Source organism: Serinus canaria, chromosome 1 (assembly GCF_022539315.1).
Source record: "Serinus canaria isolate serCan28SL12 chromosome 1, serCan2020, whole genome shotgun sequence".
Lineage (NCBI taxonomy): Eukaryota > Metazoa > Chordata > Aves > Passeriformes > Fringillidae > Serinus > Serinus canaria.
In genome coordinates, this window is record NC_066313.1 from 5,830,044 (window position 1) to 6,983,476 (window position 1,153,433).

General features: G+C 37.6%; 1 protein-coding gene across 1 annotated transcript; it reads right to left on the bottom strand.

Annotated features, from left to right (window-relative positions):
- Positions 1-150,758: 150,758 nt before the first annotated feature.
- On the bottom strand, positions 150,759-714,460 carry CADM2 (cell adhesion molecule 2). Its single transcript, XM_030234833.2, has 10 exons — positions 714,281-714,460; positions 314,294-314,443; positions 263,230-263,382; positions 260,482-260,619; positions 254,407-254,577; positions 235,590-235,680; positions 214,938-215,116; positions 196,372-196,491; positions 155,929-156,054; positions 150,759-154,331 (listed from the first exon to the last, which is right to left on the bottom strand). The coding sequence occupies exons 1-10, from the start codon at positions 714,339-714,341 to the stop codon at positions 154,213-154,215; spliced, it is 1,308 nt and encodes a 435-aa protein (XP_030090693.1). The 5' UTR covers positions 714,342-714,460; the 3' UTR covers positions 150,759-154,212.
- Between the last annotated feature and the right edge of the window lie 438,973 nt (positions 714,461-1,153,433).

Consider the following 1,153,433-nt stretch of genomic DNA (forward strand, 5'->3'; position numbering starts at 1 on the left):
GGAGAAGTCTACGATCTTTTTTAGGGAGGAGAAGTTAATTGGTGTTTTTTCCTTTGTCAATCACACAAGTTTTGCCAATGTTGTTTTTTACAAGAGAGATTCCTCAGTAGAGCATTGTGAGTAATTGCTGAGCAGGCCCTGCACACTCAGAAACTGTGTGGAAGGTTTTGGAGAAGATCTTTCCCTTCTTAAAAAACATTATTTTCCCCATCTAGCCACAAGCAAACTAAATACTTTCACAGTTTTCACTTTGCCTCCTCTGTTCTTTTCTCTTCCATTCTTACACCTCATTTTTCAGAGCTGTGACTCCACTTTCTGCACTTCCCTCTCTACTCACTTTCTTTATTACTCCCTCTTCCCATTTATTCCAAACCCAGGCTGGAGCTATGTAACGCCCCAGGAGCACATTTCTCTATTAATCTATTTCTGATAGATGTTTCTATCAATTCCTTATTGCTGTGCTAAGCTTTCCCCGTGTCAACAGTCCCACTGAGTTGGGTGCAGCCACACACCCAAGCAAAGTCACTGAAAAGAGGTTTTGAAGCATTTGCTGGATGAGAACCTGCAAGCAGACAGGGCATTTCTGTGGAAATTCTCAGCATGTGTTGTGTTCCAGTCACCGCTTAAATATCCAGAGAGCCCACCCCAAAATAGGGTTTGCTATTGAGGTGATGCACAGACCTGTCCCAGGCCCTCTCTCCTTACTAAGGAAAATGGCAGGAATTCTTGAGCTCTGAACTATGCTTCATCATGCTGGAGTGAAAGCAATACTGACTCAAACATTCTTGGGCAAAATTTGTGAAGATTAATTCAGGACATGGAACTCTCGTTTATTAAAATGATAAAAGTATCAAAAATTACAGAAGTATCTGGTACTTCTGACACACAGCATTATAGCAGAAAAGAGGAAAAGAAAGGGATATGTTTTGCCCTTGAGAGCAATAATATGATTACAAGAAGACAGTTTCAGATCTATTGAATATTTCAAACCATACATTTTAATGTGTGTTTCATTAACTTTGGGGTGGCAATGAAAAGGAGGCTCCTTCATGTTTTTTTTTCATACTGTTCCACTTCATTATTAAGCAATGATGCCAAGCTGTTCACCAGGATTGCTGCTAGCAGGCTTGAACAGCTTCTGCCAAGTGTGATTAATGCAGATCAAACAGAGTTTATTCAGTGGAAGAGATTGGCAGATAACATTTATCATCTCTTGAGAAAGTTGGGATTTCCAGACTGACGTCAGGCTGGTGATAAACTCAGAGGTTGAAGGATGTTTGACCAACTAGTTTTGCATATCCTTTAGAAGAAAGTTGAATTCCACTTTGATTAGATTTGAAACCTGAAGAGAGCCTCATTTACATGCAAAGCCTCCTCCAGTGGTTAACTTTGTTGTTGAAAGGACAAGGCAATGGAGAGGCTTATCAGTGACTGTACTTTTTTTCATAAGTATAAAGACTGTGTGTCACTCACTAATACAGAGCAGCCCAGGACCAGCCAAATCAGCATCCTCAGGCTGCATGTAGGGTTGGGGAATAGTGCAGCCTGGATTTAATTCCTGCTTTGTTAGCTGGAGCAAGCAGTGCCTCGAAGTTTTTTGTTCTTTCTGTCTGCTTTGCAGTATGAACTTTTCAGAGGCCCAAGTTCAGAGAAAGCAAAATACTGTTTTGTACTTCAGACTGTCTTAGGCGAATATCTTTCTAAATAATGAGAAGATTTTAATGAGAAAACCCAAAGTTATTTAGTCTTTACCTTTCTCAAAAGCCATTATCCTTAGGTTGTTTTCCTGGCTGCTGAGCAACACAAAAGCTCTGTTGAGAAACTCATTCAGTTTCTAAGATCTATTGCTTGGCCTTGAACCTCCAACACAGACCTCTGCACAGAGATCCTCACAGAATAACACTTTTCCACCTTCCTCAACCAAACACAGCCCTAATGGCAGTCAGCATAATAAAAAGTCTCCAGCACAAGAAAGCAAGTTCCTCACTGTAGTCAGCTAATCTCTGAGACACCCTGTGTTGTCTCAGGTGTTTGGAGGCAGCAGAAAGCTCATTAGCACCAGATAAATCACATCTCCAGGCTCAGCCAGCTCCTCAAGGGGAGGTTATTGCCCATATAAAACTGTCTTGGGCACAGAGACCTGCCATTTGCCTCCCTCCCACTTTGCCTTACACTGACATGACCTCTTCTGCCTGAGCAAGAATTTCTCTGCAATGACAAAAGACCCTTTTTGATATCACTGGACCTACCTAAGGCCCCTCTTGGTCACCACCAATTTCCACAGAGGACTTCTTTGGAATGTGCTGTAGTTCCCAAGGCTCCAAATAAGAAAGTTTACTGGGTTTATCTTCTTACAGAAAGGATGCTTCATAAAAATAATGATAATTGTTTATAACAAGCAGTTTTTTCTCTAGACAAGAAAAGTAAATAGAAAAAATACTTTTAAAATCTCACTCTATAGGTACTTTTAGCAATTGCAGGTGGTATTTTTAGCATGGTGGTTTCCTCAATGTGGCTGAAGCCATGGCTCAGATTTTTCATCCCTTAACAAAAACCTTTTAAAGGTTCCCTTTTATTTATTTGTTTATTTTCTGAAGCATTCTGACCACCTTTGTACTTAGAAAAATCTGCTGCTGCTAACTCACTTTCACACTGATAGCACAAGTTTGGAAATATATTCCCTCAGAGACCCTCTGCTAGACATAACTACTTCATCTGTATCTTCACCCCCAGCACTGTCTTTGGCAAAGATTCATGGCTTTATATGAGTCCAAACAGCAATTTTAAAAGAAAATAGCAACAAAACCCAACAGCCCAACACATATAATCTGATGCTGCACTTATGCCATGGCTCATCTGGCAGATGTTCTGAAGCGAATGCCTCTGACTCTCAGAGCTCTGGTTTCTGCTCTGTTTGCAAATGATCATTTCTGCTTTCAGTGGTGGTTCCATGCCAGATCCCTGAGGGCAGTGGCAATATGTTCCACTTAATTTCAGCTTTCACTAGACCAATATATTTTTAAAGTAATAGTAATTCAGAGTTATGACCAGAGTAATAAGGCTGTGCCCAATCTATCCTTGGGGTTGTTTGCAGATGGCTTAGTCTTGTGCTTACTGCTGGAGAACAGTGGCTCTAAGGCCTCCTTAGCATCTTCCTTCAAGCCAAACTGGAGGCTTTTCAAGTCCTGTCCTTTGCCTGCCCTGCAGAGCAGCAGCTCCAGGTTGCTGGCTCGGGCAGCACCAAAGTTATTCACGCTGCTGTGCAAAGTTCATGGCTCTGCTTTACTTCAGATGTGCTCCAGAGCCTGGAGGTGTGACACTGGGCTGCCTCAGGAGCTCAGAACACAGCAATGCCAGCCTCTCCCAGCAAAAAACATTCACTTCTGCCTCGCTTGGTGAGGTCCTTTCACAGCTTCCAAATCAAACTTGCTTCTCCTTAGCTCTCTGCAACTCCACTCTGAGAGTACTCTGAGAGTACCTGCACCTCCTCTCTCCTCTGGCAAGTGCCCAAAGCTCCACAGTCCCCCTGTATGGCTGTCAGCTGCAGCAAAGCAGCTCAAGGATCTTCTGTTTACATCTCAAAATACAATTGGAACCAATCCAGTCCAAGGCTTTCCAGCAGAACAGGCAAAGTCACTTTTGTCACCTGAAGAGTGAGTGACATGAGGCAGCTCCTGCTCTTGGTGAGGACAGCTCCCAAGGCTTGGGCAGGGAGTGGGTGTTTGTGCCCCTGTTATCTCAAGGGTTTAGGGCATGACTGCCCCCCTGCCACTGTCCCCAGCCTGCCACCACACCTCTGCTGGGGCTGCTGGAGCAACACCCCCTCAAAGGAGGGAGCTGAGACCATGGACGAGCATTTACCCCTTCCCTCCTCACACCCACCCCAGGAAAAGCCTGGTTCCTGTGATAACAGCCATGCCAAAGCATGAGCACCCCCCTTCCATCACTAAACCTGCCCTCAGCCAGGAATGCCTGCAGCCCCTCCTAATGACAAACCTGCACTGAAAGGCAATTTGAGCATTCATAATCTCCTATATCAGGCTCTCATGCCATCAATGGCACCAGTGCTGTGACCTTTTAGCAAGATATCAGGTACTAGCAGCAGGTTCAGAATTGCAAACTTTAATTAAAAACTGTATTTTGAAATAAAACTCGGTTTAGATGCACTGATAAGTGATTTTCGCTATGTGAAATTTCAGAGTTGCTTTCCTGAGGAAAAAAAAAAAAATCATTGCAAGCTTCCTATTAATTTCTGGCTAGCTGGGTTTCAAGGACAATTTTATTAAAAATGAGCAGAGCCTTCTGTAATAAAACCTTTGCAGTTGTTATGACCACCTGTGCTACCTCCCACCTTGATCCACCACATGACATAGCACAGCTAATTTTCCCACATCCTAGCAAGGAAATTGAGCTGTTACAATTTCAGATGATGGTGCTCACATACACATATTTTGGACTTCATTATTTTTCTGTATGACATGTCTGAAGCTGGCAAAGGTTGCCTAAACAGCTTTAAGATCTCTTTCTCTATGCAGCATGGTATAAAAGTTCAGATAAAATCATTAAAGAATCTGGATTGGTGCAAAACAAGAAACAAGAGGAAAATAAAACTGGGTTCCTCATTGAAGTGCAGAGCACTGTCTGTACAGGAAAGGTCTCAAAGGAGATGATCTTAATGGATTACTGTTAATAAACATTACAGTTTATTAAACAGTTTATAAAACAAACAACAGGGTGGCACTCATCTGAACTGAAACAAACAGGGAAATTATGGCTCTTGAGGCTTTCTCACCACAGATATATTGCTTCCTGCTCTCTCCTCAGCCCTAGGTCTAAGTTTTATGAAAACACTAATTGTTCCCCACTGTCACTCTCAACCACCGATGACTCAGTGAAAAAGAAAAAACAAAACAAAACCAAACCAACAAAAAACCCCCACACACCAGCCTGATTGGGTCCCCACAGACCAGCCTTTTTTGGCTGTGCCCACTGCCATTTAATTTCAGGGGGCAAAGCCTCCTCATCTTAGCCACAAAGGAAGGGCAGGAGGATTCATTCTGGGGAGAGAGAGCTGGCAAGCTGAAAAATGGAAAGCAGGGGAGGAGATTATAATTAATGCATATGGGTAGTTTACATGCTGTCTCCTCTCCATGGTGAGAATGTAGCAAGCTGTCTAATTGGAGCCTGGTTTTTGGCTCCATTTAAATTCCTCAGAAAGCACTGCACTCCACAGGCTGCATAGTTAGATTTTGTAGGTTTTGGCCACAGCAGAAGCCTAATAAAAAATACTGGGATGAAGAGGGCAAGCTATTTCAGGCATTACATTCTGGAACAACGCAAAGAGGTCACAACTGGTGAGAATCTGCATGAAATTGCATTAGGCACAGATGAAGTGTCCGATCATCTTTCTGCCCAAATTCATAAATATATTAGCACACACAACCATCAGAGTCACATCTTGTTTTCATATCCAGCAACCATCCTCTTCACTGGTCTCTGACAATTCTGATAAATTGCTACTGCCCTTCAAAAGAACTTTTGATTTCCATTTCAAATCCTGCCCTGGGAGTTGCCAGCATATATGTGTTTAAAAGAGTGCCATGACACTCTGGAAAGAGAGTGGATGCAGATCTTTCCTGCATTTGCTCAGAGCCTCTGCAAGCCCCTATAAGCAGAAGCTTTACTACCTAAACATTTTTGTTTTCAGCTATTTAGCTTTTCTGCTTTAGAAAAGTCTTTAAAAATTTAATTCCCATTATGCAAAAAATGAATGTTGAACAGCAACAATGCCTGCTAGTTTAGCCAAATAAAGTGGATAGCTATCCAGTAAATTATGCAGCAAATTGCAAGCTGTGGGAGTCACATCTTAAAGATGCAAGTCTGGAAGCCCGAAAAGTTTCACAGCTGACATCCAGGAGAGAGAATTTATTGAGTGAGGACAATACAGATGCCTGGTAGGGAAAAGGAAACACTAGAGTGGGGCATCAGCCCCAGCCCAGTGAGTCTATGCCTAGGTGCTCCTGTGGTCTGTGACCAGTGAATAAGAACAATTTAACTAAAATATAGACTAAATGAAAACTTCATATTTTAGTATAATGCAGCTAGATATGTATTTCAACTCCAAATGGATCCTTTAGCTAAGTGCTGTGAGTTACCACTTTTGAGTGAAGTTATAAAGTGATTAATAATGAGGTTTAGGAAAGACAATTTAAAATAAAATGGTGCATACAGAAGGGCAAAGCTACAGCTTCTAACACTTATCTGGAAACCTGTGTGCCCAGAAACTGTTTACTGAACAGTTACTGTAGTTTCACAACACTTATTAACTGCATCCCATTCCTCCTAAAAGACAAAATTCAACTATAAATTATTTGGAAAGGCCAGACTCCCTACATTAATTTACTGAGGCTTTCATCCTTCTGCACAGTAGTGTATTTTTAATACTGCTCAAAAGATATCAAGTACCTTCTTTCCAACCTATTCACCAGCTCTAAATGGGATTTGACATTACCAGGTCAGCTTTGCTTTGCCTCTTAGATGACTTACAAATTTGCAGAGACACAGGTTCACTGTTCTCACATGGATCAATGTTCAACAGACCACTGGTTTGGATGGCAAACATTTAACTTTCAGCCATTAAGTAGAAGAGGAAATTCAGGTTGTAACAAATTACTTGGCATCTAAACAATGTTAAAGTTGTCCATTAGGAGTGCCTGTAGACAGTGCAACAGCACATTAGTTTTAAATTGCAAAGTTCAGTCAATGGAGTGATAGAGTTCAGATCTGAAACGTTTTACTGAGCTAGTTAAAGGCCTGAACAGTGAAATGTATTTAAAGGGAACAAGAGTAGAATGGAAATACTTTTCCATTGCAATCCCCCCTCACAAGAGTGAAAAAAAACCCTGAAAACCACTGTAAAACATAATGGTAGTTATAAGTGATTTTTCTATAAAATTGCCATATGAAACTGATTTCATTGTGTTTTAAACTGTGTGGACACCCTGAACAAAAGATTTTTTTTATCATTATATTACACTTTGTTTTTCCTACCTGCTACAGCTCTTTCCTCCTTTACAGTCATGTGAAATGTCTGTTCACATCAGCTTCCCAGTTAGGAGTGTTTTCCACCTTGAATAGGACTGGAAACCTAAATAAGGCAGAGGAAGAAAAAGAAGGAATATATAAAAGAGAAAGTCAGATAGTGGTACTGTTTGGGACAGTTGTGTAGAAATGAGACATTTTAACCCTTTGTAGTTTAAAAATGTTTCATTGGAAACTATTTTGGACTATGTGTTAAGCTCTATTTACCAGGTTTTTTTACTGCATCATGGATGAAGAAGCACAAAAAGTATTTTCCTCATGAAGTGCTGGTGTGAAAAAAGTTAAAGATGCTGGTGAGAACAAGCTCCTATTCCAGATGGAATCTATGTGTTAGTGAACTAATCTGGAACTGCAGCCACAGGCATGCAGGGAACTCTCAAACCTCTCAATCAGACCATTTGTGGGGTTTTGGTTGGTTCTTGGTGTTTGTTTCCTCAGCCTGACTCCCTGCTTTGAATTGCTCTACTCTGTCCTTTCTTGGTCCTCAACAGAAATGTTTTGTGTTTATCTCCACTTTTAACCTGGATTGCAGTTCCTTGAATTATCACATTCTTCTGCTGTTCCAGGGATCCCAAAAGGAAGCAGACCTGACTGGAGGTGAATCTGAGGGGTTTTAAATCATAAATGGCAATGTGAAAATGGAACTCTCATGGCCTGCAGAGACAGTGACAGTAAATTACGTTTTTCTGTTTCTCTATGTATATGTTGAGAGTGTGTCCTGAAAAAATGATGGTTAAACATTGGAAGGCTGTCCTTGAAGGAAACCTGAGAGATGCAAAGGAGAAGAGAGACTGATGGAGAAAGCCATACATAAATATAAGAAAAAAAGAAGAAAAAAGAAGGAATGAACCTCAAGGAACTGAAAGGAAGGGGACAGCAGGAAGGGGAAACAGATTAAAGAAATCTGTGCAATTATTTATTGCATACTGTTTATTTGGTCATCTAAACTCTCTTTAAATGATTCCACCTTGCTCACAGTGATAGCTGCAAACTAACCAAAATACCTAGGGAATATTTGGCCTAATAGGGCTGATTACAGAATTTGTTTGTAATAACCACCAGACATGTTAGCTGTAAATGTATGAGACAACCTCTATGCATCTTCAATACTCAGGAAAACTGCATAATTTAAAAGATATTTCATTCAGCCATGAGTGTATGGATAAACAAGTACCAGGCAAAAAATTCTGTCAGCTTGGGAGACCAGGGGAACTCTGCCTACATGACCACTGTTTCTTGTTGAGACTGTTACTTCTTAAGAGTGCAGGCAGATATTGTGATTTGGAACTCAGTGGAGAAATTTATTCATCACAAGCCAAAAAGCCAAAGGAAATGAGCACCACTAATACAATCTCTCAATTTACAGACCTCATGATCAATTTCTGCAATTGTCGTGGCAATCAATGCATTAATACTGGAGACGTGTTATCATCACTTTAGATACCCAACATAAATGTTTATCTTTTTGGAAATCCACTGAGAGAAGCTGCATAAGAAAAAGAAAATTCTTAGAAAAAGAAGCCAAAGAAGCAAACGCCAAGCATCCAAATGTGCAAATTCCAACCCAAAACATTAAAATTGAGCACCTTTGTAACACCTTTCAAAATGAGTCAAAATAAATTTAAAAATATCCAAAAAGTGCAGCTATTAGTCACTGTGCTTGCTTGATATATTATCTTGGAGCATGAAACATTTCACAAAGGATGGTCATAAAAATATAAACCTACATAAAGTGTTGTGGCTCCTCACTGTTTGTGTGGGAATCATTGTGACAGACGGTTCTGCTCTTTTCTTGTACCTTCTGAGGCAGCCAGTGCTGTTGAATTAGTGCCCTTATCTTTATGGGAAAAAAAAAAAGTTGAATTTTTTTTCAGAAGTGAGAACACAATTTCAAATTTAGTGTCTGTTAGTGCTGACCTCCAACCAACAAAGTGGAAGAAAAGGAAAATATGCAACTTGATATCACAAAGCTTCATTGCTATACATGAAGTTGTTATTATTTGTAATTAGTTTTTGACATTAAAAGATGATTAAGACATTCTTATTAAGACTATTCTGTGCAATTAAAAAAAAACCCATCTAACCTGAATGAGATAATTCAAAGATTTTAGAATTATTAATAACAATAATGCAGAGAGTAAAACATAATCATGTCATGGACCAAATCAACGATCTGCTTTTGTTTTCTGTATATCAAGGATCTTAAAAAAAGGCATAAAATTTATTTCCTCTCTTGAAGCATGAAGTCAGAGAGTCTTCATAGGAATTTATGCTACTATAAGCAGAAAACAATATGCCATCTAAAGTTAAAGATGCTGGTGAGAACAAGCTCCTATTCCAGATGGAATCTATGTGTTAGTGAACTAATCTGGAAATGCAGCCACAGGCATGCAGGGAACTCTCAAACCTCTCAATCGGACCATTTGTGGGGTTTTGGTTGGTTCTTGGTGTTTGCCTCCTCAGCCTGACTCCCTGCCTGTATCTTTTTATACTTTTTTCTATATCAATATCTTTCTGTTTGTTCATCCTGTGGAAATGAAAACCAAGGTCAGTTTAGCACTATGATAAAAAAAAAATGAACCCTGAACATGTGTAAATTTTTATAAAATTTTATCTTGCAATTCTACGTTGTGTGACTTTTGTTTATTCCCCAATGAACTTAGTACTTTCTACAGCTGTTTTTAACAGGTAGCACGAAAACATTTGAGGTGAATAGCCAGCACTCACTAAGGGCATAAAACACTTTTTTCTGTGTGGCCAGACCTGTTTTCCTTTCCATACTTCCTAAGTTTTCTTATGATTGAGCTGTTCAGAAGAGCACTGAGTTCTTTAGATCCAGTGGCTGCAGGGGAACAAGAAAGCTTAAAAGATGCTGGACTATATTAGGATGTTCAGCAGAGAACAGATGGACTTGGCCTGACCTGTAGGACAATTGTTTCACATCTGTCAAGGTCAGGTCTTCGGTACCCTGATTTTCAGTGTCTGATTGTTAACAACTTTAAGTTATACTTCTGCTTTAACATACTAGATGATTACATCATTTCATCAAGAAATACTCCAGATAATAATGGGAAAACACCCACTTCTTTTAGGACTCTTTTCTCCATGTCTCCCTGCTCTGCAAATGGAATTAGTATCAGTTCTGTGCAGCAGGTGGGAGCACTGAAGTTCTGGACTGTGTTTGCACAGGTGATATCAGTGATGAAGGAGAACGATGGTAACAGATGTGTCAGGGTGCTATTTTTCCATCATACCTCACAAAGGTTGCATAAATTAGAATTGTTTGACAGTGTGTTGTGTTGGGACTGGGTTGCTGACAGTCTGAGTGCTGGATCAGTTTTCACCTCCAGTTGTAAATTTTAAGTTCAGTCTACTGGAAAATGTTGCCCTAGCACTTGAGAAATCACAGTTGATGTAAGATTAAAAAAAACCCAAACCCAACAACAACAGCAAAACAAACACTTCTAGTGTACAGTAAAAATGAGGGGGAAAAAAAGACATCAGTAGTCAAAATCAATCAACCAGCAACCAACAGGTGGGTTAAAGAAATAGCATATTTTCAATAGTACCTCAAGAAAATCTTATTTTTGCAAAGGCAGAGATATCTCACCGGGAAACTCATCCCATTGCAAAAGTGTCACCAGCTAGGCTCAAAAGAAATAAGTGTTAAACTTGCCTTTAGTGACCTTGCTATTTGCATTTTAAAAAGAAAAGTTGCCTCATATAAGAAACCCATTTTCTTCCTTCTCTTAAACTTTACTTCTCCAGTGGAAGCATTACACCATAACCCACTTTGACAAAATTTTCCACAGATATTTCAGCAAAATATCAAACATCAGAATATTTTGGTGAAAAGTAGCAAGGCATCATCATTTTGCAAAACCCAAGGCATGAGCAACTTACTGAGCAACATTAGCAAAACCCAAATCCCTCCATGACCCCAGGAAAAATGCTTGTACTTGAATTTCTTTGTGAGATTTCGTAGTTAAGTCAGGTGTTAATAGATTTTATGTGAATTGGAGTGGGTTTTGTGAAGTGCACACTTTTACACGTAACATGAGGCCGTATGTCAACTGCTGTGACAGCCCAGTGGGAAACACAACTTTTAAGAAACCTTCTCTATAAGACATGCATTTCCCACAAATTTAGAATCAATCAGCTAAAATAAAGGAATACAGAGGTCTTTAGAGGTCAAAACTGACATTATGAATTGCGTTACCAAAGAACCCAAGCACATAAGTAGCATAAAGACCACCAAGCACTAAGCAAGGATGAAGAACGTGCACAGCCAATATCTATTCATCATGCATCATCTTGAGAGGACAGGTGATACTTCCAGAAAAGCCTGCCAGGCTGTCACCTGTGTTTATAACACTCTTGGTTTCCTCACATATGCGCTTTAGCATGGTGCATTATAGTTTTGCTGCTCAGCTTCAGAGAAATTCATCTAGTACACAGTGGTGCTGTCTCATCTGAGTCGAAGCCATATGGTGCTTCCTCACAGATAATACGTTGTGCTGTCAGCAAGACAAGCCTATGTAGAGTGGAGGTGCACCTCCATTCCGTGAAGTCTCTTAAAACTTACTTGGATATCAATTTAAACCCACCTGGTTAAAACATCTGTGAGAAATTACAACTGTAATCGATTGTCTTGGCTAACGTGCTGCTGTCATGAAATCCTATTGCTCCTTTCCAGTGGAGTAATGCTTTCCAAGGAGAAGCAGAAGGGTGTAATGAATGACGTGACAAAACTATCGATGTTAAAAAAGCGAAGCCGGCAAATAATGGTTTTCAGATTCCTCAAGTAGAAAGGCAGTAAGTTAAACCTGGATAATGCCAATATACTGGGAGAATATGTACAAAAGGAACATTTGACATGGATACCTAATATTTAAACAGCATGCATTTTTGTCCTTCTGAAAAATGCCTGCATTCAGAGATACAGAATAGTTGTATTTGTACCCAACGTTAATCCAATCAAAAATGTCAGGAAAAAGTATAGTCTGCCTTTCATTCTTTAAACCAGGACCTATACCTCAGTGTGAAGTCAGCTGCAGTTTTAAATTCAATCCATAAAGTAATGCATCTGCAAGCCTGAAATTTTTTCAGCTTCTGAATAAGTGTTTGAATAAATAACTCATTAAACTGATTAGGTAGCTTGTCTAAGAAACACAAATGCAGGCATTCTTATGTCAACTGCCATTCACGTTTGTATACTGATATATTTGCAGGACTTGAGATGCAATAGTGCAAAAATAATTTCTAGAAAACACTTAGATGAAATGTCCTCTTTTGACCTGTAATAAAATAAATATTTTTTCCATAATGTCTCTCAGGTTAGTGAGAAAACTAGGCTGGGTATCATATCTTTCCTTTTCCCTGAAGGAGATGCCTAAGGAATGTGAAATGACACTGGAAAATGGTCTCAGTAACCCCTTAGGTTGTCAAACCTTTGGCTGCACAAGACTAACAGCTCTTTGTAAAGCATCTCTCTTAGCAGCACTCCTGCAGCCCAAAGGCTCAGATCACAAACTTTTTAAGGGAGAAGTGATAAAGGTTCATTAATGTTGATAAGCCACATTTTGGTCCAGAAGCAAGACACAGAACTCATTAGCAGGTAGAATTATAAAGATAATGGATGAGGACTCCTGCAGCTGGGTAAAAGGTAAGCCTGAAGTATTTAAGTTCATTTTGTTTTATTACAGGTTTTATGGTAGTTTGCAGTCATGGTCTGCAGTTTTCCTTCCTCTCACTGCTGTTTCTCTGCAGAGAAACTAGAGAGAGGCAGAAAGCCACAGAGGATTTATTTGAGCTCTCTAAGTTTAAAGCAGGAGTGACCATTCTGTGTCTCACACGCCACAAGGGATGCTATATGTGCTCAGCTGTGACAGAGCTCATGTCTCAAAGAGAGAATTAGACACCAGTGTGGCACTCCCAGAAAACGAACCTGGAAAATAATAGAATTCAAGTAGAGAAATGAAACTAAAAATTACCAATTTGCAGTCAGGAAGACACCCAGTGATGAAAAGTTTTACATGTAGTCACAGCAGCAGAAATCCTCAACAGCTGCCTGCAGGCCTGGCACTGCAGAGTGTAGGGTTCACCTCATCTGTGATTGATGATGCTGCAGAAAATTATAAAAGGCAAAAAGCCCTTGGAGAGTGCAGCCAGGGTCTCACCTTCCTAAGTATATGAAATAAGTCCAAAAGTTACTTCAAGTTTTGTTAGAAGTGGCTATATTGTAATCATGAACAGAAAGACCAAAACATCACCAAAATTAAGAAAAAAGAAAGGATGATGTCACAGCAAGGAGTAAAATCAATACAGTATGTGAAAGCCATGCCTTATTTACAGTGTTTTTCAGCCTGTTTGGTTTGTGAGGACACACTCACAAAGAGGTTAAATAAAGGGAAGCATTTCATAGAACCCACAAAGAAATTATTCCACAGCATCTTGGCAAATGAGTTATGTGATCATCCCTCCTGCCAGAAAGAACAACAACCACACCATGAAACATTAATTTGAGGCTCATTCCTTCTGTACACACAGACAAACAGATTCTCTCTCTCTGCATAGATACTTTTACAAACACACTTGTATGTGGATGTAGAAATACAATGCATAGGATACATATACACAAAGACATACTTGTATGTATCATGTGTAAGAAAATAAAATGTAATATACAATGAAGATTACATGAATGATGTACATTGCAGTGGCCAAGAAAAAGCAGATAACAATTGATGGGACTGTACTTTCACATAATGGTGAAAAGAATTTCATGAGGTGCCAAATGATATATCAACTCAAATTACTTTGCAAGCAGCTGTATATAAATAATTTTCCTTCACAAGTTATGAGATTTGTAAATCTATTTTACTATAGAGCTGAGTGGTTTTGCTTGCTGCATGCATGGAAACTTTACTTCATTTGAAGAAGTGGCTTTGCTCACTTCTACCAGAACTGCCCAGAATTTTTTAAAAGAGTTGAAAAATTATCCTAGATGTCTGACAGCTGTTGGGAATGGCAGGCTTGGTTTGGCAGTGTATGTTCAAATGGGGCACCTAACCTTTACTGTTGTGCTGTCATGCTAGAACATGCAAGGATGAATATTGGAGCTGCCAGAGAAAGACTTTTAGATATTATCCACCTAAAAGCCCTGAGTCAAAGACTTGACACCATTTGTCCATGATAAAAATTCAGCTCTTCACTGCCTCATTCAGGCTGGTGCTCTTTAAGTCACCAAAGCTCTCATAACTGCTGCAATGAGGAAGTATGAGGCAGTATTATATTACAGTGCTCATTGGCTGCAACAAAGTAAAGCCTTTCAGAGATTTGGAATGCATCAGGCTAAAGTGTTTGCATGAGATTTGTGAAGACTTGTTCATTAACACTGCAATTAATTCAAAGACAAGGACTGCCTAAGCTTTTCTTACAAACTCATCTCAGCAGACTCACACAGTTATTGCAGCTCAGATATCACCACAAACACGATAAAAATCCTGTACTCCATTGATTTCTGTAAAATCTTAGGTGAAGAAGCCCTAAATAGTTCTTACTTTTTCTTCTCTCTAATTTTTCTTCCATAGCATTATCATGCCTTTAGAAGATTCATTGCCTTTCTTTCCTTCAGTGTATCTTTTAGAGTAAATTATGTTCAAACCTTAGTCTTTTCTTGACTGTATTAAAGAAGAGAAAAACCTCAAATCAGTACCTCTTTCCTTCCCTAAAGGGAGGCATGGCTGAACATTGGAAAACAAAAAAAGAGGGAAGATAATTGGAGCATTTTGGAAGGAATTCCAGAACTGTGTCATGAGTTACCTCTCATACACAGAAGTTAGATTGTAGACTCTGACTTGAAACCAGACTGCTGAAAGGTGAAATTGTCCAAACTGCTCTCCAGGCTCAGAGTGATTGTGAATGTATTTTACAGAATGTCTTACAATAGCATTTTGGTTCAGGCCAGCAATTAAATCTTGGCAGTTGCTATTCACCGTGCCTTGCTCTGAATACCAAAGCAGACTCAGTGTGCACATTCCTGCATTCTGGATCAAATTAACTAAGGGATTGTGAGCTCTCCTTACACGCTTCAGCCCCGGTGTTCAGACCATGTCATCAGTCTGGAGCCAGACCAAAGGCAAACACAAGAATGCTGAGTCTTCAGCTACATCTGCTTTTCCATGCTGAGCCTCTCCATTGTGTCACTTATCCTGATAAGATACACACAACTTTGGGGAGGACTGTGATTTTCTGCTGTGCCTAAATGTGTCTGCAGAGAAATAGGACCAGCTCCCAGCTGCAACTTGAATGCAATCCAGACTATGACTACAAATCAGTGGGACAGCACTGGCTAGAATGGTTCAGGAACATCAAGGAAAAAGATGAAATTATAGACTTGATTCCGAAATATTGTTTGATTCTGAAATAATCAGGGGATTAAATAAGGACATCACAATGAAATAAATGGAGTTAAAGTTGACTATGCCATCTGTGAAGTTGGCTCACAGACTCGATGTTGGAAATAAAATTGCAGTGCACTAATTACCTGCTTCTTAGGATCCCCATAAATACACTGAATTTAGCTGCAATATGTTTAATCACTTAGTCCATAGATAATATCAAGATAAACTATTTTCAGTCAGCTCTGGCCCATCATGGGTGTAAAATAGTTGTCAACCCTGACAACAACAAAACATTTAAAATTTATGCCAAGTGCATGTGTTTTAACCATGCACAAAAATTCTCAATTTAACCTTTTTCAGATTATTAGCATTTTCCATAATCTTTCCAGAGGATCTAATAAAACTATTTAGTCATTAAAGTCATTGGTCATGATTTTTTTCCCTGTGCACACTTAATTTGCAAACTTGGCAATTCTACCTCACATTTAAAAAATTTTAATTATGAAGCATGGCAGATTAGGTTTTGTCAAAAAAGTTCCAAGGCTGATAAGAGTTAAAAAAAAAATCCTGTCAAATATCCTATTGCAAATAATACAGAGAGTACAGACAAAATCATAATATAGCTCCAATTACATTCGCAATGCCTCTAAAAATAATTAATGTTACTATAGAATTCAGGGAATTCCAGACTGTTGAAGTAACAGTGATTGCATTGAAAAATGAAGAGCCTTGTGGCTAACCCTGTAGGGCAGAAGGGTCTCACATTATCTTGTGGATCCAGCCAGCTCTTTCCTCCCCCTTCCTTATGTATTTCAATCCAGAATTCTCTCAGCCTCCTCCATATTTGGTCTCCAAACCTTTTTGTGCTTGTGATATTTCAAACACATCGTTTCCATTCCATGGGGCCAAGGTTGCTCTGCCAGACTGAAGGGCCAGGGTAAACACATTTCCAGTTTCAAAGCTGTTTGTTTTGGTAATTCCAGATAGAGAGCTTCTGAAATTGGTATACACTCATTTTTGTGTTTACCAGAGGCTGTTTCAGATCAGAATTGCTCCCACAGCCCTCAACTTGCCAGAGCCTGCATGTGTAGCATAATGTCTAACAAAGAACCAGATTGAGGGACTCCAAATATTTACTAAGGGAAAAAAAAAAAAAAAGAGAAAAATAGTGCTGCAAATCCACAAACTTCATCCCACTTAAGAAATAGCTCTTGCTGTATAATCATTTAATAGGAGCGAGGAGTAAAGTGTTGTCTCAGAGGTAATTTCAGCAAGAAAATTGAGAGGAAAAGGAGCTTTTGAGCTACACAGAATGGTGATGACTTTGACTATATTTTACATGAGGAGAGCCCTCAAACTGAAGGGCATTTGAGAGACGCAGCGCTTTCGCATTGCTGTGGTAAACTAAACCACAGTCAAGCAGGTACCTTGGGCCAGATATTTTGGTTACAAATTTGCAGGGCCTTGTCACAGGTTCTCTGAGGTTATTAATGTCATTATGAACTTACCTGTGTAAGAGTGGTGCCTCCAAGACTCTGATGAGATCGAATCTGCTGGAGGCATTTTACGAGTGCTCTTGTACTCGTTGTCACATAAATACCAAACAAGTGGAATGAACGATCAAAAAGGAAGAAAACTGACAAAGAATTGGAGAAGTAGCTGCTGTGAGTCCAAGAGCAAATCTGTTCTGCAGAGCAGACTTGGGCAGGCTGTGCTCCTCCGCCCCCCATGCGCTGTCAGGACACAGCCAACACCCATGGCAAGAACTGGCACACTTTGGGCAAGTGGTCAAGGCTTCCCTCTCACCAAGCTCTAGGACACCAGCAAGGGCTGCAGCTTGAAATGGGCTTCTGTCCAAAAAAACCTTGGATTTGAATATCTTCTAGGTCAACCATCTATTTCTGGGAGAACAGCCAGAATGAATAAACCCAGATCCCTCTCAGCCCAATAAGCAACCACCCAGAGCACATTTTCCCCCCAATAAATATATAATCCACAGAAATTATTATCATAGCTCAATAACTTCACCATTATAAAGGAGTGAATTAACTCCCCTTCCAACATTTTTACATTATCATAAGCTCGTGGAAGCAGTTGTATTTTAGAGCTAGCAATATGAAATCTTCAGTGGGACCACTATCTTTATAAAAGTTATATACAATAGAAGGAAGTTTCATTCTCCAGGTAATTCATGTGTGACTTACAGTTTTTATCATCTCTTGGTAATTATTTTCCCTCATCAGGATAAGTTTCACGGGTATATCATGCATCATATTTTAAATAACAAATTTTAATGCATGATATCCAATAGCATATTCATTATTCTTAGTAAGACTAGGGAATCTAAAACAATAGAAAGCCTTATTTACATCTGACTTGAACACAACCCTTTTTAGATGTGAAAAGCCCCATCTGGTATGTGAGGGCACATATATAGGATTACTCATATTTGCATGATGCACAAAACCACATGCAATAACTGTGCAAAAATATTCAGCTTTTCTGAGGGTACCCAGTTCAGCCAATACATACATTTACCATCAGCTGTGATCAACACATAATATAAAATTTAAAGATGTTGCCTTCCAGAATCCTAAAACATTGTCTGAAATATTTTATCTATCTCAGATAATAATCCAACCAGTTTTGTCTGCAATACTTATCTCCATTACTGGAATAACTGAGATCCTCATTTTAGTGTGGACATCCATTAGGAAAAGTCATTTTTGCTTGCTGTTCATAGGCTGTGAAGCTCAGAGTAGAGCTGTACATTTTGTGAGCTGCTCTCAAAGTCCTCTTCTACCAAAAATGAAAGGTCAAACACTACTTCCAAAAGCATCTGAGAGGTATATCCAAGTTCTGTATGAAGGAGGAAAAAGTGAGCTCACTTCCTTTTGGATGAAAGGCACAAGATCAACTCAGCCAGCTGTAAGACCATAAATTCCAGCCTTAGGCTGAATTTCCCAAACTTTAGATTCTTTGTTGTGTGCTGCAATCCCTTGCCCAGGGTGAGGAATACATGCAGGACTTTGGAAGAAATTGGTGCAAATAGATGGGTTTCACCAATCTCAGTTTGCTGAGGGAGTGACCTCCTCCCAAAGCCTCCCAAAACACACATATATGCTTTTCCAAGACAGGCAGGTGCATTATAATGAGCTTCAGAGAGGTACCTCTATGGGATTAAGGCTCTTTTCCTCATCTTGGAATTACAGGTGTCCAGATCTGCTGTTTGTCACAAGGCTGAGGCTGTGGTAAGGGCTGCTCTGAATTTAATGTTTGCATTTCTCTGCCAAAGTCCACCAGATCATCTGTCAGGGTCTTACACATATTTAACTCCTTGCATATGCAAAGTGAGATTTTTGGCATGCTGAGAATAATTTTGCTTTTGAGTCAAACCACACAATTTTTTTTTTCAGAGAAATTATTTTTCTATCCGGCAGAACCTGAGGATTTGGAACATCTGAGCAATAAGTCTGGATGCCCCAAAGTGCCAGACAAATGCCACTGTAGATCCAGGATCAATTCAGAGCAAATGTGCTCTGAGTTCAGCATGTCTTAGACATGCTGGATGCCACACAGATTAAATGTGACACATTCTGGGATTGCTGGGCTCAGCAGATGCACAGCCTGGTTGGGGCTGCAGACATTTTCGAGTTTATAAACAGAAAGAGGGGGAATGCCATTTAAGATTGTTTGAACCTGTATTCCCTAGCTTCAAGGAAGGTGTCCTAGCAGTGAGTGACAGGTATTCAGGAGTGATCAGAGGAGCTCACTTTCAGTGCTAGAAATCAGTTTGCATTGAATAAGTAACTGGTAACTGGGTCTGAAAGGGGGAGGGACAGAGGAAGCCTGAGAGGATGTTACATTTTAATCTGATAGTAAGAGAAAATAAGGAATGAATAGTTTGTCTGCCGTGATCTGCCATCTTTTGTGTAAGAAGGCTTCATGCAGATTTGCTTTGACACAGTGGATTTGGCCACTAAGGCAAGAGAGTGAAGAAACATTTCTTTGTTGATTACAACACAGCTGATCAGAGCTAAATCCTCATCAGGATTAGGTTCTGTGTGGCAAACTTTTAATAATCTAGACCTTCAATGAGCCATTCAATGCTTTCTGAAGGGCTCTCCACGCATTTTGCTCTTACAAAAACAAATATGAATACAGAGATGCACAAATCCTGGTGACTCCATTCACTCACCTGAAAGAACAGAAAATTTCTACAGCTGGGACAGAGAGCTGAGCTCAAGTGACTTGAATGCCAAAAAAGCCATTAAACAAGAGAACTGAATAATGGATCATCTCTACCTTTGTAGATGGAGAAATAAACTCCAGGAACAAACAAAAACAATTCAGATGATATGGAAAAAATATTTTTAAAAATCACATGGTTTACATAAAGTGACAACTATCTAAAAATGCCCATATTCCCTGTAGATATACTTTGAGCATTTAAAGAAAAAAAAATCAATTGGAATTAGGTGCTTATGATGATCTTGATCTCTGATCCATAAAAGTATTTATATTATCATAGACTTAAGTATTTTTGTAATTACTGTATTGAATGAAGATATTTCTTAGAACAGAATATTGGTTTCCCAGGGACACTTTGAAGACAGCCAAAATTTCCCAGCTGTATTTGGTTGTATACACCTTTTTGATCTTTTCAGTTGTATTCTATATTGGGCAAAAGATGATGTTTTAAGAAATATTAGGGGTTGCAATGTGAAAAAAAGGAAAATCAAAGAAAATAACCTTAGACCAGTTATCCTTCCAGTTTTCCACAGTCATGTAACAGCAAGCATTCATGAAGCTGCCCACTACACTCTGCGTATTTAGCAAAAGCAGACCCACCAAAAGCCCTAAATCCAAGGGAAGAAATGTAACAAGAGTAAAGGAAATTCTTATTTCTTTTCATCTGCCACATTTTCTTCTCCAGTGAACTCACAATAAATTTCTTTCACTATAAAAAATAAAATTGAGGAGTAGGTTCTATACTGTATGTCAGTGTCCTGATGAGACATCTCCGTAATTAGAATAAGAGAGTAGATTTTACCAGGGGGATTTAACACATCATGCCTTATTCTTTTGGCTTTGAGCTGTTAGCTGAGATCTCAGAGGTTTATTCCAGACCCCACTTAAGACTTTTCCATAAAACTCATTTCACATATGAATCACTAAAAGCTGGATTTCAAATCTGATTCTTCCCTCAGCTTCTTTTACAGATGGGAAAGCTGTAAAAGGCTTCTCAGCTGCAAATTCAGCTTTGTCCTTCCAAAGATCCTTCAAGCAAATTCAATTCAGCAGCAGGAGCATCAGGCTGGATTTGAAGGAGTCACCTGCTGGCAGGGGTGTGTGCTGTGGTGAAGGGCAGGGTTTGGAGGGCCAGCAAGGGCAAAAGCAGCTAGAAAATTATATCTGTGGGGTAACAGGAATGCAATAAAATGTGAGTCTCTCCATGAGGCAGAAAGGACTACAGGTGAGTGAGAGAGAGCTGGATAAAGGAGAAAGGTGGGAGAGCTGGGGGTCTGTGTGGAGAAGAGTGACCAGAGTAAGAAAGGGACAGAGGGTTGTTAGCAGAAGAACCAGATAATTGAGGAGAGAAGAGAGACCAGCTTGGGAATATCACCTTCAATTTCTGTTGTTCCCCCATCTGATATGTTGTTTTCACTCCAAACCCAAATAACCCTCTCACAATCCTTTGCTTACTGCTTCTGTTGCCTCTGGGCCAGTGAGGAGGTGCAGAGCAGAGGCTTCAGGGTAGTAAAGCAAAATCTGCCCTCAAACCTTATAGAAGTTGGTGCCACCAGAGCCTGAGACTGCAGGAGCACCTCCTCCACATCCTCCAGTACAGTCAGGACAGCCTTTTCCTTCTCCAGCCTGCATCCCCAGACTGGTGCCTGATTCCTGTGCCTTTGCTGGCTCTGCTCCCAGGTGTAAGCTCCAGCATCCACAAATAGACCCTCTGCAATCAGTCAGACTACTCATGTGAATAATGGCTCACAGCTGGATGCAAACAGAGTCATGAGCTCCCCACATTTTTAGTTTTTGAATGTTAGTATTTTTCCTGTGCTTTTTCTCCACTGAGAAATTGGATAAGAAAATTGCTTTTCCTTAAATCTTCTGCATTTAGGATCACAGTGATCAGCACAGCTAGGCAAGTAAAAAGGAATCTTAAGTGAAGTTATTCCAAAGCTCCTGCAACTCATAGCTTTTTGTTGTTATTGTTCTATGAAGCTCTTTTGCTGATAGGGTTTTTAAAAACAACAACTGAAGAACTCTCCTGTGATTTCAAAGCATCCCCAATTCTAATAAATCCAGTTGTGGTGGTCAGAGCCTATCAGTTCAGATAACTTTTGTGAGACCCTGCTGAATTTACTTTTTACCAGGTATCCATCCCATTTTTGGTAGCATGTGGTTTTGGTTATGTACCAATAATCTCTAGTGGTAGTGTTATTCCCTGAAGTCACTGGGCAAAATGGATAAAATTTCCTTAGGTTCTTTTATTTTAATAAATATGAAGAAGAAAAAAAAGACAAAAATCTCAGGAGAAAATAAAGAGGTTTTTTTGGTGAGAAGCTGATTTTTACAGTGTGACTACTGTAGGACACACTTTCAAAACCTGTTCAGTGTCCAACCATTGCATTTGCAAAAAATGATGAATTTGAGAGAAGTCAAACAGCGTGCTACTGGCTGCTGCATTGCATGCCTTAAAACCTTTCAGATCCTCTTGAGACCTTGAATGTAAACAGGCAAACTATCTTCTTAAAATCCTTGTACTTCCTAGCAAATGTCACAACACTCCTCCCTCAGACTGATGGTGCAAGGAACTTCCTCATTCATCCTTAAAACAAAGCAAATATCTAAAGTAATTCTATTCCATCCGAAATATGTCTGGAAATGTATTTTAAAAAATTTTATTCTCTGCTGAATTCCTACTTAAATTCTTTATACAGACATATTGCTTTGTGATTTACTTCTCTGTAATTATCTCTCCATCTTCCTTCCCCTGCAGCCATCTCTGTGCAGCCTCCTCTGCCCAGCAGCTCTCTCTGGCTCTGGGTTGTACAGCTGATTATTCATCACTATTCCTCCTGCTAAGCCTGCTGCTCATTATGCAATGGCTGCAATTCATCCTCATCCCACTTTCCCTGCTCCTCTCCTCTCCCTGCCTCCAGGACAAGTTCATCTTCCTTCCTTGCTGTGGCAATAGCAAGGTCACAGCCCTTTTCTCCTGCTCTCCCTCTCACCTGTCCACTCCATAAGCTCTGACCTCCTATCTCTATAAAGCTCTTCCTCTGTCCAGACTTCACCTCTTCTTTCCTTCCAGTCTCTTACTACACTTGAAGCTCAGTGAAGGACAAAGAAAGACACAAAGGCTGCATGGGACAGTCCCACACTGATTTTCAACCCTATTTTTGCTGCCATCTCCTATTTCAATGACTCTCTAATTCTGTCCATAATCTGTTTGTGACGTGAGGAGTTTTATTAGTAAAATTTTTTATCTCAGAAGCCCACGTGAACAATTGTATTTGAAATTTGGTTTACCCCAATAAATCCATAAAACCCAAAAAGCATCTCCTGACAGATTTCTGAGCAAGTGGACTTTCTGGCAAAATATCTATATGATGATGACATTTAGATTGATCAGGCAGAAAGATGACCATCTGAAAGTCTTGTGTCTGCCTGAAGAGTGAACCTGTTTGAGGAGAGGATGTCCATCCAGCTGGAGGCAGAGGAAGCAGTGCACTATAAATTCATATTTATAGCAGCCTTGCCACATAAAAACTAGGTAAGGGAAGGTATATTGGCAGGATGACAGCTGCCTTCTTTCAGAATTTGCCTGGTCATATCAGGACTGTATTTTTGATGAAGTGATTAGGAAGCACAAACTGCAAAGTCTGCTCACTGCCTCAGCTGAAATAACTTCATCTATCAATGCTTGGAGAACTTTAAAAAGCACCCCAAAAGTATTAACACAAACATGCAAAGATCAGTTATACTTATAAACTTAAGTCATTTTCTCTAGACTGTTGGGTTTTTTCTTCATTTTTGTTCAGGCACAGCAAATAGATGTGTCAGCTTTTTGTTGGTTCAGTAACAGAAAAATCTCTCGAATCCGATTATCCCTATTCATATATAGTCTTCAGTTATTTAAAAATAAGTAGTTTGCAGATTTAGTTTTGCTTCAGAAGGTAAAGTAATCTTATTGTTCCCTAATAAGTGTAGCATGAGTCACTTCATTGCAATAGTCCCTCCACATTCCAGTCTTTATTGTCTCCAAATTAAGGAAACTGTTAGATGCATCTTACTGTGAGGAAATGAATATTTCTGATCCCTGCTGCTAAATAACACAGCAGAAAATTCCTCTGAATGTACAACAGACCTGTTTGCTAATATGAAAACTGTCCCTTGAATGCATTATTCAGTCCTTTTTAATTTCAGCAATTATTTATAATTTGTTAAAACTGTAGACTAATATCAGAGACAAAAAGTGAATATTACTTCTTTATCAAGAGGGGTCCCCATGAGCCCCCAGCCTTTCTTAGTTCTTGATAGAAACTTGATTGTGATAATGAAACATTATAGCCACAGGTCTGTTAAAAGCCCTGCTTTTGTTTTTAAAGGAGTTGTGACAATTCCCTCCCATTTGAATCAATTTTACACAACCCTCACAACAATTTGTTACTCGGTGATCATTTATTACTCATTATTACCTGAGCGCTCGGTGACTCCCACCACTGCAGAGGACTCACCCTGCTGAGAGCAGCAGACAAATTGATGGGCAAACAGCCTCTGCCCCCAGACATTCTCAGTCAAGGCTCTGGAGTGTGTGGGGTGAGCAGGGAGGTGTCCCACCACCCCACCCAGCAGCCAAGGGACACCAGGGCCATGGGTGTGGCTCAGCCCTGGCCGTGCCAGGGGCTCTGGGGCTGATCCAGAAGAGCACAAAGGCAGGGATGCTTACACTGAGCACCAAAGGAGCCCTTTTACACCTCCCACTAATAATTAGAGAAGGCAGGTGAGCCTAGCCAGGGTAATTCACTGCACTGGGAGCAGATTCTCCACCCCACACCAGCATAAAGTCAGACTTGGATGCACAAAGACTTTCACTTGTTTCAGTAGTGCAGGAGGGAGACCTAGATCTTTATGCAAATCCTCTCCTTATTTCAAAGAACCCTATTTTTTGGACAGATTTTAAAGAAGAGTCATGTTTTTCTTACATTAATGCAGTTTCCACCTCAGCAAAGCAATGTAGTTTAGGAAATGTCTTATTAAAAGCAGGTTCTGTTTTTAAATATCTAAGAAACCCTGCCTAACAAAGCTGTGCTGTATGCAGTTGCTTGTTTTCTTAGCTTATTCTGCATTATCTAACCTACCAAATATTTCAGAAAGATTCTTTTTATGTAAAACCTGCCAACAAAAATCAATGCATAAGTAGCAGAAAAGTAATTTTGACTAGTGCCTGCATTACCTCCAACACATGAAATCTAACCAGCAGAGCTTGAATTCAATGAGAAACATACATATTAAAAATTAAAAATAGCAAGTACAGAAAATTGAATTGAATAAGGATTCTCCTATCACTTGGGAAAACATATGGAAAATGTTTTATTCCACAGGAGAGTCCAGACAATATTGACCAAGCCCCTCTTGACTTTCTCTAAAACATTTTTTGCATTAAAAACAACCAGTAAGAGCAGTGATTTACTTCTAAATTCCCTGTGTGTGCAGAGAGACACAAGGGTCCTAAAACTGCTGACTAAGATAAATTGCAGGTTGGAATGTATTTAACAAATGATAATGAAAAATGCAGAAAAATATACAGAGGAACAGGAGATAGCAGTGGAATGGAGTACATGACCTGCCTGAGAAGTTACTGCACACAGCCAAAGAGCAGATCCAACTGCAGATAAATTCCCCCAGCTATCAATACCTACAGAATTAAACTGCTATTAAGAGAACACAGTGAATCCTTCAGCTGCTTAGCAAAGATGACTGGGAAACTGGTATTACAGTAGGAGAATCAAACCCTTTTTTGAGGCTAAGTCAGGAGAAAAGAATGTGCCGAAATTAAATTGTTGAGTTAGAGAGAAGGAGTAGAAAAAGAGAAGAAGCTGGAAAAAAGATTAAACAGGTGAGTATTAATAGTGACACCTCCTGCCAGCATGGCTGCCTGCTGCCCTGTGCCTTGTTCCACACTTTGGAGCATCTGGTGTTGGCTGGGATTTGAGGCTGGACACGGGAGGCAGTGGACCAGTGGCCTAACAGGGCAGGCAAATTCCTGCCATCCTCTTTTGTACACAGGTGCAGCCAGCCCCGGGTTTGCTCGGTTTGTTTGCTTTTTAAAGCTCCTCTCCCTGTTTCTCTCTGCACGTGATGGCTGCAGGGGCATCTCATCAAGCTGTCCCTGCAAGGCTCTGGCAGAGCAGGTCCTACCCTGGGCCAGGGCTCAGCAGCAGCTACAGAGACGTGAGAGCAGCTCATGGAGCAGAGCAGGTGAGAGAAAACAGAACTGCCACCCCCTCTGAACTCACCTGCCTGCAGGATTCTCATTTTCTCTGCTTCCAGGCACTCCAGACAGGAATGAGATGCACCAAAAAGTTCCTCTGCCCACTTAAGAAAGAGCTAATATCAGAAAAGTCCAGTCCAATATCAGAAAATTGACAGAGAATTAAGAGGGGATATTAAAAAGGAACTTGTCTTTGGTGGATAGGAAATAAATTTAATAAAATCTTCATGCTTATAAATTAATCATCCCCTACTGAGACCACTTCACAGGCTTAATGTTGTATTGTTTGTATGACACTACCACAGTGTGGTGCACAAACACTGGAGATGGAAATAACTCCACAGGGATTTGAAGGAATTGTTCTGGAGTACAGACCTCAATTCACCACCACAGAATCTGTGGTAAAGTAGGACTAACACCATTTCAAAAAACAATTAAAAAAAGAAACAGAAATATAATTTTATCTCCATGTGGGAACTGGCTTTACCATCTGGGCTGAAAAGAAAGGGAAGACTCAACTAACTCCATGATGAGCAGATCCTTCTGGAGACAGGTTTCAATATCCCTCTGTTACCAGCATCCTCCTAATTCTGCATATGACCTGAACCCCTATTCCCTGTGTCAACAGAGCCTTATTATTCTCCTTCCCTGCCAAGTCAGCCTCAGCTCTTCTCCTAAGCCCTGGATTTACTTTGAGAAGAGGCCACCAGGCCAATCAACTATTGACCTGGTGCTGTGAATTTTCCTCCACAGAAGCAACCACTCCAGTTTTTCTCCTGAATGAGTTTTCACAAAATAGGACTCTCATCTTTGAGATCCTCTAATCCATCTAACACTTGGCTAAACTGGGTAGCAGTTTCAGAAATAAGTGGAAGCAACACTGAGACAGAACAGGATCAGATACTCTTGCTTGCCTGGAAAATTAGCACTAAATTTTTTGTGACACTAAGCAAAATATATATTCTGAAATGGAAGTATTTAGCCAAAGAAAACTGTATTGATGTCTTCATTCATTTTTCTATTTTTTCTAACTATAACAATATATATAAATATATAAAATCTGTTTTCCTACACTGGGAAGGTCAGCATTTTCCAAGAAAATCAGATGAGGAAAGGCTTTCTGATACCTCATCAAGGAAAAAATAACCAAACCAAAACCAATCCTCTGTACCTAGCTGGATATTGCCACTGACTCATAGGAATGTGTTCCATTAATCCTCTTCTTTTCTCTTTTTTTTTTAATTGTGCTAAAAGAACTAATATTTTTAGCTAATTAAAGTCCCCATTTAGATGTGTCTATCATCAGATGGGAACATTCACTCCCACCTCACGATTTATATTTGCCAGGCTCTTCACCCACCCACCCACCCAGCAGACTGCCAGCCCTGCAGCCTGCCACAAATACACAGATCACAATTTCTGACTTGTTCTGTTCTGCAGTGACCCACTGCACCCCTGAAACACAGCAACCACAGAAGCTCTGCTGGTACCCATCCCAAACCAGCTCTAATCCTGTGACACAGAAATATGAAAGGCCAAGCTTTAGATTTGCCTTGGTTCTGGTGCACAGCTGTATTTAGAAGGGCATTCAGTCATTTAAATCATGTTTATCTGTCTGCACTGAATGACTTGTGCTATACACCCCTCACATTACCCTGCTTAAGCTGGGCTTAGCATCAGCAGTTTTATCTTGGTAGCCAGAAGGGCATCCAGTGGTAAAGCCATAAAGCTTTGCTTTTTTGGGCAGCACTAACAGGGATTTCTACCAGCTCTTGGCTGTGCACAAAGCACAGTGGTGATGCTGTAGCCCACCAGCAGCCTCCAAAGGGTCTCCTCAGGGTGCCTGGCAAATACAGCAGACACAAGCTGATGGGTGATGGAGAAAGAGAGAAAAATTTGCAAGGATGCAATGGACTTGGTGATCTCAAAGGTCTTTTCCAGCTTAGTTCTGTGACTCTGTCTGCTTTCATCCCACAGATTCTTCCAGAGCTGCCACTGGATGAGCCCTTCAGCAAAGGAGAGGATGGGGTGGAGGTGGTGTGTGGAAAATTTTGTGTTTCAAACCATGTCTCTGTTTTGGAAGAGGCAGAGGCCAGGTTGCTCATTGCTGCACAAGACAACTGAGAGATCTCTGCACTGTCAGATGTAACACACAGAAAAACAGCTGGCCTGCTAAAGGTGGGACACCTTTAAGAAACAGGATGCAGAAAAACAGCTCTAAACCTCAAGAAAATTCTGAGATGCAATTAAAAAAAGAAAAAAAAAAAAAAAAGAGAGGTCTGGTGAGATTGCTCCCGATATTTTTATGTTTTTAATTTCAGCTGTACAGCCAAGCAGTTTTCTCCACTACCTGCCTTGTTTATAGATGAATCATCTTTGTGCTGCCACTGCTCTCACCTCCTTCCTTCCCCATCTGTGGCATTTCTTCCATCCATGGTAATATCTGCTATTATAATGCAACAGCAATAATGTGATATTGCTGTTATAATGTAATATTACTATGTCTGAGCAGTCCCAGCAGCTGATCAAATAACAGATTATGAAAAATAATCTGTAACCAAAAGAAGATGGTAAAAACTACCTTGGTTTTACTTTTCCCTCCTCATTTCTTCAAGCCTGTTTGCCTACCATGTACACCAAGGCTTTCTGTGCTTTTTGTAAAAGACCAGATCCTGGCTGCCTTTGGCAACATGCTAAAGAAACACTCATTATTTATTGGATATGACATAGCCTTTCCTACATCCCTGACTCATTCTTTGATCTCTCCTGACAATTTATTTTAAAGAATTTTGCTATCTTAAAGGATTATAACTGGTACATGGTTTCCTTTCAAAAGGATTTAAGAAAAAAAAAAGGAAAAAAAAAAAGAGAAAAAAAGCCTGAAACATCATTTATGTTTTTCCTACTTTTAAAAAGTTCAGCTAAGTTCACATTCACCAGTTAAGAACTATTTTCATTTGTTTCCTTTCCCTTCAGAAGCAAACCACCACCGCTGCCTCATGACACCATTATTGCAGCATTTGTGTGTGAATTTGTCCTTTCATTTCTTTGATCATGAGGCAGCAAAGACCCTCAGTGTGTCACCTTGGGGTGCTCTGCATGCACTCTAAGCAAGGCCAGTACTTCCATTTTCCTGTACAAAGTCAGAAGGAAACAGCTTCCTGAAGTGTACTGCAGTCTGAGATAGGATCCATATCCTAATGAGATTTTTTTTCCCTATGACTACATAAACAGGAGAGCTGTTAATTTTATTCACTTATGTAAGCACCTGTCTCAAGTGGGAACATTTCACTGAATCTCTGTGCTGGCTGGTCAAAAGTGGTTATAACACCACCTTTACATCCTTAGAAACATAAGTCATCTTCAGAAGATGCAAGTGAAGATATTTTTTCTCTTTTTTTCCAAGCTCTCCACATTTCTGGAATTGCAATACCAAGGGCAATTTCAGTTTTTGCTTTTCTCATTTTGGGCCCACAAAAGACATATCTGAGTAATACCACAAAGATTCAAAGATTTGGGAACATGCACAGATCAATTTGAATATATTTTTAGCTTTCTGGAAGGATATTTTAATGTATCTTGAGTCAGACTGATATTAGCAAAGTTAATGCTTCTGATTGCTATGTGCAGTGCAGTGAATCATCTCTGTCAGCTGAGGTGACTATCAGCAGCAGAGGTTAAAAGTTCATTAAAATTAGAAAATCTGCTTTTTAATTTTCAATGTCCAGATACAAGGCCATTCATGAAAATTTACCAAGAGTCTGCTCAAATCAGAGAGGCCCTGCAAGAGCTTAACAGCACATCTGGTACTGAATTGCCCACTTTTTTACAGTGTGATGGCCAGAAGATTGCCATTAATTGCCATATAAACAAATGATCTCAAGAGTTTGGGTGCTGTTTGAGCATCTACAATCTGCTAATATGTATTTAATAAATCTAGATATCTCATTGAAGGCAAACATTAGAGGAAGAAGTGGTGCAAGCATTCCACAACAAACAGCAACATAAAAAAAGCGATATATTCTGCAGGTAGTCATTCATGATCTCACTGAGGACAACACAGTGCTTGAACAGGGAATGTCACAGTTTTCCTGATTTTTTACTGCCATCCATTTGACAAAGAGAAGGATGGTGGACATGTATGTAGTACATGAAATGGAGAAGGAGGATGGACATGGTAGTACACCCAAAAAAAAGTGGTGAGATAACGGCTTTAGCTGATTTTAGCCCACAATAATCTGCAGTACTTCTATCCAATACTTAAGAATTCAACATTGTTTTTGTTCCTTACCATTCTTCCCCCTCAGGCCAGCAAAAGCCTTTTCCCCAAGCAGCCTGTGGGCAGTAGAAGTCCTCTGGCTCTTGGTGAGCCTGCCAGACAATAGGGGAATTATTCCCTGCCAGCCCAAATGGGTTGAGAAAACACAAGTTTTTACATTTCCACGGAAAGGAAGCAAGTCCTAAAGTATTTTCTGAGAAATTATTTGAAGAGAAAGCATTTTTTGGGATGTACCCCAGGAGTCTGTCATGTCAGAGAGATCCCACAGGAAGGCCAAGAGTGGAGAGAGAAAGAAAACTTCACAAGGGGGTTGGGGATATGGGGGGGACAGAAGAGAGGATGTCCCTAAATCACTCCAGATGTGCTGACTGGGGCTGACAGATTGCTCTGGAGGCTGAAAAGGGCATGAGGGCCTCACTTTGACTCACTTATTGGTGTGAATGCCCATAGGAGCTCAGGGAGGGGTGCAGGAAGATATCTGATCAGGATGAAGAAAAGAAAACCTTTCTTCCCAGAAACCTCAGGAAAGGCTTTTGAGCTGCTCCTGGAAAATGCAGCATGAAAGGGACATCTCTGCACACAGGAGCACAGCTGTCTCCCAAAGAAGGATGAGCTGTCCTTGGCACATAGCACCAGAAGACAGCAGAGCAGAAGGCATGTACCAGGTACACTGATGTTCCAACTGCTCCTTTACCCCTGTGAAAGCACAGTGCAGGTGGGAGACATTTGAAACTGGCAAAACTGCATTTCTGCAAGGGAAGCATTTGACACCTTTCTGCACTTTTACATTTTCTGTGTTTGGCTGGTTTATGAGACTTATTCTTAAAAGCTGGGACCTCAGACTGAACGGTCACTGCTGTTTGTGAAACATGTATTCATGATAAACAGCCTGTTTTATTTTAATTAACTAGATCTATAGATTTGTCTTTGTTGCCATGACCTTCATTTTCTGATCTTGTGGCTTTATGACAGCTGAAATTCTATCACTGATATTAAGATGTGGTGCATAACTGATGGCTCTAATATTCTCCTCCTTTATGGCTAGGCCTTTAAATGAAAAAGTTATTTTCAAAATCTACCCCAATACCTTTGTTCATGAAGTGAATACATCTTTGAAAAGTGTTTCCAATCTATTTTTTGCTTGGAAAAACACTCAAATGTTTTATCCCTACCTTAACTTCTTCCTTTATTGGCCTTTTTCTGGCTTCCCTATGTCTGATCCTGCTAAATTTCAGAGCACTGCATGTGCCTAAGAGATCCATTGCATATATCCATTTTCCTGGTCTCTGGTGAGGTTACCTTTTTGTGGTACATTGGTGCATTTATAGCTATGTCCAAGAGAAAGTGTGCTCCTCTTTTGTCACGTGCAAATAAATGCAGAGTTATACGTAACACATGAAACTCCCTTGTTCACAAGGAGTGAAATATATTCATATTTTTATAGATACATTTGGTAGGGTTGCCAGAGACCTTTCACTTTAACTTGCTGCTGCACCTCATGTCCCTCATGGCCCTTGACTACTGTCTCTGCAATGCCATTGACCTGAATATTCCTGTTTTCATTTCTGCCTTGTGGAAACATCTGCTCAGCCCCTTAAGCCACGCAGGGAGTCTGGTTTCATTCAGGTGTCAGAAAGGCAGCAGGATTAAACCTCTTCAATGGGTGCATGCAAGCACTGACAACTTTTTGTAGAATAGAATAGGGAACAGGAATTAGTGCTTGGATCATAATGCTTTCTGTGCAGGAAACCACAGACCTCACTTCCAAAGGAAAAGTATTTGATATCAGGCACCAACTGTGCATTCAAAATAGAAAAGGCAGCAGGCCTTCTCTTGATGAGTTTAGGCATTCAGGGACACATTCTGTCTCCTTTTGTGCTCACTCTGATTAGTCTCTCACTCCCTTTATATTCCTGCTGTAACTGGGAGGGCAGAATGTGAGTTATACAGTAGTGACATGGATGGCAGAATGCAGTCTACAATAAGCCACAGAAAGTACAATATCCCAAAAGAAAACAAAATTACTGGTATGGCAGTGAGGAACACTGACATTGCGTAATTAAATGGCAGGATATTGGTTAAAAAAAAAAAGCCAATATTAACTTACTATATTTCTCCTTTATTTGCACTCCATTATTTTGCAACACCTCCCTGACACATTTCATTTCTTAGGATTTTTGGTTGAAAGTGTAGATAAATAATCTCGATTTTATCACTAGAGACACTATTATCACAATAATAGAGAGCTGAATACCCTTTTCTTGTCTTCAGTGGGTGGCTCAGAGTGTTTCCAAAGCTCATCTTTTCCACTGTGTCCAGTGCTTTTTCAATGCTAAATCTTTTGTTTTAAGCACACAGAGCTGCCTTGCCCCACTCCTGCACTGTGTGACTTAATGTGCTTTAGGTCTTATGAAGGAAGATTCTCCAGACTTACTTAAGTTGAAAAGACACTTGCCTGGGTCTTCCTCAAATCTGTTACGACATCATTATATCAAAATGGATTAATGTGACAAGAATGTGAATATTCAGGTCAGGGGGCGAGTTCAAATAATTTTTAAAGCTCACTCCAATTTAAAATTGTGTGAAAGTAGGTTACTCTTACAGTGACTAAAGCTAGGCAACGCTGCTGTCTTTTTCAGCATCACAGGGGATGGATGCCAGCATGGCATCCCAAGGAATGGTAAATTCTTAATGCTAGGAATTGGATAATACATCACCTCCAAAGGTTGGGGGAGCCACATGAAAGATTGAAAAGCCTTAAAGGACACAGCTGAAAGCTGGCTGCTGCATATCCTTGAGATGCTCATGCAAGGACTCTGTGATGTACAATGCTAAAGGAAGAGGCAACTGTGGGGTCTGTGGAGACAAGGTACCTCTGTCAGTGCTAATAAGGTGTGAGGTTATCTCACTGCTATGTTTGGGTCAGAAAAGCACTGAAGTTTCTCTGAAGACACATGGCTAAAAAGATAATGAAAGAGCTGAAGAGCTACCACTTTTCACACAGCCTTTCCTCAGTGTGAGGAGATTAATGGTAGACTGATATCACTCTGGAAGCTATGCTAAGGCACGTGGAAAACAAGGAAGGGATTGGTAACTGCCAGCATGGTTTCACTGAGTGCCTAAATCCTACCTGCCAAATTTAGTGGCCTAAAACAGCACTGGTGGATAAATGAGGAACAAGAGATGACATTTACCTGGAGTTGTGCAAAGCATTTGACAGTGTCCTACATGACATGTTTGTCTATAAACTGTGGAGGCTTGGATTTGATGAATGGACCACCTATTCTTCCATAGGAGGAATTGGCTGGATGGTTGCACCCAGACTTGTGGTCAACAGCTCAACATCTCTGGAAGGAAGAACCCATTGTGACCCTCCAGTGACTTAAGGAAGCCTACAAGAAATATGGGGAGGGACTTTTTCCACCAGCTTGCAGGTTTAGATTAGCTGTTTGAAAGAAATTCTTTACTGTGAGGTGGGGGGAAGCACTGGAATAGGTTGCCCAAAAAAGTTGTGGATGGCCCATCCCTGGAAGTGCTCAAGGCCAGGTTGGATGGAGCTCTGAGCAACCTGGTCTAGTGGAAGGTGCCCCTGCCCATGGAAGGAGGGTGTGGAAATGTTGTTTGCATTTTGCATGGTCCCTTCCACCCAAACCACTCTAGGATTTTATAGTTTTGTGACAAATGGCATCTTCATCTCAAGAAAGTGACAAGTTCTCTTTTCTATATCCCCTTTTCTTTTCTCTGTCTTACTTGCTTAGAATTCAGCCATTATTTTAGGAGACTGTAGAACTTTATCTCAGCGAGAACACAATCTCTATGGAGATGTGCAGTGTCCAATCACTTTAAAATAACACTGTTTTAAAAAATAACACTGTTTTTAAAAACCTAAGAAAGAACAACCCATCCCAAAACCTGCATGGCTATAGGGCTGAATAAAAATTTATTCAGGACTGAGGTTTCTGGTTGGGTCAGACCAGGTCTCCATAAAAAGCATGGGCTGATGGCTCCAGGTGTTTTATTTTTATGTTTTTTACCCATCCTTACCTGGCTCAACAGTGATTTTTTTACTTGTTTCTGAGCCATGGAAAAAACAGCATCAGACACAGATCGGTGGCACATGGCTAAACTGATACTTGGATGATCAATAGCTGAATACCAAAAAAGAGTGCCTAACACTTACAAAAGAAAGATGATGAATGAAAGAAAGGTAATGAAGAAATCTCACAAGAGAAAGAGAGAGCTCCTTTCTGCAGCCACAGTCCAAATTCTCTTACTCACCATCCCAGCCAAAGTAAATGATGCATATAGGAAGTGTATCCCTTGTTCCCTCTCTCCTCCCAACCTTTATCTTTAACCTCTCTTCTCTCCAGTCAGCCAAATAGTCAGAAACATTTTGTTGTATCAGTCAGATACCGTTTTGCTTTTTTGAGTTTTTTGTGTTTTGTTTATCCCTTGTATTTTTCCGTTTTGCTCTGACAGTGTAACCTGAGGTTTTGTTTTCACCTCCCGTCTTTGGTATTTGCTCTAACCCAAGCCAAGACACAGATCATGATTTTTTAGTGGAATATAAATTAAAGATGACATTTGCCTGGTCCTCTATTTTTGCCCACTGGGACTGGCCTTTCTCTCAGGGGACGTCTACAAAGCAGAACAGAGGTGCAATTGTACTAAGTGTCAGCATACATACTCTTTTGCAGTGACTACTTTTTTCAGTGGGATGTAAAAGTTGCCAAGGATTGGTCTAGTCCCTCCTGAGTGTCTTCAAGCTCCTAAAACTTCAAAAGCAGCACATTAATTCCTTGTCTTTTAAAACAGGGAGATGTTCAAAGCGAGTCTCCACATAAACCTTTCATGTTTGCAATATAGCAATATTCCCTCCTCAGCTGAGTTTCTTCTTCCTCTATAAATAATCTGCCCTTTATTTTTCTAGCTTTCCATGTTAATTTAACCTAACAGGTTGTTCCTTGCCACATTTTCCTCTCTGTCACATTCCAAATTGCCAATACCCATATTCTTACACATCAGCAGAACTTATCTGGAACTTTTATACACCCGGGGGAGCTGGAGATTCATCCCACCTTCCTACTTGACTGCCAGTGGCGTGATGCTACCTTTTGCCTGATAAGCCAAACAATTCCTAATCCTCATTTACACAGTCCATAAACTCCTGAACACTTCTTCTCTGAGTCCTCCTTATATTTCTGCATCTTCCAATAAACTGTGCTTACTCTGCTATGGCTGTAGCCCACTACAGACTGGGAGTTTTACCCGTAAGCAGGGAGAAGAGATCAATTTTTCCCTCATTCCAGAAATTTTTGTAGTTTTAAAAACCAATATGTGCTCCCTCCATCTTCCTTTTTTTGTTTTGGCTATGCAATTTCAACCTGGTCTCTGATCTCAGATGACAGTTTCTAGGAATCTATTACTTCTTGGAACTTCCTGTTAAAATGTCTCCATCTGATCCAGATCTTTCTTTAAGCGAGTGCCCCACATTCTGTATAACCCTTTAGCCTCGAGCCCCAGAGATCTTCATCAAAGTGGAGCAGAATGGAAACAGCCCCTCAAGTGCCCTGCTGCCTCCCAGTATGGTATTTGGATTCACCACAGCGGTGTGACATTTTTAACTCATGACTCAGACATCTGTGCTGGTGGTTCAGCACAACCCCTGACCCTTTTCTGTATAACAGCTTCCCAGCCAGCTGCTCCTCATGCTTTATTTATGCAGTTGACTCAGCTTGCCTACGTGAAGGATCATGCACTTCCCCCCCTTCCATTTCAGCTCACATTCCCCAGGTTGCAAGGATCATTTCGAATTCTGCTCTCGCTGCCCAGTGCGCGCAGCTTCCTCCCTCCCAGCCTGCCCACACCTGGAAGGTGGGGATCATTACTGAGCATCCAAAGCACAGGGCAGCTCCAGCACCACTCTTTGGATAGGAAAGCTGATAATTGCCTTCTGTGTAGAAGTTTCAAATGATTTTACACACACACACACACACACACACACACACGCACTGTCACAGATCTCTGCAGACTGTGCTTTCTTTACTTTTTAGAATATCAGGAAAGACAGGGTCAGAAGACTTCCCAAAGTCAAGACACAAGGGATTCAGTGCTTCTTCCCTGGCATGCTGTAGAAGCAAAGTAGGTTGGTTGAAACTATTGCTTCCCCCAAGAAAATCCATTATTTAAATGCAACTTTGATCTAACATCTATCAACAATTTTTTTTTTCATTGGCTCCTTCAGTTACCATAATAGGGATCTTGGTGTCCTTCATGATAACCACCATCTCTGACAACACCACTCTGATCTCATTGCTACAAGTGGATTCAGATCTTGGATACTCTATGTGTATTCACTAAGAGATTGCTGGCAACATCACCTCAAATTATTCAGGGAAGCAATATCTACAAGTTTCCAAAATTACAATTCTGAGCTGTCAGTAGTAATACGAAATCGTGGGGAAAGTCTTGCTTCCATATTCTTTGATTAATAATATTTTTTAATAAAAACACCCTCAATTTCAGCTGTACAAATCACCTCCATTTTTTAAGTTGGCCCCAAATCCATTATTATTATCTTTGTTGAAAAAAAAGGTTCATAAAAAGTCTACCTTTAAGAAAAGAAAACAAAAAAGAGTGCCACTTTTACTTTATCCTGTCTAGTCTCAGCGCACATATAACTTAATTCAGCATGGATCCACAGTACATTCCAGGCCCATCAAGACAACTTTGCTCATAATGTGATTTTCAGTGTTTGTGAGAATAGGTTATTGGTTAAACAGATGGGGGAAGAAGGGAGCGAGGAGAGCTTTTGAAGTTATGAGATCATCGAAAATTTATTCTGATGGTCGAATCAAGGGACTTGAAAACAGGTGATAAAAAAAAGGATTTTGCAATTTCTCATGTCTAGTTAAATTTGTATCCACTCAGGGCATTGCCCTTATACTGCAGCTGAAAAACCTGTAAGACATCCAAGGTTATACTGCAGTAGGGCACCTTCCCTGGCTTCTAATAAATTTAAATTAAGAGAGCCCTGAGTTATTGAGACAAAAGCTGAAATAGTCTTCTGTCTGACAGGCTCAGGAAAAGCAAATGATCCCACCTGAAAGGATGTATTTTGCTGAATGGGCACTCTGGAGTCACTCTGCTAAAATGCACTTAAAGTGATGTCAAGATAAATATCCTTATTTGTGTTTGCAATTATAATTTATACTCAATATATAGCACCAGACAGAGCAGAAGAAAAATGACCTTTATAACAAGAGGTATTCAGAAACAGCAGCACCAGAGGATAACTAAAATCTTGCCATCAGTTAGAAAACAGCTCCAAAGAAAGACATTTCTTGGATTTTGACTCAGCTGGGTGGCAGTGAGGATTTACTGGGGCTACCCTAGGCCCTTGAATCTAAAAGCCTTTGCAGGGGTCAGCCCAGCTCGGTGTCCTGGCAAAGGCCAAGTTCCCAGAGCAAGGGACATGGCACCAGGGACAGGGACAGGGGACATGGCCATCACCCCCTGCCCTGAAGCTGTTTCTGTTTCAGCTCTCCCCCTGCGTGGCTGCCCACCAGAACCTGCAGTTCTCTGACCCTGTAAGATGTCCTTTCTGCCTCAAAAGCTACAGGGACTGATAAATTGCCTTTCTTCTCATTCCAAGGATTTCTCTTCCTCCCCTGACACACAGAACATAATTTCTATCATTCTGCATCTGCAGGAATTCTCATTAAAACTTCTGGAGCGCTGTCCTTGTGATTATCCTGTTTTTCTAAAATTGAGGGCACAGTTAGGGGAAAACAAAGATTGTTCATGACTTTCTCAGAGCCATACAATACCTATGCAAATAAACAGATAAAACTCCCTCAGTTTCTTAGAGAATTTCCACAGCCCAAATGGCCATAACTCTGCTTGCTTGCCCCCAACTAGAAGCAAAATGCCCCCCTTTTTTTTCACAAGTTCAGTCCTCTGTTGTCATGAAATAGAGATACCAAAAAACAAGCTGCAGTTTCAAAACCCCTGGTACATGCCAATAAATTTGCTTGTCAAAAGGAACAAGAAAGGGGTATTATAAGAGCTGTAGAAGTTTAGTATTCAAATATTGCTCTAGGTATTTGAGTAACTAAATGAGGAGATACATTTTCTCCCTTTTATCACTTCAACAATTTGGATGTCAACTATTTCACCCCACTTCAAAACTCAAACTTGCAGATTTGTTTGCCCTCACAAACCACCTAGCCCAATGAACAGCATCATGGACATGATTTGCAGGTTGGGCAGGTACCCAAACCCAAACCTACAGATAAAACTCCTGCTTCTGTCCAAGGGGGTCACACTTCTCTCAAGTTACTGGGCTGGAGATTTATTTTTAGACAAAGTTTGGCCCAGCTTCACTAGGCCATACTAACAGTAAAATAACAATAATAATGATAAAATTCAGCAAAGCATAAAAACTTGTAGAACAGTAGTAGTGATGCTTCTGCCATTTTTATGGGGCACTAATCTGGTTGCCTCATATGGAAGCAGATTATGGGCTCATAAAACAGCACAAGGGATCTGTGGTGTAATGACTTCAGTAGGCACAGCAGCAGCTTTACTAAAGCTCCCCTCTTGACAAGCTGTATGATGTAGGAGGAGAAGTATAAATATAAAATCAATCTAGATTTCATTTGATTGTGATTTCCTTCTTATCAGGACAGAAAGAGATTGCAGGAGAGCACAAAGTAGCAGAGACAAATGCAAAAGCCCAACCTATAATAAAAGCTAATGCTCTCAGCTGCCTAACTGCAAAAATATTTCTGCAGATGCATGGAACACTAAAAGTATTTACACAATTCATAAAAATTAGCAGGTTTAAAAGCAAGTAATCAGCTACACAATAGGAAAGAGTAAAAAAAAAAAGGCAGAATTAAGTAAATTGAGGTATCCTTCCAGAAGCTGCCATTTCTGTTACATCAGCTCATTTCATTTGTATGGAAGAATATCAAAACCATACCTCTGAAATGACAAAATTATCCTTTTTATGCCAGCCTAGAAAAAAAAGGTAAAATGACAATTTTGCTTGATTGCATATTTTTTCTGCTCTGTTTACAAAGGAGTAATTATACATATTTCATTTTACATATTCATTCAAAATAGATACTAACAGAATAAGATTCAGCATAGCAGCTACAAAGACTGATAAACAAGATAGAGTGGCTGTATGTATCCAATGCTCAGAAAGTCTCCTAAACATCTTTTTGCATCAACTACCAATATAATATCATAGCATTGTTTCTACTTCTTTGTGTCATTTTGAATTTAAAGATGAGACAAGGACCTGTTTTTATTTCAGTTGCTGTTATTTAGCGTGTAGCAGCACGAAATCCAGGTCTGCAATTGTAGTAGCTCGTTTCTAAACACCACTGCACTTCTAAATAAAGCCTGACTCTCTCTGATCATCCATGATAGAGCTGTGAAAATGAAGCTACTCCCATAACTTTTAAAAAAACCTGCTTATTGGACCTACAGTATAGTTTTGGAGCAGTTTGGAGGGATTGTAACAGAAAAGTGTGCCATACTTCAATAGCAATGCAATTTTTGACAGAGCCTTTTGATGCACAATCTGGAGGTATTTGAATATAGTTGCAAATTCAGCCCTACCTGGTTCCATTTAAATGCTGCTTGGAGTTTTGGACTCTCCTGCTGCTTCCCTCAAGGATGTCCCAGGGCTGTGTGGAAGGCCCTCATAGAAGATGCAATCAAGAAGACTCCTCCACACTGCTAAATTACTGCTGGTGTTCCAGAATTAAGACCTTCAGGCACCAGGAGAACAAATACCTGCTCTGAGGAGTCTATAAACTGAAACCTAAGTTGTGCAAATGTCCAGAGTATTTCTTCTTCATGAGCCTGCTCTCTGAGAATGATCTCTCAAACCTCTGAAAGTGCTGCAAACTTGCTCTCCCACATATTCTCTTTTACCTCATCAGCCCAGAAACTCCATGAGTTGACTGTTACCTTGTCTGCTTTCACATACACAAATAAAAATTATTCACCATTTTCTCCTCCTCACTGCCTGATTCTGTCTTCAGCCACAGTATTTTTTTTCCAGTTGCAGTATAAAATTTATCTAATAAATTAATTGAAACAGCAATCCAGCAAGTGCTTTAGACTACAGATGTTTGCAAGCCTTGCCTCCAAGACTGTGTCTCCAAAACAGACACAGGAACACAAGAAGGAACTTGGCAGATATTTTAAGGGTTCTATATTGGGCAGAAAGCAATGTTTCTGGTGAGATTGGGGTAATGAAATACTTCTGGGTTGAAAGTGGGCTTGGTAACAGCTGCACATGCAGAAGACCTGGTGGAACATTATAAAATGTACCACGAATGTCAAGGCCAAACATGTAGGGTGTTAAAATGCACATGTCCACCAGAATCAGAGAAGTAAATAAAGGGATCTGTTAGTAAAAAGAAATCCAGTTAAACATATGTCACAAATAAAAGAGTACCTAAAGATCTCTGAGTTTCAGCTGCTGGATCATCTCTGCCTCTCAACCCTGCCTTTCAGTGTCCTTTACTTTTACATAAGCAGAAGTTAGGCTGTGTGACCTGGGCACCAAAATGTTATTGCAGTGGTTTGCATCAACCAAGGAGCTGTCTAGCAGCAGGATAAACTGCCACAAAAGCAAAGTTATCTTACTTTTATGTAAATTCCATCTTTGACCTGCATGCAGCTGACGGTGCATATTTTATTGTGTTCACTGGGTTTTCATTAGACTCCTTGTCATTTGCTGAGAGGTTTTTTAACTTCATTTAAATCTCCTTGTGCCTCAGAAATGTCAATAAATGTCATTGTTATCATCAGTTTTGTCCTGGGTTGACTTTTCTGAGTTTTCTGTCTCTGGATTTGATTAAAATTGGGAAATAAATAGCGAATAACATATTGATTGCAGGCTGGGAAAGGTTGCAGATAATTTATTATCTGTGAGCATGGTATCAAGGTTTTTTCTACCAGAATCTTCAGACTAACAAAATTCATTCTGATGGAAAAGTGGGGTTTATAGCTATTCTTTAGTGCAAAGTAGTTTTTCAAGCCTTTGCTTGGTCATCTATAGACCATAAATCAAGCTAAGATCAATGGTAGTTACCTCACACTGTTAGTTTAGCAGACCTTAAAAAGGAAGCTATTAGAGATTATTAAACCTGAAATCACAATGCCTTGCTTACAGGTGAAAAAAAGAAAAAAACAAACAAGGAAAAAAAAAAAGAAAAAAAAACCCCAACAGACATTGCCTGTGAACATTAATCTAAGCCATAATTCACTGTATTAGCAGTAATTTCATCATATTGCTTTATCCAGTCTTACAGAAGAGTAATTATTTGGAGCTATATGTCCTAAACTGACATTTTTACAATCTCCAATACTGCATCACTAGCCAAGAGAATGAAAACTTAACTCACCAGCATATGCTTCTGCACTTTTCATCATATCAATGAACCCTCCAGAACGTTCCTGCTTTCAAATCTTTCCATGACTGGGAAAATCTGAGCATAACAATGGCAATGATTTAGAGACAGCAAAATGAGACAAAACCAGACAAGACATCAATCAGGACCTTCAGTCCTTGCTGTTTACCTCTCAAAGAGTACCTGATCTAATGCCCATTTAGTCTAGAGGAGCTCATTTACAATTTCAATTGTAATTACAGTCAGAGCCTTTGCCTCTGACTGCTGTCACAAGAGGAGACTGCTGGTATTACAGCAAACTGAATTAGTAATCAGAAAACATATTAATGTGTCTGGTGGGCTGAAGAATCACTGTTATATTTTATTCCCCTGAAATACCAACAGTGCTGCTGTTTATTAAGGACAGCTCAGGTAAGCAGCCGTCCTACCACACACCAGGAAAGAATTCCAGAATGTCCAGAGTTCCAGAAAACCTACAAGGAGCATTACCAGGAGCAGAGCTCTTGGTGGAAACTGGACCCCAAAAACAAGCCCTGTCCCATCCTTTGGCCTGTCAGAATCACAGTCACTGCTCTGTGCCTCGAGTGGACTGGCAGACTGGATGCCAATGAATGCCATTAATGCTGACTCCCAGCAGCACAGAAAAAATGTATTACACTTTTCCAGAGCCATCTGAGACACCCCATTTCCATCATCCCTAAATCCCTGACAGCCTTTAATCCGCTCATTCTCACTCCACTGAAGGTAAGGAATCCACAGGTTGCCTCAGATGGGATCACTTGCTAAGCAGGCTAAAACTGGTGTTGTGATTACTGTAGCATCAAATTCAAAAGACCCTGAGTTATTCCAGCAGTTCTCTGGATTGAACAGACCTGGCTCCCTGTATGGCAAGTGCAGAGTAGCAGCAACACACAAACAACCAACATATTAAAGGGCACCACCTCAGGCATGCTAGTCCTGAGATGACAGAATACAGGAATACAGACTGGATACATTCATCACTCAATTTAAGAGACATAAACGAAGACAGGTCAGCAATACTTATGTGATATCCATACAATATCATACATAAAATAATCCACACACCTGCCCCGAGGTTCAGATCAGGTTCTCCATGTATGTCCACAGTCAGGAAAGCTGCCACTCTTAAGTGACACTGTCAGTCAAACAATGGATTGACAGATGATTACTATCAATACAACATAAACCATTCTAGTAGTATTGAAAAGGCAGAATTTAGTACCTCTGGAGCACTTAGGACAAAACAAAACAAAAAAAAAAAAATCAAGTGGTACAATATGAGAGGATTAAACTTAATATTATCTTCTGGGCATTTTTAAAGAATAAACTTTCTTTCTACCACAAGCATTGTGAGCAGTTGGAGGACAGTTACCATTTATTACAGGGAAGGACCCTTGTAAAGAGAGAACCAGCCAGAGGAACTGTCTCAACAATAACAGAGCTAGAAATGAACTGTCTAGAGACAAGACGCCTCGTGTAAGGTATTGAGCTACACACACTTTGTTCTGTGTCTTATTCATTTGTAATATCAGGGGTCATGGTGCATTTACTGAGGGCCCAGATGATTGTATTGCTCAAGCTATTGCTTTCTAACTAATGTGAAAACAGAAATATGAAGCAGGCAGGAAAAAAAGCCTGGGCTCGCCTGGCAGGTGAGCAAAATGGCAAACAGAGCAGAGAGTCATCCCATTTCAAGCTGAACTCTGGCATTAGCCTGTGAACCTTGCTTTCCAGCCACATTCCCTCTGTTCCCAGGACCCCCCTTCCACCAGTGGACTCCTAATGGTGTTGCTGTAACAGAAGAAACAGACTCTTACATCATTTACAGTCCTATGGGGACAGATCCTATGAAAGCAAATGAAAAATAAACATTACTGAAGTTATTCTGCTTCTTGCCCCAAATTATTCAGACAGTGCCGACGACCCAAGCAACAGAAGACTACTCATTGTCACTTGCAATAAACGTGAAAAGGTGGACTCTGCAGGGTTATTTTGCATGGAAACATATCTAATGTTTAGTCTTCCAGTATTTTTAGTTAAGCTAGAGATGGATTTTCAAGAGTTTCTAAGAGATTTCAGCAACACAGATTGCACTGAGATGAATGGGGCTTTTTCTCCCAGTTGCTTTCCACTCTCCTCATTAAGTCTAAGATTTTATTTTCACCGTTTCTGTACCTCGATTACAAATGTCTGCAGCATTTCCCAATGTACAATTAGATCTGGTAGCTTCCTACACTGCCCAAATATTAACACAATCTAGAAACTTGGGAAGATGAAGTTCAGCTGCAGCAGTTTCATGCCCTGCACACTAAGCTGCCCTCAAGCATTTGTCCACAGGTGAGGGATATGTCAATGCCTGTGAGAATGAAACCTGCCTGGTACAGGCAATACACCTGGCTCATAAGAATACAGAGCATGATCACTGGAACCTCATTTCCATGAAGCTCACCCATATCTTGGACTGCTGAAAATTAGTGTAGGACACCTAATTGAAAAGATAAGCAAAGAACAATCTTGGAATAAAGACTTTTTTAAGTGAGTATTATTATTTTGCTTCCACTGCAGCTTCTTTCCATGGCCGTGTTTCAGGCAATGACAAACCCTTTCACCTCAAAAACAATCAATGGGATGTTTGAAGTGGTGTGGGGGGCAGAGGGATGTCCCTATACCATTCTTTTTTTCTGATTTCCCTAGTCACCCACTTACCAGTGATTCCATGACACCCCATCTGCACAGTGGGCAGCATCTGTGCTTTAAGCTGCAACACTGCAGCCCTTCAGAGCTGGAATGGAATAATGCTCCCTGCACTCAGGATTCTGTGCTAATGCCTGCTGCTGACACCGAGGCAATGCCCAATCAACTGCCTGAGCAAAGTGTTGACAGACCCCAGAGATGCTTCTCTGCCCCTGCCGTGATGAGAGGGCAAAAGGAGAAGGAACAGAGTCCATTAACAACTTGAGGGGGATGTCAAGGGATTAAATATTGTTCTGAGTTTAGTATGAGATGTGGAATGACTCACAGCTCCTGCTGATCCACTGGGAAGGGAGGAGCAGGCTGCAGAGACAGATAGTGAGGAAGAGGCTGCAGAGGATGCAGCAGAGAAAGAGCAGAAATTTAGCCCAAACTTTGAGGTAGAACCTCTGCTGAGCTGTGCTGTCTCACACACACTCTCTCCTGAGGCCTTTGAAGGGTGCAATTTACACTCTTGAAGTTGTCCCTGAGCCCAGCATCAGAGAAGGGATTGATCAGGGACATCAGTTTCTCTTGGTTTTCCCTTTGCCTGCTGCCAGTGGAAATACCCAGAGCATGGAAGGGCAGCACCTGCACTGTGAGCAAAAGCAGAATCTACCTGCACAAAGCCATAATTTAGTTCCTTGTGACCAGATGAAAATCGATGTTCATCTCAGAGAAGGGATCTGGAAAGCCCCTCATCAGGACACTCTAAGGTCCAGGTGTGACAGTGAGCAGAACAACTTTCCTTACACATTTTATTACAGTTAAGTATCTGCTTCTTAGCCCTTCTCTGCCTCCCAGACCCCTGCATCTTTTCATTGTTCATTTCACTAAAACACCATTTTTTTTTATTCAGATAAGTCACAGTTCAGAAAACCCTTATGCAATTCTGAGCATTGCAAAGTTTGCTGAAATGAATCCAGTGCATTACTTGAGCAGAGAAAAACACATCATTCCTGTGCTGTTCTAGTGAATGTCACAGAGAGTGTAACAAAAGAAATGTTTAATTACACTGCCACTAAGGCTCACTCAGACCCCCACCATCCTCCTCATCCCAGTACAATAGCAATAATCAAGCTAATCAGGAAGCTGGTGTTTATAAATCAATTAATACATCAATTAATGCACTGCTTAATGTGCTGCCTAGAGCAGCTATTACTGGCAGTACATGTCAGCTAATTGCTTCCTTCCTACTCCACTGGCTCAGTGGGAATCTGTTGGCAAGAGGCACCCCTTGAGTTCACTTTTCTGATATTGAGGGAGATGCTGGACCCTCACATTTGTGGGTTGTGGCAGGCAACAACTTGGGTGACTCTCTGTTCCACTGCCTCAAGAAAAAACCTTCCTCCCTGTCATCCTCCCAGAGGCAGAGGGTGAAACACACTGCTTTGCAACAGGAGATGTGTAATCAAGGACACTGCACTCCCCTGCATCACACCCAGCCCCTTCTCCCCTTGATCCTGCACCATCAAGGCCCTCCGAGGGACTGCATAAATCACAGAACCAGCCTAAAAATTGATGCTGTAGGATGTATGTGACACATCAGCAGGGACCCTACACCTTTCAAAAGCTGTTAAATGAGTATTTCGTGGAGTAGCTGTGAATAATTGCAACCTGTTTTGCCTCAACACAGCGGCACACCACAGATCAGAAATTAGCTTCAGAGGTGCAGTCACAGAAGTCACAAAGAATTTGAGGTTACAGGGAGGTAAAGGTGCTCATGTCCATCAGTCCCCTGCTCTGGCCCTGGTGCTTTTCCTGGGGTTCACTTCCTTTAAAAGGCAGTACATAAGACACAGACTTGCCAATGAAGAGCAGGCTGGATTGCTGCTGAAACTTGACAATGCACCTTGGAAAAATCTGTCCCTGCTATTTCCCAGCCTTTTTCTCTCTGGTGCAAAGCACAACAATAACCTGTAGTTTTAAGCACAGTGGTAACAGGCCTTGCACAATACGTTTTTCACACCAGCACACACTTGATTCTTCAGCCTGAGTTAGGGGAACTGTCAGCACCTATTAGGTACAGCCTTGCATTAAAATGGCACTTAAGGTGAATTCTCCACTCAGGTTACAGCTAAGGTTTTAAATTTGATTGCATCTTGGGCTTCAACTAGAATATTGGGGAAAAAAACCCCAATTTTTCATTTTTGGATTTTGTTATGAGGGATTTTTTGTTTGGATTTTGTTTGGGTTTTTTGAGGGTTTATGGTTGTTTTGGGGGTGGGTTTGTGGGTTTGTTTGTTTTGGTTTTATCTGTTCATGCAAACAGAGAAAGTAAACAGCACTGGATAAAAATAGATTTATTGAGTTCAAATCTCCGTCTTACTTTCATTTTTTCCTCTTCTACTTTCCCTCCCTGAAATGTGAAGAAACCATCTTTACTTTCATTATTGCTTAAAAAAGGATAAATAAGAGATTTTTCTGTTATGAGAGGTTATTATAGACTAGCAATCAAGTTCTAATTCTACTTAGCTGCATAATGGTTGTAGTTAAATTGTATTGCTTTGAGTGTATGACATATCAATTCATTGGCTTTCTATACAATTAGAATGCAATAAATCAAAGTAATTTGCTGCCATATTACTTGCAGACACTTATATGAGATCTCATTATCCTCAATCTGCCACAAAAGTTTTTGTATCTTTGTGCATGTAAAAAAAAAATAATTACATGGAAATATTTTGTTGAATTTTAAATTCTGAGATGCTTGAGGTTCTGCACTAAACCTTAAAAGAGTTTATGTCTTTAGAGATAGCTGTTCAATAAAACCCAGCAAGTCAGAGACAAACATAAAACAGAGTACAATGACATATTAATACTGAATGTTCTCCACAGAAAGCACCTCAGAAAAAGAACCTCCAAGCCAGCAAATGCAAAGCAGATAGTGAAGTAAAACAAATCAGGCCAGAAACTCTCAGCTGTGGAGAAACTGACTCTAGTCATCATCAGAAAAGGAGCTAACTCTGAGCATCTTTATTAAGTAAGGCCACAAAGAAGGTAGAGACACATCACAATGTACCAAAAATAAAACAAAAAAAAAAAAAAAGGAAAAGAAGATATTGAAGATATTCTGGGCCTGTGAAATGCTGTGAAATGGGTGGTGAGTTTGGAATGGATGATGCTTTCAAAGGCACTGAGTATTGACTGAGCACTGCCTCAAGTGAAATGGAAAAGAGCTCTCAGCAGCTGAGGGAGCTGAGCCAGTTCAGTGCTCAGTGCCTTTGAAAAGCTTTCATGCAGACCCCAGCACTTTCAAGCCTGCAGCACACTGATGACACAAACTTCCACCATCCACAGGGCTGGGGTTTCAGCGCTGGGGCAGTTTGCAGCAACCCTCGTGTTTTCAGTGAGATACCTGCCAAAGGTAAGCATCCTTTTTTGTCTCTGGTTGGCCATGTAAATACCAAACCTTTTGAAATCTCAGCAGCCTATGCAACCTCAGCACTGCAAACAGGGGAAATAGCTCAAAACTGAAGGATCATGCCATTCCCCAGTTGGCTTGTTGGCCAGTTGATAGTTGGTTTCAGATTTCAAGATGAGGAAATAGCTATAAAGCCTCAACAACCACTCCATAATGGGGAGAACACCAATTCCAGGATTTTTTCCCCCTGGCCACAAAAACCACAAGGTTGTTTTAAATGTAAAATAAAACTTTTTCACTAGAATGGGCTGGTTTGTGTCATGTAGTTTACTTTGCAGTTTCCAAGGCATTTAAAAATGGGAAAAAACCCCAATGTCTGAAAAAGAGTTCACTGCTCCTAAGTCTGTGATTCAGCACAGAAACACAATCCTCTGGAGCACAAGAGCATACACAACCAGAAACCTCCTGCTCCTCTGTGAACTCTTCCTTAATGGATTTCATGGAATAGAATTTGCCAAGTCTGGGCATGTCACTGATACTCAAATACACCAAAGATTTATAGGCAGAGATTCTGGCATGATTCACTGTTTACCTCTGAACTAAGATATAGGAGGCACATTTCTGGACAGGAATGTGAAATAGTGCTAGCCAGGTAGTGATGAAGGAGAGCAAACAGAGGAGAAAAGGAATTTCCATATACAATACTTTAGGAGAAGCTGGAAAAGGACAGGGAAAAAAAAAAAAAGACAAGGAGAAAGAAAACTAGATCCAGCAAAAGGTGAAAGAGACAACTATAATCAAGGTTAAGGAAAGAAACAAAGAATTGCCACATGTAGCATGACTATGAACAAGTCTTAGTACATCTGCCAGGGAGATAAATGAAGGGAGCAGATTTTTTAAGAGTAAAGCTTTTTGCCACTCTGGGTTTAAAATTGAAACTTAATGCCAACAAGAAATTATTCATGCAGATTTTGTTCTTAAAAATACTAGTGAATGCTCATAATTTTTTAAATAAAAAAGTAGTAAAAAAAATCTGAAAAGCAGACTGATTTCTGTGCTCCACTGAGAAAGCCTCTCAGTGCTGAGGACAGGAGAAGAAATCAGCAGGCTGAAAATGGATGTGCCAGCACCATACAGGAAAGATTTTCAGAGTCATGGACCATTACAGTGCCTCCTATGAAGAGAAGCTGAGATTACACTTTCTTATCAAGAAGAAAATGTACTACTCTCCTCACTAGAGTAATAGATTATTTCTGAACAGCTCCAGATCTTGCTTCAAATCTACCACATCCTTCTTACCAAGCAGCTCCAAATCCATCACAAGTTACCACTGAAGTGTGAAACCATAAGAGAAGTTTGTTGGTAGAACCCAGAAAAGAAGAGAAGAAAGAGTGACAAACTGAACAAGAACCAGTCAACACGTTTCTATAAATGACTTATCAGAAATGAGTGAAAAAATACTTTTTCTGGTAAAATGGACTGAGATAATCATACAAGGTTATGAGACTGCAATATTGCAAGGGAAAAAAACCCACCAAACATCAAACAAAATAAAACACAACAACAATAACATGTATTAACACTATCCAGAATCCTCACGGGGAGGTAAAACTATTTCTTAATTAATATAGATTGTTCAGTATTTAGTGATTTAAGATTGTAAAGAACTTTACAAAAGCTAAGAATAGATGACTGGTTGACTAAACATTGACTGTACAAAATGAGGTGTGTTTTTCTCCCACTCTCTTCTCTTACACAGGTAATTATGTAGACATGGTCTTCAAAAGTAACATCATGTCCTACAAAATGTCTATTTCGCATGCTGAAATCACTAAACACTCACTATTACAATTGCCAGTGGAAAAAAAATCTTTTTTTTTTTCCTAGTCATTCTTATTACTTTTAATTCTCCAAGTATTTCTTCAGATGGAGAGAGATACAAATGGGAACTCTCTGTACTTTTTATTATCTGCTGTTGTAACAAGTGCTGTGAGGATGTAAATTAAAGACTTTGTAATGTCTCCTGTCCCTGACCAAGGTCATTAACCCAGCAGAACACACATTATCTTCTGTGCCTCAGAACTCTATTTTGTGAAGTTTAAAATAAAACCCTTAAAAGATCCTTGAACAGGGCTGCCTTTGACATCTTAATGCAATCTCTAATGTTAAGCCTCCTAGCTGATTTCCTATGTAATATGTGCAAGATTTTTATGCAATTCCAAGCTTGTTTCCCACAATACATAAGTGACAGAATATCTCAAGTGCTGTCTGCTCTGTGTAAGCCACAAAGTGTTTCTCAAGTAATCATGGAATCTAAAGTGGGTTGCTTACCATGACTGAGTAATGTATTTCAGAGACAGAAGTGCTTTTGTATATATAACATTATGATTTTTCCTTTGATCTCAGCTATCACATTCAGAACTATCCTAATCTTGGAGTTTTATAGCTCCTCCAGAAAGTTTATCAAACAAAGCTTTCATGAAACATACACATATTCTTGGGTATTCCCCATGTTCTGATTTCTTCCTTTTGGTAATCATGAGCCCCCTCCTCTCCATGATATTTTTGAGCACAGCTCACAACTCTTAACTGTGCTTCAGACAGCCCATTCTAAAAACAGTCACTATCTCCTTACACTGTTGTGAATTTTTGAGCTTATTTAAGGTAATTAGCCAACAGGAATTTAAAAAAAGCATCCCCAAAAATATTACACATACTGCAATAAACTATGTGCCTCTATAGAAAACAAGATATTTGCAACAGTTTCAAAATTAAATCTGCCCCAGCAAAACCAGATTAATAGTTTTTAATGAACAAAGCCAATGTCAAAAACGTGGTAAATTCAGAGTGGCAGAATCCATGTTTCAAACTTTTCTCTCTACTTCTTTTTTTAATGATAATAGGTTGATTGACATCCTCCCCAGAGGGGCAGACTTCTGAACACTGATAATATCACAAGCAGCTGAGCAGATTCTTTCACTAACCATTTGAAATTGCTGGGTATTGTAAGGTATTCCTCTGCTAGTGCTGACAGTAATGAATACCTAGTTTTGCACAGCTTCAACCACATGGGGGAATCACATTTTACTGTCTTCAATTTTCAGCTGGTAATCTCATACACCAGCATATTTAATACCCTTCTGATTTATAACAGAACACCTACTAATATCTTCTCAAGCACACATTTTCAAATCCTTGTACTTGAGGACTTCACAGGTGGGGGGTAAATTGCAAGGATTTGCCTTCCAAAGGTTTATCAGAAGTGCTGATACCCCCTACCTGTGTGCTTCTCTGTCTCTGCCATATTATAGACCCAGAATTACAGAATCCACCATAAATCTTAATTTTCTGGGCTTCCTCATGGGAGCAGATCTTGCATCTGGAATTGAACACACAGCTCCCTGCAAGAAATGAACATCTTTTCCTTCCCACGGCCGCCCTCCGTGTGTGTGTCCCCAGAGAAACAAAACAATTAAAGCTCACAATACCTAGGTGTTTAGCCACTCTCAAGTATTCACTGCTGCTATCAATGAGCTGCCAGCCCAGGTGGCTTTCAGTGACATTAATATCATTCCATAGTGTCCCCAGAACTCTGGGCATTCCTTGGTCCCGAAGAACTGTGATGATGGGCTCTAGGATCCAGGTGACACTTTCAGCTCCTGTCAAATCACCTTCAAAGAAGTCACGGGGTTTTATCCATTTCTCCAGATCTGTTTTGACAGGACTAATGGTTGATTGTTGCTCTAACTATCCACACAACATGTCATAACTCTGTTAGAACATCTGTTATTAATTTACATTGCTAAAGAGCCAGCAGGAGCTGCTTTGTTTATTTTCCAGCAGTTCTTGCTGTGTGGATGCTTCGGAGAAATGATGCAAACACTGCTCACCTGGTGCATGTTCAGGCCCTTTTCAGTGACTGAGCTGAGAGTATGGAAAGCATCTAATAGGAGAGGACAGCTCTGCTTCTTTAATTGCAGTCAACCTGTGAATCACACTATCTCTGGAAGCAGATGGGTTCTGACAATATTTTTTCAAATCTTGCTGAAATGCCACACTAGTCAACACGAGTGAGGTGGTGATCACTCAGCTATCAGAACAATCTGACTCGTTCAGCTCTCTCTTTTGCAGCACAAAGTCCTGGTCTGATGTTAGCTGTGTTTGAAATAATTTTTATTGTCACTCAAGACACCCTGGCTCTAGAAGTTATGAAAGATACATCAGAAGCTTCTGATGTGCTTTTGGCCTTTGATTTCTATCCAAGCTTATAAAACATTTGCAAATGGTTCCTCTTGGGAATGCAACACTTAGACTGAATTTTATATAGAAACATCTAAATGCTTTTTTCCACAGCTGAACAGAGAAGAAAACAGAACCAAGGGTTTGTCTTTGTTATCAACTTCACAGTTCAGCCCTAAGTTCTGGTACCCTGCTTGTCCAACCTGAGCACAAATCAATTCAACTCTAGGTTCTTGAAGTCAACCAACCAGTTCCCACCAAAACCAAACTGAGTCGTTTCAAATATTTTACTCCAGGGACAGTTACCTACATTTTATTATTTTATTATTGTGGATAAGACTGTGGTGCTTTGGTTCTCCTCACTATGTGTAGTCCTCCAATATTATACCACAGTATCCACTGCATCCTAAAATCTGCCTTTCCTACTGTGTTCCAAAGCATGCAGTGCACACTTTTGGCTCTCATGCTAGGAAAAAACAAAAAACCCCCTTGATTTATAGTCTTTAACAATATTACAGACATTCTGAATTAGGCAGGAAGCCACTCACATGCAAATAACCTCATTTAAGGTGCAGCTGTGGGACCCAGGGGAGGTCTGGATCAACATCTAAGCAGTGCTGAGACACTTGCCTTCCAGAGCAATTCTATACTTTTCAGAGGCATCATTACTGCACTGCTGGCTTTTGAACTCATGTTGCCATAGCAAACACTGTGCATTGTCTGGTTATTATTTATGCTTTGAAGGCTTCTGTAGGCAATTATTTCAAAACAGAGGTATTTGCCTTCTTGAGACTGAAAGGAGGCTGTGGATCCTGGAATTCCAAACCCAGTGTGTGCCAGCTGAATCAGTACTTGCATTTGACCACTGCAGGGTTATGCAGCTTGCCTGGGGTACTGTTGTTGGCAAGATACTGGAGGGTCATTTTTGGATAGGAAAGATGATGGGAGCTGGGGCCTCACAGGCCAATTTTGACATAGAACAAGGAAGGAGCTTTTGTCACTTCTGAGTGACAGCAGGAAACCTGGGGATACAGAACTTACTTAGTAAAAATGACTAAAACACAAAAAAAAGGTATCCAGGTCAGCATGCACACAACTCAACCCTGCTTAACTCTGCAAGAGTCAATGACTTGAACAGGAGGTCACATATAACCAAGGGCATTATCATCTGCTGAGTAAACTGTGAAGAGTGAAAAGTTCATCTGAAGCTCATAAAGCTGCACAGATTTTAATGGCAGCAAAGAAAAGGGGAAAAAGGGGGGAAAAAGGGGGCTGTGCTTTAGGCCTCACTAACTTTCTAACTTGTACTGCCTAGAAAATTCCCACATTACCTTGTAGAGAGCCTCAGGATCTGCCAATTGTTTGCAACAAAAGCATGGAAATGTCTAAACATCAAGTATTTTCACCATCAGTGAGTGTTCATCTCCCCCAAACAGCTCTAATACTAAGAATTTTTCCAGTTACTCAATATGTACTGTATGTACCACAGAACAAGTGGAGTGGTCTCCATACATAAATGAGTATAAAACTCACCTGTGTTTTGTTCCTGTGAATTGTGCTGTATTGAGCAGGAAAAAAACTTGGATCATAACACTTACAAGCTATTTTCCAGAGCCAGACAATACCTTAGAGATGAACACAAGGCTTGGAAGCAACATTTTTTTCCCCAATTCAGTGGTTTGGAAGGTGGTGTGACACTGACATCAGACTTAAATACCAACAGTAAATTCTCCAAGAATAAAAGTGAAATCCTATCAGCCTGAGTTTACACCATGCATCACAGCAAAATCCTTTAGATGCCCTTCACTCTTTTTTTGGTTTATCTCCAAATTTTACCAGGGCGATTTTTCTACATAAATTGAAGTACAAACCCTATTTTTCATGACTGGATATGGTTTAGGAGATATTGTGACATTAAAGAACATCTTGCATTTTATCTTAAGTTGTTCATCTGATGTTCCTGGCTATTTCTGGAGGGATATTTGTTACAGAGCTTTCCAAGTGACCCATAGGCATTTGTGTGTCTATCAGGACATGATATGGCCAAACGAAATTGCATTGACAGCTACATACAAACACTTTTTTTTTTTGTCTCAAAAGGGATATATAAATGCTTGGGAGAGGTCCTTGATTTAATATTTATTAAAAATAATCTAAAGCCTTGAAAAATTCTTGTGGGAGCAAAAAAAAAAAGCTGCCACTTACAATCACTTATCTGATTTCTGCTCAACTGAGAGCGAGATTTATTTTGTTGTTGTATCTAATTTCCTGGTAATATTGTAATTTTAAATAAAGATACCCTTGCAGTAGAAACACTGTTCTGTTGCTGGGATTTTTCAAATCCTGGAAAGGCTTTGATGGCACAGTGATTACTTGAATAGCCACAGAAAAAATGGACAAATTGAAGGCTGGTAGGCAACAGGAATAATCAAAGATGAACAAAATAAATAACTCCTTAGCACTGACAGATTATTTGTTGGCAAAAAGGAAAGCAAGGATATGGGGGGAAAATACAATTTTAATAGAAGGTTAGTTGAGTGCACTGCAGCAAGGAATTTGAGTGCAATGCAAAATTGCATATTGTTTCGCTTGGCTTCCACATGCTTTCCTGCCATGCTAATGAGGAAAATGTCTTTAAAAGATCAACAAAGAAATATGAGTTTGTACCAGAGAATTAGATTTGGACGCAAGGTCATAAAATTTAGGTCACACAGTCCAGTGCACAGAGCAGTGCTGATAAATTCTGACAGAGGTGGTAATCAGTTAGGATGAAAGGAAAATAAAGAATTAAGGAAAACAACAGTTTTCACACGGCTGTAGTGCACTAAACAATTTCTATACTCAGATGAAATACAAATAGCTTGAAAGAAAAGGCAACCTGTAGTGTGATAGCCATTTAGCCAAATGCCCTGAAAGCTGAAGGGCAATGCTCAAATCCTTTCTGCTTTAATAAATAAACTGGTATGAAACCTAGGACAAAGAAGATAACCAGATGAGACCCATAGAGCTTAAAACAGCTCAGATACAAATCAAGTCACCACGTTGCAGACTGTACAGCTTTCAGAATTTAGAGGGTGCCATTTTCCAGTAGCATGCCAGAGTCAAACTAAGACTGCCAATTACCAAATAGTACATTTGAATTAAAGACCTGGGTAGAATCTAAGACAACCCATTCTAATATTTTCCTTCCTTGTATTTTCCTTCCTTTCCTTCCTCTGTCTTCTAATCTTACAGCCAGGCCATGCAAACTTAAACACAATGACTAAAATAGGAATATGATGCAGCATTGCCTGAAGCTGATGAAATTCTTTTCCGCAAATAGGGATTCTGCAAAAGAGCAGAGCCTCAACCAAAACAAATATTAAAACCACATCATTTTCAGAATGAAATAACCACATATTCAAGTAATTCTAGTCTTTTAAGGTAATTCTTGCTAAAAATCCTAAAGAAAAATTGTTTCATGTTTTAAAAAGAAAATAGGGTGTCAGTGTGAACCTGCTTTTTTTCCTTTTTTAAGTCACGTAATGTAAGAAACTGTTGGGCATTCACCATTGGCCTCCTGGCAGTGCATAGAAGCAGAGAGGCTGTGCTGAAGGCAGAAGAGGAGCATGTCTGTTAAATCCTGAAGTGATGTGATTAGAAAACTCAACGTTTTGATAGGGCTTAGTAAGACAAACAACAAATGCTCTGCGCCAGGAGCTTGCTCATTTTAGAGCTGGAATAAAGCTTTGCCTCAGTTTTCCTCCTTGCCAAAACAAGTTGAATTGGCTGGTTGTATTAAATGTCTCTTTGAAATGCCTTTTTCCCTAAAAAGATCAATCAATTTTTATTTAATAGGTTTGGATGGAATTACTTACTATTTCCAGGATCTAATTTGTTTATACAAAATTGTAGCTCATTTCAAAGTCAACACCATTCAGTGTCTATCCCTATTTTCATCAGTATCTAAGTCCCCCAAGGGTGGAATAGCTCCTGAAGTCTTTACCAATCCTTCAAAATCCTTTAGGAACCCTTTTCAAAAACCTATTACAAATGCTTCACTCAGAGGAAAAACTCTGTGTAGCTTGTTTTCATTTCACCATGACCCTTCCAATTTCCATGTGAGGTTGGTATCTTTGAATGCCCAAGAGTCTCTTATTGTGCCAGTGATTAAGATAGTCAGCTTGTTCTTATATGTACCCGTAGGCACTCTGCCAGCACCATGAAATCCTCTTCTCCCAGACATCCACATATTCACTGCCTCTTTCTCTCACAAAACTATAGCTTGAAACACCCTGTCTGGTCCTCAGCTTCCACTATTCCCAGAACGGGCAGCATACTCATTAATAACATTCAAATATCTTTGCTTTTTGTAGCAATAATTTGGTGAACATGTCACAGATCAAGCTGCCAAAAAAAACCCATAATAAAAAAAATAATATAAATATATTACTGTCCATATGTAAAGACATTCTGAAGTGAGTTAAATATAGGACATTCCCGGAGCCTGGTAAATGGGAAACAGAGGCCAAAAGTTTAGAGGTGTGTTGTGACAGGCAGTCAGCACTGGCCATAGATACAGCCAGACTTATTCTGCCTTGCTTCTTGCTCAGGGGGTAATTTCTGGCAGAAGCTGTGACTCACTGCAGAAGGTGCTATTTATCATAACTATGTGTAGGAGACTGAGGATCCCGTTTGAATAAAAAGTCTGATTTGCATCTTTAATGTATGATAGTTTATATTTTAAGTTATTAATGAGTATGCTGATCTGAAGAAAGAAATTTGCTAAATATTTAATGTTAAACAAGCTTTGCTTAAACAAACTGGAACAGAAGAAATTTCTGAAGTTGCAATCACAGCATTTTCAAGCTGCAAGTTTATCAATATTCAAACACTTATAGGAGATGTTTGGGAATCTAAAGCCACATAACAATCTTACATTTTTATAACACCTTTAAATCAAAAGGATGTCAAAGTGTTTAACAAACTGCAAGCAAGGATCATTTCACCTACAATTAAAACACAGACATGGCTGCAATGAGCTTTGGAAGTGGTTTAGCAGCACAGGGGATCACTGCACACCAACACAGGAAAAGAATAAAGCTGCTACCACTTCAGAGACTCAGCATCAGTAGGGATTTAATCCTCAAGGTATAGGAATTCATGTCTGCAAAGTTTGGTCCCCACACAATTAAAGAAAATAAAGTCCATCATAAATTAAGCAGATTGAAAACAACTAATCAAATACCCAGAATATTGTGGAGAACCTACGAGTGTATTTTAAAAAGCAGGAGGAGACTGAGCTCAATATTTCCTTATTGAAATAAAGCTTTTTCTCTCTGCTGAGAGACAGCATCTTGGTAACAGACATATTCTGTGCTTCTGGTCATGGTAGAAAGTAAATTATAACCACCCAAAAAAATTATGCCTAACAATCATCAACGGCTGGTCTCTCGACATTTTTTCCCCACAAAAAAAAAAAATTAAAATATCTTTAAAAAATTAAAAATAAAAATTTTAAAAATTAAAAAACAAATAAAAATTTAAAAAAATTAAAAAGGAATGGAAAATTAAAAATAAATTTTAAAAAATATAAAATAAATTAAAAAAAATACAAGAAATTTAAAAATTAATAAAAGTTAAATTATAAAAATAAATAAAATAAATTAAAATTACAAAAAAATTTACAATTATTAAAAATAAAAAAATGAAAGAAATTTCAAGGAGTAAAATAAAAAAATTAAAAAATAAAAAAATTTAAAATTTAAAAGAAATTTAAAAAGTGAAAAATAAAAAAATAAATATATTAAAAAAGGAAAAAAAAGTTAAAAAAGGAGAAAAATTTAAAAAAAATTGGTTATTTAGATCCCAAGTCCCACAATTTCCTTTGCATAATAGTGCATTGCTCAGTGACCCTCTGGCCCTCAGGTGCTGGAGTCCTTAATGTCAGCTGGAAAAACAGGGACAGAAAGGGCAAAGCCAGGAAGAACATTCACAAACCATTGCTCAAAATGAATTGCACTGGATTTGGCTCAGTATCTAATTTGGTTTTTCCTTTTGCTGTTTGAGGTATTTTTGATCTTCACTGATTGGCACTACAGCTCTGTCTTTAAGGTTATGTGGATTTTAAAACCACAAAAAAAACCAAACCAAGAACAGTGTTGAAGTAAAGGCACCCACTTCTTCAACCCTTGCCTCAAGGAACCCTGATGGGAAACTAAAAGAAGGCAGTCCATCATAAGACACCCCCAGTTCAGTTGCAATTTTGGTCAGCCTATTTTTAACCTCATTTAAAACTGAGCCAAGCAGACCCACCCCTGCTTCTCAGAACTGCAATTGGACCAGTTCATACATTTCACTCAATGATGCTCAATTTGAGAAATTCTGGAGCAGCCTCGTGGGCACAGAGCACACCCTCAAGCAGACTTCTGAGAGACACCAGTCCTCACCAGGTTGTAATGTCAGGTCACTGTTTTCTCAATATCTTTCCCTAGAACCCTGAATCTTTGGCTCTGTGGTGCATCCTGTGTCCCCTCCTGTAGGAAAAAAAGTCCATGCTCCCATCTCAGCCCAGCTACCCAAGTGCTGCCTTTGTGGCACTCCCAGGAGAGCTAGATTGGTGAAAAATCACTCTCTTCAGGCTGAATTTGCCATATAATTGCTCAAAACAAAGTATTTCTGCATAAAAGGCAGCCCTAACAGAAGTCTGACCGTCTGCACACAGACACTGCCTGGTTCTCAGCTCCAGCCAGTAAAATGCAGGCAAAAAGGATGTTGCACACCAAAGCTTTGTGAAGTTAAAGGTGGTAGAGAATAGGAATTGTTCAGACACCATAGCAATGATATAGAGAGATCTACAGGGTCGTTCCTTCCTAACTGTCCACCTTTCTATTCCAACTGGCAATGCTCAGAAAGTACAATCCGTGAGAAGGGCAGAGAAAGTGGCTACAGAGCTGGAAACAGGCAGCCCCTGTCCTGCCCTCAGGTTTGTGATTTCATAATGAATTGGCACTTTGGGCAGCCAGCTGAAGATGAGTCAGTGCTGTTCCTTAAACATGACCTTGTAGGAAGCCAGACTGAAGCATCCTGATGCAGTTCACAATTCAGACAACTTAGATAAGAGTGATTCAGCCTTTTACTCTGCCCTGCTGGGAAAGAACAAACCAAAAAACAACACACCAAAGAGTCAAAATGGAAAATTCCTATCCAGCTGCACACATGACTTTAGTTTTAGCCTTTATACCAGAAAGAATGGCCACAAGTGCATAATTCCATGTGTTGTTTCCAGGTGACAAAGGCCAGAACATTCCTTGTGTGGAGATTTTTCAAATGTGTGTGTGTGTGTGCAGACACATGAGCACAAATGAACATTCCCAGGTGCTGGAGTGGCATTCATTATTAAAACTCTCAAAGGAGACAAGTAAATTAAAGAGTCCACTTAGCCAGTCACCACTGGAATTTGACTGGAGGGCTTCTTTTCCATGAAATTAAGGCCTCTGATGGTGATAGATATTGGCTGGGCTGTTTATAGGATTTTTTACAGCTTTTAATTAGCCAGGTTGCTTTATAGCAACTACTTTAAATCACTCATCTTCAATGATTCTGTAGATTACATATTAAAATTAAAAATTAATAAGTAAAGCAATCAGACCTGAAAAGACCAGCATATTTCCAATTGTTACCTCAATAGATTTCTGGCTGTAATTTTGAAAATCACTACCTAACATAACAGGCTGATCACAAACAGGTCCTTTTCTCCCAGTTGAAAATATGTGACTTCAAAAAGTGCTTACTGATGTTGGAACTTGATCTTTCAGCAACATTTTTCCAGCATGTCAGTGATGTGGTACAATTAGTTCCTCATCAAAAAGACATACAGCATCTCAGCCTTCCAATTTTGCTATTGCAGGGGTTTGATTTAACATCCTGAATATCTAAACACTGCCAGGCAGCTGGGAGAGAATGGGATGCATTGAGATCTATCCTTTTTATTAAAAGCATATTATACCTTAAGGGAAGTATGTTTTTCTGTAGGGACTGCTCCACAATTTAATTACAGCAGACTGTGCTCTCCTTTATGAGATCCATCGGAGCTCAGGCAGCACCCTGTGATTTGTATCAGCACATCCTGCCCTGTCACACTGGGATGGGGAGTTATGCTCCGTTCAGAAAAACAGTATCGTTGGCAAAAATTCTCTGGACAAACTGCAGAAATGACAGTACACTGTTGCCTCCACAAGGGAACATACATCATCCCACTTACAAACTATTACCCACCAGAAGCATCTCAGAAACATGTGCTGGCTGAGGGAATACAGCATCTCACTATATCTTTTTTTCTTCCCCCCTATACAAGTCAGGCAACACCTCTAAATTTCCAAAGTGGCATTTCATTTTTTTGGGTTTTCTGGGGGGATTATATTTCACAGAAACAGAAATGCTGAAGACACCCTCAGGAGGAAAAAAACCCATGAATTTTGTATATTCAATATGTTTCTTTTAAAATTTCTTTAAACCCTTTAGTTGTGTAAGACAATATTCTCTTTTTCACACAGACATGCACAAAGAGGGTTTAAATACTGCTGTGTAAACCAACACTTAGGAAATCAAACTACTGCAGTCCTCAACTAAGGACAAAAAAAATAGACAATTTAATCTCAGAAGTGCAGTGAAATCTGGATCAAAGTTTGTCATGGCAGAAAAGTTTGTCATGTGCTTCTGCTCATCATGGCATCCCCATCTTATGAAAGGGAACTGGCTACATACTTATGTAAGTCTCAAGCTCATTAAGTAGAGCGAGGAAAAAGGGACTGGCTGAGAGTGGTAAGAAAGATTTTGTTAGTGACATGCTACTTCAAACACTTGCTAACTAAAAAAATGTCATTCTTCCTTCACTGCTGGGCAACGCTCCCACTAAGACAGCAAAAGGTTCCAGAAATGTAAACTGAGGGAACTCAGGCAAGACTGACAATCTTGGAGACTGAGTAGTCTCATGCAAACCTGATAGTTCTGTTCCTTTTGGTTGGTTTTGTTTTTATCCCTCCAAGTAGTCCTCAGTGCCAGCATCATCTGAACGTGTGAATATGTCAGCTATCTTCTTTTCTCTAAGACAAATTTCCAGCCGACACATTTTTGAGAACAAGAATAAAACACAATTATCATGTGAACTAACAACACAGAAACGAAGAGTAAAGAGAAAACAAAACAAAACAAAAAAACCCCAAACCTCAAAGTATTATTTTTAAGGTATCACTCATGCTTTATGATATCCTCCAGATTTGTTAATGCTTGGGATGTGTAAAATTGCTCATTTATTATCTGCCTTGTCCTATTGCCAGCTGTTTTTACTGCCAAGCCTTCATCTGGTAGTCATGTGCCAAGGAAGAGTCACATGTCCTTGTTCAAGCATATCACAGCTGACAGATGCTGCTGTCTTCCCAGCAATGGTGCACAAGGAAATGCTCTCCCATCCTTGCTTTCCTCAAATCCTGCAGCAGGATTGCAGGAAGGACTGCCTCTGCATGTCTTCCTTCTCCATACTGAGCACCTCAGACAGCATTTTAAGGAGGAATTGGAAGGAAGAAGGGTAAGTGTGAGCTCCTCAGAAGTTGGTCTGCTGAAAGAAGAGAGGGTGCAGGAGGTTCCTCTGTGGGTCGTGTTGGCATGGACAGTAAACAAGTGCAGAATATCCACAGTGGGCTCAGAGAAAGCCCTGCTTATCCAGCCCCCTCCTTATCCAGTAGGCTTGAAGGGCATGAACAATTGTCCTTGGGCAATGGGACACAGGGTGGATGGAGCTCAGAGGTTGTGACTGCCCTGACCCAGACAACCTATCAGGTTAACATTGCTTTCACACGTTTGCTTCCCACAAAAGACATGGCAAATGCCCAAAGGCAGCCTGACAAACTTTTAAAGGGTTCCTAAAGAAGAGTAATTCCTGCTAAGAAGTTCCCATGATTTCCTCCCATGCAGTAATAGCACCACTTGTCTGTGTTTTTCCATATGGGCTATCTGATCTGGAATCAGGTCTCCAAACAAACTGACAGAGGAATAAATGATGGGGAAATTGCACAGACAGAGAAAAAGAAACCTTGTATCTGAGTAGCTGTGTCGGCAGCATAGGTGCTGAGCACAGGCTACTCTCAGTCAGGCCTGTGACATGGGATCTCTCTGGGCAAAGACCATGAAATGATTCATAATTTAAGCTTGCATTATTAACAAGTGGCTCTAGATAGTTGTGTCTGTCAGTCACTCTCTTGATTTTACAAGGTACTGGCCTAGTTGGAGGCCAAGTTATTAAAAAATAATCTTCCTTGTTGTTGTAGTTATTGAACTGATGCTATCAAAAGGACTCTGATTTATAGCATGTGTCTCTAAGGAGGCTTTAGTCCTTTTTTTTATTATTTTTTTGCTCCTTTTGATATACATTTAAATCTGCCATTCAGTAAGATTCTATTTCTCTCTTCCCCTGTGTGAGTGCAGATTTTTAGGCTACTCTACCATTCACCCTGTTCTCAAGCAAAGATGAATTTAGGCTGTGGTACATCTTTCTTTCCTGTTTGGAATTTTCTAAGATCATTTTCACAATCAGCACTTTGGCCTCAACACTTTGACCTGGAAACACTGCATAGCTGGTCACACAACATTCTGTGCTTTCTGAAGCTCTGGAAGCAATATTTGAATGCTCCTGGAAGTTCTTGTGCCTTGCTCCCCTCGCCACTTACTGTGGGAAGGTCACCCACAGCTGAGCTGGCACTGACTGCTGCAGGGTCTGCAACTGGAGACAGACTGACAAATCCTTTAGGAACTGGAGAAGTTAATAAGTCAGAGTGCCTGTTACAGCCCCTTGAGTTTTGGGATCCTAATTAATGCCTCTGCATGGTACCAGCCAGCATGATAGCTTTTTAAATCTTGCTCAGGATGTGCAGTGCAAGGCTGTTGAGGTGTCCAAAGAACCTCCAACACACACACCTATTGCACATACAACACACATTGTGTGCCCTCAGCCTAGACACGGAAGGAACTCAACCTTTGGCAACCAAACCTCAGTCTGCACTTGAGAGCACAGCAGGACTTTGAGTCAGTCAGGACCTAAAACACCTGCAACTTCAGCTCTTGCAGACCTCCACTTTGTTCAGCACACACCAAGTAGAGAGGCACTGGACACATACTTAGAAAGAAACAAACAAAAAGTATTAAACTTTTCCGTGAGTGCTGCATTTTGAGGAGGAGGGGAACGTGAGCAGAAACTCAGGGAGAGTTGTTGTCTCACACAGACACAGGCAGATAAAAGTTAGGGGTCTCCTGGGCTCCTCTGGGCACAGCAAAGATGCTGCCCAGGGAGCTGGTGATTAACAGCATTTCACTCTGCAAGAGGCAGCCCCTCCTGGCTCCTGGTTTCTGATGAGCTCCTGTACCTGGGGAGCTGTTGCCTTTCCTGATGAAAGCTGGCATGTGCTCCTGTGGCTCTTGTTAAACTGGGAATTATGCCCTCTCCCCTTCCCCTGACTGGAAGCACAGATATTTGGCAATGGAGTGCACCCTGATACAGGTCTACATGGACATGGAATATTCACACCCAGTACAGAGAATCATTTGCTTCCAGGCAGTGGCTCCTCTGATCCAGTTCCTGTCACTTAGAATGAGTCAAATAACTTCTTATACTGACATTTCTCTCCCCTGATGATAAGTGGGGTCTAGAAAACTAGCACAGATCTAGATACTGTAGAAATCTGCAATTTGATGAGGTGAAACCCTAATCCTCCCAAGCTTCCTACATAAGGCAGTAGAAAAAGTCACGCATCTTAAAAGAGTTTCTAAGTTAGGCTTATACACTGCCAAGCACAGCTAAATATTTCTATGGGAGAAAATAATCCAAGCCAAAGCAAAAAATCCCAAAAAACAAAACAAACAAGCAAACAAAAAAACCCAAAACCCCCCCAACTTTTTTGGAAGAAAACAGAAAAAAAGCATTACAGAAAGAAGTATTACAAAAATAAAAAATACTGCAAAACTAAGAGAGCACTGTTAGTTCTGAGCCTTAGGAAGTTCCTCAGGAAACATTTCTCAAAGAATTCTTGTGCCTTTGCCCTAGCCCCATATCTCTCAAAGTGTTACTGACTTAAAGACAAGCACAAGATATCAGCATGAAAAGAAATCTCAGCAGCTCTCGACACATCAACAATTAACCCTGTAAACTATTGGGTTCAGAATTTCAAGATCAATTATCTTGACTAGAAATAACTGACTCATCCTGAAGATTTGTGTTTTAATCTATTTTAGGGTACTTGGAAATGCAGTGACACTATGTGAGGCAGGGACCAAAACTTTTATCTCTTTTCTATCATGGAATGCCTAACAAACAGGCTGTTCATGTCATTCTCCTGTGTGGTCCAAGAAAGCTTACAGTGTTTCCTGAAAATTGGAACAGCCTCACCATGAAGAGTGTAGTGTGATTTTTTTTTTTTTTTTATTTCTCCAGAACAGCCTGCAATTGACTCTCCTGAAAGAGATGGGAAATACAGAATTGAGTTTGTTCAGGCTGAAACAGAATTGAAATTCTTCTACAAAGATGAAAAAGCTCAGAAAGAGGTTTCCCAGCTTTCTTTGCTTGGGTATCACTGGCTGCAGCCTGTTACACCATCACTGGCAGTGCTCACCCCCAGCTCTATGTAAACGTGCAAAAAGGCAAAGAGGAGACATTTGTTACTTCCTTCTCTTTTTCCTACCTCACTTCTTTGCACTTCCTGCCAGGATGTCCCCTCTCCCTCCTGTTACACCCCAGACTGTGGCCCCAAGCTCACACCACCTCCTGCAGCTCAACTAAACTGCATCCTGCTGAGAGAGATCCCAGGAGCTGGACTTCCATGATCCCCCCATGGGTCCCTTCCAGCTCAGGAGGTTCCACAATCCTGTGAGCCATCACAGGAGGAGCCACAGACTGCGGTGATGCTGCAGCCCACAGCAGCAGGCAACCAGAAAACAAGAGAAGTTCCACGTTGATACAGCTGCTTTTGGGGGCAGCCTTGTCTCCATAGCACAGAGGAGAGGCTGGACAATGTGCCTATGAAACAGGGATGTTTCAGGCACAAGGGAAGTTTCTGCATCCAGGCAGGTGCTACCAAAGTCTCCAACCCAGCAGAGACAAAAAGAAGCTTCTCTACAACGCCTACAACTCTGAAAAGGAACCATTACAGTAAAGGTAGGAGGCTGAGAATGAAAACCCTACAAAAGCCAGGTTTTGGCTTCATCAGTGAGAATCAACCCTCTCATCTGCTCAGTTAAATGAGCCCTGAGAGAGCTTCCATCTGTGGGGGTGGGTAAGGCTGTGGAGAGGGGGGGTGGGAAGGTGAATGCTGCTGTCCTCCTGCTGTGCTTTCTTCCACCCCATTCAAACTCGAGGCAACGCTTCCATTTCTGTGTGCCCACAGAAGCTACTGCAGGAAGAGAGCCAGACTGCTCCTCAGCAGGAACTGTCTTTAACAAAGGGACTTCTTCTCCTTACAATGCTTTCCCTTCAGGGTTATTTTAATCTGAAGCTTAACAGAATATAAAAAATGTTTTGGTTAAAAAGCCTCAATGGACTAAAAGTATGACAAAGGACCTGAGAAAGACTTTTTGTCTCCTTGCTTCATCTAAAAAAATTTAAGCCTGCTTTTTTTCCTTCAATATATGTTTTAGATACCAATGTCTGTATCTGAGCTATTAATAGTTGATGGGTTTGGGCTGGGTCCAAAACCTATATTCCTTCTCCTTGGCTAAGGTGAACAACAATTTCTCTTCATACCAATTGCTCCACAGCAACAACTCCAACAAGCTGATGCTAAGCTCTAATCAATTTAAATTATTAAAACACCAATTCAACAAAACCTAACAGAGTCTATTAAATATTCTTAGAAAAATCAGAAGTTGTTTAAAGAGAATGCGGACTAAAAGCTGCTTGCATCATAAAAAATATTTGTTATGCTTAAACATGTCATTTATGCTATCTGACATTGAAGAACTTGCAAAGCATCCCCAAATCTGATCTGAGTGCTTTATGTTAGGGCTTCCCCAGTGACCTCTCTAAAGTAATGGATGCAAATGGGGTAAGCACCACATCTCCTTTCCCAAATAATTCTTAAGTTTCACTTCCATTCACAACTGTGTAAATATATTTTCTCACCTTGACATTCATGACAGCAGACAGAAATCACAAAGTCAGCACCCACCCCAAACCATTACAATTCATTGTTTACAAGGAACATTCTGATTTCTCTGCCTGCATTCTCTGTGTGAGCATGGCTGAGTGCCAGCTGAACCACAACCATGCCCAAGACCCAGAGAGATGATGTGGGTAAAGCACGTACTGCAGCTGTGATGATATTCAGGAAGGGGCTGGAGCATGCTGAGAGTCACTTCTGCCACACAGTAAATCAGCAGAATAAACAAGCATCCTTTACCCTAAACTCTGTAAACCCACTGCTTTCACAGAGATGAGGGAACAGTTCTTTGGTGGTATGGGGTGGGGAGGGAAATCAGTTCATTTGAAGGCCTGTCTGCATAATTTCTGGAAATATTGCTTGCAAGTAAGAAGCTGTGCGTTATCAGCACAAATCTGCAAAGCTTTTTCCTACAATCATTGCATTTTTTCGGGTTTAAAACTTTCTGAATTTTCCACTAACACCTTCAGCAGTGCATTGACACTCTGAACAGGCGGTTGCTACTGCTGTGGGATTGTGAGCAGGCAGGGGTGAGGGTTGCCCCTGAGAACACATCCATTACACCACAGCTAACAAATGAAGGCAGGGGAGCTCTGAATACAGCAGCTACAGCCCACAAAGGGGCTGAAATGCAAATAATCTGAGTACAGTGCAACCTTTCCAGTGGCTACAGGTGGCTGCTGGCACTGGTGAGGCAGCAGGGAAGAAGGGAAGCTCTCTGCAGAGCAGCTACAGCATCATTCATCACAAGACACACCCACCAGCATCCAGGCTGAAGAAAAGACCAGAACTGGAAAAGATTTTTACATTATGACATTCATAAAAAGTGGGACTAAATTCAGAGTTGCCATTTGCCATTCATTTGTTAAGGAAATAAAGATAATCTGAACAAAGCTGGGATGTTGTAAGACTTACGTATTAATGAAATGCCTAGTCATGAAAGATTCAGTCTAATTTAAGTGCAGTTAACACTTATTTTGAAACAAAAATGATGCAAAATAAATAATTAAAAACCCAGACAAATACTTTTGAAATGTATAATACATTAAAAATTCACCCAGAAAGAATCTTAATATTGGATGTAGTTGCCCAAAAAATTTTATATATATATATATATATATATATATATATATATATCTCAATCTCTGTTTTCACTAGATTTGAGGAATTACTCATATGTCATCTTGATCAGTGAACTGGGCTGAAAGAGCATCTCAGTATTCACATTCTTGTAAAACACAAACATAGGAAATATTTGAATTAGTAGTAAATAGAAATTCTTTTGGAAAGAGACCTCACCTAACCTTCAGGTCTACGTTTTGAAGCTCTCTGTTACACCCAATTTCAAACACTTTGAAGAAATAATATGGTGTACAGGGATACAGGATTTCTACATTACAATAAAAAATTAAATAGCTGCACTTTTAAAATATTATAGGCATCCATGCTAATTATTGGACAAGGGCATAAACACTAGAATCTGCAGAGCACAGAAGGATTAATGGGTAACAACGAGATGTAGCAGAGTATTAAAGAGTGAAATGTAGCTCTTGGTTAAACAATAGTTGTCCATTAGTGTATATTTAAGTCAGCCAAAAATTCAGAGTAATACCCAGATATGTGTATTGCAGGATGAGGTTTAAACATTTGGGGATCACAGCCATGAAAATAATGATTCAGTTGAAGAGGAGGTCAGAGATTGCCTGTTCATCCACTGTGAACACAATATTACTGTTAAAAGCCCTAATGAAGTCCTTGGAGACAGGAGAAGATGAGTGGTCCCAGCATGGATGAGACAGCTGTTGGAATTCATGCACCCAGCTCCAGTGCATTCTTCATGGCAGATACAGGAATGCTAGAGAGCTCAAAATGAAGATGTGTGGCTTGTGTGACAACCTTTCCAATTAATTGGCTAATGTGCTTCAAAAAGATTAATTCTTGAAATTTATGTGAAAACAAGGGAGCAAGGAATGCAATCCTTCTGATGGTCCTGCTGAAAGGCTGAAGTCTGGGTTCAAGCCACAGCATCTTATAAGAATTCATATCTCAGAACCCCCTTAATATATAAGTTGTTAAAGCATTGAAGTCAAAGGATAAGTGGGTGGTCAGAACAGGTGATAAAAAGGGGTCTTGACTTCTAGTGCAGACCCTGAAGAAGTAAGTTCCAGTGAGGCTGAATAAAACATTTGCTATCTGAATCTCTCCTCTGCTAAATTAATTAACTTTCTGGAAATTTACAAATTTCTACTCACACCTCAAAGATTTGCTACAGAGTTCTGACACAACTGATATATCTGACAGAAAAAAGTGCTTTGGAACTATAGGCTATCTTGAATTGCATTTTATGATAAAATAAAAGCTTTCCTTATTCTCTGTTCAGCCAGAAAGTACCTGCTGCAGTGTTAGTGCTTCTCTATTGCCTTTGTTATTTCATCAGGAACAAAAGATTGCTGCCCCAATAACAATAATAATAGTACCAGTAGTGATAATATTTATAGTCCATTAAGTTTCAGTTCTCAGGATGATAGATACTTTTTAATAATTGCAAAGATAAGATTTTACTCCTCACTATTATCTACAACAACACAACAGAGCTTAAAGCTTTTTCCTTACCAATTTGGCTTCTCATATTGGATGCACACAGTGTTTGTTCGTTACAAGAGAGCTGCTCATTAGTGCTGAACTGTTGGCAATGATCACTGGGGCATTTGTGTTTTTACCAAAATAAATAATTAGCAACTGTGCGGAAGATATTGGATGTAGAGGAAAATGGAACAAAGAAGGATCAATATGTTAAATTTTTGAGAAGCTCATAGGCTGATGAATGACCTCAGTGGTACAACACCATTAATTGCCTTATAATACAGTTTACACAGATGGGGACTTATTTATTTGCTCATGAAGAGAAGGAGCTTTTTAGTAGGGAGGAGCCCATACAAAGTCATGGATAAGTCCCCTTTAGCATTAGGCATGCCATTAATCAGACAGTGCTTGTTTCTGTCATAAATATGTATGTCCTGTTTTCAGAGATGACAGCAGTGGCATGAAATACTGTTTTTAAGATTAGCAAAACAAATCTCTTGGATTCATTTTCCAGCCAAATGTGTGAGATATGAGCTGAAATCAGTGCTGAGCCAAAACATTGCAATACCCCAATCAATTTTTTAGATCTACACTCACAGAATCACAAAAGGGTCCGGGTTAGAAGGGACAGCAAAGATCATCCAGTTCCAATCCCCCTGCCATGGGGAGGATCACCTTCCACTAGATAAGGTTGCTCAGGGCCCCATCCAACCTGGCCTTGAACACTCGGCAGCCAACAACTTCTCTCTGCAACCTGAGCCAAGGCCTCACCTCTGAGAAAATAATTTCTTCCCCACATCTAATCTAAACCTGCCCTCTGTCAGTTTGAAACCATCACAACCACTATCTGCCTGTATAAAAAGTCCTTTTCCTTCCGTTTATAGGAGTCCTTTAGGTTGAAGGTGATTTTCTAGACATGCAGAAGTGTAGTGCCTTTTCCTCAGCTCAAGCCTAGACCCTCCAATCTCTTATCCTTCTCTTTGCAACTGATAAGGAGCACAGTGTCCTACAGTCGTATTCCAATCACCACAGTGATTCCATCCCCACCTCACTCAGAGGAAGCCTAGAAAATTATTGCTCAATGATTGTGTGTGCAATCTCCACATGAAAAGGAATGGCAATATTTTGGGTCTAATCCAACCATGTCCAATGAGCCTTTTAGAAGGGGAAAGAGGAGAGCAAATAAAAAATATGATCTACTGAGGCAAATAGGGCAAATTAAAGTCCTCTTAAAGAAACAGAGAAAAACAAAGAAAAGGGAAAGTCAAAGAGCCTACAAAATAACTTTTTAATCCTTTATTCAATGGAAATCCAACATTTGGAAGCAAGTGAATCCCTTTAGTTTTCTTAAAATAGGATTCCATATGTTATGAGAAGCAGTATTCACAAGACCCATAAAGCAGGGACACTAATCCTAGTAAGATTTAATGCAGGAAAGTTCAAAACAAGACCAGCCACTCTTTTGGTCCTGCATAAAAAGGAGCAATTTCTAACTGTAATTTAACACTGAAGATGTAAAAAAAAATTAGAGGGAGAGAGAGAATTTAAGGTGAAATAAAATTGCACAAGGTTTTAACCAACTCAAGGTTTTAACCAACTCCTCCAGAACAGACCAGTGAGGCTTCTTGGCTATTATTATTCTATCAGTCTTTCCTGATCAACAGTCTGTGTGAAGGTGACATGAGAACCTTCTCTCTCTCTCACCCCTTTTCCTCTGCCACATCTCCAAAAATTTAGACTATCATGAACATGAAATTTGCCTTTTTTTTTTGCTGGAGGAGTGAGAAAGCAGCTTCCTCTGAAGCCTATCAAGAGGCTGGGCAGGAGCCCACTTTGGAGCACCAACACAGCACTGCCAGTGAAGCCTCAGAACTTCAATTTCATTGCTGCAGGTCCTCCCAAAAGCATGTGCATCCTGCCAGGCATGGCAGCAAGAGCCCCAAGGCCATGCTTCAGCTGTGCAGCCCTTCTCCACCCAAGCAGTGCTGCTTGCCAAGCTGCAGTGCCAGCAGAGAGCCCTTTGCAGAGGAGCTGTGGTGTTATCTCTGCGAGCTGCCAATTCTCTGAATTCCTCATTATCTAAGCATGAAATCCAGCGGGTGCCTAATGCCAGCTTAAACCCCAAACCAGCACAGTACCAGCAACAGGGTAAGTAGGTGTCCTCACTGTGTGCAAACACAGCATTGTAGGCAGGCATCTGTTGGTGCTGTTGCACTTTTATTCCTCTTTTGCAGTTAGCTCTGGTATTTAAGAAAAAGTTTGAAAATTCAGAGAAATCTCCTTTTCTCAGTAGAAAACTGACAGCCTGCCTGCTGCTGCCCCTGCATAAGTTGCACTATTCCTCTTCCAGACAGAAGCACCTCTCCCTGTTATATTAATTAATCTTATGCTTCATATTCTTCAGGAGCTTTTGGAGTGCTCTGTTAACTTAAATAAGTGTGGAATGACCTCGTTCTTTACCATAACCTTGCAAGAGGACTTTCCATTGAAATGGGACTTGTTCTTGCTTCTGTACATAAAGTTCCAAGGCACGTTACTCCCCTGGGTCTCTCTCCAAGCTGAATTTCAGCTCTTATCTCTTGAATAGCAGAGGAGGGAGAATTATTCTCTATGAAATACCTATATTTCTTCTGATTTTACAGTTCATACATGCTCCCATATGTCTTAAAAATGTATGTCCCCAAGATTAACCTGCAGAAATGTAGTATACACAGATCCACGAGGCTTCCTTTTACCAATAAAATAAAATAGAATCAATGAAATGCTGTGTCTTGTTCCATGTTAGCACTGAACTAGCGCTCACTTCACTGACTGCCTTGACAATGATTTTGCTTGTCTATGCTTGTCTTGCTTTCCTCATTTTACCTCAGTTAAATTTTCAGAAATCATACTATCATTTCACTTGTAAAAAACCTTTAAGATCATGAAGTCAAATTATTCAGCCTGCACTGCCAAGTTGTCACTAAACCATGTCCCCAGGTGCCATGTCCAGTCATTTCTTGAACACTTTCAGGTTGGTGACTCAGCCACTTCCTTGGGCAGCCTGTTCCAATGCCTGACCACCCTTTCAGTGAAGAATTTTCTTTTTCCCAATGCCCAATACAAACCTTCCCCAGTGCAACTTGAGGCTGTTTCCTCTCATCCCTCCTTGTTACCTGAGAGCAGAGATCAACCCACACCACACCACATCATCCTTTCAGGGAGTTGCAGAGAGTGATAAGATCCTCCCTGATCCCCCTTTTCTCCAGGCTGAACACCCCAGAACCTTCAGCCTCTCATCAGACTTGTGCTCCAGCTCCATTCCCTTCTCTGGACTCGCTCCAGCCCCTCAATGCCTTTCTTGTAGCGATGGGGTCAAAACTGAGCACAGCACTCGTGGTGTGCCCTCACCAGTGCCCAGTGCCCAGGGACAATCCCTGCCCTGCTCCTGCTGGCCACACTACTCCTGATGCAGGCCAGGATGCCATTGACCTCCTCAGTCACCCGGGCACATCGGGCTCACTTCAGTCGCTGTCAAGCAGCACCCCCAGGCCTTTTTCCACTGGGCAGCCTTCCAGCCACTCTTACCCAAGCCTGTAGCAATGCATGGGGTTGTTGTCACCCAAAGCATATTCCCAGTTTTCTCACTTGTGTTTTGGTGGGGTTTTTTTTTGCTAGAAAACTTTGCTGCTTCTTAGCTCTTCCACTATTTAGGCTTCTAAATTATAATATTGCAAATGAAGAAACCCAGGAATGATCTTTCCCACAGATACTTGGGAAAGAGAAATTAATAACTTTGTGACCATAACTGACAAATACCTATGCTTCTTAGGTCTTTTTTCCATGCTAATTTCCAAGTTTGATACTAACACTGCTTAGCTTTTCTTCAGAGAGAAGGAAGAAAACGCCCTGATAGGAATTAATTTTGAAGTAGCTAGGACTAATTAAAGCCTCTATAGTTCCATTTGTAACACTTATGAGTGTTACTACACAGAAAAATACCCCCACAAAATCAAACCAGAGATAAAAATGAAGCATCATGGCACTAGGTATTCCTCAGCTGAGAGCAGCATTAATGATCTTTAGCCTTCTCCCATGTTGCAGAGGGAACACAGCAACCATTGACAACACTCAGCATGGGAATCTAACTTACTGCATGCCTAAAAATGAGACAATTATGTCTATTTTTAAATGTGACATTTTATTAACAGGGCAGACCTGCTCAGCCTCATGCCACAGTCAAGATTTTTGATACTTGGGGGCTCACTAATCAACCTGATCCAAAAATGAGTAATTGATGCCATTGTTCACTCTGTAGAAGTTTAGGCATTCACTTCTCATTGAGTAATGTCCCTGTCCACAGGCTTGTGGAATACCTTTATTCTGTTTAAGAGAAGAAGTCAAGTCCATGAACAAACTAAGCAAATCTCAGGTTGTGGAAGCACTTGTATCTGGATTGAAAGAGACCCTCTGGATTTCAGATTTATCCATTCAGGTTAGGCAAGACTCATTAATTTGATTTGAGGGCTGAGCAACCAGCTTTTCTTTGAAGTGCTTTTCTGAGAGATGGCTGCAGATAACATGGGGTGGGAGCTGTTATCACATCCACTCTCATCCCTTCCCTCACCAGCAGTGCTGCTTTCAGGACTCTTGGCCCAGTTCTCTGTCTCTCTTTGCCCAGAGGGGATAGCAAAGTCTTCCTTTCCATTTCAATTTTCTCTTAGCCCATTCCCTACACAAGAGCCTTTCCTAAACCTTTGTTCCTACAACCTTGGACTCCAGGGCTGCTTCCCATCCCTCTTCCCTAGTCTCTCTCCTGGAATCAAAATCAAAAAACAATCCCATTTGCATTCCTGAGAAATCCTGAATAATTTATGTAACTGACAATATAATGTGAAATTCCAGTTGGAAATGGCCTCCCAAAACAGAGGGAAAGGCTGTCCAAGCTATGACCTCATTACACATCACCCACCTTACAGAAGACAATATTGTGTGGAGCTGCCAGAGGTGTTCAATAATTTTTCAGTTGTGAAAAGACAGGAATTTAACCTTGACAATGTTTATCCTCTTTTCATCTTTTTTTTTTTTTTTTCAGTTGCAATGAGATGGGTAAGCAACAGAGGGGGGGAAAAAAAGAATCTTGACTCTACTGAATTCTTACAGAACCTGCACAATGTTCAGGTTTCCATACATTATCTCCTGTGGGAGACCCCATCTGGAATCCCTCATGTTTACAGCAATCATAGAAGTCTCTGTGGGTCTCCCTTGCTGAATAATTTCCATATCCCTTTTCATTTAAAGCTTGTTTATATACTGATTCAAATTAACAAGAAATCACCTGATTAGAATTCTAGATACTTCTCACTAGCTCTACTACAATTGGATTAATTTGAAAAAATACATAACCACCACTTACAGGCTGCTCTATATATCTGATGAAAGAATTAACTGCTTGTGCAGATTTTGTCACAGATAACTCAACAGTCATGGCAACTGCATTTCAAACAAACTGAACATCCCAGCAAATACATAAAGTTTTCTGTAACACATATAAACCCCCTTAAAAAACATGTCTAAAAGAGCAGGAAGAAGGCAGTAGGGTTTGAGATAAGACTTCCTTTGAACAAGCTGAGCCCTGCTAATGAAAACATATACTCACACAAATCAAAGTGACAGACTCAATATAAACATGCAACAAAAATTAATAATAAATCCTTCCTCCAGCAGGAACATGAAATGCTCAAAATGACTGCATGACCAATTAATGATAAGGCAACAAAAAGTACATTCAATGAAGGTGAAAACATAGCAGAGAAACCAAATTAATTTTTAACACCACCATGTTTCAATCTGGAAAACACCACAGACCACCATGGCCAAGCCCTTTTGACTGTGAGACTTGTCAGAGAGTCCATAGGAAATTGAAATCATTGCAGAAAAAGTCAAGACACAAATGGACAACATGAGCAGTAGGGGCTCACCTGGACCAGATGGTGTCCACCCAGGAGTTTCAAGGGAACCTGAGGATGAAGCAGACAAACAGTGGGTTATAAATTGTTATAAAACTGTGCTAATATTTGAAGATGAAAATAGAGTGCCGTTAGAAAATAAAATAAAATTAAGTCAAGGAAAATATGCCAAAGGAATAAGATTGAAGTCTGATGCCTGCATATAGCCAATTAGTACAAGCCTTAATAAAAAAAGGATTAAGAGAAACTTGAACAAACATGATCTACTTGGAAAAAAGGCAATGTGTCTTTTCAAAGAGTCAGTGCCCTAAAGACCTTTTTAGGTTTTCTTTGTTTGATTTCAGCAGAAATCTAGATAAAGATCATATATGACCCATTTAGCCTTTCAAAATTTTTTTCAACAAAGTCTTTGAAAAATATTTTTTTTGAGAACTAAATGGACACATGCAAGGGAAGAATTCCTGGCTCGATAATAGGCTTAATGATGGGATGAAAAAGATGTAATAGGGCTGGGTCTCAAGCAGTGGAAGAAAATCATCAGTGAAATTTCCCTGGGACCCCTGCTGTTCTATATGGCCATAAATATAGCCTCCCAAAGGGGGCCAGTGGTGAGCTGACAAAGTTTGCTGACAATACTGAGTTATTAAAGTAAGAAGGACAAGACTCATGAAAAATTGCAGGAGGATATTATGAGACTGAGCTGAGAAGAGGCTGAGCAATAAAATGTCAGATGCTGTTCAATATAGGTAAAAGTACAGTTAGTCAGACAGGAGAAAAATAATCTCAACTCCACATTTAAAGTGATGGCTGCTGAGCTGAGCATTGCAGCTTCAGAGTGTGATCTTTCAATTGTGATAGACAATGCCCTGAAAATGCCTGCTCAGTGCTCAATAGCAGTTGAAAAAGACAAATCATAGTCACAAACTATTTCAAAATGGAGAGAGAATGAAATGGAGAACTCCATTATTTCATTGTATAAACCCATGGTATCCCCATGTCTTGAATGCTGGCTATTCCTTAACCTCTGAAAAAATACAGTAATATGAAATACGTGGAGAAAAAAAAAGAATCAGCAGAAAATCAAAGGTGTAGGTCAGCTTTTGTATAGGGCACAAGCTAAGAAGCTAAGCTAAGAATCTCTGCCATGGAAATTAAGTGACTGAGGGAGGATATGGGAAAAATTTATGCTATCCTTGCTGGTAAGAAAAGAGTGGCTAGGAATAAACTGTTGGGTGTTTTTTCTCAACAGAATCAGAACCAGGGGCACAAAATTAAGGTAGCAGAAGATTCCTCACATATGCTCTAGGATGCAAAATCTGGGTTCAAGAGGAAGCAGACCCTAGAATAGAAATCCACTGACAGCTACCAAGCAGAAGGAGATAGACTTGGCATACAGAGTTTTCTGACTGGAAACAATTCAATCAGAAATAGTGAATGGAAACATTCCCCATCTTTACTTTTACCCTTCCCTAAACTTTCACTCATAGGCTCCTACAGTGCCAGACTACAGAACTTTTGGTCTGACCCACTGTGATCGTTTTAATGTGTTTGTGGCTTTAGGCTACAAGGCATGGAACCTGAAACATCCTAATATTTTCTCCTGTGTATTAAATATATTGCAAGCAAAGAATGAAAAGTTATTTGTAACTCCCTATTACTCAGTACTGGAGTTTGCCTCATACCCAGTGCTCAGCCAGAAGGAGCACTGATCTCATCTGCTTTATGCTATATAATCTGCTCTATTGCTGTCACATATAGCCCAGAAACCCTAATAAGACAAGTTTCTCCATTTTTACTAGGAGAAATATTTGCTTAATCTTTTATTTTTGCATGGAGTAGTCAGAATAGTTCCTTTTGATTTTTTTAGATAGTGTAATAGCTGTTTAGTACATTATAAGGAAAGAAAATGCTAGAGATTATGGCCGAACTAGTTTTAAAAAACATTTGGACAAATAAAATATTTACATTGAATGGATTCCACATTGCAGTGCCTGGGAATTGGCAACAAACATTACAAATCATGAGCAATATAGAGAATAGAGAATTTAATTAACAAAGCTAAAGATGGAAAAGAAAGCACACTGATATATGGAACGAGGCTCTCAGCTTCAATATTCAGCAATAACATAGCAAGTCAGTGCTTCTAAACCAATCTGAAATGAGTGAAAACCAGAAGCAACATAGTTGGAAGGTTATATTTCAAAATGCAATTAGTGTCAGAATATTTCAGAACTACTAAAAGCAAATAAGTCACCAAGTTCAATACAAAGGGAAACACACATGACAAAGAAGTAATTTAGGGATGGAAACAACTCATTATTTTATTATTTAAATCTAATCATCATTAGATTAATTTAGAGGAAATTAAATAAAAGCAAAATACTACATCTTCATATTGGCAAATAATTGGTGTCAAAGAAATTTTAATTTACTGGAAACAATCCCTTCTGTGCAATTAAAGGGAAAAAAAATCTTATTATGTATGTTAAATAGCAGCTTTCAGTGTAAAATATAGCTCTCCAAAGATTAACCATGGTTTAAATGAAGGACTACAGAACAGGATTTCCTACATTCCATCTTCATGAAATGGGATCTTTTGGACAAAACCAGTATTTTATTTTGTGAAATGCTGAGATGCGCTTTCAGAAAACACGTGTTCCAGCACAACTGCCAGGTGGCTGCTCACTTTAAATCAGAATCCAAACATTCCCAGGGTGCTCCCTGAAAGCCACAGTGCTGAGTGTCACCAAGATGTCATTTACACAACTAAGCAAGAGGCTCCACCTCCCCTTGGCAGTGACAAAGTGCCTTGTGCACCCTGAGCATGTGGAGAACCCACTGGCAAAAGCCCACATGGAAAATTTCATTGCTCCAGCCCTGACCAAACTCCTCTACAGAAAATTCACAGACACTTCAAAAGAAAACCTGTCAGGGGTAAGGGACTTTCCTCTTAACTGCTACAGGTTGAATGTGATAGAAATGGGCAAATGTTCACATTTTTTGATGGGTGCTTGGGTTCAGAGGATAAACATATCTTATCTAGAAACATGTTAGGTGACAGAGAGACCAAGTGACCTCTTTCTTTCCAGTCAGCCAAGAAATGTGCCATCCTTCCAGTGTCCTTCAGCTGTTTTGTTGGAGCCAGGAACTACAGACAAACGGCAACATGTAAGCATGAAAACAATAACTTAAGCTTTTTATTGCTTTGACCCTTGCAAATTCAGGCTCAGCTGGAGGTCTGTGCACAGTCAGACCAGTTGCTCTTTTATCCAAACTAGCTCACCCATCTCTAATCAAGATGCTAGCAGCCAGCTGCATCGATCCTCTTGCATTCAGCACACAGCATTTCTGTGATGCCTGGGAAGGCTGACCTAGAACAGGGGCTGGACAGAGCTAAAAAATAAAGTAGGTATTTATTGGAAGGCCTCAATGGATACACCATGGACAGAACAAGAGCCCAGCCAGGGCTACACCCAAGATGAACTGAAATGGTCACAAAATGTATGACTGGTCCATGATGACCAGTCACAGGTTCTCACACTTTTATAAGTTCTGGTCCATTAGCATATTGGAGTTAATGGTCCATTTATGGCTTTAACTTATGAAATCCCATCCTTCTTGTTTTTCTCTTTTCAGTCCACCATTGTTTATGCTCTTGGGCCTGAAATTTAGATAATTTATCCTTAATCCCCAACTAAAGAATTGTTTTATCTACCTACTCTGTGAAGAGAGCTTACCATCCCCTTACATAAAGCTCATAAGTACACACTAGAGCAGTACAGAACCTGAAAAAATATAAAAACTAAAACCTGAGGCATCATCTGTGCTCCACAGAAAAAGATCTCACTTTGAATCACGTCAGCCAAGTGGGTTTTTCCATCAGGAATCCACAGGTGTGAGCTCTTGGGCTCTGGCTGATGGTGTATCCCTTGGATGCCCACTCAGACCTGTGCAGGGCTGTGTGCAGCAGGAGCAGGAGCAAACTCACCTAATCCTGTAAGGACACCTCCCAAAGCATTGCTCCCTCATTGGGGCTCAGCCTCCAGTTTTCCTCCCAGGGTAAAGGAGGGACATTTTCCCACTCCAAAGGAGTCATTGCAAACTCCTCTCCTAGGGTCTCTCTCCTCCTGACCCCCCGGGAGCTTTCCAGGATAATTGAGTGTCAGTTTGTGCTCCAAGCCTCCAGACAAGTTAAAGGAAATGAGTGAGAAATTGGGAAGAAGAGGAGAATCCAGAACCACATCCTGTTCCAGTGTCCTGGGGATTTGTCACACGGGTGAGAACCTGACCAGAACACAGCATGCCTGCCATTTGCTCCAGATATCCACGTTTCTCTACTGTTAACCAGTACTCAGAAGACCAATGCACACAGAGCCACAACAAGGAGAATGTCCTCTCCCCCTCACCCTTGATTTAGGCTGAGCTGAGAAATCTGGCTTTAATGAACTACCTGGCTATACCTTGCAGTGGAAATCCATCATGGATTCCCAGTCCCTTTGGAGGAGGGATCAGGGTTTGCTTTGCTCTTGCATGCATGCAGTCCTCTGCAGAAAAGGAAAATAAATACTCCTTAAAGCTGCTCTAAAAATATTCTTTTAGAGTTGCAGTTCGGAGGTACAGCAGAGTAAAAGGTGACTGTGCCCTCATTACCCTTTCAGCTACAAAAACAAAGGAAAAGTTTCATTTCCAGGCCTTTGCAGAAAGCCATGCCACAGAAATGAAGAACTTGCTTTGCATATTTACACTGCTACAAAATTTGCTAAAACAAACACATTTCTTAGCAGCTATTAAGAAAATGTGACTATCAAAATGGTAATTGACACAAAGCAAGTGGGGGCAGTGGCCATGAGCATATCTGTGATGTACATTTTGTGATGGGCATACAGAATACAGGCAGAATTGCCAAACAACAGTGGATTAATTTTTTTTTAAAACACGAAAATCAGAGAAGCTTTTCCAGGAAATTTGCTGGTGGAGGAGGTTCCCAGAGCTCCCACTGCTTGGTGGGATCTTTATGATAGATCCAACAAAAGGATGCATTACTTTAGTTCAGGTGGAAAGAATGAAAAACCAGGAAACCACAAGGCTACCTTGGAGATACAGACTCTCTGAAAGCAAAACACTGCTGCGTTTTCTGTTCTGCTGCAGAGCCCAGGGTGGATCCCCAGTTGTGTTTGATTCACCTGATTTCATTTGGATGTCACAAGGAGCCACTGCCCTCGAAGAGAGGCCATGTGACACACAGGACTGACAGCTTCCAAGGGCTGTCTGAAACACATCTTGGAGCTCAGGCTCCTCCAGCAATTACACTGTGATAAGAAATCATCTCCTGTAAACTTCAGCCCCAAGTAGCTGCTCACAGTCCATTTGTGACAGTGTTTGTTTTCCCTGCTGTAATTTTTCAGACACTGTCATACTCTATTTACTCACATTGCTGTGGCTTTTGGAAGGTTTAATTTTAATTGATATTTTACTGTTCTAAGGTGATTCTACACCATTATTCAAATAATATACGTGCACACATTTCTGTTATAAATATATTGTCAGATACAAGTGTTATAATATTGACTCTTCTTAAATTAATTTTTAATGGCAAAGAAAATACTAATATATATTTATGGATGGAAAGGTGTAGTGAAACCTGCACCCATCCAAAATAAATCATGATTTGTTCCTTAAAACCATCATTCTCCAAAACTGCTGTTTAATTAATCACTCAGTGCCCATGCTCTAGGGATACATGTATTTCTTTAATTTGATTAAGCTCTGAGACCTCAGTCAGTTTAGCACAATACCAGTAGGTGGAGTAATGGTAAAGCAAATATCTGCTTCAGCTATTTATATTTATAAACAGCCATTTTTAATATCTTTTGAGGAGATTTGCATGAACTAGTTGTACATATATATATCTGCCAGAAACATCTAAACATAGAAATATATATTACTTACATGCACATACTTAAAAACATATAGATTAAAAGAAAGGACTTAAGCCACGAAGCACTTCTTTGTCTTAAATCTGGCATTCAGTGCAGTTTTCCTCAATTCCTCTGTATTGGGTAATACATTTTGTGAATTGTGCTACAAGAAACCCTGCATTCCCACACGCTTAGAGAGAGCTGATCAGCGCCTGAAGGGAGCAAGGACTCGCTGCAAGTTCCACTCTGGCATTGAGGTCAGCTGGGCTGTGAGAGACAGCTCTGGTTAATAGTGTCATGTCCTTGCCAACCTGCAGCTGTGCAGCGTGCCCAAAGCCTTCAGTACCCCGGATAGGAGCATCATTAGCAAGACCCTGGTCCCGTGTCAGGGTGGAGGGTGGCTGTCCTGGGTGAATGCCCTTACGTGAAGTAAAAGTTTATATGGATGCAGCTGCTATTTTTTTTTTCCTCCTCTCCATTGCATAAAAATCCTCGCAGCTATTCACCAGGGCTTCAGATAAACACTAGCAACTTCTAAGATTTCAAGTAGGCAACAGAGCAGAGCCTTAACAAAAGCTTAAGAGCTCAACAATCACTGCAGCAGCTTGGTCTCCTAAAACAGTAATTTTAAGCCTCAAATTAAAGCCACTCCCATAGGTGCTATCAAAATATAGAAAACTCAGAAAATGAAACCAATGTGCACTGAAAGAAATACTCTCATTTGGACTGCAACCTGTAGTTTTTGCTCAAAATTCCTACCAGTCAGTTGCAGGGTTTGTTTTTTTTTTCTTTTTCTTCTTTCTGATAAAACAAGCAGGCACAAGTCCCTCAGTCAGTATAAGAAGAAAACTACTCAGTTATTATTAATGTCTTCTCTGAGTCACGACATTCAGATAAGAAGTGCAGTACACTTCTGTACAGCTATCTCAGAATGATGTCTGAGCCATAATTAAGAGAATACATCCCCTAATATCAGCATTCATTTTAAAAGTAAAATGACTGAAACTGAGCTTTGATTGCATGCAAAAATTAAAAACTTGGTCAGGTTGTCTCCGTCATTCTTCAGCTAGGAGATTCACAAGAAAAACATATGTGCAGGAGTCTAATTTTGCTCTTAGTGATAGTGATAAATTGCAAATACCAACAGAAAAGGGAAAAAAGGACAAGATTTCCTCTGTAAAATTAATATAGGTCTAAAGAACTGTAAATATCAGTCTCATTATATGCACTAGCAAGTATTGGTAAGGTTATTTCCCCTATCACCATTTGTTTTATGGAGCTATGTGGGGATTATTAATATTAAAGCATCTCATCCTCCTCACAAAATTCACAAGTTCAAGAAAACGTTTTCTCACATTAATTTTAAAATACTGAATCCATCTGTGCCACCTTCTCTAGGATTGCTCAAGCTCATTATAATTTTACTCTGATTCTGTTTGTAAATTACTTATGATTCATTTGGGGTTTTTTAAATCCTTCCTGTATGCAGCATTCAGTAAACCAAGAGTACCTGTACTCTTGCCCCTGCTAATTCAAGCACTGCAGTACAATCATCTTCTACCTCCCTATTTTTCTCAGGGAGAAAAGGGGATGTTCAGAATTACAGATATTTCAGACTAACCACCCATTTTCTGTCAGGCAAAATATAGTCATACCCCTGAAAACAAACATAACCTCGACTTATACCAGAGAAAGCAAGTGAGCAAAAGATGAGGGTAAAATACACCACAATCATTCAATAAAAGGAGCTGGAATATTAAGGGAGTCATGAATTAGCATGTTCTCAAGAGATCACACTCAAAATATCTGACATGTTTTGACACGTATGGAAAGAGTAAAATGAGCTTGAAAGTTAAAGTAGAAAGGGAGGGTTTTGCAGAGCTGTTGCCTCATTTGGGGCTGTATTCTTCAAGCTCCTGTTCCCCTCTGGCAGCTCCTGCAGCCTTGCCAGGGGAAGGAGCCAGCCAGGGCACCCCCTGCACAGGAGGGGAGGTGGCCTCCAGCACAGCAGAGACAAACCCCCAAAGATCCAAGGCAGCAAGGATGGGGCCAGGGTGGAGGTGCATGTGCTGCACAGGGGTGCTGTGGCCTTTTCTCAAAAGGTAACCCCAGCTCTGCACTGCTCCTGGCTGGCTGCTGCACTGGCCCTTCATTTCTCCTCCCTTTGAAGGGGCAAAAGGCATGAGTGCCTGGGAAAGAAAGCCCCACCTTTTTTAGCAGCTGAGTGCATGAAATTCAGTTCGCATCTGATCATTTGGAAAAAGGGAGTGCAGAGGGGGGTAAGGTAAGCTCATATCACACACTGACTCTCATTCTTCTGCACATCCCACACCCCTGGCAGAATAGAACCTACTACCTGAATTTCTGGCTTGTTTTTTTCAAAAGAGACAAAAATGTCTTTCTTCTTCTTCTCCCTGTGTTTCTATCTTAATTGAGACCAAAATTGTTTTCTGCAGAGGCTTTTATTCTCATCTCAGGAGGATTTAGACTGAACAGGAATTCCCCCAATTTTCAAAATGATCACCTACTGTTACTCCAAGGTTACAAGTTGAGAGCTCAAAAACCAGAGCTATTTTGAGAAAAATCATACTATCTGCACTAATTCTCTAATCAATCCATGTACTTGTCCCCATTTCAGTTTTTTATCCCTCCCTTTCTCTCTCAGGTAGTGATATTCACAGACTGTCTGTGAGAAGGGCATTGACCTTACTGTAGTCTCCTATCTTCTCCCAGGGAATCCTATCCATGGGGAAAAAAAAATAATAATCCTGTAGCATTTATGGCAGGGGCCTTCTCCACTGGTGACAGAAAACATGAATCAGGTCAGTTTTGCACTCCTCCTTCATGTGACTACAGAGTTTTCAGATTAGCTTCTACCTTGCCATTCAGAGTTATACACAACATAAGGTTGGGAGGGCTGACCTGAGGGGTTAGGGGATGACTTAGTGTATCTATTTGCCCTTTTGATTTGTTTCTTGATGTCTCCAAGTCCAGAGAGACCCTTTGCATAAATCTTACCTGATGCTGCCCGGAAAGGTAAGCTCACAATGGAGCAGTCCCTTCTGCTGGTGTTATTTCATAATGTGCATCCCATTTCTGTGCCTGCGAGGGGCTGGGCCTCTGTGTCATGGTTTGCAGCATTTCATACATTGCTCCCTGGGCTCAGAGCCATGGAGAAAAGAGTTTAGAAACCAGAAGAGAAGTGGGTCTTAGTCAGATTTGGTATGAGGCAGAAATCAAGGGCAAGTCTGGAAGCTCTTGGCTGAAAATGAGATGAGAGAGAGTGAAGTGGGGGCAGAGGGGCATAAATAAAAAACAGACCTCTTTGGGAACTTGAATGTACTGCAGGTGAAATCCAATATTTAGCAGAAATATTTTTATTTCCTAAAAGAACTGTCAAAAACTAACAGAGACCTTCATGCAAATCTTAGGCTTATAGATTAATTCAGGTTGGAAGTGACCTTGGGAGGTCACCTGCTCCAACCTCCGGCTCGAAGCACAGTCAGAGCTGAATCCATTCCCACTCTGCATTTGTGAACAGGCATGTAATGAATACCATATCCTCAAGCAAGTGTCCTGGTCCAAGAAAAAAAAATAAATAAAAAAAAATCATATCCTAAAGTAGCTTGACACCTGCAAGGTAAAGGATGCATCCAGCAGTAGTTAACATAGGTATTCATTACACTATCACTTCAAAGCACAGCTTTCACATGTTAGCAGCAGCCTTCCTACAGCTCTGACTTATCTGCAGTAGCACAAAATCTCAAGTAACATGCAGAAAAATGAGCTACAGCAATGCTTCAGTGGTAGGGGGATCAGAGGAAACCTCAAGAAAGATGTGAGGGAAGTGTCCTTAGAGTCCTCCTAAAGTTTCTATACAGAACTGCAAAGTATGCTATAGCAAGAAACAAGATTCCCCACAGAGTTCATGTAAATGAGAGCTCTAAAAATGTGTGCTAGATACCAGAGGATTTGTTCATTATTAAACCTATATTGTGTTTACCTGTGTAGTGAAGATTGAAGAAGACTTAATTGCATGCTATGTCCTTGCCCTCTGACCTTCATGTTAATTACATTTTGCTGTAGTGAGAAATAGATGCACCATTTTCTCTTATTTCCCTAGGACTGAGACAGTTATTAATTCCTAATAAGATAGCTTTTTCCATCTGCAGAAGGCTATATTTTCTTTTCATTGCATGCAGAGTACTCCCAGAAGCTTTTCATTTGCATATATTGGAGATCACTTCACCCATTTAACACTTCCAAAGTAAACTTGCTTAGAGCCGCCCTGTGTGGCTGTGCTCTGGGCTTTAATCTCTTCCTGGCCTGTGATTATCACACCCCCAGAAATCAGCAAGATGAGGAGGTGTCTGTGTGTGTGGGTGTGTGTATATATATATATGTATATATCCTCACACATATAAGAGTGCATGAGAAGCATGGCTGCCTGGTGTCTTCACTGAGGTTCATTTTTTTGAAGTGGTAAATGTAAAGACTGATCTTTAACATGCTTCCCACTCTTCCTGTGGAGCTGTTATTGCCATGTCCTGTGGCTTAGTTTCTAACAAAGATGAGGCTCTGTTCTGCATAAGTAAAGATTTCCTTTTTTTTTTTCCTTAAATCTTTAAGAATGTTCTTTTTATTTCAGATGGGATATTAATTGAAATTATATTCTACTCCCATCTTCACCTACTAGCTTAATAGTCATCACATTGCACAAATTATTTTTAATACCTTGAAAAATTCATTAAGTGAACAAAAGATCCTGACATAAGTCATAAGATTTTTTTTTTCCCCTCAAATGTGAAGTTAATAAAAAAGGACTCTAGAATATAAAGGTCTACCTCTTAAGCCAACTTTCTTCCCATTTTAAAGAAGGGTCTTTCTGCTTATTTCCAGCAAATTTAGACACTAAGCTCTGACCAAAGATATTATTAAATCAGAGGGTTTTAACATGTGTGGTCCTTCCAGCAAAAAAGGAGATTTTCAGAGTAAGGCTTGTTTTCTTTGTTAAGAGACTGGGCACAGAAGGCAGCAGTTAAGCTCCTTCTTAGATTTCAAGCAGGGGAAAAGCTGCCATTTATAAGAGGACTTCAGTCCTCAGAAAAGTCTCTGCCACACAGGCAAATAAAATTGGATGGAGAGACAAAGAGAAAGCCTAGCCTGTGTGGTGCCAGTGGAAGCATCATGCCCTGCTGGAGCCTGTAGAGGTGCTGAAAAACAGTTGTTGTCACCAGCACAGCTCATTTTCTCTCTGAGCTGTCAAGCATGAAGAACACATCCTTGTCTTCCTCCAAATTCAAACCAGTTCTCCAGTGCTGGTGTACTCAGGTGGGGTTATGTCCACATGAGCTCTGACCGCACCCCAATGAACCAGAATTTATATCAGGCTTCCACACTGATAAAGAAAAAAACAACAAAAAAAACCCTAACAAAGCCACAAACCCAAAAAACTGTCTGCCTTTTTTTCTATCCCTGTTTCTCTCACCTTACAACTCCAACAAGATTTGGCATTTGAAGGAATTGATCCAGTGAAAGCCTGCAATAACATGGATTTGGGATGAGAGGCAATTTTTGTTTTGTGATAATCATTGAGAACCAAGCAGCAGGGTAATGGACAGATCCATCTATCCTCCCATAAACCTATTTTCTCCAGGTCTTCCCCAGCCCAGAACACCATTTTAACATAATTTTCCCCTCCCTGGTCAGTAGCAATTCAGCTTGCCTTGCCAGGAGCTGTAGGACAGGGCTGGTGAGGAAAGGAGCACACCACACCCATTTGCCAGGCATTGTCACACTCCCTGCACTACTCAAGGCCATTGTGAAATTACCAACAGGAATTCAGTCCATGTTAACACTTAACAGACTTGCCATAGCAAAAAAAAAAAAAAAAAAAAAAAAAAAAAAAAAAAAAGAAAGGAATTACCGTTTTTTAATGAAAAGCTCTTTCCTTTTACTGTTAAATCTGGTTTTGCCTACAGTGTAAATATCAGAACTGGTATGTGTTTACTTACAAAGCATTGGTTTTTTCCTATCAGTTTGGGATTTTCAAATATACCTAGATCAGTCAGAAATTAATAGAACTCCCCATAGATGGGCATGAGTAACTCATTATGTCATATCATATATTGCTTTTTCTCAAGTTGCTCTACATTCATACACTCCATTTGACTGGTGCATAAATTATCCTTTACAGGAAGCCAAGGGGCTACTGCAGCAGAAAGAAAAAACCTGGTCATCTTTCCCAGGCTTGACTTGCAATGCCATGGGATTGAGCTCATGTCCAAGTGCTGTTTCATGTGAACTGGCACCCTTCATGGCTCTTAAAGTGCCATGAAAGAGAATGCCTTTGTCTGACTGTGCAGAGCAAAAGTGGTGGGAAGGTCAAATAAACAAAACACATCTGAAACTTCTTTTCCCTTGCTGCATTTCACTGCAACAAAAAAATGCCTCCACTTAGATGCAACCAAGCCTTTCATGAAAAAAATCACTGGTTGACTGATTCTGATACAGCTGTGAAAATACTTCTCCATCTCACTTTAGTAAAGGGCTCTCCATAGCTGAGGTATTTATCCAGCTTTGCTAAACATCCCATCTTAACAGCAGTGGTTGAATAATCAAAACTGTTTGTAACCCAGTAACATCCCAGACATGCACTAGAGGGTAACAGATAATGCACTGCAAAATAATTCTACCCACCCCTTTAAAACATATATTATATGTCCAGGGTTTTTAAACTCTATTTGACTGCCATATCCATATTTCATATTGTAGAGGAGCATCTAGCAACCTAATGTGGTAGGATCATGAAAATTAATTAAATCCCTGGTCTTTCTACTCTGATTTCCAATTACTGTCCAGTGTAGTGATCATATTCTCATGTATGACTGAGGTAATTCACTAATTTTTTCCACTAAAACAAATTTCTGCATTGCTAATCAAACAAGGTACACTAATAGCAGTTTGTTTGAGTTAGCCTGAAGCCCATAAGATCTCTGAAAGGTTTGATTAAAAAAACAAATCTAATAGTCCACATCATTTCATCAAGGAAAATTAGGCTAAAGCTACTAGTTCAAATAGGCAAGAGAAAACCACCAAGTTTGATATTTGATACAGCAGCAGAACAAGGAATGAACATTTGACACACCACCACCTTTATCAGCTAAGATTTCAACATTTTTTCTCTGCTTGGAGTGGATTTTTTTTTTTAAATTCATGGATGGCATCATAAACTCTGCAGCTGCAGGCCTCCACACCAGGTTAAGAGCTGCATAATGATGCCAAAACTGTTTCTACTTTTGTCATTTAGTGCACATAGTCTTAAATCCAAACAGGGTTGTTAAAGATTAAAAGCAAAATAAATGGTCTTAAAAAGCCAGATAAGCTAAATTGTTACAGATTATACTCGTCTCAGTTCAAAATCATTAATGGCTCTCAGAGTAAGAGATTAAAAGACAAAAATAACCTAATTAGAAAAGATTTACAGTGGGGAGTTGAATTATTTGTGCTCAGAGCAAGGCAGAATTTGATCTGAAGCACATGACAATGCATAGGCAGAGATGAGGATAACCAGGAATGTTAACTAGCACAGCTCTGCCCTAAACCAATCAAAAGTGTGTGAAGAATAGCTGAAAACAGTTTGGACATGGCACCTTGCATATAATGTCTGAGAGCTTCTCTCACTTTGCATTGTCTGAACAAAAGCAATGTTTAATTATGAGCTTTCAGAGATTTCTTTCACTATACCCATAGTATGCAGAGCAATGAATTTCAACAGCAATTTTCAACAAAAGCATCTATATTTATAAGCAACTCTTATGCCATATTTGTGAAGGGAACTCTGAATAAAAGGTAGCTATACTACTGGTGTTGGATGATTTCTTAGCCATCAGCAGGGAAGCTGCAAAATAATTTTGACTGAACTGAGCACTCAAGGGTAAATTCAGATTTCAGCTACCCATGTGTAATGCCAGTGATTTGCATTCAAGAAGCTGGGGGTAGGATCTGGCCTCAAGGAAATAGCTTGTGTTAGTGCCATAACCTTTGTTTTACAGGGAGTACAACATTTGGCCCAGAGGAGAAATACACCTCTTGTAAACCAGGTAAGCAAATGGGCACAAACCTGCTCAAGACATCACCAGCATAAATCAGAAATAATCTCATTTCCATTTAAAAAGGAACTAACACTGTATGAAAGAGAAGTCTGCATGGTTGTTCTGATTTTGGTATTAGAGAGGGATTTTGGATTGCACTCCTTCGGTGGGTGACTAAGGTCTGCCTTTTTCATTCAAATTCATTTGTAATTTACCCATTAGATGCTGATGGTTGGAATCTAAAGAATCTGTTTCTAGATTTCTTTAGCTATTAAATTTTCCTGTAATCAGCTTCCCCCATTCATGGCTACAGCAACACTGCTCAATGCTAATATCATCAAGATCTCTGCCTTGGTTAAATATCTCAGAGTGGGGCCAGAACTTGGTGCCTTCCAACTCTTCCAAAATACCAAATTGTGACACTGTCAAATAGAAAACACTCGGGGAGTAGATAATCATATCCTTAAGAACAATGTATTAAATTAACAGAAGTATTGTTAAATTCTTTTTCAGTGCAGGACTGCTTACATTTCTGGTAGTGTTCATGCTTTCACCATTATCCTAATCTGCATTTTCATATGTTCAGTGGGTCACTTTCAGCCCAGCTTATATCCACTGCATAGGATGATGCTGAGACAAGCCTGAAGACCAAGGCTGAAGAATTTCAGTGTACTTTTTACTCCTGCCATTGGCCAACTTGCTGGTCACAGGACAGCCAAGCTGCATTAAATCCATTATGTATTTTTATTGCTGGTTCTGGCCAGGAGGCACTGCATGAAGATGACACCCACTGCCCTGCCTTAGCCAAGCTCCATTAGGAATGAGTAACAGAAATATCCCCGTGGGCACACTTCCCATTGTTAGCATGCTGCCTAAAATTCCAACTCAAAATTTAGCTGGTATCACTGTGTTTATCACTGTTAACTACAAGCGAAATGCTTATCTAATTATGATAGCACTTCTTCCTTATTTCCTGTGCTTTAATCACCTGTAAAAATAAGTTAAAAAATAATTTTCTTATCATTTTCTAGTTTATTTTTAACACTTGTAATCTGTGCAAGCATATGACTTAACTGCCACAATGATTTTATGCAGCCCTAAACACTGCTGTGAGTATTTGTCTTCTTTCCCAACTCCAACCTGATCTACAGGTAAAGCTTCAGGTACTAACACTAGGAATAATTTGGTAACCCAATTTCAAAGAATTTTTCAAATAATTTTTCAAAGAAGCTCTATACTCAAAACAGTATGAAAAGAGTGAAAATAAATCTACAAATACCATAATTATTTTGTTTTAGAAAAATCTTTGGACAGCAAACAAATGGACATTCTATGTTTATAGAGATGGACAGCCACAATATAAGGAAAAATAAAACCACAGGAATTTTTGTTTTATTGGTCTCTCTGGACTTGTTACTGCATTAAAAATAAATAAAATAAACCAAAACCAAAAAGCAAACAAAAACCCTAGCAAACAAAATATTCCCAGCCAACCAACACAAAAAAACCAAAAAACCACCAATCCAAAAACCCACACCAAAAAATCCCTTAAACAAAACTTCAGTCCTTCTACTACCATGCTAGATAGAAAAACAACAGGGTATTTTTAAGCTACATTAAAAAAGATCCCAAACTCGCTCTGTTTCCATAGCTTTAGTACTTGTGTCAATATGATCATGAATGACTGAACTTAGGGTGAACAGAAATGAAGTCTGCATTTCAAAAACCAAACTAAAGCACAAACCAAATTTTGCATAAAATTTCAGCCTCAGAGGCTAAGTAAATGCATGTTCTCCTGCTAAGTTTCATTCCTGAGCCAAGGACACCTCTTGCTTTCAAACTTAAAGTACAAATAAGAAATGTTTTTAATGAATTCAAATCATAACCATCCAGTCCCTGAGGATCAAGGAAGAATCAGTTTTGTCTGGTTTAGTCTATTATAAAGTCATATTATTCCCATTTGAAGGAGATGCATCATCTGTGAGGACTCCATCTAGCTCATCCTTCCAGAACATGAGCATCTTGCCATTTTCACTGAGTTGCACAGTTTCTCACATATGGCATGTAATACATTTCCATAGGGGGGAAAAAACCAGAGATCTACCACCAAGAATCCTGTCCTGCTGAGATGGTCACCCGTGCTCCACAAACAAGAGATCTTTGTACTGGCACAGGTACATAATTCAGCAGCTTTTCCTTTTGTGTACCTACCCAAATCCCACATGCCTCACAAGCAAACAGAGCCTGTGGAAAGCACTGTTTCAGCTGAGGAGAGGGCTCCAGCTCACCAGGCTGACTGGTCCCATCAGCACACAGCTCTGATCCCTGGGTAACCAAAGGCGAGTTTGGCTGCCCAAATTTCTCCGTGTGCGAGGAGGCAAAAGCACTCCCTCGCTTTTTCCAGAGGGCCAGGAGCTAAATTAAACATTGAGGGCTCAGATCCTGCCTGGAGAGCCCAGCATAGGGATGGGCAGCTGCTGGCTGTGATGGCAGTGAGGGCACACCTCAGCTCTGCCCCTTCCTTGCTCTGCTGAGCCCTGGAAAATTGTAGGAAGTGGAGCTGGGTAACCTAAAGCTGGCAGGGCACCTGTGCAACCCCCTCACTCAGAAATCTGTGGTTTTCAGCATGGCTGTTCTTTCTCCATCCTGGTCGTTGATAGTTAAGTGATAATTAAGCAGAAGACAAATCACTTCAAGACCAGAAAGGAAAGCTGTACATCACTTTTATCCAATACAATAAATACAATTAAAAGGAACTATTGCTGTCTCTCTTAGTTTTCCTCCATATATATCAGCTGTCATTCCTTGAGCTTTAAAGTGCTTGAATAATAAACCTGCATGGAATTGAATTACTCCAGTAGCAAGTTGATTAGTTCCCACATCCAATAAAATGTCTGCGGTGTCTCATATATTTGGCATTTAATGTTGTAATTAATAAGTCTTGATCATGTGCCTCTTACAGCCACAGGTCAGTGACAACAGTGACATTCCCCTTCTCAGCAGGAAATTGAGCCTCCAAGACATTTTCCTAAGACACTTTCAATTATGATAAATTGTCAGATTTGCTTCAGTCGTTTTGAGAACTACTTGAAGTATATCTTTCCAGGTAAAAGCAGTGCAAAGATATAAAGCAGAGTTGGTTGGAGTTTGTGCAAATCACATTTTGGGGAGTATTTGAGCTTTTTTTGGATCATTATAGATTCCCTAGTGAAAAGGTGTGCTTTTTCAAGTACATGTCTTTCCAACTTAATCTAGCATCTCCAATGGAGTGCCAGATACCAAATTGCTTTAAATCTGTGTAGCTCCATTGATTTCAATGGTACATGTTCAATTTATTCCACACAGGGATTTGTTCCTTTAATTTAATATGTTTTAAAGGCAATGTTGAAAGTCATTAATACTCCTTTTCTTTTTAATGATGTATGCAAGAGATTATTATTTTTTTAACATTATTTTCTTAAATATCAGGATGTTATTTGCTCCATTTTTCCAATTATATTGACAGCATGGCCATGAAAATACTAGTGGACATAAAAGGACAGAGGTATTTTTCTGAGTTATCATCTAAAACATGTGAGATCGAGTCCAGACAGAGAGTTGGGGAAAGAAAAATAAAAAACCAAAAAGCAATGCTATGAAACCAACATTACTACAGCTGCTTCTTTGGCACCCACAGTAAAGATCCACTAATTTTTTCAAGCATTTGCAAGGTTACCCAGGTCACATAGATGCAGTTTTAAAATAATGCTCAGCATATAAAAAAAATTAAATACTGAAGGCAAAATAAGCCTATGAATTTCTAATTGCTAGTAAGAATGAAATGTTGCATAAAAAAGGGAGAGAAAACATTGCACTTAACACCTCTGATACAATATGCCAAGGGAGGCAGAGGAAGAGGAGGGGGAAAAAAGAGCATCCTTTCTGTTGCTTCCCTTTCCTGGATCTTTGCTCAGTTACACTCTCTGATCAAGAAATGTTTCCTCTGAATTGAAGACAAATTGCTGAGAACTCTCTAATTATCAGCCTGGCTGCACATACTTAACATTTACAGTCCCACCTTGCTGTTCATGTTTGCAGTGCTGCCAGACCTGACACACAGACACACACACACAGCTTAGACTCCCAATGTACTACTGATTTCAAGGAGGAACAGAGTTTGGGTCCTCTTTATTTCTGTCTAGTTTTTCTTTTAGTCTTCAGGGAGAGACCTGATTGAGGTTTCTCTTTCCTGACAATCAGAAGAGCTAGAAACTTATTTCAGCTGAAGTTGAAATTTTTATACAGCCATGTGTCTGGGATGTTAAGGGAAAAAGGAATTTGAAATATCATGAGACCTGGTGCTAGTGCAGTAAACAGTAAGAACTTACAGGATGGTATGATACAACATAAAATAGTCATACTTTCCCCTAAAAGAAGAATCCCCCAAGCTTTAGGAAGCTTCTTTTTAATCCTCTAAGTTTTGCAGGGCTAAAACCTCAGAATAGTGAGCTCACTGCTTTGCCCAAAATCATGGAGTCAGTTAAAAAAGAAAAAAAAAAGTAAACAAATAATAAAAATGAAACCCAGCAGAATCAAAGAACTCTAGGTTTATCACTTGCTGAGTGGCAGTGAAATTGCTGCACCTTCCTTTAGAGCTGCAGTGGCTATTCTCTGAGGAAAACCTGTGTTTCTTGCTTCAGGAGGGCGATTGTAGGTGCTGGAAATGCCAAGCACTGAGAATTGGCAGTAGAAATCCTTTCCAGCAGAGACTGAGCTCCTGCAGAGTTCTGAAGGACCTTCACACCTTTCTCCTGTGAACACCCCCCAGCAAGGTGAGCTGTGAAGACCTTGGAGGTGTCACCTGCTGGTGGCAGTAACTCCAAGTGGCACAAGCCAGGCTGGACACACCAGCTCAGGCTCAGTGGCCACTGATTATTGCCCCAGGCACTGTGCCCAGGGGACAAAGCTGCTCTGCCCTGGGCACTGGACAGCACACAGTACTCCCCATCTCCAGGAACTTTGGAGTTCACTTGTGCAGAATCCACCTGTGACAGTGCAGGTGTGTCCCCAGGCTCGTGTCTCAGAGGGCACCAACATCTAATTCAGCAGCACCTGTATTACAGACAGGGCTTATGTACTCCTGAACAGAAAACAAAAACTTATTTTAGACTGAAGAGTGTCACCACCATTTCCTCACATGCTAAGTACATGCAAATCATGTTTTTTGCTGCTCTCAAGTCCTTCTCTCTATTTAAAACACTACACAGTGAAATTTGTTTTGATTCTGCGCTCTAGCAAACAAATTTACCAGTTCTCAGAGTGTTGAAGATGACCTCTTTTCTCCTCCAGATTCCACAATATATTCACCCTTACTTCAGAGAGGTTGTCAAGGCACTTTATAAATGTGAACAGTAATTTATTTTTATTTTGCAAAATAAAAAAAAAGTAAGTAGTCTCACGAAACACTTTAAAAATAATTATGTTTGTATTACAAATTAGTAAGAAAAATCCAGAAAATTTGCGGGAGACTGAAACTAATTATCTCCTTGGAAACAACCAGTAAAGACCATGGACCAACATGAAAGGATTCCCAAGAAATTAAAACAACAAGAGGAATATTTAGAAGGACAATTGTTCAAATAATTAAAAAGGAAATGAGATAAATACCACAGAATGAATACAATATAGAAAGAATAAAAAGATGAAATTTAAATAAGGGGAAAATAATGCAAAACCTATTTGCTATAATAGGAGAAAAACATGAAGCACCAGTGAAACCCTGATTCTCATAGGTAAACAGCCTGACTGATAAGATCCCGCTTTTCTGAACCATAGGAATTGCACCCAAAGGTGCAATCAAAGGATTTCCTATCCTCTAGGTTTGTAATGTGCTGCTTCCTAATTTGTTAGATTTTTATTAAATTCATATGACAATTCAAGCTTTTAATACTTTCTTTTTGTATTACACAGAACCTGGGAAACAATTTTTTCATGTAACTAAGAGGGTCTCCATCAATCAGTAAGTGTACTGGTTATCTTTTGTTTAAAATAAAAAAAAAAAAAAACCTTCACAAATGAAATGATTTTTTTAAAACAAGAAAAGCCATTATCTTAAAATTCATGAGGTTTAAAGTAAGTGCTGGAAAGACCCACTGAAAAATGTGAGGAGTCAAAATCTTCCCTGGCTGTTCACATGGGCTGTCCCTTCTTATGTAAGAGAAAGGTTCCTGGTGCATTTTGGACAGACATCCCTCTCAGAACAAGTTTTGCCTGCACAAAGTCATCTCCACACCCATTTCACCCACACCAGAGGTGACCTCATCACATCAGTCTTGACTCACTGCTGTGTCATACAACCCCTAAGTCACTTTTATTATGACCCTGTTTTATCTTTTCTATTTCAGGATGGAAGGAAGAAAGGAGGACTTGGGAGACAATTTGATCTGAAATAAAACACTGTTGGGCTTTTAAACAAAACCATACCCCTTCATTTTGGATTCACCAATATTTGATTTCCCAGAGCTGCCAGGATACCTCACCAGAGGAATTTGCTCTTTCTAGAGCTCACCTTTTCCCTGTAGGTACCTTTATTGAGCTCCAGCTACATTTACACACCACAGCAACCCCTCCAATTAAACTCTTTAGCACACTGTCTGACATAAGACTTTAGTGCTGGAGAGAGGATGTAGTTTGAGCCCAAATCTGAGCCAAAGTAGACGAGGAGCTCAGTTTTATTTTCATAAGGCTCTGGCCCTGCTCAGGCAGGCACAGTGTAACATCCAGCCTAAAAACTTTTGAAAGTTCTGGGATTTTTTGGGGTTCTACACTGTAAGAATAATTTTATTCTCCTCTCAATCCAGGAAAAAAACAAAGATTTCGAAACCACAATTTTCAAACTCCTTCACATCACTTTGGGTGCCATCCAACTTTCATGCCCCTGTGGCCCGCTCACAATGTCACCCATCCTTAACACACCCATCCTTTTCCATCCCTTGGTCCTCCCCAAACGAACCCATTGTCACTTCTCCCACCATCATCTCTCCCATCCCAGCAGGAGTTCCTGGAGCTTGAATCAGCCACAGGCAGCAACAACTGCACCTCAGCCTGAGTTAAGGCTCTAAGTCAAAAACAGAGGGTCAGATCTTGGATCCAGCCCACTGGGATAGAAGGGAAAGCTGTTTCCCCCTGCAGATTTGGGAAGATGAGCAGAAAGAGGGAGCAAGGCAGAGTTAGGGGGACTGACTCAGCAGGGAAGCAGATGTGCTTTGGGCCGAACCTCAGCTGGGTGCAGCACGAAGAGAAACCGGCACAAAGGAGAGGCAGGAAGGATGAAGTAATTGCTGATCTTTACCAGCCCTATGTAAAATACCATTCATAATGGTGATGACAGTCACTTTCTGCAGACAGGCACAAAGGGCTTTTTCTTCCATGGCACTCTGACAGTTCAGGCAGGAAGAGAGAGGTGGCTAGTGGAAACAAATTGTCAGCGATCTGTCACCGAAGAGCAGATTGCTTTTCCCCTCCTGAATTTTCCCTCCTGAGTTGAGATTAGTCTCCATTGAAACCCAGGGTTCTGTTCATCACTGGCCAGCACCCACAGAGATGAAATTTCTTTATCAGATCTCTCTAAATAACTAGTTGAAGCTCAAATCACTCTGACCTTAGGAAGAGGAGGAACGGTCGTTGCCAAATTCCAAAGAACAAAGCACAATGTAAAATAAAGCTCCATAACAAAAAAATCATTAAAGCTATTTTTCTGCATGCAGGCTGCTGTAGCAGAAATTCAACCCAATGCAATCACAAGGGAATTAAGGAAAATAAAAGATTGTAAATAAATTACTACTCTTAAAACTGCTTCAATTATTCTATATTTAGCCAGATGTGCAACAACAGAAATTAATCTGAGAAGAAAAGATTCAGTTACACATGAAATGCTGCTGCAGAGTACCAGGAGTTTCTGAAAGCAAGGGAAATTCTCCTTTGTTTTATTTGACTTTGTTTTGATAATCACTTTGCTGTTTACCCAGGTATAATGTCATCTTCTTTGCAGAATACTAAGATCCATGTGGAAAACAGAAATGTCTCCTAATTATTTCCTTCTAAAAGCAAACAGGAGAATTTCATATCTTGTGTAATTGAATTTGAAAAATGCCAAGAAAGTTTGTTCTCTTTATAGCCAAAGTTAAAACAAATTACTTTGGTGAGGGCTGAAATGGGGGGTGGGAGGAACACAAGTTTCCATTTAATTTCCAGGTGCACACACACTTTGTCTTTAGCTGTCAAAAGGCAGCCTTTCCATGAGAGGCTATGACAAACAGATGAAATAAAAGCAAAGCCTCTGTCACGGGGGCTCTGCCTTTGTTCTGTATTTGTGCAATGCCCAGAACACTGAAGCTCTGGCTTCACAGCCAGGTATAAATAATCATGGAAGGAAATGAAAGAATAACACGAAAGAAATCAAATACATGGGTAACTTGAAAGAAGGGATGAAACTGTATTTATGCTGTTTAACCCTTACTTATCTAGCTCATGATGCTGCCTTAGGGAAAGGAGTTATTTCATTCCAAGTCAACAATATTTACAATAGTACTCTTTGCAGCATGTCAAAGGAACACTAAACTCATATATATTTTTACAGCAATCACGCTCTGGAGCAAAAGAGCTCAGTTTCTCCCCATGGAGCATGGCCCACTTTCACACAGAGGAACCCACGAGAGCCCTGACCAATATGTAAATCAATATATTGAAATTATTATCCAAGTATTGACAAGGGGACCATGGCAGCCTTTAATATCTATATATAGGATGCAGAAACCCAAAATATCTCCTTGATCTCTAGGACAAGGACAGAGCAAGGTGCCAGCCCACCTGCAGGTCGGGTCCCTGTTGGTGGCCGATGATCTGCTGCTCACCAAGCCCAGCCCATCAAATGCTGTACCTCAGTGCCAGGACCCTGCCAAGCTGGATCAGAACCTCATAGCACAGCACCACAGGGGACATCTTTCTCCCAAAAGTTACAGTTCTTATCCTTTTCAACAGAACCACAACAGGCATCAAAGAAAATGTCTGCAGTTTTCCTGGACTGATAAAGATTCAACAGCAGGAGCAGTGTTCTCTTGGAAGGGATCCACCATCCATGGAAATAACATTTGAACCTGGTGTCTTCTGTGCAGAGGTATTTGTGTATTTGTGTGGTGCATAACAATGTGTGGCACTTAAGCACAGATCTGTGCAGCCTGCTCACCACGATGTGTGGTGGGTGATGAGGGAAGGAAAAAGGTGCTCTAAGTACAGTCACTTCCATCTCATTGCACAGGGAGCAACATGAACTGAATGTGTGAGATGGATAAACAGGTTTTATATTTATTAGATTGTCACATTTCAACTGGAAATAGCAGAAAGAATTAATGGGATAGCCACAGCCTTCTGCATACTTTGTACCACAGTATCTCAAGCAGCACTTTCAGAAATTGCTGCTCTTTTGTGGCTTTGCAGGTAAAATAACACGCAAAGGTAGACAAGAGAATGAAAGCTGGCTGCCTTCAGAGGAGCGTGTAGACATTTTCTTGAAAGTATAGCAGGAAAACTTTGCCAGGCAATGGTACCAATATTGCTCAGAACAAGCTACAGAATAAAAATATATTGGTATTGTGATTTTACAGTGTCATGTTCCCTGACTGAGAAACGCACTCGTGACAACATGCAGAAGAGATGGAAAGAGACAGAGCAATATCTCTGATTTCACCAGATGACTGGAAAACTACAGAAAGCAAAGGTTAAAATGTCACAGAGGCTTTTTTTTTTTTCCTGCAGAGGAGCCTGGCAGAGGCACCTTTTGCTGTTGGTACAATTGCTGATCTGCAACTGACGTGAGGTTCCAATGGAGTTATTCCCAAATCATCCATGTGCAAAGGAAGCATCTGTGTTCTGTTTCCAGCAGACCACAGCGCTAGCAAGCGAGACGCCAAAGGAAGGAAATGCCACAGCATCATCACTCTGCACTGAAGACAACAAGGCCATTTCAGAAGACAGCAAGCCTGATATTAGCTCATATTATAATCAAAACAAATCAAGCATGGACAATTTGGATCACCTCACCCGGCTTTAGACACTCAGGAGGAAAATTTGGTGGTAGCCAGTGGTAATATGATTCTGATGTGCTGCGCTCAATGGCTACATTTGTCATTTAGCATTCAGAGTTCCCAGACTCCAATTCTGCATCATCCTCTGATTGCTGATTGTTTCTGGAGAAGTAGTCAACAACTTAGCTAAATAAATGATAATACAGTGGCTTTTCAATCTACAGTTTGTATTGGATTTCAAGCATTTGAGATGGAAATACCAACCTGCTTGCAGCTGCTGCACTTGTTGAACAGCAGAGATCAACAAAGAATCAACACTGGCACTTGTAACCACACAGCAACAACACAGAACTGAAGACATACATTCAAGTGTTACATAAATAAAACCAAAAGGTCCTGCAGAAATAAAAAAAAAGCCTAAAAATCCTGAATCACAACAGTACAACATGAATGGCTACATCAACACAGCCACAAAATCTGTCATATAGGAGAAAAAACCATGACAGGTATAAAATGTATATATCTGCATTGAACCCAGATAAAAAAAAAAGAGAATTAGATAATTATTTTTTGACCAATGGCCAAAGCACAAGAGTATAACTAATACCACTAAAATAATCTATGCCAGAAAAACAAATAAAACCAAGGAGAGAAATGAAGACAGGCACATAATAGGTGAGAGAAGAGGGTGATAAATGAAAAAAAGGGTAAATCAAAAACCCTAACACAGATCTTTTAGCTCAGCAAGTTTCATGAACATCTTGGAGTTTCCTAAATTTACCAAAGAAGTGCTGCTGAACACCTGAGTTGGAAAAACTCCTAAGCTGAGCATAAGAAGTATATTACAGGCCTAAAGAGTTTGAAGGAAATAGTGGAGGAAGCCAACAAAAATTGAACAAAATGCAAACTGGGGAGCTGCTAAAGGGAGCTGGAAGCTTGATGAGATGGCTGCAGCAGAAGGGCCTTAATCCATATTTGCTGATGCAAGTCTGGAATGCTGAGTGGTGGAATGTCAGATCGTTTGTCTGGCTCGTTTGAAATTCCCACTGCCAGTCTGTGAGCCTCTGGTCAGGCAGGGAATGGCATTTTCCTCACTGAATCACTAAGCCAAAGGCCCATCATCCTGTCAGGGGCTGGGAGGGGCTGCTGCTGATGGAAGATGTGTGTCTGTATTAAGAAACCCAGCAATCTCCCCTCAAAACAGATGCACTGGCCCAATGCTCCAGCTCAGTGGAGTTCCACTGAGCTCTTCCTAGCACGATTTTGCCCGTGGTTTTAATTGAAAGCTGCATTGCTTACTGTCCATCCTAAAATATTGACTGATCCTGCTGTGCCTTGCTGGGCAGCTGCTGTGTTATGGCCCAGAGGTGATTGATGGAGAGATCCCCCTGCTCCCCACGCTGCCTGTTCCACTGGGGAACAGAAGGTCTTGGCTTAATGCCTGCGGAGCGCTCGGAGATCCTTAAATGAAAGGCATGGGAGCACAAAACACCATCATCATTAGCTGTAAGGGCCACTGCAGAGCAATGGGAAAACATTCCTTTTCCCTGCCCATCTGGGGTTTTGCACAGTGCCTAAGCAGTGCTCCCATCCCCTGCCAGCTCAGAGAGCAAGAGATCAAATCTGCGCCCCTGGCATAATAGTGCAGAGTGCTAATTACAGAACTACCATAAAGCATCTGCTGCAATGCATAACTCTAATTCCTTGGCATGCACAAATACAGCACCTCTGTGCTCAGAGAACTGGGCTGGAGGCAAATCCTGGGGCCCAGAGCATTAGTGGCTCTCCAGGGAGTGTCCTGGGCCCAGGTGAAGGGAGGCAGAGGAGCAGGGAAAGGCACCAGCCCCTGCTGCATTCCCTTGGTGCAAAAGTCACAAGTGCAGGCTCTGCACTCACAGAAATGCAGCAAAGCCCTTGAAGCTGCCTCCTCTCCCTTCCCAGAGCAAGGCCAAGTACCCAAAAGGGAAGTAGGGCTCTGCTGAGGAATGTAGAAGAAAGGAACCTTCCTTTCACAGCCCAGGGTCACCCAGAATTAATTGTGGGACACTGGAGCCTCACCCGGCCAAGGGATGTCTCAGAGAGGTTTGGTATGAATTAGTCTTTCCCTGAGGCACAACCTCTCCAAGAGTTCCCACTGCCAGGCATTCCTTGTTGCCATTGCACAGATGTGTATAAATAGGATGTCTTTGCCCCAAAACTAATACTGGCATGAGCAAAGTACACATTAAGAATTAAAATACATCTTCTGTTCATATTTGTTTGGGAAGGGATACTTCTCATCCATGCAGTTACTGACTGCAGGGACCAAGAGTACTCAGACAGCAAATATGATTTTTTCTTGGTTTAGGGATTGGAGGGATGTAGATGTCATCCTTCCAATACAGCTCTCTCTTTTAAGGGACTTGGAAGGCCTGTCTAAAAACCCATCCAATCTATCAGGTTTATAAACTGGAAGGTGAACTCCATCAGGATGGAGTCTCCAGGAAAGTCATCAAGTGCTGCCTTATTCCCATCTGTTGTACATGGATTTGAAAAAGTGACACAGAATGTGCCTGCACTCTGCACCAGGGTCACAGGCAGAAATTATCTGCTGGAAGCTTTTTGTTAGCATGAAGCTTCTCAAAAGCTGCAGCCCTGATGTGTCAGAAAATATGTGCTTCAGTGCCTGCAGGAAATACATGTCCTAGCCTATTACACCTCTCTTTTCATCAAAGAAGAAAACACTCACAGCAGTCATTGCCATTATTTTAAAATAGTATCACACTTTAAGCATTAACAATAAATAGGAACCAAACCTGGACTCTGCTTTGCAAGAAAGTCAGGGACAAATGAAGCCATTAATTCCACAATACCAATTTATGTGCTGACATTACTAACCCTGAAGACAATAAGGCAAAAAAAAAAAACCAACAATACCAAACAAAACAAAAAAAAAAACCCCACAAAAAACAAACAAACAAAAAAACAACTAACCACCCCAAAACCAAACAACAACAACAAAAAAAACTCAGCAAAAAAACCCACACCCCCAAAAATAATAACCCTATAAGTTCTGTGTAAAATGCAAAAGTGTATCAAGCTGTTCTGCTAATATCTTGACAGTAAAATCAAATGTAGGCACCTATCTATGCACAGTGGCACATGAGGAAATGAATATGAAAACTCTTCAGCCTGAAATGGATAAATGGAGATGAAACACTGCTTTTGATGCAAGGCAAATCAGAGAAATTGGAGGCTTTTGTGTGCTGAGTTTCCTGGACTTGTTTTGTTTGCATAGAATCACCTTGAGTAATTCAATATTAAAGTAAGAAGCTTCCTCACTGCCAAAATGAGTACCAAACAAGACTGGCACCCAGAGGGTGGCAGGGCACTGGAAGAGGCTCCCCACAGGAGTGGTCACAGCACCAAGACTCACAGAGATCAAGAAGTGTTTGGACCCTGCTCTCAGGTACATGGTGTGACTCCTGGGGTGTCCTGGGCAGGGCCAGGGGTTGGACTTGATCATCCTGATGGGTCCCATCCAACTCAGAATTTTTTAAACTATGTTCCAATATCTCTGCTGGCTATAACAGATTCATCTGAAACGTGTAACTACAAAAAATCTGCCTACAAAATGTGAGGAGCACACCAGACCCTTAGAACTGCATTAAAGTATCAGTGCATTTAGAAGGAAGACATTGTGGGAAAACTTCAGTAATAGGTTGGAACTCTGAATAAAGTAAAAATTAGAAAAATTAGCTTTCTCTAGTTGCTACAGAATTGTTTCTTATTTTCATTCTTGTCTCAAATTTATTTTCACTTGAGAAATGTAGGTTCTCTGCACAAGACAAAAATATTTTTTAATAGATCTTTATCGATACAGAAATGTGGCTCTACTATACATTTCTACCATTCAAATCACAAGTATCTGGAACAGACATCATCTTCATTAGGGTAAAAAAAAAGCTGCAGCATTTATGAATCAAAGTCAATAACAAGCATTGGAAGAAAATGTAGAATACAAATTAATTTTTCTGCTTTTCTTAGAGAGGATTACTGGTGCTTCCTGAACACTCCTCAGTTTATTCTGCTGACACAAAGGTCCTTCCCTTCCATCTTTTAATATTAGATTTTGGGAAATTCAATTGACCATGGTGCTCCATTGCCTAAATCAGTCAGCAACATAGCATGAAAGAAGTCAAGAGAAAAAGAAAAAATGTATTTTAAAAGGTGTTGCTTCCATAAAATCCAGAGATAAAGAATTTACTACTTCTGTGCTCATCACTGACCCGATTCTGCTGAAGACTGCTTACGATGGTACATGTGTGAACATGAGAAAATCAAGAGAGCTCAAAGATCTTGTCTTAGAAAAATATATGTGGGAAATGCACCTGGAAATTGTCTTTGGGACTGCATAGATTTAGAGATGTTACTGTGTTACTTACTCTTTTTTAAATCAATCAGTAATACAAAGTTTTCCAAACAGACAGGGGGAGAATGGATTGAGAGCAGCCCTGGCTGGGGGTGTTGGTTGACGAGGACCTGACATGAGCTGGCAGTGTGTGCCAAAACCATCCTGGGCTGCAGCCAAAGCAGCGTGGCCAGCACTCGAGGGAGGGGATTCTGCCCTTCTGCTGGTCCCTGAGTCCCCACCTGCAGAGCTGCATCCAGCTCTGGGATCCTCACCACACAAAAGTGGGGCTGCTGTGGTGGACACAGAGGTGATGAGAGGACTGGAGCACCTCTGCTCTGGACACAGGCTGGGAGAGTTGGGGCTACTCAGCCTGGAGAAGAGCAGGTTCCATGGAGACCTCACTGCAGCCTTCCAGTGCCTAAAGAGGATTACAGCAAAGCTGGAAAGGAGCTTTTCCTAACAGCTGGTAGGGATTGGACAAGGGAGGGGTGGCCTTAAGCTAAAAAGGAGTAGATTTAGATTACATAATAGGAAAAAAATTCTTTCCCGTAAAGGTGGTGAGGCACTGGGACAGTTTGCCCAGAGAAGCTGTGGGTGCCCCATCCCTGGAAATGTTCCTAGACCAGGCTGGATGGAGCTTTGAAAACACTGCTCCAGTGGGAGCTGTCTCTGCCCACAGCAGATGAGTTGGAAGTAAATAACCTTTAGTATCCCTTCAAACCCAAACCATTCTGGGATTCCATGATATGAAAAAAATACACAGAGGAGAAACAACAACAACATATTAGATGGCTGTGCTCAAATGGGAAAAAAAAAAGAAAAAAATATTTAATTGTTTAAAGCATCTCGTAGGATCTCTGCTTGGCAACATGATGTCAAACCCTTCAGGCCACAGACCTTATTTTGCTTCAGGTCTTTGGTTTTCTTCCAGACACAAGGAATTTATCAACGCCTGCAGAAACTGTGTAAGCAGCTTGACACTGAATCCTGTGAGCTGCTGAGTATTAAGGGAGATCAGTACACTCCTTAAAGTTACTTTTGAGAATTCTTGATTTTCTATACTGAACATGGAGAAAAGTTGAGTGATTTAAATGAAACTCTATCCAGCAAGGAAAAAAAATAAAAAACAACCCAGATAACTAGAGTGTAAATTGGGACTGAAAATTGAAAAATTCACTTTTCTTAGAAACATAGGTTTTGAGAAGGGCAAAAAAAATAGCATAATAAATTTGATAAAGAAGGGAAAAATACTCAGAGAACTGGTAGATAATGTACTCACAGGGATGAGATAAGCCTCAAGAAATTCTGGACAGCTAAAAATTCCTTAAAGAAATAAAAAAAGCACAAAACCAAACTAACCCAGTGTAAAGGAGGGACAGAAAATTTAATTAGACCCCTGTTGTGTAAATCAAAATTCTTCATTGACTTCATTTTAGAGGAAGCTATACAAGATTACCAAAGATGGTAGTAAAAGAAGAGCTTTAATACATAGGGGGAATATGAAGCAGAGCTTACTTGGCAAAGAATGTAAAAGGTAACAAGAAATCATCCTAGAATACATTAATATAAGGTTAAAAACAATAAAAATTTTGGCATTTTCATAGTGAGAGAATGCCCACAGAGCTGAAGCACTGCATGCCTTCTTGGCTGTCAGTCTTCACTAAAAAAATGATGCACAATTGAAGTAGGCAGCAAAAAGCTAGAAAAGGGAATAAACAGCTCAGAGAGACTTATGATTTGTTTTCAGATTTCATAAGCCTGATAAACTTCATTCTGGGGAATTTAGAACACCTGAAAGTTGGAAGAACTTTCCCATTAATGGCTGTTCTTTCAGGAGCTCAGGGAAATGGCACAACTCTAGAAGAGATCAAATATAAAAGGTATTTCTGAGATGGAATAGAAAAATGGTACCAATTATACATCAGTCATCTTAATCTATTACCTGAAAACCTATCAGCACAATCAAACAGCTTTTAAGATCTAGCAAGGAAACAAGAACAAGAGAAATTGGGAAGAAAAATTTTTATCAAATCTATCCAGCATCTTTATCTGGTGATATACCAGGTCTGCTGACCTCAACTTTTCTGTGCCAGGGAGGCTGGTAAATCATGCACTGACTCCGTGCTGCTTATGGGGAAGTCACAGCAAACACCAAGAAGATATTTTGCATACATGTATATACACACACACACACACACACATATATATAAAAGGGCCTTCTTTGTCCCCCTTGAGAATGGCTTGTTACACAGACAGCTACAGTTCATCAAAAGCAAAATAAAAAGATTGCACAAGCTCAGCCTGGAGAGCAACCTGCTAAAAGCCAGACAAATACGTGGTATTACAGTGGATCACAGGAGGAACATGAATCAGCAGTGTCCTTCACTAGCAAAAAAAGGTGGACATAGAAGCAGGATTAGAGACAGCAGCAGCAACTGCACTGCTCCTGCCTTCCCCAGCTTGCACAGTTCTGCTGGAGCAGTGGGTTCAGCTTTGGGCATCACCCACCCAGCCATAAAAGTGTGAGTTGCTTGCAGAGATTACTCAGGATCAGAGTCTAAGACTCAACCTACAAGGAAAGGCCAAGGAAATCAGGGTTGCTAACTGAAAAAGTCTTCAAGTAAACTGCAGGCTTTTGCAGAGAGAGAAGGAGAAATTTATCCTTCATGTCCATGAAAGAAAAAAAAAAACAGAAACAGGTGGAAACTGCAGCCATGGAAATCCACTTTCCATCACCAGATTTTTTTTAAGAACAGGCAAGAGAAGCATTTCTCAGGAAACACAGACAAACTTTGTCTTGTAATTTTCTGTGCTGTCTTCCCTCAGGGCATTCTGAAATCCCTTTAAAACCTATAATCTATTATTTGAAGTCAGTTCCCTGCCCATTCAAAGAATTTACAATTCTTTGAATGGGCAGGGAATATTTCCTTTTGCTACCCTGAAAAAAATGTGATGGAAATATTTTTAAAAAGGCTGTATTTTTGGTAACTGCTCCAATTAGTATGATTGTCAGATATGAGTAGGACAGCATTTGCTGGAGTGATTTGGGGCATGGTCTGTTCATGATGAGGCTTTCCACTTCCACTTACATTTACTAGCTGAGAAAAAAAGCTTCATAAAAATAATACTAATGAAAAAAATAAGTAAAAAAGAAGCATTTTTCAAGCATTGACAATACTGGCCTCTGAATGATTTCTGTTTCTTACAAAAGCAAAAGACAAAGTTATCTGTTGCAGGAAATAGTTTATAATCACTCAAATATCTTATTTTTCTTATTATTTAGGTGATTAAAATCTCCTGTATTCTACCTTGAGGGAATCACCCCACAGTCCTGAATATTTCATGCAGTCACAGAGCTATTGCCTAAACTGGAGCATTTTTCTCTTTCTTGTCACTCAGGTAAAAGCAAGACCAAAGTGTTTGGGTTTGATTTTGTGTGGTTGGTTTTTTAAAGCTATTTATACATAGAGTTCTAAGACAGGGCCACCCAGAACATACCACTACTGGCTGTCAAGAGATCTGGAAAACAAAACTAAATAAAATTTACAAGGAATGGAAAAAAAAATAAGATACACCATGCCAAACAGTCTACTAAATTACCACATTCCTTTGTTTGAAATGCTTCATTCATAGCTTCTAAATATTCTAAATTTCTTCCACCCTCCCCTGGAGGTTGTCTCATTACACACTTTGTAAACATCTCAAAAAAATATATCCAAAATAATTTTTACCTGAACAAAATAACCTAGAGAGTTGACTTCCTACACAATGAGGAGCAGCTTCCATACAAGAGCAGATATGGTGTTCATGGTTTTAAAGAATTCCTGAATTCAAAGGTTTGGGACAAATTTCTTACATTTGAATATACAATCAGTACATCAGCATCAAACTCTTTCCAAGAACCTCCTTCCCTAAATGTTATAGAAATTTGACCCTTCCATTTTACCTACCAATACACAACATCCCTAAAAACATTCTGTACTCAACTGTGCACAAAATTTACTTGAAACAATATCATTCCAAAACCTTCCAGAAGTACTTGAACAAAACCAAAAAATGCCATTTAACTGAACCAAAATATTTTATCCAATGGAAATGAAATTTATTCTGATCATAGTGCCAGCTATAAATCAGCTACACAAGATGAGTCCATGATGGTGCTAACTACTGGGAAATTTCTTACCCTCCCACTACTGAAATACAGGTTTTTGGAGAAGAGATCCTGAAAATGGTGCACTCCAAAGAATCTCCACTCCTTGTAAATAATTCTTCAGCTGGTCATGCCTGCCAGAGCAAAAGGACCATCAGGATTCAGTGACTGTGACTCCTGCCCATCAACTCCCACAGCAGTACTGTACTGGGAATATCTATCAAAAAAAACCCAAAAAAACCCAAAACCCAACTCCATTCCTCTGCTCCCTGTACCTCATTGTATCTTATGGCACAGAATGCAAAGACAAGAAAGATCAGCAGGACTGCAAAAAGGCGCTGACAGCTGGACTGGGGTGAGATAATGTGAAAATTCGTGAAACCACTGAGTGAGATGTGGTGGAAAAACACTGGAAAATTCTGACAGAAGAATATATTATCTGAAAGAGTGTGCCTGTTGAAACAGTGAGTGACAGGAGTGCCAAGGAGAATTAGATGGCTGGGTCACTGACCAAGCCAAGGGAAAGTTTCATGGTGATAAGATTACACATGACTCATGTGGGGATGGGAATGGAATCTGCTCAAGAGGAACAGCGTAAAACAAGGAGGAAATTATGGAAAAGAGCAATGGCACACACCTGTTCAAGTTGCAGGCTCAGAAAAACACCAACCAACAATTTGCTACTTGTTTATGAAGAAGATGAAGCCAAATAATAACCCAGAGACAGTCAGATGAAAATCAATTTGCAATGAGTGTGTAGTCTCAAGAAACTGCAGAGGACAAAGAGATGAAGATTAATCTGACTGCTTCAAGAATGTAAAGGCATTAAACAGAAAAGAGAGATCAAGAAATATCAGACTGGAACAGCTTATATCCCTATTTAGCACAAACCACTACAGGCTGTGCCAGTGCCAGAACATTTACTGGCCGTGGGGCTCCACTGACTCCTACAACAATTCCATCACTGAGGATCTCCTGTGGGAAGCTTGGTATCAGAAGGAAGCAGAGGTCCTGGTTCAGCTGCAAAAATTAGGCATATGAGTAAGAGCAAGTGGACAAAGAACCTGTGCTGGTGCTAAAGGTGGTTTGCTTTGTTAGCCCCTCTGTACTGGAAAGGGTGGGTGATAGCAGGGGGAAAATAAAAGTTGTAACAGTCAAAAAAAAGATGTTGAGAAATCAGAATTAAGATGAAATGCAAGAGGGGAGATAGCAGAGAAAGGAAAAAAAGAGGTGAGGAGAAGATGCAAATGGGAACTGACAGCCAAGAGCTGTTTGGGATCATAAATGAGCTTCTTGGAAAGCAATGTGGCACTCACTGGGCTGGAGCCACTGAATTACAGGATTATACCCCAGAACTCAGCACCACAGAACCCTCTCCCAGCTACCCAAGCAGCTCCAGATTTATTACCCTCTACAGCTTCCTGCCTTTCTTAGCTTGCCCTTGTGGAAGCATTGAAGTCAATGCTGAATGAAAAATTAACCAAGCTCTCCCCCATCTTGTCTTGTCATTCCTCATTAAATTAGAGAGAAAATGTAAATGTTATTTTCTCTCTCACTTCACCAGTTATTGACAAGTCAGGAGCCAGCAGTGAGAAGACTTCATTCAGAGCTTTGTGCTCTTGCTTCTGATGCCAGCAGCTTTCACAGGTGCTACTGGGAACAACTCAAATTGCAGCCCTTTTTCATTCAAGGAGTGCTGCAACCCATGCCCATCAAACACAAAGGAAAAACTAAAAATGAAAGGCAAGAGGGTGCTTTCTGACAGCAATTCTTTCCAGAGTTCAGACGTGTTCTGTGCTAAATTCATACAAGAGCAAACCTTTCTTACAACAGTTTTGAGAACTGAGCATGGAAACTCTGGAAACAGAAAATTGGTAAGGTTGTACATGATGTTTGCTCTATATAAATCAAGAAAAACCTTGGTGAATGCTTCAAGATGGCGAGAGCAGGGTGTTTGGCTTACTCAGCTTTCAGTAGGTTTCTTTGTTTTACAGTTTTGTTACTGAGTGTGGCTAAAAATACTAGAACTGCTCAAATAGAGAAGTCAGATGGTTCTAGGTCCAGTTATTGAACAGAAGAGGTACAGGAGAGATGCAATTTGTGGAACAAAAAGACCATGCTCATCTTTGCTTCATCTTGTTTCTTTCTGTATTTCATCAGGTCTTTTGTTACAAAAATAAAAGAAATGGACACCACCTGTGCAGTTCTCCTATTTCAGTATATTTTTGAGGCAGGAGAAATAAATGGTATGAAACAGAACATTTCATTCAGCTAGCTACCTCCATTTTCACAGAAGTAGGATCATACATTTAGGCATGTAATTTCAGACCTAGCCTTCTCATTCCATTTATGGTTTTAAGGAGTCCAGGATTTATTCCATGTTATTACTCTCAGCCTCAGGACTGAGGTTTGCATGATGGCCTTACTCTCCCTCCTCCTTCCCTCGAAGAATCAAACGCTACAGAATGTTTTAAAAGAGGCAAAAAACTCATCCTTCCCAAAGCAAAATTCAGCTCTTAGAAAAAAGTGCCAGATTTGATTTATTGGAGTGCAGCCTGAGTCAACCACAGGGCACAGATTTCTGCAGCAGGCTGTATTTTAGCAGATATGATGCTTGGCTCTGCTGTTGTCTCTCTTTGACTCTGCAGTGCTTGAAGTAGTGCATACAGCTGTGGCAAATGATACTTTTTTTATAATGGGTTCTCAGTTTACAACAACCCCAGTCAGAATTCAGCAGGAACTGGTGAGATCCATCACCTCTCAGTTTTACAGCAAGGCTCTTGGTCCCAGGTGAGATTCCTGATCCTCCACCATCATGACCCAACTCATCCCTGTTTCTGCAAAACACCTCCCTTGGCAAAACACTCCCAGGGAAAACTTTTTTTTTTTGTCAGAACTCTGAGTCTGCCCAGCATTGGGATGTTACTCCTACATCTATGAGGAAGCTGAAAAAAAGTCATCTGGAAGAGACTAAATCCTCCTGATCCTATTGCCAGCAGGGAATTCCCCAAAGGGATGGAGCTGGGAATGTCTGAGTGTCAGCTCTCTGCTGGACAAGCCCCCTAAGAATGGTTCCTGACCTTGACTAGAAACTAGGGGGTGTTTTTATCTCTTCCATAAAATCTCTCTTCCCCCTACTTCTCACCAGAGCTCTGGAAGGTCTGCTCCTGTGAGGAAGCACATGGAGTGACATTCTGCTACCATGGAAGTCAAGAAACTCTCCGTGGTTAATTAAAATTGGCACTTAGTTTAACTTTTTAGCAGAGAGTAGCACTCTAGTTCTCCAGGGATAGGGAGAGCAGGGAACACAAAACTCCGTGTTACAGATACACTATCAACATGCTGCACAGTTTGGTAGCAAGCAAGACTTAACTCTCGTTTTCCTTCATTTTACATTCAATCATTCCCTTCAAATGTATTCAATCTTTTGCTGCTTTCGGGGTTGGGCTTGTTTTTTGTTGCCTTTTTTTCTCTTTTTTTTCAGAATGCCAAACCTCTTTAAAACAATCATGAAGGCTCTTGAAGAGTGAAGCCCTTTATTTTTGCACAGAATTAAGAGAGCACAGGTTCCTTTCCTGTGCAGCTGGAGGCACCCACTTGTAAGTGGAAGAGTGGCTCATTCCCCTCAGCCAGCCAGTTCTCAGCCAAGAACCTAACAAAGGCAAAGCATTCTGGTGTTTGTCTCAAGAGTTATCCCCCATGTTGCATCATATATTCATGTTACTGCATAAGACCAATAGAGGAGAAGCCCCACCCCAGGGAAGTGAAAAATCATCTTTTCACCATTCTTTGCCCTCTCCCCAGGAATTACACACTGATTATTACAGCAAAATACATTAAGAACCAAAATATTATGACAGGGAGTCAAATTTTTTTTTTCCCCTGCCCATACATCCTTTTCCGCTTTGGGAGCATGAATGAAGAGAAAAGAAGGGGAATGGGAAACAAAGAGAAGCTGTGGGATGGACCAAGCAACTCTTTCTTCCCAGCTGAGCTACGGAAGTGATGCTAACTCAAGAGATGCCAGGGAGCCACAGAGAGCCCTGCAGGTCCCTGCTCCCCCTCTCCCTTCACCTCTCACAGAGCTCCTGGTGGGGCTGGTGCCTGCAGATCCACACCTCAGGACATCATCCAGGTGGGAACAGGGGGAGCAAATCTGCAATGAGCAAGAGGAAAACCCCGAGGGAAAGAAAAGGTCGAAAAGAGATTGATGGCAGGGGAAGGACAGAGAGTGGAAAGAGCACTGAGACTTGTGAGATAAGGAGCAAAGGATAAACTGAGTGAGAATAAGGGGAAAACACGGGTGGGAATAAGGCTTCTGAAGAAGAAAGGGGGAGACTTGGAAGAAGAAAATGAAGAATGCCAACAGATCATGAAAATGTTTCAGAGTGTCAAGGACTGCTCCTTATTCCACCTGTTTTTTCTGGTCATAACAAAATTATTACTGGAGGAAAAAGACAACATTTGGGAGACTGAGCGGGAGCAAACTTCACAACATATTAAAAACAAGTAGGAAGGGACAAAATATACCTTTTTTTTAAAGCACAGAGTGAAAAATAAACTGGAGGCGTGCACCTGTGGTCCAGGACTCTCTTTGCCTTCCCTTTTACTAGCTATAAGCATTTAGGCTCAAAAGGGCTCCACTGCTCTGACGTGGTTTGTGTGACAGCAGATGTTATCTGCACACTGAGTCCAAGAACACAAACACCAATTCCCAGCTGCAATCGTGCAATGGAGAGCAATTTGCATGGTTGAAACAGTGACTTGAAAAAGTTGCAAAGTATATGATGGATATCTTCATACTCCATTTTCTAGAGCCTAAGAAGCAGTGTATAGATGGAGAAGGGAATTTTGTCTTTAACTGAGGAAAAAAACCAACCCAGAACCCAACAAACAAAATCAGTAGGGAAAAGAGAATCCACTGTGCATTTTCAGCTCTGCTTGTTTTCGGAAAAAGCAGAGTAAATAATTTCTGTTCTTGAGAAGAGCTTTAGTCAGACTCAACTCTGTCTCAGGTTGTACAGTCACACAAGGGAAATCAACCTCAAGCTACCTGGCTTATCAGCATGTTTTAGAAGAGAAAATAGTACTTGCTGACTGTCCCCTTTGCATCCCTCCTCCAGCTCACTGATGAAAGCAGCTGAGCAAACAAGAGTTGGGGAAAAAGTTTGTAATTTACTTCACTAGGTTAAAAGTAAATTCTTACCCCCTCCAAGCAAGCAGGATGGGCAGTGATTCAGAGAATTGTCTGGATCACAGTGTACCTTCTTAGTCATACAGTATTTCAGGCTACCCCTAAAATGCTGCTATTTTTTGCTCAGCATCAAGACCAACTCCATGGCTGCTCTCTGGAGCTGAGATGGACAGATATGTTCTTTGATTTCTTGATCCAGGCTATTATTTTGTATAAGGGAACACTATATCCCTCAGGCTGGGAATCTGAGGTCATTGCTAAGATGCCAAAAGGAGTTTAAGAGATTATTAAACATGTATCTTTGCCTTATTTTCAAAAAAGTAAACAATTTTCTTATGATTCTTTGCACAATAAGGGGAAACAAATGCCAAATGCAGTAGCAAGTTTTATTGATGCTTAAAGAAAAAAAAAATCACTTTTGTCCTCATTTGTTCTATCTGTGATTAAAATTTCTGTCTCAAATTCTTGCTATTTTGTCTTGAATAAGTTTTTGACCTGTTGTATTACATAACATACACTGTTATAAGTCACCTCTACAGATAGAAGTCCTTTAAAACGACAAACAAGAGAAATCAACAGTCAACTACAATTAGAAATATTAACTAAACTTAAAGCAAAGAGTCTTCCCAGCCAGTTAATGAAAGCCCTGATGACTTTTTGACAATATTTTTAGTATGCAGTACAATAGCTTGCTAATGCTGAGTGATACTTTTAAATATGAAAATGTATATTGAGATGACAGATAAAAGTGTTACATGATGTTTGCCCTTGGATTAAAGGTTCCTTATTTGTTTGCAGTGACATGAGAAATGATAATGGCTTTGGAAAAAATGATATTGTTTGTCATGTCACAGGTCCTCTGAGATCTTCCTCTTTTCTGTTACTTTTAATACAAAGGGAGGCCTAACATTGCATTAAGTCAAATCTCAGAGGCTTAGCTTAAACCTGAACATCAAAATAGCTGACATAATTCTTGATAAGCCTTTAGATGTGGGCAGAGCAGTTCATAACAAGCAACAGGTTTGGATCCTGTATCCAGCTTACAAATGACTTCAAGGTACAGTCCCATACAGAGCACATTGACATTTAACCTTCAGGTAAAAAAAAAAGGCAGAAGTCCTATTATTGAAAATCTGCTCCAAGAGCAAACATGGCAGATGTCATCTTACCAGTCAAAAAGAGAAAAATTTGTACTTTCAGCATGCAGAATTCTCCCCCTCCTAATCAGTAGAAATATATGCTTGAATTTCTGTGCTGGGAAAGAACGCTCCACTTGCATTAACACTGACAGAAAAGCCTGGCAGTGTCTCACCCTAAAGACCTACAAGCTACAAAATATTCATCAGGTATTTCTTCTGTGGAGGAATGAGACCCCTTTGCCATTTCCCCTGTGCCCCCAAAACAACAAGCTAAACCCAATCATGCAGCCAGGCTAATGATAGCAAGGGTTTGTCCCTCAACCTCTGGAAACAGAGGTTAGGGTGGAAGCATAAAAACATTCTTGCTTTTTGCACAACCATGGCATATAATCTTTAAAAACAATCAATAAGCCACAGTTGGCTGGAGTCAAAGAGAGACCTCCACTGCTGGCACTTGGCTTAGGGGTCCCTTCCAAGCCAAGCCCTTCTGTGATTCCATGAAGTCAGAGAGAAAAGAGAGGTGCTGACAGACCAACCACACTACTAGCAGTTTATGAAGGGGAAAAAAAAAAAATAAACTGACCACAAAGAAAACAGAACAATTTTTTCAAACATCTAAATGAAATTGTATTTCTTTTAACAGGATGAATATCAATAATCAGAATATCCGACGAAAACAAAAAGAAAAAAAAGAAACCCTATGCAGCAACAGTAGCAGGGTTATTTGCATTGTTTTCTATTAAATTTTTAATGAAATCAGGCACAAAATTCCACAAGAAAATCCAACCTGTTTTGACCATATTGGAGATAGTCAGACCTTGGTTAAATGTGAGCATGCACGCACTAATCTGAAACATCTCTGCACAATTAGAGAAAACTGTAGAATAAAAGCCAATCTGCAAATGAATTATAGCTGAACCAATATATATTGCAGGAAAAAACCAGCATTCTACCTGGTACTAATTGCAGTTGGATGAAAGGCCCCGAAACAGGAGTTCCCTAACCCATAATTCCACCAAAAAATTAAACCTGCCAAAATATATTTTTCCATCCCATCTATTATGTTACACACTATAATGAAAAATACCCAAACCCAACTCCAAATAAAAAATTTTTGGCAAGGTGGAAAAATTTCATCTGTAGTTTGAAATTTATTTTTGATTACATAGACATTCTGGAGGTTCACTACTCTTGTGATTGTGATTCAGGTGGGTAACCTCAGTTTGTGGAAAAGAATCTGCAATTAGGTGTATTGTTACGATTCCAGAAGTTACATCTTTAAGTTTAAAAGAGATAAAATCAAGTCCTAAAACTTGGAGGGGGGAAGGGGAAAAAAAATCCAAACCAGAAAATCAAGCAAAAAATCAAAAGAAAAGAATCTTCAGTGCAACAAACAACACCAAAAGTCACACTTTTTTTTGTTATTACCTAAGTACTTTTTAATGTTATTGCTTGAGTGTGAATCACAGCCCAGTTGCATTTGTTTTAGGTATTTAAGAGATCTTTCTAAAACAGAAGGAACTACTAAGGGGAGAGGAGATGATGCACCTCTTGAGCACATCAGGAGAGTGATGAGCACCTCTTGATCAGTCTAACTTGAGATGTTACTTTCATTTGCTTTCCCTTCCTTGTTGAGGGCTGTTGGGAGCAGTTCTGGTTTGTGCCCAAAATGTCCACGACCCCAAACAGATTCTTTGATAATTGACAACAGCAAGAACACATTAACAGAGCAACCTATTCATCCTCCCTGCTGGGCATGCAGAGGAATGCTGATACAAAACCACTTTGGTCCCACTTCACCTGAGCAGCACAGAACAACTCACCCCATGTATTGATCTCAAACAAAAACAAAACCCAAAAACAATAGCAACAAAAAAAAGAAGCAAACTAGGAGGGAAGGTACAGAAGGGATAGTGGGGAAAGAAAATTAAGGAATTACTCATTCAGGCCCATAAAGTCCAGGAAGGGACTTGAGGAAAAAAAAAGCTTGTTGAAATTGGGGCTTGATTGCTTTGGGGTTTTAAGTACAAGACACAAGTTTCCCTGCCTAAGCAGTAGAACAGACTCAAGCAATGGGATAGTTTCTCTGCTCAGGTATTACCAGACTGAGCAGCTTTTTTTCTGCAGCAAAGTTCTTCACAGGCTTGCTTCCAGAGCCAGCTGTCAAGGACCATCCTGCCTTCCTTTGATCTTTGCTGACTTCTGAGGTGACAGTGTTAAATATTCTCAGCCATGAGCTGGATAACAGGGGGACTGGCCAACAGGAAAACTCAGGGAGCTGAACAAGGACATAAGGAAACTTCTGCACCTGGAAGAAAACAACTCCAGGCAGCAGCAAAGCCTGGGGGCTGACAAGCTGGAGAGTGGCTGAGCAGCAGGGGCAACTTACATTATTTACATCATAGCAAGTGCCTCTTCCACCTACTAGCAGTAAAAAAGCAGGGCTACTTCACACAGGGGCCTCAACTTTTCATTCAATTTCCCAGGCTAAAAATAAGTTGCAGTAATCTCATAAGGTGTCAGAAAGAAAATGAATATCAGAAAGAAAATCTGTCATAATACAGAATAGGAGTGACTAGAGCAATACATATCCTTGATTTTTTTTTTTTTTTTTGGTCTCTTGAATTCCAAGCCTGGTCATCTGAGTTAGTCAGAAAGGGGGACAAAAAGCAACAACCCAAGAACAAAAGAACAAAAAAATCCAATGATTCATGATGACCAGAGAGATGGTGAACAAGATGCGAATGAAACATTCATCAGATGCCAAGTAGCAGACATGCCACATACTTTCTAAAAAACAGGACCTTATCCCACTTTATTCTGTTGAAACCAACACTCTAATAACTTATTATCCCTATTGGACATCCCTCTACACTTGCCTTTTGCTTTACATCTCAGGATGCTTAACCAACATTGCTATTTAGAGATAAGATGGGGCTGACCACTTTGCAGCTCATAAGTTCCACTGGGTTTCAGTAGAAACATTATACAAATTTATACACATAACACACTGAATTTTGCATGCCAGACAGATTGAGCTCGTGTTCTGCAAGTTTTCCAAAAAGCAGAACTAACATCAAAGTAAAAAGTGCCCAGCTTCCTGTTCACTTTGTAGTGGGTTTGCATTTTCAAACACAGAGCATAATCATAAGTGAAAAAATGGATGGTGTCAGCCAGAATTACTTTTGTAAAACAGCAATTTATACACAGAATTTGCACTATAATAATGGGGGAGGGAGAGGAGGAGAGGGTCGCCTTATTTTTGAAAAATATAAAAAAACAAGTACAGCAGACAACTTTTTAAAATTCATCTCTATGAGATTTTAGAGTAACTGGTTATCTTTATAAAATACATCCTGTCAAAAGGAAACAGATTTGGAGGTGCTGGGAAACCACAGACAAAACAAATGGCTAAAATGCAGAGCAGAGGTTCTCGCAATTAAAACTGATTTTAAGTGTTCCCCATTGTAAGTACCCGTGCTTTCCAATTGTTTACAAGCCCAGTAATTTGAAACTTGGACACTCTCTGCATCTGAATGAGTTCATCTGCCCGGATGAACCAGCACAGCTCCAATAAAGTAGTAGAGCCAAATGAGTTTGGAGCCACTGGAGACTTTGCCTCATGCTGTGACAATCAGGAAAAGAGGTGTTTTTTTATTTTTCCCCCCAATTGCCTTTGGAGGCTTGACCAAGCCACCCTTATGAATATTTTTCCAGAATTGTTTGGTGACCTTTTTTGTTCAGGCAGAGGCTGCAGGGGAGGCTGGACAAACCCCATTCCCACAGAGCTTTGGCCAGTGGGGATGGCAGAGGGATCTCTCCCAGCCTCCCTGACAGCAGCCAGCAGGGCAGGGAGCACAGTTTGCCCACGGGCTCTGCAGGTGCCAGGAGGAGAGCAGAGAGGCCAGAGCTGACAGCTCCTGTCAGGCATGACTGGCCATTCCCTCCTTCCCTCCCTCTCCCTTCTGGCATTTCATGTCCCACGTGAAGCTCCAGGAGGCAGAGGTGGGAAGGGAGGGAAAGAACAAGTTGATTTTGTGTGGCACAGTCGCTCTAATCAGCCAAGCCTGAAGCATGAGATCCTGGCATTCCCATTTCCAGCTCCCTTCCCATGCAGTTAACTGGGAGCAGTCAGCCCCCAGTGCAGCCTGCTGCAGACTCAGTTCCCAGGGCTCAAGGGGCAGACATCTGGCCATAACCTGCTCTTGTCTGGAGCACCAGCCACAGAATACAGAAATTTCTTCCCCTGACTAAACCCAGCAGGTTTATTCCTTTTATCATAGGGCTTTGCAGCTTCTCAGTCAGGCTCTCATCTTGAACTTAGGTAGAGAAAAACAACATGTTTTTCTTTTTCTGGCAAAATATAGACCATCTGAAACTTTGAAATGCAGTCACACACATTTACCACACTAAAGCAGATGTAGGTCTTAGAAACCTTTTGTATGGCTCCCAAAACCAGAAGTTATATGCAGGTTATAACAGAAATTGTAAGACAGGCTTTTGTAGCACAAAGTCCATGGGCAGCACTCCCAGCTCTCCTCACAAGTCCCATCCCTTCCATCCTGCTTCTATTTCATTTCATGTGTGTTGGGCCAAGGCACTTCAAGCTTCCACTCCCCCGTGTGTCAATTCTCACTGGCACAGCTCAGCAGCCCTTGTAGCAAAAGGGAGCTTTGCAGGCCCAGACCCACAGGGAATGTTCAGGAATCAGAACCAAGGTGGGCAAGCCCCTGCAGGCAGCTGGGGAAGCACAGCAATGCCCAGGCTGTGTGCCCAGAGCAGGACTGCCCAGAGCAGCAGCCAAGGCGCTCCCCAAGGCACCGGCGAGCGCTCCGGGAGATGATGCTGCCCCTCGGCAGCCCTGCTGGGACCACGGGAGGTCAGGTGTCCCCAGGAAGCCCCTTCTGTGCTCTGTGCACCTCCCAGTCCTCAGAGACCCTGCTCTAAGGCCCAGGTGTACCCCAAGTCATGTTCACTGTGTAGCATCTTGGCTGCTCTTTACTCCTTCTCTCACCCAGGCATTCAGATTCCTCCCTCAGTAATGGGGCTTTGGAAAGCTTGCTTTCAAACAACTAATAAAATTCAAAACAAGGCTTCCTGATTTGTTTCTTTGGTACAGTATTCCCTGTTCAGCTCCTGCCAAAGCTCCCCTCCCCAAGGCAGGCAAAAGTTTCTTCCAAACCATCTTCCTCCCACATATTAATTAAGCATTTCTCCCAGGTCTTGCAGCAGGCTTGCTTTTCGCTGACCACGAGGTAATTGCAGACAGATTTCCAGCCAAGCCTTGTTGCTGGCTTAGTTTTTTTTCCTCCACTTAGGGAGTTCAAATTCACAGAGGTTGTGCTGTGCTTACCACATTACAGTACATGCAGTACACTATAAATATCCTGCTAAAACTTCAGCACCATCAACATATATAATTAGGAGACCCTCATATTACCATGTTGTAGAATCAGCAAACAACATGTAATCCAAGGATTTTGGGTTTTGTCTGGTCCTTTTTGCCCTCTAGGTGTTGCAATTAATTATACCACTGCTTTTTGTTTTGCAAGTATTATTATAGTTAATGATGATTAGTGTAGATAATTTTGTTAGGTTGCTGTTTTCTAGCTTAAGGGTATCACTTTTATTCTAAAGTGTTGATTGTTTCTTATCTAACTTTGAAAATGAGATTAGATGTTTCTTGTATTGTCAAACTATGTAGATTCATATGGTAATTTAAAATCTGATAAGCTATGAGTGGCATAGGATTGTGTAATAAAGCAATCACAGCAGTTGACACTTCAGAGGGAATTAGATTGAGTCTTGCTTTAAAAGAGAGAAAAAAAAAAGAAAAAAACAAAACCACTACTACATGCAGGGGACCAAAGCACTGGGGGATGCATTTAGGGTGAGAGAATCATTACTTAACTTACAAGCAGTGGCCTCATTTTCTCTGCATGACTGGACAGGTGCATCCATTATGTGTTATTTCAGGAGGAAGAATAAAGGAAATAAATGGCCAAATACCAGGAGCTGCCTAGGATGAGACAGACTAGCTGAAGATTTCCGTGATGGGACTTGGATTACAGGCTTCTCCTAATGCAGCTCTCCTTACATGCTTTTGCAGAGACATGGATGGGAGAATAATAAGGCAGGAGTGACCCCAATCCAGTGGATGCAGTTTTTTTCTAGAGGAAATTTAAATTCTCCTTGCAGGTGGGGCAAAGAAAAAGCAGCCCTTTTGCCTTCAGATTTAAAGGCAGCTTCTAAATCAACACTGGAAATTGAATTATGCATAGGAACTCTGCACAGAAATACCCTTCTTAGTATCTTTGATAGTGAAACAAGTCAAACAGATACTTTTAGGAAAAGATGATGCCCCTGGGGACATGATTTTGCAGGATGGGAGGCTGCCTGCTGATTTCCTTCTCACAAGAAGTCACCCAGTGTACATTCTTAGGCTTGTGACTCAGGGCTGTCCTGCCGCAGGACAGAGAGGCTGAAAGAACAGCCCAGAACATGCTGGGAGAAATGTCTGTGTGAATATGGCTCTTGCACATGGCAAACATCATCTTGGAGCCTCCAGAGGCTCCAGGATCCTTAAACAGGCCAGGGCAGTGCAGTGACAGCAGACCACCTTCCTCTGCCAGTGCAGGACACAGATCCCTCTCCTCCCTAACTCAGAGCATCAGAGGGAGCTGGCACCAGTAAAGAGCTCCCTCAGGAGTTTCCCTATGGCACAGCCAAGGGATGTCCTTAGGAGGGCAGACTGGTGACTGGAGAAGACACAGTCACAGCTCAGGACCTCCCCAGAATCCATATTAGAGGAACTTACAAGTTGGCAATAAGATGGTGGAGGAAGGGATGGGCTGTGCCCTATAAAAGTGATCTCATTTCCAGCAAGGAAGGAAAGGAAATGCAGATAATTATGTCAAGCCACTGTGCATTTAACAGTAGCTGAGTCTCAGTCTGGAAAGCAGAGCTGTGATCTACTTGTTTCAGTTATGCAATCCATATTTTATGACCAAATTGTGATCAAACACTGTTCTAGCTATTGTTCTTGCAGATTTTACATCTGAATAGTAGACACTGCTGTATCATCAGACAGCTGAGCCACAGCACAAGACACATCCCTTTCCTGGCTGCACAGCATGAGTGTCTACCTGAAAGGAGGAGGGTACAAGCCCTGGATCAAAGGTGATGGTGGAGATCCTTTATTCTGGAATATTATCATTCTGAGTTAACAAGGCAAGAATGGGGACCAAGAGACAAAATCCACCTTTGTTTTTAGAAGACAATTTTATGGCATTTCCCCACTCTCCTTTTCACTCCTTAAGTTTTATGCGTGTCTCAAATAATTTGGAAATTACCTGGAAAATGTAGCTGGACTGTGAAGTGCTCCAAGTGTTCTCTATTTGTTTTAACTCAAACAAAAATTAATACAGTATCATAAATGTGTCAAGAGATAAATTAAGAAAAAACAACAACTGTCTTCCCTCTGTCTGAAAGAGCTTAAATGCTGCAGTGCTGTAATCCTCAGTCAACAGTTTTGAGGTATGAAAGATTCTCCTTAACAGCAAGTGCTAGCAGAATGCCTTATCAGAGCAAGCACTGCCTCTAACAGCTGAGATCTGCCAGTGAGAGACTGGTTAGCAAAAAAAAAAAAATTCATTTCTGACTTCTCCTGCACAATCCATCCTCTTGGGCTAGGCTGCAGGCACAGCTCTGTTTGTGCTCCCCTAATACCCTTGTCTTTATTCTGCTTTCTTCCTCTGGCCACCTCTTGCTCTGCCCCCTCCGTGGTCCATCTGCTGCTCACTGCAGTGAAACCAGCCTCCCACCCTCCCTCCAAAATCCACACAGGTGACAACGAGCCCCTTCCCCAAGCAAAAAATAGAGTGAGCAAAGTAAAAACCATATCCCTTCGTCAGAGTCCCAAATAAGCCACGAGCAGCCAAAAAAGAAAAGACTTCTGGCAGAAACCCCAGAGAAAAGAAGTAAATGCTACTCAGAAAGAGATAAGCTTGAACTCTTAAATCACTTAATGCCTTCCCTGAAGTCACAGATCTACTGTGGACCAGGGAAGTCAAATCTTGTCTGCTCCAAGGGATGAAGGGGCACTACAGGCAGGACTCAACTTCCTATCCTGCCCTTTCATCTTCAGCAATCCTTGTTTCTCATCTGACACATCTGTGCTATAGACTGCAGTGACTTTAATACCAGAGATTCATGGAGGATTTTTCTTTGTCAAGCCCACAGCAATGAGCAATTCTAACCATTTCTGGGAAACCTTTTTCCATCCCCCTCCACGCCTGTCAAACTACTTTAACAGTATTGGCTAAACAAAGCTGCATAAACCCAGCCTAAATCAGCTGGTGGGCTCTAATTCAGGCTTGTAACTCTTTAACACTGTTGTGCTTTATAGTGCTCTGACTCAGCCAAGCAGCAAGTAGTATCTGTTAGTAAAAAGGCTTTATTTGTGAGGTGCTCCTGGAACAACTCTGCATAACCAAGAGCAAAAACAATTTCATCCCTTCTTTTGGCAAACAAGCATCCAGGCAAGATCCTCAGCCTAACCAAGGAGTGCATGCTAACACCACGTGCTCAAGAATATTCATAATCATGCAAATATTTTTGGCCCATTGACTGAGTCCCTGCAAGTGAACAATTAGTTTCTCCTCTATAAATTTTAATAAGCATAGGGCAAACCATCTATGCTGTAGCTGTTAGCTTTCTCCTCATCTCATTATAACAGAAGAATCCATTTGGCATTTGTCAGCTTTCTCTGTATGTCTTCAGGAGAAAATTGTTCTTGGTATTCAGCAGCTTCCTTTTTTAATACATTGTCATGAACAAAAGCATGCATTCATTGCTTCTCAGATTTCTCTACAGGACTCGAGAAGAGAAAGTTTTGTTTGTCAGTTGTCATACTTCAGGATATTTTTCATAAGCAAATCACTCACCATTCATCAGCCTTATGTGGTTCTACTAAAAAAAGGAAGTGCTTGCTCCACTTTTCAACACACAGATGCAACCTCATTATAGGTCCAAGGATGAGCAACTCTAGATGCATAAACTCATAACCAATTAGCATTATGGGGAGATCTCCTGTACTTTGAAACAAATTTTTGTGCAAGTAGCTTGGGAAAATTTCCCTGTGGTTATTAATTAGAGTGGGTAATTAAGACCATTAATCTCACTGACTTTTTTCCATCTAATTCACTGCAATTTACTTAGGAATAAATTACTGATCTTTTGGACAATTCTTCCAGCCTCAAACACGTTATTCCTTTTCAGAAGGACAGCTAAGCATGGCAAGTGCATTCTCTAAAACCTCTACAAGCCACACCTAGCAGAGGGGAACAAAGCCCAGGTTGAGAATTTGCACCAAGACAGCTGAGGTCACTCAGCTGCACCTGCCACAGGTCAGCAGAACCTCCTTGCTGCTCTCACATGCACACTTCTCTGATCCCAGGCTAGGCAAAAATGACAGGTAAGAGGGCAAACAGAGGAATTCCCTAATTTTGTTGGCATAGAGAATAATCTGACACATAAGCCCACTACACTCTCTTTCTCTCCTTTAGGTCTGCAACAGCTGCATGGGGCAGGCATGGGGCTCCTGCTATTATGGCAGGGACTGCCACAGTTGTGGAAAACTGCTGCCACTTTTCCAAGAGGCTTACCACTGGCTTGGTTTATGTGTCTAAAGGAATATTCCAACAGCCAAAGGCAAAACTCCTTTTGCCATCTTCATTTAGCAAAACATCCAATTTTTGATTGGTTTTTTTTTTCCCCTCCATAGAATCCTTGCTCTTGTGTAATGCTTAGCACCTTTCAGAAGCACACTAAGCACTGTCTGGCACAGCCAGCCTTTTCCTTTCTACACCTTCCCACGACAGCCCTGAATGGGAATTTCATTAGCTGACTCCAAATGCAATGGGCCAGGTGTGGAGAGTGCGTGACAGCAGACACTCACCAAGTGCTTTACTCAGTAATGCAGAGAAACAAATAAAAATCCTACAATAATGCAGACTTCTGAATAGAACTTTATTGCACAGGCAGGGGGGTGGCACAAAGAGACACACAGCTGTGGCTGTCATTGCCAAAAAAAGGGACCAGGAAACAAGTTTGGGCACATCCAGACTGGCTCTTTTCTATCTGGTTTGAGTATTTCAACTATCCACATCCATCACCCTGCCCAGGTACATCCAGGGATGGAGCTCACTCCAGAGGTGACAAAGATGGCATTCCACAGGACCTGGACTCTTTTCTCTGCAGTTATTTACCAGTGAGAAGGTTCATGACAATGAGAACCAATTTTCCAGACAGCTACAATTGGATGTGGCAGGAGATGGTTCAGACTGAGAAAGCCACACAAACCATTTGGTAGCAAAGCAGTGCTGGGGACCCAGAGGAATCCCAGGTCCAAGGACCACCTTGGACAGATTTGGCTTATCTGCTCACGCAGCCTGGACATGAACTAGGGGATGCACAGAGCCCTGGGGTGAGGGAGACCAATCCCTCCTAGGGCTGTAGAGGCTCATACACCACCAGGGTGGTTGGTAATTGCTCACTGCAGATGTGCTCGGTGCTTTACAGATCCCATTTCTAAGCCTTGACACTCTGAAAAGCATCTAAAGTTTTGAAACACAATCCAAATAGCCCTGAGGCAGCCTAATTTTCCTTTCAAGGAGTTATGAATTTATACTTAGGCTCCTTCTTAACAGACCATTTTTGACCCAATGGCCCGTGATCTCCTTCAGATCCAGCCACAGCCTATCAGTCAACTTCTGTTTAGTTCACAGATCAGCAGTGCAGTGGAATTCAACAAGTGCTCAGGAGCTATTATAGTCTTTCATGTCAATCTGATTGTCAAGGGTGTAAAACAAATGTCAAAAATCTTCAAGAATAATTTTAATTGATATTTACTGACCATACACAAGTAGTAAGCCTTTATGCCCTAGCTTCTTCTCCAAAGGGTAAAGCCAAAATTCCTTATGACCAGGGAATTAGAGCTGCCAGAACAAATTGGTCAACACAGTAAACATCAGATGTATTCTTAAGCTGTAGGAGCTTAACAGCACATTTACTCAATAAATCCCTGCTCTTCCTTTCCAACTTCAAAAAAGTTTGAAAGGGAATATTTTTTATTAAGACTTCACATCAGGCTTACTGTAGGTCTTTTGTGCACTTAAAATGCAATCCTCCAAACATCATGAATATATGAGAAAAAAAAAAGGTGCATTACAAAGAGGAACCATCTTTATAAGGCAGAAAAAACCCCAGTTTGAGGTCAGATTTAGCTTTCAAAGAATGAAATATAAACATGTACATAAACTAATTACTGGGAAAGAGAAAGCCCCAATGAGCCAACTGAATATATTTAAAAAAAAAAAAAACAACCAACAACAAACTGTAGGCATGAAATTCAGCCTTGAGAAATCATCTAAAGCATTAGTTTTTATTTTTTTTACTAAAAAAAAGAGATGGGGGTGGAGAGAGGGAGAGAGGCATTAAGCCAGTGGCTAAAACATGTATATGGTTCCACACTTTCTTTTCCAAAAAACCCACTACCCAAAAAAACCCCAAAACTTGGAGTCAAGGGAAAGGAGCTACAAATAACCAGTCTTCTGTGAGTTCAGGGATGAACTCACACGTGTGAGCAAGGGGAAGCCCATCTGTGCTCCTCAGCAGAAGGAGAGGAAGGTGATGAATGATTTGTCTCTTTCAATAATTTCTCACAATAATTTTATAAACCATATAGAGCAAACAGCTGCTGGCCACAAGCCTCAGTTCTTCCACTTCTAGGAAACATTTTCACACAGAGTGGTGAGGTTTTAGTTTTTTTCTTCCCCTGTCCCAAAGGATTTTGGATGTGTGAGAGAGAAGGAGAACAGTCATTACAGCAGCATTCAGGTAAAAGGTAAGCATCCATTTTCATTCCCTCGGGCAGAGGATGATAGTACATCCTAAATTACTTGATAATAGGAAGTGATACCCTCCACCTCCTCCACACCTCCTCCAGTAGATGCCTATTAGAGAGCAGCCTTAGTCCAGAGCTGTAAACTAAAGGGTTTAGGAAATGGGACTTGGTGGTTTGCATTCAAGTCATCACTTTTGCTCCATGTGTCATAGGAGGGCTGATCACATCCTCTGAGGTTTCCATTTGCTAGCAAAAGGCAGCTGGATGTCCAGCATGGCAATGTTAAGTGGCTGTAAAATGCACACCTTGCTCTTTCACACCTTCTTGAAAGAAGGCAACCCTGCCCTGCACCCATCCCAGAGTTCTAGATTATAAACGGAGAGTTGAGGAGAGAACATGTTTAACTCTCAGGTGTATCAGGTATCTGCTTGGCTTAGCCCTCATTTTCTTGGTGAGTAAAAAAGAATAGTAGAAATTAGAGTCATTGCTGGGACACAGCATCTCCAGCAGAGCAAGTGAAGAGTACTTAGCCAGCAAGGCAAATTCATTAGGAGGGAATTGCAAACCCAGTCAGCAATCTCCAAGAAGACAACTCAGAAGAATAAAATTCATTTGTGACAAAAGAAGAGAAAGGAAAGGAGAAAATTTACAGATTAGAAAGGCAACTTACAAGAAGACATTGTATGCATATTTATATAAATAACTGATTGATAGAAATAAAATTAAACTTTTAAAGGCTTTTGTTGGTTTCAAGGTCAGAGCAGATTTTTCCCTCACATTAGAGGCAAAACTAGGATGACACATTTAAAGCCACTTAGGACTAGGAAAGAACAACAATCCACTTAAAAACATGTCAACCAAAAGCCACAAAATATTAACCATTTAAAAAATTCTGTCTGTTTCTATTAAAAGTTTTCTAAGTGTTTGTTCAAGTAGTTCAATTGCCACCCATGCACATCATTAAATTGTTGATCTTGATGAATTGTCCTGTTCCCTTTAAAAATGTCAGAAAAATGGGGAAGTTCTACACACATTTGTTTTTTCCTCTGCTGTGTCATTACATTCAAACCAGGAGGCAAGAGAATATTCCTGCTTTAAATCTTTTGACTGCTCTTCAAGCTTATTCTTGCATGAAAGTTCACCCATATCTGAAACAGCTCTGCTCAGAAAGAGGGATCTGAAATGCAGAAATGGATGAAGCAGATTGATCTCTTCAGGGGCAAATCGGGAGGAGAAATAAATAAGAAATAAACAACAGCTGAAGACTGAGTAAGAGCTCAGCATTTGCACACCTGTGCACAGGTGGGTTGAAGCACTGAGCACCAGGCTGCCATTAAATCAGAGCAATCAGTGAAACACACACAGAAATCACTGCAGGGAAGCTGCAATGTGTTTGCTGCTTTCAGCTCTCTGACATGGGGGTCTTCCAAACCAGCTGAGCTCCCACTTTCTGGCCTGATGGTATTTTGAGAGAGAAACTTCTGTACCCCTAGAGAATTAACAGGATCCTCTCATTTTCCCATGTTTACATCCTTTTTCCCCCTAAAGGAGCAACTGCCTGGGTGGAATTGAGGGGTTTTGTGCCAGCCATTTGTTCCACACTGGCCATTACACTTGTCAGGCAGGAAGCAGCCTTCATTAAGTTATTTGTATTCCTAAGAGGCTTCCCTCTGCCTGGGCTCACTCTGCAGTGCTCTAACCCTGACCAGGAGCAGCTGAACAAGTGACAATAGTCCTGGCTGGTTTATGCCAGTAAGACATAATGACTTTCTCACCAGCACAGAACACATTTAACTGGTGAAGCCAAAGTTCTGCTGCTCTTTTCCTTACACCAGTGTGCCAGAAAGAGCCAAGCAGGTTTGCAGGGACAGCTCTGGTGCACAATCAGAAATCCTCAGCATGATTTTGAATCCTAAATTCCCACAGGTCCCACGTGTCTGCTGTTCTCTCACAACTTGGCTTTCCAAGGTGCCTCCCAGCTGAAAACACTTCATTAGGGTTTTATGGCATGAACCTGTACCCAAATGCATAAAACCTGAGCTGGAGGAGACAATGCATCAGAGAAGAGAAGTTTCTCTCTGAACAAATGGAGAGAAGGCTGGGTATCACACACTGCAAAGGCACAATGAGACAAAGTGCCTGCAGAGCTGCCTGGGACTGACTGTGGCTCTAACGCTGCCTCTCCAGAACCCCACACTCCTCTCACTCTGCAGAGATCCCTGCCCAACTCCACCAGCTTTAAAATACTTCCAGCTCACCCTATTTCTCTTTTCTGCATCATTGAGGCTAATGAGTGCAGCTGAGGAAGGGTCTGTTTAAGTAAAGAAGCAAAGAACTGCTCAGGGTTCTGATACAAAAACACAAGACAAATGTATTTTTCTCTCATTACTCAGGGGTCCACCCTAAGAGAATTTAAATTTAATCAGAAAACAAGGAAATGTAGTAATTTGATGAAGTAGGTGAGTAAGCACATGGCACTTTTATGAAGTCCTGTGTTCAACTACTTTGAAAATACAAATCTAAAATAATTTCCAAAATGCCTTGACTTCTTCCTTTGTCATCCTTTCTTCAACAGGGAAAATAATGAACAAATATTACTTAAACTCCTGATACATTCAGGGCAATAGCTGATTCTGTAACCCATTAAAGGAAACTCTGAGGCAGAGAGTAGGATTTAGCAACTGCTAACCATTAAAAATATATTTTTAAGTTTCCCTGCAATATTTTTCAAAAGAATTTTCAAATATGCCATTAAGCTCATTTTTTCTTAAACATTACAGATATTAGCATCAGCATAATACCACCATTCACACATCTGCCTTTTTTCTGTCTATTCCTCTTCTAAACTTGCTGTCCTCTTCAAAGCAAAGTTCTTTTACTTAAAAAAACACCCTTCTCCCTTGCCAGCAAAGCACTCTCATTTTCTTCCTTCAAATCCCTCCATATAACCTACATTTCACTGAGATTGACAGTAGTGCTCTAAATGCTGTCAGTATCACACCCCATCTTGCAATTTTACTCTTATCCTGTGTATCATATTCTTCTAAAATCAGATTCTCAATTGCTCGGGGCTCAAAGTCGCCTTCCTACTTTTCTTTATCTTGAATCATTCCAAAAGGGCCAAGCTCTTCCCACCCTGACTGGTTAATTTGCAGGGGCTTTGTGGCAGCCAGAAGCAGAGCCAACATTGCTCTGCCCATGGACTGGGAGCCAGCTGAGCACAGCTTATTGCAGCTCCATGTTTTCCACATCAGTGGACTGTGTCACTGACATAGAAACAGGCTGTGTGGCACTTGGAATGTACATTGAGGTCAGCTGGTGCTGCTCATTCTCAGCAATGTCTTGACAGAGCTGTGCCTCTATTTTAATTAATTTCAATTTTCATAACTTAAAATTTAAAAAAAAAATCAGGTGACTTTTAATTATGATTTTTCACATTACAATGTCCTTAAAATTATACAATGAGGTGAAAAGTATATAAGATAATCATGAAATCCCAACCCCAAATCATCTAGTTGAGGCAAGTGAACTGAGATTGTGGAAAACAAGATGTTCTCTGATAAACTGAGGGTGCACACCAATATTACAGCAGCAGAGTATAGCAAAGACTACACATCCAATAGTCTAAATATAACGTGGATGTCATCAGAAAAAAAAAATCCACCTTCTTGATAAAGGTAATAGAATGTTAATCTTTTTAATAAAGGAGAAAAACCTTTTTCCATGATAATTATATGGATTTAATGGAAACTCTCCCTGTCAAAATATTAAACCAAACTCACCCCAGGAGTCCTGACCATCTAAAACATACATCTTTCTCTACTCCTTTTGAAGTAGCAGTATATACCAGTGAGCTTTCTAATTGACTTTTTTTTAAAATATAGAAAGCCTTCATAAACATAAAATGAGCCAATTTAAAACATGGATGGTCTTTGTACTGAAGTGCTGATGAGATAAAAAGCACATCTGAATTACAGAAAGCACAGGCTTTTAGAAAAGGTGCCTCTAAGAAATTATTAAAATAATTTCTGCTTAGTGATTTTTCTAAGGCAAGGAGAGAAAAGCCATTTTGCACAGGCTTATTTCCTCCATCAGCCAAGGTATCAGAAGGGCCTTGGTCTGCTTTTGGAGCTGGGGCACAGGAGCAAGAGCAGCTTTCGTACACTGCAGTCTTATCATGATTACAGTGTGAGACACTCGGGCTCATTGCAAGTGGCCAGAGCACTGTGGCTCCCAAAATCTCCTGCTGGGGGAATGGCAGAGCCCTGTGGTGCATGGGTGGAGCTCCTTTTCTTTGGTCCTGCTCCTAACCCAGAGCCTCCCACAGGGAAGGGACCCCAGGGCATGGGTGTCCAACCCAGGCCAGAGAGGGGAGGCTTGCAGGACCCAGAGGTGGCACAGGTCAAAGAGGAATCCAAATCTGGTTTTTCGTGTTCATAAATTGGAACCGACAGGAAGGAATCCATTGTTTGGCATCAAAGGAAAAATACATGCCCAAGTACAAATTAAAAAATGAGGGCCATCATTTCTTTCAGTGGAAAGACACAGCAGAGGTGATAAAAAATAGAAGTACAATGGGAGCAGGCAGCCTGAGAGAGAGAAGAGCTGGAATGCTGAGCAATGCAGGGAGCCTCAAAGCAGCTGGGCACTGCAGAGTCCCAGCAGCCCATTGCAGGACAGACTGAGCATGCACTGGCCAGTTTCTGGCTCTGTGTTCAGCTCAGGCTCACAGGAGATTTAAAGCCCTGACCCTCAGAGAAGTGCAAGCTCTGAATCCCCAATTTATTTAACACACATTATCAGCCCTGTCGTGGCTGAGCGTGAGCTGGAAAACCTCAAGTGTGAGAATGCTGGGAGATCTTGGATGCTGGCCCAAAAATACAAACCTGTTACCCTTATCCTACAGAACCCAACAGCTGTCAAGGATGCCCTATAAAGTGTTCAAAGCATGGATTGTCTGAACCTTGACAGGGCTTTTTGCTTTCCCATCTTGCTTTTTACTCATCTGCTCTTTTTAGTCACGTACTCCAAGCAAAGCTTCACCTCCACAGCCCAGAGCCTTCAGCTCCTTGCTGTACTGGGGAGCTATGAAGCTGCAAAGACATTTTAATGGGAATACTGTAGCACAGCATAGAGGCAAGGAAAAAAGCTAATCAAGACACTACATCTGAGATGGAAAGTTACTGCTTTCTCCTAAAAGTTAGCAGTTTCTCCTAAAAGAGAGAGCAAGCCAGGAAAGTAACTCTTTAGCATTCTCTTTGATCTGTGTATGAATTCTTCATTTAATTTGCTTAGGCTTGAAAAAGGTCGACAAGGAAAAATTTTTTATGAGGAAAATGGTTTCACAGCAAACCAGCTTCATTTGATACTTCTAAAAATGCAATAACTTATATATTATAAATGCATATTCCAGACCTTTCCCACAGTTCAACATAAAGTAAAAAAAAAAAAATCTAAATCATCACATTGTACAGGAGATGTGTCTCACTAGAGGTGGAAACCTTTTGAATAAGATTACAATTTTAGACCTTATTACTGAAAAGTTTACACTCAATGTTTGCTATGCATTTATGATTTTTGAAGCAAGCAGGAAATGGATGTGAGATGCACCAGCTAGCCCCAGTGCAGGGCAGAAGCAATAACTACCTGCACTGGGGTGCTCAACTCTCTTTTACTGCACCTCTTTACAGAGGAAATGACCAACCAACCCCATCTTGTCAACTGTTCCACCAAACATCCCTTCTCTGGCCTAATGCCAGCACAAATGCTGCTATGAGCATTAGAGAGGTATAATTTGATCCTCAGAGCCCCTTGATCCCTTTCCCTCCTTCAGCCTTGCAGATAAAAGTGCATCATGAGGTGCATTGTGTGCAGTCTTGTCAGAGGAGGCAGTAAAAGCTGGTCCCATGGTCACATTAAATGTCCCTGGGTACCTCTTGTTAGAAGAGAATAAGGACTTTTTCTGTGCTTTCTTCAGCCAGCTCTCCTCCCAGGGTGATGCACTAAGTACCTGCCAGCTGTTTTACATTTGGCAGAGGGAGCTGAATGCTTTTTTTCCCTTTTTTTTTTTTTGCAATGAAGGCCACTGCATACATGTAAGCTATTAATTCAAAGACAAACAGGCACTGCTTTGATGGAGAGATGTGAGTCTGTGAGGCAGAGATGGGTTAATAAATGCGAAAATGAACCCTCTAAGGATAATGTTCCACTGTCAAATAGCAAAACAGCTGAAGCTCAGTTCTGACATCTCCTCAGGACACATGATATTCTCATAAAACGTGGGCAGGGGAGAGACTTTTGATGTCTGGCCCTACCATTTATATTTTTAGAAGGCTATACAAAAATACTCTGACACCCTGAGGTATCTAATGGTTCAACAGTCCTGTGCAGTAGGTTCTGCCTCCTTTCTAAGGCACACAAATCCATAAACCTTCACTGACCTGTAGTGTCAGTATGTTCCTGCCTGCAGCCCTTTTTTTCTGCTGTGTTAGGGAGCCTGATGAGACTCCTTATTGAATTTCTTCCTTTCAACATCAAAGATACCAGTCATGCTCTCCAATTATTTAATAGATTCTGCTGCAGTGGAGATCACCAATTCATTTTCACCAGAGATACCCAGTCATTGTAAAGAGCAATTATATATAATAACAGCCTAGCTGTTCTCAAACATTCTTTTATCAAACACAGAGTCCAGTGATTACCAAGATGTGCAATGATCTGATATTGATAATAAAACTTAATGTCTTTGGTGTTAGTTTTACCAAACTGTCAATGGCTTTGCTCTGCAGACCCCAGCTCTGAAAAGGCAGCAGCAATGTTTGGACTGCCTTTTGCTTTACCTGTTAAATATTCATTTCATGGTCATGCTCTTTAAGCCTCACAGAAAGGTGCCTCTGATTCAGCTTTTTGCTGTCTGGGGGAATGACACAGGGAGACAGGAGATGCTGACTTCTAAAGCCAGTTCTGTTGCTGGGCAGCCTGAAGCAAGATGCTTTGTCTCAATCTCTCTCTCCTCTCTGTAAAATATTCCTACTTAACTGTGCACAGGGGCTGAAGATCAATTTGTTAATGGCTGTGCATTAGCACTGTGCCCAGCTCTTTGAACATTTAATATGTCCTAAAAATACTAACCCTTTTTGCCCTTTTTCACAGATGACTTTCCAGACCAACAGATTAAAGTATTCCTTTTCCAAAACTTTCCCTGAAATAAAAACCTCGGTGGTAGCTACTCACTGAGCCTTGTCTCTCAGTGGCTCTGAGGTGGCAAGTCCTCAACTTGAAGTAAAAACTTTTTCTAACCCTTCCTGTTACAACTGTGATAAAACCAGAAGCAAAATTAGAGCAGTGAGGTTCACAGCGCTCAGCTGACCTCGAAGCATAAATTGTGAAGAGCAAAAGGAGAGCATCCACCTTCTCCAGACTCATTCTGAATCCACCCAGCTGACAAAGGCTGCAGTGATGAAGACAATCACTGCCTTGAGCAGATGGATGGCAGAGCCAAGTGTAAAATTCCCTGCCCTAGAAAGCTATTATGTCCCACAGGCAGTTCTCATGCATTCCAAAAAAATCCCTATTTTAGCTAGACAACATGATCCTCTATCTTTCATGTCTTATCCTTTCTCACTCATAGGGCTATGCTAGACACAAGTTTCCCTTGGCATGTTCTCTTTTTCTGCCTTACAAATCACCTCCAGGCCAGCTGGGGCCACTTGCCTGTTAGGCAGGAGAGGAGCATTGCTCCTGCTGGGGCAGGGGCTGCAGCTACCCCAGAGCCTGCCCACAGCAAGTCCTGGGGGCCACACAGCACAAGGATGGCATGCTTAGGCATGAAATAAATTTACATGAGGCACTTCAACTGCCTAAAGCATCTTTCATTCATTTCACCCTCTGGATATGGGAACTGCTGGACTTCTCTTTTCAGAGCTTTCCAGGCTGAAGCCTTAAAGAGAGGAGCTGACTGAAAGGCAGCAGATAAACACAGGGACATGTTGGCAGAGGGTGAAGAACGAGCACTCTCATGGGTGGGTGCAATTATTCTGCCACAGGAGCTCAGATCTTGCACCCAGAGCAGAGCCCCACACAGTCTGCATGCCAAGTTATTCTTTGGCTTTAGGCTGAAGCAGGTCCAATATGTCAGGAAGCCACAGCATGGAGGGGCTGACTCATCCTATTCTGCCTCCAAAATCAGCCAGAGTTTGAAGGTATTCAAAAACACAGTGTGGCTCTGCAATTTTGTTCACAGAATTGAATCCCACAGACCAAGGAGACTGGAGGTGTGAGCAGCAGACACCAGTCCCTGTGTGGGGACTTTTTGTGGGGTCAGGGACTCTACAATCCTCCAGGAGAAGCACTCCTCAGCTCCATCACCCCTGGTTTCAGCAAAATAACTGGCCTAGTTTGCCTCTATCAACTGCTCCAGCCCTCACTCATAATTGGAATTCATACCCTGCAAAAGCTAGAGCCTGCAGCTAACAGACACAGCAAATTATTCAGCATTAACCAGCATCATCTGCACTGGTTTTCATGCTGCCTCTTTCCTACTCCTCCCCAGTCACTTACAAGCACTCTGTGGGCACAGAGGAGCACATGCAGGACAGCCACAGCAGCTGGGAAGGAATTTTTCTCATGCACTTGGCCTCTCTACTTCTTATTGCAATGCCACATCCATTCTTTTTCCACACCAGGCAGCTGAGAGACTTTGTTAATATAGCACCTGAAATCTATTTTCATCTAGCATTCAAAACATGACTGTAAATGGTTTATTATTGTCATCCTTTTAGATTACTTTAACTTTAGGAGCAGTGCATTTCTGCTCTTCATTTTTCCTGGCAACACACACTGCTTCTCTTCCCTGCAAGGTGAAAGATCTATGGACTGCTAGTTGTCAGTGCTTGCAAGTAGCCATTTAAGAGCAGATATTTTTCGTCAGCGTTTTTATTTGTGAAGCTTCTATGACAGATTTGGAAATTGAAGCCCTTGATTTATCTCCAGGCTGAAAACTAGACAGAGGGAAGGACACCACGAGCCTCAGGAATGAAATTACAAACATGTCATTACCTCCTTTAATCTGCTCTTGTTTCTGTGAAACTGCTCCAGACAACACCAAAAATCCATATGCTTTTACAATAAAATAATAAAAAAAAAAACCAAAAAACCTTATTTCAGGCTATATTCCCCCCATATTATTTCAGGCCTCTTACTGTTAACTTGTGTAAAAACAAAGGCTAGTAAATGTACTTCTTTTTGACTTGTAGAGGAGCTCAGCCAACAGACCCAACCAACACACAAAACAGTCATGTCTAAAACCACCACTCCCCTCCCTCTATGCATTTTCCTTGAGGTGCTTTTTGTTTGTCTGGTTTTTTTACATATTTATTAAATCTTGTTTGTCTCACAGGAGAAAATGGTTTGATAGTGAGTCACACTAGCACTCAGTTCAGGCTACATTTGGCATAACACAACATCACATCTGGCACCCTGAAACCATGACTGACAGACTCTGATCTAGATACACGTGGTGGGAGTAGCAGGGGTTATTGCAAAGCAGGAGTGAGAGGCATGGGAGGAACTGGAGTGAGAAAGTGGCAAAAAGCCCAGCTCCCATTTGTCTGCTCAAGCATTTCTATTAGCTCTTGTTTTTCCACTGTGCTATATGCCTACACAGAAATCAAAAGAATTAGTTTGTGCTGTTACCCACGTGACAGCATCCATGGGGGACTGAAAAAGCCTCTGCTCTTATGAGAAGGGCCTGAGAGGGGGTGAAAATGGATGGACAAAGAAGAGCCCCTTGTCTGAACCAGTCCCCAAGCTGATGCTGGCACTAGTGGCAAATCCCAAGTGGAAAATTGAAGCTTGCCTCAGCTGGGTGTGTAAAACTCCCCTCTGGGCTGGCTGGGGTGTTTCCCTTGTGAGAAAAACTCTGGTCATCCTTGAACTATTCACAACTGAGACAGATGGCAAGAGAATGAGGGCCTTGTCCTTTGTACATTTTAGTGTGGTGGAGAACAACTGTTTGGTCTCATTAGGTCTCAGAAATCAGACAGAAAGCAGCAGCAACAGTGCCTTCACACCTCACATAGGTATAAGTGGGTAAAGAAGTCACCTGCTGTGAAAAAGGTCTCATTTTGCTTCAGAAAAGATCTGTGAGAAGGCCACTCTGCCTGGGGTAATTCCAGCCTGCAACTTCAAGCTCCTGCACCACAACCAGAGAGCTGAAACAAAGCTGTGCTGGCAAAGAGGAGGAATGTTCTTCCCCTTCTTTCTTAGGTGATGTGACTCGGCAAAAGAATGGGTTAGGTCCCTAGCTGTTAACCTTAAGAGTTATTCTCATCATCACTGACCCAGTAAAGCTGTGATCTTATTCTTCTGAGAGCTAGCAGTGGTGACAAACAAGCCCTGAAGCAAACATGGGCATCTCTGCAGCCCTATCCCTTCACAGAAGAGCACTCGTGCCAGAGTTGAAAACACTGACACCAGGGAGCTCCCAACCCCACTGCCCCTCCTGGTAAGTCTGCTCTTTGACCTGGTTTCAGGTAACAGCTTCCAGGACTGAGCCCAAAAGAACAGCTGATTGATGATACACTCAGCTAACTTGGCAAAGCCTCAGAAAAAGGTGAAAGTCCTGAAACACCCCTTTTGTGAGCATCTCATGCCATCCAACTCTCCACAACTATTTTAAATGTATCCCTTTTCAGTGGGCTGAGCAGCTACACCCTGGACACCCAGATCCATGCCCTAGGCATCCAGACAGATTTAAAACAGAGCTCTGGACTCTGCTGTCGCAGAGAGGCACTAAAGGCTACATATCAAAACACACCATTTCAACCCTTAAGGCCCTTCACCAAGCCATCTCTTTGTTCTCAGGTTCCTCTCTGTGACATGAAATCACTACCCACCCTTTATCACAGGTGTCTTGGTAGAATAAAAGCAGTAATCTCCTAGGAAATTTGGATGCTGTACTGAATAAAGATCACTGGTACTCACTGCCATGCTGCTGTAGTCTGCCTTCAAAAGGGAGAGGTGGAAACGGTAGAGAACAGCATTTGAACAGGAGCAGGCTGTGGGCAGAAGTAAGAAATGGGCAATGTGACTTTCCCTCTCCTGCCACACCCACTAAATGGCCACATTTAGTGAAATGGCCACAGCTGAGGCCAATGATGGCCAGGTGCCAGCCATCACCAGGGCAAAACCAAAGCTGTGTGACCTGAGCAGAGAGGAAAATCAACCCCGTCAGAAAGTGATGAGCAAAACCTGTGTGCAGGAGGCAGCAAGCTGGGCTTGCCAGAAGGAGAAATTGTGTGCCTCTTCTTTAAAAAATAACACTCTTGGCATTAGATCAAGCTTCTTGGGGGAATTCAAATCAGTGATGGAATCACCAGAGGAAAATAAAGTAATATTTAATCATCCAGGGTCAACAAAAGCCACGCTGTCATTAGCCACGAGCCACCTTAATGATGATTCCTATTGTTTGGGGCTCAGGCTGCAAATTGCCTTCCCACATAACTTCTGTCATTGTGATATCTTTGTGATGAATGTAAAAATTTGCTTTGTAACTTGACCATAATAAAACATAATTCTAGCTTTAAATTACTGTTTACATCTTTCACTTATGGTGTAAATCCTCTTTATGCACAATAAAAATAATTTTCCATATTGATTATGTAATAGTATTTTCCTATGGGCAATAATTTTATCATTGATATGGCATTTCACCTTATTTGGGGAGAGGTAAATTTGAAACACTTTGTTGCATAACCTCCATTTTGGAGGAGATCTTTTGGGATAAACACATCAGACATCAGTGCTTGGTGCTAAAATTAAATCTTCATCTGCTTAAATGTGTGGGTTATGAGTGCAGCAGAGCCATTTACGTGTCAGTGAGATGAGAATCAATTCTGCAGAATGGAAAGATTACTTAATCTGAGATATATTTTCTTGTTTTAGAACTTGTGATTGACAGACTACCTTATTACTCTTCCTTTTTTCCTTAACTTTAAGAATATCTAATGAAATTAATCACAGCCTGGAGGAGACAGTTTGAAACCTGCTAAGAATTATATATGTCAGAGCAAGCTTTACAACTCACTTGGACTAATTTGCTGCTGGCAAATATATCATTGTCACACACTTCTGTAAACTTTGCATTTGCAATCTTTTGAACTAACCACACAGGCTGAAGCACTACTTTTCAAGTTTTAAGAGTGTGATGGAAGTGTTGATGCAGGATTTCTAAGTTGGCAATAGCTCAAATTAGGATGTATTGTTATAATCCAATGTTTTCTAATAAGTTGTTTAGTCCATATCAGAGCGCAGGCAGAGTAGAAAACCATAATTTGTGTTTTTTAAATAAAGAGCAGAGCAATGCTCTGGAGCTAAAGTCAAAAAACTGAGAAATTTGTCTGTACAGGAGCTTTATGCAATCAGGTTGTACCTTAGTATCAGATAATACCTTTAAATAATTAATATTATTATTATAAATGAACTCACACGATAATTTATCTTTCTTGAATGGACAAAAAGGGTTGCATTACCCTATATCCAGGCTATGCAAACATTTTATAGAAGCAGCAAAAGTCAGAGGGAAGTCTCCAGCAGGTTCTGTCTCTTCAATTCCTGTCACTGCTGTCAGTTCCCCGTAAGTTACTGATTCCTTTTTGAAACAAATACCAGGGAAAATATCTATGCTATTAAAACTCCTGCACGAAAGCAAAACCTTAATTACAACCTCCTATTCTCCTGAGTCGAGCTACTGACACATCTGACTGTCACACAGCCCATCTGTTTCCAAAGTTGTTTTGCTGCGCGCTGCTGCAGGCGCGGAAGGCGCTGCAGCGGGAGCCGAGCTGTCCTGTGGAGAACACTCTTCTCCAGTGTCAGCACTCAGAGATGCCTGCTCATTTCCAGACTGGGTGCTGCCACTCCAGCTCTGACAGGCATCTGAGGTGGGTTTATTAGCAAATTCAGTGGATGCTGCTGAATTCAGTTTCTTTCTACATCGGCGGCTGTCACAGACATTTGCTCCCCTGAGACCACCTGAGTGCAAATCTAATGGGATTTCTAATACATGTTAAACTAACATATTAGTAGGAGGCAAAGGCTAATTTTTAACATCACAATCTTTGAAGGGTTTTAAAAATGTGCCTTAAATATTAACTCCATTTCATACATGGAAAACATGGAATGGATACGAGGCTTGCTCAAAACCAGTACAACCTAGGTAACCTGATATTGATTTTTCACCTATCAGCTAAAGGGATTTGGGGAAAAGAAAACCCCCTAAAGTAACTCCTCCTGACCCAAACACTTGACAGCATACTAGATTTGTACTGACACAGAGAGAGTCAGGGACAAAAGGTGCCTAGGGATATGAATAAATATAGAGATATCAGTATATATGTACTTCAAATGTATTTGCAGAGCAGATGCAGATCTGTATTCTTTAGCCACGTTGTTATGGGACTTTTGGTTAACTAGAGGCAGAGGCACACTGTAAAAGAGGCAATCCTTGGCCTCACTCATCACAGATCAAGTACCATCTGAAATGCTGGTTTGCAAGATGCGTTTCAACTTTCTAATTCATTATAGTAGGAAGCAGTAAGAAACCCAGGTACTTCTACACTGTTTAAAAACCAAACAAATAAAGCAAAACTTTGAATACTGTTTAAACACTTCTTTCTTACCTATTTTTCTTGGTTTCTTTTTTTTCCCCCTTTTGATTATCAGAACTTTGCTAAAGAATGTTACCTAGTACAAATAAATTTTGCAAGGAATAGGCAAGTTCAAGAAACTAAAAGATCACCTCAATACTGTTTTGAAAATTTTTATTAGTATGCTTTTATCAATTCATGGGAAAAGGCAAACCTTCTGGTGAGAAATGGTTTGCAAAGGGACTTTTCACACAGCAGTCTTACAGAGACACTTCTGCTTTTGGTTTAAAGCCCAGATCTCCACTGAGGAAATCCTGCTGTAGCCCTGTACCAGCCAGATTAAACTGCTGGATCAGTCCCATGAAAGAAAAACCAAAACAAAACAGGACAAAATTTTAGCTGGTTCTTGGTGCCAGCTCTGTACCAGCAAAGGGGTTGGTTTTTCACAGCAAGCAGTGCACTAGAGTGAGTGTTTGGCCAGCAAGGAGCAAGGGGATGTGGGTTAGTCACACTCTACCAGGGGCTCTGCTTCTTCAGAAATGAGTCGTTTGCATTTCTTGCAGCTTAGCACAGCTACTGAAAGCAGCTGTGCCCAGTGAATTTTATGAGGACATTTAATTCCTAGGCCTTTCCCTGCAGGCCCACATTTCAGTCACATAACAACTTCTTAGGAATATCTGCTCGTGGTTTTCCCTTACCATATTTGACAAATCCTCCTGTAGCCTTCTGCAAAAAAAAAAAAAAACAACAAACCCACCCTGCATTCTCATGACTTTTAGTAAATATATAGGCCTTCAGAGAAAACAAACAAAAAGTAAATACTGAGTCCCTTCATTATTTTCAGATTTTTTTTTCTTTCCAACTGTAATTGCACATTTTCTAACTGGATACATGGGCAATTCACTACCAGTTTATGGCTGTGCCAGACACTGATCCTTCCCTATATCCTCCCACTCCAATTTCCATGCATTAGCTCAGAACCAAGCTGTGGAGCTGTCCCTGCTTCTTGGGAGAGGTCAGTGCATTACCATGCATTTTTACAGAGGCTAGACGAGGTTTGAGTCAGTACTGTAACACCTCATGCAGTTTTTTTGACATCTCTGCTGCTGCCTAATGAGAACTTTGGCATAAGAAGTCATTCAAAAGGGGAAAAAAAAGAAAAAAACAATGAGGAAAGAAAAAAAAAAAGGCTGGCACAAGCCTTTCTTCATTCCTTGCCCCAGCATGACACTACATTCAACACTTTGCAAAAACAATAATTGGGTTCTATGCTTAAGTACATCCAAATGAATCAGGAGTAATTTCACAGAGGTCTGGGGAGTTAGGCTGATTTTAAACTGAACTAGCTTTGGTATAACTCAGCCTTATTTCTCTGGTTCTCAGTTTCACCTTGTTTCATACATAGGTGATGTCTGCCAAATCACTGTTGGTCATTAGGAAAACTAAACCCATAAATTAGCTGGCTTGTTAGGGATATAGGGCAGCAAGGGCTTTCCTTTATATTCTTATATAATGATCCCTGCTTCTACAGAGTACTTAATTTCCATTTGCAAGAGAATTTCATGGCTTGTACAATGAACTCTGCAGCTCATGCCACCCTGACAATGGTCTTCACTCCTTTCTTTTGGTTAATTGTAACAAATTTCATTGGCTGGTTAGAAAGGAGATTATTTCTGGGAAGGAAATTCCTGCCTGAGGTATTTAAGGAGGTGAGAGATTTCCAAGTTTTGTCTCTTGAGCTTATTAATAGTGCATCAAGGTTTAACCTCTTTCAGTATGAATTTAACAGAGGGGTTTTAGAGTTCCTTTTAGCTGTGAAGGAGTGAGAATGCCACTGCCATTGTCAGGGAGTAACTGTCTGTCATTCTTTTTTGCAAGCACCCGAGTAAGTGGGTGGCAGCTGGTGACAAAGGCTGTGACTGCACTTGCCATTTTCTTGTGATAGTTAGAGCAGAGCTCTGGCCTGAAGCAGTTGCTGCTGACTTTCTAGCGTCTCCAGTAGAGCTTTGAGAGAGGAGTTATGAAGATGTAAATATTTATATCAAATATTGCCGTTCCAGATGAAGCTGCTGGTGTACTGTTACCCCAAAAGAGTAGGGAATGCTTTAGACCACAGCACCATTTCCTGTTAGTTATGGGGAGAGGGCTTCTGGTGGCTACAGAAACATCAAGATATTCCCTTTTACCCTATTGTCTCCTACAGATTTTATGCTCAAGGTGTTGCCTGTAGGCAAGCTGCTCTCTCTTGGGCTCCTGAGTTCAGTGTGGGTTTTTAGCAGGACCCTTTGATCAGCTCCAAGGCTGCCTGTGAGTGACAGTGGAAGGGAATCTGATCTGATGTCTCCTCAGTCCCAGCTCTGGGGACTTTAGGGCATGTCAGCAGTGGCAAAGTGACACTCTCTCATTCTGCCATCGTCCTCTTCCAGAAGCGTTTTTCTCTCTCGGGCTTTGCTTTGAAATTTCTTTCATTCCCTCCCTGAACCCTTAACAGTTTTAGCTGTTGTATCTGAATCTTTAGCTATGCTCCCCTCCTTTAACTGTGAACCTCACATTCACAATTTAACTGTGAGACTTTCAGGGCTGGGAGAGGTATTGCAGCAATTCCTCCTGCCAACACCTTTCTTTTTCTCACTTTTGTTGCATTTCTCATTCCTCTCCCCCCCACACAGCCTATATGATTCTCTTCCCCCTGTTCCTAGTTCCTTACAAGTTCTGTATTGTTAGCTTTGAGCATTAAAGGGAAATACCATTTTGTCTGGTTTTGCCCTATAAAAGGGCACAATGATCATGATTCATTTCCTGAATGAAAATGTAGATTCAATGCCACAGGGGCACTGAAAAAAGCTTGGCTATTTCCCTCCCACTCTGAAGGAAATAAAGAGTGGTGTTGGCAGAGAAAAATGTGTGATTTGGTGCTGACATAATGCCCTGATCTGGTGCTTCTGCTGACACACACACACTGTGCCAAACTGCAGCACAGCCAAAGCCAGCCACACACCAGCTTCCTTCCCATCCTTGGTTCACCTTCAGGAACTGATGCTGAATCTCCCTCCCACTTCAGTGGGTACTGCCTAGCTGTACTGAGTATAGTGGGGAAATCTAGAATATTTTCCACTGTTGCCTTTTTCCCAACCTGAAAAGGAAACTTGAGATAGGTTTAGTAAAGACATTTTTATAGGTTTTAGGAAATTAGCGAAATTGATAAAAAGCACCAATTAGAAATTCAAATGGTCATGAAATTCCCCCCTCAGGTCAAGCCCCTTCTCTGGAGCTCCCCATTCAGCACTGGCTGTGCTTTGTCCATGAGAATGGATCTCAAAGAGTTGTTCTCAGCCTTGGTTCCCAGGAAGAATCAAGACAGCATGGAGCCTTGCCCCTCCTGGGACCTGGGGCTCTGGAATTTGTTTTGTCTCTCTGCCTAGGGAAAGGCCATGGAAAATTACTAGGGGGAAAATCTAGCTACTAATAGGTGACAGTAACAAATTTATATGTGAAGAATTCAGAGAGCACATAAAAGAAAAAAGGCAAAAACCAAACAGCATCAGTACCACCCCCTTTTTATATATTATGGCTTCCCTTAGAAAGGCTCAATGTGTCCTGCTGAAAAACTTACAGCCAAACCTGTTGATCAATGAGTAAACTTAGAGTTAGTTTGCCTGTGCCACACAAAGCATCACTAGCAGCCATGCAGGTATAAAACAAATAGGAAAAAGAGGAAGCTGTGTCCTAAGAGACTGATAGTTACAAAATCATGAACTTGGAGGAGCAGAGAATGTAGAAAGTTTTGTGCTTGTGGGTGTGAATATTTCTGTGCAGCTGTGCCTGTTATTTATGAGCTTAACTTGAAAAATAAACTCCCTAAATTAGAGCCCACCACTAATTTAATGCAGAACCAGAAGAAGACCTTGTATTAATATTTCAGTAGTTCAAGCTGTTCAGTCCTATGGGATTAACCCTTTCATACATCACCTTCAGCTTCCATGTGCAGCCAAGGCTTGGTCACAGGCACTGCAATCCTGTGCTACCTGCATGAAGAGGGCACCAGCCTCACCTGTGGCCAGGTAAATAAAATTTAGGAAGCAGTCTGCTCCCAGAGAGTGCCAAAACCTGCTCCACACAGAGACATTGCTACACTCCCAACAGGAGGATTGCTTCCCTCCTCTCCAGCAGCTGTGACTTGTTACCACCTTCAGGCAATAAATAATGTGGAGCTGGTGGCAGCAATTCATCTGTGTCACCTCTCAGGTGGGTTAGAGCTGTGCAGGATGGCTGGCCATGAGGAATGTCCTGATGCACCCTCAAAGGCTTGGAAAACTAGGATGTATCTTCTCCTTAATAAAAAAAGCTCAGCCTGCTTCCCACAGCATACATCAGCTTTTTAGAATTCATTCCAAGGTCTTGGACTTTACTTCAAAGGCTGGATTCTAGTAGAGTTAAAAGTCTTGCTAGAGATCATAAATTTAGACCATCGTCAAGAAAATTATTCCTCTATTCTGCTGAAGGTTTTACAGGAGGAATTTGCTAAAACTGGAGCATTGAATCTCATAGGAAGAAGGAACAATCACAAACTGCATTGGTTTAATCTTCAAGTACAAAGATATTTTAAAAATATAAAGTTCTTACATAAACATTGGAGAAATATGAAAATATATAAATAAATAAAAAACTAAACCACAATGCTTCATTGCACACATATTCCTTCATGGGGTGTGGATGAGGAAATAGATATGACAGCTCTTACTCATGTTCCTTACTGCTGTTCTGGAGGGTAATCTCATCCCATGTGAGTGAGTGCAATATAATGATGTACTTTAACTGGATCACATCATGGTGTGTGTGCTTTTGTCTCTGAGGTTACCATTAGATGCCCCAGAAAAAAGAAAATGCACTAGAATAATTACAGAATTATATAAAATATTTTGTTTGTCCTGAGATGGGGCTGGCTAATGCCTTGATACAGGACTAAAAGGCCTTGCAAATGGTATTATTTTCTATTCTGTTGCTTGCACTTTCTGTCCAGCCTTATCTGTCAAGGTTCCAATTCTGATTTTCTTCTCTCTTCTTCTTTTCTTTGTCTTTTGTAAATTCCCACCTGTCTCTAAGTTCAATCAACTCAAAGTCCTTGAAGTAGGAAGCACTGTTTGCTTGCCAGGTGATGGCCTCAGCATTTGAGATATTTCTTGCTGTTCAGTGGCTTTGCAAATCTCCTGCTTGGATCAGTTTCTTTTTGTACCTCTAGCCATGAATACAGCCTGAAAAGAAGAGCCACAGGCTCCCCCTTTGGTCTTACTACTAGAGAGAGACAAACCTGCCTCCCATGTTCCTGGCATGTGCAGTTTTCCTCCTCTCTCTGCTCCCTCTCCCCTCCACCCAGCTGGCACGGCCCAGAGGATGTCCTCCCCCTCAACACTCCAAGCAGGGATGGTTGCTATCCTCACCAGCTGACATCAGTGCTAATTTCCTGTAAGTTGCCACAGAATAAAGGAGAGGCCTCTTTCTAAAAAATCTTTCCGGCCTGCTTAAAAACACTCTCTTGTCTTCTTTTCTTCCTGTGTGCAGCTTGCAGAATCAATAAGGCCCCAGCTCTTAGCCCTGAGCAGCAGAGAAGCTATTGCTGCAAACTCAGCAGGAGGAAGAGCTCGGGCAAGCAAGGAGCCCAGAGATAATCAAAAGTGCCCTCCCATGGCTCAGGATGTTGCCAAGTGCTTGGAGCAGGACCAGAAGGCAGCACACTATGACTCTTTGTCAAACAAGGAATCATCTTCATTATCCCCACTTAATTATCTCTGAATTTCACTAATTGCACTTACCTTTACCTTACACTTCCCAAAGGGGCTGGGCCAAGAGTTCCTCTGTAACATTACTTTTGAAAAACTCTGTGTATCCTCATGCAGGTGCCTGATGACTGTTAAAAGGGGCAAGGAGCCCCTCTTACACATCAGTGTTTAATGTGTGTAATGCCATGACAGACTGGCACAGAGACTCTGTATTCAGTGAAATTATTCTCAGTATTCAGTGTAATTTCAGGCAGCCTTTATAGTTTAAAAGAAAGCCTGTTTGTTCTCCCTTTTGAAAAGAGACAAACAAACAAAACCCCACAAAACTCTAAACTAAGAACCAACCAAACCAAACACAAACCAAATCAAACCAAACCAAAAACCCATAGAAAGAGGTACTCTCATTGTTTATTACAACAGAAAGTGGGAAAGAGGGCTGGGATTTTGTTTGCTGTTGATGAAAAAAAAAATCTATTAGCAGCATTTACAGATTTAGGACTCTTTTTTTAAGGGAATCATATGAGGGATATACCAGGTTGAAGGGATGACTGTAAGAATCTTCTCTCAACCAGGGAAAGGCAGAGAGGAAAGTGCAGTTACCTCTGGGTAAATTTTTGTCTGGGGACAGAAACCAGGACAGTACTAAAATTACAGCTTGAATGCAGAAAACTATTAATCTAGGGCTGGATTGCATTGTTTGCTGGACTGCATCATTTTTTGGATTGTGCCGTTTTGCTTGGGTACACTGTAGACTTCCAGCATACTTTGCCCTAAAAATCATGGGCATGGGACTGAAGAAAAAGTGAAAACCTGTATTGCTGCTATATTTAAAAACTTCTTCTTGCACTTTAAAAATCAGTGAAGAGGACATATTTTGGTTTAGTGAAAAGAAGCAATAAAGATAAGAACAAATCACTGAATCCAACAGGACTCTACATTTTTCAAACATGTGCTTAGTTCAGGTCACAGGAAAACTGAGATGTAAAAGAGCACTGCAAATCCTCTGCACAGGGGTACCCATGTGGGACTAGTTTCTTTTTCAGAAACACAGACACACTCAGAATTTCCTCTTCCCTCTGACATTTGTCCCTCTCCCTTTGAAACTGGTGGCCTTGCCCTTTACAACATCAACTCAAACATGGTAAGTGGTGCAGAAAACCTTGCATGAATTCCATAGCTCCTTCAAGAGGGCTAATCCACCATTTAAGTCCCACAGGTTTAAATGCTTTTCATCACTTGACCTCTTCACAAGGATGAATTTCCCCTACAGTGAGGATGGCATCCGACAGTTGTTACTTTGTCAGTCAGAAGAAACTATAAAGCAATACACAATAAATAGTATATAAACATCAAATCAAATGTTAGAATTTGTAACTCTGTCTCACAGATTATTTCCTTGGATTACTGTTTAAAATCTCAGAATTAATATTTCAAGAAGAGTATGTTTGATTGCAACAATTCTACTGGAAACAGCAAAATCTGCTCAGTGAACAGTCTGTGTGTACAGCCACTGGTCTAAATCAACTCCACTGCCAAACTGGCAAGCACCAGGTAATATATAAAATGAATAGACAATTCAGAAATGTCCAACAGATAACTAAAATTGAAATTTTATTTTTTTTTCAATAATATTCATCAGACAATTTTCTGACAAGACTTTTCTGAAAGATGAAGTGCAAATGGGAACCCTGTAAGAATGTTTAGAAGAATTGTACATGACATTTTTAAGCGCCACCAAGTACACATTGAATACTTTGTAAGTATATAGGCATAGCAACATGCAAGTGTCATGTACCCAACATTACAATATGCATTTTGTCTGTTTAAAGTTATTATGAGGAAATAAAATGAAGTTGATGTGTCTCATCATCAGTGCAATATGTTTAATTCCCATGGATTTTTTTTTTAACAGGTTAATGGTTGTATTTCTGAACCATTCAAATATATCCTTCTCAGGGCCATAAACTGCCAGTGTAAGAGCAAAGTGCACCAGAGTTCCTAGGAGAATACACTTACACTGACCATGAATAGATGAGTTTGTTATAGTCCTTTCACAAATTATGCCTTATTACTTATTCTAGGAAACTTCCTGGTGAACTGAAGGGGTTTTGTAGTTATAAAATATCTAGGCTAAAAGTAAAGGATGCACAAGGATTGCTTTATAATTCTTTTGAAAAAGAGCTAAATAGCAACTCAAACATGTGCATTAAGGACTTGAGCCTTGTTCTTTTGAGATCAATAGGCGTACTGTACGCAATTTTGATGGAAGCAGGACATATATGAATCCAGTAATCCATGATTTCCCTCTCTTGGCTCACTGCTTTGGCAGAAGCAGATGCCTGTAGGTTATATTTGCATATTTCTATGAAAGCTATATGGGGGTATAAGCAAATATGAAAAAGGACAACATGTGCAACTGCATATTTACTATCATTAATCAATATGCATAGAAAGGAGAGAAAGAGGAAATGATAAAGAAATCAGCCCAGCAATTAAAGACTATCCTCCTCTTTATAATCAACATAAAGACTCGATCATCATCCTTACAATCTTATTTACAAGCTATTACTTTAAACTCCCTCCCTTTACACCTATTATAAAAACCCTTCAATATTTCATTTTAGAACAAGACTGAGAAAATTACTATGTTTAGAAGAAAATAGCATTGGTGATTTTCAGCACTATGCATAAGGGCAGGCTAAGGCTGTCTGTAGTTTGTGCTGAAACATGAGTTCAGAGCTCACACATGAAACACTGCTGGCTTGACCCTGAACACAGGGAAAGTGCTAAAGTGCTGACTCCAACAGGCTTGGCTTTGCACCTGAAATCTTAAAAAAGGGAAGAAACAAAAACCCTTGAACTTTTTTTTAATAGTAGCAAAGACTGCTCCTTTTTAGAGGAGATACTTTTCCTTCCTCCTTTCCAATTAGACCGCTGCTTTTAGCCCAGCAGAGAATAAATGACTTAAGACACACGTGGAGGGCAGACCTACAGTAAACACAGAAGCCATGAAGAAATTTTTTTTTTTTTTAAATTTTTTTTCCCCATCTACTGCAAGGCTCTGGAAGCCCCTAGAACTGCAGACTCATTTCAATTGGCTTCACACCTTCTCTCTGATTGGGAGTACATTAAACATTGCTGAAGAATATGAACATAGCTCGGCAACAGGATGATTCCTAGATGCTGGAAGAATTCTCTTAAGGGCTGCTGGAAGCGCACGAGGCTTGGAGCATCCTGAGGATGTGGAGTGATACAGAAGTGTGCTGTTCAACCATGTTTGTACCCTTATTTTCTCCTGAGTTAAAAGAAGTGCAGAGTGCTGGGTAGGATTCCTCAACAGCAAGAAGGAACTGTGCTAGCTTCTCTTAATGCCAAGTGAACAACTTCCATGTGTTTTAGAGGCCTTAGGTCCACCCTGAAAAACCCTGTAGGAAGTCCTACTCTCAAAAGAGTTTCTACTCTGTTCTGTTGACATCAAAGGCTTCTCTATTAATTTAATTTTCTCCTGCTGTTTGCAATAGTCCTTCTCTTCTCCCCATGCATTGAGTGTTTTTAATGTAAACATGCCCTAGCAATATTACATTTAAATAAGTGAGAGACAAGTCAGGATATCTCAACATTGTTGATATTGCATATTTGATTCAAAAGCTTGCATGTGCTTTTTAAAGTTTCTCTTCATACGTGCATGTCTTACTTGGAAGAATTGTGTGGCAGTTGGACTGCAAATCATTATCTAGAGCTGACTAAACATTGATGTGTTATAGCAGTTTATTTTTAAGCTGTTTGGGATGAATCCCCAGCCAGCGTAAATTGGCCCACATTTAAGGCAACAGAGTGAAGCTGATTTATACCAGCTGAGGCTGTGTCCTTATGCCCTGTTAAAAAGCTAAAACTATACCAAAATTATTAAGAACAGGGCAAGAGTTATGAACCCAGAAAATATTTTTACCTATTTTTAACAGAAAAAAAAAAAATACAGTGATTCCATTTCAAGACTAAAGCAAAGACTCAATAGTATTTAAAATGTATACAAATATCTCATAGCTAGTACTTAGACTAAGAGGTAGATGTCATATTCTAGGAATAGTATAGTGTGGAATGATGCTAATGGCAGTTGCTAAATATATTTATTTGCCTGTTACACGGGACATAAAGGAGGGTGCTAGCAATGGCAACCACAACAAGGCTTACAAAAAATTCTTGTCTTCTTTTGCTATTCTATGTTATCTCTCTTTTGGTGCATTTCTTCTGGAAGGGCATGACAGAAAAATGTCAAGAAGGAAAAAGATCTACAATACAAAACTTCACATTTACAAAACCATTAGCTTTATCATTTAGGGCATCCTCTGTACTGTAATGGAAGCATTTTGTACTTACAATTTAAGATTACCTGGCGTTACTGAGCAAGCAGTGGAAATTCCAGGTGAGGTGATTCAGCAAAATAGGGGTCAGAAGAATGCAGCTTTCTCCCTCTTTCTCTCTCTCTCTCTTTCTCTGTTGTTCATACTAAAAATACCAGGGCATATGGCAGCATATTTCAGGATCTTAACATACTAGGCTCCCTTGAGGACAGAAAAAAAGATGAAACTTGTGCTGTTGAGCCAGCAATAGGATTACAGAACAGTGTTGCCAGACATACAGAGTGCTGGCAGCAAAGCCATTAGAGGAGTCAGTGTCTAACTTTGCCTAAAGGTGTTTTCAGTGGCATTTAATGGTGCTCCAAGAAATGGAAAGCAAAGCTGGTGAGAATGAGGAGCAGTATTTTTTATAAATTAGTTGTCATTGCAAGTAGAGGAATTACACATATTGCATTAGGATAACCACTGCTTGTAGATGTACCTTCCACTTTTCCCTTGTGACTGTTGGGGGTGACCCCTTGCTTGAAATAACCAAAATGCATATTATAATTACATGGTTTTCCAATATCCATACACAGCAAGTACAAGATACTTACATGTAAGTACACTGTATTTACCTATATTTTTGCATAGTTTTTAGTGTGTACTTTGTGCCACTTAATAAAAAGCATTACTCATCATTTTTGTTGTTGCTGTTTTTCTTTGTTAGACAGCTTGTTCAATTAAAGTTGGAGTAGCTGGGATTTTTGGTATGCTCATCACAGATTACCAGTCCCTAGGAGTGTAGAGATTAGACATTTGGAGGAGTCTGGGTAAGCCATGGGGGGAAGCTGCAGTGTGAACATGAGAGTTTTAAATCACCTCCTTAATTAAGAAACACAATATCAGATTTAATGATGCTAATTTAATAAACTTACCTTTAATTGGAACGGAATTCTAAAGGTAAGAAGTCCGTTTTCCTTTTGGTAACACTTTACAATAAGTGGCACTAAATTACACTAGAACTGCTATGTTACAGGGAATTACATGTAACTACACTGTAACTGTTGAAAGAGCTACTGTACATGTGCGTACATGGTAACTTCAGTGCTGATACAATCATGAATTACATAATTACAGATGATTCTGTCCTTTCTTTTCATTGAAATAGCTATATATATATATATTTATATATATATTATACTGCAATGAAAACACACAAGATGTTAACTTTCATGTCTCACTTAGAAAAGTTGCTTTTCTTCATGTGTTCCTTTAGAGAGAGTCTCAGTGCAAGACGAACCATCCTTAAGTAATGTGGAAACTTTTTGAGATGTTCTAGCTTAACTCTGAGCCTCAAGTTAAACATCAGGTTCCTTAAACTGTCTCTTGGTTTGTCAGATGACACTAAAAGAGTGGGATGATGCACCCCTTGTCTTCTGATGCACTGCTTTCTTGTTCATATAATGAGAATGTTCTTGAAGCATTAAAAACACCAACAAAAAAAAATTAAAGTCTACATCAAAAGTTTAAAAATAATCAGCAATCGACACTGTAAACAGTACACTGGCAGAAACTAGCTACCTAGTCTGGAGAAAACTACTCTGCAAGTGAGTGAGGGAGAGGATGTCACATATATTTTAGTGAAGGTGGTTCCCATTTAGAGCCTCCTTTTTACACACTCGCTGGTGTCTCACACCATCATAAAAACTTTTCTTTTTTCTTCTCAGAATGGGAACTCGGTCAAAAAGAATGGACAACTGGCTTTTAGCCTACTTAATGTCATTAGTGTTGAGCCATGACTCTGCTGACAGAAAAGAGGGATGCCTCTTTACACCCAGTGTAGTTATTTGAACCCGTGAAGACCAGACAGGCCTGCAAAGTGCTATCCAGGTAGAATGCTCTGTGTGGGGCTTTTCACACCTGCTGTGCACAGCTGCAAGGAACATCACCAGGTGCAAGACAATGGAAGATCAAATGGGTTAAAAATGTGCATATGTGAGCAGTTTAAATTGAAAGCCAATGAAAAAAATCCCAAACAAACCTGTCTTAACAGTACAGTTTATATCTGTTTTTTTGCCAAGTTGAAATGCTGTCTGTACATCACTGGAGAATATGGTTTGAAATGGTCACCACAAGGCCAATCCTGCTTTTGAAGGCCCTACCTGACCTTGGCTGGGTAATGGTTCAAGTAACAACCCTACTATTCAAGCGAGCTGGAGTTAGGAAGGATGAAGAAATGTGTAAACACCACGCTGGTGGGGAATTCCACTGGAGCAAATAAGGCCCTCATCCAGGGAAGCACTTCGTTTTTAAGCATATGAACAGTGCCTTATACTCCAAGGAAACTCCTCTGATGCCTGAAGCTGACTATGAGCTTAAAAGCTTTGTTGAACTGGGCCCCAGGTCCTGAAATAAAACTTTGATACTGTACTACAGCTAATGTAACTTACTGCTGTGACAAGAACCCATATTTTTGGTATTAAACTGAATGACTTCCTTTGCCAGCCTTTTACATGTTTATGTTTTGAAAGACATGAATATCTTGTAAACCTATACTAGTTTTCAATGTGTCTAGTAGCACCTACCTGGTTCTCTCAAACTACCATATTATATTAACATATTATTGCATTTTTCCACAGATGGGTATGGAGTGAACTGTAAAAACAAGCATGCAATCACATCAATGCAGACTTATTTCTTTAAAATGTCATACTGTATATGATTTATTATGTTAACACTCAACCACATCATATTATTTATGTCTGTATATTTTGAAAAAAAGTGCTGCTTTGATTGACGTCACCCTTTTTTCTTAGAAATTAACAAGATAGATGCTTCAACAAAAACAATTAAAATACTCTAATATTGTCCTTAAAAGGTTTATATTCTTCTGATAAATAATCTGTCACAGCACCTTTATCTTCCATTTTACCATACCACATGATGTCGTATCCCAAATTCTCCCTTCCCCACACAAAAATAAAATCCCAGGAGAAAGTCCTTTACAGAAGACCATCATGCTTTTATGCTTCACAAACACACCAACCAGAGAGAAATACTTCTTTTGTCAAAGGTGCAAAACACAGGAGCAAAGCGAGCTCCAGCTAGACTTAACTTGATTTCTCCAGTGTAGAATCATTTCCAAGACCTGTTATGGCAACCTTTTCTTTTCATTGGAAGAGGAAATAAGCCAATGGGCTTACAGTGTTTTGTTGTCATATTTAAGAGCATGTGATTTTTCAGCTGTCAATTACACAAAAAAAAAAAAAAAATCAGAAATAATCCAAACAGAGACCTTCACTGTGGAGCTAAAAGCATGGCAGGAATTCTCTATCATTCACGGTGACATAAGTTTGTACCTCACAAAATGCATAGACAGGAATTTAATATAAAGAATTAGTCCATTTACTGTATACACAAAACATATATCTTTTGTTTTAACACTTCTATTTTTTCTTTTTTTTTTTCTTTTTGTTTTTTTTTTTAGGGTTTTTTTTTTTTTTTTTTGGCAAACCAACATAGAGAAGCAGCTCTGGAACTGCCAAATTAAAATTGAGAATTTTAGCAACTCAATAGTACTTTTTAAGGATAGTAATCAAATGTGGTTGTAATTTAAAACCTGAGGCTGTGCACTGGTTGTTAGCTTAAAACTACCTTTCCATATAACATTGTGCTTCCATTGTATAACAAAGAAAAAATTAACAAGAACTAGAAAAGTTTGCTGCTGAACAGTGCTAGGACATACAGACAAAAAAATACTAACACATGTTATCTACTCAGAATATTGATTTTGAGTCATATCTAAAGGGATATAATGGACATTAGAAAATGCTTACTTGTGACTGACTTAGCTACTGCCAAAAAAGTTGAATATGTATCAAATAATGTTTAATTGAATTTATTATATGCACTATATACAGATACTAAAATGCCTTGCAATTGTGCCCCATGAACACATCAAATTTGAGTAGGAAGGTGAGTTCATGTTTAGCAAATAAATTATAAAAACATAAATTACTCAGAAAGTTCTCTAATCTTTGTGATCCCAAAGCCAGTAAAAGGGCAGGACAAATTGTTTCAAAAGAAGCTCTATTATCTAAATTTCAGAGTCTGTATAGCTACTCAGCAAGTTTTTACCACTGAAACATGGCACTGTTGTCAAGGTACCATTTAAATCATAACAAAACAAAGCAAAACACCCTGAAAAATTCACTGGACTGATCTTTTTCCCCACCAAATCCAAACATGTGAGAAACTATACTCAACAGATTTCAATTTGTGTTTCCAAGGGCATATGTTTAAAAAAACAAGTTACTTTTTGAACTATAGATAGACAGATATAAAATATTCTTTGTAAACCTCTAATCTTAGACTTAACATTTTCTGTAAGTTATTAGGACCTACCTAATAGTACTTGTTATGGATTTTGTTCTATGACATTCTAATAGGGACATGATAAAAGAAAACTGGAAAAGAAAGCTGCATAACACTTAAATATGTAGAAACATGAATTAGGATGATGATTAACATTGTTAAGGCTGTATATTCAAGCACTGTATGTTAAGAGAGCAGTGGATATGATTTTTAGGCAATAAGAAATGTCCTGTTTTATGCATGATACTGTAATTATAGAATGATGATGTCAACAGCTGATTGTTGGCATAAACTGGCTACTTATAGCAGGTATGTGAGTTAATAAAGATAGCAGAAGATGGCAGAAATGAATTCTGAGAAATGATAGCCAGTTTTCTCCAGCAGTCAGCCTGATAAGTAAAACTCCAAGATTCTAGCTCTGCATCTAAATGAAATACTCTTTTTTCTCCTCTGCATTGACTTGACTGCCTTCTGCATTGATAATGGCTGTGTCGGCATCAGGTGCATCTTCAGCTCCTTTTGCTTCATTTGTTAAATATGTTCCTGTAGGAATCAGTGCAAGAGAAAAGAAAAGAAAAAGAGAATTATTAGGTTTTATTTTACACTGCATTACAGGAAGTACATTTCAAACAATGCACTCCAATTTTTCAATTAATGAAAAATATTTTTACAAAGTTTTTAGTACACACCATAAATGTGTGCTCCAACTTCTAATTTGCTTAAAAAATATTTACACTGATACCAATACTGGTAAAGGCATGTATACAAATTCTAGTATATCCACAACAAATTAAGGAAATATTTTAAAAAAACTCCATTTTATCTAACTGCAGTAATATGAAATATATTTTTCAATTATAGAATCAGTGATAAAATCTTGGTTATTTAATGAAATAGCTATCTATAAAAAACAAAGCAATCTTGAAAACTTAGAGATTTGTAAAACTGCTTTTGTTTTTTTTAATGGCCACTGATCATTTGCATTTCTGCTTTATATTGATCGTATCTATGGTTTAATTTTACCGAATTGTATCATAGTAGGTTCCAAGAATTACAAATTTGAGGCAGTTTTATTAAGAGAACCAACTCATATAATAGTATCACAGCTATTTTTATGCTCTAGAAATGAATGAAGGAAAAGAAGAAATGTGTACAACAGTCAAATTTCCCTTTGTGAAAATTATTTATGCTGGCATAAGATGTACAATTGTTCCTTCAGGAAAGTAAAACAAAAGAGAGACACTTTCACTGTCTCATTAAAAAAAAAAAATCTAATTTTCTCCCAGGTAGTATAATCAAATTGTAAAGATGTTTTTTTATCAATTTATGTTTGCTAGGTATATGATTATTCTAGCTAAAATGAGAGTTACTGAATTAATACCAACCCTCATCCTCTATGTTTTTGGGTTTTTTTGAGGTGTGTGGAAAGGGAATCAGCTGAGTTTTAGCAAAAGGCCTACAAGCTGTACAAAGGTTAAATCTCAAGGCACGATTTTGGAACTAACTAGGTCAAAATCAAATCACAAAGAAGTCAGAAGTCAGTAGCACTCCATTCCTGTTATTTTTAGTGGCAGAGGGGACTGAAAATGAAGGGACCAGAATTATTAAGGTAAAATCACAGAATAAAGTAAAGCCAGCTCCAGGAATGAACCCCTTATTCCAGTGGGATCATTGATGAACTGATTTGAATTCTGACTACTGAATTCCAATATTATCTTTTAAACATATACTTGAAACATTAGCAAAATCCATTAAAATATAAATCTTGTTCACTCAATGCATATATATTCTGCTCAACTGATATGTAGTTAAAACTATGAGAACATGATGAGAACATGTAATCAAAGATCAGGAGTTAAGATCCCAAACCAAGGGGCAATCTTACCCCTTGGTCACCCTAAATCACTGACTTATAAGATGACCTTGGGCGTGCACTAACTCCATGTCCTTTGCCTTGGCCAGCCCACTGGAAAACTGGTGAAAATTCACAGGGACTTCACTTGTTACTGGACTGAGAACCATCTTTAGTTCCAATCATTTAGCAGAGGGGGGGAAGGTGAAAGGGAATGGCACCCGCACCCCCAGGTGAAATCATGCCTTGCTTCCAAGAGTGCCTGAACTTCCATTAAATGTGTCCTACCTTTATGTCTTGCCAGGTATCGACCAAGGAGAATTATAGAACATAGTGTTACAAAGACAACTACAGCCACTATTCCTCCTATAAGAGCGTGATCAGGTCCGGTCTGTCCAGCCAGAGCATTTGGATCTAGAGGGGGAGACAAAAAAGAAAAAGTGGTCCTACACAGAGAAAAAAAAAAAAAAAAAAGACAGAAAAAAAAATCACAATACCAAGTTTTATAGTGATCATCCAGAAAATAGGGCATTTCACTCTTTAATATTCAGTACTGTTATTCCCACTTTTACTCCTGGTATCTTATCAACAGCACAGTGCTGCTTGTATTCCCAGATTGTTAAAACCCTGAGGACATCACAGTTATGAAAAATATTACCCTATTCTTCTTTGGAAGAGGTTATTAAATGAAAAAGGTTCCTAGTTTTGTCCTAGTCATTTTACAACAGAAAACCTGGCCACAGCTATTTATAGAAGGAAAAACAAGGAAGTGAGAATTGGGGATCAGATAGCATCAGCAGAATAGTGTCTGTATAATACATAATTTATAGAATTGATTCCCAGTGGGGAACCCTTATATGTTCTCTTCCTCTCATTCCTACCCTCTTGCACCAGAAATAAAAAGGCAGATAAAGTGCAGCCGTGCCAAGTTCCTCTGCACATGGCTGAGTCTGCATGGATTTGGTTAGATAAAGGTATCAGGCAACCTGAAACTCAGCATTCAGACTCAAGCATCAGTTTGTGAATTTACTACAAATGCTCAATTAACACCCAGTGTGTGATATCTATTACACCAAGCTGTAATAGATAGCACAGAATCACAGAGTCAGCTGGGATGGAAAAGACCTTTGAGACCATCAAGCCCAACCACCTTATCAAGCAGTCCATGGCACTGAGTGCCACATCCATCACTTCTTAACAACTCCAGGGATGGTGACTCCACCACCTCCCTAGCCAGCCCATCCCAATGCCCAGTCACTCTTTCTGTGAAGAACTTCTTCCCAATGTCTAAGCCTCCTCTGGCACGGCTTGAACTTTGGTGTTGTTAGACCTCATGCTGCTCTACGCAGCCCATCAACCCAGCCTATCCAGGTCCCTCTGCAGAGCCCTCCCACCCTCCAAAAGATCAACACCCCCCCACAACTTTGTGTCATCTGCACATTTGCTAATGGCAGAGTGAATCAGCAAGTTCCATTTCCCAGCTCAGAGCACTAGGAATACTGTCAGATTCAAGGGTTTTGTAGAGGTCATTTGCCTGTTCTGATACCCGATGTGTCACAAAAGTTGCAAAGAGACAATCATGGGAAATGGCACAACTTTGGGGTGAGTAATTCTTCAGAGCTTTTAACAACAAACCAGTAATCTGTGACTGTTGACTCAATAAAGAAGTAAATTTTACTTACTTCTTTATTAACCTTACAGAAGGTAAAATTTTAATCTGAGGATCATGACACGGTTCTTATTATAATGAAAATGCCTCTGCTATGAAGTAATAGTAATTCTCTGAAGATGTTATTAGCATGTACTGTATGCTGCAATCATTCCACTCTCACTGCTTCAACGGCATTTCCCTTCTAGGAGCTGTTTATGTTCTTCAAATAGTTTGCAAACAACTTCTTTGCTTTGCAAAAGGGAAAGGCAGGAAAAATATTTACACATAAAAGAGGGCAAATCTGTGAAGATGATAAAAAGGCCTCTGATAATGCTGAGGAGGTGTGATTCTGTAATACCATGATTACGTTCTGCTGACCTGGATTGCTATATGGCAGTAAGGTGTATGGATACGTCTGGTATGGGAGTCTCATGAGGTGTAACAAGGCTAAGTGCTGGTGCTGCATCCAGGTCAGGGCAAATCCCGTTCTCAGTCCAAGCTGGGGGATGAACAGATCTAGAACAGTCTGGCTGAGAAGGACTTGGGGGTGCTGGTGGGTAAGCTGGCCTTGTGCTCTTGCAGCCCAGAAAGCCAAATGTGTCCTGGGCTGCACCCAAAGCACTGTGGGCAGCAGTCAAGGGAGGGAATTCTGTCCCTCTGAGCCACTCTTCTGGGACCCCATCTGGAGAACTGCATCCAGTTCCGGCATTTCCAGCACAGGAAGGACACAGACCTCTGGAGTGAATCCAGAGGAGACCACCAAGTTGATGTGAGGGATGGGGCACCTCTCCTATGAGGAAAGGCTGAGAGCATTGGGATTGTTCAGCCTGGAGAAGACATGGCTTTTGGGTGACCTAATTGAGGCCTTCAAGTACCTGAAGGGAGCCTGCAAGAAAGATGGAGAGATGCTATTTACAAGGGTTTGTAATGATAGGACAAGGGGAAATAGCTTCAAACTAAGAGTAGGTTTAGAGTAGATTTTAGGAAGAAATTTTTCACTATGGGGGCAGTGAGGCACTGGCACAGGTTGTCCCATCCCTGGAAGTGCTCAAGACCAGGTTGGATGTGGCTCTGAGCAAGCTGATCTAGTGGTAGGTGTTCCTGCTCGTGGAACTACATGATCTTTAAGGTCCCTTCCTACTCAAGCAATTCTATGATATCAAGATCTACAATGTATATCATGCTCCACAGAGGAAAGAAAAGAATCCTGTTTTCCCTTCCTTTTGCAAGCTGTGAAGCATTCTACAACTACATTTTCAGGTGTGCTGGAGCACAGAGTGGTGTGGCCACTGGTACAGATTCGGTTCTGCTCATAACAGTCACTGGACTCATCAGGCAGGACTTTGTCACTTATTGCTGGCTTTCTGAGCTCCCACACCTTTCTCTTCTGGCTGCCACAAGGACTTTGGGAAAGCTGGTCATAGCACTTCTGTGGATATGATGGCAAATAATAGGCATTTGCCCTCAAAAAAGCTAGAAAAACCTTAAGCTCTTCTGCATCCTCTTCCACCTCCACATCCTCCTGGCATGGTGCTGCTGGGGGTGGCACCACGCTGAGTACACATCACAACCCCAGCAGGACATAGGTTCTATTTTGGTCATTAAACCTGATCCCAAACCCTGTGCACCAGCAGACTCACAGGGGAAAAAAAGAGTGCTGAAGCACTGCCTTCCAAAATAAGGAACTTGGAGCATTCAGCCTTCCTCTCCCTTGCCTTGCAGGGGCTTTGTTTTGTGAGCAGAGCAAGGAGGATGTGCTTGAGAAGATGGAAGGTGACAGCTTGCTGCAGGAATGTCAGCCTGCTTGAGCCATCAAGAAGATTCCTCCTTTTGTGCTGCCTGTGGCAATGGTGAGAAAAGCTCCCCTCTGCAGCAAAAGGGCAGGACCCATTTGGACTCTGAGGACCTCCCATGTCCCCAAGCCCTGCAGTGTGTGACCTGCAGGAGATGCTCTCTGGCAGCACTGGGACAGGAGCATCATGAACGTGTTTTCCCACTAAAAACTGGCTCCTGATGGGGTGCTGCCAGTAACAGTGAAGAATAAAAGGAGATCTTCTAAGGGATAATATACTTCCTGATGCAGGGCATAATCCAGAGAAGGGTTAGCACAAAACTTTATCTACAGGCCTTTTTGCAAAGCTGATTGAGGCGCACAGCCTTAGCTCAATACCCAGACTTACAATGCACATCCTCTGTGAGCTGTAATAAACATTACAGATAAAAAATCCTCACAATTCACTGAGAAAAATACATCTCTGTGTTTTTATCCTCTGGTGTTTCCAACTCAGAGTGACTCACTTCTCTAAAACACCTGCTGTGACTAAAGGAAATGACCCAAAGCCAGCCTCAACACAAGGTTTCCACCTATTAGTGTGGATTAATGAGATTCTAATACTGCTATAGGCTGAAATTTTTTAACATTAAAATTAATGTAGGTATTCATTGGATTGCAAAAGTAGCAGCATATTTTTTGCTCTAATTTCAACCTTGCTATCAAAACCAGATTAGATTGGGTTGGTATTGCTAGAGAAGTTTGTCCAGAAAAAAAAACTCCAAAAACTTTTACTTAACCTTTTACTACTACATTACCAATGAACAATTCCTCTGTTAAAAAGGATAAAGGAAATGAAGGAGAGTAAGGAAAAGATGGAAGCAAAGGAAACAAAGAAAGATTCTTAAAAGGGGCTGACATTTTCTTGGGAAGCAAACCTTTTTTCCATCTCGAAATGAAAATCTGCACAACATAAACAATATTCTGAACTGGAAGCATACCTCATGAATAAGCTCCTCATAGAAAAATAATGCTAGCATTAAATATAAACATACTCTACATTATGCATACAGAGTAATGCACTATACTTTTGCCTTTCGTGAAATGACCTAAGCCCCATGAGTGAATTATAGATCTGGGGCTTTCTATTGTGGTATAAATAATGACTGTTTCAAAATGTTCCTGAGCAGTATCTGAAAGACAGAAATACAGGGATTTGGAAGCTATACTTCTGGTATTTTAGGTATTTTTACAGTGAATGTGCATAATCATTCAAGTGTTCTGGGCACAAGTCTTAGCAGCTGCCAATAAAGTTTCTGAAACCACTGACCACTCTACAGTCTGATTTCCAAACAGCAGAATACTATTTAGATTAATTTTAGATTCACATTTTAAGCTTCATGGACTTTACCAAGTAAATCCTACCCTGCCATACACACCACTCCAACAAATTAAATATTAGGTATGCAACTGTGCAATAAATACTTATAATTCAGCTGTTTCTATAAAAAAAAGAAGAAGAAAAAAAGATTACCCTGTACTGTTTTAATACATACTGGTTTTTACTGCATGAGCACAGGTAGCTACAGTACCCATGGCTTGAAACAGTGGAATTACAATTTTGCAATCAGACTAGATCTTCAGAGATCAGTTCTGCTTTGATGAAACTAAGAAAATCTTATAAAAACATAGTGACACAAAACCTCACTATATTCTTTTATTTGCTCTTTTCCCCCCTCCACCAAAATTTAGAAAGCTTTTTCAAAATACTAATTGCCAATGCTGTGAAAATTTACCCATTTTCAGCTTTTGGGGTTTCCCTGTTACTGTTTGTTCACAAACTGTGAATACACTTAAATTAAATAACACACATTTAAATTAAATAACATTCTTAAAATGACTAAGAGGGGGGAAAAAAAAAGCCTAATTTTTTAAAAGATGAAACACATCAGATAAACCTTAGACCTAATCAATAAGTGGATATGTGCTTTTTATGACCTGCTGACAAAGTTTCAATGTAGAATATTTTAATATGAATTCACACTTTAGTTACGCAGAGAAATTCTGGAATAGTTTTTCATGCTTTTGCATAAAGTGTATGTTAATTATTCACCTAATTTCAGTTTCCTCATGCATAAGTTTCCTTCTTATTTATGCAGAGTTGACTTGACTGAGTAGGCTGCAGGAAAGGGTCAGATAACCCTTTCTGAGCAAAGGCAAAACAAGCACATTTGTGAATGCTGAAATGGCATATTTTGGGGAATATGTGCTCAAGTAGCCCTCTCTTTTGCAAAATTTTTGTCAATATGTATTTTTGGCTCATATGGTGAAGCTTTAAAAAAATCACTTGAAGCATGAGATGACCTAGGTTTTGAGGCATCCAAAATAAAAAAAAATTTTACCATTTTTTCTACTATACAAAAAATTGGGAATATCCTAATTTGCTGGGGAGCTTAAATAGCATTCACAAAGTGAAGAATTATTAAGTATATGTATAATTCATAAATTACTGTTCCTTAAGGCTGGGAAAAGAAAGGGCTGTCCCATTTCTCACAGAGGTACTGAAACCACCAGCCTACAGTCACTTATACTGATTTCATGAATAATCAAATGCTGTTGCAAAGTAGAATTGCTCCAATAAGGGCTCCTGAGGCATGGCTCCGTGTTACAATTTATATGGCAGAAAAATCTCTTCAAATGACTCCTGATTGTTTCCCCATATTCAGGGACTTGCTCTGACCCTCAGTACAACTCACTAATATTTCATATTTTTGCAAAAAAGCTATTGTTTTAAGTGTTTTGCTCAAATCAGATCAATAAAGCAATGTGCATTTTAGGGTGGGAAACCCCAACAAGTACAAAAATTAAATAAATAGCTCTGTCTTATTTGAAAGGCTATTGAAATAGTACAGGTGAATATGAAAATGAGTAGGGGGAGACTGTGATGATTTCTGGAGAAAATCTAGCAAGGAGCCTCAAATAATGAGATATCTAAACCTGTACTGCTTTGAAGTGTCCTAACCAGCAGAGACCAAACTGCAACAACTATGGGGGGAGAGTACTTAGAGGGTTTCTGAAGTCCACTAGTGAATGTAAAGTACATTAGAAATATTCCCCAGTGAAGTTTTTCTTCATATCAGCTTAATTTCCCAAGGAGATGAGAGCTAGTGTGATTTTCTCTTTCACTCTGTTCAAATTACTTATGCAACATGGTTCCATTACAACAAGTTTTCAGAGACAGTGAAGAACTTGAGTCTTGTTTTCTTATAACTAACCTGAGAGGACAGGTTGCAGCAGGGGCTCAGAGCTTATTAGATATCAGAGAATGTGTAGAAAGGATACCTTTATAAATGCCCTAATAGAGACAAAAGCTTCCTTGAAAATCTCTGCCCAAGAATCAATTTTTCATTAGAGGTTTCTCTCTATTGCAAATACTTTGGTGTCCAGTGGCACAGATCCTGTTTGAAGTTTTCACATGGCTAGGTGGCATTTATAACCTCTGAGACCTTGCTTCCTCACCTTTTTCTCCTTTCCCCAAAGCCCACCCTTCATGCTTCTCTTCCTTCTTCTCTCAGCTCACACTGCAGTATTTCCATAATTCAGTTAAAAAGCCACAAGGCACAATCTCGTGGAAACCAGAGAAGATGTCTTTCTGCAGCTTATGACACAAACTTGGGTTCTGAAATGTATTCAGACTAATGTCATTGCCAAGATTTAGCCATAGGGTTCATAAAATATTTAATTGTCCAACCAAGGCAAGTTTGGGGGGGAAAAAGTAAAACTGAAGAAAAATCAAAACAAACAAGCTAAAAAAACACCAAACCAAAAACCTCAAAACAGAACCTCAAATATCTGGTTTTACATCAGTAGGAAAAAAGACTAAAGTGGGAATTGTACCACATTATGGATAGAAGGTTAGACTGAAGTGATAGCTGACAAGGTATTTGCCTTAGGAAAAGTGGCAGAAGTGTTGTCTGTGATAAATGCTGTGTAAGTTAGAATTTACCCATTTTAGCATCTTAATTTGGGCACCCCAGAGTTCAATTTCTCTTGCATGGCCTGGAAGGCTGAAACAGGTGTTTTTAATCTCTTTTAGTAATCTACTACTAACCACTAAAGTACATGTATGCCAAACTTGTGAAACTATTGTTAAGAGGGAAAAGAAACTTTCTGCACCTTCATTTAAATTGCAAAGAGTAGCAGCCCAAAGGGGCTGGTTGTGAAATTTGTTGAAAATGCATTCTGTTATTAACCAATTCTGAACTTAAAATATGTGACAAGCTTCTTTATCCTTCAGTGCCTGAAGCAAGGAAGAACAAAACATTGCACTAATATACAGCACATATAAACTGCTATTTTAATAGTAGAACATCATCCACCATAGCAAAGACAGGCAGAAAAAAATACTTCTAAACCTTCAACAGAATTGATAGCCTTTTCTTCCCATGCTACTGCAGTAGCACATTTGGCCCATTTTACCTCTAAGTGGCTGAATTTTACATACATTCCTATTAAGAAGAGCCTATGTCCCAGAAAAATATAAGTCCCACACTAATATTTCAGCAGATGAAACCACAGCTCCTTTCCAAGAGCTCCTGTTGTTCTCATGAAGCCAAGACTTCTTTCAGAGGAGAGAAAAATGCAAATGTGTCCTGATATGTATTTGTGAGCAGGTAGCCCTTGTCAAAATGAATAAAAACATTACCCATACCTATTCATTTTGCAAATGTATTTTATTTTAATGCTCAGAAGAGAGCTGTATACCTAGAACATTAAGATGAAAAGTTTAGCAATATTTTTCAGGGTCCTTAGAGCCTTGTTCCATATTTTGTGCCTGTGTCATTGATGTAATTTTTTTAAAAGAATTTTTTTTCCTTTCTCTTTTTTTTCCCCCTTAATGCTGCTGTAAAAGCTCCAGTTTCCTGAAGGGAACAGTTCCTCTAATTAGAGCACATAAAAGACTTTTCTTATTGACAACATTATATTTTTGGCTGTCAATAAACTCATTAATTGCTTCAGACTTTGTCTTAGGAAAAAAGAACTGAAATCTGCAATGTTTCGCCTTCCTCTTATTTTCTGTAGAGGATAATTAAGTCAATTCTGGGTTTGAAGAAATACTTGTCCATCCAGCTCTAACTTCTGTAGGCTGTAGGAAAAGAAGACAACTGGCACAGATGACATGAAAATTTCCTGTTAAGTTGAATGAGTCAACTGTTCCAGCATTTTAATTTTCATTTTCTTGTGAAGTTCCAGAATGCTCAATGCCTTCATTGCAGTAAAAAAAAGACTGAACTTTGGAAACATCCATCTATTAGATACTTAAAAAAGAACAAAGAAAGAACCTGTCTCTATCTAGAAAAATGAGAATCATGACTTCCTACTTTGGGAGAAAAAAACACATTTCAGAAGTGTCATCTTTCTTTTGATGACTTTCCATCAATTACTATAGGAAGATCCCTGCTCTTGGTTTTCTTTGTCAAAAAAAAACCAGAGACCAGATGGAGTTAGTGTGCACACAGCTCCTTTTCCTGTCCCCAGAAGTTAATTATTTTATATAAATAATAAACCATTCTCTCATTAATACAGAAACTGGAGATGCCACTTTCTTCTCCCTTTCTTTGAGTATCTTTTATCTGTGGCTTTTGGTTACTTCCCACAGACCTTGATTTGCTGGAGAAAACATGACCAGGACGTGTGGGAAGGCAGCGTGGCACCTGTGCTCCATAGAGCTGGCTGAGTATCTGCTGCTGGCTGCCATCACAGGGGCTGGGGCCAGACTCAGATGGTCTCTGGCAGTCTTAGCATTCACATTTCAGCAACTCATTATCACCATAATACACATTAGGAATCAAGGGGAGATTGCTGAGAGAGTGATCATTCAAAGCACTAAAGGGACCGCTCAAAGCTTCCTCTGCTAACTGAAGGAAGCCCCAAGAGCTAAAGCCCACTGGAAAGTGGCCTCAATATTTCCACTGTGGATTTTCTGCCACCTTGTTTTCCATGCTATCTGTTACATGAACCCCCTTACTGATTGCTTCTCAGAGCTAATCAGTATCACTGCACAGCTCAAATAATAAATACCAACACAAATAAGCAGTCCACACATGTCAAGATATTTGAGAAGAGGTAAGGATGGGTAAAGATCAGAGAGGCAGCAACAGATTCACAGTTGTACAAGGTACATCATACTGAAGATGTTCATGAGAGTTTTAAAACAAAGAAGGGCAGATTTAATTTAATTGAAGAACAGCTCTAATTAAAACTTCGTTCTGTGGTGGAAGAAAACCTATTGTTCAAATGAATTCTTTACGCTTGTCATACTAATTTTTTTCTTACCGAATCAGATTAGCCTAATTATAAGCCTATAATGACATCAAAACACCCCAGTATACCAGCCACTTACAGCCAGAACCTGACACCTTATTCAGGCTGAACAGCCATTTAATCTGTCATGGGACTACTCAGTCTGAGTAACTGTAATAGAAGAGCCTCTTTGGCAGTTAATAGTATATTTTATCTGTCAATGTATCTCCAGACTAGCCATGCATACTTGTGGTTAGGGTAGTAACTGATCCAAAAGTGGATGTTGACAGATCCAGCTCATATCAGAAAGAGAGATGTGAGAGACATTAGCAGAGATAGCCTGCTGTAATGCACAGAGTAACAGGAATGAGGGGTAAATTATTTATAAGGTCAGCACCACCATTAATATGTGAGGCATCTTCTACAGCTGCTCTAATTAGGGCACAAAATCTTATAAAATTCTTTGTGACAATGGCAACATCCATTTGTGAAGTTCCTGCCCAAGAGATAAATCTACCTTCAATTTGTTTGAGTTTTTTCCTTGTGGTTTAATTGAATGCTATCCGTTCTTTATATGCCAACACTGTACTAATGGAAACAAAAATATTTTCCCCTTTTAATAATGACATGCTTGATGGAATTCAATATCTTAACCAAATTCTCCTCTGGGAACATTAAGCCTGTTGTTTTCAGATGCCTTTAAGTTAAATACCATCCAGCTATTAGTAAGAGATTGTTTGCTCTTAAAGCCATCGATTGGTAATGGGTTTGCTAAAAGTAACATTGGTCTTTGCTTTCCTAAAGGCTTTCTGTATTCATAAAAAAATAAAGTTACACAGTCTTTGGTTTATGGGCCTTTTTTTTTTTTTTTAACTTGGCAACATGCATTAATTTCCAGCAGCATGATCTCCACTGTCAGCAGCACTAGCTGTAACACACCCAGATTCTACCAAGGGGGTCACATCCCCACCAGTCTGCAGCTGACAGATTCATTTCCTACCTTCTCCTGAGACAGCAACAAGGACCGAGAATCCAGAGGTCCACTGTAATTACTATGTATATTTCAGATTAAATAAATGTGATAAAAGCCTCCATCTGGCTGTTGATCAAATGTGCAGAGGCAGGCTGATTTTCAGTGACATATTACAATATGTCTCTTGTAACAGTCCCTAATGCCAGCCTGTAAATTACTTACATTTGGGATTACTTGACTACGGCAGACAGAAATATTACTCACTGTTAAAGTGCTGCCTACTGGGAGCAGGGGGGACATGGTCTAATCTTAAAGCTGTTAAGCAAGGCATTAAGAAATAATGGGGCCATGTTTATTTTACTAAATGCTGATTGTGCTCACACTGTTTGAAGATGGCAGACCCAATTTAATAGCAGCCTGAGCTTGTTCCAGATGCTGGAAAGCTGCAGAAAGTCTAACACTGGGGAAATAAGTATCAGTACTCCTCTAGAGGAAAACTTTAAATACCAGAAAAATTCTGCAAAATATGTCAGTAGTTTCAAATTATATATTATCTTCAGAAAAGAAAATAAAAAATTCAGTAGTTCAGGGCCTTCCATTTAAGAGAAATCCCAACCAGAAACTTCAAAAATAAAATAACACAAATTTAATGGAAAAAATAAACAATGAAGCTGCTATTTCATGATTTACTTTACAGCTCTCCTTGCAATGATTGCTGCAACATGTAGGCAGTCAAAATTTAGCACATTACTGAAGGTCTTTTAAAAGCTTATGGTAAGCAAGAAAGGTTGGGAAAAAATGTCTGGAGGATATCTACAGAGCAACTAATTGTGGTTTGAAGGGCTTATCTTATGATTTACAGCTTCTTGAGCTTTATAGCTCACATATCAACAAGAAAAATAATTCTGAATTGAGAATAAAAGGCTTATTAAAAAAAAAAAAGAGCCAAATATCATCTCCTAGTCAAAGGATGGATATTTCTACCATCTACCCTATTACACTGTCATGGTTCTTATTGCACATTCATTCTGCCCAGAAAGTGTAGCAGAACACTCTATATAAATCAAGGAGAGTATTGGCCTTGTAAATTCTTGCTCTAAAGCTGAGCAAAACACCCCTACTTTTGTACAGCTCTTAAAAGAACAGCACCCTTGTACTGCAGTGGTTAAAATTTGTTTCCATCTAGACATACATCCAGAAAAAATTTCTGGGAGTCATTATGAGCCTAAGAAAAATCTAGAAATATTCTTCTCATCTCCTATATGATCATTCCAACAACTTTTCCTTTCTTTCCCTACTCAGTTCTTATTCTAACTGCATGAGATTTGCTATATAAACCCTTCACCTTAAATTGTCTCATTAGCCTGCATCACTTAGCATCCACTCTTACTTAACTGAAGTGGTTCATTTAATGACATTTCCTTTTAAAAGACCTCTAAAAAGTTAGTCCTCCCTTCAGGAAGTCAAAAAGACAAATTGTGAAAGTAGGAAATAATGTGCTAAACAAATCTGGAATTAACACAACTTTTCCAAATGCCACTGTTGAGAAACTTTTGTTCTTTCCTTCCCTTGCTTCCTAATAAGTCCATTGCCTTTACATTATAGCCATGTAAGGGACATGATATTTTTCTCTGAAGTATTCTGAATGCTGAAACTGATTAAAAATAAAAATGCCCTTCCAAAACATCATGACGCCCTCTTTGATGCAGAAGCTTTAGTTAGTCAGTGAAATTTTGGATAAGACTATCTAACCAACATCTCTAATGATACCATTCCTGACATGCAAATAGGAGACACTACATTCAGCTGAAAAACAGAAATAGTTTCTAGGAACTGTGAAGCCAAGTGTGGCTATTTCAAGGGTGTTACAGCCCTTAGTTCAGTAAAACATGTAAGCATGTTTTGAGACTTACAACATGTTTTAGTGTTCTTGTTGATTTGGAACTGGGCTGTTAGACCCCAGCTCCAATTTACAAGACACTGGCTAAAGGAGACACAGGAAAGTAAAGAAACAGCTGGGAATCCTTGAGCTGTGAGAAGCGGTGCTTTTAGCCTTCCTTGCCTTCTGGAAATCTTTAGCAGGCTGCTCCTCCTCCCATGGAGTTGAGATTCATGAATTCAGAGCTCATTGTGACACGTCTGGGTCCAGCGCCAGCGGCAGCAGCGAGCCCGCGGCGCTGAGCAGAGCAAAATCACAGAGTCCCCCTTGCTGGGAGCAGCCTCTCATCAAAGCCCTGCTCCTGCCACCTGGGCCAAGGAGGCAGCACGGGGCCTGTTCCTTCAACATCCATTTCAATACTTAAGGTGGAAAGGGGTTTTTTGCACCTCACGGCCGAGCAAAATCATGAAACCTTGCTCTTGCTGTGCTTGGTCTGCTCACAGCATCACCTAAGGCCAAAAGGGTGGGGAGGTGCTCCTCCAGGACATCACGCTGGTGGCACCCCTTGAGAGCAAGGTTTTTCAGGGAATAAGCATGGAAAATCAGATTGAAACCCTTGCCATTCAACAAATGCCTTGAAGTGCGCTTTGACAAAGTGTTCTCTTTATCTGAGCCTCAGTTCCTCTGAAACAAAGTGAGGCTCAGGAACAATGTATTACCTTGACTCACACAAGGAATTATAAAAGAATGATTTTAGATATCACAGTAGTACTGGTAAAGCAGGCACATCACCTGCCTTTACACACAATATTCTATATAATGGTGTTTCAAAACATTTGAAAGGAACTTCTGTGAGTTTAATTTTTACTAAGCTTTTTGTTTGAGATATATACATCTTTTCTTTCTTGTATAAAAGGAAACTGAGTATCTACTATTATGATTTTGCATAATGAAGAAATTAAAAGTTAAATGTTTTTGTTTCAGAAAGGTGAGACTGAACAAGACAGCCTCATGCAGTTATGCCACTGGATGTAGTTCACACCAGACAACTGATAAAGATAAAAATAAACAAAAATATGGGAATAAGCCAGAAGTAGGATGACTCTACTTCAAGATTATGGAAACAAACAGAGAAGTATTAGGGATGCTGTTAAACATTGTTAAACAGGTCAACATGAACCCTTGGGTTCATAAACCACCTTGAACTTAATGGGAAAGGATGTTCCATTTTAATAATAGAATCATTGAAGACGTATGTCAGCTGATACAAGAAGGTACCATAGAATTAATATTTAGAACAATGAACAGTTATACTCTCCTGGCTTCAGTTTTCTTTTTCATCCCAGTAATGTCTACTTTCCCACAAGTGCTAATAATTTATGCATTACAATTAAACTTAGAAAATTATGATAAAACGTCTTTCTATTTAGTTACACAAAGTTACCTAAAATCTCAGGGGAGCAATCAAATATTAAATGCTTTATCTGTATGCTAATCAAATGCAGCAACACAGTTTGGAACTTCAAAATTACATGAAGCAATCAAACCTGCATCTAGTGGTCAAGGTTTGGACAACTGGAACAATAAGGTATCCTTGCCATTTTTGTCACCACTGAGCAATAAAAGCAACCACAGCAGTCAAAAAACAAGAGCCATAAAATATTAATGATTCAGAATAATGTGTGTACAGGTAGAGTGACTTCTCTTAATAAGTGACCATTCTGGCATTAACAAGTTTAGTATTTTTAGAGACCATTGTGTCTTTCATTGCTGCCACATGGTTAAGTCTTCATGGAATATCTTCATAAACCACTATTGTTCCAAAACCTACCATGACTGTACAAGTATAAGCCATAATACAGTATATTTCACACAATGAATGAGGAGTAGCTGGGAGAATTACATGCTGAAGGAGAAAACACTTTTGCTGTCTTCTACTACAGAGAAAGGAGAAGAGATTGTGGATCCAGGCTTTCCTTAGAGGTGGGCAAAGAAGAGAGGCAATGGACACAAGTTGGGACATAAAAAGCTCAAACTAGCTGTCAAGAAATCTTATTCACCACAAGGGTGGTCAAACTCTGGAACAAGTTACCCAGAAATTCTGTGGGTTTTCCATGCATGGACATACAAAAAAATACACCTGAGAGAGGCCCTGAGCAAACTGATGGATCACAACCCTGCTCTGAGTTGTGACCAGCTCTTGGACCAGCTGACCTCCAGAGGTCTGTTAAAACTTGTATCATTGTCTGTTCTAAGAACTGGGCCATAAGACACCAAAATGAAAAATACATGAAAAAAAAAAAAATTGAAGTTTTCTGCATCTTAACATGAACAGTTAATAATAAACCAGCATACAGGAAGATGCCAAGATCCTGGTACTGCTTTAGGTCATGCTGTTCTTTCTGTGTTGTCTTACATTGCTGCCATCACTGTCATATCCATACTGCAAAAATTCAAAAGGCTCCAGAATTACTTTTTTCCTATATTCTAGTGATGGACACACATGAATCAGGGAGCAGGAGTTCCCATAAAACCTTAGAAATTATACCACAGAAAGGGGGTGCATGTTAGTAGAGGAAAACTCTATGTTATATAAAGGGCCTTGTCTTCCTGTCACATTATTTTTCTCAAAATAATCTGATTTTAATCTCACAAACAGGGTCTCAGAATTCTAGGGGAAAAAACCTCAAAGCAAACAAACTGTAAATTCTGCACCAGATTATTTCAGAGAATGTTTTACACAGCATTATACATAATGAAAATGTCAGAGATCAGCAAATTGTTCCAATGGACTTTCCATCAAATTAAGTTTACAATTACTGAGAGGTTAGATTTGCAAAGAAATGAGCTGACATTTCAGCATTCTGAGGCAATTGCAGTATTTTCAGTCAGAATTTCAGTTTTATGGCCAGCTTGACAAAACTAGTGTAATTCTGTTTTCCTCAGGTATAGTTAGGTTTATTTATAGTGAGGTCAACTCATTTGAAATATCTTGTATTACTTTACTCAGTAGAGAAATTGTGTCATGCAAGTAAAACTCTGGATGGTGGTGTCTCTCTGTAATAGTAGGGAGTGAGAACCAGCAACCACAGAAATTGCTTCTCTGCCTGTCAGAGTTGATATTCAATGCACAAAACATTTTGTAGATAAAAATATACTGAATCTTATCTCCATGTAATAACAGTGAGCACGCATTTTTCAAAGTACACTGCAGACTCCAAACTCAGCAGGGGCTCCAATGGAACTATCACATGGAGGCCCTCATCTAACTATCTGACAACTAAATACACGGTCCAAATCTTCCCTCCAAAACTGAGGAGATAAAAATCCTGCTGCAAAAATTCTGGCTTGAAATTTCTCTCTCCCCTGAGTTTCCTGTGGGAACACATTCTGGAGAGCATCAGCCATCTCTCTTTTCCTTCCACTTGCCCATATCCCTTCCTCTCCGGTGACATAACTTGTCTTCAAGGAGAGGAAAATTTCACAGAACATCTGTTAATGATATTGTGTCCCAGCTCTATCTAGGACTGTGCTTACACACAGTTTTTGTGTCTCCTGTCTTCCACAGCTCTCTCTCACCATCCTTTTCCTCTGCTACTTTTCCATGAAAGATGCTTATATGGCTTCAGCAATGCTGCCATTTAAAATGACTTTACCAGTGTCACAAGCATTTCCACCAATTCTGTTATTGCCTCATTATTTTGTTTCTGTTACTTTCTACTGTTGCTTTGGAATTGAAGAACTTTTCCTGGTCCCACAAAAGTAGGCTCCATGAGACCCCTGGCAATTTTTTTTCTGTTCATTGTGAATGTGTACTCAAGGGGAGAACCAAATAGACATTTAAGTATCATTAGTACATCTTCAGGCAAATTTGAGCAGCAAAGTCATGAAGAGTGTTCACAGAAGAGTGGCTTAAGCCATTTAAAGGACAGCAAGACGAACACATCCCTAAAAATACATCCTTGGATAACTGATATGCTGTACTGCACATGCCTAGAGGCAGCATGCCTTTTTTTACACCTGTGGACCTCCCTGCCCCAAAAAGTTGTTTTAAATTCACAAAGTAGGTATCTCTATCCCTAAGCTGCCTGAGGGCACAAGCAATTTGTTTTACCTCAAGAGTGTTAAATACACACTTGAAAACACTGAATTCAACCCAAAATGTCCTGACCACAGTTATTTCATTCAAGATGCAACATGAAGGGGAACAGAATCATTATGTTTCACTAGGGATGTAGACGTTAACAAAAATATTGAAATAAATACAATTCCTCCATGCACAAAAGAGGGTGAAATCTCCTGAAATACTAAGGGAACCACCACAACAAAATTACATGTCACTTACACTGACATTACATGACCACCTTTGCACTAAGAGACAAAAAAGAAGTCCCCAGAAACGGACAGTGATGTTTTGGGAGAAGTAGGGCTTTGTGACTTTAATTTAAAAAAAAACAAACCCCATCCCTTTTGAGTGGAACTTTCTTGGAGCTTTGGACAAACACAGGAGTCATTGTTGGCGCCTGGAGAGGCTGGTTAGAACAGAGGCAACCAGAGTCAGAGGAATAAAGTAGGTATTTCTTAAAAAGTACTTTAAAGGATACACCTTGCGCAGTACAAGAGCCTGGCCAGGCCTCCACCCAAGGTGGATGATGGGTATTGAGTTTTCACACTTTTATAAGTTGTGGTCCATTTGCATATTGGAGTTAATTTTCCAGTTACAGCTTCAGGTTATGAAGTCCCATCCTCCCAGCCTGTTCTCCTCAATTCTCTGCTGTTTACACTTTTTGGGCCTTTTTGACACCTGCAATGGTGTCTTTGGTTCTTGGGCTGGAAAAGGATTGTTTTGTCTGACTTAACTGTGAAGAGAACTTGCTAACACTTTATATGTAGTTCAGAGTCACACACTAATGCAGTACAGAATCTGAAAAATATGAAAGCTAAAACTTAAGGCATCACTGTACCCAAAGACCTCTTTGAAATTCCTCATTCAGCACTGACCTCCCTTCTCTAGCTGGCTGCCTAGCATCAGGCACTGAATGTCTCCTTGGCTTTGTCCTTGTTTGACTGGTTGAACCAGAAGCAAATTCCTCTTGGGAATATGACTCAGAAGATGGATGCAGCGACACATCCCCTATCTCATCTCCCTTTGGTGCATGAGCAAGTGCACACTGACCAGCAGTGGTGTGATTTAGTTCTGCTCATGATCAAAATGTTCCAGAACTCCTAACAAGGAATAAACTACAGCCAGCAGAGTGGTTCCTTAACAACAGCTCACATGTGAATGAAGTGGAACATGGAACTCTGTATTTGAAGATATCCCATGTGAAGCACATGGCATCATCAATAGGCTCCTCTCCTTTCTGTAAAGATAAGTGTGATTCCTCACTGTGCATTCAGGAGAATACATTCAGGTAAAATCCCCCCTCTCTCTCCATCCTACATCTCTTCAGGGATGTGCATTTCTGTCACAGCTGTTGATTTAAAACATGTTGTTTGAAGCATATGTACATTTAGTTGATAGGGTCTATCACTCATTTCGCCACTATTTAGTTTAAACAATTCCCTTTTAGCATCTTATGACAGGAATTTACAGTTAATTGACTAATTTTCTATACTATTAACATCTTAACACTTTTATGAGAACACAGAAGAAAGAATATATGTGAAACCTTGGAAGGTTTTCTTCTAAGCACTGCTTTTTCACAGAGTTTATCTTCCAGTTATTAATAGGCAATCTAGAAGCCAAGACGCACAGTTAAATGTAAATCACATTGTCTAGTGTTGCTTAAATTTGTTCTTTGAGACATCTGCTTTTCAAGCTGTATTTACCTGTCTACTGAGAGTCAGACAAATTACAGCAAGATTTTTTTGCCTGAAGAGATGTCTGTCATTTCACAGAACAGATGCAACGAGAAGAAGTTGACTTCCCTTTTTCTGAAATATGCTGGAGAAAAAAAAAGCCCAAAAACCCTTGCCCAAACAAAACAAATAGTTTGTTTTTCCTTTACATCCAAAAAGAACTATACCAGCCAACCCTTTAAACAAATACTATCATGACTGAGTCCCTCATCAGAGGCTTAGGACTGAACAGTTTAACATTGTTTTTGCTTCATGCTTGCTTTACTTTCAGTATCTAAGGATGCAGTCTTGTCCCATCTGACTCAATATACATTTCAACCTTTTAAATATTTAAAACATCTTAAAACTACCACTAAGAGCTGTTGGCTGACAGAGATGGTTTTCCAAATCCAGACTACTTCTGGGACCTTCTTAGTGTGAAGTGCTCAGAGATGTGTTTCTTTGTATGGAGAATACAAACCCCAGTCTGCAAAGCACTGAGCAGGTATTTTTCTCATGCACATAGCCTGGTATGTCTATAAACACAGTGTCACTGAGAAGGCTTCTTGAACCAGATTTGCAATCTTTAATGGAAGTCTGTCTTGTTAGAGAACAAACTCTTGAATTGCCTCCAGCCTGGTGGCAAAGAACCACCTTTTGCTGGTAAACCCCCAGATCTAAGCAGTAAAACTTCAGGAAAGATCCTATTGATAATTTCAAATCACATCTATTTTGGTATAACTCCTTCTTGTGAGTGATTTTTAAATTTTCTTTTAGAGACAAGCTTTGTAATCATCTGTTGCAAAAATCCTTGTTGAAAATGCTGACACATAAAAGAAAATTTAAAAGAAATAATAATTGTTTTAGTCCATAGACTAACACAGAGAAACAAATACTGAGGGAAGTGACAGATAAAATCTCTCCTCTAAATTATCACTTCCCAGAATCTGACTTCAAAATATGCCATCTCTTCATGTGCCAGCAGGCTGGATAGGGTTGCTGGAGGACTAAAAGAACTCCAGAGTATGGTCTTTTAAAGGAGCAACAGTGTGTAGGGGATCCATGACACTACAAAAGTACACGTTCTGTGGGTTGCTTAAAGAGAAAAAAATGTTGTGAAACTCTCCAATACAACACTTTGAAATGTCTCTTATGTGCCTTCTGAGGAAACACAAAAAATGGTGGCTGGGATTGCTTTTTTGTAACTGACAACAGCATTTGATATTAGATCTGGCTTTTTGAGGCAGGACCTGTGTGAAACAAGCAGCTGTGCATCAAAACCAAAATATTCTTCCAAGCAGCTACAAGAAAGGACCAAGACATAAAAGGACTGATAATTATAACAGCACAAACATAATGAGCTCGGAGTGTAATTGATGGTGAGTTGAACTGCTCTTTCAAAGAAAAAAAAAAAAACCCAAAAAAAAAAAACCCAAAAAACCCATCAAACCATTTCCAGCATGTTTGGGGAGAGTTATTCTACTGCTAACATTTTAATAGTGCTTTTACACCTATATTGCACAGGAACCTTTTATTCCAAGAACACCCTGAAAACTGGATGACTCATTTAAATATGTTACACCTTGTGAAACTTTTTAAACAAACTTGAAAATCAATTATAATAAAAGAAATGTTACACTGGTTGTGGAAACTTTGGAAAAAGTAAAGTAATGTTTTCTTCCCAGTATTTTGTGCTTGTTAATATTTTTTATACAAGAACATAAACAAAATATTTTAAGATATTTTAAAGAAACAGAAGAGAGTGGAAAGGCTATGAAAGGGGGAAAAGAATCTGCCCTAAGAATGCAAAACTCTTTCTGCCTATTTTTCTTCACTTCAGTTCATAAACATTGTTGAGTCACAGTGATGTAACCATGACTTTTGGTGCTTCCTACATGACAGAACATGCTAAAATTCAGCAGAAGGACACTGTACCTTTGTGGGTGACACCAGCCAGGACCAAGAAAAAGTACTGGGTACATTTGTTCTCTCTGTTTGCCAGAGGTAGGGAAAGGAAAGGCAGATTTTCAGAAGTTCCTTAAAATAATGAATTAAAATCAGTATGCCCTTCTTTTAGTTCTTCCTGTTGGTATTAGCAGCAGGAGTACCAGTTTTATTTAACATATGCAGCTCTCTTTACCATTTGGAAAATTAGAATTAGTGTTATAAACTTGCCTTGTGCTTGTTTCTTCCAAATGCTGCCCCTTTGCCCACCATTTAAAATAAACTTTAAGCAGCTCTTTAAATAGTGATAGGAAATAAAATATACATCTTTCCCTGGTTTTCACTACTGCCCCTCTCTACCCCTAATGCATTTAAAGACAGAAGAATACCAACAAAGAAATAAAATACAAGGAAGAACAGAGGCTCTGCTTTGGATTTGCTGTGGGTGCCCAAGGATTTAGTTTTATCAGGGAGAGGGTGCTGAAACATGGAATGACATCCTCTCTGAGAAGGGTGAGGACAAGAATAGCTCCAATGGTCAGCCCCTACTAGGCTTGCAAGAAACTTCCACCAGCAAAAACAGATTTCAAGGCAGAATACCAGTCAGTGCTCTAGTCACTGTTGCATGATTAGCCAAAAACAGGTGGGCAAACAATACATATTTTAGCATGCTTTCCCTTTTTTTTCTTCTCTTTTTTCCCAATTAGCTGGTTGCTTTGCTGTTGCTAAATTCCTTTTGTTTTCAAAGAATTTCATTTTCTGTCCACTGAAGCAAAACTGAAGAAAAGAAGTGAGAAAATGATGGGGCAACTAGGCAGGTAAAATCCTTGTAAATCCTACTCCAAACTGCTTAATATTCTGAATCCCTACTTCAGGGAGATAAAAAACCTTGTTGGCATAGTCTGAGTTGCACTGATGTCTGAGTAGGAAGAGTTTACTGTAGATTTGGAAGCTTTGCTTCTGAAAAAAAGGAAAGAAAAAGCAAGAAATTAAGATTCTTCTGTTATGCTGGGGTTTTCTGAAACACAAGCCCCAGTGATAAAGAGAAATATAAACAAACAGAAATTAGAAGCATTAGAAGTGGTCACAAACTGCTGAAGGTCTCCATTTAATTAGCATTCAAACTGATAGCGAACCATCTAGCTCATTTTGATTCATTATGAAACACTACTGGAGAAACAGAAAAATAACATAATTCCTAATGATTAAGACTGCCATTATGTTTATTTGTATAGGCATCAGACTCTTTTCAAGTTGCTGGGACCAAGCCAGGATTCCAATTTTTGCCTGAAGCAGGCAAGAGACTGCTGAAATGAAATGTTAACATCCCTATTGCAAACAAAAGTGTGCCTTTGAGAGTGTGTGCTCAGTTCAATTGCCTGAATACACACAGGAGCAGGGCCTTCTCTGCATCACCCAGTGGAGAAGAAGTGCAGATAAATGTCTGCTATATATCCTTTAACATACCTCAAGCACCGTGTGTATTAGTACACTGCATTGAGATGAGATTTCACTTTTGTTTATTTCTTAGCACCAGAAGATACAATTGGGACACATTTAATGGATGGGCCCAGAATCAACTCAATACCTTCACCCACCCACCCTAACTCCCCCAAATTATCCAATCTTGAATATTCCCTTCATATATTCAGTGTAGCATGCACCATTTTACACATGGAATATTTTATACATGAATTTACTAGGTTAGACTCAGGGCTTGAGCCCTCTAAACCACTGTTCTTTAACAGCCTTCAGTGATGTGTAGAAGCTAAGAGTCTCTTCAGGGTATGTAAAACCAAATAACTTGGATGAAAATGTCTCCACAGATCATGAACTTCTACCCATTGATACCTCTCAAGCCGTTTCCTGTCATTTTTCTCTCACATAAATGGGTGAGCATTGACAACAAACAAGAGTAAAATCCATACACTTTTACATTGTCAGGGCTAAAAGTCAGCATTTCTGAATCATGACTGACTGTGCCTTCTCCTGTCTCTGTACCAGAGGGAGAGGTGTGACTGACTAGGATGTGTATCCTCCTGGCAGCTGGAGTTCCACACCAGACATTTCAGGAAATTCAGGGTCAGAAATGACATTCTGCTAAGAGGAAAGAACCACAGCAATATCACAGATGGTCTCCAGCAGAGGTATCTGCAGAGCAGCACGGCTCTCCTTTCTCTGTCCAAAGAACCCAAGCACATCTTCACATGTGCTCCATGACGTTCCTGAACACAAAAAGCAGCTGGAATTTTATGTGTATCACCAGAGAAAAAAAGACCAAAAAAAAAAAGATCTCTAATGACACAGCATATTTTTCCAAAGAAAAACCAAAACCAAAATCAAAACCCAAAGAAAACTCACAGTATAGTTTCCTTTAACCCACTATATAAAATTCTTATTTTTAAGGCTCCATTAATGTATTTTGTAACTTCTGAATATTGAAAAATGCAGGGGTTTTTGGCAGGAAAAACAAAGCATATGTATAAATTATTCACAAGGTAATTCATGATCATATAAATCTTCCTCCACTGAGATCATATAAATCTTCCTTCATTGGTACTAGACTTAAATTTAGATTGGTCTAACAGTCACCAACTTAATCTGATTCTGTAACAACTCTGCCCAATTTTTTACCTGTGTTTGCTGTGTTAAATGAACAGTGACTTACACAGCAGCATGTTTACATGGTTTGTACATCAGGAGGATTTTAGCAGTAAATTATACTGCTAGAAGATTTAGGTTTAACTATGTTGGATTAAGGTAGAGGGTTGTAGCAGTTGTGATTTAATCAGCTTGCAATATTCCCTATTTTTATCTGTGGTTATAAAATCTGATTCTGTATTACCCCTCTCTCTGCTTTTTGTTCCTTATTCCTACCATTATTGTAACAGATGCTCTTTGGGTTTCCCCTATCACTTCTGTTAATTGTGGAGCCATTACTGCTATTACAACCTTGAGCCACCCAGACAGTATTTCTTTGAACACACCACCAGTGCAATTGCCAAATAGTTTGATAATCATTTTACCACTCAACTCACACAGTAGCTGGCCATAGAAAGAAATTATTTCTTCCTTTATAGCAATAAGACTCACATTTGATGAGCATTCTCATCAGATGGTATCGTATTTTTCCCCTGATAAAGTGAATTATATTGTAAGATGAGTAAATGCCTTTTTCATCTGTAATTTTTATTTGCATTATTTGGAAGGAGGAAAATTCATAACTTGGTTTTTATGATTTTACAATGTCTTTGAAGCTGAGTGACTTGGCAATAAAGAGTCCAAATTAGTAATTCATTTTGTTAAGATGTGTTACATCACTATTATTTATGGCAATAATGGGGGGATTAAGCTGCACTCTCAAGCATCTCTGTCTCCCTCAAAACCATTAGACTTTTATTTAGCTTACAAATACAATCTTAAATTTAGGGGGGAAACTTGCAAATTCTGTAACAGCAAAAGAAAACATACTTTATTCAAAAACATCCTTTAAGAAAGCAGAAAAGACTTTTATGACTACGTGCATAATCACTTGCCTGTGTACTTTCATGTTTTCAGGGTTGAGGCCTAATTAAAATACACCATGGTACCTTTGAGAAATTATTCGCTGTGACAAAAAGTTCTAGTATTTGTTATTTTTCAATCCTAGCCTTGTCCTAGTCTTTAAATTTTACACAAGCAAATAAATGTAACTTTGTAAAAATAATCTTTCAATATAATGCAGACTACTTAAACAACCTAGCTTTACTGGTTTATAACAAGACAGTCTGCAATTTAGACTGAAACTTTTCTTCTTTTTACCACAAAATTAGGAGAGAAATAATTTTAGTTTAGACCTCTAAACAATGTTCTGAGAGCACATTTTCCAGGTAGTGCTAGAGACAGAGTGGGCAGGATGACAAAAATGTTCTCGTGTTGCATTAAGATGTTTTTCTAGCATCTCTTTCTCACTTTCTTTGTCTCTCCCTGCTAAACCTCAATTTGCCAAAAAAATGGTGGAAGCCTTTTAAAAAAATATCTTAAGCCAACAGAAATTTCTAAATGACAAGTTCATGAGAAAAAGGGGGTACACAGTGGTGTTTAAAGATTCTGATGATTTGTGTAATGATCACTGCCTTGGTCTGATTTTTTTAGGACCTGCACCAATTTTTTTTTACCTATGTTTGCTATGGTACCTGAACTCTGCTATGGATAGCAGCACATTTACGTTGCCTGTACACCAATTTATGCTGTCACAAAATTTATTTTAAGTAGACTGGATGAATGAAGAGGTATATTAGGGTTGTGATTTAGTCATCTTGCACTTTCAAGTATTTTTATCCGTGGTTATAAAATTAGTACATTTAAATATATGTTTAAAAACATTGCAACAAAAATAGCCTTATGGTCTAGTTATTTTAGTCAACTTTTGGAAAGACATGCTTTGAATTAACAATTTTATTGTTTCGAGTTGTAATTAAAACTATGATTTCGGCTTGTTATGTTTTTTTTGTCAATTAAATGATGACAAATAGGACATTTTAATTTTTTTTTCCTGTGCAGACAAATCTGAGAAAATAGGAATATCTGTACTGGATGGGAAAACACCACCATCTAGTCCAATTCATTTTACAACCAAATGAAAAAATTGAATACTTAAAGTTTCCCTTGCTCACTTCACCCATTTTTAGACTCCAGAGTCTAGAAACTTTCTGCATTGGTGACTGTATTCACATCATTCACTTTTTTCATGTCATTTCTAATTTAATTTAACTGCTGCCACCTCTCTCTCCAGCTCTTCTCCAAGGTGAAGAGTGCTAGAGTGTTTAATCTCTCTTAGCACAGACACCATTTTCAAAGATCAGCTATCCTTCTCACTTCCCCCCCCCCCCCCCCATTTCAATCACTATTTTTTTGCTGCTGGATGAGCAGAACTCCACGCTGCATTTCCAAAGTAGAGGTGCAGTATTTCCAAAGCACATCCTAAGGAGCCCTCCTTAAGGCCCACCCCACATTTATGAAGTGACAAAGCAACGATTTCTGTTTGGGTTTCTGCCCCTCTCCTTGCTTGAAATCATTCTTTCTCTCCAGCAAAAGGCAAGAATGCTCAGGGTCAGGTGACAGTGACAATGACACTGTAGAGCCCTATCACTTGTTTCCTGGTAGTGAAATAATTAATACCAATCAGGTACCAAATGAAAGATTTTTGTGCTCTTCACAGTCCTGAAATATCTCAAGCCATTTTAGAAGTGGCTTGTGAAAATAGCCCTACTGGACAGGAGGGATAAGGGGGCATTACCCACTTTATTATGTGAAGGAAAAATATGCATATTCTCTCACAGATTTTTATACATACTTTGACACTGAAAATTATGAACATTTCTAAATTTAATCATAAATTTTACATGAACTGCAAGATGACCATGCCTTTTTGATAAATACTCTCACTACATTAAAAAAAAAATAATTGTGGAAGAGAAAATGGGAATGTCCAGCATATGAGCAAATAATTTTGATTTGTTTTAAATTTCTGTCTTAAAAATATAGTTGTACTACTGCTTTCTAGCAGCAGCCATATTTAGCATTACCTACTATGGTACTGCAGATATTCAGATATATATTTTGAAAATGAGTAAAAATTTGAAGTCAAATTACTTTTTCTTTCTTTGAAGCATGTTCTGTGGACACTTCAGACAGAAATTGGGTCTTATCTTAATATTCACACCTTATCAAAGTTGTGAAGTGCTACATAAAATGAGCAAATAGAGTAAATGCTTGATAACTACATAACAATATAAATGCTTTATGCTTATCATGAAAATTATTTATCTATAATAACACAGACTGGGTGCCAAGAAAAAAGAACAAACCAAAACCCCTCAATTTTGTTCTACTTGTCTCAGTATGCAATGAGTAAATGGAAAAAAAAACCCCAACAAATTAATGGAATATTTGGGCGTGATTATACCACAGTGCCTTCTAGACAACCTTCCAGATAAACTTTCTGAAGTAAAGTTCAAAGAATGGGGTTTATCCCTAATGTCATCAGGGTCCTAAAGTCCCACAGACACACATGCATTTGAATTAAAAAACAGATGTAGCTTCCCTGATTTCCACAGGATTGCTGATACAGCACATAGTGGGTGGGTTTGCAGGATCAGGGCAGCATCTGCAGCCTGAATACTGCCCCTTGTCCAGAAGAAAAGAAATCAGGTCATGGGAAGGCACCTAGAAAAGTGTTAATGTTCAGAATATTTTGCATTTTTATGAAGTCACAAACGAATTCAAGTAATATGTAATCCTAATGTATGTTAAATGTCATGTGAAGCTGATAAAAAGTTCTTAAATTTTATTACAGGCTTGACAAAATGTGAACTTCAGGCTGAGTTAACACTGTGCTGGACTGCAGGTCCCATTCTTTGCCATGCTCTTGCCCTGCTATGTATGTAAGGGGTGCTGCCAATGCAGCACAGCTCTGCTGCTGATACATCATTTTCCTTTTGATTGCTGAAAGAAAAGCTGTGGAATGCAGTCAGGATTAGCTCACATTCTGACAACAGTGAGTGGGCATCACGTGTTTTTCTGGGACTTACCACTTTACAGTCTTAAAACCCCACTTTTTCAGTCCAGTATCCTTTCATTTTTAGGTTTTTTTCTGTATTTTTCTTTCACTACAATACAGGCAATGCAAAAATAATATTTAATGCTAATGAAATATCAGCAGATAAAACTGAGATCTTAAGATATGTTGATGGAAAGAATAAATTTATTGTCATGGACCAACCAATTACAAAAAAAAAAATAAAGAATAGGTGCTTTTTTTGGCAGAAAAAGTGGTCATTCCATTTGGAAAATTCCATTTACTACATTTGCTAATAAATAACTAATCCACAGTAATTTTTGACCTAGATCTGATGTCTGAAGTTAAGCTTTAGTTGATGTTCAGGGCTAATGAAGCCGATTCTTGGAACTCTCAACTGACCAAGACTCTGAGATTATTTGACTGCCATTTTCCTTTTTCCCTTTTTCAGCAGCCATCCTTTTAACATACATTTAATATTGCAATATGGCTAAAATAACTGCCCTTTTCCAACACTGGTCTTTTGAACACAGTACAAAAGACCCTCTTCTAACCCTTATAAAGTGAATTAAAATAGCTTTTTCAAGCATTAAAAAGCCACTTATTGAAGAGATCCAGCAACAGATGGGGAAACATATGACTGTAACTCTTCTGAACGTTTGTGTGCCTTTTAAAAAATTACATTATTCCATAACTTGAACCCTTTGATTATAATGTATTTGGAAGGGAAGATGACCTAAATTTTCACGTGTGATATTAAATGTAAAGCTTAGATCTTTCCAGGAACCTCTCTCAACTGGAGGTTTGTGAGTTCCAGTGCAACCTTAGGCATCTGCTGTGGCTGCCATGATATAAATGCTAGGGATGAATAGAATACAATGGAACAAAATAGCACAGAAGAGAAAAGCCATGGTGAAAGGGACCCGCAGTGATCATCCAGCTCAACTGCCTGATTGCTTCAGACCTGACACTCAAAACTCTTGTTTGATGGCATTGTCCAAAGGGTCCTAAACACTGATAGGGATGGGGCATCTACCACCTCTCTCCAGGAAGGCTCTTTCAGTGCTTGACCACTCTCTTGGTAAAGAAACATTTCCTAATGCCCACTCAGAATCTCTCCTGGTGGCAGCTCTGAACCACTCCTGGCACTGAATGCCAAGGAAGAGATAAGCACTTTCCTCTCCACTTTCCCTCCTCAGGATCAGCCTCTTTTTCTCCAGACTAGACAAGCCCAGAGTTCAATTAAATGGATTAATGCCAATTCTGACTCTGAAAGAAGAAGGAAATTGAAATATGGCATATCCACAATATTACCCTGAGTACATTCCTTTTTAAAATTAGTTAATCAATAGTAAAGGTGAGATAAAGAAAAAGGGAATAATAAAAAGAAAAAGTGTGAGTGAGAATTATGAGGTTGAAATGGGCAACAATAGGGAATTTGATGTTACAACGCACAGAAGAAGCCACTAATTTTCTTTTCTCCAGCTTTGTTTTTCCTATTGCCTTCCTCAACCATTTTGGCCAATGACAGACTCATTGAATTTTAGACACTTGTGACTTTAAATACTCATTAAGAGTTTACCCTGGATTCTTCACTAAAGTTTGTGAAAGCATAAAGAATTAGCAGCAGCATTCTGTAGCCAACAAAACACAGAGAAAGGTTTAAGACATGTCCAATCCTACAAAACCTAAATCAGAGGACCTCAAAAAGAATGAAGACTGTTTTATACGATCTCTGTTTAAATACTAGGTGTTGAGTATGTTTCATTTCATTTACATTGAAAGATAAAAGTGTAATATAGGATTGTCTTTGAACACTGAACTAAACTCAAATACTGACACATGTACCAACCAACTATAGAGTAAAAGAACTCCTTACAAAATGGTTTAATATGGTAGGATTTTAAAAGCTGTTTTGTCTAGAAAACAGGACAGTTACTAATAGGTTTAGAACCCCATAAAAAGAGGCAACACATTGTCAACAACAAAAAACAAATTTAAAAAATCCCTCTGAATGTATTTGAGCAGCAGTAACTTCCGAAGCCCTGGAATCTGCTCCTTATGTTCTGTCTTCAGAATGTAGCTTAACAGTTCATCACTTTCTTAATAAAAAACACACATTTGAAAACGTGTTTTAGACTGACCCATGTGTTGTTCATATTATGAGTGTTGTTTTTCTGTTATTATATACAAGTGCATGCAGGCATTGCCTATATAAAAACTGAAACCAAAAAAAAGACCAGAAGAAAAAGTCTCCTGCCCTTGAACTTTCCTGATGTTCTTAATTTCTCCATAACACTGCAAATATAAAAGGAGCAAGATGTTTCAGACTGCATACAAGCCATCGATTTTATTATAGGGTTGAAGGCAAGCCCACACTACTGTGAATTTCTGTTGCGTATGAATTATTCCTCTGAATGTTTATTTGATTGAGCAGAATTATGCAGAAATCCTATAGTCCACTCACATTTCTTAATAAATATAAAGAAGCACATTCTGCATGGGAAAACAAGAAATCTGAGTGTCATAGTGGTAATTTGAAGTAAATTTTTCAGAGAAATTATTTGGTAAAAATTAGTGAATAGTACTCAAAAGCCCCAGAAAGTAAAGAGGTAAAAACTTTCATCATAAAAAACCAATTAACACACTTTTCCACAGTCATGCTATAATACAGGGACTTACACTAAAAACAACAAAAAATCCCATAGGGACTGGGAATACATAAAACCACTCACAGATTACTTGGCACAAGGTCCTGTGGTGGAAGAGAGCCAACCTGAATGCAATACAAGTCAAATTTCTTCTTAGTGTTACTAACTCCAGAAATATTGGGAACAGATGCTTCTGAGATCAACTGGAGAGGGTAGGGCTCTGGAATTAGGCAACCCTTAAAAACCTAAATGACCCAGGGCTGCTATTGTTTTCAAAACCACACAGTTTACCCCAAAACCTCACAACAACAGTCTGACATATGGATGTCCCCACACACAATAGAAACTCGGCATTCACACTAACAAAGCTGCATTGTAGGTGATAAATGAGTTCAGGATTGGTGGCAGTAATGTGCCAAAGAATCTCAGTGTGCCCAAAATTTGAAATTTGGCCCAGTAACAGAGTGGATTCTTGCACTGGATGCAGTAATTGATTGAAACTCAAAGCTAACTATCAGAAATGTTCCTCTGTACAGAAAACTGCACAAAAAAAAAAAAAAAAAAAGCTTTACATATTCATTTTCTGTGATATTCTCATTGTATAACAAATTAATATAGTTTTAAAAGCCAGCTTCTGTCAAGTATGTCCAGTGACCTGGTCCAAAGTCAATGCTAAAAGTCCATTACAGCACTTTGAATTCATTAAAATGAAACCTGTCTCTTCTCTGTTGGGTGCTGAATGCACTTCATGACCTGATATGTATACAGTAGAGACTTGTTAGCCACAAGAAAAGAAGCATACAAAAGACATAAAATGTCTTCCTCAAATTGCCAATCTGGGGGATTTTTCTATCTTTTCTTTTCCCTTTTTTTGATATATTCCCAAAAAGATTTATATTCTGGCCTTTGTTGTCTGGGATCCTTGTCTCTTACCCTTTATGCCAGAAAAGGAAATTGTACATTAAGGTAAATTGCTACTCCTGATACTTCTTTCCCTTGACTGATGGTTTTCTATTACAGGCTTGCAAGAATTCAGACTGGAAAGAACCCCAAGCATCTTGATTGAAAAGATTTGATACACTCTTTTCAAATTCATGCTATCTAAATCACAGCAGGATGACTTGTAATCAAAGTTTTTCAAAAAGAACATAAATTTGGGGAAAAGGAAAAGGCCATTCAGCCCATTGCAAGTCATCCTGGTTAACACAGTTCTGCCAGAATAGTATCTCCCTTCTTCTGTAATGACCCCAGTGCCTCCAATTCCAAACTTGGCTCAGTAGGCTATTGAAAAATTGTATTTCTTTTTGAGTGAAAAGTACTTCCTTGTGTTGGTTCTGAATTTCATTTTTTCAGTCAGTTCCAGTTCTGCTTCCCTGTTTGGTCTTTTATAGTCAGCCAAACAGTGAGTCAAGTGTTACTGAATAAGGTTTTCCACCCTGTATTTCTCAGAGTAGATGAGTTTGTAATTCTCTCTTTTTCTCAATTTTGCAGCAACAAAAAAGGAACTCAGCTGTGATTACGAGACCGTGGACTTCAAACCAGACTTCTCTTCCACTCCTTTCCTTTGTGTGTGCTTCAAGCTAAACTTTTAAAACACTGGCATTTGATTTTTGTTCCCCTGTTTGCCTTTGTTGACTGCTGACACACACAGCCATGTGCCAGCCCCTCCAAGCATTGTGGCACCCCCTTTTCTCCACAGTGCACTTGCTGAATCTGACACAGAAAAGACATCTCAAATGACTAACGCAGGAAAAAAAAACCAAAAAAAAACCAAAACCAAGCATGTGATTTAGCAACTTATTTCAATGCTCTGAAAAATGCTAAAAAAAAATACCTTAAGAACACCCTTTTTTGTATTCACAGTCTGAATAGCTTCACATGCAAAAATTAATAGGTCGGGTTAAATAATCTCCAAAGTCACTCTCTGTAGATTTTGCCTTTTTTTTTTTTTTTTTTGGTTTTTTTTTTTTTTTTTTGTTTTGTTCTGGGAATGCTATAGCTTCAAGTTTCACCAAGGTCATCTTTCATCCAAAAAACTTAATATAATTAGTATCAATTCTGCATTTTGTGAGGCTCACACTGGAAGTTATTAACTGTGTTTCAAGTGGAGTGTCAGAGAAACGAAGGGCAGAAGGAGTAATCTTTTCAGCTTCAAAGGCACAGTTGATGACTTGAGCTCACTGGTTAGTGAGAAAGACGTGCATTTTTTATTAAAGGTGTTAGCAATACATTTGAAACTATAAGTATTTTTCTCCCTTTTTTCTTTCTTTTTTTCATTTCTAGAACTTGGCACCACTTCAGTCTTTTTTTTAACATCCCACATAGCACTGGAACAGTTGCTTTAGATGTCCTTGTTGTTAGCTATAACAATATTTAGTTGTATATTTTTGCTTGTAACAGCAAAGCACTTCATCAACACCCTGACAGCACAGAACTTGCCAAAATCTGCTTGCCCAGTAATAAATGTAAAAAAAAAAGACATCCATTTTTGTGGGTAGTGCCTTTAAAATACCATAAACACCTCTCTAAATAAAGTAAAATGAAGCTTTGTGATCCCATATAAATCCAGCAACAGTGAAGGACATTCAACAGCATCGTTTGCTTAATCTCTCTCCCTGCTGTAAGAAATCCAATATATCGCCCTTAAAACCCAACATTAAAGATGTGCTTGACAACACCTTTAAAACAAATCAAACCAAAATTTTAATAAGATCCTAAAGATCATAGATTCAGTTCTTTCAAATGAAACACAAGAATCAATTTCACAGCATATTTGCAGAGTCTTCTTTACGATGAATATTTGCTTTTGAGAAGACAATGCATATGGAATGTGAAGCCTTCAAGAATCAATCTGATTGTTAACCTCAAAGACACTAAAGTGAGAAGCAAGGCTCAAGTTTGCAACAGTAAGAATAACTAAGTGCTAAAGAGAAACACCAAGGGGAATCTGTTTCCTTAGGTCCTAAATTAAGTCTACATATGTTCTGGTGCATGCTCTTTAATAAAATAAAGGTTTTTGTGTCTCATTTATAAATCTGTGAGACAGGAAACCATATAAGAATTTAGACTAACTGACCTAGGAGGTCCCAGACTGAGCAGATCACAGATTTTTTTCTATGAATAACACACCAAAACTACATACAGTCCCACTGAAAATTAATAAGTTTATCTATATGTAAAGTTTTATTTGGAAGAAAGGAAAGTACAGCCTATTTTTTGGTGGAGGAAATAATGTGGATGTCTACAAGCCATTGTCAAGCTTATGGGGCAGCACTGACAATACACTAAAAATTGCCTATCTCTCTTTGGACTAGAAAATCCAGATACATCCACTTCTGAGCTACCTGCAAGTGAGATGGGATAAACTCATTTAACCAAACTGCTTATAGAGATGTAAATACTAGGTCACCAAAATCTCTTGAAATCAGTAGAATTCTAGCTTTTAAAGCAAGAGGAGCAAACCTCTACTTTATAAAAAGTTCTTATTTTGAAAATCACATTTTGAGCCTGAAGAGAGCAGGAAGTTAGCATGACCAATACAGTTTTCATATCTTGTTTACATGAATTTTAAAAACCACTAACTTGAGGTCAGCACCCAACTAGAGGTCAGATGAAAATGGTGAGTGTGACATCAGTACATACTGACTCAGGTGTAGCACTTTACACAGAGCTGGTGACACTCATGACTTCTGTCCTTCTTCCCAGGGACTGTTTTTGGAAATGCCTGTGCTTCCCTGCTAGCTGCCTGTGGGGGCTGAGCAGAAGGAGAGCTAACATCTTACAGCTTGTGGCACCTGAGGCGAGGTCTGAGGCTGAATTCAGAGCAAAGGATGCTCTTGGCAGGCAGTAAAAAGGCTTCCAGCAGAAGGGACTCTTAATTTGGAGAACCTCTGGCACTGCCAGTTTACAATAGGGACTGTCAGACTGCATAATTCATACGCAGTAGGGAAAAAAAAAGCACAAAAAAAAAAAAAGCCAAAAAAACCCCCAGCGTGATCAGAGCTTAGGCTGGGAATGTTTGAATTCCTGATGCATTGCTGAAGCCTCTCTGGAGCTCAGCTATATAATGGAATCTTTATCAGACCATCAACCAATTGTGATACTTATCTGCACAGCCTTGCATTTTGGGTTAAGTGATAATCCATCAAGGCTGGAAATCATTGTGTACTTTTTAAGTTGCCTACTTCATTACTGCAAGCTGACAGCTGGATGGATTTGTTAGCACTAGAAATATTTGTCCCAAACACAAAGAGCAGGTTCCTAATATATGATATTATGATATTTTCTTTCATGTATTCAGCACGCCTGTAGCTTAATCTATGTCTCATTTATGATATTCATTTACTTGGCAAACTATTCAGATCATGAAATCTATCTTTATTTGTTCCAGAAAGCACCAGCTCATTTCATGAATATTATGACCAAATAATGTGTAATAATGACGACGGTCTTCATCTTACATCATCATGGCTGTTAAGCAGAGAAAATTGCCATTTTATAAATGGCACAGGTCTCTGCTTTAGTTTCTAAAGGTAAAAAATGCAAAGCATGAGTACTTTTCATGGCAATGGAGGGAACTAGCCTCATGTGGGTCATGTTGCCAGAATTTTTTTTTTTGGTGGTTACACTGCATGAGTAATGTACATGTCGCCTTGAGGATTATTTTGGATTTATATTACAACTATAAAACATCTTTTAAAAGTATCTGAGAACTAGAAATTCCACACAGAAGCATTTGGGGTTGATTTGGGTCTGCTCACAACAGACATCAGGGTATTTCCACTTCCATTTTTCAGCATGTAGTGATAATGCAGTTTTACATTTAGTTTCACACTGCATGAAAAATTTCCTCCTTCCATAAACACATTCTGCTGATACTTACTGCCCTGCTGCCTCTAAAACATAGGAAGATATGTCACGTGGATGCACCAATACTCCAAATTCCTAGCCTTAAATAAATAAATAAATAAATAAATAAATAAATAAAGATTATTTTCATACTATGTTTGTACAACCTCTTGCCTGGAGCTGGTGTGGTTTTGGTCTGTGATCACTATGCATGTAAACACAATGTTTGCCATTATTCTAATTCTATGGGGTCATAGAAATCTCTAGGAATCCAGCCCATAAAGTATGAATCTGCTTGAGAATATTTGTTTTGCTTTGTTTTTTTCAATCTTGTTGTTTGTTTTGTTTTTTGTGGGAGGGGTGCTAAGGGGAGGGGTTTAATGGTTTAGTTTTCTTTTTTTTTCCCAGATTATGTTATAAGAAGGTTTTCCTGGCTCTGTATCTATCAGACCTGAAAACCAAAGAGCTCTTTGAGTTAGAACAGATGCTACAAGCTCCTCTGTTGATCTTAAATTTGTGAGCTTTGAGAATTCACAGCACTAATTGCACCACTAAGCCTGACTAGTGGAATGAAACCCTAATTAAATGGTGCTTCTTAAAAGGAACAAATGCTGTGCAACCCCTAAAACGGGCACTGTGGATGACTAAGCCTCATAAAAATATTGTTGTAGAACTTAAGAAACTCCAAGTCCTGTTCACAATAGGTGTATTTTGATATGAAAAAAACCCAGCAGTTTGGTCTACTAGCTGGCTGCAGATGCTAGGGAAGATTTTCCAGCTATTACTCAGCTGTAGCTTGTGGATATTTCACCTAGCTAATGGCTCTGACCAAAGCAGTCCTGTGAAGAGATTTTGGAAAAGAGTCTTCATCATGGTCTAACATAGGCTTATTGTGATTTTTTAACACACCATCTATAAGGCTGAGGAACAAGTAGATTGCAAAACTAATGGTAATGAAAAAAATCAGTATAAAATCAAGACATGGCAGTTCTTGAAAGATGGATGATGAAGACTTGAATGTCTAATGGAAAAAAAAAATCTAAGGCACTGTTGTTTGAATCTCAAATTGTTTGTCCTTCTGACAAATCTAGACCTTGGGTAAGCCACTAGGAGACTAGTGCAAAAGTAGGCAGAAAGAAGAAATAAAACCTAGAAAGTTCTAATTTTCCTACAGTTTAAATAAACCCAGCCACAAATTAGGTTTTATGTTACTGCTACAGCTTTAAAGTAGTATATAAATGAACTGGCTTTTAGCTGGCTATCATAGGAAACTGCTTTTAATGTTAGACAAGGATCATTTTTATTATCAGAGTTGAATGCAAGTAAGCACGCACAACTATATTTAAAGTCTACCCTTATCTCCTTTTGCCCCTCACATATTGTATAGCTTTTGCTTGCTTTATTGTTTCTCTCTTCATTAATATCTCAGCCTGACAAGTTATATTAATCAGATTATGAGAAAGAAAAATAAAATCACAAGGAAAGAAGTGGTAATGTTTAACATTTTTTAAAAGGAAAAAGTATGAGGACTACAAGTACTGTTCAAGTAGTTTCTTCCTATAATGACACAGTTATTCTATTAGGGATGGTTTAGGTGCTTTTTTTTTTTCATAGAGACTTCAAGGTAAAACTAGGAAAAAAAAAGAAAGTAACCTAATATTTTAGCTGGGATGGTTGTCAATTATGCTATTAAATACAAATATTTCCCACTTAAAGTCACAGTGTTTTTCAAAATGTTTACATCCTCCAACCCCTCCATATGCCACTGTAAACTCCTAAGTTTAGCTCCACAGATTTACTTTAAGAAATCTTTATTTCATACCAGAGCTAAACCCAATAAAACAAAGTGGATTATAATAAGGCAGGGATTTCACTGATATATAAAAACGTGCATTTTTGGCTTTGTGGTCACCCTGACAAATAAACTCTTGATCTCCCCAGTGCAGCTGCCTGGGAGCAGCATCACGTCTGTGCTGCACACAACAACTTCTGGAGATGTTTTCAGGCGTTGCTATATAAAGCTTTGAACATTCTGGTACAGTCACCATCCAAGTGAGTCAGCTGAGCCTGAATCACTCTGATACGTGCCATCAAACTGAATGGATCCGTCTTTTGAGATTGGGTTTGACATTCTCAAATTTCCACCTGTTTGGGTGGTGGTGGTGGAGGTGAGGTTTCAGTCTTCAGTAATAAGTAGAAAACAGCAAGTTTTATAACCTCTTTGACTTTTTTTGTTCCTTGACAGAAATAGGATTTAAACAAAACAAAACAAAACAATGCTCTGTTTGTGTGTGTGTGTGTGGGGGTGATTAACATAATGACAGCTCATGGGAAGGTTTTATGTACATTTGTGTGCACAGGCTTTTTCCCTCTGTGAATCCACAAACACAGATATGTTCTGACTTGAGGTGGCTTCTCCCAGACTGTTACTCACACCCGCTCTCCACCTACAGGACTTGGAAAGATTGTCACAGCATCACCTAAATTTGCTTCACACAAAGAATTTCTCCAATGGAAGCATCCCTTGTTTCACTGTAGGGGCAAATCCACAATCCTCTTGTGCCTCTTCCCAATCATAAAAGGGAAAAATTGCATAGATCCATGCACAGCTTTCACAAATAACATTACATAAATGTGATAGAAAGACTGATGTATATACTCAAACAGTGTATAATTATTCTTTCAGTAGCCCTCCAGATTTGTTTCTTCTCCTCATACATTTTATTCTCATTTTGCTGTACATTCCTCATCACAGTTATTAGGCTTTAAGATCCCCTTGACAAATATATAAAGGGCAATATTCCTCACTGGCATCAAATTATGTTTAGGGTTTTTTGAGTTAGTAGGTAATGTACCAGTAAAAGAATAATTAATTCCTGAAGGACTGCGCACAAAAACAAGCATATGTTTTCTGAGAAAGTGAAAAGTTTGACTAAACAGAAAGTTTATGAATTATCATGCTGTCATCCAACTGGATCAGTAGCCTTTTTCATGTTGTTTACTAAATGCCAGGCAAATCAGGGCAGCAATGAATCACATGGTTCCAGAATTAACTGATGACTTCTGGAGAATTTTCTTTCCCATGAATTAAGGCTTTTGGTAAAGAGGAGGTAAAATAATCAGAATGTAAAATGCATTGGATTCACAGATTCCATTGGCTTCTTATACCCTGTATCTTATGCCTGCAAAGACATTTCCTGCGACTGGGTGTGAAGCAATGCATACTCAAAGTGGACTATGAAAAAGCCATGCAGAACAAAGTAATGTCTTGTAAAACTTACCTGAGGAGATTCTTAATTTCATGACAAAATTAGTCAAATCTGTCTAGAAAGTTCATTATGCCAGCTATGGGAAACCCAGTTCAAAGATATTATCAAATAGCATACACTACTATGGTCTGTGGAATACATGTTGCCATAAGACATGATACAACAAAGCAAGAGAAAGAAAAAAACAAACCAAAAAAGTTTTGATGTTTGAGCATATATGGATAGTTTCTCAGCTTAATGTCCTTATATATTCTTTCATGCCAGGAATCTTGTTGTAATATGAAGCAGAGGTGTCAAAGGAAAAGAAGTACTTTATGTGGTACTTTTTGCTCAGCTAGCAGCAGATATTACTGAAAAACCTGATCTTCTCTGCAATGGCTCTTATGTCATTTGTACCTCTGTGGGGTGGGTGCTCTGACATTGCAGATGAGGTTCTGTCCTGTATTTCAGGATGGCAGAAGCCCCACAGCAGGCACTGAAAGTCTGTGAACATTATTTGTTTACGGGTCCCAGACAGATAGGGGATGAGGAGACCCAAGATGAACCTTGTCCAATTCCCTCTGCCATGGGAATAAAGCATTTTGAAAGAAAGTCAGGATGAAGGAAGTTAAATAGCTGAATATCTGAAGTCACTGTCTCCCATGTCACTGTGTCTCTGTTAAATGCCACTAATACAGGGAATCATTTTCCCCACTGAACTTAGCAAATTACTCTTCATCAGAGTCATACTGACTTCTGCTTTGAAAGCAAAACCAAAAAAAGCTGGTGCCTTCAGCTTCTTTGCAGAACATCTCTGTAAGTTTTCTGTCTTTGTTCTTTTATCTGTCTCCTTTTGTGCTCATTTTTCACTGTGATACACCCTGCTACCCCCTAATGAAACAGGACTCCAGTTGTCTTCCACTGTTTGGCTAAAACACCAATTACTTTGGCCTTGTCTTCATTATTCATGATTAATTTCTTTATTTTTGTTATTCATCTAGTGTATTTCTAAACACTTTTGTTAAATTTCTCACAACTTGCTCATTATATTTTGCACCTGGTTTCATGCCCATTTTCCTGTTTCTTCCACATTTATATCTTCCATTATTTATGTTTATAGTAACCTTGTTTCTGTCTTTTAGTGAGGTTTGATATCTTAGACTGTTAAAAAACCCAGTTTCATTTGTTTATTACATGTGTAGTATTTCCTCTCTGCATTGGGATCAACTATCATTTTCCTTTCAATACAAGATTTTGAGGAAACATACTTCCCACACTCATTTGTCCCTCTGATTATCTCCCCAACAGACTCTGTCTACCACTTCCTTGAGACTGAAGTGGTCTCAACTTTTCAGCCATTTTGCTGCATTCATTAATTTCTTTCTGGGAAAAGTGAGTGCTCATGTTTCAGCAATTGATCACCCAATTTCTTTTCTTTTACTTTCTATTAAAGCAGCATCTCTGTAAGTGTAGCATCAAACTGCATGCATTCTCCCATGTGTAAGAGATGAAACTTAGAAGAGAATTCCCCTGTTTCAGACCATTCCATTGATACTGGACAAACAAATAGTGAAAATGAACACTCAACAGGAAAGGAAATGAGGTCCTAAACAACACTTAGGAGGTGAGACAATGAATTAAAAACATCAATATAATCATAACAATGACATAGTTATGACCACATAACAAGCAGAACAAAACAATTCATGAAGGGCAGCAAACTTCAGCACAGCACACCAAGAGCATCGTCCTTCCAGGATGTGAGCCCTCAGAAAGTTGGAAGCTTCTGTGCTTTACACAAACTACTTTTATAAAGACAATTCCTGTCATTCTGTTCCTTTTCAGGAAACATTCCTCCTGCAGGCTCTTAGACCCATGAACACTGGGCTGTTTTCCATGGTCTAGCTTTCTCTTTCTGAAGGAAAAGGATTACTACCACACCGCCTCTCACCATTAAAATAACAGCAATTTCACATTAAAAGGAATAGTAAAGATTAGAAAATGTCATTTTAGGTCTGATGTCAGTTTACCACACGAAGGCCACATTATTAAAATATCTGTGCCCTGTGGAGGAATAATTTAGGTGATTTGATACTATGACAATTTTTATTCTTGCTAGTTAGGCAGGCCACTACAACTGACTAATAACAACACATCTATAAAGAAAACATGTCATAGCTGTCTTAACTTTCCTGGCCTAACTGCACCTCATCATGTCAATGCTTGCAGTGTGGTAAAATAATATAATTTCCTCTCTTTTTATACAACGAAAGCTTTCAAGAGACCACATAGGAACCTTCTGCCATTTCATTTACCACGAGAGATTTGTAGCTACCCAGAAGATCATAATCTGTAAAACCTTCTGCACACATCTTCCCTATTTAACAGTTATCTGATCAGCCACTGAATAAAAGAGTAAAATAACCTTTATATTTTTCTCATAAAGAAATGAAGCATTACTAGAAACATATGAAAAGCTGTAACAGAAAAAAACCCAACAGATGGGGGTCAGGGAGGGGAAAGAGAACTTTTAGCTCATTTACTCTAGCTCTAGTGAGATAACACCCCTAAATAAGGAATGCCTTAAACTGTAAAGGCTAACAAGGGTGGTGCATCACAGAGCCTCTTTGTTATCAAGCAAGATTTCATCAACAGAAATTTCAGTGCTGAGACACCTAGCTTGTTTTAAATGGTAGCACCCAAAATAACCAGCCTTAAAAAGGTCATGTTTATTTAAAAATAACTTGCTTGCATTTTGCATTAAAGTTAATTTACTAACCTTAAAAAATTAAATGCAAATGTATACAAATAGTTTAAGCATCCTGTCAAAGTTCACATACATGCTGCTAGAGCAATGGCAACATTCAAGGTCATATGAAATCTTTCTTAACCCACCTATCACCCTTTGGATTATTCTGTTAAATATATACTGAGCTGAATGCTTTCACCCTCTCTTCAGCAATTTCTATCCTTGATTAAAAAAAAAAAAAAAAAAAAAAATCAAAGCTCTAATTTCCTATTTATCAAGTGCTTCCCAGGCCATAACAAAGAAGGATACTGTACCTCTGATGCTGGTGGCTGTTGCCGATGTGGTTGTGCTGGCTGTTAAGGCTACATTGGTTGTGACTGTTGCAGTGGTAAGGGAGGGGATGACAGTAGTGGGAAGCAAAGTGTTGAAAACATCTGGTGAGTGGAAAAAAAAATATAAAATAAAATCATATCATGCAAACAAAGGAGAACCATAACAGTGGTTTAATTTGTAAATACAAGTATGTTGAAAATGACTAAATTAAAACATGATTAACATAAATTATTACAGGTACAACAGGGTACCTTTAAATTCTTGACATTTATCACTCTCAACTTTTATAATCAATCTTTGAGTACACAGAATTTAAAACTCTGTTAAAATGACCACATTTCCACAGAACAAGAGAGTGACAGTTTAAGTGACAAGAATCCATTTCTTCACTGAGCCATTTTAAATGTCTCACATAGTAGAAACCATATACAGATGAAACATGCTGTGTCAGAGTGGGAGATGAAGAAAAACAACACCATCATGCTAAAATAAACACACACATGTTAACGAGAAATGGCTGTATGTTAAAACACCCACTTTCAGACAGACTCAATGAAGGGAAAAAGGGGAGAAAATTCTACTAACTATAAGAGCTGCTTTTTCCGGATTGCTTTTCTTCTTCCCACACATTTGCTTAAGACACAGTTGTCTGCTAAGATCCAGAGCAGAGTATATTTCAAAATCTTTACCCTAATTTGCAGGCACAGTCATCTTTCGGTCATCCTTAATACTTACAATTTATTGTTAGTACACATCAGTATTATTCTAAAACATCTTCAAACTAAAAATCAGAAATGATAATAATACTGCTGATAAAAAAAGCATGCACGCAAGTCAGAAAAAAATTTATACAAAAAGTGATGACAGCATCCTATAAAACACTTCAGGTTTTACTCAAGCAAGTGCAGGACTGCCAGAATTAGGAGCATGACTGCATCTCTGCAGAGGAACCAACAACATCTGATGCAGAATGCTCCAGTACAGTTCAGATCATAACCAGATGTACACATAGAAAATACTTTGATTACACTGCTAAAAGCAATAAAGACCAATAGGACTTTGCCTATAAGGTGATTGCAGGTTTTAAAGAACGAAAAACAAAAGCCCCAAAGAGAAGCAGAGAAAAGCACTTCTGAGAAGACAAAAGCATCTGACATTTTTCAGATTATTTATATGGCAGGTTTGAAAGGGAAGGACTCTCTTCTCAGCAGTTGATGGTGAGTAACCCATTCCATACTGATTTCACTGAAAATATTTCTGAAGGGTGCTATTCAGTGCAATAAAAGAGCAAATGTCTGACCCACAATCTGTCTTCCCTTGCTTTGGAAAGAAATGCAATTGGTCCCTGAGTACCATCAATTCACACTGAAATCAATGGAAACTGAAGTAGCTCAGAGCTTTTCAGTATTGGGCCCTACAGAACACACTTCAGTCACAGAATCCTTGAGTTCACCATTGCATAATTACTCTATTAAAGCTTCAAGGTAGTATGCTTACCTTATTTCCATGCTGGATGACAGATTATTTTCCAAATTTAAGAGTCTCCTTGTTAGTTACTATATATGTCACCTACTATTTTCTGTATTCCTGTAGTTGTGATAAAAAATAGCTCTCTGGAATCTATACCTGTGTGATGTTCTACTTCTGAAGCCATCAGAAAACAAAGATCCATCTTTTATCTCTGCACTGATTTTTAATCTAATGTACACTGATATTTAATCTAATTCCCAGTATAAAATATTCTCAAGACAGAAAAATTAGAACAGGCTTTTTAAAACCTTCACAGTTGTAGCCATATTAATCACCAGGAATAATAATAACATTACCTGGAGTATGAGTACCACAATAATGAAATAGAACTGAGTATAACAAGCATCAGAAATAAATTAACATGTTAAAAAGATACGTGCCACAGGTACTGATCTGTGCAATTTCTTCTCATATAGGGAAACTCCTTCCCTGATAGGTATCTTTTAAAAATTAAACCAAAGAGGAAAAAAAAAAAAAAAAAACAAACACCTACTTCATAAGGAGAGCAAAACCTTGCTTATTAGGAAAGAAAGCATCATTCTTGTACTTAAAACTAATTAGTGTGACTCACGATTCCATTCATTATCTTTCTTAAATACCAATTACTTAAGACTGCAATGACAAGTTATGGTTTTATGACAGAGCTATCCAATCTGCAAGCATGCTGTTTGCACATTTTACCAAATAATAGCTCACATGAATCACTGGTTAACTTAGAACTTTCTGTTTTCTCTTGAGATTGAAGCATTTCAAACAAGATTTCTTATTTTAAATGAAAGGCTACCTAGGAAGCATTCTAGCTAACATGAACTAGGATAGGTCAGTTTTTTAATACAGATGTGATCTCATCAGAATAAGAATAATGAAAACTTGTGCAGATATTAGTTTCCTGATGCAAGTCATAAACTCTGATGCCAAACATCAAAATGGAAGCCTGGCAGAAGCCTTAAAGAAAATGAGTCTTCTCAAAAGGGATGCAAAAACAAGGTACAACATTTGGTTTCTTTCTTTGCAGAGTGAGGTGAATTGCACTGTGCAAACAACTGCAGTCTGTCTGCTTTGCTCACAGCAATACCAGAACTTGCTCCTAAAGTCCGCAGCACAAGAGAGAAACCAGGAATCAGCGGCCTGAGGAGCACCACATTGCCCAGGCAATTTAAGTCTGCTCTGGCGTCTACAAAGGTTTGGTTTGTACCAGCTTACATTCAAGACTCTGCCCAGTGGAATACTCCATTAACAACATGAGAGTCTGCAACATGAATGTGCAAAGTAAGCAAATAACTCAGAGCTATCCAGACAACACCTTTTGGAATGCCTGGATCATATCTCATCCTTAAACCCTACTCTGGACAGCACAGATCCAAACATTCTGAAATGATGCCCACGTTGAAAAGACCTGTGTTTAAGGCACCTGCTGAGTCTGACAGAATGACTCCTATCAGTTCTTACAAGATTTATGGATTCTTGGGAAAAATTTGTCTTTGCCTTGAAAAGGCTTTTGCATAAGAGAATACAGAATATGGAGTTCAAGAAATAAACTAGAAGCAACATCCAGTGTTCCTCAGTCTCTCATCATACATTGCAGGTATAGGAGGTAAATGGGTTTGGAAGTTCCCAAAAATACTTGGACTAGAGATAAAAAAAGATACTTAACAGCACAGGCTTCTGTTTAATCCATATGGGATTAATCTGCTGTGGTTCATTGAGGGTGTGCTGCTCCATGTCATGCCAGAAAAGAGAATTACAATTTGACCTGTTTCTGGTCCTGCAGGACTTTTTTTTTTTTTTTTTTTTTTTTTTTTTTTTAATGCAAGGCAAGCCTATCTTATTTTACTAGCAAAGCACACATTTTCACCCAGAGCTCCCTGCTGGCAGCTGCTCAGAACATGCTATCATAGGGATAATGTAGATTTGTCCTCTTGAGCTTTCTGTCAGGGAGGATCTTAGCAAAATGGATTTGCAGATTTCTGCCCAAGAAATCTGTGCTGGAGTGAAACTAATTTCCACTTCCTTGTCTTGCAATTTCTGAATCTAGTTGTACACAATGTTCAGCTGAAAATGAATTTTTCTTTATGCCTCTCATGCCACTAAATACCAAGCATCATTATGACCAAGAGACCTTGCAGAGCGGAACTTTTTAATTCAAGTAGCCATACCCAAATCACTGTGCCAGATTGCTATTTCAATAATACTAAGGTATTAATCCTTGACCTCCTGTGAAGCAGAAAATAGCTATATTTTGCAGATGGGGAGCCAAAGAAGATAGAAAAGCCATGCTCAGGAGATCTAGAAGTCAAGCAATAATTGTCTCCATTAATTTTGAAACCTCGCTTCTAAACTGGATGTTTGTTGACAGACCGATATTCAGTCAAAAATCCAATAATGTAATTAAGTTGGTATTAACTTCATCATCTTGCTAGCTCTGAAATGCAAACAACTCATGGAGAACTAATTGTTTTCATAAAAGCTGTTGGAAATAGAAAAGGGGGTGACCTTCATGCCAAGGGACTCTCATGGACTTTTTGTCACTTCTGTTCCACAGGTTGTACAGGTGAGGCATGAACTGGATATCCAGTAGGAGAGATGGGCTCCTGACCTCTCTCTGGTGGCACAGGGAGGTTTGAGCTGAGCTGCAAACACTCAGCCAAGAACCTTCATTTCAGTGAGGACCTGGCATAATGTCAGAGCTGCTGCACAGAGCAGACTTAGCAAAGCTCTGAAAAAGTGATCCTTGTGCCACTGCTGCCTGCTGACACACCACAGGCAGGAGCCAAGGGAGAGCAGCCAGCAGGCAACCTGAAAGCTGATTCCTAGGGGATGGTGGAAAAAGGAGGAACAGGCAAACTGAGCTTGGTGTGGAAGCTGCTCTTCAGCAGAGGCTCAGAAGCAAACTTCTTAGGAGTAGCAGGGCAGTGTTGGACCAGATTGGCACAAAGCAGTGTCGAGCTCGACCTGCTCAGAATTTCCTGTTTGCTTCTCCTTCTTGCTTGAATTGATGCCTTGTTCTCCTTGCTAAGGCAGAAGACATCCATCCATTTAAGTGCAGAGAGTCTGGATAATTTACTCTCCCTGCCAATTTGGCCCTGAGCATTTTTACTCTCCATTTCCAAAGAAATGAGAAATGGTTCTGTTTGGTTTAGCGGGCTTATGTGAAAGATAGATCTGACCTATTGAAAATATTTGACTTTTTTGGTAAAAACACAACCGATATTTTGACATGACTGAGCACAAATCAGACAACAATAGCTGCAGCTGATAAAAATGTAAAGGCTTTTGTTTCAAGCCTGACAAAGGCTGACAGAAAAATTAAAGGACAGAGTGATAATGATGGATGGTCCTTGCTGCATTTTGACTGAGAATGAAAGAAATTTTAAGTGGTAAACTGAACTGAGTGATGACCTACCTGGGAAACAATCTCACTACTCTGTGAAAAATTTAATCAGTCTGTGATATGTAGCACTAAATAATTTAGCAAGATTTTAAATTCAAAGGGAGCTGCATTTACCTTGCTCCAAGAAAATGGGATTGAACAAAAGGATCACTCAGCTTGAACATCATGTGCCAATAGCTCCTTAGCACTCAGACTGAATGATCATGAATGCTCACGGACATGAGGTCAAGGGGTTCTTTTTACTAATTGATTCAGATTTATGAAACTCTGAAATGGCAATTATGTGCTTGACATTTTTGCTAGCAAATCAGATGTCATTAAAAATATCCGAACCCTTTTAACAAAAGCTCTATGTAGATCTATATCTTTAGTTATACCAATAAAATGTTCAAGTGGATGAGTTCATATTGCAAGATATACAGTTGGACTAACTGGAAAGAACAATAATTTTCTCTTCTTATAGAAAATTTTGTAGCTTGCTGGTTCTTTTGTGTTTTGTTTTTTAGGTTTTTTCCCCTATTTCAAAAGCAATAGGTTTCTGTAGCAAATGAAGGAGGACGAAGTATTTAAAAATACAGCAAAAAAAGCATGTATCCTTCTGTTTTAAAAAAGCCAAGCAAAAACTTGGAATCTGCACATCCCTGGCCCAAATTCTGCCCTTAGAAAGTTAAGAATATAACTCAGACAAATAAAGCACATTTTAATATTAGTATTTAGTACTGGCAGTATGGTGTCTTCCCAAATCACTTAAAATAAGGGCCTGATATCACACTGTGGCACCTTTTACAACACATGCTCTGACCAGAATTGCTTATGACAAAATAAAAAATGCGATGAATATAAAAAAACAAGGTGTAGTAGCAAGTTATTTCTGATTATGCCATCTCATTTGACACTGAAATATGAAGAAGTTAGCTGCCCTAAATTGTCTAGAAAGAACTCCTGTAGCGAATATCTCATTTATTTTGTGCACCAGAGCAACAGCAGGACTCACAAAGACCACAGGTGTGTGAAAGGCTGATTTTCCACACGTAAAGCCAGGTCAGGCTCAGGACAGATGTAAAAGCTGCCAGAAAAAAAACCAGCTGTGGATCTCAGGCAGGTGAGAAGGAAGCAGCAGGAGGATGGAAGTACCTCAGTGTGGTAGGAAGACATGGCACAGGAGGACAAGCTTGCAGGGCTGATAGCACTGACTGGTGTTGACTTCCCTCCTCCCTCAAGGTGCATCTGCCCAGATCCAGGTCAGCTCTCAGGACAGCTGTAGGGCCCTGGGCCAGGAAGGCAGGAGGGATATTTAGGGTATTTAGGTAAAACCCCCCTCTGCCACCTTCTGTGGGCACCCTTGATACCTCGGGTTTTAGCTTTGATATTTTTCAGATTCTGTGCTGCTTTAGTGTGTAGTTCTGCACTTCATATTAGTGGATGGTGAGCTCTCTTCACAGAGTAGGCAGATAAAACAATTCCTTTCCTAGCTGGGGACCAAGGACAAATGATCCAAATTTTAGGCCCAAGAGTATAAACAATGTGGACTGAAGAGAGAAAAACAAGAAGGATGGGACTTCATAAGCTAAAGTTGTAATTGGACAATTGACTCCAATATGCAAATGGACCAGAACTTATAAAAGTGAGAGACCATGTGACTGGTTGTGCATTTTGTGATCATTTTGGGTTTATCTTTGGTGTAGCCCTGGCCAGGCTCCTGTATTGCTCAAGATGTATCCATTGAGGCCTTTTAATAAATACCTACTTTATTCTTTAACTCTGTCTAACCTCTGTTCTAGGTCAGCCTTCAAAAGGCATCACCCTAACAAGCAGAATATGCTAAGTAGAGGCAGCAACCAGCCTTAGCTTGCACAATCAGAATCTAGGATTTAGTAGACATGTAGGTGCTTGCTAAAAAATTATAACAATAGACACTGAAAGAAAAAAAGAAAAGCTCTTTTGTTGTTTTCTTTTTTTAATGGATATTAAAACACGACCTTTCTGCACAGCATAAGATGTTGCCACAAATTTGGCTTTGTTACCTGGAGACTGGAGCAGTCTGCTGCACTCACAGTTGGTGGAGCTGCACAGAGGGACCCCAGGAAACCTGAATCAAGCATTTCACAGGAAAGCATCTAACATGAACATTTGAGAGTTGCACTGGTGGCTTATAGCTCTCAAAATGTCGGGTCTGGCCTTTGAAGCCCTCAGTGCTTACTTTAGGGATCGTTTTGCTCCCCACAGCACTCCACTGAATTTGCTATCAGCAAAAGCACTCTGGCTGCAGCTCCCTTGGAACAGAGAGAGAAGTTTGCAATGAAGGCCTGGAGATGCTGGAACACGCTCCCATTTCACTGCCCGTCAGACTCATTGTTTGTCACCAGCCCAGCCATTTAAAAAGCTCCCCGTCCCTGCTCCCAGAGAAGCAGAAGAATAAAACGTGTCATAATGTACTGTCTCACAATATATTTACCTATTGCTGATCAGTTTTGGTGGGGAAAATTGTGTTATCTGCAGCATTTGGACTCTTGGAAGCTAATAAGCTGTAATGCCTCATTTCTTAATTTCTAGTTATGCTAAAACCAGGTGACACACACAGTCTTCTAAAAAAGGATAAATTTAACAAAATAATACTTAATTATTTCAATAATTAGATCTTGAAAATTATTTTACTGCAAGAAAAATTGAAATTCTCAAGCAGAAAAATTATTTAATACTGAAGAATCTGTTTTCAAGCCCTCTAAGTTTTACTTTATTAATGGATATTAGTGCAAGATTTACCTCTAAGGACAAATCAAACCAAGCACTCAACAGAAACATTGAGGTTCGATGTTCTGGAGTTATATGGATATAACATACAAATTTACTCCAGGAGCACTGTAAGACCTAATTTTTTTCCCCAAACCTAGCACAAGTTTTGTCAGCAGTTAAAAAAAGTCCTTTCCAGTTCAATAGCAGCAATAATAACAAAGCCTATTGTTTTAAATGAGTCAATCTGTGTTGTATAAAAGCTCATAATTCTCATTAAAGTAGCTACAAAATACTGCAATGAAGCTTATGCAACTTGCCTGAATTTGGTAATTCAACACTTTAAATAAATGAAAAGGAAAAGTTTTAGAGCATTGTTTAAGACCACAGCTTCAAATAAAGATACCTTACTTATAAAAAGGTGTGTGTGTGTGTATATATATATATATATATATATATATATATATATATATATATATATACATACACACACACATATATATGTATGTCTCAATTTTGTTCACAGCTCTACATTAACAAATACAGAAACAGTAAAGAATGGACCTCTGCCTTGAAGATGTGTGAGATCATTTTTTGGGCAGTACAGACCAAAGTTTAGGAAAAAAAGACAGTATTATTCCCATTTCACAGCTGGGGAAATGAACACAGGAGAATTAAGTGGAATGTCTTGCATTTTACAGACTTCTGAGCCTGACAGGGGAGTTCAGAACAGATCTCCTGAGGCTCCTTTTAATACTCTGCTAAAAAAACTTAAAAATCAAAACCTCAAAAGAAAACAAAATTGCATCCAAAAAAAGCAGTTGTCCTTATACCTGCAGTGCAAATTTCACTGCATTCAGGACAAAATGGTACCACAAAAGCCACCAAACATCTTGTATGAATAAAGCCAGCACAATTTTCCCCAGAAGCACACCATTCTATCACTATTAATATGGTGTTCTATGCCCATTGCCACTGCTTAAAAATCACATTAAGGCTGTGATGTTCATTTTTATTCTTTTTAAGTAAGCAGACAAGCCATATTTCCTTGTTTTCCCAAGTCATAAAATAGGAGTATTCAAAATTAAATGAAATAAAGTACTGGCAGCTGGCCCTTGAAAACCTATAAGGAAAAGCTAATGCACAATACAAATTCAGACACCCAGCAGCCTTGAACAAAGATGACAGCTTTCTCAGAATGACACTTGACTCTTCCTGTGCACACACACACACACACACACACACACACACAATTTCAAAAAGCTCAGCCAGAACTGCACTGAGAAGAAAGAAAGTAAAGAGAATTTTCCAAAATTTCCTTATTATGGGGACATGTTGAAACTAAATAGAGGTAAACAGATTGCTGATCTCTATTTTATTACAGTTGCTACTTTCATTTCTCTGAGAAATTCAGGGCAGATCACTGAAGTTTCTTTAACAACCCCAAACTCACGGCAATAATTCTAAGGTTAGTGAAGAGAGATAACAGGGACTGTAATTTATTTTAAATAAATTTATTTCAAAATAAAACCAAAGGGTCCAACGCTAATCTGAAACACTTTATCACAGTGGGATTGCTGTATGTTATTGAAAATCACCTTGGGAAAGTGACTGGCACTGTGCACCCTAAACCACAGATTTTTGCCCTTCATTGCACTGTCTCTGGCTAATACACTTAATTCTCACATTCCTATAACCAAAGTACACCACCTGAGAAAATAAGGCTCTATCTTTCCAGCTGTCAATATTTTTTGCTCTGTTTTTTGGGAGTTTGGGGGTTTTTTTGTCCTCAGAAAAGTTCTATACATGTAGTTGAATTCCTACCATGATTCTTTGGTTTTATGCAACACATAACCATGAATGGTGGGATCCCTGCAATATTGTCAAGACTTAATTTTGTTAAAACTACCCAACTTCCCTTCAGGGTGGGAGATATTTATACCTAACTCTTATGCCATCAAGCAGGATAGCTCACCAGTGGAAATCACAGGGTTTTTTTTTATAAAGAATGTTTAAAAATAAATTAGCAGATGTGATCAAGCAAAGTGATACACAAAGCAGTGCAAAGAGATTTCAGTTCCTGCTCCAAAATTATGAAATCCACCCAGAGCTCTCCTCCCTCAGGCACTTCAACATGTCAGCACCCCTCAATCCTCCCTGCTTCCCACCAATCAAGGGTTGAGAAACCTGCAGGAAATATAAACTATAAAACCACAGGGGGAAAACCAAATCCACTGGTGCAATGACCCACAGTAATATCTGAAGAATAGACACTTTGCCCACTCCTCAAGTTTTCCCTGCCAAACTTTTTTCTGTCCTTTCTCCTCTCCTTTGGTTTGTTTCTACACTTGCCATGAGGACTAATAAGGGCAGTTTCAGCGGGAAGATAAATGTGCCTCAGGCATGAGGTTACCAAGGAAAACAATTTGTTTTCTTCAAGGGAGTAAACAAGCAGTGTGGATACCAGAGGAGGGAAAGCAAAGGGTCCTGACTGAAAATTCTTAGTGTGTCTGTCACAAATGACACATCAGCTTACACCACACATCTGGAGACCTGTTCCCAAGCACTGGATAGGAATGTTCCTTCACATGGGGTTAGAACTTTCTCAGTGCTTGTGAGGGAACCACAGCCTGGTGAAAGAAGTCAGGGCATTTTGGGACATCCTCATATGGCAGATTCCAAGTTTCATCAGCTTTGGCCGTAATGGTTTTAATGGGTTTTTGTTTTGTTTTTTTTCTCCTTGAACATGGGGGTTGTTTTGAGATACACCCTTATTGTCCCCCTGGTTATTTTTGCTGTATGCTCCCCTTTCTGCACAGAATCATAGAGAAAGATTAATGCCATGAGCTTTTGTGAGCTGCCAAAACACTCTGGAATCTCTGAGAGAAAGCAAAGTGATTCATATTAAGGCATAACTACTCAGAGTTAGATCCAACTCAGAAAGTCTGTGATGGGATTCAGCAATAAAAAAACATGACTTTAATTGCAAAGCTAAGAGAATTTTATTATATTGAATCAAGAATTCAAGCAGTAAGAGCTAGAAAATATAGTTTGTGATTGCAGCACAGAGGAGGGGCTAAAGACACCTTAGGTCCCAGCACATATTTAGATTGAACCTATTCTATGAAGAGTGATCTTAGGAAGATTTTTGAGTTTGAGGGTTTAGAGATATTTCAAATTCTTGTCAGTTTCAATATTGAAATATTTAAATACTAAAACCAAGTGGAGAAATACCTTGCTTCCTCTAAGAAAAATGTTAATTAATAAAAGAAATATTTTATTGAATATTTTTCTTTTATATAGCATAGAAATGCAGGCTAAGATAAACTCCAGAAAAATTCACCAAGCAATTAAAAAATTAAATAGCAAAAATAAAATAGTAAGTACTAATAATTATTGATATAAAGTTATGGATGTTAGAAATATTAATGGTTTGAGATAAGCTAATTACCTACTTCTATCTAAGCCTCCATGCTCCCCTTCACATGTGATCAAGAAGGCTCAGATACAAAAGTTCTCAAAACTCACTAAGAGAAATGCATATTTGCAGAAGCTTTTCCCTACCCCTCTCAGCCTCCAAGGGATTTACATCTATCTGCAAGAGGACTCACAATCTCAGAGCAAAGCACAGTTCTGATGTATCATCTGGTATGACCAGTGGTCATTTTAAGCAATATCACTTAGATCATGTTCTATTTTCTTTCAATCTCAAAAGAAAGGTAAGTTATGGAAGCACCATGTGAGAAGGGCAGACAGGACACCCTTATCTGCATTTCACCACCTCATGATGCAGGGAAGGCTTCAATCTAGAAAAATCATTGAGTCACTTTAATATTGTCGTTATGGCTTGAGTTTCCTGAATAATAAATGGTCTAGATGGAAACAGAAGATAATTAACAACTGTTAGATTATAACTTTATCATCAGTCTCAAGTGAAATCATTGAGTTAATATTTTCTTCATGAATATTGCATATGATGTTCATAGACAGTAATTTTACAAGCTGGCATTTCAAAGGAAAAAAAAGGGTAAATTGAAGTAAAGTTCAGGAAAGTTGGAGGAATGAGCAATAGCAAAGGGTGAAAAATTAGAGAGCAATCTTTGCCACTACAGCAAATCAGTGATAATAAACTCAACAGTACTGAAGGTCAGTAAAACAGTCAAAAAAGCAGTCAAAAAGAGTGACATATTTGGTATATTCACACAATCTTTTCCTTTTCAGAAATCCCATTAGAACTATCATATCCCGTTTCATGTGCACAGAGAAAATAAAATATTTTCAAGAGTTATGTCTTATTAAGGGTATTATCCAAAACCACAGGTTTTAGAACACACACAATATGTATTCAAATAGGAAGGAGCTTTACATATTAGAATATATTGTTAAAGGTTATATTAATATATTATATATATTGTTATTGTTCCATTGTGAAAGAGCTTGGGGAGAGATTTCCTGCTGCTGAAACACTCTGCATTCAATTTCAATGATTAATCCAATATGAAATTAAAAAAAAATAAAACTATATGTTATATTAAAAAAAATCACTTCATTTTAAAAGTTTTCTTTAATGAGAAACAGTATTTTAATATAAAAATGTAGAAGTGCGAAACATATTCCTCAAAAGTATTAGTGTGGTTTGGAATGTTATTTTCTTGACCTTTCCAAAATACCTTTAAGCTTATCTGGAAAAGAAATTTGTATCTTATTTTTCTAAAGGCACCATAAATGAAGAAAGATCAGTTCATACAGCTCAACCATACACCCCACTATTCAAGTATTTATCAACAAAAAGCAATTTCAAAGTAGCTGCCTTGAGAGTGCTCAGGGATAATAGCTGGACAATTCATCCATAAAATTAAGCCAACAACTCCACCACAAGTTTCTTGACAGACTTCTCATACCTGAAAATGTCAACTATACACTATTCTTCTTCAGCCCAATAAAAAAAGCTCAATTGCACAATTTCTTAATTCATCTGACCGAAGGAAATTAATCTCTAAATTGTGCTTTAAATTCTGGACCACCTCTTCTAGCCCAACCAAAAGTCAGCTGGAGAAGTCAACTTTAATGCTGTGGTAATGATTTAATGCCTTAATGTCATTTTAAAATATTAATTTAGAATTATAGTATTTCAGCACAATTTGATGGGCTATGCTGTGAAGAAGATAGTTTTGGGGGAAGGAAGGCTTTTGAGACTGAGCAAGCACTCATGAGCATGCTTTTATTTATTTATTTTCCAACTGAAAGCCAAATCTCATTTTTTCTCCAAGTTATCTTTTGTACTTTTTAATTATTTTTTACTTCATATAAAATGGGAATTGTAAAAACTTTTCACTTTTGTTTTAAGACTCTGTACTGAGACTTCTTTCTTTTAACTCAAACAAAGATACAAAAAAAGAAAAATCTCAAAACTAAAAGGCACACATAGTCACATACAGTAAATTTCTAATTAAGTCCTACAAAGTCTTCTGAGTCTCATATTCTTGATATGCCTGATTTCTGTAAGGGCAATGTTGGGGTTATTTACCAAATCCCCCATAACTGCAGCTATAAATGTTATTATTGTTACAGCAAACCATGGCTCTGCTCAATTCTCTTTTTGCATAAAGGCAAAATTATCCCATAGGCAAAGAAAGCCTGAGGTGTGTGCGTGTAAATGAGACACTTCAACTCGGAAAACTTGAAAGGAGGAAACTTTTAAAAAAGTCCAGTCACCTCAACTTGTAGGACTCTAAGACCAAAACACAGAGCAGCCAAGATTACTGATGAGTGTGCTGCTCCACAAGGATGCTGCTTGCTTTCTTTCCCAAAATTTTCATGTGGTTTTGTTACATGTTTATAAAGGTTTATAAAGTGTCCAAAAATACTGTGCATGAATTACCAGATTCTGTGGTGAAAATATTTGCAAACTGAAAGATCTATTGCCTATTCATTAAGCTTAATTTTGAAAGAAAGCAGAATATATCCTCACCTCCTCAGGTTTTTGCAATTTTCTGCTCTATTCAGTTTCTACCTTTACAGAGATATGTATAAGAGAGTTCAAGACATAAAGGAAAGAGAAGGCCCCCTGTGAGGACATCAAAACAGAAATGAAATAGAATAAAAAAATCTGATTGCTGGAAAATGAACTGAAAAATACAAAATAATCTATAACTGATAGAGGTAGAAGAGTTGTTTAATTTCATGTGTTTTGGATTCCACAGAGTTTCTACCAATTTTAAAAAAGAAAACTTATACAGATGTGCTTATACAGGTACATTTTGCTGGAATTACTGTTGGGCAGGGAAGGTGAATATCTATAAATATAGTAAGAGATAGGATTTAATAAACTAAGGTGTCTGGTACAGATTTGGCATAGTTATGTTCCAGATATGGAGAACAGTCAGTCACAAAGATTTAGAACTAGACCAAAAAATTAAGAAAAAAGGGGAGGAAAAAAAAAAGGCCATGAAAGAAGGAGGATAGATACAAGGGAGAGAATTAAAGAAAATGCAGAATTTAAGATCACAATTAATGAGAAGTAGAGACCAATGTGGAAGTACTTGAGAATCTATTGAAGGGAAGCAGCAAATATAATTTTAAATGCAAACTTCCAGCACAAACAGCAAAAGAGGCCAAATAGCTTGTGAGGTTGGAAAGCGAAGAGATCAAGCACCAGGCTTAAACAAACAAAAGAGAATACTTTTCTCTCAAAGCACATAACTAAATTCAGAATTTTGTTGCCACAGGTTACTGTGGAAGCTAAGACGACAAATGTTTTGAAATGGGACTGGACAAGCAGGTGGAATATAAATAATGCTTTAGTTAGGAAAGGTGCAGTGGGACTTCTGGTCTTACACATTGTAGAAGATCTAATGAGGTTGTTACTTGGTCTTTCCAAAGTTGCCTTTTTTTTGCAAAAAATCGCTTGCTCAAGAAGAAAAAATACAAAATGGAGAGGCTAAAGACAAAGGAACATGTCATGCCACTTTTTATTCTTCAGAGATCCTAAGTTGCTAGCTCAAATGCTTTCCTAGTTAAAATTTGGGCAATAAAAGCTGCCTTGATCATCCACATCTGCTGATTCACATTCATTTCCACACTGGTCTTCCATATAATTGCTGCACAACACATTATAGCTCTGAATATTTCAATTAATTTAATGCCTGGCTGTAGATTGGCATATCAGGATATTTCACTAAGGTGCTCTGTTTCAAACAGGGCTGCAAATGATCAAGTGCTGCTGTTTGCACTAAGGAGTTTTCTCAATGGTGTGGACTTCTGTGACTCACTCCAAGGCAGTGCTGAACTGAGTCTTTGGCAGTGGTTCCCAGAGGTTCTGAACTACTCCTCCAAATACAGCAGCTGTGTCCTCAGGTTGATTATGATGGAGCACCTCCTTCCTCCACTCCAGCTAAATCACTGCAGTTATTACTGGAGCTCTGCAAGCAGAGTCTATGTTTTTGGGTTGAGCAACACGAGTTTGACAGTTTGCTCTGTTTGCTGGTGATTAATGACTAGTATTTGGACAAAGGTAAACAAAAATTCTTAATAAATTGGAAGAGAGTGAAAATTGCCTGGGGCCCATTACCAAAGAAAGGGTGTAATATATCTAGCCAGAATGTGCACTTCTAAAGCACTAAGCTTGCCAATTAGAATACAGAAATGACAACAGCTACAGGCATTAAAGCCTGTGCCTTTGTTACTGCATGAAACAAATGCTTGAGCAAACTACATGTCTTGCCTTTGTGCTTCTGCCTATAAACTCTGACTTTGTACCCACCTTCCCACTTCACAGAATACTTTTTGACATTTATTATTAACAATAAATGTTAAGAAAAAGGAAATTAGCAGTCACATTGATTCAGCAAAGCAGCATGAGCATATTTAATAGCCCAAGCCTTTAACCTTATTCAAATATATTCAGTTTCTCTGAAGTCTGGTTTCTTTAATTATACAAAAAAAATCTAAAAATAATTTTTATGTTGTCAGATACTAATTGCATTGGACAGAGTTCCATTCATCTGCTTACAGCAATATTTATTTTCTCTACCATCAGTTAACATCAAAATACCATTACCTCATCATCACCACTCACAGTGGAAAAAATACTACTCTTCTGTATAATTTTGTGTTTAGATCGGTCCAGTTAAAGGCATGAGACACTCTTTGCTTGGTATGTATAATTATTATGTATAAATACTTTGATTACACCTAATCTCTAATTAAGATAAACTATATTTTCCATTTTTGGTCAATGTTCTCTCTACTCTAAAACTGCCTAAACCCTCTCTGAGTTAGGAAGATAACTTAAAGAATTGAGAGAATTAGTAGATTGAGTATCACCGCAAAAAGGATTTCTTAGGGGGAGACAAAAATAAAAGAGAAAAGCCAGATGAAGCTCTTACACCATTAACACACAGAAAGAGATAAAAATCTGTTGAAGGGGAATATAAAAAAGGAATAAAATGTATGGAAATCACAGTACATATAAGAAAAGAAAAGCTGTGAATCATGTTGTCCTTCCCTGCCTCTGCAGAGGATACCTTCCACTGATGTCCCCTGTTTCCTCACACAAGCTCCTGTGGGAAATCCAGCACGTACCTTGTCTTAGAGACTTGATATTTTAAGGTAAGAAGTCATATGATTAATGAGCTCTAACAAAGGAGTAGGACAAAAAATTACGTCAATACGTAAAGCACAGGGGAAGGGATGAGAAATCAAAGGATGCTTCCAGATATATTTAGGAAGATAAAAAATACATCCTCTATTAAACAGAAGTATGCATCTCAGAAAACGATAAAAAGTAGGTTTTCTAGCCCCCAGAGAGAGAGAGGAAAAATATTGTACAATTTTAGGAGGATTATGGTTCACTAGAGACATTCATGAATGTAATGAGCTAAAGAAGGGTTAAGGCTGCTTAAATTTATCTATACAACGGATTGTGCTACACTTGATAAAATAATTGTGTCAGTCTCCTTTTTACTTAAAATTAACCTTACAACTCTGAACCCCAGTAAGTTGTTAAGTACTAAACATCATCTCATGCTCTGTCACAGAACTCTGATTGTTTCAGAAAGCTGGGAAGCACCTGACATTTACCTTCTCTAGTTCCAGCGCTGAAATCGCAGAAATGCAATTAGGAAAACTTGGGTACTCATAAGAGAAAAGGTCAGCAATGAGCAAGCTAAACCTGATAACATGCCTAATGTGCTGCCAAACATAACAGAATGCCTCCCTGATAATGAATGATTTTACAGACTGCCAGGAAGTTGATGCAAGATAATCAGACCACCAGGGGACACACCACTGTGTGCAAGACTGGGAACAGTGAAATATTCTTTGATAGAGTTCTATTGCAGAGTCACTGCTGATGGAAAAAGATCCCCCATTATAAAAGGCTATATTTTGAGAAATAATGACATAAATAAATTGGGCAGAAAACACAAATGACAGAAGTTTCAACACATGGTAAGTGCAGACGCCGTTACCTCATCAAAGGCAGAGCACTTTGTGCCTGCAGCCAACAACCACCACATCCCTGCCTCTGGGATGCAAGTGGCATTTTTTATTTTCCTCTTCTTGAAGCAGAAAATGTAAATTGAGGTTAGAGGGTTTAGTTTTTCTGTTTGTCTTTAACAAAGAAATACTCACACAGCATTACAGGCTCTGTGTTCCTCATGCAAAGATCTCCTCCTTATTTGTGTCACTAATCCTACATAAACTAATGGTCAACTTTAAGAAAAATGAAAAGCAACCTAAGTGTTTCTTTTGATAAATGATGTTTCATCAACAGTGCCAATAAATATCTCATTACTGAAAGCAGCACTTACTGGAAATTTTATGCCAAATACCTAGAGGCAGGTAAACCTGTAGTAAAAAATGTTTCTGATACCTTACAACCACCAATTAAATGTATACTTGTTGTAACTGAGTTCATCATAAGCAAATAAAATCTACATAATTCTCTTGTCTATTTAAAGACTGAAATTTGCATTAGATTTTTTCATTTTATTTTGTAATAGTTAAAAGAAATTGCATTAAAATAATAGAGGGAAAAAAGTACCACCATGAGCTACAGTGAAGGTTCTGCCTCTATATTTTCTTATAATAAAATTCAAATTATGGAAATCATAATCTTCCAGGAATTACCTATGATAAGAGAACATCATGTTTTGAGACTCCTAGATCCGAATTGCCAGACTGTATTAAAGGCAAATGCTAATTTTATATTCTAGTTTCCCCTACAGCTGAGTTATATCAATCTATTTCATGTTCAATGTGGAAGGCAGCTAGTTTTTTCACATGACACATATTGTTTCCTAATTTATTAGGAGAAAAAAAAAAAAAAGTAATTTAACGTGAACTTTCCTATCTTTTCATTTTATTGGAAGTAGTTCAGTGCATTTAGGACATGACACAGTTTTGAGGTCTGACTGTAATGATAGGCCTGGTGATATCAGCTAACTTTTATGAGCTTATTTTTTTTCAGTAGCAGGCTGTAACTTGTGTGAAGTATCCAATGTCCTGCGGTCTATAAAAAGCTAAGCAGAAAACCTCAAGCACACATCTGTCTCTTATTTCTCTTCATACAACCTTGTGTAACCAGCTTTATCTGAGCTGGGCCTGAGGCAAGTATTTATGAAAAAGTACCCACACATTGCAAAACATTTTAACAAGTGCTTACTTAGCAAAAAGTTCACAGCAGAAGTGAATACATTTTGTTTAAACTGTAAGAAGAGAGGCATGCCAATAAAAGAAAGACAACACTCCCCACAGCTAGACCAGAGCATCAATAAAAGTGCAATTACACATCCAAATTTTCTTGCTATTCTTTCCATAATGACCATAAGAACCTGACTGTATCAGCTGGAAATGTTGAATATGCAGAGGATGCACTAAGGAAAGCACACTCACCATGTACTATCAGGACATATTCTGTGCTGTTTCGGCCAATGGGATTTTTTGCTTCACATCGATATGTGCCATTGTCTGTTTTGTTTAGGAAGCTGATGCTTAGAACCCTGCCATTGACAACCATTCTCTCTGGATCTGGTAGTTCTCCTCCGTCCTTTGTCCACAGTACTGGTTCTGGCCTGTTGGATCAAAGTGTGGCATTTATTTAGACACATTAAACACATATATGCAACATGTACATCAGAAATAACACCATCAGCAACTTATGAATAGTCACCTACCACCCCAAGAATATTTGAATTACTGGATCTAATGAACTGTTACTGTTACAACCTTACCATCCTGGATGTGAACTGCTAAAGAAAGTGAAAGAACAAGCGGAGAAATAAGAAAGAAGATAAATAAAAAAGGAAGCAGAATGGTACTGCAACAGGCTAAGATCTTTCCTAAATTAAAAAAAATAGTTCTTGTGAGGTTTTAGGGCCCACAGGTGCTTGGCAAGGTAAGTGCAAATAGGATGATGTGGGTGTAAGTGGTTTGAAAATGGATTCTTAAATTACTTAGGCCATTCATATTCACGAGTGAACTTGAACACACTGAGCATTTTTCCTGAACCAGGCGTATCAGTCCCAAAGCAGCACGTGTTACACACAACCAAGATTGTTTCTCTTGCTGCATTGTGTCACAGCCCATCCCTTTCCCCACCTTTTCTTTATCCTTCCCTTAAATAATTCCTTCTTTTCACATCACAAGCAATGTAAGATTTAACATGAAATCCTTGATTTTCTTCTCTTGTGAAACCTTTCCTCTTTTGCCTGATGCACTCACATCAAAGGCCAAAGGCAATGTCCTGGCAGTGCTGACCCCCTAGGCAAGGTAAGGGCACCAGAAAGAAGGGAATTGGCAGTCCTGAAGGTTCACATACAACCCCCCTCTGACAAGGCATATCAAACTCCTTCCTAGAGAGTCTCAAGAAGCTCCACAGCCCATGAGATCTGCCTAGCAGCCAGCAGGATGTATTTCTTACTGGCACACAGCCTTTACTTGAACATAACAAGGTATACTTTCAAATTTACATGAGGGAAATCACCAAGAAGACAGGACTGTAACTGAGAATGAAAGGTTGGTTTGCTGAATCTTTTCTATGTAAGGAGCACACAGAGTACCTCAGGCCCTTTCACACCAGTCACTCCAGCAGCATATCCCAGGAATTCTATTCTACCTTGCTTGTAGCTTTATGCAGCATAAGCCACATATCAATCTCTACCCAAACATGCCAGTTGTGTGATTCAGTAATAAACCAAAATATAATACACTGTTATAAAATTAGCAGTTGCCAGGTTAGTAGCACTCCAGAAACACTTAATTTCACTAATTTGAAGCAGGTGTTTAGGGTCTATTAGATATAATAAGCGCTAAGAAAAAGAATTAAACCTAAATACTTAAGGAGAAACGTTTAGCCAAAGTGCAGCCTCATAAAAAGAAAAATAGTTCTAATGGGTGTGAGGACATGATTTTGAGTTAGGCAACACATGTAAACAGAGAATTTTTTCTGAAATGTATTTCTATGAAATTCAAAGAAGTCTTTAAAGAAAAATATTTTTTCTGAAATATAATAAATTTACACAAATTTTAGTAATATTTTGGATGACACCCTGTTAAAGTGTTGTCAAACTTAGTACTTAGACTGGCTATACTCCAAAATTTTGATTTTTTTCCAGAAAATCATATGCTCAGAGAATGAAAGCAAGGATTAAGAGCTGATAGTGTGATTGGCCTTATTTATGCCTCACCATAAATATGTCTTAATCCTCTTCCTAAGCTCATTTTTATGAACTGGTATCCATGCACACGTGGCACACAATGCACACACTTTCTATTTAATGCAAGCAGGGAATCCAGATGTCCATGCTGGTGTAAAAACATTGCCCTACAGAGTTCCCAGCATTAAGATGTGTTTTGCTCTGATATTTTAAGGTGGATTTGTTCAATTTTCCGGCCAACTCCACACTGTTTCCCATTTACCAGCTTACTGTGGCTCTGCAATCCCAGGAGTGGGGACTCTGAAACACTTAGGCTACAATGTGCACTATTACCTGCATAAATGGCATGTTAAAGCAACTTCTGTGCAGCTGTAATTTATGGAACTTCGGTTTTAAATTGAAGCTAGATGGCATATCCTAGGGGAAAACCTATAGGATAACAAATAAGTATGAAATGGAGCTGTAGATATAAATTATTCAGGGAGCTCTGTCACTTTGTAATACACCAACTCTAGTCTTATACAGAGCACTTAGCTGTGGTTGCAAAATGATGTGTGGCAGAAAAGCCAGGGCTTAGAGAGAGGCAGATCTGCACTCTCTGGGTGTTGGGGAAGCTGCTAATCCAGAGGAAATATTCAGCCATCCTCTGCTGTATTTGTGGCAGCAGCAGAGCAATTCCTGGGCAGGAGGCCCAGAGCCAACACATCCCGGTGGTCAGGCACAGCTCTCCCTCCACATCACCACTGCCTAAAGCAGCAATTCTGTCACAGCCACAGAATTAAATTCTGCCTGCATTGCTGGGAATCTTTGAGACACTTGATCTCCACAATTCATTGGTTAGGCAGAAGTGAGCTAAGAACATGAGACATGCCCATGCACCCAGGCCATCACACTGCTGTGGTCAGCAGCAGCAGAATGGCTGTTTAAGGGAAACATGGGAGCACATCCATTTTCTGCTGTCCATTCCTCCTGCACTCTGCCAGCAACAGCAATCATCCTGTCAGGGGCGCTGCAGGCCACATCTTTTGCTCTCTTTGGTATCCACTTATTATTTAGACCTGTGCCTATGAATGTCTCTAGTGTCTGGCGGAATCTGCTTATGATGTCCATCAACTATACCTCCTGTAGCAACTAATTCTGGAAGTTTCCTATCTGCCATGCAAAATGGTATTTACTTTTATCTGTCTTTCACTGATGTCCTAGAAGTGGCAATGAATATTGCAGGACATGGTAAGTAGCACTCCTTCCTATTATAACCTTGTTTTAAGATATGACAGCCTAGAACTTAGCAGGCTTGTCTCTCCCCTTTTTTCTCTGTTAGAATTTGATACCTTCTGAGATTATCAACTGGGGAAAAAATTACACACAAAAAAAGGGGGAAGGAATCTTAACTTTAGAACACATTGGGTATTCTTTCATGATTGCCTTTGTGCCTTCATGCTCCAAAGGTGAAACCCTGAAACAGCTTTCCTTCTCCATCACAAGGCACAGCCAAGTGTGAATTCTCCACAGTTTATCCTACTGAAACCTGCCCACCTCTGCAGACCCAGACAGACTTTCTTCTCTTACCCAACATTTTGAAAGGGATACTTAGGTTTGACATGCTAAAACACCTGGCAAACATGTACACTCCTAATATTGCACAGTTTTCTCTATTGCATACATCCCTAACATTGCAGAATGTAAGCTTTTTTAAAATACTACTGACTTGCTACAACACTATCAATTCTTATTTTAATTGGAACAAAGAGGGATGTTCGTACAAACAGAGCCTTCCGTTTGTGCATTCAGTGAAAGCCTTAGAAAAAAGAACTGGTTTTTAGTACAGAAATCTGAGTTTGTTAACTGTCTTCATGTTGGCTTCAATACCTGACACAGAACCAACAAAATTTGGTATTCTTTTCCAGTCAAAATGAAATGGGATTGAAATAAAGGTATAAAACACTGGTGTGAAGTTCCACAATGATCCATGGTTTATTTTGTGGTACTTTTCTTGCAAGTAGCCGAAAAAAGAAATGGTAAATACAGCAAAACTATTTTCTGGCCTTGAGAGTAGAAAACCTTTTCTTTCAAAAAAAGTCAGAGAGAAAGATAGGGGCAAACTGAAATATGTTGGAAAAAAAAAATTAAAACCCATACCTTTGATTAGAAAATAACATCTAGGCACTGCCTTACCTATACAAGAAGTGTTTACATAATATCAAAGTCAACAATTATATTTGTCTACATTAATATATTTTCTTTTCAGCTGAGGTCTTTGAAATTTCACAGGAATATTTTAAGACAAGATTGGCAATTTTCTGTCTCTTTTTCCACCCTTAAGTCAAGGACAGTGATGTTTCAGTGTTTTCTTACAATCCTCCTCTCTGGTAATATCTTTATATGTAACTATAATAGTTAACTTAACCTCCATTTAAAAGTTATACATCTATCTATTGTATTATGTTTTCTTTTTGAACAAAATGAATCTAGGCAATGCAATCCATTTTCACGTGAAACTTCTTGTCTCTATGCATTTTCGTTGCCTTTTTTTAATATTTGTACACAGAAAGTTCATGTACAAAGTGTTCTTCACTGAGTCCTTAATAAACAACACTTGGACAACTTACTGACCCATAATAATAGCACAGAATAACTTTTTCTTTTCTATAAGATCATACTCAAAAAGAAAAAAAAAAAAAAAAACCAAACAAAAACCTGACCAACCAAAGCAACAACAAAAAGTCCAAAGCCACCTTTTTACATGTCCAATCTCACTGGGGATATTCTCATCCAACTGGCAAGAATTTGAGGAACACTAACAAGATAAAAATAAATTCGTATTTTTGAGTAGGGCCCTCTCCAACAATACCTTTTAGTTCTTCAAACAGGGGTACACTCATATTCACTGAAGTCCATAAACAGAAGAGACATAATCTAGTGGATATGCTCAAATGAGTAGTGCAAAAGGTAGCACAAGATTTAGGAGTGTTTCTTGTTGAAAACCTGGTGCAATGTTAGAAGTCATCTAAGGGAATGATTGCTTCATTAATTTGAAACTTATAGTTCTTTTGTATCAAGAAATTGGATTTTTTAGCTTTGTCAGTTAATCACCCAAAGTGAAAGTCTAAATCCTGGGGGAAGCTCTTGTTTATATAAAGTCTCAGTCTGAGGAGTCATATTGGGATGAGCTGGTTTGGGAGCATTACATCTATCAAAAACATCAATATCCACAGTCTCTAGCCTTTCATAAAAGGCTTGGATAGATGTATTTTATTTTATGAGATATGAACTCTGTGATTTTCTAGTTCTGCAAAACCTGAGTAACCTTCACAAAATGTTTTTGTCACCAGTAGAATTAGTAAAGAATATCTCAAGTACCGTTCATAAAGTTCCCTTATTTTTTTCAGAAAGAAGCTTTGAACATCTGAATTGACTATCATTATATTTGCCTCTACTTTTCTCTTTTAAGTGTTCTCGACAGTCATAATGTAGCCTAAAAATATTTATAACGTCCTATACTAATGCTTTCTAAATAGCCAAGAATTCAATTACCAAAATGTGTTAAAAAATGAGGTGTCACCTAAATACAGATTTCAACTTTTTATACCATAAAATTTTGACAGAAATTTACATCTATAAAGAAAACAGGAACAACAAGAAGTATTGAAGACAGCTGCAGTGTATTATGTGAAAAAGGTGCTTAAATAATAAAGAGGTAAACAAATCTCAAATGGTGCTAATATTCATCATTTACAGGGAACAGAGAACACTAAAATCAGAAAAAAAAAAAGAAAAATATAGCAGAAGAGGAAAGCAAGCAGGCAAACAAAAAAACCAAACCAGCTAAAAACCAAACACTCTTCATTCCTTACCTTTTTTCCAAGACAGATAAAGCCTTTCCTTTGTTCATCACAACTTTACTTAGGTGACAGACCTCCCTGCCTGAATCTTGCTTTGGATAAATCAGGCAGTTCTCTCACCCTTGCTGGATTACAGGTGCTAACCATGCTGATATGACAGACTAAATTTGCAGCTGAAAGTCCTTATCCCTCAGCAGACTGTGACAGCAACTGATTAAAGTGCATCACGAATCTTTTGAAAGCAAAGATATTTATTCTTCTACCCAAAGATACAAAGTATATCATGTTAGAGAGTAAAAGAGTAATTTTTCATATTCATATTTCCTCCTATCCACACTCCAATATTTCCTTGCAAATGGTATTGAGGTTCCTTTTAGGTCTAAAACCTTTGCCTGCGGGAAGTTGACTGTTCTGTTTCTGCATTAATTCTCCTTTTTTGTTTGTGTGTTTCCTCTCATCAGGCTGATAATCCATTTCCTTTTATCCTTTAGTACCCTTAGAGTCTAGGGCACCCTTTGACCTAAGGCTTTACACCCTTAACACAACTGTGCAATGCTGCTGCTCTCTGTCTGGAGAGATTTTCCCAATTGATCATCAAGCCAATATAATTTTAACTTCTTTGAAGCTACTTAACTCTAGTTTTTCCCTTTGTGCACATCATGTACCCCCTCCCCACCCCTTCCCCAAAGAAAACTCCATTTCCTTTGTTAATCATTTTCAAGAAGCCAAGGCAATATCAGCTCAATATTTTGAAAAGTGCCGAATCCACATATATATGTGTAGCTTCTTACCTAATTCCAGTATTATTCACAATCTTCTCAGAGAAGTATAAAAACCCTGCTGTGAATAACATTTTGGGGAATGGCTTTCTCATAGTCATGAGATAGATCAACAAGAGAACTTATGTGAAATCAGAAGACAACTTAGCAGTGAATTGCATCAGAAATATCCTTTGTGTTCTACTATTGTAAGCAGCAGGGAGGCTAGAAATGGACAAAAAGATTGTCTAAAAAAAAAAAAACACAGTAACAAAAAACAAATCAAACAAAAGTTTGTGAGGGAGATGCCATAGGAAGGAGTTGCCATCCTATAACCCGTTCTTCTGGTATTTTGCACAAATCTCTCCCACATTTGTCATACACTACACCTGCTGTCAAACTTCTGGTGCCTCTTTTCACACCCCCTCCATTTTTTTTTAATTTCTCTGATCTGACCAACTTCCCAAACAAATTGAAACAAATTTCTGTTCCTTTATTGCTTCTCCTCACATTTCTGCACCAGGCAAGCAATTGTATCCATGAAAGGGAAAATTTGCTGAAACTACTTAATTTATACATCTCATCACTAATAAATCTAAAAGCAAAAAATGGAGGAGGAAGAGGTTACCATATTTCCAAATTTTCAAGGCCAGGCCACCACTTAGGAGCAAACAGAACTGAAGAATACTATTAAACTTATGTATACCATAAAGAATATGGGTAATCCTCTTTTAAATACACCATCAGGTCAGGGAATAGCCACTGAAGTGGTTTTTTGTTTTTTTTTTTTTCCCACAATAAATATGAAAAAGGCTTGGACATTTTGATGCATTTTCAGTAGTTCAAATCAAAATAACAAGTATTTTGGAATACTTTCAGCAGCCAGCTAATAACCACACTTTTTCTAATGTGTATTTTAAAGTCTGAGGCTCAAAAAATTTTAAGTTCAGAGAGAACACTATAACCTCTACATTTTGTGAACAGCTTTAATAAGAAGTCTGCTTTAAAACATGTTCTTTAAAAAACAATAGTATGTATGGCTATACTGTTCATTTTATGTCACCAGTTTATAAATAATTTATATTCCTTTTAAATTTTAACCAGGAAAAAAGAAAAGTCCTCCACAGAAGTATAACATGTCTTTCAAAAAGATTCCTGAGGCTAAAAATACAGTAGGAGAGGGGCAAGCCAGTACAGCAGCAGGAAAGAGAAAAAATAAAAAATAAAATAAAAAAACCCCAAAAAACAAAAACAAAAGCAAAAACCTACCAACCAAAAATACCCAAACCACATTAAACAATCTTATGTCATAAATCCTGCCTCACTTGCTGGGGAGCAGAGGCCTTTCAGAAGTGATGGCCACTGTGAGCTAACTTGCAATAGCTCAAGGACAAAGCAGTAGGCAACACTTCACAGGAAACATCTGCAGGTTGGCCTGCACTCGGCCACAGATGAGATAAGGTGTTTTCCAATTCCTATAAAGCAGCAAGGATGCTGGTTTTGTATCAGAATTCTTGTACTGAAGGCTGATAGAGGCGTACTGCACAATGCTGCACCTGTTCAGGGGGATGCACAATGTTTTATCTGCCATGCAGTCCTTCAGCAGCTCTCACAGGCAATGGATAAGACATACCTAATGACATATCAGTAATTAAAGAAAAGTGACAGACTTGTTTTCAGGAGACTGTGCAAGAAAGCAAGGGGATAGAGACCTCCAGAAGGTGCATCTCCTTTATTGGTGCAGTAGGAGAGAGCAGCAGAAGAACTGTGAAGCTGCCCCCTCATCCAGAGAATAGAAATCCAGCAGAGCCAAGTACCAAACTGATGGCCAGGCAATCTCACACAGGGAAAGAAGTGAGGTCCACTCACAGAAAAACAACGATGCCTTGAAAGCTTCTTTAAAATTCTGGAGCTGAAAGTACTTTGGATCAGCACTGGAGCACATCGATAATATACGCCCTTCCCCTGTTCTGCCTGGGATTGGTGCCATATATTGATGTGCAAATTACAAAGACAAATCCCTTTCAGTCTCATAAACTAAGACCTACACTCTCAGATAAGAGCAGGGAAGGGAAGAGAGGAGAAACTATATACAGATAAGTGAATATTAAAGAATAATTGTCAAACCTTCCTTTAATATTTTACCACTGTTCCTAAAGGCTTTTTCTTTCCTGTCAGAGTACAGCCGAGATGATAAATGGCATGTAACAATTTTATTCACATGAAAAATTGTTGATTAAATATTGAAATCTCAATAGCCTGGTTTCACTATAATTCTAGCTGTATATGTTTCTAATTATGTAATCAGTATTCAAACAGCTAAATCTTTGGGCTTCCTATGCTACTGTTTACACCTTGTTGATTTCTTCTTAACCTTTTAGAGCTATTGAGGAATTAGTAGATTATTCTTTTTCATCAGTTGCAAGTAAAGCATGACTATAAGAACAAAGAATGATGGAAACTGCCATGGATTAAATGGACAATATCTGGAAAAAAAAAGTATTTCAAAGACATGCAAATGTCAGCAGTATTAAGATAATATGGTGCTCAAGTGGATGCATCACTATGGCTGCTGAAAATTACTGGGATTAACCAGGAACTATGTTCTTAATGTTAATGAGGTACTGCTGGGGATAGGAATGCTGCAGCAAAGCATAATGATAGGATGTGCACACCTTAGTTACTATGCATGTCATAGAACAGAGGAAAATAACATCTTCTCATCTGGCACATCTTCAGACCTGTTTCTAATACCGTGTCTCTTCACAGCAGTTTACAAGCATGCTGCATCCCCAGCCAGGGGAGCAAGCACTGAGGAAAACAGTGATTTATCAGAAATAAAAGAGAAAAAATAGCAGAAAGAGCTTCAGCATCACTGATTTTAAATGCTTTACATTTTCATGTTACAGGATTAAGGTACATTTCCTTAAGATAGCCTGGTTTACATAGGTTATGCTGAAGTGCCACATAGGGATAATGGTTGGGACTTCAAAGAACAAGAAGCAGGCAGTAACTGCTGTCACACCACATTTTCAGGTCCTTTTTCATTATGTCTGTTGTCATATCCTCAATGCCAGTTGAGGTATGAAGGGTATATCATGGAATTAACAGGCAAATATTATTACAAGGTGGTTTTTTTCCCCTTTGACAAATCCTGATTTTCAACTGCTTAGACATTTCAGGCTGCCACACTGATGGATGTTCACACACCTAATTTGCACTGTTTTGAATTTGCCTTTGCTGTGTCCCAACATTCACAAGAAACTTTGTCTCTGTTATTACAATAGGCTGAGAAATCCCATCTAAGAAATGCCAGCTGCATTTTCTGAGTTAAGGTCAAATGCTTGCTGGCACGAGAATCAAAGAGGAAAAGTAAGAGTGGCTGATTCATTTCTGTTTTTTTCATTAAGTAAACAGTTGAAAATCTCATTCACAGTTATTTGCTTGTCCAAATACTACTTGTTTGAAATAATTTGCTGTTGATGTAAGACGCAGTCAAGGGAAAGACTCATTAAACTAAAATTCCTTCCTGCACTTGAGGTGCAGTGACAACACCTGAGACCTGATAAAAGCACCAGTGCTGTGTCTTGGATGACAAGCAAGGAGTTCAGAACCAACCCTCATTAACCAAGGTATGCACTTCTCGACTTTCAATGAATGTAAGAACATCATGAAGTCTAGAAGATGAAGCAAAATATCTTATTTTCATCAGATAAGAAAACATTAATAACTAGCCACAGCAAAGACATTTCTAAGATCTGTTGAATCATGTCCTCTCAGCAAGTAAATATTTGTTGCTATACACCACAGTTTATAGGAGCACCATAGGAATGAAAATACACCATAAAATTTTTGTACCCCAGTTATTTTTTCACCATTGTCAAAAAAAGCTGATGTTGAGGCACACTGTATTGAACCATAATGAATAATAAAATGTTTTATGCTTTCAAGACAATATAACTATATCCTAGCAATAATACACTGTGAACTCATAAGTATTTGTATTTCAGAGCTAAGTTCTATACCGTGGTTTGTGTCAATTTCTTTTGCATTTAAAAATAACTTCTGAAATGGTAATACAATAAAGGGAAAAAGAGAGAAACATTATTTACTTAGAGAAGTTTGTTTTCTTTTCCCAAATGTGTTATTATCTCCAGACAGAGGGGAGTGCTTTAGTTCATACAAACTTCTCTCACACAGAAAATTATTCATTAGTACCTTCATGGTAATAATTTTAGCACTGTAAAGGAGATACCCTCAAGCTCTCCATGGGCTCCAGCTCCATTAGCATCTAGCCCCAGCAAAGCCACAACAGCCTATGTTCAGTGCTTAGCAGAGAAGGAGCAGCTGGGCTGAGTCAGACTAAAAGTTCAGCTAGCCCAGTCCCTTATCTCCAACACCAGGGATAAGCAGATGTCTAGGGAATAGGCCAAGCACAGATCTCAGGCATTTCTGATACCAAACACAGTTTAAAAATACTCTGTAAACCCTAAGGACTTGCCTTTTCATGAACTTAGGCAGTTTTCCCTTGAATTACTGCAAATTTTCACCATCTGTCATATCCATCGACAACAAATTCCCAAAGTTCACCAGTCATTTTATGAAAAATTATGTCCTTGCTTGGCAACAAAGCTAGTTCTTATTAGTTTTGACTTACTCTTAAACATTGCTATTTGTAGAGAGAATGAACTAGCAGTCCTTAACAATTACCTCTGTACTATTTAAAATTTTGGAAACATCTGCAATCTTTCCCTTCTAAACCAAATAGGCCACCACAAGGTGTAATTTATGTGTTCTTCAAGGATTGTTTAAAAAATGTTTATGAAATAGATTTTTCCATCTGCAAAAGGAATTAAAACCCCATGAGAGGTTTTATGTTTGTTTGTTTATTTTTATTTTTTTTTAATTCAGATGTCTGCTAATTCTAGTCCTTTTTATAAATTTTAGTATTTGAGAAGATGTCAGCTCTGCAGATCCTGGGATCTCTCCTTAAGCTCTGTTACCCTGACCTAGCCAGGTGGTGTTAAGCATTAAGTTTCCAGTCACAGTTCATAATTCATCAATCTCATCCTTGAATTCCCTTTGAATGCTGGGGTAAAACCTTCTGGTCCTGCTGACTTCCTACTGCTCATTTTGCCTGTTTGTTCCAGACCCACCTCCACAGCCTATTTAAATCTTGCTGGTGAGCACCTGAGAAAAGAGGGAGTCAGTCTTTAATGTACACAGTTTCCTCTGCCACAGAAAACATGGATGTAGCAAATCCATCTGGCTTCTCTGTAAACCTTGATTCTCAGGTAAAAATGTACAGAGAAACTTTCCATTATTTAATTAGAAAACCCCCTTGCTTTTATTTTCAAGTTTCTTTTATAGTTATTCCTTTAATCCTGCTTTTTTTCGTGGTTTGGCTTACTGAATTTTTATATTTCATCTGCCAAGATCTAAGAATCTTCTCTTTCCTTGGAAAACAATTTCAGCTTTTCAAATTATAGCTTTTGCCTTTATTATTACTTTGATTTCTTCTGTTTAGCCTCACCAACTTCTTCTTCTCAAGGGATCCTTCTAGGTGATATGTATTGACCCTGTGGTTCTAAATTCTTTTTTTATTTTTCTAACATTGTCCTCAGGCTGCCTGGAAAGATTTAATTCTCTTAGTTGCCCCTTATAACTCCTTTTTAACAAGATTCCTCATTATTATGTAGTTCCCCTTTTTGATGTTGATTACCATATAATTGCCCAGACTTTATTTTTTGCCTCTAGGTGCAAACAGCAAATAAATACTTTTTAAAGAACGAGCTGAATGAAAATGGTGCAGAGAGCTCCCTCAGTCTGTGCTACTCTTTGGAAGATTCTAGAAATTGTGTGTATGAGGTAGAAAGGTAGGTTAGGGATATTTGAGAGGAATAGAAAGTAAAAACAAAACAAAAAAAGCAAACTAAACCCCCATAAACAAAAAAAACCCAACAAAAAAAAATCATAATCAAAAAGCAGTAGAAAGTAGAAACACTGATCTGTCTCCCACTGATCTTACCTCCCTCATATCACAGAGTACCACAGTCCTTCCCAACTCTTGATAAACCTTTACAATTCCATCTTAAAAGCGACCAAACCAGTGTTCCTAAGCAGAAATAAACAGACATAATGGGAAGAGGTGATCCAGGTGCAGGAGCAGGGGTTGTCCTGCAGCCCTGGGAGGAAAATACTCTGGAGCAGCATTTTCCTGTGCAAGACTGCAAATCTCAGACTCAGTCTTTCCTCAGCTCTTAAATAATGTAAGTTTTGGAAAACGTACCATGGTGCTTAGAAGAGTATGGATGTGGAAAGTTTTAAGCAACCAAACTCAGGTCTGAGAAATCTCCAAGATCTTCCTTGCAATGCACAGACTAGCTCAGCCAAACAATGAATAATTTGTTACACTTATAATAAATTAACCCAATCTATTACTTCTCTTACCTGTTTACTGCCATGCCTGACAGAACCACAAACACTTTTATCTTGTCATCTCCATTTTTTCTGAGGTTCTGCTCATCAAAGAGCAGGGTTAACCTCCTCTAGAAGGATGGTGCTTTACCTTGCTAGCTTACACCACATACATGTTCTCAAGGTCTTCTGCTGTTGTAAATGTGGGGTAAAAATGTAGATGTTCAATGAGCAGGTGCTCCCTGTGATATTGGGTGGTTCCACATAACATCTGCTACTTATTTTCCTGAACTGTGAAACATAATCAGTATAACCAGCATGACTTACACTGAATAAGTTATACTAATGTGCCTTTTTGTGTTCTACTGCTAGTGGTTGATTCGAAAACTCTATAATTTTATGTGTAACTGTAGCTAAACACTTGTCTGCATCATCTAAGTACCTAAAAGGCCAAACGTCAGGTCCTTCCCCAAAACTTCTTTCTCATTATTCAACCTGCAGTCTAGTACTTACTTCGAATTACCTGCTCTGTATTTCAATTTTATCTATTATTCTATCCCACAGGCCTTTTCTATTTTAGCATGTTTCCACCTGAGAGCAAGAAAAAGAATTATTTCAAAAGCCATACACATGCAAAATGGATTTAACGAGCACTAAAAATGCTGCGTGCAGTTGTTTTTCATACTGTACTTTCTGCACTTTTATGGGTAAACACTGCAAAAAAGGGATGCTTAAAAAAGAGGAAAAACAATTATTGAATTGAGCCTATTAGGCAATGTGATCATTTTACAGAACACTAAAGGGGAAGTTCTTAAGCACTGCAGGAGGCTTTATTGTAAAGTGTAATTTTCAGACAGCCACTAATGCTCCCACCTGCTTCTTTTTGTGTCACACTTTTTATAACACCAATTTCTCTGCTTTCTGCAAAATACGGGGGAAGAAAATTACAAAAAAGTATAGAATGTCCCAGCTGTGAAAAGAAGATACAAGCTCCTATAAGGACAGGATGTTTAGTACAAAATGAAATTTAATCTATTGAATATACATACTGCATCTCAGCAAAAATATTACCTGCTTCATAATATGTTATCTACTATATCATGGCATAATTCTAAAGTAGAGGTGTAATGTCAATGAAATATTGGTGTAGAAAGTCTCAAGCAGAATATTCACACAATCTTTTAAAATAATTGCCTTTACCCACAAAGACAAACTATCTATGTGGAAAGTTTTCACCAGGCAGATTTTTTCCTACAATTCATATGATATTTCTCATAAGATTTTAGAACATTTTACTGAAAATGAGCACTCATTAAATATAACGTATAATAGATGTGCACTAAATCAAGGCAGGAGATATCATGAGCAGGAACTCCTTCAAAATGACAATAATTCAAAAATTGGTCAACATTTCTTTGTGGCTGACAATAACCACAGGAAAGAGAGTGATTAACCTCAGCTGACATGGGATATATCACATCAGATCAAATTAACAGGAAGCTGGGTTTGAGTTAACAATCACCTACTCTAACAAAGCAAGTTCCTTTTGGAGAAATAGAAGCTCACACTTCTCCAAGTAGAAAAAAAGCATACAGACAGCCTTAATGGGATAAAGATACAGAGATGAAAAAGCAATGTTAAAAAAAAAAAAAAGAAAAAAAAGACCAAGAACATTTCAAGAAACTATAACAAGGGCAAAGAGACAGGCAGGACAGAGATACCAGTGGTATTTGCAGAAGATAGGCTCTATCTAACTGCTGAACAAGCCAAATTCAAAGAAAGACAACTTGGAATGGACAGAGAGCAAGACAAAAGACAGGACTAGGAGAGCCTGAGCTATCCTGAGAGCTGTTCCAAGTGACAAGGAACACAGAGAAGGGATGAGAACTGATGAGGGTTTCTTACCCTTTTCCAAGTTTATATCCACAGATAAAATACCCTGTCCTGTATATGTAGGCATTTATTCAAGCATATATTTATAGAACTTTGCCCAAAGGTGTGTGTGAAATGTATCTCTGGAAATTTCACTGTAAACTCAGAGCATCAGAAGGCATAAATCAGATAAAGATATTTCAGCTAATGCTAGTTCTGAGATCAATGCAGAGAACATCAGGGAGGCTCCTGGTTAGTTAAATGCATAGCAGTTTTGTTCAAAACCATCCACCTTTCTGCTAAGACAGAGAGCTAAACATAAAACAGTGAAATTCCAGTGAAATTCCTTTTTTTTTTTCTTCCCACTTACTTGATTTCACTTGTAGATGGTCCTTTCCAGAGAAACCAGAGACTCTTAAATTCAGGATTTCTTATGTACAAATGTGTGTGAAGCTTAAGGGAGAAATATTTTGATGCTAAATTCATGTTTTGCAAGAGTAATATTTCATTGTATGGACAAATCCATCCAGTTTTCCAAATCATTAATAATTATTGATACTGCCTGAACTTCCAGTTTGAGCTGTGGATTCATTCTGCACAGTGATTTATAAACACAGAAACATGGATGCTTTTCCAGATTCATTATGATAATTCATATAGGCAGAATTGATACCAGCATTCCTTTCTAGGCTGCTAGGTACTCATGGCACAAACCCAGATAGCAGTGAATAAAATGTAGAAAATGAGATAATTCCTTACAGAACTTCCATCTCACCTGCCAGAGAGGCCAGAAAGAACCTGGAAGTTGTGGCTAACATCAGATTTAACCAGAGCCAGCTTGAGTCCAGGCTCTGCTGCTTTCAAGTGACTGGATTGGAGTTGATTCCCTCACTGGCTTTCCTCAGCCTCACCTAGAGCCCTGCCAGGTGCTTCTCAAATGAATCAGGCACTCTCTCTCTGGGTTCCCTGGGTGGTGTGTGTTTCCTGTCATCATTAGTATTTGTTTCCACCAACCTTTGCAAAATGTTTGTCTCACTCAAGGGAGTCTTCTTTAAACAGATGCTAGAAAAGACAGGACACTGTGTGGAGATACCACACACATCATTTACAATATAAAATTATAGCCCAAGCCTGGCTCTTTGGTGTGCACCCATTATTAACAGTGAACACCTTTTCTTACATTAAAATGTTTATTTTTCCATACTTTATACTACTCTGTACATATTCCTTTTTGGTTTTGGTTGTGCTTTTCTCTGTAACTTTCATGAGCTCATGAATAATGTTATTCTAATGAAGGATACCTAATGAAGGTTATCCTAATGAAGGATAGCTATGTGAATTTTCTGAAATAAAAATCTTCCCTATTTATCTAGAACAAGGCCAAATATTCACTTTACATTAGTCAACCAACGGTACTATGATTCCCCTGAGCTACATGGAGTGGAAAGGCATTTCCCTAAAGCACACAGGAGACAGCTAACTTTTTCTTCGTTTCCTGTGCCCTAATTGTTCCATTATATTTTGACATCCTTTCTCCTGAAATGGCACTGACTTAAAAAACTCACATATTTCATGCATGCTTTCATGAGAGTACTGACTAAGAATATTAAATACTGAACCTTTCTTTCCTTATGGGTCAGTATTTGAATTTATTTTTGGGACAATTTTGAGTCACTAGACTATATTGCTAAGACACAACAGTGTACATAAGTTACAGCTTTCAATAAGAAAATACTGGCTTTTAAAAATTTGTAAGCATGGATGGCTGTAAATGATCATTTTGTTCTTTACTGTCTATATTTTTTACAGCTACCTCATGTTTATTTTAAAATATTCAAAATACTGTTAGGGAATATGATTTCAGAAAAGTCTAGACATTACATAAAAAGGACGTCTAGGATTTCTGAAGTTTCATTACATTTCCTTCTTTGGAAAATAAACAAAGTCTCAGTAAAATTATATTATGCTAAAAGAAGAAATAAATTAGGATGAAACAACACCTTACATATATATTAGGCAAGCTCATTGATTAAAATATTACAGACTGACAGCTGTCCAGGGATCCAGCCAAAAAACACCAAAAAGAAAGCAGTGGTAAGAATTGAAAAGGGAAGAGATTCAAAATTTGGTTTGAAACTACACATCAGTACCTGAAAAAAGGAATGCTGTTGAATAGTCATATCAAGTTCAGAGTGTCTTGATCTCAGTTATGCAGAGAAATGGCTAAATGAATTTTTTACCTGTAATTTGGAGAAAACAAAAAAAGCCCAAAACACAAAAACCCTGGACATCAATATTATCAAAATTGTCAACAGCTTGAAGAAACCAGCAACAGAGTCTTGCAAAAGGAAAGACTAAGCTAACATAAATACACACATTCAAAGTTTTCCAAAAGAAAAATCTAAAATTTTTATGCCAACAGTTATCAGTTGGACAAAATCCTCACAAATGCTATATCTCAAGATCCCTTACAATTTTACACATAATAGGGTATACTCCTAGAGTGCATCATGTTTATCTGTGGTAAACGGATGAATATATTTCCTTTTTTCCTTCAACAGAAAAATTTAATTGAAAATGTCATAGATTTAGCCATACAATATTCCAAACACCAGCCTTCTGCTGCTGTTTCTTAAAGCTGGTGCCTGAAGTGCTACACAGCTGGGTCAGAACATCACCAAATCGACATAGCCTGCCTCTGCAAAACCATCACAGTACAGGCAGGAAGCCTGGTCTGCTCCTTTATTGGCATCATCCCACTTCCACAGCAGCAACACAGTGGTAACCCAAAAGAAGGTAATCTTCAGCTCCTTCCTCAAAGTAACAGGAGCACAGGGCCTGACAGGAGCCAGAGCTGTCCTCATCCTCACACTGATGAGCAGAGAGGTAAAACAGCACAGTTACAGAATTAGTGGAGTCTGCCTTACACTCTCTTATGTTGCCTCACTGAATTACATTTCCATCTTCCTTTCCATCCCCTCTCCCATGCCCTCAGCTTCTCCCCCTTAGCCCATCCTCAGCATCCCTGTTCCACCATTGGGATCTCTTCACCAAGACCATGAACCCATCCACAGCAAGTGGGAACCCCATGGCCTGGGATAATCCCAGCCCACCTCACATGCTCTGACAACTGATGCTGCTCACATCCAAAGGTCTGAGGACATTTTTTTCTCCTGTCCAAAGTCATGGTTAATGACAGGCCAAGAGAAATCTAATACCCTAAATTGTGAAACCTCAGGAGGGCCCTAGATTTAACCCTTAGTACAGTTCTTTGTAGTTGTTTTCTGTCCATCTGCTGTATCCCTGGAGGATGCTGTTTCAGCAAGAGATACAAAGTGCGGTTGATTTCCCAGAGGTGTTGGTTTCAGCAAGTCTTCTCTCCCATTTCCTGCTACAGGACTGTAAGTTAGGAAGGGCTTTCCCTCAGGATTGTGTTGTAGATTGGAAACACAGCATCAAGATACCAATGTTGCATGTGGTTTGAGGGACAGAATCCCTTCAAGGAAGGTGATTCACCTTTCAGGGTGATGAGCTGTAAGATGGGGTATGATGCTGTAAGTATCATACTTATGATGGTGTGTGATGCTGTAAGTACATTCCAGCTTTAGCCTCATCCTGCTTTCCCCCATTTGGAAAAGAATTCCTGGTGGCAGCAGCTACCAGTATCATCAATGTCACCACACCACCCTTTCTCAGCCTTCATCTGAAATGCCACTTGGAAGCTTGTGAAAAATTTCTCTGGGGTGCAAGAGAAACTCACCTCTAAGTAAGTGTTCACTTACTGCTGCCTGCAGAAAACAGGAGAGACTGTGGCATAAAGTATACAGAAATAAACCCATGGTGTGCAAATGGCTGTGAAGGACCGGGGCTGGCCCTGAGCTCTCCATGAAGCCCACAATTCATCACTTACCTTGTGACACTGACACATCTGAGCTCGGTGGACATCTCCAATTCCTCTTTCTCTCTCCCAGCCAGAGGTACTCACAATGAAGGCTGGGAGCATGACATTCCTGTTTCTCAAGCTAAACCACTGCAAACTGCTCCCAGGAGGGTGCCTATTCATTACTGGCCCTGTGCCATGAAAGACTGACCTAATGAAGCAATACAGAGCAGCTGAAGCTGGCAGTGTCTGTGGCCTGGACAATTAGAGGTGCATTTATTGGCAAAATATTTCTACCCCAAAGGCTAACACATACAGATCCCCTGTCTTAATAATTCTGTAATGTGAATTTTTTTTTTTCACCCTTTCAAAACCACATGTAAGTTTTGCATTTGAATCCTTTAAGGACAGAACACAGCTTCACTTAAATAAAAAATCAGTAAACACCTTAATTGAAGCTCTCTTTTAATTACTAAGTTATAACCAGTGCCTACTAATGTTTAGAGTATGTCCAGAATATTATGTGTACCAAATAGAAAATATTGTGTATGCCAAGGTATCTCACTTTTACTCCTCTGATTGTTTCCCTGATCCTGCTGTGAGTGAGGAACTGAGTAGGGCTAGAATGCCTCAATCTATTAGCCAAAAAGAGCACTTCATCTATTAAGTCAAGAGGAAAATACTGAGATAAGGAAAATGCTAAATATCACCCAGCCAATGGTGCACTCAGTGCAATCAGTGCTGGCCTCTTTCCTAAAACTAAGCACTTGCACATCTTCAGCAGATTTTGAAAATAAAGGGGAAACAGACTCTACCTCTTCATACTCAGGGGACTGTTCAATGGATACGAGATAAAAGGATTCTCCTTCTCCTTCAGGTACATTATAAAAGCAAGAGAGGGGTCACAATGGATTTTTGTGTTACTGACAGAAGTAGTTTTCTCAGAAACACACACACATCAGAAGTACACAGGTACAGAAAGGACCAACTACATGGAGCATCAGGTCAGACTAATTAGATGGACTTCCAGTGTTTTGGTCTCAAGCAGGGAAGAAGCATGATCTAGGTGCTCACCCAGTCAAGATATAGATGGAAGAGTTAGTTTAAAATGATTCAGGCATATAATAAATTTTTTTTAAAAAAGTATCTATGGAGTTTAAATTATGCCAGACATAACTCAGAAGAGCTTTTTAAAATAGAAATTTTGGACTTAAATGCCTTACTTGACCTAAATCTGACTTCAGGTTCCTACATAAAGCAATGCCATGAAGTCACTAAAGCTACACCAGGGAGAAATTCAGCCATAAGTGACATGATTTTTTGTCATGCAATTTACAGCTTTTCTAGGTTCAAAATATTATTCCATTATCATTTTCAAGACCATTTTAAATCTGTGTATCATCACAACACTATATATTGATCTTTTGAGCCGAAGGTCAATATTTAAGAAACTTGATTTATAATGACTTATTATTAAGCAATTGGATTATTGATATATAGGGGTAAATATATAACAGCCCCTCTGAGTAGTTAACTGTTTTCAAGAGTCAAGTCTATTTATGTAGTAGATTCTGTGCAAGGGTTAACCTCTGCAGATTTATCTCTAAAGATATTAATAGAAAAGATGTTAATTCCCAAGGAAAACAATTTACATTCTTAAAGCAGGCTACACCTTTCCAAATCCTGGTAGAAATAGGCAGCCAACTTGCACATATAATTAAACTTCAAATTCCCCTGTAAATGGCAGCCAAAGTTCAATATATTTTTTCTGAGGCTGGTTGATGTAGAAAGATTTTCATGAGATGTTTTCTCCTCTATCATCAATTTAATGATGTAAACAGAGGAAGATTAAACCTGCACACCTTTCAGGTTGATATACCTGACAGGGAAAAAAAAAATCTCACAGCTGGAATTCTTCCTGAAAACTAAAATAGATGACAAAGTAAAAGAGCAATCTTCTATAGACACTTAATGAAGACAGGCTTCAAGGGGTTTTCTATACCAGAGAGTACTTTACACCCCAGGAGGAGACAAAGCCAGTTGATTTCTGCAGCTGAGGATTGTAGTCACAGCAGAATAAGTAAAATAACAAAAAACATATTACTTGTTAAATCACTTACACTGGTTTTCCTTTGGATTCACAAGTCAAAATTATAGATTGTCCTTCTTCAGGCCATGAATTGGAAGAAATGATTTTAACTAAAGGTGTATCTAGGAAGAAAAAAATAGACAACTTGTTGATATACACAAAAAGATTTATTATCTAAGAGTACATTCTTCTCTATTTACAACAGACTAAACCACAGATTTAATTCACACTTGGAGACAGTTTCATATGGAGCCTTGTGCATTTTCCATTGTCTTGAGGAAGGGATTAAAAATGACCCATGCAACTAAACCAGTAACTTTTTATATCCCTAGGAGACACAGATAGAAAGCATGTGTATACTAAGAGAAAACAAATTTTTATTTCTGTATTCGATGCAAATAGTCCTTATGACTATCCAAAAATCTGATCTCTAACAACAAAATAAAGAAAAAAAAATCTAGGATGAATAACAAGTACTCCATGCAATTGTTTACCTATTTTTAGGCTGATATGATGGAATGCTGCTATTAGAGGAATGAATGTAATAGTGTACATTTGAATAGGAACCCTTTTGTTGTTGCAGAAGCTTGAAAGTCATAATAAAAAAACTACAATGGACTTTCAGATAAAATACCTTGTTGCAGACATTTTACAGGATATTATTTCTGAAATGCAATAAAGCTGCCCCTAAACAGTAACAATCTTAAACAGAATTTGCAAAGAAAATATTTCAAATATCTGCAAAAAGCACTACAGAAGAATCAGCAATCTGTCCAATGTGATTGGATTAGTTTTAAAGTTTTAATTGCAAAAAGATACACAATAGAGCTACTGTGAATTTATGCCAAATAAAGCATTTGAAGTAGGTCTTTAACTTTTAAAATATTTGCCACCTGGTTTGCAAGAATATATTTTCATAGTCAACATGTAACTTAGAGGGCCACCTTTATAAGGAACAACAACAAAAAAAAAAGATAAAGAAAGGCCTGTAACACATTTTTTCCAAGGGAAGAGGAAAAACAAAGTTCATTGTCAGAGTGGGAAAAAATATCAGATTGAATAGAAACATTTCTTTTTTTTTCTCATGGTTTCTTTGTCTATAGTTTCCTAATATAAACCACTTTATCCTGCAAATCTAGGATATCTAAGTTTTGTCTCACTAAATCTGCAGTCGCTGTTATCCTTAGCAGTGACACCACTGATGTCCTGTTATTAAGCAAATGTATAAGAACATGACAATATGACCCCTCAAAATCAACCAGAAAAAAATAAAAACATTTGCTGTAACAATATAGCTTCTTATTGAGATACCAATAGCCCTGATGAACCCTAAATGGCATCTGAACAATTAAAATGATTGAAAAAATTTCTGACTTTTGATTTTTTATTTTTGCAAACCACAGGGTAACAGCACAAGAAAAGATGAGGGAAAGGCTTAGTGCAGACTCTCTGTAATTCCACTGAAAATATTTTCAGCATCATTCAGCTTTCCAGAACAGCTGCTCTAACCTTCCACCAGTAGCAAATCTATTTCACAAGTTCATATTTTTAAGGACCCTGCAAACCATTATGCAGGTGACTAAACCTTTGGAGGCCAGGCTGGCATTTGCTTCATTTTTAGCACATGCTTAAGGCACTGACCTCAAGTGCCTTAATAAATCAGGGCATCAAGTACTTCTGTGATTTCAGTGGTGCTGTTGAAGATGAATAAATTACTCTCTTGACTATACATTGAACCAGAGGAGCAAATTAGTATCAGATAGGAATGCATGAAGAATTTAACTGAGGGAAGGAGACAACTAATGCAATGAGATCAAGAGGTTTCCAGAGAAATATGAAAAAGAGCGAGACTTTGATGGAAGTAATCCTGACAGCCACAGGTGAAGGAAGAAATTAAAGGGCCATCTAGCTATTTTTCCTGGCTTAAATATTTTAAAAAAATATCAGCATTTTATGCAATACTGTAAATGACCCAAATAAAATTGAAGAGAGGATTCCAGACAATTAAGCTTTCATCTGCATGGATCAATGCAGTGCTGCTTGTCCCCTACATAAAGTTCCCATTTCTACTTTAATTCACCAGGCAGCTCTCTGTTCTCCATACACTTCTAAACGGAGCTTACTAACACAGAAAGGTCTTATGTTTATGTTTCACCCTCTAAGGCACAACAAAGTGGTGGAAGAAGTCCATTCCCTAGCGGTTTTCCCTGCTAATTGACTTAAACAGTAACTACTCGTTTCTCTAAAGCAGGAAACACAGGGTTTAATTCAATATATAAGTTTTAGGGAAGACAACAATGGAAAACTTTTGCATTTTATTAATGATTCTTTTTCAAAAACTAGATATTCTATTTTGAGTGCTTTATTCTCAGTATTACTATTTCTATTTTTTTTTTAGGCCATGCTTGATTTCTCTCCAGAATTCAAGCGTATATTTAAAAAGGAAAAACTTTTAAGATAAACCTGCCCTCTATCTTCACATTTACATCAATAATTTAAATGACAAGAAATCTTCAGAATAGTTGAATTGAATCAAAACTGACCTAAATATCTGATTTTTACAAAGATGATCGAACCCTGCTGACTGGTATTTTTCCAGAACACAAGATGCTATTACAAAACACTGTCTCCCACTGTGACTCTCATTTTGGAAGAACTTAAAAAGTATAAATGTACTCTATCAGTACTGTGAGTTTTGACCTGTCACACTTAAAATATTAATCATAACAACCGGAACATCACATGATCTCAAGCAAACACCAACGTTAGAAAACAGCCTAAAGAAAGAAATTTAAGAACTGTAATACTGAAAGAGGTTGATTTCTTTTCAGATATGTTTATCAGCTTATTATAAATAATGTAGAAATGTCAAAAAAAATCTCCTTCTACAACCAGAGCAAAGGAATAGAGTCAAGAGTACCGTGGGTCACATCTTTTCCTCCTCCTCTAAACTCAGTAGAAAAATACCAATGTGTACCATCTGAACTTACCTGAATTTTAATAACTTGCATATTTTTTAGCATTTAGCCCAGCAATTTCATGATAATAAAACAGCTCGGACCAGTATTCAAAGCAAAATTCTTCTGAACAAGGGAGTGGTGAATATATTTTCTTTACAATATCTACAAATATGTCCTGAGTTCTAAGAATATTATGGAGGAGATAAGTATTCCAAAAAGAATAATATTTGGGAAAGTCCAATTCTATTAAAAAAACCAGTGGTTTATGTGGGTGTAAGAACCACAGCAAGTTTTCTCAATGAAACACACTGCTTTCAATACCCAGTGACTTTTTAAGTTACATCCATCTCCAGCAGAGAGAGCTTCTTTGGCCTTCCAGTCTTTAGTTTGAGTTATGAGGTACTTATGAGCTGCAGCTGATTGCTACCACCAACCTGAACTGAGGTTCAAACATGTCTTAACATATCTTCTACCCTCCATGAGCACAGAATCCTCTACTTTGTTTCTGGACATACCAGCTACAGGTAAGAATTATGGCATTGGGCTTTTTTTTTTTTTTTTTTATAACCTTTTGTGATTCAGCAGACCAAAGGCAAAAGTTCCACTGAGTGATTCTGCTTCATCCATCTTTCTAGGATTTGGGCTCATCTCATCTCACAAGCCTGGGAAACCCATTCCAAAGTTTTGGGAAGATTTATCTATTTTTGATCAGGCTATGTCATCTTCAGCAACAGACAAAATCAGTAAACATATGTGGAAAATTGATACCAGTTTATACCAGTAAAAATCTGATCTGACACACAAAGAAAATAAACACTTCAACACTTTTGTTTTACTTTTAGCAGCAAATAATGGCAACATTCATATCCTATGGAACTGCATAACTGCTTTAATCTCTTTGAAGCTATTTTCAAAATAAAGGTGGTTCTCATCAGTCACTTGACCTTTGCTCTTAATCAGATCTATGCTTAAAGGTGTGTTTATTTCAGAATGTACTTGTTGCTTTTACACTGCTTGAAGTGAAATAGACTTCAGTATATATTTATATTATTTTATCACCAAGCCTTTATAAGGTTACATGCAGGATTAAATTCCTTCACATAAATTTACTCGTATAAAGTAATCACAAGAAAGCTGCTGGAAAAAATCCCTCATGGTAAGTTATGTTACACTTCATGTGCAAACCCTCAACAAGCACAGTGTACAAAAGGAAAATTGAATTCATAAAAGTAAACAAATTTGCTAAGATCGTGAAATAGGCCGACAGCAGAATCAGACAATTAATCTCTTCTAGTTTCTTCTTAGTGCCAAGATAGTAAAAGTGGAATTTGGCCTATTTCTCATATGTATCTTGAAGTCATTGGTCCCATCAGTTCTTAGCAAAAACTTTCATGGAACTCACAGCTCTGGCTGGGTCACTAAATCAAAGTGCAACCCTTTGCATCCTAGGGCATTAATCAGCAACAGGTATGAATAAGCACATAAAAAATCATTTTGTGAGACAAAGTGGTAGCATTATCATGAGGTTATGATAGGAACACGCTGTTCTATCAAATAATCCCTCCCTCATGTAATCGTCTTCAGTCAATGTAATTACACTCCCAGAAACAGAAAATAAGACCACCTTTCTTCTAGGGCAGATGTTAGGGTGGGTGGAACACATATATTTCATTGGCACTTTTAAGAAACAATTGGAAGCAGCAGACTATTCAGGATCTTGTAGTCATCAGAATTCCCAGAGTGCTGAAAATGCACCTATGCAAAGAACCATGCAGCAGTCTTTCCTCCAGGTAATTTTGATATGTGTATTACTTTAGCTGTAATATAAACAGCTAAAGCAATACACATATCAAAATATAAACTTCTTGCCACTAGATTTCTCTACACATTTTGTTAAAAGGTAAATCCCAGCCTCCATTGGCATTCCAGTGAAAGGAGGATCAACAGAAAAAGTCTTAGTGGTTCTCCTCTGCAGAAATTTACATAGGAGTATTGTATCAGATGTACAGATCCAAGTCAGGGCTCCTAATTTGCAAATTTTCTGCTGAATTATAGATTTTTTTAAATAAATAATTGCAGTGATGTACAATGAAGTTTAAACTTAGCACCCTCAATATCTTCAATGTGTCTGAATCTTCAGAAAGCAGAAGAGAACAAGGACACCTCCTTCTTTTCCCTTACAAGGGTAGAATTACTAATCCCAAGGGTCCTGCACTTCAGCAGTCTACATTTAAGAGGCCTGCTCTACCTCCATAACTCAGGAAGCCACTTCTACACTCCCTCACTTAGACATAATTTAATTTTTGTGAGAAGTGCTAATCAATCCATCAAGATCAGTTATTAGACCCCATGCAGTGATTTATGAGAAAAAGAGGTTACTTACTCCACTGAGTACTGAAGTATTCACACTTTGTTGATCACATCCAGCAAAATACTTATTTGGCACTAATTTAGAGATTAGAACATTCAGCCTTTGGAGTTCACGGATTAAGGGTTTGGTCTGGGTCAGAGTGCCAGGACCTCCTATGCCATAGCAGAGGTCAGCCAGGAATGCTAAGGTCTCCCTTCCAGGCAGATTTTGAACTAAGATTTCACTTTGAATCTGAAAAGGCTTTTTTTCCTACCCGTTTCCTAGTTTGGATAAATTAGGATATTCTGACACATGAAAAAGAAAAAGCCAGGTATTAGAAAAATTTTAGCCCAATACACATTCCTCACACAATTCAGTACTGGGCAAATTGTCTCTACATTCAGTGCAAACATAACCCAGAATATACCCTTAATTTTACATTTATAAAAGTTATCTAGAGCCAGATTAGGATATTCACAAAAAGAAAAACTCATAAAACTTTAAAAATCCCCACTCATTTCCTAAAAATGTGTCAATCCTTAGCATCAAGTGGTATTGGTACATCCATTCTTTGGCTTTACATGCAAAAAAAATACCTTTTTTTTTTTTTAAGTAGTTTTGAGATGGTGGGCTCTAAGTGAGTAGTCTTCCTATGTGTCAAAGATGATAATATATTTGAATGTTTATTTTTTTTTTTTTAACTAAATGTAAACACAATGCCATAAGCAGATCTTGGGTATTTTACTAATACCAACAAAAAAAAACTTACGAAAACCTTGTCCAAACTGGTAACAAATATGTACTCAGCTAGGTCGATTATGTTTCCACACTTATTTCATATAAAGTGCAATGTCCCTTCAAGTCTTTTTAAACTTGTTTATTGCATGAAGTTTGTGATTCCTACTTCCCAAGGAAAAATGGCATCACAGAAGATGTGGGTTCTATCACATTTCAATTAAAATCTCCTGTAGTATTATCCATTTGAGTTCTCACATGCTATACAGTAATATTGCCAAATGTTTGGATCTTCTCTTTGTACATCTTTAGCATGATTTTCTCAAGATCAAAGCAATCCATTAATTAATATTTAAAACCAAAAGATTTTATTTACTGTTTAAGTAATAATAAATTCATAAAGTAGCCTTGGTCTCAACTTTTAGTTTTGGATAGGTTGGTTCACATAATTTTAAGGAAATGGGTGACAGTGGTGTACTAGTCAACCCAGGACATAGTGTCAAGCAGAAATCACATTTCTCTTGACTTCCTCTGTTTTTCCTTCACCAAAGAAAGCATTTATTTCTGTTGTAGAATATTGAAAGACCTGGTACAGAAAAAATGTCCCATGTGGTGACAGTAACATACAATGTGCAATATATACAAGGTGCATGGAGAAAGAGAAATCTTTTGAATTATTTTAGTTTATGAGTCTTTGGGGTTCAAAAGGAAAAATCCATTGGTCAAGTTCTTTCCTGTATGCATGGCACATATCAGTGTGATAAATGCCTAAATCTCTTTGTCTTAAAACATGAGGGATTCTGTATTTTTTTTCTTTTTCTTTTTTCACAGTGTCCTACTTAGTCTTGAAAGTTGTAGTAAAAAGGGCTAAACCTTGTGAAAACTGTAGAAAAAAGGAGGCACAGCTGGTCAAACATTTGCACGTGATGAACAAAAACTTATCAGCTCTACACAACGTATCACTACAACAAACATCTTAAACCTCCAAAACAAGGCTCTTCTAACTGATTAGTTTCCATGCAGCCAAATTGTCAGGTGTCTATCTCAAAACCAGGGCAGAAACAATCCTGTCCCTAATTGTGTCATAAATAATTGAAAGCAGCTCATTAACATCATTTGACCCCAAGCCTCTGCTGTAACACTTTGATTCTGATGCATCTTTCCTTTAAAAGTGACTCCCTCTCTGTAGTTTATGTTATGAACATCTCACTAGCTGCAGCAAGAAGCTGAGTTTGTTGTAATGAAACCTGTGATCCTTGCTGGACTTGCTGTTTGAGTGCAAGTTATGTTAACAGCAAAAGGAAAGACACAGGAAAGGTCCAGGGAGGGGCAAACACTTTGCTGGCTGAGTTTGTCAGGGGAAGCAAGCACTCACAATACATCAGGATGTGCTACAAGTGTTACTTACAATCCTCCTGCTAAAAGCATCGATACCACCTCCTTATTTAATCTTTTAGGATGATGAGTAGATGGTTTTAATTACCTTTTGTCTAGAAATTTTCTCCTGTACTCAATGATTTAAAAAGCCTTAAAAGTGCTGCTAGAAAGAAAAGGCTTTGTTTAACAACCTAGCAGAGCATAGGATCCAACAGTGTGGAATATGATGAAGAAAGAAAGGAAGAAAGCTGTGCTTGTGTCACAGAGCAGTTCTTCTCACTGTTATCACTGAGCATCCCATGGATGCCAGGTTTTACCTTCCTGGACCCTAAGCAACACAGGGAACCTGTCTTATTAATTACTTCAGAATACAGTTCAGAATACATTCAGCTAAGCTCCAGGCAGCCCAGATAAAACAAACAGACCTCTTCTATGGTGTAACATCCATGTCATGGCTGCCAGATCATCTGGCAAGGAAAAGGATAACCCCCAGCTTCCTTCCATTACCCACTAACTACTTTCAGAATACTCCAAACTTTGAATTAATCACTTTATCTTGTGCAGCAGGACCTCCTGCCTGGATCTATAATACTGAGATTTACTCTGCCATTTTTAATAAATATATTTACCTTGTTGTTGTTTTTTGATTTGAACACAAACCACCACTTCCTCTTTGTACCAGAGTGCAAGTTACTACAACTGGTTCATTACAACACATTTTTCTCCTTACAGGTTTAGCTAAATTATGAGCTACCAACAGCGTGCCTTTACTTCATGTTTTTATTTTATGACTGCAAACCTTCTGAATACTGAAAAGCTTTCATAAATTTCTCAGATATTTTAGTGTGGCAGTGAACAACAACAGTTCTGGTGCTATCATTTTAAAAAATGTTATAAAAATCTAACAGTCTGATAATAAAAGATTATTGCTACCTGGTAATAAATGGCTGCCAGATGATAAGATTCTAAAAGTTTTTCCTCGGAGACTAATTCATTTATTGTCTACCCATTTTTGTCTGTTTTTCTTCAAAATGCATGTTTGTGAAATCTATTTATGTCACAGCCTTCTACATTTTTCATTGTGCTTTTTCTCTCTCTTATATCCTTGGAACCTTTCCATCATTTCCAGATGCTAAGATAAAATAAGCAGATACCTCTGAAAATGATGATGTATCTACTTTCTAAATTAATTAGCACTGGAGTGAGCACAGGCAAGTTTCAGGAACTTTTTTTTTCCTTCAGAAACCATGAGATTATAATTTTCGTACATGGATGGCAATTACAAAACTCATTGAAAATTCTGTAGTACTACATAATTTCATTCCTATTTCTAAAAAAATGTAAGAAAATAAGCTTAGGAAAGAAGAGACTTTAAAAGTAAATTCTAAGGACAAACCACTCCAACATGCACAAAAATAAGCATCAGACTGGATAACCTAAATGAAATGAGAAAGAGGAGAGAGGAGCACTTTAATCAGCTCTTTGCAAGTGCTCACCATTTTTAATAGCTTTTACACTTACCAGCTGTGCATCCTACAGCTGTGAATCAGCATTTCCCCTAATTTGGCTTATTTTGTAAATGGCAAGCAGCATGGCTTCTGTCTGGGCACTGCTGCCTTGAATAAGCAGTTAGGTGCAAGTCTGCCTTGGTAACTTCACCAAAGTGGCCTGGCAGATGCAGTAAGCTTGATGCTCTGCTTCAGAAAAGAATGGATAACTCATTGCTTAAATGGATGAGACAAAAAAAAATATCAATATTATATATCTGAAAAATTATTTAATTAGTAATATTTGTGGGTGAGTTAATCTCGTTCAAGCAATTGTGCCATGGCAATGGCATTTAATTTTAATAAAAGTATTCAACAATACTGTGAAATTAGGCCTTATGATAGTACTTCAATACTTAGGTTTGATAGAAGTGAATACTTGGTACCATATCCAAATGGATATTCCAATGTCTTCTTTTTGTACTCCTTTAAAACTGCTTTACAGTTAAGCAGGACCAGAAACAGCATATGGTCCCTTTGTTACCTGAGATTCTTTGATGAATTCTGTTGTGTCATCCTTAATCTCATCTGGTTTATTTTAAAATTACGTTTGTTGTAGGAAGGAGTAATAACAGCTTGTAACAGAAGAGTGTAAATGCACTCTCCTGGATGAAAAACAAGAAAGTGGATGCCAATGTGGGGGAAAAGAAAGACTGATCAGTCAAATATTCCCTCCTGACACTCATATTACATGAATGCCTCAATTTGAGTACCAACCTGGCAGGAAACCATTTAGGTTACTAATTCTGTAGGCATTGATTATGTGGTAGTTTGTTAAAGATATCTATTGGACTTGTTTCAGCACCTCACCTGCTGGTCATGCCAGGCTCCTTCCCCACAATTACTAAAACACAATAAAGGATGTGAAATGTGGTAGTACATAACATGTGGCTTGGGGTTTTGGGAGGGGGAAAAAGAAGCTGGAAGTACAACACCAAAGCTCCACAATTCCCCCCTGCTCCATTTCAAATGTTTACAGCTTTACCCTGCCTTTGTCACATAATGTGTTCTTTGATCATTCTTACCTACTTTGTGCTTGGCCTTAACACAGGCAGAGATAAATGTGAGCACATCAGCAGCCCCTGCTGAATTAAATGAAGGACAGAGTGGCACTGTCACCCCAGTTCTGAGTGTGTGCCACTCCATGGAGATAGCACCAGACAACAGCCACTCCCCTTTACATGGATTTGCAGAATGGGTCACTGGTTTCTGAGTTATGCATTAAGTCCTATCCACACATGAATGATGTGGTAGAAACAATATTTTCTTTGCAAATCAGTTCTGTTGTCTCCAGTGAATGCAAGTGATGAAGCTTGGTTTTACAACTTTCATCTTGTTTAATTATTTTTGTCATGCCACTTTTTCAGAGTAAACAGTAAAATCTGTTTCATTTAGCATCTCCATTGCCTTACACTGCACTCTCTCCAACTCATTTATGTTTTATCTCACTTTTGCTGTTAAGAAAAGGAAAAAAAAGAAAAGACAAAGAAATGCTGAACTTTGAGAGAGTGCATGACCTTTCAGTGTAACTTTATCTTCTGCTTTCCCAGATTCTTTTGTTTAAAGCCTTGATTGTTCTGTTGTGTCTGACTTAAATTATCTTGAATATGGCTTAAGATCTGTAGCACACCCATAACTGTTGGAGGAGTTATATGAGAGCTCTGGTTGCTCAGCATTTCCAAATATCCCTTCAGTCCTTTCTCTAACATTCATATCAGCTATTATACACTATAAAATTTTAGTATATTTGAAAATAACTAAGCAGTAGCATCAAGAAATGAAAATTTAATTTTCTTCTTGAAAATATTCATCCCACCCTCATGAATGTCAAACTTCTCTTCCTTGGGAGCTTCTGGTAATGATCTCTAAATTTGTTTTTAATCTTTTCCTCCAGACTGTCTCACCTGCTTTCTAGTCTTTCCCACTTTTAATATTATTAAACTCTCCCTCCCAAACTTCCTTTAAAACCCTCTGGAGCCCTCTCTTAGTCACACAAGAGGCACATGGAATATCCTGCCCACACCAGATTTCAAAGTTTCTATGCAGAGTAGACAAGCAACCCTGTGGATTTTCTACATAAGATTTTACAGAGAAATAAATTAGATTATATTTCACTTGTAAACCATATTTGAACATAAACCTCCAGATGGTAAAGGTCAGGATTGTACATTAACCCTTTGAACTGGATATCCCCTATGAAAGATGAAAGTTTGGCAGTAAATGGACTTACAAGTTTATGAATTATTTTGCATTTAAATAATGGATCTCTTATTTTCATCCATCATTAACCTAATTGATCTCATTTAAACATGCAAATTGTAGCAGTGAACTTTTCTGTTCACAGATATCATCCTTTACTGTGTACAGTAACTATCCTTAAAGTTTCATTTGTTTCAAGCATCCACCAGTATGAAAAATTTAATAAATGTAACTGTTCTAATTAAAAAAGTGCTTACATAATTATTGAGCTATATAATTAACATTTTACTTAATTTTCATTCAATATGAAGAGTACTCAAACTGTAGCTTTTAAATTGCATTCTCATTATTATTGTTTTTATCTGCATCTTTCACTCGTAAGTGTAGAAACATCCCTCCTTTAAGGGAGATAGACTGACTGCTGGTCCTCAAAGTATTGTATTGAGATATATTTATCTTCCATATTAATATTCACAGGAACAAAGAAGCAAAACAAAACCCAAACCTGCTTGGGTTGGTTGAGTATCACAACAGGGGCGTATTAGGTGGGAACCTGAATGTGTAAAACAGATAAACTTATATGAGAGAGAGTCAACTGGAAGACACCGGAATTGTCTCCTTCTCAAGGTCATAGCAAACCAGCAGAATCTTCAGTGAAAGAGAAAAGCAAGAACAGAGCTCAGAAGTTTGATCTCATTTCAGATTCAGGAAGCTGGAAAACATCCAGCTTTTCCTCATGAGCTTCTGTCCAGGAACCTGAGCAGCTCACAGCTTTTCACTGAAAGTGAAGGACATCCCTGCTTGCTTAGGCTTAGAGAGATCATCTGTGATCAGAGGCTTTGTGAGAGACCAAGGTCCTTTCTGAACATAAGACAGAAAATGCAGCTCCCTCTTGCTTCTTAAGCTGGAACAAAAGGTGGCTTTAATTAATAAGACCAAGCTTCAAATGTTGGCCTCCTTCCACAAGTTCCAGAGGTCTCTGAGGTATCACAGCTCCAAACCACTCAAATTATTCCATGATAAAATGGTTGTAGGAAAGGGAGTAAATCATGCTAGTTTGAAACAGAGAGCTGCAAAACCTGGATGTGCAAATCCCAGGTTAGGTGTTTTTTTTTTTTTTTTTTTTTTTTTTTTTTTTTTTTTTTTTTGTGACTCTAGGGAATTACGTGCCTGGAAAATCCAGGTCTTTTCACTGCATCAGAAGTTATAGGAGAATTGTGTGGTTAAACTCATTGGTTGAAGTCATTATTACACAGACATTTTCTCTCTTGGCAACATGAAACAAGTTTCAATTCTTACAAGAATTGCAACTATTTTCACTCCTGACTCAACACACAGGCTACTTGTTTGAGTTCACCTAGTCTTTTGAGGCAATATTAAAAAAAAAAAAAAAAAAGAAAAAAAATTGGAAGGCTATCCTATGACACCTTGTTATCTTAGTTAACAAAGCATTTTCTGAATCTGGGGATGCACCTCTTGCCAGATTGTCCATACAAAGATTGTGGCAGTGTGTAATCAAACTAAATGTTACCAGATTTTACTCCTAGCTCGTGTGTCTGTTGGGGTGCCACAGAGTGTAATGAAGAGATGGTTACAAGCAAATGAGAATGGCCAACAACTCTGTTGACTGATCAAAAACCAAAGAGATGAGCATCAGTGAAGGAAATTTCTTTGAAGTCTCATATTTTCTTCACTTCAGAAAAAACTATTCTCTGCCTAGGGAGTAAATCTCCCAAAAAAAAGGGAGATGTGCCCTTGTTCCTAAAGCATAGGTGTCACTTAACTCTGGGAGAGTTCTGGGAAACATACCACAAATCAAAAAGAAAAAAAAAGTAAATAACTTTAAAGCAAATAAGAGAAGGAGATATGCCAAAGTGCAAAAGCAAAGATGTTTTTTAAGCACAAAATTGGGGGAAACGACTAAAGTAAGTAAAGAGAAAGGAGCACATGAAGAGAAAATTAGAATCAGCTTCAAAAAGACAAATGGCCACACAGCTTAAAGAAAATGAATGTGTGACACATATTTTACTCATTTACAGTACAGAAGGACCATATGTAGGCAGAAGGGAAAAGTTTTCCTTTCCTCTCCTATTTTATTATAGCTAAGAAGGGTCTCATTTTGTGTGCTTTTGCATGGGCACACATCTGCCCTTTCTGAGCTATAAAAAGTCAGCAAGTCTGGGTAGAGACAGACACCTTGAAGAGGCCCTAAAATATTTAACATGTTACACTCATTAGAGTTGAACATTAAGATTTAAGGAAGACAGGGTTTTGTCTCTGTATACTGTTCTGATGGGCAGCTCTGAGTCTTTTAGACATTCACAGACAGGGAGTCCAGCACCCAACTATTCGGGACACTTTTCTTGCCTTTTTTTAGAATGCCTTATTTCATGTAGTGCTATATGAAGGTGCAGTACATTATACACTTCAATTAATATATTTTTATATATTCACACATATTTTTTACTCATTTTTGTTCAGAATGTGTATTTTAGAAACTCTGTTCTAACAACACCTTGAAAGCAGCCAAGCAGCCAAAGTGTGCTGAACCCTCCTAGCGAGCATCAGGGAACTCTGATGAAATTACTCTGCTTGCACCAGCAGAAATTCTGGACCCATCCTGCCATCAGGGAAGCCTCCATTTGTTGTTATATCAGGACTGAGAGGGGCAGGGTGCTGTCAGACACACGTGGACACACAGACACCCCGTGTTTCACACGGCCGCACCAGTGTGTGGCTGATCCGATACACAGCCTGCTGCATTCCCAGGGCTTTCTTTACTCATTGCAAAATCAATACCTTGATTTCCAGGACAACGATTCCAACATTCTCATGGAATTGCTGCCTAATTTTAAAGTCAAGTCCAGATGTTCTTTGCAAAAGAATCTAATAACAGCTCACAAAAGAAGGAGTGTGCCTATCACACAAACATGTTGGAATAGCCTGTGGAAGCAAGTTAGCTGACTGCTATAGATTTGTCAGGCCGACAATTCACTGCACATCTGTGTCTGCCAATATGGAATTTACTCAAAATTGCCTCTCTAGACACTTCTTTACATAACACATATTTAGCTTATTAGTGCTGTCATTTGGGAGTGTGGTCAGCTTTTGAGCAAAATCTCACTGAGTCCATTAGCACAGATCACATTGCAGCTGCCATTTTAGAAGCACGATGATTAGGTTTGAAGTTCAAATGATTTGATTTCACTTTAAGGCTTCAAAAGCAGCCTCTGGGGTAGATTTACACAATTAATTTTTACTGAGGTCTGCTGGGCAATTTACTGTAGTCAGAGAACCTTCACTAAGGTAAGGTAATTACCACTGGGTAATTTTATGACACTCCTTTCAGTACGAAGCAAGATGTTGGCTGGTTTCTGCTCAGGTAAGACCTGGAAGGAAGAGAAGATGCTGCTTTTGGGAATCACAACATGTCTGCAACACTGAGGAGGGATGAGAATAATTCACTGACTTCCAAGATGTGGACCAGACATTGTACATGCCCTCAAAATGTCTTTTCAGGAATGTGCTTAAGGACTTAGACAATCTCTAAAACATTGTACTGAGAAGCTTTCAAAATTGAAGCACCGTACCCATCACTCTTTAATACAGGAAAAAAGAATATATTCTTTGTTTAGTCTGAACACAGAAGTAAACAATGAAACTAAATATCCCTTTGAGATTTGTATTTATCACTTACAAGAAGCACTTCCTAATAATCAGTGGCAGCTGGGCTGACAAACAAACTTCAGAGCAAAGCCAGAGGGGATACAAGTCTATTTTAGGTTTGCTATTGACAGTAAGGGTCACAGGAAAAATAAACTCAGCAAGCAGTGTCATGCTACCACAAACCTCTGCTGGCCAAGCAGAAACTAAATTACAGCCCAACCTTTCAGCACAGCAGAAAGACTTGGGCAATTGGGCTGCCCTGCAGTGCACAGAGCACAACATACAGATGAACAGGATTAAGCACAAGTGAGATATAACATAAATTACAGACAAATAAATCAAAAGATTGGAAGAGCTAATTATCCTGTTATTCTAGTGGGGGTATGTTATGCTTTCCCCTATTATTTTAATATTTTGAGTTTGCAAAATTAATCTGTGAAGCTCTGTAAAAACAAGGATCAACCATTCTCTCCTTCAAAGTAATAATATAGATAATCTCCACTGTCAGACTGAACTATAAGAAAGAAAGCAAAGAGCAGCAGAAGGACTTAGGCACTATTTCTATCACATACACATAAATATGAATAATGGAAAATAAAAAAAACTTTGAGTGTAAAATTTAGTCCTCAGCTTCATTTCATATACTGTAGCACTACTGGGAAAGCTTATTTGATTTCTCTATCACAATAACAAAACATAAGATTTGTGTAAGGGGAAGAAGAGGGAATAAACATATTCTATATCTGATGGCTTTCATTTTGTTAATCTGACTTCCTACTAAAGTTGATGATAAAAACAGCTGTGTGGACTCATAAGCACTTCTATCTACATCTCTCCGTGGACTAATTACAAATATCTGTTTCATACAGTCCCAGCATCTAAGACAGATTAAATTTTATTCTATCTTTCACTAGGCACATTTCAAAACCTGTTATTTCATTCCATTATTTTGCTATTTTTTTTCTCTACCTATCATCCACTGGATGCAAACACAACCTTGTACTCCCTACTGTTCTCTTTTATTTTCCTTTGCTTTTTGTTTTTTTTGTTTGTTTGTTTGTTTTGATGGAGACAAAAATTTTGTCCACTGTCAGGGGCTGGTTGCTTGAAAAAAAGCAGGCTTTTCAACATTCAAGCATAATTATACAGGGAAGAAATGCCTAGACAAGTTCTTATTACCCTTTCCTTCTAACTGGTGATGATACTCTGATAATTCACAAGGAGCATCCATGTTTTAACTTTTCAGATTTTTAAGAAGGTATTTAAAACTCAAGTGCAGGGAGTGATGCCTCATCTTTGTACATTCATTCTCTGCCAAACTGATGCTCACCTGTGCTGCTCTGTTTGACCTTTTTATAAGACTTCTTATCATTCTCTCACAGTTGTCTGCTAATTTTATAGATCTCTGGGACATCAGGAGCATGTGGCAATGCCACACTAACTTGGTTGTTATTTTGGAGCCTACAGGTTGTCAGACTAACAAATTCTCCTGACTTTGAGGTCCCATAATTCATCAACTTTGCCAGCACTATTTTTGCCCTGCTGCAAGGTGGCATTGAGGATATATGTTGGATAAGCTTCCACAGGATCCTCTGAGCATGATTCTTGTTGATACAAACAGGATGGCTTTTATATGTATGAAATCTTATGGACTGACAGAAAAAAAAGAGCTTCCACTGGCTGCAGTAATATCCACGACAATGGTGAGAAACACAAGGAGAAAAAAATCAAGGAGCCCAATTGTAGTGTAATGTACTCCATTTGGAGTAGTTGGGATTGCTCCAGTGAATAATTTCACTCCTCTTTTTCCTTTAAGGCTCCCTGATGAACTATATCAGTTCCTTGAATCTTCTTCTCTTTTTTTAAGTTTCCTTGCAAAATTTGACCAGCATTAAGATTTCTGAGTATGCTGACCATGGAAATGTAGGTGGCAAGGACAAGGACAACAAAAGACTGATCTCTGTCTTCTTGTCACCAGTAACAGATTACTTCTTTCTCCATAGCTTTAAATGGTTCTTCCACTCTCTGCCCTAAACTTCAGCATATTTTATCACATTTATCACTTCTCTTTCTATGTATAATGACTCTATACCAGTGCTAGAGAGTATTAAATTTATTGGTGGAAAATTAATGGAGCAAGCAGGAATGATAGAGAACAATTACTTGTGTATTATAGCTTTTGATAAGCTGGCAGTCTGAGGGGGCACTAACATAAAGCACAGCAGTAATGGAAATGCCCAGTGCAGTCTGACCTTGCCAGAGAACTTCAGTGAGGCCAGAGAAGAGGGAGAAGGGTCATGTTCAAAATTTGGAGAAACAAGCATAGAGGAAGATGCACCTCACTGCTATTTAGCAAGGTAGTGCCTTGCTACAAGGGGTCAAACTGGAAGGGAACAACAAATATTCAGGAAGTCTTATATACAAGAGACCACAAAAGGCTTTTTTGCCTTATGAGGCTCATGCAAACCAGGGCCCTGCCTTTACTTTTAGGCACATTACACTACATTGCAGCCATTTTAAACTCTTTTTAGCTGTCCAATTTCTGTATCTAGTGTTCCATTAAATTTGGTTCATCTCCTGTGGTGCCAACATCTTGAGCAAGGCACTGAAGAAAGAGCAAAGAATTAGGAAGTGAAGACATGGGCAAGTTCAGTGGCTGATGGCTGTGCAATTTAGAATTCAAGGAAACAAAGTTGTTAGGGATTCATGTCTGCAGCACAGATGCATTTGAATATATTAGGAGAGGTGTTTAAAAGCCATTTGGTGAAGAAAGGCCCTGATCTCCCTCAGTAAAATGATGGCTAGAATGTTTCAGAAAACATTTTTAGCACATATGCTAATCCACATTCTCTAAATTTTCAGACTTTTTTTGCAGATGGCATTTTTAGCAAAGTTGTCAGCTTCTGTGTACAGAGTGCTTTTGCCATTCCTGCATTTTACATGTGCTGCAAGTCTTAGATGCTTATAGAAATATCCCTGTTTAGAAACAAGTTACATATGGCAACAGTCCTTGACATGGCTCCTTAGGAACTGGGTGCAGTCACTGAACACTTGCCTGGTCCAGGGACAGCTTTGTCTGCTTTATAACAGGTTGATTGTACCTGGTCTAGAAAGAGATTAATGAAAGGTCTTTTGTCTTCTCTTGGTCTGACATTTTGCAGATGCCTGCTGTTGCTAGCTAGGCAATGAGATGTACACATGTTCTCCAGAAAAAAAAAAAAAAACCACCCAAAAAGAGCTGGACCCCGAAAAATGGTGGATATAAGACAAGTGGATATGAAAATGTCAGCTGATGGTGTCTCTCACAGTTAATAAGAGACAAAAACCCACTGACTCACAGGACAATCTAACTCCTGCCCTTCTGTGTAGGGCACACAGAAAATCAGATTCATTGAACTTTGGGACAATGCACTGTGGAAAACATCATGTCCAGAAATGCTGTTTGAAAAAAAAAAAAAAAGCTAATATATGAAGATGCAATACAACTGAAGTTTGGATTACCTAGATTAACAACTTGTGTGGGCCAGGCCTAAAAAGAAATCTTAAAGAGCTTTTCTTCCTGAGTCTGTGCTTTTAACACCAGTGAGTTTCTTTAGCAACATTCAGTGTCATTGAGGCAATCTGCTACAAATTTGTTTATTTATACCCTTGTTTCAAGTTTCTAGAAAGTTTCAAGGAAAACTGTGAATTAGGATGCTCTTGATGTTAAACAACCCATTTACATTGCTTCAATGATAACCAAAAAAGACAAATGCATTTTCTTTCCACTACTTCTCAAATAAAGCCAAGAACTCAGTCCCACAGTGCTCTCAATGTTAAGCTTTCATTAAACATTTGTGAGTCACACATGTAAAGATAAAATAAAAACCACACCCCACCAACCAAATACAAACCACAGAATGTGGCTAAAAGAAAGGTGCTATCTATCTGCACAATACCAGAGAGCTTTGCTCCAACAGACACTGAAACAAAACAACACTATAAAAGCAAGCATGTATAATGTGTATTACTTACAGTGTATTTCTAGAACCTGCATTGCTATCTGAGGTGTAGAGTTTAGGGACTCATGATCTACTCTGCAACTTACAACTGCACCATCATCACTGCGATCTGCTAGGAAATCCAGCGTGCTGCTGACTGTGAATGTTTTACGAGCTGCATCTTCTTCTTTTATATATTTAACATCTGAAAGAAAGAATAAACAGTTAGTTATCTTTCCAATATTTTTGGAAGACAGTAGTCCAGCATTAGACAGCTAAATTTTCTGTCACAGTTGTTGGAAAAAACCCCCATCTTTCATTGTTGGTCTTTTTAATATAAAAGTAATTAGACTGCAGTTATTCCTCAATTTGCTCTCATTGTCAGAATAGGAGATGCATATTGAAAATGAAAATTTTAAAACTGGTTTCATGATACTGCATTCAAACAGAAATTCCATTCATTATTACCTCTTGAATGTTTAGGTCCATATCTGGTATAAATGTCCTCTGTAGGTCATCAGAAAAAGATTGTGATCTTGTCCCACTCTCACCACCTTACAAATTCGCAGTGCCACTGAACATTAAATTTCCCAATTTCATTCTTATAGCCTCTCACAGTAATGCAATACATGGATATTACTGAAGCCACGTGCACACAGTCAGATTCATCCTGTGCTTACTTTATTTATTGGTTATTCTGTTGTTTGGTTAGAATTATGCTAATTTACTGATAAAACCAGGTATAGTCATCAATGGTAATAAACAACTGTAAATAGAGCATGTCATAGTATTTACTGGAATATACAAACAAGTCCCAAGAAGACCAGAAATAAGATTACTGCAGAGAATTTCCACTCACTGCTTTACACCATTCTAAATTGACTTGATACTTGATACTAGCAGACCCACGTAAAATATGTGTTTTTAGCAGATGTGTTTTTAGCACAGACATTGCAGTGGAGGGAGTTTTCAGCTACATTTAGGAACCATCATCTCAGTTCAAGGTTAAGATTCACATTCAGAACATTTTGTTGTAAGAAATACATGCTAGATCAGAAATGAAGATCCAAAAGACTGAGCATTTGAGTTAAAATGTCTGAATATATTAACTGGAACATGAGATCTTCTTACTCATACTTTAGAATTGTTTCACTTGGTTCCCAAATACTTGTGATACTTACTGATTTTAGTTTATTTCAGAAAAAATTGTAAGCTTTTTATATTGATTTATTGCAGTGAAAGCTTGAAAAGACATCTATAAATACTTAAAAATATATATTAAATTACACTGAGACTTCTTATGTCCTCTGTGCCCTAAAAAAAGTGAGAGGTTTCAGTTTTAGAAATTATACTAAATCCCATTAGAGAACAGAATGACCTAAATAAAATTTCCATGAAATATCAATTTTAGAAAGCAAATCTTCAATGGCTTAAGCTACATAGTTTTAGATTAAAAATACCTCTGACTTCAGAGAGGTGGTCTTTATCATTGTCTCCAGACAGACAAGGACACTGTGCAGTTATACAGTTTCCATTCCTCCCTAAAAAATAATTATTTCTTGCATATGAGAATTTTTCTGCCTGTTTGCTGCTAAGCTTTAAAAGACTGCCATTTTGCCATGGTCACTATTAATATTTAAGGATTAGAAGGTAAGAGACGTATTAACCAGAGCTAAAGCAAAGTTATTATAATCAAACAACAAATGTCTTCACTAATATTTAAAGCAAACACATGTGATATTGTTCCTAGAGTTAGGTTTCCATATTTAATAATAAGCACCTATATAGGTAACATTCTGCTTATAAGTAATGTGCACATCCCTTTGCTTATTGACTTGAGCCTTGAAAGAAGGCTCCTGAAAACATCAACAACTTTAATTTTATTGAGATGTTGTGGATTTTTAATCCTTTAGAAAAACAAAAACAGGTAATTTCCTAAATTGATGCTGAGAAGTCCCTCTCTAGTTATTTACTGTGTTAAAGAGTTAGACTCTCAGAATTAACTTCCTCTGCAAAAAGGGCAGTGATAAGATTCTACAAACTGTTAACATCCTCACCAACAGAAATTTTTAGCTAGTCCTCCTTACCAGCTGCATTTTCTTAGATGCTTCTTCATGGCAAATGAAGGTTTGATTGTAATATGTTCTAATTGAGTGCAAATCCAACTGGATGTAAGAATGGTGGAGATCAGCTACTGGGTACACACCATCACTCAGGACATTTTACAGAATTTTTAAATATGTCAGTTGTAGCCTACTGTTTCATTTGTTTTCTTGCTGCTTCTCTCTCTCCTAAATACTGCCTTGAAGAAAAGGTTGAAAAGAAATCCATGACACGAGAATTTAGTCTGGGAAGCACTGTAATGGAACAGCCTGAAGGGATACAGCTTTATAGAGGAGGACCTAGGGGTGGTAGGACATGTTGAACATTAGTGAACAGAGTGCCCTTGCAGGGCTGAAAGTTAAACCTGCTGCCTTGCATTAGTAAAAGCACAGCCAGAAAGTCAGGGGAAGTGATCCTTCTTTCTTTGGCACGTGCATGGCTACACTGAGAGTGCCAGGCCCAGTTTTGGACACTCTGAAGAAAAAAATGTTCTACAAACATGTTGTAAAACACTGTGGTCAGTGGAGCTGTACAAGAACGTTATTATCTAACCCAAGGAAGAGAAGACTAAAACCAGATCGAACTGTTGGTTTAAAGTACATAATATGGCCATTAAGAAAAAAAGCCAGAATCCCCTCAGAGGTGTACAACAAAAGCTAATGTGCAACAAATACAAGTTACACTGACACAAACCTGGATTATGTATCATGAAATATCTACAAATAATGAAAACACTAAACAAGAGGGCTTTAGAATGCTGAAAAATCTACCCCAGACAGAAATGTTTCTATGGAATCTGTCCTGGGAGACTTTTCAAACCTGAATTGGAGAAGACCTTTAGCACCTTGATTTGACCTTGGAATAGATGTTGAGCCAAATGAAACCTTGGTATCAGCTTCAGGCCCACTTCCATGACTTTCAGACATATGCACATACAAATTTGGCTGTTTCAAACAATACAGGGTTTTATCTCATAAGTGCAGATGTTTGATAGGGAAAATAATAAATGCAAATGATGGAATGTCCATCATCTATTGCTCATTGCAAGCTATTTATTAGAGCATATACCTGTAACACACATAAATACTTATCTTTTAAAAAGACATTTTTTTCTGGTTTTACATGGCAGATATAATTATTGTTTACATTTAAACTCTAGTTCTGACATGAAATGGCCTTATTATCTAAAAATGAAATCATCTTTGCTTAGGAGGTTTCTCAAGACAATGATCAGTGCTTCTCTGAAATCTTTGTGTATACACTAAAATTAAAGAAACTTACTCAAAGTAGCTTAACCTGTCACAACAAAATGAACTTATTTAGTTTTTAAATCAATTACCTAGAAAAAGAAAAAAAATAAAAAGAAAATCCATTCAAAATATTCCTGAAGCCTAACAAAAATTCTTTATATAACTTTGTTCAAAGAGCACATAACAAATTTTGATGTAAAAGATAGGTAATTTCAAAATGAAAAATTTGCATTTAGCTTCTCCAGTATTTTTGTTCTTAATAACCCCCCAGAAATGTCACCAGAATGCTAAACTGCAGATCTCTTTGCTAAGATGGTGCATGTATGAGTGACAGCACAGTAAACTAAAAGATGTGGCACCCAGTGCTTCACATTCAGTCTGTGTCATTACTAACACTTACTTTATCAAACGCTGTTCCTTTATCAGATGATGATTCCTTTTTTGAGTCATAGCAATGGAGCTACAATTTTAGAGAGGCTTTTTCCCCTTTGGTGCAACTTTGATCTCAGTGCATAATTTATATTCGTTTGCAGCATGTATAATACAGTGGAACACAATTGGATTTACTGGTGCTAGACAGACGAACTTCTAACCTTTAATGTCAGCTGCATTAGCATATCATTTCATATCTATTTTCTCGGATTTATCATTTCACCTTTTACACTGCACAAAGCTAATGTAACTTCTGCTGATGCCACTGCAGACTGGTTAGGTTATTTTATTTCTAACCTTTGAGAAATGGCAATGTGCTCTTCAGAAGACCTAGAAAACTGAACTCAAATGAATGTGCTCAGTACTTTCCTATTTCTGGTTCTCAGGGTTTTTTTCCCCTTCACTGTTCTTTTTCATACTCCTTTTATACACCTTTCTTCCCCATCCTCTTTTTTTTTTTTTGTTTTTTTTTTTTTTTAAATCCCTTTAGGAACTCTTGAGAAAAATAGAGTCAAATAGTTAAAGAGTCAAATCAACAAATTGCTTGCTGGCTTCAATGACTTGTCAGCTGAAGGAAATGCAAAAGTATTATACTACATTTTAAACCGCAATTTTTAAAATAACATATTTTCAAATTTCAAATAACATATTTTCAAATAACATCTTTTCAATATGGCCTTGCTGTTAGGCCAACTGTATCAGTGTTTATCTTATTATTATAACTCCAAGTGATGTCAATTATTGACATCACTTGGAGTTATATCCAATCTTAACATGCCTTAAATATGTCTATTCATTATGCCATCTTTTCTGGAGGACACAATCTATGCTGTGCCATGTGTCTTAGCTGTGCTGTTTAATTCTTCTTTTTACTTGCATTTGATTAGATGCTGCCTTTCTTTCATCAATTTCCTCAAATTTCCCAGTACTGAACAGATTTATTCTCTGTTTACTCATTTTCTATCCTTGTAACACATTTCAAATTATTCCAGTCTAAAATGTTTGTTCCTTTCAGTACTATTCTCATTTTCATTAGAAGTATAAGAACACCTCTAGAATGAACAGGATTCTTTAGGCAATCATCTGCAATCTCCTTTATTTACCAATTTTATACCAGAGCTCTGCTTTTGCACATTGAAATTCATAGAGAAAAGTAAAGGAAGATAAGTGGTTCTGTAATTAACTCTGTAACTTTGCTTGAGGCAGTTTATTGAGCTAATGAAATCCAAAATATTAGACAAATCTGATAAATGAAGGGTGGTTCTTTGTTTGTTTGTTTTTGTTTTTTAAAGCTGCACAGAAAAGGTTGATTGTGAATCATTTATTTATCTGGTCTTATAGCAGAATGAATAGAAATGACATGAATAAATATCAATACCTTCATCTACTTTATAGTGGGCACCTCAACTGGCTTAGAGGTGTGACAGCCTTCTGCAATAGGAATCTCTCTTCACTCAGTCATTCGCCAACGAGGATTTAAAACTATTCCAGCATTTTTAAGAATATGGAGTAGAAAACTAAGCTCTAAGCAAAGAACATACCAAGTGAAAGAGAAGATGGAGAGGAAATAAACAGTTTTTACATGCAGCTCTTTCCTAGCTAGCGGCATCCTTGAAGGCAAAGCCTTGCTATCAGCTTTGGTTTTAGTCACTCAATGGCTTTTCAGTTACAGCAGACTTTGTCCAATTCCCCCAAGCCCCTGTGAACCTTTTCTGATCCCCTTAAAATTCCATCTTCACCTTCTTCCTCACTTCAGACTGTCAGCATCCTTGCCTCAGCTGGAGATTGCAAGTTTCCCAGCTGAGATTCCCTCACTTGCTACATCCTGGCTCTTCCTCACCAGAGCAGGCTCCATAGCTACCCTGTGACAAGTGCATTGTCCTGTCTGTTCCAGATTCTGCCTCACCTGGTCACATTTTTTAGGGGAGTGTAACCTAAATCTGGGAATTAACTAAATCTGACATACCCCATGCTGCAATGGCATAGGAGAAATGAAAAGGGAAAATATCAGGGATGAGTGGTCTGAGTGTGATAATAATCCAGAAAACATTTCTCTATGAAGCCTCACAATTGAGTTGATTATGCTGCACAGAGTTCCAAGCAATCCAAAACATCAGTTTTTAGTATTTGAAAAAACAATAAAAAGAGGTTATATGACCACTAGAGTAAATTACAATCAATTCTTCATCTGTGTACTATCCCCTACTCATTTCATGACCCAATAGGAGCAACTTTACAAACACAGATTACAAAAACCCCATAATTCTACAGAATGGATAGTTTTTGACAATTGGAGCAAATGACACCAAAATCCTTTTAAATACCTTTAACTTCTTTGTCATTCTTGAACCATCTGATATCAGCTGCTGGCTTACTACCAGATGTCTTGCAAGTGAGCTGCATCCTCTCTCCCTCCATAACTGGTGAGGTAAATCCAGTAATTTGTGGCTTCTCAGGAACACCTAACAAGCAAACAAGCAAAATGTCTCTGATAGTGTCAGCTGCTGCCACGAATGCATGACCAACTTAAAGTTCACTTCTTCATATGCTCTAAATTCTGGAAACAGGATAATCAATTCCTTGTGCCTTGTCAGTTAAACCTTTTTCCTGTTGTAAATTATCCATTAATCTGAATGGTAGTTGATACTAAATAAATAAAGAAAGCAGGAATTACCTAATTTTCTAAGAGAAACAGATTTCATTTTCATAAATACCTTATCTCTATATATTCTGTATGCAGGTCCAGTCTGACTTGTTACAATATTTAAACTGCTCAGCACAGCAAGCAGGATGACAAAGCACATTAGAAGAACAGCTGTGAAAATTAAACATTTAACTGGCAATAAAAAACTGAACTGACCTAAGGTGAGAACAAACATTTACACCTAAATAATGAAGACTTTAATAAAAAAAAAAAAAACAACCCACCAAAACAAAAAAACAAACAAACAAACAAAAAAAACCCCCCCCAAAAAAAACCCAAAAAAAAACAAAAAAAAAAATCAGGGAAAAGGGAGGGTAAAAATAAATACTGGGGTCACTTTAACTTAAGAGGAACAAAAGAAAAATATCAAGAGGTATAATCACAGCTCCACCGACTTCGGAGCTATACAAGTTCTTCAGCTATACAAGTTCTTGAGAGCAGATCATAGGATATGGACATACCACACACATAATATTCAATTTGGAAATGGCGGTTTTTCAATGAACTATGAAAGATTAAAAAAAGAAGCCCAAAAATAACCAAGAACAAAAAAATATAAGACAAAGAAATTTGTGAAAGTTTTGATCACTGCATGCATAAATCCATTTCATTTATGAAGACACAAGAATAACTTATTTTAAAGTAATACTGATGACAGTAATTTAAAAATCTCCAAAAATGTCAGTTATATCTTGCAACTACACTGCTTTGGTGCATTCACATTTGTGGCAAGATAAAGGGCTCAGTCACAGAAATTGATCCTGTGCCCTGTATTTAATGATTCAGTTTTTCTACATCTCTTTTCCAAAATGACAGATTATGTACATGAAAGCAAAGCAGCATCACCTATTGCATAGTACATCTCTTTAATAAACCTAGTCCTCTCTTTCAGGACAAAAAATGGTGTCTACTACAATACACTGACACTTAAATTTTCTAATTAAAAGCAGAGCAGTCAATAAAGAGATTATCAGTACATAAAAGGAAAGTTTTTCTGATTAAAAGATGCAATACATTTCAGTGGCAAAGATCCCCTTCTCCAGCAGAAAATGTTTTAGGAGTTTAAAATGTTCCTTTGAAATAGGAAAATACAAATACAAAATGAAAAAAGGCAGGAATCCAAAATTGGGCAGCTTTCTCTCTTGGAAGGTGAGAAAATGATGTTGGAAAAACTTCATGAAACCCTCCCATAAAATGAAGGTGCAGCTGAAAGGACTGTTAGGGATCAAGCTACTTTTATTATTAAATATTGGCTAGATATTTTGGGGGCTTTTCTTGTCTTTGTAACACCTTTCTATGTCTTTCTGCCATTTAAAAGGTCAAACTGGTGCACTCCTCAATTGTTTAGATCATTAAATGCCTCTCTACAGAAGAATATTAAGCATAGGCAGTTGCTATTCCAGAATATTTTGCTTTGAGTGGGTACTTTTTGTCCTTAATGGCAAAGTTGTGAAGATTTCTGTAAAATAGTCTCACAGGGACTGAAAGGGAGATGTATTTCATATCCTAAGCACAAAACCAATTCCCTGGCTGGATTAATGTGAATATTACTGGCACAGAGAATACCTTACATTAGTTCTATTAAATTCAACTGTCTGCCCATCCACATATAAAAATAAAACAAAAAGAGAGAAAGAGTCATGTTCAGGGACAGAAGAAAGGAAAAAAGAATAAAAATCAATCTCTAAAATCATATAGCCTCTTAGGTTCGCAGGTGTGTTTTAGTGAACTATAGCAATTTTGACTGATTGGGCTACTGACATTCATAGAATCATATAAAGCTTCAAGCAGAAACTTTATTTCCTGGCCATCTCTTGAAATCTATTGCTTTTCTATGTGTATCTATAACCTTTGGGGAAAACAGCAGAGCACTTAGAGGATAAAGCATAAAAGAAGCGGCAAACCCAGTGAAAATTTGCACTTTATAGACTAAAAAAAAAAGAGAAAGCAGAATGAGCCAAAAAAAATGCACAGCTAAGGAAAAATGATAAAGCTCTAAAGCCCCTTTTGATTTCATGCTTTCTGATTTTCTCCCCTTTGCCCTACCCAATAGATTGTCAGGAGATGAACACATGCACCTTCTGTGCACTGGTGGTGCTCGGGATGTAGAGGTTATGTCCATTTTATGGAGCACTCGTTCCGTGGTGTTTGTGTGCTCCCTAACTCATTATCCTGCCACGGTGCAAACAGTAAGAGGCATGTTATTTTTCAGCCCAGCAATATGAAACAATAAACATCAGGGGAAACCAGATCAGACGTTTACATTTATCTTCTGCCAAGCCTTAGAAAAGTTCATTCTTATCATAATTTGCCAGAGCCTGAGGAGTTTAACACTTGCTTCTTTCTGCTTGGCTCAGTTTGTGCTTACCAAGGACGGTGAGGAAAGCCTTGGAAGTCTTGACAGGCATGGTGAACAAAGAGCAGGTGTACTGCCCTTCGTCCGACAGGGACACGTCGCTGACACTGATGCTCAGCTCGTGCCACGACGCTCGCACCAGCTCGATTCTGTTGTCCCTCAGAGCTGAAAAACAACAACAGAAAAATTGAAATTACTGTTGGATCCAGCAAGTGAACAAAGCATGGGGTGTTGCAGAAGAGGCTTCACGAAGGTTCCTGGGAAACCAGGCCCTGGAACATCGGGGTGTGGACACAGTTGTCTATGCAGAGCAGTTTGTTTTCTCTGTGGAATAAAGCGGAACAGTTGAGCAAGGTTTTGAGGGGTGTGTTGAGTAATTTTTAACATATATAAACCTAGAAATTACAGGACTTGAGTTACCTCTGGCCTTCCTCCAAAATCCCAACAATGACTTTGATTTCTGCCCCCTCATAGCTTTGTTCAGTGGCTAAAATAAATCCTTCCCAAAACCAGCCTGTTTTTCATGTATTTACAGATGCTGAGAATTCTGTATCTAGCCCTGCATAGTTTGCTTACAGATCTTTCCCATGTCCATTACTACTAATATTGAACTGGACTATCAGATTTCTAAAATTCTGTAAATAATTATTTATTTTTACCAATAGACTGAAAGTTCCACTTATACATGCATATGTAGTACATTTAAAAATTTGAGGTAATTGAATATACTGGCTTTCCATTTTTGATTATGAATAAAAAAATCAATCTCTTCTGTTTGCATGGAAGCAATGAGGGAGAAGGAGAATGTAGGTTCACTTAAATTCAAAATGTCACTTTAGGTAATGATTTAAAATTGAAAGTATTTTCTAACCTACACTCAGATTAACCTCCATTTCTATTGAAAAACTGACAAAACATTCCCAAACATTCTATTTTTCTGCAGTAAAGTTGCTTCAGGAATCTGCATATATTATCCAAGCCTTTCCACAGCATAGAAATACTAACATCATAAGTAAGCTAACATTGTAATTCTCCTAAGCAAACAATAAAAAAGCCTCAGCAAGTTTAGGTGTATACCTCTAGATTGAAATGTCTGGCCTGATAGTGTGTGAAACTTCAGTGAGTCTATTTTTACAGCAAACCTCTGAAAGTTGAAAGTAAAATGGGACTATGATATTTATTAGGACAGTTACATCTGCATTTGTGAGAAAAACAAAGGTGTTCAAGTCCCTAATGCTGTTCTCGCTCACCTCTTTCCAAAGTCTCCAAAGACTCTTTGATTTGCCTAGTACACCTCTTCTAATGATAACAAAATATAAAAATAAAGAGTTTTACACTGTGGTTCTTTTGCTACTCAACCTAGATGTTTCTGCCCAATTGCTGTCCAAGTCAGTTCAGGTAGATTTACACCAAAATAAGAAGATACAGCAAAGATTCAGCAAAAACATCACTTGAATTTGTGTTTTTCTAAGGCTGCCACTTAGGTTTGCTCTCACCAGAAAATTTCAACTGAATTTGCTGATTATTTCAGGGTAGGCCAGCTAAAGCTCAGCTTCTTCTTCTGCAGGGTCTGAGAACTGAAAGGTGGCAGCTTAATCATGCCTAACATAAAGGAATGCCATGAACCTCTTCGAGGAACATCAAAAGGACTGAGGCTGTGTGTAATGGACACATTCCAACCAGAACTGAGATGTCATATGGCCAACCACAACAAGAAAAAACCCCACAATTATTTAGCCTATAATATCAAGTCTATATAATGATGAAAAGAGGAGCAACATTAAAGGAAAAAGCAAGCAAACCAGAAGCCACAAAATCCAAAGCTGATAGAACAACTGAGAAAAACAAGCTCAGAAAAACAAAAAAGCACATAAAGGAAGCATTCACCAACCCCAAACAGCAGCAAAGCTGATCATTGTGGCTTTGGCAGCCAAAACTCCTCACAACAGTGAAGCTGTTGTTATCTTTGACCAAGTAGATGGGGACTCAGAACTCCTTTTTCAGCTTGTCAATTCTAATCAGATGCCAACGAGCCGACATAAGAATTGCAGTTTATTTCATATTACTGACTTCCCCCCCCAAAAAAAAAAAAAATTTAAAAAAATTTCAGTTTTTCCAAATGGTTTGATCACCACCACACCTGTTTATATAATTTGTGATCCCCACCAGACCTGTTTATATAATTTGGCAACAGCAGAAAAAATCAAAAAAACAAAACAAACAAACAAATAGACCAAAACCAAAAAGCTTCTCAGCAGTCCATAATTTGAAAGTAATGATTTTTTTCCTCCCAGTAATCTGAAAATATTTTAAAAATAATGCACTATATCATCTTACATAGCATTTTACTTTGTTATACTTTTCAGTTTTTAATGCCTTGTGATAAAGATTTATGTATCTGTTGAAATATTTTCCCACAGATGGGACACCATGTAGAGTTTCATGCCCTAAGAAGAACAGTAATGAATTCCACTACAGCACAACTGGCCTACAGATGATGCAAACAGCACATCATTTTGATCCTACAATTGAAATACAAACTGCTTCCATCAACTACATTCTTACTGCTCCCCTTCCTCACCTCTTCTCCTCCACACCTTTTTTAACCTTTGTAAAATATAAAAACTTCAGGTCAGTCAATTTTGTGGAACGCTGCTAAAAACAACCACTGGTCAAGACATGAGATCAGATGTTCCATGTTTCATTTTGGAGAGGATTTTTATTGATAGAACTCCAAGAAAGTTTTGTCACGGAAATGTCAACCCTTTGCAATAAATGCTGCAAAGAGCACTAACATAATACTCCTTTGCAGGAAAGCTGTTTATCAGAAGCATTTTTGTAAGTGCTGGGTCTAAAAACAATTATCTCTTCCATCATTTTAAATCTGAATATTTGTAAGTTTCCTGTCTATGCAGATGACAGGTAAACCAAATTTTACTGCTAAAGCTGTAAAGTGAGCACTTACACAGAGACTTTTTAGAATCTTATTTTCAAATTGTATTCCTGTTACTGTTTCTATATCCTCATCTGTTTAGAAACACACCAGCTTCTCTCCATGAAACTACTGGTCGTGATGGATGCCAGAACTGGTTTGTTTCCATTTTCTGTCTTAGGTACATTTTTCTTAAATGGAAGTGATGGTGATGGAAACAACAGCAACAGTGGAGAAACCAGGGGCAATTCTAGCAGCTCATGATATCCAGGCACTGTGAGTGAGTAGAGCAAGGTCTTACTCATGGCAGAAAACCTTGGCATGCCTGGCTGATGAAGTAAAGCAGCCCACAGAGCCTGGACAGAAGGCAGATACTGAAAGGTAGCAAGTGGCAAGCAGCTCCACCAAAGTAGTTCAAATAAAGCTCCATAAAGTAAAATACAAAATGTTCTATCACATTTAATTAGCACTTTAACACAAAAAAGTAGAACACTGCTCTTTTGGAGCCTTCTTAGAAACTCCTTTGTTTTTAACATTTCACTTTGTTAGAAGCCAAACAAGCCCTTCTGGCCTCTTCCTGGGGATTTTAACTTACATTGCTTAATCATTATCCTATCCATAGTTTGCATACCTACAGAGATACTAGAAAAAGGATAAATAAACAATATTTATTTGACTTCTGGGAAATACACATATGGCAAAAGCAGTAACAGAGAATACCAGCACTGGCATCACTTTGCTGGATTCTCATGTTGCCAGCTGTTTGAAAAATACAAAATGCAACAAGAAATATAATTACATAGTAAATTCCAATATGCCCTAGGTACATTACTTCAGTTTTCTGTAATTCCCAGGCACATATGATGTAGTTAACTTGCAAGGCATGAAATAATTATGCATAAAACACTTCTTCCTAAGCAGACACACTTCATTTATTTTACCTGTCATTCTCTTTTCCTGTGGAAAAGATTTCCTTTCAGAATGTTCTCTGACACAGAAACAAGCAACCTTGATAATTTGTATAGTTGAGGTAATTATGAGTAAGAGATACAGTCATGTATTTCAGCTGAATAATTAGTAATTATTGAGACTGATGTCCATCAAAATAAACTGGCCTCCTTGTTCACAACAAAACAAAGCTGTACTTTATTTTTATGAAAAAAATATAATTTAAAGATCTATTATCAAAGAGAAATCCTGCAACAGGAATTTTAACAGAGAGACAAAGGAACCTTAGAAATTTGCCAAAATGGAAAAAAAAAAAAAATTCCACATTTCATACCATGAAGAAAATGCAGTTGGACCTGTTAGACATAGTAGCCACACAGCAGCATCTCTAATGCCATTTCATCTAAAATGACCACATTTTTGTAGTATTTTGAGTCATATATTTGAAGAATGGGGTAAAAAACAAACATCAAAATCCCCAAATTCTCTAGAGTAATTTGCTGATATTTTGAGAACACTAACTTGACATATGCTGCCATCCGGGGATTCACTCAACAAAATTTTCTTCCTTATTTTGGAGCTCTTTCCTCTCTCATGGGAATAACATAACCATTAGCTGGAACCAGAAGGATTTCTGATACTCTACAGGTCATGCTAAACTCCCAGACTTCTAATATTTATGAAACTGAAACAATCCCTCTGATTTTCAGATTCCAACTTTCTGAATGCAGTACCATGATCTGAAATAGATTTAGAGGGATTTAGGCTGTGCTTCTGGATATACTTTAGAAGGCCTTTTTTGTTTGCTTCTAATGAATTCAATATACCAAGGTTCCCATAGGATAATCTACAGAACTTGCACCAACCACCTCCACCAGAGGAAGAAAAAAGAGAGACAGAATGGGAATAAATGGAACAAACCAACTTAGTATTGTTATTCTGTGTCTTCTAAACATTCATATTTCTTTTCAAAGCATTCACATTGCCTTAAAAGAAGAAGGACTGATACATAGTTATTCTATTCATGCCTAACCTATCTAGTCCATACTTGATGGTATCTGAATTCCCAAGACTTTAAAAGTTCTCAGTTGTTTTTCATGTAGAAAGAAAATCCACTTCCTTCCTCTTTCCTTTCCAGTCATGCAAGCTGATTACCTTCGTGCAAGTACACAAGGGCGGCAGTGTGAAATTTTAGTAATCCCATGTTTTCTATTTCTACTTTGGCATGTGCTGAGGCTGTTTATACCTCTCAGTGGAGGCAATTCTTACTTGTTCACAGCACTGCATTTGTGAAATATCACTTTTTTTCCCCTGGGACAAAAGTCCTCAAACTGAGTCTACTTTCACAGGTAATGCTAATGTAGAGAGAAAAGAATTAAGATTTTCTGTGCTACCTATCAAATTGGCTGACATATGTGCCATTGGTGTCCTTTAAATGTGGCATCATTTATAGGTAAAATCAGTGGAAATCACATAAACTGAAGGTTGCAATACTGTGGAGGGATCTTTGGCTAATTGGCTGTGGAACAGGTTGATCAATTTGCAGATGGCTTTTCCCCCATTAGGAAAATGACTAATAACACAGATGAGTTCAAACAGACATTCCAAACAATGTCTTTCACAGTTTTCAGTCACTTGGATGCTAAGAATACTTTAATATCACTGAATTTTTAAACCCATTCATGTACTCAATAGATTTGGGGCATCACTGAGCTTCATATAAGGTACTAAGTAAAAGTTTGGAAATTGAAAAACTACGTAAAAACCCTTGGAGATAGGTTTTGCTTTCATTCCAGGGCATTTCTAAAGTATTTGGTGATCAGTTGGAAGAAATAATGGGGTCAATAGAAATATACTTCTTCCACCTCTAATCACCTGGCCATCTTCTACTTCATGGTGTAGCTTGCAGTCTAATAAGAAAAGACTAGATTGCTTTCAGCAGAGATACACTGGTGAAATATTTGACTACTTTATTTAAAGAACAATGTTAAACAGCAAGCTGCTTCCTCCCTTTTAAATTTTTCAGAATTTTTGCATGTTGCATAATGCATCTGCCAAAGACATGCAGCAAACTCCCTTCATCAGGAGAGGTGCTGACAGCCTCAGTAAGAGAAGCATCTTCTCTGTGCTTGCCTTGAAAAGGCCAAAGCACTGGGGACTCAGAACCTGCCTGTACAACCTTATCTATTATTTATCAGGGCGCACAGCCTTAGATGCTCACAAGGAAAACCCAAACAGAAAGGTAATTTCTTCAGTGAAACAACAACGATTCTCCTTTTCCTGCAATCTGGATAAAATGAAAAAGAGTTTAAGGTGACTTACAAGGACTTATGATCTTGAACACAGCTGCCGAGTTGAGGTTTCACCAACTGTTGCCAAGTGACAAACGAAGGCCAGGATGACTACATGCCCTTCATGGATGGAATAAAGAAAACTTTCCTGCATGGCACGTTTTCTGCACTGAGCTACCTTCTCTCTCACAATCATGTTCTGTATTGGCTTTCTTTTTCAGAGCACTCAAGAAACAAAGCAACATGCAAAAAGAGAAGAAAAACTTGCCTTCTAGGGTGTTTTTAATGCCTGTTTCTTGCATTAAAGAAGCAGTGAACTTATTTTCTTCTTGTCTTTTGAGAATCATAGGGATGATATTTATTGTCTGAGAAGGTCTGAGGTCTGACTTTCTTTCCCATAAGAAATTTAAGTTTCAAATCTTTGCAAAGCACACAGGCTTTGAACTATGAAGATGCTTTACTGTTTTACTTTGTTAGAATAATGTTTAACCATACCTCAAAACAATAAAACAAAAATCACATTAGTCAGGATGAAACATTGTCTTACAAGGTCTGTTCATCTGATTCCTTGTTCAACAGGGAATTACAAGATTTCCTATTATCCTAATGCAACTGGACATGTACCACAGCACAGCAGCCTAGAAAATATTTTAAAAACATACTTCTCAAATATACAGCTGCAAAGCTTAAAACTGCAAAATGATCTGGCAAGGTTAGAGATGGACAGAATTAAAATAAATGAGATTCAATGGATAAAAGTAATTCATAGTCTTATGTACCAAGTAAGAGATGAATGTTTTGAAAACAGTAATGCAGAAAAGGAGCCCTGAGGATTACAGAGGAAATTATTTAACTATATGTTCAAATGCAGCCCCACTCTAAAAAGATGAATCCTATTCTGGGTTGTAGTGATCCTTGCAATTATGGTAAAAGAAAATGCTACAACATTCCAAAATAGCATACATCACACTGTGCCATATATTGTAAATTACAGACAGAAACAGTCTCTCAGTTGGGAAGAGAATTTCTGAAGGTCTACTGATGGACTACTGCTGCAAAAATAATACTAAGAAAATTAAAATAATACAATGGAGAGCTGTAATAAGTCCACATGTACTTAAGGAAAGACTAACAGAAATTAGAAGTTTTTTTTCTATATGTTTCAGGTTAAATGGGACTTCACTGTGAGTGAGAAATGTTAGATAATGACTTTATCAAGTAGAAGTGAGAAAAAAATACTAATCCTCTTGCAAGCCAAAACAAAGCTACACAGATTTCCAAGCTTGTCTTTCTGCAAAGATCAGACCAGACAACTTTTTCTCATGTTACTGATGTTGATACTAATCAGTGTGTTAGTTGTACTTAAAGACTCCTGACCAAGGCAGAGTTAAGCTTATGTAGGTATTGAAAACTGTCTGGCCAAACAGCACAGAGCTCTGCCAAGGCCATCTATGTATTTAAAGAACATCAGTTCGATAATACTCTTTTTCCTTGTCAAGAGACTGCTCTTCACAGTCACTGCTGGTGACCTTCATGCACTGGCTTTAGTCAGCTTTGAATGAAAGGACTCCTAAAGGACAGGGGGCACAGAGTAACTCAGACAGATTTTACACTTTCAGCACTGCTGCACAACCAGGTTCTACTCAGGCCTGCCCAAATGCAATGCATTTTTTGTGTGTATCTCCAGCTGACCATACCTCAAGGAAGCTGAATTTTCCTGACCTTGCAGAAGGTGACATTACCTTCTGCAAATGGGAAGTTCTGCCCATTTACTAGCTAAGCTTAAGGATCCCATGACACTGGAAGTGTTTTTAGTGGCATGAATGAGTGTCAGTCATGATGAAGTCATGTTTATGGTTCTGCTTCATAGTCCTTGGAAAGTCAGAGTCCTCTAATTTCTAAAGAGTGCAGTCCCGTTCAAACATATTATTTCAGCAGAAGATGGAGAGACTTTCTCCCTTTTTGATGTTCTAAAAGAGATTTTTCTCTCCCTGAGAACAGCTATAAGATGCCCCTGTTCTTTCATGACTTCTTGATCACTTAGATACAGAAATGAACATCATCCCTCCTGTAGTAGATAGCTATGCTGGCCGCAGATGCCGACACAGGAATACTCATTCTTCCCAACTACATTAAGCACTCAGACTCCCTAAACTCCTGCTGCAGCCAGTGGAGCAAGTCATCTTCCTGCAGCAGCCAGTTAAGGACAGGCCACTGCCTTGAAAATATTACAGAAGCGGTGCAAAACAGCCAAGAAATCATCAATGATTGATTAATGTATCAGCAATCAACCTAGCAATTGATCCCAGTACCAATGGAGAGTCAAAGCCTAATGTACACCTCAATACTGAAGATATTAGTGCTCTTAGGGAAGACTTGCACATCTCACTGGCAGGGAATTGAAATATGGAACAAAGTATCAGGAGAGATGTGAGATGAGTCTAGTGCAATTCCAAGGAGGATTCCAGAAAGCTCTTTGATGGCTGTAACATCTTTTATGATAGAGCCCTTAAAGTTTTATGATGTCTCTCACACAGCTGAGCAGCAGATAATCTGTCTCTCCACCACAAGAACACAGATGCTCCCTCTTTTGTAGGATTTGTCTTAGTTTTCCACATGCAGATGTGCTTAAGAAACCTGTTAGAGAAAAATGGTGTTAGAAACACATAATTAAAGGATTGGAGCCTCTCTCATACAAGTCGAGGCTAAGAGACTTGGGATTGTTAAACAAGATCAGAGAATCCTGGAGTAATACAAATTCAAAACAAACAACAAACAAACAACAAAAAACCCAAACAAACAAAAAAACTTGGCAGCAGATCTAGACTTCTAATTTTGATAGGAAGCTGCTCTAGTGAGAGAACCAAGCTGGACCAGATGACCTCAAGAGGCCCTTTCCAATGTGAAACATTCTGGGGTCTTGTAATTCTGGATGTTTTTGGGGTAAAAACTTGCATATCACAAAATGCATAAGTGTGACCAATTCTGAAGTGCCAACTAAAAAACCCTTTGGTAGGTATTCACAAAGATTAATCTCCTTTAGCTTTTCCTAAGTATTTTTCTCCCTCATGGAGGATGTGGATTTGAGTCCCTCTGAAGAAGAGGCTGACAGTCTCTCTCCTCTAGACTCAATGGGAAAAAAAAAAACCAAAAAAAATCAACAATAAAAGAGAGGGAGATCAAAAAAAACTTTTCTAGACTAAATTTAGTTTGCATAAATGCACTTCTTTTGCAGCTATATTCCAAGAATATGGTGACACAAGTACAACAATAAAATGTATGGACTCCACAATGGCGGCCAGACATATTCACCAAGTACTAGAGAATATTATTTAGAAAATAAATAAGAACAAACACCTGAAATACGGCAGCAAGTCCCAAGTACATTTTATCTGTTGCAGAAGTTCAAAAATGTAACAATTGTAAATTTAAATTACTTTACACTTATCAGCATCCTGAGCTGTATTAGGAAGAGCATTGCTAGCAGGCCCAAGCAAGGGTCCCTGCAGTCTCCTCAGCACTGGAGAGATTACACCTCAAGTGTTGTGCCAATTCTGGGCTCACCCAGTGGAACAGAGCAAGGCCCAAACTGGAGCAGGGCCATAAAGGCAACATCAATCATTTTGGTGTGACCTGAGTGCCATCTAAGCTTCTCTATCACTCCCCTTCTCAACTGGACAGAGGAGAGAAAATACAATGAAAGGCTTGTGGGTCAGGATAACAAAAGGAAGAAAATACTCCACAGCTGCAGTCATGGGCAAAACAGATTTGACTTGGTAAAATAATTTATTACCAATCAATTCAGAGCAGCATAATGAGAAATAAAATCAAATATTAAAACACCTATCTTCCAATCCTCCCTTCTTTCCAGGCTTAGTTTTTCTCCAAATATTCTCCGAACTTCTCTTTCCCAGCAGCACAGAGGGACAGAATGGGGGCAGTGGTCAGTTCATGTGGTGGGTTCAGTGCTGGCTAATCACCAGTGCACTCACTAGAACGTACTTACTTATTTTCTGCTGTGATATAGAATTACGAGAAAGGCAAAGCAGGTTCAAAAGGTTTAAAGGGTATAAAGAAAAATTATTAACAGTAACTACAAGAAAGAGTAATAAGAATCAGAACAAAGACTTCAGGACACTTCTCCCCCTACAATCTTTTCTTTCCCAGTGACAATGTAAAGAAACAAAACCTAAAATTTCAGTCAGTTTACCTCCTCTAAGATAGTCTTTCTTCAGTGCATTTAGGGAGAGAAGTCCCTCTTTTTAATGTTAAGGAGTTCATCACTCAGTGTTTGTGTTGCTGCTTCCTCCTCAGTGGGAGGGACTTCTCACACACTTCTTCTCCAGCATTGGAGATAGTCCTCCACAAACTTAAAACTTAATCACAGAAAGAACTAAGGCACTGTATTTTACTGCACAGGATCCCAAAAAGGCGTGAAGTCTCCAGCTTTACATACTCAAAATCTGACTGGACATGGTCTGTGGCAATCTGCCCTGGTTGATCCAGTTGGACTGCATGATCTCCAGAGGTTCCTTTCAAGATTCTCTGATTCATACAGTTTTTACCTGTATCATAATGCTACAGAAAAATAAAACAAACAAAAAAATTTCTCAGGCATTACTCCCCACCTTTTTGGCTTTGAAATTGCTTTTGTATAATTAAAAACTGATACCCTGCAGAGTGCTCTGCTGAACTGTAATAAAGAAAACTGTTTGAGGACTATCCATCCATAGAAATAAGTCTTACCTACTACAGGGAAAATGTTAACAGATCAACTCTGGATTGAGGGCTGTTCTGGGTAGGCCCTCCCACAGACAATGTCTTTTCCCAGAATAAAAAGGAGTTTTAAAAACATTTGATTGAAACAGTGAAAATCTTTCCAGACAGAACAATAGAAAGTGAGAAGGTGAAGAAAAGGGACCCTGATATTTGTCTGAGTACACACAGGTGAGCTCTCACGTGCTCTGGGATCCTGTTCTATGGGGTTGTCTTCTGGTCCGAGCTGCTTTTGGAACTTGTAGGAGGACAGCACAACCTTGAGCTTCCCAAGAAAACTCCTACATCAACACTGAATTACAGCAGTATGGGCAGAAATAACAAGCACCACTGAGTTCTGGAAGTTCTGGAAACTTAGATCTTCAAATGCTGACTTACTGAATACGTTTTTGAACCCTCTATGCTTGAATAGATGAAAATCATTATGTATTACTTTTATTTCCAAGAGGTTCATTCTAAGATCAGGAAAAGAAAAACTAAATCATATAGAACTTACTAAACCCTTGCCTAAAAAGCTGAATTAAAAAAGAAAGAAAGAAACAAACAATAATTTTGTAGAAAAATGCTGAGACGTAATTTCTCTAGTGTCTCCTACATTTTAAACTTCCTTCACAGATTAAATTTTGCCTAGTTGAATCATAGAAACTATCACCTAACAGAGATAGATTAGAATAAAAGAATCCACTACCACTGCCACCAATAAAAAATAAAATAACATAAAATAAAATTTATAAAACTGTTCTTGCACAGAAAACTGCAATCCTATAGATTTAAGAATAGCAGCAGATTTAACTTCACACACAGGTGAAGGGTAATCAGAGCCATATGGATTAACACTAACTCAAAGGCACTCTAAAGTTATATAGGAGACCATGGGGAGCTTCCTACTGTAAAATCTCCATCATGAGCTTTACACCAATAATTAGAAGAGTCTGCAACCAGGTTTATCACCAGGGAATGAAAACAAAATTTTATCTTCAAGTGCAAATCCATCTTCCTAATTCTGCCAGCAGACATAAAACAATAAGTGGATTAAAGCCAAAAAAAGGGGCAAAAAATGCCTTTGTCTTCCCCAATAGCACTTTAGAGAATAAAGTTCCTTGAAGACTGCTTAAATTGAGAGGAAAGGGAAGGGAGGGGGAAAGACTGTGGGACTGCTTGAGGACCTGGCCCAGGTGTGTCTATCTAGATCCAAGACAGACAGCTACAAATGAGGCAAGATGAAACATTTCTGACTGCAACAGACAAAGCAGGATGGGAATGATGATTACACTGCTCTGCAATGGGGATTGCAGTAGCCAACTTCTCTGAATTTAGGAGCTGATAATCCATTTTAAAATTAAAGATATATTGTTCCCTGTGAAAATGAAATCAAGGACTCGACTGTGTTCTCTCCCATTACAGAACAAATCAGGTAATGTAAATCAAGTATCATCTTGTAAGGTGATCTCTACAGGAATAAATTTGACAGCAGTGACAGATGTGTCAAAAAGCCACTACAGCAATACCGAGGAGGCTCAATGGCCCTCTGAACCATTATTTGGTCTCTGATATTTCTGGCAATTTATTAAAGAATAGCACCTAGCTCTAGCTGGGGATGAACTTAACACACACAAAAAAAAAAAAACCAACAAAAAAACCAAAAAACCTTCAGCAAACATCAGAAACATGAATCTTTGTGCCTAAGGAAAACCTTTGGGCTCTGCTGAAATTCTTCAATTATTCAATGATAAGTGTCTAGCTGAGTTGCTGAGCTCAAGTCTCTCAGAAGGTGCAAATGCCTCCAGGCAACTGCCTGAATTCTCCTGGGTCATTTAACTGGATTGGGAGTGCAGGATGGATCCTGTTTCTGCATCAGGGCAACTCCCAAAGAAAGTGCTGTTCCATTGATTTTACCCAGGAGCTCACCCACTAGACATCCCCAGAATTACTTGCTGGATCTCCTCTGGCAAACTGTGGTTGTCCCAAACATGCCTGTTATTGTCCCAAACATGCACTGTTACCCACAAGGGCATGGTTAGACAATCCTGCTAAGAAGGGGCAGATTACAGAATTTCTACCTCACTTAACCATCTTATTTGCAGGCCATCACTGCTGGACTTTGGGGCATCTGTCATTTAAAGTGTCCTTTGAAACTGTCCTACTTCATGTGAATACAGGTATCACACATATAAATATAATACATACTAACTGAAGGAAAAATTTAGGTGTTTTCTTGTGTTTCCTACCTGCTAGCTTATTTTTTTTTTCTGCTTCCTACTGTGAATATTTGCAGTGGCATAGCTTCAGTAGGTAAAGGTGTGAGGAAAATCCATTAGGAAAGGACAAGGCCTATATGGTTACAACATTTTCTGAGAAGACTGGTGGACAAAAGGTCTTATTACGGGCTTGCATTAGAGACTGTGACAACTAAAATTTTGTCCCTTCCTTCCCACTCCTAAACACTGACTGATTCAGCTATCTGGCTACCAGCTAGACTAAGCAGCCTCTTCTCTGTGTCTTTGTTTCAGGATGAGCAAGATGTGACCTGGCTTATATGTTACTTTAAAGGAAATGTGGAGAGTCCCAAGAAGCACTGAACAGAATCCTTTAGGTTGAAGTTGGTTGAAGTTGGTTTTATTCCCCCTCATTAATACTTCATAATGTTTAGTTTAGATGTCTTCTTCTTCAGCTTTCTCTCTTTAGAGTAGTCTGCTCCTAATTTTTCTTGCATTTTTCAGACATTACTCAGAGAGCTTGAATGTATAATCTGAGGCAGATACTTCCTATAGGCACCTTTGCTTTTTATGTGGAAGCAGCCTATAGCTTCCCTGGTGAAGAAAACCAGTACTTTCCACATGCTACAAAGTCATTAACAAAAGCCAGTGTTGACTCTTCAACCTCCCATCAGACCTATTTGACTGTTTTCAAAAGACAAACCTCAGCTAAGACTCTCTTTTATTTCACCCATAAATGATACAATTAAAGGTAGGTACTGGGCACCAGTCATCAATGTGCAGTGCTGAAAACTACAGAGATCCCACAACCATTATACATAATGAACTTTCCTAAACAAAGCCTTAAAAAAAAAAAAAAAAAGAGTTCTTGTTGCCTGTAATATTAGTACAAATAATGTTTGAATATGTGAGTTATGATAGAGTTTTGCACAGACCAGAACTGATGGAATGCAGAAGATGCTTCTTTTTCTAATTTCTATTTTGCTGTGCAGGAACAAAAAAGGTGACATTTCTAGGGCTGAAGTTAAAAACACCTCTCCTCTGAAAAATGGATTCTGGTAACACCAACAATATACAATCTATACAGGGTATGTGTATCAACTGAGAGGAAAAAAAATGAGGAAAATAATCGTTAAGACAAACAGCAGACTAAACTAAACCTGACAGGCTTGAGTGATGACATAATACCCTCTTACTCTGTGATGGTGACACAAAAATGCCAAAGGACACAAAGCTGTCAGTCTTGTTGTTTATCTTCTATCTAGGACTAATAAAAGGAGGTTGGAGACTGACAGAACAGACACAGGGACAGTCCTAGGCATTCAGCTTGCACACTGAAAAATGTATTGATGGATTTAGGGGTGGCTTATTTGTTATTGCCTTTTTCTGCATTACCTTTGTGAGCTCCCACAAACTTTTGATATAACTTTTTTTTTAAGCTATCACTGCTTTTTCAAATTCATGTTCAGTAGTTATATTTGCTGATATTGCAATGCCATAGTAATTAGGTATCAGCTTCTGAACAATTGCCCAACTTAGTTGAAAACAAAACTAAATTTTACGTAGCCCCTTAGGTAGCATCATGGTGAATAATGGAATATTATCAAACAATTCTATTTTTAGCTGTCTCAGAAAACAAAGCCATATCATCATATCAATCCTGCCATATCAGCTCCTAACTACTAAAAATGGTAAGTGACACAGGTCTCTGTAGAGCACAACACCGAAGCAGCACCATTTAATTTTAGCACATAAATCTTGTAAGACAGGTAAGACTACAAAGAGAGGAACAAAGAACAATCTACACAGTGAAACGTTGGTGAAAAAAGGTGAATTTTCTAGTCATTGCCCTATTTACTTAGTAGGAAACAACTTGTATAAAATATTCTGAGATGAACCAAGTATTTTTCAGAGTAATGAAGAATAACTCGAGGGGGAAGTAACTCTCCGTTATTGAAAACACAGGAGACAGCATTTGCAAAATTTTCACACACAAGAATAAAATGCCTGTGAAATTCAAATCACTCTTCTTTATTACTCAAGAACATCGTACAATTGAAGAAGGGACCCTATAAGGCCACAATGTCTTACAATTCATTCCTTTCACTGGAGAGATTGCACAGACCTATACTGGCAAGGTACGCCTTTAAGACTTGCAAGCGATATTTTCTCCTCTAAAAGAAAATACATAGGACCTTTAATTCCTGATTCATCCACCTCTCATATAGAAACTAACACTGAAAGGCACAATCCTGAGGAGTGAGCAATCTATGTCCCACTGAGGCTAGCATGCTTCTCTCCAAAGCACTGAATGTGCTCCTGAGAAACACTGAACTGCTTCTACTTTGGCTCCTGGTTTGTGGTTTGACCTTGTCTGGAGTCACTTTTACCTCACTGAGCCCATGATTTCTAACCCCATGCAGTCACAGTGACTTTTCCTTCTATCTACCCATTTGCTGTAGATTGTTATTTGGGAAAAGACAAGGTAACCAAGAAAGGTGGAGCAAGATTCAGCTCTCATTCCAGAGTGAACTGGAAAACATTCCTTTGTTGATACAGAAACACAAATTGGCTGAGTGTTAACAGCTCTGCTCATCTCCTGGTTGCTGAGTGCTGGGGCAGCAGCAACAAGGACAGAAACAAAGTGTTTTTCTGGAATAGCTGAACTGAACAGGCATTTGAAAACCCTTTTAAGTCCCACTCCTTTATGTCCATGTGCTTGCTACTGTGGCATTTGAGATTGATTCAATTCTATTCTCCTCACTGGCTACAAACCAGTGCGTCCTACTCTCCCTTATTTCAGTGATTTTGACTGATAATGTTCTTATTTTACAACTCCCAACAAATCATTTTGCTTTAAGGTTGTTCTTTAGCACTATACTTAACACTGGCCAATGCAAACAGACCAATGCATAAAGTGAAGGACAATCAAAAAAACCCTCTCTTTCCTGCACTACACCTGCATCACAATGCAGTTGAACATATTTTAATGAGACATGTGTCAGTGTGCACCACTGTGCTACAAGCACATTATTGCAGCTGTTGAAGTTATTTCTCTCTGGCATCACGACACACTGCCTGAAAACCCCCAAAGCTCAGAAATGCACACCCCATCACGTCTTATTACTTCAGTAATGCAGGAAACCTGTCTAGCCACTAAACTGGGCAGCAGGTAACTCCTCCTCCAGATCTTTTTCCTGCATTCCACTCACATGTTTTTGGTGACAACAGAGGTTTTTATTGTTATTTTAGGTGCAGGAATCTGCTGAACTTTCAGCCATCTTGTGTTCCTTTGGACAAGGCAAGAGGAAAATATGTGAATAAAACACCTGAGTGCAACAAAAGGGTTTTTAATTTACTGAAGTGTGCATTAGCTGAACTGCTTCTTCCAACTGTAACAAGGTCATTAACCTTCTTAAGAGATCAGAAGCTCTTACAAGCACATCCCCAGAAATTTAATGGAGAGACTTCTGCCTTTTAGGATGAAGACCTGTCCTTATTTTGTCTGGTTTTTTTTTTTTTTTAATAGGTACTTCTTGTTATTTTTAATAGTATAACAAAGAACTTCCTGATAACACATTTCAGTCTCCTGTATTTCAAACAGAAACCTGATGCACTATCATTTAAACATACAGGCACAAAACTGTTTACTTCTTTTCTACTTTTCTGTCTGCGCCACACTCAGTGAAACTTAGTGACAATTAAATTAATGCATTTAAACAAAACTGTGGTTTCAAGGGCACCCTTAAAATTTTGCAGGAGAGCCTGAAAGCATGATGTCCTTTACACTCTGATGTCAGCCTCCTGTCAAAGCAGCTTTATTCTGACTATGAAAGAATGTGATCTTGACCAAAATAAAAATGAAGGGAATCAGTCAGAACAACTCAGATGTAATTCCTGCTCTAACACATTGCTCATCATGAACAGATTCTCAGCTGACATTGTATCAGTTAAGTTTCTAGCTCAAAATTTTAAGTTCATTGCTATAGTAACATTAACAACTTTTACAATATCAAATGGAAATTACACTCACAGCCACGTGCACCATGTAAACAAACATGTAAACAACACAGGAAGAAAATAGCTCTAAACTGGTCTAAAAGTCTTGAAGAAAAATGAGGCATGAACCAAATGCCTAAGAGTTAGGAATTGCACACTCTTATCTCAAAATTGATGCCAGTCTCTAAAGTCTTTGATAAATCTGGGTTTTACTTTCTACTCTTATTTCAGAAAAGCAAATGATGTTTACTAGCAGCCCAAGAGATACTGGGTCCATTAACAGAAAAAAAGAGTAAAGAGCTAAAGAAAACATGATTTATTTTTATAACCAAAAAGATAAGCGACATTCTATTCCTGCGAGAGAATATAGAACATAAGGCTCATGGGTCAGGATAAGGGCAGGGAGAAATGACTCAGCAATTACCATCATGGGCAAAGCTTGGTTTGACTTGGGGAAATTAATTTTACTGCCAATCAAATAATCTGAGAATACATTTAAAATCAAGTAAATTAGCAACACCAGACTCAAAGTAGGGAAAAAAAATATAGTGTAGCATCACAACTATCTCAGTGCTTTACAGCTTATTATCTCATAAGGTTAAAAAAAAACCCAAAACAATAAAAAAATCCAACAAAAAATTCCACAACAAAGAATAAAAAAAACCTTTCCCATAATTTAGGCTATTTTAAGGACTGGTAGACCTTTATTTTTTTCTAATAAAGATTGGGAGCCATTTCCACAGCCTGGAGCTCCTTGGGGAAATTCTGGACAATTCTATTTCCTTTTTCCATGGCCTGTTACCTAAATATAACTACAGACTGCAATTGCCACAGATGTGCATGGTGTTGTTGAACCAGGAAAACTCTCTGGACCAGCCATTCTCTGCTCCTCAGCCACAGAAGCAACATCTTGTATATGCACAGTCCCAGAGAAGAGTTTCCTTCTTTGCTTGGGCATACCTGGCATCTGAAATGCTCAATATGGTGAGAGGGAAGCACTTTTGAAGCTGTTTATGATTGTCTTTGTTACCTGGCTAAAGCAGCTACCACCTCAGGGTCCCCTGTGGATGCACAGGAACAACACACACTGCCAGTGTGGAATGTCACTGGACACAGCAGAGTGCCACTGCATGGGGCTGGACTAAAAGAGTCCCCTGATTGACTTAGCCAGGCTCAGCTGTACACAGAAATGAAGGGGAAACAGGATGTAATAAACAATAAAAATGCATTTCTGCATACAAATGTACTTCCTGGTGGTTGTGGCTGAGTTAATGACCTTTGGAATAGCCTCAAAGCAAGATGCCACAAGGAATGCATCAGATATAGGAAGGAACAGTACAGTACAGTCCCCACCAAAGCTGATTCTGCAGTGAAAAATGCAGTACCACAGGAGGAATATCAAAACCAGCTTGAAACTAATGGCAGGGTGCAGTGGGATCTGACATCAGTCCAGCTGCACCAGCTGAATTCAGCGACAGCAATGAAAGCACAGTGATGTGGTTATACCACACCAAGTACTTGTGATGGTATTTCTGCACAGTCCTGCCTTTGGCTGCATATCTCAGCTGGTATCTCTTCTTTCTGACTGACATACAGATATTTTTCAAGGCTCTTTGCAAGGCTTTTCATTCACTAACACAGCAATGTTTTAATTCACTGTGGGAAATTTCCAAGTTCTTCCTATTTACTGGGTTGAATCTGATTTTACTGGCACATTGATTGCTGGAAAAAAACCCACAAGACAGAGAACTGTTTTATTCTTGTAACTAATTATGTGTAACCTTCACGTTGAGGAAACCTTTTATTCTTCAGATACTGTACTATGCCAATTTAAAGTGGATTATAATTGTCCAGCAGGACTAGCAAGAGTGCATCAGAATTCACAGTAACGATTTACAGGACCATTAATTGCCTAAATATTTGATCAGTCTCCATCATTCATCTATTGCAATATTTATTTTAGATTTAAGTAGTTTTCTTATGCTCGTTATATCAGCAAATCACTATGGGGAATAGTTCTTCAAATAAGTTTTTACAGCATAGAATAAAAAGTGACTCTGACATCTATAACCAGAAAGATAAAGCAGAAATTATTTTCCATTTTTCATTGCAAGGTGATGTTTTTGCTAATCAGACCACCTGAGCCAATGCACCATAAAAGATTGTTTGACACAGAGAATATACATCACAGATAAGCTTAATTACTTTTCAAAGGGGAAAGAAAACTGCTCTGTGAAATAGCAGACGGGTCTCATATTGACCTGACATGAGCTGACAGAGATGATTGCTGCTATTGTGCAGCTCAGACATGGCTGTATTTTACAAAAGTGCTGCCTGGCATAGGCAAGTTACCCACTGTAACAGTGCTAGAACCAGTGCTGTTTTCACTTTTTAATCCACACTACTGGATCTGGGCTCTAGGGGGGTTCTAGAGGGCTCACACCAAGTTCTCTTCAACATCTCCATTAATGTCCTGGATGCAGGACACACAGGAATACTAAGTTTGCCAACAATTCTAAATTGGAAGGAGCTGTCAACTCTCTTGAGGGCAGAGAGACCTTGAGAAATTAGAGATGAGTGATCACCAGCTGTATGAAGATTTACAAGGGCAAGTGCCAGACTGAGCACCTGGGACAGGACAGCCCTTGTTGTGTGTATAGCCTGGGGAGTGAGAGGCTGGAGAGCAGAGCCATGGAAAGGGCCCTGGGGGTCCTGGTTGATGCTAAACCTGAGTCAGCAGTGCCCTGGCAGCCAGGAAGGACATCTGTCCTGGGGGGCACCAGGCCCAGCATCACCAGCTGGGCAAGGGAGGGGATTGTCCTGCTCTGCTCTGGGCTGGGGCAGCCTCACCTCCAGTCCTGGGGGAGATTTGGGTGCCACAACATAAAAAAGACATGAAGGTGCTGGACAGTGTCCAAAGGAGGCCATGAGGATGGTGAGGGGACTGAAGGGGAAGCGTTCTGACAAATGGCTGAGGTCACTTGGTCTGTTCAGCCTGGAGAAGACTGAGGGGAGACCTCATTGGGGTCTTCAACGTCCTTATGAGGGGAAGCAGAGCGGCAGGCACCACTCTTTTCACTCTGTGACCAGTGACAGGAAAGAGCATAAAGCTGAGTCAGGGGATGTTTAGGTTGGATATCAGGAAAACATGTTTGAACCAGGGATGTGGTCACATCAGCTTGTTTGACTTCAGAGAGTACTTGGACAACACTTCTGAGAGCAGATGGTGTGACTTTTGGGGTGTCCTGTGCAAGGCCAGGAGTTGGAATCAATGACCCTAAATAGGTCCCTTCCAACTCAACATTTTCTATTATTCTATGACCTGATGGAAGACTAAGATCACTGAGAGCCCTCTAAAACTGACACTAAACATTTCCAACAAAATACTCTTTCAGTCAAAGACAATCTGTCACTATTATTCACATCAAGAAGCATCTTAATCAGCAGGAAGCCCTGCTGCAATCAATTACCAGGTAATTCCTGCCTGTGGCAGCCTTTGGTCCAAGTATGTCACAGTCTGACTGGGAGGGACACCTTCACTCACCTCCTGCTCCCAGTGGGAGAACTGCAGCACAACACATATCCTCAAGGACTCGCAGTTCAAGTAGCAGATCCTTGGGCATATTAGCCATGACAGGTAGCTTTGTGCAGGATTTTTGTATCCTAAGGTAGCCTAACTCATAGAGAGGCAGAGACTGGACATGCTTACTTCAAAATTATATTTATGGGAGCCTGTATAGCTCTTCATTTAACTGCTGAGATTGTGAGCTCCATTTTTGAGCCAAATGGAAGGGAGAAACACACTGAGATGACTGCAGCATTTTTACTGAGGTTGGGCTAAGGGCATAGTTTTAAGGAAACCTAGTTTTTATCTAAGATGGAGACCTGCATGATGCAAATGTTCTGGGCCACTGAGGAAGACAGTGCTTATGGGAAGAAACATCATAAACATGACATTATCTTTCAAATTCCAAGGCACAGTAGACATGCAATCTCTAAGATGGATAAATAAATACATAAAAAACCCTCAAGTACTTGTAGGTGTGCTCAAAACAACTTTTTTTTTTTCCTTGAAGTTAAAATCATGACTTCCCTAGTTCACATTAAATATCGGTAGCACTGATTTTGCAAGAAATAGTCTTCAAAACACATCTCAAGGGTATACTAGACTATATTACTTTCATTGAATAGGAAGTTAGTGACATAAAATCCTTCATCAATAATCTTAGAGTAGTCCTGTTCTATTCCAATGCAATTTATGCTTCTCAAAAGCTTTTGAGGTACTTTCTCCCTGAATAATAATGCCTCTTCTTTTTTGCTCTCTCTGGCTGGCACGCCATTTTAGATTTGATAAATCAAGCCTTAAAAATTTTATGATTATTCCAGTTGTTTCAAGCCTCCATTCCACATGCTATTTTCCTGCCTTATGTTTTCATTCTCTTTTCCTTTCTTATGTCACTGTACTTCATAAATGTGCTTTGTTTTACACAGTTTTGCTAGTCTGGTTTTTATTCTGTCTCTTCATTATTATCTTCTGCTTCTTTTATTCCTTTTGTTCTCCCTTTATCTACTTTCATGTCTCTGCACTGTTGTAGTGTGCTGAAGTACTGAGTAGGAGCAAAGCCACCATGCATTCTAAGGGGGGGTGTCTGAATTCAGAAAAGGAAGGACTCAGCCCTAATCTAGCCTTTTTTTTTTTTTTCCTGTAGTAAGAAGGTAATTATTCAATTGCACTTTAAGTTTAATTACATTATTATTATGTTAGCCTTTCCATTTAATACTCATTGCAAGGTTTGTAATGGTGGTGCTTGGTGGTCGCCAAGGCAAGGATGGCCATGGCTTTCACACAATTAATTACACTGCACACTGCTATTTGATCACACTAGAATGACAAGCGCGTTAGGAGAAAAGATAACACAAAGGAAACAAAATAGTAAATAATTGTATGTTTTCTAGGACATTTGCATTAAAGACATTTGAAAAGCACATAACCTGTCAGGGCTCAGATTCCCTGTCTCTTTCTCCTCACATTTCACATGTTCTTTTTTTGTTTTATTTCAGTAACTATGTTGAAAATACAAATCCATGGAAATACTTTTTAACAACTAAAACACTCTAACAATGAACTATCTAGAATTTAAAGTGGGATATTTCAGATGTCACTCAAATTTTTTATGGCATGACACGGTAAGGAGATGAAGCAATGAATTCAGAGCAATGCTGCCTGCACGAGACACAGACACAGCAACTGTACAGCAAGGGAAGATGCTCTGTCTCCTCCTTTGTGTAAGAACATGTGTCTGGTAGGCCTGTGTTAATGCTGAACTTCCCCTTTAGACCTTTAGATACCTTAAAAAATTAGTTTCCTAAACTCACTTCATTTTCAGAATTTGCAAAATACAATTATTTTCTAATTGGCAACAAGAACAGGAGCAAATAATTTCAAGGCAGGTATTTTAAGGAATCTTTATTCACTCCTGTTTTTCTCCCATCTGTTTGGCTTTTTTCCCCCACTCCCTCCTTCCCCCTGCAAACATATTTCTGTTCTAAACTGTCTGTTTTTACACATAAAAAACTTGTGTACATGAAACTGACCCCATGAGTAGAATACTGAGTGGCAAATAATTCACTTCTGTCTGGCTCTGATTTCATACTTATAAATAAAGTAGCAGGGCTTTGTTCTGATTTTTTTTTGATAACACTGTCTCAGAGGTACAATTCTACAATCCATATTTAATATAGAAAATAGTGAAAAAAGAAAAAGTTTACTAATCAGTTTATTGAACCATTTCCTTTTATGTTTTTGACGGAAGGTTCTTGATTCTTACCTCCTTTTGTAATGATAATTATTTTGCTAATGCTATGAATCCATAGTTCCATTAGAGAGAAGAATAATCTTGGGAGGCAAAGTCCCAGTTCTCTCTTACACTTAATAATTTTCTTCAGTCTTTTCAGTTACTCTCAAAATGTTATGAAAATTGACAAGTTTCTTATATCTGATGATACTTACACTAGTAGTCTAATTACTTCTTCCTGTTCTGTTACTGTTATGCAATTATATTATGCCATGAAAACAGCATGCTCTGTCAAATTGTTCTTTTTGTTTCTTCATAAAATTTTAGTACATTAGAAGTAAGAGAAAAAGCATTCTCTGTAACTAAGCCATAGAAAAAGGGCCAGCTTTTTTTTTTTTAATTTTTTAAACATATTTATAAAACTCTTACTAATTAATGAGACCTTCCATTCACTGGAAGATATTGAGATATCTTACTGGAAGATATTGTGATATCTTACATCACAACACACAGTCTCTAAGATGTTCCCTGCCAATCACATTTGATTTTTTTGATTGATTCAATTTATCAAAAATAAATGAAATGTCCTCTATTAGAATAAAAATGCACACTTGATTCCTATTCATTCTCTTATCATATTTCTGGTATCCACAACTGTATAAGGATTAGGGAGCTCAGTGATGCATTTTCAGCTGATCTTTGGTCTGTTCTCCTAAATATCCAACATACAAGACATGATGTGTGATAATGGATGCATTTCTGGCTGATGACACTGGGATTGTAAGAAATGACAAGCTGATAACACTTCTTTCATTCCAGCTATAAGTCTGTTCCTTGTTTTAGCTAAGCATAGTCAAAATGAGGGCTATTTTTTGGGATGAACTACTTCTTAGGCTAAGTAAGAATAGAAGGTTTCCTAAATAAAAGAAATTAGTTTGGCAAGAGAATATTTCTGAAAAACAACAGATGACGTTGTGTGGGTAAAATCCAAAATTAAGCTGAATAAAACACAAAGAAACTACTTCCAAAAAATAAAAAAAAAGAAAAATCTTGAAGCAGAAAGGAGGCAGAATTTAGTGAATAAATAGATTCATTATATTTTATGAATACACAGTTGTTATACTTTTGAGCAAGATCTTCAGGCTCACCAAGGCTGAATCACGATCCCTGGAGGTGTTCAAGAAATTACTGGACCTGGCACTAGTGCCATGGTCTGGTTGGCAAGGTGGTGACTGGTCAAAGTTGATGATCCTGGAGGTCTTTTCCAACCTAAATGATTCTATGAAGATGGTTTTGCTTTGTCCAGCCACAGCTAACACCACATTTGGCCTAAGATTATCCAAAAACCCTACTCAATACATGATACATTTCCTTGTGCCTAAAGCTCTTAAAGTATGACATAATCAGACCAACACTATAATCTATGGAAATAAAGTGGAGCTGAGAATAAGACTGTCATCCTCTCAGAAGAAATGTGCAGCTGATTCAGGTCACACAGGATATGGGCACAGCAATCTGCATTGGGCTATTACAAACATCTATCAAAAAAAAAAAAAAAAAAAGCAGCAAAGAGAGGCATCCTCAGATGTGATTAAAGAAAACACTGGAATCGCAGAACACTGAATGAACTGCTGTCCTCTAAAATTGTTTTGTGATGAGCCAGCCTTGATTCATTCTATGTCAGCAGAACCTGTCAGATGAATGACACACTTGGGCATCGAGCATTCATGCTTCACGGTGCCAAATGAAAGAAGATGAAAAGGTCCATCTCCATACATTCCACCCTTTCCCTAATGGTTTACCTAATGATAAGTATTATGCATTAAGCAGATGGGAGAATTGAAACAGAGGTGACATTTGATGCATATGTTAGCATGTCCTCATTCTTTTGCTTGAAGTGCTCCAAAAGGCAGGGAGAGAAAGAATGAATTCTTTTCATTTTCCCTAAATTTAATTCTTATGTGAGAAATCTCCTTTCATACAAGTACTCTAAATGAACAGTTGATTTGCTTGGGAATATAATGAGGATTGCAATGCAAAAGCTCACAGTAACTTTCATGGTTTCCCTTCAACTAGTCATTTGGATGCTTGGTCCTCAACTTAAAACCTTTTCCTAGATATTATCTAAGACCCAGGAATTCAAAACACTCCACTGATGCAAAACCTATGGAAGATTTGCTACTGTCCCATAATCTCTAGAATAGCACTTTTTTACTGCACTAAGTATTGCAAAATATGGGCATGTGACTTCTATGTATTTATAGAAGCCCTGATCCTATTTTTGATATTAAAATTGTTTCAAGGAAAAAAATGTGAGTATTTGGACTCATCATTTTCTCCTTAGCCTTTACAAAAATTAAGATGGGTACTGCAGATTTGCTTCCAAAATAATGAAAGGCATGTGCTCTTTTATACTGCTTCTTTTCACATAGATGAGGAGAGCTCACCAGCTAAGCTGTTTATCAATTACCATTGCAGCTGGCTACTGGTTCTCTGAGGCAATCAGAAGGCAGTTTCATACAAATACTTTCTACCACAGATGCTCTCTCATGCAGAGCTCTGCTTTCTTTCAACATCTCTCTCTCTCTCACTCTCTCTCTCTCTCTCTCTATCTTTCCTTACAAAAGGTGAGTAAACCCTTAATATCTTGCTTGCTTTAACACCTGCTGTGAAGTACCTCACCTGTTTTTCCCAAGAGGAAATAAAGGTATAAATCTTGCATTTCCACATCCAGGCAGGCAGATCTCAGGTGACTGCAAGACCCTTCAAAGAGCATTTGGACAATGTCACAAAGATTGTGCCTGTTCATGCAATAGAGGGGCAGCCTTTTGTTTTTGAAAATTACAGTATGATTGTGGAAAAACCAATAAAAAACCGTGCTTTTAACTTGTCCTTGAGCCAGTACAGAGTTTGTTATAGATGCCAGCTATTCTAAAATTATAACTCAAAGATTTGAGGCATACATTTTAGAGGTAGTTCAAGAGGCACCAGTATCTTGCTGATGTAGAATAATTTTTTCTTCACTCTCCTGTTAATCAGTCTCCCCCACTGGAGATATTCAAGGATTCTCTGAACATAATCCTATGCAATGTGTTCTGGGATGACCCTGTTTGAGCATGGGACCAAATGAGCCACTGTGGTTCCTTCCACCCTGACCCATTCTGTTATTCTGGGACATTAAGAAGCAGATAAAAAGGTCTGCCAACATTGACAGATATGTTTCTGAAATAAATAGGCCTGGGGAGGAGTTAATAATGAAAAATAAATAGGAGGGAGCGGAGTTCTTTCTGCATTTGTAATTAATACTAAGCTGTTTCAGTGTTTACTAAGAAGGTAGAATTCCTAGATTCATGTTTGATCCATCTGTTTTTTTTTTTTTTTTATGTAAAACTGTAAGTCTGTCTAAGTTTGGAATACCCAGATATTAAAAGCATGCTTAATTTCTGAAAAAAGGATAAATGTGGCTGCAGAGTACTAAAATAATGAAGGGAACAATATAATATATCACTATTTTATCTGTATTTTGAAGCAAAAAAATCCATTATGACAATGGCTGCTATATTTTAAAGTCATAATGAGTCACACAGGTTTTATTAATGCTCAACATAAAAATTTTTAAATTCATTACAAAAATTAAAGTCATTGTTCCTGAGTGCTTCAGGGATCCATATTTTTAACTGAAGTACATTAGGAAAGAATGAAGCTTTGGAAAAGCCTTTGGAAAAATCTTCCCTTTTAATCTCAGTCAGCTGGGAAGCAGATGTTTTAAAAGCTATTTAATGGCAGAGGATAAGGTCCAAGCCAGCTGTGCCAGTTTTTCTAAGCACATCATGCAAACACTTACTCATATGGATGATATTATCACTGTAAGAACATTGAAATGGGCACATAAACTTGAAATGTTAAAGTTCTAGAAAGCCCTACCCCAGGATGATAACTGAATCACAAAATCCTTCAGGGCCTCACAGCAATTCTTTTGTCACTGTCACTACTTTTAGTACGTGTTAATCTTGAAAGTGACAACAGTAACCACATTAATGAAAAAATAACCTAATAAAGGTGGAACAAACTATAAACAACATTCAGTAAAGACAAGAAGATTATGACAACAAATTCAAATTTGAGTTGTAAATATTCTTTGTGAGTTGCATGACTTTCTTTTATCTACTTGAGTAAGCATCAGGAAAAAATGTTAAGGAAATGCATATTGTAAGAAAAGAAAATGGTCCATACAATTATGAAGCTTTCATTAAAATATTAATGAATATAAAAATATTATTCTGTTTATATGACTTAGTGGAAAAATAGAACAGTGACTCATTCAGTAGACAAGCAAAGCTTCATCATCTGTACACTGTTGGTACAAAATTTGAATGTGTGTTTTGTAAGGGGAAATGGATAAGAGGATAAGATGAGGCTTCTTTTGTCACTTCTAAAAAAAGAATTTCAGAGGCAAAAATTGCATACACTTGACTATATTCTGTCCTTATGTGAGCTGACAATTTAGAGAAATTCAGAATTCAAGAACTGCAATCAAAAATAGGCCAGGATTTTATCAACTAAATTCTCAGGGCTAGGGTATTAATGTGCAATCCTATTGATTTTGGTGGATACAACTTCCCAACAATCTGATGAGCTATCCAAATAATTATGTAGTATTAGAATTTAACTAAAAGTTTTTGAAGTACCTACAGGGTCATTTGGGCCTCCTGATTTTCTAAAAAGAAAATCAACTCCTGACTTTTGGAAATTGTATTAAAAAAATGTCATTATTTAAAATAATAAAATGAATACACTATAAAATAAGTTCTAAAATAAGTATTTTCTGATTAAGAATTTGTCAGCATAAGAAGGAAATATATAACATGTGCTTGAGTTTGTGGAACTATTTCCTATGGATTAACTTTCTAGAATGAATTCATTCATTCATGAATTAATCCCATAAACAGCTACTGAAAATACCAGGTGTTTGTTTGAACCCTGAGATCCTGGAAATCACTGAAGTTTTAATCAGTTACTGACAGCTACTTTATGCCCTATCAGATTCATCTTCTGGTTTTGACAATGGATGGAACTTTATTACCAGAGCTTTTTAGAGAGCTCTTTATATCTATATATAAAATTAATGAAGACTAACACTTTGGTGGAAGTTTTAGATCTACAAGCAATCAAGGAATGCAACCCTGAAAATGTAAACTTCAGGAAGTGGCCTGAGGCTGGCAATTGTTGCTACCACAGTTTTGACTGAATGAGCTATCATTTGACCCTAAAGCAGCTGTCCAGCCAAAACCTATCACAGAATGGATGACAACAGCTATTTCAGCAGCATTTGCAGAGGCAAGAACACACCATGAGTCAATAGTGAAAGTAATAAAAAAGGATAAACTTTCCATTACAAATAAAACCCAGGAAAATCTTTCTGATCCTGTTTGTACAAGAAATTGTATATAATGCCAAAGCTTAGAAGTGGAGGGGGAAAAATAGACTCCACACATTATAACTGGTCAAAGGAAGAAAGGATGTCATGATAACCCCCTGAAACAGACTTCAGGAAAATAAGCGCATCTTTGTTTGTGCTAATACTTTTGCTACAGTATTTACAGTTTCTTTGAGCATTTCTTATCTAAAGTTATTACCCCTCTCAAAAGCATGAGAGAAAAAAAAACCAAAAACAAACTTGCCTAGAAAACAAAGTACTAAAGAGTTCTTTCAAAAGTACATTTGAAATTATATAAGAAACACTACTCCTCTCCCCCTGCCTTTTATCAGTACTTAATGATGCATTATTGGAATTGAGCTCTCCGTGCAAATTTCATGTGAAAGCTTTTAAACCTGGTAATGGTCTGACAATACCAAAATTCTATGCTTTTAATTTTAGAATTAAAAAGTCTCAAAGAACTAGGATTTAAAGCTATGGTTTGGTATTTCAGGGATGGCAATATTAAGAATTTGTGAAGAATGCTATTTTGTTTTACTAACCACATCATGCAAACATGTACAATAGGCAAATAAGACAAGAAAAAAACCTCCCTAGACCACTGCCTTTCCACTTTTTACCCTGCTAGGTTTGTTTTTTCTTTTTTTTTTTTTTTTGCTAAACACCATAAATAATAATCCCCAAATATAAAAATATACACCTCCAACATTCAGCTACTACTTGATTTGTTTCCATCAAACAGCAGCTTAGCCTATAACCATCTTACTTGCATGTGACCTGAAAATTTCTTTTTACCTTGGGAAAATATTTGCTTATAGTGAGATCTACAGTGCCTTTGGAAAAGGAAACATTGATCCTATATATATATATATATATATATATATATAAAGAAGAAAAATCTCTGGTACGAAAGCAGCTGTGACCTTTAACATGTGCTGCAAAATCTCAAGAAGCATTTCAATTAACAACTTTAGCAAACCGCTGCATTAAAATTGCTACAAATTATTTACTCAATTTCATTAACAAAAGAGAATTTCTGTGACACAGCCAAAATACTTCTGAGGAAAAGACAGCATGCTGAGTCTGGTCACGGGGCAATTGAGCTCATTTAACACAGGAGGGAAAAACAGTGGAAAGCAAATGAAAAGTGCCAAGGCTGAGCCTGGAAACCTCACTGATGGGAAGTGATCACATTTCAAAAGGATTGTGATAGAGAAGCCATCATTAAGCAATTCCTCTGTGGCATCAGGAGACATCAGGAGCCAGAAGCAGAAGCCTGGAATTAGAATTCTGAGAAGAAGGAACTTTAAACACAGAGTACTTTCCTGGTTTTTTTTTTTTTTTTTCTCTTTTAATTCTGTTATTTACAGATCTATTGAGAATTTTTCCCTACATCTACTGGTCAGCTTACTCAGGAAGAACCTACACTGCTTTCAGGCACTGTGAGGGCAGTCCCACACATCTGATTACTCCCTGACTTGATTCATAGGAGTGTTGCAAGAAACTGAAAGCTCCTGTGAACAACCTATTCATTCCTAACAGAAGCCTGCAACAAAATGCTCTTGGACTCCGGATGCTAGAAATGCCAACTAAGTTTTATGGTAATAGGATGACTTCCAAAATTCCAGTTCTACATCTTAAACACTGAGTCTTGTTGCCATTGTTCATAATAAGCCAGCAATTTAAACTTTGGTGATAATTTCATACGTGATGTTGCAAAGGGAAAGAGTGAGATGGAAACTCATAAGTTCACATGGAGAAAAGCTTACTTGTAAAGCTTTGTGTGTGAAATAGAGTCTATCCTCTCTGAAACTACAGAAGCTCTGAAAGAACCTTCATGTGGAAGACAACCCATATTATCACATTTGCTGTGGGTTTTCCAATACATTTACACACTTTCCACTTGAATAACACAAAGCAGTCTCAAAGACAGCTGCCAGGAACACCACAATTACTGCTTGATCTGGTTGTCACACTACACCTAAACCCACATCTTTCATTTTGAGTGGGCACTAACAAAGATCAAGATACCCTGCCCTCAAAGGTAGAATATAATAATATATATATATGAGGCAAAGAGAAAGAAGGCACAGACATTTCAATCCTCCAGAGTACAGGCATCAGACAGAAGCTGAAAGAGATTGATGGCCATATTTGCAAAAGTGCTTGTTTGACAAAACATAACTCTCACCTGACCATCTCCTTAGACTTCCACAGAGGCAAGGCTTCCTCAGTCTCTGTCAAATCCCCCTCCCCAAAAAAACCCTTAAAAAACCCCTGAACATTCCTTTACTCTAGACCACAATTTCATAAGGGACAGATGCAAAGAGCACTTGTTACTAAAAAGAGAAAATATTTTTTATAAAGAAGTGATCAAAGACCTCAAAAATCTTTTATCTGATGGTCAAGGATATTTTCTGTGTAATTAGAAATGTAAATTTGGAAACTTTCAGATGGAAGACGGCATTGAATATTAAATCATCCAAGTAGGATTTGTTTTAACTCTTATTCATGTTTGAACCAGATAAATGCTGCAGAAATATGGTTAACATTATTATTGCCTTCATTAATTAAAAAAAAAAAATAAAGTGAGACATGAATACTTCCATCCATCCTAAGATGGATGATAGTCCAGCTTATTTATCAAAGGCTACATAAGAAAACTTTGATTGAAAAGAGAAATCAACACCATATTTCATGACTCCTAACCCAGTACGTTAGGTATAAAAATAATTTTTCTGTAATTATCAGTTTCTTCTCAGTCAGTTTCTGCCCTCACAATGTCTTACTGAGAAGTCATTCTGCTACTGATACCTAAAGCACCACAAAGTGATTTAAGACGTGGTTTTTTTCTTTTTGACCGTGTTCTTTTAGATATTCTTCTGATCTTTGAAGCCATCTATGTTCCTTCTTCATTCCCCATTTTTCTTCCCAGATATGGCTTCTGACTCCCTTTTCTCTTTGAAATCCCCTCCTTCTTCTACAGAAAGAAGGAGCCTAAAGAAGCAGTGTATTGAAATCTCACCTCCTGATGTTCTTTGAGGACAATTTTGACACTCACTACTTAAAATCTTGAGTCCCACAGAAATCTTCAGTAAAACTGTGCAAAAATGAAGAGAGCAACAAGGAGTACAGAGACTTCCAGATTATGTGACATTAAAATAACAATCTTTGAAATGGGTTTAAAGAGGGCTTGGTGAGAACTAAACTTTATCCATAAGTGATGAGTTAAAAAAAATAGAGAATGTCAAGAATCTAATTCCAAGTCTGTGCATTTGAACTTAAATTCCTTAGGACTAAAACATTAGGGTGGGAGTTGATAGTTCTCATGAAATATCCCATCAGTCCCACCAAACAAGGCCTTCCAAAAAGCACCTGATTATAGTTAAAGGATTATAGCATGAGTCTATCACTAGCAAAAGTCAGTGGACATGCAGTTCATTTGCACGTTTCAATTTGATGGCATTGCTTTCCTTCTGAGTTGTTTAGAATAAACAACTTGAAGTTTACAGCATGAATTTGTTGAGATCAGGAGCCCAAGAATTCTGCTTACTGGTGTGCTATGAGAATGTCACTGCAAATGGCACCAGTGTGCAAAGCCCTTTGGTGACAGTCCTGTGACACACCACATTCAGCAGAACAACCTGGTGAGACAGGGAGAGTTATCATTCTGGAGAGAGACAGGTTTAATGATCAGAGGTTCTAAAACCTCTTTTAATCATCAACATCTGAATCAGTGACTCAGATGTATTCTGAGGGAGAAGCTGTGGGGGAGTTTCTTTAAAAAGAGCAAGCAAAATAAAGTAAGCAAAGCACAAAACTAATTAAACTTGATGCAACAAAAAACTCAAGCATTTTTGATGCAATTTATTAAAGAGAAAAAGCTGTGAAATTAACAGCAATCAAAAACTAATTAAAGTTGATGCAATAGGAGCAGCCAAAGAATGCCTGATAACATTTATTGAACCAAAGAAACATGGCTGTCAAGCTAAAAGAAATCAACCAAACTCTGTTTTTGAATAGTTACACAAAGATAATTATTCTCTGGATGACACTTACAGAATAAGATTCAAGTCATTACCTCAAAAGACAAAAGGACTGACATGCTGTGTTAAACTGCCTGTGAAAAAAGGGCCTTAATACAGAAACTTCGTAAGTAATTTCTAGGTCTAGCATATAAACAAATATGATTCATCAATCAAAAACAATGCACTGCTACTGTTATATCTATTACTTCTATAAACTATTATTTGAAAAATATTTGGGAGAAGACCTTGTGTAACAGAGTACTTAGAAGGCAGGGATTCCTGGTTTTTCATCCTGTCTTTGAAACTCATTGCCTCAGTGCCTGGGGCAAGTAATTATCATCTAGGAGTCCATTTGTTTTAGGATTAGAATGCAAAATTCAATTCCTGATGTCAAGCACCATTTAAAGTATGGCTAACTGCCAAATATTCTTTTCCTAAAGAAGGTCCTGGTGGGGAATAGTGAAGTGGATCTGCCTGCAGTGAGAGTGAGGCACTTCAATTTTCCCAATGTAGTTGTACATCTTTTGTATCAACGTTTCAGATTTATATGAAAAAAAATCAGACAAAAATAGGTGTTCACAGATTCTAAAGTACGTTAAAAGCTTAAAAGCTTTCTGTTTAACTAAAATTGCATTTTTTAAATGCTGTAGGAAGGGTCACATGCAGGGTCCCAGTAATGTCAATCTCATCCAAAATTCTCAACTTCCAGCAACTGTATTCTGAAATAATCATTTAAACCAAATTACGTTTTAAATTGGTGAGCCATATAGACTTTCAAAATTCTTGCTAGTAAATCAATATTATCATCATTATCCTCCTCCAAAAACTATCACGAAGCTCCCATTCATGCAATGATCAAATAAGAGTTTGTCTTGTAAAACATGGTATCACAGCCAAGTGTAGCACAGATCCAAAGCAAAATATCAGATTTGGTTTGTTATTTTGACCTCACAAAGATAATATCCTCAGCAGAGGAGTTAACTTTCCTATAATTCATTAGGTACCCACTTCTTATGCTAAGATTATAATAGTAATAAAAATAATAATAACAACAATAACAACAAGGACAACCACCTGTTTCTGGTGTAGGGCATATCAAAAAGTGATGTTTGAAGCCTGGTATTCAATTCCAAAAAGCTGCAATCTGGTATTAGTGACATGACTAAGGTAGGTTTTGATTCTTTTTAAGCATAAAATAGTGAGTTAGTCTGTTCACTGGTTCTGATTTTCTATTTTACCCCCAAGGACATTTTAGCAGTGGGTGAAATCCTCATTACTTACACAGTCTTTCAACTATACTTTTTTTTTTTTATAAGAAGGCTCAGCCTTACATTGTCAAAATATCCATTTTCCTTTCAGAGACAGTTTATATCATTAACATGGATATTGAATGGATTCTTTTTTCCTAGTCTGTTGTGAAATCGCTTAAAATTTCAGAAGGAAAGTCAAGATGCTAAACTCTTCTTTATCTTGGAAATAACACTGTCTTGCAGGGAGACCTTGTTTGTATTCACTTCAACAGCAGATGAATATGGTTCCAGCAGAGCTCCAGTAAAGAGAACATTTTCATGTTCATGTATTACAGATCTCAGCAGCCTGGTGCAGAACTTTACACATAAAATTGCAGCACCACATTACCTCCTTACATAAGCAAGTTAAAGCCACTGCAGAGGGCAGAGTTTTATCTGCAACTCTGTGACAAGATTTGGTCTGTCACAGACAGAACCTGCCTATGAGGCAACTGTTGGGAGTGATAAATATTATTTTAATTTCTTGAATACACAAAGTTTTAAAGAACTAGCTCTTTCAGGGTTTTTTAGTCAATTTTTCAGCAAAGAGCTTCTGAAACTTGAAATACAAAGAATTCACAGCTGTCCTGTTTATAGTAATTTGCCCCTTTTACAAAAATTCTCAGCTTTTTTCTCCATCTTTTCCTGCTGGGTAAGAAAGAATTGGGACTTACCCTCCTGGTCTAGAGCTGCTTCATTCTCCTCTCTCAGCTGCCTGGTCAGTCTCTGCCTCTTCAAGTAGAGAAAAAAAACAAATTCTACCTGCCTTTCTTGCAGTGGCAGAATATATTTAGATCACTTTTTTCATGTTCCTAATACCCATGAATTTATAGATATTTGATACTCGTACTTTCTTTAAATCAGATTGGAACTGAACAACATAATAATGAGGGAGCATTTGAAAGAAGAAAATGTGAGTTAAATGATGGTGCAATCATATGGTACAATTCACTAGAAACACTAGGTAAAAATGTTTTTTCTTCCAGCACTTCAGAATAAATGCCCACTCACAAAATCCCAGAACAAGTCTGAGGAAACCACACTGACAGTACATTGCAGGAACATGACTTGAAAATACCTGATCATTTCCAGCCACCGAGGAAAGGAAAACCTTTCAAGATTCTCAGATGGTATTGTTTTCAGTGCCACATAAATTACATCAATTCAATTTCTATCACCCTCTATTCCAGGCCTATTAAATCTTTACTAATAGGTCTCCTTCATGTCATGCCCGTGCAGTGAGATGCAAGGCCCTTTTTTATCATAAGTTAAACCGTGGTAATGGGGGGATGGCTGGGTGACATACTGCTCTCAGACAAGGAGAGTAATTTGCAAATTTTAAAATAAGAAATTAATCCTTATCGCCTTCATAACAACTTGAAGGACAACTCTGATCCACTGTGCCTTGATCAGCTTGATGTAAAAAAATACCCATTTATTGTTGTAGATAAAAGAAGGAAATGAAATATGACTGCTGGAATATCTTTCTTCAAAATTGTTACAAAGCACATAAAAATGAATAAGGACATTTTCATATCACTGCCATTTGATCTTTTCTTTTGCTACTCTCCCCCATGTTTGAAAACATAAACACAGATGTAGGCTGCTTGACTGTATTAGGAGAAAAGGGAAGATTCTGTCACAATCAGAAAGAGAAAATCTATATTAATAAGGGTGTGGGGGTAGCAGTTTTTTTTTAGCAAAGTGAAAACCACTTCCAACAAGGAAGCTGCAGTGCACTGACAGATTGTACACAGACCCCTTAACTCACTTCCTTGCAAATTGACATCATCACTGCCAGCAGATTTTGTTAAACATGGATGAACTGCACCTCTTAAAGCCTTCAGCAGCAAGGCTGACATTTTTTGGACAGTAAATCCTCTCATTTTTGAAAAAGCAATGATATACACTTTAGGACACATTGATCTGGAGGATGAGTCCAAGCTCATCCAGGCTTAAAAACCTTGGAAATAGCACAAGCTGACCTGAGTTGCATTAACTTTTCTGAATTCCCCTACAGCCTCTCAAAAGGAGTGGTTCAAACATAACATGATAAGAGAGTGTTTACGGCTGTCCTCGGGAGCCTCTGCACTGTGTGCTGATGTGGCCCTGCATCATCCTGGGATGATGAACTCTGGCTTGAGGAGCAAAGGCAGAACAGAGAGAAATATGGTTGGAATAAACTTTTCTTACACCACCTTAACTGCAGTACAGTCAGAGAGAGAATAATGTGAGTAATAAAGCAAGGATCTAGCTGGCAAGAATGGGTAAAATATGTCTTTCTGCTTCGCACACTCTCATCTATAAAAGGGTAAAAGTATGCACATCCTTGGTAACTTCAACACTCAAACCAAACTGGATTTTAAAAGTCTAATTCACTACAGAAGTGGATTATTTTACACAAAGCCACATGTTTCATATAATAGTTTTCATTTCCTCAGGAGTTGAAGTACAAAAGTTCAGCAAAAGAGCAGAGCATCAAAACAAAGATACATCTTGCTTTTTTATCCTCCTATTTTAGAAGACAGGTGTGCACAGTTTTTCATAAGCAAGGAAAAAAAACATTTAAAGGATTTGTAAACTGTACCTTTCTTTTGTCCCCACTGAGGCTGCTCACTTTCTGAAAATAAGCATAAAAAACCTCAAGATGCCCCAGAGAGAAAGCATGAGACACCTTTTCTGCTGGAACAAAACCCACCAGAAACTGGCACGAAAAAAATACCCAAATATACAGTTATCTTTCTAGTAGAGTTTTCCACAACACAAAGTAATGCTATTTAGCAGCACAGTACCTTGTAATGCTGCCCCTTCAGTTTCTGCAGCCAGGCACTCACAGGTGCCTTAGCCCTGAGCGGATCTGTGATGGAGCAGGGAATGAGCTCACAGCTCTGACCCAGGGCTCTGATGTCCCCTCTATCAGAATGGGATGTTGTTCTGACAGTAAGGTAATACTTGAGGGGAAGAGTCATCCTAAGAAGCAGTTTGTGCTGCTGGTGTTGTGCTTTGTAGTGCCAAGGTTCATCCCTTACTCCTGTTTCCCAAGAGACTGAATTCAGTTCTAGGTCAACTCTTACATGTATGGACCTGATTCTTGAAGTAGACCTTTCCATGGTTCCAATGTACTTCCCTTGTTATGGGCATGTGAGGCAATAAAACCAAACACTAAATTACTTTCAGTTTTCAATCAGAGGTTCTTGAACAGAGCCAATGAAAGGAAAGTTGCTTTATCAGTGATCTGTGCAGATAGGCTGATGTGTTTCACACAAAACTGGCAAAGAGCCCACATTGACAAAACCATCTTATTGAGAAAATCACTAATTAATTGATGTAGTAATGCCTCATTTTCTACTTTCTATTTTAAAACTTTCCTTTAAAAGTGCTTTCTATTTTTTAAAAAAATAATTGTGATGCTAGAATGGTGTGCTGGTTTTTGGCTGGGGTGGAATTAAGTTTCTCCATAGTGGCTGGAATAGGGCTGTGTTTTGTTTTTGTGCTGAACAAAGCTTGAGATTTTCATTTAGAACAAGTTTCTATTCTGTACCTATAAAACTGAACTGAAATAAACATTTAAAATTATTTTTAAAAGATAATATGCTTACATCAGGCAATTTCTTTCCTCTCCCCCAGACCAAGTTTGATACTTAATGCTACATTTTGAAAAGAATATTAAAATGGTGACATTTCCTGAAAACCAGCAAATCCAGATCTCACTGCACTTCAGTTCTGAAGGAGAATAGCTTTAAAAGAGACATGAAGTTCTCATTATTAACACTCAAAAGCTTTAGTAAAGAAGCTTGCTAAGCATCAATCCACAGACATGCCTGAAAAACAAACATACTGATGACTAAGGATGCTTGTTACAGAAAGTATTGGTACAGTGCACTAATACTTTTTTCAAATATTTTCTGTCCTTCACTGTCAAAAATGTTGTCTTTTCATAGCCTTTTCCAGAAGTTAATTCAGGGTGAAAGATCAGGCAGGTGTCATTCATATGAAGCCTTGATACTTTATTTATAACAATTTCTTACTGTGACTGGTGAGCAACCAATTTACCTGGAAAACACACAGGAGGGATCCTTGTCAGACAGAAGGACCTGGTACCCATGAGGTCTCTCAAATACTTCCCCAAGAACTAGTGAACAGAGGCTGACACTGGTATTTTAACAAGAACACCTCAGGTGGTGCTCAGCCTCCTGACTGAGAGGAACAGCATCTTTCAGGATTTCAAGGCTCCTACTTGCCTCAGCTCTAAGGTGACCCACCCAGCTGAGTGCAAGAATAATTCCAGTGTGAAACTGTACACTGCAACATAGAAAAAAAGGAACAAGCCCTCCTCTTTCAGTGCCCCACTACCCTCCCCACCCTGACAGATGCTCATGCACAGGGAAACAGCCATTTAAAATTCAAAACATTGACCAGGCAGCATCAAGAAGCACTGAGGAAGAAAATGATAAGAAAATGTTTTTATGCTAATAAGGGGAAACTGAAGCCTTCAACAGGTCAGAAAGAAATACCCATTCACAATCCTAGCTTATCTGCACAGGGAGAAAATTCCGTGTGTGTGAGTCAGTCGCTAAGAAAGCTCTGACTAATGCAGATACAAGTCTGACTTTTTAAGTTGACATTTCTACTTTTCCAGTGGATCAGAACTGTCAGAAGAGTTCCCCAGGCAGAGCAGAGGATTGCAGAGCAGAGCTATTCTGTAGCAGTCTGAGTTGTGGCGTAAGTGCTTTGATGGAATTAGTAATGGTGGTTTAAGGAGCAGCCTCAGATTCTATTCCCAGCACTAGCAATTACCACTCCCATAACAGAATCAGAACAAAGGAACAAAATCAGATAGAAACGAGCTGGCAAAGAGCAAATTCCCTTCTGCTGCTGCTTTCACAATGCCATTAAATAACATCTGGCAGTGGGGCAGGGCAGACAAATGGAGACCAGAGCATTTTAAAGTGCTGTTACCAGATCTGCCAAGAGCTCAACTGTACACAGTCCTTTATGTCTCTTCTGCTTTTCTCACAAGATGTGACTGTGAAAAACATTCACCATTCAAAAATTAAAAATTATCAAAAATGTCTTTTATCATCTACATCAGCAGAACAAACTGTGCATCTGTAGACGGATTAAATACAATTTTGCTAGGTGGTTGGAGAAAAAAAGTCTTTAAAGATAGCATTTGGCATGGGTTAATCACCTCTTTCATTAAAGAAAGGAATACATACTGAGAACATCTTTCTGCCATCCGATTAAGCAATGAGCCAATACAATTGTAAATCTTCCAGAAATTCCCCATGGTTCAACTCAACAGAGGCAATTCTTTACTTCTCAGACCATATCTCTCATTTTCAGATAAGCATTGCATTAATTATGTACAAAAACTTTCTATCATGCTGTTAAAAGAAATGGAATGTGACTGTTATGATTCTCCTTAGCAACCTTTGACAATTAAGAGATTGAATTATTCATATGTATTTTTAACAATATAATAACATTTTTAAAGCTTGCTCACCACTCAATTGCTCGAACAGCACGCAGACCCAAAACTGTTTGATTCCAGTATAAACAGTGCCACTGTTTTCTTTCTGCTGTTGTAGGGGCTGACACAACTTACTGTCTCTGTAACTGAGGCAAAAAGGATTTCAGGGTACTATTCTGAGAATCACATGCTATGAATCGATTTGCAAGTCATTGGAATTTCTTCTTCCTTTTAATGAGGCAGATTTTAAGCCTTGTCTGCACTTATTTTATTATTTACAATATAAGTACTAATTCTCTGCACCCATATCATGTAAGACTGCTCAAGTTTGACTCATTTTCTGAAAACAGTTCAATGCAGACAAGTTTTCTTCTCTGTGCTAATAAGCAGCACAACCATGATATTAAAATAGAAAGAATGAGACTTGCACTGAGGCTAATGATAATTTCATTCAGCAATGGGAAGATAAAAATGACACCTGCTTTATTTTTAGAAAAAAAAAAGACTGGAAAAATCTGAAGAATGTCAGGAGAGGAAGCACATCCTGCATGAAGAAAAATAGCTACTCGTGTGCTAAGACTTATATTGCATCAAACATTTTAAAAACTAAGCTTTTATTTACTAGAATACACTAAATCATGAGCAGATAATCCTTATAGGAAGATCCATCTAGTCAGAAGGGAAGACCTATCTTGTATTTTTTGCTTCTAAATGCTATTTTAGATAATGAGAAATTCTATTTAAGTTGCTTTGCTTCCATCTAAAATACACATGAGCCATCAGTGTAATTGCATGGCACTATTACTCTCTTAGGCTGCTGCTGGACAACGGAGCTACAGATAGAAATAAAGTAGTAACAGCTTGTGACAGGTTACACTTAAAATATTTGATCAGCCTGATCAATGGTCCTGTGCTTCCAAAGCTAAGCTGAGGTTCAAGGAAGGAAAAGATAATGGTTGTTCCAACACTTTGGATACATCTCAGGGAATTAGAAGGCGCTTGGGATGCTGCTCCAGACTTAATATAGCTGTCCCATACAAGAAATGCTTTTTACCATCTCAGACTTCATGATGGAAATACTCACCTGCATTATTTCTTTCAAAAATTATTTCTGTTACTGTCTATCCACTTATATTACACCTTGGTTTTATTTTAGATTTCAGAAGCTTATTTTTTTACCCAGTTTTGTAATTATTTTATGTTATCTAAACAGCATACTGAAAAAAACTATTGATATTTGAAAGTGAACATACAAATATCAATAATTACCTTTTCGTTATGGTAGATTAACTGTTACGGCAGATTAATTATTTTATACATCTCTTAATATGAGGTTAAACTCTCTCTGCTATTGGTTTGTTGGTTTGTTTTTTCCTCTTCTCCATTTACACGAGTGCCTTTTGGTTTTTGTGTTTCCTCAAGATCCTTTTACCCAGAGAACAAGCCTCTGAAAGTAATCTCATTCCGGTTGATTCAGTTCTTGTTTCAGTTAAATTTAAAGTTATTTTCTTTGGCTCACAGCAGAACATTGCAGAGTCTCTCACTGAGGTATTGAGGATTTTCACCCCATATCAGCAGCTCATCAGCAATTACTTTTCTGCACACAGATCCTTAAAGATCCAGGACATGATGATTTGTTACAATTTCTGTGCTGAAACAATCATGCTCCTTAAATAAGTTTCTACCAGAAAGAGAGAGGAAAGATGAGCACTTCTAATAATGGGAGATCCCATGCTTCCACCTCAGAAATTGAAAACAGTATTATTTTTGGGCACATCCAGCCACTATGAAAGCATGCATTTACTGCCTTTATTTAAATCTTTGGATATAATAAAATCCTCAGTTTGCCTGACCTTAATACCATGATCCTCCTGTAAGCTATTCATCTGGCTTTTGGATTGGCTTCATAACATCTGATGTTAGATTTGGTAAAAACTGCTTTAATTTATTTCCCAGTGCTGACAGACATTTAAATATGGTATTCTATTTTTGCTAATTGAGCAGAATTTCTATCCACGTGATAAGGTGTGAATCAAATGCATAGGAGGCATTCAAAAAATTCCCTTAGGTTTAGTGCACATCTTTTACAAATTTTAGTGGGTATATTATACATATATTTAACATACCCAGTGAAAAGAGACACAAGCTGTCCTCACCCTTGCTAAGCGTGTGGAGGCAACATCTCTGCTACAGAGATGTTCATAGTCACTGTATTGCAGCCAGCTCTAACTTCGAGAGGATTTATCTCCCTGAGCCAACAGGCTCCTAAACCCTGCTAATTCAGCACTGTGGGACAGAACATCTCTGGGTTGTCTCTACCCTATTTGGCTGAGCAAGATGGACATGTCTCCACAATCTGGCAAGCCTCCACCTACCCAGAGAGGCTGTAATTTCAGAGGGCACAGGGCTGGAGCCCACAGGTAGAACCCTGTTATCAAACCAGGTTCTGGGGCAGGTTTGGAATCAATCTAGTTGTCTCAGGCCCAGGTAAGGCAGAGTGGGAATTCTGAATCATGCTGATAAAAGAAGCTTTTCCTATTCCATTAGTATTTTCCTACCTGGCAGTCACTGTCCTTCAGTCATATCCTTTGGAGTTCCATCCACTTGGGTAATTCTCTAAAAATATGTTGCTGAATCGCTCTTCTGAACTACATTTCTCCTTGACCTGCTGTGTTTTTTATTCCTGCAACATTTACTGACTGCTAATATCCACGTTAACCCTTCTAAAAGAAGCTGGAATGGCAGTGACTGTACCACCTGCTGTTAGTGTAGGACTGCTGAGATTATATTGCATTTCATTTCAGTTCCTGTTTCAAAGTCAGCTTTTGATTGACTGCTTCCAGTACCACTACCCAGAGTGGTGCAGAAACTTAAATTTTAAATGTGTTAAGTTACATATGCTTCTATGAGCCATCCTAAAAATGTTCTTTTCAGTTGATCTAATTTACTTGGAGAAACCCTGTGGAATCTGGACAGACCTGTCTGCAATATCTTAGCTAGCTCAGATGTCTGTTCATGGCACTGTGCCACACAGATACTGTCATGTTTTCAGGAGTTTCTGCTTTGCCCTTGGAAAATTTCTGTCCTCCAGACGCAAAGTCATGACTACACTTGTGGTGTGAATTTTTTCTTATTTCTGTATCCACCATGACACATTTCTGTCTGGGGAATATCTGAATGTTCCACAATTGTCTTTCCGTTTTAATTATAAATATTCTTATGCTTTTATCCTAAAGCTATTCATTTATATACTGATATTACATTTCTAAATATTTGCACTTCAACATTTTCCAGTGCTGCCGTTTTCCTCTGAGAAGCATAATTTTCCCCAGACCTGGAAATATCAGGTAAAAATTCAGTTTTCAAAGTCAGTTCTTTCTCTTCTCTGTTGAGTTTTCTTGGGTTTAACAATCACTTGTATGACAAAACATTCAGGTTCTGGTCTGTCTGGTAACCCTCTTATTCTTATGACTCCACTGTACTGAATACCCTGTGATATAACAATCAGCATTCTTGCCTGTCACATAGTTTCTCCAAAAAAATAAACTTCACCTTCTCTAAGGAACACTCCTTGCTGTGTTCCTGATTAAAAACAAAATGTCTTTTTTCTGCCTACCTTCATGTTTCTTATGATGTACAATGCTGAGCTCCACTGCTCCGGGACCTACTGCTTATCATCGAGTGTATTGTCCCACTTGCCCTTCCTTGCACTCCAATCGTTCCTCGCTATCATTTGCTTTAAGAGTTGTCTCTAAAAAACCCCAATGGGTTCAGAATTTAATGTAGCAGGTCCATTTTCTTCAGAAATCCTAGGAAGTTTGGCTCATCCACATAAACAACTAGTGCAGAGGGTGCAAATATAAGAAATTTCTCTTAGCACCTCCTTTAGACTTCGCCCTCCCCTCAAAAAAGAAAGGAATTCTCACTCATAAAATATTCTTTGCCATTTAAAACAAAAATAGCCAGCAGCCTGAGTATCATGAAACTTCATTACAGAGTAATCTGAGCAGTGTCATCACAACTACTGCTTCAATTCATCATATACCAATGTATCAGCTTCATTCTCCATTTAGCTTGAGTGCTGGTAAACTCAATTTCTGCACATACCCACACTTCAGCACAATATAATGCAAACTCCTACACTTTTTACCCATCTCTACAGTACAGCCTTTTACTCCCTTAATTCTGCTAAGAAATGGAAAAATAAATGCTGTAAGTGGGAGTAGTTCTACTAATTTATTGCAATGAAATAATATTCTAATGCATTGTAATACATTTTTAAAATGTAATTTTCATATTCATGCAGACAATAGCTGTCAAGATATTTTAACAGACTCCTGGTCCCTTTTATCACGTTATCTTTTTTAAGACACACGAACACAAACATTCCAGGTTTCGAAAGTGGCAACCTGTTTTGAAACCATGGGGTTTAAGGATGAAGTGAGACACTTGATCTCAAAAGCTTTAAGACAGCTTCTTTCCTTCCCCAGAGCACTACAGAACTACCAACCAAAATGATTTAAGCTTGTTTAGTATCCATGACCCAGAGGGAATCTGTACTGTGTTTGGTAGGGATGGAGCGAATTTTCAACCTAGCAACCTGTACTATGGTGCTGTGTTTTGGGTTCATGACCAAAACAGTGTGGAAAACAGATCAGTGCACTGAGTATCGTTGAGCATTGTCAAGGCTTTCTCTGTTTCTCCCTCTGCACTCACAGTGAGAAGGCTGGGGGTAGCCAAGAAGTTGGAAAGGTAGACAGTGAGGACTTCTAACCCAATATGACCATGGAATAGTCCATAAACACAGACATAAAAAACTTGGGAGTTTTTTTCCCAGAGTAGGGACTGTTTGGAGACTGGCAGGCACACGATGCTGCTGGTGGAACAGAGTGAGTGACTGCCTTTCCATTACTTGGAATTTTTTTATCCCTATTTCCTTCTCTTATTAAACTCTCATAACCTTGATCTAAGTTTTTCTTGGTTTTGCCCTTCTGATTCTCTCTCCTACCCCCTTGCAAGGGCATGAGAGCAAGAACCCATTAATAAGAAAGAAAATTGCAGCTTAACAACTTAACCCAGGTTATCTGTCCCTATATGTCATACTTTGGGTCTCAAGGAAAGATAAGACCTGGCCAGACAGCTACTGATATTTGTCTGGCACAGTTGTGAAATCAACAGATCTGACCGACAGAAAAAGATGAACTCTACTACATGCCTGGGAATGACTAAAAGATTTTTATGGAAAGCTCATTGTGAAAAAAAAAATGTATAAGGTAGAAATACAATTTTGTTAAGTGCTAGAAACTTCCTAAATATTATAAAACATTTACAGACTATTGCTATTCAGGTCAGGGAGAAAAAAAGAAGATAAAATAAAATCTTATCCCTCTGCACTAACTTTTCCCAAACTTATCTGGCTGTAAAATAATCCTTCAATATTATCTGTATAGTTTTCTTGCATTTTTCCCATTTCTTTTCATGCTACTTCATAGGTTGATTATGAGGTATTCTCTCCTTGAAAGGGTCTATTAAACTCTAAGTAACAGTGAATCTAATTTATATGTGTACCCTAGGATGGGGTTAAGCTTGGTCATCATCTCCTGTCTGATACCATTTCCACTCAATTATGTAACAGGTAGCAGTGCATGTGAAGGTGGAGACGTAAGTCCATTCATCATCACTACTTGATTTCACATTACCTAAATGCTAATGCTCTCCATCCTCCCAACAATACAGCTTGTCTGCCTCCCTCTCTTGCATAACTAATTTAAACCATGTATGTTCTGCTTTCCTTTCTGCTGCAAAAAGAAACATTATTTTCTTAGCTTCTCTGACTCGTGTTTTGTACAAGCCTATTCCTTCTGTCTACATGCTCACCTACATCTGAAATTCAACTGCTTACTAGAATCATTAAATGTCTACAAGAGGTAAGTTCATGATTTCTCCCCAGTCAGAAATATCCTCAAATTATTTTTCTAACTCACAAGTACCTCTGCTTGTTTATGCAGATTAGAATCTGAGGCTCAATCACCAGAGAATGGTGTGGATTTGGTTTATACTTAAATTCAAAAGCCGGAGCCTGGCTGCCACAAAAGAAGTCAAAGAATAAATACAGCTATCTAGGATGGAGTTCTGTACCAATGCCATCAAAAAACCAGGATTTTCATACCTGAAAGGACCAGCCTTTTAGGTGGCAATTCAATCACCATTTTAGTGTTAGAGAAAAAACATTTTCTGCACTAATGAATCCTTCTAAACTGACATACATGATTCTGGAATTAAAATCCCATGCCTTGTACACAGTGAATTTCTCTCTGCCCCTAAATATCTTTCTTTTGAGAAAGAAAAAGGTCAGGAGTTGTTTGCATGGAGCTGATAGCACATCCCAACAGTCACAATGGTTTGATTGGAGACATGGCCTAAACTCTCTAAACACACATGCAAGTTCCAACACAATATTGCCACCCCTGAGAGGGAGCAAATGCTGAACCTCACAGGCTGCTACTGTACCCAAACACGGTCCTGAGGCACTGTGCCTGTCAGGGAAGCTCTCGAGGGCTTTGCAAAATCAGCGTCCTCTCACAATCCTTGCCTACTGCACCACTATCTCTGAAAGGTATTGAGAGCTACATAAATGCCAAGCACTCTTACACGTGAAAAATCAAAGGTCATCTAAAGAAACATATTCTGCTGCTGAGGGATGAATAATTCTGAGGCTGGAATATCCTTTCTAATTTTTCAATAAGAAAGTGCTACTACTTGATGAAAGCACAGGGGACAGGTACCCACCTCTGATTAGCATCAGGCACATGTCTCATCAAAACGTGTGTCAGTTTGCAAACTTATCACGGTCAATGTCAACACACCCTTGTTTTACTATCAAGAGACCTGAAACCTTCCCTGTTAAGGTGGAGAGTAGGTATTTTACACTTGCACTTGCCTGACTGAGCAAAACTGTTAGCTCTGTACACACCAGGTACAGATTCTCTTCCTTTTGCTGGCCAGATTACACATTTTTATACTGAGGAGATTAAACACCTTTGATACCAACAGCCATTGTTCAGTTGTACATTCCTCCTTTATAACTCAATATCCTGCTACATGTTTATCTATATTCACTACTGAATGGGAATATGAGAAGATGGCTGCTATAGTAAGTTGCATAAAGGTTCTTTTCAGTCTTCTCTTTATCAAATATCTCTGTGTTTCCATGCTATGGCCTTTTTCTTATAGCTCTGCATTCATATTTATGTCTCTATGCATTTATTGCTCTCTCAAAATCCTTAAGAAGTGACACCAGTGAAGATAAAACAAAATAACCTATATTAATTTAAAATAATATCTGCCAGTTCTACACTGCTGCACATTGTGCTCCTTCCAAATGCAGCTATGCAATTATAGGTACTTGGGTGCATAAAGTGATACCGAGGTTTCTATGGCAATTATTCATTTTAATTGAAAATTGTGTAGGGAAAGACTTATTTCAAGTGCTGCATTGTTTGCAACACAATTTGCATTTGTTTCCAGAGAATCTGGACTTCCTTAGGGTGAGTTGTGAATTCCTATTTTTCAGGAAGACACAATCTTTAAAATTCTCTTAGGGGATCACGGGGTGGGAGACTGAGGTAAGGTTGTTAAGCTTATTAACATTTAGAAGAATGTATCCACTCATTCGTTACAGACTTTTTTACTGCTTGGCAAAGATTTGATGTTTTAAATGAAAGAGAAAGAATTAAAAATACAATTGATACACAATGCCCTTGAATCTCTGAGGTAGAGGAACCAGAAAAGGACAGAAGTACTAAAAAGGACAGCAAGGAGACAGGTCATCAGTGAGACCAAGTCTACCAGATCAAACATTTCTGTTTTCATATATTTTAGGTACTCTGTGTTAGAATAATAATGAGGACATTATGTAGTTAATATTATGAGGACATAGTGAGTTATTTTGGATCTTAATATATTTTAGAGTGTCAAAGAAAGAGTTGGAGGGAAGCAGCAGTTTCACCTTGGCTACATAATAAAAAAAAAGCTATAACTTATTTCCTGTAGGAAAACAGAACTTCTTTCTCCTCCTTATTCTCATCACCACGAGTCAAACACATTAGGCCTAAATTTACAACAAAAACAAATTATAGGTACTGCAAGTGATGAAGACCTGGAAACAACCTCTGAACTATAATTTCACATTCACTAAATTCAGCGTTGCCTTTTCTAAAACAAGGCTCTCCTGATTTTTTGTCTATATCATTTTAAGTCTATATAGGCCAAGTGCCAGAAATTTCCCAAATTAAAAATAGCTCTTGTCTCCTTCATAAGTAATAAATAAATATGAATTTGATGGGAAGGTGGGGGGTGGAAGTGTTCTTTACCAACCACACAATCTTCCTAACTGAGAAAAAAACCTCTAAGAAAGAGGTGGCCAAAGCAGTATGTGAGGGCAAGTAGAAGAGTAATTTTAATAATGTGGTTTTGGTATTAGTGTGTCTGGCTCATTGCACTTCTGTACATCAGGATATCCAGAATAGAAAAGGAAGAATGACTCCTAACTTCAATGTCAATTGCCTCACAGTTCAGAAGAATGCAAAATTACATTAATGTGATTTTCATAATATATGTGTCATCCATTTTTAATAAACTAGAGACAAAAATTAACCCCCTGTGGAAAGGCACAGGAATTTGAAGGCCACATTTCTTCTAGGTGACTGACTCTTTTCTCCTTTTTCATCAGAAGTTCTATTTTGGTCAGAAAATGGCTTGCAAGACAGGAGAACCAACCCGCTTGAGAAAGGAGCATGGAATGGGTCTCACCAAGGACAATCCAGCAAGGGAGAGCTTTTCACTGCTTGGACAATTTCCTCTATTTTTGGCATCTGTTCTGCCATATGGTGGTGGTCCTAAGGTCTATGGTTGGACTTGATGAGGCCTTTTCTAACCTTAATAACTATATATACTGTCAGCTCTCACCTTCCTCATATTCTGCTGGACTCTCAAACCTCTTTTGACACTTATGTGCATTCCTTCATTTTATTATTGGACTCTTTCATAATTATTAAAATATATAGCTATCAAAAAAAAAGGTATCTTGAATTTGTTTTATGCTTCCAGACATGAAAGAAATGCACTCTCACTCCTATGTGTGCCAGTCATATAAATAGAAAATAAGCTATTGAGGAGAAGTAAAGTTTAAAGTAAGCAAACTTGATTTATTTCTGAATGTGGCAACACTCAGAGTTACTCAGTTCTGATGGTGATGAAAGGCTGCTGGTGATGCTGCTTGTCTAAGCTTCTGTTTTCCAACAGAACATAACTCTATAGCTATTCAAGCTTCCATTAATTTTCAGGGTTTGAGAAACACAGCTATTAAAAAGCAATGTTCATGGTGTTGAAAGGACAAGATCTGGAGGTTGGTTTTGGCTAACGATAAGAGACAGGTTTGAATAGACTCTGGAAGAGGCACTGCTGTCAATAAATTATATGCAATGACTGGTTCTAGTAGAAAGCTGCTTTTTCTTAGCCAAATTGTATGCCTGGCTGGGAGAAGTAGAAAAGGAGGAAAGAAAGGAAAAAAAAAAGGGGGAAGCTTTTACAGTTCCACTTGCCATCATTTCCTGACAAAACCACTAATAAATATCTCTCTACATTTTGGCTCAATAATGCAACCATCAAAAGAACATGAAGAAAATATCTTTCTTACTTATAGGAAGCCATACATATACAAACAGGAAGAATTGCCAGTGAAAGCTGTAACTTCTCTCTCAGAAATGGCAGAATGCTTTCCATGCAGGAATTGGATGTACTGCTTACTCCCCTCAGAATACTTGAGACTGGAAATATCACACAGAGTGCAAACCGCTGCTGACATAAGACTTAATATCTCCAACTAAAGGATCTGAAGTTTTTCTTCACCACATGAAGACATTTCCATGTGTAACAGATGCAGAGTAATTCCTCCATAAAATTAATCATCAAATATTTCTTCAAGGCTTGGGATGAGCTAAAAGTTCAATAAAGACTGTGGTCCCTTAAATTCACACACTTGAGCCCTGCATGTTTCCTGTGGGTAATATAAATTGCTTCTAGTACTTACTACTCTGCATGCCATTCAAATTCGGTTGCTTTAATTCATTAAATTCAAAACTAATACAAACTTCAATTATTTGTTGTAAAAGTAGAGATTTTGCTAAAGCACACAGAAAATTCAATACTCACCAAAATGGCTACAATGCTCAAATTAATGTATTTGCAGTCCTCACATGTATTTCTCAGCATCCTTTAAAATGTCACTTATTTTATAAAAGATATAGATTTTCTGAGTATTGATGTGCCCTATCAACAGACAAGGTGTCTCTGCTTTTAGTTTTGCAGACATTACTTACCCACCCCAAATCACTAATGATTACAGCTAAAATGAAAGGGTGCATGTGATTTCAAGCTATCTGCAGTCCTCTTTCTCAGCACCTCTGTCCTCTTTCTCAGCATCCTTTAAAATGTCACTTATTTTATAAAAGATATAGCTTTTCTGAGTATTGATGTGCCCTATCAACAGACAAGGTGTCTCTGCTTTTAGTTTTGCAGACATTACTTACCCATCCCAAATCACTAATGATTACAGCTAAAATGAAAGGGTGCATGTGGGCAAAGGTGACAGCACAGGACTTAGAGCTGGAAAGTTTGCACCTTATAAACCTCTCATCTTCAATCCTACATTCAAAAGGTACTTATGATTTCAAAGAAATTGCAAATCAAATGATTACACGCTACAGGAAATTAGATAAAAGAGAAAGGAACCACTTCAACACCATCAAGAGATTCTATTCAGCTATTATATTAATAGTAAAAAAACATATTTTGATTGCAGCTTCTGCAGGTATAAAATGACAGGTTTTAGATTCTCTTTTATTGAAGTGCACCGATCTACAAAGCGTTTTCAGTCCTACAAACTCTTGTAATCATTCAGTAAAGCATTTGGACAGCAGTTGTTTAATTTTGAGCAGAGTAACAACTGCACTTGTTAAAATATGTTCTAGAGTATGTAGCACCTTTCAAAATAAATTCAAGTACCAGAATTAACTATTGAACTTTTGTACTACTGAAATCAACACCAAAGCTTTTACATTTTTTAAAGCCAAGTGATGAATTTATTACTCCTAACTTTAATTTCTTTACAGAATCTACTGCAATCTTGATATTAATGTTCTAGTATGTAAAATGCAATGATTTTTCAATTCAATTCAATGTCTAAAAATATATAGCACTTCAAAATAATGTCCTTATTTTTGTAAGGAATGGATGTTTTCTGGTCTTTTGTTCTTCACTAATTTAACTAAAATGTACTAAAATGTAACTAATCTGTGCACGGAAACATTGGAAACATCTGGACACAAAACCCAAGCATTTTTTATTAGCTGTTAAGAACAGCTACCACAGCAACTGTGCATTGCACCAGCAACCAGACTGCTGTACACTAGTGGCAAACTGTGGGATTATATACATAGAATGTATATTTATGAGTACACACTAATAAAAAAATGAGTCACAAGTTTTATGGGCTACTACCTCTCTTGCCACTCATAAATGCTTTTCTAATATATTTTTCAACAATGCAAAGTTATCTTAAAATAAGCCTATCAAAGGAAATTATCTTAAATAAGCCTTTCAAATCCTATTCTTTCTCTTTAATAATTTAAATATAATATAATGTGCAAGAGAGTATTTCAGTGAACCCCAGTCAAAAAAGTAAAAAAATCACATAATGATTGTAACGAAAGACATCAATTCCTAGAATATATGGGAAAAGCATTCACATCACTGTATAAAAGAGAAATGGTTTTAAACGTTTCTTTCTTATAAAAAAACAGTGCAGAATCATGAGTTCAGGAAACAATTTACCTTTCTTGTCATCGAAGTACAGTGTCTGTTGAGCTGGATTTGACCACTGGAGGGAGGTGTTATCATTTTGATCGACCCTGCAGGTCAAATTTGCTGTTCCACCTTCAACAACTGTGACGTTCTGTGTGAGTGGGAACTGCCCTTGGCTGCCTGAGGAGGGAGGGAAGGGATGCAGAAAGGAAGAGAACAAGAGAAAAAAAAAAAGAAAATATTTAAGTTGCAGGATTGAATTTACTGCAGCAGCTTCCCACAGATGACAGACCCGGAATTTAATGTGATCTAGTCTGACCAATTCAAGGTAGTACAACATATTTTTTAAAATTGCATTTACAATATATTTCCTATAACCAAGAAACAAATGGATGAATTAAGAATAATGGTTTCCCCCCTCTTTTTCCCCCTCTTTGAGTCATACTATTTAGTTCCAAAGGAATATTCAGCATTTTTGTCTCCTCAGACATACCAAAGAAAACTCAGTGCAGGCAACACAGTTAAATCATTGTTGAAAACATCACTGAGAACATAACATAAAAATCCACAGAGTTTTTAACAGAGAGGGATGGGGCAATCTTGACTCCCTTTTTCCTTTTTATACATTTTAAAGGCCTCTCAGGATGATGCTTTCTGTGTCAGGTTTGGAAAGTTGTTGGAGAGTAAATGCAGTGTGAATCTAACACTTGATGCATGCTCTGTTGGGGGAATATAACCTGATCTCATATGAAATTGGAAGAGGTGATGTAGTAGGTCTCCTTCACATCTGTGATTCTATCCCAGAGCACTATCAATCACATTAAGTGCTTGCTGAAAAGTCACTGGGAAGGTTTCCAAATGCCTCTACACAATGGAGGAGCAGTATCAGCCAGGTTCTTGAATCACAAGCATTTCCAATGACATAGTTAGGCTAAAGAGTTTATGTAATGTTATAGCACACCCCTTGTCAAACAGCACAACACATTCTGACAAACAGGACTGCAACAATGGAGCTTATACAAAACATGGAAGGGGTTTTTAACATGGGTGGAGAAAGAAAAAAATCTTCAATAATCTTCAAAGCAAGACACTTCAATGAACATATGATTGTAAACTAGGAGATGTATAATTATATTATTATATTATATTAGGAGATATATTATTTGAGGGTACAATGCAAAAAAAAAGACAACCTAATACTCCAAATGAAATATATGCTTCTTACTTCTCCTGCATTTATAAAGGTTCTATTAAAAGAAGCACTGAAGAGTAGGTAGAGATGCTTGCATAAGAAGTGTAATGCCAAGATTGACACTCAAGTGGGATGTGTCAGAAATTAAAAACCTCTCTACAGTCCTACAGGAGGGAACAAGCTCATAGATGTGTCACAAGCACATCAAGGAGATAATATATACAATATCCACTAATGATACAATACAGAATCATAAATCCAGCATAAAACCTTCAGAGAAATATTCTATTTTAGTGGCTCTCATCACACTTGTTCCCAACTAAGTTAAACTGCGGCATGTCTTCTGTACAAAAGCATAGGATACAGGTTTGCAGATGACCGGAGTAAAGAAGTAAAGATTAAAAACTGAATTTCTATTTGACCTACTGATACTGCACAAACCAGAATTCTAGTCAGATTTTGATTTCCCTATGTAAAATAATCCTGATGGCCTTAGGCATAGAAAAAAATCACCCACATCAGAGAAATAAATAAAATATTTCCATCAAAATGCAGATCTGGATAACTGGTATAATTTTTGTATAAATATCAACTACAGCTGTCTAAAGATCAAGATGTACCATGTACTGTTATTTACCCTAAGAGGGTATTTACTATCAACAGGATAACAGATTTAAAAAAAAAATTAGGAATACTAAAAATACCATAGCTAATTTAAATGCTGCAAATAATAAATGCCAAAATTCTCATGACATCCTCTGTATCTGACACTTCATTAATCAAAACCTGCTTCTTAAAAGCTACACATTGAGAAATATATGATGAGAGAAAAATCATAAACAAGGATGGGAAAAAAAAAAAGGAAACAGAAAAGATTTGTAATTTCCTTCCATTTCTCCTCTTTCAATTCCAATCTGTCAAGGAACTTCAAGATATTGCATAAATTGCTTATCATTTAAATTGGAATTTTTTAAATCCAGAAAAATGCACACAGCCTGTTATTACTTCCACTAAATTGCAGGCAACTTACCAAAAGAATAACCTTCTAAAGTATGAGCTGTGAACAGGAGGCTATGTGGGCTAAACCACTTTTTGCCTATAAGAAGCATCAAACACAACCCAATGCCAGAGATTAGCACAGTGAAATCTGTCACTTACATTAAAGAATTGGAATGAAAGGTAGTTTAATAAAGAACCTGCTGTAATGATTCAGGACCCTATTAACACAGATGAGGAGATCTCCCCATAATTACCCTGTGTTCTCTGTCTGATATTACAGCTCTTATCATGAAGGTGTCAGTGTGCATGCACTCCATCATTTGTTAATGACTGCCAAGTCACAGACTCGTCTCTGGTCAAAAAGTAAACTATTCTGATCAACCATATAAATGAAAACTACAGATGCCACAACCTGAATAGGTCAGAAGAATTTCCTTTTCTATTGCCAACCTAGTGATTGCTGATGATTTGGAAACAAGAATTAATTTAGAATATAAAAAAACCCAAAAATGTTCATTGTATCTCTTGCCAACAGAGAATCTGTATGGTTCTGGAGAGGATGCTCAGAGCTTCATGGAAAGTTTGGACTGGAGAAAGAGGTACAGAGAAAATGAGAGAAAATTTATAATGGAAAGTAGCCTGAGTAGAAAGAAGGGAGCTTTTGCAGGACAGAGAAAACTATATAAAGCAAGTCCAAAGGAATGGATGCTGCACTCCTTTAGTGAAGACAAAAATTATTAGCAAGTGATGGTAAAAATAAGACAAAGGAAAATTTAGGAGATTTACTTTACTGTTTGCATCTGACTTGGGATACTGAAGTAGGGCTGGAAGGACAGGAGAAGGTTGTAAAGCTCTATATGAAACAGGTGAACACTAAAGCAAGAATCAACATCCTGCCCTTTTACTGCAGTAAAAGTGTGAAAGAAGTGGATTATGCTACTAGAGACTCCTTCCGGATCTTGAGGATCTGACAATATTTTGTGGGAGAGGCCTTGTTTCTGTTAATGTCCCCTAACAAAAGCATTCCATCTTGACTTAAGAAATCCAGTAATGGAAAATTGAGTGGCATATTTCAGAGAGTAAGTCATCATTTTTCAAACAAAACCAGAAAACCTACTTCTGCCCTGAACTTTTCTTGCTGTAGCTCCCAGCTTCCATTGGCTCTTGCATCTTTTCCTCTGCTCTGAAGAGCCCTCTCTTATCCAATTTCTCTTGCAGGTACTTAGCGACTGTGATCATATCACCCATTAACCTTCTTTTTGCTAATCTAAATAAATTGAGCTCTTAAGTCTTTCTGCAAAAATCTCATTTTCCTAATCCTTTAATTAGTCTGTGCCTCCTCTCTGTGCCCTCTTCCATGTGTCCTCTCCTTTCTGAAGTGTGCAGCCTAGACCTGGAAGCCCCCCTGCTGCAGTCACAGAAGGCAGAAATCCGAAGGCGATGCCACTTCTCTTCCCATTTTTGGTATTCTTGTTTGCACACTGAAAAGAGTCCCTTGGCCCCATCATCAGACACAGGTTTGGCTGAAGATTTACCATGGGGCTGGCATTTTCCCTCAGACACCCTTCCAGTTCTCTTCACTGCACTGAACACAGCTTTTTAGGTAAGTTCAGTAGAACTTATTTCCTATTTAACTATTAACTGAGATGATTGACAAGTATAATTGAGATAATGAATATGACAGGGATGCTGAGCATCCTAAAGACAGGGCTACCCATCCAACTTACTTGCTATCCTTCCAACAAATGGCTGGGAATGAATGTCATTTCTAACCTCCACCAGCAGGTCAAAGTCAATCAAACACATAAATATCTATCTATCTATATATATATGTATCTATCCACTACAGTATGAAAAATTACATTCTGTTCCAAAATCAAATCTAGAGGGAGGACAAACAAATTTTACTGCCTGTATGGAATACACTAAAAAAAACTTAAAAAAAAAAAATACTGATGGCCTACATTAATAATTCCTTGCATCTGAAAAGGAAAAAAAACTACAAGGTTAAGCAAATGTAAATTACAACAAGCAGTGATTTTACTGCAGACAGGAGGCGGCATCAAGACATCAGTGTCATCATGTTGTATCCCAGTCCCTCTGCTCATATTAGAAGCTTTGTCAGCAACATTATTTCAATTTTCTGGACTAGATGGAGCTACGTTTAAATATACTCTACCACAGGTTGTTTCTGCAATGCTTTGTGGAGGACCAGTTCTCATATCTCATTAGCCACAAGTTGTTTCCTGTCAAGAAAGGCTTTTTTTTGTTTGTTTTTCCTTTTTTCTTACACCCAGAAATCATGGCTAAACTGCTTTTACATTTAGCACTGATTTTTATCTCAGTATGTGAGAAGTCTGTGTAGAATAATTATCATTATTTGGTCCAGTTTGTAAACATTCATCATGTGAGTTCACCTCATGTTTTTTTGTTTATGCTTGGGTTAGGTTTTGTGCTTGGTTTTGTGGCTTTGCTTTTGGATTTTTTTTGTTGTTGTTTCAGGGTTTTTTTTTTTACTTTTTGCAATTACAATAAAAGCTCTTTAATGAGTTTTCACTCCCACTTGATGCTTAGGTGATACATTCTAATCAATTTACCAGGCTAATTATAAATGTGACTAGGTGGCTGTAAGCACTGAGAAAACATAATTCTCTCTTTAGTTTTGTTTCTGCAAAGGTCTCTTTTTGTAAAGTAAACAGTTATTTTACTAATTAAGAGCATTTCATATTATCAGGGCAGAAAGCTTTGCCACTCTGTATCAGAAAGGAAGAAAAAGAAATGGTTTTAGTTAGAGAAAATGGCCTGGAAAAGAGGTGAGAGAGACAGCAGTGAATCATCAATGTTTTGCCACATTGGTTCTACTTTTAAGAGCCTGGCAGACCAGTGTCCCCATCAAGTAAATTAAGTTTATCAACATGTAAGAGGGAAAAAGTAGAGTCTAAAGTTTTATAGCAGAGATTTATCCTTTTCAGTCTTGCATGGAACCCCAAAGCCATGGGCTTTTTATTCGATACCTCTAAGCATGGTGTCAGCCAAAACCAGAGCCCATTAACATGCAAAGGATTAGCAGAGGAAATTAAACAAAACAAAACAAAAAACCTCAAGTTTGAGCAAATTATTTTTCAACACAGTCTGTTTTTTAATATTGATTTTACAGGACCAGGCCCTAAAATCAAAGGAAATATTTGTGTGTGAGGGAAAGCAACTTACTACTTCAAATAGCAGCTTGCATCTATAGGGAGACAAGATTAAGTTTTGGCCTTCTTTCTTAGTAAAGAAATGAAAACATTACGGGGAAAAAAGCTATTATTATGAAATATCTAATATACTGAATCACTTTTCTGGCTTTCTCACTTAATTTATATATGAAATAATGCAAACATCTCTCCAAGGAGACAAAATGTTATTAGCTTGTCTTTACCTAATTTAAAGAGCAATGATATTGTGAATTGCATTTCAGCAGGAATAAACAGAGATCTGCATTACTGTGCAACTGTGGGCTTCTTCTGACTTTGCAATGGGAATGAATCTGCTTCTCTGTTTTGTCAGCATGGAGACCAGATTGAAAGTTCACGTCCTAGAAATTCTGAAGGAAGAAACTACGCAAGTTGTTGCCTTCACTATTTTTAATTTTTTTAGAACAGTCCTTAAGAGTGTGGTAAAAATATCAATGACAGATTAAAAAAAAATAAAACAGTTTAACTCCTGATGCATAACTAACCACTTTGCTGTATTCTAAAAGAAAATACAGCAATGTGCCTGCATGTCAAACTGCATTCACACAGCATTTTTAAAGAAAAAAAGATTGCCTGAGCATTATTTGATACACAGAATCCTTGACTGGATGAATTCACCTTTCTGAACTTGCTGTTTTAAATAATAGTAATTTAGTTCTATATCTGGATTGTAAATACTTTTTGAGTTTATGCAGTTATGCTGTTGAGTTTAAGTTGTTTGCTCACTGGAGAAACGTCATTTAAAAAAAGAAGCAAACCAAACAAAACAAACAAAATGGTGTCCTCCAAACACGGTTACATACTCCAGTAACAAAACCTCTTGCAGAGAAAATTGGAATTAATGAGAACACTGCAGAAACTTACTACAGAATGACAGACAGTTTTAAGAGAGAGAGAAGAAATAATGCAGAGAATAATTGTTAACCCCAGATTGTGCATTCAAGGTCACTGAGCCTTTTTAAACGTTTCAGCAATACTAAAATAATGCAAAGGCAAAGGACAAGAGTGCAGTCTCTGATTTCAGACTATGAAATTTATGTCTGACAGCAAAAATAGAAAAGGAAGAAGCCAGTTTCTTCCTTCCTTCACTCTATGTGTTTCAGGTGTATATTTCCAAACCAGCAGCAAACTCAAAATACACTTATTTGAACTACATGACAGTGCAAGAGATTGCAGATATAAATTGGAAAAAAAACCCACATTGAATTAAAATTATTCCACAATGATAAACAGAAAAAAAGTATGAAAGAGATAATAGGGGAAAAAAAAAAAGGTAGGCACAAACAGTGCTGTTTTCCTAGGGACCTTGTCTAAGTGCCTATTTTTCTCTCTTTTCAGGCTATCACCATGGTACACTACTTGCTTGTGCATGGAGAAGAGTAGCCAGTGATTTTATTCAGTTATTATTTATTAAAAGGCATTCACTTCCAGCCCTCTGAACTCCTGAGGAAGTTATAAATCCAAACATAATTGAAGTGAACCTCATCTTCCCACAAAAGTTGTAACTAACTGATGAATTTTCTGGTTCTCATAATTGTAAACATTGCTCAGAGCTTTCTGCCACTTCTCACTTGAAAGTAATATGCTCAATTCTTTGTGCTTTAACAAATTGAAAAGTCCTTTTCCTCTAAAAGCAGGACAGCATCCAGTCCTGACATGAAGAGTAAGGAATTGTATACTTTAATTTCTTTCAGGATCTGGTTCTAAATGTCACCATATTTCTATTCCTAATCTGTAATATATACCAAAGACACCTTTGTTAATCTTCTAATTATTCAGAAAGCCAACCACAGCTTTTCCCACAATTATCTTCTATTTTAATCCCAGTTTGAAATACTTTGGGCAAAATGCCCAGAGTAATTTCATAGTAAATATAAACATAATTTAACATTATTGCTAGGGGAAAATATTTTGAAAAATAAAAAATAATACCTTTATTGCAAATAGGTAATGTATAAAAAAATGGAAATTACTTGAAATTCCAAAGTAATCAAGAAAATTTTGGCTAGAAGAAACAATGGACTGATATAATTAGAAATATTAACTTTTCAAACAGTATTAAATAAAACAGTTGTCCTTCAGCAAAAATAAAAATATTTGGTTTTCAATTTTTCAAATCAAACATTCCACTGAAAGGTAATTACACAAAGAAGAAAAAATGTATCAGTAGATTTGATTCATCTTTTTCCTCCTCATTTTGCTACAATCCATTTCATGACTTCCTTTCTCTCATTTGTGAAAAACTCTATATCTCTTGGGAAAAAAATGCTCTCTTAGGCTTTCCAGCTATTGAGTTCTATAAAAGAAAATATATTTGCATCTCTCTAGGAATACACCTTTCTTCCTTCCTTCATCCTTAAAGACAAATTATGGTATTTGAAGTCCAACATGTAGGTAACCCACCTGGCAAGGACTTTCTTACTGCATACCTATTTATCTTTGTTCTCTGTTTGACCTTTTTTTTTCTATCTGAGCAGAACACAACCGAGGTTTAAAATCCTTCCACTTTTAACTTTGTTTCACCAACTTCTGAAATGTCTTTCAAAGAGAAGTTAAAAGACAGAGAAGAAGCAGCTACACAAATTAGCTCCAAGTAGTGCTGTAGCTTGAATGTTTGTTATCTCAAAATGCAGCATAACTGCACTGCTTATTCTTTGTTATAAACACACATAGCAAAAGGTTGCTCACCAAATGGAACCTCCTGTGTTTAAATGGAAGCTTGAACTTTTCACTGTATTGAACAGCTGAGCAAAAGTGAAAAATAAAACTGTTCTAGGTTTGCCTTAGTATTTGCCCATACACTAGCTTTATTCTTGTTAAAAACATAGAACCAAACATGTCTTGTACATACTTACACAAATATGCCCACAAAGGAGAGGGGAGCAAACAGTGGTAAAATTGCTAATAAACTCCAGCTTGTTTCTTTGGATTTAACTTCTTTTTACTTCAGTATATTTTAATTAGATTACGACAGCACATTTAAACACTGATCTTACCACTCCTGGTTTGGAAACAATCTGAATTAGAATCACCTGTCATTGCACCAGTACACTAAATAAATCTTTTCTACCTGGACATCCAACATTTCACTGCCCAGACAGTGTTTGGTTCAGATGACATGTCTTCTTCAAAGGTAAATGAAAAAAACAGCAAAGGTGGAGAAAAAAGATTTTGATCAGAGACTTATCTATTCTGATTACTACATCACTAGTGGTTTTCAGTGGAATATTCTGTAGCTGTAAATAGTACTGATAAAACTAACCTAGCAGTAAATGGGGATCAATATACAGGGGTCAGATCTTTGAATTCCATCAATGGAACAAAATATGGACAAGCTTACTTCGATACTTTCGAAAAAATCCCTTTCATAAAAACTATTCTGAAGAGTTGTTTTTTAACACACAAAAGAAACCTTGTCTTAAAAGTGGGAAATACTGTGCATGCAGTTTGATCTGAACAGGCACTTCCCTTAATGACCTTGTGTTGATCAATATCTAAACGCATCCTGGCCAGCTGGGAATGTTCCCTGAAGAGGGCAGCTCTGATTCTCACAAAGGAAAAGTCAGAATGATTAATAAAGTGTTTTCCACTTGTGATCATCTGTATATTCACAAAGTTTTCACTCCTGATGATTTCACCATCCTGTCGATATCTACCTTCTTTGTTGTTTGACTCTTTTTCTTCCGCAGAGGAGATCACAGCTCTGTTCAAAACAACAGTTTTAAAACTGACTTTGTACTTGATGGGTTGTTTTCCTTTTTCTTGGTTTACACAATAAAATAAGACCAGGAATTGGTCTGGAGAATAACTGCTTTATACAATTCTAGCAGCCTTTTTGAGCCTAAGTGGCACCAAACTATAAACAACAAAATTACTTAGGCCAGACTACACTTTTAGGCATCAGAAGCCTGGCTTGACCTACAGCAATGAAAGGCAGTTTGCACCAAACAAGGATGTATATTCCACTCTGCCCTCTCCCCTTCTTGCCTCAACACTTGCTCTTTCCCTCTGCTCTGTGTCTCAACAAAGAATGACCCCTTCCCTTCTAACAACACTATTTGTATTTCAGAGTGACAGAGGAGGCTTCTTCCTGTGCAACCTTCTGAGTGAAGAGAATGTTTTCTCAGGTGATTGCTTTTTGCCAAATTTAATCTGGGAACCAGGTGAATTGTCCCTATCAGCAGATATTAGAAGATTAGGATTGATCCTGCTAGTCTTTCATGTACCTGTTTCCCTAATGAGTCTTGAATGCAGATCAGTTGTAGATGTGGCTCTAATTTTGTGCAATTTAGATATCACTCCATGCAAAACTGCATTAGACTTCAGTGTACTTTGAAATAAAATCACTTACTCTCTTGACTTTCTTTTTTCCTCCCTGTGGTCTATGAAATATCCATTGATATGGCAGTGCTGATGTGCAGCAGTTCTCCCTGCTGACTTAGGCCAGCAAGCTGCTCATGAATCTAGCAGATGTTTCAGTTGTCTAGGCCAATGGAAACCTTATGGACCCTTTTTTCTTCATCTCCTCCCAGGAGCAAATGTTAGTACAGCAGATATCTGGATGTGTGCCATGTAGCAGCAGAGACAGGAAAAAGCTGCTGTGGCTTCACTGAGCGTGCTGCTGTATAATGATTGTATTTTTTTTTTTCAGTTCTCTCTAAGAGCGTTATTTACAAATGTCATGCTCCTCACATGTAGCTAAACACAAACCTGGATTATTTAAAACGTCCCCTTAACTTCCCCTGTTGTGCTATTGAACCTTAGGTTAACACGCAGATATAAATTAGAAAGATATGTTCATAGGCTGGTCTTCTATTTCCCCACCAACATAAATTTAGAAATGCCTAAATGCAAGTTGCATTCAGCTTCGTGCCTCTAACAGATTGTACAGACTGTGACAATGGAAACTGTTAATAGGATATAGGACATGAACAATTTAATTTCTTAAAATTTAATATAAAATATGGGACAGGCTGCCCAGAGAAGCTGTGGATGCCCTGTCCTTGGAAGTGTCCCAGGCCAGGCTGGGTGGGGCTTTGAGCAACCTGGGATGGTGAAAGTTCAACGCCCCCCATGGCAGAGGGTTGGAACTGGATGAACTTAAAGACCCCTTAGAACCCAAACCATTCTCCATTTCTATGATGATATGGTAATTTAAAGGAAATTGTATTCTTGAATTCTCTATCTGTCCTCAAAAACTGCTTTTTTGAAACCTTATTTTTTCGTTACTTGACCTCACTTTAGCGGTGGGTGGTAGGAACAGTCTCTTACTCAAAATCTCTAAGTTCTTATTCTAGAATGTGTTTCTTTTTTTATTTTGACCTTTGGATCCCTTTTATTTGTGAAAATTCAACATGAAGTCTGTCATTTCCAGTTGTCTATGAATAAAAAGCTTCAACCCAAATATCATATTTGCTTGAAATTCTTTCCCTTACTGCTCTTAAAGGTAATAATTTAGTCTAACAATAGGGATAAGCCAAAAAAAAAGGTTCCAAATTTCTTTGCTTTATGCATTTATGAAAAATATTTTTAAATGTAGGCATTAATTATTCCTCTCTCATGAGACAATTAAATTATGAGTCCTCAGAAAGTAGAAAAACGGACAGGATAGGGGCACCTATGTGAAGTCAGTTGCAGGACCAGGAACTCAGAAGTGACTTCTGAATTTTCACAAGTAGCATTAGCTTCAGTGTCATCTGGGCTGAAGCCTTTGTCTTTTTTTTAACAAAAAAGCCTAATTTCTGTCTAACAGGCTTACAAAATTACTTTATTCATCAATTACTTGCAATTAGAAAACTACATCTTGCTTAGGAAATTTTTTAATCTTCCTTAAAATCATATTTAGGTATGTCCTCTTGCACAAAGAATCCATCATAGATCTAGAATGAGAATCACAGTTAAATTAACTGTATTCAAAAAGCAAAGAATCAAATTAATCAGCTCCATATAAATACCCTCATATCTGTACAGATAAGTTAAACTTTAAAAATAATTAAAATGGTTAAGCTAAGAGGCTACAATAACTCTATAATTGATTTAATATTAAAAAAATAGTGAATTTTATAATACGTGATCCATGAGGGCTCTCAACAATAACAGTTTTGCAAAGTAATATATTTTTTTTAAATCCACTGAAATGTAAGAAATCAGAAAGTAAATTGATATGTGCATTAAAGTAATTTTCTAGGTCGGTGAATCAATGTCAGTAATGGTTGACTAGATTCCTTACTTGGCTGTAAGAATATTTTAGTTGAAGTCTTTTATTTTTTAATTTACTGAATTATTATAAAGGTTATTTGGTACCTAACACAATGTTGTCTTCTAGAAAAGAGAAAAAAAAACCCAAAAACATTTAACTCTCTTCATGCTTGATAAAATGTCTGGTCCGGTAAAATTTGCAGGAGAGACAAAAATTCTTTTCCTTGTCACACAAACATTACCTCACCTCGTGCATTTTGCAGGAAAACTTACATGGCAGAGGAGGACACATGATAAAATTTACAAAACTGATATACTAGCTTTAATACAGAGATTTTAATTTTTTTAAACACTTAAAATACCTACCTAATCAGGGAATTGTATTTCCCCATTAGGGAAATATAAATGTCAAAGACCATATTTGCATATCAGGGGAGGGCAGGACAGGGGAGGAGGAGAGACAATGACTAACATCTGTTGAACAGATTGAGATAACTAGACTTTTTCCAGACAGCAGAGTGCATTTCTCAGGTGAAGGAATGAAAGAGCATTACACTGAATTAATGTGTTTGAAAGTGGAGTAATAGCAGTTAAATGGGAGTTTCTGAACTTAAGAATTTTAAGGTAAGTTTTGAAAATACATAACATACAACAGCTCTTGGGTTTAGGTCTTCAGAATGAGCATAATAATTTTAGTAACTTTCAAGCACAGCCTGTCCTATATTTGAGCAAAATAAGTCTGTTTTGCTATTTTCTTCCCCTAGCTGGTGTTTGTTGATTTTTTTAAACCTACAGAGAAGAAAATGCAACATGCATATTTCTGCATCTTTTTGCCCACTTGCATTCAACTAATTTTTTTCCTTTCAGTTTGCATAAAGCATCTCATTTTTGGCATTCTTCCACAGAGCTATCAGAATCCCTGCTTGAAACACCATATATGAGAGGAAGGCAAGAGAACTGATCTTGTTCACCAAGTGCCTTTGTTTTGAGTATCAAGATTTCTGTATTCTCAAGACCATGCACTTGTTTATGAACACTGACAAAGCAAATGAGCAAGTGCTTAGAACACAATGTGCTTCATTAACACTGCTACTGCAAATCTTATACCCACACACATCTACATGTTTGTAGATGCAGACTCCTTTGCAGCCATTACAGAGTAACTGCATTTCTTGTGGAGTAGTTAGCTAAGATTATAAAGACTTGAAAATGTTTTATTTGGAAAGAGGAGCTGATGATTTAGTGGGGATTTTCTGTGAAGAAGCCATACAGCTTAAAAAGAGTGCACAAAATTCCACCCCTCTGAGCACAGAGCACACCAAACAGCAGAAAGGGTGACTTTGCCCATGATTCAAATCTCTTCTCAGTCAATACTCAGGCTTGAGGCATCTGTCACACTTGGACTCTTTTTTCTTTTCAGCACTGTAATGTAGTGCTTAGTGCTTTCTCTTCAAAACAGGCAGTAGAAAGGGGCCACAGGACAAGTCCTACAAGGTTTCATTTTCTGTTTCTCCATTTCTGACCTAGAGCAAGCACAGCTATCTCCACACTATACCCCAATTCACAGCACAACCATCACTTTTACTGATCTTCCTGAGTTTCTTTCACAGAATCACAAGAAAAAAAAAAAAAAAAAGTATCAACTAAATGACTGAGGTAAGGTAAATTCTATCACCAGAGGATACCTTCCATATTTCTCCATTGGGCCAGGCAGCTGTGGAATAGAGATCACTGTCCTTTGCAACATCATTATATTGCTTTTTTAATCTTAATTTCAATAGTTATGTATCCCCCACTTTGAGAAGGTACAGAAAATCCATAACCAATTCTTTCCAAACCCTTAGTAAAAACCTAGCTTTCAAGTGCTGTTTTACTCACTTTTAGATGTTGCTCCTTCTGCTCGACTCTGAGAATCAAAGGAACAGAAAGAATGATAGCAGTGAGGACATCTTTCACTATCATGCACTGTATAAAGAGCCTGAGCGAGATCTCCTGAGCACCATGGAATTACAGGCTATTACATGCACTTATAAATCTTTCCTACAGCATTTGTTGGGCTTCCCATTCTTCAGCTCTCCCAGAATGATGAACATGGATTTATCAGCACAGTAATGCCAATAGGAGTCAAAAGTTGGTAGTGTTTCTTGCTGTAAAATAATCCATGTCTAAAAAAAAATCAGGGGCAAAAAAGAAAAGTTGATCTTCTCAATTAATTTGATGTGTAATTAAATGATGTCAAATTTAGGCATCCTCCCACTTAGAATTTATACTTTCAGCCATGAAAAGCAATTGCCTTGAAGACTTTTGTCAAGCATGCTCCTCCTATATGAGAGATTTGGATTGGTAAATCTAGCTTCCTCTGTCACTGGCAGCAGAGTCTAGAATATCTCAGCTGCTTCCCTCCAGATGCTTATTTCCCTTGCCAAATGCTGCTTCCATTGCCCTGTGTGCTGCTGTACCACTTCAGCTGTCAAGCTGGCCAGACCCTCAACTGGATCTGTGAAATGATTGGGTTTCAGCTGTCCCAGGCTGGATGGCAGACAGCTGAATCAGTGCAACTCAGGTCATGGGGACTGGGAAGAACTTCTCTGATATCAGCTTGTAATAAATAAAATCATTACTGAACCACATACCTGTGCTTTCTTGTGTGAAGGATCTACTTATATGCAAACAGATGCGTGGGGTTGAATAACAATGCAGTAGCATTACAAAAGATGAGTCAAAACTTGGCCAGAGTTCCCTTAAACATTACGGTAAGTTCACTTACAGAAACAACTCACAATAACATTTCAAAAAGGGAGTTTACATATTTAAAAGGCCAAGAATAATTGGTTGGCTTTCAGCTAAACATAATTCTGGCTCTGTATTTTCACAGAAAAAAAACAAAACAAGGTAACTGTTATGATCTCCAAACAAGCCAACATTGCAGAGTCTGTTTCACTAAAAGACTCTAACATTATTTCCACTGCTTGTGGGCAATTATTTGAAAATAATAAATTCACTGTAGCTAGAGCATCTCGCTCCCCATGCATGAAAACCTTCTTTTCTAGGAGTATATACAGGTTCTTAGAAGATGCCCTTTGTAAAAATATATTTTAATAGCTTTATGTTGGGATAAGAGGGGAATAAAAAAATAAAAAAAAACAACCCACTAGACCCTACTTAGGTTTTCAGTAAGAACCATTTATATACAGCTCTTGTAGACCTGAATTAGACCATAAAGAGTATTTTCTTTTTACTCACTTTACTTTTAAACAGGTAGAACAGCTGCATCCAAAAATACTATAAAGAAAAAAAATATTTAAAGCAAATGAATCTGCTTCAAGAAAGGATGAAAAAAAGGCGGCAAAACCCACCACTAAAATTATGATTTTTCATTTGCATAAATATTTCCAATTTTTTATGCAGTGCCATTTGGGAAAAAAAAATAAAATCCAGCAATTCTGAGATATGGAGCTTTAATTAAGAAAAAAAAATGTAACACCAAACAACACGAAACTTGTCATAGAGCAGCAAGAGATAAGAACTTTCTTTTTCAGATACAAATGAAAATGTGAAAGAAATGACTGTATGTTATAAGGCTGCTGCAATCTGATTCTTCTGTTCCAAAAGCCACACCAAATGCACTAAGATGCTGGCACAAGGGCAAGGAAAAGTCCACAAGTCCTACCCCAGTCTGTATTTGAGAACTTGTACAATGATACAGAAAACTCACTTGCTTTTCACTGCTCTAACTACTGATGTTACAAACATACTTGCTTCAGGCTTCATATACAGAAGGCCAGCATCCTGGGGAAGAAGGAAAAGAAAAACAAACAAACAAAAAAATCAACAAAAGCAGCAACCCCTCTCACTCCCCAAAGCAATATCACATTTGTTTGGACATGGGAAGCTCTGTTCCAAAACACTGGAACAAAATGTATGGCAAAACCAGTGATTGCAGAAAGCCCTTGGAGCCTGTGCAGCACATTCTGCTTGAATAAATGCAAACACAGGGATTATTGCAAGAGAGAGATTAAATCAAATTTTTGCTCCACAATTACAGAAACTGTAGCCATTTAATGAAATAGATCATGACATCTCACAACATCTGTTCCAACACAGTTATGCAATGAGAAGCTGACTCCCCCTCACTGATACAAGCAACTTTTTCTAGCTCTGCTAGACAAGAAGGTTAGACAAGTAAGTAAATTTTTTATTTGTTCCCCCACATATACTAGCAGATTAGTTAGCCAAAAGTATTAAAATAGCAAATGGAGGTAAAAAGTAGAAGGCAGCTTTCCTAGTGTCACTGTGCTATTAAAGATGAGGTAGAAAAGCTGTGCCCATTCTCCAAGCAAACACATTCCTAAAAAGTCAGAAAAAACTTTTTTGGTGTGCGATGACACACAGATTCATGACTACAGAAGAAAAGTCAAAAGGATTGTAAAAAAGCTTGCTCTACCCCATTCTCCATCTTGAATTTATGGTGTATATGTAGGCTTCATTTAAAATCATTAAAAATAGCCAAGAATCCACATTATGTAAAAAAACAAAACCAAAATCAAAACACCAATATTTTAAACACTAAAGTGTAACAGCAGAAAGTAGGGAGGGACTAAAATGTTATGCCTGGCAGATGACACGACACAAGTAGAATGTGATGAAGGAAGGGTCATAATCCTGGACTAGTGGAGAGAAAACCAGAAAAAAAAACATATTAAACAGAGGACAGAATATTTAAATCATTCCTTTGGGCAGACTACCTGCAAAGGACTGAAACATCAGAAACTGGAGAAAAAAACCCCAGCTTATGACAAGAAGTCTGAACAGTGACAAGCAACTTTAAATCAGTCTTTAATGTGTCTAACTTGATATGCATAAAAGGGACCAAATTTCCAAAGGACATGTCTTACTATTTCCTTAAAAAATGAAAACCACTTAGCAATTCTGAAATTTTATAGCTGAAATAGCTTGGGTAGGAACAAGGCTTTTAAAAACAAAGAATGATAATAAGTTAAAGAATAGCAATCACTGGGAAAAAAACTCTACCAAACAAAAAAGCAAAAGGGACAGAGAAAATTGCATCAAGCAGGAGAAAGATGAAAGAAATAACTCCATCAGAAAATGCTTAAATGACAAATTGATACATGTCACAGAAATTAATCAATTCTAATGGTACTCAGCTTAAAAAAATCCCCAAACTTTACAGTCTTTAAAATGCAGAGAGGAGCAATGAGAATTTTCATTTAGAAATGCATAGCTGGTTGTTATTTTCTTTTGAAATATTGCTGGAAATGGAAACATTTAAAACTGGGGTTTTCTGCCTTTTTTTTTTTTCCTTAAGAACTTACTGAATTTGAAGGGAATTGTCTCAATCAGTTCCAACACATTCATTTACAGATTTATATATAGTCTCTAGCTGTATCACAGCATTAAAAGAGGGATTCACAGAACACAAGGTCTATCTACATTTTCCTCCTACAGGTCACAAGAAATAACAATAAATTCTTTACGCAGAAACACAGAATAGACTATACTAAGGTTTCTAAACCAATTTTCATTCTACTTCAAGTTGTGTGTGGAGGGAATTGGCTAATAAAAAGTCTTACACACAAAATCCATTACAGGAAGGCTCATTTCCCCAAAAGTGGGTCAGAAACAATTTCAACCTTGTTAACAGGATGGGGAAATGACGACTGTTGAAACAAGCAATGCAAGAAAGAGATTTTAAAGTCTTTGTTTTTGCACTCAACCCCTAAGTTTGAACAAACAAATTTTAAGGGATCAAAGCTAGCCTATTATGAAGCATAAAACTATCTCTGCTGAGAACCATAAATTATGTATGGAGCAGGCATATTTACCAGTGCTGCTAGTAATGCAGAACATCTCTGAATGAGCACTGACTACTGAATGCCTCATGTTCTTTAATGATGAATTATGCAGGAAGCTCCAACACAACTGTGCTAAGGTGCTGGAGTTCATGTACAGGAGGGCCATTGAATAAGTGGGAAACAAAAGTACTACCTTTTTTTCCTTTTTCCTTTCAGTCAGATCCAACATTTATTGAAGAATAATTGCCACTAACACAAAAAAGAATATACTGAAAAAGTCAGATAAAATTATTGTCTCCTCCACCTCCTTCCATTTTTTTTCCTTCTCACCTACCTCCCCCTTACCACAGCCCTTCGTCACGTGATGCAGCTACATAAAGCTTTGAAGTACTGATTGCACTAAATTTCATGAACAAAAAAAGGCATTTGAGAATTCAAGATCCAGTATGTTACGTCAATGTGATATTTCCTCCATAGTAGATAGGTAATTTTCAAAAAAAGACCCTTTTGATTCTTTCAAAATAAGGATAGCTTCAGAACAGGTTCATTTATTGTAAAGGCTGCAAAGAATCTGAAATAGTAGTGAAGTGTGGGGAATATCTGTGTGGCCCAATGAGGCAAAATGCAACAGCTCTTCCCAGCTCTGAGGCAGTGAGATCCAGAAGCCATCTGCTCCTTTTCTATCCATGTGCCTAGACTGCTTTGATGCACAGCTATGCCCTAGCTGTACTATTTCTGATTCAACACCTAAGTTAGCATCTCTCTCTGGTTGCCTCACTGAACTCCACAAACTGGAGTGAGTGCAGGGATTTTTAGCAGGCACAATCAAAACCAAGTGCAGGTTTTCCCATCCAAATTGGAAGCACATAAGGACACAGCAGTCTGTCATCTGGCTCATTCCAGAAGATGGGAAACCGAACTGAAACCCCCACATGTAGAGTAATTGTGAGCCTGCTTGGTTACCTGATACACGTTGGACTCATGGTTGTGAGCACTTTATTGTTTCCTAAGACAGATGGATAAAATTCTGTAGGGAAGCCATCAGATTCAGCTAAAAATATGGTGAAACACACTTGATACTCAACCTGCCTTAATATGACATGTCAGGAAAATACAAAGTGTAATTTTCCCCCAAATACGCAAAAGCATCTCCGATTCGAATTCAAATATCATAGAATCACACCACAGAATGTTTTGGGTTGGAAGGAACCTTAAAGATCATCTGATTCCAACAACCCTGGCACAGGCAGGACACCTTCCATCAGACCAGGTTGCTCAAAGCCTCATCCAGCCTGGGCTTGAACACTTCCAGGGATGGAACATGCTCAGCTTCTCTCTGACAGTAAAGAATTTCCTCCTAACATCTAATTTAAAACTACCTTATTTCAGATTAAAGTCTCATAGATCTTTCCTTTTTTTCTAAAAATGCAGCTAGTGGGAACTTCACTACAACTTCTAAAATATAATTACTTAGCCACTTCATCTGCCACTACCCTTAGGACCCATGGATATATGAGAGTATTTTTCAGTCCTTGTGCTATTTGTGTTATCCAAAGCCTTTTGTATTTATTTAGACCTATAGAGAAGTAAAAGTATATAATTTTCACCTTTCTTTCAAAGTGAATACACTGGTTTAACACAGTGCAATTTTTTTTAACTTCTCCTTTAAACCAGGTGGTTGAAATTTTCAAATCTTCAGGGACAAATATCCATCTTGGGCTGAAACTTTATCTGTCTCAATTCAGGAGAGAGGATTCATTTCTTTTTTTCTCTTTAAGAAAGTTACAAACCTCATCTTGAAGTCTTTGAAGATGAAATGTATTTTCCCTATGCTCCTAACTTCAGCAATGGCCTAGAGACTTAACAGGAAAGTAGGTCATTAGAGTCCTAGATACTTTCTTTGACACAGCTAAATGACATTTCTTCTGGAATCCAAATGTCATTTTTGCCCTTTATTCTTAGAAAAATAGATGTCAGTCCCCACTAGAAAACACTGTGATCATTACTTTTTGATAGAAAATTTAAATCAATGGAAAATACAATAAGTTGGAGGTTCTGCTTCTCTTCAGCCGCTGTTTCATATCAATTTTCTAAGCTTCCTGGGCTGCCTAAGTATGTCTCAGCTGCCAGAGTGTCTCTCCTGTTCAAGAGTGAATTTAAAGGTATCTAAGGCAGCATCTGTGCATTTTGGAGGCTCACAGAGTTCAAGATCCAAAAAAATTCTGCTTAGTTTCACACTGATTTAGAAAAAAAAAAGCAAACCTATTTTAGTGAACTTTCACGCTACACTCTGACTTCACACTGTAAGGCATCCAACAGCCTAATCACTGCCATACTGTAGATAAGGGAACAGCAAGAGCTGAAACACAAAGCTCAACAGGTTTTAAGTCTAAATGGTTAATTTCAATCACAAGGCACAAGTTGAGAAGAGGGATGCCTTGGCATCCTCCTGTCAACCAGCCCAGATCTCTCCTCCAGCACAGCAGTTCCCCTTTTAACAATCCCCAATCCCCACTTGTCCCACACACATTTTAAGCATGGCTGCAAAATGTTTCAGACTGACTGGTGTTTTGTGGTTTTCTATTATGCTCCCCCAGGATACAAACTTTGTGTCTAATAGAAGCTCACATCACACACTCAAGGAAACAAAACAGAGAGAAACAAGGAAACAATGTGTTTGTAAAATAATTTGCCATGAACAAACCACCAAGTTCCATTACAGAGACCTCTTTAGCCACAAGGCCTTAATACATGAATGACACAAGTGACAGAACATTGAAAAGGGAAAAAAAACAACAACAACAAAAAAAAACCAACCAACCAAACAAACAAAAAAAAAACCTCAAAAAATCTTTGGCAGTGGGAGACCATAGGATGGTTTACCAGAAAAGATTCTGAAATTCAAATCTCTATGCAAGCTGGGCAGTAGAAATATGGTTTAGTTCAATTGATATATAACATTTCTGTAAGCATTTAATTAAAAATCCTTTCCCACTTAATTCAGTGCCATCTTCCTCCTTTCAGGAGTTCCTTCCTGCCATCACCCTTTGTATTGGCCTCAAGTACATTAAGGGTTTGGACAACCCTGTCTCATGAGAAAAACCAGTAAGATACAGAAACTGTTTTCCTAGGAAGTAACTTGAGATATCAGGAAAGAAACATCCAACTAGTGAAATTCTAAGACATTAAAAGATCTCTTTTCTGCCCCAAGCATGGAGAAAGCATTTTGAAGCCAGTCCAATCACAAGAAACACCGTGTCAGGATGATAACAGATTCCTTTACTGCCAATGAGGGAGGCAGACAGACTCTGTTACATTTATACTGCAACTCAAAACTACATTATGCCTCATACTTTTGCAACTTTGTTCCATAAATTCAAAAACTTATGTTTTCAGGTCAATATACCCTTTCAGCCACAATCTTACACTCTGACAAGCCAAGTAAATGTTAATCTCTGCTGGTCACTGGAACAGGTGTTGAGCTCCCCAAGCTGCTGACAGGGTAACAAGTTGTGCCTCTACAGGAGCAGTAAGTCTGGTACTGAGTGATGCTGCACATATAAAAAAAGGAAAAAAAAATCATTGCCTGGCTGTCATGGATCACTGCAAAAACAAGGAGCATGCCTGAATACCAAGAATTCCCAAGGGAAAGCTTTTATAATATCAAATAATGCCATGAGTGCCTGCGGGGGAAAAAAAGGAAAAAAAAATGGAAAGAAAAATATATCATAATTTTGAAGTTCATCAATTAGGTACTGATAACCTAGAGAGTGTGACCAACAACCAAACAGGAACCATGGAATAGGATTTACAACATCTGTAGCAGATTGGAATGCTCTGGAAGACAGACATAAGACACTTCAGGAATTTAACACAAAATGATGCAAAAAAACAGGAAATGCCCAATAAAGCCTTTTAAGGATACATAGCTAGTTCAAATACAATTCTGCTGGCATAGTGCACAATTATTCTATGTATTTAGGATACAGATGAAGTAACAACATAACTACAAAGTTAATGAAAATATGACCAGCAGAAAATTATGGTAAAAATAATTACAAAAAAACCCCACCTATCAGGAAATTATTATTTATGTAGTATAGGTATAATTTATCTGAGATTAGAAGTTTTTCATTTTTTTCTTTTTTTTTTTTTTTTGTATCTCACTGCTTGCTTTTTTACCACCACCAAGCAGCATTACACTTGCTAAACATCCATGTCTTGACCAAAAAACCCCAGCTAACAAATGCACCACCAAGTCACCTTGTGTAGATAGGAAGGATAAGTGAATTTGTTCCCTGCAAATGACCAGGAAGAGGTGAAAACTAAAAGTATCATACAGAAGAGGGCTGATACATCTCACAGAAAGTGCTGGACAACCTTTAGGACTGCAATAATAGAAATGAGAAAAAAATCCCCATGCACTTGTGGATTACAAATTGAAACTTCAGCTATACCCTAGAATCTCATTAACTGAGAACAACCGAGCAGGAAGAAGACACATTTTCTAATTTATCACTGGATGAGTATGAATGACCAATATGGAGCAGCTTCAAGGGAAGCAGTTGTAAGACAGCTGAAGTATTTCTGGTAGATGTAGGAAGGCTGGATACAAAAGATGCAGTGAAGCCCAGGTAAAACACTGGAGAATTTTTTGCTCACTTCAGTCAACAGCAGCCAATTCACACCATGACACACTGGAAAAATATCATCCTAGAAATAGAAGAGACTGAAAAATATCTGCCTGTCTACCAAAATGATGACTGAGAAAAAAAAAATTATAGCTGTGTATTATTCACAGCGATAAAAACATTACATGTGAGAAGATGCTTATAATTAAAGATAATCTTGACAAAAGGAAAAGTTCTGTGAATCTGCTGCTTCAGGAAATTAGAAGAGTACACCTGTCATTATAAGGGAAAGGTTCAGAGTTTCTCTAATGAAATTACCAGCTGAGAAGGAAAACAAACTGAAATCGAACCAACCAAACAAAAATCAACAAATCCTCAGCTTTTCAGAAGAATGAAAACAGAGGAGGAAATATGTGATACTTATAGAGATTGGTCTTGATGATCAAGAAAATCTCTACAGCCGTTCATGTTCAACCTGCATTTTAGAAAGAGCCAAAGGGCTTGAATACCGTACTTCAAGAACTCAACCAAATACACATCTTTTGGGAAACATGTGAACATTCTTCAGGTAAAACTGACACCTTTACAGCCAAAATCACTGATAAGGCATCTTCTTCAGAGTAACTGTGACAGGAGATAACACTTAGCTCTTCACAGAAGCACTACGGAAAGCAAAATTTATTTTTTAAAAAGTAAAGTTATTAAAATAGATGTCACTAACCTACATAAATGAATGGATATATTTTGGAATATATTTAGATCAGATCAAGATGGCAGGTGAATAAAGGAAGACTATTTACAAGAGCATGTAGAGACAGGATAAGAGGGAATGGCTTCAAAATAAAGAGACTAGGTTTAGATCAGCTATTAGGGAGAAATACTGGACCTTGATCACTGCTGGTGTCCCAAACCCCAGAAACTTATCTCAACAGAGCTCCAAGGCCCACTTTTCCTCCTTTTGAAGAGTGGAAAAGCCAAAGATCAGAAGAATTTTACCATGTCTGCCGTGGAAAGTATTTTTACTAGTGTGCCATCTGGGGAATATTTATTGTTGGAGTGGGATGGGTAGTCCATTACAACAATCATTACAAAAATTGAATTCTGTAAGAGAAGCCCAACCATAGTAGGGAAGCCCATTCATTCTATTCATTTCTGTACATAACATTATCTGAAAAGAACATTGAATTATCAGCTCATTAGTGTTACACACTTTTAAATTCCTAAAATGCAAATGGACATTAATGCAGGGATTGATATTCTCCCTTCATTTCTGAGCTTCTTTTTGGAAAGCATTAGCTGACACACTTTACATTTCTAGAAATCAATGATGAATAAACAAAATAAATACTGCTCCCCATGACAAATGAAAACAACTACTTCTGAAGGAATTTAAGCAATGAAACAAAGGGATTTCCAATGACAGGCTTTCTGAATGAAAAGAAACTACACAAAAAGCACAAAAAGTTTTTCTACCTTGAAAAACTTAGTTATGTAAATTGTTTTCTCAGTAACTAAAATAAATCTTATTTCTCCTGATAGACCACACAGAGTACATATAATGTATGAATATAGAAATAATAACTATTGGAAAAAACAAAAAAATAGGAGAGTCACCCTTCACAAAAGAAAAAGGACTGCAGTATACTCAGTACCAATTAACAAAAGAATGAGTCTGTGGGAAACCAGCTGGAAGCATTCTATGTGCACAGGTACATAAATCCGGAGTTTATAGCCTTATCTCTGTTTGCATTCTTTAAACCAGATTTTTGAAAACTGGCAATGATCTCAATAAGACACATGGGGACCTGCAAAGCCTAGGAAGAACCTCCACTGCTGGCTGCTGCAAAGGCCAACTGCACTATTCCTTTCCACGGCCTTCTTTCCAGCGTTTCCCTCCCTCCTGACAGCTACACTCAATTTTATTTCAAACTCCTTAATTCTCTTGCTTATTTCCCTGTGAATAATTTTTGTCAAGTTACAGTGTAATAAAGATTTGTATCATATTCTTTAAACGTAGAAGACTACGTTGGAATCATGACTTTTAGCTAGCGGGCCTCTAGGGAGCCCATTAACAGAATGCTGAAACAACAAATGAAAAGATCCAATTTTTACAGTGTTTTGGGTGGTTTCTTTTAACTACTACATGTTATTAATCTATTAGTTAATCTATTAAGCTTCCAGATCTGATTTCATAGAATCATAGGTTCATAGAATTAGGATCCTAAAACGGAAAACCTGAGGGTTTTTTTTTTATTTCTGGAGTGCTGGTACTGGCATACTTTGAGTTGCAGCAATCTGTGAAGAACAGACTTATATATGTGTTTGGCTTCCTGGGAGCAAACAACAGCTTCCAAAACATGAATGGCAGAGGTTCCTTCTGAAATTTGCAATTATTTGTGATACTCCAAACAGAGCGCTGGTTCTTTAACATGAGCTGAGGAGATGCACAAAGACAATGTGATGTTGCCAGCCAGTTTATATAAGAGATGAACTTATAAGAGATGAAGCTTAACAGAGAAGGAGTTGGGTGTTCTGCAACAGGGTGAGTAGTGATTGAGGATGTTAACTCAGAATCAACAATTTCAGGTGCAAGGTATTTTTCTCTCCTTAATCTCCAATGATCCTTCAGACCTTGTGGTCAACAGGCCAGCATAAATCATTCCACAACCATCTCTAATCACAGCACATTTTTTTAAATAGTAGTGTATTAATAGCACAGGAACAAAAATTCCTCCAAAGTACACTGCTCAAGTGTTTTCCACTACCTTTCCTTTATATGCAGCCTGCAATTAAAATGTGAGGAAGACCTTGAAGCTATTAGCTCTTGAAAGAATCCAAGAGGAATGCCGAGCATAATGCTTACTTACAAAGAACTAGAGATCCCTATGAAACTATAACAGCACACATGAAAACGTGTCAGCTGATTTAGGCCTTTATGCTTCATCCAAGAAACCAAGTTAGAACTAACAAAAACCCACACATGGTAGCAGTGATGGTGAATCCTCAGCCATTTAAACACCATGTGTTTCATTGACCACTGAAGTAAAACAAATTCTCTGAAGATCTGATCCCATACAGAGATTTAAGGAACAAATCTTGAGATCTGATCTAACTTGGAGAATCATTATAAGCCCTCTGGTTTTCAAAAGAGGACTTTAGGGAAAAAAATTTCCTTGTTCTTAAAGCACTTTTTTCACTTCCTTTTGTTATAAAAGCACACTGAACAAAACCAAGCCTGAAAGAAAAGCCTGTATTTTTAAAAGTGTCTATATCTTCAGAAAAATAAAAATCAGTGACCATGGGTTTAACCTGTACACCAACTGTTATCTTTTCTTCTGTATTTCAGTATTATTATCAATACCCTTTTCTCTATATGAAATTTTGGGAAAAAAGAAAAACAAACTTCAATAGAAGTTGAGAAATTTAGATATTTAGAAAAAAGAAATTGACAACATGCCTCAGAGCAGCAGCTCCAACCACCTGCCAGATATTAGGCACTCATGCCCAACAATTCCACAGGATGCAGAAAATATGACAAACTCATCTTGGGAACTCACTAAATCCTTTTGATTGTGCCTAAATCAACAGTCTAGACTCTGAAGCAAAGTGTTTTGTCTGACTGGAATCTGACAAATTACTTAACTGAACCAGCACACAGCAATATGTGTATGAAATGCAATGTGCTGCCTTTGGAAATTCTTTGCAGAGAGTCATAAGGGCTCAATGCTCAAAACCATGACCAGATTTACAGCAGCACATCCATTCAAATAGCAAATAAAGCAACCACATCTCCAGCAGAGCTCTATTGAAGTATGGCAAGCTCTCCTAATACACTGCTTTTGACAGTCTCACATGCTTAACACCCAAATGAGCACAGACAAATTGAAAAAAAAAAAGGCAATCAGAATTTGTATTAACCATTGTGGAGGGAAGAGTGCCTATCTGAAAGCTGGGGAATAAAAACTGACAAGTGCTTTAGTCAGTGATAACCAGGTCCACCTCAGAATGGAGCATACTCCCTCGAGTCCCTCTCCCACAGCTGTGTTGCACCTCACAAGCATGAAAACAGACACTGTCCTTATTCCATCCCAAATTCTTCTGCACTTACTAAAAAAATCATTTAGTTAATAAATGACTGACACATTGGCTCAGTGTAGATGCCTCTCAAATAAAAAGGACATGTTGACAGCAGTAGCCTGCCCCTACAAATCTCATTTCAGGGGGGGTTTGTACCTTCCTTTGCTATTTCTATGCTGTTAGAGGAGTTCTATTTCCATAATAAATTGCAACTTTAGCAAGTGTTATATGATCACAACTGTTAATACTGGGTTTTGTGTGTCTGTTCTGGAAAACAGAATAAAATGCATTAAAAGCCGTAAAGAGGACATGCAGGCTTGTTAAACTGCTGCTTCCAGAGCTGCTCCATGTAAAAAATAAAAAACTGATTCATGTTTTTTTGGTCTCCTTATTATGTAGCAGAACATGGGAACTTGAATGGCAAAATAATTCTGACAGGAACTACAATGGTGAGCATTTTTACTGCATACACATGACATGATGTGGAAACCTCAGCTCTCTCAATATTGGAAAGATCTTACAGATGTTAGGGCCAAGTATTTCCCAAGTATAATTACCAAGAGTAAGGAGCAGACAGCAACTTTGTTAAGAACTATTATCGTCATTATGATTCCATCTTTTCTCCCTGAGGATTGCTGCTGGAGTTTGTAAGGAAGAAAAAAGGACAGGAATGTATTTCGCGAGTTTTCTAAAAAAGCCCTTCAGAACTCAGACAACTAGTTTCTCTCCCAAATCCTCTAGGACAAATGGCATATATATGATATACTTAAGTAGATTTGCATGATTTTTTGAGACATAATTATAATGTCTTACATTATCTAATGGAAAACTAAACCATGAAATAATCTAGTGTCTTGATCTAATGTGAATTTTGCATTTAAGAGGATATGAAAAAAAATAATTCAACAAGACCCAACACAATTTTAAATTTAAACCTTTGCAGTCCTTCTGCACTCTAAACATGGTCATTTTCAAAACTTTTTCACTTCCAAACTTTTTTGGCTTTTTGTTTCTCTGTGGACTGTCTTCAAAGACAAGCATGAAATTTGGTTCTACATCACCACTTTCTTCCTCATCAGAAATGCTGAATATAAGAAAACTCTGACCCTTAACATCCATGAGAAATCATGGAGGAAAAGTGAAATCCGTATGTTTCAGCCTCACAAGTTTAACCAGCAGACAGAATTTAATCCTTGGAGGAAAGCACAAGCTTTATAAACTGGAAGCAGTGACTAAACTACAGGGGAGGAAATACCAAAGAGACAGTAAAGGAATGGTTATAAAGGCTACATTTACTTTGTTATTCTCTCTGAAAGTACAATCACTTACAAATATTAAAGGTGCTTTTAATACCTTTAAGTGACATATGAAAATTCTACCTTTAGAAGTCAAAAATGTACTTTGAATAAAAACATCATAGGATTTTACAAAGCAGAGCTCCTCTACTTCAATAGCACTAGAATATCTGAAAAATTTCAATCAGGTTTCAAATCCCGCTATGCTACTACAACAGTCTTGGCAAGCTTTTTGTAATGACCTTGTAGTAAAGGTGGAATATGACAGGTTTTTATTTCTACATGTCTCAGGGGTGAAAGCTTATAACCATAAATAAATGCTCTTCCAAACTCCTGATTTATGGAGTTTCCCCAGGCTCTATATTGGATTCACACTTTCAACATCTATACACTTCCACTTGTTCGCAACTTTTGCCATCATATGTTGCAGAATGTCATTTTTGCAGATGATACCCTGAGTTAGCTATTCCTCAACAACAAAAAAGAAAAAAAAAGAAAAAAAAAACAAAAAAAAAAAGAAAAAAAAAGCAACAGCAAAGATAATGCCTGACTAGCATCAGTAACTGAATAGCTGAGAACTTTGTGAAGATAATGTAAATAGGAAAAAAAAGGAAAAATAGTAGTTTTTGGGTGTCTTTGTGTACATTTATTTCATCCTGCTTCTTACATGTCATTGTGTTACTGACTTACTTCTATGATAATTTTCTGAATGAGAAATAGGCTTGGCTAATTACATGTACTAAAGAGAGGACTTAAACCGGTAGGTTTAGACCTGCAGGTCTTGCAATTGTGTTGACTAGTTCTGGCCAACACAATTTCTCCTGGTTTGCATGGTTTTCAAGTCAAAGCTCTGGTATGAATGAAACCTATTCTTTACCCACCTATTTACAAATATATAAAATATACACAACAAACTTTATCATTTGATGTGAGAAAATCAAAGATGGCTGAGTAGAACATGACCAATGATGAAGATCTGGTAAAGTCCAGTGAAAAAAATTGATTCTTAAATAAAAGACAACATGAGTAATTGCACAACTATCCAGGCAATAACAGAGTATGTCGGTTCAACACTCTTCACACAATCCCTCCTGACGTAAGGTCCAAATAAGCTGATACCAATTTCATTGACATAATGAGAACAAACAAAGTAAGTCAAGTGAATAATGTCCAGAGTGATCTTTTCCTCCTGGATAAGATACTTTTCGACAGTGCATCAACTGCTATGATGATTTATATTGCAGACTGAGATGTAAGCCTCAAGTAGCATTGTTAAAGCTAAATTTAATCTTATGTTTCTGAAGGAGAATCAGTCTCCTCTTTTAAACGTAAGGCAGAAACAATATACTTCCACATTTGTAGAAGAAATGACTGAAAGAAAAAAAGCCACGGTCTTCCATTGTTCTCAAAAATAGTTTCTTTGGGATACAGACACAACGTCAGGAAAAAGACACAACTCAAAAATCCACTGGATATCCACCAGGCTACAAAAAAATAGTCCTGTTATATCCATCTTGTGAGATAAGAGTTTAAGACACTTACAGTACTTAAAACTAAATAGAATAATACTAAAATAGAAAAAAAAAGTTTGATGGTATCTCCCATTGAAAGGACATCCCCTAGAACCATTATATGCCATTATATGCCTAGAACCAGCTTTTATGCCAGTTTTTGAGAGAGAATATAGCATTGTGTGTGTACTACAGCAGAACATTGCTATGAGAAGCAGTGGCACTATGATATGAATGGGACTTCCCCTGAGAAAAAAATTAAAAATAGAGCTTCATACACAGCTAAAATGGGAAAATCAAGCATGTCAGAAATAGCTACCAATCCAACAGGATTTTATAAAGATTGGACAACATGAATCCTGAAAAATTAAAGCAGTCACAACTTTCCCTCTGCAAGAAGTCTCTTCTTGGGGACTTACAAATCTTCTTGGAAATGTCACCATTTCTAATCTGTGGGCCAGAGGAGACTTAGGAAGAGCAAGAGATGTTGTACTTCTAAACAAGCAGATGATAGATCTTTCTGGAGGGCTTGCTTTCCCCTCCTGCAATAGAAGTTGGCCTTAATATTCTTTTTTTCTTTATAAAAAGTTTCCATAGTCATCCTCAGTATTCCCAAACCAAAAAAGAAAAAACTAACAACAACAATGAAAAGCACAAAGAAAAAAAAAAAACAAACCCCACAATCAAAATTATCAGAAACTCTGTTTGATACTTTGAAGGGTTGAAAGCCAATTGCCTAACTACAGGAGGTTTGGGACAGGTCTGACAATAACTTTTTAGTAACACATGCCACTGCTATTAAACACTGGGACCCCCACCCAGCAAAACCCCTCACCTTCTTTGCTGCAGTACTCCTTGTTGTCCACTTCAGGACACAGCACACTTTGGGACAGAGGCACAATGATGAAACCCAAAGGACACGTGTCCATCAATTGGGAAGCAATTGGTGCTCCAATGACGAAGGCGTCTCATGCCACCCCCCACACCCCTCACATAAGTGGGTTTTTACTGTAAATATCCCCACTGAAGCAGACTACCAAGCCGTGAAAAGTCTTGAAGCCTGCAGAGTGCACTTCCTCATAGCTGGAAATGAGGCTTTGGGGCATCATAGCCTCAAGGCTATGTGCACCTGAAGAAGAAAGAGTGACTGTCAGCACTTAAAGTGTTGCTGACAGCTCACCTGAAGTTGCCTGTGGGTCTGATGAAGATAAGGAGCAGCACTGCAGCAAAGAAGGTGACGTGTTTTGCTGGGTGGGGGTCCCTGTGCGCCAAGGGCACCAGAGCGACCTCACGGGAGCTGCTGCTGCCATGAAGGCCAGAACTAAAATGGCCGAAATGGCGCGAGAGTTCCCTGAAGCCTACGTCAAGTGGGGGCGTGGCCTTAGAGATCTGAGACTCCTGATTGGCCAGCAACTGCGCAATTTTGAAACTGAAGTCTACGTGCTGATTGGCCCACCAGGTGGAGGCAAGAGCCGCTGGGCTGCCTCCTGAGAGGGGTGACGGTTCTGTGAGGGCCGCGGGGAGGGGCGGGACGGCCATGACAGGGAAAACACAGTAGTCATGGATGACTTCTATAGCTGGCTCCTGTTCTGTGAGCTGCTCTGGCTGACCGACCGCTATCCACATAAGGTCCCCATGAATAGAATTCCCACCTTGGTGGAATTCACAAGCAAGAAGATCATCATGACCAGCAACAAGATGCCGGACCAGTGGTATGGAGAGCAGTCAACATGAGGGCATTGTACAGAAGGATCAACCGTCCGTACCTTGTGGAGAACAATGAAATAAGAGACATGCCACAGTTTATGTGAAAGCAAACATTCATCTGGAGGAAAACACTCAAAAATCCCATTTAGGGTTAGGAACAGGGAACGGGATTTGCTACACTTTTCTCTGTTTTGGAGACGGGGGTAGACCATCTGGCAGTACAGGCCTTATGAGGCCTGGGTTAAATTGATGGAATAGGACATAGAGAGTTAGTCTGTAAAACAGATCTAAGTCCTTGTCCTCATCCTGGGTCATGCTCATTGGCCAGCAACCAGAGTGTATCAAAGAAGTGAAAATGAGGAGCACAGAACTCCATTTCTCAACTAATTACATTTGAATGAAGACACTTGGCCCTCTCTTCCACTTGTTGGCTGAAAATTGACACATCATTAGCATATCTAGTAAGATCATCCAGGATGGAAACCATTGTTAACTACTGCCAGAAGATATCTGAAGAATATTGTCCCAAAATTGTCACAACAGCACTCCTTAAGAGGTCAAGGCAGTCTTCAAACAGGTGCTCTGCTAGAGGAAATGTTCATTTATAGACATCAAGTTAAACAAATCTTATCTGGTGCATTAAGAAATCGTCCTTAAAATATTCATGCACTAAAAAAACCTCTGATAGCCTGAGATGTTCAGGCGGCATTTTCAGTTTCTGCTTCACCAAATTAAGTGCCACAAATGACCTTTTTCATGTTTCATTTTGCCCCCTCCACACCCTTTCAAACCCTTCTGAACTAGCCTTCTTGGAAATGTCTAAGTATTCTGCCCATAAGCATCCTGTGGCAGCATCTGCCCAGGAGCCCACAAGAATCACAGAATCCAGGCAGACCATTCCAGTAGTTTAAGAAGATCTGTCCTGTGTGAAATCCAAGTATTTACCTACTCCAGAGACCACAAAAAACTTCATGCAACTTCTTCTAGGTCATCAAAAGTCTAAGAAAGAAAATCATGGTAAAATCAAGCAGCCATAGTGCAAATCTATCCTGGAGCTGTGAAATCCTTGAGATACTACAATTTGATTGGAAGGCTGTGAGCAAACAGATTTAAGTGGGTTTTACTTACTGGGTAGCTCAGTCCAAATGACCTGCAGACTAGATGACCTTTCAACCTGAATTGATTCTAAGTGCCTCAAAGCAAGGCTAAAGTAGAGAGTTCAACAGCTGCTTTACAGCACTTAATACAAGCAGTCTTTGACAAAGACTGAGAAAATACTTCAGGAAATAGCATTGAATGCAACGTTTGAGAGCAAAGGCTCTGTTGTTCAGCTTACAGACAATCCCACTAGGAAGGGGAGAGATGTGGAGACCAGCAGTTTTCCCATGCTAACAATGCACAAACAAAAGACAGGTGATCCCATAGAATATCATTTAATAATGTGCTCTGGAACTCTCAGATCTTAGGGTAGGCATGAGGTCAACTGTGCCTTGCTGAAAACGGCAGCACAAATTCCAGACTTTCAGAAAGGAAAGATGAAGACCCATACATAAGAGCAAAGACATAAAGGACTGCTGGATTTCAAAATATAAGTGCCAAAAGAGAAACTCCTCCTGAGAATTCTCTCAGTTGTGAACTGATGTTTCCAGTGCCGTATTAGAGAACTGTTTTCCAGTTAAGTGATAGACTTGAAAAGGAGGAACAGACCTTTCTTTACTGCTTAGACAGAGTAATGAGAAAAGCAGTAAGGCATCATCTACTTCATGTCTTCCACCACAGGAGATCATAAAATAGGTCCTATGCTTTTGGTAAAAGGCAGAACTATTGCAGGACTGAATTCCTTGTGGATATTGGTTGCTTTCATCACAGGGCTGTTCAGCTCCAAAGGAAAAGCTGAGGACTTCTTGAAGGCACTGTGCAGCTGAGCAAGAGATCTCCAAAGATAACGCAGATCACAGTGTCAAACCTCTTTCAGTATATGGAGTTTGAGCTGTGCATTCAATATGCGTGTGCACTTCTGAAATAAATGTGTGTTAATGCTCACAGATGAGTGGTACCCGTGAGTAATTCTGACTCATCCTACAACTCCTGTGCCTCCAGGGCAATTTCTGTTTTAATGGCAATATATGGGAGTATCAGCTAATCACTGAATACTGATGAGATTGTGTTCATTTGTGCTGAAAAGTCCCTTCTGTGAATGTCTTGGTTTGGGCTTTTTTCGTTAATTATGAAGGTCTCAAAGTCTTGACCACTGCTACACAGCACCACAGCTGAATACACAACAGTACAGAAAGGAGGAAAGCAAATTTTAAGGCATGCATAGGCAAAAAGACCAATTTGATTTTGTTCACTCCCCTCATTCATGTCACCCAATGCATGCAAAGTTTCTGAGAAAAAGCCATGCAAGGGTTTAAAAAAATACAAACTTGAGCTGTATTTTAAGTATTGGTTTAATTATTCTAATGCATAAACACTCTCAACTGGCTGTATTTTCTTTGATTATTATTATTGTTCTACAAGCTCAAGCTAAGCAATGTATGGAATTGAACTTTGCAAACCTTGTGAATCTTGACTTCCAAAATACAAGTAAACTAGCAGAGATTTTTACTTTAAAATCTGATGTATAATTATCAGACAACTCAAATTTATCTCCCAGAAATAATATAAAAATTATTAAAAAATACATATTCTCATGATTTTCTATGCAAATATATATGTTCATACATATAAACGCACATGCATCTATACATATAAACAGGTATGTATTGATTTATGTGTATCTGTAAGTCAAAATACACCCCTCAGGTTGCATTTGCTACATCATTGCTTCGTTGAAATTCAGGAAATGGTTTACAGCACTGCTGACCTTACATGATTAGTTCTGAAAGGTTTCCTTCTTTGTCACACTGATTTGTGGCAATCACCTTGCTGCTCTGAAGCCATAAATCTCTGCAGATATCATAGTATGCCTTTCTATATATTGGTATGCCATCAGGAACAGTGATGATCATTTATACTAGTGTGAAAAGACAGGAAATGCTTAGGAGACACTTAGGAGTTCATTGTTCTCTGTTCAGATATTTATGACTATGACTAGAGATAAAAAATAAAAATTACATTTACATATTTATGAGCATTTTTATGCAATATCTTCATTTCGATTAAAATGCCATCAATATCCCTACACTACTATAATGCAAGTCAGAAATCTAACTACAAAGCACTTAGTTTTATCTTTTTCCTGAAAACTTCCCAAATTAAAGCAATTAACAAAATACAGCATGAGCAGTGCTGATTGATAAACTGCATTTAGGTGTAAATCCAAAATTGTAAAGAACTAATCCAGCATACCATTGGACCTAAAGATATTTTTCTTTGTTTGGAGAAGCAGAAACAACCTTGGGAGAAAATGCGTGGGCTGCAGAACCATGCAATGCAAATTGAAGGGTGCAGGCAGAAACTCACCTCTAGCTTTGTTCTTTGTAGCAGCCACTGGAAGCAAGGAAAAGATTGCACAAGAAGAAGAGAACAAAGATAGATTAGACAGAAGTTTGAGCAAGCAAGAACACAGAGAAACTTCATCACTATCGATTCAAAGCTAACAAACACCGTTTCTAAGATTATTTGACCTATTTATTAGAGACACTGCTGTGAGAGAGTTCAGATCTATGATTCTGTCAGAAGCCCTGCACTGAGAAGTTGGAAAATACACACTCAAAAAAGCACAGTGAGGATTGCAGAAAATTCACGGATCATTAGTCACGAGTAGGTGAGAACACATGCAAACCCAGTGGTGAATTCTAAAACATAAAGCACAATTTGGCTTGCCAAAAGTACATTCTGAAGAACCTAAATCTTATGTCATCCCCTTGCTCCTATTTCTTGAAACATAATTTTTCTGTGAAGCTGATGCATATAGGTATCAGTTAATCTGCAAACAACCCAATGATTTATAATCTGTTATATGATTACTGTTTTTCTTAATTGAAACCTATAACTTCAGATTGTTCTTGCACCCTAATGGAGCATGCAAACCAAAAGGAACAGATGATATTTTAACCAACAGAAACCAATCATCAAACTCACAGAAATAGGGAAAGACATTACAGCCTTCCTTGAGTATCCTGAATCCACACAGTTTCATGCTGGTAGTACTTCATCCCAGCAGGGTAACAAAAACAAACACTGTAGTTTAAAATGTTTCACTAAAAACCACACTATCATCAAAATAAACAGAACCATTGTTTTCTGTTTTCTGAGGCTAAAGGATAATGTTATTTAAATAAGTATTACTCAAAACCCAAAGTTAGAATGGAATAACTCTGTTATTGGAATTAATTAAATTACTCAAAAAGATGCCATCCAAACCTCTCTAAATTCTCAAGCACACTCTGAGAAGGCATCTCATTCAAGAGCATCTCCATGAAAAAAACCCCAAAATATGTAATTCCTCTTCTGCTAGCCCTTCTTGTAGGGCAGAAATACATTGACAATTCAAAGGTAGGTATCCTTGAGACCAGAAGACATGAAAGTAAAGGAGAAAGACCAAACCCTTTTCTGGTGGCTATGCTTTTCTTGTTCATATCTAAAAGGCTTGTTTGCTTGATTTGTTTCTTTTCATTTTTGGTCTGGTGTCTCACCAGTCAGTCTTTACTAAAATAAGCAAGGAGTATATAGCAGTGAAGACCAAGTTGCCATATATGAAGAAATTGCTGAAAACCTAACACTTTTAACTATATGAATGCATCAAAATATCAGTTCCCCTGTAGCCACCTTTTTTTTTTTTTTTTTTCCATTTTTTTACTGGTCCCTCCTTTACGTCCAAGGTCCCCATTGTGACTTGTCAACATTCTTCTTTCAATGAAAACAACACAAAAAATTCTGTTTTGGGGAGCTCCAATGAGTGCAGATACTACTGCAGAGCTCTTTCCAGAGGGTGGTTTAAGAAGATGTATTCGCCTACAAACTGTCCGTAAATCTTACACGTGCTAAAAATTGCCTGTGTAGTAAACAAAATTAATGATGCTATTCTAATTTTATAAGAAGTGAACAGTTTCTCCTTCATGTAAATCTAAGTTGATAATGAATGCACTGAGTTCATCAACCTGTTCATTTTATTACGCTTCTCCCTTTTTTTTTTTTTTAAGCCCAGAGAATTACATCTACATGAATGTATTATCACTTCTAGCCAGAATAATCACATAAACTTAACAAAGGTCTGGAGAAAACACCATCTCCCTGTCCCCACCAGAAATTTAAAAGTAACAGGATACTTTGTACTTAATTAAGCAGAATAAAAAAAATATATATGTTTGCGTGTATATATAAATACATAAATTTAAAAATATATGTACTTAAACTCTTCAGAATATATATACACACAGCTATACACAGATGTAAGTGATATAATTTATGTGTATGGACACATAAATGCACGTATATTAAAAGAACCCACACATGAGACAACTTTATTTTGAAGCGTGTGCACTAGACAGAGAATTATTGCCTATCAGTAAATAAAGAAAAGTATTAAATGAGATTGTGCATTATAATTGGAAGTAGGACAGGTTACTAGGCTTGTTAGGCCAATTATAACTCTCTGCAAACCCACTAATAGAGGACTAGATGACAGTAACCTTCTTAAAAATGTCATGTTCAATACTTGTAAATTTTCCCATTGACAGCATGGTCCAATTACAAGTCAATTCATAAAGTTCAAACTGCACAACAGCCAAATTAGCTGAAAATGGTCTTACAAGATATAATTCTGCCTACAGAAGGCAACTAGCTACAGCTGTTTCCATCTTTCTGATACTTAGCATGAAGGAAAATTCCCTTTCACTGCTATCATTGAGGAAAGTTCTTTTGTTCAAAGCTGAAAGAATTTTCTTCTCTTCCCTCTTTACTCACCTCCTCCCTCTGTAAAAAGAAGACAATTTTCAACCTACATATATTATGTCTGAAAAATTTTTCCCACCTCTTGTAATTTCATGAAAAGCCATAGAAGACAAGCATAGACAAATATTTTGAATGAGCACCATCAAGACTAAAATTTAGCAGAGGGAAGCTGAGAGTTTGGCTGGAGATATGGGAAAACTCAGTTTTTTATGCCCCATGTCAGTGACAAAAGACTTAAGGTTTCAAAAAACAGCATTTAAAATAAAAGCGGATTCTTTGACTGTAATCTAAAGCAAGTAAGTTGATTTATCCACATTTCATTTAATAAATTCTCTTTTTTCCCACCTAGACTTCCTTGCTTGCCAACAAAAGAAAAAAACTCTTCGAGGCAGTGAGTCTACCTCACCTTAAAGTAGTATATGTATACATTACTATATCAGGACACTGATTTGAGACTTCTGTAATACAAATCAAATGGTTTAGGACTGGCCAGTGATTGTTTTTGGGCACATAACCTAAAAACTGCAGCATATGTCTGGTATACTTTCTTTGTCTAAATTAAGAAGCTAATCAATAAATTGATAAAAAGGAATGACTTCTGATATTTCCCTATGTTCAAGGATATATGTAAAAAAAAAAAGAACATTTACAAGGGCACTTTTCTTTAGTGAACCTATCTCGTCTTAGGAAAATTATTCTGGAGAGGAAGGCATACTATAGAAAAGTGTGAACAGTCACCTTTGTGGAACTTAAGGAAAATTTTTAAAGATCAGAGAAGAAAGAAAGAAAGACAAAGCAAGTGTGCTGGTTATGCACTGGAGCCATTCATTGAAGTGACTTTATGAAGTGGCTCTCAGTTTCCTCTGTGTCTGACAAAAAAAGGATCAGTAATTAGCTTTGAGAAGTGACAATCTGTTAAACCACTGAGAAAACTGGATATGCCTCTGTGTTAAAGATGAAACAATCCTGGGAAGCTCTCTTTTCCTTCTGGCCTGAGAGCAGGTAACAAGGCTGGCCCTGCTCCCATCTCAGCCAGGTCACACAACAATCTGCAGGCCCCAGGCAAGACATTAACTCTTTCAGTGCACAAATAAGATTTGCAGACCTTCAATCCTCCCTCTGTTGAGAGAAAAGGACAGAGTGAGAACATGTAAAGGAACAACATGAAGACACCAAGGTCAGTGAAGAAAGAGTTAAGTCCAGATAGGAGGAGATGCCTTGATTTTGAGGCTGAAATCCTCTAGGAAAGCTATGGAGAAGAACGTAATTGATACATCAGACTCTTTTTCCCTGTAACTCACTGAAAGTATGGGGAGATTAGGTGTTCAAACTGTAGATACGAGCAAAGGCCTCCGTGCTAAAGTAAGCAGATGTTGAAGTAGCTGTGATCTCATAAGAAGTTTGAACCGAGAGAGAAGAGTGATGAAGACCCTTGTTCCCCCACGGAGAGAAGATCTCTGTTCTCAGAGATGAAGATGATCTCAGAGATAAAGAAAACTTTTGTTCTTGAACAGTTCATCTTTAAAATAATACCTCATAACTTGATATGGCCTATAAACACAACTGTGAGAAAACTGTTAAAGATGGGAGGGACTTCACAATTGCAGATACCCGAGGCAGCTGTTATTTTGTGGAAATTGAAACCAGGAGAGAACTGTTTTCTTGTGGAGAAGTCTCCATAAACTGGCAAGAGGGACTCCTCTCCCTAAGTGAACTGAAAAAAGACTATTCTAGAAATTATAAATTGACTGAATTGTTTCTGCACACTGTTAGTGGGAAAGAAAAGGTCATGGGGGGAGGAGAGGTGTTTCTAAACGTTTTTCTGATTCTTGTTATTCTTTCTTTTAGGTACTGTTAATAAACTTTTTTTTATCCCCTTTTAAAGTTTTGACCCTGCTTTACCTTCCCCCCAATCCCATCTCACATCAGGAAATGAGTAAATATATTCTAGTGGGTGCACTGGTATTTAGCCAGCATTGAACCCACCACATTAATTGGTGAATTGGCTGGGAAATCTCAAATTAATGAAACAAAACCACTACAGCTGGAAGAAAAAACATATTTTCAGAAGTCAGGTTGGAAGGCATGACAGAGCTACTAGATTTCTAGGTAAGGCTGAGAAATAAGTCACCTCTATTTTCTCTAGCAAGGTTAAACACTATTGTATTCTTTGAAGGCTCTTGTGGTCACATCATATGTAAAACAAAAGGGTTGGCCACCAGGGAAAGGTCTGTGAGTAAGGGCATCACAGAACAGTAAGAACCCAAGGTCAGTGATCTCAGGGGAGTCCCACTATGAGAGATCTGGAAAGGGGAGAAAAACTGCCAGGTACAGCTAAATTTCACAGAACTAATGTTTTTAGGGAATTTTTAGATCAGAAAAGTAATCCTGCTGTAGCCGTGCTGTCAAAACAATCTTTTTAAAAAATCATTGCCTGAATGTAAAAACTTAGATTCAAATTTCAAAAACCCTAATATACCCTTGCTCTCAAATATCAATAATATATTGTGCTTTATTTTATGTGATACATCTTTCTGACTTCTTGCTTTTTGTATGCCAACAATTGTTGAATTACATTCTTTGATAAATGGTGGCTACAAGTTGTTCAATATTTTCTCCACACTCAGCCACTCTACACTGTTCAATTTTGTAGACACTTTTAGACAGATTTGATATAGCTTTTATTTTATTTTTCTCTTATATGTGATTTATTATTCGATTTGGAGTTTTGTCTTTTGTCTTTGGAGAAAACCACATCCGTCCAATTACTTCAATAGCTCAATAAAACAAAAAAAGGGAAAAAGCATTTCCCCCAGATATCCAGCTAACCTTTTTATTTCAAAAAATAAGGAGAAAGAAAAAGGAAAGTGAAAGGTTTGAGGTCAGTCTTGTTCTCATTTCACCTACTGGATACACAAAGATCACAGATAGAGGAAAAATCAGTAAAATATCTAAATTTTATAATGAGTAAATACTCTAGTCAAGAAAAAACAAGATGAAAGTCACATTCATGAAGTATATTGCATTGATTTTCTCCAAATTCAGTAACCTACAATTCCAGCAATTCTGGAGGTCCTCTCATCTTCAATAAAAAAATCACCAGTCACATGGATGCATTTAATCATCTGTATTTTTACTCCAGACTTAAAATCTTTTAGGATCAGGAAAAATGATCAGAGAAGCAGCATAAATAAGCAACCCCCACACCACAAAACAAGAGGAAACAAACAACAACAACCCACAGCCTTGTTCCTCGACACATCTAACATATAATTCAGATTACCTTTAAAAAAAATTAAAATCTAGTTATTTTTACACTGCCTACATTTAGAATTTTCTTTTTAATTTTAGGATGATGATGATGACAACAACTGCATTTTTTCCCTTTGGATAAACAGACAGATTATCACTGACCATTTAGGTCACCTAAATGCCAGCTCTGAATCTCTGACTGGGAAAGCTCCTCTGTGTGACAGAAGGCCTTAGCAGGATCAATTCCTCCAGAAACTAATGCAAATTATTAGTCTGTCACAGACTAGAGACCCATTTAAACAAAGATACCTACATGTTCTGCAAAGCAGAATCCTTCCTACCCTTCTTTTCAGAACCAGCATTTTCCAAAAACCACTGAAGGAGAAACAAACCACCACGATCATCTGAAATTAAAGATGGGAATTTGAGTCTCCTGAACTCAGGAAGACATTGCTGCTTAGACTCAAAGAGTGGCCAAGAGATGACACAAAAACATGGGACATAAATTTGTTTGCTTCTGATTTTCTGATCTTTCCTTTATTGCTATGCCTTTGCATTTTATAGTGAATATAATGTTTATACATAAGTTCTGCACAAGCTTCTCATGGAGATTCCTAAAATATCAGATAGTGGCATTTGCAGATATAACCAGAATCCATATATTCCTAGATCAGCCTTCCTCTCTTTGTGTATATAACCATTAAAAAACTGTGCAGTCATGCATATGTAACTAAATAGAATTCAAACACATGACCTTCTTTTTATTCTATTTATTTTGTGTTCTGTCTCTGCATCATTACATCTATAAGACAAGTTCCCAAAATGACATCAGGTAATTTCCCTCAGAAACATAAAATAGTCTCAAAGATACAACTGAAAAAGGGACAAAAATGCAAATTGGAAGGATTCTAAGGATGTCAGCCACTGCATCCTGTGGGTTTGAAGCATCATGACTTATCTTTGGACCCCTCCCAAGAGATTGCCTAATGTAGCACTAAAACCTTTGGTTATGGGGACTTCAAGAGCTCTCCAGATCACCACTTTTAGTGCACAGTTGACCCTCTCAACAGTAAATTGCTTCGCTGTTTTATAACTTATGTAGGAGACTGGTACAATTCCTTCACCATTCTCATACCTTCCAGGAGTTCAAATCACAGAATGCTTACTTCTTAAATGTAACTCTTTGCAAACCTGAAGATTTGTTATTCTTCTTGTATGCTTAAAATTAATCTAAACTTTCTCAAGATAAGTTTTCCAAGTTGTACTTTATTCCCTTCCTTAGTTTTAAAACTGTGACTAGATTATCACATGCAACAACATTTATTATGCAGCACTAATCACAAAATATTGAAAAACATGCAGCTCCATTTTCTTTCTGAAAAGTAGGGTATAAATATAGTAATTTTGTTCTCAATACTCATTATGACTGGCATGATGGAGATCAGCAGAAGCCTCTTATAATCTAAACATCACTAGAGTTCAGGATTCCAGCTGTAGCTGATTCACATTAGCAGCTGGAAACACATAACACAGAATATTACAGGATAGTGAAAACAGAAGATAAATATAATCATGCCCTAAAGGGTCCTCTTAAAAATATTATGATAAGACTATTTGCCCATCCCAAAATACCAACTTTTTGCATGTTTTAATGCAGCTGGACACGTAACTTCAACAAGCAATGCAAGTTGCTACTAAGCAATTTTATCATAAGCTGGGTTTACATAAAACATCAGAGAATCACCTGCAAATCAATAATTTAACTCATGAAGAAAAGTAAATACAATTTTTATATTTCATTTTACTAAGGTAACAGTATGTTTTAAGAAGTATGTATAAAGACAGCTCTGGAGTAGTAGAATTAAGCACTGCAATAGCCTGTAAGCAGGGTTGTGTCAGGCAAAGATACAAGTCCCCAGTTCTGCTCTCAGATCACTTTCACAGTTATTTCAAAACTTAAATATTTGAAAAGCTTTAATATTCATCAATCTATTACCTCAAAAAAAGCTATCAAAATTGTTAATCATACAGAACGTGCATACTCACAAACATACCCAGATTCTGTGTTTTTGTCAGGTCTCCAGAATAAAAAGAAAGGAAAAGATCTTTCTTGGAAACCCTTAGCAAAGTATTTGTCTGCCATCAGGTAACTGTGACTGGGCACAAGCAGCTGTAAGCAATGAGCCCTTGTCTCTTTTCACATCTGTAGATCAATACACACAAAACACCTCAAATAATGCCCTGTCCATTTTACCCAATCCAAGAGCAACCTGTGACATACATTCATGTCTCATATAGGTTTGGTTTTTGATGAAGTATATGCCATCCTACATTATCACAAATAGAAATTTCCTCCATCTACTATGCTCATGTACATTCCTTTCTGGCCACAGTCCACAGGTCTGTTAACCCACAGAAGTTTAAAGGTTCTTGTATTTGAAAATAAGCTCCTATGCAACCTGCATGAAACAAACAAACAAAACCAAGCAAACAAAGCCAAATAAAACCAAACAAAACCCAAAACTAACCAACCAACCAACCGAAACCACAAACCCCAAAACAATAAAAAGCCAAAAAAAAAAAGCCCCAAAAAACCACCCCCCAAACCAAAAACCCCCTGTACCATCCAGAGCAAGAACCAAGGCAGGCAGACAAACAGCTGAGGTTCTCCTTATATTACCTCTGCTTACAACTGAATCATCTACTGGAAGCTCTAAGATGTTTATCAAAAGGCAGCTGATTTGCATGGTTACTGTCCCTATGTATTAATTTATTTTAATTATAGCCTTTGGTATCCCTGTATGAGAAGTGTTACAACACAACCATACAGAAACCCTGTATGAAATGCTTTTTTAATAAGATTTATCTGTATACTAAGGACCACTGGGGCAATGCCTGAAGCATGTGGAAAGAGCACATATCTTAAAGGGCACACAATTAAAACCTTATACAGAAAAATATTATTTTTTGTATTACCCAAATATTATCCGTTTAACTTTTCCCGATATTGAGACAAACTTAGATAACTGACAAGACTGATGAAAAAAATACCATAATAAACTCAGTGCAGAGCTCAGACAATTCGATTTTCTTAGGTTCTTAGGTACTTTCTTGCTTTAATATTGACAAGAGGCCCATTTTGATTTGCTCTGAGCATTAAACACATTTCTATTAAAACACTTCTATTCCTCCTTGCATTATGCTGCCCTGTACTGAAATTATTTGTAGGTAAAAGTAATTTATGAACTGATCTATATTTACAGTAGATGTACACATTGGCCATAGCTCAAAACCAGAGCAGATACATCTCATGGACAGCTCAGTTTTGCTAGAGAGACAACAAAATAAGGATTTATTAGAGAAGATCTTTAGCAGGGTGTGTATTCAGAGTGAAAGTGTAGTCAGCACAAGCAGCTGTCAAACAGACACATCAACAATGGTCCATGGACCACTGTGGATGCAGCACCAAAAGAGCTTCTAGGTGACTGCTAGAAATATATGAAGGGAGAAAAACATCATTCTGCAAGTTCTGCTGCTTTGGTGGAATGAAAAAGAAAAGACGGAAGGATTTTGGTTTGTATGTAGCACAGGACCTTTAAAAACTGAGTCTAGGACAGGTGAGGAGTTAATACACTAAGTATGGTTAAAAATTATAGATGACCAAAAAAATATAAACAGTTCTTCAAAGCCAACAAGAAAAATTAAAATACAGGGAGGTAAAAAAGAAATGTGTACAGTCAATTGAAAATCAAACATGGTAATGTGGAAAGATGACAAGATGAAATACTTTTGAGAAACTTTTGAATAATATCACAAAAAAAAAATTAGGAAATCAAAGATTAGGTCTAGTAAGAGTGATTATTTACAAAAAATTATGCGAATCTTCAGGTAATCCTCTAAATTAAGACTTAGGAGCTAAACTATTCTTACTACTCCTACAATGATGAATTTGTTATGGTAAAGAAATGATTTGTGTACTCTGTACATTTCCAAATTGTACAACAGCTGCATTTGAGTCTTCACTGTACTTTGACTCCCAATGGGAGTTTTATAAGGTGCTGAAAGGACATATGCCAAGCAAACAATTTCTCAAGGCATTCCTCAGTAATGCAGCCTGAAATTCTACTGAAAAACAAACAAACAAATCCCAAAACCAGATACACACACACCCCCCCTCCCATCCCTCACTCCCCCAGACACCAAACTAGTCTGCAAGGCAAACAAACAAGACACTATTGGGTATTTCTAACTTGTTCCTTGACATCTTGGCCAACACGCATCTTCTAGACAACATTATTACACAACTACACTGAGCTAAACAAGCACACAGAGTCCCTTTAGAGCAGAAATAGTGTTTGCATCCAGTGTTTAGCTTCAATCACCACTGGAAAGGGAGGAAACATTTTGGAATGCCACCTGGTTGTAGCACAAACACTGCACAATAAAAGATACCTGGCAAAAGAACACAAAAAGGAAGATGGTGTTGCTATTTTTGCCTGACTGTCAGGGCACAGCCCAAAGACATTTGTAGTTCTGTGAATGAGTACAGAACAAACTCTGGCTGTTAACAAGTGCCCTGCAAGAGTCAACCAGATCCTTAACAACTAAGTGCATAGCTCAGCAAATATTACAGGCATGTTCTTGCCTTGCACACCTCTTGGAGCCCACCAAAGCAGACAGGAACAGCAGAACACCCTCACTGTTATTCCAGGAAACTAAAGAAGCCTTTCAGGGCCGTTTCTGATCACTACAGCCACACAACTCCTTCCCATTCAGCACAATCCTTGCAGTTTAGAAGAAGTTTGCACATGCAGTCACAGCATAAATAGAAACTGGCAACACAACTATGACTACTCCTCCTTAAAAACCTCATACGCCTTCTCTTCAAAGAGATTTATGAATAATGGGAACTAAATAATTCATGGCACTGCAGATGCCAGTCCAAATAGCCTCTTCCTTTTTAAGGTTGCAGTTTGTAGATGTGTGATCAAAAGCCTTCATCAGTCATGATAGTGGCATTTGTACTCAGTCCAAACAAACCGTATTTGCATCTGAATGTTTTCCATTGAAATGAGAGACATAATATGCAAGCCAAGTTCCAACTAAAAGGCGTTTTATGCTATTTAAATTCAGTCAAATTAAAGGCTGAATGCAACCTAAAAGGTCTGCTCTCAGAACAATAATTTGACACATCATAAATAAGACGCGGGTTTTTGTTAAGAGGGCCTTAGCACTTGTCTGAAAATTTTACACAGCATCCTAACAGTGCTGCCTCTTGAGGGATAATAGAGGAAAATCCTATATAAAAAGGAAGGAAGTAAACAGAAAACCCACTGGCAAGTAGGGCAAAGCTTTAACCTGCTTATACACAGCTATGTGAAATCACAAAACCATTTAGATTGGAAAAGACCTCTGAGATTGAGCCCAACCTTTAAAATCAAGCAGGTTAATGCAGTTGCTCTGTGAAGGCAACACCAACATGAAAGATCTTGCCATTATATTTTTAAGCAAATAGGTACACCTTGGACACCAAATTTTCACCTGTTTTATTAATCCTATTGATTAGTAAAGTGAGGATCACTGTTTGCCAGGTCCACTGCTCAGGTTTGCTACTACACTGCAAACTACAAGAATCCCTCAAAAGAATTAAAAAAAGGAAAAAAAAAAAAAACAGTCCACAAAGATCGCAATTAGCAAATGGAGAAGAATTTTACGTCAGCAAGGGAAAAAGCTGTAGGATTAGATTAAAATTCTTGCTCTTGCCAAGGGGAAATATATACAACTCTCATAAATTGAGGTCAATACTAATTTTAAAAAGACTATTAAGAGCCTAGAATGTCCTTAAATGAACCTTAGAGGGGATAAACAAGATAATTCTTTTAAATTGTCATGGAGGTTTACTGTAAATCCTTCACATTTTTCCTTTTCTTTTTTCCTAAATTTTTGTGAGAGACTCTTCTTATTGTATTTAACAATGATATGTTTTGATAAAAGAAATAAGCAAAATATTATGTATGACCTCAAATTGAAACATGTCACAGGTCAGTATTTTTATATTTTATATGAAGTATAAAATATTATATTCACATTTTACAGTATTCACATTTTATATGAAGTCCATCTTGTTTGGAGGCTTTTCTGTTTGGTTGGCTTTACTTTTTTTTTTAAGGAAAAAATATATAATTTTTATTTGCAGATATGAGAAGCACATGAATCAGTTATACAAAATATATTATACTGAGGTCTTAATTTTAAAGTCTTTAATTTAGTAATTAGTATATGCACCACACATGAGATGCACTACAAAGAGCCCAATGATGCTCATATTAATTAATGCACAATCTATTTAAATACTTAAGTAATGCATGATTTTCAGGTAACACTAATTTTGAAAGGAAGAGTTTATGTGAACAAAAGGTAATAGGAAGAAGAGGAATGTACTCCAGGAATGAGACTATTCCACAGACCTCTCAGGAAAACAATAGGGAATGGCTTGTGGCAGACTAGCACAACAGAGAACCAACTCTGGGAATGCTAATGAGTAAAGCCAAGGAAAAATGCTGGAGCATCAGATATTGGAAGATGACAGTGATGGGGTAAGATGTAGAAAAATGATTATCAACTTCAGACCCCCTAGAGCAGCATGAATGAAATCACATCCTTGTGTTCTGGGAAATAAAACAGGCAACTTGGATAGAAATAAAGACAGCCTTTAATTATCGAAAAGTAAATTGGGAGCAGCCCATGATAATTCCGAAGTGGCTTTATTATAGAACACAATGCAGAGTTAATTCAGAAATCAGTTTGTTCAAAGGCATCAACAGCTGGGTTTAATAATAGACACAATGAAGAAAAGCTCGAGACAGGATATTATCGAGCATTTTCAATCACATTATTAGATTTACAACTACACAGTGGCAAAGAATCTTTAAGTTAGAGTTATTTAAATAAAGGAAAACAATACTTTGGATTGACGAGCTCCAAGAGTGTCAAGAAATGAACTTTTACAGCATTATTTTGTCCAGTTGTGTTTCAGAGATGTTTTGTTATGCTTTTACCATGCCAAAAGCTAACTTTCTCATTCCTTCATCACTGAAAAATAAAGCAAATGCTGTCTTGTCACAAGACCAATATATCATTTGAATGAAAAAAATGCTTTAGCCCCAGAAAAGGCACTACCTTTATTCATTATAAATGAATAAGTATAATTTATATTCACTTATATTTCATTCAGCAAATTCTCTTACTGTTTTTACTATTTTACAATTAAAGCATATGATTATAATTGAGAAAGCATGTAAAAAGCACAATCAGATTACCAAATGATTATAGCCAATACCACTGGCAAAGCAAAAATAGTGGATGACTGCAAATTTAGTCAAAATGAATAATTTATTGTAATAAAATGAACTTTCTGAAACACATGATCAAATTGTTCATATAAAACAAGCAAAGCAAATACTGAAATGCCATAACTTGTTCTACATACAGAAATTAACAATTTAAAGTTTTTTTTACCTTGTTTTGTTTGCTTTTTAAAGGAGAAGAATAAGACTGTGTTGTTCAGCCAAATTCCTGCCTTACAGCTTTCTAGTTAACCAGGAATCTTTACAGCTAAAATATACTTTTAGAAATATTCTTCTGTCCATCCAGTTTGGTTTTTGATCATCACCTTAGTAAAACTGGTAAGTGATGTTCTGAAAACAACAACAACAACAACAATAATAATAATGTGAACACCAAACACCGGTGTTCTAAATATGTGCATCAGGACTGCCTAAGAACAGATTGACAAAAACTAAATATCTAACCCAAGTTTGGTGATACTGTTCTGAAGTCAGGGAATGGATCAGGGCAGACACAGCAACTTGACACCCTGCTGGTTATCACATGAAAGAGAAATATTTCTGGTTTCTCTCCTCAGATCACTATGAAAACCACACAAACACTTGGTTAAACTGTCAGGTGGCACATTAACAGTAAAATACATTCTCATGTATTTTAGCACTGATTTCCAGGAAGGAAAAAAGTAGCTCTAGGATAAAAAGAGTAACATGGACAAGATGATGCTTCAAAGAACAATTTCTGAAACCTACATAAACATTATCTGAACACTATTTTATTCCACCTTCCTTCTCTCTGCTTTAACCCACAACTGAAGTACACATACAGAAAAGAGAGATTACCATGGTATTTTCTTAGCTTAAACAATATTTTGACAAGTTTCAGTTCATAACAATACTTTCAAAAAGGAAAACAAAAGAGCTTCTACAGTCAGCACATTGTATACCAAGCTACAGTGAGAACCAAGTACTCTAAGCTGAATATTGTTTAAAACTGAAATTTCGAATTAGATTCCCTTCAAAGAAACAAAAAGAATGCTGACAAAAACTGTCACTCAAGGTAAAATGCTGGTATCAGTTCTGTGAGAAGCTGTCAACCAGAAAGTAACACAAGTATAAATATTTGGGCTCTAAAACAACTTATGGCAAACATACAAGTGCTAAATCCATATTAGACTCAGTATTTTTTTTTTAATTCTGCATTTCTAATACTGTAAGGAACAGAAATATCATTTGCACAGAGACAACATTGCATGACCTTCCATATTTCATCACATGGCAAACAATTCTAGTGATATTTTTGCTACCAAGTGTTCCTCTGCATAAGCTGAAATATGTAACATATGGATAAAGTACATATCAATGACAGTTGATCAAAAATTTTATTGGAAGCCATGAAAAAAATCCATCTACAACTAATCATATGAATATATACATGTATTTGTTGAAAACTAACTTTTTTTGGTAACACAGGTTTTCTTTCTACAATCCTAACATTTTGTTTCCTTTAATGATTTAAGTGTTCTCTTCCTTTGTTTTGTCTCCCAAGCAAAAGAAAACAACCAGTCTTTCAATAGATTTTATATGGTTTTTAATCAGAACTGTAATCTGCCATTCAAAGAGAAAGGGTAAGAAGGAAAAAATTTGGCCTGTGCAACATGAATGAATGAAAAAGTACTTTAACAAAATGTATTCATGTAAGAAGCAAATTCAGGCTAAAAAAGTCTATTACCCACTGAATATGACAGGGATATTTCTATTGACTTTAGTAAGCTATGAATCAAGCAATAATTATACCATCAGATTACTGAAAGAAAAATAACAGTGATTTAGAAAAAATAAATGGAAAAAAGAAAATAGCCCTAGAATAACCCGTATAATCTGATATCAACCTTGGCTAGGTGAAATTGCATTTTTCAGCATGCTGTAATGCTGCAATTATCAGTAGTCACATGCACATATTATTACATACTTAGCAGCCAAGATGGATGATTATTGTACATTATAGACTCCTGATAAAATAAATTAGCCGAGAAATGTTATCAGAGAGAATATCCATGACAAATGAACCAAATTCCTTCAAAGACTTGCTACCCAGGCAAAGTGATGGCTCACACAATTAGATCCAGAAATCAACAGACAACCAACACTGTCACAGCAAACAGCCAGCTCACAAAGTTGATAGGAGAAAAACACAATAAAATGGAATCTCCAAGAAGCAGAGCAAGCCATGAGATTGTGTGTCACTTGACAGGTATCACATGTGGCTGAGCTGTTGCTCACATCAGTTATGCTGGAAACCAGTTTAGCTAAAAGGGAACATCCAGGAAGGCGATCACTGGCTGTCAATGCCATGATTTTACTCCCCAAACTGACACATGCCATTTTATACTTTAACCCTAAAACCCAGGAATGCATCTACTAAGAAGTGGCATGCAGGTATTTTCAGGGAATTGAGTTTCTAAAAACTGTGTAGTTCATTCAAGCATAGAAAACTCTTTGTTATGCTAGATTTTGGGAAGGGTTAAAGCACCTGCTTTAGATGACCCTGCACAGGGTCTTTTGTATATATTTAATTATATGTAAGAAAGACAGATGAAGGTCCTCTTCAAGCTTAGTACCATGCTGAGTGCACAGTCATCGAAATTCCATGAAAATCTAATATTAACAATAATCCCAGGTAATTTAAAAACATGAAGCTCAAAGCACTAGAGAAGACATTAGAGACATAAAAGTATAGTGGTAATAAGGAACATTAAATACCAGAAGATAATCATCTTGACATCATACATTTTTTTAACATTAAGCCTTTTTACATTGGGACCATTGTGAATTAAGTGACCATAAATCTGAATGAATGTTCCTTTCCTCTGTCCAACCTCCAAGCACTTGTGACTCCCCCTCCCCTTTTATGCCAGTACATTTCAATCTACATGGAGAATTTAATGAAGAAACTAACGTAGCTGGAACCATTTCTCTGCATTTCTGTTGAGGCTTCAGTTCTCTTTTTGAATTTAATCAGCACCTAAATTCCTTCTATGTACTTAACCATAACTGTGATGTACTCGACTCTCATAAAAACACATACTAACCTCTCCTCACATCTTCAATCTGAAAATATTTTATAAAATGCATTACAGTTAATATCAGGGGCACTGAATAGCTCTCAGATATAATCTACACCTTGTCTCATAAACAGAAATTGACGCTAACATGAGCAAAAAAAACGAAAATAGCACACAACTTGAAGCCTTCAGCATCCGCAAACAGGAGATGTTTAAGAATATGTTAATTACCTCTGAATCTGCTGAATTTGATTGAAGGTTAACTTTCAAGTTCTAGCTTTATAAGGACATACTTTTGACAGATCATAAATATGGTATCAGTAATACAGCAAATTATATCACAAGACTACTGTAATTTATAGACTTTTTGCATATTTGGACTGAACTGGACCATAAAGAAGGTGCGAGGCTGGGGGGAGGGGGGTTTGGGAGGATGAAGCCCACTTAATGCATGTAATTGGTCAATTAATTTATCAACTGTGAAAAAAGTAAATAAAAATAATGAAAGGCATAGTTAAACTATTCAATTTCTTTTGAACTTTATTCCCTGAGTGTGAAAAATCTGCTACTATGAAATCATGTTAAAATTTCCACTGCAAAAAGAAGCCAATTTCTGAGGCAGTGCTTAATTAATTTATGGAGTTACTGCTGTGCAAGTTCATTGAGACAAATACTAAAGCTGTTTTTTAAGAGGGTTGGATAATTTTCTGATGATAAACAACAGTGGCAGCTTTGTAAGCAAAGACAATGATTGTAAGAGTAATTAAATCTCATGCTTCAGGGTACAAAATAGAATCCCTTTGCTCCAAGTCCGGCATGAACTATTACTAATAGCATTTTTGTCAGCTCAAAAATGTTAACCCTTAGGTCAGCTGTGTTATTTGGCCACCTTTTAACCTGTTAGCCAGTCTCAAGAGAAATTCATGGGTTAACTCAGTATGGAAGTGGCTGTGCTTCCATTCTTAAAAATATATGTGGGCACTGGCAGTGTAACATGCATGCATTATTTCCTGCTGTAGTGTTTCTACATCTTCCTCTCTGCTAAAATACTCCAATAAACTAAAACTTTAGAAAATGTGAATATGAGCCTTTCATCCAGAAAAACCCCACAACCCAATAAAAAGGAGGTAAAGTGGAAGGAAGGACACATGGGAAAAGTAATAAAATTGTTCAAAATTTGACTGTCCTTTCATTGTCCACATATTTAGCAGAAAAAATAATGAGTCCAGACAACACATCTCATAATACTTCACAGTAAGCGGCGAGACAAGAAAAGACAAAGAAAAGAAAAACCCAAAAGTTAATAGCATCTTGGACTTAGTTATAAAAAATTGGAGAACTTCATCCCAAAAAATGACACCAAATCCTCATCACTTTTAGCCACCTATTTTCATGAATATACACACTAAAATTAAAATAGAAAAAGCAGTTGAACAATATTGCTTGAAACCACTAAGCCCTGGAAGTATACATTCCCAAAAATGGCAAACACCTCTCCTGAAGGAAATATGTGTGAAGCAGCACAAAGCCAATAGTTAGGTAAAGTCCATGCCATACTTCACGATGAGAATTTTTCATACTTTGCAATGCAATAATTCCAAGGACAGCCTGCAAAGCACTGCAACCCGCTGGCAGCTGACCCACACCTGAAATCCAGGTGGCTGCATTATTGATTCTTCCCTCATCACCACCAGGAAGACATTCATCATTAAGGAGTGAAAGCTGAAAATCCCTGACTCCTGAGATGCCACTGGACTGTGTCAGTGAGGCTGCTCAGAACGGGCACATTGCTGCTTTCTTTCCAATTACTGCACGGAGCAGCCAGAAGAGAGCTGCTCACTCTGAGAGCAAAGCCATGTGCTCCCTCAACCTCTGGCACTGTCTGCTCTCACAAACAAGTGACAGCAGCACCACTGACTACAAACAGTTTGCAGAACCCCTATAACAAGGGCCTGAGTAAATGCATTTCAAGTTAGATTCAATATTCTCCCATGCCACCAAGGCTTTCAGAAGTTGCCATCTGTAGCCACATCAGCACAATATGCCTGAGTTACTCTGTCTCCAGTTTCTATACTCTCTCAGTTATATCTATTTTCAGAGTTCATACAGTAAAAAAATCCTACAAACAAACAAGAAACAAACCACCCACCAAACAAAAACAAAAGCAAAACCACAGGAACTCACTTTCTTCCTGAGGAATTTTCAATTCAATTATAGAAAGACAACAAAATTTAAAAAACTAAACAAAGAGGTTTCCTGAAACAGCTCTTTCTATTCTTTTACTTGAGTTAAAAGCAGTTATGTACAATGACAACAAAAAATCTAAAATCCCACCTCCCTCTTACTGCTGAAAGCAATAATGATACGTTTAGTTCTAACAAATTAATAGTTATCCTGTCTATTTGGGCTTAAGAGTGACCTTCAGAATTATTAACAGATCTATATAAAGGACAGTTTTCAGCAGACACCCAGACTCAGAGCTTTGTTCACTCCATTGGACTAAAATTCAGGAGCTTGGTCAAAACATTTTATGGTTTAGTAGCTGATTATTTCATTTTATTCCAGGAATTATAAATTGTTTTTATGTCAAATGTAAAAGAAAAACATACATGCACTAATTTTTAGTGTTTAATTCCATATAACTCTGACAATAGCTGCATAACTGAAAATGTTTTGACCAGGAATTAGACCAGATGATTCCTGAAGTCTATCCCAATTTAATCTGTTCTGTGACTCTGACAAAGTTTCTGTTACAATGCATGAGGAACTTCCTCTAATTCGTAGGTAGAGGAAAAATCTTCTTAGAAATCAGTTTTTAGACATGGAAAAAAGAAACATGCATTTACCATTAATGAAAAAAAAAGGACCAGGAAATAAAAGTGGATCAGTAGAGTGGGGATAGCTCAGAGTTTTCACTCTTTCTGTTCCTTAGGCTATGAGTGCTTTAAAAACAAAATCAGTGTGCAGTCAGCAGAGTGTGGTAGAATACCCAGGCTGTGCTGTGGCTCATAAGAAAGCATCATCATCCTTTAATCTCCACCTGAGTTTTACAACCCTATTTAAACTCTAAGCATTATCTCTGTCTTAGCACTGTGTGACTGCAGACATGCCAGCTTCAAGCCTGGCACAGTAACACCCAGGGCAGGGAAGCTGCTCAGTGGCTGAGAGCATTGGAACCATCAGTGCTGAGTGTTTTTCTTTAATAAATTCTACACATGTGCAACCGTGGGATCCTTGGGTGAGAGAGGAGCTGGGTACTCCAGGCAATCCTCACCTCAGAAAATGTCATTATCATGGGCTGTTCTTGCAGCAAATGAAAACTTCCTTCATTAGGGTAGTTGAACACTGAAACAGGGTGCAAGAGGAACTCATGAACATCAATTTCTTGGAGTCACTCCATTTTACACACAATAAACTCATCTTCAACTCTTCACTTTGAGTATTTTCTTAATAAATTACATTGGGTCCATTGAGATACTAATATGACTTTTGATCACAGTAGAAAAAGAATATTTTATCTCCCTATACAATTATAGTTCTAATATTTACTAATTGTCATGATTTGTGAACACTTTGAGATTTTTTAAAAAAGCACTCCTGAATTATATTAGGATTTAGAGATAATATTCTTGATGGAATTAAGATTTGAATAGGCACAGACCCTCAGGTGGGGTTGAGTATAAAAGGGATTTTCCCCCCTCTGGTGGAAAATTAGGAATTTTTATAAGAAACAGCCTTTTCTCTTGCATTACAAACAGGTTATTAGACAGATGATACAGAGTTTCAGTAGATTAGAAAGAGATAAGAACAGTATTTGCTCCATTAAATAGTAATTATGTTCTCCATGGTCAGAACTTTTAAATCGTTTATTCATTTTACACAAAATGGCAAACTAGTTTATGTTAAGGGTGATTTAGGGTACTGAGCAAACACTGAGGCATCTCAAACACAAGAGGTTGGCCATCTGAAGACCCAAGAGACTGAACAGTCTTGCAGTGCCTATGGCATCAAACTGCTCCTCAGAGCAGCCAAGTATAGAAGGGTGCTGACAATCCATTTTGGGCATTGGTAATGGAGAATTCTGCTAGAAGGATGGTAAGACTTAGCCAGGACAGCTCTACAGCTACAGAGGCCTGAAACAGTTCCATTCCATGCTGTAGTAAATAACAAAAAACCCCCCAAAAAAACGAAACTTCAGCAAAGATTACCTACAGCCTCTGCTGTAATTGTTCTACTGTCACAACAACATGCTCTCCACTGCTTCAAAGGCTTACCTGATCCACCAGACCACCTCAGATAAACCAGAGTCCCTTCTCATGTCACATCAGGACCAGCAGCAGCCCAGGACACAGGATTGCTTAACATTGCATTTTATTAGCAATTTTCCAGGAACTTATGGTCATCATCAAATACCTCCATAGTATACGTGACACAGACTACTCAAGTATTTCTTAATGCTTCTGTCAATGCTTTTACTAAAATTTATCAATGTACTTAATTTCCATTGCCACTAAACAAGGTCTGTGGTATTGAAAATGTCATGAATTCTCTCCCTGTTGTTCCATTTCTCTCTAAAAATACACCCTCCTGACACGTTCTCTCTCCCTAATAAATAACATTCCAGTTCCTGACCTTCAGGGCTGAAAAATGTGTATTGCATCAAGCCACATGCTAGATTACAGGTAGCAAGACTGTGTTTGTCTTCCTATGTATTTGCAACTAAAAAAAAAAAAAACCAAACCCAAAAGCCCAACCAAAAAAACCCCAAAAACTTTGTTTTAAAGGAATTTAGAAGAGCAAGAACAAGATCAATATTTTACATTTCATGTTATTAAATTTCTACTAAAGATCCTATTCATCAAAAACATCTACACGTGTATTCTTCCAATTTTTAATCCACTAAGACACATATGGCATTATGTGAGAAAGTCAGAAAAGCAAAGAAAAATATCCCTGGAAATGGTTATGGGTGGCAGTTTAACACTGCTATTGATTAAGCACCTGGAATCTATTGGAAGCTGACAGAAAATCTCCTGACTGTAGAAATCGATGCAAGATGAATCTGCTCATTTTCTTTGCAGATTGGGGAATTGCACTGTTGGGTGTAAAGGCAAGATTCCAGCACTGAGCACACCCCCATGTGTCTTTATGGTTGTGCTTCTTACTCATCCTCATCCAGCATAACTCTGGCTGCTCTGGAATGAGGGGCCAGGCTTGTAACCTTTTGGGTGAGCAGGATGGAAAGTCGTGCAAAGGGGAGCATTGAGTGTTTGTGCCACTCAAACTCTGTCACCTCACTGAGATGCCTGACTTTCAAAATGTGAAATGAAACACAAAAACAAACAAAATCCCCCAAAAACCAAAACCAAAGGTGCCTTACTTAGTGGTAAAACAGAGTCTTGGTTTAGGCTTCCTCTCCAACTTGCCCTTCAGAACAATCTCTCAGTCTATTAAGGGACCTCTCAAAATTCCTCCTCCTCATGGGGAGGTGACATGAATACTTCCTCAAATGTGCTTATGGCATTAAAGGGTTTTTTTTTTTTCCCCAAGACATTGAGGACTCCACCATTCAATACCAATTTATAGGAAAGAAGAAAGAACTTGCAAAAACGCCTGTCACATGGTCTCCACATCAAACTGCAAGAAATGCACACACACAGCTGAACTGGTTGGTTAAAGTAGGCTGTCCCCTCTTAATTGTCTTTAAAACAGCAACAAATGGCTGGACTGTAAACTGGAATTTGGATGCTCACCTCCATGTGCAAAACAGCACAGGATAAGGATCTCAGTAGGGTTCCAAATCTTACTACACTGAGAACTACACAAACATCAGGGCAGAAAATCCCTGTCCACAGAACTGTTAATCCCTGTTAAGAACTGCTAACACTGCCCAAGACAGCCAAGTCCTCAGCAAAGTTCTGCAGGCCCTAAGCACATATTTCTTTATAAGAAAGGAGCAGAATGCATGACTGGGGCAATGAGAAGGGTGTTTCTGAGTAAAAGAGGTGCAGCAAACAGCAGAGGATTGCTATAAAGCAAAGCAGAGAAGAACAAGAGGAGATAGAAAATTAGCAGGATAAATATGGCTGAGAATATTCTGGTAGACTAGGAAAAAAAAAAAAGACTCATTGCATTCAGATTCAACAGTGACCAAACAAATGAGAGTTAATAAAAACCCTTAATGAAATCCTGGACTTGGATTAGACTGAATAATGTCTGGAATAATGACAGGCTCCAGAAGCCCATCCATTAACCGTGTTCCTGAGAAGTCTAAGCCTCTCCTGAGCCACTCTTAATATTTTCTCTTTATTTTTCTTGGAAGAAACAAGGATGAACACGGTAGAAAGCAGAGCTCTGAGCAACATGAAATAATTTCCTACAGAGGTTTTGCTTAGCTTCCTGACAATGTCTTCAGCTCTTATCAAAGGAAACCAGGGCAGTATCAAAACATGAAAACACCGATCATATGTTCAAATATGACCTTTTCTATGAGTTATTGCAATGGTTTGGACAAATTTACTTACTGAAGAGGGGTCATGGAATTCTTGAAACTTCTGAGAAATTGTGCAAAAATAATACATACAAATGTAAGTGATGGTGAGTCCATATTTTCTAAGTCAGTTTTCACCCAACCCGTGTGATAAGCCTAAAAACCTCAGCCAGCATGCCTTTGCTTAATTAGGTAGCTACCACAAAATTATCCAAAACAACAGATACAAGTTCATCTTTGATAATCACCTGCCAGTTCTTTATTGAAATCCTTTGGCATCTCTTCATGAACTATACTTTTTCTTTTTTTTTCCTATGCCTGGCAAAGGAATGCTGAGCAGAAACTGGGAAAAACTCAGGAAACAAGTGTATGTTTTACTTCTATGGATGTTCTCTCTTATATAGCAAATTGTTTCCTCTAAAATTGCTTTAACCAGCTATTATTTGGAAAAAAAGAATTCCTTTGGTAAGAAATAATATGATAAAAGTGTGCAATAATCACCACAAGTAAAACAGTCTAAAGACAGACTATCCTCCTGTCAAGGTAGGAGGCAGAGGAAGCACCATCTACACAGATGGACCCTTAGATCAGATAAAGGTCACTAGTCCCAAGATTAACAACTGAATATAAGCACATCCCCATTTTGTTGCTCATACTTCCTTTACTGCACAGCAAGCCCAGAGGTTGAAAATACTTAAATGCATTAATAAAACTTAAGATTTTTTTCAAAATAGCACATAAGAGGGAGAGAAGAAAAAAGAATACTTGTTCTAGAAATGCAAAACATTTTATATGGATTTTTAATTTAAATATTTCTTCTATCGAAAAAAGAAAACACAGGCCAACAAAGGCCAGGATTATCAAAGATAATCCTGTTTTTTAAGGGCTTGTCAGTTTTTTGTTGTATACTCACTCCTCTTTAGGCTCCTACTCCTATTATTTAATTTTTCTGCTGGCCTGTAGATAAGAAATCTGTTGTCAGCCTGTCTGCATATGTCCATCAGATATGCACAGGGAATAAAATGTTTAGAACAGGAGACAAAGGGCTATTCCTTTTCTTCTGCCTGACAAAAATCAGATTCCCTGGAAGCTGAAGCCAGCTATACCACTTTTAGTGGCAGCAGGTTGAAGAATGCTTTCTATTTACAAATATTATTTGTAGCCTAGAGGAACATATGTTGTATGATGGATCTAACTCTAAAAGGGGCTAAAAGAAGCTGTTGCACTTAGAAAAAATATAATCTGCCAAATCCAATATTTTAACTATCCACAAGGAGGAGAATAAAATTTATGTATGGAAAAAAAAACCCTATGAAAATAAAAATGTATTTAAAACAATCATTGATTTTTTTTTCATTTCTTTAAAGAGCTTTTCAATGACTGCTTGGCAAGGCCTGCAACATGGAGACACCATGAAGCTCTGCTCTATAAAGATTAACACACTGAAATTCATTGGACCTCCAGTGACTAAAACACCAATGTATTCATTAAATATCACTATAACTCTACAGGTGGAAGCTCCTCTCACTTCACCTGCAGCACTTAGTGGGCAAGATTCAATCAAAAGCTCTCGTAAATATGCTTGCAGTGACATTCAGCTCTGTGCTTTCCTCTTAGTTTATTTCCCAGCTTAATCAGCATTTGTAATGCACTTCTGCCACTTGCATGTACACAACACACTATAATAACACTGACCATGATTGATATTTCTTCATATGGACTTGCTATTAGTGCAATTATTTATTTATGATATACTTTTATGAAAATCACTATTTCATGTATGAACATCCCTAAATGATCCCCATATGCAGCAGTAATTATTTATGATATTTTGAGGAATTATTTAATATCTGCACTCAGCCAACTATTTTTATGAGACAAAGCTCAATGCAAGATGCAAAAAACGGCATCCTGAATTTGTCAACTACACTTAAATGATCGCAAAGTACAATAACAAAGATATTGGCTGACTAAAACAGACTATTCAAAGCTGTTGAATCTGAGGAAAACAGTGCTTATTCGTACACACTCTCACTGACAGATATTTACAAAACAATTTAAAGATATAAGTAAGTGGCATAAATTAAGGGCCACTTACAAAGACACTAACAAGTTGTCTACTCAAGAAAAGAAATCCATTACAGGACTATCAATTTTCAGACTCTGAAGTTTTGAAATTTCAAGTTATTCCTACTTCCTTAAAACCATGTGATCTAGAATACATCTTCACCATTCTTAAGGGAGGAAGCAAGGATATCTTTCTGTTTCAATAAATAAGTAGAAAATTTGTTATTCTCAGAATAACTACCATCAGAAATACTTATAAAACCCTATTCTGGATTGGGAGCCATTTCATGAAAGAAAAAAAGCAAAAGAATTAATTTAGTAGCTATAATCACAGTAAGCACCCAATTCCATAATTTTTTTCATAGAACCCCATCTGAAAGAGCAGAGTTCCCATTTCATCAGAAAAAATGTAGGCAGGCATTATAAGAGAGGCACATTATGGAGAAGCAATGAGGGAAGAAATAAAACACACTGTTGTGCAAGAACCATGAGAATTCAAACAGTAGTGGGAACATGAGCAAAGCACAGAGAAAGGGTTAATTAGTGTTAGAGGTGGAAGCCCACAGCCAGGTGGGGGCTGAGGAGCAGCTTTCAAAACACCAGCATGGAAATGTGTGAATGGTGTCCCTGCCCTCCTGACAGACAGAAGAGCTCACACAGCTTTAAGCAGGAGCTCAACCAACAGTGCTTTAAGCAGTGCTGACAGCACCTGTGCCCATGCACTGAGCCAGGAGAGAAGAGAGAGAGAAGAGCAGCAAGAGCTACTGTGCCAAATCTGACTGACACCTCTGCAGAGCAATTCCAAGCCTGTGCTGACAAAGCACTGGCAGGAGGAGTTCAGCAGCACTGGAGCTCAGCCCAAAGACGAGAAGGTGCTGAGAGAAGCCTGTGTCCATGCTATTGACTCAGCAGCTGACCCAGGAGAAATGGTCAGCAGCCATTCCCTGAAGCAGGAAGAGCATTTGCTGCTGCCATCTGTAAGCCACGAGCCCCAGTTGTCCCACTGTGCTACAGAAGCAAACAAAAGCTCAAAGGACTGGTTAAGAACAAAGAATCACCAAAGAACTTTAGACCAGTAAGGATCCACCAAAGCTAAAACAGTTCAGATGTCATCTAAAACTCACTCTCTTCATTTATGTATTTGGACACTGGAAAGTAGGACATGAGATACAAAGGACTCAGGGCTCAGTCCTTAGTACAAGTCCTTGGGAAGAGACAGAAAACATTAAAATCTTATCCTCTGCAGAAAATAACAAATTGATCAGGGAAAATTTTATTTGCTGAAACTGTCATAACCTATCATGTCATCCAGATGATCTGACAATACGTGTTTGTATGAAGAGACGTAAACAGTTTAGCTCCTTTGTTACAGGCATTTCAAAGACAGGTTTGGAGTCTTTAAACTCCCCTCTTGCTTGATTATGGTACTCTTGGTCCTACTGACACTAAACCCCAGAGCTGCCTTTAGTGCAGAAGGGCCAGAGAGCTGGACTGAAGGGACACGTTGGGCTTTATGTTTCTTGTCAGATATGCTCTGTGGAGAATGATATCACAGACAGCAAAAAGGGGCATGAACAACTGCATGCAATGTCACATCCATCCCTCTGTGCCCAAATCTGCAGCCCAGCTGAGCTCTGCTGAATTCTGTGCTCAGCTACACCGGGCACTTCCACCTCCAAGGAGTTTGTGGGTGTTCCATCATTATTCCACCATGCAGTAAGGGAAAAACCTCTGTTGCCCAGATTTTAGCAGCTGCCTAGATTCTTGCACGACCTTTTGGCCTTATTTCAGTATCTCCTAAGAAAGAATAAAACCATTTTTAACAAGTTTGTTCCTTTCCTTTAGTCTTTTTCCCAAGCTGATTTTCGGTGTGTTAAATATTAAAAATAGTAGCTCTGCATCACTGAAGATAGGACACTGAGATTTTAGACAGGAAATTTTATGGGTTTTATCCAAGGCAGGACATTAATCAGTATAATGATGACTTTTATTCAAACAAATGACCATAATACAAGGCAAATGTATTAGCCACCTTAACAAGTAAGATGAAGGACACCACCAAATAACCAAAGCTATGCTTTGTTCTTAAATATGATTGCAGGATAAACTGTTCTCCAAGGAAAAGACAAATTGATGGATTTTCCAGATTCTGGCACCATAATCATCTTTTATACCTGGTGTCTGAAGAGTGGTGAGATGGGTTGACCCCAAACAGCACCTAAGCCTCCATCCAGCTCACTCTTCCCCAGCAGGATGGGGAAGAGAAAAGGACAGACAAAAGCAAGGGAAAAAAAAAAAAAGTGCGTTGAAATAAAGAAATTTTAGGGAAGAAAAAACAAATGAACAAACCAAACTCCAAATAAATTGGAGAAAAGCGGAAAAACTGAAAACCAGGCACTGCTCAGTAGTAGCCTGGTTTTCAGTTTCAGTCACAAATCCAAGGCACAGCACCACACAGGCTGCTATGAAGAAAAGTAACTCCATGCCAGACAGAGCTGGTGCAAGGGTCTATCTACAGCCAAACTATAAATCCTCCGTCAAGAAAAAAAGAGAAATGGAACTAAGAATTACTAAAACTGGTAAAATATCAGAGCCTTAACAGCTAGGCCCCAGTGAAACTTCTCTAATAATAAAAGGACAGCAAGAAAATTAATGGCTTGGAAAGAGATTTCATTGAGTAAAATTTACCAAAGGAACAAGCTATGGAAGGAGGATTTGTATTTTGTAGAACAAATAATAAGTAATCTATCATAGATCCATCTCAAAAATTCTGAATAGGGAAGCCACAGCGTGTATTTTTTTGAGTGTTTAGCATGGTAAAATTAGGACAAGACCCAAAAATATTCATTACTGGAAATGAAGCAAAAGATACTGACATACAAATTGATAGTAATAAATCAAATTACTTATTGGCTTTGCTCTTACTTGTACAATGTAAAGAGGAGGGAGATGAGAATAAAATAGAAATATAAGGTAGAAGTAGTTTACTACTTCACAAGTTACTACCTATTGTATAAATCCCAAACTCCTAAGTAATGGGAGTTTGGGATTTATACAATAGGTAGTAACTTGCAATAGCACAATTTCACTAATATGAAATGGTGCTGCCATAATTGTCTAATATTTCTCTTCACATATGAAGTCTGAGTATGTGTCACATGAAGCCAGAGACTGACAACAAGAGTCCAAAATCACTTCTTAATTTTTCGTCTCTGATGCACTGTGCAAAGTGAAAAGCCATATGATCAGTGGAAAGAGATGTGACCCAATCTGCTCCATAAAGACAGCTGGGCTCAGAATATTGATCCTGCTCTTTGCTTTGCCTGTCACTGACATGAGGAAGCCAGAAAGAATGACCTTGTTCTAATGCCAATATCTACACGCTGCTTGCACCACAGTTTAATACAGAAACTTCTCTCTCCCTCGAGGTCAAAGCCTCCTTCCAGGTGTATGAAATCCATTATAATCATAATAAATTCTCATCTTAGTCTCACAGTTAGGCTGCCTATTTCATTATTCAAGAAGTCACAGAATTATGCTTCTGATTTCAGCTCCTTACTGAACTCTTCCCAGTATCTCCTGCCTAAAAAATTCCAGTCTTCTGCCTTTTCTTCAGTGCTACCCATTTGTGCCTGCACCAGTATTCCTGCCCCTTGGCACCACCTTGTACACAAATCTTTAATTATTCCATTAAACCAAACCTTTATGGGACCTAATAATAAGCTACATGATATCTTTTTTAGGAACCAGTGCCTGGTCACCAAAAATTTTTGTTGCTACTGATTCTTGTTCTTGCAGATCTGACAAAAAAAAAGAGAGAGATTTTTCTCCACTTGTACTTCTGGAACACCCACCAGTAGAAAGCCAGCAAAATTTCATTGAAGATAAAATATATACAAAGCTCAGAGTTAGTCAAAAGGTGATATTAAATGGCTTCTGGCAAGGGAGTCTTACATAGAGTATAAAACTGATCCTTTTTTTTTTTTTTTGAAAGACACAGATTCAAAACAGATTTTAATAATACAAAATCTTAACAACTATTTGCACAGAATAACCACAGAATTTAACACAGATTAACACAGGTATATTGTGAATTATCTTTTTTCCTCAGTAAATTGACTACTGATATAAGAGCTCTAGTCACTTTATAGTTCATCCTGTAAGACATTTCTGTGAATACTATTGCCATCATGACCTAAATCAGTTTGCAATTAATTTTTTAAATATCTCTGGAAAGTGTTTAAAAAAAATATTTGTGAGAAAAAGCCAAAACAGAATTAACCACTGATACTCTCACCATTGTAGTCAAGGAAATTGAAACACTAATTTACAATGGCACTATCATCTATGGCTGACACTAGGAAACCCAATTACATTTCACAAAATAAAATCCATCTCCACCAAAGACCCAATTTGATGGCTTTCTCTTTTCATACTGCATTAGCACAGGAACTCTGAATCCAAAACTATCAGATGGACTTGTTAAAAGCATCTACAGCTAAGTTTGCTTTTTTTCCTTCTGACATCAAAATCAACAGGCATCAGATTTTTCTGACTAAGCCTGACATTCCTGCTCAGACATCCAAAGCAAACTTTTCAATAAGAAGATACACTGATTGAGGATACCCTGAGGAAAAAAAATATTTATGAGTGACAGGAAGCCGACTGCTGAAAATGTATATCCCACTCTCATCTACATGCAAACACTTCAGAAGCTAGAGGGAAGCTATAAAACCTAGTCTGGGTATTAATTTTATGTTTTCTCTGCAAACTAACTCCTCATGACAAGCTTAAAATAACAAGTAGGATTGGTTTTTTTTTTCCTTCTTGCCCTGTGGCAGCCACGATAAGGGGTCCTGGCCAGGCTTGGGCTGAGGGGTCACAAACGACCCCCACCTGTTATTTGCCCACCAAACAAAAGGGTTTTTGCATCCTTCTGTGGCCTGGTTCTGTGCTCTAACTAATTCCCTCCAGGAGCACTATGCTTGTAATAAAAGACTTTGAACTTCATACTCAGAACTAAAGGAGGATGTTTCAGAGTAAAAATTTTTATTACCTGGAAGTTTGCAAAGCCAGTATGAACTTTCACTAACTGAAACCGGAATATTTAACCACCACAGTCATATAAAATGCATTTTAACGAACCCCTGGAGGAATGAATCAGAGCTCTTTGTTTCCCTCCTCTAAGTTGGGGAAAATAATTTTCTTGGAGCAGATCCATTTTTTCCACTGACAGAGGAAAACTTAACAAGGGGCAAAGGAATTGGGCAAACACTCAGCCTCCCTCTACAAGTGTAGAGAGAGAAAATCAGTTCTCCATTCCCTACCAAAGGAACAGCACTGGCATTCAGCCCTGGGGAATGAGATTGCACTCCCTGTGTTAAGAGAACAAAATTGGAAAAGGCATTTAATTTGATGTTGTGTCTTAATCACACCATGCTTATTAATAAAAAATAGGGTTTGTGCTGATGGAAAGAAAAACTGACATTTCCAACTCCAGTACTGAACAACTGGACAGCACCAGCAAATGATGATTTGCCTCAAGACAGCATTACATTAAGTAGTAATTTTCATGCCCACACATTAAATTTAATTTGCAAATGGAAGAATAAATTAGGGAAAAAAAAAAAAAAAAAAGAAAAAATCAACTATAAAACCAGAAATCTTGGTGACCTGATAATATGGTAGTGATGTCCCTAAACTGCTGAAATAGCTGGAAAGCAAAATACCAGCTTTGAGAAAGGGAGAGGTCAGGACAAGGCTTGAGAAAAAGATTTTGACCACTTTATAGAAATAACGTAAAACTCACAAACATTTACTATTACATATTAAGCCAAACAACGACTTTAAAACCAGCAAATCTGCCCCAGAAACTGATGGTGATGTAAAATTGCTGTCAGAATCTCAGGTAAACAAGCCCAGGTGCAGCTATCATATGTAAAAAGACATTTTCAGTTCTAAAAGCAGGCGTTTCAGAAGAACCAGGCTTATGTAATGCCAGTTGTATTAGGTGGTGGGAAATATTTATTGTAACCAAACTTGACATAATCATACTTGTTGCCTTGTCTGACATGCATTTTGGACACATTAATGCAATTTATTGAATTAAGTGCATATTAAAAATTCAATCACTGTCATGCTTCAAATTACTTTTTCCTGACAGATGAGAACAACAGACATCTTACATTTATTCACTATTTCATCTTTGTCTTCTGAAATTCTCGCCTTTTAATATCTGTTGTATTCCAGGTGACAATCCTGAAACATTCACATTTGGGAGGAAAGTATTAGACTGAAAATCTGATATTTTTTTCTGCAGTCTTTTTTGACTGTGACAGACTTTTTATATATTCTATACATATACTAAATATATGCATGTATTTATATAAAGATATGCATATACATAAATGTGTGTTGCTCCAATGTAAAGACTTGCAGTTACAAAATTTTAAGACCTTTCAGGCAATTGAGTCATAGATTTATACCTGAACTTAAAGGAATACTTTGTAAAACAAATTCTGGACTTCATTATTATTGATGGATTTTATGAAGCCCATTAAAAAGTGAATAGAAAAATAAAAACAAGAGAAAGCTTTTTTAATGTTTGCTTTATATTTATAACCTATTAGATATCATATGGGCTTACACATAAATTGGCAAAGCCTTGTGCAACTGAATTTTAAGAGGTTATTTAAAAGAGTGTAAGAGGAAAACAAGCAAATTTGTTATTAGTCATAGCCAAGTTACTTGGAGAAACCCTTTCATTATATAAGCAAGATTCTCTACAGCAGTTAGAGAGGCTATGTATAAAATAAGATGCTAATAAAAATAATTATGGAAATTTATTATAAGTATATAAATATTAATTCAGAATAATAGTTTTGCTTCCTAAATTAAACAAACCCCAAGTATTTATTACTTTAAAAACTTGAAATTCACTCCCAATCCTACATAAAATACTTCCTTGACAGGGCCTTTGTTCCTTACACATTTATCTTGAATTCAGAGGGCCAGTGAAGAGCTCCAATTCTTGCCTCTGAAAGAAGCTATTTCCTATCTGTGGCCTTTACAAATAAAAAAAAAAATTAAAAAAGGTAACTACTCAACTACTACCCCTTCCCATTTTGTTTTAATTACAGCTGCACTACTTTACTCCAAGTTTTTGAAGTCTAGATAATCTAAATTTCAGGTTAAAAAAAACTCCAACAACAACAAAACAAACTTTTGTCACCCCTTGTTTTTTTACTGCTTCATTTCTGTGTTCTATTTTTCGTTTTTTTTTGGTGACCTTTATCAGAGCCTCCTCATTTCCTCCCAGCTCTCTGGAAGTTTTTCCAAGCCCACTGTAGGTAACAGAGGCCTCCTGTGCATAATCCCACCCAGAAACTCAAGTAACATGAGTGAATGCAACAGCTTTAACTACCTGTCTCACCAATCCACCTCTTCATTCCCTCTCTGTTCTACCACATCCAAAGTAAAATCTCATTAGCCTCTTCCTCTGGCCTTTTGATATGGATGTCTAGCATGTATTTCAGATATATTACAGCTCAACTGAAGCTTTTAATTCTGAAACATCCCTCCCCTCCCACCCCCCCCTTTTAAAATCTCTCTCATTAATATTTTCTGTAGTATTAATCACCTGCATCTCAGCCTTCTAAATTTGACCTAAATCACTATATTTATTATACCCTCTAATAAGTCCTTTGCCATTTTGGTCCACAGATGCTTCTTGCATAGTGTCTCTGAAATATAGGCCTTGTGATCTTTTCGGAGAGGAAAAAAAAGGAAAAAAAAAATTAAAAAGAAAAGAAAGAACGATCATCCCATCTTCTGCATGGCTGCATTTCTTGTTTTTGCCTACACCAGTGCAGTTTTGCTTGGTTCAAATCTGTTCCAGATGTGGCTACCACCAGAGAAAAGATTTATCAGTGCAGGTGAATATTGCAGTGTCCCATGAGCAGTGGCTGCTCCAGTGTGAATCCTCTGCATCACCTCAGGGAAGCAGCACACTCCTGCATTCTAAACCCCACCACAACTCAGTAGAGCCCCGAGGAATCTCACCTGTGCATCAACACATTGGAAAAGACATTTACAAAATTTTCTTTATTGCTTAAATGCAAGCTTTCTTCTTTTTCTCAGCCTTCTTGCCCTATCCCCTTCTCCACCTCAATATTGATACCAATTTCTACTTCTCAACCAAAGCTGGAAGCCTCCAAAGCCCATTTTAACAGAAAGGGCAGTTCTCCAAACCTAAAGGGTTGGTCTGCTTGAAGCAGCCCCTTAAATCCACCTTCCTCATGCAGCCAGGATCACAACAAAGGCTCTTACAGCACTCAACCTGCACCCACTGTGCCAAACAACTGTAACACCATCTTACTGAGTCTATTTCTCTGTTTGATCTTTTTTTTTCTTTTTAGCTAGCTTTTCTATTCTTGCATGACACAGACCATCTATTACCTTTTTGTGTTTATAGATCAAGTAGTACAGCACAGTCTTATCACTTACACAGTGAATGAATGGAGAATAGTAATGTAAATTAACTAAAAACCTGAGTGTGACAAGACCTTTCTTAATCTTTAAAAATACAGCCAGTCTGAAAAACAACTGGAGCGTGACTTATCTTTTACAGCCTCTTCTTTAAAAATAAAAGCTATATCAAAATATTAGGCACATCTACATCAGAAAGAGGCAAGGGAGGAAAGGAAGGGAGGAAAAGGAAGAATTTCATAAAATCAGTGTTGCTCTGTAGCAAAATGATTCTTAAATATTTTCTGAAATATATCTCTTAAATTTTTCTGAAATATATCTCTTAAAAGCTGAGTCTAGCTGACAGTTTTGTCAACAGTTAATATTTATGCTCATACGAGAACTTTCTTTCCCAAGGAAGAAAAAAAAAAAAGTTTTTAGTCATGTATTTTATATTCTGGTCTCTTGATTATTTAGACATTCAGCATCCATAAACAAGCAGTTTATCCATGAGATCAGCTATGTGACACCAAAATTAATAGACTCCTGAGAAATATCCTTCACAAAAAAAAAAAAAAAAAAAGTTGATTAGCATGCTTATACATGGCTTAAAGGAAAGCAGACAAATTGTACAAGAACACAAATGTCTCTTAAGACCTCAGTTTCTGCAGTCATATAGATGAAAGCAACACTGTATTTTTGGTAACTGTGCTGTTTCACAAAAAACTGCTCGTTAAGACACAAGTCTATGCCTAATAGCAGTGACAAAGGCATTATTTCAAATGCTCTAACCGAAAAAGAAACAAAAAAGAAACAAAAAGAAACAAAAATTAAACCAGTAAAGGACAAATTGATTCATAAGCCAGAATACTGCACCACAATGCATGAAGACACAGTTTCTCATTGGCAGTGCTACCCTTTTATGTGTCTAACTAGACAGAGAGATCTAAAACCATGTCTATCTTCAGCCAAACTATTTCTCAAGTCATTTAAAACAGCAAACATGCAAAGACCTTGCAGCACACTTACCCTTTCAGCTTGTCCTAACTCTGCAGCCCAGAGCTTTCTATGCCAAATGGGACATGGCTTTGCTTTCAAGAGGTACCCTTATGGATTCTTTTCTCTTTCCTGCAGATTTGCTGCTAGAATTTATAAGTAGCACTTCAAGCCTTTTCTCCCCCTCGTCCACACTGGTTTAACTTCTTTATGATGGCAGATAATTGTTTTGGCCTTAGGCAAGGAATGTGCTCTCTGCTTAGGAAGATGGCTGCACAGCATCTTTATAAGGGAGCCAAATGAGGTAGTTGCAGAACATTACATTTTTTTATCTTATCAATTATTGAGGAAATACTCTTCTATTTAGTATGGTAAGAATACTAATAAGAGGTCAAAATATAGTGTTAGGCTCTTGGTATTGATGGGAATAAGAGTCAGGGTGAACAAAAATTCAAAATAAACGTTGTTTAATGAATATGGTAGAAAAACTAGCACTGAACTAACACAAACTACAGAAAACCAGCATTGCTATTAAAAGAATAAAAGAAAACTGAAATGAATTCAAGTGAAAACCTGATGGAAGTCCATCTTCTGTACAATCTTCTTTCTTATTGAACCATAAATGTATCCTATTTTAAACTGCAATTAGTATAATCTGAGCTGATACAAAAAAAAGAAGTCTATAAAACATATAATGTACATCTATACTGAAATGGTATCCTGAAATTCATTAACAAGGACAATAATTTAATTGATTCTCAAATTCTGTATATCTGAATAGGCAAGGTTAAAGATTTTTTAATCAAGAGAACAACAAAAAAAAAAACTTAAAACCTTTTTTCACAAATGAAATTGAAGGTGGATTTTTGAAAGCTGAGTGGTGGGGCCTCTGTAGGTGGCCCAAAGTTGTGTGCTACTTTATTATGCTTCCTCATCCTCTTTTTTAATATGGCATCAATAATTGTCAAAAAAAAATGGATTTTCTATTTTTTTTTTCTGTGTTGAACCCAGAATGAGGAAAAAAATTCCTGATTGTAAACTAACACAGAGATTGAAATACTATAAAGGACTTAAAGCACTGGAAAAGAAGCACAGGCAAAGCTAGTCCTTCTCATCACCTTAAGCAGTTCTATCATCACAGCTATAATTCTTCTTCCTATTTCCCATATAAGTTTGTACCTCCCAAGGACAGCAAATATCATTACAGGAATACTTGAGGGAAATCTCTCCACTGATACTAATGTTTTCATTCTGTAGTGGAAGCAGCAAAAACTAAACTTTGCAAAGGAACATTAGAACACAGACAGCCTTTAGCTTTTCTCTATTTCCATTATTTTCTTGTTCCCTTTAATGCACTTTTTCTCAATTCTCTCAGTACTTAGAGCCCCTAAAGTTACTAATGAAAAATCAGTTTCAGTTTACTCATGAACATGACATTAACAGAGACTTTGAAATTTTTTTTTCCAAGTTTGTTAAAAGTACTTATGAATAGTGATGCTCATAAAAAGGTTAGTTAAAAATTCATTGTATTTTTTCAACAGTGGAGGCTATTCTTAAATTTCTCAAATGCCTATTAAAAGCCTGGTGTTTTTTTGCCATGTTTTTTGCATGTTTTCTCTGGTTTTACTGCAGAAGCTTTTAAATATAAAGGAGGTTTGGTTTTCAACAGAGTAGAACCCAAACAGGTCACTGTTAACACCAGCTCTTCTTCTCACACCCTTTCTGAACCTTTTCCTGTAGAGACAAACTGGAAAACACCACGCTGGCAGCAGCTGAGGAAGCAAAGACAAGTGATGCTTTGGAGAATTCTGCTGGCAGCTGACTGCTCCATCTATTTCCCAGCAGTGTTAAGAACACAATATGGCAGCAAAAAAACAAAAAGTCAAAGCTGATATCTCATACTTTATACTCAGTTCAGAAATCTGTTTTGTTTTTTTCCAGACAAATTTGGTTAATAAGTTGCAGACTGATATTTAAATAAGTATCTCTGGTTTAGTTCTTGAGAAAGAGACAAAGATGTACAGAACTCCTTCAGTTGAAACTTCAGACACCTTCTCAGTCACACACATCAAAAGTATGACATAGCTGGAGTATTTACAAGCGTTTACACAATTTTCATTATTTCCTGAATGACTACATAGCAGCTCTGGTATTTAATAAAGGTATACAGTGAAATCCAAGTGGCTGACATACAAACCTCCAGAGGCAGTACTAACCTGAGGCTGGCAGGCATCCTCTCTTCTGCTTTGGCTGAGTGACCTTTCACTTGACCTACAAGCATGAGTATCACTCAGGAATATCAATGAGAAGTACAAGAAACCAGCTCTCTCCTACACTGGCTCCCTGGGCAGTGGATGGTGCAGAAGGTAATGTTAAACCCAAAATGTACACATTGTTTTGTGAGCATTTGCATTTGTCTTCTTAAATTTGACAGATTTATCCCCTTCTGCCTTATTTCCCCTTCCCTCCAGGCTTTCTTTTTTGAAGTCAGGTTCTTCTAAAACTGCTGCACAGAGAAACAAAATATTGACATGGCTGCCAGATTGCCATGGAATTACTCCATAGAGGAGAATTCTGAATTAACATTCAACATCATTTTAGCTTTAAGATTTTGTGGTTCAGTCACTAGACCTTGCAGTTTACTGCGTCTGTGAACTGCATTTTCTTCTGCCAGAAAATAACCTTCTGTTTAAGGCACTTGAGGTTGGGTAAAAAAAAAAAAATCCTCAAACAGATTTCATTAATTCAGGCAAGAGAAAGTTAATATCCCATGACACAGCCTATTTGTTTGTAGGGGTGTTAAATGCATCATTTCCCTAATAAACTAAACCACCAGAGGAATGTCTAGAAGCTGGTGTTCCTTCCCTCAACCCATAAAACGCAGCAGTGTCTGCCAGGTAAACTCTGAGGAAAAGTAGTCAATGGATCACATACTGATAAGCCTTTTTTAAGTGAGGTAAACAGATTGATATCTCAAAAACAGGAAGAAAATATTCTGTTTGGAAGCTTTTGAATGGTCTCTTCTGCAGGACCCAGAAGCACAGTCCATTTATTGTGCCCTCAAAAGAAAGAGCCTGTTCCACCAGTGCATCACCTACATTACAGTCTGAGCATTCAGAATCCCTGCATTTACATGTTTAGAGGGATTGCTTGAGAAATATGGTTTTCATCTTGCTGATCTTTATAGAGTTTCAACTTATCATCCAATCAATGCTATAAAGAAAACAAAACCAGCCATCTGAGCAGCACAGATATATGGCATGACAAATTCAGCTTGGAAAAAAAGAAAGCTAGCATAATTACAGCTATAACATTTGTAGAAAAGAATGCTCACTGACTTGTGCTATGGAGATGTGCCCTGTCACCTTCACATACCCCAAAATAAAACAGATTAGGTTCCTACTCCACAAAATATTTAGTTTAAGAAACACCTTCCCTTCTGCATGCCACAGATCAATTCACTTCTGAGCTATCATTGCTGCCCAAGAGGAATTCGAAAGTCTTAAAAAAAAATTCAAAGGTTTCCCAGCTCCTCCTATTTGTACATTTAATTCCCTGAGGACTCTCTATGAGCTATCTGGCATGGAAAGTCAAACATGTTTGTTGGAAACAAAAAAAAAAAAACCAAAACCTATAAACCAAAAGCCTGGCAGACTGTACACTTCCCTACTGTTCTTCAAACCACTGTCCTTGGCCCTTTTAATTTGACCAGCACATCCTCCTGATGGGGAGATCAGAATCCTTCAGAAAGCTGAATAAATGTAAGATGAAAACTAAGTATTTTTGACATGACCAGACATATTTAAAACATGTAACTAGGCAAGACAATTGCCTAATGGATCACCATGGATTTTAACATTGTGACTGAGAAAGATCTCTGCATACATCAGAGAAATGGAAAATAATAATTTTTCTGTTTTCATCCATCTTATCCAGGGAAACATAGATATAAAACATAGAAATAAAACCCATCAGCCTTCTTATGGTCTTATGCAGTCCCTCCTACTGACTAAGGAAGCAATCTAGACCCTTAGATTTTACTGAACAGCTGAAATATAAATCTAGCTGCCTAGCTAACTCTCAGTTATTTTAAAGATGTATGTACCACTGCAAATGCCTATAAAGATCAAAATCATCTGCCCTGACATGTTCTTACATCACCTTGAGTAGAGGACTGGTCTCAAAGAAGCAAATAATTTTCTCTCAGGTAAGATTAGGCTCAGAAGCTATTCAGATTCAGACCATGGAATGGGCATATTACTCAAACATCAAGTGACTTTTACCCACAATACTGTAAAATTCCACCAGTGCTGACTCCTGGACCAATGTGCATGATAGTAATCTCTAAGCTTTTAGGGAGCTGGACTGGAGGGTCTACAAATGAAACAACAGAAAGCCATATTCATTTAAAAAGATAAAATACAATGGTGATAAACCATGAACATACAGCTGTGCTTTCCTCTAGGATCTTAAGCCACTCAATGGTATGACAAGAATTAATTTGCCCAGCTGCAGTTCACAACCAGACTATCTCTGCTGATAGTCTGGAGTTCTGTGAGAATTCCAGACTATCAGCAGAGAGGCACCTCATGTCCCATGGGATGAAAGGCTCACAACCCACAGACTCTTGTGCAGTAAAGCTGACAGGACAGGACTGCATTTTGCAACAACAGCCTCAGAGCTGGCCTGTGGCACAGCCAGGACAGCTACAGCTCCAGCACCACTGCTGGGTGACCCCTGGGATGGAGATGTGTGTGTGGAGGCCAGCTACAGAAGGGTAAATATCCCTGCCAGGTGGAGCAGATGCAGGGATGACAGCATGCAGGGAAGCTCAGTGCAGGCTTGTGAGGTGTAAGGTACAGGAGGGAAGAGCACAGTGGAGAATATTGCCATGTGAGTTGTTGTTTCTGTTCTCAAACTTGTCACACCACAGATTTTCACTAAAATGCACAAATGGCATCACATTCAAGAGAACCAGGAATTTTTACTTTTCCCTCTCTGCAAGGTACTTAACTGAACCAAGGGATTCTGGTATCTCCTGATTGCAGGGACTGGACAGATGCTTGCATACACACGTTGAACAAACATTTTGGTTTGTAAATATGTATTTATACACGCTTTATGAACACTAGCTGTGATCTGCATCTAATCTTTAGCTGTATTTGTCCTCCCTTCACCTACATGACAATCAAAAGAATAATTTTATCAATGGTGTTGTAAACCACTACATATTCTGAAAGGAGTGAATTATTCAGCTGAATCCTGACATAGTTGCCCATGAAAAGTGTTTGACAGAACTGTATGATCTGCAGGGCAGCAATCCAACTTTTAATACTGCTGTGTTACCCAAGCCATAAATATTTTTCTGACACTGTCAGGTTTAACATTCAGCTCTGCTATAATTTCTAACCTAAACCATGAACAGTTTAAAGGATTTGTAGTCTCTTAATATTTCATCTGCTGTAATTATAGTTGTTTTAATGCGGTATATCTGCTTCTGCAATACAGTAGGGTTCTTGTTTTCTGGAAAAAAAAAATCCCCACACAACAAAAAACCTAATGTACTTCAAAGCACAAATCAAAACTGCTACATAAATCAGGTCAATATTAATTATGAAACTGCTTGCTCAAACAGAGGAAGACAATCACAACTTTGGAAAAATAGTTCAGCTTCATGATTATTTCAATAACCACTATTTACCTGACTACTACAACCTGTATACTGTGTAAAAAAAAAAAAAAAAGGCAATTAAACAGGAAGAAATGCATCAGACCAACAAGCTTAATTGAAAGTGAGGAGATGGAAAAATCTAATTAACTTTGCAAACTAGTTTTGCCTTTGTCAATTACCTTAATTGTGCTATTGGAGTACAGGTTATGATCCTCACTAAAATTTGAATCACAAAAACATGTCTGAAATCTCTGAAAGAGAAGCAGCCTCTGAATGCTTCTTAATTATGGCAACACACAAGATGAAGCAGCATCACATCTGTTGAGGCACAATGTTTGTAGGGTTGAAACCTCTCAGACTTTTACTTCTACCTACTTAACTGCTGCTCATATTTGAAATTTGGGATGCCATTACAGTCAGTCTTTTAATGCAATACTTATTAATGGGAGTTTGGGACTTCCCTAACCCTGGATTGTTTACCAAAGAATCATCTTATTTCACAGAGAATTCTCACTGAAACCACAGAACAGGGACAAGGTACCAGGGAGAAGGTACCAGGGAATTGCCACAGCACTGCTGCAGCAGTGGCTGCCTTAGGGCCACAGCAGATCAGAACAGATCAGACCTTTTCTGCCACTACAATTTCTGCATGGCTGCAGCTGTTGCTGACTATGGATGATTTTCTGATGGAGGACTCAAGATTACTCTCTAAAGTACATATTGGTAACATACTAGGGAAAAAAAAAAGTTGGAGACTGTGAAAAGGACCTGGAGCTTCCCAGGGATTTCCCCTTGAGGGCTGTGAGCACCTCCTTTAAGCCAGCCAAGGAGAGCAACTTCTTTCACCTCCATCATTTACACAGGATCCTGACCCCAGCCAGCAGCCAAATACCCACTCTCACTCCTGCTCACTCCACTCTTTTGTGGGATAGGGAGAAAACAGAAGGAAGGCAAGAAGACTCATGGAATGACACAATGGCATAACAGGGAAAAGCAAAAGCTGTGTGTGCCAGTACAGCAAAATCCCCTGCTTCCCATCGGGAGGCAGATGTTCACCACCTCCCAGGCAAGCAGAGACTCAGAGCACATCAATGGCTGTTAGGAAAACAAACACTTTAACCCTGAAAACCTCTTCTTCCTCCTGCTCTGAGCATACCACAAGATGGGATGGGATGGGATGGGATACCCCCTTGGTGAGCCAGGCCCTGCTGTCCTGTGTCTCCTCCCAACCTCTTGCCCATTCCCACCCTTCCAGCCTCCGTGGGGCTGGATAAAACCAAGGTTTTGCACTAAACAACACCAAAACATCACTATTTCACCAACACTGGTTTAGCCACAACCACAAAGCACAGCACCATATGGGCTGGTTTGGAAAAAGGTACTTGTCCCACTACAAATTTAATGGAAAACACAGACTGAAAAAAGACACCTTTATATGAAAACAATGCCAAAAATCAGCCTGAGAGATTGCAACTTTCTGTGATGGAAACATCCTGACCCATGAGACAAAAAGATTTCTTAGATCTCTTAATGCCTTTCAGACTTCAACTCAGCCTATAAACCTACTACCTGGAAGAAAAGCTGAAATTAATTCAAAGCTTTTCTAACAATCATTTTTTTAAGAAAAAAAGTGAAATTAGCTAAAGTATTCTTTTTATTTTAAAAAAATCTATCAGTAAAACAATGACTGCAAACAATGTAATTCAGAGCAAAAGCTTTAAGCAGTTGGTAATGTAAGCAAATAAAACTCTGAGAGAAAACAACAGCAAACAGTTTTGGAAATTAGTTTCAGTTACATATTCCTCATTCTCATTGTCAAAACAATATCTTCTATTCTTTGACAAATACATATTCTTATTCAATGTTGTGTTGTTCAATCACAACACTTCCAAGCAATAAAAAAGCCTCCACACGCCTTAAAATGAAAACTCAGTTTTCTGTAACTAAAATCAGCCTTGACAGCAACACAGTTGCAACAGATTCATTGCCTTTACATTAAAAAGTGTGGTTTGGTTTGGTTTTGTTTGGGTTTTTTTCTGCTTATTCCTTTAAGAACTTAATCTGAAAATTATTAAGTGGAATGTCCTCCTTCTAAGTGTACAAATTCTCCCAGCTTGGAGTTCCAGCTATCAGGCACCTGAATTGAGCATTGGATGGGACATCAGAGAGATGAGCTTAATCCCTCCCCTATCTCAGCACACATCATATAAATCCCATTCACAGAGCTATCAAACATCAGCTTTGCTTGTCAAGGATTCCTGCCACTCCTGCTCCTCTTGAGATCTGCCTCCTCCAACAGCACATTCCAGCTGAAGGTACAGAAATTGTGCTTCACTGTGTGCCAGGGCTGCACTGGAGGTGACATCCTGTGACAATCCCTGCGAGCTGATGTTGGGGCCACTCTTCAGCCCAAGGGGAAAAAGGGTTTCCTTATCAGCAGATGCAGGAAAAGACAAAATGTACCTAACAGCAGGTTGAGTCTAGAGGAGGAAAGGAGTCAGGGAAAGTAAGTGCAGTGCAGTTCCTGAGAGCTCAAGAAAAAGGAAATGAAGCTTTTGATAAAAATACACAACAGTTGGTTTAATAGTCTATACAAGTTGGAAAGCCCAAGAGTAATGTTTAAAGCTACTGAAGTCCCCTAGAGTAAGGAAAATTTTATGGATTAAATACTTAATCCAAAAGAGAAATAGATCAGCTGCCATGCCACAACCTTGCAGCCTGAGGCAAAAATACTCAATATATTAAATTGCTATATAAACAACCCATGTCTGAAAGTAAAGTGCCCTAAAAACTTAAAGGAAAAAAAAGTCCATCGAAAAGAGCATCCATTTTTTTTTTTTCTTCAACTTTGCTGGAATGTACTCTGAAATGTAGAAAATATGAGAAAACCATTTGCCTTTCAGATGCACAAACAAAACAAAGAGTCCATTTGCTTTAATCAGTGTCTCATACCTAGCATTTAAGAGCAGAATTGGGCTCTCTATCAGCAGTTCTGCAATACTCTATACTGTAATATCACTAGGCTTATCTCTCTAGCCTTCTGTTTAATTAAATTGTACTTTTTATTTTTAAGATACTGGCACGGCAGTTCCAGGGGAAATAAAAAAAAATAGCATCTTACACTCTACTCTGAATTTGTTTTAAACCTCTTGCTTTTCAATAAAGCTACCTCCAAAAAGTGCAGATTGTAGGTACTTCAATGGGATTACAGCTTGCCTGCTAATTCTGCCATTAAATTAATTCTGAGAAGCTCTCCACTGCAGTTACTTCAGTAACAAATAAGACTCAAGTATAAAAGATGCATTAAAACGTGTCTTGGTCCCAATGTAAATGCAGAGAGCATTACAGCCATGTAATCTCAAGGAGAAAACAGACAGACTCTAATAAACTGCATACTTGAAAAAGCATAGTTTTGGTCTCATGAAGATAAAAATATAATATTTTGTATTTGATTTATGTAGCCTAGAACAGTGCCTATTAGAGTATTTTCGATTTCATTTTGGTTTTTTATTTTTCCATCAAAAACTCAGAGTCCAATAAGGTAAAAATAAAATAAACCAAACAGTATTGTACCTGCCCCACAGAGAGGAAAAACAGAAATTAAGGAAAGGCAAATATCCCACAGCTAGTAGGCAACAGAGATGAAAACTGAATTTTCACACTGTCAGGATGAGCTGTTGTCACTTTCAAGCTTGCCTGTATTGTTACAGCACATGCATCAATTAGATAACTTATTCCACTGCAGAATCACATGCACAGGTTTCACATTTTGATGACTGTGTAACAACACTGAAGCACTTCATGAAGGAAGAAGAGCACTGGCAATGCAAATTCAGGTTGTCTGGGTCACCTGCATCCCAAGCAGCTTTCCACAGCTGCTCACACAAGACGTTTACTCCACAGATGGAAAGGGATGAAGTCTTTGCTTCTCCAGCATCACTTTCACTCAGGTAGTGGTGCTGGGGAACTGACAGCTGAGCAGCACAAGCAATGATCCCCCTCTCCTGCTCCCCTGGTACAGAGCAGTGGGATGCATGCAGAGGAGACACATTTCCCCTCCCCCATCATTTAAACTGCATAAACTGTAATTTTAGTAAATCAAGCAAAGAGCTAATCAAGTTCTGATTTGCTAATTACTTCTCAATTTGATTAGAGCTGGCAGCTAATCATCTCTGGAAACGTAAAGTCAATCTTTCACTCACATTTGAAAATCAGGACTTTAGTGTAAAGAAGTGATAGTGTGCATTACATCCTCATAATTATTTTTTCATATTTCAGTGCTTTTAACAAAAATCTTAATTTTCATTATTGTGGCAGCACTCTGAATAAAAACTCCACAGAATTGTACATGGCCTGAGAGGGAACAAAACATTGATAGACAGAAGTTCTGGTACTGCTAACATTAAAGTTCAAGGAGTATGTAATGTTACATTAAACAAATACAATGCAATTAAAAAACATAAGTTCTCATAGGAAAAAAAAAAAAAAAAGGAAAAGGATGAAGAAACCAATGCAGAATCTTATCAACCAGAATTTTCAGAGTAAACTTGTAGAAGTAGGACTTCACCCATGAGAAAAAAAAAAATTACATTATGTAGGATAAACAAATTGAACCAGAATCAAGACATTCACAATATGCAGTTTCATTTTTTTCTGAAGTAACAGAGAAATAGAAAAAGAGACTGAAGTTATTCTCTATTTTATTTTTGTTAAGCTCTTAGTATGCATTATCTACCTGTATTTTTCCTTTTCTGACTTGAGGGCAGCCTTCTAGACCCACTAACTATCTGCTGCTCCTCACTTCCTGGTTTCTGCATGAGTTTCACTAAGAGATAGATGGAAGGCTAATGCCCTGAAAAATATATCATTACAGCTACCACACCAGCAGTTTCTGACCAGAGTAAAGCCCAAGCATGCTTTGATAGACAAAACTCAGATGAGGCATATCCCTGCAAAATCCCTTCCCTAAAAAAGAATCATAGAACCAATTGGGTGGGAAAAGACCTTTGAGATCATCAAGCCCAACCTATGACCTGACATCTCCTGATCAACTAAACCGTGGCACTGAGTGCCACATCCAGTCTGTTTTTAATACATCCAGGCACAGTGACTCCACCACCTCCCAGGGCAGATGATTCCAGTGCCCAGCCACAGCTTCCACGAAATCACAGCAAGCACATTCTGCCTGCCTGTTCTTTAATTTTCCTTGATAAAATAATTATGCCTAAAATGTATTCTTAGTTTTCCTGAAGTCGAATTTGGGACAGGAAATTAATAAGGTAACTCTGAACCCTCACAAAACATAGAAATGCAGACTTTGTGACATTTGACATACACTATATTATATTCTGCAACCAAAACACAAGCTAGTTCCAAGTGCAAGTGAAATGGATTAAACATTTTCCCTCTGATAGAATATTAGAGGTGTTGTCCATTACAGAGTATTGAAAATGAAACTTATTTTTAATCAAGTGCATGTTTTCTATCTAAAGTTCAGAACAGAAGTACCAGAAGCTTTCCAAAACATCCTTAAAAACACAAGATTAAAGGACTTTGGAATTAATATCTAATCTTTAATTTTGCTGTTATCACAGGCACAGTCTAAACTTGGCTATTTGTGATTTTGGCAGTTATTTCAAAAGCACAGTCAGAAAATTATTAAGGCCTTTCAATGGAATCCACACGAGAAAGAAAAATCCACTGCTTAGTTTTGCCAGCAATGCTCTTCAAGAAATATTGTTCCCATGAACTCCTTTGCTGTGATTCTATTGATGAAACATTCACCTTAACTCCCAGGTCTAAGCCAACTAATGAAAAAATGTGTCTTTTCAAATTTAGGTGATAGTTATAGTATAAATTAGATGTACACCTAAAGTATAACTTAAACACTTAGTGCTTACTGAAGTAAAACTTGATGAAGAAATAAATTTTTCAAAGCACTTGAAACATACAGTTGAGATGATATCTGTGAAACCAGCTACTTTTCAAACATCAAGGAAATAAAACTAAAGATTGTATCTGTCTGAAATCAGAACACTCTTGTCCATCAAAGAGGAAAACAATTCTACCATTCAGTTTGAGTATTCAGTGATCAAGTGCCAAATACCAGTGGTTTGACTCAATCCATCTATTTGGTCTCTGCAATTTTAGTCCTTCTTTACAAAAAATGAATGTGTTTGAAAAACAAGGAGGTATTCTATGAAGAAACTTAAAAAAGACTAAACAAGAAAATCTGGTGTCAAACCAGAAAACCAGTAAAAGATGAGGCTTATGTTGTTTTTTTTTTCCTTTTTGTAGAAAGCCAGACTACAACAGAAAAGCATGGGTTGTATTTCCTGGGGAAACAAATTTTCCCAGCCAATTCAATTTATTTGTTGAGAAAAACAGTTCTCTCAAGTCTTTGTTCTAGCCATTGCTCCAATAATTGCCTCTGCCAGTTCACATAACAAGTCACTGGGATGATTTGTGCCTATAATTTAATACAAAAATCATAACTTAAATGAAGTGAGGAATCAGGATGTTGACAAGCTTACTTGTGAAGAACAAAGAAATTATGCTAAGGCAAGATACGAACTTCAGACCCTTTATCATGAATTATACATCAGATTTCATAGGAAATTTAGAAGTAATGAAGCTTGCTATCGTTCCCTTACCTTCAAATGAATACTCTACTTATTATCAACCAAACTGTAGTGACTAGAAGTTTGTTAAAAATTTAGTTTTTATGCATCTGTGATCATAAAAATCATGGCGGAACTGTTTTTAATGTTACTGCACATTTGTTGGAGGAATATTTCTGGTGGCTCTGAAAGTTCACCTGGATTTTAAAAAATATTCAAATTCTTCAGTGCCTCAGACACTTTCTCACATTACTCTTCATTAAACACTTGCACATCCTTTGAGGCAAAGTGACCTTCTCAATTTTTCAAATTGAAATCCTTGTTTCCCCATGAATCTTTTTCAAATCCTAAGTTAGTTAAAAACCAATTTCCCATTAACAGCGTCAACTAATCAAATGGAAGCTTTCTAGTTTAAGAGCTATATTGGTAATAGACAGCCAGAGGCATGCAAAAATTCATACAAAGTCTAAACATAATCTTTACATTTCCCTTCAGGAACTTGGAGAAAAAACCAGAGCATGGAGTTGAAAAATATTAGGAAGACACAAAAAACTATTTTGCCCAATAGCAATCAGATTGGTAATGGTGAAATTATGAGCAAGATTTGAACAGAGGTAAATTAACAATCTTTACACCTTTTACTGGGTCGTGGGTTTTTGTTCCACGTGTGGCAATTCTACTCAGAAATCACAGGTTCAATGTAGCAGGAAATTAGGGAGAAAACTCTAAATGCTTTTCCTCCTAGTGAAGCAGTTATTTTCCAATAAGATCTCATTCTGTTCTTGTTTACCTGTTCTATAGTGTGGCAGAACATGATGCTGTGATATTGAAAGCAAGCTAAGGATCTCCTCCTCAAACAGATCTTCCCCTCCTCTCCAAATTAATTTTTTAACACACTTGTTAACACAGCAAGTCACCCAGTTCTCAGCAGCTCTATAAATTGCTTGCTCACATCCATGTTAAATCTTTCAAGTATCTAGCAAGATGCCTCATGTCAAAACAATCTGATCGTGTAATTAAGTCCTGATCAAAAATATTATTGGAAATCACCACAAATATTTTAACTTCATGAAAATATCACATCTTTGCTTTTCATTTAACAGAACATGAAGGTCTGAGTAATCATACTACCGCAAAATAATTGTCCTAATTAACATGTGTGAAGAGTTGAAACCTGCTGTAATTATTCCTCTGTATGTGAAATATGTAAACAATTTTTGAGACATAAATTAAGAGATTGGAAAGGTTTCCTCATTCTGCAGTTAGTGGCACCAAATCAGAAGCTGCAACAATTTCTGCTTCGCTGATTTTTATCTGCAAGAATGTAGAAGTTTTAAGTCAAGCTCACCCAAGCTAAACATACTTGAAAACACAGTAGACATGAGACACTTCTGAGAGAACACAGATTATGAATTGCAAATAGGTTTTAAATGGACAAAAAGTAAAAAAAAAAAAACTACATAAAAAAGATGCAAACAGAAATCTCAGTTTAACATTGAATACCAGTAAAAAAAAAAGTCCATCACAATCTATCCTGGAAATCCCACAGATATTTATACTTTCATTAGGAAGGTATTTAATTGCCTTCATAAAATGTAACATTAATATCAACTCAATATTACAAGGCTGTCAAAAATACACTGAATTTTTTCCTTTACGTTTGGAATAAGCAACTGAAAAAAACCCTGCCATATTCAATTAATGATTTATGAGGTCAGTGTTTTCTTCCTGACTAATAATGCAAAGACAACATTTAAAAATCTGACTAACATGACACAAAAGCTGTCATGGAAATAAAAGAAAATCAATGCAAATATTGCCAAACATATCCTCTATTTTATTTCTCTAAAACTGGGGTATTACCATTATTTCTTCCCAGTTCTGCCATTGGTTTTTTGTTTGTTTGTTTTGGGTGGGCTTGAGCTTTTTGTTTCTTTTCTTGATTAAGACACAAAGACGTTTTAGAGCAGTGTACGAGGGGTCAGGGCAGCCATCACTCAGATGCTAAACCTCTCATTCCAGGAACACAGCACGTGGTGTCACCTCAGTAAAACCAGTCTTGCTTATCAAGAATGATTTGAAAGACAGGTGAAATATAGTTTTTTAGTTCATCACTCAATTATTTATATTTTTCACTAATTTGTCTCTTTCTAGTTGGTACAAATTATGCAAGGCAAAACTGCCCTGGTGGTGTAACAGTTTATTAAGAACAAAGAGTATATCAGCCAAAAGTTAAAGTTGTTTCTCTTCTTCCAAATGTTTCAAAACCATACATGTCTCAGGAGAAAATGTTCCTTTAGGTTGATGTAGTTTCACATAGAACACTGGTGTTCATATATTGTAGAAAATTTGGAGTTAAAGAATGCAAGGTTTTCGGTTTTTTTTTTTAAATACTTTGTTTTTATCTGACCTCATGGTCCTTTGCACAGCACTTCAGTCAAAAAACCCCAGGAAGAAAGCTGATAAATTACCACATCCAAATAAAGGGTTTGCTACTCATGCTACTTCTACAGACATTGTTCTTGAGGTTGGATAAATTGTTAAAAATCACAATAGAGGAATGAGGTACCAAAAAAACCTCGAAATACATTATTATGAGAGTCTGGTTTATTGGTGCTGAAAAGTTGTCTGGAAACTAAACCAAAAAAGAAAATTTTATAAATAACACTGGTTGGTCATTGTAAAAACAAAGTAGCTTTAAAAGTTCTGCTGTCAATTCTCATTCAACATAATTTTAATATGTTTAAAGCACTGAAATGTTTATTTTTCTTTATACAGAAGTAGCAACAAGTATGAGAAGAAAGAAATCCAGGATGGAACAAGAGCTGAGAAAATGAAAGATGATTACCCTTCATGGGTGACATATTTGATTTATTCCACTGAGATTCATTTCCTTTGATCATAAATTATACTGTTAAAATCAATATTTTGAGTACTAAGCACAGGAGGGGACACATGGGAAAACCTAAGAGAGTTGGCAAAGAGCTACAACTCTCAGTGAATGACATGAATGACTGTGTTTATCATTATTTCATTGGGTCAGTTGCTACTTTGATATCATCTGATCTCTTCTTCTTCTAGTTTCTGACCTCTTCTTCCCAACTGCAGGCATGTAACAGGCACCTCAGAAAATGTTTTTGCAATAATCCTTTTTTGTTGAGTTGTTGAACCTTTTTCAGTCGTTATAGAAGTCAGAAGTCAATATTATCAAAGCAAATATATCAAAATCCAGTTTTAAAATGACTGTTATCAGATCCTTCCTCTCCATTCAGAGAAACAAAAACAAACATATTCAGCTTTAAATTTGCCTCTCTCCTGCAACAAAACTGTATTATAAATTGCACATGACAGATGAACACCCTAAAGAATCTCTCTGGGTGCATGACAGCTGAGTTACATATTAGCCAAATATGATAGAATTAATTGTCACTTTACATTACTTTCAATAAAAATGATGAATAGATTAAATTAAACAAAAATACGAAATGTCAGTGAAGTTTTTTTTTTTACATTGACCAAAAGCAGAAATGCAATGCTGACAATGCTAGTCTGCTCCTTTTTTTTTCTTTTGTTTTTTGGTTTTTTTATTATTGCTGCTTGTAAACACAGCAAGACTTCACCACTAATTCATTTTGCACAGGATGTGCTCATGTTCATTCTGTAAGAACACACACCATAGAGTTAAAAGTGAAAATGTTATCTCATTACTGTGTCACCCTAACAAAACTGCAAATCCCTACAAGGCAAGGGAACACACAGCCTGAAGATCAACAGGGATTCTGAAGTAATCAAAGAATTTCTTGCTTACTTCAGGTCTGAGAAAATCTTCAGTGGAGAGGTTTACCTGAAGTTTATAAAAAGCATTTGCTGTAAAAGAAGAAAAACAGGTGCCAGATTTTGGCAACTCATTAGAGAAATGTACACTAAAACCTGTTAGAATTGGAGCTAGAAGTACTGAGACTGATTTAGAACTTTTTTTTATACAAGAAATATAAAGACATGCTTTCAAAAATATGAAGCAGCATGCAAAATGTTCTAATTACCCTAATAGTGAAAGGAAAAGGCATTATTGAGTGTATTTTGTAAAAATTTTTTGCCATGGTATATTTCTTACCCTTGAAATAATGATAGCCACACAGAAAAATTCTTTTCAGGCCCTCACAAACTATTTGAGAAGTTTCATTAGTAAACATCTGGAGATAAAACAAATGACATGAAAAAATAGAATCAGTGAAAGTTCTGAAAGCCCTATGCTTCCCAAGTTCTTCAGGGGTTTCTGTGTCCTGGAAACATTTAAGCTGGTACTGACACAAAATGTTTTAGTGGGAAAATAAAATAGTAACAATAAAATGTGGAACACCTGATTTTTGTCAGAAATAAGATAACTTTCACAGTGAACAGAATTTTTAGACTTGAGCAGAGGCACTAAGAAATTTTACAACCTTTCTTAAATGCCTCTCTAATAATGTTTACTTGAGGTTTCAGAAAGAAATAATAGCTAATTATATTGCATATAAATACATTTCTTAAATCAGTAATCTGTAGTGTTTACTGGCTCTCCAGTGACACAAACAGAAATGTAAGCATCAGTCTGCAATCCTATCACAAGATGGGAAGTTCTACCAGAGACCCAGAACGAGTCTGAACTCATTTTGTTATTTCCATGCACCTGCCAAAATGGCCAGACAGGAGCTAATTTTAACTGCTTAAATATGCACCAGCTGGCTAGGTCACACTACCTTCTGACTAGCAATAAATCACTGATTTTGGTGTTGTCCCCATTATACTGAAAGCCTGAATGAAGATTCTGATCTGGAAATGAATTCAAAAGAGAAATCTGGCTCAGCGGCACATCAGGTCCACATACACGTGAGGAAAAAAAGTACATAAAAATATAGCTACAGAGGGAAATCTTTCACATTACACATGCATCAGAAGGTATGATTTCCAAGAAAAGGCAAAGGAAAACTTTTTTTGTGTGTGTTGTGTGTGCGCATCTCAAAATGTTTGCTTTTTGGATGCAAAGGTTCCTGATGCACAAATAGTTGTGAGAAGAGTTCTTCAATTCTTTGCCCTTTCTCTGTTGGAGGGCACAAAGAGATGGACCTGATTTGCAGGAAAAGATTCCCTTTTTGACTGTCTGGAAGACATGAGAAGGAAAATCCATTTAAAAAAGAACTAAAACAATCAAAGAGATGATCTCAACCCACTGCACAATCTCTCTTACTGAATGTTCTTGACAACCAATACAAAGGTTCCATATTTATGTAGGGGGTTAAGATAAGTAAACACTTAAGCCACATCTAACTCTAAATTTTTCATTCAGGAAGAGCATCCAAGTTGGAAAAAAATAAGACCAACAGACTTACACCAAATACCAGTAACATTTTGTTGTTAGAAAAATGAATTTTAGTCTTCTACCTATATATCAGGATTAAAAGATGCAGTAAACTAACTTTGCCCTTACATCAGAAAATGCAGGTGGAGAAGGCACAAAACATTTCTTTTGCTTTTACCGACTTATTTTGCACCTCTGTGGGTGTTTTTCCCCCCCCAAACTGAGTTATCCACATTGCATTAGAATTCCTTTTGCGTTTCTATTGCTCCTCAGTGTGCTTATTCCTCACCTTGTTGTTTACAGCACACACAGAGCTGAGGCAGGTGTTGCACATAAGGCTGACACTCTGTCAGCCATAAGCTGCTCTCTGGTCAGCAGCTGGTTTTATATATGCATGAGGTGAAGTATTACTGTTAGAAGAGCTTTCCAAAGAGATTCAGAAGTAAATTAAAGAAGCTACCCAGCTGGTGATTTTAATGAATAGGTAAAAATAATGAGAAAAGAAGAAGAAAAAAAAAATCAGGCACAGAGCATGATTTCACTACAAGTATTTTCTTAAGCACATAGAGTAAGCATTTTTTAAGGTTAAAAACAAACTAGTGTCCAGCACGAGCTTAAAAGTAATTTACTGCTCCTGTGATCTAAAACAGAACACACTGTAATGCTCTGTCGTGGTTTACATCCACACTGGGGTGGAAGAATATTTAAAAAAAAAAAAATCTCCCACATGCCTGCAGGTGATGGTTCTAGAATACAAAATATGTTCCACCAACAGATGGATAGAATGAAATTTATCAGAAATTTAATTAAAACAAGTCAAATGTGCAAGATTAAAAAAGAAGAAATACAAAATCTGTCCAAGCTCCCCTTCACCAAATTTAAAAAGGAAAAAGAGAAGTTACTTCCATTTTTTATTATTTCCTGTGTAAGAAGCAGCATGGGCTATTTTTTATAATGGGCCATTTTTAAAAATTCTAGATAATTCTAAATGCAGCTAAAGTGAGCTCACTTCCCTGTGTGAGGCCACACAAAAATAGTCCTCAAGTGTCCCAGTATAAGAAGGATACTGGAATGATCATCAGTGCTGGCCCTGAGCAACCTGACCTAATGAGATACTGGGAGCAGGCACTTGGACTTCAGGGCCATTGGGAGTTCCTTCCAAATTCAATTGTGACTCTACCCTTCTCCTAAAAAACATCCAGATAGAATTTTCCAGAGGGATCCAATTCACTGAGGATTTCAACAAGTTTTCTTTCAGGAGAGAAACGAACTGCATCCCTACAGATTTTTTTTTTTTTACTAAATCTCCTTCCTCTGAGAGAAATTTCTTTTTCCATGGAACACCCTCTGGAGGAGAGGTCCAACACGTGCCCTAGTTAGACAGGAGCTGAATTCCTACCTGGGATATTTATACTGACCAGTGAGGCAGCTGCTTTCCAACAAATAATGATACAAATAATGATTCTTTTACATAACACAAATAATGATTCTTTTCACCTCAGCCATAGTCGGATAGTACAATTTTTGTGCCTTTCATGGTATTCTGAGCAGCATTTTGAAGGCCTCTAACCTTTTTACCAAACAATTAAGAATCTTCTGACTCATGCATTCCCAGACTGTTTCAAAAACAAACACCTGTTCAAACCACATCACATGACACCACTAACTTAAAAAAAATAACTTTTCCATCATGGAGGCCATGAAAGTCTCTAGGATTACCATAGGATTGAGCAAACACAATGGAATCAGTTTACTGGAGATCCAAATTGAGAGCCATGAGGGAAATTCTGTTTTCTTCCTCTAGCATGCCATGCTGCTTCATACATACACGCTTTTTATTTTTATATATATGTGTGTATATATATATATATATGTGTGTGTATATATATATATATATATATGTGTATATATATATATGTGTGTGTGTATATATATATATGTGTGTGTATATATATATATATATATATAAAGGTTTATCAAAATAAGTCCTATATATATTTTTTCCATTTTCCATCTATATATGGCACTGTTACATAAGTCACTGGCTGGACAGCAGATAATTTCTTCAGTACTTGGGAAGTGCATAAAACCCTTTTTCTTTGGAACTCATCTCCGTCAGGAAAGAGGGACATTTTCTGAGAAAAATACAAAATACCTTTCTTGCTTTTAATGTCTGTCTTGCATTTCTATTGCTGTCTGTATTATTGGCACATTTCTCTGGATTCCCAATCTGAAGAAAATAATTTTCAGGAAAAATTAACATATACCCCCCCAAACTTTGCAAGATGCTCACTTATATCTGAGATTGCCATTTCAAGACTGAGAAGTGCTCACTGAACTGGAGATAAAATCTTTCCAGACTCCTCCACCAGTCACAGAACAGCTTTTCTTTGCTTTCCCCAAAACAGGGAAAGGGAGACAGATAATTCATGTGGCAGCTGGTCTCCCTGTGGGCAGTGTGCTGTACAGACACTTTATCATCAGGCTAAATGAATATATTTAATTTTCACATAATGAAAATTGCCATTTCAGGAACAACCACTGTCTATTATTATTTCATTTAATAAAACCCCTAAAAGAACAACAACATACGGAAAAAAAAAGGACAAAGTCTGAGCACCATATTTGGAAAAAAAAAATGCAAGCATAAATTTTTAACAAATCTCCATTTTCCTTAGAGGTATGTATGATGATTTTAAATTACCCTTTTTACATATATTTATTCCTAATAATCTGTATTTGTCTCTGCCCACAAGTCTGTCTAGGCTTGTTTCCTAGTCCCAGTGCCACTGCTTTCCCTTGCAACTTGCAGAATCAGAAATTTCCCCAAAAAAAAGAAGAAAAAGTCAAGAAAAACGCAGATTTTTAATTTTTTCCCTATTTATAAGCTACTCTTCCACTTTTGGGGCTGAACTTGAGGAGTAGGCAAGGTTAGTAAGGAATATCTGCTACATTTTTGATATACTATTGATATGTCAGAAGTTATTCCTTGCTCAATAATAGTTTTTTCTTGCAACAGTTTTGTTGATTTTTAAGCCTCTTGTGAATCCAACATTGCACAAATTCTGAACCTTGTGTATGGTAGCTGGGTTCAGCATAACTGCAGCAAAAAAATAAACCACAGGAAAATTAAATTTACAACTTCAAAACAGTGCTCTGGATTCAAAATGCATTTGATACACATGACAAGGTGACTGACACTTGCAATAATATGAATATCTGCTGGCTACTATTATTTAAGCTTTTTTCAAAAGAAAGAATAATAACTTTTAAAATGCTGTGGAAGTGATGATTAGTGCAAAACAGGAAACAACACTTACTGGGAATGAAAAGGCTTTGATGTGTCAAAATAAAAAACTTTTAAATTTGCCACATTTTTGTTTTGATCTAAGTCAGCATATTAATACTGGTTATTTTAGCTGTTTTATACTCACAATATGTGCTATTCTAGTAATGTCACACTTAATTTTCTTGATCTTGTTCAAAAAAATATATAATAGGACATTTGCTGAGCAAAATTTGTATACAAGGCCATATTTCTCTTGCCAGGTTGCTTTTGTGTACAAGACATACTTTTGATGCTAGTTTTGTGTTTCTCAGTTTTGTTTAAAGAATGGAGAACTACCAGGATCTTCTAATACGATCTGAGTAAAAATTCTTTGAGATACTTTTGTTGTTGAAATATTTTCTGTTGTTCTCAATAGACATTTATCCACTAAAGATCATCTTAATTTCAACAATACAAAATTTGGGTCGTGGTGGCTACAACCACAAATTGAAGCAAAAACTATCTCTGTGTTGATATTTGCTCCTTCTCATTTCACTGCCCTCTCAAAATACTCTGCCAACAAAATGAACAAGTAATTTCAAGCTGGGATTGCCTGGTGAAGATGATTCAAGAAAGAAGATTCAATGCGATAGTTTCTTTGGAGCAATGAAATCATGCATCACAAATTGCAAATTCACCTCCTGGAACAGCTGTTTAAATCATGTTTATTTTGCAATTAATGGAAAAGCACAATTTACCATTCATTGTTAAGAACTTTCATATGCAGTGAGACTAGGAAGTTTTCGTTTCCCGTTCTAACTGCTGGCAATTTTTATTTTCTCTCCACATATTTTTTTTTTTTATTTTTAAGGAGAGTTATTTAAATCCTCTTTATGTTGTTGTTATGTAATCTTTATGTTGTTGTGTTTGTGCAGAACTTTACATATTATAAATGCATGTAAAACACACAATATATGGGTGGTTTTTAGAGTACGGAAGACTTTCATTTAGCAAAATCTCTCCTTTTCTGGAACTAGGTAGATCGAAAAAAAGGTTAAGGCTTTTCCCACTGTCATTACATAGAAGAGGTGGGTCAATAAACAACCACAAACTCGTTATATTAAAGAGCACTTTTAAAAGATTATTCCTTCTGAACTACTACTGTTAGATAAATATCAGCTTATCTGTTCATAGTCATTATACATTTACAAATTTAGAACTTGGGTTATCTAAAAGCAATGATCACATTAGAAGTTGCATTAAAAACAGCATCAAGCTCAACTCTCAAACTAAAATGGAAACCATTTTTTACTTTGTAATTGAGCTCATCCTACACAATTTTTGGTAATATTTGTGCTGTTCTCAAAAGATGCAAATGAATGTTTTAACACCATGAACAACACCAGGTTCTGTTTGCTTCTGCTGCATTGCAGGAGGATAACTAATTCTGCAGTGATCATCTGCACATAAAAAACTAAGCAAAGTAATTTTTTGTTCCCCCCCCCAGAGAAAAAAGATAAAAATAAAAAAACCCTCTGGATTTAGATTTTCTGACTTTTAACTGTCAACAAGTTCTTAATATAAAGAGCACACTCAGATGTAACATATTTTTTATCTGGGGAAAAGGAAATGCATTCCTCAGTAAAACAACCACCATCTCTAACATAACATTATTGAAAGTAATATATAGTCAGTTTTATGACTTAGATAATAAAATTGTTATCAAATTCCCCAGTAAGTTATTCCATCCTCTAAAAATTAAGAAAAAAACATGGGGGCAAGGCTCACTCCCCCAAGAAATAATTTCTTTCTGTCCCTATGACAGCATTAGTCTCATTCTCTTACACTTCTTTTCAAGCTTCTACAGCCATAGCTTCCTGCCTTTTTATGATTTCCATGCTGAAGCTTAAGGAGCAGAGATAAGAGGTTTGAGGCAGAGATAACATGAAAAAGCAGTTCCAGGGGAGGAGAAGGGAAAAGGAACCCTTTGGGGTTAAGATATATTGCTAGCTGGAGCATTCAGAACAAGCCTTTTACTACTGTACCTTTGGTTAGCTAGGCATCATTTTCTTGTCTTTTTGATGTTCTGCTATGAGGATCATCCTTCACACTTCTGATTTTATGAAAGAATGTAGTCCCACATGGATGGGCACCGTGTCCCCCCTCAAACTTGACTCTCAAAAGAAGTCAAAAAAAAAAAAGAGAAAGACTTTACAGACCCCAACAATTTAATAAACTAAGATCCATCAGCAGAGATAATGTTGGGGATTTTGCATTTTATTGGTACTGGATATTTTGTTTACTATTTTTTCCATTTAAGTGCTAAAACTTGGACTATCTAAAACTTGTATGCATGCACAATTAATATATACACACAATATTTCTTCATATATATAAGCTAAACATTGCTAAGACTAAAAAAGACCAAAAATTTGCTACTGAAGAAAATGGATGTGATAGCTCTTTAGACCTTCAAAGCAGTGACTTAATAAGAATGCCAAGAACTAATATAACAACATTATATAACTATTTTTTTTTTTGTTTAAATGAAGAAAGTTTTCCTTTGTTTTAATGCACAAAGTTATTTAAAACAGGCACTTTATAAATGGCCATCCCTCCTTGCAATGAAATTGCCACCAAGCACATTTTCCATATCCTGTACAAGCAGGAGTAACAGCCAGTGAGAAGTAACTCAGCACTGAGCCACCAATAGGTTGCTGCTCACAAGATTTCCAATGCCTGAAGTTTCTCCATATGTTGCTAAATTATCTTATAATGAGGATATAATTTTCTGAAATCTAAACTGGGTATTAGTCACTAGGGAGCAAGAACACCAAATTTTAAAGACCTTTATTTAGAGAGGACTTATAGATTGTGCAAAGCTGGATCTTCCTCGTTCTCTTTTGCAGTTCTCATTTTCTCCCTCAAGAGCTGTCAAATACCTGGCAGCTCATCCCAGTCCTCAGTCTTGCAGCTCATAAAGCTGCTCTAATTCACAAGTGTAAAGAAAACCCAACACAGTGACTCTGAGAAAGAAAAGTCAGTAGTTGTGTGACAGACACAATCATCAGTCTTCTCTATGATTTTTTTTTTTCCCCTGACTTCCATCATTCAGATAAAATGTCATCACCAATTTGGCATGCAGGTCTGAAGGAACATGCAGCAGTCTGAGATTTGCTGTATGACCAGGGGAAAGGGTCAGAAAGGGAACCCAGAGCTGAAATACCAGCTCATCAAACAGCACACTGTGGAAGTTGGTTCCCTCCACCTCCTCTATTTCACAGAAGGTATAAATAAGTAAAGTCAAATATATTAAAAATAACCTTTTTCCATTTGAGTTCTCATCCAATATTTCTCTCTCTCCTCTCCAACCTTTTCTTACTTTATATGCAGGTTTAATTACAGTGCATTATTGGCACTTCCTCCACAATCTCAGTACACTTGCAGTGGTATAAACAGCCCAGGTGTCAGAGGGCTTGAGGAGATTTTGGGCAGGACCTGCCAAAGAAAATTAGAAGCTCTAAATGGAAATTCTGCAAAACCATATTGCCTATTTGAGATCCCACCTAGATAGTGTCCAGTATACTGAGCAACTCGAATTTAAAAAAATAAAAAATCCAGTTAATATTTAAATTATCTGTTCAGTAATACAGCACTGACAGTCAGGCTCTTGCAAGACATCTGGTTATACAGATACTATGCTGGGGCTCCCGAGAAAGATGATGTAAACTTTCAAGCATCAGTGAAACAAATTAACCAATCTTTTTCCCATCAACAATTATTACCTTTACCTTTTCCAACAGGAACACACACTTATATGAATCAGCACAGAAAATAACTGTCAGTAAGACACAAAAGATTCCACATAAACCAAATCAATTTTTCAGAACACTCAAGTTTCACTCCCTCTAATTACTGAGAGTTCTTTGTGCCATTAGAGCTAACTATCAGCTGAAGACATGCATGTCTTACATGAAAGTGAAGGCTTTGGAGTATTAGTTACACTGACACCTGAAATGAATGCTGCTTCTAACAAGCCATCCCTGCACTTACATTTCATCTGTTATCCCAACTTTACTTCAGCAGACAGGAGATGGAAGCGAGTGTGCTTAGGAGAAGTGAATTTATTTGCCACTCAAACTTAGAGCTGATATTTTAATCTAAATTTGAACTATCTTCAGTGTGGATAAGCAGGAATCATGAGTATTTTTCAAACTTCCTTCTCTAGATTTGTCATAGGAGAGTTCTCAAAACACAGTTGAACCAAACAATTAGAGATGAGAGGAAGCTAGAACAAGCTTTGTTAGTATTAAAATATTCCTAACAAAGATGTGAGTAGCTTCTCTGAATTTACTTTTAAGACAGCAAACACACCCCTACCAAAGGTGGTAAAGAACCTTTCCAGTTTCTTTGCTTCCTCTTAGGACATTATGCAGACATGGAAATTTTACATTCATTTGACTGCTGACTCTCACAGAGGTAACAGGGATATTGCAGCAAACAGACTCAAAAGAGCACACCATTGCTCCCTGGTAGCTAATCTGAAGTATTTGCAGCTCTTGGAAGTTACTCCTTCTAAAGACGAACAATGAGAGCCAGCAGCCTTCCCCCGGCAGGCTCAGTGACTGACTATCACAATCTTATCTTGATGGAGATATTTCCTGATGGAGGGAGAGCCAGATCTCTGGCAGTTCCCACAAAGCACATTATCTGGAATAAAACCCTTCCCCTTGCTAGCAGGCACTCTGCTCCCCTCCTTGCAGCTGTCTTATCTGTTCTAGATTATAAGGAGCCTTTCATGAGCTAGGCATGGAAGCAATTTGGAAGCTTTCTCAAAAGCTTGAACTTTTAGACCTACTAAATAAGGCTTAATGTTTATAAATGACATGTCAGAGTAACTCAGGAGACTCTGGAAGAAGCTTTCCTGTCTTTTTTATTAGAGAGACAGTGTCTTTTTAGTGCCTGGAAGCACACAAAAAAAAGTCATCAATTGACTTCACAACCTGGAATGGTTACAAAGAGGCATTGCAGCAAAGGATAACACCTCAAAGATATGGTTTTATTTTAACATAAACCCCAAATATATTTTGCCACTCTACTTGATTTATTAACTCAAAGATGTTCTCAAAAAAGCAAACCACATGATCTTAAAATAGTCACTGAACCCAAGTGTGTCCTCTGAGGACCACAGCAAACTACCTTTGGAAAGAGTTTTAACTCGGATAGTAATGTCCAAAATGAAAACCCTAATAAGGCAGGATCAGGGCCAAGCCTAGGTCTCAATTTCTGTGAGCAAATTGTAACAGCTTATGGAATATTTCCTTTGATAAAAGCTAATTTGCCATTTTCTAAGCTCAAACCAACCTTTTACTACACAAATACTCAAAAGTGGAGACTGTTATGAACAGATCAATCTTCATAATGTCCTTGAAGCGTGATATGAGGCAACAAAGTCTCTTTGTTTAGTATTCAACATGATGTGACTTCAAGTTTTTTGGATAAGAGATGGCTAAAAACTTGTACAGGGCTCATATAAAGCCATGATAGAACACATAAAAATAAAGCAACTTACCACACTTCCCTGTATCTAACCAATTCACTAAAATTCTGGTCCTCAGGCTTAAACAAACAGAGGTAGAAAAAAGCACTAGAACTGTTCTATTTGGGTTATTATACAATACTTTTAGTTATCATTTTATAAAATCTGTGTTAAGAAAAAATACAATGACAACTGATTAAAAATTATAACAAAAATATATAAAAAACCAAATAAAATATACCAAAAAATTATATAAAAAACCTGTTCCTAGACAATAAAAATCATTAATATTGCATAATATATTGTAAAGCCTTAGCTTTCATCAACCAATATAGTTGAGAAAAGTCCCAGGAGAAATTTTTCAATCACTTGTTGAATTTTTTTACAGTATGGAAAAGTATGTTTTCCTGAACTCCAGCCTATGAGTATGAAATACTGCATGTCTCCTACCTAACTGTACTATTGCTAAAAATATTTCATAGTTTACATTTGTTAGTTCTAGAGGCTTACTCAACATGCATATTTCGCCTAAATTGCTCTCAGTTTAATTCTGAATGTGCTCTTACAAATCATCTTCTATTTATTCCCAGTTTTTTGTTGTGCACTAAGGACTAAAACATATTTTCAGAATTGCTTGCCACTGTTTTTCTATGTTCTACCAGAACCACTGCTACAGTTATAACATTCTGCAAAACACAAAGCTGGTATATCACATTTTTTTTCCTTCTTTACCCTTTCCCTCTGCTTCCATAAGCTATTTGATCTACATTTAGTATTTGGAAGGACACACAACCAATTCTCACCTCAAAGATTAGAAAGTATAAACTCCTGTTTTCTACAAAACAAGGATAACACCCTAAGCAGGATGCTACCACACAGGGCCTCAGGTTTCCTCTCATGAGGTGACATCAGAGGCAGAAGACAGAGGGAAATTGCTGGGGATGGTGATGGTCTAAATGGCTACAGCAGGGCTGTACTTCTAAAAGATTTCCAAAATATATACTCACAACAGCAAAGGGGTTTTAGATTTGTTTGTGGGCAGCATTCCCCTGCTTTTACTCACAGCAAGATACTGCCAAAGGAGGTGGCCACAGCCAGTACATTTCAAGGGTTTTTCAAAATAGAAGTGCCTAGTTTGTGGATTTTTTTTACCTGCATACTGGATGTTTGTTAGGTTTGAAGTGTTTTCAAAAGAGAAAGGGAGAAAAGCACATCATAAGCTTATAAAAGGCCTTCAAAATTCTGCTGCTTACCAAAGGGCATAACCCATTCCTCTCTATCTCTGGTTATCTTCAGTAGCCCAGGTGTCACATCAATTGCTTTAGGCTTTCTGTATCTCCCAGTATTCCTGGCACAATCTTTTGAAAATAAGGTTCAGGTGCATTTCCTTTTCTTCTTTTGGTAATTGTGTCTGTAAGGTAACTCCAGAACTGCTGGATGGAGAGATTATCAAATAGATAGAAATCTATGCAAGTAAATCTACTGGTTATTTCACTGAAGAAAAAAGATACTGTTTAAATATATTTTAAGAGTGTAGACTGATCTCCAGCAGATTTTCTGTACCAACTATCAGGAGCTTTATGAAAACACTCTAACTCTGCTTGCTGATTTGCAACAAGAACTAAAAGGAAAGGAGAGGGTTCAGTTCATTAACACAACCCATTTTTTGCTGCTTTTTCAAATTATTTTACTTAATTCTTTGTTTTGAACTGCTGCTAAATGAAAAGGTTGAAAAAGTTAATACTGATTTGGTCTGATTTTCTCACAGAACAGGCAAAATATTGTCCACAGTAATATGATCTGTTATCCATATAACTATCTCTACATAAAAACACTGAGGTAATTTATAGACACTGCATTCTCCATCCTTGCCTCAGAATGACTTTGTGCTGCAGTGTACCAAGATATTTAACCTAGATTAAAGAATGCAAGTGCTAAGAGCAAACTTCTTTAAGGGGCACAGGCTCCAGCACTGGATGAACTGACCCCAGCACTTGCCAGAGAAAGGCAGCCCAGAGAGTTTCTTGCTGCTTGAGTTGGGTGAATACTTGAACCCAAACAGCTCAGGCCTATACAATGATAACTCTCAACAGCTTGTGGGCACCTTGTATTTGGTGTCTGCTAACATTCCTGGTCTCAGTTTCCACAAAGCCACTTCCCATCATTAGGTGATTAATTAGCTGTGTGTAGATAAAGCTCACATCTGAAAAGCAATCAAGTTCATAACCCCAAAAACCAGCCAGAGCTCTTGCATGGTTGATGCATGTTCCATGGCTTACATTCCTTAGTTTCCATACAGTTGGAGATTGATGCTGGCAGACTAATGCACTCAGTAAGGCTTATTAAACATTTGTATTACCCCACCTGAACAGCAAATCATCCCCTGCTGCACTGTGCTTCTTTGTGCTGAAACTCTCCAAGTGGCTACAAGTAATTTCTGCTTTCATGTGAATACTTATTGGTCATGTTTAATAATAATGGCCAGTACCACTATCAAACAAATAAAAGCATTATAGAAATCAGTTTGGTAAATTGTAAAAATCAAAGGTTTAGCTATCAGTCTCAGGTGCTCTAAATATTCAGTAAAGACAACTGGGAAATTATTGTCAATATTGTCGATACTGAGGCTATATTAGACAGATAACTGAATTCACATTAATGAGTTCTGGTGCTTCAGCTTGTTTTGGGGCTTTTTATATTAAAGTTTGTTAATGATTTAGCAGCTTCTGAAAGGGCTTGAGTAAATAACAAAAAGCCACAGAACAAAAATAAACCATCAGTGCTCCCTCAGACACTCTGAAATCCGGAGTGGGAATGCATTGTTTTTAAAACAAGAAATTCTTTGGTGCCAGTATGACTCCAGCCTCAGCTTTCTGTAGCATGCTTCACTCACCATACACGCAGAATGCACTTTAATTTCATCCTTGGGTTGTATACACACATTCCTGGTATTTTTAGAAGCACTTTAAAAGTATAAAATCTATTCCCTATGCCCTCATCAATTTGAAATTACCATTTTAAGGCTGATTAAATAAGGATTAGTGCCAATGTTCTACTTATTAGTCTGTGTCTTCAGCTGGAACTGATGATGTAGTATTTGTCAATAACTAGTTCACAGCCTTAAATTCTGCAAAAAGAAACCTTTGCAAGACAGTCCATCTGTCAGAAGATTTTGCAGCAGGCTCCCATGTAGAAGAAACCCATCTATTATGGGATGATACAAGCTTAAAGTGGCATGTATCACAGCTGTTTGATTACTACTGGGAAGATGACTTGCATCCCCCTTACAGCCCTGTATCAGAATCCAGCAGTGATGGATTGAATTTCCCTGGCTTTAGTGTGATGATGGATTGCCTTAGCTCTATGTGCAGCAAAGGTAAAGGCTGGTCCAAAATTAACATCATGGCTAGAAGATGCTGGTCTGAGTGGTGATTTCCAGCACATCTAAATAGCTGACAAAACATTTTAAGGACATTTCAAAAGTCTAAAACCATGAGATTACAATCTGGGATTTCTCCATTGGAATAAAAGCCTCTGGGAGACACAAATCAGGAAGCATGTTCAAAAATTAGTGAGTTTCTTCACAAGGTCTGACTTCAAACATGCTCTGCTGTCCAGACACAGCCCATTCCAGTCACTCCATGCAAACAGAACATCCTGACTAATAAAACACCACGCTATGAACTGAGATCTACATTCCTCTGTTGGTGCACCAAGGAGAAAAAAGAAAGCATCAAGTTTTTAAAACCTGTGTTACTACACCCAAAAAGAGAAGCAAGACAACCCCTAATGATTTAAATCTTGCACTGAAACCCCTTGTTTCAACAAAACTATTGTCAAGTGCCAATGTTTCACATATAAATGCCACTACTTACTTCAGTATGTTCCTTAAACACAGTTTTGATTCCAGTCTGTTTTTAAACATTTTATGGTTTTTTTCTTTGAATTTTGAAGTTCTCAGTGTAATGGACCTACAGATGTTATTACAATACAGAGAACTTTGACTGGGCTCCATTCACATAGAGCTTGCAAGTCACTAAACACAATTAGCTAATTTTAAATCTTCTTTAAATGTATTGCATTATATTTTGTGTCACAATTCGTCATAATATTTTATGGCAGTTACTAAGATTTAGAGGTAAGGTTCAAGGAACAGTAAGCATGAGAGGTTCAAATCCTGCTTTCATCTTTAAAGGAGGGTTTGAAAGAGAGAAAAACAGAACAATTTCCTTTAAAATACATTTCCCTTACCCCAAATACTTAAATTTAAAGAAAAGAGGGGGAAATAAAAAAAAATCAAAAAACCAAACACAACTTAAATTTGGCATCTTATTTATGCTTTCCTCAATTCTATTCAACTATTTCACTTCCATATCTTCTTATGTGCAGAAACTAAAGACCTTTAGAATCCACCAATGCTTTGCACTTCAATAAACCTTCCAGTATTTTTTCCCCATAAATTTATTGTTCAATGTGTAAAACTTTTTCACTCAAGCTTTTTCTCAGCCTTTCTTCATATCTTTTGATTTCCCCCTTTTGCTTTCTGCATGAATGATGAGTTCATTTAACATTAGCCATCCTCCCCTCCAACACAGAAATTTCACTAAAATACCCATAAAATATATTCATTTTCAGTCAGCCTCTTAATCTTTCTTCATAAATTAAATCTTTGAAGCCTGGTAGGAATTTTGTTTCTTCTCTTAGACCAGCGAAGAGAAATTATCTAAGGATCAGTACTGAAAACTTCAGCCTGGGATTTGATCTAAACATTGAATCCAAAAAGCTAAGGATTCTATCTTTTGAATGTGCATAAAGCTCAAACACCTTTTTTTCTCTCTACTTGCAGTTAATAAGTTTTTTATACGACCTCATGCTGTACCAAGTGGGCAAAGAGAAAAAAAGACTGCCATTTGGTTGAAAATCTGCAGCCCATTATCTCCCAGTTAACCATTTTATAGGAAAGAAAGATTTTAAAGCAGGTATTCATCCATAACTGTCCCTATGCAACCCTGCAAAAAAAAAAAAAAAAAAAAAAAAGGTAATTTTGTTCTTAGGGGTAACCTTTGTTTTCAGCACTCCTTAATTTCACCTGCAGGGAAGTTTGTGTATCCCAAGTCTCCTCCACAAAATGTAAATATTACTGTCTAAAAAGTCATAATGCAGTTTTGTTAACTTAAAAACCAGCTCTAAGGTGACATATTTTCCCTGGAGCTTTAACGTGATGACACTGAATTAGAAGCTCCAGTTGAGAAACAGTTAAGAGCAAAGAAATTGTGTCTATATGCATGTTAGTACAACAAGTCTTTGGTGGTGATCAAGCCCATGGGCACCATCATTACATATATATTAAATTGCCTCCACAAAATCATATAAAGAAATGGTTGCTAAGCAAAATATTCAAAAGGAGGAAAATGCCAGACTCCGGGTAGCCTGAAAAATCCAGTTCTTGTCTCCTATAATTCCATTTTTTAATTGAAGAGTAAAATATTACCTTTCATCACCAGGAATCCTGCATATTGCAGTGAAAGAGATCACTACAAACTTACTTTCATCCTTATGCTCACTGAGCAGTCCTGTATCTAAAACCACAAACCTGTGTTGTAGTACATAAAAAAAAAATATATTTTCCTTGTGAACATTTCTACCATGTTCTGCTGATGTATTTAAGAACTTCACAAACCTCAGAAATTTATTTTAAAAAACTCTCTTTATGGAATTAAGCATTACTCTTGAATCTGTGCTCCAAGTCCCAGTTTCTGGCAGCCCCATGGAACATCTGTAGGGTGTCCTGGTTTCATCTGGGATACAGTTCATTTTCATACTAGTAGCTGAGCTGCATTTCGAATTTAAAGTGAGAATAATGTTAACAATATGCTGATGTTTTAGTTGTTAGTAAGTAGGGCTTAATCTAAGTCAAGGACTTGTCAGTTGCCAAGCTCTGCCAGTGAGAAATGGCACAAGGGCTGGAAGGGAGCATGAGCAGGAGAGCTCAGCTGTCTGGGAAGGAGGAATTAGAGGCTTTGAGGTGTTTGGCTGCTGGCTGTGATTAAAACACTACAGAGGAAAACTCACCTGAATGCAATATTCTCGATTCTAGACCTATTCAACACTGCAAACCTTGTTCATGAGCCACAGCCCTCCAAAGGAGAAACCCTCCACGTCAGTGCCTATAAGACACCTGCATGATTAACTGTTTATACATATTGATTACCTCATTTTGTCTTTATTCTTTCTCTGTCTCATTATTTAATTGCAATGTCATGGATGATTTCATCCTGTTTTAAATCAAATAGCGGAAAACAAAATAATTTCAGAACACAGAACTCTGAAAAAATAGTTTTACAGCAGATCTCTCTTGAAGTTATACTCTGGATAGTGAAAAAAGAAAACCCAAAAACCACTGTATCAGTCACAATAAATAACAACTTTCATATTAATTCAGAGGACTCGCTTTCCAAGCGTTTTTAAATATATTTCAAAACTCTTCAAGACACAGCTACAGTGATAGTATATCACCCTTTGAACCAAAGATAAAAGAAGCATAAACACCACACCATTGTAATTGTTATTACTTTCACACTTAACTTTGCTTCTGTCACTTGCATTTGCAATGCAGCTGTTGCTACACTGACAGAACAAACTGAACCACCTTCTGCCTATACTTCAGTTTGTCTATTTTCCTAGCATTTTTCAACTAATAAATAACTAATAATTTTAAAAAGGGGACTAATATGTGAAACTGATTTATTAGAGAGCTTCTGTTTTGCTCAAATATCAACAAAAAAATGCACACTAATGGGCACATTGTAACAAGTCAGTCACTGCTGGAAACCAGTCAACAGTTCTAAACTAAATTTTTTCAAATTCCATAAAGGGGATTAAATAACTGAATTTTGGCTATTGATAGCACTTTTATACCTGCTAGTAGCATTGTGCCTTCACAGATGTTTAAAACACATTAAATGAAATAAACTGAGCAGCATTCCCTTTCAAGGCACAATGAACCCACTGAGAGGCATTCTCACCTTCCATTAGCCTACCTCTCCCCTCCAGTGCACTCAGGTTTTCTACAGATCCTGAGCCATTTCACTGGTGGGACTGAAAGTGTTCTTACCCACAGCTGCCCTACAGGAAGCCTGGAGGAGCACAAGTGAAGCACAAGGGGATGTGAATCTGATCCTCAAACTGAATCAGCCACCTCAAATCCCCTGCAACAGGAATCCCCAGGAGAGAGCCAGCTGCTGCCAGGGCATCTCATCACCACTGCTGAGGCCAGCACTGTTCCCAGTCTTTAGTCATGGCATCAACACCAAAAAAGCACTGTCAGGGTACCACAGCACCCAGGTGGGTGAGTGACAGCAGCCAGCACAGGGGCAACAGATGGAGGGGAAGAGGTTCCCAGGGAGAAAAACTGAGTGGAAACTCTGGAAAGTGTTCCTGGAGACACACAGAGGAAACAGCTTCAGTTAAACTTGGGGATACCTAAGATTCCCAGGGTACACAAAAAGAACAAAAGGGACTCTGAAATGGAATGGGCACGGCCCAGGGGACCCTGAAATTAGGCTGGGTAAAGCATGCTGGCTGAGCATTTTCTGGGTAAAATCCTCATGCAAACGCACTCAACCTCTCTGCCAGATCCCCTTTCCTCCTGCAAGGCATGGGAATCCTTTATTTGTAAAAGTCAGCACATGCAATCCACGTGCTTGGCTCCGGTCTCCACTCAAGTCTCCACCTTACCACACTGTGTCCTAAACCACACCAGCAGCACACACCTCAGAACACATGGGAGGTCAGTTTTTAGTTGGTGAGCCTGATTCTAGAGGCTATCCATTTCCACTGCCACCCTCCCTACAAACTGAGAAAATGCAATTTTACCCCACTTAAATTAGTTACTCTTTCTTGAAATACCTGTAGCTGTATGGCAAAAGCTATTTCACATACTGCAAAGGCCTTTGCTCTGACAATGATCACTCTGATGCCTTAGAGGTGTGTTTCAGACAAAAACACCTGGCAAGTTTCAGTTTTCTCATGACAGAGATTCAGCTGGCACTGTCATGCAGCTAACATGGGTGTATTCCCTGTGGATTTCAAGTGGTCTCTGGAGATCAGCGTGCTTGTAGGCTCCACTGTTTAATATTACCACCCAGTGAGACTGACTTTCTGCAGGCTCCTCCAATCTGTAGAACCAAAATGGGAATATAAGACCTCTCTGAAGCATGCTCAGCCTGACAACTGCCTGTATTCAGGCACAATTCTGTATTCAGATAAAAATTTTACACTCTCCTCACACAAAATTTTCCTATTTGGAGAAGTAATTGGAAGGAAAACCATTCTTCCTAAATACTTTGGGTAATGCACAAAAGAAGATTGATTTTAAACTTTCCAATATTATCTCCTCTCAAAGAGAAGCCTGGCCCAATGATACTGTCATGTCACACATCAGTGACTGAGTCCTATAATCAGAGGAAACAATTTCCCATCCAACTGAGGCCCTGAGAAATATCCCTTACATCATCTGATCCCTGGGTCAAACATTACTTGGAACAATCTTTCCTGAGCTCAGTTTCTGTCCATGGGACAGGGAAACTGGGAACAGATTCTTCTCCATTATTGATGCTCCCACAAGCCCTGATGTTGCCAAAGTTGGATGCAAAAGACAGGAAGTGGTAAAGAAGCCAAAAGAAGCCTCTTCTTCCCTCTAATCATCTATTCCTGCACTATGTAAACTGACACAAAGTACAGGGGCAGCACTTTGGCTTTATCTAGTGGCATTGCCTTTGAGATTTGATATGTATTCCAGGGTTAAAAAAAACCACAGAATAAACCACAAAAAAACCCAAGAAAACAAACCCAAAGAAACAAGCCCAAAACCACAGCATATTCCCCTTAGCAAAAAAATGTCATTAATAATAAACAGAGAAGGAGAAGAAGAGGGGAAGAGTACAAAGAGAGCCAAGATGGAAAACGAAACATGGTAGAAACAACAGCATGTAAACTCAAATTATTTGAAGTTTAGAAATGCAAGGGGAAGGCTAAATCTTAGATTTTAGCAGACAGGAGGAATGGTTCCCTGATTCCATCAGGCCTGTGAAAGTAAAGCCCCCAGAACATCTGAACTAGGGCCAGTCAGCCACCAGGACAGCTTCCTGGCAGCTGAAACCACAGCAGATGGGGAAAGGGCAGAACCCATCTCTCAGAGCAAAGCCTCTCAAGTCAGCAATAGTTCAGCTGACTTGGGCAAAGTCAGGCTTACATCCTTTGCTATGAGCTCCCTCTGCTAACTGCTTGCTGAAAGCACTAAATGGATTAGGGCAGTTCTTCTAGAAGTGGTCTTTACCTAGATGGGCTGAGGAAATGTTCTGGCTAGCAACCTGCTTCCTTCAGGCCAAAATTGAAACTCACACATTCACCTGTTTGGGAGAAGTTGCTTGTAATTTGAATACAGAATTGGATTAGAATCAAATTTCATACATGCCTATCTCTGGGTGAGTCCCATGCAGCCCTGTTAGTTGGTATGAGCAGCACTTTCTCAGCACAAATCTGATCATTCCCACTTACAACGCTTTGGTTCACATCTAGCAGGCAGTCCTGAGAGGCACAAGGAGATTTCTTGAAGATGAAACTGAACTGGATACACTCCATGAACACCTGTAGTGCTCTCCAGCCTCTGACAGATTCTCCAGCCCATGCAACAAAAGCTTCCAAAAGGCACAAAGCAGGTCCTCAGTAGCAGCCCTTTCAATCAGCTGTCCCCTTTCTCTAATGCCACTTGATAAGGCAGAGATGGCCTTGGAGGTCACAGCAATAAAGTGCACATATTTTCAGTTTGGCCTTTCCTACACAGTGCTAGAGAAAAGCTTTCTAATTTCCACCTTCTCACTTATGTCCTGGACATTGGAGTTCCTCAAGGACATAGAAGTAGTAAAATGGAAAGCAAGGCTTGGTGATCACCAAAGGAAGAGCCATTTCTCCAAATTAAACTAGGGCATTGGTCAAAATGAACTTGATAATCTAAGTCACTTTTGCTTATATTAAAAGTTGTTTTTTTTTTTTTTTTTTTTTAATTTCTGTCCAGGCATTTTTCTCATGATGCATTCAGTGCAATTTAATTGCTAAATAGAGCATAGGACAAGCTATGAAAAGGAATTCCAACTAAAATGCATCAAAACATACAAACGCAAACAAATTGTTTAAGTACATTAGGAAGTTTAGGAAACTGTCATATACATTAAATTCTCACAGCCTCCTCAACTTCACCCTAATTACTGCTTTTAACTATTGATATCATTTACAATCTCAAAAAATTCTTCCCTTTTCCTCCAGGAAGGTCCCTTACAACTGTTGCCCAGAGACAAGCTCCTGAAATGATTCATCAAAACAAAACAAAAAACAAACAAAAAACCCAAAACACAAAACCACAAAAAAAAACCCCCAAAACCACAAAAAACCCCGGCAACAATAAACAAAAATAAAAAAAAAACAAAAAACAAAACAAAACAAAACAAAACAAACCCACAAAAAACTTTCATTGTCTGCAGTTTGTGACTAATTTTTTTGTACTTGAGGTGGTCTTGAATCAATGACACCAAAATAACCATGTGAAAATTGGTGTACTGCTAACATACATTCCTCTAGTAAGTTACTAAGAAGGTCAAGCTGCCTGACCTAGGTAGCAGTGCAAGTGATCAAATATTAATTTTTCAAGCTCTCCAAGAGAGAAAGATTGAACAACCATCAAGGAAAAACATCAAAAAGAAGAAAAATCCCACTTCTATTCTATAAAACTGAATGCACCAGTTGTATTTAAAAAGAATAATTTGAAACCTTAAAAGCAAATCTGAAACATTCTTTCCCCCCTGCTCTGCTACTGGTATTTGTGACATTCTCATGCATATTTGCATGAGCAAGGCTAACTAATTTTTCATTGATCATATGGATACTTTAATTTGTATTTTTTATAATCATCCCACTGACATTCTTTTATAACTTGTTTTGCATAAGAAGATAAAATAGGAATCAACTAAAACTAAGTTCAAAAATTCCCTATGGGCAGGTTCTCTAGAGGGTATTGTCTTCTCTGTGTTCTTACCATGTATAAACCTCAGACCAAAGATGTGTTTTACAACAGTCTGAAGTAAAAACAAATTTGCAATTAGATGGACAAACACAGAGGAGATGTGGCAGAGTTGACAACCATGCCTTCATTAAAAACAAACATGCATTTTGCTTTTCCACAGGATACACAAGGAGATGGTTACTGCCAGCTCATCATTTGACCTTTGTTGCTATCATGTCAAGCAAAGGAAGGAAGCATTTCAGCCAGCAAAGAACCATTTAAAATTCCACAGGTTTCAGACAGCATCTTGACAGAAATTACAAGCACTGCCTTCCAGTGACTAAGCTCATCTGGCCTCCTTGGAAAAGATGGCTAAATAAAGAATTCATTATCTGCATTTTCACATTTGCTATGGAAAGAAAGGAAGAAAATCTGGAGGCTGGGCAGGTTTAAATATTTGTCTCAGAGAGTCTATGATTTTTACATATACAAAAGAATAATCACTTCACTCTGCATTTTTTGATTTTCCTTAGATTTGCCTTCTTGGTACAAACATCTAACCCCTCACATCTAGAAACATTATCCATTGACTGCTTCAATTTACCAAGGGCTTAAACACTGCTCTCTCCCAAAGCCTGTAACCACCAGTCAAGGATGAATCAAGCTAAATAGCCTTGTGGTGTATACATCATTTGGCCTCTCTATTTGAGAGTAAAAGCAGCAAACAATTGAACAACTTCACAGGAGATTCTAGCAGTAAGAGTACTTTTTCCTGCTTTAAGGTCACTTTTGCTGATTCATAACTGTCAGGGGAAAAAACAGTGCTCCTCCTCCAGATTGCCTGGTAAAGCATGACTGAAAAACAACAAAAAAAACCCCAAAAATCTCCAGATAAATTCTCAAATCCAAAGAACCTTTCAAATAATGACAAAACAGACTGATCAAAATGGAAACAACTCCACAAGGTGTCAAAATTTTGTTTATGTACAGTCTGCAGTAAAGACCCTCTTTGTGAGCAACATTTCACTGCCTTGTGCTTCATATTCCCATTAGACTGTCATCACACATTCATCCTGGGAGAGGAGCAGGCATGGATATTCCCAGAGTTGTGTTCTTTGCCTCAGACTCCCCCCATCTGCAGAGTTATTTACTGACACATGTTTACCTACAGCAGAAGGCAGGGGTTTCACTGATAACCAACTGATGGGTGACAGCTTGCCAAGACAAAGATGCCTCCTTCAGCCAGCTGTGTTTCAGGGTATTCTGTGTGTCTCAAACTAAAGTTGCAGAGATGACAGAAGGTAAGCAAGCAGCTGCTTGTTCTTTTTTCCAGTAACTCCTGTCCACACACTCTGGAAGGATTTGAATACATCTACATTTCAGAAGTAAAAAGTTAGGACTTGGTTTCAGCAGACTGTTGCAGGGTTTTTTTCTTGTGTTTCTTGTTTTTGGTTTTGTTTAGTTTTTTTTTTTTTTTTTTAATTTGAAGAGCTCTGTGGTTGTTAAAGGTGCATCTTTACTCAACTCCTCTGCACACATTTATCACTTCTAACAGGAAGACACTGTAAGAATCCCTGGACTTCTACAAGGCACCCAGAAGGTACTTGGTGCTTCTGTTTTCAGACTGTCAAAGGAAAATTTTCCAAGTTACTGAAACATACTGGCACTGCAAAAGCAAGGGAAGACAGAACCACAAAAACCCCACTTTTTCTGTATATACAGCACTACTCTCCATATTTTCAGTCTCTCCCAAACTATGGCCAAAATATATAAATTTCTGGGCTGTAGATAAAGCGTGGCAGATGAAGGCCTTTCCTAGAAGTGGTTCTTTTTATTTTATAGCTGATATTTGATTGTCAAGGACAAAATAACCATTTTTGGTCGGCAATAAGGAAGACTACATTAGGTGTTATAGCTTAAAACACACCCAGAACACCACAGCATTCTCTCAGGTCACCACCACAGACCTCATGACCAAGATATTAAGACATCTACACTCACTTGTGTAATTTTATGAAGCCTTAGAAAAACCTCAGAATTTTTCCTCTGCTGTACCCACATTCTACAAGTGATTCCAAATTTGTTAGAGTCTTTGTTTACAGAGAGCACTGTAACTGTAAGCCAACTGAGGATGGAGAAAAGAAGATGATGAACAGAAATCAAAGAGAATTCAACTTAGAATATGCTATGGACCAAAAGGGAAGAGACACACCTGATGGATAGCACAGACAAAATGAAATCTGTTTTTTACCAGAAGTAGATCCTGAATTTGCTATTTTCTTTTGGTAGAAAGTTCAGGAAAACATAATAAGAAACAGGACTCTGATGGGAGTCTTTGCATTTTATAAGAGACAAAAAATAATTCTTTAGTCCAGTGAATAGGATCCTACCAGGGAATGGGCACTTGATCTCCAGCTGCACCTGCATTGCCTCTGCTTTTTGTCAGTTAAAACAGGAGAGGTGCAGATCAAGCACATTTCATCCGTCCCTCCACCCTCCTTCCATCCAACAGTGCTGCTTCTTCCCTTCTTCAGCAAATCAGGGCTAGTTTGAGTGTAAAATCAGTGCAGTTTACAGTTCCCAGAAGGAACTTTTTTTTTTTTTTTTGTTAAACCAATTGTTACTCCAAGGCTATAAAGAAAGAGAAGGTAAAGGAGGTCCCAATTCCTTTTCTATCAGGGTGTGCCAGGTACTGATCCCAGAACTGCTGTGCAGGAAGACTGCAGGGAGATAGCAAGGGAAGAGAGGGACCATTGGCTTTGCTGCCACATACAGAAAACTCACTTCTGGTGCCTAACATCATGAGTTTCAAAATAATATTTTGACATCCAACTGTTAAAAAAGAAATCAACTAAAATAAGCAATGCTGAAAATCCAAACATTATAAATTGTACAAATGCCTACTGTACTGACACGTTCTGCAGCCACAGGGCCTGAAACTCCAGCCCTTTATTGACATGTCTTTCTGTGTGATTTTTTCCCTCCAACATAATTTTTCAATATAATATGTCAAATGCAAAACCACCCACACATTGCATATATGATACAAACAAAATGTGTAAAGCTTTATATTGTAAAAAGGCTTCCTGGTGCAAATTTAGACCAAGAAGAAAAAAACCTAAGCCATATACTATAATTGCAGTTAAAAAAACACAAACAAAACAAAAAACCCCAACAAACTTAAAACCAAACCAAACAAGCATTAACAACAAAAAAGCAACACAAGCCTATAATATAATCCGGGTATGTGAAACACAGAACAGTAACAAAGGGACACATCTATGCCAAGGCTGTGGGATAGCTCAAAGCAGCATTCAGCAACGAAATAAATGCAGACCCAAGTGTTTTACTAAAGCCCCTTCCAGATTCTCTGTATTTCCTGGTATGGACAGTTTATTTTTAGTACATTAATTCTCTAGAGAAAGAAAATGAGCAAGCCCACAGTAACTCTTCCCCTTACCTAAGCCATGAAGGAGATGAACCCCCAGAGTTTCAGACCAGCCCACAGCTTTTGATGCCCAGGTTCCTTTCCATCTGAAGCCCACTCTCTTCAAGAACTGAGAGCAGAACAGTCCCAAAGGAAGAAAATTTGAATAGATTTATTAGTGCTGTTTGTCTGGTTGGGCTGAGGGGCTTGTGCCTTTACATCTCAATAACTATATTCTATAACATACATAAAATCATACTGGGAGAAATCTGTTCTCCAGCAAAGCAATTTTTCAATAGTTTTGCAGTGCAATGGTTGTGCACAAACATAAGCATTCATGTAGAGTTTGTGGATTTATTATTTCATCTCCTGGCACCCTATTTTCTTTCAGCATAAAGAGGCTAATTTTCTTCAAATAGGACTTCATTGTCGTTCACATAAAAAGCTGAGTTGATTTAACAAACTCTGCTTAATGAAAAATTAAATTATTCAGAAGGGCAAAAGAATATATAGTGTACAGGGTCTATTCCTACATCAGCAGCAAGAGCACCTCCAGCAAGGTCAGAGAATAATATTCCAGAAAACAGAAGTTTCATGTTAAACCCTTTCTAAGAGTACACTGATTATTACAGATGCATTCAGTATCAAGAAAAAGTGTAGGAGAGCAACTTCATTTTCTTCACCAGTGACATTTTCAGAAATGGAAACAGTTCAGTGAAGAAAACTGAATTGCTGAGAAGAGTTAGTGGCACAAACTGAAAAAAAAAGACTGTTAAAAAAAATTTTAAAATCACCACTTATTTGGCCCTACTTCCTTATGTTGACAATGGCTTGGATAATTCCACCCTTAGTATTTCCTTCCACATAGAGTTCTTGGTCTTTCACTGGGGCCAGCAGGCATGTGATACATTTGGTAGGCATAAGATTTTTCCCCCAAACTTCAGCATTGTAGCTCTGCTGATCCTTCCTTGACAAGCATTTCTCTTGTTTGGCATTTTATCACTGGTTGAAACCGATTCTCACAGTCCCAGAAATCTGTGATACTCGTAGACTTTTTGCCATTCTGCCTTTGCACCTTGTGCAGCCATGAACTCAAAATAATACAGGTAAGATTTAATCCCTTTTAGAAATTTATCAACTTTGGTCTTCTCTGTCACTTCAACCAGTGCCAGACCAGAATTCAGCTCAAAACTTATTTCTTCTATGGATGAAAGAGCTTCAGCTACTAAATATTTATCTATTAAATAAAGAGGTTACCTGCTTCTCCTGTTGCATCCTATTCCCTCACTTAACTGAAGTCAAATTTACAGACCTGCATCCTGCTAAAAACAGTTGAGAGTAACTTTAGGATATCACAGTCTCAAACCATTAAAATCTATTACCACATCATCACAGGATATTAAAAGAGAAAGAAAGCAAACCCAACTTTGCCAAGCCACACATGAAAAAAAGAAAACCCAAAAAACAAACCACGACACAGAAATGAACTGTAAGTAATTCAACCTCATATTCCTCCAGGCTCATTTTCTACTGTGGGGAAATAGCTGCCCATCTATTTGGAATTCATGGGAAGATTAGGGCCAAAACACTCCACAGCCAAGGCAGAAATGGTAATTCTATCCAAGTCCTATATATCATGCACAGTTAGCAATTGTTTACTTGGCCTTTACAAACATGCATGGCTAAAAAAAAAAAAAAAAAAAAGAATAAAATTAGTTTCTGGCAAACATTTTTGACTCAAGAGACCCAGTTTATTTTGATTAAAATTAAATTTTAAAGACCACCTCTTTCCAAAAATGAATTGGTTTCCATGAAGGCAATGTACCTTGAGGGATATCCTTGAAAGGACAAGGATACAGACTGGGGTAAAGATGCCATCTGTACACTACATGAGGCACTGTAAACATCTCTCAGTTTAATTGTATATTTCACTGCAAATACTAAAAATGAAAGCCTTATACAGAATACTAAGCCTACTGAAACAGAAGAAAAAAAAAATCTTCTTAATCCAGTCCTATATTTTACATGTTTTGCTTTGCTTTCTCCAGAAATGCTGATACAAACCAGTCTGCCCTAAAAGTTAAAAAACCCCAACCAACAAAAAAACCCCAAATAAACAACAACAACAAAAAAACCCCAACACAACACAAAATCACCCAAAAGCTATAATTGAGATTATATATCCTAAATTTCTAAACTCTTACATTTAATGCTAGGACAATGTGTTACTAATACTCTACTGTGAAGCAAAACCAAATTATGGGGCAGATTACCAACTTCTCTTCAATGTTTGTTGCTATACACTCTTGTTGCTTTACAGTCTGGAAATGTAATAGAAATCTACTCAGCAGGTAATCTATATTGCAGAACATGGATAGAGAAAATAAAATAAAAAAATGATACAAGTGAAAAAACCAAACAACCCACATTTATTTACCAGATTTTTTTTTCTCCCTGTCCCTTGAGGTTTACACGGTTTGTGCAGTCAGCAGCACATTACAGAACTATATAAGGATATAAAAGCTGAAATATCAACCAAATAGCCCATATTTCAATAGGCATATTTCCTATATTAGGCATATTTCTTGAGCAGTGATGAAGTGTATTCATGAATAAAACCATTGCTTCATTGGACTAAGTTTGTTCTGGGAAAGTAGGTCAAAATTTATTCACATGGACATGGAGCAGCAATTTTCTAAGGCTGGAAATGTCAGTGCCTATCTTGATTTGTAAATCTCCAGGCAAACTTCTGTGCATGAACAGGTATCAAGGCCTTTCTGTGAACTGCAGAGCTCCCAGGAATTGAGCAGAAACAGTGATGGATTCCAGCAGAAGAATGAAAAAGTTAAACTAATGCATTTCTTCTATGTGTGTCTGCCATTTTACCTTTTGCATAAGGGACCATGTGAGGCATATCTTGCCAACAGAGTAAAAAATAATAACAATAAGTAATCTTTTCATTAAATTTGGACTTCACTGCTTGAGAAAATTTATTACTTGTTTATAATGAGGAATATTTATGTTTTTTGAGCATGAACATAAAATGAGGAAGTTAAAGTGGACATAGCATCATAGCAGTCCCTACGGACCTACAGTCTCATGAGCTTGTCTCATTTCCCCCCTTCTTCCCTTCTATTTCTTGATATCTGCTAGCCTGTTTTCAATATTTTTTTTCCTTGCTGAAGCTTTGCCTTTCAACTATCTGACCTTATTGTTCACACAACAGAATCTCACATTCCAAGAGCAGTCACTCCCCGTGACATCTTAATTTTGCACGTTTCCTAACGCAACTGCTTTTCTATCCAGAAAATATCTCAGGTGGGGTAAGCAAAGAATCAGTTTGAACACCTTCCCAAAAAGAAAAACCAGAGTAGGTAGAGTTCTCATCTACTTCCTAGCTTCCAACGTGATTGGCACAAGAGGATGCCTGATTTCATTTTGTTCCCAATTCACCTGGAAAAAGAGGCGTGGGGAAGAGAAAGGAAAAAAAAAAACTGCAAAAGACTGAAGTCATTTCTTGGCTGACATACTTTGATAAATACACTTCTACTGCATTATTTCAGGAAAAAGTTAGGAAGACTGAGAAGAGTGCAAGTGGGAAAAATTGTCAAAATCGATTAACTCAGGCAATATATAACAATTAGGGATATTTAATCAAGCAAAGGAAGTGGTAGCTACAGATTGGACAGATTTTTTTGTTTTGTTTGAAAAAAACCCTTACTTTGGTAGAACTCTTAAATCCAGTTTAGGCTGTTTATGCATTCATAAACTGAGAATTTCAGACAAAGTGAAATCTTAATTGCCTTAGTGTTTCCTGTGTTTAAGTGCCTTCCAGTACATTTAAAGAGTAATTCCATAAAGAATAAATTATATCCATTAACTGACTTTATTGGACATACTTGAAAGATAATATGATTGCTATAATTGATTTTCTTTTTTTGCACAGTTTTGATGAAAGCCAATTTAGTGTTGAGTTCTCTCTAGCAGAACTTCCTGGTTTTAATAGTGCACACTTTGATAATTTTAAAAGCAGTACTCATTAAGTCCATTTGTCTAAGATTTTAATAAAATATGAGGTACTATATCAGCATGATCTGTGTTCATTGCATTAAATGTCATTTGCATTCTGGACATATCTACAAGGCAATATTCATATTTATGTTCAATAGTTAGTGTATTCTGTTAAGCTGGGTAGATCTACCTGTTCATTACAGACAAAGCCTTAGCACAGAATACACAAGAAAAATAAGATTCAAATGGTCTGTCTCTGTCCTGATATCCCAGGTGGAAAAAGTTAGAGAAAATGAAAAATCAAATATTAAAAAAAAAACCAACCAAAAAAACCCAACCAACCAAAGAAACAAAACAAAAGGCAAAAAACCCAAAACCATTTAAGTTGATATGATCCTAGAGCTGCCTAGGTCTGCTGCCTTCCCACATCATGATTTCAGCTGGTAGCTTAACTTGTCAATCTTTAACAGAGACTTGGTTTATGCTGTGCTTCTGCTGAATTAGAGTTCAAGAAATATATTCCACTCTCATAATAGTCAAAGTTGTAAGCAAAGCCAATTGGGGGAAAAAAATAAAGTAACCAACTTTTGGCAGGATTTCATTGCTCAGCAGCTGAATGGGCTATAGCTGAAATTATAGCTGTCAATTTATGCTCCTGTGTTGTCAGACAAAACACCAGTGTCCTTAAATTGATGAAACTCATTGAAACCAATTTTCAGCTCCTATCAGTCATATCTGGAGCTGCACTTTCTGATGCTGGGCACCCAAGTGTAGCAAATAACTTGAGATAGTCAGAGAGTAAAAAATATTTACTGAGCTGATAAGAACAAATGGTCAAGCCATTAGTAACATCTCAATGAGACTAAGTCTTAGATTTTTATTTAAAAAAATAACTTAAAATATTTTAAACTTATTTTTTAACTATTTAGCACCCATACAGTTTTAGTTGCTGCCTAATAAATGTAAATGCTAATTTTTATTTTAATATGCCTTGAAATTCTTCAACATAAAAAGCAGGTTAAATGTTTGTGGTGGTTTTTTCTGTCTTCTGTTTTTTGTGGTTTTTTTTTCCATCACCCACCATGTAATCCAGCTGAGATTGGATTTATTGAAATACTCTTCTGTGTACAGTACTATCACAATCTCAGAGTTCAAGACACATTCAATATCAGCACGGCTTTATCCCCTCCATTTTTCCTTATACAGTTAAAGACTTGAAAAGCTGAAAAACACATTGAAGGAAACGAAAATGATTTACTTACTTATTCACTCAGCATCTTGCTGAGAAAAATGGCCTAAAAAAACCTTCCTACCAGATTACATTCTGCCAGTGCAGTTCTGCTCAGGTCCATATCCTGATTGTGCCAACAGATGCACAAACACAGGCTGATCCCTTGAAGGGCCTGGGATGTGTTGTAACAGCAGCACAGAGCACATGGCCATAAATAAGCCCAGGGGATTCAGAACTAAGGGAGCAAGCACAGGAAGCAGTAACTACATATTTGCACAGATCATGACCCAAAAAGTCATTTTTCCTATAGTCTGCTATGGTTAGAAGATAGTGGAAATTAATACACATTAAAAATCCCTTTCATGGAATTTATAATCTTTTGTTCAAAACTGCTGCAGTTGTAAGTGGTTAGGAGAGAGAAGAGAAAAGGAAGGGATGTAGAGAAGTTGAGATGATGCGCTCCCCTGTGAAATTAGACCAAGATATGTAAGCTGGCAATCAGGCCAGAAAAACCTGGAGGCAGAGGCTGCAGAAATGAGGCAAAAATGACCCAAAGAGAAACTCAGCTGCTGGCCAGAGAAGCAATGAGAGAGCTCTGAGAAACCAGACATATCCAAATAGAAGCAGTGGCTCAAGCATCGAGCCCAACATTTTCCTGTGTTGTTAGGCTGGGAAGAAACCCCTATTTCAGCCAAATTTCAGTTCCATTGGTAAATAATGCTGCTCACCAAGACCTGACATTCTTAGGCCCCATACTGGATCTCCACAAAGAGTTCTGGGCATAGCCTAAGCCAGCAGGCAGCAGATACCTTGATTCCAAATAACATATGTGCCTCATATAAAGGATATCATGGCCATTACTCATAGCTGTCTTTGTCAATAGACACGACTTATTAAAAAAAAAAAAAGTCACTTAAATCAAAGCTTGAGCTACAAGAAAAAAAGGCCCATCATTAAATATTATGCTGAACCACCATAGCCAACAAAGACATACTTAGCACCCCCAGGGTCTTCACCCACTTCATCATGAGGAGCTCTTAGAGCTCTATCTTTGCAAAAAAGGGAGCCCAAAATAAAAAACAAATCAATAATAATAATAACAGTTACACAATGAAATTGCTTTTAATGGACTGACAGCTGCTCTTAGCATGAGAGAACAGACTCCACAAACCCTGGGGCAACACAAGGAATTTCTACTCAGCTCCAGCTCTGGGTTCAAGCTTGTAAGAGTGGTAATCAAGTATATACTACAAGATTAGTTCCTATTCTTGATTTGGAAAAGGTGCTTTCCTCTATTTATATATACACCTTAAAACAGCACTTTCAATTAACACCTCAATCCACAAACAAGACACTCATAGTCATTTGTCAAGCTAGATATGAACTTTTTAATAGCTTCAACATTTCAACATTTATAAATCTTGGTTTGTTCTGGGTTTTTCATGAAGTCCAAACACTGAAGAATCACTTTCCAAACCCATACAGGCAGTAGAGCCCTTTCTCTCATATTTTCCACCCAGCCTCCCTGCAAGCAGCCATGCCTATCTGTGAATTCTGTGAATGACAGCCAGCATGGGGAGGTATAAAAAGTTTATTGTTTAGAAAATTAGGCCTTTTATTTGATGGATTAGTATTTTCACTTAGAGCCAATCATTTCATAGCCCACATACATCACCTGTAGAAGTGGGTTAAGCAGACTAGCTTTGTGCCCAAGCTGAGCATGCAAAATCTCTGCATACATCTCCAAATATAAACCAATTTATAGTTGCAAAAAAATCCTAACTTGACATTTACTGCTCTTTCTGTCTTTATTATTGGTATAAGTAATAAGCAAAAGTAATGTGCTGTACGTGCAATTGACAAGTTAACTCCTACAGTATATAATGTACTCCTCTAATAATAATTGTCTAAACAATAACTGTCAGCACTCAAATATACAGTAATGATGCCTTGTTACTTTATCACTGTATTGCAGGATTTTTCTGCTCTCCTGATGTCAGCAAAATTCCAATTCAATACAGTTAAAATGCTATTATTTTAGTTTTCCTGTGTTTAATACAGTAGAGACATCAATACTGTGGCACCTATAACAAACACACAAGTAACTCAAAGTACATTAACACAGATGTGGATAATTATTCTTTAACAAGTTCATTGATTGCAGCAGATAGATTCTGCTCATTAGCAAAAGAAGGGGGTCTATGGCAGAATAAAAAAAAAGGGTGCCTCAAAATTTTTCCACTTTCAATGCTGCTGCATTAATGTTTAATAGCATAAATTGCTTCACCCACACACATTGATGTGTCCCAGCTTACTTCAGAAAAAAAATGTTTCTACCCAAGCCTTACCTTTGGCAGTCATTTCTAAAATGAAATGGGAACCTACTTCATAAATCTTGCAACAGGTGCCAAAGATTGAAAACCTGCTTGTACAGATTACAGTCCCTGTGAAAATACTCTGCAAGTCTTGATGAAAGACTTCTTGGTTTTGGGGGAAAATGCTGGCCTTACTTCAAAAATGTTTTTCAGATTTTTTTTTCCCCCTTAAAATAAGGGGTCCACACAGTTTCCTTCAAAGACACCATAGCTAATTTTCCTTAAGTTATTTGCAATGATATAGCTCTCACTTATCCAGTTATGAATTAGGATTTGGACACAGGCAGGCAAAAAAGGAAGGGCACTCAGAAAGCTGAAATGAGAGATAGGACTACAGGTGAACATGGCTTCTATGGAGAGGAACTAGGGGACAAGGAATTAAGAATAAATTGAGGAAGAGAGGATAAATAAAGTTTAGAAAATTAAGAGTGGAGAATATTAAGGTCTCTATTTCCCTCTCCTTGGTGAACAGGCACCCAGGTCCCTTCCAGAATAGCTAACTGCATCTCAGGTTTTTCCCCCATATGAACGAGGAGCTGTGAGTCTTTAACACCCACAAGTAACAACCAGGGCAGGACTGTAAGAACAGCACAGTTTTTAGTAGCTTCCACACAGTCTGAGGTCTAAGGAGTCCCCTTAAAAAGAAGACTTTTGTCTCTCAAGAAACCCCTGGTGAGTTGTGTTTCCTTTCCATTAGCTATGTGGTTTATATTTTTTTCCAATACAGCCAGATTTTGACCATCCACAATACTCTACAGCATCAACTTGTATTAGTTTTACTTTAATCTGAAAAACATATGCTTTTCTGTTTTTTTTCCTAATTTCTTATTTCCTAAACAACCAAGAAATCATCATTCAGCACCCAAAGTAAACCATAAAGTTTACTTTTAACAATACTACTTTTTCTTAAGGACTATTTTAATATCCCTCTATGTTAAAGCTCCTCTCTCACTCATCTCTCATTTCCAGCCCACTCCACAGAAAATATATTTCCAAGTATTTTTCCCATTCTACATCTTCCTTGCCCATAAGCACATAATCCATATAAATCTATAATGTCACTTACCAAGCATTAAACCTCCAGAATGCACAGATTACTTGCTAGAAAGCTCTTAAAATGACAACAGGTTCAGCCCCTAGCCCAAAACACACAAAGCAGCTCTGAAAAAGAGCTAATGAATCTCTTTTAGGGGCACACACCTGTTTGTAATGACCTTAAATGCACCATCCTCTCATGTGTTCCCTATCACATTCTGATTTGCCAAGCTGCTGTAATTCCCCACTGGAATACTGGACTGGAATCCTTCACACATATGAGGCTGAAGTGCTCACAGGTGCTTCCTACTAACTTCAAGAGGCATAGGATTAAAGTTGGGTTGGTTGTTTTTTTTGTTTGGTTGGTTGGTTTTTTACCTTTGCCTGTTTATTTTTTCCTGATGTTGAGTTTTACTGAACTCCGTCCTGAGATGTGCTGCAGTTAAGCAATTTAACTCTGTGTTAGTGAAGGCTGAAGATAGGATTTTTGTCTGTCTTTTTAAATTTTTTTGACAAACACTTTGAGAGAATTTCCACAGGAGGAGTTTTTGGCCTGTTTGGGGGGAAAAGGAGAAGGGCTGTATCTCAATTGACAGTCATCTTGAGGCAACTGAAAAAACCTGAGAAGGCAACCTCCAATAATTATTACTTTGAGGTTCCATGGAGGGACTAGCTTTTCAAGGTATTACTGCCTTGATCTAGCTTGTAATATACTTGTAATATAATTTGAAATAAACAAAACAAAAAAATATTAAGGCACAGCAGATATATTCCTAGGTTGACTTGGTATCTAATGTTTTCAGAATGGGATGGGAACTAGCCTCATACAATCTCAAATTCCAAATATAGAAAAGCAACATCAAAAATTAGAAAGAGGGGAAGAAAAGAATCTCTTTATCTGATTTCATGATGAAATAATATTAATGTCAATTCTGAATGGCAACAGTGGCTTCAAGTCATGAAGCTGCTGTTCAGCTCTCTAACCCAGTAAAGCTGTCACCACTGCTAGGTGACTTTGCAAGGACATAACAGCTTTTTTCTAGGCTTGTTTCAGCCTCACCTAGAGCATTATTTTAGCATAATAAACAGTGACAGCAACCCTCTCATTATCATCAGGTAACTCCCACTTGATTTGATTTGGCTTGGCTTTGTACAGTGGTGGGGTGTAAACCCCACTGTTACTGATACCCTGAAATACTTTTAGCAGTAATGCAGAACAGTAGCTACTTGTTAGTCCTCATCTAGCATGCTCTTTATGAATCTAGCATAAAAATGCAGATGGAGGAGTAAAGTCATGAAATGAGAGCAAAGGCTTTCAAAGTACAGACAGAATATCCAGGACTGTAGAAATAAATATTTGGTAATCAATTACAGGTCACTAACAGATACAACCTTGAGATGTGGATCATAAGACAAAACAAGAACAAAAATACAATATTTGTAAAACATATCAGCTAGGATGCAAAGCAGTGGAAAAAGGGATAAGGTGTTACAGCAAGAAGTTCTATCAGCCTCAAAGGAGCTCCAGGGAGAGGGGGAAATAAAGCATTTATAATGGACTTGTCCTAGTAAAAGGCACAGAATGCTGGTGACTCACTGCAACCCACTCTTCCCTCCAATCCTGCCTGAACCTGTCACAGCCCCAGAGGGAAAGGGGATGGCAAATGTCCCATCAGAGCACAGCAGAAGATGTAGGAAGTGTCACCATTTAACACATATGACTATTGAGACTGCAATGCAAAACTCTTACAACAAATTGCCAGAGATCATCCTGACTTAGAAACTGCTAGACACTACCTGTGTCTCACATGCTTCCATGAGCAGGGGAATTATTTCTCCTCCTTCCTCTCTCTACCTTTCAAACAATTCTAAGAGCTCTTCAGCATAGTTTTGCCTGCAAGCTGAGCCATAGGATAAACAATTTTCATTTTAGCTAAACATCTCAGATTGAGCCAAGTGTCTGTAAGGTCAGAACACTCAATGCTTCCATCCCAAAGCAAAGCAATGAAATGTAAAAACGCTTCATTACATGTGATATTTTCAGGGTCCCCCATGGCAGGAAGGAAAAGATGAATCTGACTCCATGTTCTTAGAAGGCTAATTTATTATTTTATGATATCATATTAAAGAATGCTATACTAAAACTATACTAAAGAAGTGAAGAGACTCTTACAGAAGGCTTAGCAAGATACTAATTAAAACCTTGTGACTCTCCAGATCCCCAACACAGCTGTACTGGGATAGGCCATTAAGTTAAAACAATTCACATGAAACCAATCAAACACTGACCAGTTGGTAAACAATGTCCAAACCACATTCCAAAGCAGCAAAACACAGGAGAAGCAAATCAGATAATCATTGTTTTCATTTTTCTCTGAGGCTTCTCAGCTTCCCAGGAGAAGAAGTCCTGGCAAAGGGATTTTTCAGAAAATATGACAGTGACAATTACACCCGAGGGATTCATCCAAAGGTCAGGATATCTGATGGCTACCATGAATCCAGACCATGACCAAGCCAGGCAACACTCTTACTTTAGTAGCACTGTACAGATGTCCTGAGAAGCACTGTCCACATCTTTACAACCATTTACCAACCCACAATTAGAAACAGCAGGCCTGGGGGTTGTCCTTTGGTTCTTTTTGTTTTGTTGCTTTGTTTATACACTTCTTGTTACTGCTGTTCTGTGCCCACTCACATCTCCAACAAATGCAGTGAAACAGATTCATGAGAACAAGGCAAAACATAACTCACTAGTGCTCAGGGGGCAGCCAGTGCAGGGGTAAACTAAAGCCATCTGTTTGTGACCATTCCTGCCGCGGGAGACCACGCGCACTTCACTGCTTCCCACGGGCAAAGCTCAGAATTATCAGACATGCTGCAGCACCTATTTTTTCTTCAGCAGGAAGAAGAAATCCTCTGTTGGAGCAGGGCATGGCTGAGATCAGCAGTGGAACACCGTGAGGATGCCTGTGCAGTCTGTGCCCTACCTGGCATGGGGAATGAAAAGGTCCTTCGTTTTTCATCAGTGTCTTAATCTGCACAAGTATAATTACAGCCCTCCTCAGTAATGGTAAATACAAATTATTCTGTTCTGCAAGAAGAAGATAAGCTCATTTTTTATGTTTCAACAACAACAACAAAAAAAAGAATGTATGATTGGAATAAAAAGATATTTATCCCAGCTTAAATGTTAGGATTATGTAACAACTTTTGAAATGCCTGCACAGAAATGGAGTGTTTTCCAGTTCAGCATCTTGACAGTCATCTTATAAAACTACAATGGAGAAAAAAGAAAGGCTTTTCTCATTTGCTACAACACTCTTTAAAGGCTACCTTAAAAAGATCAACCATAGGTCATTTATATTGTTTTATTTCCATTATAGCATTTTCTTTAAACACAAAAATTTATTTAACTGTCTTATAATTTACCATTACACAACCAACACCTTGGAAATCTTCCCCATGATTTGAAAGTGTGTGTTGAAGACAATAAATGACAATCTATTTACTAGCTTCATTAGCAAATAGTTCAGCTCATAGGTACTTGCCTAATTACAGTCTTCTACACCACTGTTTAATTGAAAAGATACAAAAAAAAAAAAAAAAACCAACAACAAAAAAACCCACCTGAAATGTCTGAAATTACCATGTTAGAGATTGGAAGCCTTTAGTATTCAAGACAGAGCAGCCTGTTGCTTAATGTTTTTATTTCTTTGGAAAAAGCATGAGTTTACTACTGCTAGCCCAGCTAGCAAGTGAGAAACTTCTGAATTTGAAGTTCTTGAGTGTCATGCTTTCTTCAAGAATTATTAAAATGGAGATTTGCTACAGTTTACAGTTTGTAAACTAAATCCTAAGGAGTCCTACCTAATCCTCATTTCTTTTTCTTCTATAGTTAGCAAACAAGTCTCAGTCAAGGTAATGTGGTTACAATCTATTTGTATATATTGTTTATCACAACAAATAGCATTTATAACAATGCACAGAGCAAGAAAAATACATTTTTCACTACTTTTAAATGTTTATTCTTCCTGAGACAGGAAGTCATTTACTCTGCCTTGCAGAACATTTAATCCCTTTTACCATTCAGATCCAACAGGATTTAAGGATGTACAACATCTCATGGGGCAGGACCTGAGAGCATTCCAAGACAAACCCCATTTTAACCAGCTTTGCAGCCCCAGCAGGCCTCCACTTCTGGGATGATTTTATCTGTTATTTTTAGAACTGATAATTACTCATTCTGCCATACCAATTTCTAAAAACTGGCAAAGAAAACTGACAAGTATATGAAATATTCCATTAAAAATTAGCAGAGGGATATGATTGCTTCCTCTTATTTTCTGATGGTGAATCAGAGTAAGACTGTATTCTACAGGGGACAGTATTTCTTCACCTTTACCTGTTCAAAGTGTCAGAATGATATATATTTTATATATATGTGTGTACATGTATCTATACATATATTTTGTGTGCATATATATATACACATGTTTATATATATACACATGTGTGTGTGTGTATATATGTGTGTGTGTGTATATATATTATATATTATATATATATATATGTGCATATATACGTATATAATTTGTCCTTGGTGTACTTATTCCTTCTTCCTTGGCACATTCAATACCTTGCAAGTTCTCTAAAACAAGAAAACAAGAAAAAATCAAACCAACCCAACGCAAAAAAAAAAAAAAAAAAAAAAAAAAATCACCAATGCCCCCCCAATAAGAAAAAATCTCAAAACCCAGAAAAAAAAAGCCACCCACTAAAAAAAAAATAAAATAATCCCAATCTATCTGTGGGTTGCATTTGATATGAACCCCCCACTGTGCACCTCCTGTTTCAAAGCTTTGGTGCAGGCATTGGTTAATTCTCTCTCTTGTGTGCAGTTTTAGACAATATTCTATTTAAATTGGATACATAGTTCTGTATTCAGTTTTATAAACCGTAGCACTGAGTACATTTAATTCATCCTTATTTTAATTTTTCTAAGGAGCAGATGTTTAGTAGGCACAGGCTGCCTCACAAGAAGGGAAAGGAGGAGAGTCAAAGTCGTTTTAGCTCCCTTGCTGAACTGAGCAACAGAAGAAAAGAACTGAGCTAAAATATGGAGAAAAATCAAAGTAAAAATCCTGGTGTAACCTCAGAGAATCAGCAGGTGCTTAATTGCTTAAAAAGAATAAGGAGGTGACAGACAACAGGTTTATACTAGACTTTCCCAGTGTGGCACTGAATTTTGAAGAACACCTTGATCAAATCTCTTGTGTTGGAAAGGCCAGCATTAAAAGGGGGAGTGTTAAAATCTGAGCAGATGTAACAGGAATACACAATCCCTGCTCTTTTAAATGTGCTTCACTGCAGCAGATGCAGATGGAGCTGCCACATCTCCATCCCCTAAAAGGCCATACCATCATCACTGCCTGACCAGCCTGAGCTCTGGACTCACATATTTACTGCTGGGGAGGCATTTGGGAGAGGAAGGAGAGCAGTAAAAGGGATCTGTCTGCCCACACACCCTTGCTTGTCTTGGAAAAACACACTGTACCTGTACTAATCTATACAAGTATTGGGAATCTGGAAGTGACAGATTTCAACTGATTATTGATCAGTAGTTCATATGAAAGGGATTAAAAACTCTGATCACATTACACTGTACTTAAATTATTTCAGATTTCAAAGTATGAATAAATCTTCCTCTTTTGACACCAAATCTCTTTGGCTGAGACTTTTCATTCCCACCTTCATGCTTTGTTTGCTCATCACATTAAAATTTCAATTTTTTTTTTTTTTTTACACAGAAAGGCAAAAACAAAGCATAAAAGATATTTACATAATACTTTACATAACAAGCTCCTTTTGAGAAATGAGAATATTAAAATTTCAAAAGTACAGTCACAGCAAGTGGTAGGCGAGCAAGGCAGATAAATCAAATCCTATTTCTTGCCATGCTGTGAAAAGACGGCTGGCTTTTAATCATCATGATGTGCCATATGTAAATTCCATCAAAGAAGAAGTTTGGTAAATGTTATATTTCATAACCACAGGGAAGGAAGCTATTTATAAACACCAATTAAATGATATAATATAGTCCAAAGCCATTAATAATAAAACTATTAATGTAGGTAGACATTACTTTCACATGGAGTAGTTTTTGAAGTAAACTTTTTCAAATGCATATTTAACTAAGGAAACATTGAACATTTTCTACTCAAGGTCATTTTAACTTACCATATTTTCAGGGATGTAAGTTGTTCGAGAAAGAAAATAATACATAAAACACTCAAACTTAGAATCACCTTCTCAAAAGCTCTGAGATTGTTTCAGTGAGCAGCTGTGTTTTACATGTAGTTAGAAATCTCTACATGCATGTATGAAGCTTAAATGCAAGTTCATGTTGGGTTTTGCCAGTCACAGGAAACATTTTGTGGTGCAAACATCTTGAACAGAAGATTGCAGGGAGGTTTGGCACCACAAGCCTCCAGTGGAGTGAAGAACCCATCACAATAATGCTATTATCACACTAGAATTGTGCATCACTTGCATTAGAAGAAATCAAACTAATCTGAAAGCAATAAAAGCCATTATGTTCACAAAATTCCTAGAAAGGCTGTAATATTTAATGCCAGAGTAATAAAGATTTGGAATAGTTAATCTGCCCTGTCTCAAAACAGTGTGGTAAGCTGAACCTAGAAGTTAAAGCTCTAAATACTGGACTAACACTTAAAAAATGGTTTTCTTACAGAGATGATGGTGAATTAAAGTGGTTTTAAACAGAGTTCTACAGCCAAGCATGAGGAATATCTAATGACTGCTGGGCTTCTTGCAGTAATGGAGCTTACAGGCTACCCACTGGATACCCCAGGAAAGACACAAGGATAGAGTGTTTTACTATGTAATAAAGGCACAGAGGAATTTATCTCTTCTTGGTAGACATCACACTTCAGACACAAAATTTCTAAAAGGCCACAGCAAAGCATCAATTTAAACTCCAAACCAAACCATCCCCTTCCCAACTTCCCAGATATTCAGTAATGTATATTTTGTTTTATCTAAAAAACCCTCAAATCTAGTTCGAGTCTCACCAGAAAATTTATAGAACCCCGTGTTTGTTTTCCACAAGACAGAAAAAAACATTTTCAGTTACAGGTTTAAAACCAAAGGTTTTATTCTAATGAGTTTTATAAAGAGAGCTAACTATCTCCATATTTTCAGCACACTCAGCAATGTCTGTGTGCATAAGCTGAGACCTGTCATGTCTGTCTTGTGATTAGGAGAAATTTAATGCTTCACCTCTTTGTCATATTTGTTGTTTTGTCATAACTGGCATGTAGATTGAATGGCAGGTGACATTTCCAAAGATTTAAATAGGGTAAGAAATTAATCAAATTAATATATTCATTTTCTAAAGTATAATGAGTCATTTGCATATAAAATGTAAGAGTCTGTCAATATAAAATGAACTCCAAATGCTTCAGAGGACATAATGAACTCCATTTTTTGTATTTCTCTTTGTATGTATGTGTATGTGTAGGTGTGTGTGTATATATATATATATATATATACACATACACTGCAGGCAAAGATTTTAAACCCCTGAATTTCTTGCTGTTTTATGAAGTAGTTTAGATTGAGCAAGAGCTAATGATGTTCCCCTCCATGGATCACAGCACAGAGGACACCAGACTGCAGCATTCTGTAGGGGACCTACAGAGCTCCTTATAAACCAGCTGCAAAGGCAGCCTCTGACCAGCCCTCCAGAAGAGGGAAATGCTCTAACAATGCCCAAAGTATTTTCCAAGGGTGAACTTCAGGTCTGATTATGTAAAAGGAGTGAGACATATCCTTAGCACACATGGAATTCCATGGAGATCACTGAAAACCTGGTGGAGAGGACAGGATCTTACCCTTTGGCCACTTTGCAGAACTACAGTCCTAATGAAAGGTAAGGCAAACATGGCATGGGGCTCCATATAGGAGACAGCAAATTAACACATCTGTCAAGAATAAAGAATAAAAAACACTGTCCAGGCTGTGTTAAAATATACCACAGTAAAGTCACATTTACAAATTAAGCAGCAGGAGTTTCAAGGCTACCAGCTAATTTCAATTTAATGATGCTGCCAGTGTGTGAAACAGTACAGTGAAGCAAAATAAGCTGATTGGGTCAGTCAATAATTGAAAATCTATTTGCCTAATGTTGATTTACAGTGCAACAGGATTCAGCTACTGAAATTTGTAACTGGTGCTCCTGTCAACAGAAGAAAGGGCAGCCCTTAATTTATGAAATGAAGAGAGCTAGGACTAATTAAAGATGCAACATAAAGCTGGGAAATGGGAACTCTAACATGCAGTATGAATGCACATGAACACACACATTTTAGCCAGCTGGAGCTGAGCTATGGTGCTAACTGCATGGGCTTGGCTTTGCACAGGGGGTTCAAGAGTTCTTGGTGTTTTTTGCTCATGTGCACATTCCCATGATAGACACAGGGCTTCTTTACAAGTCCAAATACTATTGTCACAAAGAACAAAAATGAGTGAAGAGATAACAAATACTACAGGGAGGTACAAAAAGAAAAAAGAAAAACAGAGGCAAGTTTTAGGTTGAAGAATAGCAGACAGAATAGCCTACAAGCACAGGCCACCTGCAGGAGACCTGGTGCTTCAACATCACTTGTAGATCTTTAGACAAATTCCATATTTTCTTCACAACTGCATACACAGCTCCTCCTGCAGGCACTCTATGTCAACAGTCTGCCTAAAAGACTCAAATCTATAAAACAATTTGCCCCACTATTCCTCTGCTTCAAAATGAGCAACCCTCATTTCCCTCCTGGTGGCAGAAGAGGACTCTGCCCTGTAATTCCCATTTCTCAGCACGCCATTCTCATATTCTCAGTATTCCCATTTCTCAGGAACACTACTGGTTTAGTAGAATGAATGCTCATGAAATTTCTATCATAAGCATATTCTCCTTAAGGATATATAGTTGACAAACTGTCAAACAAGGCAGAAGACTGACAAACTCCATTCTATAATCTCCCTGATCACACTGAAACACTACAGAGACACAAAGCAAATGACTTTAAATGCCCCATGTTATGCCTCATAATTGTTCAGGATTTGGCTAGATACACTAGGGAAGGCACTTGGAAGTTGAATTCCATGCATGCTTCAGAATGGTTACAGGAGCAAGACCAAATTTAGTCTCTCACACACAGCTTCTTTTAAGAGTACTTTAGCAGTGTATGTATAAGCATAATGTTTGTGGATGAGATTATCCAACAGCTAAAATAAACTTTGGAAAAAGTAATTGAATGTACAAGTGTTCAGGAATTTGCTGATAGATCTGAGTCAGAGTGTCAGTGAAGGTTTAAGATCCTCCAGACAGCTTGGAGGGGAAGCTGAGGATCCAGTCACTATTTATTTGCTACAGAAGTCACTGATATGTACAGGGAGCCTATGAAAAACTCTTTTTTCTGAACACAATGGGAACCTCAGATTTGGTCTTCAGAAAACATGAACATACCAGAGCACAGTAATCTGCAGAATTGTTTTAACCTGCTTACAGTAATGCTACAAGTGTTTCTGTGACACTTTGACAGGCTTTTGTACTAGGTTCTTTCTACTTATTTCCTAAGTATGGAAATGTAGGGGAAAATACTATCTCTGTTACCTCCAAGTCATGTTTTCTGCAGTACCTACCTGTCATTTCAGCTATCTACTTTACAGCAAAGTTCAATTTAACTTCAGACTTCTTTTCCATGAGGGATAACTGACTCTGTCTTTAGGCAGGTATGAGGCATGTTTACTCTTTACCTTTGTCTCTACTATTTTCATTCTATTCCTTTTAGTATACACAACTTTGCATACTGCTTGCCCTCACAGTGTTGCCCTTGAAGCCTACAAAATCCTCTTTCATTTTAAAGCAGCACTCTTTCACATGCTTGTTTCTGAAAGCAAAAATATTTCCTATTATGACTTGAATTCTTACAAGAGATATACAGCAATTCCAGTACATGTCTATTAATCCAAAGAAAAAGACATTTTTTTGAGAAGGGAGTGTAAACAGTGTCTCTGAAGAGACAGGGGGAGAAAAATAGTTATGTGTCAGCACGGTGGGGATAGAAGCTACAACTCTATTAAACTCTTAATAGAAGTATTTAAATTAAAACACCCCTTTGAGTGAAATTCTGCACTAATGTATGTTACCTGAGACTTCCCCTGCCTCCTCTCTCTCATCCCACCACTGAGCCCTGGGAAACATTTTAACCTCCTGCAGCGCAGTCAGCAATCCATCCATGACTGATTGACCCACATCAGGATGGAAGCAGACCCCGTGGGTCAGAAGGATGCACCAAAGGGAAAGATGAGGCACTGAATCTGTCCTTGATGGGCAGAGAAGACAGAAGATTAGAGAGGAGATAAGGTGGATAATAGGCTCGGCTTCTGACACCTCTTCTTGTGAAGCTTCTCCAACCAAAATATTGTTCGGAGTTCTTTTCTGTTAATTAAATGGGAGCTGAGGGGATATATAACCTGTCAAGCTCTGAACAGCTCAACCTCCAACACTTGCTTCCACAGAAAAGTCTGGCTGAGGAAATGAAGTCAACATTCCCATTAAGCAGACTCCTGTTTCCTGCTCCCTCTCCTTCCCCCGGAGCAGGCATGCACTCACAAGGTGCTCAGCCATCCCGGGTCCTTCAACAAGCAGTTGAGCCCCACAGTGAAAACCAAAGAGCCCTCAAGAGCAAACACCATTCATTACCATCAGAGGACTTATCACTGCAGGAGTCACTTTGTTTTACTGAACAGACATGCTAAATCTGCTATTACAAAGTCACATCATTTTTTCAGAGAACAAAGTGCTGCTTTAGCCACACGCACCTGTGTTCCTTTGATTGCTCACCTTCACTTTGCTTTTATCACTAAAGCCTGGTGCCAGCCTTAACACAGAAACAAATGACCTAATGAATGAGAGCTGAATGCTAGAAAAAGGAAAATTATTCAGTTGAGATAAAAATGTGTTCTTGAATGTACATGCACACTTCAGAGCAGGACAGAGGATCCAGCTTCTCACACAGTACCACTTTTTCAGGGTTAAAAGGGTCCAAGAAGCAGAATCTGGGCAATGAAACACAGAATAGGGAATTTGTGTGTCCTGAATCTGCACATGGGCACTTTATAACCAAAAAAACAAGTAAAAGTATTACCAAAAGTAAAAGTAGCAACATATAAAACTAATTTTCTTTATAAATAACAAAAGTTCTTCTCCCAAAGCTGGGACCTGTGATGCATTAAGTGCTCTGCATGTGAAGAAATGAGTTCTTCAGTATTTCCAGAAATGGAAGGATGTCTCTCTGGTCACACATGGAAAGAAGCATAAACAACAAACAAGTCTGAAAACCAGAATGACAAGACAGATGACCTCTGTTAAAGCCAAACAAAAGTACTTCCTAAAAAAAATTACTAAAAAACATAACCCTTGAAGTCTTCACTAACTTGAATAATGAAAAATATTACTGGAGTGAAACCTCTGATCGAACCTAAACTTGTTTCTATAAATGTAGGATCGAATTTGTATTCAGGACACATCAATTTTCTCTTGTTTTCAAGAGAAACATTTCATTACAGAAGTTTAATGAACTCTACTCCATTTTTATCAGGCTTTACCTTTAGAGGAGGAGAAAAGGCACGGAAGACACAAGGTACTCAATGACAAAAAAAAAGTAACTAGGATCCCTAAGTTCATTTCTTCAGAATTACCTATCTGCAAAGAAGAATGACCTAAATCCTTTACAATTTCTAAGAAATTACAGCCCAGTTTTCATGTTAATATGACCATCTTGTAGTTGACGTCTACTGTAAAAACTGAGAAACTTCAAGATACAGACATCCTCCCAGTGAATACTGCAGTTTTATAGTTTGTAAACATTCCTCTCACTGTTCACTGAGAAAAATACAGTAATAGTAACTCAAAAAAAAAAAAAGGAGCATCAGAAGAATCCTTTGCATGCTTCATTTTGGAGGCAAAAAATTAAGGAGCTTTATTTTTGTCTAGCGATCAGTGACTGAAGTACATTATACCCAACTTGAAAACATCAGCAATACTGACTGCGCAGTAAGAGAAGTGATCCATAGAATTTTATACAGCAAGTTCCTTTGTTAGAACAGTTGGGCCACACCCCATGCTGCCACTCATTCCCTAGCTTCACTTAAGATTTGCCAATCAATAAAAACTGAGATTTTTGTCCTTCTTCACTGTTTATAATACAGATGTTTGGCAGACACAACAACATTCAAAAAATCTACCAGGATTTTTTGTGGAATTACACAAGAATTTTTTTCAGTATAAACTGGAAAAAAAAGTAGCATTTATGATTTTATGTTGAATTAGGCCTTGCAAAGCTAATAAAGTTATCATTGAATATAGTATTTAAACTATGAGGTTTTATCTGAAACACTTTTAAATTAAAAATATTGTTAGCATTTTAAAGAGCACCTTAAGAGACAAGAGCATTCTGTGTGATTTAAGGTGTATATTGTCTGTCATAACAAATATGACAGACAATATACACAAATGTGCATGACAGACCAAGTTATCACATTGTCATGTGCATAGAGCTCTTTAAAAGGAACATTATTCTTTCGACAGATTTTTATTCTCAAATTTCCTACTGCTCCCAAAGACTCACTCCCTCCTTTAAGACAGTGGCATATTTGGAAATTCCTCCAGGTTTTGGCAGAGCTTTATCTTCTACCCCAAGGAGGGAAAAACCAGAAGGAATGGGAATGTGAGTGTCTCTGAGCAAAGGCAGAGAGTTGTCCCTGCCATGGGGTGTTGAACACCCTGGGGAGAATGGGGTCACAGCCATCAGGGGTTGTGAACAGGCACAGGGACATCGCTGCTGCAGAGCTGCTCCCCCACAGTGACCATGGGACTGGCACCATTCTTAGTTTGGAAATTATGGGATTGTTGAGGCAGAAGGGCAAGGTCAGCTGTGATGCACAACCAGTAGGCTGGGTGGGATAGTCCCAAATGGACTTCCCTGCATCCACATGTACAAACTGAGCACCACTGACTCAAATACAGAGGACAGAAGGCACCACACGAAGAGCCTGAATCAGTATTGCTGCTGGTTAACAGAATGTGCTGGTTTGCATCATTCTGCATTTCCAATAAAATTATACAACAGTCAGTGGTTTTGTTTTTTGGGTTGTTTTTTTTTTTTTAATTCAGCATGCACAAAAAGACAATCTGGATTTCTTTGTCTTTTCTTGGTTATTCTTCACTGCTGATTCTTCCTACAGATAAGTCTGCAAGTCGTGGCACTTTGCCAAAGTGCACATTACTTCTGAATCAGTTTAGATGCATATTCTATCTAAACAGAGCACCTGAGGTATCTTGGTGTACTTTCTTTACACATATTATTGCTATTTGAATTGTTTATGTGCCTGTGAAAACATGCTGAGAAGAGAATCAAAATAAATGGGTCAAAGCAAAGACTTCACAAATGGGGACAAATGTGGATCTAATACAACACTCAGGAGAAAACAGTTCATTTGGTTTCTGGCACAGGCTTTTTCAGTCATCTAGAAAATCAATTTTCAAAAATAAGCGTTAAAAATAACTAACTATCCAGATCAGGCCAGGTAATGATAAAGAGAAGGATCTCTGATTACAGGCTTTTTTACTCATCTTCTAACTTTTGTCTGAATATCACAAATTATGCAACTGTGTTTACTGTGACCAGCTTTCATCCTCTGATGGTTTGCACTGTAAACAAAAAATTTACCTCCTTTCTACCTGTTATCACTAAAGTGAACTACAGCAAAATTAAAATGACAGAAGAAGACAGATTTAAGGGAGCAATACACAAACATCTGCCAGAATAGTGAAAGAACAGTGAGGGCCACAGAAGTAAAAAAGACAAAATAAAATTTTATGAGCTGCCACTGAACCAGGAGATACTAATTAAGGTTGTAGAGTTATATGAAAAAAGATAAAACACAGATAATGCATCTACAGCCATATTAACCAATGGCTGCCATGGGAGGCTTCACTGTGAGTGTCCACAAAAATGAAATGTGGCCAAACCCAGAACAGACAGCACAGAGTCTGAAAACCCTCCCTTATCATCTCTGGGCAAGTCTAATGTAAAAATGTGGGCTTAAATTACTGCTGGTTGAATTTAAAATGTGCCAGGTCAGTGCCAGACTGCCTCATTGTCCAAAGGCTCAGCCTCTGTGAGGGTAAGGGGACATGAAGACAAGAAGACACCAGTGAGAAGCAGGAGCTTGCACTGAATGATCCCTAAGGGTTCTTTCCAACTCAAAATGCTCAATGGTTCTCTAATCCTGTACTGGCCCACTGAAGCTCATGACTTGCAAAGCAAAGGTTTGAATTCCACCCTCACTACTAGACTGCAGCTCAGGGAAGCTCCTCAGTGCCCAGCTCCATCCATTCAGAGGACATCAAAACACGCTGGTACCTCCTGGGACCTTGAGGAGAGGATGAAGTAGATGCCAAAATGAATTGTTGCAACAGAGCCTGCCTGAAGAAAACACAACAGGAGAAACCTGAATATTTCCTGAAGAGTTTTCCTTCACAAGCTTGATGTTGCCACTGCAAGGGAGTGAAAGGTAATTAGAGTGATTAACTGAAAATCATTGAGGAGCTGTCATTGGCTCCTTTGTCAGGGCTGGAGCTGCACAGGGCCAGGATCACTGCTCTAAAATACCAACAAAGAATTCTTAATGAAGAAAGGTGACTGGAGGGTGGAACTGTTTGAGGAGTTTTGCACCATAATGTCAAACATTTGCTGCTAGTTCTCAATGAATATTTTTCATCCTTAGGAGTAGTATCCACCTTCCAAGGTTTCAATTCTTTGATATTTCATATTATGCCAGAACTCAATTCTTTTTATATTAACTTCTTCCAAAGAGAAATGAAGAAATGAACAACATTTTGCAGAAGAGTATTCAGCAGAGTCTTCCTGGGATTTTTAAAGCAGAATAGAAAAGAAGGAAAAAAAAAAGAAAAGAAAAAAAAAATGCCTTTTACTTTTTCAAGTGCCAATACTAATAAACTCATCAGATTTTCTTCTGACAATACAAGAATTACTGGTAGGTTGCCTTGGAGCCTGATATATTTCTGGTCAAAAACTGAAATATTTCACCAATTTTTCAACAGAAATAGCAAGAATATTCTGGAAACAAAAGGTCTGGGTATGCAGATTTAGAGACTGAAATATAACATTAAAAAATTATGGGTTGGGTCTCTTAGAGCATTTTATCCACCCATTTGTAATTAATTTTATTGTCCAACTTATCTTCCACATGACTAATAATAATTGTACAGGAAAACAACCTTAGACAAGACTGCTAAGATATTTTCTGCATTCATTCACAAATAATTTTGTATTGATCTAAACCCAAAAAACACCACCAACATTACATGTTTGGCTTGAGCAGTTTCATCAGAGATCTGGGCCTTCAATCCTAGTGTCACCTGAGTGGGAACATCCAGAAGGCATGAAAAAACACACCATGGTGTTGCTCTTTACTACACTGAACTTCTTCAAACAAGAATTTTAAAAAGAGGAAAAAGAGCACAAAAATTATGACTTAGTGACAGCAATGGAATTTTTGAATAGTCAAATCAAGGGGAACAAAAAGAGCACTGATGAAAAGTTGAATTACTCAGATGAGGAAAAATTAGTTGACTGCATTCCACTAGAATTTGCTTTTTGGTTTGAAACCCTATGATCTGGAAAGCAACATATTTGCATTTACTTTTTAATGCATTAATAGCAGTTTAATTGTGAAAGTTTCTTCCTAAATAATCTCATTAAAAATTAACTGGTGTTTGATTGATATGAAAACAGTTTTGATTTAGCTTTCTAGCTTTATTTCTACTAAAATTGTACAGTTTGAAAAGTAATATGCTTTTCTTTATTATCACAATAGTACAGTAATTTTGCCAGCTTTTCTACTGAATAATTTGATCACTGTAGAAACGAGCTTTGCTTCAGCTTGCTTTTGATTTGTGTGTACATGCATTAGGATTTTATGGTCCTTCTCTAAAAGCTAAAATGTGATACAATAATGTCTCCCATGTCAAGGACAATGCAATGGGACATGGCTTTTGGAGGGATTCTGGCCATGGATTTGGGGTTACCCTGCCAGCAATTTAAGGAGCAGACAAACCACTCTAGATCACTGTCAGCGTCCTCCTGATGGGCAAACACTTTTTGTGGTGCCCAGCAGCAGGGTGAGGAACAACAGCCATAAAATAAAACACCAGAAACTCGATTTAACTTGAGGAAGAACTTGTTTTACATTGAGAGCTGCAGAGCACTGGAACAGCTGCCCAGGGAGGGTGTGGATTCTCCCTCTCTGGAGACATTAAAACATCACCTGGACACGTCCCTGTGTCACCTGCTTGAGGTGAACCTTCCTTGGCAGGAGGTTGGGCTGGGAGATCTACAGAACTCCCTTTCAACCCCAGCTAGTCTGTGGAATACACTTTTAAAGGATTTAATTAATTTTCTCATTGTAATTGTTATCATAGGCAATGTAGAACTTTGTTCTTTTCCTTTTTAATTGTTCATCTTCTGTAAGAAAACCTTAATTTGGCGATCGATTTAAGAAACGTGCACAGAAACCATTATGCAAAAGGCAAAATTTTGAAAAACAAAGTACCAAAATATGGTTTGCAAAAAGAAGCCCCACAATTTCCACACAACCTTTCCTGTGATACCACAGGCATATTTAATACACTTGTGTGCTTTAACAATTTAATCTTACATTAGTGTTTCTGCACAACTCCCTCTTCATTCATGGCAAAGACCGTTTACAGGAAGGGGAAATTCCATGTGCTTTTAACCTCATAAATCTACTTATAGTCCTAAATTTCATCTAAGCCCTGCACTGGCAAGAAATCTTATAAACTGAAGGTAATTTATTTTACTTGTGAATTCAAGTCTTCTATTTAATGACTTCTTCCTAAACTAGAGATGCAGTTTAAAAAGAGGGCTTATCCATTATCCCTACCCATTTTTATCACAAAGAGACCATACTTCCATTCACAATAGGTAGAGAGACAAAAATCCAAGTTGCCCTAATGTAACCTCACCTATAAAAACAGTGCTTATAGCATAGTTGTATGTGAAAATGATATAAAAACCCAAGAATCTTTGCAATTCATATAACAATTTACAGCACAAACTGTTGTCACAACTTAAAAGTGACTGAGAATTGCCTTGGAAATTATGGCTAATGGATTATAATAGTCTTTGTCACAAATTATCTGGAGTAGTTTTGGTTAAGCATCATGTAGCTTTATATAACATTATACTGCATTAATATGCTATTTCATCAAACTGCTCAAAACCTCTATTAATCTTAATGGACCCAAAGCAAGAGATCTCCTAAGAACTTAAATAACATCTCTTTTGGAATAGGTGTGCTGCTCATGGCTGGAACAGAGCTAATTTTCTTCACAGTAGCTACATGGGGCAGTGTTTTGGATTAGTGCTGGGAGCAGTGCTGATAATGCAGGGATGTTTCCCTTCCTGCTGGGCAGAGCCTGCACAGAGCCGAGGCCTTTCCTGCTTCCCACCCAGGAAGTGGGATGGGTGGGGTGTACAAGAAGTTGGGAGAGGATACATCAGTCAGGTGGTGGTGAACAACTACTCTTGTTTGCATCACTTGCTTTCTTTGGGGTTTAATTCTCTGCCTTTGTTATTTCCCTTTAATTTACAAATTATCTGATTATTATTATATAATTTCAATTATTAAACCCTTTATCTCAACTCCCATGACTTTTCTCCCTTTTACCCTTTTGATTCTCTCCCTCCATCCTGCTGGGAGGGAGGGAAGGAGTGAATGCATGAATGACTGACTGCTTGGTGCTTAGTTGCTGGCTGGGGTTAGACACTACACGGTAGATGACTATTTAGCCCAGGAAGATCTTATAGATCTTATAACATAAATATCTACTTGACAGAGAAGCAAAGTTAATATTTGTCAAAGAAATCAAAACAAAACCAAAACAAAACCAAAAAACAAAACCCCCCAAAAACTCCATACCAAAAAATCCAACAACAACCAAAAACAAAACAAAAAAACCACCAAACACCATATAAAGCCTGGACTGAGCTACCTACAGTCAAAGAAATTCTAGAATTTTTTGCTTCCCCACAGAGCCTTAAAAGAGATCAAATTTTCAAAGCAGGTATTGCCAATGTACTGAGCAAAGAATTCAGGGTGGAGAAAGAGGAAAAGGAACTGCTGAATTGCCTTAAACAGCTTCTTGCATTCTCTTTGGGTAAAACACAATCCTGCAGAGTTATTATGGCTAAAATAAACTCAGTCACTAAAACAATTTAAACAGGAAAGTAACTCCAGGTTGCTCAATGGTGAAATAGCCAGCAACATGCAAAGAAACATCTACAGCAACCCTTTTTTTTTCTTTTTTTTCCTGTGCTTGAGTGAAGAATTTTAACAACATTCAGCAGATGCCATCATTATGTGAGAATTTCTTGATTGCTGTAACTCTGCTACAGAAAACAGGATTTGCATACAAGTAATAGCAAGCCACTCCTTGGAAAAAGGAAATAGTACTTCCAAGTGGACTTGTTAACACCAAAAAATATGGGATGCCTGCTGTGCAAACTTATTTAAGAGGACTGCACTGTAAAATATTCTAGTTGAAATGTTCCCACTGGAAAAGGGTAATTTTTTTTTACCAAAAACTTTCCTTTTACTACAGAAGTGCCTGGTATGATCACCATTTTATCTTCAAAAAATATGCACTATAATGTATTTACATAAAGAAGGAAACACTGATTATCTTAAAATGATCTTAGTCTAGACCACTTGCCAGCATACTACACATGCAAAGTCAATTAGGTCACGGATTTGAGCACTTAATATTTCTCTCATTACAGCTCTTCCTATGGTGTGAGAGGAAAAAACAGTGACAAATTTGTGCCTCTGCAGTTTCATGAATTCACCAGGAATAAAAAAAAGGATGGCTACTAGGGGCAGGGAGAGATAGAAGGGAGAGAAAGAAATAAAAAGAAAATATGAAAGCACAAATTCCCCTACAGTCAGAAGGATTTGGTATGCCAATTTGAGGAATAAATCAGAAACTGTTCCAACTGCCATCCTTGTAAAAGTTAATGATCCTCTGCACAATTTACAGGCATCCATCTGATCAGAGATACACAATCCATGGTTTCAAACCTGCACCTCAGCTTTAGTACCACTCATCTGCTACAGGTAACATGGTCCAAGATTAAAACAAATAGCATATTACATTTAAAGCAAGAGCATCTGCTGGAAGTACAGTGCAGAACAACAGATGTTACTACACCAAATAATTATCAATCTTATGCTGATCCAGTGGCACTGACAAGGCATTCAAAATGCAGCTGGACAAGGAAAGACCTTCCCATCCCAAAGTTATTCATGGAACTCTGGGTGATTTAGCAAAATAATCTTGAAACCTCTGGACATCTCAGCAAACCTTACCTTTAAAAAGCCATTTAGATTCATCACACCATTCTGTCTAGCAGTAAAGGATTTATGTTGTTTACTTGTCTTTGTGTAGCTGCAGGATTTTATGTATCCCAGTATCCAACAGTGCAGATACTGGCAGCAGCAACAACAACAACAAAAAAATCAGTGCTCAAGTGTGAATACAACATTATTAAGGATACCCTGGCACTATCATTCATTTTTAAATCGCATTTTTAAAGGCAGGATGCAATCAAGGAAACAAAGACCTCTGAAATGTTCCAGTTGTTTTGAAGTGGCTACACTCTTCTCCTGCTGCCAAACAGCCACATCAAGGACCACAAAAGCACAGGCTGTTGGTGAGGGGCACAAACAGGAAACCATTTTAATTACATTTTCCAGGAGACTCTTAGAAAGCTGTAGATGACAGACAGATTCTAGTACTGGATCTTGGCTGAAGCTACTGTAATCCATTGTATTTTGTGTCAATAATCTCAGGTTAATAAATAAATGAGGTTCAGTTGTCTATTTAAATAACAAGGAATATTACAGAAGGAATATCTGCAAATCTTGGTTAACACCTAGGATGTAAAAGGAAACTAGGCTTGCTTGGTTTGCTTTTAGAGTTGTCCATATCCAATATTAACTGAAATTGAAATAAAAAGTATTTTGGATGCTTAGGCACATCAGTCTATGCAGCACAGCCAAGCTGTGCCAATCCCACCTCTCAGTAAAATGTCAGCCTATAAATCCTGTCTAGAAGCAGAAATGAGTATGAAGCACCCTTATGGCACAATGGCATTTCAGGATCTTTTGACATTAATCTTGACATCGTGAACTACACATGCAACTCCACACTTTCTTACTATTTGCATCAAATAATTTTTTTCTTCCTTTTTTGCTTTTAATTTTCAAAATCACTTCACAAAGTGACAATATTTTTGTCTTATCCCTGCTTTGCAAATATATAGACACGCAAAATACATCTAGTATGGCAACAACAGGAATTAAATAGTTTTCACTGAAGAAAAGCAGAACAGTAGCTCAGAATATATATATGTATATATTTATAACAGTAGCTATATATATGACACAGTAGCTCAAAATAGATTTTCAAGGTTTGTTAAATATCTGCTAAGGTTGGCTACTTCTCATTTGGAAATCAAATATTTCAGTGATTCAGACACTTTTCATATTGAAGGGAATCTGATGTTCACACACACACACACACACACAAATATATTCCCATCATAGGCTTCAGATACCTGAAATATGTTACCTTGCTGTAGTCTGATTATAGTGTGAGAAGATATTCTCTTACCTAGAACACAAAAGAGAAATTGGTTTAGATTAATGCACAGCATTGTTCAAATCATACATTTTGCAAATTAAAGAAAAATTAACTACATACAACCAACAAAATTGGTTTTGACTACTTAGTGGTAAATGGTCTCTAGTATTAAATAAATCCAAGATATTTGGCATCATCTTCTTTCACAGCTTTGCCATTTTCTCTTCTTAGATGATTACAAACTTTGTTTTTTCAATCAAAGAAGATTAAAAGCCATGTAAAAATCCAAAATCCATGTTTAAATTTATCTTGTTATGGTTCAGGTTCTTCACTTTACAACTTTGTCCAGTGTGCACCACTTGTATAAATGTACATGCATATACAATTTTTTTTTTTTTTTTGAAACTAGGAATTTAAAGTTTTCTATAAACCTCACTCTACAGTGGTTTGGTTTTTTTTTTTTCTTTGGCTTGTTTAGGTTTTTGTGGGTTTTTGTTTCTTTGGTTTTTGGGTGTAACAATACTATAAAAAATACTTTGGTTCCATTTTATCTTCCTCTTTTTCAACAATGACAAAGTTCCCATAAGTTTTAGTCAGCAGTACTTTGAAGCCAAAGGAATGCCTGAAGTAGCACTGGCACTTTCTGTTTATTAAGTGTTTACAAAGTAGTAAATACATATGTTTTCAAGCAATTTAACCTTTAAATGGTATACATTTTTTAAGCAAAGTAAGGTCACCTTAATGATGCCAACAACAAAGAAATTACAAGTTCTTTCAACTGCTTGAACTATGGAATATATGGATTCCTAGAATAACTGAAAATTTCTTCCTACAAGTTATTTATTACACTTGTGTGGATTATTGGAGTTTCAACCAAGACTACAGAACTTTTTACTTTTCATCAAAGTTTTCCTTATGCCAAAAAGGAAACAAAACATCTCTTAGTTTAGAGCTGCAGCCATAAACCATCAGCAACCATATTTACAGTTTTAAATTTTAGGTTTGAAATTTAGTTGAACTTCTTATGAGCAACACAGCAAAAATGAACACAAACCCAGCCAACTTGGTAAGTCTGCAACACACAAAGGTTTTCAGATGATTTAAAATCCACAGTACAATATTTCTCACTGGTCCTGGCCCAGTATCACTGACACATCCAGCAAGCACAGGCTGGGTACATTTTTTTTCCCAGCACCAACAACTGTGGATCTGCTTCTTCCCTTCTCCCCCCAGATGCTGCAGATTCTTCATGCTCTGTTTGTGCAGCCATGCACTGACCCAAAACTTCTCAGTGACATTCTCCACTCTAAACTTCAAACCATTTAAACTTGAAAACCAGTTTTCTGTTTACTTTTTAAACTAGATCATTTAGACAGGTCTGGGTTAGTTTCTGGTAATGGAAATGCTTGAAATGGCACAACAGAGAGTGTGATACCTCTCAGTGGAGAAAGCTTTGCTGGCAGATGATCCGAACCTTTCCTTTAACCTAATTCTGTTTATCCATTAGGCAACCTAAGTGATTTTCTCAGTGAACAGCTATAGGACAGCAAAACTTTTTTTTATTCTCCCCTGCTATTGAAACCTGTGGAACACAGCTTTCTTTAAAACCAATTCTTTTCCTGTTCACTCTGTTGAGCTCATTATCTTTTTAATACCTACTTTAGCTGTTTTTGTAGATTTTCTTTGATAATTGTGGCACAGTTGGGCTGAATGATGGTACTGGGATAGAGAAAAGGGTGGAAAAAGTAGCATTCCCAATGGTAAATGGTTTCTAGTGTCTATCAGATTTTATTCCAGCGAAAACCTGCTTGGCTTCATCCTCACAACTTCCAGTAAAGGTTTTACTACACTTGAAGGATTATAGAATATTCTGTCAAGAATATCAGCTTTTGGGCTTTTTTAAACAAAGAAGTATTTAGAACTTCAAATGTTAATGTATTTTATTTAGAGACTGTTAAACACTTTGAAGAAGGATGCAAAAGTGCTGTCATCTGAAAATATTTCAAATTAAAAAAAAAAAAAAATTGGGCTTCCATCAGGGCAAGCCAAGCAGGTTCTGAGAAAGGAAGACTTTGCCATGTGGGAGTTCTGCTACTGCCAATGTAATCACAGCTCTAAAAATCCTCATATTATTCAGTGACCATGCCATCTGTCTGAGACAGAAAAAGAGGAGCTCCAGAGTTAGACCCTTTCTGTTGCATCCCTCTTCTTGCTCCTTTCTACTCTTCTTCTAATCTGAAGAATCCAAAATGTGTTTAATTTAGGATTTGCGTGTATTATTCTGCTTCGATTCTGTTTCACAAGTGCAGCCACCAGCACTGTCTCTTTCAGGTAATGTGAGAGAAAACTTAAAATGGTCTTTGAAAAAGACGAACAGATTCTAAGGGTGCATACAGGGATTTATTGCTGTCATCTAAATACCAAAACATCTGCAGGTTTTAGTCGCTGGGACACATGTTACAGAAAAGCAAAAAAAAAATAGGGTATAATATTATAACCTGTATTTTCAGCTGTGAAACTGAGTAGCAGATGTTCATGAGCAACAAGTGATTTCAATGTAATAATTAGTAAAGAAAATAGCTTTAGTGTGGGAAAGCAAAAGGGCACTGACATGCTCTGGTTTGACACAAAGGGAACAGAGAAAAGTAGACCAAATGAGAATTCTGTGTCATGTACACTGAAGAAACAGGGAATGGCAAAAGGATAAAGCAGCACTGGAGATTTTTATAATGATTTAGAGTTCATTTCCATATGATTTAGAGAGATCAGAGCTGTACAACTAAGGTGTAAATTCAAAGTTATATGTTTTATGATCAATGAACCAAGAACAAGCTGAGTTCAACAAATATCTGACCAATTAGAGACCAACAGCAGTCCTATACCAATGGCAGAGTACAAGAGTAGCCTTGAATAAACTGATACATTGCTCTCAGCCAGCTGGGAAAATCCATTATAAAATAATCCACAATAATGGGAAAAACTAATGATTTTAAGTTGTGATCACTGCTAATGAGTAAAACTACTAAATTACCTTCCCTTGAAACAGATGACATTTAAAATTTTAAAAAAGTGATTTTAGATATTTCTTCTTAGCAACCTCCTTCATTTCTTACTATAAATGAATCCTTTCAGCTCAAATGCAGAATACAAAACCATAAATATTTACATCTTCACCACAGTTATGCAGACTGCACAGATCCAAGCCTTGCTCACAGCTCTCAGGCTGATCAGGCCTGCTTGCATCATATTAATTCTCCTTGAGCTCAACTTTGAGTTGACTTTGAAGTTTATGAGCTGAAAAGCAGCTAAATTAAGCAGAACAAAACAAGCAAATGACAGCTAAAGAAGCATTAGACCCAAGTATATCCATTCAATTAATTTGCAGTTTTACCCACTCTTCTGTTTAACTGATTTGTCAAAATTTCGACAGAAGCACCATATGACTGAATTTATGCTACACACATCAGTAAGATAAATATCTGAAATAAAGGACAAAATAATAAATTCTGCACAACTAGACCTAGTAAAAACAAACAAACTCAATTTTTTTCTTGTTTGCTTTTAAATGTATGCATTTGCTCTTTAGTGGCAATTTGAAATGTTATTTTATAAATATATGAAAAAAAAATCCCCTCATAAAGAGACAGAAAAATATTCAAGAGCTAAAAGAAGGAGAAAATGTAGAAATTATAAAGTCTCCTTGGGAAAAAGGCAGGGGAGATCTTGCAGGAAACTACCAATCATTTTTTTGTTGTTTACTCTGATGGATTTCAACCCAAATAACCTGTGAGCCCAGTGATGATATCAGTCCTAAACAGGGTAAAGTGCTGCAGTTTTGTTCTCAGCTACATCAAGGAACTCCCACTTGCCTTCTCAACCTTACAATCCATCTGAAATACTGCTTGAGATACAGATGGATTAAAAAAGAACACCAATCAAATGTTGGTATGGAAACTACAGAACATTTCAGTGTTCAGACAGATTTTTTAATTACTCTGGATATGTACCAAGTTCTCAGTAGAGATGACGGCTACTGCAAATGCACTTTTCTAACCAAAGCATGCAAGAACTCACTTCTCACTTCACAAAGCGACCTAGAGTAAGAGGAAAGACAAAACATGGGTGAGTCTAAAGATGATCAAGTAAACCTTCAGGAGTATGGGTGATGAACAGTCTGGAGTCCTGTGGAGAAAAAATACTTTGCTCCTTCCTGTTTTTTTTTCTTCCCCATAAGGAAAAAAACCCAGTGTGCTTTAGTAAACACTTTGTACTTACTTTCCCCACAGAATTCCTTATGGTTGTGGAGTTCCATAAGAACTTCCCACAGAATTCCTTATGGATTCTTCCAGTAATCAAGCTAACTTAGTAAAACCTATAGCTTGTCACTTCCTGAAAAAGTGCTAATTTTCTCAGAGGCACCATATTCATACAAAGTCTGGAAAGATACTAATGGGGATAAATAACTATGTCTTTTGATCCAAATACTGTCCCACTCCTGCCCTCTAAATCACAGAAACGCTAGAACAAATCAAAGAAAACAATAAGAAAAAAGTGTTATACCATCAACATTGCTCTCAAAATTGCTGACTACATCTCCCATTAACTCTATTATTTTAATGTAATCAAGGACATTAAAGTTTGCTGAGCACTTTATGTACTCAGTATTGCAAAGCACATGCAATAACAAACTCCTATTTTCCACAATTGCCAAGTAAGCATTAACAGAAGTAATTCTTCTTTATTAAATGATTTTCTGACGAGTTTTGAAAGCTTGGATGCAGATGTACTTATCTGTCCTCTAAAGCTAAGATAAACTACAGTGCAAGCTTTTTTTTTTGCATGCATGCATGGTTGATTCTCAAATCATGCCTTGGAACAAACTAATAATTATGTATAATTAGAAACATAGGAAAATGCCCCCAGTTCATACTGCTGGCTAGAAAAGCATTGCCAATGACTAATTCAGAGGAACAGTAATAATATATTAAGAAAAAAACAAATATCAAAGATATAAGCATCACAAAAAAATGTACCTTCAGTATATTAATCATCTTACTATGGCACAATCTTATAAGAAGTGTTAGGAGATATCAGAACCAGAAATTCTTTGCTTAAGGATTAACCAAACAAAAAAGCTGAGAATGTTTTAAACGCATATGCCAAAGTAAAAAATGAAAAATAAAAGTGGAGTCAACCCAAAATATCTAATTGGTCAAAAATACTGGGATTTCTCTCCATCTGAACTTCACACTTCTATTACATAGATTCTGTGTCCTGACAGGCTGGATTGTAGCCTTGTTTCTCAAAGCCAGATAGGCCAGATGTAGGCTCTCAACTGTAATTTAGGGTATCAGCCTAATTTAAACCTTTAGAGAAACCAATGTTTAAAAGCTTATTTGCAATCTCTTAATTCTGGAGTAGGATCTCCATTACTTTCATGCTTAAACTGTGAGGTAGGCAAATTGTGAAACTACAGGTTAGGATAGCTCTAGTAATCACATATTAGGTCCTATGCCATGAGTTTCTTCTGAAATGATGATAAAATTAAAACAGTAATAACTACTGTGTCTCATTTATCCTGATATACACACTTTAGTTACTTTAAGAAATGGTAGCTACAAAGTCTGAATATGATTCTAGATTACACACTATGGCTTATATTAATGTAGATACACTTGGAAAATAATAAGAGGAAATATGTGTGTGTTAGATATAGGCCTGGCTTGAGATGCAATAGCAAAACATGTGAAGACATAGAGAAGCTGTGGTGAGGTGACCTTTGCTGGCTGCCAGCTGCCCACCCAGCTGATGATGTCCAAAACAGGAGAGGGAGGAAAGAATATGATGAAAATGCTCTTCTTTTTTTTTTGCCACAAATAAAAACTTGGGGAAAATAAATTTAATTTATTGGCAGTTAAAACAGAGTGGGATGGTAAGAAACAAAGACTAAAAGCACAAAGCACTCCCTTCATCAGTCCTAAATCCTCTGCTACCTCCACTGGAGCAAGGCTCAGGAATGGGAGCTGTGATCACCCCACAACAACAATGCCCCTCAGCCACTCCTTCCTCCTTATGCTTTTCCCTGGCTTCAGCATTGGGTTTTCCATGGGGTCTAAAGGGGAACATGGATCACCTCCTCTTGCTTTCCCCTTGGGGCTCTCAGGACTCTGTCACATTTTTCCTCACCATCTTGGCTGCGGGCTCAGCCGTGCCCTGCTCTGGGTCAGCTGGATCCTGCTGGGGACAGCAAGGGGCAGCTCTGGCTGCCAGAGCCTGGGCACCTGGATCCCTGCAGGTCCCCAAACTTCATAACCAGGGCTCACAAGGCTGCACATTCTCTGGAGAAGCTGGGCAACACAATCAGCTGCAATTTGTCATCGGGCAGATGTGTCCCATCTCAATTCCTCTCTCAGTCTCTGTACACGAGGTAGGTACTCTGAGTTAGTGCTGTGACTGCTCCTGCAGCTGAGAAAAAAAGCTAAATCTTTCTATTTATCCAGCATTTGGCTTTAAGTGGACCTCTGAGTCAATTATAAAAGTATGTGTACGTGAAATTTCTATCAATAACACTAAAGAGATGAAGGAAGCACACTATGGGGGACACGAAGATTATTTTCTTATTGACATACACAATAATTGATTAGGTTTCTCAGCTTCTGCTGCTAGAAATTCTGATGTATTACACTTAGGATTACTGGTTAGCTTCCATTTCCTTTCAACTTTTGCCTCTGGATAAGCTCAACTATTCCCAAGAAGAAACACTGATCAAGTACATTTGTCATGCGAACAACTATAATAAGGTAATTCATCATAGTCTGCCAGACTCTTATTCCAGGAAGACTGCTGCATTTTTATCCTTACTTAAAAATCTGCTGTCACTCCTGCTGGAAATTTTGGTAGACACTTTGGACATGTTTAAAAGCCCTTCCAAACTGATAGTGGCAGATAATTAAGTTATCAGCTATCAAAGTCTTTTTTCACTCTCTGCAATGTTTATGACACCATGAACCTTTCTGTCTGGTTTAATCTGACCTGTTCTGAATGTGTGATCCCTTGTTCCTTCCCTTTCCCTTTCCTACTGGTAGCCAGTGACCAGTGTAATTCACTACAACAAATGAACCTCTTCTGGAGGGTCTAATTGAGCAATTTTGTTTTCTTTTCAAGGTCTGAACTCAACCACATCCCACAATTTATTCTTCAGCACTGTAGTGGCAAAAGCTTTACCTGAAGGCAGAGAGCTAAGATTTTAAGTTTCCAAATGGAAGAAGAATAAACCAATGCTGGCTCATAGTTGTGAGTGGGTGAAAGTGGAGTTGCTATTAAGGCTGTCAGTAATGCTTCATGGTTTTTTGTATATTCTCTAGTCAAAGCTTATTTTTATTTTTTGCAAGCTTGGTGCTTTGCTTCCATGTTGAGTGTAAAACTTCATATACTCTTCCCGTATTTTCTCTTACATTTCTCTGGTAGTGCTCTGCAGATATAAGTATTTTCTTTTTAAAAAAATTTGCTTTTTGTTTACCCAAAAAAACCCAGAAGTGCATGAAGTTTTAGCACTGGCGAACAATCTCACAAATGGAAATACACTGAAGAAAAAAACTACTGAAGAAGAAGCAGGTTCTATTTTCATCTTCCAGAACAGCATTAACAATAATAGCAAGGAGAAAATAAACTCGATCTTGCAGATCTATTGCCTCACACACAAACAGGGCACAGTTTTAATCCTTGCACCTTGTCCATCAGCCCCTTTTATCTGTGGTTTTTCAATATAGCAATGCAAACCTAATGGCAAAGTGATCTTAAAAGCTAGAATCAATTTCCACTGCAGTCACAGCCATCAGAAAGATAGGGAGAGAAGTTAGATCTGATAAGCAAAATTAAAAGTAACATCAGTTAAACCCACAGGTAGACAAACAGAGTAGATTGCTAGCAATGCCATGCAACCTCTGTGCACTTTGTTTATTAACAGCATTCCATTTATGAAAGAAGAAGCAGCATGACACAGGATTTATCCTGAAGCAAGGCTTCATCAAGTGTGAAAGATGAGGATTCAGCATCACAAGATAAATGAGCACTACTCCTAACACTGGAGAAGGGAAGGAGCCCTGATAGCTCTAGGTGAAGCAAGGACCATTCTTAATGCTCACTTCACTTGCATTTATAAGTCTTCAAAAAAAAAAGTCATAAATTACAAATAAGAAATCTAAGGAACTGAGTTGGTAATATTTCAGTCTTCAAAATACTCCACCTTCCAAGCTTTGTTTGTATGTGTCTCATATGAAACAGGTGAAATGAATTTTAAGAAGACAGAAATAGACTTATGCACTCAGAGATTGTCAGGCATTTGGAATTAAGAACATTCGTAACCATTTCACTTGGAGTTAGAATTTCTCAAGTTTGGTCCCTGAGAAGGGAGATTCAGAAGCTAAAGTAAACATTATTTTCAAAACCAATATTTGAGTAGTATCATGCTTATTTTTCCTAGACTTTTCACATTAGCTAAAAAAATTCAGAAACAAGATTTCCAGTGGAGATCTTGAAACAATTATGCTTTGAAAGATGCAGCTCATATTGCTAATATTAATTCCAAATCAATCTAACTAGAGTATCCAACACTTACAATTTGAGGGACACAATTTACCTCAGAGTATCAACAGAAATTGAAATGTTTGTTCTCCCATCCCTAGTTCCACAGCTGGATCACTCCTTGCCCACGCTGTGATTCCAGGCTTGAAGCAAACAGGGGTGCCAGACAAGCAGATGTCCTGAAAACCTTGGCTGTAAATTGCAGCCCTTCCCTATTCCATGACCAAATGAAGTAGCATCTGTCTCTCACAGGTGAGGAAAAAGTTCAGAGGTGCAAATAAAAGCAACTGTTTGTTGAATGACCTTTGCCCATCATATCCACCCCAAAAAGGTAGAGTCTCTAATTTTCAATTAATAAGGGGTTTTTTTGTTGGTTTTATTAATCTAGTTGTCCTTACAATTCACAGCTTGCCTGAGCTACGAGCAGTGCTAAGAAACAATATCAGCAATTTCAGGGAAATATTTTGGAAGTCTAAGAGCCAAGTGCTCATATTCCACTTGAAGACAATATCTTATTATAATTCCTTCATATTCAGAATTGAAAACCTGGAGTCAAGATTTTGTATATGTGGAGTGCTATGATGTAACTATTTAGCATTTGAGAAAACCTTATTGCTTATATGGCTGTTATGAAAATCTTCCCAGACTCGAATGAAGGTAAAACTGCTGGAGTACATACAATGAGTCAGAATTGCAAACAATCCAAATTTATGGTTTAAATAACCATTAATTTTTGATGTAAAAGCCATTCCAAAGTTACAGCACAGAGAAACATAGTTCTTATTGCCAAAGGCACCTGGGGACCATGACAACAAATTTCAGGATGCTGGATTTTAAACTGGAGGCACTCCTGTCACAAAACAATCATTGTATCCAGGGAGTTACAAAAACAGCCTGAGCAATGCAAGGCCATGAAGTGTTTGACCCCTTTCCCACAAGCCAATAAATCAGGGTGCCAAAGAAGCACCACACTATCAAACTGATGAAGCCACGAGGCTGATGAGAAAGCCTCCAAATTCAACTGGGAAGAATTTCATTTCAAGTTTCCAGGGGGAATTTTTGATGCCAGATAGACTGAATTCCTACTCAACATTTCTCTGTCTGTGACAATCGTCAGTTTTAATTATTCCTGACATTTTGTCTATCATACTGGATCCCTGGAGAAAAGTAATGAGCCTCCTCATGTGAAAGGTGAAAAGAATGAAGATCACATTAACATGCTTGAAATAAATTACCCACATGATCTTGTAACTATAAAACCCCAGAAAGGATCCCATTAAACCACTTGCAACTACCAGTGCGACCACAAAAATCTCCTCATTAGCTATAAAAGTTAACTAGCAACATCTTAATTCTGGCATTTCAGTTTCATTTGTTGATTGTGTGTTCCTGTTCCAGATTCAATAACAGCAATGTCTGATAAGAATGATCAGCCCAGTACCAGCCCACCAACGAGGGCTGCTTACCTGAGGAGCTGAACACTGCCATTTCCCAACTGTTTCTTTAGGAGTGCTTGGGAAAGAAGTTTGGTGAAGTTATCTTTAACTTTTCCCTGAAGGTCATGTTTGTACTGCAATAAAACTTACTCAGCTTTTTTGCAAAGAATGTACCAATCAGCTCAAATCAAAAGCATTGGAAAGTACAAATTACATTCTCTCTCCTCCCTGGCTTACTGGAACAAGCACTGTGTGATAGTCTCAAGGAAAATTAGGCAAAGTCCAACAGTCTGTATTGTCTTATCTTAACAGAATTTTAGAACAGCAATGAATGCCTCTGAAATACAACTAAGGAGAAAAGCTAATTGGCAGAAGATTATAAATTATATTTTCATACTCAACAAAATAAGTACAAGATAAATTATTACTATATTCAAAACTACAACTCAGTGGGTAAAGGCAGAAGATTGAAAAATAATTTAAAACACTTTCCTCTGAGACATACTGTTTTATGAAGTACTAATGCATCAATAGATTTTATGAAAAACACTGATACATTAAAATAGCCCATTTTCTCCCTATTTCTACACAATGCATTTACTAAGCAATGCTGTGGATATGTGCACACATCTATATAAATATAAAGCAGCATAAAATAAGCAAATAGGTACTCAATTTTCTACTTTATGAAGTAAATTGTCTACCTTCTCTTGGTAATATTCACACAATATCTATTTTCTAAGGTGCATAGGCACACAGCTCGAGGTAACATTTTGTGCAGTTCTGCTGACAGGCAAAACAAGTTCAGTCCCAGAAACGTAAAAGATGGTCAAGAAATAAAATGTTTCAGTAAATATTATCATATTTCTAGCTGACAAAAGCTTCAGGATCCCAAGAGCGCCGAGTTCATTTTCTGCGATCTTTCAGCACCTTTTACCATTCCTAAGTTTCTTTAGCAGAACTCCTGCAGATCTTTTTGTCAGAAAAATACATTAAGCAAATTAACTTGTTACATTTCTCCTGGGGCCAGGAGCTCCACCTATATATTATAACGAGGTGATTATGTTGGCACTTTGTCACTGCCGGACTTTGCATTAAGTGTTCCTTGACGTATGCTTTCAGGAAATGATTTTAAAATAACAGGCAGGTAAACACAGGCAGCAGAACTGTGGTGACTGCATGTGCTAATTGTGACTGCAGCACACACAATTCTCACATAAGTTTTATTTCTGCTGTCAGACAGAAAAGATAACTTGTCAACAATTTTAGATGAGTAATTAATACCATGCAGACAAACATGAAATAAAATTCTAAGCTACTTTATATTATTGTCCTTCTTATTCCCTTATGTTGTCAATGGGCATTTGAACTAAATGTTTAAAAGTAATTCTCCAAACATTACTGGAAGCAGTTTATAGAAATCTATGGAATCTATAACTACATAAAAAGGTTAACTTAAAAAAAAAAAATTGATGAGCTGTTCTGCAAATTCTCAAGTAGAGGTGCAGCAGAGCACTGTAGGATAATTTTACTATAAAATTAGACACAAAAGGTTTGGGTCTGTATAAATAGTTCTGACCATGAAAAAAAAAAAAAACAAATCCATAATTTTGTCAGCCACATTCAGCAGAAGAACCAAACTCAGTAATAAGGTTTGGGCACAAAAGAACAAAAATCAGATGTCTATTCTAAAATGCATCTTTTGCCTTGCAGCAGTCTTGAGTTATAAACAAAATAGCGACATATATAAAAAATAAACAATCTGCAAACAGGAAGGAAATAAACCATTGTGAATATATTTCAATTTGATATCACATTTAGAAATTGCTGCAGTGTTCATCAGATATGTTATACTAGTCAGAACTGGTACAGTCATAAACCATCATTTTGCAAAATTTCCCTTTCAGGATCTTTACTGAAACTAAATACAAAATCCTACTGACTACACTGACCCAAACACATCCTCAGGGTTAGCAAGCACAGTTCTTTGTTGCACTAACTCATACGTACACTGTTCTTAAATCTCACCTTGAATAAAGAAGGAGTAGCTATTCCAAGAATAACAAGTACTGTTGTTATTGAATGTGCTGGGATATTTATTACAATGTCTCTCATCACATATAACTATGCAAAGCAGTTATTATTTTTACCATCTGCAGTTATTGAACTTCACATTCACCATCACAGAAGCTCATGCTTAACTTCAAGCTGGTTTTAAATATTTCTTTTTAAAAACAAAGATATTTTCCTAATTTTTTTTAAGTTTCAGACACTTGGGAACTGCATTTTATTTAATAAAATGCCCTTGCTGTGACTTCAAAAACATGCAATCTGCCCCCCCCCCGCAAAAAAGCCCAAAAAACAAAAAAAATAGACATTTTAGGCTTTCATATATCATTATATAGGTGTAAAACCATGAAGAGCATTGTGCCTTTTCATTTTTGAGAGTTATTAATAAGAGATGCACTCTTCAGACAAAAGCAAGAATAAAAAAAGACCATTTCCTAGTTATTGCAAAGTTTATCACCTCAAGATGTGGAATAGCAGTTGATAAAAGCAGAAAGAAACCCTACATTTATTTAGTATGAATAAACACCTAAGTGATTTGATTGGAAAAATAGGATCAAGTATCTCCATTCTCTAGACTTTGCTCTTATAGAACAGACTCTCAGGAATAGCTTTCTTTTTGAGCTACATTTCATGATCAGAGGGATCTTTATGCTCCAAGTTGCAATTTAAGATAAAGAAAATATCAGAAACAACCCACTCATCTGTACAGATACTGTACACCACAAGGTGCTTTACCCAATAGTGAACTGGAATTTTATCCCTTGTGCTCCCAGCATAGGAAATGGAAGAGTCATAAATCATCATGGAATTGAATGGGTTGGAAGAGACATTAAAGATCATCAAGTTCCAACCCCCTTCCATGGGCAGGGACACCTTCCACTATCCCAGGTTGCTCAGAGCCCCACCCAGCCTGGCCTTGAACATCTCCAGGGATGGGGCAGCCACAGCTTCCCGGGGAAAACTGTTCCACTGCCTCACCACCCTCACAGTAAACAATTTTTCCCTGATAGCAAATCTGCCCTTTTTCAGTTTAAATGGAATAGTTTTAGTGGTGGCTCCTGAATAAAAATATTCTTTTTTTTTTTTTTTCCTTATGGAAATGGATTAGTGGTCAGTGGGAACAGTGTGCCTTTACTGACTCTTGCTTCCTATCAAGTGGCAAGATGCAACTCTGCCATTTGTGCAGAAATAACTTACAGCTGGTGCTACAGTGATTAATGGAAAATGGACTGTCTCTGTTCTGATGCTTGATTTATCCTTCTAAATGCAACTTCTAAATGCACAAGGATCTCACTCTGCTCACTAAACTGAGAACTGCTGTCCTTTCACAGCACGGAGAATAAGACCACCATCTGTTTCTTTGTAAATACTTTATCTAAAGAGATTGTTGTAGAAGCAAAGTAAATTCTGAGAATAAAATTGGAAAAATCTAATTTGAAGTTGTCAAAATACAACCAAATAGGAGATGAGGATGGATGAGGGTGGGTGGTCTGCAAGCCTGTCTAAAACCATATGGCCTGATCTAAGACCTAAGATATAAATCAAAAGTTGATGGATTCCTAAAGAGATTTCAGTCACAAAAACCTATGTAAATCATTAAGACTGCAGAAGCAGAGTCCTATTGTTACCACTGCTTATGTAAGTTTGTTATTTAAATATTGTGACATTTGCAAATGCATTGTATGTTACCATAAACTCCAATTTATAGCAAAACAAACTGCTTCAAGCTGTGCTGGATGGAGCAAATGGAAGCTGCAGGTGTCTAAGGAGTAAATGGATGCCAGCTTGTTAGCTGAGGTGAGAGGCTGAGGCAAGGAGCAGGCTGAACTTGCATAATGAAGAGCAGGTTTCAGGAAAGGCTGAAATTCTGCAGGCAAATGAGAAAAAGAAGCAGAAGCAAAGATAATTTTTTATTTCTTGAGAGGGTCTGGACATATTAAGGTAAAGCAGGAGCTTATGGTAAGAAGCTGGATTTCTGGAGGCACTGGAAGAGGATCACTAGAACTGGTGAGTAATTAGGCACAAGCCAAACACCTCAGAAATTCGTGGAGGTGGTTTGGGCAGCAGACAATGAGGAGCCATGGATAATCCCCAGTACCAGACTGCCAGACCACAGAACAAGAACAGTTTCATTGCCCTTTTAAGAACACAGCAGAAAAGGAAACATTAACAATAGACTAATTAATATACTAACAAGCCTTTTAGTGGGATGACTGAAACTGCTCTTTCCCCAATTAACTCTTAAAACGGAGTTGTTGTTCCTGTTTCTTCTGGCCCCCATAACACCACTTTGTATCAAAACCAGCACTTGGGTGGCTGCAGACTGAACACCAGGGAAGAACTAACGCAGCTGCAAAGACACCTTGCATTCTGCTCACAGCCTTGCCTCATAAACACTCCCTCCAACTCAAGCCAAGTCCTTCTGCAGGGATAGAGCAACCCAGGGAGCAACCACTTCCCATGGGGCAGGAATATAGTGAACAAATGAGTGTGCAATGGTTTGAAAAAGAGCCAAAAGCTCTGAAGTGTCAAACCTCTTCTGCTACCCAGTAAAGCTGGCACAGCCTGTGCCTTCTTCAGGACCAAAGCAGAAGTGACCACAGACACTCAGCAATTGCCACTTGTACCAAGCATTACTCACAGCACAAGCTTGCTGGAAATTGTCTGTTAAGTAGAATATTACCATAATGAGATTCAAGAACCGACCCACAATCACCTTTAGAGGAAGCTCTCTTTTTTTTTTTTTTTTTTTGTCTATACCTGTCTGTGTGTAAACCATGGACCAAAAGTAAATGAGAACTTCCACACAGTGAGAGGTACTGAGTTGAGTAGGGAAAAATACATTTCTCCCTCAAAACACTGTCCTTCAAAAAGCAGTGCAATCATAAATCTTTGTTTCAAACTTGTGTAGCCTCATACATCTGGCAATCTGCACTATAAGAAGTGTGAGCAATTTTCAGATACAAGAGCCTGTTCTACCACCCAACCATTAACATTTTACCATTTACACAGTTCTCTTCACAGGATCTGTGAAGCTGGCATTATGAACAGTAGGAAGGAATAAATGCAAAACAAGCTTTCTTTGGCTCTTGCCCAGCTAAGTCACAGAAACCCAGAAGCTCACAGTTCAATCTTATCAGATTTTTACCTCAGGTGAAATGCTTCACTTTTTACTTGTGAACTCTATCATATGTGCTGTGCAAAAATGTAGAAATAACAGGAGACAAAATGATCTTGGCACCATCCTTTCAAATTCCACTCTTCCTTCCATGTGTTTTTTTCAATGAGAGATTTCATTGGTGGAAAGATATTACAAGACCTCTAAAGCAGTCTGAAGAAAATGGGAGAAAAACTCAATTTACAAACTCAATTTGCTTACAAAAGAAATCAGACCTTATTTCAGATGTGTGTACTCTCCCTCACTTGAACTAAAAACATACTTCAAGCATAAGCTGATGATTTCTTTGAGGCAAATTAATCTTATCTTTACCCTGTGCCCATTAACCACTCAGTCAGTGGTGACCGAAACCCTCTTGAACTTGAGTTGTACATAGTCAGCTAAAACACAAGTTCATGTAATGGATGTGTCCTCCTGTTCTATAAGAGCAGACAGTGCTCAGAAGTTTTATCTATTTACTTACACACTTCACTGTCCTTGCTGCTTGTTGCTGTCACTGAAAAGCATCTCTGAATTTGGCATTAACGCTCCAGTGAATTACATCATTGTGTTCACATTTATAATTGACAAAAAAAAGTGATGCAGAGAAATACAAAATACAGGGCCTAAAGCTAAATTCCTAGATCCTTATGTTTTTACCTGTGTATCAACAGACTGAACACCTGCAGCTCTAATTTGCTGAAATGCAACATGAGCAGCACCTCACCTTGTCCTTCCCACCCCCAACCTGAACCAACCCCAAACCATTAAAAACTATCAGGTTCCTAGTTACAGCAACTAATTTTAGTTTCTTAAATTGTGAAGCACTGACTGAAGCACCTTAAACATTATAAGGAGGCAGTGGATATTATTAAATTAGTGGCATGACAGAGCTCTTCTCGGAATGATGGATGCAGAAGAATTAGTGGCCATGTAATTAGAGCACGGAAGGAAGACCAAGAGAGAGGCCCCAGAATAGCAAGTCCACACAGCACTGCTGGAAATGATCTGTCCTGTTCTGGAAGCAGCCTAGCCACATTAGCATGCTGCTCTGCTGTGCCAATAAAGCTTTTGAAGTTAGAATGCCCTGAGTGTAACTGGATAAAATAAGTGACTCAACTGGGGTCGGGAATTGACGAGATTTAAACCGTGCATTTGGGAATGTTCTGTTCCAGAGCTGAAACAAGCAGCTTAATTCTGCCTCTGCCTGACATTAGTTCTAGTAAAGCTTTCCTGTGATTGAATCTGGCTGTGCTGCTATGCCTGTGTCCCAGACAGGATCCAGTTACTGCTAAGCTTCCTCAGTGTGAAAAGAGATCAGATGCAGTCTCTGACTTTGGGATTTTCAGAGAAGTTTTTAAGAAGAAATTCTCTTGGAAAAGAATGAAACAAAAGTTTTCAGTTTCTCACAGTATCAAAAAAAAAAAAAAAAGAAGAAGAACAGCAATAGCTTTTCTGGACTCTAGTGTATTTACTCACAAACCCTAACAAACTAAGCACCACAAATCCACAAATCACAGCTCTGGGTTTGTAGCTAAATTTTCAAAGCCTCTACTGAACCAACAGAGTAATTTTCAGATGTTCTCATTTCAGTTATACTTAAGGCAGCCCTGCTGCTCAGATTTGGTCAAACCACATCACATCTCCAAGTGCTTCCTCAGTGTCACTCATTACCCTCAGCTGCAGTGCAGCATCTGGTCAGAATCAGTAAATGTGCTCGCTCCCCTCACTTTGGTGCAGATCCTGGTTTCTCTCCTCAGAGAGGAGGATCTCTTAGCACCTCTGCTAGTGTCCAGCATTCTCCCCTCCCCAAACTGTGGGTGTCCAGTCCCTGTCAGATAACCTGGCAGTCAGTTTTGTTAGAATGCCTCTTGACAAAGCACGCTAGCTCAACCGTCAGCTAGGTGCTGGCCCACTTGGCAAAGCTGTTGCTTTGCTTGGCCAGCTTCTTCCCTATATCTACTATAGTGCCCAAGTGGGTCTCTTCAAATGCCAATGAGCTTCTTTAACCTCTTCACTGTCCCCAGCCAGGTATTGCCTGTCATAAACAACACCCATGCAAATAGTGAACGTCACAGGAAAAGGTTAGAAGCAACACACATGTGCACAAAATAACCAGGATTAACCAATTCATGGTGTTTCATAAAACTAATCCAAAAAAAATCTCCTTTGCTTTTGAGGCTTTAGTTGTACACAAGGATAAAGAAAGGATGAAAATCTGATGCTGTTAATTCTGTAACAGAAAGCTCGGGCAGCTTTGTGTACCCTGGAATAAAGGAAGACATAAAACTTCTACATAAACTCCTGGGATACTATAAAACAACCAGTTTTCAATGTCTGACCCTGAACACTGTCAGTAAGTATGCCCTGCTTGTTCAGTCTATAAATTTTCAAGGTTATTTTGAAAGTGAAGGGAAAAAAACCAAAAAAAATTTCTTGTCATGAGAAAAAAAAAACCCTCTCATACCAATAAGGAAGGGATTCTTTTTTTTTAAAACTCATCCAGACATTATTACTGATCCAACTTAAAAAGTTGAATAGGATAAGGCATGATGCATATTGTATTTTCAATATATTTAAAATTCAGTTTGATTAAAGTCCAGCGGGCAGAATTGTAGGATATAGTCATAACTTCTGTGGTAGTTTTGAAAGACGTTGCTAGATTTGAGCTATGGAACCAATTAGAGCACCAGTTCAGTCTAAGGAAAAATGAGTCTCCAAAAATAGAACACTTGTACCACATAAAAGAAAAAGCAGATCTACCCATAGAACCAAACTAGAACAGCAACATGAAATGAATCTGGATTTTCAAGGAAATGTGATAAAGGAAGATGAAATACCTGGGAATACACTGTGCAGAGAATTTTACACTGAGCATTTCAATTATCCACCACAGGCATGCCAGTGACTGCTTCACAGATACAGCTGAACTGCCTGGTACCAGTATAAAGATGAAATTAAATATCTCTCTCAACTCCCTTCCCTTCCTTTAGACACTGAAACCCTTAAAGTAATTTACATATACAGGCTCTCTGCTTCTACGCAGCCCCTTTGAATGAAGAAAGGACAGTAGAAAACAGGGCAAAAAGACTGAAACAAAATGTGGCTTTTTGTTGTTTCTGAAAATGTAACAATGTGATGGTGCTACAGTGAACATAAGAAAGAATAATTAATATGGTCATCTGAATGCCTCTGGATGAAATTATTATTCTCAGTTCAGCTACCTGTTAGATCACTTCCCTCAGAGTTATGAAATGTTATGCTGCATCTTTTACTTTCATCAATTGTAGCACTCCAGCATTATACAAAGAAAGAAGAATCATTGATGTTCTAATCTCTACTTATTTTTCCTTTAGCATTTTTAATCCTTTTCAGCTTCTTTTGAGGTACAGCTTCCTTCCAGCTCACAAACAGGGCTAATGACATCAATAGACTGCTCACAAGGGAACCTGTAACAAAACATTTCCAAAAGAATTCCAGTGCTTTTAAAATCAAAATTTTTCAGGAGACTAAACTGAGCTAGGTTCATCCTCCACTCCCTTTTCAATGTAATTACAAAAAAAAAAAAAAAAATACACACACACATATTTTTTTGTTGTGGCTTTCTGAAACATTATGAAGAAAAATCTCTTGCTTGTCTTTGTGCTGATCAGTGAGAATGAAAAAGACCTGCACCAAGCTGGAAACAAGTCAAAATGCTCTGACTTGTTAATGAAATCCTTCTTATGTACAAAAGGCATTTACTCACCACCTTAATAGTCACACTGCAAGTAGATTTTATCTTGCTAGAGATTCATTTATTTCAATGAGAAACTAATCTCTTTTGTGGGATTCACATAAAGGATTTGAATTTAAAAATAAATAAAAGGAATTGTTTACCTGCAGTGGGTAATAATACCTTTGGAAATGCCATCTATGGATATTGACTACAGAATCATGAAGCATTAACCTGGCACACTTAACTGAGTTCATGCTGCAAAAAAATAATGAATCTATCCTTTAGACCAGCACAGAACAAAATGAAGACAAAATTAAAATTAGATTCAAGCCGCACTCAGAAAAATTAAGGGAAAATTGTAAAAAACATTTTTAGAGAACAGGTTTGGAAATGTATGTAAAAAGCTGCTTCTTGAAGCCTTGAAAATTGCATTTGAAGGGACTGACCTGACATAAGGTTGGCAATGGATGCAACTGGAGCTTTAATTGACTAAGCTTGGACATCTGTCTCAGCTGTCAATCCTCCTTACAATAAGATTGATAGATGCAAGCTAATCACCAATTAGGGGCAGCTCCTTCAGATCTGGGCTGGGGCTGGAGAAGCTGAACTCACACAGAGGTGGATAAAATGAGTGTGCAGGGGAGAAAAAGAGAGAGAGATTTCTGTCTGTTCCTTTCCAGAGACCTGGAGATGATCTTAGGCTGAATTCACAGGGCAAAGCAGCACAGTAATGAAGGAAAGGGAGAAGTGCTGGCTCCATGGCTGCGTGACCAACCTCCATCTCCTCTTAAGGCACTTTGGAGCAATACCCAGTAGGGTTTTACTTGCACAGCCATTAGCATCCCTCAGCTCCTAGAATGCAAAGTATTTCAGCAGTATGTCATGTGACTGCATTAGCTGTCTGCTTTTCTTCCTCCCCCAAATGCAAATGCATTATCTAGTCCTTCTAACTCTTCCACATCCTCCTTAACAGGTTACTATTTATAATAAAAATCATTAGGATTTCTTTTGCTCCTAATATGTTTAAACTCATTCTGGACTGTCCTTGCTGGCTGCTGGTTAAAGATTAGGTTCCCATTTTCTCTATACATTTTCTACCATTTCTAGCTTTGGATAAACTGCTTTTAGGGAAAAAAAATCTCATTTTTCTTCCTAGTTTAGCAACTGATTTTATTTATTTTCACTGACCTGGACTTTTAAAACCACAGAATTACAGAATACAGTGAGTTGGAAGGGAATCCATCAGGACCATGAAGTGCAACTCCTGGCCTTGTGCAGGGCACCCCAAGAATCTCACCATGATGATGAATCTTGTCTCTTCCCTCCCCTTTCCCTCCTCCAGATTGCGGAATTGTGTCTTTGTAAACACAGACTGTGGGTTCTATAGTTTAGACTTATTGATATTTGGTATTCACATATAATGCCATCATGATTCACCATGAGAGCACTTAAATGAATTATAATTATATTCAGGACACAAAAATAGTGAAGAGAATTTAGTCTTTCTTTTTCTTCTCTCTCCACCAGTAAAAGTTGGTTTTTTCTCAGGACACATACTAGTTGCTTTAAGTACTCCTTTTGTAAGTACAGCTGCACAAGTACTTAGATTTGTATTTATGTGCTTGAAGAGGAAAATTGTTAAGAAATGTGGTGGCTTTGGGAGCAAATACTTGTTTCTATTGTTGTTTATCTCACCATTCTAGCCCTCATGTCGACAGAAACTGCTCGTGGCAGAAGCAGCCGTTGAGGTTATAACAAAAGTTTTTAGGTTTGAAAAATAATAACTGGCAGCACAAAACCTCCAGCATGGCATAGACACATGTACCACCCAATAGTGCAGTGCTTTTTTCCCCAGAAATCCCCAAATGGCTTCTGGAGTGATTTAGTAGCATGGAGTAGATACTGAGAGGTACACCACATTAAATGGCCCCTAACATGCTTTCAAGATAATCTACTTCTAATTTGCCTATGGCTTGGACACATATGTCAATCACACCCAGAATAAAAAGAAAGGTTTTAGGGTGCCTCATGAGATACTTTGCCATTAACCATTGGAGCTTTGCCATTAACCATAAGCTTTTACCAGGAACAAATGCTTATTAGGTATCTCTGTTCCAAGGTTCTCTGTTTATTGTTAAAGATGAGCATCATTCAAAATATCTGAACTCATTCTGCAATGCTTAATAGGGAACTGCTACCTTTGGGGAAGGGAGGAAGTAAAAGAACTTAGGCTTGCATTTTTATATCTCACTAGTTAGAGAAGGCTCCACCTACCTAAAAAGCCAAGGAAGTGACTTCCAGATATTAAGTCTACACCAAATAAATCCTACCTCCGGCACACAAATATTTTGCAGTGGCAGCTGACTGGCCTGCTGTTGGCTGGTAATGGAAATGCCAGCAATACCTGACATACCAAGGGTTAAATCAGTTCTGTAACAATAATGATCAAGCCATTAAATGTACATGAATATTTAATTTCAGCTGCACTTAGTTCCAGTCTTAATTGTCAAAACCACTTTGCTAAAAATATGCAAATAAATTATCTATCATCCTCATTAATGCAACATCTTCACCTCCAGATTTAGGACAAGGAGTTAAATCCACCAGAAAGCCATTTTAGTGACTTGTTCTGCCAATTTTGTCCACTGTGCATGAGAACTATGAACTAGGACTAAGAATAGTTGTGGCATCATCCATTCTCCTTCACCAGCCTTTCTTTTTACCATAATTCTCACATCTTTCTCCTGATCTATTGAAAATAACTCCTCCACAATGACTTGGCTTTATCTCCAATGCTTTTCACTTGATCCAAGGAAAAAACTCCACTGTCCAGCTATAGGCTTTCAAAATGGGCTTACATTCAAAGTGTGGGAGCAACTCTGGGTTAAAATCTAAATGTGTGGAGTGTTCACTTTAAACATAAAATTATTTTAATGGCACTATTGAAAGTGCCCTAAGCATTCTCCAGAAGCTATTAAGCCATTCAGTGCATCCTGCAGTGCTAGAAACTCCATGTACTCTGGCCCAATGACTACTCCATGTGGATCTTTTATCTAGAAGAGCTATACAGCAATGAGAAACAGCAGTGACTCGCACATTGCAATAAAAAAATAAAATGTATGGCTTATTTTTAATTAGTTTAACTGAGTTTTTAAAGAAAAATGTCTTTTTTTTCTCCTACATTTACTTTGTCAAGACCGATAGAGATGAAAGACTTATAATGAGATTACTTAAATTACTGGAAGAATAAAACCAGGCAAATAAAACTGGACAATCAACAACTATTGGAGACAAAACTTTAAAAAGTAAACTTGAAGCTGTACACTACAGCCATTAGTAAAGAAAAAATCAGAGGATTAAGGGACAGGGCACCTAACCTTAAAGGCAGGCAAAATGCACACCTAATACTTGAGGCAAAAAGTCTCAATTCACTGAGTGACAAACCCATTTCCTACTGGTGCCTGCTAGAGGCCAAAGAGCATTCTCATGTCATTTTTTATGGCTCAGCAGAGTAGCTGACTGCTTCAATTGACTACCTTTTTAGAGTGCAAATGAAGATATTTTTTCTGTCATTGGGAAAATTCGAACTTTGCAAAGCCTAATTAAGAGACATTTATGGTGTTTCCCACAGCGTGTTCAAAAAGATGCGTAAAATTTAAAATAAATTACTGCTGCAGATGAGTGTGACAACATAACAGAATCTTTTGCATGGAACATCTATTGTAGACAGTATGGTTTTATTTTATTGAAGGACTGAATTTTATCAATTTGAATGAGTAGCAAAAAATGTTTTTATTAGGCAGGCTTAGAAATGTGATCAAATTTGGACTAATGCCATCAAGGTCTGGTGTGTGCCCTAAAAGGAAGATGAGAAGATCAGGTCCCTTTCACCCTCACCCTACACAAGTACCTACTAAAGAAAACCAAGCTGCAGAAGGAACAATATTGATGGGAAAGGTGGAAAAAAACAGAGCTCTAGAATATATCTGTGAATATGTGAGAGCGAATGTTATGTCCAAGAAAACCTGTTTGTGCATTAATTCAATGACAGACAGTAGAGGGAAAGGTTTTTCAGGAATACTGGACTTCACACAGTTTCTTTATTTTTAATATTATGTCTAACTGTTACAAGGCTACACTACCACTATCTCTTTTCAATCTCAGGGAGAATATGAAATTAATTCAACACTGAAACACACACTGCTATGAACTATTCCTTCATTTGTTTTCTAATGTTTTTCTAAAGTAAAGCAGCAACACAACAAGATACTCCCAGGTTATTCAACTAATGTATTATTCCAAAGGAAAAAACTCATGAGCATTGTCACAAAGTGTATGCAGAATTACCCTGCCCTATTTGCCCTATACTTCCTGCAGCAGACTCCATACAGGCAATCAAGCTTTCAGGCAGTCTGGCACTGACTGTCCTCTTTTCAAAAAGAAACTACCATCCTAAAATAAAAGTGTGAAAAATCAGTTCTGGGCCAAGCCATCACATCTCAACATCTTATGTTTTCAAGCTCTAAAACAGCAGAACATTTTTTATGCCCCACTGCCCTCACAATAAGATATTTCAGGTGTTTAACATTCCTGGAGAAGAGGTTAACAAAAACAAAAGGTAGAATTGTCACAAGTTATTTTGTAACTTTAGATAAAAAAATCAAAGCAGTTCTATGAGCTCTGGCCTCAAAAATAAGATTTTCTTTTTTTCTTTTGTTAAGAGTTGTTTTTTTTTTTAAAGTTTTGCAACACACGCTGTGCTAAGTAAATGCAAATAATACCAGAAATCAACATTTTCTGGAAGATGGAGTTTATTATTGTAAAATCACTATTATTCAGAAGCATAAATATAAAGTCTTGGTTCATAACTCCTGGTATCTATATTATTATTATGTTATTAGTAGTATTTTCAAAAAAAAAAAAAAAAGGCATGTTCTCTGGAAAATGAAAGAAATGAGCATTTCCTATGAAATGCAACTTATCTACTGTAGCTCTAATAATGCAGGGAATAAAAAGGGAGGAAAGAGAGAGAGAGGAAAAGAGAGAGAGAGGAAAAGAGAGAGAGAGAGGAAAAGAGAGAGAGAGAGGAAAAGAGAGTCTTCAAATTGGCACTTATACCAGGAATAGATAAAAAAATCAGAACCTTCTCCATGTTCTTTTTTTCTTATTCCACTCAACTCTTTTTCATATTTTCCTCTTCAACACAGAAATATAGTTCTTATGCACTGACTCTGAGCTATACTTTATTGCTCAGCATGCTGCTTCCTTGAATTAGACTCTGTATTGTCCGAATTCCCCATCTAATGTGACAGAATTTACATCTTTCTGTGGCAAAGTATATGTTTCATCCCAGATATGATTTATGCGGAGAATTCCAGAATTCTCTACTGCTAAATGTGCATTTTAGCTTTCTGTTTTCTGATCTGAGATATACTGGCACAGAATAAGAGTAAGGGTAAAGGCAGAAATTAATATGATCCTAATCCTAAGAGCACAAAACAAAGCAAGGAAGGAAATACCTTGTAAAATCGTAACTCCCCCCTTTTCTCCACATATACTTCTAGCAAGAACATCAGTCTCTCCCTCAGCAAATGATCTCCATCATCTTCTGCCTCCACACAGGTATGTTAGAAAGCCTTTTTTCTCTAAACATGAGCATGAAGCTCAACAGGAAAGACTTTTTCCACAGCACTTTGTTTATTTCCAACTCCTCTGCTACTCCATATATGTGTAAATTTTCATATGCAGCAGGCAGTGATTTAAGTTGGGGAATGAGAAAGCTAACACAAGCCAATTGCCAGGAGCTGAAGTACGAATGTTCCCAAAAGCCAAAAAATAAACTCAACCAATAACAGTGGAACAGTGCATTACCAGAAGCAGTGCTATGAAGAACAAATCTAGATTTTACTTAAGTGCCAACAGCTGAAGCTCTGAATAAATTTGGATAGAATGACAGATAATTTCTCTTGAAATCAAAAAATCTTCATCAGCATGAAGCTGTTAAACACATCTTTAATTCCTATATGCCATCTCAGTAAAATTTCTAAGATTACTAATTTCTGAGTGAGCAACTGCTAGCTCCTCACATGAAGATAATTTTTATTAAGCATGATATCCTTATACTAAAGGCCAACAATTCTCTGCAGCAAAGGTTAGTTTTCACACCCTTCTGGATACTACATGCATTTCCTTCCCACAGTAGATGGAGGAATTTCCAAAGCTGAAAGCTATTTTTGAGCAGCTTCCAGAGCCTCTCTTTGTAACACCTTCTTAACTGTGATTTCCTAATCACTATGCAGAAGATTTCACTGCCTAATTAAAGGACTGGTGCAGTGATGAAGATAAAGAATACAGAGCAGGGCTGCAAGCTAATCTACAAGCAAAACACAGGAGCTACTTGTCAAGAGTAAGGGCATATTTTATCGACAGCTGTGTCCAATAAGGATGAGTTATACAGTGAAGGTTTAATATTAATGCATTTCAGTCTTTCCCATTACTTATTCCTTATACATACCTAGGGCATTTCCAATTCTCTCACTCTCCCTTCTTATTGTAATGCAATTAACATTTTAACCCCTCTGAAAATCCTTGTTTTTACATCATCTCAGACTTTTCTAGACAGTGCTTGACAGAGCTGTAGGTCTCAGCAGTTATGTTTTTGGCCTGTAAAATGCAGGTGGGGGTGTGTAAGTCTTGGTGATGAGTGAACTTTCTATTTGAACCTTTAAAACTTTCTTTTCCTTTATGTCTGTGTGTCTCTCTCTCTATATATATATATTCAAGTATATAAGCCTTTTATACAATTTCCCCCGAAAAGGATATCAATAATGAAAGAGGAGCAGATTGTTGTTATGGACAGAAGGCATTACCTACTGTTCTGCAAAATAACTATTTTTAAACAGGATGTGGTTAGTGACCTTAATACCAGCACTGTGCTCCTTTGTACAGTCATGGTTCAGCTCCTCTGAGAGCTGGACTGCCTCTGTTCAAGTCATCCATTCCCTGCATGGAATTCTGCCCATTTACAGCAGAACCATCACCTGGGGAAGACTGAACCTCCACCATCAACATGACATCCATAAGGGAGCTCACAGCTGTCCAGTGAGGAGCAAAGAAGCAATAACCATTGAAGAATAATCTTAGGGCTGTAAGCAGCAGTCTATTTTACCTCTACACTGTAATCAAAAAAATATTAAATCAAAGTCCTTCTTCCTCATGGCTGCTAATTGTCTGTTCTGTGTTTGGGGGCAATTAATTTGAGACACCTGGGGCGTAATCTGCAGACACAAGCAATCACAACTCCACCACAAAGACAATGCTGTTATCAGCCCATAAACCTCTACCCATACACTGGGAGCGCCCAAATGAAGACCCAACTGATGCTTTTAAATTGCTGGACATAGATTGTCCGTGCCTGTGTTTGCCTTGCACAATTTAAGAATAATATTAATATGGTTTCAAATCACAGAGATGTTTTAAAAGTGGATTTGTCTTATGGACACGTATTTTACAATAAAATTCTCTTGCAAGAGAAAAGCTGAGGATTGAATCCTAGCAAGCAATGAGGCGCTCATGATCTCTCCTTTCTGACACTTTGAAGATGTCAGGGGGAACAAAGCTGTCAGGACCCCAAGTGCATTTCACCTCCTGGGGCTTTGTCTAGCTAAACTCAAAGCCAACACAAAGCACAGCTGGTGACTTTGGAGACAGACACTGAGAAGAAAAAGAGAAGAAACCTCAGCTGTGACTGCTCCCCATTCTCTTGAGAGCTGCTTTTATGCTGAGCCTCTCATCCTAGATCCCTGTCTGAGCTGTGCTGCCACAACCCTGCCAGTTCCTGGCCATGACTCCTGCTGAGCTGGACCCCGACCTGACCCAGCCTTGGCCCTCCTGGTTCCTACAGCCACAGCACATGATCAGGACCCTTGGCTGGATGCTCTCACCATCCCCAGGCCTGCCTGCCTTGCCCAGATGGCTGCAGTGATACAGGGCTACTGCTGCTGAGAGCACTGCCCTGCCTGCTGTGCTGCTCCCAGTCCTGGGGCTGTGACCCAGAACCACCAGGATTGACCCCAGGCACCACCCAGACCCCAAGCACCAGGCTTGATCCCCAGCCCACCTCCAGCTCTGTTGCTATCCCTCAACTACCACACCTACCCCATCCCAGGCTGCAAGTGATGCCCAGCCCCATTCAGGTTTAGCAATGGTCTCTGGTGGCACCTGGCAGGAGGTGTTGGCAGAGTTTCCACTCCAACATCATCTGGCTATTACTAACAAGATTATTCCAAAAAGGCTGTACTTGAAGATAGGAAAGCTCATCCAAAAGAGGTGAGAAGTAAACCTTGGTGTCCTGCAGTATGAGTGTCTAACTAGGAGCCACCATGTAAGGGGTGAGTGAGAGGACAGAGGTTTTACATCCCCCCTGGAAAAGAGCCAGGACAACCCTCCTTTGCTGCAGAAATGGAATCACAGAATGTTAAGGATGACCTTAAAAATCATCTAGCCCCATACTGCTGCCATGGCCAGGAACACCTTTCACCAGCCAAGTTTGCTCAAGGCCTTAAACAAACTGGCCTTGAACACTGCCAAGGCTGGGGCATCCACAACCTCCCTGGGCAATCTGTTATACAAATAAAGACTTTAGGCAATCAGAATTGCTTGTGTTATCTCTCAATGAGCCAGGAGTAGCTAAAGACACCTGGGTTCAGACCCAACACACATAAACATTCCAAATACCAATGGTCACTATGGATTGCCTCCCAACCCCTCACTGGGCAGCAGGAGCTAAATTTAAGGATGGCACAGGATGTGTGCTGATGAGCCTGCACCAGTGCAAGTATTCCTGTCACCTCCACCAAGCCAAGGATTCCCTGCTCTGTGGAAAAGCCTGTAGCAGCAATACCCTGAGGTGTCTATGCTCTGAAAAGGGAATTGAAGTCGGGGTTGTACAAGCTGAGCAGAGAGGCCAGACACCTACAAATCAGGCAAAATACCTTTGTCCCTTTGAGGATCTAGTTTTAAGATACAAAAGCCGAAATACTTGGGGAAAAAAGCACATGAGGCAATCAATAATTCTGTCTGTGTTCAGTGTGAAGGCTGGACTGAGTGCTGTAAATGTTACATGCAGGAAGGCAATGGGGAAGCTGGAAGGAAATCCTGAATAGAAGCTCTTGCACTCCTCAGCAGAAGTTAAAGGCTGTGAGGTGACACCAGTCTGTGAGCAGGTAATTAATACCTATATTGGTGTCCCTGCCTGCAGGGGACAAATCAGGGTTGCATAGGAAATCCTCATCAGTGTTTCCTAGTCTGCCAGATCTTGCCACCTTGAAGTAGCCTTGGCATATGTTAATTTTCATTCCTTTTTATGTCATATTATATAAACAAGCCTTGTATAAAGATTGACTTCAGATATTTATATTTAAAAAAAAAAAAGAATTATCCTCTTTGTTTTATTTGAAGGATATATTATAACACCTTCGCCGCTCAAAGGACACACTGTAATTAAAGATTGAATTTTCTCAGGATTTTAACTAAATCTGTCACTTAGCTTATGAATTAAACATAATTAAACACGGGGTCTCATAAGAATTGTGCTTCTGCGCCTGCTCACTTCTGTATTGTTTCTTTCACTAAAAAATTGCTAGTTTTCCAGTGTTCTGCATAATTTGAAATAACTAATGTACTTGGTAAAAATACAATTAAAAATATTTTTTTTCTTTATTATAGTAAGAATTTTGACTTTCTTGAAATTGTAGTTATTCCACTCCTGTCCATGATCAAAGAAAGCAATAGCTTGTCCACAGGCAGCTTTGGCAGGGACTAAATGGTCCCTTACGAGACAATGATATCCTTTGCATTTATCCTAATCCCTCAGAAGACACAGGGAGCCTTTGGGAAAGAGAGCTGCCCTCTCACTGAAGCTTGGATGCTACCTGTGAGCTGCAGTGGCCAATATTCCCACTTCTGGGAGAGGGGCTGCTTGGGGAGGGGGCTGCCCTTGCATTAAGAAGTTTCACAGAATAACTCAATTATTGATCATCTCTCTCATTTCATAAAATAAATGAAACAGAACTTTGTGGTTTTATTATGTACAGTAAATAAGATAAAATAGATCAATGCAATATCTGCCCTACATACTTTCTTACCCCTCACTGTTTCTGCATTCATCCTGCAGATATTTCAGCATGTTTTACCCCTATTTACTTGCCATCCCAGATACCTGCTACCAGCTGAACTAGCAAATGACCTTACACGATCCACATCACAAGCCCCAGCTCCTCTTGGCTGCTATTTCCCTTTCAAATCTCAGATATTCCAAGCATTTTATGGTTGATTCTTTCATTGAATAATAGCAAAAATGAAACTGTGACAAGAGAAGGAAAAACCACATAAGTTTAACAGAATCACAGAATTTCTTTGACCTTTGGAGGTCATCTGGACTAACCCCTTCCCCAAAAAGCACCACTTTGGCCTAATTGCTCAGAACCATGTTTAGGTGTCTTTTGACTGTTTCCAAGGTTTGAGACTACACAAACTCCCAAGGAATTTCAGCTTTGCTTACAAAAAAAATTAAAAAAGGAAAAGGAAAAAAAATAAAAAAGGAGTATGCTGGCCACACATTAATTATAACACTCTTAACCCATCATGCAAGGTCAATTCTGATGATTTATCAGTGTCCATAAGGTTGAAATTCAGCTGCGTGTTGCTGTGCAAAAGAGGAAGTGCTAATGCCAGGAATATATGCAGAAGAACAACATAAATGCAGGTTTCACTCCTTCCCAGATATTAATCTCGAAATTGCTTATTTATAAAAAGTACTTAAAGATTCATAACCACTTGTGGCTCCTTTTCTCCGCAGCTGACAGCAAAAATTAAATGCAAAACATTATTCTTGCTCAATTTTAAAGATTAATACATATGTCTGCCATCACACAAAGTATGCAATTAGAAAAAATATGGAATTCTGAGTGTTTGAAAAAAGATAACACTCTTCAAAAGCGGAATTTATTTTTCTGTCAAGTACTGCCTTAGTTTAGAAATGCAGTTCATAAAAAAGTCATCCTCTCTATCTCTCAGTTCTTATCTCTCTCATAAGATGAGTTAATGGTGTTTTATGGCAGCTGCACTAACTTTTCCCTTCCCTCTGCTAAATAAGGCAATGCAGTAGAATGAGCAAAAAAACCCCCCCTCTTTCCTAACACTTTATGGCCTCTGTTTGGTTTTCATTTTCACTTTATTGTGTAAAGATTTTTCATCAATTTTGCATATGCTTATATATTTCACTCCTTTTCCCTATATAATTACTTCCTATTTCCTTAAAATTGCTCTCCTAAAACAAGAACAAAAATTCTTGAGGCAAATTTATTATAGTTCAAGGCTCATTCTGTTTTCTGACTATCTTTATGAAATCGAAATAAACGTAATTACCTTGGGGACCTGCAGCCTTCTGTCAAATTTGACTGAAATCAGCCAAAAGCTTCAGATATTTTCAGGGGAAGACAGAACGATGCAAAGTCACAAACACTGAAAAGTTGTACAACTCTTCCTTTAAAAAGCAAAACCCCACTAAAAAAAAAAAAAAAAACCCAAACCAACCAAGCCAACAAAACCAGTGTTACCTTAACAAATAAAATGGAAACTGTCTTGCCTCTGAGCTATGCTTCAGAAGTATGAAATTCAAAAATTCTCCTTACTCCAGGAGAAATATTCATTTAAATTCAGTCAATTTTAATGAGCACTATGAGGTCTATGCAGAAGATTAATTTTCATAAACCAGTCTGAACTTCCAACTTTTGCTCATGATGTTCTATTACTTTTTAATGTTATTTTAATATATTCCTTAAAAAAAAAAAGGAGAAAAGATAAAAAATGCCACCACTTTGGTGGCTTTTCAAACCAGACTAGAGGTAGTAATTTTCAAAAAACTTTTTTCCTTTAGTAAATTCAAAGTTCTCTATTTCAAAGTAAAAATAATTTGGCTGAAACTCCTCCTAAGATTAGCTTTTGTCAGAATCCTAGAGCTCATAAATGACAGAAACGTCCCAAAATCTGCAAAGATAAATCTCATCTTTTAAATTACTGAAAGCCTTCATTAAGCCTTAATATATGCTGTCAGTTTCAAACTAAATAATAGATGAGATTTTAACATAATCAGAAGAAAACTGCTGGTACCTGCCTCTGTTACTGTCACAGTTAAATTGACATGGTAATTTTCAAAATAATGCCTTCTCTAAGTCAGTTAAAGAATGACATGCACTCACCATTTAGAAAACTTTTCTCCACATAGAAGGAAGCCCCTTCCCATGAATTCTGTGGTAGGAATGAGCAAATATCTCTTTGCTTTGTCCAGTGTAGGAGTAAAAATCAGTGGCTGGGTTAATAAATAAATCTGAAAAAAATCATACTAACACTTTTCTCTTGGAAAAAAATATTCTCTTGTTGAAGTACTGCTTCACAAGTATTTTATTATCTGTTATTTTGGTATTCATGGCTGTAAGGTAAAACCTCTAATAATTCTTATTAAATGTGGATTTGGGGATTAGATTACAGGCTGTGTTAAAAGCCTACACAGCTTTACATGTGCTGTGAGGACAAGGACTGCACAAGGCACACAGCTGAAACCTGGGGTCCCCCTCTGTGTTACCTGGTATTCAAAAGGCCACGTGCCATCAATAAAAGTTTGGTTTAGGAAGTGTTGCATTTCTCTTCTGGAAGGTCACCCTTGATGGTTTCAAAGTCTCTGTTAAGACAGTCATGTTTGGTGCCCATCAGCTGTCACTATTAGAGACGTTTCCAATCCTATCCCATTTCACTATTTTAGCTGCAAAAAAGATTAAAATGGGATGTAATCATTTCAAGTACTTTACAAGTAGCTCAGAGTTCTAGCTCCTAGATCACTTGATAAAACCAGAGAAAATATTTGAACACTCAAGGAAGGCAACAGCACTATGGATAATAAAATGCTATGACTCAGAGCCCCTTTTCAGTGTTAGGATTTATTTTCTGGTTTTCTAAAACAAAACAAGAAATTTACAGCTGAAAACACCTGCAAAGATTGCAACCCCTCTGGGCTGAGTTGAGTTCCCCTGGGCTTTGTCTGTGGAATCTGACCAGACCTTGACATCTGGAAATTCTTTCAGGTCATCCACATGTGCGGGGCATCTAGGCATGAAGCTATATAAAAATAATTTAAATAAAAACAAACTCCACCATCTACCTATGAAATGAAATTTATTACTCCATGCTCCTGAGGATTTACGGGTGATGACAAAAAAGAGCACAGGCTCATTTCTCTTTTCAGCTTCCAAGCAAAATAAACAGGACAGACTAAGTGAACAGGAAAAAGAGAGCTGTAACTCAAATAGTGGGCTTAAGGTGTGGATGTTCTTTTACATCCAATTGCTCCATGAGCTTAAGAAGCTAAACTCACCATTAATAACCAAGATTGCTCCATGATTAGAGAGCCACATCATCCCCTATTAGTAAGGGAAGAAAATGCTCACTAGACACTGAACTCCTCACTGACTTGACCGAGAGATGAGAGAGCCCTGGTGTGCACAGGCACCTCTGTGCACCTGCATTTGTGTGTTCCTGTGGGCACACACCTGTGTAAGAAGGGAAGCCTTTCACACTTCATTTCTAACCCATTTTCTTCCTTATGCAAAGGTGAAATGGAAACTGTTCTGCTTCTGCTTTGGCCTCCTTCTGCTGAGGCTTTGAATATTGCTGCTGCTTTGTGTCACATCCATCCGTGTGGCACGTACTGCATATATCCAGCATGAATATTTCATGAATATTGGGGAAGCAATTGCAATGTGAGACACAATGCATATTTCAGATGACACATGACTGATGTGTTTAGAGATCTGGCTTTATTATGTACTTGCAACATTCATCTGCTACCAGAAAGCTGGTCTTTTCCCCTACTGCACTGAATAAAGTCAAAGAAGGAAAACAAATGTGCATTTCGAATGTATCTGATCTTTTACTGAAACAATGAATTAAGGTACTGTCATGTTTGTTTTCCACTTTCTTTCCCCAAAGACAGAGCACGGAGATAAAAACAACATCAAAACTGCTTTGTATTTGCTTTAAAACACAAAAAGTTTCATTTTAAAGAACTTTTCATGCTCCACACCGTTATTAAGTTTGGATCAATACCACATATTTTAAAGTAGGACTTCTACTACAGAAACAATTATATGATTTCATTTATTACCTCTGATTTTTTTGAAGATTAATCTGTTACTTACTATCTCCAAATGATTAACAAGTTCAAATTTAAAAGGGGAGACCCACATCTAGTCAGCAAGCAAGCAGTTTTTTAAGACAGGCACTTGAGTGAACATTTGTTACCATTTCTGCTGTATGAATTCACAGTTCCAGCAGGGGATTTCCTTCATTGTCTTGCTTCAAATCAAAACAAAACCAAAATAGAAATTACTTCCCCACCCATAAACTCACACACATGATTTTGAAAAGGCTTCATTTTTCCCAGTGAGTGAAAAAAAATAAATTTGGAAGCTCAATAAGTTTCAGAGTGAGAAGTTTTCCACCATTTGTATTCAATGACTCCTTGCAGCTCCTTATCCTTTGGGAGCCTTTGGAACTCCAAGGTCCCACTGAGCTCAGCCCAGGTACAGAGCCTGCCACACCTCACTCAGGAATGCACAAGAAATGGCACAGGAACTCTGAGAGAGCTCTGACTTAATTTAAGAAGCTGATGAAGAAATATGAGATCAGACTTCATCTCACATTAGCTGTTGCTTTCAGGTACCCATTCAAGTAGGTTATGCAGCTGCTTTATGGGACTTCCAAGTTTTCCCTGCACTAAAAGGGAACCTTGCTCCCTGGAGAGATGCTTGCTTGCTAGAAAATCCTTTGGATCTTAACAAATCACTAAATCTCAAATGGAAAAATGCCAGCAACAACTCAAAACTAAACAAGCACATTGCTAAGTCAATTGGTCTAATTGTGAAACTCCCTCACTGCAGCTTCCCAAACCCACCTGTTTCCCCTTCAGTGCCAGAATTGTGGACATGTCAGCTACTGTACCTTCATTTTTGGCTCTTATTTAAAGGGTGCACGTTTCAGGGAAGAAAATGCTGCTTTTCTCTTCCCTCCTTTCTCCCTTTTGTAGATATTGCAGTGAGGAAAACAGAAAGCCTATAGCCTGCTTATAGCTCATTGTATGTACTTATTATATTTTAAAGGTGTTAATTCTCTGAAACGAAACAATTCTGTCACAAGTGCTAATGCTGCATGGCCTGAGAAAAGAAAGGATTCCAGCATGCTAACAACAAAAAAATAAGTCTCAATTCATGCTATGCCACTGAAAAATCAAACCAAAGTTCAACATCCAGAGAAAAAAGTTTCTTAGTCCCTCAAAAGCAGACCTAGTAAATAATTAGCATGCGTTAATCAGCAAAAAGAAATTTCAGAAAAATTACATGATATAACCACATGCCAGCAATTGTAGAAAAAAAAGGAAGTAGATATCCTTGAGAATTGGGAAGCACTTCCCAACAATGCAGCTAATTGTAATTTCAAATGGGGCCACAGGTGTTAGTTACCTAAAAGCCTTCCTGTGTGGCAGCTGCTTGTTCACTGGTGTTGGTGGACAGTTCATCCCATCAAGGGGCTCGTCACAATTATCTCCTTTGTTGGCAGTCCTGGTGTAAGCCAAGAGCTGCAGGACCAGCCCTGCTCCCCCCGATGAGCAGCATCCTGATGAGCTCTGCTTCTGGCTTCTGCAGAGCTTCTTTTAATTCCCACACTTTGCTATCCAGTGTGTGCTAAACCCACATTCCCTTGAAAATAGATATTCCTGTCCAACCTTGTCTACCTCAGGAAATCACCTTGGCTCTAGACAGCAGCCCAGTCCCTGGAATTGAGGATGGGGGGGTCAACAAATGGCTGGTTTAACCTCAGAAGTCAGAATTTGTTAGGAAAGACAACATAGGATGGCTAGCACTGCTAAAATAGAGATGTGGAGATATTCTTCAAGAAAAGGCACCAATGAATCATCTTGGAACAAGTGTCATGACCATACAGACCAGAGAGGATTTTCCTAGACAGAGATGCTGTACATCAATGCAAACAATGTTAAGGGAAGGAGGAGAGGAGATTTAAAAAGCTGAAGCCTTCTCCCTGCCTTAATTCAGGAATGGAACAGAAAGAATACTGCAGCTCAGCCTAGAGACACAAATCTTTATAAAGGCTGACTGATCCCTAAAAGTCATTACAGTGACTTCTAGTGTCACTATAAAAACAACACTCCTGCTTTTCTAAGTGCTGGCATTTAATCTACTTCTGGTGCACATTAATAAAATAGTGCACACGAACGTTTCACGCACACATACTCACATACATGCTTTGGAGCAGCATATGAAAAATTGTGTTATTCCATGATCCTGACCAAGAGTTATTCTCTTGCCTTCAGCTGACATTCATTCTTATCTTTCCCATCATTCTGCTTTCACTGCAATCTTGACAAAAATCTAATTTATGTGCAAACATAAGAATGGTGGGCCACTCTGTTTGTGTTCTGTTTCATATGGGATTCCCAGACATCACTTAAAGCATTTCTGATTTTCCATCATCAGGACATGTCCAATAGACTATAGGCCTTGGAATTAAATAAAATAAATATAAGGAAACAAATTCTTCTGTGGTGTTTCTCACACTTTTCTTTGAGAATAAAAGAATTTTCAGAATATTAAAAACAAACAACAACAACAACAAAAAAGCCTAAAAAATGCATATAAAAAAGTAGGAAATACACATATATATGTATTAAAGCCCAGTAAAATGGATCTCAAGCCTTCACACCTGGGAAAGGTGGCTGTAATAATGTTGATTCCCTCTCAACCTCATGCTTCTCAGACAAGAATAAAGCATCTAGACCCTCAGAAACAATGTGGTAAAAGAAAATTGGATTGTCATATCTGGATGCTTGAAATACATCAGGAGTAATTAAAGTGGTTAGTGTTGCTCTGGTGAGCCTTGATTTTCCACACAGATAGCTCTGGGGTACACTTTCTTTTTAATGCTACATTTTAATTTACTATGGTACTTTTGGCTGTTGCCTTCTGAGCCATTTTATTATGTTTAAAGACTTCCCATGATAAGAACACTTCAATGTATTTACAATATAGTGATTTTCTATATGTTAATTTGGTCAATCACCAAGTCTGGTTATTGATCATCTGAGATGGTCACAATTCTAAGCTAGTACCCTCAATGAAATTGCATTGCAATAAAAAAAAAATGACACTAACTAGGAAAAAAGTGACACTGTTATTGCAGTTCCTTAATCTCAAATGTCCAATCACCACCACCCACAAAAGGATTTAATATTAAAAAAAAAAATCAGCCACGTTCAAATAAAAATAAATTCAACTTTAAATATCAGCTTGGGAAAACAAAGTAGTCTGTTAATCACTTAAAGCACTAACAAAATGGAAAATTACTACAAAGATTAGTTTCTATATTCAGTGTGTGGCACCTCATTTTAGTGGCTGTAGTACTTTGGAAAAAAACAAGGCTAACAACTTTTAAAGGACAAAGAAGGATTTTTTTAGGCAAACACAAAGAGACAAGATTGCCTCCTTAACTGCACCTTGGCTCTCCTTTATGCTCACTGAATCCTTCCTCTTCCAGTTCTTTTCTCCTCCTCTGTTTTCCTCCATTCACCAAGCAACTTCTGCCTCTTTTTGACTTTAGCTTAGACTACTTTTAAGAGATTTCTTCAGTCACAATCCCTGATTAAAAAGTGAACTTGCCTGCCTGGTGAAATTTCTTAGTACCCTTCCTGCCTACCAGTAACTCAGCGAATTTTATTAAGTTAAACTTAACTTTCCTGACTGGCTCTACAGCACAACTGCACCCAGAGAGAGAGAGGGGAGAGGCTTTGCAGATTTACCACTTCTACAAGTGGGGAACCCTGCCCATCCATTTATCCCTCTGCTGGAACTGGTGATGGATTTTCCACCAGACACTTTCCCCACCAGACCCTGCAGGTCTGTCACAACTGAGCCGAGGTACTCAGCTGTCAAGATGAAATACAGTGCTGGGCCATTCCTGACAGTTATCCTCTCTGGTCCTTTGACAGTGTGTCTATCCAGCCCCTGAGGAATTTCACTTCCCAGTCTTTTAAAAATCCCCCAGCTCTGCTGACAGCCAGAGTGGAAGTGGTCAGCTCCCGAGCTCTGAGCCTCGTATGGCCCTGCAGAGCTGAGGTCCCCAGGTGTCCCAGCAGCCTCACCAGGGGAGTCAGGACTAGGAATCCCTTCATTTTTACAGAAAGGTTTCCTCTTCTCCTTCATGCTTACCCTTTTCTTTCCCTACTCTAAAAATTACTGGTTGTGTTTTCGTTTGTTTCTTTTTCTTGCAGATAAAACCTGAGAAACAAAACCATGGTGAGTGGCCCTGTGCCAAACCAAGCATGACAGAAAACAGAGAAGCCCAGATGGAGGAGAGGAAAACTTTCTGCATTGCACAACTTTGTATGACACCTATTTATAGCTAGAAAGAAAGTGGTATCTGTTTCCCTAATCCTCCTCACACCCCAACAGCCAAGCCTTAAGTGCATGAAGTTGCTTTATTTCCACACATCTGTTAGCAAATCTGGACGGCTGTCACACAATTACTGGAGGTCAGAGTAGCAGGGCTAGCAATAGAGATAACAAACTAAAGCTCGTTTGAGAAATGTCTGTATTCCTTCTGTCATGCAGAGTCAACTTTATCAGTCATTAGCTTTGTAACATAAGCTGCTTACCACACCTGTGGGCTTTCAAATGAAACCAAAGGAGTTAGTTGTGACCTTTAAATGACTAGAAAAAGGGTACTTGAGGGACATTTCCTCTGTTGTGTGACTGTCTGCAGAGAAATTTGTGCTAGAGTTCTGTCAATTTAGTCAAGGGAGACCTCCTAGAAGGGCATTCACTGTTAAAGCCCCTTGACTCAGAAACTGAATGTCCCTTTAGCTCCCCAGCCTGGATTTATTGACTCTTCTGTAATGATATTAGGTTGCCTTCTATACTAGAAAAATGAAGGAAGCTTTTCAATGTTAAAATTGGGGCTGATATTTTGAGCAGCTTAATTAAGACTATTCCTTTGTAATTCTTACAGGCAGCTGGCCCATTAAAAAAAAAAAAAAAACAACCAAAAACTGTGATACTAAAATAAAGTATGGTAACATTTAATGCTATTCTTTCACACTCCATAAGCAGGAAATATAATTATGCAATTAGAAAAAATATGTTTAGGTTGAAAAAAGCATTTCTTTGATTGTGAACATTGTGTGATAGAGAAGCAAGTGCAAAGCTACACGTTTTAAAGGAACTGAAACAAGTCCTGCTGCAAGTTTGGATTTTGGGTCTAACAAGAGATGATGTTTCTCATGAGAGAAACAGCAGCAGAAGTTCCTGTTGGTGAGGCAGTCTATCAAGGGGTGTGTGAGCTAGCAAACTGCTTTCTAGATGCTGTGACGTGTATTAGCATCTGTCCCCCAGGTCCCTAAAAAGTAAATGCCAGAACAAAATTGCTTTAAGAGCCAATTTCACATTGCTCATTGCTTGCAAGTAAATTCTGCATCTTTCCAGCAGAATGAGATGCAGGCAGGAGTTTTAGGAGTTTAGTATAAGTCAAAAGCAGTAACTCAAGCCAGATGAACCCAAAAGTGCCTGTCTTTCTAGCCAAGCTACTGGGAGCAAAGCTAAATCACTCCCCCCAAAAAACTCAGTGTTAGGTTCTTCCTTCCTGCCTCCCAAAACAAGCAGCCCTTAATCTGTCAAGCAGCTTGACAATAACTCTCATCTGGCCAGGTGAAAGCATTTGATTCCTACAGGTTAGTTTCAAATTAACTATCTGAAAACACAAAATCAAATTTAGGTTACTTTTAGGTCTTATATTTGTAATTCTAAACTTTGCTACATTTTTCTTGATGATCTGCTTTTGTACCTCCACACTGATGTTTCTCAAGGAATGCTTTTAGGGATGAGGTTTAGCAGAGGACTTGACAGTGCTAGATTTACTTGGACTTGGTTATCTTAGAGGTCTTTTACAACCTAAATGATTCTGAATCTGCAATGCAGAAATCTAAGAGATTGTAGGTGTAGGTTTCAACTTGACAGCTGAAAAAACTTCTGCTTCTCAGCTTATAGTTCCCTCCTTTCTAGAAATCCAAACAATGGCACCTTCTTAAAGGACACAAGAATTAGGCAGAATGATTCTGCTGCTTCTTCATGACAATATCCAAATTACATTTTGTCACCTTATCAGCTATTAAATTGAAGAATAATTAAAATAATAGGCAAAACAAAGGAAAGATTATCACATTGTCCTCTAAAAAAAAAAACTGAACTAATTTACACTCTCCATATAGCTGTCAATACTAGCAACTTCATTCTGTTAGCTAGCTGCTCTTTTCAGAAATAAATTTTTAAAAAATCTGAGATAAGCCAATGGTTTCAGTTAGATTTAAAACTATTTGTCTTACTCAATTTGATGTAATAAAATGCACACAGAAATGTTTATATCCTAAACTATTAGATGCATTTCAAAGACTTTTTGACACCTCAATTTCCAATACAAGTTTACTCTCAGAAATGTCTGCTAAGAAATACATTGAGCCCTTACAGATTATTATCTGGAAAAGATCAAGGAACTGGAGAATTATGGTCATTTCCCTACAAATGCCTAAATAAGGTTATTATTTTCATTCACAGTGTTTTAATTATCTAGGTATATATATAAAAGACATTATAGTCTTCATTCCACTACTTTTGTTTCATTCTGGTTGGAATGCAGGTAAAACACAGTTTAAAAAAAGCCATTGCTTTTTTATCCACAGTCACTGCAATTTCACCTAAAACAGAAATGAAAATGTTTACATTCCTTACAGCTGGAGAGTGTTGAAATACAGTCAGTGCTTGGCTGAAATTCAAGTGTTTCCTTTGTACATAAATATTACTATCAGAAAAACAACCCCTTTAAAGTGATTTTGCAATTCAGAACACAGCTTGCTGTACCTTTCTACCATGTTTCTTTGGTGTCTCCAACTTTGCTCCATAAAATCAACAGACAAAATTCATAAGGAGCACTTATACCTTGGCCGAAAAAAAACCTTGGAAGGCATTTTGAAGCTATAGCTGTAAGCAGGTCTCTGTTTAACACTGTTTCATCTGCAAACAAATCAAAAACTTCAATTATAATTTTTGATCAGATCAAACTTAGGTTTAAAAGTTCTAATTTCTTTCTTCTCATCCTAACCTTTTCAAAGTAAAGGATTAAGCCTTCCTAATATGTTCCAGTTGATATGAAATTAAATGTGAAATATGGAAGCAAAGGCTGGTCTGGATTCACAAAATTAGAGAAAGATGATTTGAACTATCTCCAGGGCTGGCAAAATTAAAATCAGACACAGTTCCTGAATTTGGCAATTAAAATATAATCTGCAAATACCACCTCCTGCTATTTCTTTTCTTCTCACCACCCAAGAAGAAATTATTTTTGCTCACCTTAACATACATCTCATCTCTCTTTCCTCTCAGAATGATATATCTTTGGTTTTCCTACTTGATATGCACCATATTCCTTGTTCCAAAAGTGGACAGTGTGAGAACAGCTCAGTGAGAATGTTTCCTGTTTACAGAGGTCAAGGTTTGTGAAATAACATGCATATTATGAGATAGATGCTTAGTGCATCTAGAGATGGTTATCTCTAGTTTCTGCTAAAACAAGAAGAAATGAAATACAAGCACAGCTTCCAGACTGTCCCTAGTTTATGCTTGTTTTATCAATAGTTTGCAGCACTCTCCAAGTTGCTCCACATTAAAATTGTTTGTAGACTTCCCTGCAGGGACATCTGCACTGAACATAAAACATGTCCAGAAGTGACACTGAGCACTGAATCATCCCTGGTTGCTCACACTGCTTGTTTCTTTTAGCTCAGACTCTCTTCTGGAAGGAACAACCCAGCTATTCACAAAGCCAACCTCTGTCCATTTTTTTTTTTCAGACAATTTATTTCCAGCTCTACTCTCAGGACACAGCACAGACAACACCAGAGGCAAGTGCCTCCCATCACCCAAGAGAATCTCTCAAAACCAACTTGGCACATTTTGTGTCCTCTGACTCCAGCCACAGCACAAAGCATCACATACTTGGATATTCACATTACAAAATGAAAAGTTGCTCAGTGCAAAAGAACCCTGATATTTCACGCAGTGGCACCTTAAGCAGGAAAAACCTGCTCTGTCTATGGATTTAGACACTGTAAGCTGTGGAGGAGACCCAGAGCAAAGTGACTTGCAACGTGTACAAGGCCTTTGCTGGTTTTTGATGGTCATCTTGTCCTGCTCTGTGAGGTGATATTTCTCAAAGTGCTTACTGATATTTATTCATTAGTTTATTTTAAAATTAAATATAATCCCAGCTAGCAATCTGTAAACTACTGTAAGGATTTCTAGTTAAGTATAACTTTTTCTTTTCCTCCCAACTATTATTAGTGCATATATTATTATGTGCACTTTGGAATACAGTTGAAAACATCTTTAAGGAACTATTCTTCACAGCATCTATTTTATAAGCAACCAGACTTTTGTGACAAATGATTAGTCCTTACATTGGGTAACTAACGCTAATATCAAAAATCCATTAAGAGCAAGCACCCTTAAACTCAACAATGACATGTTACCATAGCATTATCTTTCAGCACAGACAGAAGGGAAGCATAATCTTCAAGAGTTTTCATTTCAAAGAGTTCTTCTTGAGATTGCAGTAATAGTTTAATGACAGAGAGATTTTAGAAGGGAAAAAGGTGTGGAAAATGAAATAAAGCTGTCCTTAAAGACTGAAAGCTCACAGAATTTTGAAGAAGAGTTCAGCAGTTGTCAATGCCAATAGAATTTAATGGAGTAGATACAAAGCAAAAGACAAAATCAATACCAAGGTGTTTGTGCTTCATTTCTTTGTAGTTGTCAAACCTTTGAAGTTGTTAAATAATGACTTATAGACTAGGAATAGATGTCTACTTTGACATTTCCTTAATGCCATGTCAAGAACCCATCTACTCACACTCAAAAAAAAAGTTTATATGATACAGAAGAGAAATTCAATCTCAGAACCATGTGATGCAAAATTTACAGCACCTGAGTCTCTATATTGTCTTTGTACAATACAAATAAAAAATTGAGAAAAAAAACCCCGAAACATTGAATTTCTAAACAAATCTTTCTTTCAGACACACTCAGCACACATGTAAAGAATAAGAAAACCATTTTGTCACCTTAAGTCATTCTACAACATGTAGAAGATCATTCTTTAAGGATTCTCCATTGTCCTGCTCCTCTGAAACAGGTCTCACTCAACCCTGGCAGGCAGTCATGACCTACTCAGATTTGAAAGTGGCCTGGGCACTGAGGAAATGGCCTCAAGTTGCACCAGGGGATGTTCAGATTAGGTATTGAGAAAAATGCCTTCACTGGAGGGTGATCAGGCACTGAAACAGGCTGTCCTGGACAGTGGGGGAATCACCATCCCTGGAGACACTGAACTGATGGGTACATGTGGTGCCTGGGGATGGGACTGAGAAGTGAACCTGGCACTGCTGGGTTCTGGTTGGACTCAGTGGTTTTAGAGATTTTTTTCCATGTCAATGGTTGCATGATTGATCTCAGACAAAACCACAGGCCCCTCCAGGAGAACCCAGAGCATTCCAAACCATGGATACAGAGACTGTCCCCTTCCCACAGTGGGCCTGCTCCTGGCCCACTGAGGCTGGTTCAAGCTGCATCCCTCTCTCATGCAGGACTGGAATCTGGCATGGATGCCAGGCTAGCAAGTTTTGCTTCCTGAGGGAGCTACTGCTCCCTGAGCCAGCAACTTGGTACTGTGGATCTGGGGCAAGTCCACCCAAGGGTGGCAAACAGGAGGGCTGGGTGAATAAACCAGAATGCAAATGAACCCCACTTCCCTAATTCCCAGGTGAGCAGCTCTGTGGCTCTGATTCAGGACTCGTGCCTGATTAAGTTGCAGCAGCTGAAGAGGTCACTGTCCCACCCCAATCAGAGAGTTAAATCAAGAGGATGCAGATCTTAATTTCTTGCCTTGTTGCAGCTAAATCCTGCAGGGACTGTGAGTCAGCCCACTCAGGGGCCATGGCTCAGTGTCTCATATACAAACTGAAATGTCCCTTGGTTTACCTAAATACTGCCATGGCTCTGGAGCAAAGATGTCACTGTTCCCTCAATCCCACTCCTGGGAAAGAACCTGCCAGCTGTGGGACAGGAAGGACAGACACCAGCCAGATCCTCTTCATCTGCTCAGCAGGATTCAACAGAGCTCCTGGCTCACAGCTCTTACTCTGACCCAGCAGCCCCTTGTCTAGCTTGGGTTAATCTACCCTGTAAATGCAGCCTAGATGCTGAACTTTTCACTCACCTCCTTGCTCATTCTGTATTCATGCCATCATGCAGAGATCCAGTTAAAGTAGCATTAATCATTTAAAATCTACATGAGAGTAAAAACAATACTTAAATCTTACAAATACTACTCTTTTTATTAGCCATTAAAAAATAATTTGGGTAGGCATTGTACAAGACTATGAAACAAAAAGGAATTTAAACATCACTAAGATCCAACTCTGAACCATCCTGCAGAACAGATCAAGGTTAAAACCTGTCCATTCACTCTCTCAAAAAGCAAAGGAGGCAGCAAAAAACATAGCTGCAAAACCTCCTTCCTGGCTTTCTATGTACATTTAATACTGCTGGTAGAATCTCATATCTCTGACAGTCATTTTATTCCTTCACATATTTATGGAATACTGAGGAGAACAGTTTAGGCAGATTTATTTCTTTTCAAGGTCACTCCTTTAGTGATCTGAAGCTAAAACAATAGCTCAGACTTCCAGAGTCTTCTCATATTCTAATATTTCAATATTAAATGGATTTCAATTCAGACAACATAGGCAGAGGTTTGGAAGACAGTTATCTGGTTGGGAAATCAATCTGCTAATGCTGGAATTCTGTGTACACTGGAACCATGTGTAACCTTGGTTTGTGCTCTCACTATCAGATCTCCACACCTGGTAGGCCAGGGTGGGACTTCCTTACAGGCATTCTGCAAAGGGTTCATCAGACATGGTGGTAATTATGCCTCTGCTTTCTGCAGCCTGCCTGACCTGGGATTTCCAAAAACTCTATTACAGGGTTCAGACAGGGGTACTGAAAACAGAATTGACATAATTGAGATGTATTGTAGGGCTGGTTTTGTATTTTGGATGCCTGAATATCATTAGGACTGTTCGTTTTTCCATGACAATACATAATTAAAACAAAAATTCCCAGACATTGCATTAAAGTTGGTTTGCTTTTTCTTCTGCAACTGAAGTCTCATTTTCTTTTCAGGAAATTTTGTGGAAATACAAACTGATGGGAAAGAGACTCCAGAGAATATTTTGTCCTCCAGTAACATGTATGGATGAGATGACTTGCTGAGCAATACCTTGTTAACAACTTCCAGGTTTTAGGGAAAGTGGAGGGAGTTAGTTTGCATGCTGCTTGCTTTAAGAAGTTACTGCATAATCAAAACAAGATTTCCCACAGGAGGGATTCTTTAGCAGCCAAGGAAGGCAGGCAGGCATTACCCCAGACATTCAATACAGAGGGTATGACAAGAGGAAGAAAAAAAAAGGACAATTCAACACCTCTCATTCTTACTGCAGCTGTAGAAAGAGCAGCAAGGGCTAGCAGGCAGCTCAGAGAGCTCTGCTGCTGAAGATCTACTTAAGCAAAGGGACAGAGGCACCTTGCCCTGAGTTGCAAGGCACACCTGTACTAATCCCATGTCACCACTGTAGGTAAAACTTGGGAATATCCCTGTTTCTCAGCTGAAAAGGACAGGTCACTCTTCTGTCCCACAGTAAACTAATTTTTGCCACTATCAACTCTTCAAAACACTTGAATTTCATCCCTGCAGCTTCCAGAAAACACCCCAATACAAATCATGACATAAATGCAGTTATCTCCTGCCTCAGAGACAAGAACACACAGTTCAGGGTCATGAGCAGATAATTACAATTCCATACTGTTTTATTTCATCCCTTATCTCTAGAACTTTGTTTTCCAGTACCAATTTTTGGTGCCAATCAGGAGATTGGCATACTAAGAGTATGTGATGATACACTTGACCATCTAACTAATCCAGCTTCAGTATTTCCCATCAGAGTCTTGAAAGGGATTTCACATTCAGGGAGTAAAGGAATGTAATTGCATCAAAACAGTTCCATGTCAGACTTTGGAAGAACACAGAACGCAAGGCCAAGAATAGCTGTTATTTTTTTAGGGAAAGGAAGCAACCTCATGAATCTCCTGTTAGGCTGTAAAGCACCAAAAATAAGGAAAATATTTTGAATCCTTAACTGATGTATAAAATGCTTGTTTACCCAAGTTATTAACTGAAATAAAGCAAAATTCTGACGTTGTAAGCTGTCTGATCTCTTGCCTTCATCACTGGCTAGTAGCCAGTTAATTACAGCAAATTAATAATGTATTAAATTCTGTTTGCTGAAGCTATCAACAGTTTTCACTGGGTGCAAATATTCAAGTTTTGTAGGAACTGGAACAGATATGCTTTATCCTTACCTTGTACCATTTGCAAAGTGACGAACTGCTTAATGTAGCGTGGCTATACTGTGTGGAAAAACAGAACAAAAGCATCTCTGGCATAAAGTCAGTGACAAACTTTAATCTATGCCAATATCACACTTGAACTTGCACATTATAACTAATACTTCTGTGATGCCACAAATAAAAGTATCCCCACAGCAATTTTAAGAGAGAGGCATCTATAATGATAGGTAATTTGCCATTGCAGACAAACATCTGGAGCTGTCCAGAGGCTGAACATTATTCCACATAACTGTGCCTGGCTGTGACTGAGAACAGTGAGTAGGAAACATTCTCCCATAATTGTCCTCTGAAAAAGGTTTTATATATCCCCCAAAGGGTAAAAAATTTACAAATATGAGAGTTACTGAAAAACCCAGAGGACTCCTCAGGAGAAAGTAAGTTAGGTTTCACAAGGACTTTTCAATAGAAGGATATCATCTACTCTGAAGCCAGGACAATAGATTTTGGTTTTTTTCTATGCACTTAACTCTTGCTCAAAAACATATTCAAACCAAAACACAATTATATGGCATAATTCAATTCCACAAACAAGCACAGTAATTTGATTCTGGAATGTTATCAGTTCCATAAATAGCTAAAGAAATTGCATCGTGGTTTTGTTTTTTTTTTTAACTTCCAGGGACAGCAACCAATTTTTTACCCACTCTTTTTGCACCACCTCTTGATGAAGTATGAATTTTATCACTGCATTTGCACTTTCTTTTTGTTAAGTTGCTGAGCAACCCTTCCATCTCCCCCTGCCTGCTCACCAGGCTTTTGGTCCTGTCCCCCCGAGTTCCCTCTTTTTCCAGGCACAAACCCCCCTTGGCTGTGAAGCTGGCTACCAAAGCCAGACAAATCCCTCCTAAATGCACCTCACCAACTCTACACAGTCTGATATCTCCAGCTGCCAAGCAGAAAATGTCTATTTGATGATGGCTTAAAGTGTGCCATTATTCTGTCTCTGAGGTAAAGCAGGGAATGCTAACAGTCTAACTATTTTATTTTAATGCTGTGTCTGTATATTCAAAAGTCTCATTAAGCAGTGCTGCACTTTTCCTTCCAGAAGGATGCCTGTGCAATGCATTTTCCTAAGGGTGTAACAAAAATATACATGAATCACCTTTATTCATGAGATTATCTCCAGGATGTTCTTTGTACACTGAAGGTTTAGGAAATAATTTATATTTCATTTTTGGAGATCTGTACTCCACCTGACAGTAAAAAGAGTAACATAAAAATGCACTGTTTATCTACACTATTTCTGCTGTTTAGGTTGTTGGTTTTTTATTTGTTTTGTTTTGGTTTGGTTTTTTGGGTTTTGCTTTTTTGGGTTTTTTTTTTTTTTTTTGGTCTCTTCTGTATAGTATTACAGACCTGTGATAAATTTGGGGCAAAAATTTTGGTGATGTATGAAGTGAAGACATCTCTAAATATTCTGAGAGTCCTTGACATGACAAATCTGAAGAGGGAAACAGAAGCTCTCTGCTCAGATGAGGTGAAAAGCTGATACCACTAAGGAGACCGATCTTACTTTACTCTGTGCAAGTTTATAGCCACTGTAGCATCAAAATAAAGCTACTTGGATGAGTAACAGGGGGAAAAAAAAAGTTTAATTGACCTTATTCTTCTTATTCACATACTATTACTAGGTGGGTGAACGTCATGCTCAAGCATATTTGAGAAAATGTAAAGAGACATAAATTTATTGTCAGAGTTTCAAACTAACTGCAATCCACTCATTTGTCACTTCTGTGTTAACTCAGCTCCTATCCCCTCAAACACAATCCCAAAAGCTCATTTTGTGTAACTGCTAAGTCTGTCTGTCTTCAACTCTTTCTTTAGGACCAGCAGGTGATAAAGGGCAATCACATTTGTCCAGAAGCCTTAAACCTCTGCCTTTCTTTCTCAGCATACCAGACAAAAGTAGTGGTTTTTTACTTAAATTTTAGGGCAACTTCAATATTTCGTGTTTCAGCTTCTTTATCACCTTAGTGACCCAGATCTGGTTTTGGAAGAAAATCTCCATCTCTAACCACAGATTTCACCTCTCTGATAACTTTCCTGACACTGCAGTTTCTGCACAACAGCAGCATAGAGTGTTCATATGCAAACTATTGAACTAATTTTAAAAAGAGATTAAAATGGATCAACAGTGTCTCAAAATGTGATATTTTTGAATCATAAAATTTCCCAAATTCTCTAAAATAACATGATCCATTATCTTGCAGCAGTTGATATAATGGAAAAGCTTTTTCCAAATTCTATTACTTTTTTCTTCAAAATAAAGATTTTTATCTTTTTAGCTAAATTTCTCTAAAACTCTGTATACATTTGAAATAATGCATGACATGTGTCCCTATGAGCTCTCAAGTCACAAAAAAAATGACACCTTATTGGCTAAGAATTCTTTTCACATCCCTCAGTCTTATGCAGAAGATATGAAGTCATGCAGAACACACTGGAAAAGAGGCAGGCTAAAATTTTGCTTCCAAAATTAGTTCTGTACATTGCAGTAACAATATTTCAAAATTAAAAATACCAATTCAAAATTCAGGTTTTTCAGAAATTCGCCTAGCTCATCATAAAACCCATTTATTTCTATCTTCCACACTATCTCATAATATTTACAATTTACATGACAAAACCAGTATCTGTATGGAGGGCACCATTGTATTGTTTTTTTTTTCATTAACAACAAATATGGATTAAGGATACAGTCATTATGAATCAAACTAAATTCACAAGTATTACAACTTCTGGAAAATAAGAATACATGAAGAAGTGTTTCTACTGACTAGATAGAGAAAGAAATACTTAATTTGATCAATTTTCTTTAGACTTGCACCTCATGAATGAAAATTTGCATCACAGAGTTAGATTGCCAAAGAAAACATGTCAACTCTCTTAGTATCTTCACATCCTTAGATAAAGTAATCTGGAAAAAAATATTTCCATAATGGGGAAATGTGTCAGTTTTTGCTGTGGAGGGATTTGTATGTGGCAGTTTTGAATGAAACTGTTTAATAGACATGGTCACCAGAAAAGCAAAGCTTGAATATTATAACAGCTATAATTTCAATTTACCTGACATAAAAGGAGGAAGAGAGGGGGGGAGGAGAAGGAGGCAAAGAAGGAAGGAGAGAAGGAATAGACTCAAAGAGCAAAAGACTACAAAGGGAAGTAAAAAACAGCTTATCTATCCACAACAATCTCATGACTACATTAGAACTAATGGAATCCTGCCAAGACTAGCTCAAAATTAGTAATGTTGTCCTTCTTCTCAGCAGTGGTAGCCACCACAAGCAAGAGGTGACAAGAACTGGAAGCCTTCCCAGAATTTCATTTTCTCAGGAAAGCACCCAGTAGATAATCCCATTTAATTCCAAAATGTTAGATAAGAAAAAACAAAGAATCCCAAGTTTCAATGGCATGTCTGTATCGGCTGTGCAAGGTGATTTATGTCTTTAAATAGGGCAAAACAGTGAAAAAAAAATGGCTTAAGTGCCTGAGAGCAGTTACCAAGGGTCTCAAGAGACAGAGGGGGAAATGGAGCAAATTTGGGTCCAGCATTCCATTCTGAAATTTGTAGTGCTTTTCCCGTTTAGAGGTAGTTTGTTCAGGCACAGTGAGGAAAACTTATTACTAAAAGATGCAAATTCTTATTAGAAATGTGTCAACTGGCTTATTAATAAATGCAATTTAATAGAACAGTCCTTAATATGTGCTAGTAAAAGAAAATCAATTGCATTTGCAAGTCTTAACAAAACCCTCAGTTTAATTGCAAGATGTAATATTCCAGAAGGACCCTGCTGAATTTATTTTCCCACTTGGCTCTAATTTTAAGAGGTGGAAACCATTTAAATGGAATTCAGCATTAACTAACTCCCCTCTATTTACATTTATTTGTGCCTGTGAGGTGCTCAGGAACCCCCTGGTAAGCAACACAATGGGAAAGCAAAGTATCAACAGGCAGAAAAAAGTCCCATTTCCACTGGCAGCAATCAGCTCTGCTTGGGCATCCTGGAGGTGATGGGGGCTGCTTGGAAAGCTTTCTTCATACAGAACCCATTGTAGGTTATATTTGGTGATCAAACAGAAGTAAGGAAGAGATGAAGTTCCTCAGCTTTGAATTTTTAAGAGCAATGTATTTATAAATAGACAAACCAGCAAAATTTTTGCATTTTTAAAACCAATCTGTGACAAAAAGCATGAAAAGACAATCTGGTAAAATCTTATTTTCTAAAGAATGTACCCATGTTTTTAGACAGTCATAGGCAGCCAACAGCCTGTAAAAGTGTTTCTTTGACCAGGTTTTGATGGAATAATCTCTTCAAGTTTCAAGTTCTGGTCAATTATACAGAAAAACTGATGAGGAAACAGCATCTTTAGTAATGTATAGATGTAAATTCTGAAAGTACACAGATGTGTTCACAGCAATGTGCCTCTCTAAAAAGCACCCCTATAATTCAAAGAAAGTGGACAGGCTATTTTTTTCTAAACAACTATTCATCATCAACTGAAAACTTGGGGTTTTCTTTCCCCAGTCACAGTATAAAAATTCCTCCCTAAAATCCTGTTAAAAAATTTGGTTTTCATTTTCACAAATGAAAATTTTAATTTGCAAAATCACTAGGGAAGCAAATGTTCTGAGGACTCTTCTGAATCAAAAAAAAAAAAAAAAAAAGCAATGTGTTTTTTTCTAAATGAACAACAAATATACATTATTATTTATCTATTCTTTGCCCATAGTGGACACCCCCAAATGCATTAAGGGGAACACTGCACAGTTCTAGTTCCCATGGTTACTGAAAAAGACTCCATTTGATAGCAAAAATGTTCTTAATTTTATGTTCTTGAAAGTGTTAAGACTGACAGGATTAACCACTTCTTCCTTCACTGTATGCTCTAATTTTGTAAAATGTGCATTTGGGGCATGTGTGTGGGTGGTGGATGCCAAAAAAATAATTTTAAAAGGTAGAGAGGGTAGTCAATTAAAAAAACCCAAACAGATTAGTTGTTCCAATACTGAATTTTGGAAAAGCTGATCTGGTTATTACTTGTCTATCCCAGCATATACTAAAGCTAAATCCTAGGAAGGAAAATGCAAAAAAAAAACCCTTCCTTCCATGACCCAAAGAATGAAAACATGGAAATCAAATGAGAAAAAGTCATTCCATTAACAGTATTTTCCTAGAAAACAGAGAAATCAAAACACTGTAACTTGTAAAGGTGAAATTTGCACCCTAATAAAACCTGCCATATAAAGAATTCAAAAGGTTTCATTGGTATAATTCAATATTTCTCAATAACCTTGCCATTCATTATAGAAGAACAGAAAAGTTGGGAAAAGCCAGTGTAAATCACCTGTGTATTTCACACCTTAACAGAAGAACAAAATACTGACATGAACTGAAAAAATAAATGATGAGACTTCCTGGAGTTTTTCTCTAAAACGACCATTATTAAAGAGGATCTGGGACAATGGAAACTCAAAAATTTCTAATCTCAACTGTCAAGAGGACAGAAAGCACAAATTTTTGTGCCAGTCTTGGCAAGCTGAGGAGAGAAAAGGAGCAGTATAGCATTAAGAAAGCCAACACTGCTACTGTCTATCTGCTGCCATATTGACTTACCCAAATATTCTTCAGAATGTGGAGTTGTTGGACAATACAGAGGTCAGAAAAACCATAATTTATTTTAGATATACAAGGAAGGATGAAATATATTATATAATTCCTTAAAAATTATAAGGGCTAGAGCAAGGCTCATAGCACATATGAAAATGAACACTTGAAACACCTCAAAATATGCTTTTAGAAACATCTTCCTAGCTGAATAAAAAGCAACAGGTCTGAGGATCAAATATGATCCTTTGTGCATGTGGCACTTGGGTTTTATCGTCATGTGGTGTGGGGGAGGAAGAAATGGTAAATCCTCTTGAGCAAAATAAAGTTTTCATCCTGACTTCAGCTGGGCAGAGAAAAGTTTTCAATTTAATTCTTTCTAATCACTTGCCTTAGTTAAAGCTGTTCCCTGACCCTTTACCACCAAGAATTGGAAAAAACAAGTCCTCTTGCTGCCAGTGAGTAAAAAGCACCGTGCACAGCAGAATACCAATTCAGCCTGCAAAGCTGGTGCCATTCCCACTTGTTGTTGCTTTCTTTTTCTGGTGAAGTCCATCATTAATGAAGACTACAGAAAAGCACAGTAATTTGTTTTTCATGTTAACCTCTTCAGCTCACAGCCATGCACAGCAAGACAGGCTGCAGCACTACCGGGATGCTGGCATCAAAATTACCCCCTTTCCTTCATGTCTGCTCATTCTGACAAAATAATGACCTGCAGACAACCAATAAAGGGTGTATTTTTTCCCAAATAATTGATGATTGAATCTACTCTCGTTACAGTTTGCTGGGAGTTCATATAGGATTACAATTTAAAGAAAACATATTCAACAAAAGCTTCCTGCAGCTGGAGCCTCTGTGTAGCATTGTAACAATCTGAATTCGAGGGTTAGACTACAAAGACTGATTCATCTGCTCTGTTCAACACCCAATTTTAAATTCACTGTATTCACTGCCTTAAACTCATTTTTCCATAATGGCTAAAAAGAATGATTATTAATTACCCAGGAAAACTTACACATATTTCCTCAGTTTTGAAGGAGTTGATAAAGACTTCCCCCTGTTTAATACAAGTTAAACTTTGTTTACTTTTCATATTACCTATTAAATCCATCTTCCGAATTGCAGCATAATTTTGAATTGGCTTTGAAAAGCAGAAGCTAAATCAGTGCTATCATTCCTTCATATTTCTGAAATAGTCAAGTGCATTCCAGAGAGTGCTTCAATATTTACCTTTCTTTTTTTTTCTCCCTCCCCACCCACTACAGGTTGAAAAGTTGTTCTGGTTGATTTCTTGTTGAGCTGAATTCTTTCAGGCTCCTCCATCTAGCAGTGTTGGTGTCTGGAGAACTTTGAAGCCTGAGCTGGGAACTGACCTGCATCAAATCTATCAGCTCCTGCAAGACCTGTCAAATCATCAACAAGCCCTCCCTTGTCACAGCTGACAGAGCTGTGGGACAATATTTCCTTCCTATCACTTTCATGGCCTTTCTGCAGCCTGAGGAAAGAGGGAGATGGACTTTACTGGCCTCACAGTCTGAGATGCTCTTTCTTTGGAAACTGACCTTCAGCAACAAAGGGATTTTCTGGTGTCAGCCCCAGGGGCTGTGGGGTGTGCACATGTGGAAGGATAAACTCTGAAAAGGCTAGTGGCATGAAGGGGAGATATAAACTTTAAAAATCAGATCATGGAACTGTTATCAGGCTAACAATCACCTTGGTCCAGAGGGAAAAAAAACACAATAGAAACTTAATGAGAAACATCTCTTGACCCTTCCCCAGATCAGTGGAACAGATAGGAGAGAAGCCTTTGCCCCCCATGCCTAAATTATATTTATTCCTGTGATGATTCCCTCAGTTCTGAACACAATCTTCTCTGTAAACAAGGAAGACCTCTTTCAAGCACAATTCCTATGAAATCACTGCCATTACCATTGCTCCAAATAATATTTCAGGGCACAGTTGTGGGGTCTCATATTATGGAGACCTGAGGTGCTGAAGCCAGGAGAAGTCACTCAGCTGGTGACTACACATCTGGCACTGGTGTCTCCAAGGCCAAAGCGACAGAGGAATTATTGATACCCTCTGTTGTTGACAAGGGTACATTAGGTTAAAATAACCTAATAATCAAGACAAAAGTAACAGTTTATGAAAACAAAGTACAAGGCTAAGAGACGGCCTTGTTTGTTAACCCAAATGCCAGAAAGATCCAAAGACTGAGACAGAGAAGAAAGGTTTGCATAGGTTTGTCTGTCATTTTTCCAAAAAGGATTGATAGCATTTGTTAGTGCAACAACATTAAAATGGAAGGCATATTAAAGATACATAAAGAATCTTTTCCTCTATTCTGTTAAAGGCATAAACTGCATTATTAAAAAAAAAAAAGGAGCAGGGCACATTTTCATAAGGCTTTATGTAGATATATGCAGTCTTTCATACTCATGTTCATGGGCTATTTGCACTGAATTGACTAAAGATGCCAAGCAGAGATAGAATATTCATTTCTGAAATATAAATCATCAAGGGATGAACAGACTCTGGCACTCCCTTGGGTTTATACTCTTTGCTAGTTGTCTGTCTCTACAGATTCCTGAGATTGATGCTCAAGCAATCTCCTGCTCCCTATGCGCTTCTCCAGGCTTGCATGTGACTCTTCAGAACCATATCTGAAAGTGTCACAAATTCAGTTTATTTTCCTCATTTTTATCATTCTGCATGAGAAATCTATTGTGCTTGTTACTCAAATACCACCAAAAGCAGAAGTGATCATTTGTCAGAAAATCAGGATGACAGGATATCATGCTCAGCTGTGACGGGGAAGAAGTTTAGGCTGGACACTAGGAAGAATTTCTCCATAAAGAAGGTGCTCAGATAGGGGAATGGCTGCCCAGGGGGGTGTTGGAGTTCCTGTCCCAGGGGGTGTTTAAGGAAAGACTCAGTGCCTTGGTTTCATTGACATGGGGTGTTCAGCCATGGGTGGGACTCTGTGATAATCTCAGAACTTTATTCCAGCCTGAGTCTGCGATTCAATCTGATGAATTCTATAAAATATTCCAACATAGGAAATAAAGTAAGACCAAGACAACCCAAAGTAAAAAAGCTGAGTCCAACAGACACTTGAAAATTAAAGCTCCTAGCCTGGTTACAAATATGAGTGAAGGCTTTTGTAGGACAAACTTTAGAGTCAAACATGTTTCTGCAATCTCCCTGCTCAGGCAGGAAAGAGAGTTGGATAATAACCACTCCACATAAGGCAATACAAAAACATTTTCTGCAGAAACACTACACTTGGAGATAAAATAGAAAATAAAAATCTTTAGTAGAGGAATGGTAAGCGGTGCAAAGAAGTAGTTAAAGAATAAAAAATATACCTTTCTATTTCTTTTTCTTGTTCACTGTTATAATTACTCCCTACAGATAGTTAGTTCATTAATTTCCCTTGTTATTTGACTGCACATAACGAATGAAGAATCAAGAAAACAGAGGAGACCAGGATGCAGAGAGTGGGCACAATTCCTGTTGCTCATGCACATGCATGATGGCTCTCACATTCACATCTCGACACAAATACATGCATTTCTTTATGACCAAAAAATAAAAAGTATTACCTGGTTTATCTTAAAATAAAAGAGAAAACTTATAATAAATTTAAAGAAAAGTATTGCTTTAAACCAGACTTAAGTCTTCTTTCTGCTGAAAATAATAAAATATTAGGGGAGGACGCAGTAAGTTCTGACTAAACATGGAAACTTAAAACTATTGTAAGAAGAAATGTCAGCCTTTCAGTGCACACTATTTCATCAATATTTTAATACAATATAAAGAGAAAAGAATATTTTAATTTTACATGAGAAACAAATGACAGTTATTAGACATAGAACAATACCTTTAGAAGAAAATGTTTTGGGGGAAAAAAGTGCCAGGTTTCATAAGAATTATGCTTTGTGGAACTGAAACACAGATTTAGAATGTATTACCTGTAGAGAGGGGCTACCACATTACCAAGCTCTGAGAAAGGAACAGCTGGACTGTAGTAGGACCTCTTTCATAGGAGAGAGATAGGAGTCAATATTTAAAATAGGACTTCCAAAATGTTCATCCAGACCCAATTACATATGATCAGGCAGCTATAATTCATGTGCCTCCCTGATTTTTATGTGGTGACAGTCTGCTCTGACAGACATCTGAGTTATTTTTTTTTTTTCCTCTTGTTCCACTACAGCTATTGCAGATGATATATCACTTCCCATGTAAACAGACATTTCTCACACGTCTAAACTGCCAGGAAACTTTATGATGCTTTCTAGGATATCAAAAGTATTAGTGAGTGGGAAATATCTCTCATTGGAAAGTGCAATAGTTTGGTTTTCACACTGTCAATTAATGAATGAAGAACACCACTCAAGCAGCATGAAAATTGCCTGCAAAACTAAAAATTCATGAAGTGGACTAGGATTTTTTGGGAAACTGTATCTTCACAGAGATTTTGAGGAGCTGCTGTCTGAAAGCAGAACACATGTTACGGCTCATCCCTTTTTTTCCCCAATTAGTTATTCCCATCACATGGAGCATGATAATCAGGTCATTCAGGTTTGATACAACGCTTGTTGTGCCTTTCTAGCCTAAAAGCATTTTTTTCATTTGTGTGTTTCCTTTTTTTCTTTTATCAAAACAACTTCCTCTACAGCCCTGGTTTCTGAGCAATCCAAAGACTTCCAAAGCTTTTTTAAGTTATCTCTGAGACTACAAAAAAAGGGAACATTAGAATACATGTTAAAAGTTGAACTAGTTTAGAGCCACACAAATTACTATTTAATATTCTGGAAATTAAAATGCAGAGATTACACAAAGGGTTATCCAGTGGTTGAGTTATTGTGGGAGGGGTTCTGCTGCTCAAACACAAGTGTACTGTGCCCTAAAATAGAGCCAGGGATATCTTAACCAGACAGTCTCAAGCTTCACAAAAATGTTGTGTCATGTTGTTCTACTCCAGGCACATCTCCTGGCTACATTAAAGCACCTCATGTGGCATTAGATAGCTTATTTTAAGCAAAAACTGTTTAAATGAATCCTGCCAAAAGAAAATTCTGCAATCATTTTTTCTTTTTTTTTTTTTGAGAGAATATATAAACATTTTCCATATATTCCCCTTAAAAGCAGATTATTTGGTATTTAAGCATTTTTTTTACAATTTTCCTCCCTGAATGCAAATGTTAGTTTTTGACTTTGACCAACCACATCATTTTAATTGTGATACATTTTGCAGTGTGGAAAATCTTTTTACAGGACTCTTGTAGTTAGGGATAGTTTGTCAAAGCAGGCTTTGTGCTTGATGCAACTCTTTAGACACTATTTCCTCTTGCTAAAATTAGAGGTTAGGTGAGGATTTTTCTGTTTTCAAACATTGGTCAAACAACAGAACACACTGGCAGAAAAATATTCATCTCAGGTTAAATTTAATCAGGTAATAAGTGCACAGATTGTTTATAAGAAAAAACCCTACAGGAACAGAGGTGAAACGATGCCTTTCTTTGCCATACATAAAAAGAGAACCAAAGGGCATTAAAAATCTAATAAATTCTTCAAAGTGCCAGATCTTATCCAAATCAAGAGAGGAGTAAAAGGGAATTGCTTGCCTCTTCAGCAAGGATTTATTTCTCACTCGACTTGGTCGAAATATAGACAGGGAAGAGAACAAGATCCTGAACTGATAGACATCCTTAGAGCTCCACTAAAGTCGAAAGAATAAACAGATTTCACAGCATCTGAAGATTAGCCCCCAAGAGATCAAAACTTAACAGGTTTTTTTTTTCCCATCCCTGAACACCCCAGCACTCAGTACCTTTGCAATCTGCTCTACTGGAGTTCCTGCTCATCAAACAGATGGTGTGATAGAGTGTCACATCAAGCACTGGTTCAAAAGAACAACCTCTTCCTTGCAGCAGGCTGATTCCTCCCCCATTCCTCAAACAGTTCCCTGAGACAAAACAATTAATCAGGAAAAATTTTGCTTTGGGGGTGCCTCCTCTCCAGTCAGGAACTTTGCAGCTTTTTGAGAAGACAAAAAATGCAAATTCTCCCAAAAGATTTCACAGTAAGCTTCTTTTAATCTTTTATGCAATGCGACACAAACAAAATCACTGAATAAAGGTTTGCTTGTATTGGGATGGAATAACTTCCACCACAAAAACTAATCCTTTATTCAGGGAAATTTGCAAGGAGTCTGAGGCTTAACAGCTGTATCATAAATTCCCACTGAAGACAGGAGTGTGCTGATAAAGCACATAAACCTACCCTGAGTCACTACATCATTCACAATAGGGAAGATCCACGAGCCACAAAATTACTCTAATTTTAGTGTGGCTGTTGCATAAATTTATCATAGAAGAGATTCTGAAAATATGTATGAAAATTTTTGTTGTTATTTGGTTTTGGTTTTTTATTTTTTCCGAATAGAGTTATTTTTCTAATTTATTTTCTTTTACTGTAGCTTCCTTTCTCCTGCTGGAATTAATAAATTCTAAGGGAAGCACACTTTCACCTGAATGTCCTGAATTGAGACCAGCCTCACCAATCTAGGAGTGGCTGTAGACAGAGGCATAGGCTGCCAAAGATAACCTAATGAGCTCAGGAAGAGAAGGAATGGGAACAGAGTTGCCAACTGCTGGTCATGCACAAGCTGAACAAAAATATAATTAATTCCCCTAGATAGAAAGCATTCAAATGTCTGAAATGAAAATGTACAGAGAAATTAGATTCTACCTCAGATTTTAGAGAATATACCTTACTAATACATAATGAAAAACAAAATAAACAAACAAAAAATTCTTAATGTATAAATAACAATTATCTACTCCTGTTAAGAGATTATTACATTTCCTGATTCAAACTCTACTTAAACTTAAAATGGAAGGTGTATTTATACTTTATGGTCCCTTGGTCATTAGAAACTAAAAGAATTCAAAAAGATATTTTGCTTATTGGTATATACTACTTATGGAGAAACAACAATACCTTAAAAGCTACAAGAAAGTTATATTTTTTCCTGAAGTTGCCAAATCTGACAACTTTTGGAAGAGCAAGATATGATTTCCTTGTCATCAGCTTACCTCCTGTCCCTAAAAACCAAATAAAATATTTCTTTACACTGAGGATTTGTTTTCAAATGTCAAAAAACTCCTAAAAAAAAAAAAAAAAAACCAAAAAAAAAAAAAACCAAAACACAGCCCACACAAGTTCACAAGTTGGTCACAATTATTTCTTGAATGGACAAAACACACAAGATGCTGTGCAGTTCTCTGCTGCTTGGACACACACTGTTCCCCACAGCCCTGCAAACACTTCACCTCAGCTCACCAAGATAAAGCACTCAATGCAATTGCCTTTTAAGAAAAATGTGAAAACATGCCCTGCTTATGATAATGGGGACTACAGCCACGTCTTTTTTCTTGTTTTTTGGTTGGTTGCTTTGGTTTCCTGGGTTATTTTGTTTCTTTGGGCTTTTTTGGATTTTTTTTTTCACATTTTGATTACTTTCTTTGCACGAGTAACTCATGTAAATAACAGAACTGGAGACAGAACCACTTTGTTATCTCAGGTACCTTTTGTAGGTATTTTAGAGCTGGCACATTAAGGATTTCCATGGGCCAAAGTGGATACTCTGTTCTATTTCGTTCCACTGTGGACAGCAGAACCCTGTGCACAGCATTGTATCAATATCAATGTGATGCTGCTGGATTTAATAATGGTGATAAATGTGCCCAGGAGTGCCAAAATCACTCCTCTATAGAAACAACTGGGCTGCTGTGCTCTGGAAAACACTTCCACGGCTGTGCTCCCCTCTGCTCTCTGCCTACCCTATCCTGACAAACCGGGCTGCTGGGATGGCAGCATCACCTGGAGCTCCTCAGAGTGCCCAGGGATTCACTTGGGAGTGCAAAACTCTCCTGGAAGGACTGAGCTGATTTAATCTGGCAGGCAGCTGAACGCCTCACTCTCAGAACCAGGGCACAGGGGTTTATTTTAACTGCTAACTCTAAATACATGGGAATTTCCTGATGAAAATGGGAAGAGGAAATCGCCATCTTCCTCTGGCTGGATATAATAGCATCCAAGTAACCAAACCTTTGTTATTAGGATAAAATGCAAACCCCAAATATAATTATTAAAAGAAAAAACAACATGAAACAAACAAGAAAGTACCGTGTAACTTAGAGGAGTGTTTGATGTTTTAAATAAATTTCTACCATGACCCACCAGCATATTTAATAATCCTCATTCACAATTATATAAAAGGAAACGGAACGTTGGTTAGAACCTCTAAACTGAAAAACTGCATTGAAATTCTTTAATAAAAATACTTTGCATCTACTATCTAGATTTATTAGAAAGGAAAACGACCAAAAATATTAAACAAACCAAAAAGTTCTATTTTTCAAAGCCAAGATCAGCGGCAAGATTGTTTTGACAGCTACACTGTATTTCTACTTCAGATATATTTTTTTTAACTAAGCTTAGATGCTTAAGTGGGATTAGATCATTATTCCTGATTCACATAGAATATCAGACAGAACTGACCAAAAATAAGTTACTTACATTTACTACATTATTCTTTAGAGACCTCTTGCACCTCTAAACAGCTGTTAAAATATGAAGTACATGCTTTTATCAAATCAAGAAGAAAATTAAACTTTATGATTTATATCAATACCCCTCTAAACTTTACGTTTCTCCAAATTAAAGAGAGAGAAATAATCTACAAGTCTCTGGTTCAAGTAAGGTGATTTCCTATCACCCTCAGCTGATCCAAAATGAACGCAAAATAAACACGGTTCCTATACTGTTTAAATGAAAGGATATAGGTAACAAAAAAGTTAAAAATTCAAGGCTTTGAATTTCCTAAGGTTCATCATGAACTAGAAAATCACTTCAGAGGAACTGAGTTTTTCCCAGTGCTTCCCCTTAAAGCCAATCACACGTAAAAGCAATGCTGACAGACAACATAAGGATGCAGAGTAAAGAGGGTAACAACAAATGACCAAATCAAGATGAAGTATCAAGTAAGTTTTGTAAGAACAAGGATAATGTACTAAAATCTGCAGTGCCACTTACACCAATAGTCATTACCTTAAAATATATAGTCTTTATCCAAAATTATAACAATACTGAAACTATGCCTCCTAATCCATGTTTCTCTCCTGCAATGCATTTTTCAGCACAAATACTTTTAACTGGGCAAATTCTTCTCTTTGCCCTAGAACAACATCATTTGAAACCCATTTACAACTCCCTTTACTGGGGGTGGAACTCTTTCTCCCCAAAGATGGTCCCTCAAGGGATTCAGGTTGATTGTTCCACCAAATACACAGTGACCAAGAGATGTTTGATCAGGGCCATGGTACAGGCAAGGACATCAAGTGATGTGACTTCCAAGCCAGTGTGCATTTTGAAGTGGGCTGGGCCCCAAGAACAACGTCTGCTGAGATACCAGACCTAAGTGTTGGCTCAAATTTACAATTTGCTTTGATATTGTTTCCCTGCCACAGTCCAGCCCTTCATTTCATCTATTTAATAAAATTATCATGTTATGCCAGAGCTCAGCATTGTATTGAAAAAAATATACTCCCCTGACCAACCAAGCAGGAAATGTGGAGAACAGCCTTGCACAGCACAACCACAAAGACAAAATTCAAAACTAAAAGTTTTTATCTATTTTGACCTCTGAAATATAGGCAGAAAATTAGAAGCAGTCAAAATATTACTTTTTGTACTCAAAAGACCACATGAACTTTATGAAAAGTTAATTGTATAAGAGAAAATATGTAAAAATGAGTGCTATGGTATTACCTCAAAATTTTGTTATTTTATTGCTGTGTGAAACCCTTCCTTTCTTAGGGCAGAATTGTCAAAGGGACAGATGCAGGATGCTTCTTTTGGGGAGCACAGCTGGAAATCAACAAAATCAAACTGATCTACACTTTTCCTTCTATTTATTTATTGATGTAGAATTAGCTTCTCCTTTTTCTGATCCTCATTCATAATGGCTAAAGAAATAATTATCTCTTTTCAATCATTCCTCATCAGAGCCAACATTTAATAATTCATTTATACTTCAGGAGACATGTTGAGACTGGTAATTAGTTAAGAGATGGATTTTATGCATAATAATTTGCAGATGTGTTATAAAGTTCCCACTCTTGAAACCATCATGTGTTCTAGCAGCTTCTGTGTAAATAGAATTAAATTAAATACAGACTAAAATAAGGTATTTCCTTTTTTGACAAGATTTCAAATCAGTTTAGTTGACATTGCTTAGAAAGACTTTGTAAGACAAATGGACATATTTAAAAGCACATTTTGACTGCAGAAAAGGACGATTTGTTTCAAGTATATTAATTATAAATGACATTTCTATTTAACATGTAGCAATAAAATGAAGCTATGCCAGTTATATTAAAAATATTTCACTTAAAATATTTTGTTAAAAAAAAGTGCTGATGATAGAACTTCAGGAAGTTATTTCAATTAATACAATATGAGAGGTTACCATTTTTCTTCGGACTGGCGTAGCTCCCCTCTGTAATTATTTTATTCCTGAGTGGGCCTCATCACACAGCAGTGAATACTGGAATCACTTTCAGATTGCACTTCTCAAACGTTCATAGCCTGCCTCTTTCCATAACCAAACTCTTTGGGGACTGAAAGCTGCAAACACATTTTGTTCTCATGCATGCCTGTTTAGGAAGAACCACCTTCTTCTCACTTTTAATTAATTTTATACTCCCACAGTCTTGTATTCTGTGTTTTAACATTAAGCCTTTTCTCCTGTCAAATATCCACACACCGTTTCAAAATGCATTTTCATCTATAGCAGCTGTCTGAACAACTGCCAGAAAGATGGATCTGAAGCAGTGTGACTGTCTTGCCTTTTAAAAATATTTGAGCTTTTCTCTAAGTATTTACACCATGATTATAATGCATTTGGAATGAACATGCTTTCCAAATATTTTCCCCCTTATCTTTAATTTGTTTTCTGCGTTGATAGGCATGATCAATAATTCATCAATTTGTGAATCTCTAAACATGCCTTTTGCAATGTATTCTTTTCAAAGTTGTATTTTTCTGACATAATGAAATGAATTCCTATCACACTAAACAGTGTATCTGAAAGTTCTGCTGCTCTCAGTTTCAAAGCACCATCTGTGTCTCAGGGTCCCTTCAAATGAGCTGCTAGGACTCGACTTCCCAGAAAGACCAGACCAGATTACCACTTATAAACAGAATTTTAAAGCTGTTTTCTTAAAACTGGCATGTCAGAAGGAATTTTCATCAGCTGAGTGGAAGTTGTGAACCAGCAGCATGGGAAACGCTTTGCAGAAATAATCAAATTCCATAAATGAGGCATTACCTTCCTTTGACTTCAATGGATCCTGGGCTGATCCCCCCCCCCCCAACTCCAGGTAAGGTTTAAGGGCTGTTGGAACTTCAGGCATAAACTGTTGGCCAAGTGGGGGCTCATTTTAGCCCAGGGGTCTACTCTGAACTTTGTGACTCAACAGGAGAATCCTCCGTATTCCTTTTTAATCCTTAACAGTTACCACCCATTCTTTTCCCCTTTTCCCACTCAGAGTCCAAATTGATTGCTTTGGGTTGATTTTGTTTTGGCTGTAAGTTGTTTGCTTTAGGATTTTTATTTTACTGCACACAGAGGAGGAAGCTGAAGGTGATGAGTTCCTTGGGACTGGAGAAAAGGAAAGGGAGAAATGGGAAAAGGAATTGTGGCAGGGGAGGGTGTCTCACTCAGCACAGCTGTAGTAAGGAGGTTCATAATCCTGCCTCACTTTAAAAATTCCCTCTTGTCATGGAATAAGGCTTCATCCCCACCAACTGAGGGGGGCAAATAAAACTGCGACATAAACCATGCTAATTATCATTTCTCCTTTGGTATAAAGCAAGCCATATCTTGTGTTCTGAATGGAGGATGTGCTGCTGCCATGTGGAGCCACAGAGGGAGCAGCAGGACTCCAGACTGGAAGAGCTGTATGCCTCTAAGGAATCTTGCAGGATCTTCATATCCTTACAGAAACTTTGATTCTAAACTCCATTTAAGTTCTCTATGTTATAAAATGTCACTGATGGGGATCTAAAGAAGAGAACTTTGAAATAATGCAACCAAATGTCTATGATCATCTTAATTGAATGTTGTTAATTCACAGCATTGCAGTCAGTTGAGGACACTGGGGTGTGAACTTATGCTTTAATGCTATTTTTCTAAATCCTCTCCCCTTTAGAAATCCTTTGGGAGCAATTTTTGCCTCACATCTTCCGTTGAGCTCAATGACCCCCCTCACTAATGAAGTAAAGTTCAGTGATTTGGTCTCATGCCTTTGGAAAAAGTTAAAGGAATGGAATACGAGTGCAGTCAGTGCTGCCAACAAAACCTCTTAAACACACTCCTGAGAGACCAGAGGAGACTGTGCATTTCAGAGGACCCTGCTCAACAGCACTGCTGTAATTCCAGAAGGATGCTGGTTACTTCTGCTCACAGTCACCAACAAAGTGGTGATGGCCCAGTGATGAAGCAGGAAGGAAAGCAACCACAGCCTGATTCACAACTTGGATTCAATTCTGATGTTCCAAGTTTCAAATAACCTTTGCATTACTGTTGGAAGGTTCTGGGTGAGTTGAAGAGAAAGCACTCTGCAGTGGTTTCACAAATGTCTGAACTCATAAATCTGCAGGGTCTTTCTGAACATCAATAGTTGCCATGAACTAGACTCAAGGAGAAAGAGGAGGATGGATAGCAATGTCAGATTCAATTCACTTTAGACTTGTGCACTGCTTTGCTTTTCAAAGAGGCACAGCAACAAGAAATCATGAAATTGCCTGCCTGCTTTTCAGGTTCAACATTGTTGTGATCCACTTCTGGATGCACACCTAGCAATAACTGTTCTTATTTTTTAAGGACCTAAAACATACTCAACAATCATGCTTTACATGATGAGACATGCCTTAAGAAATCATCTTCTGTGCTAAGCAGCTGTCACGACACAAAGTTTCCTCTTGGCTCTTTACATTTCCACAGCCAATCTTGAGACTCCTCAAGTTTTCTTCTCTGCCCCAGCACTAGAATAATGCAATTTGTTCCATGTGTTGAATCCCTGCTCCTGACTCCTTGAAATCTCCCAATCAGAGGTGATCCCTACCCTAAAAGAATCCCAAGTATTGTAGCTCAGAATTTTGACTAAGAATTAGAAAAGCCTTTCTTGCCTCTTTTTTAAATCCAAATGGTTGATAGATTGTAGGTTGTTAACATGGAAACCACTGGATAAATACACAGGTAATTAATGTACAATAGAATCACTGCATTATTCTATAAAGAAGAAATGAGATCCTTAAAATTGATACACACTTCTAAAATGGAACCCATCCATCTACAGGTCATTTACAAGATACTATGATTGTATAAACATGACAACCTCTTTTTGTTCTGTGAAAATTCACACGACATCTGCTGTGTACATTTGTTGCAACTGAGTAACTTGCTGAAATATTCTGTTTTCCTGCAGTGAATTAAGATGGGAGGGACTGTGCTGTGTTGTAACCATCAACATGAAAAAATGATTAAAAAAACAACTTTACAGGTAATGTTCTTGAGATGAATTGCTGACAAACAGCCTGAAGCAGTACTAGAGCCTGAACTGCAGGCATCAAGCACCCTTTGCCTTGCCCACTCCAGCCTGGGATTTGCCCTCTGCTGCCCATGATAAAAGGACTGTAGGGAGCTCTCACCCTTCCAACCCTTCCAGAGAAGGGGCCACAAGCCAGGTGACACCACAATGAAATCTTCAGGATTCTTAGTTCAAATCACAACCACTCCTCTAAGAAATATAACTAAAACCAGATTATAAAAACAAGTCTAGCTTGATGTTTTTACTCTCTCCCACTCCAAAATGGCATTTTTAAATGTCTAAAAAATTCCCACTCATGGAAAAAAAATAAAAGTATTCCTCTCAGTTTTGAGTTCTTTTGACTGTCTTGCATAGTTCCATGAAGATAAACCTCTAGACTTTCATTTTACCTTTATTCTTTTATCAGAAATGTTAAAAGCCTCTCCACTGATATTGAAAACAGGATTCCTGTAAACTGCATTATAGAGAAAGATAATGGATATGGAAATTTTAGCAGCATTATGAATACTGAAATATAACAATTTTATGAATGTAGTCTGTGAGATAACTATGTGACTATGATGAGACACCAACACTTTTGGTTTAAATATGTTATGCTAAAACAGTTGGGATGCTCACCATATGCCTATAATTCTTAAAATGAATGCAATCTGCTCAGGAAGACACTGCCACCTCTTTCAAGAAAACAACTGACAAGCACAGATTTGAAAGACAACATCATTTTCCTCAGCTATATATTAAACCAGAAGTTTTTTCTAGATTGAAAGCATAAGGATGGAGAAACCTTCAAGTACACAAATCCTTGGGAGGAAGGAGAATTATCTTTCAAGGGCATTTTTGTCAGTTTTGAGAAAGAAGTGCTGACCTGGGAAAACACTGAGAAGAAGGTTGTAAAAAGTTAAGACATCATGAGATGAGAAGTGTCTTTTAGTTCTAGTTATATTAGATATCCAGCTACCCCTACAGCCTTCTATTTCAATTCCTCCAGTTTCTTTATGCAGAAGAGGTCATGGTTCAGGTGTTGGTGTCTGTACAGACTGCTTTAGGATTCCTTGGTTTTCCTTGCTTTTTCAAGATATGCTCTCTCCAAAACAATTTGTCTTAACAATATATGGTTTAGCCTTTGAAAGAGTTTTTTGGTTCATGCAATCCTTCAGAAGAAGCAGTCCTGGCCCAAAATTAGACTTTCTGAATGTTTTGCATAGAATACAAGGACTTACAGTCCAGGCACAGCTGGCCAGGGAAAGGTAGACTGTGATTTTACAGTGAGAAATGGGTGGTTTATAGACATCTGACATTGGGAGGACTCTAACAAGGACTGCAGCAGCCAGGGAAGCAAAGGTTATGGATCAAAGGTACACAACTTCCTATTGCTTCAGAAATTGCCACCTGGAGCTCTGAAACTGATGGGGTACAAGATCTCATCCTGTTCCAAATGCAAACTCATTTAATTTAACAGTTGGAGCAAGCAGAAACAAAAGCACAACCACTCCAATGGGCGCTTGGTACTTTGCAAAATTGTGGAAATTCTGTTTTGCTGAGTCTTGCTGAAGCAGCACTTATCCCAGGAACAATGAGAGATGATACCACTCTTGAATACAAGTAGATTTTTATATAAATAATGGCTGTCAGCTTCGAGTTAATCACACTTTTTGCTGAGATCACCACTATTTAAAAACAATGCATAACAATATTAAACCAGATAAATTGGTTTTTCAAAAATAATCAAGCATACTTCCTTTATACTTAGCCTTCATATGATGAAGGTCTTTTCACTTCAAAGCCTGGTATGTTTAACATAGCTTCTTTTTTTTTAAACATTTTTAATGCTGAATATGACAGAGTATATCATCTTTATTACTGAATGAGTAAAAAAGCAGCTCACTATTGCTCACTGTGCAAAACTGGAAACCATTATAAGAAATCAACAAGTCATGGAAGGTGGGAGGGAGTCCTTTTTCTACACAATGTGTAGGCAAACTCTGCAAGCCATTGTCATTCACACAGCTCTGGATGACAAACATCAGCCACAGATGCCATAGGAGAATTGACATCAGGTCCTGGCATAAAAATCTCTCCAAGACTATGCGCAGGCAAATGTTCTCTCCCTCAGGAAGACCCAAAACTGCAGCATCCCAGGAATCTGAGCCTGTAAGCAGATGCCAGTTTGACTGTTTTCCCCTGGTATTTCCTAAGCAACCTCTACATTTGGCTAGAGATTTTACCACAAAAGGTGTGTGTAGGATCCTCCACATTTGGGAGGGGAGGGGGAATGTTCAGCAGTGGTTTTGGTTGGCAATTTATAAACTTGCATTTACTTAGAAGCCGTGACATTTTTCTCTCCTGAAGAGGACACTTTTAAACATGAGGCTCCCTTCAACAGTTATATTCCAATTCAGAGGGACTGCCAGTACTTGTTTTTCTTGTGTTTTTAATTGTTTTGGTTAGTCTTTAGACAGGCATCCCAGAAAACAGACAGCAATAAGTACCATAGATCCATAAATATTATTCAAGATCAAATGATCTGAATCTAATTGAGAAAAAACACATACTGAACTCAAATTCAATATAGACAGTTAATAGATCATCATGAAAAACCAGGACAGTGTTTAGGCTTCGAATGAATGAACCACTGTCAGAGAAGTATAGCTGTTGGCTTCACCCAAGATATATCATGACCTTATTATTAGGAGAGAGAAAAAAAAAGCCAGTTTGGCTTTTTCTACCTCCTCACACTCCAGAGCCAAAACTTAAATTCTAATTATACGAAATGCCTTCTGCTTCAAATATTAAATATTAATTAAATAAGTGTTCACAACCAATAAAATATAGGAAAACCAATACAATTGCCACAAAGTATTGAAACAAAAACCAAAATAAACTGTCTAATATGATCATGATCAACTCTTCCCCCACCATTTAGCAAATAAACAGCAGTTTCATTCATGAGTTTGTAATATTTTCTTTTTTTGACAGCTTAATTTCATTTAACTCCATCTACCATTTAATTTCCATTAGGGATGCTAAAATTTACTGAGATGTCTGAAATATTTACTCTCTTTAAAATAATCTCTTCTGCCACATACACCAAAGCTTTCTAACATGGAAGGGCCAGCCTATGGCCCTTGAACTAGAGCCTATGAACTCTAATGAACCAGTAAAGCTCTTAGCTGTACCCATTCAAAATAAAATATACTGAAAGATGGTTTTAGAGGGTGTTTTTTTGGTTATCAAGAAACTTCAGGAAAAGAGCTCCAAAATGTCATTCCATTGAGCAAACAGAAATCTACATCCATAGGTTTGTACTCTATACAGTCTTACCAAACATTAGAAGAGCATAGAAAAATACTGCTTTTCCATATAAACATACAACTAGCAAAACAAAAAATAAACAAAAAATAATTTTTAAAAATCCCAAAATCACAGACAAACAAATCAACTAAAAACACCACAAGCAGAAAAACGAAAAACCCCAAACAAACTTCACTTATCCTTAGAACTGATTCCTGCATTCTTCACTGCAACATTACATAGAAAGACATTCAATATGAGATTTTTAAAGGCTGACTGAGTTTTCTTTTGTTGGGTTGTTGGTTTTTTTTTGGGGGGTGGGGGGGGGTTCCTCCACAGGCATCAATTTAATTGAGGAACTGCATCTAGTAGTGAAAACACAATTACTTATGAGGAGAGTCAGACAGTGAAGCAGGTTACCCAAAGAGGTTGTACAGCCTGAGATTTTCAAGTCCAGACTGAAGAAACCCCTGAGTAGCCTGGTGTGACCCCATAACCAACCCTGCTTGAGTCAGAGATTTAACTGGAAACCTCTTGAGGTCTCCCCCATCCAACTGATGTTGTCCTGCAATCCTGCATTAAAATTATTAGTTGGATAAAACATCAAATAATGTATTGGTATCAGCTTCTGAAGAATCCTATGTTACTAGAAATTTATTTCACTTCCAAAATACAACCCAATGAGACATCTTTGGTTATATATCAATTATAGCATTCCCAAAATCATCTCATATGCCTAAAAGGAGTTCTACTCATGCAAACCAGAGGATTACAGTTATTTATAAGTCTTCATCTTACACCCAATTCTGCAGTCTCCTTTCTCAAGTGGTTCATATTGCTCTAAAAATTTTTTGCTTCCTAACATGATAGAGTCAAATACATGATATAACCAAATCAAGTACAACTATACCTTGAATTACTTAATTTAATTTGTGCTAATACAAAGCCTCCTCTAAATAGCAACTTGAAGAAAATTACAAACTATTTGACTTCGAAGCACATCTCTCAAACAAAAAAATCTGCATCCACAACTGGCTGAAGCTACTCATATCTGCCATTCAAAGAGATGACAACAATAAAACCCAGAGCTCAGGTTTATTCTTTGATCACAATGTTGCTGACTGGCAGTTTTATACAATCACTTTAAACAAAAGGTATTTACATCAAAAAGCAGCTGTGTTTGGGCAATGACAGGTTCAAAAAGATGCAGAGGGAAAAAGAAAAGATTCCCTCTGAAGAACTCTTTCTAATTGGCATTCTGCTAATCCTGTGCACAAAGGAAATTGTTTGAAGTACTTAACAGAAAAATAAAGTTCATCATTGTTCCAAGAGTATCCTGGGGAGATTCAGCAGAAAAAAAGTAAGACACTGTTGTTCAACATGGAAGAAAGCTTCCTCTTAAAGAGAGCACATCCTACCATGAACAGAAACCATTTGGCAATTTTTCACAATCACACATACAAGGCATTTTTCTCACTGAGGACATGATCTTCCTCCCATTTATGTCTAAAAACTTTTAAAAAAAAATTAATATCTGATACTTGAAAGTTCTTTTCCTCCTTCTCTCCAATTCATTAAATAAGTGCTACCGTCAGTTCCCATGAAAACACAAGTAAAAAAAAATCCTCAAAAAACTGACTTGACCAACAAGAGACTTCCTTAGACTCCAGCCCACAAATGCTCCTCTATTTACCAGCACCTTTTTTGAATTTTAGCTAGGAAATCATTTACATCAATAGCAGCTTCTTGGGACAGGAGAGCTTTGCCATCTCCACAGCAGGTCAGTGGCCTGAGCAAACACCAGGGAAGGGAGCACAAGCCCTTCCAGGGAGGCTTCCACAGAGCCTTCCCTACACCAGGCTGTTATTTGTAACACCTCATACAAAGCAGAGATGTACAAAGTACACTAAAAGGACCACATTTCTACATTCAGAGGAAAGACAGCATGGATTCTAGCAGGGCTGTGGAGCTCGTTGAAAAAAGGAAAAGTGACAGAGGTGTTCACAAAACAAACAGAAGTAAATAAGATGAAATTCATCCCACAATGTACTGCCAAAGTGATTGCCAGACGAAGAAATGAGATCATTTCAAACAAAGCAGCACAAGCCACATCTCAGTTTCACTGTGGAGTAAGAGTAGGCTGGTACTTAAATAAAAATGGAAGTGTCACCTTCAGAGCATTGACTTTTCCTCATATGATGTACAATTTTGTTTTCGAACCAAAATTTATAATCCTGATTGTATTAAAAACAGTGAAATGCACGTAGAAAATGAGAAGCTTAAGCATCAGCTCCTTCACATCATTCTCCCCGTTGAATTAAAATTTGCTTATATTTGGTTTAGGGTTTAAGATGTTCTCAAGCCATAAACAAATACAGCACACTGAAATACTAACTGATGTTAAATTATTTCGGCCCAGACTTTTCTGCTGCTCACTGTTACTTGCACTGAGCAACAACAACAATCAATCCATTACTGGTGGTAACTGACATTAAAATTTCATTTAACTCAATGTTTTCCCCTTATTTATCAGTTTCAGGCATAACTAATATAGCATTAGCACTGACCTTAAAGAATTCCATTCCTCTTAACATTAAATTTGGCATTACCTTGACTAATTGTTATCTACAAATCCCCCACCAACCACATAAGTCTACTAAATTAGATTAGAGCAGAGGTAATTTATTAAAAAAAAAAAAAGCTTATATAATTAAAGTCCTTAAATCCATGTTACAACAATGGAATATAAAGTGATTAAAGAGTTCTACATGAAAACCAAATTACTAACTTTTTTTCCATAAACTCTTCAGTCATATGACTGAGCAAAGTTTAGCAATTTAGGTGATTTCCTATGTTGGAACAAGGAAAGAAACAAAGATTTATTTGTGTGCAGGAGGGAGATGAAATACACAGATTATGGAAATGTTTTTTAAAATAATTACCCTTATTAATCCACTTCATGGGCAGAGATAGAATCAAATGCTTCCATGTTAGAATAGGGAAAAGAAATTGAGACCAGAGAATAGTGCCCTTTTTCATTTGGTTCTGCTCTGGATGGTAAAATACCTGGAATCTTTGGCAGCTAAATTTATTGTGGCATATGGGTGCAGATTTTATCTTCAGCTTAATGAAAAATATTTGTGAGAAAATGTAATAAGACTATGCTATATTTTCTTCCAGATGGGTATTTTATACTATAGCTATTATGAGTTATAAAGCAAATTTATTGCATTTATTTATCTTCAGTCAACTCAATCATTTTCTCAACTTGCAAATGCCAATAATTCACTTTACAGTCAAAGCTCAACAAATTATCATAATGGTCTTTTAATTCCTAGCCATTGGGAATCCTTAGTCCTCTTTCTATCAAACAAAGAACAGAACATCCTCTATCAATACTGGCCTTCTCATGCAAGCTGAAGGAAGTGGCTGAGGTGATTCAAGGTCTTCCACCACTTGGAAAGAAATCACTTTTGCTGTAGCTACTGGATTCATAACACTGAGTCCACAAGTGGGGATACTCCAAAAAAGATAACTGTGACTGACATTTTTTCCCCTCACCTTCTGTCTAGAAGAAGATTCAGTGTGAAAAACCAAACTGCAAGCAGCATAGAACTTTTCGTAACCTCAACCTTTCATCCTTGGCTTATTAGACAGCATGAAATAACACTGGAAAGAGATTAAAAGGAATAGAGATGATGGCTTAGCAGAAAAAGGAACACTGAGAAAAACCTCAGAAATCAAAAGAACCAAAATGAAAATCAAACTGGAATTTTCTACAGAAAAGCTGACTGAGCCAAGGTGCTCATTGTAAAAGCTTCTCTTAGTAACACTGGGTTCCTTGTATATAAAATTTAGACAATTTCATATTAGTGACATGATCATTAAAATAGGCTTTCTCTTGATATTCTGCTTCTCCTGCATTAAAGATAGATTAAAGCAAAGGTTTCCATCTGCAAATACTTTAAGACCTTCTTTGCAATTTAATCTGTCAATTTAGGTAAGGTTGGTATCACATCTTCCCTTAAGAGAAGGGTCATCTGTCAGTAATCCTCCAGGTAAATTTCCAAGCTTAGAATATAAACTTTTTAATCTTTCTGATTGCCTTTGTAGTGATAGATTACTATTCATGTAAATGTACTCCTGGTTTTACATGTATTTTATCAGTCTAAACCTCTTGTATCAATGTATTTAAGATGTGCAAGCATCATTCTCTCCTTGGCTATGAGTTTTGGATACAATGACAGGTCAACTGAGCTGTCTTCCCCAAAGAGAAAAAAAACAAAACAGACAATATCCAGGTGATGGCATAACTCAAATATTTTAAGTAATTCAATAGAGAAGCTTCCACTTCACTGACTGCAACAGGAGTGCAGAAGTGGCATTCTTGCTGGAAACTAGCCTCTGCAAATATACTTTTGCTTCTTGCCTAAGTTGCCCTTCCAAATGCAAAAGTTGGAAGACTGTGTAGAATCAAGGATGTTTAACAGCAAAAGGAGTAAAGCAGGAAAACTTCCACCCCCCACCAAACATAAGAATTATATTGTCTAAGCAAAGCTCAGACTTTAATTTATGGATGTCAAGCTGGAGAGCTTGCCTTGCTTCTGCAGATGGCATGGGATGTACTAGAAGAGCACTCAGCCTGATTTCTACTTTGTGAAATCCATCACAGAGAAGACAATTAAAACATTAACTCTTAAAATAGTGAAGCAAAAAGAACCACTTTGAAGCAAGAAGAAATGAATATAAAGTATCAGTAATAATACAGAACAGAAGCAATCATATTTAGGGTATGTATGTCATCCCAAACCTCTCTTCTGCAATACTGTTTGGTTATACTTTGCCTTGTGAAACTGAGCTGCTACAAAAAGATGTAATATTTAGTCCTTAAAGTTTGTCCTTCACACAAATTCAGAAATATTGTAATAATGTAAACTGGCAAGAAACATTACTATTAATTTTCATTTTTAAGTAGCTGCTGCTTCATATATCACTAAATCCTCCACCCCATGCATCACTTTAATTCCTTTTCACCTTGACTATCAAATCAGCTACAGCCAGCTAGACACAAAAATTTTATAGCAACCATACATTATTTATGTGGCTAAATAATTAATCTGTAATCTGTTTAAAAGAATTAGGAAAAAGAGCACAAGACATACTCTGTATTTTAAACACCAAACTATAAATACTTGTAAATCATCAGTGCTTGAAGCAGTTGCACCCAGAAAAAGAAGGATAACTATAATCAAAAACAGGTACTTTGTACAAAAGGAGTCTCATACCCTGGCATTTTGTTCTCTGAGCTGATAGGAAAGGCCTATGTACTTCATACAGGTTTATGCTTGGCTTTTGGTAAGGAGCCCAGCTCAGAACATTTCCTGTAGAAAGTGTCACCTTTTATCTTTTTGCATTACTGTGGAACCAATACAAGATCCTATTCTTCCCAACATACCAGTCAGGATCACAGCAAAGTTAGCACTCTGTACCTCCTTTGGGCAGCAGTCCTGAAAGGCTACCTCCTGAATTTACCTTTCCAAATAAGCATTTTTGAAACAGTTAGAGGACTGTTTTGAAGTCTACATTTATACAAATAATGCAACTATTTTAGTTATCCAAGGTGGTTTTTTTTTTTTCTGGGTGTTTTTTTTTTTTTGTTTGTTTGTTTGTTGATTTTTATTTTTTTTTAATTACAAGTTTGCCTTTGAAAATGAGATCCTACAAAACGTAGGCAGACAACTTGCTTTACTTTGAAGTGCAATTTCAGGAGTATAATGTAAGGCTCAGAAAATGTCAACTTTTTCTGAGTAAGGAGAATGGTATGATGACTTTGGCACAACAGCAGTGTTTATCATCTATTTCCCAAATATGCACAGTTAAAGTTTGGGCAAGCCAAGTTTTGGAAATCCTGCATGGAGTTGGAAACAGAAGAAATGCCAGGTACTCAGACATTTACGTACAGAAGGAGTTCTGAATATGAAGGTCCATAAGACAATTTTACATGGCATTTTGTCTATTTTCCAAAGTAGAGTCCATTGCAATAAGTTTCTAAAATTCTTTTATTCTAAATTGTGGAGGTGAGATGTAGAGTTCCAAATTCTAACCAACCCCAAGAACCCCTGTGGAAGAACAGGTATAAAACGCTAATCTTTGTTACAAACCCTGAAAACGTTAGCTTAACCAAAAAGAGAAGTAAATGAAGTGCTGATAGCTATTTTTTTCCCAAGTCAATTTGTAGCCTGTCCAGTTGTACTGTAACATGGTTTTAATTAGTCTCCATCAACAAGATCAGCTTACCTGTGCTCCTGTCTATGTGAAACGAATATAAATATTACAATATCACCTATGCATTTAAATCACAGAGCTCATCAGCTTCTGTTGGCAAGGTGAAAGATAAAAGCTACAGAAGGTCCTTCCCAGCCTCTGTCACTAATGATAAACAGCATTAACTGCTTCTGCAGACACTAATGCTGCTATCTTGGGAACACAGGCAGCCACCATGAGAACTTTACAGCTTCACTAATCATACTCTTGTTTGTCACAGAACACCAAATAAAATCTCAATGAGAAAAGGCAATAAATATTAACAGCCATGAACAAAGGAAGGTCACATTAATATGTAGATCTTTAAATACAAGATGCTTTCTTCATTAACTAAATAACTTGTTCATTATTATAGTGTCAAGGGAGCATAAGGGAGAAAACGCATTAAAAAAATTCTCTGATTGAGAGGTTTAATATATTATATACTCAACATCTAACATTTACAGAATAGGGATTTTTGTTTGGTCTGTTTTTAATTCAAAGTTAAAAGATGTGTACATCACCTAATTTATAACCTCCATATGTCGTTCAGCTTTCTGCTTTACCCAGAAATTGATGGGTAAAATTTGCTTTTGGTCTACATTTACCCCTATTACTTATTGTTTTTCTTATTTTTTTTCCCCTCTTCTAAGTTGTTTATTTTTCCTCTAGATTCATGGCATATCAGAATCCACTCCCATTTCTTTCTGATACCAGAATCACAGTAGTGCCCTCAATTTTTTTCTCCTCAAGAAGTAGATCAAATTATCCATCCCATAAATTGTCAAATATTCCTTTAAAACCACAGTATTAGGTAGACCTGACCTGCCACCAGTGTTTCAGTGTCTATGTGGACATGTACTTAGGTCTTACACCTCATCTATACCCAACAATACTTTTGCTACACAAGTGCTTGGCAAAGGATTAGCAGGAACAGAAAGAGCTACGTCCACCAAAACTCCACTCTCTTGAATAATACTAGAACTAATCTAAGTTTAGTTTTCCACCCAAGTAAATTGTATTTTTTTACCTTTAGTTGCCTTGAGCCCTTGATTATACTTTGAAAAGCTCTTCTCATCTTCCCTTCACTCAGCAGCCCTCTCTGTACCAAGGTTTAGGGTTTAAGATGTTCTCAAGTCATAAACCAATACATCACACTGAAATACTAACTGACATTAAATTATTTTAGCCCAGACTTAGCTGCTGTTCACTGTTACTTGCACAGAGCATCAACAACAACCAATCAGGTGGTAACTGACATTAAAATTTCATTTAAGAAAGGAGAAAAATCATGTCAGACTAATGTCAGGCTCCACCAGTGCTCCTGTAGGAAAGGTGCACAGCCTGACTCCCAAGGGGCTGTGAAGTTCATCAGAAAGACCATGGATGTGAAGCCTTTCGGGAGTGCAGGGAGACAGCCTGAGTGAAGGAATCCACTCTGACAGAACAACCGGGGAGCCTCCCATCTCAGCCCTACTCACACAGGAATGTTCCCCACCCTCCTGCTGGAGCACCAGCCTGGCCCCAAACACCTCCTTGCCAGCCATCAATAGCACCTCAGTTATGTGATCCTTCTTGTACACAAGCACTGGAGATGAAATGAGATTATCAGGAGCTAGTGGCCTGTGAAGGGCACAATAGTCCTGTCACAGCTCAACAGGAGATTTATAAACCCTGACTGGAGTGCAGGTGAGAAACCTGAACACTAACAGTATTCAAGACATGTGGTTAAAATGAAAAATTGTATTTTAATAACCACTTTAATATCGTATTACAAAGCCAGAATTAAGATGCAAATACATTTAGGGATACATTCAAATTGATCTTCAGTTGGGTGATTCTTTCATATATATTAATTCACTCAGAATAAATTAAATTAAATCAATTTTTACATGCTGCATTGTAAACAATTGCGTTTTTGAACAATTTGCTACTGATTTGTTATTGGAAAGTAGGGAACACAAGCCAGACTTTACAGTGGTAGGAATTGGTCCCATGTTTAAGGCTTATCATGGAAAATTCAGCATGACCACTCTCACCATCGTGGCAGATTTCTAGAGGTACACGGGGAGGCACCCCTGAGAAGGAAAACACTGCCTTTTGTTGGAATAGGTGTTTAAATTTTAAAGTTTTCTTTGAAATTTCAGGTATCACACAGCAAGGTGTCTCTCAAGGATATGCTGTGCTGGTGTTTGTATTTCAGTCTAATGGCTCTGAGAGTCTTTTCTCATCTCTAACCCAACTGCTGCATTCTTAACTTACGGAAACTTTTCGACATCTACAAATTCCTGCAGCAAGCAGTTCCTCACACCAGTGGTGTGCTGATTTAAATACACATTTCTGCTGTAGAGCTGCAGTTCAGCTTCACTTTTATAGCCCTTACCGAGATGGGAACCCTCTGGAAAGAGGGAGATTCCTGAGGAGGGGCCCAAGTTAGAGAAGTCCATTACCTTATGACCATTTCCCCCTTCACTTTCCTGGTTTTAGAGCATAACAGGCTCATGATTTCTATCACACAGATATAGCTTCTAAACATGTAAATCTTAGACTTCATAAGCATATCACACAGAGTTGGTTTTTTTTACCCCCCTCAAGTGAGGGATTTTAACAGTGAAATGTTCAGAAAAAGCAAGTAAAGTCAGTCAGCCATTGGCATAGATATTCAATCCTTCCCTGAGTTCATTTAAAGCCAAATTCAAAGAGAACAGCAGGACCCCAAAATGGTATTTCAGACAAGACACTTTCAAACAAGACTGTTGTTTGACTTTCAAGCAAAAGACTTTTAGAACTCATTCATCAAAAGATAAACAAACATAAGAGACCTTATCACACAGGTGCAGCAGATGTAACAGAAAAAAGGGAAAAAACAAATCACACCTCTGACAAAATGGGAGATAAAAGTAGATAACAAGAAGCAAACAGGGAACCAGATTAAAGTCACTATCTTGAGACCTTGTTACAACTCAGATCCATTCAGCAGAGATCTACTTCACAGCAAAATCTTCTCTGGCTTTCAGGAGAAATCACAAAGAACCTGCCATTCCAGAGCAGATGTTCAGGTAATAAGTGAATGCTCTACCCCATTATTCTGTTAGGAGATAAGATTTTCAGCAAAACAACAGAAACAATCTACTTTCACTAGTCTGATCATGAATGAAGTGAGGGTAGGTCTTACCCTAGCAGGAAAACTGAGAAGAAATGATTGTGAATATGAAAGTTTCCTAAAATCAAAGCTTTGCCTGTTCAGAGCATATTCAGATAATTTTGGTCACAAATTATAGGCTTAAAAGCACTTATTTCTCAAATAAATTAAAAAACTATTAGAAGTCATAATGATGGGTGACTCTAAAAGGGGCAACTGGCCAAAAGCCATGTGCCCCAGACAGAGCCAGATCACAGAAGTGGCTTCCTCAGGGGAAATTTCTTGGGCCATTCCTTAGTGAAGAGAGACTGCTTCTTCTAGGGACTGACCTAGGGAAATTCAGCACTGTTCCAATTATTCTTGGGGGAGAAGAAAATTTTGAAGTTAACAACATTTAAAAATGAAGAAAAGTTTGGGAAACAAGCCCAGAAACACTAGGCTCTCCTGAGGGGAAATTTTTATCAAGAATGGAATGTGAAAAATATCTTGTCAATCTCTTGCATTAAAAGCCAGAGCTCTTAGACACAATCCAAATGGATTATTCTAATATTTAAAAAATTTGTAGATGTCAAATGTAGTAAAGTGAAGCCAACTGTTCAATCTACATATTTTTTGACCTAAAATCCTGAATTTGGATTTGGCAAGAATGCTCACAGTGCAAATTCTTATCCATACTGTCAGTGATTCCAGGAGAGTTCCAGCAAGAAACTCAGTTAAGTATCATAAATAATATTATGGCTCCATTTGAAGGACTTGCCTGAGGTTTTGAAGAGTGATGGATTCTACTAGATGACTAATACAGATCCACTGGGAAGTATGATAGATATGAGAACTCATTTCACCACTCTTCCAAGGGACATATCCTTCCTAGTCAACTCAGGATGCAATAAATCATCTATATTTATTTCAAAGCTCTGTTTAGGATATAGTCTACAGAAATGAGCAGCTCAACAAGCAACAACTAATTCTAACAATTAAAAAAATTGGCCTTGCAGACAAACATAGTTGCTTTACCACTGATGGGGAAAATCCTCTCAGGCAAAAAAAAACCCAAAAAACAAAACAAAACAAAACAAAAACCAAAAAACAAAAACTAGGAAAATCATCCAACTTGATAAAATATTTCAGGAGTAGGTTTTAGGTGATTTTTCTTCTTCTGATTCCCTCCCAGGGAGATCACATGTACTCTCTCTCAAGGCATGTTTACCCCGTTCCTATTGTGTCAGGATTCCCTACTGAAAATTACTTTAAGAACCATGTAATTGATCACTTACTTGAGAGCAGGAGCTACAAGTACCTCTGAAATGATGCCATACCCTACTGCTTTCTCTGCCAATTACCTGATTCAGGGGCTGCCATGATGCCAAGAGGCAGAGGGATTCAAAAGAAGCAGAACACAGCTACATGATGGAAGAACCTGTCCCAGCAGGAGGAACAACAAACAGAGACACAGAGACAATTGTTCTGTGGACAGCAGCTCCACTAGGACTACGCCAGAAGCAGTCAAAATTTCCTGCAGGAACAAAGCAAGAACCTTCAACAGCTGCCTACAAGGCACCTTTGGAATGTGTAGGCAGCAGACAACATAAAAGGCATGGGGAAAAGTATGTTAGAGATTTCATCTGGAAAATTTTACCTATTTAGATATAGTTCAAGTGAAGTAAACCTGCTTACTCTTGTGGGTTAAGTTAAACATCTGCACAAACTTGTGCATGTTGAAAATCAGAATCTGACCCTAAATTGTTAGAATCAGCCATAATGCATCTGTATTCTTAATTTAATCTGTTTTAGAGTAGTCTGTAACCACTGGATAACTTACCCCTGGGTAACCCAGGAACTTACCAGGACACAGGATAAGAACTGTACTTTTATGTATGGCAGTGGAATAAGAAAACATTCCTGTTCTGTTGTAGAACACTGTCACTCCTTGTCAAGGCACCTGAAATGGTGCAATTTCTTTTCCAGACAATAATTTTATAAATCTGCTCAGAAATTACATTGAGAAGTAACTTTTGATAAACTAGTTCACTTAAGAGAGCAGTACAGATACTGAAACTACAAAAGAGAGCAGATTCTGTTTGTGCAGCTGAGCACCATTCCTCTCTTCAGCTTCTAGTAGTGTAATTTTTGTAATATAAAATCCAATATTCTCATATGGTAAATCTGCTGATTGTTTAAAAGGATAACAGGATAGAGGCCCCTTTCTATAAAGAAGATGCATCTTATCTGTCTTATCTCAAATAGAACCCATGTGGTTAAGTAGATATTAACAGGTCATTGTAGTGCATTTTAATTTTATTTATTTAAAACACATGTGTTACATATCTCAGAGCTGCATTTCCTTTTTCCTTCCTTCATCTTTAAAACAGCACACAGATACAGAAACACTTCTTCCAAGTGAAAGGATCACTTCAAAGTCCCATATATTTTCCCCTTCAAGTACTATCATAGGTGATAAATTACAACAAATTGCAAGCCTAACAAAACAACACTTTAAACTGCATTGTCATATTTATTAAGAAGTTCCTGGTTCATTGCATTTTGGCATTTTATACAACTGGTTCTGACAGTGATTAACATGGTTTGGGCTTCTGCTGTTCCACCCAAGAGAAATAAAACACCAAAATCTCTGCAGGTGTGTAATGGGCCAGGGATTCACAATCTGTTCTGCAAAGTCAGACTTCAAAGACTTCAAAAACAAAAATACTAAAGTTGGCATTGCCTCTGTAATAATTTAAAGCTTTTTTGCATATTTCAAAGAATTTTAATTTCAGTGTTTTAATCAGCACTGTTATTCAACAGCTTTCTGCAACAATTTAACCAATTGCATGACAAATTCTCCATTAGCTCTGAGTCCCACAAACCAAAAAACACACCAAGGAGTAGATCTGAGACTTAATAACAGAGCAACCTAAATTATTAAGTACTTACTTGAGCTTGAAAAGGGGCTTTCACTTATTTGAAGCACACTGTACATTTTATCTGATGCATATGTGTGGTTAAAATTATGCAGTAATTACAAAGCAGCAATCACACAGTTGCACCTGCAGTACGGGCGCCTCAGGACAACATCCTAATTGTTCCTGTGATTACCTGTCTAAAAGTAGCACAGAACATACTGAAGGAGAGGTAAACTTCAGGTTACAATTTCAAGTTCTTCACAACACGAAAAAAAAAAAAAAACAACCAGAGGGAAACCCCAAAATAATATTTATTTCTACAGTGTTAATATAAAATTCTCTCTTATATGTTATAGAAATTTCAAAAATATAATTCCTTATTAAATATTTTTATTAAGATGTGATGAAGACAATCACTCAGCATGTTTCTTTGTACGTTGTTTTTTCGTTGAAAATGTATTCCCTTATATACAATACACTGTATTTTATCAGCACTTAGAGAATGTTTTGCTCCCTATGCAAGTGGCACTTTTCTTGACCTTTGGCATTTAGTTTTAAATTCAACTTCAAAAGCATAGCTTCTTTAATATGGGACCAAATATTTTGATCTTAAAAGAAGCCTGAAGTAGTTCCCTAAACATTTCCCTTTTTCCTTGGAAATTATAAACATAATTTCAAGCTTCACTTATAAACCTGATATTCAAAGCTTCAAAATACTCATCAGAAGAAAATGAGCAACTGCAATACAACATAAACCCATGGAAAACACTTATACCATTTTGCTGAAGGTTCAGCCAAAACCTTCGGTCTTGAGCAAAAATAAAATCATCTTCCTGATCACAATAAAATAACATTGCCACAAAGATAAAAGCATAATCAAAAAAATGACAAAGGTCTGGGAAGCCTGGTATGTGAGAGAGTGAAAGAACTGGGTTTGAGCAGCCTTGAGACAAGAAGGCCTTGAGAAGACCTTGGCACTGTGCTCAAAGAGTGACTAAAAAGAAGGAAACTCCCTTTTCACAGGGACTCCCATGAAGAAGGTGAAGGGTAATGGATGCAACTTTCTTCTGGGCAGATTCCAGCTGGGCACAAGAGGCCGATTATTTAAAAAGAGCCCAATCAGCTCCTGCAAAAATCTCCACAGGGAAATGCTGGATTCCACAATGCCAATTCAATCCAATCCTTAAAATCCAGCTGGACAAGAGGCTGGGCCAACGTGTCTAGAGTGTGCTTTTGCCAAGAAACACTGGAACAGGTGAGGGAGGGAGGTGGTGGAGTCACCATCCCTGGATGTGTTTAGAAAAAGACTGGATGTGGCAGTGGGGGGCCATGGCTTAGTTGAGGTGTTAGGGCATGGGTTGTACTCAGTCTTGGAGGTCTCTTCCAAGCCAGTGATTCTGTGAAGTCTGTCAAGATGATGCTCCAAGTCCCTTCCAAACTGGGATTCTGTGACCATCAGAAGGAACGAGCCAAACAAATCAACCAGAAGAGGAAGGTTAGAAGGACTGCACAGTCTTTAGCATTGCTCTTTACTAGATGAGGATTAACTAAGCAAAGGGTCTATTAGAAGTCTTGTTAATTGCAAAGCTGTTGATGATTTAATAATTAGGTGTGAGTGAGTCATGCAGAGGAGCATCACCCTGTGTGCTGGCCTGACATAGCTGAGAAATAGATTGCTGCCTTCTGAACGCCTCCACCTCCCTCTCTTTTTCCATCAGCTTCAGCACCAGACCTCTGAACAAAAGAGCCACACCTTTAATTTTTTTTCTTTAAAATTGTGGGACTTTGGTGCTCTACACAAATTCTAATAGTGTCAGCCTGAGGGAATTATAGAGATAGCCAAGTAACAAAAGCTAAGTTATTTGCTACTCTTGAAAATCCACAAACTTCACATAAAATTGCTGCAATTACTTCACATAAGATTGCTTCAAGGATTTAATTAATACTAAGGAAACAGTGCAGTTAAAATACAGCACTAAACATGTCTGAAACAAAAGTAATTCATCTATGGAGACAAACTAAAACGTATAAAAAAGCACAATAAAATCATAGCATGATAGGAGAAAAGGTAAAATTCAAGCTCTATGGAAGACATTGCATTTGAAAAAGGAAATCTTCCTAATAAGGGTGGATTTCTCAGGTTTTCCACAAACCTGAAGGAAAAGATTGCATAGATGCTGCATTATGGGAATTTGTTAGAATCTCAATATAGAAACTTTGAAGTGCATTCTTACAAAGAAACCTCACCCACCTGTTAGATAACAGCCGGGAAAGTAATCTGCACATGAGTTTGAGAAATCATACACTGACTTGGATCTGACCACAGATAGTTCACAGCCCTCCTAGGAGTGGTATAGCAGCCATTATTTGCCATTATTTTTGATGCTGACAAAACACAACTTTAATACATGGTCTCAACTCTATTGTTTGGCTTCTGATGTGGCCATATGAGAGAGCCCAGACAGAAAAGAGCAAAGTCAGAATGGGAAAAGTTGTTGTGTGCCAAAGGAGAGCAAAATAATGATTTAATATAACAAAACACAGTAAAAAAACAGGTGATGTCTGCCCTCAATATTTCCAGTTTCTACATATAGTCTACTTGGAAAAGTAATAATTAAATGGGCAAAGTTATTCAGGAGTGAGTTATTTAAATCTGGACAGCCAAAATTAACAACCAGAACTCATTAGAATATTCAAGTGCCACAGATTCAAACATCAGAGAATGCAAAACACAACAAAAATATGCTAATCTCCTCCTGTCAAATAACAAATATTATTAGCATAATTATCAGCTACGCATGTGTGGCAAAACATTAACTTTCTTCCCTAATACTCACAAAATAGTGAGACATGCAGGACATCAATAAGGTATAAATACAGCCCACGCATAGTTTGGGGGTTTGCTTTTTGGTTTGGTTTTGTGGTTTTTTTCTTTTTTAATCATCAGGCATCCAACCAAAGAACACAATATTAGGCTTCCTTCCACTACACATATTCCACAATTGCAAAGTGAAAGGCAGCCTTTAAATCTGAGTGTTTTCCAGAGTTGCAGTCTCCTGATTCCAGTCTGTAACGCTATCAGTTTCTCTCTAAATTATAATAAACATAGCTTACAAGAAGGATGTTAATTTTTCACATTAATTCAAATGTTGTAATAAAGTATTACCATGTCTCCTTGATATGAATGTTCCGTGATATTATTCCTATGATTATTAATTCCTTTGACATACACTCAGAACTATTTATACTGTATATAAATTAATAAATTATGCATCAAGCAGTAAGTTGAAGTTGCTCATTCCAACTTCTGTTAATTAATAATGTGGCTGTCATGGTAAATCGGAGAATTTGTGCTAAAGTTAAACTATTATCTATCAAACTCTAAAAATGCTAATCAATACCCTGAAGACACTTTTGGCCTTAGCATCACTTCTCCCAGATAGTTATTTAGTTTTATCTCAACGACTTCCCCTGCAATGCTTTGTTTTCAGAGAAAAAGAGAAGCTGGGGAGAGCAAAAAATTAACATAGAAAGCTGATTGTTTGGTGTATATTAAATAATATATGTATGATACTGAGTAAAGCAGAACTAAGACTGCAGATGCAAATGACTGCAAACTATCCAAAGGCTATAAAGATTCTGGGTTGATAATGACTCATGTCCCTGAAAGTTTCATTTTGACAGATACCTACGGGATTTTCCATTGGTGCTGGCCTACTGAGAAAAGACAAGATCTGAATCTGCAGCTCCTGTAAACGTTTTGATGCTCTATTACAAATGCTTTCCATGTTAAATTTCAGAATGAAAATAAACTTAGCTCAGAACTAAAAAAAAATTAAATAGCTTAGAATGACAATATGTGCTGTGTTTCATTTTGAGATGCAGACTGTAAAATTCCTTTCCTACAACTAACACAATTATTTCATGGCAAACAGAAATGTTAATCCTCACCAATGTCAGCCAGACAGCTGATTTAATTCAGTCAAGACTTGCATGTTACCCCAGATTTCATACACTTCCTATGCAAAACTGATATAAGACATATTTTCAAGCTTAAAAATCTTCCCCCACAGAAGACACAAACATACCCCCATTTAAAAAAAAAAAAAAAACCCGAACCAGCAAACCCCTACAGAAAATTATTTATTTATGTAGAATAGGACATAGATTGAGTAGGTGTAGTTTGAAATTAGAATGGTTCAAGTACTGAATTATTTTTATGAAGATAGTTACTAAAAGGAGACTTTTTCTCTCTTGATGTAAAAAATCTCTCTGTATACCCTGCTAATTCTACAAAGTGGCTATCCCTGATTCATAAAACCATGAGAACTCATTTTAGAAATAACCTTTACATTAAAAAATATACCAAGAAGACACGATTTCTCATGAGCTCTCTTACAGATAACATTAGTGGCATAATTAGATATATAATCATATACCCTTCTGTTAGGATTCTCTCTCACTGCAGTTCATGTGGTGCTGACCTTAGTACCTCAAATGAAAAGCTGGAAACCACACGCTGCCCAATGAAGATGATGATGACAACTGATGTGGCACTCACAGCAGGGACCATACCCCTTTCTGCTGGTTCTCAAAACTTAAAACAGCTGAACTCCAAGAGGGAGTCTTGAAACTCTGAAGCAGGCACCCAGTTAATTACTGATTACGCCAGCGCAGAGAAAGTTGTCAGCTAAAACAAGATAAAGCTGCTCCATCCAGGAGCCAGAGCAATCAGGTCCTTGCCAATTCCACCCAATGCTGCCCAGACACCTCGTGAGTGTAGGAGTGAAGCCCAGGGTCAGCTGAATTGTGAGTTTCAGGGAAAAAACCCAGCTGTGGTGGCTCTCACACACCCACATTTCGATTCTGCCCGTGACACCGTGTCAGCACAGCGGGTTTAATGAGGACACGGGGAGCTCAGGAGAACCATCCCATAAATCTCATCAGGAGGAGATGACCTGAGGCTGCAGGCCCCACAGAAACAGTCTTTAATCTGACTCAACAAGCATTCAGGGTTTTCTTCTGATGTTTCCTAGACACTCTAATGCAGCTTGACCTGTAGGATGTGCGGGAGGAAAAGAACAAACACGCGAAAAAGAAAACAGGAGGTAGCCAAGACAGAGTGAAGAAAAAGCATCCAACAGATTTTACAAGCTCATAGTTAAAAATTGCTCTGTACTGTTTTTTTATAGCCAACCTTGAGGTACAGGAAGAATGGAGCCTGAACATGCTATTTCTAAACTATCTACAACCAGAAGAAAATGCCCAAACTATTTCTTTGTTGAACAAAATAGCACCAATACTTGAATTTTAGCAAGAGCCACAAACGTTCATGATTCATTTTTAGGAGACTGGAGGGCAGCCACAAGACTAAAACATTATTTTGAAATACTTCTCAGTACTTCTACCATAGACAGGAAATGTTGGGATGAAACCTGATTATGATTTATAATTCTTCTTCAACTTAAACCTTCCTGAAGTTTAGAGAGGCTGTTCTATAAATCTGAAATTCCACATATTTTTCTAACACCCTTCATTTTTGTCTATCTCAGCTAAATCTCAAAAAAAGAATGACCAATGCACACACTGGTCACAGAGAGAATGAGAATTCATACAAAACAGGGTGCTGTTATGAAGCAAAAACTTCAGCTCCCGATGGATTCAGCAATGTTCTAACTATTCAGGTTCAGAGATGTGTTACAGAAACACAGACTTCATTTATACATATATAATGTTAGAGCACATAAAATGTTTATTTATCCTATAGTCTAGTTATGCTTTCTCTGTGTGTCAGCTTAAGCCTCATCTCTTTTTTCTCTCAGGCAACTTTTACTCAGCACTTATGTTCATAAAACAATATATAAACAAACAGTACACCCGAGAGGCAATGACACCCCAGACTTGGGAAGCTGACTGAAGAAAATTGAGAAATTTGAAAAAATCTTGAGTTTCTTCACATAATCTAAGATTTCCCCCCCAACACTCCCCAATCAACTGGCTTTCTAATGTTATACTATCATTTAATTCCCTAATTCTAATGCTGTAATACAGACTCTAATTTGTTAAGATAACCCAAACTATCAAAAAGGGCAAGTCCAGGAGAGAAGAAATGATTGGATCATTCTTCCCAGAACAAGTTCCACTTCTCTGTAAAGAAGATTGTTCTCCCCAGAACTGAAGATTTCCCTAAAGCCTGTACTTTGCCATTTTGGAAAAACTAATGATGCCTGCTCTTTTATAATTCCTGACACCAAAAATTTAATGTATTACATATTTGATAAGAGAAAAAAAGAATTCCACATCGTGCAAATCTGGTATAAAAACTTTAACTATAAATATTTCACAGCCCATCCTCATTAAATAGTAAAAATATCTCTCATCCATTTCTTATGTGCATTTGGGCATGTAACATGTATTTTTGAAAGCATTGTCTGAAAAATAAAAATAAAAAAAAACACCAGGCCTTTCAAAATGGCTTGAAATATCTTGCATCAAACACAAAATATACAAATCTTAAAAAAATCAATGTTTATTTACTTATTCAAAAATTAAATTTCAGGTTTAAAAACAGTTGAAAGAAATAAAATTATTGCAATGGAAGAGAGAAATTATCGTTTAATTGACTGTCTCTCCACAGTCATAATAAATTTATCAAGCTTTCTCTTTTAGATAATACAAGTGAAGACTTGAGAGAAATAAAAAAATTTTTGTCTCAATCCCTCAGGTTATAAAGTACTTAATCCTTTCAAGAGAAAAATCACCTGAATATATTGGGGTTTTGTTCCCAGGTTTATTTTTTCAACATAGCATCTCACCAATGTCCCTGAAATCAACAGAAGAACAGAATTTCAAAAACACTGGATTGATTTGATTTAATTAGTGGTAAAATTAATTGCAATTTCATGTAACACATTTCAGCCTCTCAGCTCATATTCTGCCAACACTTTTGCAGGAGAATAACTCAATTGATCCAAGGGTGAGGACACCTCAACCAAAATCTCCAGCACCCCAAAACACAAAAAGGCACTGCAGCATCTTATCCTCACCTCAAGTCTCCCACTCAGTGATCACCACTGCACCAAATAAAAAATTTATCACTCCTATCCTCCAGAACACACCCACATCATGATACTTATACATCAAAAGGGTATATTTCTAATTTTTACTTAGTAACATATACTTTTAATACATATGATTTTATAATTTGACATTTTATGCATCCTACATAGTGAAAAGAACACACCATGGCACTTCTGAGACTTTGTTCTTGGAATTATGTATTTCTGTACCAAGATTTTAGTACTGTAAAGTGACTTCTAAATAGCTATAGAAAGGCATCGTGTTGGCATGACTATCAAGTCAAATCATATCATGTAAGTTAATATTAAAAAAAAAAAAATTTGAGCCTATATTCTACATCTTGTGCTTTAGACAATAAATCAACTTCTGTCCTCTTCATCCCAAAAACTTAATTCAGATTTAAGAATAAATCCCACCCTTCCTTAAGAAATTAACTCAAAAATATCTTTCAACAGAAGTAGGAAACATCCATGCCTTTGCAACAGTGATTCCAGAAAAATTACTGAAGACATTCTCAAGCTGCATTTGAGTCCATATTTAAAAGGAAACCTAATTTGTACTTTATACAATCATATACAAACTGTTCTGACTTTTCTTTTCTTTTTTTTTTTATGGTTGGTTTTTTGTTTATATTTTTTCTAGTTGAGAAGGAAAATTATTTACTCTGCTCACATTTTGAATACTTCCACATCTGCCAACTTATTTCAGATGTTCTTCCCAACAACACATTGATTCTAGCACAAAAATGCCCTCCTAGTGTAAGGATATATATACAAATATATACACACACAAATTTTCATATTTCAACACTGACAGTATACACACAAACATATTTGTGCTGATCAAACTTTCACTGATTCTTTTGTTGGATACACTATTGATATCACAGTTTAATTGTTTTGTTGCCACAGTTCACAGCTATGGAAAAATTCATAAGTTGGTTATTTCTATTTACAGTTTTTTTCTACATAGCAATAGATTTGTGTATGGTGTCATCATGTAAACATTGATTCTACCTGAAAGAAATCCCATGAAGAACTAGAAAGGACTAGGAATAAACTGAAGAGCATCAACACTCTTCAAGAATGTACAGTCAGGAATTCAGTGATATCTATATTTGTCTCCTAAGACTAAGAAAGGTCTAATGAGAATTAAATTATCACTGATGAACAGAAAGTTACTCTGCTTTTAACCTTTCATATCACTAAGAAAAAAAGACAAATATCTCATTAAAATAAAACCTATTTTTGAAATTTTCTTAAATTTATGTTTTAAAAGATAAGGATTCCAAGTATAATACAATTTTGATTTAGGATCAAATTCCTTTTTCTTTGCACTAGTATTTCCGGGGGTTTTTGTTAAGAAAAATGTGAAGGTTTCGGCTCAGTCAAAACATGAACCTCCTAATTCTTTCATTTTTTTTTCTCATTCCTGCTACAAAGTACTCTATTGAAGAGAGGCTCTCCATTTTAGACTACAATTTCTCAAACAAAAAAAGCAACCTAAAAACAGTAACAAATCCCCTTTTTTTCCCCCCCTTTGTCATTCTATAATAGACTCTGGCATATTGATTTCACTTAAAAGATGCATTTCATTTAGAAATGCTCATGTCCTAATTAGTAGAAAATAGGTTAAAATACCATCATCCAATGATCCATGGATTTGGCATGGATTAGGATTCCCATGTCCTCTGCATGTACACACAGCCACAGGCACGTTTTAAAGCCAGTTTGCCACGGATGCTGGGTCACCCTGACTTACCCTGAAGTCAAAGGAATTTATCAGACACTTCTTAATGAATATAAAAGTTTGATACTACCATAAGTAACACTCTAAACCAGTATCTCAGTAATGCTGCTAACAGTTTATTATACTGAAAGATGCAGAAATTATTCAACCAAGCTCCTTCCTTTTTAGCAAAGGCTAAAGGGAAACCTTCATTAAAATCAAAAACCAAACCACTCTTTTGGTAGATTACTGACTAAAAACTTAGTTATTTAACAGGTGAATGCCTGTTGGTTAAGAAGGTGGGATACCTTCACATGATAAAGCAACACTCTTGGAACAATAGTCCCCCAAAAAACTCCTATTCAAAGGTGTGCTTTTGACCAAAAAAAACCCATTTTTAAAATTAAAGGAAATGCAGCCAGCTCTATGTTATAGCAAACAAAAACTTTTCACTGTGGAAATGCAGGAGTAATCAATTAAATTCATAAAGATACCAGTTGAGTTTGCATCTAACTTCAAGCACAAATAAATGTCTGCAGAGAAATGCACTTAATCCTGTTTATTCAGTCGTGCCTAAGCAGCTTGTTATAGAAGGACAGTGACCCTGTGGTGTGTATCTTGGTGGAAGCATGTGTGAACTTCCAGGGAAGAGACATGTTGGGCAGATGGTTAAGAGTAACCTCATCACTGACTTTTTCACAACTCTCCCAATTAGTGATGAACTAATGATGGGGATGGGGGTTGGAGATAAGTGCATAAAGCCAAGCTCAAGACCAAAGTCTGGATATTTCTTACAAGAGAAGTGAAAAGAGAGTAATTTTCAGGCCTTGCTAAATAAAAACAAAGTGTATTTGGAAATGCCATCAGTGGAGAATACTGGCATTACTGATGTCTGTATACTTGTTACTCCCATGGCTTGAATTTATACATTGAACATTTTTACTTATAACTATTCTTCAAATTACTTTGTGGCAAAAAAAAAAAAAACCCACAAAAAAAAAAAAAACCAAAAAAACCCAAACAAACAAACAAACAAACAAAAAACCCAAAAAAACAACTGGAGGAATCTAACTAAATTCTGCTGCTGATTTTGGCATTTTGGGGATACAGCACATTTTGCAAGGTATTGGTAGAAGAATAGAGAGGCATAAAAGCAGTAATATTTTACTAGCACACTCTTGGTTATCATGCCTTATTTCTGACACACAACAAAATGACAGGTGCTCTTTCCTCTGCACATGGACTAATCTTCACCAAGGTCAAATTATTTTATATATTGCAACAGCAATTTTAATTTTTATTTTTGAATTTTTTTTTCCATTGAAGTTTCAATTACATGACAGAAATAAGATTAAAATTGCTCAGCCTATAATTAATTTTTTGACACAAGTTTTTCAGAACTTTTTCAAAAATATTTTGCATTTATTGTATTAGCTAAGACCATTACAGACGACTTAAAGGAAAGTTTAAAATCTCTTGAACACATGCAGAAGAGGGGAAGGGGAGGAAGTTGTGAAATTCTAAATGAAAGAAAAAACAGAAGTATCAATGCTATAATTCTTGACCTGAGAGTTTTCCAAAGTAGAATATTTATTATATTGACATATAATAATCTGTTCTGCATTTACTACTTAAATAACTAAGGAGGAATCTGCCATGAGTCCAGACAGTCCTTGTCCAGAAGATAAGAAGTTATTTATTCTTACAGTCTGGGATTTTTGGGGCTTTTTTTAAGAGTTTATATATAGTAGAGTAGACTAAGAATATTCCTTTTTTTTTTCCTAATGGCTTATTTTTCTCCAAAAGTTAAATCAAATAAATCTCTTAGTTCGAGCAAAAGTTCCTTATTCCTGTTTTCAGTTGCACTGTGGCATTACTCCTTCCCTCTATTCCTTTTTTACTCTCTGCATTACATCCTCCACCCTTAAGTTTATGAAAATTCCTTATTTCCTTGATGCCTCATCCATCCAGACCTGGGGAGCAGAGCCCGTGGCAGCTGCTCAGGAGTGCAAATCAAGCATTTCATGCCCAGAGCTATTACACAGAAATGACTGTCTGGGGTTGCATCATCAGCATTACTGCTGTAGCATGAAGGAGAAAAACAAAACAAATATTAATGGGAGAGATGGAAGGACAGCAATGAACACAAAGACTAGTTAAATCACCACTGCTGATTTTCCATGACCTCCCTGTTTAAGGGAGTTATGCAAATGGACCCAAGTATTGACATGCAGGTGTTCCATCTCACATGGACCATCACAGCACCTCAGAGACTTCAGGGGCTTTGTCATACTTGGCTGAGTCAGGTAATTAAACTATTTGTTGCAATTAAATAGCATGAATACTGCAGAATCTACCCCTTCTCTCCTTCTAAATCTCCAACAGAAATTTTGAAGTGTTTTAAAAGCAAAGAACTCGACCACCTTGCCCAACAGATGGCGAAAAAATTCAGGTTTTCATTTGAAAAAGGTCTAGTAGAAGTCTCAACAAGGAAACAGCAAAATATATCTGATATGCACAGCATAAAACCTTCTACTAGGATTTCTGTCAATGATTTCTCAAAAGTAGATTTTATAGATTTATAGCTTTAATACATACCTTAGCCATGGGAGAGTCTCATGTCTGCACAGCTTTCCCTTTTTATTTCCGATTTGATTAGTACATATCCTACAAACCTAGATCTTCTGGAAAGAAAGTATTCAAAGAAGTGGTTTCAGTGAACATTTAGGATTCCTCTCTTTTCTTTTTTTTATTAAGTTTGACATTTTTGAACTATACTGTATTACAGGCTATTAGCCTAAAGCAATGATTGGGTAGATTAGATTTTTAGTCAAACACAGAATGAAAAATGTGTGAAAAATTGAAATTACAAGCTCGTATTAGTATGTTCTTTTCAGAGGGCAGCTCCACCGTTGTTGTACAGTGAAGCAATAATAATTTAGACCCTGCAGCTTACATCAGTGTAAACTGAAAACCATATCCAACATGCCATGACACTGAAGACATCCTCCTCTAGGAAAGAGCTCTGTTTAAGCAAATATCAAAATCTTTTTCTTTGGGTATTTTTCTCCACTAATAATGGATACTGTTTCTTACCCTCCTTTTTCCTTCCCATGTCTGGTCCACCAGTAGCCCTGGGGTTCCCAAGGGGAGCTGAAACAATTTCCCTGCCCTTGTGGGACTTGGGGCAGTGCCTGCACCCCTCCCTCCCTTCAACCAGAGCCCTTCGATGGCAGGACAGTTGAGCTCCTTCCCTTCGTGCCCTTGAAGAATATTTCCCCTTGAAAAGCTCAATGCATTAAGTTCACACACTGCCTCACAGCTCAGAATGGTTTCTCAAACAGCCCATTCTCTGCAAAAACTCTGGCAACTAAATCTCGCTGCATTTCATATTTCTTGCACTAAGAAAATGTGCTAAAAAATTCAGGAGTACTATATAATATACACTACAGTAAACTAGGATAACACAAAGCCACATTTTCTGATTGAAAAATACCCACTCTCAAGGCAGATTTTTTTCTTTTTTTTTTTTTAATGTATCAGTGTCTTTTTTGCATTCCATGTGATTTTAATAAGAAAAATGAATCAGCTGCATATGGATGGATAGCACATTCAGAAAGTTGATAAGATGGCAATGATACAGCCACTGAACCATGTCTCTACCATCTCATAACAATTTTCATTATAAAACTGACTTGCTTTTACTTCATATGGGACATAACTCTTTTGGGCAGACTAATATGAAGCTCCTGTATATTTTTAAGTTCCAAGTTACAAACAGCAGACTTGAAATCACTGCATTTCCTCTTTTAGATTTTCAACTTAAAGTCAACCTACTTTCTACTTCTGCAGAACAAAACCTCTATTACTTGCAGAAGGTGACTACAAAAACTCCATGTTCTCCTTGAATCTGAATGGCAAAGGAGAACTGGTCAGCCAAGCAGAGGCCAATATTCTGGGCAGCAGAGTCAGTGTGAGGATGCTGCCCTGGTGGATAGGAGACAGCAGATGGAAGCTATAGAAGAGTACAAGGCAGCACATCTATTTCCTCAGGCAGGGCAATTCTTAATTAATCTGCAATTTATGAAACTCTCCATGATCCCAGGAATATTCCCAGGGAGCCTTTGCTTGGCTGGTCTCTGGGGAGGTGAAAAAATGCTTCCCTTGGTGCACTGTGCCTATGGCATGACACTGAGGACTCTCCACAGCACAGAGGAAAATAAGCACATGAGGAAGAAATTAACACCTAAAGCAAAATATCCAAATAGCACTAGGCTAAAAACTGAATAATAAATTCTAAAGGAACCACAGAATAGGGAGCTTGAACAAACGTGGTATGGAAGAGGAGCAGATACACAACACTATAATGAGGTATTTAGCAAGAAAAGCTCTCCTCTAAAATCAAAGGCAGCAGCTGGCATTTGCTTTTAACTAAAAAGTCTGCTTTCCTTGACACAATATTTAGCTCTAACCTTTGCCTGAGCTAGTTATAAGGGATTTCCTAGAACTGGTGGTGTCACTTTAAAGAACATCAAAAAGGAATGGGAAAGACTTTCAACACTAAATATATCTTTTTTATATTTCTTTCAATTATTTTTTTAACTATATGCAGCTAGTGAAATGTAAACAATTTGCTTTGCAGAGAGATTCCCTTGAAGAAAAGTATCCTCCACCACAAGGAACAATCACCATCATCCCAGATTAGACCCCTGGTTCACCAAATAACTCAAGAGAGTAACTAAAGCCCCACACAATGCAGTCTTCTTGGATTTTAACGCATAAAAATAATCTTTACATCTCTATTATCACCTCAAGACTGACCTTCACTATAAATTCATCTTCCTTCTTTTCTCCCAGTTTTGTAAAACTGAAATTTCAGCTACGACTGTCCTGCTGACTCACCGCTCCACTCCCCTACTGCTTGACTGAAATACTATTTTCAGTATCTTTCCCTGGGATCTGATTACAGCATGTAAAGAATACTGTTACTCCTTTCCCTGCTACAACAGATTGAGTCCTGGACTATTCTCACTTGGATTCTCTTCACTAGTCTCACACTCACTGTTTATTTCTCTTTTCATATATTTCCACCGTTGTCAATACACAAATGTGTCCCTCTGGATGAATGCCATCTGGAACAGCCTTTTTGCATTGCTTTGCCTCATCAGCTTCAGCTTCTATTAAAATCTCCTTAAAACTGGAATTTTAAAATATAAATATATTTAATATGAGCATTACAGTGCAATTAAGGCAATAAACTCCCTTTGCTTCCTTTCCAAAAGTTATGCACCGTTAACTTCAAAACCACAGTCAAGCTCAAAGTGCTCAAATGTAACAATGTAAAAATTCTGAGTTAGGAAAAACTCACCAACAAGGAAACTTGGATTTGTGAACATGAAGTTTTACCTGGTCTGCACATACATGGCAGCTCATATGTACGAGTCAAAGAGAAAAGCATCCTCTCCCTCCGAGGAGAAACAGGAACCAACAACCCAACACGCTCCACTCCTTTTAAATGTTTCATTTGTCTTAGGCTTGTGAAGAGTGTCATGCTAATAAATGCTGATAGCCTGTTTTTGCAGAAGCAATCTCCTGGTTCCAAGTGAGTGGCTGGAACAATGTTTTATCTCCAAACAGGAGGCAGGAGACTTCACTTGGACTGTTGGAGTCAGTGATGATGTTACCAACAGCTCCACCAGGACGTACAGAACAGAGCCTGGTCAAAGTAACAGTGAAAACTTTTGAAACAATCCAAGGGGTTATGTAAAAAGGACAGGATATTCTGTATTTTACTGGTTAGTAATGGAAGGCAGCCTGCAAGAGCTGGGTTTACCTCTATATCTTTTTATATCTGTGTATCTGTTAGCTTCAATCTGAACTGAATTTACACCTCAAAGAGTGAGCTATGATGGCAACACTCTGGAATAGAGTAATTTTCTTCCTCATCTGCATACTTCTCCATCAACCTATTTTCCACCAAACTGCAGTCCAAGTTCCATCTGCTTCTCCTAAATGCATTCCTATCTAGCCATGTGCAAAGCACTCTGCTCTCATACACATCCAAATAAATGCACCAAAACCAGTGTACAGATGTTTGCCTGCTTTGCTGAAGCAGAAAGAGAGATGCTGAAGCTCCAGAGATGGAGCTTGATCACAGATGTTTGTCATTGCTGTGGCACATCCTCAGTAATTTCTGATAAATATTGTACTTCACACAGTGTGCTGCTATTTCAGCTGCTGTAAATTTCCACAGAGAAATAGGTTTGAATAGAAATGACTATCAGAAAAAAAAAATCATCAATAATTTTAGTTGCTATGCATTAACCAGAATTACATTTTAATACATGTGGTATTTTCTTTATAAATTAATGACATGTAAGATGCCTAATGAGATCTGGCTGACTAAGGTTTTAATTAAAAAAAAACTGAACAACACACTGATCATGTACTCATGTTAGACCCAAATTCACTTCACAATAGAACTTGGGGCAGGGGTGGGGGGGAAAAGTAGCTTCATACATAAAAAACCCTTTTAAAATGTAAATACCTACAGTAAATGGAGACATGTTATTGCTATCACACTTTGAGAAAATGTGCTTGGTTACCTTTTAATGTACTCAGAAAAACATGGGGAGGGCAAAGTGCTGGGGTGGTTCAGCATCCCAGGACAGTGTGAGAGTGCCTTAAATTTAATCATTGGTGTGGCAGGTAGCTCTGTAACAAGGCTCTGGTTTCAGCTTCTCCAGAACTAAAATCAGCTGAGGCCCCCAAAACGACAGAAAAAGCCCTGGAAACATTGAAATAAAACAAGAAAAATCTCACTCAAAAGTATGAACAACTTCATTTCTCAGTTACCCAGTGTTTGGTACCTTTTAGTTCCGGGTGTCTCTACAGCTCAACCAAATTACATCAGTTTATCCAGGCAATAAAAGAACAAATATAAAAAAAACCTCCTGAACCAGAAGCCACAAACTGCTTCAGTATGGCTTGCTGGTGGATGCACTGCCTTGCATTTATACAACCCAACTTCCACAGTAAACAGGACAGCTTCGACAGAAAAAAAAAGTACATTATAGATTAGTCTACACACAAAGTACAGCTCATCCTCACGAAAAATCAGATATATTGATACTTTACTGCACTATTAGACACAAAATATGCCTACACAGATGGATCATTCTCTAAGCTCTCTTTTTAGAAAATCACCCCTTTAAATCAAAGGCGACATGTTGATCCAGCCTACAGGATTTCTGTCTTGTTAAGAAAAATCCAAATATTTTGTATACCATGCAAATAATCCAGTATTATATGGCCCATAGAGTACAGAATAATGTTCCTGAAACAGATTTACTACAAAATAAAACAAGCGGAAATCTGTATTTGCACTTATTTATGTATTCCTAATCAGACATATGCAAAAAAATCTTCATCTAAATAGGACACCACAGTTTGACCTGGCATCCTAACAGGCCAGGTACAAACAAACTTACCCTTAAAAAAAAAAAAAAAGCCAACCAACCAACCAACCAAACAAAAGCCCCAATCAAACAAAAAGAACAAACAAAACACCAAAAACCACATAGGAACTAGTTAGTAACAATTAGAAATTATCAGGTTGTTTCTATTAGTCAGAAACAATTCAACTTTATTATTAGGCCATTAAGAATTAACAGTCTCAGCAATTTGGGTGAACATACCCTAAATCAAGGCCATCTTCACTATTCACTATTGTTCTTGTCAGAGCCAACAGACAATGAACCACTGGGAAATTTAATCTCAGCTTCATGGATGGATTACACAGCTATGTCTTCACAAAAGCAAAATCCAAGATATCCATGGAAAATACAGCAGCCCTTTGAAGCCAAGACATGTGCTACAAGTCTCTGCCCGTGTTTCTCTTCTCCATATTGCCCCCCAAAGCTCTAAACACCAATTCAAATGAAAAAAAGTACAAAGGCTCCAGTCTGGCCTGAGACTCCTCCTTATCTTAACCATAAAATTATACACTTCCTTTTCCTGTATATGTTGTGTTCATACATGGTGTGAGATGGCTGAGCAGTCACATAGAAGAGAGACTGGTAGTGTCTGGGTTTTCACTTGCAACTGCAAACAAAAAATAGATTACTTTTAATGCATTAGTGCCAGATGTAGCCATTCACTGTCACTTGATTTTTGTTTTTTGTCCTCTGCTTTTTACAAGTCTAGTTTTTAATATTTACTTCATTTATTCTACAACATGCACGTAATTCATTTTTACTTCCATTTATGGCTACAACAGTGAACACTACAGAAATAAGCTTTGTGCTAAAGCATTTAATGCCATAGTCTCCTCATTTCTATGGGATTGATAATGGCTGTTGACATGCTTATGTCCAAATTCTACATGGCCAGTGATTTTTATCTAAATATAAAACAATTTGTCAGGGCATAGAAAATCTTAGAGTTTTGCACTTTCAGTGACTTGACCGGTGTGTCTTGGCTATTGCCAATATTTCTCTTACCTTTTTTTTTTTTTTATTTTAAAGATATAAAATAATTTGAAGGTGTCTGATTGTGGAAACAGAACCTTTAAGCTGATGCATGGTATGAAAACTTTTATCTTCACAGGCAGATTCAAAAAACTCTACTTGCACCTTTTCTCTGTGAACAGCAGACAAAAATAAACCACTTTGGGATTCTGAGCAAGTCACTGCCTGGCTTGACTCACCAATGGCCCCTGGCTTGGAATGCCTTCCCTGGACTGCCTGCCTTGTGCTATGGGCTAAGTAAGTAATGGGAAAGAGGCAATTACCACATCTTGATTATTCTGCAGCCCTTGCTCTGGGGTCTGCAGGAGATGGAAGCACATGGCATTTCCCAGCCCCACATGGGCAGCCAGCCTCCAACCAGGTGTTAATAGGAACTTTGAGACCATGTAATTTTCTTAGCTCAGTTCATAATGACTTAAATGACTTCAAAAAAGAATTCTTCCCCACCTGCAAAAACAAACAATTTAAAAAGTGCAAGAGCCCTTAGTGGAGAAAGGCGAAAATGATGCAACTCAGTTTATCAACCTAATACACACCACATGAAATCTGATGGATTACATGTGGTAGTTCAACAGGGAACATCTCTTGTAATTATTTGCTCACTATCTTCCCACCAGCCAATAACTATTTGTCTTAATTGACACTGTGTAATTCTCAAACAGCTGAACTTTCTTTCAGTGAATGAACTCTGTTGATAAACCCTTTGTTGACATGTTAATAGTAAATACAGAAATGACACACTAGTGGGATACAGAGACAAACAGCACCCTACCCCAAAATAAAAATCCTAACTGTCCAAAGATCACAAAAGCAAGATGCATGTACCTCTATTCAAAAGCTGTGGATTTTAACATTAATTACCTCATTCTTCAAGCTTTAATTTAGGGACCATTGCTTGAGAGATTACCTTCCCTTGGGGTCTTCATGGCCAATATACAGCTACAGAAACAGGAGCAGATTGTACATAGAGATGATAGAGGCAATGAAAATTATGCAGTGATGTCTGTATCACACAGAAAACCACTCAGCCTTCCACCCAAAAACACAAACAGAAGGAAAATGCACAACTCACAGGTCTGCTCTGTACAGTGCCAGACTCTGGCCACCCAGGAGACGACAGGAATTGCCACGAGCCCCACAGCTAAAACTCTCAGTACCAAGAGAATACAAAGATTTCCAAAGGATCTAATGCAGAAAATGCTTTTTTTCCCCCCATCACTGTCTCTGGAGCATCCCTCTGATCCCATTACCCTTTCAGGAATGACAGCTTTCAAGCTCTTCTTTCCTTCGAAGGGGACAACTACAGTAACAAACTGCTCAGCTATCATAAGAACAGCTATTCAGAAAGACAAATTGAGTTAAACCCTGAGTGCAGATAAAATTTTATTCAAGTCTCAGTTATAGAGCAGTCTTTATGTGTTTAAATACAAATTTTTTAAAACTAGCAGAAGTTACCCACAGATTAATGACTGGCAAGATCCTCTATGTCCATGTCTCAGTAAAGTTAGTACTAGTGCATTAATTATTAATATTTATAGAATGTGAACTTTAAAATGCTAGTAAAATGACAGTTTTTGTTTGAACTATTTTTCTTAGAAAAAATATATTAAACCACAACTTTTGGTATCTTTTTGGTGGGGATCTTTAAAGTAAAGATCACTGTGTAAAAGTCTGAATAGATGTAAAAAAAAATAAAATCTGTGACAAACATTCCCCCTGACCAATGCCTTACCAGGAAAGATTTTATGTGTTTATGCACTCTCATCTCTGAATTATATTTAAGTTTTAAAATCAGAGAGTGGGCCACTTCCTTGACCTTAATTGTTACACATTTTTAGCTATGAAATCTTTGTGATATTTTCATTATCGCCTGTCTAATATCACCTCACCCATCCAGCTTTGCAATGCAGTATTGTCTACAGCCTCCGTGCCTTGGGGAAGGATTTCTCATTTCATACTGTTTGTTCAGACTTTAATGAGATTCTTAGAAGAGCAATCCCTTGGATTGTAATAGAATCCCACCATAGATCAGTGGCTAGTAGGAAGAGTTTTGACATGACTGCTTTTGCAGGGAGGGAAATTTATGTTCACAAAAGTAGAGTAGATAAAGAAAGGTGGAAGGAAGAGAAAAGAATGAAGCAGCAACAGGCACTTAGATTATATTAAGTGTGTAACATCAAAAGATATTCAAAAAAGGAGGAAAAAACCGACAGAAATGTTATTAGGGGTCACACTTTAAAATAAAATTGCTTCTTCCTTCTTTCTTTTCAAAGGATTTTTTTTTCCAAAGTTATTGATAATGATAACTAGAACATACAGGAGTCTACAAAACAAAAATGGGCAAATTGGTTTGAAAATCTGCTAATGAGAGTTGTCCTGGTGCCCAGAATAATAAAATTCAGTTTTAAAAACAAGAGACAGTATTTTACCATCTTATCTGAAATAGATGATTGCCCTTGTAAAAATCCCATGGTTATGAACAGAATCAGAAAACACTTTGAATACAGCAAATCTCTATATCAAAGGAAAATAATGACTTGGCTACCTTCAATATAAGTTTTAGTATGTTTATTTTATGACATGATTTTGAAAATTTAAATATCTTTTGAGGAAACAAATAATTGGCAAGATGCTGATAATAACTAACAAAATATATCTAATTACATTATTGTATGGATTCATTTGTATAAAAAATTGAATTTGGAAAAAAATGAAAACAGTCCAAACTTTCAGGCCACCTGTGATTCAGCAAGACTTGGCAGGACAACAGAAACCACCAATATAAACATTAACTTCTGTGATCAGCCCTGTGATCATGGTGCTCCCAAAAGCACAGAGAGCAGAGAAAAATGAGCAAATCACTCTTAAAGTTAATGTTCCCTAAAGGCAAGAGGAAAATGGTATCTGGAAGAGAAGCTGGGGAGAGTAAAGATGGTTGTTCATACTTCTTAATTAGTTAGTTCCAGCTATTTTTCATAGTGCTTTAAAAGAAAAACAAAACTAATTTCTAACATAATTATAAGCTTTTCTTATTCTTTCCTAGCTTATCTTAGTTTTAGTAATTACTATTAGGCATCTATAATAATATATAATATATTTCATGCCAATTATAAATACATAACGTTATGACAGGAAGATTTTAAATCATTGAAGGGGCAGAAGACATCCACTTTCATCATCATTGCATTACTGAAGTAATGCAATGTGATAATCACATATCTTCTAAACAGAGAAAGACATGGCTGTCCCAGGATATTCCTGGGAAGCTATGAGAAACTTACAGAAAAGAATTAAAACAAGTATTTTATTATTTTCTCTAACAATTATTATCTCTTTCTGTAGCCATTATTTTTAGATATAGTTCTCCGAACTGTACTATTCATAGTTCACCAACAGTGAACAGTTTTTACTCTGAGACCAATCAAGTCTCACCTTAACAAGTCACATTATAAATAAACCCACTACTTTCACTAAACTAACCCTCAGCCTTCTAATTCACCTGGTAAAAACTGAAGTCTTTCATTCCATCCCCAACTCAACAACACCAACGTAACACCATGATTTGCTCTTCTCTCTGTTAACATCCAAAGTTGAGAGCTGACCAGTTCACCAAAGTGGCAGGATAGATGATAAATTTAACAGAGATAAGCTTAATTTCTGAATCACAGATTTACTGAGGTAATAAACTGTTACAGTATCAGAAGGATACGTGGGTACATTAATGCACACACTGTGCGTGGTTTAGCAGACTGCAGGTGAATACATCTTCATTGATTTCAAAATGGTTTGGAGCAGACAGCTCATGGCAATATCCAGATCAGACATGAATTTCAGCCTCCAAAATGCCTCAAACATGACTAAGCAACATCAAGCACTCCCAGCTAGAGACAGGCTTGGAGTAATTAAGAACTAGCTGATAATTAGGTACTAACCAGAGCCTCCTTGATCCCAGCTCAACATTCACTGCCCTCCCAGCCAAGCTACAAAAACTGCCAATAGGAGAAAGGGGAAGGCACCAAAGAGTCAGAGATGGTTTAGTGGTGTTTGAAGGTGTTTTTAAAGCCCACTCAGCCCAGAAACACCCACGGGCAGCTCCTCTGGGTCGCGGACGGAGCGCGCCGCAGATGCTGAGCCATCAGAGCTGGCAGCGGGCAGAGGCAGCCCTGGAGCAGGAGGAGGCTTCAGCAGAGCCCTGAGCAGATGCCTGGGCCAGGTCAGAAGCACAGCTGCTCCTGGCAAGGCTTCAGCTGACTCCAGGGAGCCCCGGGTTCCTATTAGCCTCCACTTAATCCCAGGCAAAACCTGGCCCTGCAAGGCGATGCACCTGAGCTAATAAGCTCCTTCTGGATCCAAAACACAGAGGGAACAGGGGGATGAGCCAGCAGGAGCCAGCCTGGGTCCTGCTGGCATGGAACGGAGCCAGCACTAATAAGCTGGGCCCATATGACAGCTTTCATGCTGGGCTGTGCTGCACATCCCAACAGTGTGGCTATTTCCAAGGTTTTTTCTGCTATGCACTGTTTTCTTGCTGAGTGCCTGGCATGCCACCACATTAGTCTGGCCCTAAAACAGCCAGCTGTGAGGGGAAAATACGGAAAGGTCTCCTACCAATATAATCTGGCTGCTCCTGGCATTGAGGAAGAAAGATTCGGACATTAAGATAATCTGTGTTGTTTTTTCATGTGATTGCATATTCCAGCATTTTAGAAGTTGCTTCTGTCCGTAGCATGGGTTTAAAACCATTTTAAAAATAAAATTTGTAATATACCAGTGTCTGAAAAATATGAAAGGAATTTTCATTTTATGTTGAGCTTAAAGTAAAACCTATGTTCAAGAAGTTTATACAAAATATGCTCTGGTGAGTTAAAAACTTTCTTGTGACAAAATACAGATTTTGTATAAAATGTATCATAATTCTCTCACTTCTAAGATTATGAAACACTGTTAAAAACCTGCTACAACTTCTGCTTTATTTTTACTTTGGGAGAAAAAATAGTGGGTTTCTTTTACTCAAGTACAAGCCTTGAGGTAAGTGCACAAGATATGCCAACTCATCTTTTAAATCTTATAAGCCTGCGTCTGAGCTAAAAACTGGGGGTTTTTTTTGTTTTTTTTGTTGGTTTTTTTTTTTTTTTTTTTTTTTCTGTGGGGAATTTAACTAATTAATGCCTGGAAATCCAATTATTCTTACAATACATTTTAGAACAGATATATTACTTTTGTAAGTCACATGCAGCTGAGCTCAAATTTCTAGTTTTTCCCAATATGAAATTACTGTACTGCTTCACTGCTCAACACACCTATTTTCATCATGGGGTGGGGCTTTGGTAACACACAAGACTAAATAGTCTCAAGTTGTGCCAGAGGAAACTTAGATCAGGCATTAGGGAAAATGTCCTCACCAGAAAGGCTGTCAAGAATTGGAACAGGCTGCCAAAGGAGGGGAGTGAGTCCTGAAATCCCAAATACCAATCCTGGAGGTATTTAAAACACGTACAAACATGTCACTTCCGGACGTGGTTTATTGGTGGATATGACAATGCTGGGTTAATGGTTGGACTCAAAGACCTTAAAGATCTTTGTCACCCCACATGGTTCTATGGTTCTGTGATTCCCCGTTTTAAAGGAGACTAATGCAATCTAAAAACAAGTCCCTGTTGAGAAGTATTATAGAAATGTGCAGCATATGAAATGTCCATTTTGACTAAAGACTTTTTGAAAGGTCTTCTTGTAAGGGTCCATGCCTCCCTTACATGGATCACAAACTTTAATCCAAAATTCAATGAAACTGAACTTTTAAGGGTTAAAAAAATCAGTTGGATTTTCTTTGCCTTGGTGTTGCATTAGAAATAATCTTACATGCAAAGTCAACAAATTAAGAAAGTAATACCAACTTATAAATTGCTGAAGAAAATGACCATTTATGTGCAGAAATTGAAATGGTCCTATTAAGGGTAAACCACACAGTTCTGCAGAAGATCAGGGAAGCAGAGGAGGAATGAGAGAGCAAACCTGACAGCTTCCAGCCCTCTGTTAGCATGTTTCTTATTCCAAAGTTATTTCATTAATACTCTTATAAGCACCTCCCCTCAGCTTTCAACAGGCAATTCCTACACACAAAAAAAAAAGACCACCTCAAAAGTCAAGAAATACTCCCAGGTAGTTTTATACAAACTCTCCTTTCTGCCACAAGGTCTTTTTGGGTTCAATAAAATTCAGAAAACCTTAAAGCCAGGGGAGAGAACTGCAGTCTACACAGACAGCACCACAGAATACACAGAACAATTGCTACAAAAGGGAAGTTTTGTCCCCTCCCTTGATAAACAGAGTATGGGGTTTTCTTAGACTGCAGTCGAATGAACTCCATTTCTGAAACATCCTCTAACTCTCCTCTGTCACCTTTCCAATTCCTTAAGACTTTTAAGAGTAGATACTGAAAAATAAGTTGATTAAGACAGTAAGCACTTTAGCAGTTACCTGCAAAATCAACATTAACTTCCTAATTTCCATCTACCAGCCTTCAGCTTGTATATCATACAATTAAAGCTGTGTCAGAGGCTCACAGTGGGTTATCCAGCACAACAGTAACAATCTCCCTCATTGGATGAGACTCTTGATGGAACTCCATGGTGCTGAGTAACCCAGAAAGGATGGGGTAAACTACTCAGCCATCTGAGAAGTTGGTTTCCTTTATTGCCACCTTTACCCTTTATTGACAAGCCAGGAGGAAATCCAAGATCTGGCCTTTTTAACTCCCCAGCAATTCTTAGAGTAAAATGCCAAGATCAAAAACCTTACATTTCTGCTCAGGTCTTCTGTGTCTCTTTTCTCCCAAACCCCTTTCAGCTGCCCTTGAGGTGGTTCCCACTAAAATGGCACCATGTCAACATCACCTCTCCTCACTCTGCTGTTGTGAAAGCAAATTTCAAAGCCACATCTGGCACCAGAGGGTTTGCCCAGAGCTGTGGAGCATCTCCCCAGCTCATGTTCCTGCAGGACAGTTCCAACCTGTATCCCTCAAACCTGCACACCTGAAAACCACAACCTGCTGGGGATGACTTCCCAGTGCTTGGCTCTCTATCTTTTGTCCTCAGAGGTGTGAGGATAGATTGCTCTGTGGGGATTTGCTTCCTCCTTGGAGGCTGAGCAAATTTCCCGTGATCCTGGGGTTTCAAGCAGCAGGAAAAACCTGTTACAGAAATTACTGATGACAAACCACAAGGGCCATGTGGCCCATCAGTGATTCGATTTTCAGGACATGTTATTAAATTTGCAAGATGATTTTGCCTTGATAGACCAACCCAAGACTTCAATCTTTGTGATCACCACAAACATGTCAAGGTTTCCAACCTCTACATTAATTTCTTACCATTTAAATTCTCATTTTGGTTTAGCCAGTTTTCTAGACACCTTTATCATCTGTGAGTATATGTAATTCAGGCTATTTAAGAAATACAATTATTCCATCAATAACTCTGAAATATCAATCTCTGCCAGAAATAAATGCATGGTAAAAGACCCTGACTGATGCTTCACTAAAAATTAGCTGTGTGACAGTCCACTTTCAGTCCAGCCAGCTTTGGTTTCAGTGCTATACCTGGTCTGAATAAGTCAGAATGACACATAGGCAATGGAAAAGGACCTCATGGTATAAAACACAGTGTTTAGAAGTAACAAACCATACTTAGCATGAAAAAAAAAATTACCACCACTTTCTGATTTGCTGAAAGTAGATATACACAAACCATGGAAACACATACTTTCACAAGACGTGTAAAACAATATTATCGTGTAATTTGGAGGAAAAAACCTGACTTTCAATTACAGCATATTATATGCAGGAGACTACTGACAATGTAAACCCCTGCAGGGAGGGATTTGTAAAATTCCCATTACAGCCCATGGTGTACTGCTGTTCACACAGAGAGGGATTTCCTAGAGCTGACATAAAACTACACTTACCTTTGGCTGCCACTGGGGTAAGTGCTAATTCAACATAAGTGATGGTTTTATTTGTTTGTTCTGTTTGTCAGAAAGGTACAGGCACACCAGTTACACTGTGAAATATAGGAATTATGCTTCAATTTTACACACAACTGAAGGGGACATTAAAGATCATCTAGTTCCAGCGGAAGATAAAGACATAAATAACAGTTTTAGTGCTCACTGTGAAAAGCTTCAGAACCAGTTCAGATGACAATGAAGACCTAGCCACTGGTTTCTGTTCTAAAAGATCTTATTAATATGGTAATTTTCAGTACACAAAATGATTTTCGATACATCAGACAAGGATAAGTGCACAACACTGAAATCACAAGTTAAATTCACTATGGCCTGGTCACGCATTTTCCTGTTGTCAGTCGCAGGACATTTGAATTTGACCCAAGCACAAAAAGCCAAGCAAATATTTTATTATTTTGCATTTCCATTAGTTCAGTGCCTGGAAAACAGGCTACTCTGGCAGTGTGACTGGTGACATTCAGGTGACAGAGGTGAGGGTAATATAAGGATCTCTGCTGACTGTAACAACAGCGATAGCACATAAAATAGACTGAGCAAAACAGAAAAATGGATCCATCAAGGCAGCAGAGCCTCTTCCACAAATCAGCCTGGTAATAAAGTAGCTCAGAAAGCTCAGAGTAACTTTATGCTCTGCCTGTGTTGGAAATTAGCAGTCTGACCTTCTAAGCTGGGATTGTCAATGCAAAACTCAAGTGTCACCAAGGTCAATAACTACATATATGCACAGCAGCTGCATTATCATTCTTGGCATTTCTTTCCTGACATAGGAATAAGTTGAACTATCCTGTAATGTGAGACATGCAGAACTGTAGGAAGCAAAACTAAAAAAAAATAAAAACCACTTGTTTTCAAAGGCTAAAACAAACAATCATTGCATTTTAATTGTACAACAAGAAAATGGTGATTTAATTTATTCCATATATATATTTTAAGAGTTTGATATTAAAAATAATGAATAATTACCATAAATGAAGTAGCAATTACTCTTTTCTGCCTTTCATGCTTACCATAATAATCTATTATGAGAGCCAGCACTGAAAAGCAATAAATATAATCTCACTTCATTTTGCTGATCAACAGCAATCAGTTAATGGTTATCATATGAGATACAATCGATAGAACAGGAAATTTAGAGAGAGATGTTTACTGCTACTTAGTGAGTACTTCTATTGATATTTTAAATTTATAATTAGAATAACAACTCATTTGCCTTTCATCATAAAAGCTTCAGTCCTTGCCTTTAGACTTCCAGATGAAGAAAACCCATAATTTTGTTGTGACAGAACTTGTAGAAAGACTAATTTCCCCACCTACTTAAACACAACAAAATGCTCCAAAATACTGCCATTTAAAAAGTGCTCAAATTAAAAAATAGAGCTATTTCAACAGTGTCAAGCAAAGAAAAAAATGCCAAGTACTAAATAAAAAAGTGATCTGTCATTCATGCAGGAAGGATTTCAATAGGATTTTTACATTATTCTACATACCATGGACTTTATTCAGGAAGATATTTATGCATATTTCTAATCTTATTAAAGGCTTACTCACTGATGAGCTCATTGTATTTCAAGAGGTGATTTTTTTTTCTCCTGCCATGATTCCTTTAGAGTTGCACTTCACAGATAAAATATAAAAAATACAGTATAAGAAGCCTAATAGGATGCTCCATCTGTGACATTGACATAATAAGGTGTTTCAGAAGATATAAAAAAGTCTCAAGGGGAGATTTCTTCCCAACTCCAGGAACCTAGCAGATGTCATTCCTTCTCTCAAAAAAAAAAAATTAAAGTCAAATTATCTCATTTTTGAAATTTAACGTGTTCATGTCCGTTTCATTTTCCCTTCAAGACTTTTTCTTTTGCAGAAAACATCCTTAGGACTATTGAAAATCCAACTCAGAAACTGAAATCTAAACTAAAGCTTAAAACATACACTAATTTTTTATGTTACTTTTTAGACAACACCTTGAAAGCTTCAGTTGTTTACAGAGCTCCAATACCTTCTGCACTTCTTCACTCCATAAATACAGATGAATGAAATTCAAATTTAACATAAAAACTTTTAAATACCATAAATTCTGTAGCAACTTCAGTATTATACGCTTCAAATTGCCCTGTTGGATATCATGCACTGGATGGATCAAGATGATTTTCCTAAAACTGTACACAGCCCACAAACTATAGAAGTGCATTCCTCGTCTCATTTAGATGTTATTTTCTACCGACTCTAAATTTGGTTTCCCATACCAGTTCCAGTCTGGCTCGACTTTTGGGAGGCATTTAGGAATGACCTGTGGGATTACCAGTACCACACTAGAAGGAAGTGTGAATTAAGGGACCCTGGGAGGAATTATCAGTCACACAAAAATGAGACAAGCCCTGGTGACAGGAAGCACAGGGTGTAGAAGAGCTGTAGTGAAATGAGCCAGGGCACATGAAACATCTGCCTGTGGAAGCTGCGATACCTCCCAAGCCTTGCCTGTGAGCCCACTCAAGGAATTTGAACAAAGACAAGCACGAGAAGTTATTCATTCTCCTTTGACCTACTTCTTCTTCTAATTAGCATTTGGTAATTGGCTGGAAGAAGTCCAATTTCTTGCCCAGTCAATGCTTCTTCAGGTATGCTGACTGCTTTGGGTTACTGCCTGGGAATATGGCAATCTGTACTGCGAGGTTTAGGAATACAAATCTCACTGTAGTGAAGTGGAATCCAAGTACCTAACAGCTAGGGGTTTTTCATCACTCCAAATGTTACACCACATTGCAAAGGATGACACGAAAAAGCTGCCTGTGTAACTCCAAAGGTTTAATTAACAAAGGAGAGAGATCTTGCTCTCCCCCCTCCCCCCCTTGCTGCACTTTAGAAGCAACAGATCATCAAACCGGAAAGATTCTGTAAATGTTTTACAGGGAGAGGAAAGAAGAAAACATAAGTGCATTTAAAACCAACTGCAAAGTACTTTTAAGAATAAGTTTTAACTTCAGGTAAAATAGCAAGAATATTCTGAGCAAAAACCAAACCAAAACCAACAAGGAAAATGGAGAGGGAAAAAATAGCTAATACTACAAAACTGCTTGACTGGCAACTCAAGCCAAGCTACCCTTCTGCTGTTTTTGTAAACAAAGTCATCATTTACTAAACTGTCAAATGAACTCCAATGTTCCACCCTGCAAATCTCAATCTGAAGGAGCATTCCCAAGCATGCCATCAAATCCAAAAAAGCTCCAGTTGAATAAAGCCTCAACTGACCCTGGAGAATCAGTTCAGCTGAGGAAACAATGAAAAATACATGCAAATATCTATTCCTACATTTTTTCAAAGGTGGGTTATAGCTTTGATTTATTTTTTTTTCCCATAAAAAGTATCCCAATGCTTAGTCATAATGAATATTATAGGGCACCACATGAACCTTCATAGCAGTGTTTCAGTCTCAACAAGAAACTGGTGACTAAGAGCAGTGTGGATGCTGCATACCTTTCACTGAACTGAGGTAGGCAGCATTAACTGGTAAACAAGTAATTGTATTTTCACACTGAGAAGAAGTAAGAAGTCTGAAAAGCCAAATAACAAGTGGACTGTAATTTCAGTGGTACCAGTCATGAAGTCTGAATTTCAGTGAAGGTTGATTTGATAATGGAAGGGTAACTGCATCATTCCAGTTTCATTAAAAAATGTAAAGAAAAGCCTTTCTGGAGATAGAGAAGAGTTTTCTACTGAATCTTATCTACTGCAAAGTTCTTATTAAGGATGAGGATTTGAGGTCAATCCTCTAGTTTCAGGAAGTTAATCGAGTGATTAAGCTTTGACTAAAAATTTCAGGGATAAAGTTCTTCCAACTGAGCTTAACCTCAGCATGTGTGATGGAATTAAAACTTAGTAAATCCTCACTTGCCAGAAGGACTTGTGTTGGAAACAAAACTGATGAGTTGTTGCTGCCATCCCAACCTTGCACAGTATATAATTAACACAATGACAGGTTAATCATATTCAACTGCTTCTCCTGTTCTGAGTGGCTGTTACACAATATTTGAGAAAATAAAAGCAAATTTGGAACCTGCTCCTGCAAGTACAAATGTAAATACTCAGCTCTGATCTGTTTTGCTCTACAGAGTTTAATATATGTATATCATCCTACCCACAGGCATCCATTTGAAACCAAGGCCACTAATTAGATACTCAATGTGCCAGGAAATTTGGGTTTCAGTCATGGGTTCTGCCACAAATGTGTGATGCACTTTAAAACCTTTGACTGAAAGATACTGAGTGAGCACAAAAAAAATAATAGAGTCCCTTTTAATATCAGCTAATCAAATTTTCTGAAAAAGAAAAAAAAAGAAAAAATGAAGAAGAATGTGGAAGAATTCACCAAAGCATAAAACAAAAGGTTCCTTAGATATCCTTCAGACATTTTTTTTTTTCATTTTCTCAGAAAAATATTTAAGAACACTCCCAATATTACTTGTGACTCAGTTATAATCACTCTGCATGCCATGACAGTTATAATGTTAGGTCTTCACACTGTGACCCATAATTACTGGTGTTGCTGTGGTTCAAAGCAGCGAGTGGGGAGAAGAGGTTCTGTCCCACAGGGACAGCCACAAGCCAGGCTGTTCAAAGTCAGTCACTTCACACACACAAGTCCAAATTTTGATGTAGGAGCAGATTTTGGAAAAAGCTTTCAGATTACACTGACATTGAAAAATGCTAAAAATCCTTTTCTGCTTTTGAAAAAAAAAAAGCCGAAAAACCAAAACAAAAGCCAAAAAACCAAACAACAAAAATGTTAAGGAAACTTCCTAGTGTGACCAGTAGGACCATTCACAGGACTCCCTGAGAGCCACACTCCCAAGGTCACAGATTTTCACTGCTGGGACCAAAGCCCCTTTGCAGTGACGGCCCCAGGGACCTCGTGGGTTCCCACTGGTCTCCCCACTCACACAGTCAGGCCAGCTTGATCCCTGGTTTCCCAAAGCAGAGTCTCAGATGTCCCATTCCATAAAGCTGCACTAAGACAGAAACAGCCTGAGCTGGTTCCTCTGAGGAGAGATCCCAAAGGAACCCCTGGGCTTTTAACCCCTCACAGTCCAAGCTTGCCATGGTCTTACTCTTCTTCCCAGGTTTCCCTCTCCTGCTCGGTATCTCCCAGTGTCCATCCACCTGGCTGGGACACCCATCTTCCTGCCCTCTGCTATCAAGGCTTTTTGTCTTGGGCTCCCACATTCAGAGCTCGAGCTGCACCTCAATCTGCAGTTTACAAACCAAGTTACCAGCACCAAATATATTCCCCAGCAAAACCAAACACCCCAAACGTGTTTAAAGGCTCCTTGGTCACAAATAAAACTTATGTAGAGCTGGCTGGAGACACAGTTCAACTGCAGTGTTGCAGCCATGCTTGCCTGAACCTGAGCAAGCTGGAGGTACTGAGCAGAACCACACAAGACCTTGGCTTGCTCCCGTTTCTCCTCATAACTTCTAACACCAAGAGCAGATGGATGAGCTGTTCCTGTGCAATGTCTTATGCACAGAGTTGCTGAAGTTCCTGTGGATTGCAGGCAGCACTGAGTGGGTGCCTTCCTGCCAATCCAAGTTCAACTCCCACACAAGTTCTGCGGGAATGGCCAGGCCAGAGCCGATGCCATCTCCCAGTGCTCGGAGGAGCCAGCAAGCCCTGCGGCCAGCAAGGCTACTTCGTTCAGGTTGTACACCCTTAATTTTTTCTGAGGATAAAATGTCTGAAGATAAAATGCCTCCAAAGCTTTCTCAGAGTGTGCATGATTACTATATTAAGGTGCAAGATTACTATATTAAGGTGCAAGATTACTATATTAAACTGTCCCCTTGTTCAACCCTGAGCCTCTTGGCGTATTTCCTGGCTGTGACATCTGCCTGTTAATATTCAACAGGAAAGCAGTCCAAAAGCAAAACTGTTTTAGGCCTCCAAGATCAGTGTTGACCTTCTTTCTAATAATACACAATTTCTGTTCCACATTGACTTTAGATTCAGTGTGAAAGAAAACACAACACCTAAAAAACCCAGTACAGCTACCTAGTAGCATAAAGGAATATATGAATTTATTAAAAATAAAAAAAAAAACACATAGACACCCAAAATTATCACCTTGCATATAAAAAAAAAATTAATTATTTTAACATGACTTTTTTTACTGTTCTAGTTCACTTCTCACTATTCATAGTTTTCCTATAAATCAATGCATCTCAAAGTCATCTCAGAACTTCAAACTTTTCATAGCACAAAATCTTCCACCCCTGCTCTCCTCTTGCTGACAGTTCCCTGTGACTTTCAGGAGCCTTTCCCATATTCTGTGCTCTCTGTCTTTGCACTTTCTCTGCCATGTTAAACACCAGTGAAAACAGAGAGACTAGGTTAAACGTGTGGTTTAAGTGCATTCCCTTCAACAACAGCATGGCTTGAGGAATGCTGGCAAAAATATTTTTGAGGCTTTAGGTAACTTTGTGGATGAGTGTCTTCTAACAGATTATCATTGTTGTTAAGTGGATTGTTACTGGTGTGTCCCATTCTGCTATAAAAGCAGGAGTTGGGAAGGATTCTTTTTGATTAGATTTTTCGGATGAAAATAAAGCATAAACGCGGCAATATTACATCTGAGAACAATTTATTGGGAAAAAAAAGGGGGTAAAGTGTTACTACTAAAGGGGGATAGGAAAAGGAAAAAAGGAACAGAGAGAGGAAAAAGAGAGAGGGGGAAAGAAACACAAGACAGAGACAGTGTTACCACAAGAACCCCAGCTCTTTGTGGGCATTGGCTTTTACCTCACATGTAACATATGTGGAGGCATAAATAGATTGGTCCCTCTCATGGTGTTAGAACAAAAGATGGACATGTGATGAGTCTGTAACAATGACACCTCATTCAGGCTATCAGAAAACCTGGGGATTTCAGAACAGATTCCCAAAAGTACAAACACCAGGTGACAGCAAAGGCCATGAAAGAGAGAGCACAGGATGATGGCAAAGCTGCCAGGGCTCCAAACACAAATCAGAAATGGTCAATTATAGTCACTAAGGGAGCATGGGTTTGTGAGCTGAAGCAAAAAAAGAATGGTTTTACAAGTCAGTAAAGATCAAGTTAATAAACTGTGTTTGCCAAACAATATAAATGAACCAAAGCAGCTTCCAACCGTGGAGGAAGAAACACTCTAAGTCAACACCCCACTCTTCCCAACCAAGAGAAGAAAGAATGAGCAATATCAGTGATTTCTGGTGTAGAAAGTGAGGCGTTGACCACTCCCCATAATGCCATAATGCTTTTCTACTGAATTATCACCACCAATCCTAGCACCAAGACTTTTTATGAAAGGTAAGGTTAATGCTAGAGAAAGAAACAGACATTCTATGTATAGTCCTATCAGTTCTGATTGTCCCATTATTGCCAATGACTTGTAACAGTTGCATCATTTGGTCCGTAAGAATTAATATCATTATACCAAGACAAACAGTTCTCTGAGTAGACTTAAGGCTTTAATGAGATTAAGAATAAGTGCTGGTTTTGCATTTACAGCGTGTTTCTTTAGGCCACATTAACACAGGGTGCTTGACACCTACCCTGCCCTTAAAGATTACAGTTAAGATGCAAAGTTGTGGCTTGAGATGAGATAAACTTGCCCAGAAGCCTAATTTGCAACTTTAACCTTTTGACCCTACAAATTAATGAATTAGAAGAACAAGCTGATGGCTGCTCTCTAGAACACCTTCCTTAAGAGAAACAGTGACCAAGAACTACATTTCTTCCCTGATGGAATCAGTAATGAAAAACTGAACAGTTTGAACCAAATCCAACCGGTTCTGACCAGAGTCAACAAGTTCAAAAAGCTTCAGACTGTTTTTAAACAAGATCAAACCAGTTCAGCCCAGAACAAACCGGCTCTGAAATCTGGTTGAAACCAGTTTGAATCAGATGTGACCATTTCTGACTGCTTCAGACAGGTTTCAACTGGTTCAAAACAGTTCTAACTGGTTCAAAATGGTTTTGATCTGATACAACCAGTTCTACAGGTTTGGACCAGATCTGCTTCCAGCCAGTTCATAATGATTCAAACCAGTTTTGACCACATCCAACCATTCAAATCAGTTTAAACTGGTTTAATTTGGTTTGCACTAGTTTGAAAAAGATTAAAATTATGAATAAAGGCAGTATTTGGGTTTTTAATGAAAATCTGTAGAGGTTTCAGTCCCCTCATCACCTGCCCCACGCTGTTCTGTCACCACAGTACCAAACTCCACAGAGGAGCAGCAGCAGGAGAGGTCCTGGGCAGAAAGGTCAGGCAGCCCTGCCACTGCCACCAGTGCCATCTTTACAACCACATCTGGTTCTTCTCCACACACAGAAAAGCTCCCAGAGTCTAATGACTGTAATCATGTTGAAATAAAATAAAATGGCTGTGATTGCAGTTTCAGAGAACATAATAAATGGCAGTTATACCAAAAGATGACAAGCTAATTTGTACTCTTATTTTGGCATTATTGACAACTGCACAAGAAAATTAATCAATACCTAAGCTATCTTATTTTCCTTTAAGCGATGAAGCCCTGTCTCAAGTGGGTTTGTATTTTATTAAGGTGGGATTATTAGATTAAGCAAGCAAAGCTTCTTTGCAAATGAAAACCTTTTAACATCTCTGTCATTAGAAAAATACTAAACTTAATATGAGTTACAATATAGTGGGTTCTGTTTTCATGGGAGGCTGAAACTTTAAAATCTCCAATATGAAATGAGAAAAAGCTTCTATGAACTGCCATTGATAATGCAGCACAAGAAAATATTACACATATTTACTGATCTTTTAAAATAGCACATGCCTAATGGGCAATAATTTATCTAAATGGTGCACAGAATAAAAATAGGACACCAAGTTACTGACAATTATCCCCAGTTTTGAGCCAGAGCACCTGCAGCAGTTTCGACTTATTAGTTTGAAAGTTTTGTACTAAAAATGAAATATTTCTAATAAAGCATTTAATGAGTGAACATACTTAGAATGCTGGTAAAAAAACTACAAACCACACCTAAAATTAGGTGAAAAACTGATGAAACGAGGTACTATAAGACCACATCAGAGAAACAAGGCAGCAAAAGTGAACCAGAATATTTCCAGCTACCTAAGTAGTAAAATAAACAGGGGAGGATTTGTCTTGAAGGATTTCAGTGACATATCATTTTGTGTAAGCCTATACAGACACTGAAAGCATGTATCCAGCAAACCATACCTGGAAAAATAAAAAATTAAAATAAAATTTAAGTAGAAATAAAACACAAAATTTAATAATTTAAAAAAATTAAAAAATAAAATAAGCACAAAAGAAAAATTAATAATTAAAATCAATAAAAATACAAACTAAAATAAAAATTAAAATAAAAATAAAACTAAAACAGGTGTTGCCTGTGGTCATATGTGAAGGGAAAGTGGGGAGCTGTACAGAATAGTTGCTCTATTCTTGTCCCTGGCACGGAATAATTTACATCAAAGTTTAAAAATCTTAGCATTTGCGACCAAAATTTAGATGCACAACATATAATTGATATTTTGTGAAGTGATAAAACTGAAATATAAAGACCATCAAACAGGAGGAAGAAAACCAACAGCAGAGGAATATTAAGGAAATATAAAGAATGCAAAGGTGATAGATTCAAAGAGAAGACTCTGAATGGTTCCCCAATAGCTAACGCAGGCTGAAGATCATAACAGTTTCAAGATTCTAAGAATGCAAAAAAATATTGCTAAATTTTTCATTTACTTTTTGGTCATCACATGTTCAAGACATCTCTGCTCCAATTTGCTGGAGCAGCAAGTCATAAGAAATAAAAAAAAAAGAATGTAAAAGACAAATAATACTGAATAAAGAATCAACTCTCTTTCTTTTTTTTTTTTAGGCCTTTAGGCCACCAAGAAGGAAATAGAAGCAGAACTGCTAAGCATTTTTTTTTAAAGAAGAGTAAAAATACAAAGGTAAAAAAATATTGTGATATTTTAAAAAAAATATTAGTAGAGAGGAAGTAGATTTAAAAAAACCCCTAAATGTTAAGACTGAAGCACTTTTAAATTTCCATCTTGTTTTTGAAGCTGTAACATAACATGATCTAAAACAAATCTCTTCATTTATTATATAAGATTTCTTTCAATATATGAAATTATGCCTGTCCTTGGAAGGTTGCAAAGTTTAACTAGTTCATGGTTTATTTAGCACCTACAGTCCTAACAGCAGGCTGCCTTAGGCCTCATTTCCACTTAATGCAGAAAAACAACATTCCTTATTCATGTACTGTCTGATCAAAGGTTTACATTTAGCACAACACACTAAAAAAAACCATATTTTGAGTAGATTTCTTACAGCTGGGTAAGAAAGTGAGCACAGCTCATGGAAAATTTATTAGTTCAGGTCATACTCATTTTGCAATTTGTGCACAAACTTGTTTTGCCAAATTTAAACCATTCAAAATCAAAAAGAATAAAGGAATGGTAGGATATGGTTACATAATGGCATAAACACAGGCATAACAGTAAAAAAAGAGAAAAAAAATGTGAGGTGAGGCTTCTTTTCTTGAGTGGTTCATGTTTGCATTTATTTGCATTATTTGCATGCTGATTAAAACCACTTTGGACAGAAAGGATTCCAGGCACTCTCATAATTGTGTTCCTGCTGATGGATCCTTGGGCCCAGCAGTCACAAGACTGAGCAGACAGAGGGAAATGCCAATTACTTTGCCTTGGGTATTTTAGGCAGATTGCTTGTACTTAGACAAGCCTGCACATCCCATCAGTCACCACCTGGCAAGGTACCCAACTGAACTTCTACTTGAACCACTGGGGTAGATTAAAGTCAAGTCAATCACATTCAATTTCTAGGATGGTTTAAATACCTGGTACACCTCATACAGCCACTGACAAAACAAATAAATGGTCTGTGCAGTTAGAAAAAATATTACATCCTAAATTCTAACTCCCTTGAATTTGATGTGATGGGCTACCTGCTATCTGATACCCTCTCAGGAGTTTTGCAGTGAAGATGCCTCATCTCCCAGCAGTGTTCATGGTGGAGGGATGGCAGAATACAGTTGAAGTTTTTCACAGCTAGCCACCAAAACAAATTCTGGCTGAGCTTTTGTTCACTTTTCTGTGCTGAAACTAACAAGCAGATGCAGTTTTATCTAGTCAAAGACACAGGCAAAGAGGTTATTTTAAGGACCTGTGAGCTGACAATGCTTCTGGACTAGAATTAATGACAGGGAGCTCAAGACAAGCACCATCCTGGCTTACAGTGTTCTGGTGCCAGCTTTATTTTACTTGAAATACAAGTTTGTTATGCTTGACAAACTGAGTGAGACCAGAAACACTTCATTTGTTTTACTTCAGCTGCTGCAGAGGAGACAGGCACAAAAGCGTTCAATCCGGTATTGAATGAGCTTGGTTTGCTTAATTTCTTACTTCTGTTAAATATCTACCTGCCTACAAGGAAAGGAAAATGGCAACATTTGTAAAGTTCCAGGTTCACACTTGAAAGGCAGGTACAAAAAGAAAGAAATTATTGCAACGATTTACATTTCACATTTCATTGATGATAAAAGCAGCTATTTTCTCCATTTTAGAATGTTTCCAACTTTCTGCTTATTAAATAACTAACTGTCTCTCCTAACAGCCTGCTGTCCACTTATCAAAAACAAACATTTCCTTAGATGTAACTCTAAAACTTAACTTAAAACTCCAAATTCTGACCAGAAGTTTATTACTCTGGGAATTTCTCTTCTTTAGTCATTGTGAAAAAGATCCTAGCACAGCTTAAATTAACTTTTTTTTTCCCCCGGCATTTTTTAAGAGAGAAATCTGAAGGAGAAACAATTTGGATTTAAATTATCATTTGTTTTTGGAGCTGGCCTTACAGGCCTTCCAAAATATTTGTCTGCAGATCCCCAACAGCAGGAGCTGGAACCATCTGTCCCATTCTTTAGTCAAGAGAATGGATCCCTCTATCCAGATCCATTTCCCCTCTAAGTGCTTTGCACATGCATTGATTCTTCGTCAGACTTTCAGGGGTTCTGGCTGAGATTCCCTTTCCCCCATGTTCAGTGTATGTCACAGTATCAACTCTGTTAGTTCAGGAAGTCCATTTCACTCTGGCACACTGTCAACTGCCCCTTTCTTTCACTTTGTCCAAGAAACTAGGTAACACAACAAAAATCCTAGGATCAACAAAGCTGGGTTTTTTCCCCCCATGTGAAAGAGATGAGCTGGTAAAAACCCCTATAAGGTCTTACTAAGGAGAAAAAGAGGATTTCTGAGCAATAACAATGGAGTCTATACCTGATTTTTGAAATAACATTTATCTACACCAGTTGTCTCCAAATCAGCATTTCTGGCATTTCCTCTGGACAAGACAATTTCTTTCTCAGGCTTCAGTCCTTGACTTGTGTTAATCACAACCCTCTCAAGTGTTGCTTCAGCACCCCTTGGCCACCACACATGTGGCTCAGCAGCCACTGCTGTCACTTCTCCATGTGCCCCAATACTGCAGCCCCAGCACCACGGGCATCAAATGCCTAGTCCAAAATCCCCTCATTTTTTGTTTTCCCCCACAATATGCCACACCTTTTATTGGATATATACTTTGCCTAGCAGCATGACCCCCAAGTTGTGCTCCCTCGGGTATTTCCTAGTTGTGAATCAAGTTCTTAGATTTGCTTCTCCTTCCTATGTTTTATTATTCTACTGATTTCACATGCTAACTGAAAACAGAATTAACTTTCTGGTTTGCTTTCTCAGTGAGGCAAATTGAATTTGCTACCTTCGCCACAAATTAATACAATACAGCTTGGAAAAATGTATTTTATATATACTTGGAAAACTTGTAACACACTTCATGTCACTAGCTGGTATATGAATAATTCAGATTCAATTACTCAGTGACAGAGCCACTATACAAACTGCAAGAAAATTAATTGTTTATTTCTTAGTGTGAAGGAAGATAGTCCCCCACATTCAGCATCTGCAATTGTGTAGTGAGTAGATACAGGAACAGAAAGTTTTAGAAACAGAGAGACAAAAAGAATCTTGTTTTCTTTAACAGTGCTGTTTTTGGTGTTACAGCTGGGCAAAGTTTAAGCCATAGATGAACTGATGATTTTACCTGCACAGTAGCAATTTGATTTGACCCTCATCTGCAGAAAAGGCAGTTCTCAAAACATGAGGCTTTCTCTAAAATAATAGTGACAAAGTAAATTATCTGTCAATTCCATAAACGAGCATTTCTTTGGAAGAGGGAGGTCTGCCAACTTTTGGGAAAACCTAGAGACCACAGCAGGGCAGGACACCTCAAACAGATACTGCTTTCATTAAAACTGCTGCAAAGAAACCCCCGAAAAGAACAAGAAAACCAGTTTGAATCTAAGCACCTACACTTCAGTCTTTGCCAAGGAAGGAAGGAAAGTTGGTGTCTGCTCTTTGAGGGGGGAAGAAAGTCGATACAGAAGTTACTGCGAAATGGGCAGTCAGTTTGAAGCAGAGTTGCTAAATCCATTAAGTACTTTGAGAATGGACACAGAATCTCATGTTTTCATATTAAATTTACTTTTCACTTGCCTAGTGAAAACATGCAAGCTTAAAACATTTGAACATTGAATACTAAGGAGATAAGAAAAAAGGTCAGATCTTCTTTGGAGTCCAAAAAAGTAACTTGGGTTATTGTCTGATGTAATTTTTAAGAGAGGGATAAGACTTAGCACAGGTACAGGAGAAAGATAAGACAGTGACACATTAAAATCCACACAGTGATAAGCCTACCCATGCTATCAAACTGCAGAAATTATCATTATTTGTTACCACACAATGCTGAGTATTTCGGCAAACAAAGTCCCATTTTCCCCAAGGCAGTCATTTATCCCTTTGGAAAGGCTTGCATTTCAGTTTGGGGGTTTTTATTTCATTTTTTTAACTAACACACACACATTTATATATATATATATATACACACACATATATATATAGTGTCTTTGCTTCACTCCAATAAAGGTTCGAGGTTCCCTTGCTATAGGAAAAGCTCATTCTAACCCAACAACAGAAAAAAATTTTAACTAGGTACTTGAAGTTAGTAATGGGATATACATAATTGATGACAAGTACATGAAAAAAAAACACAAAACAACCCCACACACACAAAAAAAAAAACCCAAACCCCACAAAAAAACCCCAACACAGCCCTATTTTACCCCTCTCAGCAGAAAAGCTTCCTGCATGCTTGGACAGAAGACCCTGTTGGTTCTTCTGATAGAGCTTGCCAAGGGAAATGCACAGACATTAGCTCTGATGAGAAAATGCCACAAGACAACATTTAGTGATAGATTTAACTTTAAATTACAGATGACAATTTAGCATATTTTACTTTTCCAGTGTATAGTTCTTCAGTGAAAACTGAATAGTCATGTATTAAGAAATTTCATTTCACGTTTAAATTCAGTTATTTCAGAACTTTATTAACTTTGAGACTAAAGCAAGAGCTTTGAATCAAATGTTCAGCAATGAGAAAAAGCATTTGTTAAATAGTTAAAACTCTATTAAAATAAAAGGAACAATTCCACTTTTCGAACAGAAAACTATCACAAGTTATATAAGTGATAGTAAGACTACCCTAAAATATGTATTAACATAATTAAAATTATAGTGAATTTTTTATAGCTAAAAGTAGGCTGCCATGGGTGGCATAGAACTGTTTGCGTTTTTGCTTTTAACATTCTGTTAGTGAACCACTCTCAAATATCCTAAAAACCACAGTTCTAAGAAAACAGGGTTTATTGTGGAATGGGGATTGATTCTATAAGCTCCAGAAATAAATACAAAAAATCTTAATTTTTTTTTTTTTTTTTTTAAATTGAGAAGTCAGTCGTGGCAACAAAACCCATTTTAAATAAGAGCATTGCTTGCACCATGGCCAAGATTAGTCAGAATTAGTCAGACTTGGCCTTCTAAGAGGTGATTTTGGTAGCAGTGATAAATTCAACTAAAATGTGATGCGTGCAAACTAGAATTGAATGAGCTGGATTACCTGCAAATTGGAATACATCTTATTTGTTATTTCCTCGCATGCAAAAGCAAAGATAACGTTTTAAAAGGCATGGACAACATGACAATTTATTACTACAGCACAGACATGACCTGCTGTACAAAGCAATTACGCAGCTACAGAAAAGCCCTTCTTAATTATCCTTTCTAGTTTAGGTTCCTTCAGAACTCCACTGCACAGCCTTGGCTGCACCAATCCCAAACCCTCCAGTGTGTACGCCAGAGACAGCGACAGTCCCAGGGTTGGGTTTGCAGTGGTTCCTGCAGAGGGCTGCAGACAGGCTGACACAGCCCCTCTGAGGTGTGAACTGATCCTGTCTGTCAAAGCAGGTGCTAATGAAAGTGCAAAAGGTAACGATTTAAAAGTCAGCATTAATAGTTCTGCTGCTGAACAGGACAGAAGGAAAAAGTCACTGGTGAATCTCTTGTTATTGAAGGCAGCAGCAAGGAGCTGTACAGTGATGGAGAAGGCAACATGATACTTCTACCAAAGGCTGCTGGAGGTGGCAAGGAGCAATAAACACTTTCTCATCTAGGATTTAGAGTATTGCTTATATTATTCCAAAACACACATTAGAGGAACAGACAAATTGCCTGCTGTGGCATGATAGGACCAATGAAATCCACGAAACAAAGACCTGAAGAAATTTCCTCTTCTTATTTACAGTGCACTGGTTATAAAATTATGCTGGTACTGAGCACCAAGGGCTCGAGAGCAGCCATCAACCAAACAGGACACAAATCACAAAATCATAGAATGGTTTGGGCTGGAAGGGACCTTAAAGATCTTCTAGTTCCAAACCCCCCTGTCATGGGCAAGGACACCTTCCACTAGACCAGGCTGCTCAGAGCTCCATCCAAACTGGCCTGAACACCTTCAGGGATAGGGCATCCACAACTTCTCTGGGCTACCTATTCCAGTGCCTCACCACCCTCACAGTGAAGAATTTCTTCTTAATATCTAATATAAACCCCATGCTCCTTAAGTTTGAAAACCTTACCTTTTGTTTTATGACTACCCACACTCATAAAAAGAATATAGCACCCCTGTAAAGTGAATGAAGCACAAAATGCTGGACTTGCCCTGGTTCTCCACCAATTTAAATCCTATTTCATTTCATTATTTCAAGCCTAGGGGTATTTAACATGTTTTGTTCTGCTGTTCGCTCACTCCTGGGAGCAGCCACCTCTGGCACAGCACAGCTCTCTCCTCCAGAGGAACCTGGACAGGCAGTGGGACAGGCCTGGTGCCCCTTGGTCCAACAGGATCCAGGAGGTAGCAAACACAGGCTTGAGACTAAAAAAGGATATTTTGAATCCTTCCTGCATAAACCATAACCTGAGCAGCCTGTGGATGACAGGACTGTACACAAGTTATCCATTTGAGTAACTTAGATTGTTTTTCAAATGAAGCCGTCATTTTTGCCAGTATCTCAATTGTTATTTTGAAATACCACTTACCCTCTAAGTTCTCAACCACTCTGCAAGTAAATTCCCCACAAGGTGCTATCAACATTCAAATATCCCATTCATTTAAATAAGGCACTGTTATAACACAGTGAGCACAACATCACATAATTTCACGACATTTGTTGTAGATATTTAAAACTGATTATAATTTTGAGAAAGCAATTTGTGCAGGAGCTTCATCCTATAAGCAATATTCTTAGCTGAGATTACATAGTCCCTTTCAAACGATGTGTGGGAAATTGTTGATTATAGTCAATTAAAGGATACAATATGAAGTGGTTTTATGCTACACAGTTCTTTCAACCATAGGAAATTACTAGCAAATGCTATCAAACAGCAAAACCTATGAAAACTTGTTAAATAGCAACAACACCTTGCATGCAATGGATAAGTCATAAAAATTCCCTAAATTCAAAACCATTCCAGCACCTGTGTGCCCACAGTACAAGTCTTCACATTACAGAAATGATCAAAGCAGTGCTCTATTACCAATTTCAGCAATTGTCAATTCTCTTTTTGAGACATGATGTTACCTCATGTTAAAAAAAAAAAATAAGGGGAAGGGGGGAAAGCTTTTCACATATATAAAACTATAAATATCTAACCCACAAATACAATGTTCCCACCTCTTTGCAGAGAAAAGAGAAAACAGATGGTGTCTTTTCCAGTGATAAACTAGGTAATCTGTATTCCCTTCTAGAGATGCCAGTCTTGGTCTCCCTATGTTTTATTTTATCTGGCACATCAGTTGCATTATCATACAGTTTTTGTCACCAGTTCTCCAGACAGCCACCAATGTCTGGCACACTCCTTTGTGAATTAAATGCAAAATCAGGGGGTTTAACCTGCCTTCTTCAACTCTGTACTACAGCACTGCAGAGAGTTTTCTGAAGAGAACTTGCAGAGCGCATCTTCTTACTTTTATTAGCTTTAGGTGTCAAAGTGAAAGGTTTAAACAAACTCTTGAGAAGAATTTACTACTGTAAATGGAAACAAAGAAGAGCAGGCTAATCAACCATGTTCAGCAAATAACTAATGGAACAACAAAGAGCAACAAATAATAAATCAAACAAACATCTGTGTTAATTGATTCTGCCAAGTGCCTTTTCATTAATACTAGGTCATACTTCTAGAGGATGTCAATATGTATAAGCAATACACAGTCTTCAAGAAAGAGCAATCACTGCTGCTAACAAGCAGGACGTTCTAATGATTGCTTCCTGGCTTAAACACTTGGATAAAAAACCCTCCATTGGAACAGGGGTAATGACACTTCATTTCACTGGCTGTCTCTGATCTGCCCTGGGTAACTTTGAGCCAGGATGAGGCTCCAGGGCAGGAAGAGCTTGTGGTGCTCCCTGGAGGATGCTCCATGGTCTTTGCCATCTCTGAGGAGCGCTGGTTCTCCTCAAAGCCAAAATGGGCCTAGACCAACCCAAATCAGGGCATGGGCTTGAATCCAGAGCCAGGCAAGCTCCAAAACCAGGCAATCTCCTCAAAATCACACCATGCCAAAGTAAGCCTACACCAACTCAGAGTCAGGGCTTAAGTCTAGAGTTAGGCAAGTTCCTGGGTGCTGTGGTGGAACCTCACTCTGTCTGGAACTCAATGGTGTGACTGTACTCACTGCTTTCCTCACTTCGCTTCTGAAAGGATTAGACAGCTAATATTTTAAAACCTTTAAAAGATTAAAAACTTCTAAAAGACTTGCAAAGTGACCCTGCAAGTTTGACTTGTTTACAAACTTCACTTCATGAACTCAATCTGTTTATGTTTACAGGTGTGACAAAGATATACTTCAGTCTTTGGAAATTAGCATGCATATTATATTTGTCCTCTCAAATATTGTACATCTATAATACTACTGTGCACATAAAAAATACATAACCAGAACTCCATTTTCTGATCAAAATCTAATTTCATGCCCAGCTTTTTATTTGCTTATACCGGTACTACAGTGGAATAAATATGCCCATAGACCAAGTAGCCTCACAGTTTGAAGTTAAAAAATATGGGGGAAAAGTATATATGCAGATTTGCATCTATTTAATCACAAATAAAACCCATTGCATTTTCTTGCAGTCTGGAACAGTACCATGTTACCTTAATCATCAACAGAAGGCAAAAATCTATTTCACAAATGTTTCAAAAAAAGCACTCAAAATGTAGATTTCAATGTGCTGACTAAAGCTGGCTCAAACTGCTAAGCAAATAAAACAACTGAGCCTTTGTTATTGATAGAGGGCACTCAGACAGCCCCAGGGTTCAGCAGAATACTAAACAGATTACTGGAACCACAACCAACACCACTCTGAGGGGCAGACTTCATTCTCAGGGTTTTGTGCAAGATGGAAACTTCTGCTGCTTTACAAAGAGCTGATAAATGAGTTAGCACTAAGGGTTTTTTTTTCCCAGCATTTTCCTCTCTAGGTTCTGTTCACTACTTGACAGTAATGCACGAGTAACAAAATCCTTAGAATTACATCCCTGCACCCCAAAAAGCCTCAATGGAACCTACACATAGGGATCCCATCAGAGGTGACAGAGACCCTTGCAGCTTCTCCTCAATTAAGTACCAGTGCTACAGGAGACCATCTCTCTTTGAGGCCATATCTCATGCATAACCATGCTACATAAACCTCTTCAAAATTTTAAAAAATGGTTACAGTTCAGACAGATCGATTTTCCAATGTATTTCACCTTTAGTTCCACAAACAATTAAGGCAGTAAAGGTTTCCCAGCCTATCACTGCTGCTTCAGACATTCTTCCTGAATGAACAGCTTGAAAATCAATGCAAATGCTTTTCCAACAATGTGGGCTGTTTGGCCATGTCCAGAGCAAGAAGCATGGGCCAACTGGAAGCAAATATGTAAGAAACAGCTGGCAGAGAAGATCTGCTACCTGTGTCTCACACATTTCCACAACAAATCTTGCCTCCCATCAGCTGTTGGAAGCTGGAAAACCACACTGAACATTGCTAGAGAATGGTACGGATTCTTGTTACTGCAACTCCACAACTGACAAAGGTTCTTTCAAGCAGAAATAAGAACACGAGTATTTTTAAAACACTTATGCAATTGATTCCTAACACAGATGTGTTGATTTTCTGGTTAAAAAAGGTTCCAAATAAGGAGAATCCAGAATGCTCAAACTTTTGTGGAGTTCTGTGAGAGAAAACAACAGTCTGGAAAGCATTCCTTAAACATAACGAGGAAAACAACCAGCAAGAAGCACCTGCTCCCATCAAGCAAAGCCCACTGTCAGTGTGTCTGCAAGCTATTCCAGCTGGAAACAAAGTAGAAATTCATTTAAACAAAAATTAACGTCTCAAATGAAGACATTATTAGTTAAATGATCAATGCAGATATAATAATTTATATGCTTTATATGATAGTTAAGCCTCCAAAACACTAGGTTATTTCTCCCAATTCTAAATACCAATGCTAGAAATATCTAGTAAAATTGGACAAAAGGTGCCTGCTCACACCAAGACAGTTCAAGTGTGGGGGAGATATTTTTACAATACAATTTTCAAGACTTGTAAACTGGTAAACTGCAAGTGAAGATTTCCAAAAGCAGTTCATTAGTTGTTGAGGTGATCTGAACAACATGTATAGAAAATCAATCTATTTCTTCAAGAATTTAGTACTAAGTATGTCATGTAACCATGACTCAGTCCTCATTTATTCTGATATAAGAAGTGTTTATATTTCACTTACAGAAATCTAAAATCCTTGAGATCTGAAGATTGTTTAGTTGATGCTCTATGTGCACAAAACTGCTTTCACTCTCAGAGGTATTCAACACTATTGTATTTCCCATTATTTATTTGTGATTGGATTTATTACTTCAAGATTCTACCAAATACCTACCATAGGTACTTTAGGAGGAATAATTTAGCTCCATCACTATTCAGTATTAGCTCAAATGCTCATATTTCACAGCTGCAGTATTTAAGCAACGTGCACTTTAGAGCATCATAGCAGATCCAAAAAAAGTAGGAAGAAAACACACAAAGAATTAATCTGTCATTTTATGGCTATTCCCCACTGCAGCATTTACCAGTTGCCTGCTCTAACAAACTCAGAAATTCCAACCTAGCTGCTTAGAACCCAACCCACAGCCCCAGAGTCTCCTGGGCTGCTCCAGCTGCCATCACCCTCCTTTGCCACCCTCCTTCATGGTTTATTCACATTTGGTTTGCTGTTGAGTATCACTCTTCCTTTCAGCCTTTTCTTTCTCCCCCTACCTCACTGCTTCCAAGTTTCTTCAAGTATGTTATCCATCTTCCAAATTCTCCTCAGGAGATCTAACTGGACTGCATTCCTTGAAGCTGAAGCTCACTGTGGTACTTCTGCAGTGTTCCCAAACTCTCTGTGGACCTGGCATTTTTTCTTTTTTCTCATCTTTCAAGTATTTCCATCTCCTCTTAGTTTGGTATTACACGTTAATTCTATTAGCATGTTGTTAAACACTCTCCCTGATCATTAATAAAGACATTAAAAATGACTGGTTCTAGCAGTGATCCCTGTGGTACCCTCAAGACACCCTTTGTTTGTAGTGTTTCAGCCAACTTTTAATCCACATGACAGTGCTCTTATCCAAGCCAATTTGAATTAATTTTCCAAGTCAGGCTTAGCAAAGCAACAGCCAAGCTTTTGCAAAAATGCAAAATTACTAGTTTTCTTCTGCATTCATCTCCCCCCAAGTTTTGTAGGTTTTTTTAATCAACTAAAAGAGTAAGCTTTATTTATCTATCAACTTAACTGGCAGCTACATGCTATTTGTTCTATCATATACTTTGGAATTTGCATACAAGTTTTAGTACTACAATCTGCATTTTTCCTGGTATTTGCCACTTCCTTCATAGCTTCTCATATTCTAGAAGTGATAGGCAGTGCTATCACTGCCTTGCCAAGTACTGATCTGATGACTAAAAAGTGGTAAGGACTATAGCCTCAGGCTCCTCAGAGAAAGCAAAAGTAGGTTTAGCTAGGAAATTAATCTGTATGACCACTGACAGGATTTCAGAATAACTTGTAGGACACTGTAGCTCTATAGAAATGGGTTAAGACCAAACTAATCCATTTTCAACATAAACAAGCTCCAGCCTTCAAAACAGAAATTGTAAAGGTAAATATCAAAAGCCAGAATATGTCAATTGCTGAGTAAATAGTATACAAGGAATATATGCACCTTCCTTTGTTACTGTACATGGAGTTAAAAGGCATTTTGAATTTATTCAATTCCTTGCCTTTTATCTGTAAATTATGAATTATTTTACAGGATTTTAACTTACTAATTTTCTAATCATAAATGCTTTTTCTCATTCTGCCTTGTCAAGGAGTCCTACTTTAAACTGATTTCAGTATCCCAGGCAAGTGATCTCCTGTATTTGGTAATTTGTCTAGGACTTTGTGTGAGCCTGCCTTAACCCACTGTTATAAAATGGATCTGTGAAGATTTTTAGTTAAATTCACCTTATTGTCATGTTTATAAAATGCTACATCTAAAAAACAGTGATAATAGTCATAATTTATCAATTTCTTCTAGAATGTAAGTTTTACAACTCTCATGCCCTGAACTCATTGTTTCTAAAATTCTTCCAAAATAAATTTCTAAACTTTGATGTCCTGGTATTACCACATTCAAAATACATACAAAATTATCCTGAATTTTGATGACTGTAAATATCATTCAGCAGCTCCAAACACATTTTAATTTCATACAGGGTTCTAAGAAGAACCACAAGAATCAGATATAAAACTCCAGTCTTACCCTGATGGGCTATGTAGTTTCAATAATATTCACTTTAATAAAGCAAAGGTCCTGTATTATCTTGATACACATAGGAAATAACAAAATTATGGGCATAAAATACAACTAATTTTATTAAAGGCAACACATTTTCCTTTTCAAGGAGGAAGCAGCCAGTGTGTTTTTTAGTATTATGGAAGTTAGAGATATTTGAGGAGGCATGATACAGAAATGCTTAGTTCAGTGCTATGGGAGTGACACTCTTCATGGAGAAATACACAAACCCTTCTTCATGAAGTGCTTCCTGCTTGTCATCAGCACACTCAGTACTCCATTATGAAGAAGTTATATTTAATCTTGAAGGCTGAAGATTTCAAGCTTACTTTTTTATTTTATTAAGTGCCTACAAATATCCCTTTTTAACAATCTATACTATGGTTCCTAATTACCACCTGCTTAAGACTTCCACTCCAAGTTTTCTGTTAAAAGAAGAGGAAAAAAAAAGAGTTTATAATTACTGCTTATCTGTGAGCTTCTTCTGGACAACAAGCACCACTGTGTTGCTGGCAAGCAACTGACCTGCAGATCACTTCCTATATTTCTGGGCAAAGTGGATGAAGAGAGACCATTTCCCTTACTGCAAAGAACTTCAGGTACAAACATATTGCAATTGTAATTTTTTTTGCTCTTGTAATTAGCAATTCCACTTTGTGCTTTCATACTGCCAGCTACATCTACAGGCACATCTGTATTCATTTTCCATCACTGACCTCTAACCAGAATATTTTGGTTTCAGTGCTGTCTGTGGGAGTCTGATCCTACCCCTTCCTTCCCGCTCTCTCTCTACTTCCTCCTGCAATGTTTTCTTATATCCTATTCCAAGCCTACATGGCAGCATCATGCTAACTGCTATTCAGTCACGATCTTGCACAAACAACTTCTATAAAATCAAGAAGGAATAGATTAAATCAGCAGCATAGGACCAACAATGTGCTCTCAAGGGAATGGCTGTTCCCCTGGTCTTGTTTTTCACCCATCTCCTGGGCCTGACGGCTGTGCTACACCTGAAAGAAGGAACTTGTGTGGGCTGAGAGGTGAGAAGAACAGGATATTCTAGATCTCAGAGATTCTCCTTCTCCATGACTACAGCCACCGGCATCTTTCCCACTCCCAGAAATGGAGGAAATGAGAACCTGCTCCTTTTTCATTCTCTAGAGCTTGATTCTGAGCAATCAATCAGTCTCATATGCAGATTTATCTTTCCCTCCAACAAAATAAGGCAGTTCAAAGTCCTTGCTGTCAAAAGTTCCTTTTGCTCTCTTTCTTTCTCAGGTTATTCTGCATCAGAAATATATTCCTGTACACACTTAAAAGCAGATATTGCACGAGGGAATGCATTACCCACTGCTCACACTTAAGCATTTTTGCATAGGTTTCATATTCAAATTTTAGGGATTTTTGTCGAGCAACTTATGTAGGTACAAACTCCTTAAAGTGTCCGCTGGGGACATCTGTCTTCCCAATTCCATCATTTCAAGTGAACATAATACCCGTGTCCCCAGGTAAAAGCCATGATGCAATTCCATCAGACAGTTGCTGTACTTTGTGCAGTGTGGGTGTGAGAGCTAATTTTGTCCTTAGATTCAGAGGCTTCATTAACAGTCTTAACACATTCACTGCAGCTTTCTAAACCCTTTCAGGCTTTAACACTTAGGCTACTGAAAAAAAAAAAAAATTAAAAATGGAAGTTCATATACAGAAAATGTTATTTCTCTACCCCCAAATAAAGGAGATCTTTTAGATGATGCTAAAAATGCCACATTACAGCACATCATGCCACTGATATGAAATTTGTGGGAAATAAATCACAGCTAGTAAAGGCTGTAAATCACTACTTTGGGCAATTTATCCTGATATAAAATATGCGAAACTCTGAATTGAGATGCATGGAGAAATAAAATGAAAATTATGTGTCTACTATATGAAGGCATATGAACATAAACATAATGCATATTCCACTACATTGCTGTTGTGCCTTTATATTCTAAGGGTTTAATCGTATTACAGTATATTGGCTACAAAATTTATAATTAAAGTATGTTAAAAAAAATCTTTTTTTTCCCTTAGACAGGTCTATTTTTTTCTAGTTTTAATGTTTCATGCAGCATGGGAAAATTCTAGTTATTTTCTTTAAAAAAAATTAAAAAAAAACCAAACCCTGAAACTCCCGGAGTATTTTTTTTTTTCAGAATATGTCACTTACAGGATGAGGGAAAAAAAAGATAAAGCAGTCCTTTTTGTGGTAATAAACAGCTCCCATAAACAAAAAATATTTTCATCAACTGATAGGTTCTCTCATGCAAGATGCATCTCAATTATATTTTATTCCTTAAAAGCTGCCCATGATATCAAGTTATAATACAGATAACTAAGCTTTTACATATTGCTGGTTTAGAGATAGGAGGGTTAAAATTCTGCATCTAAATAATACAGAATCCAGCTATATTTCAAAGTAATGTGAAAAGTTACAGCTATATTTATAATTTCAGTAAAAAACGGAAGCTTTACTGTTATCCCAATATTATTTGCTGATTCATTTCTGTTCCTTTTCATGCTCACTAATCCTAACCCAAAGGCTGCTGCTTTTTTGATTCTGACTGTATGACTGAAGTAATACAAGAAATTTTAAATTATGGATGAACGTCACTGCAGTTAGCCTTGCTCCACACCTAATTACCTCCAAGAGCTGCAAAACACAACTTCGTTTCTAGCAGCAATGAGGAATGATTATTATAGGATCATTTGTCAGAATTTTGCTCCCCACAAACAGGGATTTCTCTGGATGGGTGTCTCCCAACAGCAACACCTTCTGTTTTCAGGCTGAGACCTTTTATAGAACAAATGGACCCAAACTGGCTGAAGAGCCAAGGTCACTAACTGGTCTACACTACACAAACATTTCCTAGGTGCTCCCACATTACTCCTTGGGAACAGCAGCAAAACTCAAAAACAATTCAAGATGAAATTTCAGTCAGAATCCAAAGGCCCTTTCTTATAGTGAATCACTCCTCTCTTAGGCTTCATTTATCACAGCACTGAACAAGGAGAAACTTGCCCCTCATGCAAACTACAGATATTTTGGGGATGAGCAAAATATTTGGTGAATCCAAAGCTGAAGCAAAACAACAAGGCAAAAAAACCTGGGAAATTCAGATTCTTGTTTGGTTAAATGAGGTAAAATGTGAGACAGAAGAGAGAAAGGAGACATGAGAGACACTTCATTTCTCTAGACCACAGGAATGAAACCTGTCTGGAGTGAAACTTGCACAGGAGAAAAAAAAATGCTTCATTGCCCTCCTGGTCTTAAGGATTTCTGAATCAGTAAGTTTTCATTATTTATTGCCCTTTATATTAAAAATTATCTCTGCTGATTTCTTTCCTGCAAAGTTGGAATTATTACTTCCCCCTACTCTCTGAGAACCAGGCATCTGGAAGCACCGGTCATTTGTGATCTGACAGTTTTGGGGATGCACCTCAGGTTCATGTGCAGGGGTTTTATTTCACCCATGGCAGATTTCAGCTCAGGAAAAAGGTTCTCCCATTCTCTTAATCAGCTAAAATGGTCTAAATGCTATTTTTGCCTCCATCTCAGGTTTTCTTTTGTCCCATTTTCTTGTCCCCCTCTCTAGAAAAGTGATAATTTGTTTCGGATGAAAGCTATTATATTCATATAACATGAATTTTATTTGAGAAATTAATCTTGGTTTAGAGAGATTACTATTTTATTATATGTAATGTAAAAAAAAAACCCTTGATTGGGTCTTACACAACTTTTTCCACATACACTGAAAGTAAGTATATTGGTAAAAAGAAAGTAATTTTGATTAACACTAAAATTTGATTTAAAATTGTATTCTATATTTCCAATATAGTATTTTTTAGGTTTTTCAGTCTCTAAAAACACTTCATCATTACTGACTAAACATTCTGTAATAAAGAACTTCTCTTCCTGAGATAAACTGCTGTACTCTAGGTAAGGTACACATGAATATGAATGTATGAGTCACCTTTGGTGACTCTTCTCTCACTCATATTAAGGAAAAAGAATTTAAGACAAGCTGATATTTCTCATAATAACAAAACAGGGAACATGAATAACAGATACACTAGCACTTCTGGAAAAGCTGTCTGCACTAAAAGTGACTCTCTGCTTTATATTATTGAATGACAGTATTTTAAGGTTCTTTTGAAGTAATGAGAAACACATTTTTAACACAGCTTCTTGTGGCAGTCTACAAACATTTTAAAACCTTTCTCTGTCTCTGCAAAAGGGAAGGATAAGCTCCAATAAGAAAAGCAAACTGGCAGTAGTTTATTTCAAAAGTGTTTTGTTGCTCTAAAACACCTTTTGGGAAAAGAATTAATCTCAAGGTTAGGACCTACATTGTGTTTTGGTAACTTTTCTTTCTACCACAAGCTTAGTGCAACACAAGTGAAATGTTTGCAGCGGGAGCTTTTAGTCCTCCACAAGGAAGGATGGTGGCCTATCAGTAGATGCAGCACAACAAACTCACCTGCTTTCCTCCAACTTGCAGAGAAAGACAAGGGGAAAAGCAAAGTGACAATAGAGGCTTTGGCTTTGTTGTACAATAGCAACAGATCTCAGCTACTGAAAAGGCACTTATTTCTAGTCCCAAAGTGTTTGGAGAAAGGAAACTAAGTAAGTGTATTCAGAGGCATTCCTCCCTATAAAGGACAGCTTTAGTCTGATGTGGTAGATGGAGGAGTCAGTACAGGAAGGCAGAAGTCCACAGGAGCTGATATCAAACTGAGTGACAGACCTCACAAATGCTGTTATTGAGAAACCTTGAGTCTGACTCAGCAAAGGCAAGAATAAACCACAGAATAAACACAGGATTAACTCCACCAAACTCACACTGACTTGGCATTGGTAAAAGTGGCCCCATGTGGTCATCTGGGTGGCTTGGCACACACTTCCACCACCTGCTAGCACGTGGGAGACTCCCCAGTCTTAGTGATGTGGACAGCATTGCTAAGGAGCTTCAATCAACCTGGACAAATTCCCACCCTTTCCCTTCCTCTTCTGGCAGAAGATAAAGCACGTTTAGCAGCTCTTCTCACAATTGCTGATTCTTTGCCAAAGGCTCAGCAATTTTGAGGGCAAAAGCAATATTGCTTTCTGTTAGTTGTTGTGAAAAGCCATCTTCGCTTGAAAGCCTTTCCAGCGAGAGGGCAATGAGCATGGCTGTATTCCCACTGAACTCTCCAGATAAAAAGTGCAAAACACTCTGGGAAGTGCTGTGTAATCATAGAATATCAGAGGATGAAATTCTGCTCCAGTGGATCACTATATATGAAGACTCATGTTAGATTGGGTCATCTCATACAAGTTGAGTTTGTCCAAAGAAGCATCTTTCAAACCTCTAGAAATTGTTGGATGTGAGTAGATGTGCCACAGTATTTCAGAAAGCAGCAGTTTTTAAAAGTATTACTAGAAATTCAATGAACCAAATACTCCTAACTTTTACTGATAATCACAGGTTTCAAGAATTTGCTAAATTGATAATTTCAAACCAGAGCCTACAAGGGAGAAGATCAGGAGGAATGAAGGCTTATGCAATGGGAATGGATAGTAACACAAACAGAAAAATGAGTGGTTTCAGACCTGCTGTAATCCTGAGGTTGTGTGACCACCCACTCACCATTGCTACCTGGCTGTGTATCACAAACATTACTTCCATCAGAAATCATCTCAAAAGCCTCAAGCCTGAGACTACTTTTTGCCATGCAAACACACTGGTTTTGTCAAATCTCTCATAACAGAAATTCAACCTACATGCTGGTAAAGATTTTTTTTTTAGAGATGGTTCCAGCACTGCTTACAAAAAGAGACAAGTCTTTAAATTGCCTTTATAAACAAAACTAAGTAATTTATACCCAAGAAAGAGCTAAGACATAGAGGGTTTACACTTTAGCTTCAAATTCTGATCATTTTTCTTGGCATCTTGGCTTGATTTCTTTATTCACTTTTTTTTCCCCTCTGTACAGTACAACAAAGTTTCCCAATGTTATAATGACAAAAAAAAAAAAAAAATCCCACTCCCAAAAAGACTTGCTACCTCAAGTTTTCATGTGAGCATGACAATGAATGGATGCATGGAGCATTTGGCACATCAAGTTCAGTAAGTTCTAACTAAGGCCTTGTGTTGTCTTCTCCACACCCACCAGGACTGCAACTAAATCAGCAAGGACTCCACAAGACTGGCCAAGACATAACCCACAACATCCCAACCTGAATGAGGGAAGGAACATCAGAAAACCTACATATTGTCTTATATGAGGACTAAAGAGTGATATCATTTCTGTTCACAAAGATTCTGCAGATTATATACTGATAAAAAGCTGGTTTCAGATGTTTAAAGGTGAATTTTCACATGCTCTGAAGCAAATTCAGAACTCAGCTTTGAAAGTTGCTCAGTGAAAATGATTAATTGCTGGATATAAGATCAATGCACTGGAGTCCTAAGGGCATAAATAAGGACCCTAAAAAATATCATGTATAAATACTTGATTTCAAATCTACTGAGCACCTGCTGCAAAAACTATGGAATGAAAGCACCATCTATCAGCAGAAGTTTCTGGATGTTAATGCATTTTTACATTAATCAGGATCCCACTATAGAGATGCTCATTGCAGCACCAGTATTAGTTACACAGAAGAATATTCCTTTCCAATCCAAATTAATTTGCCAGCATAACTACATGGAATGCAAATTGTCTCTTGAACAGAGAAATAAATTATTTGGATTACCTCTTTTCTGGTTTCCTGTGACACATGTTTTTACACACCAAGTTTGTCCTGGTTACAACATTCTATCAGTACATTCTAATGACAGAACTAAAATCAATCATTGTTCCCTCTGTTGCCACAGACAGAGAGATGAATCTGCCACAGCTTGAATTGATATTACAGTATACTTAGGGTAAATTATCTACTCAGCAATGACAGAAATCCTGCGAATACAACAAAGTCATTCTGACCTCTTAAGTGTCATCAGACTATTGTTACCATCTTTGGCCCACTGAATTTAAACATTTGAGATTTAGAAAGCTTAAGCATGTGTTCTGCTCCTGGAACACCGTGGTGTACAGCTTAACTTCTTCATAAATCCAAGTTGTTTCAAAAGGCAAAGATCAGACTGCAAACTGCATGGACTTGCTATAGGATACTTAACTTTGGTCATAAGCATTTTTATCACCCATAGTGTCCCAATAAACCATTCCCACAGTTAGGATGGGTTTTGCTTCTGGGCAGCATTTCTCTCCAAACACAGCTTTTTCAAATTCTGAACATCCTCTTTGTGCTACTGTGAAACCATTTTGCAATAGCAATATTTCTGAACAAAGCACTCTTATCGTTGAGTAACCCACATTGCTGAGGGTTAGATGACCTTGGTGGTGCTGCAGCATTTGTAATTCTCCAGCACAATCAATTATTTCATGATAATGTCTGCTGTCAGAGAATATTCTAAGGCAACGAGGACTGGATTTTTTTCCTGTGAAAGAAAAGATCTGCTTTGACTGGTATATAGAGATGTTCATACATGGGTCACTGACTGACAAGGGAATTGTAAATTACTCAGTAATAAAAACTAACAGTAGACATTCATATAACATCGTACCTCACACACAATGACCTCTAGGCTCATTATAATAAGTATTATTTGTCAAAAATAAATTGCAGTGCCCATCATGTCTTCTAACAGTTTTTACTTTAAAACAAGCCAAAAAGGAAATACTAGATTTCAAATATTCTCAATCAGTTAGCCTAGCATATTACAGCAGGTGCCCAAACTGCTCTGTAAATAAAATACAGATAAGTTAAAAAAAAAAACTATATAAGATTAGGCATCATAAATTTAAATATTGGGCAGGAAACTTTTGTTTCCAACTTCAAAAATTATTAGCACGGAGGAAAAATGTTGCATGCTAAAAGGCATTACCTCAGGTTCTTAAACTTTTCTTCAGTATCCCATACACAATCACAGCAACGAAATGACAAAGAAATAGAAATCACAGGAGTGAAACAACAATCCCCCCAAAGTTTGGATCACCCTGACAAATATACAGAACAATGAAAGAAACAAAATCTGTGTGTAAACACTTCCTGCATTAAACAATACTATTCCATAGAATTTGGAAAATACCTAGAAGTGAGAGCCATTGAGCACTGACCTGGACTAGATGAAGAATTCCTGTGCCAGCTTTTTCTCTTACTCTTACTGACAGGAGTGTCTACAAGCTTAAATTCCCTAAGGATTTTGGCAACTCCCTGACCATGCAGAAGATAATAGACTAAACTGGAAGGGACATTCAGAAGTTATCTGATGCAAAGCCACACACAGCAGGAGTGACTGCAGTCATGTCAGGAAGTTAAAGGGCTGTGTCTTGAAATAAACCCAAGTGCACTGTCCTTTCCTGCAAACAGCTGTTTCTAGCCTTCAGAGTATCAAGCACTCACATTAAAAATGGAAATTAAAGGAAGAAATATTTCAACTGAAGCTAATATTTTATAACATCCAATCTAAAAATCTTCAGTGCAATAAAACCTATCATCTCACCAGTAGGGCATGATAGCAATCAAAACTAAGACATCCCAGTAAACATGTCACAATAAACTGCAATGAAGGAAGATGATACATAAAAAGTGATGGATGGCTGTAGTGGGGAAACCACAATTTTTCAAAGCACTGCTATAGTTAATAGACAGTAGCATCTGAGAATAATAATGACTAATTAGCAATACCTGCAGTACATTTCATGTTTAACTGGCACTGCTTGAGGAGAATTAAGTCCTAGACCTTTAATATCTCTTCTACCATTGAAGATTATTGAGGGCCTTGCACATAAAATATTACAGTCCAGAACATAAATAAGATATGTAAGGAATACCCTTCATATGTTCTAAAGACATATTTTACTTGAAGTTAGAGAAATGCTTACATAGCCTTACAGCTATTTAGGCAGTCTGACACAACATGTATATTTCTATATATTTGCACATGTGTACACTCAGAAGCACAAACAGCACAAGGAGCTGTTAAGCTTTCCTTCAAATACTGCATGAAGAAACCTAACAAACACCTGTAGCTTAGATTTATTTCCTTGCCGTAAATCATTTTGGAATTTCACACACAGTAATAAAAAAAGATGAGGAATTGTCCGAAGTTCCTCACGTGGTATTTCATCCAAAGTAAAAATCAAGCATATAAGTTAATAAAATAAAAAGAAGAACCACAGACACCAAGTCAATGGATTTCAGAAGTCTGGTCTTTCCTCTAAGGATGCTGCCTAACAAAAAAGGCAGAATTGACTCTCCTCTCCAGCCCTACACCACTTAGACCCATGTAAACCAAAGCACTAGTGTAAAACAAAAATAAGTAGCAGCCAATTTCTAAAGCATTGCACAGCAAAAATATCCAGACTAAAACTCTAAATTGCTTCAAAAATCTACTGGGCTGTTGAGCAGCTCTTGCTCTGTGCTCCTCTAGCTCCAGCTGGACAAGGGTTACCTCCCTCCAGAGACCACAAAAGAGAGGGAGACTCGTGACAAAGGCTGGGCTGCTTCAACTGAACCAAAGCCTCTTCATCTGCAGATCTAACTCTGAATGTTTAATTTCTACCATAAGAGGAAAGACCCATTTAAAAACACGTCCAAGTTATAAAGCTGTGAGTCTTAAAATTAGATTGCACCTTTTCCACAACATCTTTCCATATGAAGAGAAGGGGAAAAACATCCTCCATAATCAAGTTTGCAATGTCATCAGGTCTCTCTTGATTGCGACCAAGTCAGCTTTCCCTCATCATAAAATGAAAACAAAAAAGACTTTTTCATTTAATGATTGACTTTTTGGTACATTCAGAGAAAGTGGAATCCAGTCCACAAGGGAACAAAATTGATACTGACCAGAAATTTCTCAGGTCATCTATAAATATTATTGAAAATGTAGCATCAAACTCAAACAGAGAAAAACATACAATCGATTCAAGGAATATAAAAAGAAGCAAAACACCCTTGGCATGCAAACAGTAAAATGAGTTTCACCTGGGTTTCCTCCAACCCAAGTGAAATACGCAGAAATAGAAGCTACGTATCAAATCAGCTTGTCAGAAACAGAAAAGAAATTGGCAAAGAAAAACTGGCAAAGACTCAAAAGTGAACTAACACAGAAACATAGAAAACTAAAAAAAAAGTAAAAAACCTGTTATTAGAGTGAAGAGGTTACTCAACATTAAAACATTATTTACTTTCAAGACAAAAAATAAAGAATGAGGGAGAGATTAAACAAAGATATGCTCTCTTTTAACACATGTGATGCTAGAACACATATTTACAGATTATATTGTATATTACATTTTACTGATCCATGATATGTTTATATTATGCCACTTCATAATCAGAACAGTTTGTTTCTCTTGTGACTGAAATTTCTGAAAACATGGTTCAATTAGAAAAGGGCTTCAATAAGTTTGTGTTACCTTTAAACTCACTTTTAATATCACTAATATGCAGTTAACACATCTCACCAAAAAGTCACTCATGCATCAGCCTTTCTCTGAACCTATGTGAAAAACTATTCCTTTATAATCCACACATGAATGAGAGCCCGCTTATTTAACTGTATAAATCAAAGGATCATCACAGCACTTTCTTCTCCAATAGCCCCATAAAAGATTAGCATGCCTTAAGTTCTCATGTTGGGTGAGCTATTCAGGCTTAGAACAGACTTCTGAATGCATCATTTGAAGTAAAACAATTAAACAAAGTCTTACTCACTCCCTTCTTAAAATGCTATTTTTGGAATGAATTGCCATTGAATGGAATTCTATTTCACCATCCAAACCCTGCAGTCCATCCTAGCTCTCCAAACCTCCTCTTGAGCCCTGAAATGGAGTTTCTTTATCACCTTGGTTCTGCACACAAACCAGGCTGGAAATGCATCCAAAGTAGTTTTCTTTCAATGATTTTATTTTTAAATGCATTTCTCACATATTTTATTTTCCTTACTTATTCTGTCCTTGAGAGCACTGCTTTATATTTCTAGAAATTTCTCTGTCCTCATTCATCAATACATTTCTACTTTCCTACTTGTCCCCCAGGGTCCATCTCAAATATACTAAAATAGATCTCTTACAGGTAGCAACACCAAGAGAAAATACTTCTATTTCATGCACCTTCTTTGTTTCATTTATAAGCTGTTCATAACAGAATAGAGCAAGTTCTTAAAATATCTTTTAGATGCATCAACAGTTTAATAACATTGACAGTCTACAGCTATTTATACTTCTTCAGTGAATACTTCAACAGTGAGAAGTAGCTGGATGCACTGTGTTTTCATCCTAAGTTGTCTAAACTAACAAAACATAAAATTCATGCCAGGTCTGGGAAGTTGAGTAAGCATCCAGACTGTGCCAAAATTGCTTTATTGCTTCAACTGAAATCTAGCACAAATATCTGTTTCCAATGCCATGGGACTAGAAATTAATAAAATCCCTTCTAATGGATCCATTTCATTCCAAAAGCCTTCCAATGTTTCTGTGTTTCAGTTAAAAAGTGCAAAGGGAAAAGAAGGAAGACAAAGACAGGAAAGATTTGGAAAATGAAGAAAGAGGAAGAAAATGGAAGTTACTGCTTCCAAATTAATACATGGGTACATGAATATTGATGTAAGGCACCTGAAGTACTTAAACACCAAATTCTCTTCAGAGTTAAATCCTGGCTCAGTAAAAGCTTCATCTTTTAGCACCATGTATTAATACTATTATTTATAAACACATAATTATACGGTAAATGTTCAAGCTAAAATCTTCAACTTATGTGATGAAAAAACACAAAGGTAACTCATGACAGCAGAAAGACAGATGTATTTTGTTCTTAAATATAAAAGGATTTTTAGAAAGCCCAGCCAATTTAACAGTAACCTCTGCGATTCTAAAATTGTGGAGGAAAGGTAAATCCAAAAAGATAATCATTGTGACAGATATAACTCCTATTTCCAATGGTGTTTTTTTTTTTCTTTTCTGAAAGTATGTTTTGATTTCAAAGAGTTGGCACAAGTTTTGATTTAAAAAGTACTTACAGCTAGCTGATTAAATATTCGTGGTACTCAGCAGTAAAAAGAAAAATATAAATGCATCATGAATTAATTACTTTATTTGTATTGCTGAGGCTATTAAAATGTCACATTAATTTTTTCAGGTAAAATTCTTGGAGCAAGGCATGCACCCATAACTGTCTTGCACAAAGGGGGAGGGCTGGAACCATTAGGATCAGCCCTAATCCAAACACCTGGAAAAGAGGAAGATTTTCTCAGCTGAGCAGATCCCAGGCTTTATCATCTTTCAAAACGTTGGGTTAGAACAGCCTGATATAACCATTCATTCAGACTCTTTGGTTTATACTGGAGAGGAGTAAATTCCTCACTTCTCTTTCCACTGTCTTTCTCTTCAAAGAATAAAAAATATTCAAAGGCAGAATGATCCATTAGACACCAGATGAGTCTCTTCCAGCTGTCCTTGCCATAAGTCCAACACAGCTACATTTAAATATGAAATGGCAAACTTCTGCTACCACTTCTTCAGCTATCACCAAACAAGACAACAAGTGTGAAGCTAAAAACCCCCAATCTCTTCTCTAATTAACATATTCAAAAATCATCTTTCAGAACTCAAACTCAAAGCAGATCCCTCCAACCCAAGAAAAAGAAAATCCCCAAAATCCCTTTATACCCACAAAACTCACAGGCCCATAAGGAACTTCAGAAGTTTTGCTGATAGCTGAATCTTCAGTAAATACAAAAGGAAACTACTGAGCAATTATATAGAGCATAAGGTGCAATTAAGCATTTATTGGCATTTAATTGTTATTAATTGTGCCACTTTCTGTAGTAAATCACCAATTACACACAATATGCTGAGCTTAATTGCTGTACATAAAACCCACGTGTGTTTGCACATACACACACACACAGAAATTTTCACAAAACCAGCTATTATATCTCATTGTTGTTAATTAAAATGGAAATCCAAACCACTCTTAGAAGCTAATTTCCAATTTCAGTTAATTGAAAGTGAAAGATACACTTCCAATAGGGTATTTATAGAAAGGAAATAATACTTTCATAAGGAGATTATTATTTTGCCCTCCTCCCTTGCACTGTTTGTGTTTTTAAACAGAAATACAGTCCTTCTGAAGACTGTGCAACTGACATCCATCAAACCAAAACTCTTCATTCTCAGCAGAGCTAGAGCTTGGGAAAACCACAGAAATTCTCAGACAACAGCTCCAAACTGCCCCAGCCATGTCCTGCAATGCTGGATTGTCCATGACCTCTTGCAGAGCCTGCTGAAACCAATGCCAATTACTGTCAGTTCTGTTGGTTTATTCTGCAGGGTAGGCACCTGTAGACTCTGGAATCAAACACAACTGCAATTGCTTTCACCCAGGTCACCACATAGCCACCAGCTGGTAACAAGTGTCACTCATTACCCACCGAGAACATGATCAGACTGACAGCACAGATATGAAAGCCACTTTCCCCCCCTCCTCAAATCCAGACTACCAATTCCTCATATTGAAAGGAGTCAGCCCTTACCCTTCTTCAGCAGTTTGTATTGCTACCCAAATCCATTAAAAAGTGCCATTAAACACATGTCTGTACTATATTAAACAAGTAGAAACACAAAGCAATTTGCCTGCAACAAAGAATATTCTCAAGCCACTTGTTCCTCAACAACACATGAAAAGAGTTTTTACATGTGCTGGGCAGGAGAGAATGGGGAGGAGGGAAGGGAGAGAGTGAGCTTGTGTTCTGGCAGGTTAACAAATCCAGATGCTGGTGGAAGTGAGACAGAAAAACCTCAAGTCAGGTGTCTCTCACAATTGTACACTGCTACCAGCATTTTCCCAGTTATTTCAAGAGGGCCCTATCTCAGTCACCTTTGCCAATACATGGCCCAAAAATACAGAACAGAAACAGCAAACTTGAGGGCATCAGTCTTTATGCAAGCTAATAAAGGAACAGTTCAAGTCTTATGAAGTATTCTAGTCTAACTTGCAAATAGCAATTAGGTGGAATATGCTGACACGTTCCCCCAGAAAGAGAAACGCAACTTCCGCCAACATTGGTGGCAAGGAGCATTTGTGACAAGTCACAAGAAGCTCAGGACTTGACAATGTGCTCTGCTCAACATCACAGAGCTAACTTTTCATTATTTGTCAGGAAATCACTAAGCTCACATAAAGAGCTTCCTTTTCATCTACTGCCCCAGGAGAGACCAAGGTGTCAGGACAGAGACACATCGCCTCATCCTGCTAAAAATCTTCTTCCCCAAGCCATCTCCCCAGCTTCCTTAGCAAGAGTGAAACATTCAGGCTAGAAATAATTTATTCCAACAATGATCATGGCTGGCTAGTAAAAGTCCAATAAAAGAAGATAGGATAAATGGAAGACGAGAGTCCAATAAAATACAATTAGTAGTTTATGAAACCCATCAAAGTAGGACAACCAATCAAAAAGAAAAAGCCAAATGACATCTTAGTTAGTGGAGGTCAGCAAATGCATTTTTCACCCAATTTCTTAGAGACAGATCAAGTTCAGAGATCTCAGAGAGCAAAATGATTGTCAGAGTAGCCTTCCCTCAAATCGAGGGGAGATGTTTTAGCAGTGAGAAACACTGTTAGTATTAAGTTGTTAAAACTCTTACAGAAACTATTGTTAGCAACTCAGTACCCCCCTCCTCTGGGCAAAACTAAACAAAACAGAATTCACTAAGTCTGACTTCCTATTCCTGTGTCCCAAACACCCATATACTTTCCCTTTATGGCTACATAAAGGATATTTCTTTTTATTTACCAATTCAGATTTAAGACTGTGACAGGCGTAATGGTCATTACAAGCAACAGACACACTGTACTCAGACTATCACAACACATTTTGCCTGCCAATAAAAGTCATTAAATTGCTAAAAAAGCTAATATCACTACAGGAACAAAATTGTGTTACTGCTTCCCCCCCATTTATCCCTCCATTTTTCTGTTTCTGGCTGTTTTTCTTACTTTTAGCAACTGAATTAGATATTGAATGGCTATTAAAAATAACAAGCCCCCCAGCCGCACACTGAAAGTCCTCCTTTCTTGCACACTGAAAAATTCCTGGAAGTTGATTCTTTGTATCTCAAGGACATCAAAATTAGGTCAAGTTTCCCATAAAACATGTTTTTTTCTATTATACTTTACTCTTCAATACATGTTAGTAGTCCAACAACACCAACTGCCATCACTGATGAAACATTCCAAGGAAGCTATTCAATGAAAACAGCTGAAATATCAAGTATTATTCCTCAAAGCATTTTGGTTGTTTTAGTGGGAGGGCTTTTTTTTTTCACAAATTAGGTTTATATAAAGGTTAACCTTATGAATCTCTTGCTGAGTAACTTTCAGTGTAGAAGGGACATGCTACTAAAGCAACAGGTAAGCAAGACAACAGGGCTGAAATGCATGAAGGTATTTAAGAGAAAGTAATTCCATAAAGCAGAAATAGTGGATATTCCTGGCTAATATAATGCATCCCATTACTATATCGCCACATGCGTAGTATTTGTCACGTCTTCAACAAATATTTTGTCCCATTGCCATGACTCATAATAATGCTTAAAAGGCTACTGATTCTCAGTGCTTATTTTGCACTTAACTCCTTCTCAAGTAGATTTTAGATACAGGAACTAATTAGATTTAGGCTACTAATGTCTTTCATTCCACCAACATACATACAGAGATACCCCAGAATATGACAAAATACTCATTAATGGGAATACATAACAAGACAGTGAAAAACATGCTAGGAAACAAGGTTTTTACCCCTAATACAAGAATTTCTGTTAAAATGAGAGATTTTAATAGAAAATTCCTTCCTTCTCATATTTGTATTTACAAGCTATATTGTAAATACTGCTTGTTTGCAGTAACCTGAATCTTATTAGAAACACTATATTTTTCAGTTTATATTTAGGGAAGAAACCCTACAATTTGAAACACAAAAGCATGAAAATTCTTGCAAAGTTGAAGAGCAAATATTGAAAATAATGCAGAAAAAAAAAAACCATACAAGTTAGACAGGGCCCAACTCTGACTTGAATAAAGGAATAAAAATAGCTGGTCCTTAAAAGAGGGAAATCAACACTTGAAATTGCAACTTTTGATGGGTAACAATCATTTGAAGTGTGCTGCCAAAATATGATTTTCCCAAACGATGTGTTTTCTCAATTAATGTTAGGCTAAAGAAGAGAGGACAATCATGAAACTCCTCTGACAACCCACCTCTACCTTACTTCCTCCAATGTCACACTGAAATAAACAGCATAAAAATAGATCCTTTGGTGAACCTAGTAACAAACTGGATTATGGATCATTTTGCTATCTCCTCCAGTTTTTAAAAAATCTTTTCACGTGTAAGAGGAGGACAATAACAGAAAAGGAAAAGAAAGACCACAAAAAAACACCTGAGCTGTTTCCACTAAAAAACCCAACAGTTCAGAAGACTTACAAAACTTGAATAATTCAACTTTTATTTCATCCTTAGATCACTTGCTGATGAAAATTTCTGGGGTTTTTTTTATTCTTTTTGTTGTTTTATAGTTAACAACCTTCTTCATTTAGAAAAAGCAATTTTGTCTTCTCATCTTGCTACAAGCCCCCACCCTTTAATGAAAAAAGATCACATTTTCATAATACTAAGGAGGTTTTCTGTTCTCTTTACACTGACTCACACATGTTACTTCTCTGTAGAAGAATGCATGCCAAACTGATGAAATCTGCACTGTGTGACTCACAGAAATTCTAAGTTATTCTCAGCTAAAGCAATCACCACTTCTATTGAAATGAACCTTCCTGACCCCAGGCTAATAAAACCAGAGTCAATTAACAGCAACTTAATATTTTGCAAATAATGTAAGTGTGCTGCAGGAATAGCAAATTCTTGAACATGCTACAGCAACAGATGTTCTGATTGCTTGTTTCTCTGTCATTTGCTTGCAGATGTTCTGACTCCAAAGTCTCTGTGCTCCTATGTCACTGTAAAAAGCCTTGCAAAATCCAGTCTCCTGGACAACCCCAAACTACAAATAATGAATGCCAAGGCATCATAAAAACTGAACATAAAATGCCCCAGCAGGTAACCATAATGACACTGCTTGAAGATTATAGTACACTAAAGCTTCAGAAGGTTGCATAATAAAACTGCTAAGTGATTAATTTAATATACCAATCGCTGCCACAGTGATTGCAGAGGCAAGGTACAAGCAGCTGTAGAATATGCAAGTGTCTGACTGGTACAGCCAGGTGTGAAGAAAACTGAAGTGAATCCTGACATACCCAAATACAGAATGACTATGAACTGCTACAGCTGAAGTGTATGTTTGTTTTGTGGCTTCCTTGCCTTGCAATAAGGTCAAAGCAGAAATACAGAACCATATGTTTTGCACTAAACCATTTATTCCACTACACACTAAATGTTTTACATTTCATCAGTGCTACTGCCAGCAGCTTGTTCCTCTGTATTATCACCCCACTGCAGTTACCACCTGCATTCAAGTTCCATGTTAAACATTTTCCTGATGTCTCTGCACCAAAGGATCAGCTTCGTGTAACTCTCTTTTCCAAACTGGATCTCCAAATTTGTTCAACTTTCTCTTTATTATGTGCAAGTTCTGATCCAAGCCTAAAGCACAAAGGCAATCAATGCTGAAGAATGACTAGAAATGGTTTCTTTATTCCACTCCTCACTGAATAGAAAGTTTCCATTATCTCCCTCAACATCTTTACTCTATCAATTTGACAGGGGCACATGGTTCTACACTCCACTGCCTTCAGTCCAGAACTGTACACAGCTTTTCTATCTTTTTCTAATAAAAGCATGATAAATGATATTGTCTAGTGAAAACTACTTGTCTTCTCTCATAAGTGTCATCTTCCTTCTAATTGCTCTATACTTTATCAAAATGCATATTAGAGTAAATATCCAGTGTCAGTCAAACCTTAGATGCATGAAATACAAAAGCTTATTTGAACAAGCAGAAAATGGAAATCATTACAGCACAATAAATGCTAAACTAGTTAAGCCAGGATGTAAGACACCTGTGATAAAATTTACACTATGATATCCTAACGTTCTTTGACAGATCACTGTACCTGAAAAATATTTGTCTTACAGAGAAGCATTATTTAAGATGCACTGTTCAAAGATAATTGGAACAAAATGGCAAACAGAAAAATGTTCACTCAAGGAAAGATTTTATCAAGCCTGGGATGTCAAGACAGCACACTGCTATAACTGTGAAAGCAAAGCATAGCACATGTCCAGGGAAGCCCTTGAAATTAAAAATGTACAAAACCAGGGGTCTCCTGTCTTCCCTGCCTCCTCCCTGTGGACCTAGCAGAACAGACTCACTGCTGCAGAGTTTTTGGTCCTTGCTAAAATGAGCTCTGTTTTGCCTCATGGGGTCCTGGTTCTGCAGGGACCCAGGATATCAATTCTTGTCTTTTGTACTTTTTCTCCTTACTGTCCCATTGAATTTCTGATTTTCAGACTTTAATGAAGTTGATTGTAGAGCACTGATGTGCTGTGGTATTTTCTAGTGCCATGTCCTGTGAACCCTTTCAAACCTACCAACTTTTGCTTGTTTGCTTGTTATGAGATCCTTGAGGACTTATGTTTCCTGAATCCAAGTAGGTGCAAACTGAAAAAAGTTATACTTCTTTACATTCTTTAATTCACTCTAACTCACCAACTTGAATGGTACACCTCAATATGAACAAAAATTCTGAAGACTTTCAGAAGGAGCATGGTATGACTCTAATTTCACTGGGCAACACAAATAAAGATGAAGGTGATGTCTTGACCAAACAATGTACTAAAAGTAAAGCTGCTGACCTCTCCAACACCACATCCCCCTATTCATCACATCTCACCCTCCTCTCCTTTCCTCCTTCCCACTTCAGGAGTTCAGTCCCAAACACAAACAGCTGGAGAGGGAAAAACCAGACAAGGCAGTGATGCCAGAGCAGTGGATCTGTCTCCAGCACCTCACTGCAATGAGAAGCTGCTGCACATTAAATACTCCAGGCTGGACTGTGGGGAGAAAAAGGAACCAGGCGAAAAAAACCAGATATTGCCTGGCCATTTAGGCCCAGGATTAGCACTGCAGATATCTCAAAACTGCAGTGACAATCCAAACTATTAATGACAACAAGGAATACTTCCAGAATTCTGACAGTGCAGTGCTATTGCTGTGTTGCCCATTGCTCTCTTACATGGACAATAAAGCAGGCCTCTTTATATTAAACTGTCCCTTTTAAATGGGAACTAAATCTATATCAACTTCTGTTATCTCACCATAAAAGCTAAAAAACGCCAAAATTAAGCACAAGCCTCTTCCTCTATGTTTTATCAAGCCATTCTACAAGTACTCTTTTTCACACAGAAAACAGAGATTAAAACTCAGTTTTTCTAGCATTCTTCAGACATGTTATACTAAAATCCCACTGAGAGCTTGCCTGGCCATGCTGCAGAACTCAAAGAACCTGTGCTCCTGGTATCACAACTGCTCTTTTGTTTCATTGAGCAGAAGATGGTTTCACTTTGGTTATGTAAATTGCATTTACCTAATAGTATTTTATTCTTGAAATGCTTAATCAGCCAACAGATTCTACAAAGCAACCACTTCCATAGCTTCAGTTTGCTACTTGGTTTACCTTTTAGCACAGCCTCAGATAAGGAGAAGTAAAGGCAGTCATTAACCATGTAACTTTAAAAAACACTCTCCTGTGGCCTTATTTATTTACGCTGCATACTCACTTTACCTGCTTGCCACTGCTGCTCAATACTGTGTGTTCAACCCATATGGCTACTTAAAAGCACTCCCACAATAAATGAACTGAAAACTCAGAAGAGGAAAAAAAACCTCAAAGTCCACATCTGACTCATGGTATAAGGTATTCCTTATAATTGTATAACAAGAAGCAAATCGAATTCATTTTTGCTATTATAATATTCAAAGTGTTCAATAAATCTATCTATGTCCTATATTTGCCACATTAAACAGAGCTTAGATGGTAGAGTCCCTTGCTCAAAATCTAACAAGATCTATATTGCTTTTAATAAAAAATTATAGTAACTGAGCTTGAAAACATAGTTTGGATGCAGAAAACAAAAATAAAATTGTTTGAATAATAAAACAAACAAGTTCCCCCATTAAACTCTTTCTCAATGGGAAATTATTTGTTCAGCAGAGCTGGCGCTTAATCATTCCCTCCTGTTTTCACCCTTGGGCTTTACTTCTGAAGCACCATAATCAAATACAAGGTTACAATGAAAAGCTGCTTCAGTGCCCCAGTGCACAGATCATATTCTCTTATTGAGCTCCCTGCCCTTTCCTACCTGTCCTTCCCTCCCTCCCACCTTCAAACAAGAAGTACAGCTTGATCTTTTCCTTGATCTTTCTGTAAAAAGCAATCTATAATATTGACCTCCAAGAAGCTGCTAGCAATTAGATTTCCCCAGGGATTACCAGAGTGAGGCCAGTGTTCGATGACTCAGGAATTGCAACTATTCCAGAGACTTTTCGGAAAAAAACTCCTGCACCTGGAATAGCAGCAGAAACACCTTAGCTGAGCAAGAGAGGGAGTGGCCTTCAATCTACCTCCCTCTGGAGCTCCAGTTATTGCTCCCCTTCAACCCACTCTGGAATAGCCCTTAAATCCCACAGGCAAACACCCCTCAGCCACGTTTTCTACTGCTTGTAAAAGCATTCCATCCCTCAAGTATGGGCACAGGGAGATTGGAAGTTTCCCTTGAATTTCCTTAATGGAAATGGGGACTGCTAACAAAAAGACCCCCCAGAAGAGCTGGGTCTCCAAGAAGCACAAAAAGAGCTGATAAAGCCCTGCCTACTCTCTCCATACAGAAATAATTCTCATTCCTCAATAAAAACATTATTATTCTTTAGAAAGAGGGCTCACAGCCAACTTAGTACTGAAAATTCTCAGTCTTATACTAATTCTAGTGTTATACTTAAATACTCTTACACTCTCTTCCTTATGAACAATTATTTATAATATAGCACATCACAGGAGCCTAAAAATAAATTTAGTAGCCAGAGGTCAATATTTCTTGAGAAATTTCTCACCTTCAAATTATTTTCCCCTCATACCCAAGCTCTGCTGTTCTTTAATAAGTTGCTCCGCAAGAACAAAATAATTTGGCTTTTTTTCCCCACCTTGGGAGGACAAGCAAGTCTTAGGGGCCAGATCAATTTTTGGATGAAACCTTTCATTCCATCTCAGACATTTTAAGGCATTTTTCCAGACAATTTTATCTCCCAAATACTACAAAAAAGCCTATTCAGGAGACAGGGTCAGCAGACCTCAGGCTGCCCTAACATCCCCTTTATTTTCACAAACTGAACCACTGGCCACTGAGTACATTGACCATGACACTTAAGGACTCCCCTGACATTTAGAATCTATAAATCACCTGCCTTTGAAGTAAGTTTCTGTTAGATGATTAGTGAAAAGCTGGTTCAGTGTGTAGCCATCAACATCCAAGGTCTCTCACAGACACAGAAAATAATTCAACTTTAGACCATAACAGCACCAACTCATTTAAAACTAAATGTATCCTGAAGTCACCAAGAGGTCTCAGACATATATTTGTATTTACAAAGTTTAATTCTGGATGGATGTGTCCAACTGCTTGATAGTTTTTTGGGGTTTTTTGTTTGGTTTGGTTTATTTTTTGTGCTGGATGTTAAATGAAGACACCTGCAAGGAACTGCAGTGCTCACTGTGTGATGAACAATCTCCCTGGGTAGAGTGCATGTAAGTCCTCAAAAGAGGAAACCACTTGGTAATTGTTTTGTCAGCTTTTTAAGTAATTGAGAAGTCCATCCATGCAGGGACAGCAATTCATTCATGTAATACAGTGGAAGTAAAACTTTGATTTCCCCCCCCCACCCCCCAATATTGCAGCCACAAAAAGATGATTTTTTAAAAAAATCTTTTCAGCACAGCATTGGTAAAATCATCCAACTTCCTTCTCTTTCATTTACCAGAAACAAAACAAAACCAACCTCAAAGAACATAAGAGGTGTTTTAGTCTAAGTTTGGAACACAAAATTAGGGGAGAAAGAGACTAAAGACCCCCCCTTATAAAAAAACCCCAAACTTTGTATAATTCATTATGCATACATATGCTCATGGGTTCATAGGTAAAAACAAAGGCAAAAAACACACACCTCAAGATTTTTCTATCAGTGATAGGCTAAATTTGGTAATTTCCTGATTTAAGAATATCAGTTTCCCTTTCATTTCCAAGTCTAGTGGAATTCCGAAGAAAGAACGTCCCAGAAATTGGAGATTTTTCCAGTGAGAGGAGACAGGAATACAGAATACAGGAGCATAGGAACATGCAAATTTACAGTAGGTATTTATACAAAATTTAAGATTGAGTCAGGTCTTGATAATATAAAGCATGTTCATGGTCTTTCAAACAGTGAATTATTATTAGAGAAAAAACATAAAAAAAACCACCACTTAAAAAAAAAAACCAAATCATCCAAAGTAACAACAGGGACAGAAAACCCCAGCTGCTGAAAAGCCACTTGAGATTATCAAATGTATGATGCATTAGAGCCTATTTACTGAATATCTAATCCAAAACAGATTATCACAGCATAAAAAAATAATCTGCTTCAAGAGTTCACTATGGCATGAAAAGCACCAGCTCTTATTTGTGGAGTAAATCTTCATTTAAAAGAAAAGGAAGGCAAGAGAGAGGTATCATTTATCTCTGGGATGCCAGGTGAGGTGAATGCACAGCATGATGATGTCAAAACTGGTCAACAAAGCCACTTTGCAGGGAACTAGCATGGCTGCTTTTAACCTGTGCTATTCACTTTGGCATTGCTCAAAATTCTCAATTGGCAGTCAGAATAAAATAATGATAGACTGAAGTTTTCTTATTGAAAAACCATTGAGTTTGAGTTAACAGAAAAGTGGCTGCAACAAAAACAGCATACTAGCAGAAATCCTAGCAAAAACCCATGATCCAAGTGTGAAAATAATGTGACCTAAGTAGTGAGTCAGGAGAAGAAACACCTGGATGGGTTTTGCATATTCTGAATCTGGTATTTTGTTCCAGATGTAAATAGAAAAAAATTACTCCAGGCTGGCACTGATGAAAACATATCTAAAATGAGTAAGAAAGAGGACCCTTCTTGCCCCTCAGTCATTTTTTGGGATTTGAGGAAGAGCTGTTCTGTCTTTGGCACATTTGTGCTGGTCCAGATCAAACAAACCAGAGGGGGATGCAGAGGTTTTCAAAGTACTTGAAGTTCCTATTGATTTCTGCTCCTTTCTGAAACTGATCCAGAGTTTAACACCAGCATTTTTGCCCTCTCTCAGATTCCCCTTCATTTATCTCCTTTTTTTTTTAATCATCTTTTCATTCCATGACTACCTTTCTGAAAAGGGTTTTGATTTAGCCAGTCAGGACTTTCTATTGCAACACTGCCATGAGTCAATGAGCAAAAAGCCCAGCAAAATCAATGACTAAGGGCATAGAAAGATGATTTTTGGCACAGTGAGCAGGGATGATTGAAAACTTACTACACCAGATGCTCATTACAGAGTCTGGCCACTTCAGCACCAAGTTATTTTGACTTGCCAGGAGCTGTTCTCTGATTTGAGGAACGAAAATTCAGACAACCTGTTAATTCAGCTGCAAAGATGCTAATCACCAGTAAGGTGGCAGACATTTAAAGAACGACATTTAACTTCTAGAGAAATAATTAGTCTGCACCCTAAAATGGATCGAGCTTGGCCACTGTGTGTGCCTTGGCTTCTAGGGAGTAGTAAAAACCATGTGGTAAGCTTTGACTACCTAGGCAAATCTCCCAAAAGGTGACTGCATAAACAAACACATCATCTTCCTGTTGTAATTTTTATGAATTTGCCTTATTCTTCTTTCAAGGAAACAATAAATTATCAGAAAAAAAGTTTTAAGCTCATAGTGCTTAACTTTTTCCACCCAGAAAACATTCAAAAGCCAGACCAGTATTATGCTATAGATCAAACCCAGAAAACTATCACTTCTGCCTCAAAAATGTGATGAGACATTTCAAGACAGACTTGACTTGACAACTGTCCCAATATTATTGTTGCAGCTGAAATAATTTCAAAAACAGAGTTATGATAGCAGTTGATACTGGACTAAGCAAGTTAATTATTAAGAATTTAAAAGTGATCTTTAGTGTTAACACAGTTAACATTTCAGCACTAGTTAATCCATTAAATAAATGAAATATTATGTAGTTTTATTCTGTACTGAGTCACTTTTCCCCTCAAATAATGAGAGAATTGCTTAATGCAGGATCAAAGTCTCAATTACTTTTTCTCACTCTGCTGAAACTACAAAGCAGTCTAGAAAAATAAAGCCACCATGTATAGAGGAGGAGAAAGGAAAATGAAAATTTGCTAGGGAGCACTGATGAATAAATAGCAGAAAGAGCATTGTTGCAATGCATAAAAGAAGGAGCTCAGAAAGCCAGGGAAGTACATATCAGAATTTGTACAGAGGAAATAGAATATAGACACTGGATTAAGAAGCTACAGAATGCCACAAGAAAATCTAATTGCAATATATAAATTTATAACACTGCATCAAGTGCAGTTATTTCAAAGACAAAAATGAAATAGGGAATGTCTAAATGAAGAGCCAGGAAATGTCTAGAATAATTTACCTTACAAGGAGGAATAATAATAATAATTCACTTCAAAAAGAACCTCCTACAACCAACAAGAACTACATGAAGTAGAATAATAAAAATTAATTACAAACTGGATCTACATGGAGTCACTTGGGTTTTTTGCCTATCTGTCCCACAAAACCTCAGGAGTTCATTAGGCTGAATCCAGTTCAGTAAATGCATCTGAAGCTATGTCAGTGCTTTTATTCAACCAGATTGAGCTCAAGACAATTTTCCTGAATATATTCACAATAAGGGGGTGACATTTTATTATTAAACCATACATAATATTATCAAAAAAGGGCCCTGGTTTTCATTCTGTTTAATGGACTATATTCAAGAGACCACAATCATATCTGAAACCTGTTATTACTCCCCTAAAGTAGCAGTAAGTGCAATGATGCCATTCATCCAGGTTATTTAGCGGGGACAAAATGAGTCAGTAAAGCCACCTGACACATAGCAGTACAAAAAAAAACCAAAAGCAGCCAAAAACCACCAACAAACTGTATCAGAAAAAAGAATAAAAATTGACCTCAAACAAGTCTGTTGCACATGAGTAAAAAACATAACTCTCTTTTTCTTTTAAATACTGGAGAGTGATTTTCATTATTCTCTTTCTCTGAAAGTTCTACAAACCTAAACAGTAACTTAGCTAACATAAATATGCCATTGATCTGCCAATAAATTAAAGCTCATCTCACTGACTATGGTTCAACAGTCATGCTTACTAGATACATTTTAAGTATTTAACACGACAATATCAAGCTGCCTTTTAGAAAAAAAGATATTTGTAAGAAATTAGGGACCTGGATAACACAAAATTAAGTTGCTTATAGTTTTCTACTTTTAGCTCACGGTTGCAAGCCTGTAAAATGCAAGCAACTGAAAATGGTATGGAAAAGTCTCAAATATTTTTTAGAGTAAAAATATTTTAGGAAGAGTTCTAATGTTAAAAAGCCAAGACATATAGAATACTCCATATACCACATCTACAGCACCGTAGGACAGGAAGATAAACTCCATGCAGAATTTTACTACTGTTGTTGGAATATAATAATTGAATCAAACATGAAGTTTTCATTAAAAATTACAATTTACTTAAGTCTAATAATTTTTAATGCTCTTATTTTTTGGAAAATGTAGCAGTTTGAAAAATAGTTCCCTAATTGAAACTAGATTTGTTCAGTTTCTGTCCAAAAGCACAGACAAAACTACTTCATGCCAGTATTAGCATACTGTTGCTCATGATCTTGAATTTGGAAAACTGTGTTTTGGCTCCTATTCTGATGGACATAGGAGGGATTAAAATCTCAGATAGCCACATACACACAGGTTGCCTGGAACTACTGACTATCCTCTGAAAATCCTCTTTCATTGCTGTAGAAACACCTGGCACTGATTAAAAAATTATATTTGCCTCAAAATTTCCACATACAATGCAAGTAAGGAAACTACTAAACTGTTTATCTGATCCATCTTCCTATGTGGCCCCACATGATTGTAGCTACACAAAAAGAGGGGAGACTGAAATTTCTGGTCAGAAATAAACTAAATCTTTGCTCATTCCTTGCAAAACCAATTAATTTATGCTTTCTTTCTTTACAAAAAACTTTCAAAACCAAGTAAAACAAACAAAGCCAAGTAAATAATGCATATAAACTAAGACATGGAGGCAACTAAGAAGGCATAAAATAGGTGTTACTAGATGAAAGCTAAAACAGAATATTCAAGGCCTGGAGTGAGGAAGGTGAGCAAATAGCTCACTCACCAGCACTGAACAGACACCCAAAAATCACAGTCCTATCAATCCGACAGTTTGGTTTTGTATCTATTTCCTCTAAAAAAAAAAAAGATTATGAGCACCATGAAAATGAGCATTCAGGTAGCCAGGGAGACCCTCTGGAAACTTCATTAACCAGTACTTTTCATTCTGTGCTGATAAATAGCACAAACTGGACTAGAGTGTCCTGCAAGAACAAGCAACAAGTTCAATGTATTCTGTGGCAGCCTAATTGCTCTGCTGCCTTTCCTGAGCTAACACAGGGACCAGGTTAACATCTGTTTTTTGGAAGATGTGTAACTTCTGAAATAAAAAAAAAAACTCAAAGATTTCCACGTATTTATTTCTTTATATCAAATCAAGAGTTCTTCTATCAATACACACTTGCAGCTCCCAATGAATGCCACCTCACTTAAACTCACTTCTCTGGCTTCTTTTCATTTCCTACCCTACACTCAATCTTGCAAGCTGATGGAAGGACAATATATTTTATTTAGAAGTCACATAGCATGTTTTCTGCACTATAAGTAATCAAACAAAAACACAACAAGATGTCCAATCAAGCTGCAGATCATAGACAAAGTACATCATGCCCTGTAGCAACACCTCCCATTCAGTGCACAGAAAAATGCTGCAGTCATCTTTTAGTAATTATCCTGCTTAATTCACATTGTCCTCACATGGTAGCTTGGATATGGAAAAATATTTAGTGCCATATATACCTCTGCACAAAGCTGCACCAAAAAACTCCCAGCAGAGCTATTATAAACACTCAAGTGTATTTTCCTCTCTGAACTTGAACTCTGCGTGCTCTTTGCTCCTGCCTGGCCCACCTGGGAGCAAGCTGGAGGTCATCCCATGCTGCTGGCCAGAACCAGCCTCGGAGGCATTCCCAGCCCCTCAGGAATGTGAAGCTGCCTCACTCCCCATGCTGCAGAGAGCAGCTCATCCCTTGGCTAAGTTTCTCCTGCTGCACTTGGATCCTCAGCTCTGCCACATCCACCCCAGGTTCCAGCCCTGTTCCTAACCCAGCTGCTGATGCTCTAGCCATGCCTGCTTCCATTCCTCATGCTGCCATTCTGGATGTCCCAGCTTCCCAAACTCACATCTTGTCCAGCAGCTGATGTATTTCCATTTGTGACTGCCACAACTTCAGCCCTTCAGTTTGACTGAATGGCTCTTCAGCTTGCTGTTCAGATCAGCCTGCTGCACTCAGCTGCTCCAGTCCATGTTCCCCAGGCCACTGTGACTGCCCCCAGTCATTTACATCATGCACATGAAACCCCAGACAGAGTCATCTTCACATAAATAAGGACTACTACACAACCAGCTCATCTCCATGCAGCTTAAACTTGCCCCTGTTAAAGGCTGCTTTGTCACCTTTCAACAGAAAGCCACAAAAGCACCTGCAAGCTGAGGTGTGTTAGCCCACACAGTGAATTACAAGTGCTACCATATTCTATCCAGTGTATCCACAAAACTCATCAAGATAAACAAACAAGAAAAATCAAAGAAAACCACATTAAATGCACAAAGCAGCAATTGAAAGGAATAAAACCTGATTTTAAGCTCTCTACAAAACCCCTCTTCTGCATATGCAGGCACTAGCAAAAAAAGCATTTAAAGAAGACAACCAAACAATTTGCACTTAGGGATACCCAAGCAAAACTCATGTCCAAATTGACTTTTACAGAGCATATAAAAGAGAAAAGCTTCAAACTGATTTTTGTTTCAAAGGACTTGCAGATACTATTGAAAAAATAATTTGGTTTGTAATTACTGAGATCTCAGAATTGCTCCACAAGTAGCACTTGCATATATAAAAAAACCCCTATCAAGTCTGAAGTGTTAGACTTCCTATTCTATAATTTCACTTTGAAGTACAATGCAAGCATTATAAAGCAGTTGTTTACCCTGGGAACAAAAGGGGGGTGGGGGGGAAATATTTGTTTTAAATGCATAATGCACATTTGTTTGGAAGGGTGGGGGGGAAAAACCCTCCAACCAACCAAGACAAAAAACCACCCCCAAACAAACAAAACCAACAAAAAGCTAGCTCCAAGAGGAAAGGAACAAGTAACAGGTTATCAAATAATTTCTGCAGTTTCCTTTCCCTTCAGTCAGAATAAAACAAGGCACAGTCATAGTATTCAAAAGCCTATTAAATTCAAATTTCATCTCAAACCGGGGCAAATAATGAAGTACTAAAGTTGCCTGAAGATGGGAAAATCCTGTATCAAGGTATATTTGAAACACACCTTTTTTGTTAGACACGGTCCTGACTGCTCAAATTGTTGAGGAACTTCAGGAATTGTGCAGTTTGGCTGCACCTCGATTTTGTAGCTGCAAGGGAGTCATCAGGAATTCAGGTCCTCTGGGTTTTGATAGGAAGTGCTATGCCTGCTTCTCTATCAGCTGCATTTTAAATCTGCTCATCAAAAGATTTAGGAAGATGCCCCTGTTGTCATAAGTGATTCTCATTTGGAGGCATTTTGTGGTTCAATTAGTACCACAAGCCAAGCCTAAATGCCATGGGGAGGAGGGAGAATAGGAACAGTAGGGTGGAAGGATGGATATGCTCTGGTTTATAGAACCAAAGATCTAAGCAGTGATAACTACAAGCCAATGAAGGGTTCACATCAAGCTTTATGTAAAGTAGAGAGAAATTGCAACCTGGCTACAAAAATGGGAACTAAACCCCTCTTTTCTTTTTAAAATAGGACATTAAAGTGTCTCCAATACTTACAAAAGCCATCACTGCTGTAATTAGTAACAGAAGTCTACTCATAGGAAAACATAAATCCAATTTTAGTAAGCAAGCAAAGCTGATGTAATTAATCAAGGTGTCAGAAGATATTCCTGCAGAAACTTTTAAAGGCAGCTATTTTTTTAAAATGCAATTCAGCTTATTTATAAAATTCTGTGTTTGGATTACACACAGTATCCATCCACAATTTAGTGGTTAAAATGAAAATGGCATTGGTATTTTGTCATTAGAAACCGATATTTTTCTAATACTGTTTATTAGCACATTTATGTTAAGGTTTCACTTTATTTGGCTCAGCTTTTCAACTTCATTAAATGCAATTCACATGATTTCAATACAGCATACAAGATCAATACAATCTACCCTACATTCAAGAGGTGTAAGTCACCAATATTTGGATCTACTCTTATACTATCAGAGGCTTCTCTAGTAGCTAATTAACGCTGACATTAAAATCCCAGGCTTTTTGAAGTCCTGCTTTTATGTTGGCAATTACGCACAGAATAAGGAAGATTTTCTGTTCCTTATTAATTTTCTTATTCCAGAACTACGATATTCAAAGCTACGTTTCTAAATTGAATCCAACCTAGAACATAAAATCAATGGCCTTCATATTTTCTTTCATGAACTTGCCTTCAGTTTGTTCATAAGATCCATGCAACTGTGACTAGCTCCCATCCACAGAACTGATGAGAGAGCAGACAATAAATCACACTTCAGTTACTTCATTTGGTAGCTTTAGATATCCAGGTAGATGGAAATTATTCAAAATATCCTTTAAATTCTATAAACTACTGTCACCTTTGAAACAATTTTGGTTCCATTCATGCTCCATACATTGCAGCTATTAACTACAGTATCACCAAATGAAAAATGAAAAAAATAGTAATGAAAGCCACTGAATACTTTTCTATGGGATGAATCACGGACCCTCACTATCAAGATTTCCTTTCAGTTCCAGAAAGCTTACCACTGGCTTCTCTGTTTTTCAATTCAAGCAATCAGTTTAAGATTTGATAGCATAAGTTTTACAAAACCAAGTCTTCAAGTTAGAGGTAAACACTGGTTATTGTTTCTGTAAGACATTTGAACTTTGAGGTAGTTTTAATAGTTCTTGAAAAGTTTACCTGCAACCTAAAAATCCAAAACCAGACAAAATATCTCTGTAAGATTTATTCCACCTTCTGTAAAAGTTGTTTTAAAACATTTAAAGAAAAAGTTTAACAGTCAAGTAAGTCATGGCTGGGACAAAAAATGCTAGAACCCAAATAAGAAAGCCATAACAAAATGGCTATTTGACATCCTGAATTTATCCCCTTCACTACATTTTTACTGTAAATTCTCTGCCTTGAGGATCCGAATTCATGGTTGCTGAGTGCTTCTGTGCACTTTGCTCTACTCACCTATCCTTCTATACACATGACCTAAATCACATGGCACTACTCAGCATTTCTAAAATCAACTTCTAAGTTCCCCAGGTTTAACCCCCCCGCAAAGTCTCATTTCCTAGAAGCATGCTCTTTTTATGTTTCCTGAATGCCATTGTACAGGTATGACTGAATAAACCCTATTCAGTTTAGAACACAAATCACGCTTCCTAGAGACTCTGGACCGTGTCCGAGGCTTATTTTGAACACTTCCTTCCTTCTTCTATCATTTAAACCAACTGGGCATTGGACAATTTATGCATCCACATTGACAACACAATTTGAGACAAAAAAGAACCACTAAATTAGCATGAATAAAATCACATCTCACAAACTAACCATTTTAATGAACATTTCAATAAACACGATTTGAAGTCAGAACCATTTTCACCAAAACGAAGTCAAAACTATTTTTTTACGAGTTTGCAATATTTAAGTGTATTTTTTGTACAGCTTTGTTTCTATTAATTGTAATTTCTGGTTGACATAACAGACATTTCCAATGAAAACTGTTGCCCCTGGAGTTGCTGGTAATGTTGTACAATGCGATCCAGTAGGGCTGGGATTACAGCAAAAGTCTTTTGCTGCCAGTTTTTCCCATCATATAAACACACTTGTTGATAAGAAGTAAATCCAGGATATGCAAGCCAGTTTATTTAAAAGTTTTCCAGAAAACAAAAATCCAATTATAAAAAGTATAAAAGATGCAAATCCCAATGAAGAAATATATAAGTTGAGTATTAACCCACAAACAGAACTTTTTTCCTAATAACTCTTGCAGAGGAAATATAACTCCAAAGCATAATGCTAAGCATTCATTAAATTCAAAATAAAACACATTTATGAATAAGTTTCGCAGCCACAAGCCCAAAGTAGTTCTCTAAATCTGTGAAATAATTTTCTGAATTAGTTTTTATGACTGTGAATCAGTCTCTCATGGAACACTTGTTCCTACACAAACCATTTTCCATCTACAATTCTAAAATTTGCAAGCCTGCCCCATACACATATTTTAAACAACAACAGGACACAAATCAGACAACTCTATGAAACTGAATATCCAATCCAAGCCAAGATTCCCCATAAAAAATATATTTTCAAATCTTCTCCAAGTTTTTATTACACATTAATGTAGCAACCAATTGTGGCACACACCAATAAAATGCCATTGCAGGAGTTACTATAAATTATTCATTTTTGCTTGTGTGCTCATTAAAAATAAGAGCCAACAAAAATAATAAATGGTGTCTTTTTTACTTACCCACCACATACTACAAAAAAGCAATGAGCATTGTTGGCAAGCAGGAATTCTGTTAACCTTCAGTTACTCACCTAGGAAAAAGAAGAGAAAGGGATGAGCACACTCAGTGGAAGGAAGAACATGACAGACCGAATTTGGAAAGTACATTAGTTCCATGTTCATGGGATTTTTGAATTAGAATAGCTTTGAATTCAAGTTTAAAGGACGGAGATGGAATTGTTTCACAGCAAAGTGGATCACAAAACAATAATTTGAAGAAGTTGCATTTGTGTAAAATCCAAGCAGCCCATTCAGCTGGAGCACTGACACGATTCTGTTCTGCTACAACAAGAGGAGTGCCAAAATCTTTGAAAAACAAAATAGATGAAGACTTTGAGTTCAGAATACACTGCATAAAGCACCATTTTAACAGAACAGAGATAGAACAGTAATTTACTTTCGTGACTCCATGTTCACTTTGAAGGTTTTTAGTGAAGCTGGTAGAAGTTCTCAAGTTTTACCTGATAAAATAAGGACAACTTTTCTGAACTTGCACATTTACCTATTTTAGTGTATTCTCTCTTTAGCAGAACACACTGTGCTTTAGGTAATGCCAAATAAGTTTCAACTATGAAATGTTCTTCCAGAGATTTAATGAATGCAGCATTTATTAATGAGTAGCAGAAATGGAAAGCAATTATGAATATCAGAAAAAAGTTTTCTTCATCAGTGTATACACCTAAGCTACATGTGCTAAAAAAGTTAGGATCTCAAATGTTTACAATAGATAGAAAAAAATGAACAGCAAAACCTTTACCAAGAACATTAGTATCTTCCTATAGTAGGCTACACAAAATTGCATTAGCTTCAGGAAAGGCTATGCCTTCAAATTTGGGAGATTTTCCAATGAATTAAACTTCAAAGGATGCAATAAATTGCAAATTGCTTGAAACTGAGCACATCTGAAAAACCTAACTACATCACATTAGTAGCATGTGTAGTCATAACCATAGGCAACCTCAAAGGTAGCTCTTGAGAAATGTCACTCACGAAGCCCCAAAGCATCCCAGCTGCCCACTCAGGGGACACCAGTGACACACTTCCACATTCCAGTGCGTCTCACAAACCTCACTTCAGCACCCAGACTGCTGAAGGGAAAGTGAGATGCAAAGCCATGCAGACCAAATAGTATTAGTGCTCTGCATAATCCACAAGAATTTCCAGCACCGTGGAGAGGGGCAAGGACTGTTAAAACTGGTCCTGCTATGTCCCTGCCATCCTTCATTGCACAACCACAGCCCTCTTGCAGAAATTCTTCAGGAAAAAAACCTCACAATTATTATGAACTGAAGGTTAGACTGCCTTACTGTGGATAACCTAACAAAATTTTACATCACAGCAGCTCTTAGATGACACTGTAGGTTCTTGCATACAATCTTACATCCAAGGTTTAGGAAAAGAAGTTTCCTTTTCATTTTACATTTTCCTATAGAGCATAGCTGCTGAGTGGAATAGTGTAGTAAACAAAGGGAAAAGTACATAGCATGTTTCATGACAGAAAATTTAAGTACTTCTTCAGGGCAATAGATAATCTTTAATGAAGTTCCTGATGATGCATCTCAAGACCTAAGATCTAGATAAGTTAGGTCTAGAGTGAGATCAGGGCCACACCATTCCACCATTTAAGAAGAGACTGCAGAAAAAAAAAGCATGGCTAAAAATCCAAGAGAGAATCATGGAAACATTATTATTGGAAAAAAAGCTCAAAGATCATCAAGTCCAGCCTTCAACTGAATACTACCACAGCCACTAAACCATGGATTGCTGCATCCACTCACTTTTTGAACACTTCATGAGATGGTGACTCCACCACCTCCCTCAGCCTGTTCCAACGCCTCACCACTCCTGCAGTGAAGGAATTTTGCCAAATATCCAACCTAAAACTCACCAGGCACAACTTCAAGAAATTATTAGGCAAATTCTAAAAAAGCAGGGAATCAGGTCCTGAATATCTCACTTCAACAGGTAATAACCCAGTTAACTACAAAACTTGGCTCCGTTCTTACAGAGAGGATTAATTTCTGCCAATGGCTGTGAAACTTCTGAAAGTACCAGGTAACTAAATTGGCACCCATAAACCATCTATTTACTCCTTAAAACTTGTTTAATACTGTGTGTAAAAAGTTCTTCAAATGCTGTCAAATTCCTGCATAATTGTGGTCTCCTCCAGTTTATACTCCAAAGTAACAACATTTGTAATCTAAGTCTGCAAGGAAAGCGTTGATCTAAATTCAGAGCATTAAAAACTCATGGCAGTTGGGTAAAGCACAAGTGAGACAAAGCTTTCTCCTAAGCAAGCAATTGAAAAACAATGAAAATAGCATTTAAAATATTTATTCGCCATTACCACATGGTTTAATGTTATACATCAAATTTCTATTATGAAACCAAATGGTGAAACGTGCTCTACATCCAGTTCCCATAAGGGCAAAGGAAAAGTCACTCACCAGCAAAGAAAGAGTTTGTGAGGTTCTGATATATGCTACATGGCTTTTGTTGATACAATATTACTAAGAGGAGATACTTTTTTATTGTTTTAAATAAAAATCACTCTTAAAATCAACTGCTATAAAGCAATTGAATTTAGAGACAAAAACCCCTCTAACTTCTTTCATAAAGTCCTTCAAATTACATCAGTGCTGCAGTGAAAAATCTTAAGCAACTGCATTTTCCAAAGTTATGCTTTTGTGATTTCCCAGTGTCAGACTATTAATGTGACAGCAAATTGTAGTCATTAGTCAAAAAAAGTGAATAAAATTGTTTACATGCTTAAAGTGACCTTGAGACTGTCTTGTACAATATTGATTGCCAAAACAATTGCTGTTTCATGACTCCTCCTGATTAAATGAAATCATACTTCAATTTGGAAATTGAATTACACCTCAAATTTAACTTCTCTTAAATTCTGTACTCACTTTGAACTTTCCAATGCATGTGGGACTACACATGAAATCTGAAATTAAGTGTAGCCAGATAGAATTATTAAGAAAATATAAAGATCATCAAGAAAATTTACAATGTTACTGGTGTGCATGAATAGCACTTGCATTGCTATAGTATGGGATAATTATACATTACAATTTTAACTGTCCACACAAATTTTAATTGGAATACTATATAAAAGCCTTGTAATTCCAAAAGCACTTAACAAAAAGAAAGAAATCCAAAGAGCTGGCTCAACTTCAGTCTTGTTAATCAAAATTTTAAATCATTGTGTGGCTTAGTGCGATGGGGGAGAAAAGGAGACAAAATGACACAAATCACTAATTTTATTTCTTTTTCCTTTGGCAAGTAGGAAAACCGGCAAATGATTAAAATCATTTATCAGGCAATTTGATAGCACAAAATTGTTGCTGTGTTGCTTTTCAGAGAGGAGAGGTGCATTACATTACTTCTCTAACTTTTTTTTTTCTTTTTTTGGACTATCCAGCAGTTCTCTTTGTGTTCCTGTGTGTAAGTAAATACTACTTGTCTAATTTCACCGCAGGAAGAGACACATATCTACAGATTTTCTTAATGCCATAATGATAAATTCCACTTCAAGAGAGCTAAAATTTGCTTTTAAATGAAAGGATACTTGAAACAGCTTAAGCCAAATGCATCTATTTCCTGCAACTAAGTTAAAATAAATTTTTATAAGTCACTATTACTAATTTTGAGCATTTAAAAGAAAGAGCAAAGGAACATATATTTAATTCTAATGGCACAGTTCCTTTAAGTTTTACATTACTACTTTAATCTAAAAGTAAATGTATGCAGTGTTAAAGAGCAAAACTTCAAGTTTTGATCTTAAAAAAAAAAAAATCACATCATCTTAAAGTATAGGATTTTATATTTTTTTGCTTCTGAACACTGTCTTGCTCAAAATCCAGGTCATACAAGACAAGGACTCACACTATGAGTAAAAGCAGACCGTGTCAGAGCAAGGCAGACAGCATTCCCTCTCTCCTGTAACTTAGGCCAAAACCAGACAGTTTTTTGGGTTTGTTTTGTTTTACAGGTACCAATCTGTAAACTTAAACTTCACACAAAGCACAGAGGCAGTTAAAAAAGTCATTAAAGCACTGGGGTACCGTCTGTAAACATCTGCTCAGTCCAGAAAACAGAAAACTTATCTACTCAAGAGATGATGCAATCTATGTGAAAATTTAAACAGAAAATACTCCACGATACGTGGCCTTCAACTCTAGAAAAATCTAGAATTTCGGTTGAGGTACACACCTAAAGCCAGAATTCAGCTGTCTGTAAATGAAAAATGATGTGGCAGTTGCATATTAATGACAGAGGTTAATTCCCAAAAACTTTCTAGTCAATTAGGTATTTAAGAAATCATTTAACTAATTGAAGTAAGTTCTTTATAAGACTACGAAAAATTGTTAAGAGGTACATTTCTTTTCTAATTATCTTTGTACAGACTCTTCAAACTTCCAGTGCAATTAAGCTTAATGAAAACTTTAATGATTTAAAGACAAATGAACATCATTTTAGTTGTCCTAGATAACATATATCCTTCACAAAAGGCTGAGCAGTGACATACTTCACACAACTTGCACACACCAATGCTCTTCCAAAATGGATAATATCTCTTTGGCATGTCATCTTGGGTCAGGCATAATTTAACTATTGATTTCATCTGCTTGTAAAACTAATTCTTATGGCAACAAGCAGCAAGAATGGTATTTTTTTCATTAACTACGAGGTATTTTCCATCAAACACTAAACAAGGAATTTTGGAGTAAACACCAGGTATTTGCTATTACTGATGTAGTGCCTCTTTCACCCAGGCAAGACACCTGGTAAAGACCCACAGCAAAACTGCAGCCACGCTTTATGGGATATTCAGAATCCATGGAATACAGCACCAGTAGGAATGACAGAGCACTGCCCTGAGAAGCAGGAAACCCCCTCAAGCAGGAGGTGCAGGACAGGAATGAAAGCCTGGCATGCTCTGGAGCCATGACAAACGAGCTTCATTTTGGTGATCTGCTTATGATAAAAGAAGCTGGTGGTTAATGACAGAATCAAAAAACAAATTCATTACTCAGCTACCTCATTCTGTGGAAAGCTCACCAAGGTTTTACAAGGTGGTAGGACAAATCGACACAAACCTAAAATAAAAAGCTCTAACTTCACTCTAGTAAAAACCCATTCCAAGTTGAAAATTTTGCATTTAAGCCACATTAACTCACTTCCTAAGTATTAAAACGACTTCCAAGAATTGCTTGAAAGCAATCAGAACTATTTAGAAATATAGTTTTGTGAATAATTAGCTCCTTATATTTTGCATAATAATCTTCAGAGATACAAGGCTATTTTTGTGCTGTCTTTTCCAAACACAATGTGTTTCTTTCATCTATTACACAATATGAATATGAGGATACTAGAAAGCAACTGCAATTATCAAAAGATCAAATATATGATGAAATTAAAGTATTGATCAAAGCTCTCACATTTTTGTCAAAATCTATTTGGAAACACAATCTACAATACAAAAATATTAAAGAGCTCATGTATATTCAGACACAGCCAGATGAAAACACACATCAGTGCTATAGAGGAATTTTTTAGAACACACCAGATCTGACACTTGAAAGATCTCTGTATCACTGAATAAAACCTTTAGTCTAGTGACAACCACTGTGAGATCAGCATCACACCACAACACACACACAGAGATTCAATAGGTTTTGCTCTCTGAAAGCTGACAGCATTTCAAGTCAAAGATTAAAAAGGAGCACAGGTTTCCTTCCTAAGTTTAGTATTTACCATAAAGCATTTCAGATCAAGACACAAATAAAACACATTAAAATATAGGGGTGGTGGCTCTTGAAGTATCATCTTCACAGGTTTATTTTTTGACACATCTCCAAGTAAAACAACAAACCTCCTGAAGTAATCCTCAGCTAACTGGAGGCCTGACACATATGATAACTAAACAAGCTCACCTGAGCTGAGCTTTGTCTAGTCATTACTAAAAATTAAAACAGATAAATAGCTTGCAGGTAATATATCAGACGTTTTTACTTGCTGCCAATCAAAACTGAGGGCAGTACCTTAAGAGGAGATGCTGGAATACTGCATCATGCTGTGATGACAAATTCACCTATTATTACATAAAAGGCACTTTTTACAAGCCTCTTACCAAGAGGAAAAAAAAATAAATTGCGTTTATAAATAAATTTAGAAGAGCATTCTTACCATCACCTTTTGCAACAAGAGGTGGCATGATAATCTTCCAGACAGCAACAAAACCTTCCTCCTTTTTTGTCAGACTCACATTGGGCTCATAGTTGGGCACTATAAAGTAAAATAATAAGGAGCAGATTCACCTGCAACCTCCACCACTGCTCCAACACCTGCCTTTTTCTGGCTCCATGACAGACACTGGACCTGCACAACTCCATCTCCTCTCAAATTCCTGAGTCTTCCTTGACTTAACTTTCCAACAATGATCAATTCATCCCACTGGTAACAGGCCAAAGAGGGAATAACAAAGGGGGTTTGACATCTTTAGAGTGTTCTCTACAAACTTGGATTTTATTTTTTAGCAGTAACATGGCAATGCTAAGTATAGGTTTCTATTTTTGCCTATTGATTTTCACAGTGCTTTAAGCATCATAAGATGAGTGAGATTGCTGAGGTCAAACAATGGGAAACAAAATCATATTTACAAAATGATGTGAGATCCGTGGGCTCCCCAGGGAAGTGGGCACAGCACCAAGCCTGACAGACTTCCAGAAGCACTAGGACAAAACTCTGGGGTACATGATGTGATTCTTGGGGATGGTGCTGTGCAGAGCCAGGAGTCAGACTTGCTGATCTTTGTGGGTCCCTTCCAACTCTGCATATTCTGTGATGCTGGGATATTTAAAGGCATGGTTGCAAAGGTAAAAAAGGCTATTTCTTCATTTAACTCTGAATATCCACAAAACAAGAAAAAAAAAATCCATAGCCCATACAAGTTACCAACTGATTGATACATTAATTTGAAAAAGGCAATATTTTTAAAACCTTGCTCTTGCTTCTGAATCACACAGTTCAACAAATTGTCTTAATTACATGGAGGAATAAAGGGAAAATTTGCTTTTCACCACATTAAACAGCATTATATTACTAGAAAGATATTCAGTGATGCCTAGGAATGTCACTTTTAAGTAATAAGTTATGTGCTTGGTGTTAGAACTTCTAGCACCTGGCAAAATTTGCAGCTGAGAAGGCCTAACAATTTATAAATAACTGAATCAAAGGCTTATTTTTAATTTCAAATAAATTAATCACCTGCATTTAGCATTACACATATTTAGACAGGCTGCCTGTCTCTGTTCCCAACCACCTCTTTCCCTCTGTCATCTCCAACTTGTCATTTTTCAACTCCAAATATGCAGATTTCTTTTTCCCTTGGATGACTTGTCATTGAAACTGTCAAAAACTAATTATTTATGTATAGCTATTTATTATTAATCCAGTCAAATCTTCACAGACATCCCACTGCTCCTGTTTGCTCGTGTCATCCTGCTGCCAGCCCTGGGTTTCACTGCTGTTGGTTTGATGCCTTTTTACACAGATCAGCCCCAATTTCCTTGTTGACCACTTCCACTGCACAGCAGGGCCAGAAATGCTGCCTGCTCTTCTGTTTGTGTCTGGTTCTCTTTTTATCAAGTTCACACCCTTTCAAACATTTCCATGCAAGACCACCAGAGCTATAAAAAACCCAAATTATATCAAAGTTTTATACAGGGAAATAGCTTTGACAGATAAATGCTTTGATATTTTTTTCCCAATAATTGGAAAAACTTAAATTTTGAGGTCCTTTCTTTCAAATGGTTTCACATATGAACATTTCGGGTATGCATAAATTTTTGAAAACACATGACCAAATGGGTTCAACTTCAAAACAAGATGAAACAAACAAAAAAATACCCAACAAAACAAAAACCAACCTGCCTTTCTGCTGAATCAACTTCCTACTTTGTGTACATTTTGGTGAGCCAGCTAGTAAAAAAGTTAGTTTCCTATATGTGAAAGTGACAAGTATGCCTGTCACTTCACCTTATACTCCTTATTCTCCAATTTACAACATTTCTGCACTTTTCTGTTGTCCAAATTCTTGACATATCTGTAACAATCCCTTCTCCTCCCTCCTACTTTTAAAGATGGGTTCCAATCACTGGCCAGGTTACTTTTAAGATCTTTCAAATTTAAGATCTGAATAGATGAAACATAAATATAAATAAATCTTCAATAAATAAACAGATCTTCCACAGAAGAAGAGCTGCCACCACCACAGATTGTATGTGATTACTTGGCCAATCCTGTGAATTCCCCAAAATAATTTGTTGCAATGTATGAGTTGTGCCAAGAGATTTGATTGGCAATTTTTTTTTGCTCTTCTTGCTATTTAAAAGTATCTGTGTTCAGTCTAAAAGGAATTCACACTCCACAAGCAGAGCACAGGCTGAAAAAAAATCCCCATTCAAAAAACCCAAGCAAGAGAATTCCAAGAAAAATAAGCCAAAGTTACTAGAGAATGAGAATTACAGAATCTTCTACTAAGGAAGGAGGTTCTGTCCCCCACTGCCTGTCACAGCTGAAACTCACCACTTACAAGCAGCCCATCCTCCTTTTTTCCTTTACTCATCTTCACTTCTCTACATACAAATTTAATAAGAATCTAAAATTTAGTGTTCTCTTCTGCAATTTTGATTATTTTAACCTGGTTTGACACTACCAGCATACTTACCTGCTCTCTCATGTGATTACTATAACAACTCTACCTTTTTTTCCACTCCATTTGCAGTGACTATTTGGACCTAACATGTGGTTTATTCCCCATCCCACACCTGCCTCTCACAAAAAGCAGCCCAGCTGATTGGTTTATTTTATTTCTGCCACAGCACATGGCCTTCAATGGTTACCTGCATCTCATGCCAAGTTAGTTCTAATATTGTGTCTCCCACACAGAAAAAAAAGAAACCAAAAAAACACAACACCAAAAAAAACCCAACCAAACAAACAAAAAACACTAAAAACCAAACCTTTATCACGAACTGAGAATCTGTAACTTCAATGAACACTGAATAATAACTAAAGGAATTTTCAGACTGCAAATATATATGCATGTTCGTGCACATAAAGAGATACTTTAAAAAATAAAGTAAGAATGACAAGCTTCCATTCTGAAATGTCTACATAGATTCCAAAGACAGAGATAAACTATAGCTAAAAATCAGAGAAGACAGTAATTTTGTTCAAAAAAGTCACGAAATCAGGGTGGAATTGTGCAAGTGGGGCACCATTAAATACTGTTAGCTCGGTGCCAAATTCATTGAAAATTCTGACAAATTTGAAAATCTCAATTGAAAATTCCCTGACAATACACAGACACACACAAAAAATGTAAAGAATCAACTGAATTAGTAACCATGCACAGTTCCAGGAAAACAAGCATTGATGCCAACTTCCTATAATGCCCAACAGTTCAACCATGAAGTAAAACAATAAATTAATCACTGCCTTTCCAATTCTCATTTCCTTCCACTATTTGAAAGGAGAGGTCTTAGAACTAAAGGCCATAGGGGAAGAGCCAGTTTAAGGCTGAATGGGTCTGAATCACTGAATACCAACAAATCAATTCAAGTGGACCAACAGAAATTCATTGCCCTTTAGTTGTCAAGCCACTTCAAGTTACCTAAAAAAACACCCCATGGATTTCAAAAATATATTTTAGTCTCAATTTTCATTTTTGTTCAATATTTCTATAAGGTTAAGATACTCTATGACTAAAAGGTAATAAACATAACATTTTAATTTTATGAAAATAAAATCTCTGCCAAAAGAAATCAACATTTTATGTTCAAAACAGGTGCAGAAATTAAAGCACAAATTTTTTCTCACTTCAACAGTATTTGAGGAAAATTAAAAGCATGGAATCAAAATATGCAGAAATATTTTTACACGTATTAGATCAAATCTACATTTCTGCTAATGTTTTCTTAACTGTATTTTCCTACATTGCTTTACGTCTGAATTTTAACACTTTTACATATCTGAACTTAGATGCTCTTCTTGATTCTTTACAGGAACTGTGGAAATACCAAGTCCCTAAAAACCTCCCTCTGCAGTTCCAAGTTTGAAAGTATTTTTTCTCAACCAAAAAGGTGAGTTGAGCTTTTTTTTCCCCTTCACAATACTCCAGATATAGATTTCCAGCCCTGTCAACAGCTTCACAGATTACTTTTTTTTTTACTGTGTTAAAGACAGTGCACAGCAACTGCAACAGAGCAAAGCTGATGTTACACACCTCCTTTGCACCTGTGCCTTTCATGCAAAGCACTCACCATGCTCAAGAGTTAGACTGCATGAATATCATTATCACAGAGTCTTTATGCCATTTAGCATGCAGGCATCTCATGTATTTCTGGTTTAGTAACCACAACAGGTGAGAACAAGCTTCAGCAAACACATTTGTTTGCCTTCAAATTAGAAGTTGAACTGCATTAACATACTGATATGACAGAGATAATTCAAAGACTCATCATGCCTGAAACTAAATTCATATTCCTTTAGAGTCTTGTGACTTAGGAAAAAAATAAAAAACTATTCCATGATGAATTATTCCAACTTCTAGCTATTTATGTTTTACACAGGGAGGGAGAAAGGTGCTACCAAGATGGCAAACCTTCAGTTCCTTCAGGGGACCTGCAAGCCATAGGTACACACCAATGCCTCCACGAGCACAGGAGTAAAACTACCTACAATAAACATTTTTAACAGGCAAAGTGCCATCTGAAATTTCCTAAACAAAGTCAGACAACACGAATCGCTTCAAATCACAAATGCTACTGATTTTGCAGGACAGTTTAAAAAAAAATGCTGAACTTAAGTTTTATAAATTCTCTGGGTTTTTTTCTGCTAAATTACACAAATGCTGTTATCTTAAAACAAAGACATGAAAAATTCTTTAATGAGCGTGAAGCATAATAAAAATATTATCTTTTGTGTTTGGACTACTAACTAATCACGTAAAATTTCTATTTGTAACTGACCTGAAATACTTTTAAACAGTCAGTTTTACTTGTATGGGATTATTTGGGATTTGCTTGGTTTTGTTTGTTTGGGTAGGCTTTTTTCTCATTGGTTACTTTTTGTTGTTGATGGGTATGGGGTTTTTTAGATATTTTAAATCATCTCATTTAACCTTCTTGCTACTGCTTTCATATTTTAGGTACTGAAAAAACAATCAAATCATACTTCCTTTTATAACAAGCTACTGGTTCAGTTGATAGAGCTCAAAATATTAGAGAAACAAAATCTATTAACAGATTGGGCAGAATAATATTATGTCATTGGGTACACCAGGTCATCCATAGTTTTACTGTTATAAAATTACATAACATGTTAAGGAAAAGCAATTTGCTCCTATGTGCAAATTTCTCATATACATATTTCAATTTTTTAGGAGCAGTTTTCTCCTATACAAATTACTCATATACATTATTTCTCATATACATATGTTGTCAATTTTCTCCTATACAAATTACTCATACATATTATTTCTCATATACATATGTTGTGTTATCAACATTTCTCTTATGTTGATAACACAATTGGTTGTCCACAGCCACAAAAACTGGGCACATTGTGATACTGAAATATTTTTCCTGATGAATATTTTAACAAATAACTAACTTTGTTTTTGTAGTTTTACTTCAACTACTAAAGAGGTACCAAGTGGTTGACTTGGACGGCCCTCATTTCACCAGATCTTGTGTGTGAAGGAAAATCAACCCCTAATTTCTTTTGTCGCGGGTCTTGGTAACCTCTTATCCCTTCCACAGACAATTAGTGACACCTTCCATTCCTTCAAATTTCTGAAGCTTCTTCTTAATAAATTCTTTATTACATGCATATGATGTTCTAAAAGATTAAAACACTCAACTCCAAGAATTCAAAAAGGAAGTGAACAGATCTCTACTGTGGTGCCTGACAGCCAAGCAGTGTAGAATTACAATGGATGCTTCAACTTGCTGTTGTAAATCAATTAACAATGTTATCAATAGTGGTAAAGCAGATCCATATACATTATGTTTAATATTTGTTTTTAAGAGCCAGTTTTCCTTTTACTTTTTAAAAGTTAAAAGCTATCTAATGTCTGAGATAGGGAAAAACCCACCAGTTTTCAACAAAAAATTATTGAAGTTATTTTAATATCAGCTTCATGGTTCCTGCATGTAATGTAATGTTGACAGTAATAATGATGAATGAATGTCACAATTCCCACAGTGCTTACTTTCAAGACATGTGCTATTTTGCCACCTTCCATGAGAAAAAAAAAATCCAGTACAAATACAATTTTACATTATGAAAAACTTTTTTCCTCATAACTCCTGGAGAAGTCTCGATTTGAATCGAGATTACACTTTGGTCCCTGAAATTCCAACATCGTGAAGCAATGAATAAAAGTAAATGAGAACAACTTAAGCCCCCCCGGCTCCACAAATACTGGAAACATGGTCCTGGTGGATGTACTCACTGAGGGATTTATCAGAATGACAGCCCACCGCTGGACACACACAAGTCTGGTGAGCACACAAGAAAGGCAGGCCCTGAATAATAACCTCCCACCCAGGCATCTATCACTTCAAGTGCCTTCCTCACCTCCCTCCCCTCCTCACCCTTCTAACCCTCTCCCATACATCTCTCCAACCTCCACACAACACTCTGTAGAGAAAAAAGAGAAGCACCCAGAACTCCCAAATCTCAGGGTTCTTCTCCTCTTTGGTTTGCCCAAATGAACAAAGTAAAAGGCATTTTGAATCAGCTTCCATAAGTGACCTGGGACTCTCTGCACAACAGCTGAACTTCAGAGATGACACAAGAAACACCCATGAGACAAGAGGCGAAGTGCTCGGGTAACAAAAGCAGCTCCTGGTAGCCCAAAGTCTCCGTTTCTTCCATTTCTCTCCCAAAGTTACAAAACAGTCTTCTTAATTAAAATGAGTTATGAACAAGTGTTTCCAGAATGCCCTGAAATGATCAGCGATTGCAAAGTCTGAGAAGACAAAAAAAAACCCCAAACAAAATACCACACCACAACACAAAAAAAAAAAAACCCAAAAAAACCACAATCCAGCCAACAACAACAAAAAACAGAACAATTTCTTTTTCCTTCATTTTCCTAATACATTAAATGAGAAGTTGTAACAAAGCAGTTTGTTGAGGCTCAATTAACACTCAAAGAGGTACAGAGCAGCACAGAATAAGGTATTTTCTGGAGGATTTTTGGTTTTCGCGAGGCTTAGGGTTTTGTTGCCCTTCCCTTTTTTTTTCCTTGTTTTGGTTTGCTTCTTTGGGTGGTTTGTTTTGCTGGGCACCTCTTTTTTGAGAAGTTGGTATTATATGGATTCTCCTAATTACCCTTGGCCAACCAGGGACATCATCTTTAATTAGTAGCTTGTTTACTGCCAAATTAAATATATTCTGTTCCAATGGCATTTCCATATATCTATCATTCTTGGGCATAAAAATATATGCTGTTTTAAAAACATATAAATTAAAAATATAAATTATTATTAAAATTATAAAATTCAACAAATATATGATTGATATTATTTCAGAATATATTGATTGAAAAATTTCTATTAATTTGCTATATAGCCTAGCATCTTTCATGGTATTTTCTTGAAATTTATATGTGTCTATGCATATATAATGAAAGATAACTCATTTTACAGCTTTTTTGTAAACAGGTAGGAATGTTCATTGGATACAAGACATTTTGGAGCAGTGCTTCTTAAGGAATTATAGTCTAACATGATATTTGACTGAATGCTACAATTATGAACAAAACACTTTATACTGAACAACCATTTCAGAGTTTTCTGCGTGACATGGCTATTTATATACAACGTTAATTTTAATGAGCGATTCTGTCATGGAAAATAAACATGTTTTCATGGTTCAATAAATGAGTCTGTTGATTAACCAAATCTGACAGATTTTAACCTCTAATGTTTTAATCCTCTGCCTCTATCCACAATGCAACTTCAGCTAAGCTAAATATTGAATTTTATAAGAATAATTTTTGTTCCTATTATCTGGAAAAAACCTTTACGGACCACCTTTTGCAAATAACAACACATTAAAAGTTTATAAAACAAATTTGAGAACATATATTCCAACTGCCAGTTTATAAAATTCAACTGAATTAATTTTGTATTTTTTTTAAACAGGAACACATTATACATTCCAATTATCAACAACAAGACAGCACAAAACACTATCTCCAGTAATGCAGGGACATTAAAAATACCTACAAAGTCTTATCAGTGATAAGTGAGAATTTGCATGCGAACCAAAATGGAGGAGTCACATAACTCATCCATTCTGATAAGCCTATTAAATTTTCTCCTTTTTCCAGTTTTCAACTTAAGAGACCAAAGGAACAACAACAAGAAATTGGTCTGTAGAATAGCATATCACATCTGCTACCAGTAGTAGGCATGCAATCACTGGGATTTTCATTATATTGAAAATGCCAAATAAACCTCAATATAAGTACAGGTTCCATTTGTTAGAACATAGCCACTATCACAAGAGCTGAAGATCAAATCTTAAGCCCACTGGAACTGGGAGGATCATTTACCACTTTGAAGGTAAATTTTCTAATCCTTTAATTTATTCCTCCTTCCATTTTAAGAACTTGGTGGCAAGTTTCATTTTACTCCTGCGAATCCTATTAAGTTGCATAAGTTCCCTTCTACAACAAGGTAAAAACATTTTAAACTATTTGCAATGAAAAAAGTTTTGGTCTTATCTTTACATGGAGGGTTTCCTTCAGAGCTGCAGGAATTCAAAAATCCGTAATTTTATTTCTATTTTCTTACCAGAGTAACCCAAGCTAACAGGACAGGTGCTGAAACATTTCCAAAAGCACTCCACCTATTTATTCTTCACACCTTACTCCTAGCCTTAAAATGTTCTGGTATTCTATGAGGCTTTTTCTGATCATTTAGAAGGGCAAATGTTAGTCAGATTTTCATCTTTTAAGTTTTATAAACATATTCATATGACCAAAATTAAAAATAAAAGAAACAAAAAGATATTCTTCTATATTCAGGTAAAGGCTTCTCAGGATCGACAAAAGCTATATAAAATAAATAAATAAAATTTAAAATACATAAAAAGAAAAAAAAAATAGTGATGACAGACCCCCATGCTTTGCCAACTTGAAATTCCCACTCAGGAAGGGAGGCTGATGCTGCTGATAGCTGTGCTCTGTACCAGCACACAGCAGCAAGGCTGTGTTTACTCTGAAGGGCTCTCTGGTTTTTTTATTAGCACTTGAGGAAGTGAAGCTGGTTCATAGATAACATGGTGATCTTTCAATTGACAAAATACTTCGTAGAGCTGCATTCATGAAGAGAAAGATGCAGAAACAATTACAAAAACTAAGATTGACAGAGCAGTTAATCTTATGCTATGTTATATAAACCTCCAACTGCACATCAGTCAACTAAACAAGTGCAGAAACCAAACACCTTTTTTCACCCAGCACACAATTTTTTGATGCAAACTTAGTGCAAATGATTGTTTTCTCTGCTTAATAAATGAAATCTTCAATTTTTCTTTTTACTGCAGCATGCTTTGGAACTACACAACCAACTGAGGATTTATCTAGTACAAGAAAAACAACTTGCTTTAAGGCTCATTAAGCAATACTTTGAAGACTGACAGTCCTGCTCACCAGGTTACAACTGAATGATGCTGTTCATATACTGTTTTGCCTTGGGAGTTTAATAACTTTTCTGGAGCTTTCTTGGCTTTCCTGCACAGAAAATGCAAGCACCACAGTCCTACAAAAACTGTGAATGTATATTAATGGGCAGATTTTGCTTTTGAATAGCCACCAATCTATACTAAGTGGTCGAAGTATGGGTGAAGTGGGAATTCAGAGCAACAGTTACTCTTCTTAAGTAGCATAATTTCCTCTGCAAGGAACAGACTGAAAACCAATCTCCACATTCTCAATCATGCATTGACAGGCGCCCAAAAAAGAAACAGGCTAAAACACCAAAGTATTTTGTGACAGGCAGCTCTGCATTATCCCCACTTAAAACAACTTGCTGCTCAGTTACACACATGTAATTGGTATGAATACTCATTAAGCAGATGTCTGCATTAATTTCTATATTATCTTTCTGAGTTTGTGTTTGGGCAACTGTGGTATTCTAAACCTGTGAAGCTCACAATAATTGCTTAATTTATGAATAAGCACTTGGAAATTTAAACTAGTCGTCAGAGATTTTTTTTTCCATCATAGCTAAGATATGATCTAGTGAATAAAATTTCTTTGTTCCTCTTTTCGACATACTTCATAGCTGCACAGTACTGTCACAGCCTTCTCAGGTGCCTCTCTTCCAGGTCATGGTGCACACCAGTATGTTTCATCTCTCCTGAAATGGAAACCTTTCCAAAATTAACATCTTCATTATCCTGTTGTGCAACTACCCTATTCTTAATTTATGACTTTCCAAGGTAGTGTTGCTCATGAATTTCCAATGATGTACTGATCTTTCCTTACTTGTTCTTGATTCCATTTCCCTTCTGAAATTCACTAAGAGAAGCTAACATTGGCATTTTTGGACAACGATTTATAAGATAAATATTTAATATTTATAATATTTATTTTAAAATAAAACTAGTTATATTTATAAGGACAACTATTTATAAGAGTGGGGTTTTTTTTCCTCAAACAATAACAGAAGCTAATTTAGACTGATTACTATATCAAGTTATATTCATTATCAAGCTTAGTTTTAATATGGTTTTTTAACCTCTCCTTTCTTAAATATGTTATCCTAGAAATGCTGCCACCCTTGCTGATGGACTCAACTTTGGCCAGCAGTGGGTCCATCTTGGAGTCACCTCTAAAATCAGGCTTAAGGGTTGCACGACTCAAAAAAAATCCCATTGAGCAAGTGTGAGTTGTTTCTACATTCCTAATATAATATTTTAAGACTCCAATAGTCCGATAATTTTGCAGTTTTCCCCAGCAGTTTAACTTTATGATTAGATGAAAAACTATAAAAATGCCCAAACAAGCAATTTTTTTTTTTGAGTTCTGAGTCACGTCCATTCTTTTCACATTCTGCCTTAAGGCTTTACTACATACCCAAGGTCTCAACACTAATAGAATTTAGTTTATCACACAATGAAACAGTTTTCCCCTTCACCTTCAGAGCTGTGGCATTTAGAGAAAAACATCTCCAGTTAAAAAGATCAAAGCAGTTCTGCCTGTAATTGACCACTCCCTTGAAGTTTACAATTCACACACAGTTTGAAAGTTTATGCCTGTGGAAGAGACAGAAAAATCCCCTTCCAAGGCCACAGCCAGAGTCCCATTTTGGGGTCTCTGGCACATACAGGTTACCCAAACTGCCTAAATTACCCCCTGCTGGGCAACACAAACACATCTTGGTCTTTTATTTGAGTTAAATATTGGAGGATATTTAATGGACGAAAACATATAAGCCATCTTAATTTTTTATTTTGCATGAAACCAAGCCTTGAAATCCAGGCTGAAAAAAAGAGCTCCATATTTGTGAGTTCCCTTCAGAACTAAGGGTTCCTCTGGTAAATCTCAATAAAGAATTAGAAACCCTTTTGAATGCCTCTGATATGAAGCCAACTCCTAGCAAATTAAGAATTTCAAAATGGGGAACAATATAATCTGAACATGAAGGAAACATTAATTAAGAAGTAGCAAGGAAAAGTCATCCAAAATCAATTCAAGGAAAATTAAACAAAAAAAGATGGAAAGTCAATGTTCACATTAACGTTGCAGTGGTAGTGTTCTAGAATGATAAAAAAAAAAATAGTCCCCAAAGCAAGCTGCTTTTAAGTGAGGAAAGTGTTAGACTAATGTACAACAGATTCTGACAGTGCCTGACACAGAACATTGAAAAACCACATTTGACTTAAATAATAAACCCATGGAATACAAGAAGTGAAGACTGAATAAACATTATCGCTCCACTTCTGCAGTAATAACCTCCATGCAAGCAGCCACCTACCACAGCTCTGATGTCAATTCTGCTCCCCAATGGCTCATGGCTCTGACAGAAGAATGGAGGCCATTTGGCATTATTAAACCCTCCTCCAGAAATAATCTTTTTTATCATTAGGGCACATGGAATATGAAAAAGCCACTAAATCAAAGAGGGACAACACTAATACATCACACCTACATCCATAATTTTACTGACTTGCTCACATGAGAGGGTTTTGTTTACAGAAAACAAACCAAAAAGCCTACCACACAGCATGCCATTTCAAATTCTTGAAATTATAGGGAACCAAGTATTAGACTTACAAAAAGAACAGTACAGCAAAACATAACTTATGAAAACCACAACATTAGAAGTTATTATTAAAGAGGTCGATTTAAAAAACAAAATCACTGTATACAACAATATAATATGTTCCCATTATATTTGATGTACTGCACACAGCAACAAGTGCAAGTGCACTCAACCACTGTTCCTGTCTGGTGTGGATTTAGCTGTGCTCCTACTGAACACCTGAAAAGGTTTCCAAAAGACACTGAAAGGAAATCAAGTCAAATAGGATGCACTGTTCTACAAACAAAACAGTTAGACAGGTTCTCAAACAAAGCCTATTTGAGTCAGGAGTCCTTTTATATTCAGGTAAAACACTGCTAATAAATTCAAACCACATTTCTGCAAATGGTTCAATTTAGTCACTGCCTTGAACACCACACTGGCAGACAATAGTATGGATGCAGTTTAGCTTAAGTAAGGTACCACATGGAAGCATCAATCAATAAATAGCCTACTGCTAAATCCATCCCAGCAAGAACTCTTTCTATCCTGCTCTGCAGCTCCTGGGCTCCACTTGGACAGAGGAACTAACAGGTCTGCTTTAATAGATCCCAAACTAATCTGACCGGGAAGGGAACGCAGAAAGGGGCTGTTGCCCTCACAATACCCATAAAAAGGTTTTGACTTGTGTGCTGGTTTTGGCTGGGGTAGAGTTAGATTTCTTCCCAGGGGCTGGTATGGGGCAGCATTTTGCTTTTGGGCTGAACATAGGGTACATAACATAGAGATGGTTTTGTTGTGTCTGTGCAAGGCTTGCACAGGGCCAAGGCCTTCTCTGATGGCAGGGAGGCTGGGGGTGCTTGGGAGGAGACACAGCCAGGACAAGTGCCCCAAAGCGATATTCCAGACCATGTGACATCATGCTCACTGTATAAGCTGGAAAAGAGGAGCAAGTTGGGGACATTTTAGTGATGCCATTTGTCTGCCCAAGCCACCCTTATGTGTGATGGTGCCCTGCTCCCTGGAGGTGCCCGAACACCTGCCCAGCCACGGGAAGTGGGGAATCAAGGCTTTGTTTTGTTCTGCTGTGTGTGAAGCTGTGGCTCTTCCCCATTAAACTGCCTTTACCTCAACCCATGAGTTTTCCAGCTTTTACCTTTCAGATCCCCTCCCTGATCCCACTGGTGGAGGAACAAGCAAGTGGCCGTCTGGGGTGAAACCACAACACCTCTATAAAAACAAACCACCCAAAAGAGGAAATGCCATGTACTGTAAGAACACTGCAGTTTGGGGCTATAAATAGAAGTCTTCTCCCACTGGTTAGTTTACTGCACTGAGAAATAAAATCTCACAGGGTTCCTAGGTTTTTTCCAAGATTTTCACAAATCAAAGCCTCAAAACAGGAGAAGGAAAGAGGGAGAAGTAACTTCACCGGCCAACACTTGAGCTTCAGCAATGCCTACTGAAAAATCCCAGATTGGTGCCCCCCAATCTTATCAAGTAGGTTTTTAAAAAAGAGGTTTAGAAAGCCTCCTACTGAACCAATAACAGGTTTGGTTTGTTTCAGAGACTTCTGTCCCAAACATCAGCAATTTTCCTTTAAGGCCTGAGATGCCTTAGTATTCCAAAAAAAAAAAGAAAGAACATGCAGCCTCATGCTGAAAAGCTTTCTGTATATCATTATAGACAAAAAAAACCTGAGCTCATTCTTGAAGTTCTGCTATGAATTCTGTGCTACCTATGAAATCCTCTCTTGGATCAAGCCAGCAGCTTAGCTGACCCAGTTCTGTCAGCAGTAGAAGCACACCAACTTAACCTCTACCCAGGGTTCCTGTCTTTCATACTCAACTCCTCACCTGGAAGTGCTCAAAACCCAAGTAACCACAGCACCTCACACCATGGCTGTACATGCATGGTGCTGTCACAAGCTGGACTCGATCTCTGAGGTCTTTTCCAAACCTGATGATTCTGTGGTGTACTACAGGTACATGCCCCTGCCTGGGCCTCTTGGTACCTCTCTGTGCCAACTGCCCACAAACTCATCTGATCATTTTTTGCACACACTGGCACCATTTCCTACAAACATCCTGTGGCAGCAACTTCCAGAAGGGCAAAAAAGAGTGTAAACACCAATACTTTTTTTTTCCCCATCTGTTTTACACATCTCTGCTCATTTAATCAGATGTCCCCAGTACTGATACTATTTCCCAATAAGTTCTGCATTTGCCTTACCACTTAAATGATTAAAAACAAAACAACACAATTTTAGTCTTATCCCTCACTAGTCACTCACTTCAGACTAAAATGTTGAGGGTCTCTCTTCACTGGCAGCTACTCCACACCCTTGATAACATTACCAGCTTCTCCCCATTTTCTCTCATTTCACCATCTCTTTCTTGAAACGAAGAGGATACAATTGCTCATTGTGCTCAAGAGGATTTGTCATAAATTTAATATTGCTAAAAAAAAAATGGCCTACATTTTCTTTTTAGAATAAAGCCAATGAAAACCAACGAAACCCCCTAGACTTTCCAAAAGGTAATCTAACTTGACTCCTGTTGTCATTGATTGTCACTGATAGTTGGGACAAAAGAATCAAACTCATATGAACCATATGAGAGAAGAGAAGGTTACTTTGGCTAGACTGTTTTCTTCCCTCTAATTCCTAGTAAGCTCTACAGTTTGGGAGAAAGGAGACTACCACTCTTAAAAACAACAGTAAGATTATTTTTTCCATTAAGAAAAGTAAAAGAAACATGTAACATAACTCCTCTAAACGCATGCCAACTTGAGAAAAGCCTAACACTGCCAGTTGTTTCAGTTCTATCAAGAAGGCCCAAACCAAGCTATCGCACTCAAATTGTTTTCCAATTTCCGAACACACCTTGCACAATAAAATCCTAAAATTTGGTCTTTTTTACAACTTGTCACCTTTTGATGCATGGTAAAAATGCAGTTTTGTAATCGCTTACATTTTCTACTTACTATGAGATTTAAAAGAAGAAATCTTGTGCTTCATGCAGTAAACAGTATTTCAAGTGGTATTACAGACCACTACCACAAGTGTTCCCTTACAAAGCTCTATAGAAAATTGGCTGTCTGTCTTACTGTATGTCCTGAAAAGACAATCAAGTAGATTACATGGGGATAGAATCAACATTACTGAGCCAAAACAGGTAATAAAGCACCAAGTCATTACACTGGTTGGCTGCCAAATACAATTGCTTTTTATCAGGCAAGAATATACAATAACATATCAATTGTCTTTCATTTCCTGAAAGCAAAGGGCTTTCCAATCAAAATTGTGAAAACTGTACACATAAAAACTGTTAAGGCCCAGGAAACCTCATAGTTGCATTGAAGCAACTCAGCAGAGACAATATAAACAGTGACAAAAATACTAACCTACAAATAAAAAGAGAAATCTAAAACTACTTCAACAAGACTTTTCTTGATGAACAAACTCATGAACGGACAAGACTAAATAATGGCCTCTAATCTGGGTATTTCATGTAGCTGCACAAAATTTTGTCAACAGAAGTGGTGTATAATAAACAGTTTATGCCAAGTGAGTATTGAAATCCATTGAAAAAATTGAAACTACTCACTGCTCTGAAATCAATCATATGCTACAGACATGATAAATTCATTTACTTCCGATTGTTGTAACTACTATCACTAAGTTTTATTTTTTTGGTGCTTGAAATCACAAGAGTCCATAGAAAACTCTACAAGCACATGTTTCAGACAGATTTTAAGTACTACTGTCCTGCAGGTGATAAAAGGCAGCATTCACCCCTTAACAGATGGAAAAGCAAAAAAGATCAAGTGGCATTTTCCTAGTCATAGAGAGCAAATTATCCTCATTTACAACATATCAAATCAGAGTGACTTTACTAGATTAAAGCAAATCTTAACATATCTGGGCTACCTTTCTTGTTTCTTCTTTTTTTTTTTTCCCTCTTGCTATTAAATTCACAAAAAAAAAAAAAAAAAAAAAAAAAAGACCAAGCAAGAAACCCAGAATTGACCATAAAAGAGATTCAGTAAAAATTTAATAAAGACAAAAGAGCCATTAGAAAATTTAAAGAAAAAGAAAGAACTCTTGGTCTTTTGCTTTGGCCAGTTTGGCAGATTTTGGGGGTTTTTTGGGAAAGAAATGCTATACCACTAGTTTATGCATGCATAATTTCTGGTGCCTTCCAACACAGAATGTGTACCCACTTGAGTTTGTGGTAATGAGACCTAACAAAAATAAACTCCTTGCTGTCACAGCTACAATATTAGAGCAAAACACATTCATTCAACAGCACAACAAGGTAATGATAATACTGCTGTGAGGTTTTTTTTTTTTTTAAATAGCATGAGTTCACCATGATCTATGAGGTAACTTTGAAGTTTCCAGATCACAGTTTGAAGAAATCAGGAAAAAAGCAAACAGGACAGACCTAAACACTTGGCTGCAAACTTCATCAATGCTTGAGATTTTTGTTATCTTCTCCCCAAATAAAAAAAAAAAACCCCAACAGAAATGCATATTCTATCTCATAGCTATGAATTCACTTAAGCATAAAACTGAGAACATATCCTTGACTGCCATGAAGTCAATAAAGACTGCCTTCTCTTCTATAAATTTGACTGATTTATATTAATACAAGCATGATGTAATTAAAGAGCAAACTGAACACACTGTTCTATTTAAAGCTCCCCATGCTAGTCATGCTTATGCTCTGTGCCTCTCACTACCACATATTTATAAAAAATCAGACACTGACAAGTACCCAAACTGTAAGCTGCCCACTGTCACACAGACTTGGTAACTTCTCCAGAGGTACTCCACAGATCCACCCAGGTGTAAAGCTCAAAACATCAAGCTGAGCAAACTGAAGTAATTCAGCCTCCTCTAGATTTAAACCCTGTTAGAAAAACCAACAACTTCTTCTACGAACTCTTCCACCTCAACATACTTCATTCCCACCAGCTTCCCCATCATCCTCATCTGTTCCACCACTCATAATCACACCCTGAACTGTAGCACCAGCTGCCTGCCACAGTTAACTCAAAAATACAGATGTGCTCAATGATTTACAATCATGGATAGAATTAGCCAGCAACAAATACAGCCAACAACCATGATCTCTGCTAAAACTAAGGGGAGTATTTATTTTCTCTCAAATTTACACCAGTTCACAAGGTGACCAAAGAAACCAAGCAAGGCATGAAAGGGAAAGGACTCAAATGGCTGAGTTGCATGAACTTCACTTCCAGAGTCACTGGCAGGAAAGAGTAAAGAACAAACAAAACCCAACAGAACGAACGATCTTCTTAAATTTGTTTTACAACAAGAAATTTCATCAGTAAATTAGTCTCTGACAAATTCACCTTAAAAAAGCCTGATCAAAAGAAGAAACCCCCCCCCCAAAAAAAAAAAGATAAAAATGTCTCTAATATGGACAACCAAGTACTATTCTTCCATTCAGTATTTCTGCTTGTTTACTGAATTTGTCTTCATGAGCTGCAACCTGACCAGAAGCATTTAAGGAAAAGACTCTCAGAAAAGTCTCACCCATGTATAGATTAAAAAACAAAAAAATAAAAATTGCATTAATCTGTAGCCATGCAAGCCAAATCCACACAACCAACACCAAAAATGACCTAAAGCCCCAAAAACTGCAACTAAGCACAGTGAGGAAATGCTACCTCCTCCATCTTCTGGCAAAATATAATCTAAAGCCACTTCTCAGTAAGGCAGATGCTATTAAAAGAAAAAAGGGGGGGAAAGCCTGTCACTGTATGAACACTTCCATTTCAGGAAGCTAGGACTCAATTCCCAGCACAAACTCACATATAATTCAACACCAGATCAGCTTCTCAAATGTAGTTTATAGCATTATGACTAAGGGGTGGTTGAATTGATTTTCAATTCACGTCAGAAATCAAGTTAACCTCTGCCTCCCAGCAGACACGTACATCCCAGTAAAGCAGGAGAAAAATACCTAAAGATTTCTGTATTTAACAGAAAGCCCAGTTGCTAATGTAGCAAAAGAAAAGAACATCACTGTACAAGTACAATCTTCCTTCCAGAGATTCTGCAAATAACACATTTTCCAGGATGAGAGTGTGCTTTCCCCCATGATGAGGACCCAGCTATGATATATTTCCCACTTTCAAACATAATAATGCAATAATAATAATACTGCTATTTAAGTAAAGCAGAAACAAAATGTTTACTCCTGTTTTCACAGTCCAACCACCTCCATCCTTGATGGGTCACCTGAACATAGTCACAATACATTATTCTGACCTCTCAGGCAGTCCAATGTCCTTGGCAGCATCACCAACAAGGCCACAGATGTGTCACACTTAACTACAACTCAATGTCCCAGCTCAATTTTGCACTGGGACTCAGTAAACAAACAAATAAAAGGATGAAAACCAAAGGACAAAATATTAGTGTTTTCTACACATTCAATATGACTGTGGTAATGGAAGTGTGGCTGTCCAACAAGCAGAATAAGTAAAAGCTAATAAATTAAAAGGATTTACTTGCAAAATACATCTCAAACTGTGCTTTTGATACAGCCTATCCTAAGTAGTAAAAGATGTAGTACAAAGTTTTTCCCCTCACATGTCATAGGAAGGTCAGTATTAGCAGTGAATAGGAGCTTCAATTAAAGGTCCAATTTACTTAAGAAGTGTGATAATCACACATAAAAATTGTAGGTATTTCTGTGTAAAATAATATACACTGAATAAATGCTCTTGAATTTCATAACCACTAGACAGAGTATGAGAACCATTTGAAGGCCAGGCTATTCAAAATATTAAGGTTCAGAAAAATCCAAAAGTATTAGTGGGCTTTCCAATATATTATTACTATTCCTGTTATTTACCAAAGGGTTTTACTTCTCTTGAGAAAATAAAAGTCAGACTGTGGCTAAATCACTTAACATCTCCCATGCTGGAAGATCAAATCTCTGCTCAGAACCAAGGTTTTCTCATTTAAAAAGAAAAAAGTTAGCTAAGAACAGGACTTGGATTATCAGTAAATTACCTCTGCAGAATTAGCTGAATGTTGCAGAAAAACATGCTCTCAAAAACTAAATTTCTGAATAGAAAAAAAAAAAGCAATTGATGAGACTGAGTTAATGGCACTCTCTTTTTCAGGGAATCCACAACCACAGACCCTAACTTTAAAATAATTGCTGTCTCTTAATACTTCCTAAGTTGCCTGATTAAATCTAAATAAACTCAGAAATAAATGTCATCCTTACCTATAAATCACCAACTGATCAAAACCATTATTTATTATTTGATAGCCATTAAATCTTAAGAGATAGTCCATGAACGAACAAGAGCTATACAAATGAACAATACACTGAATGTACATGTTTTAAAGTAAAGTTCCAGGCAGGATTTAGTAACATTCTGTTTCAGAGTGGGAAAATTGATTAACTCTTGAGCAAACACAGTAAAGCACCACTTCTTTTATATGTGATTACATTTTTTTTTTTCAATGGTGTGTTTTCTTCCAGAAATGAGTATAATCTCCACTGATATCAAAGACAGCTTTATTTGTTATGTCATAGGCAACATCACAGTCTTATTCTTTCAATAAACTATCTCCAGGGACAAAACAGTATTTTTGACCTTTACCTATCTTTTGAGATGGATACAAAGCTGCAAATACTGCATCACTGTGTTCTTGGTAAGGGTTGGCAGCATGCCTTTTTCTAGGTAAACTAAAAAGTTCATTAACGTTAGGAGAAATTAGAGAAGAAAATAAACAAACATCATTCATCACCTTAATACCACTATCCTCACCATAGTATAAACTCTAGATATCCAAACACAGAACACACCAAATTACCATGAACCCCCCCACCCCAAACCAACATATCAAAAAGCTGATACAGAATTGAATCTCATTCAAGACCCTGTGTTAATTTATGGTACATTTCAATGTTTGAAATAAGTTTTAACTTTGGGGATTTTACGCCTTTTTTTGATAGGGCTTACTACTTTCATAAAGGTTTGGTAATGACTCAGAACAATTGGCATGTGCTCTAAAATTATGAAAATAAGCCTCTACTGCCTCTTTTTTCTCTTGGAGAAGACTAAAAGACAATCAGCACTCATTTATCAACATTATCTGAAGTTTGTTTGCTTACACAACACCTACAGCAAAGTTACAAGGAAGCCAGTACTTGTGGGCACTTTAATTTCTTTGCATTTGTATCTGATTGCTGTTACATAGGCTGAATTCACATACATGATTATATATGAGTAGTTGTCTTATCTTTATACTACAAGATATAATGACAGTTACCCAAAATTGCATCCTAAAATTTAAGCTCAGAAACATTAATGAAACCTCACTGGAAAGGGCAGGTAATAGAGCATTCAGAGTGCTACCTGATGGTTTATTTCCCATCAATGTATTCCATTAGGAACCTTAGCAAAAAATATCAACACACAAGAAAAGCAAAAAAATATCAACACATAGTGAAAACCCCAAGCTTCACTCTACAAATTAAAGTCTGACCTATTATGAAAAGTCCTAAAGCGTTTTTCTTCACTGTTGCCTAAACATATCTTCTAGTAAAAACAACCTTGTTTTGACACAAGAGGCAGGAATTCTTGGTCTTACCTGGATTTTTTTTTTTTTTTTTTTTTTTTCTGCTATTTCTATGGCAAGGATACAAAACTTGCTCCTCCTATTTGCACATACACCTCTATCAAGTGCATCACCAGCAGGGCACAGTTTCTGCACATTCCTTGGGGATTATACAAATTTGGAGAGTCTGTTTTACTGCTTTTTTTGACAGTGCAACTCCATGCAAAAGTACACAAACATGGAACTGATTGTTTGTGTGTCAGTTCTCCAGCCAGCTTAGCAGGAGATCTCCTTACATTAATCCCTTAAAAGCTGCTTAGGCAAAAAAAGCACTCCCTCACCTCGAGTTGTTTTAGACAAACAAACACAAACTCGAACTCTGTGGACCTCTTTACAAGCTGCCTGACTGTCATCCACTGAAACTCTTGCTGTGACATGAAAATTTCAGTTCAACATTGCAAGTCAGGTCCTTTAAACCATGGAGCTGATGTCTATTGTGAGCCATACAGAAATTGTTGTTCCTTTTTAAATGATGCTCAGCAGCAACATGGAAATGTGGCAGAAGCAGGATGCCATCTCAGCCTCCCACCTTTCTAGCTACAAGTGTCTGATAACACTTTAAACTACCTCATTTTCATCTCTGTGTGATACAGCCTACAGGACTTAAAAACTCTAAGAGAAAGTTATACACTTTTTCATCAAAAAAGTATTTTTATCAAAATTGGTTTTGTTCAAGTACAGCTTGAAAATATTTTCTGTCTAAGTTTCAAAACACTTGACTAGAATTTTTTAGTTTCACTAAAACTTTACTTTTCTGGTTTTCTTTTTGAATTTTCATGAATTTCAATCTATAATGATTTGATTTTTATTCAAAGTTAAATCAAAATGATTCAACATCAGTTACTCAAAAAGACTTCAATACACCCAACACTGAATTATTGGTGTATTATTTCCACGGTAAACAAAATTTTTGCTCTGAATTTGAGTGACAACTAAAAAAAAAACCAGCATTTGCTATGGAACAGGTATTCTTTTCCAACTTATTTTGCCAGAAACAACCATAGAAAAAATAGTGAGTTCCTTCTCTGCCCTCTTAAATCTGCTTCCCAGTTATTCATTCCTATCATCCAAATGCCATTTTTGACTCTGTTCTCTAGATTCTCTGAGCCTCCCAAGAGCATCCACATTTTACAAACTGCTTTTGTATCTGTGGCAAAACTGAGACCCCTGCACCTCAAGTGCCCCATCAAAACCTTTTGCTTCCCCATCCTCAGTGAAGTCTGCAAGACAACAGTTCTGCCATTTTATGAAAGTTAGGTAAAATCATTTTGGCTATAGCTGAAAGACTTCATGGTAAAGGACCTGAGAGAGCAAGACATCATCTGCACTTGACCTAAAAAAAAAAACAAACAAAAAAGGGAAACAACAACTGAAACAAACAACCCCTGAAAGAAACAACATAAACAAAAGAAACAAAACCACTAACAAATAAAACACCACAGGATAAAGCAGAGTATATTAAAGCTATAGCATGAAAGTTGACACTTCCATGTGTAAACACATCATTTTATTTACAGGTACAATTCCAGGCACCTGTCCTGCTCTTTGGAGAGAACAAAAAACACCGATTTACATTAAAGGGTGCCAAATACACACAACAACTAAACCCTAAATAACATATACTCCAGGATTTCCCTCCATTCTTGGAAGCAACCATGGTTCAATTGTCACAGCTCCATAACACAACAGCTCTGCTCAAGGTAAGTGAAGGAGTGGACGTGGGCTCAAGGAGCAAACAAACCCCTGGGCAGGGGAACAGCAGCTCAGTCACACGCTGATGGGCAGCGCAGCCGCCGCCGGCTAACGCAGAGCCACGCTCTGCCAGCACGCAGCACGGCTTGGCTCCCTTCCCAGCTCCACCTGAAATCACCTTGTGCAAGCTGTCAGCCAGCCCTGCTCAGAGAGACATCCTCAGGCAGGGAACCCTGGTACAGCCAGGATTGTTCCCAGCAATCCGGGGAAGAGCAACGGCTGCATCGCACATCCCTGGGATGCAACGTCCACTGGATTTCCCAGCAGCACACAAGGCAAGGGGTTGAGTCTCCCCAAACACACACTGACAGCACAATGTCTTTAGGTCTTTGCGAACTACAATTATTTTGAGAACACTTGTGTGACCCTTCTGAGTTCAGAACCATGAAGATGGCAGCGCTAAACCCACAACAGACCTAATTTCAGGAGGCTTCCTAGCCAAAACATCCACATTTCATACTTACTCTTACTTTAATCATCAGTGCACTCTCCAGCCTCACTGAGGGCCCTTAATTTGTTTTATGTACATTTATATTTGATAAAAGGTATTTTATAATTAGAAGTCCAGAAAGAACCACCAGATCTGTCCCCTCTGAACTCCTGCAGATGACAGGAAATAGTTTCACATAGAGAACGCCAATCCAGTCCAAAATGATGGAAGGAACAAAAGGGGAAAAAAAAGGCCAATTATACCTTTATCACAGCCCAACCACACAGCAGGGCAAGGCTCCCTCAGGCACCTCTCCCCCTCAGTCTGAGAGCCCAGTGGCCACATGGCAGCACATCCATTTTTCTCTGGATCATTCTGGTTCCTTCTCTATTCCCACCCTACTCTTGACCTACCTAAAGGTCAAAATTTCTTTTAACTGGCTTTTGCTGATGCTGTGTAACCTGCTACCAGCCACGTTCATTTTCTGCCTGCATAGGGGACAGAAAACCTGATACTTCATATTTAACTAGTTAACAGCTAGATCCACCCCGGGGTGCCAGGCAAGAAAAGGCATTCCCAAGCCTCAACAGCTCTGAGTGGTGGCACTCAACAGCCCTGGCTCTACAAGCCACTGAGCTTTGAAGGTTTGAGGTCTGAAAAGCAAGCCTACCACTCACACTTGGAGAAAAAACTTGACACTTTTTCACCTGTGCTTAAAAACACCATCTCTGTCTGATCTCAGCATTCATTGCCTCTTCTCATCCCTCCTTTTAAAGCACTGACAGCACAGGAATGTAAACATCTCCCATTTTCTGTGTGGGAGGTTTTCTTTGCTGGTATTCTGAGCTCATCTCTAGCAATAAATTGATATTTATATGCATTAAATGAAGAAAGGGCGTACAGTGTCCAAGAGAGGAGTTTGCTCTTCCTTAGCCTGACACTATGGTCAAGTCACTTCATCTCCCCCTTGTCTCAAAACTGGGGACTATTTTGATAATCGTTTATAAATAGTTGAAGACTCTTAGCAAGCTTAAAAAAACATGAAACATGGTTTTATTATTGAAAAAGGGGATGTTGATAAATGACCATAATATTCAAAATTAAAACAGATCTGATAATGAAAGCATACTAATGCTTAACTAATCTCATTTTCTCTGGTCTGAAATAACTACATCAATGAGTAAGAAGACACAGCTGCAACACAACATTCCTTTTACATGTGCTTGTGCTATGTACTTAATATTGAGTTTATGGGGGGCAGGAAGAGATCAATTTTAGAACATGGCTTTCCAGACAAAAAGAGAAAGTAATAAAGATGGTGAGAATGGAAGGGAATTGACTTATCCTCAGCTTAAAAAAAACCCTCAACAAATCCTCAGTTTGTTGCCCCAAATCCAAAAACTATCACTGCAAATTCCTTCAAAGCAGGAATGTACAGGAGCTGACTTGGAAAAGGTTTAGGTTATCAGACTGAAGCCATGCACTCAGTGGAGCTCAAGGCAAGCCTAGGTCTGCTTCTTCTGACCTGAACACTTCAGGCTGGCTCAGTGAAAAGTAGGAAGGCAAATTAAATCACCATTTGGACTAACACACATGTTAATGGACATCAAACTAATTTGAAGGAACAATGTGCTAAGCCTTAAAATGAAGGAAGAAGCAACCTGTATCTTCTTTCCCCTAGAACTTTACTCCACTTTTAAAACATAAGGGGAGGGGGGAAAACAAAAAAAATAAAAATTAGGAGGCACATGCCTTTCCCTCCAGCAGCCTATGAAGGATTTACAACTATGAGCTAAGAAAATGCTTCCTCCTATTTTATTTGAAATTTATACCCATGGTTTCTTAATCTGATGCCACAAACTTGGTACAAATGTTCCATAAAGTGTGTGCTGAATGAGGAAACCGTGCTGCTCATATTCTTTAGCATATCAGAACTAACCTCTGTTTTCAACTTCTTACTTGTAAAAAAAAAAAATCAATAAAAAAAGGAAAGTTTTCTAATGATTAGGTCACTATCAAAAAAATGCACAGCATGGAAAATACACAGAGCTGTGGTCTGACAGTAAATGCACAGAACCAGGACTTGACAGGTCTGCTAAACCACTGCTGCAGTCTTAGGTTTCCCCACCTCTTCTTAAACATCTGACTGTACAAAAAGAAAGGAATAATTTGCCAATATGACCATATTGCAAATGAACTAATTAACACTGACAAATCCCCTCCATGAATATCAAGTCACAGACTTTAATTAAGCATGATTTCAAACTCCTTCACATGTTTATTCACACATTTACTACAGTGCTTCTGGGGTCTTGCGCAGCTTCTCAAAACTTAGATACAGAAAGACTAAGTATTTCCAAGTGAAAACTTCTGAGATTAATAATACTTGAAAAATACTAGTATTTTTAATTTTAACAGTGTAATAGTTGTCAAAAATGCTAATTTTAGTCCACATCTAAAAAAGTCATGTTAAAGAATTCACTTGATTACTTCATTATTGAGACAGAAAAGAAAACCTCAGAATACACTAAATTTTGAAAGCTGAAAAAGTAAAAATAAAGGCTGGGAAGGGAGAGGAGCAATGACAGTCTAACTCTGCAGGGAAATGACTTAAAAACTGCAAGGCCCACTTTTCAGAAGGGTAGAGAGGACAGTGTCTTGATTTCTTTATTTCTCCTTGCTCATTGCAATGTCTAGTTTGGCCAGAAGAGACAATCCAGAGTTTACAGATTACATACATTTGGAAAAATGTAGTATAATTCCAACTAAAACAAAAATATTAAGATTTCCTTAGACCTGCTTTCTTTAGAACGAGCTACAGATTTTCTTAGTCAAAATTTTTAAGCTGTTTTGCTACTTCTTGAAGTAAAGTTGTCCACACAACACATAAGAATCCTTTCAATAACTAAAGTGGTATTTTAGTCCACTGTAGAAAGATGTTTTTAGCAAGATCTGCAAGGTAAATAGAAAAAAAGCCAAAAAACTTAAAAACTTATTAAAGGAAATACACTGGAGTTCTGCATATTTTCAGGAAAAAGAAATTAGACTGTTTTCAGTGTTCTAGTACCCTAGTTTATGGAATAAGAACTTCAAAATATCTTCAGCACAGAAAATTTTACAGCGTAATTGACCAACTCAGGATTCATGCTGAGCACTGGCTATATCTTAGCAGCCACTATCACATTTCACACAGCAATAAAAAAAAATTTCTTCATCAGTCACCAAAGCAAGGGAGGAATATTCTTATTCATGTTCACATTTGTGGGCATTTTACAATACTATGTAGTCCCTGAATGAAGCAATTTGCATACATTTACTCAGGTAGATATTATGGCCAGCCATTACCAACAGAGGCAACTGATGATGTCTTCTCCAAATTAATTTTTATTACAAATTCTCATGGGATTATAAAACCCAATATTCACAAAAGTTCCTGAACTGGAGACAGAATTACCATTTACCAGCCCTAATCTGTGTTTAGAGCTGGTCTTCACTACAGCCTTGGGCACTTTCCTCCTCATCTGCCTAGGAGTGAGCTGCAGACTTCATTAGATCACCACAAACCTTACATTGTGCTGGTGCAGTACCACATGCACTGAGTCCATGAAAACTCCCCCCATCCTCTGCTACTTTCTTCCCTCTCCTCCCTTTTTAAAAGATAACAACCTTTAAACACTCCCTGCAACTCACAGCAGACCACATCTGATGCTTCTCAGGTAAACACAAGTATGCTTAAGCAGGGCATCACAACAAATTTTCAGAGCATATACAATGATTAAAAGGGTTTTTGTGTTTTTTTTTTTTTTTCCATTTAGACTGGGTCATTCCCCTATCTCTTCCATGTCAGGGTGTTACCCTTGCTCTAATTTCCTGCTCATGAACTACATCTCACTAGAGAAGCAAGAACTAAACTTGCAGTGTGCCTTTCAAAGGAAAAAAAAATAAAAGAAAAAGACCACCAAATAAAAGCCACTCACAGTTAAAAAAACCACTAGTAAAAAGACACTCCCAAAGCACAACAGAATCATAACTAAAAAAAACCTAACCAAAAACTAAACTAATTTAACCAGGTTTGGTTTTCTGTTTATTTACTTTTTCTTTTTTATAGTTTCTGTTGAAGCAAAGCCTTAGTTGCAGCAATTTCTTTGGATTTCAGTGTAATGGGTGGAAAAGGTTCTGTACAAATTCTTTTTAAATATCTGGATACATTCCCCGCACTTATCTCACTGGCAATTCCAACTTACACATCATGGACAATCAAAGTCCAACTAAGAATTAGGAACCTGAAATGCTCTGGTAGTACTCATACCCAGCATGTGTGTTAGGCAGAAAAACTGAATTATATTCAGTTTGCATGTAGAAATTCCATGACCATAAATTTCCATCTTGGCTGTATATTGTCTGCAGAACTCTTTGCAGAAAAGAGCAACTAAAAGTTACCATATACAGAAGCACAAGACTACAGAAGAATTCAGATTCATTCTTTGTGAAACAAATAGTTATAGGCGCAAGAATCAGAAAATAGATTATATTTCCTCTAGACCAAGAAGAAATTTAAAATCTGTTCACCTGGACATAAAGCGTAAAGCCATTCAACAAGACTTTTTTTGAGGTATATTGCACATGGGTAACAATTTATTTTTTTAAATCCATAAAACTACAGCAATGCTTATAAAAACCAGCTTGATAGATGTTCCTGAAGTACTGTAAGTTCTTTGCCTAGTTATATTTATATGTAACTAAATAATATCAGCTGGAGGTCTGTACAAAGTCAGCTAGAAAATCCTGTTTCCCTGAAGAAGTCACTGTCCTGCACAAGGCAGGGAACATTTGTGGGAGGCTGAGAACCAAGGAAGCCAAGTACTTGACACATTTAGAACTTCAGCTGAGGCATGACAGAATACACAATTTAACAGAGCTTCAGAAAAGCAGCTCTTTCCTGGGAAGAACATAGCGAGGTTCTGGACCATTCTTCTGGTCATTTCCAGCACACCAGCTTTTAAGATATTTTTCCAGGACAAAAAGCAGATAGGTTTTAATTTCTGTGCCAGGCTTCCTCCCAGTGCTTTCAGGCAATCTCATCATAACTGCATTGAGCTTAGTGGGGTTTTTTGGGGTTTTTTCCACTCCAAGCACTTCATTTTACTTCCATTTGTAAAGGCATTTCTTTCAGAAGAGCTGCCTGCTGAAGCAGCCTCTGTTTTGAAGCACAACAGCAGCTGACAACCTTACCAAAACACAGCCTACAGGGCTTGTACTTGCTTTGCCTTTGTTACAGCAAGCCTCACAACTGCTCTTAAAGACAGCTCAATGGCAATGTGGACATAAGAAACAGATCTCTGAGGAAGAGACATGAGTCTATCTAAGATAACGTGCTAAGAGGTGATCTGCAGTCAAAACCAGTAATTTAGGAGGAGGAAGACTACGGACCAAACTAACCCTGCCTTATTTTCAGCATGTTTTCCCTGTAATACTCTAATTCCCATGCCAAACGAATGAGAAATTCAGGACAGAGGACAGAAGTTAGAGTAAGTATTTGGATTAAAGGAAACAAGAGGCCTGAGCTCAGGCTCTCCTGTAACACACATACCAGATAAAAATAAGCAAGTAGCCCTCACAAAACTAGCAACATATCTCAGCTGCTTCAGAATCAATTTTCTTTCAAATGAGCTCCTTGGCATGACTCACTCTGCATCTGGGTATGATTCCAGCCTGGAATCACATCCAGGCTCACACAAGACAATTCTGACCTGAAAATCCCATGACAAAGGCAATGCCCCAGGTAACCACCTGCCTCCATGGGGCAGGGAATACAGACCATGTCGTGCTGACATGATGTGACCATCTCCCACACAGGACCTGTGCTCCATGGGAATGGTCTGCAGGCTACAATGTCTAGATCCATCCAAGCTGATCTAAAAGCAAGCCAATACAAACTGCAGCTAAACACTGCAAAAAAAACAACTTACAAAGCGAGTTTCACAAAGGCAGTGCTACCCAGCAGCTTTGTGCTCTAACCTGCTCTTTTAAGGCACAGTGGAGAGACAGGTCAAAGGAAAAAATAAAACAGCTGACTGAGCAAAAGTGTCAGGACTTGGCAGACAAACATGCTTTGTTGGCTAATAATACACACTTCATACTCCAGAGAGAATTGCTACCTGTGCAGAATCCTTGAGATTCAAGATCAGCCTAGGAGAAACCCAAACAGTGTCAGCAATAGCACGTGCAGGAATCCAAAAGTCACACCACACTGCTAACTGTGAAAAACACATGCGGAAAGGGGACCTGAAAAATCAAACAGCATGGAATCTGTGTTTGCCAGAGACCTTTCAAGGAACCCAAACCAAAGAAAAGTAATGCAGTCACAGCATGTGAGTCACCAGCCCAAAAACCCTGCCAAAAAACCATTAAAAACCAACTAGAAATTTCAAATTCTCACTAATCATGTTATCATAGCCATTAGAGGCTGTCAATGGGTGATTAAATACATTTGCAAGTTTTGCAGCCTTAAGAGCAAAGAACAGGCATTTATCCAGGTAACCAAATGTTCACAGGAGGAGGCATCAGCTTTTTCATAGAAATATCTTTCAGTAAAGCTATTTCATGCAGCCAGTCAGCAGCAGGCACTCCCTCACCACTTGTGTGCTTTGCCATGACTCCTTGCATCTTTTGCCATCTTCTGGAGAAATAAAAAGCTACTTGGGTAGGTGACTTGATTAAAAAAGAAAAAAAAAAAAAAAAAGCTGTTTAGATGAGCAGAAAAGAACCCAAACAGTATTTTCCATGTTTACAGAATGGTAACTCAGTTCTTAAAATTAAACAAAATTAAGATACAAAAAGTAAAAGCAGACATCATGTTCTTTTCCTACAGTTTTTAAACTAGTGTATATCAAATATGAAAAGCACTTAACCATTAGTGTTTTTGTTTATTGCAAAACACCCTATCTACTGTTCTCAAGGAAAAAGATTAGATCTTCTTTCTATATGCACATAATCTCTCCTGGGACTCTGGTGTTGCTTTAATGTGCATCTTTCTTTTCTCTAAAAATATTTTGTGGTTGACTAACAGAAGCTGTTTTTGTTGTGGCAATCAGAATATAGTCTTAGTACAATGTTATGATCAGCATTTTGGTGTAATCTAGAGCTTAATGTCTTGCATAATTGCCTTAAACTCTCACTGAAGTATCCATTTGAGGTGCATCAGTGTTTCTGCTTTGTAGCACATCGGACCAGAGAAAGCTAGTTTGAAGCTCTTAACCACACATAATACACTAAAAATATTTTACATAAAGAAGAAGATTTATCCACACACCAAAGTTTATTGGAAATATTTATCCAGTCAATGGCACACACCTAGAAGGGTAAGAACGATGCCAGAAACTTGAAATACAGAAATCATGCCAAACTTCAGCAAATTACTACAAAAAACAAGACTCAACAGAACCATTGCTGAAAAACTTTTCCTTTTTGCCTTTCATTGCTAAATGTTTAACTCATTATTGAATGGCACAAAAAGAGTAATACTTATTTCAACATGAGACAAGAAGTAATCAGTTACTGATAGGCTGCATACAGTTCTCAGTAACAGCAAAAAACAGCAAGGGAATATTTAAAATAGAAATTCTTTGACTAAATAAAACTATTCCGACATCAAAATAATAACTTAAATTTAATGCTACTTTACCTCTAAAAACATGAAGGGAAAAGACTTCTGAAAAAAAAGACAGATTACAAGAAGTCTAGGAAAATGGAATTGGGTCTTTGTTATCAGAAAGGATGTGCTTTAAAACAGCCATGTATAAATTGTGAAACAGCTCACAGTCAAACAGAAGAGACTAATAAAAGAAAAAGATTTCCACTTGTAGATTGTAGTGGGACTTAATAGAGACTCTGATTGCATCTATTGATCTAGTGTGGGCATAAAGTTCTATACTTCTGCCCTAAAATAAGTTTTGTCTGTAGGCATCTTAGACTTGTTCACTTCCTGTTTTAACCTAAAAGCACAGAAAACAAAATCTGTATTTGTTATCTGCTCTCAGTGAGAGTCTTCCTTTTTGTCTTCCATTTTTAAGTATGCCTTTTTAAGGCAGAAAACCTGCAATTAAGAAGGTTTAGATTCCAAAAAAGAGATACCATGAGCAGAAAGTGACCATAAGCTATATTCAGACTTTGCAAGCAGTTCTGATTGAAAAAAATACCAGTTAAATAATGGCATGGTCTGTCATTTTAAGTCATATAAGATGACACTACTAGTGATAAATATAGTGTTAAAAAGGTAAGAAAGAAAACTAAGCAAGCCTGAGGCGCTTTGAGCCATGTCAGCATGTGTGTGCATCCCTTTCTGTTTTTAAAGGTAACTCATGGATGATCATGTTGTTCTCAGCCTAGGAGTTAGATAGTAACAGCGTTAATTGGAATAGAAAAGTTTTCCAGCTGGACCTCCTAACCCAGCTGCCTGACCAGTTTAGGGTGACCAAACATTATTTAGGGCATTTTCCAAATGCCTCAAACACAGACAGGGACGGAGTTTACCACCAGTGTTTGGTCCATGGTCTTGGAATTTAGACAGCCACATTCTTACTTCTGGCTTGGAATATTATCTCAGCTTCTTTCACCACAGAGAAGAAGTCCAACTTGATGAACTAGCTAGCTACTAGTTATCTAGCTACTTATGTATATAGAGAAATAACTAAATATACCGATTATAAAGAGTGGGAAAATATTCACACTATGTAGGATACTTCACCCAGTCTCCCAAAAACATGAAATAAAGGATCTGAATGAATAGAGCAATTAAATGAACTAAAACACAAAACCACACATATAACAGATACCATGTGCACATCTATATTCTTGTGCACATGGTATATGTGCACAAGAAAACCCTAAGCCCTCAGCAATAATTTAAAGTCCTCCTATCCAATTAGTTTTTATACTTTCCTATCTTCATCTTCAATTGCTTTTAAACTATGCAGCATTTCTCTCCTTAGATAACAACAGCGTGCACAATTCTAAACAGCAAAATCTGAGTCTGAGTTGGCAAGGGCCCTTGCTTTCTTTTAAAGCCTAATATCCTCTGTACACCTGCTATCACCTATTTAATATATTGATATATTTTCATTAAAGCCCTTGGTCCCTACAGCAGCAGAATTCTTGTCAGTTGATCTACTCATCATTTTAAAAACCCATCTTTAGCAATAGATTCCTCCTGCCTTCCTTTAAAGGATAGAAAAAGAAACAAAGCTTATACTCTCCTATGGCTAACACTGCATTTGAGGACTAAATTTTTTGCAGACACTTCAGTAAATGATTTCCCAATGAAACTCAAGATCCATTTTGCTACTGACCTTAGCTTTTAGTATTTGTTTTCTTTGTGAATGAAAACTAATTCTCAAAAATCCAACTATAAGTGTCACAACCAGAAATGCTACTTTAAGGTATTTTAATCAGTGAATTAAATAAACACTTGAAGAATGTCTCAAAACTCCAAAGAGTAAAAAGGAAATGAACAACCCCTTGTTCCTTCATGATAAGCTAAATTATGAATTTTATGTGTAAGATACAGAATATTACATAATGATTACTGGAATGACAAATGATGACTAAGGTCGTGCTTCATCATCGCTGCAGAAAACAGAGTCATCTGAATGTTACAGTCAAATTAATTTCAAGTGTCATCAGCAAACCACTGCAAATATCCAATTATCAGCAAGAAAGAATTTAACAGATAAGTTTGGTGTTTTATTTGGAGATTGAATTTATCAACTCTGAAACTTTGTCCATTTAATTTTCTCTTCCAAAAATAAAATCGCTCATGAAAACGGTCTGTAACATTTTTTTTACCACACCTTTATAAAAAATATTTAAATATTAACACCAGCTAAACTCTAATTTCCCTGATTTTTCCACAAACATCATTAACAGCTAATGATGTTAATAAAACACCAATGTGATACAAAAAAATATGCAGACTTATATAAAAAGCTTTACCACAATGTGACACTGATATAGGTTACTTTGCCACAGAAAACTAAAAGGAAGAAAAAATTTATTAGTCACAAATCAGAGCACATAAAATATGTATTCATTTACACACATTATAGATGGTTGAGAGCCCTAGTATTGAAGAGCAACAGAATAGAAAAAGGGAAAAAAAACCCCAAAACACGAAAAAACAAACAAAAAACCCCAAAGCATAACAAAGAACAGAAAAAAAGCATGAAGTAGAAAGAGAACTTTGAGCAAAACTGAACTGCAAATACACCTGTACCAGAGGACTCCACCTAACTTAACTGAGGTCAGATGAGACTTCAGTGACCCAAAGAGCCCAGCTGATAAATACAACCATTTCACCATAGTCCTCTTCCCCACAGGCCTTTCATCCCTTAAAATTTACTTTTCCTAGGAGGTGTTTTTCTTTTCCTCATCTTGGCAAACTGACAGTGTCTCAGAGAGTTTTTAATCAACAATACACAGAATTATTACACTGGAAATTATTACACTGCCACATCCAGCACCTCACCACATTCCCAAGCTGGATGTCTCTAATTAATAATAACCAGGCCATGCATTTCCTCTGTACCTGCCCTTAGACAGAAGTGAGGTGATTGTGACCCACCTCAGTCTCAAGCACTGTTTGGGTATCATTCCATACCCAGTATTTTGGTGCTTCCAAGTATTTTATTTCTTCCAATATTTTGGAAGAAAATAAAAGTATTTTGATTGCTTACATCTCCATGTCTCCCTCTACCCTTTGTTTACTTTCCTGCTGTCTCATAAATTGAATTTAAAAAATTACTAACTCCAAATTCTATCATCCTGCCTGAAGTCCCCCTGGATTAAATTCAGCAGAAGGAACAGCCTTCAGCAAACTATTTCCTCAGCAGTCTGAGGCTTAGATTCTCCTGGCACTTGCTGATATTAATCATGATGGCTGATCTTTCTGAACCCTTCTGTTACCTATCCTTTAATAAAAAATCCTCTTCCATCTCCCTGAGATTTTATAGATGAGGCTGCTTAATCCCATCAATCGATTACCCTATTAAAACATTTCTCAAAACTGCCTCTAGCTATAGACAACTGATGTTCTTGCCCTCCTGGGCACACAATTAAACACAAAGGTCAAACCTAAAATTCAAATTAGATCAGACATATTGATCAAAGAAGCATCAGGTTTCTCTGAAATGTATTTGAAGGTATCACAGATCTAAGACTTTTTAATTTTAGAGCAAGTAACAGACCAATATGCACCTAGGAAAGTCCATAACCCAAAAAGCAGCATGGATAAAAACACTGACATTACTCAGAACATAAATTATTTGTCTTTTAGACTTTTGTACAGAAACCAAACCAATGTTAGATAATGCATATTCCAATTTGCATGTATTATTACTGCTGCTGTATAAAAAACAATGAATCACTAATATTTGATAACAATATACAACTTTTCAAATTTATCGACAAACACAATGATGATTTAATTTGCCACATTTTAGGGGAATAACCCCCTACTATCCCCATAAGGACTGCTTTGGTGTTGACAGTTCACTCCTCAGATCTACCCTGCAAAGTTACTAAACAAAAGCATCCTCTCCTTTCTAGTGAGTAAGACAACTTTAAAAGGTGAGGAAAGTCTTTAATTCAAATACTCTTTTTAGCAACAGTAGAGCTGGGTCATATTTTTCCCCCCTGGGTATTATTATCCAGGCTGACAGAAAACTATCAAGTGTTAAGAAGTGCTTCATTGAAATAAAAATGAACTTGGTCCGTTCTGTTAGTGGTGAAACATCATTCCAATCTAACAGATCTTTGTTAGCAGAGTATGAGGCAGAACTGTACTACAGCAATATAGCAGGCTCTTTTTCAAGTTTTTTTTTGGTTTAACAGCCATTCTTGAGTTAGAAGGAAAAAAACCAAGTACATATTCAATTTCATTGAAAGCAAACTTATCTGATAATAAATGACCCATTAGTTTTCTCATAATTCTGTCAGAGTTATTACAGTTTTTAGGTTCTGAATGACTGCAATTTACTATAATTGGTTTGCAGGACAAGAGATAAATTTGACTTGCTCAATTGCAGATTCACTAAAATAATTTTGAACACTGAAATTATTTCAGAGCATAACAGTCATGACAAAAATGTAACAAAACCAAAGAATTTTAATAGAAAAAATGCTACAGTTTGATTTTTAAAAGCAGATTAAATCTGGGAAGGTTTATGTGCAAAACAAAATTTATATAACATTAGGAATCAACTTTGAGGCAGGCTGATAATTTTCAGTAATCAATCTTTACATCGATGTTTAGAGGGAAGAGGTGGCAGAGAAGAGATACAACCTGATAGCTCAATACATGCTACATAGATGAGGCTCTGCTGAACACTTAACCTCTCCCAAGTACCTGGACAGTAAAATGTTAGGAGAGCCAGAAAGCTGAAGTTTGCATGGAAACTTAAAACCTCTTTTTTGTCCTGTTAGAGTACAGCTCCTTCCTTAGAATAACCTCCATTTCACAAAATACCACAGCCCCTTCCTTTATTCCATTCATTTTCCTCTGGCTTTTCACAAACAGCAGGTTAACACCAACTCTGTGGAAACCAGTTTGTCAATACACAATGGTATTATCACTTTGAAACAACATCAGTGATTCAGAAAACAGTTTGAGAAATACAAAAAATCATTAATGATAAAAAAAACCTAAAACAAGGCGGAAGGTTAGCTTTGATTTTTTTCACACCTTGAAATATCAGGTTGTACATGTTTTTCATTTAATTAGAAGAAAACTGCATAGAACTGGTTAACAACTTCCCTAAAGGTCACCCTCAAGGATTCTAAGCCCCTAATAATTGAGCAGTGTACATATTTTAAAATTTTCTGTTTTATTGCTTTTATTCTCCACGTACAATTATCTGTCTATTGTGCTATTGTTCCAACTTCATTCAAAATAGGTGAGAGTTTTATATAAAGAAAATAATTTAAAACAGAATTTGCAAGCAAAACTTGCCCACATTTTCACCTACAAGTGGGGGGGTTATTTACTTCTTCTCTAAATGACATCAAAAAGAAAATTATATGGTACCATTAAAAAGTACACATTCTGTTAAAGTTCCCCTTATAATAATGGCATATCACCAAGCCCAACTACTCACCATCAAAATTTTACTTTTTAGGCTCAAATTTAGAGAAAAAGCTCTTAAAAAGGACTACACCTATGTGTGTTCTATATAAAACATCTGTTAAGAATAGAATTTTCTTGCATAAGAAAACCTTGAAAGTTCAGACCATAAAGTAGATGAACTTTAGAATTCTCCTCATCCTTAGATGCATTCCTATAAATAATTTATTGAAAAATAACTGTCTTTCTCTGAATTAAGCACTTGTGTTTATCCATCTTCAATGTATCTCAGCACTCTAAAAACATTTCATTTATTTATGATTTCTTTTTACCAAAATTACCCATTAAGTAAAAGTAGATGTTGATATGACTTTCTTCAAAGATTTGGAAAATAAAACGTGACAGTTAATATTGGAGAAGATGTTTACAGTGGCCTATTAAAATTACTGTAACCTCACAGTCACCAGCTATCCAAATATACAAACAGTGCAGAGAACCTATTTTCTATGTTCATAGCAAACCTCTTCCTGGATTAAACTTTTTTCAAGTTATGAACACTCAACATGCATTGGTACAAATGTGCCACCCTTTCTAACAATGTCTGGTGATGAAAAATTTGCCATAGAAAAGGCTTTTGTGAAGGTCATTTCAGGGAGATTTAACAACTGCTTGGTTAGTTACCAGGTACTTTTCCACGCACCATTTGAAATATCATTTACAAAGAGTGAAAAAAAAAAATCCCACTCTCACTTGATTAAATGCAATTTCACAACATTCAACATTTACAGTCCACTCTTATTTTGCCTTCCTTTTCATGCTGGGATATCAGCCTAGTCACAGCTCGACTCAATGCAGCCAGTATCAGACATGGATGGTGAGGAAGGGTTTTGTGTTTCCATTTAGCATGGCATGACTTCATGCCAGGGTAACCAGTGTCCTCCAGCCAGAAAGCCCCAGAGTGATGGGATCTATGCTGGAAAACCCAGGCTCCAGACTGTCAGTGTTTTGGTTCTAGAATTAAATCAAGGAAAGGTGCAGGGCAGCCCTGTGCACTTCTAAAACTAAAACTTTGGCAAAAAAGCACAAATGCTACAAAATGCCAAAGGGATATCAAGAAATCTATTTTTAGTACATAAATATAACTGTTTTAATCATGCAAATGCAACTCACACCCAAGTCTACTGTCACTAACAAGAAGAGTCATTCTATCCACCACTTAGCTTTCATGTCACTCTCCTGTAGATACACTTCTTTCACAAGGAGTACAAAGGCATCAAAAACCCTCTATTACTGAATAAACTGGGGAGTGAGCAGGTGTGTTCTTATTTCCTTCCACTGGATTTATATGAAAAAAAACAGCTCAAGGACAAACCAGCCTTGAACAAGATGGGGTACACTCAAGTTTCCGTCAAAACTGACAGGAGGGAAAGAAAAAAGGTAGTCTCAGTTGTGATTTAGAAATCTCTGAAGCCTCCCCTTCCCTCTTGAAGTAGGATATGGCTTCATCAGCATCCCACAAGTTTAAGATTGTGATCCCTGGCACAACACAGCACCATCTGTAACTCTGAGTTCAAAGAATTTTCTTCCTTCAGATATCCAGTGAAGTAACTGAAGTCCTTCTTCCTGTGCTGGTGTGTCTGGAAAGCCACTCCAAGACTCCTTCCATGGAAGTGACAAGATATTCAAGTCACTTTTATGAGCAATACTTTGGAGACATATAAAAACTGGTTTAAACAGAATAGGAAACCAAGTAAACTTCAGAATAGGAAGCCATGAGAAAAGTCATCTGCAAAGATTTACGTTGAAAGACCATTATTTTTCCTCTTTCTAATTCATCTGTTTCATTCACTACATGACTTCACCAAGCTACAGCAGAAACCCTAGAGACAACAGCTTCATTAACTGCACAGCTCTCATTCTCCAAATACCACCCATTAAACTGAGTAAGAATCCAATGAAAGACAGTGTGTGAACATGTAATTAAAGACAATTACAACACATACTCACAGGGAAAATGGGGGGCAAATTAAAATTGAAGAAGTCACATGAATGCTGACAGTCTTCACTGACACAAGACTATAACCTGCAGCAGCTGTGTGAACCAGCAAGAGAGAAATGGAGCACCTGTCTGCTGTCAGTGGATTTCATGGCTACTTGCCAACACCTGATCAAGTCTGACACTCAAGAAATTCTGGATTCACTTCCAGATTCTTCAAGCAGTTTAAGACTTTTTGCATCTGCCTCTCCTAAAGAAGATTGTTACTCCCAAATAATAATGTTGGTTCAATTCCTAGTGGCTTACTCCCTTTCTGTACTATGTTCCCTACTTCCCACTTCAGCTGATCACAACAGGGTCCATTTCCCCATCCAAATGCAGAGCACCCCATCACCTAACCTGACTTCAAATGTCAGTTCAGCCTCACTCCAGTCCAGCTGTTTCCTCTGTTCAACGTACAGCTCATAGATGGCTGAATTTCTCTACAAATGAATGTGCCAGCTTTCAGGGATCCTACTAACATTTAAGCATTCAGATCAAGCAAAAAGCCAAACCCCCAAAAAAAGAGAGTGCAGAAAAACAAAACACAGCTCATACCATGTTTATTGATCATCATTCACATCACAATCTCTTAGGAAACAAATTAGAAAAAGAAAAGATAAACACTTACTTATTTTTGGTTTTTTTTTAACTTTACCTAAAAGCCTAATGGCACAACAGAGATAAAATTACAATCTCAGTTCCCATAACTACAGTAAGCATCCTTATTAAGGCACATGATTTCAGAAGGCCTTCCCCTACATTCAGTGGCAGCTGCTGCTTTCTGTGTAACTTCATTTACCTGTGGCAGCAGGGTTCATAAAACACAGACCAGGCTCTTACTATGATGGCTACTGATTTAACACATCTCCAAGAAAAACATGAAAAAAACCTTAAAAAACCAAAGAAGAGACTATGCCTGAGGAGAAAGGAACAGAATATCAGGCAGAGGTTTCAGTGCAATTTCACAGAAGCTGAATAAAGATGTAATGACTTGAAACTAGTCAAAGGCAGTTTTTCCAGGAGTCACTGGAAAAGGACTTATCTGCAGCTGAGAGCAGTGCTGTGAAGCAGCTGGCTTATGCTGATGGAGAGCTGCTCACACCCCTGAAGAACAGTGAGGGAAAAAGCTTATAAGTGCAAACAACCAGGAAATGGAGCTGGCTTAGTATAAAGGATAAAGAGAAACCTTGATATTGAGCAGGAAAAACAACCAGGAAAAACAACCTCAGGGACTTGAACAAACAAAAGGGAATATGTTTTATCTGACACCAGGGGCACAGACCCATGCCGTGAATAGTCTGTAAATTACAATCTTAAAAAACAATCTGGGATTAGAATTGTCAAGTTCAACCAAAAGTAAAGTTTATAGATAGCAATAAACCAAAACACACACAAATTATCTACAAAAAGATGCACAAAAAAAATGCTGCTATTACTTTGAACAGTAAGTACAACAGGCAAATGAAGACTTGCAAATTCTCTTAATGAGATCTTGTGGCTTCCAGTGAAACAGCACATGAATTTCAGTACCAGTCATTGTACAGATGGCAAAAATCCTAAACTTCATGTTTGTACTTTTGGAGGTTAAATTGACTATTTCCATTCAGGAACGAGGCTCTTGTACGATGCTAGATAATGCTATTTAAAAAAATAAAATCAAGCTAGTATTTTTTTTGTTTTCTTCTCTTTTCCTCCAAATAAATTAAAGGCTACTGAATATTAGAAAAAACAAAGAAAACAGAGGTTATCATTGGACTACAGTGTAAACCAAATTTGTCAGCATCTTGACTACTGTTAAGTTCTGATCACCTCATCTACAAGGATACAGGGAGGGGAGAAAAAAGGATTGGGAAAAACTCCATGAGTAAGAGCAATGACAAAATCATGCAGCAGCAGCTAATTCATTTAAAAGCCATGACTACAACTCTCCATAGTCACTCATGGCACAGAGAGCAGTTAAGTATCACTGTACACTGTAATATGTTAGCCAGTACTTATCAAAATGAATTTGTAATTTAAAACAAAAGGAAGCAGTTTGCTTGCACTGGAGATAAACCCATAGAAGTCCCTGCAAAAAGATAAGTGAAAGCTCAATATTACACTAGGGGCTAGGCAAGTTCATGGAATACCAACCAAATGAGGATAGCCTATTATGTAAACCCCAACATCTGGGTCTAGAAATTTATGAAATTAAGATAGGGATATTAAGGGCAGTGTCATAAATACATGGTGCACTGGGCTTACTGCTGGAAACAGGAGAATGATATGTGGTCTTGAAGTCTGATTCAGTCCAGACATGTTCTGTCTTCGAGTTGCAAAGTCTTCTGTACTTGGGTAGTTAGGAGCACAAAGCAGGATGATAAATTTAAGCTGTAAATCAGTATCAGCTCCTGTCTCAAGTTAAATGCAGACTGATGTGCCACTTCAACCACAAACTGCCCTACATGAGGTAAAAATCATAAAGTAAACAATTTTCAGTTCTGTAGTTTGCTAGTATTTACAAATCACCAAGCAAAAGCAGCCTTGTGCACAAATAGCTGCCTTCTCAGTCCTTGTCAAACAGAACAATTTGGACTAATCCAAAAAACCCCACACTATTTTCAGAGCAAAGAGCTTTGTCTGATCTATCTGAAAACCCTTATATCTCCTCTTGAGACATGTGAAAACAGAGTTCGTCAGTTGGCTTGCCTTCTGTTTTAGGGGCTCTTTTTTTTGAAGTGAATACAGAATTTCTCCAAAACACACTGCTGATTGAGAGGAAAGCCCAGCAACCTTTCTTCCTTGAACATTTAAGTATGGCCTTGAAGACTTATGTCATCCTGACTACTTCAGACCTGTTGCATAGGTTCTCTCGAAAAAACAGAAAGTAAAACATGCCCATGACAATATACATCTCTTCAGGTCAAAATCATATTTAGCAAGTCCTACTCCACCCTCTTGCAAACCAAAGTAGGTCATCTGAATTCTTCTTCTCTAGGCAGATGTGGAAGGACTGTGCTGGCTTGATAAAGTTCTTGATAAAACTCTGGGATGAGTTGCTGAAGGAAAGTCACAGGTTGAATTGAATCGTTGCATTTCTGCTTCCTTTTTTCCTGTATTTTTGTGTAACCTGGCAACACAGTTGGAACTAAAGAACCCCTTGTTAAAGTTTCCTACTATTAGCTCAATATAGGAGAAAAAAGCTTATGGACAAGACAAAATGGAAGTGGGGAAAATGAATAATGGCATTTTTTGACAACTCTGTAACATATTCCTAATTTAGATGCTATTGTGGCCATATCAATTCAGAAAAAAAGGGATATCTGAGAATCCCATATCCTTTAAAATTAGAAACTACTTCCAGTACTTAATGCTTCACTGTACCCACACAAGTACTACTTCTCCCTGTGGATCAGCAAAACCCAATATTTTGATATCACACCTTAACATTTGACAACTGAGCAATCAGAAATAGACTGCACTGCTTCATTTCACCCAGCAAGCCTTACTACACATCCTCACATGTTAACCCTGTTATTTGCCTCAATTGCTACCTGCTGGGCAGTTTCCTTTGTTTCAGTCAGCTGAGACAGTCTCTCATCAGGCTCATTTCTTTCACAGCAAAACATCTGCAATCTTGGCAATTGTTCCAGACGTTTTCTGGAAGTGCAGTACTACAGTAACTTTTTCAATGAGCATTCCCTAGTAGTCACTAATTACATCCAATGAGCTTTCCTTGCTTTCTGCCTGGAATTTCTTGATATAATTAGAGATCTAATTTCAAGCAGTGTGGTTGATTTATGAAGAGTCCCCACCCAGTACCTCAGCCATGATATTTTTATTATGACCTGATCATACACACACAAAAGGAAGAGTATGACCTCTTTCACAGCTTTCCTACTGAGACAAACAAGTTCATTACTCCAACTTTGGCTTTAAGCCTTAAACACACCAACAGTTTTGCTCTGCAACCATCATCAGACAATTGGGCACACTGTTTGTTATACTTAAAACATCTTAGAATTTTTTGCTAAGCAGATTCAGTCAACATTCATGTTTTCAGTCAATAAAAAAAATCCATCAGGGAGGCATTTAAAACATTATTCAATGAATTATCCAGACTGAAATTCACCATCTCCAATTTTAAGTAACAAGCCTGATCAGACAGAACACAGAGAAACTGAGTCTTGTGTCTTCATGTGAGCATCCTTGCCAACTAAGTCTATACCATTATTTAAACAGCAAATGGTCTAAAATCTACAAAGATTTTAAGAAACCAACCTTTCCTGTGCAAGCTAGCTCTACACAATTGGACTGATGCATATTTTTTGTCATTTTTAGTTCAGTAATTGTGAAGCTGCTCTCCAGCATGCTGCAGCCCATCAGAGGCTGTTCTACAGAACTACATGCTCAACACTTTCTTTGCTGTGACTCACTTAAATTCCAGATGAAGCAGCAAGTCACCAGCTGCCTCCAAGTACCACCAGCTCTGTCAGGGTTCTCTGTGCCTGCCTGGCAGACTGGTGCCAGCAGCACTGATCTGATTTTCAGAGCAGCACAGCTGTACAGATTACAGAGTGTGTTATCTGATGAGTAAACAAAGTTTCTCTGCATTTCTCAACTGTCCTGAGTGCTTCTTGTCACCCTAACTACGGCTGCAGGCTAACAGCCAAAAAAGCCAGCGTGTCCCTGAGCTCCAGGAAGCTAATGATTCCACATTAAATACTCTTTGCCAGCTCTCCTTTACAAACTCAGTATCCACACTCACTGATCCTGCCAAGGTTCAGGGCATGATGACACTCTCTGGGTAGATACTGGTCTTTACACATTCTTTTACAAGTCTAGGTCTCAGCAAATATTTCTCACTTCTTCACAAAAATAAACTCCAAATCAGCACAATACCACCCTTAACAATATTTCCCTTACAGCAAAGTTCATACACAAGCCTTATATTGAGATCCCTTTACAGCTCAAAAATCCTAGCATTTCTCTGCTGATCCCTCTTATTCCAGTTTCCATAAATTATAATTATTTCAGAAACTGAAGCTGCAACCTGTGCACCTGAACATCTGAAACACACATAACACCTTTAAACTTTTTATTTTCTTCCCCAACTCACACCACTGCTCCTGCCATTTGATCCCTATTTCAGACCATTGTATTCCTTTTGAAAATTATTTCTAATAACTACAGAAATCAATCTGCATATTCCCTATTTTTCTTTCCTTACTAATACTTCTTTAGAAGTATTAGTAAGTGCTAGAATTGTACTTTTTTTTTTTTTTTTTACCATTGACTGAAAACACAACAATGATACATAAACCCACGTGAGAGTTTTTGGAAAATGGTCATACTATAAAATGCAGGTTTGGAAAGTCAAAAAACCACCATAAGAAGAAAAAAAATCCAAAAAAGAAGAAAAAAAACAAACAAAAAAGGCCCAAACTGAAATTAAACATATATTCCTCTTCCTTTTTTTATATTAGTGAAAAAAACATAGTCAAGAACAAGCAAGATCTATTACTTTTCAAAAGTTCCTTCATATCCTGGTGAGCTACAGAGAAATTCAGATCCACCTGGGTAACAACAGACAGGAAGCATGAAGTTTTTGAAAGGCCTGCCACAAGTTGAGTAAATCATTCTCCTAAATAATGGAGGTACAACAAGATTCAGATCCCACTCTTATATTAATTCTTTCTTGAAAGAAGTAGCTCCCACAGCTGACAAGGAATTCATTAGACAGAGGTTGATTAATTTCACATAACTAACAAGCTTAGGGCACAACATCCCAAATAATTGAAAGAGTGTTGGCACAATAGGTTTAAAGGAAGAAACAGCAATATACATTGGCACAGGTTTCAATTATATTTTGGATTGTTGAAAGAAAAAATTGAAAGCCTTCGTCCTTTTTATACTGATGTCTCAGAGAGAGAGAGAATGGGATTTCTTCATCATACTATTACCTTGTTAAATTTAAGTGTTTCACATAAAAAAATCCCACAATTAGTATTTTTTTACTTAAATCTAAACTGAAACATTCTACTTTAAATTGACCCAACACTATCCAAACAAGTTATGCTCCCATGAAATAACATCTGCTTAGTAAGTCACACACGGAAATTCAGTCAAATTAAGTTTTGTGGATACTGAATGACTGAACCTGAGCAGCTACCTAATTTGTGCCTCAATGTCTTGTACCTCCATCATTCTCTCCTATTCCCTCAAATGCAGATGTCTGCTGCACTGAGCTGCAGCTCTCAGGCTGCTGCTACATGCAGCAGCACAAGCCATCATTTGTTATGTTCCTAAATTTTCAATGAAGCCAGAATCACTCAATCCTCTCTGCCCCAGCCCATAAATGCAGCATACAAATTGCAAAATAAAGCTCATTAAAAGAGCTGCAAGATGAAGATTCATTTAGCACACCAAAACCAAATCCACTGCTGCTTTTCTGATAAGTGTAGGCTACTGGTTAGATGGATACAGATGAAGACAGCATTTATTTTTGACATCTTCCTGTATTAATTAGGTAGTTGGGATTATTAGACTGTTTAAAATATTATCAGGGCTAAAAGTAAATTCTTGTCCCTGTCTACACATGGTGAATTCCTTTTTGCCCACAACAAGGGACAGCACAATACAAACCAGGAAAATAAATCCTTTCCAATTTCAACATGATTTAGCTCCTTTTGAAATTCATTTGGAATTGCTCTTACAGGGGAAAAACACTGTAGGTAAACATGCCAGCCATACAAAGGTGATTGTAAGGATCTCTGCTGTTCATTGCAAGGCTTGAAACAGGATAGACAAGGAAAGGTTTAATCACAGAGGACTGGAGTTCAAATGCTGCAGTTATGTAGAGCCAGCCTAGAGAGACAGGGGCACCCTCTGTCACAATGCCATCTCATGACATGAAATTTAGACAAACATGAATAGATTGTATTATTATATAAACCTATATCTATAATATGTCAGATTATATTATATAGATTATATAAAATATATAAATAAAATTTATATTTAAATATATTATAATATTCTCTATTATAAACATAATAAATCACAATATAGATAAATTATATTATTACATAATATTTAAATATATTCTATTATTTTATTATAATTATATTTTATAGGTTTATGAACTCTATCAGATCCCCACTCATGAGTTCTCTAAACTAGAAAGTTGCAATGATATAATTTCTTTTTGCTTTCTTTGAGTAATAAATCTGTTTTGGGATCCAAAAATATATTAGAAAAAAATATCCATTTAACTAAGTACTATGAGAGCAACTAAAGAAATCAAATCAGGTTTTCAGACAGCATTGAGCATCTGAGGTAGACCTGCATTCTATGAACATAACTACGTTTCTGAAGTAATTCAGAAGAAAGCAGTGTAACAAAGGACAAAAATTAAAAAGACAAGACAGCACCTCAGGTCAATGAAGTAACAAATCATCCCATCATTCATGCTCTTGCATTGTAGTATCTTTTAGACTTCTGCATAAATATATCCCAAAATTAGATGACATTCTGCTTAAAAAGGATGTAGCCATAAAAAGGCACAAAAAAGTACCTTTTATCACTTGAATTTCACCACATTTCATAAGATATTCACAGCTAAATTTAACATTCTGCTTCATCTGAAGCCAAAAGATGATTCAAAAACTGTAAGAATATAAATGGGGCCAACCCCACCATGGCAAGCCAAATTTGTTTAACAACCTCTTACATACATGAGGTAACACCTTAACACATATTTGGTAGGAGAGAACTCAGTGTTCCTCACTATCTCACTGCTTCACTTCTGATCATTCCAACAAAACCTCAAGAACCTCTTTGATAAGGAAAAAAAAAATCACTTTAGAATGTGATAAACAGATCTGCTCACTATAAATAGTTTGGGAATGCTGTAAATACTGTGATCAAGAGCACAGATTAACATCAAACATCTCTTAGCAGAGGGTTACATTTCGCTGCTCTAACAAGAATCAAAGTCATCAAGAGAAAAGAAAATGATGCTATTTAATTTTGCCTTAAAATTCTTTAAGGACCTACCTGGGGACCATAAACAGCATCATGAATTGTGAAAGCCCACAGCCTGACAGCCTGGCTGCATTCTTACAGGAGATGATGCTCCACTTTACTCAAAATACAACATTAGACACACTTGGGAGTGCTTCCCAAACAGCACACTTCCTTCTCAAATAGCAGCCTACCTGCTTCCATGGAATTCAAAATTAACAAAGTTCCCATTAATTCAGTAAGGGCTGCAGAAAACCCAGCAGAGCTTCAGCTCCGAAATTATTTATCAATCTATCTGATCTCAAATTTCAAAGACCTTGGAAAATCCCAACAAGTACACCTCCTCAGCAAAGCAAGAGAGTACAAATGCACTTTAGCAGGAAGGTCTGGCAAGCTTAATCACTGAGACAGATGCCTCAGTCATTATCCAGGATCAACCTAAAATATACAAAATGCCCTACAAAGCTTCTGTGAAAGTGTGGTAATAAACCATGACAAACTTCTGCCACAATACTACTGTTTCAGGACAAAATTATTCAGTCAGAGGAATTTTACTAGGATTCCAGTGTAGAAGAGTATATTAAGTTCTACCACTGCCATATCAGCTTCCTTTCCAAATAAAATACATTAACAACCTTTTCTTCAGGAAGTAAAATCTATATCTTGCTGGGCATTTAAGCAAAAAATATCGCAAACCCTGAAAATCCTCTTGCATGTGCCCAAGACAAGGGCTCACAGAAGAGCAACAAACTTTCTTAGCAGCTACAGTTATTATCCTTGATCCAGAAAAAGTCAAGTTATCTGTTTTAAGCCAATACAGTAATATTTTTTTAAAAGTTATTTGAAGAACTTAAAATGCAAAATTATCCTTGCCTGAAGTTCTCTATCAGGGATAAAGTTAGTTCTATGTTTGCAGAAGTACAAGGCTGGTTCTGTTACCCAGTAAATCTGTTGCTAGCATGAATCAAACAAATTTCAGCATCAGGGAAACCACTGAACAAGGTAAAAAACAAAAAGCCCACATGCATCTAGTTCAGTTCAAGACTGGAAATGAGCCAGAACACATGGAAACCTTGTACATGTGCTTTTCAGACCAAGACTAAGTAGTTTTGCTTTGCATCAGATTCTTTTTCCCCCACTAGTAGTTTCTAAGCTAACCTGTATTTTCTGCATCACCTAGTTAGTCATTTTTACAGAAGCTGATAATTCTGTAGACACAGCTCACATGGAATGGTAAAATATTAACCTGCATTACTTCTAATTAAGTAGCTTTTAGACTTAGCCAAAAGCCAATTGTATTTTTCAGCTACCTGAGAAGCTTTGATTGCTCCTAGTTTATATTAATTTTATCAGCATGCTTTTCTAAGTCACTCCCAAAAAATGACAACACATCAAGTACCTTCAAAGATATTAGTGCTATTATTTCAAATGCTGCAGCAAAAATTCATTTTTAAAAACCTTCAAAATTACCAAGAAAGAAATACATTTAACACTGCCTGATGACTGAAGAAGCCTTACAAAGTCAGTGTGCATGTCAGAGCTGCTCACAAACCAGAGAGACCTTTCACACCATGGAGCCTGTTCCCAATCCCAGCACTGACACTCTGCCTGAACCAAACACAGCAGGACAAAAAGTGACTGGCTATCTGCTTGCATATTAATGGCCAATATTCCACCTGCAAAAACCAAACTGTGTTATTTCAATCCCAGCAGCAGATGAAGGTGCAGTGTGTTTGAAGCCTGACACCTTCAGCAGCTGCAGAACAGCACCAACACTGCAGACAGCACGGAGCATGCTGGCTGGCACTGCTGAACGTTGCTACAGAAGCCTCATAAAACATTCCCAGATAATGACACATATTTTCTTGCTGCAAACTCAAACAGCTGGTTCTCACTGACACACAGCTCTGTCAGTGCCAGGTTAAAGAAATCCTGCACGAGATCACAGGGAAACTCTGCTTTCATCGTTCTAGTCTGGAGGAGTAGACAAAGGAAAGAGAACACACACACTGGGGTTTACCAGCCACAAATCACAGAATATTCCCTGCTGGAAAAAAACAGAAGGACCATCGAGTTCACCTGTTAAGTGAGTGGCCCATACAGGGATCAAACCCACAACCCTGCCATTATTAGCACCATGCTCAAACCAAATGAATCCTTTAAGATTTGCCTTCCCTCAGAGTCTTCCACTTCCACATAACACGCCAAAACTTCCCTAAGTCCCGAACAGAGCCTGTAACTTTGTCAATAACCACTAAAAACCAACATCTGAAAACCATCCAGACTTGATCTACCAATAGGTCATTGAAACAACATGTACCAGGAATATTAGATCTAGGCAGTTAACACAGGGTTTATTTTGCTATGGACTAGGGGAGACAAGTCCTGTTGTGACAATGTCACTGATGCTTCTGGAGTTTAGAGGAGGATGTCCCCCAAGCAATGTCCTTCTCATGGTAATTCCAGAGTAAAACTTGAAGTAAATCACCCACTAGGAAAGTACAACCAACATCATCTCTGACCACGAGTATCATGAGAGAGAAAGAAGACAGGGACATCACAGGCTTTCATTTGGTATAAAAATATCAACTATTTCCTTTGTTTCCCTTTCATGGTGCTGCAGCTACCAAGTTTACTACTTAAGAACTTGGAGATAAATAGTATTATGCCTCTCCATGATCTTGAACACTCAGAATGCATTCAGAGGAAGCAGTGGATGGATATAACTAACAGCCTATTGGCATGGTTTCTTCATAACTTGAGCAAATCCTCTTTCATTTATTTTGGAGGGTTTTTTTTGACTGCCTTATGGCCAAAAGAAGAAACAGAGAAAAGGGGTTTCAGACTGAAAAACTATCACTCTCCCTAGGTTGTAATCAGTGTTCTTCCCCACTTGGAGTAATGGTAACTTGGAAATAAGCATTTCAACTTTTCAGGGGGAAACATTCAATTACCCCTTTGCTTCATCATGTTTTTTCCACAAACAATTTTATTTTTGATAACATGAGCAAGATCATCCCCAGCTCATCCCCCATTCTTTATAAAGGGAAGTGGCTACAGAACATACAATATTATCTGAAGTGTTGTTATTATTATCTGAAGCAATATTGTTTGAAGCAATTATTGTTCAGTACACCAGAAAAGCCTCCCTTTCACTGGATATCGTTCAAGTTAATCTCTAAATTAGGGAAGACACTGAAGGTGCAGAAAATGTGGTTATTTCAGAATTCCATCTATGCATAGACAGTGCATGCATCAACTTATCCAGCCAAAACCTGTATGCTACACATTTTACAAAATCATCTTAATGAGAGTGAAAAAGCACAAGTTATTTAGGATCAAACTGTAAAAGAAGAAATTACTTGGGATAATATCTATTGAGTTCAGTCGTGTTTTCCACTCATTTATGCAACAGAAGTAAAACAAGTACTCACAAATATTTGCAGTGAAATAAAAGCATCTGGCTACGATAAAGTGGATTTATATTAATCTTCCTGTCCCCTTATAACTTCACTATGTGGTAACCTACTAAGAAGAAGGTCAGTAAACAACAGGAAAAACATAAAAGCACTGATGCACATGAGTGGTGAAGTCCATTGATTTTTCACAGACATATTAGCATTCCTGACAGAACATAGGAATCCTCAGCATGACCTGTTTTGCTTTTATAATCCTCTAAAAGAAAGCAGTCAGCATTTCAAGCCTTTCCAAAAGCTATTTATAGTCAAATATTTTAATAAATTTTCTAGCTCTTTATAAAAATGCTTCTCAACAGTGCATACAGTAAGCACATCAAAGACAACAGTTAGGGGTGCAAAGATTTTTTTGTTTCTTCTCAAGGCAGCATGTTTTGCCCATTTATGAATTTTTCTGATCTCAAAGCTAAAGAATCAAAAGGCTCAGATTTTTCTATCAGACTTTTTTACAAACATCTGCTTAGAAAAAATGGTTTTGTTTGACATCAATCAAGCGTTCAAAAGAAAAACAGCAACATTTGCTTTGCAAGGTGAACCAAGCACAGAGTTTGTTAATATCATTCTGAGTTTCAGAGAGCCAGAAAGTTAAGTTGAAAATTAATAAAATTGGCCTTAAAACCTTTGGAACATTCCATCTGTGTGGAGACACAGCACAGCAAAGGTACTGCAGAGGCATAACTGTGGGATCAGAGTCAGATTAAGACTCTTGGCAGCTGCCAACAGAAATAAAACACCTCTTTCAACATAATAAACCAGCACATTAATAGATTTCCTTAAAACCAGGATATTTTTAATTAACTTGCTCAGTCACATAGCTGCGAAAAAACAAAGCAAATTGAAATTATGGCAAAATTAAATTTGCAAACCATGGGAGATGTGGCTATTTTTGAAAGCTATTTCCTTTTCAAAAGGCAATCTGATCAAAGACAAAACCAGGTATTTTTTGTGATATCCGTGTGATGATGAAGGTGATGCTCTTTAGCAAGTGGATTTAGACAAGTTACTCATTTCATGTAGGCCATTAAACAGATGGCCACAACTTTCAATCGTGTCCAGCCTCATGGCAGTTCAAATTCAGGACCAAGAGGTAAAAAGCTTTGTATGCCATTAATAATCTCCAGGCCATCTGTTCTCTGTAAATGGAGACACTAGGACCAGTCTCAACATATTTTTTATTACAATATTTATTTCAAACCTCTCCAGAAGCTTACTATTTACCACACTAAGTTCTCTCCATTTGCCAAATATTATTTTATCTCATTGGAATCAGTTGTGAAAACACAGGAGTTGCTTCTATTGAACAAACTTTAACTGGCATGGCACCCTCAAACTGGATGGCCTTTCCCATGCCTAGTTGAAAAAGGATCTATTGTTGAAGAGCTCCTTCAAAATTTTAAATAAAACACCACTTACATTTTGCTGATCTCACAGATATGCTACAATTGAACACACCAATTATGAAAATGCTTTAATAGGAAAGCAATTGAAATTAAACCCTTGTGCTAAATACCCTCAAGAGCACATATGGATTTTCACTTCCTGATGAGGTGACCTTGGCCAGCTGCCAGGCACCCACCCAGCTGCTCTCACTCCCCTTTCTCACCAGTGGAGAAGATAAGATGGAAAAGCCCATGGGTTGAGATGGAGACCATTTACAAATTAGTATTGCAAAAAAAATACACTGTTCCTGGGGAAAATTAATTTATTACCAAATAAACTAGAGTTACACAGTGAGAAAACAGACCAGAACTAAACATCTTCCCCTCCTCATTGCTCACCTCTGCTCCCTCATTCCTGACTCCTCTATCTCTACCCTCCCTGAGTAGCTTAGACAGCATTTTAAAGTCAACCCCCAGCTCCTCTTTGCTGCTTCTTCCTCCTCATACTTTTCCCTTTACGCTGCATGGGACCCTCCCAATGGCCACAGGAATAAAAATATTCCTATGGAGACCCTCCACAGATGTAATGGAGGGATTTGCTCTGCTGTGGTTCTGTCCACAACCTACCAGGGAATATTTTTCCCCCCACACTTTCACTGGGATCTGCAGAGGAATCCCTGCCTTTGCAGCTGCATCTCCTGCTCTCCCTGTGTTTGTGGCTCTCAAAGCTGTTCCTCATTTTTTCCCTTCACCACCAGGCAGTGCTGCCCTCCCTTAATCCAGCTCTTCCTGAGCATGACCACTGTGGCTGAGGATTTAGACCAATAAAATATATTTATGTGATTAATCAATTCACAGCTCAGCTATGCCCTAGGTGGGGGTCAGCTGGGACCAGCTGTGGCCACCACAGGGCGATCCTGGCCACCCAGCAGGTGCCCTTGACACCCACACCCTGTTCACTGTGGCTCAGGCCCCTACACCTGATGTCACCAGCTCCATCTTAACTCTTTCAACATTTCTATAAAATTTAAAACTCATCCCAATTAGAATGAATTGATATTTGAAGTGCAGTGCTGATTGTTTCCCTTTTCCTGCTTTTCATTTCTCCCCAGGCTTCCACACAAGTTCACCACCGGCAGCTCGTTCCACGGATGGGAACAAATTCTCAGCGGGCAATGCCACCACTGGGTGTGAGGTGCCAACTGCTGCGCTATTCCCAGGTGGCAGACAGGCCAGGCTGTCCCCAGCCCTGTGGAGAGGCAGGGACTGGGCACCCAGCCTGGCAGTGGCAGCTCCCCAAAGCACTCAGGGTCACAAGCAGGCAAAAGGATTCCAGGGCAGCTCTGACACGCACAGCTCATCTGAACTAATACTGCACTAGCAGAGGGTTTAACTCCACACAGCCTTTTGCTTCTGCTGGCAGGAATCTCAAGTCCTGCTAAAGAAGGCTGACAGATCCAAGTGCCATAAATCCATAGATGCTGGCAGCAAAAGCAGAGGTAGGGCTTTTAGTAAAGCACAGCCACTTCCAGATCCGGACAAGTGCTGCAATGGGGTAGGACTCTCCTTCCCTAGTTGTCTTTTGCCCTTCCTACCTCCTGTTATTCCTTAAAAAGCTATTTCTCAGCAATTCTAGCTTGTTGAAAAAAAAAAGCAACACTTTAAAAACTGCCAGAAGCAAATTTAAAAAATGAAAAATCAAACCCCAGAACCATGCATCCAGTACAAAAAGGTTGAAAAAAACGCCCACTTGGAAGCAGCTGAGAAAAGTGACAAAGAGGTTTTTGTGGATTTACATCAAAGAAAGCAAATTACCTCTCTATGACCAAAAGCAACTGTCCAGTATCAATCAACTTATGCAAAATTTACCTCTGGGATTGAAATATACTTTTCTCTCACGCCATCCAATAGTACTGAAAGATAACCATCCAATAATACATCCAATCCCACTGAAAAGGCAGGGAAACTAAAAAAAACAAAAAAAACAAACTGAAACTAGCACACTTGTTTTTTCCAACTAACCTTACTGATTTATTGTTAAGGTGCCTGCCATTTTTTGCCTCACTCAGAGATCACTTTCATTGATAAAACTTGTGTGGAACAATTAAGGCAATGCAGTTTTGCATATGTGGAAGAGTAGGGAAAAAAGTGATTGCAAAATAAGTGTAAAGCAGTAGAAAACTAATGAAGCAAAAAAAAAAAAGCACACACACAAAACTTGATTTTTTATAAAGAGAACTAGTATAAATTTTTTCATTGTGTTCGAAAACGAAGCAGGGTGAAATATAAGCATCATCAATTTGACTGCTTGTATTTTAGGTTAGAGTTTTGCTCTTCAGCAGAGGTAATACACAAGATAAATCTCAACAATTCGGTGTTAAATCCAGACAATCATTTGTCATGATTACTTTTTTTTAGAATGGGCAGTATAGCTTTATGAAAAAGCTTATTTAATTCACTTCTCATAAGATTTTAGAAATATCAGATATTTTCCAAAATGCTGACAAACACAGAGAGCCATGACCAGGATGCAGACATGGGCCCAGAGTGCTGCTACACAGTCAAATATCCTATTATGAAGCTGTCTAACTAGGTAAAAGGAATGGAGAACCAGAGCAACACGACATCCTCATTAATCCATCTCCATAACACCACTTGATCTTCCAAGCAGCAGCTGTGGAAGCAGTAAGCCTGCTTGTGATCATCCTCTATGGAGCAGCTTGGAGTATTCCTGTCTGGAGTTCCAAGACAACTGCGTGCACCAGACACTCTGACAGGAGACACAGCTCCTGTCCAGAGGCTGTGATAATCTTTTACACAAAACTGGGTTTTGATGGCTCTTTTGTGCAATTGCCAGCCACCATTCTATTTTGTATTTAAAGACTTTATCCCATTATTACAGTCACAGCAGGTTTGTTTTTTTTCTTATTTTTATCTTCACAGAACTCTGGCAGAGAGTCCCAGAAACCACCAAACATCCTTAGAAAAACAACACAGCACCTTTCCTGATGTACATTGAGACCTAGCAACACTACCCACACAAATTACTACAGCAGTTTCATCCAGCTACCCCCTTTTGTAAAACAACTGGCCAGAGCTAAGCAATTCCTGCCTGTGTTGGGTTTGCATGGCAAGGTTTTGATAGGCAGGGGTGCTCCAGGTGTGAGGAGCTGCCAGAAGCTTCTTCCCCCACCTGTGCCAGAGCCAATGCCAGGCTCTGGTGAATCCAAGGTGGATGCACTGGGGTCAAGGCTGAGCCAGTCAGGAACGGCAGCAACTCAGGAAACAGATCTGAGAAAGAGGGGCAAAACCTGCACAGGAGGATCAGCAGTGGGAGAGAGAAGTGTGAATGAAGAACAACTCTGCAGACACCAGCAGAAGGAGGAGCAGGAGGTGCTCCAAGGTGGCAGAGCTGAGATTGCCCTGCAGCCCCTGGTGAGACCATGGTGAAGCAGCTCTGCCCCTGCAGCCCAGGGAGGGCACAGGGGAGCAGAGACCCACCCGCAGCCCAGGGAGGATCCCACACCAGAGCAGGCAGATGCGCAAAGCAGGCAGGGCTGCCTGCTAGAACAGAAGAGACAACAGGAATAAGGTGAAATAAAGGAGATCTAAACTGGTTACAGTGAGAATCTCCCTCCTGATGATGGCAGGCAGGCAGCCCAGGAAATCTGTGCAATCTCAGTCCTTGGAGGCTTTCAAGCTCCTACTGGATCAAGAGCTGAGTAAACTGGTCAGACCTTAGAGCTGATGCTGCTTTGAAAGCAGGAGGATGAGTTAGAAATCTCCAACTGAACCTCCCAAGTGGAAGTATCCCACCCTGTGCTAGCATATCAGAAATCATAGGTATAAATTATTTTCTCAACAGAATGTCAACTGTCCATTAACTTGCAATACCTGAGGAGCAAGGCATTTTTAGTATGACTAAACACAGAAATTTCTTACTAACAATAATAAACTGAAATTGCTGACTAACTGAAGGAAGTGACGTCCTCACTTTGCTAGTCTCATTAAAGTAGTGAAAATGAACAAGAAATAGTCAATTGTCTCTATTTTTATATTTCTCAATTTTAAGTGGTTTTTTTTCTTCTAATCAAAGTATTTGCAAATAACTATGACCAGGCCAATTTAAACTTAAGAATTCCCAAATTTAAAAATCAATTAAACTATTTTTTTTTGTAATTAAAGAGATTACACTAGAAACATCTGCTTCAACTGGATGTCTTCCAGAGTATTTACAATTCAAATGCAGCTGCATTGCTTAAATAAAGAAGAAGAAATAATAAAACAAACTAATAAAAAATGCCAAGCAGTAATCAGAGGAGAACATGTCCAAGTCTTTACTTATGCCTGAGCAAATGAAAAGCTAATTTAACTTCAAGTATTAGGTGTTGAAATACACCTTCAGCAGATATTTGAAATTCAAAGCTGCAAGCTGCCCTTACCAAAGGAAAATTTAAGTATTTCTTCATAAATCTTCAAAGGCAGAAAGAAATAAAAGTATAATGTGAAATGTAAGGCATTCCCATATTTCAAAAGTGCTGACTTAGCAGGTCAGATGAGCTCTTCTGTCTCCTTTACTTTGTAACTCCACATCAACTTAGACACCACAAGGAACTGAACGAAGGAATTCCATCTCTCCCTGTAATTCCATTTTGTTCGTTCCTGCTGCTGTGCCACCTACACTCTGACTGCTGGCTTCTGGGCTGTGGAAGGGATCCAGACACAAAATAACCTAGCAGAATCATTAGCTTTAATCTGCAAGTTCTCAGAACCTGTGCCATCAAACAAATGCTTTTTCTGGCCTTGCTGTTGGACCACCAACCAAAAATGTTTCTTGAAAAAAACCTGTACTTGGAAAAAAGCTTGAGCCTGTGATTGCAGTGAAAAAAAGGCAGCTTTATAGATAAAATAGAACATGAAATCTCGCAAAAATGTTAACTCTGTATTTATTTGAATGGTATTTGCTCTTCTAATTAATGCAAAACAGCAAGAAACATATTTTTCCTCATTTACAACTTGAAACACATAGACAAAGTAAGAAGTTTTCTCATCCAGAGTTTGATGCTCAGAAAATTTGGTCATCCTCCTTGTACACACAGATCTAAACCAAGCATCTTTAAATCCAAGAAACCACTGAAACAGCCAGCAATGATAGGTTTAAAGACCTCCGAACAACTATTGAAGAGACAGGGAAGAACTGTCCAATTAAAATAAAAAATCTTCAAAGACAGCGTTTTACATCACAACAGTGACAGCCAAGAAACAATAGCTAATAAACATGATATCACTTCATAATATAGTTTGTCTTTGAAGCAAAGGCTGACAGATTCTAACCTTTTATATTTAAAGCCCTGAGCCATACACCAAATCCAAAGATGCATCTAAATAAGCCTACAAGAAACACCCATGTAAAAAAACACATTGTCATAGTCCCGCAAAAGTTCTCATACCTTCTTGGTGATTTCTCACGGGCAGCTCCTCACAGCACTGACTCTTCCTTCTTCACAGCACAGCCAACAAACTCCAACTCTCTCCCCAACCAGCCAACCCACCCTTTTTGTAGCACTCTTCTTATTGGACACAGCTGTGGCCCATTAAGGGCAGGCCTGTTCCTAATCTTTGGTGATTAGCACAGCTGCAACTCCTCAGGTGTGAGGCCACCTTCTGCACTACTTCTATTTTCTTCCATTCCATCCCTCCACAATTACATAGCTACAGTATTAGCACATTTGACAGTCTGAGAAAAGTAGGAGCTGTGGCTCTCACTACTGAAACAAATCATGAGTTGTACAAGGTTTTATTGCACATCCACTGAAATGCCCAATCATTAAAGAGGGACACTTAATAAACTCAGAAAAACAAAAAAAGGCCATATTAAATAGTCTATGCATTAGAAAAAATTATGTGAACAACTACAGCATCACTGAGTACTGACTGAAAATGCTTCACTCATTAGCTCAAATAAAGACTAAAACCTGAAGAGCTTGTAGAGAGAAAGTATTTTGCAATACAATACAGTATTTTCAAAATCCCTAGCTCCACTGAATAAAAAAAGGGAGCTTTCTTGAGAAGGGATTTCTCTACAGCTGTACAGAGGTGGAGAAGAATGTAGATAGTAAAGAGGAGGTGGTGCTGGAATAAATTTAAGAGAGTTCTTCACATCTTCGTGCAGGAAGTCACTTACATTTCCTACTGAATTTCCCTACATCTTCCACTGGCCTTTTATGAGAATGTCAAAGCCTAGTCTGGTGAATGACTGGGAGCAGCACCAGTTTAACTTCAGTTCCTGCTGGCAACTGAATCCTTCATAATTGGCACAGATTAATTCTGAGCAGCAGAGGTTGCAATGCAAAGAGAAGCTCTGACAACTAGATGTGGAAGGAAAACAAATGAAAAGTACCCTGCTATTCTAAGCAATCCATTTTAAGTAATCCCACTTGAAGTTTGACAGGGCCATAGTTGGAAAGCTATGTGAATTGCAATAGGTGTCTAAGCACTCAAAAGCAGAACTGTTCCTGTGATAGTAGTTCCTGGAAGTAGAAACAGACCTCACTTAAAGTTACATTTAAACACTGCATTTCTTTAATTGCACATTTCCTTTAATACATTAATTTTCACTTAATATTTATTCTCAGACTGATTTACTCCATGATTTCAGGCAAACATATGACAGAATTTTTCAACAGTGAACTTTTTTGTAGTCCATTCTTGTGGTAGTTGTGTGACACTGTTACAAGATTTGCTCTTCTGAAAAATATCAACAACAAGCCTAAAACACAAAACTTTCTTCAAAAATAGCACCACTATCAGGTTACAGTAACCTGGACTGATTCATTACTTTTGAGAGCAACATAAGGAGACTGTTCAGTTCACAATAAAAGATTAAATCCCTTTTTAGCCTGCAACTACACCAACTTCAGCCTGCACATTCAGCCAGGGCTACTCTGCATTATTCACAGCAAAAATTTCTCAGAGTGAAACTGCTGCTGCCTGTGAAACCTCCCTCTGCAGGGAGCTGCTGCAAACACAGCCCAACAGGGAGTGCTGACATCCAGCTGGAACAGCTGTGAAACCCTGCCTGCACAGACACAGCTCTCACTCAGCACTGAGAGCAGCAGCACAGGCAGCCAGCGGAGAAGTTTGGTACCAAGATGAAGAAGCAGACTGTTCCCAAATTGAAGCAGACCTAGTTAAATCTCACAGAACTCAGGCAAAACTTTTGCCAAGCTAAAACCTAAGAAATAGAGGGACGAGGTAAAAAGGAACATCATCTTTCAATTATCTTCTCCTAACTCTAATTCTGCATTTATTGAATGACAGATGTTTGTGCATCCAAGCTGCTCACCTGCACGTTTTAAACAGCAGCAACTTTTTTTTTTCCAGCTGTACATGCTTTCCAGCATTTTCTGAACATGCAGCAATCATGACAGAATCCAAGCTGCATTTTTTCTAATTATTATAAATTGACTCACTATGCACTGTCAGCTTTTACAACACAATTCAAACAGTCCAGCCTAGAATGGATTTTTGTAGGCAGATATGATCTTATTCCCTCTGACAGCATTACCTCTGCCCACTGAGCAGATGGACAATGTCAGATCAAAAGCAGTAATTCATGCTGAAACACAGGACACATCAGTTTAAACATCCATTGCTTACAGCTGGTTTTAAGAGCAGGGAAAGTCCATCTCATCTCTGCCCACAATATACAACATTTAATTAACTACAGAAGCCAGTATCATATACAGAACACAGGAACTTAATTTATGCAGTGTCGCCTGAGAAAAAAATAAGTTAAGAGATACCAGTCAAAAACACTAGTGCTAAGTTTTAAGTAACTGAAATCTTTTCTAAGGTTTATGAAGAGGAAAACAGTCCTTGCCCTGCACTACTAGAAGAGGCCTGGAGGTATCCTGCAGACTGGATCAGCCCCTCTGCTCACCTGTTCTCAATAAAGGACAGGGTTGGAGCTCTTGCTCTCAGGCCTCAGCTAACAGGACTCCATGGAAAGCACATTCCTGCTTTTCCCAAATCAGGTGGGACTCTGAGTGATGCCTGGAGGCACTAACCCTTCACAGGTGCAATGCAAAGAATAGAAAAAAATTACACCCCAAAAAAATAAAAGTGATATAAACATTTAGGTTGAAAAAGAGCTTCAGGACCATCTAACCTGGCCATTAACCTAACACTGAACCCTGTCCCTAAACTGTGAATAGCATCAACAATTTTCTGCACAATTCCAGGGACAAGGATCCCCTCGCTTCCCTGGACAGTCAGTTTCCATGTCTGACCAACCTTTCAGTGAAATGCTTTCCTAATATTCAATATAACCCCCCCCACCCACCAGCCAGTGCAACTTGAGGCTGTTCCCTCTTGTCCAATAGTTTGTTATCTGAACAACCTAGAGCATAATTGCCTGCATGTGTGAGAATATCAGAAGAACCTTTCCATTTATCTACAGAAGCTGTAAATACAGACAACAAAAGGAGGAAAATTAGAGCCCAAAACTAGAAGCTCTTGATAGATGTCCTTGAAAATGATACACTTATAATACACTTTCAGTTAAATTCCTGAAAAAATAAATTGTAACGATGCTAAGGCAAATACAAACTGGACATTAAAGACTTCTAGAAGAAAAACTAAAAGTATGCTAAGCTTCAGTACCCAGAGCTTGTGGGTGTGAAATTGGGGCAAAGAAACTAATCAAGTCACAGGACACAGAACACTCTGCCACGACTGCTTTTTTGTAACACGCACTACATCATTGCTTTTTAAGCTTATCTTCCTTGATAATAAAAAAAAACCCAAAAATTTAATGGCAGTTGAATTACTTTAAATCTATAAAACTCACCAAAGCCACTGGCAGAAAGCAGCAAGAGCTGGGCAACTCCCCAAGCGAGGAGCTGTGGATGACCACAGCACAAAAGGTGAAGAGAGAAGCCCAGAAGTGCCTGAACACAGCACACAGGGACACAGAGTGTGGGTCACAGATGCCACCAACACACCCCAGCGAGCAGCAGGGAAAGGAACAAGCCAGGAACAAGCAGAGAAGTCCCACCGATGCTCAGGAGCAAAGCTGGAATCAGACTCAGGGCAGGATCAGCTGCCTGGGCTGAGCTTAAATGGAGCTCCATGGCTCAGGGGCAGAAGGTGAGGCTCCAGTGCCAGGTGATGCTGCTCAGGGCATTCAAGGGCTGTCAGAGCCCTTGGGACCACCACAGATTTATTTTTTTTTTTTTTAGCTTACTCCACTCACCACTAATTAAAGTGAGTTTTGACAAAATTTGTTTAAATGAGGACCTATCTGTCCAGCAGGGTTTAATTAATATTGAAATAAAATGCCATTTAAACACCACAACAAGCATTAAGCAGATCAACTACGTGGATTAGCACCAAAAGAGTCCTTTACATATTTTTCTTAATCTTTTATCAACAATATTCCTGTTGGGCTAATTGTCAAGGAGCAAGAGGACTTGATTAAAAAAAAAAAAAAAAAAAAAGCAGTGGAAAGGAATCTCAAAAGAGGGCATCTCTGCACATAGTATAGAGGCAAACAACATAATATAGAGGCAAACAAACCCTTCTATCTCAGTGAATTTGATGTATTTTTTGAGTAGATTAATAGAAACTGTTATTAAAATTGAGGTGGAAAGTTTAATTTAATTTAAAGCCAGTTTTGTAAAGGGGACTGATACTTCAGAAAGCTATTGGGGTCTTGCCAAGGTGTCAAAAAGCTGTGGACAGGGGTGTATTTATACAAAAGGCTTTCAAAAATGCCCCTTGCCCAGGTGCCCTGCCACCAGGTGTAAAATCCAGCAGGAGGAAATACCTGGCTAAGGATCTGTGCAGTAGCACATGGTCACAGTTCACAGCAAGAAGTTACTGATGGAGCTCTGCAAGGTTTGCCACTTAAATTGGAGATATTCAATTAAGTAACTGGATGGTCCATTATTAAATTATCTCAAAGAAGAGATGAATAGGAAAGCAATCAAGTTTGCTGATTAAAGTCAGCTATTGAAGATAAGATGACTGAACATGAACCAAACACCTAATTAAAAAGGAAATATCACCTGTAACACAGGTACTATCTTAATCATAATTTATTGGAGATTAGGATAATATTCCAGAGAAGTTTCACCAGAGATGTTCACCTTGCTTTTGCTTTCTTCTGTTATCTTTTTTTTTTTTTTTTTTTTACTCCTGTTGTGGGCACAACCAGTCTTAGATTCTATATGGAAAAGCCACCAAGAGATTCTGACTAGGAATTCACATCAGCTGGAGCAGCAAAAATTCCCAAGTGACTACCCAATAAACTCAGAAATATGCATACTGTTTTAAAGAAAAAAAAAAAAAAAAGTATTTAAAAATGAAGAAAAGTGTCTTAGTTTGGTCAAGGCAGGCACCTAATTGCAGTGAGACTGCTTTTACAACATTTAGAGAATTTCAAATTGCTGCATCATTTGGCTACTTATCCAATTCATTTAGACTCAGTTTAAACTGTATATATTAGTAGAGAGGTCACATTAGAATAATGGAGACATCTGTTTTAGTTAGTATATTTACAAAACTGCTTCTGCTGTACTATTTTGAGACAAGTTTTTTGCTGTGAAGATTTCTGTAGTGCTTGAGCTGTCTGATGTGTTGACAATCACTTCTGATCTGTGAAAAGTCTTTCCTGTCCAAAGCACTTTTTGTCCTCCAGTGGTCACTAATATTGGATAACTGCATCACATAATTCACCTTAAGCTAGCTAGAACAGCATGAAGCTGCTAATTTAGTATGGAATCTACTTTTTAAGAATCATATTTAGCCAGGATCAAATTAATGTCTTGATCAGCACCAGGAACTAATAATAGATCCTTGAGGCTGTCCAAACTATATTTTTCAGTCAAAAAATTTTCAAAACCCAGCAAAGATACTCCCCACAAATGCTAAAGTTGGTAGGAAACCACCCCTCCAGCACGGTGTATTTCTTGCTGTGCAATACACCACAGCTTGCACAACAAAATCACATTTGAAATTACCTTCCTATCTATAAAGTGGAAATGACAGCTGCTAAAAAAAAAAATTGTGTAAAAAAATCTTTAAATGAGTGCATGGCTTATGAAGGGAACTGTAGGTCCATGCTCCTGATCGCTACATTAGGCAAAATAGCAAGGAACACAAAGAGAGCAGAGGTAGTAAAATGTGTGGATAAATGTGATTTATATTGGAAGAGTCACTGTGGGTTTTTGAAGAAAAGCCTGGAAAAATAATGCAGTTCTGTGAGGAACAACAGCACAAGGTTAATGATGTTCCATCTAAGGAATTTACAAAGATTTTCAAAGGCTTTTAAACAAAGCCAAAATCACTCATTATGGGGTTTGGGTTTGTTGCCTTTTAAAAGGAAATCAGGCAACCACCTGAGATAACAAGAAAGGCATAAGCCACAGATTGTAAATCCTCACAATTCATTTCAAAACATGTTTAAAAAGGTCAATCAGGAGCAGTCAACATGGATTTACAAGAAGCAAATCATGCTCGACCAACCTAATTTCCCCCTGTGACAAAGTGACTGTCTATAGAGATAAGGGAAGCACAGTGAATGCAATGTACATTGACTTTTGGAGAGCTTTTGAACGTCTGACACAGCATTCAGATTTAAAAGCTGAGGAAGCCTTCCAGCTGACAAGTAAAACCTCGGAGTTAAGTGACTCAAGAGATTCATCTGGCATCACAAAAAATATACACAGGCATGGCATATTCTGTCCTATTTGAACAATGCATTTGTTACATTAGTTACAACATAAAAAAGCATTCTGAACTTTATATATGTAGTACAAAGAAGCAGGGTGTCTCGATGGCAAAAAGCACACGCATGGCAGAAAGAAAAGCAAATAACTAGATATTAACCTGAGCATTAGAGGACAGCACCAGAAGAGCAATCTAATTCAGGAATCAGATTAATAGTCATTATTATCTCTCTCTCTCTCCTGTCTAAAATCCTTCTTTTCACTTATTAGCTGGATCTAGTTCAGAAAGCTGCATGAAATGGAGGTGATTGGGTGGACCCAGACTGGTGGGTTTGTTTATTTGTTTGACATGTTTCCCAATTCTCTGGAGTTCAGCAAGAACATGGTTGGTTGGCTCCATCTGACACTTCACAAGAACCAAGGAAGAACAATGGCTAGAGAGACTACATCAAATAGCAGGCAACCTGATTACCAATCTTTAATAAAGGTTAAAAACAATACAACAGGAGAGCACACTTATCAAAACAAAGTGTTTTGACAGAACCAAAATGTGTTTTCTTCTGAGGATTTGTCTCTCGGGTATTTTTCGTTTTCATCTGGAATGGACAAAACAAAAACAACACTTTCCCATAGGACAAAATAAAACATAAGCTTGGCTATGTCTCTAATCAGATTTTTCAGCAATGAAGAAAAAAAAACCCTGATGTCTTCCACCTCCTACTTCTCCACTATCAAAACAAAGTTAGACAGGGATAAAGTGATATTCCCAGAAGAGAAAATATCTGCACCACTTGCCCCTCGGTCCTGCTGAAGCTCCATTTCAGGCACTTCCATTTGATCCCAGTTGCCTGGACAAACTGGTGTACTGGTGTCTGATAGCCAATTCCCCAGGCCATCCTTCTCACAGCAGTTTGGCTTTGCTTTCATGTCAGTTAATTGTTTACACACAACATTGGCCTTTTCTGGTACCAAGCACAGTTCCTACTTTCATGGCTAAATAGAGTTATTCTAGGCTGTGCCAAGAAGTTACAGCATGCTATTCAGTAAAATTAGAACAAACAGGAAAATTTGTCATCACATAAAATGCAGCACTAATTCATTTTTCATGACTGAAAAATGTAATTATAGAGCATTTCTAATATAAAAGACTTTATTGCATAAACTTAACACACGATTTGCAAGTTCCAACTAATTAAAAATATTTAGGAAGTGAATGGTTTTAGAATATTGTATGAATTAAGGATATGAGAAGAGTGACAGAATTTTCATTCATATGTATTTTTTATCAGCAAACTGGGATGCCAAGATATTGTTTATGACGGTTCTGAATACACCTAGATCAAATGGAATTAAAAAATAAATATAATTCTGAAGCCACATCAGGAAGTTTGTGCAAGTCACCAACATGAACACCTTAAAAAGGATTTGAGTTAAGTCTGGTAAATTATTTCAATTGAAACATACTGACAAATATTCATTGCTGAAAATATAAGAAAAAGGACTAATGAAATAATGAAAATATCCTTGAAATAAGCCTTCTGAGCTTAGTTCAGAAGTCCACTGACTGCTCCCTTTAAATGCCTTGGCTAGAGAAAAGGTTTTTTGTAATCAGGAGCCTCATAAGGAAAAGAAGAATAATTCCAAAGGATAAGAATTTCTTCCTCTCAAAGAAAAATCATAGGAGCTTTTCTTTCTCTCTCATTTAGGCAATTTCAGCTCAATGTCCATCCATTGTGCACAAACCATGGTGGACAGCTAACCTGTAGAAAAGGAAGCCATTGAACCATGAAAAATTTCACAGAAATCTTACTTAAAACTGGTTTGTGAATTTTAGACTGTGAGAGCCTATTAAAAAGTACCTCTATATGCAAATTTATATTCCAGTGAGTTAATCATGCTGCAACATAAGCCTGGAACATTTGCTGGTCAGAAGAAAAGACCTATACCCTTACAGCAGGCTCTATGGAAAAGAAATTTGTTTTTCCCAGTACATCACAGCTGTAGACAGAATTTTCAAATGCCTTCCAGAACTGCCATTATCATAACTCCTGATTTCTCTTGTTGCTTCTCTCTTTGTACAAATATTACCTGGGGTTTGCATTGAACTGAGACAGTTCTTTTCCCTAGCAGTGATGAGTAATCACACCACTTCATTAGGCAGGTATTAGCTTTTCAGAAAAAAAATCTGAAAATTGTACAAATTTGAGAAGACTATGAAGACATTATGAAGAACTCAAGTTCAAACAAAAAAAATAGTTAAAAACCTAAATCTTGCAAAAGCCATCTTTAATAGAGTCAGGTGGCTGTGGTACTTCAGAGAAATGTTACTCAGCATTTACACTGCAATTATTTAAGTGTGGTATCCAAGTCAACAGGAAGGGTCCAATTTGCATAGAGCATTCAGAGAAAAGAGAAATTTAGGGGCAGAGGATGCAATTTAGAGGAAAATATGCAAGCTGGATGACAGCAAGCACTTCATTTCATTCCACAGGTCTTGGAGGTTTAAGCATCTATCTTGAGAATCTAGCATTGTCAAATAAGCAGGTCTAGAATTTGCCATCACTAGAAATGGAATTGAAAAAATGAGGAACCTTTTTGTATTTCAAATACCCATCACAAAAAGCCAAAGGGAACAGGGTATTGCTGATCCACTACCATTTAAGTGGGAAGTGTGGAATCCCAAAAGTGCAGTGGTTTAAATAATCAAAAAATGGTAAAGAAGAGAGTCACTACTCAGACAGAAGAGTTTGAATCCATCCTGTCTCACCAAGGGAATATTAAGCTCTTTTAGCAAGTGAAGTAAGTTATTTTACTTCACACTCTTATCAGAATTTAACATTGAGTAGCTAACACTTTATAACCTGCTGTTCTAGAGAGGGAACTCATGGAGCAGCATTCTCCAAGCCCTCTGGTTAAAGCACTTTTGTGAGACAGGTGACACCTGCCAGGAGCCCCTGATGACTGAGGGGGGAGTCTGCTCTCTGATTTGGCATGAAAGGATGATGAGATATGAAAGTGGTGGTCCCTTCTCTTGTACAAGAGGAGATGTCTCAGAAGCTCATTTAGTGCACTCTGATTTTCCTCCATATCTAGGCTCCTGGACAAGTAACTACATATCTTCCTACACCAGTGTTGTTCTGCCAGTCTGGGCTTGAGTTTCCTGCCCAGAAAGAGATGGCAGCAGACTAAACCAAAAAGTATACCTAAAAATTCCTAATGACTTTCATCTGGCAAGAAAGACACTTAGGGAACCCAGACAGCCAATTTCTATAATATTATGTAGTGAAACATCAAAAGATGATGGCTGTAATCCTCCTTTGCATTAACTTTTTGGAAGAGTAGCAGCAAATAGGGTTTAAGATGGTGACTTAGCACTCAGACACATTACAAAAAAATAAGGCTGATTATGACAGCAAACTCTCAGCCTCCAAAGCCAAAATGCAAGTTGCAACACAAAAGATATAGCAAAAAAAATGCAATTTTCCATGTAAATCCTCAGTGGTTTACTTTTATAACTCAGCTGCCCTCTATCAAACTAGGAACATTTATTGTACTCATGGTTCTTTTTTCCCTCATTAAAATAAAAATTAACTCAGTAATATCGGAGGAGGGAAATAAACAAGCAGCTACTTAAGAACCAGTTTGTTATCTAAAAAGCCAAACTAAAAGGGAGCTGTCAGCTGGGATTTCCCCCCTCCTAACCTGTTCTCTGGGAAAGATTAGCTCTTTTAGATTCTAAACTATGGATCATCAGAAAAACTGAATGGCCACTGAAGTTGCTAAAAAAATAAAACTTAACATTCAATGAAGCAAAGCTATTTTAGTGGGGGCAGAGATTAGGAACACAGAGTGTATGGACAGTAATACACAAAGCTTCAATTTGTGCTTCCCTGTAAGAACAGGAAGAGTTTTGTGGTCTGTTACAGAACATAGGCTTTCTGTAGCTAAATCATATATTAGTTTTTTCAGAAAACAACTTATAAAATGTAATATATAAATTGCATTCCACATTGGAGAGACTGGCTGGTACCTCATTTTGCACGGCTGTAATGTGCTGCATTTCAATACCAATTCTAAACAGAGCTGCTTATTTTCTAATGGATTTCTGGAAAATGCTAAATAGTATCAAAATGTCTCAAAGCTGATTAACCTTTTATGAAATCAGAAACTTCAGGGCACAGGAGCTGGGGAGGTTGCCTTCCCATGCTGGCAATTCCTGGACATGGTGGCATCACATCAGCAATTATTTATCAGCCTGTGAGAACTGGCAGGGAAAAGCCTTTCTGTGCCCAAGGTGCTGTGTCCCTTTTCCCTGGAACAGGGAGCCCAAATGCACTTTGGAGCACGGAAATCTGAGAGTGCCTCTGCTCAAGAGCACGTGAAAGCTCAAAGCTGGAGCCTGGTATATGAAGACTTCCAGCTCCTGGCTGAAGAACTAGAAGATTTCTAGTTGAAATTGAGAATTCTATTTGATTTCTAACTTTGAGCAAACTGCCTTAAAAAGCCTCAAACTACTCAGCACATCAAGATCTTCCCATCTGCTGCACATTAAAATCTGCTATTCATTAAAACACCGACTGCTATCTCCTCCAGGTTTGGGGGTCTGTGTTGGCTTTGATTTTCTGTCTTTTTAAAGGTATTTCCCACAATATTTTTCTCTTCAATTGTTGTTGGAGTTTTTAATCTTAAAAGCAAATATGAGAAAATATATTTCATCTCAAATTGGAAAACCAAAACTTAAACAAAAAAACCTTTTAAAATCAGCTATTTACAGTTTTACAAATACTTCTCATGAATTAGAAATAAAGATGCCTGTAACTAGCACTGAAGGCCTCTGATAAGACACAGTTACATAGTTTAATATCAATAACTCCTTTCATAGAAGAAAAATCCTGAGACCTTGGCCTTTTCCCCCCACCTCCCAAGATGAAGACAGGAAACTTTGTTCACCCCTTCCCTGAGTGCTGTCTCTGTACTCACAGCTTGGCACCTTTTGGACCAGGACACAGAAGCCTTTCTGGTCCTGGTGGAAACACAGACAGCATGTTGTCCATAAAACCTGTCTGCATCCTAAATGACTCTCCACCATGCTCTGTCCAAAACAGATTAATGAGACAGATTTCCCCTCTGTCTGCTGCTCTGCATGTTTGTGTTCCATGCTGAAATCTTGAAGAGCTTCAGGGCAGAATTAATAAAAATTGATTAAAACAAACTGGATCTCTATTTTTCTTCATTTGTGCCTGGAAAAATATGTTGATACATTACATTAAATTTCATTAGTAAAAGCCACAGTTTAGAAAGTGTTAAATATCCTGATTACAATTTTTTTTTTTCATTTGAGAATTTTCTATCCTTAACCTAACATGCACATCAACTTTTCTTTCTCTTCCTGGGAATTCTAATAATAACTACACTTTTTTTTAATACTCTTAGTACTGAAAGCATAAGGATAAGGGACTGGTGAGGAATCTTCCATTGGGGAGATTAAAAAAAAATTTACTTTGCTCATTAACTGGCACAAGCATTTAATCCAACAACTGAAAAGATTAATTACTGAGTAAATATTATACACAAAGATAAAAATCCAGAATCTCAGGAAAGTGGGGATATAGGGAAGACAAACTATAGTCATGTCTGTGTTTGTAGAGCAGAACTGCAGAGTTCAAGCTGAAGCAGTGCCTTATCCCTTCCACAGCAGGTCTGTGAGACAGAATTTACTGTGCTTTACTGCTTTCCCCAAGGGTTCCCAATGCCCACAGCAGCCAGAAGATGCAGATGGGATTCTCTGCACCTAAACTTCTGACCACAGGGATTCTCAACAACTCCAGTCTTCTTGGGTCTCTGACTTTACAGCCTCTAGGACAAGTACACTGAGGTAACAGGTATTTACAGCAGTGCTTTTCCTAACAAGGCACTCTTTTCCCCAAAAACATTTTGAATTTTATTTATCAAAAATTATCAAGCAGCATAGGCATTCTCCCTGTTCCCAGAAACAGCTTTGTCCCCTTTGTCACTTACAAATTCCTTACAGCCAAAGAGTGAATTTCAATAAATCAAGCTACTGTTGTGAAGATGATCCCCATGTTAGTGAGCACTTTGGTAACAAAATATTTTGCATAGGTTTAGCAAATTTTATTTATTTTGGTGTTTACCTTTGTAATGTCAGAAAAGGTTCAAAATTCTTCTCAGTATAAAGATATATATGTAGTGTACTTTTTATTTTTATAAACTTGCCAACACTACTCTCATATTTAACACATCCATATTAGTTTACATGGAAGAACATCTGTCCTTTAATTCCTCAGCCCAATACACTTTCAAATAATTCCAGCTGCACAGCACTCCAATCCTATTTTCTCCAAGCTTGCTGTTAATCTTACATCCAGGATGATGTTTGCTTTCTATTGCAAAATGTAAACAAATGTCTTCCCAAAACGTGCTCTGATAAAGGGGCTACCCAAAAGAAAAGTGATGCTAAATAAATTATAATATATATATGTCACTTCAACAATAGATATGTCCAATCACTACAAATGTGCAAAATCTAAAAAGAGAAAAAGAAAAAAAAAAATACAGTCTAACAGAAACCTGTATAGATACCCTACAAGCAGAGCCTATTTGCTACCACACCAGGCATTTGCAGAGCTAAGAGCTCTTTCCATTTAGTGTCCCAAACTAACAGCCTTGGAGAGATAAACACACACTTGTCTGGACAACTTCCCCAGTGGGAATGCCAATTCTGCAGAATGTAACTCTGTATGCACCAGAGATTAAGAAATAGTTTTTCAAGGTCAAGAGAGATTTCAGGGCAAAAAGCTGCATTTACCTCATCTGAATAAACAATAAAGAATAGAAATCCATTAACACAGCAAGAAGATCCACATTGCATCAGTTTTCAGTAGACTTGACTAATCCAGACTTCATTTCTCATAGCTGGATATTCTCCATTTTAGTGAAGAAATGAATGGCACATTAGACAGAACTATATTTAGATTTGCATTGCAACAGAATGAAAAGAAAAGGTTGGTCAAACTTCAGGAATAATAACAACAAAGTAAGAAAAATTACCACAGAATTAAGTTGCTAGGATACAGCACACTAATGTGAAATCAGATATAACAATTAAAGTAAAACTATACTTTCTAGATGTAAGAACAAAACCAGGTATTAGTCTAAGCCATGTAATTAAATGGAATATTGAAAACAGAAGTAAATGGAAGAAAGCAACTCAAAATGCTACATAGTCAATTCCATATTAAAAGCTGGAAAGGTGAATTGATGCACAATTACAGACACCAAATTGACACTAGCTAGTATAGATCAGGCACTTACATCACCAACATGATCTTCTGGTGCGGCAAGCTGTAGTTAAAAATTTTCTCAGTGCTGCTGTGATAGCACAGAAGAGTAAAAGCCAAGTATTAAAACCACAAAAAAACCAACAAACCACAAAAGCAAACAAAAGAAAACCCAAACAAATAAACAAAACCCCCAAAACACTAAGAGAAGAGATCTAACTCTTGGAAAATGGGTCAAAGAAAGTGGTTTGCATAGAAAACTCAAGACTCCTCAATGTGTCCCTGTTGGTTTTTGTCTGCTCAAATACTGCAGCTGCATGGGAAAAAATTCCTCAGAAGAGGGAAACTAATCAAGCAACCAAAACAAACAAATAAAAAAAACCCCAATGAAAATAATGGAAGTTCTGAAGTACAGAATTTGCCTCAAACTTGAAGAAAAAATGAGCACATCAGCCTAAAACAATGATTTTTCTGGACTGTACTAACATCAGCTTGCCTTTGTATGAATAGGGAAATAGGTCTTGCCCACTTTTCATCAAATCAAGATTTACAAATTCAGCCACAATGATGAGAAATCAGTGCATATTCTGTCATGCACGAGTAAGACTTTGACATGTTTCTTTAGGCACCTCTGCTTTCTTAGGTTATGTAAATACTGACCTCTCCATCCCAGGCATGCAAGTTCCAGATCTGCACTACTTAAATTTTCTTATCTGTATTTTGTATTTTATTTGACCAAGTGATAGCAGGTTGAAGCACTTTTTAAGGTGACTCGGAAAAGCTTGAAAGCTTAATAAAACCCCAAAACACAAAAGCTAAATATCCAAAAAAGATTTTCTACAACCACTGGGGTCCAGCAACAAAGCTAAAAGGGTTTATTATCAAAGCTAATTGTGTTCACTGTTAATACACTGAATACATTTATCCTTACAAATATGGAGTATATTCTTACATAAAACTACTCTGCTGTAGCAGTTTTACTGTGCAAAAAACCACAATTCTAAAAAGATGATTTGAGAGCTTTTGAACCAAGTAAGCACCAGTATTAAAATTGGGCTATTTCATAAAAAAAACTCTCCAGGCCTTGCACTACAGCCCAATAATGTGCTGGCACATGGAGCTGACAACAGATGCAGCAGAAGGAGCATCCACACTTTCAGCACCAAAACACCTGTCTGCAAGGCCACCACGGGGAAGGACAGGGCTGCAGCTAAATTCCACGTAATCCATACAATTCCTTACATCAGGGAGTGATGGCAGAAAACTTCTGACTTCATAAAACCTATCAAGCTGCTGAATCCTGATGCCCTGAAGCTGAATAAAATATTTCAATTATTTCTATGCAGGACCTTCAAGATGGTAATCATTTTTAAAGATTGTCTGATTTAGAGATTCTGACAACAGAACATGGCAAGAAAGAGCAAGCTCCCAGCAGTATCTGTCACTCCTCCTTTTTTCCAGCCACAAGTCACTCAAATTTGCTACTCCCCAATACCTGTCGTATTATAAAAGCCTCTGCAATGCTGCACACGTCTAATCCTTGCACACAACATCCTCCCTGTCCAACAGCAGGCTCCAAATTGCCATTGAATCAGGCAGTTCTTGCAACCCAAGTCAACTTGGTGGCTTGTTTATGTCCAACAGATGGGCCATAAACTTGGAGGCAGCTAAAAGAAGAAATAAAACTGGCAAAATAGTTCTCATAAGCCAGGGGGAAGCTGCATTCACAGAAGGATGCATTAAGCTTCCCTCTGTCCCCTCCCAAATATCACACTGATAAATGAGGGAAGAATTAGTGATGGGAGCTTGCTCTGGCTTCTATGGTTGCATTTTTCACTTTCACCTAAATGATCTGAGACATGCAAAAAAGGAAGGAGAGGGAAGTGTTAGCTTTGGGCTTTGGATGTTTTGGGGTTTTTTAACTTTTAAAATTGACAATTTCAGACAGGCTCCAAGGATGGATAACTAAAGAGTATTCTTAGCTCATGCAAAAGCCAGACGTGAAGATGAGAAAAGAGCTAGACAGAAATTCTTCCTGATTTTTGCAGGATGACTGTGTTTACTGCACAGTTTAGAATTATATAAGGTCTCAGAATCTTATATAAATACATGTTTATGCAATTAATCTATTTCTCTGCATACATTAATGAAAAAATAGTATCAGTTTATTTTATGTATTATATTCTTTCAAATTAATATCCAAATTTGAAACATGTTTGATACTTTTTAAATTCAATCATATTTGGCACACTGCCAAAGTCTCGATTCAACTGTACTTCTCATTTACATTGAATTTTTTGCAATGTGTGGAACAGTCAAAGCAATAAATTTCAAAATAAAGAAAAAGGAAGGACATACAGACATATTAACTTTTAGCATTTCTAGTTAGGACACACTTTAGAAGTTAATTCACAAGTGAAACAAACTCTATGATGCTGTCAAGCTTGAAAATGTTGGCAGCTGTAAAGCTGTTCTACCCAGGAAAAGAGACAATTTAGAATGTAAATTTGGAGGAAAACCATCAGTGTCCCAGAACTCTCTCCAGGTGTGAAGACACACACTCACAGGACAACAGCAGGCTGGCTGTGTCCTGAAATCCAAAGTCAAGGATTAAACTTCCAGCAAGGCTGGGGTTATCTGGTGATGTTGCTGCATCATCAGAGGAGACAAAGGAGACATCATCACTTCCTGTGTGCTCTTGCTTGAACAACTTTAATGCTGGTGACAACAACAGTGTAAGAACACACAAATGGAGCAGGGCTCTGACACAGTTCTAAGCATAGTGTCTGAGAGATTAATTCTGCTTTTCTCTAAAGAAGCCCGTGGCCATTGCTTCCTCCTCCTCCTTATATTCCACAGAGCCTTGTCTCCTCTCCACATCCTGCTGCAGCTTCTCTTGCCTCTTGCTCTCATTGCTGCCATATCCTCTTCCATTTTCCTCTACTGCAGGCACCATTGTGTTTCCTCCTCCCTACACCTCCTCTCCCACCCTTCCCAACCCCCCAAAAGCAGCTGTACCCCCCTCCTTCCCCCTACTCCAGCTGCACATGGGCAAGTGGAGGATCCAAGGGACAGAGCTGGAGGATCCAAGGGACAGAGATGGAGGATCCAAGGGACAATGTGCTCCCTCCAGATAACTCTGTGTTTCTCAGAGCTGCCAGGCACACAAAGGATGCCAGCAGGAAAACCCCCACTGAGGCCCAGGGCCAACCCTAAGAGCTGAGCATGGCTGTGTGCTCCACCCTGAAACAGCTTCTGGGAGCCATGGCAGCTGAAGATGCTGACTAACAATGCCATCCAAGCGATCTGAAATTTCCAGAGTATTTAGAGCATATCTAACAGCTTTAAGTCGCAGAACAAATGCATCCTGGCAAAGTCAGACATGATGAAAAATTTGGTCACTCTCCCAAGCAAAAATGTTTAGAAACAATGTAGGAGGATGGCAGTTTTCCTGGCAACTGACACTGTGAAAATAAACAACGAATCAGTCTTTTAATTTGTCATCCCCAGTTTAATAATTTAAATAAGTTAAGTGACTTCTTAAACGAGCACCTGGATTTAGTAAGATTTTAGCATGTGCCCTTTGTGGTAAACACAGCAAATAATGACAACTTTGAGCCTTTTTTAGCCATTGCTTCCTCATCTGCTGCAACAGTAAAGTGAATCTTTGAAAAGAGTGTAGTGGAAAAAGATCAGTTAGCTGATCCTATTGGTTTTTCATTCTTCAGTAACTATGATGGAAGTAAATCTTTAACCATTGTCTTGGTGCTTACTGCAAGAACTGAATTTTAAATTGACTTGTAAACAAACATGAATCTGTGTGAATACCACATGATGAGCAGATCTCATAAGGCAGCTATTCGGGTGTCTCACTTGTCTTAGGCACCTGCAGCTTCTGATGAAACACTTCAAAAGATTTGCTGTAATAGGCTCTGCAGAGGAAGCACTTTCGGAGTATGACTAAGCAAAGCAGAAACAGAAGACTGTTTCTGAATACCTATTAAACTAAATGTTCAGTAACATGCCTGCAAAATACTCTAAGAGAGTTTACATATGTATGCACACTTCATATTTGTATGCTACAGAAGATACACAAGCACTTTAGAGTTATTTAAATTATTTGAGTCCATCACCTGCTTTCTAAAAGTTACTCTTAATGAACTGTCAAGAACTTTTAGTGGAAGAAGGATAAGCCAAAAAAACTTCAGCCTCGGTCACATTACATGAAACTGCCATGAGTAAACAGTTTCCAAGACACATTTTCCTCTTTGAGAAGAGTGAAAATGAAAAAAGTGTAATTCAATATACTACATATTCTAACCACACACACATATATGTACCAGATTAACGCAATTTCTGTCATAAGAAGCTTTTATAAATTTACAATTCAACCTTTTTACACAAAACAACAGACGATCAAGAAACAATTTCAAAACTACATTTACTGAGAATCAATTAAGTCTTGTCAAATGAATGAAACACCAAAATAATGTTTCAGGTTAAGAGCTTTGGTTTTGTAAAAAGATTAAAATTATATTAAGCGGTGATTTCTTTATTCTACTGTGAAATAACTCTACGTGATTTTCTGAAGCCATAATTTTGCAGGTCTGCAAAGCCATATTTAAAAATGTTATTCAAAGGCTGAAGTTTATACATGTTTATACATGTTTTTACATGTTTATAATTAATTGAAGAGTAAAAATAAAAAGCAAACTATTTTCTTTCTTTTCTGACTTCAGCCCACAGGAGAACTTTGCAAGTCCTGTAGAAAAGCTTCCTTTTCAAGGCCAGTCTCTTCTGACTGCTTGGTGGGTTTGGTCTGTCAGCAGGTAGCCCTAGAAATTAAAACATTTTCAACTCTCCTGATATACATTCAAAAACACTGAGTACCAGTATTGGGAATACAGAAATCTGATTGAGAGGGGGTTTGTTTGTTGGTTTTTTGGTTGGTTTTTTTGCCACAAAGCATCAACTAGACTTCATTTTATCTCACACATTGCTTTGTCAAGTAGCCAAATCAGAGGCCAGAATTCATAACTTTGGTCTGCACAGCTAGAAAAATATTTCCGATGAACTAGAACCAAAAAAAATCAAACTTTTCATTTCAGAAAGACAAAATGAAGACTTGAAGCATCTGCAATTAAATGCAGCAAATACTCAGAGTCAGCACTTTCACAAGGGCTTGTCTGGAAAGACAATCGTAATCCAGGGGCAGAAACCCAAAAACTTACTGGGAAGCTTCTCACTTTAATGAATAGACAGCTACATTAAGAGATCTCTTTGATCAATTTTCACCTAAACCTGTTGAATACATTACAAAAAATGTAATCATAAAAATGAACCAAGGCAGGAATAAATTAATGCTTACAAGGAGGATGAAAAGAACAGTTAACAAGTAAGGTCTTGTAACAAATAAGTAAAGAATATTGAAGAAGGAAAAATATTTCCATCCGTATATATTTTTTTAATGCAACATGAATGAAATTTTGATTTAAAAGTAAAGTAAATTTCAAGTTGTATATCAGAAAACAAATATTTTTAGTTTGATAATAACAATGTTGGACACATAAAGAAAAAAAAAAACCCTATCATTTTTAACACAAATAGAAGGTAGGAATCAAATATTCCTAGATCTTCCTAAGACAACAAATATCTCATATATGAAATGAAATCAAACTCTACTAGCTTCTGCTTATTTCTGGAGAACCTAAGCTGGATCTTTGGATAAAATTCATTTAACATTCCCATAAGCAACAATTACCAAATAGGTAGGACTGTGCTAATTGAATTGACTGATGATACACTTGGTAGAAGAATCAGTGTAGAGAAAAAGCACAATTTAACATCTAAAAAAACTTCATGACTGAAAATTCTGGACCAATACAGCAGCCCAAAATGAGAAATGGTAGCTGTTCATTCCTTCTGCATGATATAGGGAGTCCCCTGCTTTAATTTTCTGGTTCAAGAATAAACACAGAAAAAAAAATTAAAAATAAACAAACAGATATAAAATGTGAGCTCCAAATATTTTAGTTCCTGTAAATGTCAAGTGGAGTAATCCAGTAGCAGTAGACATTAAAAAAAAGGAAGGATTAGTAACAATAAATTCCTCATCTTATTTATAAATGAATTCTTGGTTCCTAAAAGGGACTATAGCATGTGGCAGCTTAGAATAGCAGAATAGTGCTGATATATATTCTGAAAACTATTAGAATGGGCTCTGTTCATATCAGGATATTCACCCTCTGGATTGAGGCTAGTCAAGCACACAGCATTTGGATTAGAAGCATGAGATACTTGTCACTATATAAAAACTGAATTGAGGAAGTCACTCAAGCTGTTCTGAAATCAGGCACAGGAAGAGCCAACCACAGGAACAAAAATATCATTATTAAAGAGATTTCACAGCGAAAAAAAAAAGAAAGTGGATAAAAGAGATAATATAAATGTGCACAATATTTTTTAAAGAAAAATCTATTTACGACCATTGGTATTTAATGCCATTACACTGATATTTAATGTTTCACCCTGAAAAGCATCTTATTCTTTTATTACAGAAAGTATGTGGAGCTGAAGCATATTCAAGACATGTAATTTATTAATTCTAATGAAGAACTTGGATCACATTTTAAGTTGCAATTTGATTAGGACTAAACTGTGCAGTGAGGCTGAACCAGCTACACATGGCAGGGATCTTTGTACACATCTGAAATGATGTTATTTCCCTGCACTTTACAGCAGGCAGTCCACCCTTCATGCCTCAAATCACATGTCCTGTTCCTCTCCCTTCTACCATATTATTATTTTACATCCTTTCTATCCATATCCATACATTTCCATCCTTTCTATCCAGCATTTCAGAGCTCTCTGCATTTCCCCATTTCCTTGCTCACCATAACATCCCACCAAAGCTGCCACATGATTCCAGGAGAGAGAAAACCAATCCAAGCCCGGATTCCATCCGAACCCTCTTCCCCATGACAACATCAGTGCCTCCCAGCCTTGCAAATCCTGCCTGGATGCTTCCCCCACCTAAATGTGCACACTCAGCCCTGTAAGTGATTGAAATTAGCCCTGAAACTCCAGGATCAGCAAGGTGGTGCCCACAGAAGATCCGGGCTGGCAGCTCCCCTCACTGCAGCCCATGGAAGCCAACAATAAAAGCAACACATCTGCCACTGAAAATTTAGTGGATGCACTTCACATGCACAATGAAATTAGTGCCATCATGTTTTTTAGATGTATCACCTTTATTCTTGCTAGTAAATAGCTTAATCTTCTACAGGGAAATTACTACTTAACAAAAAACCCTCAAAGAAAGAAAGAAAACGTTCATTAAACCACATTCAGTGCTGAACTAGAGGTGTTGGAAGTGACCTGGTGTTGCAAATTTCAGGTTCTTTTTGTGAAAGAGGAGGTTGCATTAATACTTATATTTGTTACCCTTTCAGATTTCCTTTTTTCAGGGCTAATAAGCTCAACTGCTTGCAAAATAAGCAAAAAGCTTAAAAGCACTGAAAGTATTTATATTAGGCGTTTGTATTTCCATTTGTTCAGCTTCTCTTGGAGTCTAAGAAATTGACAGCCTCAAAATATGAACTCCTGCAGCTACAAACAGCAAAGGATTTAACCAAAACTAACTGAACTGGCTGCATTGAAGGAATGGCCAGCAGACAGCCATCCATTTCAGAGACATTAATTGTGTCTCCTCAGTGAAGAGCATCTGTTTCACTAAAGTTAGACAAAGGCTGTACTGCAGCACAGCCTTTCACATCCAGCATTAACCAGATGACCCACAATGACCTGGAACAGCATAATTCTGACTCTGTTGAACAAGCCAGTACCAGGTCTTCCATACCTCAGCTGCATTGACATCAACACTTAAAAAAAAAATATATATATATATATAGAGTACACATTTTTGATGTGGCTTCTATTTACAGAAAGCAAAATTACACAGTTTGGGGGGATGTTTTCACATTTCACTTTCAGAACACTTCAGTTATTGCACTTAATAAGTTTCTGGTTTAATACTTTCGTTTTGAGCAACTTTCTCACCAGAAGCCAACTCATGCATGGACATTTAATTTATTAGCTTTAAATGCAGTGCAAATCAAGTGATGAAATATACATATATGTTTATACAGAGTTAAATTGATTTGAAATGTTTACATACAAATATAGTTAAACAATACTTAAAACATAATAAATAAATGCAACCTCTATACCATGCATTTTTTCTTAAATAATAGAAAATGCAACCTGACTTTGTTTTTCCAAACTTCTGCACATGAATTTCTACTGACCACAGTGGGTGTTGCATTTTTAAGGGGACTACATCTCACAAAACTCTGGATTTCAAGATGCATTTTTAGTAGTCTACACCAAGACCAATGAGTAGATCTGGTTTAGGAAAAGGCTAGGACACGATGATACTAAAAATTCTCACTGAGAATAATGGGACAATTATTGACAAAAAGTTAAATGGTGGTGTTTCCAGAGAGAAGTACTGAAGGTGAATTACACAAGGCTAATTAGCCCAGCCACAGCCCCATGATGTTTCCAGCTGAAGGACTTGTTTAGAGAACTCCTCTTTCAGCCCCTTCCCCTTGCTGTAAGCTGGGGAACTGCAGCTGCTCAGAAGATGCATTTCATATGCAGTAAGACAGGCTCAACTCAAAGGGTTAGTGCAGAAAGATGAGCTCAACTCTACTTGATACTTTGTCATGGCATTTTGTGATGAGAAAGCCCCAAAAATGCAGACATTGAAGGACATTTGCCAGCAGACCCAACAACAAGACAGAAGATTTAATAAACCAATAATCAAAAATTTAGCCAACACTATAGGTGGCTGAAAGCTTTATTTATTATATCACTTGTCTGAATGAGTTTTAGTACTTCCACAATCTCACAAGACTATTTGGTGGGGTGGGGGAAGAGTTTTTGATTTGCTGAGATCATCAGGCAACTTAAAAGCCTGTGCAAGTGCAGACTGCAGAACAGTGGTACTTATTTAACAAATCCATTCTGGGATGCAGCTGCTGACAAATAGGCATAGATAAAATAGTCCTGTTATATGCATGAGGTTTCTACATGGCAATTACTTAAAATTTACAGCTTATGCACTCAGCAAGTGGAGAAAAATGCCAATACATTTGTGGGACTGAATGACTTTTCACATGCTGTGACTGCACCTTTGGATTTTCACTGAGCAGACTCATGGGCCTGCCTACAATTCCAGCTGCAAAAAATCATAGAGAATACAAAAATTACAGTAAAAAAAAAAAATCACCTTGGTATTATCTGAGAACTGATACTTATTGCTTATGTGTTTCACAATGAAAATGAACAGAATCCCAAACAACACAGTCCCACAGAGATGAAAAACACAATCATCTTTGCTTCAGCTTAAAAAACTTGTTTCATGGTAGAACAGCTGGACTGCAGAAATTTATTTGTATTTTTAAGTGTTGCTGGTAAAGTTTCATGCACACTTCAAATTCTTCAGGGAAGTGAGGAGACAGAAGGTGGCTGGCAAAAAAAAAAAAAAACAACAAAAAAATTTCTTTTCTGGGTACTTGGAATATTTGCATAAGATCAGATACATAACTGAATTATGTTCATCAAATATCACACAATAATTGCCCTATCTTCTTGATCACTTATTTTCAGTATGGATATAAACAGATATACACAAACAATTCTTTTCCTACCTCATAATTTCCATTTAATTCTGCTATGTTTGCAATGGTATGCACAGATAGAGGTTTTCAAGATGATTTAACCATCACAAATACTATGAAAAAACTCTCAAAAAAATTGTATCATTATCATGAGCCTGAGTAGCCTTAGAACTCAATTTAGCTAGTGTTAACTTTAAAAAGTTAAATTCAAAGGTTCTGAGATCCCACTATCAGGGGAAAAGAGGAGTAAGCATTTTTACTCTAAATATTAAGTATTTCCTTTAAATTCCATAGTTGGAAGAAAGACTTCAGGTTAACTTCTCTCTATTTACACATCTGTTTAAGTTTTCATCTGAGCTCTGAAGTGTGAGCTGTCTAAAGGTGTGCTGAAGAAACAAACCAGAGTCACACCCTACACTGAAGTAATACTAGAGAATCTTGCTTTGACTATATCTGAAATAAAACAGTTACTGTGACTTTGGCAACTGAAACATGATGAAAAAAAAAAGGGAAAGTAAATATCAAAAGGAAGTATCTAAGAACTTAAAAGTGGTGCAGAAGCAGCAAAATCTGAAATAGTGTTATGCAAAATTAGGTAGTTCTTTATTGCCCCATTCTTACAACCCTTCCACAGACACCATGGAAGTTGGGTGTAGTTGTCTTTTTTACTAAATCAGACATTAATGTTTAGTGTTACCACATTATCCTTACTCAAATCCAAACAACAAAAAAAAACATAAAAAAGCACCAAAAAAAACCCCACACTGGTTTTTTTTCTGGTCAGTTTTGTCACTGACTGGTGACAACGGGCTCTTCATGCTTTTTGCCCAAAACACACAGCAATTTCATGTTTATTCAGAATTATTCTTCAGCTGATTTAATAAATCTTAAATATAAGGACTTATGGCAACTGATACAAGAACAAAACAGAACAAAAAAGTAAAAGCTCAAACAATGGAGAAAGAATAGATAAAGTCGCAGATTAAAAAAAAAAAGAAACAACTTGAAAGTAGAATACAAAGCCTAAATCAAAGAATGTTGGGAAAAACAATCATTTTCTCACAAACAGAAATGCAAAGTATTTTAAGGCTCCTTCACACTGGGGCATTTTCCTGGATTAGAAAAGTAACCTTATATACAGTGTCATCTTGCCCCTAATGTATAAATTATTCATTGCAATGTAAGCCAAGGGAAAAAACCCACTGTGCAAATCTAAATGATTTCAAACAGAAGGTACCTAAAACTCAGTACCTTATTCAGATCTCTCCCCATACTGGTAACCCTCACTAGGGGGGGAAACAAAAAAAGAACTTAGTATTATTTTAATGTACTAAGAAAGCAAAACTGAGCTTGAGTGATCACAGAACCACAGAAACAGAGAATGGCCTGGGTTGGAAGGGACTTGAAAGATCATCTATTTCCAACCTCCCTGCCATGGGCAAGGACACCTTTCACGCTTTTGGAATCACTGTGCTTCCCAGAACCTAAGCAGAACAAAAGAAATAAAGATAGTTTTCATCATATTTCCTCTCTTCTGAAATAATATTACCCCTCTCTCTTCCTCATATCTAAGGATCAAGCAGCATCCATATTCTAAAAGTTATTTTGGAGTGTTGCAGAAGGTACAGTGCACCTGGCTTAAATCAGATTATTAAATAGCATCTTTAAGGTAGAAAAATCAGTGAAACAACAGCAGCTCTGGTTCTAACACCTCAGTCCTGCACATGTTCATGCTTGGCTGTTCTGAAAGGAGTGGGCTGGTGCAGAAAGACTTATAAGTGGTCCTGCCTTTATTTATTGACAGCTCACCTCCAACTCACGACATAAATGATCCATTTTTGTGGTTGAACTACAGCACTTGAAAAGAATTAACTACTTCATTATAAATTCTCCCTCTTTCCAGTCAGATATTTCTTTAAGAGAACACTTGCACATAGAAGGATTTGATTCAGGGGTCCAACCCTTCTTGAGAAAAAGAGGAAATGCTGTAAAAATTAAGTACTTGCAATAATTGTGAATATGTGCTGATCTGCAGGCCAAACTATGGGCTGGGGGAGGAAGTGGAAACTTCTGAAGGTAGCTGGTTTGATAATTTTAAATTTATAATACACACTCAGAAATCTTCTGCACACTTGTACCCAATTACAGTTAGGAACACTAAATGTATGAACAGACCCCTTTTAAAAGTACCTGGTCTGCTAACCCATGCAAATTGAACCACTATCTCTGAGATGCAACTCTGCAATAAGGAAGTGCTGAGCACTGAAGTAACTCTGGCAGTGAGTTTTTATTAGTAGTTTTTAATGGTAAAAACTAAAACCAAAGACATTGTAAAAAGTCCATTACCACGCAGAGCATAATAAAATGTGACTCCTGCTTCAGAGCTAAGAATATTTGCTTGTCAGGAATAAGAATGGATTTTTTTAAATTCTTTGTGAAGTGGAGTTGTTTTGGGTTTCTTTCCTGTTTTCAGAAATAAATCAAAACATCTTTCATTGCTTTTCAAACATTGGAATAGCTGCTTTGGTGATGTTAAAATCTCACAAAAATTAACATAAAATGAATTATTGCTTTTAACATTGGTAGATACAAATTTGCAATTGTATGGGTACTATTTAGATATTTGACTAAATCCCTAATTTGTGTCAAGTAAAAGCATTTTTGATAGTTCATTATTAAGCATAAAGTAAAAACCCAACTTTCTGTTTCAGATTCCACTCTGTATTGCAGCACTTCAGAAGGAATAGGGGAAACAAATTCCATGAAAAAGTGTTTTAACACTCCTCCATTAACAGCTGCAGCTTATTTTTTGAGTAAGTAATTACATACTTAGAGCAAACACATTTATAACTCTGACCTAGCCAGAGCACATTTTCATTTCTTTTTCAGTGCAGATGTACATTTTCCCCTTATTTCTTTATCTCCCATCTGTTCTTTCAACATTTTAGTTTAAGCAGTGGTCAATGAGAGGCACTCTCTCCAGAAGTGCTACATACTGGAGCTGGAGTCTAATTAGACATTTATTATTCTGCTGCAACACTGAACACTAATAAAACAAATCTATCTCGCTCCTAGGCAGTTCATTATAATCTAGCTTCACTATTTCCTATTGCAGCATTAATGGCATTGAGACAAGACAGTGATTAAAAATTTATATTTTTTGTAAATGGAATAAAACTTAATAAATTGGTTTTCTTGTTAAATTAATTGTGGTTTATATACTGCTACTACAGAATTACAACAAATTTCTCCCAGCAATTATTGATGATCTCATTGTGCTGTTAGCAAATTAGTCCCAAAGTGTTTAAGAAACCAACAGTGGAAAAGGATTAAAAAGGTTCACACAACTAAACAAGTTAAACTGATTAGAACAAATAATCCTAAATATAACACCAAGTATAGAGTCTAAAAAGTTATTTGAATTAACTGCAAAGTCACTCAAACTGAAAATAAAAGCAAGTGTATCACCATGCTGAATAAAACAACACAATTTGTTCAATGCAAAAGTCCTTTTCCATAAAGTAAAAAGTGTTACACTGAGAAATTATTAGCAGTTAAAGTAGCATTCTCAATGAAATGTAAAAAATAACTTCTTCTAACATTTAAGACAGCTAAATTCATGAAAAGTAGTAGCCTGGTGCTCTCAGTCCATACTTAGGAATTCAGCTAAGCAACAAAGATGAAAGAACAGCACCACCTAGTTCTCTATTTAAAAGTTTTCAAATATCATCATCCATTGATTTATTTTTGTAATCTAAATTCACATAGGCGTGTGTATTGTGCAATAAAATCTGTCACATCGCCACAGGAAACAATACTAACAAGTTTGTCAGGAGTTATTAAAGCATCTGATGTAGATGCTTTACAAGGGTGTACTGTGAAAAAAAAAATCAGAAACAACTAGCACATGCAAGAATGGCAGAGATTTGCAACAATACAAATCTTGTTCTGAAGCACCAGAAACGCTGGATGGATTGCTCATCTTTTCTTAATTCTACTCTTGGGACTATTCCCTAATTTGGCAAAAACACTGTATTTGTATTGATCCCCCTGTACTGACACTTTGAGAGTGTTCCACATGTTCCAGATACAAAAAATATATTCACAATACAGACAGCCCCAGAGCCTCAGTAATGTATTTAAAAAACTTGTTGGCAGTTGTTTCATAGCTACTTTTCTATTCTACAAGCAACAGAAGCCTCTCAGAAATGGGGTATGTATTTCAGGTGTTAGCTGAACTGCAAGTTTTCATGTGAAAAATTCTCCTTTCAGAGAATGAGTGGAGTGTATTGGGACAATCCAGTTTACCGGGAGGCAAGAGCAGCACCTAAGAAACTGCCTACTCCTACTACTCAGACAACTTATCCAAGTTGTAGTAGTGTAATGTTTAAATTTGATAAGCACGTTGCTACACATGCAGAGCAGTAATTCCATTTTTCTAGACATGCTGGATTTCCTAAGTTCTCACTCAGATCAAGAGGACAAAATAGCAGTGGAACTGCATTTCTGAAGACATCTTCTGTATTGACACTGATATTCATAAATCAAATCCAATTTCTCATACTAATACACATTTCACTGAATCTTTTCTGTAAGCCTCTTAATTCAGAGCACAAGTGACATTGATACTTTGAGTATTCTGGGTTGTACTGCATTCTACAGTGAAATGGCTTGTCTTGTAACATTAGAGAGAAAATGGGAGTTAACTGCACCTACAGAGTGCTTTAGCTGCCTTTGAATGAGATGCTCAAATCAAGCAATTGATTTCTCTTAACTCAGAATGAGGAAAATTAAATGGGGCTATGCTGAAATGCTCTCATGCAGTACATTCGTACCAATCTGCAGAAATTCATCTCAATTCCTGGTTTTCCTATGGTGACTTCTCAAGTATTTTCAGCTCCCATATTTACCCCATCCTACTTATGCCTGTAGGAAGTCCTCCACATTTTGCTGACATAAAAAAAAAACCATCAGGTGAATGGACAAAAGAGACTGGAGCTTTATGACCATCCCTATAAAAAGCATTTGAAACCAGTTTCCCTGGCAGGAGGCAGGCTCCAGTGCCAGGGACTGACTCCAACTGGCTCTCCTCCTCACCTCTGTCAGTACACATTTGAGGAAGGCAGAGAGGTAGTGGGTAGAAAAACACTAATAATTAAAAATAAACAAAACCAACCAAATAAAAACAAAAGAAACAAAAAAAAAAAAAAAACAAAAAAAAAAAACCCAAAAAAAAAAAAAAAAAGGGAAAAACAATTCTAATCCTGCTATCACACCCATCTCAGGTAGTTTCTCCTCGAAGTAGGAAGAAGGATGTCCTCTCACAGCTTCTACAGAATGCACTGCCCCTAAAACCTTGACTTGTTTCATTCCATTTCCTGCAGAGGGGAAGAGATGGAAAGTCACAGCAGGAGACAGGTGACAATTCCCACTGCATCCTGCAAACTGCAGTCATACAGGGGTTTGTTCCAGCCTGATCTTCACAGATGCCTTGGTCCTTCACAGCAAAGTGTCTGTGTTAACTCCAGAAGGGATGTTTTATTCCTAGAGAAAATGAGATGCCCCCATGCCTTGTCCTCCATCCATCCATCCATGTACCATCCATGAAGAACACCCAGGCACAGCCCTGGCACAGCTCACTCCTTGCAGAATTGACACATCAATATAAACAGATTAGACAGGATCCCAACTTGAGGCCTTTATCCTCACAATCTTAAGAAAGCAAATCCCTCATGCATACAGAGCAGGGCTACTGCTGTTTCCCCACCAGAAGCCTTGAAGCAGCAAGCAGAAGGAAAAAAAAGGTTTGTTGTTTTGGGTTTTTTTTTTATTGGCAGTTATCCTGCACAGACAAGGCCTACAGGGAGATTAATCTGCATTTCTCTGTGACCAGCCAGTCACATATTTTGAAATTTACAAAAAGTTCAACCAATTAAAAGGAAAAAAAAAAAAAAAAAGCCTGTGAAATTAATTCTAAACAAAAACTTTTCATTTGTTTACTTGAAATGATAAAGATTCTGTTTGCCTGTTGGGGTTTCTGGTATATTTCAGTTTGAAACCGACATAGTCTAATGAACATTAAGTGCATCTGCACTTCCAAATCCTGTGGTAGAGAAATCACAGGAAAATGAAGAATACCCTTCATAGCACATGTTCATCTGACTTCTTTATCCAGATTTCCTGCTATTCCAATTTGCATCATATCAGGAAGAAATTGTTCTTTTGTAGAACAGAAGTATCACTTCTAACAGACAAAAGCAGATCTGTACAAAATCTGGTGTGTCTCTTTCTCTCAAAATCCAAAGACAGCTTGGGAAATTCTACAATCCCATTGTTTTTGAGAATCTTCTCCTCCCCCTGCCCCCAGATTTTGCTTCCACAAAATACATAGAAGTTTAATCACTTAAACCAATGTTATATTCCAAGCTATTTTGAAATTACATTAATCTTACGTGCTAAGCATGTGAAAGTCCCATAAATAAGTCTACAAGCCAGTGAGGGTTTTTATCTATCATAAATAAAAACAAATGGCCCATATATTTCTATTGATTATATGCTTACCCAGTGGCTCCCAAATTCACCATTCAGAATGCAGCAAAGCAGTAATGATTTATAATTTGCAAAACAAAGATGGCTTAGGAAGCTGAAAACATTTTAATTTTATTGTGGTCCAATTCTAAAACTCAGGCTTATTTTATGGGGAAAGTACTGAAATTATGTGAGCTTTGGAGTATTATTTAAGGAGTTAATTAGATTTATTCACTCTAAGAACCAATTTTGCATTTTACACACCAAAAAGAAGCATTAACCAGAAGGTGGTAAACCACAAACTTTACATTTACTGAGGAGAGATATGCCACATGCTTGACAAAAAAATCCATATAATAAGAAGAATGGCAAATAGTTCTGCAGAAGATGGGCAAATAGTCAAGGTTCTAACCCATACTTAAATTACTTATATCCTGCCTGTTTTTGAAACCCCACCATCTTGACTGTGTTTATATTAGCAGCAGTCAAGATTTACCCTAAGACATGTTAGGCTGAGGACTTCAGCCTTTAGAGAAAGCACAGTTTTTAAAGCTAAGTCACTGCTAATTTGGTTTTATACCAAAAGATGAGAGACACTCTTTAAATATACAGTTTCCCATCAATTATCTGACTTGATAGCTAAGTTTTTAAAAGCTTCTCAGCTTCTCAATAAAAGTGAAGGGATTTCCTTTTTACTGCACACATGTAATTAACCACCATCACCACTGAACAAGATGGCATTTCTATCTTCCTCCATATCAGTCCAAATCTTACCCATTTTTCATAGGGTTACAAGGCTACGTGATTCAAGCCTGAGGCCATCAGTAACATTATTAGAAATCTCCAATGGAAAAGTTAAAAAACTGTAAAGTTAAGAGAAAACTGCAATGCCAAGAGGATGCTTCACATGTCATTTAAGAAGTGGCATGAACATTTAAGATGTTAGTTTAAGGTTTCCTCCAAAGACAAGAAGCTCTTTCATTCTCACTACTATTATCTTAGTTGCTAACAAAAGAATTCATATAAATGGAATACTTCAGCATATTATACCATTTGATGACTTGTCACACATTTGGGATACTTTGTTAATCCTTGATTAGTAATCAGTTTAGTGACTAATATTTCTAGTCACTGCATTTATTCTCCAATTTACAAATGGCTGCAGTTCAATGTTTTTGTGTATTTGAAGACACAAAAAAATCTCATTCAGTTGTAAGAAATTCAAGAGTGAAAATAAGTGTTTTCATTTATCAAATTCAGTCTTACTTTCTCTGTATAAACAGAGCAAATCAATGGAGAATTCTTCACTGTTCTCCAGTGTACCACAATAAAACACCAACTAGCATGTCAAGATTTTAACTTCACATATAAAAACGTATTAACACTCAGGGAAGACAAAAAAAATTACTTTAAAAGGGATAAATAAGAAACTAACTTGATGCTAGGACATACTTTTTACAATCTTTTAATTAAAATAAATTTGATTGCTTTTGCTTTAACTAGTACAGCTTTTCCCCTGGTTAGGGACTAACCAGAACAGCCTTCCTGCCTTACAGCATAGCAGGAATAAAAGCAGGTCAAGTTACACTGTTAATCCAGCAGATGTAGGTCAGTTTGGGATAAATATCTGGACAGAAAATACCACAGTGCCCGTGCCAATACAACTGCTGCTGTGAAGTAATTTGGTCTAACTCTCTTCAGAGCTGTCAGTCCGTGGCAGTTCTTGAATCTCCAGTGCTGAACTTGGGAAAAAAACAAGAGTTTTAAGACTCCAATGGGTCTGTACATCTGCACTGCCTATTCAGCTTCTGCAGAAGCAGCAGCAATAATGCAGAGCATCAATATTGATGCACATTGATGATAAAGGTGTAACTCCATCTTCATAAGTGGTCACAGATATTTTTGCCTGTAACAGCAGACTCTGGTTCCTTCACCTAAGGTTTAGTAATTGAATTACCATGATCAGAACCATTGTTTGATTAATACTGTGGTATATAAGAGCTTTGAAATATCACCAGGATATTTTTACGTCTAACTTAGAAAAACAATCTCTCCTGCACTATCCTTCCCATCAAATTGTTTACACAAAGATGATGATAGAGGGAATATCAAAGCTATTTAAACAACCTCCATACTGGATATGTGATGACACACTTCGCTTTACAAAAAAATGAAACCTTGCCAAATCCATTCAAAAAACAAAGGAGAAGCTGCAGAGTAGTTCAGGAATGTATCTCCACATAAAGAAAATTTATACAGCAAAATATTCAGCTCTGAAAGAACTTTAGGGTTTGAATTGAGGAACATACACTATATTTATTTTGTGAAACTGAAGAGCAGCTGCCTATGGATAGCTAATAATCTCAATCAGCTATTTAAGAAAAAAAAAGATAAATCTAAATTGAGTATTAAAAACAGAAAAAAAAGAGATGAATGCATGAATTTATAATAATGAAAAACTATATTAAAATCAATATTTGTTGCAACTTTAAATGTAAAAGTTATAAAAGCACTGACACTCTCCAAGAGCCATTTGATTAAACTAGAAACCAGTGAATACAACTCAGCTCACTGTTGGGAGGAAATTGTCTTTCCCTCAAAAATCCTAAACTTGTCAAGACAGCAAAAGCATTCCTAAATAAGACTTACAAAGGTCCCAAGGTCTCTATTTTGCAAATAAAAGGATAGCAAATGATGCAGGTATGATTTTTTTTCTCTCACATTTATAGATTAAAGGGAAAGGAGATGGGAAAATAGGTAGACAAACCACCTATATTGTCCCCTAACCCCTCTGTAGCTTTTCTAAGTTCCACATGCTAAAAAGTCCTACACACCAAACTCCAGCATTAAAGGAGAGCACTAGAAGAACAGCTACAGAGCCCCCAGTCTTTTGTCCCTGAAATAAATGTTCTCTCCTTCTTCCAACCCCCTTAGAACGCTATAATGATAGTGGCTTATGCATTGATATTTAAAGCACCCATCCTGAGCTTAGTATGCATTAACATAAGAGAAACTGCAAACATTTGGGCTTTGTCTTTAATTTTCATGTATAAAATGAAGGGAAAAGATCCTGAAATAGGTTCAGAGGGGAAAAAAAGGGGAAAAATAAAAAGCCACAACATTAAGGACCCTTGCAAAGACACACTCATTTTTGAAAATACTCAGTTCTTTCCAAAATGTTTTCATTATGTAGAAGGATAATTGCTCAAGGGCAAATTCCTGAGAGAAATCACGATTTTACAATTTATTCCTTGCCACTGGAATGTGATATTTGCCTTTCTTCCTTTCAAACACACCTCAAAAACTCCTTGGGAAGAAGGGATATGCTCATTAAGATCATACTTAATATCGATGCAATCCCAGAGGATACACACACTAAACTGTGTCTAATAGTTTTACCATTCTGCATTTGTTTTAGGATGTCTATTTTAAAAAGCATGTCAATGGCAATCTCTCTGCAGAAGACCCTGCATTGTTTTGAGAGGCCCTAACTTTCGGGAGTTTCTGCCTGCTGTTCAACTCAATTAAAACAAAATCGAAGTAATCCCTCTCTCTCTTAGAAAATGCATTAAGAGGACAATGACAACATCTCCTATTTCTACATTTTTAAGTGTTAGATGGAGAGGCAGTCACTGTTCTAGTTCAGTCAACCACATTCTGGTTGGTTATACTGCTGTTCTTTTTGGCAAGCACCTGATGTCCACATCCATACCATACGCGAGTGCTGTAACCAGTTTTAATGCACAGGAGAGAAAATGGAAAAAAAAAAAAACAACAAAAAACAAAACCACCTCAAAATCCAAGCTCCAATTTACATAGCAATATCAAAAGAATAACTCCTTTTAAGAGAATAATTATTTGGTGGAAAGAGTAAGGGTAATCTCATTCAACACATTTTGTCAATAGTAGGATCAGGCCAGAGGGATGAGAGAGCTAATTATGAGAACTAAGGCTTCTGGAATAATAAACTGTAACTTAGAGACATTTGCAGTACATTATCACGGAATTGCAACTGACAAGTAAATTTAAAAGCAGAGGCAGATCCACTGTTCTGCATTTCTGAAATAAGATTTTAAAAAAAGAAGAACAAAACTAACAGAAAAGTAGACAAGAAAAATGTATTTGCTTCAACAGAGGTGCTCCTGTTGATCAGCACTTCCATGGAGTTACTTCTTTGGTGAAAAACTTCAAAACTGTTTACTGTTGATTTCATGGTAGAAACTTGATAAATACTTTGAGTGCAAGAATATTTGAGTGAGTAATCGCTACTTATGTCCTCCACAGGGAAGTTGTGGGGCATCATCAATGGAAATCTGGATTGTTTACTTACTTCATGTTCTAAACCTGAACTGCTATGAAATGACTAACAATACGAAGTCATGAAGAAATCAAGCAAAAGAATTCATAAAATGTGAACTAGCCTGAGAACTAAGCAGCTAATAAGCCTACCAAGCCCTGGGTAGATTGATGGAAGTCATACAAAGACAGACACCATCAAGTAGAGTGAAAATCAACTTGTGTCTAAAATATTCCACATAGAGACTGTACTAGAACTACTGTATTTTATGATGCAATTTTGTATGCCCTCACAGTACCAACAGAATTAAAACTCCATGCATTTGACTTGCTGTACACTGTATTAGCATATGAACGCTTAGCTGTCAAGACAACCCCTGTGCAGGCAGCCTTGGGTTGCCAAGGTTTTGCTAACAGAAATCCAACTGAAAATTCAAAACAAAGTCTAAATACACAAGATATTGAGTAATGTGTAACAGCTTCATCTTAAATCAGCTTAGACCATCTCGTACGAACTCATATCCATGTTTGTCCAGGTTTGTTTGCAGGTTTTTTTATTCTGCTTGTAACAGATCTGGGCTAATGAAAAGAGTCTCACCCGCAAGCAATTACCTGTCTTGGCTGATTTGTTGCATCAGTGGCCACGGTTTCTGACAAATTTAAAGAGTCCCTACATTATTTTCATTAGTAGACAGGTTGCAAGCCTTTGTAGTGTCTGAAGGAACCGCACTGAGAAGATTTGCCCAGCGTTGGCAAAATCTTGGACGTGGATTGTTTGCTCCCACACGTGGCACTACCCAGTGCCTTCTCGGAGCCGAGCACATTAAGGCATTAGATGCCATTTGCATTATCACACAGCAGGGGGCTACAGCAGCTACAATTCCAGGATAATCCTAACCTGTATCTGTATCCTATCTGTATCCAGAAGAACTATTTTTATTGTAGCAGTTTCTCACGTGGCGACTCTTGACAATAACGAGCTTACTCCTCAGGTTGCATGAAAACAGCTCAGATGAAGCACTTGAGTTATTCTAACAACATGCCCCCCCTGCAACTGTTAAATTTTGTCCGAGACTACATTCATGAAGTCAAAAGACAATCAAAACAGAAAGAAAAAAAAAAAAAAAAAAGTAAGGCTGTCTGTAAACATAAATAACAGGTTAACCTCCTGGGACATCCTCTGAGTACTCCAGGCTCATTACAGCGCTCAAGTTAAGAACAGCAGCAGGCAGAGATCCTACTCTTTTCACAGCAAACGCTGGAGAGTGCAGAGCAGACAAATACCATCCCCGCGCTCAGCTGACAAACCGCTTCCCAGCTCCACATGCTATTACTCCCTCTCCCACCTCCGTGGCTCCCCTTTCACAGCAAGCAGTTGACACTGGGCTCTTTTACTTGTTGTTTGCCTCTTCTCTGAAGGGACTGCTTGCTGCTAATGCTATTCCATGCACAAGCTGAGAAGCATTATTCTATGTCCTCTTCCCTCAGCTGATGCTTCATCAATACTCAGGACAGATTCCTTGAGCAAGTCTCTCCACAGATCTTGCCAAAAAGGCAAACTTCCATACAGGACACATGTTAGCTTGACTCTTTGGCACCTTGTTTTTAATTAGCTTCAGTTTCACCAACAGAAACCATCGGTAATTACAGTTCAGAAGTGCTTCGGATCCTCAGGACAAAGATGTTATTCCCATCAGAGCTGACAGAAAAAACCTGCATGTCCCATGGTCCACAGACAAAAAATTGAAGGAATATAATACATCCATTGAGCCACTTCACAATACAGTTTGGGCAAGTAAATCAAGCCAAAGGAAAAACTACTTTTAAATGCAGCTATTAAGCTATCAACAAGAAATGTGTCTAATGGTAACTGTGTCTGCTACTTCTGTCAAAATAAATGGCAGAAACGAACAAAACAACATTTACGAAGTTGCACTTTAAGGTGGACTGAAGGAATTTGATATTCTGTTGGATACAGCTGCCACTGAGGACAGTCTTATGTAATATATTTATGCATCTCCTCCATTCTCCTTTACCTCAGGAAACAAGGGTTGGAGAAATTACTTCCTCTCACTTCTGCCTGAGTGCTACAGGTTCTTTATATCCCCTTGAAAGAAGGGGATATAAAGAACTCGGCTGAAGTGTGGTACACAGAGAGCCTAAGTATTTCTGACTGAAGTTTTAATCAGGAGCTGAAAAAATAATTGTGTGAGAAACTGAAGAGAAGGGAGATGTTTCACACATGCAGAGGGCAAGCTGGGTAATATGTTAGGCATCACTTTTCCCCATCTGCAAGGACAGGCCCAATCTGGTTATTTTCACACAGCCACAGTCAGGTTTTGCGGTACACCCCATTTTTTTGCAACACGTTTTTTACCTGCTGCAGTTCAGAGTTACATTCTGCCTGGCACGCTCTCTAAACTGCAGTGAAAGACATCACTGTTTTTAATCACTGGTTTACTCTTAAAGCCGCGCCGCGCTGAATGCGGCTGATTGCATCTTAGGAAAGATCAAATCCTCCTCCTCCAGCAGCAACCCCGATTTTATTGGTGACAGAAAGTCAGTCCAGAGGCTTCCCACCCCCAGCTCCGTTGCAGGGCAATGAATTGACAATTCACAGGGCAATGTAAAAGGCAGAGAGGAGCCAGCCCCCAGGTGCAGCGCGCCGCACATGCCCCCATAAATAATCCTGTATAGCACCAACACAGCAGCTCCTTGTGCGGTGACGTACCGGGCAACCCATAAACATCGGGAAAGAATACAAATAATCCGCCCGACGGAGCCGTCCTTCGCGGCTACCCAGCGCACTCCCTTCCCCTCCCATTCCTTCTCGCGTCCTCGGCCGGGAACTTCCCCGCGAGGTGGAGCGGGGGCACTCGGGGGGGTCTGGACGATGGGGATGGCAGCGGGGGAGGCTCCCGTGTTTCGGGAACCCGGGCGGCTGCCTGTGCCCCCGCTCCGGGCTGCCAGCCGCGGGTCCCTCCGGAGAGATCGCCCGACACATGACGCAGCCATGTGAAACGCGAAATATATTAAACTTGACGTGAAATGGCATGACGGAGGAGAGCGGGGGGGAGAAAAAAAAAAAATAGAAGGTTAAAAAAAAAAAAACCTACAAGGCCACTTAGTTTAATCGACTCTTCGCTTCTCCTTCCCACACCGAAACACCGAGGGAAGGGCTGGGAGATGCCCCGCATCCTCCCGGAGGAGCGGGGTCCGCCAGCGAGTTGCAGCGGGGTGGCTCCCCGGCCCCCTCCGCACCCGCCGGGCCGCGGGGCCGGGGCCGCTCCCCACCCGCCACCCGGCACCGTGGGGTCCCCGCCGAGCGGGGCGGCCGGAGGGCCGCGCCGCCATCCCGGGAGCGAGGGGGCAAACTCCCGGCGGCAGCGCAGCGGGCTTGGCTGCCGGCTCGGCTCCCGCCGGAGCGGGAGAGGGCTGGGGGAGGCTCCCCCGCAGGCAGCCGCGGCGGGCGGTCACCTCGCAGCGCGTCGCGGGGCTTCCCTGCGCGGCGGCCGCTCCATCCCACTTGGCCGGATAACGGGAACGAGGGGGAGCGGCGGCGGGCAGGAGGGAGAGGGGAATACATCCAGTCTGCAAACTAGCTGCAGGATGAGCCGCCTGGAGCAGGATGGCGAAGGGATCCGGGCTCATCCGATTACCCTCCGTGCACATTCGATGCCTCTCGCACAGACACGCACTCCCGGCGGCGGCGCAGCGAGGCGCGGGCACCCCCCCATCCCGCCGCCCTCCGCCGGGGGGGCACGGCTGGAGCCCGCACGTTTCCCCAGGATGCTGTAGCAGAGCACACGCCGCTGCTGCGGCTGCACTCGCACTTTCGGGGACACGTTCGCGGCGGGCGAGGGAGGAGGTGACGGCCAGTCGGGGGACGGCTGCGGGGGTCGGCGAGCGGCTGGCGGCGGCGGGGTGAGGGGTAGGTGGAGGAAGAAGAGCGGAGGGCGAAGGAGGGCGGGAAGAGGCTGACGAGGGAAGGGCAGGAAGGGTTAACAGCCGTGCGGCGCTTCAGCGCTGGATAGCGCTCCAGAGCGGGAGGCTGGGGGCGCACGGCGAGGAGGGGAAGCCGGGAGAGGGGCGAGGGAGGGAGCGGGTCAGGAGTGGGGCGGGGGGGAAATCTGGGATGCCCCGGACCGCAGCGGTGCCCCCCCGGCGTCCCTCCCTCCCCACGCGTGGGGCAGGGGTGGGGAGGAGGCGGTACCTTGTACGAGGATCCCGCAGAGGCTGTAGAAGCGCAGGAGCGCGCCGGGCTTCAGCCGCATCCTGGGGGCTCCCCTCGGGCTGGGTGGGCGCCAGGCACGCAGATCCGCAGCCTCCCGCCGCTCCGCTCTCCGGGCGCTTCCTTCCCCCCGCAGGAGCCGCCGCCGCCGCCGCCTCCGCCGCAGTGTCTCCCTCGCTGTATCCAGTGGGGTGAGGAGGAGGAGGAGGAGGAGGAGGAGGAGGACCAGGGTCGTGGGGGTGGATTGGGGAGGGAGGAGGAGGAGGAGGAGGAGGAGGAGGAGGAGGAAAGAGCGGCTCTCTCCGCTGGCTCCGGCGCTGCTGGGCAGGTTCAGGTTCCCACCGCGGAGCGGTGCCAGGTGCCCCCGCTGGCTCCCCTTGCCCCTGCCGGCGTGTCCGTCCGTCCGTCCGCCTCTCCGCTCGCCTGTGGCAGGCTGTCCCGTGCCGTGCCGCCGCGGGGCGGCGGAGGCGGGGGGGATGCGCAGGGGCTCCGCTCCGCTCCCGCTCCGCTCCAGCCGCTTCCCGGCGCGAGACACAAGGGCAACCTCCGCTAGCCCCGCCCCTTTCTGCGCCTGGCCCCGCCCCCGGGTCCGCCCTCCCGCCACACCCCGGCCCTCCCTGAGCCTCGGCCACGCCTCCGCTGTCTCTTTGGTCCCTCCCCGGCCTGCCGGGCCCCGCCCCTCACTCCCGGCCCGGCCCCTCGAGCTGGCGCGTGACTGGCGCGCGGCGCTGCCCAATGGCCGCAGCCCGGAGTAGGCAGGACAGCCAATGAGAAGCCGCGTTACAAAGCAAAGGGGCGCGCCCCGGGTCCCGGCCCGCTTCTCGTGCCGCTGAGTGACAGCCGACCCGGGCCAATCGCGGGGAGCGGCCACCGCGAGGCGGCGCCGCAGCCAATGGGCGGCGAGAGCGGCGGGGGCGGGGCGGGAGCGGGCGCTGTCCAGGGCCGGTGCTGAAGCGGCGGCCGCGCCGGGCGGGAGCGCCGCGGGACGCGAGCCCGACCCGGGGCTCTGCGAGGGACGCGGCACCTTCGGCCGGCCCTTGCCTAAAGCCCCTTCTTCTCCCTCTGCTCTTCCTTCCCGAAAACAGCGGATGAAAGAAGGGCTGGCTGCGTCTCCGTGCCCGTGGGGACGAATCCCGTGCAGGTGCCCTCACCGCGGCGGCGATGAGATGGAACCCCGAGCAATGGCGATAAAGAGCTTCCTGGACTTTGGTCCGTGTTGGGCGGACTCTGCGTGGCGTGGAGAAAGTTTTTTCTGTGGAGGGTTTCTTGGGAGGTTTGGTGGCATTCAGCTGGTTGTCTGGAATTGCTAATGTTCCGAAAGGTAAAGCGCCATGAGAAATGCAGGAAGGCAGGCAGCCACCTCACCTTTGTGTAGCTGGTGTTCAGCACAGCATGGGCCACCTCTTGCACAAGTGAAATCAGAATGCCTGGGTTTGAAGTTGCTGGATCTGTTATTAAACACCCCATGGAGGAGTTGTGTTGCCTTATCCCATAGAAAGCACGATTCCCCTGCACCCAAATAATGACCAGGCATTTCTCCAGGTCTGGTTCCATCCTTTTCCTATTAAGGTTTTCTCTCCAACACCATACAGTATGTTTCCCACAATAACTCTCTGAATTTCCACCTTGATGTCCCAGGTTTTGACAGCAAAGGGCTTTGCGGAGATAAGTGGTGAAATAGTCTTCCCTACAGGAGAGGGAAGCTCTTTAAAAGCTCATTTCTCTGAAGGGGGCACAGTCTCAGATCGTCAAGGAAGTGCAATCAGTTGTCAACTTCACCTTGAAGAGCTTGCACAGGAGTGGGATCAGGGAAGTTATGCATTCTGCAGTCATATCCTCCACTTGGTTCATTAGCAAGTGATGATTATGCCTGGCAGCAGCTGAGGCTGCATCAGGATTTATACTGAGTTTCCCCAATCTCCAAAAGATGCTCACATAAAATACAGAATCGAATTAAGAATCACCTTTTAAAGTTCTAGCATTCATATGGTTTGGTAGCATGGCATCTATCTCCATGCTTTTGGAGGGTTGTGTTAACACCATAGAGGATGTTGCACGGGAATGTTCCCTAGGACAGGGAAGAATTTGTAGTTTGCCCCTAATGTGTGAGTAGATATTTGCTTTATGTTTTTTTTTTTTTCCTTTTTTTAATTTTTTTATTACTGAAAAAACCACAACAGGCAAAGGTTTTACAACTGTTCTCTTAGGGTTCAGTGCAGGGGCAGCAGTAATGAATGGGGAATGATTATCAAAATATTTCAGAAGACTTAAAAAAAGGATCAAGTCATCATTTTTAAGGCAGCCCTATAAATGTCAGCAAATGTTGGTGTGGGTTTTTTTTTGGTTGGTGATGGAGGAAATTAAAAAAACAATTCCCACAAATCCTTCACTAAGGCAGGACTGTAATCCATCCTGAAGTGCTTTTGCATTAATTATGACAGCTGATAGCTCTGTACTTTTGATAAGACATACTTTTTGTTGTAGTCTTGTTCCAGGAAACATTATAGGAAACATACAAGAGTCTTCCTAGCTTAGTGCTTAAAAGCTGTAGAAAGGTGTCCTCTGGCAGGGTCTGAATTCTTCCCTGGATTCACTGACAGGGACATCATGTCACTCCATGTCAGGAACACCACCAAAAATACTGGTTCTTGCCATTCTTTTCTGGCTCAGGTGGTTCTGAAATGAGCTGGCAATGTGTTGATAGAGAAAATAAAATTCCCAACAAAAATCCCTGTTTTTTTTTTACTGACTATATATGTGAAAAAAAAAGTGATTAAAATCATTACAGCTGCCAGATATGATTCCATACTTCTCCTGATTAACTCAGCTGTGTTAATTTGATGGTTTCTGTAGGCATAGAAGCACATCTTGTGACATCCAGTGGCAGCTGATATCTAAACCAACTTTGCAATTGGTCTGTGGAGCAGCACGGCCAGAAACTCCATTGCTTCCAGACCAAAAGGGCAAGAGGGATTCTTCAGGAAACACACTTCAGGACAGTGTAAAGAGTAATACCCTAAAATGCCAATAAGAGATAACCCTGAAAATCAGATGCAGAAGGCAAACATTCTATCACAAACAGAAGAATGTTCTTTTGCATTATCCTGTTATTCACCAAGTTGACATGTACAAATATTCCTGATTCTAAACAAAGCAAAATAGGTCAACCCCCAAAAATGATTCAGAAGGAGTCCTCAGGTATTTCCTCTTACTAATTGGTAAATAGCAAGTTCCCAAACTTATCATAACATCACCTCAAGACAACAGCTAAACTCCACCTCTTCTAAACAGAGCCATCTGTGTTGTGTTGGGTTAGAGTACCTCTAGAGTTTGCCCTGAAGGACAAAAAAAATCTGAAGGGATAATCATGTTTTTTAAAGATGCTCCTTGATAGCATCAGTAGTCAGTGATTAGGGAAACCCTCCCTAGGGAAAACATTTATTAGGCAAAATATTATGGTTTTATTAAATTCATCGAACGGTGGAAGACATATAGATAATTTATGGAAAGAGAAACTTCCAGTGTTACAAGCTGGGAAACAGCTCTAGAAACAATTGTTCTGTGCCATGTCCTCTAATATATAATTTCAAAGTAAATTTTGTATAATCTAGAGGGTAGTGAAGAAGTAGTCACAATATAGTTGCAGAGTACCAAAACCAACTAAAAAAGCCCCACAGGAAATAAGGAGAAGGCAAGCTGCTAGGGACAGAAATTAGGGACAGATTCCATCCTGAGTTGCAAAACTGCTAATCACTCACGGTCACATTTAAAACAGCGGTTTGGAAAGTAAGATTTATATACGTGTTTCAGTAGGAAAAATCTTCTGAGGAAACCCCACTGCAGCTTCCCCCTAGCATTGAAGAAATTCCTGGCTGTATAGCAGCCTCTTGCATTTGTCCTTAATAAGTGCTTAATGCTTCTGTTTGCCCCACCATGAGCTGCCGTCATGTGGAGGGTTCCTAGATCCAGGAGGGATCACAGGAAGTGCATTTCCCTGCCCAGTGCACCATTCCTGGCCTATGTGGAAATCAGAGCAGCAGAGTTCATCCCTGGAGTCTGCATTTCCCTTTTGAACTGCCTTTTACCGTGTTTCAGCAGCTACAGCAGAAGAGTTGAGGTTTTGTTTGTTTTTGTTGCTCTTTGGGGTGAGAAATTTTGAGTGGTTGAGGTAAGTCGCTGTTGTTTTTAATGGTTTGGTGGAAGCTGATTACTAAAATAAAAAAACCCAGATAACATTTACTTACCAGATGCCAGCAAAAATGCAATGGTTTGAACAAATACTGTAACTACTAATTTAGTTAAATCTATCCAACTGTGAAAATATATTGGCGTGAATAAAAATATATAGACATGAAACGCATTGCACTTTTTTTTTTGTTTCAAAAAAAAAAAAATTGGCTTCAGTAAAGAGCAATTGAAGTTTGAAAATATGCTCCAGAGAAGAAATGTGTTCATTTCCATAAAACATATTGGTGTGTAAATATACAGAATGTATCAGTTTCAGAGCAATATTATGAATTCAGTGAAATTTTGTTCTGTGTTAGTTAGTAAGATGAAGCAAGTAAAAGGAATTGCATGCTGTGAATACTACATATAAAATATGTGTGGGATGAAGTCCCATTTATAAAGCAATTATAAATGTGAGATATTTCGCAGACTTTTGGAGTAGAAAAAAGTCTATAAAACAACCCTGTCAATGCAATGCCAATGCAAAGTAAACCAAGGTCAAACCTCACTGGTATCATTCTCATTGAAAAATACCTAATCTACATTTCGAGTTGGTGAATATAATTGCAGAAGAGAATTACCAATGATGAGTGGAAGCAGAATTATCTTATTCATTACCTGACCTCTCATCCATATAATTTGTGGAATGAAGACACAGAAAAAATGGTGCTGTTAACATGATTCTCCATATATTCTAGTTAGGTCTCCCACTTCCTAGACTGTTTGATAATTAGCAGAAGTGTGTGCTTTCCTATGCCTTCTCACCCTCAGCCAAGAAGCAAATGCTTGAAGAAATGTTACTTCCCCACCCAAAATGACAGAGCTGGGGAGTTATAAAACTTTAACAGCTTTTGTAACATGATTTCCTTATGATTTTTTAAATATTCCAGCCATATTGTGGAATGCAGGGGGTGGTTGGACCCTGGAACCCCAGGGCAGTGGTTACAGCATCAAGCCTGACAGAGCTCAAGAAGTCTTGAAAGAAAGGACAAGTCTCTGAGGCACATGGTGTGACTCTTGGGGTATCCTGTGCAGGGTCAGGAGTTGGGCTCAATGACCCTGATGGCACCTTTCTAATTCAGGATATTCTCTGATTTTCTGATTCCATGATCCTTGTGAGGCCCTTCCAATGCAGGATATCTAATGATTCTATGTAATGCATGTTACAATTGGCCAAAAAAACATTTTAACACATGGAATTAAGTAGACACTAATTGTGTTTTAATTGTGTTTGAACAGATTTGCATACAGTTTAGAATACATCCCAGCTAACATCTTCGGAATATGTATTTATCCAATTATCTAATTATTTTTTTATTTCTAATATTTTGTATTTTTTAATTGCTTTGCCTTTTATTACTTTTACAGAGATTATATGATGTGTTGCACAAAACCTCTCTTGCACTCAGCTGAAGTAACAAAAAAGTATTCAAAAACTCAGTAAGAAGGGAGTTGTTCCTTCCAAAGAACATCATGTCAGCCATTTTACTTTCTGAAGAACAACTTTGATTAGTGACACCAGTACTATGATTTTCTCACATGTTCTGATAGTATGAAGGAGGCTCAAGATATTTAGATCCAACATTTGGGTTTTTTGAGACTATGATTTTCATACTAGTGCATCCTAAATTGAAAATGTTTTCAAATACAAGTCAAAGTATTTTAACTGATCCAGAGTAAGACTCATAGAATTGAACAAATACATCAGTTTGCCCATACTAAAGACTCCTAAAATATTTATTCAAGCATATCTATGCTTTTTAAAACAAAGCTCTAAGCATTCAGAGGACCTTTCTGAAAAGAACATTTTTTTTGCTGTCTCTATTAAAATTGATCCACAGCATAGGCCTCAGAGAAAGAAAAAAATGCACACAACCAACTTAAAAGATTATAGCCTTTATTATTTCTATGTATTCTGTCTCTGCTCAACAGTCTCCTAAGAATTAGATGACCTAGCAATGAAATACAGCTAGACTGGATTACCAGTGCTCTTTCCAGCAGGGGGAATGAGACTAATTCTGTCAGATGGGTGGTGTTAGGTGCCACAATTAGGAGCAGAAAGAGCAGACTCTGTTTGACCTGTGTCTAACCAGTTCTGACACCCCAATCACCCCTTTTGAAGACCTGCTTTACTGTGTCCTGGCTTGCACACCAAAGAAACCAGGGAATAGGAGAAATTGTGTGGTCCAGTTTTTGCTTTTCTGTTCAGTCAGGATTCTGAGGGCTTTAAGAGCCCCTAATGGTCCTGTTCATCTGGGGTCTCCACCCACATCCATGGCTCAGGAGCTCTGTTCAAGCTGAGATGTGTTAGGAGAGTGCATGTCTCTAGCTTAGTCCTACTCCTATTTGGTTATGGAAGACTTTGAGCCAGATTTCAATCTGATGCTGTGAACACTGATCCTAACCTTGGCCTCCTCAGTGTGATCTCTGACCTGCTCCTGTACTCTGATGTTGCCTTACAGCCTGGGCTCTTGGCTGGGCTCTGCCAAAACCTCTGGGTCTGTCCTTGCTCCAGTGCTGTGAGACTGGGTGCTGAGGCCTCTGTCCTCATGGGCTGGGCATCCCTGTTCCTGGCTCACCTGTTCTTTAGGAAGCAGCCCTGCTCTTGTTAATTCCCGGCAGATGTAGTCTGAGAGACCACAGCTCCCAAGGAGTTGGAAATAGATCCAGGTCTTTGGTTTCAGAGATTTGTGTCATCTTTTGATCTGCTGACGCTGAGCAGAATCAAAAGGATGTCATGTGGTACCAAAAAAAAAAAAAAAAAAAAAAAGAACAGAGATAAAAACCACAAGGGAGGAAGGTAAAGTATATTCAGACAAATTATTTTGGGAGACTAGCTCTAGAAAAGTACAAGTGTGATGGAAGGTCAGGGTAAAATTAGGACTTTAAATTATAGGTTGAATGTATGAAAAAGGCTGGCGTAACGCTGAGGTTGAAATCAGAGGGAAGATAAACTGTTAGTAAGGAAAACCAAGGTGATGAGAACATATTGAGACCCCAGAATGGAAGGAGTTTGTGGTCATCCAGGTGAGGAATTTAAGACCAGATTATCTAGGAAATAAGAAGGATAAGATAAATCTGAAGGCAGAGTAAAACTTCAAAGAGGTACTTAGAATCCCTGAGTCCAGAAAATGGACTGAGGAGTTACAGAATGGGGAGCATGAGTCAAGACAAGAAAACAAGTAACAAAGGGAACTGTGTGGTGATGAAAAAACAGAAAATAAAGTCACACAGTAAAAACTGTGAGAGCAGAAAAAAGAAGACACAAAGCATAGAAAGAAAAAAAAACAAAAAAACCCAAGATTTAGGTAGTACAACTTAGAAAGCATGAGATGAGAAGCCAGAGGAATGGAAAGGGGAATGATGGAAGTAGCTACTGATAGATGAGACAAACAAGGAGAATAACAAAACTTCAGGCTTTAAATAAAAGGCAGAAATGGCGCTATCCAAATTGTTTTGCAGGGCCCGAAGCTCACTGTATCTCACTTTCATAATGCATCTGCTTTTAGTAAGTATCTGAGATTCATGATAAAGTATTTATGACATTACTGTCTCCTCTAAGAAACAGTAATTTTCTATACCACTCCCTAACTGATGAGCTCAAATGAAAAGATGTCAGGTAGATTTAAAGGCTCTCTGCCTTCTGGTGATCTGCATGGATATCAATGCACTAACATTTTTTCTCCTTGGTTCACTTCCATAAATTGTAGGGAAACACATGCATTTACTGTACATAAGGATTTTACAGTTAGGAGATGGTCATAACGAAGAAATCAACTTGTTAGTTATACCAGCTTTATGTTGCTTCTGCATCTTTATACGATGAACTAAAACTGCCTGGCAGCTCTTCCTTCTGTTTTCTTCCATGCCTTGTCCATCTGTTGTCCTATTCTACCCCTCCTCCACATAACACAAAGCCTTGGACTCAGCAAGCCCAAGAAGAGGCTCTGGGGATGATTCATGGGTTTGGGGAGAAGGAAGACACTGATAGAATCTCTAATTCATTAACTGGAGAAAAACCAGAAAATATGTATTCAATATGGCAGAGGTCTGAGAAAAGAGGAAAAGACAGTCTCTGAGTAACTAAATGAGGCCTTTGAGAATTGGATTATGTTTCACTATGCCTCAGAGTTCCTCTCTGATGTTAGGTAAGTCACTCAGACCAAATGTTTTTACAGTGCTAATAAATTGATATTAATGCTCATTTTCTCAGTTCCTAACTTCATACCAAAGAGTCTTATCTGCAGAAATGTGAAGTACTGCAGACATCCTAAAGCTGGTGTGAACTGGACTGAGAGCACGCAGAGCTGTGTAATGAAAATTGGCCACTTGGAATTAGTGGTTACCTTTGACATTAATCTTAATTAAATACTTCATTATAATGTATCTGCAGAACGAGGACAAATTAAAGTTGCATAGGCAATTCTGAATCCTGGCATTTCTTAAGCCTTTGATTTTTCAATTTTAGTGATGTTAATAAGGCTTTGTATACCTACTGGTCATTTATTAGGATTCAGTTATTTACTTTTTTTTTATTATTATCAGCTTACTAACTTTGGTGTAGTTGCTCCTCTGAAATATTTGCCTAACACTTTAAATCTGTTATATCTCAGAAGTGTAATCATCATGAATGAAGTCAGTGAAAGTTCCAGGTATTTTTGCCCTGAAGAGTGTGAATCTCTCGTATTAATCCCATAAATCACAAATGGACACAGACATTATGACTACTAAGATAAATAATGACTTACATTGCAGCTTGTTACTGGCTCAAACTATGGAGCTGACTTCACCCATCTTTGGAAGAAAAATAATGGAAATATATTGGAAAAGAAGTAAACCAGAAGGAATTCTGCAAAATGCACCAACTTGTCAGTCTGTTGAACTGTGGTTTCAGAGTAGGTGAGAGGTGTTTGTTACTGTAATTACTAAATTGTTTTGCCTGTAAATATTTTTTTTTTAAAGCACAATATTGTTATTCAGGATCACATTGAAATGCATGTGAATCACAGAAATATGTGGAATACAAACATTTATAAGTTTTCTAACTTTATTTTTTATGAAATGTGGTTCTAGACCTGCTAATTGCTAATATGTTGTTTAATGAACATGGCATATTAGAAGTGAACACAGCATGGTTTTTAATGCTTTTAAAACTTAACTATGCAGTAAAGTGATTTATTATATCACTTGCCATTATGATACAGGACTGTGAAATCAGAGTTTGCTCCTAGGTGAAAAACAGAATTAAGAATTTTTTTAAAGTGTATGTTGCAGCCATAGAAAACTAAAATACAGGAGGTTTAATGGATTAGCATCCAAAATTCAAGTTTCTAAAGCAGTGAGATACGAGAGTTATAAAGGAGCATATTTATGATAGAGGAGCAGAAGAAACAAAAAAAGGTTTTCAAGGTGCTTTTACTTGTTAAAGCAAATCTAAATTCTCTAATAATCACAAAATTGGTTTTTGGCAAGTGCATTCAGTTGCCATTAATAATTCAGGTGTTAGAAGATGGTACTAACTTTGAAATAATGACATGTGAAGTAAGATATTTTGTTCTTGTGGCTCTAAATTATGGGTCCTGAGTTTTTTTCATTAATACCAGGACTGTGTTGTAGCCTATTGTCAGTGATTTTTCCAGTGACAGATGATAAGATTAGAATGAGCTGAAAATTATCCCTTGCTAGAGGCTGTGTATGGAAATAGTGGCAAGTAGGCACACATACAAAATGTCATTTAAAAAATTCTTCTGGACTTTAGTTGTCTGAAACTTTTCACTTACAACAGAGATTTAACTCTGCCTGAAATAATTGGATTAAGCTATGTCTCCTTTTTTAAGATCAGAATAATTTTTATAACAAACACCAAAGTATAGAAAATCACTAAACACAACTGTACTGAGTGTGTACTCTGTTTTTCCTGTGGAAGTATAAAGACTGAAATTAGCAAATGCTATCTGAGCAGCAGGCAATCCACTGGAGGCTGGTTTCTTGCCTACAGCAGAACTCAATTTGATTTGCTCCATATTTATAGCTTTTGCATTTTACAGAGGTCAAAAAAGGTTAATTAAATAATTTCAATATTTCACTTTAACAGTATACAATAACTGTTTACTATATAAAAGGTAAGTTGAAGAAGAAAAATAAGAAACTTTATGTTCAGTTCTTACGTTCTGTTAAGGCTTCTTTTATATGTGTAGAATAGGAGGTAAGACTGGATATTTTTCCAGTATTCATACTCCAGGTATAGCTTGGTATATGAAAATGCTTCATCACATCAAAACTAATTATCACTATAACATTATGAATCACATGCTCAAACTTTTTAAAAAATAATGATTTTTTTTCAAATATTTCATGAAGATTAAACTGATGGAGTAGGGATTCTCTCTGTTTTTCATAATGGTTTCACATACATTTCCACAAGTGATGATGGCTTGTGAGTGGCAATGAAATTTACTAAATGACTCATCAGAACCTGGGCTGATGTGAGACATTCCTTTGTGACTCCTGTTTGCCAGCATATTCTGAGGATGTTAATAAAATACAGGAACAGACCAACACCAAAATCTCTGTTGTCTCAAGATGACCCTAAAGATTCTGTAAGTGAAAGCACCAGAACAATCTGGGACAGCTGCTAAGCTCTCTGTATTTTCCTGTAGCTGCTAGGTCTAGTTTTCCCTCCTAGATTAAGCATGTTCATGAATTTCCTGGCCTTTACAGCTGAATATTTACAAAAGCATAACTTTTCATCTAAGTTTGTGTGTAGGTTACCACATCCAGCAGTTTTAGATAGTTTAAGTACATCATTCACTATTCTTTGATACTGGGAACAGTAACAAAATTAGAAAGGCAAAGGAGTTTCCAGGGGTTTGAGCTTATGAGAGCTATGCTCACTAGCATATTTTGGCCTGAATTTCTCCAGTGATTATAGGGATATATTTGCTGTGTGAGGTTTTACAGTTCATACTGTTTAAGGAATCTCTTTAACCTCTCTAGCCTGTGGCTGTTGGACTCCACCACCTCTTTGAGAGGTTAGACAGTCTAATTTGATAAAAATACATAAGGTCTTCTGACAATCCTTTTGACAGTATTCTGAAAAGAGACCCAGATGAAACTTTGCAAGTTCCAGTGAGCATTAGGTCTTTGACTAATTCCATGAAACAATTTATTTACATTTAGCCAACACATTTATCTGAACAACATAAATTATCATATAAAGTCAGTTTAGTTGAAACTGTGATGTTAATGTGTTATCATTAGTCCCTCACTGTTGGTTACAGTCACAAGTAAGGCTGAAGATTTACAATTTTCATTGTGTCATAGCATATGGAAATCAAGTGTCTGATGCTTTGAATTGTGCCAATAAAAGTGTTTTGTTTGTCTTCAAAGACCATAATTTGCACTTCCAAATGTGACCATGAAATGCCTCACTCTCAGTCTTAATTTTCATTTTGTAATGTTTCCATAGTCTCATTGTCAGGCTCTATGGATCAGTAGTATAAAGTAACACTTATTTTTGGTGTGGCAAAGCTGGAGACTTGAATGCTGTACCTACAGACATTGACCAGCAGAATCTTACCATTTTGAAACTGATTGTACAGGATGAGTTACCTGACTGTACTCCCTGATGGCTGTGCTAGTCCACATGAGTCTATAGATGATGAAAAAATGAGAAGTAAAAGAAAGTTATCTCCCTCATTCCCTGAGTGTCTTGAAATTGAAATATTTTGAGGTTTTGTGCCATTAACAATTTTGAGAGAAGATAAGGAGGATGTGGCTATACTTGTTTTTATTAAGACCTCTTTCCTGAAAGTATTTCTGAACTGTAAGGGAAATAAAATTGCTGGGTAAGTGAATGTTCTACATAAATGTTAAGAAAGGGCAGGATGTTTCTGAATTTCAAAAGAAGGTATAATTTAGGTTAAAATTCTACATCGGCTTGCAGTGTAAAAACCATTTTTACCAACTGAATCTGTATTTTAACAAAGCATATAGATATAAACTTAGCCAAACTCTTCTAAGACTATTGAGACCATTCATGAACATAAAACTATGCAGACCTTTTTCTAAATTCTGGCTGGCTAGAAACATTAGAGTGTGCTTGTTTTATTTTTGATCCTGTGTGAACCTCCAGATCATCCACAGTTCCTGTGCTCTGTGCAGCTTCAGAGGGTGGTTTTGGAGTTATAAAAGCTGGATTTCTTCTTTATAAAACTAAATCACAACGCAAGCTTGAGAATACAGTTTACACACTTCACCACCTCATGAGTTTTTTAATACACAAAACCAGACTACAGTCAGTCTAAGGAACCCCCATTCACCCATGTGCTTATTTTCAAAATGAATGGTTTTGTTCTGCAGAGCCATTCTTATTGTGTTTTCTTGTTTGGTGGCATAACCCTATCCTTACTTACAAGGATTTCTTCAAATGAATTGAATTGTATAAATTTCATTATTGAAAGCATAATGGGGTTTTGGTGCTTTTTAGAAATTCAGGGGGAATAAAAAAAGCATTAGATTTGCAAAGATTTTTGTGGGACCTAGTAGGAAATTTTCTTTCTTCATTGTGAGTTGAACTTTTCCTTCAGAAGGTTACTTGTATTAAATTAATTTCTTTTCAAAACATGTTTTTCCTTGGTTTCTTATTTTTCACAGACCATGGGACTTTGCAAATGAGTTAAACGCCTCCTTATTTTCAACACAGGAAAATCAAGAACTATCAGATCCTGGATTTTTCCATGTAGCAGCTTGAATTCATGTCAGACCCAGTAGGAAAACAGTTTGCTATTTCACCTAGTGAAATTAGTGTATGCTTTTACCCTATTTTCACTGTGCTGCTTGGGTCATCATGAGCTGGAAAATGGTTTTGGTTTTTTTTTGCATGACCAAGTTGTGACTAAATCTGCTTGGGACCTTCTTTGGAGAAAAGTATCCCTTGACCAGAAGCAGAGCATCTTGGAAAGCTGATTAAAATGCTGCAAACTGCCAAGAAGGAGTATTAAGACAAATAAACAGAATTTTAACAAATATCACTTAGAGCAAACAAATAATAGATGTGTGCCCATAATAGTTCAATAGAGGAAGAATTTAAGGCTAAAGTGTAAGATCTAAATATTTATAAGGAAAACACACATTACTTGATTACTTGCCTTCTTCCCACAGGGAATAGGACGACCCTGGCTGATTGTTATGGGGTAGAAGCTTTGAGCAATTGTGGCATTGAGCAGTTTAAGCAAAATACTTTTTCTTTAGTTTACCAAGGAATGCAGAAAAGCCCTTTCACTTACACTGGGAATTTTGTGATCCTCTAGCTTGGAATCTCATTTATTTCCTGAAAACTGTATCCAACGGGATCTGTAGCCCAGGTGGCAACTGTCTCTCCTTCTGTGTCTCTCATCTCTCTTTCTCTCATTGCTGCAGAAATTGTGACAGTCCTCACAGCAGGGTTTTACTGCCACTCCACTGAGGAATTTACAAAATATTTGTTAGGGTACAAATTCTCTCTCTGCTTCTAAATGAATTTCTCTTTCTCAGACTCAAGGTATTGCTGCACACTTGTGTCCACTTAGTGGACCAGCTGATATGCCCATAAATTTTTTCTATAAAATCCAAACAAGCCTCATTAAATCAGCAATAGTCTTGAATTGAAATTTTTAGAATAATTTTAATAAGTCAAGATGTGGAATGCTTTTTCCTTTTGTTGTGGAAAATACAGATTTGTCTTGAAGAAAATCTAGCCTTGATATGTACATATAACTCTTTTTCTTTCAACTTCTCAGATTTCTGAAAGCATGAATTTTGACATGGAAGTGCTCATACAGTACTATGAAGCAAACTCATCATCTTGAAATATATTGACCTCAGTGTAGTATGTGATTTCTACTGAGAAGTTAAGAGTGATTAACTTTCCTTACTTTAAAGTAAAAAATTATGTTGGAGATATTTGAATTCAGTAACGAAAAACAGTGAGAAACATTTACTGGATAGGATACAATAAACAGTCCACAACTAAACAATTGAGTCGTTCTTAACTTCCCTGGTGACACTCCCAGTCTATATAAGTTGGTGCTGGGATTTTTTTGTTTTTGTTTTGTTGTTTTTGTTTTTTTTTGTGAGGGAAATAGCTACTATGGAAATGTACTTGTGGTTTTAAATGTTGACCATTTGCATTCTTAGATGCATAAGGCCTCATTCTTTCACACTGGACTGTGCAACTCAACTGTTTGTCTATTGTACTGGCAGAGTAGATTTTTCTCTGCAATGTTTTAAGGAGGGCCTCCTTTTTGAAGTGATGTCTCTGTGACCTTTTGTTATGGAAGAGTGTTGTTAAAGCATGTCCTGAGTGTGGCTGTTGTATAATACAGCTGACATTTACTATTTGTCCCACTTGAAAAAGGCTTAGCCATACATAGTCAGCCATGCACAGATGTATCATCCACCTTCCACACGATTTCATTGAGGCTCACTCTTAAGCAATCAGAAATTTCTCTGAAATTGCTAAGCTCTCTTCTTTTGGTGTACATTTGTCCATGATCAAGCTGTCATTTCGATTTACCAGCTTCTCTCCCATCTGGTTTTGAGTATTTAATTACTTTTTTGCTATGAAGTTGCTCTTTTATGTTTCTTGAGAATTTCCCTGCTCCCCATCTGAGGATCTCAGCATGTGGAAGGAATGGGTTGTGTTAAAATTCCAGCCCTACAAATGATGCACAATAGTGTTGTAGTCTAAAAATTCTGGGTCAGGGAACTTATCTTGTTAGTGTTCAGTGATAAAAGTTTCTATTGCTTTTGGTACTGATATTACTTTCCAAAGCTAAGAATAATAAGCTGGGGCAAATGATGCATTTCTAAACCAGCTATGCAGTGTTTCTTACTTAGGAGCCCTACGAGTGTGAAGGGGCTCCTCATTAGGAAGCATTGCTTAAAAATTAGAGCCTCTGTCATGCAGTGGTACATGGCAGAAAGAGGACTATTAAAAGAAGATTCATCTGGTTTGCTACTACTCTAGCTGATACTTTGTTTTCTTGATTTTTAGTTTTTTTTCCTAAGTAAGATATAAACTTTCTTTACCTATTTCTGTGAACAATAGTTTTGATTCCCTGCATCCCAGTGGTTTCCTTCACAATTTCTCAGTTCTAGTGAAAGAGACAAGGGCTATACAAAATATTCAAGTACAGCTTTGAAATTATACTGTTGAAGAGAAATTTATTCTGTGTTATCTGTGATGCCTCCATGGCTGTAGTACATAATTCAGCACATTTTTTTTCACTCACAGAATAGTGTTCAGAAAAAGGTTTAACAACTGAGTGGATGTGGCACTTGGGGACGTGGGTTAGTGCTGGGACCTGCTCTGAGAGCTGTCCCTGGGCTCAGGGTGAGGCCAGGGCTGATGCTGTTACAAAGATTTTGCAGAAGAGCAGAGCTTCCAGGGCCTTAAGTGCCAGGAAAAAGAAGGAATGATGATTTCTGTAGTTGTGGGTGCTTGTTTGGAGTCATTATCCTCATCCCACTTAGTTGGATTTCAAGCCCTTTGTACCAACCAGGCTGGTACTGGAACTTAGTGGGGGAATGAGAAACCAGAGCCAGGAAAAGGAGGGTGCTGCAATTGCTGCTACTTTTCCACTCTGAGGAGTGTTTTCCTTTCCTCCAGGTAAAGAGCAAGCAGTGGTCAGAACTGGGGTGTGGGTTTAAAATACATTTAAGTCCTAATGTTGGTGGGGATTACCTGGGGAATTCAGTCAGAAAAGGAAAGTGCTACAGGTGTGGGCTGGCTGGGGACTGTTTTAAATATTGATGTGTTAAACTTTTTTGCAGCCAGAGATCCAGTAAGTTGCCTGTGTTAATCTGAGTGGAGATTCTAGATAACCACTGGGACTGGTCGTGCAGAGAATCTGGGATAGGTATTTATAGTGTCTCTCAGTCCACCAAATCTTCTAGTTCCAAAGGATATGTTCATGTAACCAAGAGACCATACTTCAAACAAGGTTCTGATAAAGGGTAGTAGAGAAAAAAATTAGATAAAATAATCAACTCAGTAATTTTTTCCCTACTTTACCAGCTATGGACCACTCAAGAGAAACAGGGAGAAATGTTTACCTTTTCCATATCAAACCAGATTACTTCATCATTCAACCACCATGCTTATTTTTTGGTTTAGAAATTGAAATGGAAAGATCAGATTCTTCAACTTTTTGCAGATTAAATTTTGCATGAGTGTTACAACTCCTGTTTAATTTCGTCCTGCTTAGTACTTTCATAGGAGTTGTCACAAACAGAATTTTAATTTTAATTAAAAAAAAAAGCAGATAAAAAGTGACTATATGTGTCCGATCGGCTGTGTGTCTCTGTCGGACATGCGTAGGGTGGTTCGCGTGGGACGGTTCGCAGGCAGCCCGCGATGAACAGACGAGTCTGGACTCCTCTATAGTTCAGTCTTCGGGTTGTTTATTAAAGCTTATCTCTAAGGTTTTTGTTCTGCCCAGCCGAGATCTGACCAGCAAGGCAGCCACAAGCACTCTCTGCCCCTTTAGGGCGGTCGCACATTCTTATACTGATAATTGCGTATGTGATATTTACAATTTTTCTCCAATACCCATCACCTTTATTAAACAGTGCACCTTTAGTATGAACCAATCTAAAATGCACACATCACAGAGAAGATGGATGACAAGAAGAAGGAGAAAAGCCACGAGGTCGGGCCTGAATCCTCCATCTTGCCTCCATTAGACCCCCCTGTACCAAAATCTTAAAACCTACATTCTATTCTATAAAAACACCTGCCCTACACCATTCAAACCTCTGAAACTTCCATACCCTCATGCTTTGATAGCACGACCCTTGAAGGGTCAAAATCAAGCCACCAGGTGCCTTTGGCTACATTCCAGGACTTCTGAGCCCCCCAAGGGGTCTCCCTGGGACTCAGAGCATCCGAGGTGATGCGCTGAGTTCCCACATATATGGGTTTAGTCAAAAATAAACAATTTGAATTAATTTTGTCCTCTGTGGAAGCAAAGATGGTTTTTAGTGCTGAGCTCCAAACTAGAGGAATTTATGACCAAACTTCCTCATTTGCATTGCATAGCCAGAGGTTACTTAAAAAGGGAAAGCAAATTATTCCAGTATTTGAAAATCCAGAGAGGAAGAAAACAAAGCTAGCCTAGGATTTGTTTGGCTTTTTCAAGATTGTCTAGTTTATATAACATAACATATAACATAACATAACATAACATAACTTAACATAACATAACATAACATAACATAACATAACATAACATAACATAACATAACATAACATCCAGAGACCATCCAAAAACTTGGCTTATTAAAAGACATGATTGCTGGTTTGTTCTGTTTTAGAGCTGATCAATGACTTCTATACATTTTACTGCATTCTACTTTATTTTGTTAGACAAAGCCCTAATGAGAGCCTTAAGTTATTTTTTCCCTTTTCCTCCCTGATTTTGCTAAAACATCTGATTTTAGCCTGGCCTTATCAGAGCTGGAAACTTCATAGGAGAGTGTTAAGATGACACTGAGGTTTCTTAATTAGCATCTAACAGAATTATCCTTAGCAGCTTTAAGGATCACCCTCTGGGCAGTGATGCTCAAATGTCTGGCAGTAGCTTGGCCATCAGGTAGGCTGTAGGTTTGCAGTAATTGTTAGGAATCTGTTCTAGCTTTGCCTCTTCTGGCTTCTTTGAAACAACAAGGGCTTTGCCACATCACTCCCTCACCACATCCTCCATAAGCAAATCATAACCATGGTTTGCTTCCAGTTAGTCCTGGAGTATCCCACTTTCTGAGTCTTTGTTTCTGCTGCAATATCATTTTTTTGGGGAATTCTTTTCTGCACTCTACTGATTTTTTTCATGGTATATTGGTGTGTATTTCTTATTGTAAACAATATTTTATTAATTTCCAAAAGAACACCTCTTTTCCCAGGCCGTGTGTTTGATGTTGTGCTTAATATTGTGATAGATGTTCTGAGATACTGCAGTTTCTGTCAGTTAAATGACACATTCTTTTACCTCGTGGCACTTACCTCACATTTATTTTACTACAGGCTCCACAGGGAAGCCAGCACAGTACTAAGCTGTCAGAGTTCAAAAACCATCTGGATGACACTCTTTTTATGATTTATGAGTTTGTGATTTACTTTTAGGGGGTCCTGTAAGGAACAAAGAGTTGGATGTCATGATCCTTACAGGTTTCTTCTAACTTGAGATATTTCATGATTCTTTGGGGGTTTTATTCACATTTTTTCTCCATATGTAAGGCAGTGAGAAGGTTTGGTATGGACTTCATCAATGCTATTGAGAAAATGAACATTTAAATCACTTACCAGTATTTTGAAGGGGAACCTGTACAATCCAAGAGTCAATATTATTAAATATAGGGGATTCCTTCACACTGTGACTCAATAAAATAATGAGGTTCTACACCTTTCTTTGTCTATAAAAGCTCTCATGTTTCAGTAGCATTTTAAACATTATTTTTCTTTTCTTCTATAAGAGTAACTTTAAGTACCTGATGTGCATTACATAACCTCCTATAATTACTGAGGGAGAAACAAAGAAATTATACTCTGTCTTGTGCAGGTATAAGAAAATGCAACCTTAAAGAATGCTTTTATTTACATTAAGATATTGGAAATCATCTTATTGTGTTGAGAATAAATTGTTGCTAGACCCTCTTTCCACTTCTGCTTATTTTTCTCTCCAGCTGTTTTGCATATTTATTAGCTTCTTATCAGAGATACTTTGAATATAATTTTAAAATAGGAAAATAAATATTTTCTTACTTTTTGTATCAGGATAGTTGTAAAGAAGTACATTTTCTGCATGATGTAGAGGGAGTTAGGCATGCAATTTCCATTAATAATGAACCATGCAAAAAATTTGCCCTTGAGATGTACATGTATAGACATCACAAACATTCATCATTAAAGTTGTTCAGGATTCCTGAACTATTTTCTCATCTAAAAATTATAGGATATATAAGAATTTAATTTCTCTTTGAAACAGTTGGAATTAATCTGGCTCATCTTACATAAAGAAATATCTTTGTACAAAGTCAGGAAATCTGTGTGTTCCATGGAGTTTAGTGGGCAGACAGACCCTGCCAATCCCTCTACATATGCAATTTGTTCAGTTCGAGTGTTTATTTTCAGATTCCATACATGTCCTTTTCAGGCACATATTAAACCTATTATTTGTGTTGTCAGAAAACAGGTCTGGTGGTTTTTTAGGGATTCTATAAAATTTGGATGTGTCACTCTATGTTTTTTAGGAGTTTACTAGGATATGTCACCACTTTCTGTGCCTAGATGTGACTACAAGGGTGCTTGTTTCCTTCTCTCCTCATCTAACAAATTGTCCTTTGCAGAGTTAGGCAACAATCCTGTAAATATTTATGCATCTGCTTCCCACTTTAAAAAGCATTACTCACTTCAATGGAATACACAACAGTGAAATTGAAACTATGTGTTAAAATTTGAGGGATTAGGGCCTTGGTTTGTAGCAACTGGCAAGGTCTGTGTGAAAATCCTGTGACCTTGATGGAAAATGCTCTTTTGTTTTAGTGACTCACAGTTGTAGGTGTCTCTACTGCAGGACTCAAACAGAATGTAGATATAACCTCCCTTTTTTGATCTGCTTCTAGTGGAAGTGTCTTCAAACAGTTTGAAGACCTAATTGTAAAAACTAGTCTGCAGACTACACTTGAAGCAAAGCTGGTGTTTGCAGTGCCTGAAGAGGTAGCTAGAGCAATCTGAAATTAGCTCAAGCAGCCATGTTTCATGTTTTTATTTCACATTATTCTTGTTTTCTTTCCACAGTTAAAAGGAAGATGAATGCAAGAAAGGTTTTGTTTTTTTTTAGCCTTCAGTTCTTGATGTCACGAATACTGAATTTTTGGAAAAGAACTTTCTAGTAGTGTTAAAAGTTCTTACTTTAATTATGGCACTTAAAATGTGGGGCTTTATATTTTACAACCTGACCTGATAACATAAAATTTGCTATTTTACCTACAAACCATGGATCCTGTGTAAGGCCTCATAGTTTGGTTGGCTGATATCTTGAAAGAGAATGAGGTTTCAATTTTTTAAGAATGTTTCACACACCTTGAAGAATGGTATTTAAAAGTGATGGCTTCTTGCAAGTGTAATTTATTTGGGGAACAAATAAATCCTCCTAAACTTTCTTAGGTGAGAAGGGTGCAACAATTTCCATAAATGCCCTTGGTTTTTAGAGACATCATTGTTTAGTCTTAAAGCTATCACTTCTCTGCATAACTTTTATTCTCTAGTTTTTAGAGTTTTCCTTTGAAGTACAGAGAAGGAAACTCACAATGTGCTGGTCTTGAATTGCACTGCCTTCCTCTTGAAATGCTGCTTTCTTTCCAAGTTGACTTGGTTTTGTTGAGCTACCTTGATTAACTAGCAGATGGCCACCCAGTTCCTTGAAGGAGATTACATCAGTCTTTCTAAAGAACTCCCATATGAATAAAATGTTGATGAGATGAGCAGAATTGATATCCAGCAGTTCAGATTTGTCTTTAACCAGTACTTCTTTACTGACTAAACCCTCAAGAGCAAGCATATATTTGGAATGAGTAATACCATGTAAATTCTCAAATTCTGAGCTGGCCATTTTTGGAGGGACAAGAAATCTGCAGGTAGAACCATCCTCGATTTTTCTGAGACTTAAGGAAAATTCTTAGGAGAAATGACAGTGATAGTGTTCCCCTGATAGAAGACTAGTCTGACTGCAGTACCTCCTCTTTCAGGGAGCTGCAGCACCTGCACATGCTCCAGAGAGCCTCAGTGAACAGAAGGGACTAAAAAAGACGGACGAATAACATTTAGCAGTTTAACTGCCTGTAATCTTAGCACAGTTTTAACAGATGGCTTTCAGAGTGGTGCTGTGCATTGCTGAAAAGCTGGCATATAACCTCAGTTAAATTCCAGGACTGCATTACACGCCTGGTGTGCTCACTATGTGGGAGTGTGTACGTAAACACATTACCTGCCTGCAAGATACATCACAGGAAAAGTCAAGACTGACAATTCCTGTGGTAGCACCATCACTCTCTTTGGTGCTCAATACCAATGTATGTTGTTAAGATGTTGTAGAAGCCCAGAAAATGAGGGGCTTGTGTGTATGTCTCAGACAGCAATAGCTGGATGGCTGTGAAGCCAAACAGGAATTGTTGGCACCAACAGCCAAAGATTGTTGGTAACAGCACACTGTGAGAAAGAGCAGGATGTGGCTGGAGAAAAGAGCCACTGGGAGGAAAGGGCAGTACCTTTCTGGGACAAACACCCTGTTCTTGTTCCTACAGATAAGCACAGCACAGTACAGTACAGGCACAGGAATGAGATCTGATGCCTTGTAAAGACTGACCTAGAACAGAGGCTGGACAGAGTTAAAGAATAAATTAGGGATTTATTAAAAGGCCTCAATGGATTCACCTTGGGCAGCACAAGAGCCCAGCGAGGGATACACCAAAATGATCACAAAATGCACAACCAGTCACGGGGTCTCTCACTTTTACAAGTTCTGGTTCATTGCATATTGGAGTTAATTGTCCAGTTACAGCTTCAGGTTATGAAGTCCCATCCTTCTTGTTTATCTCTCTTCAGTCCATGTTGTTTATGCTCTTGGGCATTAAATTTAGATCATTTGTCCTTGATTCCCAACTAGAGAAGGAATTTTTTTATCTAGCTCCTCTTTACCATCCCTTAATAAGAAGCTCAGAACTACACACTAAAGCAGTACAGAATCTGAAAAATATAAAAGGTAAAACCTAAGGCATCAGATCAAGAAGTAGGCATGCACTGTAGGGGGGCAAGAAGACCACCAAAACCCCCTGAAGTCCTTTCTTACTTACTTACTCTCTTCCTTTTTGCCATACCCCTTTATCCAAACCCCTTATGCAGCATCTCAGGGACTCACCTAGCAATTTCCAAGTGTGTAATTTGCTAACAAAACTTTGTGAGTTATTGGGGACCCTCTGACTTCTGTTTTTCCTTTCAACCCTGAGCATTTATGAACCTTGAGTGCTCCGTTCCCCTTAAGGGTGGGACATCGTGGATGCTGACAAGGTGGCTGTAATCCATTTATATCACTGCTTTTGGTTTCCAAACCTTGCACCTAGCCATTCTATCCTGAGACAGACTTCTTTCACTGAAAGAATAGGAAAAAAAGTTTTTTATATCCATCTTTCTAGAGGTCATAATGCTGTTTGTATTTGTACCTCCTGCAAGACATGTGATTTAATACATAAGTGCTTAAATAAGGGCCCCTTGTCAGCAGCATGTGTTTTGGGGTCACTCTTTGGTGGAGAGATGATAGACCTGGACAACAGGTGGGGAATAGCAGGGGCAGTCACACATCCTATTGCAGTGACAGCAGTTACAGATGTTTAAATCATCCCAAAGGTGGAACCTTCAACTTCTGTTATGGTTTCAAAAAGGGAACTAGAAGCAGTGTGTAAAAGATCAAAAGGCAGTAGCTATCTCTCTGTCCTACAAGCAGAAAGGAAGAGTAGCTCATGCTGTAACACTCTGCCAAGGACAGAGCAAATGAGACTAAGAAAGATTATGGTGGACATGGGTAATTGGAAAACAGCTGGGATGGATAGGGAGATTGGAAAGATGCAATGAATTCTTGCTATGTATTATTTAGTTAGTAATAAATACATATTGTCTAGTTATTAATTAAATGTATATGTCTGAGGCAGGCAGTGTAATTGGTTACATGGAGTTATCAATGTATTTGCATAGGGGAAATACCTCAGGAAATGTATAGGGGACTTCCAGCCCTTCTGTGCTGGATTTAAGAGAGGGGTTCAAAACTGCTAAACTGTAGCAGAAGAATCAAGGGAGAGCCTAAAGGATTCCCTTTCAGGAAATTGTAGTGGAAATGTCCCCTAAACTTCTGACATCTACGTGATTCTTTCCTCAAGCTTTGTTGCAAGCCAGCCCTGGCAACCTCTCCCCCAAAGCAGGCACATGGAGAGGCACAGTCACAGAATGTTACCTGTCCTGTAAGCAGCTTCCAGCAGCACAATGCCAGCCTGGCATTATGCAGACAAATCCCAGCTCTGCTTTCTTTTAAAGGGGTAACTGAGGTTGTCTTGGGAAGGCAGGAATCATTTCCCTTTGTTTCCTTTAAAACTGAAGCTATGTCTCCAGTGTTATTCTGTTTCAAAAATTGGAGACTGAACTGATAAAATAAAAGATGTCATGGTCTGGGAGCGTTGGCAGAAGAGTTGAGGTCAAAGAGGGATTATGTGGGAGTTTGGACACGCTGTGGAAACACTGAGAGAAAAACTGAAGGAGGAGATCATGAATGCTGCTGCTGCTCACACTGCATTCTGTTCTTTTGTTTTACCTTCTTAGAATTTCTCAGTTGGTTTCTGAAGCACAGAAAACCATACCAACTTCCTGAAATGCCATCTTGATTTCAGTCCTGTGGATTTAATTGGCAGTAGTGCACAATGATTTGAAGAACAAGTACAGCCCCAAAGCCAGTGCTAATACTGCTGGGGCTTGGTATATGCTGAGAATTCATTGCATCAAGCTCAGCAAAAGATCAAGACTAAAATCATTACTTAGGCCGACTTGAAGAATTTGGAAACTGATTTTGCACTGACATAATTTGCATGAAGCCTGCCCTGTGAAATCACACATAGGCAGGAAGTAAAATTATTTGCAAGACTAGACAATTTTCAAATTACTGGGTCACTTGAATAAAAAAAATCATCTTTTTGAGAGAATTTATAATCAAGTGAAATCATCAGAAAAGATAGACCAAAAGACCAAACATCACCCTTTTCTTTCATGTTAGAATTTTTGATACATAAACTTCACAGCAGATTAAACCCCAAGTCTAAACCAGCTGTTTTAAGTATTTCTATAACTAGAAATGCCCCTAAATAAAAAAAAAAAAGAGTGTAACTCATTCTATTGTATTTTGCTCATGCAAAGAAGGTGCTGTCATTGTGGGAGAAGGGCTGACAGGGATTCACAGGGGGAAAGAAGGTAGGAATAAAGAAGAATAATACATTCATCTACAGTTAAAAATCATGTTTGATTTTTTTTTGATAATTCAATTGTGCTAAACATGAATTCTCACCTTTTGTTGAGAGAGAAAATTAGAAGCATAACTTCAAGCAGACAATAATGAAAAGAAAGCATTCATCATTCCACACTGACTAGAAAACAGCAAGAATAAATCAGACAAATCAAGCATTGTGGTAGCTGTTATACAGTCTTATGCTTCTTTATGCCTTTTATTAATTGAATGACAATTCCTATTTATGCTGAGATATCTGGGTCATCTGGCTTCAAAATGAAAGGTGTTTGAGGTGAGTGACTTTGGTATATTTTACTGAGATGTGTCCACTGGTTTAAGGAATAACTTTCTGCTGGATGCAGAAAGCTAGTTGCTCTTTCTTTCTGTCAGTCTTTTCTTTTCTTCCTTTCTTTCTGAGTTATTAAAAACTGGTAAATGAATCTTCACCTCCACCCAGCTGCAATCCCAAAACCCACTGACATCCTGAATGCAGCAGAAGTGCCACCACAGGGGACCTTTGCTCAAAGGTTTGAAATTGCTAACACGCGTCCTGGTGAACAAATATCCCTGTGGTGACATTTATGAGTAGAATCTATTCAACATGAAAAATACCCAACTAAGTTAATAGTATGGCTGGCTGAATGTGAATAGTTGTTTTAAGCCTATGTACCTTTGATTTCATTAGGCTTAAATCTTGAAGGATTTGCCATTCTGTAACACATTGTTTGAAGTTATCATAATTTTAGGTATTACATGAAATGTTTCTTTTTATGTCCCCCTTCTTCTCCAGGCTAATTGCAATAGTGTTTGAGAATTTGTAAAATTTGAATATCATTGAACTGCTGAAACCAGCATGGCCTTATTGCTGGGAACCAGCACGCTTTTGAATGAGGTTCAGATGCTCTTTAGGGTTTGGCAACTCTTTGTGTCTACTCCAGCCCCTGTGACAAGCACAGAAGCTGTTCATGCCCCAGTACTGGTTGTACCTGCCCTAAGCATGCTATGTATTCTATTGGTAATAATCTTAGACAGTCATAGAACATTAAATTTGACTTTTTACAGAATATACAGATAACATAATCCTTCCCCCAATTGCTTCATCATCATATGCCAGAAAATCTTCTATATAGGGAAGAATAAAGCATTAAGTATGATTTGTATTAAACCTACTATTAATCCATTTCTTTTCTTTCACAGCCTTGAAAAATAGCCTTGGCTCTGCAAACACTTTTGTTTCTTTTAACATTTTGTTTCCTTTGGATTTAGACTGTGTGTTGACTCTGCTGTTCACTCTGGATAGCAGCTGTTCTTGCTGAATTGGTTGTTCTCATGTCATACTTTTCTACACAAGGATGTGTTTGCTCTCTGTTTTCCTCTGGAGGCGAGGTCTTACTTAGAGTACTCCAAAAAAGTTTTTATTTTTGTGGCTATATACTCCTATCCAGAATTTTATTGCAAGTGAGATTGTTCTGTCTCTACTAGTTTTACATATGAAAAGAAAATAAAGAAGAAAAAAATTACCATGGTAAGTTTCTCTTCTGAGCCAGCTCTCTGCAAAATACTCTCTGCATGTCAACAACAAAGATCAACAGTAGCAAGGCTCTCTGACTAGATATACATTTATATCATTAAAATAAATTCATTAAAATAAATTTACACTCAGAGTGAATGACTGCAATACTGAAATTGAGAAGCACTCAGAGATGGGTAGATAAAATCTGTACACAGATTATTACAAAGTTTAACAAAGGTGCAGCAATAGATTAAGATTTGGCTGACCACTAAATAATTTTTTTCTCTCTTTTCCAGTAAACAAATGATAATTTCAACCATCAAAAATTGAAACTAAAAGCAGAGGTGTGCTAATGGAAATATTTATGGATTGATGGAAAATATATTTAGGCAGTAATAAATAATGCCCTTGGAGGTAAAAGGTCATAAGGAGTGGATTGACTTGCAAACTTTTTTTCAGAAATATGAGGCCTTTTCAGAAAGAAATGTGACAAACCTAGAAGTAGAATTACTTATTAGTAATTTGATGGTAAAAAAACCCATGAAAAGTGACAAAATATGTATTTTTAACTCTAATATAATCTCCATTTAAATATGTAGCTAAAAAGGGGAAGCATTAATCAGTAGCAGAGAAAAATCCCCAAATATATAAAAAGAAATGCCTTATTAAAAGAATAATTAATAAATGAAAGGAAATGTAGCAAACCCAGAATTTCTTCTGGGAATTGCAGTAACATAGGATTCAAAATTGCTTCAAGAGATTATCTTGGTCTATTCAATGATAAAAAATTATCTAACCCATCTCTGTGGGGTTTTTCTCAAGCTATTGACTTGTTTTTATATTTTACCATTTCTTTTAGAAAATCTTTCTCCTGATGTCCTACATATGTCTTTGCTGTAAATGAATATTATTCCTTGTTAACTTCCCCATCCTCCCAGAATATGCTGATTATAAATCCATGCCTTTCCTTTGGAAGAATCAAATTCTCCTCAATTTTTTTTTTTTTTTTGACTGAAAACCCACTATTTTTCCAGGTTTTATTCACAACCATATGTTTTAAGTCTAACCTCAATGATAGATTAACCCAGAAAAATTATGCTAATCACTATAGCCTCTGAAATGATTTTAAATCTATTGCACAGCAACAAATATTTCTTTTTCTAGTTACTAATACTGTGATATACATTGGAAAAGATTGTTTAATTTAATGGGATTTTGCAAGCTTGAAAATCTTCTTTAGGGCTGACATATTAATCTATTTTCTTTAATCTAGGAAGCATAGGGGTTAAATTTAAAATGTAGTAGAGATGAAGATTCTGAAAAGTAACAGCAGAATCCCAATTCTGTAAATTTCCTGACTTTTGAAATGTTTTAAGCTTCTATACATTTGAAAAACAGAGTTGTAATAGCCTTTTCTGCAGGAGGAGCATAACCATGCTAATTTGTTCTAGGATTTCCTTTTATCCCAAAGTATACCAGGTATTTTAAAATAGCAGTGCACAGGTGAAAGTGTTATTTCTGCCTTCAGCCCTTGCTTTTTATGCAAAGTGTAGAAAGCAGTAACAAAAAGTAAGGAGCACAGGCCTGGAGAGAAAATGAAGTTCACTGGACAACAGGATACACAAAGAACTGCTCAAGTTCCAGGCATTGCCATTAATTGAGTATTGATGCTGTGGCAAATACCAAGTTTCACATCACAAATTCATGTCACCGGTCATTTTTACCCTCTCCCAGAATATTTGAAAAATTATAGATGTGTTGGGAAATCTGCTGATTATTATTCCCTTCATCTTGCTTTGTGTCTGATCTCTCTTTCCTAGAACGTTTTTGAAGTGTGTGATTCCCTCTTGCTTTTTCATGAGTGCAGACTCAGCTGTATGTAGCAGATACAATACTTTGAGGCAGCCCTATGAATTTTTTTTTGTTGCATTGCTGACTTGTGAATTTATACTTGGGAATTTTGTCAGTTATGACTTTCACTCTGTGCAGTCCTTTAAGCACCTCATGTGCTGCCTCCTGGAAAAGCAGGAAGAAAACCCCCCTCTTGTTCAGATGAGATGCAAAGGGCATTTAGAAGAACCAGCAGCTGCCAAATGATGTGCTGCAGGTTAGCAGGCTGCATCTCTAATCCAGCTTCATTTGCCAGTGCATCATCTTCTCACCTTATACACTGAATAGCCACTTGAATGCCTTATCATGGCAGCCCTTAGTGGTGGCTGTTGCATTCATATAATAGTTTATTATTAAGACACTTGTATGTGTAAAAATATGATTTCTGTATTTTTTTTGCTATGGCCACCACTGACATGATTGATTTTGACCCAGTCAGGTTTCTCCTCCTGATTTGTATTTTACATAGGGAAAATTTTTTGTTCCTTTTGGTCACATGGAGAGGGTGCAGTGTAAGCTGGCTGCTGTTGATTTGGCTCTGACTCCTAGGGTCCTCTGTGCCTTCATCACAGCTGCAAATTTCTCTGGTGTAGCTCTCTGAGGACTGTGTGCTTCCTCCAGAGCAATTGCAATTTTGCAATTGCAGGTCAGCTGCTGCCCCTTTCCCACACCCAGTGCTTTCCCTGCCTGCTGGTGTTTGCATTATGCACGTGTCCCCTGCACCCTGGGGCTGCTCTGTGCTCTCAGCTGGCCCTGCCTGACCCCTGGCCTCCAGAGATTTTGCCAAGCACCATCTGTAGCACCTCAAAGGAAAGCTGTTGAATTGTGCACCTGCACCTATTTTGAATATCTGATGCCATTTTGCTGCTTCAGCAGATATTATGGCATAACCTGAATACTTTTTTTTAATAGAAATTTGTTAGGAAATTGAGCACTTTGTGCCTTTTTTGAGAAATGAGCTGCAGTCATCACTGTACTGTACCTCTGAGCACACTTGACATCCATTTGGGTCATGTAGCTTGAGTTTCACATTTAAATGCACTCAGCTTTGGTTGGCATAAGGGTCTCCACTGCCCTGCTCTCAGAATTATTGATATAATTCTGTGCACTCTCAGCCCTGCCTGAGATGCTCTGAGGTGCTCTGGCAGTGCCTCTGCCATGCCCTCTCCACTCCTCAGATCTCTGGAAGGATGGCAGTCTTCACACTTGCCTGTGGATGGGGCTCAATTATATTTCTTGCCAAACACCATCTCTGTGAATTCAGTTCTTTCTAGGAAGTTTGCTTAGCTACATTCTTGTTTTCAGGTAGGAACTTGTTTTCTTTCAATTCTATAGAGATCCATTGATTAATCACTTGTTAATTATCATTGATTCATCTATGATAATTAAACAGGTAATAACATGTTTTTAAATATTATTAATTTGCATACATGAATATTTAGTTTTTTATTAATATCCAGAGTAAATTAATTCCCAATAGTCTTTCCTGTTAACTCATATAACTTGTACAATGCTTGCTTTTGACACAATACAGTATTAATATTTAGGCTGTAAAATTTTTTCACAACAAATACACCTTCCATCTATTTTCTACCTTGCAGAGTACTTTTGCCACAGAGAACATCTCAAGATAAATTTGCTGGTGTTTACTGGTATTTTCATACTGAAAATTCATAACAATGAATGTAGAGCTGTTCCTTTCTCTCTGCACTCCCTGTGTTTCCTCTTCAGACCTCTTACCTGGAGTAGCCTATGTTCTTTTTTTTTTTTTTTCTTTCTTTTTTTAATCTTTTGACCTTCAGATTATAATATTGGGCCTCAGTGATTGAAAATCCCTTCTTATATTTAACATGATAGACTGTATACTGTCGTGCTCTTTCTTGGAACTGCTGAAGCTCTTGGCACACAGCTAGGTCTAGTGAGGATACACTGACATTTCTGCTTTAGGGAAAAACATTTATTCTTCCAACACTTTGTTAAACTCTCTAGCTATCCTGCTATACATAGAACAGTTCAATTTCTTTGTATAGTTTTTTTTTATTTTTTGATACTCCTTGAAGCTTGTTCCTCCATTGATGGAATTCCTGCAGCACCTTGTTTCTTGCCTTGTAACTCACTCTTGCTCTTTCCCTTAATATCAGAACCAGTTCCAAGATCCCAGCTTTCATCCTTTCCTTACTGGGAGAGAAGTCACCGTGCAGGATTTGCAACAAATCCCTCAATCATTTGTTTTTCTCTGCTAGTCTTGTGTGATTTATGTACTGTGCTATTCCCTTCCTGCTCCTGCTGTCATCACCTGCCTTGACAGCTTGGTTAGGACAATGGATGTTATTACTGGGATCATAGTGCATGCACAGTATGGAGCTTTATCTTCTCCTTGGATGGAGGAAGAGGTCTATGAGTCACAGGACCTTATTCTTCTGTCTTTAACTTCTTAGCCCCTTCTCCTTTCCTCCCCCCAGTGTAAACCACCTTACAAACTTTCTGTGCTGCTTTCACTCTTGAGTTTTGTGACAAAGAATTTTTTATTTTTTTTAAATAGTTCAAACAAATAGTTTGATAGTTTAAATAGTTCAAACAGTTTCATCCAAGATTCTTTTTTGTTAAAAATTAAACTCTAAATTTCAATCCACAGAAGTTACTGTTATCTAAAGACAACACCTCCAAACAGTGTATCAGTTCTGCTGTGGATGACTTTTTGTGTGGTTTTTTTTTTTTGATTGATAAATTCCTTTAGAGTGAATTTCCTCAAATGGAGGACCTGTTTTAATTCTGAAACTATAGAAATAGAAAACATATTCAATCTAAACATGTATTATATATAGAATATGTGGGGGGAGCAAAGTGCTCTTCCTGGGACTCAAAAATAACAATATGTCATTTTATTAATAATACTGTAATAGACATCATATAAAAACTTTTTATCTTGTGCCCATTTAAGTCTGCTTTTGTAAGATCCTATAGCAAAATAATGTAAGTGACAAAATCCATTAAAGAATATATTATCAGCAGGTCTTTTACAACTCCTGGACTTTCTTGGGTCCAGTGCTAAAATAAATTTGTCTCAGCTGCCAGTGTTAAACCAGATACCCAAAAAGTCAATGAATCAAACCCCAAAAACCCCAAATGTTTTGGAAAGCATTTGAAGTAAAGGCAACATGTCTAGGAGATTGTATAGAGAATCAGAGATATTTCATCATATTTTGATTGGGAAGGAGCACACAGTCAACTTTAGTACAAATAACTTGTTTGATGCAACTTCTTAGGAAGACAGTGGTGGGTGCAAGAGGAGTTCTGGGATGGGGAGCCACACTTCATCTGCAAGCATGTTGTGTAACACTGTGGAGTGATGGCCAATGGTCTGGGATGCAGGGCCAGGACAAGCAGCTGGGGGAGCACCCATGGTCACAGCAACAGCACAGGAAGAGTGGAGAAGCTCAGGTGTGGGCATGGGCGTGGTGGAGAACACAGCAGTGAGAGAAAACTTTGGGGAAAAAAGGTGGAGAGTTGCTGCTAGAAGAGTTGAACTCTGTTCCTTTGGGAAATATTTTGGAGAAAAGAACCCAGGTGTAACATCATCCAAAGTCCACGTTTCTTGCCTTGTAGAATGGGAGTAGTTGTTCTTTCTTTACATTTAGAGATTTTATTTTTCTTTTCCATATTTTCGTCATTCCTTTGATTAGATTATTCATTTAAATAATACAAAGTTAATTATGATCCATTCTGTTAGAACTAATTTACAGATCAAATGACAACTCATAATGCCTGCTATTTATATCACTACTTTGAATGGACTATTCCTGTACATGCAGGAGGTTCTCAAAATATTGGTTCCTGCCACTATTTTGGCTCCTCTGCCCTTCAGAGCTGTCTTCCAATGGATTCCACCTCTATTTTTCTGAATAAGGTGTTAGCAGCTACAAATAACTGCATGGTTTCCTTGTTCTGCACTTTGCTTTGTACATACTTTCTCTCCTGTTTGCTGTTTATCAAATTTTTTGGTGCATCTTTTTGGTATTCTGAGTGAAAATGCGTGAGATTTTCTACCACAAAATGGCAAGTGACTGATTTGCTGAGTGGGGAACACCATTAGTGAAGTCAAGAACTCTCACCAGCAAGGCACAGCTGTTTAAGGTACCAACCTTTTGCCAGCTGACTTTTAAACCTCCTGAATTTGCGAGCATGAATTTCCATGGTGTTACATATTTGCCTGATTTTCCTCTCAACACTTTCATTCTGCAGTGGAAGCAAGATCCTACTTTTCCCAAGGAACAACAGGCACTGCTCCATCCCACTTGTCCATGTATATTTTCTGACACCAGAAATCTGAGGCTTAGGAACTTACACTGGTAATAATAAAACACTGTAACAGAACAAGAGAGCAAACATCATTTTCAGTCCAACACCACTGCCTTTCCCTGAGCTCATCTTTGCCAATGGAACTAATGACTTGGCAAAACAAGGGAATTCCATGAGCCTGCACTTCATTATTATGTATTGAACAGATGTAGAAAGTTCATGGTGACTTAGTTTGCTGTGGTTTATTTCTAAATAGGTAGGGTTTGGGGTTTTTTTTTAAAAAAAACCTGTGCAGCTGAACCTGAGAAACAACAGATTGTTCCTGGCCCTGATGAATACCCGCAGGAATGAAGAAGGCAAGAAGGGATTTGTTGCCACCTGTGTGTGTGACACCACTTCAGGCTGTTCTTTGTTCTGGTTTGCCTTTGATGTTATGGTTGGTTTGATATATGGGGAAGGGCTGACTAAAATACCAGGGCATGATGGTATAAGCACACCATCTGAAAAGAGCTGGGAGCTCCTATGGAAATCAGGAAGGCTCAGAGTGTTTTCCCACAAGAAAATACCATTTCATACCCCCTCCAGTGCAGGCCAATGTTACAATCTGCCTTTCTGCTTCTAATTCTGAAGAAGTTGTTTTCTGTCCCTCCTGAGATTGATGCCTTGCATATGTGTATTCTGTGCACTGCTAGACTCAGATTTAGGCTCTGTGGGTGATCTTATGCCACCACAGGCCATTGTACATTCTGTAAAACACAATGAAACTGATAAAAGGGAAAAAGGGCATCCAGGTGAATTGCCAGAAGCAGCCCTCAGGTTTCCTGAACCTCCTGAAAATAAGACAGCAAAAAGAATACACTTTCATCCCTCAATGCTAGGATAGTGTAATGTTCCTATGCCTGAAACTCCTAAGGTTCCATATTTTCAATATTAGTACCTTTTGTCTCAAGGTAGCTCCTAATGAGGCAACTATTGTGGGAATTCTATTAAAAAAGAAACACCACTCTTGCCAAAATTCACAATTACATTCCTCCTTGCTTCACTGTTTGAGCACAAATGGTTTTCATGTAGCATTAGAGACTCTTCAGTAGGTGAACATCTTTCTGCTCAGACAAACTTGAGAAGGGAGATACATGTTTATTCCAGCTGTGTTCCTAAGTAGATTTTTCAAGGCAAGAAAATTGGATAGAATTGTATCCTAGACAGAATTCACAATGGAGAAAAGTTTGTTTCAAACTCAGCTCTTTAATTAAATTGTCCAAACAAACAAACTGCAACACAAAACCAGACATTACAATAACTACAGCAGGGAGAAAGTGCCCTGTTGCCTAGAGATTATTTCAAATGTTGATTCCTCAGGAGGATTGCTCTGTGATACATTTAATGTACTGTCAAATAAAAAATTTGGTTAAAATTTTACTTATCTCATTGAAAGATTATTCATCTGTTTTCCCTTTGCTTAGAAGCAATACTTTACTGAGATGACTTCCATTCCATTTTTGCAAGTTGTTATGTAGGTGAGAAATACTTGCTCAGGTAAGCAAAGCTTTTTGATTTAAATGGAAATAGCTTGCTTGGGTAAATGACTGCATGGTTAGACCAATTGCTTCTCCATTTCCTCAGTCTTTTATTCTGTCTGCAAATTGTCAAACATGTATCTGTTAAGGCTGAGATGATAATAGAAAGAAAAAAGTTTCATTCTTCAAACTTGCTGACACAGATTGTTTCTGATAGGCCAGTCTCTGGGACAGTGGGATTTCCAAATTTATGAAAATTCAGTATCAAATGCTGAGAGTTAAAATCTTTACTGAAAGGAAAAGAAAAATTTGTAAGTCTCTTATAAAGGGTTAATCAATGTAGGAAGGATTTCCTTTTACTTAATCTGTGCATCTAGAATTTAAAATATTTTCCGTTTTCCTTCCTGTCCTCTTAAAATTTCTGGATTGTCTTAGGTGATCAGACCTTGCTGGGGCTACATAAGTAGTGATGACAGCAGAAAATGCTTCAGAGATAACCCTTAATCCCTCCAGAACGTGTTGATGTGAGCAGGAATAAGGTGGTCTGGTTAAATAGGTAAAATTACTGGGGAAAAGATCTCCTGAAAAATAGTGACAGAGGGAGGCCTCTCAGTTTGGAAGGTGGGACCTGGAAGTAGCTCTGTGAAACAAAAACTTCCTTGAAAAGTACATCTGGAAACGGTGTGAATGACAACTGTGAGAATCGAGATACCAGAGGCACCCAGAGATATCACCAAGAGGTGCCTAAACAAGGAACTGCAACAACAATTTACCCTCTGAGCAAGTGGCAAATAGTCTGGAAAAATCAAATTGCTCTGAAATAATGGAAAACATAATCATGGGTTGGCCCTTGCAGGTGAAAAATCAAAATTAGCAGCATCTTTTGACTGCTCAAAGTGGTGCGTCCTACACCCTCTTGTGTTATAAAAAATACTTCATTTTTATCCCAAATGGAGCCTCTTTCTTGGTGAACGTCCCATGATGCACATAACTTTTCTTAAACAGGGTGAATGCTCCTCAGGGGCTTTCTGTGAGAGTTTGGACTCTATCTTTGTGACATGGACCACCTCAAAGGGGAGGTGGTGGTCTCTGTACACCCCAGGGTAACATTTTAGGTCCTGAAAGCTGTGTATGATTTCTTGCCTGTCAGATTTAAATTCGTGTTTTTTTTCTTTCTAAAACCAAATACATTTTAAGGAACAAGAGGGTTTTTTTGTGTGTGTGTGTGTGTGTGTGAAAAAATTATAAAAATCTAATGAAATTATTTTCTCCACTAGCAAGCTGTTTCCTTCTGTTGCTTTTTAAAGTACATAAAAGAAAGTACAGTGAGTTATTAATAGCATTTACAGTGAATTTATTAACAGCATTATGTGACTTAAACTTATAAATAAGATTTCTGGATGTAATTTCGTAGTACTGGGAATGAAAACTACTGGTGAAACATTTCAGCAACACTACTTTTCATAACTTCTGTTCCAAAATTCTTGGGAGATTTTCTTTTCCATTACACCTGAACTCTGTCCTTTTCACCACAATATTTTCATATCTAATGATTTCTTTAACTTATGAGAGGAAATCACCAGTAACTGTAAACCTACTTTTGTGACTATCTTCCCTTCCCTTTATTTGATTTGTTCTAATCTCCATTTTTATGCAAACAAAAAATGAAATTGCCTGTAAGTCTCCATCTATATTCATGTTAATATTAATACTTATTTTTCAGTCTAGAACTGAAAGACTCACTGTGACTGCCACCTGCTTACTCTACTTAGTTTTGACTTGCTTCACTTTCTGCTTTTTCATTTTTTTCGGGCTTGTGGACACATCTTCAGCTATAAACTTCCTGTAATCATTTCCAAATTTTGATTTTAGACAAATAACTGAGGAACCACAAGTAATGTCAACTACAATCCCGATTTGATGAAGAGAGGGTATTTTGCTAGAAACTTATGAATGATATTTTCAGATTTAAATGAAATTCAGAAGAAGGATGCCTCTTTCCCTGTATGCAATGAGGTATGTGAAAACCTCCTACAAAGCAGGTTTTCTGGAAAAGTAATGCAAGATTTCTGCAGGGTCAAACAAATTACTCAATTTTTAGTCCTCAATTCTCTTTTGTGTCCTAGAAAATATTCTTTTTGTAAGAGCCTTTAGTGAGAAAAAACAAAAGGTTAGAAATTCAGCCAGAAAAGCTCTCAAGATATATGTTTTTAGAACATGGCTCCTTTAAAAAATATTCATGCTGGGTTAAAGAAAAATAGTTAATATTCTAAGATCTCTTATCCTGCTGTTGTTTAGTGCCTTGAGAGTGTTATTATGCTTCTATATATTCCTTATCCCTGTATCTTTGACTTGGCTTTACAACACTGAAATGGAAAGCATTTACAAATATGATCTCATGTCCCTGAAAAGTTTGAAGAGAAGATGTGATCATATCACAATGAGATTGTCTGGCAAATAAGAAGGACGATGACTGTGCAAGAAACCCTCATTTTCCAGTGACAATCATTCTTTTATTTTGAAGCAATTTAAACCTATAAACATTACTGAGCTAGGTGAAAGGCAAAATTTTAAATGCCACCTCAGAGCTAAGAAATCAGATTTCAAATTAAAGGGTGGTAAAATTAGAAATTTTATCTGATTACTATTTAAAAAAAATTATTCAAAGCTAGAGTCAAGCTTCTGCCAATAATCCTGGTTTATTGTCATTGAAGGCCTGTGGTGATAATTATACAAATGGGCATTTAATTTTTTTCTACATATTTGAATCACTTTTTTTCTGAAATTAAGTACCATATTTTGTGAAGGTAGCTATTTCTGTCTGCAGGACCTGAGCTGAATGTTCTATTGAAAGGTACTGGACTAACAGCTGTGGAAAGCATAATTCTCTATTTAATTAGTACACTGAACTCAAGTAATGACATTTTGGGGGTTTTTTTGTACATTGTTCAACTGGTGAGTCTCAGGTCTGCTCTGTAGTAATTACCTATATCTCAAGAATTAAGGGGGGTTTTGTATTAGTTTTAATCAATCTGTACTTTGCTTTTGAAGGCAAAGCACTGTGTGAGTAAAGATAAATTGCCCAGCAGTCTTTGGCTTTGTCAATGGAAATGGAAATTGGTCACAATTCCATTTCCATTGACAAAGCCAATGGAAATGGGCTTTTATATCCATTTTTAGATCTACAAAGATTTAACATGGGCCACAAAAGATGCATTAAAAGACCATTCTGGTTGATGATGTTGTTGCTTCATTTTGAGTTAGTTTACCTGAAAAGCTGTTTGAGTGAGACTCAGCAGGATCTGGTACTAAAAGATATCTTCCCACCAAGAAGGATGGGTTGATGAGAAAAGACTATTTTGTTTGGTTCAGATGTTTTGGGTGCAGATGGTATATTGAGTAGTTATCAATCAACATTTATGTTTTACATGCATAAGCTCTGATTGGGGTTTTTTCTCACCATTTAAATAAACAAATTCTCTCTCATAATATGCATAGCAGTGTTTACATTTCCATGAATATGGATTCTATCTTTGTTTTACAAATAAATCATAACTTCTACATTAAGAAAGGAGTAGTATAACATTGCTTGTTTATATGCAGGCAGAAATACCTTATCTGTGTTTTTTTGTTTTTATTATAATGTTGTTTGTAAAGCTCTGGAGATAAAGCTAATTTCATTGTTACTAAACTCCTGGATAATCTGTTCTGTGACTTTGTGCATTGCTGACATACAATATTTAGAATATTTTTTCCTTGGTGAAGGCTGTTGTTTAGTCTTGCTTGCTATCATTTATCCTTCTCATCCAGCTGCAAGGTTCAAACCCTGTCCATTGAATTTCCTTATTGCCTCATGTCTTTAGTTGCCTGAAACTGTTATAGTGCAACTTTCTATTCTTATTTAGGGACATCACCTGTTTTTAGCTTAGAAATACAATAGCTGATCATGTGTGCATGAACATTTGTATCTCTTTTTGTTTTATGGTGTGGTGTTTAGGATTTCGGAAACTGAAAAGTAGCAGAAGTGCAAGGGTAAAGGAAAATGGGAAAAATGTGGAAAATAATAGATAAAAGTATGGTATTTCTGGCCAAGCTTTATAATAAAACTATTTTTTAGAAAGCTAAATAAAATGGATTTGTCTTGATCATCTGCACAAAGGGATGTAGGAGATAGGAGACTAAAGAACTTCTTTACTTGACTTACCAGCTCTGTCATGCAGATGTAAGTCATGGAATCATTCTCCCTTCCATCTACAAGGGAATAGACAAGCCAACTCTCTATCCATAGAATCATATCAATCCGAAGAGCTGAGGTGACAAGGAAGAGGTCAAGAAGCACTAGGATACATAATGGTGTGAACTGGAAGTTGTCTTTGTATACTGGGATAAAACTATAGCTTGTGGGTAGTCTTTTCAGACTCTTTCAAGGGGCTCTGGGTCGCTGACAGCTGTTCCAGAAGCAATATTCCATTCCACACTTCCTCAGTACCAGTGATTCACGTGGGCAAACTAGACATTGCATCCATGAAATTATTCCTAAGAAAGAAATGTACCTGAGCAAAGAGGCACTTATGTCACCACTACACCTGTCTGGGGAACAATGGCCTAGAAAAACCACTTCTGAAATGAAACCCTGCACGGCAGAAATAGGAAAGGTTCCATCAGGTGCTCAAATTCCAATGCTGAATTTTTGCAAGCTGAAGACGGATCTGAGCTTGCAGACAAGCACACGGCTGCATCTGTGCACACAAATCTGGTATTTATATAAGACATCATTCCATATGTGCATGTCTTTAGGAGGCAGAAGTCAGTCTGCAAGAATATATTCCTTAAAATCATTTTACAATATACAGCTTCTTGAAAAGAATGATGGTTTCTAATATTTTTTCAAGCTAAACATTTACTTAAGATCCTTTGCTAAAACGATCTTTAAAAAATTTTTGTGGTGAAATTGTCACTGTGACTAGATTCTGATTTAACTCCAAAACCAGACTGCAAAGTAATAGTTTGAGAAGATGAACTTTGTAATCTGACAATGCGGAAAAGAAAAAAAGAAATTATGCTGGCACTTCTAAAATGTAAAATTGTAATTGTTTCACTGTGTTTATCACAAATACATGTTTAGTGGCATGCCTAGATTTACGACAATTTTCAGATATCTTTGCTGTCAGGATGTTTCATGATGGCCAGAATATTTCCTGCCATATTTCACCTTTATTTGAATAGCAATCACTGCTGACTGTGCTTCGATTTCTTTCCAGAAAATCATGTCTGCAAAGTGCTGTGAGTTTTACACTTGATTAAAAAGGCAGGGGCTTTCTGTACTATCATCATAATTAGCCAGATGACCAGAAATGGCTCCCAGTAAGGGCTGAAGAGTTGTCCCAGTTCAGTCCTTGGAGCTTTTCAGTTGAATTTAAGCTATAAGCTACATAAATATCAGTTATAAAATATTTTTTAGGTAGGAACTCTTATTGGTGTATCTTAGCATCTCTTTAAGAGATTGGGCTATGATTGTTCAGCTCACCATTGGCCTGTGTAAATCTGGACCCCTTTTGGGGGTCTCAGTCATGCATCCTATCTGGAAAAGCCAGTGCTAGAAACCAGAGGAAGGTGATAGTTCTGTCTGAATCTCTTATCTTAGGATAAAGCTTTTCTGTCTTTTATCAGTTCATACTATGTTTATGTAATAATCTATTTATGAGAAATACGTTATATTTTTGAAAAACAGACATACAAATTGCAATTGCTATTCTTTCTTCCTATTCAAACTTCTCTTCCCATTTTATCCAAGCTGATCTAGCTAAATAAAAAATCAGCGAGATCCAATACTCTCAATTTCTTTGTTGCCTGTAGAAGCTAACAGCAGAAATGATTGCCTTCTGTACCATAATGGCTCTTGTTGCTCAGTTGGTAAGGAACATGTGTGAGAATGGCCATGTAAAAGTGACTTGTTATTTAACTCCTGAACTAAAATGCCATCAACAACCACAGAGGTTGCACCAGCAGAGGTGAAACAGCAAAGCAGAGCACCAAGAAGGACATGCTCCATGGGATGAGTCTTACACCACAACATTTACAACCAGCAGGCTTTTTGAGAAAGCAAATTGCTGGTGGAATGTACTGTCTTGTGCTGTTGCCAGCCTTCCTATTTCCCTGATATAGTAATAAATGCTTGGGTTTGTTGTTTTTTTTTTCAGGCAGTTCTGTGCTGGCTGTGCTCCTGTTAATGCTGCTTAGGGTGCTGGAGGCCTTTCTGGCTGCCAGGGCATGCTGCTGGCTCATGCTGAGCTTGTTGCCTACCAATACCCTAAAGTCCCTTTTCTAGCTTTTTAGGTGCCATGATTTAGAGTAAATTCTGTCCAAAACATTTAAAGGAGCATAAGGCTGTGCTGTTAAAAGGAATCAGTAAAAAAAAAAAAGAGCATCGAGATCAGAATTCATGATTATCCCATGAGATTCCTTCCTGACGCTGATTTCTTGAAGTCGTTTCATTATGTGACACAGAAGACAAAAGACAGCTTTTTATTACCCTGGAGAAGGATGATTTTCCTACCTGTTGGACTGAATGAATTGTTGGACCATATTCACATAATTTTCCATTTATTAGGAAATCCTGTTTGTGCTGTTTCCTGCAGAAAGACAGGCAGAGGTCATTTAAGAGCAAAAAATGCCTAAAAAAGAACATGTAGTGGAGAAATAAGGGGAGTTAAAAGCAAAAGGGAAAGCACCCATCACCTTATGCATAGTGCTGCTGGTAGTTCCAACATTTAAACACCTAATAAATGAACACTGCCCTGAGAGAAATTCTTAAAAAGCTCAAACCAAACTACTGCCTTTGCACAAACATAAGCACAACAGTATCTGCCCCAAATAGCTGCTAGATTAAAAAAGTCAGGAATTTATAAAACACCAACTAACTGGGTGGAAACCACAAAACTCTTGTTATGAGTGTGTTGAATTTTCAGCATATTTGAAAGACAGCAATACCTTGTAATTTCTCATTTTTTTCCTGTGACTTTCACGTTGATGAGTAAAAAATGCACAAGTCTGGTTTAAAAATCAGTTGCTTCCTTTCCTCAAATCTCTCAGAAGCATGACAGCACATATCCATTTCACATCACAGAACTGAGAAAAAAAATGACACTCAACATCCTTCCCACAAGAGACAAATTGGAAATAGAATTGGAGCTTACTTTGAACTGCTCGGAAGAGCAAAACTGGTGGTGAAGAGAGCATGAGTTTGCACTACCTTGACCTTGAGGCATCACTTGTGAGGGTCATAAGCAGTGAAAAATAGGTGGCAAGAAAAAAAGTCACTGTAAAAGCTGGTGGGGTAATAAAAGAAGTTTAACATATTTTTTTACTAGCTGTTTTAAACGCTTTATTAACACATGAACACAGAGCTTAGAAATATCATCATAGGCTTTCAATGGAACAATGCCCACTTAAAATAATTATTTTTTTTTAATTTCTAGTTTCTTTCTTCTCTTTCTCTATTATTAGTATTATGATACAAATTATATGTTGCCCTCAGTAAGTATTAATTGGTTCTTTTAAAAACATTTCATGGGTTCCACACAAAGAACCAACATCTGTAATAAGTGGCTTTTCCCCATCCAGACAGGTAATTCAACATGAAAGAAGCAAGATTGCATATCCCTTCCTGTGTTTCACAGTTTTGGAGGATTAAGATGCACAGAGCAATACAAGATCTTTCTCATGCATAATTACTTATCTTAAGCTGACCACTACCCTCACTGAATAAAAATTCATAATTCTGCTCTATGTCTGCTCATTTGTTTGTTCTCCCTTAAAGATAAAACCAGCAGCTGGTGAACTGTGTAGTGGATAGAAAGACTGAAGACTGAAATCCCATTTGGTCTGAAAGTATGTACTTGACACAGAAGGATACACATGAAGGACCAAAAGGAAAGATGAGTATCTGTTCACCCAACCACCCATTTTTATGCTACTCCCCTTTCTGCACTTTTTTTGGATATGCTCCAAGAGTTCAGTCTTGGGTTTTAAGTTCAATACTTCTTTCTGTCTGAAGGACATAATGAGATTTTTTTAAAAACATGCTGCAAATGGGATAGCAGTTTCTCAGTTGTAGGCCATGAAAACTATTAGTGCAGATTGATTGTTAACTTTTTTCCTAGCAAGCAGCTCTATCTCACAGTGTGATCTTCTCCCCCCTTCACAGACGTGAAGTTAAAAATAAACTGAAGTTTGCACAGTTGTTATTATATTTTCTCTTAACATATGACTGACATTTGGACAAAAATCACTTTTCACTCTCACTTTCATTTTTTTCCCCAAATTTTTGTTTTGCTGCTGAATGTTTCTGAAGAGTATACATTGTTTCTTCTTCCTTCTCTTCAATCCTTTTTTACTGGGTCTTTTGAAGATGTCATGAAAACAATGTTGCATGCCTGTCCACTGATTTTTATTTTGCTATACTTAATTATTTGAAAAAAAAGTCACCTACTTTTGCTGACAGGTTTTGCTGGTCATTTGTTTAACGGAGCCTTGGGCTATTCAACCATTTACTATTTTAGCTGAAGGCAGCTCAAGGCATTTTCATCTGCCAGGCCATAATCAGTGTTGCCTTCTTCTGTGCTCCTTGTTATCTAGGCCAAATATGTTGAATTTGTTAAGATGGAAAACCTCAAATGTTATTTGGCCTTTCAAACGGCAACAAATATAAATACAAGTAAACTGTACTCCAACTATCACACAGAATATTTTTTTGAATTATTTTCACATTTTGGTGAAATAGGTATGAACTAGAACAATAAAATCTCTGGACCCATGATGCCTAGAGAGGATTCTGCCAGCTAGAAGCACAAAACCTGCAATGATTGGCCCTCAGTCCCAAACCAGTAATGAAGGAAACTGATTTTCAGAACTTGGCAAGAGTGCCTTAAATACAGCAAAGACAGAAATCTGTATTCAATCTTTGGTACCTATAAACAAGATTTCACTCCTTCCTTTATGCTATATTGATCTTTGTGTGAGGAGACGGTTTGTTTTGAAGCAAATGTCTCCGAGACACTTTGATTTTCTATGAGCTTTCAGAGGAAATGTCTGGAAACAAAAAGGATAACTTCAGTTACAGTGAGCTACTGAACGCTGCAGCCAGGCTGCTGATGGTTTTGGAGCAGCCCATTCGTATCTTTGGGTAACTTTTCACCCTGCCATAACCTGTTGTGTAAACATATGCCATTTACAGATGATTGAGAGCAAATGTTCCAGATTTTGGGAGAATGTGGGCAGCTGAGTGTGATGCAGAAGGTTACACCACTCCTTGTGCAACCATGGTACATCTGACATGTGCTGGTATGGTTATTTACATGCACCAGATCTGTGGAACAGCACAGAACATCCCATGGCTTCAGCTGTCCTGGAAGTGCCAGCTCTTACTTCAGAACAGATTAGCAATCATAAAGGAAATTCCTTTCTGATTAGTTAATCTTTATGCCATTAATGGGTAAACTATATTTTATCATTATTTTCATAGGTTACGCTGTCCCCGAATTCAATATCAAGGGGAGATACATTCAATAAAACCTTGATCCAGCAACCAGACATTTTTAAGAAGCAGTGAATTTGGCTCTGAAACACTGTTCTCCTAATACATTTCTATAATTGTGCCTGCTGCTGCAGACACTTGCTGGTGTTAAGAACAGTATGTATACTTCAAATTGGACTCTTAGCACTGAAAATGAAACAAAGACACCTATAAGCAAAGCAGGGAAGATCATTTTGTACCCATGTTGGGATCTGGTTGGGTATGTAAGATATATTTATGTAACTGAGTAGATAATGTTTTGCATCCTGCAGTGAGAGCATGGAACAAGTGATTTCACTGGCTATCCTGCAAGGCTGCATTTGCTTTAAATCCTGTAGATACACAATATCAGCATAGTAACAAACTTGCACCAAGCTTAATCCTGAGAAACAAAAGCTATTGTTATATCCTTTCTCCCTATGATAATGTCATTTGTTTAGTAGCAACACAATTTGGAGTTTTTTCACAGCTGATTCTCTCCTTCCACGTGGACACTGTTTCCATCCCACATTTAGTACAATTCTGGTCAGTAAGGCACAGAACAGTGAAAGTTGTTTCCGTGAGGAGACTGACATATTGCAGTTGTACAAAAGGTAGTGAACTGTGACAAGAGTCAAGGCAACATAATTGCCATTATCACTGATTTACCAACAGTGTTGCTGGTGCTATTATGTGCCCAAATTAATCTGTCTGAAAATAGCTTTCCTTGATGGAGCTCTATGAAATTAGCTTGAAGTATTTGAATATTGAAGTATTTGAATACTTGAAGAATTCCTGTATTTGAATTATTGCAGTTTAAGAAAGGAGCTTCCAAGTTTCCTGAATCTCTTATAGACCCAACCTCCTTGGAAGTTGCCAGCCCCAGGGCTTCTGAATCCTAACTTCATTTGGAGCCATTTGCATAGCTCCTTCAAATTCCCCTGGAAATCTTTGTCCAATGAATTCCTTCCATGTAGCTACCTTTTCACTGTTCCCTTCAGGATGCAAATTTAAAATATCAAAATATGATTTTTTTCCCCCACAAGAAAAAGAATCATACACTTTAAAATATGATGATATTTTTTATTTCATTTTGATATATCAAGATGGAAACAATTTTGAACTGTCATTTTGGAACACAGGAAAAAAAAGAGGTCTAAAATTGCTTTCTCCCATGAACAGTTTGAGTTTCGATAAAAATAGGCTCTTCTGTGAGAATTCAACTTTTAAAAATTTACAGCATTTTCCCTAACATCATAATTTTTGCAGTTAATTAACAGAAATTAATAAACTCATCCTTTTCTGGATGACTTTTAATAAGGAGAGACTGTAGAAGCTGGGCTTGTTTCCGCTGGAGAAGCCTGAGAGAGGATCTCAATGCACATAAATATCTCCAAGGTGGGTGCCAAGAGGTTGGTGCCAGATTCTTTTTGGTGGTGCTCAGTGACAGAGGGAGCAGCAATGACCATCAAATGAAACACAAGAAGCTCATCTCAGCAAGAGGAAGAATTTTCCATGATGGTGGCACAGCACTGGAACACCTGCCCAGAGAGGTCCTGGATTCTCCCTCTCTGGAAATATTCCAAATGCACATGGACATGTTGCTGTGTCACCTGCTTGAGGTGACCCTTCCTTGGCAGGGAGGTTGGGCTGGATGATCTCCACAGGACCCTTCCAACCTGAACTATTCTGCAGTGCCTTCTCTTTAAAATTCTTGTTTCTTTTCTTCTGAATCCTAAGCACATGCCATACAGAGAAAAAGTAGAGCTACACATCATGAAAATGCTCATGTTTGTGTGGAGGCAAAATAGAAGTCATCAGCTAGGCAAAAAAGGATTTGCACTTTTCATCCTTTGAGCAGAACCATGTTCTTTTTTATAGTCTGGAAATCTCAGTGGTGGTCAGTATTGTTGGAGCCAAACACTGCTATTGTATAATTGGTGCTGCCTGTTCAGGTAGTAAAATGCTGAAACTAAATATGGGAGTAATATCCTTTGTATGTAACCTGGTCTTTCAATATCATCAAAATAAACATCCAGCTATTGGTAATTCAAAGAGCTATTCATCTATCTATCTATCTATCTATCTATCTATCTATCTATCTATCTATCTATCTATCTATCTATCTATCTATCTGTATGTCTTTGTGTCTTTTGCTTTTTATCTAGGAGTATTTTTTGTCTTCAGCATGGATCCAGATGATATAGATTTTTCCAACCCCATCAGACTTTCAGGATGACCAGAAACAGCACAGAAAAACAGGATATTTGGTTTTCATCTGTGAGTGTTTGAAAAGAATCCTAGTTCCTTTGTCATGAATGGTTGAATTAACACCTGAAACGAAATGCAGTGGCTTGCTTTACCTTAGGTTTGTTTCTAATTGTGTGCTCTGCCTATAGATTCTTATCTGTATCCTTAGACTCACTTATGAAGACAAAACTTTGATCTTAGATATCCTTTCTCCCAGGAACATCCTCTGTGGATCTTTCAAAGTGTGCTTCTTCTTGAAGAACTATGTTTTGAGATATAATTGAAGATCTGCAGGAACCAGCTTCTTCCTGTTGAGAAGGATACACAGTGGTCTTTCATTGTTTCCTAGACCTTTATTACATTCTCTTAGAGCATCTTCTGTCAGTTTGATTTTAAAGAGGATTTCTCTCTGTGTTCCTCTGTGACTTGTACATGAGGCATAAGATGTCAGATTTCTTAATTACTGTGGTCAGTTTACTTTACATCATGAAGAATCTGTCTTCACTTTTGATTTTCTAAATAAAATTAACACAGAAAATTCAGAACTGCTGTGAGTAAATATTGCATATTAATTTCACTGTATGAATTAGACCTGGTGATGGACCAGAGCTGTTTTGGTTTGACAGTAGGTTAACACAAAGAAAATTCTGAACTGTTTGTATTGCTGTACTTGGTAAAGATACTCAGTTCAAGATAAAGAAATGCTCTCATCTATTTAGTGTGAAATTAAGGGTTAAAGAAACCTGAATTATTATCTTATTTAGGATTTTTATTACAGAGCATATGCATCTCCAGTGTAACATCTATCTTCTTTGTTGGATTTTTTTTGGTAAAAGCAGCTGAAAATAATTCCAAGTATAACTAATAAATCTGTTTCTAACAAGTAAAATTAAGCACTCAATTCTTCTTCTCTAGTGCCCAAAATTCAGCCCAATAAGTAATTCTTTCTTTATAAGATAGGATAGACATATCAAAGCCTCCCCAACTGTTTTCTAACAAGAAAGAGCTGTGGGCAGCCTCTTGCATCCCATAGATTACACAGGATCTTAAATTCTGAGAGCTTTTGGAGGAAATAGTTTACCTGTGTACTCTGTACCTACTCTGGATTGTTCTCTCCTCTCTCATTCAGTTTCCCACATAAATTATCTCCCAACAATTTGGGCATATTATCTGTCATCTAATTAGGAAAATTTCCTCAAACATTTTCTCTCTTCTGGGAAATGTCATTACCACCTCTGGAAAGTGGGTTCTAGATTCTCAAATGGCAATAGTTCTGCTGCTAAAAGGCTTTCTCACATAGCCCTGTTCTGGAAATACTTTAGAAGCAATTTAGAACAACAAAGCTTTTTACATCCTTCTGATCTCATTAATTTTTAATAGAAGTAGAAGAAAACATAACTGCTGTTTAATGTCAGGCAGGAAAACTGCCCTGACACTCTGCAGCCTGGGAAAAATCAGCACTGCTTTTCAAAAGACCTGGATTTGGACCAGTCACTCCAGTGCTCAGAAATCAGAGCAGGGATTCTTGGCTTGACAAATATTTAATATTAAGGTTAAGTTTATGGTCAGGTCCTTTATTCACCTCTGACAAGGAGGAGAAAGATGACAAATCACAAAGATGCATTGGATGAGATGCACACAAAGTAGATGTCAGCAAAACTGTGGAGAAAAACATTCTGTGCTTGCAATGAAAATAGAAAATATAAGCTAGCTAACCATCATTCCTGAAAAATTAAGGTATAATTATTTCTTGCATGTGTTAAAATAAACTCTTTTTGAATCACTGCATCAGTTCCCAAGATTATGTGGAAGTTATTTATTTTTGCATCAAAAGAAAGTACATGTATTTAGATACAAGTGAAATCAATAAACCCACTAGTCAGAATAAAGAAAAAGTTTTTATCTATCTTTCCCCCTGCCTGTTTCTGCTCATATAGGACTTGGAAATTCAAGAATATTAAAAAAAAAGATAAATTGAAGTAGCATTATTGTTTTCTAAGTAGATTCCAAACAGAAAAATCCTGTACTTTTTTTTTTTCCTAGCTAAGAATCATTACAGCTGCAACAAATCAAATGTCTCAGGGAATTTAGGTTTTCTTTACTTCTGCCATGCATAGAAGAAATTTGATTCTTATGCCGACTTTTTTATAATTATTCTGATAATGTAACAGCTCACTGAGTTACTTTCATGAATTTCAAGACTCTTCATTTTTCAGAGACAGGTAAAGAAAGCTTTTGGTAGATGCCTGCTAGGGGCTGAATGCTTTTTGGAAAATTAGAGAAATGAACAGGGAGATTGCACTAAAACTAGACAAGAACATACAGCTGTGGGGGTGACAGTCCTAATTTAAGAAAAAAAGAAAAAAAGAGAATAAAATAATATTTTTAACGAGATTAATCATTACACTAGGGCACTTTCAAAATCAGAATGTTCCTAATAAACTGAGTTTTTCTGGCCAGCAGTGATTTCTGGGAAGGGATTTCAATCCTCAGTTCCTTTTCTACTGATGATGGGTAAAGAACACCCTTTTGTAGCTGATTTCATCTGTCAGTTCAATCTTCTTCTCCTCCTTTGAAGTCAGAATTATCTAATTCCTCAGTTAAATCAAATGTCAGTTTCTGTTTTTATATTAAAAGAATTGTATAAGACGCACTGAACATTCAGTGCTTAGCTGGAGTGTTTATCTTTTCGTCTCATTGATTTTGTAGACAGTTTTCTCTTCCCTTCAATGTCCCTTTTCTCTTTGAGATGCCTACTGTGCTGCAGTGTTGGGGTTTTTTTCACAATGCCAAATAGCATCTCAGCAAGCTTTAAGATGTGCACTTTATTATAAGAGGAAAATGTCTCTCTGTCATGTACGTGATTTTGGATTGTTTTGTTTTCAGGGGGACAATGCTGCTTGGGGAATGGAGGTCAGATCAAATACATCACATCAAAAGCTGCAGGTTCCAGAGACAATGCCCAGGCTTTGTCTGGCTTCCAGGGTAAAACGGCCTGTTAATTGAATGCAAAACTGAAATGCCAAATAAAAAACTGCTTCTTCAAGGAGCTACAGATTATGGAGCTGGGTTTTGGCACTGAAGAGGCAGTACCAACAGAAATATCACTGCACAACCCCCCAAACTGCACTTTACTCTGCTCTTTATTACACTATGAATACTCCCTCATCCTCTGGAACTGTCTCTTCTTAGGTGCTTATCAGTGGTGTTCTGTGATTCAGAAATCACTGGATGAATCATTAACTTCACAAAGGCCTTTTTCCTGTCACACTAAGTACAGGAGTACTTAATCCATAAACAAAGCTGTAATCCTTGGTTTCACAGTTCCCTGATCTAACAACTGAACCTACCCCTCTGAGTCAGGGTGCTAATGAGAAAATTGAATTGAAGCTTCAGTGTTACTGAATTGAGTTGAAAATATTATTTCAGACACTTTAGGAAAGCTGTATTTCTCCCTCTTTTTGGATAAAACGTGGTACAAGAATAACTTGGCTCAGACTTGTGGTTCACAGTAGGATGGGCTCAGGGGTGTGTTTGGGACAGACTGTCCCAAATAGCCTTCAAGTTTTAAAGAAATGAGGTGGGTTGACCTTACCTGTACACCAGGTACCTGCCAAAGTCATTTATCACCCTCCCTTTTCATCTGGGGAGAGATACTGAATTGTTTTAATTTTTAACTCATAAGAAACAAAACCAGGTCACCCACCTGGTATTTGATAAAAAACTTCCTGGGGTTAAATCATCAGAGACTGGGATTATATTATATTTAAATCCAACTACAAATATTATATGAACATCATGAAGGATCTGTCAGTCTCTTGGCTCTTACCTCTTCATTTTAAGGTAGTGACTTTTCCAAAATCATCTGTTCAAGTCTACTATCAAGTCAGCCTGTGGGGCTGTGGAAGTTTTGAAGGCCGGGTTGGATGGGGCTCTGAACAACCTGGTCTGGTGGAAGGTGTCCCTGCCCAAGGCAGAGTTTGGAACTGGCTGGTTTTTAAGATCCCTTCTACTCAAACCCATGATAAATGCTGTTTTACAAACCCATGTGCCAGACAGGCTAAGAGATGACTGATACATAGAGATAAGTTCCCTTTCTCTTTCTTAAAGTCTAAAAATATTCTTAATGAAAGATGAAATTGATGAAAGTGAAGTGATATTTTTTAACAGATGTAACAAGCCCCCAATTTATAGCTTCAACTAAGAGTCCTTCAGAGAAGATGTCTTGATCTGAATTAATTTTTAAATTAATAATGGAATATACTGAAGTGGCTTCTCCAGTGAGAAGCAAAATGGTACTTTTCCACTAAAACCCTAAAATGTGTTCACTACACTTCTAGGACTGTGACTCCTGCTGCTAAATTTTTTGTCCATTTAGGCCAAGGAAATGTTAGAAAATGGCATTGCAAAAAGCAGAGAATGTGTCTCAAGAGACTGCAGCTACTTTGGGTGCAAGTCCTTCGAACTGTGACCTGTAATATAAGAATGGCATTGTTACTTTAATGGATAATCATGCAGGTATCTTCTTACATGGAAAATGTCTTTGTTTTCAATAGGTTTGTGGAAAGTACTTTTCCCAGAAAAGGTTGTCTAACACCCATTGAACTAACTTGAAAAATTACTATTGATCTGGATGAGAATGAGATCAGCACCATACTGGGCAAAATGACACATACATATATAGAATAGTTAATGTAGAAAAGTAATTACTTCTTGCTTTATAATTTGGTATAAATTTAGCAACTAATCACCCAAAATTAACAATAGTTTCTAGAATTCTATTCTATCTTACATTTTAAAGTGATTTCATCATTTATTTCTATATCTATCACACAGTATCATTCTTCCTTATTTTTTATGAAATGAAATAATTTTACAAAATGCTATTGCTCCTTTACATACTTTAAGGATTTGATGTATAATGCTAAGAGTTAAAAGCAATCATAAGCTTAATTAAAAAAAGAAGAAGGTATCATACTTGGAGTAGGAGGATATGTACATAAAGATGTATGTATGTACTATTTATGTACTATGTAGATAAAGATGTGATTTAACCAAATACAAGGTGCTGCAAAGGTGACCAAAGGAAGTAACTGGCATGACTTAGAATGCCTAGGGAGTGTTGGTTAGTCCAAAGCCAGCTGGATCTCTATGCCTCCCTGGCAAACAGCAAGCTTCAAGTGCAATAAACATTACTGTACTGATGGAAAATTAACTTGTTGAATAGGCATGCAATTGTTGTGGAGGTAATCACCTCTAGAGAACATAATCTTCCTGTGTCTGGCTTTCTGAAATGGAATGAAATTAATTACTGGAAGCAAAACTTCACCATAAAAAAAATATGTTGAGGTATAAATCATCATTGAATTCATATGATCTTTATTATTTGCAGGGTTCCTCTTAAATTTGAATGCAATTCATGCAGTATGTCAGTCCTGGAAGAGAAAAGAGAAAGTCTGTACACCAAGAGCTGGATGTCTTCATATCTGAGGGGTTTCTCATTCTGGTAGGCTTCAGTGGGCATATGGGGAACAGGGCCTTCTGCCTTCTGAGCAGATAAGGAGCAGATTGTGCTGATGGCAGTGTTATCTGCCTCCTCATCTCCCATATGAGCTGTGACCCAGCACTATGTTCCAGCAGCCAGCCAGGACAAAGAGGGATTAGGAAGGTCTGTATTGTGCCTGCTCATCACCCATGGGAGTGACTTTTAAATCTCTGCTGTGATTCAGCTGACTGCTACACAGGTTGCTCAATCTGCCCAAAACCAATCACAACAGCTGTAAAATGGAAAAAACATAAAGCATGGAAATGTTCAGAGAATTGTGTGCTCAAAACCATTCCAAGTTTTGTCTAAAACTAAAACTCTGCTTTGGAAACTGTCGAGTTTTATGTGATTATTTATGCACATTATTGAATTTTATCCAGAGGAGAAGAAAACTGATTTGATGTCAATGATGACACACTGGAACTCTAGCTGAAAGAGAAGCAGAATACTTTGCAGGAATGAAGTCTTCCTTGGCTGGACTCTATTAGCAGCAAACTGACTTACAGGAAGCTTTGACACACAGTCTAATCAGATTAACCTGGAGGAGAGATGAGTCCTGAAATTCTAACACTGACAAATTGCAGATATGTGCTGATGAAAGCCACGCACCACTTGCTCTTTGCTGATCTTCTTGCTCAGTATGGTACATGACAATGAAGATCAAAACCAGAGACAAAAACAGACAAATCACAGATTGTGGAGGTATGAAAAGGTATTGTACCTTTCAGCATCTTCTCTTTGTCAACACATCCATCTCTTGAGGTGTGTGAGATATCTTGAGATATCTATTTTCACCTTAGGTGAGTTGCCAAGTGTATGTGAAACGAGCAGTGCAGTCGTGTCCATCTGGATAGCAAGGCAATTTGGAAGACATTTCTTTAAAAAAAACCCATAAAAACAAACTGCAAGAAATCCATGGAATGATTACCTCATCTTTTTGCAGGCTTTTCTCCTGACTGTGTGCTACAATTAAATCTGCTCAATGGATCAGATGGGTGTTCTGAATACTGAAATTGTAGCTGAAAGGACCTGGACAGACCTTGTTTTAATTGGCAGGTTGTACATTTTGTACAAAAGCTTCTTCTGCTGTACAAGTTTTTCAGCACACAACTACTGGAGGCTCTGTCTGTGCCAGTAAGCACCAGAGGGCAAGTGACATGACACAGCTTGCATCCCCAAGCCTTTTTCCCTCCTAAAATAGGGTTGTCTTGTCCATACTGCCTATGGAGATCCAGAGCACACCCCGAAGGCTCTGCTGCCCGAGTCAAAGTCGCATCTGCTCCTCTGCTGCTTGCTCAAGGTCAGTGCTGGCACGTGGCTCCTCAGCCTTGGCTCTGTGCTGTGTGAGAGATGTGCCCCCCTCCCCATCCCCACTTCTGCCCCTGTCCCACTCAGCCAGCTGGCCCTCTGCTCTTCCTCATCCCCATTGTCTGACCCACACTGGGCTGGCTGTGGGGGCTCTCACTCCTGTCCTGGTTGTCCCCTGGCTGCCCTTCCCCTATGGAGCAGCTGGTGTGGCGCACGTGGTGAAATTATAGCTCTTATTTACACATTCGGAATCTGTGGTTTTCTTGGTTTAGCTTTGCAATTTGCCCAGAAAAAAAAAAAAAAAAAAAAAAAACAACCTAACTAGAATTTATTTTCCATAATATCTCATAAAAATAATGCCAGCAGGTAATTTTCTTAGCAACACACTATTAAAATAAATATCAGATTTCAGAATAGATTTTATGTTTTTTCCTGTTTGAAAGTAATCTGAAGAATGTCCTCAATTTATTCTGCATATGGAAATTAGGTTGAATACAAGATTGAACTTTTTCCTTTACTAACTGTGTAAAATATAACACACACTTTTCTTGTGAGCTTTCTAGCTGATATCAATGCTATTGCTTCAAGATGTAGAAACTGAAAATGGAGAGGCTTAAATATGGTTTTTGTATGTAATTTTTTTTACATTTATTTTAATACATATAATATTTTATCTTCAACAAATATTTTCTGTGGAAGAAATAAACAGTTATATCCAAGGTCATGTTGTATCCAGAAAAGTTATGTCCCTGGGTTTTTAATATTTTTTTAAATTTTTTTGGGCCTATTTCTACTGAAGATCCAAAAGGGTGTCTTCATTTCTTTACACAATTTAAAGTTTGAACAACTAATTAGAATAAAATATCATTCTTGATAACATCTCTAGATGGGACAAGGGTCAGAGGACTAGCATACAGTAAAAATGACAAATGTGTCTTTGCTAGTAAAGTGGTTGCAAAGGAGAAATACATTTTTTTGTATGTCAATATATAAAACTGTATCTTTAAGAATGAAAAATGTAACCAATATCTAGAGGGTGGAAACTGTCAAAAATTTGCATTTTTGATAAATAATGAGTTGAACTCAACTCAAGCTCCAACTGCAACATCATTTTTTAGAAAAAAGTCTGAAAAAGACATCAAGTTGCATGAATGCCATCTTGGCTTTCTTTGCTTTTTTCTGTTTGCTTGTTTGTTTGTTTGGGATTTTTTTTTGTTTGTTTGTCTTTGGCACTGAAGTAATTCTTGAGGACTAATTTTTTTATTTCACATTGATTCTAGTTTAAAAAAAGTCAGTAGAGTGAGAAAATTTCATGAAGAAGCTAAGACAATGATTATAGAAGTGGAAAATGTATCTGAAAGTGAAAGACTCAAGGAATATACTTTACATATTTTATGAAAGAGAAGTTAAATAGCAATTTTATTAAACAATTGATTCAGACATGGTCATATAAAATGTACCTTCTTTGTTCTCTTCAAGGCTTTGAGTAAAGCTGTTGGAATAAGTTTATAATACTGTACGAGCAATTAAAAAACTGCAGAGAACTTTCTTGACCTTCTTTCTTGTGAGAATCTCAGCTGCCAATGCTATTTGTAATCTGTCCCTAACAAGGTTTTTGTCCTGTCCGTGTAGTACCCTCCTGTAACCCCCAGGCACAGCCCAGGCATCAGCCTGGACCAGGAAATGTTCTCAAATGACACTTTGGAGGCATCCAGGCTGCCCTGGAGGCTCAGAGTCTCTAAAATGTGCTGCAGTGTCTGCTCCATTCCAGCTGGCCTTGATGCCAAAGCAGTTTCAAAGATTCATAAATTACTAATGGACAAGTTTGCATTGTCAAGGCCTTCGACCTGAAACATCTCCAGATGAGCTCTCCATGTTTGACACTTTCCTGTTTTTGCCATACCATTATACAGGCTGACATATCTAGAGACCAGTTAAAAACTGACCTCAGATAGTAAATTGTTTAAGTACTGCAGTTAGCAACCAGAATTAGTCTTCATTTTACATCCTAAGTATTTTACATGCTATCTTCAAAAGGTGAAATATTTCATACTCAAGGCATTTTAGAGACACAGACAATTTAGAATTCAGAATATGTTGATTTATAAAGAATTTTACTTTTTATTATAAAAATACATATTACAGCATTCCAAAGGTTCATCACATTATTCTCTGGATCAGAGTGAAGAGCCAACAGTCACAAAAGAGAAATGTGGCCTTTCTCTTCTCATCTTTGCAAAGATACCAAGACAAGCACAATATAGACATTTAATAAAATACGGAAAAACGAAACTTACCCAAGTCTGCTCTAAATTTTTATTGAGCACAGGAAATAACTGCTGCTCCCCCACCATCAATCTGATTTTCTTAGGATACCACTGTTAATATGGGTGAATGTAGCTAAACTAGAATTTCACCTAAATAGCCAAGTAAGATGAACACTGCATTCCGAGCATGTCTCTGAGGCTCAGCATTGCAAATTGCACCACTGAGCCTCATGTCTTGATTGAATTAAACACTCACCTAACCTTAGGAACGCTGACTCCCTTTAACTCCAGCATATTTTGCATGATACAGTGGCAGAATTGCAGCCCCCTGGAAAATGCTTTAAAAAACAAAATAACTTTCAGTACTGTCTACTAAAAATACTACATTTTAAAAAAATAAAAGATAACTTTTGATTTATGGAAACATCGTTTCAAAATTCTTGAACTGAGACCAGCAGTTTTTGGATAGGAGCTCTTCTTTTCCCAAAAAATGGGCTGGAATAGTTGTCTCCTGATTTATGACAGCTTAAAAGAAGAGTGGTAAGATAACAGTTATGAAATAATTAGTTATAAATCAGTATGAAACCAAATTTTTCAGCTACATTGCTTAAACAGGCCACGTTGAATTTGCAATATTGAAGCTGTTGGGTAAAAGCTGTGGAATGTGGTAGAAGCACAGAAGTTCCCTGATTCTGAGCTGCTCTCTGCATGCCAGGCAGATTGTGGTGACACCACAGGGCATTGCTATGGAAAAAAAAAAAAGGAGTTTCAAAGAATGATTATGACAGGCAATTTCAGAGGAAACAACATTTCTCTAGCATTAGACTGACGTGATATCATTCTTTATTCTGTTTGAACAGAGAAAGTCATGGTGTCTGTTCATTACTTTGCCAGACTTGATTTATCAGGGCTTTTATCTCTTAAGGGATTATAATGATGGGTAATACTAATATATAATAAATTATGTATATTTACACTGCACATGTAGATTTTATAATCAAAATACATGTTGATATTTCACCAACACTTACAAGTATTATGCTTTTGATATTTGTGAGATTTGAAAAAAAAAAAAAGTTTCACTACTTGCAGAATTGTCAAAATTTCCAAAATTTCCTGTTTTCCTATGAGTTTGTGGATGGCTTTAATAAACATTTAATGGCAACTTTTATTTGGAATGGAAAGCTTTGCATGAAATAAAATCTTTAATTACTTATTTTAAATACCTGCATTTTTCTATTTACAGCTCAATTGTCACTCAGCCATCCTTTGATATTGTTAAAGAGCACTTTTGACCAAAGATACTGTCTATCTTTGAAATGTTTCATCAAGAAAGCAAGCACAAAGGGTGAATGTTGGCAGAATGAGCACTGTAACACACGTACTCCAAGTGTTACCCTTAGCAGTGCAAAGAACTCAATTTCTCCCAATGGAAGCAATAATGGAATGTCACCGACATGTTTTATGAAAAATCCTTTCCTTAGGATTTTTCCCTCCTGAGAAACTGAGAGGCCTCAGGAACAAACTGTAAACAATTCTTATCTGCTGCTGTGGAATGCAACAGGGGAATCTGTGATTGGCCTCATCAGGCTGTTTCCAATTAAGGGCCAATCACAGATCACCTGTCTGGTCGGTCTCGGTCTGAGAGAAGACTTTTGTTATTCATTCCTTTTCTATTCTTAGCTAAGCCTTCTAGTGAAATCCTTTCCTCTATTCTTTTAGTATAGTTTTAATATATTACTTATCATATAATAATAAATCAAGCCTTCTGAAACATGGAGTCAACTTTGTCGTCTCTTCCCTCATCCTGGGACCCGTGTGGAAAGTACCACAATGGAATAGGTTCTGAGGAAGGTAACAGTGATTTATCCCTCAGGGGATAAATCACAGCTCACCATCAGGAAAGCACATTGACTCTGCACTTCCTCCTCATCCCACAGCCCCTGGAATAGCAAACCCTGGGTTCTGCACCAAAATATTTGCACTTCCTCGTGGCCAGCTTTGCTTTTGGGCCCTCTGGCAGGGGAGGAGGTGCCTGGGCTGGAATCACAGCCATGTTTGAGAGGTGAAGATCTCCTCACGCTCCTCATCCATCCTCTTTGGAAGCTGTCTGAGCATGAGGGCATCTGAGGTACTGCCAAAGGAGCCAAAGGAAAGTATGAGAAGGTGCCCATTAAACCAGCCCTGAGCAAACCAGAGATTTAAACCTGCTTGCTTTGTTCCCATCTCAGCCATCAGCATGAGAGTTCCATCAATTCAGGCTCCCAAGGCCTCATTCTCATTTGTAAGAAGGGCACTTCACATCACTCTGGTAATACAAAGAGGCATTAAAAAAGGAGTAATTTATATTTACATCATTTTTATGGCTCTGTTGTTATTAGAAGGGTGTAAAGAGGCATTAGGAGAAACCACTATCAGGCTACTTAGGGTCTTTGCTTCCAGGGACTACATTGCAGAGCCTAAATGGCTAAGGGCAGGTAAGTGAGGACATCTAAGAAAGGCATCTGTGTGATAAGATACATATTGGAAAGGCCAGGAAAAAGTACTAGTTTAAATCTTCTAAACTCACTCATAAACCCCTGGGATGCAAGATCTGCTGGAGTAATGGCACTGAGTTATCTGGAAGCTGTTAACCTTTTTCACAAGGCTATATTGAATAAAATGTTGCTATCATCAGGAAGCTGTTTGCCAGCCTCGATGCTGTAAATAAATTTGAGATAAATATATTGCATACTGGAATTCATTTTATCACAACAGCACAGAAATAGCAGAAAATTTGTCAAGGATGTATAATAGGCACAAAATTGATGAACGTGGGGACTGAACACTCTTCCTGCTGACTTGGGATGTACAGATGGAATAATGTTGGAAATGCCTAACCTCCTTTAGTGTGTAAATTCTGAATACTTGTACAAATGCACTATATTTCTGAAAGCTATTTATATCTAAAAAAATAACACATTGATAAAAGTGGCCTAACTGTGCACTTTGGTTTATTACAAATTATATTGCAGGATTAAGAATGAATTTCTAGATCTCAACCAGTACTAAAAGCTCTGAATTCTTCTGTTATTTCTGTATTTTGTTCCCACAGAAAGTAAAGAACAAAACTTTTTATGAACACCAATTACTTTTACCTGTGATTTCCAGTGTTTGGTGACATGAAAAAGCATTATTAAAACAGAATTAAGCAAAGAAAGTAAACAAAAATTCACTTGTTCCTGCAGCTTGTTCATATCCTTTCATTCAGTATCTCTGCTATTTATTTTGTCTCAGTATCTTTTACACTGACTAAGGCCAAATTTTTCCTTGCTTGCAGATGGTCTTTCTGCACTCTGTTTTGGTCACTTTGCAGTTTATTTGTCTTTATGTTTGTTTTCTGTCCTTTCAGCTTCAGCATCACCCATATAATTAAGAAATAAACAAATAGGGGGAAAATAAACAAACACATGAAAAATGGTAGAAGTAGCAAAAGGCACACAAGAGCTCAGTGTTCATAGCTTGGTTGAATAAAAATCTCCAAATCAAAGGACAAAAAATCCTCTTTTAAAATCCTAAAAATAACTGGACTTTGATATAGCTACATGAGCAGTCATCAGGCACTAATTAATCTCCTCTTTCATCAAAAAGGCATCGTCATCTTTTGGCTATATTGGTCCATGGCTCATACCTATAATTTGTGAAGAATAATTAAACCATGTGAAAAAATAACCCCCACAAGTCCATTCAATAGCTAAAACTTAACACAGTCCAAGACAGAGTTTCTTTAGGGGAAAATAGTAAAACCAAATAATTTATTTATCAGTTTCTCACTCACATCTGACAGACACCAGCAGCTCACCCCTGCACCTATGAAACAGGAACTGAGAAAGAATTGACACTTTCGAAAATGTTTCTAATGATGTTTGCACAGTTTTCAGTCACGTGGAGGTAAATATATTTCTGCATTCAAATTGCTTTCATGAACCATTCCTATAACAAATGAATAAAAGAGAGAGAATCTGTAGGGAGAATTTATGGGAGATCTAAAAGGGATAAGCCAGACTCTGCTGGTGCTGGAACTGTGAAAACTTGGCTCCTCAAGGCTCCCTTCTGGGAGGGACAGCCTGAATGGATTCTGTGCTTTTTGCAGCATGGATTTTGTGCTGCAGCCTGGTGACTGCTGTCTGTGGGGCCATTGTTTGTGTGACTGCATTGTCCGTGGGACTCACCTGTGGGAGCCTGAGACAGCTATTCTTGCCTCAGAAAGAAGATAACGATGCTGAGGTCCTAAATGCAATTAGGCTTTGGGCTTTCTCACATTCTCTAATGCTGCTGAAAGGAGCACACTCCCTTCAGACTTGGACAGGGGACTAATCCTCTGAATCTTGAACCTCCAGCTGCCAGGATTATGAGCCATAAGGAAAGACACAGAGAATGCTGCTGTACTTCAGGTGGGAACAACTTCATGATGAATTCTTTAATTTTAAACTATTGCAAGAGGTGTTGTTCAGCTCCTGTAAACATCTGTCACGTTTCTGCTCATTGGAAACTCTGGATATAAGAAAACAGTCTCAACAAAAACCATCCCAGCTCGGCTGAGCAATTAATAAACTTGCTGTACTTTTTTCACTTTCAATCACTATCCTCCAGGGGATTCTTGGACTATACCACTATTCTCAGATTAAAAATTTAGGACAATAAAGAACTGCAAGTAAAGTTTATTTGCCTCTTGGGAGCAAGTAGCCAGAGATTGTTGTGTCCATCAACTCTCTGCTCACATCAGCAGACAGCTGAATGTTCCTAAAGTAGCAGAAATTGCATTAGCTTTGTTCATATCAGTGTTTCTTGCAGCTTCACAGTCCAAGGCCAACAGCAAGTGCTCACTTGGGCATTCATCATCCCTAGTGGTTCTTACAGTGTATAATCTCAGCTCCAGCACAGAGATCTTTCATTTGAGGCTGCAGAAACAGGTAAATCCACAACTCCCTGCCTGCTACTTTTGGTTCTGGCTGATGGACAAATGATTGTTTGCCTCCATTGCCAGATATTCATGTCAAATTCAAATACTTCAGATTCACCACTGCAAACAAAGTGTCTGAAATTAAGACCTGGTGAAGTAAAAAGGCTTGCCACGCTTCACTTTGGGAAAATTTGTAACGGGAATGGGAGAAATATAAAAAGTTTTAGGAGCTGTCATTTAGCACAATGTGTAACTTGCATGTTTTGAGTAAGTATGGAAGCATTTCCTGGCAAAGTGCAAAAATAACTACTTGTGTCATGTTTTTCTGTGAAATATTTTTTGAAAACATAACCCTGTTTTTAGCCAGAATTTCATTTTTTGTTCTAGAAATTTACTTATCTACAAGTGAATGCATGTCATTTCACTAATAATTTATTTAGTTCAGAAAAAATGTAAAAACCCTAAGCTTACATGCTCAGCAGTTGTGATGATTCCTTTTACATACTAAATGAGTAGGAAACCACTTTTTTTTCACCACCCCTCCTCACCCCCAATTGTTTGTATTATGCCATTTTAGGGAAGTGAATGGAGTGGTGCAGCAGTCTGGCAAGGTCCAGATCCAGCATAAGATAAACAAGGTGTTTAGGAGCAGGGAAAGGATCTCAACTTCTTGGCAGTTTTGGGAGAAGAAATTTTGCAGTTCCTGGTGAAACTATGCACCAAGGCACTCGTGCAGTGTCCAAAAAGTAGAATGGCAGCCTCTTTGATAACCTGAATAAATAAGGAAAGAAGCAGTAGAGGATGATTTTTTATTTTTTTCTTTCTAGAAATTAAAGATTTGTGTGCTTTTTTATGAACTGATTTTTAATACAACTAAAAATCAACTATTTAATTTCATGTTGATATAATTTAATGTTCTTCCACCTCCTTGTAAAGTTTGATGTTAAACATAGACCATACTTTAAACATTCCCAAAATGAAAATGGAAAGCTATCAATCAAAAGGAAAAGGAAATACTAAAAGATTACTGGAGGTTAATTTTTCCCCCAAACTTTTTATTTGGAGAAGGTAAGCATAAAATTGCAGATGGTTTTGCACCTTAAAACTTTCCATTTTCAATGCATCTTTAACTGGTGTAAAAATGTACACCCACCTTGTGTCATCATAGTTTACAATTGTACTTTGCCCACTAGATTAAGCCAAATAGATCCTTTTGCCAGTATCAGATTTTTGTAAAATTATTTCTTTGAAGGGTGTTGGCTTTGCAGTAGGTACCCAAAATTAGGCAGGAGAATAGTTATAGTGTCAAAGAGACTTTCTGTCTCTAAAAAGATTCCTTTTGATTTGGCTGGGGTATAAATCTCTGAAAATCAGAATTAACCTGTGCTCAGTAGAGCATCATTGGGAACTGCTAAGATCTTTTTGAGCATTGGATCCTCACTGAAGCTGCTGCAGTACTGAAGGCTTTGGTACAGGGCAGACTCAGAGAAAATGCTGCCAAACTCCACTAGATTTCCTATGTAGTCTGTGCACAGCTAAATATTCACAAAGTGCATTCTGTCCCTCTAGCTGCTGTCCAAAATCATCTTGGTTGAGAAAATGGCTTTGTGCTAGTCTTACAATCACAGTTAAGGAACTGGGAAGATCCAGCCTAGTGCTGTCCTGTTTCACTGACACAGTTATCCATGGCAAAGGCAGGAAAAAGAGCAGGATTCTGATATGTCAGGACTTCTGCAAGCAATTCCACTGCCTTTCTGCATAAAAATTTTGGATCTCTGACCTTGCCTGTGTTGACTCTAACTGTGAATGTGACTCACTTCCCAACAATGTCTTGGCTTTGCACAGCAGGGCAAGTGAGGGTGCATCACTGTACTTCATTCTGATATTTGTTACACAATCTATATTGGACCCTTACGCTTCTTAATTGAAATAATTGGTAAAATGAGAATTCTTTATCTGCAATTTCTGTGAAGGTGGTAAGGTAACATGAATCTGCTTATAACAATTATGCAGATTTCAGCCTGGCAGTGATAATCAGCTACAATGTGTTCAATTCAGGGAGGAATATCAATTTTATATCCTTCTCTGTTAAGAACAATGGAGTTTAGTGACTTATTATTTTGTTTGCTATTCCTTAAAAATAGAAAAATGGTATTAAAATGAAATCAAACCAGACCAAAAAACACATTAGACTTTCTAGCATTTAACTTCCTATAAACAGAATTTCTCTCCCCAACCCCCCCCCAAATATATAGTTCTGTTTAAAATGACATCAAGCTCTCCAGACACATTTTTCTGGATACATTTCAGCTGCAGAGCTTCTAAAGAGTTCCTCAGTCCCAGATTTTCCAGGTTTATGAACGCTGACATTTAAGACAAGCTCCTTGCTCTGGATAATTAGGCCTCCTTTGCAGGAATTCAAACACCTGGCTCACTTCTCTCTCCGGACCATGATTTGCCCTTCTGTCCTTTGCAAATTTATTCTCCTTGTTGTAACATTTAAAGTACCTTAAATTTGTATTCCTGGGGATGGATCCTCATGTGGTGAAATGAAGCCTCATTTGATGGATTGCTGGGAGCTGCTTCAGGATCCAGCAGAATTAATCTGGTTGAAAATGTTCTTTTTCATTTCTTTTGCTTAACTCATATTTGCAGAGAAATTCAGAGTGTGCTTAGTACACTGGCTGCTCACCTGAAGACAAAACTATCTTTTGAAATTTCCACTACTTCACTTACAATGTGTTCCTCTTTTAAAGCCTCCTAATGCATGAGAACATTGATGGTGGCAGTAGTGTTGCAGAGAGACACTGTGGGTCTGAGCAAGTTATCTCCTCACTGTCTGGGACCGAGTTCAAAAGTACCAAATATCTGTTTATGAGGAGGAAAAATTCAGTCAGAAGGTGGAAAGGCAGGGATGCTTTGGAAGACAGGAGGAGGCTCTGCTGGCAGTGCTTAAGATGAATAATATAATGTGCTCTAATGAATGTCAAAAAGGAAAGTTACACTTGATTCATGCTCAGCTTAAAATATTCCAGTAAAATAATTATTTCAACCAAAGACATGTCAAGAACCATGGTATTTCTCTGACAGTGACTGCAAAAGAATATCTCTGAGAAAAAGACCGAAAATAGGTGAATGCTTGTTCTTTATAGTAGGTTATTTGACCATGTACTCTGGGGATTTGTGAATTAGGTACTGTATCTGGAGTGCAGCAATGTTTCCTACATTTCCCATTGCAGTAAACTTTATAGTACTGCATTATTTCCGGTTTTGCCTTTTCAACACTTATTTGTTTATTTTAATACTTATTTTGCAAGGAAGTACTACTGAGCTGCTGCTGGGATTTCTCCTTTCTTAAAACCTTTTCTGTTGGAGTTAAAAACTACATTTGGCTTAGGGCAAAGTCTTGTTTTGTTTTTTTTTTTTTATTTCCTCTATTTGACCCCTGTAAACAACTGTCAAACTATCAGATTATTTTCCGTTTCTTCAAATAATTGAGACATATCTTTTTATATAACTATGAGCTAGTTTCAAGTTAGTATGGCAACATGTTCTTCTAAGAAATATTTAAAGTTGCTGTTTAAGAAAATACCTTGAAAAATCAAACAAGTTTCTGCTCTCTGTTCAAGTGTCCTTGTGCTTTCTGTAAATATAAAAAAAATCCTGTCTACTAGGTTTACAATGAGCATATAGTAAATGGCTGGTTCTTTTATTTTTTTCTCTCTTTTCTTTATTTGAAGCTGGTGTTTGAATCAAAATCCACTTAAGGCAGCAAATACCATTATCCCACTGTGCAACAATACACCTCAGTACTATAATTGAGATTAACTTTCAATCACTACAATTTGTGAATCAGCAATTTCGAGAGGCTTCACTATTTTTTCCGTGTGGAAGCAATCTACCCCCTGCTCACAAAATGATGCTTTTCTTTGGGAACATGGAAGACAGTGGAGAGGTTCTTTAAAAAACTGTTGAGACAGAAGATAAGAAGCCAAATATAAATGAATGAATTTTTATCTGAGATAAATGTGATCCTTATTCTTGAGGCTTCATAACCAATGCCTTCCTTCTGATTTCAGAATACAAGTAAAATATGCATCTAAAACCTCTCTATACTTAGGAAAAGAATATTTTTGATAAAGTAGGAATTCTTGATAATGTAGGATTAGAAAATCAGGTGTAAGTTGCTATGTCTTCTATTGGCCTAGTTGATTTTAGCAAGTAAATATTACAGTCTAAGGATTTTAGTACTGATTTCAAAGCAAGTAAAGCTACAACCCAATGTGAAGGCACAGATTAAAAATGTGGAGACAAGACAGACAGATAAATCATCTACTTTTTTACATTCAATGGGATTAGGCAGAGTTTCATTTCAGACATAAAACTGATTCAGTCTTTTTAGTGCTGAGCTTGATAATAGTTAAATCTGCTCCTGACAGAGATGCTTGCTCCTCTGAATCCTGCAAGAGCTCTCAGCTAGTGAGAACAGGCATCACATGTGTGTAAAAGCTTAGTCTCTCTAGAAAATGTAGTATCCAAACTCCATTTTTTTTCTTTCTAGGCAGTGATCTGATCACCAGTTTATATTTTGTTCCATGTCTGCATGGGAGAGAGGAAGAGGACACTTCCTATTCTCTCCTGCTAAGTCATTTTGGTTAGCAGAAGAACAGGAAAGATTTAGTAGATGAAAAGCTGTAGGGGGATACAGTGTGGGTGAGTGAAGGTGGTATAGAAGGTAATCTCATCCCCCAATGAGTGCAGCTGGACCAATTGCTAAAGATCAGAAGCAGGCCTGATCTTAACAGGCCACACCTGGAGCCAATAAGCACAAGTGGTATAACAGAGTGGGTTGGTGGGGTCTAGAGTTGGAGGATTGCTTCAAGGACCAGAATTAGTCAGTGCTGAGAGGAGCTGCTTGTGTGATGTATGGAGCAGGTAGGAAGCTCTGGCAATATGAAATCCTTTTACTATAATGATGTTAGAACTCATGCTAGCTAAGACAACAAACAGACATGGAATAAAGAGTTATCAAGCTCTTTTTTGGTGGTGAGGAGTAAAGATCTGGACTTAAATATATTGTTATTTTACAGTGTCTTCCGTATCTTGAATGTATTCTAGATATTGCCACTATGAAAAGAGCTGGGAATGCTACCACATCCTCCTTCCATGTAATGCTGGGAAAAAGAGAAAATGTGCAGTTTTTATGCCAATTTATTTTAAACTTATTTTGCAGCAATTGAAATATGGACCTAAATTGGAGACGAGCTTCTCCTTTCTTCTTGAAATTAGATGCTTGTAACTTCTTGAAATTAGATGCTTGTAGATGTGGTTGATGAAGAGTAGCGATGGTAGCATAAAACTTCGTTTTTACTTTCTCTTTTGTTTGTTTCTAGAGTAAATTAAAAAGCTATCTTAATAACTGTTTAAATTTCAAAATAAAAAAAAACTTTAAATAAACTGGCTTACATAAATTTCACTTAAAGAATCACCTGTGAAATAATCTGTATCGATAATATCTAAAACTACTCTTTAAAAGTTAGAAAATTATTTTCTCTTGTAATAGTACCTAAGGAGAATGTAGACAACTAAAAAAATTATCCTGACGCATAAAATCATGAAAACATAATTTTGACGTCTCTAAACAAAACAGGTGGTCAGATTATAATTAATGTTAGACAGAATGGTTTGAAGTTTTCCACCAAGATGAGATCTGATTCATAAAAGAAAATGTGTTAATCCAGTATTTGATTTTTCTGACCTTCAGCTCAATACTACGTGATGTGAAAGTCCATAAACTTACACAGAGATACATAGGGAATAGATTAGATAGATTAAATACTTGACAGATATCATGATGGAGCTGTTGAGGAGGATGTACAGAAACCTATCAACTAGAGTTCACGGACATCAGAGCTTGTTGGCTGAGTGGTATTTTAGTCATTGATCCAGATGATGCTGCACAGTCCTGCTGGTGATGGTCAGAGATAATAAAGAACCATGGGATAAGACGTAGTATAAAGCCAGGGAAATCTGAGTCACTTGGATAGAAGACCAAATGTCAGGAAACATCCATAATTTAGCCAAATGCACCTGGCTCAGTTAATCTAAGAGGATGGGAGAATCTGTTTTGGGAGCTCCAGTAGTGGATGTGTGGGTAATCCTGAGTAATTGTCTCAGAGTGAGATCCCAACAATTCCTGATAGCACCCAGCTGATCACATGAAAGGCATTGCTGTATGAGACAATGGCTCACAATTGTTTGATATCTAGAGAGTGAAAACATGCATTCTTCTAAGAGCAATTATCTGATTCACTCTTGAGGAGGAGCTGTTTTCCATATGTTTGTAGTTGTTGACACACCCATGTGTCTTCTGAACCCTTCTACCTTTAAGTGGGGAATGTGAGGTGTTTTTAGTATGAAGTTTGACTACAATTAGCTTCTCAGAAAGTGTAAATCAAGGACAGCCAGTAAAACTTGGTCTCCTGCAGCTCTCCAAATGGTTACAGCTGTATTGATCTTGTTTTAAACAGACAATCATAATAGACACAGTAAAGGCATGGATTCTACAGTGTTTTAGCAGGGGCTTTGGCAGAAGGGAATATTTTGTATTTTCAAGTTCAGTATTTGTATTTTCCTGGATATTACAGGCAGCCATGATATGCAAATTATTTCAGACACCCTACTTAAAAAAACACTATGAAATTCCTGTGTTCATAAGAAAGACAAATATCACAAAATAACAAATACTCCTGCATTGTAAGATTTGTAAGATTTGTACAATTTTCCAAATTGTACGATTTGTCTAGCTGTGATCTAGGTTTTATCTAGCTGTGATCTAGGTTTTATTTACAGAACTACAAACTTTTACACTGGCTCATGTAGTTCATAAGTCCTTGGTTTATGCAAGCTTAATGACATCCGGTCTTGCCAAAGCTTGCATTTATTATCTGTTTTGAAAATTTGGTCATGACAAATGCTAGTTTTTTTTCTGAGACATCTAGTGTTCCTTCTTTCCTTGTCTATTCTCCTGATTGCAGAAATGGTAGTTTTCAATACAGGATAAAGCTTTAGTAATTTGATGTTGATTAAGTAGGGGCTGGTTTTTGACATACTCCTACTGAGAGAAAGCTTGTACCAGTGAGGTCTTATGAATTCAAAGTGATGCTTCAAGAATATAATGTTAAGATAAAGGGTATTAGACTTAATAATTAACTCTGTTAAGTAGGGAAAAATGACTGTATGATGGCCTTGGTACTTTTCAGTCCTTAAACAGTGGTAAGTAAAGATGCAGAACATGCAAGGTATTCAAATCTTGAGTGCCTTTTCAAATCTCTTTTTTTAGCTTTTATGGTCATAATCTACTGAAATTTAGTGTACTTAATATCTTGAAAATGTTGGTTGCTTTTTAGTTCTACTTTTTTTTTTTTTTTACTCATGTTTTCTGCATAATTTCTTTCATATGATTTTACAAGGCTTCCTGTGCATGTTAGAGCTTCAGCCTCGGGGTATTAACCTCTGTTTGGCCAGGTAAAAGCACCTATGCTTACACAGAGTCACCTGGTGACAACGAGCTCCACAGTTAGTTGGAAATTAGGGATTAATCTGACTGGGGTTTAAAAGAGTGTCAGCACATGAAAGTGATGTCTGTATTTGTGATCCTGTAATTTTTGTGCCCGTATAATTACATTCTGTGGGTTATCTTGTAAACATCTTTCTTTCCCTGGCTTTACTGTTTGTTCTGAGTGACTTTTTTCATTGCAACTCTCTTTAAACATCCCTCTGTAATGAGTCTGTACATCCAGCAGCAATCAATCCCCTGTTAGATATTCACAGACTGAGGAACCTTGATGCTATAGGCTGACAAGGAAATCCCTTTTTTCAACTGAGTGTAGAACAGTTGAAGGAAAAAAAAAACCCTGAAACTGTAATGATACAAACACTAATTCCTACTGATTCTAAGATGTCTAATTCCCTTCAATTTGTTTGGCTCAAATGATTACTTCCCCATGTGTCTTAAAAGGACTGTTCTGTCAGGTACTATTGACTGGAGTAGCTGTGAGTCTAACTGGCTTGTTTACAGAAAGTGCCCTTTGACATGATTATTGTGAAGAGGCAAATTTGGATTAGGATTTGTGTGTGTGTGTTGTCAGTATCCTGGGTATCTGTTTTGGAAGCTGAGCATGGTCCATGAGGTTTTGCAGACAGATCACCTTGCAAGGATATCCCTCTAGGCTGGAAGAGATGTCTACTTCTTACTTTGAGCCATTGAGGAGGTTTAGTGTAATCACTCTTTTAGCAGCAATAACTTGTAGCTGCTGTATTTTATTCTAGATGTAGACTAAATCCTGTTGTATCAGTCATAATGCTCATACTTAGGGGGAGAAGAAAAATTACTTTTCTGTGGTTAATAAATATGACTGGAAAAATTTCCCATCAAATTCAATGATGAAAGATAAGCAGGTGTTCCAAGACATGTGAGTGCTTGCATTCTGGAAGGAAAAGCCTTGACAGACAGGACAGAACAAGATTTTAGCTGATTGTATTTAAAATGTATCCTTGATGTGGTCCACTAGTTGGTCATGTGATTCTATGATTTATGTAAGTCCTCTTGCAGTGAAGAGAAGTTGAAAAAGATGGCAAGGTGCCAATGTAGGATTTTTTCAAAGCCAGACCTGTTCTTGTTCAAACAATAGTTCAGCTTCTGCGTTGTGCAGATCAGAGCAGTTAGATATCAGAGAGATAAGCAAGATTGATGGGGTAATATTCAAATTGTAATACATATCAAATTATTAAACAGCCATTTTAATGAAGGATGAGCAATCTGAGGAAGGAGCTGGTGACCTTGACATACAATCTGCAATAGGTTACTGCAGGAATTGTTGTATGCTGTCTATCAGCTCTCTTCCAATGCACTTTGCTGTTGTGCGGTGTATTTTACTTTTTGATAAGTCTTGTTGTTGTGAGGAAAACATAATTTTATGACTCCAAAGCAGGATCTTCCTTACCCTCTCACTAAAAATCTCCTTCCTAACCCTAGCTGGCAGATTGCTTAGGTGAGAGCTGGCCTGGCACTGGTGGCAGCTTGGACTTTTATCTAAAAGGGAAGAAGAACCATTGATCTCCTCACATCTGATTCATGGGTGACTTTTTTTAAAGATGGTAAATTCATGCCCATTTGTGTGGAACCTTTGCCAAAACAAGCTTACACTTTTGTAAAGTTGGCAAATTCCCTCTTCTCTAAGTGTATTTCACATTCTTCAAACTGTCAAACCACTAACCAGTGGTGAGAGAGAATGCAGTTGTGCTGAAATACTAAATATGCACGTACAAAACTGTTTTCACCAAAAAACTTTGGCCCATCCTACATTCAGAAGGTATTGTTATTGATAGATGACATATATTTAATCTAAAAATTTTCTATTAAAATTTTTAACATGATCTTGGTTGAAAAAGATTTTTTAAGAGAAAATTTTTGATAGAATTTCTTGCTTGTCCGTGTGGAAATTTTAGTGCAGAATTCCATGGTGTTCAGAAAACTATATTCCAGACCATAAAAGAGACTAATTTTTCTTCATGCACCCTTAAAATAAAGATGAGATCAATCTCCATGTGGTCCTCAGGTCTGTCTTCTACTCTTTTCAAAAGCAGAGCTATGTGAGATCAGCTGGATATTATTTCAAAGGTGTGTCTGGAGTTGAGTGTGACAAGCCAGTAACTGTTTTCTCAAAAATAAAGATGTTTTGCAACTTGTAATTCCTGAGTAATCAGTAGATTCAAAGAAAGATGGTCTGGAAAAAGAAATGCATTGTTGACAAAGCTACCCAATGGGTTCTTTTGTAAAAGCCTCAGGATTTTTGAGAGGTAACTTAGCAAGGACCCTGGAAAGAGCAGAGTTGAAAACACTGAGAAAATTTGGGGGGGGGAAAAAAAGAAGTTTGAGGATATGACCATCCAATAAAATAGTTGGTATCTTTGTGGGCATGAATGAAGAATTTACAAGTTTTCTGGGAACACAGGCATATCTTCCATCCATTGCTATGAGAACACAGGACACAAAACTTAACCATGGCTTAGAAACAATATAGTACGAAGAAATGCTGAAAAATTCAGAAAAAGCAAGACACCAGCTGCACTGAAGTAAATTTTTGCTCTCTGAAAAAGGAGGGTAAAAACAATCTTTAACTGCATCTGCAGCTTAACAATGATACCGGGGAAAAAAGAGTGCGATGCCTCTGTCAGAAACTGACAGTCAAGCTTTTCCTTACACCAAAGTATGAACCTGGAACTCAGAAACCAATAGAAAGCATCTCAGAAAGGGAGAGTTTATTTTGGGTTTTTTTTGGTTTGTGCAATAATCTAATCAATAGGAAGTAGCAATTAAAACACATGAGGTACTGACAGTGGAAGGAGAAGAACTGATCAGCAAGAAAAGAAAGGAGGCAATTTGTTGGATGTTGGATGATCAAAACCCCTCAGTCTCTTAAGGCAGCTGATTATGATAATAATGCAAGACCATGAGCTTATGTTTTAAATGACATTGCATCTGCTTTTTATTGGACACACAAGAATAAGGTTCATGTTGAAGCCATCTCTGAAGATGAAGGTTTTGTTCCTTTTATATCTCAACATATGAATTGTTATAGAAGCATCATATTAATAATCAAATGGGTGATTTTACTTCCTCTCCTCTCTTCTGATCAAGGACCCGTAAACCCATGCCTATGTGAGGTTGCTATAGTTTTTAATATTTATCATAACCTTATTTTACTTACTCAGGCAAGTGTGTATATTTTTCATCTGTCAGTTTGCAACCATAACTCAGTGCTATAGTGACATTGAGATGTTAAAAAATCATTTGGCTTTCATGTTCTACAATTTAAAGCTGTAGTTGAATGGAGTAAATAATATATGTCTCCTTTAAAATACTTACACTAATCTGTTCATAAAATCTAAAGCAAACTCATGCTAACAGAGAGGTGCATGAGCAATATTTTGTGTACTTGTATCAGCAAGTTTAGACATGCATTTTCTAACTCCTATCCTCTAAATAAATATTCTTCTCACTTTGCAATGTGCATTTCTCTCTGCCTAAAATAGGGAAAAAAAAGTACACCATAATTAGAGTTTAGTGGTCATCATGCATTCTTAAGTTATGTTACTTCATCTTTTTCTTCCTTTTGATAGTAGTGTTAAGTCTTTACAAAAAAAACCTGAGTTTATCACTGCCCATTTCTGCCCAGTTACTGCAGAACTTTCATTTGCTTCACATAAGTATTTTAGTCTTGCCTTTTAATTTACAAATATCCTCTTCTGTCATTTGGGCATACTACATTTTTTCTCCATTATTTTCAAACATCTCTCTGGCCTATGCAATTGGGGGAACCTATTTCATGCTTTGAAAAAGCATCTGTTATGTATAATTTCTTACTGAATATGGCAAGTGGAGAAGTTACCAGAACCTAGAAGATTATCCACCTGAGAAACATTTCTGTGTTGGGGGATTTTCTGTGTTTTGGATTGGAACACCAATCCATTCTGGATGGTTTTCTTCCCAGATGTGGTAAAAATTGGTCAAAAATTGAGGTTTGTGTATGTAGTGTATGTAGATGTTATCATCATCTGCATGGTAACCATCACCATGATTTTGTTCACTACAGAAATCACAAATACTGAAATTAGCTAAACAGTTTTTAAATTGCCAATTAAATAGCTAATGAGCAAGTGTAAATGAGTCAAGTATTCAGTCTTTGCTCTTAAACTCTCTTCATCTTTTGTGTGTTGCATTTGGACACTGGATCAATCTGATGCTTCTGGAAAGGGGAGTAGGATTGGGTGAAGGAAGAACTTGGAAGTGGAGCAAAAGAGGGAAATCTTTGTTTTGTGAGTCATCTTCCTTAACAATGAAAGCATCAGAGTCAAGAATGATACAGTGCAACACCTTGTTGTGCATGTGAAGTCAATGACAGGTGCTGGACTGGGTAATTTATAACACTCTTCCATGTGAATGCTGCGTGTTAATAATTTAATAGCTGGGTTTTCAGCAAGAACTTTTAATTGCCTGGTCCAGTCCATTGGGACATCATTAAAATAGGCATTTTGCAGTGCTGAAGACTAAAACCAAGTTCTAAAAAGCTCGTCCTCTGCCACAGTAGAAATGGGCAGTATCTAACCCCTTCAAATCAGCAAGGACTGAAAGTCAAGGCTGCTTATGACCAGAAGGTGTCAGAACAGTAGATAAAAGTATCCACTTCCTAAGTGCTACTGAATTATTTCTATTTGGTGTCACAAAGATACTGGATTTCAGCTTGGATTCCAGAGGATAAAAGACCCCTGAGTTCTTTTTGTGTCCTTTAACAGCACATCGTGAGGAGCTGATGAAATTCACTGTGCAGCAGCATGGAATGCAACTCCCCTGTACCTTAGACAGGGTTCTGCATTTCTCAGTTCATTTGGCTTCACTCAAGTCCGAGTTCCCTTTAAAACATGCTGTAACTGTGCTGCAATCAGTGAGCAGAAATTTAAAAGGGCCTTTAGTAGCACATGATGAAGCAGTAATGAAAGATGGGTTGTTAATCGGAATCATTGGGGCTCTAATTTTCTTGGAAGTTTAACTTGCCCTGCACCCCTCCTCCAATCTCATGAGGTTTTCTTTTAGGTACCTCCAGTTTCTTGGAGGTGTTAGAAGTCACTGTAATGTCGTTTTTGTGTCATTATAGCAAACTGCTTGTAGCAGAGTCCATATTCTGTTCCTTCACCAACACTCTAGAACACAAACAGTTCCCTTTCTGACAGGCAAGCCAGGACTCTCCATTTCTTGAAACTGTAGTCTTTCCTTCCTGCCTTCCTTATTTATCCTCACACTCCTTCTGTTCCATAGTGCTTTTTCTGTCTTTCCATGTTTCATCTTCATTTTTTTTCCCCTTTCCCCAAATGGCTTGTTATAAAACATATGCAATCAGTGGTTTATGGTCTAATGTGAGGACCCATCTTAACTGAACTCCTCCACCTCAACTTTGACTCCTTGAAAATGTCCTCACCAAGTATTCTCTTAGAAGAAATGACAATTTTGTTGAATCTTTGAGAACGAGCCAATAGTTCCTCTTCATGTGGCATGCATTTCAATCAGTAAGATTGCTGCTCAGTTACTTTAGGTTATGACCAATGAATTGCAAACAAAATAAGCCCCAAGGAATCTGCCTAATATAAAATCAAGGATCAGCCAGATTTTCTAAAATGCGACTCCAAAAAATGCTGGTGTTGATGAATGTGAAGCTTTGGCATCATAACACATGTAGAGAAACTTTATATGTTTTAAGCTGTTTGTGAAGCTTACCACTGCTCCATGTGCAGAAAGTGTACCCTCAAGTAAGGACACTGAGCCTGTATTTAGTTCCTTTTTTCTTTTTTTTTTAAAGCTCTTGTGATGTTTTTGGTGGATTTCTTTTTTCACGTGGGTCTTCAAGCTGCTCCTCAGTTACAGTAAAAATGTTAATGACACATGGATTTCACTTAGAAGTAATAAAAGGAAAAAATGTGTCAACATTACTGAATATTTTGAGATGGACCACATGGTCTAACCTTTTGCATGTTATATGGAAAAGTAGCTAAGGTGAAGGGATCAGCATTGGTTCTATTGCGCTGTCTTAGAAATAATAAAAAAAAAGACAGCTTTCTTTTTAATTTTTTAAGACATTGCCATTGATCTTCTGAAATATATGGTATTGGAAGATCAAATGCCACATCTGCTTTGGGATGCAAGATTACTTGAAATATCTACAAAGCCCGTTCTGGTCATCATTACAGTTATCCTTGACTTTTGCACTGTTAAGACATTAAAAAGAAATTAATTCCTCTACTGCATGCAGTCTTCAAAGATACATATTTTCAATAAATACCAATATAAAAATTTGTATGTTTTCTGTTAAGTGGGTTCAGATTAATTCTTTCCTTTGACTGCTTTGTGAAAAGCCTAGTCACTGTGAAAGGAGACAGGGAATTTCTGGAAATAAGGAGCAGAGTCTGTATCACTCCTTTGCCAGGTGGTAGAGCAGCTTGCTGCAGCAGTTAAAAGTCAGAGCCATATGGCTCTGATCCACTGCAACTGCTACAATGGAATGAAAAGTCTGGAAAACAGAAAAAGATGAATGAAAGAGTGAAAAAGTAGTCACTTACTCTGATCAATGTGACAAGGGCTGCTCTGAAAAACAAAATAGTCTCAATCTGTAGAGTTTGGTAAGTATTGACTTTGAAAAGAATAAACATACAATCTCTTCCAGCTCCAAAAAGACGTTTGGGCACAAGAACCCCTATGCCTGTGTGACTTCTCATCAAAACTGAAGGAGATAGAAGCTTAGAGGCTTACATGGCCAGTCTTGGAGAACAGAGAATAACCCAACATGGAGTGCATGGAGGCTGTGGCTGGAGTCTGTCTTTGCAGATGTAATTATGGAAAAGTAATGAACAAGCTAATCAACTTGTACATGCTGGATGGATTGAAGAGAGAAGTCAGAAGTGTTGTGCTGACCACACTAAATCAAGATCTAGCCCAAATTTAGCTTATATATTTAAATTTCATAGATGGATAAAGTTTAATATTAGTGTCTTCCTTCCAACCTCCCCAAAGAATTTACAGTTAATAATTAACAGAAAAATATCTCTGTGCCATCTTGCGCCATTAGAACAGTTTTCTGAAAGTCTTGGCAAACAGCTTAAAAGCGTTTTGCTTCCTGGATTTATATTATGAAGGAGATAGTTTCCTTGACAAAATGGAAAGTAAGGCTAAAATATTATAGAAATAAAACTCCAAAAACTGTCAAACATGCAGCCTGGTGAGATGGGAAACTTGTGCCTGTTTCGAGATGAACTGAACGAGATGTCCTGGATCCCCAAGGATAACAAAAAAGGTTTTAAAATCAGGAGCTTTTTGAAGTCAGCTGTTTCTATAAAAATAAGCAAGATTTCAAATGTAAAATTGACCAGATCAGAGTGAAATGGGCTCACACACTCCTCTCCTTCTTCCCACTGTGTCTTCTTGTGGCTCCTGGATTTTATTTTAGTCCTTTAGTGCTGTTTTTTTCTGCGCTGCAGCAAACTCCCCAATGTCCATGAGTTCTCTTGAAGGCAAGTCCTTCCTGGGTCCGCTGCTGGTGTTGGGCTCCTCACCATGGTCTTGTCATCAGGTACTGTCTTTGTCCTCTCAATCTCAAGTTCTCCACACCACAACCTTGTCAAAACCCCCTAAAATTCCTAGGGGTGACTCAGCACATTTGCTATCAACAATTTTTTTTCTTCAGAACTCACATATATGGAAATAAATTATGCAGCACTGGCTGTGGAATGTTTTGGTATTGCAGAGGTATTGAAAACAAAAGGCTCACGGCTCTATTTCAAGCAAATGACAAATCTTGTAAGTGAAAATATTCAGCGCTGATGCTTTACAGGAAGAGGGGTTTTTGATCTTTGAGAAATATATTTTTCAAAGACCTAGCAACAATATCCAACTTTCCAAGTTCCTAGCTAACAGAAGTATTGGTCTCTATTGGATTTTATCATACTTCCGAAGTCATACTAAATTTGTAATTTGGTATTAATGAAATTCCCCAGGTCCTGAAGAATTCTCCCTCTTCACTAGAAAAAAAACCAAACAAAAAACAAACAACAAAAAACAATATTAAGGAGTGTATAGAATTAAGTAGTTAACAGGTAAAAAAAAAAAAGTGTTCCCATAGGTTGTATTCCTTTGTGGTAGATTTTTCAAGTTGTAATCTAGAATTTAAATAATTTTAAAAAATAGTTCAGAATTACACTGACTGATTTTTACAAGGTTGTCATCTTGCTAGTATTCTCTCATTAATGTATCATTCATTTGACAATTTTAACTATATTTGTGGTTTATACTTTGGTTCAAAGCATATACTGGTTTAAGTAGGTTAAGATTACAGTAATTTTAATTAAAGAAAATTTAAATCAAACCTCTTCTATCCAACTGTAAGAATTCTGATTCAACAGGTTCCTCACTTTTGTTTTTTTATTTGCATTATGCGATTGCAAGAAAAACATGGGGTTTTCTGTAACAAAACACCAAAATCAATTTTTTAAAAAATGCGACAAATAGCTCTTGGGGCAGCATGAGAAAGTTTGGATTTTTTTAGGTAAAAATGTGTTGCAAAGGACATGCAATAACCTATCAATAATATAATCATTATATTGACCCTACTGAAAACCTCAGATGGAGAAATAATTTTTGGTCAAATAAGAACTTAATTAAAATTCAAATACCTGTTATTTTGAGAAAAAATAGTCGCTAGAAAGTGTGTTGTGAAATAGGCTACCCAAGATCCAAATGTTTTGGCGTATGTAATCTTCCTACTTTGCTAGTGCTTATCTCTAGGAACTGATGAAAAAGTTTGCAATAAATATTCCAGTTCTCTCAAATTGGGTACTATATTAAAATTACACATGGTGCCCAAATAGATAATTTTTATCAACACTTCTTTCTTTATTTTTCAAAAATTATTTTTAGACTGCTTGCATGCCCAGAATTAACATGCAATAATGCAAATTTTACATTTCCTATTAAGTGTACCAAAAACTTTCCCAGTTTTGTATGTGTTACAAGAGCTGATTGTCTGAGTCTGTGTATAAAGATTAAGTGAGAAAGTGTGCCTTGAAATGGCCTTAATGTGCTTTGCCTTAGCCACATTTATCTTGATATTGCAATTATTATGCAAAGCTTAATCCTTTTAGTGCAGAGCAACAATTCAGTGGCCAAATGAAAGAGAAGGGGGATGTGTTATCCTGTTGCTATTGTTAGAGAAGTAACATTCTCTTCAGCTGTTACACAGATGATTATTGTTGAAATAAATGACCTGTGCCTAATGTTTTACTATTCAACATAGCATAAACTGATGGAATGTGAAGGGCACCACAATGAAATTAGTGTGTTATCCAAAATATAATTTGAGAGGAAGTTCAACCACTTAATATTTTGTTGAAATTATTTTATGGAATATAAGGGAAGGAATATTTGCCTCACACTTGGATTTATACAAGTCTTTTCTCCTTCTCCTGAGGTCAGCTGCCTGACTAAATAAATGTACTTTTATAAAGCAAGGTGGCAGCAAGAAACTTCTGACAGAAAAAAATGGTCTAGTATGCTCATTTTTCATGAGAGCAGCAAAAAGATGAGATACAAAGCCTGACCACACTCTGTCTTGGTTCCTTCCTTCTGCACATTGTACCTATCCTTAACCATAGCACTTGTTAGTCTCAGTTAGGATTAAAATTACCAGATTTTCTGAAACTCATTAATTCTTTGCACTGAAGCATTTTAGCTCAGGTGTTGAAGAAAACCTCGTGGTTAATGTAACTTTCAATAACTTTCATCCCCTGTAAGATTTATATCAAGTGTGTCTGGGGATGCATTTGCAGAGGGGTGATTGAATCATTTTCTATGTCCATCTAATGTGAATAGTCTCTTTTTAAATAAAGTAATTTTTATCTCTCCTGGTCTTGCCTGAAACAGAAATCTCTGATGGTGTCATTTACTTTAGCAAGGATGTAGATTTTCTTTTAACTGTGGATGTCAGCCTATGGGAATTGCTTTCCTTGATATATTTTCCTTTTTTAAAAATAATGTAGAAGCAAAAAGCATCTAGGAAACATCCTGAGAATGAAATCTCTATACCTGTGACTGCTAGAGGGGAACTAAGGAGTTTCTAAAATAAAAATCAATAGGAAAGCTGTCAGGCACTGGCAACTTACTTATAGGAAAAAAATTGTCTTTCATAATTTGTTGAGTCTTAACTTGATTTATACAGGTAGATTTTTGTTTTAATCTCTTTTAGGAAACCAAATCTTCTATAGGAATTTTGGGGGTTTTTATTTTCAAATGTCTTCAATACAGGTAAAAGTTTTATACATATCAAGGATTTTCTAAAAATCCAATTTCCTAATGTTATTTAAATCTTTCAGATTCTAGGTTGGATTTTGGTGTTTTTTTATTTTTTGTGTGTTTTTGAGTTTAGCTCATCAAGCTCAAAGTGTCTTATTCACTTTGTCTGTTCTAAACTGACCTCTTTAAACTGTTTTGTCATGTTTTGCTCTTACCTGTAACTGGTGCCTCTGGGATCCCATCTTGAGACTTAAGAGGACTAATAGCTCTTAGATGATTCTGAAAATCTTCTTTTAAATTATAAGACCTTGTCTAGACTAGGATTACTGTTATAAATGTGTTTGTTGGCTAATTCTGAGGAGTCCTTTCATATCAGTCCAGATAAGGTGGCTGTGTCCTTGGCAATATTTTCCTGCATTTTCTGTAAGTATTGTCTTTCTGATCCTCCTTTTTTGTTTATGTGTGTGTGTGCATTTATTTGTATGAAAATCAGTATATGCCAGTTCTACTCGTTCATATGTATCACTTGTTTTGCACAAATATGTAAACTTGGTGCAAGGCAGTGAGGAATTAAATCCCTTGTGTGTGTGTGTGTGTATGTTTAGAACATAACTATTTGATCTCTGAATAGAAGACCAATAAAATAGGTATTTTGAGGGAAATTTGGCACTACAATCCTGTCTTAATAGAAAAGAAGCCATGATTAGAAGAGGAGAGGATTTCACCATGTTTGGAAATTGTATATAAGTAGTAATGGTAATATTGCATAAATATAAATGAAAATTTTACGTGGGTAGAAATTTTAATATTACCAGAATAATTTTGATGGAGCATAATATGAAATTAACTAGGAGTTCTACTATTATTAATATGGAAAATATGTATTTCAAGGACATAGAAATAAAAATTTTGGTGTTAGGGTAGGAATAAGCCACATTTCCAAAATCCTGATCAGGGACTTGGATTCCTGAAGAATCATCAAATTCCAGTTCAAAGAATGACAAACAAAGAGGAAGACAGGAAGAAGGGAAAACTGATGAATGTCTGGGCAGAAGTCTCTGTACCTTAACACATACACAAAAGATTGGACAGTGCTGCAAGAGCATTTTATGCTGCACTTTTAGAAATAAGCATAAAAATGTTTGAACACAGAAAACAGTGTCATGAGATAATTTCTTGTCTGGGATGAGCTGGTGGGTGTGCAAGAATCTGGCTGTCCCACCTTCATTTCCACTGCATTTTCATATAGAATACAGCCATTATTATTATGTCTATTCTTGGCAGTCCCAGAGCACTGAGACCCCCAGTGGATGCATTTCCCACCCCACCAAGGCTGTCTTGGCAGAGCAGAGCTTTGTGCTGTCCTGGTTACTGTGCCCCAAAGTGCACAGTCCAGGGCAGGGAGCCATCCAGCCCGGCCAGCTTTGTGCCACTGGAGGAAATATCAAACTGCTACAGCAAAAGGTCTGGCACAAGGCAAGGAATTTGTCTCTAGGGGAAATCAGAGTCCATTCATTACTACCTGTAGTTTTAATCAAAAAAAGTTTTTTACAGAGCTTCTAAATGGCTGAGTACACTGTTTTGTTTATCCCAAGCAGTACACCTAATGCTGACATGTGCAGAGGTAGAAAGCAGATTAATACAAAAGAAATTTAGTTTAAAACTGATTTGAAATTTAAACATGTAAAGGCTTTCACCTACTTTCTTTTCCTATTTATTTTGTAGTCAAAAAGAAGTTGCCAGGGAACTCATTTTGCCAGGACCCAACATGAATCCACTCTGACTTATTTTCAGAGCAAACACAAAACCTTCTGTGAGGCCTTGCTGCTGCTAGCACTGTCACTCACTTCAACCTGCAAATTTCAAGCAGTTTCCCTCCTTTCTCCACCAAATAAGTTAACTAATTTTTTAAAAAAAAAGTCTCTGACAAAAGCTTCCTTGAAGTAAAGTTCTTGTGTTTAAAATGTGAAAAGCCAGACTGAAAGCCAGCATCTGTTTCAGCTGTTCCTTTTATATGGAAGGTGCCTGGCTACTGCTGGGATAGTGACACTGGGATTTTTTTTATGTTTGTATTCTTTTTGAGCTATTATTTTCTACTGACTACATTTGATGATGTAGAAACTCTTAGAATACGAGTTCTGAAATCATCCACCATGGTTATATGCAAAAAGCAAACTTTCCAAAGTCTGATATAGGAGTTGGATATATGTGGTTTTTTCTGATAAACAGCAATTAATTTGTGCTAGTGCTGGATGATAACATAATGAGGATATTGACCTTGGGTATACTACTCCATTGACCAACTTACTTTCAGAATTTTGTTTGTATAAACAGCTTGAATTCCAGTTCTTGGGGTTAGGATGTTCTTACAAAGAAAATCACATATTTTTGCATGTGTCTAACAATACTAACACCACCACAGTGTCAGAACAGCTTTTCAGTGCTCCACAAATAGGCAGAGTTGACAAAAGTGAAGGTCATCCAGGAAATGGACTAATTCAGTATTGCTTTTATCAGTTCAGTTTTGATAGAGATCCTTTAAAAAGTACTTGAATTCCTCTCTGTTGGATATCTGTCAGAAAAGAAAGGAAGTTATTATAAAACAAATCCCTCAAGCAGAGATTAATTTTTCCTGCTTTTTGAATCAGGTGTAATCCTATATTCCTGCCCAAACTGGTATTATGATAGTGATAATGCAAAATAGTCACAATATATCGCAATTGATTCTTTTAGAATTTGATAGAGAATGATGACTTCAGATGAATGATTCTACAACGAGAAAATCTCACCCTGTTGCAAGATTAACCCAGGAGACCGTGAACAAGTCCCACCTGGCTGGCATTGGCTCCAATGTCACAGAATGAAAGACAATGAGCAGAGCCCCTTGCAGAGGCCATTGATGGTCTTCAGGGGGAGTTCATCAAACAAGTTCTGTAGATTTAGGGTCATTCCTGCAGTGGGACGTGACCCTTTTGTGCCCCAATATTCAGTTTGACCACTGCTTCACTGAGATTTATTTAACATTAATACTCTCCTCTTTGCATGGCTGTAGAATCTCTTCCAGAAAAGCTTGGAGCTGCAAACTTGCCCAAAATATTTTAATCAAGGGATCTCCCTACCCTGCCTGTGGCTGAACTCTTTAATAAGGAAGAGAAAGCTGCGTACCGGATGAGATGAACCTGATGGGATCCAAAAGGATTTCACAACCAAACCCTTTAGTATGTCTTTGCTGCAGTGGTAGCTGATTATAGAGCAGAGATAATGAAGTTTTCAATATTACCAAAGAGGAATGTCATGCCACCACAGCTAATTGTCTGAGTACCCAGTGCTACCTAAGAGGTTTTGAAGCAGACTGAGAGCAACTATTGCTCTGCAGATACAACCTGAAATTGGAAGCTGTGACTTGTGTGACAAGAGTTGGGTGTGCACCACTCCCTCCATTTCCCCACTCTGTTCCCATCCTCTCCCAGACAGGTGTCAGCTGCAAAGAAACCCTGGGGGGCAAGAAGAGGTCGTCCAGATGCAGGTGCCAAGATGGGAACCCTCAGCCCACACCTCACCAGATCTGTCTTTTATGACTAGCTGATAAACTTTGTGAAGATACCATGACTAATCAAGCCTGTGTTCTGATGGAGTGTGAATAAAGGGTGTTTGAGGGGCAGGCTTGGCTGTTCTTACTTGAATGCTACAGGTACCAAAAAGAGGTATAAACAAGGAAGCACCCTGATGAAAAAGGGCAACTTTGTAGTCAGGGACCATAAACAGGTGTTTACTTCCTTGCTTTGCTTGTTTGTTTAAATACACTATTTTTTCCCAGTGCTGGCACAACAAATTTTCATTTCTTTCTTTAAATATTCCTCAGTTTTTCATATACATTTGTTTTTCATTCTATGTTCACACTTTCTCAGAACCTGCGTAGTCTGAAAAGCCTGCCTTTGTGCAAGAATGTAGCTGGAAATTGGAACATTGCTGCATTTTTAGATCTAATTGAAAATAAATACATAAAGCTGCCAGTTTTGCAGTGCCTTTTGCCTGATGAAAGGTCATTCTTAATCTTTTTCATAGTTAATGGAATGCACTATTGTGATTATACTGAAATCTGAATGCCTTTGGAAAGTTTGAAAACTAAACAATTTTGTGCAAGATAACAGAGAAAAATAATTTCCTTTGAAGAATGACCTTTCAAAAGTGACTAGTCCCTATCTTTTCAGTGATGCCAACATGTCAGCCTCACATTGTGTACAAACCTCCCCGTCTCTGCCATATGCAAATATCCTCACTAAAATGGTAAAACAATGCTACATAGTGCAATATTCATTTTTTCACAAATGTTCATCAGATAATAGCTTTTAAGCATCTTTGAATACAGAGCACTGTAGGGGCTGTCAGCTTAGCCAGTTGATTTTGTTTACAAAATGTCAGCATTTCCTTTTTTCTGAAAAGGACAGATGATAGTGTCTCCTCAAGAAGGAAACCTCAGGCTAACTCTCAGCTTACACCATCAGCAGTGACCTCTATTGTCTAACTCACAGCAACAGCAATAACAAAAGGTAATTGTCACATACATAGGAACAGAAAAAAGCATAAGAATGTCAAGATTAATGAGATAAGATTATACTATATCCATTATCATTTTCTAATAAAAGTTTGTACTGTATTTGTCCATGCAGTTTCTTCAGAAATCTTCAAATTCAATTTTGATAAAATTGTTAGTCAAACTGGGGACATGTAACCCTAAGGCTTTTCTTTTAGATGAATGGTTTATGGTCACTAAAGCTTACAGTAAACAATGAGAAAGAAAAATAGTTAAGAAAATATTAATAAATTCTTTTAAAATTAATCAGACTCTTCCTTTGCGTTTGATAGACAATTTTTACAAGGTGCTAAATAAATTTTATTTTCAGAACGCAGCCTGTTTCTCAGAACTATTTGCATATGAGAAAGGAGGAAAAAATTCATAATTTCCTATTCAGAAGTGCATTTATGTGCCTATTGAGTAGAACAGTTAAAACAAGATGCTGCTGTGGGACCATTTATGCCATTGGAACTTACGTTCAAATTGTTGACAGGAATTACATAGCAAGATCCAATAAATTTATGCCACATTCTGACTATATCTCCATCTTTCTAGCTTTCATTTTCTATTTTACCATAGAGATAATATATTTTTGGTTTTCTGTCGCAGACAAACTTCTACTTTTTGGCCTTGTGTACCCATGAAGCGTCACCTAAACAAAAACAATGCAGCCACAAAGAAGAAAATGCGTGTTGGGCCATTGAAACAGAAGCATTGGCAAGGCCTATGTACTAACATTATTTCATTCATTTAAAAAGTGCATGAATGCACACTCTGCATCAAAACAGCGCTGTACTGTGAGTAATATTTTGTGTATTGCTTGACATTAGGTGGTCACCGTGTTGCAGACTGAACATGCCTTCTGGAACCACACTGGTTTGCAATTCTATACACTAAAGATTTACATGTAGAGAAATCAATATATATTAGTGATATTTTATACAATTGCAAGGTGTCAGGTGAGCTGTTGGTTTGGTTTGTCTTTAATTATGACGTGTAATAACCTCTAACTTTTTTATTTGATGCATTATGATAATACAGAACACAGGTTTCTTTCATCTCAGCAACATCTCTTCAGTATTTGAAATCCTTCCTAAGATTTTGAAGTATAAGGCAAAGAATTCTGTATCACATTCCTCATCCCTATTATGCTACTTAGTCATAAAGTGATAGAAGAATCCAGCTGCATGCTTTCTTGTTTGAGAAGATTATCTGTGTATTTGGGTTGCTTTTGTATACTCACTCTTTTTGCCAACTGCTCCTTCCAGCAGCAGCAGTTCTTTTCTTTTGTTGGTAGCTCAGAAGTATGAGTCATATTTTGGGAACTTCTGCATTATTTTAACACATTTAATTATATTATATGCGTGTCTAGCCATTGCTATTTTATTTCAATAACTTCCAAGCTCCTATCCAAACCCAAAAGAATAGTTGTCATAATATTTGACTTTCTGTGATTCTAGTTTCAACATCTTCAGGGACGAAGGTTCATCCTAATAATCTATTATAATTGGTCCCTTTGCACAATTAATAAGTCAAGTCTTATCAATCAGTGACTTTCTGTTTGTGTAACAAGTTCTGCAGATACTGTGCAGAGAAAAGCCTTCACTGTCAGGGAAACTTTAAAGCCAAGTAAGAGAGATTTTTTTCTGGTGACTTTTGAAGTAAGATCCCATTCACAGAGCTGTGTTTGACATTGAATTGATTAGGTGAGCCATCAGCTGCTGTCCATAAAGAAAACACTTGTTCAAACTTAAGGAAAGCCTCCCAATACCAGAGATCCAGGATGAATACTACCAAGGGGAGAGTGCAGCAGTGACTGCAGCGTTTTTTGTTAAAATCCATTCTGAGAGGCTGCAGCAGTGGGTGTAACACACAGCCTTGCTGAGGTACTTTGGGGTGGTCAGGCTGAAGTTCACTATCCATCATGTGGAGGAGAGGTGGGCAGCTTAAAATATTGTCCTTGCCATCTGCAGTGCAGCACTGAGATGCTCCTCAGCTGGGCAAAGGAGGTGGGAGAACAACTGAACCTTGCATGAGGGACAGAGTTTTCCTCCCTCCTTTTCCACCACCCAGGATGGATGGGCAGAAGTGGTTTATGCACACCAATTACAGCCACTTTCCTTCCCTTCTAGTTTACTTCCAGGATCACTCACTGAAGAGCCAGCTAAGCCCATCTCATTTGTTCTCTGTTGCTGAACAGCTGGTTGTCAGATGCAGGAATTGACCTTTCCCAGGCAGCCCCTGAGAAAAACCCCACAAAGGTAATAAGTCAAGGGAGGTTTGGAATGACTATAAATTAGGTGCGGAGAATCTTCCATGGTGATTGAAGCAATGGTAGAACTGCAACAGTCCCTCCCTTCTGCCCTTGAGGCTTCATCTGAAGATGATATATTTCTGGTGGCTGTCACTTCTGAAGGTTTTCCAGTTCCAAAGAGACTTTTTTATGACACCGAAAGAAGTGTGACCCTTTGTCCCTCTACTCTGCTCTCATGAGTAGCCTGGCTGCAAGGATGCATCCAACTCTGAGATCCTTGGCATGGGAAGGATGCGGGCCTGCTGGAGAGAGTCCAGGGGAAGCCACAGAGATGATCAGAGGGCTCAAGAATCTCTCTTGTGAGGAAAAGCTGAGACACTTAGGGCTGCTCATCCTGGAGAAGAGAAGGCTCAGAGGAGATCTTATGAAAGCATTCCAGTATCTGAAGTGGGCTTAAAAGGGAGCTGGAGAGGGATTTTTTGTAGGGTCCTGGAGTGGTAGGGGAAGGGATGAATGGTTTTGAACAGAAAGAGAGTTGGTTTAGGTTATATATCAGGAGAAAGATATTTGTAGCGAGGGCAGTGAGGCACTGGAACAGGTTGTCCAGGGAAGCTGTGGCTGCCCCATCCCTGGAAGTGTTCAAGGACAGGCTGGATGGGGCTCTGAGCAACCTGGGATAGTGGAAGGTGTCCCTGCCCGTGGCAGAGGGGTTGGGAGTGGATGATCCCTGGGGTTCTTTCCAACCCAAACCATTCTATGTACCAATGACCCTGCAGGCTGTCTGGAACTGGACTGTGGCACTTGTGAGTGTTAAATAGTTGAGGATAGCTTTAGGAAAGGATGTGGAATGCAAGTAAAACCAAAAGCATTGTGCAAAACCCAACAAATCCCGTATCAACATTTTCTGGTTTGTAATGATTCCTTTTTATTGCCAAGGACATTAAGCAGGACAGACACTTAGGAATTCTTACCCTGATGTTTTGTTCTGGAGTTCATGCTCTTTCCTTGGAGCATCCTGGCAATTATCACCATTTCTATTTGTTCATAGATCAATAAATGAAGGAACCATCACTTTCAGGAGCCTGAAGTTAGTGAAAGAAAGAAGCAGGTCTACCAAGTGGTGGTAAAAAGAAATAAGTTTAAAAAAGGGAAATGGGCTAATGCTTCACTTAAAAGAAAATACTGTTTTATGTATCTCTTTAATTATTCACTGCATGCTGGCTTATGGAACAAAGGTGAATATGACATGGTAAAATAAAATGTGATATCTCTTCAGACATCACATTTTGATTTAGATTTGCAGGATCTTTTTTTAGAATGTTTGGGTGTTTAGTTTTATTTTTTTTTCATCTCTGAGGTGCTTGTGTAACACATGGATATGGAGCCCATTTTGGAATAAACAATAATAAATCACATTAGGGTTCCTTCCTGATGAGTTGGCATGACTCATCATATATGTTTAGAGGACTTGTCAGGCAGGCAACATAAAAAGTTAGGAAAGCATCTGAAGTGACATGGAAACAGACAGAACCTGGATCTCTCGACTCCCAGCCTAGTACACCAGAAATTTTCCATCTGAATATTTAATACTCCATGGTCCAGATTTAGAGCAACTTTGTGGGCTAAACATCTGGAACAATTTCTGTTTCAGATTTAGGTTACTGACATAGCAAAGGAATTTCATGTTGGCAGTGAATTCTTACCTTCTTTTTAAGGGACAAAATAAGATAATTTGTCCCTTAAAAAGGGACAAATTCATAGTAATTCTATGTATACAATGTATCATTAAGTAGGACCAATCATTCAATTCAGGAGGACACAGATTTTCCCAGAGCATTAGAATTATTTTGATCACACAAATACATAAGCTACATATGGGAACTAATAATGTGTTTGCTAAAATATTTATGGAGTTAAATTATTCCATAAATTGAATTGTAGTTCACTGAGATTGTTTCATTTTAATATTAATATGGACAAACTATGTCAGAGATGCTAAAAATGTTGAACTTCAAACACATTTCTTGATCATTTTGATTTATATAAGAGCCTTTTGGTTTAAGGCATGTTCAGTGAAAGATAAAAGCAAAAAATTCTTGATATACCTTAAGGTGATAGGTGAACAAAGTGAAGATCTATATAGAAATAGGTCACAAACTATCAGTTGCATATAATAAATATTTTAGTTTAGGCTACTGTAAAATGCTGTTTGCAGTAACTTTGCAGAGAAGTAGTTCAGAGTAAAATAACTTTAGAACATGGAAATCTAAATGATATTTTCTGTCAAAGTTTTCTTTGAAAGAAATGTTTATCACTTTAAATCAAAATGAATTCATTTCTTAAAAATCATATAGTGGATGTAAAACCATTCCTCTAACATGTGATCAACCCACACATACTTTAGTTTGTCATTCTTCTCTTTCATTTTGCAGGTGTTGTTAAAAAAATGCAAAAGCCTCCACTTGCCAAGATGGATGTGTACTTAGTTATTTACAGCTTTAAATGATAAAAAAAGCCTTTACAGAATTCTGAAAATGTTGAAATTGTTTTTCCCAGCTGGGAAGTGGGGTTTTCTTCATTTTAAAAAGTCTGTCTGTGTCATAATGTTCTGGAGTTTTATGCCAGGAAACTGCTGCATGTTCTGGAGTCCCACGGAGGGTAAAAGGGCTGACTCTGCCTTTGGTAATTGCCACATCCACCTGGTGACTGAAACAGACATGGTGCTTTTCAGAGATGATTGTTCCTGTGAAGCAAAATGGTTTATTAAGCAGTGGATTTGGAGATTTCTTCATGTCTTTTTTTATGTATATCTCGAAGAGTTGCATATGAAAGGTGACCTTCCCTCTGAAATATTTCTGCACTATACTCCAGGGGACATTATTTGGATTTATATGGGACTAAGACCATTATGCATAGAGAAAAATAGATTTTTTTTTTTTCTGTGAATCAGGTATTTGGGCTGGTTTTTTTTTTGTTTTGTTTTCTTTCTAGAATGTTGTGTATATATCCCAATAAAAATGAGATTCAGAAAATGAGGACGCATTAAAGAATCTGACTGTATTTCAGTGTCTTTATTTGCATTACTTTCTTTTCAGTATGCAAATATCTTAATAGGGAGCCATTGAGAAAGTGAAAAAATGCATCATTACAATTACTTTTTCCATCATCAGTTACTGTCTTCTTTATCCCACTCTATGCCCAGACATATTCTCATTACTTTATTTTGCATTTTTGAAAAGATCAGTCCTCTGGTCTATGAGAGAGGCTTTGCTCTTGAGATATGCATGATCTGACATAATCTAAAGAGGTACACCCTCAGCTGTGCTGATATGAGGTAAATAAATTAATGTGGGAACCTGTGATTTAACCTCTTCAGTGAAATCCATTTTGGTATAATCTTCGATCTTTGCTTGTTGCAGCTTTTCTATGCTACAAGAACATTTTAACATTCTGAAGCTGAACTCCTCTGTAATCCATCATGTATCTTTTAAGAGATTTTAAATAATGTCAGATGAATTTAGTGAGTTCACCTTCCCTGTACCAATAGAACTTTTAAAAACTGTGATTTCCCTAATAATAAATACAGAATTTACATAACATCTTCTAAGTTATTTTTGTTTTCAGTCACGAAAAATCTAGATAATCTTAAAAAGTAATGTTGGCAATTTAGCAATTATAGACTTATCTAGACATAAATATGTACAGATAAATACTTATTTCTTCAGTATTTCTTTCTTTCTACTAGCACATTTTTACATTTAATTCCTCCCATGGTTTCTCCACTGCTGGGTCTTTGTGTAGAACTGTGGGAAGATAGCAGAGGTTGTACATCCTGGCATTGCAAGTTCAACCTACTGTTTGTGCACCTGACACAGTCTGATGGTTACAAAACAGAGGAGGCTCTTGCCCTCTAACAGCTGCTGATGGAAAAGGCAACACAATTTCTACTATGTTCTCATAACAGCTAACTTTTTACACTTCTGAGATCAGCAGTGCCACATTACTCCTAACCAACAGCAGTCTTCAGGAGGTTTTGAAATTTTGGCAGTGAAACCTGGCATCTGGTTGAGGGACAAACAAGTAAAATGATAAATCCCACATAATTTAGTCTTCAGAATGGACAATATATCCCTAATATCTATATTATGACTTCACTTTTTATATCAACATCATGATACCTACTTAGGTCTCTCTCAAGTTTGCAAATCCTAAGCACTGAAGTTCCCAAATAATCTGATTGCTTTCCAGCTGGAATCATGTGAGATCCCTAGTCTGTCCCACAACTGACTAGTGCCAGATGGGGAGGTTTCCTCTTCTGTGGCTGCAGCAGCAGCTCTTCCTGCCTCCCTCTCTCACGTGGGTCATTCTGCTCCTTTTTAGGCTCTACCCAAGATCATTGCTCAAAAGACTGATTGCACTATCCCAGCAGAAAACCATCTGAAATTGCCTCATGGAGAGGCCTGATATATGTTGCAGCTAAAGCAAGGTAAACAGAGACAGCATGCAGTAGGGAGCAGTGACAAGGTGTTAGATTGGCTCAAGCTGTCTTGTGTAATTTTGTTTCTGAAAGTGAAGTGACACAGCTTTTGTAGCTTGGATATGAAAAGTAGTGTTAGCTCTGCTTGGTCTTTTAGTGTTTGTTTGAGTTTTGGTGGATTTTTTTCCAAGCTGCATGTTAGTTCTAGTACTTATTGTCTGTGCTGGTTTTTCTGGGATAGAGTTCATTTTCTTCACAGTGGCTAGTATGGGGCTGTGCTCTGGATTTTTAATGGAAACAGCATGGATAATTGAGGGGTATTTTTGTTTCTGCTGAGGAGCACTTAGACGGAGCCAAGGACCTTTCTGCCTCCCACTGCACCACGCCAGCCAGAGGGCTGAGGGGGCACAAGGAGGTGGGAGGGGACACAGAAGGGACAGGTGACCCCAGCTGACCCAAGGGATGTCCCAGGCCATAATGGCACTGTGTTCAGGATATACAGCTGGGGGAACAAGAGGAAAGCAGAGGAGAGGCTCAGAGGTGATGGAATTTGTCTCCCCAGTGTTGGGGATGGCTGAACACCTGCCTGCCCATGGGATGTGGTGAATGAATTCCTTGCTTTCCTTTACTGGCATGCATGGATTTTACTAGAAAATTAGGTTGACTCTTTAGCCTTTCAAACAGAGAATTTTCATCTATTAGGGAAGAGAAAACTGGAGTAATAATGGATGATGTACAGTCTTCCCCTGCCCAATGAATCCAGTCCCCTGGAAAACCAAAGGCTTGCTAAATACTCCAACAAAGAGTTCTCAATTCCCTTTCATTCTAAAAATCTCTTCATGTCCCATTAAAGGACCTGTTTCCACAAGCATCTTGATGTCAGCCTGCTCAACCATTTGGTCTCTAAAATATTCTCCCCCAAGCAGCACTGTCCAGGTTGTCTTGCTATTTATTTAGGAAAATATAAGAATACAGAAGGAGTAGCTATACCTGTGCACAAAATTAAACTCCCAAATACAGTATCCATCCCATCATCATTAAAATAGTTTCAGCTGTAGACATAATTGCTATTTGTTACTGACAATCATCACTATGTGCAGTGAAAATTTGTATAATATGTCTAAAAGGGAACTTTTGTGTCTAATTTTATGTTTCAGCAGAACTGAAAACATGAAAAATTTATTTTGGAAGGAAAGAAAAAATTTCAAAACAAATAAGATTTTCCATAGGTAGAAATTTCCTTCTTTCCTTTCTTCCTAAACAACTGTATTATGTTTTAAATAGCTTTGAAACTTTCTTTGGATGATCCTTTATCACCTTTTTTTAATGAAATCAATAAAAAAATATAATTGGACAAATCATGTCACCCTTTAGTAATGAATATGACAAACATTTTCATTAAAAGGAGCATATAGATTTAGACTTAGACTAAATATTGACCCATCTAACTTGGAATATCAGCCCATTCACAAAGCAGTTAAGTCCAGGTGCACACAGGGGAATAAAAGAGAGCACTTATTTACTTCAGAATTCAAAGTTTCTCTACAACATGTTTAATTAAAAATTATAGCAAAATAGTAATTTAAAAAACCTACAGCAAAATAAAAAATTATAAATATTGACAAAAAAGCTGAGTGCATGTGTTTTAAAAAAATTGACCGGAGATTTATTTTTATGATTTTTTGTCATTTATTTTTCCATCAGAAAACAAACAAACAAACAAAAAATACCCCACAAACCCAAAATAAAACCAACAAAAAGAAACAGGTTTCCTTCCTTCTCATTTTATTGGTGATGACAGATGTTACTTGGTCTTTTAAGAGTGAAGCCCTCTTCAAAAATTATTGCTAAGAAGTTAGGGCTTAGTTATCCTAAATTTTCTGAGAATATTGACTTAAATAAATTTACTTTCAGGAAGGAGTGCGTAATTTCTCTGTTTCTGGCTGGTCTGCTGAGCTCTCATTAATTACTTTTTTTTAATGTCAAAAATCAGTTGGAATCCCTTTTCTGTGGCCATACTACTTGATGCTAGGAAGGATTTTGAGAAAATAGGATGATTTTCTTCACATAAACTAGCCTTTGAATTATTTTTGTAGGGAACAGACTATTGGTTGTGTCAGCATGTCACATACTTGGTGCAAAGGCTCAGCATGGATAAACAACTCATTTTACAATGAAACATAAGATATGATTGCCTGGAATCAATCCTATTAGCCCCAAAGGCAATACAAGATTTTCCTCAACTGGTATGACATAGGATTCACCCAGACTGGTCTTTAAATATATAAATATGCATTGCTGCCATTTTATTTTATCCTGTTCTAGACACAAAACTCTTCTAACATATTGAGCTTTGCAACCAAATACCTACATAAAATGTTAATTGGAAGAAAAACAAAATGCCTGTGCTCTGTTGCAAAACCCAGTCTTACTGAAGCTTCTAGAGCATGTGTTTTAAATGGCATATTAGCACCAAAAGGCTGTCTGTATGGAATTACCTTTAACCAGCATGTCAAATCTGCCTACAATTTCTTCCCATGAATTAAATTGGAAGTCTGTTTAAAAGTATTTAAGCCTTACAATATGGGCTTTTGGATATATTTTTTATTTGATGTTCTATAATGAATTGTTTCATCAAATTAATGGGAACAAATGCTGCAATATAATAGCTCGTGGTGATGCTTTTCTTATTATCTGTGGAAGCTACAGATCAAATTCTTCTTTCAGATAAATTGTTGTGTGATCAGCATCACTCAGTTTCTCAGGAGTTACAAGCAATGTCTTTCAGGAATTGCACATCATCATTCTTTGAATAATTTTCTAAATCTGACAGACAAATTCAACCCTAATGCAGGCTGAATGCCCTCTAGTTTACACCACAATGAAGTGAACCATTGCAGCCCATTTTTGAACACTGTCCTTGGGAACTCTTTCATTATATACTGGCTCCAGTGACGGCCTTTGTTGACATTTCTGTTCAGTCTACAGCCCAGATATGCCTTTCTCCACTGTGATTCTGGAGGAAATCTACTGAAGTCAATGGAGGTACAGGAGTTTAAATAGCTGTACAAGGAGAATGCATCATGAGAGTTAGAGTAGACAAGGATGAATTCACTGTCCTCATTTAACTTGCAACTTAAGCTTGTGGCATTCCCTCAAGTTTCTGGAGGTAGGAGAATGGTGCACTGACTCACTGTCACCCTGTCAAGTACATCTGTGTGGCTTTTATTAGGTCTGCAATTTTGGTTCAGTGTAAAACAAAAAAAGAAATCCTGGTTTATCAGGTTTATGACAGTGGCACTCTTTTGTGCCAAAGAAAGCGGGAAAATGGTTTCTTGTCAGTCCAGCTGCTGACTGAGGCAGATATGTATCTACAGAGATTTAAGGAACAATATTTTTGGGACATTAGACCTTTCCTTATTGTAAGTGATAAATCTGAAATACTTGCCAGATTCTCATTTTCAATTTTTATGTCGTTTTTTGGGTTCAGTTTCAGACCATGACTGAAGATGATTTGGGCATGAGCAGTGCTCACATTGTGCCAGGGTCCACATCATGGCCTGTAGTGCCAAGCCTGGGGACAGTGCAGTGCCCACCCTCCCCAGTGAAGGGAGGGGACCTGGTCTGGGCCAGGCACTCTGATGGCCCTGAGCTCAGCCCCAAAATCAATCCCTGGACCTTGGGACAGCATCAGGGGAGGGAACAGTCAGACACATTTCCAGGGTGGGGGGCAAGGTTAGAGTGATAAGACAGATCCAAGGACAAGCCACTCTGTGGGTCAGGGGCAGGGATGGATGGATGGATGGATGGATGGATGGATGGATGGATGGATGGATGGATGGATGGATGGATGGATGGATGGATGGATGGATGGATGGGGAAATGCTGGGGTGTGGTAAGTCTGCAACACAGATGTAATGTATTGTCTGCAGCTGAAGCCAATCTTGAGAGCCAGTTTAAAAGCAGACCTCAGGCAAGGGGTGTGGTCTGTTAATGCTCATCTGCTTTCTCTTGAGTCTTTTTTTCCCATTTAGTTCTGACCTGGGGCTGCCCAAACCTTTGGGAAGGGAAAGATGCAGTGAATGCCTTTAGGCTGTGCATTTATGTTATAGCTGTGTACAATAGGATGGAAAAGGTCACGGTTAGAGCAAATTAGCTGCTGTTTTGAGCTACTGTAGCTAGACTTTTAGAATCCCTTGTGGTTAAATGTTTACAAGCATAACTTGGAGATTCTTTCTGGATGAAAGCTGCTGTGGACTCTTCATTTGGGAGTAAGTAAAAGCCTTGAAACCAAAACAAAAACTCCTATAAAGCATGTATTCCTATTCACAGGAAAAATTTCAGTCCTTTTGTCTTGTTGTTATTGCAGTTTGTTTGGGTTCTTTCTTGGGTTCTTTCTTCTTATTGGGTTCTTCTTGGTAAATTCATAAAATCTTGAAATTATGAGGTGCATAAACTCAGGATTATTGCTTTAATATCTGTTCCCTTTTAGAAGCAATGCATCTTTTTAGAGGCATCAACTTGTGTGTCTTTCTTGCTCTAATTTTCAAGGGCTAATAATTTACACTTTCTCCATTTTTCCTTCCTTCCTCCTTACCCATTCACTGCATGATACTTTAAATGAGTTTGGTATTTTGAATTGTGCTTCCTTTAAAATTGTCTGTGAGTTTTTATGTCTGATGTTTTTAGAATGACCCTAGGAGCTCTAACAGTAGTTTACCTCCTTGCAAATAAGACTCATTTCACAGCATTAATCTATGACTATTTCTTTGGGGAGACCTTACTTTCCTTGTTACTAGGTGAGGGGTAGAAAGAAAAAAGTCTCTTCTCCTTTGCAGCAATTCACAGTTTTTGATGACTTCCAACCGACTCTATTACCTCAGAATTGGAATTTTTTCCAAATGTGAATTGAACAATAGGGTTGTTAGTTTATAGTACTGTTGCTCTGCCTAGTGATGGTGACTTACCTAAATAATTTTGTTATAGTAGTTCAGTGCTGTTTAGTGAAAACCAGACCATTTTTTGCCATATTGATATTATTTTATTTGGGTGGTTTGAAGTCCTAAAAGTTTAAAAAGCATCTACCTTGAGTTTTCCCTCTTAAATCTAAAAAAAAATCCCAAACAAACGCCCTCCAACTGTTGACTTGACATTGCAGAAATGTTTTAGGATTGGATCTTGGTAGAGCCTTCAGGATATGTATTACGAAATCTAGCATTGCATTTTATCTCTATTTTTTTGTGTAGTTCTGTTCTCCTTTTTATGACCCTGCTCAGCCTCCTCTATCCCAATGCACCTGTAATCCTACATGGCAAAAAAAACCCCTCAGCTTGTTACTGGACACTTCCTTTTAAATTCTCAGTAGGCAGACTATTTCATAGTGTGATAAGGAGCCATTTGTACATGAAGATTATACCAGTAGAAGTGGAACTGTGCTGTCCTTTCTGCTTGAGTCACTGACAAAGCAGGTACTGGGAGCTCATGCTAAACCTAAATGCTCTAGTTTGTAAAGCACCAGTTTTCAATGTCAGCATCCATTCTTACTTGTAACAGCCTGGGAAAGTCTCTCTGGACCCACAGCTCCTCTGTTCTAAATCCTGTGAAGGTGAATAATAGGTCTGTAAAGCCTCTCTAACCACGTGCACAGGTATTCATAACATAGAACATTCTTATCTGTGAGCACAGCTTGCTTTCACTTTCAAATGAAGACTTCAGGTGGTTTTTTTTCCTAAAGACAGAGGTAAATGTTTAAATCTCTGTGACTGTTACTTTTTCACAAATGATACAGGCAGACAGAAAATTTGCTGTGGTTTCTTTATTAGTTATCCAATGCTGAAGTGTAGATGTTAATCTGTAGTGAAGTACAGGGATGGGAGATGCTTGAAGACCCCAGCTATGCATTGATATCAAGGTAAAGTAAGAACTGTCAGGAGAAGGAGTCTCTCTGTCCTGTAGAGCAGGAACTATCCTTTGGAAGATGGGTCCAAAAAATGTAACAAGGAAAAAGATCCACAGGTGTATCAGGCTGGCTGTGGCGTTTCTAATTTTTTCTGCTGGGATGGTGATCAAGTGAGCTGTCCTAGTGGAGCAGGTCTGGGTGAGAATGTTCATAGCAAAAGCAACATTCTTGGTTAGCAGTGTTGATGCTCTTTGCACTACTGCTGAAGATTTGTGCTTTAATCCATCAGAAAAGCTCACAGCCTCCCCTCACAGCTTATTTTCTGCCTGATCCTTTGGTTAAGTCGTAATCCTATGTGTGGCATTGCAGTCATGAAAATTGTGTCACAAATCCAGCATAATGTTTTCTGTAGGAAGAAGCAGTAAAAGGGAAGGAACTTAGAGAGGGCAAAATGTTGTTTATAGAAATCTTTGAGAAATAGAATGGTATTTCTTCCTTTCTTCGAATTTAAGAACTCTTCAGCCTGCAGTGTACAGAGCCTAGGACTGCTACAGCAAAAGAGGCTTTAGCCTGTGTTTTCCTCATCTCTGTGTACTCATATTAATCACATTTCCTTTTGTTTTGGATGGGAACATAATTGGGACTATTTTTTTGTGAGTATATTTGTAACAACTTTACAATTATACCGGTCAGTCTAAGGGGAGAAAGGCTAACATTTTTGCTGGAGGACTGAACTGGGACTTGAGAATCAGTAGATAATAAGTTTTGAAATGTGAGGTTATTTTGGAGCGGGTAATGTGTTTCCACATGTGTTCACAACACACAATCTCTTTTGTCAAAAGCAGAAGTGCTACTATACCATAATAAAATACCACTGCATAGTATTTATGACACTGAAAATAAGAGGAGGGGCTGAACACATCTGTGTGTATTTCATGAGAATAGTGATGATACAGTTCCATCTTTAAAATGTTGTTTTTATTTACTGCTTTCTTTATAGACACTTGTAAGAAGTTTTTTACCAGGTTGTCTTTAATACTCATTTTGATAAATGTCAATGCAGCTACAGAGAAAGACGGGGATTCATTTATTAACTTCTGCAGTTTTTAGCACAAACATTGTGCATGTTTAATTAGTTATATAAAAGTACTTTAAAATTGCATTAACTTGAAATCAAAGCAGAGTCTGGCCTGCACTTGTCCTGCACTAGGTAGCCTTTTACAATCTAAGAAACTATATCAGATGACAGCACTGGAATGATCACTAGAAGTTTTTGTAGTTTTCCAGCAATTAAAAAAAATGAACCAACTTGAATTGATTGTTTAAATTTCCAAGTAATCATTCTTATTATCTCATGCTTTAGCTGCAATGTGGAACTAGAAATGAAATTTTTCGATAGAAAGCATCTTTTCTTCTTTGGCCAGTGGGATTTTTGCTAGCTGTAATAAATAAAGTGATTTCCAAATGGAGTGTGTCCATGTACTGTGTTTTGATATACTGTGGACTTTATCTTTTATGATACTCATTTTTGACTTCAACTGCATAATATCATAATTTGAGATGGGCATGTGTAGCTCTGTTATAAACAAATGAAAAGCTAATGTCTTTTATTAAGTAAATTTTGCTTCCAGCATTTAAAGATTTCTCCTTCAAAATGCTGCCCTCAGACCTTGTATGTTTGGGGATTTATTCAGTGGCAGAAGCAATTTATTTTTTATTTTTAATAAATGGCCCTTTAGGCACTTTGGACAGTTATAGCAGAATTAGCAGTTTGGTCACATTTGAAGTGTTCCCTCTGAGCAGCTATAACACAACCTTGTTATTTCATTATGAAATGGGATCTAAGCTTCATCTATGTCCTGTTAGGCTGCAGTTCAAAAAAAAAGATAATAACCTCATGGGGCTTATCTTTGTTAATGGACTGTGACCTCTGCTATTTTCATATTTCCTCTGAAGTGCTCCCTTAGTGCAGCTGTAGTAAAGTAATCCAAAGAACTTTTTGCAATGAGAACAGAATTCTGGGCACCTATAGATATTTGTGTGACATAGCCTGCAGTGGAGATGGGGGGGGATTTGTGAGTGTACTATGCTGGGTGAGCTCAGACATCCCTCAGAGTTTAGTAGGTGTGAAACTGCTTGTTCTTCTCAAGGTCTGAGTGTAGGATGGCCTACAAGGCTCTTCACATACTAATAACAAATCTCATTAAATCATATTATAAAATTTATAAAACCACCCATTTTTTATCTTTTTTTCTGGGCTTAAAGTAATTATGAACAAAGAAATAATTTCATTGCTTTGGCCATTGCACCAGCAGTATAAACCAAATTAGGTGTTCCAATTTTGATTTTTCCACTGCAGTCTGAAGCCTGCATGACTTAAATCATTCAGTCTAGAACACTGTATGTCAAATTTTCTGTTATTTCCATCTGTGTACTGCATGTGATGTAGCTTCCAAAACACAGAGGGTCAGGTCTAACTTGAATGTTGCTTAAGAAAATACAAGTTAATATCAATAGGGAACTTGAAAAAACATGAAAAATGCTTCAAATGTCACTTGATTATCGTTACTAGAAAGCTTAGACTAAAAGGAAACTTTTCATTGTTTTATCAAGTTATAGAAGAAAACAATTCCTTACATTTTATAGCATCATAGAGAAATGCTCATGAAAGTTCAAACAAAACTTGATTGGAGCAGTTGGGATGGCCACAGTAGAATTAAGTTTCTAGACTGTGCATGTATAAAAACAACCCAGAAATACAACACTGGATGTTGAGGAAGAAAAAAATTAGTAAATAACAGGTTAAGTCTAACCCCTGACAAATAAGCTTTAAAGATACAGGTAAAGCTAGAAATCCTTAGATTTGGGAAGGTTAAGTCTATTGGCAGCAAAAGTATTCATATTTGATTAAAACTTGAGAAAGAATAAATATATATAGTGTGGTTAAATGACAGAACTTATCTTTTGAAATTTTTCTGAATACAAATACTATCTATCAAAGGGTTGGACAGGGATTGTAGTTCCATTACAGAAAAACTTAAGTAGGAAATATTCAAACATAACAAAATTTTAGCATTTACACTGGATGAAGTGAAAGTCAAGAAAATTTAAACTGAATAGAAAAAAGTCAAATAAAAACAAAACCAAACCTGTCTCACAAGGTGATTAAATAACTGCCTTCAGATGTTCAATACCCACCAAAGCATTCAATTATCATCAATAATTTGTGTTTCAGTCCACTATATGGCTATAATATTAAATTTGCCTTGTTCATTGTTGGACAGGCATATTTGAGTCCATATCAATATGGATAAGTAAAATATAACAATAAATTGGAGATGGTCAGGGGTTCCCATTGGGAAGTATGATTTTGATTCAACCTAAAAAACTTGGGAGAGGATGGGACTTGCATCTTGCAAGTACAAAAGTACTGTTGTGAGCGTAATCTAAAGTATGCAAAGCTGAATTTCTGTATGTATATATGTGTACTTGTACGTATACATGAATGGTGAGCAGCTTCCAAGGAATGAGAGGTAAAGCTATCATTTTAAAACATAACAAATATGGTTTGTGTTTGTGTTTAGATACAGGTATCTTCTTTCAAACTCTTTCAGCACAACCGTCTATTTGTCATTTAAAAAAATAAAATAATTTAACTGTTTCAGAGCTAAATATTTCCATGGGTTAATTTGAGGAATACTGTCAAATACTGGAAGTAAATTAAGGGTGATGATTAAAAATGAGCCATGGAAAGCAAACACCAGAAAATGTGAGTGTAAATCATATCTTTAGTTCATCTAAAGGCTAACAGTTGTTAGGCTATTTCCCATGTCAATTTTTTTCTAGATAATTATATGACATGTGAAAATTGAAGAAAGGACTTCAGATAAGAAAAGATTTTGAGTTGACACTAAATTGTTGAGAGTAGTCAAGAAAATGAAGCCTGAAAATATGCTGAAATAATAGCAAGGTTAGATGAATAGGCAGTTGGACAGGTAATGTAATTCACTCTTTACAGATGTAAGAAAATCCTAACTAGAAGGAGTGACTGGATTTTTTTTCATACCTCTGGCATGAAAAAGTTCTTATAACCACTGAGGAAATAAATCCCATTGGCACTGCAGTTTAAACAACTGAATGAAAACAAAACTGCACAAACAAATTGTCTTATCAGGTATCTGGAGCCTGTGATATCAGCTACAGTCAGAGATGGGGAAGCAACTCCCAATTCTTCAGTTGCCTAATATAAATAAAGCTTTTGTCACTGATTTTTACGGCCAAAAAGATCATTTTTAACAAGACATGAAAATTTGACAGTCTTTGCTTTAAAAGAGAGTTTTTTTTTTTTTTCTGCAACTCAAATGTGTAAATCTGTAGCACATGCTTATTGCAATGGTCACTTCTGCTAACTCACAAAATGTTTGAATAGATGTTCAAATACCTTGAATTAACATCGAAAAGTTGGAACCCTGCATTGGTGCCGATTTCATGGAATCTAGGCAGAATCTGGCTCCCAGTTGCTCAGATCATAGCTGGTGTTCAAGCTAAATTAACCTGAAATTTGGTTTCAATTTTGAGAGTTAGTGAAAGTGTCCTGCAATGGATTATGCTACAGCTTTAACAGAAAGTGTTCATTCTGACTTGCAAATTCTCACATGCAAATTCACGACATCAAAATTATAAAGAAATTCAATAAGGAAACAAAACTGAGTGTTTCACTTCAGGCTGGAATACCTGGTCCAAAATAGACAAAGTTTATAGAAAATCAGATAACTAACAGTAAGATGATGATGTGTGTTTATTTTGGGATGTCTGAAGCAATTAGAATTTCTGGACATGTGATTCATGGCAGTGACTTGAAACCACATCCTCCATTCTTCTGAATATGCAGGCTGCCCTCTTTCTTCATCCTTGCTGATTTCCTTTTGTACTGGAACAGCCATATCGATTTGCTCATGGACTACCATGGGCCAGGCTGAATGTTCAATCCTCAACTTGGAAACACAGAAGACTGAAAACTGTTTTACGTGCTTTGAAGAAGGGAGAAAAATCAAGTCTCCCAAGCAGTATTGGTTACTCAGAGTTTATTATCTTGGGGCAGAAAATATTCATTAGAGTTAAATTTACTTATATGAGCAAAATATTTGTAGTAGTAGTAAGATTTGGGCACGTTAATTTTGTAGAGGTAAGCTCAGTAGCCCCAAAGACATTTTTTGTTAAAAAATTACAGGCTGTTTTTATATTCATTTTTTAGCTCTTCAAGCTCATGCTAATGAGTAGTTGAGATCATGACCATTTTAAGAACTAAGAATACCACCCTCATCCCCCCCAGATATATTTCAGAATTTATTTCAGGGAAGTAGATTAATGGCTTTTTTGACTTTGTCGTTATTTAAGTATTTTGAGTGTAGATTTTTGATGAATTCAAGGTATGAATTGTACAGATACGGCAGTGACCAAGAACTTCAAAATACAAAGTTGTGTGGTTTGTTTTTTAATTTCTTGCCTTATTCTACTTCCTAATATATTTCACAGCATGAACAGGAATAGAGCAGAGTTAGAATTTTGCCAAAAGGGATTTTTTTTTCAGGACGGATTTGAATAGTTTGTCTTATATTTAATGACAGATATGGAATTACTGTAGCTGTATAGCAGATTATCCTTCTCAAAGAAAGTGCTATACCATTTTAGAGTATAATTAAAAACTACATAAAACAATTTCATAAAGTCCCATTTTTAATTGTATGACTTTACAAATTTTAGGCAGTCTGGAAGTATTTTTTAGAGCATCCTACAGTTTTTAACTTATTTTAAAGAGATAAGTAGGACATCATGTATTTATATATTGATATGCATGTAATAGTATGACATAGTAGAATTATAGATATTTTTGCTGCTGATATTTCATATGCTACTCTTCACCTGGAAACATGTAGTAGTACTGTATCTTTGGGTTTTATTGGTCCAATTGTATTTTACAGCTTTTTCACTTCAGAGTAGGAAACTGTATTAGAAAATGACTACTTGTCATTGAAAGAGAACATAATCTATTGTAAAACCTAAATGTACAGAAGCTGCAATTGTAAACGGTAGATGTGTTTTTAATCTGACCTAATAAAACAAAGAATTGTATGTGAACTGGTTGTACCATGAGTATGATGTTTTTGTGAATCCCTGAGATGAGAATGCCTATGCATGGACAGATAAATGTAGGTGAAATACACAACAAGTTTGATTAACTCTGTTAATTGTGAAATAATTTATTATATTTGAAGCCACTTACTGTAATCAAACTGCAAATATGATTTATTACACTAAGATTTGAGACATCAGAACTCCTTGCAAAAGTGAGTAGAAAACGTAATAGGAGGGGTGGACAACTAAATCCAGCTCTTGCAATTTATGTTGGACCAAATCTACAGATAGAAACAAGATAAATTTACATAAATTTTTCCTGGTAATTCACTTCACTGCAGCAACTCTCTGCTCGGTAACAAAGGATTTATTAGAACATGTTAGCTGAAATGTGCTGATATTCATTTGGCTCCAATTAGATCAATGGTGTGCTTAAAATTAAGTGCTTGGGTAAGGTGCTGCTGTTGAAGTTCTATCATTCCACAAAGGGCTAAATAACCATGCTTAACCATGAGGAAAATGGTAAAGCAACATAGTTTGTGCACTCTGTACAGAAAATGAAGAATAAAAATATTTCTGGTTGTTCTTTGGCTTGAGATCCCAAATTTGGGCTGTTGTTCTACCAAGCTGTGCTGGGTCTAAGTTCACATTCAGGTCTGAAGTGTGGCCATGTGAAAAACTTTACTGTGTGTGCCATCTATCATAACTTGGTTTTTTCTCTAACTTATTAATTTTTCCTTAATAGGGTTCTTTTCCCTTATAGTTTCTTCTTTTCCATGGAAAACATTTAGCAGTGAACGTGAATACAGGTATCTGTAAGAAATCTATGTAAGTGTATATAATTTTCTGTCCTTTATTTTGTAATCAATACAGTGGCCCACTTAGCATATTAACTGTGTGTCATTTGTCCTGAAGATGATGATTAAGCAAAAGAGAAACATTTCAAGTTGTTTGTGCTAAATTTTACTTGCTGTGTTTCTAGCAGACAACTGAACCCTTGATATAGGAGACTAAATTCCATCTTAATGATTCTGGAGAATTTGTGATGATTAATAAATTAATTTTTTTGTCAGTGTTTTCCAATTACAAGTGAGAATATATTTTAAGTAGTGTTAAATTGTATTGTTATAGTGGCTGAGGAAAGCAATTTGCAAAGAACAATAAATGCCAAAGATAGAAAATAAGTGCTCTGGCTATCAACAAAACAATAACCTAACAGAGTTCATTTAGCACCCTTCCAGATGGCAAGAATTTTCACAAAAGAACGTTGTTTGCCATCACTACTGCAAACATATGCATTTTTGTCTCTAATAAGCATATGTATCAAATTATTCCTATACCAATATACACATCTAAACCTTGATCCTACATATTTCTAGCAAGAATATTTCTCTGTGTATTTAGGTAGATTGAAATCAAAATGTGATATTAGAGGAATTGTATATCATGATTTGTCACCAAATTTAAAATGAATTGTCGAATGGAACTTGATCCTCTAGTGCTTTGTGCAATCACTTTGCAAAGTAGCTAATTTGTAAATATGCTAATTTCCTAATTTCTATCTTTGTATTGGATCCCCTGCATGAATGTGAAACACAGATTTTTGTACAATAGGGATTCTGTTTCAATGCTTCTAAAATAAAATGAAAAAGCTATTGAAGTGATTGCAACATTTTATGAAACATGATGTAGCTCAATTATAGTAGCAAGTGAATTTGAACATCTTTTTTTGTGGAAGAGCACAGGTATATATGATTTTTTAGGTACTGGATTTCAGAGGTATTTGAGGGGGTTTTAATTTTTTATTTCTGTAGATTTTTAAAAAGATAAAAATCTATAAGCTAGAGAACACCACCCAAGGAAGGTCATCAATGAGTGAAAACTAGAGTTTTGTCTTTGTTGCTACTGAATGATTTCCATTTTAATGTATCTTTTAAATAGCTAAATAAATTGCCTGAAGTTTGAAATTTAGTATCAACTGTATTGAAATTTTCAGTAAATTCAGTAAATTGCTTTGACAGTTTTCCCACACAAGTTGTGATCATCATTCCTTGACATGTGACACTGTGTTGTGTTTTATGTTGTCTGTAACTTAATAATTCGGGGTTTGTTTTTTTTTGTGTTGGTGTGTTTTTTGTGTTTTTTTTTTCCTTGTAGCAGTAACCTTTTTGGTATTCAATAGCAAAAATAGCCCCTGGGGGGTTTCTGGTTCATGTGCAAGAGCAAAGTGTCACAGAAAGCATGTGCTAAGAGCATTGCATTCTGTGATTTGCAGTTTCAAAACGTGCACTGACTTGAACATATCTGTGCATCACATGGGGACCTGCCACAACCCTGGAGGGAAGAAATGGAAGCTTAATGTCAAGTGAAAAAAGTATGTTCAAGCTTTTAATAGCAAAGTTAAAAACAAAGTTGATGGAAGGAATATGTTCAGAATAAATTAGTCAATTTTTCGTAGTAGCACTTTGCTTTATATTGGCTGGGATTGTAAGGTGGAGCAATGACAGAAGGAAAGAGTGCCTTGATACCCTCCAATGGATGCCTTTAATGCACACAATTCTGCTCCTAGATCCATTATACTTAGCAGACATTTTGCTCTTTGTGCCAATTTCCTTCATTCTGATCAGCCAAAATGAGACATCTGTCCCTCAGCACCTCTAGCCAGGGAGCTGATCTGAGCTGCACTGTCTGTTTACATTGAGTTTAGCATGTTTTGATTTTTCTCCTCTGTTTTCATGCTATCATTCTCCCTGTTTCTTTATGTTTTGATAACAAAGCCAGTTTCAGGCAGTCTCTGTCAGCATGCTCCAATTGTGATAACCAGGAAAATGCAGTTATCTTCTAGTCTAGGCAATGAAGATGCAGTTCTGCTCTCTGTGTCCTTGTTAAATTAACCTTTGCCATGAGGATTCCAACTAATCAATAGCAGTGAAGTTACAGGCAGAGCAATGGAGTCAGAAAATTATTTTCTGAATTTTGGTGATAGCTAGGAGTGAAATTTCCATCCCCCTGAAGTCATCTGGCCATTCTAAAGATCATCCAGATTTTAGGACAGAAGACATTTTCCTATAATGAGGGGATAGACTTTGAAAATACGGGGATAAAAAGCCATGAATATAATGGGAAGAAAAACAGCTGGGAGATTTTGGGTCCCCACAAACTATGAGCATGTTGCAGTCACTGTGGCAGTGCAGGAGTTTCTAATAGTGAAGAAGTTAGAGCCAGCAGAGATTGCATCTTGTTCAAGAGATTTCAAGAGTAAACAAGTGCCAGGTGTCATTTGCCCTTACTGTCAAATCCATTTTAGCCTTCAAAATCAAGAATTTAGTAATAGTGTGAATTCTTTGTTCCAGATATTGTCAAAAAATGGGGAAATAGAGTTTTGTTGCTAGTATTTAGTGTTTTTCAGCAAGTGTTTTCTATGTAAAAATGTGCATTTATTATCTGAATGTATTTTAATATGATTTATTATTTACAAGTTAGCTCACATATTTGCCTGTAGAAATTGTAGTAGATCTGTACCAAGAAATCAGTAGAGGTGAGTTAGTAGCAAATTGTTCTGGATGACACATCCATATCTCTGAATGGAGGAGAACCAGAAGGAGGCATTTTATTCCCCCACCCAGTGTTTTCTGCTTTCACTTGTAACTTGTACAAGACAAGGGTCTGCAGTCCAGCAGGTGCACTGATCACATTCATCTGAGAATTAATTACAGTCCTGGGAGCTCTTTATCATAAACTGTGAGCCAGTGGACAGTGATATTCAGTTTTGCAGTCTGTACCAGTCTATTTTATCATAGAAATTGGAAAAGAGAGTGAAGTTTTTTGAAAAAAATGTGTTTCTGGAAAGGGCAGTAGAAGTCTGCAGAAATATATGCTATGTTCTTGTTTTGGTACTTGCACCTCTTTCTATTTGTTTCTGACAACTAATCAGGACAGAGCTAACCTGGAAAATGAATGTGAAATTTAATTTGTGTGTGATTTTATATGAGGATGAACGTGTACTGAGAGATCCTGTGTTCTGGGCTAATGATTCTGAATAAGAAAAAATAAGAAAACAAATGCATCAAGGGCAAGCCTATCATTTTCATCTATGTGCAAGAAAGCTTGGGATACTTAAATTAATTAAGAATGTAATCCAGAAGTATATTTATTACATCAAGTCTCCAAGGCGTGAAATTCCAATAGAATTATGCATCTTTTTGCAACTTGGTTTTTCTCTGAATTTTAAGGTTTATTGCTTTCTTCCACTTGTGAATATATTTGGCGAATGGTTGGCAAATGCCAAGTTATCAAACTGAAGTTTATTGACATCGAAAAGAGTTGGTCCCTCCCCAGCCCAACAGGAAAGTGTTATGTGCCTATCACAGTAATTGTGTTCTAAAATTTATACTTTGAATTTGAATAAAGCACATAGAGTATATAAATAGTTGTTCTGCAAGCTAGGTGTTTCTTTGCAAATAAGAATAATAATATCCTGCAGGTTTGTAATCCATGGACTATGGAGTAGTCTGGAAACTTTTACATGTTTTTTTGCTGAAAGTTCTCTAATTTACATAGTAAATTATGTTGTGACTGAATACTTGAATTTCAAGGGACAATTAAAAGAAACTTTCAGCTGTGTGTGTATGTTAATGAAAACACACCTCAGCATGCTTAAAGCTTTTGGAAAGGTCTCCTAAAATCAGATGTAATTCTGTCTGAAGGATGCAGCCTAGCATCACTGAGGTATTTCAATTTGTTCCTTTCTTTTCCATCCTCCAAAATGGGAAGATCTCCAGTGCATATCTCAGCTGGATAGGTTGAAACACTGAGCTTTCCTGCATCGTGATGCAAATTTATGCTGTCACTGAGCAGAACTATTTCCTTCCTTTTTTGACTAATTTTCCCATTCCAAACCTGAATTATTGTGCTTTAAGTGTATCTGCCTTAGAGTGCTGTTCCAGTTTAAATGAGCATCTCCTCTGATGTCAGCATCCTTGCATGAGGTGATTGCTGTAGAAAAAAAATTCTTTAGGGTGAGTACAGTAGGTGCCATATGATGATTGCTGTTTTCCTGGAGCAATTTAGGGTGTTATCTCCTTTTCTTGCTTAGGATCTACAAGTAAGAAAATATCTGAAATTTGAAGTTTAGTGAAAAAAATCTTGTTTAATATTTTGCATGGACTTCTGCATTGCTGTATGCTATATGTGTTTTTATCACAGAAGAAATCAGGAGGAAATAAAAGCTCTTAAACCTAGTCTTCATACTCTCCATGAAAAAACTTCCAGCAGGGATTGTTGACAAAGTGCTAAGTAACATGAGAAAAGGTTGCTGAATGGAGTCACTTTGTAATTAGCATTTCTTGTCAGAAAGATGTTCTTTAGGAGTGCAAATTGTTAGAAATGAGCAGTTTTAACTTCATTTTTGAGACAGCTAAATAGAATTTGTTAGTGAAGTGTTGCAAAGAGGAACAGGAGGGGGGTTGGGGTTTTGTTTTAGTACTTTTCAAGTGATGGAGGTAGAAATTAGAGATCTGAATATGTCCTTCTAAGTACCTGGCCTAATTCTGGATAAAAAGCCCCTTTGTTGATGTTTACATTAAGTGCTTTTTCTGAGTGTTTCCCTTGAAAGTTTTACTATGCAATCTCTAGACTCTAACCTCTATAAAGCTCCTTTACTTCCTTCCTAAGCACCTTTAGAATGGGTAACTACTGGTGTGGTACTGTGTTTCTCTCAATTCAGAGCTTTATTTTCATGTAACACTCCTAGAAAGCAAGCTGACAGTCTGTTCACTGTCCCATTGCCTATTTACATGCCCAGTCAGGCAAATAATGTATTTATGCCACTTTGCAACAACTTACCCATCTTTGGATGAGTACCTTCATAGGAATGAAAATATATCAGCCAAAATAAGAATGTTTTCAGGACCCTTACAAAACAGAACAGTCTTTTATGTCCCACTCCAAGCATTGTGTAAGATCAGATGTGTTATCACATTTTACAGCAATACAGATTCTGACCCACCTACTCTTTGGGTAAACCTCTTGAAACTGTTGGGCTGCTGTGCCAAAAATAGGAGTGTTTGCAGCAGCTGCTGGATTGAGCGAGTTGGAGTGTCTGTTGGGGAAAGCATGCAACAGTTAGACAAAAATCACAGCAGCTGAGACAGACAACTAGAACAGTCTAAGAGTCCTGGGGTGTATGAAGAGGCAAAATTATTGGATTCATCACAAAGGACAGATTATGAGACATCAGTGAATAGAAATCTATCCTATTAAAATTAGTAGGACCAGTTGCAGAGTAAAGTGCTGTTTAACATGCACCAGCTGCTACTGCTTCTCTTATCACACTGCAGGACACATTCTGGGACTGTCAAATTTCCTCCCAGTCGTGTGTTCTCATCAATATCTCCATTCTGCTGGACTGCTTTGGGATTTATCTTTTCTTTTCATAACCTTTCTGGGGCCTCTCCTTTGATTTCTCTGCTTATGTCTTTTGCTGTAGCTTCTTCTTTTCTTCCATTATTTGTAGGAGTCAACTCTATAGCCATTATTCACCTTATCAGCTACCAAGGGTGATTTAGGGTGTGTAATTAATTTTAAGTAGTGAGCTAGGTCTTAGAGGAAGCCAAAACATATTTATTTTGTAATATGTTTTAATCAATCAGCTGCAATTTAGAAGCCTCACATGCAGAAAAATTTATGTGGTAGATACAGCATTAGAAAACCAGATGGCGAAGAAGAAATTGGAAATACAGCAGATGGGCAATGAATGAAATGCAAATTAAATAAGGTTTGAAGGATCTTGGGGTCTAACTGTAAATTTTAAAAGGGAAATACCTATTAGGTTAATTTTATCTTTTTCATACTATACTCTCTCATTTATTTATTTATTTAAATTTGTTTCAATTTTGCTCTTTCAAATAATATTTTCTTGACTGGTTGGAATATTAAAAAGTTTTTACTGAAACAGCATCACAAAATGTACATCTTTTGTTATGATGCAGCTTCTTGAAGGACAGGCTAGAAGTTAAGCGTCTAGTGCACAAGGACTTGGTCATGTTCTGTTTAAGTAGCAGTATCAGATATTATTCCTTTTTGATGTTCATCAATGAACACAGGGCAATAGGAAAATAGGTCCTCTCATATAAATTTGTTAATTTTAACATCTGTACCTGTCATTTCTCCAGTAAAAAATAGTTACTACTTTTCCCACATAACTTATATTTCCTGTACATTGACTTGTATAAAGCATTATAGCAGATGATAGATTTGTCATGGAGCTTTGTTTACACTGCATTTGAAGCCATTCAACTGCAAAATCAGTTTAAGAAAGAGTGAAGTTGATTTCTTTACATGATTTACTTCGCTTTTCTTTTTCTAACAACCAAGCCCATATTGCAACAAATATTACCTTCTATTTCTGGAGAGAGAAATGGATTAGACACCAAATGAAAATAGACAGTTTTGAATTCTTGGAAAAAAAACTCAAACCCAAAAAACTCAAAAATAACTCCATGACTTGAATTAGCAATGCAAGAAGTGAAGTCCTAGAAAGGGAGAAATTTATTTTGGAATGCATTTAGAGTTAAAAAAGCACAATAGCATGTGCCCATGCCTACGCTCATATTGGTGCTTATATTTGAAACTTTCAAAAAGTTGTGGCAAAAAAAATCCTCTCCTAGAACAATGACTCTCTGGCCTATTCTTTGAAGTGTCCAAAACTTGATTTTTAATTTTTTTTTTGAGATTGGTGTACAACAGTAAATGTCAAGTATGTCAAAAGCTGATATAAGCACTAGAAAATTTCTTTTCAGATGTCCTGCATTAACTCACCAACAGAACCCAAAATCTAAATCAACCCCCAAGGATGTCAGCTGTTGTTATAGTCACAAGTTTTAGCACACTTCCAAGGCAGAGAGCTGTGTATGCAAATATAGCTGTAGTTGGGATTTGTGGTCCCCTCCAGCAAATAAAATTAGGGGCAAAGCCAAGAGTTCCAGGGATTCTTTCAACAGAGGCTTCTAAATTCTTCATGAGCAGCATGTTTTTAGTCACTTGAACATAACTAGGTCATATAACTATAACAGTGGCATGCTTTGAAAAATCTGAATTTCTTCAAAGTATGGTGAGATTAAACCCAAAGCCTGGGATCTGAAGGATGTTCATAGACATGACAACGTGTCTGTGAACCTTACAAGAGCAGGGACAGCTAATACTTCATGAGCATCAGCTCTGATGAGTAGCCAGCTTTGATTGGGTTTGATTTTTAGTAATCTATTCAGTTCAGTGTTTAGACTGGGGATTGGCTCTGTTGCCTTGAAGGATTACAGACTACCATTTCTAACTTATTATAGGCAGCTGGAATAATTAATTTGAAGCACCGGCAGTTTAATTTCAAATTAAACGTTCCCTTTTCTCTCAGGATTCCATAAGAAAAAAAGCATAATATTTTTTTTTAAGTTTCAGATCATGAGATTAGTACCCAAAAAGCCAAAATATACATTTCTAGAAAGTCCAAGTCAGAAATTAAACTACTCCATTGTGCAACAGTAAAACATGGACTTAAAAGCATGTATTTAAGTAGAAAGGTCTTAAGAACATCATGTATTCCTACCTGTACTTCCAGAATTTTGTTATAAGCAGTCTTTCTCCATCTGTGAGAGCACACAAAGGAAGTCGAGTAAAAATCAAACTCTAATAAAGTATTCTAGGACAGACTAAAAGTTTGCAATAAGGAAAGGTATCAATAAATCTCTTAAATATTACATGGGTATTAACAAGCTCTAAGATAGCTGTCAAGCATTGATATAAATAGCTAAAGTACAGATGAAAGTGTCTTGCTTCTCTTTTTTGTTCTCTCCAGATGTGTGGTGGAGCAATTTCTCTGAGATGCTCTTTCACTTTTGTCTTTTCCTTCTGGTGAAAGCAGGACTGGCAAAGCAGGGCTATCTGCAGCAGCAACAATCAGGGGGTTTTGTTTTTCACAGATTTGCACCCAGGAGGAAAAGCAGCTGCATAACTCAACAAGAAAAGACTTTGGGATGAGGGTTGTCACTTGCCCTGGCTGGCAGGACTCTGATATGGGAAATGCAGGAGGAAGAGTTCAGAGTATCAGGGCGCACACTGACTTTTCCTGCCTTCACTCACCAACACGTGTGACATCCCATCCCCTTGAAACCTCATTTCATGAAGAGCCTTGCAGATTCACTTTGCACAACTGGTCTGGGGGGGATATGAAAAAAATTTCTAAAACCAATTTATGACAATCTTGTACTTTTTTTTTTTAGATTATGGCAAAGTTCTACAGAAAGCACATCTATACTGACTTTGTCTTGTCAGAAAGTACTTCAAATAAGGAGGGCAGTCACACGTGTGATGGATTTGGAATTTTTTTTTCAAAAGCTCTTTATTGTCAACCTGATAAGGTTGTTTTAATGTATTATCAGTGTTCAGCCTGATTATAATATGTATTATGATATGACACATTCCAATAATGATTTTATATATAATTTAATAAATTAATATGCAGTTATTGTGGCCTCAGAGTCAAAATAGCTGTTTGCAAAATCAGATGGGTGGTTTGGAGAAGTACATTAAAATAAAATGAAATCTTAAATATTCTTTATTGTTTTAAGGCCAAAACCCCTCAGTTCTATTTTTCCAAAATGCCCATCACACCAAAGGATTAGTTTAAACTGCTCTATGAGAGTCATAACCTAAAGAGACACTAGAAGTAGTTTGTTGGTATGTGTTTGTGACTGAAAGGTCCTGACACATTCTAGTAGTTAATTTTTAACTACTCCAGTATATGTTACACTCTCTACTTTGACATTCATACGTGAATCCTAGTCTTGAGCAAAGACAGTTTGCAGTTTCTATAATTTTATTAAAACAGAATTGAGATAATTTCTTTTTGCATAATGTAAGAATTAATCCCAGAACATTTGTCCCAGAATGTAATATATGTCAAAGTGCACTTTAAAAATGATGAAATTAGCTAACAGAATAAAATACTATTTGAAAATTCAAAACACATGGTTAAGATATTCTTCTAGCTCAGAAAAATCCTTGCCTCAGGTAGTTGGGGTGCAAGGCTGCCAATATAGGAACAATCACTCTACCCTGTTTTTATTCTCTATTTAAATAATCTTCACTGGGTAAATGATTACAGTTAGTCATTTCCAGAGACATTATCATAGACTAAATGGACCAAGTTCAGCCAGAGATGTCTTTGCTTGGTAACTATTTAGGTATGGAATATGGAACAGATTCCCTTATCATCTCATAAACACCAGGCAGTTCAGATTCTCTGGCTATTCTGTTAAAGAATGTGCATTTCCCTGTTGCAGCTATACAGATGCTAAAGGACAGTTTCCATTTTTAATTGGGAAATAGCAGTTAGACTGGCTTGTGCTGATTTTTGTGTCCCAACCTGTCCAAGTCAAAGCTCACACCTGGAGCCCAGAGTGCATTACAGTGTGCTGTTCCAGGCAGACCTAAAACCCTGAGTCACTTTGCAGGATGATGATGTGCTTCTATGTTCTCTCTCAGCTTCTTCCAGCAGTCAGTTTTGAATCTGTCTATTTCAGGCCTAAATATTTGGTCACTGTTTGACTTACTTCTAAGTAAGTCCTCATATATCTCAGTTTTTTGACAGGAGCAAAAATCCAGACTTTATCAGGCAGGAGGTGATCCTTCTGTGAGATCCTGGAACACTGACATTTTGATGATCACAGTTCCTAAAGAAATGAGATGGTGTGGGAAGCCGGCTAGTAAGGATTAGCCTTAGCTGGAAAGGACTACCCTGCTGATAAACCTGACTAGTTTCTTGTTTGGAAGAATAACCTAAGAAAAACTGATTGATATTTGGTTTACCTAAATTTTAAATAGTAATTAAACTGTAATGGGGCATATAAGGTGAGATTTGGGAATTTCTAATGTAATAAAAGTCAACAGGTACATTTAAAAAGATAATGATTTGGAGAACTTCCTAGAAGTGCTTCAAAGAGGACTTCCTAGATGTCTTTCCTCATTCAGCTTGGGGAGAAAATGACAGGTAGATTTTAACTATTATTCTATTTAGTTACAGTGGGTGCTTAACATTTTGATTGATGGATCTGTGGTAGATCCTCCAACAGTAAATAAATAAATAAATAAATAAATAAATATACATATATTCTGCATGTATATGTTGCTGTTCATTAACTAGCCCAGTAAAAAATACAGACTTCTGCAAAGAAGTATTTTTATTCATTTTTAGAAAAATAATAGATTTTTTTTTCTGAAACTCTCTAATTTGTAATTGCTAGAAAATGTTATGCATGAGTTATGAAGTTGTAATATGCTAGCCAGTTGGAAATGTTTGATTATTTGATAACTTTATCAAATAACACTAAAATCTGAGCGAACAGAGGCATTTGATAAAGAGAAAAACAGTGATATTTAAGAGGATTTAGGCCATAGGGATGGAATTTATGCAAGACAGATTTCCCTTGCTGTAGTGATAGATATGAAACAGCTTGTGTTCACACTGCTCAGGACAAATCCTCTTCTCCCAGGCATTGCCTCCTGTCCCTAATCCTGGCTGGCTCAGCAGCTGCTCCACAGCCCTTTGCAGCTCACCAGGGGTTCCCCTGTGTGGGATAACGGGCACACGGTGTTGGAAATGCTCTTCCTCCTCCCACTCTGCCTTTTCAGGGTCTAGAAGGGAAATCAGTACCCCTCCCAAACCCATTCCAGTCAGAGTCCTGAATGTTACTCTGTGCTGCCTCTCTGCTGTTTTATTTGCTGCTGTGGTTGCCCAAGTGGTCAGGGCATCATCTTGAGCACATCACTGGGTGTGCTGCTTCCTCCTCTGCTCTGGAGACCTTCCAAAATGGGAGGGAGTCCTCCTTACAGACACTGGGACATAATCCTAGGGAGAATTAAGCTGTGTGTGCGTCTTTTATGTGCAGAGGATGGCATTTAAAACTCTGTGTCAGGATCAGCGTCACAATCAAGGTGGAGTGCATCCTTTTCTTAGGCCCTAAGGACAGCTGGACAAAGCTCCTACTGGCTACTGTGAAATCATTTCTCCACAGGTGTGACCAGAGCAGAGGGCTGGAAAGCTCCACCAGCCTGCCTGATCCATGAGCAGAATTTATCAGCAATTTCTCCAGGTGCCTTTCAGGGCTTTGGAGGACTGTGGCCATCTATGGGATTTACATTCCCACGTGGCATCCCTATAAAGAGCTCAAATACCTCACCCTCCCTTTCTATTAAGCAGGAAGTCAGGGACTGCCATGGGAGGTCATGAGTGGAATAGCTCACTGCCCTGGTACTTGATGCTTGGCTGCCTCAACATACAATTTCCCCCACATTTTGGTGAATCAGGGACCTTCTGTGACTTTGTACCAACCATTCTAATCCCTGATTGGAAGAACCCACAGAGTGGGATAGCCACAGAGGTTTACCTGCAGTTCCATGGGTTGTTTATGAGGCAGGGGGACAAAGAGGAGCTGCCAGGATATGATATCTTAGCCTGGAGTGGAGGATGTATCACCAGGGGAAAACAGGGAGAGAGGGAAGGTCGTGTGAGGCAGATGTTAGGGTTGTGAATGTTTCTCTAGCAGGGTGGTGCCCTGTAAAATCAGTGAGCACAGTCTCAGGCAGTGTAGTCCTTCACTACAAAATTCAGTGAATGCTTTTTTTTTTTTTTTCCATCTGAGTGTCACTGTGGAAGTTGCACTTTTTCTCTGACCTATGCAGAGGAGATGTTTGTCAGCTTATGTTTTTGCACTGTTTGTAGATGTCTGTTTGCTCTTGATGCTCATAAATGTGAATGGCTGTGGTTTATCAGTCTCACTCTGTGTTCCTGGCCAGAGCTGTGATGCAGCTTTCTGTCCTTCAGACCTGTTGTCTGAAGGAGGCAGAGTCAGGTGATGGGAGGTCCAGAAGCTGTTGTCCCCTTGTGTCACCTGTGCGCTGCTTGTTTCACCCTGCTCCCTGCCACACCTTGGCTTCCCCAAGGACAGTCAGTGGCCCCTGCCCTTCCCTCCTTGTTCTTTGCCCTCAGTCAGGCATAAGGAAGGCTGAACATTTGCCACAAAACCTTTTTTGTGATGGTCCCCAAGGTCCTGTTCTGGTTGAGCGTGCCAGGCTGCTCCAGCCCTCTGGCTGGCAGTTGTCATTAATGATCTCATCTTCAGGGACTTCTGAGCTTTGTGATGTGGCTGGCAACGTGCTCTCACAAGATTTGCTTCAAACACCAGCCCAGGAGCAGACTCTCACGAATGAGAGTGTCAGAGAAGTGGGACCAAAGACTGAAATGAGACATTAGCCAAATTAACAGTGTAGACATGGTTATAATTTAGAGAATTTTGAAACCAATATTTTGTATCTTCCATGAAAAGCACTTGTTGTAATCTTGTGCCTTCTCACACAGTGCATTTTGCATAACAATAATAGAGATAATTATGGTAATTACAATAAAAATTAATAATACTTGCCCTTTTTTCAGTAGATTTTAAAGTGCTTTTCAACACTGACTAATTAAGTCTAACAATAACTTGCGAGGTGGGTAGCAGGTGTCTGCTCATCTTTCTGGATCCTGTCACCCACCCTAGTAGTACAGCTGCTTCTACTTAAATCTCATTGACTTCTAAATTATCATCATGGTTTTCAGCAGATAATTTTCCCACATCCTCTCCACAGTGTGTCGAGAAGTGGAAGCCCTTTCTTCCATGACTTTGGTTTTGAGAACACTGGAAATAGTCATGGAGAGATGGAGAAGACTTATGTCTGTATCCAGTACAGTAGGAATGGGAGGCTGTGCAGCCATGCCAACTCAGGCATGCTTGATATGTGAAGAGGTGGAGAGCATCTTGTATGGGATGTATGCAAATCCTCTAGATTATGCAAGAAAATAACTTCAGGTCACTTATTTGGGTAATGTTTAGTCATATGACCAAGCATATCCAGACTTGCCTACTAGGGAGAAAAAAATTAATGCAGTTCTGATGATACTCATTGCATGCATAGGAAAAAAAAACCATAAGGAATTATAACAAAAACATTTATAGGTTTTTTTAATTTCCTTTCTTTTTCACCTACCCCCTTAAATGTATACACACAAGGTGCATTTATTGCATTTTCAGAAGTTGCATGAGAGATTATTCATGTTGAGGCAAACTAAACTGAGATGCAACCTGTTCCTCCTAATAATCATGGAATAATCTGGACTCCTTTCAGCAACATAGAGGGTTTTGAGAAGGCTGTGAAATGACAGATGCTTGATTAAATTTTTAAAGGGTAAAGTGGAGGATGTAGGGTAAATTTTCTGAACAGTGTACAGAAGACAACACAAATCCTGCTATTAGTTTACAAGAAATGTGGGTGTTAAATAATAACAGGGTTCCCACGCAGACATTTCTAATATAACTGCTTCACAAATTTACACCCATGCATCCAGTGAGTTCACACACTGAAAACTGAAATGGGTCTTTCAGTTCTTATATGTTATCAAAATTATTATTCTTCATTTTCTCAAGTAAGGTAACAGGACTTTTTAAAGGATTAGCACCACATAAAAAGCCTGATTCTAACTCTGGCCCTCAGGAAATTAATGATGACAGGTAATCCATCATGAACTTTGGGTATGGACACTATATCAGCCCTATAAATATCTTTGACCATGGGGGCACTTGTGCATCTATCGAGTCAGAAAGCACCCAAGTCAGATAGTTTGTAAAAGAGCACAGCCCTGAACAGGGGAATTAGAGCATGCATGTCAAATTTCTTCTGAATTGAGTGTTTATACAGTCATACAAGAGATTTTTTTTCCTCATTAGAACTACAGGTTGAAGGAAGAGCAAAGCCTAAATCCTCCCATGAGGCCACTCAAAAGAGCAGAGGTGCTACTAAAAACATTAATCATTTTGATTCACTGCTTCTGGAGACTAGAGAAGACCAGACCTGGCACTTAAAATGGAGAACAAGTATTGGTATTGTGTGATAACCAGGATAAAGATGTAAGGGAATATCTTTGAATTAAGAAGTGGGAAACAAGTGTCTCTGGCTAATATTAACAAAATTGTACAGATTAGGGATGAATAAATGTAGATGAATCTGATGAACTCTAGACTTTTGTGTAACTTTTTAAAAACCCCTATAGCTTGTGCTTCTTTACCAAAAAAGTCAGGCTCAGAGTCCCAGTAAATCTAATCTTGATAAATATCAAAGAACACAGTTTCAAGTAACTTTATTGGATTGTAAACACATAATTAATTGTTTAGCCTACCTAAGAGGTATTATTCACTTAAAAAAAAAAAACAAAAAAACCAAACTTTGGACAGACAAAATTCGAAAATTGTATATCTTCTTACTATATCAACTGTACTTTTCAAGTCCAGTGCCTAATAGAATAACATAATAAAATTGAAATTCAACCTGTTTTAGTAGTTATTTAATATTTATCAGAAAAAAAACGTGACAGGTGTTTATTACTTTACTCTGCTGATTGTGGAGTAAAGTACTGATTCTACACTTACATAACTGCAGTAATATTGTGCATTACTTTGTGAAATTTCCACAAAACAACTCCTTTCATTTGGTGTCAACCTAGTGTGGGGTATCCTAAATTCTGCTCCCAGGAATTGTGAGCACAGAGAAGTAGTAGTTTTTATTTGAAAAGCAAAATAATAAGCTGATAAGTAACTTATGCCTCAGGAATCAGGGGAGAGTCTGAATTTAGCCTTAATTAACCTTTTTGAAACTTTGACTTTTGGCAGAAGAGCCAGCCTAAGAGAGAAGGGCTCTAATAGTGTATTTTGCTATCCCTTTAACTAGAAGAGTTCAGTTTGAATTCTAGCTATATAATTCAACTTAAAAAATCCCACTTACACACCTGCAAATAAATTATGTGGTAGCACAGGACCTTTCTGATAACATCAGTAAAAATATCTAATTTGATATTCTTTACTTTTTAGGACTTCTTCACCTTTAAGTTGTTGCTTGCAGAGCACTGGGAGATTTCTTTCCAGACATACTGTATTTTTGACTTAATATGACATGTCTAAGATTTTTCCCTTGTAGATAACACCCTCCCCTGTAAAATAAATGTCTTGGGTACTGACACATGAAAACATTCCCTGGAATGGGAACAACTCTTAAAGCATTTGCTTAATGTTCTGCATAGGAGTGGATTCAAGCATGGACTTATGAGCTTTCAGAATCCAGGCTTGGTACCTGAGAGAATAAAACTCCATGTGTCATTAACCTTCCTATCCTGCTCCCATTAAGAAAAAAAAAAAAAACCCAAAGCATCATCCAGCTGATCAATTTAAATTGTGGTGACTGGCAGAAGATAAAGGGTTAGAAATGAGGCCAACTGCAAGTTTAATGATGGAAACTCCATGTAAATCATGTGGTGTTTTAGCAGAATTATGGTGCATGATGTAATAGGAGATTGTAGCAATCATGCTTCTAATAGAGGACTGTAATATTATTTTTTAGTTAGTTGTGGCAATTTTAACAACATCAGTTTTTGGCCTGTGAGAAGTACATATAGTCTGCCTGAAACAACTACATAGGGCTGGATTTGACCTGTTTGAGCAAGCTGCTATAAAATATGATTTCAGATATCATACAGAGCTAGGGAGATAAAAGTTCTAGAGCTTGAATATCTTTTTACCTGCAATAGTTTCTCCAAATCAAATGAAGATATATTTAAACTGGAAATGTAACTTAGCAGTTGCACTTCCTGTGTCTTATTGTATCCTTTATAGGGAAAGCAATTAGCTGAAGAACTGTAATAATATTAATTAACCAGATAGCACTGCTTTCTCATGTCAATGAAAATATTCCCTCATACAGCATTCTTTGATCATTTTGTTCTTTCTGTTTTGAACTCATAAAAAATGATGGATATATAGATTTACTGCAGGATTAGTGTGACTGTAGGAAATAGCCATCTGCTTTCATGTAATTAACACAATATTAGGTTCAATAATTTGTACACAGAAAACCTAAGTTTTCTAGAATGACTTTTAAACCTGATAGGAATTCATCACAACAGGGGAAATCCATAATATTGCAGAGCTTTTTGTTCTGATGGTTAACAATTTCAATATCAATTATATGTGTGTAACCCTAATATCCACAGCTTCTTGGTATGACTTTTTGCTGGAGTAAAAATCTTATGGTTAGGCATCATTTTTCCTCAATAAATGTTTATCACCTGTCATAAGTCTTTCAAAGATGTCATCACTGTATTATTTCACAATAAGTATCAAGCTTTGTTGTGTATGCAAGGCACTTTTATTTCACTAGTCATTAGTGTGATACACACTCCATGTTTTAAGTGTCTGTTTTAAAATCTAGGCAGGTGCAGCTGGATGTCATCTTCCATTGTCACCTTCACCACCACTATTAATGTAAAAAAATTTCTGGATTGAGCCTGCTCTCCATTCAACTGTTTATGCATTTAAAGAGATTATTAGATCATAATTTTTGCCAACCTTTTTTTTGCTTGAAGTTTTTTGAGCTTTAAAATCGTGTTTCTTGGTTTGCAAACTACAGCTTCCTAGACTGTAAACTGTATTTCTTTCATGTATTAAAATTCATACACTTTCTTGACTAAGTTCACCATACAAATTAATTCACAATAATTAATTTGTATGGTGAACTTAGTCAAGAAAGTAATAAGTGCTGTAGGGTACAATGTATCTGCCATAAAAATGTTATAGTCCCTGTGACTTTAGAAATGTGTAATGTTCTTTCACACGTATCTTGTATGGATGTTCCAGAAAATCATTTCTCCTAACAGTTATTATAAAAAAATAACTGAGGATTAGCTCCATCTCTTTTCCCATTCTTTTTTGGAGTTTAGTTCCAATCTCAGATGTGTCTGTGTCTTTAGACAAGGGTAGGGACGTAGAAATGCATTTTACGTTTCAGTGGCTGTATAAGATTAGGTCTAATCCCTGCTGCTGTTTCCATTCACTGCGTGTAATGAACTTCCATGCAATTACATGTAGGGAAAACTGTAGCACTACATCCAAGAAGAATCAGGGCATCTGGTCTGCAATCAGCCACAGATGGGTATGTATGAACCTTGAGTGTGTTTTGTGCAGTGCTGGAGTAGACAAGTGTCGTATCCAGACTTGTATTTCAGCCTTGTTGTGACAGATAACAGCTCCACTACCAGAGAGGAAAGTCTCTTTTGAGAAGCATCCTTTATGCTGCATGGAAGGTGAAAATCAACAAACTTGGTATCAGTGTTTGACAATAAACTGAAATAAGGCTGTGTTGCTTGGGGAGTTTCTGGAAACAAGGGCTAAATGTGTCCTTGGAGGAAATTTCTTGCATCTCTGCCTTGTAGATCTAACAGTCTGCCCTGAGTTGGTGGTTGTGGCTGTGCACAGGGGAACAGCCAGAGCAGCTTCTCTCTTGTGAAGGGGTGGCAGAGAAGGGCTGGTAGAGAATTTACTAATAGTTCTCACAGAGCAGAATCAAACTTCTCTCACAGCTCAAACTTTGTGTTTGTATGAAGCAGTTTCCTCTGATTCCTTTTGTTCACTTAATATGTATAATTCCTGGAATTTCCATGCTTTTACTTTTAAGTCCACAGGTCCCCCTTCATCGTTCTATCCATCATCTTTATGATGGTAACTATATTCTGGGCATCTTATAGCCCAGAATATTTGTACAGACCTGGCAAAAAGATTTATGTTGCAGAACAGACTCTGAAGTGAGCACAGTATAGAATTATCACTTTTTATTACAGAACAAGCAAATTTTAATCTATTTTGGATGCTAAATTACAATCAGAGCTGATATAACAATGTATAAAAATTTTTATTTCACAAACTCCACATCATATTTAATTTTTAAATTACAGATAATCAAAATTGTGTTTTCTTTTTCTACTATATTTGCTAATCACAGTGTTGAACTGAACAATGTCTGTAGGGTCTTGTTTGTTTTGCTGAGGGTTGTTTTTTTTGCTTGGTTTGTTTGTTTATTTTCCCTTAAAATATTCTTTTTATTTTATCAATATCAGTAAGCCACAGTGCCTGTACATTAATTGTTTGGAATGGAAGATAACACATAGATACAGAGTTTGTGGTATAAATAAGAATAGACCATTTTTTAATATGTATTTCACGATTTTCTTTTCATGTTGTATGCGGGGCATATTTGTGCTATGTGAGTTTAAAAATATAACTAAATCAAGTAAAGAAAATAAACCCAACAGGAACATAGAAAGCCTATTAAAAGAAATTTCTTGGAAAAATGTATTAGATTCAGAGGCTCAACAGTGTGTCCTGACTAAATTCTGGTGTCATCAAAGTAGGAACTTGAAGTCCTTTGGCTATAAATGTAGGACTTGCCCACTTATATAAGCTGCAGCAGTCAGTTGTCAGCTCAGTGAATGGAGAAAAATTCAGTTTTAGAGGAAAACAAACATTCTACCAGAAAATATCAACAGAAAACTTAACAATATTTTTTTAAGCCTAACTATTTTTAACACAAATGTTGAGCTATTATTTGCTAACATTTAGTTTCTCAACTCCCCTTTTGTTTTTTTTTTTTGGCTCATATTTATTTCTCTGATACAGAATATAACTATTAGAGGAAATATGAAGCAAAACCAATTCTGCAACAAATGAGGTCACAATGCTAATGAAAAAGTTAGTGCAATAGTTTTTAATTTCAGCAAGAAAGCAATGTATGTCCCTTTTCTTCCAAGGCAGCAAATCAAAGCAATGGCCATGTCCAGTGCAATGACTTCAGTCTAAACAATCCTTGCATGGTTGTCATCCACAATAATTGAAGCAAGGCAGTGCTGAAGTCACTATCAAGAGTCAGATAATTCACAGAGCCCAGAGTCAGATAATCTGACTGAGCCCAGAAAAACCCTGGGCTCCTTAATATGAGAGTATATTGCAGTAAATATTCAAGAACAGCTCACACTTCTAAAGGAGAACCTTATTTTAAAAGCGTTTCACATGAGTGAAAAAAAATAAACAACAAACTTTGGCACACTTGAAAGAGTTTGGTGGTGTTTTGTAAAGATGAGCTGCAGACATGAATGCAGGCTACATTCTGCTCACATACATTTAATTTAAATTAATTTAGATCTCCACTTCCTTGCACCCTGTATAGGTGCTTATTCCATTTCATAGTGAGTGTAACAGTACAAGTACAATTACATTTGGTAGCATTTACCACCTGTTTTGTATAAAATAAAAGGTTTTCCAGATGGAAGCAATAGAAAATCAATCTGAAAGGCAAAATGATTCTTTATTGGAATTAATTTATAGTGCTGTTTGATTTCACCAGCTGAAATGGTGGCTAACAGCTGCTGGAAGGAGGGATTCTGCTCTTCATCTTTGGCCATGCAATTGTGCCCCTTCCAGTGCTGTAAGAACAGAGCCTGCTGTCAAGACAGTTAACCAGGAAGAAATATTTTGCATGTTTGATTTTTTAAATATTTTTAATTTTCCAAAATATCTTTCTGTAGATTATTGGGTGACACATTCTTGCCATGGCAGCCAATTGTGGAATTGGCAAGCCAAGTCTCCTTGGTCTGGGCCAGGAACTTCCCCTCTGACTGTATCCAAGGGAGCCAGGTCCTTTTGGAACAGTTAGAGCAAACCTTAAGAGGAGTGAAAATCCTTGCCTGATGTAAACAGAAATGGAGATTGTAAAGCTCTTATTCCATACCATAAAAACTCCTGGTTCCCCCCAGGTGTGTGTGTGTTACACATGGCACAAAGCTCACACAGGTAGGTCTTGGCTATGCAAGACATGATGTTCCAACCAACTTTTTAAAAAGGCTTCTCAAAATTTTGAATCAGAATAAAAGGCTTCCTTAGGATCTCGAGAAATTTGCTATAAATTCAATATTTCTAATTAATTGCCATGCTTGGTGCTTGGGTAACTTCAGGCTATTTAGCCCTAATCAAAGTATAGAATTACTTAGCAGAAAAAGGGAAGTTGGTTTCATTTGATCCAGGGCAATTTTATAGGAATGGATCAGTGTTTCTGTCTAAAAGTGAAGAAGAACCCTCAACGTACCAAAATATTGTGATTGTATCAACAAAGATGTTAATTGGTGTATTCAAAGGTTTTAGTACTAATCCACATGGATAAAAGACTCTGGAAAAATCTTCCACAAAAATCCATCATGGAAACTGAACTTCTTATCCTTCAAAGTCTCTTTTTGATGTACTGTGCTATGAATATATGACTGTGGGATTAATAGGTGATAAATTATGTAGGTGTGAAATTGAGCCTATATTTTTAAAATAAGAGTCAACTGTTGTTTTAAGACCAAAGAAACTAAATATACAAGTATTGCAAAAAATGAAGTAACAAAAAAAGTGGATTGTTTCTTTGGGGGGTTTTTTGTGTGTGGTTTTGTTTGTTTTTAATAAGGCACAATGATGGAAAATTGCCCAATATTTAAAATTTGATGTCATTTAATATGTTTGATGAGATCTATAATGTGAGGACTAGAAAATGTGATAAAATTTTAGATAAGTGAAATTAGAAGAAATTTTGTGTACTGTTGAAAGAATCACAAACATAACTGAAATGTTTTATAAAAAAATAATTGTCAATTGGATTTTGATACAAGCATGAAAATACCCAAGCCCGGGACAAATTTAATTTATTCATATACATTTTTGTATTAGAAAAATGTCTTAGGGACATTGAGTGGGAAAAACCACAAACAGCAAACAGATAAGCAAATTATTGCATTTACTTCAGTAAAAATATCTCCTTGGTGTATGGTGATGCTGCCACATAAACAAATATATGAAAACATCAGAATATTTTTAAAAATAAGATAGAATATAGCAGTGTTATAATTCTGTCATACACTCTTGGTGTGTAGACAGGATGTTGTGTAGTTTCCATTTTCTCCACTTCAAAAGTAAAGATGACTTTGGGATAGATTAATAGAAATCTGAGAACAATTCTTTGCAAGCAGAGGGTGAAAGATTTCTTCAGAGGGATGATTAAGACAACTGGCATAAAAGCATGAATGACTGAAAAATGCTGGGTTTTTTGTCTAAATTTTTTTATTAATTCAATGTACTTTTTATTTAAAAAAAAAAGCAACTCAACATGTGTTACTGTAAAAGTAATGCTGATTTTTCCCATTGTTTCTTATATTTCCTAACACCTTTTTTTCTAAAAACTGTTTCCTAGAGATGACTTATTTCCCTCTTTACCATTTTCCATGTTGCTTTTATTTTGGGGTCTTTACCACAAAATTATTCTGATTCTATTTATTTACCTTCAGTTTTACTTTTTATTTACCTTGTGTGCATTTACTCTTAGCCATTTGCAGTACCAATTTTGTTTTACTTTTGAACTTCCAAATTTTTAAACAGTGCTTTGTGAAAATGTTTTGTCACCTCCTGCTTGCTTGCAATTTTTACTTGCTTCTTCTTAATACCTGTCAGTTAGGACTATAAAGTGACATACTGTACTAAAATGACTTGGAGTATTAAAAAGAAGTAAACTTAATTTTAGTATTAAAAGAATGAAATATGTTGTGAAAGCCACTCTAGTTTTCACATATAGTAGAATTCTCATGTTGGTGCAGAGTTAAAATGCAGTAGGACGGAATTTTAAGGTGTGATCATCACCACTGGTTCTCACATAATTTTAATGTGTCCCACAGTAGTTATAATAAATGTCTATGTTCTCTCTTGCTTTTTTCCTAGTTCAGGCAAACATTTTGGGATACGGCATTTCAAGCATGGAGACAACATGAAAAATATGAAAAATGAATTCTGTAACTTTTTAAGAACCAGCTCACCACATCAAATACATGTAAGTACTAAGGAAACAACTATGAGGAAAATTCTTGATTTGAAATCCTTTTTGTTTTAATTTTTTTTCTCTTGCATATGAATCCTAGAGAAGAGTTATCTACATTTACATGTGGTAAACACAAACATCAATAATAGCAGGGGTTTTGAGTTTTGGAGTTAATTTGGTTTTTGCACAGGAGATTTTGCACGGAATAAACACTAAATGTAGTGATCTTGGAAAGAGAGGAAATTAAACTTACTTTTCAATAAATTTTTAGTCTCCATCTCAGCAATTCCAGTTATTTTTCTACAGAGTGGCATGCAAACATTGGAAACTGGGTTGTACATATGTGGCATGGTTTTATGTTTGGTTTGTTTTTTTGTTTGGTTGGGTGGGGGTTTTGGGGTTTTTTTTAGGGGTTTTGGGGTGCTTCTTCTGTAGTTTTTGGTAGGGTTTTTTTTTGTAATATATACTTTTCAGTACAATGAATACAGTCTGACCCCTAGAAATTTAAGGTGAGGGAAAGTTGGATATTGAAACAGATAGGAGAAATATTCTGATAAGAGCTGTGACCCAAACCCAGTGCAAATGACATTTTGAAAGTTAATTTTACCATTTTCGAGTCAGCAAACCTTGTTCTTTCACACTAATGAAGCAGCTGAAGACCTTATTCTTTTCAAAAGACCAAGTCCTTGAGCCCTGTTCAGCATTAGCTATACTGAGACATGATATAATAAGTAAAATAAAATTCCAGCTGTGCACTTTACTGAGGTGGTGAAAGTAAACTGCACTCAAAAATATTAATCTAGTTCACCACCACCACACCCACTTTGTTGAGAACAAGAGATTTTACATATTCTCATCAGGAAAAAGTTAGTGAAGGTATGGAGGAAAGATTTTGCTACCAAAAACCAACAGCCCTTTGAAATATGTCTCCTATGGGACCCTCCTGGGTGAACTATGGCAGAGTAGCACAAAACAACCCTATTTCTAAGGGTGTAGATCTGCCTCCTCTTCAATTTAGAAAGAGCTTGTTGAACTCTTCCTTGAATGATGCCTAGAGTTGCTCTTTTCCAACACTTATTCAGCCTCCTGCAACCAATGTTAAATTCTCTGAATCTGCTTGAAAGATTCCTCCTTGAGCACTGAACAAAATATTGGTGTATTTATGTTTTGTGCTGCAGCAGGAAAAAAAAATAAGAGCACTGAAGAGTAAGTTGCAAAGAGGCCATGGATGCATGGTCAAATCCATTACAGGCAAGCTTTCTTCCCAAGGATTTGCTCTGACATTACTAATATGCATGGTCCTAAAATATCAGGAAATACACAGGGCAAAGCTCAACAAAAGTGTCCTTGAGTCACACAGAGGATGGGTCTCAGTATTTTATTCACATTAGATTAATGTTTGCTGTCTTGGAGAACAATCTAATTGAAGGCAAGCAAAATAGCTGTAATGACTTCCAATAAAAGCAGGAAAAAGGAGAGCAACAGGGAACACAAGGAGTAAATGCTGTTTTCTTCACCTGTGTTTCTTTATCAACACGGATATATCATCTTTAGAGGCAAGAATACATTGAGCCGAGTGTCTCCTTTGTAAGTAAATTTAATTTAAAGAAATTTGTTCTTTGAAATCAATGTATCCTGTCTTCTTATGCCTCAAAATTTAGTGCAAGTTCCTCACGGGCTAAAGAGCTTGGTTTAATGGTTGGAGAATTCTCTTCCATTTATAACGAATAGCCTAGAGAATGTATAGTGGACTAGTGAGCCATCTTATCAAGTCCATGTAACCAAATAAAGAATTTAGACCAGTTAATTAAAAGAAGTCATTAAAGGTGTATTCTTGCAACAAACAATTACGGAGTAGAAAATAGCTTTGAAATGCAATTAAGTTCAAATGTTTCTCTCTGTTTACCAAAATTAATTAATGCCTCCTTGACAGCATAACCTAACTTGAAGATTTGTAATTTGACACTGTTATGTAAGACACAATTAACATCATGAATTTCTAATCACAACAGAATTTAGATTTTCTATTGAATTCATTATATTATAAGAACAAATGATATTCCTTTTCTTTAGCTATGCTTCAGTAATTTTTGTTTCTCTGGTGGGAGCTCTAGTCCTTGTGATTTTGTTACTGGTGAGAAGGGAAATCTGAACGTTATTTCTTCAGAGCTAATGCTGCACATTAAAGGCATTTTAATTTTGCAAATATTGACCTCATGTGACAACTTATGCAAGTGGTGCTTTTCTGCAGTATTTGTAATTTGCAGTTGTGTAACTTTGGTATTATTCTTGATAAAAGTTTGAATCAGATTTGGGGGTTATTACCATTGAGCCCTTGAGACTCTTAGTATGTACAGTGTGTGGGTTATTAGGTGGGAAGAATATTGACTTTTGCATAAAATGTCAGTGCTTTAGTCTAGAAAACCAGTAATGCTCCCCTCACCAAACTCAACAAAAATGACCATTTTAGACCAACCAACATGAAATAAATAAAAGCAGAATCATTTATTTAATGCATAATTTCAAGGGTCAATGAGAAATTGCTTCAGATTTGGTTTGGAAGGAGAAAGCTATTAGAAAAAAAAAGGAAATAGAAAATGCAAGAAAATGACAGTATGGGGTATGGTATTAGAAGGATCAGCTCATGAGTAGGCAAACCATCAGTTTGGGTTTTTTGAGGGGGGACGAAACTGCAGGAAAACCTCTAATATTTACAGTTTGTTTCATAACCTTGGTAGACACATTTAATAAGGAAACCCTAGAGTATTTGTCAGAACTAAAGAAAATTTTAATAATTTGAAAAGTTTACCTGATCTAAAAATAGACTTTTTGAATTTAACTTATAAAACAAGTTATAAACTGCATAGAGTCATTCAGGAAGCCCTTCTTTCCCTTAATAATTTTTAGATCATTTTCTTCTGTTCTTTTTACTTTTCCACTAAGCTACTTACACAGTTCTAAATACCTAATTAACTTCATAATTAAGATAAATGCTTTATACTGAAATGGCTTCTTTAAACTCATAACCAGTTGTAATGCAGCCACTGTCCTACATACTGGAACGTAAAATATTTTATTGTTTGCGTAGCACCAATATTAAGATGTTATTACCAGTTATCTGAATTTACATACAAAATGTTTCAAAGTGTACCACTTGAGAGGTTTATGCTTTGAATATTTAAGTGTTTGGATTTTTTTCACCGTTAAGAAAGAACACGTATTTGCAATAACCTAAATATCTTCCAAAGATGAAATATTCATTTAATGTTAAATAGGTAGATGCTTTCAATGACTTCATGTAAGACATTCTCTGAAATATAATGATTCATATAATTGTTTTAATTTTTTTTTTTTAGTTGAAATGTAGGGTGACAGCCCTCTGCCTTTACAATAATGTTTATAGCTTTTGTTAGCATATTCCCCAAATTTTATGTTTCTGCTTGAATTTGAACAACTACTTCAAATAGAACTACTGAAAAAATATGATTAAAAAATAAGAAAAAATAGTTTTGCGAGAGATAATCTAAGTGGTGCATCCTCTTGTCTTTTCATAAAAGGCTTTTAGGATTGCATGCTATTATTTATACAATTAACCATTTTCATTTAAAGATTCCGTGTAAAATATTCATAAAAATTAACATGATCTTTACTTTAATGTGTATTTCAAAACACAGCACACAAAATATTGGTATAGCACTACACAGACTATGAAATGTCTTTTATTTCCTTTATAAACATGTTTGCATCAAAGCAAATACAGTTTAATGCCCAAATGGAGTTTATTTCTCTTTAAAATAGGGAAATCATCCAAGATAATAGAAAGAATGCCCCCAATTTACTGTCATTAGCTCAATGACTCCTGTTAATCAAATAGCCCCCTCAAAAGATGAGACTTTCATCCTGAGTAGCCATCTCAGATAGAAAATTGACTGCAATCACTTAACACCTGGCAAAATCACAAACAAACTGGTAATAACTTTCTGTTAAAATTATATTAGGGTTCTTCATGTTAGTTATTAAAGTAATTTCTGGTAATTTTTGGAGGGTATATATAAGAAAAAATAATATTTATGAAATTTTAGCTAATAAATTCACCATAAATCTAAGGATATGAAGATTAAAATTAATTTAAAATGTTTTGCCTGCTTGGTCATGTATATAAGTTTTTCCTCATGGATAAGGTCTGTTTCTTGAGCATACATACAAAACTTAGGTCATCAGTAGAGTAATTTCTTGAATCTTGAAAATATGAAAAAACCTTTCTTACTATTTATTTTTATATAAATAGTAAAGACTGAAGTATATATATCTGCCTATATAATTTATAATTCATGTGTAATATATATGTATGTAATTGATGTATGATACATGCCTGCAATTGTCATGTGTAATAATAATACACCTAAATTATCTTTGGATATTCCAGCAAAATTCCTCAACCCAGAATCTAGGCAGTAAATCTACTCTAAAATTGTTTTGAGCACACAGGTGGTGATGCATTATTTTATTGTTGCATTTATTGATTTTATTGTGGCACAGCACAAATCTGCCAGCAATGAAATAGAATATGATGATGCCAAAATGTGTGGAGAGACCTTTCACTTCATGCATAGTGAGGAAAGTTGTTGAACTGATATGCTAGCAATGGGAGACATACAAAAAGAGAATGAATGTTTATTTTATTCTTTCTTGGCCTGTGTGGCTTCAGCCTAAGAAAAAAACCCAAGTATTTTAAGCAGCATCACTCAGGCCAGCTTTAGCAGTATCAAGAGCAGGCATTCTTGTGTGAAATAAATTTTGTGGTTAGTGCATAGCGAGGGTTATTTCCTAGAGTCTTATTTCCTAGGCTGTAAATGCTCCGACTCAAATGCTAAACCAAAAATGTACAGTCACCAAAACACCTCCAACTATGATGACACTGCATGTTTCTAATGCCTGCTCCTCAAAAATCTCATCCAGCAGGGCAAAATGTGGGACAGGTTCCTGGTGTGGGAGCTGCTAAACCACCAACCTGCTTCTGCAGTGGCCAAGGGAGGTGGAGATGGACCAGGTGGGGAATGGTTTCCATTTCTCATTTCAAAGGAGAGAAGCAGGGTGTGGATGTCTGTGATAATGACCAGAGCAGGAGAAATATTAACACTGAGATAACTGTGCTGAGTAGGCTGCTGTCAAAGGTGTAGATTCTTAATTATTTTTTTTTTTATACTTGACCACACAATAAGATTTCTAAAGTTTCCTTGTCTGTTCTAATAATAACTTCATGATATAGCTAGACCTCAAGATAAAAACAAAAATTTTGCCTATGAAATGTTCTCTCTTTCAGTCACACAGTTTTTTAGTCTGACAGTCAAATTTCCGTTCCTGACTTTTCCATGTGGATTGTTAAACTCTGAGTTTTTGATATAAAAGTGGATTTTTGTTGGAAGATATATTTTTCAAAAAAGAAATTGAAAAAAAGTAGTGAGGAAGAACTCAAATTTTGTTCCAAATTCACAAAATCAACAAGCAGTCTGGGGTTTCTGTTTGCAGGACAGGTATATATTGGGTGAAAGGACTGAAAATAGTTTGCTGTGCGTTTTGTCATTGAAACACAGACTACTGAACTCCCTGGAATTTCAAAAAAGGACATTTCTCCTTCAGGAAATATTATTGTATGATGATAGCCACAATACAAAACTGGCACTGCACAGCTACACTTCCATGAAACAGAAAGCAAAAGAGAAGAAATGGAAACAAGAAAAATGTAAGTTTCCTTTATACCTTTCCCCATACACTCTCGGGGACAAGAAGAGGGAAATCCTGGAGACTACAGTCCCCTGGCTTGCTTTATGCTATCCCCAACCTCTTCCATAGTGCCCCGAAGGAATCAGCACAGTGCAGTTCTCTAAACATCCCCTGCACAGCCCCAGGTCTCTCTTTGCCTTCCAAGCAAGCTGCCATTTACCCCCTGTGACACAGGCAGGACTTGCATTAAATGCATGTTCTCTGTTGCTGCAGTTAACTTATCGAGGCCCCCACCTGGCTTGATGTATTCTGAAGTGGAAGTTCAGTGTTTGGGGCTTTAATCTGCACGGCAGAACAAGCTCATGCTCCTTTCTCTCTGCACAAGATGTAAAGGCAGCATCTTGGAAATACCTGAGCCTGGGGAATCAAATGCCCCAGCTGAGACAGACTGCTAAACAATAAGAGACTAAACAATATTGCATTTCCTGCATGAGCTTCCCCTGAGGGATGGACTCCTGGAGGTGCAGTCTCAGAGCATGTAGAACACACCAGGACAAGGGCACAGCTCTCACAAAGCAGCATGGCAGCTGTCATGTTTGCTGCAAAACATGGCCAGAACAGTATGTGATACTTTTTTCCAACCTTTTCCCTTCATCCTTAATACCAGTGGGATCTCTAGATGTTTTTCCCCTCTTTCTTTGAATGTTTGCTCACTTAAATCTCTTATAGCCTGTGTTAATGGCCTGGTTAAGACAAGTCTTGTGTATGGGAATACAGTTTCAGAGCCTTTCCTTGAAATGTCTTCATTTCCAAAAAATGATTTAAAGATTCAGAAATAATTGACTGAGGAGAGGAGAGAAAGAACTGGGTAAGGAGCACTGGGATGGCAAGATCAAGTGCTGTTCTTGGAGCAGGGAGTGATTTTGAGGGCAGGCTCTGAGAACAACTGCTGGCTTACCCATTGTGGGTGAGGACAGCAGGAAAGCACATCCTGCTGGAGCTCTGCTCTGTGCTCCAGAGCACAACACAGCCAAAAGCACTTTTTCTTTTTTTTATGAGTTCTTGGGCAAACATAAAATTGAAGCCATAAGGAGCATTGGACATGGTGTCTTTTTGGGTACAGGCAGGAGTTAGTGATCTTGGGAACAGAGATAGTAGCTGCAAATTAGCTGCTCCTTACAGGGCTTGTGGTTCCTCTAGAATATGAAACACATAAATTGGTTCCATGCATCACAAGTATTGTGGATTTTATTCAAAGCAAATAGAACAAAAATAAGCTTTGTTTCAAAAGTTAGATCAACCATACTTCTTATTTTCTCAGCCCTTTTACAAGAGTTCTACTATGTACTATGATTTATTCACAACATTTTAGTTTTATTTTGATGGGAAATGTGTTATTTAATGAATGCAAAGCTGCTTTTGGAGAAAAACATTGGTACAGATCAAACGGGAGTAGTGGCACTTTCTTACATTCAAGGTGGAATTTCTGCTCATAATGATAGAGAAGCAGAGACAGAGGTATTGCAGAGCTGAGACAAGTTTGGGATTATGACTTAATCTTTGAAAGTTCAGGTGGACATTACACTGCTCAGGCTAAGAAGTTTCTAGAGCAGAGCTACCTGAATTATTTTTCTGTGGCCTGTACACCTTAGTAGGTGAATATCATTGATCTGAACTAATTCCAAATGCTAATTAGCATGCACTGGTACAAGATTTGGCAAAAAATAGACAGTTTCTTCATTCTAATTTAAAACTGGAACTGAATCTCAACTTCATATACATCAGGTGGTTTTCCTAAGTTGCGTAATGTGGTTGTGAAAACTTTCTTCTAATTCACCATTTTGGGTTGGTATCTTTAAGGAAACACTTTTTTTTTTTTTCTGGTAAATTTAGTGCTAGCATTTTTAGGAAGGTTAAGCATTGATTTTGCTCACAGTGAGTCAGAAAATGAACTGAAGATATATTTTCCACCTGGCTGGTAAATTTTTTATAGTTCTTGGTTATTGCAGAGTGGGAAGTACACTGCCCCATCACCTGAAGATTTAAGAAAGTGTTAGAAGTTTTCAACATTTGTGTCACAAAAAAAACCCATGGAATTTTGAGTAATTAAATGGTACAGCAGGGCTATTGCCGTCCTGCATCCATTTATTTTCTTTTTTATACACACATATTTATTTCAGATGTATTCTGTTTTCAGATAGTCCAATTCTAGCAATACTTGCTAAGCTTCAATTAGGGAGTGACAAGCACCGTGTTAACTTTTTTAGCTCAGCATATGTGACTATGTACAAACTCATGCATAAACATAAACCAAACTCCCCAGCAGAAAAAAAAAAAAAAAGGCTAATACCTTTTTTAGAGCAGAAGGGAAAAATAGCAGCCAATGAAAACCACGGCTGCGAGATTCTAATTGCTGAAAGAGCAACGTGTTTGTCCGTGCCACCCAAGGAGGCAGAAAGCTGGGGAGTGGGAAGAGATCTGAGTAACAAAAGAGAACTTTGCAGAGCACCAGCTCTGAGAGTTGGGTGTGCTGGTATGAAAGCACGAGCATGTGGAGGCGTGTGCAGTGACAGGCAGGAGCTGTGGCTGTTCTGGAGGAGGAGCACAGCCAAGCACAGAAAATATGGATTTTAATTTTTTTTCCGCCATTGGCTTCAAACCCTCAGCTTAGCTGCACTCTCAGAAGTGAATTTTCAAAGCATCTAACAACTGCTCTTTACACAGCAACAGAAGCATCCACTAAAGCAATGTAAATGACCTTGGCAATTGTGTTCTTTTTGACTTTGTAAAGGGTGCTTTTGCCTCACTCACATTCATCCTGACCTCCACAGCAAGGATCCCTTTCCTACTTTATCATTTTGATCAAATTAGTAATGAGAACTTACATCTCTTCCACTAGGTCTCCCTTTTTAACATGTCAGATACTGCTTTGCTTCTTCTTTCAAGACTCTTTAAGACTCTTTGTTCTCTTCTTGTAAATTTGTTTTCCAGTCCTGAGAAATCACTTTTGATCCCTAGCTGTTAAGCAATACCTTTTGCCATCTCTTCCCTGCTAAGCCTGTGGACAGACACCTTTCTAACATTTCTCATGTGCCCCACAGCTGTGGCAGACTCTCTGATAACCTTCCCAGTAGTCTCCTTCTCCTTTCTAGCTATGAAAAGCTCCCCATGTCTTTGCTGCCGCCACCATGAGCGCCATTTAAATGTGTTCACTCAGCTTCGTTTTACTGATGAAAGAGGTTGTTACAGACCTGTGCTGTGGTTGGATTTGGCTTTAATTAGATGTCACCTACCTTCTCAAATTTTTTCCACTGTAGCTTTGTCATATTGTTGCTTTTTGACTCTTTAGGCCGAGTGAGAAAGCTGTCTCCCCCTTTTTTGTTGCTTATTAGAAAAATAGGATTAAATCCAACAACCAAACATCAGTTTGTTATACCCATCTTTTAACATGCAGAAGTCTGTTTTTGTCAGAAGGGATGAAAAGTATTCGCTACTTCAGGGTCAAATGTTGCAAAAGAAATGTCAAAGTCTTTTGAAAAGATTTGAAAGAGCTGCAATTCATTAAGTTTCTCAAAGAAAAGATTACAGAGGGGAGAATAAGCCTGCCTGATTACTGAATGTAAACAGAATTAGGCCAAGTGGAACTAGGTGCAACAGGAACAGAGTAAAATGCCAAAGTCTAATATCTTAGACAATACTTTATTGTTGAATAGATCAAAACTCAGGGTGAAAACAGCTGTTCAGAGAATGATGTTTTGGGATATATACTGCGACTGAAGCAGCAAAAAAGGAGCAATTCCTCATGCTGTAAGGCTTACAGGGGCAGCTATTTCTCATTTCCTTGCCTCTGCACCCCAATAGTGTCAGCAGCAGGAATAACACCTTCAGGAACTTAACATCTCCCAGTGAAGAAATTATTTCCCTTATGCCTTTTGTGTTTGGGATTTAATTGGTGTCATTGATCAAGGAATGAATAATATTGATATTTTCTTCAGAGGTGGTTTAAAAGAGGCACTTTAGGTTCCTTTGGAAATCTTTCAATCATAGGACATGTTGAGGTTGTAGCACTAGTTCTACACACACAGGACAAGCAACCCAAGAAATCAAAGGTAAGAGGAAAATCAACATCTGTCCTAGGAGCACTCTTAAAAGGGGAAAGTAGCAGCAGAAGAAAGGAAGGAGTAAGTTTTTACCTGAACTTTGTTTTCAATTTTCTTGCAGTGTGCATAACTACAGACCCATTTCAACCCTGGGGAAAAAAAACCCCAAATTTGAAACAGAATAACCAAAGCAATGATATATTTTACAGTTCCAGCTTTGAATAACAGTTTAGAGATCCTGAGGTTGCTAATTTTCTGTTTTTTCCAATGTGATAAAAATAGTTTGAGTTACGTAACAAAGGTAATTTTAGAATAACTGCTTGAAATTTGTTTATATTTTGAAACTTCTACTTTTTATGTTAACCTGTGAAAAGAGTGGGATTTTACAACTACAAGCTTTGAGAGATCTTTTTAGTAAATATATTAATTGATCTTTTAAGAAACACTATGTGACCATATAAACCTTCCCTCATAGGTAATATTAGAACAATAGAGCTACAAAAACTCTGTGAGAAAACCTCTTGATTGTTTAAGATGTTGCAAAGGCCTATGTGCCTGTTTTTTTCACAAACCAACTGGTTTCTCTTTATTATATACTTGATAAATTTATGCATAATATACATTTTTGACTTTTATATTTAAAAATACTGCATACAAAATATATAAGTGCATATAAAAGTGTGCTTTAACTTATAAAAAGCTTTGGTCTCAGATGCATCAAGTATTAAAAAAAAATGTCTATGACAGTATTTCATAAAAGTAACAAGAGGAATAAAAGAAGCAGTGGGATAGGAAGGAAGCTGTCATGTGGCATTTTTGTCTTTGGAGTGTGAGGTTCCCTTTGTCCTGATGTTAATTTTTCTCACCTGTGTGCATTCACTGTTGTTTCAGTGAATGAAATGCTGCAATTTAGGAGTAGCTCAGAGGTGACAGCTTGTAGCTGTTGTGTTGGGTAGGCAGTGACATAAAAAGTACAGGCCTTGGAAATGTGAAGAACTTGAATGCTTCATGATTTTAAACTGGTTGGTGCTCAGAACCGTTATAAGTAATTTAGATGATAATGCCTTAGAACATGAACTTGATAAAATAGAAGACATTTTCCTTCCAATCACAGGTAGATCAATTTTTATCTGTAGTACTTCAGTAGGTTTGTTTTGATGATTTCTCTAACTTTTTGTGGAAAGGGTTACAAATTCCATTCTGCTTTTCTTTTTGCCTTTTGCTTTCCAGTTTAAGAAATAACTTTTCACATTTTTCGAAATTGAAAATTTTCTGTGAGGTTTTGTCATACTGATATGTTTATTTTTGTTGCTAAATACTCTTCTCACTTTTTAGGTTTTTATCTCTTCATAGTTGTCAAAGCCTGTCAGAAAACAGCTTATATGGGGTTGTCCCCCCTTCCCCTTCTTATTTTTGAGTGATAAAACTGTTTTTTCTAGTCATAATGAGCAAATGTGTTAAAAGTCCTGTCAACTTTTCTGACAGATGTGAAAATCCAAATGATTCCTGGCATGGATGTATTTTACCCTACTGAAGGGTTTTAATTTACTCATTTATTCCCCCTTCCTCAGGGAGCAAGATGATATGAGAGACAGGAAGAGTAGAAAACTTACCACCAATTATGAAATGTGTAAATACACACTATCCTTCACTCAAGTGTTAAAAGAAAAAAAAAAAAAAAGAAGAAGAAAACAGACTACTTGCTGACATGGCAAATCTAAGCTGAGCATTTATAGAAATCACTGATTTTTAGTGTGGTGCAAAAGTAGAGAAAAAGACTTTACCGAAGTTAAGTGGGGGATAAAAGGTTCAGCTCATATCAGTAGAGGCTCCATACTCAGAAATGTTAAATATTGTAAAGATCTGTACCAGAGCAAGTTAAAAAGCATTATTATGAAATACCTAGCAATATTTTAAACACACTTTAAAGAAGGTGCAACAAAATCTCTGTCAAAGAGAGGTATTTATCAGTTCATCAAGTGAATGAAAGGCAGCCATGCACAGTGAAGTGATCAAGGGGTTTTCCATGGTCAGGACTGATCCATTAAAAGAAGTGTCCATTTGAAATTCTTGTGAAATATTGTAAGCCAAAACTGAGATTACCTATATAATAAGAATTTGCTTTTCTTGCTCCTACGAATTTTGGATACAGTTTTTCAGTGGTCATCTCTGTCTTCCAGGATCCCCTTCCCTCTGCAAAATTCTCAGTTCATTTACAGAGCTGGCTGGACAATCCTGGCTAAATTTTATTTTTTGTTTATTCTCTGTTTTAGTCCATGGTGCCTATGCAGCTGTCATTATGTATATAGGATTTTGGTTAAAACAGTCTGTTCAAATAAAAATGAAGCAAAGCAAACAAAGCTTTACAATTTGGGCTATGGTAACTGTTTCCTTGCCTCATGCCTGACTGCATTCTGCCATTTTTAGAAATGAGCAGCTTTTTGAAGAGACAGCAAACTTCCTGCAGGATGCAAAGGATGGTTTCTCCTTTTTGTTTTTTCTGTGGTGGGGCCTGACTAAAGTTAGAATATTTCTTTCCTACCTTTTGAGCATCGTTGTCGCATCATGGGGAACAGGAAAAAGGGTACTTCCCTCCTTTCTTTGGGAAGTTGTGAATTTTAGCATCCTGAAGCTCTAAGGGGAAGAAGACCATTATGATATTTATTTTCTTCTCTGCAAGTCTCTTACTAGTTCCTGTTACCTTCAGATTATGTTCTTAGCCAGCTCATGTTGAAAAAAATCAACTCATGACTTAGAAAAAGTCTCTGAATGCTAAAAGCAAATACTTGATTCTGAGTCACACAGACCAGGATGGCAGATTTTTTTGGGAGCTGAACTTCATGCCAATTCCATATTTATTTCAGGAGTTTAGCTTCAAACCAGCTATAGTCAGGGTTGTAGACTGAGGGACTATTAGCATTTGGAGCATATCTGATGTATTCCTGGAACACATCTTCAAATTTATTTTTGTCTGTAAGGAATCCAGTTTGTTTACTCCCAGGCCTCTCCACAGTATGTGGGTGATAGGGAGGGATGCTTCAGAAACTCTCTCTTGTTCTGGTAAAATATTTAAGTGGATGGATGAAGTGCAAACCACAGTCTTCCGTTCTAGTGCTTTAAACTGTAAAGTCTATTTCTCCAGCATGGAAACACTTCCCACTGAATTTATGGGGAATATGAGCAGACAGTGAATTATTTAACACATGCAGAAGGACTTGGTTTCTTCTTTGAGGAACTGTTTTCTAAAAATCCACAGTCTGAAGCTGTCACTGGCAAAATCAGTTTCTATTCAAAGGGCTGAGTTTGGCAAAATTAATGGAGATGAACTGGGTGAAATACTGGAATGCCAAATGTCTTAAGACACTTTTTGGGTTATCTGCTGGCCAAAGTTCCATGGAAATGTTGTTTTTGGAGCTGTGTGGTCTTTAGCTGGTGTGCATATGTAGAGTCCCTATGAAGTGGTCAGTACTGCTGTTGCTTCAGGTATGATTGACCATGAAATAGTAACAACTATTAAAAATAAAAAGTTTATTAGAATCACACAGTCTTTAAATTTGGAAAAGGCATTCCAGATCTTGTATCCCATGTATCTAAGTGCCATGTTCAGATGCCTTTTGAAAATTTATTGTTCATACTTGAAAATAAAGTAGGCTTAGTTCTAGGCAATGTCAGTGTGTAAATTTTTCAACAGCACGAGGGGCACTGTACAGCACCAGAGATGGCAACATGAGGCAAAACAACTGAACAGATTTTGGAGATCAAACTAATTCCTCAGGCCACCTGGACTGATGTGCAATAACAGATTAAGAGAAGAGAGTCTCTGCCATGACTGAGACTTTGTTTCCATTAATAAAATGGATCACTTCTATCAGACCAACACATTTACAAATACTACATGCATAAAACATTTAGGAAAAAAGGCTCACAAAGGAAAAGATGTAGTGACTCTACAGTGATTTGCCTCCCAGCAGTGTGAATTTCTTTATACTTCAGTACAATAGAAAAGGGACTGGCTGGCTATCAAGTACATGAAGCATTTAGCACTTCCCCTGGAATATCCCAGAGGATACATCTGTGTGGGAAATAGAAACTTAAAAGTAAAGATTTTTTTTAGTTTAGCCTATGCCCATTTTGTAACATTGATTAATACAATTAATCTGTCTTTGTGTTTGGAGGCCATGGGGAATTGTTGTTTTGATGGCTAAAGGACCAACAAAAAACCACAAAAAAAAGCACCAAAAGCCTGGTAGAACACATATTTGTGGGAAGTGAAAGTGTTTTGATTAACAATGAAATGTGTTGTCTTTGAAATATATCCACCTATTCATTATTTATATAAATATATAAGTCCAGATACAGTTACTCATTTGCATTTGTGGAGTATTTTCTGGGTGGGTATTTCATTTCTTCACTATGGTTGAATAGTAAATAACTCTAGTGTGAGTACCAGCATATTTTTTATGGGTTTATTTTTGCCATGCCTAGAGATCTCTTGCTATCCACTGGGACACACCCTTGTTCCTTCAAAGGAGACAGACCAGTTCAGCTCTCTGTAAACCATAACACCATTTGCTGAAGTTATGTCAAATGCTTGATCAAACTTGGCACCTGTGTAACAGCACTTGTGGTGCTTCACAAAAAAATCTCTTGGGGAGAAAGCAGGAAAAGTCTTGTTGCAGAAAAAGAATGTTTTCTTCACCTTCTTCTTCTAGAACTCAAATATTCACAAAATATTTCTTCCAATAAATAAAATGGACCCTGAAGCATAGAGACTGAACTACAAACTGCTCATATCTGTGGTATTGAATAATTTTCAAAAAGTAATTTTTACTTCCCATGGATGTTATGGCACCAGTTTTTCTTCAAGGTATCATTTTCAGGTAACTCTATCAACAATGCTCTAGAAAGCCTAAAGTTAGGCCAGTTTAAAGATGCAAAGGGAGAACCCTCCCTAAGCAAAGTGTCTAATCTCTTCAGTTTGACTCCTTTCAGTAGTGAATCCAATGGATTTTTTCTGCATTTATTTTTTTCCTGAGTGTACTTTTACTCTTCAGAAGCATGGCAAGACAAAGAAATGTAAATATGTAATGTTTTTATTTGTAATGTTAGGAAAGGATAACAGACACATGAAGGCCATCTCTGATGCTCACATTTTGTTGAGCATCAATAATCACAAAGATTATTGTTTCTTTAGTGCAACTCTGAAACTAAGCAGAAGAACAGACGTGCTTTTTGAACACAAATAATTTACATTTAAGCATTCCATTTATCAAAGTGTTTTTGCCTGTAAAAAATACACAAGCAGGTATTGTAAATCTGGTTAACTGTAGATCTCAGACAATAGATGATGATTTATTATAGAGGATGCTTGTCTACAATTTGGGTTTTGAAAATCTATTGCAGTTACTCCTTTTTGCAAGAAGAAAAAAAATCCTGAGCTAATGTTACTGCATGTCCTGCATATGTCCTCAACATTACAGATAAGTGAGGACCTTTGGCTACAAATGAACACTTTGCAATTTCTCACAGTTGTATATGTTAGTCATGTGCAATGTTATCAAATCAGAGCCTCAATACCACATAGCTGTTGGCCTTTATTGGAAGTCTGACTGTCCTGCATAACATATTGCAGCAAAATTTTCTTTTCTAATGTTCAGTCTTTATTTTTCATCCATAACTCCATAAAGAACTTGAATAAAGGGCAGTTTTAGAAAGGTAGGGCTTGGCACAGGCTCCTCATGATTTTTTGTTGGCTTTTAATGAAGCTCCCTCTGAGGGGGTGGGTGTCTTACCTGAGGTGCAGCAGTGTTGGTCTCTAATCACTCTCATGTAACTGGGGCCCACAGTGTACCACTGCCTTGGAAGAGGTGAGACATTTTGAATAGAGTGATTTCTGGAATTAGATCTTTAAAAATACTTTTAAGAAAACAAACAAAAAGCTCTGTATATTGCAAGACTTGCAACTCATCAGACTTTGCTTCATTGCTCTTATCTTCATTGGCTTTGGTTTAAGCCAAACTGAGGAAGTACCAATGCTTGAAATAGAAGATGTGGCCTATGCTCACATAATTTAAGAGTTTTGTTTGATTAGTCAGTACAAGTTTGCTCAGCATATTGATACTGTAGAAAAACTCAAGGAAATTAGTGACCTAAAGCCCATTTCCCCTTACAATTGGAATAAGGCACCTTCTCTGTTTTCTGTTCGAACTGGTACATGGAAGAACTGTAGATGGCTTTGCAGTAGGATTTAAACATGACAAACCTAATTACCCCAAGGAAACGAAGATTTTTTTACAGCCTAACACTCTGCACTGGTGGGGTGAAACATCGAGCTGTTATCCAGCTCTTAAATCAGTCCAGCAGATGTGGAGGGGCACACAATGGGTTCTGCACAGAATCAATGGATCTCTATCTGATTTATGGCTTTTAAACATTAGAGCTTCCTTAGAATTTATTCTGCTTCTTTTTTTTTCTCTCTGCTTTCTTTCCTCTTTCTTTTATTTTGTCAACTGCACAACGTATCAATATCATTCATGCAGTGTGAAGAATGAAGGTGAATTCCCTCCCCAACTCCTTGACTTTTTTTTCTTTTGTGTGAAAGTTAGGCTTTTATGTTTCTATTTTTTCACCTAAGTTTATCTACTAAAGTGTTCAGAAATGGATGAACTTCTGTAAAGATCTGGAGAAATTTCACTTTAAAGTATAACACAATCAATTTAGAAAAGCCAATATTGGCAAAAACTTCCTAGTGCCATTTGTCCTTACCTGGGATGTTTAATTTTTAAATACATCTTCAGATTCAGTGTGAAACTACTGGTTTGCAGAGAGTGAAACAGTGTGAAGGTTAATGTTTTCAATATTTTTCCTTAAATTACATGTCCCCCTTGCCCCAACCCTTTTGGGTTTTTGTTATTCCTCCCTCCCCCCCAAACTATATTTTGTTGGCTTACAGGCACAAAAGGCTCAGTAATGTTATTTTTTTAAAAAAAATGTTAAAGTTTCAAGACTTATTCTGGTGGTATTATCAAATGAATTTATAAATGTGGTGATTTCTCTTTCACAGTTCCTGTATTTATTGAAATCCTGGGATGCACATCACAGGTATGTGATAAGTTGCAAACATTATTTCTTTTCTTCATTAAGGGAAATTTTTAGACTGTTCTGCCTTAAAAATCTATTTATAGTAATAAAAATTACTTCTCTTTTACCTCTTCAGTAAGGAGCAAAGGTCAGATAAAGGTCAAACTGTGTAACCTTGCTTAGCAGATATCAAAGGCTCTAAAGGCTTCAGTAAAGTAATGGATTGGAGATGGTATTATAATATCATTATTTAATTATTGGTTAGTTATAAGTTATAAAAAGAAATAAAGCTGGAACTTTTATCCATGTGGTACAGGCCAAATGCAGCTCCCTTCATTTATTCATATTTGTGCTTCTAAGATTTCTCTCATTTCTGTAATTTTTATAGTCATCCTTGTAAATCTAGAATTGTCAAACCCATCGGAGGGTTTTTTTAAGTGTCTACATCCTTTAAGAATTCAAACTTCATTCTGAACTTTGTGAAGTATCTACAAGCATACACAAAATATGCAGCAATTATAAATAAATATGGAAGAGTTTTGTTGGATTCTGAAAGAGTTTAATAAATACTTGCATACCAGAGTCACTGAATTAGGGCTGTTTGTTCTAAGTTCTTTTTATCTTCTCTCAACCAAAATATCACCCATGCCTATTGTACTTATCCTCTCTTCACCTTGATTATGAATAATTTAAGTGTTGAAATATCATTCTTCTTTAATTCAGGGCTTTGTATGTGAAGGAAAAATAGGCAGCAGAAGACACAAACTGATAGTACAAAATGTCCTTAAAAATGAGAGGAGAAGAAATCAAGCTGTTTCTTTCTTTTCACTTCCTTTTTTTCTTTCTCATCAAGAATTTCCATATCCTCTTTATCACCTCTTCCTGCTTGTTGCCTATTTATTGTGAATAGAACCTCTTCAGCTTGCTTTCAACAAAATAATTCACTTTTGTCTTTTTTATAAACCAATTCAGTATTATTTCCCTTTGTCCTTGTCCATAAATAAATAAACTTCCTCTATTTTTTCTCCTCTCAGTGCAGCACCTATTGGTATATATATTGATTTATATTTATATCATTCAAAGCTCACTCTCTTTCCTGTGTGAGTTTAGATTCTGTTCTGTCACCAATTATTTTTTTGACCAGTGGGATACTGCACATTTTTCCAATAGGACTCAGCCACCACAAAATTACAGTTGGAGTTTTCTGAAAACACTGAAAAAAATTATGTAGACAACTCTAGACCCTCCTCTTATTTCATATGAGGAAGGGATAAATAGTTTCCAGCTCACCTGAACAGCTGAGCATTGGGTCCTTTTTTTTTTTAAATAGTTTTTGAATTAATGGCTCCTGTGGTAAACATCATTGCTTCAGTACATACTGAATGTGTTGCAGGTGGAGAGTCTTGAGGTAACAATGAAAGTGATCAGTTTCTTTTAAATCAGCATTCAGCAAACTTTTGCTTTCATGCCTTTGTTCCCCACCTTTATTTGCATCCCCACAAAACCTTTTGTCTCTCATAGCACCAGTCCAGCTGCCAGTTTTTCATTATTACAGAAAGCCTCAGCCCTGAGAAGACAGCAGTTTTGCTTTACTCTCTTCATGACTATGACCTTCTCTAAGATTTTTTTCATCTATTTCATGTCCTTACCACAGATATGGATGAAAATCTGGTCTGTTTCTGTTAGCAGGATGAATGGAATTGTTCTTCAGTTGTACCCAAGCACTTCTATATTAGATCAAATTGCTACATGGTTAGACAGAATGTCCTTCAATTTCTTTTCCCCTTTGTCTCTAGGATGGCAGAGAGCTCAGATACTGACAGAAGTTCTACTGAGGCTCCTAATATTTTTTCTGAAATTATTGCTTGTTGATACCTAGGCTAATGAATAACACATTAACTTCTTTAGGTGAATTTATGGCATTCAATTTTAAATATGTCAGCATGGATTTAGATGGGAATTTTTTTATAAGAGCTATCTTTGAGCAGTTTGATAGCTTTCTGACTTAAAACAGGCCCTCATGTTTTAGGCCTTTTATATGCTAGTTTTTCTAGAAAGGGATATTTTTGACTGCTTCCTAATGAAACTGCAATACTGACAGCAAATCTACATTAAGTATATAATTTCTTTAACAATAATAAGTTTTATAATTGTTTACAAGAGGTGTTAAGCATTAACAGGACTGGAAATCTGCAGTCAGGAAACTTTGTCAGCTCCAATATTATAGCAAGATTACAGTAAAAATAAATGACCCACGTAGAAAGCTCATTTTTTAATGAGTATTTCATTCATTTAATTTCCAAGGTCAGAGTATGATAACCACTTTTAATAAAGGAAATTTGCTAATTTGGTGTGTGTGACAAGAGACAGCAAAGAGCTTCAGTACTGTAGCATTTTAAAAGATTCAGTGCAGAGTGATGAATTATTTTTTATTTTACAAAAAATAATTCATCACCGTTGTTTGCCTTTCCACTCGGTGGAAAGAAGAGGGAAAAGAGAGGCATGAAACTGCTTCCAGATTTGAGGTGTGGATTAATGGAGAGTTTATGCCCAGGCTGTTGCTGGGCAGTCAGGGCTTTACAGCAGCTAAAGAGAGTACAGAAGAACAGGGTAGCAGTTGCTGTGAATGGATCATGGTCCTTGTTGAGACTGAAAGTTTTATAAACTTGTTTTAAGAGTAGTGCAGCTAAACCCAAGACTTCTGAATTCGTATTAACTAAGAAGCCCATACCTGCTACTTATATAAAGTGGGGTTTTTTTCACTGTGTGTTAAATTAATTCTGTCTCTGGGTTGTTTTTTCTTTCCCTTTGAGGAGATTCCCTCAGGTTTCACTTTGCTAGAACTTGTTATGACTTATATATTTATCTATATGATTATACAGTCCAGGAGCTCATGTAAATTCCTACAGGCTTGTTGCTTCTAAAATATTTGTTCCACTTTCTGCTCCATGGCAAGCATTAAAAAAAATAAATATTTCAAAGTTTTCCAATGTTTAATACTGACAAAAAAATTCTTTCAACAATTTTAAAGACCATGAAGCTTCTCTTATTTTGGTGAAATTTTTTGTGGCCAAAAAAATCTGGGGAGAAACACTATATCTTTAGAGACTCACTCTTATAATTTTTCTAATTGTATAATGAAAGTTATATTTTCAGCTATGGGGAATTCTGAATATACTGGGAATTTTACCCTTGTTATTTTTACTTGTTGACAGATGGACTCCAGCTTTCTGTTTCTTAAAATTCTAATAATTGAACTTAGCTCCTCTAACCTTAATACAAAGGCTAAAGTGAGCCATAGATGGCTTAAACCATGATTTACCCCTGGAAAGTTCTCTTTGCTTTATACACCTGAAGTATCTTGGGCATTTACTCCCTGCTTTAGCCAGGGAATATCACTCAGTGTGTTCCTCCAGAACTAGGAATAAGTGACTCCCTTACTCATGATGAAAATATAAAGCAATAATGGCTTGGATACTGAACAGGAAAGTAGCCTTAGCAAGGTATTTATCTCTATATCAAATTTATCTTGGTTGTGTAATATGTGATTTGCTGTGCTCTCAGGCTTTCTTCCCTTTATTTAATGGAATATTAAATAAATAATAATACTAAATAATAAATTCTTTACTTCCAAGAAGGTAAGCATCCTGAATTCCAGGCACATCTTTAACATCCAATTCTCCTTTCCCTGGAGTAGTGCAGAAGTATTTAAGTATGAATCTTATTGGAAGCAGTTTCAGTAAAAAAAAAAATTGATGTGATCAGGCTGTTAAAGAATTTTTGGGTTTAAATACAGCAAAATAATATTTCTGTATTCTGTGCCCATTCTTTTGAATGATCCTGAATTCACAGAATTAGATCCTGTTGTCTACACCAACTTTGATTTCTTTGAAAATGAGCTCAAATCTTCAAACAAAGAGAAATGTTTTGCCAAAAATTAAAAACCAAACCAAAATCCTCTTGAAATCAGAATGTATTTTGATGATTTTCACATTAAATTGTGGACACATTTTGATATTTAAATACTCTTTTTGAGAAATTGGTAGCTGTGAAAGACTTTGCTATTGCTGTTTAGTTTTCTCATAACTATTTTCCTCTTTTTATCTCAACAAGATATCATGGAAACAAGGTATAAAATCCAGCTAGAGAATGATAGGATTATGAATTCTTTCATAAATAAATGATAACACAGACTCAGATTAACATGAATAGCTGTTTGTTGGGCCTTTTTTTTTTTAATAGTAGCTCAGTAGATGAAAGATAAATTTATCTTTTTAATTAAGAAAACCTGACAAGCACTGTTACTAATGGGAAATCACATCTGCCCTAACGTGGGATAATAAAATATGTGTCCATTTATATTTTTTGTGGAAAAATATGCAGGTCTAACATTAGACAGCTTAAGATTTCTGTTGCCCTTTCATTTCTTTTGTATTATAATTGATTGGGGGATGTAAATGGTATGGCATGGCACTGCATTGTTTTAGCATAACATTTTTAGTGGATTTTTCAAATTACTTCTGTGGGGCTTTGCAGAATGGTGTATGGATACATGACTGGTATTTGGGGTGGAGATTTGTCTTTTAGGATGAAGGAAATGAAGTACTCAAAATTAGCAGTGTTTTTGTTACTGTCCTTGTAGGATTTGCCTTTCATGGCATGTGTGAAAACACCCCTTAGGCTAATCACATAGAAGTGCTAAAAAAAAAGCATACTTGGAATAAAATTATAGTATCATGATTGCTTTCATATTATCCCTTTTGGAGAAGGACAGAGAAGGGATGATAGGGAAACTGGCCCACAGAGGAAAAAAGATCACTGTTATGAAAAGGCTGACATGTTCCTTGTTTTTGTTTGCCTTTTTCATTTTAATGTACTACAGGCCAGTAATAAGGTTATTGAATAATTCCAAGGACACATTACCATCCACCTTCTACTTTTTATTTAACTGAACACATGTTCAAAGGCAAATAATATGTGCTAGCTAAAAGTCTGGTTCACAGAAGTGCTGTCCCTTTACATTTATTCCAGACCAAGTAAATCTGCCCTGCAATTTTGTTAATGGCCACTTTTTTAAAAGCAAATAATAACCTCCCCCACAAAAAATTGTCACCACCACTCCCTCCCCTTCCCAAACACTACTGATAGTCAATCAACCATGCAAAGAAAATTTCTAATTTCAGTGTCTCCTGATATGTTCAGCCTTAGGTACTGAGCCTCAAAGTTGTTTAAGGAAGGCCCAGAATGGACAACAGAAAACATTTCTTGAAAGAGAAAATGGTCAAAACTGGAACAGGCTCCCAGGAGAGAGAGAGGTGGCCAATGCCTCAAAACTGTCATTTTTTGAGGTTATTTTTTTCCAGTTATGACAATTATACCAGTGAGTCTGTTAAGCTGAAAAGCTGAATATTTATAAATGGAACAAAGCTGTGTCTAAAGCTTCTCTTAATCACCATTTCTTGTATATGAGATATTTTCTGGTCACAGTAAAAAGTTGTTTCTACTGACACGGAGGAAGAAATGGTCAAGTAAGAACAAATAATAAGCCTTAGTTAAAAGGGTTATAGCTATAATAAAAAACTATAAAGGCTGTGCCAGTTTAGTGCTAATGCTTACTTGGAAGAAAAGTGGTTTATTGATTGGAAATTTGTTGTAGGATTATTGTTGTAGCTTCTCTTTTATTGTTTTCTTGAAACATGGCTTTGCACACCCATGGTCATTTCATTGTCAATTAATTTAGGAAAAAGAAAAATGTTTGAAACAAGGCTAAAAAAAAGGGTTTCTATAGTGGTTCATCCATCCAGAAAATATAAATATGAGATAAGCAGTAATACCTGGAAACTAAAACTAATCTGGAATGCAGGGATGGTCTCAAGAAATGGGAAAATTCAGTTCTCCAAATCTGTACATAATATCAGTCTATGATTGTATTTTCAAAGATTTCAAAGCAATGCATGAAAACTCCATTTTCTGGCTAACATGACAAGTCTTGGCTCATTAATGGAAACATGGAGAGGGACAATTGAAGATATGTATAAAAATGAGGATCCACTAGAACAGTCCATACTTAGAGGGATAATCAATGATTCCTCTGTCTTAACTGAGAGGTTCGGAAACAATTTTTTTCAGATATATTATATTTAATGACATATAAATCCAGGTTTAAAGTAATTAAAATTTGAGGGATGTCTCTGAAATTGTGATGAGGAAAAATGTAAATAAGGATTCTTAATAAGTGAAACTTAGGTAAGAAGTAAAATGGCTTGAGTTTCTTTCTTAATCCAAGGAAAAAGGTATTTCTTCAGTTCTGAAGGGTGGGGAGAATTGTGCAAACGCAGTCTGCTGAAAACCTGAGTTCTGGCCAAGCAGTTTAAACTGTACATTTTATATTGATTGTTAAAGCTGGGAAAAATGAACATCACTGTTTCAGTACATACGGTTTTGGTGATATTCTGAATTTGAGGTTAAATTAGGATGGGATTTTCTGCAAATTTTCTTTGTGAAAATGTCTTGAATTTATCCTGGTAAGGAATAAGATTAGTTTTTTAAGCTGTAAAAATATATGAAGAACAAGTAAAGCATAATTAAACCAATTCATAACAAATTTGAACATTATACAGTTACACACATTTTGTGTACCTAGCTAGATTACATTCCATTTACATGCAAAATTATATTTTACCAGTCATCTTCTTTGTTTTGCAGCAGCAGATTGCAAGTCACATTAATTTTCTGTTTATTCTCTTCATTTAGTGCAATTTCATTGTTTCCCATTTAGAATAATTCATTAGACAAATCTCTTTGAAGTTGGGAAGTCAAAGGCACTCTCTCTTTGTTCACGGCGGCGTAGCTGGTTGTCCTTCCTGTAAGTGGCCCTTCTGGAAACCACAGTGCTTGAACACTTGCTGATAGCACTGCAAAAGCACCTCCTGTAAAATGAAACTCACTGTGTTCCTATTGATTTTGGTACAAATGCCTCTTATCCACAGGAGAGTCAAGCCCCACTTTGTTCTGATGATTGTTCAGGGTAATTCATGCGTCACTACTCCAAAAGTGCAATTGTCATCTAGTGCTACCTGAGGCCTCCCAGCTTCATTCACACCTGGCAGTAAAACTCTGCTGATTTTGCAAATTCTGCTTTGTGCCTTCCCAGTAGAGTCCATCTTTGTCTCGCTCCAACACTCAGGAGCTGAATCACGGGATAGTTGGGGTTGGAAGGGACCTCTGGAGATCATCCAGCCCAACCCTGCTGCCAAGGCAGGGTCACCTTGAGCTGCTGACACAGGAACAGGTCCAGGTGGGTTTGAATGTCTCAGAGAGGGAGACCCCACGACCTCCCTATTCCAGAGCTCTGCAGCTCTCAATGTAAAGTTCTTCCTCATTTTATGTGAAACATCTTGAGTTCTGTTTTATGGCTGTTGCCCCCCGTCCTGTCACTGGGCACCCCTGAGAAGTCTGGTATCCATCCTCTTGGCCCCTGCCTTTGAGATATTTATGTGCATTGATGAAATCCTCTCTCAGGCCTTCTTTTCTCTGCTCTGCACAGGCCCAGCTCTCACAATCTCTCCTAATTAGAGAGGTACTTCAGTCCTTTAATCATTTTGTGGCCTCTGCTGCACCCACTCCTGTAGCTCCTTGTTTTTCTTGAACTGTGGAGACCAGAACGGGACGCAATATTTGAGGTGTGACCTCACTAGGGCTGAGTAGAGGGGGAGAATCAGCTCCCTGAATCTCCCTTCAATAACACAATAAACACTCCTGCTTGCATTGTGCATATCATTAAGAGATGCATTGAAAAATAACACAGCTATTCAGGAATCTCTAATTATATTATAGTAGATAGTAGATAACTTTTATACCATAAAATAAATACAATTGTATAGAAGAAGGCTGTGTTTGTACAAATATACATACATGAATGTGCAAATGAGTGTGATATTTTCACCTATATGCATTTTCTTGTTTGGACTATTGCATACCTATAAATTAGGTATTGATATATTTTTTTTTAAATGGTTTTAGTGCTATTTAAGGGACTTGAGACTTACATCTCAATGGAAGAGAAATAAATGTGAGTAAATCTCCTCAGCAGATATGAAAATCTTAATCATGACTGATAAATTGTGCAATATCTAATTCCTAAATCAGCAAAAGTATATGAGAAGCTAAACTGCAGGGTGTCTATTATATATATATCTCAATAGAAGTAAATACTATTCTGTATGAATCTAATTGTCCAACTGAATTTAATTTTTTTTTTTTATTTCTAAGAAATTACATGCCTCTAGAAGGTTTAACTTGTAAGGATAAAGAAACAAACTTAGTTTGAAAATGCAATCTGTCATTACAGAGCTATGTAGTGTGTCTGACACACTTGAGGGTTTACATTTTCATCCTGTGACTCCTTATGAACTTCAGTGAGACAATTTCCAAATGAGACTATAAACACAGAACAGCAGAAGTCTTCAGAGGTGCTACCAGGTTCCCTCCTTGTTAATTTCCCACCATTGAATGACTGAAACACTTTGCAAATAAATTTAAACTTTGCTTTGAAATAAAATATTCCCATTTGTGGCTACTTTAACAGACAATGAACTGTTGCTTAATTAATTTTAATTTTATTCCTTTCTTTTTACCTTGGCATTGTCTCATTTCATCTGTCTCCTGTAGTACATTGAACAAGTGAAAATGTTTAACTAGAAAGGAAAGTAATGGAAGGACTAGCATGTGCGCCTAAAATTCAGGTCCCAAGTTTTATATCAACAATTTCTAAAGCCATAAACATCAAAAAGAAATAAAGTTTATATATACTTTCAATAAAATGCCTCTACTGCATAAATAAAATACAATATACCACTAAAATACATTTATATTTTGTAACTCAAGATACAGAGAATAAACATTGCACTAACAAAACAATATAAAACAAGCTATATTTTTGTGTAGTGATACATAGAACTAATAAATAATATGAATGTGTTAATGAAGGGCTATAATGGCTATTTATTGTGCTTACAGTTAGAGGAAAGATAATTCTAGTTGCTTCAAACAATTCAGTTTCTACTTTTCACCTTCTTGTTCATAGATAGAGAGTACACCAAACTATGCTTTGCAGGTTCTTCAGTAAAGTATTTTAAACCAAATTTATTGTGACTGATGCCTAAATTCAGGGATTGGAAGCACATTCATGACTTTTCTCATTAAGTTTTCCTTATTACTAGCAGGCTTTCTCCAAGATCTACTCCTTATTAACTGCTAGGGATATCATTCACTCACAAGAGATTTAAATGTCATTGGTTACAAACCTATTCATCATAAATTCTACTTTCAAGGCTTTTCCTTTGCTGTTACCGGACGCTGAACTATCTTAGTCATTAAAACACGTTTGTTCCTAATGAATTTTTGGACTTTTACACACCCAAACAGCAACTGCAAAAAAACCCTCAAAACTGAAAATTGCATTTTTAGCTCCTTTCAGTGCAACATGATCTCTTTTAACTAATGCTTGATTTGAACCAGACTCCCAGTTCAGTAAGACATAATGCAGATCCCACAGTACAAATCCTCAATTGATTAGGAAATAGTACTCCACTGGAAGAGGCAATGTGCTCTGCAGTACAAAATTCTGAACTAGAATGGTTATATTTGGTTGTTTCTCCTTCCATGCTATGGGAGGTGTTTTGTATATCCTTCCTATGCCATCCCACACTTTTCTCACTTCTAGAAAGGCAATTATGTTGTGAACTCCATGAGTCAAACCCAGGGCATATTAATTAGGTATTTGAGAATAATTTTTTAAAGCATCCAACTGTTGAACTGTTTTACAAATTTGAATTCAAGAAATGCAAACATATGCTATTTGATGTTTCCTCAATATTATTGCATCTGATTTAGAACTTGTAATTGGGTCCTTTGAAGGCAATTATTTCACTGTAATGGTCTTGCAAAGGTGTGGAAAAGAAGCAAACCACAATATTATCAATATTTGATACTTTACTTATTAATGATCATTATTAAAACAAGTTGTTTATTAATTAGATACTAATTTAACAGCAATTAATGATTAATAAAGGAAATATAAACCTAATATTTATAACCTACATTTTAGAAATTCAGGAGCTCATAATGTCATTGTTGTAGAGATTGAATTTTTCCCAAGTTCTTTTCTCAGATACTTTATACATTTGTATAACAGTTAAAAAAAAAAAAAAAAAAGTGTAGCTGTTTCATAATTATCCATCCCTTCTAAAACTACTTGTTCTACATCCTGGTTATATAAGCAGTGGTGTGAGGCTGTGTCAGGGCAGGTTTAGGTTGGATATTGGGAGAAGGTTCTTCACCCAGAGGGTGGGTGGGCACTGGAACGGGTTCCCCAGGGCAGTGGTCACAGCAGCAGCCTGACAGTGTTCAAGAAGTGTTTGGACACTGCTCAGGCACATGGTGTGACTCCTGGGGTGTCCTGTGCAGAGCCAGGAGATCCACTCAATGATCCTGATGGGTTCCTTCCAACTCAGGATCATCTACACATCAAAAGTGTTGGTCAATCAAAGGCCACTGAAAAGGCAGCTGACCTGTAACAGGCTGTTAATTGAACTGTTGGATTCTACTGGTTTAAAGGACCCTCTGTAGAAAATTCGACTTATGCAAAATTGTTAACTGAAGTTTGTTGGCTAAATTTTATTTAAAAGAAACAGCTGTCCTGTTTTTTTTTCTAGACAACCTTGCATGTGATCCGTTCCTGCTCTTCAGTCTCCTCAAAAGCATCTTATGAGAGGATGACTTCTCTTAGGTTTAATTCTCCTAGGCAAAGTGTTGCTTACAGAAATGGCATAAATTAATGTGTTATGACTCAAATGACACGGTGGAGAAAGTGTGCTGTAGTCAGAATATGTTTGAACCCTTTCATGAGAGTAAGCAATGGTTTAACAATGATTCAGCAAGGGTAGTTATAAAAAACTTAAGTTACTAAATTTTTTGTAGTTTTAGAGCAGACTGTAAGGAGGATTTTGTTACCTTTTGAAATGTGGTGTGGCTACATATTTTTATTGTGGCATAGTCCTTCAAATGAGATCAAATTATTTAATTTTGTGTCTATGTTCTCCTGAGAAATGAATCTGACTTTGTGTTTAATATATCTGTCTCACAGAAATGTCTATCAAGTTGTGATAGACTCCAAGTTAGGTACATATTATTCATTACCTCTAGTACTTTAATTTTTGCTTGTCAAGGTCTGTTGGTATGAAATTCGAGATTTTAAAGCATGATTATATTTTGTAAAATTGTTGCTAAATATAAGCCCATGTTGATGATTCAGAAGATAATTATGATCAAAGCATATTTTTATGGGCAGAAAACTTATGATAAAATTTTTTCACTGACTTCTTCAGTTTTGTAACCCTGTAGTGACTTTTGTATTATTTTTAACATTTGTGCTGTTTTTCAAGGGAGTCAGATATGTATGTTTTGACAAAATTTATAAATACAAATTACCAGAGAATAGTTTGCTGGTGCCTTTGGGATATTCTCACTACAGAAGAGTCAACCCAGATTTCCTCCTCGTATTATGACCTGTGTCTGCTTCCCCCCATCCCAGTATATTTCTTCCTAGGCAATCTCTTTTTCTTGGAGACCTGGCAGGGTGCCCCTAAAGGGCTGAAGAGCTTTTAGATGTAGGACTATTTGCCCCCAGTGCTGTGGAACAAGCTGTGCTGCAAGCACAAGCTGTACTGCTCTGAAATACTATTGTCTGTCTTTTCCCATCTGCTGCTAAAAGCATCATCACTTCCTTTCAGTCAGATTAGAAAGACCTACTATTTAAAATAAAAAAGGAACAATGTCCACCAGTATTCTTATATCTATAACAACTTAATTTTTTCATAACTCCTTCCATTTGAAAATTGTAGAGTGTCGTAAACACGAGTTAATTCTGGCTTTCTCCTTTACGAGTAATTTTATTTTTTTCCCCACCAGTAAGCAGCACAAAGTGCTGGTCCCTAAAACCTAGACAGCTATCAGTGAAAAAATGAAGGATACTTACTCAGAAAATCTTACTCTGTTGTGAGCACAAGCATCTTTTATAGCCTAATTACAGGTTACACATGAATTAACTTTTGGACACTCTTAATGAAAGGAGATGTCTATTTCAATAACTGCCTTCCAGTCAAACCCAAGCTGATGGAAATAAGTGTTAAAGTTTAACAGACCTTTTTTGGTTTATTACTCATATCATTTTTTAAAAGTAAAAAAACCAATACCCTTTCAACGCCCAAAACCCAAAAGTTTTACTGTCATAAGGAAATATAATTTCTTTAGTGTAGTATGTGTATGTATAATGCTGGTAGTGACATAATTCACAGTGCAGGTTAAATAAAGTAAGAAAATTAATTAATTATATTGAAAATATCTCACTTTGAGAAATAAAATTGAAGAATATTTCTGTTTCTGAATGCTACAAATGATTCTGAATTAAATTATTAATAATTAAGTCTTCTTGCACCATATGCAGATTCTTCTAACTTATTAGATTTGAGAGTCAAATAGTAGCAAGCTGAGAGGAAGAGAAGATCTGCAAGTAGAACTGTGCTCATAGAGGTTTAGCATTTAAAGGAAAAATATATATAACTCAAATGGAAGTTCACAGGTGTAGCTATCTTACTACAGAGTTATGTCAAACTGGAAATCAAGTGGCTGGACTAGAATTCTACCAGGAGAAAAATTTATTTTCTGTATTATGCTAAATAGTTAATATGAGAATAAAATAAGTAAAAAAACCCACATTAAAAAAAAAAAGTAAGTAACTGCTATTTTAATTTAAATAACATAACTCTTGGGTCAATGCCATAATATTTCTCATACTTTTAATTTCTCATACATTTAATTAAAGCCATAATATTTCTCATACTCATAATTTTGTGCTTTGAAAATATGCATTTGAAATCATAGCACTTTTGGTTGAAAGAAACCCCAGCAAAAAAAAAAAAAAAAAAAGCCCCGTAGTCCAATTTTGAATATTATTTGTCTTATTGTTGGATAGTGCTGTGACTGATGTTATGTATTCCAGACTTATGTCTGAATATCTGTGTGTTTTCAGACATGTTGTTGAGAATTATGAAAGATACTCTGGAAGATTTGTGTCAATATAGTCATCAAAACCAGTCACTGAGTACTTAAATTAAAAGTAAATGCAGAGAACAGTAAAACTGAATGCAGGATCCCAAAACTAAAAGGAATTGTGAGAACAAGCAGGATGAAGAGTGTTTTCAGTTTCCTCCACATGTATGAAAAAGTCTTTGTTAAGTACAATGAGTACAACATAGGAATATTTGGCTTATTTTTTTCTGACTTGAATAGGAAGGTTGACTTTCAGTGAGATCTGAAGCTGTAGAAGAAAACCTTAAGGAAGGAAACCTCTTCTACTTTAGCTTAGTGTCACCCTTCTCTGACTGCAGCTTGCTTGGCACAAGTCACATTCTGGGACAAAATGCATCATGGCTGAGCTGCAACCACTCCACCAGTCTTTAATTCCAAATTTAAAATCCTGTGCAAGCCTTAGGCAATTTTTAGGAATTAATTCCTTGTCAGCCTCATGGTTTAACAGCTTTGGTTTTCATAATGACATTCTCTATCCCCATGATTTATAGTAGGCAGATTTTTTACTAAACAGATTAAAAACCAAGACAGAGAAAATTGAGCCAAACCTCCAGTTTTTGTGGTTACACATCATTTTCTAAAAGGTAATGCTAAATGTTTTCATGGATTCAAAACGAACTTGGACAAATATGAGTGAAAAAAATCAAATGAAGCATGCTACGTACAAAGGGACCACCTTAACACTGGAAATCCTTTGGGGTGTAGGAGGTTGTAAGAGTACTCTGGAATATTCATGCTCTGGTTTTGGCCTTTTATTCTGGAGGAATACACTGCTGTAGAGAGAAATCTGGGCAGGATGATCTGTTTTCTTTTATTCCTACAATTTCTCTTCTCACACAAATTCTTGCATGATTCAAAGTTTCACATCAGCTTCAGGTCAGAAAGTTTATGTCAATACATATAGATTTTTAGTTGCTTTGATGTTGTGAGAATTTTGAACATTCTGATTTCCAGTACTAGTGTTGCTCTTAAAAGAAAATTACATTAATGCTGAATTGAAAGATCCTGTTGTTTAACATGATTTTCAAACAATTTGAACCACTGTAAAAAATAAAATATGCTGTAAGCTGGTGTGAAGAGAAGGAAGTCTCCTGTGTTAATAATGTTAAAAGTGTTTGATTAGTCTATGTTGATGATACCAGATAATGTTAATGTGAGAAAAACTAACAATATACTAAGTTGTTAAGGTGTTCCTGTTCTTAGCAAGTTTTAGAGAGAGATTCAGACATAGGGAAATAGTTATTGCCCGTCTAAAAATGAATTCAATTTGGTGGCTGAAGACAGAATAGATCATAAAATACATTCTCAAAAATCACTGTGATGAACTTTCAAATCCAGGGTTGAGTGTTTATCTTTTTAAATATGACTTCACAAAAGAATATGATACTAGGAATATCTTTGGTAAAGAATAGCTTTGAGATTCAGAAACTTTAAAATTTGTATGACTCTAAAAGCCACCTGAACAATCTGGAAAAGTTAACAAAGTCTTTCACAAGATACTTTGCACACAGCACTCTGCAGGGTGGTGCTCATATATTGAGTCAAACAAATAATATTTTAAGTTTTTTATGTAATCTGAAGAGAACACCTGTAAATGACATTATGTCTAGTTCTAGCTTTGCCCTTAAATTGCAATTAAGCAGTTTTATGTCACAAAGTGTGTTGTAAGACTATATCAAAATCAATAATGTGAACAGGTATACCTGGGCACTCTTCTCTAAATGTCTTGGATCTGGAATTCCCATCTGCACTTCACTGCATCCTGTGCTCAGCCATTAGAGCACCAAAGTGCAGATGAGGAGTGTTGAGCATTGGTGAATAGCTGAAAAAAAATGTGGGCAACTCAGTACAAGGTTGCTCAGCACAGGTGTTTGTATAATTATGATGTATTAGAAACCCTCTTTGTTCTACAGTCTTCCAGCTGCCTTGAGAGTAAATTCCAGAAGTTTTTAGCAGAGATGAATATCTCTCAACAAGGCTGCAGCAATCACCTTTTAGAGGGAGTATAGACATTTTACTTTCTCAGGTCAAGGCACCACTCCCTTGAAAATGGTGCTTGCATGCCAAGTAACAGACATGATGGCTTCTTTCTCCACCTCCTTCATTAGCTGCCAAGCTAGAAAAGATCTCACCAGGCAGATATTTAAGCAATCACTGCAAAAAGAGGCCATAGAAAATGCTGCAGCTGAGAGAGTATCTTTAGGATCCACCACCTCTGTGCTAAGAACAGGGGAAACAGGAGTCTGAAAAATGCTTGAGTTAAAGTGTCCTGGGAATAGCAGAATGCTTGCCATTTATTTATACCAAAATGCAGTCTAATTGTGATTTTATAGATTTCTGCATATGTAGGCAGAGGCTGGCCCTAAGAGAACATTAACTGCCCTCACCTCAATAAACACAAATGATGGAGTGCAGAATGAGCATGCCAATACAATTTCTACTCAAAGTCATTTCTCCTTAGAAGTCACTATAACTAGATGAAGCTGTCTCCAAGCTATTTAGAAGACATTTAAAATCATTTAATCACAAGTAAATGTCAGAGTATTTTTGCAATCAAACAAAACCCCCCACTTCTGTACCTTACACACCTTTAAGGACATTACAGAAAATCTCAAATCCTAACATGCTTCCAAAGTAAGAGTAGTATGTATTTTTAGCCCCATTTCGCAGATGAGAAGCAGATGTGCTGTAATTAGAAAGAAACCACCCGAGCTAATAAAACCACTTGGGCTGAAACTTTCATCTAGCCAAACTTTTTTGCTTTTGATGCATGAGAAAGGACAGAGAGGGACCTTTCCAGATCTTTCTTATGCCTTTCCTCAACCCACATTTGAGCTGGAGCTGTAATTTAGCATTGTAAGAGTAGCCTGCCAGGACCCCTTTCTATGACAGAGGTTCTAAGCCCATTGCAGATCCAAAGCACTGCAACAAATGGCAACAAACTCCACAATTCTACTGAAAAAGCATGTATTTTGGTATTAATGCTTCTGTCTACTAACTTTGGGCTTCTTAATTTTGGCGTGAAAAAAATGGAAATATTCATTCTTTGTTCATGATTATAAATATATAAGAGTTCAGTTTGCCAGACCAATATGTCAGGGTTTATTTAGTACTGAGACCAATCCATATTTCTGGAGTGTTTTTAGCCCTACTTTTCGGTCCTGGCTTTGAGCTGAGGAGACTGAAGTGAATCTGTAATTCAGGATATGACTGTGCCATGACTGTACATGCTGCCATAATGGTGGTCTCTTTTACTGTTCTTCCCCCTAGCTGCTTTTTTTCATATTCTTCTTAGCCTTTGCCTGTCACTGAGTGTCAGGCTATTAATGTTTTCCTAGGACTATGGGCAATGACAATTAAATATCTCTTCAGAACGATAACAGCTTTGCCAGTGACCATCACTCTGTATTTATTACAAAGACTTTTCCCCCCTTTCATGTACATGATCTTACTCTTATCCACAGTAATGTTCATTTTGCTCCTTGCCCCATAGTTGATTGATACCTTGAAAACCACTGCAACTCCTGCTAGTCAGTTTTCATCACTATTATTTTAAAGAATTTTATACCAGAACACTTAGTCCTCTCATTATTCTCTTTTTTTCCAAGATCATTTATGTTGAGCAGTAGATATCCCAGCAGAGCTCCCTGAGGGACTATGCTGTTAAACCTCCACTTTTGTTGAAGCTGATCACTTAATCCTACTATTTAAGCTATTTATTAATTCATGAGAAGACCTCCCCTTGTGTCCCATGACAGCTAAATTTCCCATGAGTTGAGATATTATCCTAGGCCATAGAGTTTTTTAATTCTTTACAGAAACTCTAACAAAACAATTTAGTACCTAATATCAAAATTCTCAGTCTATATATTATAATATTATTGTAAAAATAAAAGGTAACCACCTCCCTCCCCAAAACTCCAGCTGATAACACAAGAAAAACATTTATAATGTAAACCTTGAAAGATTTAGCATTTTAAATTACATGGCAAAGGTTCAAAAAGGAATTTAAGTTCGTTACCTCCATCATGAAGGGTCTTCTTGGGTGTACTCCTTGGTTATTTTTGGTTTACCAATGGGATATTTTTCTGTAAATTAGAGATGAATTCAAGTAAGACAGGAAGTTACCAGGCTGCAATATTAATGGTTGGTTCTGTGGAACTGAGTTCATTTTGGAAAACACAATTTACAGTTCCTAAAAGCTAGTAATAAGATAATTGATGCAAAGCTGTAATATCATTTGGTCCCACTTGAGAGAGAAAGCTTAATATTAAAATATTTTTGACTGACAACATTGCCATTTATCTTCCTAGCAGAAACCAAGTGAGAACAATAAAGTGAGAAAAGCTCTCTGTGCTCCATCCGTATCAGCTGCCATCATACTTAAAACAAATGATGTCAACAACCCCCAATAAGATTTTATTTCTCAGATTTTTTTGGATTTCAATACCCATACTGGAATTTCAATAGATTTGAGAAGTTCTCTGAGTATGACACTTTGTGGACTTGTAGAAAGAAAAAACCCAAATGCATAGTAATCCCAGGTGTCACCAATTCAATCACCAAAATTAGATGGCTGTTCTGTAAATTATGCAAATATGAGACTCAACCTCTTCTTTCATATTTGAGGAATGAAATATTTAATGATGTTGACATTTTTAATTATCATCAGGCCTCTGAGTTAGCTCCTAAGTGTGATCAATGTTATTACAGGTTATCTGCAGACTCTGGTGGACATTTCTGCATCACATCAGACTTTATTGAACATGTATGAGTTAGCTGTGCTTGAAAACCTGAAACAATGGACAATAAAGAAATAAATTATCAGAGTCACCAAAGAGATAAATTAATAGGGAAATTTTAAAAGGGTCTGCTCTTTGGTAGTGGTCAGAATCTGATCATATTATGATGAACATTTTTTTCTATATCTTTTCCCATACCCCAACATTACTTTTGATGTAAGTTTCAAAAAAATAATACCAAAGCACACTATTGGGATGGAAATTTTATGAGAAAAGAAATATCATAACTCTGAACTTTTTAATTTAAATTTCTTTATCTGCCTCACATCACTAAATTATATTGTTCCTTAAATTTACTTAGCAGGCAGAAAATAAGAGTCAAAAGATAGGCCATTCCAAAAATTTAATTTCAGTTCTCTCATTGGCATGCCTCACAGAAATTTGCTGATAGCTAAACCTCAGTTTTTCCATCAGCAAAAGAGGGATAACAGTGCTTAACTGAATCACAAAGCCAGTGATATTATTGCTGTTGTTTGTCCTATTTTGTAAGTAGATGTAATCATCTGTGTTACACAGAACTTTATGAGAGGAATCTACCTATCTAAATAGAGATCTTAAAATCCTGAGGATTAATTAATTTATGTTTGCATAGTTCTTTGGAGCTGTGTAACAGTATAAAAATGTTAAATATTATCTACTCCTAACCATTGACTATGACTTTTGGTAGGTACTGCATATCTCAGTGCACACTATCACTACAGCCCAACTCCTCTAAAACTCATAAAATTATTAGTTTTCCTGTTAATATTATTTCTGTCCTCTTCTCTAACCTTCACTCTCTTTGCCTGGCCTGGTAAAAGAAAAAACTGCCAGGTAACTGCTCATAAAACCATTTCAGCCATTTTAGTCTGTGACTTTTACTGCATAGAAACTCTCCATCTTCTAATTTCAAAAACCCAAACCAGCACAGAATGACCTGCATGCTGACTTGGTGGGGAATGGACACAGTGTGTGGCAGTGAGCTCCTGTGGGGAACAAACAGTGATTCTCATGGGACAGTAGTGTGCTCCTGCATAGCTTAGGGAGAATCAACAGGGTGACATTGGGTTCTTGGAACTGAGAAGGCTAATATGGTGATTTTTATATATAAACTCTGGCTAGGTGTCAACTCTCTGTCCTACATTTCCTCATCAAAAAAAAAAAAAAAAGAAGAAATAGCTACCTTTGATACCTATATATGTGTGTATATATATATATGTATATATTTATACATATATACACATGCAAAAAGTCGGTTTATCTTATTTAAACTACATAGTTTTGCAGGACAGTGCACAGAAAAATAAGACAATTTAAAACTTTAGATTCTACTTCATTAGCAGCAATAATTGATTTCACACACTCTCAAATTTATTTTTAAAAAGTTGTATTTCCTAGTCGTACTGAGCATGGAGAATTGATGAAAAGGGCATTTAGGATCCACTGATACATGACTAAGAAAACATCATGTTTTTATCCTGTTTTTAAGGATTAAGTGATTTACAATCCCCAGGTCACTATCCTGCCAGCTGTGGGACTATAGAGTTGTCCACCTCTATGCTTCTGAGCCTTCAGGTCCAACCTCACGCCCTAACTACATCCTGACTCCTTCTTGAAGTGAGATCTGGGAATTCTCCAGCCCTTTCCTCTCCTGACCAGCAGCTCCTTTCCTGGAAGGACTTTTGGGCACAGTTGGAACTTGAGGGCACATTTCCAACAGTGCCAGTCTGGCTGATTAGGAATGAGGGGCTTTCTGTGACACACACCTATCACTGGGTATGGATTTGGCCTTCCATGGTGTTACCTGCTTAAAAACAAGGAGTGAGAATGATTGTCAGCTGCATGGCAATGACAGAAGAAGCCAAGTCATCACCTAGGGGCCTTGAAACATGGACCATCTGGAAATGATTCTGTCACACACAGAAAGCTCAGGCTGGGATTAAAAAATTTGTGTGCAAGATTTCCAAGGAAAGTGGAATCCAAGAGTCCTTTTGATTTCCAGTGGAAAGAGGGTGCACCCAAGTGCAGTTTCCCTTTGCAACTTGAGCAATTCACAGAAACTGCTGCCAATTGTCACATGAGTTTTTGAATCAGGTTTCTTCACAGGAGTATGAAATTGTCCTCCAGCAATGCTACTTGTCTATATCCAAGAAACTAAGGCAGAGCTCCTTTTTCCACTAATGCTTCTCCCCCTTGGGATCACCTTCTGACACATTGCAGAGACAGATTTCTTGGTTCATCATTTCCTTCCTCTGACAGGGAAAAAATGTCTGTTTAAAGCTTTACTCTATATAAGTCTAAAATACCAGTGCTTCATACCCTGGCTGTACAGTGTGTTTCTATCACATCCTTTCAGAAATATCCTAAAGTGGGGTTTAATCTCATGAAAACAGGTAATTTGGCCATGGGTGATACAGTGTGAAGGGTATCCTGAAAATTTTGATTGCTCCCCTTTTTATTTATCTTGGTGGGGCAGATTAGAGGTTTCACAGATGGCAATCATTCCTCACATTAGTTGTCTGGCAAGGAAGGAATGAAACCTGCTCTATAAGCTTGAAGGCCTCCTTATCTGTTGCTGTAACTCAAGTTTCTTTTCCCTCTACAAAGTTACCAGGGCCCTAGTGAAATTCCTGAAAGCCAAGTAAAAGAGGAAGGACCTTCTTGTGTCCTGTAAGAACTCTTAGGGAAATTACATATACCGTGCTACTCCACTAATGTTTCCAGCACTAGGGTTTAGTTTAACAACATAAAACTCTTGAAGGATGCAGTTTAAGTAATTACTGATAAACACAGACTCAGGCAGAAAAAATGCAACCATTTTCTAAAATATATTGCCCTTATTTAAAAGCAGGTTTGTTTTTTTTTTTTTTTATTCTTTTTCAATTAGGGATTACATTACTTGCTAAATTTAGTAATTTATTTAATGAATACATAAAGGAATATTAATGAACAATAAATAGGAAAAAATAATAATGTCTTTTTTTAGTAAACTGGAGGGAGAGTGTGACACATCAGTAAAAGGCAAGTAGATGTTTGCTCCTTCATTGATACTTGTCCTCATATAGCCATAACTAGATAAACCCTTCATTTATTTATTGAAATTAATGACAAATTTTATACAATTAGGATTATTATCTTGGTGGTTTGTGGGTCTTTTCCCCCTACATATCCCACTGGTATACCTTTTTCAAAATAATCTACACCCACATTTATCAAATCTACTGCCACTTAGTACAAATCTAACTAGTAAATCCTAGTGGTAATGTCAATAAACACCAATGTAATAAAAAATGTGCTCCATAGATTTCTACTCTGTTTAAATCCCTTTGACACTTCCTTAGTTATCTGTTTTTGCAAGCAAGTACCTTATCTACCTTTCTTGTTTTCCTAATATCAATTGCTGTGGAAGTGAACACTTGCAAATTCCAGTTTTGAGCAGCAATTTTAACACAGCTTTTATCTGTCCTTCTGACATTTTTCCTTTCATTTCTTTTTGAATCTGTATTGCACAGTTAAAAAAAAAAAAAGCCCATCCTTTTCAGAAAGAACAGTACTGAGTTGATATATCTGCATTCTTACAGCATTCATAGCTTATAAAACACTGGCCTTGTGATTACTAACTCCTTGAATAACCACATTCAAGTCCAAGGCATTGGAAAGAAACATGAATCATATTTCTGACTACAGCATTTCTGTGAGTCAGTGAAAGGCTGACTGGTTTATGCCCCAAAGCCCATGGATTCAATAGATGTCTTTCATTTAAATGACTTTTAGGTCAGATCTACTACGGCTGCACAAACACTGGAAAATCAACAACATTCTTTAACTGGAGTGAGTAGCCTGCTTACCATGATGAATATCATGTACTACCTAACTAAATCTGTAAGGAGTGCCTGAGTTCTGGTGCCTGTTTTAACAAAATCAAAGGTACTTGGAATGGACTCCAGTGGACAGAAAGCTGCCTCCAGGTGAGCATGTTAACAGGAAAACTGAAAACATCAGGGTGGCTTTTATCACTGAAGCAGAAATTACAGGGTTTGGGCAGAGATTTTTAACACTTTATCTATATCTCAAGAACATAAACCTTATTGGAAGACTTTTCTCCTTAGTCACAGATATTTTTTATGAAAGAGTCATGTCTATTTTGTTACCACATTCTATTTTGCAGCATTAAAGAAAAGCGTGGGTGGGAGGTGCAGGGATGAAATCTTTCCAAAAATATCCCTTCTTTTACTTCACTTCCTGCTTTATCTGCAGGCCTTGACTGTTTTGGACTTAATTTTTTCCCAGAAATTGCTTTCTCCTTGTTCCTTAGCAATACCTCTGTCCTTGACTGCATTTCTGTCTTGGGATCTGTACTTTTTTATTTTTTGTGGACTAAATGTCTGCTTTGTTCATATTACTTGCAGGTTTAGAATTTTTCTGGGTCAGCAAACCTAGAAGAAATGATAAAACTTTGTCTTTGGGGAAAGCTCTGAGTTCTTAGAGCTGACCCTACAATGAGGATATCAAAGTCGGTGACAGAGCAAAGGAATAAAGAAGATATTGTGAAATTGACTTGCTTTGATGGTATAATATAAAAAAGAAAATAGATGTTGAACCAAGCACAAAACACTTGCCAAAAACTTTGGAAAATCCAGAACTCAATTCTCTGGGACATTACTGAACTCATCTTTCATATTACTTCATAGTTTTGTAAAACTTTCCAATGATTTTTTTTTTTTCTGATAATTTTCAAGAATGAGGTGGTCTGGAATATTCCTCTGTGCTACCTAATGGGATTAGGTATTGCCCCATGGGAAATCAGTTGAATTTCGTGACTGCTGGTGTTGTTTTTTTACACTTAAAATTTTTAAGTCTGTGGACAACACTGAACAAAATCTGGAGATGAAAGGGGCTCTAGAAGCTTTTGAGTGTTCTAGAAAGACAATGTCAGGGACAGCAGAACAGCCTGAAGAGCAATACCTCAAGATTCTTTGCAAAATTTCCCATGAAAAGCCGGTCTCTGCAAAGGTGAGAAAGATGGGAAAAATGCACCTGGCATAAAAGGGAAGACTAAAGAATAATCTGTCAAGAGAATCCTGTTTTCCTAACAGAGTGGCCATCCTAACCCAATTCCTTCCAGGAGCAGCAATGAGACTCCAGGTCAGCTTGCAGAGGCAGAAATGAAGGAGAGCAATGGTCAGATCACTACAGAAATGAACCTGGCAGCAGGCAAGGGAGACAATGGGGCTGCCTTTTTGGCAGGAGTGGATTCCAGCTCACCAGACTGAATGACAACCTCAGATCCCAACATGACCTGTGGAAACTGCAGCTGGAGAAGCTGAAAAGGCAAAACACTTACCAGCAAAAGGGAAGGATCAAGAGAAAAGATGTTCAGATCAAATCCCCACTTTTGCTGGAGCAAAGGCCACCAGGACTGACATGATTTCCCCATCAGTGATGCTCAGCTGGCTGGAAAAAGAAGCACCTCCAAGCCCTGCTGTGAGAGAAAAGGAGCTTGTAAAGTCCTGCACCCAGAGCTGCCAGCCAGATCAGGTGTGGTGCTCATAAATTGTTGAATTATATTGTTAAGGGATTGAGGAATTGTAAATAAATATTTTAATTGCTAATGGGAAACAGCACAGCTCAGTGCTTCAACCCATGGTGTGAGAAGTGGGAAGACTTCTCCAGGTTGGCTCCAGCCTCTTCCACAAATTTCTTATATGCCCTGTTTTAATCTTCCTTGCTATTTAGGAAATGGGGACAGGTAATAGCTTGCCACATGTGAGTAAAAATTTCCTTTAGTATAATAAACTCTTCATAAAATAATAAACTCTTCATAAGATAGGACAGTAATAAGAGTCATGAACTGCATTTAATGAGACTTTTTGTAATACCGCACAAGAAACATTCATATCCAAATTCTAAAGAATGAACATCATGAGTTTTTCTTAAAAAAAAAAAGAAAAAAAAAAACCAGATATTTTTTACCTCAGAATTTAAAATTTTCCCTCTGATATATCAGGGATCATGCAGAAACCTTTAGGGAATGAACATCCAATAATGGGTATAAAAAGACCCAAAAACATTATCCTGAGTCATCTGTCTATTTTTTCTTTTTTAAAGCTGTGAAAGGGAGATATACTTAGGACTGTGTGCCTTTTACATCCCATCTATATTTTTCCAATTAAAGGAAAGCAAATCTGCTTTTAAGCTATCACAGGGAAAATAATTTCCCTCCACAAGATGGCTCCCACAGTGAGAAACTCCAGGCTCTGAAGAGTTCTTTTATTAATTCTTCAGAAACTAATCCCAAATCATATGATTTAATCTGTCTGCTTTTAGCTCCTGAGGATTGATGTTTATTAAATAAATTTTAAAAAGAGAAAAAGAAATAAAAGTTTTGTTTTCTTTTATGCTGCAATTATTCTGTGGTGCAGGATAGATAACTTTGTTATTGTGATTGCTCACAACATGGGGCAAATTTCCTGATGCTTATTTTGATTATTTTTGCCAACTGTGTATTTTTTTCTAAAAAATCTAATCCAAGTCGCCATTTCATGCCAGGGATGCCTAATAAGAGCTCCCCACTGAAATCAGTGAGGGACTATGACTAAAAATCAATGGTTACATATGGTCCAAGTTGTTTTATTCTAGAATATTCTATGATAGTCTTTGGGGATATAACAGCAAAAACCAATTCTGGTTATTAGCTCCACAAGCACACCATTTTTATGATTTTTCAGTGACAGAGTTTCATGGAGCTTAGCAGATTAAAGGGAAAAGAGAAATCTAAAGATATATATAAAACCAAATCTGTAGAATGAAAGAGTTTTGTGACTGTAAGAGTGTTTACAAGCACCCTACCTGGAAAGTTAATACCCCTTGCTCCTGATGCTCCAAAGCTGTTATGTGCATACCCACATTAAAACTTATCTAAAAGCTTGAAACTGTGAGAGGAGATTGAGCCACGTGGTTTTGTCTTGTTTTGCTGTTGGTAAAGAGCACTAACACAGGAAACAGAAATGTACCTTGGTAGGAGTGAGCCCTGACATTCTGGTTTTGAGCCTTGAGCAGCACAAACAAATGCAACCAAGTTTGGGTACTTGTGGCTAATGAGATTTTTTGCATACCAGCAGTACCTGGGGCTTTCCATCTCTGATAGATTTGTAGACAGAAATTGCACTTGCAATTGTGTCAGCATCTGTCTCCAAAGGAACTGTGAGGCTGAAGATAAAATCCTTGCTTTGTTTACCTGCATCTCACCTAGGCTAAAACTACATTGAAGTGCCCAGTGCTGGTGCAGGTATTTTGTTTTTAATGGTAGGAGATTGTTTTATTTTTCCTCTTCATATTTCATGAATGGTAACTGTGCAAAATAATTTCTTCCTTTGAGCTTATTGACAGTCACTACACAGGATTCTGGAAAAGGAAATCCCAGATAAAACAAAAATGAAATTATTTTCTCTTTTTTCATTTGCTTTGGTTTTGAAAAAACAAAAAAGAAGATGCAGGAATTTGTACCTTTCAAGAGGCAGATAGTGAAAGTGATTGAAGGTCATTTATAAGTTCAGAAGGATTTATGATAAAATGTGTGCTGATGTTTCCTCTGACTCAAGTTACCTTCTATTTAACTGGCATATAAATGAGCTTTAATTAACCTGTTCGAAAATGATAGAGAAATAGAGAAAGACCCGGTGCCAATTTAATAACTAATGTTCCTATTATGCATGCCTGCAGAAAAGCCTGTGGGAGAAAGAAAAAATCACTGGGCATTTTGTAATGTTCACCTTGCAAAGCTCTGTTCCCCCAAGCCTTATGTATTCAGAAACCTGTCATGCAAAAATGATGCAAATCTGTAGTTTACATAGGATGCATAACCATGGTGTTTGGTAGAGCTTGGGGAACTTCCAGCAAAACACAGTTTAATTGGAAAATGCCATTTCACTGAACCTACAATCTTTTGCTCCAGATTTCCACAGCTGAGCAAACATCCAGTGCTCTTAACAATGAATCTGACAAGGACATCAGTTTCACTGAAAACTGGAAGGCTTGGGATGGTTTGTGAAAAATCATCAACTTTTTATGTTATTTTATTTTGCATTTTTATTTTATTTGTGAGGAGGAATTGTGCATTTTCTCAGGTTGGACATTGGCAGAGGGATCATCATCACCTGCCTAGCATGGGCCTGCATTTGTAAGCACTGTGTTTCCCACATAGTAGGGGAAAGTCACAAAAACCCAAATAACTGGAGTGATATATGAGTAATTAATAGATATAATAATTATAATTATCGAATATATAACTATAATATATATTATATTATATATATATAATATAATGTATTGTATTATATAAAATTAATAATTAAAATTAATTATATTTCATAATTATATATATATATATATATATATATATATATATAATTAATAACTGGGGGCTGGATGGAGTGGAGGAAAAGACATATTCTGTTCTTTCACTTTTGTGTGTGTCACAGACACATCAGCTTTTTTAGTATCCCAAAAGCTGAGAATGTACAGGGCAAAAAAGAAATGGGCTCAATGTCCTGAATCAGACTCTGATTATTAGAAATGTTGGTTAGATGGAGCAAGTAAGGAAACAAACTCTTAGTAAGATTTTTTTTGAGGCATGTCACTGAAGAAATCCTTACATAATTTTTTTCCCAAATATCTAATGTTGCTGTCTGTCAATAAGAAGCCTTTACAAAGCTTGATCTGAAAGGTGTGGAAATTTGCTCTCTGTACTAATGGATCTGTCCAGCCATTGGATTCAAATCTAGAGGGAAATTATATGAGGGTTGTCCTCTGAGTTGAAAGTGCTATGGGGGAATGAGAGGAAAAAGCTATGGAAAGGAAAAAAAAAAAATAGAGGCAGTTGCAAGAGTTGAAGTATATACTATTTTGTCATAAGGCACTGTCTTATGTTAAACAGTTTATATTTTTTATCCCTGAATCTGTGATACTATTTCAAGCTATAAAAAACCTCAGAAAATTAATTCCTGTTAAAAAAAAAGGCTTTTTTTCAAATTTATAAACACTTTCATATTGAAAAATAAAAAGTAATGGAAATTGTAATTCATAGACAAATAAAGAGAACAGAAGACAGTTGAGAGAGTAACACCTGAAAAAAAAATTGTAGTTTATGTTTTTTACCAAGACCTCCTTGGACACCTCAGGCTTCATTACACTCAGACTCCGGGGAAAAGAGGTTCCTGGGTATTCTAGAAAATACTTAATGAAAAATAGAGATCTGTTCCAAGAGTAAAGGCAGAGGTTTTTTTTTTAAATCAGCATCTCAGTCATCTATGTTTTGCTAGGAAATATATATGTGAGGTCTTCCAGCTCCCTTTGAATCACTGGCATCTCAAATATCTAACCCTTCCAAAAAGGAAATCTACTAATGTGTAGGAAGAGTTTACTGAACTATAATTGCATATCTGTTTCTAAATGAAAGAGTAGAGCTCCTTAAGCCATTCATCAACTTCATCCTTGTGCATGTTAATTGTTCACTCAGTTGGGATTACAGTTCTTCTACTAATATTTTTAGAGAGGGATTAAACACTTATATGAGATATTGTGCTGGTTTTGGGTAAGGTAGAGCTAATTTTCTTTACAGTAGCTGATAACTGGCTGAATTTTAGATCTGTGCTGGAAAAAATGTTGGTAGTTCATGGATGTTTCCATTGCTGCTGAGCAGCCATTGCACATTGCCAAGGCCTTTTCTGCTTCCCACCTCATCAGCAAGTGAGGGGCAGGGAGGGGCACAGGGAGATGGGGAGAGCACAGCCAGGACAGGTGACCTCAGGGGATATCCCAGACCATGTGGCACCATGCTCAGCATATAAATCTGGGGGAAAGGAGAAGGAGCAGGGGGACCTTCAGAGTGATTTGAGACTCTTCATTCACCCCTGGACATGAAGGAACCCTACTCTCCTTGGGATGGCTGAACTCCTGCCTGCCCATGGGAAGTGGGGAGGGAATTCCTTGCTTTGCTTTGCTGCTGTGCAGAAGTTTTGCTTTCCCTATTAAACTGTCTTTATCCCAACCCACGAGTTTTCCAGTTCTTTCCCTTCTGATTCTCTCCCCTCCCTGCTGGTGGGGTGAGGCTGAGCTGCTGACTGGGGTTAAACCACCAGAGCCCTTTTGGGCACCCAGTGTGGGACAAAGGGTTCAAGGCAATGACAGATGTGACTGGAATGTGCTGGGTAGAATCCACAGCTGGTTTTGCTGTTCAGCTATCAAGGGACAGCTCCTGTGCCTGCCATGGGGCTCCTTTGCCTGGCTGTGAGAGTCTGGTGCTCATTTGGGGCTGATTTTTGCTTTCACTGCTTGCTGCAGTGCTGCACTGCTGATCACCCTTCTCTGCCGGGACTGGGAATGTGTTGGTGACAGCAATGGGGGCACATGGACTCCAGTGTGAGCTCCAAATGTGCCCTTTCATAGGAATTTTATGGAGTAGTGTTGAGTTGGTGAGCTACCCAGAGCACAGGAGATGCCAGCAGCATCTGCTGCAGATTGAGTTCATTAGCTAATTGAGACATGTCTATGTCTGTACAAACAGGCTCTGATGATGCCCTGAGAAGAGTGAGCTGTTGGAGAGATTCAAAGGTCCTTTATCTGTGGTGGTGGCCCTTTGAGACAAGTAACAGAGTGTGAGAGAGGAAAAGTGTTTTCTCTCCATTTGTGCTCAATTAGAATAAGTTGAAATACATGGGAAGTATGAAACAATTTACTCTGTATTCTCCAGAGATCAATTAACTAGAAATCTTGAAATTTTTTATTAAAAAGAGGTATAACAAAGATATCCTCTCACACCACTCTTTCCTTTTCTTGTGAAACCTCTGTACCAAAGATTTAACATGTCCATAATTCCTTCATGAATTTAATGATCTTTTTTATCATACATTATGTCACCACATCATACTTTGTTGTTATTGACCCAGTGTGTGCAGCTATATTTACATCTTGTCTATTACATTTATATATTTATATATTTACACACAAATGTCCTCTTTCCCCAGAATACCTCCCACAGTGCATTTTAATGGGTAGATTGATGTGGAGGGAAAAAGAATCACCACTGAATTAAAATACCTTTATCTTGACCTAGAAGTCTCAGCTACACCTACAGAAATACTCTTATTTACCTGAAAATATTCTGCTTACCATGTGTTTATGGAAAGCATGAAAGGATTTGAGAAATATTAAGGTTAAAATTTTACAAAACTCTTATTATAGTTGGTTGCTTCCATTTGAGAATAACTATTCAAAAGATATCAAGCTTTGAAGACAAAAATTCAACACCCAAAATTAGAAAATAAGTTAGAAGATTCATTAATAGATCTGCACATAAATATCCAATTATTTTGCTGTTTGTTGTAAGCTAGCACCTTTTTTAGTCTAATGTAATAAACATTCACAGTGAACAGTTGACTAAGATAATACTAACAATAAAAAAAATCAATTTTTCTATTTCTTTATCTTTCTTCCATATTTTTTTCAGGAATAAAATTTCAAAAATGAAAAACATTTAAAAAATCATTTCAGAAAAAAACCTGCAATTTCCCCTTATCCAAGTTCTTTATTTCCAATTTTGATGTACAGCAGGAAAGCTAATAGAAGACAGTTGCTGACAAAGCAAGGTCTAGGTTAGAGTTCAGAGTTGTAATAATTTGCCAAAACCACCCTCTGTTGTATTGTTAACAAAGAAAAAAGATTGTATCTAAAGACAACTGGGGAAAAAATTCAAAAACTTTTGAAATGGCTTTTGTTCCATTCATTCATTTATTTGCATAATAATTTACAGCAACCTCAGACATACAGACATACTTTCATGGGGTAAAGGGACCTCAGGAAGTCTCTTGTCCAACCTTGTGCTTATGCCTGAGCAGCTTTGTGGTCAGTTTATGTGGCTCAGAGTTTGATTCAGACAGATTTTGGAAACCTCCAGAGAAGCTGCCTGCAGCATCTCAGGGCAGTTGCTCCAACATTTGATTGTCCTTAGAGGGAGGAAGAAAAAAATTCTCCTTATATCTGGTTGGATAATTTTTTTTAAATTTTATATGGTTTTCCATGTTTGAGAACACATTGCTATTTTTCACTGTCTGATCACAAAAGCAATGAACTTGCAAACTGACTCTGTAGCAGAACACTTCTTTTGGCTAGATAAATTTTTAATTATTTGTTTGTGATTGTACCTGTGTACCCAGCATTCTGGGCATCATGTCTTAATTCTTGAGAAAGCACATCTAGAGATGGCCATAAAAATGTATTTTTGTTACTCCACATCAATAAAAACTGAAGTACAGAAGGAAGTAGATAACTCCTGAGGACACCTTTTCTTGGAGTACAGCTTAAGACCAGGAGTACAAAAATATTATTATTTATTTACTTATCCCAAGAAATGGATTGGAGCAATTAAAAGCTACTCCAGTGTTGGAACTCCTCATCAAGGATGGCAACCTGGGTAAGTTCAAGAAGTTTTTCTCTCAAAGAATTTGCTGTTAATAGGAAGAAAACCATTCAGAAGGCTGTTATTTTTGACTGTTACTGTCTGGTTTTGAAGATTTTGCATTTTTCTTGAATTTGAAGAATTTTTTTCAGGGAAGCCAGGCAGAGGTGATTGCTGAGAAGTAGTTGCAAAGGAGCACTGGGAATTTAGTTGTGCTAGATTCCACGTGAGGATGAAACATATGAGCAAATTGGCATTAATCACAAATGTTACAGGTGGAAACTGAAAAACTTTCAACCCATCTCAGGAAGCAAAGCCAGGGTTGAACATTGGATGTGGGGAAAGGGACACTAGCAACAGCTCTCCTGGGTTATTGCAAAGAGTTCTTATCACTTTGTCCAAGATCAAATGCCAAGGAAAGTCTGTAAGAACAAGACACCCCTATAGCATTAAACCTAAGAACTTTATCTTAGCCTCCAAAAATTTTTGATTCTGGGACTTTCTCAGCCAGTATCTTGATTGGATTTTTCTTTTCATTTGTTCTAAAACCCTATGTCAAGTCCTCAGCATTCAAAACAACCAATGCCAAGGGACATTTCTTCACATATCATGTGAAAACCTGACATCTAGTTTAACTTTTAGTGGTCCATGCAAGGATCAGAGGGTTTTCATACTATGGTTTTCCAAAGGCAGCCTTTAGAAAATCTCCTTCCAAAAGCCAAATGGGATTGCTGTACTTGAAGAAAACAACACTGCATTTTTTTTTTTTTGTTACATTTTAATGATGCTTTTTTAGCTTGGGGTGTAGAATGTATATTTATCTTTCTCAAAAGTGTCATGTAACTGATTACTATGCTGTCATGTTTTTGGCTTTAAAGATCAATTTGCTCCACCATCATCTTAGAAATTGGCCAAAAGACTTTCAATAGGATTTGTATGTGACTTATTTCTATCTGTATCTGATCTTAACAAATTACAAATAAATCCTCTACTTGGAATATATTGTTGTAAAGAGGAGCTGAGATTACCCTGACGTGTTTTCTGTTCAGAAGTGTAAATCAAATCAGCTACTCAGCACTAGGAATTTCAGAAATTGACACACTGTCATCTCCGGGGAAATACATTTTATGGCAGGTTCTCTGACACATGTAAACGTTTTGGCTTAATGCCATTATCTAAATAAAGGCATCTTCTGCTGTATTATCTCCCCTGTGGTATCTGAGAAATCCACAGGCAGCTGGCAAATATCCACATTGGAACTGTGGAGATCCTTCAGGAGAGGAAAATCTCGAGTCCAGAGACCACACCAAAGGGCACCCCAAAGACACTAAGTCCTCATGCTTAGGCAAGGAAGGATCTCCAGCAGGAGATCACAATAAACCACATTTTTGTCCTTTAAGCAATGACATTGGGATTCCTGTCCCGGGAGGCTGTGGAGGCAGACAGCATTGTCAAGTCCAAAAATGAATAATAGAAGTTTGAAGGATTACCCTGAACATTATTTTACCTCTAGAAACTTTGATTCACACTTTTTTTGAGAGACAGATTTCCCCTTCTGGTTTTTTTTTCCCCTATGCCACAACTTTTCATCTGTGGGCTCTCTGAGCTGTTCCACACAATCCTTCATTTAAAAACAGATTACCTGCAGTCTTACAGCAAAAAAAAAGATTTCTCCTGTTACTAAAGTTCCTCCCTATCCACTTAGCTCACATAGGATGTGGACATATTATTGGCATTTAGGTGAAAAATCTGTTTAATAAAAGTAAATTCATTTCATGATGCTCAGTGGCTAAGTTAGCCAAATTATTCCAATTAATTTGCCCCTAATTTGCAATGAAATTCTATAAATAAAGAGCTATGCACATAGACAGAAGAAATATTTCCCACTTTCATTCAATATGAAGAAGAAAAGTATTAAAAATATATGAACAAATTGATGTTAATTTTAGCATGGTTAAACAATTTGTGCTGGCCAAACCACAGCTTTGAAAGAAAGGAATTGCTGAGAACCACTAGGCAGTGGCATAATTGACTTTTGGTGGCTTCAAAAGACTGTGAACACCCCTAATAGTTTTTGGCAGTTCCAAAGGCATTTATCATGATCAATGTGCAATATTAAATAAGTCTCCTTCAAAATGAATGTAAATTCAAACTGTATTTCCATCTCAGCCTTCTGGTGACATGAGGAAACCACTTGAGTTTCACTCTCATGGTTTATGACATCCCTGGAAGGCTTTGATGGAATTATAGCCTTATTAAGTACAGTTGGGGTACATTATTCCTTAAATAATTGCAAGTACAAGTCATTATTCCCCCTAGAAATTAGAACTTGCTGTACTTTCATCAACCATGTAATCTTGAAGTAAGTTGGGGGGAATTTCAGCGTGGGAGGACATCTGCTTTTTAATTTCTGTCACTACTATACGTTCACAGCTTGGAAGAGTTGTTAGCATCTAATATTAACAGCCCTCAAACTCCTTTGTTTTGCTTTGAGAAACACTATTCACAACAATTTATTTGAGTCATCACTGATGTTTACCCAGGTTTTATGGGAGCAAATCAATTTGTATTTTTTTTTTTATTATTTATATTTATATCAGTTTCAGGACTAGTGCATGCCGAGCAAGTTGAATATTTCTGTCATGGGCAAGTCTGACTAGGAGGAAGATGAGTGCATGTACTAGTTTCTAGTTAAAAGGAGTGAACCCATCTGGGAAAAAATGCATGGTGTTTATAAGGCATGCCACTAAGATGGGAATTTTTCCTCTCTATTGATATTTTCAGTCATCACAGCCTTATCAGCTTAGTTAGCTTTGTATATTTTCTTCTTTCAACAGTTTTCAAACTGCTTAGGCTTTTAAATAGTGGAAAGTATTATTCAGTGCTGCATACTGAAAAGAAAACATGTTAAAGAAAAGTCTTTAGTGTAGCACATATATCATTAAGCCTGAAGGAGCTGAGGGCTTTTATTCTCTCTCTCTCTCTTTGCTTTTTTTTTTTTTTTCCTTATTTTATATGCAACTTGGAGGACTATGTCAGGTAGGAAGATTTCTGCACCCTGTTCTCTCATAACTTTTCATACCATAAAAAATATCTAGTTATAACAAAGAAAAAATAAAATTTGTCACCACACTGAATGACTAATATAAAATTTAGTGGGATTGTGAAAAAGATGGAGTCCCTCTTTAAGTGAGTAGTAGAGAAAGAAGAATCCTTGGTTACTCAGAGAAATTTAAAAACATTTATTTGCATCTCCAACAATGGATTAGAGAGTGTGCTAAAGAAAAACTTTGAAGGATATATTTAAATTCTAAGATGTTATAAGTATTTTGGGAGAGGTTATATTTTTATGAGTATGGCAATCATGTTCAATCCATGTGAATACTTCTGTCTTTAAATCATATTTGCCATCTTTTATTAATCAATGTTACTATTTAAAATGACTTTGGTAATACATTTTAAATTTAAAATTTTAAGAGATGGGCACAAATCTCTGAAGGATTACAGTAAAAATGATATTTATCAAAGATGAGATCTTAAAAATGTAGCATATTGGTTTAGCTTGGCTAGATTGAATACTATTTAAAATTAAAGTGCTTACAAATAATGCAAACAGTGCCAGTGGAGGGGGGGGGGATTGAGATTGAATTCTTTTTCAAATGGAATAATATTTTAATTCACCTCGAGGGCTTGTTCTTAAATAAATGGTGGCATGAAATGTTATGAAGCAATGCACACAAATGGGCTGCTGTTTAACATCCATGAATGGTTTGCAGATGTTTCCATGCTGGAGATGGTTGGCTCAATAGAAATGATGTGTTGTGCCTGACATTAGAATTGTATAGAAAGACAGATAAGTACAGCACAGAAATTAATGCACTGCTATGGTAATGTAAAACTTTGTCTTTTTCTATTAAGGTAAGACAAATGTGATTAAAAGAATTTCTTTAATATGTACAACTCAAAAATATTTTACATCAAGAAGTACTGGGGTAATGCCAGAACCATAGCTAATGTATAAAACCCAGGGAAAGTAATGATCCATATTAAATTCCATGTGCCAGCTATAAATATCAACAACACAGACAGTAGACATGTTTTATCAGTTGCATCCTTTAAATCTGATTATGCACTGCTTAGTGTTATGAATGCACATAAATTTGCCTTTCAAGACTTACATGTTTTAGATCTAAAGCCCACTACAAAAGCATGCTCAGAGTCAAGGGGAAAGATGAGAGGTAACAGGAAGTATTTAAAAGGAACTTTTCTGGTTATGGTAGACTTTTTCTTTTTAAATGCAATTAATAGGTTAGAAAAATTAGACCTATAAATACCACCAGATGCTCATAATATATCTTCAATAACAACACACAAATGAATTATATTTGGGCAGGCAGAAAACATCCTGAAGGCAATACTCACAGGACTGTCATGGGGAGAGCTGTAATGGATAACATTTTTGGCATAGATTACTATGATTTTATGTTTTCCACAGCTCTATTTGTCAGTTTAAGTTTAGCCTCTCTGAAATTCCATTGAGCTAACTGATAAGGTTGGGTAACATATATTTGTAATTAAAAAAAAATAAACAAATACTCCAATTAATTGAGATTTCACTTTTTGAAGCTAATTGTGGTAAGTCAGCAAAAAAGGGAGACTAAGGTCACCATGACACAAATATTACCAGAGATGTCAAGGACCCAAGTCCAAGACTTTTTTTCCATAACTCAACACAAGAAATAGAACATGGTCTTGATCTTAAATATGTGACCCAGCTATGATGTTATTTGCTTTTCAAACTCTTTCTCTTACTCTCCCATGGTACTTTGAGAAGATTTATTTAAAGAAATCTTCATTAACAAGTTTTCTGTGCATACCAGACTCTAAACATGGATTTTTTTGTAAGGTACAGTCTCAGACTCCTTTGCTTGTTGGGGAACTGTAGTAAGACATCAATTTACTTTTACTGTAGTCTGGCAGAATTTATGAGATTATTGCTAAGTAACTTGCTTAGGGAGGGGATTTAAAGGATGGATGGATGGGTGGATGGATGGATGGATAGGTTTGAGCAACAGCAATCCCCAGGGCTGCCTTGCCAACTTTCCCCGTTATCTAAATGTTCAGCTTTCACTAAAACCTATCTCACTTTGTGATTCTGAAAGACAGGTAACTTCTATCATTGGCAATCTCCTTCTGCCAGGCACCAATGTGAAAGCTCTTGCAGGCTTTTTAGCTCCTGCCCATACTCTTGCAGGCTTTTTACTTCCTTTTGTGCCATTAACAATAAACAGATTTGCTGGTTTGTAATTACTGAGAATTGCATATTTTGGCAATGCAGAGGAAGAGGTCCCATGGTTTTATGTTCCTGGACTGTTATAGGGTTCCTAAAGAGCTGCAGCTTTCCAGGAGTACTTATAGTAGGATTCATACAATTACAGGGAGAAATTACAGCTTTTCAATTTCCAAGTGTCCCTTTCATCATTAAAGTTTCATCAGAGTCCCGTATTCTCCAACTGAACTCATTTTGCAAAGTAAACACACAAGAAAACCTTCCCACCTTTGATTCCACACTGTGGTTTGCTTGCATTTATGGGTAATGCATGGCAAAATTTCTCCTATTGCTTTGTGCTAAGGTGTAAATACGAAAATAATGCATTTAAACATTTCAGTACTGATGTACAGGGTATGAGTTTAACATCCTGCACATTAAAAAAGTGAATTTGAAACATTTGGTGAATCTCAGACATAGTGATGCAATTATACATTTTATTTCTTTTTTAGTTTAGCATATGGTTCCATTATGAACCCTGTTAGTAGTTTTCAGCTTTCTTCACTAAATTAAAATAAAATAAACCCCCCCTAGAAACTGCATACACAGAGTTGACATTGCCTCTTGATCAAGGAAAAAAACCCTATATTTTACAATAGTAAGATTCTAAAAGCTTCTCTGGTGATCTGCTGTTTCTGCCCTTGGCTGAGTGAGGGGTCCTCAGCAGAGAAGCTGAACAGAAACCCAGCTCTTGTCCACTGTGACCAGGAGTGTCTCAGCCAGACATGAGTTACCCTGTTGGAGGCAAGAACTGAAAGAATCTGATTTCTCTGGAAATTCATTTCAAGTATTTTCAGTCTAAGTATGTATTGATATTCTTAAAAATGTGTACTAATGGTTAGTTTAGGCCACTATATCATTAATATCTGTAGCTTCAGTGGGCCTGCTGTAAATTTTATATATGTAATGCACATATATGTGGGTAAATACAGAAATATCACTTCACTATTTAAAATTCAGTCTTCAGCTGCCAATTTTCTGCCATGTATGAATCTATTCAGCAGGTTGTGACAATGCTAAAGAAAACTGTAGCTATAAATTAAAAATATTTGTAAAAACTTAAAACTTTTTTGGAATTTAGGGATTTTTCAAGGTGATGAACTAATGTGAATATTGATATGATGTTAACGTTTTCATTTAATTATTTTGTAACTCAGTTCTGTTTAGCATTTTACTTTATTAGACACATCATTGAAATAAGGTTCCCAAAAATAACTCTCAACATTGCTGCATCACCATTTGCTTTAAGATGCATTTAAGAAATGTACATTTAAGCCATAGAATTGGCTGGATTTGGGAGCCCAAGTGTAATTATGAGCATATAGTGAATAGAGGTTCACTTTATATGGGCTTTTTTGTTCTGTGAATATCTGCCTCTCATCAACTTTACAGAAAATTGAGGGCAAAACCCAATGCATTAAGGCATAGAAGTCTAGTGGGTTCAATGTAAGCAAAAATAAATACTTAAACTGTGGCTACCTACAAAACTCTTGACAGTTTTTATTTTTAAGTTACCTGTTATGTTTGTAAAACCTTCTGATTCTGAAAAGAAAGAACAAAAGTGCTAAATCCAAGTTAGCAGGGAAAATATAAAAGATGTTACTGATGCTATAGCTAAAGAGGGAATAAAATCTGTGTAAAAATATCCATAATAATGAATTAATGTGAAGAACTATTAGAAAAGGAGAAATCTTTCTATGGTTATACACCACAAAAAGGTGTGGTTCCTTCCACATAGACCTTGGCAAATCTGTATACCTTGGCAAATTTTCATTGAAGTGAAACTACTGCAGACGGGCTGATCTATCTCCTGAAAATCTCTCCATGGTATCTTTTGGATTTAAAAAACATTACAAGGACTGTTTTACTTATGGCATCACTTTGGAAGCTGACATAATTAAACGAGGCTTGCAGAGAGGAGGGTTTGCTTGTTGGTTGGTGTTTTTTTTTCTTCCTTGTGAGTTCTAACTCTGACCTACTTCCCACAGGTGTTTGGAATCTGTCATCAAGTTTTGTGCTGAGTTAGCATTGTTAACTTCAGTGAAAATGTAGTTCCTAAAAGATCTAGAAATCACAGCTGTGCAGTGCCTTGGAAGGGCATCACGGGCCTCCTCGTACATGAATAATGCAAAGTCTAGTCCTGGAAGTAGGATTGTTTTCCAAATGCCATAATAATATATTAATTCCTTTCTTTATTTATGTAAAATGGGGAGGGGGGTGTGTGAAAGAGGGGTTTAAACAAAAAATTAGAACAATTGGTAATCAATTGGTAATGGGGTAGAAGACTGCACTTTTCAGTAGTCTGTTTATCCCAACAGTTGCAAATTTTCCTGTGCCAAATTAATGCTGAGCTCTTTCTTCTTTTGTTAGGCTGAAATTCCTGCATTACAAAGGGAAAAAATCAAACTGAACATTCCACTCAGTATATTTGAGAAAAGAGTTGAGATGTGGTGTGAATTTTTTTTGAGATTAAAATAAGAAAAGTATGGATTTTACTTAATGGGAATGATTAGAATTGTTCCAAAAGAGCATGGCTATTGCCTGGCATAGTGTCATGTTACATATCTCATGTTTGGATCATCTGAAGTCCTATTTTATGGATCCTGTTAGCAGGGAATGTAATGCTAAGCAATATATGTTTTAATGGAGTTGCTGTTGTGCTTCTCTAATGGGAGATTATGAAATTATAATTAGTGTAATCCTGCTTGTGTTACATAAAATGACAAAGCTGCCATTTACTTCAGTAGGAACTATATTAATTATGCTGTTGCAATTAACCTTCTCCATCCCTCTTTTCAACTTGCTATTCTCAAATAACCCTGTAATGCTTTACAGCTGGCAGCAGAGACTGGGGACAGATTAAACCAAATACAAGAAGCAGAGGAAGTTGATATCAGTTAAGAGAGCAACTCTTGTAGAGGATCCTTAGAAAGGGAAGTTAGAAAATAGGCTGAAATGAAGAGAACATGAAGGGGGTGTATCCCGTTTCTCCCAGCCTTTGCAACATCTCTGAGGGACTGTACAGATGAATTGTGCACAAATGTGTGTCTTGCTAGAGTCAGCAAACAATTTTTGTGAAAAATGTAATGGATGGGGAGTGACGCTGCTGAATGATAATAAAAAAAGGAATAAAAAGAAGCGAGACACCATTATGGATCAATATGGCAATGTTACTGACCCTGCTGCTAAAGTTAACTTGCTATTCAGAAACTTCTATTCTGAAGAGAGTAAAAGCAAAGTTGTAACTTGCTTTCTCAGTACTTGTATAGGGGAAAATCGCTTATAAACTAAACAAAAAGTTAGGAATTTTTACTTCAGTTTTTCTTCCAGTAAAACCATTCTTTTTCTTGCAGTTTTCAAAAGGAACTGTGTACTGTGGAAAACAGATGAAATGCAACATGTACTTATTTGATCTTCATCTCACTCACAGGAATATATTTCCTCTGATGTGCCTTTTTTTTTTCTTATGTGGATCTCTCTTAAAATTTGATCCATACCTTTCAATGCCCAATGTACCTTAGGATCAATAGGGTATTAGAAATAGAATATCCTGTTAGGATGGAATAGCTAAAGACATATTAAGGAAGAGGGTACGTCTAAATCTGTGTGCATTCTCTATTTTGACAAAGCCCAATTTAAATGAGCAGTGAACTGAAGAGTGGCCAAAGCAGTGACCTCTCCCACCTCATCACCAGAGAAACCATGAGGTCAAATCACACACTGACAAGAAAATCGAGCATGGCTTTCACCTGAGCATGAGAACACTCATCTGCAAGGAGAGAGAGTCTCAACCCTATGAATATTTATGCATTTTGTACAATTATTGTTGAATACAGAACACGAACATTCATTAGTGCAGGAACTGAAACCCCACTTTTCCTCATCCTGGGTAACTGCACAAGTCATTAGGCTCCAAGGTCACATCCAGCCCCCAGTGAAATATTTGTTTCACTGTACCATCCTCATTTTGGATAGTACCATGGAATGAATATTTTACTACACCATCTAAAATGTAACAACATCTGCAACAGCAAAAAGCAGCCTGCACTATTCTGAATCTAAAATCCTTTAAACTCATGTATTTATTGTGTTTTTTTAATTTTTTTTTCAAAAATCCTTGACCATATCTATTTTATGGTCCTGAATTGATTATTGAAAATGTATGTTCTTGAATTGCCCGTAGGTTTTATATTTTCTTTGATTATCAGTGTCATTATTTAAATCTGAAAATGTATCACCCATCTATATCAAACATTTATCTATGTCTGATTACATATTTTATATATATTTTTTAAAAAAATATATATAGGCACAGTATATATTCTTGGCACCATGGCTCCATGAGGACTGTGAATTCATAAAAAAGTAAATTACTTGCCTCAGAAGCTACATTCTTTCTGAATAAAAAATGCAGGGCCAAATATACTTGATTATGTAGTTGCAAACTGAATCTTGTCTTTATTCAGAATCTTATTTTCACAGAAACCAGCTGTAACCTTATGCATATCACCACTACTTTTCATTAACCATGGCTTCCTTTGAAATATTTTATTACTGTATTCCAAGATGTGGACTGAGGTTACTTCAGGTATCATATTCCATATTTTGGGGGGGTTTGATTAACATTTCAGCTTTAATATATTTAAAAGAAGCAATAATCATGCAATATATCCCTCCTATTTTAGTTACTATGTGTTAACCATAGATTAAATATGTAAATTTAGACTAAATTTCTCTTATGACTTTGTCTCTTCCTTTCACCAACAGTTTAGGAATCTTTATTTTTTTATTGCTTCATTCGAAAATCAATTGTCCGCATTACTTTTAGATATTGTGATGAGAGTTCAGAAAAAGTTACCACTAAAAGTACATTTGAGAAAATATATATACATGCCTCCATTCATGTATGTTTGTATCAATGCTTCTATTTAGAAAGTAATTTAAAATAGAAAAAAATTAGTGAATAGATTTCATTTTTCCATCTGCACTCATAAAACTTCATATTAATACTTCTTCTGAGTCATGGTTTGATAAAGGTTACATAGGGATGAAACCTTTTTGATACAAGAATAATTTGAGAAAGTTCTAACCATGGTTACTTTTCTCATTTGAAAGTAGCTTAGATAATTTAAAATGCCAAGTGTACATGCACCTTCTCTTTTACTACTATCTGAAATACAGTGAAAAGTTTTTGTTTCATTATTTCTAACCTAGGAGAACTGGAAGTTTTTGTCTTTCATTAAATTAATCTCCCTTTTCTATTATAACCCAAAGGTTTGCTTTTCAGATCTGGCACCTAATATCATTTATTCCAAAACAGATGAGTGTTGTCCAATTACCTATTCTTCCACTTGAACAGTAATTGAGTTCTGCTTAAGAACTCTTATGCATTGTTTGAAGAAGCCTGATGGAGCTCTAAAACATTCCTCAAGGACAGTAACGAGGCCCTGTGTTTGTGGGACTGACTCCCAGGTAAAAAGAGAATTCTGAGCTACATTTTGTCCAAGTGCCAGGGACTGCTGGAAAGTAAGGATTTGATTCTCCTTTCACCTATTTTGCATCATACTTTTCATGTGACTTATGTATCTAAAGACAATCAGGACCTTTTTATTTGGGAGAGCAAACTCTTCAGAAATTTACAGGTGAAATCAAATCCCTTCACCCCAAACCCCCAGAAAGTGAGGTTAAGCAGGACAGGGTATGGTCCATTACAGTACTACGTGTTGCTCACATTTATTCCTTTCCCTTCCAGTTGGTCAATGTAAGCTGCTCTGACAGCCACAGATTTTCTTCTTGCCTGTCAGTTGCTACACTGAAAGCTACAGGACTAAACTGCAAAGAAAGCAACCCTGTCCATTTCCTCTGACAGGGTTATTGACACACTTAATTACAAAGGTTATTAGGGGTTAGAAAGATGTAGCTAAGTGTTTCAGGAGCCATTTTTCATGAGAGTTAGACATGACTTTACTTTGCTCTTGGCTCTAAAACCTAAAATAAAGCTAAAACTGCCTTATTGTCCACTGGTCTTTTGACACCAGGCACGATGTCCAACAGCATCTCTGCTGTCAGTCAGTCTTACAGAGAAATTGTCATCTTTCTTCCACAGTGGATCACTGACCTTTCACTGCATGAAGGGGATTGACATGACAACATACCTTCTATAATTTCTCACAATATATACTTTTTTGCTGCTACAGACATATTGACCTTCTAATCACACAGGCTTGGCGCTGCTGGCAGTGTAACATGGTCACTGCTTTTGTTTCCTGTTGCCCTTTTTAAAAACATATTCCTTTCAGGCTTCACATAAAAATATTTAACCAACCAGTTGTTTGATAGGTGGCTGTACATTTCTTAAAATACCATATATAATCGTGTTAACATTAATATTATTAACATTAATATTTTTTAATTAATAAAATTGTGATTCTTCCCACCTTCCCCAGACTAGGAGGAATCTCTGCAGCTGCCCAGGGTTTCATGCTGAAAACTGGAGCTGGTGCTGAAATGATGAGTTTTCAGGAGTGGTTCTTCAGCCAGGCAAAAGGGCAACCTTAAAGGCAAGGTGCATGGAAGCAAGAGCTCTTTGCACAAAGCTCTCCCCTGCAAATTTTTAATCTCTATCCCACAAAATATAATGGAGGAAAAATGTGTCTTCTGTAACATATAACGGGATGATTAAAAAGGAAAACTTCAGAAAAGCTCTCTATCACTTTGAAATTGTATGGATTTTCAGGGTTCCTATTTTGTTCCTTTTTAAATCTGCAGGCTCTTACCAGAAGTATTTCTGAGAAAGGGAAGGAGATAATTTGAGCTATTTGGCAAAGGCATTATTAAATTATTCTGCTCTAGCCATTTGCATTACCTCATCTAATGTTTGTTGATTTCTTTTAACCTCACACCCAAAATTCACCCAAGAATACTGTGCAAGATATAAACTAGTTTTATTAATGTGGTGGAAAAACTGACTAGTAATCTATTTCTATTATGCATTTCTCTATTTTATACTATATGATTATTAATCATTATCCATACGTTTGGCTCTTTGAGTAGTTGGCAGGTATTTGTTACTCCTGTTAATAAACTTTGAGAAGGTCACTTCTCTACTAGAATAACCAAATGAGGTATTCAGTTATGTGTATCTCTGCTTCCTCATCATGAGTGCTCTCGAGAGGAGTGGCCCAAATCACTTATTTTAAACAATAAATTTCTATGATTCTGAAAATTCCACCTAGATTCTCCTGAATGACCTATGTCATCTATACACTGCCACTTATCAAATGGCTCAGAATTTTTTGTCAAGATGTTAACAGAGAACATAAAGAAATTAATTTGAAGCAATACTTCCATTTGCAATGTACAATTGTATTGGTCTGGGGTGGGATAGAGTTAAGTTTCTTCACAGTAGCCAGCATGGGGCTCTGATTCGGATTTGTATTGATAATATTTCCTTATTGCTGAGCAGGGGCTCAAAACACAGAGCCAAGACCTTTTCTGCTTCTCACATCACTTCAGCAGTGAAGGCAAGAAACTGGGAAGGGACCCAGCCAGGACAGCTGACCTGTCCTGTCCCAAGGGATGTCCCATATGCCATCATTCTTAGCACACAAGGAAGGAGGAAGGATGGGATGTTTGCAGTGATGGTACTCATTTTCCTAAGTCACTATGGTATGTGTTAGAACCCAGTTCTGCTAGGGATGGCTGAACACCTGCCTGCCCATGGGAAGTCACGAATAAATTTCCCATTTTTCTTTACTTTCCTGCCTGACTTTTGCTTTACTATTAAAATCCACCCACATGACTTCTCACTTTCACCCTCCTGATTTTCTCTGCATCCCACCAGGGAAAGCGAGCAGCCAGGTGGGGCTGAGCTGCCCGCTGGGGTAAGACCATGACAATCATAGAGGTGCCCCAAAATTTTAACTGGATAGTCCTGGTACCTATTGTTCACTTGCCTGAGGAATTTATTTGTCATCTGAGGCCTTGGAATCTGTTCATATTTATGCCAGGTTCTGCTAGAGGCAGCGAAGTTTCGGGATGCTGCTGCTCCCGTCCAAGCTGCCGCACCTCGAAGATAAACAGGAAATGCAGGAATGTGTTCTCCAGGATCTGTCATATGGGAGATGTAAGCTATGTCCCCTTTTCTGGTGTGTAAACATCCCTTATGAAATATAACACTTTATCAGGTTTTATTTTGTTTGAATGGGTTTTCAGAGAAGATGGGGAGGGAAGCATCGTCTCTGCATTTTCTCAGTCATCAGCTTTTTCTTAAAAAGCTTTATCCTTATTAGAACTAAAGCTTCTTTATTCCTTCACAGTTCTACAGAGGTTTCTTAACATAAGAGACTGTCTTATTTTGAATGTATTATTGTTCCTCTACTATCTGGGATTGATTTTTCTCTTATTTTAAACATTTTTTTCCATGCAAAGTAATTTTTCAGCATCAGGGGAGCAGTATAGCCAAACATTTTGCTGGTGGGTAATTCCAAGCATAGCATAAGGCTTTTTTGCTGAACTTGTACATACCATATTTTTTAAATTCTCCTTTATTTCTTCCACAACCTACTTACTGTGTTATTTCAGTACACCTTGTGCTTCCTTTTAAGAATACTTATTTGACTAATCATGATTTCTTTCCAGTCCTATTTATTATCCTTAGTGAGACCCTGATTTAGTTTTCATAACTAAATATCAAACTTAAACTAAACTATACTGCTAAATTATTTTGGTTTCACAGGCTAGATTTATGAATCAAGTCTGCAGTTTTATAATTTCTCATTTAGAAGCTGCCTTTGGTCATTTCATTTTTCACAATCTTCTATCCAGCTGCTACTGTGGATATCAAATTTTGTTGCCTTTTCTTTCCTCTGTGCTTCTATCCTTTTCTGCTTTCTTTTACTCCCACTTACAACTTTAAAAAAAATAAAAATTCTTGTATACATTTAAAAAATGCTTTTTTATTATTTTATTAGCACCTTACCTAGGATTATGAAGGTTCCAGTGTCCATGATCAAATAATGAAAAATACTTGCCTTTGTTCAGTTTCCTTCAGCTGTGGATATTTGCACTATAAGATTATTCTGTATCTAACACACTCTAATCTTACTGTATTGGGTTTTTTTTCCCCCTCCTTGTTTTAAAAGATGGAGTCTTTGAGGCATATATGATCTATCCACTTCTAGTTGTCTTTAATAGCATAATTATAGACCTATGATTCATCTAGTTTTGGCACATTAATGAAGTGAACTGCCACATTAAGAAGAGTAGATATTATTGGGCTATGTTCATTGTAGGTATCCTCCTACTAGAAATAATCTCTATGAGTTTTGATTAGTAATTAAAAGATGGTTCAATTCAGAATTATTCCTTTTGGTTTTTTTTTTTTGTAACTGTAGAAGAACTATAGCATTACTTCCAATAAATATATGGAATATTCATAAATATAGATCGTATCTCCAAATCTGTAAAATATATATGCATGTGTGTGCATGTAACACCTGAAAAAAAAAATCTGAGTTTTGAATTGCTTGGTTGTTTAGCTTCAACATATTTCTTTATACATGCAATATACAATTTTCTAAATTTAAAAGTAAGCTTCCCAAAGCTCCTCCTTCACATGCAAAATGCTCTATCACTTGGCTGAAAACCAGTAAAATGTTTTTTGCAGTGCTGGGGTTTCAGCACTTCTTTCATTACAGACTTCTGAGAGGCAATCCTACATAATTGTCTATGTAGATACTGAGTAGAAGCAATTAATTCACTACTAATGTCAGCAGTCAGGGTCTTTTAAAATAGATCCCAAACCACCAGAGGAATAAATGCTGATATCTGATACCTCTTCATCCTACACTCATAAATTTTCTGCAACAAAAAGTGGAGGACTATTGAATTATTCTGTGGGTCAAATCCAGACCAGCAAACTAATGCAAATCTGTCATTAAGCACATGACTACCAGCTCTCAGGACTTGGACATTTCAATAATTTCATTTGGGGTGGTAGGTTCCAATAAATTTTTCAGTTACAAGATTTTTTTCCTCTAATTCTGTGAATAATCCACTTCCTCCTGTAGAAGGGGCTTGGTAATTTTCCAACTAAATAGGTGCAAGAACCCGAAAGTCAAAAAGATTCATTTCTTGAATACTTCTAAGATCCACAGTGAGAGTAACACTATTTACAAGTTGAAATTATTATCCAGTGACTAAAAAACCAAGGCTTTTCTATGACCTATGTACAGCTTGGAAAGGTTAAAACCTTTCAGTCAGACTTGTGCTACAGTGTACAAAACTCTGTTACTACAAAAATTGTACATAACAATGTAATTGTACATTGTGACTGCAATGCATATGTATAAGTTTACAATAGAAAATAATTTCACAGAGCAGAATTTTTTATAAAAGAGAAATGAGCAAAGAAATCTTTTTTTATAGGACTGAAATGATGAATAATTTTTTTATTGGCATCTTCAGAATCCTTAGATTGGTTTAGGATTCTGTTAATTTATGGGCTAATAACTATTTCTAAATAAAAGAGTCAAAAAAAAAAGGAAATAAAAAAATAGAAAAAGGTCCCTTGAGATAAAGACCAAAGTGAGAAATGAACCATGGGGGTTTAGGGGTAAATATTATTATCTCAAAGACAAAGGGAGAACTAAGGATTCTTCAGGTAAAGAAGATTTCAAAATTAACAAAATCCTCTGGATGGGATGATAAGGAACCATATGATGGATTATTTAGTATCTAGGGAGACAACTAACCACTCTATCCCCCCTTAAATGCATATATGAGGGATTGAGGCATAAAGGGTAAAAGGGTCTATTTCCCTTCCTCACACATCAGCTGTCATTTTGGGCTGCCATTGCATCCATTTACCATTTTTCACTTTAACAAGTGCACAAAGATGAGTAACACAAACAACTGAACTGAGACTACAGTGTTCTTGGTAAACAACAAGTGTACTGGATTTGGGCAGTGTTTGTTTCTGTTTCTAAATAAATATACAGTAGTGGCTCTGAGCTTGTTGGTTTTGTTTTGTTCTGCTTTTTGTCCCTTTCCAGCTCAATCACCATTTCCTCTGCAAAACAGGTGAAGAAACTCTACTTAATAAGTGGGGAAGCTGATTGACACTTATAAGTGAATAAACCAGAGCAATATAATGCAAGCCATGCTGTAGCAAGAGACAACCTCAGATGCAATTCATCTGAGAGCTGCTTTGTTGGGTTTAGATGCTAAAAGAAATTTTGAAACTGCTAGAAAAAAGCAGTCTAGGGGATTTCTATGGCTCTTGGTACTTCTTTTCCTGTTCATGTCTTTGAAGAGAATTTCACCACCACACACCTGGAGCCACTTTCACTCTTGCTTCTCTGCTCCCAGAGCTGTGTGCGAAGCAGCTGAGCAGACAGGGAAAGGGAAGGAGCTCTTCTCCCACCAGCAGCTCCCCTCTCAGCTGGGGGCTTGCTTACACAACCCTTCTGTGCATCTCAGGAGCTGGATTGTGAAAAGGTAAGAGTGATAAAGGGTTGCTTGCTTTTGCAAAATATTGGCCATGAACGTTTGTAAAGACTCAGTTCCACATTCTGAAGTATTTCAATTCTGAAATGATTGTATTTTCAGTATGTCCCTCTATTGCTTCAGACCCAGAGCAGATTGATTATTAGAGGTTAAAATAGCTCAGAAGCAGATAGGATTTGCATTATGCCATTGGAACAGATTCCTTGGCCATTCAGTATTGAGAAGCTGAAGCACTGATGCTCCTACCTGTTTTCTGAGCTGCGAGCTCTTCTTTCTATCTAATGTCTGTTGGAGCTTTTGTACCACCTCCTCCTGTAGTTTGGAATACAATAGCTTCAGCTGAAACAAAATTACTCTGAAAATAAAAAAACCAAGCACCAGAGTTGAAATTATACAGGACAGAAGATTTTTATTCCACTGTAGGTGTCATAAAATGTTTAAGCTTGCACAGTGCACTTAAATAAGGGTTCATAGAGACTCATTACTTTCCTTGATATTATAAAATAACTATGTCTTAGAAATACTCAGGTACTGAACAAGGACAACCACCAGCTACTTTGAATGGACTGTAAATACCTGCCTAAATAATTCTTCAAATCCAGCTGATATAAAAATACCCATTTGGTAGCAGGAGAAAATGCTTACACCTGCTTATATGATATCTACAAGTGTTTGAGAATTTCATTTCTAGTTCTTGGTCTCTTCAGCTGCAAGTTAAAAACAGCCCAGCAAACAAGGACATGACAAAATAGGAGCATTCAGGCTGTGTGGTGTAGAATAATGAAAGCAATTTAGATATCTCTGAGATAATACCACATTAACTGCATTAGTGAAGCATTTTCTCCCATAACATAATCTGCCAATGGTGCTCTTTAACTGACAGAAAAAAACCTCTTGTCAATTTTATTTTTCATATACATATTTTCTCTAACAATATGTTCTTTCTTCTTTGTGAATTTATGTATTACATCACAGCCTGCACTCTTAATGCTCCCTTATGAAAATTCAGACCATTCACACATATTTCATCTGTGCTATTTCACCATGCCTATTCAGAGAGCTCTTCCATACATAGTTCTACAACCTGCTTTGAGACTATCAGTGTTCCTCTGGCAGGAGAACTCCTGAGGCTTGCAGATGTAAATATATGAGGATATCTGACTACTGGAAGGAGAGAAAACCATGCCATAGCTTTGCCTGCCTTGTACCCAGGTTGGCTGAAAGGCCAGGAACCTATATCATGCCCCATATGTTAAACCTCTGTCTACACCCTAAAGCAATGGCTGAAAACAGTTAAAGTAAATCTGCCTGGAATCAGGGACTCAAGATCTCCTGACTTGAAGCAAGGAATTGTCTTTCCAGTAAAGACTGGGAGAAGAGTCAGTCTGGGAACTGAGGCTGAGGGGTGCTGCCTCTTCACAATCACTGAAGATCTGCACTTAAGCTCTTCAAATACTATGAATTCTTTGAGAGAAATCACTGAAGACCAGTTCCTCACATTCCCCCCTATGCTTCATCTTAGGGCTTTGGAAAAGCCTTGCAGATGACTATAAAAAATAGCAGTCTGGATAATTCTTAAAAGCTCTTGTGCCCCTATCAATGATGCTTTACTATAAAGGCAGCATTGGCAACTCCAGTAAATCACTCAGAATTATCTGTAATATTGTTCTCATACCTCTTCTTGACCCTTGGGACATGGATACCCATTGTAAGAAATAAAAAAAAATGATGCAACTGGCAAAGTCTTATAGAAATATTAGCCAAAATTGGGATGTGCCACTTAGTTCTTCCTACAACACGTTTGCAACACAACTGGTGTGAGGCATGCCCTGAAAAAGAGCCTGAGATTCTATGCATCAAGGAAATGCCATTGGGAAAGATCTGCAGCTGTGAGCAGTAATTGGTAAAGTGCTATCATCAAAGCCCACATGGTCACATATGCAGAGGGAGATTCACAGCACATCAAGTGTAAAATGAAAGCTGTGATATAGCAAACATGAAGCCAAAGAAATATTGGTCAATATGCTGAGGCTGCTGGCTGAAGCAGTCCCCAAACTGTGTGTAACTTTGAAAATAACAGGAGAAAACTGGAAACACAACCCCCAAACAGTTGTTCTAGTTAGTGGAAAAAGCTGAGGTAGAGAAATATTCCACAGAAATGAGGTGCAGATGCTGGATCATTATCAGTGAGTAATATCACAGTGTCAGTGCTCTCACAAGCATGAAAGTGATATACATCATCACTAATCCCTATGGATTTATTATGTCACATGGTCAGTCTACATTCCTCCATCTCCATCAGGCAAAGGCTGTGGACACTAAACAATAAAACTGATGTCCTTCAGTCACAGTGAATGGATGAATGAGGAACACAGATCAGTAGCATCACAGAGTATAATAGTGGATTAGTAGGCTAAGACACATGAAATATGTCCTGGTATAAAATATTAAACTAATTATGAAGAGTGGTTCTGCACAGCCAACACCAGATGCTTTGATTCTGGCTACTAATCTGTTTGAAACACAAGGCTGTGTGACATCTAAGTGTGGTCCTGCACGCTGGCAAGGTGCCCAGAGACTGCAAACCTGTGATAGAATGGTGAGAGTGAGAATTTCTCACTCTTTTTTTTTCATCTTGCTTTAAATGGTAGCCAGATAGTTCCCTCCCTCTTAATTTATTCTGCTACATGTTGAACAAAATTAAGGGTGTGCCCCTAAAAGAAAAGAGTTCTTCAGGTTTTTGGAAAGAAAGAAAAATATCATCAATATCAACCTGTCCACTGGCATTTCAACAACCTTTCTCTCCATCAGCAGAGAGGGAGCTAATATTTGGAACATGTGTGGAGATCCCTAAGTGGCTACAGGTAGGATCCCTTTTTTCCTTTGTAGTTCCTTTGCTAAATTATGGAATGAGGAATAACTGACCTGAAAATTTCTGCTTCAGTGATACCGAGTGGAGTTTTCCATATTCTGCATATTCTCTTGGTCAGGGAATGAATACTTGGGAATTTTTGTATTTAGGAATAAATCAGCATGATGTGACTTTTGGAAACATTATACTACACAGAGAGAACAAAAGGATCTAGTAACATGATGGTTCAAAAGCTTTCATTCATAATGGTTACTCCTTGGTGATATATCATACCATCTATATTTAAGGTTGCCTGGTCAAACCCAATGAAATTTGCACAATTTTGTAGGCAAAAGCTGGAATATCCTTATTAATATCACCTAAATTACTTTAGACACTCAGCTGTAGTGATAAGAGCTGAAGACTTCTCAAGTGATTTATTCTTTTCACCTCTTGTTCCAGGACTACACTCTGCAGGAAATCATCACCACTGCCCATAAATGAAGCAATAGTTTTAACTTCATAGACTCAAGTGAAAGCACAGTGAGAGCAATACTGGATCAGCAGTACACGAGCCTGATGAAGGCTCGTGCTTTCATGAGATCTAGCTTCTAGAATGATTTAAAAATATGCATTGGTATCAGAATGCATCATCTTTCTTCCTTACCCACTTTCCTTGGATACTTCTCTAATTTTTATATCTTAGTTTTCTTTCCTCCTGGATTATATACAGATAAAACTAAGACAGAAGTCTGAATTTCTGTCTGTGATGTTTTATCAGATGAAGTGGTGCATTTTAGTGCATTTAATGCCTTGGAATGCCTGGGGTTCACCCTTTTGCAGGTGGCAGAAGGGGGATTACACATCATGTTTTGATGATTTACTTGAAAAGCAGCTTGGCTTTATATTTGGGTGAATGTCAACCTTCCTATCTCACCTTGACAGTTCTTTATGCTTGTGTGGCATGCAACCAAAGGAACAAAAGAATTGGAGAGACTTGACCTATATCTCTGAAAAGTGACTGAACCTAAAAAGAAGAACCTTATGTTCTGTCCTAGAGGATTTCTTCCACTAGCTCACTTCAATCCAATTAAAAAAAAAAAAAAAAACGAAAAAAAAAAAAAAACCAGAGGACTCTACAGTTTGTTTGAATTAAGCTCATTGTCTGATTAGAAGCTCTGGCTAAGCAGTTGTAGGAATATAGTGTGTGTTTATGTGAGAAAGCTTTCTCTGGTTGATTAATCAAGGGAAAGTTTCATGGTTCAACTACTCCACGCTGGTTTTGCTGTGATTTGCAAAGAGAGGAGATCACAGAAGGGTTGTGGTTTTTTTTCTTCTAAAGGACATGCCCACTACATTGTATTGCAATTTAATTTATTTTTTATTTGACCACCATTCATCACCACTTACTCTCAGTTCACACCATGACAAGAGTTGCAATTCAAACAGCACATTTCCTGTTACATTTGCTATGATGCATTGATGGGGTCTGTCTTTCTTTTGGGGACCTGCAACTATGTGGGATCTTTTCTATGTTATCTATCAGCACTTTGGTTTGATTTTAAAGTGTGAGGGGTAATAAAATTTTCAGAGTAAATTCTCTGATATAGGCTACTACTCTCCATTTTTCATTCCCTCGTTTTAATTTCATTACCCTCCAAATTTTTCTCCAGTGCCCTTTGTATAACAGTGTGATAGCCTCAACCATTTCTCTTGATATTCCCCAAACTACAAGTAAAGTTTCCCTACATTTGTCTCACTTCCACACATTTTATTTTTCTTCCCTTTGAATGCTGTTTATTATTGCCAATCATACCATATAAAATGTGCAATCCCTTTAAAACTACTTTATTTTACACAACCTCTTTGGCGATCTGAGTGGCCTGGTAGTTGCCAGTTTTTCCAGGTTTAGGTTGCACCTTGCACTGCAGGAAGGGAGGGACTGCAGGGTTTGTTGGGAGAGCAGGAAGTCTGTGTATGTCTGAGGTGGAAAGGGCAAGGCAGCAGGCCAGGTGAGTTGTTTTGGAGGAGCAGATTCTTGACTTATTTCTTGTACCTAGGTATGATGACCCTGACAAAAGTCAATGATCATATCCAGCTTTTTTTCCTCAGGATCCCATCCCAGCCAGTGCTCAGGGTAGAGCTGTTCTATGGGTTAATCAGGGTGGGAAAGCCATTAGTCATCCTGGGACCTGTGTCGAGCTGTTACTGGGTATTTTGAATGAGGCAAGCAATTGTAGAGAAGTGAAGGAAGGTCTGACAATGAAAGCAGCTAGATCTCTTTGAGAAACTGAAGTTTATTCCTACCTATGACATGGAATGCTATTTTGTGCTACCAAATAACTTTGACCTGACTTTTCTCACTTGTAGACAAGATTCTTAATTTCCTTGATGTCTTATGTATAAAAGTATAATATTTTAGGAACTATATTCTCCAATTAAGTATTCCCACTAAAACCACGAGCCACTCACCCCTCCTGGACTGAGATGAGAACAGTTTGCTGGAAAGAGCAGTGAGAGAAGAAAGAAAAACATGAACAGCAACCCTAGTAACAAAAGTGTACAAAATAATTAATGTGCCAAAGTGTTCACCATGGAGCCCATGACCCAACTGAAGCCTCTCCGACAGCAATAGAGCCCTTCCTCAGGAAAGACCCCCTTCCTCACACCCCTGGCAATGATGTGAGCTGGTATAGAACAAGCTCCAGGTCCTGCCTGGCCTGGGACAAGTGCTTATAAATCAGAACTGAAACTGTAGTCAATAAATCCATAAACATAAAAAGTGCTATCTAACATTAGGGATGCTGAAAAATCAGTTTCTAACCACCTCTCAAACTTCACATGCAAAATCACTTGATGCTTTTGACCTTAAACTCCCTGAGATGCAGAAACCCTCTTCAAAATGTATATAATAATGAATACATCCCCATCATTTTAGAGGGGTGAGAGGTTGGGGAAATAAATTGGTATTTGGGAAGCCGTCACGTAGTAGAAATGTGTGAATTAAGTTTCTGTTTTTAGAACAGTGTTTTAAGAGTGTGCCGCTAATAATAGCTGGAACTACACATAAAAAATGAAGAGGAATAAAAAATGGAGACGCTTTTCATAAATGATTTCCATCCAAGCTGTGCATTGCACCAGGGCTTAGGGGATTCATTAACTTTTCATGCTTGTGATCTTATGTCTAAAGAGTACCATAAGCAGGAGGATTAAATTTCAATGGCTCACATGTGGTCTTCAAATAATTTGCAGCGTAGGCTGATCGTACTTTTGACATTGTTTTAGGGGTATGTACAAATGCATTTATGCCTATGCATATGTATTGACAGATGCAGTTACAAATCATATTCACCCATCAGTTATTCTTGTTTTGGACCCTAAGACACTGTTACGTGTTTCAGAGATATCTTGATGTTTTCAAGCTTTGTCTTTTACTGCATTTGGATCTTTCTTCCTATTCATTTTTGGCTTTAATCACATAGTTGATAGTAGAGTTTCATCTGTAATGTAATTTACATCAATTGTGCAAAATTGTTGTCAAATGACCTTGCTAATATGGCAAATCACATATAAGAGAGGGTATTTAAATGAGATCTAAATGTTTAAATAGCTTAAAATCTTAGCATTAATAACATTCAAAATGTTGACTGTGCTACTTGAGACTTATAACCTTTCTCAAATGGATCCTTAGTTAATTATCTCTAAACCCAGCCTTTTAAAACATTATTCTGCTTCTAGAGATTGATATTTAACTTTTTTCTATTAATCATATTTAGTTTTAAGATTTGGAAAGGTAGTCCTCTAAGGTTCAGCTGACATTTAGACAATTATGTTGAGACTTAGCATTGATATATTTTGGTTGCTTAACCCTTCTTGTCAGCAGTTTTGTATTTTATGCAGACCTTGCTAGTGTGACACTGGCATTTACAGGAGAGTGAATCTATTTTAATAAAATAATTCCTGTCCTTGTAGTTATAACAGTTATGACTATTATCTGAAAACGAAGCAGTATGAAGCTGTAATCAATCTATAGGAAACAGTCTCACATGCAGATATATTCATATCCCTGGTGGAAATTGATGCTGATATGTATCTAACTTAGGCTTTTTATTAAAATGCCATTAGATGTACTTCCCAATTTAGAAAAAGGGGGAAAAAATCCAATACCACCAAAAGAAAACCAGAAAAAACCCACCCAATCCTAAAGCCAAAACCTTATTTTTCAGTGGTTAAAACTTGATAGGTTTATGAAAACTGTACAGGTTTCTCCATGACTCTGTCTGTTGAAGGCTACAGGGAAAAAAAATCTTCATGATATGGATTAAGAAAACTGGGCATATTTAAGCTATAGCAAGGCTTCTGTCATTCTGTTGTTTATTACTTCTAGAATTGAAGAGCTTTATTCTGTCTGCATCCTAAGTCACTGTTTCTTAAAGGAATATTTTTTAGGGGTTGCAGGAAGATAATGTCAAATGATATGACCAAAAATATGGTACCTGGATTTCGGTATCTCTAATCAAGTTGGTGTTTGGTTGTAAGGCTGGAGTGTTGAGTGCTGTCAATGTGTCACTGCCATTTAAACAGCAATCCATGTCCCTTCTCTATTTCTAGGCAGTAGAAGAAATATTTCATGGAGGTGTCATGCACTGGAACTAAACTGGCATAATAAAAAGTAGAAATAGTAAAATGAAAGTTGTCAATAAATTGGTGATGGACAGAGGGAGAGAGAATTTCTAGCACGGTGTAAACACTGATTTCAGTTCATCTGTTCTAGTTTTTTTTTTATAAGAGGTCAGAAATGGACTGAAAAATGCTTGTTTACATTTAAAACTATCCTAAGATTAATTAACATTTTAATGCCTTTGAAATTTTGAAAATAATAATCAGTAGATAACATACAGAATATGTTAATTATCTTTCTAGGATTATCTTTTCCAAACATAGTTCTCTGAATTTTTGAATGGTAGCATCTGAAGGTCATTTATGAACAATTCATGTGGCAATTCAGAGCTAATAAACAGCCTCGTGTACTATGAATTACCACCTGCTCCCTTTTTGCAAGAAAGCATCTTTCAATATCCATGTCACACTACTGTTTATCACATTTCAGATTGATGTCTACTTTGTGCAGGAGAACCTTAACAGCAGGGTTTGAGAATTAGTATCTTGTTTGTGCTCTGCTCTCAGAAGCTTTTTCCTCAATGCTCCTGATGTCTAGTCTGTTGGTTGTTTTTTTTTTTGATAAACATTTCTGTAAGTACCATCACCTGGTACCATCCTTGTCTAGGGAAGAGGACAGAACAATCTGTTCCAGTGGTAGTATCCTGATTTTGGTGGGATAATTTTCTTCAGGGTAGCTGGTGCAGTGCTGAGTTTTGGATTTAATATCAGAAGAATGTTGGAAACACACAGATGTTTTGGTGCTGAACAGTGTTTGTCCTCAGTCAAGAACTGTTCAGTGTTTCATGCTCTGCCTGTGAGGAGGGCACAAGAACCTGGGAGGGAGCATGGCCAGAACAGCTGACCTGAACTGGCCAAAGGAATATTCCATAAAATATAATGTCCAGTATGCAAACTGGATGGAGTTGGCTGGAAGAGGTGATTACTGCCCAGGGATGTAGCATCAGTCAGTGGGTGGTGCAGAGGTTGTATTGAGCATCCCTTCTCTCTCAAGTGTTATCTCTCATTCCCTACTATTATTTTTATACCTTATTGCATTTCAATTTTTAAACTGTTCTTATCCTAATGCAAAAGGTTTGCTTCCTTTCCTTCAGTTCTCCTCCCAGCTGGAAGGCTGAGGGTGTTGTTTGAATAAGTTTGTTGTTTTAATAAGTTTGTGGGGCTTAGCTGATGACTGGGGTTAAACCATGACAGGTAGGAAGGACCAAATGAAATCCTGTCCTCCTCCTAGAGGACTTGTGTGAGTGCACAGGTTGACATAGTGCTCAGTGGGCCCAGAGGGAAACCCTACAATGCACCAAATGGAGTGAAATGTGGCTATAAAGAGTGGCTGCAGAGGCACAGGTGGGGTTTGTTTGCTGCTGCTGCCACTGCTGGGCTAAGCAGGACATGCTCAGCTCAGTGGTAGCCTTGCCTCCCACTCAGCCTAGCATCTTCCACTCCAACAGAAGAACATTCTTTATATTCCCAGCTCTTTTCCCTGCCAGGGCCCAGCAGCCAGACTGAACTGTGCCTGTCCTCTGCTCCTTCACCTCTTCTCCAGGATGTCAGCACTCAGGAGAAAGGATAAAGTGAGAGGGTGGGTGGGTATGTGAAGGGAGGCTGCTCCATAGGTGGGATTGATGCCCACATGGAGAGAACACATGTGTGTGTGCAGGCTGCAGCCTCCCACAAAGATGGGAGGGAGGATGCTGAAATCTGTATTCAGTTCCTACAGGCACTGCTCCCAGGCTGCCTATTTTAGGGGAAATATTTAGCATAACTGATGCCTCTGTGGCTCCAGGTCTGATGTGAGGTGGGGTTCAGAGTTGTGAGAGCACTCCAGGTTGTGTTCAGGGCACCAGAGAAGAACCTGGCTTTTTGTTTATGTTGCTCACACAATTCAGCAGTTGGTATGTACTGTGCTATATATATCGTGTTGATATATACTTTTGAAAATAGTAAACTCCTGAATTTATGCAACAGCTAGGCAAACAATAAAGGATGTAGAGAGCTGAAATATAGAATAGGTGCCAGGATTACTCATCTTCTTCCCACTCTCTGTTGGTAACACTTTCCCTTAAAAGTAGAAGGCAGTGGTAAATTTTAATGACTTTTTCCTTCCAAGTTTCTATTTTTAGATTTATAGGTAGAAGAGGCTAGCAAATATTTTTAAGTTTTAGTGCTCACAGAAAGTTCCAAATGAACAGTCCTTGAGAACAAAACCTCTGGGTCTGGCAGGACACAGGAAAGGCAGAATGGGTATAAGCTTCAGGCCTCTGTGACGTGCTTCAGAGCTGGAAGTGTTCCCGTTGTGTGACCTTTCAGCTGAGACTACCTGTAAAAGTATCAATTAATGTTAACAGCTTTATGGTGTGGGCTCTTGCACTTTGAGAGCTATGCTAAGACCATTTATTAACCTTACCTAATGTTCAGTATAGTCAAATGAACTGGTTTTTGTTGCTTTTAGTGCTCACCAATCCCCTCAATCACTCAGTCCTTCAGCATCAAAAATGACCTTTTTTCCTACAGACGGAGAACTAATTCTTGTGACATATTAATGCATTTTTTATTCATCATATTCAACTAATATGTACAAAATTGATAGATGGTCATGTTTGTGAGATTCTACATTTCCAAATTTCCAGATTGCTCGATTCTCCCTTTCTGTACCACTCTGAAGTGCATGAGGTATGTACTTTGTTTGTACATGGTGAAATACAAAGAAGGTTGGCTGCAGCTACTCAAACAATCCCATCTGAGCTTGTTTTAAGTTAGTGATTGCTATTTTAATGGAAATTTGGTGAGGAAAAAATACCTTTTGTTTTCACCTGAGTTGAGCGAATATTTTGTGGGAAAAGGTTTCTATCAAAATCTGATTTTATTTTTTTAAAAAAGTTTTACTTTGAATTCCTTGTATGAGTTTTCAGATGACCTTTACTGTGAATGGTTGTTGCTTTTATTTTCATTTCCTTCAACCTTTTGTGCTATGCAAACCAAATTTATAGGGAGTGACCCACCTGCCCAGTCAGCATTAGAAATTCCTCATGGGACATGCTGTAGAATCATGTAGGGAAAACCTATTACTGCTAGCAAGGACTGGTACTCAAAGATAAAACAAGTCTACAAGTGTGACAAACTATGAGAGGGAAAGCATGGATAGCCATGGTGAAAACGTAGTGCTACAAGCTCAGATTAATAGCTTTGAATAATTTAAATGTATAGGGTTTGTTCATGTGTCTGACCTTGTTGTGATTAATGCTCAGGTCTAGAACTACAAATAATATTCCCCTCTGCTCTGCAGGAAGCTTCTTCAGCTTCAGTTTTGGAGGGCATGTGCTAACCACTGCATAATTTCTAAGGGGGTGTTGCTTGATCTAGTGACTTGGTGGCACTTGTGGCATTGAGGTCCATCTGCTATTCAGGGAGCATAGGAAAAGAGGCAGGAGGCCAGATGTCACATATTAAAGACCTTGTCTCACTGTGGATGGCAGCTCTGGAATGCAGCACTTAGCACACTCCTTGCATCACTAAAAGGGTAAGAGGAGAACAGTGTGATCTTCCCATAGCTCATATTGCATCATCCTGACTTTTGGAAGGATGCTGAGCAGGTCAAGGTGTTAACAGCTTTCTTTTTTTTTTTTTTTGTCAACTGATTTATTTCAAAATGATAAGAGAAACAGTGAAAGTTACCAATTAACCAATTATTTTTACTGTTTAACAAGTTCCTGTATTGGTTTCTGCGTCCTTGGAGATGATGTACACCCTTGTAAGTACAGAAAATAAATACAGGTAAGAATTGCTTCTAGATTTGCTAGAAATAAACCAACTTTCCTCTAGATTTCAGGTTCTGGGTTCCATAGAATTTGTAAAAATTAGCCTTACAACCATAACATGTTAAGTAAGGGCACATTCATCACTGAGTAACCTTTCTTCACAGTGCCCAAGTTCTTTGCACAATCTGGGCTAAACTTGTGACATGCTCAGATAAACATACAAAAAAACCCACCACCCCCAAACAAAAACACCTCTCCCTATCCTGGATCAGAAGAACAGATGTCTTTCCAGTTAAAATTTTCATACTGTTTTGCCATAGCCAGAAACAGTGTCTTTGCTTTCTTTAGAGGTTTATTTTTCTCCTGAGTCTGAGTTACTCCATCAGAAAGGTGAAAATCCATTTTCTAAATGCCGTGAGCCAAAAAACATGCTGTGCACCTTTAGGCTTTCTGCTCTAACCATAAGAATTTCCCAAAGGCAAGACAAATGATGGAAAAAAATAGAGAAAAGAATGGACAGCACTTTTCTTACCTAAGTTAGGGCCTTTTGGATGTCTCACAGCCAGGAGCTCGGCCCTACTGCAATGTATTGCAAACAGCTGGATTTTATTTTTTTTTATTTTGGAAATTACCTTCATAATTAATTTTCCATCCCAAACACATTTTGTTTAATCATTACAGGGCAGGTTCATTATTCAGTTATCCAGATTGCTACAGCAAAAAGATGAGTCATCTATATAAAGCTTTTGGTAGTTACATAGTATTTTTAAATACTATAAATCTATGAAAATACTGTTTGGTCATGGCAGAAAAAACTATTGAAGTCTTAAAGACAACTCATCCTATAAATAGTTAAAATTAAAAAAAAAAAAATCTACATCCAAAAATCCAGCAGTCATATGTGATAAATTTTATAGCACTTTTTCAAATTAGGTCTCCTAGCTATCCAAGCATTTTAGTGTAAGAGCTGAGGCTTTAATAAAAGACTATAATTTATCTGACTTGCACTTTCCAATTGTCAGACTAAGAGCTCTATGCCAAAGTAAACTAACTGTGCCTGTCCTTTGATAACTGCCCATATATTGTTTGTACCATCGCACATATAAAGTTCTTTGAATAACTGATATCCCTTCTCCATTCTTTGAATATTTTTTGTCAAATAATTGTCCTATTTACTTTAGAAATGAGGGAAGGAGTAGAGAAAAGAGATTCAAGTTGCCAACCTTTTAGCTACTTTTGCTGCCACTCATATATTTTATTCATATTTAACATAATTTAATTTTTTTTTGGTTGGCTGTTCTTTTTTTTTTTTTTTTGTTTAATACTGCCGACATACACTGAGTTTTTTACTGTTTTATGCCAGCATGGTCCTTTCTTAAAATGATAGCAGGTTGATAAGAGATTTTGATAATTTTGCCTATTTATAAATAGCTATTTCCCCTTCTTCTAGAATTGCAAATACTTTATTTGGATTCCATGCTTTTGGGAAAGTTTCAAATTAGAAATAAATGGCAAAAATGCTCTCTGTATAATTACCCAACCTTATTATAATTGCAAAACACAAAATAAGTGCAAGTTATTTAAAACCCTTGCTAGTTATAGACTATAAAATGTGAAGTTAGTCTGAAATTAAATGGAAAACTATGTAAGCTCTAGTAAAATGCTGTTCTGTGTATTTTATGTGATATGCATTTTTATTAGGAAAACCAGACTGCCCTTTGCAGTTCTAGTGCTTATAGGACATGTGATTCCACATTGTGGTGGAGTTATCTCTCCCTCTGCTTTGCTCGTTCTCAGAGCAATATTATCATACAGCATTGGCATTAGAACAAAATTCCTTATTAAAAAAAAAAAAAAAAAAGGAAAATACTGAAGTTCTACATGCCTGAACTCTGTATAAATTAGTGGAAATACCAAGGTATAAATTTAGCTTGGGTGATATGTAGAAGAAACATTAATTATCAGGAAACCAAGAGAAAAACGTCTTTATCACTGTAATTTTTTCCAACATGTTTAACAAATGAGCACAGGGTGCCTTTTGCAACCATTATTGCAAAGTACCAGATTTATGTCTATTATGGATGAGTCAACAATGGAAAAAAATAAGTTGGTAATGGATTATGCTTCAGTTCTGTTTGTCATAATCGTTTAACCTTACTGAAGAATACTTGCACTCAGAATGGCTGTTCTTCATTTTAACATGATTTAATCAAAAAAGTAAATTGTGGTGAAATGCTGAGAGCAAGATAGTCATATTTGGGTGATCACACATAGCTCATTTGCATTTTGTAGTTATGCTACTTTAGTGCTACTCTTAGAATTTTTTCTGTGTGATTATGGAAATTAAAAAAAAAAACTATATACTTTGAACATTTCCATTGCTGTTAACAGTAATTAATCATTTAGTGTCTTTAGATGTCACTAAGCATCTGTATTTGGCAAGTCTTCTGTTTAACTAGAGCCATTCTATAAAACATATAATTCATCCACCATTTCAGCTACTGTTGACTTCCTAATTAAGCCACTCCAAATAATTATTTTCATTTGTCTCTTTCTGTAAAATTCTGCTGGTAGGCTTCTTGGTCAAAACAAAGGTTTAGCCTTTAAAATAGAAAAGGCTACACTGCTTTATGTAGTTTTTTTTTTAATCCATCCTCTAGGAATACTCACCTTCAGATACAGGTAGATGTTCATATTTCTTAATATCACAGTAGATGTGTTTCATCCAATTTTGTTCATTAAATCTTCCCCCAAAAGAGTCCTTATGGAAAATGATGATTTGTTGAAAATTAAAAATTTCTAAGAAATATACACATTTTGGCAGAGTTTTTATTCATATATTTTTTAACATCCCTAAGGCCAAAATACTCAGTTTGAACTGTTTCAGAATGGAATTTTTTTTCCTTGAAGAACAACTTGTTTATAATTATTTTCGTTCTACAATGTTTTTTAAATGCTCTATTAATATCTGTGAAGTCTGTATCACAATAAATTTTAGCTGTTTATTTTTTTCTGAAACAAATATCAGAATTAAGCACTGAACTAATCTTTTTCTTACTTTTTAAATAAGATGTTTTTAATTTTATTTTTCATCTGAGTGAATAGGAAACATCCCAAAGTTCGACATTTGTCAAACAGATAATTGGATTCCAAGGCAGTGTGGTAAAATTTACTTTTTTGAAGATAGAGCAATTCCAAATTGGAGGATTCTGTCTGCAAAATTGATGGTATCTGTGAAGGGCAAGCATTTTGCTATTTGTGGAGAGCAGTTGTCCAGGTCACTTCATAGTTCAACAGGGCAAAGCAAAAGTGCAGGCTAGTGGGAGTAAAAGGATATTGAAGATCAGGAAAAATACTGTCCCAAGCATATTGAGTGATTTTCTAACAAGAATCTCCCTACACGAAAACGTTTCAGTGAGGGACATTGCTTGTTTTATGTAGAGCTGAGCACTTGTTTGCTAAATGCCACTTGATTGCTAAATGCTGTGGACAAATTAGTAGCATGCTTGAGAGAAGAAAATAATTAGGATTCCCATTGCTGTGTTCATGGAGGTCTTAAAGTGAAGCATCCGAGTCCTTATGATCATAGCACACTTTTCTGCACTCATTCTCTGCTTTGGCATCCTCTTGTATCCCAGTGTTCCATGCAATCATCTACACTCCCAGCTCATTCTTTTGAGGGATACAGCTTCTTCTTTTGCATCTCTAATTTCCATATAAGTTAAGAGAACTTAGCATCTGTCAGAATGAAGACATGACAATTTTCCTGCTTTTTATTCAGATGACAAATGCTGATATCCAGTGGGGTAATTCTGTGTGGTTCTTTCACTGGATGGAGCCCTGTGGGATCCCCTTAATTTGGAGGTGAGATACTGACTAAGAAAGATTACATCTTCTGGAAGATTTTGGTTGCTAAGTTATTTTAAGCATAAAAGTTCCTTCTCCTTTTCCAGTAGGAAAAGCGCATAATGGCTAATTAGGCCCTCAGGGATCAATTTTCAAAACAGTGTGCAGGAAGTGTGAGCACAAATCTTATTTGTTAATGGGCTTTGTGAACATACCTCCTGTGATTTTTCAAAATTTAGAAGGACAAAACAGCAACCTCATTGGAGAAGCAGGTTTAAATATATAGCATAATATGACTTTTTCTTGGGGGCATTAGGCAGATGACATACATTAAGGCCACAGAGTGTTTTTGTGGTCATTATGCTTTTCTTCCTCAAACCTTTAAACAGAACAAAATAACAAAATAATCTCTGCAGGCCTGTTGATGAAATCAATCCCACAGTTCTTACCTAAGTCCTCTTTGCTTAAAGGAGGAAAGGCAACAAACACTAGTCACTAATTTTGGTGGGGAAAAATATAAAAAAAATAAAATAAACATCATTAAACATTTAATTGTAAAGATTATGCAAGAATGAAATAACAAGAGAGCACATGGAAAGAGTCCACACTAATATTGAATCTAATTCTCTATTTAAACTCTTGGGAAAAGATTCCTTTATATTGCATAGGAAAATGCAATAAATGCATGCTATTCTTTTAATAATATCAAACAGAAGGGGAAAAACGTGATTTATGCTGTATGTGAATATTATAGTATGCTAATAGAATTGATTATTATTATTTATAGTAATACTGAAGGTGATGACTACAAGAAAGAATTTAGAAGTAGGTGGACGTGTTTGGAGATAGGGTGGAGCTGATTCAGGAGATGGGCAGCTGTAACCTGAGCACATTTGTTCAGTTTGGGTAATTTGTTCAGGTGTCCTCAGGCAGTTTTCTGCTGTGGTACCTCATTTCTGGCCTGGTCTGTAGGCAGATCACCTCAGGTTTGTTAGCACCTTCACATTTTAGTAGTTTTCAAAAGTTGAAATGAGGATCTGGATCCATGTGACTGGATACTGATAAAACACATGTGCATCAAGGAGAAGACACATCAAAACCTTTAAATATTGCATATGCAGCCTATATCTTTATGAACTAAACACTACATAAAAATATCTGTTCTAACAAGTGTACAAATCAAAAAGGTAAAAAGAATAAAGTAAAAATTACATTTAAAATACTTAAGATTGCACTGTGTTCAAAAGACTGTCCATACACCAAGCTTCTTACAATTTAAATAAGGAATAGAAACAGTGTGACATCCTCTTCTGATTTTGCTAACACAAATCAAACAGCAAATGTAAATGGAGCTTGGACTTCAGTAGGTCAGTGAGGGTTTGCCATTGAATTCAGTGGAGTCAGGATTCTGCCCTAAACTATTTTTTCATGAATGCAAAAGAAAATTGTAGCAGAAAATACAAGTTAAGTTTACCAAACACCAAGCTGGTGTCTTATCAGCATGAGTTCTTCATTCAGATTAAGGCAGTCATGGCTGATTACATGACAATCTAAAGAAATCTGCTCCTTCTGTGTTTTTCCAACTCCAAACATATAATTGTGAAATTCACAAATAATGAACAATCACAAAATAATTCACAAATAATGAACAATCACAAAATTTCAACTCACATTTGTTGCTAAAAGCTTTTGATTTCAAATACCTGAAGGTTCTCTAAATGACAACGATTTCTGTCCTGAGCAGGAAAGCATTTGTTGTCTTAAATATTTCATCGCTCCAGTGGCATTTTATCTAGAAAACATTAGATTTACTGGAAAAATTAAAAGATATTTAAAATTATGTGAGCATAGATAATCACTGTAAATTGGTGAATTTATTTCTTAATGTTACTGGACAGTAGCCTAAAGTGGCAAGTTTTATTCTACTAAATATTGTTTTGACCTAAGTGTAATTTTTTCTTTCAGTGCACATTTAATGGTATAGTACAATAGTGTGAGAATATTTATGTTGTGATACATGATTAAAAAGCTCAGAATATGTATTTGTTGCTGCTCCATTGTTTTACTACTGAACATCTAAATTCTGCCTTTTAGAACGAAATTTTTAATGTTTTGTTATATATGTTTACATTTGGTATAACAGATTACAAAATTGAAAGGATCATTACTGCTAACTAGAAATTATGTGGTTAAGTGTTTAATTTTAAATCATTTGCTTTCAAAGACAAATTTTTACCTCAGAAAATCTCTATATTTCCAACAAAGGCTAGCTGAGATATCAGTTGACACACTCAAATCATCCTGTAAGTCATTACTCCAGTTTAAGGGAGGTTCTAATATAAGGAATGATTACTGAAACTTGAAATCACCTGGCATCTGAGTAAATACACTTATTTTTTAGCTCTATATTTTTGTATTTCAATAAATTTAATATATAATCTTGTTAATTAATCTTTTTTTACCTCTTTTCTTCTTTGACCTCTTGAGTGCCAGGACTGGAAAATAAATCCCCTCTCTTAGGTACTGCTTGCACAGACTGTAATTGTTGATCTATGTATGATTATGGAAACAGCCTACATGGAATAATTATTCAATATGTCTTCCATGTGGATATTCTTATTCCAGGATGGGAGTATTTTCTTTTTCCTAATATAACTACCAGATTTTTGTAAGTATATTAGAGTTTCCTTCATAAAAATTCTTATGTCACACTTAGGCCATTGTTGCAGTATAGATATTGCAATTTATGGTTTTTTTCATATCTTTTTTTTGGGGAAGAATTGCACCACAGATAAACTTAAAGAAGGAGAGTCCTTTCCCCTCCTATCTGGGCTTCTGCTAGATAGACACGAACACCAAAATTCCTGCTTTTTTCACACAATTCATTATAGCTTGCAAATACATACTTTAATAAAAACAAAAATATTTCAAGGTTTGAAGCACTTTGCCAATAGATTATATGGTGTTAGTTTCCATCACTACAAAACTGAGATGACTGATTATCCTGCATGCCACCCATTCTCTATGCACATTTTTTGTTTTCTCTCTTACCAACTGTTTTCAGGGCTCAAAAACATCACCCCTTTGGGTTCCTGGTGATTTGAAATAATCCTTTTCTGTAGTCTATAGATTTTAAAAATTTAATTTAACCAAGAGCTGAATGGATAAAATATCTCAACTTTCCAAAATATCCCAACTTGTCAACCCTTATGAGTTCTTAAGACATTTAAGCATCTGTCATAGATCCACCTAGAATTGCTGAGGCTGGAAAAGGCCTCTAAAGCCCTGCAGCCCCACCATTAGACCAGCACTGCCAAGCCCACCACTAACCCATGACCCTAAGCACCACATCTACATGTATTTTGAATCTCTTTTGCTTAGACACCCTGTTCCACTGCTTGACCACTCTTTCCATGAAGAAATTTTTCCTAATGTTGAATCAGAACCTTCCCTGGCACAAATTGCGGCCACTTCCTTTCATCCTATCCCTTAGGGAGAAAAGGCTGACCTCCAGCTGGTAGGCTACAAACTACTTTCAGGGAGTTGTAGAGAAGGATAAGGTCTCCCCTGAGTCTCATTTTCTCCAAACTCCAGCTCCCTCAGCAATTTCTGCTCCAGACCCTTCCCCAGCTCCATTGCCCTTCTCTGGACATGCTCCAGCCCCTCAATGTCCATGCTGGAGTGTTGTACCAGTGCTGAGTACAGGGGGACAATCCCTGCCCTGCTCCTACTGGCCTCACCATTGCTGATCCCAGCCAGGTGCCACTGGCCTTCTTGGCCACCTGGGCACCCTCTGCCTCTTGTTCAGCTGCTGGTCACCAGCATCCCCAGCTGCTTTTGGGCAGCTTTCCAGCCAGTCTGGAACCACTGAATAGTGTTGCTGTCACTCAGGTGCAGAACCTGCCCCTTCACCTTGTTGAACCTCATATAGTTCTCCTTGATCCATCAATTCAGCCTGTCCACATCCTTCTGAAGAGCGTTTCTACCCTCCAGCAGATCAGCACTTCCACCCAATTTGGTGTTATCTACAGACTGATTGATAAAGGTATTGAACAAAAGATGAAGATATTGATCCCTAAACTGAGCCCTGGGATCATCACTTATGTCCAGCAGCCAGCTGGATGTAACTTCATTTTCCACAACTCTGCCCTGGCCATCCAGACAGTGTTTTGGACAGGGAGCAGTGAACTTATCCAAGTCAAAAAAAGCCAAATTCTCCAGAGAATGTTGTGGAAAAGGGTGTCATAGGCTTTACTAAAGTCCAGAGAGGTGACATCCACAGCCTTTATGCCATCTACAAAGTGGGTCACCTTGTTGGTCCTACTCTGCATGGGAGACATTGTCTGTATTTTTTGGTCTGTATGTGACCCCCCCACAAACCATCTTTCCAAGATAATGATTATTTTCTTTTCTAACAATTAAAAACATAATTTGTGTTCTCCTCCCTTGAGCCAGTACTACTTTACTTCTAAACTTCTGAAAGTTAGCTGCCAAATCTACTACATCACTGAGACCTTCCACCACTGAGAGTCTTTGCCCTCCTGCTTATCCCCTGAGCACATTCTAGTTTTCTAACACTTATCTCTGACAGTTTATCTGCTTCCTATCTTGCCTAAGGTGCCTAAATCTCCTCTACTACCTTTCCCAGAAGTTTTTTCTACCTGACCCTGTATGCCAGAAGGGCCCTTCAGCAAAATTCTTTCCTACCACCTTGCCACCTGCCAGAGCTGAGCTGGGTTTTGTACTGTGCTTGTAAAGAACTAATTGATTAGTATTAATGCAGTATAGCCAGGTTTTTAAAGACTTTTGCAAGCCTTGAAGAATTTCTTACTGTGTATTCTGAATATATCATAATTTCCTAAAGTGACAATCGAGCTTCCTGTACCTCTTTGAAGCACCCTTTAGAGTGATTCTTCAAGTTCCTACTTTGTCTTAAAATCATAAGTGCCTTAGGAAATGCTGATAAGAGCACTCAGGCACTTGCCTAAAGGAACCAATGTGCAAATGCTGTGACCCTGTGTGACAAGAACAGCTGCAGGGAGTGGCTTCCTAGGCTGTAGCTATCACTGAAACCTCAATATTTGTCAAGGGAATAAATGCAATAAAATGAGCATTAGGACATAACAAATGCTAGTTGAGGCCAGGAATTTTGACAGGATGAACAGCTGAAAGTCAGGTTAGAATTTATCCTCCTAAATTAGGCTTGTTTATTGCAGGCACACGGTAAGTTTGGCCTAATGTTTATGCATTGCTGAAGTTTGGGACAAATGGGACGCAGAAGAATAATTTGTAATGTACTGTAGTGAATGCAACACCTTGGTGCTGAAGTGTATTGATTTTTTTGCCTTTCTAGGAAAACATCTTTGATCAATTAATTACCTTGCTTGGATATTACTCCATAAATTACAATTACATTTGAATGAAACCTGGTACTTATCATAGATGAAAGCTGATTTTTTTTTTCTCATGACCTTAGATAGCCAATTTCTAGAAATAGTGCTAGTGCATTTTTCCCATTAGAGGCCTCTAGATTATTTAAAATCAACAACAAATTCAAGAAAATATTAATAAAAAGAAGTGAAAATTAGATGAAAACCTTTCCTATATCAATGCCTCAGAAAACTGATTGTGGGTTCTGAATTTCAATCTTCATTCTCCAATTACTTTTACCAGAAATAAAATTATTACTTAGTTGATAAAGTGGAGAGCGTACTTGGAAAGAAATCTTAGGTTTTATATCTTTGGAAGTAGGGGCAATTTTGGGACTTGAATGTAAAAGTTTCTGGATCTTTCAGATTTTTTAAACTATTCTTATGCAACCAGTCTATTTTTCTTTCAGTATATCTGTTAATAGTTGTATTTAAAAAACGTGTGGTTCTTAAAGAACCACTTACTTTACAGAACAATATATATAAAGAAAATGAAGAGTGGAGTAGAGATTACTACCTGATCTTTCTGGGAAATAAACTTCTAAAAATATCCCCTCTAATTTTCTTTTAAGGCATCTTCAAGGAAGAAAGTGTATATTGCATTTGTCATAACACAAGATGTCTAAGGCATAGTTCGTACTCAAGCTGTGCAAAATGTGAGGTGGATCACCTGAGTCACTGCTCTTCTAAAGCTTAAGCTCTGTCTCTTAAAATAATATCAGGATATTTTAAATGATGTAATATTTTAAAACATAATCAATGCACAAACTTTGTTAGCATTCTCTGTGTAAAATCCTGTAAATATTTTATTATGTATTTGGTAAGATACTTTTTCTGGCTGTTTTTAATGCAGTGGTAAAACCTTATCATCCTGAAGAATTTTATTTTTTTTTAATATGTAGTGAGTGCAACTGAAATTTGGGTCATTAGGGTTTGTTGATTCTGCTCTTTCATATGTCAGCTTCTGTTAGCATATCCCAAGGCACAGAGCTCTGCTAGCATCAACACCAGAGGAAAGACTTGAAGAAAGTTGTCTTCACAAAATATGCTGTCTCATTCTCCACTTACTTGATTTTGAGCAGGAGTGTCTTCTCCTCAGATTATTTTTGCCTCCTGGAGGCTGCCTTGAGGGAAATACTGCGAAAACACAAAGGTGCGTTTCAGAGGGAGAAGTTCCATCTTCATTTGAGTAGTCTTTAAGTAAAGGTGGAAGTGATATGGGGCTGCATGACCTGGGCCAAATGTGCACAGATCAAAACTTAGGTCATGCTGGCTCATGTCTAAAGCAAGGCATGGTATAAAAGGATTAGTCCATTTTCTAAAAGTTCATCTGCAAGAGGGCAATTTTTTTTCTTGATGCAGCAGAGCAGCTGCCATATTGGTTGCCAGAGGGGTGGGAAGTTTAATAGACATTTAAAATTTTAGATTGCTCTGGCTCCATGTAGAAGTTTGAGCTGTAAAAGAGTGAAATGACAAAAATGGCATAAAGTCGTGATGTCTCCACCTGGAAGGATGCAGATAATTGAGTTGGACTGAGTTGCTGGAAGCTTATCATCTCAGTGCACTTTTACAGCAAAATTAATATGCAGCCAGAAATCCTTGCAACCTAACAAAACTGTGCACTTTTATAATACAATGAATCTCAGCATTTCCAAGGAAGCTTTCAAGCAGGATGTAACTTTTATGTAAGAAATATGTTCTGTGGGCTGGAACATCATACAACACTTTCCAGGCATTCACACAATTCATATACATATATATAGACATCTCTTCAAAGATAAAAAGTGTGCAAATTATTATAGATTTTAAGCTGGTGTAAAAGAGTTCAGGAAGTCTGTGACTGAAAAACTCTTGGTGTGGGAGCAGGAGTATGCAAATTGTGCTAAGGAGGTTCTCACCCCACAGTCAGATCCTCAAACACCAGGACACTACAGGTGCAAATGGATGCATCACAATGTGGTTCACAACTGGTCACTGATGCCAAAAGATAAAGAGAGGGACACAAATAGAGTCATGGAGTTCTAATCTTGCTTAACCTGATAGGCAAGTGCTAATTTATAACATAAGAAAGACAAAGTTATTAGCTGGTCTTGGATTTAGTTTTGGAAAAGTCATTTAAAACAAACGTTCTAACTACTTTGGGATAAAATGAGACCAGAGTCAGATCTTGATACCAGCTGCCTTTTGTAGAAACTACTCCTTGGATTAATATGAGTAGCTGAATTTTCTTTTTTTTTTTAGCTTTGTTGGAGGACAAAGTACAAGATACTTATGAGAATATTGTAGTTGTTTCTGTACTGGGGTGATTAATCTGTGGCTAAAGACTTGGAGAGCACAGAGAAGTCTCTCTTTTCTCACTTTTGCAAGAGGAAGGCATTGTCAAACGCCTTCAGGCTGCGTAGGGGATGAAAGGCACTGATGGTTTGAAGCTGTGTCATGCTCAGTAAACACCCACAGGATGGTATGTATGAGAGATATCCTACACAGAGCTTTGGGAATCTTGGGAAGATTTTGGCAGCTCCTGCAGCTCTGGATGTGACAAAGTCAAAACCAGGGAACCTGTCACACGTTGTACCTACAGAGCAGTGTCTGAACACCATGAGGAGTCACCTTTAAACCCCACTCACCCTAAGAGGAAACAGTTTAGGACAGAGCAGCATGAAATTTTGCATGAAGCACTTTACCATGATTTTTAAGGCAGAAACACATCCTTGCTACTTCATAGAAAACAGTATTTTTAAAAATTATATGAAATTATATAATCTGATTCAGATGTCTTTCATTACACCAGGCATAGCCAAGTGATATGCATTTAAAATAAATAAATAAATAAATAAAACCTCACCAGAAATAAGGACATTTCCATCAGCCCCTAAGGAAGGGTTTGAAAGAAGCAGATTGACTTCCAGACACATGATGAAAAGCTCCATTGATTTTAGGGGGGTTGCTCTAAAAATGTCTATCTTAAACCAGGTCAGAATCCAGCCCTTTTTTCAGCTATACATTCAACAGAAAAATAGAGGCAAAAATTTCACAGCAATGATGGAAGGTGGGATGTTGGTTACTGAGGTAAAAGCATAACTGGAAAAGCTACAAAAAAGGAAACTGTTTTCATAGTGCCCATATTTGAAAAAAAACATTCCTTAAAATTTAATATCTTGCAGTATTTTTACTAAGGTTTGCCATGTAGGAAAAATCCTCTCTGAGGAATTCCATATGACTTTGCAATCCACATCAGCATATCATTTCCTTTTCAATCTATTTAGTGATGCATTCATCAAAGATTTAGGTGTTGAGATTTTGTGCAGCCTGGAGAACTCTGTGAAAAAAACTGTTGAGAGATATATACAGCATAATGCATGTGGAGGAAAGGGTATGGGGAAAAAGCATGAACCCCTGTGTTTCAGCTACAACAAAATTCTACTTAAGTAGGTATGAAAATCCTGTTGTTCAAAAAAAATGTAGTAGAGAGAAAGCAATGTCACATGGAGGATTTGCATTTGATATGCAGCTAACAGTGCCACATCATCCTTTGGTTTCTCCATAAAAGAAAAACGTAGACACGATTAAGTATATGCATGGTACCAGCATTAATTTAAGAATTAGTTAGGTGGTTCTGGATCAGGAAATTAGATTATAATGAACTCAATGTGATTTCATTGAGGTAAGAGAAATTTAAACTTGATAACTATTTGGAAGAAGAATAGGTAATAAGTTAGCATTCTGTTTCCCTGGAGGCAAAAGAGCCCTGACAGGACTGTTTCTCTCATTAATAGCTGACATGACTTTGTCCTAGATTATTTGCTGGCTTCACTAGAGAATTTGCAGTTACCTGACACACATGTTCTTCATATTCCTAATGGATGAAAAGTCTAATTAAGAATATAGGTATACAATTCAATCTCTCCATGGCTCTGTTGGACTGGAAGTTTGCTAAACCGTTTTTAAACCAGATTTAATTCAGAACTGTAGGACATAGGACCTTATAATTCAAGCTACCTGTTTGTAAAGAAAAGTGTCAAAATATCCCATCAGTTTGGAAAAACGAATAGCTATAGGATAATCACAGATATTGGGCCAGATCTGACTGCAATTTTATCCTACCAAATTCCTTTTTAATATTTTTTATTTTGAGTTTTAAATTATTTTATGAAGTTGTTGCAAATTGGATGCTAGTCTTGAAAGTTAAATGGATTTCTAATTATTTCATTCATTTTTACTCATCTTTCAATGAAATAAGACCTATATTGACCTTAAAAACTGAGGTAGTAAAATATGGATTAGATTTGCACTTAGACCTGTGAACAACTCTTACTGTATCTATAATTAATTAATTTGGAATCCTGATCAGTAAGATGCATGTTGGAGTTTAAAAGTAACTATCAGAACATTTGATTTTAGTTAGTCCCTATGCACAAAATTCTTTCAACCTTAAAGTATATGTTGAAAGTCAATATTAGAGTAAATATAAAGTCCAGTAATTTCCTTACTAATTTATATTTCTGTACTCCCATAGATGACCTTTCTATGACTCAAAGCAATTTCTTGGGAGGATGTTGTCTGAAATTCACAACATGAAAAAATGTTTTCTAGATGATTACCTATTCCAAACAGATGAACAAACAAGGAAGGAAAAAAAAGTTGCAAGCATTTTGACAGAAGATTTGAAGAGCATTTGGAGACAAGATATAATTAGAAGGGTCTGACCTTCTGCAAATTGTGAACACTTTCAAAGTATGGAACTTTCATGAAGACTTATATAGTCAGATTTATTTAGAATTTCCCACTATTATTAATCACCTATCAAAGGCCCAAGGGTATGACAGAGGAATTTGTTTGGTTTCTGAGCTTTGGGCTTGCAGGCTTTTCCAGGGGCTGTTCTTTGCACCCTTTTCTCTGTGTCCCCATGCTCCTTGCTCTTCCTGTCTCTGTGTCTCTGTGGAATGGGATTCCCAAGGAAATGCACCAAGCTGGCAGCAGGAAAAAGAGATACAGGCATTTGTAAGGCACTGCCAGATCTGACTGCTTCCATGAGCTGTCTTCAAATACAGATACAGCACAGGGTGAATTCTGTCTCTAGAGCCTTACACTGAAAGCCTGAACATAGACTGATATTTTAATTCCACAAATACACAGTACAAGAAGAACTGCATATTTGCAGTTTATATAATTATATAACCAAGTCTCTGAGAGAGAGCTATAATCTTCCTAAACATTAATACTTATATAGAGCTCTAAGTTACCATAGAATTTGGAATAGGCAAACAATCCCGAAACTGTAGGGAAGAAAAACACCTATTTTCTAAATGTTGCTTAAGAATTGAATCTATTTTTGACTTCTGCACTCCATTTGCCTGCCTATTCTCTTCTGTGTTAATGTTATTTAGCACTTCTGTGGAAAACTGACTATGAAGCACTAACCCCTGACCTTCTCACAGTTTCTTTTTCTTCATCTCTTCTGCTTTTATTGTTTTTCTTCAATTCTGCCCTAATTAGAAAGACATTTTACTATCTGGGTGTACTTGTTTTAGCCGTGCTTTTGATAGTGTGTTCTCTTGGACATTGTTAAGGAACAGCTCAAGTGCTTTTCTCTAGTGATGGCTGAAGGTTCAGTCCAGTTCATGGAAGTAATTGGTTCTTTTTCTCATTAGTATCAGTCCACTTAACTCATTTGTCTCCCAGCAGATGATGTAGAACATCAATTCAGGGAGAAAAGAACACCAGAAGGAAAATGGGGTTTCTGTTTATGATTTTTGAATTCCTTCCAGTGCTTACCTAAATGCGACAGAAAGCTGAATCAGATCTTGTGTTTCCTCTGAGGAACCTTGAGGAACCACAAGTTCACATTGCACTTGATATTATGAAAATTCACCTGTTAGAGGAGATGTACTCCATCCTTTAAGGAAGACAGAAGACAAATATATTATCCAAAAATGTACATTTTTGGCCACACTTGGACCTAACCCATAACAGAATGAATTATTTTATGTACTTTGCTTAGAATTCATTGATTATGTGGGTGTCTTTTTTTGGTTGACTTTTGCTTTTGTTTCTTTGGTTTGGGCTTCATTTGAATTTTTTGTTTGTTTGTTTTTATAGTTTGTTTGTTTGTTTTTATTTTTTAGTCCAAGGGTAACTGGTATATAAATTCCCTCAAAAAAGTTATTCAGAAATTTCTAAGTCATTTCCTAATTAACAGCTAGGTACTCTGCAGACATTGCTTTAAACTTATGTAAGACATAAAACCACTTTTATTGTAGTTTGAAAGAAACTAACTTTTCTGTTTAAGATTAATATTTTCAGAAATACCATTTTGGAAATGCTTTCCAAACTGTCTTGAAAAACACAAAAAAGGTTCTAAAATAAAAGAAAAGTTAAGTTTGCAATTACTGCCGAATATAATATTTGCAAGACCACTGTACTTTGAAAGTTAATTTTTAATCCTTTGACATTGTTGAGCATGTTTCCTCCTAAGGGCAGCAAGAAAGCCAGCTGCATTTCACCACATTTATCTGGGCAAATCCTTCCTGCCAAGAGAAACATTGGTCTATATGCACTCATGTACTTCAAATTACATTTTAAATTGTTCATTAACGAATTTGCTTTTTTTGTGGCACCCACTACATTTATTTTTTTTTCCTTTATTATCAGAATTTTAGGCCTTATGTACTTCAAGGTAAGTGAAGATTTTGTGCAGTAGCTCATAGGTCAAACTGGTGTTTAATCCATGGCTGTGTTTCAACTGGGGCTCTCATGTCAAACTTCAAACAAGTCTGAAGAAGAGAATCAATTAAAGGAAGGTAGAACACAATAATTTAGAAGCTAACCTCTCATTTTTTAATATTTTTTAAAGTAAAACTTACCCTTTTGATGTCTTTCCAAACTAGATCTCAGAGGCCTCTAATAAAAGAAGAAACATGTTCTCCTCATTGACATTCATTAGGCATGAGTTATTAAAAAAATAGCAAGCATCAGTTATTAAAAAAAATAATTCTTGATAATAATACCTGGCAATTGACTGTACTGGTGAAAAAATCTTTCATTTATGGAGTTTCAGTGTAGCCAACTCAGATTCTGTGGTCAGTATATTCCCTCAGTATCCTTACAGAGATTTCTAGAGGAATAGCATAAATTATTTCCCTACAGTCATCTTATATCTCTTTTTTTCAGTAAGAAATGACAGAGCTATATCCTGAAGGATGCTTAAGTCCCTGCTGGTTCCATTAGATACTCAGGGAGCTACACTGCCTGCAAGATGGATTATATATGTACCTTGTCTTCAAACTATAGGGCTCATACCTTCCAGGATGCTGAACAGGATGCTGAATGTAACCCATTAAGGAAAAAATAAAACAAACCAAACCCAAACAAACAAACAAACAAACAAAAAACAACCCCAAAAAAAGACCCAGGATCAGAAAGTAGAATTTACAGCAGATTACTTGGCAGTGGCATGGAACAAAATGAATCATCAAGGAGTTTCTACAAAATATGTGACCTCTTAGATGGCTAAGGACGAGAAACATGGTGAACTGTAACAGTATCAATGTCACAAGGATGAGAGAATTCCTGCCTTTGTTTTTTTTTTTGGTTTTTTTTTTTTTTTTTTTTTGTTGGTTGGGTTTTTTTGTGGCATATCTGTCGTGGATAGAATGGTCAATCCAGCTTCACCCTGTGTCTGACAGCCTTGATGCTGCTGCATCTTTTGTGTGCCTGCTCTGATCTCCAAGCTTCTGCCTCCTAATGTCTCATGATTGGCCCGTGCCCTTGATTAAGGAAAGGGATTTTCTAGAGAAAAATGTGCTTAAAGATGCCCCTCCTTATAAAACTGTGCATGTCTTTACAGCCTGAAGGCAACTGCAAACCTGATTCAGCTCTCAAAGCCAGGAAAGTCCTTGTTGTGACTTTAGCAGGAGTTGTATCTACAGATGATGATAAATGTATTGCATAATAACAGTGTCAGCTACTCTAATTTGACTTCCTTCCTATGCAAACTGGTGGTGCACAGGTTGTGCCCTTCACAGCAGGAAATGGGCAGGGGGATGCACCCAGGAGCTGGACTTTGGGAGCATAGCAAAAACAAAAAAAAAGATATTGGGAACAAGCTGTTAGAGCACTTGCCACTAATAGGGTTCTCTGGCTGTGAAGTGGCAATTTCAGTCATTTTGAAATTTGCACATAAATACTCTTGTCCGTTAGAGGTAACATTTGAAATGTGGGAAAAAAAATATCATTTCTAAAAATGCAGAAATGTAAGGGGGGGAAAAAAAGATCTATTTCCAGAAATGTTTTCAGCATAATGGGCCTGTTGGAATCTTTCAACCATAACGTGTTATCCATTTAATAATCATGTCTGGTTATAGCAACTTCCTGTGTAATAGTGACTATGATTTTCAAACTATTAAAATTATGCATTTTATAGGTTTTTAGCTCACTGATTTTAAATTAAGTATATTCATATTGAGGAGTTTTTGAATATCTGTCACTAAGGAAGTCATCAAAATAGATTGTCAGGTAAATTAAAGCAGCAATAAAGCATCTCACCGAGGAGATATTTCTCTTTTATGAGTGGCTGCTTTCGAAGTATGTTGAGGAGGGGAGAGCTCTGAGAGTGTCTTGTCTTATGTGTTCTTTAAATTAGAATATATTTGCAGTCACCTGTCCTGGTGTTCTACTAAGGCAGAGATGATGGCCATGAACAAAGACTCCTGGGCAGTCTGTGGCTGAGAGAGATTAGGAACTTCACCTCCTTGACTTTGTTCAGTCAATAAAAAACACTGCTTATCACATTTTACATGCACTGTTTGCTCTCATGCACAAAGAAAGGATTCATACTTGTAAAATAAAAATATATAAACACCCCCATATGTGCATTCATATATAAACAAGGTGTGTGGGTGCCTATAGAAAGGGAGACCCCATGTGTGTACATATGCTTTCTGTGCATTTTGAGTAATATTTCTTTTAGGTGCAGGTCATGCATACTTAAACATGTGACAAGTCTGAACACAAGAAACAACCTACATATATTATTTGCAATTTGTGATATGAAAAATGCCATTTTTCTGTATTGCTGAGAGACAAACATTTTTGACATTAACAACTGGAAACAGAAAAAAACAAATAAAATTCTAAGTTTACGTTCTGCATACCTGTGTGATTTTTTAAAGGATGGGAGAATAGAAGATTTTTATGGAATTTAGTGTTTTTTTCTGAAGAGTGGAAATATTTTAAATTAGAACCAGTCTTTCAATAATGATGAGTTGTTTGATTTTTATGCTGTGCTTCTTAACACAGAACTTTTCTGCAGCAAAAAGGTTAATTAGTTAGGAAAAGAAGTACAGAACACTATGATGAATGAGAGAGTATAAAGTTTTCCTTTTTCTGCCTGTCTCCTAGCCTTTTTCTAGAATAGACACTCAAAGAGGGTAAAGGTGCCTGTGTAATTGGACATTCCTTAGTGAACTGTACTGTCTTGATTCATACACACAGAGGGAAATAAATGAATTTAATTTTCCTATAGAATATTACTGGCTTCAATAGTCTTTAGTTTGGGTTTTGTTGTTTTGGGTTTTTTTAAGAGAAAAGTCCAATTGCTCTCTTGGTGAACTTTTCTCAAGTTGTTTGGCAGGAAGGTGTGCCAACAAATCATGGATTTTTCTATGAGGTATTTATACATATTTTCAAGAGGTGGTTATATGTATTTTCAGGAGGTATTTATGTACATTTTCAAGAGGTATTACAGAGCAGGTGCTTTCTCACTGCACAAACTCCATCCCAGGAACTGGTGAGAGAGAAGCAGCTAATCCATGTGCCACTAACCTGGGACACATCTGTGTCAATCAAAATGAAAATGAAATGAATTAAAGGATGAAAGTTCTTAGGGCTTCAAAGCACTCATTTAACAGTAAAAAAAGAAAAATAGCTTAAAGAGTACAGAGCTAATACCTGACCAAATTTGTGTCTGCAGCTATGTGTTTTATGTAAAGATTTGAAGAAAAACAAATATGTAAAGCAGGCAAACTTGTGCACACACACCCCCTCCATGTGTTTGATTTTAGGTATTTAAATCTCTCACCTTCACCTGCACTTCTTATGCAACCCTATTCAGTTCTTTCCAAGTTTCTATAGCTTTTGCCATCTGTCAGCAGTATTTCTTACTTGTAAGATGTTAAACAAGAAGAAACTGAACTAAGGTAAATATTAGGCAGTTTCACACTTTTTAACTGTCAAACTTGTATTTTTAATACTCTGAGATCATTCATTCCAAGTGCTATTTTCATCCAGCAGAGAAGCAGAAATAGGACTACATTTAATCACAATTCAGCTTGAATTTTGAATATTAAATGTTCATAATTAAGGCTTCTAAACAATTTACAGAGCTAGTAATAATTACAGGAATTAATTTGTAAATTTCTTTAATTAAAAATAATTTTGGCAAATTATAACTTGCTCCTGAGAAGTTTAAGAATAGAATTTGAAGCAAGGTTTTGTATAACTTTGTTCTATGCCTCAAATCCTCCAGTTTCTTTGGGGTATACATGACAGCTAAATTTTAATTGTAGTAAGGTAATTTTTAGTTCCACACATGTCAATTCTGTACTGTCATATATATTTAAATTTAGGGGGAGATGGGCAGGACTACTAAGACATGTCTTATCATCACCTCTTTGTGATGTGTTTGAAGCAAAACAGTCTAATAGCAGCTTTGGAAGAGGGATTTTTATTTTGCATGTTAGCCAGGCAGAAATATATACTGCAGGAAATGTTCAAACCATGGCATTCATGTGGTACATCTTGGACTAGCCAAGGCACATGGCATTCCTGCTAGGAAGGAAATATAACCCCTAATTTGACATTATTTCCTTCTATTTTGCAAGAAAAGACCTTTAAGTCTGGAACATAATGAATCTGAAAAATTAGCCCGAACCCATTCAAACTCTCTGCAGTGTAATTCTGATATGTATGTGTACAGGAAAGCAGGAAATGTTCTTGAGCTTGTTATCAAGTGAGACAAGGTTAATTAGTGACTAGAATAGCTTTAGCATTTATTTTACTCCATTATATCTTACCACCTGTCCTTCTTCCAGTATAAAATTTCCCAGTTTTAATATGAGAAAGGAGTCACTGTTGCTTTTCACATTTGAAGTAACTAATGAATACATATTTAATATGCAGAGTGGTTGTTCTCCTGTGGGTTTTGGTGTTTGTTTTTGGTTTTTTTTGGTTGGTTGTTTTTTTATTTAGTGTATAGATTATTAGACCTATATTTTTCAAACGGAACATTGATTGATTTTTCAAAGGTTCAGTACCAAAATTACAGCTGGATTTTCAAGGGCTCTGTGTTTGTGCTGAGCAGCCTTCAGTAAAGCAAGGATTTTCAAAGGTCTCAAAATGCAGCGTGTCAATACTGTGAAAATAAACTTGTTTCTTTGATGAGAAGTATACAGTGCTGCTTGAACAAGCACTTGTTTGAAGGTGGAGTGCATAGAAACACTACTGTCCATACAAAGAAAAAAACTGAATTTCTAATTAATATCCAGCTGAGAGTTAAATTTGAACATATTTATAACTCTTCAGGTATGCACAAGACTATCTGAGTTTCATGTTCTTCATTATTGCTTTGTAGTCCAGAACAATGTGATGTAATTTAATTTTTTTTTTTTTTACCTTACTGTGTACCCAGGGAACCGAGTTCCACTTGCCACTGGGGTTTCCATACAAATTCAGATTCTCTCTTTGGCTCCTGTCACTATTTTGTATTCAGGAAACCCTCTATTTATAGATTGCAAATGACTCGTTATCATTAATCTTAAAGACTAAAGTCTTTAAAATTCAAGCTGAATTTAAGATTTCAGCTAAAAGCAGGGATGCAAGTTAGTATTTCAATATTCCTTTCTATGTTTTCTACTTGGTATTTATATATAATACTCTGTAACTTTATGTTCTTTAACATTATAAATGATTTCTTTTTTCAAAATTAAAATTCAGTACAGCTCGAGTTCCTTGACAATGGGTAATGTTTGAAACCATTATGATAGATAGACCAAAATGCTATCTTACCACCAAAAAATACTGTAAAGAGAGAGACAAGCTTGTGAAAAACAATGTGTGTTTTCATTTTGGTTTTCCTCACTCTCTTTCTGCTCTGAAGAAAAGGGATTTCATATTTCTTTGGTTTCTTTTGGTGCAGACACTGAACCCTATGGATTGGTCTACGCTGTAAACCACTAGAGCAGAGTGTCCTGTCCAAATTGAACAGAAAATCCCAGTTAGAGAGGGTAGGGGGCTCAGCAGCAGAACAGAGAGAATGTTTGGTAGCCCAGTGAACATTATGTTCTCATTATCATGTCAACAAAAAGAAACTGCCTCAGCTCTCAAACGAACTGCATTGCATCTTTATTAATGTTCTATTGTCCTAAGGAATATCTACTCATCTAAACTTTTGCAGTTACCTGCTGTCAATTAAAAACTCCCAAATCCTTTAAGAAGAAGTATAGGGTGAAGGTTTAGTTTAGAAGTTTAGTTTCATGTTTTGGAGACTCATTGGATTATGTAATCATGGATATCCTATCTATTGGAGCAGAGCCAGGCTGATGCTGCACGACCTCTGTTCCTTCAAGGTTCTTGGCTAATGAACACTTCTAAATGAGGGAACACCCTTGCTCAGTTGGTCAATTAAGAAACTTATAACAATCAGGATATGACTCCCTACCATCTTTAATTCAGTGAAAAATCTGAAATTTTGAGACTTCAGCTCTCATTTTACTTTGGTTTGGTTTGAAGGAAAACTGAATCACATATAAGGAATGTACAGGATAAGTAAATGCAAATGTCATCACTGTTTTCTTGAAGGCTTTTTTCTTCTTCACAGTGGTCTGAAAAGAACTACAGAGCTTCCTGAGTTTATTTTACATAGAAAAGGAAAATTTAACCCTTCACATATAATATTAGAGTAAATCCAGTTTTCTATATGTGAAAATTTGAGGTCCCAAATACAGAATTTATTTTCAAATCAAAATTACTCTCTGTGTTGTAATTTGAATTTTCAGTATTTCAAAATGTAAAACAAGAAACTGTGTAATATTCTGTGTCTACATCTATGAGTACACTTTCCCAGACTAGCTTGTGTTAAATGTCTTAATTAATGCCTGCAATATGTCTTATATAATAATAATAATAATAATAATAATAATAATAATAATAATAATAATAATATAATAATAATAATAATAATAATAATAATAATAGTTGTTGGTTGTTGTTATTATTATTATTTAGGTTGGAAGGGGTCTCAAGATCATGTAATTGTCCAACTTCCAGAGTTACATGAATCCAGCTTCTTGTTTCAACTCAGAAGAATTCTTAGATTAATGCTCGAGATTATGGTTAGCAGCACCAGTGAACAGTTGTCCTCCATCCATGCTGGAACAGATTTTCTAACCAAAATCCAGAAAAGAAATGCTTTATCTCAGTTTGGAACTTGCCCTATTCTACAATCTGTTAAAAAACAAACTCAAATCTAAACCAAGGTGTATATGTAGAAGCCTCATTTGGATATTTTCAACTAAAAGGAATTTATTTGAGATTCCTGAAGTCATTAACTAACTTGGATTGAATTTTGCAGCTAAGCTTCTCTGTTTTTTCCAGCCTGATTTCTTTCTTCTGGTACATTCTTAGTAAATATTACATGTACTATTCAACAATTCGGGTGAGTGGCTTTCCTTGTAAAGAAAAAAAAAAAAATAAAAATCAAACTGCAGTATTCAATCTTTCATAGGATGTCCTTTGCAAGCTGGGAGCAACAACAGCTCTGTCTACACTTTCCTCAGAGCTTGATCCACTAAGGACCTTTACCACAACACACCTCAAAATTCAATCCAAAGTTGAAAATTGCAGTCAAACTCCATTATGAAAAGTTATTTAGAGAATTAATATTATATAAGGCTTATGAAGAAATTATTATTCCACACATTAGATTACTATGGAAAGGTCAGAATATGCAACAGTTATGGCACTCATCTCCTGTCTGTTGACAGTCATTAAATGTAACCAGCAGAGAGATGCTGAGCTGAGCCTGCAGAGTTGAGGCAGCAGACACTAAGGAAATGTTGATGCCTGGCATTTAAGCAGCTCTGTTACTCCTCACCAATGAAAGGAGAGATCAGCTGCAGCCCTGGCACTGTCAGCTCATCTCATTGCTATGGATGACAACTGCACATCACCAATACCTTTATTTCCATTTCATCTCCTACACAGTTCTGTCTTCCAACTAGTCTTTTCTTCTTCAGCCAATCAAAAGATAAACCCAAAGATCTTTTTGCAGCTTGGGGTCCCCTATGAGGTTTCACATGAGTTCTCACAAGGACAAGAAATACCCTGAGAGCATTCCCATTCATGTTTTGGATGCTGCAGCATGTGTAACAGCAGCTAGAAGCCCTCTGAAGCAGTTCATGCAGTCACAGCTTCACACAAGGATATTACCTATTCCTATAAATGTTTTAACCTCCTCTCCAGACTTCAGTACCTGGTCAGGAATATCTATGGCAAGTGATTAGTTCATTAAGCTAAAAACTCTGCCAGTTATAGGAAAATGCTCAAAAGAACTGTAGGTAAGGTTTGGAGTACTTACCTCATCCTGAAAAACTTCAGTAATTTCTGCTTTGTGCGGAGAAGGTTAAGGGAGGATTTGATTCTGGATTGAAGATATCCACCATGGAATAAGATCTTGACCAGTGGAAGCTACATAAACTGACAGAGTAAAACCACAGACACATAGTTGAAAAACTGAAGTTTGAAAGCAATCAAATTTGGGATAATATTCAGGTGTATAAAACAAGGGTTATATTCCACTGAGGCAGCTTACTAAGGGAGTGATTAATCTGTTGGTTTACAATTAAAATGCACATATGCATTGAAAAGACACACTTTAGTTTACCTGCTACTGAACTTTGTGTCATCATTACATGGAGGGATAAACCATTAATTCTCAGAAAGATCTTTTGAAAAAGTCTGTGGCCTGCTTTATGGTTGCTCCTGACTTTAAAATCATTGTGGTGCCAAGCAGCCAGGAGTAACTAAATATATATTAAAAACATTAGAAAATGCACAAATCACATTCATTTTGCCTGGACAATGCTTTCATTTGCCATAAAATCATAGAAGGGTTTGGGTCAGATGAGTCCAACTCAGAATATTCTGTTCATCTAAGCTCTTAAAAATCAGCTAATTGTAACCTCTCTGCCATGGGCAGGGACACTTTTCACCTTCCACTAAACCAGGTTGCTCAGAGCCCCACCCAGTCTGGCCTTGTACACCTCCATGTGTCATATGGCAGCATCAGAATAATTTTTGTTCAAAAGCATTTTGACCCACAGGCTTGGAGAGGGAGATGAAACCTTCCATGAGAATAAAATGCATGCAGCAGTTCATTGCTTCTGTGTTATATGGTAATATCTTTATACATGGCATTTTTTAATTTGCTTTCCTGAAATACATAGATTATAATGAAATATTTGAATGCTACCCACAACTTTAAAATGAAGCTCCAACTCTCACATTTTGTATTTATTCTGTATTTCACTATTATAGGGTACTCATTTCATTATATTAAATTATCTTTGTGCTATAATGAAAACCATTAATTTTTTAAAATCAGTATGAGTATAAACAAAAGGAAAAGAAAAAACCACGTCATGCCACTCAAATTTGATTGCTTTTTTGATAGACTTACAAAATTAGTGGATGAAGGATATGGAGCAGATATATTTGCATTTTAGTAAAGTATGATCATGCCTTTGAAAATCTTACCAGAAAAACCCCCACATTCACTTGGATAGGATTGCTATTACATGGAGGGAAATCTAGATGAAAGACAATGAACAAAGTGAACTTTAATGTGGGGTGAAGTGTAGATAGATACTCAAATCATATGCATTGAAATTCAATTTATTCAATCCTTTCTGGTCTGATCTGGAAGATGGAGTAAATAGCATTAAAAAATTTGCAAATCATGGTGTGCTGGAAAGCCAATTTTAATGAGCATGGGGTGGATCAATAGGGAAGTCTGCCTTTTGCCCCAGTGTGTCTTCACTTTACTGTGCTATCCTAAACAAAACCCAGTAAATACACTTTGGCTGAACAAGTATCAGAAAATTTGCTTACTCAATTATTCTCTTTTAAAGGCATAAATGATTCCATGTTTTCTGTCTTGAAATAAGTGGGTCTAATATGTATTTCCCTTCCCTTTTGGAGAAACTGCCAGTATGGACATGGTATTCCTTCAAGTAAGGAGCTCTGGATGCTGCTGATGCTCCTTTCCCAATGTTATTGAGCAAGACTGAAGGTTTTCCAATGAAAAATAGATTCAGCACAAAAAAACCCCAACATAAATATGAGGAAGTTTTCCATGCCAGTTTTATTACCAAAGAGGGTTTTTAAAAATATTAGTTAATTATTTTGACCGTTAGACTGTTAAAATGTTAATTGGAATTACAGTAAATCATTGCCACATATTTGGTATCTTTTGTCCCAAAAAGATTTTGAGTAGCACTCTTTTTGCAATGTTTGGCAGTTATGAAAGGGAGTTTATCCATGCATTAAAAAAAAAAATCATGTTTACTCAACATTCAAATTGTATGATGTCTCTTATGAAAGAGTGTTTAAAGCATTATATAGCTGATTATTTTCAGGCAAAAATTTAAATTTAGAAACCAAATAACAGATATAGAAATATTTATTTTATGTCTAAATCCTTTCAGAAAGACTTTGTCAGTTTTAGTCTGTCATGATTTTGAAAGTATTACCTCAATTTCCTGGAAAAGTCTTATTACAATAAAAAAAAAAAAAAAGCCAACCAAAATCCCCAAAACAAATAAAGAATAATCTAATAATAAGAAATTATTCTCTCTTTTTTCTTTTCTGCTCTTTTTGGGGATTTATGCTTATAATCCATTGAACTGTGAACTCTATATGTGACAATCCCTTAAGAAATACAGATACTCAACACAGATAATGCACTTATAGGTGTGCAGCTTGACAAGGGGATCTTACCCCATCCCTTCAATATATCAGTGAAAAAAATACACCAAAATAAACCATATTTTTATTATTCTCATCATCATTATCATGAAAATTATAGAACTTCTCTCAAAGTAAGATACTTTTCTGACTAGAAATGTTTGATAAACATATTTGTTATTTTGATTTTCAGGATTATTTTAAGGCCAGGTGCTCTGCTCTGATTCCCACTGAGTGTCCCCTAGGTTATTCACAGAGAACTGTATTTCTCAGTATGGTTACAGGACACGGGATCTTCCTTCCTTTACTTTTTCTTTATCCAGAAATTCCTGAGCAAAGGCTGTGCTGGTATTTCTACAAGGCTGAAGCGTGTGTGGAAATGAATCACTCAGTCTGAATGACTTGGCTTGAAATGCTCTCTCTTTCCCAAACTCCAGTTTTGCCTCTTGCTTGCTATTGCCTACATGCTCCAAGTGCTCCAAGGCATTCAGTTTTGTTTGTATGGTGCTTACCAGATGGTTTTCTCCAGCTAAGAATTTCCAGCCCAGACTCACTAATGGCTGTCAGGCAGCAGGCTCACTCAACTGTCTCAAGTTAAGTGGAACCCATTAATTTTGCCATCTTGCAGTGACTTGCATTTTCCATCTAAAGATAGTTAAAAATTTACTTCCCATCTTTCTTTTTCCCTGCTACCCCCTAATGCATATTGCTATTTTTATTGAGACACGCAGTTGTTTTAGAAACACACGCTTCCTAAGTGATTTACATTGTCACAGGAAAGTCACAAAGTACTGAACTTTATGGCAAAATAAAAAGGATAACCTACTGATGAGTACTCCTTTCATTTCCACCCTATTTCTAAATTGTAGGGCTAATGGACCAAAAAGATTTTTCATGTTTTTTTCGCTCACAAGCTTTGTCTGCATAGGAAAAGAGAAATACATGCAAGATTTGTGTGACCTAGAGAATCTTTCTGACTGCAGTGACCTGGTGGGGCAGCACCTCCTACTGCTCTGCTAACAAGACCCACTGATTCTAAACACCTCCAAGTCTCCACAAATAATTTCTATCTGTGAAATATAAGACAGAAGTTCCCCAGCCATATTAGGTGCAACCCTGACAGAGCTTTCACTCAGTTAACGCCGTGGCAAAATTAAAAAGCCAGGAGGGGCGGGAGGGAAGACCTGCCATACAGAGAGAGAAAATAATTGCAGCACTGTTCACTAAGGAAGAATAGATCACCTTTTCACACTACTAATTTGCCTTGCTGCCTCTACTAACAGCCTCTGGATCCCACCTAATTGTACCCCTCCGTTCCTCTGCCAGAGCGCATTGTCACGTCTGCTGCTTTGGCTGCCTTTTGCTCTCTCCTCATTGTGTTCTCTGACAAATGATGAGACACTGAAGTATGAAGAAATGCAAACTGCATTATAGGAGCTCTTCAGATCACCTGAATTAGCCAATTGGCTGTGGAAACCTTTCATTTTAAGTGTTTTTTCATTTCTGGGAAAAAAAAAGGGGCTTGTACAGAGCAGGTCAAACTTCATATTTATGACTAAGATTTTTTGCCTCCATTGTTTTTACAAAAGGAAACACTGCTTTTTTTTTAATCTCATTCTGTTATTTCAAAATCTATTTTTCAGGTAAAAAAAATGAATTATAGGTATGAAATTTTTCAGGTACATCATTTTGGATACATAATTCTTTTTCCAGATTTTTATTTACCAAGCACTCGGTACTTTCACTGTTTGGACCCTCAGATATAAACTTTGGGGAGCTACAATTTTTTCTCTAGATAAAGTTTTCAGTTCTCAAGAGCCAGTCAATTTTAGTATTGTGTACATTAACTTGTCCTCTGCAGCCTGGATATCTGGGAATGAGCAAAACCTAGGGGTAGCATTTACTCTGGTATTTTCAGCAGATCATTAATGGAGTTATTTCCCATTGTCTTTCTTACACCATAAAAAAAACCATCCAAAGAATAGAAAAGTTTAATACAGACACAACAGGAAAATTATTTTCTTTCTGCCTCTACTTTTTGGGAGCTTTGTGCATATCCTATGCATGGTGCTTTTTAGTATTAATAACTGATCTATTCATTATGCTATCAGCATGTTCAACAAACAATTGGTTGTTTGCTTACTGTCTTCCAACACAGTCTTTAGTTCAGCATATTAGCAGATCCAAGCCATAAGAGATAACAAACATTCACAAAGGATTTTCTTAGATCTGTATTTTGTGCTAACTACTTATCAGGTATCTGAATCAAGGTTATCACACATTTTTTTACAACTTGATCTACATAGTAGGAATAAAATAAATATTCTTTGTACAAATAATTCTGTACTCTGAAACAAGAATCTGCATATAATTCAGGAAGCCTAGAATGTAGCCTATTTCCCATTGGTATGTACACAAATATTTATGTTGATATTCTGTCCAAAAGTTTTCAGCTTGTTTGTTGTGAATTGTCTATAATTTATTTGTCATCAATATAATGTTTTAGGAATTGATTTCCAATTCCTTAGTTGAAGCTGGATGGTAATTTGGAGTCAAAGTGTAGCACTAAGGAAGTACTTTTGTGCTGAAGTGAGCATGGACAAAAACCAATATGATAAAAATAGAGTGGCAAAATTATTTTATAATTTTTCATATGACCAGGAAACTGTCCAATTTGACAACATTCAACTACTCTATTAAAATCCTGAAAGTTCAGGCTCTAATATACAAGTTCCTAAATTTTCAGATATATTATTAAGTTGGTGAGGTAGAAATAAATTTTAAAGTTATATTTTTATAAAATATATTAGTTTAAAAAATCAAAGTAACCACAGGTTATGCTCAAATTAGTAGTGCTATAAACTTCAAGTTTTTTCACATTATTATTATTAAAATAACTGACAACAATGACTCAGTATTTTTGTATTTCATTTATTACACACTACAACACTTTGTGATCAAAGTAAAATGGAGAAAATGTTTTTGATTGATTTACAGTAAATTTAATATTTGATTAACATTTCCAAAGGGGGGAAAACAAATGAACATGCTATAAAACATGCTACTGATGCTCATGATAATTCAGAATGTTCTTAGAATAGATAATGCCTCAATGAAGACATCAGATTTCATATAGATATTCCTCCCTGCAGGTTTTATGACAGGCAGAAGAATCTTTGAAAGAATCAACAAGTTTTGAAAAACTGCATTGGAATTAAACGATTCCTGCCATAAAAAAAGTAAAAAAAAAAAAAAAAAAAAAAGAAAAGATAATATCTCCTTGCCATGTTTTAATTATTATGCTCATCTCTTTCTATACATATTCCTCCATTTTTCTGTCCACTAGGTTTTGCATTTACTGATATGAAATTTCCCCTGTTAGCTGAAAGTGTCACAGACCAAACCACTCTTTTTCACTTCGCTTTGACCTCTGCTATTTTATTTCCAACTGTTTTGTCAGTTGTGGTCAAAGCTGAACAATCACTCTAAAGTTACCAGTGGCAGATGTGGAGCTGCTATTCCAAGCACAGGAAAAAAGAAACCGTACAGGGATTTCAGATTAATTGGTCATGAAATCACCCAAAAAACTTCTAAAAGTCATTATGAAATATGACACCTAAAAAACTTCACTATGTACAGAACAATGATTTCCTTAAAAAAACAAAGAACTATTCTCTGTGCCTCCAGTGATCTGCAAATGAAAGTTTGAGAACTACATCCTAAAGGAAATGGACAAGATGTAGATAAACCTTTCTTCTCTAGATCATTGATAGGAATATGAGAATATAAAATGGTGAGTAATGGTTCATTATGAGATGAATATCAGACATAATAAAGTAATTCCAATTCAGATTGTTCATCTGGGCCCAATCACAACTTGGCCAGAAGATCTGTTCTGAGGTAGGAAAGGATAAAAAAAGGACATAAGGGAGTTAGGCACTTAACATCAGGATTTTAAGAGTATTTAGCTTCTGTCTGTCATGAGAGTTAGTATGATTGAGCCATCTAGCAGCCCATGAAAAAACCCAGCTTCCACTTTATTTCACAGAGACATCACTCCTTTCTCCAAAAGCTGAAACCTACACTCATTTCTTCACTTGGATCACCTGCTGCCTACCAATAGCTATCAGCTACTCTTTGTCAGCACCCACTGTTACTGCTCTGAAACTTCAAATGTAACAACCCCCCCTAAATTCATCCTTGAGCACCTACTATTTTATTAAAATTCAGGTCTATATATCCTAGAGGCCCTACTACATTTTCACATGTAAGGCTTTTTTGGTTTGTTTTTTTTTAACTTAGCATGTCCTCTCTTTTCTTAACATCCTTGCATGAACCTTCCCTACTGGCAGTTTGGGTTTCTTATGTTCAATTAATTTTAACTCATTTAACCTGGAAAGGGCAGCTGCTCCCCACTAGGCCATGTAGTCCTCAGCTTCTGGTACAGCTGTATTAATCAGACAGTGTGAATTAAAACTCAGGGGAAGGGTGGAACACTTTCACAAGCAGCCTTCTCCAGAAAAATCTCTGATTCCATCTTGCTGGGATGGGTTAATGGGCAAGTGCTATAAAGCAAAGGCTGGAGGTTGAGTTTTATCTTCCTTTACTTGGTGTTCTTGCTGGGATTAAAGCACTTGGAGTTCTGCGACTAGTGGCTTGCAGCACTGCTTCATCTTGATGTAAGTGTTTATGTCCTTTCCAACTGCACAGAATTTCTGGCTTGCTGACAGAATAGCATGCTCTTCTTGCTTTCAAAACAGTTTTTAGAGGATTGTTACTGTGGTTTCTTTTTATCTGCATGTTTCTTATGTGGAACGCTTCATCCAGGAGATGGGATAACTAGCCTAAATCTTGGAGTGTGAATTTGGGTTTATGGCTCTCATTTTGTAGGTGCCTATGTTAAGCATGAAACCTTACACTCCTTGAGGGAAAAGAGGACAATTACTCCTTTCATATGTTTTATTTTATTGTCTTTCGATGCCTTAAGAAGTTCTGTGAGGTTTGAATCTGCAGGTGGGTGAGCAGGGAATGGATGTCCTTCGAAGAGAGGAAAGCAATGAGTTTTAACTTTTCATTTTGGGAGTATTTGTGCTTTTGACTTCTGACTGAGGACTGGCCTTTTGGGGTGTCAGAATAGTTTTTGAGGTGAGGCAGTGACTTCACACCTTTAAGTGTTTAATATTTACCACCTCCCTGTCCTAGCTGAATTGCACTTTCTGTCCTTGCAGTTTTTGTCCATCTCTGTGTGCATCTGTACCTTTTATACATGATATAAAGTGACAACTGATACCAAATGATATTGACAGGCCTTTATTGAACTTAATTACTCTTCAGAGAATGGCATGAATCAATCCTCATAAAATTCATCTGTCACTTTGTGATGTGCCAGCTTTAACATGGAAGAGATAAAGGGAAAAATCTCCGAAAAAGGAGCCCATTTTAACAGCAAGTTATTTCTTCTTTAATTATTGATGGACTCTGTTCAAGTGAAAGTTGTCAGTTAACATAGTGAAAATAATTACGAGAAAATTCAGTGGTGACATTCAGTTTGGTTGTATTCTGCAGTGTAGTAAATACCATGAACTTCCATTAAAATTAGTAAATGCCCTGAAAATGCTCTTACCACTATGGCAGATGAAATTTTTTACCAGTATGAATTTCAGCACTTATTGTTTTGTATGGCTTTTCTTGTTGCTTTGTGTATTTTGTTTTGTTGTAGTTGTTTATTTGTTTGCTTTGGTTACACAAAGCTATGGAATTCTACTTTTATAACAGAAATATCATGGATGAATCTGAAAATGACAAGTTTTGAGCTTTACTGAAAAAACAAGTTAACATGTTCTACTCTAATGACAAACATTTTTAAGAGGTGTCTGGTTTTTAGTGTTATGAATTCAACCAAAAAATTTCCAGTAGCTTAGGGAAAATAGTATAGATACAAGCCATTGGTAACTTCACACCTTTTAGTTGGATCTCTTCATATTGCTTAGTGTAAACCAGTGTTTCTGAAGCTGAGGATTTTGATTAAAGGCAGATTCTTATTTTTCTTCTTAGTTTAATGTGGTGTTCTCTCTCTCTGGAGTGGTGATATTTGTCAAAATTTTCTTTCCTCATCTTTGTCTCCACATCTTTCTGTGATGGAGGAGTTAAACCACTGGTTCTCAATGTGAAGGGAGGTAGGAGTAAGACTGGAATCAAAAATAATCTTTAAGCCAATCTGCTTTATTTTTCTGACACTAAAATAATGGAAGTTTTATACAGGCTGCGCACTTGGGGAGTGTGGCCACTCCAATTTCAATTACCCTGCGGGGCTCTCAGCCTATGTTTTGTATGAAGTAGGTGGAGGGTAGCTCAAAATTGCATCTAAGAATTCAAAGAGTAGTCAAGAAAAAACAAGTATAATAAAATCATTTGGGGAACCATTACTGCTTGGCCTAGCCAAGTAAAGGTGTGAGCTGACATGATGTCAGCATTAAAGCTATTCTTTTGGAGTAGTCTTCTAAAATGACTAATATTTTTGTTAGCTCCCCTCCATTCTAACTCATTCCTGTCTTCTAAATACAGTTAAACTTCTGACTTTTTCACAGGCACTATGCTCCCAGTTTTTTCTTTTGTCTGTCCTCTTCTTTTGTCCTCTGTAGGTTGGTTGTGTTGGGTGGGGTTTTTTTTGTGTAATTAGTCCTCCTACAACTTCCATGCTAAAGAGAAGTATCCTCTCTTGTTTCCTGTTGCCAGGCTACATGACTCATGTTCATTTAAGACACATTTCTATGGCATAAAATTGTGCCATGTAGAAATGCCCAGGTTTGATTGCTGGGAGATATTTTGCAGTATTGGAAGCACTGTTTGCCACAACACTGTAATGCTCTATCCAAGCTGAATTACCCCAAAGAGTAACAATTTCTTTTAGCTAATGTAACTTCCATTATGAGTCATAACAGTTCATATCTTAAGATATCCTTGTTGGTCTGCGTCTGTAGATACTCTACACATCTTTGAGTGGACCTTGTAACTTGTTCTAATCTGAAAACCTTGGTCTTGGATTTAATGAACAACTTTCAATATACTGGGAGCTGCTTCTTAGCCTGTTTTCCTGCTAGACATTAAAGCTCCAGTCACACATTCTTTCAACCAGAGTTAAAGCACTCCAAGCTTTCGTGTGTTTGGCTTCCTTGAGGTGAGGTTCTTTTTCAGAGTTAGCCCTTTTTAATGAAAATACTAGTACCATTTCCTCCAAGATTTCTTTTTCAGGAACTTGGAGTATACATGGATGGATTAATCCCCTTTGAGTCTTTTCAATAATGCATCCAATAGAATTCAAAATCGTGGCTAGGATTTTAAAAAATTGTATATGTTCCCCAACCTGATTAGCTGCTATCTATTACTGCCTTTTCAAGCAATGCATTAAGCAGTGCAATTATTTGGAATTCTGTAATTTGGCCATTCTCTTCACAGCTGGAAAACATGAAAAGTGTCTCTTCAGTAATATTTTAGGTTATTACTTTTTAAAAGGTATTAATACTGATTTATGTACTTAATTACAAAGTAAGGAGATGGAGTTTGCACTTGAAGAACAATGGGATTTGTGATGTTCTGATTTCTTAAGGAAGGTTTATGTTGCTTTTTCAATTTTGCTCCCGAGAAAACTGTCTACTAGTTCAGGCAATGAAGAACTGTGAAAATAAAAACAGGTTTTGAAATAATTCTAGATGTTCTGTGCAGAATACCTCTGAGAAGATAATAACAGTAGTAAGGAATGTTATGCGGGCCCTAATTGAGTTCTGTTTGTGATCCAGTATAGTACAATGTTACCTTCCTATGTGATGCAATTGCTTCTATCTATATGATTATAAACAAACTCAATATTACCAGAATCCCATCGAGCTGAGTACATGGAACATATACTACTAATATGAAGTTGATTTGAATTAAATTGCTGTATAAGTGAGGATTAGTGGCCTGAAATGGGCCTTATGTGCTTTGACAAAAAGCACGTTCAAGTGCTGTAAGCACAGCAAGTCCCCATCTACAATTGGACAGTGCTGTCCATAAATTCAAGCTTTTAAATCTTGTACTACCACAGAGCTCTCAAAGGATTTTTCTACTAATAGTGCTGACTTGCCAGCAAACTTCTGGCATCTCAGCATGGCAGGACCTGAGTCAATTGCTAGTTTCTCATCTGGATAACAGCAAAAACCTGTCGTGCATTCAAGCAGGGAGCTTGCTGGGGTCTGAGAAGGCCAGATAGCAAAGAATCTTAGCAGAAATCCTGTAAAATAAACTTGCAAGAAATTTTGAAGAGGTCATTTTTCACTTTCAGCCCCAAGGTAGAATTGGGTCTTCCTATGTTATTCCTGCCGCATATTTATCTAGTTTTTTCTAAAAATAATAATGGAAATTTGGTTGCCTCCCTAGGCACTCTCTTCCAGTCCTTAGCTATCTGTAGTGCTACACACTTCACCTGAAAGTCTCTTGCTGCTATTAAACCCACTGCTGCTTTCCTTATTTTCATCAGAAGTGAAGAATAGTTTATTCACCACTAATTAATAACTTGAAGTGTAAAAGGTAAAAATGTTGTTAACACGCATCTTCCTTCAATCTTTGTTAAACCGAATGATATAGTTTCTTTTAAACCTTGATCATGCTTGGTACTTCTCTTAAATTTTTTTCCCCCTCCAATCCCAACTGTTTTGCATTCTCCTTGAATCACAGTGCCCAAAACCAGAATGGTGATTGCTTTGGAGCTTTACCAGCAAGTAATGCCACTAAAAAAATTCTTCATGTATCTTACAGCCTATAGCTGTGCTTTGTTTTGCAGCATAACGATTGAACAGAGGCGAGACACTTGATTACCTTGGACTACCAAGTAGTAAAGTTTCCTATCTGTTTGCTGGGACATCATTCAGACAATATTAAAGGGGAGATTTTACTTCAAATTAACTTGAGAGAATGTTTTCTGAAAAATAGGTTATTCCAGACTGTTGCTAAATTTAGACTAAATTTTTGGACTCTCGTGATGGACGGAATGGTCTGTTTAATTTATGATGCTGCTGGTATGCTGCTTGATTAATCTTGAGTACTTTATAAGAGGTCCCAGACCACAACCTTAGAAGTTTGTTTTTTTTTTTCCTTAAGGGATTTCAAGTTAGTCTAAATTGCTATATCTCTGAAAGGCATGGATGATGTTTGGAAAACAGGTTCCCCTATAACTACATAGCTAGCACAGATGCCCTATAGAAATTCTCAAAGCAGTGTCATGTGGGATGAGTAGCTTTACCACATGATAAACTATACTGTGGATTATCATCACAAAATAGCTAAATATTTCCACAGAGCCTGCAATATTCCAGGTTGAAAAACTGGGGCATTTCCCAAACTGGCATCTTGACTGAGCCCTTTGTGTGACCTCTTTCTTGTTTCATTTGTCTTTTGAGCTGGTCATTAACAACGTGTAGGGAAGAAAAAAAAAACCCAATAGGATGGAGGGAACAAAAACTCCACGGTAATTCACTTCCACGAGATACAAGAAGCTTTGTGCTGAAAACAAATATTCTGTTTCTGTAAACAGCATTTCAAAGTAAAATCCTACATGACTCTCCTCTTCCCTTCAGACCTCTTCACCCCTTCTAGTGGGATGACAGAAATAATGACTTGATGCTTGGCTTTGGTGAATCATGGCCTTGGTAGCAGAAGTGCTATAATTATCTCATTGCTGCTATCACAGCATTGTAAATATTAAATGCAAAAAACAATGTTTCAATAGCTTTGAGGTTTTGACACTTATTGAGAAAAGCCATGGAGTTCACAGCCAATATTTCCTCTCTTTCAGTTAATCTCTTGAGTATTTTTAGTACAGTCCTGCTTTACAAGCCACAGATTGTCATTATTAGTAGAACAAGCTCTTGGAAGTCCATCTCTGTGCTGCTGATTTCACTCTATTGTCAACCATGAGCCAAGATTCACTTAGCAGAAAGGATCCTCTCATTAGCTTTCCCTGCATGCCACCTATGTAATCAGACTTCCAAGAACTGCAATAAGCCTTCCCATCTGCTCGGGTAATGAGATAAGGTGCACACACCCCCCAGCTTCAGCAGCAATGGGAGGAGAGATGGCATTTTGGTTGAGCCCCTATTATCTGTTTCTTGGAAAGGTGGCTCTCCATGGCTGTATTAATACAAGGAAATTAGAACAAGAAATGAGAAGTTGAGAAAAGAGGAAATTTTCAGGCTTATCTGAATTTATTCTATTGATGTTTGGAAAGAAAGGTGATATTCGTAATCATCTTAGAAGAGCTTTGTGGTACCACTATTTTGATGCTTGGCTTTTGTTTTGTGCTTACTTAAGAAAACTTGTTTCTGGCCTACTCTGAATAAAAACCCTACCTAATCTGTGCCACTTTAATCACTTTTTCTTCCCAATTGAAGAGGCTTCACAACTTGTTCCCTCTAAACAGGATTGTTTCCATTCGGAAATATTCATTGTGATGACTAAAATCAGGCATGGAGACATGTGTGGTGGTATATTAGGAACAATTTTTGGCACCTAAGGCTTTTAGGGCACACATGTCTGCTTCTCTTGTTTTTGTTGAAGAATGGGGGCTACTCCCTGGTATGTTTTTATCGAGAAGAGCTTGGAATAGGATGCGTCTTTGAGTCTAAACTGAATTTTAAAAACCCTGCTAAATAATACCCTAAGGCAAGGAAAATGAGCTGAGAAAGAGCTACTCCTTTTTTACTGAGTACTTGTATTTGATCTGAAGGTTAATTCTGAAGGATTATGTTGTCTTCGTGTGTTTATTTAGAATAAGATTAGGACAAATGTTTAGTTTATTATTAAAATGTTCTAGACAGAATTTTCCAAAAAACACTTCATAGTTGACCTCTTAAATATTTGTAAACCAAGTGCTGCTTCTGACTGAGGCAGAATTGCAGAAATTAACCACAGCATAAGGTCCTAAATGTGTTTATTGGTCTATCCAAATGTTTTCATCTGTGGTGTTCTGACATTTGCAGTTAGTCTTAGTCCTACACTGCATTTTCTATTCAAGACTAACCAGATGATTCATATTTTGCAGTTCAGCAAAGTGGAAGAAAGATTAGGGTTTTTTATGGATGTTCCTCCTTCCATTTATATTGTGCATAGTTATTTATTTTTTGCTATTACTCTGGCGTTTAAAATCCAGCAGGCACATACCCAGACATGCTACCTCTATGACATGCAACAGAATGGGAGTTTGATTGAACAATCTAGCTGATAAAATGACAGTGATGTATCATGTTGCCTATCTATATCTGCAGGACATCTTTTAAAACATTAGGTTAATTAAATGGAGATGTGTAATTTGTGAATGCTTTTTACAAACATACCCCCCAAAAAGATTTATTAACGACTTTATATAATCCAAAAACTTCACAGGTCTCAGAAGAAAAACATCTTTATTCCTCTTTTCAAGGGCCCTTCTGGAATTCTTCATGAGAGATTTTTTTTTCTTTTCCCCCTATATTTTCTTAGTTGCAGCTTAATAGACTTGCTTTCAGTCTGTGGCCTAAGAAAAGAACAAATGTCAGAGCAGGGGCAGAGGGAGTGGAGGGAAACACCAAACCAAACACATCAAACACTTATTTAGAACTTAATGACAGAGCTGTGCTTTCAGAGGGGCTCAGGCTATTAAGCAGCTGGCAGGTAAGAACATCAAAGTTCTAACAGTATTTCAAATGTATGAAACTTCTGTTTAGAGCTAAGTTAAGGATGGTTGTTCATGAAATAGCTAGGAATAAGTCTTTTAGGTTTAGTGTAGAATCATGAGGTAGTATACTTTGGATATCAATATTCATAACATGCTGATTAATGTCTTAGTTCTTGCAGAATAATTCTGCAGAATAAAAGAGGAGTAAATCATTAAATATAAAGCAGAGGACAAATGTGGAAGCCGTTTCAGGTTGCTGTGTTTGGGAATGTCTAATTTGAAGTGGGGCTTCCATAGATCTTGAAACATAAAGCAGTGCCATAGTCTTCCTGTTTGGTGTGAATCTAAAAGGCTGTATTATTTATTGAAAAAAAAAAAAAAAAAAAAAGGAGTTGACATTCAAAATTAATGCATAATATTTAATGGAAAGAAAAATTCCCTAACCAAGTCTGCTAAAGAATATCAGAACTGGCCAGGACACTGGGGGAGTTAATGGAATCTGCCTTCCACTGCCTGTAGTGTAGAAGGTAGCCTTGCCAGGCTGAGAACTGCATGGATGAGGCTGAATCATGGAGCTCTAGCAGCTGCCAGGATCTCCTTGGTGATAATCACATCAGAACTTCAGGGAGTTGTAAATGTTGTGCTCACAAACACAGTTTAGGGGTGGGCATGGCACTGTTAGGTTAATGGTTGCTCTCAATGACCTTATAGGTCTTCTCCAGCATTGATGATTCTTTGATTCCTGAACCTGGATATGTGAATGTGGGTGTGCTGCTTCTCTGCAGTTAATAGGTAAATCAAGTGTAAACTTGTAATTTGGAGAGTGGGCCTGCAAGACTCATGCACCCCAATGGCCAAAGTGGTCTTGCCTAAATTTCCCTGCCCTACTGCTCCCTGCTCCCCTGCTCTCCACCAGCTGCTTCTTCAAAGTACTTGGCTAGAATTGCTGATGTGAAAACTTCATTGATTCTGGCCTTGGATACAACATTTTTCTGTAATGACTGAGGACTTGCCCAAAGCTGTAACATGATGTTTGAAGGAGAAATGACAGAAAAATTAATGGGAGATGCCTGAGAAGGAATGCTTGTTCCTCTTTATTCTCCACAGGTTTAGTGTAAGAGAAATCTTCATCTAACCTGCATTTTCAGTATAGTTACTCTAAAAATGGAATCTTGATTCATATTTGGTCTGGTTTTTTTCTTTGGCAAATCAATATGCTTAAGTCCATTTGTGTTTTCCTCCCACTTACTTCCTTTGCATACACAGTACAAAAATAGCAGGCAAAAATCATCCTTCTGTTGCTTCACTAACACATCAAGATTGTAATTCCACTTTTGAAGACCCTCCATGGCCAGAACTGCTGCACTACTTACTTAAAAAGGCTTGTAAGAGCTTCTCTTGTACATGCAATTTATAAAAATCATGCCTAGTTTGATAGTCACTTTCTACTTATGTTAGATATGACACTACAAAGGTACATGACAGATTCAATGGGATTTTGCAAGAAAAAGATCATTTGGATAAAGAGTTCCTAGCTCCTCTTAGGCTTACACAGCTGTAATTCCTAGTTACTGCTATTTAAATTTATATAAATTATCCTTTGCTTTGTAGCATAGGATATTCTAGTCTCAGATTCTTTACTGGAATAAAGATTCTACCTCTAAAATCTAATCCTCTAGAATTTTATTTATGTGAGTGCTTAGTCAGTGAGTCCAAGAAAGTCAAGTCATTTTATTAAGCTAAAGTCCTCTAGAACTGAATGAGAGAGTATTTTTTTTTTTTGCAATCCCCTTATATTACTTTGTAGAGTTCTTAGCTTAATTTTAGTGTTCTAAAATAAGTATTAACAACCCATCTGATTAAAAATAATTCTTATTTATGCTTTCCTATTTTTATCTGCTCTGATGAAGCTCAGTACTTTACCTCATTTTCAAGAGAAAAAATGGATAATTTTAGGGCTGGTTTTTTTAACTCTATTACTATAAAACAGATAATTCTCTACAAGATGATATCAGTCTGTCCTGCATTCCCTTTTGTGTCAGTCAGATTTACTGAAGGTAGTAAAAGGGGAAATTTAGGGATGCACCAAAAGCCTGGACAGGTGGCGTGGTTTAACCCCAGCTAGCAGCCAAGCCCCAGGCAGCAGCTCACTCACTCCCACACCAATAGGAACAGGGAGAAAATGGAAAGGCTAAAAACTGGTGATTTGGGATAGTTTAATAGGGAAAGCAAAGGCATGCACACAAGCACAGCAGGGAATGAATTCTCCTCTTCCCATGGGCATCCCCATCCCCAGGAGAGCAGGGCCCTATCACGTGTAATGGTTACTTTGGAAGGCAAATGCCATCACTCAACCCTCCCCAGTTTATATACTGAGCATGATATCACATGGTGTGGAATATCCCTTTGGTCAGTTTGGGTCACCTGTCCTGACTGTGTCCCCTCCCAAGGTGGCAGTGTGAAAAACAGGAAAGGACTTGGCTCTGTGGAAGCCCTGCTCAAAAATAACACAAACATCTCTACATTATCAAACCTGTGTTCAGCACAAATCCAAAACACAGCCCCATGGCAGATACCCTGAAGAAAACTAACTCAACTTCAGCCTAAACCAGCAACATAGGTGTCAGCTCAATTACCAGAGCAAGTCAGATTTTTATTTTGTTGGATGCTGAAAACAGCTTCCAAAATCAAGGCAAATACACATTACTTCTGTCACAGTGCTTTCCTAATTTTCACATTGATATTCTTGGTCTAATTTGATCAGTAAATGGCCTATTTATATATAGCTTTATTTTTCTGTTTGCAAGTTTGACTTTGGCAGCACTAGCATGGTTTGGAAGGTGTTCCTGTGCTCAGTGGCTTTATTCTCTGTCCCTAAGGTGGTGGCACCCTTCTGGGTTGTTCTGGTAGAGTGCCTGAGGCAGGAGCTGGTGTGCCCTGGTCCTTCAAATTCACTTTCACACAATGGAGCCACCAAGGCAGAGAGAGTGAGTCAGGAGCTACAACAAGCTATAGGGCCTAAGTGAGGCACTTATCAACTCAGCCAGAGTTAATCAAACCATCATTTTCTGCAGTAAAAGGTCAATTTTAGGTGAATTGGATGCTTCTCTCTGCTTGCACGAAAATGTGAGATGACTGCAGTAAATTGAGGTTGTGGTTAAATGCGCAAAACTTTTGGCTTTGCAGTTCACTGTGTAGCTACAGTTTTTGCTGATTTTATTATTTTGTGGAAACTTGTCCCTGAGTCATGTTTTCTCTGTTACTCAGCACTGGCTAATTTATGTCTCTTATACTTTCTGTTGAAGAAGATTTCTTGCAAGTTATAAAAAAAATAGGGCAGGGAAAAGTCTCTGCAGAAATGTAACATAGTGCTTTCCATTCTCTGACTAGTTCTTTTGCAGTAGTGCACAATAAAACTCATAACTGAAGTGTGTTTTTGTAAGCTGAGGGTGATTTAGTCTTCATGTTTAAAAAATAAATAAAAAAAACCAACCACATAAATCTCCTTGGTAGGAGAGGAAGAAAATGGACAGAGAAGCAAGAATTATCTGCTCAAAGAACATGGGACATCTGATGCCTTCAAGCAAAGGCAGGTGACAAAGACCCTATAGGACTCTGATCACTCACCCATCTAATATTAAAAGAAAAATTGTAGTTACTCATCTGAAGAGTTTAGATTGGACATTTAACAACACTAAAAATACTCCATTCACTGCCTAACAAGCAGAGAGCCTTGACATTTAGATTAATTTGAAAATTACAGCTCAGGATTTATCTTGTGTATGCTTAAAACATTAGCAAACCAAATTTATACAGACCTGATAAAGAAATTGGGAAACTGGGGAAATAGTTTTCACATTTTATATTTGATTAACTGTGCATCTGCCAGTGTAAGGCAAATCTGTCTTTAAGAACAAAATTAAATATGTACCAGAAGTCACTTTCTGACAATCAGAAAATCAGATTTTATGTCATCACAACTAATATTAGCAAAATGTTCTTTAATATGATAGTATTCAGAGAATAAGTTTCACCTCTTACATTTCATACAATCGAAAATCATCCCCTCACCCACTGTACCTTTTAATCTTTTTTTCTTTATTTTACCTACAAAAGCATCTTTATTAATAGTGCTATAGAAGTTGAGCCAGCAGGATTTCTTAGATCTTTTAATAACCCTCTGAATTTAAGCTTTCCTTACCTTCCTTTTATGATGTACCAAGTCTAAAAACTTTAAGGTTGATCTAACTTTACTAAAGGCCTTCCTTTTTTGCTTTGACCACCATATAGGCATGACTATATCATAAGGGGGAAAGGTTTTTCTTTCCTACCTGATGAAGCTGTGCTCAAAATCTGTATTTGCCACTAGCAATAGTGTTCAAATGAGATAGTTCTGCTGACCAGCAGGCTTGGTCCTCTTTTGCTCTCAGAAGTTTGCTGGAAAACAAAATGAGGGTCCTATTTTTAGCTGACTTCTCTAGCACCTGCTCCAATGTGATATTTCTCTAGAAGTAGACTGAACAGTCCAAGGAAAGTAAAAGCCATCAACAAATATTGAAAGGAATCAAATATATTTTCAAAGAAAAAGAATGTCCTAATTTCAGAAAGCACAAAGAAACATCAAATTCAAATATTTAGTCATTTTTAATTTGGTTTAACAACTGAAAACAAATACACCTTGGCCATAAGATTCCCTATAAATGACTTGTCTAATCACATGGATGCAGGGGCAATAACAGCCTTGGAAGAGAAAAAATAATCATTGAATGGGATTGATTTGATGCTATTTTTATGAGTAGATAAAAGATATAGGTCTATTCTGCTCCAGGTTACCTGCCTCACTTGCCCCAAGCAATAGCCCCTGCTGCCTTACCCATGGCATCAGTATCCCAGGGGCATTTTGGGATTGTTGTTTCTGGCCTGTGAGCTCCAGCCAGATGAAGAGGCTAGCAGGGCTGAAGGGAAAATTTTGACCCTGATTTTTATTACTGAGCTTCCCTCTCATGTAGTCAAAAGCCTTGAGTCCTCCTGTGATTTCTGGGGTGCCCCTGCTGGGTGTAGGGCTCTCCCATGCCTTGGTACAGCTCATCTCTTTTTCCCAAAGCCCTGTTCCCATCAACTCCACCTCTCTGCTGGCAGAACACCCTGTTGGCTGTCTTGCAGCTCCTCACCTGCAGCAGGGTCAGGAGGTAGTGCCAGGACAGAGCTTCATCTGTCACATTCACAGGTGGCTCCACAGGCCCACGAGTCTGCCATGTCTTGCTGTGAAAGCTCCAGAGTGACTCTGGAACAGGCAGAAATTTGTTCTGTTATGCTGTAATGTCACTCCTGGGGTCCTAGGGCTAGCTCTGACCTTTTCCTCATTCCGAAGGCAGTGTGTTTACACATGGGGCTGTGATTGCCCTCACTGGTCCTGTTGTTCAGTCAGACTTTTGCCTACTGGGAGGGGCCAGCGTGGGAAGTGAAAATTTAAGGTCCTGGTGAGGTCAAAATTGTCTACAGCCACATTAGAAATAAAAAAAAAAAATAAATCTGGAGATGGAAGAGATGAGGCTGCAGCTGAACTGAGAGTAGTATTTATCAAGTTGTTCTCTTATCTTGAATGAGTCTTGAAGTCTGTGAAGTGGCCATTAAGGACCCATGGCAGGAACAGTGGGATACTAATCTTCTTTACAGATTGCAATTTAACTAAAGTCATGGTGTGCTAAATGGTATTGTAGGTCTTAACGAGAGTAGATCAAAAACCTTGTTTTTCAAACTCTGTGTAGAGTATGTTACCCTGATTTTACTTTTTTTTCCTTGTTTTTGAGAAATAGGATTTGGACTCTTCTTTGAGTGCCTGGAGTTATCCAAACAGATGAACTGGTTACTTGAAATTGATAAATTTAATACCTTGGCTTGATAATGTTTGTGACAGCATTAGCCTATTTCTTATATGCTATTTCTCTTAAGAATGAGTAACAATAATATTTATTTTTAACTTCTGTTGACCTGCATAGATAAATTTTGACCAAACTGATATAAAGCAGTAGGAATATGTGAATATTTTTATATATCTTATTATGTTATTAAAAATATAGCTTTTCCTTTAAATACTGAAATCACTAGAACATTTTCAACTATGCCAGAAAAGGAGAACATCTTTTTGGTATGTCTGCAGTGAAATGGCTACAGAAAATGGCTTCAAAAAATTGTCTCAATATGTGCAGGGATATTTTGCAGGTTTCCTGGTACACAGCAATTTACAAAAGGAAATCCTATCATATACACTGTATTTGCTGGGTATGGTATAACAACAATAAGAAAATAAGCAAGGTTTGGAGCCCAACTAGCAAGGCTTGAGATATTTCAACTGTTAGGAACTATAGGATAAACTAACAAAATACCAAGCAGGCTTTTCCTTTCAGTTATAAAATATTTATACTGTGGCTGCAGTCAAAAAGCTACTGCTCATATTCTCTTCCAATGCTTCATTCAGCCCACAAAAGTTAAAACTGCTTTTTTTTTTTTTTTAGACACTGAAAGTTTTGGGGTTTTTAAATTTTTTTTGTTTGTTTTGGTTTTTTTGGTTTTTTTTTGTGGACTTTTTTTTTTTGTTTTGTTTGCTTGATTCGTGGTTTTGGGGTGCTGTTGTTGTTGTTTCAGTTTTTTGTTTTTTTTTCTCCTCAGACTTAAGTAGGGGAAGTGACCAAGTTTTGCTTGGGATGTTTTTGCCAAGCATCCTGGGTGGAGAGGCTTCAGGGAGATGAGGTGGGCAAATTAAATAATGTAAAAATTCTACATGGTGATGGTTAAACATTTTGACTTCTTGGACTTTGTCTTTGATCCTTTTACGTATTCAACAGAATTGGAAACTTTGTCAGCAGATTAAATGTTTTTCTTGCTGTTTGACTTTTACCTCAGGTCACTTAAGAAACAAAGATGCATTATAGTTACAGAAATATGCAGAAGAGTGGATGTTATACTGAAAAACTGCAATTACTAGGTTCTTGTTTCATTTTGTAAATGGATGTGCTACTTCTACCTATTATTTATTGTAACTGAAAATTATGTCAGTACTGATGGAGGAAGTTCATTTTCCATGAGCAGATAAAATCTTCATGAGTTCTGTCATATTTTTGTCTGCTTTTGTGATTTTTATGTTAAGCTACAGAGAAAAGTTAAGTGAAAGTGTTTCCTTTTTCAAGTGTTGAAACAGGCATGCTTCTTTGCAAACTTTGGTGTCGAATTCTTTGTGAGGATCAAAACTAAATTGTCAAAACTTTTAATAAAGGAAGGAAAAAAGTGGGGAGGGTTATACCACCATACTTCATAAGCTTGAAAGCAAATTTCTGGCATCTAAGCCTATGATATGAACCTCCTGCTTCTCAGTGGACTCAAGAAATTTAGTCTACCACTTCTATTTTTGTTTCTTGCCTCTCCTTAGGTACACTCAGAAGTACATGCACAGCTTTAATATCCAGCAGATCTTTGAAATTGGGAATGGAGGACTAGAAGTGCATGTGGCTCTTGTTAGGCAATGCTGAGCTGCTTTCAGCTTAGACAGGTAGTGATGTAAAATTAAACTCTCCTGTGACTGACTGGAGAATCCACACTGAAGTCCTAATACATGGCTTCAAAACTATAGAAAGATGATTGTAGGGATGGAAATCCTAAATGCTATCTACCAATGCTATTTACTATGAAATTACATTTTTGCTGAAATATTACCTAGAGATTGTGGTCCAGTTTTCAAACCTCCACAATAAAATTCCATTGAAGAAAACTCTTCCTCTCTTCCTTTGTCAGTCTCCCCCTGTTTTAATGTGACTGTGTTGCTCTTCATGGAATCATAAATAGTAATAGACTACAGAAATAACATTTCTTCACTTGTATCGTTACAAAAGTAGTCAAATGAGATAGTAATCTCAGGTTGTGCTACTTAGGACACAAATTTTGCATATTTTTTATACCAGCTTGAGACAGAGACCTTGTTTGCCTGCATAGCTGTGATGATTTCAGCTGTACAAAGTGTTCTTACCTAAAACTTCATTTCTGTTAGGGAATGGGTGTTGTACAAAACCTAATCTTGCTCCTTAGGTAAATTTCAATTAATATGACCAACTAACAATATTTTTGTCTGTCTGCTCACCTCCTGATTTGTCTTTAAAAAGCTGGGACTGTATTAAAGTGGGGAATATTTTTGTGATGTATTTACAGTAAAAGGTAAATAACTTCACTTTCTGAAATATTGATACAAAGTGAGATACTTTTTAGTTTCTCATCTCTCTTCTGCTTTTAGATGAGTAAATGTCTGTTTTATTTGCATAAAATATGCAAACTTATGGCTGTTTTTAGTTGACTTTCTACCTCTTTCCTTTCTTTTGGAACTCAGGCAGTAGTAAGTTAATCAAGCTGCATGCTGGGATAAATGGGAATATCAGAAAAGTGTGATATGGCAGCAGTGACTAAGCAGCCTGCATTATTTTGCTTATGGGATAGTTATAGAGGTAATTCAAAGGAAAAAAATAGCTAGACCTAAAAAATTGTTATGATTAGGTCTAAAGCTCTCTACTGAAAATTTTTGACCCAAAAAATAACTTCTTGATATGTTCTTCAAAGCTCCAAAGTCAGTACAAAGCTCTTGCTGGAAACTTACTATGAATATTAAAAAAAACCAAAAAATCAGATTTAAAACAGGCCTTAGAAACCAAGGTATCTTTCTTGAAAAAGGCAAGACAATAATCTAAAAGGCTTTGCCTGGTAGTAGAAAGATCAAAGGCTATCATAACTTGGAAACATTAGTGGTGGTTTTTGAGAAGTAATTGTTTAGTACAGTGGGTGATCCTAAAAACTTAGTCAGAAGCAGCCAAAGTGGTTTAAAAATGTGTTAAGTTTCCAAGTAGAATTCTGAAACATCTGAGATTACTGCAAAGGTAGTGGTTTGGGTTTTTTCCCCTTCCTCCCCAACAGGCCCCTATACAACTGGTATATTTTAGAGGGGATTGTCAAAATGCCTCTCATCCTCTATTCGTATGAGCTCAGGTACCAAATAAAGCATTAAAGACAACTTAAACATTCACTTGGGTGAAGGAAGATATAAACTAAGCTTTATCGTAGCCTCAGTACAACACCACAAATTAAATGTGCAAAATGAGCATCCTTCATAATAATAACATTAACCATGAGAATTAGTAAAACATAATGGAGCAAGAGAGATTTTTTTTCTTTTATTTTTTTTCTTGCCACTACTTTCCAGGAATTGGGAGAAATTTTTGATGTGGAAGAAATTTTATGTGACTGTTGGGATCTGTTTTTAAGGCCTGTGAGAGTACAGGGTGCAGTAGAAAAAGGTGAGAGACTGAGCAGATAAGAGTAGTAGGTAGTAATGTGTATGTTCCCTTGATTTAAGGTTTTACTGAATCTACTCACCTGACTCCAAACACCTTCATCATCTAAAATTTTCACATTCATAACAAAAAAATAAGTAAAATGTGTTTACATTTTCTTATTAAAATAGAGAACAAATTTAGTCTGGCATTTGGCTTTGATGCTTTAATTAATGGAGCTGGGGCTGCTGGTAGTACAACTGAGATGGTCTGAAACCCTAAAATGTTTCTTTGCTGAAATTTTGAGAAAGTTATAGTGCACACATGCTGCTACCCACACACAGACAGAGTGAAAATGCTTTGCCAGTAATGGCAGCATATTTTTGAATTTGAGGAGGCACTTGCAAAGGTGGGGTTTTTGTCTCCTCTTGCCAACCAAACTGCAAGTCTTTAATAACCCTTTTGAGGGGGATCATCTTTTATGTATAAAGTTGCAAGGAAATCTATTGTTCAAAAGGCATTGCATAAACTACTGTTGCACCACCATCCCTCCCCATCCCCCATGTACTGAATTGTTTCTTCTTGGTGATAAACTGCTAAATGGAGACTGCTTTTTATTTTGATCTTTTTTAACACAAGCAAGTGAAATAGAACTCTGCTCCCAAGTCAGCAGGTGGAGGTGAATGTGCTTCTTGGAGGTTTTGTGCTGGATGCTGAAGTGGAGGCAGGATGCTTTGTTATATATTGATGGCTCTATTAGGCTAAAATGTGCTTCTCACTGTGGGGAGTTTTGTGGTTTGAGGAGAGGATCATCTGTTTCAATTATGAATAGTTTTTAATAACTTACTTAGGTAGACTTACTTCCGTAACTTAGTGTTTGCCTTTTGCATCTTTTATAAAAAGATGGAAAGCACTTTGCAGCAGGAATTCCTTGTGGGATGTTGTCCAGTGTATTACATAGTGATGACCTGGTCCATAGGTAAAGCTTTCAGTGGCTGCTGCAGTATAAATAGGACTGTGGTGATGTGGAAAACCCCTGTGTATTCTCCAAGTTCTGGCTTGTCAGATAGGATGGGCTCTGTGTGTAACTTCAAATTTTTTCCCATTTTCCTTTAATCGTTTCAGATACCATTCTTCCCTCATCTTCTTTGGTAACTGAGGTAGTAAAAAAAACAGAAGAAAGTTCCTCCGAAATTGAACGGTCTGTTAAATAAATTAAGTCTTTCTAAAAGGCAGGGCCAACTTCTATGGCTAAAATACTCTCTATGTGTCAGGCAAGAAGTCTTTGGAGTTGTGTGTACTGGCCTGATTGAATGAACTGGTCTGTGTGCCTTCCATCCCACCCTTTTCTATGAACAGTGTATCCCTGTTCCTTGAAGTACAATTAGATGCTGAAAGGAGCTCTTAATCTACGAAAGGAGGACTTGTATTTGCCCCTGTTTTCAGCTTGTACTTCAGTTATCTGCCATTTAACATCTTCAGCATTTCTGATGCTGGTGGGAACTACTAATTTTCCCTCTCTGTCTAGAAGAAGGCACTCCCTTATCCAGTGTTCATTTTGGGGTTACAACATGCTTGTTATCTTGTGACTCGCCCTCCTCTCTCCTGCTTCCCTATTCAGGATAGTACTTAATGTTCATTAATCAGGAAAAAAAAAAAAAAAAAGCCTGCATTTTCAGTGCAATGTTCAGTTGTCTGAAGACCAAAGAAGAAAAATAAGCTTCTTTTCAACAGCCAAAAATATAAGGGGGAGCAACAAATGAATTCATACAAAAATTCTTTACAATGTAGCAATATAGTATCTGAATTTAATAATATTTGAATTGGTTCCAACAAACAATAACATAACAAACCTATCTTATCCTATTACCTAATCAAGTTTAGTCCATGCTATCCTGTTGTAACTTACTGTGTGCCCTTGCAGTGGTTTTGTCAGCTTCAAACTCAGAAAGCTGCTGGAAGGAGCCAAAAGAGTATACTTGTTTTTTGTACAATCAGTAGGACATCTGGAGACTGTTAGATGTGTTGAAATCAAAATGGCAACAAAAATTATGTCTATGACCTGCTAAAAAATCCTTTGTACAACCGAGGTCCAAATATCACAGTGATTGAGTGGTAAATGAACTTTGTCAGAGATGTGAAGAAGAGGAGGGAAGGTTTTTTTGTGTCATTACTCCTATTGAATCAGTCAATTAATGCAGCTCAAAGGAGAAAAAGGATGCATTTTGGCCATGGTGACTGATAAAGTATTAAGTGGAGGATAGAGAGGCTACATTTATTTGGGTCTGCAGCTCTTCCCACCAGAATTGTATTCCAATGTGTATGTTAATTGAATTTTGCATTCCCTTAAGACCTCTATTATCCTATTAAAGTGAAAAATGTTATCAAAATTTGCAGACCATTATTCTAATATGTAACCTTCAAAAATTTTATTTTCACTTCTGCTGTGTCTCAGCTAAAAGTGACAGGATTTTCTTATGCAGACCGCTGTCTACTTGGTGTGTTACTCTCAGGAACATACAGTATTAATGTCAGTACTTACCTGCATTTGCAAGGGTGCTTCTCTCTTGAATAACAGCAGCTACAAAATCTAATTCTTTTTACATTGTGTGAATTTGTACAGTTAGTTTATGAAATGCACACTAAAAAAGAAAAAAAATCAAGGAGAAAGCTTAACATCAAAATGTTTAATATAAACAGATATTTTGGTTTTGGTTTTTTTTTTCCCTGACAGTTTAAATGCCACTGTTAGTGTAACATAATTTTTGCTTTAAACCTCTGAAGTGTTTTTATTTTTAGTTTTTTTTTTTTTTCTGTTTGTGTTATCTTACTGCCTGTGAATACCAGAATATTACTCTTTGGTTCAAATTGAAGGAATAGTTGTGCACTTTTTTCAGGTACATAGTGGGATTCATGTGATGGTTACACTGGGATGCCAATGTGGAGCCTTTTCAGGATTGGAATGTCATGTTTTCTGTTGGGCATGCAGTTGGGCTGCTGGCCCCTTTCACACAAGAAAACCCAGGTGAACTCTTCCAGACAAGTTCCTTGCCAGAGCAAGGTGTGACTATGGCTTAGGATAAAAAAAAAAAAAATAATGAGAAAAGAAGTAGTAACTTCCTCAGGTATTAGATCCTGTCTTCAGTTTGGGTATAAATACATTAAAAACACATTTATAAGTTGATTCTAGCTGTAAGAACATCATTCAGGTGTCTTTAATGGGGGATATTTATATGGAAAAATTGTTGACTTCAAGAATAGCATACTTTGAGGATAAATTTCTGGAATGGTACAGGAATACTCAGCTGAAGTCATTGTACTAATCCTTTTTATAAGTGTTTTAGTGTCTCTTTGTCTTCAAAATATGTGCTTGTAGCCTGATTTATAATCTAAAAAGGTGGGTAAAAAAAAGAGCAGCACAACGGATGGATGGTGAAAGTTGGAAAAGCCTGACTATGACCACTTTTCCACCTTTCTAACAGAAATGAAGGGATTGAGGTAATGAACTTGTAGTTGTTTTATCTGATAGAGCTTCAAATTCCTATCTGCTTTGTTCTGAACTGAAGAATGGCTCCTCCTCCCTGAACAGTTTTCCTACTGTTCAGTCAACAGAAAACTGAAAACCAAACCATGTTTAGCTGAGAAGATGTAGCTACATCAAGCCAGCATCCTGAAAATACTGCAGAGCTTCTTTTTGGTTCTGTTCTTAGGAATATTCATTTAGAGAAACTCTGGAGCATCTGACAGATGCTACACACTCTCATCACACACACATTCTGTGAAGGTTGCCTACTATCATGGGCACAAATGTGGGTGTAGAGTTGCAGAGACATATGCATCATATTTAGATTTCTACATGTGCAAATCTAATTATAATCAGAGAGGCACAGTACATTTTAAACTGGATTTTTTCCCCTTTGCTATTGCATTCCCATCAGATATATCTGTTAGAAGGGAATGTTTGTGGGCAGTGACATAACCACAGCACAGTGAGCAAGAGAATTGGAAATCAAGCAAAACTTTTGACTCTATAATGTTATGGCAAGTTCCTGAATGTTGATCTATTTGCATGGTGCCTTAGCAGGCTGTTTCTCAGGAGGTGGCTAAACAGACCAGAGGACTGATGGCTGAACAGATATCTTAAAGGCTTTTAAAATCTGAAACAAGTCTAAGTGGGGGGGGAAAAAAAATATTTTGTTTTCTAAAAAATAAAAATTGTTCAGTTGTAGCTTAAAACTTCAACAGTTAGAAAGAAGGAAGAGATATGTTTCAATGTTTATTTAAAAGAATAAAAATGGTGAGCCAAAGCTGATTATTTAGGAAACAACATGCTTTATTTTACTTTAATATCATATTTTACTTTAATGTCATGAAGCTTATTGTCCTGCTTTGACTTTTTTTGCTTGCTCTGTGCAATGTATTTCTATTTTGTTCATGCTCATTTCTGCATTATTTATTGCCAAACTTATATTTCTTCCTTCTCCTCTTCCTGCCACTAGTATGGCTGAATGGTCTCAATTTCTTATTTCTTCTTTGAATTTTTTTCTTATTTCTTGAAAGTGGTTTTGCTCTAGATGTCTGGACTAGAACTATTTTTTGTGAGTAGGTTATCTCATGTGACTTAAATACTTTGCCCCCTTTTCTACTAACTTTGAAACTTCAAATTTGACTCCATGTTCTGTTAATAGTGTTAAAAAACAAAAACAAAAACCCAACACAAAAAAGAACAAAAAATAAACCTAGAAAAAAAAAAAAAAACAATTAAAAAACCCCCATGATTGGTTAGCCTCCTACTTGATATTTGGTAAGCATATTCAAATTAAAGTTTCATAGATTTGTGTTTGCATATCTGATATTCATTTGAATTCTCACATTTTATTCCAGTTTTTTAAGCAGAGTCTATTCTGTAAATAGCTATATCTTTTAATCAATCTCTCAGAATCTTTTAAAGCTCTTCAGTTCAGAGTTTCACATGATGTTATCCCCTGTAGACTCACATCAGCACTCTGAGAAGGCATTTCTGTATTTAGACCATGACAAATTTGCTATGCTTGCATTTCAGAGCACCTGAAGTCATGGAAATATCTTTCCTATTTTTTTTCCCTTCACCCTCTATTTTAAAAGGAAAAAAGGGTATGACCCTGTAGTGTAACAAGTGGCTGTCCTGAAGTAGCACTGTGTCCTTAGCCTGGCTTTGCTGTGTGCTTTGCAGTATTTGCTCTGAAGCCTGCAGACAAAAAAGCAGCAGCTGCCTGGTGCTCTGCTCCCAGTGAATGGGCTCCCTTGGCAGCCTGCAGTACACCACGTACCCCTGGGCTACTTCAGGCCCACTGTTCTCCAGGACACCCTGTACAAAATCCATAGTGTCTCTGTGCTGGAGGTGACAGCATCTGGGTGTGGGAAAACCCTTCAGCAAAGCTGAGCGTGTTTGTGCCCCTGCAGGAAAGTTCTGGAATGATGAAATCTTAATAAATTCAGTTTTGTTTTGCAGAACACTGTGAAACAGAATTGGAATTTGATCAGATATATTCTGAGTGTAGTAAGATAGTAGTTGGCTTGAAACTCATCCACCAAAGCTGTTAATGTAATTAATCAAGTAATTAAACAGTTTAAGATGAAAGAAACATTTTTTTTTGTGCTGCCTATTATCACACTGGAAAAAGTGTTCACCTTTTTTCAACAAAAGAATGCTCTTTGATGGGTAGACTGAGTTTGTTTTCATGAAGCAAGGAACAGAACATTTTAAGTCTGGTTAAACAGAGAAAAGCCTTCCATCAATGTTTATTCCTCTCTGTTTGTTCAGTACTCCTAGTAACACTTTCAGGTGTAGTATGAAAGGGAAGTGTGGCATCTCTTATTACCAACTGTTTGCTGAAGAAGACAATATGAGAAGTGGATTTCCAAGAGGGTGTTCAGCATACCTGAGTTGATTGGAGGAAATGAAGACAAAATTCAAAAGCCTCTTCAGAAACAAACCACAAACATTATGCCCTCCCCAGAAGCTAAACCTCAATCTGAGTACCCCAGCTGGAAAAAATAACAAGTGTATTCATATGTAAAATGGAAAAAAAAAAAGCCTGTTGCTTACAAATTTCATTTTAGTATAATATTGAACGTTTAGTGGCCAACTCTTAGCCAAACTAATAAGAACTGGGTTGGCATATCAGGCTCTTCTGTGTGTCACTTGCAAATTGCTAAAGTTGTCACCAAACTGGTTAATAAGTCTGACCCCTATCACAGCATGAATGAGAAATTCCTGCCCTGCCTTAGGATACTGTAGTCTTTTCTCTGTAAACCTGCTTTAGCTGATGTATTTTATTGGATAAACTGAATATTAATGAACACTGTGACACAACAGCTGGGCTTCTATAGTTTTTGTTTGTTGGGCTTTGGTTTTTTTTCAGTTTAAGTCAGGCAGGTTTGCAGGTTTTGGTTTTTCTTTTGGTCTTCGAGTCATGCAGTGTTGAGCTTTTTAACCTCATTACTCAGATCAGGACAAGATTTTATCCTCTTTCTCTGCTGGTGTGTCTGAGTCAACACAGGCACCCAGAAGCCCCACAGCCCCATAGCAAGAACACAAACAGTCAATTTAGTTCTATTACCTTGCTAGCAGGGGCGTCCCTGAGGCAGCACCTGGTCGGAGGCACATCAGCAGAGGCACAGGCACTGTTGCACTCAGTCCGTGCTGGAAGTCACTGTCCTGCTGTTCCCACAGGTTTATCCATGGTTATTCCCAGCTGCAAGGTCACTTAAGCCATTTAGATTCCTCTGGTCAGACTTCTGCTTTTTAATTCTTTCATCCCAACAATGGCTAATAGCACAGACAGTGGTGTTGCAGAAAGAAAGGATGAATACAAAATGAGGAGGGAAAAATTTTCCATCATGGCTTTTAGGATGATTGCAGAGATGGAATAGTCTTTAAAAGTACCTGCAGACCTGGAGAAGCCTGGTCAATTTTATCATGAGATAAAATGTCATGTTGATATGTTTGACATGTTTAGAATAACGTAGCACTGAGAAAAAGTAGCAACACATTTCTGATGCTCCACTTGCAAGCTTCCATTAATGCTTTAGCATTTAGGCCAGCAGCTGCTTCTAGTTTGAACCTAATGTTTATTATTACTGGAACAAGATATCACCCTTGGAGAATGAACAGGCACCCTGGGCTTCCTTTTCACAGCACAGTGCTGGCTTTTGAAAAGGGCAGAAAGGAGCTTTTCTCTGTCATCCCAAGCAGGGCTGCTGGGTCACACCCTTGTGCTACTGTGAAACTTCCCTTATTTTTCAATGATAATGTATCTTACAAATTAACTTGGTGCTTTGTCTGAGCTGACTTGGTGATGTTTTCTGTAGTTTTGGATGCATACATCTGTCTTTTACTTTCCTTTTCCTTTTTCCAACCTTTTTTAGAGTGAGTTCTTCTCACCCCCTGCTGTAGCATTCTGAAAAAGTTTGCTTGCATTAAGCGATTAATCAAGGCAAGATAATGATCAGCCTAGAAAACTTTGTTTTATTCTTCACTGCTCTGGGTATGATCTGAAGATTTTCCATGATACTGTATGGAAATCTGGGAATTGCCATTCCAAATTTGGGAATTAGACTATTAAGCACTTTCTTTCCACTTTGCCATACTTGATTACATAAGCTGCCTGTAAAGGGGTTCTGCCACAATAATATAAGCTAATTTAGGACTCAAGTTGAAACACATTTACTGTATTGAGTCAGGATCTAGATGTAGATATTTTTAATAGATGTCTTATAATTCATGTTTGAATTTTCCGTTTCTAATTTCATTATCTACTACTTAAACAGTTCTAAGTATAAAGTTTATTCCTCGGAGTACTGCTAAATCATCCTCAGTGTGCTCTAAAATCTTATTTCATTTCCAATTCCCATTTTTTAAATGGGAAAGTATTAACTAGGACACAATGTAAGTATTCCCTGTGTGAAGATGGTAGTCTTTTCAAAAATAATTGTTCCTCTCTGAGATTGGTAGTTATAATTTCTAGTGCTACAGCTCTGAATCTTGAGGCTAACACTGGATTACTATGAGCCTAAATTTTCAAAGACCTCCACTGCTTTAGCTTCTATAGGTGTGGAGGAGGAAGAGAAGGAAAAGAGGGGAATGTGTTATTATAATCAGGAATTGCAAGTAATTTTAAAATGCTAATCTTGATCTGTTATTTTTGTCCTTCTTGCTGCAAGGGACAGCAATGTGTTTTCTTTTGCACACCTTCTACTATATATTTCTTTCTGTTTGATGGTGGAAGTGGTCATACTCTATGTATAAGCTAATAACTTTTAGGCTGCAAGATTGATTCTGCCTGAGAATTTGAATCTGTGCCATTGCCTGACTGGTAGTAAGTCCCAAGTCACAAAACACATGTTTATCCCTGCTAGAGGCTAGCAGCACAATTGTCAAAAAGACAGAATGTTACTAGCAATTTTATAAAAGTACATATCTGTGTCCTAATGCAAACCTGATTTCTTACCTTAAATAAAAATTGGCTAGGAATGGGGAGAATTATGAACAGCTAAAATGGGTTAATTATATTTCACATTCATTATGTATAAATGAAAAGCCCAGCATTATTCAAAAGCTTCACTCAATTAAATCTTCATGAACTTAAAATTCTTATTGGTCCCTAATTAAATTAGGGGAATTACTGGCAAACTGAATTGGAGTTGATCTGTATTTAGGGACCTCTTGAACAAGGTCCCTCATCAATGTAGTATCTTGCATATCTCTGCCTTAAATCTACCCCTGTGATACTTCCATCTCAGTTGATCTAATTCATGGTTTTAATTTTGTTTCCTTCTCATGAATTCTGTATCTGTGGGTCCCAAAGAAGGAATGATTGTTAGTTGCTTAAGTAAATCTTTCATTTTTGTAGCACTGCTAGGATCTTAATGTGGGACTCCCTGGGCTTCTTGGTTGTTGAGCAGAAATGTTTTCTAAGCTAGGCAAACCCTTAGAAGACATAAACAAGCAAGACAAGAGAAAAAACTCACTATTCAAAGGTGATTAAATAGGAATTTGGCAACTATATCTAACAGTGGAATGCCAGGTTTTTCTAAAGTAATTGTCTCCTAAGTTCTGAATACACATACACTAACAAAAGAATATACTCCCATAACAATACATTAACACTTATTGTTACCTTTAGGCCCATTTGTAGAATAAAAATTTAGAGTTCTGCTAAACAAGTAAATTCATACTTCTCCCTGGATTTAATAGCTGCTCTTGAGTATTTCCTATATGGATTTATTCCTGTTTTCATAAGAAAGAAATTAACATGGAATTATATTCCGCTATCAGAAAATATATAACTTAATGCTAAATAGTTATGACTTAAAATTTAAGATAATTTGGTTTAAATGTGGATGAGATTCCCTAAGTAGTCATGACTGTTGCCATTGGGTGTCTGTTAGAATGAGGAGACAAAGACTCCAGAAATATCCCTTCGTTCCAACACCCAAGTTGCTCTTTTTTTGTACCTGCTGCTAAAATATCAGAGGTGCAAGCCTGCATTTGGAAAGCTGACACATGGCTCTCTTCCAACATTTCCTGCCAATATAAATTAATGCTTACCATAAGACATACTTGGATTGTACAAAAGGATGGTCCTGTGGGAGATGCTTGAGGAACAACTGAGTAGTTCTGGCTCTTACACATCAAATCTAAGGGTATATATCAATTAATTACAAAACAATCCATTATTGTTTCTTGCCAGACCTAGTGTTTTGGATGTCCACAGTGATAGCATCATATTTGTTTACGAGGGAATATCTGTCTCACAGGACCTAGTATCTAGAGGAAGATTAATCACTCTGCTAGTTAATTAAAATAATGACACTTAATGCTGTATAGTTATTTCATTTGTAACATTAAATGGATATTATTGCTCTCATTTTATCCCCTACCATTTTAAAACCACAAAAGAGACATGCTATCATTTATTTAGTTATTTAATTTTTCTTTTCTTTCACTAGGAAGATTTTAGGGTTTACCAGTATGAAAGTATGGGATTTACAGAGCTTAACTGGCTATTACTCCATCTCTTGAGTGCCTGGATCTTAAACGCCAGCTACTTCATGTCAAATAGAAACCAAATAAAGAGCTGATGCCAAAATTTACTTTTCACCAAACTTTTCTTGGTAAATGAGATGATTTTGCTAAGCAGAGGACTGTCTAGGAGTAGAAAGTAGGTGTCAGAAACAGGCACCTAATAACTACAGCCCTCCTGTTTGTAATTTGCTTGGTGTTGTCAGCTGAGGGAAGTAAAAATAAAAAAAATCCTTTCTTAAGAGGAGGTGCTGAAATGATGAAGCTGAGAAGACTCAGTAGGTTGGTGAGATGAAAAATGGCTTCATACTGAAGCCTGCAGTCAGGTACTCAACAATAAAAAGGCCCTAGGTTTTAATTTCATTAAAATCAGAAAATCACTATTATTTCAAGTAAATGTATCAGACAACATCTGATACTGGACTTCTTGCACATGAAAGACTGTGCTGTATACCTACAATCAGTGGTATAACATTTGTGCAAAATTGATTCAAGAATACTTTTGGACTCCAAGACCTTTTAAATTTACCTAGTATTAACTTAATTCTTAATAGTGATAAACATTTCTGAAAGGGAAACAGTAAATATTTGTTTAATTCACCTGTCAGATGGTGTGGAGACCTCAGTCTGTGATAGAGGTCTCTCTCTACAGGAAAAGGGCAAAAAACTGTGCTGTAGGATATTTTAGGTCTCATGGCTATGAATTTCTTTTGTTAATATTCTAGGGATTGCTGTTATTTTGATGGTGAATATTTCTTCTACTTTCCTTGGGAAATGGTTGTTTCAATGTTTTTACCTTTGGTAACACACTACACCTTTCTCACCCATGAAAGGTTATATTCACAGTGAAAATATTATCAGTGTCAGTAATTTTCAGGAAGTATGACTTTGTGCTCTTCCTATGGGTCAGAGACATCCAGTTATAGAACAGAACTGATACTCTAAGGATCAGTCATAAGTGTGAATGAAAACACTTAAAGGAAATTGTAGAGTTGAAATCCATCCATGTTCAAAAGGCCAATGTGTAATTTTTCCTCCATTTCAAGTTCGACTTCTGTCATTTTAAGTGTTCTCTGTGATATAATGCTTTATTCTCAGAAAAGAAGGACAGTAAGAGTGAGGCACTTTCACAGTACTGTTTTTTTCTGTAGAATTCTTCTAGACTTGAATTAGTATCACAATGCACCAATAAAAAAAAACCCCAACCAAACCCAAAAAAAGCTACCTGTATCTACAGATGAGTGAGAGAATATATTTGGCCAGTTTTAACTTCTGAATCAGCAAGAGGTTAAAACCTTTGTCTTTCTCCCCATGTCCACAAAGTCTTTGAGCCCTTGTCAGAAAGTGTGTTGGTACAAAATTTTGATTTGCATATCTGGCTCTGTTGGCATGACTTCTATCTGCTATCTGTATAGTTTATCTGCTGTATTAGTTCTGAAAAAAAGTCAGGAGCTGGGATATTGAACACAGGATGATCTTGGAAAATCTTGCTAGTCTTTGTCAGTGCTTCCTGTCATACCCAATGACAACAGCCTGTGTGTTTTCTGGATGTTAAGACTGAGATTTGGAACACAAAACAGATTTTAATACATACATATGTATTCAAATCAGAACGATTTGGACCTTTTGGGTTTAAACATGCTTTCTAAAAAACAGACATCTATATAAATAAATATATTATTAAAGTGATACTAAATAATCAGTATAGAAATGGTAAAGGAACAGGATTGAACGTGATTCCAAAATTTCAATACCCAGTTAGTCACATGGCTGTTGACAGGCTTGGGACTTACTTGCCCTTGTTGAGCAAAGGTGGCAGTGGCCGTCCAGATGTTATCACCACATGATCAAAAGATGGAATGAAACTGATCCCTGGATGCCTTTGCTATCAGTCTTGTCGGACCTTTCTGGGTGACTTGGTCAAGCCAGTGCCCTGGTGAATTGCCAGTCCAAGCATGACTCTTCTGCTGGTAAAGTGGTGGGAGACCAGCTTAGAAAATTATTCAGATTACTAAATTACATCTGTCTCTTGAGCAATAGGTTGGCAGATACAGACCACCTAATTAGAACTGTAAAAATCTTTTAACAAATTTAGAAGTTTTTGAGTATGGAAAATGACCCTGGGCGTGCTTTGGTGTACCCAGAAGGTATGTGCTAAGTTGGTGGCCATGATTTTGCAAAAAAATTTTATATGGAAACATTAATGAGGAGGGGTTATTTTTTAGGTGTGGGTGACCAGGCTCTGTGCTATGTGATGGCTTGTGGTAAATGACAGCTAATGGATGAAAATATTTTCCCTATGAAGGACTCCAGAAGGAATTGATTCATGTATTAGTACTTGTCTTGTAGTTGAGACTTGTCAAAACTGCTGTAGAAAAGGTTCTGCAGCATTGTTGCCTGTTACTGTGATTACTGCCTCACTGAGCAGGGCCATCACTCTCCTCAGGCTTCCTTTTGCTGGCAGTGTGGATGCACAAGCTCTTCTTCCTGCTCATCTTCCCTTTGCTAGTTTGAACTCCAGCTAAGCATTGCTGATTCTACTCCCACCTATGTAGCCAGTGTCTCTATTTCTCCCAAGCAGCTATCCCTGCTTTTAGATTCTGTGTCCTTTTGTTTTGTGCCTGACCTCAGCCAGGAGCTCTCCTTTTTATTTGTGCTGGCCTTGTTGGATTTCTGCAAAGTGGGATGAACAGTTCTCGTTCTCTGATAAGGCTGCCCTTGAGCTTTAGCCAGCTGGGTCCCTTTGCCCTGACAGGCTTTTTCCCATGGGATCCTTCCAAGCAGGTCCCTGCAGAGGCTGAAATCTTCTCTTTGCATTCCAAGACTGCAATACTGTTAATTCTTCTCATTCCTTTTGTTATCTTGAGCATCTGGATTTCCTCTGACCCACTGTATTGACCAGCAGATACCAGAGGCTCATGAGACACAGCTCCTGTGACAGTGAGACTTTTCCCAGCTGCCTCAGGAAGGGTTTATCTGCCCCTCTTTGTTGATTATCAGTCTGGTATTTACCTGGAGCCCTGAATGACTGCTTTTGCTCAACAACAGGATTGAGAAATGTACCACCTGGGCCCCCATCTTTCACCCTTGCCAACAGGGTGTCCTACTTTTTAGTACAGTGCATATGGGCCTTATCTACTTATTTGATTCTGGGGTAAGGAATAGGGATGGGAATGAGTTTACAATTTCATAGTACATTTCTGTGGGGCAGGCTTGATATTGGTACTCAGATGTGGTGGTGTTTTTCTTTTTTTCTCTGCCTTTTTGCTTCTCCTGTGCACGGTATGGCAGGAGTTCTTGTACCTGTGTGTCTCAGAGTATTCTTAGATAAGTGCTCGGGGGCGAGGGAGAGAAGCAGCAGATAATCTTGGAGTCTTTCATCACAGAAGCCCTAGAGGATCCTTTTAACATAAAACTACTTGTACTTAACATAAAACATACAGTAAATGAAATGTTCCTTCAGGTAAAAGTGTGACCATTTGGGAAACTTACCTCATTCCATCACTTAGCCAGTTGCTCTACTGAAGAGGAAGGAATTGAAGGGGGAGTTGGTGTGATTAGCACATTAGTTTGAAATCTCGAACAGTAAAATCCTCATTTTCTCAGTCTTGTCTTTTCTTGTCTTACTTGACAAGTCTATATAAGATTGTCTTTATAACATTTTAAATAGTAGTAATCTTCCTTGGTTCTGAATATTTGCTTCAGCTGCAGAATGTACAAATAAGCTCTGCCTTAATGTGCTTGATTAGTCTTGAATAGACTTCTTTAGCTTAATGTTCCCTTCAGGGATTCAGATTCACAACTTTCCATCTTTTCTTCTCCCTACTTCTGTCTCTGAAAACATCAGCATCTCTTTAAGTATCTCTACTTCCTCCTCAGGCAGTTTGTCATGAGGTTTCTTCTGGTCTGTGAATTCCCTTAAAGCTGACTTTACTTCTTTGCCTCTTTTATTTTTATTTTTATTTTTAGTTGGGGGTTAGGGTTTCTTTTACTTTATTTTATTCTCAGTTCTGAATCACCTCCCTTGCTACAGCATTGACTCTTTTGTGATGCTGCTGTTTGGAAAAAAAACAAAAAACACCATAATGAACTTTGCTCACTGCTCCTAACAATTGTCTCTTCTTTTCTGTCAGTTGGGAAATTGAGCCTGTATAATGGAAGAAACTTTTTAGAGACTGAGGCTCTGCTTTGCAGATATCTCTTTGCAGTTTGTAATTTAAGCCATGATACTGGTGCCACTGACATGCTGACATTGGGCATAGGTACAGTGCTTGCAGGCTCAGGAGCCTTCAAGTTTTCTTGAGAGAACTTGTCAGACCTTTTCTAATTACTCAAAATCAGAAAAAAACAGATACAGAAAAATTATATAAATTGAAGGGCTTTCCTAGGAAATTGTTAGGTTCAGTCAAGTTGTGCTAGTGTCATTTTAGATGTTCTTCAGGTTTTAAAGACCTTTTTTTTGGGTCAGGAAAGATTTCTCTTCTGTACCTTGGTAACTGGAAATAAAGAGCTCTATTCTAGTGTTCCATGAGCATTAGTCTATGTGCTCATTTGTTTCACTAATAAAGAATATAAAACTACCTTCTTCATATGACTGTATAAATGACAAAGTAAAAACTGGTAACAGTTTTAATAGAATACCTACTTTTCTTTATTTTTCCTGATCACCTTTATCTATCACTCCTTAGAGTCTTTGTTCCACTCCCTCAGTCTTATACCAGCATCAAAAAATATTGCCAACAGTCTGGAACTTTTTCTTTCTTCCTGGTTTCAGGAGCATTTCAGTATGGTTCTTTTCCACCACTTAGCATGATAAAATGATGTAGTAATCCCAAAATTACTGGTTTATATTTGCATTGTTGTGTTTACACTCTTTTGTCATGCATGTTAGGCTGCTGTTTGGTTTGAAAAGACAGGTGTCTGCTAAAGAACTGACCCTCATGGCTATTCTTGTGTGTATTTATTTTCTTTTTTGCATTTTATTAACCTCACTCTGAGAGAATTAGTTTCCACCAGCTTCTCCTGTTGCCAGTGAAAGGAGAGGCAACAGCTCTGGTGAAGTTTGGTGTTACTTCCAGAGTGGGAATGGAATTGAAACCATTTTTACCTTTTCTCTGACAACAGGGGAAACAGAGGGTTTAGTTTCCTTATGCTAATGTTCTCTGTGAATATCCACTGTGCTACTTCCCCAATTTGCTTACAATTTAATTTGAAACAATGCGTAATAATTGACTGTAACCAACAAATAAGGGGAATGATGAGAAATGCTAGAACAGAAGTGCCAGTAATAAAATCATTACAGGGTTCCAAGTGACTTCTGTCATTGGACTTGGGAGCAGAATGAGGCATTAAAAACTAAGCAGTATGAAATGTAACATTCTGGCAAATTTGAAAGTACTGTGGGAATACTGACTCTCTCATTTAGATGTGGGCTTTATGAAGGGTGGTTATTTCTGTGCTGAAACTCATAAAACAAAGTGCTTTAAAATATTTGTCTGTTTTAGTCTTTTTATATTGCAAGGTCAATGTGTTGGTCTAAAATGTTAACAAAATAGCCATTTAGCTCTGAAAGCTCCTTTATACTAGAACAATTCACAACTTTATTGTGTGGTGCTGCTCTCTGTGCTGCAGCCCTCCAAGGACAAAAAAATACTGAGAAAAGAGAGTCTTTGAATAAAGGAATTCTCTCATGCATTGCCAGATGGAGTCACTCAGAACATGAAAAAAATAGTCCATTAAATTGATAGAGCAGAGCTGTCATCCTATATGTATTTTTTTCTGTGTGTGTATATATACATACACACAGATCCATAAAATTGTTTGGTCTACTCTTTCTAATATGGAAAAGAGGATATTCTTTCCTTAGAGCCGAAGTGTGAAAGTAATTGCTTCCAAATCTTCCAATTACACCTAATTCACCCAAAGGAACTACACCAAGATATTCCTTTAGGTTCTTTTTATGTTGTTTGAATGTTGTGCAAACTGGGAGTGGTTCTTAACTGTCCATTTGTATTAAAGTTATATAGAGGATCTTCAGGAAATGAAAGGTTGAAATGTGTTCCTTCTCCCTCACTGTGGAGAAAAAAAGCCCAAAAGATTTAAGTGAAACTAAATTCTAATACTCAATCATAGACAAAATATTGTATATGCAAACCTGTATGTATGCAGTTACATCCATAGATGAATGCACAAGAAATCTGGAGTGGATTTCATAGCTCTTGGGAACAAGGGAAAACAGCTGAGGCTTTATTGCTGCAGTTCAGCTTTGCTGAGCATTGCAAATATAGAATGTTGAAAGAAAAGCTAATAAGAGGATAGCTGTTGGCACAAGAGGCTCACATTTATCAGCAGTTTCAATTAGAATTAGGTGCTGCACTTAGAAAAGCCATAGTAAATGTGAGAATCAAAGAAGTGACTTGATTTACAATTACCTCTGTGCCACTAATGTGTTTATCAAATAATTCAGATACAGTAATGAGTAAAAATACTAATGTGAAAGGAGAAGCCAGATCAAATCTATCTCCCAAGTGCAGTGTACAAGTGTTGAATGAGAGAGGGAAGAAATAAGGGGGAAGAATGGAAAACTTGTGGAAGCTGAAACTACATGTCATAATTTAACATCAGTGTTAAAATTCACATTGCTGGAGATATTGGAAAGAGTGTCATAGTTAAGTGACATTAGATCTTTACTTCTGGATGTTAGTCATAACCAGATCTGTTCTTAAACAGTAATCCAAGTAGAGAAAAGATTGCTGGTACCAGCAAGAAATATTGGAACAGTAAGCAGTGTAATTCCAACACCTGATTCTATGAAGATCAGTGAAAGTTTGACAGGGAGTAACTTTTAGAGCATTTGTGCCCATTTTGTTCAGAATATGAAAGATCATTCATCCATCTCTGTTGAAAATGTCATTAGAGTGTATGGCAGGTGGCAGAGAAATCTGAATGTCAGTGAAATAAAGCATAAGACATTTTCCTGGTGAGGCATGAAGGTTGTCATCTGTAAGTCCTGTTTCTTTGAGCTTCTTCCTTTATCTTTGGAAGAGAGGGGAGGATAAAAAAGAAGATGTAATGGAGTCAAAGATACTTGGTTATTTACCAAGATCTTAGGTAATGTTACATTATTGATACTTAAAAAAAATAATTGATTCTGTAGCTCTTTTTGTTACTTTTGCAAGAGTCGAGGAGGTCTGTCAGGAGAGACTGATCTGCAGCTCTGAGGTTTCAGCAGGCTTCCTGGCAATTCCCCTTTGCTACAGAATGTGTATTATTATCTGTTTATTACCTTGTTTGGATAGCACTTTCAACTGGCTTCCCATCAGCAATGTCTTTAATGCCAGAACACTTCTGAAAGAGACTTTCAGGCTGTGACAGGCTTGCCTGGGTTTCTTGGCCATGCCTGTGACATGATGGTTTCCAACACAGCTAAAAATGAATTCAGTAACTACCTGCTATTTGAGATGTTCACAGTAAGTTGGACTGGCTGCAAGAAAGGAAATGTGAATTTGAATTGAGACAGAAACCCTTAAGGTTGCATAATTCACAAATGGTGCTCCTCTGGAATTGAACAAGTCTTAAGAGATGGTCACCATATGTGGTGTTGGTCCACAAAGGTCACAGGATGAGGGAAGAGACGAGAAAGTTGACTCCATGTTTCAGAAGGCTTGATTTAATATTATATGATAGATAATATATTAAAACTATACTAAAAGAATAGAGGAAAGGATTTCACTAGAAGGCTAAGCTAAGAATAGAATAGGAATCAAAACAAAGTCTTGTCTCAGACCGAGACCGGCCGGACAGGTCATCTGTGATTGGCCTGTAATTGGAAACAGCCTGATGAGGCCAATCACAGATTCTCCTGTTGCATTCCACAGCAGCAGATAAGAATTGTTTACAGTTTGTTCCTGAGGCCTCTCAGCTTCTCAGGAGGGAAAAAATCCTAAGGAAAGGATTTTTCATAAAACATGTCAGTGACAATGGTTTGGGGGCAAAAAATAACATTAACAAAAGATGTGGGGTAGAGCTTTTTGTGACTGAAAGCAAATCAAATAGCTCAACTTTGTTGTGTAGCATCAGTCTGGAAACTCCAGGGTAACTGTCTAAGTCCAAGCTCCTTGCCTCAAAAGGGAATGATTGTGTTATAGATCCTTTGTCATCTGCAACTGTCCTGTGAGGCTTGTCCTGAATACAGATTATACCTAAAATGTCATTATTAGTCCCAGCCAATGACAACAGAATGTAAGAGTGAGCACAGGATCAGGAATACAAGAGAACTTCATAGAGAGTTATGGTGGTTTTTTTTGTTTGGCTTTTTTTTTTTTTTTAAATGAAGGACTTTCACAAATCTGTTTTAGAAATTTGACATAAATACTTATCTTGGAGGCTGTTTTGTAAGATTTTTACCATCAGAATGTTAGCATCCAAACCTGCTTTTATATATTAAAAATATATTAAAAATATATTTTTATATATTTTATATATTTCCTTGGCTCTGCCTAAGGAAGTTATTTGTGATCATCCTGCATTCGGGGAAGATTCTGATGAATTTGTTAAATATGGTTTCTCTTGTCTGTAAAAGGAAAGAATCAGTTTAAACACTTCAATAGTTCATTGAAGTTTATGTACCTTAGTAACTTAGGTTCTCTTCTAATCTTTTAACATCTGAAATAGAAAAAAATATTAACTATCATAAGAAAATATTAAGGAAAAATAACAAACTCATTTTTTCATTCATGTGAAAATATTTTAAGTTAACTTTATAAGTGGAAAAATAAGTCTATATTTTTTAAATTCCTTCCAACTTGATTCCAATTTAAGGTATCTTGAGTATTCTGTGATGCTATGTGTACTTTGCTGATTGGTTCATCAATGCATTATTAAGCTCCTCTTTCTTCTCCTCCTTAATAATTTTTAGTCTGCTTATTTAAAATAGAATATTTTTTTCAGGGTTCTCAGCAGTGAATGGTGCAAAAAAAATTTAATGCCTGCCCATGGCAGGGATATTAGAACTAGATGACTTTTAATGTCCCTTTGAACATAAACCACTCTGGGATTCTCTGGTTCATGTCAGCTGAAGTGTTAGATGCCATTGGCTGTTTCTAACCTAAGACTGAGATACTCACTGCAAGAATGAGGATTTTTTTTCAGGAATATTGTGCTATATAGTAGTAAGTTTTATAACAATACTTCTCACTAAGATTGTTTATCTTAGTTCCAGTCAAGAAAGTGAGTTTGGGGAGACATATTAAATTTGGAGAGGTAAATTCAGTAAAATATTTTAGTGAAACAGAGTAAATCCACTATTGCTCGCTGTTGTTGGCCTAAAATATTTTTCTGTTTTATTCCACTCTCTCATATAGACTACCATTTATCTGCTTTATTTTCTCTGAAATATCCTTTACAGAGATGGAGTACTAAAATGTACTTCCTATTTTTATAGTTCTTTGAATTCTATAAGTGTTCTGTAGTATTTTGATCTTTCAGGATTTTCCTGTTTAACTGATAGAATCTTTCCCTGATGATTATTAGAAACTTATTCTAGTTTCCCAGTTACAGTTGTTATCGTAATCTTTGGCACTGCCAAAAGTCAAAAATATACTGATGATTGGCTTCAGAATGTCTACTGGAATTGCATTCTGATACCACATTCTTACAATACAAGTTATAATAGAATTGAAAAATAATGTAATGCTTGGGGGTTTTTTGTTTGTTTGTTTATTTTATTTGTTGGTTTTTGGGGTTGTTTGTTTGTTTTGTTTTTTGAGGTTTTTTAAGTTTGAAGAGCCAACTGCAAAGAGAAGTGGAGGGAGTACTTTGAAGAGTAAGAGCAGGATCTCTTATGGCAGCTTTCTTGCATGGTTCTATTTGTTGCTGCAGAAATGAGGCAGGAAGACAGCTGTTTATGCAAATAAAATGTCTCACAAATCCACATGAGAAGGTGTGCACAACACTTACGAGAAAGAAATGTTCCCTCATGCTCATACGGCGTCTGTTTCCTGAATAAATCCCACACCAGTCTAAATTCCTGTCTGCCAGCTTGTGTTAATGAATATGGAACTTGCTGAAGAGTCAAAGCATAACAGAAAAAAGGATCAGAAACATTGCTTTTATTTTGGAATGGATGCATGACTAATCCAAATTAGACATACAGCACTGTCCATTTCAAAGGGCAGGCTCTCTGGCTGGCTTTGCTTGTTCAGTTGCTCTAAAGCGAAAAAATACACTGAAAACTTGGTCAAATATAATGGAAAGAGAAGGAGAAAAGGATGGAATTGGATTAGAAAAGTTGAGGGGAAAAAATCCTACTACAGAAGTGCAATGTGTGTTGTTCTGATGTCCAACTGATTTTTTTTTTTTTTTTTTTCTCCTGGCAGAAGTAGTATGGCATATGGCATCAGGAATTTGGTGAGGTTTGGTTTTGGGTTTTTTCCCCAAGAACTGGTCATAATGTCTAACCATTTCATTTGTGAGAGGTACAACACAGCTATTTCTGTCTACTTAATTTCAAGTATTGTTAAATAAAAATGATTAAAGAAGTTGAATTTCGTCTAACTGGCTTCCATATAAACATTTCTGTGAGAAAAGGGCCTAATGACTGGACACCTTATGATGGTAGAGCATATGGAAATCTCAGTGTTGTCATGGTTGCACTGCTTGTTGTGCCTATGAAGTTCCCTGATTTATGAAAGTCAGATTAATTTGTTGGACTTGGGCAGATCTGGATCTTTATAGTTTTACCTACTACATTGCACCATTCTGGCTTCCAAATGTGAACAAAATAGAAGAGGAGCTGTTGCACCTCTGACTTCGAGTGAATCTTAATTTTCATTTGCACATGGGAATCACAGGACTGATTATCAGGTCTTGGTTGCTGACATCTGTCTGTAGCATGGATGGTTGCTTTATGGTGCTTTCGTAGTGTCTGTCTTCTTTATTTTGGGGAACAACTAAGGAATCTGATGATTTTTTATAATTTCATGTTACCCTGTTGGCAAGCTGAGCTGTATGGCAAATAAGACTGCAATCTAAAAATAAAAACTGATTTTTTAAATTTCATCATGACTTTGTATTGTTGAATACATGGAGTTGGCTAGTAGTAACTCTTGTAGCAGAATTTCTTACAGGTAGGAATATAGAAAAATATGTTACTAATCTTACGTAGTATTGAAACTTTCTATAAGTTGTCTTTAGTTTTTTACTAGTTTCTTAACAGTGGCTAAAAAAAGGAAAAAATATCCATCTTGACAGACAAGTGCACATATAGAAGAAAAAATAGCTTTCAGCTCCAAGTGCAAGACTTTCTTTGTGCACTCAAATATGTCTTATTTCATTGCTTAGGAAAGCAAACTAATCCCTCCTAGAAATTCTATTATGTGGAACTGTATTGCTACCGATACAAGTCAACAGCAATTTTGTAACTGTGGAAACCAATCAAATTTATTTCTGTCACCTACAGTATGTTCCAACTGACTGATGATAGTAGTACTCAGTCCTTTGCGAGGACTAGCTGCTGTAATAAGGGTGAAAGATAAACCTCTGAAACCTATTGACAAAATATTTGCGACAAGGAGATGATAAAACTCAAGAATTTGGGTTTCATTCCAGCTTGCTCTGGGAATGTGCTCTTGTGACCCACACTCTACATCTTCTTTCTGTAGAGGGGACTGTTTCTAAAAGATGTGATAGTGATTATTCCTTTTTCACTGCAGAGCAATGAGGAGAAAAGCACATGTGAAGAATAACAGAGTTGGCTTTCTTGTTAAGTTCCATTGCAGGTGTTGCAGAAGTGACAGCATCAGTCTCTTTTAATTTGAGAGGTAGTCCTACTGAGATCCTACAGATCTGGGATAGAACAGATACAAAATCTGACAGGATTTAAAGTGACTTGCATTTTTTTTCTGCCAAGTTCAGTAAATGTCATCTCCTTAGCATGTGAAAATGTAATTTTTTTCAGTCTTCATTTCATCAACTGTGCTGAATTTAGAATGTGATCCAATCTTAATATTAAAGAAAATTACGCTAAAACACTTCCAAGCTTATTATACCAAGAAAATGAATTTTAAAAATCTAGAAATTCAATGTTATTACGACTTTTGGAAGGCACAATTACTTTAGCCTGCAAAATTAAGGGCTAAATAAAAACATCACAAACTAAGGGGGAGGGGGTGGGAACAAAGAACAAAACAACAAAAAACCTTCAACGAAACAACCCCATTAACCCTGCGGCTTTAATTTCTATTGCTAACATAATGGTGAAATGACACACTCATGAAATAAATCAATCCCCTCTGACAGCTGCCAACTTTAACCTGTGATTTGCTGCTAGAGATACTACTTTTAGGAGACTTTCTGGTCACTTGCTCCTAGAAGGCCTTTTAAATATAGCTTCAGGAAATCTTTCATTGTACAGAATACATAAGAGTGACTAAGAAGGATGTATGTGGTAGGACCTGCTACCTGGAGGAGAGGAAGATTTATTAGATTACAGTTGCTGCTAATTTCTGCTTCAGAAGAAAGTCTAATTAAAAAAAAAGGGCAAAAAAAACCACCCCACCCAACCAAAATAAACCCAAAACTCACTAAAAACCAAAAAAGCAGCCAAAAGAACCTGACTTAGTTATATAAAAAATGCTTGCGGGAAGTCTACATCGGTTATCAGCTAAGTATAATCAAAGATTTGTGTTGCTATGCTAGGGGTTTGTACTTTTTCCTTTCTCCTACTTACACATCAAAACTTGTTATTCCTTTGCTCATTTACTTGGCAAAATGATTATTGGCTGCTGTGGAGGGATAGAATATAAGAAAATAAAGATAGTGCAGAAGGTGGTCTCGCCTGAGGAGTTGCAGCTGTACTAATCACCCAAGATTAGGAACAGGCCTGCCCTTAACAGGCCACAGCTGTGTCCAGTAAGAAGCGTGCTACAAAAGAGTTGGAGTTTGTTGGCTGTGCTGTGAAGTGAGTTGGAGTTGTTGGCTGTGAAGAAGGAGTCAGTGCTGTGAGGAGCTGCCCATGAAAAATCACCAAGAAGGTATGAGAACTTTTGCAATATGATGACAACAGGCTGCTGCTTCTCTATAAGGAGAGCTAAGTTTAGCACTGTCAGGAAAATCACAAAGTCCTTGTGAACTGGTGAAAAGGCTCCCCTTCCCCCCCTCAGAGACTTAGACATCCAAGCAGTAGCTAAATATTCATTCAGAAACCAAATTAATTTGGCAGCAGAGGTTTACCCTGGCATAAGAACCCTGATAAAGAATCCTGAAGAACTAGAGTTTTGAACACCTCACATCAGATGGTGACTTGTACAGCTTCAAACAGGGTCTTAGGGAGGGGTCTTTTGTTGGGCTTTCTTCAGTTAGGAATAACTTTGTGGTGGTATTGACCAACAGGCATTTATTTCCTTGTGTTCTCTAAAGCCATCTGGTAGCAGTACATTTATTTCAGTCCCCTCAGTAATGCTGCTAAGGAATTGTGTACACCATCCTCAGAGTCATGGATTAGTAGTGAGATTCAATCAAGTCCTCATATTAATGATTTTCTGCTCTGGAACAGCTGCTGCCACCCATGGAAACCCAAAGGATTTTTTCCCCAATATTTTTGTGTAAAGCCTCCTGCCTTCTCTTGGAAAAGAAAAAAAAAAAAAAGGACACAGATGGCATGGTGACCAATGATATTTTAAGACCTGCCTTGTTCTTGTGACTGTCTGAATCCCTAAGTATGGAGAGGGAAGGGAGAGGGGAAGGGTCATGTGCCCACTAAACTCAGGGAATAAGGTTTAAGAAGCTGAATATCCCAACAGCAAGGAGATCAGATGGTGGCCTTTGTTTTAGATAAACAGCTATCAAGATCTGAATGGATCACCTAGTGATGCAAATATCTGGCTGAATCAGCCAAACTGCTAGGGGGGCTGTAAAGCTCTATTGAAAAACAAAATTCTTCTGAAAAGAATAAAATAAAGAGATAGGGAACTGTTGGTATTTTTTGTTTATTTGTTTTTTGGGATTTGTGGTTTTTGTTTGGTTTTTTTTAAAGGGTCTTTCCAAAGAAATAGCTCTTTCTTGCTTCAACCTATCAAATGGCTCAATTCAGACAGGGATAACAAAGATGCTGAGCTAAGTATGTTGTTCTAGGAAAAAAGGGCAGTAAGCTTTGTCTTTTTAATCTAGTAGTCTTAAGGAATAGAATATTTTGAACCATTAAAAAGAGACTTTAGCAGTTAAACACCTGAGTATCAGTTATTAGATACTGGAAGACTTAGTTGTGGTTATCCAAGTGTATTCAATAATGAATCCATTTCCAAAGAAGGATATCTGAGCTTACGTTGGATATTGTGCTCTCAGATTATTTGATTGACTGGTCAGACCTAATTCCTAGAACACCAGAGCTGATCTATTGGCTAGTCTTCCAATACCTATTTTCTTGAATAGCTTGCAACACTGTCCAGAAGTGGCACATATAAATAGATGTAGTGATTTAGGCATTGTATTGCAACTCTTGGCAGACTTTTGTAAGGATATTCATGTAATAGACTGAACTAGACAGGTGCTGCTTTGACCAGATAGAACCTCAGCTGTGGCAGATACTTCATTCACCTCTCTCCCCCTTGTTTTATTTATTTAATAGTTAGGGAAGGATTTGTCCTTGGAATATTGGATAGTGATGCATTTTTATCTCAACAGAAGTCCTTTAATGAGAATAAGCTTTTAACAGAAAATCATTACTTAAACAATCTTAGAGCCTTTTGCTATCTGTTGGAACTGAAATCAATATGCCAGGACATAGATACTGAAATTAAGTGCAAACTTGATTTGAGCATCATATTAGATTCCAGACTTACACTTCAGAGCTATTTAGCTAACAAACTATTTTAACTAAGTGTTTTTCATCAATATTTTAATAATGTGTTTTCCATGTATTTTCATTACATTTATATATTGCCTTCACTCAGAAAACTTGTATTTTACAAACATATAGCAAGATTAAACTGAAATGCTGCCTGCCAAAAAAAAAAAAAAAAAGACCTTAAACAAGGTTTTTTTTCTTAAATCTGCTATGAGCAACAATTAAAGCATAAAATAAAGCACATCATAAGAACTAAACGTCATATGGGCTACTGTGATGACTCAAAAGTCTAATTCACTTGCATATTTTAAGTGTTAGTCAGATATTTTACAAAAAATTTAGTTCTAAGCTTTTATGTGACATCTTAAAGGTAACTTAGTCCACTATTTGTCACATCTTTGCACAATATAGTTGTGAAGAGAAATTTTCCAGTTCTCTCTTAAATAGGTACAGATTTCCTTGTTTTGTGTTTTTAGCAGGTAGTGCTCTTGATTATTAAAAAGTGACATAATGATATTAAGCATGATTTTAAACCCCAACAAAGAAATTCCAAGACTCCATCCTGCTCAATGAAATCATGTCCTAATTTCTCCTTCTCATCACATCACCTAAGGCAACTTGAAATGGCTCCAATGTGGATAAACTCCAACAAAGCAGTTCTGCTCAGAAGTCAGGCGGGTGAGGTTGAGGCAGACAAAGCCAATGGATGGGCATATCCATCAAAATGAGACTCAGGAGGGAAAATGACTTCATGTATGAATGGTTTTGTTTGTTTTATCTTTTTCTGAAAAAAAAAAAAAATCTTAGACTTTAGTGTACTATTTCAGAGATACCACTGCTATATATTTTAATTTCTTTTTTTCCCCAAAATGTTTTTCAAGTTAGATCTCTAATTTAAGGTTACAAATGATATTTGTTTTTTTGGCATCAGTTTTAGTCATTTGATCATAGATTAGGTGAAAATTGCGTTTTAGTACTTTTTTTTTCTTTTTTTTTTTTTAATAAATGAACAAAAGGTAGTTCTGGATTTCCTGGAAATTTTGACCAATAATATATCTTCTCAATATTTTACCCAAATAAAGACAAAATGAGAATCCTCTCCTTAAATTATTTTTTGATTATTATTATTTATAAAACAAATTTTAATTTCAGGGGAAAAAGTAGATGCAGAAAATTTTATTTAAATTTACTATTTGCAAATTCATAGTCTCTATGACTGTCACAATGCTGGTTTTTGGGTTTTTGTTGGTTTTTGGTTTTTTTTCCCTAGACAAAAGTAATGGAAGAAAGAGTTAGGTTCTGTACAAAGAATTAGTTTTAGTAGGAGCCAAAAAATAAAATATCAAAATAATTATGAAAGATCTTTTATTTTATTTTAGTGTAGCCTTCTTACACTTCTATTTGTTATTTTTGTATTGGGACTTCTAAAATATTTTATTTAACCAAGATGATACTTAAATGTTAGCCTTTTTCTCATATGGCTGGTGTTTGCATTTCATAAATGCTTATTCCAGGACACAGTTTAGTGCCTTGGCTGTTATTTTTATTGTAAATAACTTCAGTCAATTATCCACAGAATAACTCAAGTTAATGTAGGAGCAAGCATTTAAGTTCATGAATAATCTTGTTCTTCAAGTGAGTACATGTTTAATATTTCAGAACACCATTATAACATTTGTTACAAGCAATTCAAGCCGGGCTATGAAATCAGCTCTCGATAAGCACTAGAGAAATAATTTTAGAGGATGTCCTCTCTTGCAGAACACTCTGTGCATCTTTCCTGGTGTTTACTTTGAACCCAAGTGCTAATGGCAGCATTCCTGTGGATGTTTGAGCTGCCCTTTCTCTGCTCCATTGCCACTGTGAATGGACCAGACTGGCTTCTACACTCTCAGAGATAATAAGGTTGTAATTCCACTACAATTATGCTTTTAAGGAGGACTCAGAGCTCCTTGCAGTTTTTGCAGTTACCCATCTAACCTGCCCAGAGGCTGATAAAAGTGCCCCTGGGGCACTGCAGTGTGGTGTGCCAGCCCAAGCCTGCCTGGAAAGCTCCCCAAGAAGCAGTGGCACTAGGCTCTCCTGAACTCACTGCTCTGGTCATTCCAGCCATCTCTCATGAGATGGAGGAAATGTCACTTGATGCTGGCAGAAGCAGGAGTTTTCACCTCTAATATTTAAGGGTTTTTGCACTTGGGTTGCCCTTCTGTCACTCTTGCTGGGTTCAAAAGCTGCCTTTCACTTGTGCTTGCTAGCAGAACACCACTTCTCATGTTTCTCACCTTAAGACTGGTGCTGCTGATTTGTTTCTTCAGGTTTATTTCTGTTAGATTATAGATATGGTTTGCTTGGTCTGGTTAAGCTGTGTTATAGCCTCCACCTATCTTCCTGCCCTAGAGCTCTGATCAGCTGTGCATCACACCTGGAGGTATTTAAAATGCACACCTGAAAGGACTTGGAAACCTTGTGTAGTTCTGTGATTATGTGCAAGCATACATGGCTGTCATTTGGGCAAACAAAAGGGAGATGGAGAGCTCTAAAATGCAGCTCTATTTTTAGTTGATAAATCATATCTTAATTATTATAGGAAAAAACATCTGGAATTTAACTCTATATTTTGAAAGCTCAATTTTTATTTTTTTTCCTTGAGTTGGTGATGATCAGGGAACTAAAACACTTCATGTAGAAATCAGTTAATCACAGTTCACACTGAGCAAAATTTAGCTAGGTATTAGAACTCCAGCTGACTAAATGTGAGAGAGCCTGGGTTTGGTAATAGCACCAAGGCAAGCATCAAGCTGATTGGAAAATGATTTTTTTTTTTTTCCCTTGAGAAAGGAAAATCTTGGTATATTTATGACATTAGATTTTTGGTTTAGTCCTATCTGCTTGCATGGATTTGAAGCCTTGGGCTTAAGACAGGATGTTGGAATTTACTTGTTGATGGGATTTCTAAATTCTTCAGAAACTTAGGTGATTAAATGGTGAGGATCCTCCGGTTTGTTTTTGCCCTTTCACATCACACACCAGCCACTGGAAGAGCCCTTCATTTTGTTGAGGTAGAGTTGTTTTCAGTAAACATTATGTTTTCATAAGGTATGATAGTATAAAAAAAAAATTATTAGAAGTCTTATGTGCTGCAAGCACAACTACTTTTCTAGTTATATATTTACAGCAAATATCTTTCATTAAATAATTATAATTTTATTACAAACCAAAATTGAGATAAAATTTGAGAAATCATCTGCCTTTTAAATTCAAGGCAGTTACCTTTAATTTTGAAAGGCACTAGCCTAGATTTAGGTCTCCTGTGCACAGATTGAAGCTACCACTGATTTGAATGTCTTTTTGTCTTGATAGCTTGCAGTAAATTCTGACAGTTACTAACATGTATTTCCCCAGTGTGAGCAAAAATGTCTCATTTTCTTCTGGACATGCTGTATACTTAAATGCATGATTCATAAATAGCCTATAAAATGAGATACATTTATTAATGTCGAAGTAATCATAGAAAGAATTGCTATATTGCATCAAATTGAAAATAGAGCATCAATGTTTCTACTGAGTTGCTGATTTTCTTTTTCTTCACAGAAAGAACAAATCATTCCTTCAAATATCTCTCCTGCCAGTTATTAATGCTAGCATTATCAGCTATTTTCAAAGCTAAATCTCTGACTTGAGCCTCTTCCAGGGCTCTGCTGCCTTTTCCAAATTTGATAGAACTTTTTATCTTTTTTATTGTTTCTCCTTTTTTCTTAACACAAAACTAAGTTAAACCCATTTTTCCACTTTAGTAAGTACCTTTTCTCCTAACAGAAATACATTGCACCCTTTCCTCTTGTGAATCAGAATTCATTTATTATTATTTTTGTTCCTTTTTTTACTTTAGGCAAAGCATAAGGTGTTCAGAATTGCCGTGCAAGCACACCAGGGCGGGTGGATACAGACAGGGATGTGCACAATTTGCAGACAAACTCATGAGTCAAATGATTATGGTCATGAAATTGCAAGTGGGGAAGGGGACATCATGCCCTGTCTTTGTGCAGATAAATACCTTTATGTATTCCTCTGATGTTGAGAAGCTTGATCCAGTGATCTATTTTCTCTTTTGTTGCTGCTGGAATGAGGGATTTGAAGCCTGTGTGATGCTGCCCATCCAGCAGACTCTCTTGTGATGATGTTCATGCAGCCCAATTTCTGTCAGGTGTCTGTCAGGCTTTTAGTCCACTACACTGTAGGTCTCAAGCTGGGTGTTGATGGGTATTGCTTTCATTGAAATTAAAAGACTGTAGAGGAAGAAAAAGGCCCATTATATTGATTTTTCCTTTTCAAACACATTTATGTTATCAAAGTAACTTTGAAATTAAAATCTGAAAGTTCTGGTGTATTAAAATAACATAAAATGTGAATTAAAATGAAATGTTTTCCTTTATGTCAATAACATTTTATTGATCAAAAAGATATTTTTGTTTCTGAAAATATTGATTTTATATTATGCTAAAATTCAATGCTTGATAAGGATTGGAAATCTCTCTGTGCTTTTGGTAGAATTAACCACGAAAAGGAGATGGAAGCTCTCACTGACTCCTAAACCAACTCCAATCAGTCTGAACAGGCTGGCTTAGAACTCTTCCTCCATTCCATACATGTACTTTGCTCCAACTTCCCTTCCTAAAGCCTCCTTTTTCTGTGTGCACTTGTTCCTATTCCTAGAAAATTAGGAGTGCTTTCACTAAGAAAGGGTGAAGAGTTTTGTTATAAGGGGGCGAGGGTGTCAGTGTAGAGTACACATAAGTATATCTGTAAATTTATGCCATACTGCTAATTCCATGCTAAATTTCCATGTGGACACTCTTGTTATTTAGTATATTTTGACTGGCCACAGCTTTCTGTTGCCTTGTGCTCTGCTGTAAATTCAAACCCTACACTATTCTTCAATATCCTTCACAGGTACACAAGCCCTTAAAACACTCACCAGAGGAGAGAAGTCACCAGAAAGTAAGAGGTTGTTACCCTGCAGTCCCCAAGAGGTCAAAAACATAAACACCTTGGTGGATTTAATCTGTGGTGTTTAACTCAGTGAAGGTATATTGATATTTATTAAAAATGCATATAGATTTGTAGGAAATCACCACCTTGACTGTGTTTAGCTGCAGGAATCTTTAGTGAGGTCATTTACTTAATGGCTAAAAGTCCTTTTCATGTATCTAATCAACATAATGAGCATTTTGTGATGTGCAATTAACTCTGCAGTTGCCCAAGCATCTGGGGACAAATGTTCTGTTAGCTCTGTTGTAGGTGTGCATGTTTCTGTGTGTACAAACATTGCTGGATGTTGTGCTCATAAAACAGTACTTCTAGGTGGCTTCTATTTGTTGTTGTAGTACTTGTGCTCACCAAAGCTTTGACTGGAGATGAATTTTGTGTTCTTTAAGGAAAAGTATACAGGCCCTTTTGCAGTACAAAGAGTCTTTGAGAAGAGATCTTTGAGGCAGGCCAGCTAGGCTCAGCCCTATTACCACAACAAATGGGCACACTGTAAATCTTCATTTGTTTTTTGTTTTTCTGTTGGTTTTTTTTTTTTTTTTTTTTGTGAAAAACTGTAATTCTTAGGATGTAGCTTTTAATCATGGTATGTGGGTGCTGGTTTCATATATTAATTTTTGTGTGCATATCTTGGAAATAGTTACTTGATGTACAACTATCAGAGGAATTTTGGACTCCAGACGCTCAAGAATGCAAGTTTTTCTCTCACGGTCATGCAGTCAAATTATTTATATATAACATCAGGAATCCTGGGTTAAGCATCATTGTTTCACTTTGAGGACTCTCAGAAAACAAAACCTTGTTAGTTTTTCTTTCTGGCTTTCTCATCCTAAGGAAATGCGAGGCCCACACTCGTGGTCACCAGTGGGAGTGTTTGTTGGCCTTGCCTCCCTCAGATCTCCAGCAAGCCCTTAAGAGGCCTCCTATGCAAGCCTATGAGCACAAAATGGATAAGATGAGCGTTTCAAACAAATGGCTTACCTTTATTTTTGATCCAGCCATCCGCTGTGGAGGTGCATTGTGCTGCAGCTGGCGGCCAGAGGAGCGCTGCGGGAGCCGTGGGCAGAGCAGGCCTGACTGCTGTCCTGATTAGATCACCGACAGAGCAGCAGGGATTTACACAAAATTGACTTTTGGGCAATGGCTGCTGAGGCAATAACTTTCTTAAAGGCCATAGAAGTGTGGTCAGAGTGTGAGTGTGGAAACCAAGTGTTGTGGGTTCTGCTCCTGCTTGTGGATACATCTAATTCGTCACCTGCATCAACTAAATTTTCCTCATCTGAGAAATGGAGACAAATCACTTATTTCTCATGATCCTAAGGTGGCACAATGCTATTTGGAGCAAACTTTGGTTTGACTTTTTGTTTCCCAAAATGAGTAATTTCTCTGGCGTGTCCCAGATGATTTCCATTATGTTTTGTTCTCTCCTCTCTTGTGTAATCTCAGTTTGAAACCTGCAAGTGGAGAAGTGGAGAAAAGGCCATGGAAATACATGTGTTTACATATGACAACTAATAAGAAAACCTCCTTTTGCTTTCACGTATCAAGATGCACTAGTTAATAGTAAAACTGAACCACTCAGCCTGCTGTAACTTGTTTACCCATTTAATTTCTTCTTCTGTAAATCATTTAGCAGTGGAGATTACTTATTTTCTTAAAGATGTCTAGGTGGTAGGATTAATCCTTAACAAGATGGTTGCAAAATTATCAGCAGTGTGTTTGTGGAATACTATTACCTCAAGTTTGGGTTTTTTTTGAAGAGATGTCTATGAAAAAATATTCCTCTATAACAGTGTCCAGGGTATCATAACAGACTTTTGTCTTAATTAATTATATTAATCTTTAAAGCATGAAATTTCCTTCGGAAATTTATGATTGTTAATTTACACAAACATAGCATGTTTTACATTTGAAACTCTGTTAGAAAGCAACAATACAATTGAAGTTATCTGCTTTTGTTCCCGAAGTGTAAAATCATCTACTTTTCTGTGCATGTGGTACAGCCAGAAATATTTTTTGGAAAGGTAAATTTGCTCTCTACTTTTAAAAAATTAGTATTTGGGGCAAGGTTTGATTTTTAGGGCCTTGTTCATTATCTATATGCCATATTTGATCTTCCTGGATTTGTGCTTACAATCTCAGCAAATTCTCAATTAGATTGAGAGAGCTGAATTATAAAAATAATAAATAAATCCTTAATTTAATTAAGGATTTATTTATTTATTAGGACACTCTAATCCTGAAAAAATAAATTTCTACCAATAGCTTCTATCAACAGTTAAATTCGGAGTTGGTTCAGGTCACTATTTAAACGTATATATTAATTTTTATTTAAATTATGACCTTATAGAAATTAATTTTTGTTGAACTACTGGGCACTCACAATTTTTTAGTCCTTTTTTTGTGTTAGTTTGAGGTAATAGAAAATAATAGAGCCAAAGTGTGAAATTATTAGGAACTCCAGATGAGTATTTTCTAAGGGAGCGATGAGTATTTCTGCCTCAAGACTGAAAAACAGCCCCTTCTTCCAATCTTGAAGGAAAACATTAGGTGCCATCTCCTTTGTTTCTTCTGTAAAGTTTTTCTGTGCTATTGCTGCTCAAGATTGGATGCAACTGCTTTGCCTTGAAGGTTTGTCATGTTTGATAAGCCTTAGGCTTTGTGCTTAACCCTGCTACACCTGACTCTGTCAGTGTGCTTTCAGATCAGGAGCTTAAAAATGTAAGGGGGTCCTAGGAGTCATAATGTCATCCTGAGTAAGATATTTTACACGTGGGAAATAAACCAGTTGCTGACATGAACTAGGACCTCAGGTACCATGCAACACATGAGTTTTGTTGCAAGGCTTAAAAGAATCCTGCCAAAAACAGGTGGGGGAAAATAAAAACTCTATTCAATAGCTGTTGGCTTAAATCCTCTGACTCCTCTGTAGTGTGTTGTGTTGTAGCACCCTCCTTGCTTTAATAACTATCTGTCACATCTGAAATAGGGCATGAATTTTGGGGCTGAGATGATGTTAATGTAGGCAGAGTAAGGGAAGAGGATTGAGAGGTGCTTCTGCAAGCCTGCTAATATTATAATCCCATGCTGAAGAAAAAAGAAAATAGAGAAGAAAGGATGTTTTTTCCTACAACAGGGGCACAAAATAAAGCAGCCAGGAGCAGGAATAGTTTTTGCCATCATATATTATTTTAACCATAGCTTCACCACTCTAAATCTGCCAGTATAAACCTTTCCAAACAAACGTTTGTGTATACAAACATTCACACCCACTCTCTCAAAATGGGTAAATTATCTTTACAATTACCACAAAATTTTGTTGTTGATATTTCATGATGGTATAACAAGTAGATTTTCTAACCATCTTGTAAAGCAAAGTATTTCATTAGGGCCAAACTCCTATAAAAATGAAAATAACTTTTTGACTTGTGAACCATCTTAGGGTAGTGTACATGATTTTAATGGGTGAATTATTTTAAACATGGCCCTCATCATCTACCCCACCCTTTTCACAATCAGTAGAGAACATAAGGCATGACTGGATTACAAAATGAAAGAAGTGATAAATGGTTCTTATTCAAAAAAGTTTTAATCTCTTAGAATTTTTCTTTCAAATATTGGGAGGACTGGAGGATTGCTTTACTTGGAATGCTTTCTTTTTAGTCTTAAGACAAATTTTAATTGAGTCATGTTCTCTGGGAAAATTCAGATCTGTTGGCAAAATCAAGAGGGTTTTATATACAAAACCAAAAAAGTAGTAAAACAAAAGGACTGTGCTACAGAAATGACTGAAGAATTCAAGTTCTGTGAATACAACAGGAGAGATGAGGAAGATAACTGCAGTCTGTGAGAACCAAATTCTGCTCAAGCGTTTTAACAGTGCTCAGTGTCTCTCTGTTCTCTGTCTCAGTCTTCCACAGATAATCTGTGGGACTTGTTTTAGGAAGAGTAATTCCTGATAAATATCAGTTCTGCCTTGGTCTGGTGGGATTTTAGTTTGTTGGGTTTTTTTGTTTTTTTTTTTTTTTTTCCTCCTAGAACGCAGTTGAGTCCAGATCAGTCAGGTCTGGTCCATGTCTGGGTAGGTCCCAGTCTGTCAGGTCCAGATCTAGGTCTGCCTCTGTGTTCAGGTAAGGCAGATCAGGTCAGGTGAAGTCAGGTCTACGTCCAGGTCTACCAGGTCCAGCTCTCTTCCTGTTGAGTCCAGGTCTAAGTCTTTCCCTGTGTCTTGGTTGGGTCAAGTGGAGTCAGATTCAGCTCCAGGCTGCCAAGCCTTGCTGTCCCTCCCCAGTGCCAGCTTCTCACAGACAGAAGATAAACTGGTTAACAGCCATAGGCTGAGATAATGCAATTTACTGAAACAAAAGATAAATTGACTCATGCACCAGCAAAGAGAAAAGGAGGATTTTATTCTCCACTTCCCATCAGCAAGCAATGTGCAGCCACTTCCTGTGAAGCACAGCTGCAGGATGGAATTATTGCACATAAGGAATGTCCTCCCTTCCTCCTTTACTTTTTTTTATACCTGAGCTGCCGTCATAGGGTATGGAATATTCCTTAGCTTTTCTCTTGGTGAAAAGGATACGTGTAGTCACTTCAGTCCCCTGGTTCTTATGGAGCTTGTTAAAAGTACCGCCTTAGTCATTTCACTGGAGATTATGTTACAGATCCTGAATATAGCTGTAAATTAGGCATTCCTTACCCATGGAATGCTCTAAGGACTGGGTCCAGAGTGGCATCAACATGTTTGGCATTGAAGTTTGAGAGTTTGTGTCTAAGCTTTTGTGGTGAATGTGTGCTGGGAATGTAAATATGAAAAGGTGAAGAAACTCGCCTTTTCAATGAAAAAAAAATGAATGCATTTGTTTGGGAACCTGACTCTTGGTAAACATCCACACAGTCTGTCTGTGTGCACATGGGCTCAGGGACTCACAAATATTTCTCCAACATGCTCAGTTTCTACCTTGCAAAAGCACTGCAGAATTGAGTTGTAGAAACACACAACCATTGTTTGCACAAAGGTTCAAGAATACAAAGAGATTAAGTTGAAGTCAGGACAGTGTGATTGTTTAATTTGAAAAGAAAAAAGAAGTATGGAAATGGGAGATGAAACCTGTGTAATTCCAACTGCTTGCCTCCACCGTAATAGAAACTTGAGTTTTGGATAGAAGCATGAGAATCAAATATATGCATTTAAAAAAACATTTTCTTACTTGAAAGAAATTACTATTGGGTTTGTTGAGGGTCATTGTTTTGTTTGTTTGTTTGGGTTTTCTTAACTCTTCTGTGCTTGGTTAATATATTGACATAAAATAACTCCCTTTAAATACTTATGCTAAAATTCTGGGAGGCCAGAGGAGGATAACAGAGCTGGGGAAGAGTCTGGAGCACAACAACAAGGGGTGTTGAGCCTGGAGAAAAGGGGGGGTCGGTAGAAACCTCATTGCTCTCTACAAGGACCTGAAAGGAGGTTGTAGCTGAGTAGGTGCCAGCCTCTCCTCCCAGGCAGCCAGAGATAGGATAAGAGGAAATGGCCTCAGGTTGAGCCTGGGGAGGTTTAGGTTGGATCTCAGAAGGATTGTCTCCATGAAAAGGGCTGTTAAATGTCAGAATGGGCAGCCAGTTGTGCAAAGAAAGGAAAACAGCCTGGAGATGAGGCTGGCAATGATGATTTCCTCTCTGTAGAGGACAATATCAAAATATATGTTTCCAACAGACAGAAACAATCTTGTTTCTCCTAGTCTGAATTTGGCCCACATGTTGGTTTAAGTTTGTCCCCATCTAATTAGGTGGTTTAACAGAGCCACCATGAACAGGCCATTTCCAAAAACTAATTTACGATTCATTCTGACTTGAGACTTTAGTGGGGAAAGGAGTTAAAAGTGTCATAAAAACACAGTGGTATTTTTTGAGGATTGCCTTGAAAAGGAAGGAATCAAGAAGCCCACTGAAGGGACAGGGAAGAGATAGATTCATCCTGAGGAATTTTTAAGTGTTTCATTGTGCAGGCTTACAGTTCTTATTTATGCATGGCTTTTGACTCATTAAATATATTGATGTAGGTCCTCAAAGATGTCTTTAGCATGTTTTATGAAATACATCCTCAGTAAAATCACAAGATTATCTCATCTGACTTGCTAAGGCCACGTATGATGCAAGGGTACATTGACTTAATAGAAGTGGTTTATCTGTATTTGAATTGATTTAGTTAAGTTGTCTGTTTAATTATGTCTAGATTTTCAAGTTCTGACTAATTTTTCCCTCTTATATTAAAATATGCAAATAAGCAGTCAAAAACTGAGCATCAATAGACTCTCCTGTGAACTGCCTGAACAAAAACTTGTCACAAATCTGACTCTACACTCAAAGGGGTGGAAATAGCACCACGGATGGATTTACAGAATACCAATAAAAGCCTTTTATATAAGAACATCCCTAGAGACAAATCTTTTATAAACTCTGAGGTGCATAAATCACTGACAAATCTGTCTGGCAAGCTTGTTTAGTAATTTCATTTATTAACCAAACCAATTTAACAGTTTATAGACTTGTTCATTCAAACTTGTTAGAGACATTCTCTGTATGTTTAAAACACCACTGACTATGTGTGTGTGCCACTAAATTATAACTAAGGATATCATCAGTTTCCACTCCTCCCATTCCCTCACTCTTTATGTAGTGTGCTGAAAATGGTAATTGTGTGCTGTAGCATCTTCCCTGAGCATTTTATTTTGGATATGATTCTTAAAAAACATCTTAGGGATTATCACAGCTTTAGAAACATGTCTCTATTTTCAAGCAGGAAGAGCTTATTCTTTAAGCATTGTATCAATATTGTTTCATTCTTCCTCTGTAATTTCTCCCTATGCCTTCTGATATATAAGGTACCTTAGAATTGCAATTTACAGATGGACATATGTGGTCCTCTCCATCATGTAGCTTTTCCCCATCACAATAAATCACCCCAACTTAATGAGAATCGCCTCTCTGCACTTAGGCTGGAACAAAAAAAAAACCTTGCCATCCCTTTTTTGAAAGGAGGTATCTTGCCCATTTAAATGTGACATTAGTAGTCATGTCCACCAACAGAACGTTTCTGTCTAAATGAGATTTTATTAAAGTGGGAGGGGAAAGTGCTCTCAGTTATGACAGACTGAGACTCCAGCAGTTGGATGATGTTATTGAAGGGGGAAGGGAAAAGATGAAGAAAATTGAGCTCTAGAAGTAGTCTGGACATTAACAGGCTCTGTCGGCTGCACTTTTTTGTAGGAGAGGTGACTGTGGGCATTGTCACAGAATGAATGCACATTAACACTCTTCTAACCCTTGCTTTCAGTCACCATAATTAGGAAGGCAGGTGGAGAAGGGGGCACATGTCTATCAGCACATACTTACACGTCAGGCTTGAAATTTATCTGGGCAAACTAAGCATGCAAGTAGGAAATCATGCTCTCAAATTATCAGTCCCTAAGCGTGTTCTCCTATGGTCGTTACTCAGAATGCTCTTTCAAAATATGAGATAATGTGCTGGGCTGGTTTTTTATGCTGTTGAAATGTTTAAATCTTAATTATTGTTTGCCTTTTAAATGATATTCAGTGCATCAGTACTCCAGGTACAAATGGTTATTACCATCCCTCTTATTGGTGAATTGTTAGCCTGCCAGGCTGAGGCCTTCCCTAGACAAAAAATATCTTGATGTAGAGAATTCAGTAAAATGGATTGTAAAGGTAAAATTGACATGAGAGCAACTAGAAATTAGAAATCTGAAAGTGGAAAAAAAAACCTCTGCAGCATTTTTATGGCTTGGGCAAAGAGATGTGCACAACTATTGATACGGTTTGCAGTTTTGGTCTCTTTGTTATAGTTTCCCATGGTGTAACTTAGTATGTGACCATGAAAGTGAAGTTGACTTGAGTGGTCTTTGTTTCACAGCTTGCTATTTGCTCTTAATAAAGGAGTTAGTGCAGAACTAGGATAAAATGTGTAACGTTTTGTGGCCTCATAAGAAGTGAGTGGCAAACTGTAGGAAAGAGGGTAAATTAACACCAGATCTGCATCTAATAAATCTTCTCTAAATTCATCTTAGGCATTAATTAATAGATGGCAAAGTATATCTTTTCTCGTTAATGAATAAGAAAAATGTCTTATAATATCATGCACTCAGGATAATAAGGATTAAGACAGTGATGTTAACAGAAGGCTTTTTCCGCTGTCATGAATCTGGGAAATCCTCTCCTTATTTTGCCACCCACTCTGTAGAAGTGCTATGACTGTGGCTGGCAGAAGGAAAAGCAAACACTGCCGAGCCAGCTTTTCGCAGCTGTATCTGTGTCTCAGCTGTGCCCATCCATCTGCAGTCGTTGCCATCTGCCAATTGCTGTAGTTGGGGAGCATCTGGAAGGCGAGCAATTTTAAAGATAAACTGCTGCCCAGCAAAGAAATGTTTTCCTACTTTTTCTTTTTAATCTTACTTGCTTCTTTCCTCTCTCATGACTTGTGTGCATGACAGATGTACACCAGTAAAGTACTGAGAAACAGAGTGTTCCTTTCAGTATCCCATAGAAAAAGGAGACCAGTCAGAGTATCCATGATGAGGACAGCACAAGGAGATGCTCTTCTCTTCCACATTTAATCTATGAGTAGATTCCTTGTAGGAATTCTGTGTTGTATTAAGTTCTACAGGAGAGGATAGGTCCATGTGTGTGCACTTCCTTATATCTCTGAATAATTAAATAGATTTAGAAGAATTATTTAGAAGAATTAGGCAGATTAGATAGAATAAGATGGTTTATAGGTTTGGATTCTAGGGCCTTAGTTTTAACAATATGGCTCTTCTGTTGTATTTTCAGTTGAAAAGACAGACAAATGTCTTGTGCTCTGGTCATCTCTTACAGCTGTGCATAGGATAATGCAAAAGGACTTACTGTAGATAAACAAGGATGCCCATTGCTTCATAAGAACCCCAAAGAATCATGCATAAAGGATAAACTGAACTAGAGCTGGAAATCTGAGAGCTCTTGGCAAAGAATGATAATCCAGCTGCCTTTTCTTGCTTATGTTGATATTGTTTGTATCCATGCTTAAATCTTGAAGCTACATTTTTCTGGATATGTTTCGTACTGTTGTGTTGGATCTTGTTAATCTTTTGATGAATTGTGACGAAATTGAAACTGGGACTCCTGTCTTGGAGTGGATTTTACCTTGTGCAAAACTTTTTTATTGTTTTAATGCCAAAAACCTCAGATAACAAAATCATCCATGCTCATGAAAAATCTGACATGTTTTTTAATTTGTTTGGTTTTTTTTAACCCATATACCCCCATTTAAAAGTACTCTCCTGCAGAAACAAACTGGTAAGTAAAAACCTATTCTCCCCTTCCTCAATGATAATCTCTTATTGAAATCAGTGTTTAACAGTGAAACTGGCAAGAGAGCTGTTTAGATTTGTGCAAGCAACAGGAAACAAATGCACTGAAATGGCTGTTTACTTCTTTGAATCCAGATCTTACCCAGGCTCTGTTTGAGGCAATGCCAGAGTGTCACTTTCACAAGGCATCTACATCAGCAGCTTTAAGCAGGAGAAAGGGTTTTGTCAGAATAAAAGAAAAATATTGGGAACCTCTATCAACTTTCTTTTCTGGCTCTGTGGGTTTCCCTCAGTTGGAATCTGCACTCTTTTCTTCTTTAAAAAAAAAAGCCCTGAAAAATTCTTCTTGCTAGTGCATTAGTGTCTTATTTACTGTTGCTTCTGAGCAGGAGGCTGTCATTCCTACTTTTTCTGTTTTTCTTTTTTGGTTTGGTTGTTATTTTGTTGTTTTGGTTTGGGTTTTTTTTGTTTTTTGGTTTGTTTTTTTTTCCTCAGTCCTCTGGTCATGTGCTTTGAAAATGAACTACTACTTTTCTATTCCTTTTTGTGTTGGTACAATAAGAATTTATTTCTGGCAGCTTGTTCAGTAGGACTCTGGTCCTTGGCTGTGAATCTTGGATTCTTACCAATTGTTCCTGTTCTGGGCCTGGTAGCTTGAGCTCATTAATCTAATGTTCTATAACTTCCTGCTGCTAATCCTGGTTGTTGGGCCCCGTGTTCATTAAGCTTGCTCCTGACTCCCATGTATGACATGGGGTGTGAAATAATCTGTAACAAGAGACATGGAAGCACAGCCTTGCTCCCCAAGCAGCCCTCCTGGCTTCTGCAGCATCACTTGTGCTCCAAGGACTGTCAGCTAGGGTAAAACCTGTCCTATGCAATTGCTAACACTTGTTAGTGTGCATGGAATAAGTGCTCTGAACTTCTTGGGTTTTTTATTTTCCCTCTTGCCGAATAAAAGCAATGAGCCAATGTCAGTGTCTGATGGGCTGCCAGCATGAGGCTTGGCCCACTATAAAGTGGGAAAGAGCAGGTCAAGTTGCAGTCAGCCTCCTTTTCTCTACCTAAGATCAAGGCATTCTTGTTGTCCTTGTGATTTGAATGCAGAGTGCCTCATGGCTAATGACTATGAGGCTAACACCTTAAAATGGGCAAGAATTGCCAAGTATTTTTCCATCTTTCATAAGCTAAACTATCAGTCATCTTTCTGCAATACGCAAATGCTTCAGGATGCAATTAAGGGTGGTTTTTTTTTTACTATTTAAAGCCCAGGGCTGGGGGGAAAGATTTGAATCCTCTCTATCTGAGTTCATAAACTCACCCTGTCATTGTAACTTCAGAATTAAGTTTACTTAGACCCTGGTGAATATTGGAGTCTTTCATGGGTGTCTGGCTGTGTGACAAGGGGAACAGCCACCCTAATATTTTAGATCTGTGAAGAGTTAGGGTAGTTGGCTGTGTAATGCTCCTTTTCATGGAGAACCCAAAACATCAGCAATTATGCAAAGCTAGGAAGCAGCCAGGAGCAGCAAGTTTTCTGTACACTCCCTTTACAAATTTATCTGCCGGTCAAGTTACTTTTTTTTTTTCTTAATAAAATATCCTTTCCTCATAAAAGCCAGTAAGTTAGTTTCTGGGCTAGTCCCCTTCTAAATTTTGAGATTGGTAATTATCTTTAGCTTAGTGTAACCTCAGTTTGTGTGGTTGCCCACTATTCTAAAGAGGGAAAACTTCTGACTGACGTTTCTGCAAAAGTTGAAGGTTGCAGTGACTCATTTTGGCAACTCTGTTAGACCATTTGCTGACATTAATTCTAGCTGTGATTAAAGAGCTTGGCTGTCACCAACAGTGCAGGAAAAACCCAAAAACCTCTCCAACAACATTTTTGGTGTTTGAGAATCAAGGCATTACTTTATTCTTGCCAGGATGTGCAACAAAAATCATTTCATCCACGTATTGGCTGTGTGCAGTGAAAATAATTTCATCGCACATAAATTTTACTTGATTTTTCACCTATTTTATACAGTCAAAACCCATAGAAATTCATGGGTTCAATGTTCATTGGTCCCAAGTTGCACAGTTCTTAGTATTTGGGTTCCTACTGGTTGTGGATTTCTTGGTTTCCAATGATAATTAGGTCTTTATTCTTATCTCTCTTTCCCCAGACCAGGTGTCTCTGACCATGCAAGGGGTGATGCCTGGATTTGGTGTTCCTTCATGGTCATTAATGGTCATTTGTGGATCTTCTGTGCTACTCCCAGTCTGTTGGCATGTTAATCTCATTAGGCCTCTCCCAGTGGAAGAGTTCCCCTGAAAACAAGCTTCAGTTCCCTTCCCCTGGGGCAAAAGCAAACCAAACTAACTAAAATTACATTAATAAAATTCAACTTGGTATAATTGCCAACAGCTGCAGCCTTGCCTTGAGAAAGAAAGTGGCAGCTTCTATAGGTGTGATAGGACGTCTGGTAATTCTTAGGGAAAACTACTGAGCTGTGCTAATTTACTGCACAGTGAGACCCAAAACTGGTTAAAATATTGTGGCTGAGTCTTTACCTGCACCGAGATGAATAGCAAGATTAGTTCATAACTCTTGTTGTAAAAATGTCTGGTTTTTTTGTTTTTTGGTTTTTTTTTTTTTCCCTATGTGCATGTTAGGGGCCCAAGAAGTTTAGGTTTAAATTGCAAAGATTCAGCATTGAATACTATGGGGAAAATAAGTCATGGAAAGGGGACTGCACAGGTTTCCTGGCAAATTTCACTGTCTTTGGTTTTTAAGTGAGGTTTACATAAAACCAGGTCAGATAGGACAAAGGTGGCTGAAGTTGCCTTATGGTAGGGGAAGGAGCTGAAGGATTTTTCTAGGTCCCATCTAGTCTTATAACACTTATCCAGAAAATACTTAGGAAATTAAATCACACTCCTTCACCTCTGCCCTGGGTTTGTGCCATTTTCTTTCTCCTGTAAAGGTGAGCTGCAACCTGAGCCATGTAACAAATCATCTCAAATGTATCTCTGGCCACTGCTATTAAAGAATCCCTTGCAGGAAAAGACTTGAATTGCATAGTCAGCCCCATTTACCCCTCAAAGAGATTCTAATGTCCTTGCCTTACAATACATTGAAAATAATGAATGCAGTGATGTTTGTCCAGTTTTCCCCATCCTGGCTACAAAATGCTTGAGGCAAGTTTGTGCTGCAAGCTCAAATCATTAAGGGCTGTGAATTTGCTGGAATAAAAATAATGATGATAATAACAAAGCGATACCCTAGTATAGGGAATCATTCACATTCTGAGCAGTGTGTTGGCAATCAGGCTGTTTGCAACTGCAGTTCATGGTGAGTTTCATATTTTTATATGTCATTCTTGGCATGAATCCTTGGAATGGTTGTAGAGGATAATATGATATGCACATTGACATGAATAGGCATAACGCTTCATCTTAGTGACACCTCATACCTACAAAATTCAGAAGGATTGCTGTACTAGAAGCAGCTGAAAGCAGTCTGTAAAACAACAAATATAATGCTTTAGTTTGCAGAATTCCTAGAGTCTTGTAAGCATGAGTGAAATATTGATGTTTTTGAGACGTGAGTTTAAATATCTTCATCTCTATCTATGAGTTACTGTGCAAGACAGCTCCTTCCTGGAGCTAGAAGTAAAAATTAATTAAAAATTCAGCAATTGCCAAAAATCTTATTTCATATGATACAGAGTCTCAATGATTTTAACTGGAAAGCAATCTACAAACAGATCTGCAGGCATTTTTCACCATGTATGCATAGATCAGGAAAAAACAGAACAAAGTAAATGAGGACACAAGTCTACACTGTAGCATCAAGATTTAATTATTTGCTTTCTGTATTTAATTATTTGCTGCTTTGTTTTATTATGTTCTATGCATTCCCTATTTTTTAAAACACTTCTTTACAAAGGGGGTGATCAGACTTTGGAACAGACTTCCTGGGGAGTTAGTAGATGGTGGCCCTGTCAGTATTTAGGAGAATTTGGACAATGCCCTTAATAATGTGCTTTAACTTCTGGTCCCTGACTTGTACCAGGTGATCATTTTAGGTCCCTTATATCTGAAATACTTTATTTTATTCTAATTTTTTATTCAGGCAGGGACTGAATGAGCATCTCTTTGAAAATGATAGCATCCTTAGGTGGCATTCAACTGAAAGAGCAATCCAGCTTGCTTTAACAGGGAAAGTGGCTCTGTTGCTTCAAATAGGACCAGATTTTGAGCTCATATTTGTGCAAGTTTGTGGGAATTCTGCTTGAAGATTATAAACTAATCTCACGAGGTAAAAATTGAGCTGAGAAAGCTCATCTTATTAAAACAAACAAAAAAAGAGCTATTTCTGTGTTCCCTGCTCATTTATGTGGAATAGACCTGACATACACATCTTACAGGAGCCTGAAGAGGCTGTTTCCCATCTCCCCAGCTACTTTTTCAAAGTTATTAGCATATCACAAATTTCCTCATAAACTATGCATTTTCTTTTCTGCTGCTGATTTGGCACTTTAGTATGTGCTTTGAGAATAGAACTGATTCATTATAAAACCATATTTATTTACCCTGGTCTTTTATCTTTCCTGAAGTGTCTCTGCAAGACTAGAGGCAGGAATGCAAGTGTCCTGTTCCCCACAGATGTGCCCTGTCTGCCTAACCACTTGTGCCTACTCACCTGCTGACATCTGTTCAGTGTGGCCCTGAGCTCACAGACCCTCTTCTTGAGATCTATAACAAAGGTGGCCATAATTAAAAAAATAAACACAACCAAATAAATAATGCACCTCCCCCTTCTTTTCTTCATTTTCTCATGTAAGATTTGTTCAGGAGCAAACAGGGTTGCTCAGAAGCAGAGGGGTTATTGCAGTTTCAGCAGTTTTTAAACCAAGATAATGAGTGGTTCATGACCCTATTTTGGTTTTGTTCAAGAAAAAAAATGGGAAAATTAGGAATGCTTTTAGCTGACCAGGCTAAACAATGAGGTGTAAAGTGACAATCCTGTGCCCTACAGTACAGGAGGGTGGTATATTGTGCTTTTTGTCCACTTGCCTGACAATTTTAATGCACTCTGATTAGTGTAGAGAGTTTGTGACCATTCTAACAGGATCTTGTCCAATTAATATGAGTCCTTACCTTTTTCCTCTTCTGAAAAACAAACAGGCACTGCTTCTCCACATCTATGTGCCCTTCCACATGGTGGGGGTGGGATGGGATGGGGAGGAGAAGCAGAAGTAGTAACTTAACTTCTACAGAAGAGATCTGTGTGGAGGGTCATTGAGAGAGACACAGAGATTGTGACAAAGAATGACAGAGGTAAATCTACTCTCTGTGAACTACAATGTTAGTGCTAAGTTTAGAGTCATTCAGTCTGAGCTTGGAAAATTTATATATCCAAAAAATAGGTTTGTCCTTAACAGATTTTGAAGAGTAAGATTGAATACAAGATTATAAAAAATAAACCTCCCTGGTAAAATTTTGAATAGGGATTTGGCTTTTATCTTAACTTGGATCAATATTTAATAATCTTTTCATTTGGATATCTGCCATAGGATGGGTTTTAGAAATGGGGCCCAAAGTGGTGTATATACATAGGCATATTGAATAGTTTGTATAAGAAATCCTTCTTAGCCATCAGGTTATCTTTTTCATCATGGTTCTTTGATACTGAAATTCCAACTCTGGAGTGCAGTTCTTTTTAAAATTAAAGTTGCATAACTTAAAAAAAAAATTATGCTGGTGTGATTCATGAAAGGGAAGCTGGTAACAGTAAAAAACCACTGTTCTGGAAACAGCTGTAGTGTTTTGTGTAGGTGTTGTTATTGGTAGGGGATTGCTAACACTTGAAAAAAAGATGACAAAAAAAGTATTAAACTCTGAGTGTATTTTAATTCCCATTTCATAACTTTTAAACTGCATTAGCTGGGCTTTTAGGATAAAGAGCTGCAATTTTCTTTACATCATTCTTATTGCTGTCTTAGCACCGTCTCTCTTAATATACAGCATTTGTAGAAACCACAAGTATCTGTGCCTGCATTTATGTAGTGGGATAGCTTTAGGAGAGCCATAACATTCAGTAAGACAAAATTTAGTAAGTCCTAAAGATTAAAGAAAAAATTTTAAATTTATGGAGTAGAAAAAGAAAATGAAACATTTTCTACTCTGGAGACTAATTTATAAGTTTGTACTTACAAATAGTCTAATCAGTTGCTGGGAGACATGCGGGTCTAAAACAGCTCAATATCTGTTTGGTAGATTTCATCATCTCCAAGTCATAGAGCATAACATGGCTGAATAAGCTGCATGTACATGGTAGAGATGAATATCTATGTACAACTCTATTTATTAAGGACAACTTAGCGATATCTGCAGAAGTGTGGATGGTAGACTAATTTCTGTTTTCTCTCTCTTTGGGGCACATCAATCTGTCTACATAAATTGGCTCCACCATTTTTGTGGTGGGACTTTCTTCTCATTAATTTTTAAGCTGTTTTGCCAGTGGCTTTGCAGCATAAATACCACTGCCATATTTAATCACAGATGTGCCTCTCACAGAACCTGAGTCATTCTTTCCTTCAGCAGTAGAGCAGAGCACTCAGAGATGCCACATATTAATGCAAAGCATTAGGCTGAAATTGCATTTGAAAGCTTCAATACAATAGAGCTCAGTGGTCTCTTTTTGCCTTAGAGGCAACAGTAGGGAAACCAGAACATAATAAGAATTTTAACTACAGTTCCACTTTGTATTATCTACTGCCTTGTAGCATGATGCTGAGAGAGACAGACATACCTCTGGGAATAAAACCCCTGGTCTGACTAGTAGATAAAATATAGGTGATGATAAACATAAGTTCTTCCAGTCAAAGCCAATAATATTCTCATCCTTCATCTTTTTTTTTTTTTTTAATTCTTCAAGATTGTTTATATTTGTTTCTCTCTTGCAGTATATTTTCTGATTTATTTTTTTTTTAAACATCTAAGCATCCTCAGGACAGTTCTAAGTCTACAGCTGTAAATGAATTGTTATCAATTACCTTGTTAAAAGAAAACCAAGGTTTTTTTCAGTCTTCTGAATTAATTACCTTTTCACAGTAGAATAACATTGGCAAAACTATACAGTTCAGTAATTTACATATTATATAGGGGATTAGAAGTGAGATAGGTTTGAAGTTGTACTGAAAAATGTGAGATGCATGACAAGGTTTGTAAAATATTTTTCTTACCCTTGAACATCTACAGTGTTTAAAAAAAAGGAGAAAATTCTTAACACTGTTAAAAAAAAAAAAGCAAAATATTTCTGGTTTTGGCCACTAACTCTATTTTTATTGCCCTGATGGAAAAAATTGTGCCTTCCTTAATAGAAGGAAAGACATATGAGTGTGTTTGAAATTATTTATTGATGTATACACAGAATTCATTTTATTTTACTTTTACAGCTGAAGCAGTGCCCTGGGAGCAAAGCCAAATACTGTTTAAAAAAGAAAAAAAAAAAACAAACAAAAAGTCCTAAATAAACAAACATTCCTCTTCCTGTCCCCTGACAACAAAACCTGTAAGGAAGACATGTTTTGGGATAGAATAGGTTTATATTAGGGTTTAAGTGGTGTGGCCAATTAAAATTTACTTTGTAAGTGATTTTTTTTTTTTTTTTGAGAAGGGTGAAAAGTTAATAGAAAAAGTACCCTTAGTTTTTCCTTTTGAGTTTCACTTTACTGATCCTATGGCTTCTTTTGAGTTATCCCTTGAACCTAAGAAAACCTTTTAAAAATTGTTCTGGACATATGAATTTTAGGTATTTGGTACCCATTTTGTTCTGTTAGGCCAGCTACATACTGTAGTGTATTCCTATGATAATTTGGCAACTCTTGATAGCAAAGAAATAGAGGTTTTTATGCATCATTATTGCAAGGAAGAACAGGAAATGGAGCACAGTAAGGATTCAAAGAAAATTAAAACATGGGGGTTTAGTTGTTGGATTTTTTCCTGTAAGTCCAAAAAGACTTGTAAATGCAATGTATATTTGTGTGCTGTTCTCCCATGCACACATTCACAATTCTTTCAAGAAAGGTAAAGTGGCACCTTTTTCATTGTGCTTGCAAGAACACAGTGAGCTCTGTTGTGGAGTGAGATGCCCATTTTCAAATATCTAAGAGCAGATGCTGTTCATGGGCAGTGCCTCTGTGTCAGTGGGCTAGCAGTTCACATGATTGCCAGCTTGAAAATTATGTATACAGAGATCCAAGTAAGGGCATTTTGCTTTGTGCCCATTTGAGATGGACCCTGTGTCTCTCATCTTGGCCAAAATGAAATTTTAAAAATTGAGGCAGAGAGACGAACAAGAAAAGTGTTGTGGGCTGGAAAGGGAAAGGAGGATTCCTGTGTCTAGCACTGGGTTTGTGAGCATGGGTCTGTGTGAACACACACAGAGAAATAATCACCTGTGTTTATCAGAAGTACAGCCCCAGCAAGTTACATCCTGAATTATTCTGATGCTCAGTGATATTAACTGCCACTTGGAGGAGTCAGGCTTTGGCTCAGACATTAAGCCTATTATGGATGCGGATTATTTTGACTGCTGTCAATGGTTGTGGACAATAGTATCTCAGCAAAACAACTGTGAGGAAATCCACAAAAGATCTGGCAGAACTGGCTCCTGGAGAAATACAAAATCAAGCTTTCTTATTTTTCTTTTTTTTTTTGGCTTTGTTTTTTTTTTTTTTTTTTTATCTCCGTCTGTTTTGTCTGTGCCTATCTGCCAAAAAGTACATGCTGAATTTCAGTTCATGAATGAATGAGGGTCTGTTGGATTTCTTTGAAAGGACATTTGAATCTAGGCAAATTATCTACAGAAAGGCTAAGCATAATATATTAGATCCTTAAAGAGGCCACACTTAAGTTCTCTTTTAGATAAATCAAGAAATGTATGACTAGAAGCTGTGAAGAACAACTCATGAAATGAATTTCTGTGACTGCTAAAGTGGTGGTTCTGAAGTACCATTGTGAAGAAGCATCACTGATAGAGCTGAGAGAGCTCTGAGTTTTAGAGTGGGATTAGTTCCTTATTAAATTTTTACTATGAGTAAGACAGTCATCTAACTAGCTAGACACTTGCAGTGGGACAAACAGCACTCTACAGAAATGTTGGCTTTGATGTGAGTTCAGATCTATGAACAGGATGTTCATAGATCTGAAAACACAGGGATTGGAAAGGCAGATATGTATGTCAAGGGGGATGGACATGAAAACAAAAAAAAAAAAACCAAAAAAAACCACCCCAAAACTTTAAACTTGAACATTTAAGTGTGAGGATAATGTAAATTGTTGTGAAATAGTAATGGTTTGATAATTTGATGGATATTTTATCTCCAAATAAAACAGTTGATGAGCGTGCTTTGTATAAAAAGCTAAAAGTCAGGGAACAAAGGAAGACTGATCTGGCAGGAATTATTACAAATGTGAGAATGATAAATAGGAGTGCATCAAGGACAACTGAGTCCCTGTTTTCTTCAGTGCAAAACCTTCCTAACACATAATAAGATAGGTAGCTAATATAGCTAGCTAATAATAGTTTTCAAGTTAATCAAGGGGGAATAAATCACTAAGTAGACTTGATAAGAATGTAGAAGGCATGGAATTAATAATCAGAAATACATACAGTATTTTTAAATCCCTGTCTTGGGCAGAGGAATGCAAAAATAATCAGCATCAAGGTCATAAGGTGTGCTGAGAAAAATGTACATGGGGAGACCCAAATTCAACACATGCATTCCAGTAGCATATTTTGCAGTTATTAGCCATATGAAAGGAAATGAAATTGGGAAAAATGACAGTAGTTTGAAAGACCTCTGTGAATTGGTAGTTACAGTCCATATTACTTCTACTAAGTGGAGTTGAATTAAGTTTTGCATGCTAATGAGCATAATGGTGCCTACCAAAGAAGCTCTTTAATTGCATATGACTTCACTCTTGGTCCAAATCTGCAAGTTTCCATTTTCTTCATTCCACCTCTATCTGTAGCATGGCTTCTTTATAGAGTGATGCCCAGAGGATTAGCCTTCAAACTGGCTGAAAGGGACTAAATATTAATCAGAATATAATGTAACTGAACTGGCCAGAGTGAAAGCCCTATGTGTCGTTGCTCTCATGAGGAGAACTGTTGGGATGCAAGAGTAAATATAGACTCCTGGGACTGGGAATAAAGATCTGGGATATGATTCTTTCAAAGGTGAACAGTGGTGCTGGAGCTGCTTAGTCAAGGGGAGCAAACTGTGTACGACCAGGGGCAGAGCAGAGTCATGGGAGACAGTGCCATGCTGGCAGCTGCACCACTGAGGCTGGTGTTGTGTATGGCAAGGCTGGCATCATGAGCTGATCCAAACTGAGCAGAAACAAGTTGACTACAGCCACCTGAAGGATAAATATGTGGTAAAAGAGAGGTTTAATCTGCTTGACGTAGACAAAACAGATCTACATTTGATTGAAATTTAACAATTTGGGAGATGTGTTTTTTGGGTTAAGGATTGGTAGAGGTTGTATACAGCATGCCATGTGGGAGATGGAGTTCTATAAATTACAGTTTATTTTACAGTATTTGCATTTATCTCCCTATCCTAGCATTCACCCTTCCCGCTGGGTCACTGAGAGGTAAACTAGTTGAATGGTCATGGTTCTGGCACTTTTTTTTAGCCTGGAACTGTAAAAGCATATTGGAACTGTGAAAGAAAACTATGAAGAGTATTGGCAAGTTCTGTGAAGGAATTTGCAGCCCTAAACAGCAGGATGAAACAGAAGAGTCCTCACCCAACTGACTTAGCTTAGTTTTTCTCAACTGCTTTCCAAATTGTAGCAGTTTTTCTGATTGATTCTAATCTCTGTCAGAAATTGATGCCTTTCACCTTTACCCTTCTGTATTTTTCTAACTAGCTCAGTTTATTAAATTTTATTTAACTCTGCCCTCCAAGTTTGTCTGTTTGGAATGGTTTCTTGCTAGCCTTGCCACGATAAACAGGCAAGAGGAAGAATCAAGGCTGTGCCATTGCACTGAATCATCATCTAGAGATTTGAATTCCAGAATTTTTATGCCTGCTTTGCAGCTGCTTCTGTTTGTGTTTGGTGTCAACCTGCAGAATGCATTAGTTGAGCAAGTTGGCAGAGGCATAAACAGCATTGGTGAGACTGATAACAGAAGTGCTCATCTGCTTGCTTATTCTTTGGTGTTTAGTTGAACTTTGTTTCAACTTGAGCAGAAATTTTGCCCATTTTCACCCTTTTGATCTGTCCCTTTTTTACTCTGCTTGGCATAACTTTTCCACAGGAAGCAGATCATTGTGGCACATGAGAGAGTCAGTAGCAGCTTCAACAGATGTTGCCCAGCATGCAGGAACTGCAAAAGCATTCCCTGTGACAAGAAAATAGCAAAGTTGATACCTGGTACTTTGTCAGTACTGAGGGGGGCCGGGGATGCTTTGGGACTGCCTGCCTATACCAAGAAATTTAAAACTTGGCACTTCTATCTAATGGGACTTAGAAATAGTTGGTCTTGGTGTTCTCAGGGAAATAATGCTTCTGTCATACCTTGGCTGAAGCTCAATTAAGATTAAATGAAAGTTTTATGATGCAGCTCTTCCAGCTCCAGAAGCTTTAGAAAGAGAGGGGGGCAGAGAACCAGTGTACACTGAGTGCTGCTTTGTGCATCAGATGAAGTGTAGAGTAGTTCTTAAATGTGTGGTTGGGAGCACCCAAACAAAATAGTTGGGAGATTAATGAGTCTTGTGCTGCAAGGCATTCTTCCAAGAGAAGAAGGTACTTTGCTGTTTTATCTTTTAGCCACAGGTGTATATTTGGTGCTAATAGTGCTCTGGAGATCATCAAGAGGAAAATGCCAGAGGCACGGCAGGATTTGGAATGGCTAGTCATTTATTATCCTTGTGTACAGTCACCGTGAGAGAAACGTGTAAAATCGCCTAGCATGTAGGGAGGGTGGGGAAGAGAATCTAAAGCTTGCTGAGAACTGCCTGCTGTGACAGAAACAACTCGATTTCCTTACAAAGGAATGGGCATATGTCCAGCTCCAAGAGGAGTACAGTTAATAAAGAATTCTGGAAAACTGCTACTCTCAGAATGATTCAGTGACTATGGTATAAACTTCTTAAAAGTAGTACAGCTTTTGAAGAGTCTCAGAAAGTGAGAGAGCCTGTTCCTGGAACCAGTACAAACAGCTTATAACAGAGGGAAACCACTTGTTTTTTTTAAATCATCATGGCTATCTGAAGGGATAGCTGCTACCAGGTGCTGTTACTAGGAGGTGAGGATTATGGGATGCCCTACTGGAACAGCATGTCTGGCAGCTGAAGTCTTCTGTGGATGACTCAGGATCAGTTTCCTCCATCCAGAGAGTGCCTTTTTGCAGTAAGGTGAAAATTGGATGTGAAAATTATCATTGAGGTCTTCTCTTTACTACAAACCCTGGATCATTAAAAAAGGCTTTGAGAAACACAGGCAGTAGGGCAAGGGAGAAATTAATCAGTTCAGCTTTGTGGCACAGTATTGAGGCACATGTTTTCCAGACTTCTTGTTGTTCAGGGTCTCTGAACACCTTGGGAGTGCATGTTGATATGAATTTCTGTCACACAGATCAGACCTTGATCTTAGCTCTGTGATTTTTGTGTAGGAAACAGGATCAATGCAGGCAGCATTGCTCATAGTTGATCAAGTAGAGTCTAATAAAAGAGCTCTGCATGACTTGAAACAAATACCATGGCAGATCCAAGGGGAGTGACTGGTATGTGGTTTTCTTATACTCACCTGGGAGGGAGAGGATTGAGATCTTGTTCTCTAATTACCGATGTCAAAACCAAGGTAAAACTCCCAAATAATCAGTCATACAAAAGCTCTATAAGTAAATGATGGGGCACTTGTGGGAAGAGAGTTGAGCATGCATGGCATAGAAGAGACTGGGTTTCACCACTGGGTCTCCTGGGGAAAAAGGAGAGCAACAAGGCTGGTGAGGGGCTTGGAACACAAGCCCTGTGAAGCTGAGGGAGCTGGGGCTGTTTAGCCTGGAAGAAAGGAGACTCAGGGGTGACCTTATCATTCTCTATAACTCCCTGAAAGGTGGCTGTAGCCAGGTGGGGTTGGTCTCTTTCTCCAAGCAGCAACTGACTGAACCAGAGGACGCAGTCTGATGCTGCACCAAGGGAAGTTTAGATTGGATGTTAAGGAAAAGTTTTTGACAGAGTGATCAAGTACTGTAATTGTCTGCCTGGGGAGGAGGCAGTAGAGTCACCATTCCTGGATGTGTTCAAAAAAAGACTGGATGTGGCACTCGGTGCCATGGCTTAGCTGAGGTGTTGGGGATGGGTTGGACTCAATGATCTTAAAAGTCTCTTCCAACCTTGTGATTCTGTGGAAAGTGAGCAGCACTGTCACTGTTTCCTCAAGGGTGATTTAACAGGGAGTGCCACCATGCTGGCTGCCCCTCAGGGGGGCCCTGCAAAGTGACCCAGAGGCTCATCAGGGAGAATCGAAGCCATGTCTCAAGAATCCTTGAGACATGGCATCCTCCAGTGCCTCTTCATTAAACCCTACCTGCCTCTAGTTGTGCCAGCTAGGAGACCTTCCCAAGAAATGTCCCTGGTAAAATCTTCCCTGTGTCAAGTGTGGCTAGGAAATGAAGATGAGAACACAGGTATTTGTGGTGTAGGCTTGTAAGTGGTTCTGTGGAGCTTCCTGTAGCCTGTCACAGTTTTGAATATTTCATTAGTCATACAGAAGCTGATAAAGCCTGAGGACTCTATGTATGTGAAATAAAAGGAAGGAAAGATTAAACTGGAGTTGTCAACAGCTTCAGGTACTTAAGAGATAGCTTTGCCACATTTGAGCAGTCTGAAGGCCCAATACCATAAAAACCTGATGTACAAGAAAGATCTTAGAACAAACATATCAAGGAGTGATATCTATTATGCTCATCTATTTTTAGTCACAAGAGAATGTGATTTTTTCCATGATTTTTTTTCTATATTGTGATTTGTTCTATGCACAGGTCTGCACTCAAAAGAATCCAGTTCTAATTCTATTAAACAATTCAATCATGAATATACTTGAGAATAACTGGTAGACCTTTGGCAAATAATATAGATTAGAGCAATTGAAATTAACTCCATTTATTTTCCAATTTATTTATTAATAAATTTATATAGAAATACATCAGACAAAACTGAATGGATGCACAAATATATACAAAGGCTTTAACATTGTTTGATAAAATAAAGGCATCTAATTGAAAAGCAGCAAGATAGAAATATGCTGCAGAAATTCTTGCAACATTATTATAAAGCAGTAAACTTTTCAACATCACTACATTTTTTTATAGTAGAGTACACTGTGTATAGCAGGTTCTCTCTCTTAATTCTGTTGACACAATTCAGAAATGTACAAGAATCACCCATGCTGCTGGAATGACAGTAAAAAAACTAATATCTAATCTCTCATTTAAAAGCCCTTAAAGCTAATATGTAGGACTTGCTGAATATTAAAAGCTGCTTTATATAAAACTGTTATATAATCTACAGAGCCAGGCTAGAATAATCTTTAAAAATTTTTTTTGAGCTATCGGAGCAAAATAAAATAAAAACCAGAAAGGACTGCTTTTTAAAAAGTCTTCTGCTGCTCTCAAATGACAAAAACTGGATTATAGAAGTTGTCCCCATAGCAGAAACAGAAGTACTGGAAGTAATAAGTTTTTTCTTTCCCATAAAGTAACAGAAGAAAGTATTTTTCCCCTATTGTGTCTTACAAAATTAAGGCTCAATTGAATCCAACTCTTGGAAAAATTAGAGCCTGTGAAATGTTTAACTTTTTTTTTAACGTTTCCTTAGACACTGTATTGAAAAAATGCTTTTAAAGTTAAAGATCTTTCAGAGTATGTCAAAGTCAGAATATAAACTGTCAGAATTCCTTTATGGTTTACAATCTCCAAACACTAAGGAAATTGCTTTCCACAGTAGGATTGCTGTTATGAAGGGTATTTTCAAATGCTAAATTTATGACAGAAAACATCTTGGAGGTGGGATAAGTTCAGTTGGCTGGTGTTTTGTTCAGCAGGACTGTGTGTCCAGCCTAATACAGTGGTTTTTATATATAAAACCAGGTTTTTTATAACCTGGTTTTTTTGGTGGGTAATACTACCAACACATTTCTAGTGATGAAGGCCAAAGTGTCTGCACTGGGAAGAAGGCAGTAGATGCTATAGAGTGGATGTGTTTAGTTAAGTTGGTAAAAATTACAAACAAAATAAAAGCAATTTATGACATTGTAGAAGCTTGGTAGCCTCAGAGATATTCCTTTTTTTTATGAAACTCATCCACTCTAGGTACCATTCTTCCATTTCCTCCCTTTTTCTCCACTTGAGAAGGAAGGCTGGAGTGATTAGTTTAAAAATGCAGGTGGAGTGTTAGTATTGAAAATCTAGGAACAAGGTGGAAGTTTCATTGGCCTTCATCAAAGTTAAGAAATTATGCTTTATTCATCTTGTTGGGGGGGATTTATTGCACTGAGACAAGAACACTCAAAGTGATATTTTCTGCCATATCAAGGAAATGTATTTCTCTCCTTGGTTTAGATGATGCCACGTTTAGCACTGAAAAGATGTAAGGTCCAATGTTCATGTCTCAAAATGAGATGGGAGAGAAGGAACTGGGTCACACAGATGATGTGAGACAAGCAGACATAGCAGATGTTGTACATCTATCATACTTACACTCATGCAGTACATGTTCCATGACCCTAAGGCTTTTTTTTACTTGCTCTCTTCGAAGAACTGCATAAGATTTCTAAAATGATAGAATGCATGATAGAATAAAGTGATTCTATCATGCAATATGAGGTAATATGTCTTCAAGATAAAAGCTTGGAAAAAATAGGTGAATTCATATTTCTCCTATTCAGAGAATGGGAAAGGAATAATTTTAAGAGGTTTTTTAAAATGTTGTACTGCCTGTAAAATGATGATTTCTTTTAACAGTGATGTTCTCTGTAGACATTTTATACAAAATCTATACCCACTACAGTGATCCAAACTTTAGGCCGATTTTTCAGTAATCTAGATAGATTGAACATAGCAGACACAATTTGAAAAGGAAGTTTCTCAGCCTTCCTGTGGAAGTTCACTGAAGACTTGAAATTGCATTGATTTCTCATGAAACTTCAGTTTCTAGTTGTTCAGTTACTTACAAGAAAAAATTGGTTTCTCCCCTCATATCTTTCTTGTGTGCCATCTTGATATAAATTAAAATACTCTCCATAAGCTGGACAAATGCAATTGTCACGACTTCCATTAAGTAAACAACTTAAATGAAAAGGAAACAACACACATTGTTCAGATATCTTGCTGTGGTTTGCCTCTGCCTTCTCAACTGCCTCTAACAAAATGCAGTGTAATCTCACTTAGTGTCTGAAATGGAGGGCCAGAGTCAAGGGCTTCTGAGCATAATGGCAATTTTCATTTTGCTAGAAAATATCACTGAAAATATTTCAAAATATTGTGGTTGTGATTATTTTTGTTTTCTCATTGTCATTCTGTTGTCTTCAGCTCAAGTGCCGGATATTTCCAGACAGAGAATTCCTAACAGTTATAATTTGAAATTAGCCTTATTTTTGTTTGCTTATTTTCAAATAAAATTGGTAGGCTGTGTCTGGGCTATAGCAGTAAGGTTAACCAGTCCATGAATCCATGAATTCTGACTTTTCTGTGTTGTGCAGCCCATCTCTGGAAACATTATTTTCTGTGATTCTGGAGGTTGCTTTTTGGTAGAGTTTTGGTTGATGTCACAGATACAGGGAAGAGTGAATCATTCAGGAACAGTCTTTTTTTTTTTTTTTTTTGTTTTTTTTTTTTTTTGTTCCTCTACTTATATTTTTCTGGAACTGATCACATTGATTTTTTTCTTCTTGAATTCTTACTCAGGATGTTTTAGCTAGGGCGGATCTTCCTATTTAGTTAGGAAAGAGGAAAAAAAACTATGGAAGACTTAAGTGGTGAACAGAAATAAATTGCAGTGCAGTTTTTTGGCAGTGGAAAATATACTTGTCTTTCTAATACTGGCAAAAAATGTGAGTTCAAAGATTCCAAAACCACTCCAGATTTAATATAGAAAAAGGAATACAAACTGACTTAAGCGTTTTAGCAATGAAAAATCCTCATGTAATGTTCATTTGAACTGAAAAATGTGCCTGTTGTGCCTCTAGAATTTCATGGGACAGTCATGGAAACAGTAATAACTTTGTGACTGTTGGCTCATTATATGGAAGTTCTACCAAAAAAGGTTGTACATGGGCTAAAGTATTAAAGACTAAATGAAACTGTCATCACTGTAATGATAAGTCTCTGTTCCAGACTGTCTTCTCAGAGAGTACACTAAGCATATCAGAATAAATAGTTGACCATAATTCTGTAATGCCATCGTATTTTTAAAGAAATTTTAGGCCTTCTAGTAGGCTATATGTAAAAACTAGGAATATGTAGCAAAAGTAGCTGGGACCAGTTGGAATACGTAATAATGACATCATTGAATCCTGGGGTTCAAAGCTCTGATAATTTTGTCCAGCTGCCTCATGGAATAGGTGGAAATTCCCTTGAAAGCTTCCAAGTCAAATTCAGCCATTACATAAATGATGGCTTAAGGTCATCATAAAAGAGAGCACATAGAGAAATACAGCCTGTATTTGTTCAGCATTCAGTAGGTCTGAAAAACCTCCTGGATAGAGTAGCAGAGGCAGACATCAGGAAAGAGTAGTAATAAATCAGCAGCTTCCCTGTTTAGTGCTTATTTCTACCATACCTAACAGCCTGACTGGATCTCAAATCAGTGGCAGTTGCTATATACTCAATTTAAAGTGTCTACTATATGCTGAATGGGTGTAATTTCATGTGCACTTGTTACATGACTTTGGTTTTCTCTTAAATGCATTGCATATTTAGCATGCAAAGAATAAGAACTAATTTCAGTGATGTATGTTGATTAGGCTCTTGTTAGGCATAAATAAGGGTTATCTTGTGCTATACAGTGCATTACATCTGAGAGCACATAGCTTTCTCTGTCTTCTCCCACTTCCACCCACAGACATTTAGACAAAGAGCAGAAGCTGAAGCGTGAATCTCTTAGCTCTGAGCAAAGCCTGATATAAGAAACAGCAATGTTTATTGATCACTTGCAACTTTTTGACACTGCAAAACCAGGGGAAAACAAGGGCATAAAAATGTCAAAACTAGAGATAAAACTACCCTTTCATAGCAAGCACATGAATTTTGCACTAAAATTTGGACAATATATGTGAAGATATATAGTTGGTAACTTAAAAGTATGAAAGAAGGTAACTCATCTGGATTTATCAAAGCTTTCTAAGAAGAAAAATACATGTTGATTTATTGTTTTAGACTTGTTGCTGTTAGTAAATTCAGCAACTAAGGGCAAAAAGAAAAGCACTATTAGAAGGCAGATTACCAATGAAAGAGCATTTGTGAGTAGGGCTTGTGATGTTGACACAGTTTTCAAAGTGAATGAGATCATATGTTGAAAAAAAAGAGGTTGAGAACACTTAGAGGGAAGGAGAAGAAATTTAATCATTTTAAAGAACACCCAGGAAGGTGTTCAAGGAAGATAAAAAGTTGGAGAATGAAATTTTCCACTCTGTCAAATGGGCTAGATAAAATGAGAGGGTAGGAACAGAGGAGTAAAATTGGGAGTTCAGGAATTAATGTGCGCATAGGTACTCGTGCAAATAAAAAAGCTGCTCAAGTACAGAGGAAAGAGAAATTGGAAGGCATCTGGAGAAGGAGCAGTGGCTAGAAAAATACTTTTTTTTTGGGCTCAGTGAAAATTGGATATTTCAAAGAAATAGACTGAATGCAGTCATACTTTCCATCCAAGAAAACCAAATCCTTTCATCAAGACCTCTAACCCAAGAAACAATTAATAACTTACCACTAAGTTATTGAAGAATTAAAATTCTCCTCAATAACATTTACTCAATAAACATTTATCTATGATATTTAAGATTATCTTCATGTCTTGAAGACACTGTAAACATGTCTGGAAATGACACACTCCCACAGTTTCTATACAGCAGAATATGATGAAACCAGCCACCAAAAAATATTACATTTTCCACTTGCATTCATATCAGCTAACAGAATAATATCCATGTGATTTAGAACTACACATCTAGAAAGTCTTTAAAGGATCTGAAAATCAAGTTATAAACTAGGGTGCTTCCTAAAGTTCTCTAATAAATATATTATTTCCATGTCAAGTGCAAAGGAGAGGAAAGAGATGTGGCGGCATAGAATATTTTGTTCTTTTATTTTTCACTGTTGTTCATCCATATTTTGTACATTGTTTTTGAGAATGACATAATTTAGAAATAGTATTTCTTGTCTAAAATGTGAATACTGAGAGTCAATGAGGAGATTGCTGAGGTGTGATTATTTTTTCTTAAGCGAACTCCAGGTTTCTAACTCAGTTCTGAGACTTGAAAATTATCATTTTGAGACAGAGTCAATGGTATCAGCAGTGTTTATTTTCATGTTTAAGTTATTCTTACTATTGTAGCACTTAAGAAAAAATTATTTGTGCCTTTCAAAAACTTCTTCATGGTGCTGACTGCCATGTGATTATCAGTTTGGTAATTTTTTGTGAGGCTGGGTTCAGGTAGCTAATACTGATACTCTAAATGCTGTTGAATTCCACTAAAAGCAAATAAGAAACTGAATAGAAACAAGATGATATAGCTCTATGATTAGGATGATTTATTTAGCTTTTTTTCAAAACTACACCACAAGATGACAAATGGTAATTTGGGTATGTTCTTATGAGGACCAGAGAGGTGGAAAAAGTCTAATTCCTGTAGACCCACACCTTAATGATTTTATACTTCTTGTGCTCAGTGGCAAAGGTGTTACTGGAAAGTAACTGGCAATTTCTGAGATCTAATATGAATTATTATGCATACTTTAAAAGTATGTGTAATAAACTTCTCCAGTGCAATTTTTGATGTGCTGGAGGTACCTAGTAACTCTGACACTACTAAAAAAAAGCTGACATCTCAAAATCTCTCTCAGGAGTCAGGAAAACAAATTCTATCAAGTTTAGTAGGCTATATATTACATGTTTAGTACTGTACATTCAGTGTCAGTGTAAAGCAAGAAATAGCCAAGTGCTTTGAATACAGGCCTTGGGAGGATGGAACCAAAAAAAAAAAAAAAAAAAGAAAAAAAATCAACAAAAAACCAGAAAGATTTATTCATCTTGTTTTCAGTTAGAACAAAACCAGCTATTCTTAACAAGCCTCCAAACCTCTCAAACTGTAGTTTAGTGATTCATTGCAATAGAACTGAATTAAAAAAAGATTCTTTTGAAATAGCAATGAACATCTCTCTCACTGCTTTAAATGAGCACAAATATCTGAACTATGTAGTGGCATTGTGAAACAACAAAGGATCTATTGAAGAGAAACCTCTAATATGGACTTCAGCTAAAGGAATGTATGAAATGTCTTTGAGAAGGAAGTAAGGAGTAGTGAATTCCTGTACTCTAGATTACTTCATAAATATAAAAACAAATAAATATTTATAAATATAGATAGAAGTAATTATTTAAGTAGAGATAACAGGAGATTTTTTTTCCAAGAAATCAAGGTGTGCTGAGAATCCAGATTCCATTGATTTTTCTCTCTTAATCATGGGCCTTTGAAATCTCTTATAATATGATTAAGAAACTGCTTTTTCTCAAGTGCAGGACAGATCTGAATGATCATTTCATCAGTTAAAGAATGCCTGGTAGGTCAAGTGCAGCAAACCTTGTTGTGTTTGCACACCAGGATTCTGGGCTGAGGAAGTGCCATTCAAGGACATGCATAAATAAGATAAAACTGAGCCATAAAATCAGGAACACAGAATGAGGAGGAGGTGTTAGACAATGAGGCAAATTAACTCAGTTCCAATTACTAAGGTTAAGTTTGCATTACAGATGCAACTTAAATCTATATTTGCGAAGAGAAACATGAAAGATGGTGTGATGATGCTTGACATCTAAGGCCAAGGGAGGCTTTTAGAGGGTTTAGCATAAACCTTATATTAAATTGTTCAGTTTTAGCAGTGTTTTATAATAATATGAGGTGAGGGAAAACTGGTAAATGGTTCATCTGCATAGGGAATTTGTTTAGCTGCTGCATAATACTATATTTTCCTAAAAAGAATAATTTCTATTTCCAGAGCTCCCTGTTTCATAAAACTTCACATGAACCTTGCTGAGCCTCAAGTACTGGAAAATCATGTGGCTTTTCAAACCCTCATCTTTTGCTCTTTGGCACATTAGGGAAAGTGGGAACTGACGTTATTCTCTGACCCTCATCCTGGAGGAAAAACACCATTTACTCTTGCAGCTTTTATAAAACCATGAGAGTTGGCAGCAGTGTATATATAGTTTTGTTTTCTAGCTAGTTAGGCTGGAAACAGAATTGGATTTAGTTTTTGCCTCAAATTTTAATTGATAAAGACACTAAAAGCAGAAAAGCCATTTCCTTGAGAAAATGAAAGCTCTGTAAGCCATCAGAAACATAACAATGTAAACTTTCTGTACTTCTGGGCTTTATTCTGTGCAATTAATATGAAGACAAAATGCAATTCACGTTTTTCTGTAGGTAAGAATTCTTTTGTTTGCAAAGCTGCATTCAAATCTCAGAAAGCTGTGAAGGACAGCCTAATATTTATTAGAAATAAAAAGCTAGCATTGTTTTTAACCCAGCTGCGCTTTCTCAAAAGTGATTTGCACAAGCCCTTATGGATTTTTTTGATTCCCACCACTTTAAGTGCTTTTCTATTTTTTACTTAGATTATTAAAAAGTTCATTTCTTTGTAAGGTAGTTGTCACAGCAGAAGGACTATGTTTTATCAGAGGCTAAGGGTTTGATCACTAAATTACCAAGCTTGGGGTAGTTAACAAATAGAGAAATGGAGATAGAGCTTGTATGACCATTGCAGTTTGGTTTTTTTTTCTAAAATCAGAGAGCTATTACACAGAGGCCTTTCATATATACTAACAATTTTTTTATGTTTTGCTTATTTAGAGGAGCAAAAATCAACTTATGCTGAGAATTAGTTAAATAAAACTTTCTTGTACATGCAAAGTGTGGCCCTTTTGAATCCAATTTCAGCACTTTGATGGTGGTTCTAAATGCATTTCAGGAAGGGAAATAAGTTCAGCTCTTCTGTAGGTGAAAATAATGTGAACTCAAAATGAGATCTGAGACTACAGCAGGTGGGGTGGGGTGTTGTTTTTTTGTTTGGTTTTTATTAATATGTTGGGTTTTTTTACTTTAATGGAGAGGGATTCACCTCCAAAGATTTCTCATAACAGAAAGTAGCATATAGTCAGAAGTTAATAGTGTTATTGTAACAAAGTCATCTATTTTATTTGCCATTTTCAGGCGCTAGCATTCAACAGGTTAGTGTTTAGCTGAATTAATTTTTAATAGTTTGCCAGAACAGATATTCTAAAGGTTCTTCTTTTACTTGTTCAGTGTGTCTGTTACTGATATTTGATCAGGTTTTTTTGTAGGGTTCAGAATAACTTTATTTTTATTTTCATGTCTAATGCCAGTTCAGAGTTGCTTTGAACTGAACCATAGAGAAGTGAAAATCTGTTAGGACTTAATTCTGTATTTCAGTTACTTTACCTTTTAGTTTCACAATTCTCATTAAGACGTGTTGTGCCTTGACAGGCAGTAGAACTGTATAATCTGTTTTATTAAGTGTTTGTGAACAGTTGTTTTATTGGACTGAGGGCCATATTGGTTTGATCTTTTGAATTTTGTCTCTGAAAATAAAGTTTGTTTATCTATCTGTATATTTCCAATTAGTTTTCATAATGCCTTTTCATATTTCCTTTGAGTATTTAGAGCTTTTCATCAGAAAATTTTATTTTGGGTAGGAACAATATTAAAGTACTCTGAGGCATGAAGATTACACAGTATTTTGAATTTATTTTGTTGCATTCCACTCATTTCAATGAATGTGTTCTCCTTTGTTGGTTTTATTAAACTAGTGTGTCTGAAGCTGTTTGGAAGATATTTATTTTCAAGGTATGGAAAGTCTTGACAGATTGGAGTAGAAATCTAAGAGGATTTCTGCCTTAAAGTGTTTATAAGTTGTCTTCTAGTTCCTCTCATATACTGAAGTATACTTTCTGCTACTAAAAGTGCAATAATACTACACTGATTGTTAACATCACAACATCTTAAAAATTCTCAGTTTTGATTTAAAACGCAACAATAGCAAGAATGTTGGGGGTTTTTAATATTTTGTTTGTCTCTAAAGTTAAAAGAAACCTTGAACATAATGCGTAAATGTGTTTCAGGGCAACAATTCACTGCAGTGAAGCACTATATTACTCTGTCTTAGTAAGGCAATTAGTGCCTGTGGAACAATCCATTTTGGTCCCCAGCTAATGCTACCTTGACATATCAAGTTAGTAAAATAACTTCAAGTACCACATGGTGAAGATGAAGTGATAACCTTGCACAGTTGTCAATGAAAGTATAGCTGTAAGTTTTATTTCAGAAAAACATTTATATCAGTTGTAAAATACAAACTTGATTTACCACCAACTAGCAGTAAACCTTTAGCAATGTACAGCTTGTGTTACTGTTGATAAGCCAATTTAAGTATATAGGGAAGAAATTTTTTTTGCAAGCCTTAAAGGCTGATAACTGAATTCTTTTCAAGAATGAGTTAGTTTAGAAGACCATATTTTTACTTTTCTTCCCAGAATAAAAAAGAGACTTATTGTGGTAAGTGTTGGAAATGCAACAGTGTTTATCTACCTCAAGTTTGAATAGACAAATGCCTAACATGGATTTTTCTTTTTTTGTTTTTCTTGCCTAAGCAATCCATCAAATATCCTTGATCTTCTAGAACTGTCAGTTCTTGAAAGTCAGTCCTAAAAAACTGTCATCTTCTGGTGAAAAGAAAAGACCAAGTTAGTAAAAAAAGATGGTGTAGGAAGTATGATAGTTCAAATGAACAGAATGGGATTGCAAGAAATAAGTCACAAAGGAAGAGACACCTCTGAGATAAACATCTCCTTATGTTAGCTCCAAATAATAACAATGGAAGTGGCTGACAGACCTCATGTGATCAACTCACTCAGCTGATGTTTCACACGGCTTGAATCAGGCAACTGCAGCATGCACAGGTGGCCTAGCTAGAAGAAGTAGTGCACAATGCACTTGACTGATGTGCATGACTAATTTATTTATTTATTCATCCCAGTGAAGGTGATCAGTCTCCAATTTAAAGTCTATAAATAGATCTGTAAAATCCAGAAATTCTGATTCCACACTCAACATTTTTTGTGAAAATCAAGTAGGCACATATTTGTGGTAAAAGAGTGGCAAAGTTCTGCATCAGATAAAGCCACAGCTCTTAACAGAAAAAATGGTGCCTCTTGGTGACTGTTTTCTATTAACAGTTGCTGTTTCCCAGATTCAATTACCAAATGGTCATTTTTGGAGGATACCTTAGAGCTATTATAAATGTATGTGCAACTCTGATGTGTTTGGGGTGTGTGCATCACTTTGGCATCTGGTAGTTCAGATAGGGCCAGAGCTCCTCAGAGTTATTGGATATTAGTGACAAGAACTTTCCTTAGTGATGGATCTGTCCAAGAGTAAAATCAATATTGCCATTAATATTAATGTAACAAATGCACCTGCAACTGAGTGGAGCATATCATAAATGGGTTTAGGTACAAGTGGAATTTAGTGCTTCAGTTCAGGGAATGTGCTGTTAAGAGAAATATCTGTAGTTGTCCTAATGCCTTATATTAGTACCTACAATATTTTCCTCTTTCAGAGCATATGAACTCTTATTTTATGTGAGCAACTGAAGTTTTGAATACTTTCCCAAGTGAGGAATTGGAAATGTATTTGTAATAGCAGACCAAGCTTAATGCAGTGATAATTCTGGTAACAATGTTGAAACAAGGTCTTCTGACAGTGGAAGAGTGAGAAAAAGCATTTTAGAAGAGGCCTTAGGAAATATATGTATAACCTTTTTGCAGCAGCAACCCCAATGAGATCAATGTGTTGTACTGTATTTATATTACTTCCAGTACAACATTGATATTCTGGTAAAAGATTGTAGGGAAAAGCAGAACAAATAGCTTTTTAGTGATTATTCTGTATCCCTGAGTATGCTGGGTCATATGTTGTATCCGAAAGCAATTTGTCTGCATTAGAAACATATAATTTTTTACCACCCTGAAAGCAAATAGTACCAGTAGAAGGATAACATTTATTATGCTGCAGTTAATGAGATTTGGAAGTGCTTAATGTAAAAGTGTGGCATCATATATATTTCACTTAATTTGAAAAATATGTAAGAAAAAGGGGTGAGACTATTTACTGATAAAAACCAAAACCATCCCCTTTACCACCTGAATAAGGACACCAACCAAGAGAAAAGCAATTTAGTCACCTACTGTAAAAAACACCACTGAAATTTATCATGGCAAAACTTAAGCCACAGAAATCTGGAGACTTTGGAACTCCAGAGGTTGGCAAGAGCAAGTACTAAACAACCACCTTGTAAAGTCTGTTGGGTTTGTATCACTGTCTAAAAGAGGATTTATGCCTTTGCACTTCCCTTCATGTTGTGCATCATGAGCAGAATTTTGTTTCTTTGTCTGACAGTGCTTAAGGCATTTGGACAATGCCCTTAAAAGCATGACTTAAGTTCTGGTCACCCTCAAGTTGTCAGGCACTTGGACTAGAAGATTAGGGGCATCTTCCAACTAAAAAATATTCTGTTCCATTCTAAATACACTGTCAAGTACTGTACATAAAAAGGACAGGATCTTTAGAAACAGTTTTCTCAGTTATGCTGGGGACTCACCATCCACACCAACCACTCTTACATTTATATATTTGCTTCCTTGCTTGTTTTTAATTTTGTTGGAGGTTTTATTGTTTGTTTGTTTTTATATTTATTGGCCCTATTAAGGCTTCATGAATTAAGTGTATTAGAGATGCCTCCAAAGTGCAACTTCCACCTTTATTTTTTTAATTTTATTATGGAAGGTTCCCAAATCATGGGCTTTGAAACCGCTTCAGAGAGAAAACCAAAACACAGAAAATGGAGATGATCAGGTTGTTTTTCTCAGAAACACCGTTCACCCAAGCTAGAGAAGCTATAGGTACAACCCATCTAATTTGGCTTGTCTTTCGAATTAATGTAGTGTTTCTGCTTGTACTGTCTGTTTTCCACTTCATGAATGGATTTGACACTTTTGATTCAAAGTAATGCAGCAGTTAATCCCCTACTATCCCCCAAAATTGTGACAAAAACATTTGTTTGTTTCCTTGAGATAGGGAAAAGGATCATATGGCTTTAATACATGCTCATCTTCTATTCCCCTAATCTTTTTATTCATAATGAGGTCAAAGTGAAGGAAAATTGACTGCACTTTTCAGTAGGTGTGCAGCTTTCCCCAGTTTTATCTCAATATTTTTGTCTTCTTTTCATCCTTACTTTCTTTTGCCTTATAAAAAACTAGTATAATTTTACTATAATACCCCTCTTCTAAGAGATGTGTCTTTCTGTATGCATACAAGCCCCTAAATCTTCCTTTTTTTAATCCCCCTAATCTGTTGCAAGTCTACCTTATTTAGTAGAACTCAGAAGTGTTTCTAAGGGAGGCGTGCACACTGGAATATTACCTTTGTATGCTAATTAATTGAATATGATAATGAGGACATGATGACAAAGTCAAAGCAGAAGCAGAAAACAAGTAATCTATTTCTTAACAAGCAAACTGGCTTAGTAGAGGCTTGCCAAAGTGCCTGCAAATTTAGTTTGCTGTATGTGAGTCGAGTTTTTGAGTGCAAGTCCCATGGGAAAATCCCAGGAGATAACACTGTGTGTGGCTACTTTTCTGTAATAAAACTGGTACACTTACCTGTAGGAAGGATATTTCTTCTGGAGGAGTTGTCAGGACAGGCTCTGCTGTGTAGGACTATATTCTGTGAGCTCCAGACTGAGATCCCACCCTGCCAAGAGTTAGAGGACTTGTACCACCCAACCTGAAGTTCTCAGAAAGATCCCAGCACTGCCAGGGGTATGTGCCTCAGTCACCTCTGTTTTCCTCCTCCTAAATACAGCAATGTGGATCATTGTTGAACGTGACCCAAGGACAGTCTAGGTAGCTGTCAAATAACCCAGCCCAGGGAAGGAAGCAGTCTTGTAATGCTCACAAGGTTATTTGCAAGGTTTGCAAGAGCTGTGCATTGGAAAATCCTCATATAATAGTAGTAACTCGTGTCATTTTGTTAAAGTAAATCCATTTTTTGCACCATTGAGATGCTGTTGCTCTCCTGAACTATTTTATGTTTTGCGAACTTTGGAACTGGAAAATCTTCCCAGACAGAGAAGTTCTACAGAAAGAAGAGCGCAAAGATAAATTTTATTCCCCCCTCTAATTTCTACATTTTGTTTACATCTTACGCTGTGTTAATCCTATTCTCCCAGCTGCTCAGCAGCATGTTTAGGTTGATAAGAAAATGTCCTGCTTTCTGATTCAATTTTCTCCTCCACTTGCTGTTGTGTGTACCACTTTACTTTTATTCTCCTTTTTCTTCTGTCATCCACTCCAGAAATATTTCCTTTACACTGATAACTCATAGCTGCTGAAACACTTTGGGATGAAAGGTGCCAGCATCACATATTTGCAAAGGACATTCTTATGCCTGTAGACTGCATGTACTGCCTGGAACAGGCACATGGAGCTGTCATTGCATTGATTTCATTTGTTCTTCCACTTCAGTTCTTCAGTAGAAGTAGAAACTGTATATTTTAGGCAGTCTCAGTTGTAGAATTTCATAAACAAATGGCTTGGTGTTGAAGCTTTAAACCTAACAAAGCTCTTAATCAGGCTACATATCTGTCATTTTATTCCGTTTTCATATATGCTAAATAAAAAAAAAAAGTTCTTGTTTTAGTCTATGCTTCAAACTGTTCTTTGGTAAATGTGAGCTTTATAGACCCCTCTTTATGCATATAAATAGTATTTATATCTCAAACTATTTACTGTGAGGAAAATGGATGTTGTCTCACCTCTGTGGAATATTTAAGAAATGAAAGAAGTAACATTTTTAGGATCTTGGCTTTTTCTTAGCAAATAACCTCAACAGGATTTTGTGTTACCAGTGACCCTTAAAATTTAGCATTTTTTGAAATGAGAAAATTGCCACTTAGCAATAATGTGACATGACTCAGGCAGCTTGATGTTGTCTGTCAAAATCTGCCATCAGCAGTAAGATTTGAAAGAACTGGAGATGATTGGAAGAAAAAAACCACTTGCCTTATTTTCTTCCGCTCATAATTTTATGTGGGTAAGCAATTAAAAAATGAAAGGAATTGTGTACTGACATAGTTTTAAAATTCAGACATTTTTTATACTCTCATGTGAACACTTCTAATTTCATTGAAGATAGCCAAATTACAGTCATGTAAGTTGAGAATACTCTTGCCTTGTGCTATAAACATTAATTTGATAAATAAAGCATGAGACTATGTGCAGTCAAAAATAGAGGATGTAAAAATTTTGCAGTTAGGAATTTATTTTCAGCAAATGAAATTTGGCAGGAGTTCTCTTAAACCATTTACAGTGAAGATTTCTTGATGCTATTCCTGGCTTTTACACACTTTCTCTGAAATATCTTCAAGCTGTTCTATTTTTTTTTCTTTTTTGTGATGGGGATATTGAGTTGTATTCCTTAATGCCTCATCTTTGGACTCCTAGAAGGGGCATCCCAAGAGGTTTTGCAGAATGGACAGAAACAGAAAGGGAGGAGTGTGTGTATGTGTGCATGACTGATAGATGGGTTAGACTAACACCTAGAGAAATTAATATGACAAGCAGACCAGTAAATAAAGGAGAAAACTGAAGGTAGCATTTGAGAGGTGTGGAGCTGGAGAATGGAAGGGCAAATGAGCAAGCAGAAAGCAGATAAAATGAGCATTGCTGTATAGAAACCACTCCTTTTGTCAGGAGTTGGATACTTCGCTATGAAGCTGGTGTAGAACACTTTAGATTCCAAAAACTGTAAATATTATTACAACTAATGTTGAAACTAAAATATTACAGGTCCACTTGTAGCATTTCTCAGTGAAGGGGACTGTCTTTAGAATTATGGTATTAAGCATTTACAAATGGCTATCTGGAATCAAGCCTAAATAAATAAATATATGAACATTCCCCCAAGCTTATGAAGAATTTAATTAAGATTTTTTCAGAACTTTCTTTATAGTTGGAAAAGGCTCTAGAGTATTCTCCTAGGGTTACATTCATTCATTTTTTCATGTTTGAGGAGCCAGCCATCACAAACCAAAAAATCTACACCCAGACCACAAAATCAATCTTGTTTGTAACACAGCTTTGCAGAGGAAGCATGGGAGCAGAATCTCATGTTAAATATAACATTTTTTTTCCAACTTTGTCTTCCTCACTGAATTCTGTGTACTGCTAGAAATCTAATCCCAGTTGTTTGCTAGAAAGTACTGGCTTCTCTGATGTTTTGTGAAGGCTGACCAGACCAGAGGCTAGACAGAAATCAAGAATAAAGTAGGTATTTATAAGGCCTCAATGGATACCCCTTGGGCAGCACAAGATCCCAGCCAGGGCTAAACAAAATGCACAAGGGGTCATGGGGTCTCTCACTTTTATAAGTTCTGCTCCATTAGTATAGGAGTTAATAGTCCAGTTACAGCATCAGATTATCAAGTCCCATCCTTCTTGTTTTTCTCTCTTCAGTCCTTCTTATTTATGCTCTTGGGCCTGAAATTTGGGTGGTTGTCCTTGGTCCACAGCTAGAGAAAGAATTGTTTTGTCTAGCTGCTCTTTGAAAAGATCTTACCAACACTTGATATGAAGCTCTGAACTACATAATAAGGCACCACAGAATGTGAAAAATATAAAAGCTCAAACTTAACTATCATTTCCCTGTCCTGTTTCTTCTTTCCATCTTCATGCCAAGCAGCTGGCAGTCCCTTGATGGGACACATGCTCAGTTTGGGCTCCTCAGTTCACTCCAGGATGTGATTGTCCACTTGTATTTAGCCCTAAAAAGTTTTCTCTATTGCCTGCTCATTTTAAAAAGCTACTGAAGCAAGTTGGGTATGGCTAGCTGCTGTCAGTCCTCTTCCTCAAGGACATAGGGATGGAAGATAAGATGTCAAAGCTCAAGGGTCAAAGGCTCGAGGGCTGCTTCTCAAACTCTTCCCCTCAACACCAGACAGGTTCTGCCCATCCTTGCTTTGATGAGATTTTGGTACTGGCATGCACTTTATGGCCTCAAGAGAAGGATTTCAGTAAGACAATTAGAATTCTTAAATATGCTTTATTTTATGGAGTAGCAGCATAGTATGAATTGCTTTACAGGGACTATTAGGACTTTGTGGAGGTAAGATTATAAACTGTTCTTTCCCCTACAAGAGTCAGGGAGTGATTCGCAAATATGAAGCACATTCAGAATAAATAGACATGGAAGTAAAAAAGAATTTCTGACGACAAGAAAAAAACCACAATCCCAGCCATTTTATCACTGATAGTTTGCAAGGAGTGCCACAGTCCTGTTCCTTTCATGAAAGGGCCTATTTAATCTGCCTGGACATATGTGATATCTGTAACAGCCTGCGCTAGACACTGAAATCCATTCATTCTAGGAATTTGTGCATTTTCTGAGGTCAAATAAAGCAAATCTGGGTGAACAGAAATGAAAGCTATACTTCTTTGGGGAAACAGTAAAAGTATTTTCTTTTATTCAATCTCCTTAGTTTATCAGGGAGAGAGGACTTTTGTACACCTGCTATATGTATGTATGTTTGTCACAATTTCTTGGGTTTTGAATGCCTGAGAAAGGCTGAGTAGTATGCAGACTTGGTGCCCACTTCCTGTAAGCCCCACTGTAGAAATCTCTGTGTTAATTAATAATGCTTTTTCCCCAGCATGCAGGTATTTATTAATAATTTGTTAATAGCCACATATCAATTACACATCTCTTCCTTTTTTTTCCCCTTTAAATGGAAGCTTTCTCCAAAGACGGTGTCTGAACTCTTTAATATCATAGCCTCTGTGTCGGATCCCTGATCTCATTTTATCCCTCTACCCAAGTACAAAGCTCAAGTATGATTTAATTCTGAAAAGAATGGTAGTTCTTTGAGAGAGGGAAGTATGACTGAACTCTCACTATCTCATCTAATCTTGTTATGCATGTACCACTGGTATCTGAGATACTTTCTTGGGAGGCTGGAGGGAAGGCAGATGCTTAGGACAAGGGGACAGACAGAGGTAAGGACATCACAGGGGCAATCATTACCTGCTGTGGTGTATTTTATGCACGTAGGTGGATAGGAGCTTCTGAGGTCGACATCAACAATAACTAAAATTTAATGTTGTACAGATAGCTCACATTTGTCTCTTCTCTACTTCCATGCTCAAAGTTGAGCTGTAAGTGGGGCACAGCCATGAGACTCTAATAATCTGGCTATCATTTCAAGTGCTTTGAACTTGGAATTTCAAGATGCTTGGGAGTCTGAAACTGCACCTGCAAGAAACTCTGGCACCGTATTTTAACATGTTATGTGTTTCACAGACACTATTTTATTTTTCTTCTTCTCATAGGCAGTCTTCTTAAAATAAGAGGATTTTTTATTTAATAGAAAAAAAGGAAAAAATGTATTTATAAATAAAAAGTAAACAAATAATCTGCAGAAAATTTGACAAAACATATAGGCATGTTTTTCATTTAGCTTTTTTCTTTTTTTTTTTTTTTTTTTTAGAGTAAGCTAAGCTTCAACAAGTTACGTGGGGCATGTATTTTAAGAACAAAACTAACTGTAAGGTGAAGCTGAATAATCTTGCAACCGTAGTTTGGCTGTCAACACAAGTTTGATTCTCAAACGTTGCTGTGCAAAGAACTTCTTTCAAAAACATCTTTAGGTTGGCCCCTAAACTGCTGAGCTTTATAGGCAAAGAGAACAAAAGAAGGTAAAGCATATGGAAGCTCTCTAAATCTGTTTTGGCACATAATGCTGTTCCTGGATTGTAGTAGCTTCCTTCTCTATCATTCAAGGTGTGTTTAGTTTCCTGGCCAAAATTTTTATTTCCTTCATTTCTCGACTGAATTCTATCCATTCTTACCAAGCTCTACTAAGGAAATTAATTTTGACTGTTATTGCAATGATCTCTTTTGTTTTCTCTACACTTTTTTAGCTGCATCTTACCTTTCAACATACTATAATCTTTTTCAGGAGCTGTGTGGTTCAAGAATTGAAAAAAAAAGCACATCTGCTAATATATAGGAAAGGAGGAGGAGAACACTGCAATTGCAGTCACTTTTTTTCCCACACTATAAAAGTGAAGGAGGAAGACAACTTCTCTGGGAAGGCTCTTCCACTTGCCTACTCACTTAATCAGTAAGAAACTACACAATCAGCATTGGCTCCAGGGGGATCTTTGTGAAATTTTAAGCTTTGTAGCATAAACTCAAGATAGATATCTGATTTTATATGTAGTAGAATAGATGCTGGGTGTGCAGTTGTTGGGAGGCAATAGAACTGCTGTGAAAACCAACATGTGGCAGGAGTAGCCTGGGAGGAGAGATGACAACTTTATGTGCAGCAGCTTTTGTCTCTCTCCTCATTTCCACGTGCCAGGCACAGCTGCCATCCAGAGCTGCATGTGCCAGGTGCCAAGGAATGTGTTCCCCTCTCCCATGAGAGCTTTGCCCCCTTGCATCCCCTGGTGTTCTCTGACCTGTTGCAGGTGTGTTCCTGTCATGTGGCATTGCTGGAGGGAATGGTTTCATAGCAGCTGGACAATCCCATTGCTTTTGAGTGATACCATCCCTGCTGCAGCAGGTGCTGTAGAGTTTGATGGAGAAAAAAAATCACACTAAACCTCCAAATACACAAAGACAATTCAAATAAATGACTAAAATCATATTTTTCATTCTATAGGAGGTATATTTTTTGGCACTCATAGAAAGGTTGAGATTTTCAGCACTGTTAATGGTGGTAATTGAAGCTTTATGTTTGGGTGATCTAGCTCCCTAATTTCAATATGTATTTTACACCATACTGTATTGGTGCATGCAGGATGTAAAAATGGGAATAAAACTATGCTGCCCTGAAGTTAAAAAGCTAAAACAGAAGCAAATCAAGACCAAAAAAGTCTTTTCCATGTAGCTCTGAGTGAAGACAATGCCATTGAAAATGAACCTGCCACCACTAATATGATGCAGCAGCTTTTCTACAGGCAAGTCAGTTCAGAAATTATAATGGTGCTTAAAACTGCATATCTAGTGACTGTTTAGATGCCCAAGGATATCCCACACCTCCACCTGCTGCTGCAGAAGAGCAGGAAATCAGGCTCTGTGTTGTACTGTCTTGTATCCACTCGGGCATTTCAAACGGCACCTGATGCTTGTGTTTAGTGCATGAATCACTCCCTTGGTATAAGGCTCAGTGTTGTGTTTCTAGTTCCAAATCAATAATACAAGAGTTTATTTACCATGTTTTGCCCTCAGCTCTTTTTTTTACAGCTGGGGAATCTTTTATGTTTTATTATTGTCTTCACAAATTGCATGTAATAATTTTAAAAAGGAGAAGGTGGTATCGTTCCCCCTTATGTTTTTACTTTTATTGGGGAAAAAAAAATGAATTAAATGATATCTGATGGTAAGAACAGGTATTTGGACAATGCTACTCATTAAACAGACCTGACTCTTAAATTTCTGAGGCAGATGTTCAATGAATCTCTTTCATTGGGTTTCTGCATCTGATGGTGAACATTTACATATAAATGAATCTCCAACATAATTAAAATGAAATTTATTGTTGGTAGCAGCATGGCATAGTAGATTTTGGTAGATGATTTAAATTAAGAAGACTAAGTTAAACAGCAAACCTCAAAGCTGAATGAATTTTTATAACCTTTTTCCCAGTGCTTCCTATCTTTTCTAACATTTTTTTGGGGCTTTTTAAAATGAACCTTTTGGTCCCCTCTCTACATTTTTCCTTTTGCTTCTTCCCCACATGTGCATTTCCACTGGTACTTCTGTGCTGAAATATTTCTGAGCTTCTGTGACAGTTTGTTTAGGGGTTCTAATGATAAGAAGATCATGAATTTTATTTCCTATGGCCAATGTTATCGGGTTGTGCTCCTTAAAAATACCTTGTTAAGTGTAACAAGGTATCTGTCAGATAGCCCTTTATAATATGCCGTGCTGCGATTTTATAGTGGACTCATTAAATGCCAAGGACAATTAGATGGAATGTTTGAATAAAAATGTTATTTCTTTAGCCTTAAAAACAGCACAGTGGGTTCTAGAACTTGGTGGCTGATTCTAGCATGTGAGGACTATGACAATTTTTTTTGCCCCTGTACATATTTCTCTCATTCTTGCAATGGGATTTACATTTCTTTAAACACATCCTGCGGGAAATTTATCATTGGCTTTGAAAATCCTGACAGATTTCTGATTTGAAATTAGTATTTGGATTTCTTTGAGTCTTAAATACACTAAGCCTCTACGGGCTGAGATCTGCATGCAAGATTTGTAAAGAATAACAGTTGAGTTCCTCTCAGGTCCTGCACCCAGAATATTTAGTGTGCCACAATGCTTTAAACATATACATGGAGATTTAAATAAGAAAGCATCAAATCTGCATACGGCAGAATTTCTTTGCTCAAGAAAGAAAAGAAAATGGAGACAGGAGGAACATCTTGTGATACAGCAAATATCACAGCAGGGACGACTAAACACTAATTTTACTGGAGAACAGTCACTTTCCTGTGGAAGCATAAATGCAAGAAGAGTACTTTAATGTACTGGCATTCAGGAAATATGAAATCTTAGTAGGCATACTGCAATCCTGTCACAATTATATTCATTATGTTCTTGAACATTCTTTAATATATTTAAATGTGTGTTATACTTGACATGTTTGTTTGATTTTTGTCAGTCATGGAGAAAGTATCCTAATACCTGGTTTTCTAATGAATAAGTAATATATTTGTTAATTCTGGATATTCCTTATTATAATTTCCTTTTATTTTAATCTCTGTACTTCATATTTCCCTGGTTTACTTGCAAGTATTTTGGACCAAGGTGCAGTAAGTTCCATGTTGGCCTTCTCTTGGGCTTCACAGTCTTTACTTTTGGAAAAAATCTACTTACCTTGTCCTGGCAAGTATTTGTTAATAAGGTAACTGTGACCACACAATTTACAATTTGTTTCTGTCATCTGGCAGGGGAACTGTTTGAAGAAAAGTCATTGAAGCATCCCTGCCTGCTAACTGCTTATAAATGTAAACAGTGTCACAGTGGAATGTTTCTACCTCTATTAAGTGGCAGCTTTAAATTATTGCTAATATGGACAGAACATAGAGAACATCACTAGATATTTACTGATACATACAAAGCTGGGCTGCACCTCTGTTATATTGCACACAAGACAACTAGACTTATAATGACTTGGAGAGACTTATAAAGGACTTTGAGTCTTGTTTCAGTCTTACACTGAAAGATGAAAGAGTATCTATAGACTGAGTGACTGATTTTCAGGAAGTGTTACTGGGAGGTGCAGTCAGTGCAGTTTTATTGATCCACTTGTCTTGCTGCCTCTCCTGATTCCATTTTATAGTCCTGTAATTCATACACAAATAAAGAGGAGAGTTTTCAATTAAAACTCCTTTCTTGAACACCAGAAAAAAGTGTTTTAAAATCTTTTTGCAGAAGAGATTGATGAGAGATGAAGGGAAGGGAGGAGAAGAAATTGACTTAGAGTTTCTACATTAGAGAGTCTTTTTGCAGAATCCAATTAATGATTGTTAGTACTGCTGGTATTTATTACTGATATAGTGGTCTTTGCTTTGAGATATATGTTCTCTGAATACCAAAAGCAGAAAATACTTTATAAGTAGAGAAGACAAGAGGAAAGTGGGAGAGAAAAGAGGAAGAGGGACCTAAGGTAACCTAACAGTAAATGAACATTTAAAATGTAAAGTCAGAACTAAAGTTAAGTCAGAGAATCACAGAATGGGTTAGGTTGGAAGGGACTTTAGTGGATCATCTGATCCAACCTCCCTGCTCAGGCAGGGCCATCCCAGAGCACAGGGCACAGGATTGTGTCCAGGTGATTTTGGAAAATTTCCTGAGAGGGAGGCTGAGCAGCCTGTCTGAGCAAAACCTGTTCCAGCACTTGGTCAGTGAACAGGAAAGAAGTTCTGCCTCATGTTCAGTGTGAAATTTCTGGGCTTTCTCCTCTTGCCCTGTTGCTGGGTACCACTAAGCAGAGCCTGGCTGCATCCTCTTGACAACCTCCATTCAGACACTGACAGACCTTGATGAGGTTCCCTTTCAGGTGTCTCTTCAGGCTGAACAGCCCAGCTCTCTTAGCCTTTCATCACATGAGAGATACTCCAGCCCCTCAATCAGTTTTGTTGCCCTCCTCTGGATCTGCTCCAGGAGCTCCATGTCTCTCTTGGACTGAGAAACCCAGATCTGGGCACAGCACTCCAGATGTGGCCACAGCAGGGCTGAGCAGAGGGGCAGGACCACCTCCTTGTCCTGTTGGCAATGCTCTTCCTGGTGCATCCCAGGATACCACTGGTCCTTCTTTGTCCCCAGGGCTCTGTTGCCTCATGGACAGCTTGGTGTTCACCAGGACCCTGCATTTTCCTTTGAGTTTCAGAAAGTTCCTCTCTGCCTGTGGCTCCAGCCTGTCAAGGCCCTTCTGAAGGGCTGCAGAGCCCTCTGGGGTATCAGCCACTCTTTCCAGCTTTGTGCCTTCCAACTCCCTGAGCCCTCTATCAGAGCTGCTGAAATCCCTGTTCTAACTCCTTATGAGTTATCACTATTCAGAAGAAAACAAAATAAGGGGAAGAAAGCTCATAAATAAAAAATGAGGGGATGAAATCTGTTGGTTTTTTTTACAAAATTTCAGAATTACTGAATCTGTTTTAAACTTGATTATCTAACTAGGTATGTGAAGGGAACAAAAGAGTTGTGAGAGAAGTATAAATAATTAACTTGGGAGTATCTCTGATGGAAAAAATACAATAAACGAACAGCCTTATTTTTTTTAACATACAATATAGATATCAAGCACTTTTTTCACAAGCAGGGAGCAGAGATATAGGTAATGAACTTAATGAAACTATAGGGACTAACTGTTAAAAATAAGAAAAATTAATATGAGTCTGTTAGGACTTTCCCTCCCCAACAGAAACATGCTGAAAAGTTAAGGAAATTCTCATTTACGACTTCCCACATTTATTCTCTGTGGAAAGGGAGATATAATAATCCTGCAATAACTAAAAGAAGCTTAAAAATATCTTAAGTAACATAAGTTAACAGTTATGAAAAAAACAATACAGTCTGTATCAACATAGGAAAACCTAATTTAAAATGTCCTTAAAGCTCACAGGAAAACTTGTTAATGATGAAATCCAGCAAAGATTTCCAGATCAGTGTGGCAGAGCGTCTGGGTTCCTGGAAAGCAAGTTACTGACAAATGACTAAGGTATTTTATCTGTAATGCTTTGCCCCTGCGGCTTCAAAGTATGAAAGATGCAGCTTATTGTCCCCTTACAATATCAGGAATATCAAGACAAAAATAGTAAGAGGTTTTCATTGTCATGCTTGATGAAATAGGCTTTGGCATAGCATGCTACTTCAGCATTTATTATTTATGTGATTTTTATCGTGTCAGGCTTAATCTGCAGTATGGCTAATCTTTAATGGATTTAATGCTGCCTGTGAGGTGTTGAGAATGCTCTGTAAAAAGAAAATATGTTGCTGTTGTTAATTCCCTCAAGAATGACGTATCTATAGTATAGCATTCAAGTATTCCAATGAAGAATATACAGCTCAAGGAGTATGTTAAAATCAGGTTGAGAAAGGTTGCTCCTATTGTCACTTGGATGCCCTGGTTAGGGCATCCAAGTTAGACCAGATTATGGATGAATTAAAATAATTTTTAATTGCCTTCTCCATCAGACCACACTACAACTCACCTTCCAGAGAAAAGGCACTGTTACAGTCCTTTGCAGGTTGTGTGCAGGGATTTGTCTGCACTGTTGCTCTGTAAATGAGAAGGAAGAGAGAAACAGGTCTGTCTTTATATTTTCCACCTGTCTGCTGAAAGTTTTGCAAAGGGGAGTCTGGGCTGCAAATTATTTTTCTTTCAGCAGTGGGCCCCTTTTAGGCACTGGAAGATTGCCCTGGTGCCCTCTCCAGGTTGTGCAGCCCCAGCCTGTGTCTGTGGGAGAGATGCTCCAAAACCCTGATTTTTTCCGTGGTTCTCCTCTGGACACACTCCAACAGGTCCACAGCCTTGGATGCCCCAGAGCTGAGTGCAGGTCTCTAAAACTCCTCATTTACATGTGGTTTGGAATATATTCTGGTCTTAAATATTTTGCTTGCAGGCAAGAGGTAAAACTAGCTATTGAAATTTCATTATGTGAGAACTTCATTATGTACTTAGAAGAAAGGAAAGTGAGTATTTTATTTCTCTGTTTGGAAAATATCAGTACTTGTGCTAAGTAACAATTGTTAACTTAACTTCTGTAGAAAACTGTGTAGGATTTCCTTTTGATAAATCCCATTTTTACATGGCTATTAGCTACAATGACTGTAATGGAGGTTTGCCAGAAACAGTTGATTTTGCTAAAGCCCGATTTTGACATATTTGCCTCAGCTGCATAATTTTAACCATCAAGCTAACAATGCCAGCCTTTACTAAGCCTCTATTCAAATAACCAGCAGATTTGCTTGAATAATTTTGTTTGCCTAATTTTTCTTTTTTTTTTTTTTTTAAGTGAATACCTACTGCTGAAATTCAGGCTACTGGATGTCCTGAGGCTGTGCACAGCAGTCTTTGTCTACAGTTGGAATCATTGGAACCTCACAATTCAGGTTGATTTTGTTGGTGTTTTTGTTTGTTTGGTTTTTGTGGGTTTTGTTTTGCGTTTTTGGGTTGGTTTTTTTCATGTTCTATTTTGCATTATACTTTAAGCTCCAGGAAGAATGATTGACTGTAACTTGTCCTCAATAGCTATATATCTATTGTGAGACTGAACTCTGTGAGGAAAAACCCAACACCTGAACCAACAGGGAAAATATTTTTCATGCATTAAATTGGTATTTTTAAATGAGAAATAAGCAAAATCTCTGAATTCTAATGAAGTGATAACAGTTTTTTTTAGAAGTGAGAGAAGATATATATATAAAAAGAGGAGAACAGCTACCTGCCTGATGCTTTTTCTTCCTTTAGGGCAGAGGGATACTGGGTTTAATGTCCACAGGAGCACAAGTATAACTTACAGAGTTTGTGTACCAGCTTTGTTCTGCATTTTTCATAAAGATAAATACCTTTATACCCTAGACTTGAAGCAAGGGAGAAGGAGAGAGGAATGATTTAAGATGATTATGAACAGCAAACTATCATTTAGAGAGCTATTATTCTAAGCCTTAGCCCTCAAGTGCCTCACTGGAAAGTGCAACTCATATAAAATTTGTCTGAATTACTTGGTTATTCCTATGACCCATTCTAAGACCACCAAGTAAACATCCATATATCTATAATATTGCTTTCTTTTTGTCATTTTGTTTTAAATCTGCTGCTTGTTAGATTGAGTGTGGTATTGCTACTAAAAAGTTATTTTTTAGCTGAAAAAATATGTACAAATGAGACAGTCAAAGCCCTATTTGCTTCTGTGTATTTAACAGATCTTAGTGGCTTTTTCTTCTAACATTTTCTTCATCCTTTGAACCCATACAAACTTGAGTAGCCAAGTGTCAAATATCCATTGGGGAAGGAAAAAGGTTTTTGCAGCTCTGGAACATTTCAGACAGTGGAAAAAACTCAGCAACATCCTAATCCAATATTGACTTGCTGATCTTTGGATTTTAATGTGGCTTTCACCACCTTCTTTTGACTTTTACCTCTTCCTCTTCTGACTCTTCTCACTGGAGAAACAGAGAACATTTAGTCCTCAGCCAGCCTATGCTGTAGACCAGCTCTTAAAGTTTTTGTAGCAACCACATTTAATTCTTCCAGCATCTGTTTCTGGATGGTGAATTGATAGATTTTGCAAAAATACAACTTGTGCTTAAAGTAAATTTTGCTTACATGGTTGGTGGATTTTATCCAGAAATGCAAATTTCAGAAATTTTGGAGCTATTGAAATCAGAGCAGAAATATTCATCTCATTAGAACCAGGATTCCTTAGAAAAGTGTAGAGAAAAGAATGAAAGCATAACAGGCCTTCTTTCAGCACTGTCAGGCTAGGGCAAGAAGAATCTAACCACAAAATTTTCTAGCTCTTTTTGCATTTAGAAAATAGCAAAAACAAGCTCTGTCTTCCACTTTCATAGCCATGTTAATGTAATGTAGGTGAATTAGCCCAAGTGATTGATCTAAGGAACTGCTCTACAACACAGCCAGCAACTCTACTCTGCCTAATGAAGTGTCAATATGTCTCAAATGGTCCCTCAAATGATTTAAAGGAATTGTCAGATTTAGTCAAAGAAGACTCCAATGATTTATGGTATTGTATAAAGCTCTTAATCATTTAACTATAGGACTGCTTCAAATCACTCATCATTTTTTCAGCTACTTATCCTGATGCATATACTAATGTCTAATTTGCTAATTAGAGGAGGAAGATTGCAGTGCTTTGACAGACAAGGCCAAAAATGGATTCTGCCTACAAAAGGAGTCACAAAGGTAACAAAGAGAATTTGCAAAGGAGGAAATAAGGCGTAAATAAAGCAATCAGTTGCAAGACTGGAAATCTGCAGTTATATAATTTATTATAAAAGATTAAAATTAATGCAGAATCATGGTAAATGCATACAAAGCCAGAGGAAAATCCTAATAGGCTTAAAAAAAAATTATTCATACAAGTTCCTTTCCACAGCAGTTTTAATAGGTTCACTTGTTAAACAATCTTTAAAAAATTGTCCTCATTATATAATCTGTTTTAAGAGGAAATACTGGGAATTCCTTACTCATTACTTCAGTGTGATGTTAAAACAAAACACAAGACACCATGAAAGACTACTAGAAGAACTGTTATTAGAGCAGGAATATAAAGAAAGAGAGAAAAGTGATGAAACATTTGAACAGCCTCAGTTTTGTAAGGAATCTGACCAATCAGAGATACAACTCATTTAATGGAGATCATGTGACAATGTAAATTTTACAAGAGTCCACAGGCTCTGACAGACAGGCTTCTATAATTGCAGAAGGAGCCATAGCTTTGCATTTCTAATTTTCTTTTGTCATATGATCAAACAAACTTCACGGTGTTAATAGCCCAGATAGAGATCATGGCTAAATTGCAGAGGAATTATGTGAAAATCAGAATGTAAAATTTGGTATATTGACATTAGTATTTATCCTATGAGATTAGCTTCAAAATAAATTCAAACACCATAGTGTAAGAAAAGTTAAATTACAACTAATTACAATATAGGTAGTATATCACATTTATTTTATTATGTTGAAATTGTAATCAGAAATAATTGGAGTTTCAGTAGAAAATAAAATGAAGTTGCTGAAGCAAAAGGAAATTAACATTGATTGAAAGTGGAATAAACTGTGCAGATTTGGAAGGTTCTGATTTATTGAGGTGGGAGCTACTTCTAAGGCCATTAACATAAAGAATTAATTAATGTGTCATTATTTTTGCCAGAATAGTGCAAGGAGTTAGAAGCCATTAAAAATATAATTTCATTTTGATAGGGAAAATCAATATGAAAATTGCAGGAGAAGCAATCTCAGATTACCAGACTGGACATTAATAAACCTAGCTATTGAAAACAATTAAGAAACAACACAAGTTCCTAACAAGCATCACAACTTCAAACATGAAAAACTGTTCTGTTTCACATTCTAATGAAGTCTTTGTCTCTTGGAGAAAGTAACATGTCTAGGAAATATGTTTCTTACCTAATTGTCTATTTCTGTGCTTCCCAGTCCCTCATAGTCTCAAATACCTGCCCTTTGAGCAGTATTCAAAATGCTCTAAGACTGCTACTTAGATGTTTCATCCTCTTTCTGTGCTCTGCCTAGTTTGTAACATGATTCAGAGAGCATTAAACATCTCTGCATAAAATGATACTGCCTTAAAAGCACCCCACTGCTTTTGTAAAAGTGACCATAGGTGGATGATGTATTAGGATAAATCTGTGCTGCTTTACTACACCAGTACAGATTAATATTCTGTGAACTAGACAAGGATGAAAAAGTCCTACTGGATAAGGACTCTCAAATATAAGTTAATTCCTGACTTGAAAAACTATTCTGTTTATGACTCAGTGAAAGGGGAATACTACCTGTGCTGATTGAAGACCTCAAGGATAAAAACCATTCATGATTTTGTAGCTCTCAAACTGTTTCTGAGGACTCTGTAAGCAGCTAGATAAATAGGAAGAGAGAGATTGATTTTTCTCTATTTATATTCTGTAGACACAAACTTAAAAAAAATACTTACCCTCTCTGCTTTCCCATTAGCTTGAAAATATCAGAGATTTTGTAAACTACACTCTTGCTTGCCTGGAGTGGAGAATTCTGTGTCACAAGGCTCCCATCCCCTGGTGAATTCTGAATGATCCTTTTATCATGTATGAATCCTTTAGAAGATAAACCAATCATTCTCTTTCTATTATCTAACCCTTTCTGCAGTAAGTGGTGTCTTTTAATTCACTCAATACTGAAAGAGATTGTGCAATATACGGTACTGAAACATTTTGAGACCCAGTTTGTAAATGAGATGTGAAGGGCCTCCTCCTCACTCCTGATGTCTGTGTTCTGAGCACATTGGCAGTAGAACAGTGCAGCCTCTTTTCTTTCTCCACTAGAAAGGGAGTAGCCCTTTCCTGTGGGGCTCCCTGGGCAAGAATTCAGAAATTGAAGCAGTCTGTCATGTTGTCCACTGGATTCCCCAGACACCTAAGCGAGACATATTTGAAAACAAATTTCTTTGTCAGATGAAAAGAAATCCTGTCTTTAAGTGCTGCTGCTCTTGAAGGGAACTCTAAACTTCTGGAAGCTGTCATTTTGCAGTGTTCATTATCAGCCTCATTGCTATTCAACAGACAGTTTGGGACAGCAAAAGGAAAGCTGAGGCTCTGTAAGAGCAGGCAAGTCTCTGCATTGTGCACAGATCCTCCTTTCTGTGTACAGCATTATCAGCACTGTAAGGAAAGCTGCTGAGTATAACCAAGTCATTGCAAATGCTGAGGCCTTTCAAGTGTATTTTATCAGATAGTCTCTGTCTCAGGGCACAAAGAGCATATGTTAGGATTACTGAAGATATTTCTTTTCATCCAAACAGTAAAAAAACAACAAACAAAAAAACAAACCAAACAAACAAAAAAAAAAAAAAAAAAAAACCCAACAAAAAACCACTCCCCCCAAAAAGTAAAGCCACCAAATGAATAGAAGAGATTCCTAACTTGCCAGCCAGAAAAAAGCATTTTAGTTCTTTCTTCTCTATTCAGTTTTTGTGTCTGTTTACCACAATGCTTAAGTTACCTAAAATATCTCCTGTTTTCTCTCACTTTATTTTTGTAGCTAAAAGCAATATATATAGAAAGAAGTAAAGTATAATCCTGGAAGTGGAACTCAGCTAAATAGTATCCCAAATCTTCTGAGATGCAGTTTTTATTTATTTTGAAGTTTCATCCTTTCTTTTTGCATTGTAAAGCTCTGATTTCCCTATTTCCCTCCTTCATCATCCTAAAATCAGTGGTGAAATGGAAGAGCAGTGGATTAAAACATAATAAAAAACTTGATATTTATAGAATATATACTTTTAAAATTCATCATTTAATCTTGATTGTTGGATTATTGCACTAGTTCCATTGAGTCTTAAGAAAAAAGCACTTTAGACTCAACTATTAGGTTCAATATGGTAACAATCCACTACTGAGGCTCTTTAAGAGTTTCAGTAATATATGCAGCTTAGAAGTTGCAATTGGCTTCTGCTTCACAGTCAGTCAGAGCCAAGAAACAAAGGATTCTGAGATGGCCAGGGAATTGTTAGAACAACTTGACCTGGCTTTTGTACCAGTGAAGTTCAGGATGTGTCCAGTGTTACAGAATGGCAACTGTCTGAGGTGCCCCTTCAGTGACTGCTTTTACAGTGGAGCCAAATGGGTTATGGGGATATTTCAGGTGGAACTCATGTCCTCACCCCAGAGTACAGCTGAGGTGGAGACACCAATATCTGAAGGAAATTGCTCAGCTACAGCAGCCAAATGCCACAGACATACCAAATTGTTGATTTATGTCACACAAAGGCAGCATGGAAAGCAAGCACCTGGGTCAAGTGTGCTTTTTCAATTTTTTTCCTTTACTGTCTTCCTGTGTTCAGTCACAAGAAATGATACTGAGCCAGCCTGAAGAGTGGAACTGAATGTTTGTGGGAAGATTGTCAATTTTAAAGCAGACTCAGGTGTAGATGTAATGGCCATATCAGAAAAGAAGTTTCACTCCCCTCACAGCTGAACCAACTGTGGCTACTGCAAATAGTTCTAGAGGCAGCATAAACACAAAGAGGAAAGGCTGTGTCTTAATTTAATACTTGGGGTTGGGAGACTTTGCACTTATATTTTCCTTCATCAGAACACTTACTATGCTCTTGATGAAAAGAATGAAAGAAAAAATTAAAAGGGTGCATTGGGCTCTTGTTGTGTACATACTGTCACTGTTTATAACATTGAAACTATGAGCTTCAAAAAAATTTCCTTTCTCACAGTTTTCAAATAGCTTCCAGCATAACACAGTGTTGGACCAGCTACACTCAGCATCTTGTATGATCAGACCCTGATGTGTCAGGGAACTTGAAATGTGTAACAGAGTTGTTCTGTGTTAGAAGCACAGTATCGTCTGCTGTCACTTTGTGAGGAAGAATGTAAAAACCCAGACATGTGAGAACCTCAAAAATCTCTTTAGAAGGTGGAAAAACCATTTTATAACTTTCTAACTGTGGAATAAAAGCTATTCTCTTGAAGCAGATGTAAGGATAGTCTAGCTTCCCTCCTAACAAAACAACACCCTTGTCATCCTCTAGTAAGGCTGAGGCATGGCCATTGGGACATTCCTCAGTCTGTCCCAAGGATTTAATTGATTACTGAGGAGGTACTAGAGTGCCTTGGTGTTAGGCTGTTCTGCTCATCAAACCTGTCAGGACAGGTCTTGAAAGGTAAGGGTAGATAAAATTCTCAGTTGGTATCTGACTAATGCATTCATTTAATAAAACCACTATTTTCAAGTTTACCTAAGATTCTTCATTTTTAAAAAAATCTAACTGTCTAAAAGTTAAAAAACTAAAAGCTATGAAGCCACAGTAGGTTCTTTATCTTATGTATAAGTTAAATATTCTGCCACATGGAGAACATTAGGTGTATGTTTTAACTCTCAAGCATTTTCATATCCAGAGGGTGGAGTGATCATCTGATTAATACCTGTAACATCACATAACATGAAAGTGTATTCCAGGACTTCAGACAGTGTTGGTTATTTCTTTCATATATGGAATATTAAGCACTCAACTTCTTCCTAATGTTCTTTCAATTATAAACAATGCTACTTTTAATTAAAACAGCATATTAAGGATGTAAAGATCAGATATGGTTTCCCTTCTATAGTTATCTTCCAGGCATTATTACTAGGATTTTGTGAAGAAAGAATTAAATGGAAAGTAGGGTTTAGTTTTATTATAAATGTGAATCACATCATTAGGAGATAATACTATATTATTTTCCTGAATTGACAATGAACATGATCACCTTAACAGGCTCCTTTTGATGCAGTATTTAAAATGGTAAGTGAAGGATGTGTTAGGAATAAAATAGAACCACAGGTGGTGTTTTGGTTTCCCTGTCCCACACTTCAAATACTGAGAATAAATTAACAGATAAAATATTCTACCTGAAGTTTGGAAATACTTTATTAATTGCTAAAATATTTAATTTCCTGGTTTGAGTCTGAATTAGAAACTTCAAGTCAGAACTGAAATATTTCAAAACAGCAAGGTTTTAAGTTAAATGTTAAGCATTGTTTAATCATGAGTTTGCTTCGAAGTAGCGATAACACTGAGACAGGCTGTGAAGTCTTTCAAATTCCAGCATAAATTAGTAGATTTAATGCACCTTTTTCTCTGGTTTATTGAGGACACATTTTCACTCTCAGGCTCAGGGTTCACTTTATGTTTGACATGTACATGGCTGCATCACTTGGAGAGCACAAGCGGGTGGGTGTCGCTCGCGCAGCCGCGGCCTCGCCGCGCTGGGGAAGGTCTCAGCCCCAGCGGGGTTCTGCTTGTTTGACAAAGCCACCTCTGTGGGCTCCTCCGTGAAAGGCTGGAGCTAATTTTAAAAGTCAGACAAATGACAGGCAGGGGAGCACGCTGTCCTCCCCGCTGTGCCATTGTGGCACTGATTCACGAGGAGAACAGGTGACTTTGCTGAGGCTGGAAAGACAATACGTGGCAGAGCTGAACACTGACACGAGAGCTGTGTAATGCACCAGCTGCAAAAGCGTCAGTGCTGTGTTTCTGTGGCCTTTGCCTTTGACTGGAAACTATCTGCCTGCCTCCTGTTAGGGCTGAGAGATTGGGATCCTTGTCTTCTGCAGGAATTAGTGTCACCTGAGCTCAGAGCAGTGGCTGGCATTGCCTTCCACATGAACTGTCAGCACAGAGCGGAGATCTAACTGATCACCTCCTTAAAACAACATGGTGATCAAAAACCCTGTACAAGCAAAGTCCTCATTCAGAATTGCTTGTTTGGGAACTGAAGAGTTGACGCTATGCCAGTAGTTTGACAGGACTAGGTCTCATTAAAGTGATTATTGTCATGTAATGATTAGGGTCAATTACATTTTCAGGCACTCTGGGTTGTCTAGCTGCTGCTTGGATATAGAAAGACTTGTATGAAGCTAAGCCTTTTTTAATGAAAAACTTGAGTTCAAAGCAGCATATAGAGGAATAAAAAGGGCATTTATGCAAGAGGCAGTAAATTAAAAGAGCTGAAAAGATGTGAAGATAGATGAAAATGAGTATGTGAATTGTTTCTACATTAAGGTATGGTAGCATCTATATCAATTGTAACAACATAATTTAGGTTTTCAAAATTTCTTCACATTTATATTCATCTAGTTGTATTTCTTTTTCTAGTATGAAATATTGAATGTTTTTTTACCAACTGTTCCCTGTAATAAGACATTTGCCATGGTATTACAAGATAATAATAGCTCTCTCTGACAATGGATCTTTCTCGCTCTCCATGTTTTCTGGGTGTTTTACTTACCCTTTAATATTTTTGGCAGGTGGGTTGAGATCAGAATAGCAAGTCTGCATAATTTAAATGAAAAGGTCATGTCCTGCTTCCCCAGAGGGGAATCCCCAGAGGGATTGTCCAGCTTGAACTGCATAGAGATTTAAAAACAAGTCCCATTGAGTGGAAGGACTAAAGAACATGAACAATGCATAGTCACTTCTTTTTCACCTGTCCTTTAAGGAAGACTTTAAAATATACAGTAACATAGTGATGTGTAACACTTATGTATTTGTGTAGAGGTGGCAAATTAGGAGGGGAGGGAGAAAGTCAAGGCTTTGATCCCAAAGAAATAGGAAGAATGTTGAATCAAAATGTTCCTGACTGTTGTCACCAGGGGCAGATACATCTACACTGAATGCAGGTTCACCACTGAACTTCTTTATAGTTCACACTTAATAACAAACATCTGGGTTAAGCCAGCTGTTGCAAGGCTCTTGGTGTCCACCATAGATGCTGCTGGATGGCAAAAGCAAACCTAATATGGATGGAATAAAAGAGCAGGTGCTGCCTTTTCCTTAAATGCAGCAGTATCAGCTGTATGCATGGTTCATTTTTTGTGCTCCAAGTCAAGCAGGGATTTCCACAATTATTCAAGTAATTTGAGGTAATTCCAACGTATTTCAGATCAGTGTTTGAAAGTGCTGGTGCGTGTGCTGATTGCCTTTTCCATTATTTTAAGGGGTCAATTCATTTGCTACTTGGTTACTTGTAGAGAGTTGTGTTGTGCAAGTCATGGTAAGATGATGATGATTTCTCAATTAGGCAAAAGTATGTTTTGATGCTTGGTTGTGTTAAAAGCCAATTCTTCACTCTATCTGGGGCTATGCAAGCTTTTTTTATTGTCTCTTTGAATATGAGAATAAATAATAAATTATCATTAATAAATTAGCAGGAGTTGACAAAAGACTAAGTGCAAATGATTTCTATGTGACCTATGGAGTACAGTTTTGGATCCATAGAAATAAATGACAGAAGTCTGAATCTTAAATGGGAACAGTTTTATAAAAATATTTCATGATCTTAACTAGACATTAAACTAACATTGACTTAAGCCTTCCCTGAGCTGAATTGAAATTAATGCGAGTGAGAATAGAAAAAAATCTACTATTGAGGAAAAAGATTCCTTCAGTAGAAATTATTGATGTGGTCTCATGCATTTTATGGGTTATGCTTATGTAACACATTACCAGTGGAAATAGAGGTGATGGAATGGCCATCAAAACTATTAGGGTGCTGTTTGTTTTATTGCTCTGAGTAGATTGGTTGATTTCAGAATAACCCAAGTTAATGGAGCTGCTAGTGTAAGTACAGTGAGCATGATTTAGTCCTTGACACATACATATTTATGTATTGTTGTGTTGTGGGGCACTTCTTCAAGCTGTGATTATTCTATTAGGCCCTTGCATTCACTTGAATTTTTCACATGCTGCTTCTTATTTACAAAATGCTATCCAGGCCTTGCAAGACCTAATGAATTTTTAATTGTGAGCCAATGATAAAGGTTTCTGCAAACACTCTGAAGTCATCCATCATTAAATACATTTTACAAAACAATTTACTTTTGCTTACTTGAATGTTGCCACCCTATTTCCATCTTATCATTTGACTTCATCAAAATACAAGGCATAAGTTACTCAGCTTTTGAATGCCCTCTGCATTATCAAAATTCTGACTAAATTCTCGTTTACATACAAAGTTGATTGCTGTCACTTTGAGTCTTAAAAAAACCTTAACACATATGAGTTTTCCTGTTTTGACTCATTTTTCTTCATAATATTTCCTTGAAAAATGCATACATTATGTGGTTAAAAAATGTGTTTCTTTCTTTACATTGTTGATTTTAATGATAATCCAGTCTTCCATACTAGCTTCACCATTCTATTTTTTTTCTATCAAAAATATCTTTTATATGAAAGAAATATTGTTGGTGAGCAGTGGTGTTAGAGAATCTGTACTTGCACTTTATTGATGTTCTTCTTTTGCTATTAATCAAGTAAGGTGTATTTGTATTGCATTTTATACCTCAGGTGCTGGGCAGCATATGTGAATATCAAAAGATTCCCCTTATATTTTGAAAGAACAATGAAACCTGCCAAATTTGGACTGCAAGATTAGCGTGTGCGTTCATGGTTAGGACTATAGAAGCAATTTATGAGAAATGAAACACTACCTCTGAAACTTTGGCAAAATGCAAATTAAAGGAAAAAATGTGTTTGTTTTTTTTTTTTTTTTAGTATTACACAGGGTGCAGTGAAAAGTGATGCTGTTAAGATGTAAGGAAAATTTGCCAGTAGAAAATTATGAATTTCACTGATTTTAAAGTTTTTATATAGAACCCCTGTTCCAATGTCTGTTACATTTCTTAAAACTTTTTCAAATAGGCAAGTGTGAGAATACAATTTAACTCTGTTAATCAGCTTTCCCAAATTACAATATTAGCCTGTGAGTTGTTAGCATTTACAGAAAACAAAATAATTTTGCAATAATTTTGTTCTTTCAAGATTATCAGAAAATGTCATACCTAAAGCAGAGATAGAATTAGAAATTTTTTAATGTTTGAGAAAAAAAATTGGTACCACCCATTATTTTATGAAGGCTATAATTCATAGTTGCCTAGAGCAATAAAATAGGAGTAAAGAAATGTAGTCACTTATTTCCTTTTTTATGTGAGTTAAGGAGTTTCTGATTTGTTGGAATGATGGTACAAAATCCTCTTTGCAGCTCAAAGCTCATGATGCTCATACTTGTAATATTGACTATTGACTAACATAGAATAGAATAAGGTGCCTGTAAAACACATCAGCAGTCTGGCTTTCCTGAATTGTTATGAAAATCGTGTGAAATAAATGATCAGTTGATATTTTGGGGTCTAACTTGCAGAGTAACATGATGGGGTATGGAAAATTTAGGGTGAAGGCTTTTTTTGTAGCTCATATTCCCCTTTCAGGGTGGTCTGATGCAAGCAGGTGCAATTCTGTGGTACAATAGTGAGGACACAGAATTAAAATATCCTGCTTTGGAATACATTTGACAAAACAGTTAAGAAAGTTCAGCAGAGGACCTCAGTGCCTGAAGGGACATTTCCTGTGGTACCCAGCCCACAGGATGGCTGTACTCCAGTGCTTTGTCAGTCTTTCCAGGGAGAATCCTCATCTGTTCACAGCTGGCTAGAACCTTTGACAGAATACAAGGAGATAATATGGATTTCTACATTAAAAATGTATTTGCTTATGCAGGATAGAGGAATGATTTCAGATATTAAAACTATTTATTTAGACGTTCTCCTTCCTTACTCTTGCTAACTGCAAGGTCTTCCAAATTTCAGCCTGAATCCAAGATTCAGTTGAGCTTCAAGCTCCAGAGGTTCACTGAGGTCTATGTCCTCTTTGTAGGCAGCTGTTATATCCTTGGCACTCTGAAAGTCTTGCCATGTATCACAAGACAGGTTCAAAATGTCTTTTTCTCTTCCATGTTCATGAGTCTATGCAGAAAAGGCTTTCTTATGTGCTCTTCAAAATAATTGACAAGGAAGACCTCTCCAATTTCCAATGCTGTCTGAATCTTGTGTTGATGATATCAGCCCTTGAAAAAAAAATTCTCCCTTTTCACAAAATTGGAACTCACAAAACCGAACCAACAAATGAAAATTTTTAATGAATTAAAATTCCTTCACGGGCAAATGGACTTGCCCACAGAATAATAGTCATTCCCTTTGTTTCTCACTAGAGATTACCTTTTATTAGCATGTGCTAATAGATATTTTGGTGAAAATCCAGTGAAGCAAGGTTTTTGACTTTTAGTGTTGGAAATATCCACTGTGTACCCAGAAATTTCACTATGGAAATAGCCAGTGGGTTCTTGTTTAGTTAAGTCAACAAGATTCATAGAAGCAGAAACAGGGTTAATTCATAAAACCTCCTAACTATTATCTTTCTCTTGACAAAATACCTTAGGCTATGCCCTTGTGAGTGTACAATAGTGAGAGCTGCAATATTACATTGAGAAAACCCTCTATTACTTTATATAGCACTTAAAGCCAGTTTTTGTAGATATAAAGGTGTAGCAGAAATTCAGTTAAGGTTGAAATATCCTTTGAAATGTGTCCTTTGAAATGTGTCTTCAGCATTTTTTGACTAGCTGTAACATTTAATTTTTTTTTAAGAATATAAAGGAATGGTATTTTTCAAAAGCCTGAAGTATAGTGAAAAAAAACTAAAATGGTTGACTTTCAGAAAATTTTCTTCAGCCTTTTCATTTAGCCTTTTAGAAAGGGCAGGGTTATGCAAACTCAAGAGACAAATAACAAAGAACAGTAGAAATGATCTTCCAGAAGGTAAAGAGGGGGATATACTCAGTCCCACACTCTTTACTTAATGAGGTGATTATTTGTTTTTCCCTAAATAGGAAAATATATTCTCGAGAAAAAGCTGCATTTTAATATATTAGGCAAAAATTTGACTGACACTTCGTAAAATTTGAGGAACAGTAACTAAAAACTAAAAATGACACATTTACTATAAATGACAGATTTACTACTAGATTACTACAAAATTTGGTGTTTATATTGGAGATTTAAAAATATTGATATAAGTTTTTTGGGTGAGAGGTCTGAAACGAGGAGGAACAAAAAGAAAAGCTCTCAAGAGAACATTTGATTGAATAATGGCATGAGTAAGTATCTCAATATTATGCAAATAAGGTTTGCTGTAGGTAACTGCAGAATAATGATTCCAGTGCTAAAATTGATGACAACTGTGTTTTTCAGGAATCTGACTGCAAACCTTGGCTCTTGGGGCTGACCATGTGTAAGGGGTGACTAGTGACACAAAAACTTCCCCATTAGGTAAATGTTCTGCTATGGAGGGACTCTAAAGCAATAAATTGTGCCAACACACATCCATTTCAGGGATTCTGTAAGTTAACAGACTGCTTGAGTAATTTAGCAACAGGGATAAATGTCCATCTGTGGAAAGTTCTTGAAAAATGATGGCAACGTGAATAAAATCGAGAGAGCAAGCAGTGCAGCACAAATAACTTGTGATAGGATCCAGTGTGAATCTCAAAGAAGTCTAATCATTTTATTGCAGAAAAGTCTGTGATGCACATTCTAATAGCAAAAGAAATGAAGCTACAGTGGTAGACACATGAAGATTTAGCAGGTGGAAACCATAATCTGCCAAGGGATATTTTTTTGTTTTCAGAACGCCCACACTCTGAGTAACTGATATTAATGTTACATTTCAGTATGCAGAAAAATTTTCTTAGAAAGGATTTCACTGAAAATTTATGCTGCTGTTCTGCTGTCTTTTCTGATATTACTTACATGCTATATTTTGAAAATAAATAGTCCTTGTGACAGAATCTGAATTTTTCAATGTACTAGTAATATGAAGCAATGCCACAATGAAAGTAATGGTATGATGTTTCCATGTTATTAAACTTCAATTTAGTTCTTCAAAGTTATAAAATACTAAAATTCTCCACTTATTTAAAGCGTGAACACGTAAAAAATACCTTGTTGATGAACAACATCGGTGTATTAGACCTTTAAATCACATTTAACAAAATGTGGAGAATTTAGAGTAATTATTTTTCTTGCATTTTAAGTTATTCATAATTTTTTTAATTAATATTTTTTGGTTTCAGAAGTTATCTTTTATAACATAGCAATATGAACAGATTTCTTAACCTAGACTAAATGAGTATTTATGCTTTGTAGTCCATACCATTTAGCAAAATTCTTAAAATCTCTGAACTTTTTTTTTATGGATAGTCTAAAATATTTTTGCAATATACTCTAACTTGAATTTGTATGGTTTACTGAACACACACTTTTCTCAACAGGTTTGCAGCTTTTTAAGGTTGCACTCCTGCCATGCTGCTACCCTTGAGCTTCAATTTGTGACATTTGGAGAGAACTACAGAGGTACTCTTTAGGGATGGATTTCCTGATGCATCTTTTCTTTTGTTATATCTCTAGGTATGTGTAACAAGTCCTGTGAAATGCTGTCTGTGTGTTTCTTAATTTCAGTGGAATTGACAGTGCAATGCAGAGTGCAAACAGGCTCAGAAGTACCTCCTGAAGCAATGGATGGAGTAGAAAACATTTGATTAATCCGGAGTTCCTGTGACTTGTGAGTATGACTCAAGTGTTCTGAAAGTAAAAAAAAAAGAAAAAATGCACAACTTTACAGGTAACACCAGGTTTTCCCCTGTTGCCTAAATCAACAAGGTTCTTTTTATCCAAGTGTAGTGTTTCTCCTTACCTTGCTATGTTAGTACAGATAAACTATGCTTTTTCTTGTTTATAGCACTACTCACTATTTTGCCAGTGTTCACTTAGAATATCTCAAGTGGACTGCACCTTATAAAAATATCTTTTTAAATGCTTAATTTTTTCTTATTTTTTATCCATATTAAAATAAAGCAAACATCTGAAGAAAAAGTAACAACAACAACTTAAAATACTAAAAGATTTACTTTAGTGACAACTGGATAGTCACCAGGACCTTCATGAATCTGCTTTGGTTTCTCAGGGAGATTTACCTTGTTGTTTTCCTGAATGTGTTTCATTTAAAAGGTGCATGCTGTGTGCCCGAAGTAGAGAATTACCATATTTCTTCCAGTTAATTTTAAAACCCTGAGAAGGTTTTTGTTGTTCTATTTTTCAGATGCCTGAAAAGCTTTCTGTTAGTCAGTCTGGGTACAAGACTAGGTACAGTCATAGGACTGAAAATGAGTTTTGATTATGTACTCGAAGTAATGTCATGACATGGGGCTGGTGATTGTTTAGTATTTGTTATGGTATAAAAAAGGATCACCCTCATCAGTGAACTGATGAACAGGATAATTCAAGGAAGAATTGACATTGCTTGAGGCCAAAATGGTGAAATGTTCTTCAACAGAATTATAACCACATGAGAGAATTTTGGAGAATGAATAAAGGTCATTTTGTCCATCAAGACATATTCTTTGTAGTAGACTGTTTCCCCAAGGATCACATCTAATTGTTTCTTGAATGACACTGGTGCTTTTTGCCTGCACAGCTTTGCCTGCAGGCTATTTGAAGTATTTATTATTCTCTGCATAAAAAGGTGCTTCCTGATTTATATATATATATATATATATATATATGCTGAATTTATTTTTCTATTTCCATTTAAGTTCTCTTGTCCTAAAACCTGTTTTGGAATGGAAATAGTAACCTCAATTAACATTATCTGTGGCAGATAAGAATGCTTCAAAAGAGACAGTTCTACCCTTTCCTTAAAATTAGATGCCCAGATTTATAATCTAAGTAACCATAACCACAACTGCATATCAAATGGTGGCAGGGCTCTCCCTTGGAAGATTTCACATCAGAGTTAGTCTTATTTCCCTGAATGCACTTTACTGATGTTGTTGATGCTTCATCCCCCATTGACCAAAAACCTGTCCAATGCAGAACATCTGATGACACTTGATGTCTCTTTTAACATGAGCTAAAGGGAAGACAAATGCAAGATGTGCTTTAAACTTATTTCAACAGGCAGAAAAATGAGAGGCAATTGCTGGGGACATGACAGTAAGAGATCACTAACTCCTCCTTTGCTCTTTTTTCAAAACAACTTAGCCTTACTTTGGTTTTGGAAGAAGATAAATCAGATTGTCTACACTGCCTAACTTTAAAGAGTATCAAACCTGGGTTACTGGACTTAAAGGAGGGGTGCTTAATCTTCCTCAATATTTACAGTTTTTGCCCCGTACTGGTCAGAGGAGCCAAGCAGCTGATTAAGCAATTCAGTCACAGTCCTATTCACGTGGGTTTTTTACTGTGTCAAACTCCAGAAAAGCAGCCAAGGCAGTGCTCAGCTGGGTGTAGCATAAACTTTAGCAGCAACAGCATCATGGTCTGAATGCCACGTTTTATTTTTCTTTTTGCCTGCAGACAGAGTAAATCAAAGCTTCTTCCTCTCTCACCGCTCCCCATCCAACCACCCTGCCTTAGTTCCATCCATTCAGTTCTGCATTCTCCAGCTGCAGACTCCTTACAGGGCTTCAGATGGCCCAAGCCTACAACTCCTCAACAAAAACAACAAGAAAAATTAGTTTTCCTCCCAATTCTGAGAAACTTCTTGAACCTCCGTTCTGAAAATAGATACCATATTGTCTCCTGTGGCAGACCCTGCTAGCGCTCTTCTTCCAGCAGCCTGGGTTTCAGATTAGTTGAGGGTCTGTATTATCAACACCTCCACAGATGTGAGAGCCAGGTTTCATAGCTGATGAGCTGCACGTTTAGGAAAGACTGCCATCACTTAAACACTGAGATATTGCTGTGTAGAGATTATGTGAAAAACTGTATGGAAATGCAACAAGTGCCTCCAATCTGGCTCTGAGCCATAGACACCGACCCTCTGTGGAAGGTCCATAAATCAAGTCTCTCTGCTCATGGACAGAATTGTGTAAAGGGGGCAAACAGGTGTCAAAATAGCAATAAAGCATATTTATTTAGAGACTTAAAATAATACCAGGCTTTAGAGAGGACTTTGACATGTCTAGGACTTATTCTTTAGGATAGAATGAGCATTATATCCCCTTGCTTTCTGTTGGACAAACTGCACTCAAAACAAGGTCTTCAATTTGTAAAAAAACAAACAAGCAAGAAAAAATCATGATCCGTTTCCAGTACTGAAGGAGGATTCTTTCTCTGACTTTAAATGCTGGTATTAGCTAGTTTTCCAACATGCATTCAAGATAAGACACCTTCAAGCTATTCTGAATACCCATTTTATTGAAGTGATTTCAGACACACACAATCTCTACTGAGACTCTCTTAACCCCCATTGAACAACAAGAACAACCATGGCAATTATTTCAAATCACAGTTACATGGGAAGAAACAAGACCTATGAATACATTCGTGGCAGAATTTGTGCTATCTTCAGTACTTTAATCATCCATTTAGCCTAGAATGCTCTGCAATACTGCAAAGCATCCTTGTAATGTACTGGTCACAAAATATTCACCTGAGCACTGTGATTTTGCATGTTAGTGCCTATTTCTGATCATGGGAAGCTGGCCTTACTTCCTTGCCAGAAATGGGTGTGAACATGGGTTAGAGTTTGTGTCAGAGCACTAATTACAAATTATAATGACATTGACTTTAATTTATGCTGCCCTTATAGTAGGCCTATGCTTGATAGGAAGATTTCTTCTAGTTAAAAACTGAGGAGGATGATGGACAATCTTAACCAGTGTCTGGAAGGAATTCTCCTTTAGTACTGGAAACTGATCATGATTTTTTCTTGCATAGAAGCTGAGCTGCACCACACAATCTTCTTTCCCCAATCATGCTAAGATCTAGGGAGGCTCAGAGACAAGGCAGTGTACAGATACCTTGCCAGAGCTTTCTCAGTGAAACCATTATCACCACGTGTGCAACACCACTGGTTTACAAAGAGGGAAAAATTGAATATTATAGAACTTTGTTCCCTTGTTTAAAATTGGAAAATAATGTGAGATAACAAGAGTAATTATTTTATTCCAGCTAGTGAAACTCAGTGAAATTATATTTACAGAAATGTCTTTACTGTTGCAAGAAAGAAAGAAAAAAAATAAATAAAATGAGTACATGAAAAATGTAGAATGGATAAAATTGTGTAGTGCATTCCAGCAGAGATTAAATACTCAATGTGATTTTTAAACTTATTTTGTTTTATTCGGCTTCAGGTTACCAGGAGACTCTTTTGTTAGGAAAAAGAGTCTATGAAACTGATTTTGTTTAAGCTCTAAATTAGTATCATAGCATGAGACACATGGTTTTAGCTTATAACTGTATTTTCAAGATGTCTCTATATTTGTCTAGGAGAGGGTAACTGAATTTCCGTAAATAAGTATTTCACATGTATCTAGAGGCCATGTTTTAACTGAATATGCATTCTGTTTAGCCATATTAACAAGGTTTGCTTTCACAGGTGTAAAACAGGGTCAGTTATGCTAATAAACCAAGAAATTATTCCCCTGTGAAGACCAAAATCCTGCCAGAAGCAAAGAAATTGATAGGATTTAGCCAGAAATTGAATATGACATGTTTTTTGCATCCTAAAGTGATGCATTGACCTTACTTGTTCTTCTTGAAGTCTAAATATTTTGTCTCTTGGTTCACTTAAATGCAATTTCTTATTTTCTTAAATTTTACTTTATTTTCAGCTAAAGTTAGACTGGAGATGCCACTTCAAAATAAGATTCTTTTTAGTTTATTCACGATAATGGTGATTTTACTGTTTTTAATGGTTGCTTTGTTTTATTTGCATTTATGCTCACACATCACAAGGATTTGTAACAAGTTACCTCACTTAAGAGTAATGCTTAACTTAATGCTTAACTTTGTATCCTTTTACCTTCAGGTAGGGTGGAACAGCTAGTGCAGATTTCAGTCTGCCTAAAATAATTTTCTCTGCTGGATGGAGCAGATTATTACAAGGTAATTTAAAACATATATAGAAAGTGGGGAAAAGTTGTTTACACCAAATGCATTTGTTAACCCTCTGATAATTGCCTAGAGTGTTTTGAAGATGTAAACATGAATATGCCATATGAATTTATGCATGAATTTCATCTAAGAATATCTCAGACTTGTCCTAATAACTAGAAATACATTTTCTAAAGCAAATTGTTATCTGGGAATAAATTGCATGTTGGCTTCATCCTTCCTCCCACAGTCACTGCTTATCTCCAGTCGCTCGCTCTTTCTGCTTTTCCCCTTTTTTTTTTTTTTCTCTTTTTATTTTTTGAGCAAACACATTTAACAGCTGTGGAAACAAACAGGGCATACTTGGCAAAAGTAGGGACCAGATGCCAAACTCTGCAATGCTTGTTCTCACAGCATCAGGCGGGGCTGCTGCTAACTCCTTGGTGTCACCTCTGCTGGCTCCTTTTCCAGTTTCACTGCTGGCAGGCAGCAGAAGGTGCATCCGGAGATGTTGTCAAGGTCCTGCAGCTGTGGGGCCTCCTTGGCTCCTGTATCAGTATTTCTCTTTTATATTTAAATGTTATTTTTGCATGAAATAACATTAATTGCTCGAACATAACTTGTATTTATCTCAGTGTTCAAGGAGATGGGGAAGAAAATAACTTTGTTTTCTATAGGAGTAGATGTTTTTCTATGATTAATTACCATCTTGAATTTGGGGGGAGATTGGGCTCCTCTTTAACGGGGCACAAAAACATCAGTTGACACCTGGCTGGCACTGCTGATGTGCTCTGAGAATCTGTGCCTGGATGTGATATGGGGTCACATCAGTGTGTGGGGAAAAGAGAAGGTGAGCAGGGTGTGAGTTCTGCTGTGGCCTCGTTTGTCACAGTCATGTTTTCTGGAAAAATCCCCTTGCCCAGGAGTCATCTCCCTGGAAGATGAGAAGCCTCAGAGGAAAAGGAAAACAATATTATCTCATTTTCTTCTCCTGCATTTTGCTGCTTTGGAATGTGGTTTGTTCACCAACAGGTGCATGTTTTATTGGTTTCATGTGAATTGTGTTTACTTAATGACCAATTCCTGTCCAGCTGTGTCAGGGCTCTGGTGAGAGTCAGAGTTTTTCATTATCTTTTAGCCCTCTGCCTGTATCCTTCTCTCTCTTCTTTAATATAGTTTTAGTATAGCATTCTTTTATGTAATATAATATCATAAAGTAATAAATTAGCCTCCTAAGAACATGGAGTCAGATTCATCATTCCTCCCTACGACAGGGGACTCAGAAAATACCACACTCATTCACTGTTGGTTTTGCTTTAAATTGCAAGTCACCCTGGAGAGGTCTGGAGAGCAACTAATTCCAAATGCTATTAATAGCCTGTAAAATAAATCTGGCATCCCAGACAGAGAGAGGGAACAAAAGAGGAAGCTGAAGGGAGAATACATTATCCTCCTCAACCAGTGGTAGGACATGAGGAAATGAAGTGAAGTTGCTTCAGGGGAAGTTCAGATGGGACATCAGGAAAAGGTTCTTCACTGAGAGGGTGGTCAGTCATTGCAACAGGCTTCCTTGGAAAGTGGTGATGGTACCAAGCCTGCCTGAGCTCACAAAGTGTTTGGACGACTCATTTAGCCAAATGGTTTTGTTCTAGTTAGTCCTGTGAGGAGTAGGGAGTTGGGCTTTGTGATCCCTGTCTGTCCCTTCCAACTTTAGATGCTCAATGATTCCGTGCCAGCTAGAGTGTGTTGGGGAGCATATCCTTGGCATAGACTGGACTCTAAACTCAGATAATGCTGCTGTATGCTTCCTCATTTATACTCATATAAATGGGAGTTTAGACCTTTATGGCTATAATTTACTATTGTGTGACTAATTCTGGGTCTTATTTGGGTGCTAAAAAACCTTCTCTACCCAGTTTTATTCTGACTGGAAGCCTCTTCTTGTTCCAGAAGTTACTTTCTGTTTTTCTATGGCTCCAGTGTTCATGGGGCGTTGCTCTCTCATTGGCAAATCAACTTTTTATAGTTAATCCTTGCTGCCCTGTGGCTGTTTATCTTCCTGTCCACACCATCAGCACCAGTCCAGACTTCATGAAGGCTTTAGGCTCCCAAACTGCCATAACAACTACTGATACAAAACCAGATATAAATTCTGTGCCTCTCCTGAGTTGTGGTATGGTTTCTGTCTACCACCAGGTGAAGCCCAAAATCTTGCCTTCCCTTCTGGTTTTGGAATAATTTGGAACAAATCAAGGGAAAAACATGAATGTACAGGTTGTGTGCTTCAGGTGGGTGAGGAGATGAGTGCATGTGCTAAGCTTTGAGGTGGTCAGTGAAGGGATACAGCAGAAAAAAAAAGGATATAGAGCTGGTTTTGAGGAGACTGAATGGGGCAGTGGGAAGATCAGCATCTGATGCCCAAGGGGCTTCCATGGCAGAAGGAATTTAGGGCCCCCTCTCCTTGACTTGCCCTTCTCACAGCAGCTAATAACCAGAAATTGGTGTGATTACTAGTGCATGCCTATCAGAAAGATTTATCTAAGTCACAAGGCTTTGCATATTTGTTTTCACTGCCAATTTTCATTGTTGCAACATTTCTTACATGTTGTTACATTTCTTTTTGCAGTGAGGATGTGATTATTTTCTCCATATGCAATTGTTTGAATTGTCAATTTTACTAAAACGCAGCACCGTTTAAAATCAGAAATGGAAAAATACTATTGCTTCATAGTTAACTTTGATGTGTATTAATGTTCTATCTTTCCCCAAAAAAGCAGCCAAAGTTAACATTGTTCTTTTCAGAGGTTATTTCTAGTAATTTCAATGACTTATTTTGCCTAGCATTTTTTCTTATAGCCAGGTAATATAATATGAATTTACTTAGGCAGCACAGTCTTGTAATGCATTGTTGAAGGTTTTAGACCATTCTGCATATTTTTCCTGTAAAAGGGTAAACACCTGGTTCTCATATAGTGTTTATGACATGCATCAGCAAGCTAGTACAAAGAACTGAGATGCTGTACAACTTAATGTGTCCATTTGCTATCATTTTAGTAGTTTTAAGGTGTTGATTTACTGTGCATTTGGAACCAGGTTAGATCTATAAACTGGGGTAATGAATTGAGGGACCAAGTCACCTGGGAGATACAAACTTTTTCAGGAGTGGGTGATTAAAGACCAAACTAACAAAATACCACCTTACTATTCCTCTAAACTCCAAAGCTGTGAACAGAAATCAAAACCATATTTGAAGTATATTCATTTATAAATTTTCCTTGAGATAATTGCCATTTTAAAATCTTATTCATACTTCACAACAGACAGGAAGATAATAAATAAGCCCTCTACCTAAAATCTGAGGACATAGCTGCTACACATCTTGAGTGATCCTGCCATCCATCCCCCCCTTCCCAGCCCATGGTCAGCTGTGTACGGATAACTAAGGATAACAGGAACTGGTGCATGCAGCATCTATTTTCCTCATTGCCTTGCCTCATTCAACCAAATAATTTTCATTTTACTTATGCATCAAATATGATAAAATTTTTGTGAGATGAGGCAAAAAAGTTTAAAATTTATCTTTGCCAACTGCTTGTGTGCCAGCTGAAGAGACATAGTTGTTGATATGCCAAATTCTGGCATGCTTTTTGGTGATTTTTTTTTTTTTAAATCAGCTTTAGTTCTATTTAGGCATTGGGACTGATCAGGTATAGGTAGTATCTGTCCTGGAGATTTTACATTAGAAAGAGACATGGCACACATAATGTATTGTAATACACCTCAATTTGTGGAGGAATTTGGAGATCAGAAAAATAAGGAAATGGGAAATTTACAAAATTTAAAATCTGGAGGTTCAGAGATTTTAATTTGCCTTTGAAATGTCTTTTCATTCTCTAAGAATTCAGGGTTTGCATTCATGTTTTTATGGTTGGAGTTGTTGCAATGAACTTCGGGGTTTGTACGTCAGAATTTTTAATCATGATTCAAAAAGTTACACAATGAATGAATGATAAACACATATTTACACATGAGGAAGAGAATATACAAGCATAGAATTTTAGGAATTCTGTTTCAAATGTGAAATATGGTGATACTGCAGTCCAGTGGTGTGCCTTGTACACAAGTGGATAACTCGTATATCAACTTATTAATTCTTGTGTAGCTACTGAATTGTACAGGGCAACAAATGTTTGTAAGAGGGGGGGAAACAAGCTGTTGTAAACTTCTCAATATCTGTTCTTGTCATGACAGAAAACCTGTACACCACAGCAAACAGTCATGTGGGAATTTGCTAAGAATTGAAATTATCAAATGATTAAGAATTGAATGCTATGGAAGGTGAGCAGGAAAAGCAGATGGATTGGATGTAACACCAGCCATATTTGAGAACTGAAAGCAATTTAAAAAATATCCCAGAAATTGTCCAATACCAATAGTTCAAAAACTCTGACAGTGTACATGGATATGAACAGAAACACAACTGTGCAGTGTAACCTTATTAAACTTTTTCTTAGCAGGTAACTGCAATAAAGTTTCATCTTTTGAAATCAGGATTCATGTCTGGGTGGATTGGACAGCAGCTGAACAAAATCTTTAATTTTATGTGAATGCTGTGTGTTTGCCATCTTCTTTACAAATAAACATCAACAGATTAAGATAGAAAACTATTCCTTAAATCACTGTGATTATTTTCTGTAAGTGGAGCCTCATCTGGAGAAAGCATGCTGTGTGGTGGCTATACAGTCTGCCTTGGGTAACTTTTAGATAAATTGCTGCAGCACTCTTTATCCTGGTCACAGTCCTGCTGTGGTCTATCACAGCAGCTATGCCTTACCCAAGTTATCAAATTGAGTGCATCACACTCCAGTGACAGTTCTTCGAGCCACTCACCCTCTTCTACTGCATCTTGGCCCACTGAGTAAGAATGTGTCAAGTTCTTCTTCTTCTGTTATCTGTCTACCGGCCTTTCTTCCATGGGATTGCCATGGAGCAAAATATCACACAATTGAATCTTTATATGCACAAAAACATTGTTTTCAGATTTTTTTATGCCTTTGTGAAGGTTAACTGTGCAAAGGAGAGTGTGAGAAATATTTTTGAATTTACATCACTTATCATTTTGGCCATTTTTTACAGAAACTCTTCTTGTGATCTTCATCCACAAAGAGAAAATAGAATTAATTTCATTAACGACTTTCTACATTTTTTGCCTCTTGGTTGGATTGTATTCTGCCTGGAAATGTGAGAATTCCAACTGGGGTCTGGTTTTTGTGTGGGCAAAGGCATTCTTAATATTTTGTTTGGATGTTGATTCTTTATACTAGGACAAAGCCAAATGTATTCTGCACTATTTTGCTTCTGAAGAGGCACTAATTAAGTTTTTCTCTTCACTGTTTTAGTGGAAAGAGCAGATCTGTGAGGCCTATCCTTCTGTCTCAAAATTGTTTAAAGTTGGGCAAACAGCTCAAAGTTCAGAGTGAGGAATGAAAAGATTGCCAGACTTCTGTATCACCCAGAGGTGAGAAAAAAACACTAAACAAACAAACAAAAAAACCCAAACCAAAACAAACAAATAAATCAGTAAAAAGAAAACCCACAACAACCCACCTTCATTAAATATATCTTGTTTCCTTAGGAAATCAGGCTTAAAAAAAAAAAAAATAAGTTAATTCAATTTTTTAAGTTACTGTTCATCTCTAGAAACTTTCAAAATGCAATTTTGCTCAATGTGAAATGTATGATGCTCCACAGTTCTTTCAGCTCTATGAGGGGAGGACAATGAACCATGGAAGAGATTGGTGTGACTTCTGGTTGCCATTACTGGGGATCTGCTGGTGGTAAATATTTGACACTGGGGGACGGATGACTGAAAAATACAGTCAATTCAAAGAGATTTCTTTCAGAAAATCATGTAAGCTCTGTTATCCAAAAAACAGCTTCCTGATCACAACAGTAGTAAACAGCTGGCTGTAAAGCATCTTGATTTTATTAGTGCCATTTTTCTCTGAGGGTGTGATCTGATACAGGTGATGTTCTTAAATGCCATTTTTTTGCATCATCCTTCAGTGAAAGTATGTTCTGCCATAGGTGAGAATGATGTGGTAGAAGATGACAAGGGGAATTTTAGCCATTGTAATGGTTTCCAGTGCCAACATTAAACTAATTCATCTTGAATGTATCCCATGAGACAATTTTTCTTTTTCTGTTCTCCATGTTTCTGTTTCGTATTCATCATGGCAAAGGCAACTGGGTCAAAAAATACAGGGTCTGCTATGCATGAGTAATGTGGTCCATAATGGTCCACCTTGAGTAATGTGGTCCATAATCCCCTGCCTTAAATTCATTAAAGTTCTTTGTATTAATTGCCAATTTGAATTTCAGGTGACTGCAACCACTGCAAAACAGAAGCTCTGATACAGAGAACTGGCATTTCAGTAACTTTGGGGCAGTGTAAAGAGATACTGAAAGTGCTTGGTGGAAATGCAGAGATTCCTAGGGTCTCCATGAAGTAGGAGACTTACAGAGATTTTTAGGACAGTATCATCTTATGCTCAAGAACACTGACTGAAGACATCTATTAGAGGGCAAGATTATATGATTTGTTGACTTTCTGTTAGTTTTAAAGGTAGGTAGTGCTGGTGTTTCAAATTAAAATCTAAAGGTAGGTCTATGTGGTAATCAGTCATGAACCAATGATTAAGGTAGTGAGATAAACACAGCAGTTGAAACATGCAGGAAATTGTGGTTGATTTGAAAAAAATAGGGAAAAAAGCAACTGTTAAGTCTCACTTAAAGACTCTAGAGGAGTAGATGTGTTACTTTTGGATACGTGTAAATTACTGGCTAAAATTCTGTCACAGGGTTGGATGGGGAAAATAGAATATTTAGGTATTTGCAAGTTAATGTCATATTAAAAATTTCTGTTCACAGAAAATTGTCTGGCCCATTGGTTTCTATTATTTTTCAGAGGGTAAAAGTGTATAAATTTTTGGGCACACCGTGTTACAGTTGTATTTCTCCAAAGACAATTTACACTCAAAGCAAAGGAAAATGTGTAACTCACTAAAAATTAACTGCTCTGGAGAATGCAAAATCAGACATTATAACAGACGTTTACAGAAATGGGTCTTGCTTTAGTTTCAAATTTCTAAGCTACCTACAAAAGACTGGAGGTGCATTGAGAGCTTTTTCAATTACAAATTTGGGCTGAGATTCTTATTGTTATTATATTCATGCATAGGAAATGCTGCTAGACCTAGAGAAATGTTTTCAGTTTTGATTTGTTGGGGTTTTTAATGAGGTGTTTGATGGTTTGTAAAACCATTGGAGTTGATTTTTTTTTTTTTTACTGCATTACTTCTATAGCCCCTTGAAGTGAGTGACTGCACACAGCTTTTTCATATGCAGTATAAAAGGCAAATGAAAATAAGGGAAATAAGATGTGAGCTGAACTTAAGGTAGCAAGTTTGTTTAAAACCAAAACAAAAACCAACTACTTTCATGCCTTTTCAATTTACCAAGGGTTTTTGCTCTTTTTTTCTGTTTCAACAGAAGAACCAAAAGTTTGGAGATAGAGTTTATATTTTTGAAAGGAATGCACTGGTTTCAGCTCTTGCATCTTTCAATGTCTTTTTGTCTTTCAAAGTGTTTCTGAGTTTGCTTTTCAGACTTTCAGACTGCAAAACTCACCAAATGGAGGTGACATTGAGGAAGCTGAGGATAGGGATAATGGTTCTGGAGTATTTTTCATTTCCTTTTGGAGGCATAACTCAGTAACCAGAGCCTACCCTTGCTTCTTGTGGTGAGAACCCCAAAACACTGTGAGTGGTTTGGATCTGTAATGCTTTCAGTAGAAGATAGTGTGAAGTGGCAATGTTTCACACAGAGATAATTCAGACCTGTTTGAAGCCATTGCATTTTTATCTGTCCCTGCCCTCTGTGTCCCTGCAGGACTGAGATATTTTACTCTCAGACCAGCTGTAATTTTCAACATCTCAGATATCCCTCTCCAGGCTCTTCAGAGAAAGTGTTTTCCTTCCCTCAGCTCTGCTGTCTCTCTCATGGGATATAGTCCCAGCTCCTCTCTGTAGACCACTACTCTCCCTCTCTGCCACCATCTCTCCCTGCTTTGAAAGCTTTCCTGGGCTCTCCAGAAATTTTTCCCAGTTCTGCATGATCAGCTGGCTCCAGGAAAGGGGAGAAAATCCTGCTTCCTCCAAGGGCTTTCACCTCCTTCTAACAATTTAACTCCGTGCTTCCAGACTCATTTTTATCCAAACAACAAAGTAACACAATACTGGAAGCAAGGAAAAAACTCTGGCTTGCTTGTCAAAAAGTGAAGGACAAGGATTCCCTCTTCCTGTGTTACGCTCAACATTCAGGCACAACCAGCTTCCAAGTAAAAGATTTTCCTTTAAAATCTGAGCTGCAAAATAAAGAAAATAAGGAAGCCTTGAAGAGCTGTAAAAAATGAAAATACTGATAGGTGATTGCTATAAGAAAACTTTTTTCCTTTATGTCTTAATAACTTTCAAGTTAATTTTGTATGTAGATAAGGAAAAATATGCCAAGTTCTGGACAACGGAATCAGGTTCAAAATCACCTGTTGTTTACTTTCTCAAATTTTATTTAAAATGTTTCTACTTGCAAAAGGATAGAACACAATCAAGGTACTGGCAACAGATTGCTGCAAATTATTGCCATCTCAAAGGAAGAAAAATCATGACTTTGTGTTTTGTTTGCAGTTTTTTAGATTACGCGAATAAATTCAAATTCTATTCTTTTGAAGATAGAGCATTGCAGTGTCTTAGGAACTGTAGACAGGAACTGGAAATTGCATAGTTTGAGAAGTTATGTATTCCTTTCTAGCAAGCTAGTAGCAGTCTAAATTAGTTTAGAAGTAAGGTTGGAACTATACCACTATGAAAACCATGTGTATGGGAAGTTTTGTTTTTAATTTTTTTTATACATATATGCTAATTATTGTTTAAAGGTATTATCAGAGAAAGAGGGAGAAATTAAAAATACTTATATATTTATGTAATTTACATATTTATATGATATTTTTGTATAAAATGCTTATATAAGTATTAAAATATTTATACATTTATATAGAATATTTTAATGAAATATTTTATATAATATTTATATATACATGTTTGTCTAAGTTCCATTTTCAAAAGCAACTTACAAGAAATTTTCACATAACTTTGTACATTTTAATGATAGATATTGAGAAAGAAATTAAAATTTTTCTGTCTTGGTTGTTTGTCTCTTATTCATCTCTGTTCTCCCAGTTTCTTCTTACAGCTTTTTATTACAGCTGACTATTTTTGGAATGGATTGAGGAAGTCCTTTTATTTTTATAGATTACTTAGTATCTCAGTTTTGTCTACATAATGATAAAAAAGTGGTTTAGAAATTCACAAATATCAGTAAATCAAAGTAAGCAAATAACGCTGTATAAGAAATGGGAAAAGTGTTAGGAATTTTAAACAGTGGTTTTTACAGAGAGAAAGTGGGTCTGAAAAGTTGTGACATGATTTTCTTCTGCAGTGATAAAGAACTGATATTGGGTATACAAATACTGTATGATGAATGCTTTCTTTTCAAGAGTCTGGAACTCTGAGCCTTGCATGTTTAGTAAAACTGGAGTTAAACAGATGCCAAGGAATCAGGAAACATGACTTGATCTAGATCACAAACATTTCTAGGTGAAAACATGGACTGTGTCTTCAGAAATGAAATGTCATGTATTAAGAGTCCTTTGCAATCCCTTAAAAGGCTGTAGGCCTTCAAAGGATTTGTATCCTTAGATACTTTCCCCTTCCTTTTCATTTGCTGTTTGCTGTTCTTCTGAACACCTCAAAGTACCTTATAAATAATGAATTAAGCCTTACAGAAAGTTCTGTTTTGTACAGACAGTATTGCAGCCCGTTTGCTAGGAAGCAAAGGGAAACTGAGGGAGAGAACACTGGACTAACTTCTTAAAGAGATGGAAAGAGAATGGAAAAATTAGGAATTTGATGACTGTTTGCTATGACCATTTGCTAGGACCACATGACAACAACTGGTTTTCTTTCACTCTCTTTCAGCAATCAAATAAATAGCATTTAATCTCCTTCCTCCCCAAGAAAACACTCAATAACATTTGTTATATACACATTCACAACTCAACCCATGTTTTGATCTGTAAATGTATGTGGAACATGGTATTCAAACATTCTTCTACATTCTTAAATGCTCTGCTTGTCTGTCATATTCATGTTGATCAGTAGCTACTAAAATCAGTGTATCAGCTATGTGCTTGGGAGAGAACAACATTTCATTTATTCCTTTTATGTTCACAGTTGTACTCTTCTGAAGAGAGAGCTGAAAATGCACCATATGATTTGGGTGAAAGCAGTTGATCTGACTATATTTTACAAGATTAAATACAAAATTTTTTCTTTCTAGTGTTTTTATGAACTGGAACTTATATTTGAATGTTAAAGAATTTTTAAGTAACTGAACTGTTTGCATGTATTTTTTTTCTTAAATCTGTTGGGCAACATTAACTGCTATTTAATTATGAAAATATTTGAAATGTTTATGCACAGTTCTGTGATTTCATTGTGGATACAATAACTATTGATGACAAATTTCTGTTGTTTTATTTTTGATGAAGTAACCCTCCTTAGTATTGTCTTCTTTGTTTGTTTAGGGCTTTTTTTATATTTTGGAGGGACTTATCTAAAACTATTGGATTTTTTTCCTTTAAATTTTTGCAAGAGTCCTTGAAAAAGGACTCTTGAAAACAAATCAGTATAGGGAATTCTGCCCATTCAATGAGTACTACATTAGGCCCTAGATTTTCCTGAAACAGGAGATTCTGATAATTCAGGCACCATCTTTGTTACTCTGTTCTGAGACTTTGGTATTGCAAAAGGAGTGGGAGGCAGCACTTTTAAAGTATTTTATTTGCATTTCAATCAAAACCAATGCTCTTTCTCCGTGCCATTAGCTACTTCTTCTGATGTAAAAGTGGGAACAAGATAACATTTATCTTCACTGCAGTGAATGGTCAAAGAGACAAAGCCTGAGGGTAGATGCAAACACTGATCCACTCCATGGGTCATTTAGCATTCAGTGTTCCTAAGCCCTGCTTTTGTTCCTTTGTTTGCACACTTAGAACGTGTGCTTTTCCTCAGGGTCCCACTTGGAATTTAGCTTTGTGTTTGTCAGTGTAGACACTCAGCAAAGAGCTAAATCCTCCTGTGGGTTGTGTGTGTCTTCAGGATAGGAGCCAACAAACCCTTTCCTGTTCCTTACCCTGGCACATTTGTGAGAGGTAATTAAATAGCTAAACCCCTCTCCAGTTAGAGTAGAAGTGCTGTGGGGTCTGAGCTGGCAGTGAGTGAGTTTATGCCATAAAGTTTCAAAAGTGCAGGCCTAAGGAATTTTTGAAGATGTTATGGGATGTATTTTTTTAATCCCTCTGTTTGTAGACTTGTTCCCAATCAGGATGAGCGAACCACCAAGAAATAGTTTATAATGGTATCAAAAATCCCCTTTACAACTGTAAGATCCTGTTCTCATACTGAGTATTTTAGTGCCATTAGAAGTTACCATTTTGAACAGATGAAATGGGGCTGATTTCTATTAGAAAGATCTTGGTCTTCCTTTTCAGTCTTCCATTTCTATTCTAACAGGTCAAAAGATATCAGTCTTTGACTTGTCACAGGTGCAGGATTGCATATTTCCATTTCTGGGCTTCAGGCCAGTATAAATTTCAAAGTAGAGGGAAAAGAGAATGTTTTTCAGCAGTCTGGCCATTATGGTTCTCTTTTGTTTGCTTTCTAATTTTATTAATTCTTGCTTCTCTCAGTTATTTGCATTCCAATTATTGGTTGAGAAAACTTTGAAAGACTTAAGGTAAAACAGCAAATTGTATGTAATAAAATTAATTTTATGCTTTGGCACTGATTTATAAATCAATAGCAGGACCACAAAGTTCATAAATTAATATCTGTATGCACAGAACTGACAAAAAATACAGTTTTGTTGTTCAATTTAACTTATTTTCTGGATGGTCTGACCCATGCTCATAGTTCTTATAAATTTGCATTTATTTCCTCTCTGCATTACTTAAAGGAGAGGATGCTAATATTTTCTTTGCTTCCTCTACCACCTGTATTATTCAAGCGCATTGTGTTTCCCATTTGTATTTAACTACATGGTGATTTTATTTTCTGCCAAATTTGACTGCATCAAATAAAATCACATTTTATGTGATTAAATCAAAATTTTCAAGAAAATATTTCTTTTTGTGAGTGTGCACGTACGTGTATTTTTGGGGAGGAACAGCCAGGATGTTTTACTTTTATCACTCTTCTCAATTCTACAGAGTTTGTGAAACATAGCAAGGTGAAGTTCTATTCAATTTCTGTCTAGAATTATTTTTATGAAAATATCTGGCTTTCAACCCTAATATTTTTCAGCTGGAAAACAAAAATCACTGGTGGCACACATGTTTGCAGAGGTGTTCAGGAGGGGAGGGAGTGGGGCTTGTGCCAAGCAGGAGAACAGTGCATTTCAGAAAGCTGGAGTTCCACATCAGCCTACTCCAATTTGCTCTTGTTTTAGAGGAATCTGGTATTGACTGGACAATTAGCATTGTTTGAAATGCTCATCTATATCGTGCATTGAATACATTATTCCGTGAAAAAGTTATTGTTCCCTCTGAATATTCTGTCCCTGGAGTCTATTTTTGTTTAGATAACCACAATCTGTGACAGATTTTCTGTCTCTTTTGTGTAAGAGATTAATGAGTTATTGGATCAAGTGCAATGTAATAAAGGCTGTTGTCTTTACACTTTTGGTCAAGCCCATAGCAAACTGTCTAGAACTAGATTTTCACAAATGTGCCTTGACAACTTTTGTTCTGTTTTTGTCATTAGATCGCTGGTTTAAGTCCCTTAAGTTGCCTTTTATTTTTCCCCTTCTGAGATAGCAAGTAATGATCCCAGGAGGCAAGCTCTATTTGTAATACTTGTATGTATTTTTAAATTATTTTTATGACTCTGCTTCTAAAACATTTTAGAATTGTTTTGATGTATTTTTTCTTTTGAACAAAGCATAGCATTTTATGATCACATATATTTTTATCATTAGTTTTCAATTGGTGTAGGAAGAAGATGTTTATCTCTTTCCATATTGAGTGAAGCAATGTTAGACAGAAATGTATCTATATTCATGCAGTTTTAAACTGTTTTTGACCTAGAAGAAAATACGTGGAAAGCAAGTTCTGATTTTCGAAATTGTAATGCCATGAAATCCAAAACATAGTTTTCGGCTTCCCAGAAGTAGAAACATTCTTAATTATCTCTTAACCTCTACTTTGTGGAAGATAAAAAGTTTTAAGGAAGCTATTATGTGAAATGATTAAAAAAGAATTGGTAGTTATCATCTGTTCATTATATATTTCCTTCTCTGAATCTCTGGATTGTTTGTCACTTACATACTTCTGCTATGCTTTTGGTAGTATTTTGACATGAGAAAAATATTCCTGTTTTTTTTTTTTTTAAACACACTAATTGCTCAATAGGGTTGCAACTTGTCAGGGAAGAGTGCAATGATGGTCCTCCCCTGTAACTGCCTTTAAGTGTGAATTATTCTCATTTCACACATCACTATCAGGAAATAGCCATTTTTCTCTGACAGAGGAAAATCTTGTTGGATTGCAGTCAGCCTGGGCTGATGCAGAATGTTCACAGACATGTTCTCTCCTTTTCTCTTTCAAAGCAGAAGTAATTCACATGAATAGAAGCACAGTGTGCCTGAGGCCCACAGAAAGAAAAATTTGAAATATTACTTAAAATATACAGCTGCATTCATATTGTGTCCCTCTATTACTATTTTTCAGCCATATAGCCTGAGTTTAACTTGCTTAAATATTATCATAATCTAAATTTAATTTAGCATACCATATTGCCAAACTACAAAAGGGATATCCCTCTGATTCCCTGTGAGATCAAAATTTAGCCAAGGCTTTGATTGGGACATCATCTGGTAACTTTGGACAGTTCCACATTCTCTCTTGGGGTCATTTGAGGTAAAAATTCAGTCAGTGCAGAAGATGAATAGCATTTAACTTGCATTTCTAATTTATGTTTCCAATAATACCTTGAGGCTTTATTCACTTCTTAATCTTCTGGCTCCTCCTCTTAAAATATTATATTTTATTTTAGGAACTGGGCTGGTTTCCCCCTGTACACAGTAGATACTGGGGTGTGTTCAAGGTTTGTACTGCTTCAAGGGCAGCTGGAATATTCGAGTTCTCTGAGATACCCATAGTGTAAGGGAAACCCCTGAGTGACATGAAAACCACTGAAGCTTTTCTCAGCTTATTTAAGGCAGGTGAAAAAGTGCATGGCAGGAAGACCACGGTGTGCTGTTGGCTCCTAATTAGCAGGCTTGCAGTGAGACCGCAGTTCATCAACTAGACAGGGCTGGTGAGTGGCCAAAAGCTCACTGCAGCTTATTTTTCCTCAACCACTTTACAGGACTATGCATTCACTTGAGTTCCTCCTTTTTTTTTTTTTCCCTTTTTTTGTTTTTGGCTTCAATTTATTAATGAGAGACTTCAAGTCCTGCAACCCCGAGCCATAATTTCTCCTGATGTCACTGGTGTTTAGAGCCTGTCATCAGGCATTTTAGCCTGACTACACTTCAAGATTTGCTGTCTGGCAAAAAGCACTTCTCAAACAGTCGGATTAATTCTTGATTGGTCTCTTGTCCATCTAAAAGCCTTAAAGACAGAAATAAACCAGAAGAAATCAGAGAGACATAGTGTGGTTTATGTATAGTTTTGAGTTTATAGAATTCCACATTCTGTTTTTTGTGTGTGTTTTTGCACACACATTCCCAGGTGGGCACAAGTATGCCATCACTATTTCTGCCCACAGGAAAACCTCTCAAACCCATTGCCTTTGTGCCCAATTTTAGTGGGAGAGCCTGATGGCCTGAACCTCCTGACCAGTCGGGCGTTTCCACCTCCTAGGTTAGAGCTGTCATTCGGTGGTTTAGTTGACGTGCGGTGAATCCTTTCTCTTAGCACTTGTCCTGCTTTGGCCAAAAAGGTAATCTTGCCCAGAATCCATCTCCCAGAGATTGGTCATTCCACTTGGACTCATTCCTTGCCTCATGTAATAAAATGCATTTTGCCTTTAATATTTTTTGTTCCTTTTTCAATCAATGAGTTGCTGTTGAGAGAACACCAAATCTAGAGCCTTTAGCAGTTACTGCTTATCAAGTACAAGCCTTCTGGCTGTGTGAAGGATTCACCTGAGTCCTTGTCTCTTTTATTCTTTAAATTACCATAATTGTGTGTCTTGTAGCTGCAGCGTTTTCATACTAATGTTGTATTTTTCTCCTTTCATTTTTGGTGGTTTTGCTGAATTGTTTTCAATGCCCTTTGACGTGTTTCCTGTTAAATAAGCTGGGAGTGGTTTTGTTGTGGGTTTTTTTTCCCTCATTTGGTTGCTGGGTTTTTTTCACTCAGGGTGCTAATATCAGATGACAGCTGAACCAGCTTTGGTGATAAATCTTTGTTTCAGTGTCACAGTCAATGGGTTGTTAGGGGCAGCATGGTGTTTAAATGACTGGTGAGTGATAAAAATCTAAAGGATTTAGATTTTTAAAAACTTCCCAGCTTATAAGATTTAGATAAACCTGTTTCTACTTAACCTCCAAAATTACCGCATATGTACCTTTCAGTTTTATTAACTTTTAGTGACTTGATTTATTTAGAGGACTTTACTGAAAACTTATAAGATTTAACCTCTTGTTTGAAGACTTCCTTAATAAAAAATATGTAATGATGTTGAATTAATCTTTCTTAAAAAAAAACCAAAAAACTGTGTTGTTTAAAAAGTTTGCCCAGGTACAGCAGAAATATATTCTTTTACAATCCAGCTGCTTAGAGGGATTATTTATTTCAAATTCACCAGTGCTGAAATCTCTCATAATAATTCATTACCTAATAGGATTACCTTAAAAGAGAGCTAGTTGGCACAGTTAGTCAATAGTGTATGATACATTTTTGGAGGGTTAGGCTTAAATCTGACCCTGGGACGCAAATGCATCATGTTTGCTGGTCTGAATATAAGCCCAAGTAGATGTTTGTTTATGTTGCATACAATCTGGCATAATTTCATGAAGCTTGGCAGACTGCTCACTGAAGACCTGAGACTCAACGAGCAGTTTTGGACAGAAGAACACTGGCACAGCTGTTTGGACAACCTGATTTAGCACATCTGAACTGTTCTTGGCTTTAGGCAATGGAGGTAGTGTTTCATTTCCCTGACTGCTAAAATTTATAAAACTCACATAATAATTTAGTAGAAAATTAAGAGCAGCAGTGCCACTGGAACTGATCTTTAGCTGTTGTGTCTAGGTGCTATTCCTAATTATAATCGGGATAGAAAAACTGGCTTACATAGAATTTTGTAATAAAACCCTCTGTTGCAATATTCAAGTAGATTAGGTATCTCTCAAAATTAGGAAATATCAAAGAATAGACCTTCAATAACAAGAACCATTTCTGAGTTTTGAGGACATAATCTATAATTACAATAATCAGTTGGTAAAATCTGTGTCACTTAGTGCTAGATATAGTCTAATTATATTTTGCTTCTCTGTGTAGTACCTCAATTAGTAGTTATTCCTGAAATAAGCTATATGTACACTAAAATGAGGTACGTTGTCTAGGATAAAAATATCACATAAGCAAAGAGAATAGTTGGGAGAAAAAATAAAAATGTCATCTTTTCTTCTATTGAAATACAAAATATTTTCATTTTTCTCTGTTGCCATACAAAGGAAATGTTTGTATCGTAGCAGATTCCATACAAAAAAATTTCAGTGCTTTATTCTGACATTGTGCTGCATCTTCTATAGGTTGATGTGGGAACACTTTTCCAGCACATGCAGATTTCATGTCAAACTGTCTGAAAAATTTTGTTTGTTTGTGCTATATAAGTTTCTTACTCTTTGTTTCTAATACAAAGGTTGCATTATCATTTCATAGAAGATATACTCCCCTAGTGGAGGAATCCACTAGAATATGAGGTAGCACTCAGTCTGTTGCTTTTCCTCAAGCACAATAAATACACATTATTCTGTGCTAAGACAGGCTCTAAGTTTCTAATTCTTGCTTTTAGTCCCAGAACTCAGATATGCTATTTTAGAAATTTGAAATTTCTAGTGATAAGACCTAGAGTGTCATTAACATTCACATATTCCATCACAACTTTTGCTACTCTTTAATTGAATGTGTGGTGCATTTCACAAATCAAATTTCATTAGATATAAAAGATGACAGAGTCTCTGTTGTTGAGAAAACCTTGGGTGTTTATGAGCACAAATCCAAAATGCCATATACTGTGGCTGATCATACTTTTACTCTCCAACCTAATGAAGTGTGTTTTGCAGTGGCTTTAATTGCTATGAATATAGAACTTGCTATCTGTGTATGGGAATCATTCAAACTTACTGGTGACCATGAAAATCTTGAAATTCTCTACTATTATTAAAGTAAACTTAGGAAGCAGCATGTTGCCTGAACAGAGCAAAAAAGAACTAATTTGAAATTAGTCAACTTTAAAAAAGGAAACACTGTAAAACTGGGCAGATTGAATTGTTCCTTAACAATTATTTCCAAAACAATTATTGTTCCTTAACAATTATTTCCAATTGTTCCTTAACATTATTATCCAAAACATAGGAAATATTATTTCTTCAATAATATTTCCTATGTTTTGGATACCTTATTAGGGTTTGCACCATATAAGAGAAGTGCAAATGGAGAAAAACACTCATTCAGAACTATTCTTCATCAAAACCAAACTGGAAAGAGTCCCCTGTGTCATTTTGTGTTAACTTTGTCTGTGCTGTGTTAAAATTATCTGTAAAGAAAAGCATATGTCTGATTTTATGTGTTACTGAACTTTTGAGAGATGGTTAAATTTTTTTTCTTTACCTCTTTACAGTACTGCCTATATGTGAATTCCTCACCTGAGGGGTGCTCCTGAGCACTGCTGAATTGAAAACATAAAAGCAAAATCTTCAGGCTGGACATAATGGAAAATGCTGCATATAAGGCACAACACTCCAAATCATAAGGGACTATTGATATTCTAAATTTTAACCAACAGAAATCTCATATTACAGTTTGGAGAACAACTTGCTTGGTACATTAGGTTGTACCAGAAACAATGAATAATAACCAGGTCTGTACTGTTTTCTTTACCTGAATGCCTCATGCTATAGGCAGTGACAGAGCTTTTGGCAGCCACAGAAATCCAATGATTTTCTGCAGCAGAAAAAGTGCAAACACATGTAAAAAAGATCATCCTTAGAATTCCATGCATTTGATCTCAGATGAAAAGCAGAGAAACAGAAAAAATTGCAATACCACCCCCTTCATATAAACGTATGAAAAGCTATGAACATGTGGACTTGGTGACTTATAGCAACCATACTTCTATGTATCTTTGAGCTTTTGCTGGAATGCATATTTATTTTTTATTTCCCACGTGTTTTTTCTTCATGTGTACCACTGAAATGCCTGGGACTGTATAAGCAACCAAGGAATATAGGAAAGCCAACTTGAGGTTTGGTAGTTTGGGTGTGGATTTTGTATTTTCCATTTAAAAGTATAATTTTGTGTTTGTTTTAGCTGTCATATGCTAGCATCTAGGAGATCCAGCCATGAATCCTGTTATGACAGGTTATTGCGATGTTCTATTGACCCTATACAGTTTGTAATGCATAATAGGCAGTGTAAAATATCAATTTTTAGAAAGAGTTCAGATACAGTAAAAGCAGCAAAAGTAGTTGTGAAGATATTTAGAAAATGTTGTTCATAATTATTGCCAATTTACTTTGCTAATTGTGAATTTTGAACCCTGGTTAAGTTTTTGCAAAATAACCCATAGTTATTAACTGATCAGTGGCCTGGTAGGTTCCTCATTTATTGGGAACATGAGGAAATAAGAACATGGCATTGATCAGAGACTGCATCTTTCTGTGGCAGAGAGCATGCCTTGCACTAGAAAATGCTAATAGACAGACTATGGCATTCCCCCATCCCATTAAGCCTGAGGGAGTGTCAGGGTTTACCATATGGCTCTCCATGTGCACCACTTTTGTCAAATTCACTCTTCTCACTCAGTTTTCTTTTGTCCTTTTTTAATTTTTTTTCCCTTCTCTTTTCTGTCTTGCCCTGCCACCACCAGTCCTTTCATCCTTCCTCCTGTTCAAACAGAAAGCTTCATTTTAAGTAGGGATGCTTTCCTCCCTTCTGTTTCTGCCTGCCCACCGTTGCTAATAACAGCTCCTTCTTGAGTCTCTATAGCAATCAGGCAGCAGAAGCACTCAGCACTGAAAAACAGGCAAAGCTTGGTAGCAGCCTCCCATTTTTTTCTTTTTATTTTCTGTGCAGCAGTTGCCACCTGCCTTCACCTCTGCAGAAATCTGTCAATGTGCTGATATTCATCCCGTGGAGTGGATCAAGAAGGAGGAAACAGCAGAGTATGGATCGGTTTCCTAAAGTAATAAACTGGATTAAAAATTAGTATATTTTACCACACTTTATGAAACTCATGAAGCATCTCAAATGTACATAAATATTCTGCTGCTCTTCAGTGTAGCTAAAATATCTGGAAAAGTGATATAAACAAGAAGGTTGACCTCTTTTGATATCAAACATAGAATAGTGGAATAGTGAATAAAGTGTTACCCTATATATTTGGAGTGAAAACACAATAAATATTCTAATTCATAAGGGAAAAAAAATTTCAGACTGAGAGAAGACAAAAATATTTAATATTCTATGTATGAATGTCTGTATAATATTCCAGAGAAAAGATGAATTAAGTAAAGTTTGCATTTATTGCAAAGACAAGGTTTGGGTACTGTGTGCTGTGCAGGAAAATCAAATAAGACGTTCTGTCAGGAAGTCAAAAAATAAATAGCATTAGTTCTCTAGGCTGATTCTGAGCTATCAAAAATATGTCCAGTCTAACATAGATGGCATTTAGTTATAGTGCAGATGAATATTTATTAATATTCTTCAGAGACTGAAAGGATGGCTTTTGTTTCACTAGACACTTGAAGACATGATATTCAGAATGTTTCTTTGTTTGGCGTCAAAAAGTATTATGATCATTTTGGCAAAGAGTGCACAAACAAAGCTATCAGGCAAAGTACTGTACTGACAGGCTTTGAGTTAAAAGAATAGTGTTGAATGAACAAAACTTCAAATAATTTGCAAGGCCTTTCAGTCAAATGTAGGACAGATGTTTTATAAATAGTGTAATACGTAACATAATACATGGCTTTAAAGATTTTCAATAAGGTCAGAGAAAAACCTGTTTTGGGGTCAATTGGCAGGTCACAACAAGTAAAGTATAAATTAAATCTCAAAGCTGTTTTTCAAGACAAAAACAAGTGTGATTTTGATTTGGTCATGAATGGACAATGTGACAGTTGAATTAAAAAGCAGCAGCAATTGTGCATTTTCATAAGCAAGAGAGGGTGCAACTTTAATTGTTCCCTCACGGTGTCTGTGTTGAATTTGTCAAGAGATGCCAGAATAGGAAAGATTGTCCTTTATAAATGATACCCACACTGGCATGGCCCACTTGTGGGAACATGGGGAACCATCTGTATCCAGGTACCAGAATATTTTGTATTCTCTTTTATAGGAATGACTTATCATGTAAAGATGATCCTGTTTGCACCTTCACCTGGAGAGTCATTTGCTTTGCAGAAGCTCATGTTCAACACAGTTCTTCAGGTGCAACAGAGGCAATGAGTGAAACAGATTTCTGTCAGATTTCTAGGTATGAGAATAGCAAAGAGTGCAGGTGATGCTGTGTTGGCTGCACCAGCCTGGTTTAAGTGAGGTGACTTTCTGGCAGAGAGAAGGCCTCAGAGTGCACTGCCTGTGCAGTTAACAGTGCAGGGATAGCTCCCTTCCACCTGCTTTATCCCACTGTGCCTTCCAAGCACTGACTAAGGGTCAGCAAAGGGTCTGAGGAGAGGATAAACAGACTGTCTGAACTCTTCAGTTCAAAAGCATAGGGCTGTAGTCTCTGTTGAACCATGGCTGACTGGAGCCAATATGGAAAATTAACTGGCTTTGCTAGAGAACGCAGAGGAGAGGTGTTATACCAGCAATGTTGAAAGTAAAATTGACAAAACAGGGGAATAAAAGCTCTTGGAAAATGCCAGCAGGGCATGAGCGGAATGGAATACACACGAAGAAGGAAAAATTTGTTTCTTTAATTCAGATTATTTGTGCACCAGAGTCTCAGCATTCATTTAATGGGAAAGTAACTTCCTGTGTGATAAAAATGCAAAGAATAACTTGAAAGCAAGAACCGGCTGGTGAGTGATGTACTTTGTTAGGCTTCAGCAGTAAAGCCTGAAAACTGCAACCTTTGTGTTTTCTAATAACCCATTCACTTCCATGCTGCATTCTTCTGGCTACCAAACAATGACACCTAAAAATGTTCGTCGCTGCTGGGCTCTAATTCAGCAGCAGCGGGAAGCAAAAAGGTGGCTGATTGCAGTACAGAGGGAGAATACCTGCAGGGAGTGACTTCTTGGTTGTCACAGAGGAGATGACAGAAAATTTGGCAGCTGAAAAGAATGACCACTGATTTTCTTCATTATTTCAGGAGAAACAAAGCCCAGAATTCTCAGTAGGGTGAAGCTTGTCATTCTGTTCTGATAAGAACACAGGGAAACACACAAGCAAAGAGTGCTGAGTGTATTAAGTATATTAATATGCATCCCAGTGTATTAAATTTGTAAGAACATTAAGAACATAGTAATAATACCACTTGTAACATATATATATATATCTTTATATTTACATGTAAATTGTACTGATTATGGCTACGTCTTGGCATTCAGAGTCAGCAGATCTGGAACAGCATCCTAAGTATTTGTCTCATCCCATGCCTCATGATTGAATATTCAGTAGTATTTCTTATGGAATCTACTTAACTCTTGTCACCCTTTATAACACCCATTGTTTAAAAGCTATTAGAAGATCTAGTAAGAGCTCCTCCTCTGTGTCCATGATCCCAAGCTACAGTTAGCTGTGTGTATGGATTGTCTCTCTAGATGTGCACTTGCAGAGCCAGTACAGAATACTGAGTGAGATGGGCAGGTGGTTGAATGATTAATCTCTAAATTTATTGCAAAATCATGCGGCTTCACACTTTGATCTTCTTGACTGTTAGGATCTGATTATTAAAAGATGCCTCTGCCTGAATTAAAGTGGATATGAGACCATATGCCAAAGTCAATAGTACAGATTTTATTAAACAGTAAATGAGAGCGAGAGAGATTGAGTAGGAAGACAGCACCACATGGAACCCTGTGGTGTCTTCCTAGCCCTTCTTCTTTTGGTCTTCTTTGTGCTGGGGGTCTCCAAGTGGTCTTCTGGAGGTGCTACTTTTATTGAGGCCTTTTTAATATACCCTGTGCTTCTCACAAGTTCACTCAGCAGAATTTTGTCCTGTGTGCTTATTCCAAACCTTCACCTACATTTAGCCCTGGAAATAATGTTTTCCTGTTTGCCATCTGTGCCTTTGGTAGTGACTTAACTTATGGGAACTTGCTTCTTTGACAGTGGTTTGAGACATTCTTTAGGTTCTCATAATGGTTTAATTATCTGTCTCAATATTTAGAAGCATCAGAGAAGAACCAGAAAATTTATAATATTCAGCACTTACTTTTCCACTATAATCTTTATTGATCCTCAATTAATATTACATTTAATAGCATTCGTTTTAGGCTGTGGCTTCCAAGCTTATTTATTGTGGTCCTTTCTTTCCCTGTATTTCTATTTGCAGCTAGAAGTATAAATCAGTGAACAAGTAGCAGAATTGGGGATCTAATGTTTTAGTCTCTCATTTTGAATTTGTAGGACTTCTAGAATGATTTGTTGTCATTAATTTTTGCTGTTCAATTTACAGTGTTGTTAAACGAGAAAAACTCTCCTCTTTTACTATCCTTCAGCAATATATTCTATCTGGGAAAAAAAAAAAAACAAACCAACAAAAACCCCCACCCTTGATTATAAGTTTGAAACTGATGTTTTTTCTCTCAGTATGCATTCCTGAATTGTAAATCAGGGAGAACAGAAACTCCCAGTCTTCTCACTTTGTTCTAGTCAATATTAATGCTTGTTTTTATTATTCATTCATGTATTTTCCCTTTCTTGGAGGGAATGAAGTGCATTGCTGTATATTTTAAGGAGTCTTTTGTGTCTTTTCATATTCCTTCTACTCCTCTTTAACTTCTGTGCTTTTTCTTATCGCCTTGTTAATACTCAAAATTTTTGACGGTTCAGTTGGAGCATCTTGATATTTCTGTCTTAGACATTAACATATGGTTTTACATTGGGGTATAGCAACAAATATTTTCCTTTTTTTAGAAGCTCACTTAAAGATTAATTGATTTGAGTCAGTCTGAAGCCAATAATTTTCCAGATTTTTAAAGAAATCTACAATTTTTTTCTGGATATTTCACTATGAACATAAAATTTTATGAGTAAAGGGTGTTAGATGACTCTCACAAAGCCCATCAAGTATTAGGGCTAATTGTAGTCATCCACAATCTAATTGCATGGTTCCATACCTGTTCCTTCTGGTTTTTGCTCTAGTACATTTTAAACAACTTTTTAGAAAACAGACTATCTTAAAAGGGAGGCCTCTCTTGAGTGTTTGGCACAACCTTTGAGCAGAAGATTTACCTTCTTTGCCAAGGCCAGAGAAGATCAAGACTAGGATTCATGTGAATATCCTGGCCATAGGAATGCCATAAAGTAAGGGGCAGAAAAGGGAACAGGAAAGAGACATAAGCTAGAAAAGGCTGTCACCTGAATAATGCTTGTAATAAAATTTGAATTTTTTTTTTTGAAACGAAATTAAATCACGCATTATAATCCTTCCCAATGTTTGTTCTCACTTGAAAATGTTTGTATTTGGCATAACTGCCAACTCATTTTCAAGAAAGTTATTAACCAAAAAAGTATGTTTTATCAGTCTGTTCTAGGTTAATGTAAAATGCCTAATGTGTGCACTCATGTGTAAATGTGCTTTAAAAAAAACTAGTAACTTTTCAGAAGTTTAACACAACTTTCATGTTTTATCATTAATTTATTATGAAATTAATCAAATGTTCATGTAGATATAAATGGGAGATACCTGCATATCCTTTTGCTATGTCACACTCAGGTGTCAGATTTGGTACCCCACAAAAACTGTTCCCATCAGTCTGCAATATTTTCTTTATAACAAGAAAACAAATGAATGGTTTTGAGCACAGTTGAAAGAACAAGCCTGGAATTGTGTTGCTTTATGATCTGTGCTCAGAGTCTGTGTAATACATCCTTGACCTTTCCAGGAATGGCGTTTTTCTTTCAAATGTAGTTTCCTTTTTTTGAGTCCATGTACCTTTGGGTCGAGCAGGACAGCGATGGAGCACTGTGGTAAATTGACCAGCACACAATGCCACTGTCCCTGCAATTGAATCAGGGTTGTTCAACATATCCTTGTGCTAAACTAGCTGAGGAGTGTGTTTTGCTTCACATGGTAGAAAGCTGGATTTCCACAGGAAAGGTTTGTTTTCTCTGTTCTTTCTCCAAGTGTATGTCATGATTTTAGTGGATATTAAAGCATGAAAATAACCAATTTTATTGGCAGACTTGTTCTGTTTGTAAAACAGACTTCCATCAAACCCAAAAAGGAAATGGTCAAAATACAAGATTATATTGGAACAGTTTTGCATGTAGAAATACAAGACAATGTAATGATTATAATGAGTGTTAAAGAAGTAACTGACAGGATTCAGAGAGGAATAAGAGAGACTGCTGCTGCCTTGGCATCTGTGACTCATCAGCAAGTGAGTATTAATGTTTACACTGCTTTGGTGTTTGCTTGTCACTCTGTAGGGTATGTCAAATGATAATTTGGGAAAAAAAAACCTCAGAGTTGTTCCTTGGATGTACAAGTTCAGAATTTGAGGGAGCTTTTGAATAAGAATTGGAGGAAAGAGATGTTCTGGTGGGTAAAGTTGAAGCTCCTCAAGTTGAAAGATTGTTTTCTTTTTCCTTATTCAGCAGAACTGGAGCATTTTTGTTTCTGATGTTGAATTACTTTAAGTGATGGGAGCTAATTTCCTTTAGGTAAGTATTAGTAAAGTTGATCAGATGAGCTTCTTTTATTTGCCTTCAGTGCAAAGCACAATTTATATAAGGAAGGCTGGTGGGGTTTTAAGTGTGTGTGATGACTTGTTCTCCTTAAATAGCCATGAAGTTGCAAGTGGGAATATTGATTGTGATATTGATCAGTTCAGTGATGGTGATGAGACATCACTGTATCAATTATAAGGCCCTACATTTACTGAATGACTGTTCATTCCTCTCTCTTTCTCTCCTTTTACTTCTTTCTCATAGCTATGCAATGCCCATGGATGAGTGTGTTTTATTTTGTGGTGTTCTTGTCCAGGTGTAATCTCAGTACTAAGAACAAATGAGAAATTGTGAATCCTCAACCAGCAGTCATTTCAAAGGGAGTTGTGGTTTTCTTCTCCCTTCCCCCTCACCCTCTGCTGTAAAATTCAAATGCACTTTTCCTCCTAGCCAATGGCAGGCAAGGAAACAGAGCAAGAAAAAAGGAAAGTCATGTTTCCCTTATTCTCTGTCAATTCTTCACACAATTTAAATTATTATTATTATTCTGTGTCCCTCTGTGTGCTGTAAGGTGGTTTAATAGCCTGGCCTACAGAAGAAAAGGTAAAAATGCTTTGATATCATGAAAATGGAGGGAGTGCCTAAATTAAAAACTAGGAGCTGTCAGAGGGGAAGAAAGGTAACCTCTGAAACATTTTAAAGTCGCATGTAGAAATATACTATGGTTGGCATGTCACTTTCATTTTGGTTGTTTCAATGGCTCCAGTACTTGAAAAAAATCAGAATTCCCATCACGTCGTGTGACTGTTTCTCGCTGTTTACTTTTGAGTTCCCTTTCCCACTGTGTCCAGCTGAATCATTCAAATTTGTGTTGAAGTCTAGTGGACAAGTGACAGGAAGTTTATAAGCCTAGGGGAGAGTTGTTTTAGAAATAACATAGGCAGCGTGAGCAGCTCACTGTATCTTCGGGTCACAATATTTATTGATTTTATTTTAAATGTTGTTCCATAGAAATAACTTTACAAGGTTCACAAGAGATGTTCTTAGGGCTTGAATAGACATCAGTATGATACAGACAAAGTAATACAATGGCAGTGTGTCATCACTCTGCAAAGATATCACTACCAACAAACCTTTATAAAAAAACTTAAGTGTTTCAGCATTTGAAAACCAGACAGGGGATGAATTGCTGCTTTTATTCCTACTTAGGAGAAAGCCAAGGTGCCATCAAACAGGAGCAGCTGAGGAGATGGAAAGCTGAAATTAGTTTACTTTGTTACTGTTAGACCAATTAGTTAGTCTTGGTTACTGCACCTCTTTTTTTTAAACTTTTTTTCACTTTTTAAACTTCTAAGTGCTCTCTTAATGATTTGGAAACACTGAGCATGGATGTTACCTTCCTGAGGCACTGAAATCCTTGAGGGGTAGTTGCTGGTGAATCTTGTTGGAAATACAAGATGTTATCCCCAACCTTTCATCCTCACCCTTTGTGGAAGTTACCTTCTGTGTAGTACAGCTGTAGTAAAGATGACAGAAGTGGATGTTTGCCTCTACTTTGCTGCTTTTTCATGTGACTCAGTAAAAACACTGGCCTTTGAACTGGAATGACTGAAGAATGAGTGAAGAACGGTCCTTTTTACCAACGCTGGCATGTCAAGAAAACTGATAAAAATTGAGAAGCTGGAGAACTACTAATGTTTGAATGGTCATGGTTGTGGGCTTCAGGGTTCAGAGTCAATGCCTCTGAGTGTCATAAACGATACAATTAATAAATTGTCTGATTTGAAGCTGGCAGCTTTGCTGGGTCCTCTCCTGATGTGAGGTGAGGCAGGCTGGAAAGCAGAATCATCTCCCCCAGTCATGGATTTGAGTTGTTAGGGAAAATAAAGCCACTGATACAAGGCCAGCAAATAAAAGAAAGCTTCCTCATCTCCTGTCTTGATTTTCAGCTCTAGAAATGCACGTAGTAGAGTTGTGCCATCTTATGTTTGGAATAGTGATATACTAATAAAAAGATTAAATTTCCCTTCATATCAGTCCAGAGAGAGATAATCTGAATCAGGACTTTTCATACACAAATCTGCATCAACCCAATCCTTGTGTGCAAATGAGGACCATAACAATAGGCCTAAGTGTTGATATGACTCTGGTATACCTTGCCATAAATTATTTCTTGTTATGTAGCTATCCAATGTATATCTCAGTATGAATTGTGAAATGTCCTGTTTGAGACCTGGGGGAAAATGGGATTTGCTTCATTTTGTTTGCTTTTTTGTTTGGTGGGTTTTGACTTTTTGTAATTTTCTTGTATTGGGAAAGAAATTTAAAAAAAAAAAAAGCCAAATAAATATTTCCTGCTTACCAGCTGAAAAAGCAAAGAGCTGAAAAAGATACAGCATGTTGCTATCCAAACTGAGATCAGAAATTGAGAGTTGGAGTGGTAGTCTTAGAACTGAGGAAAACTCTCATTTAAATCTGTCCCTAGCAAGCTGCATACATTATACATTCAAATATATGTATATACATGAACATATAATTGAGATGGATGTACAGGTGGGATGCTCCAAGAGAGAGTCAGAAAAAGAGATTAAGGTTAAATGTGTGTTTAAAAGTAGGGTTTTTAAAATGCTTGCTTTTCCCAAATTCAAATTCAGATGTTTTGAAAAGTTAAATAGGATTCAGTTGTTTGAGGATTACTTTGTGTATGACTTGGATTTAAATCACAGGGCATTTCAGATCAGCTACTCTGTTCAAAGCAGCTGCTGTTAAAGGATTTATACAGGATATTGCTTCCAGGGTATTAGTATAGCAGGTCTTCTTCTAGCTGATTTTGAAGTGAAATATAGATTTTACATTGTCCTTGTCTAATGTGTATTTTTTTTTGAGCAATCTTGATCTGCTGTTTAGGGGTATTAACCGGTTCAAAATCGTTGTCATCGTTTAGTGGATTTTAAATAGAGGAATATAGAGTTAAGCTATGTGAAACCATGCTTTCCATTTAACTGTAGAAGTATAAAAATAAAGTCTTTAAAGTGAAAAAACTTCTTAGAATCATGCATTCAGTGATTCAGATTCTAAAGAAACACACAGATGATACTTCAGTAAGGGTAATATGAATATCTTGGATTATCATTATATAGCATTTCCCCAACAGGCTGAAAAGAACATAGAGTATTTATGAGAGGGGAAAAAAAAAAAGAAGATTTTGGTAAGCTTTTTAAGCAAAGTCAAAAGAAAATGAAATATGCCTACAGTATTTCACCCACAAACAGATGGCCAAACATAACAAACCAATAGTATGTAAATATCAGTGTTAGGAAGATCTGTTGCAATGCATGAAAAATTACTGGTTTCTTGGCTGCTACCTTCATACAGACTAAACCTTCACACAGAAGAGTAGGATATATGTTATTTTTTTCGCAGAGACAGATGTAGTTGCTCAAAGTTGCCACCTTCATTTAAAAGCCCATTTTTTAAAAAGTGCAATGTAGAAACAACAGATCCCCTTTAGAACTTGTAAAGGTGGTGAAAGAAATACCCAGAATGCAAAAGTGTAGAGATACAGGCAGTGAAAGGAAATGTTATTCTGTTTTCACGGGGCCTGGGAGTCCCTTGCACCCAAGTAAGTCTGTGAGAGAGAACTTGTGAGGGAAATTGAAAATTTGAGCAGAGTTGTTGCAGCAGGCAGGCTGTGGAATAGTGAACTTCTGGTTCTGTGTCACGCAGTCATCAGAACACTGGCACTAAAGTGTCTCTCCCTGTTTAAATTCACAAGAAAAGCAATGATCCAGATTGCATCTTAGTGTGCTGCTCCTGGAAGCACAATTTATTAACAACCATCAAAATCTACAGTCTTTTTCCATGTGTGTTGCATACAGCATCTCCTGTATTTGAAGACACATTTTGCAACCAAAGTATGCTAAGGGTGTTTGCTCATGCAAATTGCGTTAATGGGGGTTTTTGTTTTAATTTCAAAAAAAGGGCTGGGCAAGTGACTCGACTTTTGACCTCAGGCAATTGATTTAAAATCTCCCTCTGACAATGGCTTGTCTGCTCTGGAATGTGAATGATGATGCTTTACTCCCCTGCCCTAGTAAAGCCTTTCCAGTTCCTTGGATTAGGAACTTCTGTCTGGCCCAGGTTCTGTACAGCACTGGACAAAGTAGAGTCAAACATAATAAAATGTGGAATGGACAGAGATACCATTTCAAACTGAGATTCTTCATATTATTATTTCAGCAGAATCAGAAAAATGTACTAGAGTTTTCTGAAAATAATTAGATGTGATTAAGTGAGTATTGATCATTGAAATGATTAGTCATGAATTGAAAGTTCTTAAACAAGCTATTTCTTTAAGACAACTACCAGTTTCAAAAAATTACTTTTTGTGCAGTTGATCAAAATATGTTTTTGAATATTCTCTAAAATAAAATTACAGAAATAGCATATATATTTTTGAGATGAAAGTCTCTTCTCATTTTTTCCCTAGCGGTCCTTGCTACTATTAGAATAAGATTTTCTGGACCCCTTAATTATTATTTGTATTTTTATCAGGATCAAGGAAAGAATTTTCTGATTTGAGATTTTCTTGAAGTGCCACTTGTAATATGTCCTTTCCCAAAGCAGGCTAAGAAAGCCTAATGCCCTTGCATCTCCCCATTTTCAAAATGTATTTTCCTGATATTGTACATCTTGAAATTATTAGAAATAATGTGTAGCAACATGATTTTGGGAATTTGCTCTTGCCTATAGGCATGCCTTTGTAAAAAGCAAGCTTAGAGATTTGTTTGCTGTTATGTCTTTATATCAGTGATGTGGATTATTTCAGGAATATTGTGACCAAACTGAATTCTAGAACCTCTGAACTTGAAAGTTGAGGTAACAGATGTGAAAATTATGTGTTAAGGTGTTTAAACATTCTTCATCTTCCTGTATCACCACGTGATGGTTGTTAGGAAAGATGGGGCCTGTCCCTGGTCACCAGAGAGCAGAGATCAGTGCCTGCCCCTCCTCTTCCCCTCACTGGGAAGCTGTACCTGCAGTGAGATCTCTCCTCAGTCTTCTCTTTTCCAGCTGAACAGACCCAGTGACCTCAGCTGCTCCTCACATGCTTCTTCTTTAGATGCTGTCTAAGGAAAAATGAGGCTTGTTTAGGTGCTATAGATTTATTAATCAGGAACTGTACATAAAAAGACACTGGGGAGGAGAACAGGCACTTCTGGACAGGTCATACACAGAAGGATTATCTCCAAGAATGCAAAAGTGGCTGTTTTCCAAAGAGTATGCTGATTCCTGAAATTGTAACGAAATGTTCCTCATGTTTCTTCCTCCTCTCCCCAGGGAGCCGTGTCTTTTATGGAGGTAATGCATCCTGAAATTCCTGTTGTGTCAGTATGGCCTCTCTTAATCCTAAACCATTTTATCTAGGATGGAAGTACCATGGAAGGATGTGGGTCAGTAGCTATTAAAAGGCCTAACTGGGTTTCTGATATAAACAGAAGAGGAATACAATGAATGAAAATATTGTTCTGAAACAGGAACTGAAGTACTCTTTCTAATTTTCCAGCCTTAGTATTTCAGAGTAGAGCGTCAAGTTGTAAAAAATGCATTGATAATTTTGTCTCACTTTTGATGCCATGTATCTTCATTGTTAATTTGATTCATTTCTTTAGCTCCCTCAGCTCTGTTCTCACTCTGGGTGAGACATTCCCTTGCCTCCATTCTCTTTTCATACTTTGCCAGCTTTCCTTGTAGAGAGCTGAAAATGTGTTACAGATCATTAACATGACTAATCTCAACATACTTTTGCAATAAGCATTGCTAGCTCTAGCAAGATAGACCATTTCCCTCTCTGTGTTTTGAAATTATAGAAGTAAGCTCTGAATTCTGTTGCTCCCAAATATTCTCCTATTGCTGCCTCTCCATTTGACTTTCCTGTCTGAAATTTATGTTAACTCTGATATGACCACAGCCTGGTAGCAGATATTGTTTTGTCTGTCAGAGTGTTAACTCCTGGGTTACATGAGAAAGAGCAAAGCTGGTGGTGGGAAAATTGAATTAACAACACAAGCATCAGTTTTGTAATGAAAACAATTGATAATGTTTATATTTAAAGTGCAAAGTATTGCAAATGCAATGCCAGTCTGGTTACATTAATATGAAGAGAAACAGAGGAACAATATTATAATAACAATTTATTACTTGTACAATTTAATAAGGAACATTTTCTGGTGACAAGGTGGTTAATAAGAGCAGGCAGTCAGAACTGAATATGCTTAGGGAGCAAATGATAGTTTTTATTCCTATGGGTTTAGTTTCAATTTCTCCAGGTTTTCTGCAAATGGGAAAATGAGAAATCATCCAGTTGTAATTGTGAAAAATTTCCCTCTCCTGGTTTTTTTAACCACTTAATCAGTTTCTTATTGTGGATTCATTTACAACTTTCTCAGTTTTGAATTAGATGAGCAATCATTTAGTTTTTTTCTTAACAGACTTGGACTTCTGGATTTTTTTCTTGCAATTCTGACTTTCTGTATTAATCTTTTTCCATCCCCACCCCTCTTTTTTTTTAGTTTTTTGAAAGTCAAAAATCTATCTGTGTTGCATGAAATGCACTACTATAAATTTCCCATTTACTGCTACTCACCTTTTTGGTGTCCCAGCACAGGATGAGTATCTTCTGTGATATGGAAATATCCACACTAACTGATAGGTGATCCAGGGAAAGACAGATTAACATCAAACCATATATGTTAATGGAAAGGAATTTATGGTGTTCTCTTACCAATGAACACCATGATGGAGTGAGAAAATGCCATAGGACAATCTCAGTGCTGAACTGGCTAGAAATTGTTGCCAGGATAGTCTATAAGATGTTTAATTTTTCAAATGAGTTCCTATTTAGACTCTTTAATTAGAAGCTGGTTTCATGTTTTCCTGGAAGGACTCAGTTTTCAGCTGTTAGCAGTTTACACACAAAATTTGAGTGGTGCATTCCAACCATAAAATGATACATCTTTGCTCAGAGGGTTTGTGTTCCATATCACTGAATCCATGGAGCTGTGCCAGGTTATGCCATCTGAAGGTTTGGCCCTCAGTAGCACACAATATTCTGTTTCCCAGGACCATTACTCAAATAGAATAACCCAATCACACTACAGACCAAGGTCTGCTTTGCCAAACTTTGGGACAGGAACTTCCTTTCTCTCGTTGTTGGGATAGAAAATGAAAGTACAGGTGGGTAAGTAGCATAAAATGTACATGATATTTCCTTTTCTCTCTTCTGGAAGTGATTTGATGACCTGTGGAAGTAAGATGTGACTTTCAAAGTGGAGAATGATTTTGTTTATTTGAACTGCCCCTGTTAAAATTTCTAATTTTAATGGAGACTGTTGGGATGTTGGTTTTTAATGTACTGAGGGCTAGACTTGGGCCAGAATTTAAACACTGATATGTAAGCAGCCAGGAACCCCTGGCCCTCTATTGTCTGAATTGTGATAGCTGCATAGGTCAGATGGTGTAGCAGAATTATTTCTAAAATTGCATCATTTCTGTCAGTAATAGTACCAGAAAATTATATGTAAGTAAGGAAATGGAAAAGTACTTGTAGCAAAGTTGAAATAGAGGCTTTGGGAACTGTATTTGACTTTGACAAGTCAAAAAAAAAGCAGACAGATTTCCTCAGTTGCAATTTATATTTCATTAACTCACCCATAACAAGGGTGATAACAAGGTACCATTTTGATGACTTAGCATTCACACAGAAGTCATTAAGGAAATATTTTGTTCATATAAAAGATTTTCTGGGGCTTTGCAGTGAAAGAAATGTGTTACACTTGATGGTGAGGAAGATTGGCTGAAACTACGGTGTAACTAAATTCTACTCCATTGTATCTGTGTGTAAAAATAGATTGGAATATACAGGATTGACACAAATAAAGAGGTGTTTGTTACTAATATACATTCAAAAGGTGAGGGATGACCTCAACTCCGAGTTTCAGGGATGGTCTAAATCCCTGATGTCTCTGAAGTGGAGGGTTCCTGATGGCAGTGGTTTCTGTTCCCACGGAGAGCTCAGGTGGCTGCTTGTGCACAGAGCCTTCCTTTTCCATCTCCTCGGACAGTATTAATGCCTTGCTCAAGGAGATCCTTGTTGCAGGTGTTCCGCCTGTGAGCCCAAGTCATTCACTGCCTTATGCCACGCCACACTGCTGAAACTTTGAATTTAATTAGTACAAAACCACAGAGTTACAATCTGCCTGGCTTTGAGCATTTATGGAAAAGCAACCAAATGTGTTGGACCCAGGAGAAAAGACCTTTCTTTCAGACTGGATGCAAGAAAGTGCATTTTCCCTGAGAATTACTATATTGGGAGAGAGATGATTTTTAAGATCATTAGATAGGATTAAATTGATGAGATGTTGACAAATTGTTTTTTTTGTATTTAAGATGAAATAATGGAAGATATCTAAGATTAATTTATTTTTAATGTTTTACTCAAAGAATGTAGAGGATGTTTTTTTAGCTGTGTTACCTAAAGGAGTGGTTAAGAATGTGCTGAATGCTGTAATCTCACTTTAAATCCATCTGACACTCTGATAACTTAGAAAGCTTTTGGAGTCTCAGGATGGTAAGAAGGGAGGAAAAAAAAAGGGCATTTTTAGGGGAATTTAGCTAAAGTGGCAATATACTGGGATGGAGTGAGTTGTCCATGTGTATCTCCTATCTTGCTCACTTTCTTCCCAAGCTGTCAGCTGGTTAGAGCACAAAATGAGAATATAGTTCCCTGATACCACAATGACAGTTTAAGTAGTACCTTTCCCTGACCATATCTTCTATTGCCAAGTCCCTGAAAATTGGTTGCGAGGGTGTGAAGTGCATCAAATCAGATCAGGGAACCGATTTAGATTAAAAATAAAGCCTCCTTCTCCTCACCTTTATTCTTTTATCCCATTTCATTCCCTGGCCGGGGCTGGCAGTTGTGCCGGCGGCTGAGTTAGCGCAGAGCAGAGGAGAGAGGCAGCAGTGACAAGGGGCAGGAGGTGGCTGCTGCTGGCCAGAATGAGTATTGAACACCTCTGCTGATTGAACTGTGGCCTCTGTGCTGGCAGCCTGAATGTCTAAGGTCAGGGTTGCCAGCAGAAGAGGGAGGAAAGTTTCTGGATGCTTTAATATCTGTGCAGGTGCAATCAGTAAGGGATTAGGACTGGTCACACCAAGTACCTTGGGGAAGTGTCTGACACCTGTTGTATGAAACTGTTTTAAACTAACCCTCTTAGGAAATTTAAAACTTGTTTGAAGTAGATGCAGGAAGTAGCACTGAATTAGGACTGAATTTTCCAATCTTGTGTTTCCCAACTAATTAGGAGCTATAAAGGACCTTCTCCTGTTGCAAGAGCCCCTCAAGCACACACAAGGTAGATCTCCAGGGAGCTAAAACTTCCACTGCTTTTCAAGTGACTCTTTTCCTGCAGGAGGGTGCAGCCCTCTTTGGTTTGGTCAAGTCGGCCAAATAATTTGCAATTTTGCATCATTACTAATATGTTTTGACAATACCATGTGCTGTTGTATAATTTACTTCTGATAAATGTGTGTGGGCCTCTCAGTTTAGGAACCATCCACAAAATTAATACTGACAGCTTCAGAAGTACTAAAAGTTATGTGATAGCTCAGGTAGGATATTTTAAGACCAATTCAGATAGTGTGCTATGAATTACTTCCTAATTACAAGTTCTTATAGATGGCTGTTAGAAATTAGTATGAATATGGATTTTTCTTTCCCTGGTAGTTCACCACTGTTGCAATATGTGGTCCAAATTATTTATTATTATTGTACAAAATTATTTATCTGTAAGTTGGGATACTGACATGTGTCCATGTGTTTATAAATGCACATATATGCAAGCTACATATATATATATATATATACACACATATATATCATTATTGTACTAGTATCTGTGAGTGCAGAAGGCTTTTGGAATGCATATTTCAGATTAATTTTTAAACTGCATTAGTCTAAAAATTTTGAAAGAAAACTGTACCATATTTGTTAGCTTGTATCTGTTGCACAGTATTCAATTAAACACTTAACTTGCCTACTCGTTGATCCCATGTATTTATGCAGAGCTGTGCTCACTTTTAAATTCGATTTCCTCAGGGAGAATACAAATATTTTTAATTTTGTTTTGTGAGCCATATGTTCAAGAGCCGCTACTAGCTTGCTGTTTTAACTTTCTTTGCCTTTTTCTGCCTTTACAACATTCCAGGCATTCAGTAGTACAGTCTAAATAGAGCACTGTAAACATGCCACTAAAAAAAGTTTCTTGTGCAATGTAATTTTATTATGAACTCAACATTTATTTAGTTTTATCCTAATATCCCCTCAGTTGCTCAGTTCTTCTCTGAAAAGCCATCCCTCTTTCTGTTTATTTTGTGAGTCAGCTTTTATAAATTTATTGCTCCTAATTCCTTTTATCTTAGCTCCAGCATTGTGGGCTCACCACAGGACTACATTAGGGTGTTTTTTATTTGTATTTTTAATGTGTTTCTGACCACCAGACCGTAGTAAATGTGTCCTCATTGAATGATGGCTATGCTTTTTACTTTATGCAATATTAAATTTGTCTCTCTCTTGTGGTCATCTACCCATTTTCATGACTCATCCCTGTTCTTCTGTTTGGTCTTGACAAGGAGGTAGAGCCTCCAGGGATCAGAGGAAGAGCAAGTGAGACCCCAGGAGCAAATGGGAAGGAAAGGGCAGGAGCTAAAATGCTGCAGTCAGACTGGATGTCAGTTTATGCCTGCTGGCAGTGGGGGAAGGCTACAAGGAAAACAGCAAAGAGGCAGAAGTGGCCTTGTTTCATAAAAGTGACAAAAGGTGTAACCAAACCTGTGCAAGAAGAAAGGAGAAGAGACAGAATCTGGCTTTATATTGAGTGTATTTCTCCTGAGAGCAACGTGTGTTAAATTTCAGTTTGGGAAATAACTAAAATTACTTAATTGCATCATTAAATTTTGCCATCTGCAGATTTTAATTGATGCTTCGTTATTAAAGTGAGATGTCCTGTGAACATTTTGAGTAGTAAATTGAAAACTTGAAGCACAGTTGCTATTCCAGTGATGTGTATCCTTTTCAGGATCGAATTATAACATATTTGGATGCTATCTAAAAACTGCATTCCCTCCTTTGCCACATAATTATGTTTCTGTAACCAGTGGATTTCCTGTATCAGATTTTGAGGGTTCTTTTCTGAAACACTTGTGTAGATCACATTTCCTTTCTGTTGAAGTACTTTCCTGGCCTGTAAAATTGGTATACAGGATGAATGGTCTTCATTTCTTACGAACACTAAAGATCTAGTTTCCATCCTGTAGGAATTTTTTATCAGGTTCTAGCTGTGACAACATATTTTTATTCCAAATAATGCTCTGCTCTGCTTTAACATTAGTCTTGGCATCTTGCTCACTGTAACCTCTCTTCTTCTCCCACCCCCTATTACTTGGTATTTTAAATCTTCTAAGTGTTTCATGTATGTTATTATTCTCAAGATTCAAGTCAAACTTCCATGATATGCTGCTTGTCTGTAAAGGTCGATACTGATTTGATATGTCTTGGCAAGCATTTTTTGCAGCATGAGGTAGGGGAAAGGGATATCAAAATTCTCTGTCTTTGCATTACAGAGTCCCTGTGGAGCAGCTGCATCAAATTTTTCACATTATTTATGACTGAAGCAGAAGTACTTTCTGATTGTCCTCATTTTTGTGATTTGTCCCCTACTCAATGTCACTCCATCTTCCCTCTGGAAGGAACGTTTTGGGATCATTAGTCAGATGGAAGATCACATACCTTTGTGTAATTATTTGAGATGGTTAGATACCATCTCACCATCTAGGTAATTCAGTCATACACTTTGAGCTAATTTAAATATAAAGTGCACTAAAAATCACTACCCACTTCTGCACCAAAAAAAATCACCACCTACATTTTAGCTGCTGCTATTGTGAACTCTTGGGATCACTTTGTGTTAAATTTAACTTTGAAATTGCTAACTTCTTTATACTCTTTCTACTGCAGAGTCTTTTCTCATTTGATTATGATTTTTTTTTCTTTCTAAAATAGGGTTGTATCGAGGTGGGGGTTTGTCTCTTTGTGAGTAACAGATGATAGGACAAGAGAAAATGGCCTCAAGTTGTACCAGGGGAGATTTAGATTGGCTATTAGGTAAAACTTTTTTCACCAAAAAGGTTTTTAAGCTTTGGAACAGGCTGTGCAGGGAAGTGGTTGAGTCACCATCCCTGGAGGTGTTTAAAAGGGGTGTAGGTGTGGCACTTATGGACAGGGTTTAGTGAAGAACTTGGCAGTGATGGGTTTAACTGGATGACCTGAAAAGTCTTTTCCAACCTGAATGATTCCATGATTCTGTAAACAATTTTCTCTGCAGTGTAGGAGAATGACAGACTTTAGGACTGCTGGTCAGTGGGTGGTAAATTCTATGCCTGAATAATATTGAGGTAGCTGATGAATATGCCCCTTTGTCTAGAATAAAGACTTATTTCCTGAGCTTAGTCTGAACAAAAAAAAAAAAAATGCAGTCCATGAAGAATTTAATGTCTATTCCTGTCAATGCTAAAGGAGGAAAAGACCAAAACAGGGCAGTGTGCAACCTCTATGATCAAGCCTTTTTAAGAATCACAGAATGAGTAGGTGGGAAGAGACCTTCAAGTTCAACCCATGCCCTAAACACCTCAACTAAACCATGGCACCAAGTGCCATATCCAGTCTTTTTTTGAACACATCCAGGGATGGTGACTCCACCACCTCCCCAGGCAGACCATTCCAATGTTTTATCACTCTTTCTGTGAAAAACTTCTTCCTAATATCCAGCCTGTATTTCCCCTGACACAGCTTGGACTGTGTCCTCTCCTGAATGCAGGCATACAACAAAATAAGCAAACTATTAAGTACCCATAATAAAGAATTGCTGATGATGTGATTTTTTTCTTTCCCTTGAGTTGTTCCTCTGTTTCCTGGGATGTATGGTTTGGTTCTTTACTTTATTTTTGGTATCTGGTCAGTGTCTTAATCTTTTTCTTCCTAGGTTCATAATTATTTTGAGCATCTTTCTGCTTCTATGACTTGGAAAACAATGACACTTTGTTAAACTCTGCCTTTTAAGAGGAACCATTATTACTATCTTGAGTTCTGCTCTATTACCAAGTTTTCTAAGCACTTACTGGCTCTGTACTAAGCACTTTGAAGGCTTAGTAAACACAGAAATAATAATTATATTAAAGCTGAAATTGCAGCTGGGGCCATGAACAGGAAATCCATGCCTAAGTGCATTTTCATCCTTGTTTAAAGAAAATGAGTTTTGGGGAATTGGTTCTTAACATAATATTGTAGCATGAAAGAAAGTTATTTGGTGAAATATTTTCAGGTAATTGTTATGCCCACTTAAAACACACTGAAAACATGAGATCAGTGCTATCTTAAACAGCTGGGGCTGTGGGAGGAAACCCATCTTTTGCTGAAGAAATCAGGAAGCTGAGTAGGACCATTCTAAAGAAAGACAAAAGTGAGAGTGAGACTCACAGTGACAGAGAAGACTATTTGTTTTAAATCACCTAGTCAAAGAACTATATAATTAAAGTGAAAACCAGAAAATCCATTAAAATAATTAGGGGAATTCATTTAAATATTAGAGGTGATATTGAAAGATAATAAATTCAGACCAAATATGGAGAATGTGGTCCTGGGACTGATCAGTGTTGTCATCACTCAAATGAAAGAGCATTCTGTGCTGGTCTAGGGCACCACAACCCTTGTACCTGCTCCATTTGGCTATTTCCATGCATCCTTATTGGTTTTGTTTTCTTAATGATCTCACATTCCCCTCTTATATATCCAAACTGCATGGCTGTAGGATTGGTTATGCATGGGGTAAAGTTTTAGAACCTGATTTTTTTTTTTCAAAGGTACAGAGGAGGTCACAAAGTAATTTCAATGCAACAGGCTGTATAGACTCGCAGCCCCTCAGCAATCAAAATCTTTGTGATCCTCCACTCCTTTGTGAACTTAACTGTGTTTAAAAATGGAATAAGAGTGCTGATGTCAATAGAAAACAATGCAGGGTGCGCAAACACAAAGTGTCAAATATAAGAATGTGCAGTTGCTAAATTTTAATGTGTGTTTCTCTCTATAGCTTTATTTTTTTGTTATCCTGTTAGAATTTTATTTGGCTTTCATCATTCAAATAATGACTACTCTTAACAGCATTTGCAAAATAAAATTCTAAAGAGAGAAATCTCCTTTGTAAACAATGAGAAAGGGAGTGCTGAATTTTTCCATTTTATACCTAAAAGAAGGTATTCAAGAAGCTATTGTATGTATGATTTGTGCTCAAACAGTTTTATTGCTTTAATATCTTATCTTTATTAATAAATGTTTATATACTGCTTTATACACCTTCTCAGCTATTGTGTTCCTGAAATTTCGGGGGGGTATTTAATTTGCTGAGTTTGTAGCATGTATGATGTAATGACTTGAAATATCTCTCTTGTGTGCAAAGGTAATGCCAGATAATTGACTTTTTGCTCCTGAACCTAATTTTCTTGAAGGAAAATTGTTTATATTAATTCAATAAAGACTAATGGGCCTGTTAAAATTAGTTGCTTTCAAAACAGGGCATTTATTGCCATAAATATCCCTGCTTTCTCCACAAGCAAAGCTCAAGCTCTTAGTTTTCTCCACAGAAAGAGTCTTGGCTGCAAAATTGTTCACATTACACACACAGCACCCTAGACACGCTTTGTAGAACTATATAAAACCATTCTCATTATTTCAATTTATGGTGTAACTGGGTGCCAAGGCCTTTGAGCTTTGGCTCAGTGTGAGCACAATGCAGGTTATGAAAGGACAGTATAAATGAAAAATACCTGACCATTACACAAAGGATACTGACACTATTGTGCTCTATCCAGTTGTTTACTGTGCAATAGTATGGAAAGTCTATTATACTAGTTTTATAGTTACAGATGCTGTTTTGGGACATTCATCACATGGTCTTGAACAAACATGGGGAAATAACCAGTTGCCTGTTATATACTATATTCTCAAGACAACAGCCCTTTTCCTGTCTAGGGGAATGCATTTTCAAGCAATATTGATTTTTCTTTCATTCTTCTCTCCTCTCTCCTTAAGAAGCCAGTTTTAGAATTATCTTTGGTCCTTAAACTTGTTTGTCTCTTGTCTCTACATGGATTTGTTTAGTCTTTCTGTCTTTTTTTTTTTTTTTTTGAACAACCTTGTCTTGAATGAAATTGCATGCTGCACTGTGATCACCAAAATACAGTACTTTAGTGGGTCAGCCCTGTGCATGTGTCATTTTGGCTTCTGCCATCAGACAGCTGGTGGGATCTGTAAAAAGTGGTGATTTGTTTTGAAATCTTACTTAGAAGCTGCTCATCAGGCAAAAGCCTTCTGAATTAAAAGTTCTCTCCAACAGGTCCTTGGTTTAGTTTGCTGTCACTGATGTACCTCAGATCCCAGTAAAAAAAAAACTGAAATGACTGCCACCATGAAAATGCCAATTAACAATGCTATTTGTGATTTTAAGACAACGAGTAAGAAACCTGGGATTTTAAAGCCTCTTGTCTGTGCTTTGATGAAAACACACATGGATGGGTTCCCCATGCACAAAAAAGCAACAAGCTTAAAAATTCAAGAGGAGCTAGCAACATGCCCTCAGCTGCCTTCTGTGCAAAGAGACCTTTGACCAAGGTATTGAAGCTCAGTCCCCTTGAAAATGTTTTGATATAACTCTGGCCTTTTCCAGGTAAACTTAGAAGTCTTTTGAACAGTATTGCTGTAAATGTGATTTGTGAGAAGAGCAAACGCAGAGTTTTGAGCAATCTGTTTGACAGGTAGTGATTCATTTGAGGTTTGCTATTTATGTATTCGAAACATCTTCTTTTATCCCACCCTTTTTCAAATCTTTCTCACTTTAAATTTGGAAGAAATCATGCTCACATATATCAATGTGAAAAAAACCCTTTCTTTTTCTGCAGAACATATTCAGATAAATTTCACTTTTCTATGAGAACAATCTGTGTAGATGAAGGCAAGTGTATGTCAAAATAGGATGGAGAAAACTTTTCCTATGTGAGGTTTCATTTAGCTGTAGACAGGGCTTTTTTTTTATTTTTTAGATGCTAGTTTCATTATCATGTGTTTTGAGAAAATGCTATGACCCCTACATCAAAGGCATAAGCGAAAAGAACTGTTGTAGGAACTTCATATGGGTATTCATAGGACAACCTATAATTTATGACTTATGTTTGATCTTAGCCTTTTTAATTAGAAACATATTGCATCTGCTTAACATTGCCACTGTTTTGTTGCAGAAGATTTTTTGTAGCAATTAATCTAGTAATATCCCTGAGCAATCTGAAATTGTTGAAGAAGATGGAAATTGGCTGATGAATGTATTGGTCACTTCAAAGGCATGTTCAAATCTATCTTCTTGCTGTCCTAATGAATATGGAAGCCTGCCCAGTGTGTGATTGGATTTTAATGACTTCAAGGTCAGGGACTTTGTAAGGTGTGAATCTGCTTGCAAGGTCACTAGTGGCAAACAGTGCATGGATCTGAAAATAAACAAGGAGCTGTCAGGGATATTAACTTTTTGTAGAAAAACCCTTGGGATGAAAAGGTCAATAGGTGATTGCATTGTAACTTGTTTTGAAACTCAAAACGAGCAGTAAAGCTACGTGCATTATCCTACATTATACCTTGCATAAGAAACAGTGGTAATTTAAAATGTGGGCAGTGTTTGATTGTAATAGTACCCTAGCTCATCAAAAGCTTGCATTTGCCACTGTATAAACTGGTCCACATAATCAACATATGCTCCAAATGCAGACCTTTGGAGAAACAGGTGAAACTACCTGGATGTGTAAGTATATTTTTTGCCATAGATAACTCAAACTAGCAATTGTCCTTAGAAATTCAGGTTGCATGTACAGGAGTTATACTCCATATTAATTTGCTATTCTGTGGAGATTGTCCAAGATAGAGGAAAAAAAATAGGGAATGAGTCTGAAAATACTAAGAAAATTTACAAACTACTTGTCATAAGGTACTTGACTTCTGACAGAACAGCACAGAAATTACTCTTGCATGAGGAAAATAATAAAAAAAACCCAAACTGCAAATGGGGAGAAATTTGGAAGGCTGGTGACATATTTTTGATAGGATAAAAATTAAATTTACTAAGAACAAAAATCACAGCTGGTGAACAATTTACACTGCTGGTTTGGGACAGTGAGTAGTTTCAGGCATGGTTACCACAGTTGCAGTTTCTCTCAAGCTGTTTGTACCCATGGGAGGTTTCCTCTGATGGACATGTTCAGATCTCAGCTAAAAAATTAATGTAGAATGGAGTTCAATACAAACTATTTCCTGTCACTGGAAAGTTTACAGTCCTAGTGACCAAAGAGACAGGAAAAAAATACCACAAGTACCCCACAGCTATGGGACAAAAAACCCTTTTACTGAAGTCTGAAGGTTCTGTAATTTTCTTTTTTTTTCCCTTTTCTTTTCACAGAAAGTATATGTATGTATGTGTGCTTACAGATTTTTGTGTGTCTTCTACCCCACATCTGTGAATTTTATGTCTGTGTGGGAGCTGCTGACAGTGTTTTGGTCTGTGTGATTCATGTTTTCATGATTAAACTAATCAGTATATAAGCAGTAAATGACCCATATTTAGTTGCAAATTCAACTGCAAATTCAGTTCTGTATTTAAAAAAAGGACTTAAAGTTTTGCTGTAAATGAAAAATATGTTATATCCTTCTCAGAATAATGCTTAGTCTTTGCATTCTTTATGGTGTAACATAGCCAGCAGTCATATAAAAAATCAAGCAGAAGAGTTTTTGCCAAGATGGAAGACTTCCTTGGTTTTGAATTCATTCTACATTGAATTTTTGAATTCATCCTACATTCACTGTAATCTTTTATGGTGTGCCACTGTTTCATTGATTTCACTCTCCTGAATGAGTAAGCTCAGGTTTCCATTTCCACCTGGTTTTGGAGTATAAAGGATGAGAAGGAAGGTGTTTTGTTTTCACTTACTCACTTATTGATTATCAAGAATCCCTTTTTCTTTCTCCATCCTGCCTCGCTATAAGAAAGAGAGGGCATAAACTAGGTTTTCTCTAAATGTTGTTTTGGGATTTTAATAGTTTGAAAACAAAAATTAAATCAGTTTCATTTTTCTGTCTTTAAGATAAATTTAAAATGTCAGCATTGACATTACAGGATTTTGAAAAAGAATAAACTTGAAAGCTATAGCCTTCTGCAGTCTTATAGTGAAAACAGTGAAACCTGTTAATAGGATGAATATTAGCTTTGGGAGTGCCTTTGTTTAATGACTAATTCTAATGATTAGAGTAACTGTTTATTCTCAGTGTTGACAAGAATTCTTTGTTTAATCTGTAATGGGTTTGTAGGAATATGAACTGAATCTCTTTCTGCAGCCACTTGATGCAGAGCAGCTGAAGGCAGGGGTATGAAGAGCATTTCTTTAAGGCAAAACCATCATACACTAATCTCTATTAGTTTTGATTCTATAATGACAATTTTCAAACCATATGTCACATGTTAATATCATTGTATATATGAACTTGTTCTTTCTATGTTGTTCCTGGTTTTAATTTTTGAGGTTCATGACTTCAGGCAAGTTTGTCAGCCTCTTCCATACTGGCAGTTTCTGCTTTTGACCTCTGCATTGCCTCCTACATAGATGCATTGACAGTAAGTTTGATGTCCAAGTCTCCTTCTGTTCTTCTATTCTTCTTGCACTCTCACTAAATTTTCTCATATTATAGATATGTTTCACTGTAGCATTAATTTTCACTGATTTGAACAACTAATCAGTCAAAACTGTCTCTTTTCAGTGGTTATCTATGTACTTTGTGATAAAAGGATATTTCTGAAATTCCAGCTGTTTAGTCAGCTTTGGTAATGCAAAATCTTGAGATTGGGGAAAAAAAAATCTGCTATACTTTTGGATAATTTTCTGTTTCAGCTTGTCTGATATTGAATTAGGCAGTCATTCTTATTTAAATTCTGTGTTTTAGGGACACACATCAGAGCTCCATGAGTGGTTTAATTGAAGTGCTGAGTTATATTTTGGAATTCTATACCACAAAATCTGTGGCATGTAAAATGGCAATCCTAGAAACAAACGACTTTTCTCATTAAAAAATCTGCTAATTTTCTGCAAATTGCACTAATTGCTCATTCAACAGTAGTAATGCACACAGCTTGGTATAAGAGGAAGATCTCATCTTCAATGGATTTCTGCTCTCTGTACAAACTCCAGTCACACACAGCAAAGCTGGAAACAGTGCCAATGAATCAAAGAAATCACTGGCCTCTTTTATTCTATTTTTAGTGTCCTCCCCGTTGCTAGTAGAGCCTTTGCTGTGAAAACATACTGTTGTGTTTTTCTGAAAATATGATGAGTAATTATTTTTTAAAGCATAGCCAAAAAGGAGGATAATCTAAGGCCATCCAATTCAGAGCCTGTTGGAGTAGGTAATTAGCAAGCCATCACGAGACAGTTCTGCTTGCATGAGTATTAAACATTTATGCCACTGACAAGTGATTGAGCTCTCTCCATCCCAGCATGAGAATACGAGGCCACCAGGTCTCTCCATCAAGAGAAGGCCCAAAATGTGGCTGTATCCCTGAGGAAACAGAGCAGGAAGGAAAAATGAAGAGAGCTTGGTTTTAGAAAGGACTCCTGCTTCTTTTCTAATTTTCTTTTGATAGCTGAGCCTCCTAAAAAGCAATGATTGGTGAAGATGTGTTGGGGGAAGAAGGGAACTTATTTGGGGAAATTAAATCAGAATGCAGATGTAAGGAAGACTGACACATTATGCACTGTGAGAAGCAGAATGTGCTGCTGCTAAAGTGTGTGGCAGGAGAGGCTGTAAAACCTAAAATCAGCTGTGAGAAGAATGGAGGAATGGGATCTAACCTGACTGAGTACATGACTGAAACATTCAGAGCTTTCCCAAAAATCCTTTAATCTCTCTGCAGTTGTCAAGCCCTTCTCACCTCACACTTCTGAGGTGGCCTTACTTGGTGTTCTACAGTAAGGTCTCAGCTGATTCCTGCTGTGTTGCAGAAAAAGAACTTTATTTTTCATTATGTCTGTAATGAGAGAGTTGTACTTAGCAGTCACTGCCTTTATGGCTGTCTAAAAGTCAAAATAATCAAAGAACTGCTCTGTATATACAAGTGGCAAAACAGCAATATTAGGAATATTAGCAATATTGGAAATTATTGAAGGCATCTATGTCAAAAAGTCTCTTCATGTTCAATGTTCCACTGTTGTGTGCTTGACCTGCTTGTTTAAGTTTGTAAACTCTGGAGGAACAATACTGTGTTATCTATTTGTTTAGATCCCTGTGTTGTAAGCATTCAAACTATTTTTTGTTTTTGAGTACATTTGGAACACAAACTCAAAATATAAATCAAAGGACATCCAGACCTGCAAGCAGAATACCTTGGGTAAAATAACAAGTCTTCTCTGGAAGTGCTTCTGAGGGGTGGAGGACCTTTCCCTGCACCACTGGTCATTTGGTGGCTGAATTAGCACTGCCATATGGGAGGTCTGGGCTTCACTTGCAGCCAATGCAACAATCATCTACTTGGCTTGAGAAATTCCCAGTGGCAGGTGGATGTTGCTGGAGATTTTTATGGAACATTGCTTTTCTACTTTATAACCAGAAAAGGCTTTTATTTTCCTTTACTTCCCCACGAGCCCCAAAAGGTTTTCACTAGAAATGAATCACAGTCTCGGGGGGCATGAGTGTGTTTTGTCCGTCTTCTGAAAGGTTCAGCAGCCAAGATTTGTATGATTTTGTCTTGGATACGAAGTTAAAAAAAAAAAAAAAGGGAACAAGACATTTCAGAAATTTAGATTTTAGGAGATGTAAGAGTAAGCTTTCTCTCTGAACTGACTGTCCCATCAATTGCAGAATGAAGAAAACAGGGCTTGACATACCCCTGGGTAAATTATTTATGCTTTTGGAGATGTATTTAACTTTTCTACCATTCCCCACTGAACAAAAAAGTTTCAATTTCTGAATGATGAGGGACATGAATATATATTTTTAAGTTTAACAGTTCCTCCAGTTAGACAACATCTTCCACTGATCTTGTCTAAGCTCGGACAAAGATTTATGAGAACAACTCACTCTATCAAACATGATTCACTATTAAAGCCAAGTGTTGAGAAGCTTCATGTCAAGGGTCAAAACCATGGGAATTCTGGTCTGGGTGCATCCACTTAATTTGAGATGTTTATTTGTGAGTTTTGGTATTTTGACTCCTTGTCTTGCCAATAGAAAGAACCAGGTGCTTTTCAGACATGCATTATGCTGATCTCAACTCTAATTTTGGTTGAGATATCTGACCTCTAGATGCCGGTTTGCTTTCTCTATAGTCCTCTAGCTCAGATGTATTTAAGAGAGAAAAAACTCATCCTGAATCCTAATTGGATTAGGAATGCTGACAGCTTAGAATTTTGTTGAAACATGGGAGCGCCTCCGATATGTAAAATCTATATCTTGTCATCAAGCTAACACCCCAAATTAGATTTCTTAAATGTTATATTTATATATGACTCAGTTTCCCATCTGTGAAATATTCACAGAGAGCTTCCTCACTTCGAAGACATGCTGTAGATTTTTAGAAAATAGTAAGAGAAGCCTTTTAAGGTGATAAAATATTCTATATAGAGATATAAAGTGCTGTTGAAACCAGGCATCAAGAAAATGGGGTTAATAAGGAATTAGGCCACAGCATACTTAATGGAGAAAGTAGGAAAAAAGAAAAAAGAGAATAAAAAGTAAAGAGAAGGAATTAAAGAAGCAGGAGAAAATAAATGGAATAAAAATGTCATTCACTGAATATTACTGATTTCTCTGCATAAATATGATAAAAGTTCTTTAGCTGTCAGAATATGATATCCCATTGCCAAACTGTACGTGGTCAAGAGGTTAGAAATCTGATTACATGAGAAATTTTTGTATGGAGGGTTTGTCATGTTGCAGTCTTTGAATTTTTTGCCTTCATGCTATTTTTAGTGAAATATTTAATTTGTGGTTTGATCAAATAATTGGCAAATACTTCTAAACACAATTTCTAAATTTAATTACTCATTAGATTTATGCATAAGTATGTCTCAATTTTTTTTAATGAGCATTTGAACAATCTTTTTTTTGAATTTGAAGGAATGCTGGAGCTTACACAGATGTTCATTTTCTTGGGCAAGCAAGTATATTTATCAGCCAAAAAAAGAATGCTTGTTGTTTGCTATTCAATTAATTAATATTTGCTAAACATTTGACTCATTTTTTCTTATTAACAATATTATGTTGCCCTAGCATACAAATATAGCTGCTATGGTAACACTTTTACTTTTATAAACTTGAAATGATAAATTACTTTGGCTTGGACTCTGTCTAGATATTGCAATTCCTAATCCCCTTAATGCTGACTTAGAGTAATTTTATCATCCCTCTTTTACAGACAGGGGTCTGAGAGTAACACAGACAAAGCAGAAGAAGGACATGAGACAACAGCAGAGCCAGCCACTGAAACTTTGCAGCCACCTGAAAGGAGGTTGTAGCCAGGTGAGGGAGAGCCCATTCCCCCTGGCAGCCAGTGACAGGACAAGAGGACACAGCCTAAACCTGTGCAGGTGGTGGTTCAGGTTGGACATCAGGAGGAATTGCTTCAATGAGATGGCTGTTAGACAGTGGAATGGACTGGAGGTGTTAAGGAAAGACTGGACGTGGCACATGGTCTGGTCAGCAAGGTGGTGATCACACAAAGGTTGGACTTGATGATCTCAGAGGTTTCTTCCAGCCTAAGTGATTCTCTGTGTGTGTAAGGTGTGTGCCACAAAGATCTACCAACTCGGTGCAAGGGCAGCTTTAAGCAGCTTCAGGCCAGGTCAGCTGAGGTAGCTGAGGGTAAGATGAAGCAGCTCCCATAGTTTGTTGTGCCAGCAGCACCGTGGGTTTGGCAGAGAACAGCTGGATAATTTCCTCTGTTGAGTTTTTACTGACTCGTGCATGCATGCACGCACATACATGACTGCTCTGGACTGAGTTTGTGTTGATCTAAAACTCTGCTTTGTAGAAACAAATGTTTTCATTACCATTGTAATAAGAAGGAATAACACAAATTTTTCCTGACTTGCAGATAAGGGCATCATATGTGGTAAACAGCTGGAGTAGAATGAACCAAGTATTACTCACACTTAAAAGGGTTATTTGTAATTTTCTGCCCACGGTAGAATTGATTCCAGTTGGAAAGTAGGAGTCATTTTTTTAATTTTTTTTCTTCATAGGAATAGAGGATATAAGCCAAGGATGTCTTGGGCTGTCAGACCTAGATCTATCATGTCATATTTTAATCATGTTTGTCAAAATTTAAGAATGACCTTTTTTTCCTTTGCTTTTGCTGTTTGCTAATAGAAGGGAGTTTTAGAGTCTTCCTTCCCTGATAATGTGAAGCCTTTTTTCGATATCCAGCCTAGATTTATTCTTGGCTAGTTCACATGCATTTGTTTCAATGTCAGAGTTGCTAATAACATGGCCAGGGTGAAATAGCTCATTTTCTTCCTTTATATTTAGGGATAGCAGCTGCATGTCTTCTGGCTCTTTATTTTGTTTAGGCGAATATTTCAAGCCTTTTTGTTCTCCTTTTGTAAAATAAGTTTTTCACTTTTCAGCTTGTGCAAAGCTAGCACAAAAAGGACTGACTTCATAACTTGAGGCAAAACTAGCATGCCAATAATGTGCATTCCTGCTTGCAGAAACTTCTGTAGCTATTACATCAGGTTGGAGATTGCCATGAGGTGAATGCATTTGGGGTCAGAGGGAATATGGCTACTTAAGTCTCTGAAAAACATCATCATCATCTCTGAATCTGGGGAAGATTGCTGTGAGCAGCTTCTTTAAAGCAGAGCTGATAGTCATCTCAGTGAGTCAATACAAGTTCACCAGTTTAGAGAAGCTGAAGATCAATCTGATACATTTATTTTTCTAAGTTTATCTGTGTTTACCCTCGCACCTTTTGGGCACCATATGAATGTCCCAAGTGACAGAAATCGTTGTAACAGAAAATGGAAGAAAAGCTATGGGCAAAATATATGTTGAACTCTTTCTAATAGATTTAGGTATATACTGTATTGTTGCATACAGCCACAGTATATTTTAAACCCAAAATACAACATCTTCACTGAAAAAAAAACCTAAGAAAATTCTTCTGTCACTCCATATTTTATTTTCAGGAAATAAATACAATAGTCTTCTAATATGCAAGATTATTATGCATTATGACTATAACTTCACACTGCACTATCTTTATTAGTTCTAGGTAAGCTGCTTTCTATCAGCTTCCAGGGTAAAGTGGTTTTGGCTGGTTTTTTTTTTGTTTTTTTTCCATTGGGATTTCCTTAATTATTATTCATCTAATTCTTGCTAATTGATATCTAATTTGAAGATTCTTTTCACAGCAGCTCCAGGATTCCTGAAGGTTACAATAATATAAAATATTTGCTTAAACCAAGATTTTAAAGCTTTTTTTTGTGGAATCTTTTTTTTGGGGTGTGTCTTGTATTATGATTATGAAAATACAAAGATGAATTTCTGAGCACTTAGTTTTTTTCTCATCTCTACTGGGGCTTTTGTTTGTCCAAGGAACTTCGGCAGAGGAAAAGGTTACATAAGAGGGCAATCCCAATTGTGGATCCTTCATCTTACACACAAGTTTATAAACTCAAATTTGGAGACTGTGTTTTAAATCATAGCCTTTTAAGTTTCTTTACCTTTCTTAAGAAGATTAATGTTTGAGATTGTAATGAATAATATTTGAATTATTCATTTTAATTAAAATTGATCATGAGAACTAATTAAAAGACACGCAACTGGTTACTGGAAGCATAGTTGGACTGCTTTTCAAAAATACCATTTGCTGTTCAACATTAGGCTCATGTTGATTTTAGAAATTATATTCTATAAATAATAAGGGGCTATAATTAATTCTGGGTAAGAATTTGAAAATCTAATCTTTCATAAAAAGATGTTGAGCAGCGCTTTCTGGTTTTGGAAAATCATGGGTTCTTTTTTCATATAAAGCTTTTTGCAGCACTCCAAAATGTCAACTGAAAAAAGGTTTAAAATGACCTCTCATTCATTTCTCTTTCTCAATATTCTAAAGTGGGATTCAGCAGCCTTCCCATTACCCTTGCTGGAATATTGTGGGAAGATACACAGAATCATGATAAATAAACCATCTTGTAGAAAAATAAATATTGAGAGTGATCCACTGGATCACCAAATCTAGGAAATCAATACTTGCTGTTATCTGATTGCAAAAATCAGGTTTTACTTCAGCAATAAGTAGATTGTTGACTTCATTGCTATTGCTCATGAAATTCCTGCCATTCTTATAATTATAACCTCTCAGATTTTCAGTCTAAATGTATTAATTGTCAGTTCATGCTCATTTTCTTTGTGAAGCTCTTTACTTGACCTCAGATTGTGACTTGATGACTAATTTTGAGAGCTATGATGGGAATCCATTATCACCTACTCAGAGAGATGTTCTTAATGCATTGCCTAATTTCCACCACATGAAATATAGTTTCACCATTTCTGTTCTGTGTCTGACTGAGGTTGTTGAAAGGAATGGAACCAAAAGAAATATTTTAAAAGATTTTTTAGCCACTTTAGCCTAAGACTTGTGCAGTGATTTCAACAGAATGGAGAGATGCCAGGGACTGTAAAAGTTAAATTTAATAGCTGAAGGTGAACTTCGATGTACTTTTTTCTATTTGTGATGAAAATATCACACTGAAAAGAAACAGATTGTGCAGAGAGGAATAAATGAGGCATTCTCTTGAAAACTTTCCATCCTATGTTTTAATTATTTGAAAATTTTCATTTAAGTCTATTATTCAGAGAAAATTTGGATATTTGAATATGTAATTTTTCTTTTTTTCTAAAGTGTCATGTGTTCCTGGAACTATTACATAGCTGTTTTTCCTTTGAAATAATTTCTACTGGTGTCAGGCAACAGTTGCATTATTTTACATCCATACTGAGAATCATTTTCTCGAAATAAAAGCCTTTGAAAACGCAGGAAGGTTTTAGGGCTGAGATGGACATACTTGTGTTACTCACCTGGTCTGAAAATGCTTGAAGAGCACTGACAGGGAAGAGTCCTGTGGGTTGTTACTAGGGAAGTGTTAGTGGGATTTTGGGATCTTTACATAAAATTGAATTTTAAAATCTTTGACATTGATTGTGATGTTCATGTTCATCACTTTTTTGAAGACCAGGTCTGTTCCCAGTAGAACAGCTTACACAGACTTCAGAAATTGCTTGTCACCCATGTGGCCCATATATATTTTTCCCCCTCTATTGAATGAACTAGGTTGGAAACATTAAGCAGTGAAGAACTCTGAACCACATTTCCATGGCATCAAAAAATTCTTTCTCAAACAGCATGACAAGGTGCTGCCCTACAAAAGATGAGTAGAAGACTTGTCCCAGGACACTTTCTGCTAGGAGCCTGGGAGAGCTGGCTTAGCAGGGTCAAATGCCAAGGATATTTATAGAGGGAAGAAAGTTTTGGCTAATATCAGCTCTGTGCTCCCTGACCAGGAAAAGGAAGGGCAGAATGGAAGAAATAGGTTTTCAGATTTAGGCAGTTCTGAGTAAAAGCTCTGAGAGATGAATCAAAAGTGGGCCATCTTTTTGTTGAAAGAGGAAAGACTCCATAAACAACTGTAGTGGCACCAGATATTGTGTTGAACTGTGAAGATAAAAAAGCCTCAAACAGGACTCCAAAACAATTTTGGTGTTGTTGAGTAAAGTCACAATGACAAAGAGATCCACAAATTGCAAAATTGATACACTCTTCTGACTCTGAAGAAGCTGGAGGTGGAGAATGTTTTGCTCCTATGCTTCTGCTGTATGGTAAAAAAAAGGGTGGATAGGTTTACTTTCCATGATGGTAAATGGATTTGAAGTAGAAGCATTCTCTCTGAAAGAACAGTAACAAATTAAGAAGCCCAGAAGACTTTCTATTAAAAAAGAAGGGAAAATTTTCATGTACCTCAAAGTCTCTAAATTGTCTTTGTGATTTAAATTTCTTACTCACAGAGATTCCATTAGTAACAGTTATATTGCCACAGATTAAAAGTATGTATGAACAATTGGAATCTCTCAAGGCATCAATTAGTCTTCAATAACAAATGTTTTCATTGACTTGGAGACAGTTACAGCAGGAGGTTATAATTTCCAGTGTACCTAGAGTAATTATCCATGTTCTGCTGATGGTTATTTATTATTGAATTAAAACGTATTTGGGGGATAAAATCCCATTAGGGTAAAGCATTGTGTCAAACCCAAAAAATTGCAATGAAGTCTGAGTATGGAAATTCCTACTCTTGACTCCTGTATATTTATGGCCAGGCAGCAAGTTTCAGAGAAAGAGAATATTGTGTTAATCTAACAGTAACCACCTGCTTCTATAAAATTAGAAAAGAATTTGAGTTATTCATCCAGGAAGCCTACCCAGAACACAGAACATTCATGGACTAGTAAGCTGTGACATTGGGTATCATGCCCTTCTTAAGGAGCAGTTTTCTTTCCAGCCTTGATTCAATATTAGTGGGGAAGAACTGATTAAAAAGAAAATGTTCTGCTAGTTAGAAATGGCAGTAAATTTTTCAGGAACTCTATCAGCTCATACACATGCCTAATAAATTAACTCATCTTTATGGAAAAAACCTGCAGATATACTTTATTCAAAGGTACATTGCTTGTTTTGAATCTTAAATTCATTAATCTCTGTAAATTTTTACACTTGTCTGATATGGTTTGAAACGCTTGTTCTGATGTATCAGCTGAGGGTAATAATCTATTTGAATTTATGGGGAACATTATCACTGTGAGGTGTGGGAATTTTCATGTGTAACTTCAGAAACAAGTAAATTCCTGTGCTCTGGGCCCTGTGAGTGAAAACATTCTTTTTCTTTAATAAATCATTTTGTAGTTTTAATTGTGGGTCACTTAGCTAAATTCAATTATATGATGCCCCTCATGATTTCTGCAGTTTTCTTTTACCTTTCCAGTATAACCAATCCATTCTTATTGTGTGTCTTTGGAAGGTGCAAAAATTTCTCAGAGGCAAAATCCTTTTACCTACCAATTCCTTCCCCTGGCTGTGTTTCAAATTGGTGATTTTTACATCATCCCTGCACCATCTTTTTTCAGAAAGAGTTATGTATGGGAAGACTGACTTCAGGGCAGTTGCTTTTGTTTTTTGTGGGGTTTTTTTTGTTTGTTTGTTTGGTTTGGTTTTTTTTTTAACTGTGGTAATCCCTGGATGAAGGCTCCTGGATAAGTTATGACAGCTCAATCACATCTCTAAATTGTGCTAAACTGTGGTGGAAGCAAGGGGAACACTCTTCAGCCAAGAGTTATTGGAGACCAGTGTGCTCTGATTAGGCCCTGTTTGTCCCTTGGCAAAGCCTGTGTGTTGGTGTTATGTATGTGTATGTCCTTTCTGTCAGCTGGTGCTAGGCTTTCCATGCCAGAAATATTTCTGTTAGGTATCCAGGTCTTCCTGCTGCTGAAGTGACACAGAGGGAGTAGATTTTTGACAGGGCAATTTTCTGGACAGCTATTAGAAATTTTTTGGAGGCTGTATCCTGGATGCTGCTTTATTCCTAAGTAAATATTTTACTGTACTTTAATTACTTTTTTTTTTTTTTTTTTAATTCATGACCTGTTTGTAAATGCTACAATACATCTAGAATAGTGGTCAAATTCACATTACCTGAGCAGAGTTGCCTAATTCAGGAGTTGGGGTTTATCTGTTGCATCAGGTTGGTGGGGATGGAGGCAAGGAAAGGCTGTGCTCCTCAGTAGCATGAGTGCTCAGGTCTTCTGGAGGTTTTTTGCAAAAAAACCCCAATTAGTGAAAGGAGTGTGGTCTCTGGCAGTGCAGTTGACATTTTCTGCCCTTTTATAATAAATTGTAGTTGTGAACTTGTGACCTTCATTCAAGTTTTAAAGTGTGTGTCAAGGTATCATAAGCTGTTAAGTTGCTCACAATCATGCTAATCATAAGTAACTCACACTGAATTGGGCATGATGGTGCTTTGTGGTGTCTTCAAAATGGATATTGCATTGCAGTGCTGTCCTTAGCCATGAGACACTGAGCTCAGTGAACTCCCCTGATTGTTTGTACCTCTCTTCTGTCTCTTCTACAGCAAGTAGAGAGAGAAACAGCCATGTGCAAACACTCATGTACTAAATTAACTTCTGAAATTTTCTCCACTGACCATGAAGAAGGAGAGGGGTTCAAATTTGTGTGTTAAAACTTAAAACCAGGTGGACTTGGGCATTCAAATTGCATTTTCTTCCCTAAATATTGAGCATTTGGCTAAATTAGGCTAATGAAATCTTGGTTTCTGGGTTTGAAACATCTGAAGTCTGAATGGCAATCTTGCACACCTAATGTTACTCTTTTACATCTCTCTTTCTGTTTCTGAGTCCATGATGGTGGTCTGTGTTACAAACCTGATTATGTCTGTTGCTAAAATTGATACTGAGGTTAATCATGTACTTCTCTGTCTCTGAAGTGTCATAACAATTTGATAACCCCATTCTCTTACTTCAGCTAGAATACTTTTACTGTGGGATTTCTTCAGATTTCATTGAAAATCCTAAGGGATTCAAACTAACTGCTGCATGGTACTTCTTTGTAATGCAGCATCTTGAAGCTGGTGTGACAAGTAAGAAGTACCCAGTGACTAATTTCTCAAGTAAACCTGTTGGGTTTTTTTTATTTTTAATACAGAAAGCTAGATTATCATTTTCCTTTTGCCAAATTAAAAAAGAGCTGTTTGAAAAAGAGCCCACAATAGAAGGAAGGCATCTGTTCAATTTCCTTTGTACTTTCCCCACACTGGATAACGTTGAAAACTAAAGATGTTATTTTCCCCCCTTGTTTGTCATCAGGCAGGATAAAACGCAAGCTACTTTTCATTCACCATTGTTTCTCCTTAATCAAAAGAGAAACAAGGTTTAAATTAAGAACTTCAATATTGCCATCCTACACAAAGTTCTACAAAGCTGGTGTTTTGCTGACTAGTTCTTTTCAAGCAAGGCATCACTAGGCTTGCCCTTGCAGAAATGCTGTTTAGCAAATGAGGTCTCCTAGGATGCAACTACTAGTGAAAATAATGATTGTCTTTCAGGATTGGTTGGTTTGGGGTTTTTCTTTTATTTCAGTGACAATTCTGTACAGGTGGCCAGGCAATTGTGAATCACTGTATATTTGCATGTGCTGATATTCCTTTAGAGCCACAGAACAGTAGAATGGTTTGGGTCAGAAGGGACCTTTAGAGATCATCTATTTTAACCTCCTCCCATAGGCAAGGGCAAATAAACTGGGTGGCTCAAAGCCTCATCCAACCTAATCTTGAACATGTCCTATGTTCCTAGATGGAACATCTCCAGCTTCTCTGTGGAACCTGTTCCAGTGTCTTGCCACCCTTATCATAAAATAACTCATATTTATACCCTACTACACCTGCCCTCTTTGGGTTTAAAATTGTTCTTCTTTGCTCTGTAACTAGAGACATTGGTAGAAAATCTGCTTCTGCCTTTCTAAGAAATTCCTTTGTATACTGACAAGCTGCAGTAAAATCTCCCTGGGGACTTTTTGAGCTTGAACAACCCAACTCTCAGCTTGTCTTCATAGGAAAGGTGTTCCAGTCTAATATCTTTACTTTTGATATTTAAGCAAGGCAAATGTTCTGGACCATCACCTGCCTTGTAATGAGCTACCAAATACCACCCACCCAACTGCCTTCCACCATGACTTCATTGCTCCCATGCTCAACCATTAAACCTCTTTTGATAGAATCCCCAGCAATACAGGTCATTCAGAAGATCACATTTCTACAAGGGCTGTGAAGCACAAGAAGTTACTGGGTACTTTTTGTCTGTATTTCATCTTTCATCCTAAAAGTGGATTGAAATAATTTTTCTCCCGCAGTCCTCTACTTCATCGGTCAAAGGTTTCTGCAATCCTGGGCTTTGGACTGATTGAATATTGTTACAGGTTTTTGCAAGATTTGATAGGGAAGGCTGGTGTTCAGAAGGAAAAAAACTTACTTTTTTGTCTTTTTTCCCCTACAAAGTTGTCTCATGAAGGAAACAAATATATTAGGAAAAACTCTCCACAGCCAAATCAACATTGCCCCGTTTAGTTTACAACCTGCTGTGAAATTTTTGCTTCCCTTATAAATTACTTTGAAGAAAACCAGAAATTAATTTATTTATTAATTTTAATGTAAAGCCACACATTTATTCATAAAGTTCACCTGATATTATGCCTTCTGCCTGACTCTGACCAGTACTGGATGCTTACAAATAAAGGTAAGTTATACACAAATTTAGGAAGCATCAGAGGAACAGTGATCATACTTGGGGAAGCAGGTTTTTCTCTGATGTTTTAATTTTATCTTATTTCCATTTGCTGTCTCCTTGAAGGGCTAAAGTCCATTTGTGTTTACTGTCATTATTAAGAGGTTATTTAGCACTTCTAACATTTTAAGATTTATATCTGTTAAATTATTTATATATCTTATTTTGCTGTATCCTTTTGGAGGTGGGCTGACTAAACTAGTACTTAACATTCAAGAGATTGAATGCACACTGTGTTTATAAAACACTGAAGTTACATCCCCTGTTTTTGTGTGTTCCCAGTATTCTTAGCATCCTACCTGACCACAGATGAGTGTCAAGTTGGTGTTGTTAGAAAAGTTATATAGTGACTCTTGGGGGACCTCTCCAAGTGTCTCTACAGACTTTCTACAGGTCTGTATCTGCTGTTCCTTCCTGTATCTTTTGTTAATTTCATTGGTACTGTGATTTGTTCAACAGGGCTTTCAGTAACAGATTTGTGGGTTCTTGAAGGCTGAAGAAGAACTCTGAGGAAATATTTCCATGTATTGTCCATATGTCCCCATGCCTTTTCCTCTTGACTTCTCCCATCTTCTACCTCTGGGGCACCCATTGTTAGGTACCTGGGAGTAGGGGGGGGCTCAGGGTGGATGGGTTCAAGGTCCAGCACTTCAGACTTGGAATGTCACACAAGCAGTATCACGTAGGGAAATCTACTTATTGCTGCAAAGAATCCACTAATGAAATATTATGTGTCTTTTTAATATGCATTCATACTATTGTGTGTGAACAGAAAATTTAATTTTCCTTCATTTTGGATACAGTTTTATGATCCTCTGCTCTTGTAGAGAGATCTTCATTCACCTTGCTGACTCAATTACATAGTGATACTTTCTTTTCTCCTTAAGTAAATAGTTTTCCAAGGTGGATGGCTTCTAAATGTATTCTAATTTATGTGTTGGGAATGAAATTATTTACATCCTCACTAACAAGAAACTTGGCCATTGTTAGACTAAGCACAGCAATGAAAGGACCCAGAACTATAAATTTACCAAGCCAGGCGAGGCAGCTCATATGCAGATACAGTGAATAAGGGAAATTAGATGCCTGTGGCTGAGTCACAGTAGCCATCACACTGTCTGTTCACAGTTCAAGAAGCAATGCTGAACTAAAGAGAGTGTTTGAAATCCTACTTGTGTCTTGGTCCAGAACAGCCAGATTAATCTAGACACTGAACTCAGAAGGGGATTTTTTCGTTTTGTGTTTATCTAGGCAGAGCAGTTTGTCTTTGACTAGATTACCTCATAGTGTTGTGTTATGGGAAATGAATTTTGAAAAAGAATGTCAGCATTTCCTTACATCACCGAAAAGATAACTCTACACGACAAGGAAGAGAAGTTAAGAATATATGTACCCGTAACCTGATAACAGTTTGTGTAGACAGATCTGACATAATATTCAGCAGATTGCTGTCAAGTTTGGGTACTGAGAGATTGTTTCTAGGCTCTGTATTTCTGCAGAGCATGTAGGACTGGATAGCCATGTTTCAGAGGAATTCTTTTGCAAGGGTGTAATATAAGCATTCATTGTGATCAGCAAAGGCAAATACTGTTCATAGGTCGGAGCCTTAGAAATCAAGGTGATAACCTTCAAAAGGAGCTGCTTCTGCAGCAAATGAACTGGCACTTTATGCTCTATCTAATTAATAAGCTAGCAATGTTCTCTCACCCCTGATGCTGGAGAGAGATGGCCATTAGCTATACAAATCAGCAATGCAGTGGTCAGGGTGACAAGGCACGTCACCCCCTTGCACTGTGGTGGAAAATGCATTTTCTTTCAACCCTCTTGTCAAGCACTTGAAATTCCCCAGTGGATCCAGTCCATGGCCAATTTATCTCATTATTGGGAGATCCCACGACTTTTTGTACCTCATTATAGATGCCACACTTTTCTTGCTGTAGTGTGCTGGGTTTTGCTGGGGTACAGTTAATTTTCTTCACAGTGGCTTGTAAGGGTGTGGTTGCGCTTTGGATTTGTGCTGGAAACAGGGTTGATCACTCAGAGGTGTTTTTTGTTATTGTTGAACAGGGCTTATACAGAGCCAAGGCCCTGTAGAGGGGCCACCAACGAGTGGCTCTGTGGGGTTTGGTTACTGGTTGGGTTTAAACCATGATACAGAGGTAGAGTATTTCAATAGTTGCTTTATTATGTATGTTTTCATTAATATTCTTTGTCCTCTCTCACCCCTGTGGCAAAATCCCATTGGACTCTTACCAGTAAGATGGGAACATACTCAGCTCCATTAGATTAATAAAAAGAGAAAGCTGTGATCATTCAAAGTTCCATCAGCATTTTGAGATACAAGTTGTTGATTGTTTTGTACATACAAGGTAATTTCACTGAATACTTGTTATAGTTTCTTAACCTTGCTGCAACTTTTCTGATGCCCAGGAGAAGGAGAATATGCAACCAGTGCTGCATTTGAGATTCTCATAGACATGCAAAGCCTTGAAATACAGCTCCAAAATAGAGTAAATTCCAAAGTAGTAAGGTCAGCCTAATTTTAATCTTTATTTTGCATCTCTTGATAATGTTAACATTTTCTAAATATTGCTCTTGCTGTAGCAGTTAAGTATTTTAAAATATTTTTCATGGAAAAATTTCTTCTCGTTTAAATTTGGACTAATCCTTACCAATACATATACTCAAGTATATATGTTAAGAAAATTTGTCTGGTTTTACAATTTGTCTTTGTCAAGATGATCTTCACTGACTTTTTGAGTTTCTAAAGAGGTGTATTTATAGCCTATTTTTGCCATATGGCTTTCTTCACTAAGTTTAGTAAGAAATGGCCTCCCTTCCCCACCAAGAGCATCAGTTTGCAGCTGTATGAAAAAATGAGACAAATTCACCTTCTTGTTGTATCCTTTAATGCTGAAACACTGCAGAGTTGAAATTCTTCTGTTGCTTTGTTTATTTTCTCTCTCTCACTATTGCTGTTCCCCTCTTGTTCTTGCTTTCAGTCTCTTTCTTTGGTTCTCCTGCTTCTCTATTCTGTCGGGTGGCAAAAGTGATGATTTTGTATTTGGGGATATTTTTCTCTGCATGGATGTTCTAAAACATAGCAATGCAGCATGCTGGACAAACACCAGGAGTTATTTTTCTCAGTCAGCTGGATGTAAAACCCATGGTAATCAATGGAAATAACACAGTATGATCCAGTAGGATTACCTCCAAAATGAGCAGAAGCTAGGGAACATAATTAAAAAGCATGGCCGTCCTGTAAAAAGTAGTGATGACATTCAAAGTCTGTCTCCCTCTTTATTTTGGAGTGGTGGAGGTAAATTGTAAAAGTAGGCCTGCTTATTTGTCTTCTCTGAAAGGTCTCACTTGAGATGACTTAAAGTGAAGCCCAAGGGAGCCTTTTTGCGTATGAAATCAAGGTTTGAAGAGCAAAAGCCAAAGGAGGTTCAAATAATTCAAAGAACAGATACTTAAGAAGTTGTTTGTATCTTTTTCTCTCTGCTTTTAGCTTAAAAGATAGAGTGAATACTTCTGTCTACCTAAGAATTTCTAGCGAAAGAAGGGACAAGCAAATTTAATCAGAAAAATTTTGGTGGAGTCCTACTGAGAGATTTTAGCACAAAAGATTCTGTATGACTCAAGAACAAAGGATAATGAAGACATTGTTGGGCATCGTTAAGTATTACATTGCTGTTTTGCTCTCTAATAGAGGACTGTACCTCATTCTGGATCCTGATTTTTTTAAACAGAATGAGCATAAAAAACTATTAGTTATAGAAGTAACTGATACGTAGAGGTACCTCTATGCTATTCCTTGCAATTCTGGGTAAGCAGGCAAAAGCATTTGAAATTAATATCAAAATTATTTGACTTTTTGATCCAGAAGTATGACTGATAACCAAGGCTGAAATCTAAACTGAGAGGTTAGGAATTCTTAAAATATTGGGTTTTAAGCTAGTCATGTCTTTTTCCATCATCTCTCCTCTTCACTCTGAAAAAAGCAACATACATGTGCAATTATTTGTGGGTGGTTGTAAGCAATGACTTCCTGTAAGCAATGCCAGTGTTGAATCTGTCACTAATTTGCTTGAGTGCTTCTGGAAAACAACGCCTTTCACCTCTCTCTTACTTTTTTATTTGGGTACGTGTTCTGCATCATATAATTTGCCTAGTCTGGGAAAAAAATGTGAAGAAGAGAAGGTAAATGTAAGGCTGATGTAAGCATTTTAGAGAAATCATCCTTCAAACAAGTGGATCAAGAAAAGCTAACAACATCTCATTATCCCATTCATATATTCCATTGATTTGGGTGCTTGAAAGGCATTTAGCTTGCTGAGTTGGATTTAGGTTTGCTATGACAGGAATGGCATTGCCTTTTATTTTGATACTTGCAGACTTCAGTCAAATGGGATAGTGTTATATCCATGCTTCCCCCAAATTCCTGACCCTTTAGCTTGGGCAATTAGGCATTGAAGGTTACTGTTATTATTATATTGTCTTAGTGCTAGAACTGGAGATTTTCCTTTCCTTATGAATATCATTTCAGTGCTGTCATTCCCAGATATTCCCCACACTTTTGTTAGATAACACAAGCTCAGAGGTGGATGAAAGGACAAAGCCATCAATTCCCTTTAGTTGTGTGAGTAAAAGACAAAACCCAAGTGCCATTGTCACTTAAAAATCTGGAGATGGAGATACTAACAAAGCACAGAGTGGTGAGTATTAAATTATATAGCAAATTTTGGCTTTTTTTAACTGTGAATGTTTTTGGCAACACGTCCTCTGAAACAAATGCTCAGCAGGATCTTCTCTTTAAGAGCAGTTCCCTTTAATTTGGCTCTCACTTTCTGTTGACTTGTTAATACTGTCCTAAGAGTCCTGTTTTTTCTTTAGCTTTATGGATAAATATTTCATATGTGGATGGATTTGGAACAATAACTTCTGCCAAAAGCATAAGATGTCTGCATTTGCCAGGTTTTAGTTTTTTAGCAACATCATGCCAACAAGAGGCCATGGTCTTTTCCAATATATTCTTTGATGGTCAACAGTATATAAGGAAAAACAGTTTTTGGATGCTCTTTAATTAGAATGACTGATGTTTTCTCTGAGGTTTGCAGACAACACTGACACTTCAGTGTGTTTTCTGAGAAAAGAGCTCTGTGACACTTGACAGAAAAACATCTGCAATACTGAGAAGTAATATATTTATCTACTTCTGATATTTCTGGGAGCCTTGCAGCTCGATCTCAAGGTCATAAAGTCCAAGCTCTATTTTGGCAAATACAGAAGAGACTCTCACAGTTTAGAGCTCTGCAAAAAACTCAAGGCACTCTCCTGTTTGAACAATGCTTTCCAAATATAAATGGCATGGGTTCTTCTCTTGGTAGCAGCCTTCAGGTCTGTGTCAGGTCTGTCATGCTGAGGAAGTAGCTTGCTTCAGTCTCTTCCTTTCCCTTCTTCAAGAGCAATGCCTGGCTCCTGAAATCTTGGGTTGCTCCATAGTTCATCCCTGCAGGCTACAGCCACTTAGCTCATTTGGGGTCCACTACTTTCCCAATACTGCTACAGAGCCTGCACAAATACCTCTTCAATTTACCTTCCAGCTTTTCTACTCTTCTTCTGCACAGCCACAGTCTGGGACCACAAAGCATTTATTTTCCTTGCTTTCAATCCACACATTCCTATTCCTGTAAATCTGGGCTGCACCACTGTGACTACCAACAGAGACTTCATCTCCATGTGGACACACTTTTCATTTCCCAACACCTGAGGCTTGATCCTGCAGACCAGCTGGATTATGGGGGAAATTGTCAGGCCTGCAGGTCTAGCCTCCCATAGTGGCAGAACAGGAACCACCCTGTGAATGGTTTCACCCTGGCTTTGTGGCTCTGTTCCTGTGCTTTAGAATAAACTGAACAAACCCTGTAGCTAAAGCTCCTGTTTCGATACTCCTCACCAGCCAAGGTGGAGTGATCAGCAGTGTCTGTAATGCTTATGGGTAAAATTAAGCAGCATTTTGAGCATTTGGAGGTAAATGATTGCTAACAACATAAAAAAGGTAAAGGAAAAGAATTTGTCCAGGATCTGTTCAAATGTTCAGTCTTAAAAACTGATTTATGTTGGTTTGAGTTTTTTTTTCTTTAGGAATTGGAACACTTTGTTTCATCCTTCTCAGATAAAATGTTTTGATGCTTAGTTTTTAAACAACAAAGACATGTATTTTCTGATTCATGTTTATAATTGGCATAAATGATTTCTTTGTGAAAGAACACTGAGATCTTGACCATATTATTTTCTCTGAGGATAAGTCTCCATTCTTTGCTAAGTCTGTTAGGAATCTCCTTGAGTTGCACGTGTCTGCTGTGATACAACACTGAAGCCTCTGTTATTCTGATCTACCATATGCTTATTTATTCTGAAAAAATCTGTTACTAACTTCATGTTCAGAGACATCCTTTGTCTCCATGCTAATTCACCTTTTGGGTATTTAAATGGCCCGCTGAGACTCAGTTCCAATAGATTTTACATAGAGTGGAAACAAGACTGAGACCCGCATTTCTTTTTGCTTAGACCATTGCAAGAGAAGTGCAGGTCTAACAGTGAGTACAGAAGGTGAATACAGTTTTGGAGGGGTGAAAGTTTTTCTCACCTCTAAGTAATTTTAACACAAGGAATATGAAACTTTGGCCCTATAAAACTAGCTGCACATAGAAGTGTGAAGAAATAAATTAGCAATATTAATATCCCACCATCATTAGTAACTAAGTTCATTCTTTTGTCAGACACACACATCACACTCTATCTCACGGTGATCTCATATTGCACTTAAGGAATATTTCTATTAAGTATTTGTCCAGTCAATGCTGTCAGAGAAATATTAAACTCTTTATAATTATTAAATTATAACTTTTGGGCCAATAAAGCTAAAGAGTTAGGTCTAGGGCTAATAATATTTGCAGAAGTAACCTTCAGATATTGGACTGCACTGCTTTTTGTCTTGCCAGGGTGCTGAAATATTTTTTGTTTGGGAGAGAGGATTTTAATATCCTCTATATATTCCACAGATAGAGAAGGCAAGCCAAGAACCCGTTTATCTTGCCTGAAATTTGATTTCAGTGGAATTATTTATTTTAATAGAAAATTGATCCTAAAGGGGAGATCACTTCTCAGGAAGCCAGAAGTGGGGTATTGCTTTACCTGTTTAAAAAAGTGGTACTTACCACCTCCTAAGCAACACTTATTCCCAGCTTACTCCCAATAAATCTAACAATGTGCAGTAGCTAGCAGCCTGTTTCCCCCATAAGTGCTGTGATCATGTACTGAAAGGTCTTGTTAAAAAGTATGTGCATAGTGGAACAGAGTTCAAGCTTCTGTGGGATCTATAAATTTAAACATCTTTCCTTTGCAATATTTAAGAAGCCAAGGTACACTTCTTTTACATAGATTTGTCTAAAAAAGTGATAAATATGAGCCATATTGAAGATAAATTTAAATTAACTTTAATATAGCAACTCCATATTTTTCAACATGTGCAAACGCTGAACTTATTTGCCACAAGGCTAAATGATTGTGCCACTTCATTTCACTTTAAATTTTAGATTTAAGAACTTATTTTAAAATAATGCAGACTGGGTTTGGGAAGCAATGTCACAAAGTAAGAATCACACCAAAACCACGTGTGAACAAAGGTGACACTGAGGTGTCTTTGTATCACTCTCCTCAAATGGTTGTCTGGGCACTGACTTTGCTCCTTTAATTACCAAGACAAATCTCAATGCAGACAAAGGATGTAGTTGAGGAGAAAGTAAATCAGTCCAAGAAATATTTAGTCCTAAGTTAGTGTAGCTACTGGGAAGTAGTAAAGACACAAATACCCAGTTAATCTAGTTAAAACTCTTCCAGCTCCAGAGCACTCTTTTAAATCCCTCTCTTAAGAATGGATGCTCTATAAGCAGCAAGGAGGAACCAGCTCCCAGTGCTACTCCCATAGAACTGAGCAAGAACTGTGTCAATCTTTTCAGGTCTTAAAATTTCCAGTTGAATTTAAACTCATGTTTAAATTCAGAAATTTTAGATGCTTCTGGGAGGAACTGCCATTAACAAAATGTAGACTACATTAAGCATGGCAGGGAGCAGTTGATCTCTTTAAAACCTCGATTATATTCTTGTTAGGCACTTCTTCATGCTGAAGATTTTTCATGCAGAAATGCCTACGATCACAACAGAATGTTCAAAATGATATGCCTCTGAATGTTGCAAAAGGAAAAAGCAACTCAATAGTGTTGGTAAGCTTTGAAGTTTTATAAGGATTCCTGTGAGTTTATAAATACCTGTCTAGATATATTTATACAGAAGTAGCACAAAGTTGTATGCTTATGTGTATTGTTGATTTAAAACCCAAGACATTTCAAAGTCCTCTAGTCACTAGTGCAATCCTGTGTTCACGGAGGAAAAAAAAAAAAAAAGGATGTGAATGCTAGGCCAAAATCCAGGAGGATACATGACAAATTCATAAAAAAAGTTTCTGACTGAATTTTTTTTCCCTGTGCAGAGAGACACTTTATATGGCTGGAACTGGTTGTTTGTTTGGTTGCAGATATGTGTGGATTTTTTGGGGGTAGGGTTGTTTTTTGGTTTGTTTTGGTGTTTTTTGTTGGTTTTTGTTGTGTTTTTAGGAATAAGTGAGGCCATGTTGTAAAAATGTGAGCTGTTGTGTGAGAGGTAAGCCTGTGATATTGTCTTTAATCTGAAAGGCAGAGATGCTCTGATAACGGAGTTGTTTCCAAGTGGATTCCACTAATTCAAATGAAATTTGAGCTAGTGGAGAAAATGCACTGTTGTCCCTTCCCCAGACATGTGGCTGGTCCTAGCTCATGGTAGAGAGGGGTTCTGCAAGGCAGCTCTGACCTCCCTCTTGGTGCAGTTGAGACTGAGCATCAGAGTCACCTACTATATCAGCCAGGAAAAAATGACATGTTTGAACAGAAGGCAATATCTCCCTCCATCTAAAATAGAAGGTTATAAACAAAAGAAAAGGTTTATTACATGTCTCATCCCTGTTCATTTCCCTAAATTCTCTCTCCTGCTCATATACACTTTCTTGTTAATTTTCAGAGTTTTCCCTGCTGTCAAATTCTTTGAACTCAAGCAAATTGCCTTTGACGCCAACATGGAAGATGAAATATTGAAATGAAATGAAATTACGAAAATTAAATAATGAAAGCTACTCAAAACTTTCAAACTGCAGCTTCTGGGTTTATGGTATGATTCTTTCTAAACCCATTGCTGTGCTCAACTACATTTTCTCTAGGAGTTAAAACATGGTCACACCTCTAGAGCCATTTTGAATAGATTTCAAATGGTCTTCAAAGGGTTTGTTTGCTAATACATGGAGCCACCTGCAGCTGTGAATGTTCTCCTCCCATCGTGACCAGAGAACAGAATTAACTTGTCTGACATTACTCTTTGCTAGTGGTAGTTTCCTTTGAATGTGTGTAGGACAAGCATTTTTCCTTTCTGCTAATAGCACACCTGGTCACCTATTGCAAACAACATTCAGCCAATCCTTCATTAAGTCTTTAGACATCCATCCTGGTTTTGACACCTAGCAATTATTCCAGTAGGCAGCTGTTCCTTCGGCATTGTTTTACGTTTCGGAATCACATATGGTGGCAATTTCATGCCATCTGCCAGCACTGCCAACAGGACTGTAACATGCAGTTTTTCATCCCCCAAATTTTTTTTTATGATGACAAATTCCGTGCCTGTTTCTTCAGAGGTGTAACTGGGTGCTGTGTCAAAACAAACTGGAGTCTCATTGGCATTCCCCATTTGGCTCAGCAAGCACTGAAAGGCATTGATTTTTCTAGGGAAGTTGGAAAGTAGGTGTGGGTATAACAAAGTTCTTCACTGTAGGCAGAATCCATTGTGCCACATCATTTGTACACATTGGCTATTACTTGCCTTGAATTCCCTCTATGCAGCGTTTTGTGCGTGTGCTATTTCTTGATCTTTCAATTTAATGATTTCCTATTTTGAAGGGGGTTCTGTCTTTTCTTGGAGCGTGAAACAATTCTACAACTTGTTCTTCTCTTTTACTACTTTGTGAGTGTTCTATTTTGGGTGCACTTACATATACACACATATATATTTATATATATATTATGCCCTCCAGCAGATTTTCTTTTTAATAAGAGGCACCACCAAACTTAAAATATGCATTGTATACCTATTGGTTCCTCCCCTGTTGCATTCCTTTTTCTCAACTCCATATGATCTGCTATTTCTCACATAACTTACAAGATTTTGGGAGACTCAAAACTGTGAAAGATCACTGTGGAGCCTTCTGAGTTACAGTGCAACACACAGCTTCACAAATCAGTGAGAAAAAGAGTTAACATGCTAACACTGTGTTTTATTTAAACTTAAGAGTTGCTTTGGGCTTATTTATGCTCCTTCTTCACTAGAAGACCTCCTACAGTGCAAACTCACTTTGTCTTAATTAATCCTTAAAGGAAGAGGAATTAATTTTTCTCAGTTGAATTAACTGGGGGAAAAAGTTGACTTTTTTGCTGAGGTTTGCTCCACCATTGAAGCACAAATCATCTCTGCTGCAAGATGGGATCCCCCCAAGAGTGTCAAGGAAACTGCCAGAACAGGTCACTGAGCAAAATTCAATCATTTACCAGCAACTCTTCTCAAATCGGGGTTTTCAGCTTATTGGAGGTTAGCAAAAGTAACAAACATCCAAAAGAATGTCTGGATGTGAAATCCGGAGACCTGCAGGTCTCTTAGCTTCACCTTGGTGCTAGAGAAGGTCATGGAGCAGATGGTCTCTAGTGTTATCACATCTTGAGTGTACAGGATAATCAGTGTATCATGCCCAGCCAGTTTGGAATTGTGACCAGCACTGGTGAGGCTACACCTAAAATTGTGTGTTTAGTTTTGGGCTCCTCACTACAGGAAAGAAACTGAGGTGCTGGAGCTAGCCCAGAGAAGGGAACAGAGCTTGCAAGGGGTTTGGAGCACAAGTTTTGTTAGGCTGAGGGACCTGGGAGGGTTTAGCCTGGAGAAAAAGCATCTCAGTGGAGACTTTATCACTCTCTACAACTCTCTGAAAGAAAGATTTAGGCATATGAGGTTTGGTCTCTTCTCAGAGGTGATCAAGAATAGGATGGAAGAAATGGCCTCGGAGAGGTTTAGGATGGATTCTAGAAAAAAGTTTCTTCACCAAAATGATTGTGAAGCATTGGAGCAGGCAGCTCAGGCAGAGGTAAAGTCACCAATTCTGAATGTATTTTACAAAACAGCAGATGTGGAGGTGAGGAACACGGTGGAGCCACCAACTCTGGACGTATTTAGAAGGCAGTAGATGTGGAAGTGAGGAGCATGGTTTAATGGTGGACTTGGCAGTGCTGGGTGAAAGGTCAGACTCGATGAGTTAAAAGTCTTATCCAACCTAAATAATTCTGTAATTATGGTGAGATGGAGATCAGTCTTCTGGGTAACAAGTGACAGGATGAGAGGAAATGGCCTCAAGTTCCTCCAGGAAAGGCTTAGATTGGATAATGGGGAAAACTTCCTCATTCAAAGGGTGGTCAGGCATTGGAACAAGGTGCCTATGGAAGAGGTGGTGTCACCATTCCTGAAGTGCTCAAAAGGTGTGTGGATGTGGCACTTGCTTTACTAGTGAACATGGTGATTCTGGGTTAATTGTTGGTCTCAGACCTTAGAGGTTTTTTCCAGCTTTCACAATTTTATGCTTTTCCTTCTGCCTTTCTAAAAGGAATAGAGTTTTGGGTAGGAGATCTGGAACTATAAGAAATAAGTGAGACGATAATCATGATTCAAGGGAAATTTTAGGGAGCAATTAAGTATTGAAACGCTAGGATCTCTCTACCCTTTTCCTCCACTCGAACCTTTAGTTCTTTTCTGTTCCCTGAGTAAATTAATTCAAATGCATGCCAGGATTTTGTGTCTGTAAATATATGTCAGAGTGTTCATTGTTTTGTTGCCAGTAGGTTTGCCCATTGAGGCCTCCCATCCCCTGTATTTATACACTTTTCACACTGTAAAGGGATCACAGCTCCTTGGGAGACACAGTGCTAACATTTCTGTGGTGCAGAAAATAGAGAAATAGTGTTAGGCCAGCGCTGAGGTATTGTTAAAATTCCTAACTTCATTATGTGGGAGCCTGCTAAATCTTTATTTTGCAATCTGAATTCAGAAAGAGGAAAAGTGATGCCGAATTACTCTCTTTCTCAGTGGGAGCAGTCTCACTCTTGCTGCCTGTGCTTTGTAAGGGCTGCATACATAGTTAAACACCTTTTGCGTTTACAGATGCCTTTACATTTACAAATGCCTTTATCTTCAGAAGCATATTTGACACACTAGGCTGGCTTACAGTCTGAAAAGCCAGTGAATCATTCCGTGAATGGCTGAATACAGAGCGTTTGAAACAATCAATGACAACTTGCCAGGGCTTGGGCAGAATGCTCCCTATTGTAAAAAAGAGCTGTAGAGCAGCCTGTGAAACTCCAGTGGTCATCTGATAGGAAAAGAATGCAGCCAATCTCCAAGGAGCTAAGCAGATTTTAGCATCACCAGTTGCCTGTAGTCATAATGTAAGTTATCTCCCTGCATTTCACTGAGCTTTCATGTTCTGCTTAGGAATGAAAGGACTGCTACTTTTGCTGGTGTTCATATCTTAAAAATTTTCGTATTTAGCAAAATGTAGGTTTTTTTTTTTTTCTGCTGTTGTTCATTAGTTATTTAGTTTTTTAAATATTTAATCTGTTTATACAAACGTACTTTTTTCCTGAATTTGTGAAAAGCTACAAATACAGATCACTCCTGAATCAGGTGACATTAGGCAGGCTTCAAGGTGAAATCTTATTACATGAACATTTGCACACCTCTATTTTCACTATTAGACTCTTAACACCCCACAGCTACTAGAATAAAACAAAATCAGAAGCTAGTGACTTGACTTCCCCTTTTTTCTTTATTCTGTACATCCAGTTACAAAAGGGTGACATCTGTGTGGGAGGTGTAAAGAGAGAGTATAAATGCATGTGGGGATGGGGTGTAAATATATTAGCACTGCTAGACAACTCAGTTTATTCCATTTACTGTGAATTGAGCTGCTACATTGATTCACATTCAGTTGTTCACATCTCAAAATCTCAAGTTTCTGGCATTCCAGACATATCTACAAGGCTTGTGTGGGAGAAAGAGTATTTTCCCAAATCTATTGAATATAGATTTTGACTTGCAACCTTGCTGAAATACAGTGTTAACTATTCATTTGACAGCAATGCATTTCAGATGAATACCATAAAGAACTAAACCTAAACAAGACTTCAGATGATCTGTACCATCATCACTCACCACTGAAATGGAAGTGCTTCTCCAGTAAAACAGAAAATCAACAGTAATCCCAGTTTCCTCTGTAACTATTACAGAAACCCAAAGTAAGCAGGCTGAACTCTTACACTTTTGAACTTACAAGCAGAGTAATAGAATTTTGCATACAGGAGAAATAGTATTTGTTATTACCACATATTTTCCTCTTTATTTTCATTGTGCACATAATTGTATACTTGGTGTATTTAATAAGTCTTACTGTGCTACACTGCAATTCAAGAGAGTGCTCAGAGATTCAAAACACAATGTCAATGAAATTAGATGCCACTGCTTAGGAGCTCTTCTATATTTTATTTCTTTGTGGTTTGTGTGAGGATAATTCTGTGAATACATAGGAAATTATGGCAAATCACAACAAAAGGCATATACTGTGCTAGTGGTGATTATATTTCTCTCTTATCAGAGTGTCTAAAAATGAGTAGTAATGTTTTCTACTTTTTGCTCTACCACATTGTTTGAATTATAGACATTTGGGGGATATTTTCCTTCCGTGGAAATTGGTCTAAATCATTGTAGTAGAGGGGGAAGAGCTAAATGGATACATTTTTTTTGTTGTTCTGGTGCCTTTCCACCAGAGGTCTTGGAAATTCTTTCATGGAACCTGTCTAAATTGGCAGTAAATAATGTGCTTTTCTACCAGGTGGATGTTGAATTGATTCGAAGGTGATCAGGTGCTGCATCATCTTTATTTTCACACATCAAAGGTAGGCATATTGCAAGCAATTAATCTTGTGCTTGTTTATTGTTTTGGAGTAAATGCATTTTGCACACCTTTTTATTGCTGATTTTAATTTAATTACAAATCATCTCTATGTGTATCTGTCATTACTGTAGTGAACACAAAAGTGAAAGGATGAGAGAGTAAAAAAAAAAAGCTTTTGCATCTGTGGAGCTGGTTACTTTTGAAACAAGAGACATAAAAAAAGTTACTCATCACTGGTATTTTTAAAACAAATTAACTATTAGCAGTATCTGCGAACATATTTTGCTACTAACAGTAAAACACTTGTGTTTTACATAAAAGCCTTGGCAGTTTTCAGAAAGTAATTTTGTTCTGGGGCCCAGTTTCTTGAAGTGGAATTTATTCAGGATAGGCCGGCATGGTTACATCAGGAAACATTGGAAACATCAGGTAAAAAAAATAGGGGGTACAACAAAATGAGTCTTAAAAAAACTGAATTTTACCCTTTTTGTCTTTTCTACCTACTAATGCTGACATCAGTCCTTAGTAGTATAAATATTTCTTTTCACAATCACCCCACAAGGCTTTTTGTTAATTGCTATGGCAATAGGAACTGTCAGATATTTCTAAACCTCTGAAGTTTCTATTTGGTTTATGGACATGGTTTTCACCACAATATATTTAATAGAAATATGTTAAAAATTATGTAGGTGTTACTCTGTGAGATCTTTTCAGTTGCCCATTGTCATTTTATTGAGAATAAGGATTGATGCACTTGGGTTTTAAACTTTTTAAATGGTACCAGATTGGAATTCTTTACAAAAACCCACAGGCAGTTGCACAGTTTTCATCTTTTAAGACTAAAGCAAGGTTTCTATTTGAAGTCTATAAACCCTTGTCTCTATGGAGCAGCCAAACTTGAAGCTCCTATGTCATCCTATCTTCATAAAAAATAGAAATTAACAGACAAGGGAAATTTGGAAACATTGAAAGTAATGGTTGTAGGGCATGCCAGCATAGGTGTGCCTGTAATAGCAATTAAAACGTAAAAAAGTGCCTTTGGGGAGCAGCATAAACAAATTAGGCAAACAAACATAATTCCTCCATTTCTCTTTTCTACACTTCTCATGCTTTCCCAAAATGGCCCTGTGGGTTATGCAGTGTAGGAAGTATTATTTACATTTTCTGGTGGATTTAAATCTGTGGTTTTATTTTGTCATAATTGTGATAATGCAACCCTTTAAAAAAGGAATGAGTAGGTGTTTTTGGGTAATTTCTGGTTTTGAGTGCAGAGAGAGGAGAATGTAGCAGTGTGACATCAGCATTCACATTTGCATCTCCCAGTATAGAGTTTTACTCACTTAACAGGTAAGTCTACTCAGCTTTCTATTCTTTGAATTTATTTTTTATTGTTTCTAAATCCTGTCCTCTATCTTTTGTGTGTTATACACATTCTTTGAACCCTCTCATATAAGTCTAACTTCTTTTTAGTTTTAGGTTATGAACAATCTCTGACTTAAATTGGAGAAAACTGATATAATTGAATGTGGAAGCTGACCCTTGGGGTCTAATACTTATTTTCCCCTTATAAGCCAAAATTAAACTGTTAAATATTCAGAAAGCTCTTAATCAGTAGACACTTTTTGGGGGCAAGGGGAAAAAAGGAAAAAAAAAAAACGAACCAAACGTATAAACCCCAAAGAAAGCTCTTTTCATAATGTTTTTTTCCACAGTAGTTCAATTTCAATGATGCTTTTGTAGTTTCAGACACTCAAGACTTAAAGCCCAAATTCCTTACATAAATAAAAGGGGTAAGAATTCCATTAATACTTTTGCTCTTTGATTAAAATCAGAAAGAGTTTCAGCTTTTGAAAGTTCTTAGACAAAAGGGCAAATTCTGCTCTTGGTCTCATTCTGTAACATCAGTAAATCCTTGCAACTAAATTCTCTTAGAGGGTAAAATGTAGGGTCTTTGCCTCAAAATACTCATGTTTAGACTGCTGTTTGTATGTGAGAAATCTTGAGTTAAATTTGTGCAGCTCACAAGGAGAAGGATACAAATCCAAAGTAAAAACAATGTGAGATGTGTTCAAGCTGCAATGCCTTGTGTACCATGCATGGAATCTTGAAGTTGAAATGTTGGATAATTCTGAGGACTAATTCAGTGAATTAAGTATTTTTACAACATTGTATACATAAGCCTGGTTAATGGGTCCTTTGGTCTTCATAACACTAGAATGTATTATTATGCCACAGACTAAACAAAAATTGAAAAAACACTGATTTTGTTAGTGAGAAAATTCTGCACAGCTGTTTGCATGTCATAAATGGTGGTTTTAAATAACTGTGAATTGCTGGCCTGAGCAGGCAAAATAAGAAATCCATTAAAATTTCAACAAAATAACTCATTTTTTTCTACAACAAGTAAATATTTAACAATATAACAACAAATATTTCAGAACAATTAAACTGTTTCATAGACAAAGAAAGTTCTTTTGCCATCCTGCACAACCCCAGGGCAAGGTGAAGCTCTGTCAAATGTGAGCTATTCTCCCAGAGCAAGGATTTGATTACACCAGACCCTGAGCCTCTGAATTTGGGTTTCAGATATCAAAATATTTACACCTGTTTGCTCAGTGCTCTTGATAGCACAAGAAGGCTCCAGCGTGAGGTGAGACTGGTGCATCACATGGATTAAGAGAACATCACAGCAAGAAAGGGAAAGGAGAACTGAGTTTTAGTTTGGTGATAGCTCCACAAAACTTCAAATGTTTACCAAGGCACCAGCTTTTATGGCAAGGCACCATATTTTGCCCAGAACTGCTACAATATACACTTCCACCATTATCAGCTACAGCTGAGACCAACCAAATCTGAGCTCACATCCCTGCAAATCACTGGGCATCATCACATCTTCATCCCATAAAAGTCAGACACAGGAAGATGTAACCTGTGGAAACTCATTTGTTTTCTGTGGTTTAGAAGCTGCCAAAAGTTTTCCAGAATCCCAGCCCTCAAGTTCTTGTTTATAGCATGGTCTGACTATACAGGATGTTTTTCCTCTGTTTAATGACTGGGAATGTATTTTAGAATTAGCTGGATTTAAGAAAGGCTACAGAGTTAGCTTAGGATGGAAGCTACAGGCTTCATACACTGAGGTGAACTCCAAAATTATGAATTGTGAATTATTCTTGAGAAGTGACTGTGTATGGGAGACAGACTTGGTCTACAGGTCACTTGAAAGAGTAAAACTGGTAATAAAAGTTTGAGCAAGTAAATTGCTAGAAAATGAAGGAACATTGTTGACCCAGATCCCTTACCTAGAATAGGAAATAAATTTACTTTATTCTTTCAAGATTGATACAGGACATATCTGCATAAAAATTTTACCTGATAGCTGGGAAGCTCAAGAGGTGTCATAAATCCTGTAAAGATGTTATCTAATTCCTGAAATCTGCAGTGATGTGAATATTAATCCCACTCCCTTATAACACCTCCAAAAATGTGTAACACATGAGGGCTAAAATAATTCCAGCTTTATCTTCACTACCCTTCTTCTACCACCTGTAAATACTTTTCCCACCACCAAGACCTCCAAAACAGCAAGTTGAGTGCATTGTTAGTACATAGTATGGGAGGGGATTTTGGGAACACAAAATAATGTCTTTGTGCATTCCAGCCACAGTAATAACAATATCTGGTTACTTTCATTAGAATCTGAATATAAACCAGAGCTTATTTTGCCAAGTCTCAATAAAATCAGTGAGGATGCAGAATGCTTGTTTTAGTGTAAATATGCAACTGTTGAACTGAAACAAAGTTCATTCCCCAACGCCAATCTTTGTTTCTAACTACAAATAAGTATTTGACCTGTAAATGTCTTAAACTTCATCAAGGAATTTAAAGAATTTTTCTGTTTCTCCAAATACCAGATCTGGATCATGAGAATATCATTAAATATGTGCTCAGTCATTTTAACTGCATTGATTCCTTATCTTTGGATGGTTAATTCATTACTCTGCAGTGGATTTTGCTCCTAGTCACTGAATAATATATGTGTTGAGGATTGGGCATAAAAATGTGTGATACTGTACATATTTGTATGCAAACTGTTACCAGGCAACATCAATTAATGTTACAAGTAAATTAAAACTTAATTTATTATAAAGATTGTATTTTATACTTAAAATCAAATACCAATTAGTTGGAGTTGTATGGATTTTGCAGTTTCTATTTCAGAAACAGGAACTTGAAACTCTTTTAGTCTCTGTACAATGTAATGTTTGCCAAAAATTGCATTACTAGTTGGGTTACTAAACTTTACAGAGGTCTATTACAGAAGAGTTTAATCAGTCAGCACTTCTGGGCATTTTGGCAGTACCACCCCAGCTCATAGAATAACACATTTTCTTAACTTCTGAGATTTGCCCTCATTTATGCCTAAGAACTATTGACTACCACCAGGCTACTCTAATAGGTGAAACAGCAATGGTGTTGGGGGAATGAGGGTGGGGGGACTGGACCTGCCTCCTACACAGGTTCTCAGAGTGAGCAGGAGGGGTCTGGAAATTTTAGTCTTCACCTACCATAATTATCTAAACTGGAATCTTGTCTCATACAGTTCATGAAACATTCAAGGCAAGCGGAAATTTTAAGCAGTAGAAGTGCACAATACAAATGTGCTGGCTGCAGAGTGAGTAAACTGAACTCTGATGTATCTGTAATTGATCTAAGTCATGAACACTGGAGAATGAAAAACTACTCATAAAGAGAGTAACAGATTTTTTCTGTTTTTTCTCTTTTATACACACCTCAAAGGGAGAATCTTCTAAAGGAAGTTGTTTTGTGAGCATTGCAACTCATGATTCTCTAAGGGTTTATATCTAATAGGTGCTTTTCTTCCTGCTCTTTTCTTTTTTTTTTCCTCTTTTCCTCTACTCCCTATATTCTTCCACTATACCTTGACCTTCTCAGGTGTCCAAATCCCCAGATGGATGGAGAAGTACTTTGTGCCTTCTTTCAGGCTGCTACTGAGCTAATTTATTGAAATGAATATGTATGGCTGTTTGATTGACCAACTGATGAATGAGAACTCAAACAGTTGCTCCTTCTGCAGGGATAAAATTTTTTTTTCCTCCCCAAAAGCTGATTTTCTCAGACTTCATGTTTCTGATGCAACAGGACTTACACAGTTGGATTTAGGTGTTGTATTGAAAAGGCTTTCACCAGGAAGGTGGGCAGCAAGACTGTGAATAAGCTTTGTTTCTTAGGATATACAGGTGCAATTTGAAAGAAGGATATCCCAGAATAATCCTGGGATAAATTTTAGACTTCTCCTGCTTCCCAGAAAATCAAGGAAGATACAACACTGTAAGACTGACTTGAGCAATCTGTCTTTGTAACACTAAGTCTGATTACTGGATACATTCCCAAGCTATGTAGTAATCTGAAAATTATATTTCCAGAACCAGTTTATCCTCATCCTTTCAGGCTTTTTTCCCCCTGCCCCATAACCTTTATAGCATCTGGTTTCCTAAAGTCTGTCTATCCATCCAGAATTTAATTTTCTCCTGTACCCTTCCAAATTCTATTTTTTTTTCTCATATTGGTGAAAGAACACCATCCTTACCTGTCAATCAAAACCATAGCACTACAAATTTCAGCACTAAATCTTGTTTTATTTTTATTACCTCTTCAATAATATCTGCATTCCTCAAATCCATCTTTTGGCTTTCAGTTCATAGCAATTTGAATTCAGATCACTTTTTCTTATTTTTAAGGTCATTCACAGTTATGATACTCCCTGCTTCTCTGACTTCTGTACCACTGTTTTCTATGTCTTTGTCCATCTCTATCACAGCTCTATTAATGATGTTTCTTAAAGAGATGTAAAGCTTAAAGATTAGATTTGTGTTTTCTAAATCAGTTTTACAGGTAAATTTCTATTATGAGGCCTGTAAGAAATTCAGAGTTAACAGTCGCTGGAGAAAATTCTATTATTATTTATAAGGAAAAAATTAATAATATATATATTAATAATTACAGGCACATGTGTTTGTGTTTATATATATATATGTATAGGTATAATAATAGGTATAGCCTGCTGTTTAGGACAAGGACAGCCTCCTGGTGCAACAGCAATCCATTAAACCATAAAATTGATGCTCTTCTAATATTTTATGCTTTCTAGATCATCTCCATTTTTTAACCTTGATTAAAGCTGATCCTCACTCATCATGCTTTAGCATTGTTTTCTCCATCTGTATATCTGATCATAACTACAGACATGGAAGTGATGACAAAAATCCTTAAAATCTACATGGTCCATATATCTTGTCACTTTGACAGACTGGTATCTTTTTCTTTCATCAAGGTCTGAAATGATAGGAGGATCTGTGCTTTCCTTGGAGCATCCTCATTCCACAGTTGTTCCCTGTGGAAAAGGTGGTGTTTTCCCTGGCCCCAACCATGTTCTCTGTTCCATGCCTGAACATGCCAGGAAAATCATGGCAGATTTATAGCAAAAATATTGGTGGTGTTGTGCTTATTCACTTCACAGGAATGGAAACTTTCAACATTGACCTAATTTTATCTCATTAGGCATCATGGGAGTTTTGTTTAGCTTTACCTTTAGCAGGAACAGTGGTGACAATCCTGATTAATTTTACCAATCCATGCACAGGAATTTTTGAAGTTATTACTTGGCTTGGTTTCTTAACATAAAATGCAAAAAGCCATTGAGATAGAAATCAATTTACTCTTTATCTTTTAGAAATAAAGAAAAATGCTCAGAAAAAGTAAAATTGTCCATTCAGAGCCTTGAAAAATGCTTTGACTTCAATTTGAAAAATCAACTGTGTTTTTTATCAGGTTGCTTGGGATGAAAGGGTTAAATAACATGAAGTTCATGTTCTTGCAGTTCAATCCTATATTAATAATGTTCATTATGTATCTGTCTTTTCAGTTATATGGTCTTCTTTGTGTTCATCATGGAATGATAGTCCCAAATACTTTGAAATGTGAGTGCTTGTTGCTTTTGGGGTATGTGTCTGGATGTGGGGGGAGTTGTTTTCTTTTAGGTTCAGGGGTGTTGCAGCCAACAAGACAGGAAAAGCCCCAAAATGGGTGGTAGAAGCTAAAGATCAAGGAATTATAAATTAAATTTTATTCTTTGCATCAGTCAGGAGGCTGAAAAATGCAGAATTTTCATCTATTTCCCTATTTTCCAGGTGGAAAGGCTATGTAGAGCTTCTGCTAAACTGAAAAAAAAAAAAAAAAAGGGTCTCATTCATTGTTTTGGACATGTATCCTTAAAACAGTGTGTACCATCTGCATGATGTACCAGGAGAATGAGGATGCTCAGCATTGTCCCATTTTCTTTTTAGCCTCGTCAGTATTTCATTCACACACACTTTTAATATTCTTGTTGCCTAAATCATATATTAATGTTCTTGGTCTCCATAGCTGAAAGGCATAATTCCAGTAATGAGGGGAAATAAGCAGAATGCCTGATGAAGCAGCTAAGCTACCAAACAACAAACAGAATGTTTCATCAACTCTGTTTTAACAACCTCTATGGGAAGCTGCCACAGCTTTGTCATTTCCTCACGGAGAAATGCATCTCTTTTTATTGCAATGTGGTGTGGTATCAAAAGGGTCAAACCAACTATAATGTTGTGAAAGCATAAAATGCAAAAGCTATGATGAAATTACAGGAAAAAAATCACAAAACCCCAGTGTTTCTAGAATTATTTTGTACAGTGATCCTCTTGTGTTTTTTTCTCTTCTGTGAGACCCCCAACACAATTCCTAAATCCCACGAGAACAGCCAGAATCAGCAGTTATGCCAAGGTAAGTGATAGTCTCCTGGCTAAATTAGCTTTTTTGTTCCTTACCCTTCCAGGATTTCATATTGAAAAGAAAGTTTGATATTTCTAAGACAGAACTCTTTTAAATACTTCCTTTTTGGTCCATTTTCTTCTTAAATTCTGGGAGATTTACAGAATATAATTGTACAATTGAGAGGAAGAGGAGAAATCAGAGATGGAGTTCGCTTCTAAGTTAATGAGAGATGAGTTCCAAAGGTTATGTGCTTTCTTCATTATTTGTAATATATCTGTTCTAGCTGTAGAAATACAGTTGTATAATACTTAAAATAATTACTTTTAAATTAATTTCTTCAGTCATTTTTACCATCATTGCATGATAATTGCTCTTTTAAAAAAATCTAATAAAAGATTCTCAGGATTTTTTTTTTTTGAGCCGATACATTGAAGAGTACCTTAAGTACCATCTATTAAAACTTTTATTTTCCATTTTCCCTTATGGCTAGTGGATTATGATAGCCTTTCTAAGCAGTTTTAACTGCCTCTACAGAAGCATTCATATTTGTGGGAACATCTGTTGAGAGTTTTTGTTCACAAGTATAAAACAGTGTGATGCAGATGTTAGGGTGGGTAACCTAAACATTCCTATTTACTGTGAATTTTATCAGCTCCCATAGTTTTAGGAGCTCACTTCACGTTGTCAGGAGCACAGTAATTATGAACCAGTGAACTAAGAACCAGCCCTAGAGAAACTGGAGGGCAGATAAAAATAGCTACAGATTTTTTTAAGTTCACCACTGATACGTGAAGAGAGACAGGATCCATTTGGAAACTGTCTTGATTCTGTTAATTGCTTGCTCATTATTACATGAGCAAGCTTGCACATTATTTCCTGGTTTCAGATAAAGCACAGCTGGAAATCTGCCTGATGCTATCAGCTCTTTTCAAGTGATTGGACAACACCTGAATGATTAGAAAGAAAAGAAAGAGATTTTCAGTAAATACATTTTGTTCATTGTGCAAACTGATGTGAAATATTGTTCCGGCTGTTTCTTATGTATTTAGTCAATAAATATATCTATTGCTGTCCTTTTTGTGAGTACATTAAATGTACAAAGAAGAAAACCCACACTCGTGGAGGCTACAGTCAAATATTGCATTCAGTTTGGAAGCAGTGAATGGTCTCACTGTTTTGTGAGTGACATGAGAGAGACCAAATCAGTTCAGCCCATGCCTGACAGTCTTCTGTCTGACAAAGGCCAGCAGTGGATCTCCAGAGTATGGCAAAAGTGTATTGGCATTCCCTGAAATGCTGTCCCAAGTCCCATGGCCTCTGGTCAGAGGCTTTCCTAGAGAGTAGTAACACTTTGCATTTTATCATCTTCAAAGGATTTTACTTTCCCTTTAGCTGTACACCAGTTTTTATGCACTGCAGCTCTTCCTGGGGTGAGAGCAAGGTCGATACTTGCTCTGCATGTTCTGCTCATGGCTCTGTGCATTTGTGCCATGTACCCCTCACCCTGCCATGTCTTTTTCAAGATGAAGGGTCCTAGTCTCTTTTGTCACTTCTTGTACAAAAACATTTCTTACCTTGATAATCACTGCCCTTCTCCTGTAGAATTCTCATTTTCGGTATGGTCTTTTTGATGTGAGAACTTAGAGCATTTAACAGGAAGGTACAGCATAGTTTCCTACATAGTCATAATGAAATCTGACTTATTTTCTCTTTCTTTCCTAATTAGTCACAAAATGTTGGTTTTTTTTAAATTTCCATTGATCATTTTATTGATGCACCTGATTGGGCAGAGCTTTTAAATGTATTTGTAGAGTTTTGTTTGGTTTTTTTATCCATACACAAATACCTTTTAATTTTTTTACGACAAATTTTATTGGCCCAAAGCAGAATCTTCTAAATTTCTCTGTTTATTGAAAGCAGTCATTGTTTTTGCTCCTGTGAGGAGGATCATCAACGTCAGGATCATCAACACACTACACCCTTCATTGTTCATCCAGGTTTCTGTATCAATTTATGGAAATAACTCATAGCTCCCCACTAGACACTTCTGGCTCTGTAAAATCAAGTCACTTTTCTTTAAGCTATTTTTCCAGCAGTGGGAGGACATTTGCCATTATCCTATGCCTAGAAGTGTCCAGTTTGGAACCTGTGAGACACATTTTGACATTCCGAGAGGATGAGATGCAAATCTGATTTATCACTATACTTGATCATTACTTCAAAAGACCCCTTTAATTTGGAAAGCAACATTTCTCCTTAGAAGAGCTATATTGAACCTTCACAATTTGTTTTATCTTAAACTTCATTAATTCAATTCTTTATTATGAGCAAAAGACCAGCTGTTTAACCCTTGATTTCCTTTCGAATTTTATGCCATCTATTACTGAAAAGTCATTTTGTGAACTTAATAAATTCCTCTACCAGTATTTCAGCTTGGCATGCATCACTGTTATTTACCTTGCAAAGGAAGGTTTTTCAGAATAGTTACCAAATTGGATCCATAGATTAAAAGAATAGCTTTAGCATTATCTACTTTGCATACTCCTGTTATGCTTAAATGTTCTACTTTCTCGGTGGTCTTCTTGTAGGCATCTTTCTTCTTATGTGTTTGAAAACTTAAAAATATTTTAATCTGAATTATCCGGTTTTAGTTCTTTGAAAGTTGATTTTCCAAGTTCATGTTTAGCCTGCTAAAACCTGCTAAAGATTAAGAACCTTTCTATTTTCCTCATTTGCACATATCTTCACTATTTGAAAGCAGACTTATGGATTTTTACTGCCTTCTCCTGCTTTGATATTTAACTAGATTTTCTCAACTTCACGTTTTTATTTTTTTTACATTCAGTGTACCTATGACTTATGCCTCTAATGGTTTTAAACAATTTTGAGCCTTCTGTTCAAAACTTTTGACTGTCCTTCACAGATTTTAACAACTTCCTGATTCTTTGTCATTCTGCTTTTCACATTTTGTAGTACCAAGTCTCTTTGCTCCTATGGATGTCCTACCTAGGCATGTTTTTGTCTGCTTGAGTTATGCAGGACAGCTTTTTACTCACAGCTCTTGAACCGCCCCTTGTTACGAGTCAGAACCTGGTTAGAAGTTTCTTCCTTTACTTCCTGACTAGGGCCTCCATAAAGCAATCATTTAACATGCCTAGAATTTGAATTTTAAATTATATTTAAATGAAATATTTGTCAAATTCAAAGTACAGATGGTCTCTATTGCAGATACCACTCTTGCTGCCTCTCTGATTTAGTCAAATAACTTGAATATTAAACATTTTTCTCCACCATGCTGACTGGGCAGCAGTGTACTTTAAATTACATGTTATCTTCCAGGATATGTGGAGGTGAGCAACTGAAATGTACATTTCAGTGAATAAAATGGGTGCATCTTCCAGTATCTCCAGTGTGTTGAGACTTTAGAGACTCTTTGAATCTGTATGACATAAGCATATGTTGTTTGTCTGCAGTTGACTGTCTAAAAGATAAATTTCGAGGACATGTTGATTACTGGGTTTAATACTTCCTTTGAGCTTTGAAAAGTCTTCTTGCATACAAATAATTAACTTTAATGGAAAAGAAATGATGTTGTCTCTGCAAATGCTAAGTGTTGGATTTGTGAATCTAGTTTTCTTGTTCAGGCTTGACTTTTGATGAGTTTCTAAATTAAACCTCACAATGACTCCATTTTAAATGATTTCTTAATAAAAGATGTTATCTTGACAATGAGTTAGCTAAAAAAAATAAAATTAAAAAAAAAATTCCTATTTTAAAACTGGGATCAGCCTAAGCAGTCATTAGGGTTGAACATAATAGTTTATTCTGCTTCTGTACCCACCCAGTTCTGACATTGCATGAGGCCAGGAGAAAGTTTTCCAGTTAAGAAGCAGGCTGCATAATGACACAATATTTTTTATGCTGTTAATTTTGTTTAGTACTGTATTTTTTGCTGTCATTCACTTGTTGCTCTTGACCATGAGCTTTCTTAAAAAGCCATCATCTAGATAATTTGCAGGCCTGACATGTTCTGATGGCATGGAGGACATTGATTGTAAGTAGTTCATTCATTGGTCCCTTGGAATGAGACTTGTGTAAAAGTCTTGTTCATACTTTAAACAGGCTGAAAGTGTTTAGTTTTGCCCTTCCTACACACTGCTTGTAGGTCAGTGGCACATGACACCCTCTAGAGTGTTTAAAAGTGGCTAAAAACTCAATAAGATCTTACTGGAAACATGGTACAATATCTTCAGTTTCAACACGGCATTTGTTTAATTTTGAGCTCAGCTGTCCTTGCTGGCTCAAGCTCAGTTCTTTGGGTGGGACTGGAATAATTATCTTTTGTGCCAATGACAAGGCAGTTCATTCAAAATCATTCTTGGAGCTGAAAACAACATTTTTAGGAAAGCAACAAATTAGGCTTCTTAACGTGATTCTAATCCTTCCCTAAACAATTACTGAGAAATGACCTTTAACTTCTCTCTCAAACAAGTTTGGGTTTATAGTACATGGCTGGGTTTTCAAAAATGAGATTTGAATATCCCTATCTTTAGAAAAAAAATAAATGTGCTACAGAAAATTTTGCAGAATAGCTGATTCAGTTTATTTTACTGGAAATAATAAAAGACTCATTTTGCAATACAAATAAGCATTGTTAAAAGCAATTCGACTTGATCTGCTCTTTGTGAAAGAAGGAAAAATGGTAGTTTTGAAGCTGAAGATGTTTGCACCAAAGCTATGATAAAAATAGCTCTAGTGCAAAAATTCATTCTTCATCATACCAGTACTGCTCTGTCCATTTTGTGAATGGGCAATGAAAGGAAGAAGAGATAGAGAATAGATTATTTTTATTAACATAACTTATCAAGAAATTATTCAGCATTGCAACTCTCAAATGCTTGTTCCTGTCTTATTTTAAACTCTACCCAAGATCAATAAACATTTCACTTCTTCAGAAACTTTTGCTCTAGAGTCAAAGTTTGGTCATTTGTCTCATCTGCCAGGGAAAAGGAAAGGACTCATGGGCTGTTACAGGATATTTTACTCTAAGCCTACTCCAACATGTTGCCCTGCTGTGGCTATATTTCCTAGTCATTACTCTCCCACCTGGCAGCAGTACTTCCTAATTTATTGTGGGCAACCTGCTCTCCTTGTCAGGTCATGTCTGACATTTTAACATGTGGTGGCACAGGGGAAGCAGGTTTTCTGTGAGCCGTGGGATGAAAAATGCTAAGCTGTGGTTATCTGTAGAAACACCTTCCACATTGGGAAATTGGTCTACTTGATGTGTAGACTTTGCCACCTCCTGCTACCACCCTCTAAACTCTTGTAGGACAAGCAGAAAATATCCACCTGACAAGTCTCTGTCAGTCTTCCAGAAGGTGACATGTGCACTGCCCACAGAGTGAAATGGCTAGGGCAGGATGGAAGCTGGCCATGGATATGGGCACATGGGACAAGTCTGAGTGAGGAGAAAAAATTGGATGTTGGGGCAAGTAACATTTTGGTTATAATATTCTTCACATGGGTGTTAGCTTTAATCTAGTTTCACTAGATTTAAACCAGTTAATTAGGTATGTGAAGTTCTGTAGCTTATTGCCATTTCTGAGCTATCCACTTTCTCCTCAGGTTAATATTTTTATACAGCTGACAAAATTTTGTAAAAAAATAATTACTATCTGCTCCTCCAAAATTAACTTAGAGCAGTCATCAAGGTATTGCAAGTGGTTCTACTTCCTACATTAGAGTTGCAGAAACTGATACATAATTAGCCCTTTGCATAGCACAGCAGCAAGGAAGGAAATGAGAGCAAGTAACAATGTACAAGCAGGTTTGGTGATGATTGTCTTGGGCAAAATAGCTGAAGGACAAAAAAAGAAAAAAAGAAAAAAAGAAAAGAGTCTGTGAGACGAGAGGCATGCCTGTACAGCGGAATAAGCTCCTTTCCCCAGTGTCTGACTGCAAGGATGTGAGGAAGCTTTGGTTCTGAGTCTCTGCAGGCACAGCTGATACTGACTGAAATATTGATCCTACTAACTCAAGTTCAGGATTCCCTGAATGTGGATACGTGTCCTCTGAAGCAGAACAGCTTTGAGCAGAGGAGCTTTTGTCAGTATCTACTTGTTCTCTCTGATCCAACTGCAAGAGGTTCAGAAACAGGCTGCAATTAGGGTTGCTTAAGTGGTGTATGAAAACTGTAAAATAATAAAATTAAACAGATAGAAGTTGTCCTAATAAAATAGCATGTTTGGGCACAGTGGTTTGGCTGTGTACTGCAGATACTCCCTGAAGATGTAATTTGGTTTTCATTTGTTGCATATTCAATGTATGTCTCATTTTGTTCTTGTAGTGATTGGTTTTGGGTTAAAACTAGCAATCATGCTAAACTGAACACAATTAATTTCTTCTTCCTGCAATATTAAAATCTTTCACATAATAGAAAGAAATCAGTTCCAGAGTTATGCTAGATGTTGAACAAAGGATCTGCACACTCAAAACCTGAGAGAATGCTACCCATTTCTTTATAGCAGAGGAACTTGATTTATCTTAAAAAGGGATATGTTTGCATCCTCATCAAAGATTAAAAAAAACCCAAAAAAACAAAAAAACAACCAACCAACCAACTAAAGAAGCTATAAAAGTCTTTTCTTTGTTGGGAAAGTACTTGTGCCTTAAAAAAAAAAAAAAAAGAAAGAAAAGAATAAAAAGAAGACAAGGCAGCAACTTTCTTCATGCCTTAGATAAGTAATATTACTACAAATTAAATAAAGAGATGCAAACAGTGGCTTCCCTTATGGTGGGATCCAACTCAAAGAGAGGATCTTCAAAATAATGTGGAAAGTAAATAAAGGGAACAAAGACTTTCTTTGCAAGCTTAAGACAAAATTTAACATAAACAGGGAATATATAACCTGAGAGATTTATTTCCAAGCAGGTGTGAAGGAGAGCTACCTAACTTATCCTGTTGTTCACTTTCTCCATAGAGTAAAAAGGGTGAGGAGAGAGCTGACTCATGTGTCATGACTCCTCAGATGGGGGGGGGATGCTGTGCCCTCTGGGAAGGTGAAAGGAAAAGGAAGCACTGTGGGCTGGGACACTTTGGGGTCCAGCCTTTGGTTGTAGGAGTTGGCACCAGACTGCTGGACTTGAAGACATATCCAACTGCCTGACATGGATGTAACCTGACCTGGGCTCAGGGTCAGAACGAGCAGAGAGTCCTGGATGAAAGAGGCTGAACTTCATGCACATGGTGAGTGCAGCAGCCTCAGTATTTTCACTGCAATATAGGAATATTGTTGGGTCTGTGTTGTTGTGAATGTTTCCATCATACATCTGATGAATGGAATTCAGCCATCGACTTTCAGGTCAAAATACTTATTCTATACTGTGAGACTTGTTCAGTGTTGTTGGAGTGCAAAACTGCAAAACTTGAAAAATCAATTTATTTTATTAATGTAAGACACGTCAGGGTGAGGAGGTGACAATGTCGGTGATTGCTTGTTCGTGTTTATGTAAAGAAAGCTGGCATTGGGTTTTCATCTACTTTGACTCCCAGATTTCTATGCAGCATTAGAATACTTGAATAGGAAAGTGAAGTTCCAGACTAGTGACATTTGTTGATAATACTTGTAAAGTGTTACAAATTCTTGCATGTCAAGGTCTAAATACAAAATTAAAATGATACAAGTATGTATAATAAAATACAATTGAAATGCACTTCTCACCAAAAGCCAGAGCAGACCTGAGCATATCTAGAAAGCTGGATGCTCTGTAGCACAGTCCAAAGACATTCCTTCTGCCTCTCTCCTGCCTTTTTTTTTGACATCCATCTGTACCCATTTGTAATGTGCTTTCTCAGTCACTTAGATTTAGCATCTGAATGCTGAGCTGCCCATCATTTCACTTCCCCTTAGTCTTGCTATGAGCTATAAATATTGAAATGTCTTGTTAATATTAATAAAGTAGTTGCTTGTTTAGACTGTTAAGACTACAGATTAGGTGGCAGTGGGATGCTCAGGAGGAAGAATATATTAAAGATGTCTGTTTAAGGGAAAATCAAAGGTAGGATAATAAATTTTCATCTGCATGTAGCCATCATTACCTCTTCATCAGAAAGCCTGGGCTTCTCTCATTTGTCACACTTTTTAACAAGGGTGGAAGAGGGATGGAGTAGAAGGAACAATTGCAACTTCTATCAGCACTTCCCATTACAATAATCACAGATAATGCTGCATTTGGCTCCTGCTGTGTGCTCCATAATTCTGCCAGGGAAGGAAATGATCCTGTGGAAACATGCAATTCTCATGTTGCAGGGGTATTTCACAGTTTTACCTTGTTGTGTGATGTAAAGTATAATTTTCCAAAACATGCTGTATTATGGTTTCATAGCATTTTAAAATTATCTTTTTTGGAGGAACTGAAGGTGGAACACAGTTGTGTTTATCACTTCTGCTAATTTTTTTTCAAACCACCAGAATTTTGTAACTTTTCCCACCAGCAAAAAAGATGTTTGAACTATAAAGATATTCATTATCAGAGGGAAATTCCATTCCTAATAATTTTCACAAAGTGCAATCATTAGTTGACTTTATCAGTTTTGTGATATGTCAGTAGTAATGGAACATTTCCCAGCCTTTGATGCTGGTTTGATACAGGACATTTTTAAATGTTGATGTTATTAGAGTATTTGACAATATATTTATACCTTATAGAGACAAGATAAATTTTACAAAGTTTATCTGAGAGGAACACATCCAAATGTTAGTGGAATCCATTGAAAAGAAATACAAAATCAAGTTGACATACTTTCAAAATTAAGAATGATGCTAATTTTATCCTTTATCAACAAAAATTTTTTAAAATATACTTTATTAAAAAGAGTGTTTTTCAGTCTGTCACAGACGAGTCCATGTAATTAGATGTACACAGAAGTCTGTAAGGTTGTGATAGAATTATTGTGGTGCACCTGATGATCTCATATTGGCTTTGCTGCTAGTGAAAACAAAAGAGAAAAAGATGCTAAAATACTCCCTGAGATTGCCTAGTGGTTCATCAAACCTGCATATTTAACAACTGCAGGTTCCTGAACTCCATGATTTTTTCTTCAGTCATTTTCTAAAAGGTTCATGACAGAGGAGAAGGTGCTAAAAACTAGCTGTAATTAGCCAGAAACTGGAGGCAAACATATGGAATTGTTTAATAGCAAATTCACAGTGTGCTTTAAGAAACTCCTCTGCAAAGTGTCACAGCTTATGTGAGATATCTGTGCTATTTAAATAAAACTTGTGCAGGTACCTTGTAGAACAAACCAAAGGTGTACTCAAAAAAGTTTCCATCCATGAAACTGTGTACAAAGACCCTATAAAAGGAGAGAGCTGTGACCTTTTGGTTTGTATATAGCCTACAGACCCTAATAATCATTTAAATTGAATATGTGAGAAGTGCTGTCCCACTCAAACAGGACTAGATTTTACATGTTGTTACTCATACCACTGTTTATCACTGTTGATCTTTAATTTTGGGTCAATACTAATATAGGTGCGAGTTTGAAACATTTTGTGTTTCAAGGTGAACATCAGTGGTCTCTGGAAAAATGTGGCAGGGGATCATCTTTAATATTAACATTATACAGGTTTTTTTTAAATTTTCACTGATTGAAAAGTCATTTCAGGTGAAACATGTAATAGCCTGAGTTAGAGGAGGACATTTTAAAATAACAATTTTAAATTAATACACAATGTACTTCTCAATTGCATAGAGTCTTATAATTCAAGATTGGAAGTAAAATGATGGTTTCAAATGAGAAGTTTGGTTAGATGTACTTGTGTGAAAAGTCTCAGAGGAACACAAAACTTCATTAATTTCCTACCTCTTAGACATTTAAAGATTTTCTATCACAGCTCAACTGCTTCTACGTTATCTGTCCATGATCATCTACACTTTAAAAGTGAGCGAAGCTGCTTTTCCTGTTTTCATCATGTTTTTTTTATCATGTTTTCTTCATTTTCTGTGCAAAATATGTGGTTTTCCTGATGTTAAGGAGGAAAACAGTGTTAAATCCTAAGAATGATCTCACCTCTATTCTTTTTCTCATACACACATACACAAAAGCCTTGAATGATTTCCAGTTCAGAGAAGTAGCTTAAAAATATGAATGCTAAGTAAAATTAAATCCAAACACTGAATTCAAAGCTAAAGGGCAATCAAAATATTTTTAAGACTTAATAAAATTGTGACTATCTTGATAATTTCTTTGGCCTTCAAAATGAACATTGTTTGCAAAGCTTTTAGCTGGATACTCCTAGTATATCAGAGCATAAAGTGCTACAGATCTGTCAGAGGCATCAGGAAATAGGCATAAGCCTGGAATAATCTGAGAAACACCATTCCATGCTGATCTCGGGTGCTTGGCTGTTTTAATGTGGATAACTGTCTCTGAAAACAAATAAACATGCAGAGAAGCCAGATTAATGATCAAAAGATAATTAGCTCCACAGATATTTGTAAATAGTTTAATGGGAGGACATTGCATTTAGCATTCTATAAAAAGTAATAGGTAACCATCAAACTGTCATCAAGGAAATGATGTGCTTGTTTAGTATATTGTCTATGACATGATTATTCTAATGACTGATTTATATATATATCTCTGCCCTCTTACTCAGTAATGCTAACAACTGCCAAAACTTTTTGGGTTTTTTTCATTTTGAAGAGATTTATTTTATAACATGGAAAAATTGCTAGAATAAGCTCTTGTGAAAAACAATCTGAGTGATTCACAGATCCAGAGTGAATTTGCCTAGAGGTTGAGGCATTTATCTAAGACCTATCTGGCCCTAAATTCAGGGCATTGTTGTGAGGAATATTTGGTGCTTTTTCTGCAGCAAAATAAAACCAAAAACAAAACAACAAAACAATCCTGTCCTAATTTTATAGTGAGGGTTTGCATAACACAACCAGCAGCTGGGTCTGTCACAGAAGTCAGTGCAAGGGCCACATTTTCAATGTTTGGTGTGATTCTCAGCAGTGACTTCAACCTTAATATCCCATGAAGTTCTCATAACCATTAGGTTCCTGGCTGATTTTTGTTTTGTGAAGGTTCTGTTAAAAAAAAAAGAAAAAAAGAAGCTTCAAATAAATTTTGAATAAATCAATAATGAGAAAGAAGAAGAATAAACAGCTTTAACAAACAATAACAGAAAGCAAACCACAAAAAGATATCCCAGCATTTTTCAGGGGAAAAGAAATCAATCCAGTTTTTCAAATAATTTCAACTTATTAGTTTCAACAGATATGCACTAAAAACATCTCTTGACACTCTTTAAAAATAGTTGCCATTTTCAATAATGAAAGACTCTTTAAGATAAGGATTTCTGACTGAGCATAACCACAATGTTTATTGCTTGTTTTATGGTTGTTTATTTTCTTCTTTTGCCTTATTTTTTCTTGGTTTGAGCAGGTTTGTTTACTTTTACAAGAATTTGGTTTGTTTGAAACCATGGAACCTGACCAGAAGAGGCTCCATCAGTCTTCTTGTGTATGAAAAGTTCTGCCAGGTATGAAAATTTCAGCCATCAGGCTCTTTTAACTACAACAAACCACATTTTGCAGGTTCTGTTGTAGGTGTAGCACAGGCTCTGGCCTGTGTGATGTCTGTTTCAGCCTGTACTTTTCAGTTGGAGCCCTGATAAATCCCAGTTTCTGTTGGATGTCATGGTTGCTGTACAAGTGGCGATAGTTCCCTTTTCCAGTTCTCACCAACAACCCATCCAAGGTTTACTTGGGAGCTGTGCTTTGTTATGATCCAACATGAACTAAGCTGGTGCTCCTAGATGAGCAGGTTAAAGCCTCTTTGTGATGAATATTTGATAAGAGTCCTTGGAGAAGGTACCTCTGAAAAGATAGTGAACTCAGCTGCATATAATGAGAACCCTGTGAGGATGAGGATTTGGGAATAACTTGGAAATGTGCTTTTAATCTCAATTAACTGTTTACCTAAATATATTCCTAATGTTAAACCATAAAGTATTACTAATGTATTAAGTAGGGCAAGATGTTACCATGTGCTGGGATTATTGCACACATCAGAAATTATTATTTACCTTTTTGCAGAATATTTTGCATTTCTTTTGGGGTTTTTTATGAGAACACTTTGGAGTCACAATATGTTCTCTTTAGCCATCATTGGAATTCCTTTGTGATTTAAGTAACTGCATAATCTCCATGTTACAGATGGTTGTGTGAGGAACCATGGAAGAGGATGTAATTGGAATGTGTAGAGACATTAGGTACCACTAAAAATGAGAAATAAAATCTAAATTTTTATATCAGTTTTGTAACTTGGAACAGTCAATTTTTTTTTCTTTAGTATGTTCATTAATGAGTGTCCATTAATTAAAAACTTACTGTACCAAACCTAGGCACCTGTCCTATGCATTTAAAACTGGAGAACTCGCATAAATGTTTGCTTTGATTTTGCAGCCCTAGTAGGAGTTGATAAGCTTTACAGCTTTTCTGCAAGTCAGTATTCTAATACTCTGGGAATGGAAAAACAGTCAAAATGACAGGAATCTTGTTCCTTCTCAGTGACTCTGGAATATTTATTGTGTTAGAGAAGCATATCATCCTCAAAGTCTCTAATGGCCCTGTCTATGTGGAGTCAACACAAGTTATACCAATTGTTCAGCCACTCTCCTTGACCTTCTCATTATCTTTACTTCTGTCTGGTCTGCAGGAGGATTGCAGCTAATTAGTGATATCAATGCTACAGGTCACCCAGACATTTGTGGCTTTGGTAGCAGGTTGGCTCAGGATCTCAGAGTAGTAAGGCCGTTTTAGACAAGATTAACACTACTGCTAATCTTACACCCTAAATGTAGAATATTTTATTTCTTTAAAGATTTTATGATTTTTTTTTTTCTAAATCTCTTTATAAAGGAGAAGTTTATTCTTCTGTTGGATCCTTAGGTTAAAATGAGAATAAAGAAATAGCAGCTGTCACTAAACAGGGTTCTTTTCAAAGCTCAAAATTATACAGAAACCACAAAAAATTGTAGGAGTAGCATATCATGAGCAAAAATCTGAATATTAAAACACCTCTGAAAGCTGTAGAGATTTTAATGGTTTTTATTATTAAACATTATTAATTTATTAACTTTTATATTTTTATTAATATTTTGCTTTTTTTTTTTTTTTAGATCATGTCACAACATTTTTATTTTGTCATCTTGCGGAAATGTAATTTATTGTATCTCGACCTGTCTAAACTGTTTCTGCCATCTGGTAACAACTGAAGAGGTTTTTCTCTAGCTGTTCATTCTGCCAGTTTGCCAGGTTCAGAAACTGGAAGCAGGTAGACAAGAGTTTGTGAGAGCTTATCATCAGCCTGCTTCTCCCTTGTTCACCTCACCATAATGACATCTCTCAGTCCAAAAATCTCAAGTCTTATCACATTTTGCTTTTTGTTCCCTGTGTTACTTGGTTTTGTTTAAGGAAGAGAGATGACTCAGGGAGTTCTAACCACTCATAGAAGATTAAATATTGAGAGGGTTTTCTTCTGGTCATGGTGGTTTGGTTGAGGTTTTTAAAAGTCTCCGAGTGACCTGCTATAAATGTAATGTGCTAACTGGAGTTGCCTTTACTAAAAATTGCTCTAACTGTGGGATGAATTATAGATGCTGTGTATTCCCTGACAGGATATTTGTTTGTGTTTCCTGTGTGAGAAGCGTGGGCTTGTCAAACCTTTTCCCGAGTATCTCTTACACCAGGGTGGCAGGGGCAGACTGCCTCACTTGGAGCTGGCTGTCAGCTCTGAGCTACAGTGACAGCTCTGGCAAAAGTCCTTCCCTGTTACAGCAGCTGCCAATGTCATCTGTCATCCTCCAACATGTTGTCAGCACAGCTACTTAATATTTAGGTGGAATATTGGTCTATACCTACAAACTTCGAGCTTGAGCTAAATATAAATGTATTTATAAATAGATTTTGCTTATTCATACCTGTCTTGGTTTGTTTTCCTACTGGTCCTCAAGGAAGTAAATCAATAGTGTGTGACACTTGGATGCAGAAATACAACAACACAGGTTTCTCTTCTTGCTTCCTCTTTCTTTATATTGTATAATACTTGGAGAGAAGCTGATAGCAGATGTCTGTCATCTAATCCCAAATCTTTCTTTCATTGATTTCCAAGTGTAAGGTAGAACAGCTCTGGTAGATTTGGCAGCGCTGGGTTAATGGACTTGATGACCTTAGACATCTTTTTCCAACCAAAATGATTCAATGATTCTGTTATTTTATCTCAAGTTACTGAACAATTTAAGTACTACATTTGGACTTTTCATGAGCTGTAGTAAGAAGAAGATTTTTTTATAAGTCTTGCTACTTTTTGTCAAAGATTCATAGGATAAACTGAGGTGGAAATGTCCCCTTGAGGCCATCAAAGTCCAACTCCTGGCCCTGAACAGGACACCCCAAGAGTCACACCATATTCCTGAGACCTTTGTCCAAATGCTTCTTGAGCTCTGTCAGGTTTGGGGCTGTGGCCATTGTTCTGGGGAACTGTTCCAGTGCCCAAGCCCTCTATGGGGGAAGAACCTTTTCCTGATACCCAACCTAAACCTCCCCTGACACAGCTTCATACCATTCTTTTGGGTCCTGTCACTGGTCACAGAGTGAAGAGATCAGTGCCTGCCCCTCCTCTTCCTCTCAAGAAGATGTTGAAGATCACAAGGTTCCCCCTCAGTCTCCTCTTCACCAGACTGAAAAGACCAAGTGACCTCAGCCCCTCCTTTTAAGGCTTTCCCTCTGGTCCCTTCACCATCCTCATTTTTTTCAATTTGGAATGAGTTGTTTAGAGAAAACTTAAAGGAAGTTTTTCCATTTCTTCAAACTTTTTGAACTTGGATCTGCTTCTGGAACAGCTAATAATAATATTTTTCTGTGAGAGGGATTTCATATTTGGTAATACAAATGGGAGCATGGCATTCTCACAGTAAGTCACATCCTCATAAGAAAATCTGAACTAAAACGATATTTCTAAAAGCTAAGACAAGCCAGAATTTTTCTATTTAAGGTTGAAATCTGTGCTCCCCAGGCATAACACAGTTCACACTTAGAATACATCACCACAGGGACTAGAAATTGATTTCTTGATTTTTTTTTTTTTCCCTAGCAACTTTTCCAAGTTTGTAATATGTGACCTAACAAGCAGTTTTACAGAAGCACGATAAATTTCTTATTAAATAATCTAATCCCCAGCTAGCTATGAGTCAAGGAACATTTGAGTATTTTCTATGCCATCTCAAAATTTATTTTCCCTTTTAATGTACATTTTGTGTGCATTAGGAGAGAGAGTCTAATGCTTAGCCCAACCATTGGCTGTCAATGATTGAGGATTTCATTCTTTGTATCCATAGAATGGTCATCTATGTTTACTATGCATCACAAAATTTAAACAGAGGTGCTGAGCTCTGCTTGGATCACAGAATCCTAGAAACATTTGTGTTGGAAAAATTCTTTTAAGTTAATAGAGTCCAACAGTTAACCCTGCCCTGATAAGCCTAGGGACTAAACCATGTCCCTAGGAACCCTGCCTGGACACCTCTTAAATACCTCCAGGCTTGGTGGCTCCAGCACATCCCTGGAAGCCTGTTCCATCACTTGGTAACACTTTTAGTGAAGAAATTTTTTATAATACCCATGCTAAACCTTCCCTGGCACAACCAGGGACCTGAGAGAGAGGAGACTGACCCTCAGCTCATCACATCATTTTGTCTGGTAAGGTCCTCTCTGAGCCTCCTTTTCCCCAGGCTAAACACTCCCGTTTTCCACAGCCAGTCCTCATGAGTCTTGTGCTCTAGACCTTTCACCAGCTCTGTTTCCCTTTTCTGGACACAGTCCCCGTTCTTTCATGTCTATAACTAAATTTTTTGCCAGATGGTTGATTTATGTTATTGAGAGTATCTGTGACTTGACATGTGATTTTGTAGCTGGGGACTGTGTCTTTTAACAGGTCTCTTTTCATCACAAGGACACATCAGCACTTCTTCAGGTCCCCATGTGTCATGCAGAAGGTCAGTGGATGTCTTTGTGCACACCAAGAGCAGCTCTGCAGAGGCACTGCACAGAAAATGTCTGAAAGGAGCAGGTAGCAAACATGGTTGGGTTGATTTTTCTGAAGAAAGTATTAGATATGACAAGTTTGGTGATAATATTAATTAGTTGTACTACTGGGTTGATATGAGGTTTAATATATTAGTAGGTCTTACTCTTTAATTTAAGTGTAAATCTTGGTTTTGGCTGGGAAATTTATATTAGCTTAAGTGATAGGGGGATTATATTGTGCAGCTACAAATCAAATAGCTAAGCAGAATGTTCCAGTACAAAACCTTATAAAATTCATCTTGTAACATCAGTAAGAGTAAGAAAATACAGCCCTTTCTCTGCTTGGAAGACAAAAGATATCATAAACAGTTTGAACTCCAGATCTATGGCATTGCTTGGAAATAAAACATAATATAATCAGAGCACTTTTTCTCTCTGGTGGTTAGTCTTGTAGGAGAGCACCGCCTGGTACTTTTTTTTAGGTAGATGGGGTTAGAAATGATTGTGAAATATAATCTGTGAAAAGGCTTATTAAAATGTGTTAAAAAGCTGTGTGACTAAAACTTCCTCCTCTCACTGATGATGTGAGCTTTGGGACATCTTCTCTTTTTGCTCATAAACATTTCTTAGAAGCTATAATAAATATGAAACCAAACATGCAGAATTTTCTTTCTAGCCAAAAATGTTTATTTAAAATAAAAATTTATCCTATGATTTTTCTTGTGTTTTACAAAAGTATGATAGCCTTGAAAGTGCTGTTCTATTTAGTTTCATTGTCAGTCCAGCAGCTCAGGAAGGATCAGTTACTGAATAAAAAGTGTGTTTGCAAATTTTCCTGGGAAACACCTCACCTTCCTC

Bases quoted from the DNA above. Each gene is read 5' to 3' on its own strand.
- CADM2 (XM_030234833.2), bottom strand. From the start codon at position 714,341: ATGCGGCTGAAGCCCGGCGCGCTCCTGCGCTTCTACAGCCTCTGCGGG. The intron at 314,444-714,280 runs GTACCGCCTCCT...CTCCCTCCTCAG, and splicing joins CTGCGGGATCCTCGTACAAG to GCAGCCAAGGGCAGTTCCCA. The intron at 154,332-155,928 runs GTAGGACACATT...TGATTCCTACAG, and splicing joins ATACCTGGCAAGACATAAAG to GAACATATTTAACAAATGAA.